Source organism: Parasteatoda tepidariorum, chromosome 7 (assembly GCF_982258835.1).
Source record: "Parasteatoda tepidariorum strain Cologne lab strain chromosome 7, Ptep-v5.0, whole genome shotgun sequence".
Taxonomy (NCBI): Eukaryota; Metazoa; Arthropoda; class Arachnida; order Araneae; family Theridiidae; genus Parasteatoda; species Parasteatoda tepidariorum.
Genome location: NC_141761.1, coordinates 97,548,688 through 98,685,709, shown reverse-complemented (window position 1 = coordinate 98,685,709; position 1,137,022 = coordinate 97,548,688). Strand labels below are relative to the sequence as shown.

The 1,137,022-nt window shown below is 30.7% G+C and overlaps 14 protein-coding genes and 2 long non-coding RNA genes across 53 annotated transcripts; 7 read left to right on the top strand and 9 right to left on the bottom strand.

The window, feature by feature from the left end:
- Positions 1 to 7,477: 7,477 nt before the first annotated feature.
- LOC107450334 (alpha-2-macroglobulin-like protein 1) lies at positions 7,478 to 83,464 on the bottom strand. Of its 6 annotated transcripts, none has more exons than XM_016066099.5 (34): positions 83,270 to 83,464; positions 82,714 to 82,801; positions 80,382 to 80,557; positions 78,891 to 79,082; positions 77,759 to 77,814; positions 73,750 to 73,822; positions 72,450 to 72,566; positions 70,569 to 70,653; positions 68,927 to 69,044; positions 65,244 to 65,355; positions 62,546 to 62,655; positions 62,194 to 62,397; positions 59,071 to 59,295; positions 56,193 to 56,380; positions 54,691 to 54,844; positions 50,796 to 50,945; positions 50,635 to 50,713; positions 48,470 to 48,561; positions 48,291 to 48,378; positions 46,318 to 46,450; positions 40,572 to 40,800; positions 37,261 to 37,500; positions 30,773 to 30,824; positions 27,093 to 27,185; positions 25,557 to 25,733; positions 22,679 to 22,917; positions 21,040 to 21,277; positions 18,735 to 18,907; positions 17,407 to 17,616; positions 15,129 to 15,244; positions 13,873 to 13,963; positions 12,447 to 12,521; positions 10,634 to 10,736; positions 7,478 to 7,706 (listed from the first exon to the last, which is right to left on the bottom strand). In XM_016066099.5, the coding sequence occupies exons 2-34, from the start codon at positions 82,779 to 82,781 to the stop codon at positions 7,663 to 7,665; spliced, it is 4,500 nt and encodes a 1,499-aa protein (XP_015921585.3). In that variant the 5' UTR covers positions 82,782 to 82,801; positions 83,270 to 83,464; the 3' UTR covers positions 7,478 to 7,662. The 6 variants fall into 6 exon arrangements, with proteins under 6 accessions (XP_015921585.3, XP_042903038.2, XP_015921583.3 ...); XM_043047104.3 differs by having other exon boundaries at positions 46,318 to 46,447; XM_016066097.5 differs by lacking the exon at positions 46,318 to 46,450 and adding an exon at positions 45,938 to 46,079.
- An 18,233-nt stretch (positions 83,465 to 101,697) lies between these two features.
- LOC107450327 (murinoglobulin-1) lies at positions 101,698 to 197,076 on the bottom strand. 3 transcript variants are annotated; one of them, XM_087168342.1, is made up of 34 exons: positions 196,918 to 197,076; positions 170,592 to 170,690; positions 164,889 to 165,061; positions 163,171 to 163,362; positions 161,234 to 161,292; positions 158,654 to 158,726; positions 157,328 to 157,444; positions 154,794 to 154,878; positions 151,927 to 152,032; positions 149,556 to 149,664; positions 148,492 to 148,604; positions 146,557 to 146,760; positions 144,798 to 145,004; positions 142,421 to 142,608; positions 140,649 to 140,802; positions 137,765 to 137,914; positions 137,513 to 137,591; positions 136,213 to 136,304; positions 135,050 to 135,191; positions 132,903 to 133,077; positions 132,009 to 132,237; positions 127,466 to 127,705; positions 124,366 to 124,417; positions 124,115 to 124,207; positions 121,526 to 121,702; positions 118,007 to 118,245; positions 115,889 to 116,126; positions 114,769 to 114,941; positions 113,638 to 113,847; positions 111,893 to 112,008; positions 110,424 to 110,514; positions 108,556 to 108,630; positions 107,556 to 107,658; positions 101,698 to 101,976 (listed from the first exon to the last, which is right to left on the bottom strand). In XM_087168342.1, exons 2-34 carry the CDS (start codon positions 170,666 to 170,668, stop codon positions 101,903 to 101,905), a joined length of 4,605 nt encoding a protein of 1,534 aa, XP_087024468.1. In that variant the 5' UTR covers positions 170,669 to 170,690; positions 196,918 to 197,076; the 3' UTR covers positions 101,698 to 101,902. The 3 variants fall into 3 exon arrangements, with proteins under 3 accessions (XP_087024468.1, XP_087024469.1, XP_087024470.1); XM_087168343.1 differs by having other exon boundaries at positions 132,903 to 133,059; XM_087168344.1 differs by having other exon boundaries at positions 132,903 to 133,059; positions 135,098 to 135,191.
- A 31,826-nt stretch (positions 197,077 to 228,902) lies between these two features.
- Positions 228,903 to 279,634, bottom strand: LOC107450336 (SEC14-like protein 3). 3 transcript variants are annotated; one of them, XM_016066104.5, is made up of 14 exons: positions 279,496 to 279,634; positions 261,466 to 261,529; positions 259,705 to 259,789; positions 258,083 to 258,158; positions 256,130 to 256,173; positions 251,439 to 251,498; positions 249,505 to 249,598; positions 245,959 to 246,053; positions 244,231 to 244,309; positions 240,438 to 240,518; positions 237,422 to 237,508; positions 233,710 to 233,816; positions 231,655 to 231,964; positions 228,903 to 229,089 (listed from the first exon to the last, which is right to left on the bottom strand). In XM_016066104.5, exons 3-14 carry the CDS (start codon positions 259,753 to 259,755, stop codon positions 228,998 to 229,000), a joined length of 1,176 nt encoding a protein of 391 aa, XP_015921590.1. In that variant the 5' UTR covers positions 259,756 to 259,789; positions 261,466 to 261,529; positions 279,496 to 279,634; the 3' UTR covers positions 228,903 to 228,997. The 3 variants fall into 3 exon arrangements, with proteins under 3 accessions (XP_015921590.1, XP_015921589.1, XP_087024467.1); XM_016066103.5 differs by lacking the exon at positions 279,496 to 279,634 and adding an exon at positions 270,324 to 270,566; XM_087168341.1 differs by lacking the exon at positions 279,496 to 279,634 and adding an exon at positions 262,597 to 262,944.
- Positions 279,635 to 377,636: 98,002 nt separating this feature from the next.
- On the top strand, positions 377,637 to 425,167 carry LOC147807346 (SEC14-like protein 4). Its single transcript, XM_087168348.1, has 12 exons — positions 377,637 to 377,954; positions 391,164 to 391,239; positions 393,112 to 393,155; positions 394,251 to 394,313; positions 396,461 to 396,554; positions 398,391 to 398,485; positions 409,306 to 409,384; positions 412,348 to 412,428; positions 414,045 to 414,131; positions 415,493 to 415,599; positions 423,295 to 423,607; positions 424,811 to 425,167. Exons 1-12 carry the CDS (start codon positions 377,907 to 377,909, stop codon positions 424,909 to 424,911), a joined length of 1,188 nt encoding a protein of 395 aa, XP_087024474.1. The 5' UTR covers positions 377,637 to 377,906; the 3' UTR covers positions 424,912 to 425,167.
- Positions 425,168 to 493,625: 68,458 nt separating this feature from the next.
- On the top strand, positions 493,626 to 572,595 carry LOC107442899 (SEC14-like protein 4). The gene is made up of 13 exons (XM_087168345.1): positions 493,626 to 493,683; positions 504,989 to 505,069; positions 521,729 to 521,804; positions 523,569 to 523,612; positions 525,374 to 525,436; positions 527,309 to 527,402; positions 528,091 to 528,185; positions 531,559 to 531,637; positions 541,006 to 541,086; positions 542,707 to 542,793; positions 544,184 to 544,290; positions 558,936 to 559,248; positions 572,243 to 572,595. Exons 2-13 carry the CDS (start codon positions 505,022 to 505,024, stop codon positions 572,341 to 572,343), a joined length of 1,188 nt encoding a protein of 395 aa, XP_087024471.1. The 5' UTR covers positions 493,626 to 493,683; positions 504,989 to 505,021; the 3' UTR covers positions 572,344 to 572,595.
- Positions 572,596 to 581,497: 8,902 nt separating this feature from the next.
- On the bottom strand, positions 581,498 to 622,409 carry LOC107445081 (SEC14-like protein 2). 8 transcript variants are annotated; one of them, XM_087168336.1, is made up of 14 exons: positions 618,198 to 618,322; positions 616,588 to 616,607; positions 607,538 to 607,619; positions 604,477 to 604,552; positions 601,434 to 601,477; positions 598,726 to 598,788; positions 597,239 to 597,332; positions 594,741 to 594,835; positions 593,862 to 593,940; positions 591,281 to 591,361; positions 589,471 to 589,557; positions 586,064 to 586,170; positions 584,683 to 584,995; positions 581,498 to 581,727 (listed from the first exon to the last, which is right to left on the bottom strand). In XM_087168336.1, the coding sequence occupies exons 3-14, from the start codon at positions 607,586 to 607,588 to the stop codon at positions 581,618 to 581,620; spliced, it is 1,200 nt and encodes a 399-aa protein (XP_087024462.1). In that variant the 5' UTR covers positions 607,589 to 607,619; positions 616,588 to 616,607; positions 618,198 to 618,322; the 3' UTR covers positions 581,498 to 581,617. The 8 variants fall into 8 exon arrangements, with proteins under 8 accessions (XP_087024462.1, XP_087024461.1, XP_087024460.1 ...); XM_087168335.1 differs by lacking the exons at positions 616,588 to 616,607; positions 618,198 to 618,322 and adding an exon at positions 622,161 to 622,409; XM_087168334.1 differs by lacking the exons at positions 616,588 to 616,607; positions 618,198 to 618,322 and adding an exon at positions 620,347 to 620,486.
- Positions 622,410 to 626,731: 4,322 nt separating this feature from the next.
- LOC107449332 (SEC14-like protein 2) lies at positions 626,732 to 683,879 on the bottom strand. 4 transcript variants are annotated; one of them, XM_087168321.1, is made up of 13 exons: positions 683,686 to 683,878; positions 680,946 to 681,012; positions 678,970 to 679,045; positions 677,785 to 677,828; positions 675,641 to 675,706; positions 673,637 to 673,730; positions 670,620 to 670,714; positions 667,977 to 668,055; positions 665,423 to 665,503; positions 663,208 to 663,294; positions 656,175 to 656,281; positions 654,973 to 655,273; positions 626,732 to 626,970 (listed from the first exon to the last, which is right to left on the bottom strand). In XM_087168321.1, exons 2-13 carry the CDS (start codon positions 680,994 to 680,996, stop codon positions 626,867 to 626,869), a joined length of 1,185 nt encoding a protein of 394 aa, XP_087024447.1. In that variant the 5' UTR covers positions 680,997 to 681,012; positions 683,686 to 683,878; the 3' UTR covers positions 626,732 to 626,866. The 4 variants fall into 4 exon arrangements, with proteins under 4 accessions (XP_087024447.1, XP_087024448.1, XP_087024450.1 ...); XM_087168322.1 differs by lacking the exon at positions 683,686 to 683,878 and adding an exon at positions 683,506 to 683,640; XM_087168324.1 differs by lacking the exon at positions 663,208 to 663,294 and having other exon boundaries at positions 683,686 to 683,879.
- Positions 631,780 to 633,952, top strand: LOC139425768 (uncharacterized). The gene is made up of 5 exons (XM_087168688.1): positions 631,780 to 632,166; positions 632,533 to 632,592; positions 632,741 to 632,875; positions 632,991 to 633,056; positions 633,180 to 633,952. The coding sequence occupies exons 1-5, from the start codon at positions 632,131 to 632,133 to the stop codon at positions 633,900 to 633,902; spliced, it is 1,020 nt and encodes a 339-aa protein (XP_087024814.1). The 5' UTR covers positions 631,780 to 632,130; the 3' UTR covers positions 633,903 to 633,952.
- Positions 644,625 to 646,149, bottom strand: LOC147807345 (uncharacterized). The gene is made up of 2 exons (XM_087168686.1): positions 645,827 to 646,149; positions 644,625 to 645,553 (listed from the first exon to the last, which is right to left on the bottom strand). Exons 1-2 carry the CDS (start codon positions 645,869 to 645,871, stop codon positions 644,690 to 644,692), a joined length of 909 nt encoding a protein of 302 aa, XP_087024812.1. The 5' UTR covers positions 645,872 to 646,149; the 3' UTR covers positions 644,625 to 644,689.
- Positions 666,978 to 757,242, top strand: LOC107455506 (SEC14-like protein 2). Of its 8 annotated transcripts, none has more exons than XM_087168328.1 (14): positions 686,063 to 686,211; positions 688,366 to 688,431; positions 691,481 to 691,556; positions 693,637 to 693,680; positions 695,679 to 695,741; positions 712,229 to 712,322; positions 715,688 to 715,782; positions 718,987 to 719,065; positions 722,005 to 722,085; positions 724,240 to 724,326; positions 739,601 to 739,707; positions 741,852 to 742,149; positions 744,121 to 744,230; positions 757,159 to 757,242. In XM_087168328.1, the coding sequence occupies exons 2-13, from the start codon at positions 688,381 to 688,383 to the stop codon at positions 744,207 to 744,209; spliced, it is 1,164 nt and encodes a 387-aa protein (XP_087024454.1). In that variant the 5' UTR covers positions 686,063 to 686,211; positions 688,366 to 688,380; the 3' UTR covers positions 744,210 to 744,230; positions 757,159 to 757,242. The 8 variants fall into 8 exon arrangements, with proteins under 8 accessions (XP_087024453.1, XP_087024457.1, XP_087024454.1 ...); XM_087168329.1 differs by lacking the exon at positions 757,159 to 757,242 and adding an exon at positions 744,273 to 744,393; XM_087168330.1 differs by lacking the exon at positions 757,159 to 757,242 and adding an exon at positions 744,273 to 744,393 and having other exon boundaries at positions 686,158 to 686,211; positions 688,360 to 688,431.
- LOC147807344 (uncharacterized) lies at positions 700,644 to 703,976 on the top strand. Its single transcript, XR_015435626.1, has 3 exons — positions 700,644 to 700,797; positions 702,972 to 703,130; positions 703,823 to 703,976. It is a non-coding gene; the product is annotated as an uncharacterized LOC147807344 (long non-coding RNA).
- On the bottom strand, positions 745,678 to 781,213 carry ClpX (Caseinolytic protease chaperone subunit). Of its 5 annotated transcripts, none has more exons than XM_016073050.4 (13): positions 781,093 to 781,213; positions 778,405 to 778,488; positions 775,763 to 776,008; positions 774,018 to 774,169; positions 771,428 to 771,575; positions 764,693 to 764,803; positions 759,840 to 760,022; positions 758,987 to 759,151; positions 757,815 to 757,903; positions 757,183 to 757,347; positions 755,419 to 755,718; positions 747,935 to 748,027; positions 745,678 to 745,975 (listed from the first exon to the last, which is right to left on the bottom strand). In XM_016073050.4, exons 2-13 carry the CDS (start codon positions 778,463 to 778,465, stop codon positions 745,799 to 745,801), a joined length of 1,890 nt encoding a protein of 629 aa, XP_015928536.2. In that variant the 5' UTR covers positions 778,466 to 778,488; positions 781,093 to 781,213; the 3' UTR covers positions 745,678 to 745,798. The 5 variants fall into 5 exon arrangements, with proteins under 5 accessions (XP_015928536.2, XP_015928544.2, XP_071039209.2 ...); XM_016073058.5 differs by having other exon boundaries at positions 780,899 to 781,112; XM_071183108.2 differs by having other exon boundaries at positions 780,519 to 781,103.
- Positions 781,214 to 781,223: 10 nt separating this feature from the next.
- On the top strand, positions 781,224 to 798,397 carry LOC107455494 (F-box/WD repeat-containing protein 2). Its single transcript, XM_043049908.3, has 4 exons — positions 781,224 to 781,358; positions 784,606 to 785,088; positions 786,136 to 786,934; positions 790,463 to 798,397. Exons 1-4 carry the CDS (start codon positions 781,337 to 781,339, stop codon positions 790,626 to 790,628), a joined length of 1,470 nt encoding a protein of 489 aa, XP_042905842.1. The 5' UTR covers positions 781,224 to 781,336; the 3' UTR covers positions 790,629 to 798,397.
- Positions 798,398 to 799,286: 889 nt separating this feature from the next.
- On the bottom strand, positions 799,287 to 801,206 carry LOC139425989 (uncharacterized). Its single transcript, XR_011637203.2, has 2 exons — positions 801,023 to 801,206; positions 799,287 to 799,584 (listed from the first exon to the last, which is right to left on the bottom strand). It is a non-coding gene; the product is annotated as an uncharacterized LOC139425989 (long non-coding RNA).
- A 4,978-nt stretch (positions 801,207 to 806,184) lies between these two features.
- On the top strand, positions 806,185 to 1,004,590 carry LOC107455513 (uncharacterized). Of its 8 annotated transcripts, none has more exons than XM_071183112.2 (14): positions 806,185 to 806,401; positions 884,767 to 887,345; positions 888,988 to 889,186; positions 900,445 to 900,515; positions 914,748 to 914,824; positions 974,596 to 974,638; positions 978,311 to 978,453; positions 989,508 to 989,594; positions 992,103 to 992,270; positions 993,980 to 994,162; positions 995,622 to 995,834; positions 997,409 to 997,528; positions 998,259 to 998,399; positions 1,000,730 to 1,004,590. In XM_071183112.2, exons 2-14 carry the CDS (start codon positions 884,807 to 884,809, stop codon positions 1,000,799 to 1,000,801), a joined length of 4,056 nt encoding a protein of 1,351 aa, XP_071039213.2. In that variant the 5' UTR covers positions 806,185 to 806,401; positions 884,767 to 884,806; the 3' UTR covers positions 1,000,802 to 1,004,590. The 8 variants fall into 8 exon arrangements, with proteins under 8 accessions (XP_071039213.2, XP_071039216.2, XP_071039215.2 ...); XM_071183115.2 differs by having other exon boundaries at positions 978,332 to 978,453; positions 1,000,730 to 1,003,456; XM_071183114.2 differs by having other exon boundaries at positions 914,745 to 914,824; positions 978,332 to 978,453; positions 1,000,730 to 1,003,456.
- Positions 1,004,591 to 1,078,656: 74,066 nt separating this feature from the next.
- Positions 1,078,657 to 1,100,921, bottom strand: LOC107445086 (uncharacterized protein CG3556). Its single transcript, XM_043054676.3, has 10 exons — positions 1,100,781 to 1,100,921; positions 1,095,853 to 1,096,016; positions 1,094,388 to 1,094,568; positions 1,091,739 to 1,091,955; positions 1,089,888 to 1,090,132; positions 1,087,993 to 1,088,171; positions 1,085,343 to 1,085,535; positions 1,081,407 to 1,081,578; positions 1,079,768 to 1,079,907; positions 1,078,657 to 1,078,847 (listed from the first exon to the last, which is right to left on the bottom strand). The coding sequence occupies exons 1-10, from the start codon at positions 1,100,833 to 1,100,835 to the stop codon at positions 1,078,777 to 1,078,779; spliced, it is 1,617 nt and encodes a 538-aa protein (XP_042910610.2). The 5' UTR covers positions 1,100,836 to 1,100,921; the 3' UTR covers positions 1,078,657 to 1,078,776.
- Between the last annotated feature and the right edge of the window lie 36,101 nt (positions 1,100,922 to 1,137,022).

Genomic DNA, 1,137,022 nt, shown 5'->3' with positions numbered 1-1,137,022 from the left:
CTCGAGACAAATCATGATATATAAAATTTACCACAATTAAGCAATTTTCTTCTGTACTTTTATTCTATTATTTGTTGAAATTTCTGGTGGCTTTACGTTATGAGATTAAGCAAAGCCCACATTTATTAGTTAACACCATCAAAATAAAGATTAACTGTCTTTGGTATCATCAGGTATAATGCTGTTGCTCGAGACAAATCATGATATTTAAAATTTACCGCAATTAAGCAATTTTCTTCTGTTCTTATATTTCTGAGGGTCCACCTAAACCTATTTCCGCAATATCTATCATAAAAATACACAGTATTGATGAAGCTTTAATAGGTAATGAATTTCCTCATAAAATACTGATTTCATGCCTAAACTGCAGGAATTACTATAATGCCAATTGTACCCATAGCCAAAATTTAGCATCCTTTGTGTCAATAATAACATGCCGACATTTGACTGTTTCCCATAACTATCACTTTCTCCATTAGTTTTACTTTTTAGTAAATAGATCATTTTTTTCATTTCAATTTGTACCCATAAAAAATTAAGTACCAGTGACGTCAATAGTACTTATCCGATTTCTTGCGCTTTCTTAAATGAATTAGTACTATTTCTCCATTAATTTTGCTTTTTAGTACACAGTATTTTTGCTACTTCAGTTAGCAACAGTACCAATATTAATTATCATTTGCGCCAATAATAATATTGGTGTTTTTTTACGTTTCTTCTCAATGAATTAGTACAATTTCTCCATTAGTTTTCCCTTATTTTATTAAAAAAAAGAATGGATAAAAAAAGGATGAATTAAGTTCAACTAGGTGTTTCCAAAACAACTGACGATTTGTAAAATCAAAGAAACAGTAATATATAAAAAAAATTTAAGTCAATTCCTACTTAGGCTAATAAAGAAAAATAATTTTTAGTTACGTTTTACTAAAAAATTGCGGTTTGGTCCCTCTGGAAGAAAGGAGACAAATGTTAACTGTTAAATTTACAAATAATGCCCATAGTCTTGACGAGGGGCACATTTCACATCGTACTATTATAAACTGGAATAAGAAATCTAGACTCAAAAGGTCATCTCCCCTTCTGTTTGACAGGGCCATCAGAGAAAAAATTCACCTTACACCCGAAGACTGTCTTATCAGAAACGAAACTCCCGCTATTGGAGTTGTTCCAGAGAATACGACAATCTGTCTAGAACTCATCGAGCCCTGCTCGAAAAAAGACCATGCGAATAAACTCAAGGAAATTGGGATGAAAACTATCGACTCTCTATCTGGCCTCAATCATGTCAGGGCTTTTACTGATGGATCTTCTGACTCCACCTTCACCAACGGAGGTGCGGGAGTGGTACTGCTCCTTCCTGATGATCAAAGACGAGAATTCGCAACTGGAGCTGGAAAAATCGCATCTAATTTTACAGCAGAATTGATAGCCATTTCTACGGCTATCGAAACGTACATCAATTTTGAACCTTCGGAGCAGCTTAGTGGTATCACCATCTTCAGCGACTGCAGGTCTGCCTTACAGGCCCTCAGCAAAGGTACCTCAAGCCTTGTCCTGAATATCATAGAACAACTTGGACAACTTCAGCGCCTCCGGAAAAATTGCTTCTTGCAGTGGATTCCCGCCCATGTGAACCTAGAGTTTAATGAAATAGCTGATTCCTTGGCTAAAAATGCCAGAGATCTAAATCAAAACTCAATCCCAACCACGTTGGCAGATGCAAATGCTTATGCAAAATCAAGACTATTCACCCCTTTAAAAATCAAAGCCCACGATCAAATAACTAATCTTGACATCGATAGGAAGACAGCCACTACTCTCATCAGACTAAGAACAAAACATCATAAAAACATGAAAATTTCTACAGATAAGACTAGAAAATATCAAAACTGTGGCAACTGTCTTAATGTGGAACTGACACCATATCATGTTTTTAACTGCCCTGCAGTCGCTGCAGGCCTTCACCTCTTAAACTACCCCACAGAAGAGGATTTGTATTCTTTTAATGCCATAGAAATAACAAAAACTATTCAAGCACACCATGAAATATGATTCTACAGAGGATACGACACCAACCAACCAACCAACTAAAAAATTAAAATTTTTCCCCATGTAAAACTAAAATTTATTAATTAAATTTAATTAATTTATTAATATTTGAAAACATCGTATTAACATCAAGTGTCATCCACTACAAGTTTAAAAATGCACTAGGAGGCTTCGCCCCCTGCTCGCTTGTGCTCGCCAACCCCCGGAACTGCTTTCGCAGTTCATTTCGGATGGCTTCGCAATCCGATGCTCGCTTTACTCGCTCATTGGATACGTTCTTAACGTCTAGCTTTTGTATACTTTTTTGAACACTGAAGTTCCGAAAACTTTTCACTGTAGAAAATTCTAAACGTGTACATTTCAATATTAATTTGAAATTGCAAACAGTTCACATATTTTTCTTAATCACACTATTCTAAATTTCAGTTGTTGAGAAAAGTAATTATTGTAAGTTTTGTTTTAAAGTCTTTCCCACAATAGGGCTAAAGCCATGTGTTGTAAAAAAATATGAAATAGTAGTCTGCCACTGAACGCCGGATGTAAAGCATCGGCTTCGCTAAAGATAATTTTGTAATTTTAATTCTCTGAATGGCGCCACCCTAATATGGAATTTGTAAAATAAATGTATATATTTTTGATTGTTGATGAAGCCCATCATTTTGCGTTTTCATCAGTGTTCAGAAGCAGAACAACTATAAGTTCTTTATTTTATCACAAAAATATAAAATGTATGAAAAACAAAGAGTAAGAAAATGAGTATAGTCATAGAAAAAGTTAAAATTATAATATAGTATTTATCAGCTAAAATAAAACTTTTTGTTTAAGTCATTGTTAACAATTCAAATTTCTCCGAAGCAATTCTAAACCTTAATTTTGCTCACTACGTGCTCTTGCGCTCCGAAGCCTATCAATTAAAACGTATTAGCGTTTTATATAATATAGATTAGCCATATGATGCTCACTACGTGCTCTTGCGCGCCGAATCCAATCAATTAAAAATGAAAACTGTTGCCAGCACGAGAAAAGAAATATCATCGGTTTTATTGATACATACATAGGTACGTATTAGCGTTTTATATAATATAGATAGATTTGGACTTGAGTGAATGAATAAAAAGTATTTTAATAACGATCGAAAAGTTGAAACAAGATATATAAATATATAGAGGGAGAGTGTGAACTTATAGTAGGAATTGAAGAAAACAAAACGCGCGTGTTTTCAGACAACTATAAAAGTATAAATTTGGTGACGTGGACCACACGTGCTATAACGTAATATTCTTTATTGAATTTATCTGACATATCGAATTCGCGATCGCAACGCTTGATTACGCCATCTAGCGGGAGCCTGAAAATATCGGGCATTAGTTCCATCATAACCTTTGGCAATGACGGACGCCATTTTCTTAGCAGCAAATAAAAAGCAAAATATCGCTAAGGAAAGGTAAAAGAACCTGAAAAAACTAACCAGAACATCTCAAACATTGATGCAGAATACGCCAAGCAGTTGAAGAACAATTTTTCAATAATTTTTACCTTTCTATTACCAACAACATAACTTCCAATTTCATGATCACTAACAGATATGTGTATTACGGCAAAATAATTTTTTCTGTCTTCAATTCATTACAAATTAAAGCGAAGTCAACGCTGCTTTCGTCATTCCTATGAATAAATGTGAATTCAGAGCGTACACAGAACTGTGTAATAGTTATAGAATATTCTTCTTCTTTATAGAATATTATATCTTTCTATATCTATATACTAATTCGGAAAACAGCAATAAAGAATCATCCGTACTACTTGAAATCGTTTCATCTGTGCTGATTATTAATAAATTTTTATCGTTCAATAAGTATTTTTTTGTTTTGAAAGAATAATTTCAATTAGAATTCAGCTATTCTGTTTTTAAGTTACATATTCAAAATAAATATTCATAATAAAATTTTCAAACGAAGAACATTTCATTTGGAATTCTGCGGATTTATAAAATAGGTGAGTGTTATGATTTTTATAATAAAAAATTTGCTTGTAAATAATTCTTTTTCTTATTTGATGATCGTTCTCTACAGAATGGCTTTTTACGTCTGATTAAGAACTATAAGAATTAATAAAAGAAACAATATGAAAGTTTTATTTCAATATAAAGAATTTTTAAAATCGTTTTTTATAATAAGAATTCTTAATTTTACGCTTCTTAGTTTATAGTTTTTGGATAAAAATTGGTTTCAAAATACTTTTTTAAAAAATTTAAGTGGTATAACATTATGTGTTTATACTTCTTGGATATTTTAATGTTTGAAGTAATATGATTCAGAAAAATATGGAATAAAAATTCGGTACTTACGTATTAACGCCACCGCAGCTACAGATTTGGCGGTTTTTAAGTGCCGCCAATCTACACTTCAAATTTTTACGACAAATCATAAATAAAACACTTTATTGAAAATCAAAGTAGTCAATCAGATTTCGGTGAAGAATGGGCCGATATAGAGTTTAGCATAGATTCAAAATAAACTCTATTTTCTTTCACCTGACGCTGTCGCCATATGAACTCTAATAAGTGAGATTCTAAATGAAATAACATTTTCAAAACGTATGTTTACTGAAAAAAAGTTTCATGTCATGGGAATTGGTACATTTTTGTTTTTTCGGTAAAATATTTCGCTCCTGAAAAAGTAAAATTGCATCTTGTTTTGTTTTTGGCAAATCCCAAAGACCCATTTTCGTAGCACTGGAAAATGGCGTCCAAAAATAAGTGCTTTTTGTTTGTTTTTTTGTTTCGTAAGCATTCTTTATTTTACGTTTTGCAGTTTCCAAATAATGATTTTTATTGAAACTTAAAATTTTTTGATATCAATTGTTCTCCATCAATATCAATGATATCAATTGTTTCCATTTTAATTTTTGAAGTAATGTGATTCTTAAAACTATGAAATGTAAAGTTTAAATAGGTCTTTCATGTTATATCATTAAATTTAGTAAAACTATTTCTTAGCCATTTGGTTTTAACTCTTATAAGAATATACATATTATTTTCTGTTTATTTACAAATATTTTTCCGGTGTGTTTTGGATGTTCCTTCTCTAAAAGAAAAGAGATACCATTTTGCTTACGTTTGCATAAGAAAGAATATCAAACATTTTTCTTTTTTTAATTTAATAAGCCCAATAAAGTAGGAACGTTAAAACGCTACATTAAAGACATCTCCAGAGTAACTGAATGACTGTTCATGTAGAAATCGCAGGCATTCGTCTCATATAACAACGCCCCCTATAGTTCGTTGCGATCGCGAATATAAAATAATGAAATATTTAAATGTGTGCAATAAACTATTTTTTTAAATAGAGCTATAAGTTAGAAATTATCACTGATCTTATCTTTAGAATATGTAACAAAATGAATCGCTTATAGTAAAATATAAAACAATGACTAACGTTTAACCAATCAGTAAATTCTATTTCGTTTTTCGCTCATCCCAACTTAATTAATAAATTTATATTTGAAAAAACTGTATTAACTTCAAGTTTTATCCACTACAAGTTTTAAATAAATGTATTTGAACTTTGAGTGGATGAATTAAAAGTATTTTATTTAACGATTGAAAATTTGAACAAGATATAGGGAGAGTGTGAACTAATAGTAGGATTTGAAAAACGGAATAAGTACAAACTCTGTTGAGAACTTGGTTTTTTTCACCCGAATTTTTTAAAAAATTGAAATTTTGTCAACAGATGGCGCTACTGACTATAAAAAATATAAAATCAATGCTTAACTGTAACCACCATTTTGGAGCAACAATTCGGAACAGTATGAGTACAAAAACTACCAGGCCCTCATGCAAATATGTTGGTTGAAATGGTTTTATGAGCACCAGAAAATATAGCTTTATAGTTTGCTTCAATTAGCAACACCATCTGTTGCCTAAATTTTCAACTTATATTTAAACTGTGCAAATAAATAATTTGGTTTCGCAAACAGAACACTAGGAACCGTCAATGCCTAACTCCTTCCGCTTTTCCTTAATCAATTTTTCAAATCGTTGGTTATTTTTGGGATACCCTATATCAATTATCAACTCTGTTGATATTAAATTAGTGCAAATCAGAAATAGAAGAATTCTATCTACCTTAAACCAAATCGCTATATCTACTTTGTCATCAGAAACTTCCAGTAGTGATTAAACTAAAAAAAGACAGCTGATTCAGACCAATTAATAAATTATTCTAACTGAATAAACAATGCGCTTTTGTTTAATCAGCCTCTCTAAGCCACACTAGTGTTCTAAAATTACATATATTGCAATATTATCAAACAGAGATTGTGTAATATCAAGATATCGAGAATCACAAAGGAAAGTTTTATCAGGAATTCCTTGAAATATTTTAATGAAATACAGTGATGAGATGCAATTTTATACCTCATTTGGGAGATTTTTTATTTGATCATTAAAAGCGTTATACTTAGTAAAATCATTGCTGTAAGTCAAACTAGCTGGAATAATTGAGGGCTTAGATATTGAGATTTATATGAATATATTTTTTTAACTATACTTGGGCATACAAAGTGAATTTTAAATAGATAAAACTATAAACCTTACAAACTGTCTAGTATTCAAAGGCGCCCCATGCCTGACTGAGAAATCATCTCGTGATTAGCAGACATGACTAATCTTCGAGTTAGAATACTGTCTACTAATCAGGAAAGGAGCCCCATTCCCGACTGAGAAATCATCTCGAGATTAGCAGACATGATTTATCCTCGAGTTAGAGTACTGCCTACTAATCATACGAGGAACCCATACCTGACAGAGAAATCATCTCTTGATTGCTGAAAAAGGACTTATCCTCGAGTTAGATTACTGCCTAGTAATCATGAGAGGTGCCACATACCTGTCTGAGAAATCATTTCCGATTGCTAGAAAGGACTTATCCTCGAGTTAGAATACTGTCTACTAATCATGAGAAGAGCCCCATACCTGACTGAGAAATCCTCTCATGATTGCCAGACAGAACTTATCCATGAGTAAGAATACTGTCTATTAATCATGAGAGGGGCCCCATACCTGACTGAGAAATCATCTCAAGATTGCCAGACAGGACTTATCCTCGAGTTAGAATACTGTCCAGTAATCACGAGAGGAGCTCCATACCTGACTGAGATATCATCTCATGATGGCCAAACGGGACTTATCCTCGATTTAAGATGAATGAATAAAATATGTATTTGAATTTTATATCAATTAAGAAGTTCTAAAAATCAAAGAAGTGAAATTAGGTCAGGCTGTCTTGAGAAGAATCTCAGTCAAACATAACTATAGGAGAGCGAACTGAAATGAGAAGACATCATGTAGCGATTTTAGTTATGTGAGGCTAATTATAGCAGCGTATTTCAAATATAATACGAGATATACACAATACAGTAAGAGTCTTATGTAGAACAATTTTATTTTTCACTTATTGCACTCAATAATATTTTTCAGATATACATGTTTAAAAATTATTACGAAGTATCTTAACATGGAATTTATTAGTTCAGGTATAAGAGGAATTTTATTTTATTTTGTTTTGAACTGCACAAGTCCCTTCCTTATTTTCCTGTATTCTTTAAATGCTAATTGGCTGAGTTGATTTTGTAGCTAGTAGAAGCAGAGTTTTCTGAAAAGAAAATACAAAAATTATGCAAATATTTTGAAGCAAAATTATTCATTTTTGTGATTTGCAATTGAACATGACTATGAAATTTTTTTATAAGGTTAAAGCATTTTTTTATAGATTTTATTTATTTATAATTTTTTGATATCTCCACAGTTCTTCGGAAACAGAAAGAATAGAGATTTTTTTATTAATTAGAAGACAGAAATAGAGTTCAATAGTTTGATAATTTCTTTTCTTTTTTTTTTCATTGCACTGAAGAAATAAATAATAAATAAATAAATAAAATCTCCCCAAAAAGTTAAGAGTTTTACTCTGGCAGCTGCGGTTGGTTGTGCAGAACCATAGAAATCCATAAATCTGTAGGCTCAATGGTTTCTCCCCTTACAAGAACAATATTTTCCGATTACGAATGAATTGCGAAGGAATTCCGTCATCATACTTGTTTTTTTATGGTTATAAAACACGTTTTAACAATAAAAAGTATGAACTAAAAGAAATCTGTTGTCTCAACAGACTTTTTACCGTCATATGGGAACAAGTGTTTCTGTGAAAGTTGCGAGGGGAATATTTACTGGAGGCAGATGTGAATATTTTATGTCTGCAGAATTTGCATCGACTTGTCACAGCTGGGATTCGAACCTGGTTCTTTTCATTCGTAAGCACGTGCTCTCTCTACTGCGATATAGTGCGAATTTCGCTTCTTTATTGAATCAATTCGACAATAAAGTCAAAATGCAGTTTTATTTGCACAAAATTTAAAGTCATGTAGCAAAAATCTTAAGAGCAAGTATAGAAAATAATCGCAAAATGATAGGAGGAAAAGTAAAGTAATATTACATAACGCAAAATTACATAGCTAAAATCAGAATTTCAGCTCATCCTTTTTATTCGTTTGTGATAAGGAAGAAAAACGGAGAAAAACCGCTTTGTAAACAAAGTGTGTGTAGAGGGGGGAAATGATATTTAGGATATCTTTAATAAAAACTTTAAAATATGAAGGTTATGTGGGGTAAATCATAATAACTACATAGGAATTTTTAATTAATATGGGGGAAATTTATAAATACGAAAATTTAGCTTTAACCCTCAATAAAATTGCTCATTAATGTCCAATTTCGACGAGTATGCTCGCAAATTTATCTGCTTACTTTTCCTTTTGAGAAATCAGAATACACTCTTCAATTCAGAAGAACTAATTACCCTTACTATCGATACATAGACAGGAAAACAAAGAAAGTTTTCCGAAGGTAATGGAGCTGTATAACCCATTTGTGAACTTTTGATTATATTTTATTGTTTGTCTAAAATAAGAACTCCCCTAGCCATTCGTCTGCATCCGTGGCGGTGACTATGGTAACGAGGTATAACTATTTAAAGTAGGGGTGTAGGGTCACTGCTTAGGACAGGTTTTGGTTCGGGTCAGCGAGAGAAAGGGAAACTTTTTCTTCGATCTATTGTGTTAGCCCTAGAGTGAAGAGAAGCTACTCTCCCTGAAATGCGCTATTCTTGTTTGCATAGCAACAGACGGCCTCAGACTTTGCGGCGAGGAGAGTTCTTACAGTAGGCAAATTATATATGACCATAGTGTTGCTGGGCAACTGAAAAAGAAACACAAGTGCTTCACTTCTCCTGTTGATACTATCACAGCTAAAATAAAATTTCAGAAAACTAACAACTTTTGCAGTAAGAAGCTTGGCATGTAAAAATGCCAACTGTGCAAAATTCCCAATTTTGAATTTTTGTCACTTATGTAGTGTGGATGATGTAAAATATCCGTAAGGTTTAACCTCCTTTTACATATCTGGTTTAGAGGAATATGGCGTCTTACGAAACGTATAGCAAAATTCTTTCCCCTATTAGATGCTAACGAAATTCAACATTCGTATCCTTTACAAAATTTCAATTAATTTTAACTTAAAAAAAATATGATGCAGATTACTTTCCATGCATTTTACGTATTGTAACCATTGCCTTTAATACAAATTCTGAAGATCCTTTAAAAAATTGAAATCAAACACATAAACACAAAAGGGATCACAAATTAACATTTAACGAGAAAAAAATGTTTCTAAAAAACTAACAAAAAGTATTGTAATAGGCGGAATTAATAATATACAAACCGGTTTGATTACCGAATAAACTTAAAATGTTTCTAACAATCGTCTTTTTAGACCTCTCAATTTATCTAAATCATCTAACCGGTTTTGATACTTTTAATCTGGTCTTTATTAATGATTTTTAAGGCTTTGATTTTTTCCTTAACTTAAATATTCGCCTGGTGGCTGAGTGGTAGCGCTTCGCGCTGGCCTGGGTTCGATTCTCGGACTGGGCAAGGTTGACTCAGCCTTTCATCCATTCAGTGGGTTGATAAAATGAGTACCAAGCATGCTTGGGGTCTAAACACTGGGGGTTCCACGTTCGGATGATCGCCTAACTAGAACATCTACTCCTGCAGCCCAAGCTCAAGAATACTGAGATGGGCGCAATAGGCCTTGGCCCCTTATGGGCTGCTGCACCACTGAGTTTAGTTCTTGAATATTCATTTGCATAATCGAATGAGCATATTATTTTAATTCCATCTTTGACAAGAAATCTTAAAATATATGTTCACCCCATTCACGCTTGCATAGCGTTTGTTAAAAGTTGTGATATTAAAATAAGACTTTAAAAAAATGAAAGAGGTATAGTGAGAATTTTAATCTGATAATTTCTAATGTGGCAATTGATGTAATTATAAAAACATTGCAAATGTTAGTTTAGTCTCTGTTTTCCCGAAATAAGTTTGAAAACTGATGAAGTTTAACTGAAACAGTTAACTGAAATCTCCATTTTTTTAAATAAATAAAAAAGAGAATACAAGAGTTTTGGCAGTCAATAAGTTCAGGGTCGGCACTGCGGGACAACCAATTATATGATTATTCACTTACCGTTCGCATAATAGTCGTATACTTTCGCTGTGCCAGGTTGGGCTTTTCTCACTTTAACAACTTGATTAACTTCGAAAGAGAAGTTTTCCACTGCATTGGATATCTATATTAAAACATTTAATGGTAGTTAACTGACTTAATAATATAGAAATTAAAGTAAAGAAGATTTCTTATAAGAAAGATATTCGATGTGTCACTCGCAAATCAAGCTGAATTTTTAATGGTTTGTTTTATTTATTTTGAAACAACAAATGAAAAAAAATATTTTGTTAGTTTGGCATTATGTGCGCATTATAAAATAATGACACCTATAATTGGATTAAGAAAATTGCAAAAAATTTCAGACCTTTCGCCAAAATGTAGGAAAAGTCACTTTTAAGATAATAATTTAGTAATTTCAAACGATTTATTGTTTAAGTGCTAAGCAAGCTCATAAATTGTTATTATATAAAAAAAATGCTTGTAAATTTTAGAATTAAGTAGGAACTTCAGAATTCACTGCTCAGAACAATAGAATTTTAATTTCTGATTTAAATCTTTTAAATTTGGACATTTTAAGCGCAAACTGAAATTTCAGATTAAGTTTAAAAGTATTTAAGTAACTTTTCATAGCTAGCATGTCATGGTTTACGGAATGAATCAAACCTGGCTACATATTCAGAGTAAAAATGGTGGTTTCTGATAATTTATAGTTAAATGATTTACTAGTAATAGAAAAAAAATCATTTTATATTTCACAATACAAAAGTCTTATCTTTCAAAAAATATTCAGCCTGATTGGTGCACTTCGGCTACCTTCGCTGCCAGTTTTTCGTGTTTTACTAAATATTTTTATCAATAAAGATATTTTATTTAAAGCTCTTTCATCGTCTAACATTATTTTTATTAGCACTATGAAGATATATCGAAGCTTACAAATGCTTTAACTTCACAGTGATATATATATACACCGAAGAGCCATTACATTATGACCACCCACCATCTATAACATTGGGATCGCCCAGGTTTTCATGGTTTCTCGCCCAGGAACAATGTTTTCATGGGGCACATTGGGACCCATTATCCTTATAGAACAATCCCTGACGTCTGTAAGCTACTTGAACATAGTTGCAGACCAAGTTCACCCATTCATGGCAACAGTTTTTCCTGTGGGGGATAGTGTTTACCAACAGGATAAATGCACCATGTCATAAGGGTCGAATCGTCGAGGAACATTCCAGTGACTTTCAAGTCATGTCTTGGCCCCCAAATTTCCCTGACCTTAATCCAATCGAGCATTTGTGGTCCTACTTGGAAAACCAAATTCGTGCTGCCACGCTACCCCATCGCAATGTGAGGGAATAGCAGGACCAGTTGATGAGCGCTTGGTACCAGATACCTCAGACTACCTATCACCACCTTGTGGAATCAATGACACGGCGGGTGCTAGCAGTTTTGAGGGCTAAAGTTGGTCTTACATGTTATTGGCAGGGTGGTCATAATGTAACGACTCTCCGGTATATATATATATATATATATATATATTTGTAGTTTAAAGAGAGTTAAATAATTTAATAATTTGTGGTTTCCAAATATGTAAATTTCTGTATATTTACTTTCAAATACTTTTAAGCATTTAATAATTTTAATCCGTAATTACTTTCCCATTTAAAAAATTTAATTCCTAAGTTTCATTAACTTCAAATTATTTTTCAGCGTTTAATGCTATTATTCTAAGCGTTATTTCGTTTGTCATGAAAATATTTAAAGATTTTTGTTAAGGAACGAACTTTTTATTGCACTAATGCAAACAAAACAAATTTAACTTTCTTACTTCAGAAAAGTAGACAATCACTGTGTTGTCTTCGACATCTATCCTTAATATTTTGTTGTTCTTGTCATTTTTGAGCTGAAATGATATTGGGAGTTATCAATAAGTGTCTTTAAAATAAATATTTGAAAGCCTATTTTAAATTAAAACATATTTATATTTTAAGAGAAAGAGCAAACAGAGAGCAGAAAATGGTGTACACAAGTTTATTTATTCAATGTATTGACATACATAAGTAATTTAATAAATAATTTAAATCATTCTTCATGAACTTAGATGTGATCCAATAAATATTCAAAATAGTGTTTAGCAAGATATTAATCGTATCAAGACTTGAAGCTAAGTAAAAAACCATTGTTCTTTAAACTTAGATGAGATCCGATAAATAAATATAATAATACTATATGCGATGATATTTGTAACAAGATTTCGAACATAATGAAAAACTATTCTTCTTTGATTTTAAATGAGATCCATTGCTTACTCAAAATAGTACTCGATAAAATGCTAATCGTATCGAGACTTCAAACCAAATGAAAAATCATTCTTCTTTAAACTTAGATGAGATCCAATAAATACATATAATAGTATTCCACAAGATGCTATTCTTAACAAGACTTGAAATATGATGAAAGACATTTTCCTTTGAATTTAGATGAGATCAAATACATACTCACAATACTTTATAAGATTCTAATCGTATCCAGACTTCAAACCAAATGAATTCTTGTTATGATGAGTGATGGATTTGGTAGAGAAATGAGATGATGATTTTGATGATAAAAATGACGATTGGAATGATCAATTGAAAAAAAAGTTTGTTGAGTAAATGAAAAATAAAAGCTATTTTTTGAAAAAAGGGGAAAATAATGAATATAGATTTTGAAACCGGAAAATAAAGGATTCCAACGATGAAATTTTTTCTAATAAAATAATGAAATGGAAAAATAAAAGTTTTGAATGATGTACTGGGAAGACAAAAGGTTGGGACAGTGATATTGAAAACAAAACATTTAGATAAAGTGGGAAAGTTCTTTTGAAAAGAAAACTTTAAATTAATATGCGACTTTAGAAATGTTGAAATCATTATCTGTTAATGACATGATGTAAAGTAAATAATGAAACATTTTCATTCTCTATACTTTAAGATACGTTATAATTTAGACATACATTATTATACTTAATTTTAACAGATTTCTTTAATAATTTAATTGCGATTGCAAAAAAAATATATATATACATTACTTGTTTCTGATAGTCCATGTAAGTCAAGATTGTATTGTATATTTGGCTTTATATTCAAATTTCCAGTTTATCATTGAATTTTAATAAAATACTGGCGTTAACTAAGACTAATAGCATACACTATAAAAGCATAAAATTATACGCATTGAGAAAAATAAAATAAATATTTCACCAATTATCTTACATCTTCAAGGCTTTGTCTGACAGGCGAAAATCCAGTGATCATTCCTATTTGCACTATACTCATTCCAGCCACTTGTCCAGGAGGTAAATAACTGTAAGAAATTATTCAGTTTTTCTAGTTTTATTTATTCAATAACATTTTATTTTAATAAAATGCAAATCAAATTTTTTTGGGTGCAAGAAGAAAACAAACTTTATGTACGTGATAAAAGAAAACGAAATGTTTAATATCTGGGAATTAATTTCATTTTTCATTATACGATCCATTACGCACTAAAACTTTAGTCATATGTAGAAATGACCAAAAAAAAATGTGTTTAAAATTATGTGGAATTTCACGGGACAAAAAGTATTATTTCAATTATCAGTACTTAAAAATTCGTTAATGTAAATTAAATCTTTTCTTCTTGAAATTACGAAAATAACATCCCAAGCCAACTTGAAAATAAAAATGGCTTTAAATAGTTTGCAAACTTTTCATTCATTTACGTAACGGTTCACAAAAAAATTTTGCATTTTAAAATTATGCTTCTTAGTACCACCCCTTTAGTAAAAAATACGAAACTGTGAAGTAAATTTAGCCGAATAAATGATTTTTATGCCATGTTCTAAGATATAATGATAAAATTTCCAAATTTTATCACGTATAAAAAAACCATATATTATTGCTGATTTTACCAGAATCATAATCAAAACTCTTCGGTAAAAAATACCGAACTTTTTGGTGTCCACGTATAGCCGAAAACATGGTAATACTTAACTTATTCTGGCAGTTTAAATCATTCTTTTTTCGCAGTGTATTAGTGTGGTTATGTATTAATAAAAAATTGTCTTAATATTTCCAATCAAACGTTTCCTGCCTAAATAAAAAGAACTAAATTCAACAATAAAAAATAGGATAACTATTCTTAATTTTTATAACAGATTTTTTTTTCTCATTTCAACGCAGGTCATAATTAAGCTTATTTTTATTCATTTTTATGCACCGAAAACAAATTCTAAACTGGATTGAATACATGATGATAGGTGCATGCATAATCTAAAAAACATTGATCAAATGATAAAAAAAAAATTTATTTTCAAAATAATTAGTTGTCTTTCTTTGGTAATACCTGCCTAATGACTATTGAACACAAATTGTTCGATAAACGGAGTTCGATCATTTAGAGTTTCATAGCCGAAAAGAATTCGGAGCTGCCGTTTTATAATAGATTACAAATATCGAATGGATAAAAATTTATACTTAGCGCAAGTTACCTGACTAGTGTGACAATTTTAGCTGTATTGCAGTTAGGATCAGAACAATCCCCACGAACACTGATTGAAAACTTCTTCTTTTCCGGTGCAGTTTTGGTATTAAACAGAATGGCTGTCTGTAAATGAACAACAATGAAAATAACACATAATATGACAAGCTGTTTTTAGAAAGAAAAAACTGAAATTCTACGTTTAACAACATATTATGATCAATATGGGTCTCAATGAAAATAATTATTTTATAAACTCATGAAAATAATTATTCTCATAAAATGCTCGCGAATTCTTCTGTAAATTATAAAACAGTTTTTATTTTAATATCTTAAAAAATGTTTGTAACTTGTTTTTCCCATTGACACGGAAATGGCTCCGAATGTTAACATAAAATCATGATAATGAAATAAAACACTTTTAATATAATTTGAGGGGAGAAGTTCGAGTATTTAATTAAGTGTGTATATTCACAGAAACACACATTGCATGGCCTTCTGCCAAATAACAAAACAAAACCTCCCTATATCAGGAAGCTGGCATTTATGAGGTAAACAGAGGCTGAGTGGTCAAGTGGTTTATGAGGTTCCATAGCCGTGAGGTTTCCTAATGATATGTATATCACCACAAGAAACCTCAGGGCTGTGGGTCGAAGATAAAAATACGAAGAAGAAATGAAAAAAATATATATATATATAATTTTTTAAAGAAAAAAAAATAAGGTAAGCAAAGATTGAGAGGTCAGATGATATTAAAATATTTTTAAAGATATTTAAAATAGAAATTTTTTTTTAAAAAAGTCTGAAAGCAAAATAAGAAAAAGATATAATCACGCCATCAGCTCACTCAATTATATCCACAAAAACAGTATTGTATTAACATAATTTGCTTTGGATATATTATTACAAGATTAAAAAGTCGTGTGAGCTGAAGACGAGATTACATATTTTTCTTATTTTGTTATGCGATTTTTAATTTTCTTTTTAAATTTTAAACATTAATCATTTATTAATAATTTTACTTCTTCTCTATGAAATTTTTTATTTTTTTTCCATGTCCTCGTTAATCTTTCTTTTCTTTTCGTCTTTATGATATAAGACTGTTTGATATAAGAATTTGTGTTGTAGATTACAGTACAATTTCTGTTTATTTTTTTTTTCGTGAAGGGAGGATTTTGATTATATTTTGACAGTCCTTTTTTCAATTGTTTATTTCTGGTCATTTTACCATTTATTGTTTATGCAGTTTTCCAATAATAATTTTGGAAAACATTTATTTTATCATTCAATCTGAGTATTTTCTGGATTGTGAGAAAAATTTACAAAATCCTTTACAATAATATCTGCGGAATGAAAAAAATAAAAATTTAATTTAATTTTTTTTCCTAATTCGTTAACCATTGTTTATTCTTATTCGTTTTCATTCTGTACTAATTACATTATTGATTATTGTAAAAACGTGATGTAAAGGAATCTATATAAACTCAAATTTAATGGAATTCTAAAAATGAACAAGAAATTATTGGCTTCAAAATTTGGACAGAGAATATAATAATTATTAAGAAGCCGGTCGGGATAGCCTGATTGGCAGGCCCTGGATTCACGTTCATGAGAATGGGAATTCGAATCCAGCAGGCCAGTGTAGTAAAAGATGACTGTTGCACTTTAAATCTGTCAGGTCACAAAGTCCTCCATGTTCCCATAACAAATCATTTCTCTTTGGGTACTGAATAGGAGATTGATCGTTCTTTGGTTCAGGTCAAAGTTACGATCTGTGGATGAATGAATAGATATGTGAATGGGTCCACCCTATAAAATGTGTGTGACGTATGGGTGTTGCAGAAATCAAATTCGTTACCATAGATGGCGCCACGGGAAAACAAATACATTCGCACCCCCCTTGCCATTATGGCCGATGACAACAACAACATTAAGCGAATAAGAACATGCAAGCAAGAGCTTAAACATTGATATTATTAAGTGGTCCAAGAAAGAAAAACGCTGAGAGTATTAAAAATCGATTTTTTTTTAACGCTTTTTAAGGCAATTTTAGCAAATTGGAGAACATTAAAAGAATAACTAGGAAATGCTTGAGTGACAACAACCTTAATTGTAGCCGTTCGCTGAAAATACTAGAAGTCTGATTATTATAATATTTTTAAAGCGGTAAACACCAGAAATTGGATTTTTTTAAAGCTTTTTTTTAACAATTTCGTCTTTTGGATTTAGCTTTCTTACCCTTTTTACGTTACACTTTTAGACCGATATTATAGTTTGTTTTTCTTTACCTGAATGAGTCCACATCCTGTACCTTTCGCCTTTATCTTTATGCTCTTTGATATATCCGTGACTTTGAAGCGCTGAACTAAGAGTTTGTTTTGATCGTTGAGAGTTACGGATTTTGTGAGACCACCAGTGGTTTTAACCATAAGGTTAAGTGGATCTTCGTAGACAACGCTTGCATATTTGGCCAAAGCACTTAAACCAACACATGTGTCCTAGAAATGCATAAGGCAAATAAAGCAAATGATAAAAAATAAAATAGTACAATGATAAAGATTAAAATAGTAGTAAAAGCTCATTGCTCTATTTTCTACTTTCGTAGTTATTATGAAAACTTAATGGAACAGTATGTCAAGTGCAGTTTTTAATCGGATTTGCGAACTTCCGGAGGTGATATGGTCAGATTAAATCTATAACTTTAATTTTACTACATTAATTTACTACATTGGTTAAATTAATAACTAATCAAATGAAAATCATTGTTCTACTTTCTGAGTTAATGCAAAAACTAAATGGAAGAGTATGTCAAGTACAGTTTTTACTCAAATTCAAGAACTTATTTACGTGTTATGGTCAGAATAAACCTACAACTTTAATTTTACTACCTAAATCTACTACTTTATTTAAAATAAAAACTTATCAGAAGAATATGTTAAGTCCAATTTTGAAAACACTTTCGGGTATTAGAATCTGTTAGGTTAGATATTAATTTAGACATAATACTTAACCTCTTGGAAGATACTCGAAGCTTATAGTTTCGGAAAGTGAGTAAGATCATATGAGTTCTTTAATTATGAACTCGAAAGCTATGCACACTGAAAATCCAAAATAACAAATTATCCGAGGTGTTGAGTTTATTTTCTATTCGATTTACAACATTTACTACGTGCTACAAAGTTTCAGTATTCAAACTATAATATCACTAGCTAATTGATTCATTTTTCATTCATATTTGTATTATAAAGCAGTTTAGAGAGGTAACTTGGTTGTAGCTATTAGCCACCTACCTGCAGAAACTGCACCTGCACTGACTGCAGGTCAAAGTCCCCCTGATTAAGCTGACAAGTATCTTAGGGCATTCTTTCTCTTATGTTTCGGTGTGCTTCCAGGAATGTTTTACTTCACTGAAGTAATTTTATCGAGCATTTCATCTCCGTTTTCCTTTCGTTTCCTTCTAAAGCTTTATTCTAGATGCAACTAGTGATATCTAACTTTGAATTTGCTTCAAATTTCGATTACTTATCGTTAAAAATATAAACACACATTAGATAAATATATTTTGGATGTCCTTTCACGCAGATAATATGTATAATCGAACTCATATTATCCTTACCTGAGTATTAGTGAAACCACCATTGGGGTTCAGATTTGAAGTCAAGTATCGGACGTAGGGAAGAGCATCTGAAGCACTTCCGCCAACAGCAAGCGTTGTTAACACGGCATACGCATCTGTTTCAATTTCAATAGCTTTTGTTCCATTCACAATTATGAAAGATTCCATTCCCTCTATTGAAAGACATGAGACAATAAGAAAACTGTTTTTCAAACTTTTTTAAGATTCAAAATAATTAAATGATCCGATTCCTAAGTTAAAATATTCTCAACAATAAGAAAAATCTATGTTTTTTTTTCTGAATTATTTTCAGTAATAAAGAGAATTTATTTTCGCTTCGCAAAATTTTTAACAAAAAAGCAAATCTAAATTTACTTGTAAGAGTTAAATAATATTATTTTGGTGCGTATAAGGATAAGGTTATTTATGTATAATTTATTAAAAATGGATAAATGGATGCGTTGCATAATTGGATGTATCTCTGGATATAGTCATGATAAATATTAGTTAAGTGATTGATTTTTGTAGCAATTAAAATAAGGTCGAAATATGTAAATGTTAAATAATTAAGGGGATGTGGCCGTTAAGGAAAGTGGTTGTACAATACAATTGTGGGATAACAATAACCCAATAGGTTTAAAGGGTCACAAAATGTGAGGTTTGAGCAAATTGGATAAATTTGTATCACCGAATTTAGAATAAGAGTGAAACTAAAAAATAATTAAAGATAAATAAGATAAAGTCATGCTATATCCAAACATAAATATATCATTCAACGCAATTTTTGTGATGTTTCCAAGGAAAGAAAGTAAATGCCCATGACAATAAAAAAGGTACTCACCACATACAGAAGAAAAAAAGGTGATAACTAATAGCTATAAAGGTAAAGCTAAAAAAACAATCACGCAAAACATTCTGTCAACTAAACATTTATTTTTGTAAAACTACTTATTTTGATTATTTCGTAACAAACAAACAATATGATGGCGACACATTTTGTGCCACAGAAAAAATATATCTTTTTAAAAGGATTTATTTAAAGAAACCAAAGGTGTCATGCAAAAAGTTAAATATAAAGGAACGAGTAATTTAACCGTTTAAATAAATATGAGAAGTAAACTTAAATTTGAGAGGGCTTTTAATGTTAAAGAAAATTAAAGGTATAAAATTTTGATTTTAAATTTTACAGAAATTAATCACAGCTATGGATTTAATTTTAAAAAAAGGTTAAGAAAAAATGCAAAAAGAAATCCCGCGATACGGACCGAAGTCCGCATCTCGGAGAATTTAAAAAAAGGTAACCTGCCCGAAGGCTCGAGAAAAAAAAAAGTGTATTTAAAAAAGAGACTTAAAAATTCCATAACTGGTATAGGACCAGAAAAATTACGACCAATTAAATTTAAAGAGGCGGAGAGTTTGAAATTTTAAGGAAAGAGATTGGTTAGTTAGCCCCCTAAAATTAAAAGAAGAAAAAGAAAGGCGTGAATAGAGGGGTTGGTTGACTTTCCCCACAGGAAGTGCGATGACCGCAATGACCATGAGAAAGGTCAACAAGAAAGTAATGAAAGATTGCTAAATTGAAAAAAAAAAAGAATAGCGTTTAAAGAAAAATTAAAGGCTTAAGTAAAATTAGAAATAAAATTGTCACATTACATTAAGTGTATAAGTGACATTACTTTTAAACGTTTTTTATTATTGTAAATCTAATTCATTAGTTTAACCATATTTAACTATGAAGGTAGTTCAATCTATCTTAAATTATTCTATGCACGTAAATGAATCTAATTCTATTCCTGTGTTGCAAAATTTTCAAAAATATACGAATATATGTACTTTTTTTGAAGGATTTTATAAGGTATTGTTTTCTAAAAGAATTTTTAATATTATCAGAATCTAATCTATTAGTTGAAAGAGTTTTTGAACAAAAAAAATTTATCCTTTAAATTATTTTAAGTAAGTCGATGAATCTAATTTCTCAGTTGTAAGATTTATAACAATAGAGGTAATATATTTTCCCTTTTTGACAACTTTTAATAGTTAACAGAATCAATTTATCAGTAAAAAGATATTCTCCTATATTTAAAAATCGAATTTTTAGTTAAATGATTCTAAATAAAGTAAATTTCTGTTCTATATTTGAAAGAATTTAAACTGCAAAGTTAACCTAGTTTCTCGTCTGAACACTTTTATGTAAATGTGAAAATACAATTTATCATCCAAAATATTTCCATCAATTCAAAAATACATTTTTATACACAATTTAAATTAATTTTTTTCTGTGCAATTTCTAATAAATTCTGCATACCTGTCCTGTTGATCTTTTGCCTTGCTTTTTCTATGAGATCTTCTGCATCTTGCTTGTAACCAGCTAATGAATAAGCGTAAGCATATAAGAACTGACTATATGGATTTGTAGGAGGAACATCATTGAGGCAGCTAAAAGCATCGTTCACTACTGTTTTATTGTTGTAATTTGTTATCAATAATGAGGCCAGACAGTAAGCTGTGATGCTACCAGAAGCATTTTCATCTGGAATACCACCCTAAAATAAAATGAGTTTATAATGGGATACCTGCAAGTGACGTAGTCTGAGTAACTCGATCCTGATTGGTTACTGAGTCGTGGCATTTGCTTACGTTATTAACTGCTCTTTCCCTTTTATTTCGATTACGAAAAGCCAGTCAAGTATCAATTCTCTTAAGTGACACATTCTAAATTCCTTCACAAAGATTCTTTCTCAAAGATTTCAATTCTTTTACTATATATTTACACTGAGGCTTAACACAAAGACAGGCACGAAGTCATGTGGAACATAAACAAATTAATTATGCATCGAAGTTCCCAGGTACACAAAACAAATATATATCACTGTTACAATAAAATACATAAACAAATAACAAATCTAGGTTAAGTAAAAGAAGTAGACAAGAAGGAATTATATTTAAACTAATTTGATATGCTATACAGCTCTGTATTTAATCAACTTAAAGTATTATTAAACATTCTAATTTATATGAGGAAACTAAGCTCAACTTTATTACGCCATTTTGCTGATAAAGATTAGCTAGCGCTGACGTCATAAGTCACATGTGTGAGTAAAGGAGTGTCTTCATAATGTGCAAGTTCCCAATTATTTAGAATAGTGTGAAGAAGAAAAAATGCAACATTTTAAACTTTTACTATAATCTAGAAAAGACTGTTAACATTCACATGACGATACACTTTGATGTTGTTGTTGTTGTTGTTAATTTACGTCGCACTAGAGCTGCACAATGGGCTATTGGCGACGGTCTGGGAAACATCCCGGAGGATGATCCGAAGACATGTCATCACAATTTTGATCCTCTGCGGAGGGGATGGCACCTCCGCTTCGGTAGCCCGACGACCTGCGCGCGAAGTCGAGCACTTTACGGTAGCACAGTTTAACGAGGACCAATACCGCATACCCTCGGTCCCCACGCAGACTGATCCAAGTGGTCACCCACCCGCACACTGACCGCAGCCAGTGATGCTTGACTTCGGTGATCTGCTGGGAACCGTGTCTTAACGATCAGTCCACTGCGGGACCGATACACTTTGAAGATGTTCACTTCAGTAATCAGTTACTACTGAGCTCCGCTTAAAAGATTAGAAGACACAAGAAACTTGCACAATTTTTTTTGTTGTTTTGGATCAATTGTATTTTTAAGCATCTTTCAACAATGAATTTTAACTGGGGTACCCAGGCAAATGTTCAAATTCCGAAAGTTTAACTTTGTTTTTATACTTAAGAATCGATTATAAAAACTATGATCAAAGACAAATAGCTTTTATTTTAAATTTTCTTCGAAATTGCATGGATGTTCTTAATATTTAAAATCATATATAATACGTTTGATCAGTTACTTTAAAGCGATAATAAAATAAAAGAGTAATCCTTTTTACTGTAACAAAAGCAGTTTACTTGTAAATCAATATCAATTATCCTTCCAATGTTCGGGAAACAGCCAGTTGTGTCTTGTTTAGATACAATCCATTTCTGCATGTCAGTAATTAGGTTATCATCGATATAGATATATCTTTTCGCTTCGTAGAACGAACGGAGAACAAAGGCTGTTAAGAACATGCTCCCTTCATCATCTGTTGTTCCAAATGCACTGAATGAACCATCGGGATGACGATATGCAAGTTCTCTTTGGTAGCCTAGTTGAGAAATAAGATTAAATTCAGTTCAATTCATTTAAAATATTTCTTACAGTAAAGAAATATTTTTTTATAACCGTCGTTAAACAGCCGACCCAATTTTTGGGTTTATGACTACTAACGTTCAACTATGTAACCTTGTAATTTTGAACCTAATCCAAAAGACAAGAGAACTCCTGGATCAAGTATTGGAAAAAATTTGCCATTGTGGAGGACTTTTTGATGGAACTAACCCGCATTTGCGTTACATGGAGGGGAAGATCGCGAGAACTTCCCACAGTTAGCCTGACGGCAAAGGATTCAAACCCATGATCCATCTACCACTGAGGATATTTCACGTCAGCACTGTGGTCGGTGCAAGCCGGATGAGGAATTTATATCAACGAGCTATTGCTGGGATTCGAACCCGTTTCACCTGATTGGAAGGCGAACGCTCTATTCCCTGAGCCATCGCGGCTCAATAAAGAAATATTGAAAAATAAAATTTCATGCCAACGTAGGTTTTGAAAAGTAATTTTCGAATATACTCCACAACTTTAGTAAGCAAAAATATAGTGAACCCTCGTAGAAAAAATTATCGCAAGTGCATAAGCCGTCTTGGCTAACTGAAAGTTTTTGTAACAGTATTTTTCTGATACTTTATTATTTTACAATCTGAAAGGAATTTTACCCGATAAAAGGAGTTCGAAAGCTTGAGTAAGCGTTTCTCATACCTAATCTCCAGTCTCATCAACATTAAATATGCAATTGATTAGACTGACGTTTTCAAGAATTAATAACTGAAAAATAATGTGTGTTAAAAAATAATTCGCACGGAATATTCATATGAAAATAATTCCCAGAGTTTCTAACTTTCGTTCTAAAAGTTTTCGACAGATGGCACTGAATTATGGTAATTGAAAATGATATAACTTTTTTTAGATCTTTCAATGCATGAAAACTCCGTTACAACAGTTTCGTCCTCATCTGTAATTGCATGTAGTAATGTGACACGTTGCGATGCAACTTTTTATTATTTTTTTTTAACCTACAGGCTTACTAACCATAATGTCAACTCTGAAAAAAAAATTGAACTAAAAGCATGAGCTTTCAGACAAATGGTGTTCCTAGTTTTACAAAAGATGATCGAAGTTTGTGCTACAAGACCTAAGGATGTCTGGCACCAATGGTGCGTTAATCGTAGAACATGGTCAAACGCACCGATTTCTTTGAATAAAGCAGTAGCGCATTTGAGTTGTGCCATGAGATCTGTTAGAGACTCTACGGGTTCCTTAAACACGATGGCTTTGAGAACTATCGTTTTTAAGAAGACATATTAGTGTTAGATGCACAGTATTATTGCCGTTTTGGAATACAACAGCATCATCTATCTGGATTAAATGATAATTTTCCCTTTTATCGCTATATCTTGAAAACAATTTGTATATTTCACGAAAAAGGATCAAATCAATAATTTTCAACTGTTTAAGAATTTTCGATAATTCGCACTAGAAAATAAACGGAATTTCAATTTAGATTCTTCGTTCTAAAATCAAATGATATTTTTTTATTATTGTGTTTTACGTGATGTATTTTTTATCGTTATAAATTTTTTTTTAACTTCTAGCAGCAGCAGGTTGATGTGTACATCATTCGCAGGAGTGTAAGAACACTCTGCCCAGATTCATAAGGTATTAAACAAAAATTTAAAAACATTAAAACATTTAAATACAATAACAATTAGAACAAAGTAACATTAAATAAAATATCAACAATTGAAATATAAACTGAAAATCAATCAGTTAGCAAGCGCCTGTAATTGTTCCCTAGCATTCCAGTATCTGTCATAGATGTTGCGCAGGGCAGACCCTCAGATGCTCAGCATTCATTGGAGAGTTCTCCCCGGACAAGACACAATTTGGATCGGGAAAGATCTTAAGTCTATGGAGGCGAGCAGCAAGGCAGTCGTGTCCGGTTAATAATGTAAACTGCGTCATGCTAAAATAAAAACGAAACCACGGTTGGAAAAGTTTACGGTAAGAATCCGTTTTGATACTAAAATAATCTTCCTCAGTATCCAAGCAAAAAATTTCAACTGTTCATTTTAAGTTGCTGTAAGGATTGTTGTAGTTGCAAGAATTCCCAATTACACTCCAACGGAGCAAAAGACTTGTTTTCTATTGGTCAGCAGATTGATGAAAAAAAAAGCATAAAATCTGGATGAATGAGGGAACGAGAGTTTAACGGAGGATCTTTAGAACAACAGGTAGCGAAAGCTGCTTTTGATGTATCGTGCGCCAAAAAAAGAACCACCCTGAATAACTTTTGATCTAATGATCGGATCTCCAGATTCTAGGACTCAATCTTAATGGCTCGAGGGGGTGATCTCAAATATGCTAATTAAAAAATGCAGAAGATACCTTAAGCTACGAAATCAGACACAGAAACATACTTTCTCTGAATAAACATACTTTTTTTTGACGGATTCTGATTTCAGATCCCCAAAATATATCTATGTCAAGTACTCAAAAGAAAAGCAGTTAGACTGTTCTGATTTAACAGTGATGATGCTTATTTATTGCTTCGGAGACACTTCTAGCCACTGAAAACACACACGTTATTACTACTTGTCAGAGATATTTGGAACTATATGTTATTACCTGCAACTAGATTGCGAATCGCTCTATTTTTAATGTCATCTGTAACTTGCCCGATGTCTGTTAGGTAGTCTAGAACAAGGTAATTCGGAGTGAATTTTACCATGTTCTGTTCTCCACATCCTGTAGGCAGTTGTACTAGATTTTCCAAGTTGTTTATAGCTGGTCCCAAAACGTTACCTATCAAAATATAAAACATAATATTGATAACAAAATGACAAGACATATATGAATTATAGGCAAAAGTTAAAGCAGTGCTGGACATTAATTAAAATTTTAAACTTCGACGCTTAAAAGTAATAACTGAGATTGAATAATTTAAATTTTAATTCATCGCATCAATTAATCTTAAAACGCAATTAAATCTTGAAACGCATTATCATTTTCAGTAAATTGTGTTAAAAAATGAAAAAAGCAATTACTCTTATACTACAAACAAATCAACGGTCAATCAGTTAAGTTAATTTTTCAGATACACTTTCGTAATTAATTTTTAAAAAGTTTTATCTCCACAACTATTAGTCTTTTGGATATTTTGACGACAGTTACACACGAATTCTACGGAACTACACTACAATATTAGGGATTTTAGTACATTTTATTGAACTAATAATTTTTGTTTATTACTCGAATAGTTTTAGCTAGTTCTACTGATATACTAATTTTGGACAGCTACAGTACTATTTTTAGTTAAAATTATGTAACTTCCTATTTTATGAAATTCTACTGAACTTACTAATTTTGCATTTTACAACTCAACTAATTTTAGTGAATTCAACTAATTTTGCACTAATACTCTTCGTAAATAAAGTTGGTATTTCAAGGTAAAGTGATTTTCCCTCACTCCACACTTCCCCTCTCCATTTTCCAAGATTTTTGCAAATTTTGCTTACTCTCCATTCCAGTATATTATTATTCTTACTGAAATTGTACTGGAGTGGGGAAAGATACGATTTTTTGAAACTATGGTAACGGAGAGGAGAAAAGCATGAAGAATGGGGAAATCGCGTTACCTTGAGACGCTTATTCTATTTAAAAAGAGCATAATTCCAGTAAATTCGATGTTTAATTTTCGATTTATTTTAATTTTAAAATTTACACATTCACGCTACTTCAAATGAGTTATAAACAAAAACCAGTTCCACACACGATAAAAAGGATTTATCTTTTAGATTTAAAAATTCATTTAGTCATTATTTCCTCAATCAATAACACAGGTCAGAAAAACGAATAAATATTTGGCTCAAAAGCACTAAAAAAAAACACTTGCCGTTTTAATCACAATTGCATTCTAGTTAGCAAAAAGGAAACCTAATTTTTAAACTGCTAAATGTCATTACTGCGATTTTTCTTGTTTAAATATTGAACGCGAACTATTATTTTTTGACACATTTTGATGCTTTTCCCCAAAAGGATTTTTTGGTGCACTTGATGTAGAGAAAATACAAGAAAGAATGTTTTATAATTAAGAACAAAATGCTGATAGAAATAATATTAATATTTTTTTTGACATTTAAGTCATTCTAAAGGTATATTTACCAGTAATGTCGACATATGCCCTGGTGGAATCTGGTACTACATCTTTTGGCAACTTCAAACTAACACTGGTGCTGAAGGAATTATCTTCATTCTCTGCAAAAACAAAAAAAGAAAGTAATATTTACGTTCTTACTGTTTTGAAATGTATTTGATAATAATAATAATTATTATTATTATCATTTGATAATTGAAAAACTTTCTGTAAAATAACAACTTTTTTAGTTGCAATTGCTCTTTATCTCGAAAACCTCTATATCTGAAAATTTCTAAAATTCTTTACATTTACTATCTGAAATCAATGTATTTTCCATGTCTATTTCGTATTTTTTTTTCTTCAAAAAATCTCTTTCTCGAATTTCTAATAATCGAGCACAAATGCTCAAACAACATAAAAAGCAAAGAAGGTTAAACGTCAAAAATCTTTTAAAATATTATTTTTAAAGTAACCTGTATAACTCGAAACCTTTTTATCTCAAATTTTTCGCGTTTCCCGTGAGATTCGAGATAGACAGGTCCGAGATAATCAGGTCAGTTTTCCATATTTCTGCTAAATACAACCTTAAAAGTATTATACATGGTAGAATTTATTGAAAGATATAGAAACTTCATTTATACTATTACGGACAGATCTAAACGCTTGTATTAATTTTATCTTCCTGATTGCAGAGAAGGGACTTAAAAAAATTAAAAATTGCGATCTAGTTGCGTTAGCATTCTAAATTTTTGATAACGGGTGTTAGACGCTGTAAGATTGCAATCCTAGAAGTCGTTACAATTTCTTTAAGTATTTTCTTTTTTAATTAAAAAACATGAAAAGCATTTTTTTAATTGTTCCTATACTTCTGGTCATCAAAACCTTTCGTGTTTAAATGAAATATTCTAGAATTTGTTTCCTTCTATCTTAAACTGCGTAGATTTTCTTTCTTTTTAATAAAAAAAAAGGTCTTTAATGTTTTTTTATGACGGTTTTATCAAAATAATTTTCAAAACCTATTTACACGTGACTATTTCCCTGATAAGGATAAGGAGCATCTATTTTATTTTACTGTATAGCACAGCTTAAAAACAGCAAGCATCTCTTTCATTTTACTTCATACAAACTTGAAATTTGGAAGAAAAAAAATTAGAACGATCTTTCTATTTCTTATTTTTAACCCCTACGATGAAAGATATTAAATACATGATTATGATTTTTTTCCTACGATTTATGGTGTGCCCAAAATAAAAATAGTTTCTTTTTGCCTAGCAAAGCAAAGGGGATAAGGTTTTCCCCTTATTCTTAGCCCCATCCTTTTTCACTTTTTCATGACGTCATTGAAAAGTCCTCTGCCTTGAAAGTTTCAATCTTGATTGAAATAAAGAAATAAAACATTTGCGTTTTTTTTTTTTTTTTTTTTTCTTCCAAATCTTTACTGAAAATGTCTCTTTTGGTGGCATGAAATATAACAAACAAATACAACTTAATGATATCGAAGCTTGAAATTCTTGCAGTGCTCACGAGTTCAAAAACGCATACATTATTTTGAAAATTTATAATTAATTAAATGTCTAATGATCACGCTTTCTTCAACTAGCTGAGCCGCGATGGCTCAGGTGATAAAGCGTTCGCCTTCCAATGAGGTGAACCGCGTTCGAATCCCAGTCATGGCTGATCGATACGAATTCTGCATCCGGCTTGCTCCGACCACAATTCTGACCTGAAATATCCTTAGTGGTAGACGGATCATGGGTTAGAGTCTCCTTGCCGTCAGGCTAACCATGGGAGGATCTCGTGGTCCTCCTCCTCTCCATCTAACGCAAACGCGGGCTAGTTCCATCAAAAAGTCCTCCAGGAAAGCAAGTTTCACCCAATACTTGATCAAGGATTTCTCTTGTCTTCTGGATTGGGTTCAAAATTACAAGGTTACGAAGTTGAACATTAGTAGTCGTAAACCCATAAATTGTGTCGGCTGTTCAACGATGGTTATAAGTACTGAATTTTCTATACTGAATTATATATTCGTACTGAATTTTCACTTTAATATTCCTGAGTCTAAGTTGTTTAGCTTTCTTGTTACCACTTGATGCAATCGGCTATCATCAAAACATATAATTAACATTCACCTTTTCATTTTTTGTACATTGTGCAGTCGTGTGTCTTCTCTTAGGTATTCAAGACTTTTATTTTTATTGTTTCAGTCGTGTGTCATCTCTGTGTAATCATTTTGTTTTATCGCTTTAATTTTTTATTACTCAATCACGGAAACTTTTTTACTCGTTTAGTCGTATGCCTGCTCTCAGCCATTGAAGCAAAGAACCATACTTTTCTTATAATATTAAATAATTCTCTTTACTTAAGTAGATAAACTTTCAAGACATGTAAAATTCAATATTATGTTTGAAAATTATGGTTTATTGAAATAGCGTTTTTTTATTTATTTATTTACTAATTTTTTAATTTTGGTTTAAAGGAGAAGAATTGCTTTTTTTTCTCTTTTTTATCCTGTGTTTTAGATTCTTAGAGAAAAAATAATTTTTACCATTTAGTACAATTTCAATACAACCTCAAAAGGTTAAGCTCCACTTTAAAGCTGTTAAAACTACTAAAGGATTAAAGTATCCGAAATTTATTTACAAAAATTTAGTTTCCTTCAATGCATGAGTAACATAAGTAAATAATAATAAGCCAAAGTAAAATAAAACGAAGTATAAACATAATAAAATAGGTTTGTAATAATAAACCATTTTTTTTTAACCCTAGTATAGAATTTTAATATTTTATTTGCTTAAAAAAGTGTTATTTATTTTAAACGCTATAAATCAAGAACAATAAAAATTGCGATAAATTAATGAATATGTATAAAAATTTGAAAAAAAATTCCTGTTAAAACGACTATTTTCTTTGTTTTAGTCTAGATATTTCAAAAAAAAATATATTTGCCATTACACCAATTTCGCCGCCACCACCCCCGAATGAAACACCTCCAAGCTATCTAGCAAAGTAGAGGTCTACAGTGTAGTCACCAATGTGACAGTGAAACACTGTTACGGGAAAATATTTTCTTTCATCTTTTCCACGATATTCGAGGTATTCCTCGGTATTATTGTTTGTCGTTATTTCGCGATACTATCGTTTGTTCATTTTTCTCGATATTATAGTTAGCTTCAATTCAAATTGCGAAAAGAAGTGAGTTGAAGAGAATAAGAATTATTACATACCCCAGTGATAATCGTGTTTGTTAAACGTAAATATTAAAGCAAAGAGCTTTTTTGTAGAACTTAAAATACTTCTAAACCAAGCATAGCTGAAATTTCTTTTTGCATAAATGTATCAACTCAAATGCAAATGCTCCCGAAGGCAGTAGGGTCAATGAGGAGCTGTAAAGTGATGAATTCTTGTAATCAAATATAAAGAGGAAGTTGCGACGAGTTCCATGCACGATTTTTACCCCTTCCCTTTAATTTGCTTCAAAAATACCAATGCCATAGATTCACAGCATTGCTGCAGAATGCAGCAGAACCAATGTACAATCACGATGCGGTGACTTCGTGAAGCCGGAAGACAATGTGGAACAGCGAAGCTGTGTGTCACTGTAGGTGAACCAGCTGCGTATCTCAGACGGCTGGTTTTATATAAATTTGTTACATAATTAGCTAAATGCATTTTTTTCTTGCTTTTTGTAAGGAACATGAAAACATACCTGATGGGCAGAAGAGTGTGTTAATAACATTTTCATTCGGGAAACCTTCTGGCTGCAAACAATAAAGATTATTACATAAGCACATTTATTGTTATTAATTTTCATTTATTGTTCATTTTTTTACTCTATACGCTATTGTATTATTGTGCATCCAACCGAAAGTTTTCGTATAGAAAAATTTTTATGTTGAAATGAGTCATATATTTTGTAAGTTTCACTATCAAACCAAAAGCGTCCGGACAACCAGTGTTGCGGACTTTTAGAGTCCTGGAGTTTATATTAATATGATGTTGGCCATCTTCTCTTGCATGGATGACAGCCTGGGGAGGCTTTCCACTGGTTTTTCACGTGTGTTCATAAAGTATCGACTTCTAGGCGTCCATCATAGCTGAAGTGACTGCTGGTAGTGAAGATGGTCGATTTTTACAGCTACGAAATCTGCTATCTAATTCACTCCAAAGAGGCTCAATGGGTTTGAATTTCGGACTCTGAGAAAGTTCGTCTAGTTTTTGAACATCAATCATGTTAAACAATGGCTACGCATGTGTCTCTTTGTAAGTAGAGCAGTTATCTTGCTGTAAAAGAAATAGAATTTCCCCGGAACCCTGCTATAAAGCAACATCGTCCAGAATGTCCACATACATTCTTGTTTCCAACTTCAGAAACTAAAGGACTCTGGTCAAACTGCGAAAAGCACCATGATACTTTTGGTAGGTATACGTATACTTTTGGTCCAATAAGTGAAATTTCAAATATCGCATATTTAAACGAATTAATTTACACAATAAAATTTACCATATTGTTGAGAACTTAACTATTATAATACGTATAAATATGTTCTTGCGATCTTACTTAATCTCGTATTTGTTTGCTAATGATAATATATATAAACTAAGGTGTCCACCTTCTACTCTACAACTATCGAAACTATTTCCGCATTAAAGTGTTTCGCAATCCCAGCTTGATTCATTTTCTCATTGGATAAAGTATTTTAGGTAAGCTTTGTCGGAAAGAAGATGCACTTATTAAAATGAAATGAAAATTTTGATTTACATGTATTTCGGTCTAATAAAAACCTAATGCCACAGTATGTTAGCTGCTGGCAGTGCCTATTACCCCAAAACTAGCAGTACCTATTACCATAAATGGGAATTAAACTATTATTGTTGTTATAAATCGAGCATGCTATAGCGAGCCTCACGCTATTTTTGTTTATCATGTAGAGTTGCACTTTCGTAATCTGGCAACTTCTATCTCTTGTATATTCCGAGTTTATTTTTTTTCTAATCGTTCTTTTCCTTTTTTGTTTCTAAGTTCTTATTAAATACTAATTTAAAATAGCTGTCACCTTTATTTTGCTAATATTTACAACAGGTTATGGGCTATTAGCAACGTTTTACTGCGTGGATAGCTGTTTTTGACGACGTGTATGAACTTTTGTATGCCAAATCGTGAGTAGTACTTCGTTTTTCATTAACGTTAGTGGTGAAGTGATTAACAGTTTGGCGATGGAAGGAAAGAACTTTATACAGTGCACGAAGTTGGAAGGTTCGTCCAACTGGACTGACTGGAAATTAGAAATCAACTCTTTATTCGTGTTAAATGATTGTGTTGGAATTCTGGATGGCTCAGTTGTAGAACCGTCGGTACCTGTGAAAGACGCCAGTGCCGAAGCGGTCAACGAATACAACAAAGCGCTCGTATCCTACACAAAGACGAATGCAAAAGCCGCAATTCGATCAAATGTGTCGGCGGATATTTTAAATCTAATTCGCATGCATGGTAACTCTGCACAGGAAATATGGAAGGAGTTGCTGAACAACTTCGACAAAATGTCGAGTGTAAAATTGGACACTCTCCTTCAACAATTTTTCACTTTCAAAATAGAAAAGGATGAAGACGTAATGAAGTCTCTCGCACGTTTGCGTACGTTATGGGTCGACTTGCAACGGGAACAGGAGGCGAGCGGCGAAGGAAAGTTGCCTCAAAATCTGCTTATGCCGCGCATATTATCGATTCTTCCGGATGCCGAATACAGAGAGTTCAAGTCACAATGGGACTCGATACCAAAAGCCGAAAAGTCATCCGAGAGACTGATGGAACAAATAAAGATGCGCCTTCAAAGGCAGAATGTATGCATGAAAGAAGACGCTACAACAGCTTTTGTAACAAGCGGTGCAAGGCACAGTGCCAACGAAGAGAAGAAATGGAGGAAAGGAACAAAGTACCAGATGGCGAGAAAATCTCAACCTTCGACAACTACAGGTATGAGTAAACTTACTAAGGTTAATGATGGCGTGAAAATCTTCCGTGGCAACTGTTTTCGGTGCAATAAGCCAGGGCACATGGGAAAATTTTGTCCTGATTTTCCAGACAAGCCAAAGATGCCAGGTAATAAAACCGAAACTTTTCTTACTACTCATTGTAGTGCATTTATTTGCCAAAATGACAGTAGCCGAAATGTGTGGCTCAAAGACGATGGAGCTACAGCACACATCACAAATTCAGCCGAATATTTCAAGACGTATCGTCATTTTGACAAGCCAGTAGAAATCGTAGTTGGTAACAAACAGACAATACCAGCGTATGGCTGCGGAGAAATTGACATGTGCGCAACTGTTGGAACCCTGCAAAAGTATATTGAGCTCAGTGATGTATTGTATGCACCAGATATCAGCAAAAATTTACTATCAGCTTCAAAGGCTATGAAACGAGGAATCTCAAACTTCGGAGATTCAGATGACATGGTTTGTCGTTTCTTTCGTAAAGAAAACCCGGAAAATATACTTTTAGAAGCTCCATGTTCATCAAGCGGACTTTTTGAATTACGTGCAAAACCGGTCAAGCCAGAAGAAGGTTCTGCTGCTTCAGCTTACCTAGTCGATGATGACGTAACAACACCTTACCAAGATACAACAATGGTGACAACGACAAAGTTGCCATTATCAGTTTGGCACAGAAGATTCGGACATCAGGGAGTACAATATGTGAAACAGTACTTGCGCCAAAATGGTATAGACTTCATCGATGATGGACTCTTTTGTGAACCTTGCAGGTATGGTAAACAGTGCCGACGAACTTTCAAATCAAAACGATTTAAAACGAAGGAGTCAGGTGAGATCATACATGCAGATTTACTGGAATCGCCAGTTTTATCAAGAGGAGGAAAGAAGTACATGCTAGTGATCAAAGATGATTATTCCAAATTTCGAAGTGTAGAATTTCTGAGACACAAAGATGAAGCTGTTGATAAAGTTAGATCGTTTCTTACTCGGGCTAATGAAGACGGCATAAATGTGAAGGAACTGGTTACAGACGGCGGTCGTGAGTTCGAAAATGCTAAGATGGCTAAACTGACTGATGATGAAGGCATCAAGTTAAGAATCACTATGCCGTACTCGCCAGAACAAAATGGTGCAGTTGAGAGAGAAAACCGCACAATAATGGACTCAGTTCGTACTATGCTCAAAGATACAGGCCTACCGCAGTTTTTATGGGCAGAAGCAGCATCGACGGCTGTCTACATTCTTAATCGAACTGGACCAAGTAAAATCACAGGGAAATCTCCATTCGAAGTATGGTTCGGACGCAAGCCGAAAATCGACAAGTTTCGAATTTTTGGATCAACTGCTTTTGTACATGTACCGAATACCAATAGAAGTAAACTGGACGACAAGGCTGTCTTCAGAAACGACTTCTAGTGCCAGTACTAGTACATCAACTGGTATGCAGTTTGAAATTTCAGGCAGTTCCGACGGTACTGACTTGCAGGAGGGTGAAAATCTTCGCAATGTAGAAGATGAACTATCACAGATGACGACGCATGGATTGCGTGACCGATCAACTATACGCCGCCCACCCAGATTTAACGACTATGAAGTCTACAGCAGCATCCTGAATTTGACAGAACCCCAATCATATGAAGAAGCTATGAAGTCTTCGATGCATGTCAACTGGAAACGAGCCATGGACGAAGAGATGTCTTCGCAAAACAAGCACGGTACGTGGAAACTTGTTGAACCACCTGAAGGAAGAAAGATTCTTGCAAATCGCTGGGTTTACAAAGTGAAGACTAACCCAGACGGCTCTATCGAAAGATTTAAGGCTCGATTAGTCGCGAAAGGATATACGCAGACGAAAGATATCGACTACGGGGAGACTTTTAGTCCAGTGTGTCGCTACGACACTATTCGAGCTCTAATTGCAACAGCAGCTAAGGAGAAATTAAAATTATTTCAAATTGACGTGGAGACAGCTTTCCTTTATGGTGATTTGACTGAGGATATATACATGTATCAACCCGAAGGATATGATGACGGAAGTAGACGTATATGCAAGATGCTCCGACCTTTGTACGGTCTTAAACAAGCTGGTCGATGTTGGAATACCAAGTTTACGGACGTGCTAAAGAAGCATGGTATGACCCAAAGCAAATCTGACCACTGCTTGTTCACTCGTAAAGATTCGGGACACAAGATGCTGATGGCAATTTATGTAGATGATGGTATTGTTGCTGTACAAGACGAAGCATCATTCCTCACCTTTATGAACGAACTCAAGCAACATTTTAACCTTAGAGTGACAACGTTAAATTGTTTTCTTGGTCTACAAGTTGAACAGTTGAAGGACGGTTCAATCTTTTTGCACCAAGAAGCATTCACTAAAAAGATGCTAGAGCGTTTTGGGGATGCTACCAAAACATCACGCATTCCGGTGAAAAAGGCAAATCTGAAAGTTGAATATGAACTTCCGAATGCTGATGGGATGATAAAGATCAAGGAGGCAAATCCTCTTAGCAGTCACATTCCATACAGATCAGCAGTAGGTAGCTTACTTTATTTAGCGATGGGAACCCGACCTGACATTGCTTATGCAGTAAGTTTAGTATCTCGTAAATTGGACAATCCCACAGAAACTGATTGGGAAATTGTGCAGACTACATTCAGGTACCTTCGTACTACCGTTGCACATGGCATTGTATATAGCAGTACAGATGATAGAAGCCTTATGTTGTTTAGTGATGCAGATAACAACAGTTGTGCTGAAACTCGGAGATCTCGCACAGGTGTGATATCTTTCTACGGTGGAGGTGCAATTACTTGGAGAAGTAAATTGCAGGAGGCTATATCTAATTCAACAACAGAAGCAGAGTTTATGGCAGCAGCGGATGCGACAAAAGATCTGATATGGTTAAAGCACCTGTTTGCCGAGATAGCCAACGACGTCTCATTACCAATCCTCCAGATTGATAATCAAAGTACCATCAAGTACATCAAAAATCCGATGTTTCACGCTCGCACTAAGCACATCGATCAAAGATACAAGTTTGTTCAAGATGAGTTTGCTAAAGGACATTTTGAACTAGGCTACGTCAGAAGTGATGAGCAACGAGCAGACATTCTGACGAAGGCACTTCCAGTACCTCAGTTTTATGCTCAAAAGACATTACTTGGTGTGAGAGCAGTTCTTTGAGTGACAATATTGACTACTGACTGTTTTCATGCTCGAAGGAGGCTGTTATAAATCGAGCATGCTATAGCGAGCCTCACGCTATTTTTGTTTATCATGTAGAGTTGCACTTTCGTAATCTGGCAACTTCTATCTCTTGTATATTCCGAGTTTATTTTTTTTCTAATCGTTCTTTTCCTTTTTTGTTTCTAAATTCTTATTAAATACTAATTTAAAATAGCTGTCACCTTTATTTTGCTAATATTTACAACAATTGTGAATTAAACAAACTATTATTGTTACTGGCGTCAATAATCATGGTCCTCTTCAGACATCATGGCATTAACGTGATTATTTTTTGACGTTCCGGGTTTGTTTGTATATGCTTCCGAACAACCTGTTGTTCTAAATTTAAATTTTGTGTCTTTTTTTTGTGCAAAAAAATGTGTTCTTCATATTTTAAAATATCAGATGAAGATATGAAAAAAAACTACTTTGGGAAATTGTACTAAGTAGATATACAATCACTTGATCATTGAGATGCGAATTTACGCTATTTAGTTTACACCAGCAGATATTTTACTACCGGAAATTAAGCTTTTGTAAAGGGTTTCTATAAAAATAATTATAAATCGATAGCCATCAAAATAAACAATTAAATTAGGAACTAAAAAGCAAAACTAATAGAGAAACAGTGGAGATTTGCTACAAAAGAATGTAAAAAATTGAAAAACTATCATTGAGGAAAATGATGCTTAACTAATTTTTATAATTAAAACTGCTGAAGTTGATAAAATAGGAAAAGAAAATGTTGTTTTCTTTATCTTGCTTATGACAGCTCACTCGTTTGATATTTCAGTTTTCATTCCTTTGTGACCAACGCGGAAAAAAAAATCCACTGCTTTGGAGGCAATATACATAAACATTGGAGTTTTATAAATGTAGATATTAGAATAAGTTTTTGTGATATTACGTTAACTTTTATCTGTTTTTATAATGGCAAAATTAATAAATATTACAACATGTTTTCATGATCTTACCTTAACTTCGATTGGTTTCCTTATGGCATCTCTGGCATAATCATTCGATGTCGGGGAGCTTCCACAAACGTCACTTGATTCCGCTGACACTGCGCTGACAGTGATTTGAACTTTACCTACTTTCGTTGCTGTTAATGTGACAGGCAAAGTAACACTGGATTGAGGGTGAACACAAATGTCTCCATCTATGGAATTGTCGGTAACTTTAAAGCCTTGTGGATCTTCAAGAGTTACTGTTACCTAAAAACCGAATTATATTATACAGTTTTCCTGGCATAACAATCACACATGTAGTTGTGATTTCAACTTGAAACGTTAATTTAAAAAAAACATTTTAGAAACATACATTAAAACATATTTGTGTTGACTATTAAAATAAATAATTTTTGTAAAGTAATAAGCAAAGATACATTAAAATAGAAAAAAGATTCCCATCTTAATGCTATTTGAATATTTTTGGTATTTTAATAATAATTTATTGAGATATCTTTTTCAAGACGAATAATGCTGATAAGAGAATCCCATTAATCAAGTGTCCTTTTAAAAAATGATGTTTTATTATTAATGAAATATTTTATGAGTAAGGTGTCTTAAGGACTTGAAGATATCTGTATGATAGTTAATCATAATGACATATTAAAAATATAAAATCAATAGCAGTTTTAATTTTAAAACAAATTCGATATTATTTTTAATTTAGGCGTATATGTTAATTTCCGGTAACTGTAAGAGGTATTTATGGGTAATTCAACAACCGCGTAATAAAATAATTCATTTCGTACTTTAACAGACCGTGGTAAAGTGGATATAGGTATCTCATGATTGTGTTACTTGAATGTTGTGCAAAATTATGATAATTTTTATTTTATAACCGTCGTTGAACAGCCGATCCAATTTTTTGAGTTTACAACTGCCAATGTTCAACTCCGTAGCCTTGTAATTTTGCACCCAGTCCAGAAAACAAGGAGATCAAGTATTGGGGGAAATTTGTCGTCGTGGGGGACTTTTTGATAAAACGTACATGCATTTGCTTTACATGGAGAAGGAAACCACGAAAACCTCCCACGGTAAGCCTGATGGCATGGCGTCTCTAACCTATGACGCGTCTACCAATGAGAAAATTTTACGTCAGCACTGTGGTCGGTGCAAGCCAGATGCAGAATTCATATCGACCAGTTATCACTAGAATTTGAATTCGGAACAATGATATAGTGATGATAATTTTAATTATGATAATATCGTACAGATATACAAGGCAGCTCCACATCCTGTGAGCTATATAGTGGACCACGCTCCTTTCTCTCGCTACTAAACTAAATCCATTTGAAATGTTTTCAATCGCAAAATATTAAGAATTTAAATCACTTTTTAAAATCTTAAAAACGCATTTATCATTAAAGAATTACAATTATTGAAATAAATATTTTTTTAACAGAAATTAATGACATTCAATAGAAAAACTTGTAGAAACAAAACAATAATTTTGCTTTTAAAAAACAGCATGTATAATGGCGCGTCTCTTATATATTCTTTCAATGTTACGACTTTCGTAAGTGCCATCAATGATTTCTTCTGCTCTTGGAGCACGTTTTCTTTACTATCCTTAAAAAGCGTAATAGTACGATTAATACTTATTTTTCGATAAGCAACAAGAGCAATAAATAAAACTACCATTATTGAACCAGCACAAGTATAATTGTGACATAGTGCCAAACGCTTATTTTGTTGAAAGGAAATATTCACTTTTTACCTTTCATTTCTTCCCAAGTTATAACTCAAGTTTGTTTCAGCTTTTCGTCTTGAAAGCGAAAAAAGAATTTTTATTAAAAACCTTTGCTAACATGTACTTTTAGGATTTCCTGCTTACGACAGTGTACACGTTTGATATTTTTTGTTGACAATACAAAAATGAACTCAGATGCAGACTTTCTTTGTCACCATTGTAATATATATATATACATAAAAAATATAACATATATAAAATATAATTAAAAAAAAAAAAAAAAATATATATATATATATATATATATATATATATATATGGGTCATTCTCACGAAAACTGTCATTTTTCAGTTCATAAAATCCCAAAAAAGTAAAGTAAATAAAAAGCTCTGTGTATTAATAGAAATATGTAATGGCATTATAAAGAAAGTATATATCCAATAAATTATACTTAATATTTAAATTAGTTAATTAATTTCACTATTTAAAAAGTGAGGGAATGACATTTTATTTTAATACATGTTTTTCTCTAAGTTACAGCTACCTCAAGTTTGAAAATAATAACATACTAAGTATATCTAATATTTATTATAATTTAGTTTTATATATTTAATAGTTTTTACAGGTTTGGGAAATAAAATTGGCAGGCACGATTGAACAAAAAAAAATTTAATAATATACTCATCTTGAATCATTCCCTCATTTTATACACCAGTGAGGGAATGACAAATTTAATAAAATTTAAAAATAACAGTTAGGCCTAATTAATTTCTGAAATCAATCACATACAATTATATTCATACAAGAAAGCAACATATAATTATCCACTTTCTCGATGAAGTTGTATTTTATTTTACTCTAAAAAACGACATGAGGGAATGACAAATGTAAAAAATTTTACCTGGTTTAATTCATTCAAATTTATTCCACAGCAAAGCTTCTTTAAGTTGAAGATGGAAACATACTGCAATTTTGTTCTATGATGCCAGTTGTTAACTGCTAAAGTTTCTATTAAAATATTTTTATTCTAAGAAGATGCAAGTGATAAGAACATTGTTGTGAGGGAATAATGCGAAACACTAGGGACAAATTTTAAAATAGTGCTGTGTTAATATTTTTATCAAAAATTAAATTTAAAATTGATTTTCTGAATTCTATATTTCAATATTCTGAAATAAAGACACGAATTTGTAAATTTTTTTTTTAAATTTCAGAAACAATTTTTTCTTTTTTTAAATCAACAGTGGGGACAAGTGAGGGAATGACATATTGGTATATTTTAATTACCTAAAATAAATATAAAAAAAAATGATAATTTTATTTTTATTCTTTTGTTAGCCTGCAAATGTACTGGGGACATGAAAATGACTGTTTTTGTGAGAATGACCCACACACACACACACACACACACATATATATATATATATATATATATATATATATATATATATATATATATATATATATATATATATATATATATATATATATATATATATATATATATATATATATATATATATATAGAGAGAGAGAGAGAGAGAGAGAGAGAGAGAGATTTTGCTCTATAACTGTTAAAAGAACTCACGGGTAATGAAGCATTAGCATAACTGGATATAGACACCACCATAGTAAATTCTTCTCCCCTGATGACTGATACGGGTAACGTATAGTCAATGAAAAATGCTTGGAAACCGGTGATAGTTGTTGTGTTCGATATGCCTAATCCATCAGCCGTGTTGATGCATACAGCACTTCCTACCCAATCTGTAATAGTATCTGGCAGTGTTACTGTCTTTTGGAATGTCCCATCCTCACTGAAAAAAATGGGTAATGACATTCAGTTATGAGGTATATGTAGATTGAAAAAGTTGGGTATATTTTGAAATAAATACTGCTACCGAAAAGAATTTTTACAGAAATGTCCAGTGAATTAATAGTAATTAATAATGATTAATAATAATAATTAATAGAAATTAATAATAATAATTAATTAATAATATGTGGCTTGTCCAGCGTGTTATATGTGGCGTGTTATATGTGGCTTGTCCAGCGAATTAATAGCGTGCTAAAGCAAGTTTCATCATTAACTCCTAAAACTCTACACTCGGAGGCGCGAGAGCCAATAAAGGGCCAAGGCCTACTCAGTTTTGCTGGGGTGCAAGAGCAGATGTTCCGGTTGGATGGGCAGCTGAACACGGAATTCCCCAGTGTTTAGTTCACAAGCACGCTCGGTTCACATTTTATTGAACCACTGATGGGATGAAAGGCTGAGGCCACCTTTCCCGACTCGAAGATAGAACCAACGACCTGTGGCACGAAAGCGCGGAGCGCTATCACTCAGCCACCGGGCATCATCAATAACTCATAGAAGAGAGAAAACCTCCGCACTGATGAATTTAATAGTCTGACGTAACGAATATAAACTGCACAGTGGGTAAAAAATAAGAAAGATATCACAACGTCCGGACTGCAAAATTGAGCAGTGGGAAGAAAATAAAGATATCTCAACGTTTGGATTACTACATGATTGGATTTCTCGTTTATGGTAACCCGCTCCAAGGCTTTCTCTTTACTAGGAAATGTTGGTTTTATACTGCAAATTTTAAAAGAATAATGTTACAAAAACTTAAAAGTATAGAAAAAAGATAACTGACAACGAAAAAAAAAAGAATTTAAGTGATAAAAACTGAGTATTACATTTTTACTGCAAATCCATTTGATGTTTGTGAAAGAAAAAAATCTACAACCGAATACCCTGTCTAACTCTGATCAGATTTTCACGAACTAAGAACTAATCTTAATGGTTTGAGATTCTAACATTAAGTATGCTAATTAATTAGGTCCCGCGGTGGACTGATCGTAAAGACACGGTTCCCAGGAAAACACCAAAGTCAATCATCGATGGCTGCGTTCAGTAAGCGGATGGATGAGCACTTTGATCAACCTGCGCTGGAACCAGGTATGCTCGGTATCGGTCCTCGCTAAACTGTTCGACCGTAAAGTGCTCGACTTCGCGAACAGGTCGTCGGACTACCAAAGCAGGGGAGCCATTCCCTCTGCAGAGGATCAAAATAGCGATGAGATGTCTTCAGATCATCCACAGGGACGTTTTTCAGACCGCCGCCAATTGCCCATTGTGCAGCTCTAGTGGGACGTAAGTAAAGTACCTACCTACCTACCTAATTAATTAGAGCAGACGATGTTTTAACTTATCAAGTCATACACAAAACGCTCTCTCCCTCTGAAAAATGAACTTGGATTCTTGACCCACAGAATGCGTTGGGGGGGGGAGCCCAAATCAGAGAGAAATATGATCTCAATAACTTGATCGGGTATTTCCACCCCTTAATGTTATTTTACTTTTAAGTATTTCGCCATATTTCGAGAAACTTTCGCCATACCTTTAAAGCGAATCAAAAAAATTTGCACGTAATTAAAAATTTGTTTCTCTAGAGTTAATACAATAAAAAATAATTTTTGCATATTTTTATTATTTTTATTCTTTATTAATATAAGTGGTAGTCGAGAACAATATATATATTAATTTTAACATTATTTTAAGGAATGTTATTTTGTATGTTAAAAAAAAATTGAATGCAATTGGTCGGATAGTTCCTGAGATATCCAATTTTTTTTTTAATGAAGTCATTTTTTTAAAATTTAACTTTACAAGAAATAATCTACCGATTTTGTTCTAATTTTGTATTTTGTTCGTTTTAATTTCTAAGGTTAGGCCATCGAACCTTTAAGATTGAGTCTTTGTGCGTTAAAATCCGATCATTAGATCAAAAGTTATTCAAGATGTCCTTTTTTGCGTACTGTGCATTAGCAGGATTGGCAAATACTATGTTTTTTTTTCAGAATATTTCATAGGGTGGTAGGCGTTTAAAAACTAAAGTTATCCAGAATTTTTGATAATTCTGTCCATGTTTTAAAAACCACAGCATGAGAGATGCACAACAAAGTAGCGTTTCATATGAACTTTCGAATCATTTTCGTGTAGTGGTGTAGAAAATAACTTTAAATCAAATTTACAAACCAAAATATCATACATTAAAGCATAAACTTAGTTTCTACAAGATGAACTTTCGCCTAAGGCGTAGAAAGGTGGTATCCCTGCATTAGCATAACACATATAAACTAATCTACCAAAAAAAGTAGTAATTCAGTAGAGTAAGAGTTAATAAGAAAGATTTAAAATTGGATGCAAAAGGTTCTATATTGCGTAATTAAGATCCGTGTATGGAAAAAACAGAGGAAACAAAAATAAGCACTCATCAAATTCATGCAACATGTCACTCGTTAGTAACAAACATTATGACATACAACATTCTTATACTTTAATAATAAAGGGTGTCCCAAAATTATTTCAGGATCTAAACCACACCTCTCCCCCTTTTTTTCCCTTTCGGTAATAATAACTGAAGCAATTGGTGAAGTAGCGAGCAATTAAATGAAGTATTAAAATCAGAAATTTCGAAAACAACTGAGTTTAAACATTTAAAGTAAATGTTTAAATTGTACAAGTAATGTTACTGCATAAGTTCGATCAAGTTTATGCCATGTTTCATAGGCTTGCCATTAAAAGGTAGCGCGTGGGGCTGACGAAAAATCGAATTCAGTGAAATTCATTGAAGTAAAGATTGGGAAATGTGATGACCTTTTGAACAGAAAATTTAGTTTATCAGTGGTTTTGGAACTATTTGAGCAAACTTTGTTTTAAATATTTTCCCCACAAAATTGAGTCACAAAGATTGTAATCTGGGGAATAGGGTAGGGTAGGGTAGTGTTGACGATCGATGCGCACTCAAAACTGCTGTGTTTAGATTTTTTTTATCATAAAAATGATTAATAACAACAAAGTTGCACGTACTCACACGAAATCCCAACCTGCCCAAATCGCCAAGTTTTAACTGAATCTCGCCAATGTTTCAAAAGTTATTAATTCTTTTTCCATACAGTCGAATAGCTACCACCCTGTAAAACTAAGGAAAAAATGACTATGCTGATATTGCGTTCATGGTAGATACAAATGGTACCAAATCTTTGTGATTGCGTGGATTTCCTTTCTAGGAATTAGTAATAATGAAACTTTAAAACGCTATGTCGCGACGCAGCAGCAAATTAAAGCTAAAATGTTTAGCAATGCGATAGTAAGTTTTTCAATAAAGTAGCCCATGTCGGTTTAAGACATATAAGACATTTGCTGGATGCTATTTTTAGCTAGCATATTAATTTTCTGGCAAAGTAAGTAAAAGTTTTGATAATTCAAGTAGGAGTGCAGAGTATTTATTGGTATTGTAAATTTAAATCATGTCTTGCTTTGTTTGGGACACCCAGTAGGCAGATACATTAGGCTGGCCTTAATAGCCTACTTACTTTGTCATATCTAGCTCAAATAGCCAAGTTTCAGGGAAGTTACTGCGCACCTCAGAAATAGATTGCAAAGGACCAGCTGGTCCAGCTGAACTTGATGGCCTACGCCTAATGGGAGCAGCATCGAATTCTTCTAATAAAAACAAAATTGCTTTTAAATATTAATTTTTAAATATCAAGAACAAACCCAGAGATTGATGGCAATTGTAGATCTTGATAAAAGTGAGATGAGTGACAATCTAAAAAGTCGAAGAATTTTTCTGAAGTGCATAATCATAATGCTTCTTTATAGATGAAAAAGTGTGCCACAATTCAAAGGCTTATAAAACAAATTTAAATCCCACCTTACTTTTGGAGCAGAAAGCATCCAGAAATGTGAAGTTCCAAAACCTACTTACTTTGTCATGTCTAGTTCAAACAGCCAAGTTTCAGGGAAGTTACAGCGAACCTTAGAAACAGATAGTAAAGTAAGAATTCCTTTTCTTCTAATGAAAAGAAAATTACTTTTAAATATTAATTTCTAAATATCAAGAACAAACTCAGAAATTAATGGCGATTGTAGATTTTAATACAAGTGAGATGAGTGACAATCTAAAAAATAGGATTTTTCTGAAGAGCATAATCATAATGCTTCTTTATATATGAAAAAGTGTGCCACAATTCAAAGGCTTATAAAACAAATTTAAATCTCGCCTTATTTTTCGGGCAGCCAGTACCCAGAAATGTAAAGTTTCGATGGCATACTTGCTTCGTCGTATCAAACTCAAATAGTCAAATTTCAGGGAAATCACTGCGAACCCTTAAAACGGATTGCAAAGGACCAGCTGGACCTGACGGCCTATGCTTAGTGAGAGCAGCATCGAATTCCACTTTTTCTAATAAAAGCAAAAATTCTTTTAAAAACTAATTTGAAATATCAAGAGCAAACCCAGAGATTGACGGTGATTGCAAATATTGATACAAGTGAGATGAGTGACAATCTGAGAAGTAGAGGAATTTTTCTGAACAGCAAAATTCTAAGAAGTGTAATGATTAATGCTTCTTTATGTATGAGAAAGTGTGCCACAATTCAAAAGCATACAGGGCAAATTTAAATACCGTTTTACTTTCGTAGCAGCCAGCACCCAGAATTGTGAAGTTTCGATAGCCTACTTACTTCGTCGAATCAAACTCAAATAGCCAAGCTTCAGGGAAATTGCTGCGAACTTCTGAAACAGATTGCAAAGCTCCACCTGGCTCTGCAATCGCAAGAGAAAAAGGACGGTGAGTAGTGCTACCCAGTGCTACAGATCCTAGTTGAAAAAGTATTTTTAAATATCAAAAAGAAATCTGCCTATATTGCAACAATCAAAGACCAAGCCAGAATAAATATGATTGCCAGTCTTATATGAAAAAAAGATGCAACTAAGACTTTTGGTGTCATTTTTTTATTTATAATTAGAGTGTTAACGTTCAAGAAGTGTCAAAACTTTGCCAATCTACATAAAAATAAGATGCCAAACTAAAAATGTGAACCCTGTCTAAATTTTGGGACACCAAGTTCACAATGACTTGAAGCGTTTAATCCTTACTTACTTTGTTACATCAAGCTCAAACAGCCACGTTTCCGGGAAATTGCTGCGAACTTCTGAAATGGATTGCAATGCAGCAGGACCACTTCTCCCTGCTGCTGCAAGCATAATAGGACGACCATTGGGTCCTTCTATCTCCCCAAGAACTAGTAAGAAATTGTTTTTAATTATTAAAAAAATATGTCATGTTGCTATTATAATTCATACAAAGGTCTGTAAAAATGGGATGGAAAATTTTTTTTATGAAAAAAAGCATATGTGTCCTATATGAAGACCTTCCATTTTTATTTGAAATGTTTACTTTGAAAAATAAGAAAATTTAAATCCTGTCAAATGTTGGAACACCCAATGTAAGAGGAAGGGAAGCTTTAATAGCCTACTTACTTAGTCATATCGAGCTCAAACAACCATGTTTCAGGAAAATTGCTTCGGACTTCAGAAATGGATTGCAACGCTCCACCTGGCGCCGACATTGGTAGTGCAATCTTAATTGCTCGGCCGTCTGGCCCTGCTACTGCTTTAGTTTTCCAATAAAAAATTTATTTTAAGCAAAAAATTCATGTACATTGAAAGAATGCGTTTAAAAGCACTTTACGTAATTTTGAATGTGAGTAAAAAAAATTTTAGAAAAACGTAATTTTCTTTTATCACCAGAATGAAATTTATTATTTTAGCATTTATATCAATATCCCATTACATTTTACTTTCAAAAAATAAATGTGAGAAAGAAAACAAAGTCTATACGTTTAATGGTGTCTTTGCTATTCATATATTTAAAAGAGTTCTTAAACATCTGTTTTTGATACCGAAAGATGCTTGTTATTCTGACTGCCCGGCGAGCATCATGCCCGGCGAGCACTAAATTACTCTTTACAATAATATTAAGGGTAAGAAGCTTCACCCCCTGCTCGCTTTGCTCTCCAACACTTGTGGTCGCTTCGCAGTCATCTTTGTTTCAAACAAATCTCATTAAAAACAAAATGTATTCCTCTTTTTTACGGAAATCTCTCAAAAGGTGAGAGCATGTCACATATGTAAGCCTAGAAACTTGGAAACAATTTTGAAATTTAATTAACAATAAAACAAAATTCTTAAATTTAATTCACAGTAAAATAAAATACAGTATACATTGAAATAAGTTTTGAACTTAATCGAATGCTATAACTCTTAAAGAAGCCCTAAAAATTGAGCTCAAACAGAGCAGAGGCTTTACTACTTTTTTAGTCTTTACTTGGTACATTAAATTTTATCTTTCAGCTGTATATAGTATTTAGTAAATTGAACGATAAAATAGTATTAACTATGTGAGGTTATTAAATTTTTCTCATTGATGGTGGACATTAGATTTCACTCTTTATTTTTTCCATTTATTTCCTATTGCAGACAAAAATGCATGAAAAAAATATAAAAATGAATTCAAGGTAATATTACAGATGTACAAATTGTTATTTTAATCGATACTGCAAAATTTGTTAAAAAAATTACTTGGTTTTGTTAAACGCAAACTCAATGAGAACGGCTATATTGGTATGATATGAAAAATGGAATTGACTTGTCTGGTGTTGACATTTAGCGTGAGATTATTTTATCGAACAAGGAACGAAATACTGACACATTAAAAGTTCACTTCCACATTGTAAATTTCCTCGTAAATGGAGATAAACAATCCATACTCGATAATCTTTCCTTTACACACAAGCAGCACAAATGATCATAATTAAAAGACGATGCTACTTAAGAAAAATTTGCGAAAAATTATTTCAATTTTAATTTATTTTAAATTTAAAATTAATTATATAATTAATTTAAACAAATCAACTAAGCTTAATTAATCAATAAATTAAAATGTAATACATTAATTAAACTTTAATTAAATTAATTAAATTTTAGCTTTGATTACTTAAATTAAATCTTAATTTTAATTAATTAAATTTTGATTAAAATTATTAATGCTTAATTAATTAAATTTAGATTAATTTATTAATTAATTAAATAAATTTTAATTAATTTATTAATAATTAAATTTAAATTAATTTATTAATCAATTCTCGGTTAGAACTTAATCAATTAAAATTTAATTAATTTATTAATTGAACTTTAATTAATTGATTTTAAAATTAAATTTTAATTTTAATTGTTTAAATTTTACCTAACTTATTAATTAGATTTTAATTCATTGATTAAAAATAAAATTTTAATAACTTTAGTTAAATTTTTTTTAAATATTTTTATTATTATTTTTTGAATTTTAAACATATCTGGCATCTTTCACGTTGCATTGGGAAATGTTTTTCGAAACATTAAGTGCTCCTCAGAGCATAATATGAGTACTAGAGACTCTGTACTAATCTACTCACCAGCTGCTCCACCGGGTCCAAATCTCGGGGCATTTTCACATGGTCTTGTAAATATGTACAAGTTACTGATAACAAGATAGCCAGAAGTCTGAAATGGTAAGAATTTATTAAAAAACACAATAATTCACATGAAAATATTTATAAATTATATTAAAAGAGAGAATTTTGTAAAAGTTTACCGAGAAAGCGGAAAGCGAGTCTTGATATGAATATGAGTTTCCTCCTGGAGGATAAGCTATTGAAAGGCTTTTGACAGCAGCATTTTGTAATCCTAAAAACAGAATTAAAACCTGGTAAGAATTCATAAATAGTTTCTCTATTGTTCTTCTAATAAAGACAGATTTAAGTTCAAGTAATTTAAATATACGCAAATATATATAAGCTTCTCTTATATGGTAAAATTAACTCGAGTATATCTCGATCTATTGCAACAATATAGTTACACATTTTGTTGAATAGTTTGTTATAATTTAAGTAATTGTTTCGAATAAATCAGTATTTTTATGGAAATAAAAGCTTAGTTACGAAGTAATTATTTAGAATTATTTTTGATCCTTTCTAAAACGGTTGAATAAATTTTAAACAAAAAAGGTGAAATGGTGCTACATCTGGTGTCGGAAATAGAGTAACATATACACCAAAGAGCCATTACATTATGATCACCCTGCTAATAACATGTCGGACCACCTTTAGCCCTTAAAACTGCTAGCACCTCCGTGGTATTGATTCCACAAGGTGCTGATAGGTAGTCTGAGGTATCTGGTACCAAGCGCTTACCAACTGGCCCTGCAATTCCCTCACATTGCTAGGGGGTAGCGTGGCAGCACGAATTTGGTTTTCCAAGTAGGACCACAAATGTTCTATTAGATTAAGGTCAGGTGAATTTGGGGGCCAAGACATGACTTGAAAGTCACTGGAATGTTCCTCGACGATTCAACCCTTATGACATGGTGCATTATCCTGTTGGTAAACACCATACCCAGCAGGGAAAACTTTTGCTATGAATGGGTGAACCTGGTCTGCAACTATGTTTAAGTAGCTTACAGACGTCAGGGATTGTTCTATGAAAATTATGGTTCCTAATGTGCCCCATGAAAACATTGTTCCTGGACGAGAAACCATGAAAACCTGGGTGAGCCCATTGTTATAGGTGGAGGGTGGTCATAATGTAATGGCTCTTTGGTGTACATATATGCTATAAGAAACTCAAGTTACGGCTCGAGAGGAAGTAGTGCAGCTCACGTAAGGAAGCACTGCAATTAGTTTTCGATCTTATGTCATGATAGAGGAGGAAATAATTTTAATACTATTGCTGTGAGGCGTGGTGGCTCAGGGGATAGAGTGCTCGCCACTCTGTAAGGTGAGTGGGTTCGATTCCTAGCGACTGTTTTTCGTTTCGGATATCGCACTCGGCTAGCATCAACCACAGTGTTGATATAAAATATATTCAGTGGTAGACGGATTATGGGTAAGAATCCCCTTGTCGTTAAGCTAACCGGGGGAGTTCTTCATGGTTTTGCTTTCCATGTAGGGCAAATTCGGGTAAGCTCTATAAAAGAAAGTCCTCCACGAAGGCAGATTTCTCTCAATACTTGTTCCCTTGTCTTCTGGATTGGGTTCAAAAGTACAAGGCTGTGAAGTTGAAGATTAGTAGTCGTAAACTCAATAAATTGGGTCAGCTGTTCAACGACGGTTGTAAAATAAAATACTTTTGCTGCCTACTATCCTGAAATGATTTGCGTGATTTAATTATTACGAGACAGATTTTAAATTATTACTAACTTCCCATACAAAACGAACTTAAAAATTATCGCTGACATCTCTTAAAAATAATTAAAATTTAAACCAAAGTACTTCGGAGCGGAAAAAGTCGCAGAAAACGAATAAACGGTTAACAAAGATATTTGGTTAATATATTGCTTAAAACAAATTACGGTATTAGGAGCAGGAGTTGAAGAATACAATATTTAAGTACAGTTGTGCTGTGCATTCAGCTTGGTTACCATTAAAGTTAATATGTTGTATAAGAAAGTTATAAGCAGTGATCAAGCTGGTGACCAAACGGCGGCCAGTTATCTTATAATTTAAGAATTCAAACTCCTATAATTTTACTTTGATGTAATTTATTGTATTTTAAATTTCATTAAAATTTCTAAAAGAAGTTTTTGAGGAGTTTTCACTAATCCATACAGGATTCAATTTAATGTATAAATCTTTGTGTATAATCTTAATCTTATTAATAAATCTTAATGTATAAAACTCTTAAAGCAAATTAAGGAAATCATAGTTGCTTATTAAAACTTATTGCCAACTGTTTGAAGGTTTAAAATTATAAATATATTACCTGGTTGAATTGGATTTTGGTAACAAGGGTTTGTTGAGTAATAGTCGTTGTCGTCAAATCGAGATAGCATTTGAAAAATCTGTAATAATATTTGAAACAATAAATTTTTTTAAAAAAACGAATTTAATTTTTATTCAAAAAACTATCTCTCAAACTATTACTCTTTCTTTGGTGAGTTGTTCATTGTTGTTCAATAACAAAACACTTTTGTCAATAGCTTTAATTCCGCACAAAGAGTTTGATCCAGCAGTAATGCTGACTGTTGTTTCGGCTCCTGGCTGTTGCTTTTTATCACCAAATGCAAATTGAACCTGGAATTAAAAATTTCTCCTTTTAATTTTTTTGTTGAGAATATGTGTATAAAGTACTTAATTATTTAATCATAATATTACAAGGTTACTCGAAATTTTAGTTTTGATTTTGTGATATATATATATATATATATATATATATATATATATATATATATATATATATATATATATATATATATATATATATATATATATATATATATATATATATATATATATATATATATATATATATATATATATATATATATATATATATATATATATATATATAAATACAAGAAAACTCGAAGAAAGTTAAGGAAAACAATAAGTTTCATTTATGGCGCCTAAGCTGCATGTAAACAGAACTCATTAGATAAGTTCAAAATGAAGAATAAAACAAAGAAAAATTATAGATATATGAAAAAAAGGGGGGGGGAATAATAAGTAAAAAAATAACAAACAACAGTTTATATTTAAAAAAAAGGGGAAAAAAAGGATGAAATTTTATTTAAAAAACCGGAAAAAAAGATATAATCTTTTCATCAGCCCACACGATTATATCCGCAAAACAGAGTGCTTTCTGATATTGTATCAATAAAGCTAAAGCAAAATATATTAATACAATAGTGTGAGGAGCACTCAAAATTTTTTTTATAACAATTACAACAAATAAATTAGATCACAAAAAGTAAAAATAAGTAAATATAACATGTAAAAACAGAAAATAAAATAAAATAAAAAGAAAAAACATTAAAAAGAGACTATAAAGCGAGTAGCAAAATCAGATCAACTTACATGGACGGAAAATATTTCAAGAATGATTTAAAAATGTTTTCGCAGAAAGATTGCCAGATTACAAAATATGAAAACAAAAGTGCAAATTGAGTGTAACAAGAGGGTTTTAAAGTGTCGTTCCTACTGTACTGCTGAAGTGATTTGTTATTCTGAGCTTTGATTTGTTAGTTACCAAGGATGGGTCCGAAATGGATGTGCGCAAGGTAATATTATACTGGATAATTTTAAAAATTGATCATAAATAGTTTTAGAAGATAGATGTTTATTTAAGAAAAAATATAAAATGGAAAAGAGAAACATAAATTGCCTGTTTTGCAAATAATTTTAGCCGCGGATTTGCACGATATGGATTAGCACATAGAAAAATTATTTAAATTATCAAAGAAAAAAATTTTAATAGATAATTTTAACACGGATTTGCCCGAAATGGATTTGCACCTGGAAAAATTAACAAAGAAAATTTTTTTTCAGTAGATAATTTTAGCAACGGATTTGCTCGAAATGGAAAAATTGCACATGGAAAAATTGTATAAATTAATAAAGAGATTTTTAGCTAACAATTTTACCCACGGATTTGCCCGAAATGGATTTGCACATGGAAAAACTGCATAGATTTACAAAGGAAATTATTTAGTAAAGGAATTTTTAGTAAATAATTCTAACCATGGATTTGCCAGAAATGGATTTGCACATGAAAAAATTATACGAATATAATCGTGTGGGCAGATGAAAAGATTATATCTTTTGTTTTCCGGTTTTTTAAATAAAATTTCATCCTTTTTTTTTAAATATATATATATATATATATATATATATATATATATATATATATATATATATATATATATATATATATATACACATAAACTGTTGTTTGTTATTTTTTTACTTATTATTCCCCCCCCTCTTTTTTTCATATATCTATAATTTTTCTTTGTTTTATTCTTCATTTTGAACTTATATATATACATACATATATATATATTAACATAAAAAGATTTAACTAATTTTTTTTGTTATTCCTGTTCTGTAAATCTCTTTCTTAATTTATTATTCAAATCGAAGCTCTTTCTCACAATTTAAAATTCACATCCTGTCTTTTAATCTATTTTTACTTCAAGTATGCATTAATTAACAATCAGACATTTCCCCCTGTAACTAAGCGTGAGAATGTTGAATTTCCCTAGACTAATTTAATAGACCAAATAAATTATTAATGCTTCCCTTTTTCACTGAGATCTAATAAAATTGAGAGAAAAACTTCCCAAGGATAAAAACTAAAGCTTACAGATTTTGGAGAGTGACTTGGACCAATGCTTGAATTGATTTAATAGTCGAAATGACGCTCTATCATCGCTTTAAAATGACTTAAATAAATATCATTTTCCTTCCAACTGTTTGCCTGCGCTGCTGCCCATGGCTGCTATCATCATCATATATATATATATGGGTCATTATATATATATATATGGGTCAAAAACAGTCATTTTCATGTCCCCAGTATATTTTATGTTTGTTTTACAACTTACGAAAAAAGAAATTTCAGGGAAAGTGTTCTTCAGAATACAGGCTAACAAAAGAATAAAAATAAAATTATGATTTTTTATTTTTTATTTATTTTAGGTAATTAAAATATACCAATATGTCATTCCCTCACTTGTCCCCACTGTTGATTTAAGAAAAGAAAAAATTGTTTCTGAAATAAAAATAAAAAAATTTACAAATTCGTGTTTTTTATTTCAGAATATTGAAATATAGAATTCATAAAATCAATTTTAAATTTAATTTCTGATAAAAATATTAACACAGCACTATTTTAAACTTTGTCCCCAGTGTTTCGCGTCATTCCCTCACAACAATGTTCTTATCACCTGCAATCTTCTTAGAATAAAAATATTTTAATAAAAACTTTAGCAGTTAACAACTGGCATCATAGAACAAAATTGTAGTATGTTTCCATCTTCAACTTAAAGAAGCTTTGCTGTGAAATAAATTTGAATGAATTAAACCAGGCAAAATTTTTTACATTTGTCATTCCCTCATGTCGTTTTTTAGAGTAAAATAAAATACAACTTCATCGAGAAAGTGGATAATTATATGTTGCTTTCTTGTATGAATATAATTGTATGTGATTGATTTCAGAAATTAATTAGGCCTAACTGTTATTTTTAAATTTTATAAATTTGTCATTCCCTCACTAGTGTATAAAGTGAGGGAATAATGCTGAAGTGAGGGAATGATTCAAGATGAGTATATTATTAAATTTTATTTCCCAAACCTTTAAAAACTATTAAGTATATAAAGCTAAATTATAATAAATGTTAGATATACTTAGTATGTTATCATTTTCAAACTTGAGGTAGCTGTAACTTAGAGAAAAACATGTATTAAAATAAAATATCATACCCTATTAGTGTCATTCCCTCACTTTTTAAACAGTGAAATTAATTTATTTATTTAAATATTAAGTATAATTTATAGGATATATACTTTCTTTATAATGCCATTACATATTTCTATTAATATAAAAAGTTTCAGAGCTTTTTATTCACTTTACTTTTTGGGGATTTTATGAACTGAAAAATGACAGTTTTCGTGAGAATGACCCATATAAATATTGAATAGCAAATAACTGCGGAAAATAATGGGACTGAAAACATCGAAATCTGTTTAAATTTTGGAATAGACAGTGAGAAGTTCAAAAGTGATTGTTAGAAATGTCTCCTTATTGCATAGGCAAACAGGTTTTTAATATTTTTTCCTGCTTCCCACTCTAGTGGTTACGCAGATTTCAATAATTTTTTGATTCTTAATAGCTTAACTATTAATCTAAGAATCCATTGATATGTATACTTTATTGATTTCATTTTTAACAATGTCTTTTCAAATATTGATTATGAGTATCATGCATATTTTATTAAACTATTCTTTGAAATCAATAAATAAAATTAAGTACCCCTACCTTATTCTCAAAGCAGCTCTCAACATCAATTTCCATAGAGTCAGCTACTACCTCTCCAGATTCTTTTACATAATATACTAAGACACGAATTGATGGTGACATTATAGTGTTTACGTCAATATCTATAGACACTTCGCCAATGGGTGGCAGGTACCTAAATTATGAAAGTATGCAGAAAATTTTAGTATTTATTATGAATTTAGTAATAACATTGCTCATAGTTCAATATGTCATTCTCGAAAAGTTATAGATGTTGTAGTTTTCCTATATATATGTATATTTTTCTTGAGAAAGTTAAACTACACGGTCTTACCCCTCTAAGAAATACTAGAATTTTATTTTAGAAATGCTAGGAAAAAGGAATCAGATATTTCTATTAAGACAATTAAAGAAAACTAGGCAAGATAATGATGTAGTCAAAGCTGTATAACGAAGAGGGAAGGAAAGAGACTGTCATCCAGAGGCCGGAAACTGCTAAAGAGCACGACCAGAATCCATTCAAGAATATAGGGGCTTATTTATAATTTTTTGAAAAAAAATGACAGAGAAATTATATCCATATAAAAACTACAATTTTGTATAAAGACTTAACAAAAATTCTACAAACTATGAAAATAAGGCTTATATGTGCTTTGGAAAAATACTCGCAATAAATTTTGTCCTAGTGCCCCCTAAAACCATTGTTCAGCGGTGGATGAAGTTATCTTTTTCTTCCTTTGCATCGCAGCTTTCGTGGGCCCATCGTAGAGAAAGCTCAAGGGGAGGGGAGGAAAGAAAAAGTAATACCCGTTCTTACCCCTGCGAACAGATGTTATCGAAACGAAGTAGAACAGTGCTGCTTTGGGGCTTAATTCTTATTGTTTGATAATGTATGAATCTTTAGAATACGCATAATAAATTGAACTAAAAATAAATTTTGTAACTGTAACGACCAATAAATAAGGGTAGCTTTAAAGCAAAAGAATATTTAAGAGTTAACATAGTAAAAGAAACACCTCGAATTTTTTATATATATATATTCTCTCTATTTATTATGCGAAGCACACTCCTATTTATATAGGCTTAGCGACGAGTAACCAGAACATTCGACATGATTGACAATTCTCGTGTAAATCCTTAAATATTAGTCCGATCCAAACCAAAACTATCATATTTCGTAAAATGGTCGCCCAACATAGCTAAGTCGCCAAAATTATTGCCAAGTAGGCAAAAATGTCGACAAACCGAGTTTTTCGCATGAAATTCTGTTGAGCAGCTTCCCCTTCGGTACGTAACGTCGAATTACTTTACTTCAGCTTGATAATTAAACATCGTTGATTAGTAAAATTTTGTTCATTAAGAAAAAATATTTTAAATTATGAAAATGTAATTTTGAACATCGTTGAAGAAGTTTGAGATATTAAATAGGAATTACAGATTAGCCAAATGAAAAGTGATTTGGCTACTGTACATGCTATATTTTATGCAACAATGTAGAAGTATTATACAATTTTCGCACTTACTTGCTATCTTGTGCTTCTGGGCAATTATCTTCTGATGATTGAGGAATTGACTCTTTAGGTGGATCCAGTTGAACTTCGGGACCATTAATAACTTTATTTTGTTTTTCATACTTTGCAGAAACATCATCATCAGGAGAGAATGAAGTTTGAATTGAACTATCGATGACTACAGTTGACTGATATACTACCTACACAATTTCATATCGATTACTACAGTTGACTGATATATTACCTACACAATTTCATATCGATTACTACAGTTGACTACATAATTTCATATCCATGACTTCAGTTGACTCATATACTACCTATATAATTTTATATCGATTACTATATTTGACTGATATATTACCTATATAATTTTATATCGATGAATACAGTTGACTGATATACTACCTACATAATTTCATATCGATTATTACGGTTGATTGACATACTATCTACAAAATTTTATATCGATTACTGCAGTTAACTGATACACTACCTAAATAATTTTACAATGCTTTTTTTAAAAAAAATGAATATTAAAAATAATTCAACACAAAAACGAAGAATAATTTAATTATTTTTCTCCTTTTTCTTTGAGACTGAATCTGAGCTTTTTTTTTAGCCCCGCAGTGGACTGATCGTTAAGACACGGTTCCCAGCAGATCACCGAAGTCAAGCATCACTGGCTACGGTCAGTGAGCGGGAGGGTGACCACTTGGATCAGCCTGCGTAGGGTTTATTTATTAATATTTAAAAAGTTATTCTAACACTGCATTATCTGGGTAAAATTTTTTAAATTGAGAATTATTTATTGATTCTGATAATTTTTATACAGGTGGAAAATTATTGTCAATTTTTTTTAAAATAAAAGCCAAAAGCTTTTAAAGTATTTAAAGTTATTTGATCATTCTAAGGCTCAGATAGTTCTTTAAAACACGATACTATAGTTCAAAATTATACTTTATGCTTTAAATGTTAAGTACTTTAATTTGATGGCATTTTTGTTTTCCTCAGTGAAAGAGTTTTGAAAACAGATCCTCTTACAAAGAACATTATGTGAACTTCAACCAAAAATAGATACGAAGCTCAAATAAATATTTTCAAGCAATGCTTTGTAAAATAATTTACCCATTAAAATCCGTGATATAAACCGCACCGAATAAATTAGTTTTTGCATGTTTTTTCACTCCTATGTTGCTCAAATTTTATAAAATCTTTATTTTTTTCGAATATATGATTTGGTGTCAAAATGAAAAATCTCATTTTCAAATTATTAAGTAAATTTAAATATTTATCACCAAACTGTATGCTAAATAAAGTCATAAGACATTGAATCAGAAGTGTATAATTTTCTTTCCCAATCTTGCAATTCCTTTTTAGATTTAGTTCGTTACATGCAGTAATAGAATTGAATTTCACTAGCTATTTTATATTCTCGGTAATTTATTCTTTCGGTTTTTTATAGATTTAATCTTTCATCTGAGACATCTTAATCAGCTCTATTTAACTTTCAATGGTTCTCTTCCCTTATTCGATTCAGTTTTTTTCCTTGGAATATTGAGTGTTACACACAGCTTTATAATCAGTTCTTGAGTACTACTTCCTCTAAACTATTTCTTGGAAATAATCTTCATTATTTGTTTTACTAAGTTCTAATGATAAATAAGTAATGCTTAGAATTTATCTGAATTGAATGTTTCTGTATAATCTACTGCTGTGTGTATTGCAATAATAGTTGAACAGCATTTGATTACAAAACAAGAATGAATTACTCAAATTTAAAACAAACTTGATTCTCTTAAATCTTAACATAGGATGTAAAAGCATTTGTTTATAAAGTGGTAACATTTAATTAGTTTCAAATGTCATTTTAAGTTATAAAATGTAATTATGATACAATTAAAATGTTATGATACAAATGCACTAATGAATTTTAAGGCATTTAACAATTATATTTGTCTGTAAATAATTATTACAATTATAATCGATTAACAATTATTTTTCGAATAATTCGTTTAAACAGCTTTTTTACCAAAACAAAACCACTTATCAAACAAAACCTAACTCATGGAAAAGTGTTTTTTTCTCCTCAAAATCTTATCTTGTTAATTTGTTTATTGCATTTAATAATTACTGATTTTATTTTTGTGAATTTAAATTAAAACTTCTGAATGGCAGGTCTGATATCATTGACATCGAGCAGACATATTAATTTAAATATTTTTTTAATTTTTTTAAGAGCAGTGAGTAAGGGACAATACCTGGGGTAGGTGTACTAAATACGAAAATATCGCCATCGTTAAAATTAGCAGTACTTATCGAATACGATAATATCATGATCACTAATGAGGATTATAATTATGGAATGAAGTAATATCACGACCATTTCAGATGACGATACGTATCAACTCAAATATTATTATTGATACGATAATTATGATAGAAGTTATTGATACGATATTTGATACGATAATTATGATACTATTTATTGATACTATTGATTGATACGATATTTGATACAATAATTATGATACAAGTTATTGATACGATATTATTGTAAGTGTGAATAAATCTAATTTTGTTAATGAAAATATTGATCAATGTAAAAATAATATAAATTAGTTAAATTAGAAAAATTTCGCGATATAACAAATTAAACATGATCTTTTCGTCAATTGATGAGACTGTTAAATATTGATGTTTGTATCGATGCAACCCGATGTTAAAACTCGGTTTTATCGATGCAACTCGTTAAAACCAATACTCGTTTTGGCGACTACTCTGAAAAGTAGTCGCCAACATATGATCTCTATAATCCATAAGTGCTTGATATGATGCAGAAAATCGAAGGAATGTGAGCTCTTTAAAATAACCAAAAAGTAAAACTTACTTGATAGTAAAATTCATAAGTTGCACTTTCTTGGGATGTGAACAGCACCTTAAGAGTTTGCGAGGATGCGCATGCAACCGGTTGGTGAATAGGCTGGATTTGTATGAAACTTCCGGAAGGAGAAAAGTACGGGTTCAGAAATTTACTTGTGGTTGGCTGACTTAATTGATTTGGTTCATTTCCAACGTCTTTGTTCGTGGCTGGATCGTAATTGAGAGCTTTAGCCTATAAAACACAACAGTTGCTTTTGAAAATCAAGTTTATATATATCTCTATAATTACGGCAGTTAAATCTAATAAATATTGCAGACATCAATTAATAGTTAGAGTCATCATAAGTTTAAATTGCGAACAAACTAATTTAATCTTTCCTATGAAACAGTCATGCATTGAACAGACAACCCATATTTGAGTTTACGACTTTCAATATTCAACTCGTTAGTCTGAAATTTTGAATCCTACCCAGAAAAAAAAGAGAACTCAGGGATCAAACAATGGAACATACTTTGGAGGATTTTTGATAGAAATAACCCGCATTTGTATTACATGAAGAGGGAAACCACGAACATCTAACAGATACCCAACACAGCATAACGCATGATCCATCTGGAAGGAAATTTTAAGTAAGCATTCTGGTCACTGCGAACTCGAAGCGGAATTCGCATTGACCAATCATCTCTAGGAATCAAGCTTTGATCATCTCATTAGGAGGTTTCATATTGGCAATTACTTTCCCTCCCAACTAACACAATCCACTTTTGTAATCCCAGCAAAGTTCACCACTAAATAAAACATTTATCCAAAAATGGCCTCTTTCATTCATAGGACATCAATGACAATTTTTCCCAAATTGAAAACGAAATTGCAAAATGCTCCATGCCTCAATGTCACACAATCTCAAATCTCGTAAAGGCTCGTAAAAACTGAATGTCACACTTGCAAGCACGCATAATATAATTGCATGGTTTCAGTAATAATAACGTTTAATAAAGTTAATTTGTTATACTCAATGTATTATTCGACATAATATCCATATTATAGATATTATTTGGCATTGATAAATTATTATAATTATTTTAGCACTTGTAATCGTATTTATAAAGAAATTAATTTTAATCCTTGCAATTAATGACGCATTTACATTTTTGCAAGAAAAATAATAATTTAAAAGAAGTTTATCCAGCTAATAAAGAAGTTTATCCAGAAAAGAGAAAATTTCGTAAGTTATTAACTGATGTAAATTATAAAGTTAAAATCACAAAACCCTGTACTTATCACTATCTAAAATTTCACGTAATGTAGATTGAATATGATTCATAACTTTAATACTAAGTTTATATTATTTTAATTTTGTAACTAAGTCGTGTCATATAAGTGTGAAAAAATACATTCCATTGGTGTAAAATTAGTAGAAATTATAAATTTTTCTAATAAATTTGTATATTAACGATGTTATAGCATTGAGTTTTGCTTCATGAAGATTTAAGCTTGAATATATTTTTTTCAAAATAAATTTTTAAAAATTAAACTACTCATCATCGTTTTTGTTATTCATATTTAGTTAAAAGATAACAATGCAGGATTATCCATGATTTCCTCTGGAGATTCAAATGGCAATGTTACAAAAAATCATTAAGGCAAAAATGAGTCTTACACAATATACATAATTAATTCAAGTCCTATTTACAGCCTGAAAAGTCATTATACATCACCCAACCATGGCCAAGCACCTAGTCCTATTTATAGGGCTCTATCATTCAACGGCCACATTAGGAATACCACTCAAATTTGACCCTAGTCAGAAGACATGGACAGAGTGCGAGATTGAACCCCTTTGTCCAAACTTCCACAACCAACGAAAGAATTTTTGGCCTTGGCAGATCTAACTTGCATCTTGCTGCATATGCACGCCGGTTGTTTTGTCAACTGCCAGGTTCGAGCTCACTACATCCTAGCATTACAAGTGTTTCAGGTATGAATCTTTAATCACAGGGCATACATCAATGCGATAGTTCATTTTTTACTAGATTCAATTCACCATTGCACTATCAACAATACTGCAGCGTTTTTAATCATTTTTATACAATTCTGCTAAATCATGCGACAAAGAGGTAAGAAAGTAAGATCTTTTACATTGTCCAACAAAAGAAGTCGCCGATTTTGTCGTTACCGATATATCATGTTGAATAGAGTTTGAGCAATCGGATTAATGCATGATCTGTGACTAAAGATTTAAACATAGAATGTCAGAAAAGGGTAGAAAAGGAAACTTGAATTGAATAAAGCAAGGTAGCATGAATAAAGCACAAATAATCAGCATGCTTTTGTTTCGATCCTATAAACATTAGCCTCCCTCAGTATCGTACCACAAAATGACGGAAAGGAGTCCGAGTACGAGGAAGATCACGTGCTATAAAGGAAAATAAGGTGGTCGAAGCAATAACGGAATCATAGCAAATTTAATCACGATAATAAAAGAATGCTTGAATTTATGCTTGTTATTATCTCGTTGAAGCTTGCTCCTTTTTCCCAATTGGTATAATTTCGTTCTTTCCCTTATTGAACTAATTTACTCTTTTGCTTCCTCTGTCATTTTTATATTTCGATACTGACGAAGGTTTTTGCTTATAGAACTGAAACTATAGCATATCCATTGTAATTTGAACTTTATTCAAATCGTTATGTTTTTTTAGACATAGTACAAAGAATACCCTATCTTTATTTGGAAAAAGTGACTTGAGTCTGTATTCTATATTTTAAGATTCATTTATACTGTATAAGTCCTTCTGTTTGTGTGATAACTTTTTGAAAACATAGTGAGAATTATAAATTCACCTGTACAAAACTAGAAGATAATAAATGGATATTTTATAAAGTATTATGTGAATAATATTATCGAGAAAAAATTCATACGAATTGCTAAATTTCAAAAATTTAAGTATTTGGGACAAATAAGGCAAAAAAAGAATCATTCAAAAGAAATTGGAATGAACCACACTCTTTAATTTGAATAATTCGTGTAATTGACTGAATTACTGAAAGACATATATATTTAGTGAAGTTCTTAATTAGTTACATTACATTATTTATAGATATTACAGATTGAAGTTGTATCTTACTTACTTCTAGACTGATTGAAATGACGTCTACATTTTGAGGTAAGATGGTGTAAGAAATCAGACCTTGAGAACTTGAAGTATAATTTCTGCAGGTTTGTACTGTCTTGGTAGCCCACCAATCTGCTAAAATGCGTCTTTTGTTTATGGTAGCGCAGATTTCTATTGGTTCTCCAGATACAATTGTACCATCAGGATTAGTGACCTTTAGCTACAAGTTCAACAAAACAAGTTCAACTGGTTCAACAAACAATATTATTGAAAGGCTACAAGTTGAGAAATTTTTACTTCTAAGTGAGTTTCACTTTCTTTTTTTTATAATTTCGATAAACAATTTTGTTTAAGAACTTGTTGCTTACCTTTCCATTATAAGGCAATCCAGGTTTGTAGTAATCCAGGCCATCAATAAAGGATAATTTTAGTGGTTCAGTATCACGATTAAGATTTTGAGAAGCGCTTCTTTCTACACCTATACATTTAAACAGCCATTAGACCTATACATTTGTATACAAAATATACATTTATGCATGGACAAAATATGCATGTGGAAAACTGAAATTCAGTTTAAATGTCATTATGTCAACGCCAAGCATCATCACGTCGCGTTCACGTCGTGTTGTCTAGTCAAAAGTATCCGTACACTAAATCTGTCATTTCTGAAAGTCTTTTAGTTGGTTGTGGCGTGGAAGTATGGTGGAAGGTTAACCAGCTCAGAAGCAGTCCACGTCATCTGAGTGGAGTTAAAAATTAGGTGCCATTCCAACGATGGCCGACAAAAGATAGAGCGCTAGAAATGGACTTGGCGCTTTGCCATGGTGGGCTAATGATGATGATAACCAAAAAAACTTAAACTTCCAATAAAAGAAATCAATCTGGACGATGATGTCATTTGATGCGTAGCTGATAGACGTAAAAGTGTTGTCAGTGGTTTGTTAGGACATATTTATGCAGTCGTGAGACAATAGAAAGATTTTGCTTAGCTTTCATCATACGTTAACCCCAATACTAACCTTATTTTCCACTCATTTAGCAATTATGGGAGTTGTTGGAAAATTTCGCGTATGCGCTGCGGAACTCAAAAAAGCTTTAGCTTTTAACTTTGCAAGAAATCTCTAAGGAGTAAGTCGAATGAACTTAGTAACTTTGATCGTGGGATGTCTCTTTTGTTGAAAAACAGTTCGTGAAATTTTGATCATTATACAGTAGCTAATACTCTTTGTGAGTGATGCAAATGTAAAGTGAAAAGTTTGGGGCAGTGAAACTGTAGAAAACCAAAGTGGCGGGCTGAAAAAAATGAACGTAACCTTGACAGAAAGGCAAAATGCAAGAATTACTTAGACTTTAAGAGTTTTGTTCATCAGGAATAAATAAAAAATAAAAAATACGTAAAATAAAAAGCCTTGAAGACCATTAATCAGGTGGCCACTCACAGACTTCACATCCATCCCTATAATGTAAAGTGCCGACTGCAGAGGTACGCGTTTACGTTCAGCAGTTACTGAGCAAGCGTGACTAAAAGGGCCATTTATAAAATTTGATGGTGGCAGTATTATGGTGTAGGGTGTTCTTTGCAATTTGGGTCATATCCCTTAATGTTTGTGACTGAAAAAAGTTCTCTAAAATGTATGTGGACATTCTGGGCAGTGCTGATAACTCAACTTTAAGAATGTGTCTATTTTTTTCTTTAAAATGGATAGCTGTATTTCATTCACACATCGAGATTTCTGCAGTCATAGTTTGATGAAATAGGTGTCAGAACTAGACTGACCTTTTGATCAGAGATGGATTGAAAATCTGATTTATACCAGACATAATATTTTTACGACTAATTTAAACGTCAAATCAGCGGTCTTCACTGATATCAGGTGCGATAGAGAATTTCTTGAAGTCAATTTCTTTGGCTATTTATCAAAAACTGGTGAAAAGACTCCTCGGAAGTATGCAGTCAGTCCTTGATGTGAAAAATAGACTGACATATTAATATAAGTCTCGTGATTCTCTGACTTCATACCACTGAACAGTTTTGACCAGATATTATGGTCAGTATGTCTACATCTAATTGATGATAAATTGTAGTGGGATGAATCAGTAGAAAATAACACTTAAAAGAAATATTATCTAACCTTATATTTTCCATGTTAGTAACTTAACAATAAAACTACGTATAGATAGTTAATGGTAAAAGCTTAGTATATGTGGTGCTAGGAGGTTGGAATTCGGTATAAAATTTGTTAGTTGCAATTTCCGATGTAGTTTTACGCTTAAGCTTTAAAAAAACTCGTCAACCAATGTTACTACAGTTGTCGTTTTTACAAAAAATGCGTTCTTTCAATTTAACTTTCGACAAAACAAACAACAAGCGCATTAGGACAACTCCACAAGCTTGCCGTGGTTCTATCCAAAAATAAAAATCAGCTATATTTTACACATATATAGCCAAATAAGTGATGACAATCAAAACATGGCTAGCCTTACGCTTTATGTTGTGTTATTAATATACTTAAATTTAATTTCGTCTCACCATCTTTTCGAATTTATGAAATTCCGAAAACTCTCATGAATGGTAAAATTATGTATAAATTTAAATGCAAATTAGAATAATAAAACTTCCTGGAATCTCAAACTTGTTCACCAGTCACCTCGCGAACATAGCATTAGCAAGAAAGTGTAGGAAGCTTGTTACTGTTTTACATTTAGTCACCCATCCATTTCAAAATGTGTATTTTTTGTTTTATTATTTCTATTATTACTTTCCTTTAAATTTTAATATTGAATTGAGATTAAAACAAATTTGCTATTAGTTGGGGACCTTTGCAAGGAACAAAAAATAACAGTCTTTATGACATATGCAAAAGGATTTTTCTTAAACAATAATTAAAAGAGAATTTATTTCGGTACACGTTAAAAAACATTAACGAAATAAAATTATTTTTACTATTTGATAAAGGTAAATGGACAGAAGACTATGCTTACCAGTGTTTTACTAGGAAACACTGTCTTCTAATATTGAGATTTGGATAGTTAAAAAAAATCAAGATATATATATATATATTTTACCTGTGCCATCTTCAGTAACAGTAGCTGCTACAACAATGCTTCGACTGTTGTAATAGGATGTATCACTCTCAATCTCTTTTACATTTAGATTATATGTGTAACAACCTTTGATCTGAAGAATGGGAAAAACTATACATCTTATAATTATTGCGATTCAAAACTTGTTATTATTTCAAGATAAACACAAATTACATTTACTAGGAACTGGGGTAACTTTATACTAACATACAAACGAAAAAAAATTTAGCACGAGTTCTATTTAGTCAAAAGGGCAGTGATTATTCTAATTTAATGCAAAGACAATAGATGTCGCAAATGACGGTACTTATATATATATATATATATACAGTCCAGTCACATTAATGTGACCACCTGTCAAAATCCAGAATAACCACCTTTGGCAGAGCGAACCGCTGCTAGGCGTGCAGGAAGAGAGTCAATTAGGTTTCTGAAGGTGTTCACTGGGATGTTGAGCCATGCCGACTCCAGTGCCGTGGCCAGCTGCGCTAGATTACGCGGTTGAGGATCCTTGGCGCGAACAACCCGATCGAGGTGGTCCCACAGATTCTCGATTGGGTTTAAATCCGGTGAGTTTGCTGGCCAGGGGAGTATGGTAAATTCATCCTGGTGCTCTTCGAACCACGCACATACACTACGAGCTGTATGACACCTCGCATTGTCCTGCCATAATTTTGAGGAAAAATTATTCGCATGTAGGGGTGGACACATGGAAAGATGCGTACTTGTGCTGATCCATCGTGCTTTCCACAATGATGAGAGCACTCGGTGAATGCCAGGAAAACATTCTCCAAGCCATAATGCTCCCTCCTTCAGCCTGCAGCCTTCCGGCAATTGTTGCAGGATGTTTGTTTTCAGATGTTTCACGTCGTATACGCCAACGTCCATCTGTGCGATGGAGCATAAAACGTGATTCATCGGAAAAAGCCACCTGTTGCCACTCTGTGGGCGTCCAGTTGCGGTACTGGAGTGCAAATTGCAGCCTTCGTCGCTGATGAACAGCAGTCAGCATAGGTGCATTAACCAGGCATCTGCAGCGGAGACCCATGCACAGCAACGTTCGCTAAACAGTGGTTGAGGATACATTCTTGGTAACCCCTTGATTCATCTGGGTGGTCAGTTGCTCAACAGTCTCACGTCTATTCGCCTGAACGCATCTCCGTAGCTTTCGTTCGCCTCTGTCATCTATGGCCCGCGGTGCCCCACATGTGCCACGCCGCTTGTTTTGTATAGTGCCATTTTGCCATGCACGGTATACTTTTACCACGGCGGCATGCGAACAGTTCACAAAATCAGCCGTTTCCGAAATGCTTCCACCCTTGGCCCGAAAGCCAATAATCATGCCCTTTTGGACGTCGGATAAATCGCTACGTTTCTGCATTACGCCAACGATTGAAATGCTTTCAGATGCCTTAGGACATCCTATCTATACAATCCACTGTAATGTGCTGCCACCTGCCTTCTGTGATTGGTTATTTTACGTTGACGTCGAAAGTAGGTATTGGTCACATTAATGTGACTGGACTGTGTATATATATATATATATATATATAAATAGGTAGAGAGAATTATATAGTTCTCATGGTTCGGCTTAAGGGGAAAATCTAAAATGTTAATTTATGCATACTAAATCCAAAAATAGAATAAGGAAAGTAAATAATCAATTATGAGAAAGCTTTTAATGCCGAATAGTAAATAAAAAAGGAGAATTTAGATAAATAAATAACATAAAAGGAATAGTTAATATTATAATGCATATAACATATATATATATATATATATATATATATATATATATATATATATATATATATATATATATATATATATATATATATATATATATACACTGGTTATCATAAATTAAGGAAAAATCACAAAAATAGCGATAACTCTTTCAAAAGTAAGCCAAACCGTGCAAAATTTGCATATGTTGTCCACTAAGAGTAGCTGAGTAAAATTGCAATATGCAAATTAGTGGCGCTGCACTCGGCTTACGTCATCTGCCTGGAGCATAAAAGTCCAAGTTTGAGAGAAAGCACACAAATTTTACTGTGATTGCGACATTGAAAATCTGAGATAGCCAATTCGTAATAATGACCTCTAGGCATCATTTGCCTGAAGAACTACGATGGAGAGCCATCGGGAGACTAGAGGCAGGGCAGAGTCAATCAGAAGTGGCCAGATGGCTAAATGTGAGTCCATCTGTGGTTCATAGACTTTGGAGGCAATTTCAAACCACAGATTCGGCATCTAGGAGGTTCAGTCAAGGACGGCCAACTGTTACGACCAGTGCCGATGACCGATATTTGACATTAAGTGCACGCAGGAATAGAACCGCTACTCCGACACATCTTAGATCCTCTCTTGCTGCAGCCACCGGAAGGTTGGTGTCAACGTCAACTGTGCGCAGAAGGCTCCACGAAGGTGGTCTGTATGCGAGACGACCAGCCATTTGCGTGCCGCTCACATCACGCCATAGGAGAGACCGTTTGCAGTGGGCCCGACAACATGTCCACTGGACGTCAGATCAATGGAGGCCTGTTCTCTTTACGGATGAGTTCAGGTTTAGTCTAGAAAGTGACAGTAGACGTTATTTGATATGGAGAGAACCTGGGACCCGTTATCATCCATCAAACATCCGTGAAAGAGATGCATACGGAAGAGGCAGTGTCTGTGTTTGGGGAGGCATATCCTTAGGAGGGCGCACATACCTCCATGTCTTTCCAAGGGGAACCGTGAATGCTCAGGTTTATCGAGACAACATCCTTGATGCTTATGTGCGCCCATATGCCGGGGCAATTGGTGATTGCTTCCTGTTACAGGACGATAATGCAAGACCACACAGAGCTCGCATTGTTGATGATTATCTTCAACAGGAAACAATTACTCGCATGGAGTGGCCAGCTCGATCCCCGGACTTGAATCCTATCGAGCACGTTTGGGATGCTCTAGGGAGGCGTGTATCTGCCATCAATCCGCCCCCTCAGACCCTTGCCACGCTTGCAACTGCTTTACAAGAGCAATGGCTCTCACTTCCTATTGAACTGATAGACCGCATAATTGAAAGCATCACACATCGCTGTTTGTGCTGTATTGCTTCTAGAGGCAATCATATTCCATATTAAAGGTACTTTTTCTATTGCAAACCGATACTTCCAATTTGTTTATTTTATACATGTGCTAATTTCTATACTACTATTAATGTCTGATAATTTCTTTTTATGTTGTTTAATACCTTACTATGTGTTGTATATTGTGGGTAAGTTTCATAAAATTCCATGTGTAATTTCTTGAGTTATCGCGATTTTTGTGAATTTTCCTTAATTTATGATAACCAGTGTATATATATATTAACACATATTTTGATCTTTCTCAAACATACATAGAAAATAATTTTATTAATTTAGAAGTGCTTAGGTTACGCAATTTCTGACACTTATCAATAATGTTTAAAGCTTTCAGTGATTTGAGGGACCGGCAATAAATTACGGAGATAAAATCGTGTTTTTGTACACCCCATGCCAAAAAATGCAACAATACTTAATTTTTTAAACGTACGTTTTCTTTTGCTACATTTTTTGGCTTTGTGTTCAAAAATAGTATTTTCCCTTTCGTACGTTATTGTCGGTCTCTGATTACATGTTATAGAAAAATAACCTTACTTCTGTAGTTATCCTTTTCGTTGGTATCTTAGCATCATCGACATCTCTTTCGTAAAAGTATCTCTCTAAAGATGCATTTAAATTCAATGTACCAGATGCTGGTTCACCATATGTGTACCTAAAAACAGTTTTTAATATCCATATCAATTTGATTTAATATCTATCTATGAATAAGATTTTGTGGGGAATTCGGTGCAATGCAATGTTAAGCTACAATTATCAAATAGTTTAAAACATTCTTTTTGGTTAAATTCCTTGCTATCATTTGGTTGTTTTAATAGAGTTCTACGAAATGCATCTGATGTTAATATCTTGTGTTATTGAAGACAGAAGCATAATTGCAAAGTAAATTACGATTTATTTTAAATATTTTAATTTCTTGCTATTTTACACCATTTTAAAATTATTTTAATGTTAATGAAATGCATGCACCATTACTCCTTTTCAAAATAAGAACGAATTTCGAAAGAGTTGTTAATGTAGATTTCTTTCCATTAACATTAGAATTTATTATATGATAGAATAAAACAAACAAAAGTAAATACAAATATGACAGAAAAGCTTCCAAAATAAAAGAGTTGAAACTGTTTAAAAAACTTCATGCTTTTACAAAAATGTACAATATGAAAATACTTTGAAACGAGATGAAAGATTACTTGTATTTAAAGAAAAATAATAAAATGCACTTTAAAACAACAACTGGGGAATACAGATTGTGTGACTCAGAAAGAAAAACGAGAAGTACTTTACCAGAAGACCAGTACCATTATAACAGAGACTTTGTATTAGTTTGCATTTTATGTTTTTGAAAAATTTTACATTTACCTTAAAATTTCTATTTAGCAAACATCTAATCTCTTTCCTCCCTATTTTTTCTTTGCGTTCAACAACAACTGAAAAATGAGCTTATAAAGCAAAGATCTCGAGAGAGAAAGATTAATTTTCTTACATAATGAGTAAATAGAGATTTTATAAGGCAAAACCATTTTTGTGGTAAGTCTACAAACGAAAATGGGTGTTTTCTAACGTCAAATTTTGATTCAGTAGTTGGATATCTGAAGGTCATTTTCTCAGTCGTTAGAAAAACATAACTATATTGTCCCATTTAATTCGAAACAAAGTCGAGCATTCCTGCAGGAAGTCAAGAGGACAACAGTTTAAGGCTACGCAATTTCATAAACAACGTGGGGGTAATATGGTCAGTATTGACAAAATACCACCTTTATATCCTGTTCACACTTATCTCATACTGACCGAGCTTCAAGCTTCTGCCGTCTTCAAGTCGATACCATTGAGCTTTAAGCTGATGAGGCCCTAGTTTTCCCCAATGACAGTTTAGTGCTTTATCCACTGAGGGTAGCAGATATTATTGAATTTATATAAACATTTGAATTCAAAGTTTACAAGATTTTTTTTTTAAATGATAAAACGTTTTTCATCATAGTTTTAAGTTAAATGAGTTTTCTCAGAAGGATGTACTAACTAAATTAAATTGTGAAACTTTGTTTTAAAGATTATCAACACTTTTTTACGTGCTGAAAGAGAGTTTCAAATCATTAAAAAACGCATTTTAATCGATTTAAAGCAAATAGTATGTCCAGTTATTTAATTGAAATATAAGTTGCAGAATATTTCCACTTACTCCGCACAAACCGTAATTGGAATAGTCTTTGCGTTCGCCAAAACAAAAGATGGGAATTTTATGGTTACTTCAAACTTCGGTAACACTAAAATAGAAAGAATGAAAAGTGTATCAATATAATCAATTAAGATTTATTTTTAATTTAGTAACTCAGAGAATTAAAATTAGTTTCTTATAATCGATTGCTATTATTTTAGAATTAAATTTCTTTTCAGTGGTGAGTGAGGCTAGTTGATGATAAAAAGGTTCCCATTTAAAACGCACTTCCTGCTCATTTGAAACGGTATTTTTATTTATCTGAACCAGTGGTTCCCAATCAGGGGGCAATCGCCCTAAAGGGGGTGATATAGCTCCTCAACTGGGCAGGTGGGCGATGAGAATTCAAAGAAAAATTTCCAATTAATAATAATAAAGCCGTGATAACTCAGAAGATAGAGCGTTTGCCTTCAAATGAGGCTACCCGAGTTCGAATCTCAGCGATGACTGGTGGGTACGAACTCTCTACCCGACTCGGTTGGACCACAGTGCTGGCGTGAAATATCTTTAGTGGTAGACCGATCATGAGTTAGAACCCCCGTGTCATCAGACTTTCCTTTCCATACAACGCAAATGTGCTTTAGTTCAATCGAAAAATTCCTCCACGAAAAATTTCGAATTTTTCGAAAATCGAAAAATTTCTTCCAATACTTGATCCAGGAGTTCCCTTGTCTTCTGGATTGGGTTTAAAATTACAAGGCAACGGAGTTTAACATAAGTAGTCGTAAACCAGAAAAATTGGTTCGGCTGTTCAAAGACGGTTGCAAAACAAAAAATTAATAGCAATAAAAAAAGTCAGCGAATTGGTCCTCATTTGGGTTACGTCAGCATATTTAGTAGAAAGAAGATTTTGTTCGATCGTCCAGCTTTTCACAAAATAAAGAAGTATGTTGGGCATTCGCTTCAAAGGAGTCCTAAACTTAAATCTGATGAATATAAAGTCTGGTGTTTGGCAAGCTTTAACTAAAATCCACTAAGCACAAGGTAGTCAATGTCGAGGTAAAAATGAATAATTGAGTTTTCAAATTTTCAGATTTTTCGCACATTTTAGTTGTTAACCTTTTCAATTTTTCCAGATCACATTAAAAATTAAATTTAAAAAAATTTATTCTTGTTTCAATTATTTTGCTTCAAATAGTACCTCTTTTTGAAAAAATAAATAAAGGGATAAACCTTTTTTTTTTAAATTTCTAAAGTGACTGGATAAAGTTGTTTCAGGTATTATTTAGCATGTATTCAACTTTGTTGATTCTCACTTTCAACAATGCATAGTTTTTTTTAATCCAAAAGGAAAAAAAAGGGCGATAATTGTCAGCCAATTCCGTGAGGGGAGCTGTAGGCAACAAAAGGTTGGAAACTGCTGATCTAAACTATCACAGTTTAATGACAATTTCACGTTTTCTAGCACATGACCAGCCAGTCCATAACCGGAGGAGTTTCTAGGTCAATGACAATGTCACTGATGTGATGCTTTGCAATTCTTGATAAGTGGCCTATCTCACCCTTCAATTAGAACGTAAAATTCAAATGCGCATTATAATTTCAGAATCTTAGTAATCAGACACTTATATAAGTGAGGAAGTAACAAAAACGCTATCCTTATATTTTTAACACATCGGATAGCTCTTATGTTAGTTACATTTGCCACATCTTTTCATTAGGTAAGAATAGTTTTTGTAACTTTTACGTTCGGTAGTGTAAAATGAATCTCAATAAATATAACTGAATTTATCAGTTTGTTGTTTCCTGTCTTCAGAATAAAACAATTTTTAGCTCTTCATTCTTTGAAATGTTTATGACAATCTATGAAAATACTAAAAAAAAAAAAATAACATTATTATTTACCATATTCTTTAACATCAAAATTTGTTAGTTGATTAAATTTGTCCCCTGTATAGACTTTTATAGACCAACTGCCTAAAACAGGATCCTCTGTTAGCTGGAACTTGTTTTGAACCAAACCTAAATATTGAAAAATAAAATATAAAAAATACCTTTACAAAATGCATATTTTCGTAAAAAGATAAAAAAGGACTCATAAGACAATAAAAAACACCAGCTGAAGAAAAGTTGTTTGCTGAGGGAAAGTAAAAATTAGACACGTCTTCTTTTGAAAGCTTGACAAAATGACAACACTTTTCAAGCTATTGTGTGTCCCGCAGGGGACTGATCGTTAAGACACGGTTCCCAGCAGATCACCGAAGTCAAGCATCACTGGCTACGGTCAGTGTGCGGGTGGGTGACCCCTTGGATCAGTCTGCGTAGGGACCGAGGGTGTGCGGTATTGGTCCTCGTTGAACTGTGCTACCGTAAAGTGCTCGACTTCGCGCGCAGGTCGTCGGGCTACCAAAGCGGGGGTGCCATCCCTTCCGCAGAGGATCAAATTTGTGATGGCATGTCTTCGGATCATCCTCCGGGATGTTTCCCTGACCGCCGCCAATAGCCCATTGTGCAGCTCTTGTGCGACGTAAATTAACAACAACAACAAGCTATTGTGTACAGTTTCCAGCCGTGGAAGTAAGCTTAAATACTGTCATGAACGATAATACCTATGGACTAATAACTCTGGCGTCACAGTGACACTTCTCTAAAAGTTTCTACTTTCCCAATAGGCGTCTGCGCCCTCTACCGACAATTAAAGAAAACGGTTAGTTGATACAAAAAACTTGAATAGGTGACACTCTACTGTTTGTAATTTAGAGTCTTTGCCATATTTTTGTTTATTTCTGTATCATTACATTTGTATAATGAATTAATAATAATTTCTTATGATTTATAGAAAAAACTACATCATTGAATTGAATTTGGACCGATGATTCAGTTCATTATCAAACTCAGGGGAGACTAAGTCATCGTTTCCAAAAATATTTGTAACTGAAATAAATACTAATTAAATTTCATAAATCTTCCAATCGTTTATGAATCAATAAAGAACTTGCAAAAAAACAATGATTTATAATCTACCTCTCATTGTAATGAATGCATTATTTTTGAAAACATAAATTTTTGAAATTTGGTTTTTCGTTAATATTATCTCTTCAGTTTTAGTATTTAATTATTTTTCATTATAAACTTTTCAAATACACCTTCAAATTTTATTAACTAATTTTATTAAATTTTAGGAATTAATCCAAAAAATTCAAACCTTTTTCCAGATCCAAATTAGTATATTGGAATAACCTAGTTCCTTTTGGGTCTTCAACGTAAGCTATAGTTTTCTGTAAGAAATTTTATTAAAAATAAAATTATAATGTGTCAAATATAAAATAAATATATTATATGGGTCTCAAAAATATTATGATATAAACTTTTAAAATTATAAACTTTTAAAAATGCTTGAATGAAAACAGTTAAATTTTACTATTGAATTATACATTATATTGATCTCAAAACGATTTCAATTTCTGGAAGAATACTTGAGTGTATAAAGTTGCATGTAACTTTAAACATTAAGGTATGTAAGCATTAAGGTAAGGCATACCAGCGTTTTGTTTTTAATAATACCTTTGATATTGATGATTTTCATAACGTGATTTTCTTTTCTCGTTCAAGTTTTTATTTGGGAGCTCTAGAATATATATATATAGCTCATTTTTGACTAGAAGTAAAGTCATGCAGTGAACTGATCGTTAAGACCCGGCTCCCAGCTGTTCACCGAAGTTCACCGCGGGCTGATCAAGCATCACTGGCTGCAACCAGTGATGCTTGATCAGCCAGCGATGAGATCGAGGGTGTGCTGTATTGGTTAAACTTTTCTACAATAAAGTGTTCGACTTTGCACGCAGGTTGTCGGCCTACCGGAGCGGGGATGTCATTCCTCTTTCAGTGAATCAATATTGTGATGGCATGTCTTCGGATTTTCATCAGGGATGCTTCAAAGACCGTCGCCAATAGCCTATTGTGTAGCTTTAGTGCAACGTAAATAATTAAAAATCTTTCATGTCCTGCAGTGGACTGATCATTGAGACACGGTTCCCAACAGAACACCGAAGTTAAGCATCACTGGCTGCTGTCAGCGCGCGGGTGGGTGACCACTTGGATCAGTCTGCGTAGGGACCGAGGGTGTGTGGTATTGGTCCTCGTTAAACTGTTCGACCGTAAAGTGCTCGACTTCGCGTGCAGGTCGTCGTGCTACCGAAGCAGGGGTGCCATATCCTCTGCAGAGGATCAAAATTGTGATGTCATGTCTTCGGATCATCCTCAGGGATGTTTCCCAGACCGTCGCCAATAGCCCTTTGTGCAGCTCTAGTGCGACGTAAAAGAACTACAACAACAACAACAAAATCTTTCATGATACTTAATTCAAAAGCCTTTAATCGGCTCTTAGCTTATTGATCGAAAAATTTGATTGGGCCTCTATGGCCGAAAAATATTGCCCTATCACCAAAAATCTCTAAAGCCTAGAAGTTCAAATCCTATAGTAACTTCAAATATATTTTTTTGATATCCATCTATAATTTGTGCTATCTGTCCTTCAATTTGACAAGGGTCAATGAAGTTCCCTTTGTATTGAGCACAAAAGCACTTACATATATATGTGGGGTCTCTATTTACCAAGGGGTAGTGCCCTTCTGCCAATTGATCTGAAGCACAAAGGCAGCGGGTTCAAATTCCTTATGTTGTTCTGTTCTTCTCTCATTTGTGCTAACTGTTCTTATTGACTAGGGTTCATAAAATCGTTCATGGTATTGAAGGCATAAGTAAAGAATCCTCTTTGGGCAAGAAGTCTTGGCTATCCTCCAAACACTCTAAAATGGAGAGATAGCGGGTTCAAATCCCGCTATAAATATCGACGAATCTTTGTGATGTCCTTATCTGATTTATAATTTTTGTTCTTCAACTTGACAAGGTCATGTAAACTGCTCTTTGTAATGAGTAAAAAATCTGCTATGTATGTGCAATATTAAATACATAAATAAATAAATTGTCCAGTTAAGATTGAAATAATTTTTCCCTCGTTATAAGATTTTCCCCCATAGTTGCTAAGCAACATACTTGTCTGAAAAGAAAGTTCCCAGAAGAATACTTCTTATAATGTTTAGGGTTTAATATTGAAAAGCTCTAAGCAGGCTAAGGTGTAAAGCTATTGAAAATATTTCGTAACTGCTTGCTTTGATTTTATTACGGGGGTTCCATTGTTTTTCTTAGTGGCTAATTGAAAAATTCTGTTGAGTTCCTCAGAAGTAAGGAAATATCTTTTTAATCTGGAGTGTAACTGGAATTTTTTTTGCCTGTAATTAAATATTTATTGAGAGATGCAATTATTATTATTATTATTATTATTATTATTATTATATATATATGCTTGGAAATTGAAACAAGAGTTTCACTTGTGTATGTATAAGTATGATATTTTTAGACCTTGAACTTTGATATTCATATCTTAAATTCAAGCTTCATTGTCAATAATTATTAATTTTTCAATTTTCTGATAAACGTTTTAATGTTTACAAGCGTTTATTACCTACAATTTCTTGATCTTTTCCATATTTTTATTTGTTTTATGATTTTATTCTGATTATAGTTTTTTACACTTTAGTTTCATTTGCTATCAGAAACTGTAACAAAAAAAAAACCTAAAATAGATCTTCCATATAAAATTTAAAATAAAAATTATTTAAACTAAAGTTTGCATTGCACCAAATGAAAAGAAAGTGTAAATAGAAACTGTAAAAAAAAGCAAACATCAATTTTCATATCAAATTCAAAATGAAAATTATTTAAACTAAAGTTTGCATTGCATCAGAAGAAAAGAATCAAATTTAAATTTAGAAGTACTTAATTTATGAAGAAGCATAAATAAAGTAATTCTTACTATACTTTATATATGTAGAAAATGTCCTTTACTTAAAGTCTATTTATATATTTCCTATTTTGGTTAATTTGAGATATTAGGAATAATATTCGAATTACTGATAAAAAAATAAGATTATGAAATATTGATTAAATATTTTAAATTATTTTACTCTGCGCTTTAAGTAACATTATTGTGAAAAGAAAAATACATTATTACTTAAAATATTGAATTACTTTCTTTTGCATATTAAGAAGAAAGATTCTAATTATTGATAGCAATATTGTTGCAGCAATCTAAAATATTTTTATACAAAATATTGGATTATTCTAAATCGGAGTTTAGACACGACATCCGTATTATTGACATCATTTAATATTATAAAAAAATAAAGAAAAGCATTGCTACAAAAAATATTGTGTGATCCTATTTTGGATATTAGAACTAAGATTCGAATTATTGAAAGAAATATGATTATAACAAAATGTAAAATATTGTTGTACGAATTATTAAATTATGTTAGACGTAATTTTCAAAACGAGATTCTTATTATTGATATCATAGTTAATATGAAAGAAATGAAAATATTATTATTACGTAAAATATCTTTCCTGAATACTAGAATTACAATTTCAATATTTGATGGAATATTTAGTATAAAAAAAAATACTATTATTTCATGAAATGTTGTGTTATACTAACCTGGTCATTTGAATTAAGACTCTAATTATTGATAACAATTTTATTGTAACGAAATGCAGAATATCATTATATGAAATATTCTATTCTGAACCTGTACTATTCTAGACCGAAATGAGATTCTTACTATAGATAACATAGTTATAAGGAAAAAAATATATACTATTATTGCATAAAATACATATTATTGTATAAAATATATACTGTTATTGCATAAAATATATACTATTATTACATAAAATATTGTGTTATCGTAGCCTAGATATTAGAATTAAGATTTTAATTATTTGCAGAAATATGATTACAGCAGAAAGTAAAATATTATTATACTACATATTATAGTATTCTAGACTGAATTTTTGAAACGAGATTCTTATAACTGATAGTATAGTTATTATGAAAAAATAGAATACTATTATTGCTTAAAATACTGTATTATTCTAGTCTGAATATTAGAATTAGAATTCTTATTATTAAGATTCTTATTATTAATAACAATGTGATTAAGTTAGGGGCAAACTATTTCACGCTATTTATGGTGTGAAACTGGAGTATTCATATTAAAGTAAATCAATATCATAGTAAGGCGGTTCAAAAATCTAATACTTTTTTTTAAAAAAAATTTATAAATATGATTATTATGTAACGTAACAAAACTTACATTTGATTCCTTAAAGGGTTTCAGATCTTTATTTACTCTAAGAACTCTGAATTGCACTAAATGGAAACAAAAGATTTTTTTATTTGCAAATAGAAAGTCAGCGAACATGCAGATAAAGTGTTACTTACAACAATAACTATGTTATTTACTCTATAAAAATGGTTTTATGTAGGTAGATAAAATAAAAATTACCTAGACCTATGTTAGACATAAAAAGGTGTAAGCTTCAAAGGTCAATCGTTTTCTTACGGTGGAAGAACAATAAATATATTACATGCAGAAAAAAACCTATAGCTTCCAGATGCTTATGATTATAATGAAATTATATAATCAAAACAGCACAAATATAATAATTTATTTACACGTTATAGTCAAATTGAGTATATCTTCAAAGTTTTCACTATTTCAAGATAAAAAATTGAAATTGAAGGTTGTTCTGAGCATCAATCCAATTTCAGTTATTTTTTGACAACTGCTATCAGAATTTATATCGCCATTTTATTGTAAATATTAAAATTACTATTGTTTCTTAAGCGAGTCAAGCGAAATTTATCGCAATATTATTTCCAGTTTAAAATTTTATCGCAAACTAGTAAGACATTTTTTTCTATATTACTCCGTTTTTCAGTAAACTAAAAAGGAGAAAAAGTGTCAGACATGAAACGAACAACATAGGGTGCACCCCTTTTGAAAGACGTAGGGGAATTAACGGGTGGTATACCCTCTATATTTTCATTTTAGAACTATCAAAGACGAAATTATTAACTTTATAGTTCACAGGTAAGAACCCTTGCATTCAATAGTTCACGTAGATTTATAAATTGTTTATTTTTATCATTCAATTGTAGAACACAAATTATTTTTTTAAATTTTTTTCCAATGACCACCTTGCGTCATACAGGCATTTGAAGGGCAGATTTGTAGGTCACTCTTTCAGGGGCAGCTTATTAGGTGGGCCAACAGTGCTCCCACAGTAAGGACAGATAGTACAGAGACGGAAAGAACATCCATGCCTTGCCCAGGATTAGAACCCAAAACCTTTCCGAAGCAAAGCCAGTTCCCTGACCCCTACACAGGCCGGTAGACAGAACACAAATTATAGTAATAATGAGACAGTTAAGTACTCCAATACCTGTTTCTCCTGGTTTGTAAAGGGGTTTGTCAGTTTGAATTATTACAATACTCCGCGTAGGTTTGTGCAGAGCTACAGTGTCACTACCAGATATTTTTTGGTCACCAAAAGTCCCGTTAATCTGTATTCTTCCGGAAAAGACATGCACATCTTGAAGATCAAAACGCACATTTAGAATAGCTTCTGTTTCACCTAGAAAATAATTTATTTTCATTTAAAATAGCTTCTGATTCACCTTGGAATATAATTTTAATTTAAAACAGTTTTATGATCACCTAGAATACAATTTTCATTTAGGACATTTTTCTATTCACCTTAGAATATAATTTTCACTTAGAACAGTTTCTGGTTTACCGAGAATATAGCTTTAATTTTTCAGTTAGTATCTTATCTTCAGGTAGTATCTTTAGTTCTATCATATGTTTATAAGGTTTATCATACGTAAATAAGAATTTCTAATTATTCAGACCTTGATTTAACGAATTAATCATAATTAGAAGTATAAAATTTACACATTTTACCCTTTTTACCTTTCTATTCAGAATTTTATATCTTCACATACAGGTAATTTTAGCTGCGTTAGTTCATTGAATTTATTTGCCAGAAATTCATTTTCATGTTCCGTAATAACCAGCAAGGTACATTTTCAGAATCCTTAACTGTACTACCAAAAATCTAAACATGTTATGTATCACGAACTAAATCTATTGAAATACAATGAATCACTACTGAAGGAGACGTGCCAAACACATCAAAACCTTTAAAACTGTCGGCAGAAATCGTGAAAAGTGGAATGGTGATTATTGGAAACACCTCCTAGTTACACGAGGCACTCAAACTGGTTTCGATGTTTTCAGTTACGTTTGATTTCTTCAAACAGCAGAGATTGCATTCTCTTATTTTCTTTTTTGCCCTATTAATGATGCTACGAATCTTGAATTAAAAAGCTTTGAAATATAAAACTTAAAACGGAATTAATCAATTTGACAAATAAACACTTCCATTAACAAGCTATCTCTAAGCTCGTTTAATTGTGTTCATAATTATATTCAGGGTGTGAAGTAAAGACAAATTTATAAATATATTAAAAGACAAGGATAACAACATAGTAAAAACACTTGGGTCACGAACTAAGTTTCAGTCGAGAAAAAAATCATAAGCGCTATCCAAATCTTGACAATTCACTATTAAAAATGGCTGAAACCTGTTTGATTGCAAGTGGGAGCAGTGATCAATTAAAATACGATTAGTTGTCACACTATCAATTCCAACCTCCCGAACAAACTGATTTACATGTTTTGTGAGTTCACTTACCTAAATTGTGATTTGTCGGATTTTGATAGCGTTTTTGACTTCCTCTCTCTTAAATATTAATTGTCTTCACCACTGCAATATACTTTATTGTCTTCATTTTTGAGCAAGGTTTTAAGAAATAATGTATATTGAAATTAGCCCGCACGGAACACCTTACATAGTAAAAAAATATTGTACCTTCAGAAATTTCGAATTTCTTGGAAAAAGCTATAGTCTCATTGTCACTACTGTAATCAATCTTGTTGAAGACTTGGACCTTCAGTGTCCCAGCATTCAAAGATCCAAATCGTCGGAAAATTACTTCATTGTTTGCTCCAATTCTCAATGTTCTTGGGCTCATGAAAATGTAACCACTGCATAAAAAAGGATTTATGTAAAACGTAAATTATTATTTATTAGTATGCTTTAACAGAAAACAGTAAAAATAACGTAAACTAATATTTCTTAGTAAAACCTGAAAAGTAAGAGATGATGTGATTTTTACTTAGTAATTTATAGCGTAGAGAAAATAGAAAACGCATAAATATGATAACACGTTTTTAACAAAATTTAATTAATTAAAATTGGTTAAACGTTTTTATTTATTTTTTACTCTTACATAAAAATAATAAATTTTAATTTTTAGCATTTTTTGCATCTCGTAGAATACTTTTATAGAGCATTTCCATACATATTTGTCATGAAACAATATCTACTAGTATTAAATAGTAAAATATTTATTACTAGTAGACAGTCAGAAAACAGTCTATAATGTTATTGGATTCGAACGTCTTATATTTCTTATATTTTTTGTTATTAAAAACTCATATCAACGAGCATAAATCTAATTTTTTCATAAGCAGTCACTTACGAACAGGCAAAAAATCTTAAAGCACTACTTTTTTAGAGAAAGAAATTGTACCACATCGTCGATGACCTTTTTTTTAATCTAGATATAGCTCAAAATATGCGTTTGAGAAAATTGTCCAAACTTAAGATGTGTGTTTAAGAAAATGGACGCAGCTCGAAATGCGTGTTTAAGAAAATGGACGCAGCTCGAAATGCATGTTTAAGAAAATTAACAGAGTTCAAAATGCGTGTTTAAGAATTTAGACGTAGATCAAAATGCGTGTGTAAGAAAAAGGGCATATTTTTTTTTCAAAAAAATGGACATAGCATTTGATCACACTTTTCTAACTTCTTTTATGAAAATGTTTCTTTTTTGAATAAAAAATTGTATAAATGTATCCAAGTAAATGCATTATGTTATGTTGTATTTTTGCTTAAATCAATAATTATATATTTTTTATAATTAATGTTTTAATTTTATTTTTTAAATTAGTATTTTAGTTTTATTTTTTAAATTAGTATTTTAATTTTATTTTTAAATTAGTATTTAGATAGTTAATTTAAATTTAATATTAAAAATTGTAATTTTGGATGTGCGCGTTTTCGTAAACACGCGTTATGAGCTCTGTCTATTTTTCTAAACACTTATGTTGAGCTATGTCTATTTTTCTAAACACTTATTTTGAACTATGTCTATTTTTCTAAATACTTATTTTGAGGTATGCCTATTTTTCTAAACACGCATTTTGAGCTATACCCAGAATAAAATTTCCTGGACGAAATAATGTCTGGTATATTAGACGCTAGATTGTCAAGATAATATTAAATAATGCATTAAATTTTAAGGATTGTGAGTTCGATAAAAATTTTTTAACAATAATCTGTCTTACTAAGTAGCAGGCGTTAAATAAAGATGATTTTTAATATGATGAGAATTATAATGATTTATCCTAAATTTCTTTATTTAATTAAATTTTATTAAAGGTTGAATTAAATAAAGAGATAAATTTTATAGATTTTTAATTTATTTTAACGATATTCAATTTATTTAATGAAACAAAGATTAGATTAAATTAAATACAGTTAACTTTCAATATGCTGAAAATTATTTTGATCTTCAGCAAAATTTAATAAAAGAAAACAAGTTTTTTAAAAAATTTGAATTCTAAATCTGTTTCTAGTTCAAGTTATATAGATAAAATTCAGTAAAATTGATAAGTTTTATAAAGATGTGTGTTAAAATTGTGTTGGGATTAAATTGTGTTTTTAACAAAGTTGCAAATCTTTAATAGTAATTGTTTTTTGAAAGCATAACTTCTGCTTTTTGTCTGTAAGCTTCGCTATTGCATGTCCTTTATGTTTATTTAAAGTTTTTAATTTTAATAATTTATCAACTAAAAATTTTAATGAAGAATGAGCTTCAAAGATTTTAAAAAGTTATTTGGGATTTTATCATTTTTCGCTAGAACACATTTCAAATGGGTTTAACTTAATAGCGAGTGAAGGCTTGTAAAGCAAACATATAAGATTGTGAAGAAACCTAGGAGGGTTGGAGAATGACAGTGAACATAGGGAGATCTAGCTAATAACATACTAAATTGTTTATTTATACCAAATTGTTATTGTAATACCAAGCATGGCAAAGGTTTTGTTAACAAATATACGTTAAAGAGGCACTTACTCTTGATCTTGTGAAAAACAGATTGCAAGAAATGAGAAGAATGCAACAAAGATAAATAAACAATGCATCTTGATGGCACTTTAATAAGCTGAAAAAAATTGTGCAATAAAATTATAGATTAAATAATACATGTTAAGATAAGTTTTATTAAGTTTAAGTTTTAAAAATTTAGAGAATTTCGAAGTATTACAAACTGATTCGTATTTCAAACCAAACAAATATTTATAAAATACGTAAATTCGGTAAATTGTAGCTCTTTATCTTTCGATTTTTTTAATAGTTACAGTTTGTTCTAATTTTTTGGACAGTTTTTCATTTCAAAAATCAAACTGATTTTGTTCTTGCTGTTGTCGATATTAGGCTGTAATAAACCGAGTCAACAAAATGAAGAATTCCGATGATTATTCTAAAATTTGCATGCAACAGTATTCTAAAATTAAATTCAGCTTTCCATGTTCTTGCCATACAGCTACAATTCCACCACCCAACAATTAAAATTATTTGAGTTATTCTTAGCAATTAAAATTATTTGAGTAATATTTATAAATGTACTTACCTTAGAAGATATTATAAGTAAAAGAAGTAGAACATATCTTAGAACATGAAAAGCAATTTTAGCAAGAGAGATCAAAAATGCGAATAAGTGATTTTTATACTTTTTCACGACCAGCTGAAACCTCAGGAATAAGAGCAACGCAAATAAAATTTTAGATTTAAATGGAATTACGGATATACTGAACGAAATCATGATAGAGAACTGGATTTAGTAACCGCAATTTATTTTCACTTAAGCGATAAAATCTATTAAATTGATTTATGTCATTGAATTATTATGGAATGTGTGTTTCACTTAGCATTTATATAATATGCATGACGGAAAATAACGTTGCAAAATGGCATAACTGATTTTACTGTGACAGCCTACTTATTACATTGATTTCTGACTGTTTGTCCAGCTTTGTCTCTGCGTTATAAAATTATGATTACTTGATTGATAATGGAATTGATTGATTTTCCTTTTTATTTATTCTTTATCTTTCTTTTTTATTTCATCGTTACTCATTCTTTTTTTATTACAGAAAGGATGTTTAAAAATAACACTTTTTTATATGATCCTCATTTGACATTAAAAGTAAAAATGTAAAACATGCCCAAAAAAAGAAAGGGAGAAGAAAGTAATGTATGAAATATATTTGAATGTATGAATGTAGGAAATTTCATTTTCATAATCAACTATTGACGAATAGTTGATTATAAAAATGAATATAATCCAATTGGCTCGTTATGAACAAGTTAATTATAGTTCAATTTTATGGCCAACATTTGTAAGTTGTTTTTAAACTACCATAGTTTTATAATCAACTACTTAAAGACTTTCTTTTCACAAATCCAGTTTTGCCACCAGCAGATGAAATGGTTTTTAAACCTGTTCAAATTCATAGCCAAAAATTGAAATGATTTTTAACCAACAATTGAAATGTTTTGAATTCAATATTTTTAACTTTTGAAACTATCTTGAAAGATTTATTAACTAACTAACTTGATTAAACTAACTTGTAAGATTTATTCTTATCAAACCAATTTTATAACTGTCATTTAATAGGTTTTAATAAGCCAACTCAGTTTCTTAACGGGAGAAAAAAGTTTGAAACTTTTCAACTTAATAACAAAAATTGGAAAACGTCTTTTAACCAGTTTATTCCAAAATGTGAAATTTTTTTCATTAGTTCAATGCGAACCGTGGTGGCTCGGAGGATAGAGCGCTCTTCTCCCAATGAGGTGAACTGGGTCCGAATCCCGGAAATGGGCTGGTCGATACGAATTCCGCATTCGGCTTCCACCGACCACTGTGCTGACGTAAAATATCCTCAGTGGTAGAAGGATTAGGGGTTAGAGTCCTTCTGCCGTCAGGCTAACCGCGGGAGGTTTTCGTGGTTTTCCTCTTCATGTAATGCAAATGTGGGTTAGTTCCATCAAAAAAGTCCTCCACGAAGGCAAATTTCTCCCAATACTTGATCCTGGAGTTCCCTTGTCTTCTGGATTGGGTTCAAAATTACAAGACTATGGAGTTGAACATTAGTTGTCGCAAACGAAGAATTGGGTCGACTATTCAACGGCTGTTCTAAAATAAAATAAACTTTCTCAATGCCGATGTATCAGTTATCGAAGGCACCGAGCTGTCATTTTGAAAGGACTCAACCCTCTTGAAGCTCATGCAGCTTCAGATAATTGAATACGATCTTATGTGGGCGGTAAGGGTAATATATGCACAATTCTGACTACATCACAATAACTATTATGTCGGTCACGGGTTGTTGTGGGAATTCTTCACTTATTTTGTGCACTTTAATTCTTGTGTTAGAAAATGAAAAACTTTTTTAGAGTATTTTAAAAGAATTGTGATACAGTCTAAACGTAGACCAATGAACAAAAGTGTTAAAAAAACATATTGATTAGCTTTGTTATATTTTAGCAACGATATTGATGGGCTGATATTTAAGTTTTAATAGATGTTGTTGATCATTTTACGTTTAGATCTAAAAACGCGTGATTTTGGGAACGCTTTTAAAATAAATGACGCCCGGTGGCTGAGCGGTAGTGCTTCGCGCTGTCGTGGCACAGGTCCCTGGTTCGATCTTCGGGCCGGGCAAGGTTGACTCAGCCTTTCATCCCTTCAGTAGGTCGATAAATGAGTACCAAGCATGCTTGGGAACTAAACACTGAGGATTCCGCGTAAGGCTGATCACCTGACCGGAACATCTGCTCCTGCACCCCAGAGCCCAAGGTCAAGAAAACTGAGATGGGCACAGTAGGCCTTGGCCCTCTATGGGCTGTCGCACCGCTGAGTTTAGTTTAGTTTTAGTTTAAAATAAAAAGGGAAGGTTTTTTTTTAAAAAAAGCCTACTAACTGCTATTGGCGAAGTATACGGGATAGATATAGATATGGCGAAGTAAACAAGAACAGTATAGAAATCGGCCAGCAAGTGAGAAGAACTCAGATAGAATAATTCAGAAATAATTGCTCGGTCACCTGTACAGTCCCGATCCAATATTATAATACCATAATATTTCTGAAAATAGTATGCTTATATATAGTATAATATTAACACTAAAAACATCAACAATAGCGCTTTTTAAAAATGATGATCATAGCGTTGAACTCAATAACGTCACAGTAATGGCCTCTAAGTTGGTAACAACGCTAAAATAGAAATCTACCTCAGCTTCCTATACTAATAATGTTCATTCTCTTATCCATACTTAAATGGATCAGAAAATGATTCTCTTATCCACTAATGAAAATTCATTCTCCTATCGCCATTTAAAAAAAGAGTGTGTTTAATTCTGCGTTATAGTAGCACATTAGTTCCATTAAATGTTGTTCAATAATGAAAATAGGAAGATTTTTTTTTATGTTTGTCTACTTTTTTTGTTTGTCTATTAGAAAGTATCACAAAATCTCAATTATTGAAATCATTTATTAGACGGCGCACACATTCTTTAATCATTCTGTTATCCAATCACTTTTTTCTGGTGAATAATACAAGCATTGGCAGTTTTTTTTCCCAAGAGCAATCAAAAAGCCACACTTTAAGTACCATACTATAAGAGACAAAAACTATAATTTTAAACTGTGTATCATAGTGCCGTGAAGAATTATCTAGGCTTGAAAGAGAAAAAAAAATTAAAAGTTTTTTAAAGTTCGAAATTTTGGCGAGGTTTTCCACCTGATGGAAAGATAACATTGAGTAATTCTCACAATTTGTAAACTGTTATGAACTCAAATATGCAGCATCGGAGGAATTTGTTTTTTTTTAAGTACTCTAAAATCATATCACAAATTCTTTTTTTTTCTTCACAAAACTGTGACTTTCCTTTATATTAATTTGTGCCCTTTTCAGAACCGGCACAAAAAGCGCTGGCTAAACTAAACCTAAAAGTCAAAAATAACTGTTCAAGAAAATTATGATTTTGAAAACAGCATATTCTTCGCAAAAAGGCGTATTTCATGAAACGATTGTCTTCGAAATACAACCTTAAGAACACAAATAATATATAGACTCGCCATTGTTCATAGATCAGAGAGTGCCTTCTCACGGGTTACCATTAACGAGAAATCTGACAGTTCGAATGTTGTGACATTTTTTTTAATTCCCCCACTGCGCAGTTTTGCAGTCCTGACGTTGTGACGTTCTTCTCCTATCGCCGTGCCTATTGTGCAGTCTATGCTCGTTCTTATGTTCTTTCTTCGAGGAGGTGTAGCACATATGCGCTTAGAATTATAATTATCGTCTTCATTTTCCAAAAAGTCCCCGAGTCAAGCTGTGTTGCGGGTAAATTGCGGGGTCTGTAATTTATGTAATTCTTTTGTTGAAAAAATAATAGAAGTAACATTGAGAAAAAAGCGAAGATTAGCGGAATGATGATGAAAGATTTTTATAGTTTAACTAATATCTGGAATATTACTTTTTATAGCAATGCATTCTTATTTGTACTAGTTATTTTTAGGATTAATAAAACGGAATTGGTTATGCAGATGGACGTCTTTTGGTATGATAGGAATTTATCTTAAAGCGTAAAACCTTTACTAGACATGCAAGGTCAATCTTAAGCTCGAAACTATATTGGGGAAGAAAATAATCATATTCTATTCATATCTGAATTATTTTACTACTTTTTTAACTAAAGATTCTCTATTTAAATGTTAATCTTATTATTTAATGGCTTAAAATTTATTTCCTTTTACTATTTCCATCAAATATTAAATGTCAGTCATTGTATGCTGGGAACAATCAAATAACAGTTATTATCATCAAAGATACTGAAATAAAGCTGTATTTTATGATAGAGACAGCACAAATATGTACATGCATTATTTTGTTTATTATCTGCTACATTTATTGTTATTTTATCGCTAAGTATTCAGTATAAGGTAAAACATTTATACTTTATAGTTTCATAAGTATAACTTTATAGTTTTATAATATATAAGTTTTTATAATTTGGAAAAAAAAACTCCTCAGTAGTTAGATATAACTTTTTTTAAGCTTTGTTTTATTGGACTGAGCATTTTTTTTCTTCATATTATCTGTTGAGAAATAAAGATGAAGACATTTAATATTTGAACGGTTTGTGTTCATTTTTCACAAAAATGGTCATCGGATCGCCATGTGTTGCATTTTGAAGATTTGACTAATCAATAACGGGCTAACTCGGTTCTCCCCGAGAGTTATGACGCAATGAAGATTGTCCATGCTGAAAAAAAAACCGTTCCTTCCCGTCATGAAATTCGTTTCTGATCAGAATGAGATTTCATGGGCAAAACCCATTCTCCTTTTTCTTTCGTTTTTTTTTTTTATTTTTTTGATAAGATGTTCAGTAATAAAATTCTAAATTTACTCATTTTTGACACTTTTAGAATCATAATGAAATTCGTTTATTTGCTTAAGCATTATTTCTTCTGTAACACTTTTTTTATAAAGTTTTTTTTTTAAGTTGGGAAATCAAACACAAAAACGCACTTTTTCTGAATAAACAAACCTTTTTTCGACGGATTCGGATTTTTGACTCCCAAAATATAGGGGGAAGCAGCAGTATGGGAATTATGGTTTTAATCATCATCGCGTGAAAGTTTTTCTTTTTGCAGTAAGGCAATATGAGAAACTTCGAGTGATCTGACACTATAGATGACAAACCAGTGGACTAATCTAAAAATAAAACACTTGATAGTGTGTATTGACTTACCTTTATGCAAAAAAAAAACGAGGCAACTATTTGTAAATCACGGTTGTCATATGGATTTTTTTACTCCTTCCGAAAGCAAGTTAAGCTATTTAATTGTTTTACTACCATATTTTCACAATTTCGGAAATAAAATTTTCGCTGTTTTCCATGTGAAAATTTATCTAGTGACAACAAGACAATAAAGAATCTTTAATAAACTTTAATCTTAGTGAAACTTTTACGAAGAACCCGGATAGTTATTTTTATGGACAACACAACTCTAATTTACCTTCTTTAATTATTCATTTTGATCTTTTTGTATTTTTTCTCAAATAAATTTTTCAAATACCCCAATATTGTCTCCTTATATTATAATATTAAAGTTCAAGTTTTCTTGCTAAATTTATTATGAAATGTTTCATGTGTCTTAAACTGTTTCCTCTATATACATGTGTAATATATACAGGGTGTCCCAAAACGACTGCATAAACTCTGCACAGCTAGATTCCTCGTTGGGAGTACATAAAAACTGTCCAAAGAAGCGTTCCTGTACGATCCATCGTTTACGAGAAAAATACGAAAAACAAAGTATGACGTCACTGCCGGTGCAAGAAAAAAACACTTTATTGGACATATCAAGAACAGTATTTGCATATCTCTCCAGACGATAATGTTTAAAATGTTAAAATCTTACATCTGCTTTAAATTCTGCATAGTATACTGCTGTTGATATCTATACAGAATAATAAACGCGGCTGCGTGTATGTCTGTTTGTCTGTCTGTCTGTAATCAAAATATATCACCCCAGAAGCCTCGCCCAGGCACGAAACTCGGCACATAATTGTGTTTTGACATAATGAAGAAGTAATTTTTTTTCTTTTTCAAAAATTTGGTTTAGTTTTTTAGTTATCAGTCATTTTGTAAGAAAATCTATGCTTTTTCGTCTTCAAAGAGCCATATTCAAAAAACTATTAAAAAATGCATATACTTTTCTCCACTCTTATAAATGTAAACTAATGCGAACCTTACAATTGAAATATTAATTTTCGACAACTTAAACCAATAATATACGAAGGAATTAATAATTTAATTGTAAGGTTCGCATTAGTTTACATTTATCAAAGTGGAGAAAAGTTTAACTTTAGTGTTAAAAATGTGGCAACATATTCGATACGTAAATAGAACGCTTCGCTTTGATATATTTGTTGTTGTTCATAATTGTGATAAGTTTTTCTTCTTTCCACGCTCTATTTTTTTTTTCTTAAGGGAAGACGATAATTTTTGTCGCCATATAGAAATAGAAATTGATACCATAAAAAATTATATGGAAATAGAAGTTGATACCATAAAAAATTAATTCGCTTTCGTGTTCTTTTCATGTATTTAGCATTTTAGTTTTTGTTTCTTAAGCGTTGTATCTATATAGCGTATTAAAATAGGAATTTAATTGTTTTTGAAGGAACGATCACACTTATCTTGGATCTCTTTGGTTTTTCTATTCTTTATTTTAACAGTTTTTATTAAATGTAATTAGTTATTTTCAGAAAGTTTCAGTTTGCAGGTAAGCACTTTGATTTTAATATTGAAGTTTCATGATTTGCTTTCATAGTAATTGTTGTTCTAAAGTATTCGTTGACTTCTTAAAAACCCGATTACTGACATGGCAGAACCGCCTTCCAAAAAACTTTGTATTTTGTCAAAGAAAAAGATATTAAGAGATTCTCAAAGAAGGGCCCAAGAAGCGTCTGTGGAACGTCAAAGAAGGATGGAACATGGCCGAATTTCGACAAGCAAGTCTCCGACGCTTTCATGGAAATAGATCAAGTTGTCAACTATCCGACAGAATTTTTGAACTCATTGGAACCACCTGGAGTGCCTGCACATAAATTAGAATTGAAAATTGGAGCACCAATTATGCTTTTAAGAAATTTGGATCCACCTGCATTGTGTAATGGAACAAGATTGATTGTGAAAAAATTTATGCCTAATGTTATTGAAGCTATGATTATAACAGGACATTCAACAGGAAATAGTGTGCTTATTCCTCGCATCCCCATCATATCTTCAGACATTCCGTTTCAGTTTAAACGACTTCAGTTTCCTGTTTGACTTAGTTTTGCGATGAGTATAAATAAATCTCACGGACAATCTTTAAAAGTCGTTGGTCTTGACTTGCAGAAGCCCTGCTTTTCACATGGACAGCTTTATGTTGGCTGCTCAAGAGTTGGTGATGAAAGAAACTTATATTTATTGGCACCAAATGGAAAAACTAAAAATATTGTTTATAAAGAATAGGAAGAATTATATACTATCTGTATGCTGACTGACACAAGTTTTATTTTATCGCTGTTTCTTAAATATGTTATTAACTGCGTTTTAATTTTCAGCTATTGTCCAATGATGATTTCGAAAGCAACTTTTGTATGCTTTTACAATTTCTGGGGCCTTTTTTTTAAAAAAAAGAGAAAAAAAACAAGTCTCCACCTGATAGTTATATTATAGGTTAGGTTACCATAGCAAAGTTATATCTTCAAGCATCCTCAAGAGCTATAACACATCTGCAGCAGAACTGGATATGAAGACAAAATTGCCGGACAGGAACACTTTAATTGTCCACTAATCTTCAGATTTCCTGCTATGTTTTAAAAAACTTTATTTATGAAAACCTTTAGCGTGGGGGACAGCTGGCAGCCCCTGGCGGCTAGTGTTCAATAAAGTGTTTTCTCTTGCACCGGCAGTGACGTCATACTTTGTTTTCCGTATTTTTCTCGTAAACTATGGATTGTACAGGAACGCTTCGTTGGGCAGTTCTTATGTACTCCCAACGAGGAATCTAGCTGTTCAGAGTTTAAGCGGTATATGTATATATTACTGTATATGTTATCATGCAGTAAGGCTTTAGAGTGGACAACTGACTAAAATATTTAAAAAATTATTAAGCTTTTTTTAAAAACCATCTGTTTGTCGTCATTTTTCCACCTAGAAGAAAATTATCGAAATCAATGCCTTATTCATATTTTTTAGAAATTTTTATAAGTCTAGATGATACAGCATAGGAGTAAGTTTTTAGATATTAAAAAAATAGACCACAAACGATTTTCATCTCCTCAAAACTGAAGCTTTAATCCATACTGACGTTTTACGCTACTTTCAGAATAAACATAGTGGGCGCTGGCAAAAGATAGGTCAAATTTGATTTAACAGTCATGCATGAGTAACTCTTGCTAACTCACACCATTTGTGAAAACATTATTATTCCCGAAAACTTATCATTTTATGTCACTACAGAGCCACCGAAAAAAAGCCTTACTAAACACAAATAAAGGCTTCGTATTGTTGATTTGCTAGCTTTTTTTATCATTTCATTATATGTTGAATGCAAAAATGTTTGTTTAAAATTAAAGATCACAATGTAAAGAAATAAAAGACGTGAATTTAAAGAGGGTTATTTAAACATATAACCTACTGAAAAGGTTTTCACCAAATTTATACTGGTATTTAATAACCTACTACCGGTATGTAAAGGAACATTGATTTCTTCCAAACGGAAGTCATTTTTTCACATACTGACAATGATGAAATCCTTTCTGTTGGATCTAAGACAATGTAAAAATAACTACATCTTTTTCTCAAAAACATTTAACCATAAGGACTTTAAATTTTTATGGAGACAAAATGAACTTTTTTACATATATTGAGGAGAAAACTTGACCTGTACAGATTTTTTATTTTACCTTCAAAACAAAACAAAACTATTGATTGAACAATACTGCATGATTGCAATTCTACGTTACATTATCAACAGTCTTATAAAAATACTTAATGAATTTAATGCTCATCTCTGAATATTTAATTATGCGCAATTAATATACAGTAATAATTTCAGCGTTATAACGTAACTCGATTTCACCCGTAACGTAACCCGATTCACACAAGATATTTCAGATATATTTAAGTTTCTCCTTTAATTTTAGCTGAGTTTTCTAAATTTTAACCAGGTTACTATACATACCTAGTTTTAGTCTCGGTATAGCCAAAATATGGCTCTTATGCCAGAAATTCACATCAGTCAATCAATCGAAGTTAAAATTAGTGTAGTTTCTGAGAAATCATGTGAAATGAATTTTGTTTCTGTAAATACATGTGAACAATCACATTTTGAGAAAACGTTGATTTAATGTAGGAATTGTAATGCATTTGTTTGTTTAAATTTTAAATATATAAATTTCTAGTTTGGGTACGCACGAAAATAATACACTGATGGAAAAGTATTCAAATGAATATTTACAAAAAGTAAGAATTTGAAAGTTGATTTTTAAAAATTGTGAGGAAATTAACAATAGTAACTGTATAAGATTATTTTGCATTGTTTATGAAAGATTCAATTTTTTTTTATTTCATTTAAAGTAACCTATTATATTGATTTATTACATTCTATCGAAGTTATTATAAACTATATAGAATATAAAGCTATTATAGATGTCATTAAATTATTGTTTACATTCTATGAGATCGGCGACATTATAAACTATCCATAAATTATCAGGTTGTTATCAATGTCATTAAACAATTTATTAAGTTTTATCAGAGTCATTATAAACTATCAATATATTATAAGACTACTATCATTGTCAATAAATAATATATTAAATTTTATCACAGTCATTATAAACTATCAATAGATTAAAAGTCTATTATCATTGTCAATAAACTATTGATTACATTCCATCGGTGACATTATGAGCTAGTGTTGATAGATTCTATCGGAGTCATTATAAATTATAGATAGATTATAAAACTATTATCGATATTATTAAGTTATTGATAGCAATTTATCCGAGTCATTATAAGCAATAAATTTCATATCTATTATGGATATCATCAAACTATTGATTAAATTCTTTGAGAGTCATTAAAAACTATTGATGTCGAATTCTGGTAAAGAATAAAGTACCGTTTTGACGAAAATCATTAGGATTCGTGACGGAACAGATAAAAAATAGTAAACAAGAATAGGAAAGAGAATCGAACTGACTTGATTAACCTAATTGTTGCAGAATTAAATTTAAAAAACAATAGAATTTATAAAACAAAGTTAACTTACTATACTATTTCATTTCCTTAGTAATGTTTATTATTTTATTTAAAAAATGTTTATCCTGATAGCTGTGCATAAATAAATAATAAATAAAGGAGTTGAATAAATCACAATGGGAAGTTTGTTTAAAATTTGTTCCTTTTTAATATTCATATTTCCTGTTGTTGGGTTGTCTTTCTAGGAAATGAGGAAGATTCTGTCATTATGAGTTTCTTTAAATTAATAGTTAAAATGCTTGAATCAAAATATGCGTAAATACGGTCAAGCTCTAGTTTATTATTATTATAAATACTTTACTGTTAATTTCTTAAAACACGTTTGATTTATAATTAAAAGTGATGCAGCCATAATACTGCCAATGCCATTTTTTTCTACAGATTGATACTGATTGAATTCGTAGGTTTTCATTAATTTTCATTCAAAAAAATGTTCGGACGTGTATTTTTTAAGCCTTGTTAAATACTCGATAATCTAATACCTTGTAAGTGTAATACCCTATAATTTGAATAGGTTGTTTGGTTGTTTCACTGTTGTTTAAGAGCTAATTTATACAGATTATGTGGTGAGCGTTGTTTATGTTAACTTGTAATTTCGAATTCAATTAACGAAATAGGAGACTCCAGAATCAAGCAGTGAGACAATTTTATTTGAGTAAAACTTGCCCCAGTGTTTTCACTACAGCGCGAGAACACGAGAATCTCGCATATGTTTTTCTTTTCTCACATTAAGAAATGATTAACGCGAGAAGTTCTCTCACTGAATTTATCAATTTTAAAATGCACGAATCTCTTGAATTTTAGAAAAAAATGTAGTCTTCCGCCATTTTGAAAAAGACATGAAAACAACTACGACAAGTCTTGAGAAAAAAGTGAGTTCTTTATAATAAGTTGTTTAAAGTATCTCTATTTTTCGCTGTTAATGAATTACCAAACTCCCTCATCGACAATTTAGAGCAATTTGTAAAAGTTTAAGTCTGTGAAAACTAATCTGGAAGACCTAACAAAGAGTATGAACATGGAAATAACTTCAACAACTTCACTATTCCATAACAGAAATAATTGAAGAATCTATGCTGGCAGATGTAGAGGATAGGAAAGTGTGTGCACAATGCTACAAATTTAATTAGTGATTCCGAATAGTACAGCATCTGTTGCAAGGTTATTTGGCCCCCAAACCGAATTAAAGCAAAATATCGTAACAGATCGATTGGTAAGCATTTGAGTAAACCTAATGAGAAAGCTAATGAAAAAGTAGATACAGAACGTTTTCCATATGATAATGCCGCAAAAATATCCAATGTTCAATGGTTTAGAAATTAGAAGATGTTAAAAATTTATTACAATTAAAGAAATATTTTTTTTCCAAGTCTATTCGTGTTTTTTTAATTTTTAGAAATCTCACTTAACTTTTTGAAATCTCACCCTGTTTTTGAGAAAGCGTGAGAAATTCTCTCCCATTTTTTTTCTGTAATGAAAACACTGCAGGCTCTAAATTATACGGAGATTAAAGCTAAAGAAACCTGCCACTGTTAATCCAGAATAAATAGCAGTACTGCAGCCCTCAGAAATGCAGTTACCGATGTAAAAGTTTACGTGCTAATAACTTGACATTATTAACTTGACATGAGTTTTTTCAAAGCTTGAATTGACATTATTGCAATTTTAGGTACATTTTTCGAAAAAATTTTCTAACTTTTGTGACTTTACTTTACTTCCTGTTTTGCTAAACAAAAACTTCAAAGCTTAAAATGCTCAAAGATCTTGAAAAACTTTTTAAATAATCACTAGGATTAGGCATTTTCCACTTTTTACTCCTCAAATGCTGATTGCTATTAAATGAAGATGATATAGATCATCTCATCCCAGATCAACATACTTGCATAAAGCAGTAATAAATAGAAGAACAAATAAAATATCAAAATTTTTATTTTTATTTTACACAGATTTTAAAATTATGCTTTATCTATTTACTTTGACACATTTTTTTATCCATTTCGTTGTTATTACAAGAAAATTCAGTGCAGACAATAAATATAAATTTATTGTTAATACGTTATTATAACAAATTATAAATAAAATTGTAAGAGAACAATAGAAAATTACGGATTTTATAGTTTTTGCAGCAGTTAAAACAAGTTGACTCATAAACATCTCTTTAGATTTTGATTTGTTAAAATTTATTATTAGTTTTCAATGCTGCGTCTATGGTTGTGAAATAAAATACGCGTATTATTAATCACACTTTATAAATATTTCCTTCTGGTTTTGGAGCAATTTAAACTATATTCTCTATTATATCAAATAAGCTACCAACATCTTATTGAAATTTGTAAGAATTATATGAAAGTTATTATCATTTAAATCAGTGACAAATGAAACCACCTACCTGCTAAGAAAAAGATCTGACAAAGTTCCAAGAACACTTAATGAGGCTTAAGTAATTAATATGACAGTGCGAATTTTGCGTGAGTGACGTTTAAAATTGCAACACAGAGAAAAAGTTAAAGATTCAGTTAAACATAGTAACAAGAAACTTCATATAACATGACTTAAACTTATTCTGAAATTTCTTTAAAAAGAGAAAAATTTTATATCAGTTTGCATCGAATAAGTGCAAATGTTAGTTGTCAAATATCGAATTATTCTAATTCTTATTTTTTCTATGTTAATACGAGGGTTGCTATTTATATTTCTGGCCTAATAATGAAAAAACAAATATGTAGGATCGAAATTGGTTTTATTGTTTTTCAAAATGTTCTCCATGATGATCAATACACTTTTGCATGCGTTTGAACCAATTTTCAAAGCACTTTTTCCAGCCCGATTGAGGTAACTCCAAAACATGCGTTTTGAATGCATCAACCGCTTCTTCGGGGGCTGAAAATCGTTGTCCACGTAATTTATTTTTGATGTGTGGGAATAAGAAGAAGTTATTGGGTGCCAAATCAGGGCTGTACGGCGGATGACCCATCAGTTCAATCTTTCGCTCCGTCAGAAATGCCTTTGTTTGAGTCGATGTGTGAGAGCTCGCATTGTCATGATGAAGAATGATTCGCCTGTTCTTCTGCTTTTTTCGAATTTCTCCGATGACTTCTGGCAAACAAATGGTCATGTACCATTCAGAATTGACCGTCCTGCATTGCTCTAACGCCACTCTTGCCACATGACCGTTAATGCCGAAGAAACAGGCAATCTTTTGTTTCGATGTGCTTCTTCCTCGAACAACTTTTGTTGGTTTTGCCTCGTCTTGGAAGACCCATACAGTTGATTGCTGTTTTGTTTCCAGCTCATATGCATGAATCCATGATTCGTCACTTGTGTAGATGTTATACACAGCCTTTGATGTACCTTGAACGTATTTTTCCAACATTTCCTTGCACCAATCGACACGAGCCTTTTTTTTTGAGCGTTTGTCAGATTATGCGGGTTCCAACGAGAACAAATTTTTTTTACGCTCAAATGTTCATGCAATATTTTACTGATGCTAGTCATACTAATGTCCAAAGACGCCTCTATCTCACGGTATGTCACATGAGGATCTTGCTTTATCAGTTCACACACAGCATTGATATTTTCTGGCACAACAACGGAATTTGGACGACCTGCACGGGATTCGTCCTGGATCGAACATCGACCACGATTAAATTCGTTATACCAATTTTTTACAGTGCTGTAGGATGGCGCTTTATCGCTGAATAAAGAATTAAGTTCATCGAAGCACTCTTTTCTTGACAATCCACGTCGAAAGTTATGAAAAATAATGGCACGAAAATGTTCACGATTCAAATCCATTTTTTGAAAGAGAAGAACTTTTCAATTTTACTGTCAACAACACAAATGAAGCTATAATGGTAAATCATCTGCTGAATTTATGTTTAAAAATATCAAACTTTCGATTAAAATCGTCTGTGGTCGCCTAGCAACACTTACTGTTGCCAAGGCCAGAAATATAAATAGCAACCCTCGTATCTATTTCCATAAAGCATGAAAAGGAAATGATTTAGAATCGTTTTTTTGTTGCCAATTCATTCTTATTGGCAAGAAAATCGCACGACATGGTTCGTTAATTAACAGAGAAGATCCATATGTCCAAAAGGTGCTTGGTGCTATATAAACTAACAAAAGCAACAAAAAAAACTGTCCCTTTTATTTTTCAATAACTTGTACTTTCACGAGTGCTTTATTCACATTGCCGTTTTTTTTAATTTTTTTTTACCCTTTTTTTTTTTTTTTTTTTTGCTGAAGTCTGAGATCCAGATCAGCATAAAATGTACAATGATATTTTTTGCACATTTCTGCATCTCTTATTTAATGGCATTTATCGGTATAAGTTTATTTACCATATTTTCTTAGCATTCTTTTATATTATTACATTTTTGAATTTATTTATTATTCCTAGTTAACAACTTCAAACTAAATAAAATGTGTTTTACTTTATTGTAAAATTACACTATATTACCTTATTACATAAATATTTTGAGAATTGTATTTTACTTAACAGTTTCACAAAACCTGTAAATAAGTTTTTTTAATATTTATTCTGAACTTCAGTCAACATGTATTTGCAAAGATAATTAATACAATAATGTAAAGCACTATTTATATTACTAATTATCCTTTTTAGCATAAAACATTCATAGTATATGACATTCATTGTTAACATTCATATTTTTTAACTTACCAAATAATAAAAATACAAAATTGCAGATATTCTTCAAAAAACAAGTTTGCGTGATAATAAATAAAATAGATTAGATATTAACAGTTAATAAGTAAATAAACAAGAGTTGAAATAAATAAATTTTTCAGTAGATATAAGTATATTTCAGCAATATTAACATTCGTGTGTATATATACACTGAAGAGCCAAAAAAACTGGTACAGGCATGAGTATGCAAATAAAGGTGTATGGGGTCAATCAAAGTACAGCCCTGCAATCGGCAACGCGTATATAAGACAACGAGTGTCTAGCACAGTTCTTAGATCGGTTACTGCTGCTACAATACCAGGTTATACAGATTTAAGTGAGTTTGAACGTGGTGTTATAGTCGGCGCACGGGAGATGGGACATAGCATCTCCGAGATAGCAATGAAATTTGAATTTTCACGTACAACCATTTCACGAGTATACCGTTAATATCGGAAATCCTGAAAAACATCAAATCTACGACATCTCTGGGGGTCGGAAAAGCATCATGCAAGAACGAGATCAACAGCGATTGACGCGAATCATTAAACGTGACAGACGTGCAACCCTTCCACAAATTGCAGCAGATTTCAATGCTGGGCCATCAACAAATGTCAGCGTGCGAACCATTCAACGAAACATCATCGATATGGGCTTTCCATGCGGGCTTCCCTACACGATATTAGGCAGGTGTACCAGTTTTTTGGCTCTTCAGTGTATATATATATATATATATATATATATATATATATATATATATATATATATATATATATATATATATATATATATATTTCAGATTTAGATGATTACAGTAGTAGATTGAATGTTGGTGTCACTTAAAAAGAGCAGGAGACTGCAGTTGCGATTGAGCTAAAATGTGGTGAGTAAATTTTAAAATTATTTTTTGCATAAGAATAAAAAACTATGGAATTTACGAAGTCCTTTAAATACTACCTGAATTCGTTGCATTTAATTGCAAGGATTTAATTTTTATTTACAAAAGTATGTTTCATATGACTCAAAAATTTTCGGTCCAAGTCCGGGAAAAAATCCATAACTCCATAAATTGCCCATTTCTCTTTATTAAATATGTAGCTCACTCATAAATATTTAGGTTTCGACTATTAAAAATTAAATTGTTCACTATGAAGCGCCATTGTGTCTTTAAGTTTTCCATGCAGTGTAACTTTTAAATAAACAATCCCAGGAAACTTAAGTGGTAAGATCTCTTACTTCGATTAAAAAATTTCATTAACTTCAAAAATATGCAGATAGAAATTTTCATTCTGATCTGTCGACTTTTATATCCATCTGCATATTTTTAAAGACAATGTAGTTCAGTACATTCAAACTCGTTTATAACAAAAAACCATGACATATATTGTAAGAAGCATTCAGATTTAACAATTAAACAGTTAACAAATTGTTATTTTAATGTTTCATCGCCTGGTTAAATCTACGTAATTACATAAATTACTCCGTTACATAAATCGTATTTAATGGCAAAACTTTTCGTTTATTTCTTGAAAACAATTTTAAAAGAGAGAAAATATTACTAAGCAAACCATTGAATAGATTCTATACCGCTATTGTACGTGTATATTGTCCTGATAAATATTTGCAATACGCAGAGTCTGACAGTGATTCGGAAGAAACTATTATCTCACTCAAATTCGAAGTTTTTTTCTTGAATCAATAGCTGTTAGTTGTGTACGGTGCGCCAAAAAAGGACCACCCAGAATAACTTTTGATCTAATGATTGGATCCTCACGTTCTAGGACTCAATCTTAATTGCTCGAGGGGGTGACCTCAAATGTGATAATTAACAAGTGCAGACGATATTTTAAGTAGCCACATCCGACACAAAAACGTACCTTCTCTGAATTAATATACCTTTTTTTTTAACGAATTCTGATCTCCAAAATATAGGGAGAAGCCGCAATATGGGAAATAGGGTCCTAATATTTTTGTCCGGAGAGTGCTCCAAAGTTTGAACCCCTTAATGTTAATTTTACTTCTTGCGTATTTCGCTATATCTCGAGAACTTTTTTTGTAAAGTATGCAATTTTAGCACCATTTTGAAGAATATAACTTTACATGGTAAAATGCAAAATTTAATCAAAGTCGCTTGAATTGTTCTTGAGAAATTGGATTTCAAAAAAGTCAGATATTTAAAGTTTGACTTTCGACTAACTATTCGACTGATTTTGCTCGTATTTTGCATTTGGCCTTTGAAAATTATATTCTTTGAAAGGATACAAAAATTAGCCTACCTTACAATTCAAAATTTTTCGACCACTCTTAAGTCAAATATTAACAAATAATTTACTAAACGTTACTTTTTGCATGGAATTATCTTTGGATAAGCTAATTTTATAGTTGTGAGTAAAAAATTTTCAATTCACTTGAAAAGTTCTCGAAATATCTCAAACTAATCAATAAAGTAAATGTATAATTAAGGGGTCCAAACTTTGCAACGCTCTGCTGACCAAACTATTGGGACCCTATTTCCTAGATTGCGGCTACCCCCTACATCAGAACTCCAAATTCGTCGAAAAAAAGAGGCATGTTTATTCAGAGAAAGTACGTTTTTGCGTCTGATTTTGTAACTTAAAATATCGTCTGCACTTATTAATTGGCCTATTTGAAGTCACCCCCCCCCCGCCGATCTATTAAGATTTTTTTAACTTTTTTTTTATTTCCAATGAGCTGCACAATCAGTCTTCCCGATGAGCAGACCTAGTGCGTTCTCCAGAAGTGGTATCCACTCTTTCAGGACCACCACAATGGGTGAGATACCGTTGGTCATGTTAATTTGGACGTCTAGTTTCTGCCACACTAGATGGCAGCACTGAGACTCTATTTGGATGCCAAAGTGCACTAGGAATTTAATTTTGCCGGAAATACCACCATGCCGCATAATCATACGACATGGCAGCTGAGGATTTTCTGCATCCCGAAAATCCGGTGTCTGGGCCAGGGATCGAACCCGCAGACTTGGGCTCAGAAGGCCGACGACAAACCAACTGCGCCACCCAGCCACTCTATTAAGATTGATTCCTAGAAAGTGAAGATCCGATCATTAGATAGAAAGTTATTCCGGGTGGTCCGTTTTCTTTTTTTTTACTTACTGCAGAATGTATCATGAGCTATGTGTGTTGCATACGTTATCATTAACCAATGTTCGCACAAAATCGTTTAACTATAAAATAAATTAAGCATCTTTTTGTTCATTACTGTGCATTTTTTAATAATTCCGAAGCGGGTTTGACGAGCATCCTGATTTAACGAGCGAATAGTCTCATCCTTTTTATTGCCGTTATAAACAAGTTCGACTGATGTTGGACGTTCTTAATCATTGTGAGTCACAATTTAATACATAGAATCTAAGGAAAGTCAAAACTATTACAAGTTTAAAAATTGATTGTCAGTAATTTACTTAAAAACGGTTAAAAGAATGTAACAACAAAATGGAACGTTTTATTTACATTTATTTGAATCACTTTCTACACATGACTTCTGCGCATATAGTGGGAATGGATAAAAAAACAACTGTTAAAAGTTTTGTGTGCGTGTCAATATAAATACTGTTTCATTCACCAACGTCACCTTTTAGCAGCGAAACTACATTTAAGCAAAGGCCTTCTTTAATTATTTCTTTTCTTATTTATATGATGCTCATGCTTCTTTTTCTTCTAATAGAGTATCAGAACTCAAGCCCTTTATCCCATAACTTGTACTCGCTGAGTTTTCTGAAAGGAGAAAGTAAGTCATTTTAAAACACAATTTAAACTAATATCTTGTCTTATGCAAGAGGGATTCTGAAACTATCATTTTAATAGTCATGCAATTTTTAAAGAGTTAAGAATATATAGTAGAGTTTATCGAAAAAAATGAGTTCTTTTCAAAACGGCATATAAATTTTTTAAAATCTGTTATTATTTTCCATTCGTGCATCGCACTTAGAGTAATGAAAACTAGAAAAAAAATCACGCCGGTTTCAGAACGCCTAAGACTTTTGAAATTATGATCACACACTCTTATTTGTTACGTTTCTTTGATTGTTTGAAGAAATTAAATCCCGATCAATAACTAAAATATATTAGATTCATGTAATGTTTTAGAAGAAAAAGGCTGATGTTGGAAATCATTTTGGTGTCGTGCAAATTGAATTTATGCTAAAGATTCCAACAAATTGCAGGAATTGATGATAACGGTCGTATCTATCGTGGCCTTTAAGTCTAAATTTTAAAGCGCGTCTACCCTAGTCATATTTCTACGTGATCCCATCAAAACATTTTGATGGTTTATGTTGGCTTCAGTACGATTCATGATGGTTCAACATTATTTGATGATCACCATCATCCAACATTTTACATTATGCATTCATGGTTTTTGATATGCTTACAAGCTTCTATCATTCCATGATGGAAAATTTTACTTTAATACTATGATGGTTACCCACCAACAGTTCATGATGGTTCCACCGATACATTTTCATAATAGTTAATTCTTGTTGGTTCTCATATCATCAAAACAATTTGGGTTTTTTTAATGTTTGGACCATAATAATCTGTCTGAATTCCTAGATTGAAGTGATGGTGGTTCATGATTGTTTTAACATTTGATTTCTAAGAAAGTATGAATAAAATTTCTGATGGTTCAACGTGAACAAACCACTAAAACAAGTTGATATCCTTATTATGGATCATCATAATTCAGTCCGAATTCATACTTTATTTCCGCTTGTTACTATAATGTTGGCTACCATCAACAATAGAATGGTTCATGATGGAGTTATAGATGGTTACCATCAAAAGGTTTATCTGTCTGATGTACTTCAGCTCGTACTGATAAGTGAACATGGTAAACGACCGAGTGATTATCAAAACTAATCGGATCTTTAAGAGACTTTAATTTTGTTAACAGGCCTTAAAATGACTTTAAAACCAAAACGAATTACGAAGAACGACGTAGAAGATAATAGCAATTTTGTAACAAACGGGAGGGAAAAAACGGTAAAGTAGCAAGTTCTCGTTAACGGTAAAGTAACAAGTAAGGGTAAGAAGAAGAGGGGAATTTGGATTTAGTGAGTTTAGCAAGAACTGAATCAATTATAGAAGGATTAAATTTACAGTCAGCAGCAAGCGAGCAGAAAAAATTGAGTTCGATTATTGACGAAGAGTCAGAGTAAAGGTTAAGTGGGCGGAAAAATTATGAAATTTTCTGACATTTCGGTTGACTAGAATAAACATGAGGGGGTAAAGAGACGGTATAATGTTTACGATAAGCAGAAGAGGAAGAATGATCTAGATATTTTCGTTACAAGAACATCTAAAAAAGGTAAAAAAAAAAACATTAGTTTCCTCGTCTAAAGTAGAATATTAAATGTTGGGGTCAATCGAGTAGAAAACCGAAAGTAACACTTGGAAATCAGAATTCACTGTCTACTAAGATAAAAGTATGGTTAACATATCTTTTCCGCCATGAGAATTCGAAAAATTATTTTTCTTTGAAATAATGCATGAATATGTCACAAAGAATCGGAAAGAGGGGATTGCCTACGGCTAAACCCTTAATTTGCTAACAGAAATTACCATTTGATTGAAAAGCAGTTTTACTGAATACAAGAATTGGCAAGGGATATATATTCAATTTCAATAAAAGAATGTTTAAAACTACAGTTTCATGAATTTCACTAATGAATGACAGTAAAAATGGGGACATCAGCGAAAAGAGAAACAACATCAAGAGAGAGTTGGATGGGGAAATATGTGCTAGTTGGGAAACAAAATCATAGGAACTTTTAACAATATGGATGTTGTTGGAAGTTAGAGGTGAGATGATTTGCGTTAAATAGCAAAAAAGTTTTAAGCACAGGGTATCAATTTTCAAGACTATAAGTCTAAACGCAAGTTGTGGCTTGCAAACTTTAGGAAGGGTACAGAAATTAGCATAATTTGAAATAAAAGTAATGACATAACGTTTAGTACATTCCCCAAAAGTGCAAAACTTTTCATTTTATTCTGGCCATGTGTCCAAAAGTATCCGGACACCTGGTTGTTATGGTGATGGAAGCATGTGTGATTGTTTCTCGTGGTTTGACCTGGGTCCTTTAGTTCCTGTGCTGGAAACATGAACTCTGAGATCTGTGTGGACATTTTGGACAATGCTTCACTCCTAACTAAATGGCAGTATTTCTAGGTAGGCCCATTTCTCTTCCAGCAGCATAACTGCTCCATTCACATATCGAGGCTTGACAAAATGGGTGTTCAAAAACTGGACTGGCTTTCTCAGAGCAGAGATCTAAATCCCAAACACCTTTGGGACGAATTAAAGCGCAGATTACGTAGCCAGCCAAATCGAAAATGAAGTCAATATCCCATGGCCACCAATCAAAAAGTGGCGTAAAGTCTTCCCAGGCGTGTGCAAGTTGTCCTCTAGGCATGAAGGGGATCAACATCATATTAATATGTGCCTCAGGACACTTAAAAATCATACCGCTGGGAGTCCGGATACTTTTGACCTGATTGTGTATTCTCAACATGGTTATAGCAATCAGACTGGGGTGAAAGCGAGACGGAAAAGAGAAAAGGCTGGTAGTAAAACCATTTCAGTTATAGTTAGTTTTCGGGAGGAGTTTACTAATTCTTTTTTTAAACTACTCTACAATATCTATTTTATCTCGGAAAAGAAGCAGTTTCATATATACATCACAATTATGAAAGAAATCTTGGTAGTTACAGATATTTCATTTTTCTCGAAAAAAATGCTATAATAAAATGTCTTTCGTACCAGTTTTTAATCTTTTCCGTCTTGCTATATAAGGGCTTTCACCCATGTAGTCAGATTTGTTGAGAATAATAGTCTGCACACCTTAATCTGCTTTGATAATGAAAATGTCAAGACTGATAATTGAGTTTATTAATTCTTTCAAATTCTTCCCCGAATCCTTGTGACATATTCATCCTTCATTTCATAGAAACAGTTTTTCTAATGTTCGAGTTGTCATGGTGAAAAATATATCTGGACGATAGGTTTGTCTTAGTAGACAGTGAATACTGATTTTCAAGAGTTACTTTCTGTTGTCAACTCAGATAGCCCCAATATTCAATTTACTTTAAAAGCGGAAGTAAATTTACTTTACCTTTTTTAGGTGTTCTTATAACTAAATACCCACCCTGATATTTTTCCACCTTTTTTTCATGAACATTTTGCCGTTTTTTCAACATTTTGTTTGACATTTTTTCGTAAACATTTTTTTTTTACCCTTCATGCTCAATTCCAATCAGATCTAATCTAATGAATTGTAATCTTTGTCAGAAAATTTTTGTATTTCATACTTTCGTTTTCCCGCGTGCTTAAACTTTTCACTGACTCTTCTTCTTTAAACTCCATACTTATTTTTCTTCCATTGCTTGCTGCTAACCGTAAATTTAATTCTTCTACAGTTGATTCAACTCTTAATAAGCTCACTAGATTCGCTTCTTCTAATCCCTACAGAGAACTTGTTACTTTACCGTTTTTTTTTCTTCTATTTGTTATACATTGCTAATATTCTCTCCTGTTTGCAGTAAATTTTTGATCTGTTAACAAACTCAAAATTTAGCTCTCTTAAAGATCCTCATTAACTTTGATAATCGCTAGGGTATTACCACATTCTTTTTTAGGACGAGCTTAGCTACATCGGACAATTTAGGGAGATACGCTTTAAAATTTAGAGACGAGAGCGCGATGGATATGTTCATCATCAAGAATAATAGAAATAATCAATTGCTGCACATTGTTGGAATCTTGGTTATAAATTTAATTTTCACAATGCCGAAATTGTTTCCACACCAGTCACATCTTTATGCCATGGAATCTTGTTTTATTCATATGAATGCCGATTCCCTTGTAAAGGACATTAGTTCCTCACCATCAAAGCTAGTGGAAATGAATTTTAATGTCTTTGTGTAACGTGTTGCTGTGATTGTCCGTCATTTGTATCTCACCTTTGTTTTCCATTTTTCGTTAGCAACATTACGTTTTTAATTCCAAGTCACTTTTGTTTCTTCTCATTCACGACTGGTAAGTCTTGAATATTGGCTATTTCTAAGCGCTGAGAGCTTGATTCAGTTTAAAAAACAGAATCAATTCTTTTATCTAGACACAAACATTTAAATTTTCCTCCTTTATCAAGAGTCTCAAATACTCCTTCCTTTCTTCTCATTATACAACTAATTATCGAAATATTCAAAGAAAAATTCATGATTATTACCATGGAAGTTTTAAATTTTAAGAAAGACGAATTACAAATTTTACTTTTGCTGTTCAGTATTTAAGCGAATGAAGAAAGCAAAACTCTAATTAGTGATTTATTTAGATGCAAAGAGGTAAATATCTTCTACTAATCAAAAATTGAAATAACCTTTTACCAAGCACTTGTATTTGATTATACTTTAAAATCGATCGGTTCAGAATGTTTAGGGTTTCTAATCAAAATAGAATAAAATTCTGTAACTTTATCAGGTTTTTTAGATATATTTAAAAAAAAATTCAGTTTAATATTGCGGTATGCAGGGGCAACGCCGCGGGCAAACATATAATGAAACGTAGAAATTTAATACTTGCCATTCATACATTATATTTCATATTTACTTTCAATTAAAAGAAAAGCAGAGAAAGAATATTAAGGAATAATATTAATGAAGAAAAATACAAAAAGTAAAACATTATCCCTGTGAAATTCGACTCCATGCCAAATAGAAAAAAACATAGCTTCTGAACAAGAATGTGTTCAGTAGGAAGTATTCGTGGAAATGTAAATGGAAAATTTTAAAATTTTTTTTGTGATTTTTGGACACTTTCCAAATTTTCGGAGTTTTTCCGTAACAACTTTAGCGTAGCGTAGCAACTTTAAAAATCAAACTTGAACCTTACCTCATTACTCTTTAGATAAATTTATTATTATCTGTTATCAAATAATGCGTGAAGGGTACAAGTGAAAAGAAGAACAAACCTTATTATGACATTTCATAGAATTAAACTACAAATCTTTTTACAGTGATATAGCACTGTCAAGTCATATGTTCTAGATTCTTAGGAATCTTCGAAACAAAGAAAATAAACATTATATCACTTTCGCTTTCTTCTTAATTATGTTGGTGACCATTTTCTAAATTTTATTATAATTTAGTTTTCGACTTGCCGTGAATGTTATACTTTGAAAACAACAACATTTCTTACAAATTAATCATACGGGGAAAGATAATTTTCGTCTGGACCCTTCAGGTATTTTGATAACTAGGATAAAAAAAATAAGAATATTTAATTTATCAAATCAACATACCGTTTGCGTAATAGTCGTACACTTTGGCAGTACCAGGTTGGCTATTTTCTACTTCAACAATTTTTTCAACTTGGAAAGAGAAAACTTCTCCCTCATTTGTTAGCTGAAAAGGAAAAAAAAACAGTCTTATTTAATTGTATAAGTACGAAAAAAGTACATGTATTTAAAAGGGTGTCACGTGATCAAATGTTTGCCGCGTAATGTAACCAAACATAACGATAGGCGAATTAATCGCTTAAAAGGGTTTGGTTAAACTATACACATGATCTAATTCTCCTCTATTTTTATTATAAGGCAATGCATAAAATTTTAAACTTTATATAATTGCAGATTAGTAAAATTAGATATTGGTTTTTTTAGCGCGGCACATGACTCTGCCGGTAACCGCAATCTATAACTTAATTTCTGTTAAAACTTAATTTTAACAGAAGAAAACGGTCAAAATATCACACTTAATTATTTTCAAAACAATCATATTCTAAAAATGCCAGTTTAATAGTTTAGCATCTTTCAGATACTTATGTATATTGATATCGTGATTATACAGTATTTGGTGCTAATAATATTTTGCGATAATTATATTTTATATGTGTCAGGTAATCCCGATATTTTGCCATTTTAACTTATTAGCATTCTACAAAGAAAATATAAAAACCCACTTTTGATAATTATTATTGATTATTGATAATTATCGTGAGTGATGATTATTTGCTTTCAACGTTTTCGTTTTCTATATTTATTGATAGTTATAAAATATTCAATATTTCGCAGGAATATATCATCATGATGAATATATCATCATCAGAAACATATCATCATGATGATACATTTTAAAATATCGCGATGATAAAAAAAGCGTAATTTACTATATTTAATCCAACTCTAGGGAATACCAATAAAAATTATGTAATAGGTTCCGTTTTAAAGTATTGTAGTGCAGAAATATTCCAAGGTGCTAATTTCATTAGTGACATAATTAAGGTATAAAAAAACACTTTACCTGATTGAAATACAGAACAACTTTGTTATTTTCAATATCGTATCGCAGGATATCGTTGCCTTTGTTCTCTACCAACTGAAATAAAATGTAATATTGAAATGCATATTTAAAACATGTTCTGTAATTAATACAAGTTCGATAATAACCCAATAGGAAGAAGAAAATTTAAAAAACTATAATATTACTCGTTTGTAATAAGTTATTTAACAACATTGCCTTAATTTAATAGGTTTCCTGGATATATAGTAATACTTAAAGCTTATCATAAAAGTAACTATTTACCCTTTCATAATATTAAGTTCCCTTAAATTATGAAAGGTAGGCTATATAATTGGCTAAAAGTGACTTTTTTCGGTGAACTTTTTCTCAGCATCTAAATAAGATACATCTTCAGTTTTTTTACTGAATATTTGCATGGTAACTGTTAATAGGTATCTTTGACAGAAATGTTGTTTTTAATACTATGAAATAAGAACTTTTAATTTTTATGAAACTTTCATCACATTTTTGAGCAAAAATCTTTCCTAACTCAAAAAGTTTATGCCGTTATAGTTAGAGTATCATTCCGGTAATCACTAAACATCCTCACAGCATACGACTGACATAATCTCAAATATCTCCAAAAAATATTAAAGCAATATCATAAGTAGTTTATCTAAAAAGGTACATCGAAAAAGGACAGGTTTAGCAATATTGATTTATACCCTACAGTCTCCCCCTTAAGCGGTTTATAAGCGAAAGATTTTTTAATATTTTTGTCATAAATTCTTTCATAATGAGGTGACACTACGGGATTAATTTGAACTAAAAAAAATAATCGTTTTCATTTTTAGTAGTAAGCGAAGTAATAGCTGAAGACAAACTTAGGTTAATAAATAAATATTTCACATAATTGCCGTTAATTGAGAGACAGAAAATTTTTAATTTAAGAATTACTTTTACAATATTTATATGATAAACTGGATCGTATCATGCAATGTTCTGCCCTATAAGAACACGTAGACAACAATGAGAAATGGTTTTAGGCTATCATGGTTTTATTTTTAAAATATAATTTCTTCAAAATCAGCCTAATAAACCATTAAAGATCAGCAATAGTATTGTGTATTACATTTATGATTACGAGATTTGCACAATTGGTTTCAACGAAATGTATTAAAACCAATTAATTTCAATAATATACCCAAATAATGCAAACAAATAATATCATTAAAATGTACTAAAAAAAACAACGTCGTTTGGATGGATATATTTTTAGAATTCTTGTCAGTCCTAGATAGTATTTATGAATGCAAAAAATATTTTTAATTTTGACAACCTTATTTTAGGTTATTTACCACTACATAATAATAATATGTTTCCCTTTTTCAGATTCAGGCTCTTACGGTTCTGGTCACATAAAAAGCTCACTACGTTATGCTAAGTCTGTTAACATTTTAAAAAAATGTTCATATTTTTCGTGAAAAAAAGTGGCGATAAAAAATTTTAGCATGGTTTGTACTCTTAAAGCCGAAATGTAATGGTATACATAGAGAAATGAATCACAATAGATTTGTATTGTGATGGAATGGAGCAAAATAGTTTGGCTTTTGGAGCAATTTCGTAAAAGAAATAAAAAAAACTTTTTGGTGCAAGTTGCATAAAAAAGTGAAAAATAGAACAATAATCGGAGTTGAAATAAAAATATTATGTTCAATTTTATTTGTCTAACTAAGCTTAAATAACATGTCATAAATGTATGGCTTAAAAACATTTTTAATTACGAAACTTCAAGGTTCTTTTTTACTGCTACATGTTGATTTACTTTTTTAAACTAAGCCTAAATGAAAGATAATATGCTTCAAAGATATGTGTAATCAATCACTAACCTGTTCTAGGCTTTCTTTTACCGCTACTGTTCCTGTAATCAGTTTGATTTCCATTAGGCTCATTCCTGCTTTCTGTCCAACTGGCAAATAGCTGTGGAATATTTAAAAAAAAGAATTATTGAAACATTGAAATTATGTTTGTCCTATATTTAAAAATATACTGTTGTGTCAATACACTTCGCAATTTTAAAAACATTTGGTTTAGACATAGCTTTACCATTCTATTGTGATGTTTAAAATGCTCATAATAAACTTGCTTCATCACTTATCATTCGAATAAAAAATAGACGTGGACTATATTTTTTTAGATTTCAATCTAAAACATAATTGTCCCACTCTAAAAAAATCAATGATTCACGTAAATTACATTTTAGTATTTTCAGGATCGTCTTAAAATTCAATTAGATATTTTTTTGTAGTTCAAAAGCATTTTGTTGCAAGTTTTGCAAAAGATTAATACTTTAATCTATAAAGTATAATGCCTTATAGTTATAAAATTTTAATCTTCATAAAACTGACATTTAAGAAATAAAGAGCTTATTTTTCCTTATAATTCATCGAAAATAACAAGTTAACCTTTCTGTGAATTCAGGTATGATAAAACTTCTATTGGGGTAGGAAAATGTCATAAATTTCTTTCAATTATTCGTGAAAGGCAGATAAAGATGGAAAACTCAACTACTATTGTAAAAAGGATCAACTGGTGTCTAGTTTCTGTTGGGAATCAGAGCTTATATAATTCATGGAGGCATAAGAAAAATTTCGCCAATCTGACCTTTTTTTTTATAAAAAACTTTATTTGTTCGTTCGATAATTCTTTGCGGAAGAAACGTTACGTATAGTTTAAAATTAAAACATTGCTTCAACCGTTAGCCTTGGTTTTTCTCTTCTTGTAACGCAAATGTGAGTTATTTTCATCAAAAAGTCCTCCAGAAAGGCAACATTTTCCCCAATACCTGATCCAGGACCTTCCTTGTCTTCTGGAATAAGTTCAAAATTACAAGGCTACGAAAAACATTTAGTCACTAAGTCAAAATTGGGTAGGCTGTTCAACGATGGGTTTATGAAGTGTAAGGCACCTAAACTGAGGATTTGTTTTCTATCTTCACTGACTAATAGCTTTAAAAAGCTGTTTAGAAAGGAAAGCTATTAGTAGATAAAAAGTTTTTGCTGTAAAAAACATATTTTATGTTAAAAACACAAGCTGCAACATTTTTAACAAACATTTACCCGTCCTTTCTAGCCAAAAATGGTAAAAGCAGTTCAAGCAATAAAGAAATTGATATGATTCGTAAGGATAAAAACTAAAGGTGAAATCAAATTTACCAAAAATACATTATGCAAAAAGAAAATGTTATCAATTTTCTGGTAAGATCTTTTGATTCTTCACTTAAGTTATAACAATTAGAATTCTTCAAAAACACTAGATAATATGTTCTTTTTTTAATTCATAAAACAAACTTAGTTACCTGACAACAACTCCAATTGTAGCTTTTTTGCAATCCGTATCCACACAATCTCCATTCACGTCCAAAAAGAATTTCCTTTTTTCGGGAGCTGTTTTTGTATTATAACGGAGGGATGTCTGGAAATACAGCCATTAATTAATAAATACAACATATTAAAATGGCATGCAATTTTAATTTAAATTAGATATCCTAAATTTCAGTTTAAAATATTATATAAATATTTTTATCCAACTAGTTTTGACAACTTCTTTTTTAAAATATAAATATAAATTTAAAAAAAAAACTAGTTTATTTGTTTTATTGTGTGTGAAAACTTTTGAAACTAGCAAAAAGTTATATTTATTATTTTATTTTTATGTGACCATTTTTTGGTAAAGATAAGGAATTTTTTTTGCATATACGCTAAACACTAAGAAAATTTCTATCACCTAAGACAAAAAAAAACATTGAGAATTTTATTTCGAAGGACATCAACTATTATCCTAAAAGCAAGTGCATAAACTACTAACTTTGGGATCAATGCAATTAAAAAAGCAAATTTTTAAAAAATTCCACACTTGTCTTTGCTATAAGATATACATAAAATGAAATTATACTTTTTTCTCTTAGTCTGTAGTTTAAAGCATGTGTGTTATGATCATAAACACCCATAAAAATTGTAAACAATTAGATTAAAAGCATGAAATATAGTGTTTAAGGTGGTGTAAAATGTGAAAAATCTGATTTTGAGACTCAAAATCATTAGTCTATCCATTGATATCACCTTGCACAATAAACTATAACTTTGTAAATAATTGGATCACAAAGGAAAGTTACATATTTGTAGAAAGGTAAGAGTACAAGAATTCTAAATTTATCATAAACTCAATTTCGAAAAATGTGTCCAAAATAGTGATTTTCCACTAGTCAGATACTTTAACAATAATATAGTAAATTGTTATTTGATTGTCTTCAATCACCCTTAATTGAAAAAAAATTGAAAAAATAGGAGAAAAATAAGGATTTTAAATTTGAAGCACTTTTACGTAATTATAGAAGCTCGATTAATTTTTTTTTAATTTTCCGTAGCATAAGTTACTATGTACTTTTTTCGTATTCTGATGAGATCATTTTTAATACGGTACAAATACTTCACAGCATAAAAAAAAACTCGTAAAATGGGGTAAGTTGACAACTAATGGGCTTTAAGACCAAGTCAAAATTCTTGATGGTTTATGTTGGTTGCGATTCATGATGGTCCAATATCATTTGATGGTCACCATCATCAAATATTTTCCATTACGCGTTCATGGGTTTGGATATGCCAACAAACTTCCATCATTCCATGATATGCCAACAAACTTCCATCATTCCATGAAAATGATATTTTCATACTCTGATGGTTAACCACCAAGAAAAGTTTGATTCTCATAGACCGACAATCCATGATGATCCTTGATGGTTCCAACTCTGCATTTCCATAATGGTTTAATGGGAATTCTTGTTGGTTCTCAGGAATAGACCATCACAACAAATTACTATTCTTATGTTGGACCATCATAAATCAGTCCGAATTCCAACATTATGGTGGTGATTGCACATGTTGGTTTCCATCAAAAATTATAATGTGTAATGATGGAAATATTGATGGTTACCATAGAAATTATGTTGGCCCATCAACGGAAAACCGTCAAGCATTTTGACTTGGGAAGGTACTCTGTTTCCCTCACTTTTTTTACATTCATTTCGACTAAATTTTAGCTCACCTGTATAAGACCACATCCAGTTCCTTTAGCTTGAATTTTAAGATCGCTTGGTACATCAGAAACCTTAAACCGTTGAACCAAAAGTTTATTGTCATCATTTATTTCTACAGATTTTTCAAAGCCACCAGTTGAACCAACTTCTAGATTCAATGGATCTTTGTAAACCAGTTTGGCAAACTCTGAAAGAGCCTCTAAGCCGACACATGTATCCTGAAAAAGGTAGTAATGATAAGTTAAACAATAATAAAGCAAATGATTGTTTTAAAATTATAAAATCAATATGTACTTTATATTATATATATTTTGATTTGATATGTGTTTTTTTTTTTATTTATTTGCCTATAGCATGTTTTAATATAAGTTAATTTTCAGTATTAAATTAAATTCTTTGAAATTAACATAAAGGAATGGATTAAATAGAAATTTTAATAATGCAAGAGTAGGACATGGCTGTGCTGAGCCAAATACAAATTTTTGATAAAATTTAGCTTTATTTAATTTTTTTTAAATTAATGTCATTATAAGCACTATTATTTTCTTAAAAAAGTAAACAACATATAAAACAATGTCTCTCTTACCAGAATTAATAAAATCCCAGAAACGTTTGATAGAATAATTTGACAAAATTCTTTATATCTTTAAAAGTTTACAAATAATCGGGGGGAAAAAACATTTTTATGAAATTCAAAGCAAAGAAGTAAAAAGAAAGAAAAATACTTCAACTTATTAGTTCTACTATTCTACTTATAAAAAAGTTCTACTTATTAGCATATCATAACGAAGTTAAAAGGTATGCTAAAAAGTAGTACCTGAAAAGGTTCAGACCCTGAATACTGCACCAATCGTAAAGGACATTGTTTACTAATCGAACGTTGCTGTAAACAAAGACGGGTACAAAATGGACAGAAAAGAGTAAGAAAGATTTTTAGACCCGTTTTCACTTAAAGATGTTCAAAAAAGTGGCTAATTTAATTGAAAATGAAATCAGAGGACAAAAAAAATTTCTCTTCAAGAAATAAGGGAGGTGGGAACAGGGTTGATAGTTCATAGCCATCTAATTAAATAAAATTTGTATAATTTATGTTTTTAAAATATAACTGAAAACAAATCTGAAAGAATAGAAATGCATACTTGAGTCGATTTGAAACCACCATTTGGATTCATATGAGCAGTTAAATAACGGACGTAAGGCAGAACGTCCGAAGCACCACCTCCTATTTTGAGTGTAGTTAGCACAGCATATGCATCAGTCTCAATCTGAACTGATTCACTTCCATTTACGACTCTGAAGAATTCCATGCCATCTGAAGTAAGAAATTATACAAAAAATATAGACACTATTTTGCTTTAAACCTTGAAACAACTGAATGATTGTGGAGCTTTTAATAATAATCCATAATTTTCAAAAAATGACTTTTTTGAATCTAACTTTTTCTTCATTTTATTTTCAGAAAGCCTCTCAATATTTAAAAGCACACTTCGCAGAAACTCCTCGTTGCCGTGTTTAACGCAAAATAAATCGTGCTTTTATTTTATTTTATTTTTTTAACAACTTGAAAAAGGAAAATAATATGAATTATCGCATTATATTGCCCCTAATTCTTCAACTGCTAAGTTCTCTTTTTATTTAAATTTTGAGAGAGAAGGACGCTACCAGGAAATTTTTTTAAAAAGCACATTTAAGTACGAAATAATGAGACGAAGTTTATTGAAAATAAGAATTTAAGGAAAATCGTAATATGGTAAAATTTAAATACTCTACGAATATCAGGCAATGCATTCGCTTTAAAAGTTTTTACAACAATTTCCGTTTAAAATATAACATTTTAATATCTCACAATATAAAATGCCAGAACAATATCATATCACTGTTTTATAACTAAGCTGGATTCGTTTATTTTTAGGAGATATATAAAATTTGAACTGAAGTTTATACAAAACTTATCGAGATCAAAACTCCGTTTCCTAAGCAGAACGAAGTATAATGTACATTTTTATCTTTTTCCCCTTGACCTTAACAAATGTATAAAATCGTCAGTCCTTTTTCAGACATGAGGAAATTCATTAAAACAATGTGTTGTAATAAGAGATTAAAACATAAATTTCCTAAGCAGATGACTTGATACATTTTTCTATCTATTTCCTTTTATTTATTTGAAAAATTCTTTAAATTGTTAGTCATTTTTAGGGTATATGTTAATATTATAAATATTTAAGAATTATACATTACAGGGTTAATCAAAAACCTTACCCTTTATTTCACTACTTTTTTTCACTTCTTCGATTCGTGTTTTTGCTTGTTCATTTTTACCAGCTAGAGCTTCAGCGTACGCATACAAAAATGCACCATATGGACTGGTGGGTGGTTTGTTTTCCAAACAGGTAAATGCAGAATTAATGGTTGATTCGTTGTCGAACTTAGATATAAGGAGAGACGATAATACGTAGGCTGTAATGCTACCTGAAGCTTTGTCTTTTTCAATTCCTCCCTGAAATATAATATAACACTTACTAAAGTCCATGTTAATGAAGTATTGAAATGTAATAAGCATTTTCTTTCTAAGCATTTGTAAATAAAATATTTAAATATTATGAAACATGCCGACTAAGTATACTAGTTAAAATATTGAAATGTAATCAAATTTTTATCTTTAACTTTAGTTCATCTGTGACGTTAAATATAAGCAGTAAAAACTGAACATAGCTACGTCATGAAAAGCGTAGAAAGACGATTCGAAACAAAACTAAGCATGACTATCTCATTAAAAACGCTGAAAAAATGTTTTTCGCCTTCATAGATTAGATTTGGCAGTTTTTCTACTAGCCCTATGTGTTATGCTAAGAGCATATGGATACTGTTTGACTTATGTTCTAGACTAAGTGACGTACCAGCGGTTAATGCAGTAGAGAATCATTGGAGCTTTAGAAATATTCACGAAATATAGAGCTTCACGAAATATATTTTACAATAGACTAATAGTGATTACGCTTTAATTTTGAGGTGAATAAAAAAAAAGACTACTTGAAGCATCCGATAAGGGCTAGAATGCTTGAATGCAATAGAGGGAGTGCAAACTAGTACAGAAGAGAGCTCCATAAAAGAAACAGATATGAGTTCGCTCCTCTTTTAAAGAACCAAACCAATGGATTCACTAATTAACAAAGCTAATTCTCTGCTCCGAGTGCAAGATAACAAAACAACAAGCGTGCAGCGCTAGTCCTTGAATGACACGCTGCTTCCCTATGGGGGACAGACTTTATTGCGGGTTTAGTAAGGCGGAAAATGCATGGTATTTTTATGATTCACGTTTTCCTTAAGTTAAAGTGCGGTATACACTCAGCCGATATTCTTTACATTGATCACATATCAGTTTAAAGGCCACAGCACAGTATTACCTACATTGATTATTTTTAGGTAAAGAGTATCAAACGGTGATCCCTTACCTCGAATTTTCTACACTGTCATTTTATCTACTCTAAATTGTACGAAATTTTAAGCCAACTTCGGGTAATAAAAAAACAATACACTAGTAACTGATGAAAATAGAAGGAATATAATAATAGAAAAAAATTGATACAAAGTCTAACAAAATTGAATAGTCAAAATTCTTTTAAATAAATTTCTTATTTAGAAAGATATTTTTTTTCGCTTTCCACATCCTCAAATTGAAAATAAATTCAATCCTCTGTATCTCTTTAAAAAAAACTGTCAACCTTTCTCCACATGCAAAAGATCTGAAAAATGCTACTCCTATTAGGACACTGTTTGGAATTGAAGATTTAGTACTGCATGTTTGCCTATTTTGTAATCCTGCGTCCCAGTGTGAAGCGGTTTAGTTCCTATGCTAATTGTTATCCTGAATTGGTAAACTTTTCAATTCATATTAAAGTCTTGGCCCAAGTCTTATAACTTTTCAGTTCATACGGAAATTTTGCCTGAATTACAAAACTTATCAGTTCGTGCTAAATCTTGGCCGAAGTCTCAAAACTCTTTCATTCATACTTATATTCGGCCTGAGTTGCAAAACTTTTCAACAGTTCATGCTAAAATTTGATCTGAGTTGCAAAACTTTTCAACATTTCATGCTAAAATTTGATCTGAGTTGCATAACTTTTCAACAGTTCATGCTAAAACTTGGTCTGAGTTACAAAACTTTTCAAGAGTTCACGCTAAAATCTTGGCCTCTACGAGTCTCTACAGTTCATACTAAAATATATCATGAGTTGCAAAACTATTCAGTTCATACTGAAATCTTTTCCAGAGTTGCAAAACTTTTCAGTTTCCTATATTAAAATCTTACCCCCACTGTTAAAATCTCACCAATAAATTCAATAAATAAAACAAGTTATGATGTAATTGTTTCCTCACCTGAAGACCCATGTCAATTATTTTTCCTATATCAGGGAAGCATCCATTTTCTTGTTGTTTAGACACAATCCATTCCTGCATGTGTTTCAATACGAAGTCATCAATTGATATGTATCTCTTAGCTTCAGAGAAAGAGCGTAGAACAAAGGCAGTCAAGAACATGCTTCCTTCTCTATCTCTATCGCCAAATGCGCTGAAGGAGCCATCGCCATGTCGATACGTGAGCTCACGTTGATAACCTTGAAAATAAAATAATTAACATTTAATGAAATAGAGATAACAGGAGAAAACATAAATGATGTCTAAACAATTTTTAAAGTATCGAAGATGTCGATACGTGAATTCACGTTGATAACTTTCAAAATAAAATAATTATCATGCATTGAAATAGAGATAACAAGAAAAATCATTAACGGTGTGTAGACTATTTTGAAAGTACCAAAGAAGTCGATACGTGAGCTCACGTTGATAACCTTGTAAATAAATTAACTAGTATTCAATAAAACAGAGATAACAAGAGAAAACAAACGGTTTCTAGACTATTTTTAAAGAATCGACGACGTCGATATGTGAGCTCACGTTAGTTACCTTCGAAATAAAATAATTAACATGTATTAAAATAGAGATAACAAGACAAAACAAAAACTGCGTCTAGACAATTTTTTAAACTATTGTGATAAATCATTAAATAAAATTAAAATATTTCTTTTACCATTTTTAAATAATCTAGTAATCATATTTTAAAGCTTATACTGCACGATTGGTTTATTGAATGTAGAATTTTTTTTAGTTCAAGTAGTGGTAGAAAGCTATTTATCGCCAATCGTAAACAAGCTACTCATTTTACGAAATTCGGCGGTGTTATTAACCATGTTTGACTCAAAAATAAAATATCAAAAAGTAATAACAATGTGCCTTGAAGTCATAAGATCCATATTTATTTTAAAAATCCCAACACCCAGATAATGTTTTTTATTCCAGAATAATTATTTTTAATTTACATTTAGTGTAGCTATTGGAATTTCTGACTAAGAATTTGGGTTTAAATTTTCTTACCGCAAAAATGGAAGAAATAATTCAAAGCCCAGAAGGAAATCTACTTTTCATAAGAAAAATCAAATTAGAAGTGAAAACTGAAAAGTGTCCCGTTATCCATTATTAATAAACTTTTTACTCGTAAAATCTGAACAATTTGTTGTGAAGCAGGGATTATTCGATGAATTCAATAAACCCTTCACGTGATATTTATTGTAAAAGTGGCCCTTTTGAAAAATATTTTAACTTAAAAACGGACATTCCTAAAATATTTTATCTTAAAAATGACCCCTTAAACATTTTTTTAATAAAAATGGATTTCTAATAATATTTTTCATTTTAAAATCAATTTATATTTTCAAATCTACTATCAGTGTAGAAATCTACGATCAGTGTAGACATACATTGCTAAATTTTTTCCTGTTGAAATTCCAGTGTCTCAAAAGTATAACTCACTAAAAAAAATCAAAAATTTTATTTTATTTTAAATTTATTTTTTATAAAATTACAGCTAACATATGTAAGTTTTAGAATTATTAAATATTTTATCTTTTCTTCTATGACATTTCTTTCGTAATGTTTAATTAACATTACAAAACTCGTTAATTAACATTACAAGAACTCAGTATACTTTACAACTTTTTTAGAAGCAACTGGTGGGAAATTTACGGAAATTTTGAATTACATATTCGTCCGTACTATTTGCTACGTTTCTATTTACATTTGTGTTCTATTTACTTAGCAATGAGTATCATTTTATATTTATTTATGATTTAAAAACTCCAACTTATTGAAGAATAATTTTTTTTTCAAATTCTTCCCACATTTATGAGTAGATTGCTTACAATTTCCTAAAAGCAAGACATTTCACAAGCTTGGATTGACCTAAACATGAATACTAAAATTGGAGCTCAAAGGTTTAAGTAAATTTAATTGATTATTTACCTGATAGTTAGATAAATTACTGTCTCGTTAGAGAGTCAAAAGTTGGGTAAAAAAAATCCAAAAGAATTTTCAAAATTATACATTTAAGAAAATTCATTTTTCACAACGCATTCAACTGTAGTATTATGTTACTTTCGTATTAGATATCGAAAACATTACTTAATTTTTCGTTCGATTATAATTTTATAATGGTTTTTTGTTTTAATTGAATTACGGTATATGTGTGATTCTCACGAAACATGACAAATCACTGTCCCTTGCTCCAAGATCTAATACTATATATTAAAAGAATTTTTTTTTTTAAAAAATTTATAAATGGCATTGCTGTTAGCATTTTAAAATGACTTTGCACTAGCATTGACTGTTTTGCATTCTTAAAAAGTTTAATTGAATATCAAAATGTCATTTTCCTGGCATGTCCCAAACAATATTTCCAATAATAACTAGCATCAAAACATACATTCCCATACATTTTTCAAAATCTAATTTTTTTTATCTCATCCTATGTAAGCATTTCCAGAATATACGCAGAGAGTATTGTTTACTAAAACTTCGTTTAAAATAATTTTTCCTGTCAATAATTTGTTTGTCCCATGAAAATCTGTCATTTTCTTGGCTACTTTGATTTAATGATTTATAACCAAAAAAGATAGCGCCAGTAGGTTTTTATGCTGTCATTTTTCTGGCTTCTTGGAATCATTAATAACAAAAACTACATTGATTTATCTGAGTTATTTCAAGAAATACTGTTGTTTTCTGCAGAATATAAACGTCTTCGGCCAAAATATTAAATTAAAGTTATATGCTATAAAATGGCGAATTTGTCATTATCCTGGCTGTCATTTTCCTGGCTTATGAATGCCAGGGCATTAAAGTGTAACCAGAAATTCTTTTTAACTGCTAATACTGTAAAGAGGGAAAGCAAATATTAACCTAATACCAAGTTTTTGAATGATTGTAATATGCTTGGATGTAATCAAAGTTATTTATTTATTTAATGATTGATTATTATACACAATTTTATTCTGTACATATCAGCAACAAAAATTATTTTGTCTCTTTCTACAGCGGATAAAAAGAATTAACTTAAGCAATTTATGGTTCATCTAACTAACATAAAGGCTTAAGTTGAGTTACTTACTATTAACTTAAAATGACTGCTTTTTAAACTTCTGAGGTAATACTATGTCATTTTCCTGGCATTCAAGATTTGGTGAATTTCTATTTTTTTTTCTCGAGCAAATGTGAATAAACTACACTGCTGTCTATAAGATATTAATAAGTGTAGCTAAAGAAGTATGCAAAAAAATTTTTAGATTATTTTGAGGACTTTTTTGGTCCGAATTGTCATGTTTCATGAGAATCACCCTTATACCAGTAAATCGCATGAGAATTTTCCATCTAAAATCAAATCTGTTAAAGAGCTCTAAAATGCATTTGTGACAATAAATTTAATAAACAAATAGTATTTGACAATAACAATGAAATTTGATTTATAACAAAATGTATTTGGCGATAAAGAAGATGTGTCATAATTACCTTTCATAAGGTTTTTCTTAGCTCTCCTTTCAATGTCTTCACTTAACATTCCGACGTCTTTCAGGAAATCTAAAACTAAGTAATTAGGAGTGAATTTCACCATGTTCTGCTCACCACAACCAGTGGGTAATGTAACAAGTCGATCTAAATTATCCATAGCTTTGCCCAGAACATTTCCTAAAAAGAAAACAATATGTGATAGTTTTTTCTAGAAATATCATACAATCTATAAAGATAAGTCTATAAACAAGTTATTAACTAATTAAATTAAGAAGCCATTTAGTATGTTGCAATTCGTTTCAAAATAAAGTGAACATCTTTTTCAACAATTTTTAATCTAATGTTTAATAACCAACATTATCGATGTAAGTAAAAACAATGTTTTTCTGTAATTTATCCCCAGCAGTGAATTATTTGAATGACAATCGGTTCACCTATATGTAGCATTAAAATGAATATCTGTCTATGTTCTTTATATTCTTTTGAACCATCCGACTTAGATGGATGAAATTTGGCATACTAGTAGTTCAAATCACGGGGAAGTTCTCCATTTGACACTAGAATTCTACTACGAACCGTTCGAGTGAGATGAGAGAAAAATGTATTTACTCATAGGATTAACATTACGCATTGTTGCAATTTGAATTGCAGACAATTCTTATTTTAGCTTGTAGCTCCAATTAATAAAAACTAAATTTTATCCAAAATTTATAGCAAGCTCTTAATAATTATTTATTTTTGTTTCTTTATTTCAGGTGAGGGTAAGTAAAATCAATGTGAATGTTTCTTACTGTTAATAATGGTGCCATCAAATTACCATTTCGAAAATTATTTTCATTAATAGTATTTTAAAAACTACGTTTATTCATTCATATACATATAGATTATTTATTACTTAGTATAAATATATGAAATATCAGAATAGCAAATGTATGACTATCGTTAATATTGACATTTCATTTTGTTTCTGAGGATGAATATTTTCACAACTATGCCACCTAAACGAAGACGCTATTAGTCGATCAACACCTCAAGCGAGCAAAAAATAAATAAAACGCTACCCGCGATTCAGAAACATCAGAGCAAGGGTAAAAAAAAAAGTTTGGTAACTGAGTACAACAAATGCAATTCAGACTGGAGGCGTTGTAACATGTGAAGGGCACAGCTAGTTATAAATAAAAGTGCATTTTCCTATGCTTTAACTACGGAATATTATTTGGAAGGTGAATTTTTCTGTAATATTACACTACAAGTACTATGAATTCATACTATACATTTTAAAGGTAAATTTTCATATAAGACACTACAGAATATTATTTGAAAGAGTAAAGTGAATTTTTCTACAAAATTGTACTACAGAACCTCATTTGAAAGACCTCTAGGTCATAACAAAAAAATTTAATGAAATGCTTAAGAAAAAAAAAAGAATATTACTTGATAGGCATGCAGACTATTATTAATACAATTGAATTTACTTATAGTTTTACAAAACAAAATATTATTTGAAAGGAAAAAGGAACAAATAAGTAAAATTTATTTCACACTACTGAATATTTTGAGAAAGAAACCAGGTTAGAATAATAAGTGAATTTGCATTTACTTATTCTTTTACGTGCATCTAACAACTTTCTCTTTCAGAAAAAAAAATCTCCAGCCGGTCTCAGCATTTAAATAAGTACTTTATTGAATTATAAATTTGCATGATTTATAACCGTTTTAACATAGCATTATATAATTTCCTTCACATGCATTATAAAGAATTCACTAGCACGATGTTTCACAATAAGTAAAAAAAAATGTGATCGCTTTATGACGATCACTGGTTGCCCATTGGCCAAATGCTTTTTTTCTTTTCTGGATTGACTCTGATAAACGTCACAACATTTCAAATCATGAGTACCAAAAACTGTTTCAATTGATGTTTGTCGTCGAATTGGTTTTTAAATCCTGCCAATATACGTGTTTCAAGACGTTACAAACAACTTTTCCCTCTCCAATATTCATATTTATATTAAAATCACAGTCAAATTAGTAATTATAAGTCAATAATAAAAAGAATATAAAAATACTTTAAACTATTGTTATGTAAATACATTAAGGAGCACTACTGGTAAAAAGAAAAAGAAAAAAATAATTCTAAAAAAATTATCAAACAGCAGCGGTCGCTAAAAACATCGGACGCATGCAATAACGACGCATGCTCATTGTTTACTATTACTCTTGAACACAGTTGAAAAGTGCGATGACGCCATCAAACCCATTACAACACCTATTTTGCCAATGGGTAATCAATAAATGATGCACGGCTTTTACATCTTAGATATACTCAAGAATATCATTTGTAAATGGGAACATTTTAAAAAGATAAACGCTTAGAAAATCATAATAGCAAGGAAACTAACAGCGACTCTCAAAGTTCTTTTCTGAAGAAATTAAATTTAAAAAATTTTACACTAATTACAAAAACCAAAAATTTTTTTTTGAGCACTAGAAAATGTAAAAAAAAAATTTTTTTTAAGACTAATAAACATGAGTTACATTAGAAAAAATATCATCATTTATGGTTAATAAATAATTATTGTGGTTTACCAGTGAAGTCAACATATGCTCTGGAAGAATCTGGCACAATATCTTCTGGCAAACTCAAAGAAATGCTATTTTCATAAGTACCATTTTCAGAATCTAATAAAATAAATACACCTAATTAAGATTTTATTTAAAACTTTTCACAAAATATTTTAAAAGAAGTAAAGCGTAAAGTAATATTAAAAGTTGAACAAAATTTTTTTATTTAATTTGGAGAAGTTTAAATTTTAATAAATTAAGATTTTATATATTACCTGATGGGCAAAACAGAGAGCTATAAATCCTTTCAGCAGGAAAACCTTCAGCCTGTAAGTTATATTTTATTAATGTATAGAACAGAAAATAACAAAGCGTGGCAAAAAAAAGTGTAAAAAGTGCCAACTTATTAAATAAGTGAGATGACAAGAAAGTAAGACTTATTTAATGACCACTGTCAAATTATTTGGGTTTACGACTATTAATATTCAACTCCGTAGCTAGTCATTTTGAACCCCCTCCAGAAGACAAGGGAACTCCTGGATCAAGTATTTGGAGAAATGTGCCTTCGTGGAAGACTTATTGATGGAACTAACCAGCATTTGTTTTACATATAAAGGAAAACCATCCACGGTTAGCCCAGCATCGTAGGGACTAACTCATGATTCGTCCACCACTGAGTATATTTTACGTCAGCACTGCGGTCGGTGCAAGCCGGATGCGGAATTCGTATCGACCAGCCATCTCTGGAATTTGAACCCGGTTCACCTCATTGGAAGGCATAAGGTCTATCCACTGATTGACCACGACTCAAGCAAGACCTATTGCGATGATCGAATATTTTTTTGGGTATTTTGCAGATGATATAGAAATGAAAGCGTTAATTACTTGTATTTATTAAAATACTTCACTTATATGGTCGTCTTCGGTTTCTTAGCTATTAGCTTAAGGTTAAATCTGCTTAATTAAAAAAAAAACAACCAGCCATAGAAATTGTGACAGCTACAAAAGTAGAAGTAAGAAATAAAAAAGGATAAAATTAATCCATTGAACTCAAACGTTGAGGAACCCAAAGTCGTTAATGGAATAGTTAACAGAAATGCTACTTAATACTATTTATATAATTCTCTCACTTTATTCATATTAAAGCCAATTCTCTATTTAAAGATCACCGTTTTATACCACCTTTGGAAAGAGAGCATGGTATTAATTAATCATCTTTAACTATTTTATTGTAATTAATGTCAAATGTTTTGTATCACCTAATCACAGTACGGGAAGACAATTTTGTTAAAATAACGGACCTTGAAAAAAAATCAAGATTTATACATCTACTTATTTCGCACATTATTATGTATTCGATGGAAATTAATTATATATATATATATATATATATATATATATATATATATATATATATATATATATATATATATATATATATATACAGGGTGGTCCCGAATTCATGGTACAAACTTTAATGGTAGGTACAGGACATTGTAACAATGATTTATTGTATAGGAATGTATAGTCGCAAGTGACGCGGTGAGGTGTAAACAGGGGAAATAAAAGGAAAGAGAAATGGAGTGATCGGTTGGTATCATTGCCGGTAGAGGGCGGTAGATGTCTAGCCGCCTTTAAAAATGATGCATCGCAGTAGGGAAAAGCGCCATTCACAATTGTGCTGCCGTAGACGATGGGTGACTTTACGTATGCAGAAAAAGCAGACATGCATTACATGTACGGCCGTGCAAATGGTAACGGCAGAGCTGCATTACGAATGTATCGCGCGGAGTATCCTGATCGACGAATGCCGGATCATAGAATTTTTCAACGGTTACACCGTCATTTTTGTGAAACTGTTGCGTTCGACGTCAACAGACATGACGCTGGTCGATTAAGAGCTGTACTCACTCCAAGGCTGGAAGAAAACATCTTGAACATTGTGGCTGATAGACCCGAGTCAAGCACAAGAACTGTTGCGTGTGACGTAGGTGTGAGTCATCAGAATGTATGCAGAGTGTTAAACGAAAATCGCTTACACCCCTTCCATTTTCAGACAGGTACAAGCATTGAATCCGGCAGATTATCCTCTCCTCGTGAACTTCTGACTTTGGGTGATGCAGCAATGTGCGTTGCAGCCGGATTTCGTAGGTGATGTGCTATTTACAGATGAAGCGACATTTTCACGCGAGGGTGTCTTTAATGCGCACAATTCCCATGTGTGGGCAACCGATAATCCACATGCAACGCGTCCACATGCGTTTCAACAACGTTTTTGTATTAATGTGTGGGCTGGTATTGTGAACGACTTTTTGATTGGCCTATACGTACTACCCACGCGACTCAGTGGCGGAAGCTATCTTATTTTTCTGAAAGAAGTGTTACCACAACTGCTGCATGATGTTCCTATCGCCATTCGTAACCGCATGTGGTTTCAGAACGATGGGGCACCAGCACACTTCAGCATTGATGTACGGAATTACCTGAATGCCACGTTTGGTGCTCGATGGATTGGGCATGGTTGACCAATCCCTTAGCCACCCCGATCTCCCGATTTATCGAGCCTCGATTACTTTTTATGGGGACATCTAAAGCATCTTGTTTATGAGACTCCAGTTGACTCAGATGAGGATCTCGTCGCTCGCATATTTGTAGCTGCTGCAGGTGTGCGTGAAATACCAGGCATCTTTGAATGTGTACGCCAATCGCTCCACCGACGCTGTCAAGCATGTATCGCTTCTCGTGGACGCAATTTTGAGCACTTACTGCAAACATGACACTTGTCAACAACGCTTTCAATAAAATCTTTGTTTTTCCTTTCGGCCGTTATTTCTCCTGTTTACGTCTCACCACGTCACTTGCGACTATACATTCCTATACAATAAATCATTGTTACAATGTCCTGTACCTACCATTAAAGTTTGTACCATGAATTCGGGACCACCCTGTATATATATATATATATATATATATATATATATATATATATATATATATATATATATATATATATATATATATATATATATATATATATATATATATATATATATATATATATATATATATATATATATATATATATATATATATATATTATTTTCATTCATTTTGCCACGTAACTACCTTGCATTAACCTTGATTTTTTTAACGATTTATTTTGCAGATTATAATGTATTTGATGGCAATATTGTTCCGTATTTATTCTTATTCATTATGTCACGTATTAAAATTCTATAAAATGTCACTTAAAAGCTTTTCATCGGATGAATATAAATTTTGTGTGCATGAGTATAAATTTTGAAATGAATAAATTTCTTACGACCGTATAATAAACTAGTTCTGTTTTCTATTTGGTTTATTCATTAAACTTACCTCAACTGTTAGCGGCTTTGTGATGGCGTCTTTGGCAATATTTTCTGATACAGTGGAGCTTCCACAGACACCACTAGATGGCGCAGTTTCAGCCTTTACGGTGATGTTAATTTTTCCCACGGTTGTTGCCTTCAGTTTAACTCTCAAACTTTCACTGGTATCAGGTTGAAGACAGATATCCCCATTGATAGACTCACTGGTCAATTCAAATCCTTGTGGATCATCCAATTTCACAGTTAACTGAAAAACAAATTTTTTTTTATCCTTTATGTATATTACGATTGAAATTTGTGGTGCAAGTTTTGTTATTTTTAAATTACAATGATTATTCTTAATCAGAAAGAGTCATCCGCGGTACTTTTGCCACCCGGCTCCGTAGATAATCGATACCCAAATAAGCATGATAATTTTCTTCCATTTTCTACAAAATGTCTAAACTTATTTTAAAAATCTGTGATTAATGGTGCACACGAAACTCAACTAACAAAACTAGATGAAGAGCTGCAAGAATGAAGATGCTTCAATGACACGTGGATGACGATGAGAATGGCACCTCCTTTGACTTCGAAACATTTAAATGTTGTTTGCTAGAACAAACAGAGTACAATAAAGAAAGTGACTTGGGAAATTTAAAAACCGTGTCAAAATGCAATAACGGGTATAAATGATGCATATTTAAGTAAGACTATAAGATCTTTCCCTGATTAATCATAATTTGTTTTTCTTCAAAAATATTACTTTGAACCTCCCTTAGCTCTACAATTTAAGCATAAACGTAGAAAACAAAGAGGGCCACCCTGAAAAACTTTTAATCTAATGATCGGATCTTCACGTTCTAGGACTTAATTTGAATGGTTTGAGGGGGTAACCTCAAATATACTAATTAATTTCTGCTGATGGTATTTTGAGTTACGAATTAAGATATAAAATCGCACTTTCTATGAATAAACATACATTTTTCCGGATGGATTCGGATTTCTGACTCCCAAAGTATGCAGGATAGGGCAAGAGATTCTGAGAAATATGTTCCCAATAGTTTGGTTAGGTGAGAGGTCTAGTGTTTAAGGCCCTTAATAAAAAAAATTCCGTTTACATCTTTCACAATATCTCCAGGTTTGACTATATATCAAAATTTGAGTGAAGTCAAATCGGTCGAATAGTTCCTGAGATATCAAATTTTAAAAATACGACAATTTTTAAAATCGATTTATCAGAAACAATTTGAAGGTTTCGTTCAAATTTTGTATTTCGCTATGCAAAATTGCATTCTTTAAAATTAATCAAAAAGTATATACCTTAAGATTAGAATTTTATTCCACAATTATTAAATAAAATAATTAAAATAAATATTTATTAAAATTTATTTTTTGCACATCTTTGGATAAACAGATTTTATAATTGCATGCTAAAAATGTTTAATTCACTTTAAATGTTCTAGAGATATGGCGAAATACGCAAAAAGAGAAATTAACATTAAGTGAGCCAAAGAAGAGACCGCTGTCCTGACGAAACTATGGGGACCATATTTCCCAGTCAGAAATTCGAATCCGTCAAAAAAAAGTTATGTTTATATATAGAAAGTACGATTTTATAACCTAAAATATCGTCTGCACAAATTAATTAGCATATTTGAAGTCATGTCTCGAACTATTAAGATTGAGTCCTAAAACGTAACGATCTAATATCAAAATTAATTCAGTGATCCGTTCTTTTTTTTTTTCTTTTTTTTTGCTTACTGTGCATTTAGATGTACGTTTTAAGATATCACCATTGAGGGATTTACTGGTCATTTCAAAATTTTAAACTACCCAATTAGCACAATTCACAAAAACGATATCGTAAAAACTTAGCTCTGAACATTGTACAATATCGCAGCGAAACATTGTACTATATAAAAATGGACCCCTTTTATAACGTATATTCAATATCGTGAAACAATATTGTTCGATATTGTAAAAACGTTGGGGAGCGTCGATCGATATCTATCAGCAATTCGGATATCTCTAAATTTATATTTTAAATTAATTTTTTGGAATTATAAAAATTTGGCTTCATTTTTTGTCTTTTAAATTATTAATTTTGATTTAAGAACACAATAAAGTTTAAAATTAAAAGTTTTACAAGCAGACTTTTAATGTGAAATCGACGGGAATCGTACAATATCGTACACAATGTCAATTTTCGCCAATATTGACAGCGTCGGTCAATGTAGACTAAAGTTGTCACAATATCCCTGTGCTACTTGGGTACGTGGTTTCATTTATGATTAGTAAATATTCATACATTTTGATAAATATTTATTCATTTTTTAAATTGATCTAATTTGTGTTTAATCCCTTGCCAGTTTCGCCCGTATCCAGTTCAGGCAACTACTACGTGCAGTATTTGTGATGCCCGAGCTGACTTCGGGCAAGAGAAAAATTAAAGTTTCTATTTTGTGATGCCCAAGCCGAGTTCCTACTTTATGATACTTAGTTCTCTATTTTCCTAATAGATGGCATTAGTGGTCCTAGTTTTTTACCGATTACGACTTCTGTCGAGGGAGAGAAAATGTGGGGGTGGGGGTGTGACACTTTCAAGAATACATTCCACTAACGGGAAAAAAGTCTACTCCTACCAGACAGTGTTTTATATACTGTCGTAAAATCGATGAAAAAGGGAAGAGGAAACACACAAGTTTATAGCAAAAAGTGCGATATGGGCTTGTGTGCAGTAACATGTTTTGGGATATACCATACTCTAAAAGCTTCGAAAAATTTATGTATTGAAAATCATATTATTGTATTTTTATATTATACTAGGAGGCTTCGCCCCTTACTCGCTGCCACTCGCCAACCCCCAGAACTGCTTTCGCAGGTCATTTCGGATTGCTTCGCAATCCAATGCTCGCTCATTGGATACGTTCTTAACTTCCAGCTTTTGTATATTTTTTTTGAATACTGAAGTTCCGAAAACTTTTCACTGTAGAAAATTCTAAATCTGTACATTTCAATATTAATTTGAAATTGCAAACAGTTCACATATTTTTTCTTAATCACACTATTCTAAATTTCAGTTGTTGAGAAAAGTAACTGTTTAAAAGTAACTGTTTAGTTTTGTTTTAAAGTCTTTCCCACCAGAGGGCTAAAGCCATGTGTTGTGAAACAATATGAAATAGTAGTCTGCGACTGAACGCCGGATGTAAAGCATCGACTTTGATGAAGATAATTTTGTATTTTTAATTCTCTGAAGGGCGCTACCCTAATAATATGGAATTTGTAAAATAAATGTTCATATTTTTGATTGTTGATGAAGCCCATCATTTTGTGTTTTCATCAGTGTTCAGAAGCAGAACAACTATAAATTTTATTTTATCACAAAAATATTAAATGTATAAAAAACAAAGAAAAGAGTAAGAAAATGAGTATAGTCATAGAAAAAGTTAAAATTATAATATAGTATTTGTCAGTTGAAATAAAACTTTTTGTTTAAGTCATTGCTAACAATTCAAATTTCCCCGAGGCAATTCTAAAGTATAAATTAAGGTAGTATTGTTAAGTTGAAATACAATATTTTCAGTTTTGATGTTAACAATACAATTCAATTTTTCACAAAAACGATTGTTTCCATTGTTAAATTCAATGTCAACAATTCAAATTTTTCTGAGGCAACTCTTAACCTCTAAATATTTTTTTTTTATGTACACATTTCTAAATGTCAGTATTCAACCACAAAACAACTGGAAGTCTTCAAATTTAGCATGAAGTTGTAAAATGTAATGAAAGAGGGTCATAGCAATAAAGAAAGTAGAAGTAAAGTTAGTACTGTAAAATTAAAACAATATTTCTAATCAATGAGCCAAGTTCTTTAAGAAGCAGTTGTAGAAGTAAGTTGTTTATTTAAAACTTTTTATAGAAATTCTTTAAAAGCACTATTGTTAATTTGGGCATTTGGCGATACAACACTTATAGAATTATATAGGTATCATAATTTTGATCTAGTTGCGTTTCTATGTCACTTTGATTTATGTTGCTAAGTTAACTTTCAAAAAATTCTATGGCTGGCAACAGTATTTTTATTTTTTAAGTTGTTTATTTTTATTTCTTTTAGAATTCGTTACTTTTTTAGCGAAATGTTTTTTAACCTAACAGAATTCTTTGCCGACTGTTTTCTCTATAAATGAAGAAAATAAAGTAAATATTTAAATGATGTGAAAAGAATCTTATTTAGTTGTACAAAGTACTTCTGCCAAAATTTGGGAGCCACGTAAGAGAATTATATATATTAGATTATACTAATTATATTATATTTAACTTCAAAATTTTGTTTAACTTGCTCTAATTGAATAAGATGTGTGTTTAGTGTAATCTGTTACTTTTTTATGTGCATGCAGAAATTATAAATACAGTAGTTATTGCACTAGAAATTTTATTTTTGTAATAAAAAACTATTTTCTAAATTTTATAATAATATAAGGAATTTTCCATTTTTGATCCATTTTTCTGAAATATATGTCACTGTTAAGGGGTTAAAATATGTATTTGAGAAAGAAAAAAATACTTACTGGCAATGCTCCATCTGCGTAACTGAAGATGGAAACGACCAGGACGAATTCTTCCCCTCTAATAACAGAAGCAGGCAGAGTGTAATCTATGAAGAAGGCTTGGAATGCATCGATGGATGTTGTATTGGAAATTCCTAAACCATCTTCCGAACTGATACAGACAGCACTTCCAATCCACTGCGTGATGGTATCTGGTAACTTTTCCTTGGATATGTATGTGCCATCAGGTCTGGAAGAATTAATGCCTCAAATTAAGTCTGATTCTCGTAGGCTTAGTCGTCACGTTCTTTTTTCTCTTTTTTGCGAAAAATGTGCAATTTTTACTATGAATTTGCAACATACATTCATGACTGTTAGGACAAGCTATGCCTATTTTCAGCGAGCTGCTTCTACGATAATTTTGAAAATATCGCAAACGTTCTCTATGAGGGAAACATCAGTTTTATAAAAATGCAAAGCTTTTGTAATTTAATATTTTTCTAATATTTAACGCTGAATTATCTGGGCCGCAATAAATTCCAATTTTTGGTGTCTAATTTAATTTTTCTTACTTCAGTTCACGTTATTTAGGTTCGTAGAAACATTTCAACCGAGTAAACTATAAACAAAATAAACACGAGATTTTACCAAAATTTTTCAACAAACTTTTAGTCATTTAGTTTCCGAAACGGGAAAGCAACAAATTTTGAAGGATGACTTTAAAAGTTGTTTCTGAAGCTAATACAGCTGAGTACCGAAGTTATTTCATCAGGTGGAGATTAAGTAGGTTGTAATTTAAATAATATTTATAAGAATTATTATAGCTTAATATTGTAAAATACTTGTCAAACCTAATAATATTTTAGTACAGTTGCCTTGGTTTACGATAGTCAATATGTTGTTTTAAATGCTTACCCAGTCATTTCCATTTCAAACAGCCAGGTTTCTGGGAAGAATGTTCTTACTTCTGACACTGATTTTGTGGCAGAAAGTCCTATTTTAGCTTCAGCTGCAAAAGGTGCGGCAGCAGGTCTCCTGGCCGCTGAAAGGCCCATGGCGGCAGGACCAGCAGCTGTAGACAGTACATATTCTATATTTAAAATATTTAAAACTAATTAAAACTAGAAACATGCTTTTTCACGTTTTTCGTGTTAGTTCCAGTTCCATTCTTGTAAGTGATATCCAACACCGACCCTTTACCAATAAAAATAATAAAAACCGAAAAAAAGCTCAAATCAGTATTGAAAGCATAACATAAATAAATCATCTTTAAGTCCAAATTTTAATAAGTAGTTATAACAAGTAGTAGAGCGGACCACCCCATAGCTCGATTCGGAACCTTTATAAGGTATATCATTTAAAAACAGTATTTTAATTAAGACGATTCGACAATTGAAATTTTTTTCTTTTTTTAAGAATGCAATAATGTCCATCGACATTTTTGCTAAATGTAAGAGCTAAGCCTAATTTCGGGGTGAATTAGTAAATCTGGTGGGCTCAACTTCTACTGTTCAGGTTGTTTCTTATAGTTATCCAGCAACCCATAATGATCGGAATTTTTTTCCGGTTTGAACCCAATTTGCTTCCAAACCAAACAGAAGTCACTGCAGTCAGCTAATAAAAGTACAGTCAACCTATTAACGAAAGAGCGTTGCAATGGGAACTATATGTCCGTCTCAAAATGTCATTGTTCGGACAAGCACTTAAAGATATGGGAGAGAAATCATCTAACGTGGATATTAACCGATAGGCTAATTAGTAGTGTGGCATGACGAATCACGTCTTTACTTTTATTTAATCGAGCCATGTCGCTTAGTTCACTCAAGTTAAATTGAAGCATATTTAGGTACTTAATTTATGTTGCACTAGAGCTGCACAAAGGGCTATTGGCGATGCCGTGGGAAACATCCCTGAGGATGGTCCAAAGACATGCCATCCCATTTTTGATCCTCTGCGGAGGGGATGGCTCCCCTGAGCTCGAAGTCGAACACTTTACGATAGAACAGTTTAGCAATAACCGATTCCGCTCATCATCTGTTAATACGCAGACTGATCAAAGAGGTCACCCACTCGCTTACTAACCGCAGACAGTGATGCTTGACTTCGGTATTCTAGTGGGAAGCGTGTCTTTACGATTTCTCCAACATGGGACTCGAAGCATTGGATCTTGATGGTATGTAAGATCAGGTTCAAGATGTTTTGGGGATATTTTTTCTATTATGGATAAGACCTCCCCACCAAAGTATGTTTACTTTGAAATTCTATATGATCAGGTGTCTTACGATCAACAGCTTTGATTTTTTCATTAATCTTAGACGTTGTAACACATATTTATTTAAAGAATATTTTGGACGCAAAAAACTATTATAAAAACCTTTTTTTAATTTATTTTTCTCATTATTGGAAACAGAACTCACGCATCTCTGTTCCATTCATAATACAATAACAAACACAGTAGTTGAAGCATATCAATGCAACAACTCTGCCTCTTCACTCTTTGATTATGAAAATGCACATTAGATGGTGCTGTCGCAGCTTAGAGTAATCTTGATGATGAGTATGCTGTAGATATTTTAAGATTAAAAACAACTCAACCAACAAGTGGAATATTTATGAGGTTTTATGAATATTTATACACCCTATTACATTCAAATTAATCTAACGATCACCTTCGTGAACGACATGGGACTCTTGTGCGACATGTTGAAACAATGGGTAAATTGCTGAGATCAGCACCCCCGCAGTTGTAATTTGTGTAACAAAATCCTAGGCGAGTGACTTAAACTGGAAGTAAAGTACCAATAAAACCTTATGAACTCGTTTCTTAAGTCAATCCAGGAGGTTATCAAGTGAGGATATGGAGTTAAACGATATTAAACTAAGCATCCCGCGATTGTTTTTTTAAGAGAATCTATGTAATTGTAAATACAATTCAATGCGAATAAAATTTGTATTAAAGTAGTAATAAAACCAAGTAAGTAATGAATTTTTAGATCTTTAAATTCATCAGTTAAGAAACGTTAATTTTTCTTTCCATATAACTTAATACTGGTCTATCTCACCAGAGTCAAATGAGAGGGCTTCTGCTTGGAATACGGTGTTAACCATACCTCCATCTCCATAGCCGCCTGATCCATAGCCTTCTCCCTTCATGCAAGGACGAGTGAACAGAATCAAATCACTAATCACAAGAAAACCAGAACTCTGGAAATAAATTTATATCATAAATATTTATCATTGTTATCAGTAAAACATCTCTCTTACTATCGATAAGATTTCTCTACTATTATGCATATTTTCAAAATTTTCGCAATTATTTTCATAGATTATTATTTATAATTCATTTAAGATTATTTGAACTACAGTTAATCACTGAAAGAAGCACGAAAGCGGAATCCGATTGCTGTTGATTTGAAATAATTAATCGGCTAATTAAAATAATAAATTTATATTAGGAAAGTCAATTTATTAAATTCGCTTAAGTGAACTGGTGTATTTAAACTATTGATGCAAATTGATTAAAATGTTAGTTTATTGAACATTCTGAAGCTTTAAAATCTGCATTTTGCAGTGCTAGTCTGTAATTTGAGCTGAGTTGAGTGCTGTAAATGGGTACATATTCTAGTAGCTTCTACTATTGAAAAATTTGAGATCTTGACTATTGTACTCATTTCCTATTCAAACGAACACTGTGCTTTAAACAATATGGGCTTATTAATACCCTCTGCTTGCCATTATTTCTCCTTGGCCTCTGGCATTATTATTCCCTTAATAAATAATTTTAAAGTACTGGTCAAACATGAAGTAAAAAGTATATACAGTCTAAAATTAATATTTATGCTAATGAAGAAGGAAACAAAACTCTTTCACCATTTAATTTCTCATTTGTAAAGAAAGCGGAAGTGGAATACAAGCTTTATTTTCGAATTAAATACAGATAACTTGAAAGGTAGTTATTAAAAACACCTCCAAGTTTTATTAGACAATTGAAATAGTTTCGATACATTCATCCCTGCCTCCCTTAGCAGAGATCCGATAGATTGTGATTTTTTTTCTTATTCTTTTTTTTTTCAAACCTTTCAACCCTTTAACTATGCGTTAAGCTTTTGTCTTCAGTTTTGACAACGTATCTAACAATAAATATTAAGGGTGTCCATTGTAAAAACACCCTGTTTGTACAATAATGATCTGGAAAAACATAATTCATCAAGTTTAAACTACACACCTGAAATGCCGAAAGAGAGTCATCATAAGAATTTGTTCCCCCACTTCCAGGTGGTATTAGAATGCTTGAACTTGCTCTGCCAGAATAGAGACCTATAAGTACAAATCTGCATGAATCATCTATATACTATATATAACTTAACAATCTTATAATGAAGAATCAAAAAGATTAATCTTATTCAAAAATTATCACTTTTATATTAAATAGTTGAACTTTCGTTCATAAATATAATTATTTTCTAAACTGCGCACGATTTTAGAAGATTATTTAAGATTTTTATGATTATTGGGATAATTTTACTTATAAAAATAACTGCACATGTATCGTAGTATGATACTCCGATACCAATTTTAACTTCATCAGAGAGTATTTACACGTACTTGTTATGTAAAGGCTGTAAGAATACTGTGAACAAACAAATACTGGTTCACTTTATGCAAGAGTTAAATGAAACCAGAGCTGGAAATGATTGCACCGCACCAAATATGAGCAGTAACACATACTTTTGGTAAGCTAATCAAACTTGTTTTAAAAGAAGTCCAAAACAAAGTAAATGAAATGATAGAATATAAAATATAGAAGAAAGGTAGTTTCTAAAATGTTTTTTTTTAAGTTCTACAAAACATTTTATGTTATAAAATGTTTTATACATAGTGTCAAAATACAAATAACCTTGTAAGCAATAAAATATTAAAAATGAATGCGTAAGAAAGCTTGCAAATTATTTCGCGGAAAAAATCTGATGTAGCATTCTGAAGATTTTCGGACGACTTTATACTAAGGAATATTTAACCTCATATCTAATTTATACTAAATTCAATATTTAATATATTTAAAAGACTTACGTGAGCATCAAGTCAAATAATAATTCGAATGCTAAACCAAATATAAAATCAAATCTTGATACTAAATTAAAATTTTGAATAGATTTTAAGAAGCTGAATTCAATATATTATATTTTTTCAGAGGCAACATATGAGATAGCATAACCAATAAATAATCTCTTTGAATCGCTTATCATTGACTGGAATATGGTATCTTCCTAAATTTGACATTTAAATCAAACAAGATTCACAAACTAGAACTTGAACAAATGTGTCTAAAACTAAAATATTTTTTTGCAATATAAATTCTTTACTATATGCAATCTGTTCTATGCTTACATATACAATATACACATATATATACAATCAATACAATACAATAGAATATATACAAATATACATGACATATATAATATATATATATATTACATATGCAATATATATATATATATATATATACAATCCGTCGTACTTACCTGGTTGAGGTACTTTCTGATGACAAGGATTATTGGTGTAATAATGATTGCTATCCATGTTATCTAATCTTTGGAAAATCTGTAATTAAATTTATTATATAAGTAATTTATAATTAATTTATTATATAATTTATTATATAAGTAATTTATAATTAATTTATTATATAAGTAATGTATAATTAATTTATTATATAAGTAATTTATAATTAATTTACAAGGTTAAAAAGTGCATTTGTATTTTGATATACTTACACCTTCTTTCGTGAGTTGATCATTGTTGCTCAAAAGTGATATGCTTTTGTCGATTGTTTTAATTCCGCACAATGAATTGGGCGATGCAGTTATTTGCACTGAAGTTTTCATACCTGGTTGTTGCACTTCGTCACCAAATGCAAATTTTACCTAATAAAAGATAATTTTTAAGTATGGTAATTATTTTGAGTAAAAATGAGTAAGTTGTTATTCTTTTTCTTTAATGAAAATCGTTATATGCGAACAATGTACTATAATCTAATTAGCTTAAACAAGAATTATGCTTCTAAATACTTAGTTCATAAGTCGACATTAATATTGAAATTTTAAATAAAAGAAAAAAATGGTGGATATAGAAACTTTTAAAAATAAAAAATTTTCGATGAAGGATATTTAAGTTCTAGGAAACATTTTATGCTATAAAATATTTTACACATAGTGTATATAACCATGTAAGTAATAAAATAATAAAAATAATGAGTTTAACTTCTATTTCAGACAAATTCAGAACAAAAAAATATATATTTGCTAAATATTTTTTTTATAAATTTGAATTAAACTGCTAGGTAAAAATTTTTTTTGATCTTCTACGTCATATGCTTAGCATAAAAAAAGTTAAATAGTTCACACATTTTTTTTATGAAATCCACCCTCTGCCCATTAGCTTAAAGTGGATGTTCTGGTGGAATCTGATGTTCCAGAAGCCAAATGCGGTTATACTACGCTAAATCTTAGGAAAACAAAAATTTACAATATGCTTTGTTTAAAGTAACAAAGTGAAACAGCTTAATAAATTATACCAGACGTACAAATATAAGAAATCAAAAATATTTTTAATTATTATTTGCAGTTTTCTCTTTTCGTTGTTTTCTGAAGTAAATCATTTGACATTTTATATTGCATATTCTGTTTGGACTACTCCATTTTTCAATTATTCAATTTTATGTTATAAACTTACTTAATTACATTCTATTAAGTTCCTCTTTATTATCATTTTTTCTATAAATGGTCAAGTTTACAAGTTGACAGTTAATTCTCTAAATATAAATAATTTAAGTATAACTACTACTAATTTTTATACAAGAATTAACTTATTACCATTTCTCCATAATGTATTTTTTCGTATTTTATTTTATTTACACAGCAATAAATTAATATGCAAATTAAAAACTAATGTGGCTGAAAGGAGACCAACTGAAATATATGAGATTCCCCACTTTATAAAAGAAATTTCACGAAAACAGTTTTTTTTACTTAGCACCTAAATTATATAATAAATTACCATTCCAGTTGCAAAACATCCTAATATATTCATCTTTTAAGCTTGCTTTATTTCAATTTATGATGAACATTGACGATTTAGACCTCTATTTTTCACCTTAAAGGAAGCATTTGATTTTTTACACCAGTCTTGTGCCAAATGAATTTCTTATGTTACCTTATATTTTTTTTATATAGTTTAATGTATTTTTTTTTCTATTATTACAGTGTTCAACAATAGATGATGTCCTATGATGAGCAAAATAATTTATGATTGCAATATCTCCCTTTTTTTATTTTTAAATTTCTAATTTAGATTTATTGTATTACTTTTCTTTGTCGCCTGGACAGGATTTTCCTCTAGACGACGAATATATATTCTTTGTATTTATGTGTTTGTTTTTGTTCCCAATAAAGTTTTACTAGTTTGAAAAAAAAAATCACCTTCTGCTTATATAATGAAAGAAAAATTCAGGTAATTTAAAGATTTTTCTTTTTTCTTTCTTTCTTCTTTTTATTTATTTATTTATTTATTTATTTTTTGCCTTGAGCAACTAAGATTTACAGCATTTTAATGATCATTTTTTCTTAAATAAATATATAAAAGGTTTCCTTGGGAAAGTCATAAGAATAAAATGAAACCAAGAATTAAAAAAATTAAAGTGACTGAAACCTGAAATCTAGCACCCAACAATAGGACAACATTTGGCATAATAGTATCTCTTAAAAATCCTTCTAGTTTTTTCCCCCACTTACTTGTCTTTAGAAAGTGCTTGTTTTTGGAAATATATAATTAGATTTACCGTGATTTTTCGGAGGTTTTAACTACTATAAAAGCTTTACAAGAAAGGTAAAAAATCCAATTTAGTGACCTTCTGGATTGTTTTATAACATATAAATATCTCATTCTAGAGAAACCAAATGGATTTTGTTCAATGATCAAAATGTGAAACAATAAACTATAAATATATCCTACAGGGCGTAAAGTCAAATCTTGCAATAAAAAATTAGCACTTAAAAAATATTTTAATCGCTTTTTAAAAATGAAAAAAAACTCTCATAATTAAGATGTGCTTAGCAATATTTTTTTCTTTCTACTGCTTAAAGCTCTTCATTCATATACATAAAATCTACAAAATGCAAACTCATTTTCAATGAAATTACATGATCATGATAAAATAATTAACTTTCTGATAAATATTGAAAGATAAAATGGGAAAATCATGCTTTTCTATCAATTTATGACAACAGACAAGGCAAAGAAAAAAAATCTTTTACAAAGAGAAAATTAAGGATTTCTCACAAACCCCCAATGAAAAAAGCACCTTAAGGATTTTTTAAAAAAGTAAACGAAAAATAAGCACCTTTAAGAAATTTTTAAAAATGCCATGCACCCTGTTCTACAACTTTTTTTAAAAAAAGATCATTTCTCAAAAGGGTAAAATTTTTAATTTTTTCTTACAATAATTAAAAATAGCAAAGAAGGTAAAAAGTTAAATTTTAATTTTTTTTTAAAAATTGATCTCATTATGTTTATCATTTCCAAAGCTATAAATATAAATATACATTGCATTGTCTACCATTAATTAAAGCTCTGGATTCAAGAATATATCATAATTGGCACCTTATTTTTGAAGCATTTTTGTACTTCTATTCTTTGTGAATCAGCTACCGTCTCCCTGTCGCCTCGAACGTAGTACACAAGAACATAGAAAACAGGTGACAAAGCAGCATCAACATCAATTTCGAAATCAACTTCTCCAACAGGTGGTAAATATCTAGGAAAACAAAATTATTCATTCCGTAAACACTTAATTTTTCCCTTTTTCGTTTCATGTTTTAAGGAAATTTTAGATTTAATTTATTCATATAAAATATCCAGATTAATCAAAAATTATGAAATATTTTATTTATTTTTTGAATGCTTAAATGTATGTAAAAGTGTTTCAAACGTATTACATTGAAATCAAACATAGGAAGTTATATATTTTTTTTTAATGCACTCACAATTTTATTTAATTTCTAATCTGATAGCCAAAATGAATAATAAAGATTTTTTATTTTATGCAAATTCAACAGTTATAATAGAATCCAGTTATAATAGTTTGTTCACATACTTAAATCACGATAGTCTTGACCCAACTGTTATCAAAAACATAAAGATACCAATTTCATTAACGGATCATTCACATATTTGATCGTAAAAAGGGGCTTTTCACAAATTATTTAATCATAAAAACAAAACCTTTCTAAATCATTTTATCTTAAATCGGAATTTAATGAATTATTTTATGGTAAAAGGGAAGCTTAATAGCGATTTAATGGTAAAAAAAAGAGTGGTGATCGTGGTAAAATTCACAGTAAAAATTAATCGTTCATAAAATTATTTATTGTAGAAATAGGCAATTCGCAAATTATTTCATGAAAAAAAAAACAGATCCTTCACATAATATTTTATCGTAAAAACGAACCCTTCACGAATTATTTTATGATAGTAACGGTTTTCCAAAAGCCATTTTATCGTAAAAATGGGCCCTTCAAAATGTGTTTAATTCGTTTTAATGAACCCTTCTCAAAACTTTTTTTGAAAAACGGAGTCAACGACTTCATTATTAATTAATTATAATTTCATACCTACAATTATTTGAATGAACGTTTTCGCTTATTATTTATTTATTTTAATAAATAATGCACGAAATTAATAAATAATACATTTTATTTTTGCATATTCACAGCAACACAAAGAGCTCAATTTTAAGATAATTTTACATTTATAAAATTTAAAAAACAAGTTTAAAAAATTCTAAAAAATAGGACCTTTTGCAAAAATCAAAAACGGAACCCTATATTCAAAAAATCACAAAATTATGAGTACACAAATAGGAATAAGGCAATAAGGCATGCTTTGTACTACATAAGAATGAATTAAAATAACGAAAATAAAGAACAAATAAAGGCACAAAAATGGACACATTATAGTTTCAGTTCCATGAACAAAAATCTTTTTTAGTGTCAAAATACAAATGTTCTTCTTTTTACTCTGAATAAGATTCCTGTTTATAGAATCGAAACTGTATATCAATTTTTGTGCCTTTATTTTTGCTTTATCCATGTTGTTTTGGTTAATTTACTTGCAAATTTTCACAGTTTCACAAAAATGTGGAATAATCTTTACAAAAACCAATAATAGAATAAAATAAAAATAGATAGAATAGATTTATGGCATTGGGATAAATACATAAAACTTTCAACAGCGCAAAATTTCTGAAATTTTGAACTCTTTTGTGAAAAACTTTTAGAAAATGCTATGTCTGGGTAAAAAGATCTACATGTTTTAACTTGCGTTTTAACTAGCGATTAAAACCAATGAATCGAAAAAAATTATCGATAACCTACTTGGTTTCTTTGGATGCAGGACAATCGGATTCAGCATTTGATGAGCTAGATTGCAATATGGGTAGCAATTGAGTTTCTTCTCCTTTTAAAATCTTTTCATCACTTTCATACCTGCTTGATACATCATTTTCAACAGAAAAATCTGTTTCTAGTATATTAGTTGAAACGACATCGGATTGTTTTGTAATCTATAAAAACAAATTAAAAAAAGAGTTTTGTAAAGGAAGAAAAATGTTTAAGCACTTGGAATTTGTTCAAACTACAATAAAAGATCAAAAGATTTTTGGTATAGAAATATAAAAATATAAAAATATTAAATATAAGGATATAAAACTATTAAACATAAAGATATAAAAGAATTTAAATTTCTTATGAATTTCTCAGATAAAATATCGCTTTTATATTCTTCTTAATTCAATTCAATGTTAACTGAAGTTTCAGCTCATATGTAAAAGTTATATTTAATTATTTGAACAATTCCTTCTGTGTTTATTTTAGGTCATTTAAATATAATTAAACTCATTTTTTATTAACTTTTTTGACAAATTTAGGCTGCCCTCAGTTTGACAGCAGATAAAAACTGAAGTTCTTGGAAGTAATATTAATTTTAAATTAAAATGATCTAAGAACAACTTGTATATTCATGAAAGCGAAGGTAGCTCTTTTTTATTTAAGGGGCTGGACTAGCTATTTAAATAAAATCTCACTGTATTCTAAAAGCTATTAGAGATGTCTAAGTTGGTGTGTCCTACATTCTCTTTCATTTGTATGCTTGTTAAGGCAGAGGGGGTGCGATTGTTCTTGTCTTCCAGTGGCGCGATCTATAGCCAAGAATTTGACTTCTGCCATCCCAAACGTCACACCCATTTATAAGGCGAACCCATTCATACATCCATTCATTCATCCACAGATTGTAATTTTGACCTGAATCAGAGGACGATCAATTTCCAATTCAGTACCCCCAGAGGTATTGCTTTGTTACGGAAACATGGAGGACTTTGCGACTCGACAGATTTAATGTACACCAGTCACCATTTGCTACACGGGGAGCCTTCAGACGGCTGGATTTGAACACCCGTTCTCACGAACGCGACTCCAGCGCCTTACCGACCAGGCTATCCCTGCCCGTGTCCTACATTTCAAATACAGGAAGATTATTAAATGGATTTCAAATAATAAATTATTTTAAATGTGAGTATAATACTTAATCAGTACCTAATTATGAGTAAAGAAATGTTTATCTATTCCATTATTATCATAAAAGTAATGAATAATTATTAGAACAATAAATTGGAGAGATTATTTCGACACAATAGTTCATTATATTGATTATACTTATATTTAGTTTCATAATATAAAGGTTTTACGAAAAAATGCTAATCACAATGCTTCACGTTCAAGCTAAAATCTTCTCTAGTTAAGAAAAACTATAATGCTCAAAATCATTATAAATGTAATACCTGAAATCAGAATTATAACGGCCATCCTTGAGATGAGAAATTTTTATTAAAAGAAAAGAGACATTTGAGTAATTTTTTTATAATATTTTACGGTAATCAGTATTCGTTAAAATTTATGAACAAAATTAAATTTTACTGAATTCGGGGATAATAATCAAAATTTTGAAATTAGAGAATTACAACTATTTAGAATAGTAGCAATAACAATGAAGAACAACATCGTTCTTTTCATAATGTGTAGTGCTGAAAGACTTGAAAACAAATTTAGATTCTATAACACTAACTATTATATATTTTTTAGTTTTACAAAATAATTCAAAATGAATAATCATAAATTAAAATCATCAAAATAAAAATAATAATTTTTTTTTTTAGTTTTCAAACATAATAGTAGAAACAATTGTATTATTTTTTCATATTATAATATTTCAGATACTATAAAATGCTGATTGATATCTAACGCTAACTTACATGGTAGTAAAACTTGAAATTGTTACTTTCAGTAGATGCAAAAAAGAAGCTTAAGTTTCAGTTTACTGGCATATAAAACTGGTTGATGAAAAATTGATTCTTGCTGCATTCATGGATAATAATCAAAATTTTGAAATTGATGGACTACAACTATTTAGGAAAGTATCAAAAACAATGAAGAACAACGCAATTCTTATTCGTAATGTTTAGATCGAGTTAAAACAAACTGAGATTCTTTTACACTAACTATTATATTTTAGTTTTTTTAGTTTTTCAAAATAATTAAAAATGAATCATCATAATAAAATTCACAATCAAAGTAAATGAAATGTAACAATTTTGTTTCTAAGCTTACAAACAGAATAGTTGAAACAATTATCTAATTTCTTCATATTATAACATTTCAGATATGATAAAACACCAATTGATATTGAGCACTAACTTACTTGGTAGTAAAACTTGAAATTGTCACTTTCTTTAGATGTAAAAAGAAGCTTTAGTTTCAGCTTACTATCGCATGAAACTGGTTGCTGTACTGGCTGTAACTGGATGAAGCTTTCAGAAGGCGAGTAATAAGGATCTAAGTAGATAGCAGCACTTGGAACATTAAGGGTGTTATGTGGCCCATTTGAAGGAAATGTTACTGATTTGGCCTTTAAAAGAAAAATTTATATAATTAAATTCAATAAATGTGAGAAATGTTACAACTGGAAAATAACAAAATTTCTAACAAAAACTAACTAAAATGTGTTCCAAAAATGCCCATTAAACTTAATTAAACCGAAACTCTTAAAATCATGAAGTACAAATTTTGTAGTTTCTTATTATTTACTTTATTGATACATTTATTTGCCACTGGTTACATTTGGCGACGTTTTGGCATAATTGTTGCTGCAACTCCGGGATTCAACGTTTTTTCGACACAGAACTACGAATGTTCTTTCACCAAAACTATTGCAAAAGTACATTGACCGAAGATCGCCCATACTGTAAAGTTTATAAATGAAAGCGATCCGGTCACTTTCAGAAAAAGGGTGCAATGAACAGCTAATAGCATCTCTAGGATTCTATAGTTGTGGCCATATTGACATCTAAGAAAAAAGGGTGAAATTTCAGAAAAAGGATGCAATGATGAACAGCTAATATCATCCTTATAGAGTTCTATAGTTGTAGACACATTGACATCTAAGAAATAAGGGTGAAATTTCAGAAAAAGGATGCAATGATGAACGGCTAATATCATCCTTATAGAGTTCTATAGTTGTAGACATATTGACATCTAAGAAATAAGGGTGAAATTTCAGAAAAAGGATGCAATGATGAACGGCTAATATCATCCTTATAGAGTTCTATAGTTGTAGACATATTGACATCTAAAATTTTAAAAACGTTAAATGGTATGAAATATATGGTCTTTTTTAATAAGCTATTTTTCATTCATGTAAAACCTTTAAGCAGAACATTACTTTTTACGCAAAAGAGTGCAAGTTTTAAGTTTTTAAGTAATTGATTTCACTCCCGAAAAACACAGAAAATAATAAAACCCATAAAAACAGCCATTACACATAATTTATTCTCTATCGTCTTTAGTAGAGTCTATATAATAAGTCTATAACAAAACAAACTACGCTTAAAAAGTTTTTAAAAAAAACTTAGATGTTTTTTTATATACTTTTTCAACTCGATGACTTAAATATAATTTCGGTATTCAATCAAGACACCATTTTATTAGAATTTAAACTTTCCACTCTTTTGTTCGATCACGCTGTATAATTAAGGTGCAAAATTATTTCAAGGTCTTATACCAGGTAGGGACAATTTGTAAAAAAATTGTCCATAATTGTCCAAAAATACTTCAACTTTCTCATTGGCGAGAGACGAGAACATTTTATGATAAAAAAATATTATGCGGACCAAATTTCGAATTGGATGTTGTTGAAATATAATTTTAGCTGAAGGCTTTGAGTATTTGCTTACTGGCAAATTCCTAAACCAAGAAACATCATAATCGTGCGAATTATATAGCCTTTCTAAAAGTATTATTGCATATTTGACACTATTTTAACGTGTTTTTATAAGTATTCTTATATATTATTTTTTATAAGTATTATTTTTATAAGCATTCTCTATTACTTACGTCTGGAAAGATAATTACACTTTTACCTACTTTTTTATAACTTACTGACAATACAAATTTGTTCTTACCTCTAAGAATATCGATACAACATCCATATTTTGTGCAAGTACTGTATATTGTATGATACCGTCTTTATCAGATGTGTAATTCTTACAATACTTCAGCTTCTTCGTTGCCCACCATTCAGCTAAAACTCTTTCTTTCGTGATGGTTGCACACAGCTCAATCGGTACATTTGCTGCCGGTGTGTCATCCGGTTGATTCACTTTAATCTAAATATGATGAAAATGACAAATTAATGCCTATGGTTTAAAGGAACAAACAGGCAATTGACTTTTACGAAAATGATGACTATTTTTTTTTTTACTTATGATGGTACCGATCAACAGACAACTACATCTGAAAAGTACTAGGAAACAAAAACAGAATCTTAAAATAAAAATAATAAAGAACACAAAAGAGACTATCAGTCAATTAATCCAATAATCAATTAATCCTAGAGACCCCAGCCTCTTTGTGATGACTCAAATTAGAAAGCATAGTAATGCAAAAAGTAATTGATCAGATAGTCATAATCCATGATCCATGCCAGAGTTTAAAGCAACGACGTATACTGCGTCAAAAAGACGTACACTGCGTCTTGATCTAATGATCGGATCTTTACGTTCCAGTACTCAATCTTAATGGTTCGAATTTCGAAAATACGACTTTTTTTTTAAATTCCGATTTCTCACGAGCTATTAGACCAATTTCATTCAAATTTTGTGTTTTGTCATGAAAAATTTTATATTTTAAAATGATGTAAAAATGTTATACGTTACAATTCAAAATATTTTCGACTATTACTATTCTTAAATAAAATAATGAAAAGTAATAAATATTTAATGAAATTTATTCTTTGCGTGGCATCATCTTAGGATAAACGAATTTTATAATTGTTTGCGAAAATTTTTGGATTCGCTTAAGAAGTTCTCGAGATATGGTGAAATATGCAAAGAGTAAAATTAACATTACGAAGTCCAAGCTTTGGATCTCTGTCCTGACTCAACTATGAGAATCACATTTCTCAGATTGCGGCTATCCTCTACATTTTGGGGGGTAGAAATCCGAATTCGTCAAATAAATGTATGTTTATTTAGAGAAAATATGTTTTTGTGTCTGATTTTGTGACTTTAAAATATCGTCTGCACTAATTAATTAGCATATTTGAGGTCATCCCCTCGAACCGTTAAGATTGATTCCTGGAGCGTAAAGATCCGATCATTAGATCAAAAGTTATTTTAGGTGGGCTGTTTTTTTTTGGAGCATTGTGCTAATGGACTAGAGCGTCAGAAGATAGCTATGACCAGTTTCCAGTCTAATCTCGGTCAACGGTCACTGTGTGTATAATATCTGAAAAGTTTTTAACGCAACAGATAACACTGGGGAACAGTTTTTTTTCTACTGCATTTATGCATTTTCTTGATTTTGAATAATTCGGGTGTAAGGATTTCAAATCTGAAACAAAACTTGCTTCTAAAGCTATAGATTCTTTTAAATGACATTTTTTGTCGAAATTTGCAACTTTAGAAACTTTATATATAACCGGGAGTCGCTTAAATATTTTGACAAAAGCTTAAGGGAGTTAGGGCACATCTTGAAGTTTAAAATTTCATAGAAACTCGTTCCAGGAAAAGTCAAAATCTGCGATACGATGGAGTTTATGATCTAGTAAAGAATCTCATCTAACAAAAAAATGCATTCCCCAGTGTAATTTGTCTTTCCAATTCCTTTGAGATATTCTGAAAAAAGAAGAAGAGAGAGGGAGGGTGTTTGCAAAGGCTGTTGATATCTTGTATCGTATTTCATCTGAAAAACCAACAAACGGGGATACAGATTTCTGAAAGCAACAACTGTCACTACCTTGAAACTTCAGAATATTAGTCGAATCGTTTTTTCAAACATATAAACACTGATGAAACATGGTTATAAAAATACCAACATGCATAATAATTAATACTAACTTCTCCATTGTACGGCAAACCGGGTTTATAGAATTGTCTCTGGGCGTTGCTAAACGAAATGCTCAACGGCGATTGTTGTCGTTGAAGATATTGAGTCTCATTTCGATCTACGCCTAAAACAAAAAACATTATGTTGTTAACCAGACTTGAGAAAACAACATTTATTATTAGTCATAACATAGATTATTCAGATTGGAAAATCTTGAATAACTCTCATTTTATATATATATATATATATATATATATATATATATATATATATATATATATATATATATATATATATATATATATATATATACATATATATATTTTTTTATATATATACAGGGTGTCGGTGTCTCAGTTAAGCGTTTCAGAACTTCTAAGAGGCGTAGGGGGCATCCTGACGACTCGAAATCATATTGACAGGATTAGTCCTACATCATCAACGACATCATTAGCTCTCCTCGTTCCAAACTTTGTTTTAAACGGAGCAAACAATGCGGGGTCGGAAATGTTTTCCTGACGCGGTGGATGGCGTTGTTCGAAAGTTCCGACCGAGCTTTCCAGTGCGTTAGCCTCCTATTATTTGATGAAAACTTAACTTCAATCTGCATATTTTTTAAACCAATAAAGTTATTTAATCAAGCAATAAAGTTGTAATATTAAACTTGATATTTTTGTGCGAATCGTAGCTCAGATGTACAGACTCAAAGCCTGCTATATGCAAAACTCCAGAAATAATGCTAATACCATAACAAACCGTGTGTATGCAACATACCGTCTACACATTAAAATAGGGGTTTATAAATTTGCACATTAAAGTAATTGCTATATAACTTTGGACCCCCAGATGTAATTTGTTGTGGGAAGATGGAGGACATGATGACCCTACAGATTTAATGTGCACTATAATTATAATACTATTAATTTTAATTCCAAACTTCCCTAATACTTGTTTTAAAACATCGTAATAGGAATTAAAAACGCTTTATAAATTTACACAACTATTATGAAAATGACTGATAAGAATATTTTAAATAAACCTTTTCATTAAATTAAAAAAAATCAATAACTTTTACCTGTTCCATCCTCGACGACATTTGCAGCAACCATAATTCTTTTATATCTAAAACTATTGCCATATTGTATCCTCGAGACATTTAGAGTGTAATTGTAGCATCCGTCAAGCTGAAACAATTTAATTCATTTTCATATTATCAGAGAAAATTTTCATCTTCGCTTATTTATTGTAGTGAGAACAAACAAAATAGATACATAATTGTTAGCTTGTTACATACTAAGTTTTATGGAAATGAAATCGAACAAATAAGAAACTCAAAAATTTTTTCTAACGAAACAAAACGGTGATCTAAACTAAATTTGACATTAAATAAAATGCATTAAACGAAAAAAATATATATAATTAAGATAACCGATCAGTATTCGCCTCGTAGTTGAAAATATTTATTTCTCAAAATTTCATAGCTCGTAGACACATAAAAAATTTAATTTATGGTGTAAATTTAGTTTAAAAATTTTTTCCAATGCCTACCCAATTGACACTCGTCATTCAGGTATCGGTAGGGCAGATTTGTTAGCCACTTTTTCAGGGGCACTATATTAGGTTAGCCAGCATGGCTCCCCCAATAAGGACATATAGACAGATAATACATCCATGCCTTGTTCGGGATTCGAAACCTGGACCTTTCTTGTGCGAGGTCAGCTCCATGGCAACTACCGTCACTTTAACCAACCACCTATTCGTCACTTTATTTTTTTTTAAAATTTCGTAATTTTTTTTCTGCCGTCATAAATTTACTAAATTTTTGTCGATGTAGAATATACAGTGCAAGAGACTACTCATTTGCGCGTCTAAGGGGACGATTCACATGCGTCCCCGAGGACGCATCAGGAGCTTTTTGCGTTCCAGGGGATGCATTTTACATATCCCAGGGGACGCATCACAACTTTCATTTTGCGTCTTCGTGCAGAAGCGCGTAAGCAGAATCACTGGTAAATGAAACGGGGTAGAAATATTTCTGCTTTAGTTAATTTTCCAATAAACACTGTATTTAAAAAGGTTATGGAATTTAAGATCTTAATAATTCCTTTATTATCATCTTATTTCTAGGTAGATTTATTATATTCTAATTACATGTTAATAGTTCATTCACTGAACTTTTGTCTTATAAGTCTAATTATAGTAAATCACAAATGTTACAAAAATAATATTTACATCCAATCTTTCAGTAAAAAGGATTTTTTGGTTTGTTAATCGAGACAATTCTGTTGGAAAAAGTGGATTCTCTATCATATTACTTTAACTGATAGTCATATAACATCTGTAAAGTTTCTGTGCAAGCTATTTATACATTTCTATTTTTAGTTAAATAACCATGAAGCAATAAAAGGAGAGATATTTTCCTTATTCTTTGAATATAAATATAAAAGAAAATGTTGAACAAATATTTTTTTCTTCATTAGTAAAAAAAACCTGAGGTTCGGTCCTTAAAACTGATGAGGGAAAATGTAATGTGTATCTTAATACGAAGTAAAGAACAATATAAAACAATAGAAAAGCTATTAAATCTAAACTTAAAATATATACTTAAATTGCAATCTCTCTTTATTCACTAAATGTAGCTAAATTGTAGAAAAAATTCATTTTAATATAATTTGAGGCACTTTCTTTGAAAAAATATAGTGACAAAAGCAATTTGTTTTTCAAAAACAATACCTTTAACAGAATAGATGATGAATTGATCTAAATTGATAACAAAATAGATCTAGATTGAAGTGGCAAACGAAATTTATATAGATTGATATAGCAAACTGCTATATAGATTGATATAGCACTTGGACTGAAGCTGCAAACGAGATGTTTAGATTGATTTAGCAAACAATTTGCTACTAGATTGAGATTAAAAATGATATTTGCAAACGAGATGTCTAGATTAATTTAGCAAACAATTTGCTTCTAGATTGAGATTAAAAATGATATTTGCAAACGAGATGTTTAGACTGTACAAGCAAACGATTTACGGTTAGAAATGTTTAAATTGATTGATTTAGCAAACAATTTGCTACTAGATTGAGATTAAAAATGATATTTGCAAACGAATGTTTAGATAGAATTAACAAACAATTTGCGGCTAGATTGATATTAAAAATGATATTTGCAAATAAGATGCTTAGATTGAACTAGCAAATGATTTGCGGTTAGATTGAGATAACAAATGAGATAATGTACATTGAGATGACAAACATTGTGTGCATAGACTGAAGAAACAAACTAGATAGATCTGAGAGTAAATACCAAAACTGATGCTTGTAGCTAAATATTAATAAACATAATAATACACTTTATGAGAAATTCGAACCGAAATAGGTTCTTTAATAAGTTTGATACCTAGAGGAATAACATATAATATTCCTATAGTTTATCCATACCTTGAACGTTTCCTGCAAGACCGGCAGTTTTTCTCTGGAATAAGAATACTTTTCTAATGAACAATTCAAGTTTAATGTTCCAGTAACTGGCTTGCCATAGGTATACCTGTCAAGAGGGGGGGAAATCATAACTTAATGTTAATGACGGAAATAAATAAATGTATTGAAATGTCAAATATTAAGAAAAAGAATTTTATATCTAAGCAAAAACTTAGATTTAAGTCTATAATTTAATTGAACTATACTTAAGTATCGTAGTGTCTGAACTAAAACACTAGTGTTTTGAACTGAGTCTTTCTTGATTTTGAATAATCAATAAGGGCGAAACTCTTATTTTACAGCAATTGAAAAATTCCTTTATTAAAAATGGTGGTACTGTAACTTTGATATAAAGGAGACTTTTTATGTAAACAGTTTCTTAAATTTGTAAAAATATCCATAGGATAATTTTATATCCTTGTGGATTTTGTGCAAAATATTTAGTAATCAAGTTCTTCAATGCGTATATATTTAGAATTAGGTTATCGACCAATCATGCTTAAGTTGGAATTCAATTCAGACAAAGCGGTTTATTTAGCAGATAAAAAGGAAAGATGTTTTTAATCCCTTTTAGACCTTTCCATTAATTTGAATTGTTACAGACAAGAAAAATGCAAATCTACAGTTTATAATAAAACCCGCAGACCTGAACCCAAATCATATCCTGCCTCAAACAAATATGATCTCAATGTACTAAATTATGCATATTATTACATGTAAAAGAAATGTTGGAAAAGTATATGCTGAAGTATTAAAAAAATATTATATATTTAGCCGTTCAATAAGAAATTGTATTAATATCTGTGAACAATTTTCTATTTCGTAAGTTTTGCTTATCGAAATGATGTAACATTATCGTAAGTTTTCAAATAATAAAAAATGAGTTCACAAACATATTTTTTTTACAACGCCGTGGCTTTTCTGCCTATGGATACTTTTCGCCATGTTCATATTTAGTGCAAAAGACAAGGGTTAACTTAACAGTTCCAAATAACCCTTACTAACTCATATCAGTTAAAATAATTCACTAATAAGCATTATCACACGTGGCGACAAAGCAATTAAATAATAGCTTCGGCAAAATTAAATAGATACAACTAATAAAAAAAGCACAAACCGTGCGTTTTAAGGCTGCTCTCTAAAAGCTTTGTCATCACACAAAATAACGTTTTTTTAGGGTGTAATACGCTATTTTTATAACTGTTATATTTTTGCAATAGTTATTCATAATTGTTAGGTTTAGTGTTGTCAAATCTTTAGCCAGTGGTCCCTTTGCTAAATGGATGCCTGCAAGTGACGTCATCACAGATAATTTGTGGCATTTATTGTTGATTCTGGAGCCAATCATGTTCGACGAAACATGGGTGACGTTGCTTATTGGTATCCAATTAAATCTGATTTTAATTACTTGGTTAGGCATAATCACTTCACTTCTCGATAGTTAAGTACCCAAATGAAAATGGCGCAAAATATCAATGAAAAGAAAAATCCCAGTTTTCAAGGTGAAGAGTCACTTCTAATCGAATTTTTATTATTTAAAAAGTTAGTCCAACGTTGCATTGTCTGAGATTATAAAAATTGAAAAAAATTAATAATTATTATTTATGTTCATCTTCTAAGTGGACAATTGTCGCCAAATTGGCGATTTTTTAAAAAAAATCTTAGTACGTTTTTTTTTTAAGCTAGTGATTTTTTTTTTTTTTTGAAGAACCCTTTCAACTAGAATCGCTTCTACATTCATGCAGCAGTTACATTTCAGCAGCCCTAATCTTTAATAAAAATTACATTTCATTTGTGGAATCCAAAGGTAAGTAAATAAAATGAAAGGTCATTAACCGAATTAGTTCTGCACGAGTTAATGAGGCAAGGCACTCTCATCAAAAGTAATAAAGAAATAAAAAGTAAATAAAGTCTTCTAGAATCATCAAATGGATTCTGTTGTACCTTCAGGGAAAAATAAATATGTATACTCAGTGCAAGTGATCTCATGTAATTAGCACGATTTATATCCATCCAATCAGGTCATAGTTCGCTTTATGTGGAGTCAATCGAAGCAATGAACTTACTTTCCCCGATCATTTAATCTTTTCTTAATTAATTATATCTTTCATGAAGATTTCAATAAAAACAAATCACTGATGACTCCATTTACTATTTTAAGTAAAATGTCAATGCTTAATTGACAATATATTTAAAAAAACCCAGAAACTTTGTAAATTTCTACATTTTTTTAAATCTAAAATAAAAGGATGTATAAACATTATGTATACTTGCATAATTTTTTAAACTAATTTTCAAAGATTAATATTTATTATTATTATGCGAGTATAATTAGTACAGCACATAATTACAAGAAGCATTAAGAAATCTTAACTAGAAAGAAATGTAAAGCTTTTCTAAGCTATTCTGCGCCAATCGTAAACGAGACTGCATGTTTAAAAAAAACGAAATCAAATTATATTTTTAAAAAATACAGTGACTGAAACAAATAGTAAGGAAAAAGGGTGGTCAAACAAACTATAAAAAAAATAGAAATTTCTTGGTACCATTGATACCGTATTTTTCCTGGAAAGGTAGTTGACGTCGACTTTAACACATAAATAAACATTTAACAATAAGCAATCACTAAATATTTCTCTAGTTCATAAGGGGAAATCTAAATAGGTATTTCTCTAATGTGGCATCATAAACTCTAGAATTTATCTATCTATTGGCACCATGATATTTATTATTCGTTTTTTTGGGTTGTCTTCTTGTTAGGGCTTTCAAGAAAATTTTCAGTTCCCTATATTTTGTATATTAAAAACCAAAATGACTATATTACTTACTTTGCACATATTTCTATAGGAATTGTTTCAGCATCAACAAGAACAAAAGATGGGAATTTAATACTAACATCAAATTTAGGAAGAACTGAAAGAAAGAAAAAATACTTCATGCATAATTTCGACAATTTTTAAAACATCGTCAGTTACATTTTAAAAATTATACTCACGATTAACATAATTGCTATTTATCATCACGAATATAAAATGCACGATACGATAAAATCCAACAAAGATAAAAATCGATTCGATTGTTTTGTTATATTATTGATAGCGAAAATTATCGAATTCGATATTCTACTACATCAATCATTGTAAAGTACATTACTGTAATTCATAGTATAGTACAAAATTGGTAATAGCAAGGAGACTGTGAATCAATAGATAAACAATACTATATATGTAATAAATAAATTAATAAAATTATCTCAGCAGAAAAATTGAATTTTGGTATCATAACTGATTTTAAGAGTAAATTAAAATTTTCTAACTAAATTTGTATATAAAATTAAATTTAAAAAAAATTTCTGTATTGGGCTCAAACCACAACTTTCAAAATAATTATGAGCGTTTTCAGCGTTATTCTTTTACTTATTTAATTACTTAAGAGTTGCCCTATAAAGCTTTTTTATCTGTTTACTAAGCCTTCTCAATAGCCTGTAATACTATACTCAATAATCTGCATTTCTTATCTATTTAACTTCTTCCTTACCTATCGACGGAAATTTATAAGATTTAATGCAAAATTAAATAGCATAACAGATTTTTTAGAGTATATTCTTAACGATATTACGTAAACACAGTTATAAACTATGTCTTTTGCGAAAAAGAGGAAGAATATTGGGTAACAAACAAGTTGAAAAGGATATGTTACGGATTGGCATTTGAACTGTCTGATCAAAATTGGTTTTTCTCTGCCCAGCTCCCTGAAGAAAGATGTTGGAGGTATATTTAGTATTAAATTTTGACTTACTCAGAAAAATAAATAATCTTCCAACCAATCCATTAACAAAACCATTGTAACGACTTAGGCGTTTGGAAGGTTAAGATCGGTGTGGCTCCGTCAACGATTTTCCAATTAACAACAAGCAATTTTCCAATTATTCCAATTTTTTTAACAAGATTTTTACAATTTTTTTAACTCCCGTTTGGCATTTTTCTAAATAAAGAAAAACGAGATGACTTTTTTTTAGTTTAAGTAATAAATTTTAAAAGAAATAAAAGCTCGCAATATATTTGCGAGCTCTTATTTATTTATATTTGCGATCAACTACAACCAAGAAGAATGCTTCCAAAAAGAGAGCAAATCATTAAAGGCCGTTGGATTGTAAATTTGCTCACAGTCTGCCTGCTCGAAGATGAGAGTCGTTAAAATAGCGTTAAAAGAGCGATTAGAAGAGAGTGAAAACCCTAAACAGTTTTGTTAGCGAAAAGTCGAAAGATGTTGAGATTTGAAAGCTTCCTGAACTCTTTCCAAATGTATATTTGTTTTAACTTTGCCTTCCAGCTTAATGCATTTCTTTAATTTTTTTCTTAAATGCTAACTTTTGTTGGTTATGCTACCATGAAGTTTCATACTTGTTTGCTATAACTGAGGGGTCCCTTTCACGACATCTTCTTCTCTTCGTCTCATTGGCACGACAGCCCAGGATGGGCCCTGGCCTTCTCAACAATCCTATGCCAAGACATTCTTCCCTTAGCCAAGGTTCTCGAGTTTATTATCTTTAAAACTTGTAGGTCCTTTTCAAGGCAGTCTAAAAATCTCAACTTTTTTGATTGTCCTGCTATCCTTCATTCTCACAATGTGGGCTGCCCATTTAATCCTTTGAATTTTGATAAATTTAATGACATCAGGTTCTTTATATGCTTTGTTAAGTTTCGTGTTTGATCTTCTAAACCTGGTACCATTTTTACTTATTCCACCAGAAATGCTTCGCAGTATTTTTCTCTCAAATCTAGCTATCATATTTTCATCTCCACGGGTCATTGTCCAGGTCTCGCATGCGTATGTAAGCACGTTTTACGACATCATATGACAATATTTATCACAATAAGTTATAACAATATAATATATGATTTATAACAATATATTATAACAATAAGTTATAACAATAAGTTATAACAATATATTATAACAATATACTCTACGAGTTATAACAATAAGTTATAACAATATTTATCTAGAAAAAAAACCCTGAAGGAACTCTTTTCAGAAAATTATCTATGCTATATTTAAATTTTAAGAGACAGTAAAATTTTTATATATTTTACCCAGAAGTAAAAGTTTAGCGCAACATCGGACTACATTTTTAATCGAACAGGTGAATAATTTTACATTCTCAATTTAATTTATATTTTTTCACTAAATCTTGAAAAGAAATAACAAGAAATACTTAAATTACCATTTTACAAAACATGCTCGAATTATATTATTGAAAAGTTCTATTACAAAGAACATAGTTCATCACAAAAAAATTTATAGCAAAAAACTATTTTCATTATTGTTGTATCTTAAAGGAAGTGGATAACAGACTTACCGTATTCTTTTACTTCAAATGATGTACTTTCTATAATCTGATTATTTCTTTTGGCATATATTTTCCATGTTCCTTTCACAGGTTCATCAGATAAAGGAAATTCATTTTGTACAAGTCCTGATAGTAATAGAAAAATTAAATTGCATGCATTAATGTTCAATATTACATTTAAAAAATATATATCATTCCAGAGTAGAAATTCACAAAACGATTCTAGGTAATTCACTATTAAAATTAATTTTTTAAATACATAGATTTAAATTTTTTGAAATTTTTTTTTTCCTTGAAAAAAGAATAGATACTAAATTAGACCAGCTAACTCTTCCGGAATTTTTGAAAAATTTCCTTTCTATATTTAACTTGGAAGCAATTTTTTTTTTGCATACAAACTTGATTCTTGTTTTAACTATCATTATGTTTAAAAAGATTAAACATTTATAAAAAAGGCTTGCTAGTTATCTTATTATGTTATAAGTGATGACTAAATAAGAATTAAGACATTATCACTATCATTATTATTTCACTATCACTATTATCATTAATTATGTCACTACCTCTGGGAAAAAAAACTTTTTGGAAGAGAGTAAAAGTTAGTAAGTATGCCAAATGTACGTCATAATTTTTTTTTTTCAAATATATCGGATAAGACTAGAAATGTGTAAAATTGTAATGTAATTTATAACATTTATAAATCGATTTCTATATGTATGAAAAGCTCGCGTCAATCTAATAGGTCACGTTTTCAATCTATTGAGGTAAGCGATTTTGGTGAAAAACACAATTTTTATGCACGCAATATGTTTATGTGTATTTTCATGTTTCCCGGAATATGGTAAAGTGCCTACCTGGAAACAATGCTAAAGACCAATTTGATTCAAAAATGTCAAAATTTTGAAAAAGTCACTTATTACCTTAAACCTTTTATGGAAACAATGAATAATATTACTCATTTTTGATTTTAAAACATTGGTGGCTCACATGAAATCGCAAATTTTTTAATATATTTACATTTACTTACATACGTAGCTCATTTTTTATTGACAGAGTGCAAAAAAATCTATCGTTAATATTTAAATAATATCAAAAGTACAAACTCAACACTGCAAGCACACAACATCCTTTGTGCATTATTTTGAGACACATAAAGCAAGTCTTAAAAAGTTAAACAGTCTTCAACTTTTAGCTTCGCTGCCTTGAATGAATTTTTAATGTTTCATTTTAACATCGTGAAAAGTATTAAAACGAAAGATATTTCATATTCTTTACACAGAATGTGAAATATCTTATAGTAAAAATATATTAACAATAATCCAAAAATATGCTCACCACTTCCAAGGTTAATATCCTTAAACTGAAATAACCTGGTAGCTTTTGGGTCTTCTACGTGAATTTCGATATTCTGAATAAGAAAAAAATTTGCAGTTAGGGTAACGATCAATAGAACAATGAAACATGGTATCAGGCAAGAAGCCTTCTTACAGAGTATTTAAGATATACTTTCTCGAATTCTCCTCAACTATTTTTTTAGAAGGAAAAAAAACTAACCCATGCACATTAAAATCAAAAATTAATTGAAAGTGTAAAGGACCCCGCACAAATCTTATGGAAATTCTTAATAAAATTGGCTGAAAATTTAATAGATTATAGTTCAAAACATTTTGATCCTAAGTTTTCATTGAAAAATGAAGTTTCCGAGATACAGAGCTTTAAACATAAGAGGTACAGCCAATGATTACTGGTGAAAAATGCTTGAAGCATGCAGTATGGGCATATGTGAACGCGAAGCAAAAAATCTAGCTAGAGTTGAATACTGATTCGAGGATTCCGAATCATTGAATTGATTCGGTATATTCGAATCACCAGCTTGAGACTGATTCGAATCAGAAAGCATTCCTTCATAGCATCTAAGCTTTGCCTCGAATTTTCTTCAGCCATTATAACTAAAACTAACCCATTTACATACAAATCCAAAAATAAAATATTAAATTGAAAGCGTGACAAATCCCGCTTAAATCTTATGGAAATTAATTCTCGGTCAAACTGGCTGAAAATTTAGCATATTATAGTTCAAAACATTTTGATTAAAAATTCTTATTGACACTAAGTCCAAAAATGGATAGTTCCAAAAATAGTCCAAAAATGGATAGTTTCCTTGAAACATAATAGTCAACAATCACTGGTGAAAGGAGCTTGAAGCACGCACTATTTGCTTAGGTGAATGCTAGCTTCTCATTTAGCGTTGGGCTTTCTGGCTTGCTTCTATCTTTCTCATTACTTAATTCTTAATTGAAAGTTCATTATTAGCTATTTTTTATTCGAATTCTTTGGTCAATGCTAATGTTGCGACGGAAGAAGGGAATCTAAAATAACTATTCATGGTTTGTTGCTTTGTATCTCGGAAACTATCAACTTTTGGACTTAGTGTCAATGAGAACTTATAATCAGAACGTTTTGAATTATAATTTATTTATTTTTTTACCAATTTGGCAGAAAATTAATTTCCATAAAATTTGGGCCGAATCTTTCAAAGTTATGTGGTAAAGTTCGACAAAAAAAATTTCAAAATTTTACCATTTTGTCTGAATTGATAATTTTTATTATAATTTTTTGTTAACTTTGCTAACCTTTGAGTAGAAGCCTTTTGACTAACCCCCTCTTTAGTTTACTCTTTTTTGTCACTTGAAAATTGCATATTCCTCAAAATTCAGACGTTTTAATCACTCTCGGACTTCAAGGGTAATTTCTTTCATCAGCTATATTCAAATTATTATCTATTTGTAGCTATTTGTAGCTAATTGTAGCTAATTTGTAGCTAATTGTAGCTAATTGTAGTTCTAATTGTAGCTATATTCAAATTATTTTTTGTATTTCAATTATTTTTTACTTCCTTATTAATTTTTACACTTTGATGGGGGAAAAGTAAGAAATTCAGTCAAAATATCGACTATTTCATAATCTTTATTTTTTATATCATTTCAGTGACGGTTGTCGTAGGCAATTAAGGAAAGGAAGTGGGGCCATCTATGGCCAAGAATTAGACTTCAGCCAGACTCATACGTCTCACCCGCTTATAGGGTGGAACCATTCATATATCCATTCATTCATCCACAGATCGTTATTTTGATCAATCTCCAATTCAGTACCTCCAGAGGTATAATTTGTTACGGGAACATAGAACACTTTCTGACCTGGTAGATTTAATGTGCACCAGTCACCATTTACTACTCGGGGAGTTTTCAATCCGCAGAAGTCTAACTCCCGTTCCTACGAACATGAGTCCAGCACCCTCCCAACCAGGCTATCCCGGCCATTTTAGTAACTATTTGGTCATTATATTCCTATATATTGACCAAATATTATTATTGTTATAAAATATTGTTATTGTTTTTGTTGTTATATATCTTAGATATTGTTATTTGATACTTATTTTTTTTTAAATCAAAATGTTTAAATGAATTGTGAGGTTTAACTTTCTGAAAATAACATTATTTATTTCATGCCTCTAAGTGTTTCCAAGAAATCTGCACGAACAGTATGCAAAGTGTGTCTGTTGGATTTTATTTGTTTACATTTATAAACTATTTTACTTATTATTAGTATGGTTAAATGATTAGCATAGTGTCATATAATTTATAAGACAAAAATCACGAGTTTGTTTACTTTTATATAAAGTTAAGCTTAAAAGTTTCAATTTTGTTCTTTGTTATTTCAGTAAGAATAAGGATGTAATTCTTTCTGGTTCTCGTTTACAGTTTTTTGAAGTTAATTGAAAAGTGAAAAGAAGTTAAAGAATGTACTAATCTGCTAAAATACTGTTTCGGTATATTTGTATTAATTTGAATCCTTCTTCATTGTTTATGTTTTCATGATAAAAATGTAAATAAAATATGTTTTAAAGTTTCTTACATTCTTTTCATTTCCAAAGGGTTTTAAATCCTTTTGTAGCAACAACACTCGGAATTTAACTGCAAAAGAAACACACTTTATTAAAACAATCTAACAAAATACCAGAAAAATATTTATGTATATATAAAACAATTTAAAAGTGCAGAAATATAATCACTTCAAGAACTTTATAGTTATTTAAAATTTTCTGGTATGAAAAGAAAACGAATTCCCACCAATATGTCAGAATATCACCCAGAATAATAATAACCAAGAGTATCTGCCAGCAGTGCTTAATCATATATCATATAAAACGTGCTTTTGAAGTCTTATATGGTTTATTTCTAAACAGATTATCGAAAATTTAACTTCTAATCTTACGCAGCTACAAACTTTAGCTTTAATACGAGTGACTACAAGTACAAATTGTTTCGCTTTTTAAAGCAAAAAGATTCGTAGTACATAGTATGTTTCATTAAAAAAAGCTAAGTATGAACAATTACTGAATATGTGCTATTCAAATACATTTGTTATTTTTCGTTCAGTTAGGTGTTACATTTGTATAATCAGAGATGTTTTGAGTTATATATTTATAGTTTTCTAAAATGATCGCTTTAATATCGTCGTTGATAATTATTGATTACTCGGTAGTTCTCGTAAGTGGTAGTATGCTCAATATATCGCTGATAAATTTACACATATAACAAAAATTTAGAGCTATTAACAAGCTTAGCAATAATTTAAGCATAGAACAATATTTATATATAAGTTTTAATGTTGCTTTATCACTAACTCAAAAGAGGGATGCCTTTTATTAAAGATGATTAGCCCGAAATGAGTAAGTCATTTATTCAACCTATTTTTTTTTTTTTTACTTTGATATACTACTCTCATTTCTACTTATTTTGTCACCATGTTTTTTCCAACATATTCTTCTTTTTTACATTTGGTTTTATACATTCTTTGAAATTATATTAGAGAAAAAGACGGAAGAGTACAAGACTTATATTACAGTAAAAGACTAAGAGATTTAAGGTTTTAATCGTGCATTCAGTAAAGTTCTTTAAATTACTTTTTCAAATGTATTTTCCAAGTTGCATTGGGGTGAATGTAAATTGAATCTTGACGCATTCAAATTGAATGAAATGCTTTTAAAATGAAAGTTTAATAAGATGTATAAGTTATATATTTTTGAGCTTCAAAATAAAAAAAAGGTGTACTATCAGCGAGCATAGTAAATACAGTAACATCCAATAAACGAGCAAATTACGATGCTGCTCATCAGATACAGAAAATGTAGATCCGGGGACTTGAAAGCGCAGGTTATTTATTTTGTACTTTTTATTTATTATATTTACTAAAAAAAATTATGTAAAAGTCAAGCTGTGCTTTAAAATGTTTTCTAAAACAAGTGTTTTTCGAATCTCGTGATTTTCCCCGTGATTTGATAAAAGAAATATCAGTTTAGTAATTAAATATAAAACGAGTTGTTTCAAATCTATTTTATAACAATTTCTCTCAAAAAGTGTTTTTCTTAAAAGGAATGAATTTCGCCATTTTTGTGACCCCAATATTTTAGTGGGTAAGCGTGATTTAGATCGCGAACCGGAAGTGCCAAGGTTAAAAAAGTTTCAAAAACATCGTTTTATTGCTTTCAAATGTTCTTATATCGCTAGACGCAAGACTAATATACTTAACGTATTTCTAATGAAATTAAAAAATCCAAATTTCTTAAAGCGAATATAGTATAGTTTTCAAACATAAAGAAAAGTCTGTTTCATAATAATGTGTTAAATCATGTTCATGTTAAAATAGCTTTCATTAAAAAATTAAACGTCTTTAAAAATGAATTTTTTATTGATAATTTATGATAAAACTATAATTGTATTTGATTTGATGCAAATTATATTTGATGATTATTGTATTTAATGAAAATAAAACAAATTAGAATCACTTACCTGTTTGTCCAGGTTTGTAGAGGGGCTTATCAGTTTGAATAACTGTAATCTCAGTTTTAGGTGTTGAAAAATATACTGAATCATTTCCAGAAATTTTGTATTCGCCGAAAGTTCCTTCAATAATCAACCTTCCATTGTAAACATAATTTTCGAATTTGCTCAGTTGTAATTTTAAAAAAGAATCTGTTTCACCTGTAAATTATGATCATTTTCATTTTTAATTCCTTTCTAATAAATAATCAATGACATACTTTTTTCATTATTGGTTTTGAATTATAACAAATTATACAATATTATATCCAACAAGTTTAAAGTACTATATATTTATGTTATTTAAAATTAAATAAATTATATAAGACAACGTAATTCTCTAAACCAGTTAATCACCGTGAACCTGTCAACGTTTGATAATTTTACCAGCCCGCTGGGGGGGGGGCGTTGATTGTTTATATTTTAGATTATTCTGATTTATTAATTTTAATTTAATTGTATTTAAACATGCCTTCAAAGTAAAATACAATTATACCAAAAAATAAATCTAAGGTGATTTAACATTTTAACTAACTAGAACGTTAAAACTATGAGAACCCTGAGCTTGTTTCTTTGCAATGAGACGGTTCCATCTGGGGGTAATCGGAGACAATGATAAATTACAAACATTAAAAAAATTAAAATTTTTAATGGAACACAGATATTTTTAATTAGGGGTACCTAGGAATTTAAATTCAGTTTCAATGAAATGGGCTGCCCGGTATCATTTGATCCACGGACCAGCACCGGGTTCCACGGACCGGGGACAAGGGAACACTGATCTAAACCATACATCCACAGTGTGAACTGACCTAGAAAACTCGGAACAGTAGAGAGTATTTTTCAAGCATATAAATCATATATCCATATTTTATAGCAACACAGGAATTTCGGAACAGTAAAGAGTTAAACCGTATTATCTATACTATACTTTAACAGTACAAATTCACACATAAATTTTAATTTTCATTTGAAATTTCAAAAAAAAATTTTTGTTACCTTTGCCGCAAGCAAAACATATATAAAAATTAAATAAAACTTATATATAAGTTGCAAAACAATTGAATACTACTCTTAGCGTCCTAAAAATACAAGGTTTTGATGGTCCAAATTTCTGAAATCAATTTTTAACGTGCCTTTTGTAATTCGAGGAGCTAAGAAACAGTTTCATAACTACATTTTTGTTTTCAATCCTTAGAAAAAAAGTAAAACTCGAACAAAAGTGTCAGGGACACTATTTTAAAAAAACAAAGTGAGAAAAATATTATTTATAAATTATTTTAATTTCGTCATTGAAAATTAATCCTTTAAGTGAAATCAGTTAAAAACTAAAATGCAAAATGCATGGTTTCATTTTAAGAAGCGACACAGATGTATATTATTTAAATACCAAAAATGTTGGTTTCACGAGTAGAGGAACAATAAGTCCACCGCTCCACTTTGAAATGAGGGACACTCATCCATGTTAAACAAGGTGGGGTATGGAACTCATCTAAAAAGTGGGGTAAGGGACTTATTTTTCCTCTACTTTCGCGGTACATATTTATGAATTTGCAAATCCTTCTTCTAACATTCTTTTAACAATGACTAATCAAAAAAAAATTTTTTTTTCCTTCTTTAAGATGAAGAACGAGTTTTAAATGTATTAAGATTATTTAAAATTTTATTTCATAAAATAAGATATTTACCTGCAGGAATTTCAAATTCTTTTTCAGCTGCAAGTGTATCATTTTGTGAAGAATAATCTGAGTAAGTCACTTGAACTTTCAGAACACCAGCGTCCAATTTTCCAAAACGCCGCAAATGAAGTTCATTATCTGATTCTATAACTAATGTTCTTGGGCTTGTGAATATGTAACCACTGGAATTAAAATAGAAAATCATTTCAAAACAAAATTAAAAAGAAGTAAACAGGGTGTTCTGTAAAGGCCGCTTTTAATAGTTTTTTTTAATCCTTATTCAAAATGTAAACTGAAAAGTATACACATTTAATATTTAATTGAGAAAACAAAACTCTATCGTAATTTTCGAAAACACAGCAAGACAGGTTGATGTAATAAACAAGACAGATTGATGTAATAAGCAACAAGACAGGTTTGATTGACAGGAAGAAGAATTTGAAATACGATCATAAGAACCACCTTTAAGTTTCAGTTTCCAATTAAACCTGTTTTGATGTCTATTACATCTGCCTTCCTGTGCTTATATTTTATTGATTCTATTGTCGTTTATGTTTTTTTTAAACCTTAATTTGAGACCCATAAGTGTGCATGAGTTTTTGTACACGTAGGGTAGTCTTTACGGGACGCGAATTGACAAAACATACCGTAGATTATAAACTAGGCGATTGCAAGCGGAATTGGCGATGGATTACGAGTAAATGTGGTGGGAGAACAATATTACATTAACCTAAACAGTGAAATTCGATATTTTTTTTCTCCTCCTCGACTAGCCATGATGAACAAAAATAACTCATTAATTCATTTTAGTAGAGAATTAAAAAAGAAAATAACCTTTTTATTCTTAGGATCACGTTACAAATAAACTGTATTTATATTTTATTAAGCGCAATAATTTATATTCTATAAAACGATCTAGTTTTTTGATATAACAGATTTAATTTTTTTTTTACAAGAATTGTGTTTGTGAAGAAATAAAAATAATTTATTATTGAACCAATCACAAGAAATAACGTAACATTTCAATACCATGTTTTATTGGAACGCTATTTTAAGGAATTAATTCTATTTAACTTTTATTGTAAGAAAACATAACCTGTTTTAATTTAGTGATTTTCTCTGTTAAATATATCTTAATAAAAGAATAATGTAAACTTTTTTATGAAAATTTTTTTTAGAAATTAACAAAGACATATTATTTATTAGAAAAAAAAATTGGAGTATTCAAAAATGTTATCACGCTTTAAAGTAAAAATTTCTTGCAAATGAAAAAATCGATATTTTTAAAATTTTAAAGTAATCGGAAATTCGCTAGTGAAAAAAGAAATATGTGAAATAATTTCAAGAAGGGAAAAATGTACAAATGAAGGGATTTTTCTTCAATGACCTATATCGCGTTTGTTTTATTACTAGAAGCATTTATTGTAAAAAAATATTTATTAAATAACTTTTTTTTCAATGGGATGAGATCTTAAACTTCGTGAAAAATTGACTCAATTCCTTAATATACATAAAAGTCCGTAAATACTTCATTTATTATGGAGGTCATAGATACCTTGATACTCTTTCAGTATAAGAATAATAAATGCATTTAATAGAAAATGTTCAATTTTAAAAATATATTTTATTTACATATATTGGGTGCAGGTTATTCTGCAACGATCATACGTAGCATAAATTTATAGATTCCTAAATACTGTTATATGAATTAGGTAATTAAAAACATAATTAAAAAAATAATAGTATTAAAAAAATAACATAATTAAAAAAATTTTCAACCTTTAATTGAAAACTTCCTGTTGTCAAGTATTAATAATAATTATAATTTTTAGCAACTTTTTTAAACAAAAATTTTTAATTCTCAAACTTAATACTATCCTTCATATGAAAATATCCGAAAATTTGTAAAAGAAAAAATATATTTTAAAATTGAGCCATTGGCGACAACAGAGGATAGATGTACATACTGAGTTTAAATAAATTATGTATTATAGAACTCACATTTAGGACTTAGATCAATTTATTATCAGTTCATAAGAGTGCTTTTTAATAAATAAATGTAGTGATTGTTTGATTTATAATTGTAAGTCCTGAGTGTTTAATGTTAAGTTATGTTTCCCTTGAAATAATTTTTGAACTATGCAAAGCAGGGCGACATTCATTTCAACTTAAAATGATAAAAACTTTAAATGAAATACTTTAAGAAAAATACCTTCTAAATAAGATTTAAATAAAAAGCAATCACTTCGCCTGAGTGATTTCGTAAAGAATTCTAAACTTTTTAATTTTACAAGTTAGGCGAAAAGTTAATATCTTACAATAGTGGTAGGGAATGAAGGAAATTCAAAATTAAATGAACATTAAAACATTGAGTGCAAAAAATTTTCAATTCACTTAAAAGTTCACTGGAAAGTTCCAGATATGGTGAAATGCGTAAAAAGTAGGGTTAACTCTAAGGGGTCCTAGCATTGCATTGCTTTCCTGACCAAACTATTGGGATAATATTTCCAAATTGCGGCAACCCCTATATACTGGGGATCAAAAATCCGAATAAGCAGGAAAAAAAATTTCTCAAAGTAGGCTCGTTTTATTGTCTGATTAAAAGTTTTTGCTGCTATAATTAGGGAATTTCTATCGACAAAATTCACGTAATTTTTTTTTCCGGAACAAAATGCATTTTTATTTAAAAGGGAACAATACTGACTTAATATTTATACGATAAAAGACTCTCTAATCGCTAACACCGATGACAGGAGGAATTTTCAATTTTTTCTTTTCCACAAAAAGTTTAAAACTTAAATTGTTGTTCTTTCATTATAAAGCAATCGTATAATATTCTCGTATCATGTAAAAATTTATAACGAAGTTACTTATCTACCGTTTTGCAGTTATAAAATGAAATAATTATTAAATTACTAGGGGGCAAAGCCCCCTGTTCGCTACCGCTCACCAACCCCAATGATTGCTTCGCAATAATTGCTTTTTCTTGGCAGAAAACAGTTTTCCCACTAAAGTTAAAAATATTCACTTAACATGTATGTACTAAAAGGAATTCTGTTTACTTACGCTTTTGCGCCTCTACTTCCCACGTCTAAATATTACTATCTATTAGTATTATAAACATTTAGATCTCTTGGTGAACAGAAGTGATTTTTTTAATCATCAATTTTTTAAATAACATTTATATTCTTAATACATTATATTGTTCAAACAAATTTGATGAGTTCTCAACCATAATTTAAAATTTTCGCTAATAATAGCAGTACTGAAAAATAACTTTAAGTTAGGGATACAAAAATATTTAAAGGAAAACAATACCTTTACGACTTTTGTTAATTTTATGCTGATGACAGCCTAAACAATAAGGAAATGAATGGGGGAAAACTGGATCCTACCACGTGATTTTCTGGCCAATAAAAATGAGCCGACAACAATGGAAAACTGCGACACCATCATTAGAATTTTATATATAGTAAGATACTTGCATTTTAAAATGTAATACTCAATTGTTCATATGAATTTTACGATTATTATTATAAAACTGCGTATAATGAACATTTCAATTAAAATAATTAGTACAAAATAGCTGCTAAAAATTCTCTTAAACATTTATAAGTATTATACATTTATAAATTTCAGCTTTTCGCATTATTGCTAAATAATCTCTACGTCGAAAAATATTTAAAGAATTTCATAATAACAGAAAATTAAGTAAAATTTTGAAAAAATTGTAAATGGTTATCGAGCAGAGCCATTAAGTTTAATTAATGAATATAGAATTGGAAACTAAGTCTCTGCTAAACAATAAAAAACTTTTTTTTAAATATTTTAAGTAAACAAACTTTATTATAATAATCATTTCATTATTAAGGATTAAAGGTTATTGTGAAATTATTAATTCGAATTAGTGGATGAGTAGGAAAAGAATTTCACTACTCGAAATACATTTAATGAAAGTTATGAAACTATAGAATAAGTAATAATGTGTAATTTTTCTATCTTAGTTCTATTACGACCTTTTGAAAAACGCTAATAAACACAATTTGGTCAACAGATACAAACGATTATGTCGGCGCTATAACAAAAAAATACGCTTTATATTTTATTTGATGCAGAAGAATCAAATTAAGACCCGCTTAATTGAAATGTCGCATCCATATCTAACTTGTTGAATGTTATGCGATACCGAAAACAAAACAAAATCATAAGCACACAGCTGTTTGGTGATTTGCGAGAACGCTCCTTTAACGCCAATAGAAATTTTCGCCAACCCTTTGCAATCTACGGTATGTTTTGTCAATTCGCTTACGGGACACCCTAAATCGTTTGTCAGAAACAAAAATGGCAAATTTTTTGTTCAGTATTCTAATATTTTCCATAAATTTTAAAGGTTGGCAATTAAATTCCCAGCGTGTTTAAAGAGTGGAAACATTCCATTTTCAGGAAGTTGCTTTAACCATCCTTCCTCGAACTAATATATACAATAAAAATAAAGTGCGTGTTTGAGGTCAAAATTTACATTTTGTAAACTTGGCATACTGATCATGAGTGGCTCTTTTAGCTACGGCACATCCTCTCCTTACGGGGCACAAATTTCACAGGCAGCTTTTGAGACCTCAGAACCTTCATTCAATTCAAAAAGAATGAGGTATTTAAAATGCTCACTTTTCGGACCTTTAATATGAAAGTTAACATAAATTAGATTTCGAACAAAAAAGGTCAAAACATAGATTCAGATAGGAAAACCTCCTGTTTCGATTAATCCAAAGCATTATGCCAAAAACGTTTAATGTCATGCAAAAAGTTTAGATATTGAAATAAAATGGAGGTAATTTAGTAGCTAACACAGTAAATATAATTTTATGACCTAATTTTTTAACCTTACATTTTAAACACATATTTATCAAAACATGAAAATAAATTAACCCTTAATCAAATCATTGCCCTCTGAATTGAAATTGATCTTTCTAAGGTTCAGGTCAAAATTACGATCTGTAAATGAATGAATATATGGATCCACCTTATAGAATTGACTGTGTTGTGTGTGTGACTGAAGTCGTATTTTTGGCTATAAATGGCGCCACTGAAAAACAAGAAACACAGCCTGTGCCTTAAATTCCTTTGGTTTCACCACGCAGGCTTGCTGGTATTTGGCAAGTGCTATTAGAAACACCAACAACATTGAAAAGGTAGCAATTCCAAACCATTGATTTCAATGATTATTATTTTTATTTTTTTTTAAAATTATGAAGCGATTTTAAATCCATTCTAGGGATAATGCATAACTAAATTTTAAATTTAAATACCGAAATAAAAATGAGTTTAAATTTAAAATTATATCATAAAACCAATATTGCCTCCTCCATAGTATAAAAATCACGAATATACATTTTATATTTGTGGTTAAATTAATTTTTTTGCTATTAAGATTATCATCAAGGACATGACGCATAACGGATTCATAACCTTGATTAAAATGCAATAAATCTAAAAAAATATTTGCAAAATACTATAAATATTTATGTACATTTGAAATTATTGATTTTTCGTTATAAAAATGCAATTTTTGAATTGACTAATACTAAAAAATACAAGTATAAAATGACAGAACCAATAAATGTGATTAAAATTAAAGTAAATTTCTTTTACAAATTTAATAACTATAACTCTCTATTTTATAAATATTTCTATAAATTTATAACATGAACTTACTCTTGAGATGGAGAATCTTGGGCAAAAGACACACACAGTATCATACATATTACACACAGTAATAGTGTGTAATTCATTTCTATTTTTTTTCCTACCTGCCTGAAAAAGAAACAAAATTGAATTATAGAATAATAACTTGTTTTTAATATGATCCTAGAGGTTTTAATTATAATGTTGCAAAATTTTTGTTTTATAAAAATTACCTATGCTAACAAAATAAATTAGAAAGTTAAAAAAAATACTACTAAGTAAAATAGAACCAAACCTAGAAGGTTAATTTTAACAGCAAATTAATTGTGAAATGCCAAGATCAAGCATCAATATTTTAAGATCTAACGTTTTTTAACTTTGCAAATTTGTTCGCTTGAAAGTAAAGAATTTTTACTTTAAAGGCAAATTTTATTCAATAGCAAAAGTCTTTTCATTGCTATGACTACCATTCATAATTTTTATTTCGCCTTTTATACCAAGTCTTTTACTTATTTATTTATTTTTGTTCGTATTTGTTCATTTATTTAATCATTCATTTGTTCATTCATTTGTTCATTTATTTTATCATTCATTTGTTTATTCATTTGTTCATTTATTTTATCATTCATTTGTTTATTCATTTGTTCATTCATTTTATTTATTTTTCTTAGATATTCTTAAGAATTTATAGTTTTAATTTAAAAACATATTTCAGATAAGTGTTGCAATGGTAGATATCTATACTATGTAAAACACAAATGCGTATGCAGCTGAAAAAGTTATGCAGTTTATTTTTTCGCATTAACAGCAGAGTACTGAAATATCAAGCAACTGCGCAGTCATAAGCATTAAACACAAAGCAACATCTAATGAAAAAGACACCTACTAAATAAAATCTACTAAAAAAGAACATCAATATCTGATTATTTCCCGTTCGACTTGAATTTCCCATTACCATAAAGCTTCAATTCAAGTATTTCCAAAGTGATATCCTTTAGTTCAATTTAATTCGTATTGCATCATCAAAATAACTTAAAATTTACTGTTGTGTATGTACACTGCGCAAAAAATAAATAATTAAACGTTACTCTCTGAATAACCTTTGTTCTAATAATTGGATTTTCACGTACTACAAGCTTGCCTTAATGTTTTGAAAAGGTGACTTCAAATAAGCTAATTTAGTGCCGACAATGTTTAAGTTACGAAATTAGACACAAAAGCGTACTTTCTCTGAATAAACATACGTTTTTTATGATGGATTATGATTTTTGACGTCAAAAACATAGGCAGCAGTCGCAATTTAAGAAAATTGGTCTTGATAGTTTGTTCATTAGAGAGATAAAGTTTTACTTTTTTCGAATTTTGCCATTCGAGAACTTTTTAAGCGAATTGAATATAAGTTTTGCTTACAATTATTAAATACGTTTATCCAAAGAAAATTCCACGCAAAAAAAATTATGTTTAATTATTATTTATTATTTCAAACATATATTTAGAATTTTGTACAGAGGAAAGTTTTGTTAAATATTTATTCTAAACTTAAGTATTCACAAAACTACACAAAAATAGACAGGAGCAACGTACCCAATGAGTGAGCGAAGCGATCTGAAGGAAACTTAGAAAGAAGTACCGAGGGTTGTCGAGCGTCAACAAGCAGGGGGCGGAGTCTCTTAGTTACAGTGAATTACATGCGACTGCAAATGAACGGAAGGAAAAAATGGGGGGGAGGAAGTGAATTAAAAAATAATCAATTAATCAACGTTTAATCAGAATAGGCTATTCAATTATTAGTGAGTGGACTAATTATTGGCGAATCCACTTATAAATAAAAGAAGAGTACGAGTTTTCAGTTAGTGGTTCGTAAATTCAGAATCGAAATTTCGATTTAATATTTATTCATTTAATCTTATTTATTTAGTTTTAGTTATTTATTTAGTTTTAGTTATTTATTTAGTTTTAGTAATTTATTTAGTTTTAGTAATTTATTTAGTTTTAGTAATTCATTTAATTTTAGTAATTAATTTTATTTGTTCATTTTATTAGTTTAATTATTTATTTTATTTTTTCGTACATAACTGGAGTTACTAGCTTAATTTGTGCAAATTATTGCATTAAATGGTTCACAGATTAACTCATTGATAAAACCTATCATATCGCGAATCACATTATTATTATTTTTAAATTAAAAAAACATTTTTTTTAAAGTTGCGCTTTGCGCCAAATAGTCTCTGACGTCACAATGTTATATGATTGATGCAAAGGTCATTCATTTCAAGACATTTAGTATTCGTCGTTCGTAAAGTGAGAGCATTCATCTTTTCAGTCTCATTTACCAGTTTTTAATACACAGATTTTCTGTCTTAGAGAACCGGTTCTAGATTTATGTGTATATGATCTCTCACATAGGAAGATAAAGAATAGGCTGCATGCCAACATATCAGTAAGTCTATAGAATAAAATATAATAATACTTAAAATAGAATCCCTTGGATCCATGATTTACAAATATAAAAAAAAAAATTTAAAAAACTGAAAACAGCAGAATCGTGTCGTAAAAAATGTTTTCAGTTAAAGGAGCCCGGGGCACAATTTTAATACTTTTTAACGTACACAGTCTCGAAATTTTAGTGAATTTTATTCAAATCAACAAAATTAGTTCACAAATTTTTGATACTGTATCTTTAGAAACATTTAAAACTTTAAAAATATGGTGTTTGTAATTTTTATGGTAGTTGGCATCATTATGATTAAACATTAAAAAATTTCAATTTCTTTTCAGTAAAATTAATTGATTTTTAATCTGTCTTCCGTACTTTTTTCTAAAAGTATTTAAAAAAAATTATAAAACTTTTCTATTATTATATTCTAATTTTAAATTTCTTTTAAGAAATTAAATATCAAAATTAAAACCAAATTTTAAATTCTTTATCGACAAAGTAAAATAAAATATACATTTTACAAAATTTATGGAGTGCTCTTTCTTAAGTTTCTAAGCTATATTGTTTTAAAAATTAGAAGAATGTGTAAATGGTAAAACATATTCAAATAATTTCCATTAAAATGTGAAGACAAAACGACAGATCTTGTTCTTTTTTAAATACAAAATTTACATTTTAAATACATTTTTTTTCTCTAATTCAAATACAATCAAATTTGTTTCAATTCAAATGCAATCAACTTTTGTTTTAATTCAAAATAAAACAAATTTTTTCTAATTTTTTTCTAAATTTTTTTTTAAGTAACAAAAAACGTAACTAAATTTTCAACATTTTGTTCTCTCGTAATGTTTTAGGAAAAAAATGTAGCTATTTTGCTGTTTTACCCTCTACTAAAAACGTCATAGAGAAATAAGAAAATGTGATTTCTTCTGAACAATGAAACAAAACTTATCTCACACACATGAACGAACATGACACCTCCCACGCAATTTATTCATTATTTGCACTCGAAACTTAGTTTCATTATTTGGTTACACGCTTGTCTGGTAGCTACCTACATACAATGAATAGAATAATTACATAAATATGGGACATGCTTTTATAGAAAATGATGCCGTAATTTCGCTTCACGTTTGTTTGCTTTTTAAAACTTTAAAATGTAGTTTATTAGTTATAATATTAATAAATTTAAATAATTAATATTACAATTTATTATAATATAATAATAACTTGTAAATTTAAATAATTAATATTACAATTTATAATATAATAATAACTGGTAAATTTATTAATAAATTTAAATATTATTTTCAAAATATTTTGAAAAAAATATATGTAGTGCTCGTTCTCGTTCTTCCTCCTCGTAAACTCTTGAGCCGTTTCTTTTCATTAATCATTATATTGCATTTCGTAGTATTTGCAGTCATATTTTAATATTTTTAATATCCTTTATATAAGGGTGACAACATATGCTTTTATTGAGATTAAGAATAAGGAATCTATTTACAAATTATATATACACGGAGCAGAGCTCCCGGATAGATGCTTACAGTTTCATTTCTAAAAGATAAGTGTACACTTTTTTACGTGTTACATATAATTTCCTTCATGTCATGTGACCCAAATAATCCAGATCATTTTTTATATCTTCTTTGTTAGGACCGGCGTTCTGTAACATCTGAAGACCAGATGGAGATGAATTGATATCTCAACATAGTCTTGATTTTCATGGGAATTCGGCTTCTTATTGTGCGGGGTGGATTCGTTTTATAAATAAAGATTTCATCGCTATTCAACGGGACTAAATGTATACGCGAAGAGCCAAGTTAAGTATGTGAAAGAGAAATTTAATGTTCTCAGAGACCAGATAAGCTTATCTGCAGATAGATATAATTCTTTTTGAGTTTAGTCTCAAAAGATCCTTTTAATTTTATAAAGCTAGTATTTTAGTTACTACATATATATAATGTACACTCAGAAAAATTGATACGACGTTAATACGACGTTAATAGTAGAACGTAAAATATCTGGAAACTTTTGTTAATTTGAACCAATTTCCCTTTAGGTATTGAGTCAAAGTTTAAGAATCACCTGTTTGCGAGCCTGACTGCGAAAGCAATGGTTGCGGGTTCGAATCCCGCTCAGGGCATGGATATTCCTCTTTGTGTTGGCCTCTTTTGCGTGAATATGGCCCACCCTATAAACGGATATCTGTGGCGATGTGACGTGGGTAATGTTACTCGCTTCTGTGACTAAGGATTACAGGTACCCATTAAAGAGCATCTCTTCTGGCTTCTTTCAATGCAAATGAACGAAAATGCCGTTAAAATAAAAAAAGTAAGAATCACAATAACATGGTTCAATTTACCTCATGTTAAGTTTATAACAAATTTAAACGAAATGATTCAACTCAATTCAATGTATTCAACAGTACTATTAGACTGCTCTAATAAAATTTGGCAGAAAGTACCAGCATAATAGTATTTTAGCAAAAAGCGGCGGAAAACTAATGTTTCATCAAAAACGGTAAATAAAATATATTTTATTTAGGAATCCTGTTTCGATCCTGGTTGGTTCGTATACTACTCTCGATTTACACAAATCACTATGGAGACACAAACATTCTCAATGATAAAACTGATTATGAAATATCAGGTATATAAATTATATAAATCGGGCTTAACATGGGATGTTTCTTTTCCACTCCATTTAACGTTTTCCGTTCATTAAAGTTTTCTCAATAAAACCGAAATCCAGGTTTTACCCAGGAGTTCCATTGTCTTTCTTTGGATTGGGATCAAAATTATAAGACAACGGAAAAAATAAGCATAGCAGACTCTTAGTTCTGAAAATCAACACAGAAACAAGATAAAATAAACTACATCGTTACACTAGTTCGCCAAACACAAATCGCCAAACTAATCAGTACCTAATTTCATTCAGTAAGTCAATATTGTAAAAACAATCTGTCAACGGTTCATATACACAGTGTTGTTTTTAGCATGAAGTATTTGTGATTTAATAAAATGGAAACAAAACATCGTGCAAAAATTGCGGTAACATAAATGTTTTTCTCTATTTCGCAATATTCAAAAAAGGAAAAAAAATAAAATTTGCAATAGTATAATAATGCAATAAAGCGGTTTTTTTATGTCTTCCTTTATTAGGAATTTGAAAAATGAATTCCAAACTAAAATCTTCCTATAATACATTTACCTTAAATAATAAAAGAAACGTCTTATACGACACAAATTCTTTGCACATTATAGTTTCATAAAAATAAATTCATAGCTAATAATCATATGCGTATCATATTAATGGAATCTCAGAGTTTCCATTAAATCATACCAAATTAACAAAAGACAAAACCTCATAAAGTTAATTTTCTATTTTGTCGTGACTTAGATAAATTTATGATATGGTAAAAATAGAAATATGACACTTTTTAATACTTCTGTTGCGATTCAGTATCTTCCATTGACGATTATGACCACACGCTTCACGTATAAAAAGCGAAATATCTTAGCATAAAATCACGAAATAATTTTTTGTTCATATAAATATTTTTAGTAGTTCTGCCATAACAAGTTAAAAGATAATACGCATTAATAATGGACGTTTTCAATGTCTTAAGAAAATAGAAAACAGCAAAAACGAAAAATAATTATATAAAATATGTTAGAAATTCTGCAACATGTTTAACGAAAAAGCCGTCCAAATTTGCTACAGTCTTTAAAAAGGTGTCAGATTGAGCCATATTATGAAATTTATTAATCACGGGGTGATTTTTCTGTGGAGTGACCATTAGAAATTATACTTTTATCTAGGTTTTTTTCTCTTTTTTACGAATATAAACAAAATTATTTTTATCTTTTCCAATTGGTTCTGAGATATTTCAAAGGTAGATACACATATGCGAAATATCTTTTTTTAACAAACATATTAACTAAAATCACGAGTGGTTCAAAAAAGTGGAATCACTCTAAGATACCATTTGAACTAAGGAATCATATACGGTTCGATATCCTTATTTTGGTTTCAACAAAGAATTTGAAATATATTACGGACCATGAGAATGATATTATAATTCAACTGCTTGACTCAATTTTTTTACGATACTATAAGGCTCATCTCGCCAACCTTTGCAATAACTTCTTATTCATGATTGTTTTTTTCTTTAGGCGTCCATGTTTTCCACAAAAATGCAGAATATTTTATTTTCCAAACATACAAGATGTAGCTTCATGCAGGAACATTTTTGTTAACATGTTACTCGTTGCAAAATGGACGTTTTCCAGGATTTGAAGAATCTGAACTTGAAAAAAAAGTTAAAATTAAAGAATGCAGAATGTGCAACTCAAAAAGAAGAAATAATTGCAGAAATTAACTAGATTTCGAAGGAAATTAACTTTAAGTTAACTAACAGAAATTAACTCATTTACAGTTCAAATAGGGTACGATCCTTATCTCTCTTTATTAAATTGTTGCTTTTTATTTTTTGACATTTTACAATAAGCGCTAAGAGAGCCTTGATGGCTTAGGGGATAGAGCGTTCACCTTCCAATGAGGTGAACTGGGTTCGAATCCCAGCGATGACCGGTCGATACGAATTCCGCATCAGACTTGCACCGACCACAGTGTTGACGTAAAATATCTTCAGTGGTAGACGGATCATGGATTAGAGTCCCCTTGCCGTCAGGCTAATCGTGGGAGGTTTGAGGTTTTCCTCTCCATGTAACGCTGATACGGGTTAGTTCCATCAAAAAGTTCTCCAATAAGGCAAATTTCTCCAAATGCTTGATCCAGGCTTTTCATTGTCTCCTGGATTGGGCTCAAATTTGCAAGGCTACGGAGTTGAACCCATTAGTAGTTATAAACCCAAAAAATTGGGTCTGCTGTTCAACAACGGTGGTAATATAAAATATCTCTTTCTCTTTTTTTCGCTACTTTTTAATTGACATCTATTCAAGCGCAAGTTTATAAAATAAAGAAATGAAGATCTTACTACTACAATGGGTTTTCTACAACAATGGATAAATAGTCAATATTTAAAGCAAAAAAGCAGAGAAAAACTCACGTAAAAGAACTTATATTTGCAATAACTTTTGAACAAATTTGAATTTTTCGCAACTAATCAAAATGTAATGTTAAGGTGAACACCCAAAACAGCTTCCGCAGCAACTACGGCATTTGGGATTTTTCAATTAGTCTAATTTAAAAAAGATATCTTAAATGTATGTTCCTTTAGAAGCAATGCTATACTCTGTTGCAAGTTAAGATAAAACCATTAAAGACTTGGAGAGAGCCAGTTGAGAGAGTCACACACCAAATGGATGCTAATCTTCCAGCGCAAACGTATATCTTGAAACGACGTTGCCTTCCTTTTGCTTACTTTCTTATATCGTGTGAAATGAGGAAAATTTAATAAAAACTATCGTTTTTTTTTTATAATAAGAATTAATAGAAATGTTAACTAAGAATCTTAACAAATATACGTCTTTCGGTTCCCATTTAAAGAAACTGATGAAAGAATAATAAATATTGCTTCTTGTAGTCTATTTTTATAGCTCGTTCACCAGGAGTTGGCACTTGGCTCCGCCTTCATCACGTGGTATGCGACGATACTATTTCACTATTTCTGGGAGAAGGCTGTGAGCAATCCTGAACAATGTTGCTATTTGGCGATTGTTTGGCAAAAATATTTATTTCGCAAACTTTATGTGCATTTTTTTATAAATTTGATGATATTTTGCACCATTTTTTATGATATTTCTTTCTTTTGAGTGAATAGTTTGTCCTTTATGAGACATTTCGCTGGGAGAACAGCAGTTTTTAAATTTAAACTATATTTAATTAGCTAGTGTAACAAAAAATATAATAGCAGATGATAAAGCAAAGTAAGTGACTGAAAAAGAATTCGCTTTTTGTGTTTGGCGCAAATCAAGGGTTGCCTCAATTTCAACAATGGAGATGTTGCTCTTCTAACTCCTGCGCTGAAATGAACTCTGCGTCTCGGGAGGTGGAGCCAAGTTTCAACTTTTGGTGAACAAACTATATCTACAGAGTTACTTATCTCGGATTTGATTTGGCAAGGGTATGTCAGTAAAAGACGAGCAATCTTTAGTGATCCAATCAAATCCATTACTCTTAGGACGTCATATAGTTGTTTCTTTTTCCAAAAGTGAATGTTTTCTTATCGAAATATGTCGCCAAATCTAAGATTCCAGTAAGACTACGAAACTATTACCCTTTTTTTAATAATAATATGGTATGTATCGTAAGAGATAGCTCGAATTAAATTTCTGTCAGACGAGTTTAACTTCTGAACTTTTTTATATTGTTTTGAAAGCATACATACATGTAATTTGATAACTAAATAAAATGGAATTATATGCAGTCTCAGATGATTGCCTTAACCCTATACCGCAATGGTCTTTTCTTAACTTGCAACTGAGTATAAGTGTTAAAGATTCAAAGAATAAAATGAAAGATGCAATTATGTGCTACAACTTCACGGTCCACAAAAGCATCACTAATGCATACACTTTATTTTAAAAAATGGTGAATTTGGTGCAAATATCCTTTATTTATGCAACAGAGTGAAAAAGAAAAAAATCTAATGATGATGCGTGCGTAATTTAAAAAAAAAAACATTGCGTACAGAAAGAGAAACCGTGAAAAACCATTTGAGCTCTGATTCAGGTTTGTCGAGAATCTCTCAAATTTGCGTGTTTTATAAAAGAAACGCTATTTTAGGTATATTTATTCGTATCCTGCAATAACTACCAGCTTAACAATACAATTCGTTGACCTTAGTAAGGTGAAATATTGCATGAGTGTTATTATAAACTAAAAATACATTGGGTAATAAAAAAATGCGTTTTAAGCATTTTACTGAGTTTTTTTAAAACTATTTTAGGAAAGTAAATGCAAAATATTTTTAAAAGAGCGAATGGAAAGTAATATTCTCAGTAAAAAAAGAAAAAAAAGTCTTTTACGAATCAATTAGAAGATTGGGCATTTTAGAAATAAAATTTTATTGTTAATTTAAACACTTTAAGGAACAAAAAAAAATTTCTAAAAAGTTTATAATTAGAGTGGTTAAAACGCAATTAGAAATATTAAAATTCGATTGACTTGACTTGAAGCCTATTTAACTTGTTTCGGAGTGTTGATCATATTGTCATCATTATTATGTCGTTTGTCATGACATAGTGGAGCCTTAACCTCCATGGCACACAGGGGGCTGTTGCGGGATAGCAATACAACATAGAGCAATACAACAAACTTCGTCAAAGGAGACGTTTTTATTCACACTGTTCCTTAATATTATTTCCAGGAAAGTTTATGAAGAGTGTTAATACTGAGAAGCACTTCTTATTTGGTTCAATTTAAACGCCAATGCCTTTTTTTCATAATCCAGCAACTCTCTTAGCGCGTTGATTGCCGCGTCACCCATATTCGGATGACAGCAAAGTTTCTGATCGGGTCGCGTCACCCGTATTGAGGTGACGCTTATTTGACTACCTGCGAAGGATATTCGTATATTTCGCAGGAAGTAACAGAACTATTGAATTGTTATAAAAGTAATACAAAAATGATTTATTAAAAAATTATTGAGAGCCTCAAAAGCTTTCTTGTTCACTGCTATTTGACTCACTAAGAAATAAATTTTCCATTTTTCTTTTCAAAATTTCAACGAATTAGGGTAAAGATTTTAAGTTATACTCCTCTTTACTTGGTTGATTTGATTTGATTTGTTCATTTACGTCGCACTAGAGCTGCACAATGGGCTATTGGCGACGGTCTGGGAAACATCCCTGAGGATGATCCGAAGACATGCCATCACAATTTTGATCCTCTGCAGAGGGGATGACACCCCCGCTTCGGTAGCCCAACGACCTGCACGAGCGCTTTACGGTAGCACAGTTTAACGAGGACCAATACCGCACACCCTCGGTCCCTACGCAGACTGATCCAAGTGGTCACCCACCCGCACACTGACCGCAGCCAGTGATGCTTGACTTCGGTGATCTGCTGGGAACCGTGTCTTAACGATCAGTCCACTGCGGGACCCTCTTTACTTGGAGAAGATTCAAACTGATCGTGTAAAGTGGCGAGATGAGAAGCAACGGACACAAATAAGCAGACATGATACCATGGAAACAAACGGAGCGAGATATTATTCTTGTGATAACCACAGACTCGCATTATTAAAATATTGGTGGGAGTACTTAGCAGAATACGCTTCTTACATCAATACTCGTGACATGAAGGAGTTTTCACTGTAAGCGCATGCTGTAGTCAACGTGTTAAACAGAAATATGATAAAAAAAATCGTTAAAAAACAGAAAAATTATCTCCATGAAAGAAATGAGATAACGATTGAAAGTAGAAAAAAAGTTAGAATTTCGAAGGTTAAAATGGCTGCTGGACAGATATGTCCTACTGATCTTGTTCCTAATATCACCTAATCGTGACTGCTTTTATTCTGATTCGTCTATTAGATAATAATAATTAGGGAATCGCCTGGTTATTGAGAAAGCAAACCTCCCTTTAAAAAAAAATGCTTAGCAATTTATTCAGGTGAATGTAAGAAACAATTCAGAAATTCATTGAAAGATGTCACTAGAAAAATTACATTTCACTTAAATTCACTTTAGACGGAAAAAACAACACTGTAGCAAAATCAGCAAAAGTACGAGCAGTAGAAAGAGATTTTGCATTTTTACGTATTATCTGACGTTATCTCATTTTACTCACCGTAGCCACTATATCGCCACTGGCGTATTTATAGTTGGATTTACCTCACTTGATGGCAGTATTTAATTACAATAAAAAAATATAAGAAAGATGAATTGAAGCAATATTTATAGACAGTTTTATGGCATATATTCTAGACACTGATGAAGAAACTGAACCCCAATGCCTAAACATTGATGAAGTTTCTGGTCTAGTAAACCGAAACTATAGCATGTTCATTTTTGTACTTGGTTTGAGTTATACTTACGCTGTTTTCTTGTTTTAGTCTTGTTTTTTTTTTTAGTTGATCGCATTGATGAATTTACTTCTAAGTTCGTAAACGTATATTGTATTTTTTACCACGTTTATATCAACTTGCCTTCGTGTATGTCTGTTCGGGTGGAATTTTGTAATCGATTTTAAACTAACTTCCCGACTAGCTACAGACTTCAAATTTCGCACATAGTTCAGAATTGGATGACAATGCATGAAAAAGAAGAGAAAAAGACATACAAAGTAAAATAAAATTAAAGAAAAATTAATATTTTCGAGATTGTCTTTTGTTGTCGATTCGATTATTTCAAACTAGTGTCACATGTGAGTTGAAAAGTTTTGTGTACAGGGAGTGAAAAAATTGAGATTTTGGAAGTGGGTACAAAAAAAATAATAATAATATTTTTAAAAATCACGTTTTTGTAGGGGAGAATAATAATTAAAAAACAAAAATTTGAAAAACGAAAAACGTGGGGAGCATGAAATACACAGCAGTACATATACACCTACATATTCGTATTTTCTTACTCATACACAACCACATGCACATCCAGATACAATTACAGATATACAGACATATACTCATGAGCACACGTACTGTTACTGCTATGTATTTCATGCGCCCCACGTTTTTCGTTTTTCAAATGTTTGTTTTTTAATTATTATTCTCCACTACAAAAACTTGGTTCTTTAAAATATTTTTTTGATTTTGATTTTTTCTAATATTCAAAACTAGAGTTTCGCGTGGTAGAATGTCAATGACAGATGACATAGGAGAGAAGAACTAGTAGCTGCTAAAATTAATTTCTTGCGTTAAAAACTATATTATATGCGATTTCTCCTTGATTTTAGAAGAAAATGATTGATATACAATTTCAACATGTGATTCAACTTGATATATTGCTTTAATTTGTGACTCCTCAGCTATCAGGTCGATTAAGACAGGGATCTCAAAAATCCCTTTTAATCAAATCTTCCTCATTCTCCCCTACTTTAACTACTATTGAATACAGTATGGTAACAAAGAACGTGATAAAATAAACGCTTCTCTCCTTCCCTGCATAATTATGTGTGAAAAACTTGCTGCATCTTTATGTAACAGTCACGAATAACGAATTTCAGTTAACGTTTACCAATGTCATACGCATTTTACGTGAAATGTTTAATTATAAATCATTTTTGTTCATGCTGTTTGGCACGTAAACTACATCACCAGTTCTTGTGATCTGTGAATACGATAAGAAATATTGCTGAAGAAATACGCAGTGGAACAAATTTTTATACAAATGCTTGATTTGGCCTCAATCAGGTGAAGGGTTTTCAATACTGAAATTAGTTTTGCTCCTAAATCAACAGATCTTATCATAAAGAACGTTTTCAGCCTATATATAGCGTGATATATAACAGGGAATCACGTAAATGTTGCGATAAATTTCTGAGGGAGTATAGTCACACCATCAGGATTGAAACTGCATTGGAACCCTCATGCCCGGAAATGTACTCGCACGCAGCTACCAGCTCTTCCCTAATATGATTTAATCAAAAGCATGAAGAAGAAAAAGCAGTTCATAATGGGCAACACCTCCTAGAAAAAAGAAGACCTCTGCACGAATCAATTAGGTAGTCCGACGTATCGAACATAAACTGGGCAGTGGTAAAAATAAGAAGGATATCGCTACGTTCAGGCTACTAAGCTGGGCATTGGTAGAAATACGAAAGATGTCACAACATTTGGACTACTAAAGGATCTAATTTCTTGTTTATGGTAACCTGCGCTGAGGCCTTCTCTTTTCTTGTAAGTATTGCTCTAGCCGTGTACGACAACATTTCCGGCAACAGTTTCTTGCACAGTTTTAATTCTGTTGATGGACTCTAACTCCCTTAGAAGTTTATCGAAGCATTTGCGTGACTCCCTGTCGTACACACAGTTTTCAAACATTTCGACAAAAATAAACCAAAAATGTTCTCTTAAAAAACTGTTGTTTGTTGAGGGGTGACCAATAGCAGATTTAAAATCAGCAATGTGCTTTTCCTGTAATTAGTTGTTTTTGACAACTATTTCATCACGAAGCCATTTGATATTTGATGAAACGCTAATTTTAAACTATTCAAAAATTTACGCCTAAACTATTTTATCAGCTCAGTCCTCTTCAACTGGTTTTCTCTAAATGACGGTATGGTACAGGACTTAGTGCTCTTACAAGCCAAGCAGGTTTCTGGGGGTTGGATTTCAGGTGATACTCATAAGTACTGATTTTCATTTCGACTCATTTGCTTCTAGTTTTGTATAGTATTTTCTTTCCAAATGTAGAATCGACAAATCGTATTAAGCCTAAAGTTTTAGCAAAATTTGTATACAAATTAGCGAAATGAGACATTTATTTTCTCGATTGACGAAATGCTCACTAGGAATGTTTCCAAAGAAACTGTTTCGTCAAAAACGAAGATATTTAGGCGAATTTCGATGATCTACTTTTTTTACAGTAATCATGGTTCTAAGTAGAGAAAAATTCAGTTTATTAAGGATGAATATTCTCAAAACGTTTATTACATAAGATCGCATTATTGTCACAGCCAAACAGAACAATAAATCGATTTACCACAGAATATCGATATTTCAAAAACATCGCAATAATGATGCATTATATTCCATGTGAATATCATGTCAAATATAAGATAATTATCGACAACAGTAATATTGAGATCATTACTGACAACAATAGTTATTGAATATGAAATTAATGATATTATTCCAAAAAAAAAATCAGCAGCAGCAACATTAAGTATCAATAACTATGCATTATTTCAAGTGACAATAAATGACGGTGCTAACTCTCTCGGGAAATATCCGTGAGGAAAATCATACCTAATGTAGCGATTCAGAGTTGGACGATACTGGTGAATTAATTCTGCTTTCCGCAACAAAAACGATGTAATAAGTGTACTAACAGTGTCAGACAATATAATTTAATTTTAAAATTCCGATTCTGTCCAGTATAAGTTATAGCCAATATCAAAAATGTCAAACACTATTCACTAAAGTTAAAAATAATCGAGAGAATCAGACGATATATCGTAACATTGAAATCTTGATACTACTTATAGCAATTACTAGCACTACTTATCGTCTATATTAGAAATGTAGAAATAGATTTCCCAAAGAGAGAAAAAATGAACAATAATAACTAAATTGAAAATTCCGCGATATACTACGATATTTTCAAACCATGCACCTTGCTATCAACATTTCGAAATTTTCCAACACTAGTTACAGCTTAATTCAAATTTGTGAAACTCGAATCGCTAAATGCAAAATGAGCAAAACTGGTAAACATAACGATAAAAATGAAAATCGTATTATTGACTGAAACAAATAATAAAACACCTGAAAATTGTAATTTTTAACATGTTAGGTGAGTCTTGTCATGAACTAGAAACAAGTGTTCATAAATAAAAACAATGCATATGTTCTGTTATACTTTTGTTATAGGGAAGAGCAATTAATGCTATCTTGTTTTACATGTTCCATTTTTACTCTTTTACTTCTCATTATTTCTCTATTAATGAATGATGACAATTATAGTATATTTATTTATTTTTTTATTTGAAACACATTATTGAAAGACGTTCTTCAAATAGAAATATTGGCGTACTTTCTATACGGAATAAATAAAAAAACCTAAACAGGAATTAGCTAGGATAAATGGGTGTTATTGGTGTGGTAAGGAAGCTATGACCACAGTCCATGCTAAATGATTTCATATTGATTCAGTTTTGTGTTTTAGTCATTCATTTCTGATTTTAATCATTCGCTTCTCAGTTTAAAATTTTAAAAATTATTACTATTTGGAGAAACGTTAATTTTTACAAACTTTCTGAACACTCAATGTCTAGCTGAATTAAGCCATAGTGAAATAAAATAGCATTTAAAATTCAATTGAATATTGTAACGTATGTCAAATGTAATCTGTGTTAATGTTTAACTACCGTTATTTTATTTTAAAATTTTAAAGTTATAATTATTGCTATACAAATTTTTCATGTTCTTCGATTTTTGCATTTTTTTTACTGATTTTGTTTAAAACACAGGTCAATATAATTTTTACTTTCATTTGATAGTTTTTGTTAGCATTTTAACATCACAATCAATACCGCAATTGCAAATTACTAACTCTCAAAGCCTGAATAGCAGCCCTAACACTCCCGTACCGCAGGTTCGATGTTCTATCATCGAACGGGGAAAGATTGGCTCAGCCTTTCATCCCTTCAGTAGAGTCGATATAATGAGTACTAAGTATGATTTGGGACAAATCACTGAGGGTTCGGCGTTCGCCTGACCACTCAACTGGAACATCTGCTCCTGCACTCTAGAGCCGAAGGTCCAGAAAACTGGGATGGGCACAACAGGCCTTGGCTCTCCATAAACAGTCTCGCTACTCAGTTTATTTTAATACACATTATTATTAAGAGTTTTTGATGTTTGCTGAAGATATTTTCAGCACTTTTATCCTATTTATAGTGTTTTACTTTAAGATTTTTTTAACCCCTTTATTTTTGAAGTTTATCTATACATGTTAATAGCACAAGTATCGAGTGCAGATTTACTACCTCAACCTAAACTCAAAAATCTTAAGACATCTCTTATTTATAGAAAAATACCATGCTAAACGTAAAGCATGCTAAAAACATCGCCTGCCACCTGCCACAAAATCAAAAGAAAGAAAATTAAATCGAAAAACGCTTTCCAGATACAGTAAATTGTTTCTGGGGATTAAAAGTAATTCATGTATCCTTCAATTTATTAGCCACATTATGAAATATTAAAAAGAAAAAGTAGATCTCAAAGCCAGTGGCTTCCAGCATGTTAAATAGGTGTCAAATCTGAGCTAATAAGCTAATTAATATACATGTTTGTACCAAGCTCCATGAATGAGAAGTATTTTAATTTATTTTAGAATAGGCGTTGAATAGAAAACCCAATTTTTTGGAATTACGGTTGTGCTAAAGGCTTATTCTGATAAACTCAATCCAGGACACAAGGGAATTCTTGAATCAAGCACTGGAGCAAACTAGCTTACTTAGCTTAGCAAACTAGCTTAGAAAGTACTTCTTCTTAAAACTAACCCCCCTTTATTTACCTTCTCTAAATAAGGTGGTCGTTAAAAAACATAAAAGAACAGATGGACTAACCCCGACTGTATACCATCTGAACTACTAAAAATCAATGAAAATTACTGATTAAACTGATCAAACCGAATAAAATTTGGCGTACTGAATACATACTCATTGATTGGGTAGGCGGTGGCTACCCATGCCCTATCTCTTACCCATGTTCATCTACCTATGCCGTATCTTCAAGAAAGGTGACCAACTTGAATGCCGTAATTATAAGGAAATTACACTCCTCAAAACAGCATAAAAAATATTAAACTTTTTGCAAGCATTCTCCTTTTTACTAGCAGAATGATCGAAGACTCTAGTCTATAGTGGATTCAGAGATCCACTAGGGGAAAAGATCCACTTTGTCTCAAACATCCATTATATTATTTTTTTTATAACCATTGCTGAACAGTCGAGAAAAATTTTGAGTTTACGACTACCAACGTTCAACTCTGTGGCCTTGAATTTTTAAGACCAATCCAGAAGACAAGAAAACTCCTGGATCAAATATTGGGAGAAATTTGCTTTCGGGGAGAACTTTTTTGATGGAACTAACCAGCATTTGCGTTACATGGAGAGGAAAACCATGAAAAATTCCCACGGTGAGCCTAACGGCAGCGAGAGTCGAACCCATGATCCTTCTAACACTGAGGATATTTTACGTCAGCACTGTGGTCGGAGTAAGTCGGATGGTGAGAGCCATTATATATCAAATTGACTCCTTAAAATAAATATTAGAAAAAAATTAATTTAATATGAAAACTTTTCATTTGTATAGACTTCAAGGGTGCTTACGGCAGAAAGATAACCTACTCGATATAATGGTCGAGCTTCAAATCTCTATTAAGCTAGTTAATCTAATTAAAGCTGCACTTAGTAACGTAAGATGCAGGGTAAAAATCCAAAATTATGTATCAGAATTTTGTTTCAACAGAAAGAGGCCTGAACTAATGGGAATCCCTTGATAGCCTTCTTTTCAATCTAGTAATAAATTGTATCTTTTGATTAATTGTATCCAAAAATATAATAATTTGAGCGTAGTCGGCATTATTAGTTGGGATAAAAAAAATTAATAGAAAGGTTAGAAGTTGAATTTAAGAAAAGTTTTGAACAATTTTCTGATATTTTATTCTTGTGGATTTTTTTTCATAACCAAAATGGGAAAAAAATGCATTATTAAAAAATTCTGCAATATGCAAAAAAATTAAAATGCATCATTTTTTTTCGAATTTAAAAAAGTTTATAAAGTTAACTAATTGTTTTTAAAGAAATATTATTAGTTTATGAGTTTACTTTCCTTTAAGTTACATGTTATGTAAGAATTACATTTTATGCCTATTTTTCTGGCATTGATCTTAGAAAGTTAATCAAACTATTCATATTAAACAAAACATACATTTTAATATTCTCGTAACTAAAGCAACCCTAAATTCGTACTCTTTAATTGTAAGTGGCAAGAGATTTATGACGACTATTAACTAAATTAGTCTGATATTTAGTCAAAATTTTTAAATAAAACTGAAATAAAAGAAGAAGCAAAAAGTAATTCGTTGCGCAACATTATGTAAATTTCTTTTAATGATAAAGCTTGATATTAATTTGAGACAAACTCAAGGACAATTCTTTTCTTGAAACTATTGTAAAGAAAAAATCTATTTCTAGGAAGATTTCTTCAGAATGGATCCTTTGGAAATTTAAATTACCGGCTTTATTCTTGTCAACCAATGGAAATTTTGGAGAAAAAAAAATTCTAAGCCTTCAATCAATTTTAGCTTTGTAAATTTATACTTCCATTAATAATACCATATTTTCATATGAGCCAAAGTTCAAGGATTTATATTAAGAAAACTTCCTCCTTTTTTTTCGTTAGTCATTTTTGATTTATGTGTTTAACAAGTGTTACGTATTTTAAATATCAAATGCTTTTTAGCGCCTGTTGTTCACCGCTTGAATCAAGAATAGTTATTGTCTATGATATTTTTAATATTGACTCAAGATTAATACACACTATTTAATCACTTAATTTATAATTAATTGCAGAGCTTATTCTGGAACAATGATAAGCTAAAATGTAAAGGGAAATGGCATTTTAGGAATTTGAATTATCCATCTGTAAATATATCACTATTAATCGAAACGGGATAATTATAATTATTATTCAACATTAGTCATTCTACTCTCCATCCCTCGATATACTGGTATACAATTATTAATCCTTAGTTAGATCTCTATCCCTTTATACTGTATTTAACTATCCAAGCACAGATTCTATACCAGGTCAAGCGTATTTTTTCCAATTTTAACGACTTTCCTATATTTTATTTTATTTTATGAAAGTCGTTGAACAGCCGACCCAATTTTGGGTTTACGACTACTAATGTTAATTTCCGTAGCCTTGAAATCCAGAAGACAAGGAAACTCCTAGATCAGTACCCCCAGAGGTATGATTTCTTATGAGAACATGGAGCACTTTGTAATCAGACAGATTTCATTTGCATTAGTTACCATTTACTACACGGGGAGTCTTTGGTCTCGAGATCGAACCCACGACCTCTTGGACATGGGCTCAGTGCCCTACTAAAGAGGCCATCCCGGCCCTGTCTTTCCAATATTAATATATATAAGGTTCAGTACCACTTTCCGGTATACATTTGCCCGGTATGCCCTACATTAATGTTTTTAAGGTTCAGTGCATCTGCCCGGTATACATTTGTCCGGTATGCTCATCATCAATGTTTGTTCTTGCCCAAGGGCTGGGATAGCCTGGTTAGTAAGGTACTGGGCTCTTGTCCAAGAGGGCATGGGTTCGAGCCCGGTCATCCAAAGTAAATTGTTATTGGTGCATGTTAAATCTGTCTAGTCACAAAGACCTCGATGTTCTCATCACAAATCATACCTCTAGGAGAACTGATGTAGGAGTTTCCTTGTCTTCTGGATTGGTTCAAAATTACAAGGCTACTGAGTTGAACATTAGTAGTCGTTAACCCAAAATTAGGTCGGCTGTTCAACTACGGTTATAAAATAAAAAATAAAAAAGTGCCCCTACCCACTATGCATTTAACCGGTACAACGAACTTTGACTGTTTCCTCTAATCTATTCTCAGCAGATATTAAAATATCAAATAAGCACAATATCAGCGAATAAATTAATATTAAATCGGATATAGCAAATATTTCGAACATTCTCGGTACCATATATATATATATATATATATATATATATATATATATATATATATATATATATATATATATATATATATATATATATATATATATATATATATATATATATATATATATATATATATATATATATATATATATATATATATATATATATATATATATATATATATATATATATATATATATATATATATATATATATATATATATATATATATATATATATATATATATAAACTAATTAATTAATAATAATCATTATGTAGGAAAATCGGGTCTTACTGATTCCACGGGATGTTGTTTATTCAAACATATTCATCTTCAATCTCCTTGAATTCTCCGTCTGTTAGGTAAGACGCATTTCTCTCTTATAGGAAATAATACATATTTATGGTTCTAGTTGCTACATATCGCATACCACTGTTTAACCGAAGTAATTCCTCTACTTATCCATGCGGTGTGTAAAGCTTATTTCTCAATAATATCGCGATCCATTTATACTGCATTTCGTAACTCAAATCTACAATTTTAACACGATCCATCCATACGACATACCACTATTTAACCGTAGTTATACTACTATTTCTCCATACGGAAAATAATCTTTAATCCTTAGTTACAGCACTATGTATTTATACTTGTAGGACTCAAATCCACAATTTTAACACTATCCATCCATACGACATACCACTATTTAACCGTAGTTATACTACTATTTCTCCATACGGAAAATAATCTTTAATCCTTAGTTACATCACTATGTATTTATACTTGTAGGACTCAAATCCACAATTTTAACACTATCCGTCCATACGACATACCACTATTTAACCGCAGTTATACCACTATTCCTCCATACCGTATATAATTATTAATTCTTAGTTATATCACTATGTATTTATACTGTATTTTGAAACTCAAATCCACAATTTTAACACTATTCATCCATACGACATGCGACATACCACTATTTAACCTCAGTTATACCACTATTCCTCCACACGGTAAATAATCATCAATCCTTAGTTACATCATTATGTATTTATACAGTATTTTGCAACTCAAATCCACAATTTTAACACTATCCATCCATACCACATACCACTATTTAACTGCAGTTATACCACTATTCCTCCATACGGTATACAATTATTAATCCTTAGTTATATCACTATCGCTTCATGCAGTATATAGAGGTATATCTATATGCAAACATAATTACACCAAACCATGTCAGAAACTGTTATTATATTAGACAACAACTGAAACAATTTTATAACTGAAAATATCATTTTTAAAATTTTATTTTTTTTGGTTTGCATTAATTTAAAAAACAACAGTCTATGTAAGAATATAATTGTATTCCTCGTTTTAATTTCAATGAAAGAATTATAAGAAAAGTTCAAATAACCTTTTGAGCAATTTAAATATCATATCATTTGCGTCTAGTGGGTCTTATTTCACGATCCATATGCGAATAAATGTTCGACAAAACTATCCTGCACTCTGCAAAAACCCTACTGGCATGGTTTTCCTTGCTTGGTTTTTCCACCTTATTGGGAATGAATGGTAATAAAACCTCTTTTTCTCGAATTCCAACGAAGAAAAACCTGAACTGCTCCCACGAAAATTGATCAGGAGAAGGTTTTTACTTCATTTTATAACCGTTGTTGAACAGCCGACCCGATTTTTGGGGTTACAATTACTAATGTCCAACTCCGTAGCCATATAATTTTGAACCCAATCCAGAAGACAAGGAGGACTCCTGGATCAAGTATTGGAAGAAATTGCCTACGTGGAGGATTTTATGATAGAACTAACTCGCATTTGCGTTACATGGTGAGGAAAAATACAAAAACATCACACGGTTAGCCTGAAAGCAAGGGGACTCTGAAACCCATGATACATCTACCACTGAGGGTATATTTACGTGAGCACTGCGATAGGTGCAAGCCGGATGCGGAATTTGTATGGAACAGTCATCACTGGGATTCAAACCCAGTTCACCTCATGGGAAGGCGAAAGCTCTATCTGCTGAGCTATTACGGTTTACAGGAAGAGGTTGATGGAATTGAAATGGGGTTGTTGGATTGCATGTACACTTTGAAATAAATAAGTTCATCTGCTAAGAATGGATTCGAGCAGAGATGCCTTAAAAGTTTTCAATGCCATCCCCCATAATAGAAAGCCAAGACAAGAAAAAAAGAAAGAAAAGATGGTTAGAAGGTTTTCTTTTCAGTTATTAAAGTTAAGAGCTTTATAACTTCTCAATATCTTGCCAATATCTTGAAAACTGAGTCCTCAAGATATTGGGAAGCAGGAGAACTTTTAAGGCAATGACTTCGGTCTTCTTTGTTGTCCTAATTACATTTGTATTCGTTATTTATCTTTCTATTTGTACCTTTTTGCCTTGCCATTGGAAATAAAAAAAAATTTAAAAAAATAAATAAAGTTAAGAACTGGAGATTTGTCTGCAAAATAGTGGACTGAAAAATTCTTCAACAGAAGTCTTAGGCCCACACTGAGCAGTGATGCCACTAATGATAACGATAAAACAAAAATTGGTAAACAAATAAAATTTGTAATTTTTAGGAACAAAAAATTAAAAAAAAGTTAATTAAATTTAATTAATTGAAGTTTTTTTCATATAAAAATATTTTATAGCATTCATCTTTTTTCTAAGCTACATATTTCTAAGTAAAAATCGTTTTTTTTTCGGTCATTATTCAAAGCTCGGATTTCAGGAGGTTATAAAAAAGAAAATGTGCCATCAAAGCTAAAAATAAACTTAACCAGATACATTGTTGAAATAATTTTTGTATTTAAGTCTTCAACTCTCGACGGGACACTACCAACGAGAATTAACATGCATAGACGAACAATATTCACTGCATTTTTCTACTTATTAAAAACAAGAAATCGAGAGAATCGTTATTAGTATTCAATCCATGAACACTCAAACTAGAGTTAAAAACTAAATGGCTGAATGCCTTGTCTAAATTAAATGCATGACCGGGTAATTAATTTGATAGTTTTACGGACGACTTCGGTTGCTAGGACTGTATTTAGGACTGTTGCCATCATCACTAAAACTCATCGATAGAAAATATTCAACGTTTGTGTTTTCCCTTAAAAAAATTTCTAAAACTTAGTCTAAAAAATTAAAGAATTAAAAATTTCATGCGATAGAATAGTTTGTAATCCTGAATCCATCTTGACATCTTATTTTATTTAAGAAATTAATTATTTATTCAAAATGTATTCAGCTTATTTTAGTTAAAATTAATAAAACAAAATTAGAAAACTGTTTTAGGGAATTCTAAAGATAAAAAAAGAAAAGAAAAAAATTGTTTAAAAATCAATTTCCTCCCACTTAAAATAATTTCTCTCATAGAAAAAAAATTTATTTATAATATAATATTTTAGCAATTTTTTAGCAAATATATAAATAATTTTAAAATTTTTGTTTTAATATTAATGCATTACATATTATGTTGTATGTCAAGAATGAATTATAGTCTAAAAACATTTAAAATTTTATCTTATTTCTACTCTTACTATTTTGTTATAGATTTTACGAAATGAATATTAGATTTAATTTATTTTTATAGTTTTTTCATAACATAAAGAAATTATTAAACACTAATTATTAATAGTTATTAAGAATTGTTTTTATATAAATGGATTACAAATTATGTTGCATATCAAGAATGAATTATAGTTTAGAAACATTTAAAATTTAATTTTAATTCCACTCTAACTATTTTGTTACTGATTTTACGAAATGAATTATAGATTTTATTTTATTCTAATAGTTTGTTCGTAAAATAAATACATTATTAATTAAAATTAATAATAATTATTAAGTAATGTTAATTATAATTATTAATTAATATTAATAATTATTACTAATTTCTTCTTGCTGAAATATCAAATAAAAGTTTCTGTGTTCAAGAAGTTATACATTTCACTAAATAGTGATAAGTCAATAGAAAAAGAAATTAAACATTAAAACTAAATTTTAAAATAAAAGGAATATTTGTATAATTAATTATGTAATAATTTAAATTTGAATGTTTGAGGTAAAAATATTAAATTATAAGCCATACTGGTACCTTTAAAAATCTAAAATTAAATTCAGCTTGAAATTTCTTTTGTTTAAATTTAATAATCGTAAAAAAAATATTTAATTTTTATCGGGCACAAAACAAAGTATTTCATTAAATTTTTAAATCATCAGTTACGGTTTTTTTTTTCTTTTTTAAGGACAGCCTTGTGATAAAATGGAGTTGTAACAATTTTCAGAAATACTTTTCACACATATTTAGCTAAAGTAATGTTGACATTTCCTTTCGTAAAAAAAATTAAAAAACATGTAAGACTTTTAAAAAGTTTTTTTCTTATTTTTATTTAATTTTAAAAGTTAAAAATATGAAATATTAGGTCGAATTCAAAAGTTTAGACTATTCAATAATCTCTGATAAAAGTAAATATTTTTTTTACGTAAAACTCGATAAAAAAAATAAACACATTAGTTTGTGTAAGAATAACATATACATGGTATAAATAACGCTTCTGTTTCAATTGTTTTAAACATTTGTTACCATATGTTTAGGGATACTATCAGTTGATTGTCAAGGATGGAAGACAAACGAATAAAAAAATGCTTCCTGTTTCCTTTTGCTTATCTGTTAATATTTCCTTTACAATTCCAAACCTTTAATATATTACTGAGAAAATTTTAATACATATCTAATTCTCCACTATTAATATGTAAATCTCCATTAAAATGATGCATTTTTAAAAAAAAATTATATATCTTCTTTTTTCGTGTATTTTTCCAAAGCAAAGAGTGCTGTAAAGTGCATAAAATAATTTATGACATTATGGATCTAAAAAATTTTAACACACAAGGGTACACAGTCGACAAAGGCTGAGACAGAAGAAAGAGTTTAAGGGAATATCAGCCTAATGTGGGTAGACAGCGATAAACTAACATTATTTTGTATTTAAGATAAATAAATTAAATAACTCTATAAGCCAAGTCTGACTTAGAAACAAAAGGAGAGAGAATTACTTGGGGACTTATAAAACCCACATCTGCGCAAAGAAGGTATAACTCTTGAGGAGCATAAAATGAAGAAAATTATTATTTTTTTATTATTATAGTTTTGGGGCTGTAAATTAATCAAATTCCAACAACCAGATGTTAAAGAAATTTCACAAGTTTATAAAACGCATGCTTTAAATATTATAAATTTCGCTGCAGGCTTTAATTATCATAAATTTTGCAGCATTTATTGTTCACTGCATGAGCTGAGTTTAGCAAATTCATATCAAAGAATAAACTCTTAATTAAATATAAATGATTATCATAGACATTGCAGTAGCAGGTATATTATTTATACAGGAACAATTATACGATCCTTTCAATACAGAAAAGTTATATGTCAATAGCTAAAAATGATTTTCGATTGAAAATCAATTAAAATTTGAATATAATGTTCTATGAACAGGTTTCTAAGAATTCATTAAAAATATTTTTAATACCAATAACTATCATTATCAGCTGTAAAGATTATGCAAATGAAATATTTGGACTGTTAAGTTTTTGCGTTGAATTTTATTAAAATTAAAGCAACAAAATGTCTGTTAAAATTTTAAACAACTGCCTAATTCTGAAGATGAAAACAGTCTTTATGAATGGCATCTCAATTGTTCTGATTCAATTACTAATATTACTCCCAGCTTGCAATTAAATAAAAATAATAAAATTACTACAACTTAAAAAACGTAAGAGAAAGCAACGTAGTGATAAATCAAATAATATTAGTACATTTAGAAATTTATTTTTAAAATAAAGTTTTGCACCAAGTATTCACTGCATATTAACATAAAATGAACATACTTTTCTAAAAAATGGAATTTTTTCCCCGAAATGTTAAAATATTATTCATAATTTATTAAAGTACCCTTTTTATTAACTGTAATGCTATTCAATGATTAAAATGATTGCCTAAAAATTTAAACAACTTTACTTAAAAAAAAAAAAAACATTATTTACCTTAATATTTCTCGTGTAACAGTGAATCTGAATTATTCAGAATCAATTTAGATTCAAGTCTTAACTCAATCGTGATATAAAATAAATAAAACCAGTAAAGATCTTATGCGGAACTTAAACACCGTGTTAATAAAATCTGCAATATTAGTACAATTATAAACGAGATGTTGTTTTTAAACAAACCATCTTAACAAAATTAACTACAGTACACTTACAAATCAATAGTTGGTAAAAAGCATCCTTAAACTTCCATGTATTTAATTTGTAAGTGTATTAAACTCTGCATAATATTAAAAAAAAACACATTTTTTTAAAAAAATTATTTCACATATACGAACATAAACTATGATCTAATGCAAATATTAGGATGGATAATTCTTATACGCGATCATAAACAACTATTAAGAGCAAAACAATATGAAAATAAAATCACAGAATGTGTAATAATTATTTCTATCTCCATTAGATAAAAAAAAAGATAAGCAGCTTACCGGTAGTAAACACTTATAAGGGAAAATTCGTTTTTATCAGTATCTTATCTGTCGTAACGCATCGAATACTCGCTCTTAACTGACTGACAGCAAAACACTCGGCGTTGTGATTATAAATAAGGTTTCATCCTTGTTTCATCCACCACGTGAAGTTTGACTGAAGCTTTTGGCCGGAATGACGTCATCAAAAAGCTGCTTCCGATTATTCTGACTTGTTCTCTGATGTGCATTGGGGACTGTTCGCCAAATGCATACTAGTTTCGTCTTGAACGTTGTGATATTGAAGGATAATTTATCCTGGCTTCAATTTGAAGAATTTCGAGTTTGAATCAATCCATAAATTAGATTAAATTCGTTCAATTCAATCGTTAGATTGCATTAATAATTGATAAACGGTTGAATCGATCTAATGATCGATTCAACCGCTAAATTATATCTATTCATTGATTCAATTAAATCTATTCAAATCATTTCGGAAAGATTGAGAGATGAATTTGTTCAAGCCTTTAAAATTGATTCAAATTATTTATTATTCATTGCTACAAATTATTAAGAAAAATCAGAAAAGAATTATACCAAGCAAATAAATATTAAACTACATCAAATCAAATAATTCTTAATTCGTTTTAATCATTCAATTAAATCGATAGACGCATTCAATTTATTTTGATTAAAACTATTCTAACTTGCTGCGTAAAAACCATTTCGAAAAAATTTGGAAATGAGTTTGATGAAGCATCCCAAAATAAATCATTCAATTGATTCATTGATTCGAATCATTCAAGAAAAATTAGAAATGCGTTTGATCAAACATCTATAAATGAATTAGATCAATTTAATCTTTCAGAAAGAAAGATTCCAATCATTACAAAAAAGTCTAAAAAGTAATAGAATCAAGTTTATTGAATTGTTTTAAATAATTACGAGTTCCATTCCGTCACTAAAAATGATTGATTAAAATCATCAATTAGATAGATTCAAATTATTTGTACTTCATCAATACGAATTATTCTGAACAGATTTTAAAAAGAATTAGATAAAACAACTGAAATTTATTTATATCAATTCAAATAAATCTGTATTCGACTCAATTATTCAAATAGATCAATAAAATTTTTCTCAATTTAAATTATTGAAACTTCATCGATTTAAATCATTTCAGAAATATTAAGAACTGCGATAGATGGAAAGAGATAATTGAATTAGATAAATTCAATCTTTCAATACGATGTATTCAAGTCATATAGAAGAAAGTTCGAAAGGAAATAACTAAAGAATTAATAAAGCATCTTAAATTAATTCAAATCATTCCGACTTCCATTCATTCATTAAAATATATTGATTAAAATATTTAAATTAAATGGATATAAATCATTCATACTTTATCGATACGAATAGTTCCTAAAAAATTCTGAAACAAATTTGAACTAGCAATTGAATTAGATCAATTTGAATAATTCATAGTTCGATTCAGTCATTCAATCAAATAGATGAAATAATTTAATTAAAATGATTAAATCTATTCAAATTTCATCGATTCAAATTATTCCGAAAAAAATTTAGAAATAAGTTATGAAGAGAAAATGAAATTGAATTATATTGATTTAATCTTTCATTAAGATTGATTCTCCTAGTTCCTTAAAAATCGGATAGAAATAGGATTCTAAGTTTGATTCTAAGAAATCGGATAGAAATAAGATTCTATGATCCATTCTAATTTTGATTAAATTGTTCAAAAATATTGATTAATTTAAATCAATTATATCGATTCAGATCATTCATTCAATACAAATTATTCGAAAAAAATTCCGAAATCGATTAGATCAACCAACTCAAATTAAATTAGTTCTATAAAAATCATTCTAAAATCGATTAAAATTAATTCTATCAAAACTATTCAGACTCCATCGATTCAAATCATTCAGGAGAAGAAAAAAAGGCATACTTTAAGAAAGATTCTAAAACTCACTTCTTAGGTTGATCGAATTTAAGGGTAGATCAAATTGTCACATCTCTAACCTAGTAAAAACATTTGTAAATTAAAATAGCCGAAGTTTCACACAGATTCAAAATTTAAGATGTAAAATGTCACGTAAATTTTAGGCAACATTTCAAAAAAGGCAGGACAGGAATTTGATTAACAAAACTTCTACATTTGTATAAAAATTTAAATCTAACTTTTACAAGTAAGGTTTTTTTGCGAAGTAACTAAAAATATAATGTTATGAAAGAAAAAGAAAAAAATTGGCAAATTTTCGCAATAAATTTTTTAAATGCATCGCTGTAAAAACTTTGATGGGCCTCGGTGTAATTTTCTTTTTCCTGTTCTCATGTCAGACTTAGTTTTTAACACCATTTTATAAACTTACATAAAATTATATATTAATATTTGTATTTAGTACGGTATAAGGAATTTATTATCTGTTCTATATTTAGCTCCATTTCACAGAGACTTTTTTTCAGTAAACTAAGTAATATTTCTGTGAACTGGAAAATTTCGAAATTCGAATTGGTTAGTGTTATGGATTCTCATAACGCTGTTTTGAGCTTCACAGCGCATGCGCGTAGACATCAACAAAACACAATATCGTTAAGGAGTAAAAGATATGGTTATCGTTATAATTAAAATGTCAAAAGTATTTTAAAGATTATTCGTTTGATTTGCTTTTAATAGTTTTCTATCATTTTTTTTTAAAAATTAAAAATCTTTTTTTTTTAATGGCAGACATAGAAATCTCGTTTATTTGCCTTGGATAATGACGTAAACGGTTCTCTTTAACGTTACCCTTTGTACATACGTGAACCTCAGTCACAGAGGCGAACAACATTACCCACGGAACACTGTCATAAGTATCGATTTATTGGGGGAGGGGCACATTGACGCACAACATAGGACAACACAGAAAGAAGTATCTATGCCGAGAGCGGGATTCAAACCTGCAACTATTGTTCGCGCAGCAGTCAGGCACGCTAACTGCTCGGTCACCTGGCCTGCAAATTCAAAAATTTAATAACAACTGCTGAATTCCTGTACAATGCACCAATCAAACAGGGTCTATTTTGAATAACTTTTGATATAACTATCAGATCTTGACATTCTAAAACTCAATCTTAATAGTTCGAGAGACCTCAAATATGCTATAAAGTTAGTGCAGAGGATATCTTAAGTTACAAAATCAGACGGAAGAACGTACTTTCGCTGAATAAACATACCCTTTTGACGTTGAATAAACATACCTTCTGATCTCCTAAATATAGGGGGTAGCCGCAATCTGCGAAATATGATCCCAGTAGTTTTGTCAAGAGTACAGTCCAAAACTTGGACTTTTAATGCGTATTGTGTCATATCTCGAGCTTTTTAAGTGAATTGAAAAAATTTTGCACACAATTATAGAAATCGCTTATCCAAAGAAAATTCGCTGCAAAAAAAAAATGACATTTAATAAATTTTTTTTACGATTTCATTTAATAGGTGAAAAAAATTTGAACTGTAAGGTTAACAATTTTTTACGTCATTTTGAGGAACCTATGGAAAAATACAAAATTTGAACAAAATCGGTCGAAACGGTCTCAGGAGTTGAATTTTAAAAATGAGGCATTTACAAGATGCTTGATATCGTAATTAAAAATATCGTCTCCACTGATCAATCAGCATATTTGAGGTCTTCACCTCGAACCATAAAAACTGAGTGTTGAAACGTGAAAATCTGAACATTAAATAAACAATTATTTAGGTTAGTATATTTTTTTCTGCTGTATCTTTTATTTAAATGGAAAAATGCAAAAGTGGGATAAGTTTTATTAGGAAATAAAAAAAGATATGCATAAATCCTCAATTTTGGATCTCATGATTTATTCCCAATATTCACTATATGTTATGTTTCAGAGAAAACCACGAATTGTTATTGATCCAAAAAACGACAATGAGGCGAAAGATTTATTTGATTAAGGAGTTGATTTCCTGGATAAACGAATTCAGTTATGCGATTAAATGCACATACATTAAAGTAGTAGTTTCTAAAGAATAGAGAATCGCTTATGTGACATAAAATTTCATTTACATTTCAAATATCTCCAAATAGATGCTTCTGATTTATGTGTTTTCATAAATACTACGACATTGGACTTAAGTTCTCCACGTGTTTGGATGACCTTGATTTTTCTGACGGCTTTGTACTTATAGCATCCAAAATTAAAACGCGAAGAATAAAAAGGAGAACATTTTAATAACTTCTCTTCTAAAGTTCGATTTTCAACATTTTTATGCTATCTTAATGGATAGGAAACCATATTAAAAACGATAATTAGCGCAGACGACAATTAAAAATGATGCAGACGATAGTTACAAAAACGCGTTTTCTCTAAATAAGTGGCAGATTTCAATTCTTGAACCTCAATACATGGGGGAAGGAGACAGCAAACTGGAAAATGTGGTTCTTATTGTTTCAGGAAAGTGATCGAAAGCTTCAGCCCCTTTTTGGCAATTTCATTTTCTAGGAGTTTCACGATATCTCTTGAGCAAATGAAGTAATTAAAAAAAAAATTGGGCACTATTATAAAACACGTTTATTGTTCTTAAAAGATTTCATATAAAAAATATATTTTTCAGGAATATTTGTGATTATTAATAATTTGATTGAGAGAGAAAATAAAATTTGAGTATTGAGAAATTAAACTTTCAAACTGAAATATTTTTTTTAAATTTGAGAAATTTGAAACTGTACCATCACTCTCCTTCAAATTTTAAATGTTGCCACTTAAAGATTACATTCTTTAAAATGATATAAAGTTTGTATCTCTTGCAATTCAAATTCTTTGACTAATAATAATTAAAATTATTGAAAAATAATAAATAATAGTTAAAAATTAACTTTTGAAGGGAATTAGCTTTGTTGTGAAATGAAGAAGAAAAAAAGAGCTCAAATTTTGTGACCAAAATGACCAAACTGCAGGGCTCATATTTTCAATATTGCTACAAAATATTGCAAATTCTACAAAAAGATGTATCTTTATTCGCCGAAAGTACTTTTCTCGTGTGATTTTATAACTTAAATTTTCGTGTGCGCTAAGCAACTTCCATATTAATGGTTAAGTCTTCCAATCGAACAAACCAAGATTAGAACTGGTTATTTAATAAATACTCGAATGATACGGATTTATGTATAAACAAAACTCTCACGTTCTTTTAATGTATGTGCAAAAATAGGACGAAAATATGATTTAGGCAAAATTTTCGAAATTGAGTTTATTATAAATTTAGAATTCTTCTACTCTTAGTTTTCCAAAATTACTTTACTTTTGTTTATACTCAAATTATTTACAAAGTTATAGTAGTTTTTGTGAAAGATTATAACAGTGGATAGACTAATGAATGAGATTATTGTCTTTAAATGAGATTATTTAATGTCTTTAAATGAGATTATTTTAAAATCAGATTTTTTCACATTTTTAATCTACCTTAACATGATATCTCATGTTCTTTTTAAAATAATTGTCCACAATTTTCCATGAGTGTTTATGATTATATCACATATGTTTTGAACTAAAGACTCAGAGAAATAAGTAAAACAAAACAAAAATTATGCATGCTTTTTTGCAATGACTAATTCGGAAATTTGTAAAACTTAGCTTTTTTAGCTACATTGATCCAGAACTCAGTAGTATATGCACTTGCTTTTATGGTAATCGTTCAAAACACAACTGATAGTCTTCTAAATAAATTCTTCAAAGAATTTTTTTGTTTTTGGTGATATAAATTTTCTTTTCTAGTGTTTAGCGTATACGAAAAATGCCTTATTTTTACACTAAAATGGTCATTTAAAAAAATAATAATCATTATTTTCGTTAGTTTTATAAGTTTTTACTCATAATAAAACAAATAAACTAGTTTTTTATATCAATAAGTCATGCATTGATATGATGTTCATATCAATATTTAAAATAAAAATTGTCGAAATTAGTAGCGGATACCTTAAATAATGAGAATTATTTAAAAAGATTCATCAAAGCACTTTGAATCATTTAATTATCTAGGTTCATTTGTTGATAACTCTTATGTTAGGAGTGCACAAATTATTATATTTGGTGAGCACCAGATATGATAAATTAAAACAAACACCTTAGTTTACAAAATCAGTTTATCAACAGCAAGAGTTAATTATTAGAGCAGTGATACTATATGGTCAAAAATCCTTGGAAATAAGCAATGATAGAAAATGGAAAACTAGTAACCGTTCAAAGCAAATACTTAAGAAATTTTTTTTTTATTTTTTGAAATTATGAAATATTATATGAAATAATATCTATAGAAGAAAAAGCTAAAATCAAAACAATCGGAAGAAGATACCTTAAAACAAAGGTAAATAGCTTTTTTATTCACATCAAATCAAATAGTATCGCTCATAGAATCAACAGATCAAATTATCGCATCTTCAATTTTTAGGACTAAATATTAATGAATCGAGGGGGTGACTTCAAATTTGCTAACTATTTAGTACAGATGATATTTTAAGTTAAGGCACAAAAACGTACTTTCTCTAAATAAACATACCTTTTTCCCGACAGATTCGGACTTTTATTCTCCGAAGTATAGGGTGTAGTCGAAATCTGGGAAGTATGGTCCTGATAGTTTGAACAGGAGAGCGGTCCACAGTTCTGACCCCTTAATGTTAATTTTTTCTTTTTGCGTATCTTACCATATTCCGAGAATTCTATAAGCCAAAAAGGTTTGCACACAATTGTAAAATTCGTTAATCTAAGGATAATCCTATGCAAAAAATAAATTTTAATAAAATATTAATTGTGTTTTATTATTTTCTATAACAGCATTCGGAAAAATTTTGAATTGTAAGCTGTACAATTTCTTACATCATTTTAAGGAGTTTAATTTTACGTGGTAAAATAAAAAATTTGAGCAAAATTGGAGGAATGGTTCCGGAGAAACTGAATTTTAAAAAAGTCGTATATTTAAAACTCGATTTCTAAGGAACTATTTAACAGATTTCACACAAATTTTGTATTTTGCCATGCAAAATTAAATACTTTAAAAAAGTGTAAAAATTTGTACAGCTTACAATTCAAAATTTTTTCAATCATTATTAAATTATTATTATACTAAGAGATTTATGTAAACTATTTCAATATTTTATCATGCAAATTATTTATGCATATTATTTTCATTATTTCGATTTCAAATATATTTTGATTCATTAATTTATTCTTTACATAAAAAGAGCAGTACTCACAAAAAAGTTTGAATCAAATAATATTTCTATTTTCGTAAATACGTATTTCTGCTGTGTTTAATCCGCAAACACGTATTTGGAGCTGTGTCCATTTTTAAAACATGTATTTGGAGCTGTGTCCATTTTTAAAACAAGTATTTGGAGCTGAGTCCATTTTTAAAATACTCATTTTGTGTTGTGTCCTTCTTTTAAAACACGCATTTTGAGCTGAGTCCATTTTTTAAAACACGCATTTTGAGCTTTGTGCATATTCGTAAACACGCGTCGAGCTGGGTCTAGATTAAAAATTTCACCGACGAACTTTTTTCTGAATAACACAAACAAAATTTATCTCTAATCGAAAATTCAATCACTTTCCAACTCTAAATCAAAATTCAATCACTTTCAAAACTAAAAAAGGATAAAACAAAATAAAAATATCAAAAGCTGCATTTTCAATCGGGATAAAAAAAGAGAAAATAATTTGATTTTTGTTTACCTAAAACGAAACATGTAAAGAACATTCAGTACCACTCACACGTTTTTCGAAAGTGAGTGATACGAGCTAGACGATTTTTATCTTCCTAACAAAAAACAGAATTACAAAGCACTTTTTAATCCTCTTTTATAACTATTTGTTAATGTTTCAGTTATTATTTAATTTTATTTAATTCATTTTATGCCGGATGTTTTAAGTTTACATTTCATACTGAATTGTAAGTTAGAAATTTCACTTTAAAAACCAGTTCTCAAGATCTTTTGATATATTCAACTCAATGCGAATTCTCCTCCAAAATGGAGCAATTATTGACTTTCTTAGCTTCTAAACAACCATAACTACCATTATATTCATTTCAAAAGTAAACAACCCATGCCTCCTAAATCCATTCACCATACCGTGAAAGCAATAACCCTTATGTAATGAAAAAACCAGTTCTGACAAAAGTCACATCCGTGTATAAAATTACGAATAATAAATACACAATTTTGCATTGACCTCCGGTTGGGGCAAAACACCTCTTTTGATATCACAAAATAAAATCCTCTTCTCGTGCAATGATTTTAATAACTTACCTCAAATATTAAAATGATATCCTCTTTAAGGCATCAGTGTTATGGAAAAATTCAGCTTTCGCTTTTTCTAAAAGAAATAGGTTAAAATGAACTGACAAATACTACTCATTTTACAATTTCACTATAGAATAATTTCTTTTCATAAAACAGAATTAATAAGCTTAGGTTTGAGTTTTCATTCGAATGGGGAGTACGTAAGAGTTTTCTCTACGTAATTTGTAAATAGTGCTGTAGAAGTAATGTACTCAATCGAATACATTTTCAACAAATATTTCTCTGAAATTACTGAGTCCCGCAGTGGACTGATCGTTAAGACACGGTTCCCAGCAGAGCATCACTGGCTGCGGTCTGTGTGCGGGTGGGACCACTTGGATCAGTCTGCGTAGAGATGGAGGGTGTGCGGTATTGGTCCTCGTTAAACTGCTCTACCGTAAAGTGCTCGACTTTGCGTGCAGGTCGTCGGGCTACCGAAGCGGGGGTGCCACCCCCTCTGATCAAAGTTGCTGATCGGATCAAAATTGCGATGGCATGCCTTCGGATCATCCTCAGGGATGTTTCCCAGACCATCGCCAATAGCCCATTGTGCAGCTCTAGTGCGACGTAAATGAACAACAACAATAATAGAAGTTACTGTCAAATTTTACTAAAGAATCATTTGTTTTTCTAAAACAGTATTATTATACTTAGTTTTTTTTCCTCCAGCTACAAAAGTACATATATTAAACTTGGAATACATTTCTGACAAGAATGATTCCCAATAGAATTATAAAGTATTACTTAACGTACGAGTTTTCTCTACATAGTTTCTAAATAGTACTGTAGAAAGAATATTTTCAATCGAATGCGTTTTCGAGAATCAGTTCTCAGAAGATACTGCCAAATTTTACTGATGAATAATTTGTTTTTCTAAAACAGTATTATTATACATAGTTTCTTTTCTCAGCTACAAAAGTAGATAAATCAAATTTGGAATACATTTCCGATAAGAACGATTCACAATAGAATTCTAAATTGTTACTAAACGTGCGAGTTTTTTGTACGCTATTTAAAATAGCGCAGTAGAAATAATATTCTAAATCAAATATATTTTCGACAATCATTTCTCAGAAATTAAGTTACTTTCAAATATTAATAACATAAAAATTATATAGTCGGGTAATAAAATTAATATTGTCATAAAACATTTGTCAATTTAAATATGTATTAATATATGATTATTAATATACTAAATATGTATTTCTCGACAACTAAAATACAAAAACTATACTTAGAAGAAGTAACCGTTTCCAAATAAGATCAACTTAAAATTTTGCTGTAGATTAATTTGTAAATTATGTTGTGGGATTGTTTTTTTTTAATAGAATAGGTTTTCGAATCACAGTTTCTTATAAGCAAGGGTCGAAAAAGCCACTTACAATTTGGAGGTAAAATATCTTTTCATTCTAAAAAAAGTATATTTATATGATCAGTGTCTTCCAACAACAAGAATATAAAAACTATACTTAGAATAGATTTCCACAGTTAACTAACAATTTCGCAGTAGATTATAAAAAATATTAAACAACTTACAATATTGCTGAACTTACTTAGTCAACTTACAACTTACAATATTGCGTGCTGTTTAATAAAGTAAACGATATCTAGAAACTACTTCTCAAAAGTAATGCTAGTATTATATTGTACTACCAAACTCACAATTTTGTTATGAAAATAGCATCTGTTAATTGTTCTGTAGAGCAATTTGTCCCAGTTAAGAAAAGCTGTCAAATGTTATCAGCTTACAATTTCGCTGTAGAATAATTTTATAAAAATGCTAAGATAAAACTTTATGGATCTACGTTTTTAAACAACATAAAATAAAAATAATTAAACTAAGAATACAAATCTGACAAAGAATTTCAAAGCGAACATCTTCTTTGTTTCCTGAGCAAACTAAATATCCGTTTTAATCCTCGAAAATATTTTTCAACAAAGTAAATCCAATGATCGATTACAAATTATTCTGTACCTGTGGTATGTAGGTTAGCCAAAAATTTTTAAGCTAATCTTACCGCTTTAAAGCCCAAGATAATTTTTTAATAATATTTCGCATATCAATTTTAAATATCATGTTTTCTTTTTTATTCAATTTGTTCACAAAAAGGATGTTAGGGGAGGTTTTACCAATAATTAACGATTTTCAAAGTAAACCTGTCAAAAATAATATCAAGGCACAGTACAAAAAAAAAATTAAGAAAACTTCATAAAATATTAAGATGATCAAGAAATAAGCAAAACAAAAACTAAAACCAATAATATAATTGTCTTCAGATAATTCAGTTTACTGAATTAAACTTTACCAAGCATGCTTGGGAACTAAACACGTGGGGTTCCGCGTTGGGCTGATTACCCAACCGGAACATCTGCTCTTGCACCCCAAGAGTCCAAAGGCCAAGAAAACTGAGATGGACACAGTAGGCCTTGGCCCTCTATTGGCAGTCGTGCTACAGAGTTTAGCCTAGAATTAAACTGAATTCGTTTAATAACGTCAGTTATAGTTCACTGTTTTCCGAAAGAAAGCAATTATTTGATAATTACAAATCTTGTAACCTAATTGTTAAATTCAAATTTATTTTTAATAAGACTAACTTTAATAATTACCCTTTTAACTCTTTAACGGGCCCTTTATTTCTAGTAAAGGCAATGAAAGTATTTTTGGAATTGAAATTGTTTTAAGAACAGTAATTGATATAAAAAAAAACTCATTTAGTTTATAAAAATGCCATTTTTTTGGTGGTAAATATATTTAACATGACCTATTAGGAACTTACTGACTTTTTTTTTCTTTATTTATAAAATAAATTCCTTAAATGCTACAAACCACAAAAGGAATTATGTATTTTATAACTTTTATACCTTTTTTAAAAATGACAAATGGTTACCAATTTTATTCAAACTCACTTCAAGAAAGCTGAAGTTATTGAAAAATGGAAACCTAAATTAAAAGTGGTAAAACGTGGTGGTAAGTATACTTACCACGGCCTTCAAAATGGTTAAGTGAATTTAGTAAAACCTCCCTCAAGAATGCAGGTGGAACTCCCTTTTTTTATAATCTTGACGAAGCATTAACAAAACACAAGTAATTTATAATTTAAGCTAAAGTAATAATTGAAAAAAAAAAAACTCACCTAATATTATCAAGAAATAACAACTTGTAAATTTCATTAAAAGAGTACTTAAAACAGCAATAAATATCAAAAATAACAATATGGGAACTTTTATAAAAAGATAATTATTTAATTGTAAACATCACGATTATTATCACCAACAATATTTATCGAACACTATCAAATTGCGAGTATTAGTAGGTAACAAAAAGTGTTGAAAACTCAAGCGTTAATATTCATAAATGTGATCTTCTTGTCTAAAATAAAATCCAATATAAAAAAAATGTAAATTGTCGCGATATATTTTAAAATACTGCTGTTTCCTGGCGATATATCGAAGACGATATATAGGTTTACATTCCAGTATCATCAAATACCACTCTGAAATGGCATTAATTAATTACCCTTGAAAAAGACTAAATGCTATTGGAAAACAATAAATACATCTTTAAATGCTATGTCATTTATATTTGAAATCATATACTACAGAAAAACAGAACTAAATGCTTCTATTTTTATATTTGTGAACAGCCCATGAAAGAAAGTGTTTATAATATTGAAAAGCATAATTTCAACAAATTCGACGCTTTTGCAACTCGGGGTTTTCCGGTAGAAATAACTGTGACCTTTCTGAAAAAAAAAGTAGTGTTTATTTATGTTTACCTTCGTCATATCTGAACTGAAGAATAAAGTTTCCTTTCTGAAGCATTACCACTGTCAAGGGCAAGGATTTTTAATTCCTGAAAAAATGCTGATTCTTCGAAATAATTTTTAAAATATAAATCTCACGTGGAACTTTTTGATACACTTAACAATAATGTAAATTAATTTTAGATTACAATAATTATATCGATATCCTTAATTTTTTATGCAGCTTTCTCCAAACTATAACAGACATTTCCTATTTCCAACTATATTATAACTAAATGAACGATTGCCCAGTGTGATTTTTTTCCTTTTTTAAGATTTGATGCTCAAAATTAGTTACTGCAAAAATTCTCTGATATTCTGAGAGATTAGATTTTTACGACGAACAAAATTATGAATTTTTTGGTTACCCCTTCTTTTTCTTTGTGCAATTAAAACATTTCCGATAGTATACTTTTCTATTTCCTTTTGTTTACTTAACACTCAAATTTCATTATTGCAAAAACTCTTTTACTTGCTGATATTCCAAGAGGTTAGTTTCTCCCAACGAACAAAATTATGAATTTTCCCAGTTGCCCTTTTAATTATATCATTTTCGATAGCATAATTTTTTCTTACTCCTTTTATTACTTAACAGTCAAGTTTTGTTCTTCTGAAAACTGCAAAATTTCTGACATTCCAAGAATTTAGTTTTTTAATTTTATTCAAAATGGAAGAAACTGTGCACTTTTTTTTAATTTCGTTCTAATTATTTGCGCACAATTGAAAGATTTCAAATAGCATGATTATTTTAATTTCCTTTAACGAATATCGTCAAAAATTCTATATTTTCTGAGATTAAGAAAATTTAGGTTTTTAATTTATTCTCAGGAAATAAAACTGCGAATTTTCAAAATTGCGCTTAAATTCCTTACGTGTATTAAAAAGATTAAGACAGAGTATCTATCTAATTCCTTTTACAATTTTGCAGTCAAATTTTTTTCCTCTTAAATTTTCTAATATTTCAAGAATGTAATTCTTCAAATATTATTCACAACGAAGAAAACTATGAATTTTTCCAATTTCTCTTAGATTCTTCACGTATAATTAAAAGATTTCTGGTCGCATGTTCACCTTTTTTGTTCTACAATTTTGCATTTAATATTTGTTGCTTCTAAACTATTAAACTTTATGATATTCTGAGAATTTAATATTTCTTCACAATGAACAAAACTATGAATTTTTACATTTGCCTCTAAAATCTCGCTTGTAATTAAAAGATCTCCGTCAACATATTTTTCCAATACCCCTTACTATTTGTTATTCATATTTTTTTTTATTCTAAATGCTATCATTTACTCTAAACTTCTTGAAATTTTGGGATTTTATGTCTTTAATTTTATTTACAATCAACAAAATTGAATTTCTCCAATTCCACTTGATTTCTTCACGTGCAATTAGAAGATTTGCAATAGCTTACTTTTTATTTCTTTTTACGATTCTATACTCAAACTTCAATGTTCATTCGTTTCGCTGACATTAATCCAAAAACTCTTAACTCTCTAACAGTTAAAGAAGACAATTGTTTAATATAATTCACCACGAACGAAACTATGAAATTTCCCAGTTGCCCTTAAATCCCTCCGTGTAATTAAAATCATATTTGTCTATTTCCTTTTGACACTCAAATTTCATTTCTTTTGAAAATCTGCAAAAACTCGACGAATTGAATCATCAAAATCGACGGGATGACAGAGATCGTTAGAAAAAGAAAGAGTTTCATATCATGCATTTGTTATTCTTTGTTCTATTCATCATTTCCTAGAACATATTCATTAAAAATACAATAGATTCGTTCCACCATTAAATTATTATTTCATAGATTAAACTTCCGGCTTCCTAGTTCCATCTAACATCTTCTAGTTATAATTTTCGCACTAAGCTTTTAAGCAAAATACAATGTTAAATTAACTTTTTCTTTGATTTTTCAAAAAGATGTTTGGTGAAAATAAATTTAGAAAATATACCTGAAAGAAAGAAGAAAAAAAACACCGCAGCACAGTAATCTGAATCGAAAAAAAAAGGTGACCAAAAACCTGAACATTTTTATAAGCTGCATATTGTGTAATTATTGGGTTTTGATGATTTATTTAATGATGACTGATTTGCAAAATTCATAGTGGTTAATCAAATATATCGAAGAGAAAAGATTATATTGATATCTTACAAACTATCATCGTACCACTTTTTTAAATGTGTATATTGCTAATAAAATCTCAAAATATGCAGTTTAATATTAAAATTTAAATAGTTGCTTTAGTAGTTGTTGAAAAAATTTAAATAGTATAGTTTAATAGTCTGCATATATACATAGTAACTCCATTTCACGTCTTCGTGCGTGCAACAGAAATAGCTGGTATGGAAAGAAAATTCTTGGAAATATTTTGGATTTTGTAAATTTTTACTAAACACTGTATCAAAAAATCTTGGGTTTGTTCATATAAGTGAAGTTGCAAAATTTCGAACGTCTAATTATGGAAAGTTACAAATGTTATACAAAATATAGTTTAATTTTTACATCCAATCACTTAGTGAAAGATATATTTTTGGCAGGTTTTTACTTGATAAGCGTGTCAATTCTGTTTGAAAAAGTGGGAATTTTCTTTCTGGCTGTTGTTGTTTACTAAAGGGTGTTCCAAAATTAACGCAAGGTTTGGTTTAAATAGAAAACACAATTTTTAGTCTTTATATCGTTATTTTTTCATTGAATCATAAAGTACATAGGATAGGGTTGTTTATGGAATAACACATCGGGAAAATTGCCTCCTCGACTTTGCTGGCACACGCACTCTTTTGTCGAAATTTTTCATGACCTTTCAGCATAATTGTGGCTGAATTTCGTTGATGCAGCGTTCAATTTCCTCTTGTAATGCACGAGTGGAATTGTTTCACTGACTGTATGGCATGTGACACTGTCTTAAGCTATCATTTCTACTCATCCTAAACGCTCAGCTGTAAAATTGTTCTTTTTTTCAAGGTTGCCAACAATTTACTTCCAAAATGGCGGCAAATTCAAATATTGCTTTAATTTTGGGACGTCCTTTATTAGATTACATAAACCGATATTCATGTATAATAATCATTATCATCAGTAAAGCTCCTGTGTAAACTATTTACACATTTTTATTTTAAGTTTAACAGCAGTGAAACGGTAGAAACCGGATAAATATTTTCCTTGTTCCCTAAATATAAATATGAACAAACAGTTTCTTCTTTATGAATGAAGTAAAAAAACTTTGAGGTTATGACATGAAAACTGAAGAGGGAAAATTTAATATGCATTCTAATAACTGAGGAAGACTTAGAATTTAAAAAATAATATTGGAAGTAAAATTTTCGAATTTTAAATGATAATTATATATTTCAGCATATGGGCTGTTGTTCACATGAATATACACTGCAATAATTGAAGAGGCTATTTCAGCTTTTGGTTTTATTTCTTAAATTGTTCGACTCAGATGATTATTTTATAACTTTAGAGGCGTTTAGATCTTACAAAATCTCAAATTATCAATAAAGTTTAAAACCTTCAAGGGTTTGAGGGGCTGACAACAAATTATAAACGAAAAAAAAGTGTTTTTAAAGTGCCCATGTAAGAAAATATGACAATAAACTAGTAAAATTGTATCGAATATTAGTTACTGTACTCAAAAATTGCTCAAATTAACTATGACTAGCGACTACGACTAAAATATTTATGGAGATACAACAGAGTATCAATAGACATTTTCAAAAAAAAAATTCTGAAGTTTTTTTACTATAACTTTAAAAATATTCAATAAACTTAATGAATATTTCTTATCATATTTTAATTAATAATAAAATTATCATTTTAAAATTTGAAAAAATTCGTTTAAAATTAAGCAAGATATGGACATTTAAAATAAAGCTTTTCTGCTGCACATGAGCGGAAAATATTTATTTATTTATTTATTTATTTTTTACATTTTAGCATTTAAAATAACAAAAACCGGTTAAATAAAAGCTAAAATATAAATTTATTGGTTAGTAAAAATTTTCGAAGTTAAATTATATTATTAAATGTGAATAATTCAAAATTAATCATATAGAATTTTAAAAAAGAGTTTTAAATTGTTTGATATACTTTACAAAAAATATATACATAAAAAGGGGAGTTGAAAAATTTTCGATTTGCAAAGTGGGCGGTGAGCTAAAAGAAGTTGGGAGCCTATACTTTAAAGTGACTGCAAAAACTTTTTTTTCACATTATCTACATTAATGCTTCCCATTACTAATGCAGTTTTAACAGGTATCGAATGTAATAATATACATTGTAACGATAAAACAATGATCCAACATTTTTACATTTGATACTTATTAAAGCTTCACCAATTATCATAACACCATTAGTGCCTATTACCAAAAATAATTACGCATCATTGGCGCCAAGAATGTCGATTTCTTACATTTTTCTAAACAGTTTAGTACCATTTCTCTATAAATTTTGTTTTGCAGTACATTTTGTCCGCTTCAATTAGTACTTATTACCATAATTAATTGGGTACTTGTGCTCCAAGAAAAGGAAGATAATGAATACCCACACATGTGACCGATGACGAAGGCGCCAACTGATCATTTATAAGCAAAATGGCCTATTAAAGTTAAGCTAAGTTTCTCTACATATCGTAGAATGTTACTAAAATAAAGCGTCATATCACACATCAAATTTGCTGAAATACAGTTCTTTCTCCCCTACGTGTTTTACTTAACGTAGATTTATTATTTGCTTATGTATTTTAATGTAACCGTGATATATTTTTTGTTTTATGTATCTGGCAACTTCGATGCATAATTAGTTTGTTTATGTTCTATATGGCTTCGTTTCTGTCTTTGAATTAAGTAAGAAATATATAGGAAAAGAACTGAAATCTTTCTGAAAGAATATAGTATATGTGTCACTTAAGAAAATTGATACTTGATCGGCTTAGCTTCCTCAAAATAGAATAGAAAGATAAGTTACCAATGTAAGCAAATGCCACGTATCTACAACCAATCAGCATCGAGATACCCATGTTACGTCACTTGTAGATATCGCATTAAGCATTAGTGGGGTCTATAATAGTTTGAATTTTATACGTATCTAATAGATACGTATAAATAATAATAATATTCATTTAATAGATACTATCTATTAAATCATAGTTTCTCAACCTTTTTGACGTTGCCACCCCCTTGAGGAGCAAAAAATATTTCAACGCCCCCTTTTATAAAAATCCTGTTATTTTGAGCATGGGGACAGAGGGATGTGTGCTGAATTATAAGAGGCAAATTTTTTAAGCAATTTTTTTACGCTTTGAATTTGTTTGGTTTTTTAAAAAGAATAAATTAACTCGATAATTTTCTCACGACAGGTAATCGCCGTCTATTTGTTATGATCAAAATAAATAAGTTTAATGAAAAAAAAATACAACTAAGAAACCTATGCTTAAAAAGAATAATTTATTCTAAATTAGATAATTAAAATAACACCCAAAATAATTTTGTTACACTAAAAAGTAGTATCAACGAAACTTTCAAGTAACTATGTTAGTGGGATGATTGTACTTAATGGTTCAGACAGTAATTCCTTAACGCTCGGTTCAATACTTTTAGTGAGATGAAGATGTAAATACCCACGTTCACACAATTTCGAGTCGATTTCTTCTTTTTGTGACAAGATCCGTAACAACACTGAATCCACATTCGACAAGTTGGGAGGCAGGGAAGGCAATTAAAAAATTTTTAACGATAGTCTACAGTCCAAGATAGAGACGACTGTTACCTTCAACACTACATTGCCCATGGAAGTCATTTTGACTGCCTTTTAATTTCAATTAGAAAAACAATGATAACACAATTTCTTAGAATTTTGTGACTTTTTGTACAACATATAATTTTTTATTGTTAATATTTACAAATAACTTGTTATATAACTGAAAATAATAACAAAAATATTAAATTTTATTTTAAACAAATTTCGTTATACATTAGTTATGCTTTCTTTATTCATTAGTTATTCTATGCAGTCATTTTGACTGCTTTTGAGCAATATAGGTATTTCAGTCTTTGTAGTGTTAAGTAAAAATTCTGTGAGACGATCACCATTTCGAAGTTTCATTAGTTAAAAGTTCGACCAATTCCTCGTAAATCTGAACTTCTGCTGTTTCAATATTTACAAAAGGGTTCATAAACCCATTGAGGGACTTCGAGGGAACAAAACATCTTTAAAATGGTAAGAAAAGTCCATGTGCAAAGAGTCAAGGTGTTGACAATATTCTTGTGCATGTGCATCATCAGAGAGAATTTTGCCTGCATGGCTGAACTCATTCCAACCAAAATTCTGCTAAAACAAAATCAGTTTTTTTAGAAAGGCGAAAATAACTTATTTTGTAGGGATCGAATTGAGCTCGTCGCCTTGAAGTTGTAAATTAATGCCATTAAATTTTACAGATAAATCAGCCAAAGTCTTTCTTAAATTCTAGCAATCTGTCTCTTAGAGCTACATTTCTGTTTTCGAGGAACTCAAGCACAGAGTCGAAAAGATTCCAATACCTATTGAGACAGAAGCTTTTGGAAAGTCAGTGAATCTCGGTGTATATTGCAAGCGATTGAATTCTTCATCGTTTTTCGTACACAGTTGTCTAAATCAGTGTTCCCCAACCCCCGGTCCGCGGACCAGTACCGGTCCGTGGATCAAATGATACTGGGCCGCTGAGCCTGAACATTCATTCTCCCAGTTGGTGCACCAGTTGGTCTTTGCTTTTAAAAGAATTCGAGCACTACTTCCCAAAAACAAAAAACCTACGAACTGGTAGGGAATAAATCTGCGACCCATTTGTCAACAAATCGGGGTAATCTAGCATGTCTGTGCAAGAAGATCAACTGTTGGAGATTGCAAATGACGGCGGCCTTAAAACAACGTTCGAGACAAAAACTCTGCCGGTGTTCTGGATTAAAGTCATGGCAGAATACCCCAAGATTGCCTCCACAGAACTTAAATCCCTATTGCCATTTCCGACAACCTATCTGTGTGAAAGCGTGGTGTTCTGCAGTAGCAGCAACTAAAACAAAGCAACGGAATTAACTGAACCTAAACAACACAATTCGGGTGTCATTGTCTCCAATTACCTCCAGATGGAACCGTCTCATTGCAAAGAAACAAGCTCAGGGTTCTCATTGACTTAACGTTCTAGCAAGTTAAAATGTTAAATCACTTCATGTTTGGTGTAACTGTATTTTATTTTGACGGCATGATTAAGTACAATTAAATTAAAATTAATAAATCAAAATAATCTAAAATATAAACAATCAACGCCCCCCCCCCAGCGGGCCGCGGTGAAATTATCAAATGTTAACAGGTCCGCGGTGATAAAAAGGTTGGGGAACACTGGTCTAAATGATCGATCTTAGAGAGCATTACTGTGAATTTTGTTCACAGCAGATACAGCATATTGCAATGATTGATGCAAACGGTCACTGAGATTTTTTCTTACTAAATACTGTCTGTGAATCACGTAGTGAACAGCTAAAATATCTGGTACCTCCCTTTCCAAAAGGGAGATAAACTCACGATGTCGACCCACCATTGCAGGAGCCTATCAGTGGCAATGGACATAATATTCGCAAGAGGAATGTTTTTCTCTTTAAAATAATCTTTGACAGTACTAAAAATAGATTTACCTTTGATATCTACAATCAAGCTTCCTGCAAAAGGAATATCTTGAATAATTTTCCCTTCCTTTACAAACCGGACCTATGCCTACAGTAAAGCCTGCATTACCTGGCAAGGTAGATTCATCTACTTGAAGGGAAAATTCGTTGGACATCAAAAGTTTTGCATAAAGAAATTTCAACGTCTTCACCCATCTCATCATTTCGTCGCCGCACTGAATCGTTGCTTATGGGATAGTTTTTTATTACATTGGATGATGTAAAACTGCATCTAAAACTTCCTTGACAACTGGCAGTATCAACTCTACTCCGATGGTTTGAGCTTTCCCAGATTTAGCAATAAATTTTGATATATTATAAGAAGCGATCAAACCATCGTCGCATTTTTGTGATGACGTTACTAGTAACCCTGAGACCGAAGGTGCCTTCAGAAACGTGAAAAAAGACATTCGTCAAAAATGACAAATCTGTATCTAGTTTTTTGCAAATGCTTTTGCTAACGGTAAGATTTCCTTACCTCATTAGATAAAACTTTATTACAAAGTAAACACATAGGTAATTGTGAGTTCAACAGTAATTGAACAAATCCCAACTTCAAGTACGTGACACTGTATTGATGACACTTCTTTTTGTCAACCGAATTGTTGGTGTCAGCAAAATGCAAACGGTGAAAGAAAATCAACTATTTCTCAAAATTAATAAATACTTTATGATACTATAAAGAATTAATTCGCGTATGTACCAGGCCAAATAAACTATGAGATCTAATCGAAACTGGGGGAAAAAAACCGCAAGAAAGCTAACGAAAATCATTATAAGAAACAGGGGTCCAATCAAACATTTATACTGAATGCGCATGTACTACAATTTCAACCAAATGGCTTGAATGAGTCAGAGGCAAAAACTACTGGCTCATGCGCTGAGCTGTGTTGGTTCGGATCGAAGAATAGGTGTCGTATAAGTTCGTTTTATTGCTGTTTCAAATAGTGTATAGGATAATCTTTATTTATTATATTAATTTAATCTTTTTTTCTTTATTATAATTTTTTTTTATTAAATTAATCTTAATTTAATAATTTTATTTGTAAGTTTTAAAATTAAATTTGAATGACAAAACATGCTCAACGCCCCCCTACCGCCCAAAACATACCCAACGCCCCCCTACTGCCCAAAACAACTTCACCGCCCCTCAGCATAGTCCCACCGCCCCCAGGGGGGCGGTAGCGCCCCCGTTGAGAACCAATGTATTAAATGAATTAGTATAATTTTTATTTCCTTTTAGTAAATAATTTATTTCAATTTGTATAAGAACATTTTGTAACCCTTTAACGATCGGTTAATTTTCAAGAAAACGGTCTTAAAAGTGCCTATTTTTTCGGCTTTTGCATTTGTATTACGCATTTGATTAGTGCTGAAATCAAGTTTAAAATAAAATAACTATCTATAATTACCTTAAAAATATCATGGCACTGCCATCTGGTGTGTAAAATGAGAAATAAAATGTTTTCCGAGCAAAAGAAATAAATTAGTGTTATTCTTGTCGAGTGTTATTCTTATCTGTATTCTTATCGAAACCTCACCCCGTCATTTTCACGGGAGCGAGAAGGAAGGAGCAACAACAAAAAAAGCTTTCTGTTTTAATAGATATCTTAATTAAGTGCATCTTCTTCTGTATAGATTTATTAATTAAGTGCATCTAAATCTGTAATTAAAAATAGGGGTTCTAAATATAAATGCTTTTCGCTATTATAGCCCTAGTTGTTAAGGTTGGAAGATTAGGTTCAGTTCTTGAAAATATTTTATACTCGTGTTTCTCAAGGTATTTGACTGTTTTCATAATTTTTAACCAACCTGTATATTAATTCATGATGATGGTCAAGGGTTTGTAGTTTTTCTATTTCTGACCGAACAGTTGCTACAAAGACGAACAGAAAGACTCGGTGACTCAGCGGGGGATGGAGCACTCGTTTTCCAATAAGGTTACGCAATTTCGAATTTCCAAGATGGCTGATCAATTTGAAATGCGCTTCCCAGCTGCGATTTTCTAATCCGTCGGCTTTTAACGACCTGCTCTTCTGTTTGCTATTTTCTTAAATAATAAAAAAAAAACTTGATTCATGATTTTTTTTTTTTTAGTTCAGGTGACGAATTTTATAGGTTTGCATTACAATTGTGACTAAGTACAGTCAAGAGTAAATTCGGAAAAAACAAAAACGAGCTAGTTGTTAATGGTCCCTGGATTGTAAACTTGCTTCCCCCTTGACCGACCAAAATGCTGACACTGATAGTCGCAAACCCTTGAAAAATGGGATAGCTGTTCAACGACTGTTACATGGGCATCTTTGCGAATGGGTATATATCCCCCTCAATAATTGGAAAACTTCTAAAGCCCCCTCAATATTTAAGACAAAAAAATGAATGAATTTAATGAACGAATGATTTTAATGAACTATTATTGATTTAAATTCATCAATGTTCGCAAAAAAGAGATAGTGGTCTTTGCGCAGATATTTTAGAATTATAAGAAACATTTTTCTCATGTTAGAGAACTATTGTGACAATGTATTTTAATTTCGTGCCCCTCAAAAATTAAACCCCTGTGACATCCATGGCCTGTTATGAAATGGAATTTAAAAAAACAAATAGTGTATGAAGGACTTAAATCAAACTGGTTTGGCAAACAATTCTAATTTTACCCTTAGAACATATAAGCAATTCACAATACTTCACATGTCATTTTCTAAAAATAGAAAAAAAACGATAGTAATAAATAATAACTAACATTAACACTTTATTTTTAAAAAAGTTTTACTTCCTAAATGTACATTATTATCGTCGTTTAATCACGACTTGTCTTACAGAATTGCATAATTTTCGTCTTAAAAATGTTAGTCGTCACACAGGTTTTTATTGCGGGTAGAATTGAAGCAATTCTTTTGTTATTGGTGACATTTGGCGGGAAATGTGGACACAATAGAATTATCACCGCTTCGTAACCTTGAGTAAGTCAGAACAAAAACTAAAAATATAAAACAAATACTTGCGGTTTCAGCTTTTATTTTTCCATCACTGTTCCTTCCCCTCTCCACCTGCTTCTTCAGTAAATGAATCTGAAACGGGACAGGAGGATTTAATGATTTCTCACATGATTTACATTTATGTGTGACATATTTTTTTCAATTTCTCATTTGTCATTCGATCGTGTTAATATTAGATTTAAGAGAGAGATAAAAGTATTCATCAATATTTAATCCGTACTTCCTTTTTTAAGGAAAAAGCGAAAATTCTTTGAAATAGTTTATATTTCGCCCTAATTTTGTATTGAAATTGCCAGTCTTTAAACATATAATTGTGCATTTTTTTAAAACGAAAATGTGCTTATGAAATTAAGTTAAAAATGTTTTTAACTTATTTAAATAAAGGCAACAAGATTTTCTTTTTTTTGTTAATTAACAAATTAACCACATTAATCTTTTTTCATTAATTATTAAATCTTTTTTTTATATTAAAGAAATTCTATATCATGTAAAATGTTGCTAGAAATAATTGTTGAAACTATTTTTTTTTGTAGTCTATATTAACTGTGCTATATTTTATTTTATAACCGTCGTTGAACAGCCAACCCAATTTAGGGTTACTCCGTAGCCTTGAATTCTTGAACCCTGTGCAGAAGACAAGGGAACTCCTGGATTTCAAGTATTGGAAGAAATTTGCCTACGTGGAGGACTTTTAGATCGAACTAACCCCTTTCCGTTGCATGGAGAAGAAAACCATGAAGATCACCCACGGCTAGCCTGAGGGCAAAGAGACTGTAAACCATGATCCTTCTACTATTGAGGATATTTTACGTCAGCTCTGTGGTCAATGAGAGCCGAGTGAGGAATTCGCGGAATCGAGCCCGGTTCACCTCATTGGAAGGCTAACGCTCTGTCCCCTGAGCCACCACTACTCAAACAATGATGTAGTAATTATTTTCACTTTTACCTAATTTAAATTTCAAATACTTTTTGGAATAAATTCAGAACAATTCAATGTGGGAGCAAAAATCTGCCTTATTTTCCTGCTGTTCTCAGATAAGTATATGTAAAATTAAGATAGGATTGATTGTTCTTATCTTTTAGCAGTGTGTACCAGTGGAAACAAATCATAAAAACACGCCAAAAAAAATTTATTTCTTAAGTTTATAAAATTTTCACGTATGAATAATTATGAAGATGAATTCAGAAAAAGCGAAAATCATCTCAAAAAGTCTGCATAAAACTCATTTTTGATAATTGGTTCGAGTTTCTTAAAAAAAAGTAAAAAATAACAAACATAACGAACAAAAAGTAAAAAATATTACACTGCAGCCCGTAGAAATGCAATGACAGAGCGGAAATTTGACGTACTAAAAGAGCTATTTTTTATTAGGGAACACAATCCAAGTTTTTTTTCTTCTTTTCTTTCTTTTCCATTTGTATAAGAGAAAAAATTCGCGAATAAAACATTCAAAAGCTTTGCAATTTTAAATGTTCTATTCGCTAATTTTTTCTCTTATTTTTTGCTTTAAATAATGACTGTGCACCTATTATTGCAGTAAATTTTATTCATCTCCCTCGAGATCTTTGTTTTATAAGCTCGCATTTAAGTTGATGCCGAAAGTTACAAAACAGAGAGAAAGGCAAGGTATTGACAGATATAAATCCCAGCATTTTTACTGGAATTTTTAAATGTATCATTTTTTTAAAAAATCAATTTATGAGAGATAAATCAATTTCTTATTTGAAATATTATAATGTTTATAGTCACGTAACGATTAAAAATTACTTCTCATTTATTAATTCGTATTATGTCACTTAATCCAAATTCCTAAGTTTGGTTTAATTTTCAAATTCAGGCAGTCATTAATTTCGTTACAATTAAAACAATTAAATGTCTCTACATTAAATCATAAAAATTGTATATTTTAAAAGGTTCTTTGTATTTCTGGAAAACATTGACTTTTAAGGGAAGAAAAAGGAGATGCGAATCATTCCTGGGAGTGGGTGAGAGGTGCAAGCAGGAGCGAAGCGAAGTATACTAGTTATCCAAAAATACATTAAAGAAGAACGTCATCCAGCAGCATAACTAGTTATTACAATATAACTAGTTATTACATTATCCTTTTTTTTTCTTCTTCCAAGATACTTCTCTTTGTTAGATACGTGTCCGTAATTTCGCAATAATTTCGTGATTCATTTTCAGATTTTCCCTTATATAACATTTCGTATTACTTTACAAAATGCAATATCTTTGTTTCAAAATTGTCACGCAATTTCTCTGACTTTTCGTGACTATCTTATTCCGATTATATTTCTCTTCTTTTTCATTCCGTCATGATTTTTTCTCGCTGCCAAAGATTTGTTTTGTGTTCCTGATAATTGCACAGAAGATTTTAAAGTACCTTTTGAACCTTTTGTTAAAAACGGATACTTTTGCGGGGTTTTTTTTTGAAAAAATTTGTGCTCTGAAAATAAATAAACAAATTTTAAAGTAAAAGATCAAGTATTAAAACTGATAAAACGTTATAAAGAACATGCATGCATTAGTATCTTTATATTTTGTGTGTCCCGCAGTGAACTGATTTTAAAGACACGGTTCCCAGTAGAACACCGAAGTCAAGCATCACTGGCTGCAGTCAGTAAGCGGGAGGGTGACCACTTCGATCACCCTACGTTGGGACCGAGGGTGCGCGGCATAGTACCTCTTTAAAATGTTCTACCGCAAAGTGCTCGACTTCACGCGCAGGTCGTCAGGCTACCAAAGCAGGAGAGCCATCCCATCTGAGGAGGATCAAGATTGCGATGGCATGACTTCGGATCAACCTCAGGGGTGTTTCCCCGACCGTCACCAATAGCCCATTGTGCAGCTCTAGTGCAACGTAAATAAAGTACCTACATCTACCTAACTTTATATTTTGTGCATGTATTTTATACGATAAAACAAAATTATTACCATCCGCCCACGAAAACATAAAAGATTTAAATCAGCTATATTTTATGACTCTTTTAAATTTTGCGTCATTTTTTACGTTAAATATGTATTTTAGGTTGTGTATACATTAATTCTTTTTTTTTTTTAGCATTAATTTAAATACACACCATTTTGCCTGCAGCAACAACTTTGCTAAAATTTTAATTCATGAATTACAGAAAAAAAAATACAAATTAAAATGAAATTTCAATCGATGAAGAAAGACAGTTTTGACAGTGATAAGAAATAGAATGAGTTTCCTTTAGATTACACTGGGATTCCCTTTTTAAATTCAATAACAAACGATCAAAAGATTCTAGGAACGATTAGTTAGAGTTGAGCAATGAATTTGACAGGAAGAAGATATATTATTAGTTTTAACAAATATAAAAGTATCCGACTGATTTCGAAACACTTTTTTAAAAAAAATAATGAGGTTTAATTAAAGTTATAATTTCATGTTAGGTAAGAAAGGGTTCTAAAATAATATAGATTTAAAGTAAAGTTTAAAAATTTTAAAAAAAATTAAGTAACTAATTTAAAAGAACTACAATATTTTTTATGTAACGCTAATAGCAGTACAACAAATTGAAATACACACATTTCATAATTTTCTTTTTCCTGATCAACACCTGTGTTTTGAACTAAAATATTAAAAACAAAACTAAAAGAAAATGAAATATAATTAAAGATATTGTTCAATATTGAATTTTTAAGGAAAATTTCTAAGCATTCTTACTTAATGTTGATAACAATAATAAATTCACTCTTAGAACTAACTTTCACTTCAAAACATCGTTAACATTATACAAAGTCTATAGACATTCTATAAAAAAACCTTATTTAGTAATGTATGTTAGCGTAAAGAATCTTTCTCACAATCAACTCTCTTCAGAAAATATATTTAAAAGGTATAAAAATTCTGTAAACAAAAAAAAATTAGTAATACGAAAATGAATTTTAGGAAAATGAATTTTATTTGTCTTAAAAATATAATTTGTTCAAATGAAAAAGATTTCAAATACTCAAAGCGTAACAAAAAAAAATTAGTTTCTTTTTTCGGGAGTTAACTGCCGGTTGATTAGTCTGTCAGCATGCGAAAAAACTACTTTAATTTCAGTTCTAAAAATCGAAGATCAAAATTTTAAAGATTTTTGAAATTAGCCACTTTTCGACCAATATCGAACCTATATATAATTTTTATTACTTAATATTAAAAGCCATTCTAAAACCAATAATATAACATCCACACATCCAGATATTGGTACCTCGGCGTTTTTCTTATCGACCTATAGTGAGCTAATTTTAAGCCTAACTGGGGTCAAGGAAAATTATTGCTAGGGAACAAATGCATTATTGATATTATTTTTTTGCATTATTGAGTTCAGTACATACTTCTGCAGTATTCCCTAATTGAGTTCGTTTGAGTTCAATATGTGCTTCTGCATTTATTCCCTAATTAATTTCATTTGAGTTCCATTAGTTGAGTTCAACATGCACTTCTGCATTTATTCCCTTATTGAGTTCGTACTAAAAACATAATTGAGTTCGTAAAATTAGGGAAGAGTGATTTCTTTACAAACAAAAAATCGCGTTTTATTTGATATAAACACACAAAAGCAAATTTTGAGTAAGCAACTAAAAAAAAAGCAAAATTGCTGGTTTTTTTTCTTTTTTCTTGAACAGCACGAAGTAGCGATTTAATAACATATTTAGGAATTAAAAAATATTTTTTGTTAAGACATTTTTTTTTGTTCTTCTCATTATTAAAATTTATTATTTTGTGTAGAAACATTTTTAGAACTTTAAATGTACAACTATCGAAGAGATTAGAACATAGGAAAGATTTCGTTAAAAAAAATATTAGTTAGTTTAGAAAAAGTAAATACAAGCGAGTACTTTTCAATCACTGATTCATTTCCCAATGTTTGAAGACGTTTGTAGATATTTTAGATAATTTGCACTGAAAATATGCAATTAAAATGTTCTCAGTCGCTTAAAGAGGTAAAAAGTATGTAACAAAAATATTTTTAAAAAGATTAACTCATCTGAACGTAATCGTCTTCCAATAATTATCGTCTTGACAAAAAAAAAATTCCTTTATTATATTTTGCTTTCAAAATTATCGCTTGACAAATATTTTTATTAAACTATTCTACAACTCTAATTTGTAGAAAATATCAGTTGCTAAACAGTTTTTTTCTTGTCAAGTGATTTTATTAATCTGATTTGTAACAAATATTGAAATGTCTAAATATTTTTTTATTGGTGGCTTATTGTAGAACAAGACACACGCTGTTAAAATAAATTACGGAATAAGAATATATTACATGCGTGAAAACTGAAACTTGATGAGAAATCATTCCTTTTTCAAAGGGCATTATTTGAGAAGCTGTTTGTAACATACATTTCAAACAAGAAAGGGTGAACTCATTTCTGGAAAGAATTATCAAAAACTGCAACTTCCCAAACTTGCTTTTACAAGATAAGCATGTTGGAAAAGAATAAAAATATTATTATTATTATTATTTACATTTTTTTTCTTTTTTTTTTGGTTTTGAGAACAGTGTATTTTTAAAGTATTGAATTTCCTTTATTTCCTGACTTTGCTGATATTATAACATTCTAATTCAAATCCAAATGTCATGTACATTGTTTATATAGAATTGTATATAAAAAATAACTGGAAAAAATGAAAAAAACATTAAATTTAGTAATTTAAAAAAATTTTCAGATTATAGTATACTAATTCTATAATTTTTTTGTTGTAAAACAAAATAAACCTGTTACAAATTGCTACCTAAATTTTGTTGTTCCAATACATTGTTTAAATAAAAAAAAATTGTTATACGTGTTTCACAGCAGTCATATAAATGATTTTAGCTTATTGAAGAAAAAAAATTCCCTTAGAGCAATTTCTAGTAAACCCAAATTGTATTACTTACGAAATACTTACTAAAGTTAATTTTCATATTCATCCCGGATTCTTAATTGTGTTTGAAAAATATGCTGTGAGAAAAATTATTAGAATTTTTAAGCAATAAATTTTATTAATGCGCCGTTTTCAAGATAATTTTCTAATTTCCAATTTTGCGATTTTACATACCATTAATATTTTAAGTCATAAATTGTTATTAAAATCCTAATTTATTAAAGAATTATTTAAAACTGATTGATTCAGAAGAAATAAACGAGCCATAAATTATTAGTAGGAAAAATATCTACTAGATGGTAGCACTAGAGAAATTTATTTTGGGAATTTTCAAACAAAACAATTTTCTATAGTTATTCCTGTTTTTAAAATATTGCATCAGACAATTTAGTTTTATAATATTTTAAGTAGTTTTTTAAGTAATTTTTTTTTCAAATTCTAATTTATTTATTCACAAAAAATACGCTTGCATTTTAAATAGAGTAACAATATTTTTTTTTACTAATTATGATTAAGACTAATAGATTAAGACTAGTAAATTATGACTAATTTGCTTTCGTAACAGCGCAAATGCTAAAAATTCTATTTTAAAAAATGACATTTTAAGTAGGAAAAAAAACATCCGAAATTGTTTATTTTTAAAATTATTCTTGCAAATGACTTTTGTTTCTAAAAGGATGAGAAATATTTATAAATGTTGTCATTAATATAATTTCAAGTTAAACTCATAATTCTAAAAAAAAAAAAAACTATAATATGACAATTACGTGTCAACTCTTAGTAAATATATGTGTTATTTAAAAAATTCTGTTCTAAATTAATATGATTACATATTTCATGCTAACTGATATTGTAATTTGAATAGGCAGAAAAAGTATTGCAATCAATCTGTAAAAATGTTTAATTTTTATAATTTAATTTTAATTTAAAAAATTTAAAATAATTGAGAATTAATATAATTTAAAAAAAATTGTACTGTTATAATATTTAAAAATAACTATTGTTATGAGATTATTATTTTCCTACTGTGTACATTCAAGTACTGATCATTTCAAAATGAATATATATATATATATATATATATATATATATATATATATATATATATATATATATATATATATATATATATATATATATATATATATATATATATATATATATATATATATATATATGTGTAATACAAAAATTAAATACTTTTGTATTAATAAAAGAATTAAAACTCTTTCGTTTTCATAAAATGTCTTTGTTAAAGAATAAACGTAGAGAGATTCTATTTTGGGAATTCAAGGCTGAAAACTTACCATTGAAATATAATTAGATTTATATTTCAAGGGAAGAGTTATTTTTAGAATCGTTCCCTCTTTCACTTCCATATAAGGAAGCAGTAAATCATTTTCCTTAATGCGTAAGGTTACAAGGAATGTACGAAGTGTGCCTTTTTACCTCAAATCTGTGTTGGTATAAAACGTAAGAACGCTAGTTTTGCGTGTCCTTTTCATCTTGATGTGATCCTGATAAGCTGTTCCGGAATTGTCCGGAGTCTTGTCCACTCCCCCTCCTTTGCAGGAGTGGGGACGTGAACTGTTATCAATACCAGCCTACCTTTAAATAAACCTGTTTAGAACGTCTGATGGCTTACGACTGCATTATTTCAAGTAAAATACAACACTGATAACAGGGTTGTAGCCCTGCTATTACATACATATATATATATATATATATATATATATATATATATACATACATATATATACAAGAAAACACGAAGAAAAATAAGAAAAACAAGTTTGGGCTGATATATAATCGTGTGGGGTGATAAAAAGATTATATCTTTTTTTCCGGTTTTTTAAATAAAATTTCCTCCTTTTTTTTTTTTAAACTGTTGTTTGTTTTTTTTTTTACTTATTATTTCCCCCCTTTTTTTCATATCTCTATAATTTTTCTTTGTTTTATTCTACATTTTTATTCTACGTTTTTTAATTCTTTTTTCAATTATTTATCGTGATATATATATATATATATATATATATATATATATATATATCACAATAAATAAATTGAAAAAATAATTAAAAAATATTTTCAATAAAAATCCTGGGGATAAAAAAAAGAATATCAGCTCATATATCAGCCAAAAATTTATCTAGACGGATTAGTACCATTTCTTCATCAGTTTGTCTTTTTAATACGTAACTTGAGGGCCGACATAGGCTGATTTATAAGGCATGAACTCACGTTCGTGTACATTCACGTATTTTCTTATTCACCGACCGGCCTGTGTAGGTGTCAGGGAACTGACCTTGCATTAGAGAGGTTCTGGGTCAGAATCCCGGGCAAGGCATGGATGTTCTTTCATTCTCTGTGCTATCTGTCCTAACTGTGAGAGCAACGTTGGCCCACCTAATATGGTGCTCCTGAAAAAGTGGCCAACAAATCTGCCCTTCAAATGCCTGTATGACGAAAGGTCATTCTCCAGATGGGCATTGGAAAAAAAAAATCTTGTTCAGTTGTTTCATTCTGGGGCCTCTGAGCACAGTCAGCTTTTGGTTTAACCGCTGACAGACTTTTTAATTTTGTTTTGCTTATTTTTGGTTTCTAGCTTTTTATTTAAATTGTTTATTAAATATGCAAGCAATATACAAGGTTTTGCAGAGAAATTTATCCTTGCATTCAGAAATCTGGAAACAATTTTAAGTCTGGTTTATAAATCACTAAAATTTTGTGAATGATAATCGGGGCCAACTTATTTAGAAGAAATTATATTTATTGAAAAGCTCCTTATCTGCGGAAGAAAAGTGAAATCAATCATACTATCATACCATTTATTGAAAAACGTCTTATATCCAGAAAAAAGCGAAAACAATCATATCATATCATTTATTGAAAAACGACTTATATGCCGAAAAAAATTGAAATCAATCATATTTCAATTTTCTGACTAATTTCATTCTGTAAATAAACTGGGTTTTGATTATTCCAACTGATTTTTGCTGACTTTGTTACTGATTAGTCAGAATTAATTTCTCTTTTTATTTTATTTAGATATATGGACCTTAATATATGTATGTTTTGAAAAAAAAATCTAAAAATATGTATGAAGGCTGGTGATTACGGAACACCGTGTATGCGCTGTACATAAGATTAAAATAAATTGTTATGGCTGGAAATAGTCATTGTTGTACCCTTTTGCTGCCTTGTAAGAGAAATAAAATGAATTGTGAATCAAAATAAATGTTAAAAAAGTTCATAACACTATAGTTTTGAATTATTTTTATTAGTTGATAAACATAACAGTTAATGTAAATATTTATAAGTATGTAAAAAGTAAATATAAAAGTAAATAAAGAATCTTAATTGATCATCTTTGGCTTTTTCAATCGGATTCGGTAGTAGAGTTCTTTCGAATATATCCAGCTGTAAGAATTGTCAAAAACAATAATATCTGAAAAAAGAAGAGAAAAAATTTAAATCTTAAGAACAAATTTGATTTGTAGTAGAATCTGATTTATTCTTTTCCTTATAAAGAAGAAAATGAAGGTTTAAAGAAAAAAATATATCTGGTTTATTTATTTTTTCTTTACAAAGGGGAAAATAAATGTAAAAACGCAGAAAATGAAACTAGTGTATTGTAAAAACTAGTTTATTCTTTTCTTACTTATTCTTTCTTTATTTATTATTTCTTAGCTTCAAATTAACATATAAAGTTATTTAAGTTTTACAAATATTTCATAAATGTTGCTTTAAATAATACGAAAAAATGAAAATTGTAAAAACATAGTGTTTTAGTTTGAAGAGAAATTTTTCATTTTTGTCACACTTGAAACGCGCTGTGCAACATTTTTTTCGTAAGATACAGAGATATAATTCGCTTTCACCAGGAGTTGGCACTTGGCACCACCTCCTTGGATGCAGAGTTCATTTCAGCGAGAGAATAAGAAGGGAAACATCTCCGCTCTTGAAATTGAGACAACCCTTAGTGCTCACAAACAGTGACTTTGTTTTCAGTTACTTACTTCGCTTTATCATCTGCTATTATACCTTTCATTTCTCTAGCTAATTAAATAAATTTCAATCTTAAAAACTGCTGTTTTCCTAGAAAAATGTCTCAAAAAGGACAAACTATTCTCTCAAAAGCGAGAGATATCATAAAATTGCGCGAAATATCATCAAATTTATGAAATATTTAATGTTAAAAAATACAGATAAAGTTTGCGAAATAAATATTTTTGCTATACGATCGCCAAATAGCAACCTCGTTCAGGATTGCTCAAAACCTTCTCCCAAAAATAGCGAAATAGTATCGTCGCATACCACGTGATGAAGACGCAGCCAAATGCCAACTCCTGGTGAACGAGCTATACTTTTGCTGGAAATAGAAGTATGTTACCAATCATAATTTTTTCCTTTGTTTAATATCTGGCAACAATAAAAGAATCTTCTATTTGAGTCTAATTTAAAAACGTCGTATTTAAATTTATAATTTAGTTTTATTGTTTACTTTTTAGTTTTACTCTCAGTAAACATGTATGTGAATGAAAATGGTTGAAATTTTTGTCAGAAAATTTTGATTGTTGACAAAATGCAGTTGCAATCTTTCTTTCCCAATTTAAGAAGCATTGGTCAAAATGAAATTGCGCACTCTAGCTAGTGCAAAAGTGATAGAAATATCGATTAATGATAAATTCCTTTGCTTGATAATATGGTGATAAAATTTGCAATAGTTAAGTGTAGCGATTGAAACTTGTTTTGTAATCACACTCAAAACTCTAAAAGAGACTTGTGAATTCTGCCTTGTAGGAAACTTGTTGAAATTTCGACAAAATTCGAATTTTTCACTTAAACAATTTTTTTGTCAGTGAACTCGTTTTTATTCCTCCTCAAATAAAAACATTCTTAATAATTTTAGTTCCGACTTTGTTTCGATCAATTGTAATAACAACTCGGCAAAAGCTAACAATATTTTAGCTGTATTTTAGCTCACTTAAATATTAATTTGCGTCTCTTGTTATAAACATTTTTCAAGCATTAATTTTTAAAAATGTATGAAAGCATTGGAGAAATACTATTAATGCATATACATTATACTATTAATACATAATATAATATTATACATATTTGCCCCATATTGGTGTTGGATCCATATCGGTACTTATCCATCTCCCTCCCTCGAAAAAACAACAACTTACATGAAATGAATAAGGGAAAAGCTATAATTGATAATGTACAGACGTCACATGCTTCATATAGAGTATTATTAAGCCTTTTGACCCAAATAGGACATGCACGTCCCAAAGATTAAACTTCCCTTCCTAATGGATAAACAGATCCCAACCTCGCACTGATTTTATGCTTTCTGGGTTCTTTAGACATTAGGAAATAAAAATATAACTAAAGGAAGTTGGCAACACTCTGATATTCAAAATGACAGACTTTTTTGTTCAATCTCGTTTTAATTTAAGCATTTTCTGAATTTTGAGGAAAATACAACAATATTTTTGCCATATTTTGTGTAAAATAATTATGTTTGCTCTTATTAAATAATAATTGTACCTATTTAGTATCAGATTTAGAAATTTTGACACATTTTGTTTCGTTGGATAGTGTCCCAATCGTACTTATTAGTGGGACAATATATCCCATTAGTAATTACAATATAATAAGACAAAATTTTAGTTTTTGTTTTGATTATTTCATAACGGCAACTTCTTTTTTCTATGACTTCTGGTAAGGCAACTTCTGCTAGGAGTAAATAATTCGATGTATTTATATTATTTTCATTATTTATTCCTATGTAATATATAGATATTTTTACAATATTCTGGACGATAAAGATATATTGTCCCAGAATATTTCCGGGAAAACTTTATTGCTATAAAGTTTTCCATTATTATATAAGTCTTCGTATGGTTATTTTAATGCTGCAAAAGTCGAAAGGGTTAAGGTGGGTATCTAACCTTTACAATTTATGAAGATACGAAGTGTTACATTATCAGTCATATCTACTTACATGTTCCAATTCTGTTACAACTGTAAACTCCTGCTTCAGACGACAGCATTGTGTCTATTCTTTGTTTCGGAATAAGTTCTTCTATTCTAGAATTTTCCTTGGAACTGTCTTTGTAGTACAGTCCAAAACCAATGTCTTTCACTTTAGTCTCGAATTCCCACTCAATGCACGTATTCTCCTCGTAAATATGTAACATAATTTCAGAAGACGAAAACCTATTAATAGTCAACTTTTTCACACCCTTTTCACTGACAATAGATTTTTTCTTCTTAGAATATAATTCTTCTGGAACCTTCTTCCCAAAGACAAGCTGTGAGAAAGAAATGTTATTACAGGGTGTTCTAAACTGAACTTATTGTAACACAAAACAGATATAAATAAATTTATAACAGGAAATATATATGGTCAAAAAAAAATTCTTGTAGCAAATTCAAGTGACAAGGCACAAGTTTTATTCGAGTTTTTGGTTTTAGTTCGAAATGTTTTCGACAGATGGCAATTCAAGTCCCATCCATTGTTTTCTTCGTTGGAGTTGCTAATTCCCCCCCCCTCGATTGCAACACATAATCGCGGCTAATGATAGACATTTTAAAAATATATATATAGTAATTTGATACTTATTCATGAAAGATTTCGTAATATTTTGAAGAAGTTTTTAATTATGTTTTTTAATTATGTTTTTTAATTTATTAGTTATAAACATCTGTCGAAAATTTTTTGAACTGAAATATAACCACGGGGGATAAAATTCATTCCATGTGACTTAAACCTGCTACAAAAAAATTTGAATAGTTCAATTCTGAACCCACTGCAAGTAGTTTTAATATACTATAACAAATCACTCTTAAAGCCTACTTTATTATTACTTTTCGCTTAATTAAAGATTATAAGAAAGTACTCCGAGTGTGATGTAAATATTTTTAATTGATTTTGGTTGCAATTTTCTTTTATTAAATATTTTGGGGAAAAGCACAAGCTTTGTAGTCTATCGATGGGCCGGGATAGCCAGGTTGGTAAAGCATTGGGCCCATGTCCAAGAGGTCATAAGTTCGATCCCCACTGGCCGAATATGAAGTAAATGGTGACTGGTGCACGTTAAAACTCTCGGGTCACAAAGCCTTCCATATTCTCTTAACAGATCATCCCTCAGGGGGTACTGAATTAGAGATTGATCGTTCTTTGATTCAGATCAAAAATACGATATGTGGATGAATGAATGAATGGGTCCACCCTATCTACGGTGAGAGACGTTTGTGTGGCTGAAGTCGTATTCTTGGCCATAGATGGCGCCACCTCAACAACAAAAAACGTACCCTCTGCCTTAAATTCCTTTGGTTTCACCCCGTATGTCTTCTGGCATTGTCAACGGGCATTAGAAACAACAAGTCTTTTGGTTGGATGTTGGTCCATGGGTCACTGGTGGGTTCTGCGAATGATTCGCACCGCCACCTTATGGCTTTGGACTTATGGCTTCTATCTCATTTTCAAACCATGTATGGTGCTCTTAATCGTACGTGACATAGTGTCTTACGTAGACAAGTCCGGATATTGATTGGTACTCTTGATCAGATAGTTGTCACAGCGACTGATTTTTAAGTTGTATGTGAATAAACCCCAAAGCTTTAATACTTGAGTTTAATCTCCTATTACAGGTTAGAAAATAAAAGTTATTTACTCAGTAATCACCCAAGGCTGCTAACTCAGTCCACCTATTAATTGATTCTTTGTTTTATCTATTCCATCGTTACATCAGAAATCGTTCAAAGTAATATTTAGTTGTCAATCAAAGTAATGTTTGATTAAAAGTAATCAATCTTGAAAATAATCATAGTAAAATTGATTAAGGAAAAGCATTAGAAAGATCAAGATGAATAATAGTCATAAATAAAAAATGAAAAAAAAAAAACATCTGCTTGCTGTAATTCAGATTCATTTTCCTCAAATTAACAAGTGCTTGTATACATATAACAATTTTTATCACATTTCCCTTTTATCACTGATGTTGAAGAAACAATAAACTTGTGTTAAAGTTTTAAGGAATAATTGCTTGCTTACGAAAGAGGTACACCACGGATTGCCATCCGGATCTGACCGATTACCTCCGAGGAACGCTGGTAGGACTTCGCCATCAATATTTTCTTGAAGGACCTCTTTCCAGCCATCTGTAATTATATCAATACATGAATTAAAATGTACAGTGCGCAAGCAAAATATATAACCCTGAATAACTTTTTCTCTGATGATCGGATTTTTAGATACTAAGTGTTAATCTGAATAGTTTCTTAGGGTTATCACAAATATACTAATTGTTAATCAAGTTACGAAATTAGACGCAAAAACGTACTTTCTCTGAATAAGCATATTTTTTACGTACCTGGATTCTTGACCTTCAAAATTTAGGGGGTAGCCGGAATCATTAAATTTCTGTTTCTACTAGTTTAGTTAGGAGAGTGGATGAAAGTTTGGTTCCTTTAAGGTATCTCACTTGTGTAAAAACATTATTTTGGTCAACATTTTCGAAATTGATTTTATAATAAATTTAGAATCCCTGTGATCTTAGCTTTCTAAAAAATACTCTACTTTTGTTTGTATTTCATTTATTTACAAAATTATATCAGTTATTGTGCAAGGTGATAACAGTGGATAGACTAGTGATTTTAAGAATTTAAATGCGTTTACCTCAAAATCAGTTTTTTTTTCACATTTAACGCCACCTTAAACACGACATCTCATGTTGTTTTTAGAACAATCGTCTACAATTTTTTATTTGTAAATAAGGATTTTGATGTAAACATAATTAGATGGGTGAACAACATTTAACAACTAATTTAGTTACACAAAACAAGTACAAAATTATAAGTCTCGGACACGACATTTCTACGCCATAACAACCCTGGCCACACCTAATACAAAAGTAAAATAATACAATTCTTGTACGTTTTCCCGTTCAGGGGAAAAGTTAAATCATTCTCCCTTTCAATTTGGATTTTCCCTTTTTGCTTTTGCTCAGAATCTCACTGAGTGTTTATGATTATTACACACATGTTTTAAATTGCAGACTAAGAGAAAAAGTAGAATTTCATTTTTTTATGTATGTTTTTTCACAAAGACAAGTGCGGAAATTTTTAAAAACTTGTTTTTTTTTTTAACTACATTGATCCCTAACTCAATAGTAAATACACTTGTGTTTTGGATATTAGTTCAAAACATAAATGATAGCCTTATAAATAAAATCCTCAAAGGTTTTTTGTTTTGTTTCGGGTGATAGAAATATTTTTACATGTATGCAATATACAAATACATATTTTAGCGTATATGCAAAAAGTGCCGAATTTTTACCTAAAAATGGTCATACAAAAAGAAAATAATATTAATGATAATTGTTTTTGCTAGAATTATAAGTTATTACACATAATGAAAAAGTAAGATGGTGTTTTAAAATTTTATATTAATATTTTTAAGAAAAACCTTTCGAAAATAGTCGGGACACCTTGTTAACTTCAAAGTTCCTTAATGTTAACTGAAAAAGTTTTGATTTATGATGCATAGATTCTTTTATACCACATAACCGCGCATTTTTCTCTTGCAAAATAGAAAGTTTGAACTGTTTTTATTTAATAAAAGCCAAAAAAGATATTTTTAAAAACAAATAATTTGAGGACAACGTATAAATATTTAAATTGGGCGATTAATATTTATATATCGACAACTTACGAGGAATTTGACTTATGCAAGCGTAGCGTAAAATTTCGTTCATACTTCTTCCGCTGATAGCCGATTGTAAATCTTTTTTTTTTTTTTCAAATTATGAAATACGATGTTTCTTCTAAAGTCGTCTGAAAATTTGTTCGTAATTTAGCAAATAGATTTGAATGCAACATTGCATTTCACTAATGTTGAGTTTTATGTAAAAGCATGTTTCTGATAGAATGTGGTTATATAAGTGCATGTTTTAATTTTATTTTTAGTAGGTTCATTGAATAATTTATCCATTTTCAATAATATAGATACGCATGCATTAATTTGGAATAATATATTTATGAATTCTTTCAACATATATCTTATAATTATCAAGCATTTAAACGGTTTACCTAATATTTAGATTCGATGGTTATAAAATAAAATATATGTAAATAATGTGTCATACGCCTTGTCGATTGTTCTGGTTTTATCTATATAAAACTGATTTATACAATGAGATATTTGTTTTAATATAAAAATTATGATTTATCATGTTTAAATTATTAACGTCTTTTAATTTAGATTTAAGAAATCACAGGAACATTTAAAACCTAAATTATATATATATTCATGAGTTAGAGATGCATCTTTACTTCTCTGTGGTAATAATTCGATCATTGGAAACATTTAAAGTAATGAAGAGAGTTTGAAACAAATATTGTTTCATTTTTAAAAAAAATATTTATAGTATTCTCTATTGAATAATTTCAAAGGCTGTTCTTAACAAAATTTATATCCAATTTGTTATTATAAGGCTGCTATTTCTTAATCTGGGCTAGCATATACTGAGCACGAAACAATAGACAGATCTTTTCCTCCCTTCACAATAATACATGTCACACAAGCAGCAAAAATAACGATTAATATACCGATTAAATATCAATTAAATTGAATTTCTAAGTAAGATTGTTCCTTTTCTTTTGTTGCCAAGGAACTCGTACGTGCCACGCAACGTCGAAATTTAATATGTTACGTAACGTAAGTGATTAGTTATCTTGATAGCCTCCCTTAGATTACTCGAGTTGATATATTACAACAGATTCAATTTGGGTAATAAGTAAGTCTATTTACAGACAGTTGCACTCAAGTTTAACTTTGGCATAGCGTAGGGATCTTTTTTTTAATGCGTTCCCTATGAGCTACTAGAGAAACACGGGCGACATTTTTTTTGTCACTACGATATATTTTTTTACATATAAACGTATGGTTAATTCCAATGAAGAAAGCATTCAAGAGGACGTATAAAATGAATCAGGGGTGTTTCGTAGCATGTCATGTTTTAAACACATTGTAGTTCCCAAAAATTTAATATTGGACGATTGGTACCTGTAAGTGATGTGTTTGTATCGGATGCTTTGCGCATGCTCATTGATGAATATGTAAACGGAATTTTCCCTAACTAAGCTTATGATACAATGAAATTCCTTACCAGTCAGGAATTTTATTCGATAATAATTATTGCTTTTGTTATCGTAGGCCATTAAGGCAAGGGGTACAATTGTTCTTGTTCCCCAATGGCGCCATCTATAGCCAAGGATTCGACTTCTGCCACACCCATACGTCACACCTGCTTATAGGGTAAACCCATCCATACATTCATCCACAGATCGTAATTTTGACCTGAACCAGAGAACGATCAATCTCCAATTCAGTATCCCAAGAGGTAATATTTGCTATGGGAACATGGAGAACTTAGTAGCCTGACAGATTTATAGTGAAACAGTCACCATTTACTTACTACACGGGGAGTGAACGAGAATCCTGCGCCCTGTCAGACAGACTATCCCGGTCATAATATCACAATTATATAATTCAAGTAGAGAAAATTATATATAAGTAGGGAATATAACATTTGTGATATTATATAATTCGTAGGGGATTATTTAATATCACAAACTGATCTGAGAATAAATCCTTTGACGCTTTCATTCGCGAGCATGCGCAAAGCATCTGAGACACCATGTGTCAGTATATAAAGAATAATTTTCTTCCTGAAATGTAATTACCAAATTGTTTCTTAACTTACCTTTGCCAAAAATGTGTATTTTCTGAAGTAAGACACTTGCAAGAATAGCTTTGATTAGAGGATATCCTAAGTAGAAATAGAAGGATGCTGAAAAAAAGTTTTTAAAAAAATATGTTAGCTGAATATTTTTTTCTCCTTTACTTTTAGAAGAAACATATTTTTTTTTTTAACTTTTTGCCTGTTCCAAAAAATGATTTGCCTTGCACAGGCGATTCCAAGTGACAAACTTAAAAGGTAAATCGTAGGAATTGAGAATTGCGCAACAAATCATGTCCTGAATTGTTCTCGTCAGCGACTAAGGGCGCTTTTCTATCGTGTCTTGGTTGCTCGTACGTATTTGAAACGGAGCTATTATTCATCTAAACTTTCTGATAAATTTAAGTTGGCTAGTCGATACGAATTCCTCATCCAGCTGATACCGACCATAGTACTGACGTAAAATATCGTCAGTGGTAGACGGATTATGATTAAGAGTCCCCTAGCGTTAGGCTGACCGTAGGAGGCTTTCGCAGCTTTCCTCCGCATGTAATGCAAATGTGAGTTAGTTCCATAAAAAGGACTCCAAGAAGGCAAATTTCTAACAATACGTGATACGGGAGATTCCTTGTCTTCTGGATTAGATTCCAAATTACAAGGCTACGAAGTTGAACATTGATAGTTGTGAACTCAAAAAGTCGCCAGTTCAACGGCGTTTTTATAAAGTTCTAAAGTTTCCTTGAGTTCCGGTGGCTCCAGGGACAACGTGTTTGCTTCCTAATAAAGTGATTCATGCTGGAATCCCAGCAGCGGCTGTTTGGTCAGCGCATGCGTCCAGCCGACCCGCGAAGCGGGTTTACTGCTTTTAATGGTCACCACGTTAAAACTTCATCCCCTGCATTCCAGAGGTTCGTAGGACCTTGGCCCATCGGACACGGAAACCCCACAGCCGTCACCCAGTAGACGGTACAACCCTACAGACCAACCCTACTACCAGTACAACCCTACAGACTCAATAAAGACTCAGAAAAGTTATTACATGGAAAACAAATATTGCTGAATTGTAAAAACAAATTAATGGCAAGCACTTATATTAAAAAGGACATTGAATCAATATATATATATATTTTTTTTTTTTTTTTTTTATTTAAACGACTTAAAACTCCTCATGCACCACAAAGTATATCATGAGGCTTACAGTTGTAAGTAAAAAACAAAAGGAGAAAAATTTACAAATTTACATTAGAAACAAAATTCCGCAAGGCCGCAAGACTTTCAATACTTTTGACCAGTTCTGATAATTAATTATAATATATTAAGGTAACAAATCCAATTATAATGGGAGAGCACATCACTTGGATTGACATTATGGTATGATAATTTTGAGATTTATTGAGAGGACCTTGAAAGCGGGTACTTGCGATCATTAGTTGGGGAAAGGGATTACCTCTGAGAGTTAATCAGTGCTGTGCGGGTGTAACATGAGTATTGCAAGAGTGCATAGCATAAGTAAATATATAAGTAGGTTAAATAGGTAAAGGGGTTACATTAGTACATATGTCATTACAATGCACAATGGTTACTTTAATACATAGTTAAGTTACAATGTTTGTAATAGGATATTACTCGTTATTACAGAAATGAGCGAGTTATGCTCATTACTAAATGGGATAATTAAATCATAAGACAAGAGAATCAATACATCGGTTGATGAATGGAAGAGCGATTAAGTGATATACACATTTTAGTTGATATCTTGTTGACTATTGAAAAATTGGATAGTGAATGGTTAGCAGTGGCTGTTTTTCTTTTTTTTCATCCGTCGTTGAACAGCAGACCCAATTTTAGGTTTACGACTACTAATGTTCAACTCCGTAGCCTTGTAATTTTTAACCAATCCAGAAGACAAGGAAACTCCTGAATCAGTACCCCCAGAGATAATTATTTGTTATGGGGGCCTGGAGAGCTTTGCGACTCGACAGATTTAACTTGCATCAGCCACCATTTACTACACGGGGAGTCTTCAGCAGACGGGGATCGAATCCACGAACTGTTGGACATGGGCCCAGTGCCCTACCAACCAGGTTATCCCGGCCTTAGCAGTGGCTGTTTAATATGATTTCTGCTCTCGTCTCACCCTGATCACAGTGCTGGCATAAAATATTCTCAGTGGATCATGGGTTAGAATCCCTTTGCCACTTTACGAACCGAGGGATGTTTTCATTGTTTTCCTTCTTGTGGAACGCAAATATGAGTTTGTTCCATCAAAAAGTCCTTCTTGAATGGATATACGATTGGGAATAAAATTGCCTCTTGAATCCGTTGTTGAAATTTCAGGACATAAGCACAAGCATTTGTGGAGTTGGATATACACGCACTGAAACAGACTCTAACTCTTCCTTTTTATTGAAAGTCGACATTTATATTTGTCACTGAGAAACAATTACGTTTGACAAATGGGTTGGACTATCATTTAGTAGACTGTAATTGACGACATTCACCACACGCATGGCATAGAATTTATAAATAAAAATTTTATTTGTATACTTGAAAATGCTTAACAAACATTTTGTATAGTCACTTAGACAATGTGAATGTTGACATCTGCAACACGTCGGACTCTCATGTACTAACATGTGTAGAATTTATAAATAAAAATTAAATTTGTATACTTGTAAAAGATGTTTAGCAAATATATTGGGCAGTATCCCTAGAGGCAATGTGAATGGTGACATCTACCATACATCGGACTTTCGTGGTAAAATGTGTATAGTTTATAAATAAAATTTTTTTTTGTAGATTACGTGAAATATGTTTTCAACACATATGACTGTCACCTAGGAGATTCAAGTAAAATTCGGTAATCCGGAGTGTCACGGTGACTTGCGTGTAATTTGTCGATAACAATTGTGTTTATGTATTACTTGGGATCTACATTATTGCTACAGGATGAAATCTACATTAATTCTTAACAAAGAGTTAATTCTTAACAAAGAGAGAATTCTCTAGATTATTCTCAAGAATCTGAATAAAAGCTTACCGTTAATGATGTAAACTGATTTCATTCTTTCTGGATAGTTATCTTGATATAATTGAAAACCATTGATTAAAGTTTCTATGCCTAAAATAAAAAAAGGAAACATATTTAAAAATTTGAGCGAGTAAATGAATAAATTAAAGTATACAAATAAATAGTGTATATTACATTCATATTACAGGATATCCAGAATTACACTAACATTTATAATAAAAAAAAACGCTCAAGGATTTCTTTGAAAAATAGACAACAAAGTTATGCGATGGTTTGTGAATTTTTCCAAAAGTTCTTGTTACAATTAAAATTCTTTCAATATATTGAACGTGGTGGCTCAGGGGATAAAGCATTCGCCTCTCAATGAAGAAACCCAGGTTCGAATCTCAGCAGTGGCTGGTTGGTACGAATTCTACTCCCGGTTCTGATGTAAAAACATCCTGAGTGGTAGACGGATCAAAGGTTAGAATAGCATTGCCATCGGGCTAACCTTGGGAGGTTTTTGAGGTTTTCCTATCTTTGTAACGCAAATGCAGGTTAGTTCAATAAAAAAAGTCTTCCACTAAAGCTTGTTTATTCCAATGCTTGATCCAGGAGTTCTCTTGCCACCTGGGTTTGGCTCAAAATTACATGGCTACGAAGTTGAGCATTTACAGTCGTAAACTCGGACTTGGTCGGGTGTGCAACACCGTTTATAAAATTACAAATGATATAAAACATAAAACAGATGGAACTTAAAGTAGTAAACCCATAAATCAAAGAAACACTACTGAAATTCATTTTACAAGTTATAAAAATCTTCTAATAAGTGAGATTCAGATGATATTTTCAAAATTTCCTCCATTACATATTGTAATAGGAAAATCTAATTTTTATACAATACTATCTGGATACCACTTCTTTGCAGGGGGTGAATAAAATATTAAAATAGTAAATCAGCTTGAGTTCTGTAAGAAATATATTTATCAGCTCATATAATCGTATCAAAAATACATATTAGTATATTTGGTACCCATTACATACCCTATTACATTTGAGTTCTGTAAAAAATACATTTATCAGCTCATATAATCATATCAGAAATACATATTAGTATATTTTGTACCTATTATATACCCTTCTACATTTGAGTTTTGTAAAAAATAAATTTATTAGCTCATATAATCATATCAGAAATACATATTAGTATACTTGGTACCTATTACCCTCCTGCATTTAAATTCTGTACGAAATACATTTATTAGTGGCAACAAACTAATGCCGAAATTTTTAAAATAGAATTCCTATCAGGTCTTAATATGGACTTCCAATTTCTCTATCTGACCTTTAATATACTGTTTTAAATACTAATAACTAGTTACGGAAAACGGTTCTTTTTAATTTTTTTCTATGAAATTATAACTCACTTTTTTTGCTGTCCTTATTTGAACTACACCAGTTACCATTATTGAATAACAATTGAATACCATTATAGCAATCATATATAATTAAACGTTATCTGTATCAATTTTGCATTTTGGTACATAGCGTATTTATTTATTTCAATTAATTTACGAAAATAGTTAATTATCACCCTCAATAATAATATGGTGATTTTTTATGGTTCCCCAAACCGAATACGTATCTTTTTTCAATTAGCTTTGCTTTTTAGCACATAATTTGGCTCTAATGTGGAATCCGGATGCCCATTGGCTTGGCTATAATTTTTGTTCAGTTTTGCTGAAGTCCCATTTCTGATTACCATGCTATATTTTGCGGTCTTCGCTTTTAATAACGCCACCTAGGGGTTACCGCAACTTTTGTTTACCTTTATGTTCTTGGTTCTTGGTTTACTTACGTAGATATTCGTTTATTTGCAAATCGCAGAAAAATAAGAGGTGAAACTTATTGTAAACTATTACCCAAAGTTTATTATTTTTATTTTAATTAACTTATATTACCAACATTAAGTATCACTGGGATCAATTATAGTATGTATGGTTATATTTATAAGGCTCTTCAAAACCAATAATCTTTTCTCCAATAACTTTGCCGTTTCGTACATAGCTCATTTTTTATTTCAATTAATTCCAAAATACCAAAAATTACTTAATCATCATTGGCGTCAAAAATAATAATCTGACGTTTTATATTGTTTTTTTCTAAACGAATAAGTGCTATAATAAGAAAACGTTTTCAGTAGATTACTTTTTATTTTCATTTCAATTACCGTTGAATTTATTTTATTTTATAACCGTCGTTGAACAGTCTACCCAATTTTTGGGTTTACGACTACTAATATTCAACTAAGTGCTATTCCGAACCCAATCCAGAAGACAAGGTAACTTCTGGATCAAGTATTGCGAGAAATTTGTTTGCGTGGACGATTTTTGATGGAACTAACCCGCATTTGCGTTACAAGAAGAGGAAGACCACATAAACCTCCACGGTTAGCCTGACGACAAGGAGACTGTAACTCATGATCCGTCTACCACTGAGGATATTTCACGTCAGCACTGTGGTCGGTGCAAGCCGGTTGTGGAATTCGTATCGACCAGCCATCGCTGAGATTCGAACCCAGTTCACCTCATTGGAAGGCGAACACTCTATCCATTGAGCCATCACGGCTCGCCGTTGAACTTAGTACTTGTTCAACGTTTTTAGAACACATTTTAAAAGCATAATTTGATAACTTATTATACAATTATTAAGGTGATGCAGCCCGCCTATGCTACCCCGCTTAAATTGATAATTTAGTTTATCTTACATAACGAATAAAGATGAATAAAATATCAAAGAAAGTCCTATGAACTTCTTTTTTATGAAATATCAGTTATCAAATAACAGTAATGTTATCTTTAAAATATTTGAAAAATAGAATAATCTTTCATTTAATTTAAAATGATGTTTAACACTTAGCCCAAATTCCATTTTTCAAACGGCATTAACGAATGAACTATGGAAAATTTCAAACGAATTTTAGGTTTGAGGGCATAATTTGACCCTTGCAGCTGCTGTCCAAATTGCAGGAAGATAAAATCAACAGCTCTTGAATCATAAGAGAGGAAGACACGAAAGTGTGTGAGAGGGAGATTATAATTGCTTTTGTTGCATGTTTTTTTTAACTATTGTGGTGTAACTACCACTACGATTATTAAATATCTATTCACTAGTATATAAGGCATGCTAACTGGACTCAATCTTGGGGAACCTTTTGAAGGATTAAAGTTGGCATTGTCGATTTCTCTTCTCCCCAAATTGGTGGCCTGTGAACGTGATATAAAAACTCGCCTCTATCAAAAAGTAACTCCCACATCGATGGATGGTTCACATTGAATAGTTGATTTTCTATTTGTGACTACGTCATCGCTCTCCTTGCGCTGTTGCTTTTCAGTCTCATCTACCGACGACGGGATCCTCACATACTCAACTACTAATAGCAATACAGGAGCGCCCACACACACAACCGTGAACTTAATACAATTCCCATTACTAATGCTCAAAATCCAGTGAACTTAATACAGCTTTCCTGGTCTTTCACAAATACAGCAACTAGTGGTATCCGTGCATTAAATTCCATCCCTGATAAAATTTTAGTGGGGAGTATTGTGGCGTAACTACCACTACGATTATTAAGCATCGATTCACTATTATATAAGGCATGCTAACTCGACTTAATCTTGGGGAACCTTTTGAGAAATGAAGGTTGGCATTATCAATTTCTCCTGTCCTCACACTATCAAGGAAGGTACCTGATGAGTGACTTAAAAACCAGATTTCTAGATAATAAATAATTTTAAAAAAAAATTCGAAGATACTGGACCTTTTTTAAATGTGGCATTAAATAGATTCAGTTTATCCATATCTAATATAATACAGAACTTCGTTACAGATTTTCCCCGCTGTAAGGAAAGAAAACACAGTTTATTAAAATATTTTCCATTCAAAATTCTATTCACAATTTATTTAAAAGAAATATACAATAAATTATAATTATATTATTCTCTCAAAAGTAAGAACAGGTCTAGTTTTCACAAAATGTAGTTTAAAAATGAATGTAAAAATTCAAGTATGTATCAAATTAAAAATGTCTGACATCTGCGAAAAAGCATTGCAAAAAAACTAAAGAATAAAGTTGATATTGGGACAGTTCTTGGTTTCTTTTAATTTAACTGCTGCTAAAATTCAAGGAAACTTGCCAAAACATATTTCCATCTTATAATTACTTCTAATAGCGAGCGAATCCTTAATAGGGAGATCTGATAACTATCTAAATCTAAAATAGATCCTTAAATTATCTGAATGTGTTAATTGACTCCGGTTAGCTAAAAGTTAGGTCCTGTATATTAAAAAATGAAACAAAGTGTTTGATCATATGAAAATTTCGAAGAATATTTATAATTTGTATGTTAACAAATATATTTTATTTAAATGTATTGTGTGACAACAATTTAAAAAAATATATACGCAAACGAACTGTATACATATTTTGTAACAGAGTTACCAAGTTCCAGAAAATCACCTTATTGTTGTTGTTTCTAATCCTCAAAAGTTTGACGAAGTCAGACCAGATCCAAAAGACCAACTCAAAGAAAGTGATGACAAGTTGAGGATTTAATTAAATTTCCGCCTTGGTGGGGCCCAAACATTCTAGAATGTGTTTGGCAAAAGCTCCATATGATTGTGTCATTTGTGCAAATGACGAAGATTTCTTCACCGTCTTTGAAAGAGAGGCCACTAGCTAGCCGTGGGAGCGTAGTTTGAGCATTTTGTGAAGATGGGGAAGATTTTCACACAATCTTTGAAAGAGAGGCTCTTAAAGTGACCACTAGCTAGCCGTGGGAGCACAGTCTGAGCATTTTGCGCGAATGGGGAAGATTTTCACACAATATTTGAAGGAGTTTCACTTAAAGTAGTCACTAGCTAGCCGTTAGAGAGCAATTTAAGCATTTTGTGCTGATAGCGAAGATTTCTCCCATCCTTGAAAGAATGGCTTTTTTTGTAGCCAATAGCTATCCGTGAGAGTGCAGTCTGATAGCTTCGATCACAAACAACGTTTAAAGTCCAACCTGGCTCTCTACCCAAATACCGGTGATTAACAAGGCGGGACACCAAATACTCAAGTATATTGAGTATCGAGTACTTTGTAATAAAATGCTTATGGATTTTAAAAAGTGCGTGTCAGATAGTGCTATTTAAATCTTTTCTTATAATGGTCTTGCATTATTTCAATCATTGGAACAAATGTATTTTGTAAGTTTATGACATAAAACGTGATTTTTTTAAAAATTTCTTTAACTCTAATCTTGCATTGATACATTTAAATTAATATTTACTAAGTAATAATATTAATATTCTCCCGAGAATTTTGTTGGAAATTTATTAGTGTATAAGTCAAGCCAGAATCTAACTTTTGGAAAATTTAAAAAGTCAGAGACAAACATTTCAACTATCTACTCAAGAGTGCTAGTGCTCTTGACAGACCTGATAATCTGCAAAAGTTAGCATGCATATTTCATCAAAATTAATACCATGTAAAAATATAACGTACCCTTATGCTCTCTTTAGTCATTAATCTAAAATTTTCTTCCAAATTGAATGCAACAAACTGAACAAGCTGTTTGAAAGTAAACAAGGAAAGCAGCCCTATAAAAAAGTTCTGTAAATAAATTGACAAAAAATAAACATTTGTTTCATATCATTGGATTCTTTAAATTGTGTGCCTGAAACTCGAGAAGAAGTGAAGTGATTATGCCTAACCATGAGGATTTAAAATAGATTTAATTGGATACCTGTAAGAGACGTCACGCATATAATTTGCACCTGATTAGCCTCAGAATAAGTTACACCTGATTGGCTTTACAAATGCCACGATTTAGCTACTATGACGTCACTTGTATGCATCGACAATCTTTTTAAATAACAAGTTAAGGCAAATTTGATGTAGGACAGTGTTTCAATTATTTGTTTCAAAGCAGCAATTTGATTTCAAATTTGACATACTTTATCCCATCGTTGGTTACCCCTCTAGATTGATTATTTTGTACCAGTGCTCAGTTCGGGAATAAGTGCAATAAATATGCTTCATGCCTGAAATGCATTATCCTTTGGTTCGGATAGTTATTTTATTTCTACATTCTGTTTCAGATGACAACAGATCAGAAAGTCTACACCAATAAATATTCTTTTAAAAATCTGAATGAGACATAGAGCCTTTCTTTATTAAGTTTGTTTTACTTAAAACTTATTAATAATTTGAACTAAATAAAAGCGTGTAAAATAGAAAATATATTTTGACAACAAACTTAAAAGCAACTTTCAAGTAATATTTCGTGTCAGACTCTCATAGTATAACTTTTTGTCCGTCCTAAAGCCCAGGTCATTTTTTAAAGTAAGGTAGTATATACACCGAAGAGCCATTACATTATGACCATACTCCATCAATAACAATGGGCTCGCCCAGGTTTTTATGGTTTCTCGTCCAGGAACAATGTCTTCATGGGGCACATTAGGACCCATAATCCTCATAGAACAATCCCTGACGTCTGTAAGCTACTTGAACATAGTTGCAGACCAGGTTCACCCATTAATGGCAACAGTTTTTGCTGCGAGGGATGGTGTTTACCAGCAGGATAATGCACCATGTCATAAGGGTCGAATCGTCGAGGAACATTCCAGTGACTTTCAAGCCATGTCTTGGCCCCCTAATTCACCTGACCTTAATCCAATAGAGCATTTGTGGTCCTACTTGGAAAACGAAATTCGTCCTGCCACTCTACCCCCTCGCAATGTGAGGGAATTGCAGGACCAATTGGTGAGCGCTTGGTACCAGATACCTCTGATTACCTATCAGCACTTTGTGGAATCAATGCCACGGCGGGTGCTAGCAGTTTTAAGGGCTAAAGGTGGTCCTACATATTATTAGCAGGGTGGTCATAATGTAGTGGCTCTTCGGTGGTGTATATTTTTTTTAAAAATTTTTTCGAGTGTAATGCACTTAAACGATGAACTTTCTATTCTCCTTGGCGAAAGAGCTATGAAAAAAACATTCCTAAATGAGTATTTAGACCAGCCTATTAGAATTTTGGACAAGAAATAAGGGCAAATCATAATTTATCATTTCATTCTATCTGTGTATAAACTTTAAAGTTATTGACACGATGTTAGTTGTGAGACTTCTCGTGAACAATCATTAAACATTTAAAATCCATTAGCTTATTTCTGGTTTTACTTACGCTTATTATCTGACAATCGAATCAAGGGTTAGCTGAACTTTCAACTTTCTAAGAAATCGTTATAGAGTCGTAATAGTACAACAAAATGGATTTCAGATGCTTGATTAGAGCTAGCAATAACATTTTAATACCGCAAAATTCATTGTTTACTCTGTTGACGAATTTATCTCAAACTTCTGAAATTTAGCAATCATCCGCCTCATTAAATTACTCAAATTCATTAAACTGATGCACTTTTAGCCTTTCAGCAACTTAATGCTTGCTAAGGATTCAATAACATGTTGTTTTAAAACTAGGCAGCAGTTTAAATTTTATTTTCTTATGCAAACTGTTGCACTTTCTGTAGTTTCCAACAGAGAAATTCACTCAGTAAATCGTTGTTCTTAGAGTAACTGCTTCAATTTCTGTTGCTTAAAGCAAAACAATTCATCAAGTAAATGGTGGTGCTATGGGAAACTGCCCCACGATCTGTTTTTGCCAACAGAGAAATTCACCCAGTAAACCGTTTTACTTCGGGAAACTGTCCCATTTTCTGTTGCTTGAAGCAAAGAAATTCATCCAGTAAATTGTGGTACTTTTGGAAACTGCCCCACGTTCTGGTTTTGCCAGCGGAGAAATTCATTTAGTAAACCGTTGTACTTCGGGAGACTGCCTCACTTTCTGTTGCTTATAGCAAAGAAATTCATAAAGTAAATCGTGGTACTTTGGGAAACTGTTTCACTTTCTGTTGTTTCCAGTCTGAAAACTCATTAGTAGAGACCATTAATTTCAGCTTCCGTTTTTTTACAGAGAAAAAAAAAGTTTTTACATTAAAATAACTGTCTTCATCTCTGCAGTTTCAAATTTGAAAAAAAAAATCACACAGAGAACCGTTCTGCAAACACCCAAGTCCTGCATAATCTCAATCTGTGCAACTTTTAAATATAGTACAAGGAATCATGCATAATTATTAACAGTAATTCTTATGTTTCAAGACTCTACTTTTCAGAGTACTAATTTATAATATATTTTTCTACTTTTTAGAAATATTTTGTTCTGAACTAGTCATCTCGGAAACTCACTATCTATAAATTTGTTTAGCGTCTCTTCAACTTTGAGATATCGAGAGTATACTTTATTAAAATGGTATAAATTTGAATCAAAAAGGTAAAATAAATCTTTCTTACTTCATACAAAAATAAAAATAGGAAGATGAAAGAGATGGTTTTACTGATGAAATGTCTTCGCTGGAGACCAACTGGAACTGGAACTGTTAGCTGGAGATATTGACAAACGGCATTTTACTTTAAAAAGCATGTTTGATTTAAATATTAGAAAGGTAACAATTTACTCCTCACAGAAAAGCATCTTGGAATTTAAAAACAAAACCTGCACGCTGGTTTTTCTATTATCTTGGTTCCCGGATGTATTCCTCTGATGGAAATAGCAGAAAGGGAAACAATGTCCCTGATGAATTTCACTCTCGAAAACAATGGAAAGTGAAACAATGTCTCTGAGGATTTTTCTCTACTGGAAACAATAGAAAGTGAGACAATGTCCCTGATGAATTTCGCTCTCGGAAACAATAGAAAGTGAAACAATGTCTCTGATGAATTTCTCTACTGGAAACAATAGAAAGTGAAACAATGTCTCTGTTAAATTTCTCTACTGGAAACAATAAAAAGCGAAAAAGTACCCCTAATGGTAGAAATTAAACAACGCACCGTGTTTCTGAATTATTTAATTAAAATGATTATAATGCTGTGAGATGAGGTTAATGACCAACTGCCAGGTTCTACATAAATGGGATTAAAAAGTGGACAGTTTAATTCTTAGAGAGATCAGAGAGGTATCGATACAAAAGTTATAAATTGGAAACTCACCTCTAGGATCCGTTCTCCCTAAATCTAAATACAGAACTACAGAGCCTTCTTTATCAAAACAAACGAAACTTAAAGGTAAATACTCCTTGATATACTGAAAGAGTACAAAGAATTAATGCATGATAGATCTCGGACATACTCTCAAATGTGATCAATTGTCCAAAGTAAATAAACAATAATTAATGTCTTAGTTGTTTTATTACCTTTCATTTTTTTCATTTTTTTTTTGGAGGAAGAAAGCCGATTTTGGCATGAATACCTTTTTGAAGTATATCCATGCAATGTGTATTTTTTCATTATACATTGCATTGAAAATATTTTATTTTTAATAACCATCGATTAACTGCTGACCCAATTTTGGGTTTACTAAAAGTTCCACTAAAGTTCAACTCCGTAGCCTTGTAATTTCTAACCCAATCCAGAAGACAAGAGAATTCCTGGATCAATTATTGGGAGAAATTTGCCTTCGTGGAGGACTTTTTGATGGAATTTAACTACATTTTCGGTTTATGGAGAGTAAGACCCTCAACGGTTTGCCTGACGGCAAGGTGACTCTAACCCATAATCCGTCTACCACTGAGAATACTTTACGTCAGCACTGTGATTTGTGCAAGCCGGATGCGGAATTTGTATCTACTAGCCATCGCTGGGATTCGAATCTGGTTCACCTCGTCGGAAGGCGAACGCTCTATCTCCTGAGCCATCACGGCTCTGCATGGCCAATAAAACATAACTGCCACCAAAATATTCATTCATTGCCGAAAAAGAAAGTAACAGGTAATAAAACGGCTAAGCCACCAGTTATTGACAGCCTGTTTATTGACGAGGTCACTTTTGGTGGTGTACTTACAATAAGTAAAATAATTATAATGATATTTTTAGTACTAAAGTAATTTAGCAAGTGAGAAAGATTGTTTGAAGAGATAGTGATGAGGACAAAGCACATAATTTGAAAATCGGCTGAGCGATGACTTGTCTATCGCAGCTAAAATGAACACCAACTTTAACCAGATAAATGGTAAGGCGTTCGCAATACGAAATTAAGCATGTGAATTATATTACTGTCTCTTAGTTTAGTATCCTCAGTTCATATTTTCAGTTCATTTAGTGAACTATCATTTAGTGTGAAACACAACATATTATACTTTGTTATCAAGCATATCAGATGCTGAACGTGTCCAATCCACTTCAATCTCTTCATGTTAATATTGCAGCACCACTACAATTTTTAAATTTCATTCTCTAGTATAGACAGGCGATTCAATCTTAAGGTACCTTTAGATAGAAGAAGATTGGCATAGTCGAAAATTTCATTCCTCACATTGGTGACCCTTACGTAATATGAACACGCCTACGTCATAAGTAACTCCCATTTCTACAAGAACACGTCTTCTTCGAAGGATGGTACGCATTGAAATGTTGACTTGCTATTTGTGACTGCGCCATCATTCCCTTCGAGCTGTTGCTTCTCAGTCTCATTTTACACACAACGGGCTCTTGCACACACTCGACTGCAAATAGCAACACAGGAGAGACCCACACACTCAAACGTGAACTTAATACAGCTCTCACCACAAGCACTCAAAATCAGGTGAACTTAACACAGCTCTCTCGGTCTTTTTTAATCCTAATTTAATTCCTAATAAAATTCTGGTGGGAGAGTATCGCTGCACCACCACAATTACTAAATATCAATTCTCTAGTATAAAAGACATGCTAACTCAATTCAGTCTTAAGGTACCTATAGATAGAAAAAGATTGTCATAGTCGAAAATTTCTTTCCCCGCACTATCATTGACAATATCTTCACATTTCTCCATAAATTCCAATAATTAGTGCTTTTATACTTAAAACACGAAATTCATTTTTTTTTAAATTTTTTATAAATTAATCATCAGAATCAATACATATTAATGTAATTTTTCAATACTTACCTCAGGTGGATAATAATCCTTAAAATTTTCTCCTAGATAAGTTTTTCTGTCGGATAAATGCTTGAAAAAAATAATGAGAATGAGAATGGAAGATAAAATTCTAATGTACAATAATTCAAATTTTTATGTAATTTTAAATGTTGCCATGTAATCACAGCATTAATATACAGGTGTCCGAAAAGTATAGAAATGTTCACTTATCTCGAAAAATATTCATCCGATCAAAAATCTAAAAATACAAGTGTAATTTTCTTTCAAAAAATCTATTCTTTAACTTAGTCCCACTTCCTAAAAATTGCCTCAGCCTCTAAGTGACACGATACGTAAATTTTTTCTCCATCAGGATATGTATTTATCGATGCATCGTCGTTTTAATCGGTATGTTCTAGAATGAAATGGTTCATAGTATTGATTCATTTTCTGACTCAAACTAACCTTTTTAGATTTGAACCAACCTGAATAAATGGTCAGTTTAAGGTATTTTTGTCTCAAAATACTTTTCTTTTAAAAATTCTTCCCCCCCCCCCCCGGTTCACCAACAGGGTGTGAGGCCTAGCTTAGGATTACTGAATGCATCTTTTGTCAACATTTGGGTACACCCCTGTACACTTATATTTTCCATCTCGAGCTATCTGATCGTTGAAATACTTTTCGGACACCCTGTAATTTGCAGAATTCTTATCCAAAACTACATAGCATTTACTTATAAACTAATTAGGTTATGTTTATCAAGTTACTTTTAATAAGAAATTTGAAATAAGTTGCAAAATGCGATGTTTAGAAACTTTGTATAGAAGGGGTAGGAAACTGCCTATTAAGGAGTGAAAATTAATATTTAAGTAGGACAAGAACAAATGTTTCCAAACTATGATAACTCACTTTTAAGACTAGGAAGTTCGATTGAGTTATTAAAAGCATTAAAAACCAGTTTTACTGTATATTGAGGCAGTAATGCATTCGTCTTTCGACTAGAATTGTTTTTAAGATTCATCCTGAAAGATATTAATTTAAAATAATTTTAAACTTTATTTTGCTCTTTTTTTTCCATTTCTTGGGTAAATTCCACGAACAAAATAGCCTAATAATAATAATAGATTGAAAATGATTATATTTTTTATCATAACTACTTATAAATTTGTGACACAATCATAACTTTTTTACTTAATTTTGTAAAAAGACGGAAATTACAAAACATCTTGTAAAACAAAGCAGCAGTCATATGTCGGCTAAAAGGTTCATGGAATTCATGATTAAAGGCAAGATGGGGAAATTTTGCCAGCTTTGCGAACAATTTCCTTACTTTGCACACAAGTTGCAACCTGTTGATCTAAATCTAGGTGGGCTTCTAGACACTGAAAATTGCATTGTCTTTCAACAAGGGACCCACAGTGAGCTAAAGGCTAGTCAAGGTTCAAATAGTAAATAACCAAAGTCAAGCATCACTGGCTGTGGTTAGTCAGCGGGTGAATGACCAGTCTGATCAGCCTGCACGGTCTTGGTCATCAATGACATATTTTATCGCACGCGGGACGCCGAGCTACCAAAGCAGGGAAGATATCTCCTCGGAGGAGGATCAGAATTGCGATGGCATGTCTTTTGATCATCCGCAGAGAAGTTTCCCAGACCGTCATCAATAGCTCACTACGAGCCGTGAAGGCTCAGGGGATTTAGCGCTCGCCTTTCGGTGAGGTGAACCGGGTTCCAATCCTTGCGATGGCTGGTTGATACTAATTCCGCATCCGGCTTCCACCGATCACGATGCTGACGTAAAATATCCTCAATGGTAGACGGATCATGGGTTAGTCACCTTGCCGTCAGGCAAACCGTTAAGGGTTTTTCTCTCCATGTAACGCAAATGCGGATTGAAAAGTCCTCCACGAAGACTAATTTCTCCTAATACTTAATCCCACAATTTCCTCGTCGTCTGAATTGGGCTCAAAATTACAAGGATACGTAGTTGAATATTAATAATCGTAAACCCTAAATTAGGTCGGCTGTTCAACGACGATTATAAAAATAAAATATATAAAATAGCTCTCTACGAGCCGGAGTGGATCAGGGGATTGAGCGCTCCCCCAGTGTTTCTGGTTAGTACAAATGATGTTTCCAGCTCGCACAAAAGACAGCGGTAGCATGAAATGTTCTTATGGGTAGACGGTTCATGGGTTAGGATCCCCTCTCTGTCGAGCTAACCATGGGAGGTTGTCGTTGTTTTCTTCTGCATGTAACATAAATGCGGGTTAGTTCCTAAAGTCCGCCACGAAGGCTAGCTTGTCCCATGGTTGATTCAAAAGTTCCCTTGTCTTCTGGATTGGGTCAAAAATAAGAAGGCTGCGAAAATAAACCTTGGTAGTCTTTAACTTAGAATTGGGCCGGCTGTTCAACGCTGGTTATAAAATGAAGTAAAATAGCTCATCATACAGCTCCAGAGCGACTTAAATAAAAGTACTGCTATTACTTTTAACATGGAGCCCAATTAAAATATGATTGGTTTAGCTAACTGGAAGAGTATCAAAATTTTAATTCCCAATTATAACTTAGTCTGTCAATATCCCTATTAACTCGACTTCAAGCGATCTGGAAATGGAAATTTGGATTTTCATTATGTTCCCATAGAGATTTGAAGGTTTTAGTTGGACGAACAGTGATCAAACCTTCGACCGCAGGATTTAATGGTTAAAAATACTAAAGCAAGTTAATAAGAACGTTGTAAAAAAGTAGTAAAGGAGAGACAACTCAAAAACCATAAATGGTGATTTGTTTCTATTTCATCATTTAGCATTCCTTTTTTCTTTACGAATGTCAAAAGATTCATTTCAAATAACGAATGCGACATACCTGGCATCCTGCCGATAAAACAGTTTTAATCATAACAAAAATAAATTACTAACATGTGCAACTAAAGGAAACATAACGTCGATCTATCTTTGCTACGATCAGATGCTATTTTTTGCATATCACCCATGCGTGCAATTTTTCAATATCTTTTATTATCAAGATCATGACATTGACATTTTAATGGAAAGTTTAAATTGCTGGTTTTCGAAATGAATTCTTTTTTTCTTATTTTTAAGTTGTTTTATTTAAAGTTGTTATAGAGGTTATACTAGATTTCTTTTTCAATATCCACCTGGTTCATCAATTTAGGCGTATTAGGGTAGATTTGTAGGCCACTTATAAATTTTTTAGACACCATATTAGGTGCTCCCACAGTAAGGACAGATGATGATAAGTGCAGAGAATGAAAGAACATTTATGCCTTGACCGGGATTAGAACCTAGAGCCTTTGACACAGAAAGCATGTAACCCTACGGCAACCTTGTGTCTGAATTTTCTTTTTATTATCAAGAAAATGTTTATTCTAAAAACCATTTTTCATTAATGCAAAAATATTGCAGTTTCAAACCTTTCATCCTAAAAGGATTTAAAAATTATTTTTTAGAGCTTTTTCAAAAAGTATTGTCACTTAAGGCCTGGTTTCTTAGGACAGGACGCCGTCAGCTGGAAATCAGCGCTAACCTCTGATTGGTCCGTTTATAAGTTTGATAGTATACGTCATCGAACGCTCATCTTGAACTACAATTGCCGTCCAACTCAACTGCAGTTGGATTACAACGTGACGTTAACCACAGAAGCAATGGCGGACAACATCCAACAGCACATTGAAATCAGCCAAGATTTTGATTTTGACATTAAGCATAGCTTCTTCATTAAACATAGCACTCTTCATTTAGCTCAGCTGTAATGTGTTTTTTCTTGGACAAAGTCATTATTTGTTCTCTGAAACACTGGTCGACAAAAACAAAATCAATACAAATTCAAAATAAATATTTGTTTACGTTATTAACGCATGCGCAATGAGAGATAATGTCTGCGTTGGACCGACTGCTCACGCTGAGCTAACAAAAAAGTATTTTTTTGGCGTCAGCTCTACGTCAACTTTCCGGTGATGGCCAGATAAGGCGCTTGTCCTAAGAAACCAGGCTTTGAGCTAACAAACCAGTCTTTTGTTGGCGTAAGCGGGACGTTGACGTCCCGCTAACGCCCAGATAAGGCGCTTGTCCTAAGAAACCAGACCTTTAGGTACAATGGCCACTTAGGTACAATGGTCACTTAGGTCCATAATTACGATTTAGCTGACGTCACTAGCAAATGGGATCAAATTGCATTGCCCATTAAAATTTCGAGGCAAAGTGGATTTTAGCTCAGCATACAAGACTTTGCGGAAGGAAACCTTATAATTACCTAGATTTAAGATTATTTTCACCTTGAGACTAGCTCCATTAAAAGATTTTTTCACGCTTGAAAACCCCGATTCAACCTCGATTTAAGGTTTTTATATAGGAGGTCGTCTTCCAAGGTTTTGGATCAGGGTAATGTGCGTAGAATATTGCAACTTGTCACCGATCTTGTTTCAAGATTAGAAAATTTAAACGTAAACAGTCTAACAAACCTTTTTAGGTTTACATTAAAAAGTTTTTGCTGAGTCAAGATAAACCATATTTTGCTATCTGGATCAGATGTAAGGCCAGTTCCCTGATCCCTACACAGTCCGGTGGTCAGCTGTACTAGATAGATAGAATAAATATTAACATCATAACTCTATAATGTTTTTCACATCAAAAAACTACAGTTTGATTAAAACTTTGTATCAATAATTAATATAATAGTTATTTAATTAAAAATAATACCTTTCTTAGAAGAGCTTCAGCATGTTTTAAGTTAAAATCTCTCGCTGTAAATAAAGTTATGAGAAAATGAATACACATTTATGGAATCAATACACTTATGCATGCAAAGTATATAACTTAGAAAAGATTAAAATTTAAAAAAAAAACTCTTTAAAGAGTTTAAGGTTAGGTAAGCTCGGCACAACTGCATTATTCTTGTAGTTTACTACGTTTACAATTACTTTGTTACAAATGTAGTTAACTGCAACTACTTTTTTTAAACGTTAACTACAAACTACTTGTATTTTGGAATTGTAGGGACTACTTCGTTACTTTATGAAACCGAGCTTTACACCTGCATAATTTTCACTGCTGGAGAAATTAATTTACATATTATATGTTCAAAATGGTTTTGAATGAAAAATTGGTTACATTAAACATAAGGAATTATTCGGAAATATTTATTCATGTTTACACGAGCCATTTTGTTATTGTAAAATATTGTTTTAAAATTTATTCATTTGGTGTTCAACTTTTTATGTCCTTCTTGACAGCGAATATTTAATTTAAGATATGCTAGAAAATTATCAAATACTTGCAATTTCGTTAAGGGTTTAATGCTCCTCTTAGAAATTAAGTAAATCGAAAATATATTTCCTTCCTTTGAAAGAACCTGTTTTACGAGTGTACATTCAAACAATCGCATGTGAAAGAGTGACCAAAGGGATAAATTATCTATTCTTCATAATGACTAGATTAAATATCAGTCATAAGTGACTATACAATTTTTGTTAACTCACAGTCACAAGGGTTTTTAAATTTGCGTCCTTTGACCCGCGGAGATTAGTACCGATCGAATTCGAAAAATTGGTTGTGTTAGAACCTGTTCGTATAAAGTAGATGCCAGGAATAGCTATAAACTACTATTTTTTTGTATCACTCTACTAGCTAAACTACTTGTTTAAAAAAGCAGCATATTACACTACAAACTACGAAAAAAAGTAGCAACTACAGTTGTTTCACTACTTGTAGTGCGCTCCGCGTTCCTAGTTGCTTCGTTTGCCAACTTCCCTAATTGCTTCTCATTCAACCCTTATTTCTTCTGGATCGTAAATATTTCCCCAAAAAACATTTTGGTCTGCGGCTTGTAGAGCTATTCGTATGGTATTTCTTCTTACAAGTTAAACAGTTAATAATTCTCGAACAAATTATTAAATGTAAATTTTTTTTAATTTCATCTTAATTCTCGTTCACTTTTTCACACAAAATCTTAATTTAATTAATCACAGCAAAACAAAATGTAAATTTAAGTTAGACACACAAAACAGCAACTGCAGTGTCCCTTACGATTTTTCAAATATAGAGGGAAGATATGTTATTAACAATTAGGATCTAAAGCAAGACATAATATCTAAGTTAGAACCTTTTCCAACAACACGTGTTCGGTCAGGGACGACTTAATTAAGAAGTATATAAAACAACTGGAGTTGTAAGACTATTTGCTTCTAAACGTGTTGTAGTTGTTACAAATGCAACTCACCAATATCAGAAAGCCTGCTTGAAATTGTTTTTCAGTGGCGCCATCTGTGGCTAAAAATACGATTTTGCTACACACATGCTTCACAACCAGGTTCACTTAGCATAAATTAGATAAATTGCTTCTTTTTCATTTTAATTGTCTATCATTAGTTTATTTATAGAATACCTAGTTATTTCATTTTAGATAAATTTTTATTTTGCACTTTAACTGTCTCTTATTAGTTAATTTATAGAATACCTAGTTATTTCATAAAATAACTAGTTAAAGTGTCAAATTAATAACATATTACACACTTTAACGGACACGATCAGTTATTTAATGGAATAACTAGGTATTCTATGAAATAACTGCATTTATACTTTAACGGTAACATATATATGAATTTCTTTTTTCACTATATTGTTAAAATATGATGATAAATAAAATTTGTTTACCTTTCAAAAAGCGGTAGTATAAGGATTTATCTTCGACTAAATCCGGTGTAAGCTCGTGATCTATTACGCTCTTGAGCTGAAAAATAAAACGTTTATTATAGTAAATTCAATGGTTTAAAGGGGCATTTCTTAAACACAGCCCTCAATACGCACTTTTCAAACTGTTTCAAAAATAAAAACAAGCATTTTTACAAATTTATATTTAAGCGAAGTAAACTGTGTAGGAAATTTGACAAGTAATTAATGATGTGAGAGAACATCAATGCCTGTCTAGTGAAACACAATTCTTTTAAAAATTCCTTCAAGTACACCCGCCTTTTACAATAGTGATTCACCGGGTCTTGTAATTTTCTTTCTTCATATAAATTTTAATAGTGACCCCCAATGTGTGTACTTTTGAAATTTGTTTTTTAACAAATATATATTAATCTATATAGATTAGTATTGGTCTGTACAGAATAGATTATATCAGTCTGGCAATTACAGCAGCAATGCAATACAGCTTGATTCATCGTGACCACATTTAGTACCTATTTTTAGCAGCCTTGATGGAAATAAATTAAAAGAGTGCGCAAATAAATACATCGAAATCTAACACACCGTGCTCAATTAAAATCTAACGAATAATTACTGAGGAAGGCGGGTGACGAAACACGATAAACTGTTTGATTGCCTGAGGAAGGGAGATGAGTTAATGTTAGTAATGTCAATGTTAGAAATAGCTTCAATTTTCATGAGTGGCGCAGAAGATAGAGCGTCCGCCTTCCTATGATTTGAACCGGTTTCGAATCCCAGCGATGGCTGGTCGATACGAATTCCGCATCCAGCTTGCACCGACCACAGTGCTGACGTAAAATATTCGTAGCGGTAGACGGATCAGAGGTCAGATTCCCCTTGCCTTCAGACTAACCATGAGAAGTTTTGCGGTTTTCTTCCCCATGTAACGCAAATGCGGGTTAGTTCCATCAAAAAAGTACTCCACGAAAGCAAAATTGTTTCCGATACTTGATCCAGGAGTTCTCTTGTCTTCTGGATTGGGTTCAAAATTGCAAGGTTACGAAGTTGAATTTCAGTAGTTGTAAACCCAAAATCTGGTCAGCTGTTCAACGACTGTTATAAATTATAAATAAATTTTCATCGGACAATCAAATTGGTTTTCATGTGTCCTTTCTACCTGCGGAAATTTCGATAGCGTTTTTGTATCTTCCTGGCTTCCAAATATTGTTTTGCTACTCTTAAAATGCATTCAATTTTTACTTCATTTTTGGCTAGAATTATTATTCTTGAAGTTAATTAACTAGTACTGTATATGAAAAGCACTTTTGTTTTTACAATGCTTACAAATATTCAATGTTTGAAAGTAAATGAATAAATTTATGAATAATCTTAAAAAAACATTAAAATTCTTCTTTTTCAATGATGCGCCAGTCCAGGATGGGCCATGGCCTTCCTCAGAGGTAAATTCCATGCTGGCATCTTCTTGGATGGACTAGTCCAGTTTATAACTTTGAGAATTTAATGAGCTCATTTTAAGAATTTAATTTGAGAAACTACCCGAATTTATTATTATACTTTGCATTTCGTACTGTGTCAGAAGTATTTATAAGAAAAGTGTCAAATACCTCTCTAATTTTACTCTTCTCTTCTTCCGTAATATGTTCTACTTTTAACATTTTGTCACTTTCTATTCGGGGAAGAAATTTAATTCTGAAAAAAATAAAATACGTTGATATTAATTATTTCAATTAATTATGCCATTAATTTGCATCAATTGGTAGCGAAAGAAACGCTGAAAAACTATTAGAAATATACAGAAACAATTACATTTTTCAAACCAACTAACAAGAGAAAAAAAATTATATTATGAAATCTGAAACAAAAAACATACGATGCATCAGTTTTCAATAATTTGGATAAAAGTTTATTTTTTTGTTTTTTGTTAGATAAATTCTTTAGGTTTATGTTAGATAAACAAAAAACGTATAGGGTTTCAGGTTTAGGTTAGATTAACAGAAAATGTATAGGTTTTCAGATTTAATTTAGATAAACAAAAATGTATAAGGTTTAGGGTTTAGGATACATAAACAAAAAACGTACAAGGTTTCAGGTTTCGGTTAGATAAACAAAAAACGTACAAGGTTTCAGGTTTAGATTAGATAAATAAAACACGTATATGGTTTCAGGTTTAGGTTAGATAAACAAAGAGCGTATAGAGTTTCAGGTTTTAGTTAGGTAAACAAGGAACGTAGAGGGTTTCAGGTTTAGGTTAGGTAAACAAGGAACGTATAAGGTTCAGGTTTAGATCAGATAAACAAAAAAAAAAAAACGTATTGAGTGCATAATTTTTTTTAATTATTGGGATTACAAAAATTATGACATTATATATTTTTCGCTTTAGTTCAGTAAAATAAAAAAAAAACTCTTCTTTGAATCACTTGAAAAATGTTTTAACATTTTTGTTTTATTTTGTCATTTTCTTCTTCTTAGCTTTGTCTCTTTTGTCTAGTTTATGACAGAAAGTGGTCAAAATTTTTATTGGAATTAAAATGCAAATTTTAACTCGCTCCATTAAAAAAGCAATAACGACTTGAATAGGGTTGGATTAGCAAAGATTAGGATTAACAAAGTGGATTGTGTTAACAAAGTTGTAATTGTTTCACATTCATCAATGTATCATCATTGTTCAACATTCATCATTGTATCATCATTGTTCCACATTCATCATCTCCCCATTCATTCAAACACACTAAGCTAGATAGAAAGAGGTCAAAATTACTGATCGGCAATAAATTCTGTTTTGTGATAACATGACGATATCAATTCTTCTCCTAATGGTCAGAAATGAATTGAAATTTGAATTATCCCCAAGCCTGGAGCTTCAATAGATATTTGAGCTCTCTAGCTAGTAGAAAAATAGTCGAAATATTAATTGAAGGATTTCACACTCACGGACACGAAAGCAAGGTTGTAAACACGTCGTCAGAAATTTGGTTGTTATGTTGGTATATGCTTTAGGTTATTAGATTAATTGTAACATATTTTAAAACATGCAAACAGTTATTTTTCGCTTTGTGAAAATTCTGCTTAGGTAAGTTGAAAAAGGAGCAAATTTCACAAAAATAATTGCGTTTATCGAATTGTAATTTTTATTTGCTGCAGCATATGCTTCCTGAGACGATTCAGCATGACTGCGCTATTTCTACTTATAATCATTCGAAATTTTGACTTGCATAATAAAGTTGAGTTGATTGAGAAAAATAGTCGCGTTATAAGCAAATTTTTCAAACATTAATAAAAGATAACAGAATGGTAATGACAAAGCAAGTGAAAATATTAATATTTAATTTTAAAGAACTTATAAACAGAAATCTTTGACTACTTACTAATGCGTTTTCACCTTCAATCTCAATTTTACAGTTTTTGGAAGACAAATTTCCTCTCAGAAATCTGAAATAAATAAAGAAAGAAATAAAAATTCTGTACATTAAATTAGATTAAATTAAATTATATAATGTAAATAAAATAAAATAAAATAAAATAAATGGAACAAAATGAATAAAATAAAATGAGTAAAGTAAGCAAAATAAATTAAATGAATTCATTCTTGTTTTTGTAAATAGATTGTACTTGTAGGATCTAATTAAATTGTTTTATGCATAAATAATATAACACATTTCTGTAAACATTGCTCAAAACGTTTCTAAACGTTGACTACATAGTACATTTACAGGTTCCATAAAATGTGTTTTTGATGTAGAAAATGACTAAAAGTATCGATGCAATTTGCGCAAATAAAATAATAACAAATAACAAAAAATTGCAAACCGTCTATTAGGCCAGGATAGTCTGGTTGGTTGGGTACTGGGCCTATGTCTAAGAGGTCGTGGGTTCGAACCTCGCCGAAGACTCCCTGTGTAGTACATGGTGACTGATGCACGTTAAATCAGTCGGGTCACTAAGTCCTCTATGTTCACACTATAAATCATACTTCTGGGGGTACTGATCCAGGAGTTTCCTTGTCTTCTAGATTGGGTTCAAAACTACAAGGCTATGGAGTTAAACATTAGCAGTCGTAAACACAAAATTGGGTCTGCTGTTCAACGCCGGTTATAAAAAATAAAAAAATAAAAAATAAAATAAAAAATTCTCTCTTAAAATTAAAAAAAACACCAAAATTTCCTTAAAAATGAACGCTACGCCTGTCTCTAAGAAATTCATCTTTTCGATTACAATTTGTTATGAATGGCAGACATACTATATAGATGCATTTTCACCAATAAATAAAAGTTTTTCTTATTTTGTAAATTATGATCTGACATACTTTCACGTTTTCCTGTGTCAAACTCCCTCTTTTAAATAACTCTAAATCTCTCTCGAACGTTCTCATTTAAAACTTTAAAAAAAAATCTGGCGCTTTGACTTCAGCAATTTTGTTTTACTTAATGATTTTGTCTTTAAATTGCATAGGGGAACATTTTTTTTGCTGTTGCATTTTTACAAATATTTGATCTTACCTAATTAAGAAGAGGGGATTTTAAATCTGAAATTAGTTATTCTTAATGATACAGAGTTTTTTTTTTAAACTCCATTTTTATTTTTAGTTTTAAATGTACAAATTTAAAAACGTCATGTTTAACAAGAGGTCGTGGAAATAATTCGGCAAAGTTTTGAGGAATTTAAAGGCACATCTTCAGGATTAGCATTGCATCCCATGCCCGAAAATGGAGAAGCTTACCTATTATGATCTTTTTAGAACCATACGAATAGAAAAGCGTCCCTAGTGGCATATAGCGACATTTGCGGGCATTGGTTCCTATGCAATTTTAATCCAGATGATGTGCCCTGATTCCGTTTTGTTTGTCTCCACATTTATGCAACCCCTGTTATGCGTGATGTTTTTAAACTTGTACATTTCCACAAAAAGTAAACTGAAAATGTCACTTAAAAAAACCGTAGCTTGCAACAGGAAAAACAAAACAAAACAAAAAAAATTTTCCCAGTGTTATCAATCACTATATTTAAAAAGATAAAAATACAACTAAACATATTAAAGGAAAGTTTATTTAAAAGTAAAGTTGTCAAGGACAATGTCATGAAAATCATGTTATGCCATTTAATCGAATAAAAAATTAAGCATTGAGGAAACCGGCACATAGCATTCAAGAGCAATTTATAATAATTTATTGTTTTTTTGATTATTGATTTTTTGACTTATTTTCCTTTTTCATCCGCTTCAGTTGATTTATTAATATTTATATTTGTACTTAGTCCATATATCAAGCCTCTGAACCTTCTTAACTTCCTGACAACTAAATTTTGAATAATGACAGAAAATGCAATTAAATATTACTTAAAAATATATGCAGTTTAGAGGGAAGTAAGCTCATGATTACGATTGAATATTTTAAAAAAAATGACTTAAATTAACCCATATTGGGTCAAGAGTAGAAAATTTATAAAATGTGGTATCATTTTCATGGAAATGTGCTTAAGCTGCATATTCTAAGACAGTAAAAAATTTTCAGCATTAAACAATATTTTATTTAAGAAATAAAACGGTGCATAGAATGGTTAGATGGTCAAATTAAATTTCCGAAATAAAAGGGTATTTTATTTACGAAATAAAATGGTGTGTTGCTCATGATTCGCTAAATCATTATTCAGAATTTGAAAATTTCTCTACTGAAGTATTTACTCCAATCAAATTACTAATTTTTAATAGATGTTTTCAGAACCTTGATAATAGCAAAAAAATAAAATTAGTGCAAAAAATACGCCTTAGGAGGTTAATAAGAAATATTCCTTGAAATCGTGCGTTTTTGCACCTTTAACCGAAACTAAGTTAATTAACATTTTTAGATATTTTTAATTATTGAATAGAAAATAATACATTTGAATTGTTATAATTTTTTGCCTAAAGTGAAATATTTTTGTTGTGTATTTTTCACAGTTTAATCATGAAAAAAAAATGCACAAGACTCAAGAAATAAGATATTTGTATACCATAAAACTGTCTAAAAGGATAAGTGAATTAATTTTCTTTTCCTTTCTTATACTTTTTCTTATTGTAGATAGAAAATTTGAGCAGCGAGGGCAAATTATATGTTGTACTCTTACATTGGCAATTACTTTGTAAAGAAAAAAAATATTGAGACATTATTTCTTAAGTGATAAAATTGTACCAAATATTATGAAATATTTCGGATATACTGTCTCAAAAAGTTGAATTTAAGTCTACTGTTCATATGAATAAACTAAATATGAAAAACTGAATAAAAAAACTAAAAATAACTGACTGATATGAAAAAACTGAAACCGTAAGACATACGTATCAATTAAAAAAATTCTTTTGGAACAAAAAAGCAGTTAAAATCAAAAAAAAAAAAAAAAAAAGAAAAAAGGATACGATTTAATTATTCAAAACAAGGTGCGAACATTTCCAAACATTTATAGACAATGCAAGTGGGGCCTTACATTGTATAATATTGTATGGTATATTGTATAGATTGTATAGTATTGTATAGTATTGTATGATACTGCGGGTATTATATATTATGGTACAGAATGATACCCGTTTTCAAAAACAGTTGGAAAGAAACTTTTTATCTGCGAAAGAAAAATACTTCTTATAATATTTCATAACTTTTTTATTTTATAACCATCGAAAGACAGCCGATCTAATTTGGGTTTACGACTACTAATGTTCAACTCCTTAGCCTTGTAATTTTGAACCTAATCCGGAAAAAAGGGAACTCCTAGATCAAGTTTCGGGAGAAATTTGCCTTCGTGGAGGACTTTTTTATGGAACTAACCTGCATTTGCGTCACATGAAGGGGAAGACCTCGAACTTCTCACGGTTAGCCTGCTGCAAGGGGACTCTAACCCACGATCCGTCTACCACTGAGGATATTTCACGTCAGCACTGTGTTCAGTCTGTGTAAGCCGGATGCGGAATTCGTATCCAAGCCATCGCTGGGATTCGAACCAAGTTCACCTCATTGAAAGCCGAACGGCTAGAGGCAGAGGATAGAGCGCTAGAGGCAGACCTCAAATAAAAATCAGCGACTGATGGGGTCCGTTGACGGAGGCTTCTTTACTATCATTTTAGATTATCTTGGCCGTTAGTGGGCTGTAGTGCATTTGAAGAAGAAGAAGCAAAGCCTTTAAAAGTAGAATTTCGCATTTCTGAGAACCAATAATGTTATACATAAAAAAGGGAGAGAATAAAATTAAAGTACGAAACTTGAAGTGTTCATTTCTGGGAATGAAATTTCAAAAAGCAAATAGTGTATCAGATTTATCTAAATAAAATAGACGCACATCCTGGATACTTAGCTATTCATTTTCTCAGAGGGTACCGAAAATATTCAAAGGATCCAGCAAAGTCCTTTAAAAATTGTGTCCTATAAAATTACACTCGTTAAAACCATGTAAAATATCGTATGACTCAGAATTCAAAATTTTTTCAACTATTATTAAATAAAAAATTAAAAATAAATAAATAAATGTTTACCAAAAGCTATTTTTGCATGGAATTATCTTTGTAGAAACGAATTTTATAATTAAGCGCAAACATATTTCAATTCCCTTAAATTCTCGATATTATATATCATCGAGATATGATGAAATATGCTAAAAGTAAAATTAGCAGTTAAGGGTCTTAATTTTGGATCGCTCTCCTGACCAAATTATTGGGACCATATTTCTCTGAGTGGGACAACTCCCTTTATTTTGAGAGTCAAAAACCCGAATCCGTCTAAAAAAAAGGTATGTTTATTCAGGAAAAGTATGTTTTTGAGTTTGAGCATACTAATCTTTACATCATTTCATCCAAGTAATTTTAAATGACAAATACTAAGTTTTATCGAAATCTTAGATAATCTTAGAAATAATCTTAATCTTTAATCTTAGAAATCTTAGAGAAATATTTACCGAAAGCTATTTTTGCGTGGAATTATCTTTGCAGAAACGAATTTTATAATTAAGCGCAAACATATTTCAATTCCCTTAAATTCTCGATATTATATATCCTCGAGATATGATGAAATATGCTAAAAGTAAAATTAGCAGTAAAGGGTCTTAATTTTGGATCGCTCTCCTGACCAAATTATTGGGACCATATTTCCCTGAATGTGACAACTCCCTTTATTTTGAGAGTCAAAAACCCGAATCCGTCTTAAAAAAAGGTATGTTTATTCAAAAGTATCAAAAGTATGTTTTTGAGTCTGAGCATACTAATTTTTACATCATTTCATCCAAGTAATTTTAAATGACAAATACTAAGTTTTCTCGAAATCGATCGAGACAACTATATTGTACTATAATTAATCACTTTTTCAATCTTTTTGTTTTGGTAAAAGTTTTGAAAATCTACTTTCAAGGTAAGAAAGACAATGGTAGATAAAAATTATTTTGTATGATAAAAAAACATACATGCCTGATAAAAAACAGATATGTCTTATAAGATACAGACATGAACATAATTAAAGATAATAATTTTTACTTAATTTTAATTTTTGGAAATTGGTTACGTTAAAGTAGAGGTGTTTTATTTATATTGGTTTTAAAGACGCTCGATTTTTTCAATTAAAGATCTTTAGAATCAATGAAAAATCGGAAATATGTAGCATAAATATTCCTGATAAATGACTAAAATTGCTTTCAATACAATCTCTGATTAGAAAAATTCTCTGCAGAGAAATTTTTTATACGAAATTTAGAGATTTTACATTGATTTCAATCTTTTCTCATCCGTCTGATAATTTCAAAAATATATTGTTATGACTAATAATTAAAATTCTTAAAGGTATATTTTCTTGCCCAAATAAAAATGCTCAAAAGTTAAGATGTTTCATCACGTTCAAGAATATTTATTGTACTAGTATATTCTTACTTTTATTTGTCATAAAAAGTTCTGCGTTACATAAAATAACACATTATTTTCCATTTCGTGATGTTAAATTCCCATTATAATTTATTTTCACATTTTCAAAGTTAGTTAAAAATAGGATCGAGCACACTTTCTTCCTCTTTAAATCCTCTTTTAAATGTTTCGAATTAGTTGGTTTGTCGTCGGCCTTCTGAGCCCAAATCTGCGGGTTCGATCTCCGGCCCAGACACCGGATTTTCGGGATGCAGAAGATCCTCAGCGGCCATGTCGTATGATTATGCGGCATGTGAAAGATCCCAGGAGTGCCTTATTGGCTCTTGGCACTTCCGGCAAAATTAAATTCCTAGTGCACTTTAGCATCCAAATAAGAGTCTCGGTGCTGCCATCTATTGTGGCAGAAACTAGACGTCCAAATTAACATGGCCAACGGTATCTCACCCATGGTGGTGGTCCTGAAAGAGTGGATACCAATTCTGGAGAACGCACTAGGTCTGCTCATGTGTGCGCACTTGTGCAGCTCATTGGAAATAAATGAAAAAATTTCGAATTATTATAGCATTTAAATCCTGAGTGGTTTTGGCTATACTTCGTTTTTCTCTTTGGAGTCACTGTCACTTTTGTCATTTTCCTGCCTTTCATTGTTATCTCCGTTTTCATTTCTGGAATCACTGTCACTTTTTTCATTTCTCTGTCATTTATTGTTGTCTCCGTTTTTATTTTTGGAATAACTGTCACGCATGCCATTTTCCTGTACTTTATCATTGCCCATTACAAAGTTAAAAATTTCTTTACCTGTAGAAACAGTTATCAGTTCTTCGTCCACTTTGAAGAGAGTGATATCATTTGTTATTTTCGCTGTCTCCAATAATTCCAGCTTAAAATTCCTTTAAAAATAACAGAAATCGAACAGATAAACGAATGAAAAAACCCCTTTATAAGGAGACTACCACTTCGTTATATTCAGAATTATTACATTGTAAAGGTTCCCTTTAAAAGTTTCAGAAAACGCTTAAGACTCAAGCTTTAAATAATGTTATATAGTGCAAATTTTTTGATGTTATCTAGTGCAAAGTAAACTCATAAATACGATTAATGTAGCTATTTGAAATTGAACTAAAGAAATTTAATTAAAAATTTTAATTATTTTTATTTGTTACACGATTATTATCTGATTAAAGTATTGCATGATGAAATTATAACAGGAATTACGTATTTAGAATTGCATATAACTAATGTTTAAACTAGTATTAAACTAGTATTAACTAATATTAAAAGAAAAATAGATGATTAATCACTTTGATCACAGTTTTACATACGAATGTACACACGTAAAAGATTGGTGTTATTTTAAAGGAAGGTAGCATATTTTCGATGTACTTAATTTCAGGGTATATGCTACATTTTAGACTTTCAAATTCATGACTGTTCATGACTTTCAATGACTAATACCAAGCACTTTTCATGACTTAACGAAGCTACTATTTTCTCCGACAAAAACAGAACAATAAATTTAAAAAGCATTATGATAACATTAATTGAAATGATAGGTGGAACCAAAACTGTTATACTCTGCATCTTCATATTTAAAAATTTTAAATTTAAAAAACAGAGTAAAGAAAGAGTTGAAGTAATAAAATAGCTGGAAGAAAATACAAAAGCAAAAAAAAAATTTCTCTTTTTTTCTGCAGAATTATATTCTAAAGATACTTTTCTTGTTCATCGAAAAGGTAAGAAATACTCCTGATTTTTCGGTTCTCATTTCCGAATGGAAATAATTCGTCAATGACTGGCTTGCTTCAGATGGAATTTTAAATTGACATAATAAAATAATTGAGTAATAAAAATTCTGAAATCACAGAAGTTTAAATGATAACTCGGTTTAAAAATGATGTTTTTTCTTTCATTTTTTTAAAAAAACGCCACAATTTTTTTTTCAATAAGATAAAAACATTTTATATTTTAATATAATATAACTATTAGTGGGGACAAGTTCAGATATACGGAACACCATGAAATTGGAGAGGGGAGGCATTTCTTTAAAATTATTTATTATTATTTTAAATTATTTATTATTATTATTTTTATTTATTATTAGGGCATTATTTTAAAATTCTATTTTGAAAATTAGATTTTTCGACGACCTAAATCCAAGACTTTCCATGATTTTTTTTAAAAAAATAGTTAAAACCATGACATTTCATGACAAATTTTGTTCAATACCGAAATTCATGACTTTCCAGGAGGGCAGATGCACTGCTTAGAGGAAATAAAAGAGCATTGAAAAATTTCAAGTAATTGATAAATTCGCATTTCTTAAAAGAAATATTCGCTATCGAAGAAGGTATTAAGTGTTGCAGGTTAAATGGGCAGATGCTAAAAAGAAATATTTCGAAATAACAAACTGGCTCGTGTATACATGAATAAATATTTATTAATTACTCCCTTACATTAATGTAAGTAAATTTCTTATTGAAAACCTTTTCGAACCTAGGTGTTTTTTTTGACGAACTTTGCTGGAGAACTTAATGTTCTCGTGCAAAGTTCGTCTCCTTGAGGTTGTAAATTAATAACTACAATTCTGAAGTATTTTGTAATCACTACTTTAAAAAAAAAAGTAGCTGTAGTTAATTGCAATTTTAACAAAGAAGTTGTAGTTGTACTAAGCTACAAAAATAACGCTGTTTTTCCGGTCACTGTGTAGTTCTTAATTAAGAATTTCGTGAAAATTTTAGTCTCAAAAGTTAGTACTTCAAAAAATAAATGTAATATAAATATGTAAGACAACATAATATAATAAATATATAAGATAATAAATGTATAATAATGTAAAATATTAAAAATGCAAGATTAAATTCAAAATGTGAATGTTAAATATTTACTATATAAAAAATCTCTTAAAATATATGATTTAATTGTAAAGTAATTAATACTCAAATAGTTTTTATTTCAAATTTTATAAGAACTATTTCATATTTTAAATTTGAAAGGTCTTTAAAATTATTAAGAAATTGTTTGAATTTGAAAAAAAAAAATATTTTAGATCTTTAGAATAATGTAAATTTTTTGTTGCTAGACAGCATATTTATACTATTTTGCTTTTCAGCATCGTATTTACTATTCAAAAATCTTTGCTTATTTTTACAAGTATGAATACAATAGAAGCCTATGCACCTTTTTATGTTGAAGTGTTTCCTATTCTTAACCCCAAAAAATGAATTATTAATAAAATAATAATTAAAAAAATTATAATTGAAAAAATAAATATAAACAGTACAAAAAGAATTAATTTGAAATGTATAAGCAACATTAAAAACTACTTAGATTTAAATAATTTTATGAAGTTAAACATACCTTAGAGTAAAGTTGTGTGTTATTTTGTGAGAGTGAAGATAAACAACATATCTAACTCTTGAACAAGTGCAGTTATTTTATAGTAGATAAATAGGTAAGGTGTTACTTAACATTCTTATTCTTTTTCGGTTTTTTCTTTTCTCGCCAAGGTCGCCATCAAATTCTCTCTAGTTCAATGCCAAGTCGTAAAACATAACTTCTAGCCTTTAGCAACTAACTCATGAGTTTCTTCGTTACGTGTTTCTTCGTTTCGCTTATCTCCTTACCTCCTATCTTTAGATATTTACTTTTAAAATTAAATTTTATTAATCCTCAATATTCGTGTTTATCTATTTTATATTTAAGAATTCAATTGCACTTCTTATCAAAAAACATTTTGTATGAAAATATTAGTTTAATTTTGCAATCAGTAACTAATTTTAATTTCATTAAGAGTTTCTCTTGGGAAATAATTTTAAATTAATTATTAAATTACTCTTAATTATTAATAATTAAGTGTTTTTTCTGTAATTGGATTTCAATTTTAAGTGCTTTTTCTGTAACTGATATTAAACTTAAAATCAAAATCCTTTAACACAAAAAATACTTAAGTGTTTTTTATTTAAATTCTTTTTTTTTTTTGTTAAGTATTTTTTCTGCAATTTGATTTAAATTTTGAGAATTGTTTATTTTTTAGAACCAGTTATAGTTTTGCTAAAAATATTTTTTGGAGGAGATGTAGTTTGATTTTTGTAAAGATTTTTTTTCTCCATAAATTAAATTTAAATCTACAATTTTCCCGCTGCAAATTGATTTTATATTTGTAAAGTTTTTTCGAAAATTGATTTTAGTTTTGCTGAGTGATTTGAATATGTATTTGAATTTCAATATTCAAGGTGTTTTTTTTGGGGGGGGGGAGGGAATTAATTTTAACATTGATCAGTTGTTTATTGTTTAAATTTGTAAGTAGCCTTTGTTTCTTAAATATTTTTGAATAATAAACTGAATTCTTCATTACGAATTTTTTTTAATTCTGAATTCTACTGAATTTTCTCGGACTCTATATGGTGGGGAATATCACGGTTAGGTAAATTTGATCCAAATCAGGAGTCTGATCAAAATTTGTACCGACTTTCATTAAGTATAGTAATCAGTTTGCTTTTTTGCGTCATTTGAATTTGTTTTTAACAACCTGGTTTCTTTTCATAAGAAATACGAGGGTTGTAAATTAAATAGTGGCAACTTAACCTTGAAACTCACAAAAGGGTGGGCAACCGCAAATAGGATATGGGAGCGGTGAGGTGGCGCTGTTGTCGATGAGTAGAGTGCCAAAAACAGTCGATCTTCTTCGAAGGGTAGTTGTTGTGTGGCGTTAAAGTGAGGAGTTTCGTTTCCATCGCTCTAAAGCATGTTTTCAAAAGGTGATCAGTGGTCGTCGCTTAAAATCGAGGTTGCCCGTGGCAAAAATGCGACAGAATGCTATCTAGGATTAGTGGAAGCCAGTGGCGTAAATGCTTTACCGTATTGGACAGTAGCACGATGGGTTCAAGCATCTCGTCTTTTTTGTCATTAAGCCCTTTGAAAACATGCTTTAGAGCGATGGAAACGAAACTCCTCACTTTAACGCCACACAACAACTACCCTTCTAAGCAGATCGACTGTTTTTTGCACTCTACACATCGACAACAGCACCACCTCACCGCTCCCATATCCTATTTGCGCATGCCCACCCTTCTGTGAGTTTCAAGGTTAAGTTGCCACTATTTAATTTACAACCCTCGTATTCTTCAAATAAAAAATTTGTAGCATGCATATCAATTTCTAATTTTTGGACATTAAAATATAGCTTCATTTATAATTACTATGTAAATATTGCAAGCAATAAATAAACAAATAATTCGAAAAAAGAAACTATATCCTACATACATGTTTACAACTTAGTTGAAATTAATTAAAAAATATATTAGTTGCCAATCCGACGATATATTCTAAATCTACCGGGGGAAGTAGCCAGTATTACCGTTTTTCCTTTAATCTCAATAGTTTGTGATACTTATACCTTAAATACGTAAATTTACTTAGAGTATTAAAAAGTCTGTAACTTTTTGTTAGAGAAAAAAGAAAAAAAAATGCTTCGTTACAGTTTTTAATATTGCCTATTAAGGTGGGTTTAAATGTCTTGAATCTCTTCGCTGTAGTATGGAAAAGTTGTTAACTAGCATTAAACAGTAAGGAATATCTTTAGACTCTGAAATAGCATATATCACCTCATTGAACTTTGTGAATATAAATTACGTGAAATTAAACCGAAAAGATATTAATTCATTGTTATGAGAATTTGCATGCATCTTAATTATCATATACCGGTAAGAAGAATCAAGAAACGTTTTTATTCAAAGTAAAAGAGTTCTCGGTAGTACGAAAATATTGCTAACTACCATAATTAAGCAGTATGCGATATACTAAACTCTGATATAGCACTTTCTGTCACCTCATTAAACTTTGTGAACATAGATTGCTTGAAGTTAGACAGAGAAGATATTAATTCAATGTTGTGAGAATTCACTTGTATCTTAATTATGATATACAGGTAAGAGATTCAAAACATATCAAGAAACATTTTATTCAAAGTGAACATTCAAAAGTAATTCCTTTTTTTTTCCTAAAGCACTTATGAACGAGTTTTTAAAAATTTCGATCTAGCCATAAAGGTGAGTCCAGCCAAATAATTACCGCATTCATGTCGATTGAACTTTTCAAGATCGATTTGAAATGATGGTCAAATGTAGATAAGTTTCTAAATTTTTAAGGCTCAAGGATCGAATGGAATCCCACAATAAATGCCACAAGTCCATGCCTAGACACCTAAGAGGCATATTTTAGAGAGGAGTAGCCCTCAGTTTTAGAAGAAAAACTCCGAATTTTTCGCGATTTTAAAACAATTTTAAGCATGAGTAATTTAACTCGTTTGTCCTTCAGCCAGTTAATCAGTTGTTGAATATAAAGCTCGACAGCTTTATATATCTTCTACGACAGCTTAGATCTAACGTTCGATACACTGGACGACCTTCCTCACAATTTCATCACATAAAAAACATTTTTTGATATTTTTTTTCTATTTGTAGGGTTTGTATGGACTTGGTACAAAATAAATTAAAAATGATAACTGATAACTTAGTTGATAATGATAAGTGATAACTTGAAAATTATATTCAACGATTTATTTCTATTTATATGCTTTTTCAAAGCGATTGTTCATGTAAAAATAGTATATTGGCTTTACACTCGTTAGTCAGAGTTTGTATTTACAAAGAAAAATTACAAGAAAAGTCAGACTTTCGATTCAGGTTACCTTTCTGGTAGTTTGATTGCATATAAATATTTCGTTATTTGAATTCAGTGGAATTTATTTCATGATTAAAACACGAAGAAATACGTTATAAAAATATCCTGCAATATGCAAAAAATTGCATGCGATTTCTCATACATATCAATGAATTTCTATTACATTTTAAAATGCTTAATTTCAATTAACTCGTTCATATGTATATGCAGGGGGTGGACAAAATAATGTAAACACTTCCGTACTAATAAATTTTTTTCTATTTCTCCACTTAACCTTATAACTTCAGAAGTGTTTATATCATCCGATTTCTCATATATACCACTGAAGTTTAAAGCTTTTAAAAGTTTGATGGACAAATAATTAATTAAAAACGGAAAATAATGTTTTTGAACACCTTATGCCAAACGATGTAGCAATGAACTTGTGACTGATGTTTTGGTTATTATATGCAATAATTACACAAAATTTTGTCAGCCTATATTTAAATATTTATAGTTACTATATAAAACTATTATCTGTAAACAGCACATCTTTGTATTTGTACGTTTACACCTGTGCAACCCCAGGTCACTCTGTGGGTTGTTTCATTTGATGGTCTCCTTTATTCATCACTATCTATTCGTTTACTTGCACTGATGAGACAGACGCGCATTGAGAGACTTCAGTATTCCCCGGGTGCCTCCTATTATGGCGGGGCAAGGATAAATTAAATTAAATTTAAATATTTATAAAGATACGGACATTTTTATAAAAATTAAATTTTTTTTGTCTTATGTGTTGTTGTTATAACTTTAAAAATATTCAATAAAATTAAACAAAATTTTTAGAACAATTTGAAACTAATTGTAAAATTTTAAAATTCTTTAGAATTTGAGAAGCATTAGTTTAAAACTGCGTAAGATATGAGTAATTTAAGTACTAGTTCTTTTATTCTGCGCATGCGCAGGAAAAATTTGAATTTTTTTTTCTTGATTTTGTAGTGAATTGTATTTGATAACTAATAAAAAAAGTCAGATTTGAATATCTTGAAAATTTAAGAAGTTTCAAGAAATCCACATATTTAATTTTTTATACTATTAAACAAGATTTATTAAAATGACACCGGCATTGTTGGAAATCATCCCCCCCCCCCAATTTTTTTTTTCTGTTTTCTTTCCATGTTAAATCACATTTTGGTGTCTGAACATTTACTGTTAGGTATCATTTATTATTAAATTCTGTCGTATGCAAAATAGTATTTACAGAAAACCTCTCATCATTTTGAGCTTCCTTTTAAAAAATACGAAGACTACTTTGAAAATTGCTTGAAACTTTTTAAATTTTTAAGATATTAAAATCAGACTTCTTTCATTAGTTGTCAAATACGATTCAATACAAAATTAAGAATCTTTTTTTATAATTTTTCTCGCGCATGCTGATCATAAAGGAACTATTTTAATTGCTTATATTTCCCACAGTTTCAAACGAATTTTTCTCAAAATTTGAAGCAAAACATTTATAATTAATTTTAAATTGCTCTAAAAGTTTGTTTACTTTTATTGAATATTTTTAAAGTCATAGCAAAAAAAAGGAAGACAAAAAAATTTGTTTTTTAATTAAAATGTCCATCTCTCAAAAAATATTTAAGCTAGGCTTGCAAAATTTTTTATAATTATTGCATGTAATAACCAAAATAACTGTCACTAGTTACAGATCTATTGGTACATTTTTTGACATAGGGTGCTCGAAAACATTATTTTCAGTTTATGATTCGTTGTCAGTCCCTCAAACCTCTAAAAGCTTTAAACTTCAGTGGTATGTATGAGAAATCGCATGATATAAACACTTCTGAAGTTATAGAATAATTCTTTAAGTATGTACGGAGAAATATGAAAAAATGTATTAGGGCAATTCCATGAAAAAGGGTAAAAACATTGGAAAATTCAAATAAGAATAATGTTATCATTTTGGATGTTTTCTGAATTAGGAAGGTTTGAAGTTTGATAATTTATAATTTTTTTTTTTTTGAGAATTTAGTTTTTTAGTGTTGGTAACCCATTGAACATTGGCATTTACTTGTTCTGATTTGGGTGAAGAACATGGTCAGTTTTTGAAAATCAGTAAGTTAACATTATTTTAATTTCAAAATGTTCCAAAGAATAAATATTGTTTATTGCACTTAATAGAAATATTGTGCGGTGTTAAAATAAGTTTTTGTTGTTAAATCCACTTAATTATATAAATTTCAACTAAACATTAATGCATGTAACGTAAGTTACCAAAACCAAGAAGAAATTTTTGTGTGTAAAAAGGAACAAGTGATACAAAAGTAAGAAAAATATTTTTTCTTTCTCAGAGGCTAACACTAAATAAGCAGCAATAGTTTTCTTTTCAAACATTACGTATTTATTGTTTTGTACTCCATTCAATATGTGTAACGTAAGTTACTGACATGCATGCAATGTAAGTTACCAATGTGAAATGAGTTTATTCCTCTTGAAAATTGGCCTACAAACTAAATAAGATGTATCCAGTTACAATACCAAAGTTTAAATAAATTATCACTGCCTTAAGATATTAATTTTAATGAAACTCTTTGCATTAAGTTATTAATTTGGGTGTCGGCATTCATATGTTTTCAAAGTTGAACGAAATCTTTCGACAGGCACCGGGAATTAAGGATGTAGTTATAATTAGAGATGCTAATGATAACAAAAAGAAAGTACAAGCACGGCATCTTCATCATTCAGTTCGAGAAATGCACCAAATGTCTATGGAAGAAAATCCAGAATGCAAAATAGGGAAAACTAAATTCTTTGAGCTCCGTCCAAAGCATGTCTTGCTTAGTAGCAAACTTCCAGGCAATGTTTGTGTTTGTAAGCATCATGAAAAGTTCGGATTGACTAAGGAAGCCTTCAGCAAAATTTATAATGTTCCATCTTACGAAATTCTTTAGAAATTTATTTTATGTTTAGAAAAAACAGCTGAGTGCGAGTCTCTAGAACAGATGAGTGGAGTGTCTAGTCCATTCTCAAAATCTCCACAGATTAAAAACATTAAGTAGATCCACCATTTAAGAGTACAAGAAGGCATACCAGAAGAGTATTTTTTTGTGAAAGATGTTGAAAAAGAAAATGATGAATCTAAGATAAATGATGGGGGTTGATATATGGTTAGATAGGAGGACATGTCATATCCTGGTGTGGTAATGTCTGTTGCAAAGCAAGAATTTAAAGTCAATGTAATGGCTGCTGTGGGAATCTATTGTAAATGGCCACAAAAAAAGAGATGAAATATTCTACCAGAAAGAAAGCATGGTGAAAAGAATTGAGCCCCCTGCTCTATTTAATTACAGAGGACTTAATAAGTTTGCAGTTATGTGTGAATCAAAAGTATCTGAATTTACTTCATGTACTCTTTTTCTCCCTTGCACTATACTGTTTAAATAACTTAATTTGCATTTGTACATAATTTGATAAAAGTTTGATACAAAGGGAATTTCGTAACGTAAGTTACCCACTTGAAAAATTATATTTAATTTAACTTTTGAAATAAAATCTTAAATCTAGGCATTAGAAATATTTAAACATGTCAGAGAAATGATGCATATAATTTTAATCATGAAACTTTTGTATAAGAACAGAATTTTGCCTTCAAGTATATCGCAAATTTTTGTCATTCCTTTTTCGGTAACGTAAGTTACCACACTAATTTTAGGCTTTCACATTGTTTAAATTGAAAAATAATAATTATTTTAATTAAATTCCTTTTGGTTTTGATTGTAGTTTTAAGAAATCACTTTATTTTAGTATGTGTATTCATATTATTTGTTTGCTTCTAAGTTCTCAATGCAATAAAGTTTATGTGAATGTAACGTAAGTTACCGTGGAATAGCCCATTAGTATAGAAGTGTTTTCATTATTTTGCCCACCCCCTGTATATACATATACACAAATTATTTGAAATTAAAAATTTTAAAATGTAATAAAAAGATGCCTGGCACTTAGCATTTCTGGTTTGCAATTACGGCAATTACTGGTAATTCTGGAGGGCCAGCCTCTGCAATTGGGCAGTAGATTGATCTCGTTTATTTAGTACAATTTAATTTTTAATGAATTTGAATGTTTCGTTTCTTGCCCTCTTCGCTTGCAACTCTTTTTCTTCACCCCAAGTTGAATAAATGCATTTTAATAAACAAGTGCGCTAAACAAAATAAAAGCACTGAATTTCTATTTTGAGGAATTTTTCTCATTACTGTAAAGTCTGGCGGCATACTTTTTTAGAAATGCCGCAGTCTTCTTAACGTATCAGACGGAGTAAGACCTGACAAATTTTACAATCGCAAGCAGTTTTTCTGAAAATATTTTTATGAAATCTCAAAAGTCAATATAAAGATTGCCAAAGAGCATGTGCTGTGTAAATTTGGACACACTTACATACATGATATCCTTCAGATATTTTTACTTATGTCTTTTGTCCCGTAGTGGACTGATCGTAAATGCACAATTCCAAGTAGAACACCGAGGTCAAGTATCACTGCCTGTGGTCAGTAAGCGGGTTGGTGACCCCTTTGACCAGCCTATGTAGGAACCGAGGGATTTTTATGAAATCTCAAAGTCAATGGAAAGATTGCCAAAGAGCATGTGCTGTGTTAATTTGGACACACTTGCATACATGATATCCTTCAGATATTTTTACTTATGTCTTTTGTCCCGTAGTGGACTGATCGTAAATGCACAATTCCAAGTAGAACACCGAGGTCAAGTATCACTGCCTGTGGTCAGTAAGCGGGTTGTTGACCCCTGTGACCAGCCTATGTAGGAACCGAGGGTGGGCCGTATCGGTTGTCGTTAAACTGTTCTACCATAAAGAGCTCGACTTCACGCTCAGGTCGTCGGGCAATAAAAGCAGGGGAGCCATTCCCTCTGCAGAGGATCAAAATTGCAATCGCGTATCTTCGGATCATCCTTACGGACGTTTCCCAGATCGTCCCCAATAGCCCATGGGGAGAACTAAATAAAGTACCTACCTACTTATGTCTTTTGTTTTTATGGTTTCCTAAATTTTAAGTGAATGAATTATCCCAACATTTAAAGTTTTCAAACTTTATTTTTAGCTTTAAAAAATATATTCTAAATTATTTTTTATACAGCATGCGTTATTTCCATTCGTCAGTTGATCCTTTAACGCAGTTGGGACACAGATGTTATTTTTATATATTAATTTCTTGACGCTTTCTAATTGCAAGCAAAAATATATTTCGGTATTTAATTATAAAAAATAGTCTAATAGTTACTAGAAAACATCTACTAGATTATCGGAATTATATTTGTACTAATATAAAAAATCTAAAATAAAGTACAATAGTTTGAAATATATTTCTTCCAATTCTATTCAAAAATTTATCAACACTAATTCAGTAAATTAAAAACATTTCAGTGACGAAAAACTGTTTTTCTTAATTTTAAATAATTTCAAATTTAAAATCTCATTGTTTGGACGTAAGCCACGTTTAGAAACTTTAACCTATAACGCAGAAAAATATACTGATGCTTCATGCTGTATTTCATAACCATAAATTATTAAAAATCTAAATATAAAATTTTTCCACCTCTTTTGAAGTAAGTTAATGTAAAATATTAAAAAATATGTTTAATAAAAATTCTGCATCAAAGTGTAAGACATTAATACATTGAACACAAACAGTTTATGAAATTTACATTTAAAAAAAAAAACACTTAATATAATCTTGCACTGCACACGTTTACAGAACTTTATGAGTCCTGATTTTATACATCAATTTAACTACGAAATAATTGGCTATAGAAATAATATTTTAATATTAACATATAAAATATTGAAAATTACCTAACAACGTGCTCACGATATAAAGGATCTTTATCTGGTAGAATTCAGCAAATTATACCATATAATTGCCAATTATTATTTTACAAATTATTTTCTAACTGTATGTTTTAGATGCAGTTGTAGTCCCCTTGGCATGGATAAAATAATATATTCCATTTATTTGATATTTATCAATGATTATATTAAGGAAATTTTATAAATTATTTGAAACGTTATTTGAATAATCAATTCATCATATTAAATGAAAAACGTGCTAGCCCTTTGTTTCCTGGATCAAATATTTAACAACGACAATTTTTCCTTTTAGCTTATTTAGTCCTGCAAATAGCGGAAAAACATGTGGCGTTAAATTTAAACTTCATATTTATCGATAGGAGAAAGCTAACAAATTGTTCGGGAAAAAAACTGACAGATTTGAGTGTTTAGAAATCTTAACTTTCAAAAGTCCTCGTGACATTTCCTTATAAGCAATTTGTTAAACACTTTCAATTGTTAGAAAAACAGCTTGATGCAAATATTATAGAATGTTTTATTTTCTTAACAGATAATTAACACTTATAAATCCTAACAATTAAGGATGTTGGAATAATATTTACACGTGTAATGAAGATATTTTTAAACCATAAGAAAACAAAAATCTTCTTTTACATGGCAATTGCCTATAGTCAGTTTTGTACGTTTATCGCGTAAGAAAGGACAGATACAAATAATGAAATATATAGAGATGATGAAATAATGAAAAATATTTTGTATTATTTATGCAATATTAAAATTCTTGCTTACATGAATATAATTTTTGTACAAAATATTGAAATATTTATTGCATAGCGCATAAAATTTTTTGAGGAAAAAAGGATCGATAGAAATAATGAAATATATGGAGGGCTGAAAAAAATATATTTTGCATTATTTATGCAGTTTTAAAATTCTTGTTCAAATGAATATAATTTTTGTACAAAATATTGAAATATTGTATAGTGTACAAAACTTATTGCTGAAAAAATGACCAACACAAATAATGAAATATATACAGAGCTGAAAAAATATTTTTTGTATTATTTATGCGATATTAAATTTCTTGTTTACATGAAAATAATTTTTGTACAAAAAATTGAAATATTTATTGCACAGTGCAATTGTTTTTTGCAGAAGGAAGGACAGATCGAAATAATGAAATATATAGAATTCTGAAAAATATTTCTTGTATTATTTATGCAATTTAAAAATTCTTGTTTAAATTAATATAATTATTGTACAAAATATTGCATAGTGCGTAAAATTTATTGCGGTAAAAAGGACCGATACAATTAATGAAGTATATAGAGAGCTGAAAAAAATATTTCTTTTATTAGTTATGCAATATTTAAAACTCCTGCTCAAATGAATATAGCTTTGTACAAAATATTAAAATATTGCACAGTGCACAAAATAAAAAAAAGTAAATTACTCTGAATATCTCCTATTCTAATGATCGGATTTCCACTTACTAAGACTCAATTTTAATGGTTTCGGGGCCTAACTTTAAATATGCTGTGTGTTTAATTTTGTGTAGACAATATCTTAAGCTACAAAATCGAACACAAAAACTTACTTTCTTTGAGTCAACATACTTTTTGTTCGACGTGCTTGGAATTGTGATTCTAACTATATGGTAAGTAGTCGCAATCTGGAAAATATGGTCCCAATGTTTAGGCAAATTAGCGTGTAAAAGTTCGTGCCTATTATTATTTTTTTTTTGTAAATTTCGCCATTTAAAAGAAATCCTATTCTTAAATTTTGATTACTCAATAACTATTCAACCAATTATTTTCAAATTTTCTATTCTGATATTCAAAATTACGTAGATTAAATTGGTGTTAAAATTACTAAAACTTACAACTCAACATTTTTTTCAACCATTATTAAATTAAACCTTAAATATTTTTAAAACAATTTTTTCTCGTGGAACTATATTTGGTTAACCAAGCTCTATAAATGTGTGCAAAAACTTTTTAATTTGCTTCATAAGTTTTGGAGATATCGGGGTATACGCAAAAATCAAATTATCGTAAAGGGTTTCAAACTTTCACCTGCTCTCCTAACCAAAATTATGGGATAATATTTTCTAAATTGCGGCTACCTCACCTCAATATTTTGAAGTTTAAGAATCCAAATCCGTGGGGAAAAAAATCGTGTTTAGTCAGAGAAAGTGTGCTTTTTTTCCTAATTTCGTAACTTAAAATATTGCTTGATTTAAATAATTAGTTTAAACAGGTTTAATTATTCTAATCATTATGAACGAGCCCTAGAAAGCGAAAAACTTAATGACGCTGAAATGTGCATGACATATTTCTTAATATTTAAAAGCTAAATTATCATCTTATTTAATCCTTTTCTAAATAATTAAAAACCATTATTAAAATCAATACCTCAACCTTGAATTGAGTGCGGAATAAACCCTCTACATCTGCCTAACTAACTAGTATAGAATTTGAAAATCGTTACATGGTTACAGTACCTTTCGATTTTAATAAATTGGTCATTATTTCTCACACTTTCTTTTTCCGCCAAAACATTTAAATACATAAAGCTAACCAAAGAAGGCTCGGCAATTAATAGCCAATACATGGACTCTTTAATTTTCTTTAACGAAAACTATTCTAACGTAAGCATGTCACTTGCATTTTTGATTTCTTGATGAACCAAGGTTTCCTTTGGGGCATATCCCAGCAGCGACACCCTCCAGGGAAATTTGCATTTTTACTTTATTTTATAAATTAATATGCATTTCAGAAATGAAGATTAATTTTTATGTCGATGGACTTGCAAAATTAAAAGATTTTTATTATTTATCAAATTTTATTCTTCACTATCTCATCACACTGTGAGCAATCAAATAATTGGATGGATAATAATAATTACTGCAATGGTTCATCAAGATAATTCTTTAAACGTTGTTTCCTACGAACAACCGATTCATCTTCAACTAATGGTAAATGACAACGTTTTTTGCAAGCTTTTGTAATAAATGTTATATCTTTAATTTTGATTTTCAAAATCTAATCTGACTAATCTAAAACTAATCTAATTTAAGATTAGTTTCATGATTCAAAATTTGGTAAAACTTTTTTATAAGTGTTTAATTATTTTTTAGCACATTGTTGCATAGTTAAATTATTTTCTTTTATTCATCGCTTAAAAAGCTTTTATTCTTCTAAAATGATCTTTCAGCTTTCACACCATTTGTGGGCGCTATAACTTAAAATAATCGAATTATCCCACTTAATTTGTTAATCCTTTTTTATCTATTCTCTTACATGTTTTAGCAAACATTTATTATAATTTTTGTAGCTTTAGAAAAGTAGTAAATACCTAATTGCTATTGAAATGTAAAAAACGTACAAAAAAATATCTAATTATCTCAACATTTTTCGGGCAAATCGAAAAAGTCAAAGATTTCGTAAAAGTCACCAATTAAAGAAAAGGAAAATAAATAAAGGGAATTTGTGCAGGTACAAACTTGTATCCTACTCAAGTTTCTGGATTTTAAGTAAATGTTTTATTTTAGTTAAGTGTTTATTAGTTTTTAACCCTTTGACGTATATGCGATACCGATGTTCCTTCTATATATTTTTTCTGGCTCTCTAATTACAAGTAAACGTGCATTTTAATATTTTTTAGTTTTTTAACAATAACTTTCTAATAAATACTAAATAAACTGTCAGATTATCGGAACTATATTTGTATTTAAATACAAAATTTAAAGAAAGGAGATTGAATTTTTCTTACAATCATATTCAAAAATTTATCAATTATAGATTTTTTAAATAAAAGAAATTTCAATGATGAATAACTGTTTCTCTTAAAGTGCAAAGTTGGAAAATTATATTTTGGAAGTGAGCCGTATTTGGAAGGTTTTACAATCACTACGAAAAAAAGACACCAGTGTTTCATGCTGTATTTTATAACCATAAATTATTAAAATGATAAGTGGATAAGTTTTCACTTATATCGACCTAAATTAATACAAAATAAGTAAAAAAATATGAAAACTATGTTTAATGAAAATTTTGCGTTATAGAATAAATATCCGCTCGGTGAAGTGACGTTTATTATACTACTTTACCCTACTTTACCAATTCTTAAAATAATTATTCAATTTTCTGTTCATAATTTCTTAAAATATTTTTTTCAATAATTTTATTCCTAATATGTGTAACTTTTTTATTTGAATATATTATATTTCAACCGCAATATTTATAATTTCGCGATTAATTATTGCAGCCAGGAAACTCTGACACATCTCACAAAAAAAGCCTCATTGCAACTCCCCGAATGGCAACGCTACAAAATCGACCAATGATTGCCGCTAAAAATGTCACATGCCAAATCTAGCTAAGGTGGCTAAACATATACCGCTTTTAAAAACGGAAACTGAAATAATCAGAGAGAACATTCTTACAAAATGGGATCTCTTCCGAAATTCACCCTATCAGTTGGGGCAATCTCATACTATTAAGCTTGGCAGAAGTGAGAAGTCTTTGTCGATAGATCTCTATTTTAGTATTTCGTTGAAAGCGCTTTTCTTCACGAATTTATTTGACAATTTTTAATTTATATCACGAATTTATTTGTTTTATTATTGTTATTAGTTATTCACTGAAAAATGAGTCTCAGTCGTGCTGTTACGCTTTAAGATTTTATACTATAGCACATTTCTAATAGGTTTAACGAATTACATGTCATTTATTTGAATTCAAATTTATTTTAATGACTTAGTATTTAATAAAAAGATGTAATTTTTTTAAAAAAAAGAGTTGTTATATAGATTTGAATGATTGTTTTGAATTCTTAGAATTTTGTGCATTTGCAATGTACCTAAGTTAGTAGCGAGAGAAGCGAGCTTTGTTTGCGAAGCAAACCATATAAGATTGCGTAGCAATTTTCGGGGGTGGCGAGCGTTAGGTTGGCGAGCGTTAGGTTGGCGAGCGTTAGGTTGGCGAGCGAGATTTTTCTGGGATCACAGTCGAAAACTATTGTAATAAATGGGCTAAATGTAACATGTATAAAGCAAAATCCGTATATTTTTGGTTGATGGAAAATATATACAATAAACTTTATTTATTTTAATTAATTTATTTATTTTAATAAAATTAATTTATTTATTTTAATAAAAAATTTATGTTATTTTAATTAGAATTTTATACAATACTTCGAAGGAAAAAATGCAATAAATCAAGGTATACTCTGAAATCAGACAACAAAATTTTCGAAAATTAATTTTTAAATAAATTTCTTTAATTGCAGTGGGGATGTTTCCGTATCATGATCTGACGAACCAACTACAATCGCCAAGTTTCAAATTGATTTCAAACTTCCAAATTTGAAGGGAAAAAAACTTGTAGATGTTTGCCCGGAGTTTGATTACGAGTTATACCTTTCGAGTTGGTCCCTTTCTGTAATTTTTTTTTTTTTTTTTTTTTTTTTTTTAAGTTTTTTGCAGACAGCAGCCCGGAAAATGCCAAGTTTTTAAAAATACTAGGAGGCTCCGCCCCCAGGTCCTCTCCACTTGCAATTCCGTAATTGTTTCTCATTCATTATTCTTTATTTCCTTTTAAATGTAGAAAACACAGAACATTTGGTTTGAAAATATATACTATATTAATTTGTATGTAAGAACATTTTGTTAATATGTTAATTATAAAGAAATAGATAAATATTTGGATTTGAAAAATAATCATCTTGATTTGGAAAGAATGTGTGACTCAATGAATGAGAAATAATTTTGCTCGTTGACGAGACATCTAATAATTGTAATAGAGAATTCTTATCATTCTTTATTAGTTTTTTTTTAATCCACTATAAATGTTAAGTTTATATTTGGTAATATGTAGTCTCTCTTTTTTTTTAATCTTATGATTGACGAATTTATAAAATAGACATCTCGTTAGGAAAAAAAAAATTCTGCAACAGTCGATAAATAATCTATATTTAAAGTACTAACTACTACTGACGCCCGGTGGCTTAAAAGCCCGGTGTACTGACGCTCGGTGGCTTGTATTTAAAGCAAAAAATTTTTAGAAATCGCGAAAAAGCACTTAAATTTACAATAACATTCGGAAAAAAATAGGAATTTCTAAAAAAAAAAAAAAAAAAAAAAACACAGGTTAAATTTATAATACGAAATGGTCCAATCAGCACATTAAATTTCAACTCTGTAGTTGCATTTCAACGAACCGACGAACATGGCCTTTTTTTTACTATAAGTTTATTAGTTAATAATTCTCGAACTCAAATTCGAATCGTAATTTTTTAATTCCATCGAACTCTTTGTACACTTTCTTACAATATTTTGTAATTTTAAGATTTATAGATTTTGAACAGCAAAACAATAGGTAACGTAAATCAGAAAAAAAGGAGAAAAAAACAAACATAAAATTTCAATAACTTTTTCAAGTTGTAATTTCAAAATCTCTGTGTCAGTTTCATAATCAAATGTGGTGCTCTCCCCATGCCAAATTTTAACTTTGTATTCAACGTAGTTGCATAGAGCGATCCGTTGTATTTAACATAATTGCATAGATCGGGCTGTTGTATTTAACATAGTTGCATAGAGTGAACCGCTGTATTTAACACAGTTGCATAGAGTGATCCGTTGTATTTAACATAGTTGCATAACGCGAGCCGTATGGCAATTCTTTACCAAAACGTTTAACAGTTAATAATCCTCCAACCAATTATTGTGTGTTATTTTTCTTTATTCTATCGTAATTCTTGTACAATTTTTTACGCTTTCTTTTTTAGTAATTTCGAGGTTTGAGGTTTTACATTTTTTTGCGCAGTAAAACAAAACAAACTTTAAACACCCAGAACAGAGGCGTCGGAGGCGGTTCTTACGATTTTTTAATATAAAGAAAAATTTCTCTGTAGCTAAACTTCTGCAGTCTACTATTAAACTTAGTCCCAAAATGTAAAAGTTTTGGGACTCTTGAAAAAAAACTTGGCACGTGTCTCAATCTTAAGCACAATTAGCAATTCAAGAAGAATCTCAATTCAAGAAGAGTCAATTCTATCCGTCAATTCAAGAAGAGCAATTTATGAAGAATCTTAGCTCAAGAAGAAGCAGCAGACGAAGAAGAAGCAACTCAAGAAGCAATTTCACTAAGATTTTTTATTTGAGTAAAATTTCTGAAAGGGAAAATTTTTCCTTATCTCTCAAAGATAGAAAAATAATTCTTTTTTTCTCCTCATTTGTTTATTTCTAACTTTTGCTCAACATTTTAATTAGGGGATTTCCCTAATCTGAGATGAAAAATAACTTGCAGATTTTGTAGTAAAATGCAGTCGGTACTACCGCGTTGTAGTATTACTGTTACTAAGTAGAAAGTCAACTTTTTTTAGAAAACAGGAAAAATGATAATTACGATTACAATAAATGGTAATAAATCTTATAATAAAAGGGATCAATTACGTAAGGCAAGTAATTGATCCCATTTCAGCAAGTAAAGGATAACTTGGTTTTTTTTTTTTTTATTTTGTATAATATCTATAAAAAAAATTCTTGGTTACCATAAAGGAAAAGTTACAGCTTAATAAGATTATTATGGATCCAATATTTATTTCTTGTAACATTTATAGATCACAATTAAAATGACGAGTTTGTACTTGTCAGTGTGCCTCTTTTGTAACTCAGAAAAATTGATATAAAAATTAAAAGCTTAAAATTGAGATTAAAAAATATATATTATTATAAATAGTTTTAAGTTTGTGCTTATCAGTTTGCCTCTTATATAACTCCAGAAAATTGATATAAAAATTTAAAGCTTGAAATTAAGATTGAAAAATATTATTTGTATTGTTTTAAGTTCGTGCTTATCAGTATACCTTTTTTTGTAAATCCAGAAAATTAATGCAAAAATTAAAAGCTTGAAATCGAAATTAAAGAAAAATATTAATTGTGTTTTAAATAAAATATATATTTCTATACTAAAAATCAAAATTAATGGAGAAATGGCATTAATTCGTTTAAGAGAAGCTTAAAAAAATGACGAACTATTATTGACGCCAATGATGTTTAAATATATTTGGTAATTGGTACTAATGAAAACAACAAAAAAAAAAGAAATTTGCCTGTAAATCATAATAAGTGGGAAAATGGTATGAATTCATTTCAGAAAAAAATCGCTATTCCATTTTTGAAGCTAATGATGCTCAATTAATTTTGATATTACGCTCTAAGAGAAATAAAAAAAAAATTATGAAGAAAAGCAACATTAATGAAGCACTGGTGCTTTTTCTTTTAGGAAAAACGAAAAAAATAAATATTATCAAAGTGAATGATACTTAATTAATTTTAGAAATAAATACTAATTTAAATTAAAAAGAAAATAAGCTATGCAATGCTTAAAGGCGAAATTAATGGAGAAATGGTAATAATTCATTTAGAGGAAATTTAAAAAATCTCCACACTATTACTGACACGAATGAGGCTTAATCAATTTTAGTAATAGTTACTAATTTAACTAAATAGCAAACTGTACTAAAAAGCAAAACTAATGGAGAAAAGCTACTAATTTGTTTAAGGGAACAGTATAAAATCGTTGTACTATTATGATGTGAGTGATATGTAATTCATTTTGGTAATATTTACTAATTTCTTGTGTAAAAAAATCTCAAATTTTGTTTGAGTATTTATTGAGAAAAGGTACAACAAAATTAGCCATTTAAGCATAATTAGGGAAGAAATATTAGAGGAAAGACCTCAAGAGTTGTGCTACATTTTTAGCACTTGAAAACTAGTTATTAGGGAGGTTTCGGTTGCGTTTCGGTTGCTTTCGGTTCCCTATGGTTTTTGAAGTTATACTTCTTATGCGACTTCCAACAAGGTTGCGTTAAATGTTTAACGCTGCATTTTTATTGGCCGGGAAATCACGTGGTAGGATCCAGTTTTCCCTCATTCATTTCCATATTGTTTTGGTTCTCAGTAGCATGAAAATAATATAAGTATTGTTTTTCTATGAATATTTTAGTTTGATTTGATACACATATAATTTAATAGGGTAGTATTTTTTGATGTTATACTTCTTATGCGACTTCCAATAAGGTTGCGTTAAACGTTTAACGCTACATTTTTATTGGCCGGGAAATCACGTGGTAGGATCCAGTTTTCCCTCATTCATTTCCATATTGTTTTGGTTCTCAGTAGCATGAAAATAATATAAGTATTGTTTTTCTATGAATATTTTAGTTTGATTTGATACACATATAATTTAATAGGGTAGTATTTTTTGATGTTATACTTCTTATGCGACTTCCAATAAGGTTGCGTTAAACGTTTAACGCTACATTTTTATTGGCCGGGAAATCACGTGGTAGGATCCAGTTTTCCCTCATTCATTTCCATATTGTTTTTGGTTCTCAGTAGCATGAAAATAATAAAAGTCATAAAAGTATTGTTTTTCTATGAATATTTTTTTAGTTTGATTTGATACACATATAATTTAATAGGATAGTATTTTTTATTTTCAAATTTACTGGATAACAATTGTGAAAAATGAGTGAAAACTATCCCACGGACAATGCGACGGATTTAAGGTTATGTCAAGGTATGTCTCTTGTGAATATCAATTGATTGTTAGGTTTTCTCTTCTGAAATTACATTATGACGCATTCACATGCATTATTAATACTTATTAATACAAATACATTTTCAAGGGCGAGACGATGAGGCAACCACAAGCATTTCCACTGGTTCAAGAGGTCCACGAGGGAAAAATGCACAATATTACCGTGATTACAAAGCACGGAAGCGAGCGGAGCAGGAAAAAGAGTCGTTGAATAGAACTTACGACTGCTGATTCTTCTACAATTAGCGTCGCAGGTTTCGATGTTTAACTTCTTCCGCGTGGAGGGACTCCATGCACTATTTTTTTTTTTAATATTTCAAATTATTTAAAAGTTTTGGAATCGAATTTTTTTATCTCAATTTATTCGGATCAAATTTTTTTTTTTTTAGTTTTTTTAAATTATTCAGAATTTTTTCAAACTTCAGAAACTCACACACATAAGGTTTTGTTGGAACAAAATAGTATTTAAATGAAGAAAATAATATCGTTTAAACATAAAATTAGCATAAAATATACGCATGAAATAAAAAAAAGCACAATTTTCTTATGAATTTAAATTGTTTTAAAAAGCTTGCTCTATGATAATTTAAATTTAATCGCTTACCTTCATAAGAAAAGGTTTCGACGAATATAGTACTATTTAATCAATATCTTTTAAATGAATAAGATCTTTTACCTATTAGATTGTTAAATAAAGAAATTGATAATAAATATTTATCTTGAACTCAAAACCTGAATTTAAAGGCGATAACCCTGTACTTCACAAATATGAAATGTTTTTTAGATCCATTTGTCTCATTGAGATTTCAACATGAGTTATATCTGTCGTTTTTGTGTTTAATTTATTTCAAGTGAAATCTTTGTAAATGTAAATAGTTAAGATTAAGATAAAAAGTCCACTATTAAGAGTCGCCATATTTAAACAAGCTTGAAGTATTTTAAACAAATTGGAGTGTATAATACTTAGAACCATTTCAAATTTGAGTGTTTTTAAATTAATGTTTTTTTCCAAGAAAAAAAAAACTTGCCTATGAAAAACACTTACATGAAAAATGTCATAGTGAAGTCTGCAAAAAAATGAGTGGATCACTCAAAATAACTTTTAATCTAATGATCAGATCTTCGCGTTTTAGGACTCAATCTCAACGGTTCTAGGGTTTGATCTCAAATATGCTGGCAGTCTATTTTAAGTAACGAAATCAAACACAAAAACTTACTCTGTGATTAAGCATCCATTTTTTTTTTCATTTAGATTTCTGACTCTCAAAATATAGGGAGTCGTCGCAGTCTAGAAAATACGGTCCCATTACTTTAATTCATAGAGGTCAAAAGTTTGGACCCCTTAATGTTAATCTTATTTACGTGTTTCACTATATATCGAGAATTTTTTATTTTCATTTTTAAAAAAATTGCACGCAATTATAAAACTCAATTTTCTAAGCAAAAAATAGTAAAATTTTATTGTTCTGTTTCACAATAGTCGAAAACCTTTTGAACTGAAAGGTATGCAAATTTTTACATCATTTCAAGCAATGTAATTTACATAAAATTCAAAATTTTTTCGATAATTATGTAATAAAACAATTAAAAGAGATAAATATTTTCTGAAAGTTATATTTTGACCGTACGATTTTTATGTTCTTCCTGAACGATTTTATATTGGTCTTTAACGCCATTTATTGTGCTTTTTTAGTACACAGCTTTTTTTTTTAATTTTAATTAGGATCTATTACCAAAATTAATAAAACAATCAATCACAGTATGACGATTTTTTATATTCTTCCTGAACAATTTTATATTGGTCCTTAACGCCATTAATTGTGCTTTTTTTGTACACAGCTTTTTTTTTTAATTTTAATTAGGATCTATTACCAAAATTAATAAAACAATCAATCACAGTAAGACGATTTTTTATGTTCTTCATGAACGATTTTATATTCGTCCTTAACGCCATTTATTGTGCTTTTTGGCACATAGCTTTTTTTAAAAATTTTAAACAGGATCTATTACCAAAATTAATAAAGCAATCAATCACATTATGACGATTTTTTATGTTCTTCCTGAACGATTTTATATTCGTCCTTAACGCCATTAATTGTGCTTTTTTAGTACACAGCTTTTTTTTTTTTAAATTTTAATTAGGATCTATTACCAAAATTAATAAAACAATCAATCACAGTATGACGATTTTTTATATTCTTCCTGAACAATTTTATATTGGTCCTTAACGCCATTAATTGTGCTTTTTTAGTACACAGCTTTTTTTTTTAATTTTAAACAGGATCTATTACCAAAATTAATAAAACAATCAATCACAGTAAGACGATTTTTTATGTTCTTCCTGAACGATTTTATATTGGTCCTTAACGCCTTTTATTGTGCTTTTAGGGACATAGCTTTTTTTAAAAATTTTAAGCAGGATCTATTACCAAAATTAATAAAGCAATCAATCACAGTATGACGATTTTTTATGTTCTTCCTGAACGATTTTATATTGGTCCTTAACGCCATTAATTGTGCTTTTTTAGTACACAGCTTTTTTTTTTTAAAATTTTAATTAGGATCTATTACCAAAATTAATAAAACAATCAATCACAGTATGACGATTTTTTATATTCTTCCTGAACAATTTTATATTGGTCCTTAACGCCATTAATTGTGCTTTTTTTGTACACAGCTTTTTTTTTTAATTTTAATTAGGATCTATTACCAAAATTAATAAAGCAATCAATCACATTATGACGATTTTTTATGTTCTTCCTGAACGATTTTATATTGGTCCTTAACGTCATTTATTGTGCTTTTGTAGCACAGCTTTTTTTTAAAATTTTAATTAGGATCTATTATCAAAATTAATAAAACAATCAATCACAGTATTTATTAGTTTTCTCTTAAACGAATTAGTTCTATTTATCCATTAATTTTGCAGTATAGTATCTTTTTTTTATTTCAGTTAGTAATTATAATCAAAATTATTTCACCGACATTGGTGTCAAAAATAGTATGGCGAGTCGAAGTTTCGCTTTCCTCCTAAATGAATTTACACCATTGCCCTACCATTTACTCCATTGCTTAAAAATTTAAATATCATATACATAGTGTGAGGATTTACTGCACTTCTCTGAAGTGAATCAGTATCATTTATGTGCTAATTCCGCTTTTTTGTCCGTAACCAATTTTTTTACTTAAATTAGAATCTATAACCAAATTAACTATTCGCTAACAGTATAACGATTTTTTACTTTCTCTTAAGCGAGTTAGTACCATTTCGCCAATAATTTTTTTCACTAAGCAGTTCATTTCCTTATTTCAGTTAGTAGCTATGGTCAAATTTATTTAAACATCATTTGCATCAAAAATAGTATGGCAAGTTGAGGTTTTGCTCTTATCGTAAACGAATTTCTCGATTAGTTTTTATTTTTAGTACATTGCTTATTACCCATTGGCAAAATGGGTCTTAGTTTGGATTTGATGGCGTCCTCACACTTTTCAACTACAATAATCATGAGTAATAGTAAACAGTGCCAATCCGTCGTCATTGCATGCGTTGCTATCGCGACCGCTGCTTTTTGATAATTTTTTTGAATATTTCACTTTTTATTTTTTATGGTTGGCGAGTTTATTTTTGACATATGGGACAAGAGAGATCCCATGAATACCTCTTGACTTATGAATAAAAGAGAATTTCCTCATTTGAACGATATTTTTGTTTTTATTGTTTTAATTAAGAATCGGAAATTCTAACCTACAGTTCAAACTGGATCGTTTTTAATACTAATTCAGGTGAATGTCACACACAAAAAGAGGTTTCCAAACTGCTCCAAAAGTTAGAGTTGAAGCAAGAAAAAAACGATGCCAAGACCTAAACTTACCAAGGCTGAAAAGAGCCAAAGAAAGTAGACCGGATTCCCTCACGAAAGTACCAAAGTGGTTGAGAGAATTGAAGCCTACCAAAAAGCGAATGGTGGCTCTCCGAACCCCTTTCATGCAAATACGAGAACTGGGTGTTGATCAGCAGTTAGGGTTAAAAAGATACATTGTCAACGTACCCAATAACTTGCACAAGACCGTAGACCTGCCTTCCACGCAATATAAATGATTCAGTCACTATTCATGTAAAATTGAAAAAAAACCTAGTTTTCAAATCATATTTCATGTATGAACTTGTGAATCCGAAACGGGAGTATGATACAGCTTACAACCTCCATCAAACACCACTGTATAAATCCGAAAGTGTTAATATTGATCTCGATTGGCTGTTCAATGTCTATTCAGTTACAGAATGTGTCTGTGCTGCCTTTAAAATATGTCTGCGAAATTGTGTACCGAGCAGTTCAGGATTAATAGTTAAAGATGTCCAAGATGAGAAAACAATAATGTTGCTTATCCAAAAAACATTAGGGAACAACTATTTTGCAAATGGGTAACCTGTGATCGCCTTGGGGAGATCCCAATTTTTATAATATATAAATAGATTTATAGTTAGTATATACAGGGTGATTCTAAAAAGATGGGCAAAATTTTAGGAAGTGATAGTACACACCCAGGCAAACAATTTTTATCAAAGAATGCATGGTCAAAAACAAAACTCATAACCGCTAGAGGGCGTCAAAGTTCATGCTCTTATATGAGGCAAAAACACACAGAGAACGATGAAGCAAATTTAATGGCGTGTGATTACAATAAGTATTCAAAACAGTGGCCGGCAGCGGTTATGCACGCAGTACAACGGCGAGGAAAAGATAGGCGAACATTCTGAAACACACCAGGCATAACTTTCCCTGCAGCGGCCGAAAGCTTGGCGACAAGTAACGCAGCGCAGTAACTCGTAACAGGAATGGAGCTTTCACGTTTGCATCAAAGAACTTTCCAAATGCGCCAGCACCTGTGCATTTTGTTTTCAACCATGCATTATTTGATAAAAATTGCTTGCTTGGGTGTGTACTATCACTTCCTAAAATTTTGCCCTTCCTTTTAGAATCACACTGTATATAACATTAAAATTTAAAAAAAAATCTAATTGTGTCTCCAAAGTATGTATGCCCACAATATAATAATATATCCCTCTACAACAATGTATTTATTTTTTATTTTAATTAGGATCTATTACCAAATTAATTAAGCATTCAATAATAGTATGGCGATTTTCTAGTTTTCTCTTAAACGAATTAGTACCATTTCACCATAAATTTCGCTTTTTCGTACATAGTTTAATTTTTTATTTCTGTTAATAGCTATTGTCAAATTTATTTAAACATCATTGGCATCAAAAATGGTACAGCAAGTCGAGGTTTTGCTCTCCTTCTAAACGAACATTGTATTAATTTTGCTTTTGAGTACATAGCTTATTTTCATTTTAATTAGGATCTATTACCAAATTAATTAAGCATTCAATAATAGGGTGGCGATTTTCTAGTTTTCTCTTAAACGAATTAGTACCATTTCACCATTAATTTTGCTTTTTCGTACATAGTTCATTTTTTTATTTCTATTAATAGCTATTGTCAAATTTATTTAAACATCATTGGCATCGAAAATGGAATGGCAAGTCGAGGTTTTGCTCTCCTACTAAACGAACTTTTCTATTAATTTTGCTTTTTAGTACAGAGCTTATTTTCATTTTAATTAGGATCTATTACCAAATTAATTAAGCATTCAATAACACTGTGGCGATTTTCTAGTTTTCTCTTAAACGAATTAGTACCATTTCACCATTAATTTTGCTTTTTAGTACATTGTTTATTTTTTATTTCAGTTAGTAGCCATTTTCAAAACTATTTAAACAAACTGAAAGTAAATTAAAAAAATCTAAAAATAGATAAATATGCACTATTAAATTGCCTATTCAAAATTCTTAGATTATAAACTTATAACTTTTCGTTTTAGATCAACAAACCATAAAAGTTCAAAAGGTTATCAAGCGACGTTTCTCCTAATATAAGCAACGCTTACATTTTCAGCTTTTTCATGAGAAATATAGTTTAGTCGAATCATCGTCTCTTATCAATACTTTGCTTATAAGACAAGATGTGCCAGAAAATCTAAAATTTAACCTAAAATCCAAGAGGACGAACAATTTAAGAATTTTAAACAGCAGTTCCCAAATGGAGTTCCGCCGGAGCTCTAAGGTTCCGTTAAAAAGTTAAAGGGGTACCGGGAGTTAAAAATCTCTCTAACCAGTTTTGAGTATTGAAACCACCAATATATTTAGATTTAATATGTAATTCATAATTTATTTAATCTTATTGTTACCGTTGAGAAATTATTTCAAGTAAAATGCCAATGAAATAGAAATGGTATATCTCGAAATAAAATAGAAATCTAATAACAATATATTGTGCAAATTATGAAAAGAACAATCATTTATAAATTATTGCATTAGTATTTCCTACTGCACTGTTCCAATCGATATTAAATAATTAATTCCCTAATAAAAAAATATGCTTCCTTTTTCAGAGTTTACAGCAGTTTTCATTCTGAAGAAAAACATAATTTGGCTTATTTATTCATTTTCAGCTTATGTATATACTCTAAAAACAAGTTTATAACTAGACAAGACGCAGCACAATGATTACAAATGTAACTATCGACATAAACCTAATTCAAAATTGTTAATGATATAGGTTGGGTTGATATAGGCTTCTATAGGTTATAACATTCACAATTACTTCAATAAACTTTATTTATAAAGTCGGAGCTCCACCGAAAGCAGGATGATTATTTGAGATTCCATCGAAAGAAGAATGGATATTTGGGGTCCCACCTAAAGAAGGATGTTTAATTAGGGTTCCATAACCAAAATTATTTGGGATCCGTTGATCTAAAAACAATTTTAAAAAAATTTTAATTGAAAATTGATGTTTAAATTAACATATATAATTTTCTCAAAAAAATTAACACGTTTAGCAAACTGAAACTAATTATAAAAAGTTTGGATGAATAGGCGAGAATACATTTTCTTAAGGTGAATCTATCAATGTAAAAATTAAAAATTTTAAAAATCATTCAACTATATTATCACTTAAATTTGCTGCAATCTTAATTCCAAATTGAACCATATTATTGTGCAAATTAGTTCTTTTGTACTTCATTGCACAAGACTGCACTGACATAAAAAGTATGATCAAAACCTACCAGAAAATGTCAAAATTTACATTGTTTCTGGTTCAATGGGAACACCCAAGAGCATAGTAATTTTTAACGAAGTGCTTCGCTTACTTTTGGTAAAATAAACAATAAAATACCGTTTTATTACTATATGTTATTTTGGAGTAAATGTGACATAAAGTGCTTTTATCTTGATTCTTTAGAGCATGGCATAAAAATCATTTATTCGGTAACGTTTATTTTTCAGTTTTGTATTTTTACTAAATGTGTGTTAATAAGAACTATATAATTTTGAAAACCTGAATTAAAACCTGAAAACCTGAAACTAAGTGAGCTTTTCTATTAATTTTGCTTTTTAGTACATAGCTTATTTTCATTTTAATTAGAATCTATTACCAAATTAATTAAGCATTCAATAACAGTGTGGCGATTTTCTAGTTTTCTCTTAAACGAATTAGTACCATTTCACTATTAAGTTTCCTCCGAAACGAATTAGCACCATTTCCCCATTAATTTTGCTTTTTAAAATGAAACATCACAGGCAGTGTGGTGATTTACTCCTCCGAAATTAATTTATTATAATTTCTCAATTTTGCTTTTAAGTAAATAATTGTTTTTTTATTTCAAACACCGTTGATTTTAAATTTTCAGTTTTCACCGAAATACGTCTCAAAAACAAAGTTATTTAAAAGAAAATAATAATAACTATAAAAACAAAAGCTCTCACATCCAACTTGTGATAGTCAAATTTTACCAAACTAGTCATTTTAACATTTTTTTTCTGTTTTTTAGTACAAATTTTTTTATTTCTTTTCAGTTTTAATGACCGTTAATTTTAAATCATTTGGTTCATAACACATTTAAAAACGTGACCTGAAAACACGTTTATGTATACACGTTTCAAAAATCGTAAACATAAACAAAATAAAAGCATGGTTTCAGATAACTTTAAAAATAGCTGTTCAGGGAGGACGTAGCCTTCAAGGGCAATCCACTTTAATCTTTAAGATCAACTGGCTTAACGAATGGAATGTAATCAATGATTAAAGAACGGACAATAAAACCCGTTTACAATTAAACGGAGCTGGTAGCTATAGCCACCATTGCTGATATTGACTTTTGAAAAATTGATAAAAAAATTTGTCTGCAATAGGAGAGTAACTTATTCTTGAAATTTATCTCTCTGACAATTAAGAATTATTAATGAGGTACTCAAAAGATTATTTCTATATCACTTTAGTTTCATAGCTAGTTATTTAGTTAGTTTGATTTCAGCTAGTTTAATTTATCTAGCTAGTTTAATTATCAAGCTAGTTTAATTATCTAGCTAGTTTAATTATCCAGCTAGTTTTATTATGTAGTTCGTTTAATTAACGGTTTTGTTCAATTAATGTCTAGTCAATTAATGTTCGTTAAGCATACTAATTCATATAGACGAAGCGTAGTAAATCGCCGTACTATTGTTGATATTAATTTTGTTAACAGGTCCTAATCTCTTCTACGATGCAAACTGAAATATAAAAAAACCTATGTACAAAACAGCTTACTTAATGGAGAAATGATATTAATTCATTTTGGAGAAAAGCAAAAACTCACCTTACTATTTTTAGTGGCAATAATATTTTATTAGTTTTGGGAATAAATACTATGACTGAAGAAAAAAAATATAATTAATTAGAAAGATTAATTAAAATTGAGGAATGGTATTAATTCGTTTTGGAGTCAATGATGCTAAATTAATTTTGGTAATTAAGTGCTATTAACTCTTTGAATGCCATGGGGGTCTCCAGTGATTGGCACTGAGTTTGTTCGTAGAGCCACGAGGATCACCGGTGACCGGCGAAGCCAAGATTATTAGAAATATATAATTCGAGTAAATTTTTGATGATTTTAATTTTTTTATATTATTATCGTTACTAAAATTGTTTGAAGAAATTAATGCAATATAGAACACACAAAAATCATTTTGGCCAGATGACCAAAATCATTTAGCGTGGCATTCAACGTGTTAAAATAAAACTGTAAGCTATGTACTAAAAAGCAAAATTAATGGTGAAATGACTCTATTTTTCTTCAGTAAAACTTAACAAATTGTCATGCTAATATTAGCGCCAAGGTTGTTTAATTAATTTTGGTAGTAGGTACTAATTGAAATAAAAAATAAACTTTGTACTAAAAAAGCAAAATAACGGAGAAATGTTACTAATCGATCTGGAGAAACATAAAAGTTTGCATACTATTATTAATACCAATGGTGCTTAATTAATTTTGCTAATAGGTACTTATTGTAAATGGTGTAATTTTAATCTATACCAAATATACTAATGGAGGTAATATTTGTATAGTTTGTGCCTATCAAAACTGTATTAATACTATGCAGCTTCAATGTATATAATGTGGAAAGAGGTGCTTTACGAGCCTACGAAAGAGATCAGTGCCAGAAAAAATCGCTTTATTGTTTAAAATTTTGACCCTCATGAGTAGACCTAGAGCCGAATACAGTTAATTGTTATTTTGATCTGATGAATTACTAAAAACGTATTTTTCTTAATCTAATAACGTAAAGCCCCCAGTAGAGCTAAAAAAAAAATTGGTATTATTTTAGCGTTGTTAATTCTGTTTTTATATGTCTTTCGATTGTGCGCTTGATTTTGTAGTGTTGTTTAGTACGGATTTATTGATGGTTTAATTTTTTTTTACTCCTTACGGAGAACGGATATTCAGCTTGTAAAAAACAAGAGCGAAAGATTAGATGTTGTTTGATGTAAATCGAAATTTTTAAAAGTACAAGGGATAAAGAAAGATAGAAACTGCTTGCGATGCGAATTGATCTTTAATCTAAGGTCATTGCTATATATTGTTCACAATTTAAATTACTTCTTCTTTGTTACTTTTCAATGTATCCCTATTTGAATTTCTAAGTTGAAATTTTTTTTATGTACAGTTTATTATTTCTAAAATACAAGTATTCTTGTATTCTTTCATTTAGTTACGTTTAACATATTACAACAATTTCGTTTGCATAAAATAGTAATTTATATTATATAAAACGCTAATACGTATGTATCAATAAAACCGATGATATTTCTTTTCTCGCGTTGGCAACAGTTTTCATTTTTAATTGATAGGCTTCGGCGTTCAAGAGCACGTATGGCTGATCTATATCTTATACTATAATACGAGGAATGGTTGCCAAGTCGAAAATCGCCCCAGAATTAATAAACTCCGGTAAACTTGGGGGTCTGGGGTTTTTGGCCACGAGGAATCGATTGGCGCCGGTTTTGAAGCGCTACAGTCGAGCAGTTCGGAGTTACAGATAGAATATTTTCAAACTTTATTAGTTCGCCATAATGGCTATTCGCGATCGCAACGCTCGAGTACGCCGTCTAGCGGGAGCCTGTAAATATCGGACATTAATTTATCACGTTTTCATTTACACTGGTTATCATAAATTAAGGAAAATTCACAAAAATCGCGATAACTCAAGAAATTACACATGGAATTTTATGAAACTTACCCACAATATACAACACATAGTAAGGTATTAAACAACATAAAAAGAAATTATCAGACATTAATAGTAGTATAGAAATTAGCACATGTATAAAATAAACAAATTGGAAGTATCGGTTTGCAATAGAAAAAGTACCTTTAATATGGAATATGATTGCCTCTAGAAGCAATACAGCACAAACAGCGATGTGTGATGCTTTCAATTATGCGGTCTATCAGTTCAATAGGAAGTGAGAGCCATTGCTCTTGTAAAGCAGTTGCAAGCGTGGCAAGGGTCTGAGGGGGCGGATTGATGGCAGATACACGCCTCCCTAGAGCATCCCAAACGTGCTCGATAGGATTCAAGTCCGGGGATCGAGCTGGCCACTCCATGCGAGTAATTGTTTCCTGTTGAAGATAATCATCAACAATGCGAGCTCTGTGTGGTCTTGCATTATCGTCCTGTAACAGGAAGCAATCACCAATTGCCCCGGCACATGGGCGCACATAAGCATCAAGGATGTTGTCTCGATAAACCTGAGCATTCACGGTTCCCCTTGGAAAGACATGGAGGTATGTGCGCCCTCCTAAGGATATGCCTCCCCAAACACAGACACTGCCTCTTCCGTATGCATCTCTTTCACGGATGTTTGATGGATGATAACGGGTCCCAGGTTCTCTCCATATCAAATAACGTCTACTGTCACTTTCTAGACTAAACCTGGACTCATCCGTAAAGAGAACAGGCCTCCATTGATCTGACGTCCAGTGGACATGTTGTCGGGCCCACTGCAAACGGTCTCTCCTATGGCGTGATGTGAGCGGCACGCAAATGGCTGGTCGTCTCGCATACAGACCACCTTCGTGGAGCCTTCTGCGCACAGTTGACGTTGACACCAACCTTCCGGTGGCTGCAGCAAGAGAGGATCTAAGATGTGTCGGAGTAGCGGTTCTATTCCTGCGTGCACTTAATGTCAAATATCGGTCATCGGCACTGGTCGTAACAGTTGGCCGTCCTTGACTGAACCTCCTAGATGCCGAATCTGTGGTTTGAAATTGCCTCCAAAGTCTATGAACCACAGATGGACTCACATTTAGCCATCTGGCCACTTCTGATTGACTCTGCCCTGCCTCTAGTCTCCCGATGGCTCTCCATCGTAGTTCTTCAGGCAAATGATGCCTAGAGGTCATTATTACGAATTGGCTATCTCAGAGTTTCAATGTCGCAATCACAGTAAAATTTGTGTGCTTTCTCTCAAACTTGGACTTTTATGCTCCAGGCAGATGACGTAAGCCGAGTGCAGCGCCACTAATTTGCATATTGCAATTTTACTCAGCTACTCTTAGTGGACAACATATGCAAATTTTGCACGGTTTGGCTTACTTTTGAAAGAGTTATCGCTATTTTTGTGATTTTTCCTTAATTTATGATAACCAGTGTAGTTCCATCAAAGTCATTGACTGAATCAGACGCCATTTTTTAGCAGTAAATAAGAAACAAAATTTCCCTAAGGAAAAGGCCGAAGAACTTGAAAAAAATCTCCAGAATATTAGTAAATCTTTCAGGAACAGAACACGCCAAACATTTGAAGAAAAATTCCTCAATAATTTTTAATTTCTATTATCAACAAACTTGCAACTGATGACTTCCGATTTCGGATACTGTTACAGATGTGTGTATTAAGGTAAAATGCATTTCTTCTGTCTTCAATTCATTACGAATTAAAGTGAAGTCAACATTGCTTTCGTCATTCCAGTGAATAAATATGAATTCAGAACATACAGAATTGTAATAGTTATAGCATATTCTTCTTCGTTATTGAATAGTATATATTTCTGTATCCATATAATTCGGAAAAGAACAATAAAAAATTATCCAAGTTACTTGAAATAGTGCCATTTGTGCTGATTCTTAATTAATTTAAATCGTTTTCTTGGTAAGTTTTTTTTTAATTTTGAAAGAATAAGTTCAACTAGAATTCAGCTATTCTGTTTTTAGCTACATATTCAAATTCATATCAATTATAAAATTTTGCTGTGTAGTATGTTATTTAAAAGTAATGAAGGTATAAACTATGTATCTATTATTTGAGAATAAAGTTTTCAAACAAGGAACTTATCATTTTGGAATTCTCCGGGAATCATAAATCAGGTAAGTGCAATGATTTTTACAATAAAAAATTTGCTTGTAAATATTTTTTTTTCATTTGATGATGGTTCTCTACAGAATGGTTTTTTACGTCTGATTAAGAACTATAAGAATAATGAAAAAAGAAACAATATGAAAGTTTTTATTTCAATGTTAATAATTCTTAAAATCGTTTTTTTTATCCTAAGAATTCTTTATTTTCCGTTTTTTAGTTTATAATTTTTTGATAAAAATTGTTCTCAAAATACTTTTGAAAAATTAAATGGTATAACATTATGTGTTTATGTATACTTCTTGTATATTCCAATGTTTGAAATAATATGATTCAGAAAAGTATGGAATAAAAATTCGGTACTTACGACGTATTAACGCCACCGCCGCTACAGATTTGGCGGTTTTTAAGTGCCGCCAATCTACACTTAAAATTTTTGCGACAGTTCATAAAATAAAGCACTTTATTTAAAATCAAAATAGTTAATTGGATTTCGGTGGAAAATGAGCCGATATAGAGTATAGCATAGATTCAAAACAATCATATCGCCATATGAACTCTGATGAATAAGATTCCAAATGAAATAACATTTCCAAAACGTACGTTTGCCAAGATAAAGTTTTATGTTGTGGGAATTGGTACATTTTCGTTTTTTCGGTAAAATATTTCCCTCCTGAAAAAATAAAATTGCATCTTGTTTTGTTTTTGGCAAATCCCAAAGACGAATATTCGTAGCACTAAAAATGGCGACAAAAAAGAATTGTTTTTTTTTTTTTGTTTTGTTTCGTCAGCATTCTTTATTTTACATTTCTTAGTTTCTAAATAATGATTTTTATTGAAACTTGAAATTTTTTGATAAAAATTGTTGTCAAAAAGCGTTGTTTACAAAATTAAATTTCATAAAATTATGAGGCTTATGTATACTTTTTGTTCATTTTAATTTTTGAACTAATATGATTCTTAAAACTATAGAATGTAAAGTTTAAATGGGCCTTTCATGTTATATCATTAAATTTAGTAATACTATTTCTCGGGCATTAGGTTTTAACTCTTATAAGAATATACATATTTTTTTCTGTTAATGTACAAATATTTTTCCGATGTGTTTTGGATATTCCTTCTCTAATAAAAAGAGATACCATTTTGTTTTCGTTTGCATAAGAAAGGATATCAAACATTTTTCTTTTTTAAATTTAATAAGCCACGATAAAGAAGGAACGTTGCAATGCTACATGCTACATTAACTACGTCTCCAGAGTAACTGAATGACGGTTCATATGGAAATCGCAGGTAAGCGTCTCATACAACAACGCCCCCTATAGTTCGTTGCGATCGCGAATAGATACTTTACTCCACTCTTATAAATGTATGCTAATGCGAACCTTACAATTGAAATATTAATTTTCGACAACTTAAACCAATAATATACGAAGGAATTAATAATTTAATTGTAAGGTTCGCATTAGTTTACATTTATCAAAGTGGAGAAAAGTTTAACTTTTGTGTTAAAATCACCGTCAACAAAGTCCGACATTTCAACATTCATCAGATTTCAAGCTACATTTTCAACATGCAGAACGCACCTCTACATGAAATTCTTCAAGGAGCCGGAATTTTGGAATAACAAGCGATCAACTCAATTCTACCCGCAAATGGACAGCTAGAAGATACCGTTATTGTCAGAATGCTTCTCCATTACGCCGAACAAGCTTACCCGACCGTCAAAGTTGCCGTACTTCACCCTGAATTTGTCGCACGCTTCTACGTTACAACAGCGGATGGCGCTTATGAAGGAATGGCTCTTCTCAACGATATCAGCGACCAGAACAAGGCTTCCAACTATCTATACGGCGTTCAACAAGGATTCGACGTGCTACTCATTCCCATTCACAAGAGAGCTCAAATGGATAGAGGCGAGCACTGGATGCTAGGAATTTACGAAGCAAGCTATGGAGAACGTCAACTATTAGTCTGCGATCCAGTCGACAACCCGCTGCCCATCGATGCTGTTTTGAGAAAAATACTGCGACAAGTTTTGAATACCGTTGTTACGAATGTTACCGTTGTTACGTTGTTAAATATTCGAGTTAGCTTCGATACCTGTTATCTCCGAGCGGAGCTCGGTTACCCGCTGGTTATATAAAATGCTAATACGTTTTACAAGAGCACGTAGTGAGCATATCATATGTCTAATCGGGTGAATTCTCACCGAATTATCAAAAAAATTCTCACTGTTTGCAATTTCAAATTAATATTAAAATGCACAGGTTTAGAATTTTCTACAGTTAAAGTTTTCGGAACTTCAGTTTTCAAAAAAGTATACAAAAGCTAGACGTTAAGAACGTATCCAATGCCCAAGCAAAGCGAGATCGGATTGCGAAGCAATCCGATGCTCGCTTTCCTCGGTCGCCTCCTAGTAACTATCTATTTTATTAAAAAATTTATCTTTTTCATGGACTTTTAAAAGAAAAAAACAATGATGAAACAACTACCGGAGTTCTTGAGTGGACCCTCCTAGTAGAAGAAGAAAAATGATCCAATACCTTCGATAGAGTTCTTCGACGAAATTCTTTTAAACATTGATTTTGTTATTGATTGTAAATTACAAGCGAATTTCAATGAAATTCCTTAAATAGGTAATTCTCTAGTTAAATATGACTACTTATGATTCTTCCCATCGTCATGTAATAATACTTTAATAAATGTTTAGTTGTTTTAAACTTCATGCTTTGTTCCTAGGTCTTTTCAAACAATTTGTTTGTTTTTCACATGGCAGCTAGATGGCAGCACCACAGTGTTAGTTTCAAATTTGTTTGAAAGACATAGGAAGAGTCTCGATTAATTTTTTTCTTTGCTTTAATTAAATTACCTTGAAATAATACTTATCTAAATTCCACAGTTGAAAAAAAATATTTGTGGGAACTCACATTTTTATAAGGTCGATGTCTAAGGTGATTGAAATTTCAAAGTTATGAAAATGCAAATTTAAATAATTAGTCAGCTGTCAGTCAAAATACTTTTATTTAAAACTAAAATTTCAATTTTGTACAAGCCAATAAAATTATTTTAAATATTGATTCTGTTTCCCTGTTGAAACTTTGAAGTATTGGGAGCTAAAAGTGAAAAATATGAATTAATAAAAAAATCTTATTTACATTAATAACGGCAGGTTTTAAAATATTAAAATCATATTATCTTCAAGAAATCTAATTAAACAAAATAAAATGTTTTGTTTTTTCACGATTTAAATTAACTGGATGAAATTAATTTTCTTTTTCAGTTAAATGGTATTCCACTTTTGACATTTCTATTCAATCCTCGTAGCTAAAAGCATTTAAAAATGTGACAGGTACTACAGTCAAAAATACCCTGAAAAAAGTACTCTGAATAAAATACTCTGAAAAAAGTACTACCATTAACAATCTTTATAGAAATTCAGACATATAATTCCAATCGTATTAGGAAATTGTACCACTTTTCATTTTCCCATAATTGAACGTACATCTTTCATTATGGTACTAATAAGTTTGATTATTAGATTTTTCTTTCTATTTTTCTTACAAATCTTTACATAAACTCAATAAGACTAGTCTATATTTTTTAACTTTTGATAAGATTTCATAAAACTAATAGTTTTTTAATCAATTTTTCACGCTGATTCTGAAAAGGGCTTCTGTTATTGTCAATCATATCAGAGCTTCGCGAAAAATAGTTACTTTATCATTTTAATCAATGTGATCAAGAATCAACATTTGTTTAATAACATAAAATTTTAAAGTTTGGTACAAATTTTTATGCATTTTTTACACCCAGTTAAATAAAACTAACCACAAGCTGATGAGATTATGTGTTTTAAAGTTGTGAACAATTTTATGAAGGGAAAATGTAACAATCAAAGTAACTCGCAAAATCAAAGTAACTCGCAATTTAAGTATCGGTGTAAAACAATATGTATTAAAGTTATAAAAATAATTTATTTTAAACAAGATTAAATTGAAATTTAAGTAATTAAATTTTGCGTTATACGCAGTGGAAAACCACGAAAATGTTGAAGATTAATAAAGGCCTTAAACTGAAATGTCATGGGTCTCCATTTTTTTTTCGGTAAATAAAATATTTAAAACATGGTTCGAAAATTAAGGAAAAATTATCTATAGTAAATAAAATTTTAAAAAAAAGATTGCCTTGTATAATGGGGGGGGGGGTGTTTGAACCCCCTCAACACCCGTTACCTACGTCCCTGCTTTAATCGATTTCGTTGTGTTGCAAAAGGAATATTTTATAGCCGTATTTTTTAAAATAGTTAAGCAAATCGTAGATTATTACCAACTTTTTTTTTTCAAACGTAGCTGAGGGACTTGGTATTTCTCTTATAATTTTAATTTCGGTAATCTTTTGAGGATGTAATTTAAGGTTATGTTTGACAATATTATCAAGTAATATTTTTTTCTCATCTTAAAAAATTTAAATATCTCGTAATTTCTTTCCATAATTTTTTGAAAAGAAATCTAATTTTGTTGAAATTTATATTTTTATTCATCACTGTTAGATAACAGCACCACTGTATTACTAGCAATATTTGTTTACCTTTCATTATTTTGAAAATATTTTAATATGGGTTTCTTCGAGCACTATGTCCCTGGAACAACTAATTCCTTATCAACTAGAGTTAGTCATTATCTTCAGAATAAGTATTTTTCATCTTCAAAAATTTTTTATGACATATATTAAAAAATGTATCGACTTTTCCCACCTTAATTGTGAAGCAAGTGAAATATTTTTTATTGACAAGTATACTTAATTTGCATTTGAAATAATCTGTTTAAAATCATTTAATTAAAGTGACTTAATGTATGATTAATAAGAATCCCATCATTATGTAATAGCTTTTTTAATAATTTATAAATAAAAAGGGGGAATAAAAATTAAACCAACTTAATAAAAATATATTAGTGTTACTTTTTACTTATCAATCATAGTCTTCAAATAATTACTGGAGAATTCTTCTTTGTATTACTTCATTAGAACTTAAAAAATATTAATAACTTTTTAAACCAAACTAACCCTCCCTAAACATGAAATAAATAAAACACAACACGAAACCTCATCATTGTGCGAGGATTTTAACTAGAATGAAGACTAGATGGTCGAAACTTGACGAAACGTTGGCTCGGAGCATATACCCGGTATCGGTTTCGTTAAAAATGAAGAAAATTTTGTAAAATTTGAGTATCCCTTTTTTACAGTATAGAGAGAAAAATGGCAAAAAATATTGGGTACTTGCAACTCAAAAAGAAGAAGCGAGAAGTAATTTAAATCGGATTTAATTGGATAACTGTAAACGTCGTCACGCGTGTGTGTCAAACTGATTGGCTTCTGAATCGACAAATGACGTCGCTTGCAGGTATCCTTGATGAGTTTCAATAGTTCGAGTAAAAGAGCTAAAAAATTATTAATAAAAATATTGTTTTGTTGTTGTTTCAGTTGACAAATACGCACACACTTATTACACTTGTGAAACATGAAGAGCCAAATTTTCCAATAATTTAAGTATAATTTTTTTTCTTCCTACTTTAAGAAATAGTAAGAATTCGGAAAAGATTTCGAGAAAAACAGGCCAAAATGCAAAAAATTAAATCTCTCATAAGTAATGGTTGATGTAAAAGTATGAAAAATAATTTAAAATTTATAATTAACACAGTATTCTAATTATTATTATTGCGTTATCTATGCAAAGTGGATGGAAATTTCTATACTGGAAAACTCCGGATCAAATTACAGTACAAAGTACCGGTGCCTTGCCATTTTAACCCGAATTTATACAATAATATTTATTTAACTAAAGTAATTCAGTGATTTTACGGTAATTATTACTTTAAAAATCACGTTATCAGACTATTTGTTGCGTAACACGTTCTCTTAAAATGTACTGACACTCAGACTGCCGGTACTTTTCCCCGTGATTTGATCCAAGATTTTTCACAATATACTTTTGGAATGTGACTTTTTGTTATACCTTTTTTGCTCGTGTTCTTTACTTCAGAAATAATTATTCTTTCGTTATAGTTATTGATTTTTCATGTTTTTATAAGCTTAAAAATAATTTTTCTGTGTTGATATGAGGTGATAATGATTTAAAGTTAACGCTATGTATCGTTAATGAGCAAAATTTATTCTCTTTTATTTCTTCTTCTTGTGTCGCATCATTTTAATTTTTTGCAAGTACATTTGGTAAGCTTTAAAGGCTAAGTTCTCATTAATATCATTACAATTAATATAAAAAATTATTAAAAAATGAGAGTGATAAAAATTTATTTACAAAATGTTTTGACACAAAATTACATATTTTATTAATAAAGTGATCTTTTTTGCCTTGAAAAGTATTGACTTAAAAAATCAACATTAATGAATGGGAAGCAATTACGGAAAATAAGCGGGACCTCCTGCACTGTAAAAAAAATTTAAAAATTCCTTATCAAATTACGATAAAAAAGTTTTTTTACTGTACCGGACAGTAAAAGCACTTCTTACCGTGAAATTCTATCCAGTAACTTTTATATATATACAGTAATATTTACTGCAAAATCACTGGATGGCTGTAATTACAGTAAAAATTACGGTATAAATGGGTTTTACCGTAAAATGAATTCTGCTGTCTGGGTTCTTTTTATTGTAATTTTCTCCGGAAATTTTTGCCGTTTAGTAACTTTTAAGAAAAAGAACAATAGTTTTATTTTAAACTCAAATATAAATATTATTATAATGAGACCCATCTTAATTCTGCAAATTAATTCCTAACAATAAAACTCATGTGAAACCACTTTCTTCGGTTTCATAAAAAGGAATCATACTTTTAAAAGAACGATAGACCCAGATGGATCGATAAATATCTAAATCCATATTTGGTTTATTTTTTGTTAATTCAAGTGGAAGTTATTCTAGGCAGAAAGCAAGTTCCAATTTAGCATTTTAATGTCCTGAAACAACATTAATTACACTTTGAAACATTTTTTTCTTTTCTCTTGCACGAGATTTTTTTACCAGTTTTTAGATATTTTATCGGCACGGATTTTAAATTTGCAATCAGTTTCTCTCTTCTAGCCACACATTTCATACTAATGATTTTAATAAATAAAAAAATTTAAACCAATTTTAAATGACATTTTTATAATTTTGGCAAAATATTTTATGCCTAAAACGTTATATATCAAAAGATAGGGTCACATAAGTGCTGCGACAAACTTAGACGAGAGTTAGTGCTCATTATAAGGTTTAAAACTGCATAGGGGCCCATGTCCGAAAATGTTGTCATACACCGATAGGGGCGTTTTCCAATTACGAGCTGTTTCATCATTTAATTCTGAACAAGTGATGATAGGGAAGCGTATGATAACATATCCGGGCATGGGTTACTATGTCTATTGATGTTACAAAATCCCGGTGTTCTTTATCGATGGTTAATAGCTACTTACATGAAATGAATACTGAAAAGAAAAGCTATAACACTGAGAAACAGTTTTTTTCTTCTTCCGTGGCATGAGATTTTTTAATGGATGTTTGATATTTTTAAGTCGTTGATTTAAAATCTGCAATCGGTTTCTATCTTTAAGTTCTATTTTATTTAAATGATACTTAGTCTATACTTTTTAAAAACGTATAAGTTTAAAAACGTTCTATATAACATGGGATGGTGCAAATTATGTGCCCTAACACTCCTAGACGTTTTCGCAACATTTATGCTACCCCCTTTTATATGTAGATGTTTTTAAACTTGAATATTTCGACAAAATAGAATAAAAATGTCTGTTTAGAAAAATTTGTAGTTTTAGGAGCAAGACTAACTTCAGGTTTAATATACCCTCAAACGAAATTGGCAAGCAATATTTGAAGAAATGCAACATTTGTTCCGTTGCGTTATATTTTTGGAAAATAATATTATATTTATTAAAAATTATTTTTTTCCTTCAACCAAATATTTACCTGTGAAGTGAAATTTCAAAAGAAAAATAGTGGTTTAAAGTTTTCGGGAACAAATTAAAGCTCTAGTTGTTGCAAGTTTCTTGTACTTTATAAAATAACTTTTTTCTTTATATAATAACTTAAAAAATATCATTAAAATCATCTGATTTCATCCTTTGTTGAACACTCATTTGGTAATTTGCAATGAAGCATAAAAATGATATATTTATAATTTAGTTGGGGTACATTCGATGTTGTTTTTGCTTCCTTACTTGCTGCTTAAAAAGAAAGGCAAATTTAAAATTTTTTGTAATTTTGAAATTTAATTATTAGTAATGCAATTAATTTTACCCTAAGCGCTGAGTGTGTCTTTCTTTGACTAGATGACTTCTAGGCTTTTTTTTTTCTGAAGAACTTTTTAAAAAAAAACATGGCTGTATCTCCTGAGCTACTTTTATTATTATTGTAATTTATTATTATTTTTTGGTTATTTTTAGATCACAGTTACTAATTTTATTTATGAATAGGGGGTTCCTTCAAAAGATTCTTGATCATTTAGATTTCCATAGCTGTTAATTGTGAACCCCTGATCTAGACGTTTATAATTAAAAATAACAGCATAAAATTTAAAGAGGATGATAATTTAATGATATCAATATAATGGTATTAATTAAAATGGAAATAATGCTTAAGTTATATTACTGTGTGAAGGAATTTTAGAAAACCAATTTGTTTATATGCATGCCCATAAATGTAGCATATGTAACTGAATTTTAACAAAAAATTAGTTTAAAATAAGTACTTTAAACGTTTAATACGTCCAAAAAAGTATTTTTTCAAGTGAGTATTTTCTTAGGTTTTTATGAAACATTACTGAAACAAAATGCCGTTTCTCTTACCCCAAAAAAATATAGGATTGTTCAATTCATGTAACGTTCGAAACTCGTACAAATTTTCTTAAAAATTTGTTATTTACGATAATATGATGCCCCCCTAAAACTCAACGAAAAAATAATTACAGTGTTAATTTTATCTAAATACTTTATTTTTAAAAAATAGTGAATGATTAGTGCAAAACACAAGGAGAAAAAAATTCTGGTAAAATTGCCGTACTGTATAGTGAGGACATTTCTGGTAAAAAAAAAAAAAAAAAAAAAAAAAAAATAACTCTGGTTAATAAAACCAAAATTTACGGAATACTCGTAGAAACCATTCATTTAATAATTCGTCAGTTTACCGAAAATTCTGATTTTCGGAATTACAATTACTATTACCACAAGTTAAATAACAAAATATAAAACTGAAATACATATTTAACCAAATAAATGGTTTTTATACCATGCTCTATAATATCATAATGAAATTACTAAATTTTACCATAGTTATTGAATTTTATCACACATTATAAAACCAGATTTTATCTTTAAATTTAACGAAATCGTTACCTAAGTGCCTCGGTAAAAATAACAGCTCTTATTAGTGTTTCCAAAGAGCCATAAACGAGATATATTTACTGGTAAATTTGATCATACTTTTTCTTTCTCAATGCATAAATATTTATGGAATTTAAAATTTGCTGCTGTTAGCATTATAGTTCCCCAATTAGAAGTGCCTTTTTAGGAATAACAATTTAAAATTTAAAAAAAACTTCATTCAAAATATACGAATATCGAGAATGAAACGTGCAATTCCTTTGAGTAACATTAGTAACATAACTAAAAAAAATTATTAACAAAAACTTGAACTGCATTCTGCAATTTGAGCTACAAGGAGAACAGCCTGTCATAATCTATGGTTAGAAAACAACTTTAACTTCCACTTCTTTAAACTTGTGATAGAATTATCTGTCATCTTAAATAACCGGTCAAAGCCTAGTTCACAACCCTAGGTTCCTTATCAGAGTTCTGTCTTTCTGCAGTATCGTGTCGTAATATATTACGGCAGCTTTGGTAATTTTTCCTTCCAAGCCTTTAGGGGAATTGAACTTTTCTAGTGAGTTCGGTCAGTGTAAGTTATAAGGTGTGAGTTGCTTTTAAGTTGCGAGACCCTGCTTATAAAAGAGAAAAATGCAAAAGCAACGAATTTCGAAAGCAAAGATCAAATTCAATGCGAATATTTATACAGGGCCTGAGATAAGCATTCGCCACCGCGCCAAATGCGATAAATTCGTATATTTGGCAAATAAAATTGTGTTTTGACGAATAATTTCTTCTACTGAAAAGAAAAATATATACTTAAATCTATCCTAAAAATTACGTCAAAATAAATTTTTCTAAGCAAATCAGTATTTTTTATTCGATTACAGTATTTTTCGGTAGATGCGCCGCATTAAAAATTAGAATTTGGTCCAAATAATATAAGCTTGAAACAAACTATCGTAAAATAGCTTTTTAAGGGAAAAAATTAATCATAAGAAATTGTTAAGATTTGCAACTGGCGAAGACCTTCGAAAATTGGCGAATAATTTTTATATTTGGCTAATTTATTGTCTTATATTTCGAAATCCTTAACGCTGTTTATTCATATGAAGGTTGAATTTCCTCAAAAGTACTAAGATACATGCTTAGAAAATGGGTAACATAGGTCATCGAGAATGACATATTTTTAATGTAACTCTCGGAATAGTAATGATAAAAGTATCAAAATTAAAATTTAAAAAATTACATTGACTGATGTGTGATAAAAAATTTTGTATACGAATGTTTACTGCCGCCAAAAGTACTAAAAATGACTGTGATGAATGACCATTTTTGGCAGGGTATGATGTAGTACTTATGAACACCAATATGATTTACGGTATTTATGAATAACGATATGCAGTAATTGTGAATAACAACAACACACATAATTCATTAGTTTTGTAAAAACGCTTCATCCTGATTTAAGAAAAAAAATGGCAAAAATTGCATAATTGCAAGCGAAAATGCAAATTCAAAGATTAAATTGGTTGCAAAATATATGTTTACCAAGTTTTGGTTAGAAAATAGTAATGATAAAATATTGCGGAACTTAACTCATTGAAAAATAACTAGTTTGTATAGTGCTGATTTTTTCTTTGAAAAAAATAACAGTCTTAAGTAGCAAATTTGAAAACCTATAACTTAGTGCAAAAATTTTATGGATGTGAGATTCTAAGTTGAGTGTTCCTCTAAGCACAAAAAAATATGATCATCCAAATTATTTGTGATTTCATTCAAAGCTTATGTAAGTTAATGTTAATGTAATGTAAGTTATAAGTTAAATGTAAAAAAATATACTCATTTATCATTTCTGATGAGGAAAAAGTAAATGAGTCAGTATAAAGTCTCGTAAGATGCACTCACTTGATTTCGATTATAGTCCGCAATTATGGAAAAAGGTTTTCAAGGTTAATGGCATTTAATATTCAAGACATAATATTGTTGTTTGATATCTCTTACAAGTTGATAACAAATAACTGAATAGGTCGTTATCATTATTCGAGTCAAATAACTGCACGAGGCATACTGATATCTTAATTTTCTTAAGCACTTTTACTGTTTAACGTGACAAACACGTGTCTGTTTCATTACACTATATTTTAAAAGATTATCTTCTGAATTAGAAACAATTTATCGAACTTGAACTCATTAAACTCAAGTTTGTTTAAATACTATTTAAAGAGATTTAAAAGATTATCTTCTGAATTGGAAACAATTATCGAACTTGAACTCATTAAACTCAAGTTTGTTTAATACTATGTTTAAAAAGACTTCACTATGTTAGAAACAAGTTTTTACTGTTTTACAAGTTGAACGAGTGTTTGTTCTATTTATAGGATGATGTTTTGAGACTATCCACTAAATTGAACTTAATGTTTTGAAATTTTAACTCGTTAAAGACTCATTTCAAGAAATATTCTTTGTTTTAAAAGATTATTCACTAAATTATAAATAGGGTTTAGAACTTAAACGCAGACCACTTGTTTATTGTTTTTGTTTTTTTCTTCAACTGTCCCATGATTTCTAAAACTAACCACTAACTTAGACGTAAGTTTTAGAACTTTGGTAACGCGTTTAACAAGTTAAACGCGTGCTTGTTACCTTATTAGGTTGATGCTTCGCGTAATTTTTGTGAAATTTTAATGCGTTTAACACAGGTTTCCTGAACTATAATTTGTTTTAAAAGATTATATATAAACATAATAAAGACACGAAAAAAAGAAACGAGACAATAACGAAGAAAATTAAGAAAAACAATAAGTTTTATTTGCTGCGCATAAGCTGCATGTAAATAGAACTCATAAAAAAAGTTTAAAATATCGAGAACACTTGAAAAAAAATACAATTAAGATTTATGAAAAGAAAAAAAGGAAAAAGTGACAAAAATATTATATTTAAAAATATTTAAGAATTTTATGAATTAAAAGTAAGAACGCACCATAAAGTGTTCCTTGTATCCTCTATTTACGCCTTTATTTTCATGTTTTGTTACGAAATTTTATTAAACTTGTTACAAAAATTTTATCAATAATTTTTAAAAGATACCAGTATGCGCAAATTCATTTGAATTTGTGATTCGCTTTATATATTACACTATGTGTTTTATTCTGTATTTTTTTTGCTTTTCATTTTCTATTTTTTTGTTTAATATGTTTTATTTTGTATTTTTTATTTAATTTGTTCTATTTTCGTTTAATTGTTTTTGGATGCTCCTCACACAATTGTAATGTTATTTTAATTTCGGCAATTTTTGCTAATTTTTTACTGAAAGCAGTTTATGAGCTGTTACAATTCATGCCATTTTTGGATTTTATGCTAATTTAGGACTAAATAGTCAATTAAGTATCTAATAATATCCCCGTGTTAACATTTTAAACATCATATTATTTTAAGTTCAATTATGCACTATTTATTTTTAAATCTTTGTAAAAAGAGGAAGTTTTTAAAAGTTTTGTACATTTTTTAAAGATAATTAAAAAGCAATACCTGAATTTTTTTTATAAATTAGGATAAAAGTTTTTCCAACCCTATATTTTTTATAATCACTAGACATTCTAAGTGTTTTTTTTAAATATTTTAAACTTGTATCAGGCCTTTCAAGACAAGCCTGCCAATGTGTAAAATTATACAAAATTTCAATTAAGTTCAGTTTCTTATCGTTTTAACAATTATTTCTTAAAATTTTCACTTAAATTTTCTGTTTTTGAGTGTAATATTTTTTTGCAGTTTGCTAAAAACAATCACTTTGCGCACAAATAGTATTATTAATAATAATTAAATATAAGAGAGAATTCACGAAAATCATTAGATACATCAAAATAATTTCCTTTATGGGACATTCTATCTGACTGTCATATAATTTCTTAAACATCTTTATAATTTCAGGGATATAGGGTACAAAATTTATTTATTAATTATTAGCCAGCGAACGTTTATCAAAGTGGTCATGAAATGTTGTGCTCCTCAATATAAGTCAGGGAAAATATTGCAAAATAACTCCTTAAAATATTTCATTTTAGGGAATAAGGGAAATCTTAGTAATTGTAATTGGTTTATTTGGTTTATTTGGCTGTAATTGGTTTGGACCTATTTAGATCGCGCGATTCCCACAAAGAGCAAAGGAGAAAATGTCTTAGTTTTAATTAATGCATACTTGCACCAAAAATAGATTAAAGGACACGATGTGAATTTAAAAGTGTGAGAAAGCAATTTGTTTTAAATAATAAATTAAGAAAATGATTTCCAAAAAAGGAATAACATAAAAAGATTAATTGAAGCTTCTTATGTTACATATATTGTATTATAAAATACAGCACAAATTAAATTTTTGCCTGGCGAGTTTCATTTTTAAAAGCTTTTATATTGTTTTAAAAGCATGTTTATATAATTTAATAACTAAATAAAACGGAATTATATGCAGTAGCGGATGATGACATAAATCCTATACCGCAATGGTTTTTTCTTAACTTGCAACGGAATATAGTAGTTTCTGCCGTATGAGTTGAAAATGAATAAAATAAACCAAATTATGGTTTTTAAATGTTATAAATTAAGAAAATGGTTATCGGAGAAAAATAACTCTGTATTTTTTATTTGTTTAAAAGCATTTTAAAAGCATGTTTATATAATTTGATAACTAAATAAAACGGAATTATATGCAGTAGCGGATGATGACATAAATCCTATACCGCAATGGTTTTTTCTTAACTTGCAACGGAATATAGTATTTTTTGCCGTATGAGTTGAAAATGAATAAAATAAACCAAATTATGGTTTTTAAATGTTATAAATTAAGAAAATGGTTATCGGAGAAAAATAACTCTGTATTTTTTATTTGTTTATTTTTATTATGAATTTTAAATTTTCTTTATCAATATCATGAGAAATGCTGACGCAATAATTTGTAAATGCATATCCTTTTAATAATATATTCTATATATTGTTATTGGAAAAATACGTTTTAAAATTTGCTATTTCTTTTGTGTGCCAATTTTACACAAACAATTTCAGAAAAATAACACTAATAGAAAATAATTAATAGATTATTGTGGGTCACAAACATAATACAGGTTTCAAAAATCATTACTGGTTAAAAAATATCCTAACTCATAGAGCCCCCTGTAACTTTTCCACCAAATGATGTTACACCAAATAATGTTTGTTTTCCACTTGTGGAATCTTAGGGTTCCACGGAACTTCATTTAAGAACCGCGAATTATTAATATCAGGTCGTAGAGAGATATTGTTTTTTCCACCAAGATCCCTTGCTAAGATTTTACGACATTGTATCATACATCAATATCGTAAATTCTTTCAGTCACTATTTATTATATTTTTACGAATGAATTCTTTTTACGAAATTGTTTCTGTAAGAAAAAAAAGTTGCAATACCAATAGTAGGTTAAAATGGACGTTAACTTTAAGGTAATTTAGAAAAAAATAGATGTTTATTTTTCCATCAAATATAAAATCTTATGTTCCCTCACGAGTGATAAATTGGGTTCTTTCCTACTGAAAAATTACTATTTTCTCAGCAAAAGTAGTTTTCTATAACTTTATATGAACATATAATATACTATCTATAACTTTAAATAAGATATTTAGCATATTTAATATTGAGATTACTCTTTTCTAATTGGTAAGATTTTTAAAGTAATATTACTTTTCTACAACTTTGGATGATATAGCTTACTTCTCCCATTTAGCGTTTAAATTATAGTTTTCTGAGTAAAATGATTTTATTATAACATTATATGAAATAGCATATTCAGCACATTTAACGCTGAGATTACTGTTTCTCTAATCGGTAAAGTTTTTAAAGTAAAATTATTGTTTTACAACTTTGAATGAAACAGCATACTTTGCTCGTTTAATATGAAAATGATACTTTTCTGAATAAAATTATTTTCTGATAATTTTATATGAAAAAGCACACTTAACTCTCTGATTACTGTTTCTCGAATTAGTAAAATTTTTATAGTAAAATTATTTTTCTACAACTTTGGATGAAACAGCTTGCTTTGCTCATTTAGTGTTAAAATAATAATTTTCTTAGTAAAATTATTTTTTTTAACTTTATATGAAATAGCACATTCAGCAGTTTAAACGTTACCCTCTTGAAACAATAAGATTGGATTTTTTTAGCAGAGTTAGATAAAATGAAAAACTTTCTGGAAACACAAAATATCAATAAAATAGAAAAACTTTCTGCACGCATTCTTGTAACTAGTTTCATCTTTTCTTCGCCACCTCATTTTGCCAAAATTCATTTGAGAATTTCAGAGATTTTTAAAAAAGCTTAATTTTTATAGAATTCTAGATTGATTCATGTCACAGAGATGAGTTAGGTTAAAAACCGAAAAAGCTAAAATAGAAATCCAAAAATGCTATGTGCAAAAACACTTTTTAAATAATTAAAAAATTACCTGAAATTTGAAGAAGAAAAAACTGTAAGTAAGAAGCATTTATCTATAGAATGGTATCAACATTTTACTAAAAATAACGATGCAATTTTTTTTATTTAATTACGTTAATATGAATTTCAATGAGCGATTTTTAAATCACGTGGATGCTTATCTCGATATTTATTTTTAAAATCACGTTAATACGAATCTCGATATTTGATTTTAAAATTGCGTAAATACGAATACTGATATTTGATTTTAAAATCGCGTGAATACGAATATCAATGTTTGATTTTAAAATCTCGTGAAAATGAATCTCGATGTATCATTTTAAAATCACGTGATTACGAATTTCAATGTATAATTTTTAACTCACATGAACATGAATCATATTGGTGACTTTTAGGTAGCGTGAATTCGATTCGCGATAGTTGATATAAAATCGTGAAAATACGAAACTTATATCGCGTAAATCGGAATCTCGATGTGGTATTTCGAATCACGTGAAAGTAATTTTAAATTTCGCTTGAATTGGCAGAAAAACGCAAAAACGGCGGTTTTTTTTTCTCGGAAATTCAAAAAAGACAAACTTTTTTTGATGAGGCGGATTATTTATTTTCTTCCTTTTTTAGTAATGGCAAAAAACTTTCCACGATCGGCTTTCGTGTCTGTTTATTAGGTGTAAATCCGATAACCAGATCAAAAATTATTAAGAGCCTTCAATTTTCAATTTGGGAACTGTACATTTGCTTACGTTTGTAGGATTGTGAATTGTTTTACGCCTCAATCGTTGTTTATTTGTTTGTGTCAGTACAAATAAAGAAAATGCTTCCCTATCTAAATCAGATAAGCAGATCAAAAATTATGAAGTGGTTCCATTTTTCAATTTGGGAATTGTACATTTTCTTTCGCCTGTATGGCTGTAGATATCTTTACACCTCAATGGTTGTTTATTATATTGTGACTGTACAAATTTTAAAAAAATGTTTCCCTATCTAAATCAGGTAACCAGATCAAACATTATTAAGATGTTCCATTTTTCAACTTGGAAACTGTACATTTGCTTACGTCTGTATCACTGTAGATATCTTTACACCTCAATGGTTGTTTATTAGATTGTAACTGTACAAATTTTAAAAAAAAATGCTTCCCTATCTAAATTAGATAAGCAGATCAAAAATTATGAGTGGTTCCATTTTTCAATTTGGGAACTGCACATTTGCTTACATCTGCACGACGGTGCATTTTTTACACTTCAAGGGTTGTTTATTTGATTGTGACAGTACAAATAAAGAAAATGCTTCCGTATCTAAAATGTGAACTTCAGAACTGTAATAAAGAAATCATTACTTTAAATAGCAAAATGCTTGGTAACAAAACAAAAAGTTCAAAAACACATGTAGTACAGAATATTTTTGTGTAATAATAGTATTACAACAGTAGATTATTTAAAATAAAACTAATCTTCTAAAAGTAAATGACCAACGGACAGTATGCGTGTTATAATGTGAACAGTACAGATTTCACAGTTGCGTACGAAGATTTATTGAAACATTACAATAATGATTGAATGTTTCAAGCTATTAATTTTTATTTTGTGTATAGCCTTATGGGTCTAAATCTTTAACAATGATTATTAAGAATAAAACCTAAGTTTGAACTTTTTTTTTCTCTATTTATATCGATTAAAATGTCTTTTGTTTTTAATAGACTTCTAAACCATCCGACCAAGAGCGATGAACTTTGGCCTAGTAAAGCAAAGGAAAGGTCATGCCGACAATAGAACATTCTATTACGAACCTATAGAGCGAGATGAGCAAAAAAACGATATGGAATTTTCTGATTGGTAAGGCGTAAGTCATTGCTTTAAACTTAACTACAGACTATTTTATTTTACAAAATAACGTGAGTGATATTCGCTATCTTATAGCTCTGTTTGATAAAACATTTCTTTATTTTTCATTCGCTATGTTAAATAAATTTAATGCACAAAGATAATGTTGGTATTGTGGCATTTGAGGACTACTTCACCAAATAAGTATTCTTAAAGTTTTCTGAAACTACGTGCTTATTTTGTTTTTAATAATTATCTTAAAGCATGTTTTTATAAAAGTAAATTATTTAAAATCAACTGTAATTAAAATGGAAAAAAAATTTGTTCTGTAAGGAAAGCAAAAATTAATGGAAAAGTGATACTAAACCGTAAAATATCGCTGTACTTTTATTGACACAAATGATTCTATATTGATATTGGTATTATGAATTAGTGAAATAAAAAAAATATTAACTATGTACTGAAAAGCAAAGTTAATGGAGAAGAGGTGCTCGTTCGTCATTTAGGGAAACCGAAGAAAATCATCATACGCAGATGACGCTCAATTTTGATATTTCAATAACTAAAATCGTTTTACTATTATTATTTTTGGTGGAAATTATTATAATATACTATTATAAATTATAGTTAAGGAGATTCGCTAAGTGATTAAGAATTTAACGTTAAGCTTAATGCGCTGTGTGGTGCACGCACAAATTGTATATAAAATACCAGCCTGTTTCTCTTGGTGACGTACCAAATTTGTTATAACAATAAATCTTTAATTTTAAGAGTTATTTAAGAAAAATGATTACTGTGCAAAAGTATTTTTGTTCACTATTAGATCTTAATAGGGAAATGATTGAAAGTGGAAAACGTAATCAAACAGAATCCTTTTTAGTGCATACTTACTTAAGTGAATAATTTCAGTTTTCGCAGATGAAACTATTTAATGCAAACATTGTAAGAAATTCTGCATGTAATATGGTGAAAAGTGTTGGAACACGTGTGCCGGTACTTTTTATGATAAAATATTAAGGAACAAGGAAATCTGTTACGGCTTAATTTTATATGTATACATAAGATTTACTTGAAATTCACTGAATCACTGTAATTAAATAAAAATTACTGTTAAAATTACGATAAAATTGATATAATGGTAAAATGGATTTTACGATAAAATGGTTTTTACTGATACTGCACTCAGGGTACCAGTACTACTTACTATAATTTTATCTAAAAAATTTTAACAAAATTAAATGTAAGGAAGCAAGAATTATTGCGAATCAGTCATCGGCGGTAACGATTCCTCAGTTATTTATAATATTATTTAATTAAACATCTAAAATTAAAATTTACATGGAAAAAAATTCTATTTGCGTGATGAGTTCATAAATATTTTTTTTTCCTTTTATATTTCTTTAATAAGTTGGCAAAGTAAAAAATGGCGCTCATGATTATCATTTCTAGATGGTGGCATTTCTTTCAAAAAGAATGACTGCCTTGTAATAAAACTACACTGAAAAAAATTGATTAATAAAATTACGGCAAAAAATACTAGCACCTTGAATGCAGCATTCGTAAAATTCATTTTTTCTGTAAAATTTTACAGTAAAAAAATATTCTGATGTACCATAATTCTTACAGTAATATTTACTGTAAAACCACTGTAATTAAATAACTGTTACTGTAAATCCCTTTTTACCTTAAAATTTTACAATAATATTTATTTAATTACAGTGATTTTTCAATAAATATTACTGTAAAACTTATGGTCCATAAGTATTTTTGTACTGTGAAATTTTACTGCAAAAATTGATTTTAAGTTAAAGTACTTTTTTCCGGAATTTGATCCGGAATGTTCAAGAGGGTAGTAATAAGTGATTGATAAAGGAAATGTTCCGTTCTCATTCACTAAAATATTTTAAACATATTACATTTCGCAAAAAACTTCAAGATTTTTAATTTTGCTTTTGTTTAAGAAATGCGGAAGGGAGAGTTAAATATTTTATAAGGTCAAAAATACTTTATTATCACTCTTTTAAATTTAATGAAATGAAAAATATTTAGAAAGAAAATCACTTATCACAGTTGTGTGATGAAAAATTACATCACTTTTGTGAAGAAAGATCGGATGAAGAAGATATTTTCGTAAACACTCATTTTGAGGTGTGACCATTTTTCAAACACGCATTTTCAGCTGTATTCATTTTCTTAAGCTCGCATTTTGAGCTGTGACCTTTTTTTGAAAACGCATCGCATTTTAAGCTGTGTCCATTTTTAAACACGCGTTTTCAGCTGTGTGACCATTTTTAAACACGCGTTTTCAGCTGTATCTATTTTCTTAATCACGCATTTTAAGCTGTGTCCATTTTTTAAACGCACATTTCGAGCTTTGTTTATTTTCTTTAAAACCCATTTCGAGTCTGTCCATTTTCTAAAACACGCATTTTAAGCTGTGCTGTGTTCAGAAATAAAAAGTTTTCTGCCTTCAAGACACAGTCTCTGCCTTCATTGTCTTTAGAAACAATATTTTACTTCCAAAAAATCGAAAATACTCATATTTCAAAAAGAAAAAAATAAATGTACGTAATTTTTATACAATCTTAAGTTTGTTTTACAAAGGCCTTAGTCACACATAAAATCATGTTATTTAGGGATTAATATGGTATTTTTATAACTGTAGGAAAATCTTGCAAAGTAAATCCGAAAATGTTTCCTTTTAGGGAATAAGGGAAATCCTAGCTATTGTAATCGGTTTATCAAATTGGTCGCGTGATTCCCACAAAGAGCAAAGGGAAAAATGTCTTACTTTTAATTAATGCAAACTTAAACCATAAATAGATTAAAGGATAGGATGTGAGAAAGCGTTTCGTTTTGAATAATAAATTAAAAGAAGGATTTACAGAAAAGGAATAACATAAGAAGATTATATATATATATATATATATATATATATATATATATATATATATATATATATATATATATATATATATATATATATATATATATATGTATATATATATATGTATATATATATATATATATATATATGTATATATATATATGTATATATATATATGTATATATATATATATATATATATATATATATATATATATATATATATATATATATATATATATATATATATATATATATATATATATATATATATATATATATATATATATATATATATATATATATATATATGTATTATTGCCATTCAAATTTATAGATTTTACAGGAATAATTCTAACTAAACGAGTTTTTTATTAGATACTGATATATATAAAAACGATTTAATTAATAGCCATTTTCCTAGTTCATTTCTTAAATTCTATTTTAAAAATATCTTAAAAAACTTGGTACATTAATTTTTAATTTTTATTTAATTTTTCTGTTTTAAGAATAAGCTCTGATTTTTTCAAGGTAGGAACTAACTGTGATAAACTATTCCTAAAGCCACTGGACGGAATAGTTTGGATGTATGACCTTTTATACTGGATTAGTTAAATATTTTTTAGTTACTTTTTAATATTTGTAGCCTCTTAAAATTAATTTAATTTTAATTGTTTAGTATAATAAACAGTTTATTTATTTATATATTTATTTATTTATTTATTTATTAATTTTGTGTAAGTGGAATGGGCTCTGGTTCGTAAAGAACCACCCCAAATGAATGCAGGTGATACGTGTATACTTTAAAATTATGTAAGGTTGTATGAATGACGGATAAAACCTATAAACAGTTTTCTATCCCTGTATGCAGGCTCTGATTTTTAAATAAGTCACCCTATGAAAGTTGGATATGTGTATTCTGTAAAATTGTGTAAGGATTTATGAATGAAGGATAAGTCTATAAACGGCTTTCTATCCTGACAGACTGACTTTTAAATTAATTTCCCTATAAATAATCTTTTTTTTTTCTTTTTTTTAGTCTGCTAATTTAATCAATCCGTTAAACATTTTTATTATTATTTCAATTTTATTACATTTATACTAATTGTTTCTCATAGATGGCAGCACTAATATTTTCCTAAAAAAAATTTTTCTTCTTCTTCGATCAAATATATTTTTTTTAATTTTATTTTATTCGATTCAAGCTATAAGCACAACTTCCAATATTTTACATCTTCGCGATTTTTGTTAACTGTTTTATTATTGTACTTTTAAACCTAAACCGCGTTTTAATTCACGGTTCTTTTTATATTTTTCTTTTATTTCATGATTTTTTACAACATAAGGTTTTTTGCGATATCGACACATATAAAGAATAATTTTTATCTTAGGATAATTATTCTTTATTCAGAAATATCGCATTTATAGCAATAGATGTGTCTTGATAACGACTATTTGCTTTTACCATTCTTGTTTCTCTATTTATTTTATTCATGTTTTTCATGTTAATTTGCGTTTATATGTAAATATATATATATTATAAAAACTTGTTTTAAAAAACTATAACATAAGTGTAAGTGTAACTATAAACACGTGTTTTCAGGTAAACATACTATCCAACTCCCACATGCTATCCATGTTGATTTCTAAGCTTAGCTGACGTAACAAATAAAATTATAGATTTAAGAACGTGCAATAAATTCTTTTTTTTTATATTAAATACAGCCGTAAGCTACCAAATTTCGCTAATGTTTCAAATATTTGTGAAAAAATCGTCCAAAGTTTAATTTATAGTTTGTGATGACTATATTTGCTATGTTGAAGTTTATTATGCCTAATATTAAACCAATGAGAAAATTTTTTTCTTTTTTTTTTTTTTTTTGAAATTCCCCCCCCCCCCCCGGACAAACTAATATAAAATATGTGTGCTTTGTTCCGGAGGCTTAAATTTTTCTATGTTACTTCAGCTCAAACAGCTACGGTGCTATCTAAGACAAGCAGCCAAACTCTTCATTTTATTATCGTAGTTTACATCAGTCTCGGTCTTATCAAACTTATTTATATTACTAGGAGGCTCCGCCCCCTGCTCGCTAACACTCGCCAACCCCCGAGAATTGCTACGCAATCCTATGTGGATCACGCCGTGAACCATGACTCGTTGCGCTCGCTCGCCAATGAACACAATGTTCTAGCACTAAGACATAATATATTATCATCAAAGACATAGTATTTTATCATCAAAGACATCGTATTGTACTTCTGTAGAAGAATTCTACCAATGTTCTTATTGGCTTTTAAAAAAGTATATTAGCTATTTAGATTGTACATGGTGAAAAAATCAAAACATTAGCTAAATAAGAAACATATTAGCAAAATAAATTATCAAATATTGCTTCACTAATATTCTGCATTTTAAAGCGCGAAAATTCAATGCATAAATAAACGCGAAATATAAAAAAATTCAATGCATTCAATACAAACACTTAAACGTTTTTTAGACGTTTAGGTAGCTCCCAGTAGAAAAATATCAATTCAACAGCGGCCTTTTAAAGCATTGTCACTTCAATTAATTAATTAATTCCTAATTGAGTTTAAATTAAATATTGTCATGTTTTTAGTGCATGAATCTGAATTAAACAACCTGATAATGCTCACTCTGGTTATTGTTATCTGGTTGCTCACTACGTGCTCTTGCGTGCCGAATCCAATCAATTAAAAATGAAAACTGTTGCCAGCGCGAGAAAAGAAATATCATCGGTTTTATTGATACATACATACGTACGTATTAGCGTTTTATATAATATAGATACTAATGTCATTAGCAACCAAAAATAATAACCGTAAAACTGTTAATAAGATCAGACGCTGATTAAAAGAACTTTATCTTAAAATGTAAATGTAGAATTACATTATTCTAATAAAAATAATTTTGAAAAAACAATCCTCCTAAAGTTTTATTTTAGAAACAAAACAAAATCAAAAACGTAATAACAGTACAGGCAATTTTAACTCTTTAAATTAGGGAAATCAAAATATTGATAGGAAAGCAATAACTTCATGACTGATATCAATTCTATGCTGATGACAACCGAACCAATATGAAAATGAATGTGGGAAAACTGGATCCTACCACGTGATTTTCCAGCCAATAAAAAAGTGAAAAACTGCGACACTATCATTAGATTTTTATAAATAGTAAGAAAAAGAAAGGGTGTTTTTTTTTAATCAGGAGAAAATATGAAGGTTTTAAATAATTTAAATCTGATGATTCATTTGACTACTGGATTACTAGTTCAAGATCATAATGTTATCTAATTTAGAAGATAAACAAAACAAACTACGTTAAATTTTTTTTATTGCTATGTTGCTTTTTTTGAGACACAATAGCTTTTTTTTTAAAGTTTTCAGAATAACGATCATTTCAGCATCAAATTAATACTTATTTATTTTTGTTTTGTATTTATTTTCTAAACAAGTTCTGCATATAAACTGTGATGGCATTCGAGAAAAAAGAATTAGAAATTGAAAGATTTTAAGGGGAAAAACTAAAAATCCTTTAACCATATAAAAATGTTTTTTGCAGGAAAAATGAAAATATCTAAAACTATCACCCTGAAAATCCCTCCCTTGTATAAAATATTTCATGGACATATCTTGTTTTAAAAAAATAATTCGTAGACAACCGTATGTCGCGAAAAAAATATCTCGAATATAAAATATTGCTGTGTCAGTATTGCGTGGTTAAATTGTCGATTTAGCAAGTTTAATCGTATGATAGTCTGATGTAATGATTTCATTGGAATGTTTTGCACATGCATTTTATTTGTTTATTGCCCCTCGAATTATATTTTGACTCAACAATTTCCTTCTTTTCCGTTTTCTATTTATTCTCCACTATTTTAATACATTTTACCCGCTTTTCAATAATTCAAATCCTTTGGAATGAGGCTCTGGTTTATTGATTTCATTATGACGGCTTTCAGACGCATTTTATTTGTTTAATGCCATTCGAATGATTTTCTAGTTAAACGATTTCTTTGGAAAAACTTTTGTCGCATTTCATTTCTTTAATGCCATACGAATGATATTCTAGTTAAACGATTTCATTGGAGCGCTTCTTGTATAGACAACATTTGTTCAATGCCATACGATTTTATTCTAAACTAACAATTTCATGGGAACGACTTTTGTTCACATTTCGCTTATTCAATGCTATACGAATGGTATTCTAGTTTAACGATTTCATTGGAACTACTTTTGTCCGTATTTTATTTCTTTAATGCCATACGAATGATATTCTAGTTAAACGATTTCATTGGAGCGCTTCTTGTATAGACAACATTTGTTCAATGCCATACGATTTCATTCTAAACTAACGATTTCATACGAACGACTTTTGTTCACATTTCACTTATTCAATGCCATACGAATGATATTCTAGTTTAACGATTTCATTGGAACGACTTTTGTCCGTATTTTATTTCTTTAATACCATACGAATGATATTCTAGTTAAACGATTTCATTGGAGCGCTTCTTGTATAGACCACATTTGTTCAATGCCATACGATTTTATTCTAAACTAACGATTTCATAGGAACGACTTTTGTTCACATTTCGCTAATTCAATGCCATACGAATGGTATTCTAGTTTAACGATTTCATTGGAACGACTTTTGTCCGTATTTTATTTCTTTAATGCCATACGAATGATATTCTAGTTAAACGAATGAAGTTCTAGTAAGATTTCATTGGAGCGCTTCTTGTATAGACAACATTTGTTCAATGCCATACGATTTTATTCTAAACTAACGATTTCATAGGAACGATTTTTGTTCACATTTCACTTATTCAATGCCATACGAATGATTTTCTAGTTTAACGATTTCATTGGAACGACTTTTGTCCTTATTTTATTTCTTTAATGCCATACGAATGATATTCTAGTTAAACGATTTCATTGGAGCGCTTCTTGTATAGACAACATTTGTTCAATGCCATACGATTTTATTCTAAACTAACGATTTCATAGGAACGATTTTTGTTCACATTTCACTTATTCAATGCCATACGAATGATTTTCTAGTTTAACGATTTCATTGGAACGACTTTTGTCCTTATTTTATTTCTTTAATGCCATACGAATGATATTCTAGTTAAACGATTTCATTGGAGCGCTTCTTGTATAGACAACATTTGTTCAATGCCATACGATTTTATTCTAAACTAACGATTTCATAGGAACGATTTTTGTTCACATTTCACTTATTCAATGCCATACGAATGATTTTCTAGTTTAACGATTTCATTGGAACGACTTTTGTCCTTATTTTATTTCTTTAATGCCATACGAATGATATTCAAGTTAAACGATTTCATTGGAGCGCTTCTTGTATAGACAACATTTGTTCAATGCCATACGATTTTATTCTAAACTAACGATTTCATAGGAACGATTTTTGTTCACATTTCACTTATTCAATGCCATACGAATGATTTTCTAGTTTAACGATTTCATTGGAACGACTTTTGTCCTTATTTTATTTCTTTAATGCCATACGAATGATATTCTAGTTAAACGATTTCATTGGAGCGCTTCTTGTATAGACAACATTTGTTCAATGCCATACGATTTTATTCTAAACTAACGATTTCATAGGAACGATTTTTGTTCACATTTCACTTATTCAATGCCATACGAATGATTTTCTAGTTTAACGATTTCATTGGAACGACTTTTGTCCTTATTTTATTTCTTTAATGCCATACGAATGATATTCTAGTTAAACGATTTCATTGGAGCGCTTCTTGTATAGACAACATTTGTTCAATGCCATACGATTTTATTCTAAACTAACGATTTCATAGGAACGATTTTTGTTCACATTTCACTTATTCAATGCCATACGAATGATTTTCTAATTTAACGATTTCATTGGAACGACTTTTGTCCTTATTTTATTTCTTTAATGCCATACGAATGATATTCTAGTTAAACGATTTCATTGGAGCGCTTCTTGTATAGACAACATTTGTTCAATGCCATACGATTTTATTCTAAACTAACGATTTCATAGGAACGATTTTTGTTCACATTTCACTTATTCAATGCCATACGAATGATTTTCTAGTTTAACGATTTCATTGGAACGACTTTTGTCCTTATTTTATTTCTTTAATGCCATACGAATGATATTCTAGTTAAACGATTTCATTGGAGCGCTTCTTGTATAGACAACATTTGTTCAATGCCATACGATTACATTCTAAACAAACGATTTCATAGGAACGATTTTTGTTCACATTTCACTTATTCAATGCCATACGAATGATATTTTCGTTTAACGATTTCATTGGAAAGACATTTGTCCGTATTTTATTTCTTTAATGCCATACGAATGATATTCTAGTTAAACGATTTCATTGGAGCGCTTCTTGTATAGATAACATTTGTTCAATGCCATACGATTATATTCTAAACTAACGATTCATAGGAACGACTTTTGTCCACATTTCACTTATTCAATGCCATACGAATGATATTCTAGTTTAACGATTTAATTGGAGCGCTTCTTGTATATACAACATTTGTTCAAAGCCATACGATTATATTCTAAGCTAACGATTTCATATGAATGACTTTTGTCTACATTTTATTTGTTTAATGTTGTATGAATAGTATTTTAGTTTATCGATTTTATTGGAACGACTTTTGTCCACATTTCATTTGTTCAATGCCATACGAATGATATTTTAGTTTAAAGATTTCATTGGAGCTGCTCTGGTCGGCGCCTTTCATATGCTCAATAAATAATATTCTAGTTTCACAATTTCATTGGAGCAGCTCTTGTATTGACTTTTGTTCAATACTATACGAACGATATTCCAGTTAAACAATTTCATTGCGATGACTTTTGTATGGATGGCATTTGATTAATGCCATACGATTACATTCTAAGTTAACGATTTCAGAGAAACGACCTTTGTCCACATTTAATATGTCCAATGCTAAACTAAAGGTATTCTAGTTTCACGATTCAGCTATAGCGATGTTTGTCTACATTACGGTTGTCCGATTCCATTAAAAAGATATTTCGCTCTTACAATATTTAATGAAGCTATATTCATACTGCTTCATTTTTTTACTTTGTCCATAGACATTATAACTTGAAATTCTATCGCAGCTGTACTTTCTTTTTATTTGGCTATGAAACCCTAAATAGTCGACTTAATATTAAAACCGTTATCGTAATCTAAATAATCGTACAAATGCGGACTTTTTATATAACGTTTAGTAGCAATTGTGAGCGTAAAAACAGATACTACTCTTTAGGGAGATTTTAAATTTTAACTTATCAATCCTCACGTTTCCGTATGTAAGATTTGAAGTAACTTCGTGTGCTCATCTGAGGTGCGCAAGTCTAAGATTAATAAATATGCAAAGATGTGCATCACAAAAAAACTATTATCTATGTTAACAAAGTTATAACATCTCTGTGTGTTTTTGACACCTTGAATTGAGCTTCCAAAGAAAAAAAAATCCTGAATTTAGGACAGCAGAGATAACTAAATGTCCTATGTATTTAAACTCTTTTTAATGAATGAGTGGATGTTGTGTTGGTCTAAATGGCAAAACTCAATACAAGTTTATGTTCGACTCACTAATATTTGACTCAGACGTAGGAGAAGTTTAGACGTAGAAGAACGACCGACACTTTTATCTACCTAGATCAACAATTGTGGTCATTTTGACCACAGTTGAAAATTGTAAAAAATGAAAATTGAAGTGAAAATTAAAAAAAATTGATTTTTAGTTCAAATATCATTATACAAAGTTAGAAAAGATTTTTTTAAAATATTTTCAATGTTGTGCAATAAATTTAATGGTATTAATTTTAACTTAACTTTTTTCAGGAAAAATGTTATAATAAAACAGTTGCATAAGATTGTAAATATTAATAAATGGTTTGAAATAAAGGTTACTGACAAAACTTTCTCAGTATTTAGACATGAAGATCATTTCAGCTTAGTGTCGGCAAAAAAAAAGAAAACAAAAACATTGACGGAATTTATTATTTGTAGTTTTAAAAAGTCAAAGCAAGAGGGTAGTTTCTTTGTCGCAATTTCACTTCTTTGACAAAATTCAAAATAAAGGACTTACGAGAAAATTAGAATAACGAGAAAGTTGACAAAACTAAAATTGGCCACATTCTAGCGATGGTTCATGTTCTTTTCTATCGGCTTATTTCAGGAAACACGCTAAAAAAAACTTACCAATTAAGAAATTGCTTTCTCAGTGAGATTGTTAGGATTTCAAGTTTTGTTACAGCTTCCATAGTAGCGTACACTGTAAAACATTTCAAGAACTAGTTCTGACTCGACAAAAATGTTTCCGATAATTTCAGAGAACTTAATATCGTGTTTCCTATCAATGGAGAAACATTTCTTATATATCGATATGTAGGAAACTGAATCGATTTAGTTCAGATTGTAGAGTAGCTAATACTACAACTATTAAATTCCAATTTACTAGTATATATGAGACGTGTTAACTCGATTATATCACGATTATATATCGGTAGCCTAGCCTCACCATCGGTAGTAGCCATTAATTCCATCAAAAAGTCCTCAACGAAATCAAAATCGCCAAATATTTGATCCAGGAGTTTCCTTGTCTTCTGGATTGGGTTCAAAATTACAAGGTTACGGCGTTGAACATCGTAAACCCAAAATTTGGTAGGCTGTTCAACGATGGTTATAAAATATGAAATAAAAAAATACCAGATGATACTGATTGCAGTTAATCTTTTGGTTGATTAATTAAGTTATTACAGCAGAAAAAAGGATATTCCTTTGGAAAAATTAATACCTAAAGTATTTTTCGACAAAACATTTTGACTCGTTGTTATAAGAGAAACCAGGAAACTATCCCTTATACATTTCCTGCTTTTTTGAGGGTGGTAGGTGTAATATGAGGGAGAGAAGTGAATTTTTTCGAATTAGGCAAATGAGGCATTGCTTTCGATTTAATTTTTCACGCTGAATTGAATGGGATGATAGCTAAAACGATCGAACTGATAGTTCAGAAGATATATGGGTTTTAAATACCAAGAGCAAATATTTATACTTGTACCTATCCAATATTGCTATCTAGAGATGTGACATTGTTTTCTATATACTTTTTTGGTTTTAGTCGATGAGACTATATTTCTGAAAATGCTTTTGAGTGTGAATATATTTAGTCCCATCCAAATAGGCAGAGTACATTTTTCGATGAAATTCATTCTACCGAATGGAATGAAATAAAATTCGTGTTGATTGAGATTAGTAGTTTCGAAGCTAGTAGTTTTCATTATAATAAGAGCAATTCAAAAATAATACTTTTGATACAAAAGAAGTCCCGCAGCGGACTGATTAATAAGATACGGTTCCCAGCAGATCACCGAAGTCAAGCATCACTGGCTGCGGTCAGTGTGCGGGTGGGTGAAAACTTGGATCAGTCTGCTTAGGGACCGAGTGTGTGCTGTATGGGTCCTCGTTAAATTGTTCTAACGTATTGTGCTCGACTTCGCTTGCAGGTCATAGGGCTACTGAAGAAGGGGTGCCATTCCCCACTGCAGAGGATCAAAATTGTGATAATATGTCTTCGGATCATTCTAAGGAATGTTTCCCAGACCATCGCCAATAGCCCGTTGTGCAGCTCTAGTGCGACGTAAATGAACTACAACAACAACAAATTATACAAAAGAAAATTGGTCTCTAGATAGAGCGAAAAAAATTACATATGTAACAACAAGGGCATTGTCTGTATAGCTATGTATAATGCGCAGATAATTACACGCAAAAAATTGTACTTTTTGTTTATAAAATCATGATAATTTCTTAGCAATTTATCTTATCGGTTCCTGTTTTATGTCATTGAATTCAGCATGAAAGTTTTTATCGGAAATATATAATAAAAATTTACCTTACGTGTTCAAATAGTTCCTGGACATTAATGTAAAGTGTATATATAAGTACGTATCAAAAGATTTTTGTTACACTTGAAAAATCTTGTAATTTTACAATTTTGAGTAGTATTAACTTATATATAGTCATCTTCGATACTGCATGAAAAAGTATGTAGGAAACAATGTCTCACTTTTTTAGATACCAGTATAAGACGAGTAAATTTCTGCTTTATGTACATAAAATTTATGTCTCATTCAAATCAGCCTGGGAAAATAAGTAGGAAAGAAGGAAGCATTTGTTTACCTAGAAAAAATGTAATTCTTCCTTCTGAATTCTTTTTTGCCCTCAAACAATTAGAAAGCATACTGAACAACATAACGCATAGTTGGGTAATTTCCGAAGTCAAATTTTAATGAATAAGATACTATTAGAAACATGGTTGGATAAACCAAATAACATAAAGTCACATAAAGGCAAAAACAAAAAAAAGGAAATAATAAAATAAATAAAAAATTATTAGTAGTATTATTTTAATTAAATTAATTAATAATTTCAATTAATAATTTTAGATATTTGATTAATAATTATTAATAATTAATTAATAGCTATTTGATTAATAATTTTAAATTGTTTTCATTGTGTTTGTACACGTTTTTCAGTTTTGTACATAATTTCGTTGAGTTGCTCAGTACTGATTTATGGATTATTTACTTTTTTCCACGCCGTATAAATAATAGACATTCAGCTGGTTGAAAATAAATTGAATTATTATATAAATTATATTTTATAAGTTATATTTTATAAATTATATTTTACAAATTATATTTTATAAATTATATTTTATAAAATATATTTTATAAATTATATTTTATAAATTATATTTTATAAGTTATATTTATGTATTTATAAATTATATTTATGTATTTATAAGTTGTATCTATATATTCATAAACTATATTTTATAACTAATTATATTTATAAAATTGATATTTATGCATTTGTATTTTTCTTACACGTTAAATATAGGATTGTCCAAAAAATGTAACGTACGCTATGCCGTTAGTTTTTCTGACAAATATAGTTTAAGATAATCTAATGTCCTAAAATTCAAATTCAATTACAGTGTTAATTATACTTAAATAGAAAAGTATATAGTATAAGTAGGGAATATTTGGTACGTATCACATAAATATCTATAAAATTCGAAATTAGCGGATAATAAATAGTATTCATAAATATCAATAGAATTCAATTTCTTCCATCTCTTAAGAAATACTTAAGCTTAATAAAATTTCAAAATATTAAATTTCGATTTCTTTTATCATTTCTTACCAAACATGGTATTTTTAATATCTAAATTGTATTAATATAAGAACTACTTTCACTATTTTTCGCCACTTATTGACTTGATAAAATACAGTATCAATTATTTCGGTACTGACGAAATACTCTAAGTGCAAAAATCACTCTCTTTTGTTCTTTATCCAAATATTTTCCTCTATGTTTAATCATGCGATTTAATATTCTATAAGGAAATCGGTATATTTGTCTATTTCGTTAATTTCGACTTCAATGCATACAATATTACATTATTGTCATAATGATTCCTCTAAACGCATAATTCATCTATTATCCGACAGAGGAGACCTTGAACATATAAGGACGCTACAGATAATTTCTCTCAAAGTGAAAAATATATATTATATATGACTATCTGCAATGAGGACATTATTGTTTCTTTTATTTTAATTATATGAAAGGTAGCCCTAAGTGGAAATAATATGAAGTAATCTTATCCAAATCTTCCTTCTCTTTTGTTAGTTGCTTTGTCGCGCTTTGTTTATCTCACGTGTTTTTCGTTGGCATATATAGATATTTTTTAATTTATGTATGCTGGGAATCAATATTATTTAAAGTTACATGGTTCTGCCCCATGCTCGCTTCGCTGACCAACCCCTACGAATGCTGCGTAATATATTTTTGTGTGTATGACGAATACATTTTTATATCAAAGTTAAAAATTATGCAAATGAAAGATCCCAAAATATTCTATTGTATTAATACAGATTTAAGGCCTGTTTACATGGTCCAAATTCTCGAATCTGAGATTTTGGAGGAATTTCTCTGTCAAACAAATTGGGTGATTTGTGGACACTGTCCAAGTTCTTGAATATCACTGATTGGTCGGAAGAAAAACTTGTGCATGCGCATTGTTCATATTCAACATTATTAAATAATAATTACATAAGTTAAAAATTACTAAATAAATTCAAATAAAATCATAATAACACAAATAAACTGTAACAGATCAATTTATTTGAACTAAAATATAAGAAAACAGACAACAAACAGACAACAAACGGTCTGATGCCTGCTTGTTGACGTCATAAAACCTGAGACGCTAATTGGTTAAGTGAGGAAAAACTTGGATGGAAAGTAGAACATGCTCTACTATCGTCAAAGGACTTGGACCAAGTACTTGGATGATCGTTTACACTATCCAAGCTCAAAGCAAAACAAGTTTCCATCAATATCAATCAATCTTCGTTCAAATAGGCCTTGGATCGTCTAAATTGGCCTTTAGTTCCCGTATCTATAGGGTAAAAATTTAAGCCTAATGATATTGTTTGGTTACCATAGCAGCATATATACCTTTTTTTTAAATTTCTATTTAATTTTTTGATAAATATATTAATTCGTCAAATGTTTTCATGCTGGAGATTATTTAGTAATAATACAAAATAATCATTCATAATACATAGCTGCCAACTGAACTAGATTACCGCTGTACTACTGGATTTTGCCAGTTTCTCCTGTTCTATTGGTTTAATAAAAATTCTCCTGGTTTTTGTACATTTTAGAATATTCCCTAAAACTGAGTAAATTTCATTAAGAAATTCCTATTAAGTTTAAATTTTTACACAATTTTTTGCTTGTTCGAATATTTAAATAAGTATTACTAATACAAAATGAACCAAGCCTCATTTATAAAAATCAATTTAAAGCTTTACTTTTCTTTTTGTCTTAAAATTTTCAAATTATTTTTATTCAGAACTCTAATTGTTCAGAACAAATTATTTTTATTCATAAAAAATCATTTAACCATCATTAATAAAATACTTGTCTATTATTATTCAAAATTATGAGTAAACATTAAAAAAAATTCAAATTCAACTTTATTTATTGCTATCATAATTGGAAAATATCGCAGACTATTTATAGTTATTAGTGTAATAAAGTTCTGTATTTTTATGACGATAAAAATCCTTTGAAATTCACTATATGTAAAATATTCAGTATATTATGCAACAGTTATCAAGAAATTTACATTATTTCGCAAAATGTGCTGGATTTTTTTTCATATCTGTGTTGGCAGCTATGGCAATAAAGTTTTATAATTTTGTATTTAATAATTTTATTAATTCTATTTGTTAACTTAGTTTTATCTGCTTAATTTAAATATTTTTATTCACATACGTTGTATTAGGCAAACTTTTCCCGAAAACTTAAAACAAAAGTGTAGCTTATTAATAATTGTAAAACAGTTGAAATGTGAGTCATTTTTTAAAAATATGTTTGTCATAAAACGTCGCGTAATAAGGTAACATCAAAAGGTTACTTTAATTATTCGCGATCGCAACGAACTATAGGGGGAGTTGTTGTATGAGACTCATACCTGCGATTTCTATATGAACCGTCATTCAGTTACTCTGGAGACGTCGTTAATGTAGCGTGTAGCATTGCAACGTTCCTTCCTTAATGTGGCTTATTAAATTTAAAAAAGAAAAATGCTTGATATTCTTTCTTGTACAACCGAAAACAAAATGGTATCTCTTTTTATTAGAGAAGGAATATCCAAAACACATCGGAAAAATATTTGTACATTAACAGAAAAAAATATGTATATTCTTATAAGAGTTAAAACCTAATGCCCGAGAAATAGTATTGCTAAATTTAATGATATAACATGAAAGGCCCATTTAAACTTTACATTCTATAGTTTTAAGAATCATATTACTTCAAAAATTAAAATGAACAAAAAGTATACATAAGCCTCATAATTTTATGAAATTTAATTTTGTAAACAAAGTTTTTTGACAACAATTTTTATCAAAAAATTTCAAGTTTCAATAAAAATCATTATTTAGAAACTAAGAAACGTAAAATAAAGAATGCTGACGAAACAAAAACAATTCTTTTTTGTCGCCATTTTTAGTGCTACGAAAATTCGTCTTTGGGATTTGCCAAAATCAAAACAAGATGCAATTTTATTTTTTCAGGAGGGAAATATTTTACCGAAAAAACGAAAATGTACCAATTCCCACAACATGAAACTTTATCTTGGTAAACGTTCGTTTTGGAAATGTTATTTCATTTGGAATCTTATTTATCAGAGTTCATATGGCGATATGATTGTTTTGAATCTATGCTAAACTCTATATCGGCTCTTTTTCCACCGAAATCCGATTGACTATTTTGATTTTAAATAAAGTGTTTTATTTTATGAGTTGTCCCAAAAATTTTCAGCGTAGATTGGCGGCACTTAAAAACCGCCAAATCTGTAGAGGCTTAGGCGTTAATACGTAAGTACCGAATTTTTATTCCCTACTTTTCTGAATCATATTACTTCAAACATTGGAATATACAAGAAGTATATATAAACACATAATGTTATATCATTTAATTTTTCAAAAAAAGTATTTTGAGAACAATTTTTATCAAAAAATTATAAACTAAAAAACGGAAAATAAAGAATTCTTAGGATAAAAAAACGATTTTAAGAATTCTTTACATTGAAATAAAAACTTTCATACTGTTTTTTTTTTATTATTCTAATAGTTCTTAATCAGACGTAAAAAACCATTCTGTAGAGAACCATCATCAAATGAAAAAAAAATATTTACAAGCAAATTTTTTATTGTAAAAATCATTGCACTTACCTGATTTATATTTCCCGGAGAATTCCAAAATGATAAGTTCCTTGTTTGAAAACTTTATTGTCAAATAATAGATACATAGTTTATCCCCTCATTACTTTTAGATAACATACTACACACCAAGATTTTATAATTGATATGAATTTGAATATGTAGCTAAAAACAGAATAGCTGAATTCTAGTTGAACTTATTCTTTCAAAACTAAAAAAAACTTACCAAGAAACCGATTAAAATTAATTAAGAATCAGCGCAAATGGCACTATTTCAAGTAACTTGGATAATTTTTTATTGTTGTTTTCCGAATTTTATGGATGCAGAAATATATACTATTCTATAACGAAGAAGAATATGCTATAACTATTACAATTCTGTATGTTCTGAATTCATATTTATTCACTGAAATGACGAAAGCAATGTTGACTTTACTTTAATTCGTAATGAATTGAAGACAGAAGAAATGCATTTTACCTTAATACACACATCTGTAACAGTATCCGAAATCGGAAGTCATCAGTTGCAAGTTTGTTGATTATAGAAATTAAAAATTATTGAGGAATTTTTCTTCAAATGTTTGGCGTGTTTTGTTCCTGAAAAATTTACTAATATTCTGGAGATTTTTTTCAAGTTCTTCGGCCTTTTCCTTAGGGAAATTTTGTTTCTTATTTGCTACTAAAAATGGCGTCTGATTCTGTCAATGACTTTGATGGAACTAAATGAAAACGTGATAAATTAATGTCTGATATTTACAGGCTCCCGCTAGACGGCGTACTCGAGCGTTGCGATCGCGAATACTAAAGTAACATTGCTTTTAGTTTTTGCCCTATAATTTTTTTAACCCTAAAACAAAAATATAATTTTAAAACATAATAGTAATTAATAAATTAGGGTAAATACCATTAAATCTAGAGAAAAATTTGTCTTTATAACTTATATTATTTTTATGTCGTTATTATTTTTTTGCCATCAAGCAAATTTGGTTCTTTGTTATTTAAAGAACCATATCACATGATTTTTCTGACCGATAATAATGAGCCGACAACGAAGAGAAGTAGCAGTTACAGACGAATATCCTTTAAATGGAAACCCAAATACATCTGTATGTAATACGTCAGAAAACCCGTGCAATTTCTTTTTTCGCATTGGCAACAAAGAGCTAAAAGGAATTGAGCTATAAGCTGGACAGAAATGGCAAGTTAAATGCAATATATTGATATAAACAAGCAATTTGAACTATAGTTTTATTTTAACCAATTTCATCAGTTTACAATGGTATCATAATAGCTTGAAGCTATTTTATTTTAAAATATTCTTAATTATTTACGTAAATTAAAGAAGAAGCGTTTTATTAGTAGCAGAATATTATAAAATGAAATTATGTTGAACTACGTTATTCATTGTTTCAATCTAAAAGTTTGAATCTACCATAGAATATTCAAAATTTTTAATACTTTTTTGGGGTAGACTACATTTGAGGGTACCCCTTGATTCTCGCCACGTTGTGATCGCCAAGCTGGCCGATGTTGAAACCCAATCGTGATTCTGATTAGTTTAGATATTAGCGTTATTTTTTAAATGTGCAACGGTTGTAATTTCAGAGGTCCGTTAATTCCACCTTGGATACCGGCTGGTAAGGTTACTTTTGAATCTGGTCAATACGATCGAAGGTATATGGGTAGTCATAAAAAGGGATTTAAGAAAAAAATGTCACCGTTAGTCCGGTATTACAGACGCCATTTTCGATTCGTATTTCGTCGAATTTATGTGGCGATGGAGGTACACAGATTCTATTCATGATAAATTTAGACAGTATCTAACTGTTATTAGATAATTCTGTGCACCTAAATCTGAGAATATTCAACCTTAATGAAGAAGTGAGTTGTTGTTTTCCTTCCTTTTCTTTCTGCGCCTACTCCATTGCTTATATTGGGTTCATTGCAAGTTTTATCCGATGTTTTGTTGAAATTTTCCAATGTTTTATTGAAATATCAATATGTTTTGGCCGCCATTCCTGTTACCACGGTGTTCCGCGCAAACAGGAATAGCGCCAAACATAAGTAGCCAATTTTGCCAATGGGCTCCCTGAAGTATATTTTTCCCTTTTTTTGCTATGATTTTTTCCTATTATTTTACACTTTTCTTTGGTTTTAGAAATTTTATCTTAAAATCCCATAAAAGTAATTTTTTTTTTAATTTTTAATTTTTTTTTATACTTTTCAATACGTTTATAATGGTCATGCATATTTTTCGCATTTTCACCCAAAAGATTAGTCACTCATGGAATAATATATTTTTTTAAAAAAAAGATAGGCCGTTAAATTGAGTTTTAATTGTAAGAAATACTATTAAAATATTATTTTCAATTAAAACGTGACGGTGATTTTATTTAATTTTAATAAAATGAAAAATGGATGGTAGTCCGATTTCTTAATAGAATCGACTTTGAAAATGGGACCAGCATCAAAAACTTTTTGAGCATCGAAAATCTGAACACATTGAAAAAAGATATATTTAAACAAAGAAAGCACGTTTATGTGCAAATTCCATAACTTAAAATATAGTCTGCACTAAAGTGAACTACTTGACTGCACTGCTTGAGGTAAACTCTTTGAACCAAATTTGATTAATAAAAATTATTAGTTTGCTTTATAAGATAAATAGAACATAGGTTTTTCAAGGTGATATATATTTTTGATTCTATGTACACCCTATACCTATCATTCCACTTATTAAATAATAAATGCATTTACATAAAAATTTCCTCTTTGAAATTATACACTTTTTCAAAGTCATTGTTTTGGAATTCTTAAGTGCACGTTAAGATATATCAATTCGGGTTAAATAAAATAAAAAGGTATTTGATACGAAAAACAATAGATGATAGAGTTCAATCAAACTTAAATTGCTTCATTGTAATTTGTCTCAGTCTTAAAGGAAGTTGAAAACATAGATATAATGAGTTTTAAATAATAATTTATATCAAATGATAAAAAGCTTTAATGCAACTATTGTGTAATAATAATTTAAAATTTTTTGGAATAACCCAATTTATTATAGAAAAAAATAAAAAAATAAAATTCTAATTGCCAGGATTATTGATTCCATTCCCATGTGAGTGGATGACCTCTGGCCTGAAGGTCAGTGGGTGAGGGGTACGCGAAGTGTTACCATATCGTGGGGGAAAATAAAAAAATTAAAAAGAATTTTTTGTTTTCTGGGGACAGTTACTTATCGAATTTTTACAAAATGAGATGTAGAGAATGATGAGACAGGGAGCAATTAGACTGCAAGAGTAAACATCAGAACATTGTTTTTTTTTTCTCATCAAATAATCTAGAGATGTTACTGTGAATGACTGTAATTGGTGGTTGTTTACTTCCACCAATGCTGACAATTCCATAATCGCTGTGGTAAATGACCGAAATATAAACTAGGTCATGTTAAGTGCCCGGTATACATTTGCCCGTTATGCATTTGTGCAGCATGCTATACATTATCAGGGCTAGAGAGAATACACAGAAGGGCTAGTTCACTCCGCTCTCAGAGCTGAAGCTACGATTTCCCTCCTCATGACGTCACTGTGTCCCCAGATCTCGGAAGATCGCACGCAAAGATATTATGATAACTTTGCATCTTTCTCTTTGTAAAAATAAGTTAGACTTTATCTGGTTATTACCTTTCAAACTTTACATAATTAACACATTATTTCCATTTATAAACATAGTTGAAAAAAACTTTCTTGGCCATTATATTAAAAAAATACCATTTTAAACTTATAGAAATATTTTACTAGTTGGCGAAAATGACACTATAAATACTTTATTTTAAAAAGTTCAGTATTAACTTTAATTGTTAAGAAAAATGAAAGCATATATCGACACTTTTTTATCTACATATTCTTTCATAACAATAAGTTGAGTTAAATTTAGAATCCCCGATTTTTAAAATATGTCGTTAATAGCAATTTGTTCATACTTAATCATTAGGAAACATCAACCTTAAACGCTAATTACTGAAACAAAATAATAATTTAGGTTCATAATGACATTAGAAATTTTACAATTGTTTATAGATATTTAAATTTAAGATGATTTAATTTATAGATATTTAAATTCAAGAGAATATAATTTTTAAAAGAATCATAAATATTTAGAATAACTACATTAAAAAAATAAGTTCTGAAATTAGGAGAATTGCAACTGTACACTATATATTTTATTTATACTTTTTACTTACGTTTTATTTTCTTTGACTTTATCCATTTTTTGATTTTTTTCACGTGCCTTTCTTTTTGAAGTAACGAGGCGGTTTCTATTTAGATAACGAATTTTTATAAAAGTTCTTAACGATAGAAAAAACGTATTGCTGTTTCATATTAACTGTGTCGTTTCGGAATCCATTCCTTACATAGTTGTTCATTTACTTTAGGGAACACGCGGAAAATTATATTTTTTCCTTTTGTTTTCTATCAGAATTTTTGCAAGTTGCAATCGCGTAAACTGGCATTTCGTTAATAGTTTTAAAATTTTGTAAATTCATGGCAAAAACTGAGGAAAGTCATTATAGAAAATAACAAATGTCTTAGAATATGTCCCAACAAGAAATGCTCCAATATTAGTCAGAAAAGCTCTGTTTTTGAAGTAAAAGTACGAGCTTTGCGCCAAAGTGACGTCGCTAGAAAAATCGGAGGTTTGGCGCGGCGAGAGTTACTTCAAAGGAGTGAACCAGTTCTTTTACTCTCTTTAGCCCTAATACATTATGGCGTTGCGGTCTGAAATGCAAAGTCCGAACTACGAATTTCTGACGTTGGACTACGTCGCTTGCAGCCGATAATTGACGTAAACCTCATTCCTGAATGGAGATATGCGCGAAGGGCGAAATCAGCAAAACGCTCACAGTATGTTTTGGATATAACTTGGCCGCCTCCCCACAGCTTGCTCTCTCTCCCCGTCGGTTCTAGCAGTCCGGCATGTTCTCGCCGGTTACCTTTTCGCAGTTTTTTTCTATGCTGCTTCAATGTTAAAGTGGTTACGTTTTATATATGTTAGAATATTTTAGTTAAATTTACAAGTTTCCTAAATGTTAATAAAGATAGTTATTTATTTAAACTTAGTGTTATTTATGAGGAAACCTATAATCCGTTCTCGGAAACATTTTCATGTGGAGGGCTTTTCTAGAGTTAGATTTCTTTTGAGAGTTTAAGTGGGGACTCTGACAAAGATACCAAACAACCCACAAGTGGTGACCCGAACTTAGAAGTAGTGACACCCTTCTGAATCAAAGAATATGCGGAATTATGGATTACTATTTTTATTGAACGTGACCAGCCTACCTGGTACGCAGTGAGTAGTTACTTCCTGGTTAATGTTTCTCTTTTTCAGAGCTGTGCATTGTGCCATTTTTATAGGTTTTAATGCTTCTATACACTAGTGCATATTAAATGTAAACGTATTGAATTTAATTAAATTCTCATGGACTTGTAAACTATTGAGTTAAACAATACAATTTGAGTTTGAATTCATAAAGTACAATGTAAAATTGAATTAATGCTTACGTAAATTATTCATATTTTTTCTTGAATAATGTACTAGTTTTTAATACGTTTTCAAAGGCATTTAAATCGTTAACTTGATAGTATAATGGCCGAAAACGAAATAGCCAGAGTTGCATTTCGAGCTCCACCCGTTTGGAAAACCGAAATAAATTTATGGTTTCTTCAAGTAGAATCAAATTTTGTGATGTCGGGAATTGAAAAAGAATTAACAAAATTCCACTGCGTTGTTGCAGCGTTAGATATGGAAGATCTTTCTTATGTAAAAGATATCGTTGAGGTCCCACCCATACACGGTTCTTAAGGAACGTATTGTAAAACGTTTTACACAATCCGAAAGTTCGCGATTGAGGACTTTGTTACAGGAATTGTATTTAGGTGAGAAAAAACCAACACAACTGTTACATGAAATGAGATCGTTAGCTGGTAGTCAAATATCTGACGATGTTTTAAAAACATTGCTTATTCAGCGACTCCCTATTAATATTCAGCAAATATTGTCAATTGGTAAAGACAAACTTCATGATTTGGCTCAAATCGCGGATAAAATAAACGAAGTGTTTTGCTTCGGTACTTCAAGTACAGAACATAATATTTCTTCCGTTGATTTAAAAGGGTTACAATCTCAAATTTCTGAACTTTCCGAGAAAGTTGAAAAATTGACTTTTCGACAAAAAAGTTACAATGGAAGTAAATTTCGTCAACGGTCTGGTTCAAGGCCTCGTTCGAATTCGAATAATGTCAATAAAACTTCGGAAAAGCAATATTGTTGGTACCATTTTAAATTTGGTAAAAATGCTAAAAAATGTGTTGGTAAATGTTCATACTCGGAAAACTGAATTCCGCTGCTGTTTCGGTGACGACAGATAGTGAGTTAAAGTTCAGTCGCCTCCACATATTTGACCGAAAATTAGGTTTTAATTTTCTAGTTGATACTGGCGCGTCAATTTCAGTTTTTCCACGCGACCCACACATTCATAAGCAACCGACTACGGAGATAGCAATCTACGCTACGAACGGAACAAAAATAAACACATACGGTTTTCGCAGATTAATGTTAGATTTTGGTTTAAAAAGGCAATTCAAATGGAATTTTTTCATTGCTGACGTAGTGCGACCTATCTTGGGAGCAGAGTTTTTAGAATTTTTTGGTTTATTGGTTGACATAAAAAAAATCGCAAATTGATTGATAGTACTTCGAGATTTTCAGCTAAGGGTACACGGGTTCGTGGAAACTCGTTAGGTTTAACTACGATTTGCGGAAATACTGAGTATCATAAGCTTTTGCCAAAATTTCCCGGTATTACAAATCAATCTTTTCTAAAGAGTCCTAAAAAGCACAATGTTACTCATTCTATCATTACAAGAGGTCCACCGGTTTGTGCAAAGGCTCGACGTTTAGCCCCAGACAAACTTAAAGCAGCTAAAAAAGAGTTTGACATTCTTATAGAACAGGGTATAGTTTCTCCTTCAAATATCCCATGGTCTAGTCCCATTCATTTAGTTAAAAAAAAAGAATGATGAATGGCGGGTATGCGGTGACTATCGAAAGTTAAATTCGGTCACTTTAGAGGATCGTTATCCCATACCGCATATTCAGGATTTTTCATCTGGCTTAGCTGGTAAAACTATATTCTCAAAAATTGACCTAGTAAAAGCTTACCACCAGATCCCATTAGACGTGGATTCAAAATCTAAAAGTGCGGTAATAACACCTTTTGGTCTTTACGAATACAATGGCATGTGTTTTGGATTATCAAACGCAACGCAAACTTTTCAAAGGTTTATTGATCAAATTCTACGCGGATTAGATTTTTGTTACGCATATCTAGATGACGTGTTAGTCGCTTCCGCAACTGAAAGTGAGAATATGATGCAATTGGAACAAATTTTCAAGCGGTTGAACTCGTTCGGTATTATTTTAAACGTCGAAAAATGCGTGTTCGGCCAAAAGGAGTTACAATTCTTGGGATTTCTTGCTAATACTCAAGGTATTTCACCTCTACCTGGAAAAGTAACTGTTATTCAAAATTTTCCCTTGCCAAAGACTGTTGAGGAATTGCGCCATTTCTTAGCTATATTAAATTTCTATCATAGATTTTTAAAAAACGCTGCTACTATTCAGGCCCCCCTACACGATCTTTGTAAAACTAAGAAAAAAAGGGATAAAACTCCGATCACTTGGTCAGAGGCAAACATTAAAGCTTTCGACGCTTGTAAAGAATCAGTTGCGAATGCGGTAACATTAGCGTAACCGATAGTGAATGCGGAAATTACATTAATGGTAGACGCTTCTGATATTGGCATTGGAGCAGTTTTGCAACAGATTGATAACGATGTTGTACAACCATTGGCGTTTTTTTACGCAAACTTACAACTACCGAACGTAACTATTGTACATATGATCGTGAGTTACTTGCAATTTATAGCTCTGTAAGGCATTTTTAACATATGTTAGAAGGACGAAACTTCTGCGTTTATACTGATCGCAAGCCATTGACGTACGCGTTTTGTAAAAATAATGGTAATAACTCGCCTCGACAAGTAAGACACCTCGAATACATTTCTCAATTTACTACAGATATACGTTTCATATCGGGAAACGAAAATTTAATGGCAGACACACTTTCCAGAGTTTATGAAATTCATATATCTGATAATATTAATTATGAGGAAATGGCACGTGCACAGTCTTCTGGGGATAAGTTGCATGAGGCTAGGAGATCAGAGGTTCTGAAGCTCAAACCTTTCGTATTCACGCCAGATGGTTTAGAACTATGGTGTGACACGTCCACTGGCAAGGTATGCCCTTACGTACCTCAAGCATTTCGAAAAGTAGTTTTCGAAAATCTTCATAACTTATCTCATCCAGGAGTGCAGGCAACTGTTGACTTGATCCGACAAAGATTTGTCTGGCATTCCTTAAAAAAAGACGTCTCGGAGTGGACAAAATCCTGCTTGCAGTGTCAGAAGTCTAAAGCTGCCCCTACACTATCAAGCCGCTTGATCAAATGCTTGACCAAATTGATTGTATCAAGCGTGATTGATAGTTTAGAAGCCCGTTTGACGCTTGAACCAAGCGTTGACGGTGATTGATAGAAATTCTGAATGACTCAAGCGGTTTATGAAGTGGCTTGATAGTGTAGGACAATTTCCGTTAAGCATTGCGTCAGTCACTCGGTAGAAGCCATGGCGTCAACTTCCCAACCCGCGTCTCCCGAAAACTCGGATCGGGAGTTTATTAGTTTATTGATTGATCTGTATCGTGATTGTCCGGAGTTGTGGAAAGTAAAAAGTAAAGACTATTTCAATAGAAATAAAAAAATGCGGCACTTGAAAAAATCGTGGGTGCATTGAGAAAGTTAAAACCGGATTTCACCGTGAAAAAATTAAAACAAAAAATAAATGTTCTCAGAACTAACTTCAACAGAGAGTTCAAGGCCATCGAGAGTAAACAAATTTCAGGGACGTCTACGGATGACATCCCTGAACCCTTACTTTGGTATTTCAATGAAATATACTTCATAAAAGACCAATTGGAAATCGCACAGACTGATACTTCGGAGGTAAGAATTTTATTTTATTTTTACAGTAGATATTCATATTTATTTTATATTACGAGTAATGTTATTACTTATTCATCTACATTACACAAGGCACTTGCTTTGCCACGGAACTGACCCAGACGTGTTGAAAAATTCGCAGAAGTCATCCCTTATTCCTTTTGCCTCTACTGTAGAATTGCCTTTGGTTCTTTGAAGTTGTACCATCTGTACAATGTCTTGTCTCCATGACCCAGGTTTCACAGCACCAGTCCGGACATCGTATCTGTCAATATCCTGAGGTTGCAAATACTTGGTTCTGTTTTTTGAGCATAAATAGTTGTGCAAATGGCAACTTGCCATTACGATTTTTCTAGCTTTCATTGGTTCAAATTTAATGGTGTTTTGAAGTATTTTGAATCTCTTCGTTAATATACCAAAAGCATTTTCAACGACTCTTCTGGATCGTGAGAGTCTATAGTTGAAAATCCTTTTCAAATTCGTCAAAGCAGCTCTGTTGTAGGGCTTCATGAATTCAGGGAGAAGTTGGAAAGCTTCATCTCCAACGAAGACGTACGGAAATTGTTTATTAGGAGTGCCTGGTAACTCTCGAGGATCAGGCATGTTCAGCTGGTTCTCAGACAACTTGTGCCAAAACAAAGTGTTCTTCAACACACCACCATCTGACACTCGGCCATTTGCTCCGACATCGACCATCAGAAATTTATAATTTGCATCAACAATAGCCATAAGCACGATGCTGAAAAAACCTTTGTAATTAAAATAGTAGGATCCAGAATGGGGAGGTTTTTGGATTGATACGTGTTTGCCGTCAGTGCTCCCGACGCAGTTGGGGAAATTCCATTGTTCTTCGAATTCCTGTGCAACCCGTTTCCATCCATCCGTCGTTTTTGGGACCTAGATGAGAAACAAAAAACGAAACTAGCATTATTTAACATTGTATAAATAGTATAACACTGTAAATAGGTAGTTACTTATTAAATTTCTGTTGTGCTTAAACTCGTAAACTTTCGTCCATTGTATTTTATTTTTTGTTACAGGAACCATCGATTCCTCATGAAGACTCACAATCACAAGACTCGCACACAAAGTCTGAACCTGGCATATATCTTCTTCCACGATGTCGTTTCAGCCATGTCTACATAGATATAGTAGGTCCCCTACCTCCATCTAAAGGATACAGGTATTGTCTGACATGTGTTGACAGATATAGCCGATGGCCAGAAGCATTTCCAATGCCAGACCAGCCAGCAAATACAGTGTCTGAGAATTTCTTTTCTGGGTGGATTTCTCGCTTCGGAGTACCAGATGTAATAGTGTCCGATCAAGGCACACAGTTCGAAGGCAATCTGTTCCAAGATTTGGCTCGATTTCTTGGGTGTGAAAAGAGACGGACCACAGCATATAATCCCTCATCAAACGGAATCGTAGAACGATTTCACCGGCAACTCAAGAACGCTATCAAATGTCACTCTACTGACCGCTGGAGTGAAATTCTACCAGTAATTCTTTTGGGCATTCGTTCCAGTTTGAAGCCTGATATCGGCGTTTCAGTAGCAGAGTTAGTTTACGGCTGTTCTTTAAGACTGCCTGGAGAATTTTTAAGATGTCATACAACTGATTTACCACAGTATCATGATTTCCTAAAAGTTTCACGGGAATATATGAACGGATTGCGTCCGGCTCTAACATCTCGCCACTGCCACAAAGACATTTTTGTGCATAAGGATTTATTATCGACAAGTCATGTTTTCGTTAGACAAGACTGCGTGCGAAAGCCCTTACAGCAACCGTACGATGGACCTTATGAAGTATTACAGCGTAATGAAAAATTTTATAAGCTCAAAATTAAAGATAAAGAGGTCAACATAGGTATTAACCGCCTAAAACCAGCTTACATTTTGAGTGGAGTTGACAATGCAAGAGAACTCCGTTCAAAGCGCACTGTCCATTTTTTATTACCTTAATGCTTGTATATCGTGTTATGTTTGCATGCACAATTTTATGATTATAACTGCATACATGGTTACTGTTACATTGTTGTAATTGTTTTTTTCGTCTTTCAGACTGGAGGGGGAGTACCTGTGGCGTTGCGGTCTGAAATGCAAAGTCCGAACTACGAATCTCTGACGTTGGACTACGTCGCTTACAGCCGATAATTGACGTAAACCTCATGCCTGAATGGAGATATGCGTGAAGGGCGAAATCAGCAAAACGCGCACAGTATGTTTCGGATATAACTTGGCTGCCTCCCCACAGCTTGCTCTCTCTCCCGGTCGGTTCTAGCTAGCAGTCCGGCATGTTCTCGCCGGTTACCTTTTCGCAGTTTTTTTCTATGCTGCTTCATTGTTAAAGTGGTTAAGTTTTATATATGTTAGAATGTTTTAGTTAAATTTACAAGTTTCCTAAATGTTAATAAAGATAGCTATTTATTTAAACTTAGTGTTATTTATGAAGAAACCTATAATCCGTTCTCGGAAACATTTTCATGTGGAAGGCTTTTCTATAGTTAGATTTCTTTTGAGAGTTTAAGTGGGGACTCTGACAAAGATACCAAACAACCACAACATCAATCATTTTGTAAGCTCAAGTGCCACTGCCCAGTATGTACTTTACCGGTATTCCAAAAACTGATTTTTTTCCTTTTCTATCCTCAACGGATATTAAAATATCGAATAAATATAATAATATCAACGAATAAAACAAATACTTCGGACATTCACTTAAGCGACTATGTGATTGCTAACATTCACCTGTGAAAGTCGACATTCTCTTGATTATGGTCATTCACTGTAACATATATACCATTTAATATGATAATCAAGATCATGCAACAAAAATATATAATTAACGTCCACTCAATCATTGAGTAGACATTTTTTGGTTTGAGATACACTAAAATATTTCACAGTGTGTGTTAAGTATGTGAAAAATTACAAAATGGATATTAAAAGGGTGAGATAAATAAATTAATTAAAACCCACTTTTATTAAGGGGCAGAGACTTGCGTATTTGAAAAGCTTGATTTCATCTGAATTTTGCCCTCTGAAATTTTTATTTGATCATCTGAAAGGAAAAAATATTTCGCATTATTTAATCTCTATTTTAAAATCTTAATATTTATGCAAATTTTTAAGTGGGGTCTCTGGAATCTGATTTGATATCCTTGAGACTCATCGTTACCTTGAATGTATCAACCATTAAAACAAACATTAAACCTGATAGAATGCTAGTACTTTTCGATTACTTGATTACAAATTAGATTAAAATTAAAATTCGTACTTGACCTGTTAACTTACATGTTATTGTTAATAACTATTCATTATATCGAATTTTATTCTTACATAACACACTATCAGAAAACTACTACATTTCAAATACTTTATCAAGGTTCTATTATGTAATTAATATTATAATTTATGTAATTAATTTTATAATAATAATTATAATTTTTTAAGTCGAAATCTTAATTGTATTTCTAAATCTGATTGTTATTGTAATGAGGAGGGTTTTTCAAAATTTATTGATAATGATTATGGACATGTTATTACCGGAAATTTGGAAATTGTGGGTTATCAGGATCTAATTAGCATTTTAAGTAAGGGTTCAAAATTTAGAACCAGAGTTAAGATGAAAAAAGAAGATTTTATTTTATCCATTAAAAAAGATCTAGATTTTTTTATTGCAAAAATTTCCAGAAAATATCATTGGCCTGTTGAAGGTTTTTCTGAGTGGAAAGCTAAAATTATTGAAAGGGTTAGATTTAATTTATTTAATACCAGTTTTAGTTCATTTCCTAAAGGTACTTTTATTGATTATGATTTATCTAGAAAAATTAAAAATCTTAAGGATAAATTCATTGTTACTGTTGTAGATAAAGCTTCAAATAATTTCTGTATTATGTGTAAATATTTTTTTAAAAAATTGATTATTGGGGAATATAATGCAAATAATACCTATTTAAAGTTAAAAGAAGATAAAAAAGTTATTGAAAAAAGAATTATTGCATTTAGAAAAAAATTAAAATTTAAATTAAATAGGATTACATTTCCATATTTATTTCCAATAGTTAAATTTCATAAAAATCCGATTAAATTTAGGTTTATAGCATGTGGTACTAATAGTTATAATTCTGATATTAGTAAAAAGTTTTTTTGTTTTTTAAAAATTATTTTGCTTAAAATTAAAGAAGAGAAAAATATTATTATTGAAAGTAATGTTGAAGTTTTGGATTTTATTAAAAGTAATGATATTTCCAGCATTAACACTTTTGATTTTGAAAATTTGTATACCAGCATACCACATGAAAAAATTATTGAGATTTGTGAAGGTATTTATGACAAGTATTTATTTGATGAAAAAATTGATAGGTTTAACTGGTTAGATTTATGCAAGTTTAATCTTTTTGAGAATGTTCTTTTTAATGGTTTAGATTTTTATAAACAAATTATTGGAATTCCACAAGGTAATTCCTTTTCTGGGGCTTTTGCCAACATTTTTTTGCACTTTTTTGAGGCTAAATTTCTTGAACATAAAGTACTTAATGCTTTCCGATACATTGATGATTTGATTTTGTTTAATTGTGACGATTATAATTTTATTTATACAATTTATCCTGGTGATTTGGTCCTGAAAAAAACTAATGAAAATTGCTTTAATATTGAATATTTAGATTTTAAAATTGATATTGTTAACAATTTTATTAAAATTGGTGTGTTTGATAAAAGAAAAGCCTTTAATTTTAATGTTATTTTTTTCTGCAACTTTAAAACTAATTTGTGTAGTAAAAATATTCAAAAATCTTGTTTTTTCGCAATTAGTTAGGATCAAGAAAATTTGTAATAATGTTGAAAGTTTTCGGGAAGCTGTGGATAATTTTTTAAATAATTTGAGTAAAAATGATTTTCCTTTTAATTTTTGTAATGTTAATTTTTTAATTAAAAAAATGATTGATGGTTTTTAAGTTTTTATATATTTTTTCTTTTAACAGGGCGCAATTCTAGTCTTAACTGAGCAGCCCCAGTTAAGCATTCTATTAATTTATCTACGTATCTCCTTCTCCTGACCTTTTCATATCATTTTTAAACTTTTACTGCGCATTATTATAGGGGGCGTTGTTTTTCAGTTTTTAGTGTTTTCTTTTCCTCCGCTTTTGAAGTTGATTCTTGACCTGTGACTGTGAGTTTTTAATTTTTTGATGATTTTTATTGATTTTCTTTTCGTAATTTGTTTATTCTTTTGAATGTATCTTGTTTTTCCTGGACCTCTATACAAAACCATCGGGGTACTGAGGGAGATATTTTAAGCTTTTGCTTCTCCCTCAAATAGAAATGGTTTTGTTTTTAATGGCTACCGGGGCCGGTACCCCCTGAAGACGTCGGCTTCGGTGGTCATATTTTTATTTTATTTCATTTGTTTTGTATTATGTAATTAACTAATTCACCTATCGATTCTTACGTGTTATTGTTATTACCAATTCATAATACCGAATTTTATAACAATGTAATACAGTACTAGGGGGGGGGGGATACTACAACTGTTTCTTTCGCATAAAATACTATTTTGCAAATATGAATGCTTACCGTTTTAAGTCTTCAGTTTTGATAAAATTTCTAAAAACTTATATTCCATGTATTAATGCTTTGTGGTTGTATTAAGTTTAGATATACTTGTTGGAATTATTTTTCGTTGGAACGAACGCAATATGGAAAAATATGAAGCAGAAAGACACAATTTATTCTTACAAAACGCAATTGCATGTTTAAGAAGGAAAAATACTATTGTAGGGGAGAGTGGGGTCAAATGTAACAGGGTATGATTGTAACAGAGCAAAAATTTCGAGTGTCGGGTTCTAGATTTGGTTCCTAGGTGGCGCACAGGGTGTATTTAATAAATCTACATGTACACCCCTGCTGGCAACCATTTTTATGTACTTTTGAAAGAGTTACATCACAAAGGATATTTTCACGCTACGTAAGTACTTTTTTTGGTATTAGAATATTACATTGTAACAAATTAATTTTGTTTAAACAAATAAAAATTATTAACCGAATATGTAAGTTGATGCCTTAATTAACATTTCAAAAAAGAAAAACATTAGTTTTGTTAATTAACTAGCATTGTTTTTAACAAATGAAGCTGAAATGGCGTCTTGGGGACGATTGTAACAATAAGTAAAGGAACGATTATAACAGCTGAAAATAAATAATCTTATATTTGCAAACCATTACTTAACTCTTTAAGAACCACCAATAGTTTCCTATATCATTTATATTATGTTGCATGTGCATTATTTTATTTGTCACCTTTCACAGCATAAATTAAAATTCTTAACCCCTTAAAGTTAAAAGTTTAACCGTTTAGGTCTCTGCTCATTATTATTTTTACTCCTAAAATATCACTACTATTTTGATCAATAAAACAATATATCACAGCTATGATAATATGTATAATTAACTATGTTTCAGTTGAATTTATGAACTGTTACAATTGACCCCGTAAGTGGGGACAATTGTAACAAGTGCACGACTGTCAAAAATTGTTAATAACTAATATAATAACATTTAAAGTAAGGTATTTATTTTTTTTTCTAGTAGAGGATAGTCTTCTTTACTCGTCTGTCAATTAATACTAATAATATATTGGATTTTTCGTTGGTTGAAAATAGTTAAGTAAAAAATGTTACAATTGACCCCACTCTCCCCTACTAAAACACAGTTTCTAAAATATTATTTTGAAATTTTCATTTCTCCAAAGCCTATCGATCAAAATGAGCAGTATATTTTATAAGATATTAAATACTTTACTTTAAGTACTTTAATATCAGTATTGATCCATGTGGTGGTAGATAAGATTTGACATGCCACAGGGACTGTAAAAAAGTTTCTGTATCAGAGATCGCGACAGGAAAGGTAAAAAAGTTTCGGTGGCTGAAAGTTGACGCGCAATTGGAGAGGTTAAAAAGATTCGGCGGATGAGAGTTAGCATACGACTGGAATGGTAAAAAAGCTATTGTATCTGAGAGTAGATGCACAACTGGGAGGGTAAAAAACATACATCAATGCACGCGAGATACAGAATTCTGCATAAACTGCTTCTTCAGCAACAAAAATCATCACCAGAACTTCAACTGTAACCATAAAGCCTCCAGCTCAGCATGCCCCACTTACATCCACGAAGTTCAACAGCATCGGAAATACAAATCTAGTAATTATCTGTATTAGTTTGTCAACAACAAAAACTCTCTCTTTTTAGACTTTAAAGTTTAATTAACTGCAATCTTCTTAAAAATTCTTTTCTTTTACCTTTCTTGATATTTTAAGTCCATTTTCTAAGTTCATATTTATATTTAATCCTCTGGAAGAGATGAAATCCTTTCCTTCTAACATTCTTTTCTTTAAAAGTTCATATTTTCAGAAGTACAATCTTATCTCTTGTTCTTTCAAGCAAATTATGTTTTTAGCTTTACTTTCATTTTCTTTTTCTTTTTTCTTTTTTCTTTATTATTCTAACTCTATTTTTTCCTTTTCCAATTTCTCCCTTGAGCCTTAATATTTTACATCTCCTTATAACTTCTCACATATTTTCATAACTCAAAATGCTATTCCCATTCTATTATACTTTTCTTTTCTCTCATCATAAGTCAATAATATTTTTTTCACTTTTTTTCAAAATATGTTTCAGTACTGTTTTTTTTTTTTTTTTTTTATAATGTTTATATTATTTGTGAATTCCTTTTTAAATTTAGTTAATGGATAATCCATACGTTAATGAAATTAAACAATTCACAATCTCTACCGATCTTTATAAACTTAATATATTACAAATAAATCTTCAAAGGAGCAAAGCCGCCATTTTTTTATTGCAAAAAACTGTTGTTGATCATGACATTGACATAATCTGTTTTCAGGAACCATACAAACCAAAAAGCTCCATAATTGGATATCCAAGTTCCTGGAAATTATTTTCATCAGTAAACGGAAAATCTGGCATTTTTATACCCAATAAATCAATAAGCCCTCTACAGATAGATTCTCTTCAGGATTCAGTTTCGATTTCAATAAACTCTTCAAATAATTCCCCCTTGATTCTAATCTCATTTTATAATTCTCCAACAGATACAGACTTGAATCTAATGAAAGATCTAATTTAATACAGTAATAAAAATTTCTACAATTATCCAACAATAATTTGTGGAGACTTCAATTCGCATCACAGTTTTTGGGGTTATTCCAACAACAACGCAAGAGGAGATGTATTATTAGATTTTATTATATCCAACAACTTGAAAATTTTAAATTCACAACCAGCATTACCGACTTTCGTAACAACTTTATGCTCATCTTTTCCAGATCTTACTCTTACTAATAACCTAGATATTTTAACTTTTTCTAATTGGAATGTACTGGATATAGAAAGTAATTCAGACCACAAATATATCTTATTACAAATTAATAACAAGTATACGTTCTCCTCTTTCACAAGGTTTAAAACTAAGTTTGGAAATCATAATAAATTTAAAAAACATTTCTTGAACTTCATTCCAGATCTAAACATTGAGCTAAACAACGTACAAAATCCTATGGATCTTAACATTTTCACAAATAATCTCATAAGTAAAATTTTCTTAAGCTGCAAAAACTCCTACAAACTTAAACTTTTCAATCGTCCTACAAACACTTCTTGGTGGGCAGCACAGCTTTCAATCCACAAAAAAGAATTACAAGCAATTAAAAGACGTTTTCAGAGATCAAATATTGATGAAGAAATAAAAAAATACAAAACTATTTACAAGCAAAAAAGAGCACAATACAAAAAACTAATTATCAAAGCAAAGTACGACAGTTGGCAATATCTCTGTGAAAGTACTAAAAACCCCCATGGAGCTCATTATAAATCTTCCTTTAAAACTAACTCCTATCCGACCATCTTAACTCAGATTTATGACACGAACTGTCCAATAGAAGAGGCCAAGAATGTTCTTCAAAATCTTTTTCCGGATGACAATGTCATCCAAAAAAATAAATACAACTATCAAAATAAAAGTCCAGATCCTCCCTTCAACCACAACGAACTTCAACGTCTACTTAATACACTAAACAACAAAAAAGCACCAGGCATAGATGGCATTGATTATATAATAGTAAAAAACTTATTCATATTTTTCGGTCCACTCATTCTAAATTTTTTCAACAAATGCCTCACCCTAGAAGTCTTCCCTGACCATTTCAAAAAAGGGCAAGTTATACTTTTTCTTAAAAAAGGCAAAAATCCCAATGTCTTGACCTCTTATCGTCCTATAACTTTACTCCCCCCTTGCTTGGGCAAATTCTTAGAGAAATTAATCATTAAGAGACTAACTTTTCATTTAGAGAAACTCAACGCACTGTCTGATTTACAATACGGTTTTAGATTTGGTAAATCAGTCAATATTGCACTAGAAAATTTCAAAGATAACCTAACTCATCTAAAAAATAATCACAAACACGTCGCCGCAATCTCGCTCGACATCAAAGGGGCGTTTGACAATATCCAGTACGATCTAATTAATAGAGAATTATCAATGTACCAAATCCCATCCAATCTTTGTTTTATAATAGAGAGCATCAATATGAACAGGCAAGCCATCTTAGCAACAAATCAGGGATATGTAACAAAAACAATTAAAAAAGGCTGTCCCCAAGGGTCTTGCATAGGACCGACTGCGTGGAATTTAGTAATTAATAACCTTTTGAAAATTCAGTTTGAAGATTCCATAATACAAGCCTTTGCAGACGACTTGATAATTCTTTCATATGCCAACTCTAGGAGGCAATTAGAACAAGTATCGAATCTAACTCTAAATCGTATTCACAATTGGCTCACCAACAATTCTTTAACTCTTTCAATTGATAAAACAGCCTATATACATTTTTACAACACCAAAAGGGGAGCAATCTTCAAAATTAACAACGAAAAAATTAAGCAAACAAATCATTTTAGGTACCTTGGAGTTGTAATCGATAAGAAATTAAATTGGGGTCCTCATGTCAATATCCTCAAAGAAAAAGCAAACTCTCTTCTCAAATCTCTTTACAAAATCAATAATAAATCTTGGGGAATAAATCAAAAAGCAAGAAAACTCATTTATAACACAGTAATAGTCCCTTCTCTGGCACACGGTTGCAATATTTGAGCAAAAAACATCTCACCTCGTATATCTAGAACATTAATTTCGATTCAACGCAAATTCCTTTTGAATATTACCAGAGCTTACCACTCTACCCCCACCGCAGCTCTTCATGTTTTAACAAATATTCCCCCTCTTCCAGACCAGATTATGCTCTTGTCATGCTCAACAACATTAACTCAAATAAAAAAAAATGCAATCTTCAATCATATAAGTTATAATCATCAGGACTATGAAAATAAATTAAAAAGGCCAATTTATCACCCATCTTATTATATTAAAAACAAAATCTCTTTAACTGAACAAGGTAACTACGATTTTAGAAAAGAAACTAACTACTTCACTGACGGTTCCAAAACTAAAACAGGCACTGCATTCGCATTTCTTAACAAAGCTCATTCAAAAACTTTCACCTTGGATATTAACAATTATATTTTCCAAGCCGAACAATTGGCAATATTAGAATGTGTAAAACACATCAAAAATAACTTAAACTTTAATAGACAAATAAAATACATAATCTGGTCAGATTCTAAAGCCTCAATAACATCAATTAAAGACGCAGGATCAACCAACCTCATAACCAAAGACATTCAACATGCACTAATGGACACCGCCATTCAAATCTCTTGGATTAAAGCGCATAACAATAGAGAAGGTAATGAGAGAGCGGATGAATTGGCCAAAAAAGCAACAGAAAACATTAAAAATTACTCCTTTCCTCTCCCTGTTTCACACCTAAAACAATCTCTTAAAAAATCTTTATCAAGTAATTGGCAAAACCAATGGAATAATTCCGATAGAGGACGACGTCTGTTTAGCATCATCAATAATGTCAACTTCTTCAAATCAATTCCAATTAAACAAGTCATCTTGTTCCTAACAGGTCACGGTCCCTTCCCTTCTTTTTTTCATTACCTGCAAATCTCGGATACAAACCTTTGTACCTGTGGTCATCCAGGTACACCAGAGCATTACTTATCAACTTGTCTTTACACAATATCTGGGCATACACGCCTTCCAAACATTAATAATTTATATATTTGGCAAAAAAACTTTCTTACAAATAAAACATTAAAATCTAAATTAATTAACGTAATGAACTTTCTAGCAGAAAATGACTCCTTATTAAAATTTTAATCAAATCGGACTTTTTAAGTAATCTTGATAGTGTTTATAACCTCTTAAACTTTTTTGATATAGTATTCAACCTCAGTTTCTGTATACAAAAAAGCAAAGAAAAAGGGAAGGGGGGGATCTTTTTCAAAATTGTTTATTTAGTTAAGGCAATAACAAATAGTTTATGGCCTTTAAGTTTTTTTTCCTTTTATACTTCTTTTATTATTTTTGTTATTATGTGTTATTAACTTGCACCATATTTAATCATTGTATTTTTTAAAATATTGTGACTTTGTACTGATCTAAATTCTTAATAAATTCTTGCTGAATGGGCTCGTTCCTAGGCTGGAGTGGAGCCGGACCAGTAGCCAAGCTTTGGGCTATATGGTAAAGGGTCCATAATGACCTAGGTACATGTCCAAAGCTTGGAGAAAAGAAAGAAAAAGTGGCTGAGAGTTGAGATAAGACTGAAACGGTAAAAAAGCTATTGTATCTGAGAGTAGATGCACAACTCGGAGGGTAAAAAACCTTCAGTGGCTGAGAGTTGAGATAAGACTGAAACGGTAAAAAAGCTATTGTATCGGAGAGTAGATGCACAACTCGGAGGGTAAAAAACCTTCAGTGGCTGAGAGTTGAGATAAGACTGAAACGGTAAAAAAGCTATTGTATCTGAGAGTAGATGCACAACTCGGAGGGTAAAAAACCTTCAGTGGCTGAGAGTTGAGATAAGACTGAAACGGTAAAAAAGCTATTATATCTGAGAGTAGATGCACAACTGGGAGGATAAAAAACCTTCAGTGGCAGAAAGTTGACGCGCAATTGGAGAGGTAAAAAAGCTTCGGTGGATGAGAGTTAGCATACGACTGGAATGGTGAAAAAGCTATCGTATCTGAGAGTAGATGCAAAACTGGGAGGGTAAAAAAGCTTCGGTGGATGAGAGTTAGCATACGACTGGAATGGTAAAAAAGCTATTGTATCTGAGAGTAGATGCACATCTGGGAGGGTAAAAAAGCTTCGGTGGATGAGAGTTAGCATACGACTGGAATGGTAAAAAAGCCATTGTATCTGAGAGTAGATGCACAACTGGGAGGATAAAAAACCTTCAGTGGCTGAAAGTTGACGCGCAATTGGAGAGGTAAAAAAGCTTCGGTAGATGAGAGTTAGCATACGACTGGAATGGTGAAAAAGCTATTGTATCTGAGAGTAGATGCACAACTGGGAGGGTAAAAAAGCTTCGGTGGATGAGAGTTAGCATACGACTGGAATGGTAAAAAAGCTATTGTATCTGAGAGTAGATGCACAACTCGGAGGGTAAAAAACCTTCAATGGCTGAAAGTTGAGATAAAACTGAAACGGTAAGAAATTTTTTGTATCTGAGAGTGGATGCACGACTGGAAAGGTGAAAAAGCTTCGGTGGCTGAAAGTTGACACCCAATTGGAGAGGTAAAAAAGCTTCGGTGGATGAGAGTTGAGATAAGACTGAAACGGGAAGAAAGCTTTTGTATCTGAGAGTAGATGCACGATTGGAAAGGTAAAAAAACTTCGGTGGCTGAAAGTTGACGCGCAATTGGAGAGGTGAAAAAGCTTCGGTGAATGAGAGTTGAGATAAGACTGAAATGGGAAGAAAGCTTTTGTATCAGAGAGTAGATGCGCGATTGGAACGGTAAAAAAAATCTGTATCTGAGAGTAGATTAGACGCATGACTGGAACAGTAAAAAATCACGGTGGACGAGAATAGACATGTGACTGGAACGGTAAAATTCTGTATCTGAGAGTAGGTGCACGACAGGAAAGGTAAAAAGCTTCTGTGGATGAGAGTAGACATATGACTGGATTGGTAAAAAAAGCTTCTGTTGCAAAAGTTAAGATTGTTGATTAAAGCACAACATTAATTGTAAATATTATTTTTTTAAATATGTGTTGCCTTTACGTTGGATTTTTTTCATTTGTTAGTTATGTGTTTTACCTGTGCAAACTTCAAATCATGTTTTTACTGTAAACATTTTTTAGCTGCTAGAACTTTTTCAGATTAGTTTCTTCTTTTACTTAATAATAATTTAAACTATTTAAAAAATTTAGACAAAAAGTTTTTTTCTTACCTAAATTCTTGTTGTGTAGTGCACACACGTACAGTACAGTGTCTAGGTCATCACTAAGAAAGAATCACAGATCATCGCCATTAATTCATGTTGATAACCAAAGCGCTACACAATGATAATGATTAAGTTTAGAAAAGCAAATGAAAAGTTATTGTGTTTTTTAGAAAGAAATTTTCTTCTAAAAGAAATTTTTTTATGAAAATAAAAGATGATTTTATAAAGGTGAGTAATCATTTTATTGAACCATACATTTTATATTTTATTTTATAACCGTTGTTGAGCGCCCGACCCAATTTTTTGGGTACACGACTACTAATGCTCAACTCCGTAGTCTTATAATTTTGACTCCATTCCAGAAGACTAGGGAACTCCTGGAACAAGTACTGGGAGAAATTTGCCTTAGTGGGTGACTTTTTGATGGAACTAACCCACATTTGCGTTACTTGGAGAGGAAGACCTCGAGAGCCTTCCACGGTTAGCCTGACGGCAAGGGGATTCTAAACAATAATCCGTCTACCATTGTGGATATTTCACGTCAGCACTGTGGTCGGTGCGAGCTGGATGCAGAATTCGTATCGACTGGGATTCGAACCCGGTTCGCCTCCTTGGAAGGCGAACGCTCTATCCCCTGAGCCATCGCGGCTCACGGTTACTAAATGAAAGTTATCTACGTAATTATACTTCAATATTAACTTAAAACAAATTTAAACGTTTTATGTCACAGATAATAGGAAGGTGGTGATCGCCATATTAATAAGATAGTGGTGGTTGAAGTATTGTCTCCAGGAAAATGAATAAAATCGTTTAATTAAAAATTTGATTTATTAAAGCAAGAATTAATATATTCAAAATGGCCATATTTAAAATGCACTAATCATAAAGAAAAGAAAATCCCTTAAAGGGATCAAGATAAAATAGTCTCTTAGATAGAGAGATTTGTTAGCATGAATGATATTCAACGGTTGGAACTGGGAGGCCCGCTAGGACACCCCAAGTCACCACACATTTTGAAATTGAATGAATTTATTCATAATTGAAGAAGCATGGAGAGGAGATCCAGGATTGGCGAATTATCAAAATATTACATAGCCAAAATAGAGCCAACCCCGCATAATCAATATCAGGTTTGGAAATACTTTGGCGATCGCGAATCGCCAACAAAACTGTGAGAATTAGAGTAACCATATAACTGAAACATATTTGCGGTAAGAAATTAATAATAAAGAGTTATAAATAGATTTTTGTTTTTGATTAGGCGCGGCACTAAATTAATAAGTCTACAATTGTATTGAAATAAAACGTTAGCCGTTACATTGATCGATAAGAAAAGAATTAAATATTTTATGTTCGCTTTCATCAAGATTAACTCATTGATTTAATCTAAATATAATTCGATTAAGAATGTTTAAAAAAAGTAAGTTAGAGTAATTAAAGATATTTCAAAAGGTAGGAAATATGTAATGCCAATTGTGGCACCACAGATAATACAACTTTTTTCAATCAAACTATATTCATATTACGTCATTTCAATACAAAAGGTTAAAGCTGCTTCAAAGCGGAATATAATAAACGAGTTTATACTTATATAGAATAGAAATTAACACATTTACGTAAATTTTCCTTTTATGTTAGACATACCCGTCAGACGAATGTTGAAAAAAAATTCACAAATTTTCCGAATCAAAAAGGAAAAAGAACTGGCAATAAATTTAAACTTATTTTAAATTCATTTTAATTTCCTGATCCTTTTTTAAGATTGTCATATCAAGGACGATTTAAACAGTTATTTTTTTTATTAAAAAGTTTTCAAGTTAAAAGTTTCCTACAGCACATAATTTGGTATTTAAAAAAGAATTTATTTTTGCGATAAACAAAATATTTGTTTTTGTTTAAAAATGGTATTGAAAGAGTTAGCATTATATGAATAATAATTGCTTATTGTAACAATTAAAACAAGGAAGATCGTTCATTTATAATATTTTGAATAAAGTTAATGAGGAAAATTAAAATAGTAAAATTTAAAAAATATCATTGTTTTTTTATTTTTTAGGAAGATAATTTCGAAATGTTGAAAAACACTTTCTAAAGTTTTCTGTATAAAAAGAAACAAAACTGACAATAAATTAAATCTATTCCAAATTCGTTTTAATTTAATGATGCTTTTTATAAGATTGTCTTTATGAATTCTTTTTATTTGAACAGTTCTTATTTTTATTAAGAAGTTTTAAGATAAAGTCTCCTAACTAACAAAATATACACAGAAATAGCTCATAAATATCTAATGCGCCGTTTTGTAAGTAATTTTAAAGTTCAAAAACTCAAAAATATAGATGGCTCTAATTTTTGCTTACAATTAAAAAGATTACACCATTAAATGTATTTATTTATTTCGAATAAAAATTTCCATTTTTCAAATCATTTTCAGTTTTAATACAAATGTAAAAAACGTTTGCAAAATTAATACTTCAAACTTTTCTTTATTATTATAGAACAATTTAAAAAAAATCGCGACCGTAATTTCGGATGTTCAAAATTACGTAACATTTTGTTTTGCTGAGTAAAAACTATAAAACTTTTAGCTTAAAAACTATAAAGGCTGCATAATAACTATAAGAAGAATTACTATAGAATAATAGAATTAACATTCGGTTTTTAGTTCAAGTATATGTAGCTGTTAAACTTGTAGTACAAAATATCTTGCAGATCGCTTGACATCCCGCACATATGATAGTGCAGAATTATAATTTGATGCGCTGAAAGTAGTAAACTTAACTTGAGATTTTTTTTGATTTCCAATTCCAATTAGTTTTAAATTTATTGCAATTCTTAATACAATTTTTTCGTAATTTTTTTTCGATATTTATTGATTCGATTTTTTATTTTTCGATTTTTTTCGATTTAAATAATGACTATTTTTAAAAAAGATAAGAGAGTTTAGATTTAATCAGATATAATTCTTAACATTTAGTATGACTTATTTAAAAATATAAAAAACTTAATTCAAGAGAAATAAAAACCTTTTTTAATTTAATCTGTCGTAATAAGAAAAGGTTATCTTCATAAATCATTGAAGAATAAAATTACTTCTTATTTAAAATTTTTGATTGCCTGCACTCTTATATTCCTAAGTTCAAATGTTTTCAAGAATAGTTATTTATATTTCAAATTACAGTAATCTTTCATATTGTTACGATTAACATATTAACAAAATTTTATATAGTATAATTATAGTAGTTATATATTTCAATTATATATTTTTGTAGTTGTATATTTTTATCAGGATAATCGTTGTTTTTTTAAACATTAATTTTTTCAACTTTGAACTAAAAAAAACAATGATGAATAAAAAAGAAATCATTGGTTGGGTGAGCAAAGCGGGTATGAAACGAAGTTCCAAGTTCTTTAAGTTGAATAGTGCAAAAACATGATTTTGGACAAAATTTTCTAAATAAAGTTCATTATAAATTTAGAGTTCCTGTACTCTTATCTTTCTAAAAATACTTCACTTTTGTTTGTACTCCAATTACTTACAAAACTATAGCAGTGATAGTGCAAGGTCATAACAGGGGATAGATTAGAGATTTTAAGTCTAAATGCGTATATCTTAAAATCATATTTTTTCATATATTTTCATCACCTTCAAACACAATATGTCACGTTGTTTCTAAAATAATGGTCTACAATTTTTTATGAGTGTTTCTGATTATAGCGCGCGTGTTTATAACAACAGACTAAGAGAAGAAAAGTAGAATTTCATTTTTTATGCACGTTTGTCCCAATGACAAGTGCAAATTTTTTTTAAATATTTACTTTTTTAACTACATTGACCAGTAGTATTTGCACTTGATTTTAAGATAATTAGATAATAAGATAGTTAAGATAATTAGACATAAGATGATTTTAAGATAATAAGATAGTTAGCCTTCTAGATAATATCTTCAAAGGATTTTTTTTCAGGAGATAGAAATTTTTTTACAGCGTTTAGCTTATATGCAAAACATGCCTTATTTCTACCTAAAAATGGCCATTTAAAAAACAATAATAATATTTTTGACAATTTTTTATGAGTGTTTCTGATTATAGCGCGCGTGTTTATATCAACAGACTAAGAGAAGAAAAGTAGAATTTCATTTTTTATGCACGTTTGTCCCAATGACAAGTGCAAATTTTTTTTAAATATTTACTTTTTTAACTACATTGACCAGTAGTATTTGCACTTGATTTTAAGATAATTAGATAATAAGATAGTTAAGATAATTAGACATAAGATGATTTTAAGATAATAAGATAGTTAGCCTTCTAGATAATATCTTCAAAGGATTTTTTTTCAGGAGATAGAAATTTTTTTACAGCGTTTAGCTTATATGCAAAACATGCCTTATTTCTACCTAAAAATGGCCATTTAAAAACAATAATAATATTTTTGCCAGTTTTATAAGTTCTTACATAGTAATAAATACAAATAACAAAGTAAATAAACTATGTCTTTTTAAATTTTATATTAATATTTTTAAAAAAAAGTTGTCAAAGTTGGATATCTTGAAAACTTTAAAATAAAATATAAAAATGTGATACAAACTTTTCCCTAAAAAACTAAATTCAAGTAATTAAAATGTTTTGAATAATAGTTTATACTGTTAAAATTTTCCACTATTATCTATAATTAGTTTTGAAGTTAGGAAAAGCTAAACAATAATAAACAATGATAATGGAAAAAATCAAATCTTCAAGTTTCAGGGGTCACCTAAAGTTCATTATACCTAAAAAGATGAAACTGAATCTTATCGCATATTCAAATGAGATAAAAACGTTATTTTTTATTCCATTTGAAAGATTGATAAGTACACTACTTAAGTAGTAAAATTACGTCGAACTTTTTATAACGTTTGAGTGTCCCGGGTCCCTTTAAACTCTTGAAAATCAGCGTCCAAATACATTCGGCAATATTCAGTATAATTTCACCATCTAAATAACTTTTAAAGTTAATTTTTTCATGTTTGTGTTGTCTTTGCAAATAGATTGTTGATGTGAGAATTTGTTTTTATTTACCTTTGTTGACTGGAGTTTTTAATTCGATGAAAAGTTATATGGTAAAAAATTCGATATAATTAACTTTTTTTGACAGTTATATAGCAGAAAAAATATCTTATTTAAGTCTAGTTCATTTTGTTGCATGTGACCATAATATGAAAAAAATATACTTTAAACCCATCGGAAAATGCTAAAAAAAGTAAAATTTAAAATATTTTATGTAATAATTCCCGTAATTAAAGTGCAGTTATAGTACAACAATAATTACAGTACAACAATAATTATAGCACAGCAATATTTAACCTTTTTTTACAGTTATATAGCAGAAAAAATATCTTACTTAAGTCTAGTTCATTTTGTCGCATGTGACCATAATATGAAGAAAATATACTTTAAACCTATCGGAAAATGCTAAAAAAAGTAAAATTTAAAATATTTTATGTAATAATTCCCATAAGTAAAGTGCAGTTATAGTACAACAATAATTACAGTACAACAATAATTATAGCACAGCAATAATTAACCTTTTTTTGACAGTTATATAGCAGAAAAAATATCTTATTTAAGTCTAGTTCATTTTGTTGCATGTGACAATAATATGAAGAAAATATACTTTAAACATATCGGAAAATGCTAAAAAGTAAAATTTTTTATTTTTTATGCAATAATTACAATAAGTAAAGTACAGTTATAGTACAACAATAATTACAATTGTGATAAGCAATATAATTACAATTAATTTAATTACTTAAAATTTTTCATGGTATTTATGAGTTTACTTTAATTTAAACTACATTTTTTAAAGTAAAATGGTATTTTCAGCCATCCTTTAAAGTTTTGGGTTCAGGAAGCCATATTTTGCGATTTTCTAGTGAACTATGAAATTACTACCTATTAACTGTAAAATTACCTAGTTCTTAAACCTATTTAGAATTAGGTCCCTTTCAAATCATAGGCATCAAATTTTTATTTTGTGTTTTTTACAACAATTTATGATTAGAAAGTATTTTATTATGCAGTGGTGACAAGAATGGACCGACAAGAATGGACCAACGAATCCGGCTCTTTCTTTTATACACTTTGATGAACTAAGATTTTAGATTTCGTCTGTCTTTTCAAAAACTATGAATGCAAAATGTCTCTCAATTGAATTTTGGGAAGCATTTTATTTCATATTCGATTCAGATACTGCATTAATAATAATATTGTAATCATCTATTGTTTATAATATTTTTTTCACCTGTTTTAGAGACAATGGAAAAAATAAAGCATTTGCGAAGTTCATAACTTTTCGAAATATTGTGCTACGATTTAAAAATTCAAATTCATTATTTCAACAAAGTTTTAAAAAAAATTCTTAAGTTTTTTTTTTTTTATTTTCTTATTGTTTCTGAGAACTTAGTTTAAAATACTGACAGAAAAAGTAAGTTTATATTAAGAAATGTTCCAATTCTGCTATGAAGAAAATTAGTATTTTTATTATTTTTTAGCAAACTCTCTTTGACAAATTAACTGTTGTCTCAAAATGGCCTAGACACAAAATGGGGGCTGAGTTTTGACTTGTCACTGGGCTACGATTGTCTTCCAAAAGCTTTGCACCCTTTCCGCATAGTTTTATGTCTCTGTAATCGGGGACGGTTTATGAATAGTGACTATCTCATCGTTCTTTAACAAGGCTTTCTCTTGGGGACCGCTACTTTGCGGGATCTTTTGGATCTATAGAATATTGCTAAGCTGCTACTTTTGATCTTTGTTTTTGTTCGCAGCATGGTTCTTTTTTATTTGTTGCTGTGCTTGTGTTTTATTCTTCCTCCCATTAAACATTTAAAAAAATAAACACGCCTTCATTCCTGTGAGTATGGAATCTTATAAACTCGACAATTCTTCGACTACCAAGAGCATCCTCAAATCTTTACTCGAACTCTATGTCTAATGACAATGCAAGCATTAACCCACTGGCGGCTTAGCAAATGGTCAAAATTGGTGTAATGTTTTTCACCAATACACTGATTTCCTATCTCAAAATATACAAAATCCAGTTTTGCTATACGATGATGTTGTTGTTGTTGTAGTTCATTTATGTCGCAGTAGGGCTGCACAATGGGCTATTGGCGACGGTCTGGGAAACATCCTTAATAATAATCCAAAGACATGCCATCACAATTTTGATCCTCTGCAGAGAGGATGGCACCCCGCTTCGTTAGCCAGATGACCTTCACGCGAAGTCGAGCACTTTACGATAGAACAGTTTAACGAGGACCAATACAGCACACCCTCGGTCACTACGCATGCTGATCCAAGTGGTCACCCACTCGCACACAGACCGCAGTCAGGGATTCTTGACTTCGGTGATCTACTGGGAACCGTGTCTTAACTTTCAGTCCACAGCGGGACGCTAAACGGAGAAGACTTTTATTATGACTTTCACGTGCAGAACTGACAGTTGATTAATAATCTTTCGATCGATAGTTTGCGGAAACAGTTTTCCGCCGATTCGATCAAGACGTAAAAAGGGCAGCAGAACCGGCTCAACACAGTCATTTGAGACATCTAGCCAAAAGAAATAGGTCTGCGACAGCGGCACAACCGTCTCGCAACCTGTAAAATGTAACAAGAACATCAATTTCACGATTAACAGTCGCCCGCATGCTTACTGCAGATGACTTGTTTGCCACGACACCTGTAGATTTGAGACATCCCTTTGATTGTCAAACACTAAATTCTAACGTGGTGTCCGAGAACACTATCATCTTGAATGGGGGCTGATTGAGGATGAATTCTCTTCGGTGAAGCGTCGACATTTTGTCTGGACAGTCATTCGGGATGAGTTTTCATCTGGAGAGAACTGTGGGGTTGATATCGGCTTCCTAACATTGTAGAAAAAGAAGACTGTGGCCGATAGGTTCTGATGGACTGGGCAAGCAACATCACAGATTGGTATACCGACCTGCATGTGTTCGATAGAGGTACTCTCATAAAAGTGACAGGTCAGTGGTCAGAAGTAACAGGTCAGTTCGATAGAGGGGACTGGTCAGTAGTAGAGGGACGATGCCCTTGCTCTTTATGAGAGAATTTTCCTGGGAGCATATTTTCTAAGTGCTCAGTCGGTCGACGAATACCTGTGATCGAAGGAACAATTGGAGTAGCCTGCAATGTCTCCTGATTTTAATCCTATCAAATACGCATGGGACGCTCTTGGACACTAAATTGCAGCTCGAGGATCAGTTACAACGAGCTTAAGGGTTCCCTGGTACACGAGTGATTTCAGTTCAACAGGGATTGATAAGAACCTTGGTTAACAGTACGAGACACCGATGCGAGAGTTGTGTAGCTGTTAGAGGTGACATTCACAACATGTTTTTTCTCTGACTCACGGGTCACTATTGGCAAGCTGTTGTGTTCTTATATCAGATGATATTTTGGTTACATTGGTTTAATTTATTGTTTTAGGTTTTTTTTATAGCAAAAAGAAGAAAAAAAAACATTTACGAACAATATATATATATATATATATATATATATATATATATATATATATATATATATATATATATATATATACTAGCGTTAAAGACACAAGGAGTGGGATTACGTAAAAGTCGGGGTAAAAAGATCTAAGTATATTTTTCAAAAATTGATACTTACGAAAAGAACTACTAGAAAAAACATGTATTTTTTACATGTTTTTTTTGTTTTGTTTTTAGATACAATTTCTATAATATTCCTCTCAATTCTAGTTTGCAAATTTGCTTAATGTTTTACATCCACAAACGTATCGGCATTTTTATGCTTTAAAACTCTTGATCAGCTGTGGGTATATTCTCCGATAATATTTGCTCATCCTGATAACATTTTCATCACTATCATTGGGAGCAAGGAATTAAATCAGATATTAAAATAATTGAAAAGTAATGGGATGTGTGTTGCGGATGATTTTTGCGTCGATGAACTCCGAAGGTATCCAAATAAGTAATTTTATTTCGAAGGGCCGAAATTGCCGTTAGAAACAATTTACCGATTAAAGAGTCATTAAACTCATTTGTAATGTATTTTAGTCGAGGCTGTCCAACGCTGTAGAAATCAGATTCAGAACAAAACATTTATTTTTGCTTTTGAAACATTTTGTAGGTCACCAGAATCAAGAATAAATGATTATCCAAATAGTTGTTTAGTGTAATATTCTTGAAATGATTTTATACTTACTTTTATAACCGTCGCTGAAGAGCCGACCCAATTTTTGGGTCTACGACTTCTAATCTTCAACTCCGTTGCCTTGTAATTTTGAAACCAATCCAGAAGACAATAGAACTCCTGGATCAAGCATTGAAATAAATTCGCTTCCGTGGAGGACTTTTTGATGGAAGTAACCCGCATTTGCTTTACAAGGAGAGGAAAACTCCCGCGGTTATCCCGACAGCAAGAGGACAGTAGCCCATCATCCGTCTACAACTGAGGATAGTTTACGTAATCATTGAGGTTGATGCAAGCCGGATGTGGAATTCGTATCGACCGGTCATCGCAGTGATTCGAACCCGGTTCACCTCATTGTAAGGCGAATGCACTATCCCCTGAGGCACCGTGGTTCTCTTGAAATGATTTTTTTTTTGATGTTATACTTCTTATGCGACTTCCAACAAGGTTGCGTTAAACGTTTAACGCTACATTTTTATTGGCCGGGAAATCACGTGGAAGGATCCAGTTTTCCCTCATTCATTTCCTTATTGTTTTGTTTCTCACTAGCATAAAAGTATTGTTTTTCTATAGATATTTTTTTAGTTTGATTTGATACACATATAATTTAATAGGATTCGCGATCGCAACGCTCGAGTACGCCGTCTAGCGGGAGCCTGTAAATATCAGACATTAATTTATCACGTTTTCATTTAGTTCCATCGAAATCATTGACGGAATCAGACGCCATTTTTTAGCAGCAAATAAGAAACAAAATTTCCCTAAGGAAAAGGCCGAAGAACTTGAAAAAAATCTACAGAATATTAGTAAATCTTTCAGGAACAGAACACGCCAAACATTTGAAGAAAAATTGCTCAATAATTTTTAATTTCTATTATCAACAAACTTGCAACTGATGACTTCCGATTTCGGATACTGTTACAGATGTGTGTATTAAGGTAAAATGCATTTCTTCTGTCTTCAATTCATTACGAATTAAAGAGAAGTCAACATTGCTTTCGTCATTCCAGTGAATAAATATGAATTCAGAACATACAGAATAATAATAGTTATAACATATTCTTCTTCGTTATAGAGTAGTATATATTTCTGTATCCATATAATTCGGAAAACAACAATAAAAAATTATCCAAGTTACTTGAAATAGTGCCATTTGTGCTGATTCTTAATTAATTTTAATCGTTTCCTTGGTAAGTATTTTTTAGTTCTGAAAGAATAAGTTCAACTAGAATTCAGCTATTCTGTTTTTAGCTACATATTCAAATTCATATCAATTATAAAATTTTGCTGTGTAGTATGTTATCTAAAAGTAATGAAGGGATAAACTATGTATCTATTATTTGAGAATAAAGTTTTCAAACAAGGAACTTATCATTTTGGAATTCTCCGGGAATTATAAATCAGGTAAGTGCAATGATTTTTACAATAAAAAATTTGCCTGTAAATATTTTTTTTTTCATTTGATGATGGTTCTCAACAGAATGGTTTTTTACGTCTGATTAAGAACTATAAGAATAATAAAAAAAGAAACAATATGAAAGTTTTTATTTCAATGTAAAGAATTCTTAAAATCGTTTTTTTATCCTAAGAATTCTTTATTTTCCGTTTTTCAGTTTATAATTTTTTGATAAAAATTGTTCTCAAAATACTTTTTTTGAAAAATTAAATGGTATAACATTATGTGCTTATGTATACTTCTTGTATATTCCAATGTTTGAAGTAATATGATTCAGAAAAGTATGGAATAAAAATTCGGTACTTACGTATTAACGCCACCGCCGCTAAAGATTTGGCGGTTTTTAAGTGCCGCTAATCTACACTTAAAATTTTTGCGACAATTCATAAAATAAAACACTTTATTTAAAATCAAAATAGTCTATCGGATTTCGGTGGAAAATGAGCCGATATAGAGTTTAGCATAGATTCAAAACAATCATATCGCCATTTGAACTCTGATAAATAAGATTCCAAATGAAATAACATTTCCAAAACGTACGTTTACCAAGATAAAGTTTTATGTTGTGGGAATTGGTACATTTTCGTTTTTTCAGTAAAATGTTTCCCTCCTAAAAAAATACAATTGCATCTTGTTTTGTTTTTGGCAAATCCCAAAGACGAATTTTTGTAGCACTAAAAATGGCGACAAAAAGAATTGTTTTTTTTTGTTTCGTCAGCATTCTTTATTTTACGTTTCTTAGTTTCTAATTAATGATTTTTATTGAATTTGATAAAAATTGTTGTCAAAAAACTTTGTTTACAAAATTAAATATCATAAAATTATGAGGCTTATGTATACTTTTTGTTCATTTTAATTTTTGAAGTAATATGATTCTTAAAACTATAGAATGTAAAATTTAAATGGGCCTTTCATGTTATATCATTAAATTTAGTAAAACTATTTCTCGGGCATTAGGGTTTTAACTCTTATAAGAATATACATATTTTTTTCCGTTAATGTACAAATATTTTTCCGATGTGTTTTGGATATTCCTTCTCTAATAAAAAGAGATACCATTTTGTTTTCGTTTGCATAAGAAAGAATATCAAGCATTTTTATTTTTTAAATTTAATTAGCCACAATAAAGAAGGAACGTTGCAATGCTACGTGCTACATTAACGACGTCTCTAGAGTAACTGAATGACTGTTCATATAGAAATCGCAGGTATTAGTCTCATACAACAACGCCCCCTATAGTTCGTTGCGATCGCGAAATTCGCGATCGCAACGAACTATAGGGGGCGTTGTTGTATGAGACTAATACCTGCGATTTCTATATGAATTCATTTACTCTAGAGACGTCTTTAATGTAGCGTGTAACATTGCAACGTTCCTTTTTTATCGTGGCTAATTAAATTTAAAAAAGAAAAATGTTTAATATCCTTTCTTATGCAAAGAAAACAAAATGGTATCTCGTTTTTTTAGAGAAGGAACATCCAAAACACATCTGAAAAATATTTGTAAATAAACAGAAAAAAATATGTATCTTCCTATAAGAGTTAAAACCTAATGCCCGAAAAATAGTTTTACTAAATTTAATGATATAACATGAAAGGCCTATTTAAACTTTACATTCCATAGTTTTAAGAATCATATTATTTCAAAAATTAAAATGAACAAAGTATACATAAGCCTCATAATTTCATGAAATTTAATTTAGTATAAAAGGTTTTTGGACAACAATTTTTATTAAAAAATTTCAAGTTTCAATAAAAATCATTATTTAGAAACTAATAAACGTAAAATAAAGAATGCTTACGATACAAAGCAAAAATGAAAAACCCAATTCTAAAAATTCCTTACATTAAAATAAACAACTTTCATGTTTTTTCTTTTTTGATTCATAATCGGGATCAGAAAACCATTCTATAGAAAACTATCATTTAAATCAAATAAGAAAAAAATTACTTAATAGTAAAAATTTTTATTTTATAAATATTAACACTTACCAGCTTTATAAATCAGAAGAATTCCAAAATGATTTGTTCTTCGATTTTTGTTACCATTTTTTAGTGCTATTAAAATGCGTCTTTGGGATTTGCCAAAAATAGAACAAGATGCAATTTTATTTTTTCAGGAGCGAAATATTTTGACCATTTTCCACCGAAATCCGATAAACTACTTTGATTTTAAATAAAGTGTTTTATTTTATGATTTGTTGCAAAAATTTTGGTGTAGATCAGTGGCACTTAAAAACCGCCAAATCTGTAGTTGCGGTGGCGTTATTACGTAAGTACCGAATCATATTTCTTTAAACATTAGAATATGCAAGAAGTATACATTAGCACATAATTTTATACCATTTAATTTTTCAAAACAATTATTTTAACAACAATTTTTATCAAAAAATTATAAACTAAAAAAAGTAAAATAAAGAATTCTTAGGATAAAAAAAACGATTTTAAAAATTCCTCATATTGAAATAAAAGTCTTCCATATTGTTCCTCTTTTCAGTCTTGTAGTTCTTAATCAGACGTAAAAAAGCATTCTGTAGAGAACTATTATCAAATAAGAAAGAAAAAAAAATTACAAGCTAATTTTTTATTATTAAAATCATGTCACTTACCTTCTTTATAAATCCGCAGAATTCCAAATGAAATGTTCTTCGTTTGAAAGTTTTATTTTCAAATAATATGTACATAGATTATCCCTTTATTACTTTTAGATAACACACCACACATCAAAATTTTATAATTGTAAGATCTCGATATGAATTTAAATATGTAGCCTTAAAACAGAATAGCTGAATTCTAGTTGAAATTATCTATTCTTTCAAAACTAAAAAATACTTACCAAGAAAACGATAAAAAAATTTATTAATCATCAGCACAAATGACACTATTTCAAGTAATTTGGATGATTCTTTATTGTTCTTTTCCGAATTATATAGATACAGAAATATATACCGTTCTATAACAAAGAAGAATATTCTATAACAATTGCTATTCTTGACGTTCTGAATTCTCATTTATTTATTGGAATGACGAAAGCAATGTTGACTTCAGTTTAATTTGTAATGAATTGGAGACAGAAGAAATGCCTTTTACCTTAAAACACACATCTGTAACAGTATGCGATAGCGAAATCGGAAGTTATCAGTTGCAAGTTTGTTGAAAATAGAAGTTGAAAATTATTGAGGAATTTTCTTCAAATGTTTGGTGTGTTCTGTTTCTGAAAGATTTAACAATGTTCTGGAGAGTTTTTTCAAGTTTTTCGGCTTTTTCCTTAGGGAAATTTTGCTTCTTATTTCGTGCAAAGAAAATGGCGACCGACTCTGCCAGTGATTCTGACGGAACTGAATGAAAACGTGATAAATTAATGTCTGATATTTACAGGCTCCCGCTAGAGGGCGTACTCGAGCGTTGCGATCGCGAATTGTAAAAAATGAATGAAATCAATCCCAAGGACAATGCGACGGATTTAAGGTTATGTCAAGGTACGTCTCTTGTGAATATTAATTGATTGTTAGGTTTTCTCTTTTCTAATTGCCATTTATATTTCACCAAATGCAGCCATGAGGAATATTAAATTATTTATTGCAAAATCTTTATTACCACTATCCATTGCAGGTTCACAAGCTCTGGCAGACGTTACTGGTGAAGAAATTGATTATTGTGAGCTGCCTGTGATCCTTGCAGGAGATTTTAATGTGAATTTCTCGTTACCTGAAGCTGAAACATTATTAACCTTCCTTAAAGACAAATTTGGATTGGAAATGATAAATGGTAGGAATTATCCAACAACCAAAGGGGAATAACTACCATTGATGCAGTTTTTGCAAGAAATATTGAAAAAATGGAACTCAAACATTTCGTATCTTACTTTAGCTATCATAATACCATTGTAAATGTTATAGATTTGGATATTTCGCCACTCGAAAATGATAATTAAAAGATGCGATCAATTGTGAATTGCAAGCAATGTTAATAAAGTTTGTCTTAAAGAAACAATATGATTTCACTAAAAATCAATTTCTATCCCTTCCTATTTTCATTTCCACATTACGAAGTTTCATTTCTTCCGCGCGAAGGGACTCCACGCACTATTTTTTTTAATTTAATAACGGTCGTTGAACAGCTGACCCAATTTTGGGTTTACGACTACTAATGTCCAAGTCCATAACTAAGCATTCGCCACTTCGCTATTGCGTTAAAATCGTAAATTCTGCGAGAAAACATTTTGCTATGGCGAAGGTATTGGCGGATGATTTTTTTAACAAAAAGAAAAATATTTATTCGCCTCAATCCTGAATGTACTGGATGTCCCCAATGTACTGGATAATTAAGAACAAATTAAATAGAGATGTTCATATTTTTTCCGATTCCCTTTCGGGATTACAATCACTGGCAAACCCCGAGGAAAACGATTGCTTAATTAAACTGATGAAAGACCAATATAAATCAAACATGATAATCCATTGGATTAAGGCTCACGTCTGACACCACGGCAACGAGGAAGCTGTCAGTCAGGCGAAATTGGCCTGCCAAAGACCCGAAATTGATCTCTTTGACCAGAAGACAAAAAGTTCAGTAAAGTTATCGATGTTCAAACGAAATATAAATCTTTGGCAAAATATGTGGGATGATGATCAAAACCAGGGCAGGCATACCCACCATCTAATCCCGAGGGTAAATTACCGTAAAATTTATGGAAATTTCTACTTGAACCAATTTATCACAAACCACGGAACCCAGGGTACATACCAATCCAAGTTTCACAATAAATCTCGCCTATGCAATAACTGCAAAGTTACAGATGACCTGGAACATATACTGATTCACTGCCTTCTATTTGATAACATAAGAAAAGCAAATTTCCCGGTAAACCTGACCTATAGCTCACTCAAACAACACTGGAGGATATCAGCTATGCAAAAGGGCATAGAACGAATCATCGAAAGCCACTTTAGCGCTGGCTTGCCACCAGACACGTCATAATAACGAACTCAGAGCATTGACATCACGCACTGAAATTCAAAGACTTATCCAAACCCCATCAAACTATTTGATTCGTTGTAAAGGTGGAAAGTTCCCTTTCCACCTACCCTGAGTTTTATAATTAAAATATAGGACACTTTGTGTAAGGAATTAACATTTCACCTGTACTTACTTTCACATTTAATCTTGTTTGATACATGGATTGGATCAGCTTTCCATCTGTTAAAATGAACGACTTTGTACACCGTGTTAACTTTTCATCTGTTCAAATATCTGCTTTTTACATATCTTGCATTTTTACATTTTTCGTTGTTTTGTTGATGGAGTCATCTTTTCATCTGTTTTGCTATCTGTATTTTGAATTCAAGTCCTCATTGTAAATACTCATCTTCCCTTTGTTTTTCAAACTGGGAATTGTTTTTGTATTTTTAGTTGATCAATAAAATTGCTCCCCGGATGCCCCCGACAGGGGGCGGGACGGGGTTAAGCGTTTCTGATTCGCCTCAATCCTGGAGACAAATCGAGAAAAAGTCCTAAAATATATTTTTTAACAAAGCCTGTATTTTTTAATTGATTACAGTAATTTACGTTAGATACTTCTCTTAACCAATTCGAACTATAATAAGTTCAGATTATGTCAGCAAAAGCAACAGAAGAGATTACGTACGCATGAGACAAAATACAGATTAATTCGTTCATTACCAGATTGACGATTTGCGTCAATAAAACAGAATAGGTGTTAGCAAGATGCATATTTTCATTCAACTATTTTTGCAGAAAATATATTTTTTCGTGACAATAAGTGATCAATAACGTAATAACAACATACTGTCGCTTTAGGTTTATCCTTATATACTGCTCTAATCTTTGAAGTAATAAAAAAAAATCCCTTTTCCGATTTCTTTCCCATTCATTGCTAATTTACTCATCTCATCTGCAAATTGACTCTTCATTTGTTAAAATTGATGAACAGTACAGAACCAAAAAAATTTACCACCCTGAATAACTTTTGATCAAATAGTCGGATCTTCACGGTCTAGGTCTCAATCTTAATGGTTCAAGGGGGTGACCTCAAATATGATAATGAATAAGTGCAGACGGTAATTTAAGTTATGAAATCAGACGCAAAGCGTACTTTCTATGAATAAACATACGTCTTTTACCGGATTTGGATTTCTGACCGCCTGAATATAGGGGTAGCTGCAATATGGTCCCAAGTTTGGACCCTTTAATGTTAATTTTACTTTTTCCGTATTTCGTCATATTTCGAAAACTTTTCGATTTAATTAAAAAAAATTTGGCACAACTCATTTCTCTGGAAAAAATGAAATGAAAAAAAATCTTTCTATAAATATTTTATTTTCTATTTAATGATGGTCGAAAAAATTTTGAATAATAAAGTATAAAATTTTTTGCATTGTTTTAAAAAATGTAATTTTACTTGGCAAAATTCAAAATTTGAGCGAAATCGGTCGAAAAGTTCCTGAGAAATTAAATATAAAATAAAGTCAGATATTTAAAATTCGATTTCTTAGGAATCATTTGACCGATTATGCTAAGAGTTTGTATTTTGCTTTGTAAAAATTGTATACTTTAAAATGATGCAAAAAAACTTTATACCTCACAATTCAAAATATTTTCAACCATTATTAAAAAAAAATAATAATAAATAATAATTATTTACTTACAGCTATTTTTTGCATGGAATTATCTTTGGATAAACGAATTTTATAATTGTTTGCACTATTTTTTAAATTCGCTTGGGAAGATTTCAAGGTATAGCGAAATACACAAAAATCGAAATAAACATTAAGGGGTCCACATTTTAGAGCACTCTCCTGGTCAAACTATTGAGACCATATTTCCTATATTACGGATTTCCCCTATATTTTGGGAATAAGAAATCGGAATCAGTCAAAATAAAAGGGAGATAGGGTATGTTTATACAGAGAAAGTACATTTTTGTGTCTAATTTCGCAACTGTAGGAGTTATATAATAAAAGCACGAGCTTATATTCGTCAATCTAAAGTAATTAAATAATAAAAAAATGTATATTTCCCTGAAGGGAGCTATTACGCAATGTCTACTTTAAAATTGCTTCCCAGAGTCTTTTTTTAATTTCTATTTTTAACTAGAAATAATCGATTGAATATTTAAAGGCCGATTAAATGCTATTTGATAAGATAGATTTTTCTTTTATATAAATATACATATTACAAAATTTTTTCTGTTCATGCCAAACAATTTTTCCCTCGTATCTTCCTGATCTATAATAAATATAAAAAACTTAGAACGTTCTTAAAGGAAATATAACGAGCTTAATTTCATGTCTACTTGAAGGAGTTAATACGCAACTCGTTTGTCTTCTTCAACTGAAGTTTTTAATCTCCGTTACATCATCCGGTATCTCTAACTCGTTCTCAAACTTTCCTCTCACACTCAGGTTGTTTTAGAAGGTGGTCGGTCATAACCATTGAAGAATGACTCAAATTGATTTTAAGGATAATGAACAGGAGGGAGTGGAAGAGGTAAGGATTTAAGTTCATTTATTTATTTCATATTATCAACATATTGACAAATCATTTTTATAGTGTAATATAAAAAAAAGAATTAAAGATCAAATATTCTGTGTACTTTGGTATCCTTTCATTGCAGAAAAAAAACCAAGAATAAGTATTTGTTTGAGATAAAAGAGTAAGAAAAATAGTCTAATTATTTTCATAGTTCGTAATGTCAAAGCTATAAAGGTTTCATAGTTATAGTAAATCTTAATTTCATCTTATCTTAATTTCATAGCCTGTTAGAGGAATGTTAATTGTGTTATGTTAAAGCATAAAGCATTTTTAAACTGTAGTGCAAAATACGCAAAATTAAGAAAAGAATTAAAGATAACATATTCTGCGCTCTATGGAAGTCTTTAATAGCAAAAAAAAATAGAAGAATAAGTATTTATTTGAGATAAAAGTGTAAGAAGAATAGAAGAATAAGTATTCGTTAGCAATAAGGTAAAAGAAATAATAATCTAATTGCTTTCATAGCGTATAATGTCAAAGCTTTTATAGTAATAGTAAAAATAAATAGTTATCTCAATTTCATAGCCTAATTGAAGAATTTTAATTGTGTAATGTCAGAGAACAATGCATTTTTAAAGCGTAATGCAAAATACGGAAAATTAAGAAAAGAATTAAAGATAAAATATTCTGTGGACTTTGGTAGTCTTTTATTGCAAAAAAGGAAGAATGAGTATTGTGATATTTATTTTAAATAAAGTAAAAGATAAATAGTCAAATTATTTTCAGAACGTGCTACAGTAAAAATAAATATTTATCTTAATCTCATAACCTGTTATTAATGAATATCATAAATATTTTTTTATTGTAAATTATTACCAATATAAGAGACAATCATTATGATTACTTTTATTTCATGTTGCTAACAATATGAATGGAAATAAAAATTTGATTTTGTTTTATCACAAATAATTCAACAAAATTAAAAGGAGCTATTTATTGCTTATATATTGCCTATGATATTAAGAGCAATTTATTGCCAAAGTATGAAAGAAATTTTACCGTAGATTATTGCCAAAATTAAAAAGGCAAAGATTACGGTTGCTTTTATTACAATCTATAAGCCATTGATTATTGAAAATGAAAGATTATTTGTAATTACGCCGTTTAAAGTTATTTAACTTTGCTAGCCCATTATTTTTATTATTACAAGAGAAAACATTATTACAAGGTAAAATGATACATTTGTCTCGATTCCAAAAATCATAAATGTATTGTAGGTTTTCAAAAAAAATTAATTTTTATTTGCATGTAACTTTCGGACTAATGAACAAAACCGAAATGAATTTAAAACTGAATGAAAAAACCAACACCTAAAAAAACATGAATTAGAAAAGTGCGAAACTAGAAAGTAGATATGTTTTACAAAATTGTTTTCAGTTATCAATTCTTAATGTATAAGCAATTAAAAAACTGCAAAAAATATTATTAATAATCATTGCTTTTGCTTAAGCACTATTATTAATTGTCAAAGAAACGGTTTTTAATTTTTTTAAAATTTTTTATAGTTTGTAATCGTTTTTACAAAAGATTTAGAATTTTATCTTCTATTAAGTTGTAGTTAATGTGTGTTCTATGCAACTATAGATTTCTCACAAGGTTTTATTATTGGAATACGTTATCAGCATACATAATAGTTATATTTTTAAACATTAATATAAGAAAACAGATTATTTTAGATTCGAATTTTTTAAAAATTCTCCGCTTAAATTAAACACTGCTTTCATTTGATCTCGATGTTTCTATCCAATTTATCAAATCTACAAATTAAATCTAATACGCAATATCCGTTGAATTCAATTATTATTCATATTAAAATCATCAATATTTTAAATGACCTTTAGATTTTAAAAGCAGAGGCTTTTGTACTCACAGGGACTGTCTCACCTTGGATTGATCTTTTAATTTATGTGTTAGATGCTTTTAATGAATTTAAAAAAATCTGTCATGAGCTTGAGTGTTTTTATTCAAGAATTTTGTGTTCATCGTTATCAGTACAGTCAAACTCGTTTATAACGAGCTCGGATTTAACGAGAACTCGGATTTACCGAGGGAAACAAGAATTTTAGGTTGGATCAATGTTAAGTCTATGGAACAGAAGTCGCTTTTAACGAGCAAGACCCGGTTTTAGCGAGCAATATTTTTCTGTCTTGCATTCTTTTTTCTAGTCTTTCTGTCTTATCTTTTTTTCAAAATGATAAAGAAATGCGAGGGAAGGGGGTTAGTTGTCATTAAATTAAGAAAAGTATTTAATTAAATTAATTAATGTTATTAAAGTAAGTAAGTATTAATTAAATTTTAAGTAAACTCAATCATTTGACCTCTCAAGCCCCCCCCCCTCTTCTGGTTGCACGCCTGTCTTAAGGACCGGTTTATTACGAGCACTCGGATTTAACGAGTACATGTACTCGTTATAAACGAGTTCGACTGTATATTGATTTTAAATCAATTTTTACTGACGGGACGAAGTACGACTATCATGTATGCTGTGTTGTTATCGAAAGTTTTACTGTATACTTCAGTTTTGTTATACTATTTCGCTATTCCTTAATTTTATTTTGAACTAAACCTGTGACAAGTGGATTATTTATACTGACTAGTATAGTTTCGCACTAATTCTCAAATATCAAAAAAGTCAGTTTATCATTATTCATATATGCCCTACCGATTCCCCTTAAAAATATATATATTTTTATTAATTTGATCTAGTGACCCATTTGAACCTAGTGTTTGGCGCAGTATAGTCCTTTCTGGCTCTTGTGCCAATAAGTTCTAAACAACAAATAACTAACCAAACAAACGAATCTACAATTGCAGATAAATCCATTCAACGTTGCACGAGTGCTCCATACTTCGATCGATTTATAAGACGGTGCAAATTTACTACAACTTTAATGACTAGTTGGATTGAATCATATTTCTGCATAAGTTGAACTACATACGACGAAAAAAATTCTGGTATAATGACGTTTCTGGCAAACTAAAAAATAACTCTAGTCAAAAAAATTGAGAGAGTATTTGAACTATCATTCAGTAATTTTTTTGTTCGGATGGTAATGGTTTATCGAAAATACAGGTTTTCAAAATTATATAGTTGTTATTAGCACACATTTAGTAAAAATACGAAACTGAAAAATAAACTTAACCGTATATATGGTTTTTATGCCATGCTCTTAGAAATCATGATAAAATTAGCACTTTATGTCACATTTACTACCAAAGAACATAGTAATAAAACCGTATTTTATTGTAACTTTTTCCAAAAGGAAGCGAAGCACTTCGTTAAAAATTAATGTGCTTTTTGGTATTCCCATTGAACTAGAAACACTGTAAATTTTGACATTTTTTGGTAGGTTTTGATCAAACTTTTTAGGTTAGTTCAGTCTTGTGCAATGTACAAAAGAACTAATTTGCACAATAATATGGTTTAATTTATAAACAAGGTTGCAGAAAATTTAAGTGATAATATAGTTGAATGATTTTTAAATTTTACATTGATAGATTCACCCTAAAATTAGTATTCTGGCCTATTCATCCAAACTTTTTATAATTAGTTTTAGTTTACAAAACGTGTTAATTTCTTTTTTGAAAACATTAAATATGTTAATTTAAACATCAATTTTCGTTTTCAATTTTTTTAAAATTGTTTTTAGATGAACGGATCCCAAATTTTTTTGGTTACGGAACACTAATTAATCATCCTTCTTTCAGCGGAACCCCAAATATCCACTCTGCACGGATGGAACCCCAAATAATCATTCTTCTTTCGGTGAAACCCTAACTTCATAAATAAAGTTTGTTGAAGTAATTGTGAGCGTTATAACCTATAGAAGCCTATATCATTATAACCCATATCATTAATAATTTTAAATTAGGTTTATGTCGACAGTTAAATTTGAAATCATTGTGCTGTGTCTTGTCTAGTTATAAACTTGTTTTTAGAGTATATACATAAGCTGAAAATGAATAAATAAGCCAAATTATGTTTTTCTTCAAAAAGAAAAATTCTGTAAACTCGGAAAAAGGAAACATATTTTTTAATTAAGGAATTGGTTATTTAATATTGATCGGAGCAACGTAGTAGGAAATACTAGTGCAATAATTTATAAATACTTGTTCTTTTCATAATTTGCGCAATATATTGTTATTAGATTTCCATTTTATTTTAAGATATACCATTTATATTTCATTGGCATTTTACTTGAAATAATTTCTCAACGGTAACTAAATAAATTATGAATTACATCTTAAATCTAAATATATTGGTGTTTTCAATACTCAAAACTGGTTAGAAAGATTTTTAACTCTCGGTACCCCTTTAACTTTTCAACGGAACCTTAGAGCTCCATTTGGGAACTGCAGTTTTAAATTCCTAAATTGTTCGTCCTCCTAAATTTTGGGTTAAATTTTAGATTTTTTGATATTTCTTGTCTTATAAGCAAAGTATTGATAAGAGACGATGATTCGACTAAACTATATTTCTCATGAAAAAGTTGAAAATGTAAGCGTTGCTTAAGATTAGGCGAAATGTCACTTGATAACCTTTTGAACTTTTATGGTTTGTTGATCAAAAACGAAAAGTTATAAGTTTGCAATCTAAGAATTTTGAATAGGCAATTTAATATTGTATATTTATCGATTTTTAGATTCTCTTAATTTACTTTCAGCATTGCTTATATAGAGAAAATTGATTTCGATGATGCTGTAAATTTCTCTGAACTTAAAATAGACAAAAACAAAACTTCTTATCAAAATTCTGAAAACAGAGAAATGTATAAGTTAACTGTAAATGTGTAAGCTTTTTCTGAATCTCAAATTGCTGGAAGTCTATTTCTAATGATATAGTATTTCTAATGATATCTTTATAGATATAAAAGATTAAAGCTTTTTCAAAAGTTACTGCTTTTTGAGAAAAGTTACTTGCTTTTGAGTCTAGAATTGCTGAAAGCTTATTCTCATTAATTTTGCAAATGAAACGCTAGAAATAAAATTTTTTAGGGGTAGAATAAAAAAATAAAATAAAGCTGTCTCAACTTCTTTTAAGCACTAAATTTTTAGTTTATTCTATCTTTACAGATTATCTATTTGATTATCTATTATATTGTTTAATATTTGAGGGGGGGGGGAATGCGTTACATATGAAAAACATCCTTTGTATACATAATATTTATCTTATTTTCTCATAGTAATAATATTAATATTAGATTTTTTGAAAAGACTTATTGTAATGAAAAATGATAGTATTGCTTTTCTTTAAATTTTATTAAAAAATATTATTCTTGGAGGTTAACTTAAACATTCTTATTTGTTTGGTGTTGAATTACCGTTTGGCGAGATTGTATTACGCCAGCCATCTTTCATCATAATGTAACCCTTTGAACTACTCACTCTTATTCTTGTTGATTGAATTGTTAAGAGCGTATGGTCGCTCTCTAATGCAAGTTCATGCGTGAACTAATTAATTACATTTGTTTAATAAATATTTGTTAATTATTACACATAGTCCGCATTACCTTCAATTTTAACTATTGAGCTATCATGGGACCGTAATACTATTTCAATAAAAAATAAAATTATAAAAAATTGAGAATAAAGATTTACGTTTTTCTGATAACCATTCTCGATGCTTATTTATTTATTTATTTTGAAAAACATACGAACTTACTGAATATGCATACACAAAGAAAGTAAGGACAAATTAATATTATTGAGTATTTCCTTCTTCACTTTATAATTAAATAATTTAAAATTTTAAATATTTAAAAATATTTTAAATTTTATGTATTTTAAAAATAATACTTTAAATAATATGATAAAATAAATATTTTAATTAAATATTTTAAATTTTATATATTTTAAAAATAATATTTTGACTAATATAATAAAATATATATTTAAATTAAATATTTAAAATTTCATATATTTCAAAAATAATATTTTAAATAATATAATAAAATAAATATTTTAATTAAATATTTTAAAAATTATTATTAGTTTCTTTTTCTTCTGGTTAGTATACATGAAGTTCATTTTTATGATGCCGGGAATTCGTCATATAAGCTCGATAAATTGGAGTTACGCCGATGAAAGTAATTGAGTAACGGGCTTAAGTTTCGATAGAAAATATAGTAAATTCAGTAAATACTCATAAAAATCCATATCCTTATGATAAAGGAAGCTGTTTTCATTAATAAAAGTTGAAGTAAAATCTGTAATACATTAGTACTTAGCAAATTCAAATCAAAGTATGAAATTAGTTTAAACAAATTATAAGGCAAAAATTTTAAGGACAAAACTTTTAAAAATGGCCATCTCCCACAATCTGCTTAATCAAAAGCCAAATTTTTAAAAAAAATACCAACCATTTGTAGTACAGGAGAGATCTATTATTGGCGCATAATCGAGAAAGGACACTGCCAAAAAAAAGCCAATTCGATAAACCTTACGATATCTCCTCTTAATATTTAAATAATTTGGCTACAGCTTATCACTAAAAAGACCGTGAGAAATTAATATAACCCTGTAACTGAAACATTTTTTATGGTTAGAGAAATATAGTAGCTTAAGGAATAAAGAGTTGAAAACAGATTTTGATGTTCGATTTAGTAGTCACAAAGAATTAATGAGTTAGATATCTGTATTGAATTAAAAAGTTAGCTGTAAATGATTGTTAAGAAGAGAATAAAATATTTAAATCTTATAAAATGCAATAAAAACTTTATAATAGGTTTTTAATTTAATTAAAATTGGATTAAGAATGATTAAAAAAATATATTTATGAAATTAAGGAAATTTCAAAAACCAAGAAATTATAAAATATAAAAATTATAAAATATAGAAATATAAAAATTATTTTAAAAAAATGAGATCGCCACAAGGCGATTATGGGTTACCCATTGGCAAAATGGTTGTTATCTTATTTTTTTTTATTATTTTATTATTATTATTTTTTTTTTTTTTTTTGGAAAGGCAACTTTTTTGTGTTTTCATCTTGAACATCTTCAACTGTTAATCCTGAACTACTCGGTACACAATTTCTCAGACATATTTGAATGCAGCTCAGACACATTCTGTGTAAATTCTTTTGATGACTGAATAGACATTGAACAGCCAATCGAGATCAATATTAACATTTTTGGATTGGTACAATGGTGTTTGAAGGAGATTGTAAGCTGCTTCATACACCCGTTTCAGATTCATGACATGAAATATGATTTGAAAGCTAGGCTTTTTTTCAATTTTACCTGAATAGTGAATGAATCATTTATATAGCGTGGAAAACAGTCTAGGGTCTTGTGCAATTTATTGGGTACGTTGACAATGGATCCTTTTGTCCCTAACTGATGATCAACACCTAGTTCTCGTATTTGCATGAAAGGGGTTCGGAGAGTCATCATTTGCTTTTCGGTAGGGTTCAATTCTCTCAACCACTTTGGTACATTTGTGATGGATGATCTTCATGCTTGCGTTTGCGAACGGAATCCTTTCGTTTTTCCGTTTGTGTGTAACGCTTAAGGTATTCCCTTCTATGTTCTTTGGCTTTCATTCACAACTCAAGAAATATTTATGGGATCTCTCAGGTCCCATATCTCTAAAATAAACTCACCAACTTAATGCATAAAAAAATTAAATAGCAACGCATGCAATGACGACGCAATGACGTTTTGCTTATTTCTGGTTTCTTACTTTTTATTTAAATTGTTTACATAAGACAAATTTGGGTTTAGCTGCTTTTAGTGCTTTTCCATTTTGACTTATTATTACCCATTGGAAAAATGGGTCTTGGTTTGGGTTTGATGGCGTCCTCACACTTTTTAACTTCAATAATCAAGAATAATAGCAAACAGTGCGCATGTGTCGTCATTGCATGCGTTGCTATTTAATTTTGTTATGCATTAAGTTGGTGAGTATATTACAATTCATCGGAGGATTTGTTTAGCAGACAGTGTTAGTGTTAGTTGTGTTTGTGCAGAGAGTGCAGTTGTTAGTGCAGACAGTGTTAGTGTTAGATGTGATTGTGCAGACTGTGCAGTTGTTAGTGCAGACAGTGTTAGTTGTTTAGTGACAGGTTAGCAGATAGTGACAGTACGTTTCTGACTTTTTATTTAAATTGTATACACTTTTCCAAACGCAGACATAAACAACACTCAAACAAGATACACAAACACATTTGTAACAGGCACATTAGTGTAATACATTAGTAAAACATAAACATATATTATATTGGTTAAACTGGTAGTAGATTAACAAAATTCGTAATACATTAATGAAATTTTTAATCATTTAATAAACCATACACTTGAATAGCATTTTAAAAGAGTCTTGAAACATCTTACTAAAAATTCGTACATTGAAACGGTATCAATCAAAAGCTTTTTTTTTTAAAAAAAAGTTTTTAGTGTTTTTTTTTTTTTTTTTTTGAAGTTAAGTTTTTAAGAAATGCGAGGTATGGGAACTTGTCTTAATTAGCGATTGGTAACATGCGTAATTACAATATCAACAATTAGCCATATTACTCTATCAATAATTGGAAATATGAAAATAATGTAAAATTTGTAGCTCTAGTCTGATTTTAAGAAAAAAATATTAAAGAATATGTCCTGTCTAAGAATATCTATCAGCAGTATCAAAGAAAGAAAGTTGTATCTGGACTTTAAAATATAAGCCAGTTTGGTGTCATTTTCAAAACAGTTTTACACTTTTTAATTATTCAAAATATTTGTTCATTTTAATGTTTGGTCAAGATATGGTTCTTTTTTGTTTTAGGGGAAAATCTTGCAGTCTTTTTTTCTTCTTTTTTTTGTGACGCTTATCGCTACTTCTACAAAAGACCAAAACAAAAAGGCTGTCATCCAAACCAAAGCAGAAAACCCATTATCTATCAACATACAAAACAATAATCTGAAGCTTGATTTTTTTTTTTAAATTTCCTTTTGGTGCTTGTCTAAATTATTTAGAGACTTTGCGTGTGCGTCCTGCAAACAGAAAAATACCCTAGATAATACACGTTTGAGTATTAGACACTCAAAGTTTAAATTGGCAAAAAAGAGCTTCGAAATTAAACACGAATATAATTACTAATTTCTTAAGTGAAATGAACTGCGTAAATGAATTTTCGATTATACCCTGCACAAAATAATAAACTAGTTAAAGCTAGATATTATTTAAATTTTATGTTTTGCATGTAATTATAGATTCCGAACAATGAATTTCAAGTATTTTGTTTTTAGATATCGACTCCAGCTCAAAAATTATCTTTTATGTAATATGATAAATCAGTTTACCTAGTTTCTTGCTGATTCTCTGTTGATGAGTTTTAAGCGCCGAGATTGCTGAACTCAGTAGCCTTGAAACTAAATCTACTGTTCCATCACATTTATTTCCTCACTCATCACAAGATTAAAAAAAAAATATGTAAAATTGATACTTTATAGTTTTCAAGTGGCAACAAGAATTTAGCCATTTCGAAATACTGTAGCAAAATTTGAATAGCGCTATCAAAAATGTAGAAATTTTATGATTTTCGGTCGAAAAGAAAATCATCTCAATTTAAACTTAATAGCTAAAAGAATATAATTATGCAGGGTAGTTTGCTTCTAGTTTTCCTCATGGAAGCTGTTTTGATGTCTCAAATTTGCATTTTTCAATAAAATACATCAATGTGTAAAATTAATTTAAATGTCCTTGAAAATTGGAGCTTCTGAGACACTCGTACCAGACGTTTGAAAATAAAAGAAACTTTTGAAATCTGTAGTATGTGTTGTTGTAGTTTCTAATGTCACTTGCCATACTAGCAAGCCTGCTGGGTGAAACCGAGCAAATTTAAGGCAGAGTGTGCGCTTCTTGTTTTTCAGTGGCGCCATCTATGGCCAAGAATTTGACTTCTGCCACATCATACGTAGCACCCGTTTATAGGGCGGACCCACTCATACATCCACAGATCGCAATTTTGACCCGAATCAGAGAACGATCGATCTCCAATCCAGTACCCCCAGAGGTTTTGATTTGGTATGGGGACATGGAGGACTTTTGCGACTCGACAGATTTAACGTGTATCATTCACTTTACTACCCGGGGAGTCTTCGACCTGCGGGGTTCGAACCCACGAACTCTCGGACATGGGCCCAGCGCCCTACCGACCAGGCTATCCCAGCCTAATTTTGACTAAGTGACTACAAATGTTCAATTCCGTAGGCTTGTAATTTAGAACTTAATCCAGAAGATAAAGAAGGTCCTGGATCGGGTATTGGAGAAATTGTTGCCTTTCTGGAGGACTTTTTGATGAAAATAACACGCATTTGCGTTACAAGAAGAGGAAAACCACGGCTTACGCTTGAAGCAATGTTTTAATTTTAAAGTATACGTAACCTTTCTTCTGCAAAGAATTATCGAATGAACAAATAAAGTTTTTTGTAAAAAAAAAAAGGCCAGATTGGCGAAATTTTTCTTACCGGGTAGGATATACGGGGGTCATTTTATGTCTCCATAAATTATATAAGTTCTGATTCTTAAAAGAAACTAGACATCCGTGTTTAACCCTCCGCGTACGGCTCCCACGATTTGAGCGGGGTATCTACATCGTCCCTAACTACGGGTCACGGGAAAATCACGGGGGAAGAAATTTTTCCCCTGATTTCAATACGGATCCCTCCATTTACCCGTGTACGACCATCATCTAAAACCATCATCTGATGCTTATTTTCGCTACTAGGTGGCACTGGAGGATTCGAGAATTTCGCAAATTATGTAGAAAAATTCGTTGAAGGAAGATAGTAATGCCTACTAATTAATATAGTAACCAGTAGATTGATGCTTTAACGTTACATTTCATATCATACTTATAATTTTTGATATTTAGTGGTGAAAAAATTACTTAAAATGAAAAATACTAAACTAAAACTAACTTAAAAATTTAACGTACCGGACAGGACCGGTACCGGACGTACCGGACGTCCGGTAACAGGACCGGAAAGTATAAAAACTGAGCCGAACGCGGAGGCTTAAAAGATCCGTGTTTAAAAGATTTTACCTTTACCGCGGAGGAAAATACCGGTGTTTCATACTGTATTTTATAATCATAAACTAGTAATATGCTTAATGTAATATATTTAACTTATGTTGGCCTAAATTATTGCAAAATAATAAAAGAAGTATGTAAAATGTATTTAATATTCTGCCTCAAGCGGTTAACGTCCAGACAAAAATTATTGAGTAAAATATCGAAAAAAAGGTTGCGGCGAGTCGGGGCAGAGTTCTCTAGTTACAATACTAATGGTTTTATGTGTTTTTTTTCTAGCGTTTTTTTAATTTCTATAAATAAACCTTATTTCAAAAGGAACTAAATTAACATCCTTTAATAAAATGACATGTAAGTAAGCTCTAATAAAACGCTCACTCAAAAGTTTGAAAAATGTAGGACATATTAAATATATATCCAGGGGCCATAAGTTCAATGAAAAATAAAGATCTCAGAAGTTTCAATAAACTGAAGTGACATGCACAAAAATACGAAAAGTTTTTAAAGAACGTGCAGTTATTTCTAAAACAGAACGACCAGATCAAACTAGTTTTTCAAGGTCTTAGGGTTAGTAACCGATACACTAAAGATATAATTGAATCGCAGAATTGAATACCTATTTGATAATCGATACAACAATGAACTTGAATGGCGTAACATTAAATAAGTTGTGTTTCCGCAAATTTTTCTCCTTTTTTTAATATATTGATTATTATTTTTTAATTTTTTGTTTGGTCACACGGATTAACTTTTGAGACAGGAAATATCGTTATTGTTATTAGAACTTATGGTTTTGCATTGGATCAATTATAGTTTTAAATGGAGATGTCTAAGCCAAAGGCTGCATTCTTATCACTTGACTATAATCAATTTATCAAGTGCCGTATAGTCGTTAATGGAAACCAGTTTTTAACGCTATTTTAATTTGAAATGATACATTCTTCAATTGGTTGTACTGTTAAATGATAGATCATTCATAAGTTTTCAATAGATAAATAAGTGAAGTTATGGCCGCTAAGATATTACTATACTTCCAATTATTGCCCGACTGAGCGTAATTGAGGCCCGGGGCGGAAACTTCTTTGGGAGCCCCCTTCTTCTTCACTTCTATAGTAATGAAGAACCGAAATTTATGGAGGTACTTAAATTTTTAACCTCTTTATAGATATATAGCAAGAAAATTGACTAGAACCTAAGGTATTAAGTCCTCCTAACTTCCGCCTTAGAAAGTCATGAATTTACGAATCATAGATTTTCTGTGTTCATATGATAGAATAATGAAGAAGCTGACATAAAACTGACGGATTTTACACTGTACTGATATTTTGCTTTAAGAAAAGATTCAATAAAGAATGAAATGTAAAATAAACTTCTATTCCATTTTGGGGCCTACTCTGATGTGGGGGCCCTTGACAACTGCCTCGTATGTCCCTGCCTTAGTCAGGCTCTGCTTCCAATTTGTTCAATTGATTTCAAAAGAATTTATTTTACCAAAAATCTCTTTTTAAAACTTTTATGCAAATAAATGAATTTTCGTAAATTTTATTTGCTTTCGTATGCAAATAAATGAAATTTCGTAAATTTTAAATGCTTTAAAATTTTATTTTTTGAGAAAAAAATTTCAAGATTTAAAAACATTTCCAGAGTTACCGCTAAAAAGCTTAATTTAAAAAGGCACTTAGTCTTATAGAAAAAAAAATTTTGATCTTTTTTTAACAACATAGTAATCATTCTCTCAAGTCTTTCAATTTTGGAAAGATCAAAATGGTAGACTTTAACTATTGTTTGGATTGGTAGAAGGTTTAAAGTGCATTTGGCAAAAAACAAGAAAAGAAAGCTGAAACAGAATCTTTAGCAGCAAACTAAAAACGCCAAGACCGCCAAGATCTTATATGAGTGTCAGAAATATGCAGATTTCACGAATTAGAAATGTTAAGACAAGAAAAGGAAGGGATATTCATTTTTTTTGTATCATATAAATAATCTAGACAATATTTAGACACCTAAAAATTACCTATATGATATATTTCAAGAAAATATTCAACAATTTAGAATTCTGTTATATAAGTAATTGTTTTTGCTGAATCTTTTGCTTTTGAGTTTAACATGGATAATGTTTTGACAGTATCAATTTATTTTTCAACTTTCAGCTAAGGCATCTTTTGAAAGGAACTATGAGTCCAGAATTATATGCAGACACGAACATGTTCCTTAGATTTCTTAGAGGTAAGACATGATAGTCATTATGATCACACTTTTCAAATCAAACAAGCGTATTTTATTCTGTCTAATGTTGGAAGCTGCTGATGGGTAAATAGAGTGAAGAAATCTGTTTCTCTCAACGGTTTTTTTTTTTAGTACTTTCAACAATAAAAGAATAAATAAATAAAAAATAAGTAATTAAATGAATAATAAAAATAAGCTACTGTTCAAATGTTGAGACGGAATAAGTAAATATATTTTATTTTATAACCACCATTAAAGAGCTGGCTCAATTTTCGGTTTACGACTACTAATGTTTAACTCCGTAATCTTCCAATTTTGAACCTAATCCAGAAGACAAGGGAACTTCTGAATCAAGTATTGAGAGAAATTTGCCTTCGTGAAAGGCTTTTTGATGAAACTAACCCTCATTTGCGTTACATGGAGAGGAAAACCACGAAAACCTCATACGGTTAGCGACGTGCACAGGAGACTCTAAACCCGTGATTCTTCTGTCTCCAGAATATTTCTTGTCAGCACTGTGGTCGGTGCAACCGGGTTCGTCGACCATTCATCACTGGGATTCAAACTCGATTCACCTTTCTGAAAGGCATATGCTCAATCGCTTGAGCCACCACGACTCGAATTAAATATATTGAAATTGATTTCGATAAAAACTAAAGCTAAAAAACAATATCTTCCTGTAATAGGTCCATTGGTAATTTGCTAATGCACGACTGTTCAGCACCTATGATTCGCATAATCGTTGATTTCCTGAGTATTTTGCGAATTCAATAAGAGAAAAATAAATAAATACATAAATGTGTACTTGATATAAAAGTATGTCAAATAAAAATTTAATAATTACGCTAGGGAACAAATTTTTTGCTGCATTTTCAGAAATACTTGATCTTTCCTGCTTCGGGTGAGGGAATTTCTAATATCAAGTTAGTTCTCCTAAAGCTGTAGATTTTTTTTTAAATGAATTGTTTAGCCTATTTTTGACGAAATGTACAAGTTTAAAAATATCATGTATAACAGGGGGTGGCGAAAATGTTTCGACAAATTTCTTGGGGAGTTTACGCCACATTATCAGAATTGTTGTTGTTGTTCATTTACGTCGCACTAAAGCTGCACAATGGGATATTGGCGACGGTCCGGAAAGCATCCCTGAGGAAGATCCGAAGACATGCCATCACAATTTTGATCCTCTGCTGAGGGGATGGCACCCCCGCTTCGGTAGTCCGACGACCTGCCCGCGAAGTCGAGCACTTTACGGTAGAACAGTTCAACGAGGACCAATACCGCACACCCTCGGTCCCTACGCGGGCTGATCCAAGTGGTCACCCACCCACACACTGACCGCAGCCAGTGATGCTTGACTTCGGTGATCTGCTAGGAATATCGGAATTGAGCCTGCATGGAAACACATGCTCGGATACGTCGTCATAGGGTCTCTTCCAGTTGTGATCCTGATGATATGCCCTAACTCCTCTAGAAATTTGCCACAACATTTATGCAAACCCCTGTTATATATAACGTTTTTAAACTTGAACATTTCGTCAAAAATAGACTAAAAATTACATTTAAAAAAAACTGTAGCTAGGAGGAAGAAACCGATTGCAGATTTGAAATCAATGACGTGAAAATATTCAAGATCCGTGTAAAAATCTCATGAAACAGGAAAAAAAATGTTCCTTAGTGGTTTTCAAAAAAGAACAATTAAATTATTTCAGCTTGAATAAAGCTTAAAAGTGGTGCTTAATTGCTGTAAAGCGAAATTATATCTCAATTACTACAAATTTTGCATATTGACTTGAAATAATACCTTTTTAAAATAAAAATAATTAAAATATTTTAAATTTATCTCTAATTTAAATAATTTACTTTTCATAGCAAGAAATCATGACATTAGTGCAGCAGAAAACATGTTAAGAACTGTAAGTATGATAAAAACATATTAAAATATTTCTTTAATTTGAAAATTTTGCTTGTTCTATTATCGATCTTTTTATGATTTTTAGTATGTTTTGATACTTTAAAGTAGTGTTGCAGCTGACAACTTATAAGACCCCATAAACGGGTATTTTTTTGATAAAAATTTAGATTAATTTTTATTAAAATAGCTTTATTCAGAACCTTGATAACCGACCGGCCTGTGTAGGGGTGAGGGAACTGGCTTTACATCAGAAAAGTTCTGGGTTTGAAGCCCGGGCAAGATATGGATGTTATTTCATTCTCTGTACTATCGGTCCTTACTGTGGGAGCAACGCTGGCCCACCTTATATGGTACTTTTGAAAGCTTGGTCAACAAATCTGCCCTTCAAATACCTGTATTGACGAAAGGTCATTCTCCTGGTGGACATTGAAAAACAAATAATCTTGATGAAATTAATAAAAATCATTGCCTTAGTCTCATTTTTTCCAAATTTTTATGAAAAGCGTTGAAGTAAGTTTTGAAATACTAAAAAATTAGACCACAAACTCTTTTGATTTTCACAAAACTGCAGCTTTGTTTCCTTATTCACGTTTTGAGCCATCTTCAGAACAAGCTTGCTTTAGATAGGTTAAACTTGGCCTAACAATCATGAGTAACTATAGCAAACTCACAAGAGTTATAAAAATTGCGTATTATTTGCAAAAATGTCTAATTTCATAAAAAAAGGTTTTGGGGGGAAAAGAGTGACGCTACTGAAGATCCAGGTCTTTAACAACACTCAATTCGGTGGTCCTGTGCGCATAATAGTCAGTTCCACCAATCAAAAACTGGTGGAAAGTCTCCCCAGACGGTACAATCAAAGGGGCGACCAATAGGACAACCCGAGTCCAGATAATCTATTCTTGTAAGTACAGGACGTGACAAACAAAGCAGTAAAATCCCCCTTTATTAATAAATTTTATCTATTTTTTTAAGCTTAAAACAAAATGTCATTTCAGCAACTTCATCTGTAATAACTACAGTAATTATCATTATTACTAGACTAATCCTTCTATAATATTGTGAAAATGAAAATTACTATAATCTTTTTTTGCAGCATATAAATTGGAGAAAAGTGAACAAAGTAGATAGCATACTGCAATGGTATATACCTCATGAAGTAAGTTATGTAAAAATTTAAAACTGCATTTTTGAATTATTCAATGGGAAAATAACCGCGGTAATTGTGATGGTGTATGAATATCTCAATGTATATACATATATATATATATATATATATATATATATATATATATATATATATATATATATATATATATATATATATATATATATATATATATAATGTTGAAAATTAAATAGCTGTGATCAATCAATAAAAATCGAAAATATTCGAAATTAAATGCTTTTATGTTCTACGATAATTCGTATAGAGAAAACTACATCATTTATTTACTTACTGTGTAAATTTGATGAAGTTGTTGGAATTATTTTGATGCATTCTTCTCAAGCTCCATAATAGTGCATTTAAATTAGGAAAGAGTAATGGGAAAAATTTATCAAGTTTTGAAACTTTAGGAAAATGCTCATATGGAGTTAAGCGTTGGAAAACGGAAAAAGTTCCTACTTCCTAAGGGGTACTTCCCCGAAAAACTGTAATTTTCAGCTATTTTATAAATAAAATTTTAACTGTTGTCCGTTATGATGTGAACCGGGTTCGAATCCCAGTGATAGATAAGAACCCCGCACCCGATTCGCATCGACCACAGTGCTGGCGTAAAAAATCCTCATTGATAGGGAGGATCATCCGTTAGAGTTCCCTTTAGGTCAAGCTCCTCTCCATGTAACGCATATGCGAGTTAGTTCCATCAAAAAGTCCTTCACGAAGACAAGATTTCTCCCAATACATGATGCAGGAGTTTCCTTGTCTTCTGAGTTAGATTCAAAATTACATGGCTGAACATTAGAAGTCATGAGACCAAAATTGGGTCGGCTTTCAATGACGGTTATAATTATAATACAGAATAATTGACCGTCAAAGTCTGCTAATACCAATAGTCAACCAATCGTATCTGTGAATATATACTAATGAAAAGTACCTGGAAAATAAACATATGTGTGGTGCATAATTAGCGTGAGTTTAAAATTGCAAGAAACTTACATTTTTATGTTTAAAAAAACCACATGGACCCTCGTTTGATGTTTGAAAATTGTTGTTTTGAAACTAGACTTTTATTTCAAATTAATCGGTACTAAATAAAATAATTAAAGATGTGCTCGGAAATTTCAAGGAAATATCCCTGAGGATGCTATCACCATTTTGTTCCTCTACGGAGGAAATGGCTTTACGCTGTCGTAACTCAATGAGCTGCGCGCGAAGTCGAGAACAGTTTAACGAAACTGCTTGCCCTCGGTCTCTTCGCACACTGAACAAAGTGATCCCCCCGCCAACTGACCACTGCCAGTGATGCTTGACTTCAGTGATCTACTGGGAACCGTAACATAACGATAAGTCCAAAGCGGGATCATAATATGTAAGAAATTTTATATTATAACCGCCGTTAAACAAACGAACAATTTTTGGGGTTTACGACTACTAATGACTGAATTCGTAGCATTGTAATTTTGAATCCAATCCAGAAGTCAAGGGAATTCCTGGATCAAGTATTGAAAGAAATTTGCCTTCGTAGAGGACTTTTTGATGAAACTAACCCACACTTACGTTACATATAGAGGGAAACCACGAAAACCTTCCATGGTTAACCTGATGGCAAGGAGACTCTAACCCATGATCCGTCAACAGCTGAGGATATTTTATTTTAGCACCGTGGCCGGTGCAAGCCGAGTATGTAATTCGTATCGACTAGTCATCGCTTTGAATTGAGCCCAGTTCACCTCATTCTGAGACGAACCGTCCATCCCTTGACCTAGTTTATAAGTCATAACGATCATCCTTTTTATACTATTTATTTGACTAACGACAATGATCTGTTCTTTTTTGGTCGTTTCATAATCATAATCACAATTTCAAATATTTATAGTGAGTACTGTGTTAAAAATTCCTCGCTGATTTTGTAAATAAACTTAAATTTCTTCCAATATAATTTTTCCCATTCATGTCTTAAAATGCTACCTTAGATCTTCCATTCCTACTTAAAAAAAAATGCGTGTTTTAGATGCTCAACAACCGCTCTAAATTGGTCCAATGATTATAGAACTAGACTATATAGGATGTGGCACATTTTGAAATAATACACTTGATTCAATTTCAGGTGCGAAAATAATAGATGTCTTTATGTTTTGCAGGCTTCAAGAAGGTTCATACCATTTACCAGAATTGGACTTGACCATGAGGGTTCTCCAATTACATATTCTACTTTTGGTAACTTTGATTCGAAAGGTATTGTACCAAAATCTAAAGATCTGTTTTTTTTAATGGTGGTGTTTAACTTATAATGTTCAATTGAAACTGTGAATGCAATTAGAGTTCCTACGTCGAACATAATTAGATGTAGGACATAAGGGTAGTATTCTTTGATTGGTTGAGAACTAAAATATACAAAAATGAAACGAAACAAGCACTTCCTTGCAGTCATGAACAAGCCATTTTTATCTGACAGACTTTTAAAATTCCAGACACGTTTTTTTGTTTTTTTCAATTATTTTTTAATATTTGAAGTGCGTATAAAAATACAGATAATAAAAATATGTTTAGTAAAAAAAATTTTTTTTTGCAATAATAATAGCTTTACTTGGCATTTTAAGTCATTTATGAATGCTAAATAAATAGTTATTTTATGTATATATATTTCTTCATGTATTGCCAACGTTATAGTTATAGTTATTATATTAGTGTAAGGTTTTCTTAATAATTTAAGTAGTGTTGAAAATTTAATTTCGCGTTTTGCATTTATTTAGATTCATTTTGTTAGTTTGTCTTAAGTAATAATTTAAGTAGTGTTGCATAATTAGTTAAACAGCAAGCTTTTATTTAGAAAAATTTCGTACATTTATCGAAAAGGAAACTTAGTTACGATATAATTATTTAGATTTATGTTTTATCCTTTCTTGAGAGAACGATTTCTACATCTTAAAATTGATTAGAGACATCTGTTTTAAGCTCAAGATTTGATATAAAAAGACTCGTATGAGGCATTATATATATATATATATATATATATATATATATATATATATATATATATATATATATATATATATACATATATATATATATATATATATAGTTCAAAATGAAGATAAAACAAAGGAAAATTATAGTCATATGAAAAAAAGGGAGGAAATGATAATTAAAAAAATTACAAACGACTGATTAAAAAAAAAAAGGATGAAATTTTATTTAAAAAAACCGGGAAAAAAGATCTAATCTTTTCATCAGCCCACACGATTATATCCGCAAAAATGAGTGCTTTCATATTGTATCAATATATACAAAGCAAAATATATTAATACAATAGTGTGAGGAGCACTCAAAAAAATTTTTTGCAAAAATTACAACAAATAAAATAGAACACAATGAGTAAAAATAACAAGTAAAAACAGAAAAGAAAAGAACAGAAAAAGAAAAAACAGTATAAAGCAAACACTATATAGCGAGTAGCGAAATCAGATGTACTTACATATATATATATATATATATATATATATATATATATATATATATATATATATATATATATATATATATATATATATATATATATATATATATATATATATATATATATATATATATATATATATATATAATACATATATATATCGAGATGTGCGTGTAGAAGCATGGAGACCTTTATAACGATATTAACTTGATTCTTTCAAACATCTTATTTTCACCTTAATGTGTGTCTAGTTGGTAATGTGCAGATTTTCTAGGTAATATGCAGATTATCTAGGTAATTTTAAAAATATCTAGGTAATGCTCAGATTATCAAGATAATTTGAGAAAAAAAATTTTTGACACTTTATTTGATCTCCCTAGTTAATCTGCACGTTACCTAGTTAATTTGTTGAATATGTTATTTCCACAAGCGGTAACAATTACATTCAAATTGAAATATCTGATGATTTATCTATATGATCTATTATTGTTGAAAACTTTATCGTTGTTTGTGTATAAGGTTTGACTAAACGGCTAGTGTCAATTTTTCTATAAAATATTTATAAAACAAAATGGTATATCATAATAAGCAAAAATTTATTTCCTTTCTTTCAGGACTCCTAAAATCAATAAAAATAACTGAATTTTTACATTTCTTCATAAATTTACTGGAATCTGATAAATTTGTAATGAAAGAGCAAAGTATAAAAGTAAGTTATTCATTTTGAATACTTTTTAGTACATTTTGAATACTTTTAAGTACATTTTGATTTCTTTTGAGTACATTTTGAAAACTTTTGAGTACATTTTGAATACTTTTAAGTACATTTTGAATACTTTTGAGCACATTTTGAATACTTTTGAGTTCATATTAAATACTACTCGCAACTAACATCGAGAGTTCCGAAAACTTAACTAAGGAAAGGTAGAAGAATATCATAATCTACGTTTCGCTGCGTTCCTTTTAGGGAACAAGTTCTACGTTTCAGAATTAGTTTCAAAGTTTGTCAGTAACTGATGCTGTTGAGTTAAGAAAATTTAAGATAATGTTCTTTGCTATATATCAGACAATTCTAATTAAGATATTTGCACAGGCATTTGTTAAATCTTTCCTTTGACTGTTGTTTCCAAAAATAGTGATTCTCTTGAAATATTGTTTTATAATATTCCTCGGATAGCAGCTCCATCTGTTATAAGCTTTGTGCATGGAGAAATTAAATCTACTGATTATCTGTTGAGAAACAGCAAATTGTACGTTTCTATATTCTTCCGTTTTTCTTTCATTAAGTTTTGTCATAGTTAAGTCTTCTTATTTTTTTTAAATTTATTTACAAGTTTTATCTACTCACATTAAAATGTATATTTATAATTTGAAGTACTAATTGTCGTAAATCAGACTGTTGGTTTTCCGAAATGTATTTAAAAAATATAAGATTCTTGTAGAATACTATGGTACAAACCATTAATCTTTAATCGTTAAGAACCATTAGGAAAAACTTTATTCTCTTGCCACATGAATTTCCTGCAACTGGTTCCTTTCTTGAAAAACAGATGTCCCGTTGCTAAATATATTATATATATATATATATATATATATATATAATATGCGGTATATCCACACCGATATTTTTTAGTTAAAAAAGCAGAATGATTAAGGAGTCCAGTTTCAGTTTAATCTTTTATTTTATTAAGCGATGGTGAAATAGCAGTTTAACCCCTCTCCAAAGCGGGAGAGGGGGAACACATATCCCGTCTAAGCTGACGGATTTTATTTAAGCATGATAAACAACAAAAAGCACACACCAAAATATTGCTCCTCTATTTTATAGGATGATAAAAAGTTGTGGTGAGGTCCAGTCATATGCTTTTTCTGTATTCTTACGCCTCATCAAATTTATTTATTACTCATAGCAAATCGTTTAATCTTTCCTTATATGGAAGTGAAAGATCTTAAAATAACTTCTCTTTTGAAGTATAAATCTAATTATTATTCATTGGCATGTTTTTAGCCTTGAAGTCCCAAAATAGAATTTCTACCCTTATCCTTTAATAAAGATATTTTATGAAAAGGAATGAAGTTTTAATGCTTTTATTAATACAAAAGTATTTAATTTTTGTATTACATCCCCCCCAAAAAAAATTTTGGTAAGCCAAAAAAAAAATAATAAAATTTAGAATACTATGAATATATACTTTATGTTGGTATGACTGTCCTCTTTCCTACTATAAATAACCTTTTTCCAATATGTGAAAAAAAATTATTTACAGCAACAACAATAAAAACATAATAATACAATTTATCTATTTAGTGAACCTGGACAACAAGTGTCATTTAATCAGAATTTAAGATTCTGTATGGTTAATGGGGTTTTTTACTTGATGAAATTCTGTATTCCCCGTTGAAATGGAGGAAAACAGAGTTTCATGAAGCACTGTGAAATTGAGAGATCCAGACTGGATAAAACAAAAATAGTTTAGAAAGTTTTTTCTCACTGTGTTGAGAAAAAAAAAGTTTATGTTACTTCGCCCTCACTCCCAACTGATGCTGAGGTAAACATCTCCACACAACGCGATTCGGATCTCTCAAAAATATAGGGGTTACTTCTTCCCTTGAAGAAAGTAAAAAATTTTCTGTTGGTGACTATTCATGATTTAATTTTAACATTTGTGGGCTGTGATATTTCCTAAGCTTTGAAATATGTACTATTTCAAAATTTTGTTTACTCAAATTATTCTTTTTATTTATTTTGTAATTAACTTCTGAAATTTTTTGAAGAATTTTATACGGTCCACTAAAAGGAGGTGACAACTTCCTCGTATTAGGATAAGTAAATTCTTCAAACAGAACTAATTCATCATTTTTAAAGTCTATATCTAAAAATCTAGAATCATAATAAATTTTATTTCTTTCATGATATTCTCTAGTTCTTTGAATTGCTATTTTTTTAGCTTCTTCAGCAGGTGGATAGACTTTTTCATTTAAGGGATTTTCGTAGGGGAGTCTACCATGCATGAGGTATGCAGGTGGAAATTTTGTTACAGAATGGGGAGTTAAGTTATAAGTATTAACTATATCTTTTAACAAAACAGGCCAGGGAGTTTTAGTAGGTTTTTCATTAATTTTACATTTTAAACGCGTAATTATTGTTTGACCAAGGCGTTCAACCTTGCCATTAGACTGTGGATGATGTGCAGTTGCCAATAATTGTTGAATTTTATTATGTTTCAAAAACTTTTTAAAATGAGAAGAAGTAAAGGCAGCGTTTCGATCACTCAACAAAGATTTAGGGATTTGATTTTGAAAAATTTGATGTAAAAAATTTTTATAAGTCTCTGAGCTAATGGATTTTGATGCAAAAGCCCAAATGTAGCGTGTAAGGTGGTCAATAATTAAAGTTAAATATTTTTTTGTTGAATTATAGTAATTCAATCCACCATCACTATCTATTGCTAGTAAGTCAAAAGACTGATTAACAGGGGGTAAGGATTGTAATAATCCAAATCTTTTTTGTCGCGGTTTTTTATTTAATTGGCACGTATGACAATGTTTACAAAATTTTGTTATATCTGAAGTTATGTTGTTCCAATAATAAACAGGGGTTATTAAGTTAATCATTTTCTGAACTCCTGGATGATTAAATTTATCATGAGCATTTTGCAGAAGTTTTAATCTTAACGAAAATGGAACAACTATTTTAGTAAAATTTTTCTTACGTACGCACAAAACATTATTGATATCAACAAATTTACCTTGTAAGTTATCTTTCCTTTGAGCTTCCACTATTTCACTCAAATTCAATAAATGTGAAACATGAACATTATTATTTTTACTATTACTTTGGACAATTGAATGTGTTGCATCTCTCGAAAGCCAATCTGCTTCAAAATTAGCAGAGCCTTTTGTGTATTTAATATCATATTCATACATACTTAACAATAATGACCATCTAAATAATCTACCTTTTAAATTTTTAACATTTTTTAGCCAAACTAAAGCAGCATGGTCAGTATGTATGGTGAATTTTTGTCCAAAGAGGTAATGATGGAATTTATTTAGAGAATCGACAATAGCAAGACATTCAAGTTCTGTAATTGCATAGTTTTTTTCATAGTCCCTTAATGAACGAGAATGAAAAGCTACAGGATGCAATACACCACATTCATCTGTCTGTTTTAGCACGCATCCAATTCCAACTAATGATGCATCAACAAAAAGATGACATTCATGATTAAGGTTAAAAATTTTCAAAATTGGTTTACAAATAATAGCATTTTTTAAAAGTTCAAAAGATTGTTGACATTTTTCTGACCACACCCATTTTACATCTTTCTTTAACAAGTTATTCAATGGATGTCGAATACTTGCATAACTATCAATAAATTTATTGTAAACATTTATTGATCCGAGAAATCTTTGCAATGATTTTACATTTTTAGGGGGCAATAATTTTTTAATCACTTCAATATTATGGTTATCGGGTGATACAATTCCATTTTTAATTTCATATCCTAAAAATTCTATTTGTTTTTGCAAAAATGAACATTTTGAAAGTTTTAATTTTAAGTTTTCTTGTTTACAAATATCAAAAATCTTTTTAAGATGGGTTAAATGTTCATCATAACAATTAGAAAATATAATGATATCATCAAAGTAGTTTGTAGCAAATTTAATTTTATGTTTACTTAAAATTCTACGAACTGTACGTTGAAAAATGCTCGGGGCATTCTTCCAGCCAAAAGGTAATCTTAAGTATTCAAATAGACCATTGTGAGTAGCGAATGCTAATTTCTCAGTGTCCTCAGGATGAATACGAACATGATGATATCCCTGTGATAAATCTATTTTAGAATAATAACTACTATTAGACAATTTTTCTATTAAAGTTTGTATTAAAGGTAGAGGTTCAGAATCTGTTTTTGTAATTTGATTTAATTTCCTGAAGTCGATACATAAACGACTCTTTTTATTTTCATCTTTTTTAAACACTAAAGTTACTGGGGCAGCATAAAGGGATGAACTTTCTTTTATAATGTTATTTTTTAACAATTCCTCTATTTGTAAATCAATTTCCTGTTGTTGTTTTGGGAATGTTTTGTACGGCCTTAGAGATATAGGTAAATATGAGGTTAACCTGACTCTTTGCGGTTCCATTCTAATTTCTCCTACGGCGTGTTTGTGTTTTGCAAAAATATCATCATAACTTTCTAAAATTTCTTTTAAGTCCACATTTTCTATCTCGCTTTCATTTTTTATTTTTTCGTCGATATTAACCTGATAATGTATGCATCCATTACCTAGATCTATCTTCGAATCATTTGAAATTTTTGGACATTTTTTCTTTTTCCTATTTGTCCTTTTCCTTTTATTTTTGTTACCCTTTACATTATTTTTTTCAATGTTTACTTTTACTGAAACATCTTCAACTTTTATTTTTTCAACATTTTTACCCTTAACATTTTGAGAATTTTGCTGTCTAATGTGCAAAGATAAGTTGTTATTGTTAGTATTAGCAGAGGTGATCAATCTCTTACCAAATTGAGTAACAACTGGCCCGACACAATCAATAAGCAAACAAAACTCTTTGCAAGCCTGCAACCCAAGTAAAGCATATGGTAAATCAGTATCAATTACAAAAAACTTAACTGAATTAACAATTTTGCCTAACTTAAGGGGAAACTCACAAATTTTGTTAAGTGTTAGTTGTCCTTTCGTTTGGGTAACCTTTAATTCCTCACATTTTTTAATAGGAATATTCAATTTTAACACCAAATCTTTTGGTATTACATTCAATGTTGACCCGGTATCAACATTCAATAATATCTCTTTTACTTTTTCATTTTTATTTTGTTTTGGACGTCCCTTTAGGTATTTATTTTTCACTTTACCTCCATTTAGGTATTCATTTTTAACTATATATCCATTAAGGTACTCATTTACAGCTATATATCCGGATATTAGTAATTGCTATTGATTACTTGTCATATTTTAAACGTTCACATCAACCACATTATTAGGGTTGTTTACACACGAAGAGCCCCTGTGAAATTGATTCAAAAGTCCTTTCTTAGTGCAATATTTACATTGATTCAATGGGTTCTCCTGTGTAGTATGATGTATTTTGGGTTTTGTCACATTCGGGGTTACATTTTTATTTTTAGGACAAGCCGGGGCTTTATGTCCTGGTACATTACACTTAAAGCACTTAATGTCATATTTCGGGTTTTCTAACTTCTTAACATATGGTCCCTTATTAGCTTGAAATTTATTTTTATCTAAGTCACTTTTAATTTTTTCATAAAGTTTAAGTTTTTGTTTGAATTCAAAAAGATTACTGGCTCCATAAAGAATTGTTTTATTATTTGTTTGGTCTGGTATTCCTTGAATTATATAAGTGATTAGAGCTAAGTCATCAATATCACTTTGAGTGGCTATTTCTCTCATTTTTAGGAAATATTCTTGTAGAGTTTCATTATACCTTTGTTTTCTTTTTTGCAACATTGCATGTACTTCTGCACTATTGCAACTAAGTCCAAATTCTTCAAGCAAAAGATTTTTTAATTTTTCATACGAATTTAACTGAGTTTCACTTCTAATTAAAGTTAATGCATTTTGTTTCATACATCTTTTTGCAAATAAAAATTTTTGCATATCAGATAATTTAAATAAATTAGCATGAGTTTCAAAACTTTCAAACCAAGAATTTATGTTATCATAGCGGTTTCCATTAAACATAGGGGTAACTGCTTCAATATCTGAAAAACTAACTACTAATTTTGTTTCATTTTCCCTATTTATATAATTACCTGAACTTTGACTATAGGATACCATATCTTCATCAACACTACTTTTTGTACATATAGAATTTAAACCAACTTGTGTAAATTTATTTATATAAGTTTTAGTTGGTGAATGTGGTTCAAAATCAGTTTGAGTTTGTTTACTTTTAAATTGAGTAGCTTCCTCCTCATCTTCGGAGGGGTTTTCAATTACTATCGAATTTTTTAAGTGATTAAAATCACATAAACAATTTAAAATATGCTTGGCAATTTCCTCTTTATTTCTTTCACTGGAAATATTAAGAATGTCTGAAATTTTGACTAAATCCGAAAAATTAAAGGTATCACAAATTTCTTTCAGTTTGTTTGCAAATTCATTATCGTTAGTTTCAAAAGAAAATTCTGAAAAATTTAGAATTTTGTTACGTTTTAATCTAGACAAATCATTTGGAAACAAAAGTTTAAATAATAACTTAATTTTGTTTGCCTTCATTACTTTAATTGACGTTTGAACCACATCTATTTCTTTTAAAAACATTTTAAAAGCAATATAAATGTATCATAAAAATAAAACTATATATCAAAGAAATAAAAAAAAATCAATATAAACACAAGAATGCACTTCATATTATTATGAAGGAGAAAAAAAATATATGCAGATATGCACGGGATTTATCTTTGTCACACTTCGAAAAAGAAAATAAATCTTTTTCCTATAAAGGAATTTTCCATAGGAGCAAAAGCTCCTCTAATTTTTCGAATAAAAAACGCGCACATAATTGGTTTTCTTCTTCTATGTTTTGATTTCACAACACTTTTTTTTTTATCACTCGGTGCCGACTCACTACACTTTTTTCTTTTTTTTCACAACATCATGATTAGGACTTTCGCACACTTGATTAGGACTTTCGCACTATAAATCGCACACTTCCATTGTTTCTTGGGCACTAACAGGCAGTGTAGACACAAACGTTTTCATGACTGTGACACAAAATCCTTAATCACTTTCAGCATTCTAGTAGCGGCGCATGTACCGGAACTGGTACCGTAAAATCACCGATGAAGCAATTTTACTCCCGGGTGAATGAAGGGATGAGGAATCCTTCAGAACGACGTTAGGCGATTTCTTCCGGGTGGGAAGTCTTTTCATTTTTCCCCCACAATCGAAAACTTTTTAATCTCAGGAGTCCAATGAAGCTTTTTCTCTTTAAACCAAGGGGGTGAAAAAGGGAGTTCCAAGGCGACGAAGTAGCAGTCAGTTTAGGCATAGTTTCCAGCGCGAAGCCACATCCTGCCGGCTTATAATATGCGGTGTATCCACACCGATATTTTTTAGTTAAAAAAGCAGAATGATTAAGGAGTCCAGTTTCAGTTTAATCTTTTATTTTATTAAGCGATGGTGAAATAGCAGTTTAACCACTCTCCAAAGCGGGAGAGGGGGAACACATATCCCGTCTAAGCTGACGGATTTTATTTAAGCATGATAAACAACAAAAAGCACACACCAAAATATTGCTCCTCTATTTTATAGGATGATAAAAAGTTGTGGTGAGGTCCAGTCATATGCTTTTTCTGTATTCTTACGCCTCATCAAATTTATTTATTACTCATAGCAAATCGTTTAATCTTTCCTTATATGGAAGTGAAAGATCTTAAAATAACTTCTCTTTTGAAGTATAAATCTAATTATTATTCATTGGCATGTTTTTAGCCTTGAAGTCCCAAAATAGAATTTCTACCCTTATCCTTTAATAAAGATATTTTATGAAAAGGAATGAAGTTTTAATGCTTTTATTAATACAAAAGTATTTAATTTTTGTATTACATATATATATATATATATATATATATATATATATATATATATATATATATATATATATATATATATATATATATATATACTAAAATTGCTCCTGCTGCGAATCTAAGACATTTACTACTGCCAACTATTTGGGAATTCGCAGAAACAAGGAAGGCATATGAAGATAATGTATAAATTTCCTGATTACAGCAGATTTCTAATATAAATGTTAGGATGTTTCTGCTGTTTAAATTATAAACATCTAAGCTTTTTGGATCATTTAGTTTAGTCTGACTGATGGTTATTTTAAATTATACAATCGCTATTTTTGATATTGAAAATATTAAAAATAGCCCTTATGTAATTTTATGAATGTCGAAACTTTATAGTCTATTGCACAATATATAGATAACAGATCTATATATTGTGTAACAAATAACAGATAATTCAGGTGACTCAGGCTCATTCAAACAAATAGGCATTTTATTAATTCATATTAAGTTATTTAAAACAGTGTTCGTTGGATTTTTTCATGGATTACATTGGTGGGATTTTCCATGACGGGGGATGTTGGGATTTAGCGCAGATTTATCGAGCCATGAAAATATGAAAAAGCCACGCATCTTTGCTGCTCCTGATATTTAAAGGGGGATTCTGAAAAGGAATTGGTTGCAAGAATGTCCTTATCTTAATGAAACGTCATTCAAATGGGAAAATTTAGAGATTTTGTTTTGCTAAAAGGATGGCGCCATTCTGACGCTGGGGAATTTTTGGGTCTATCTTAATGCTTACTTCTCTGAAAATTATTGCCCCTTAACTTCAAAAAATAATCTTTTAATTGGTCTCTTGACTTTTTATGGCTGTTAGTGAGAGAACGATTTCTACATCTTAAAATTGATTAGAGACATCTGTTTTAAGCTTAAGATTTGATATAAAAAGACTCGTATGAGGCATTATATATATATATATATATATATATATATATATATGAATTCATATTTCATGAAAATTCCAGTTCAAAATGAAATAAAACGAAGGAAAATTACATACTTATGAAAAAAGGGGGGGAAAGAAAAATAATGATAAGAATTTAAAAAAAAACTGGGGAAAAAAATAATAATAATAAAAATCTGGAAGAAAAAAAAAGGATAAATTTTTTAAGAAAAACTGGAAAATAAAAGATATAATCTTTTCATCAGCCCACACGATTATATCCGCAAAAAAGAGTGCTTTCTAATATTGTATCAATATAGCCAAAGCAAAATATATCAATACAATAGTGTGAGGAGCACTCAAAAAATTTTGAAAAAAATTACTACAAATAAATAAAATACAGCCCAATACGTAAAAATAACACGTGAATCAGAGAAAAATATAAAGAAAAATCCGAATAAAACACAAAACATGATCTATAAAGCGAGTAGCGAATTCAAATGAACTTACATAAATGGGCAATTTTTCAAGAATGATTTTAAATACTTTCTTAACAAGATTGTAAAAAATGAAAACAAAAGCGTAAATTGAGCGTAACTAGGAGTTTTGTTTTAAAAAGCGTTCTTACTGCATTACTGAAGTGCGTTTGACTTGTTAGTTACCAAGAATGGGCCCGAAAATGGATGTGCTCAAGGTAATATTATACTGGGTAATTTAAGAAAGTTGACTATAAATAATTTCAGAAAATAAATATTTATTTAAGAAAAAAATAGAAAATGGAAAAGAGAAAGAAACATGAATTGCCTGCTTGGAGCTTATGCGCAATAAATGAAACTTATTGTTTTTCTTAATGTTCTTCGTGTTTTTTTGTATTTATTTATTTTGCTTTATATATATATATATATATATATATATATATATATATATATATATATATATATATATATATATATATATATATATATATATATATATATGTATACCCCGGTGTTATATTATTTAGCATATCGCATTAACAGAAATTCGTTCGTTGAATGTGCGAGACTGGCCTTAAATATAGCTCAGTGTAAGAATACAACCTCTTGTATTTAAAAGCATTGGAACGTTATTTGAGTATAAAACATGCTGTACTAAAAGCAATGAGAAAAAAGCATGTTTTTCGACAACACTCTTTCAATTATTTGGTACTTTTGTATAACATATTTTTGCTCTAAAGTATGAGTCTGTTTAGTTTTATATTATAACAAAACTAAAATAATCTAACTTACTAGATATTCTATTTAGTTTCGTAGAACAACGTTGCATCTGTTTGACAGCTTCAAGCGGTAATCAATTTGAACACATATTTTACTTTTATTTGAGACTGTTTTCCGATATTTTTTTATTTGCCTATCAAACTATTTTACTGAACTGGAAAAAATGGTTCAACGTGACATTAAAATATGCAAATCATTAGTATCCCGCTATACCACTATGATCCTTGCTGCTCAGAGTAAGGGTGGAAACTCTGAACAATTCATATGAGCCATGATGGCTCAGTGGAGGTGAACCGGCTTCGAATCCCAGCATCGGCTGGTCGATACGGACTCCGCTTCCGGCTTGCACCGACCACAGTACTTTCGTAAAATATCCTCTGTGGTAGGCGGATCATGGGTTAGGGTGTCCTCTTAGTCAGGCTAACTGTGGGAGGTTTTCGTGGTTTTCCACGCCATGTAACTCAAACGCGGGTTGTAATTCAATTAAAAAGCCTTCCGCAAAGGCTAACTTCTCCCAATACTTGATCCAGGAGTTCCCTTGTCTTCCAGATTAGGTTCAAAATTACAAGGCTACGGAGTTGAACATTAGCAGTCGTAAACGCAAAAAATTAGGTCGGTTGTTCAGCGACTGTTATGAAGCAATTCATATATAGAGAGAAAAATTTTGAAAATTATGTTCTAAGTTGCTTAATATAACGATATCTTTACTATATCTCTATATCGATATCTTACTTACTATATCTTTTTTACAATTTTGCAGTGGAACAGAAATGTTGACAAATGGATTCACGTACTTGATTTTGATAATTTCCCACTCTCATTTGCAACTCATAAACCAAGTAAGGAAATATATGCTCAGATTATCATACCTGCTGTCATTAGTGCCCACAGTAGTATTAAAAAAATTTTTTAACATAATCCATTTTAAGTCTTTCTTTTCTTATATTTTAATAATAAAATGTATCAAGTGTTTGATTACCTTTTTTGTTTAATTTCACGAACCTACTTTTAATTTGAATTTCTCTAGAGCTTATCCTCATGTAAGAGCACGCATGAATTTCTTTCCCGAACAGTTATGATGAGTTTGTTAACTGAACAATTAAATTTATAAATTAATTGTAGTGCATTCTTAAATTAATTTGTATAAAGCGAATCTTACAGCCAGCTGTGAGTCTTGAGGTCAAAGAGGTTAATGATCCGCAATATTGCGACCGGCAACCTGATTTTGAAAATAGTGCACTAGGGTCTTAAGCCACCCCTGTGGATTGAACCTCAGTCACAATGACAGCTTAGTACCTTAACCGCTATTAATTGTTCTTCATTATTTGTTCAATTAATTTGCAAAAAGTGGAATGTTTCTGGATACCCCATTGTGACTCAGGGGGACAAGCCGGTAAAGGGTCCAAAATTTCGTGACTAATGGCTGTAAAGCTAGCCTTAGCCACAACGGTTTCAATAATTCACTCTGAAGATCAAACTCTGATCCTTCTCAACGACAAGTACCTTAAGTCACCTTAGTCACATGCAGTACCTTAGTCACTGAGCCATTATGGAAATTATTTTGTAATTAGAAAATGTTTTAGTGAATTCAATGGTAAAATTTTCAGGTAAACTCTTTTTTAATAATTTTTCAATTCATTTTACCACTTCTAATATTAATGTAATAATATTATTGTAAATTTATTTACACAGAAGAGTAGATAAAATTTAATTTTCATGAATGTTTCTGTGTTATATATTTGAATATAAAATATCGATAAATATTTCATTTACAATATTATATATGCATGAATAATTATGCATGTAAATAGTTTTTGAACATGGAAAGTTCTATTCAAAAATACACATGATATTGAAATAAATATTCAGCTTTTTGTTTATTATACAGAATGAAAGATATGAACTAAACTTCTGTCGAACAACTTAAATATAATTAAAGTTAAAATAAAAGACGAATGAAGTTCATTATAAAATAGTTGCAATTACGAATAAAAAAAAAGTCTTTAAATAATTTATGAAATAATATTTTTAATTAATTTTACTGGAAAAAAAGTTAATATTCAAATTTTGGAAATAGTCTGTTTTGTCAAAGAAACAACTACCATAATTTTAATTGGTGCTATATAAAACTTTTTTACTTCTAAATATATGAAGATAGTAATCATTTTTCGGGTTCTTAAAAATAGACTCCCATTTTCAAAACTCCACCAACATTTGTGGAATTGTATAAAAGTTTTATTGTTATTAAATTATTTTATTATTATTATTCATTGCGCAATGTGGCCTGTATTTTCATAAGTATGTTATTGGTCTCGGAAAGAGAAACTGGCTGATAATTAATTGTTTAACTAATTGATAATTAAACCATATGGCTGATAATTAATTTTTGCGAGAGAACTATTTTTAATATCGCTGGTTCTTTCTTTAAAATAAAGCTCCAAAAATTACGCAACGTGCACATTTTGTGAATTTTTTTTTTGCACACATTTAATTCACGTTATTACCTTGATTTACGAACATTTTATTCATTAATATACATCAAGATTTTATTTACATGCATTTCAATAATATTTTTAAATTAACATTTCGAATTTATAGAATGTATTCACTGAACTAAAATTTCATTAGTCGGAGACAACTGTTTAATGTTCAAATTTATTTTAAACTCGTAAAATATCTAATATCCAAAGAAATAGTTTAGCAAATTAAAAAAAGCCTATTAATATCGAGTAGTTAAAAACAAAAATTTATAAGCAACGTCCTGTAACATGAGTAGCATAATAGTGGCATAACTGGAATTTTCATGAAATATCATTTACTCACAATTGCAAATATGTATGGTTGTAGATTAACAGATTGATCAATAAATATGCTTGGATTCCAAAATAAAATGAAGGCGGAGAAATGAACACAATAATGTTTATTTCACAAGAGAGAAAAATAATACAACAAAAATATCAGAAAGAATAAATCTTTGCCACAGCGCCATCTATGAATATTAATTTAAATTATAAATCTTAGCCATTATTTAATTGTAAAATGAAAGAATCTCCGACAAAAAAGACACACTCTTTTTTTTTTAAGCTACGATCTTCGGTGATGCTAAAAAAAAAAGAGTGAGTTTTTTCATAAATTACCAATTACGATTCTACACAAAATTATGAAAAAACATTTTATTAAATATTTTCCGCGAATGCGCTGCATAAAAGAATTATTTTAAGTACTCACATCTTGCTCAAATTTAAATGAATTTTATTAATACTTAAAAAAAAATTGAATTTTACTCAATATTTCTGCAGTTATAGTTGCAAGTCGAAGTAATTAGTTTTTTTTAAATAAAAGTTCATAAACCTAACTTAAAAATTTATGGAGATGTTTTAATATCTTCATGAATATTTAAGCTAGGTTTACAAAATTTTGTAGAGGTATTGCATGTAATAATCAAAGTAATTGATTTAAGGTACAGGTTTATCGCTATGTTTCTTGAAAATGCTAAAAAAAAAAAAGCATTTATTTTTCATTTGCAATTTATTACCGGTCGCTCAAACATCTAAAATCTTTAAACTTAACTTAATTGTGTATGAGAATGCGCATGAACTAAACATTTCTTAAGTTTTAAAATAATTCTCTAAGTGTTTCTTGAGAAATCAGAAAGAAATTGACTGAGTATAGAAGTGTTTTCATCATTTTGTCCAACCTTTCTATATTATAAACGAGGTTAACATTAATCCATAAATGAAATTTTGAAAAAAAGTTCTAAATAAACTACTACTGTTTAAAATAATCTTTTATTTTTTTATAGCTCTTGAAGTTGTGAGTAAAATGGTTTCTATGTACGAAAAAAATTATCCGGAATATCTAAAGTTCGCAATGATAATAAATGGTATGTAATCAATTGATTTTAATTCCTGAATATATGATACTTTTCTATTCTGCCAAGTCAGCAGTGTACATATCAAAAAGAAATGGTTTCTAGTAGAACACCAAAGTCAAGCATCTCTGTCTGCGGTAAGCAGGTCGGTGACTACTTTGATCAGCCTGCATATGGACCGAGGGTATGCTGTATCGGTCCTCGTTTAGACTGTTCTACCGTAAAGTGCTAGACTTCGCACGCTGGTAGTCAGGCTACCAAATCAGTGAAACCATCCCCTCTGCAGAGGATTATAATTGCGATGGCTTGTCTTCGGATCATCCACAGGGATGTTTCCCAGACCATCGCCAATAGCCCAATGTGCAGCTCTAGTGCGACGTTAATGACATACTTACCTTTCCTCCGTCTCAAATCACCAAAGCGAAATCACCGGGCCTAAGTAAATCAACTTGTTTTTTACGTTTATTTATTTATTTAATTAATTTTTTATACTTCAACTGTATTTTAAATTAAAGAAACAAATAAATAAAAATAGATTAATTTATTTGTGTTGGCAAAATCGAAGAGTACCGAATATTGTTTTAGAAGTCCTAAATTTTTTATTCTAAACTATTGGCGAAATAGTTTAGAGTTCTACAGTCTTCTTTTTTTCCACTCTTAACTATTTTTCTAAATTGAGGAAATGTTCGGACTGCTCTAAACTGCAGATAATTTTTTTTTTATCTAACCGTCGTTGAACAGCCGAGCCGTTGAACAGTCAGTCGATTTTAGGTTTACGACTACTAATGTTCAACTCCGTCGCTTTGTAATTTTGAACCCATTCTAGAAGACAAGGGAACTCCTGAATCAAGTATTGGGAGAAGTAGGATTTCGTGGAGAACTTTTTGATGGAACTAACCCAAATTTGAGTTAAATGGAGAGGGAAACCACGAAAACATCCTACGGTTAGCCTGGCTACAAGGGGACTCTACACATGATCCGTCTACATTGAGAATATTTGGTGTCAGTACTGTGATTGGTGCGAGCCAGGGACGGATTTCGTACTGACCAGCCATCGCTGGAATTCGAACCCTATTCACCTTAGTGGAAGGCGAACGCTCTATTCAATGAGCCACCCTTCAAGTTTGTAGCATCCACATTGAATCAACCTGAAAGCTTAAGCTTTATTTATTCTGTTTTCCTTTATGTTAAAAAAAGTACGACTAACTGGTAATGTTATGATGATGGGAATAAGTTACTGTACTACTGGTTAAAAGACAAAAGAGTGAATGGGTATTTCAAAGTAAATAACTTAAAAAAATTCAATTGAAAATCACCATTTGTTTTTTAACCCTTCAATGGTTGAGACCCTGGGTTAAACTATGCATACATTTTCCTGCTAAGGACTATATTCCTCTTCAATAATATTGTAAAACCTATTTTTGGATGTGCTAAAGTCTGAAAGTTCGAAAAAAATCGCGACTTACGCTCAGAGGGTTAACAAGTAACGAAATAAAGTTTTTCATTTAAAATGTTATTAGTTTTAAAAATAATTCTTATTCTTCGCTATTTATGCCACATTTTGTGAATTTTGAGAGTTAGCGTTTTTAAAAAATGTAATTTTTAAAGGATTCTTGCTTCTTTTTCAGCTTCATGGTACTTCCAGATTGCATTCAACTTCGTTAAGCCTTTAATCACTGGACAAACCTTAAATAAAGTTAAAATATATGGTAAAGGTAAGAAGAATGAACCATTTTCTTTGATAAACATATGGATATATTATACCCTAATAATTCAGTTAAATTTAATAAATAAAGCAAAAATAACTGCTAAGCCACTTTCCATTCCGTAACATGATGATTCTTAAAAGCTTTTAAAAATATATATAAATATATATTTGAAGTTATGATTCTCTAAAAGCATTATTATATTATATTTGAAGTGATAAAAAAGTACCATCATATTTAAACGAGATTGCACATTTTATAGGACCTAGAGAGAGAGAAATTTATAGTTTGTCTACGGTAAGAACTCCCCCCTCCACAAAGTCTGAAACAGTCTGCTGCTATGGATACAAGAATAGTGCATTTCAGGGAGGCTAGCTTCTTTTAACTCTAAGGCTAATATAATAGACAGAAGAAAAAGATTCCCTTTCTCTCGCCGACCTGCCTTGAAATAGTTATACCTCTTTACCACATTCACCTCCACTGGTTCAGATGAATAGTTAGGGGAGCTCTTACTTTAGACAAACTGTACATGATCAAAGTTACGTATGAAAAATTAAAAAGTTAATCTTAAAAATGTTTTCTTTCTGAACAATATTAATAAAGTGATCAATTTTCCTATTCCAATAATAATTTCAAGTCATAATATTTTGTTTGCTAAAAGCATTATTAGCAACTAAGTCCCCTGCGTTTATTTAGGTTAATATTAACCATGTCAGTAAATGTTTTTGGCATGGTTTAGATTATTCGAAAGCGGAGATTTTGTTCTACCGGTTCTCTATGTTAGAGTTAACTAAATTTTTTGTTCGAGTTAACTTGTGTTATTTTTCAGATGGAATGTCAAGTTGTGGAAAAGGAGCATTTCAGACAACTACCTTCTTTTTTGGTTTTAATCACATGGTTCTAAGGTCGCAGAAGCAACACGTTACACGTATGGTGGCTCGTCTCTACGTATGGCGATGGTACCATAGCTCAAAAACCCGCTAGTTTTTGAGCTATGGTTCTTTCACATGGCGAGTGCATAAATGGAAAATTTGACCTAAAAGGCAAATTTTGTGCCTAAGGCCAGTTTAGGTCAATAAAAAGATTTTACAAGAAAATTCGCGTTTAGCACAAGAAAACTGTGGTAGACAAAGACGCACAAACTTTTAAAAATTTGGGGGGAGGGGAGGTTGGACTAACGCAATACATGTATAAGTTTATTGAAAATCCCTGAATCTTTGTAAATTGTGGACATTATTTTTTAGGTTTATTTCAATTAGAATTGTAGGCTCCGTTGTCAGTAAGCTTAACCGAGACCACCGGAAATTTGCAAACAACCGTATATTCAAATAAGCTTACAGCGTATATACAGTGTTTTTTTTTTCTCATAGATGGTTGGCAGGAAGATCTGCAGAAAAGTATGGATGTTAATGAATTACCAGCTTTTCTAGGAGGTAATAAAACAGATCCTGATGGTGATCCTATGTGCAGAACATTCGTAAGTTCATTCAATTTTTGATCTGTAGAACATTCGTAATTTTATTTATTTCAGAGAAATTTTGCACTTTCACATAGCATTCTGTTCGTTCACGAAATTCAGAAAATTGTACGCAGCTGCTGCTCAGTAACTAGAAAGCAATCTCTGTTTTTTACACAACTTCCGCAGAAAGCGTGTACATGAACGTGCTGTTCACCAACTTAGTTAGAGTGCAAAATTTCTATGGTGTCTAATAGCGGAGCGTCTAATAGCTAATTTACGGAGTTGTATGCTAAAGATTAACAATTATGTTAATTCTAAAAGCTTTTCAGCGTATGAAGCTAGCGACGATAGGGCAATACACACAGGCCCAGGAATCCAAAGGAAATTTGTGAACGGTTCGGTTCAAAATATATTATTTTGAATAAAATAGGCTGGTTAAAGTTAAAGTAATCGGATTTAGGGTAATGAGACCCTGGAAACTGGCTACTTTCAATGAATAAAATTATTATTTCGAACAAAATGTATCAGGTTAGGGACAGAGAGGAACTGAAATGTGTCCCTGTGTCCATCCTATACATACACATATATTATCGTCTGACCCATAGTTGGGTTTACGACTACTAATGTTCAACTTCGTAGCCTTGTAATTTTGAACCCAATCCAGCAGACAAGGAAACACCTGGATCAAGTATTGGAAGAAATCTGCCTTTGTATAGGACTTTTTGATAGAACTAAAACACATTTGATTTGCATGGAGAGGAAAACCACGAAATCCTCCCAAGGTTAGCCTGATGACTACGGGACTCTAATCCATGATCCATCTCTCACTAAGAATATTTTTACGTCGGCACTATGGTTGGGGAGAGCCAGGTGTGGAATTCGTATCGACTAGTCATCGTTGGGATTCGAACCCGGTTCGCCTCATTGGAAGGCGAAAGCTCTACCCCCTGAGCCTCCACGGTTAGACATATGGTTATTTTATTTTATAACCGTCGTTAAAATTCAATAAACTGCATAATTGTTTTCTATTGAACAGCCATTTCTTTTATTTCAGTTTTTTTAATATTAAGTTAATAGACATTATTGAAAAATATGTTGTCATACATCTTGAGACTGATTGAATTAATAATAAATTTATTAAATAGATATAAAAAAAGCAATTAAAATGGAGCTTTTGAAATGTGAAAGCGAAATCAAGAAAATGCTAAATACACCTTTTCCACTTTACACATATAGTGATGGCGAGTCCTATAAGTGGCTCTGGGGAATGACAGCTCGCCTCCCAATGAGGTGGCACGGCCCGCGAAGCCTTTTTTTGTGACCCGCGAACTAAAATATATTACAAACTAAGGTAAACAACGTTTAAGAGCACAAAAATATTTATAATTATTTATATTTATATTTATAAATATAAATATAAATGTAAATATTTTTGTGCTCTTAAACGTTGTTTACCTTAGTTTGTATTTTAGCACGAAGGTCGTCCACTTGTGTATTTAAAATATATTAGTTGTCATTTTTTTTGCGAGAAATTTTCGTAAAAAATCTATATGGGCTTAAAATACTTTTCTCATTAATAAAAACATAATTTCTTCGCTTCTGTGAAATTTAACATACAATCGGTGCAAAAAAATTTATTTCTCAGTTTTTGCGTCCAAGAAAATATTTATTCAAATACAAAAATAATTGTGTATGTTGCTCTTTTCATTGTTTTTTTTTAGTATTTTGTGAATATAATTTAGCACTTGCGTATCAGAAATTTTCTCGAAGAAATTCTCCGATTTTACTTTTTGAAACCACTCATTTTGGACGAAACTATTTACACTCACATTTGCAAATTTTAAATTTGGCATGTAAATACCTATTCTCTGGTGGTTGCAGCAGACAAACCTCATGTTTCTCATTGAATATTTTGTATGCTACTATGTAAGTTTTAATACCAACCTTTTTAAAGTTTTATATCATAACAATTAGATATCTGTAGCACATTAAATGTTTAATACATAGATGCACATTAAAGTTATTGTAGCCCGAATTTTTATTATTTATTTAAGATTTATAAAAATATTATTAATAACAATTAAATATTTTAAAAAATCTAAACTTCTTATTTTAATTTGTAATTCAATACCTTTGTTTTGTACAAATTGGTAAAAATCTGACAGTAATATTTAATGTTCCTTCAAACATAAGAGTCCTACATAAATTTTTGATAAAGTTGTGGCCCGCCATTTGATATGTGTTTTTAATTGTGACCCCCGGCCTAATGTAAGTTGGAAACCCCTGGTCTATATGTTCGGTTTGTACCGACCACAGTGCTGACGTAAAATATCCTCCGTTATAGACGGATCATGCGTTAGAGTTCTCTTGCCGCCTTACCAACGGTGGGAGGTTTTCGTGGTTTTCCTCTCCATGTAACATAAATGCAGGTTAGTTCGATTGAAAAGTCCATCTCTAAGGCAGAATTTTGTTCAAAACTTGATCCAGAACTTTCTTTGTCTTTTGGATTGGGTTCAAAATTACACGGCTGCGTAGTTGAACATTGATAGTCGTAAACTCATAATTGGGGCGGGTGTTCAACGATGGTTATTAAATAAATTATAGATTAAGCTGGTTGTTATTTCGTTTAATTTGTCAAAATGTAACTTCTCAAATGTCAAACATTTTTGAAAACAAATTAGTATTTTAATTTCCTTTGTTTTCGTGTGTAAATCAATTTGAGATAAAAATGTTTTTCCCTTCTTGCATTAATTAAGTTTTATTTATTTATTTATTTTGCCTCGTGAAAAAAAGTGCACTTGTATTGGCAAGATTCCGAACTTAAATTTATTAGATTAACGTAAAAATATATTTATTAATTTATTTTCCTTACAAAAGCAAAAAATAAATGAATAAATAAATAATAAATGAGTAATTAAAAAAACAAATCAAGAGCCAGCTTAAGTAACAGTTTTAATTAAAACCAAAAGTTAGTTTATGCTGACACTTTTTTAACTCAAAAAAAGACGAAAAAAAGAAGTTTTTAAAAAAAGAAATAAGGAAATCTCAAAATAGAACTTTCAAGGACGAGATTTCATTAAATTATCAGAATCTTTTTTTTTTCGTTGGATTGTTTAGGTTATTATCTATCGTTTTAAAAATCTAGACTAAAAATGGGTGATAAACTTTTTGATTCACTGACATAGTTTACACGCTTTATTTACTTTTTTGTAAATATAGCATTTTTTCCTTATAAATCAGATAACAGAACAAAAGAAAATTGACAGTACCTTTACCTATTTTTTTTTCGAACTTCTTGATATGTACAGCATAAACAACGTAATTTTAAAGAATCGTTTATCAATTTGCCACCAATCGTTTGCAAGTAATTTGCAGCCCTGTTTTAGATTTTTTTTTAATATTTTCTCGTGAAATATTTAAAAATTATTGTTGGAAATATGACGATATTTAAAAAAAGAAATAGAACGGAAAGATGTTAGAGAAATTGTGTTCTTCACATAAACTGGGTGATAAAAATTTTTTAACGAAATGAAAAAGCAAAGATAGCATGGAAAAAGAGTAAAAATCACATTGGAACATGGAATCGCAAATGCTACCAGGAGCCGCTAGAGGGAGCTTCAAATTATACGTAGATAATAAACTAAAATCGTATGGCATCAATTAATTTTTACTGTATTTGTACACGTGACAACAAATACTACAGTCGAGGATGCTCGCTCAAAACTTAAGCCAGAGTTCTGAAAACACTCTTTACATCGACGTTGTGTGAAATGGCTTACGTTGTCTAACATGCATGTATGTCCTAAATGCACCCTAATTTCGCAACAGCTTACCAAAACATTGAGCATTTCCTGTAGTATTATTGATCACAAATGTGTAACACGGATAGAAATTAAATGATGTAGATCAATTTTAGCTTATTGTTTTTTGTCTATTATGTATAATTTACAACGACCACCGGTAGCCTTTTTGACCTCATATTCTAAAGCGATTTTTTTTTAATTATTCGTGTATACCTCTCTTTTAGAAACTACCTTTTATTTTAATCTTTTGCATTTAAAAATGTCGTTCCATTCATAATTCCACGTGCATATTTCATGATATAATATCATGCTAAATGTTGAACACATTTTTATATTTAGTTATAATTGCTTTTTCAGTCATGCCTTTTTTTTTTTTGAAGCATGCAGCAATTTTTGTACCTTCAATAAAATTAGTACCAATTTTTGTAGTTCGATAAAATTAGTACCAATCATGTTTAGGGACTTAAGACTAGGGACTCCACGTTCGACTGACCACCAAACCGGAGCATCTGCTCCTGCATCCCAGAGACCAGCTTTGACCCTCTATGGGCTGTCGCGCCACTGAGTTTAGGTTTGCAATTTTTGTATGCACATGTCAAACCAGCTCCCCGCTACGTTTTTTGATCGAGAGTTGTACAGTGAGCAAAATAAAAAACGGACCATCCTGAATTACTTTTGATCTAGAATCGAATCTTCACATTCAAGGAACCAATCTTAGTAGTTCGAGAGAATGATTTCAAATATGCTAATTAATTAGTGCAGAGGATATTTTAAGTGACGAAATCAGGCACAAAAACATACATTCGCAGAATAAACATACTTTTTTCCCACTTTACTTTTTTTAGATTTTTGGCCCCAAATCGGCGAGGACGGCCTTCCATAGCTTGGACCAGTTAGTACTAGTTTTTACTTTTTGCGTATTTCACCATGAATCAAGAACTTTTCAAGCTAATTAAAAAAATTTGTCACGCAATAATAAAATTCATATGTCCGAAGATAATCCCATGCAAAATATAACTTTTAATAAATATTTGATATTTTTTATTATTTTTTAATGAAAGTCAAATGAATTTTGAAATGTAAGGTGTACAATTTTTCACATCATTTTGAAGGACGTAATTTTGCCTGGCAAAATACGAAATCTGGGCGAAATGCGTATAATAGTTCCTGAGAAATCGAGTTTTGAAAAAGTTATATTTTTAAATTTTTATTTCTCAAGAACAATTCGATCGAGTTCTCTCTAATTTTGTATTTTGCCATTTAAAATGGCATTAGTTAAAATGATGCAAAAATTGTATGCATTACAATTTAAAAGCTTTTCTGCTATTATTAGATACAGCAATAAAAGAATAATAAATATTTACTAAAAGTTATATTTTGCATGGAATAATTTTTGGATAAACGAATTTTGTAATAATATGCAAAACATTTTCAATTCGCTTAAAAGGTTCTCGAGATGTGCTGAAATACTCCAAAAAGTAAAATTAACATTAAGGAATTAAATTTTGGATCGCTCTCTTGAATAAACTAGAGGAATCATATTTTCCAAATTTCGACAACCCCCTTTATTTTGAGGGTCAAAATTCCAAATCCGTCGAAACAAGGAATGTTTATTTAGATGAAGTAAGTTTTTGTGTCTGATACCGTAACTTGAAATATCGTCTGCACTAATTAATTAGCATATTTGAAGTCACCCCATCGAACCTTAAAGATTGAGTCCTAGTACGTGAAATTCCAATCAATAAATCAAAAGTTATTCAGGGTGGTCTTTTTATTTTTTTTGAGCACTGCACCTCATATTTCACTATGTCACCCTTTAAACCAGTGGTCCCCAACCTTTTTGTACCTAAGAGCAAATACCAGAATATCGGTCGAATGGCGGGCACCATTTATTTTTTCAAGATAAGTTTATAGTTGGTAGACATAGGTAATAATACACACTACATATAGTGCACAAAAAATTAAATTTTAAAAATTAATTTAACATATGAATGCACTTAATATTTTTGTGTAAAATAAATGATTACTAAATTGCTTTCAAAACATACGAAGTATAAAAATTATTATACAGTGGCATGTGGTGTTTGGCATGGCATTTCGCTGACCAGCGCTACATAATTGGGAGAATATGATGCTCTTTTTAAGAATGGAATTTAGTCCTTCAAATATATTCCAGAATTTCTCATGTGATATAATAGTTTTGAGGATAATGTCATCCAATGGAGATCCAAAATTTCTATATCCAATTCTTCTCGCTTTACTTGAAGAAATTCTGAAATGTATGTTGCTATTACGGTTACGTTTATTTGGTTGGTAAAAAGATTAACAAAAAATTATCAAAGGCTCGATGATATTAAATTGCTGAAAGCGCTTTTTAAATTGATCTTTAAGCAATTGGAGGTTGATGACAAATGTCAATTTCACTGTCACCTATCAATTTTTTCATGTTTGGAAAATGCACAAGAGACTTCATTTTCAAATGTGATATCCACAAAACTAGCTTAGCTCCGAACGAGTTATCAGCCTCCATCATTTTTGCTTTATGTTTGTCCTTTCCCTGCAGCTCCAAGTTTAAATAATTTAGTTTTTTCTTTATGTCCGTTATGAACGACCAATCTGCTAGGCAAAGAGGATCTCTTAGTTCTAAAAATGTTTGATTTTTGCTTGCAAGATAATTTTTTATTTCTCCAATTATATGTAGAAATCTATTCAAGTACTTTACCTTTAGTGAGCCAGCGTACTTCAGTATGTATTTGGAAAACTGAAATATTTTATAGTTGAGCAGCGGGCGCACCTAGATCGATCGACGGGCGCCATGGTGCCCGCCGGCATAGGGTTGGGGACCCTGTTTTAAACCATCACTCGTTTTCTATAGTATGTTAATTGGATAATATATTAAAAACTCCTTCCCTATTGTCTGAGCCTGCCCTAAAACTATCAGATCTTCTTTAATTTAAAAGAAATATTTAGCCAGAAGACGATTCAGCCTAGACAACAAGGGAATGCAAGGATATGGCGGAGATTTTGTATGCTGTAAGGGCAGAGACATAGTTAAGGTGTACAAAATTTATTCAACTGATATCGCGATTTAGTAAGAAAATAGAAGTGAAACTTTTTAAATCATATAATAGATGAAAAAAGAAACTTTTTTTGTCCCTATAAAGGTAGGCAAGCACCTTATTTAGTCCCGCTAGAGCTGCACAATGGGATATTCTCGATGATTTGGAATGCATTCCTAAGGAAGATCCGAAGATATGCCATCGAAATTTTGATCTTCTGCAGAGACGATGGCTCACCTGTCTTGTGAGCTCGATGACCTGGCGCGAAATCAAGCACTTTACAATAGAACAGATTACGTGATGGCACAGGGGATAGAGCCATACGTAAGTTCTCTTGTCTTCTGAATTTGGATCAAAATTACAAGGCGACTGAGTTGGACATTGGTTGACGTAAGCCCAGAATCGTGTCGGTTGTTCAACGACAGCTATAAAATTAAAAACTATAAAAATAAAACAGTTTACAATATCGCTCACCCTTGGTCCCTACGCAGGCAGATTAAAGTGGCCACCCAGCAGCTTACTGATAGCAGTCAGTGATGTTTGACTTCGCTGTTCTATTGGGAATAGTGTCTTTATGATCACTCCACTGCGAGACTATTCTAAAAAAGTGTACCTTACTTATTTTGAATTGATTTAACTATATAAGGAAATTAGATCAAATCGAAGAGATAAAAAGAAGATGTGATATATGGAATATAGCATTAATAAACCGCCATTCATCTTCAAATTCTAAAGATTTGCATATTAAAATGTTTCTTGTTGTTGTTTTTATAGTTTTAATTGTCTATAATCATAAATACTTCATAAATGATAATAATAAAAACAGAGCTAAATTGTTAATTTTTTTGCAGATAAATCATGGCGGTGTCGTTCCAGAATGCCTTTATGCTCTAAACCGCAGAGTTTCTTTATCTGGTCAACCAAAAGTGAAAAAAATTTCTATTAATAGGCTTTCAAAAGTTCAGATTGAACTTCATGTATTATATCCTGGAGCTGAAATTGAATGGGAATTCGAAACTAAAGGAAAGGATATTGGTTTTGCACTATTGTATAAGGAAAGCAAATATTCCAGCAAGGAACCCATAGAGGTTTTTCCGAGGCAAAGAGTGGACACAAGCATTGCTTTTGAGAGTGGTGTATTCAAAAGTGAAAAGGCAGGAAACTGTAAGCATTCGTAATAATTACTCTTAAATACTTGTAAACGTAAAATCACTTTTAACTCATTCTAATAGACAAGGCTAACATCTGATTTTTTTTTAATGATAACAAATAACATTCTTGTTTACACTTGATCAATCATTATGAATAAGAAGAAGGATTTTGTTTCGAATATATAATAAATAATACTTCTTTTAATATTGAAAGTAGGTTTTATAAATTAAATTATTCTTCCATGCAAAGTGTCTCATATGTGTTACGACTAATTTTAAGAGAATTTAAATGCGCTTAATAAGAATTGAAAATTGTACAGCAACCCTTTACAACAAGTGTCACTTTACGCCACTGGGTGGTGCTCTACATTCCACTACTGCAACGCACCTAGCAACAACGCTTGACTATCCCTGAATTCTTAATTAGAGCCCTGATTTATTTTGTTTTGGTAGGTACTCTAATAACGTCGCACTAGAGCTGCGCAATGGGCTATTGGCGATGGTCTGGGACATAGGATGATCCGAAGATATGCCATCGCAATTTTGATCCTTTGCAGAGGAGATGGCTCCCCTGCTTTGGTAGCCCGTCAACCTACGGCAGAACAGTTTAAGGAAGACCAATACCGCACACCCTCGGTCCTTACGCAGGCTGATCAAAGTGGTTACTCACCTGCTTACTGACCTTAGCCTGTGATGATAGACTTTGGTGTTCTACTGGGAACCGTGTCCTTACTATCAATTTGCTGCGGGATTATCTTGTTTTGGAAGCTCTTAAAAGTATCGGGTATCACGAACTTTTGGCAATTGCAAATTTCGTAGCAAGATTCGTCTGCGTTGTGACTACATTCCGGCATTCAATGTCCCATCATGTCATGTATAATTTACAGCAAACTTTATTTCTTGTAACATAATGAACTGCTATTATCTATTATGTCATTTGATAACATTTTAAGATAATGCAAAAAAATTCCCATTATTAAATGTACATATGTAAAACGAAAAACCATTATCCGATCCACTCCATTCAAAAAAGTGTGGCTGCTTACATCTGGCTCACGTGATCTGTGACGTTGTCATTAAGCACTCAAGTCGAATGATGCCACCTACCTGTCTTAAGGTTTTTCGCTGCATTTTTGAGACACCCCGTATAATCTTAAACTATTCCACCATGCAATTCTATTTGATGATGCCTAATATTTTGTTCTTTTCAATTTAGATTACTTGGAGTTTGATAACACTTATAGTTGGATACAATCTAAGGAAGTTTACTATAGAGTGAATGTTACAAGCCCTCATCAACAAAGTGACGGGTCATAGCATTACCCATATTAAAACATTTTAGCTGCGATCTCAAACCATGAATCAATTGCTTGTGAAAATCTATTTTTTGTCGAATGTGTGAAGTTAAGGGAAGTACATATTTATGTGACAGAAATGTATTTTCATTGGATTGTATGTGTCAGTGCAGTGTGTGCACATAATTTTTGCAATGTGTGCAGTTAAAGATTGAATAAGTGCGTATGACAGTAGACATTATATCTCATTGCATTGTATAATAAAACGCTTTTATATATGTTTTGTTTTGTATATTTATTTTGCAAGTTTTATTTTTTTAGTTTTACTTAGCTGGTCGTATTATTTTAAATTACTAGTGTTAAAACACTGCGCACAAGATAAATAATGCGTATAGTATATATCGCTGGTTCAAAATTGAAACTACACTACTGAGAACATAATTAGTGTTGTTTGAATGACAAGTGAGTGCAGAAGTGTCGTTTCAATTTTGAACCAGCGATATGTTACCGTGTACTTGATGAATGAATGATCGAAATCAAGAGAATATCGATTTTCACTGGTGAATGTCAACAATCATATGGTCGTTTTGGCGAATGTCCGAAATATTTATACACGATTTGATATTAATTTATTCGTTGATTCGTTCATTCGATATTTTAATATATGCTAAGGATATATTAGGAGAAACATTAATGTTCGTATTACCGGTTAAATGCATACTGGGCAGTGGCACTGAGCCTTAAAAAAATATTGATGTAAGGCATACCGGGAAAATGTATGCCGAGCAGGGCACTTAACTAGACCTAGTATGTATATCTAACATTTACCAAAACAACTATGTGATTGTCAACATTCACCGTTTGAAATATATATATATATATATATATATATATATATATATATATATATATATATATATATATATATATATATATATATATATATATATATATATATATATATATATATATATATATATATATATATATATATATATATATATATATATATATATGTAATGTTAAAACAATTATATATTAAATATAATCCTTAAATAGAGCATTTATCCAACGCGCAAACGTTTAAAAACCTTTCCCACAAGAAAGTAATAATATTGATCTAATTATCTCAAAAAATGTGCTGATGTGGCTTTAGCAGCTTGGGAAATTGATCAGTCCCACGCTACTGAGACCTATTAACATTTAAATATATTGTCCAGAAAGATATAAAAACCCTCTTTCCAAGGTCAAATGTGCTATTCTATACCTATCCACCAGCATGTAAGGTTGTCATTCTGGGGCTCTGGCCCTTACTTTAATAAAATTATATTATGATTCCTGTATTTTCCTGTATCTTTTTCAAGAAGCACCGGCCACACTACGAACTTACAATGTTTAGGCTTTCAAAGCGTAACAGATAAGTCGGCAGTGATAGTTTCCTGTCGCGAAAAATTATTATTGAAAACTGAAAATGATATTTAATTTAATAATGGAATACATCTTTTGATAATCAACTTTCGCTTCTTAAATGATTCGTAACCTTGGATTAGAAATTCAAATGCGTGGGTGTGGTTAAGAAGAACGAGGACTGTTATTTCTCTCTTTGTTTTGTCTTCTTCTCGCTTTAATCACCGATTAGAACTTTATTTTGATGACTTTGGAATTAAGAAACAGAAAAATTAAAAGAATAATGTCTGATTCAGAAGAAAAACAGGTGGATGCTCCAGCACGCGTTAATATTTCTCCGTGTGAGGATAAAAATAATTTTCCCAACTGGATCAAGTATTTCAATAAAAAATGCGAAATCCTACATTTGGAAGAAAACTGGAAAATAAATAACATATCTGAATACCTGAAAAGAGACTTATTTACCTTCTACATTAATGAATGCATAGAAATTGAAAAATGGACTGAACTCGAGGAAAAACTACAAGAAAAATTTTCTCTTTCTAGAGAAGATAAGTATGAACTTTTTCTATCTATGAGGCCATCTCCAAAAAAGACATTTTCTGAATATGCTACAGAGAAGTGGAGAGCGTCGAAGGATCTAAGCATAGACGAGGAGCTGTTGCTAGAATCCATCAAAGCTGACGTACCAGAAAAATTTCGTAATTTTCTGAGTATAGCATCTCCTTCTACTGTTGAAGAACTAATTAAGTTGTGTTCAAAGTTAGAAAAAAATGAAAAGAGTGCCATCAATAGACCTACTCCCCAACGACACAATTGGAATGATAATCCAAGATACTATGAGCAACCAAGGCAGTGGATTCCCCAGCATCGGTACAGAATGGAGCAGCCAAGGCGGTGGATTCCCCAAAATCAGTACAGAGTGCAGCAGCCAAGGTTTGTGAATTCTCTTAATCGCTATGGTGTACCTCAGCATGATTCCCAGCCTCCGCAGCACAGCAATAACAACAGCTGACCATCAAATGACTATTTATGTGTGACATCGCGAGTAAACAATAAGAACTTACTAACTATATTGGACACAGGATCCAACATCACTATAATTCCAAAACATTTTATACGACAATCAAAAAAACATTCGAACTCTACTAGGATTTTAATTTCGCAATTTCAAGGAAATATCAAAGGAAACCTCCAAAAGGTAAGTGTTAAAATAGGAAACATTACAAAAGTAATAACATGCGCCTTTATAGACACCCCTCTTAATTATGCAATACTTGGTCTTAATGAAATTTCATTATTTAAGTTACATATTGATTTTGAAAATTTTAGAGTTTTTCAAAAATTTAAAGATGTTACATATGATAAATTTTCTCAGTCTAATAATTATTATAGTGCTAAAAATAAATATCATGCTAATATATTTTACAACAATAAACAAAAAATTGTTCTTAAAAATGTGAATTGTAATGTAAATGATTGTGTTAATACTAGAAATATAGAAACTAATAATTTTTATGATGAAAGAAATGTCAATAGTTTAAATATTCAGGAGCATAGGCTCAACCCACCCTCAGAATTTCAGGGTAAAATACCTGTAACTTCTGAAGAGGATAGGGTAAAGTTAAATTATCTTTTATCTAGTTATGATCATGTATTTTCCAAAAATAATTTTGATATTGGCAACTTAAATCTTCAACCTGTTAAAGTAAAGTTAACTTCTGAACTGCCCATATCATTGCGTCCATATCGAGCATCTGTTAAAGATAATGCAGAAATTAAAAATCAAATAGATAATTTATTACAAGCTAACATAATTAAACCCTCCTATAGTCCATACTCTTCCCCAGTTACTCTTGTTTACAAAAAAGATGAAGGTAATAAAACCAGATTGTGTGTAGATTTTAGAAAACTTAATCAGATAACCAAAACTGACTCTGAACCTGTACCTAGAATTGATGATTTAATTGATAAATTGTCTAATGCTAAATATTTTTCAACTATAGATTTAAAATGTGGTTACTGGAATTTAACAATAGATCCAAATGATACTGAAAAATTAGCATTTACAACCAATTTTGGCCTTTATGAATTTTTACGTTTACCGTTTGGTTGGAAAAATTCACCCGCTATTTTTCAAAGAGCTATTCGTCAAATTTTACAGAAACATAAAGTTGATTTTGCTTTAAACTATTTTGATGATATTATCATATATTCTGATAATTATTTAGAACATTTAGATCATTTAGAGAAAATTTTTAAAATATGTGAAACTGAAAATTTAAAACTTAACTTTTCAAAATGTCAATTTGCTAAAACTAAAATAAAATTTTTAGGATATGAAATAGAAAAAGGTCAATATTCACCTGCAAATGCTAATATCGAAACTATTAGACAGTTAAAACCTCCAAAAAATGTTAAAGAGCTACAACGATTTCTTGGTAGTATTAATGTATACCATAAATTTATTAAGAATTATGCAGAACTTAGATTGCCACTTAATAATCTTCTTAAGAAAAATGTTAAATGGAATTGGACAATAGAATGCAATACCTCATTTAATCAATTAAAATCGTCTTTAATTTCTAAACCTGTTTTAACTTTGTATAATCCTAATTATCCATGTCATTTGTTTGTTGATGCCTCAAAAGAAGCAATTGCTGCTGTTTTAAAACAAAAACATCCCGATGGCTCATTGCATCCAATAGCTTTTCACTCCAGATGTTTATCTCAACATGAAAGAAATTATTCTATTACTGAATTGGAATGTTTAGCTATAATTAATGCTTTAGATAAATATCACTGTTATTTGCATGGAAATAAATTTATCATTTATAGTGATCATTCCGCGTTGACTTGGTTAAAGAAAATAAAAAATCCTACAGGTAGACTTTTTAGATGGTCTTTAAAACTATCAATGTATGATTGTGAAGTGAAATATATTAAGGGTCAAAATAATCATGAAGCTGATATGCTTTCTTGATATTCTGTATTTTTTAGTTTATTTGATAATAATCCAGTTGTGACTCATGATGAAATTAAAGAAGCACAACTAAATGAAAATTTAAGTAATCCTAAATTCATAACAATTAACGATTTGTTAACGATTAAGAAAAAAGGTTTGCATAAAATAGTAATACCATTTTCTTTGAGAACAAAAATATTAGAAAAAACTCATTTTCAATTTGGTCATGTTGGTATTAAAAAAATGATTGCTTTAATCTCACCCTTCTACTATTGGCCTAATATAATAATTGATATCTCTAACTATGTTAAATGTTGTGAAACTTGCCAAATTAACAAAAAATCTCACCAAAAAAGATTTGGGTTGTTACAAAGTATGCCCCCTACAGAGCAACCATTTGAAATTTTATCAATTGATACTGTCGGAGGGCTCAACTATTACAACTCAACTAAAAAATATTTACATTTAGTTATTGATCATGCTACTCGATATCTTTGAACTTTTCCTTCAAAAAGTGTAACAACTGAAACATATACAAATTGCTTAAAACAAATTTTTCAAATTCAAGTTCCAGATAAAATTTTAAGTGATCGTAATGCTGCATTTACAGCATCTAGATTTAGAAGATTTCTTAGAAACTATAATGTTAAACAATTATTGACTTCAGCTCATCATCCGCAAACAAATGGAAAAGTTGAAAAATCTAATGCGACAATAATCTCTAGGTTAAGATGTAAAATCAACGAAAACTGTAAAAAAATTCCGTAGACAAAGTTATTAGAAGAAGTAACACATGAATATAATTACACCCCTCATTCTGTAACACAATTTCCTCCTGCTTATTTAATGTATGGAAAATTACCTTGTGATTCTCTTGTAAATCAAAATATTTATCCTCCAGTTGATGAAGCAAGAAAAATAGCTGTTCAAAATACCCAAGAGTTTTTTAAGAAAACCAAAATTCGTTATGACACTCATTTTTTGGAACCTAATTTTAAAGTTAATGATTTAGTAATTTACGAAGAATTCCATTATCCTAACACAAGGAAATTAAGTTCACCATATTCTGGTCCATACAAAATTTTAAAGAAATTATCTGAGGTGTCATTTGAAATTGATAAACCTAATTTTCTCACTAAGAAAGAATCAGAAATAGTACATGTAAACAAATTAAGGAAATTTTATCCAAGTCAACAGTTTCAATTGTATGTAAAAAATTCACAATAGCTTTTCAATGCTGGTATTTTTATATGTTTTTCATTTTTATTTTCTGCCCCTATTTTTGGAGTCCCGTTATTTTTTTTAATGCATCTATGTCTGAATTTTTTATTACATGATGTTTGAGAGTTACTTCGGAAAATTTAGATAAATTTCCTAAATTTTTTTTTTCAAATGAAATATATAGAAATGGTTTTTTGAACCGTGGGACTCCTCACATAGAATGTTTCTTTACTGATGTTTTCTCCTCAATTAAGGATCAAGCATGAGTAAACAAACTTAAAACCCTATTTTTTTTCCGTCTAGTTTGGAATATTTTACCCAACTTAGACTATCAATTGTTATCAATGGATAACGCTTATATTTTTATTATTTTGGAATAAAGCATATCATTTTCAACAAAGATTTATTATGCACTTTGTATGTAAATTTTTATGCCATAGAAGTATATTAAATATTATGTGGAAAAGTGAACATTTTAAACTAGATTGCTTATATTATTTGTATTACTTGTATTATTTTATTTGTATTGAATTTTTAAGTGTATTTCATATGTTGTGAATAATTCTACACAATATTTGTGAAAATGCATAATTACTAATGAGAAAGTAAGAAAAACTATGTAAATGATAAGTGAATTTAAATGACTTTATGAATAATAATTGTTTCGAAAATGAAACAATGATGATCAAGAACATAAACTTTTTTTTTTCTTCTGAAATGGATGAATAACTTAATAAATTTAGGCCTGAACAATGGATCCAGTTTATTTCAGGAAAAGAACTTTTCACAAGTTGTGAAATTTTAGTTTGATTTATTTTTATTTTAGATATGTCATGGTATTTTTTGTTTTAGATATTCTAGAGTTGTTTTGATATTTTTTATTCTTTTCAACAGGAAAAGGAAAAATGTATACAATCATTATTAATTATTATAAAGTTATTAATTAGTGTTATTCAAAGTTATGCAGAAATATTTCGTTACTTTTATATAAATGTTATTGATGTTATTGTTGTAATACTTTACTTATAAATGTATAATATTGGACAATATACTAAAAATAATACATTTTAATTTAAAATCTCGTGAAGGGGGAAGTTCTGACCAATAGGCTAGCATATTGATCAGACCTTTCTTCAGAGGGGGGGAATATTATGTAATGTTAAAACAATTATATATTAAATATAATCCTTAAATAGAGCATTTATCCAACGCGCAAACGTTTAAAAACCTTTCCCACAAGAAAGTAATAATATTGATCTAATTATCTCAAAAAATGTGCTGATGTGGCTTTAGCAGCTTGGGAAATTGATCAGTCCCACGCTACTGAGACCTATTAACATTTAAATATATTGTCCAGAAAGATATAAAAACCCTCTTTCCAAGGTCAAATGTGCTATTCTATACCTATCCACCAGCATGTAAGGTTGTCATTCTGGGGCTCTGGCCCTTACTTTAATAAAATTATATTATGATTCCTGTATTTTCCTGTATCTTTTTCAAGAAGCACCGGCCACACTACGAACTTACAATGTTTAGGCTTTCAAAGCGTAACATATATATATATATATATATATATATATATATATATATATATATATATATATATATATATATATATATATATATATATATATATATATATATACATATCCCTTACCCTTAAAGTACTTTCGTAGTATTTGAACGGGGTCACAAATTAAATATTTAGTTAGCTTTTTGTGCTTAGTTAAGTTTCAGTTTAGAAATTTTATTTTATATCCGTCGTTGAACAGCGACTCAATTTTTGGTTTAAGACTTCATCCACCATGTATATATTTTTTTATAAAAATATGTAAATGGATTTCGAACTTTAAAATACATCCGAAAATTAATGGAATATATTAAGTAAATAAAAATTCCCAAATATAACATGCTTTTCTGGCTGAGTAGCGTTTATTGCTACTAATTAGCAAATTATTGGTGTAATAAAGGTACTAACAACTCAACCTCTAAATTTAAATTGATTAAAGATGGCGATGTAAAACTTGTTTAATTATTAGGGATAATTAATTAAATGATTTTATCACGCACAATATTCTGTTCTCAAATTATAAATATTAAAATAAATTTAATTTAAAAATGAAAATATTGCGAAAAAAATTTTTACAAACTGCATTTAAGATAAACATTTGAATAAGCGGCTAACTTTAAAGATAAAAATCAAGAATTATGTTCTACATTTTTCAAGTTACTTAATATAGTATGATAAAAAATTACATTGTCGCATAGGTCGTACATCATCTATCAATGATTATGCTTTTTAAATTTTGCTTTTAAAGTATTTCAAACAAAATATTTAATTTTGGGAACATATAAAGAAACCTATTATTGATAGTTAAAAAGCAGACCAGACCTTGGAAGATAAAGATCTTGAGGATTATAAACTATTGTCATAGCTACTGTACAAATTGCTGGCGTTTTTCTGCTTAACTAATGCTGGAGATGCCCACTAATACCTGAAAGGGAAAAAAGCAAGTATTCATAAAACGAATAGAATGCGTTCAATGCATTTATGCCAAAGCCAGAGTTTTGGGAGGGCAAAGTACGATTTAGTTTGGGTGGGTAGTTATATCTTTAACTATATACAGGGTTATTCATAATTCCCTCCGGGCAGGAACTGGACTATCGCATTGATGTATGCCGTGTGACCAAGGGTTCACACATAGAACACCTGTAGTTTTACATCACGTTTTACATACATTGTAAGTAAAACTTGAATAGTTTCTGAATAATTTCATATGTTTTTTTTCATATTCGTCGTCTTTTTTTTACTATAACGTTTCGAAACCCCGGATGGAATTATGAATAACCCTGTATATATCCTTAGATAACTTAATTTTTATACATAAACTTATACCTTTATTTTATTTATTTTTTTTGGATTGACTTTATCAATCCAGTCTTTTTCACCTTGACTCTATCAATCCAGTTTTTTTGGCTTGGCTCTATCAATCCAGTTTTTTTGGCTTGGCTCTATCAGTCTAGTTGTTTTGGCTATTTAAAAACTATTTTTTTACTCCAACGTTGTTTAAATTAAAATATTTAACATTCAAAAATATTTATTAAACTAATGGAAGCATATGGAGAAAAGATAAAATACAACATTTCATTCCAAGTTCAAGTTTCTGAATAAATAAAATTTTGTATCATCCATAAGCAAGTCGTACAAATAGGCTAATATTAAAATTATGAAATATTCTTAGAGAATAAATTCCCGAATGAAATTTTATTTTAAATGAACATCAATATGTACTTTCACAAATGCAATACTGAAGATACTGAAATATAATTACTAGCGAAAATATTTTCTTACAACAAAAAAAGACTCTCGAGAATTTCCTATTTTTTTAAGCAATGCGAAGCACGAAATTACTGATTTTCAGTACACCTATAGGGGTTTTAAAATGCTAAGATAGAATGAACAGCAAAAAGGCAGCTTCTTGTAAGAGATTTTTAGTGATTTGAATAACCTTACTAAATGAAATTATTATGTTCAAATAAGGTGTTTGGAATGGCGTTCATATTTCGTCATAGTTAAAACAAACATTCATTTACTCTCTTCAATGTACTAATCAAAATTTTTAGCATCATAATTATTATTTTTGCATCTCAAAATATCATATACAGTTCAACAATATTTTTAACTAACTTTTATGCTAATACTTTGCTTATACTTCTTTATACCATTTTTTTCTGAACTCTAGACCATTTATAGATACTTCATCAGACTTTTATTTAGAACAGGCGCTAAAGATTTTGTAAATTTACAATAAATTGTATTCACATGAATATGTAATACCACTTTCTAATTATAAATGTGAAAAACTGCTTAAGTTATATATAAACACGTCATACCTGTATATCGTTAAGATACAAAGGTTAGTCACCACTTTCTGATTATAAATGCGAATTAATATTTATAATTATGAAAAACTTTGTTGGAAATTTTAAGGGAACTAAGAGTTAAACTGAAAAGTTATGAGGGCAATTTAAAATAAATTGACTCTTACATTTTAGCATTAGTTAAAAATTTTACCACCTTTAAAAATACTAAAAAGTGTCTTCAGACTGAAGTTGCAAACGAAACATGAAACGCATCATTAATTTTTCCTTACTTTTAAAATAATCCGTTTAATCTCGCTTTAAAAGGGTATATTTCAAAACCTTTCCAAATACAGTCAAGTTATTCCCCAAAAATGCACACATTTATTTAAATTCTTTTTTTCTCACATTAAAAATATTGTAGTCTATAAGTAAACACTTCTGCTAATGCAGACACAGTCATTAATCTTTAGTTTCACTAAAACTATCTCTTACTAAACTAAAGTTATAAGTATTTCTTAGTACATTTATTTCGATTATCATTTTTTAACTTTTCAAAAATTAAAATGCTATGTTTTTTTAACAAATTCTAAAATCCTAATTAAGTGAAAAATTCGAAATGCTACCAATTTTATTAAAAAATTTTAAGATCCTAGAAATTCTTAAATAAAGAAATTCGATTTTTAAAAAAAAGCTAGTTGCAAAACATTTATTCTTAAAACTCAACGTCCCGCAATGAACTGATCGTTAAGACACGGTTCCCAGCAGATCACCGAATTCAAGCATCACTGGCTATTGTCAGTGTGCGGGTGGGTGACCACCTAGATCAGTCTGCGTAGGGACCGAGGGTGTGTGGTATTGGTTCTCGCTAAACTGTTCTACCGTGAAGTGCTCGACCTCACGTGCAGGTAGTCGGAGGTCCCGCAGTGGACTGATCGCTAAGACACGGTTCCCAGCAGATCACCGAAGTCAAGCATCACTGGCTGCGGTCAGTGTGCGGGTGGGTAACCACTTGGATCAGTCTGCGTAGGGATCGAGTGTGTGCGGTTTTAGTCCTCGTTAAACTGTTCTACCGTAAAGGGCTCGACTTCTCGTGCAGATCGTTGGGCCACCGAAGCAGGGGTGCCATCCCCTCTGCAGAGGATCAAAATTGTGATGGCTTGTCTTCGGATCATCCTCAGGGATGTTTCCCAGACCTACGCCAATAGCCCATTGTGCAGCTCTAGTGCTACGTAAATTAACTACAAGTACAACAACAACTTTGATCAAAGAGTGCGAAACGAGGCCACTAGATAGCTTATATAGATTTTCATCCTATAGTTGCAATTTTACTACTTTTTTTTGGTTACTATTAACAAAAGATAATTCTGATGTAATACAGAGGTTCAGAATTCGACCCTAAAGCAAGGTAGACATCATCTTTGCAGAGGATCAAAATTGTGAAGTCGTGTCTTCGGATCACCATCTGGGATTCTTCCCAGACCTTCGCCAATAGCCAATTGTGCAGAGCTAGTGCGAAGGTAAATGAAGTACCAACCTACATACCAGGACTCGAACCTTAACATATAATAATTGTAGAGCAAATGTTACTTGAGAATCTCGGCATTTGTATTCAAGTTGCCATCAGGGTATTATCGGTCCAACCGTGTCTTTACAATCAGTCCACTGCGGGACCCTAATTAATGGAAATACAGGGAAATAAGCTTGCGCAAAGATCTCGTCCAACCATTCTACAATACAATAAATAAGAGAACGGAATGCTTCTATCAGGCTTAAATATATGCTAAATTTGTATTTTTCTTCTAACATATATTTTTTCTAATTACTTTTTGATAATGTAATATTTGTGTGTGCTCAAAATATATATATATTTGTGTTAGACAGTGATGTTTTACTGATTACAAAATTATTTTCGTGTAATAAACTTTCTAATGAGCAATCGACAACTGTATGTTTTAACTTTTTTGCTGATTTCTCTTATGGAAAACTAAGTGATTTATTTTATAAGCCCTGAATGGTGAAAAGGTAAAAAGGGTAAGTACGTTTTATTTCGAATTTGTTACGAAATATAAAGAATGAATGAAGATATTTTAAAAATATTAAAAAATATAAAAATATTTATCTTAACTTTTTGAGTAAAAGAACATTTGGCCCGTAAAGTAAAAACTATTAGAAACTCATATTTTGTAGTTTTTTGGTTGAATTTTAATAATTTACAAATATTGAGAAGCGTAGCGCAATATTTGGTCATATTTAGTCATCAGAGCAGTGATAGTTCAGGGGATAGAACGGACGTCTTCCAATGAGGTGAACCGGGTTCGAATTTCAGCGATGGCTAGTCGATACGAATTCCGCATCCGGCTTGCACACTCCATAGTGATGGCGTTAAAAATCCTCAGTGGTTGACGGATCACTAGTTAGTTATCTTACAGTTAAACTAACAGTGGGAGGTTTACTTTGTTTTCCACCCCATGTAACGCAAATGCAGGTTGGTTCCATCAAAAAACCCTAAACGAAGGCAAATTTCTCCCAATACTTGATCCAGGAGTTCCCTTGTCTTCTGGATTTAGTTAAAAATTAAAAGACTTAAGAGTTGAACAGTCTTAAACTCATAACTTGAGTCGGGTGTTCAACGACGGTAATAAAAATATTTAGTCTTCAGCCTTATCAAGCTCGAAGTAATATAAACCCGCTAATGAAATTGCGTATGTAAACTAGGTATGAAATTAAGGGTGATTTTCTAATGTGCACCTTTCAACTTGTTTCTTGCTTCAAAAAGTAGGCAAACAGTTCTGGTGTGCAAGTGAAAGAACAACGGATGTGCTTCACGATTAATTCCGAGAAAAGTTGTCAAGCCACTTCTATTGCTAATGCTATGAACGCAAAAATAGAATTTCAAAAAACTGATAAAACAAAATTTATATTTGCATTTATTACCCATAGGCAAAATGGGTATTGTTTTGGGTTCGATGGACGCCATCACACTTTCCAAATGTGCTCAAGAGTAATAGTAAACAGTGCGCATGCGTCGTCATTCCATGCATTGCTATGGCGACCGCTGCTATTTGATAATATTTTCAGAATTCTTTTTTTTCTCTTTTAATTTTGTTATGCATGAAGTTGGTGCGTTTGTTTTTGAGATATGGGACCAGAGAGATCCCCTAAATACTTGAGTTGTGAATAAGAGAGAATTTCATCATTTGAACGAGATTTTTGTTTTTATTGTTTTAATTAAGAATCAGAAATTCTAACCCACAGGAATCAGGAATTTTAACTGGATCGTTTTCAATATTAATTCCGGTGAATATCACAAATAAAGAGGGTCCCAAACTGATTGACACGTTCCCAAAGGTTAGAGTTGAAGCAAGAAAATAAAACTATGCCAAGACCTGTACTACCGAGACTGAAAAGGCTAAAGCCAAAGAACGTAGACGAGAAAAAAATTAGACAACAACCATTTTGACAATGGGTAATCTGTGATCGCCTTCCCTAGATCACATTTTTTCCCTTTTTGTCTTAACTTTGCACTTGCTGAGTAGAAATACTGAATATTTTTCTTTTTTTTGTAGTATGTAGTTTACCATATAAAGATGCCAAATATATAATTTTAAAGTTTTTGTCGATTACCTTGATTTTTAAATTGTGCGTCATAGTTGTAGTCCCTTAGTTTTTAATACGCTTATATCTCGATGAAATATTTATTTGAAACTTTTAAAATGTGTTGTCTGACTTCGCTTCTGCAAAGAGTTTGAAGCAGAGACTATGAAATATCCCACTACTTAATTCATTAAATCGATTAATGGTAGCTAAATATTGCAATTTAATATAAGTTATACTAAACAAATCCATTTAACTAGCAGAACTATTATAAAAACGGCATACTTAAACTATTATATTGTTACTCTACTTTTTTTTTACTTATGCAGTAGTACTTCCCAAATACCATGAGAACTCTTCCTGACTGAGAGTTTAGGGTTATAAAAAACAAAACTAAACCATATCCAATGGGGTTGAATGAACTCTCCCAACGTAAGGTAGTATATTTCTTTAGGATATATCCAGCTGTATGAATTGTCAAACATCATGATATAAACAGGCGAAAGTAAATTATTTAAAACAATTCTTAAATGGGACAGTATGAAAAATACATAAAATACAGTATAAATTGATATTACTCCGAAATCGCTAGTGATTCGAATAGAATTAATTAGTTCAGTGTTTTTTAATTATTAACTTCAATACAGAGATACAAAATTTTCAAAGGCAATTTTTTCTTTCAAAAGTTAATTGAGGCGATATTAATTTATTTTTATTTCATGGAATTCAAAATTTGCGCTCAATTTACGGCATATTTTATATTCAAACTTTTTTTCAAATTTGTTTGGAGTATAAATTTCAATGAGAAATTTTATACTCATGATATCTATAAACAGGCGAAAGTAAATTATTTAAAACAATTCTTAAATAGGACAGTATAAAAAATACATAAAATACAGTATAAATTGATATTACTCCGAAATCGCAAGTGATTCGAATAAAATGAATTAGTTCAATGTTTTTTAATTACTTATTTCAACAGAAAGATACAAAATTCTCAAAGGCACTTTTTTCAGTCAAAAGTGCCTTTCATGTATACTATAAAGTCATGTGATGATAATTTATTTTTATTTCATGAAATGGGACAACCGTGACAAGACTCAACATTGGGTCAAAAAAGAATGGCCGAAAAGACAAAATCTTGACCCAGGCACCAAGAACGTTATTCGAAACAGCTTAGTTGATCCGAAAAAAGTATTGTTACCTCCGCTGCATATAAAATTAGGTGTAATGAAGCAGTTTGTCAAGGTTGTTCCAAAAGATGGCAATTGTTTCAAATACCTGAGTAAAAAGTTTCCAGGTTTATCCCAAGCTAAGTTGAAGTAAGGAATATTTGTTGGTCCAGATATCCGCAAACTCATGAAGGATAAAGAATTTGAGACTAACATGACAGAAACGGAAAAAGAAGCTTGGGTTGCTTTCAAAGATGTCGTCAGTAAATTTCTGGGTAATTACAAGGATCCTGATTATAAGGAAATTGTAATGAAAATGCTGGACAAATTTGAAACGTTGAGTTGCTCCATGAGTGTAAAAATGCATTTCCTACACTCACATGTGGACTTTTTCCCTGAAAATTTGGGAGCAGTCAGCGAAGAACATGGGAAAAGGTTCCATCAAGATATTAGAGACATGGAGCGTAAATATCAAGGAAGATGGGACAAAAACATGCTCGCTGACTACGGTTGGATGATAGCTCGAGATAAACCTGAGATCAAGCATAAAAGAAGATCATCAAAAATAAGTTTCAGAGGAAAACGAGTGTGTACAAAAGCTTTTCTCTTTTGTTTTATGCTTGTTTTGTTTTGTTTTTTACTTCAAACTTTCCTATACACATACTCGTACACAATATTTGTTATTCTTGGTCAATCGTCAATTTTACGTAAGTTATCTCAATAAAAACAAATTAAAATGGCATGTTGGTGATTTTCTTCCAGAAACCGATGTAAAATGTTTGAACACAAGAAACTTATTGTTTTTCTCTCGACCAGAGGTGACTTCTGCGGTCTGGTAACAGTATTTTTTATTCATTTTAACCTATAAAAAATCAGTTGATAGCTCAAAAATCAATTTTCTTTCTCAAGATTAAATTTTACATAGATCAAAATGAATGAAGAGAACAGTTACCGGATAGTACATGCCAAATTGTTTGAGAGAATTCCCTTCCAAATAGAATTTTACTAAAAACATTAATATCGATTTTATAAAAATTCCTGATGTGATTGGGAAAAATGAAGATCATTTTCGAAATCAGCACTTCAAATAACATATAAATCAACAAGAACTTCTCTTGCATTTTTCAGAAAGTTCAACTTCGCAGGCTTGCGTTATCTAGCTAGTTTAATTATCAAGGTAGTTTAATTATCTAGCTAGTTTAATTATCCAGCTAGTTTAATTATGTAGTTAGTTTAATTAACGGTTTTGTTCAATTAATGTCTAGTCAATTAATGTTCGTTAAGCATACTAATTCATATAGACGAAGTGTAGTAAATCGCCGTACTATTGTTGATGCCTATGATGCTTAATTAATTTTGTTAACAGGTCCTAATCTCTTCTACGATGCAAACTGAAATATAAAAAAACCTATGTACAAAACAGCTTACTTAATGGAGAAATGATATTAATTCATTTAGGAGAAAAGCAAAAACTCACCGTACTATTTTTAACGACAATAATATTTTATTAGTTTTGGAAATAAATACTATAACTGAAGAAAAAATATATAATTAATTAGAAAAATTAATTAAAATTGAGGAATGGTATTGATTCGTTTTGGAGCAAATGATGCTAAATTAATTTTGGTGATTAAGTGCTATGAACACGTTGAATACCATGGGGGTCGCCGGTGACCGGCACTGAGTTTGTTCGTTGCGCCTCGGCGGTCACCGGTGACCGGCGAAGCCAAGATAATTTGAACCACATAATTCGAGTAAATTTGTAATGTTATTAATTCTTTTATATTATTATCGTTACTAAAATAGATTGAAGAAATTAATGCAATATAGAACACACAAAAATCATTTTGGCCAGACGGGCTAGCCATGTAAAATTAGCGTGACATTCAACGTGTTAAAATAAAACTGCAAGCTATGCAAAAGCAAAATTAATGGTGAAATGGCTCTATTTTGTTTCCGTAAAACTTAACAAATTGCCATGCTAATATTAACGCCAAGGATGTTTAATTAATTTTGGTAGTAGGTAATAATTGAAATAAAAAATAAACTTTATACTGAAAAAGCAAAATAACGGAGAAATGTTACTAATCGATCTGGAGGAACATAAAAGTTTGCATACTATTATTAATACTAATGGTAATGGTGCTTAATTAATTTTGCTAATAGGTACTTATGGTAAATGGAGTAATTTTAATCAGTACCATTTATACTAATGTAGGTAATATTTGTATATTTGGTGCCTATTAAAACTGCATTAATACTATGCAACATTAAATATAGATAATGTGGAAAGAGGTGCTTTAGAGGCCTACGAAAAGGATCAGTACCAGAAAAAATCGCTTTATTCTTTTAAATTTTGACCATCATGAGTTTATTTTGAGCCGAATACAGTTAATTCTTATTTTGATCTGATTAATTGCTAAAAACGTTTTTTGCTTAATCTGATAACGTAAAGCCACCGGTAGAACAAAAAAAATTAAATAAATTGGTATTATTTTAGCTTTGTTAATTCTGTTTTTATATGCCTTTCAATTTTGTGCTTGATTTTGTAGTGTTGTTTAGTACGGATTTATTGATGGTTTAATTTTTTTTTACTCCTTACAGAGAACGGGTATTCAGCTTGTAAAGAACAAGAACGAAAGAATAGATGTCTGATGTAAATCTTAGAATTTTATCGAAATTTTTAAAGGTACAAGAGACTTAGAAAGATAGAAACTGTTTGCAATGCGAATTGTTTTTTAATATAAGGTCATTGCTACGCATTGTTCGCAAGTTAAATTATTTCTCATTCATTACTTTTTATTGTATCCCTATTTGTATTTCAAAGCTGAAATTTTTTTTTAAATACAGTGCATTATTTTTTAAATACAAGTATTCTTTCATTTCGTTGCGTTTAGCATCTGTATATATTTTTCTCTTACACGGCAACAAAAAAAAAAACCTCATTGCCAACTCGCCGAATGTCAACGCTAGAAAATCGACCAATGATTGCCACTAAAAATGTCACATGCCAAATCTAGCTAAGGTGGCTCAACATATAGCGCTTTTAAAAACGGAAACTGAAATAACCAGAGAGAGCATTCTCACCAAATGTGATCTCTTCCGAAATGCACCCTATCTGCTGCGGCAATCTCATACTATTAAGCTAGGCAGAAGTGAGTAGTCTTTGTCGATAGATCTCTATTTTAGTATTTTGTCGAAAGCGCTTATTTTCGCGAATTTATATATTACGAATTTATTTAACGATTTTTGATTTATATCACGAATTTATTTGTTTTATTATTGTTATTAGTTATTCATTGAAAAATGAGTCTCAGTCGTGTTGTTACGCTTTAAGATTTTATACTATAGCACATTTCTAATAGGTTTAACGAATTACATGTCATTTATTTGAATTCAAATTAATTTTAATGACTCAACATTTACTAAAAAGACGTAATTTTTTTTAAGTCGTTATATGGATTTGAATGATTGTTTTGAATTCTTAGAATTTTGTGCATTTGCAATGTACCGAAGTTAGTAGCGAGCGAAGTGAGCTTGGTTAGCGAAGCAAACCATATGAGATTGCGTAGCAATTTTCGAGGGTTGGCGAGCGTTAGCGAGCAGGGGGCGCAGCCCACATAGAATTTAATGAAAGAACTACCGTAGTTGATGAATGGACCCTCCTAGTAGGAAAAAAAATATGAACCAATACCTTCCATAGAGTTTTTACGAAATTCTTTTAAACATTGATTTTGTTATTGATTATAAATTACAAGCGAATTTCCATGAAATTCCTTAAATAGATAATTTTCTATTTAAATATGACTACTTAAGATTCTTCACATCGTCTTGTAATAATACTTTAATTAATATTTAGTTGTTTTAAATTTCATGTTGTGTTCCTAGGTCTTTTCAAACAATTTGTTTGTTTTTCTTATAACCGGTAGATGGCAGCACCACAGTGTTGGTTTTAAATTTGTTTGAAAGACATAGGAAGAGTCTCGATTAATTTTTTTCTTCTTTGCTTTTCAATTAAATTATCTTGAAATAACACTTATCTAGATTCCACAGTTGAAAAAAATTATTTGTGAGAACTCACACTTTTATAAGGTAGTTGTCTAAGGTTATTGATTTCCTAAAGTTATGAAAATACAAATTTAAATAATTAGTCAGCTGACAGTACTTTTATTTAAAAGTGAAATTTCATTTTTTTACAAACTAATAAAATAATTTTAAATATTGATTTTGACTCTCTGTTGAAACTTTGAAGTATTGGAAGCTGAAAATAAAAATATATGAATTAATAAGAAAATCTTATTTACATTAATAACGGTTGGTTTTAAAATATTCGAATCATATTATCTTCAACAAATCTAATTAAACAAAATAAACTGTTTTCTTTTTTCACGATTTAAATTAACTGAATGAAATTAATTTTTTTTCCAGTTAAATGGCATTCCATTTTTGTCATTTCTATTCAATCCTGATAGCTTAAAGCATTTAAAAATGTGAGAGGCACTACAGCAGGGCCGTAACTACGCCGGGGCAGTCGGGGCCCCGACGGTGAAGGGGGCCCCATATGAAGGGACCACGCAACATTTTTTCAAAATAGTTTATATATATATATATATATATATATATATATATATATATATATATATATATATATATATATATATATATATATATATATATATATATATATATATATATATATATATATATATATATATATATATATATATATATATATATATATATATATATATATATATGGGCAATTCCATATGTGACGGAATGACATTTTGACTTGCATGATGACAATTAATTGAAGTTTCTATGCATCTAATTTCAAATAAACATGATTTTTTCTCCTGCATATCATTATTATTGGTATAATGTCATTCATAAACTAAAAAAAAAGAATTTTGTATTTTTTTTATTTTTAATTTTATGAACTTTTTACTTGTGTGACGGAATGACATTTTGGCAACCAAGCTTTCGGCATGCCGCTTAGAACTGGTAGTTTCTGTGAATTTTGCAACTATTATTTTCCTGAACTATTTTTTACTTTTAGTATAATGTGCAAGCAATGTAAATTGTGAATTTGGAAAATTAACCTTAGGTTGGTTAGCAGTTATTAACATCTATTTGCTGTGACGGAATGACCGTGACGGAATGACAAAAAGTTTAGTGGAAGAAAGTCTTCATTTAAAAAATGTTTTATTAATATGTAAATGATAAACAGAATGTAACAGATAAACAGAATTAATATTTACGTAAGAATCAGTTAAAATTTCAACAATTTAAAAATTAGGTTGTCTCAGAAGATGTTTTATATCTAACTTGCCAATGTCACATCTTATCTTCGTTCTCAGGAAATTTATGCATAAATCAATTTTTGTCCCATGTTCTTTAAATACTTTAACATCTAAATCGTCTTTGTTTATCAAAGTAATTTGCGCTACATATAAATGTGTCTTCTTTTTTTTTCGCAGTATGGGACAATGATTAAAGAGCCGACCGCATACTCCTCAATCATATTTTCCATTTCCTCTTCAAAACAGTGGCTTTTCAAATCATATACTTGGTTTTGGTTAAAATTAGAAAGCATTCCAATTTTGATGATTCGCTTCTCAACTACATGAGCATCTAGTGCAGGTCTCTTGTTCCTGGCAATGCTAATGTAGCAAGTGTCTAGCTGAAGTCATTCTCTTTTGCCCTCTCTTAAATAGAATAGCTGGACAAAAACAAAACTTCAACGATTTGTTGCTTCGACTTTATGAAATCATGAAATTCTTTTACATATTATGTGCCGTTTTACAGTAGCCAACATCTTGTTTGGCCTTTTAGAACAACATCACAATTACATGGTATTTATAGGTGTATGTGCTGTGAGGTATTAATGAAGTACACTTAATAAAAATGAGAATAAGAACAAAAATGAGATAAGACACACTTTACATCAATATATGCTTCTTTATGAAAAGCCTCTTTTAAGGCCATAAGTATATATTGCATCTGCACTCTTCGTTACTCTGTCAGAGTTTGTATTATGACTGAATCCTTCATACTTGGGGGCTTGTAACTAACATCATCTTGACAGTAAAATTTTTTTTAACCAAATTAAACAGCTCATCAACATTACTTTTCTCACTTAGTTTCTTTTGAGTTCGATGTTAAATACTTCTCACATAAAGACTGAATTAGAATTTGGAAGTGAGTGTACAATTTTTTTTTATGGTGAGTGTACAATTTTTTTATGGCTTTACCAAGACTCTGTAGGAATTTGTATAGGGAATTTAAATTATTTGTATGTGAAGAGATTGGTAGAATTTGATTTTTTCTTTGTTTACACAATCTCCGCACAACAGCGTTTGCACTTCTGAGTTTTTTAAGTCCAACTTTTGTCGCGGAAGCTTTCCTCTCTGCCTTTCTTTCTCTGTTTTTTTTCTTCATCATATCATGGGGATCTTGGTCTTTTTCAACATTTTATCTATGTTTCAACAGCTGTTTTAGCCATTAGGTTAATTGAAAAAAAAATAATTCCCTAGTTTTTGACTAAGCTTCTCAAGGACTCGTTTTGTCATTCCATCGCCGAAGACGTGTCATTCCGTCACGCTAATTATTGGAAGTTAATAATCAAATGCATAGAATTTTACAATTTCTCATTGATTCTTATGCCACATCTGCTTTATATTCCAAAATATACACATTTTCATTCAAAAACGCAGTTGCTATTTAAAAAAATATACTAAAACATGTGACGGAATGACACAAAAAAAAGTTACTTTTATTTAATATATTAAACTTAAAATGACTTAAAGGCTGTGTTTTAAATGTTTAAATTTTGTACTATATGCATATTTTTATCAAAATATTGCAAAAGAAAGATGCATTTCTTTTATTTTCTAAGTATTTTTCAAGAAAACAATTTGAGCACAAATGTGAAGAATTCACTTTTCAGCCATGTGATTACTTCAGAATGCTGCCAGATTCAAAAAACTTAAAATTATCAAAAATTAAACAATAATATGTAGACTGTGGCTATTTTTGAACATATTTTTGAAATTAAAACATGCAATTCATAAAAAAAAATCTCACTTAAAAGTTGACACTTTCGGGGAATTGCCCATATATGAAAGAGATTGTGTGAAGATTTGCTAAAATCTTCTTTTTCGTAGTTACAATCGACTTTAACATAGGGTGAAAGACTCTTTCCGAGAATTATTTCCCTTCCTCAAAAGAGCAAAAACGCTTCTCAGAAAAGAGGAACGGAAAGGCATTTTTGAAGCTATACCCCTAATAAGAAACTTTATGTTATTCTGAAATTAACTTGAATGGGCAAATAAGGTGCCTTTTGAAATTTGGGAAAGTAAAGTGAAAGTGGAAAAATATCTTTATTTTCACTCTATTTTTTGAGAGTAGTAACTTTATTTTGTTTCAAAATTGTAAAGAAGTGCTTCACCCCTTCTGAAATTTAAACATTCTAAAAAGTAAGTTCTAGTAGAATTAGTACATTCAGAAAGCGAAAAAAGCTATTTTTTTTTTCAACATTTAAGTTATTTTCCAAATAGAAAACTTAATTGTCCTCCAAATAAAAAAGTGAAATCTGCTTAAATTTTTTTTTTTTAAGGAAAAGCAAATTTAAAGATATTTTATAATTAGAAAATTTCATTTTCCTCTTAAAAAAACAAGGGAGCTAAGAAAGTACTTTGCTTCTTCTGTAATTCAGACATTCACGAAAATAAAGTAAAATTACTATTTAACTCATTTTTTTCTTCTTTTAAGCTATTTTTCAAGTAGCAAACTTTATTTTCCTCGTAAATTTAATTGATGAGCGTCATTCCTTCTGAAACATTGACATTCACTACAATAAAATAATTTTTGTTTATAAAATAGAATTAGCAATTTCAGAAAAAGAAACTACTATTTTTTTCACCTTTGGAAGCTATTTTTCAAATAAAAAAATAAAATAAAACTCCCCCCCCAACCGAGACAAATACGTCTGTTTTGTTTGAATTTTCTTCCACATATGACAATTTCTAATTTATTCAGAAAAAATTTTAAAATTAAAATTTAACCAAAAGATGGGCTCAGCATAAAAAAGTAAAACAAGTGTTTAGGAAACTAAAATAGTTGCCTCTCTTTTACCCTTCCCTGGTGTAATAAAATGCATCATTCACTGACATATATTTTAAAGCGTTCCTTGACTCTCAACACCTGCAGATCACCAACCGAGACAGTTATCTGACCCCTCAAAATATAGCCATCTCCTTTTACACCATGGGAAAATGTCCTTCCTTTGACTTCTTTAAATTGCCCTGGGCTTTATGACCCTAGGCTTTTTGTCCTTTTATAAAATATCATATATTTCCAGAACTATGCATTTGTCGGTTAGTCACAGCTGTCTTAAACAAGCAATTATCTAGATGTTCTAGGAAAACAGAAGCAAGCTTTTAAGGGATGGACATATTTTTTCTGAAAGAAACGCGGGAATCACTCTCTGTTAAACTTCAATTTTAAGCTCCTTTAACTGCTTCATTTAAATGAACTATTTTTAATTCAAATATAGATTTTTTGTTAACTTTTATTTTGTTCAATCTTTTAAATTAAAATTTAACTTTAATTGATACTAATTAAAATTATTTGCAACTTTTTTTTAAAATATGAATGTCATTACTTTGGATTACAACAAAACGAAAAGGAAATTGATTTCTAAGGAGGTAAGCAATTGTTTACATTAAATTATTTAATACATTCAAAACTGCGTATTAATGCACAGTTGGAATTGCTTTTTTTTATATTCCTATATCAAATTGCTTTTATGTAATACATTTTGTTCTTATTTTATATATTTAAAATTAAGACCATTAAATTTTTAAAATTGGAAATTCGATTTTTTTATGCTTTTTAACAATTTTGCTTTCATTCAAAATTGAAAAGCAAACTTTCATTTTGTTTAAAAAGAAATCATATTTAATTTAATTAAAAAATCGCATTTAATTTAATAAAACGCTATAAACATTGTTTCGTTGAGAATAACTGAAAATATGGCATCATTTAAAGTATTTTGGTTTAAATAAATCATTGTTTTTCAATCAATAAAAAAAAGTTCTTCGAAGAAAATATTTTATTAGGTTGTTTTGATAATTCTTTCTACTTTTATGAGAGACTTTAGTAGATTCTTTGAAATCAGCATTATCTACATTGCATTAAAATTAAACTAATTTCAAATTCCTTGGTTTCACTGACGAAAATGGTACATGTTGTAGTTTTATATACTTAAGAGAGAAAAAAAAAAGAAAATATGTTAATTGAAAAAGCAAGAAATTATCACGATTTGGTTGAGAATGCAATCAATCTTCTTTTAAATTTACTATTTCATTCTTATCTTACATGATAACCACATTATATTGAGCGGAGCTAAGACATCAAACCAGTTGCACATTTATTCTGCCTTATTTATTTGACTATCTCTGTTGTTTTTGCAACACTAATTTATATAAACAAAAGTAATCTTTATTCTAATACAAAAAATTAACCTTAACTTATACTTCAAATATTAAAATAACGAAGAAATATATTTGATACAAACGTTTAACTAAAATATTATTATTAAAAACAGCTTTAATTAGAAAAAAAAATCACATTTTAAAAAATGGCACAATTTTTTTTTTTTCATAACATTTGAGAGCGCACTTAATATAGTGTTTTTTTTTTTTTTTTTTTTTTTAAATAAAACTGTTTTGGATCATCAAAGTAATTATCTTGTGATAATAAATTTCTGAGAACTTTTTTCATGCATTATTTTTCTCGGTTTCAAGTATGCATTTTTGAAAATTTTAATACTGAAACTATAAATATTGCTGATGTAGGAAAGGAATTTATCCGACCATCAGAATTACATTTAATCATTTCTTCAAAATGTGTGAACATTTCTGTTTATCAATTGAATTACTTTATTTTCCGTTTTCAATATTGGAACAAGATGTGTAAAACATTACACTTAAGATTAAATTAATTCAAGTTTCCACTTTTTTTTCTTTCTAGATATGAGACTTATTATTATTTTTTTTTCCATTGTGAATATGATTTTCTCTGCAACCAATATTTAAGATATTCATTGAAATATTTTGTTCAAAGCTATTGTATTTTTCAATATAGAAATCCAAATCAGATAAAATTCATTGCCATGACAAACTATTAAAAAGGTTTTCTTCTTATTTTTCGTTTTGGAAAATAAGAAAAAACCTTTTTGGAATATTAAAAAATATTAGTTTCTTGTCATGATTTTTTATCATATATAATTACATGACATCATAAATACATATATTTATTTGTTATTTTGTCTGTTCAGAAGTTTCGATAGGCAAAAATATTCATGAATGAATTCTTCTCAAAATATTACTATATTTTAACAACAAATACCATTTTGTACTAGAACTTATTTATCCTACATTGCTATACTATTCAGACAAATGAGGTAGTATTTCGTCTGTATTTTAAATCACTGAACCAAATAAGACAAAATAGGAAACAACAGTGCTTATATTTGAAAAGTTGAAATGTTTCTTTTTTTCATGTGTGTGTACAAAAAGTACTGTCTTTCAAATGCACTCATTATGAAGACCATCATAACTTCAAAACTATTTATCCTATCAGCTTGAATTACATCTCATTTAATTATGTATTAAAACTTTGATCGAAAATCTTTCCTTACGTGATCTACTACTTAATTCTAGAAATATCTACAAGCTTTTCTTGAAACATTTGAAATGTAAATTAATTTGCATTGCATCACAAAAGTTTATTTTTTAATTCGATAAAACAAATGTTATCAAGCAATTTTGAAAACATATATCAATAAATAATCGTCAAAATGAAAAGTGATTTAAAAGCCATTTAAAACTATCTAGCTTGTTATGTATGAAGGAATGCATGTGAACTTAAATTATGTAATGAAAAAATATTTTAACTTATTAATTAAAGATGATAGAAATTCGTGATACGTTATTGAAATAACCAAAAATAAATTATAAAAATTTTATTTCCCAGTAATCATATGTTTAAAATCTTGGTTACAATAAATTAGATGACAAGAATATGTAAAAAGCGAAAATACGTAAAAATGACTTAATATGCAGACAAAACGTTAAAATTCAAACTTAGAATCTTTTTCTAAAAGCACTGTTTGTTCGTTTCCCAAAATGTAAGAAATCTTAGTCAAATCGAGATATTTTGTTTCTTCTTTCTTTTCCTCATTTCAATAATGTCTTAAAATTAATATATCCTACCCTTTAACATTTGAATGAAAATTCTAACGTAACTATACTATACTATATCATAAAAATTTCTTGCTATGCTTATTCCTAGTATTCTAATGTAACACTTGAAAAAAAATAACTTTTACACTTGGAAGTTCTGAAACTTTATTTTATATCTAAAATGACTGACCTATATGATGATAAACGACTGGAGGAAAGGAAAGTCTAAAATATAAATAGTTGTTAAACATCTCTTTTAGGATTAGTTGTTAGCCAGGAGAAATTAATTTTAAGTTTTGAAATTTTTTATTTCTGATTTTAGAAAGATTTATGTTCAGCAATTTTAAAATTTTTATAATTTATTGTTTAATTTTTATTAATTAATAATAGATTAGCAAATTTAGTGGACTGCGTTTCAAATTATGGATGGATTTATATTTTGTACTAATAATTATAAATATTAATTTTATGACTTTTTTTATTTTATACATATAAATTTTTTTTTCACCTTTTTTAAGAAATTTTATTACTATGAAATCTATTTTACAATTTACTTTAAATATTTTTCAAAAACTGAAACTAATTTAAAATTTTAAATATGAAATCTTTATTCTAGACATTTATTTTAATGCAAACTGATGTATTATAATCTTTCTCAACAAACTTAAGTGTATAAATCTATCTACCAAACTAGAACCATTAAAAACATTTAAAATCTGTATTTAGTATGTGCTTTGTAATTATTTTTAGATGTCTTGAAGTCTTAAACACTTATTTGTCTTTTGTAATTAAAAATTAATTTTTTTAAATATAACATTTTACATTCTAGTGTTAAATTTACAGCTTACAATATTTTGTAATCCCATTTCTATGTAAACAAGTGGTTTATTTTCATAAATATATTAATCAACATGATACATAAATAGCTAAAATGACGATTAGAGATGGAGTACACAAAGTTTTAGAAGGGGCCCCGGCAAAAATTTGAGCCCCAGGGCCCCGAAGGGTGAAGTTACGGCACTGCACTACAGTCAAAAATACTCTGAAAAAAGTACTCTGAATAAAATACTCTGAAAAAAGTACTACCATTAACAATCTTTACAGAAATTCAAACATATAATTCCAATCGTATTAGGAAATTGTAGCTCTTTTTATTTTCCCATAATTTGACCTAAATCTTATTATGGTACTAATAAGTTTGATTATTAGATTTTTCTTTCTTTTTTCTTACAAATCTTTACAAAAACTCAATAAGACTAGTCTATATTTTTAAACTTTTTGTCAGAGTTCATAAAACTAATAGTTTTTTAATCAATTTTTCACGCTGATTCTGAAAAGGGCTTCTGTTATTGTCAATCACATCAGAGTTTCGAGAAAAATAGTTACTTTGTTATTTTAATCAATGTAATCAAGAATCAACATTTGTTTAATAATATAAAATTTTTAAGTTGGGTACCAATTTTTATGCATTTTTTACACCCAGTCGAATAAAACTAACAACAAGCTGATCAGATTATGTGTTTTAAAGTCGTGAACAATTTTATGAGGGGAAAATATCGAAAACAGAATGATTTGAAATAATGGTTTTAAAAGAGAGGCTGAGTAAAATATTAATATTTTATATGTAACTTATAATACCGAACAGAATAAAACTAATTGTTAGTTGTTACAATCATTTGTTTCAATATAAAAAATGCATATAAGTTTCAATCAATAAATTCTCCTATTTGCAACTGATTTTATTCGATTTAGCATTAAAATTATGTAAGAAATAACACTATGTTATTTCTAAACAATTTAAGATTTCCGAAATTTGTTAATTTTTCAAGTAGTGAACCAAAAGCAGCAGCAAAAAATTCTCATAACCTTGAAACAAATTAGGATATCAACATGCAATCAGATTTTATCTAACTCTGCTTAGTATTCTAATAAGTAATAACAATCTGCTTCGTAAATAATTAACACGTAAATTGCGAAAAAATAACATGTAGCGAAAAATAACTGTTCTGTAATCAAACATGAAAAAATGAGCTAGTAGAGTAATTAGTTTTTAATTATCAAACACCAGGCAAACAATTGTTATCAACAATTACATAAATTCAATACTTTATTATGCGAGATTAATTTTTTTTCTTTTTGGTGTAAATTCTGTACACCAAAGAATTCTGAATTTCCCAATGGAAGGACAACTTTGGATGAAACAAATTACTTTTCTCATTCAGCTTTTAAATTATAGTTTTCTGAGTAAATTTTTTCTCATAACATTATATGAAATAACAAATTCAGCACATTTAACGCTGAGATTACTATGGTAAAGGTATTAAAGTAAAATTATTGTTTTACAACTTTGGACGAAACAGCATACTTTGCTCATTTAATGTGAAAATGATAGTTTTTTGAATAAAATTATTTTCTGATAATTTTATATGAAATAGCACATTTAACGCTCAGATTACTGTTTCTCTAATTGGTAAAGTTTTTAAAGTAAAATTATTGTTTTGCAACTTTGGACGAAACAGCATACGTTGCTCATTTAGTGTTAAAATAATAATTTTCGTAGTAAAATTTTTTTCTTATAAATTTATATGAAATAGCGCATTCAGCACATTAAACGTTACAATAAGATTCGATCTTCTTAGCAGAGTTAGATAAAATAAAAAACCTCAGAGATGGCAACTTGCTCCGGACAGCAAATATATATTTTCTAGTGGTAGTTAATTAATGTTTGATTATTAGTTTATTAAATTCAATTTCTATTAGGTTTTTGTACACCACTATTTATAAATAATTCAGAAGCTTATATAATTCGCCACTTTGTCAGCGTTAAGTCAAGCAGCACCGTTTAAAAAATAAAAAAATTAGTCAAATATTTGCAAATTTTAGTTTGAAGTCGATTATTGCTTTTTAAATTATTATGGCACGTCCGGAGCAGTTGGCATCTCTGAAACTTTCTGAAAACACAAAATATCAATTTTAAAAAAATTTCTGTGCGCATTCATTTATTCTTGTAACTAGTTTCATCTTCTCTACACCACCTCATTTTGCCGAAATTCGTTTGAAAATCGCGGAGCTTTTTAAAAATGTTTAATTTTTATAGAATTCGTACCACAGAGAAGTTAGCTTAAAAACCAATAAAGCTGAAAATAGAAATCCAAAAATGCTATGTGCAAAAACGTTTTTCAAATAATTTAAAAGTTACCTGAAACTTTATGAAGAAAAAACAGTAATTAGGAATCATTTATCTATAAGTTGGTATCAACATTTTACTAAAAATAACGATGTAAGATTTTATTTATTTTTTTAAATTGCGTTAAAATCAATTTCAATGTACGATTTTTAAATCACGTGAATGCATATCTCAATATTTATTTTCAAAATCAAGTTAATACGAATCTCGATGTTTCATTTTAAAATTGCATAAATACGTGATATTTGATTTTGAAATCGCGCGAATACGATTCTCAATGTTTGATTTTAAAATCTCGTGAATATGAATCTCGATGTATCATTTTAATATCACGTGATTACGAATTTCAATGTATAATTTTTAACTTACTTGAACATGAATCATAATGGTGACTTTTAGATAGCGTGAATCCGAAAAGCGATAGTTGATATAAAATTGTGAAAATGCAAAACTTATATAGCGTAAATCTTCATGTGGTGTTTCGAATCACGTAAATGTAATTTTAAATTTCGTTTGAATCGGTAGACTAATAAGTCAAAAACGAATTTTTTTTTGCTCGGAAATTCAAAAAAGATAAACTTTTTTTAAAGAGGAGGATTATTTTTTTTCTTCCTTTTTTAAGTAATAGCAAAACACTTTCCGCGATGGTGACAAATTTTCCGCGAACGGCGTTCGTGTATGATATACTACTTGTCTGCTTATTAGGTGTAAATCCGATAACCAGATCAAAAATTATTAAGTGGCTTCAATTTTCAATTTGGGAACTGTACATTTGCTTACGTTTGTATGATTGTGTATTGTTTTACGCCTCAATCGTTGTTTATTTGATTGTGTCAGTACAAATAAAGAAAATGCTTCCCTATCTAAATCAGATAAGCAGATCAAAAATTATTAAGTGGTTGCATTTTTCAATTTGGGAACTGTACATTTGCTTACGTTTGTATGATTGTGTATTGTTTTACGCCTCAATCGTTGTTTATTTGATTGTGTCAGTACAAATAAAGAAAATGCTTCCCTATCTAAATCAGATAAGCAGATCAAAAATTATTAAGTGGTTGCATTTTTCAATTTGGGAATTGTACATTTGCTTACGTTTGTATGATTGTGTATTGTTTTACGCCTCAATCGTTGTTTATTTGATTGTGTCAGTACAAATAAAGAAAATGCTTCCCTATCTAAATCAGATAAGCAGATCAAAAATTATTAAGTGACTTCAATTTTCAATTTGGGAACTGTACATTTGCTTACGTTTGTATGATTGTGTATTGTTTTACGCCTCAATCGTTGTTTATTTGATTGTGTCAGTACAAATAAAGAAAATGTATCAACAATCAAAATCAGATAAGCAGATCAAAAATTATTAAGTGGTTGCATTTTTCAATTTGGGAACGGTACATTTGCTTACGTTTGTATGAATGTGTATTGTTTTACGCCTCAATCGTTGTTTATTTGATTGTGTCAGTACAAATAAAGAAAATGCTTCCCTATCTAAATCAGATAAGCAGATCAAAAATTATTAAGTGGTTGCATTTTTCAATTTGGGAACTGTACATTTGCTTACGTTTGTATGATTGTGTATTGTTTTACGCCTCAATCGTTGTTTATTTGATTGTGTCAGTACAAATAAAGAAAATGCTTCCCTATCTAAATCAGATAAGCAGATCAAAAATTATGAAGTGGTTCCATTTTTCAATTTGGGAATTGTACATTTGCTTTCCTCTGTATGACTGTAGATATCTTTACATATAAATGGTTGTTTATTAGATTGTGACTGTACAAATTTAAAAAAAAAATGCTTCCCTGTCTAAATCAGATAACCAGATCAAAAATTATTAAGACGTTCCTTTTTTTCTATTTGGGAACTGTACATTTGCTTACGTCTGCACGACTGTGCATTTTTTTACGCTTCAAAGGTTGTTTATTTGATTGTGTCAGTACAAATAAAGAAAATGCTTCCCTATATAAAATGTGAACTTCAGAACTGTAATTAAGAAACGATTACTTTAAGTAGTAAAATGTTTGGTAACAAAACAGAAAGCTCAAAAACAGATGCGCAGAACATTTTTGTGCAATGATAGTATTACAATAGTATAGTATTTAAAATAAAACTAATTTTGTAAAAGGCTTTGGATAACCAACAGTATGCTTGATATAATGTGAACAGTGCAAAATTTACAGTGGCGAGCGAAGATTTATAGGAAAATTTTAATAATGATTGAATGTTTCAAGCTATTAATTTTTATTTTATGTATAGCCTTATGGTACTGAATCTTTAAAAATGATTATCAAGAATAAAACCTAAGTTTGAACTTTTTTTTTCTCTATTTATATCGATTAAAATGTCTTTTGTTCTTAATAGACTTCTAAACCATCCGACCAAGAGCGATGAACTATGGCATAGCAAAGAAAGGAAAAGGTCATTGCCGACATTAGAACATTCGATTATGAACCTATATAGCGGGATGATAAAAAAAACGATATTGAATTTCCTGATTGGTAAAGCGTAAGTCATTGCTTTAAATTTAACTACAGACTATTTTATTTTGTAACATAACATGAGTGATATTCGCTAGCTTATCGCTCTGTTTGATAAAAAGATTTCATTATTTTTTATTCGCTATGTTAAATAAATTCAATGCACAAAGATAATATTGTTATTGTATCATTTGAGGACTACGTCACCAAGTTAGTATTCTTAAAGTTTTCTGAAACTACGTGCTTATTTTGTTTTCAACAATTCTCTTATAGTGAGTTTCTATAAAAGTAAATTATTTAAAAACAACGGTAATAGAAATGGAAAAAAATTAGTACTGTAAGGAAAGCAAAAATTAATGGAAAAGTGGTACAAATTCTTTTAGAGAACCGTAAAAGATCGCTGTACTTTTATTGACACAAATGATTCCTTATTGATGTTGGTATTATGAATTTGAAATGAAAAAAAATTAACTATATACTGAAAAGCAAATTTAATGGAGAGCAGGTGTCCATTCGTCATTTAGGGAAACCGAAGAAAATCATCATAAGCAGAAGACGCTCAATTAATTTTGATATTTCAATAACTAAAACCATTTTACTCTTATTTTTTTTGGTGGAAATTATTATAATATACCATTATAAATTATAATTAAGGAAATTCGTTAAATGATTAAGAATTTAACGTTCAGCTTAATGCGCTAAGATCTATAATAGTGAACAAAAATAATTTTGCAAAGTATTCATTTTTTTCTAAATAACTCTTAAAATTAAAGATTTATTGTTATAACAAATTTGGTAAGTTCACCAAAGTTGATGAATTTATTTTGGTGGTTCGTAATTTAATATTTTCGCTTACCAAACAGGCTGGTATTTTATATACAATTTGTGCATGCACCATGACTGAAAGTAAAAAGCGTTAGCGAACAGAATCCTTTTTAGTACATGCTTAAGTGAATAATTTAAGTTTTCGCTGAGGAAACTATTTAATGCAAACATTGTAAAAAATTCGGCATGTCATATGGTGAAAAGTACTGGAACACGTGTGCCGGTATCTTTTACCGTAAAATCTTAGGGAACAAAAAAATCTGTTAAGGCGTAATTTTATATATACAGTAAGATTCACTGTAAAATCACCATATATGGCAACGTTACTTTTAAAAAGTAACGTGCAAAAGTACAAGTATTTTTAAAAGAAGTAACGAGTAAAAAGTAAAAAGTTCTTATTTTAAAAAGTAACGAGTAATAAGTACAAGTAAAAGTACAAGTACTAATCAAAAATAGTAACGATTTAAAAGTACATTTCTGGGAAATCGAGAATTCAAAGTAACCTAAAACTTTATTAAATACATTCTTATGTTCTTTAATGTTTTTTGCAAAATTGTTGTAATTTATTTAATTATTTTTAATTTTGAAAGTTATGGAAAGTTATTTTTAAATTCGGAAGAATATTGTAATATAATTTTATAATATAATCGTACAATATAATTTTAAAATCAAATATAATTTAAATATCAAACTTTTTATGGATTTGCACGAAAAAGAAATTTTGTCTATTTTTTTAATTTTTAGTTTATTAATTTTATTCATTTAAATTACCATTGATTTAAAATTGTTTTTTCTCTATAGAAACGCGTTTTAAAAGCACAAACAAAAACAAGGCAAAGACGGGGTTTCAAATAGCTTTGTGATCTTTGAGCTAGTAGAAAATAATGGAATGTGCAGTATAAGTTGAAACAGAACATTATGCAGTTTTATTTGTAACAATGGCTAATGCTGAAGTCAAGCGATAAAATCATTTTCCGAACGTTTCTGCCTAACGAAATAATTAAAATTTGTAAACGAATTTTAGTATCAGCGGCTAAATTAATACCCTCGAGCTTTCAAGTGTTAAAATAGTAATTATAATAGTTTTCAATAGCACAAATAGTTCTGAAGTTCTTAGAGATTTGACTGGGCATTGTTTGCCAAGGTCGGCCGTAAACATAATTTTAGTAAAAAATGTATTAGGTAAAAATGTATTCAATGTAAAAATGAACAAAAATGTATTATTAGTGAGTTCAAAATGAAAATTGAAAAACGTAAAAACAAAATCCAACATTTTTTTATTTAAAATGTATTAAATAAATGCATAAAACTCGAAAATGAATGAAAATAACTTGCTATTTAATATTTTTATTCATTTTGCAAATTAATTGCATTTCGAAAGTGGTGTCACTGTGTCTGCTGCGAGAATTTCTGAGAACGTGCTTAGCCACGCTGAATAAGCGTTCCACGGGAGCACTAGAAGGTACTGCAGTATTATATTTCAGGTATAATTTTTTTACAATTGGATATCGATTGGATTTTTTTAGAAAGCTTACCGAGTTTTAAGAAAAAAGTAACGATTTCATTCGGCATTTCCGTTCCAAATACTTGTACTTTTTCCCTAAAAAAGTAACGAAAGTACAAGTAAAAGTACTAAATTTAAAAAGTAACGAAGTACAAGTAAAAGTACGTACTTTTTACTTGTACCGGCGGTACAAGTAACGAAAGTAAAAGTACTGCCATATATGAAAATCACTGAATCAGTGTAAAATTACGGTAAAATTGATATTATGGTAAAATGGATTTTACGATAAAATGATTTTAACTGATACTGCACTCAGTTTACCAGTACTACTTACCATAATTTTATCTATAAAATTTTAACAAAATTAAATGTAAAGAAGAAAGAATTATTGTGAATCAATCATGGGCGGTTAGCGAGGAGGGGGTTAGGTTCCTCAGTTGTTTATAATATTATTTAATTAAATATCCGAAATTAAAATTTACACGGAAAAAAATCCTATTTGCGTGATGAGTTCATAAATATTTTTTTTTCCTTTTATATTTCTTTAATAAGTTGGCAAAACAAAAAATGGCGCTCATGATTATCATTTCTAGATGGTGGCATTTCTTTCAAAAAGAATGACTGCCTTGTAATAAAACTACACTAAAAAAATTAATTAATAAAATTACGCAAAAAAATACTAGTACCCTGAGGGCAGCATCCGTAAAATTTATTTTTACTGTAAAATTTTACAGTAAAAAATATTTTGACGTACCATCATGTTTACGGTAATATTTACTATAAAATCACTGTAATTAGATAAATATTACTGTAAATACATTTTTACCTTAAAGTTTTGCAATAATATTTATTTAATTACAGTGATTTTACAATAAATATTACTGTAAAACTTATGGTACATCCGAATTTTTGTACCGTAAAATTTTACAGTAAAAATTGATTTTGAGTTAAAGTACTTTTTTCCGAAACTTGATCAAGAATGTTCTAGAGGATAGTGATTGCTAAAAGAAATGTTCCGTTCTCATTCATTAAAATATTTTAAACATTTTGCATTTCGTAGAAAGCTTCAAGATTTTTAATTCTGCTTTTGCATAAAAAATGCGGAAGGGAGAGTTAATATTTTATAAGGTCAAAAATACTTTATTATCACTCTTTTAAATTTAATGAAATGAAAATTATTTAGAAAGAAAATCACTTATCACATTTGCGTGATGAAAAATTACATCACTTTTGTGAAGAAAGATCGTATGAAGAAGATATTTTCGTAAACACGCATTTTGAGCTGTGATCATTTTTCAAAGATGCAATTTTAACAATGTCCATTTTCAAACACGCATTTTCAGCTGTTTCCATTTTCTTAAGCACTCATTTTGAGCTGTGACCTTTTTTTGAAAACGCATCGCATTTTGAGCTGCGTCCATTTTTTAAACGCACATTTCGAGCTTTGTTTATTTTCTTCAAAACCCATTTTGAATGCGTCCATTTTCTAAAACACGCATTTTAAGCTGTGTTGTGTCCAGAAATAAAAAGTTCTACGAGTCAAAGCCTTCACTGTCTTTAGAAACAATATTTTACTTCCAAAAAATCGAAAATACTAATATTTTAAAAAGAAAAAATAAATGTACGTAATTTTTATAAACCTTAAGTTTGTTTTACAAAGCCCTTAGTCACATAAAATCAGGTTATTTAGGGATTAATATGGTATTTTTATAACTGTAGGAAAATCTTGCAAGGTAAATCCAAAAATGTTTCGTTTTAGGGAATAAGGGAAATCTAAGCTATTGTAATTGGTTTATCAAATTGGTCGGGTGATTTCCCCAAAGAACAAAGGAAAAAATTTCTTACTTTTAATTAATGCACACTTGAACCAAAAATAGATTAAGGGACAGGATGTGAATTTAAAAGCGTGAGAAAGTATTAATAAATTAAGAAAAGGATTTGCAGAAAAGGAATTACATGAAATTATTAATTAAAGCATTTTATGTTACATATATATATATGAAAGAATGTGCAATAAATTAGTTTTTTTAATATTAAATACAGCCGTAAGATAGCAAACATCGCTAATGTTTCAAATATTTGTGAAAAAATCGTCTAAAGTTTAATTTACAGTTTGTGATGACTATATTTGCTATGTTGAAGTTTATTATGCCTAGTATTAAACCAATGAGAAAAATTGTTTCTTTTTTTTTAAAGTCCCCCCCCCCGGACAAAGTAATATAAAATATGCGTGTTTGTTCCGGAGGCTTAAATTTTTCTATGTACCTGCCGTTCATTACTTCAACACAAACAGCTACGGTGTTATCTAAGACACGCATCCAAACTCTTCATTTTATTATCATAGTGTACATCAGTCTCGGTCTTATCAAACTTATTGTTTATATTAAAAAGAAAGGGTGCTTTTTAATCAGGAGTAAATATAAAGGTTTTAAATGATTTGAATCTTTATCTGATGATTCTTTTGACTATTGGATTACTAGTTCAAGATCATAATATTATCTAATTTAGAAGATAAACAAAACAAACTACGTTAATTTTTTTTTTATTGCTATGTTGCTTTTTTTGAGATACAATATCTTTTTTCAGAATAACGATCATTACAGCATCAAATTATTGTTTTTTGTTTGTTTTGTATTTATTTTCTAAACAAGTACTGCATTTAAACTGTGATGCTATTTGAGGAAAAAGGCTTGGAAATTGAAAGATTTTGGAGGAAAAAACTAAAAGTTCTTTAACCATATAAAAATGTATTTTGTAAGAAAAAATGGAAATATCTAAAACTATCATCCTGCAAGGTCCCTTGTATAAAATATTACATGGACATATCTTGTTTTAAGAAAATATATCGTGGAAAGTCGTATATATCGCGAAAAAAATATCTCGAATATAAAATAACGCATTGTCAGTATTACGTGCATAAATTGTCGATTTAACAAGTTTAATCGAATGATATTCTGATGTAATGATTTCATTGGAATGCTTTGCGCATGCATTTTATTTCTTTAATCTCCCTCGAATTATATTCTGATTCAACAATTTCCTTCTTTTCCGTTTTTTTATTTATTCTGCACTATTTTAATACATTTTACCAGCTTTTCAATAATTCGAATCATTTTGAATGATGTTCCGGTTTATTGATTTCATTACAACGGCTTTCATGCGTATTTTATTTGCTTAATGCCATACGAATGATTTTTTAGTTTAACGATTTCTCTGGAAAGACTTTTGCAGCATTTTATTTCTTCAATGCCATGCGAATGATATTCTAGTTTAATGATTTTATTGGAACGCTTCTTGTATAGACAACATTTGTTCAATGCCATACGATTATTTTCTAAGATAACGATTGCATATGCCCTGTTACGGTTGGGTATAAAAATGAAAAAGTACCATATATAAAAATAACAACTGAACTTTGAAGAAATATGGCCGAATTATAAAAAGACAATTAATACAATTACGCATAGTGTCCGAATAACCCATATAACCATCTAAAAGAGAAACAGGAAAAAACAAGTATTTACCTGGAGTTATCTTCTAGAAAATCTAGATGAATAAATCACTCAAAAAAAGATAGTCACTTTAGGAAAACCAATAGTTCTTTTTATTAGGTAGATCCATGTTGAGAGACAGGAAAATAGTGTCCAATGGTGGAGTAGTGGGTGAAGGGCAGGAAATTCAGTGAAAAGGAAATTTTTAGATGAGATTCAGACGACTGTTGGTTGGCGATGGATCATTTTATCCCAGCATTTAGTGGGAACTGAGTAGTTACTGGAAACCAAGTTCTTTCAGCAATAACATCGGTTGGAGCATTTCCCAGAATTTCGGATTCTTCTCGGCTTTCCATACCAAGATAAAAATTTTCAAAAGTCGACGATAACGTTCATGTTTATTTTTGAAGATTTTTTTTGGTGATCTAAGGTCAAAATTTTAATTTAGTGCAATTTTTTCTTTCACATTAAAAAGGAGCTGCATGATTAAGCATAAACAACTTCGTGACCACGTCATGGCATGGCAGCACATGAGCTGGTCATAGGGAACATAAAAAGAGATGGCGCAAGGAAGCCATTCTTCCAAGAAAAGTTCTCCACCTCAGGGAGGTGGGAGCAAATAAAATATCAAAACTCCGTTAAGCGGAGTGCTGCAGATTGTTTGACCATCAAAATATCGAATCTCTCGATCGCCTTTCGCGCTCTTCCTTTTATCCTCTTGCTTAAAGTTAAAGTTAAAATTTTTATTTTTAGAAAGTTGAGATGTACTGACAATTAATTTTCGAACGTTACGGTTAAGAAACACATCTCCGATCTAGTAAGGCACGCTGACATCAAAGGTACCGGCAAACAGGTGTCTTTTTTTCTAAGAAAAGGGGGTTAATGGAATGTGAAACGGAGAGTCAGGGGGAGAAAGTCCCCATTGCACTAAGATTAAGGGGCGAGAGGAATTATATCAGGAAATAAGGTTTTGTAATAGGAATTAACGAAATTGTGCCGAAATTAACTTAAACTTGTGACTTAATGTCACAGTATAGGAACGACTTTTGTCCACATTTCACTTATGCAATGCCATACAAATGATATTATAGTTTAATGAATTCATTGGAACGATTTTTGTCCGTATTTTATTTCTTTAATGCCATGCGAATGATATTCTAGTTAAACGATTTCATTAGAGAGCTTCTTGTATAGACAACATTTGTTCAATGACATATGATTATATTCTAAACTAACGATTCATAGGAACGACCTTTGTCCACATTTCACTTATTCAATGCCATACGAATGATATTCTAATTTAACGATTTCATTGGAGCGCTTCTTGTATAGACAACATTTGTTCAAAGCCATACGATTATATTCTAAGCTAACGATTTCATATGAATGACTTTTGTCTACATTTTATTTGCTTAATGTTGTATGAATGGTATTCTAGTTTATCGATTTTATTGGAACGACTTTTGTCCACATTTCATTTGTTCAATGCCGTACGAACGATATTTTAGTTTAAAGATTTCATTGGAGCTGCTCTGGTCGGCCTTTCATATGCTCAATAAATAATATTCTAGTTTCACAATTTCATTGGAGCAGCTCTTCTATTGACATTTGTTCAATACTATACGAACGATATTCCAGTTAAACAATTTCATTGCGAACACTTTTGTATGGATGACATTTGATTAATGCCATACGATTTCATTCTAAGTTAACGATTTCAGAGAAACGACCTTTGTCCACATTTAATGTGTCCAATGCTAAAATAAAGGTATTCTAGTTTAACGATTCAGCTATAGTGATGTTTGCCTACATTTCGGTTGTCCTATTCCGTTAAAAAGATATTTCGCTCTTACAATATTTAAAGAAGCTTTATTCATACTCTTTCATTTTTTGACTCTGCTCATGGACATTATAACTTGCAATACTATCTCAGCTGTACTTTCTTATTATTTGGCTATGAAACCCTAAATAATCAACTTAATATTAAAATCGTAAGCTAAATAATCGTAAAAATGCCGACTTATTATATAACGTTGAGTAGCAATTGTGTACAAAAAAAAACAGATAAGTTTCCGTAAGTAAGATTTGAAGTAACTTCGTGTGCTCATCTGAGATGATCAAGTCTAAGAGTAATAAATAAGCAAATATGTGCATCACAAAAAAACTGTTATCTATGTTAACAATGTTATAACATCTCTGTGTGTTTTTGACACCTTGAATTGAGCTTCCAAAGAAAAAAAATCCTGAATTGAGGAAAGCAGAGATAAACAAATGTTCCATGTATTTAAACTCTTTTTAATGAAAGAGTGGATGTTGTGTTGGTAGAAAAGGCAAAAATCAATACAAGTTTGTGTTCGATTCACTAACATTTGACTCAGACGTAGGAGAAGTTAAGACGTAGAAGAACGACCGACATTTTTATCTACCTAGAGCAACCATTGCGGTCATTTTGACCACAATTAAAAAAGACATATTTGATTTTGAGTTCAAATATCACTATACAAAGTTAGAAAAGATTTTTTTTAAATATTTTTAACATTATGCAATATATTTAATGGTATTATTTTTAATGTATAACTTTTTTTCAAGAAAAATTTTATAATAAAACAGTTACATAACATTGAAAATATTAATACTTGACTTGAAATAAAAGTTACTGACAAAGCTTTCTCAGTATTTAGGCATGAAGATTATTTCAGATTTGTGTCGGCAAAAAGGAAAAGGAAATAAAACATTGACGGAATTTATCATTTGCAGTTCTAGAAAGCCAAAGCAAGAGAGTAGTTTTTTTTTTTTATTTGTAGAAATTTCACTTCTTTGAGAAAGTTCAAAATAAAGGACTTACGAGAAAATTAAAATAACGAGAAAGTTGACAAAGCTAAAATTGACCACATTCTAGAGAAGTTTCATGTTCTTTTCTATCGGCTTATTTCAGGAAACACGCTAAAAAAACTTACAAATTAAAAAACTACTTTTTTCAGGAAGATTTTTAGGATTTCAAATTTTGTTACACCTTCCATAGTAGCTTAACTGCAAAAAATTTAAGGAACTAGTTCAGACTCGACAAAAATGTTTCCGAAAATCTCAGAGAACTTAATATCGTGTTTCCGATCAATGGAGAAACATTTCTTACATATCGATATGTAGGAAACTGAATTGATTCAGTTCAGAGCGTAGAGCAGCTAATACTACAATAGTATATGAGACATGTTTATGAGACCAATTCACTAGTATATGAGACATGTTAACGCGATTATATCGTTAGTCTAGCCCCACCATCTGTAGTAGCCTTTAGTTCCATCGAAAAGTCCTCAACGAAATCAAAGTTGCCAAATACTTGATCCAGGAGTTTCCTTGTCTTCTGGATTGAGCTCAAAATTACAAGGCTACGGCGTTCAACATTAGCAGTCGTAAGTCCAAAATTTGGTCGGCTGTTCAACGATGGTTAATCTTTTGGATGATTAATTCAGTTATTACAGCAGAAAAAAAGATGTTTCTTTGGAAAAATTAATACCCAAAGTATTTTTTGACAAAATTCGTTGACACGTTGTTATAAGAGAAACCTGAAAACCATCCCTTATACATTTCCTGCTTTTTTGAGGAAGGTAGGGGTAATATGAGGGAGATAACTGAATTTTTTCTAAACAGGCAAATGAAGCATTGTTTGCGATTTAATATTTCACGATGAATTGAATAAGAAGGTAGCTGAGACGATCGGATTGATAGTTCACAAGATATATGGGTTTTAAATACAAAGAGCAAAGATTTATACTTGTACCTACTTACTCATCCGATATTGCTATCTAGAGATGTGACATTGTTTTCTATGTACTTTATTGGGTTAAGTCGATGAGACTATATTTCTGCAAATGCTTTTGAGTGTGAATATATTTAGTCCCATCTAAATATGCAGAGTACATTTTCCGATCAAATTTATTCTACCGAATGGAATGAAATAAAATCCGTGTTGATTGAGATAAATAGTTTTGAAGCTAGTAGGTTTTCATTATAATAAGAGCAATTCAAAAATAATACTTTTTATGCAAAAGAAGTCCCGCAGCGCACTGATTAATAAGACACGGTTCCCAGCAGATCATCGAAGTCAAGCATCACTGGCTGCGGTCAGTGTGCGGGTGGGTGACCACTTGGATCAGTCTGCTTAAGGACCGAGTGTGTGCGGTATTGATCATCGTTAAATTGTTCTACCGTAAAGTGCTCAAGTTCGTGAGCAGGTTGTCGGGCTACTGAAGTGGGGGTGTCATTCCCCACTGCAGAGGATCAAAATTGTGATGGCATGTCTTCGGATCATTCTCAGGAATGTCCCTTAGGAAAATTTGCCATAGAGAAGCCTATGGTAATCTATGGCAACCTATGGCTACCATTGAAATTTGTATGGCAAGATACCATACGCCTATGGTTACCATAGAGATTTGTATGGCACAACACCATATGCCCATGGCTACCATAGAGATTTGTATGGCACAACTCCATAAGCCTAAGGCTACCATAGAAATTTATATGGCAAGATACCATACGCCTATGGTTACCATAGAGATTTGTATGGCAAAACCCCAAAAGCCTATGGCTACCATAAAGATTTGTATGGCAGTATACCATAGACTAATGGCAACCATAAGGATTTGTATGGCACGTCACCATTGGCCTATGGCAACCACAGAAATTTGTATGGCTGTATACCATAGGCCAATGGTAACCTTAAAGATTTGTATGGCTGTATACCATAGAGAAAAGCTGATCTAGATCTCCACCAACGAAACAACAACTTCTATGGAGTCCTCAAAAACATCTTCTAAAAGAAAGAAATATCCATTATTTCACCCCGAAGTTAATTAAATTCAACATGTAAACCCATAAGGCATTCCTGGTGAGTCTTTTCCGGCCTCCGGGTGGCCAATTTTTCCATTTTTGAGTGTTTAAAATCCGATGTTCCATTGATTTAGGCTTAGAGTATCAGACCGCCATATTAACGTGTCATCCACTACAAGTGAAATCATTCGCTAACTTTGGCTACTTATTTTAATATTTTTTCGATCTCATTCTTGGTCAAAAACATTTTATTGCAAACGCCTATGCAATTATCTATCTGAATTTATTAAGTTTTTTAATTTCCGGCTGTCTGGTACTTTTATCAGTGTTTACATTCTCATTAGTTTTTTATTTTAATTCCACTTAGGTTCTTGCAATGCTTTTTTACATTATCTTACATATGTTAGGGCTTTATATTTATATTTTGTGTTTAATTTTTGCTTGCCATTAAATTGTTTTTTATCATGTCTTTGTGTTTTACTATTTTACAACTAATATTTCTTAAGTATCCACATATATTTGTACAATGTTCTGTTACATGTTTATACATAGCTTAGGGTCATCACTTAACTAGATTTGCTGGATTACTGGTTGACAATTGTTTTGCTTCAATATCATCAACTGGACAGTCCCCGGCCATATCATCTGCTGCTGTAACCAAAAATGCTTTTAACAATTTAATCTTTCCTTAAAATTACAACTTTTTCGTCATAGTGATTCCCTATACCCAATTAATTTTTATTTACTATCCCTGACCAAGTGTAAATTTGTCAATAACAATTATTAATTTTACCAATTTTAATCATATCTTAAACATGTTTTGTATTTACCAATGTTTCTATATTGTGTTCTCTTTTCTAAATGTGCTTATCACAACTCAACATAAATTTTCTGAGTTTTTTTATCCCTCATTAGTAGGGGATCAATTAATTTAGCCTGTTTTCTATTCTTAGCTTTTCATAGTCTAATACCATTTTTTTTATAGATAAAATTTTGTTCACATGCCGCCACTGGTTGCACCGTTACATATTCAGCTTTTGTCCCGTTTGATCTATTTTAAACTAATTTCGCTTCGACCACCGGCCCCACTCTTTATCTTTTGAGTTTTAATAGTATTTTATTGTTTTAGTTGTCTGTTTAATTTTTAGTTTAGTATCACATATCGAAATTTAAAGAATTTTCATACTCGCTCCAACCATCGGACCGTTATTTTGCTTCGCGTTCTTTTAGGTTCCTCTAATGTCTGACGCTTATCACTAATTATGATACCAATCAATCAAATTAATGTTTTTTGTACTCGCTCCGACCTCCGGACCCACTTTCTATTTTCTTGTTTTTACAGCTTTAACAAATATTAGTTGCCTGTACTCAATATATTTTGTTCCTAATCAACATAACCATTATTTTCCCCACTCGCTCCGACCACCGGACCCATTTTCTAGCGGTTAGTGCTAACTGTTTGAAATTTATTTGAGTAAGAGCCGCATACAAAAAGGATTCTGCAAGTAAATCAGGAGAAGTTTATCAAAGAAATTTATAAAAAAGCTTTCTGGATATATATTTATTCAACAATTATTAAGTTTTGCATTTTTAATATTATCCATTGTGAAAGATTCTTGTAAGTAATTATTTTTTGACGTATGGTAAAATATCAACGAGAAATGTTGCCATAGCTGTATGGCAAAGGTGTACCATAACCTATGGAAAAATATTTCTTCATAAACTGTAGCACATCTTAGTTTTATGGCAAAAATTTGCGATATAAAAAAATGCCATAGGATATTCCTATGGGGTTTTGCCTATGGCAAAATTTTGCCATGCACTTATGGCAAAACTTTGCCATACAAAAAAATGCCATAGGATATTCCTATGGGGTTTTGCCTATGGCAAAATTTTGCCATTCAAAAAAATGCCATAGAATATTCCTATGGGGTTTTGCCTATGGCAAAATTCTGCCATACGTATATGGCAAAAGTGTATGGCAAAATTTTTGCCATAGCAAAACCCCATAGGAATATCCTATGGCATTTTTTTATGGCAAACCTATGGCAAATTTTCCTAAGGGGTTTCCCAGACTATCGCCAATAGCCCGTTGTGCAGCTCTAGTGTGACGTAAATGAACTACAACAACAACCAATTATAAAAAAGAAAATTGGTCTCTAGATAGAACAGAAGAAATTACATATGTAACTACAACGGCATTGCCTGTATAGCTATGGATGATGCGCAGATAATTACACGTACAAAATTGTACTTTTTGTTTATAAAATCCTGATAATTTCTTAACAATTTATCTTATTGATTCCTGTTTTATCTCATTAAATTCAGCATGAAAAATTTTATCGGAAACATATAATAAAAATATACCTTACGTGTTCAAATAGTTCCTGGACATCAATGTAGAGTGTATATATAAGTACGTATCAAAAGATTTTTGTTATACTTAAAAAATCTTGTAATTTTAGAATTATGAGTAGTATTGACTTATATATAGTCACATTTGATTCTGCATGAAAAAGTACTTAGGAAACAATGTCTCACTTTTTTAGATACCAGTATGAGACGAGTAAATTTCTACTTTATGTACATAAAATCCTTATAACTCCTAAACTATTTGGCCGGGATGGGTCTCATTCAATTGAGCGGGGGAAAATACGTAGGAAAGAAGGACGCATTTGTTGGCCTAGAAAAAATTTAATTCTTCCTTCTAAATTCTCTTTTGCCTTCAAACAATTAGGAAGCATACTGAGAAGAACATAACGCATAGTTGGGTAATAATTTTTCCGAAGTCAAATTTTAATGAATAAGATACTATTAGAAACATGGTTGGATAAACCAAATAACATAAAGTCACTGGCAAAAGCGAAAAAAAGAAGAAATAAAAAAATGAATTAAAAAATTATTAGTGATATTATTCTAATTAAATTAGTTAATAATTTCAATTAATAATTTTAGATATTTAATTAATAGTTTATTAATAATTATTTAATTAATAAATTTAGATTGTTTTCATTGTGTTGGTACACGTTTTTAGTTTTGTGCACGATTTCGTTGTGTTGCTCAGTACTGATTTATTGATTATTTACTTTTTTCCACGCCGTATAAATAATAGATATTCAGCTGGTTCAAAATAAATTGAATTATTATATAAATTATATTTTCTAAATTATATTTTATTAATAAAATTTTATAAATTATACTTATTTTTGAATTATATTGATATATTTATAAATTATATTTATGTATTTATAAATTATATTTACATATTTATAAATTGTATTTATTTATTTACAAATTATATTTTATAACTAATTATATTTATGATATTGATATTTATGCATTAGTATTTTTCTTACACGTTAAATATAGGATTGTCCAAAAAATGTAACGTACGCTATGCCGTTAGTTTTTCCGACAAATATAGTTTAAGATAATTTAATGCCCTAAAATTCAAATTCAGTTATAGTGTTAATTATACTTAAATCGAAAAGTATATAGCATAAGTAGGGAATATTTGGTACGTATCACATAAATATCTATAAAATTCAAAATTAGCGGAAAATAAATAGTATTCATATCTATCAATAGAATTCAATTTCTTCCATCTCTTAAGAAATACTTAAGCTTAATAAAATTTCAAAACATTAAATTTCGATTTTTCTTATCATTTCCTACCAAATATGGTTTTTTTTAATACCTAAATTATATTTATGCTAGGAGGCTTCGCCCCCTGCTCGCAGGCCCTCGCCAAACCCCCCGGAAGCGTATTGACAAAACATACCGTAAATTGTAAACGTGGCGATTGCAGGTGGAGTTGGCGATGGATTACGCGTAAATGTGGTGGGAGAACGAAATTACATTAACCTAAGCAGTGTAATTCGATATTTTCTTCTTCTCCTCGACTAGCCATTATGAATAAAAATAACTCATTAATTCCTTTTAGTAGAGAAAATAAAAAAGAAAATAACACCTTTTTATTGTCAGGATCACTTTACAAATACACTGTATTCATATTTTATTAAGCGCTATAATTTATATTTTATAAAACGATCTAGTTTTTTGATAAAACAGATTCAATTTTTTAAATTTTTTTACAAGAATTGTGTTTACGAAGAAATAAAAATAATTTATTAATGAACCAATCACAAAAAATAACGTAACATTTTAATACTATGTTTTATTGAAACGCTATTTTGAAGAATTAATTCTATTTAACTTTTATTGTAAGAAAACATAACCTGTTTTATTTTAGTGATATTTTCGATGAAATCAATATTCTCTATAAAAGAATAATGTAAGCTTTTTTATAAAGATTATTTTTTTAGAAATTAACAAAGACATATTATTTACTGGAAAAAAAATAGAGTATTCAAAAATGCTATCACGCTTTAAAGTAATAGTTTCTTGTAAACGAAATAATCAATATTTTTAAAATAAAGTTTGAAAGCGTTTGTTTCATTACTAGAAGCATTCATTATAAAAAAAATATATATTAAATTACTTTTTTGCATAATTTTATGAAATAACTTTTTTTTTGGAATGAGATGAGATTTTAAACTTTGTGAAAAATTGATTCAATTCCTTAATATATATAAAAGTCGGTAAATACTTCATTCATTATGGATGTCATAGATAACTTGATACCTTTTTAATATAAGAATAATAAATGCAATTAATAGAAAATACACAATTTTAAAAATATATTTTATTTACACATATTGCGTACAGGTCATAATGCAACTATCATACGTAACATAAATTTATAGATTCCTAAATACTGTTATATGAGTTTGGTAATTAAAAATCTAATTAAAAAGTAACATAATTAAAAAAAATTTCAACCTTCAATTAAAAACTTCCTGTTGTCATATATTAATAATAATTATAATTTTTAGCAACTTCTTTGGGCACAAATTTTTAATTCTCGAACTTAATACCATCCTTCATATGAAAATATCAGAAAATTTATAAAAGAAAAACTATATTTTAAAATTGAGACATTGGCGACAACAGAGGTTAGATGTATGTGCTGAGTTTAAATAAATTATATGTTATAAAACTCACATTTAAGATTTAGATCAATTTATTATCAGGTCATAAGAGTGTTTTTTAATAAATAAATGTAGTGATTGTTTGATTTACAATTGTAAGGTCCTGGGTGTTTAATGTTAAGTTATACATTTCTTTAGAAATAATATTTGAAATATGCAAATCAGGGCGGCATTCATTTCAACTTAAAAATTATCAACTTAACTTTCAATAACTATAGATAAATAAAAAAACAAAAGTTTGATAAAAACTTTCAAAGAAATACTTTTAGAAAAATTCTTTCTAAATAATATTTAAATAAAACACAATCAATTTGCCTGAGTGATTCTGTAAGAAATTCTAAACTTTACAATTTTACAAGTTAGGTGAAAAGTAAATATCTACAATAGTGGTAGGGAATTAAGGAAATTCTAAATCTAAAGTTTGAGTCCTAGAACGTAAACATCTGATCGTTAGATCAAAAGTTAGTTTTAGATTTTTCGTTTAATGCTCACTGTACACTAAAAGGTGATGTTTTTCTTTTGAAATTTTGATTTTAATGCCCTTACTTCAACCTCCTTCGAGTTATGCTTACTTTATAAACTTAATCTCAACTTTATTTTTCTTTTCACTTTTAAACTGTAAAAGACTTTTTCTCCATTTGTAAATTATGAAAAAAGTTATTAATCTGATTGCGTAAACAGTTAATTTATTAAAATTGAACATTCTCAATTAATTCCTTTTAATAGTCATTTATATTATTAATAATAATTATTTGCACAAAATTATAATGGAGGAAAGTTTGATTAGAAATTTAAAAGTTCTTGCTACAATAATTAGGGAATTTCTATTGACAAATTCAAGTAATTTTTTTTCCGGAGCAAAATGCATTTTTATTTAAAATGGAACAGTACTGACTTATCATTTATACGATAAAACACTCTCTAATAGCTAACACCGATGACAGGGAAAAAATTTAGTTTTTTTCTTCTTTTCCACAAAAAGTTTAGAACTTAAAATGTTGTTCTTTCATTATAAAGCAATAGCATAATATTCTTGTATCATGTAAAACTTTATAACGAAGTTACTTATCTACCGTTTTACAGTTATAAAATGAAATGATTATTGAATTCTACTTGCACTTTAAAATGTCAATGTCTCCATCGTTCAATGAATTTTACGATTATTTTTATAAAACTGTGTATAATGAACATTTCAACTAAAATAATTAGTACAAAATAGCTGCTAATAATTCTCTTAAACATTTATAAATATTATACATTTATAAATTTCAGCTTTTCGCATTATTGCTAAATAATCTCTACGTCGAAAAATATTTAAGTAATTCCATAATAACTGAAAATTAAATAAAATTTTAAAAAAATTGTAAATGGTTATCGAGCAGAACCATTAAGTTTAATTAATGAATATAGAATTAGTAACAAAGTCACTGCTGAACAATAATTTTTTTTAATCTTTTAAGTAAACAAACTTTATTGTAATAATCATTTCATTATTAAGGATTAGAGGTTATTGTGAAATTATTAAATTTAATTAGTGGATGAGTGTAAGGAAGTGCACTACTCGAAATACGCGTATACATTTAATGAAAGTTATGAAAATACAGAAGGGGACTATGGAGGTAATAATATATAATTTTTTTTATCTTAGTTTTATTACGATCTTCTAAAAAACGCTAATAAACACAATTATGTTAACAAATACAAACGATTATGTCGGAGCTATAACAAAAAAATACGCTTTATATTTCATTTAATGCAGAAGAATCTAATGAAGATCAGCTTATTTGAAACTCTGAAATGTCACACCCATATATAACTTGGTGAATGATAGATACGTGATACCGAAAACAAAACAAAAACATAAGCACAAAGCTGTTTGGCGATTTGCGAGACGCTCCTTCAACGCCGATAGATATTTTCGCCAACCCCTTTACAATCTACGGTATGTTTTGTCAATACGCCCCCCGGAACTGCTTTCGCAGTTCATTTCGGATTGCTTCGCAATCCAATGCACGCTTTGCTCGCTCATTGGATACGTTCTTAACTTCTAGCTTTTGTATATTTTTTTGAATACTGAAGTTCCGAAAACTTTTCACTGTAGAAAATTCTAAACCTGTACATTTCAATATTAACATGAAATTGCAAACAGTTCACATATTTTTCTTAATCAGACTATTCTAAATTTCAGTTGTTGACATTGTAATTTTTTTTAAAGTTTTTTTCCACCAGAGGGTTAAGGCCATGTGTTGTAAAACAATATGAAATAGTAGTCTGCCACTGAACGCCGGATGTAAAGCATCAGCTTTGATGAAGATAATTTTGTATTTTTAATTCTCTGAAGGGCGTAACCCTAATAATATGGAATTTGTAAAATAAATGCATATATTTTTGATTGTTGATGAAGCCCATCATTTGTGTTTCCATCAGTGTCCAGAAGCAGAACAGCCATAAGTTTTTTATTTTATCACAAAAATATAAAATGTATAAAAAACAAAGAAAAGAGTAAGAAAATGAGTATAGTCATAGAAAAAGTTAAAATTATAATATAGTATTTGTCAGTTAAAATAAGGTTCCGAGGCAATTCTAAAGTATAAATTAAGGTAGTATTGTTAAGTTGAAACGCAATATTTTTAGTTTTGATGTCAACAATACAATTCAATTTTTGACAAAAACGATTGTTTACATTGTTAAAATTCAATGTCAACAATTCAAATTTTTCTGACCTTCTTACCTTTCTGGCAACTCTTAACCTCTAAATATTATAGTCCACGTAGTTTTATGTACATATTTTTAAATGTCAGTATTCAACCACAAAACAACTTTAAGTCCTCAAATTTAGCATGAAGTTGTAAAATGAAATGAAAGAGGGTCATAGCAATAATGAAAGTAGAAGTAAAGTTAGTACTGTAAAATTAAAACAATATTTTTAATCAATGAGCCAAGTTCTTCAAGAAGCAGTTGTAGAAGTAGGTTGTTTATTTAAAACTTTTTATAGAATTTCTTTAACAATTGTTAATTTGGGCATTTGGCGATACAACACTTTTAGAATTGAAGGATTTGTTTCGTCAAGAGCTCAGGTATCATAATTTTGATCTAATTGCACTTCTATGTCATTTTGATTTATGTTGCTAAGTTAACTTTCAAAAAATTCTATGACTGGCAACAGCATTTTTATTTTTTAAGTTGTTTATTTTTATTTCTTTTAGAATTCGTTATTTTATTAGCGAAATGTTTTTTAACCTAACAGAATTCTTTGCCGACTGTTTTCTCTATGAATGAAGAAAATAAAGTAAATATTTAACTGTAGTGAAAAGAATCTTATTTAGTTGTACAAAGTATTTCAGCCAAAATTTGGGAGCCACGTAAGAGAATTATATATAAATAGATAAGAACTACTTTCACTATTTTTTGCCACTGATTGACTTGATAAAATACAGTATCAATTATTTCAGTACTGACAAAATATTCAAAGTTTAAAAATCACTCTCGTTTGTTCCTTATCCAAATATTTTCCTGTATATTTAATCATCTAATTTAATATTCTATAAGGAAATCGGTATCTTTGTCTATTTCGTTAATTTTGACTTCAATGCATACAATATTACATTATTGTCATAATGATTCCTCTAAACGCATAATTCATCTATTATCCGACAGAGGAGACCTTGAACATATAAGGACGCTACAGATAATTTCTCTCAAAGTGAAAAATATATATTATATATAAGTATATGCAATGAGGACATTATTGTTTCTTTTATTTTATTTGAAAGGTAGCCCTAAGTGGAAATAATCGTAATCTTATCTAAATTCTAAATCTTCCTTCTCTTTTGTTAGTTGATTTGTCACGCTTTGTCCTATCTCACGTGTTTTCCGCTGGCATATATAGATATTTTTTATTTTATGTATGCTGGGAATCAATATTATTTAAAGTTACATGGTTCTGCCCCATGCTCGCTTCGCTGATCAACCCTTACGAATACTACGCAATATTTTTTTCTGTATGTGTGACAAATAGATTTTTACATCAAAATTAAAACTTATGCCAAATTATTCTATTGTATTAGTACAGATTTGAGGCCTGTTTACATGGTCCAAGTTCTCGAATCCGAGAAATTGGAGGAATTTCTCTGTCCAAGAAATTGGATAATTCGTCGACAAGTTCTTGAATGTCACTGATTGGTCGGATGAAAAACTTGCTCATGCCCATTGTTCATATTCAACATAGTAAAATAATGCTTACATAAATTAAAAATTTACTAAATAAATTCAAATAAAATCATAATAATACAAATAAATCGTAACAGATCAATTTATTTGGACTAAAATATATAAAAACAGACAACAAAATGACATAATCTGATGCCTGCTTGTTTACGTCACAAAACCTAAGACGCTGATTGGTTAAGTAAAGAAAAACGTGGATGGAAAGTAGAGCATGCTCTACTATCGTCCAAGAACTTGGACCAAGTACTTGGATGATCGTTTACACTATCCAAGCTCAAAGCAAAACAAGTTTCCATAATTATCAATCAATCTTCGTCCAAATAGGCCTTGGATCGTCTAAATAGGCTTTTAGTTCCCGTATCTATTGGGAGAAAATTTAAGCCTAATGATATTGTTTGCTTACCATAGCAGCAGCATTTAAATTTTTTTTTTAAATTTCTATTTAATTTTTTGGTAAATATATTAATTCGTCAAATGTTTTCATGTTGGAAATTATTTAGTAATAATGCAAAATAATCATTCGTGATACATTGCTGCCAACTGAACTAGATTACCAGTGGACTACTGGATTTTGCCAGTTTCTCCTGTTCTATTGGTTTAATAAAAATTCTCCTGGTTTTTGTACATTTTAGAATATTCCCTAAAATTGAGTAAATTTCATTAAAAAATTCCTATTAAGATGGAATTTTTACACAATTCATTGCTTGTTCGAATATTTAAATAAGCATTACTAATACAAAATGAACCAAGCCTCATTTATAAAAATCAATTTAAACCTTTATTTTTCTTTTTGCCCTAAAATTTTCAAATTATTTTTCTTCATTAAAAATCATTTAACTATCATTAATAAAATACTTGTCAATTATTATTCAAAATTATGAGTTAACATTAAAAAAAAATTTAAATTCAACTTTATTGCTATTATAATTGGAAAATATCGCAGATCGTTTATAGTTATTAGTGTAATGAAGTTTTGTATTTTTATGACGATAAAAATCCTTGAAATTCACTATATGTAAAATATTCAGTATATTATGCAACAGTTATCACGAAATTTACATTATTTCACAAAATGTGGACGATTTTTTTCATATCTGTGTTGGCAGCTATGGTAATAAAGTTTTATAATTTTGTATTTAATAATTTGATTAATTTTATTTGTTAACTTAGTTATAAATGCTTAATTTAAATCTTTTTATTCTCATACGATGTATTAAGCAAACTTTTCCCGAAAACTTAAAACAAAAGTGCAGCTTATTAATAATTCTAAAACAGTTGAAAAGTGAGTCATATTTTAAAAATATGTTTATCGAAAAACGTCGCGTAATAAGGTAACATCAAAAGGTTACTTTAATTATATTAAAGTAACATTGCTTTTAGTTTTTGCCCTATAATTTTTTTAACCCTAAAACAAAAATGCAGTCGTAAAAGAGAATAGTAATTAATAAATTAGGGTAAATACCATTAAATCTAGAGAAAAAGCAGGGGGCGAAGCCGCCTAGTAATATATAAAACGCTAATACGTATGTATCAATAAAACCGATGATATTTCTTTTCTCGCGTTGGCAACAGTTTTCATTTTTAATTGATAGGCTTCATCGCTCAAGAGCACGCATTGAGCATCATATGGCTAATCTATATTATATAAAACGCTAATACGTTTTAATTGATAGGCTTCGGTGCGCAAGAGCACGTAGTGAGCATCATATGTCTAATCGGGGGAATTCTCACCGAATTATCAAAAAAATTCTCACAAAATTATCTTCATCGAAGCCGATGCTTTACATCTGGCGTTCAGTACTATATCAGATTGTTTTACAACACATGGTTTTAGCCCTCTGGTGGGAAAGACTTTAAAACAAAACTTACAACAGTTACTTTTCTCAACAACTGAAATTTAGAATAGTGTAATTAAGAAAAATATGTGAACTGTTTGCAATTTCAAATTAATATTAAAATGCACAGGTTTAGAATTTTCTACAGTGAAAAGTTTTCGGAACTTCAGTGTTCAAAAAAGTATACAAAAGCTAGACGTTAAGAACGTATCCAATGAGCTAGAAAAGCGAGCATCGGATTGCGAAGCAATCCGAAATGAGCTGCGAAAGCAGTTACGGGGGTTGGTGAGCGCCAACGAGCAGGGGGCAAAGCCTCCTAGTTCTTAATTATTTACGTAAGACAAAGAAGAAGCGTTTTATTAGTAGCAGAGTATTATAAAATGAAATGGGCATACTATTATGTTGAACTACGTTATTCATTGTTTCAATCTAAAAGTTTGAATCTACCATAGAATACTCAAAATTTTTAATACTTTTTTGGGGTAGACTATATTTGAGGGTACCCCTTGATTCTCGCCACATTGTGATCGCGGTTGATCGCCAAGCTGGCCGATGTTGAAACCCAATCGTGATTCTGATTGGTTTAGATATTAGCGTTATTTTTAGATGTTCAACGGTTGTAATTTCAGAGGTTCGTTAATTCTACGTTGGATACCGGCTGGTAAGGTTACTTTTGAATCTGATCAATACGATCGAAGGTATATGGGTTGTCATAAAAAGGGATTAAAGAAAAAAATGTCACCGCTAATCCGGTATTACAGACGCCATTTTCGATTCGTATTTCGTAGAATTTATGTGACGATGGAGGTACACAGATTCTATTCATGATAAATTTAGACAGTATCTAACTGTTATTAGATAATTCTGTGCTCCTGAATCTGAGAATATTCAACCTTAATGAAGAAGTTGGTTTTTTTTCCCCTTTTCTTTCTGCGCCTACTCCATTAATTTTTGGTTCGATTCAAAATCCTTTTTATTGGATTCATTAATTTTGCTTATATTGGGTTCATTGCAAGCTTTATCCGATGTTTTGTTGAAATTTTCCAATGTTTTATTGAAATATCATAATGTTTTGGCCGCCATTCCTGTTACCACGGTGCTCCGTTCAAGCAGGAATAGCCCCAAACATAAGTCGCCAATTTCGCCAATGGGCACCCTGCAATATATTTTTGTCTTTTTTTGCTATGATTTTTTTCCTATTATTTTACACTTTTCTTTGGTTTTAGAAGTTTTATCTTAAAATCCCATAAAAGTAATTTTTTTTTAATTTTTCATTTTTTTTATACTTTTTAATACGTTTATAATGGCCATGCATATTCTTCGCATTTTCACCCAAAAGATTAGTAACTCATGAAATAGTATATTTTTAAGAAAAAAAGATACGCCGTTAAATTGAGTTTTAATTGTAAGAAATACTATTAAAATATTATATTCAACTAAAACGTGACTGCGATTTTATTTAATTTTAATAAAATAAAATGGGATGGTAGTCTGATTTCATAATAGAATTGACTTTGAAAACGGGACAAGCATTAAAAACTTTTTAAGCGTCGAAAATTTGAACGCATTGAAAAAAGGTATATTTAAACGAAGAAAGTACGTTTATGTGCAAATTCCATAACTTAAAATATAGTCTGCACTAAAGTGAACTATTTGACTGCACTGCTTGAGGTAAACTCTTTGAACCAAATTTGATTAATAAAAATTATTAGTTTGCTTCAGAAGGTAAATAGAACATAAGTTTTTCAAGGTGATATATATTTTTGATTCTATGAACACCCTATACCTATCATTCCACTTATTAAATAATAAATACATTTACATAAAAATTTCCTCTTTGAGATTATACACTTTTTCAAAGTCATTGTTTTGGAATTCTTAAGTGCATGTTAAGATATATCTATTCGGGTTAAATAAAACAAAAAGGAATTTGATACGAAAAAACAATAAATGATAGAGTTCAATCAAACTTAAATTGCTTCATTGTAATTGGTCTTAAAGGAAGTTGAAAACATAGATAATAAGTTTTTAATAATTTATATCAAATGATAAAAAGCTTTAATGCAACTGTTGTGTAATAATAATTTAAAATTTTTTTGGAATAATCCATTTTATCATGGAAAAAAAATAAAAAAATTAAATTCTGATTGCCAGGATTATTGATTCCATTCTCATGTGAGTGGATGACCTCTGGCCTGAAGGTCAGTGGGTGAGGGGTACGCGAAGTGTTACCATATCGTGGGGAAAGATAAAAAAATTAAAAATGAATTTTTGTTTTCTGGGGACAGTTACTTACAGAATTTTTACAAAAATGAGATATAGAGAATGATGAGACAGGGAGCAATTTGACTCCAAGAGTAAACATCAGAACATTGTTTTTTTCGTCAAATAATCAATATTACTGGGAATGACCGTAATTGGTGGTTGTTTACTTCCACCAATGTTGACAATCCCATAGTCGCTTTGGTAAATGACCGAAATATTAACTAGGTCTTGTTAAGTGCCACTTCCCGGCATACATTTGCCCGTTATGCCCTACATCAATGTTTTTTAAGGTTCAGTGCCACTGTACGGTATAAATTTTCCCGGTATGCATTTGTCCAGTATGCTCTACATCAATGATTTTGTAAGGTCAAGTGCCACTGCCCAGTATGCATTTAACCGGTATTCCAAATCCTGATGCTTTTCCTAGATATTAAAATATCGAATAAATATAATAGTATCAACTAATAAATAAATCGAATAAAACAAATATTTCGGACATTCACCAAAGCGACTATGTGATTATTGACAGTCACCGGTGAAAGTCAACATTCTCTTGATTTTGATCTATCGCGGTAACATATATGGGTGATTCTCACGAAACATGACAATTCACTGAAAAAAAATTAATAAATAGCACTGCTGTTAGCATTTTAAAATGACTTTACACTAGCATTGACTGATTTGTATACTTAAAAAATTTAATTGAATATCAAAATGTCATTTTCCTGGCGTGTCCCAAGAAATATTTCCCATAATAACTAGCTTCAAAACTTCCCATACATTTTTCAAAATCTAATTTTTTTTTATCTTATCTTATGTAAGCATTTCTAGAAAATACGCAGAGGGTATTGTTTACTAACGTTTACGTTAACGGTATGTTACGTTTAAAATAATTTTTTCTGTCAATAATTTGTTTGTCCCATGAATATCTGTCATTTTCCTGGCTACTTTTATTTAGTGATTTATAACCAAAATAGATAGCGCCAAGAATCAATATCTTACATTAATAGATTGATTAGATACCCTTCAATCTGAACATGTCTTGTTGCATGAATAAAGAACCAATTTTCTGGCTCAAAATCTATTTAAAAAAAGGAGTAGTTTTTTATGCTATCATTTTCCTGACTTCTTGAAATCATTAATAACAAAAACTACATAGATTTATCTGAGTTATTTTAAGAAATACTGTTGTTTTCTGCAGAATATAAGTGTCTTCGGAAAAATATTAAATTAAAGTAAAGTTATATGCTATAAAATGGCGAATTTTTCATTATCCTGGCTGTCAGTTTCCTGATTTATGAATGCCAAGACATTGAAGTGTTACCAGAAATTCTTTTTACTGTAAAGAGGGAAAGCAAATATTAACCTAATACCAAGTTTATGTATGATTGTAATATGCTTGGATGTAATCAAAGTTATTTATTTATTTAATGATTGATTATTATACACAATCTTTTTCTGTACATATCAGCAACAAAATTTTTTTTGTTTCTTTCTACAGAGGATAATAAGAATTAATTTAAGCAATTTATGGCCCATCTAACATAAAGGCTTAAGTTGAGTTTACTATTAACTTAAAATGACTGTTTTTTAAACTTCTAAGGTAATACAGTGAAACCTCTCGGTAAGGGCCACCTGTCGTTCCATTGAAAATTGGCCCTTATAAGGGGTGGCCCTTAAATGGGGGTGACCAAAAAATAAAATGAGGAAATCAAAATTTATGTAGAAAAAAACTGTTTATTAACATTTTAAGTTTTTATACATGTTTAAAAAAATTTTCAATTGAAGTTTGTTACTTTTTACAATTTTTTCGCAAACAATTTTAGTTTCTAATAATTCCTTAACTCTATAAAACAAATTAGTTAAATTCGCATCATTTATTAATGCCTTGGATTGGGATATCAGTTTATTTACTTCTATTAGCGTGATGAATTTTTATCTTGAATGATTTGTGATGAATTTTTATCGCAATCTATAAGAGAAAGGAGTCTTCGCAAAACAAAACGTCGATATTCTAATTTAAAGCAGCGTATAACTCCTTGGTCTAAAGGTTGAATTTCAGACGTAGTATTTGCAGGCAAGAATTGAAGCTTTACACTTTTCAAGTTTTCCTAAAACAAGTGACATGGTGCATTAACCAAAAAAAGAATCACTTTCCTGCCTTGATTTGTAATTTTATTGTCAAAACTAATCAACCAATCTTTAAATATTTCCATGGTCATCCATGCCTTCTTATTATGATGATATTTTACTCCCATTTGTGATAAATCTTTACCTTTAAAACAACGAGGTTTCTTGGAGTGCCAAATGACGATGAGCTTTTCCTTTTCACGAGCAGCATTAGCACAAAAAATCACAGTGAGCCTCTGTTTAGCTTGTTTTCCTCCTTTGGCCTCTTCTGCTTTCTCAACTAAACTTTTGGTAGGTAAGGCACGGAAAAAATGTCCTGTCTCATCTGACTTATAAACATCACGATCTTCATAGCCTGCCAGAATGATTGGAAGCCTTGATTTCCAGTCTTGACACAAATTTTTATCAACATTAGCTGATTCACCGCATAATGTTTTAAAAACAATATTGTTTCTATTACAAAACTTATTTAACATCCGTTGCTTGCACAAAAGTCTTCTACACCAAGTGATTCTGCAATCTGAATGGCTTTTTCTTTCACTAAAGTACCACTTAATGGGACGTTTTTAGTCCTGGCACATCTGAACCAGTGAATTACAGCTTCATTTATATTACAGAACTTTTCATTTCTCTTTCTGTTTATCCCACGATTTGTAAAATCTTCATATTTTTTCAGTAAGCTCTCTTTGTTTTTAACAACATCGTTTATTTGATTCTTGCTGCAATTAAACTGTGAAGCCAATTTTCTTGCAGATGTTCCTTGATCATGATAATTAAGAACTTTGATTTTGTCACTCAAATCCAAATGTAATCTTTTGCTTGGTTTAGGTGCCATGACTTTTAATTTTACTTGTGTCTGAGCATAAAATTTCTAGTGTAAAAAACTGTGCTTCAATATGCCTTCACACTTATAGTAAATGAGGACTCTTTTTCTGTAAAAGTTTCTTACTATCAAAAGAGTACAAAGGCTTAAACCTGTTATCCTTTGTGCACCCACAACAAAAAGTCAAATTCCTCCCCCAATGCTCAAAATTTTTCAGCATAAAAGGGAAGTTGAAAGGTCAAACAGAGTGTGATGAACACCTGTTTTCTCACTTATGGAAAAGCTTCTGAGTCCTCATTGTGTTAAATCCTCCCCCTACCCCCCCCCTTCTTTCTTGAAAGTGCAGGTGTTTGGAATTCCTGAACTCTTATCTTTTAGTTAAAGAATTGGACACACGTGTTTAGATTTATGGCCTTTATGAGAAGAAAAATGTAAAAAAATGGCTTTTTTGAGAAATTTTTTTTAAAAAAATGGCCTTTATTGGAGGTATTCAGGAAAATGTGGCCCTCTAATGGGAGGAAAATTAACATTATGTCTATGAGGAAAATTTTCGTTCCTCAAAATATTGGCCCTTAATAGAGGTGACCCTTAAGTAGAGGTGGCCTTTAAAAGAAGTTTCACTGTATGTCATTTTCCTGGCATTCAAGATTCGGTGAATTTCTATTTTATTTTTTTTCTCAAGCAAATTTCAGTAAACTACATTGCTGTTTATAAGATATTAATAAGTGTAGCTAAAGAAGTATACGAAACAAATTTTAGATTATTTTGAAGACTTTGAATTTAAAGAATTTTTTTGGTCCGAATTGTCATGTTTCGTGAGAATCACCCATATACTATTTAATCTGATAATCAAGATCATGTAATAAAAATATACAATTAACGTCCACTCAATCATTGAGTAGACATTTTTATAATTTGAGATACACTAAAATATTTCACAGTGTGTGTTAAGTATGTGAAAAATTACGAAATGGATATTAAAAGGGTGAGATAAATAAATTAATTAAAATCCACTTTTTTTAAGTGGCGGAGACTTGCGTATTTGAAAAGCTTGATTTAATCTGAATTTTGTCTTCTGAAATTTTTATTTGATCATCTGAAAGGAGAAAATATTTCGCATTATTTAATCTCGGTTTCGGCGATGTTTTAAAATTTTAGTATTTATGCATATTTTTAAGTGGGGTCTCTGGAATGTCATTTGATATCCTTGAGACTTATCATTACCTTGAATGTATCAACCATTAAAACAAACATTAAACCTTGATAGAATGCTAGTACTTTTCGATTACTTGATTACGAATTAGATTAAAATTCAAATTCGTACTTGACCTGTTAACTTACATGTTATTGTTGATAACTATGCAGTTTATCGAATTTTATTCTTACATAACACAGTATCAGAAAACTACTACATTTCGAATACTTTATCAAGGTTCTATTACGTAATTAATTAATTCACCTATCGATTCTTAAGCGTTATAGTTATTACAAATTCATAATACCGAATTTTATAACAATGTAATACAGTACTGAGGGGGAGGAAATACTACAGGTGTTTCTTTCACTTAAAATACTATTTTGGAAATATGAATGCTTACGGTTTCAAGTCTTCTGTTTTAATAAAAAATTCTAAGAACTTATATTCCATGTATTAATACTTTGTGCTTGTATTAAGTTTAGACATAGTTGTTGGAATTATTTTTCGTTAGAACGAACGCAATATGGAAAATAATAAAGCAGTTAAACACTATTTGTTCTTACAAAACGCAATTACATGTTTAAGAAGGAAAAATACTATTGTACTAAAACACATTTTCTAAAATATTATTTTGAAATTTTTATTTCTCCAAAGCCTATCGATCAAAATGAAAAGTATATTTTATAACATATTAAAAAATACTTTATTTTAAATACTTTAATATCAGTATTGATCCATGTGGTGGTAGTTAAGAGTTGACATGTCACAGGGACTGTAAATAAGTTTCTGTATCAGAGATCGCGACTGGAAAGGTAAAAAAAGCTTCGGTGAATGAGAGTTAGCATACGACTGGAATGGTAAAAAAGCTATTGTATCTGAGAGTAGATGCACGACTGGGAGGGTAAAAAACCTTCGGTGGCTGAGAGTTTAGATAAGACTGAAACGGTAAGAAAGTTTTTGTATCTGAGAGTAGATTCACGACTGGAAAGGTAAAAAAGCTTCGGTGGATGAGAGTTAGCATACGACTGGAATGGTAAAAAAGCTATTGTATCTGAGAGTAGATGCACGACTGGGAGGGTAAAAAACCTTCGGTGGCTGAGAGTTTAGATAAGACTGAAACGGTAAGAAAGTTTTTGTATCTGAGAGTAGATTCACGACTGGAAAGGTAAAAAAGCTTCGGTGGATGAGAGTTAGCATACGACTGGAATGGTAAAAAAGCTATTGTATCTGAGAGTAGATGCACGACTGGGAGGGTAAAAAACCTTCGGTGGCTGAGAGTTTAGATAAGACTGAAACGGTAAGAAAGTTTTTGTATCTGAGAGTAGATGCACGACTGGGAGGGTAAAAAAACTTCGGTGGCTGAGAGTTTAGATAAGACTGAAACGGTAAGAAAGTTTTTGTATCTGAGAGTAGATTCACGACTGGAAAGGTAAAAAAGCTTCGGTGGATGAGAGTTAGCATACGACTGGAATGGTAAAAAAGCTATTGTATCTGAGAGTAGATGCACGACTGGGAGGGTAAAAAACCTTCGGTGTCTGAGAGTTTAGATAAGACTGAAACGGTAAGAAAGTTTTTGTATCTGAGAGTAGATTCACGACTGGAAAGGTAAAAAAGCTTCGGTGGATGAGAGTTAGCATACGACTGGAATGGTAAAAAAGCTATTGTATCTGAGAGTAGATGCACGACTGGGAGGGTAAAAAACCTTCGGTGGCTGAGAGTTTAGATAAGACTGAAACGGTAAGAAAGTTTTTGTATCTGAGAGTAGATGCACGACTGGGAGGGTAAAAAACCTTCGGTGGCTGAGAGTTTAGATAAGACTGAAACGGTAAGAAAGTTTTTGTATCTGAGAGTAGATTCACGACTGGAAAGGTAAAAAAGCTTCGGTGGATGAGAGTTAGCATACGACTGGAATGGTAAAAAAGCTATTGTATCTGAGAGTAGATGCACGACTGGGAGGGTAAAAAACCTTCGGTGTCTGAGAGTTTAGATAAGACTGAAACGGTAAGAAAGTTTTTGTATCTGAGAGTAGATTCACGACTGGAAAGGTAAAAAAGCTTCGGTGGATGAGAGTTAGCATACGACTGGAATGGTAAAAAAGCTATTGTATCTGAGAGTAGATGCACGACTGGGAGGGTAAAAAACCTTCGGTGGCTGAGAGTTTAGATAAGACTGAAACGGTAAGAAAGGTTTTGTATCTGAGAGTAGATTCACGACTGGAAAGGTAAAAAAGCTTCGGTGGATGAGAGTTAGCGTACGACTGGAATGGTAAAAAAGCTATTGTATCTGAGAGTAGATGCACGACTGGGAGGGTAAAAAACCTTCGGTGTCTGAGAGTTTAGATAAGACTGAAACGGTAAGAAAGTTTTTGTATCTGAGAGTAAATTCACGACTGGAAAGGTAAAAAAGCTTCGGTGGATGAGAGTTAGCATACGACTGGAATGGTAAAAAAGCTATTGTATCTGAGAGTAGATGCACGACTGGGAGGGTAAAAAACCTTCGGTGGCTGAGAGTTGAGATAAGACTGAAACGGTAAGAAAGTTTTTGTATCTGAGAGTAGATTCACGACTGGAAAGGTAAAAAAGCTTCGGTGGATGAGAGTTAGCATACGACTGGAATGGTAAAAAAGCTATTGTATCTGAGAGTAGATGCACGACTGGGAGGGTAAAAAACCTTCGGTGGCTGAGAGTTTAGATAAGACTGAAACGGTAAGAAAGTTTTTGTATCTGAGAGTAGATTCACGACTGGAAAGGTAAAAAAGCTTCGGTGGATGAGAGTTAGCATTCGACTGGAATGGTAAAAAAGCTATTGTATCTAAGAGTAAATGCACAACTGGGAGGGTAAAAAACCTTCAGTGGCTGAGAGTTGAGATAAGACTGAAACGGTAAGAAAGTTTTTGTATCTGAGAGTAGATTCACGACTGGAAAGGTAAAAAAGCTTCGGTGGATGAGAGTTAGCATACGACTGGAATGGTAAAAAAGCTATTGTATCTAAGAGTAAATGCACAACTGGGAGGGTAAAAAACCTTCAGTGGCTGAGAGTTGAGATAAGACTGAAATGGTAAGAAAGTTTTTGTATCTGAGAGTAGATTCACGACTGGAAAGGTAAAAAAGCTTCAGTGGCTGAAAGTTGAGGCGCAATTGGAGAGGTAAAAAAGCTTCGGTGGATGAGAGTTAGCTTACGACTGGAATGGTAAAAAAGCTATTGTATCTGAGAGTAGATGCACGACTGAGAGAGTAAAAAACATTCGGTGGCTGAGAGTTTAGATCAGACTGAAACGGTAAGAAAACTTTTGTATCTGAGAGTAGTTGAACGACTGGAAAGGTAAAAAAGATCGAGAGATTTGTTAGCATGAATGATATTCAACGGTTGGAGGCCCGCGAGGGCACCCCAAGTCGACACACATTTTGAAATTGAAAGAGAATGAATTTATTCGTAATTGACACAGAAGCATGGAGAGGAGATCCAAGATTGGCGAATTATCAAAATATAACATAGCCAAAATAGGGCCAACCCCGCATAATCAATATCAGGTTTGGAAATACTTTGACGATCGCGAATCGCCAACAAAACTGTGAGAATTAGAGTAACCATGTAACTGAAACATATTTGCGGTAAGAAATTATTAATAAAGAGTTATAAATAGATTTTTGTTTTCGATTAGGCGCGGCAGTAAATTAATAAGTCTACATTAGTATTGAAATAAAACGTTAGCCGTTACATTGATCGATAAGAAAAGAATTAAATATTTTATGTTCGCTTTCATCAAGATTAACTCATTGATTTAATTTAAATATAATTCGATTAAGAATGCTTTAAAAAAGTAAGTTAGAGTAATTAAAGATATTTCAAAAGGTAGGAAATATGTAATGCCAATTGTGGCATCATAAATAATATAACTTTTTTCAGGCAAACTATATTCATATTACGTCATTTCAATACAAAAGGTTAAAGTTGCTTCAAAGCGGAATATAATAAACGAGTTTATATTTATATTGAATAGAATATGACATATTTATGTAACTTTTCCTTTTATGTTAGACATACCTGTCAGACGAATGTTAGAAAAAAAATTCAAAAAATTTCAGAATAAAAAGAAAAAAAGAACTGGCAATAAATTTAAACTTATTTTAAATTCATTTTAATTTCCTGATCCTTTATTAAGATTGTCACATCAGGGACGATTTAAACAGTTATTTTTTTATTAAAAAGCTTTTAAGTAAAAAGTTTCCTACAGCACATAATTTGGTATTTAAAAAAGAATTTATTTTTGCGATAAACAAAAAATGTGTTTTTGTTTGAAAATGGTACTCAAAGAGTTAGCATTATATGAATAATGATTACTTATTGAAACAATTAAAATAAGGGAGATAGCTCATTAATAATATTTTGAATAAAGTAAATGAGGAAAATTAAAATAGTAAAATTTAAAAAATATCATTGATTTTTTATTTTTAAGGAAGATAGTTTCGAAATGCTGAAAAACACTTTTTAAAGTGTTCTGTATAAAAAGAAACAAAACTGGCAATAAATTTAAATCTATTCCAAATTCATTTTAATTTAATGATGCTTTTTATAAGATTGTCTTTATGAATTCTTTTCATTTGAACAGTTATTATTTATATTACAAAGTTTTAAAATAAAGCCTCCTAACTAACAAAATATACACAAAAATAGCTCATAAATATCTAATGCGCCGTTTTGTAAGTAATTTTAAAGTTCAAAAACTCAAAAATATAGATGGCTCTAATTTTTGCTTACAATTAAAAAGATTACACCATTAAATGTTTTTATTTATTTTGAATAAAAATGTCTATTTTTCAAATCATTTTCAGTTTTAATACAAATGTAAAAAACATTTGCAAAATTTATACTTCAAACCTTTCTTTATTATTATAGCTCAATTTAAAAAAAATCGCGACCGTAGTTTCGGATGTTCAAAATTACCTATCATTTTGTTTTGCTGAGTAAAAACTATAAAACTTTTAGCTTTTAAAAAATTATAAAAGGCTGCATAATAACTATAAGAGGAATTACGATAGAATAATAGAATTAACATTTGGTTTTTAGTTCAAGTATATAGCTGTTAAACTTGTAGTACAAAATATCTTGCAGATCGTTTGACATCCCGCACATATGATAGTGCAGAATTATAATTTGATGTGCTGAAAGTAGTAAACTTAACTTGAGTCTTTTTTTGATTTCCAATTCCAATTGGTTCTAAATTTATTGCAATTTTTAATACAATTTGTTCGTATTTTTTTCAATATTTATTGATTCGATTATTTATTTTTTCGATTTAAATGATGACTATTGTTTAAAAAAGATAAGAGAGTTTAGATTTAATCAGATATAATTCTTAACATTTAGTATGATTCACTTAAAAATATAAAAAACTTAATTCAAGAGAAATAAAAACCGTTTTTAATTTAATCTGTTGAAAAAAGAAAAGGTTATCTTCATAAATCATTGGGGAATAAAATTACTTCTTATTTATAATTTTTGGTTGCCTTACATAGTCCGTATTCCTAAGTTTAAATGTTTTCAATAATAGTTATTCATATTTCAAATCAAAGTAATCTTTCCTATTGTTACGATTAACATATTTACAAAATTTTATAACATATAATAATAGTAGTTATATGCTTTAATTATGCACTTTTGTAATTATACATTTTTGTAATTATATATTTATATCAGGATAATTGTTGATTTTTTTTTAAATATCAACTACGAACTAAAAAAAAAAAAACAATGATGAATAAAAGAGAAATCATTGGTTGGGTGAGCAAAGCGGGTATGAAACAAAGTTCCAAGTTCTTTAAGTAGAATAGTGCAAAAACATGATTTTTGATAAAATTTTCTAAATTTAGAATCCCTGTACTCTTATCCTTCTAAAAATACTTTACTTTTGTTTGCACTCCAATTATTTACAGAATTATATAAGTTATATTGCAAGGTGATGACAGTGGATAGATTAGAGATTTTAAATCTAAACGTGTTTATCTTAAAATCATATTTTTTTCATATTTTTTCACCACCTTAAAACACGATATCTTATGTTGTTTTTTAAATAATTGTCTACAATTTTTCATGAGCGTTTCTGAAATTAGAGCGCGTGTTTATAACAACAGACTAAGACATGGGTTGCCAAACTTTTTTGATCATCGACATTGACTTTTTTGATCATCGAAATCTCCATCGACCCCCATAAAAGTAATTTTCTGTTAATTAAAATAAAACTCTATTAGATACTGTGTTTGTACATTTATTTTATGATTTTGAACATTTATTAAAGTAATAGTACATAGTGTAACAATAGTTTTATGAAAAATATATTAATGTTGAAATATAAATACCTTAAAATTTTTGAAATAATAAGTAATTATAAGTAAGTAGAAATAATAAGTAAAGTACTACGGATTTATTGTTTCTTAATCAATGACATGGGTGTGCCTGGTGTTTTTTTTCCTGCAAGGTTCGTTATATTGGGTTCAAAATTGGTCAATTTTAATCTTAAATCCCCTCGAAACTCCACATTTAATTTATTTCTGTTCTTAGTTAATATTGAATTTACGTGACTGAAACCGGCTTCAACCATATAGGAACTTGGAAATGCTATCATAAATGGCTGAGCTATTTCGTAAAGTCTTACATATTTTTGCATTATATTTATATTTGTCCAAAATTTGCTTATTGCTAAATTTTTTAAAAGCGTCTTTGCTTCAAATCCCCATAATAATTCAGCAAGCTCATCTTGCAGGTTGATGTCCACGTTTTCAATTTGAGCAGGAAATGGCACAATAATCCAATCAGGGATGTCAATGTTTTCCAAATCAACAAAACGCAGTTTAAAATCGTCGCTCAACTTTTTGAAGATTACCTGTATATATTTCCAAGTCTTCTTCTTTTATTTCTAATTGTCACATATCTGAAAAATACTGATAATCCTTCGACTAATCGACCCTTCCGGTTCGGATCGACCCCCTGGCTCAGATCGACCCCCGCTTATGTTAAATAGACCCCTGGGGGTCTATATAGACCACTTTGGCGACCTCTGGACTAAGAGAAGAAAAGTAGAATTTAATTTTTTATGCACGTTTGTCGCAAATAACAAGGGCAAAATTTTTTTAATATTTGCTTTTTAAACTACATTGATCCCTAACTCAGTAGTATTTGCACTTGATTTTAAGATATTAGTTTAAAACGTAGTTGTTAGCCTTCTAAATAATATCTTCAAAGGATTTTTTGTTTCAGGAGATGGAAATTGTTTACAGTGTTTAGCTCATATGCAAAAAATGCCTCATTTTTACCCAAAAATGGCCATTTAAAAATAATAATAACTTTTCGCCATTTTTATAAGTTCTTACAAATAAAAAGTAAATAAACTATTTTTTCTTTAAATTTTATATTAATATTTAGAAAAAAGTTAATCAAGTCGGATACCTTAGAAACTTTAAAATAAAATATAAAAATGTGATACAAACTTTTCACTGAAAAACTAAATTTGAGTAATTAAAATACACTGGTTATCATAAATTAAGGAAAAATCACAAAAATAGCGATAACTCTTTCAAAAGTAAGCCAAACCGTGCAAAATTTGCATATGTTGTCCACTAAGAGTAGCTGAGTAAAATTGCAATATGCAAATTAGTGGCGCTGCACTCGGCTTACGTCATCTGCCTGGAGCATAAAAGTCCAAGTTTGAGAGAAAGCACACAAATTTTACTGTGATTGCGACATTGAAAATCTGAGATAGCCAATTCGTAATAATGACCTCTAGGCATCATTTGCCTGAAAAACTACGATGGAGAGCCATCGGGAGACTAGAGGCAGGGCAGAGTCATTCAGAAGTGGCCAGATGGCTAAATGTGAGTCCATCTGTGGTTCATAGACTTTGGAGGCAATTTCAAACCACAGATTCGGCATCTAGGAGGTTCAGTCAAGGACGGCCAACTGTTACGACCAGTGCTGATGACCGATATTTGACATTAAGTGCACGCAGGAATAGAACCGCTACTCCGACACATCTTAGATCCTCTCTTGCTGCAGCCACCGGAAGGTTGGTGTCAACGTCAACTGTGCGCAGAAGGCTCCACGAAGGTGGTCTGTATGCGAGACGACCAGCCATTTGCGTGCCGCTCACATCACGCCATAGGAGAGACCGTTTGCAGTGGGCCCGACAACATGTCCACTGGACGTCAGATCAATGGAGGCCTGTTCTCTTTACGGATGAGTCCAGGTTTAGTCTAGAAAGTGACAGTAGACGTTATTTGATATGGAGAGAACCTGGGACCCGTTATCATCCATCAAACATCCGTGAAAGAGATGCATACGGAAGAGGCAGTGTCTGTGTTTGGGGAGGCATATCCTTAGGAGGGCGCACATACCTCCATGTCTTTCCAAGGGGAACCGTGAATGCTCAGGTTTATCGAGACAACATCCTTGATGCTTATGTGCGCCCATATGCCGGGGCAATTGGTGATTGCTTCCTGTTACAGGACGATAATGCAAGACCACACAGAGCTCGCATTGTTGATGATTATCTTCAACAGGAAACAATTACTCGCATGGAGTGGCCAGCTCGATCCCCGGACTTGAATCCTATCGAGCACGTTTGGGATGCTCTAGGGAGGCGTGTATCTGCCATCAATCCGCCCCCTCAGACCCTTGCCACGCTTGCAACTGCTTTACAAGAGCAATGGCTCTCACTTCCTATTGAACTGATAGACCGCATAATTGAAAGCATCACACATCGCTGTTTGTGCTGTATTGCTTCTAGAGGCAATCATATTCCATATTAAAGGTACTTTTTCTATTGCAAACCGATACTTCCAATTTGTTTATTTTATACATGTGCTAATTTCTATACTACTATTAATGTCTGATAATTTCTTTTTATGTTGTTTAATACCTTACTATGTGTTGTATATTGTGGGTAAGTTTCATAAAATTCCATGTGTAATTTCTTGAGTTATCGCGATTTTTGTGAATTTTCCTTAATTTATGATAACCAGTGTATTTTGAATAATAGTTTATACTGTTTAAATTTTATGCTGTTATCTATAATTAGTTTTGAAGTTAGGAAAAATTTGAAATAAACAATGATAATGGAAAAAATCAAATCTTCAAGTTTCAGACGTCGCTTGAAGTTCAATATGCCTAAAAAAATGAAACTGAATCTTATTGCATATTCAAATGAGATAAAAACGTTATTTTCTACTCCATTTGAAAGATTGATAACTACACTACTTATGTAGTAAAATTACGTCGAACTTTTCATACGTTTAAGTGTCCCGGGTCTTTTTAAACTCCTGAAAATCAGCGTCCAAATACATTCGGCAATATTCAGTACAATTTCATCATCTAAATAACTTTCAAAGTTAATTTTTTCCATTTTGTGTTGTGCAAATAGATTGTCAATGTGAGAATTTGTTTTTATTTACCGCTGTTGACTGGAGTTTTTAATTCGATGAAAAATTATATGGTAAGAAATTCTACATAATTAGCCTTTTTTTGAGAATTATATTGCAGAAAAAATATCTTATTTAAGTCTAGTTCATTTTGTTTCATGTGACCATAATAAAGAAAATACACGTTAAACATATCGGAAAATGCTGAAAAGTAAAATTTATAACTTTTTTATGTAATAATTACAACTAGTGGGCTGCAACTCACTGCTCGCTGACGCTCGCCAACCCCCGAAAATTGCTACGCAATCTCATATGTTTTGCTTCGCAAACCTAGCTCTCTTCGCTCGCTACTAACTTGGGTACATTGCAAATGCATAAAATTCTAAGAATTCAAAGCAATCATTCAAATCCATATGACAACTTTTTTTTACAAAAAAATTGCATCTTTTTTGTAAATACTAAGTCATTAAAATAAATTTGAATTCAAATAAATGACGTGTAATTTGTTAAACCTATTAGAAATGTGCTATAGTATAAAATCTTAAAGCGTAACAGCACGACTGAGACTCATTTTTCAATGAATAACTAATAACAATAATAAAACAAATAAATTCGTGATAATATTGTAGTTGTAGTTCATTTACGTCGCACTAGAGCTGCACAATGGGCTATTGGCGTCGCTCTGGGAAACACCCCGGAGGATGATCCGAGGACATGCCATCACGGGCATGGCACCCCCCCCCCCGCTTCGGTAGCCCAACGACCTGCGCGGGAAGTCGAGCACTTTACGGTAGCACAGTTTAACGAGGACCAATACCGCACACCCTCGGTCCCTACGCAGACTGATCCAAGTGGGTCACCCACCCGCACACTGACCGCAGCCAGCTTGACTTCAGTGATCTGCTGGGAACCGTGTCTTAATGATCAGTCCACTGCGGGACAAATTCGTGATATCAATCAAAAATCGTCAAATAAATTCGTAATATATAAATTAGTGAAAATAAGCGCTTTCGGCAAAATACTAAAATAGAGATCTATCCACAAAGACTACTCACTTCTGCCTAGCTTAATAGCATGAGATTGCCGCAACTGATAGAGTAAATTTCGGAAGAGATCACATATGGTGAGAATGCTCTCTATGGTTATTTCAGTTTCTGTTTTTAAAAGAGCTATACGTTGAGCCAGCTCAGTTAGATTTGGCATGTGACATTTTTAGCGGCAATCATTGGTCGATTATCTAGTGTTGCCATTCGGGAAGTTGTAATGAGGCTTTTTTTGTAGCCGTGTAAGAGAAATATATATATAGATAAGTAAAGTACAGTTATATTACAATAATAATTACAATTGTAGTAAATAATAATTGCAATTAATTTATTTACTTAAAAAATTTTTTATGGCATTTATGAGTTTACTTTAATTTAAACTACATTTCTTAAAGTAAAATGGTATTTTCGGCCATCCTGTAAAGTTTTGAGATTTTCTAGTGAACTATGAAATTACTACTTATGAACTGTGAAATTACCTAGTTCTTAAACCTATTTAGAATTTAGTCCCTTTCAAATAATAGGCATAAAATTTTTATTTTGTGTGTTTTACAACAATTTATGATTAGAAAGTATTTTATTATGCAGTGGTAACAAGAATGGACCAACGAGTCCGGTTCTTTCTTTTATATATATGCTTTGATGAACTATGATTTTAGATTTCGTCTGTTTTTTCAAAATCTATTAAAGGAAAATGTCTCTCAATTGAATTTTAGAGAACATTTTATTTCATATTCAATTCACATACTGCATCAATAACAATATTGAAACCATCTATTGTTTATAATATTTTTTTCACTTGTTTTAGAGACAATGGAAATAATAAAGCATTTTCGCAGTTCATGACTTTTCGAAATATTGTGCTACGATTTAAAATCTCAAATTCATTGTTTAAACAAAACTAAAAAAGAAGTTCTTATGTTGTTTTTTTTTAATTTTCTTATTGTTCCTGAGAACTTAGTTTAAAAGATTGACAAAAAAAGTAAGTTTATATTAATAAATGTTCCAATTCTGCTTTGAAGAAAATTAGTATTTTTATTATTTTTTAGTCAACCCGCTTTGGCAAATTAACTGATATGTCACAATGGCCTAGACACAAAATGACGGCTGAGTTTTGACTCGTTACTGGCTATGACTGTCTTCCAAAACCTTTGCAACCTTACCGCATAGTTTCATGTCTCTGCAATCTGGGACGATTCATGAATAGTGACTATCTCATCGTTCTTTAACAAGGTTTTCTCTTGGGGACCGCTACTTTGAGGAATCTTTTGAATTTATGGAATATTACTAAGCTGCTACTTTTGATTCTTGTTTTTGTTCGCAGTATGGTTCTTTTTTATTTGCTGCTGTGGTCGTGTTTTATTCTTCCTACCATTAAAAATAAGCACGCTTTCATTCCTGTGAGTATGGAATCTTATAAACTCGACAATTCTTCTACTACAAAGAGCGTACTTAAATCTTTACTTGAACTCTATGTCTAATGACAATGCAAGCATTAACCCACTGGCGGCTTAGCAAATGGACAAAATTGGTATAATGTTTTTCCCCGATACACCGATTCTCCAACTCATAACATGCAAAAACCGGTTTTGCTATACGGAGAAGACTGCAGGTTAAATTACGACTGTTTGCGTGCAGAACTGTTAATAATCTTTCGATCGATACCGAAACAGTTTTCCGCCGATTCTGTCAACACGTAAAATGGACAGCAGACAGTCATTTGAGACTTCTAGCCAAAATAAATAGGTCTGAGACAGCGGCACAACCATCTCTGTAAAATGTAACAAGAGCATCAATTTCAAGAATAACGATCGCCTACAGACTTACGGCAGATGGCTTGTTTGCCAGACACCTGAACGCTTGCGACATCACTTTGACTGCGAAACACAAAATTCTAGCATGTTGTTCGAGATCATCTTGAATAGAGGCTGACTGAGGATGAAATTCTCTTCAGTAAAACGTCGCAATTTACCGCAATTCGCGATGAGTTTTCATCTGGAAAGAATTCTGGGAGTTGATATCGGCTCTCTAACGCGTTGTCGAAAAAGAACAAAATGGTCGATAGGTCCTGATGAACAGGGCAAGCAACATGGTAGACTGGTATACCGACCTGCATGTGTTGGATAGAGGTACTCTGACAGGTCAGAGAGGGACGAGACCCTTGCTCTTTATGAGAGACTTTTGCGGGGAGCATTTTTCTGCAGACGAATATCTCCGATCGAAGGCTATTCAACAATTGGAGTGGCCTGCAATGTCTCCTGATTTTAATCCTATCAAATACGCATGGGACGCCCTTGCACACTAAATTGTAGCTCGAAGATCAGTTACAACGAGCTTAAGGGTGCCCTGGTACACGAGTGGTTTCGGTTGAACAGGGATTGATTAAAACCTTGGTTAGCAGAGGTGATCATACACAACATGCTTTTTCTCTGACTCAGAGGGTATTGGCTAGCTGCTGTGCTGAACAAACGACCAGGTACAGGATGTGCCCATCCATTTTTGTATTCCCATATTTTGTTCTTATATCGGATTATATTTTGGTTGGGTATGGTTTTATTTGCTTTTTAAGTGTTTTTATTGCAGAAAGGAAAAAAATTGGCCATGTATATATTTCAAAAATTGATACTTATGAAACGAACTACTAGAAAAAACATGCAATTGTTACATGTTTTTTTTGTTTGTTTGTTTTTGTTTTTAGATACAATTTTAACAATATTCCTCTCAATACTAGTTATTTGAAAATTTGCTTAATGTTTTACATCCACAAATGTATCGACATTTTTATGCTTTAAAACTCTTAATCAGCTGTGGGAATATCCTCCGATAATATTAGCTCATCTTCAACATTCTCATCACTATCATTGGGAGCAAGGCATTAAATCGGATATTAAAATAATTTAAAAGTAATGGGAAGTGTGTTGCAGTTGATTTATGCGTCGATGAACTCCGAAGATCTGCAAATAAGTAATTTTATCTCGAAGAGCAGAAATTCTCGTTAGAAGCAATTAACCCCTTTAAAGCGTCATTAAACTCAGTTGTGATGTATTTTAGTCGAAACTGTCCAACGCTGTAGAAATCAGATTCAGAACTTCCAGAACATTTATTTTTGCTTTTGAAACATTTTGTAGGTCACCAGAATCAAGAATAAATGATTATCTAAACAGTTGTTTAGTGTAACGTTCCTTAAATGATTTGATTTGATTTTATAACCGTCGTTGAACAGCCGACCCAGTTTTTTCGTTTACAACTACTAATGTTCAACCCCGTAGACTTGTAATTTTGAACCCTTTCCAGAAGACCATGGAACTCCTGAATCAAGTATTGGAAGAAATTCGTCTTCGTGGAGGACTTTTTGATGGAACTAACCAGCATTTGAGATACATGGTGAAGAAAACCTCGAAAACCCAGGATTAGCCTTATGGAAAGGGGACTCTAACCCATTATCCGCCTAGCACTGAGGATATTTTTACGTCAGCACTGTGGTTGGTGCAAGCTGGATGTGAAATTCGTATCGACCAGCCATCGCTTTGTTTCGAGCCCGATTCACCTCAATGTAAGGCAAACGCTCTATTCCCTGAGGCATCGTGGCTCTCTTGAAATGATTGTTTTCATTTTATTTTATAGCAGTCGTTGAACAGCCGACCCAATTTCTGGTTTACGACTACTAATGTTCAACTCCGTAGCCTTGTAATTTTAAACAAAAAAAACCCTTTTTAAAAAACCCCAGAGGTATGATTTGTTATGGGAGCATGTAGGACTTTGTAACGCGACAGATTTAACGCGTATCAGTCACCATTTACTACACGGAGAGTCTTCGCCTGGCGGAGATCGAACCCACGACCTCTTGGACAAGGGCCCAGTGCCCTACCAACCAGGATGTACCTGTCCGCTCTTGAAATGATTGGATAATTCCAAGATTAAAAAATTGAAATCTACCGGGAAAAAAATTACTTTTTAAGCTAACATTCATTAACAACATTAAGTTAACAACAATATTCCTTTAACCACACTTCTCGAGCTTTGCCAATCCTGCTGCGCTTCTGATTTTGTCTGAAGGGGGAAATCCCCTCTCACAGACAGATGGAATACAAAGAATGTCAGAAAAGCAGCAAACAGCTACTAAACAAGTCTTTAAAAAAAAGATAACTTAGAAAAAAGTTTGTACGAGCTTTATAGAAAAAAAACAGAATGTTTTTGATTTGTTATAAGAACGTATGGGGAGGGATTTTCTAAAAACGTGTTACACAAAGTCCGGGATACTTTAACATTATCGATATGGGCAATTTTCACGCACCAGCTGAAAATGGTGTAGAAAGCGGGATGACCCACTAAACACACAACGCTAAATCGTAATTCCACTGTATATATTACAGGGCGTGCGCAAAGCATTCGCCACCTCTCTATTGCGATAAAATCGTAAATTCAGCGAGAAAAATGTTGCTGTGGCGAAGGTATTTGCGAATGATTTTTTCTACCAAAAAGAAAAATATATATTCGCCTCAATCCTGGAAACAAATCGAAAAAATCATGAGGGATATTTTTGAACAAAGCCTGTATTTTTTAATCGATTACCGTACTTTACGTTAGATACGTCTCATGTCCAATTAGAACTATAATAAGTTCAGATTACATCAGCAGAAGCAACAGGCACGTAAGCATGAGACAAAATACAGATTAATTCGTTCATTACCAGATTGACGATTTGTGTCAATAAAACAAAATAGAAACGAAAGAATGTCAAGAATAGAATAGAAAGTTAGCAAGATGAATATTTTCATTCAACTTTTTTTGCAGAAAATATATTTTCTCGTGACAATAAGGTATCAATAACGTGATAACACCATACTATTCTTTTAAGTTTATCCTGTATAGCACATGCATACTTTATGCAATAGTGCTCTAATCTGGGAAGTAATAAAAAAATCCCTATTCCGATTTATTTCCCATTCATTGCTAATTTACTCAACCCAACTGCAAATTGACTCTTGATTTGTTAAAATTGATGAACAGTGCACCAAAAAAATGGACCACCCTGAATAACTTTTGATCTAATTATCAGATCTTCACGTTCTAGGACTCAATCCTAATGGTTTAAGGGGGGGGGGACCTCAAATATGCTAATGAATAAGTGCAGACTATAATTTAAGTTACGAAACCAGACGCAAAACGTGCTTTCTATTTTTAAACATACCTCTTTTAACGGATTTGGATTTCTGACCTCCAAAATTTAGGGGATAGCCGCAAAATGGTCCCAAGTTTGGACCACTTAATGTTAATTTTACTTTTTGCGTATTTTGCCATATTTCGAGAACTTTTTGATTTTAATTTTTAAAAAAAATTTGGCACAACTCGTTTTTCCGGAAAAAAATTGAATGAAAAAAAAATATTTTTCTATAAATATATTTTCTTTTTATTTAATGATGGTCCGAAAAATTATTAATTGTAAGGTATAAAATTTTTTGCATCATTTTAAAGGATATAATTTTACATGGCAAAATTCAAAATTTGAGCGAAATCAGTTGAAAAGATCCTGAGAAATAAAATTTCAAAAAAGTCAGATATTTAAAATTCGATTTCTTAGGAATCATTTGACCGGTCTTGCTAAAATTTTGTAAAATTGTATTGATGCAAATAAAAAATTGCATACCATCACAATTAAAAATCTTTTCGACCATTATTAAATAAAGTAATAAAAAATTATAAATATTTACTTAAAGCTATTTTTTTGCATGGAATTATCTTTGAATAAATGAATTTTATAATTGTGTGCAAACTTTTTTCAATTCGCTTGAGAAGTTTTCGAGATATAGCAAAATACGCAAAAATTAGTATTAAGGGGTCCACATTTTGGACCACTCTCCTGATCAAACTATTGGGAGCATATTTCCTAGATTATGGCTTCCCCCTATATTTTGGGAATAAGAAATTGGAAGCAGCCAGCAACAACAAAAAAATGAAGGTAGTTGCATGCAGAGTTGACCGTTGATTACAGTAATCGATTACAACTGTAATTGATTACAGATAATTACAGCTATGTAATCAATTACTTGTAATCCCGATTACAAGTAATCAATTACTTGTAATCGTGATTACAACTTTCAAAAAATTTTGATTACAGCTGTAATCATGATTCAGCTGTAATCAATCAGCTGTACAATATATGCACATAGTTGCGTAAATGAAATGCGTACATGTATACATGCATATTTATATGTACATCGATATATGTGCACGCAAAGTATGTACTTATGTACAACTTACGTATGTACTTGTATAACTACATACTTTGTTAATACTTTTGCGCATGTAATGCATGGATGTACAAAAAAATAGTTATATGCACAATGTATACATGTGCATACAACGTATACATGTACATAATTACAAGTAATGTACAAATACGTGCGTACATTTAAATATATGTAATTACAATATACACATACATTGTGCATACATTAAAAAAATTTATATGAGTAAAGTTATTAAAATTTGTTTTAAAATTATTCTAAGGTATATGAAACTCTACCTCATATTTTTTAGAAAGCAAACGATAATTTTATTTGGAATTTCTAAATATTAATTCCACACATAAAATTTACCGTTTTTCTTACCATTTAAAAAATTTCTATGAATCATGCATTATGTTATAAAAAAAATAAATCTGTATTGTCAAACATTTCATGAAAATACCTGAAAATAATTTTTTATTCAGAGAATTTCAAAATGATATAGAACAATTAAAGCTGAAAACTAAATTTAAATATTGTTTGATTTTGTCATTTAACTTGCTTGAGTCATTAAAAGTTAACTTACATGCATTTTATTTATTGCATTGTACACATATTTAGACATAAATGTAATGTACATATGTATACGTGTAATGTATGTACGCATGTACAATGTATGTACATACATTCATGTATTGTACGTGCATATATAGTACATATGGATATGCATACATGGAACATACGTGTATTGTACATGTGTGGATGCATTCATTGTACATATATACATTGCACCATATGCATAGATAGGGATAGCATGCAAGTAGACATGTAAAATTTGTACGAAAGAATTATGCCCAATATATTTATGCACATACGTACTGTATATGTACAGTCGGCAAAAAAAAAAAGATATCACCCTGAATAACTTTCGTTCTAATGATCGGATTTTCACGAACTAAGTGTTAATCTTAATGGTTCCTGGGGGTGACCTCAAATATGCTAATTAATTAGTGCTAACTATTAATTAAGTTACGAAATCAGACACAAAAACGTACTTTCTCTGAATAAACATATATTTTTTCTTACATATTTGGATTCTTAACCTTCAAAATATAGGGGGTAGCCGCAATCAGGGAAATATGGTCCCCATAGTTTGGTCAGGAGAGCGATCCAAAGTTCGTACCCCTTAATGTTAATTTCACTACATTACTTCATGATTACAAGTAATTGATTACTGTAATCGACTATGTAATCATGATTACAGCTGTAATCAAACTTTGTAATCACGATTACAAGTAATTGATTACTGTAATCAAAAAATGTAATCGATTACATTTTTGGCCAACTCTGGTTGTATGTTTATACAGAGAAAGTACATTTTTGCGTCTGATTTCGCAACTGTAAGAGTTAGGGGAGAGTCGGGTAGCCCCGCCCAGCGGGTACTCCCTCCCACTGTCAATTTCATATGTATAGAATACTTTTTCAAGTCAATGGGCCATCGGACATTAATCTTATACTATAATACGAGGAATGGTTGCCAAGTCGAAAATCGCCCCAGAATTAATAAACTCCGGTAAACTTGGGGGTCTGGGGTTTTTGGCCACGAGGAATCGATTGGCGCCGGTTTTGAAGCGCTACGGTCGAGCAGTTCGGAGTTACAGATAGGATATTTTCAAACTTTATTAGTTCGCCATAATGGCTATAGATACTTTTCTCCACTCTTATAAATGTATGCTAATGCGAACCTTACAATTGAAATATTAATTTTCGACAACTTAAACCAATAATATACGAAGGAATTAATAATTTAATTGTAAGGTTCGCATTAGTTTACATTTATCAAAGTGGAGAAAAGTTTAACTTTTGTGTTAAAATCACCGTCAACAAAGTCGGACATTTCAACATTCGTCAGATTTCAAGCTACATTTTCAGCATGCAGAACGCACCTCTACATGAAATTCTTCAAGGAGCCGGAATTTTGGAACAACAAGCGATCAACTCAATTCTACCCGCAAATGGACAACTAGAAGATACCGTCATTGTCAGAATGCTTCTCTATTACGCCGAACAAGCTTACCCGACCGTCAAAGTTGCCGTACTTCACCCTGAATTTGTCGCACGCTTCTACGTTACAACAGCGGATGGCGCTTATGAAGGAATGGCTCTTCTCAACGATATCAGCGACCAGAACAAGGCTTCCAACTATCTATACGGCGTTCAACAAGGATTCGACGTGCTACTCATTCCCATTCACAAAAGAGCTCAAATGGATAGAGGCGAGCACTGGATGCTAGGAATTTACGAAGCAAGCTATGGAGAACGTCAACTATTAGTCTGCGATCCAGTCGACAACCCGCTGCCCATCGATGCTGTTTTGAGAAAAATACTGCGACACGTTTTGAATACCGTTGTTACGAATGAAAAGCTGAAAGGATGCATCGTGAAACCTCGCAACGCTTACAACCACCAAGATGACGCGTCTTCCTGCGGAGTTTACATCGTCTTTTATGCTCGACAATACCTCTCTCATCGACGCCTTTTCCTAGACAAGAATTTTCAAGAAGCGGATGAACGGAAGCAAATTTACGAATTCGTTGTGAACAGTGTCTTTAATTGTATAATTTTTTGTTATCAATTACATTTTATTTCCTATGACTTTTCAAACTTTACCTTTGTATAGAATAGTTCCCTTTCCAAACTCTAACTTTGTTTAGATAGTTTACAATGGTGCACATTAACCAGTTATCTTTTCACCAATGGTTTCACAAATTTTCTTATGGCATGTATTGTTTTGATAAATCACAATTGAAAATTTAAATCTTCGAGTTAGCTTCGATACCTGTTTTCTCCGAGCGGAGCTCGGTCACCCGCTGGTTGTTATATTAAATCAAGATTATTTTCAAAGTTTCAAGTATTTATGCAGCTGTTAGCATAGTAAACAATAGTTTTGAAAATATGTTGAATACAGTAGTCAGGAAATTAAGAAAAATTGGTTGAATGTTTCGATTAAACTTCACTTTAATACTAAAAAAATAATTTTTTCTATGCATACAGCATTAAAGTATGTAGTTTTAAGTTTAATTTGCACAAAGAAAGAAGTTTATATGTGAAAAATTGTTCGAGCAATTGCAAATTTACAAAAAAATTGGATTTCGTTTAGCCCCGCTCGCATGAATGTTGTGTATCACCGCCCAATTTAATTTCGTCGATAAATGTATGGTTGCAAAGATTATTATTTTATTGCTTCAAATTTGAATGTTATATGCATTTTTAACAACAAATATTGTTGTTATTAAATGATTGTTATTAAATGATAGAATTCACTAAAAGTATATAAATATGTAATAAATAAAATAATTTTGTGATAAAAATGATAAACGAAGTTTATCTATTGTCAATACACTGGTCATTTTCATTTACACCTGAAAATACAGTCAAAAAACGTAATTTTTGTAACCGGGCGGGGCTACCCGACACATTTTGAAAAGAGCTGAAAAACATGTTTTTTTAAATTCCTATTTTTTTTTAAGTTAAACTATTCTTTTTCTGGTTTATTCTTTTTGCATTATTTAATTAGATGATAAAACAATAGAAACATTCAAAAATATTGATTATTACTCAATATTATTCTGAAATTTAAGCAATACTCCTTAAGTGGGCGGGGCTACCCGACTCTCCCCTACATAATAAAATCATAAGCTTATCTTCGTCAATCTGAAGTAATTAAATAAAAAAAAATGTATATTTCCCTGAAGGGAGCTATTACGCAATGTCTACTTTAAAATTGCATCCTAGAGTCTTTTTTTAATTTCGATTTTTAAGTATAAATAATCGATTGAATATTGAAAGGCCGATTAAATGCTATTTGATAAGATAGGTTTTTTTTTCTCAATATACAAATTACGAACTTTTTTCTGTACATGTCAAACAATTTTTCCCTCGTATCTTCCTGATCTCCGCGTTCTTAAAGGAAATATAACCAGCTTAATTTCATGTCTAGTTGAAGGAGTTAATACGTAACTCGTTTGTCTTCTTCAACTGAAGTTTTTAATCTCCGTTACATCGTCCGGTATCTCTAACTCGTTCTCGAACTTTTCTGTCTCACACAGGTTGTTTTAGAAGGTGGTCATAACCTTTGAAGAATGACTCAAATTGGTTTTAAGGATAAGGAACAGGAGGGAGTGGAAGAGGTAAGGATTTAAGTTTATTTATTTATTTCATATTAACAACATATTGAACAATAATTTTTATAGTGCAATGCAAAAAAAAAAAAAAGAATAAAAGATAAAATATTCTGTGCACTTTGGTATTCCTTCATAGCAGAAAAAAAATCGAAGAATAAGTATTTGTTTGAGATAAAAGAGTAAAAAAAAATAGAAGAATAAGTATTTGTTTGTTTAAGGAAAAATAGTCGAGTTACTTTCATAGTTCGTAATGTCAAAGCTATAAAGCTTTCATAGTTATAGTAAAAATAAATAGTTATCTTAATTTCCTAGCCTGTTATAAGAATTTTAATTGTGTAATATTAAAGCATAAAAGCATTTTTAAAGTGTAGTGTAAAATATGTAGAAACAAGAAAAGAATTAAAGATAAAATATTCTATGGACTTTGGTAGTCTTTTACAGCACGAAAGGAAGAATAAGTATTGTGATATTTATTTTAAATAAAGAAAAAGATAAATAGTCTAATTATTTTCAGAGCTTGCTGTAGTAAAAATAAATATTTATCTTAATCTCATAACCCCATGTTATTAATGAAGATTATAAATATTTTTTTTTTATTGTAAACTATTACCTGTATAAGAGACAATCATTTTGATTACTTTTATTTTATGTCGCAGAAAATATGAACGGAAGTAAAATTTTGATTTTGTTTTATCATAAATAATTCACAAAATTTGAAATAAACTATTTATTGCTTATAGATTGCCTATTATAGTAAGAACAATTTATTGCCAAAATATGAAAAAAAATTTATCGTAGATTATTGCCAAAATTAAAATGGCAAAGATTACGGTTGCTTTTATCACAACCTATAGCCGTTGATTATTAAAAATGAAAGATTATTTGTTATTACACCTTTTAAAGTTATTTAACTATCTTACAAGCCCAATATTTTTATTATTACATGAGAGAATATTATTACAAGGTAAAATTATAAATTTTTTCTCGATTTCAAAAATCATAAATGTATTATAGGTTTTTAAAAAAATAAATTTGCATTTGCATGTAACTTTTAGATTAATGAATAAAACCTAAATGCATTTAAAACTGAATGAAAAGACCAACACCTAAAAAAACATGAATTAGAAAAGTCCGAAAGTAGTAAGTTAAGCAAGTTTGCTTTTATGTTTTACAAAGTTGTTTTCAGTTATCTATACTTTATATATAAGCAATAAAAACTGCAGAAATTATTATTAAAATAATCATTGCTTTTGCTTAAGCACTATTATTAAATTGAAAAAAAAAAGGTTTTTAATTTTTTGAAAATTTTTCACAGTTTCTAATAGTTTTTATAAAACATTTAGAATTTTATCTTCTATTAAGTTGTAGTTAATGTGTGTTCTATGTAACTATATATTTCTCACAAAGATTTTCTGTTGGAATACGTTATCAGCATACATAATATTCATATTTTAAACATTAATTTGAGAAAACGGATTATTTTAGATTCGAATTGTTTAAACTTCTCCACTTAAATTAAACACTGCTTTCATTTGACCTCGATGTTTCGATACAATTTATCAAATCTACAAATTAAATCTAATACACAATATCCGTTGAATTCAGTTATTATTCATATTAAAATCCTCGATATTTTAAATGACCTTAAGATTTTAAAAATAGAGACTTTTGCAATCACTGCGACTATCTCACCTTGGATTAATCTTTCAATTTATGTTTTAGACATTTTTAATAAAAATAAAAAAAATTCTGTCATAAGCTCAAGTGTTTTTATTCAAGAATTTTGTTGCCACTGTTATCAGTATATTGATTTAAAATAAATTTTTGCAGACGGGACGAAGTACGACTATCATGTTGGCTGTGTTGTTATAGAAAGTTTTACTGCATACTTCAGTTCTGTTATGCTATTTCACTATTCCTTAATTTTATTTCGGACTAAACCTATCACCAGTGAATTATTTATACTAACTAGTGTAGTTTCGCATTAATTCTCAAACTTCTAAAAGTGTATCAGACTAATAAATGACTGAAATTCGATGTGAATTTTCAGTTGGATACCGCGAACGAGCTGGGTGGATTTTCAGTATTATAAATTTCTTAGAAAAAATGGTTAAATAGTAATTTATTTGCTATTTTACCATAATAAAACTCTCAAATGACCATTAATATTATTTTATTCAAACTGTTAATTGTGAGAAAAACCGTTTATTAAATGCTATCATCTAACACAGTTAAACAATCAGAATTTTATTGCAAAAACTAGAGCCACCTAATGAAGCCATTTAGTTCCTTGGATCTGGGTATATATTGCGGAGAGAGCTAATCTATCAATCTCATAACCGTCAGAACGGGGGTTCGATTCCCGGCGTTGACAACACAATAATTTACCTTTTCCCTTCAACACATGAAGAGTTTCCAGTGTCATGCACTCTCCAATTTATGATCCTGGACTGTTAGAATACGATACTTTCATTTTCGCAAAGATTACAGCACCGCGAAACTTCTTAACACAAAAAAAGTCTAGAATTTCCATGGTAGTTGTGAATGGTTAAAAAACCGTATAATTTTGTATTCGTGGTTTTTTAACCGTACTAATTGTAAACAGTTTCGAAACCGTCTGCGTAAAGAATGTTCTTAACCATAAACTTTACGGTTAATTGGATAGACAGACTGCTGTTGGTTATTTATCGTTATTTTAGAATGAAAATGCCAACATTGTAGTTTCATAAAGCACTCAGAATGTAAACAGCAACTCTAGACTTAAGATGAACTTGTAAATCATCAATACAACAAGCCTGGGAAGGGAATGGGAGTGTACTAGATGATAACAGATTACATGAAATTTTTCCTTCTGTTGATAATCATAAAATAGTATCCGTTAATCGCAAAGTTCAAGTTTTAAAAAACAGGCTTGGACATTCCCGTTGTACCCATATTCATTGATTAAAAAACGAACTTTCACCCATTTGTTCACAATGTTGAATTTTCATCACCATTAAACATATTTTACTGACTGTAGTAGATTCAAACTTTTTTGAGAGAAATTTTCTGATAACTTCAGTATAGATTTTAAGTTTTTACTTGGAATCGAATACATCACAATCTTTAAAATTTATCAAAGCAGTAGGATTATATTCTATAATTTAAGGGGAGTCTGTATGAAATATATCAATAATGCTGAAACTGACCTTTTTTTATGTATCTTTTCTCAGAAACTATTTATGATATCACTTTGAAATTTTTGGGGCTTTTTGAGATTATATCAGTTGTATACAGAGATAATGTTTTAGTGCCAACAGGAATACTTTTTGAGTTATGCAAGATTTAGGATGAAAGCTTTAAAATTATTAAAATTTCGGATGAAAAGTGTTTAGTTAATAATTGTTTTTTAAAAAAATGTCTGCCTAAGATATATATTAGCCGTCAGTAAACGCAGTGTAAACATGTATGCGTAAATATTCTGTGGAAAAAAAACTGGATCAATATCTTGTTAAGATGCTGAGAAAAGATACATCGAAAAAAGTCAGTTTATCATTATTCATATATGCCCTACCGACTCCCCTTAAAAATACATATCTTTATATTAATTTGATCTAGTGACCCATTTGAACCTAATGATTGGCGCAGTATAGCCATTTCTGGCTCTTTCGCCAATAAGTTCTTAACAACAAATAACTAACCAAACAAATGAATCTTCAATTGCAGATAAATCCATTCAACATTGTACTCCATACTTCAATGGATTTATAAAACGGTGCAAATTTACTGCAACGTTAATGACTAGTTGAATTGAATCATATTTCTGTATAAGTTGAACCACATACGACGAAGAAAATTCTGGTATAATGACGATTCAGGCAAAATAAAACATAATTCTGGTCAAAAAAATTGAGAGAGTGTCGTTCAGTAATTTTTTTGTTCGGATGGTAACGGTTTACCGAAAATTCAGGTTTTTAAAATTGTATAATTCTTATTAACACACATTTAGTAAAAATACAAAACTGAAAAATAAATTTTACCGAATAAAGGGTTTTTATGCCATGCTCTATGGAATCATGATAAAACTAGCACTTTATGTCACATTTACTACCTAACAACATAGTAATAAAACCGCATTTTATCGTTAATTTTTCCAAACGTAAGAGAAGCACTTCGTTAAAAATTACTGTACTTTTTGGTGTTCCCATTGAGCCAGAAACGCATTAAATTTTATTATATTCTGGTAAGTTTTTATCATACTTTTTAGGTCAGTGCAGTCTTGCACAATGAAGTACAAAAGAACTAATTTGCACAATATTATGGCTCAATTTGGAATTAAGATTGCAGCAAATTTAAGCGATAATATAGTTGAATGAGTTTTAAAATTTTTAATTTATACACTGAAAAATTTATTTTAAGAAAAAGTATTCTTGTCTATTCATCCATAAGTTTTAGAATTAGTTGTACTCTACAAAACGTGTAAAATTTTTTTTGAAACATTAAATATGTTAATTTAAACATCTCTCAATTTCAGTTTCCAATGTTTTTTGAAAAACTGTTTTTAGATCAACGATTTCCACTTATTTTTGGTTACGGAACCCTAAATAATCATCCTTCCTTCGGTGGAACCCCAAATATCCACTCTGCACGGATGGAACCCCAAATAATCATTCTTCTTTCGGTGAAACCCCAACTTCATAAATAAAGTTTGTTGAAGTAATTGTGAACGTTACAACCTATAGAAGCCTATATCATTATAACTTATAACCTATACCATTAATAATTTTAAATTAGATTTATGTCGATAGTTACATTTGTAATCCTTGTGCTGTATCTAGTCTAGTTATAAACTTGCTTTTAGAGTTTATACATAAGCTGAAAATGAATAAATAAGCCAAATTATGTTTTTCTTCAAAATGAAAACTGCTGTAAACTCTGAAAAAGGAAACATATTTTTTTATTAGGGAATTAGTTATTTAATGTTGATTGGAACAACGAAGCAGGAAATACTAATGCAACAATTTATAAATGCTTGTTCTTTTCATAATTTGCACAATATATTGTTATTAGATTCCTATTTTAATATCATTTATATTTCATTGGCCTTTTACTTGAGATAATTTCTCAACGGTTACAAAAAGATTAAATAAGTTATGAATTACACCTTAAATCTAAATACATTGGTGGTTTCAGTACTCAAAACTGGTTATAAAGATTTTTTATTCTCGGTACCCTTTTAACTTTTCAACGGAACCCTAGAGCTCCATTTGGGAACTGCTATTTTAAATTCTTAAATTGCTCGTCCTCCTGAATTTTAGGTTAAATATTTGATGCTTCTTGTCTTATAAGTAAAGTATTGATAAGAGACGATGATTCGACTAAACTATATTTTTCATGAAAAAGCTGGAAATGTAAGCGTTGCTTAGATTAGGAGAAAAGTCACTTGATAACCCTTTGAACTTTTATGGTTTGTTGATCAAAAAGGAAAAGTTATAAGTTTATAATCAAAGAATTCTGAATACGCAATTTAATATTGTATATTTATCTGTTTTCAGATTCTCTTAATTTACTTTCAGCATTTCTTAAACAGAGAAAATCGATTTAGATGATGCTGTAAAATTCTCTGAATTTAAAGTAGACAAAAACAAAACTTCTTATCAAAATTGTAAAAAACAGAGAAATGTATAAGTTAACTGTAAATGCATAAGCTTTTTCAGAATCTCGAATTGCTGGAAGTATATTTCTAATGATATCTTGATAGACATAAAAGATTAAAGCTTTTTCAAAAGTTACTGCTTTTTCCGAGTCTATAATTGCTGAAAGAGTATTCTAATTAATTTCGCAAATTAAACGCTATAAATAAAAACATTTAGGGGTAGAATAACTTCCCAATAATAGGTCCTAACTTTTTTTACGCACTAAATTTTTAGTTTATCTTTACTGATTATCTATTTGATTATCTATTATGTTGTTTAATATTTGAAGAGGGAAAAAATGCGTTACATATGAAAAACATCCTTTGTATCCATAATATTTCATATATCATATCATAGTAATAATATTAATGTTAGATTTTTTGAAAAGACTTATTGTACGGAAAAATTATAGTATTGCTTTTCTTTAACTTTTATTACAAAATATTATTCTTAGAGGTTAACTTAAACATTCTTATCATTTGCAAGAAGATATTAAAAATATTATTTCAAATATTAATGCAATAAAAAATAAAATTATAAAAAATTGAGAATAAAGAATTACGTTTTTCTGATAAACATTCTCGTTGTTTATTTATTTATTATTATCATTATTTTTTTTTTTGGATACCATACGAACTTACTGAATAATCATACACAAAGAAAGTAAGGACAAATTAATAATATTGAGTATTTCCTTCTTCACTGTATAATTAAATAATTTGAAAAATTTTAATATTTTAAAATATTTTAAATTTTATATATTTTAAAAATAATATTCTAAATAACATAATAAAATATATATATATATATATATATATATATATATATATATATATATATATATATATATATATATATATATATATATATATATATATATATATATATATATATATATATATATATATATGAAGTTCATTTTTATAATGCCGGAAATCCGCAAATATAAGCTCGATAAATTGGAGTTACGCTGATGAAAGTAATTGAGTAACGGGCTTAAGTTTCAATAGAAAATATAGTAAATTCAGTAAATACACATAAAAATCCATATCCTTATGATGAAAGAAACTGATTTCATTGATAAAAGTTGAAGTAAAATCTGTAATATATTAGTACTTAGCAAATTCCAATCAAAGTATGAAATTAATTTAAACAAATTTTAAGGTAAAAATGTTTAGGACAAAACTTTAAAATAATGACAGGCCATCTCCCACAACCCGCTTAATCAAAAGCCAAATTTTAAAAAAAATCAACCATTTGTAGTTCAGGAGAGATCTGTTATTGGCGCATAATCGAAAAAAGACACTGCCAAAAAAAAAAGTCAATTCGTTTAAACCTCACGATATCTCCTCTTAATATTTAAATAATTTGGCTACAGCTTAATCACCAAAAAGACCGTGAGAAAACCCTGTAACTGAAAAATTTTTTGTGGTTAGAGAAATAAAGTAGCTTAAGGAATAAAGAGTTGAAATAAAGAGATTTTTATAAAATGCAGTAAAAACTATATAATAGGTTATTAATTTAATTAAAATTGGATTAAGAATGATTAAAAATATATATTTATGAAATTAAGGACATTTTAAAAGCCAAGAAATATACAAAATATAAAAATTATTAAAAAAATTGAGATCGCCTCTAGGCAATCTTAGGTTACCCATTGGCAAAATGGTTGTTATCTTATTTTAATTTTATTTTTATTTTTTCGGAAAGGTAACTTTTTTGTGTTTTCATCTTGGACATTTTTAACTGTTAATCCTGAACTACTCGGTACACAATTTCTCAGACATATTTGAATGCAGCTTAGACACATTCTGCGTAAATTCTTTTGATGACTGAATACACATTGAACCGCCAATTAAGATCAATATGAACATTTTTGGATTGGTACAATGGTGTTTGAAGGAGATTATAAGCTGCATCATACACCCGTTTCAGATTCACAAGTTTAGACATGAAATATAGTTCGAAAGCTAGGCGTTTTTTCAATTTTACATGAATAGTGAATGAATCATTTATATAGTGTGGAAGGCAGGTCTACGGTCTTGTGCAAGTTATTGGGTACGTTGACAATGGATCCTTTTATCCCTAACTGATGATCAACACCTAGTTCTCGTATTTGCATGAAAGGGGTTCGGAGAGTCATCATTTGCTTTTCGGTAGGGTTCAATTCTCTCAACCACTTTGGTACTTTTGTGACGGATGGGCTTCATGCTTGCGTTTGCGAACGGAATCCTTTCGTTTTTCCGTTTGTGTGTAACGCTTAAGGTATTCCCGTCTACGTTCTTTGGCTTTGGCTTTTTCAGCCTAGGTAATTTTAGGCCTTGGCGTCATTTTTTCTTTTTTTTTTTTTTCTTGCTTCAACTCTAGCTTTTGGGACAGTTTGGATCCTCTTTATTTGTGATATTCACCTGAATTAGTATTGAAAACGATCCAGTTTGAACTGTAGGTTAGAATTTCTGATTCTTAATTCAAACAATGAAAACAAAATATCGCTCAAATGACGAAATCCTCTTCCATTCACAACTCAAGAAATATTTATGGGATCTCTCTGGTCTCATATCTCTAAAATAAACTCACCAACTTAATGCATAACAAAATTAAATAGCAACACATGTAATGACGACGCATGCGCATTGTTTACTATTACTCTTGATTATTGTAGTTGAAAAGTGTGAGGATGCCATCAAACCCAAACCAAGACCCATTTTTCCAATGGGTAATAATAAGTCAAAATAAAAAAGCACTAAAAGCAGCGAAAACCAAATTTGTCTTTTGTAAACAATTTAAATAAAAAGTAAGAAACCAAAAATACGCAAAGCGATATTTTAAAGATATGTTAGCAAAAATAGCACTTCATCGGAGGATTTGTTTAGCAGACAGTGTGTCCCTTTTTGCTTCTTTTTAGTTTCTGACTTTTTATTTAAATTGTATACACTTTTCAAAACGCAGACATAAACAACACTCAAACAAGATACACAAACACATTTGTAACACACTCATTAGTGTAATACATTGGTGAAACATAAACAGATATTGTATTGGTTAAACTGGTAGTAGATTAACAAAATTCGTTACACATTAATGAAATTTTCAATACTTTAATAAAACATACACTTGAATAACATTTTAAAAGAGTCTTGAAACATCTTACCAAAAATTCGCACACTGAAACGGTATCGATTAAAAACATTTAGTGTTGCTTTGTGTTTTTTTTTCTTCTTTTTGAAGTAAGTTTTTAAGAAATGCGAGGTTTGGGAAATTGTCTTCATTAGCGATTGGTAATATGTGTAATTGCAATATCAACAATTAGCCATATTACACTATCAATAATTGGCAGTATGAAAAGTAATGTAAAATTTGTAGCTCGAGTCTGATTTTAAGAAAAAAATATTGAAGAATATATCCTGTCTGAGAATATCTATCAGCAGTATCAAAGAGAGAAAGTTGTATCTGCACTTTAAAATATAAGCCAGTTTGGTGTCATTTTCAAAACAGTTTTACACTTTTTAATTATTCAAAATATTTGTTCATTTTAATGTTTGGTCAAGATATGGTTCTTTTTTGTTTTGGGGGCAAATCTTGCAGTTTTTTTTCTTTTTTTTGGTGATGCTTATCACTACTTCTACAAAAGGCCAAAACAAAAAGGCTGGCATCCAAAACAAAGTAGAAAACCCCTTCTCTATCAACATACAAAACAATAATCTGAAGCTTGATTTCTTTTTAAATTTCATTTTGGTACTTGTCTAAATTATTTAGAGACTTTTCGTATGCGCCCTGCGAACAGAAAAGTACCCTAGATAATACACGTTCGAATATTTGACACTCAAAGTTTAAATTGGCAAAAGAGCTTCGAAATTAAACACGAATATAATTACTAATTTCTTAAGTGAAATGAACTGCTTAAATAAATTATCGATTATACCCAGCACAAAAATAATAAACTAATTAAAGCTAGATATTATTTAAATTTTATGTTTTACATGTAATTATAGATTCCGAACAATGAATTGCAAATATTTTGTTTATAGATATCGACATCAGTTCAAAAATTATTCTTTATGTAATAAGATAAATCAGTTTATCTAGTTTCTCGCTGATTCTCTTTTAATGAATTCTAAGCGCCAAGATTGCTGAACTCAGTAGCCTTGAAACTAAATCTACTGTTCCATCACATTTATTTCGTCACTCATCACAAGATTTAAAAAAAAACGTGAAATTGATACTTTATAGTTTTCAAGTGGCAACAAGAATTTAGCCATTTCGAAATACTTTAGCAAAATTTGAATAGCGCTATCAAAAATGTTGAAATTTGATGATTTTCGTCTCATCTCAATTTAAACTTAATAGCTAAAAGAATATAATTATGCATGGTTTCCCTCATTATTTCTAGTTTCCCTCATGGAAGCTTTTTTGATGTCTCAAATTTGCATTTTTCAATAAAATACATCAATTCGTAAAATTAATTGAAATGTGCATGAAAATTGGAGCTTCCATCATTCTGAATTAAGACATATTTCTGAGACACTCGTACCAGACGTTTGAAATTACATGAAACTTTTGAAATATGTAGTATGTAATTTGGTTAAATAATTAATGCGCTGATTTCTCGTATTATTTTTTTATCATTTCTTTAGTTACTTAAAATATTGTCACGTATAATAATGGTTTGATGCCTATTCAACAAGAAAATATTTAAATCTGTCCTTTTAACAAAAACCTCGCATTATAATTTTTTTTAAAATTTTCATACTTACTAAAAGAGTATAGAATTTTTTCCTTTCTATTTTTATCTTGAAGTAAAAATTGTAAATAATTAATTAATGACCGTAGTATTAATGTATATATAATATGTAAGTTTTGCATAAAATTGTATGCGAACTACTAATCAAGTTATCGTTACAATGAGTATATTTTTTAATCTATTTAAATAAATCAAATCATGAACTCGTACTAATATAAAAGTCTGATAATGTTATGGAATGAATCAAAACTGATAATCATATTATTTTGTTCTGTTGAGATGTTATTTTGTTCTGCAAGTATGAAAAACGCCATTTTGAGAGACTTTTCTAAAAGCTTAAAGTGAATTAATTCATCCATACAAGTGTTCTAAAGAAAAAAAAACCTGTATCTTTTTATTTCTGCGAGTGTTATACATCTTTAAAAGATTTTTTATAAGTTTCGCAGTGGTATTCTTATTAACGATACAATTACTAAAAGCTTACGAAGGTTTAATTCAGCCATAGTCCATACGTATTATTAAAAAAACTGTATCCTATTAAAAGCTTAATTTATTCATACGTGCCATTAAAAAAACCTAAATCTTTTTTATTTCTGCAAAATTTAAACATCTTTTAATAATTTTTGATAAGTTTCACAGAAGTATTCTACTTTAATTAAGACACAATTACTGAAAGCTTACGAAGGCTTATTTTATCCATACGTGTCATTAAAAAAAACTTGTATATTTTTCATTTCTGTGAAATTTAAGCATCTTTTAATGATTTTTTATAAGTTTCACAGTTATATTCTCCTTTAATTATGATACAATTACGTATAATATTAATATGGACAGTTTATGTGTGCGCGAATCCATGTTCGTCTCTCTTAAAACTCTAAAGCTGTTAGGTGATTATAGCCCTCCACCCAAAAAATAGCTCAAAAATTTTACGTAGTCGTATCATTAGACGTATAAAAACTGGAATTTTCCCATTGGTTCATCGTTAGCTATTTTTACAAATTACACTGTAGAATATATTTTTTAAATATTTTTAAAATAATAACGGTGACGTTCGCTAGCTTTTAGCTCTATTTAATCAAAACGGGAGTTTATAGCATGTTCTTCACGCTTTCGTTATGTCACGCAAGATCAATAATAAACATGGATGTCATCTAATATTCGCGATCGCAACGAACTATAGGGGGCGTTGTTGTATGAGACTAATACCTGCGATTTCTATATGAACAGTCATTCAGTTACTCTAGAGACGTCGTTAATGTAGCACGTAGCATTGCAACGTTCCTTCTTTATTGTGGCTAATTAAATTTAAAAAAGAAAAATGCTTGATATTCTTTCTTATGCAAACGAAAACAAAATGGTATCTCTTTTTATTAGAGAAGGAATATCCAAAACACATCGGAAAAATATTTGAACATTAACAGAAAAAAATATGTATATTCTTATAAGAGTTAAAACCTAATGCCCGAGAAATAGTTGTACTAAATTTAATGATATAACATGAAAGGCCTATTTAAACTTTACATTCCATAGTTTTAAGAATCATATTACTTCAAAAGTTAAAATGAACAAAAAGTATACATAAGCCTCATAAATTTATGAAATTTAATTTTGTAAACAAAGTTTTTTGACAACAATTTTTATCAAAAAATTTCAAGTTTCAATAAAAATCATTATTTAGAAACTAAGAAACGTAAAATAAAGAATGCTGACGAAACAAAAACAAAAAATAAATTCTTTTTTGTCGCCATTTTTAGTGCTACGAAAATTCGTCTTTGGGATTTGCCAAAAACAAAACAAGATGCAATTTTATTTTTTCAGGAAGGAAATATTTTACCAAAAAAACGAAAATGTACCAATTCCCACAACATGAAACTTTATCTTGGTAAACGTACGTTTTGGAAATGTTGTTTCATTTGAAATCTTATTTATCAGAGTTCATATGGCGATATGATTGTTTTGAATCTATGCTAAACTCTATATCGGCTCATTTTCCACCGAAATCCGATTGACTATTTTGATTTTAAATAAAGTGTTTTATTTTATGAACTGTCGCAAAAATTTTAAGTGTAGATTAGCGGCACTTAAAAACCGCCAAATCTGTAGCGGCGGTGGCGTTAATACGTAAGTACCGAATTTTTATTCCATACTTTTCTGAATCACATTACTTCAAACATTGGAATATACAAGAAGAATACATAAACACATAATGTTATACCATTTAATTTTTCAAAAAAAGTATTTTGAGAACAATTTTTATCAAAAAATTATAAACTAAAAAACGGAAAAAAAATATTCTTAGGATAAAAAAACGATTTTAAGAATTCTTTACATTGAAATAAAAGCTTTCATATTTTTTCTTTTTTTATTATTCTTATAGTTCTTAATTAGACGTAGGAAACCATTCTGTAGAGAACCATCATCAAATGAAAAAAAAAATATTTACAAGCAAATTTTTTATTGTAAAAATCATTGCACTTACCTGATTTATAATTCCCGGAGAATTCCAAAATGATAAGTTCCTTGTTTGAAAAATTTATTCTCAAATAATAGATACATAGTTTAACCCTTCATTACTTTTAGATAACATACTACACAGCAAAATTTTATAGTTGATATGAATTTGAATATGTAGCTAAAAACAGAATAGCTGAATTCTAGTTGAACTTATTCTTTCAAAACTAAAAAATACTTACCAAGAAAACGATAAAAAGTAATTAAGAATCAGCACAAATGGCACTATTTCAAGTAACTTGGATAATTTTTTATTGTTGTTTTCCGAATTATATGGATACAGAAATATATACTATTCCATAACGAAGAAGAATATGCTATAACTATTACAATTCTGTATGTTCTGAATTCATATTTATTCACTGGAATGACGAAAGCAATGTTGACTTCACTTTAATTCTTAATGAATTGAAGACAGAAGAAATGCATTTTACCTTATTACACACATCTGTAACAGTATCCGAAATCGGAAGTCATCAGTTGCAAGTTTGTTGATAATAGAAATTAAAAATTATTGAGGAATTTTTCTTCAAATGTTTGGCGTGTTCTGTTCCTGAAAGATTTACTAATATTCTGGAGATTTTTTTCAAGTTCTTCGGCCTTTTCCTTAGGGAAATTTTGTTTCTTATTTGCTGCTAAAAATGGCGTCTTATTCAGTCAATGATTTTGATGGAACTAAATGAAAACGTGATAAATTAATGTCTGATATTTACAGGCTCCCGCTAGACGGCGTACTCGAGCGTTGCGATCGCGAATTGCCGAATTAGTATTTCAAAAGTTATCTGAAATCAAGTGTTTTTTTTTTTTTACAGTTATGTTTCTTTAACGTGTTTGAATACAATTAAATAACTTAAAATCAATGGTAATTAAAATAATAAGAAAGAGGCTGTGGACTAAAAAGTAGAGATTCTTAAGTTTTTTTACAGAAACCATAAAAATCACCTAACTATTTTTGACACCAGTGATGCCTAATTAAATACATAATACATAATGGCTTGAAACCAATTCTCATTGCTGTCAGCGCCAAATTTATTGAACCATGTTGTTGATACGCTTTGTACAGTGCCGGATAAATTTATAAAGGGCTTTTAACTCGCATTTAACAGCAATATTCATTTTAGAAATCCATATACATAAAAATCAAATATAAATGATTAATTTTCTGCATTCTTGTGGGATAAATAAATTACGTGCTGAGCAGTAAAAAAAATCCAGGTTAGTGGAAATTACAGTGGTAATCGTGCCGAATTCTGCATGCTTCAATCGATTTAAATTGCATCCCAATGGAATCGAGATCTAAATCTGATGTAAAACTATAATAAAACTTTAATTATAACAATCTGTTTCACCCTCTTAATCAGTAACTACAAGCAAAATAATATATTTTGGTATTTATTATAAAAAACCAGATTAATAGTTACTAAAATATCTGATAGATTATCGGAATTATTTTATACTAAAATATAAAATTTAAAAAAAAAAGTAGTTCGACATTTTTTTTTCTTACATCATATATTCAAAAATTTGTCAATAATTGATGTTGTAAGTTAAATTAATTTTGTTGATAAATAACTGTTTCTCTTAGATCTAAATAACTGAACATCAATGCAAATTTGAAAAATTACTTTTTGGAAGTGAGCCGTGTTTAAAATATTTTACCTTTACCGCGGAGGAAAATACCGGTGTTTCATGCTGAATTTTATTACTAGTTCATGAACACCATAAACTAGTAATATGCTAAATGTAATATATTTAACTTATGTTGGCCTAAATTATTGCAAAATAATAAAAAGAAGTATGTAAAATATACTTAATAAATATTCTACCTCAAGTGGTTAATGTCGAGACAAAAATGGATGCGTAAAATATCGAAAAAAATGTTGCGGCCAGACGGGGCAGAGTTCTCTAGTTACAATACTATTGGTTTTATGTGTTTTTTAATTTATATAAATAAACCTCTTTTCAAAGGGAACTAAATTAACATCCGTTAATAAAATGACATGCAAATAAGCTCTAATAAAACGCTCACTCAAAAGTTTGAAAAAATTTAGGACATATTAAATATATATCCAAGGGCCATAAGTTCAATGAAAAAATAAACATCTCAAAAGTTTCAATAAACTGAAGTGGCATGCACAAAAATACGAAAAACTTTTAAAGAACGTGCAGTTATTTCTAAAGCAAAACGAAAAGATCAAACTAGTTTTTCAAGGTCTCAGGGTAAGTAACCCATACACTAAAGATATAACTGAATCGCAGAATTGAATCCCTCTTTAATAATCGATACGACAATGAACTTGTATGGCGTAACATTAGATAAACTGTTTGTGTTTCCGCTAATTTTTCTCCTTTTTTAATATATTGATTATCATTTTTTTATTTTTTGTTTGGTAACACGGATTAACTTTTGAGACAGGAAATATCGTTACTGTAACTAGAACTTATGGTTTTGCATTGGAGCAATTATTGTTTTAAATGGAGATGTCTAAGCCGAAGGCTGCACTTTATCACTTGACTATAATCAATTTATCAATTTCCGTATAGTCATTAATAGCTACCAGTTGTTAACGTTATTTTAATTTGAAATGATATGTTCTTCAATTGATTGTACTGTTAAATGATAGATCATTTATAGGTTTTCAATAGATAAATAAGTGAAGTTATGGCCGCTTAGACATTACTATATTTCCAATCATGGCTCGACTAAGCGAAATTGGGCCCCGGGGAGGAAACTTTTTTGGGGACCCCCGCTTCTTCTCTACTTCAGTAATGAAGAACCGAACTTTATGGAGGTATTTAAATTTTAATCTCATTATAGATATATAACAAGAAAATTGACTAGAACCTAAGCTATAAAGTCCAACCCACCTCCGCCCTACAAAGCCATGAATTTACGAATTATAGATTCATATCATAGATTACTGAAAAAGCTGACATAAAACTGACGGATTTTACACTGCACTGATATTTTGTTTAAAAAAAATTCAATAAAGAAGGAAACGTAAAATAAACTTTCGATTCGATTTTGGGGCCCACTCCGATGTGGGGAATCGGGGCAACTGCCCCGTATACCCCTGCCTTAATCAGGCTCTACTTCCAATTTGTTCAATCGATTTCAAAACAATTTATTTTACCAAAACTCCCTTTTTTAAACTTCTTAAGCAAATGAGTGAATTTTCGTAAATGTTATTTGCTTTCCCTTTCGTATCCGAATAAATAAAATTTCGTAAATTTTAAATGTTTTAAAATTTTATTTTTTGAGAGGAAAATTTCAAGATTTAGAAATATTTCCAGAGTTACCGCTAAAAAGCTCAACTTAAGAAGGCTCTTAGTCATACAGAAAAAAAAATTTCATCTTTTTTTAACAACACAGCAGTCATTCTGTCCAGCCTTCCAATTTTGGAAACTTCAGAGAATGAAAGATCAAAATGGCAGACTATTATTTAGATTGGAAGAAGGTTTAAAGTGCAAAAAACAAAGAAAGAAAGTTGAAACAGAATCTTTCGCAGCAAACTAAAAACGCCAACATCTTATATGAGTGTCAGAAACGAATTAGAAGCTTAAGGCAAGAAAAGGCATTTTTGTATTATCTAGACAATATTTAGACACCTAAAATTAACCTATATATTCAGGAAAGTATTCAACATTTTAGAATTCTGTTACATAAGTTATTGTTTTTGCTTTTGAGTTTAACATGGATAATGTTTTGACTGTATCAATTTATTTTTCAACTTTCAGCTAAGGCATCTTTTGAAAGGAACTATGAGTCCAGAATTATATGCAGACACAAACATGTTCCTTAGGTTTCTTAGAGGTAAGACATGATAGTCACACTTTTCAAATCATTTAAGGCGGCAAAACTTTTGACATATGCGCCAAATTTTTGACAAGATGCGCCATACTGTTCGAGTATATTTTATTCTGACTAATGTTGGAAGTTGCCGATGGGTAAACAGAGTGAAGAAATGTGCTTCTCTTAACTGTTTTTTTTAGTACTTTCAACAATAAAAGAAAAAATTAATGAATAAAAAAAATAGTGCGTGGAGTCCCTCCGCGCGGAAGAAGTTAAACTTCGCAACCTGTGACGTTAATAGTAGAAGAATCAGCAGTCGTAGAAGGATCACTAGTTCTATTCAACGACTCTTTTTCCTGCTCGGCTCGCTTCCGTGCTCTGTAATCACAGTAATATTGTGCATTTTTCCCACGTGAACCTCTTGAACCAGTGGAAGTGCTTGTGGTTGCCTCATCGTCTCGCCCTGGAAAATGTATTTGTATTAATAATGAATGTGAATGCGTCATACTGTAATTTCAGAAGAGAAAACCTAACAATCAATTGATATTCACAAGAGACGTACCTTGACATAACCTTAAATCCGTCGCATTGTCCGTGGAATTGTTTTCACTCATTTTTTACAATTGTTATCCACTAAATTTGAAAATAAAAATACTACCCTATTTAATTATATGTGTATCGAAACAAACTAAAAAAAATATTTATAGAAAAACAATACTTTTATTATTTTTGTGCTAGTAAGAAGCAGAACAATATGGAAATGAATGAGGGAAAACTGGATCCTACCACGTGATTTCCCGGCCGATGAAAATGAAGCGTTAAATTTTTAACGCAACCTTGTTGGAAGTCGCATAAGAAGTTTAACTTCAAAAATAAGTAATTAAATAAATAATAAAAATAAGCTACTGCTCAAATGTTTTAAATTCAAACGAAATAATTAAATATATTTTGTTTTGTGACCGCCATTGCAGAGCTAACCCAATTTTCGGTTTATGACTACTAATGATTAACTCCGTAGTCTTGTAATTTTGCTCCTAATCCGGAAGACAAGGGAACTTCTGAATCAAGTATTGAGAGAAATTTGCCTTCGTGAAAGGTTTTTTGATGAAACTAACCTTCATTTGCGTTACATGGAAAGGAAAACCCCGAAAACCTCCTACGGTTAGCGAGGAGCACAGGAGACTCTAACCCGTGATTCGTCTGCCTCCAGAATATTTTGCGTCAGCACAGTGGTCGGTGCGACCGGGTGCGGTATCGACCCTGGGATTCAAGCTCGATTCACCTCAATGAAGGGCAAATGCCCCTGAGACACCACGGCTCCAATTAAATATATTGAAATTGATTTTGATGAAATAAAATAAAATTAATGAAAGCTGGCCGAAGCTCCATTGGTAATTTGCCAATGCACAAGTGTTCAGCACCTCTGATTCGCATAATCATTGATTTCCCGTGTATTTTGTGAATTCATTAGGAGAAAAATAAATAAATACATAAATGTGTACTTGATATAAAGGTGTACCAAATAAAAATTTAATAATTACGCTAGGGAACAAGTTTTTTGTAGCATTTTTAGAAATACTTGATCTGTCCTGCTTCAGGTGAGGGAATTTCTAATATCAAATTAGTTCTCCTAAAGCTATAGAATATTTTAAATGAATTGTTTAGCCTATTTATATCTCAATTACAGCAAATTTTATATATTGACTTGAAATAAAACCTTTTTAAAATAAAAATAATAAAAATATTTTAAATTTATCTCTAATTTAAATAATTTATTTTTCATAGCTAGAAATCATGACATTAGAGCAGCAGAAAACATGTTAAGAAATGTAAGTATGATAAAAACATATTAAAATATTTCGTTCATTTGAGAAAAAAAAATTTCTATTATCGATCTTTTTATGATTTTTAATATGTTTTGATACTTTAAAGTAGTGTTGCAGCTGACAACTTATAAGACCCCAAAAACTGGTATTTCTTTATAAAACTTTAGTTTAATTTTTATGAAAACTATTAAAATAGCTTTATTTAGAATCTAGATAGCCGATTGGCCTGTGTGGGGGTCAAGGAACTGGCCTTGTATCAGAAAGGTTCTGGGTTCGAATCCCGGGCAAGACATGGATGTTCTTTCATTCTCTGTACTATCGATCCTTACTGTGGGAGCAACGTTGGCCCACCTAATATGGTGCTCCTGAAAGCTTGGCCAATAAATCTGCCCTTCAAATACCTGTATTGACGAAAGGTCATTCTCCAGGTGGACATTGAAAAACAAATAATCTTGATGAAATTAAACAAAATCACTGCCTTATTCTCAATTTTTGCAAATTTTTATAAAAGGCGTTGAATTAAGTTTTTAAATATCAAAAAATTAGACCACAAACACTTTTCATTTTTACAAAACTGCGGTCTTTTTTTTCCTTAAGGCCTGGTTTCTTAGGAAACGTCAGCGTCAGCTTGAAACGAGCGTTTACTCTGATTGGTTAATTTATGAGTTTGACAGCATACGTCATCGAACGCTCAGCTTGAACAATAACTGCCGTCCAAATCAACTGCAGTTGGATTACAACGTGACGTTAACAACAGAAGCAATAGCGGACAACAGCCAACAACAGAGCATTGAAATCAGCCAAGATTTTAATTTTAACATTAAACATGGCTTCTTTTTCCTCTTCTTCTTCATTTAGCTAAGCTATAATGTGTTTTTTCTTGGACAAATACATTATTCGTTCTTTAAAGCATTGGTCGACAATCACAAAATCAATACAAACTCAAAATAAATATTTGTTAACGTTATTAACGCATGCGCAATGCAAGATAATGTCTGTGTTGGACCGACTGCTGACGCTGAGCTAACAAAAAGGTATTTTTATGTCGTCAAAATAATATCAACTTAACGCTGACGCCCAGTTAAGACGCTTCTCCTAAGAAACCAGGCCTTGAGCTAACAAACCAGAATTTTGTTGGCGTCAGGGTAACGTTAACTTAACGCTGACGCCCAGATAAGGTGCTTGTCCTAAGAAACCAGGCCTTTAGTCACGTTTTGCGCCGTCTTCAGAGCAAGCAGAGATAGTGCTGGCTTTAGATAAGCTAAACTTGACCTAACCATCATGAGTAACTATTGCAAATTCACAGCAGCTATGAAAATTACTTATTATTTCCAAAAAAGTCTAACTTCATAACACAGGTCTTGGGGAGAACGAGTGAAGCTACTGAAGATGGGTAATCCAGGTCTTTTAGCAACACTCACTCCGGTGGTCCTGTGCACATAGTAGTCAATTCCCAGTGTAGTAGTAGTCAATCAAAAACTGGCGGAAAGTCTCCCCAGACGGGATCTATCATCAATCAAAAGGGCAACCAACAGGGTCCAGATAGTATACTCTGTTTTTGTAAGTACTGGACGTGACAAACAAGGCAGTAAAATCCCCTTTATTAATAAATTTTATCTATTTTTTAAGCTTAAACAAAATTTCATTTTAGCAATCTCATCTGTAATCTTAAAATAATAGCTATAGTAATTATCATACATTATTACTATACTAATCTTTTTATAATATTGTGAAAATGAAAATTACTATCATCTTTCTTTGCAGCATATAAATTGGAGAAAATTGAACAGAGTAGATAGCATACTGCAATGGTATATACCTCATGAAGTAAGTTATACAAAAATTTAAAACTGCATTTTTGAATTATTCAATAGGAAAATAACAGCTGTAAATGTGATAGTATATATATATATATATATATATATATATATATATATATATATATATATATATATATATATATATATATATATATATATATATATATATATATATATATATATATATATATATATATATATATATATATATATATATATATATATATATATATATATATATATATATATATATATATATAAGTCAATAAAATTAAATAGCTGTGATCAATAAAAAACGAAATTATGCAAAATTGAATGCTTTTATGTTCTACGATAATTCGTATAGAGAAAACTACATCATTTATTTATTTACTACATAAATTTGATGATGTTGTTTTAATTATTTTGATGCATCTTTCTCAAGTTTCCTAATAGTGCATTTTAATTAGGAAAAGTAACGGGAAAAAATTATTAAGTTTTGAAACTGTAGGAAAATGCACATATGTAGTTTAGCGTTGAAAAACAAAAAAGTTCCTATTTCGGGAGGAGTATTTCCCAAAAAAAACTAATGAAATGTTAATATAATGAATGTTATAAATGAAATGTTAATTGTTGTCATTTGTGATGTGAACCGGGTTCGAATCCCAGCGATGGGTGGTCGATACGGATCCCGCACCCGAATCGCATCGACCAATGTGCTGACGTGAAATATCCTCCTTGGTTGACTGATCATGGGTTAGAGTTCCCTTGCGGTCAAGCTTATCGTGAGAGGTTTTACTGATTTTCTTCTCCATGTAACGCAAATGCGGGTTAGTTCCATCAAAAAGTACTTCACGTAGACAGAATTTCTCCCAATACTTGATCCACGAGTTCTCTTCAAAATTACATGTTTACGGAGTTGAACATTAGTAGTCATAAACCCAAAATAGGGTCGACTGTTTAAGAACGGTTGTTACTATAATATAAAATGGTTGACCGTCAAAATCTACTAGTACCAATAGTGAACCAAAGGTATATATTTCTGTGAATACATACTAACTACCACTGAGGATATTTTACGCCAGCTTTGTGGTCGGTGCGAGCCGGATGTGGAATTCTTTTCGACCAGTCATCGCTGAGATTCGAACCTGGTTAACCTCCTTGGAAGGCGAATGCTCAATCCCTTGAGCCATTACGGATCCATGTGCGAAAGTGTGAAAGTTTTCAGTTAGTTAATTTGTTGTTTATCAGTCATAACGATCATCTGTTTTCGTGGCTTTTTGTGCCATTTAATTGAATAGCTAACGACAACGATCTCTTCCTTTTTTTGGTCATTTCATAATAGCTCTTGATAGGTTGCCTATTAAGCAATTACTTCTTTCCCGGATGCCAAATTCAGGATTATATTATATTTCTGTTCGTGATCACAATTTCAAACATTTATTGTAAGTACTGTGTTAAGAAATTTGTGCTGATTATGTAAATAATTTTAAATTTCTTTCAATGTAATTTATTTCCGTTCTTGTCTTAAAACGCTACCTTAAATCTTAAATTCCTGTTAAAAGAAATACGTGTCTTAGATGCTCAACAGAACCTCGAAATTGATCCAATGATTACTGAACAGCACTTGTTAGAAGAAAGAAGGCCTCAGCACTGATCAATTTAGTTGTCCCATTTAACGAACATAAACCTAGCAATGGATCAAAGATAAGAAAGATGTTACTACGTTTGGGCTACTAAAGGATCAAATTTCTTATTTATGGTAACCCGTGCTGAGGCCTTCTCTGTTCTAGGAGGTATTGCGCAGAATCACCCTCTACATAGGAAATGGCAGATTTTGAAATAATACACTTGATTTAATTTCAGGAGTGGAAATAATAGATGTCATTATTTTTTGCAGGCTTCAAGAAGGTTTATACCATTTACCAGAATTGGAGTTGACCATGAGGGTTCTCCAATTACCTATTCTACTTTTGGTGCCCTTGATGCGAAAGGTACTGCACCAAAATTTAATGATGTTTTTTTTAAAAAAATGGTATTGTTGCATCTAACATAATTAGATGAAGGCATGAGGATAACATTCTCTACTTGGTTGAGAACTGTAAACAAAAATAAAACGAAACGAGCAGTTTCTCGTAGTCATGATCTGACAGAATTTTAAAATTATCGGCATATTTTTTAGAATTAATTTTGAATATTTAAAGTATCTATTACGTCTGTAAATGCAGTTAAATAAAAATATTTTTTGTAAAAAATAGATTCTTACAATTATAATAGTTTTACTTGGCATTTTTATTAAGTCGATTATGTTATTATATCCTAAATAAACAGTTATTCTATGTATATATATTTCATGTATATATATATATATATATATAGATATGTATATTTCTATGTATATATATATATATATATATATATATATATATATATATATATAGATATGTATATTTCTATGTATATATATATATATATATATATATATATATATATATATATATATATATATATATATATATATATATATATATATATATATATATATATATATATATATATATATATATATATATATATATATATATATGGTTTGACTAAATGACCAGTGTCAATTTTTGGAATAAAACAGTTAGAAAAAAATGGTGTATCATAATAATCAAAAATGTATTTTCTTTCTTTCAGGACTCATAAAAACAATAAAAATAACAGAATGTTTACATTTCTTCATAAATTTACTGGAATCTGATATTTTTGTAATGAAAGAGCAAAGTGCAAAAGTAAGTTATACATTTCGAATAAACCACTCCTAAATTATATCAAGTGTACCGAAAAATAAAAAAAAATAATTAATAAAAAATGGAGGAATATAATAATCTATTTTCGCTGCGTTCCTCTTAGGAAACAAGACTTTCTCGCTAAATTTCAGAATTAGTCTCTAAGTTTGTCAATAGCTGAGTTAAAAAAACTGTAAGATAAATGTTTCCCTCAGACAACTCTATTTAAGATATTTGCACAGGCATTTGTTAAATGTTTTCTCAGACTACAAAACGTTATCCCAAAAATCGTGGTTATTTTGAGACATTGTTTCATAATATCTCTCGGTTAGTAGCTCCATCTGTTGACAAGCTTTGTGTAACTATTATTGGAGAGAATAAATCTTCTGATTTCCTGTGCAGAAATAACAAGCTGCACGTTTCTATATTCTTCCTTTTCTGTCGTAGTTCAGTTTATAATTTAAAAAAACAAATTGTCTTATGTCAGACCAGTGGTTTTCAAAAATGTATTTAAGAAAATATGAGATTCTTGTTGAATACTATGTTATCAATCGTTAATCTTGCCTCTGAGAATTTCTGGTTTTGGTTAAAAGTAATGTCCTAGGTGCTACAAATTCATTCTACCATTTTCATATTGTGTTTTGAAGTACAGGGGGACAATTATTGAACAATATGAATAGAACAATCGTAACTTCTGAACGATTTGCGTGATGAAGTTCAAACTAAGCAGTTGGCCGCACAGAATGATGGGAATCCGTATGCGCAAGGGCACACAACTTCTTATTGTCTGTCATTTGCAAGGGAAATGTCACGGTAGTGCAGCGTGCTTGAGCGTGGATCGTTTGTGAAGCCATTTGAATGGGACTCATGTGGCCGCCATATTCTCCGGATCTGAACACATGTTACTCAATTTTGTAGAGCTATATTAAAGACAATGTGTACAGAAATATCCCAAAAACTATTATTGAGCTAAAAACTGTCATTCAGGAAATCATCAATGTTCGGACTCTTCAGCGGGTTCTGCAGAATTTCGCTAATCGTCTGCGCCACATCATAGTCAAGGATGGCAAGTTTATCAAACATGTCATAAACTTTCGCATTCCAATGAGGTGACCCAAGATCGAAACCCAGCGACCGGTCAATATGAATTCCGCACCCGGCTTGCACCGACTGCAGTGCTGACGTAATATATCTTCAGTGACAGACAGATCATGAGTTAGAATCCCCTTGCCATTAGGCTAACCATGGGAGATTCTCGAGGTTTTCTTCTCCATGTAACGCAAATGCAGGTTTGTTCCATCAAAATATCCTCCACTAAGACCAATTTCTCCTGATAATTGATCCAGGAGTTCCCTTGTCTTCTGGCTTGGGTTTAAAATTACAAGGATACGAAGTTGAGCATTAGTAGTCGTAAACACAAGAGTTGCGTCGGCTTTTTAACAACGGTTATGATATTCAAAATATCTTTAGTGAGAACCTTGGTGACTCAGGGAATAGAGCACTCACCTTCCAATGAGATGAGCTGGGTGTAAATCCCCGCGATGACTGGTCGGAACGGATTCCCCATCAGTCTTGCACAACTACGGGCAGACGTAAAATATCCTCTGTGGTAGACGGATCATAGGTTTGGGTCTCCTTGCCGCGAGGCTAACCGTGGGAGGTTTTTTCAGTTTTCCTTTCCATGTAATGCAAATGTAGGTTAGTTCCACCAAAAAGTTTTCCACAAAGGCAAATTTCTTTCAATACTAGATCCTTTGTTCACTTGTCTTCTGGATTTTGTTCAAAATTGCAAGGCTACAAGTTGAACACTGGTATCCGCAAACTCAAAATTGGGTCGGCTGTTCAACGAAGGGTATAAAATAAAATATTTGTAGTTGCGTTTACTTGCTGAATAATGTCTTTGCACTGAGTAGTTTTTAAATGATTTACGTTTTATTTAATTTAGTTCAATATAATTGTCACCCCGTATCTATGCAATTTTCGTCAGCCGATGATGACATGCAGTATTTTCTGATAGTGAGTGTTTAGAGACTATCGTAATTCGATTGCTTTTTTTAATTAAAATCTTCCTTAACGTGCAAGGTGATTTTCAAATAATTACCTTCTTTTTTTGATTTACAAGTCTAGCACATGAAAAGATAAATTTTGCGAGGAAATTCCTTATGCTTTGCCACATGAATTTGCTGCAAGAGGTTCTTTTTTTAAACAAAATTTCCTTTTATGATTTTTTTTTCTATTTAAGGCTTGATATATAATTTATCATATCACATTAACTAAAACTTGCTCTTTGAATGTGAGAGACTGGCCGCAAAGATATAAACATAGCTCAGTGTAAGAATGTAACCTCTTATGTTTAAAAACACTGAAAAGTTTTAAATTAAAACAACTGTGCTTACATTCGAAAAAACATGCTTTTCGACAACATTTTTTAATCTTTTTGGTCATTTACATGACATGTTTTTGCTCTGAGCAAGGAATCCGTGTTCTTTCCGAGGGCCTTATACTACAAAATTCAAGAAATCTCACTTGGTAGATAATTTATTAAGCAACTATCAAATTGATAATTAGCTAAAAGTTTCATTTTATGACAAAATTCCCAAAAACCTCACTTGCTGGATAATGTATTTGGTTTCTTAAGACAAAGTTACACCTGTTAGACAGCATCAAGCAGTAAAGAATTTCAAGACATATTTTACTTTTATTTGTGGCAGTTTTAAAACATTTTTTTTTATCTGCCTATTGAGCTATTGTTCTGAACTGAAAATGATCATTTACCGGGGCATTAAAATATGTTCTGCAAATCATTAGTAGCTCACGGTTCTTCTAAGATCCTTACTGCTTAAAGTAAAAATGAAAACTCTAAACAATTCATAGGAGCCGTGAGGGCTCAGGGGAGAGCGTTCGCAGTCTAATGAGGTGAACCGAGTTCGAATCCCAGCATCGGCTGGTCGATATGAATTCCGCATCCGGCTTGCACCGACCACAGTGCAGACGTAAAATATCCTCAGTTGTAGACGGATCATGGGTTCGAGTTCCCTTGCCGTCAGGCTAATCGTTGGTAATTTTCTTGGTCTTCCTCTCCATGTAACGCAAATGCGGGTTAGTTCCATGAAAATGTCCTCCACGAAGGCAAACAACTCCCAATGTTTTATCCAGGAGTTCCCTTGTCTTCTAGATGAGGTTCAAAGTTACAAAGCTACGGAATTGACATTAGCAATCGTGAACCCAAAAAATTGGGTCTGTTGTTCAAGAACGGCAATAAAGCAATCTTATATAGAGAGTGAACAAAGTTTGAAAATTATGTTCTAATTTGCGTAATATAACAATATCTCTATATCGATATCTCACTTATTATATATTTTTTACATTTTTGCAGTTGAACAGAAATGTTGACAAATGGATTCACGTACTTGATTTTGAAAACTTCCCACTCACACTTGCAACTCATAAGCCAGGTAAGGAAATGTATGATCAGATTATGATACGTGCTGCCATTAGTGCCCACAGTCGTCATATTAAGAAACCGCTAACCATGTAACAAAAGCTGACAAAAATGATCTTTTTTTTTAATATAACCCATTTTAAGTCTTTCTTTTCTTATATTTTAATTAATTGCAGCACGTATCAAGTGTTTGATCATCTTTTTTTTTAATTTCCCGAATCTTATTTTAATTTGAATTTCTCTAGAACTTATCCTCATGTAAAAAAACGCACTTGTTTTTCCCGAACAATTATGATCAGTTTGTTAACTGATCAATAAATTTATAACATAATTGCAGTACATTCATTAAATAATTTGTAGAAAGTTGTTTCTGATTTCTTTCCTTTAGAACAAATTAGGGTTTCTACTGCTTTTAAATATTCTTCTACACTTAGAAAAAAGGTGTGTAATTATAATTTTTTAAGTCGAAATCTTGATTGTATTTCTAAATTTGATTGTTATTGTAATGAGGAGGGTTTTTCAAAATTTATTGATAATGATTATGGACATGTTATTACCGGAAATTTGGAGATTGTGGGTGATCAAGATTTAATCAGCATTTTAAGTAAGGGTTCAAAATTTAGAACCAGAGTTAAAATGAAAAAAGAAGATTTTATTTTATCCATTAAAAAAGATTTAGATTTTTTTATTGCAAAAATTTCCAGAAAATATCATTGGCCCGTTGAAGGTTTTTCTGAGTGGAAAGCTAAAATTATTGAAAGGGTTAAATTTAATTTATTTAATATCAGTTTTAGTTCATTTCCTAAAGGTACTTATATTGATTATGATTTGTCTAGAAAAATTAAAAATCTTAAGGATAAATTCATTGTTACTGTGGTAGATAAGGCTTCAAATAATTTCTGTTTTATGTGTAAATATTTTTTTTTTAAAAATTGATTATTGGGGAATATAATACAAATAATACTTATTTAAAATTAAAAGAAGATAAAAAAAAGTCATTGAAAAAAGAATTATTGCATTTAGTAAAAAATTAAAATTTAAGTTAAATAGGATTACATTTCCATATTTATTTCCAATTGTTAAATTTCATAAAAATCCGATTAAATTTAGGTTTATAGCATGTGGTCTTAATAGTTTTAATTCTGATATTAGTAAAAGGTTTTTTAGTTTTCTAAAAATTATTTTGCTTAAAATTAAAAAAGAGAAAAATATTGTTATTGATAGTAATGTTGAAGTTTTGGATTTTATTAATAATAATGACATTTCCAGCATTAACACTTTTGATTTTGAAAATTTGTATACAAGTATACCACATGGACAGATTATTGAGATTTGTGAAGGTATTTATGACAGGTATTTATTTGATGAAAAAATTGATAAGTTTAACTGGTTAGATTTATGAAAGTTTAATTTTTTTGAGAATGTTCTTTTTAATGGTTTAGATTTTTATAAGCAAATTATTGGAATTCCACAAGGTAATTCCTTTTCTGGGGCTTTTGCCAACATTTTTTTGCATTTTTTTGAGGCTAAATTTCTTGAACATAAATAACTTAATGCTTTCCGATACATTGATGATTTGATTTTGTTTAATTGTGATGATTATAATTTTATTTATAGTATTTATCCTGGTGATTTGGTCCTGAAAAAAACTAATGAAAATTGTTTTAATATTGAATAATTAGATTTTAAAATTGATATTGTTAACAGTTTTATTAAAATTGGTGTGTTTGATAAAAGAAAAGCTTTTAATTTTAATGTTATTTTTTTCTGCAACTTTAAAACTAATTTGTGTAGTAAAATATTCAAAAATCTTGTTTTTTCACAATTAGTTAGGATCAAGAAAATTTGCAATAATGTTGAAAGTTTTCGGGAAGCTGTGGATAATTTTTTAAATAATTTGAGTAAAAATGATTTTCCTTTTAATTTTTGTAATGTTAATTTTTTAATTAATAAAATGATTGATGGTTTCTAAGTTTTTATATAATTTTTTCTTTTAACAGGGCGCAATTCTAGTCTTAACAGAGCAGCCCCAGTTAAGCAATCCATTAATTTGTCTACGTATTTCTTTCTCCTGACCTTTTCCATTTCATTTTAAACTTCTTCTGCGCATTATAATAGGGGGCGTTGGTTTTTCAGTTTTTAGTGTTTTCTTTTCCTCTACTTGCTTTTGATGCTTGACCTGTGACTTAGTGAGTTTTTCAGATGATTTTGAATGAGTTTCTTTTCTTAATTTGTTAATTATTTTGAATGTATCTTGTTTTTCCTGGACCTCTATACAAAACCATCGGGGTACTGAGGGAGGTTTTTTAAACATTTGCTTCTCCCTCAAATAGAAATGGTTTTGTTTTTAATGGCTACCGAGGCCGGTACCCCCTGAAGATGTCGGCTTCGGTGGTCATATTTTTATTTTTATTTCATTCGTTTCTTGTATTGATACTTTTTTCTGAAATTTCTGCTGCTTCTTAGCGCGTTTTTTTCAAAGAAGTTTTATCCTTTTCGAATTTAATTATTTGTGTTTTCTTTCAGCATTGTAGAAAGTAAATCTTACAGCCCGTTGTGAGCCAGTAGGTCAAAGAGGATAAGGATGTACAATACTGCGACCAACAACCTGACAGGGGAAATTGTATTAAGCTTTCCGCAGTAGGGCCAAATTCCCCCTTCCCCAGGGGATTGAACCTCAATCCGTCACAATGACAGCTTAGTACCTTAACCAATATTACTTATTGTTCATTAATTGATCAATTAATGTGTATCATTAATTTGCAATTAATGTGCATCATTAATTGTTCAATTAATTAACTGCATCATTAATTGATCAATTAATTGTTGTTCATTAATTTATCAATTAACTTGCATCATTAATTTATCAATTAATTTGCATCATTAATTGTTCAATTAATTAACTGCATCATTAATTAGTTTGTAGAAAATATATCTTAAAGCCCGTTGTGAGCCAGTAAGACGAAGAGGATAGGGATACACAATATTGCGTCCAACAACCTGATAGGGGAAATTGTTTTAAGCTTTCCGCAGTGGGGCCAAATTCCCCCTTCCCCAGGGGATTGAACCTCAATCCATCACAATGACAGCTTTGTACCTTAACCAATATTACTTGTTGTTCATAAATTGATCAATTAATGTGTATCATTAATTTACATCATTAATTGTTCAATTAATTAACTGCATCATTAATTGATCAATTAATTGTTGTTCATTAATTTATCAATTAACTTGCATCATTAATTAATTTGTAGGAAGTAAATCTTAAAGCCCGTTGTGAGCCAGGAGGTCAAAGAGGATAGGGATCCACAATATTGCGTCCAACAACCTGATAGGGGAAATTGTTTTAAGCTTTCCGCAGTGGGGCCAAATTCCCCCTTCCCCAGGGGATTGAACCTCAATCCATCACAATGACAGCTTTGTACCTTAACCAATATTACTTGTTGTTCATAAATTGATCAATTAATGTGTATCATTAATTTACATCATTAATTGTTCAATTAATTAACTGCATCATTAATTGATCAATTAATTGTTGTTCATTAATTTATCAATTAACTTGCATCATTAATTAATTTGTAGGAAGTAAATCTTAAAGCCCGTTGTGAGCCAGGAGGTCAAAGAGGATAGGGATCCACAATATTGCGTCCAACAACCTGATAGGGGAAATTGTTTTAAGCTTTCCGCAGTGGGGCCAAATTCCCCCTTCCCCAGGGGATTGAACCTCAATCCGTCACAATGACAGCTTAGTACCTTAACCAATATTACTTATTGTTCATTAATTGATCAATTAATGTGTATCATTAATTTGCAATTAATGTGCATCATTAATTGTTCAATTAATTAACTGCATCATTAATTGATCAATTAATTGTTGTTCATTAATTTATCAATTAACTTGCATCATTAATTTATCAATTAATTTGCATCATTAATTGTTCAATTAATTAACTGCATCATTAATTAGTTTGTAGAAAATATATCTTAAAGCCCGTTGTGAGCCAGTAAGACGAAGAGGATAGGGATACACAATATTGCGTCCAACAACCTGATAGGGGAAATTGTTTTAAGCTTTCCGCAGTGGGGCCAAATTCCCCCTTCCCCAGGGGATTGAACCTCAATCCATCACAATGACAGCTTTGTACCTTAACCAATATTACTTGTTGTTCATAAATTGATCAATTAATGTGTATCATTAATTTACATCATTAATTGTTCAATTAATTAACTGCATCATTAATTGATCAATTAATTGTTGTTCATTAATTTATCAATTAACTTGCATCATTAATTAATTTGTAGGAAGTAAATCTTAAAGCCCGTTGTGAGCCAGGAGGTCAAAGAGGATAGGGATCCACAATATTGCGTCCAACAACCTGATAGGGGAAATTGTTTTAAGCTTTCCGCAGTGGGGCCAAATTCCCCCTTCCCCAGGGGATTGAACCTCAATCCATCACAATGACAGCTTTGTACCTTAACCAATATTACTTGTTGTTCATAAATTGATCAATTAATGTGTATCATTAATTTACATCATTAATTGTTCAATTAATTAACTGCATCATTAATTGATCAATTAATTGTTGTTCATTAATTTATCAATTAACTTGCATCATTAATTAATTTGTAGGAAGTAAATCTTAAAGCCCGTTGTGAGCCAGGAGGTCAAAGAGGATAGGGATCCACAATATTGCGTCCAACAACCTGATAGGGGAAATTGTTTTAAGCTTTCCGCAGTGGGGCCAAATTCCCCCTTCCCCAGGGGATTGAACCTCAATCCATCACAATGACAGCTTTGTACCTTAACCAATATTACTTGTTGTTCATAAATTGATCAATTAATGTGTATCATTAATTTACATCATTAATTGTTCAATTAATTAACTGCATCATTAATTGATCAATTAATTGTTGTTCATTAATTTATCAATTAACTTGCATCATTAATTAATTTGTAGGAAGTAAATCTTAAAGCCCGTTGTGAGCCAGGAGGTCAAAGAGGATAGGGATACACAATATTGCGTCCAACAACCTGATAGGGGAAATTGTTTTAAGCTTTCCGCAGTGGGGCCAAATTCCCACTTCCCCAGGGGATTGAACCTCAATCCATCACAATGACAGCTTTGTACCTTAACCAATATTACTTGTTGTTCATAAATTGATCAATTAATGTGTATCATTAATTTACATCATTAATTGTTCAATTAATTAACTGCATCATTAATTGATCAATTAATTGTTGTTCATTAATTTATCAATTAACTTGCATCATTAATTAATTTGTAGGAAGTAAATCTTAAAGCCCGTTGTGAGCCAGTAGGACGAAGAGGATAGGGATACACAATATTGCGTCCAACAACCTGATAGGGGAAATTGTTTTAAGCTTTTCGCAGTGGGGCCAAATTCCCCCTTCCCCAGGGGATTGAACCTCAATCCATCACAATGACAGCTTTGTACCTTAACCAATATTACTTGTTGTTCATAAATTGATCAATTAATGTGTATCATTAATTTACATCATTAATTGTTCAATTAATTAACTGCATCATTAATTGATCAATTAATTGTTGTTCATTAATTTATCAATTAACTTGCATCATTAATTAATTTGTAGGAAGTAAATCTTAAAGCCCGTTGTGAGCCAGGAGGTCAAAGAGGATAGGGATCCACAATATTGCGTCCAACAACCTGATAGGGGAAATTGTTTTAAGCTTTCCGCAGTGGGGCCAAATTCCCCCTTCCCCAGGGGATTGAACCTCAATCCATCACAATGACAGCTTTGTACCTTAACCAATATTACTTGTTGTTCATAAATTGATCAATTAATGTGTATCATTAATTTACATCATTAATTGTTCAATTAATTAACTGCATCATTAATTGATCAATTAATTGTTGTTCATTAATTTATCAATTAACTTGCATCATTAATTAATTTGTAGGAAGTAAATCTTAAAGCCCGTTGTGAGCCAGGAGGTCAAAGAGGATAGGGATACACCATATTGCGTCCAACAACCTGATAGGGGAAATTGTTTTAAGCTTTCCGCAGTGGGGCCAAATTCCCACTTCCCCAGGGGATTGAACCTCAATCCATCACAATGACAGCTTTGTACCTTAACCAATGATTTCAGATGATTTTGAATGAGTTTCTTTTCTTAATTTGTTAATTATTTTGAATGTATCTTGTTTTTCCTGGACCTCTATACAAAACCATCGGGGTACTGAGGGAGGTTTTTTAAACATTTGCTTCTCCCTCAAATAGAAATGGTTTTGTTTTTAATGGCTACCGAGGCCGGTACCCCCTGAAGATGTCGGCTTCGGTGGTCATATTTTTATTTTTATTTCATTCGTTTCTTGTATTGATACTTTTTTCTGAAATTTCTGCTGCTTCTTAGCGCGTTTTTTTCAAAGAAGTTTTATCCTTTTCGAATTTAATTATTTGTGTTTTCTTTCAGCATTGTAGAAAGTAAATCTTACAGCCCGTTGTGAGCCAGTAGGTCAAAGAGGATAAGGATGTACAATACTGCGACCAACAACCTGACAGGGGAAATTGTATTAAGCTTTCCGCAGTAGGGCCAAATTCCCCCTTCCCCAGGGGATTGAACCTCAATCCATCACAATGACAGCTTTGTACCTTAACCAATATTACTTGTTGTTCATAAATTGATCAATTAATGTGTATCATTAATTTACATCATTAATTGTTCAATTAATTAACTGCATCATTAATTGATCAATTAATTGTTGTTCATTAATTTATCAATTAACTTGCATCATTAATTAATTTGTAGGAAGTAAATCTTAAAGCCCGTTGTGAGCCAGGAGGTCAAAGAGGATAGGGATACACAATATTGCGTCCAACAACCTGATAGGGGAAATTGTTTTAAGCTTTCCGCAGTGGGGCCAAATTCCCACTTCCCCAGGGGATTGAACCTCAATCCATCACAATGACAGCTTTGTACCTTAACCAATATTACTTGTTGTTCATAAATTGATCAATTAATGTGTATCATTAATTTACATCATTAATTGTTCAATTAATTAACTGCATCATTAATTGATCAATTAATTGTTGTTCATTAATTTATCAATTAACTTGCATCATTAATTAATTTGTAGGAAGTAAATCTTAAAGCCCGTTGTGAGCCAGGAGGTCAAAGAGGATAGGGATCCACAATATTGCGTCCAACAACCTGATAGGGGAAATTGTTTTAAGCTTTCCGCAGTGGGGCCAAATTCCCCCTTCCCCAGGGGATTGAACCTCAATCCATCACAATGACAGCTTTGTACCTTAACCAATATTACTTGTTGTTCATAAATTGATCAATTAATGTGTATCATTAATTTACATCATTAATTGTTCAATTAATTAACTGCATCATTAATTGATCAATTAATTGTTGTTCATTAATTTATCAATTAACTTGCATCATTAATTAATTTGTAGGAAGTAAATCTTAAAGCCCGTTGTGAGCCAGGAGGTCAAAGAGGATAGGGATACACCTCTTTGTTTGATAGGGATACACCTCTTTGTAATGTGTATGCGTCCAACAACCTGATAGGGGAAATTGTTTTAAGCTTTCCGCAGTGGGGCCAAATTCCCACTTCCCCAGGGGATTGAACCTCAATCCATCACAATGACAGCTTTGTACCTTAACCAATATTACTTGTTGTTCATAAATTGATCAATTAATGTGTATCATTAATTTACATCATTAATTGTTCAATTAATTAACTGCATCATTAATTGATCAATTAATTGTTGTTCATTAATTTATCAATTAACTTGCATCATTAATTAATTTGTAGGAAGTAAATCTTAAAGCCCGTTGTGAGCCAGTAGGACGAAGAGGATAGGGATACACAATATTGCGTCCAACAACCTGATAGGGGAAATTGTTTCAAGCTTTCCGCAGTGGGGCCAAATTCCCCCTTCCCCAGGGGATTGAACCTCAATCCATCACAATGACAGCTTTGTACCTTAACCAATATTACTTGTTGTTCATAAATTGATCAATTAATGTGTATCATTAATTTACATCATTAATTGTTCAATTAATTAACTGCATCATTAATTGATCAATTAATTGTTGTTCATTAATTTATCAATTAACTTGCATCATTAATTAATTTGTAGGAAGTAAATCTTAAAGCCCGTTGTGAGCCAGGAGGTCAAAGAGGATAGGGATACACAATATTGCGTCCAACAACCTGATAGGGGAAATTGTTTTAAGCTTTCCGCAGTGGGGCCAAATTCCCCCTTCCCCAGGGGATTGAACCTCAATCCATCACAATGACAGCTTTGTACCTTAACCAATATTACTTGTTGTTCATAAATTGATCAATTAATGTGTATCATTAATTTACATCATTAATTGTTCAATTAATTAACTGCATCATTAATTGATCAATTAATTGTTGTTCATTAATTTATCAATTAACTTGCATCATTAATTAATTTGTAGGAAGTAAATCTTAAAGCCCGTTGTGAGCCAGGAGGTCAAAGAGGATAGGGATACACAATATTGCGTCCAACAACCTGATAGGGGAAATTGTTTTAAGCTTTCCGCAGTGGGGCCAAATTCCCCCTTCCCCAGGGGATTGAACCTCAATCCATCACAATGACAGCTTTGTACCTTAACCAATATTACTTGTTGTTCATAAATTGATCAATTAATGTGTATCATTAATTTACATCATTAATTGTTCAATTAATTAACTGCATCATTAATTGATCAATTAATTGTTGTTCATTAATTTATCAATTAACTTGCATCATTAATTAATTTGTAGGAAGTAAATCTTAAAGCCCGTTGTGAGCCAGGAGGTCAAAGAGGATAGGGATACACAATATTGCGTCCAACAACCTGATAGGGGAAATTGTTTTAAGCTTTCCGCAGTGGGGCCAAATTCCCCCTTCCCCAGGGGATTGAACCTCAATCCATCACAATGACAGCTTTGTACCTTAACCAATATTACTTGTTGTTCATAAATTGATCAATTAATGTGTATCATTAATTTACATCATTAATTGTTCAATTAATTAACTGCATCATTAATTGATCAATTAATTGTTGTTCATTAATTTATCAATTAACTTGCATCATTAATTAATTTGTAGGAAGTAAATCTTAAAGCCCGTTGTGAGCCAGGAGGTCAAAGAGGATAGGGATCCACAATATTGCGTCCAACAACCTGATTGGGGAAATTGTATTAAGCCTTGCGCAGTAGGGTCTAAATCCCCCCTTGGGGGGGATTTAGACCCTACTGCAGAACAACATTTTTTTCACAACCCAACTTCAGAACAACATTTAAAATCAAAATAGAAATAGAGTTACAATAAAATTACTACTATTTGAAATAATCTTTTATTTTTTATAGCTCTTGAAGCTGCTAGTAAAATGCTTTCTATGTACGAAGGAAATTATCCGGAGCATCTAAAGTGCGCAATGATAATAAATGGTACGTAATGAATTGTTTTTAATTTATGAATGCCTTTTCTATTTCGCCGCAATGGACTGATCGAAAAGACGCGGTAGGACACCGAAGTCAAGCATCGCGGGCTGCGGTCAATAGGCGGGTGAGTGACCACTTTGATCAGCCTGCGTAGGGACCGAGGGTGCGCGGTATCGGTCCTCGTTAAACTATTCCACCGTAAAGTGCTCAACTTCGCACGCAGGTCGTCAGTCTACCGCAACAGGGGAGCCATCCCCTCTACAGAGGACTAAAATTGCAACGGCCTGTCTTCGAATTATCCTCAGAGAAGTTTTCCGGACCATCGCCAATAGCTTAATGTGCGGCTACTTACCATTCTGCCGTTGCATACGATAAAGTAACCAATACGAAATCACCGGGCCCTAGCAAATCAACCTGTTTTTACTTTTATTTATTTATTTATTTTATTAATTTTTTTATACTCCAGCTGTATTTTAAATTAAATAAACAAATAAATAAAAATAGATGAATTTATTTGTGTTGGCGAAATGGAAAAGTGCCGAATATTTTTTTTAGAAGTCCTAAATTTTTTATTCTAACAACTGGCGAAATAGTTGCTTTTACAGTTCTGCAACCTTCTTTTTTTCCACTCTAATCATTTTTCTAAATTGAGCAAAAGTTCTGAATGTTCTAAACTTCAGATACTTTATTTTTTTTTTATAACCGTTGTTGAACAGCCAGTCAATTTTGGGTTTACAACTACTAATGATCAACTCAGTAGCCTTGTAATTTTGAATACATTCTAGAAGACAAGGGAACTCCTGAATCAAGTATTGGGAGAAATAGGCCTTCGTGGAGTACTTTTTGATGAAACTAACCCAAGTTTGGGTTAAATGGAGAGGAAAACCTCCTATGGTTAGCTTGACTGCAAGGGAACTCTAACCCATGATCCGTCTACATTGAGAATATTTTGCATCAGCACTGTGGTTGGTGCGAGCCAAGAACGGAATTCGTATTGACCATCAGCCATCGCTGGAATTCAAACCCTACTCACCTCAATGGAAGGCAAACGCTCTATTCAATGAGCCACCCTTCAAGTTTGTAACATCCACATTGAATCAACCTGAAAGCTTAAGCTTTATATATTCTGTTTTCTTTTATGTTAAAAAAAGCACGACTAACTGGAAATGTAATGATGAATGATTCTTTTTATAGCGAGTGAATAAAGAGACACTGGGGTAGAAACATTGGGAATAAGTTACTGTACGTACTGGTTAAAAGACAAAACAGTGAAATGAGTATCTCATAATAAATAACTTTAAAAAATTCAATTGAAAATCACAATTTGTTTTTTAACCCTTCAATCGTTGAGACCCTAGGTTAAACTATGCAGACATTTTCCTGCTAAGCACTATATTCCTCTTCAATAATATTGTAAAACCTATTTTTGGATGTGCTAAAGTCTGAAAGTTCGGAATAAATCGGGACTAGAGTTCAGAGGGTTAACAAGTAACGAAATAATGTTTTTTATTTAAAGTTTTATTAGTTTTTAAAAGAATTCTTATTCTTCGCTATTTATGTTACAGTTTGTGAATTTTGCGAGTTAGCGCTATAAAAAAATTTAATCTTTAATTGCTTCTTTTTCAGCTTCATGGTACTTCCAGATTGCGTTCACCTTTATTAAACCTTTAATCACTGGACAAACCTTAAATAAAGTTAAAATTTATGGAAAAGGTAAGAAGAATGAACCATTTTCTTTGATAAACATATGGATATATAAAACCCTGATAATTCAGTTAAATTTAATAAATAAAGCAAAAAAACTGCTGAGCCTCTTTCCATTCCATAACATGATGATTCTTAAAAGATTTTAAAACTAGTATATATAAATATATATTTGGCGTTATGATTCTCTAAAAGCATTAACACATTATATTTGAAGGGATAAAAAAATATCATCACATTAAAACAAGATTGCCCATTTTATTTTTCATAGGACCTAGAGAATGAGAAATTTATAGTTTGTCTACGGTAAGAACTCCCCCCCACCTCAAAGTCTGAGGCCGTCTGCTGCTATTGGAAGCAAGAATAGCGCATTTAAGGGAGATTAGCCTCTTTTCCCTCTAGAGTTAACATAATAGACGAAGAAAAAGATTCCCTTTCTCTCGCCCACCCCAGCAAAAATCTGTTCTAAGCAATGACCCCATACCCCTACTTGAAATAGTTATACCTCTTTACCACAATCACTGCACTGGTCCAGACGAATGCCTAGGGGAGTTCTTACTTTAGACAAACAGTACATGATCAAAGTTAGGTATGAAAAATTAAAATGTTAATGAGAAATTAAAATGTTTTCTTTTGTGACAATATTAATAAAGTGATCAATTTTGCTATTCTAATAATAATTACATCTCATAATATTTTGTTTGCTAAAAGCAATATTAGCAACTAAGTCCCCGGCGTTTTTTTAGGTTAACATTCCCCGTATCATTAAATGTTTTGTGCATGGTTTTTATATTGTTCGAAAGAGGAGATTTTGTTCTACCGGTTCTCTATGTTTTTAATTTTTTGTTTGAGTTAACTTGTGTTATTTTCCAGATGGAATGTCAAGTTGAGGAAAACGAGCATTTCAGACAACTCCCTTCTTTTTTGGTCTTAATCATCTAAGGTTTCTAAGGTTTCTTCATCATTTGGTTCTAAGGTCGCAGAAAGCCGCTAGTTTTTGAGCTATGGTTCTTTCACATGGCGAGTTCATAAACGGAACATTTGACCTCAAAGGCAAATTTTGTGCCTAAGGCCAGTTCAGGTCAATCAAAAGCTTTTGCAAGAAAATTCACGTTAGTGGACAAACAAGAAAACTGTGTTAGAAAAAGACACGCAAACTTTTAAAAATTGAAAATTTTTTTTTTGGGGGGGGGGGGGTAGACTAAGTTACTAACGCAATATACGTTATAAGTTTATTGAAAAGCCTAGAATCTTTGAAAATTGCCGACATTATTTGTTACGCTTATTTCAATTAGAATTGTAGGCTCTGTTGGCGGTAAGCTTATCCGACTCCAATTGCAAACAGTCGTATATTTAAATAAGCTTATGACATATATACAGTGTTTTTTTTCTCACATAGATGGTTGGCAGGAAGATCTACAGAAAATTATGGATGTTAATGAATTACCAGCTTTTCTAGGAGGTAATAAAACAGATCCTGATGGTGATCCTATGTGCAGAACATTCGTAAGTTCATTCAATTTTTGATCCGTAGAGCATTATACATTTCAGAGAAATTGTGCACTTTCACATAGCATTCTGTTCGTTCACGAAGTTCTGCGCAGTAACTGGAAAGCAATCTCTGTTTTCTATGGAACTTCCACAGAACGCGCGTACATGAACGTGCGGTTCACCAAGTTAGTTAGAGTGCAAAATTTCTATGGTGTCTAATATGGAGTTCTACGCAAAAGTGTAACAATTATGTTAACTCTAAAAACTTCTCAGCGTGTGAAGCTAGCGGCGTGAGATAGAACAGTGCACATATGCGCAGGAACCAAAGGAAATTTGTGAACGTTTCAAAATATATTATTTTGAATAAAATAGGCTGGTTAAAGTTAAAGTAATCGGATTTAGGGTATTGAGACCCTGGAAACTGGCTACTTTCAATGAATAAAATTATTATTTCGAACAAAATGTTGGGACAGAGAGGAACTGAAATGTGTCCCTGTGCCCATCCTATTTATACACATATATTACCGTCTGACCCATAGTTGGGTTTACTACTACTAATGTTCAACTCCGTAGCCTTGTAATTTTGAACCCAATCCAGCAGACAAGGGAACTCCTGGATCAGGTAATGAAAGAAATCTGCCTTTGTATAGGACTTTTTTGATGGAACTAAAACACATTTGATTTGCATGGAGAGGAAAACCACGAAATCCTCCCACAGTTAGCCTGATGACTACGGGACTCTAATCCATGATCCGTCTATCACTAAGGATATTTTTACGTCAGCACTATGGTTGGGGAGAGCCAGGTGTGGAATTCGTATCGACTAGTCATCGTTGGGATTCGAACCCGTTTCGCCTCATTGGAAGGCGAAAGCTCTACCCCCTGAACCTCCACGGCTCGACATATAGTTGTTTTATTTTATAACCGTCGTTAAAATTCAATAAACTGCATAATTGTTTTCTATTGAACAGCCATTTCTTTTAGTTCAGTTTTTTAAATATTAAGTTAATAAATATTATTAAAAAATTTGTTGTCATACATCTTGAGACTGATTGAATAAATAATAAATTTATTAAATAGATATAAAAAAGCAATTAAAATCGAACTTTTGAAATTTGAAAACGAAATCTTTAGCCGATATCAAGAAAATGCTAAATACTTCTTTTCCACTTTTCACATATAGTGATGCCCAGTCCTATAAGTGGCTCTGGGGAATGAGAGCTCGCCTCCCAATGAGGTGGCATGGCCGGCGAAGCCTTTTTTTGTGGCCCGCGAACTAAAATATATTACAAACTAAGGTAAACAACGTTTAAGAGCACAAAAATATTTATAATTATTTATATTTATATTTATAAATATAAATGTAAATATTTTTGTGCTCTTAAACGTTGTTTACCTTAGTAGTTTGTATTTTAGCAGAAAGGTCGCAAACTTGTGTATTTAAAATATATCAGTTGTCATTTTTTTGCGAGCAATTTTCGTAAAAAAATCTATATCGGCTTAAAATACTGTTCTCATTAATAAAAACATAATTTCTTCGTTTCTGTGAAATTTAACATACAAACGGTGCAAAAAAATTTATTTCTCAGTTTTTACATTGAAGAAAATATTTATTCAAATACAAAAATAATCGTGTATGTTGCTCTTTTCATTTTTTTTTTAGTATTTTGTGAATATAATTTAGCATTTGCGTATCAGAAATTTTCTCGAAGAAATTCTCCGATTTAACTTTTTGAAACCACTCATTTTGGATGAAACTATTTACACTCACATTTGCAAATTTTAAATTTGGAATATAAATACCTATTCTCTGGTGGTTGCAGCAGACAAATCTCATGTTTCTCATTGAATATTTTGTGTGCTTCTATGTAAGTTTTAATACCAACCTTTTTAAAGTTTTATATCTTAACAATTAGATATCTGTTGCACATTAATTGTTTAATACATAGATGCACATTAAAGTTATTGTAGCCCGAATTTTTATTATTTATTTAAGATTTATAAAAATATTATTAATAACAGTTAAATATTTTTAAAAATCTGCTTCTTATTTTAATTTGTAATTCAATACCTTTGTTTTGTACAAATTGGTAAAAATCTGACAGTAATATTTAATGTTCCTTCAAACATAAGAGTCCTACATAAATTTTTGATAAAGTTGTGGCCCGCCATTTGATATGTGTTTTTAAATGTGACCCCCGGCCTAATGTAAGTTGGAAACCCCTGGTCTATATGTTCAGTTTGTACCGACCACAGTGCTGACGTAAAATATCCTCAGTGGTAGACGGATCATGCGTTAGAGTACTCTTGCTGCCTTACCAACGGTGGGAGGTTTTCGTGGTTTTCCTCTCCATGTAACATAAATGCAGGTTAGTTCGATTGAAAAGTCCATCTCTAAGGCAGAATTTTGTTCAAAACTTGATCCAGAACTTTCTTTGTCTTTTGGATTGGGTTCAAAATTACACGGCTGCGGAGTTGAACATTGATAGTCGTAAACTCATAATTGGGGCGGGTGCTCAACGATGGTTATTAAATAAATTATAGATTAAGCTGGTCATTATTTCGTTGAATTTGTCAAAATGTAACTTCTCAAATGTCAAACATTTTTGAAAACAAATTAATATTTTAATTTCCTTTATTTTCGTGTGTAAATCAATTTGAGATAATTAATGCAAGAAGGGAAAAATATTTTTAAGTTTTATTTGTTTATTTATTTTGCCTCGTGAAAAAAAATTGCACTTGTATTGGCAAGATTCCGAACTTAAATTTATTAGATTAACGTAAAAATATATTTATTTATTTATTTTCTTTATAAAAGCAAAAAATAAATAAATAAATAAATAATAAATGAGTAACTAAAAAACAAATCAAGAGCCAGTGTAACAGTTTTAACAGCCTGCCCTAAGTAACAGTTTTAATTAAAACCAAAAGTTAGTTTCTGCTGACATTTTTTTAACACAAAAACGAAAAAAAGAAGTATTTGGAAAAAGAAATAAGGAAATCTCAAAATAGAACTTTCAAGGACTAGATTTCATTAAATTATCAGAATCTTTTTTTTCTTCGCTTGATTGCTATTAATGTTGTTTAGGTTATTATCTATCGTTTTAAAAATCTAGACTAAAAATGGGTGATAAACTTTTTGATTCACTGACTTAGTTTACACGCTTTATTTACTTTTTTGTAAATAACAGTTGGGCTGAAAAGTTCATAGGCTGACATATAGTTGGGGCTACTATTATTAAAAACATATGATTTTTAGTTAGTTCTAACCTTCGAAAGACACGTGTATAAATTTGACAGCTGTCGGACTAATAGTTTGTAAGATATAGTATTTTTAGTGAAGCAACTTTTGTTAGTTTAAAAACAATGGATAAAAAGGAATTTCGCGTGTTTATAAAGCATTGCTTTCTAGTGAAAAAAAATGGTCTTGAAGCCAAGACTTGGCTTAAGAAACAATATTCGAACTCTGTACCAGGAAAATCAACCATTGAGAAGTGGTTTGCTAAGTTTAAACGAATCGAAATGAACACTAAGGAAGATGCGCACCGTGGACGCCCCAAAGAGGCTGTTAGCGACGAAAATATCAAAAAAGTCCGCAAAATAATTTTAGATTACCGTAAAGTGAAGTAGATCAAAATATCTGAGACCCTAAAGATATCAAAGGAAAGTGTTAGACATATCGTGAATGAATATTTGGGTATGAGAAAGCTCTAGGCAAAGTGGGTGCCGCACGAGCTCACAATTGACCAAAAACAACAACGAATTGATGATTCTGAGCTGTGTTTGAAGCAGTTTAATCGTAATAAATCTGAATTTATGTGGCGATATATGACAATGGGTGAAACATGGCTCCATAATTTCACACCGGAGTCCAATCGACCGTCAGCGAGTGAACTACATGAGATGAACCAACTCCAAAGTTTGCAAAGATGCAAAAGTCAGCAGGCAAAGTTATGGCGTCAGTATTTTAGAATGCTCATGGTTTAATATTCATTGACTATCTTGAAAAAGGAACAACCATCAACATCGACTATTATATAGCGTTATTGGAGCGTTTGAACTACGAAATCGCAGAAAAACGGGCCCATTTGAAGAAGAGAGTGCTGTTTCATCAAGACAATGCACCATGTCACAAGTCAATGAAAACGATGGCAAAATTATATAAATTTGTATTCGAATTGCATCCGCATCCACGGTATTCTCCAGATTTGGTCCCCAACGACTTTTTCCTGTTCTCAGACCTCAAGAGAATGCTCGCTGGAAAGAAATTTAGCGCCGATGAAGAAGTAGTCACCGAAACTAAGCCCTATTTTGAGGCTAAAGACAAATCGTAGTACAAAAATGGTATCGAAATATTATATGACCGCTATAATCGTTGTATCGCCCTTGAAGGAAACTATATTGAATAATAAAATGAAATTTTATCAAAAAAAAATTTTTTTCTATGTTAGCCTACGAACTTTTCAGCCCACCTGTTATAGTATTTTTTCCTTATAAATCAGATAATAGAACAAAAGAAGATTGACAGTATCTTTATCTATTTTTTTTTCGAACTTCTTGATACGTACAACATAAACAACGTAATTTTAAAGAATCGTTTATCAATTTGCCACCAATCGTTTGCAAGTAATTTGCAGCCCTGTTTCAGATTTTTTTAATATTTTCTTGTGAAATACTTAAACATTATGTGGGAAATATGGCGATATTTGAAAAAAGAAGAACTGAAATATGTAAGAGAAATTGTGTTATTCACACATACAGGATAATAAGAAAAATTTGACAAAATGAAAAGGCAAAGATTGCATGCAAAAAGAATAAAAATCAGATTGGAACATGGAGTTACAAATGCTACCTGGAGCCGCTAGAGGGAGCTTCAAATTATACGAAGACAATTATCTAAAATCGTATAACATCAATTAATTTTTACTGTATTTGTACACGTGACAACGAATACTACAGACGAGGATGCTCAAAACTTAAGCCAGAGTTCTGAAAACACGCTTTATATCGACGTCGTGTGAAATGGCTTACGTTGTCTGTCTTAAATGCACCCTAATTTCGCAACAGCTGACCAAAACATTGAGCATTTCCTGTAGTATTATTGATCACAAATGTGTAACACGGATACAAATTAAATTATTCAAAACAATTTTAGTTTATTGTTTTTTGTCTATTATGAATAATTTACACCGACACTCGGCAGCCTTTGCGACCTCATGTTTCTAAAGCGATTTTTTTTCCTTCTTCGTGAATGCCACCCTTTTAGAAACGGCCCTTTTTTTTTTAATCTTCTGCATTTAAAAATGTCGCTCTATTCATAATTCCACGTGTGTATTTTATGATATCGTATCATGTTAAAGGTTGAACACATTTCTATATTTAGTTATAATTGCTTTTTCAGTCATGCCTTTTTTTTTTTTTTTTTTTGAAGCATGCAGCAATTTTTGTCCCTTCTGTAGTTCGATAAAATTAGTACCAATCATGTTTAGGGACTTAAGACTAGGAACTCCACGTTCGACTGACCACCAAACCGGAGCATCTGCTCCTGCATCCCAGAGACCAAGGTCAAGAAAACTGAGATGGGCACAGTAGGCTTTGGCCCTCCATGGGCTGTCGCGCCACTGAGTTTAGGTTTGCAATTTTTGTATGCACATGTCAAGCCAGTTCCCCGCTACGTTTTTTGATCGAGAGTTGTACAGTGAGCAAAGTAAAAAACGGACCATCCTGAATTACTTTTGATCTAAGAATCGGATCTTCACATTCAAGGAACCAATCTTAATAGTTCGAGAGAATGATCTTAAATATTCTAATGAATTAGTGCAGACGATATTTTAAGCGACGAAATCAGGCACAAAAACATACATTCGCCAAATAAACATACTTTTGTTCCCACTTTTTTTAGATTTTTGGCCCCAAATTGGCGAGGACGGCCTTCCATAGCTTGGACCAGTTAGTACTAGTTCTTACTTTTTGCGTATTTCACCATGAATCAAGAACTTTTCAAGCTAATTAAAAAAATTTGTCACGCAATAATAAAATTCATATGTCCGAAGATAATCCCATGCAAAATATAACTTTTAATAAATATTTGATATTTTTTATTATTTTTTAATGAAAGTCAAATGAATTTTGAAATGTAAGGTGTACAATTTTTCACATCATTTTGAAGGACGTAATTTTGCCTGGCAAAATACGAAATCTGGACGAAATGCGTAGAATAGTTCCTGAGAAATCGAATTTTTAAATTTTTATTTCTCAAGAACAATTCGATCGAGTTCTCTCTAATTTTGTATTTTGCCATTTAAAATGGCATTAGTTAAAATGATGCAAAAAATTTTATGCATTACAATTTAAAAGCTTTTCTGCTATTATTAGATACAGCAATAAAAGAATAATAAATATTTACTAAAAGTTATATTTTGCATGGAATAATTTTTGGATAAACGAATTTTGTAATAATATGCAAAACATTTTCAATTCGCTTAAAAGGTTCTCGAGATGTGCTGAAATACTCCAAAAAGTAAAATTAACATTAAGGAATTAAATTTTGGACCGCTCTCTTGAATAAACTAGAGGAATCATATTTTCCAGATTTCGACAACCCCCTTTATTTTGAGGATCAAAAATCCAAATCCGTCGAAACAAGGACTGTTTATTTAGATGAACTAGGTTTTTGTGTCTGATACCGTAACTTGAAGTATCGTCTGCACTAATTAATTAGCATATTTGAAGTCACCCCATCGAACCTTAAAGATAGAGTCCTAGTACATGAAATTCCAATCAATAAATCAAAAGTTATTCAGAGTGGTCTTTTTATTTTTTTAAGCACTGCACCTCATATTTCACTATGTCACCCTTTAAACCAGTGGTCCCCAACCTTTTTGTACCTAAGAGCAAATACAAGAATATCGGTCGAATGGCGGGCACCATTTATTTTTTCAAGATAAATTTATTTTTGGTAGACATAGGTAATAATACACACTACATATAGTGCACAAAAAATTAAATTTCAAAAATTAATTTAGCATATGAATGCAATTAATATTTTTGTGTAGAATAAATGATTACTAAATTGCATTCAAAACATACGAAGTATAAAAATTATTTATAAAATACAGTGGCATGTGGTGTTTGGCATGGCATTTCGCTGACCAGCGCTACATAATTGGGAGAACATGATGCTCTTTTTAAGAATGGAATTTAGTCCTTCAAATATATACCAGAATTTCTCATGTGATATAATAGTTTTGAAGATAATGTCATCCAATGGAGATCCAAAATTTCTATATCCAATTCTTCTCGCTTTACTTGAAGAAATTCTGAAATGTATGTTGCTATTACGGTTACGTTTATTTGGTTGGTAAAAGGATTAACAAAAAAGTTATCAAAGGCTCGATGATATCAAATTGCTGAAAGCGCTTTTTAAATTGATCTTTAAGCAATTGGAGATTGATGACAAATGTCAATTTCACTGTCACCTATCAATTTTTTCATGTTTGGAAAATGCACAAGAGACTTCATTTTCAAATGTGATATCCACAAAACTAGCTTAGCTCTGTTAACAGCCTCTATCATTTTTGCTTTATGTTTGTCCTTTCCCTGCAGCTCCAAGTTTAAATAATTTAGTTTTTCCCTTATGCCCGTTATGAAAGACAAATCTGCTAGCCAAAGAGGATCTCTTAGTTCTAAAAATGTTTGATTTTTGGTTGCAAAGATAATTTTTTATTTCTCCAATTATATGTAGAAATCTATTCAAGTACTTTACCTTTACTGAGCCAGCGTACTTCAGTATGTATTTGCATAGCATTTATTGGGAAAATGGAAAACTGAAATATTTTATCGTTGAGCAGCGGGCGCACCTAGATCGTGCTGGCAGAGTTCAGTGCGTTGTGGAAAATGCTTAGCAAGCATAATGAAAAAGTCATCTTTTAACTAATCAGAAATTTTATCAAGCAAGAAAAATTATAACTTAACTTAAGCATCATAAAAGAAAAACAATCCTCTCCATAACATGAGGTAACGAATTCAATACATACAGTCATGAAAATCAAAAGAAGCAAAACTCCAAATCCAATCTTGATTTGTTATATATATATATATATATATATATATATATACAACAAAATAACAGTTGCATAATGAGGTACTTACACACTCAAAATTAATACTATGCAAATTCTGTCGTTAAATTATTTTTAAATGTTCGAACTCCCTCTTTCAGAGATTTTTCGAACTCGTGATCTCTGACTCTTACTCGAACCTTGTTCATTGAAATTCATAGTCTGACATGCGGCCCCATCGAACATTTCAAAATAAATTCCTTTAATTTTATTTAATTCAGTCTTTGTTAAAGCCTTAGTCAAAAAATCAGCCAAATTACTTTTACTTTTAATATACTTAATTTCGAATTTTCCCGCATTAAGCAAATTTCTCACAAAATGAAATCTTATATCAATATGCTTCGTCTTTAAATTTTCAACATTATTTTTACAATAATAAATTGCAGATTGATTGTCGCAATACAAAACAGGTTTTTTCAATTTTTGATATTGTGCTTAACTCATTACATATGTTTGTAAACCATAGAAGTTCTTTAACCGTATCTGTTAAAGCTATAAATTCTGATTCCATGCTACTTAATGCAATACATTTTTGTTTGCTACATTTCCAACTAAAAGGAATACCTGCTAAGCATATTAAATAACCTGATATAGAAAATCTGTTTGTTAAATGACAACCCCAATTTGCATCTGAATAAGCTATCAAAGAAGAATTATTAGGATTTGTTAAGCAAAGTTTATGTTCTTTAGTATTTATTACATAATTCATTAAATCTACAACTACAGTCCAATGTTGGTAATTATAGCAATTCGAGAATTGTGACATAACGCAGTGTTTTCATCTCAGAAAAAAATGGGTGAGAATTTCTCACCCTTTCTCAAAATCAGGGTGAGATTTCAAAAAGTTAGGTGAGATTTCAAAAATTAAAAAAAAAAAAAAAAAAAAAAACACAAAGAGACTTGAAAAAAAAATCATTTCTTTAATTATAATGCATTTTTAACATCTTTTAATTTTTAAAACATTGAATATTTTTGCTGCGTCATCTTATGGAAAATGTTCTATATCTACTTTTTCATCAGCTATTCTCATTAGGTTGCTCAAATACGCATTTGTTTCGTTTTGATCGTTTCTACCCACATTCGTTTCATTTTCATTTGTCCGTTTCGGAGTAGAAGATTTTGGCTTTATAAGGTATTTGTCTAACTTAGATTAACGAGCAAGAAATTTGAACGTCTTACATGAAGAAACCTTACCTACGGTAAACACGTGATTGCTGAGAAATGCGTTCTGAAAGAGATTCCGTGGTTCGGAAGGATGGTGTTCTGTTGTTCTTAAAGGTTCTGAACAATACTGGTAAATAGGGAAGCTAGATAAAGGGGCAGATGTTGGAAATAATAAAAGATCCAGGAAGAAAAGTGAAACGGATTTTATTCTAAATGGCGCAAATGAGAAATTTTTTTCAAAATGCGAGAAATTCGCGAATTTTGAAATTGGTTTATAAAATGCGCGAATTTCTCGCGGTAATCATTTTTTAATGCGAGAATATAAAAAAATATGCGAGATTCTCGCGTTCTCGCGCTGTAGTGAAAACACTGAACGTTCACAGCATATGAAATATCTGGTCTGCTACTATTTTCTATAAAAGAAAGCATCCTATCAATGTACGATAAGGAAATTTCTTCATTATTTGATTTTCAACAATTTCATTTACTTTATTTGGCAATTTAAAACCTACTTTAATTGGTAACTTAACATGAGTTTTAGGTAATTCATTAAATCGTTTACATAATTTTTCAATATAAGTTTTTTGATGTAAATACAAATTACCGTTTTTGTTCTCAAAGTTAACAACTAACAAATATTTTACTTTTCCTAAATTTTGAATATCAAGTTTACTCTTAATCAATTTAATGGTTTCATCTAAAATAGTTTCAGCCTTACAAAATAACACCATGTCATCAACGTATACTAATAAAATAATATTTTTCATTTTATACACACAATTACAACATTTGAATTTTTCGAAACCAATCGATTTTAATATAGTATCTAACTCAGCATTCCATTCTCTACCTGATTGTTTAAGTCCATATATCGACTTTTTAAGTAAACATACTTTATTCGTTTCACCTTCAATTTCAAAATCTGGAGGTTGTTTCATAAAAATTACCTCACTAAGATTTCCATACAAATATGCAGCTTTCACATCTAGCTGTGCATATTTCCAACATAACATTGATACAAGAATAATAAATAGTAATCTAATAACAGAAAAATTCGCAACTGGTGAAAATACATCAAGAAAGTCTACACCATGATGTTGTCTAAAACCTTGTGCTACAAGTCTAGCTTTGTATTGTTTAACATTATTGTTTTCATCTCTTTTGACTGCATAAACCCACCTATTTCCTATTACTTTAGCATTGGGAGGTTTATCAACTATTTCCCATACCTTTCTTTCGTTCATAACTCTATTTCCATAACTCTATTTCCATTGCCTTATTCCACTGATTTCTTTCTGGTAGCTTTTGTGCATCAGAAAAGTTTTTCGGTATTTCTGCATTATATACCTCACCTTCAAATATATCACTTATCTGATTATCTACAAAAGAATTAGATGGCGAATCTTCACTTTCGCTATCAGTGTCACTATGGGAAGAAGTTAAATTTTGAGTTTTGCTTAAAGCTTTAAAATTAAATTTGGAATGTTCATACTCAATTAGGTTTTTATCGCAATATTCTTTAGCTTGGTTGTTTGATCTCAATCTAGTTTTATCGCCTGGAGGGTAACAGTAAACATCTATTTTGCTACTTTTATTACGCGGTCTCTCAACTCTAGTCCATTCTGTTATTTTTAAAGGTTTTAATTTTAAATCTGGAGATTTAGCATGAACCTTATCCATTTCATTTTCATTGTTATCATCAAAATTGATGTCTGAATTCAGATTTATAAATAAAAAGTTTTCATTACTAGGTTTACCAAATAGTGTTTTAACTCCGTTTTTACCTTCATCAATTTTTACGTGTATAGTTTCTATAGTTTTCCTATCTTTAGGCAAGTAAATTCTATAACCTTTAGTATTGACTGCATATCCAGTTATAATTCTTACTTTTGCATTTGGTTGTAGTTTGTTTCTCTGAACTTTAGGAATATGAGCATACGCTAAAGATCCAAATACTTTGAAATGTTTAACTGACGGTTTATAACCATAGAAAATTTCAAACGGTATTTTACCTTCCAGTAGTTTGTGTTCACTACGATTCTTTACGTGAACAAAACAATGCAGTGCTTCTGCCCAAAATCTACCTTTCCAACCACTATTGGCTAACATTGAGCGTATTCCCTTTCCAGCTACTCTGTTATAAGATTCGGCTACCCCATTTTGTTCTGGAGTGTATACTGAAGTTCTCTCCATACGTATACCTAATTCACTAAGAAAATCTTGAAATTTTACATTACAAAATTCCATGCCGTTATCACACCTTACAGATTTAAGTTTAACATTTAACTGTCTTTCATATTTTGCTAAATACAGTTTAAAGCAATTAAAAACTTCATGTTTATGTTTTATAGTAAAAATTTCAACATAACGAGAAAAATCATCTATTACAGATACGAAATATTCAGCTCCGCCAACTGAATTTACTGGACTTTTACCCCAAAAATCGTCTATGAACCAATTCCCTATCTAGACCTGTACTAAATGCTAATTCCTTAGTTACTACCACTATTTCAACATAGCCTTTAAGTACATACAATTTATCAATTCTAGGTACAGTAAATAAATAATTATGGTTTTTACCAAATACAGTCATTTTGTTGTTACCCCATTTTACAGTAATTCCCGCTAAATCCATATTTGAACCGCTTATTAAATTTCTACGCATATTAGGTGCAAAATATAAATTTTCTAATTTTATGGGAGCAAATTTATCTCTATCTTTAACATTAAAATGTATATCACCAATACCAAAAATATCAGACTTACTACTTTTATCTCCAACAAGTACTTGACTAGGATTCAAAGTCTTGGAGTTACTAAAGTAGTCTCTTTGTGTACAGAAGTGAGCTGTGCTGGCAGTATCAATCAGGAATTCGTCAACCTGCTTGTCTTTCCCTTGGTGAATTTCAGCATCTCTTCTTATCGTAGTCAAATCACTGTAAAAGGTTTCCTTGGAATCTTGAGTTTTAGAATTCCGTTTCGTGGTTTTCTTCTTCAGGAAACATCTTTCCGCACTTTGACCTTTCTTGTTGCAGTAGGAACACATTGTTGTTGTATCACTGCCCAGGACGTGACCAATGCTTTTATTTCCTTGCAACTTCCGATAGGCTTGCTTTCTAGTAGATGAAGTAGTATAAGCATCGGCGACTATGTCCTCTCCTCTATCTTTCTGCTTTTGTTGTATCCTTCCAGATTCGATTAGAAGCTCCTTTTCAACATTAGAAATCGAAAAATCTTTATCTTCTAGTCGATAAAGCATTTGAACTAAGTTGTCATAATCTGCTGGCAATCTTCTAATTAATTGGAAACATGTGAGCTTTTCTGTCATTTCAAAACCTGCATCATGGATCTGTTTCTTTTTTTCATTAACTAACTTGCAAAAAATTCCAATAGTCTCCTTGTCCGGATCAAACTTCAATTCAAAGAATTCATCAATAAGTCCGGCTAACCGTTCTCGGGAGGTAGGTTCAAAGTTTTGCTTCAAAATAGTCCACGCTGTCTTTCCGTCCTCTTAGTCGGCTATCAGCGGTTGGAACTGCTCGTCAATTCCTTGGAATATAGTAGAATAACTTCTTGCTTTTCGCATTTCATAAGAGCGTAGGTCTCTGTCTGTTGCATCAGTTAGTAATGGCTTCTCTGTACTACCAACAAATTCCCAAGATCCTTTATCGATAAGTAACACTTTCATATTTACTTTCCAGCTACTGTAATTGAAACTATTTAGCTTTGGAAATCCCAATATGGAGCTGCTGTCATTTTCGGCCATCTCCAATCTATCTAAACGGCCCCAGTAGCGTTATAATAAACTTGCTTCTAAAGACGACAAAAGCTTAACTAAGCTGGGCAGGCATGGCCCATAACCTTGCTGGCAGAGTTCAGTGCGTTGTGGAAAATGCTTAGCAAGCATAATGAAAAAGTCATCTTTTAACTAATCAGAAATTTTATTAAGCAAGAAAAATCATAACTTAACTTAAGCATCATAAAAGAAAAACAATCCTCTCCATAACATGAGGTAACGAATTCAATACATACAGTCATGAAAATCAAAAGAAGCAAAACTCCAAATCCAATCTTGATTTGTTATATATATATACAAAATAACAGTTGCATAATGAGGTACTTACACATTCAAAATTAATATTATGCAAATTCTGTCGGTAAATTATTTTTAAATGTTCGAACTCCCTCTTTCAGAGGTTTTTCGAACTCGTGATCTCTGACTCTTACTCGAACCTTGCTCATTAAAATTCATAGTCTGACAGATCGATCGACGGGTGCCATGGCGCCCGCGGGCATAGGGTTGGGGACCCCTGCTTTAAATCATCACTCGTTTTCAATAGTATGTTAATGGGATAATATATTAAAAACTCCTTCCCTATTGTCTGAGCCTGCCCTAAAACTATCAGACCTTCTTTGATTTATAAGAAATATTTTGCCAGAAGACGATTCAGCCTAGACAACGAGGGAATGCAAGGATATGGCGGAGATTTTATATGCTGTAAGCGCAGAGACATAGTTAAGGTGTACAAAGTTTATTCAACTGAAATCGCGATTTAGTAAGAAAATAGAAGTGAAACTTTTTAAATCATATAATAGATGAAAAAAGAAACTTTTTTTGTCCCTAAAAAGGAAGGCAGGCACCTTATTTAGTCCCGCTAGAGCTGGACAGTGGGATATTCTCGATGATTTGGAAAGCATTCCTAAGGAAGATCCGAAGATATGCCATCGCACTTTTGATCTTCTGCAGAGACGATGGCTCACCTGCCTTGTGAGCTCGATGGCCTGGCGCGAAATCAAGCACTTTACAATAGAACAGATTACGTGATGGCTCAGGGGATAGAGCCATTACGTAAGTTCTCCTGTCTTCTGAATTTGGTTCAAAATTACAAGGCGACTGAGTTGGACATTGGTAGACGTAAGTCCAGAATCGTGTCGATTGTTCAACGACGGCTATAAAATTAAAAACTATAAAAATAAAACAGTTTACAATATCGCTCACCCTTGGTCCCTACGCAGGCAGATCAAAGTGGCCATCCACCCGCTTACTGACAGCAGTCAGTGATGTTTGACTTCGCTGTACTATTGGGAAAGGGGTCTTTACGATCACTCCACTGCGAGACTATTCTAAAAAAGTGTACCTTATTTAGTTTGAATTGATTTAACAATATAAGGAAATTAAATCAAATCGAAGAGATAAAAAGAAGATGTAATATATGGAATATAGCATTAATAAACCACCATCCATCTCCAAATTCTAAAGATTTGCATATTAAAATGTTTTTTGTTGTTGTTTTTATAGTTTTAATCGTCTATAATCATAAATACTTCATAAATGATAATAATAAAAACAGAGCTAAATTGTTAATTTTTTTGCAGATAAATCATGGCGGTGTCGTTCCAGAATGCCTTTATGCTCTAAACCGCAGAGTTTCTTTATCTGGTCAACCAAAAGTGAAAAAAATTTCTATTAATAGGCTTTCAAAAGTTCAGATTGAACTTCATGTATTATATCCTGGAGCTGAAATTGAATGGGAATTCGAAACTAAAGGAAAGGATATTGGTTTTGCACTATTGTATAAGGAAAGCAAATATTCCAGCAAGGAACCCATAGAGGTTTTTCCGAGGCAAAGAGTGGACACAAGCATTGCTTCTGAGAGTGGTGTATTCAAAAGTGAAAAGGCAGGAAACTGTAAGCATTAATAGTAATTACTCTTAAATACTTCTAAACTTAAAATCACTTTTAACTCATTCTAATAGACAAGGCTAACATCTGATTTTTTCTTAATGAAATCAAATAACATTCCTGTTTACACTGTATCAATCATTATGAATAAGAAGAAGGATTTTGTTTCGAATATATAATAGATAATACTTAATATTAAAAGTAGGTTTTATAAATTAAATTATTCTTCCATACAAAGTGTCTCATATGTGCTTTAAGAGAATTTAAATGCGCATGATAAGAATTGAAAATTGTACAGCAACCCTTTACTACAAGTGTCATTTTACGCCACTAGGTGGCGCTCTACATTCAACTACTGCAACACACCTAGCAACAACGCTTGACTAGCCTTGAATTCTTAATTAGAGCCCTGATTCATTTTGCTTCGGTAGGTACTTTAATAACGTCGAACTAGAGCTGCGCAATGGGCTATTGGCGATGGTCTGGGAAAAGTCCCATAGGATGATCCGAAGACATGCCATCGCAATTTTGATCCTTTGCAGAGGAGATGGCTCCCCTGCTTTGGTAGCCCGTCAACCTGCGGCAGAACAGTTTAACGAATACCAATACCGCACACACTCGGTCCTTACGCAGGCTGATCAAAGTGGTTACTCACCTGCTTACTGACCTTAGCCTGTGATGATAGACTTTGGTGTTCTACTGGGAACCGTGTCCTTACTATCAAACTACTGCGGGATTATTTTGTTTTGGAAGCTCTTAAAAGTATTGGATATCACGAACTTGTGGCAATTGCAAATTTCGTAGCAAAGATTCGTCTGCGTTGTGACTACATTCCGGCATTCAATGTCCCATCATGTCATGTATAATTTTCAGCGAACTTTATTTCTTTTAACTTAATGAACTGTTTTTATCTATTATGACATTTGAAAACATTATAAGATAATAATAAATTTCGAATTATTAAATGTATAAGTGTAAAACAAAAAACCATTATCCGGTCCACTCCATTCAAAACAGTGTGGCTGCTTACATCTGGCTCACGTGATCTGTGACGTTGTCATTAAGCAGTCAAGTCTAATGATGCCACCTACCTGTCTTAAGGTATCACGCTGCATTTTTGAGACACCCCGTATAAACTTAAATTATTCCACGAACTTGTGGCAATTTCAAATTTCGTAGCAAAGATTCGTCTGCGTTGTGACTACATTCCGGCATTCAAAGTCCAATCATGTCATGTATAATTTTCAGCGAACTTTATTTCTTTTAACTTAATGAACTGTTTTTATCTATTATGACATTTGAAAACATTATAAGATAATAATAAATTTCGAATTATTAAATGTATAAGTGTAAAACAAAAAACCATTATCCGGTCCACTCCATTCAAAACAGTGTGGCTGCTTACATCTGGCTCACGTGATCTGTGACGTTGTCATTAAGCAGTCAAGTCTAATGATGCCACCTACCTGTCTTAAGGTATCACGCTGCATTTTTAAGACACCCCGTATAATCTTAAATTATTCCACGAACTTGTGGCAATTTCAAATCTCGTAGCAAAGATTCGTCTGCGTTGTGACTACATTCCGGCATTCAATGTCCCATCATGTCATGTATAATTTTCAGCGAACTTTATTTCTTTTAACTTAATGAACTGTTTTTATCTATTATGACATTTGAAAACATTATAAGATAATAATAAATTTCGAATTATTAAATGTATAAGTGTAAAACAAAAAACCATTATCCGGTCCACTCCATTCAAAACAGTGTGGCTGCTTACATCTGGCTCACGTGATCTGTGACGTTGTCATTAAGCAGTCAAGTCTAATGATGCCACCTACCTGTCTTAAGGTATCACGCTGCATTTTTGAGACACCCCGTATAATCTTAAATTATTCCACGAACTTGTGGCAATTTCAAATCTCGTAGCAAGATTCGTCTGCGTTGTGACTACATTCCGGCATTCAATGTCCCATCATGTCATGTATAATTTTCAGCGAACTTTATTTCTTTTAACTTAATGAACTGTTTTTATCTATTATGACATTTGAAAACATTATAAGATAATAATAAATTTCGAATTATTAAATGTATAAGTGTAAAACAAAAAACCATTATCCGGTCCACTCCATTCAAAACAGTGTGGCTGCTTACATCTGGCTCACGTGATCTGTGACGTTGTCATTAAGCAGTCAAGTCTAATGATGCCACCTACCTGTCTTAAGGTATCACGCTGCATTTTTGAGACACCCCGTATAATCTTAAATTATTCCACGAACTTGTGGCAATTTCAAATTTCGTAGCAAAGATTCGTCTGCGTTGTGACTACATTCCGGCATTCAATGTCCCATCATGTCATGTATAATTTTCAGCGAACTTTATTTCTTTTAACTTAATGAACTGTTTTTATCTATTATGACATTTGAAAACATTATAAGATAATAATAAATTTCGAATTATTAAATGTATAAGTGTAAAACAAAAAACCATTATCCGGTCCACTCCATTCAAAACAGTGTGGCTGCTTACATCTGGCTCACGTGACACGTGATCTGTGACGTTGTCATTAAGCAGTCAAGTCTAATGATGCCACCTACCTGTCTTAAGGTATCACGCTGCATTTTTGAGACACCCCGTATAATCTTAAATTATTCCACGAACTTGTGGCAATTTCAAATCTCGTAGCAAAGATTCGTCTGCGTTGTGACTACATTCCGGCATTCAATGTCCCATCATGTCATGTATAATTTTCAGCGAACTTTATTTCTTTTAACTTAATGAACTGTTTTTATCTATTATGACATTTGAAAACATTATAAGATAATAATAAATTTCGAATTATTAAATGTATAAGTGTAAAACAAAAAACCATTATCCGGTCCACTCCATTCAAAACAGTGTGGCTGCTTACATCTGGCTCACGTGATCTGTGACGTTGTCATTAAGCAGTCAAGTCTAATGATGCCACCTACCTGTCTTAAGGTATCACGCTGCATTTTTGAGACACCCCGTATAATCTTAAATTATTCCACGAACTTGTGGCAATTTCAAATCTCGTAGCAAAGATTCGTCTGCGTTGTGACTACATTCCGGCATTCAATGTCCCATCATGTCATGTATAATTTTCAGCGAACTTTATTTCTTTTAACTTAATGAACTGTTTTTATCTATTATGACATTTGAAAACATTATAAGATAATAATAAATTTCGAATTATTAAATGTATAAGTGTAAAACAAAAAACCATTATCCGGTCCACTCCATTCAAAACAGTGTGGCTGCTTACATCTGGATCACGTGATCTGTGACGTTGTCATTAAGCAGTCAAGTCTAATGATGCCACCTACCTGTCTTAAGGTATCACGCTGCATTTTTGAGACACCCCGTATAATCTTAAATTATTCCACGAACTTGTGGCAATTTCAAATCTCGTAGCAAAGATTCGTCTGCGTTGTGACTACATTCCGGCATTCAATGTCCCATCATGTCATGTATAATTTTCAGCGAACTTTATTTCTTTTAACTTAATGAACTGTTTTTATCTATTATGACATTTGAAAACATTATAAGATAATAATAAATTTCGAATTATTAAATGTATAAGTGTAAAACAAAAAACCATTATCCGGTCCACTCCATTCAAAACAGTGTGGCTGCTTACATCTGGCTCACGTGATCTGTGACGTTGTCATTAAGCAGTCAAGTCTAATGATGCCACCTACCTGTCTTAAGGTATCACGCTGCATTTTTGAGACACCCCGTATAATCTTAAATTATTCCACGAACTTGTGGCAATTTCAAATTTCGTAGCAAAGATTCGTCTGCGTTGTGACTACATTCCGGCATTCAATGTCCCATCATGTCATGTATAATTTTCAGCGAACTTTATTTCTTTTAACTTAATGAACTGTTTTTATCTATTATGACATTTGAAAACATTATAAGATAATAATAAATTTCGAATTATTAAATGTATAAGTGTAAAACAAAAAACCATTATCCGGTCCACTCCATTCAAAACAGTGTGGCTGCTTATATCTGGCTCACGTGATCTGTGACGTTGTCATTAAGCAGTCAAGTCTAATGATGCCACCTACCTGTCTTAAGGTATCGCGCTGCATTTTTGAGACACCCCGTATAATCTTAAATTATTCCACGAACTTGTGGCAATTTCAAATTTCGTAGCAAAGATTCGTCTGCGTTGTGACTACATTCCGGCATTCAATGTCCCATCATGTCATGTATAATTTTCAGCGAACTTTATTTCTTTTAACTTAATGAACTGTTTTTATCTATTATGACATTTGAAAACATTATAAGATAATAATAAATTTCGAATTATTAAATGTATAAGTGTAAAACAAAAAACCATTATCCGGTCCACTCCATTCAAAACAGTGTGGCTGCTTACATCTGGCTCACGTGATCTGTGACGTTGTCATTAAGCAGTCAAGTCTAATGATGCCACCTACCTGTCTTAAGGTATCACGCTGCATTTTTGAGACACCCCGTATAATCTTAAATTATTCCACGAACTTGTGGCAATTTCAAATCTCGTAGCAAGATTCGTCTGCGTTGTGACTACATTCCGGCATTCAATGTCCCATCATGTCATGTATAATTTTCAGCGAACTTTATTTCTTTTAACTTAATGAACTGTTTTTATCTATTATGACATTTGAAAACATTATAAGATAATAATAAATTTCGAATTATTAAATGTATAAGTGTAAAACAAAAAACCATTATCCGGTCCACTCCATTCAAAACAGTGTGGCTGCTTACATCTGGCTCACGTGATCTGTGACGTTGTCATTAAGCAGTCAAGTCTAATGATGCCACCTACCTGTCTTAAGGTATCACGCTGCATTTTTGAGACACCCCGTATAATCTTAAATTATTCCACGAACTTGTGGCAATTTCAAATCTCGTAGCAAGATTCGTCTGCGTTGTGACTACATTCCGGCATTCAATGTCCCATCATGTCATGTATAATTTTCAGCGAACTTTATTTCTTTTAACTTAATGAACTGTTTTTATCTATTATGACATTTGAAAACATTATAAGATAATAATAAATTTCGAATTATTAAATGTATAAGTGTAAAACAAAAAACCATTATCCGGTCCACTCCATTCAAAACAGTGTGGCTGCTTACATCTGGCTCACGTGATCTGTGACGTTGTCATTAAGCAGTCAAGTCTAATGATGCCACCTACCTGTCTTAAGGTATCACGCTGCATTTTTGAGACACCCCGTATAATCTTAAATTATTCCACGAACTTGTGGCAATTTCAAATCTCGTAGCAAGATTCGTCTGCGTTGTGACTACATTCCGGCATTCAATGTCCCATCATGTCATGTATAATTTTCAGCGAACTTTATTTCTTTTAACTTAATGAACTGTTTTTATCTATTATGACATTTGAAAACATTATAAGATAATAATAAATTTCGAATTATTAAATGTATAAGTGTAAAACAAAAAACCATTATCCGGTCCACTCCATTCAAAACAGTGTGGCTGCTTACATCTGGCTCACGTGATCTGTGACGTTGTCATTAAGCAGTCAAGTCTAATGATGCCACCTACCTGTCTTAAGGTATCACGCTGCATTTTTGAGACACCCCGTATAATCTTAAATTATTCCACGAACTTGTGGCAATTTCAAATCTCGTAGCAAGATTCGTCTGCGTTGTGACTACATTCCGGCATTCAATGTCCCATCATGTCATGTATAATTTTCAGCGAACTTTATTTCTTTTAACTTAATGAACTGTTTTTATCTATTATGACATTTGAAAACATTTTAAGATAATAATAAATTTCGAATTATTAAATGTATAAGTGTAAAACAAAAAACCATTATCCGGTCCACTCCATTCAAAACAGTGTGGCTGCTTACATCTGGCTCACGTGATCTGTGACGTTGTCATTAAGCAGTCAAGTCTAATGATGCCACCTACCTGTCTTAAGGTATCACGCTGCATTTTTGAGACACCCCGTATAATCTTAAATTATTCCACGAACTTGTGGCAATTTCAAATCTCGTAGCAAGATTCGTCTGCGTTGTGACTACATTCCGGCATTCAATGTCCCATCATGTCATGTATAATTTTCAGCGAACTTTATTTCTTTTAACTTAATGAACTGTTTTTATCTATTATGACATTTGAAAACATTATAAGATAATAATAAATTTCGAATTATTAAATGTATAAGTGTTAAACAAAAAACCATTATCCGGTCCACTCCATTCAAAACAGTGTGGCTGCTTACATCTGGCTCACGTGATCTGTGACGTTGTCATTAAGCAGTCAAGTCTAATGATGCCACCTACCTGTCTTAAGGTATCACGCTGCATTTTTGAGACACCCCGTATAATCTTAAATTATTCCACGAACTTGTGACAATTTCAAATCTCGTAGCAAGATTCGTCTGCGTTGTGACTACATTCCGGCATTCAATGTCCCATCATGTCATGTATAATTTTCAGCGAACTTTATTTCTTTTAACTTAATGAACTGTTTTTATCTATTATGACATTTGAAAACATTATAAGATAATAATAAATTTCGAATTATTAAATGTATAAGTGTAAAACAAAAAACCATTATCCGGTCCACTCCATTCAAAACAGTGTGGCTGCTTACATCTGGCTCACGTGATCTGTGACGTTGTCATTAAGCAGTCAAGTCTAATGATGCCACCTACCTGTCTTAAGGTATCACGCTGCATTTTTGAGACACCCCGTATAATCTTAAATTATTCCACGAACTTGTGGCAATTTCAAATCTCGTAGCAAGATTCGTCTGCGTTGTGACTACATTCCGGCATTCAATGTCCCATCATGTCATGTATAATTTTCAGCGAACTTTATTTCTTTTAACTTAATGAACTGTTTTTATCTATTATGACATTTGAAAACATTTTAAGATAATAATAAATTTCGAATTATTAAATGTATAAGTGTAAAACAAAAAACCATTATCCGGTCCACTCCATTCAAAACAGTGTGGCTGCTTACATCTGGCTCACGTGATCTGTGACGTTGTCATTAAGCAGTCAAGTCTAATGATGCCACCTACCTGTCTTAAGGTATCACGCTGCATTTTTGAGACACCCCGTATAATCTAAAATTATTCCACGAACTTGTGGCAATTTCAAATCTCGTAGCAAGATTCGTCTGCGTTGTGACTACATTCCGGCATTCAATGTCCCATCATGTCATGTATAATTTTCAGCGAACTTTATTTCTTTTAACTTAATGAACTGTTTTTATCTATTATGACATTTGAAAACATTATAAGATAATAATAAATTTCGAATTATTAAATGTATAAGTGTAAAACAAAAAACCATTATCCGGTCCACTCCATTCAAAACAGTGTGGCTGCTTACATCTGGCTCACGTGATCTGTGACGTTGTCATTAAGCAGTCAAGTCTAATGATGCCACCTACCTGTCTTAAGGTATCCCGCTGCATTTTTGAGACACCCCGTATAATCTTAAATTATTCCACGAACTTGTGGCAATTTCAAATCTCGTAGCAAGATTCGTCTGCGTTGTGACTACATTCCGGCATTCAATGTCCCATCATGTCATGTATAATTTTCAGCGAACTTTATTTCTTTTAACTTAATGAACTGTTTTTATCTATTATGACATTTGAAAACATTATAAGATAATAATAAATTTTGAATTATTAAATGTATAAGTGTAAAACAAAAAACCATTATCCGGTCCACTCCATTCAAAACAGTGTGGCTGCTTACATCTGGCTCACGTGATCTGTGACGTTGTCATTAAGCAGTCAAGTCTAATGATGCCACCTACCTGTCTTAAGGTATCCCGCTGCATTTTTGAGACACCCCGTATAATCTTAAATTATTCCACGAACTTGTGGCAATTTCAAATCTCGTAGCAAGATTCGTCTGCGTTGTGACTACATTCCGGCATTCAATGTCCCATCATGTCATGTATAATTTTCAGCGAACTTTATTTCTTTTAACTTAATGAACTGTTTTTATCTATTATGACATTTGAAAACATTATAAGATAATAATAAATTTCGAATTATTAAATGTATAAGTGTAAAACAAAAAACCATTATCCGGTCCACTCCATTCAAAACAGTGTGGCTGCTTACATCTGGCTCACGTGATCTGTGACGTTGTCATTAAGTAGTCAAGTCTAATGATGCCACCTACCTGTCTTAAGGTATCCCGCTGCATTTTTGAGGCACCCCGTATAATCTTAAATTATTCCACGAACTTGTGGCAATTTCAAATCTCGTAGCAAGATTCGTCTGCGTTGTGACTACATTCCGGCATTCAATGTCCCATCATGTCATGTATAATTTTCAGCGAACTTTATTTCTTTTAACTTAATGAACTGTTTTCATCTATTATGACATTTGAAAACATTATAAGATAATAATAAATTTCGAATTATTAAATGTATAAGTGTAAAACAAAAAACCATTATCCGGTCCACTCCATTCAAAACAGTGTGGCTGCTTACATCTGGCTCACGTGATCTGTGACGTTGTCATTAAGCAGTCAAGTCTAATGATACCACCTACCTGTCTTAAGGTATCCCGCTGCATTTTTGAGACGCCCCGTATAATCTTAAATTATTCCACGAACTTGTGGCAATTTGAAATCTCGTAGCAAGATTCGTCTGCGTTGTGACTACATTCCGGCATTCAATGTCCCATCATGTCATGTATAATTTTCAGCGAACTTTATTTCTTTTAACTTAATGAACTGTTTTTATCTATTATGACATTTGAAAACATTATAAGATAATAATAAATTTCGAATTATTAAATGTATAAGTGTAAAACAAAAAACCATTATCCGGTCCACTCCATTCAAAACAGTGTGGCTGCTTACATCTGGCTCACGTGATCTGTGACGTTGTCATTAAGCAGTCAAGTCTAATGATGCCACCTACCTGTCTTAAGGTATCCCGCTGCATTTTTGAGACACCCCGTATAATCTTAAATTATTCCACGAACTTGTGGCAATTTCAAATCTCGTAGCAAGATTCTTCTGCGTTGTGACTACATTCCGGCATTCAATGTCCCATCATGTCATGTATAATTTTCAGCGAACTTCATTTCTTGTAACATAACGAACTGCTTTTATCTATTATGTCATTTGAAAACATTTTAAGATAATCAAAAAAAAATCCCATTATTAAATGTACATATGTAAAACAAAAACCGTTATCCGATCCACCAGCGGCGTACGCAGAATTTTTTCAAGGGGGGGGGGGTCATAATTTTCAGAAATTACTAAAAGAAATTCGAGTATGTAATAAATCACTATTACTTCCCTAATTTAGACAGCTAGACAATTTTGACTTTTTATTTCGACAACATTGTTTAGTTAAATTTTGTTTTTATTTTTTAAGTTTAAGAATATAATTTTTTTATAATAAGAGGTAAAATATTTTATTTTTATTAAAAAGTAGGAATAAATCAAGCCAGAAAAAACTACTCATACTATAACAGCTACCTAAATAATAACCATATAAATGTGAATATTCCATAGAAAACCAATGAATTTAACTAAAAAATGACTTACCAACAAATAGGGAATTAAACCAGTATACAAACACGCTAAAAATTTATTGATTTATACTGTAGTATCCAAACAACGGGGTTTTTTTTGCAAGTTCGTTTAAAATGTCTTCGACAGCTGGGGTAAATTTTCTATGAATGCTTAAGAGCGCCAATCCATTCATTCTATTATTTCCCGTTGAGTTGCGTAAATAAGTCTTCAAACGGCGCAAAGTCGAAAAGGATCTTTCGTTTGCACTCGTTGAAACAGGTAGAACGGCCAATATTTCTAGGAGTTTGAAAATGTTTGGTGTTATATCTTTATTGCACATTCCAAGAGCATCCGCCGCAGTTTTTGGAACGTCTTCACTAATCCTTTTTAATCTTTTATACCAGAGTTTTAGTTCAGACTTAAGGCTTTCTTTACAGGTATCCAAATCTCCAGCGTAAAATTCCACTAATGCTTCAAAAGCCTTTATATTTGAAGGTTGGCAAATGAAAGGATCGGCAGGTAGAAGACACTGAAATCCTTTCAAAATATCACGATGCGATACAAATCTTAAGTTTCATTGTGTTATAAAATTTTCTATAAATGGAATAAAAACACTAACTCTGAAATATGTTTCCGGTGTCGATGAGGGAAAATTATCGCGATTTTTGTGTCTTCCTGTTATTCTAGGGTCTAGGGATTTGCATGGAAGTGGAAGATCCAATGCTTGTTAGCATAAGAGAAGAAGAGATGAATATTTCAGAGAATGTTTCAGTGGCATTTTCACGCATTAATTTTAGATCTTTAATGACATCTTCTGCAAGACTCACTGCCTCTATCAAATCTATGCTTCTTTTTTGTAGGTATCTACAGAGATGGATTGTTATGGTGAAAACTTCGTAAATGCACAAAAGAGATATTACGAACTGGCAATTAGATACTGTGCACAGTAAAGAATTAGCCTGGGTAGCTAATTCCTTATCCTTCCATTCTGATATTTTTTGTAGTGTTTCGGCGATAGGCTCAAAAAGTTCCACCACAGCGGTTACTGAGTCGTATCTTTCCATCCAACGGGTTGCACATAGCTGTTTAATTTTCTCCCTCTTAGAGCTGGTTTCCATCTCCTCCATTGCTGAAGATAGGACATACTGTCTTTTCGGCGTATTTAAAAAGTCGTATAATGTTTTAATTGTCCCTAAGCAATTTCTAATGCCAGTTATTTCGCATGCATTTGATACAGCCAAATTGAGGCTATGAGCAGAGCAATGTACATAGAGTGCTGATGGGACAATACTTCTTACGTGGGCTTGTACACCATTAATTTTTCCACTCATTGATGCAGCACCATCGTACCCCTGTCCACGTAACTTTTTTATATCAACTTTCATAGACTGTAATTGGTCTAATATTGTTGTTGCTATTGCTTTTCCGGTTAAGTCATGCACCGGAATGAATTGCAAAAACTATTCGGTGATGTTAAAATTTTTCTTTATCGACATATCGAACGCATAACGATAATTGCTCTATACCTGCAATATCAGTTGTTTCATCTGCAAGAATGGAAAAGCAAGTTGCATCATTAATCTTGCTGACTAGTTTTTCAGGATTAAAATATTGCAAACCTCAATAACTTCGTTCTGAAATCGAGGGCTGGTATACTGAGCATTTTTTCTGCTTGACTCTAAAATGTTCTTAAGAGTCGAATCGTTCTTACTCCGGAAACGAAGCAATGCCCGAAAATTTCCGTCGTTCTCTTCACCTAGTTGTTCAGCAATTATTCCCGAATCCTTATGTCCTCTTAGAGCGAGACCTTGATTTCCACAAAATAGGATGGTTTCAATGATTGGAGTAAAGTTTTTTCTATTTTCTAATTTTCTTCTGCTTGCTGCACTGTCAACTTGTTCATCCACAGGTTTCATCTTTCCAAATAAAATATCGTTTAATGTCCCAGCAGTTTCGATCGATTTTTTGTGATAAAGACATTTCTCGTGTTCCGGTACTCTCGTGTTCGGTACTCTCGTGTCCGGTACTCTCGGTACTCTTCGGTACTTCGGTACTCCGGTACTCTCGTGTTCGGAGACATTTCTCGTGTTCCGGAGTGTAATCGCTCTACAGCATTTTTCCAGTTGTCAAATTTTACATTGCACAGTTGGCCTAAAGGTTGCTTTCCAGAACCGGCACCACTTGGGGCGAAAAGTACACAAAATTTGCAAAAAGCACCACCCTTAACCTCTGAATATGCAAGCCATTTCCAGCGATAAAGCCATTTGTACTGAAATTTCAATTTTCTTTTTCCTTTTTCAGGAAAAACAAATGCTGGATTGGGTTCCCAAACATTTTTAAGTATATCCAATTTTTTATCCTCGCATGTATTATCTTCTGAAAAAAGTCTAATGTCATATGGGTGGGAAGTAACACTTTGAGGGCCGCTTTCACATTCATCAGATTCTGTTACGCTAGAAACGTTTTCTTCAACGGAAGTATCACATTTCTGTTTAACAAAAAAACTTACATTGGTACTAGATGCTGTCACCTCATTAATTTCAGGTCGTGATTTTTTCTCAAAGTAATTAAAAATTGTTAAATTCTTGCGTTTAGACATCCTAAAGATCCAAGAACAGCAAAAATATATACATATATATTGGCACAGAAATATCCACTAAGCTACGATCTCAAAGTTTCGAGCTGGAATGAATAACTTCAACGAGCACAGAGTCTCCAAAACAAAACAGATTTAGAAACAAGCTCCGAAGGACAAGCGGCAGAGATAACTCTTAGTCTGACTAAAATCGAAAATAAATGTAACCCCCTTTCATATAATTTTTTTTAACCGCATCTACAAAATTCTCGAATTGTCTCAAAGACGACAGAACGTCTAGGATACCAGACCTCGCGAATGCCAGCCAGTCTCGAAAACTATCGCGACTGGCAGGTCAGAAAGGAACCAGTGATCGGGGCTCGCCCGTAACAGTATCACGTGAATTTGGTTTCAAAAATACAATCCTATTATAGTAAATGTTTTATCAGTATTCTGAGAAATACCGTGAGAAAAAAAAAGTAGGCATAAGGCAAATAAAAATATGTAGTCTTAAAAAATAATAACCCGCATAATTTATACTAAAATTTTTATTTTTGTCTGCATTGTTTTGTAAATTCACTTTGTCTGACCTCAAGGGGGGGGGGGGGGTTTAAACCCCTAAACTGGCAGGTCACAATCCTCCTTGCGTACGCCCCTGAGATCCACTCCATTCAAAAAAGTGTGGCTGCTTACTTCTGGCTCACGTGATCTGTGACGTTGTCATTAAGTAGTCAAGTCTAATGATGCCACCCACCTGTCTTAAGGTTTTTCGCTGCATTTTTGAGACACCCCGTATAATCTTAAAATATTCCACCATGCAATTCTATTTGATGATGCCTAATATTTTGCTCTTTTCAATTTAGATTACTTGGAGTTTGATAACACTTATAGTTGGATACAATCTAAGGAAGTTTACTATAGAGTGAATGTTACAAACCCTCATCAACAAAGTAACGGGGCATAGCATTACCCACATTAAAACAATTTAGCTGCGATCGTAAACCATGAATCAATTGCTTGTAAAAATCTATTTTTTGTCGAATGTGTGAAGTTAAGGGAAGTACATATTTATGTGACAGAAATGTATTTACATTGGATTGTATGCGTCAGTGCAGTGTGTACACATAATTTTGTAATGTGTGCAGTTAAAGATTGAATAAGTGCGTATGACAGTAGACATTATATCTCATTGCATTGTATAATAAAACGCTTTTATGTATGTGTTGTTTTGTATATTTATTTTGCAAGTTCTATTTTTTAGTTTTACTTAGCTGGTCGTATTATTTTAAATTATTAGTGTTATAACACTACGCACAAGATAAATAATACGTACAGTATATATGTTACCGTGCACATGATGAATGAATGATCGAAATCAAGAGAATGTCGATTTTCACTGGTGAATGTCAACAATCATATGGTCGTTTTGGTGAATGTCCGAAATATTTATATCCGATTTGATATTAATTTATTCTTTGATTCGTTCATTCGATATTTTAATATCTGCTAAGGATATATTAGGAGAAACATTAATGTTCGTATTACCGGTTAAATGCATACTGGGCAGTGGCACTGAACCTTAAAAAAAATATTAATGTAAGGCATACCGGGCAAATGTATACCGAGCAGGGGCGCTTAACTAGACCTAGTATATATATCGAACATTTACCAAAATAACTATGTGATTGTCAACATTCACCAGTGGAAGTCAACCATTACCAATTTTGGTCATTCACAGAAACATATATATATATATATATATATATATATATATATATATATATATATATATATATATATATATATATATATATATATATATATATATATATATATATATATATATATATATATATATAAACACAAATAATAAAATAAAAATTTATATAAACTAAAAATGGGAAAACCTATAGTCGTTATCAAGACACATCTATTGGTATAAATTAATGCGATATTACTGAATAAAGAATAATTATCTTAAGATAAAAATTATTTTTTATATGTGTCGATATCGCAAAAAAACATATTGTTGAAAAAGAGTATGAAATGAAAGAAAAAAGTAATCAAACTTACCGGCGTGTAGCAAAATGCGGTTTAGGTTTAAAAGTACAATACGAGCAGTACAATAATTAAGCAGTTAACAAAATTCGCGATGAGGTAAAATATTTGAAGTTGTGCTTATAGCTTGAATCGAATAAAATAAATTAAAAAATATATATTTGATCGAAGAAATTTTTTAAGCAAGTAATATATTAGTGCTGCCATCTATGAGAAAAATTAGAAAAAATGTATTATTCGGAAATTATTTTATTGAAACCCAAAAATGGAGAAAAAGTTATTAAATTTATTTCAATTTTTGGTTTAAGACTACTAATGTTCAACTCCACAGCCGTGGAGTTTATATATTTTTTTGTAAAAATATATTAATAGATTTCGAACTTTAAAATACATCTGAAAATTAATGGAATATATAAAGTTAATAAAAATTCCCAAATATAACATGCTTTCCTAGCTGAGTAGCGTTTATTACTACTGATCAACAAATTATTGGTGTAATAAAAGTACTAACCTCTCAACCTCTAAATTTAAATTGAATAAAGATGGAAAGATAAAACTTATTTAATTAATTAGTGATAACTAATTAAATGATTTTATTACGCAATATTCTGTTTTCAAATTATAAATATCGAAATAAATTTAATTTAAAAATAAAAATATTGCGAAAAAATTGCACCAAACTGCATTTAAGAAAAAACTTTTCAATAAGCGGCTTCCTTTAAAGCTAAAAATTAAGAATTATGTCCTACATTTTTCAGGTTACTTAATATAGTATGATAAAAAAAATTACGTTGTCGCATAGGTCATACATAATCTATCAATGATTATGCTTTTTAAATTTTACTTTTAAAGTATTTCAAACAAAATATTTAATTTTGGGAACATATAAAGAAACCTATTATTGATAGTTAAAAATCAGACCAGACCTTGGAAGATAAATATCTTGAGGATTATAAACTATTGTCATAGCTACTGTACAAATTGCTGGCGTTTTTCTTTTTAACTAATGCTGGAGACGCCCACTAATACCTTAAAGGAAAAAAAGCTCTCATGAAAACAAATAGAATGCGTTCAATGCATTTACGCCAAAGCCAGAGTTTTGGGAGGGCAAATACGATATAGTTTGGGTGGATAGTTATATCTTTAACTACATATATGTGTTATGTTGGGTTGGTGCTATTATATAAAAAATAAAAAAAAACTAATGATAATAAAATTAAAGAGAGAGAATGGCCGAACAAATCTATATGGTTTTTTTAAAAAAATTATGATTATTCATGATTTTTCGGAAAGTGGCCAACATGAAGTGCCGCAATAAGAGCCTTGTAATTAAAAAAACTACATTTTTAATATGACATGAAATTACAGTGATAAGAAAAACATACCTGTGGGCAAGCACAATCATAATAAAATAGAGGTACTTCTAAAAGAAAAAGAAATCCAATTTTGCACAGAGTCTTTAGTAGTCATAAACAACACTTTGAAGTTCACTAAAGATTTTCTTTATTTTTGATGAGTATCAGAGAGTTCCATTCTTAAAATAGACTCAAAAACCATAGATGAACATTTTTTAAATCACACAGGTCAGCATTTAATAGGCGTACGGTTATCCACTAGTTTTTCATGATGGTGACCGGTAGAGGATCTGGAGACGGCCCAAATTTTGTAAAAATGAAATAGAAAAGGCTGGGGCGATGAATGGCGAGCGTTGTCATACAAAATGACACACTTCAAAAAAAGGACAGGAACTTTGTATGTTTAAGTTGAGGAGCAATGAAGTTTGCTCATTCCAAAATCATAAATCTGAGAGTACATCCGTTAGAAACAAAATGATCAAACTTGAGGAGTTGAAAAATTCCTCAGCACGGAAAAAAACCGGATCATTCTTGCAGCATGTTGAGATAGTTGCAATGGCGGAAAAAGAACGCCATGATAAAATTAAAACTCCGTCTCTCAAAGAGAGGAGGGGGTGAAAAAAGAAAAATCCCTGTTAAGGGATCGTAGTGCGGTGTTTTATTTTTGTTATATTTTCGAATGCCACTTGCTCCAAAAATGGACGGTATTTATACAATCAGGTTGAAGATTGAAGTTAAAGTACCTAAAACGCAGCAGAATAGTGGCTAAAAGGGGAACCGAAGTGAATTGATGAACCGCTTAAATAAAATCACAATTATGAACTAACTGTGACCCTATCGGACCATCTCCCATGTGCTCACATCAAAGGCTGCCGAAGGTCAACACCATGAAGGTCGACAGACAGTAAGGTGTCAGAGGAAAGGGGTCAGGGGTCGGCCTAATTTTTAGGTCACAATTTTATTAGAAATTTGTGATTAAGTGACACAATGTCGCAATATGTATAGATAACTTAATTTTTATACATAAACTTATACCTTTATTTATTTATTTATTTTTTTTGGCTTGGCTCTATCAATTCAGTCTTTTTGGCTTGGCTTTATCAATCCAGTCTTTTTGGCCTTGGCTCTATCAATCCAGTCTTTTTTTCCGGCTTGGCTCTATCAATGCAGTCTTTTTGGTTTGGCTCCATCAATCCAGTCTTTTAGGCTTGGCTCTATCAATTCATTTTTTTTTGGCTATTTAAAAACTATTTTTTTACTCCAGCGTTGTTTAAATTAAAATATTTAGCATTGAAATATTTATTAAACTAATAGAACCATATGGAGAAAAGATAAGAATGCAACATTTCGTTCAAGTTTCTGAATAAGTGAAATTTCGTATCACCTGTAAGCAAGTCGTACAAATTGGCTAATATACAAATTTTGAAATATTCTTAGAGAATAAATTCCTGAACAAAATTTCATTTCAAATGAGCATCAATATGTACTTTCACGAATACAATACTGAAGATATTGAAATACAATTACTAGGGAAAATATTTTCTTGCAACAAAAAAGGCTCTCGGGAATTTCCTATAATGCGAAGCACGAATTTAATGAATTTCAGCACACCTATAGGTGCTTCAAAATGCAAAGATAGAATGAACAGCAAAAAAGCAGCTTCTTGTAAGAGATTTTTAGTGATTTGAATAACCTTACAAAATGAAATTATTATGTTCAAATAAGATGTTTAGAATGGCGTTCATATTTTGTCAAAGTTAAAATAAACATTCATTTACACACAAATTCTCTTCAATGTATTAATCATAATTTTTAGCATCATAATTATTAAATTTAAATCTCAAAATATCCTATACAGTTGAGCAATATTTTTAACTAACTTTTATGCTAATACTTTTCTTATACTTTTGTATATCATTTTTTTCTGAACTCTAAACCATTTATAGGTACTTCATCAGACTTTTATTTAGAACAGGCGCTAAAGATTTTGCAAATTTAGAATAAATTCTATTCACATAAATACAGGATGCGTTCTGAAAGTAATGCGCATGATTTTATTGTGACGCGACTATCAATCGCAGCGCACTCAGATTGGTCTAAAAATGTGGTGGGGGATTTGTCCTTCCAAATACGCCTGGTCTCAAGTCGCTCCGAGTAGTAGGAGCAGTAGGACGTGTCTTTGCGCTAAGTCTTTTTTTTTCGATCGAGTCCCAGCGTGATGGAGTGTTCGCTGGAAAGCGATAAAGTTTTGTGTGCGGTTTGGGAAGAATGTGACGGAAACTCATCACATGCTTCAAGACGCCTCTAAGGTGAAATGCATTTCGAGATCTCAGTGTGGAAGGCCTTCAAGGAGGGTCGGGAGTAGGTCACCGACGAGCCTCGTTCTGGACGCCCAACAACAACCCGAACAGAACAACAACAGCCCGTGAAGTTTTGAAGTCAGACCGTCGGTTAAGCATTCAGGCAATCACCAAGACCGTGAACTTGTCAAAATGGGATTGTGACATGGGATTGTGACGGAGGATTCTCAAATGAGAAAGGTCTGTGCGAAGCTTGTGCCGAAGGTGTTGACGGAGGAGCAAAAACTATCTGACCCAAAGTAAGACCCCCTTGGTGCCCTGACTTGGCGCCGGGTGACTTTTTTTTTGTTCCTTCGACTGAAAAGAGAGCTGAAAGGAAGGCACTGGGAGTAACATCCAAGCTCATGTTACAAGGTTCCTGAGAGGCATTCTTGTCGAGGAGTTTCTGGGTGCCTTCCAAGCGTAGCAGAATCGTCTCCGCAAGTGTATTGATGCACAAGGGAACTATTTTGAAGAATTTTAACCATTTGTACCCATAGGATCAATAAATCTATTTTTCCCAGAAAATGCGTATTACTTTCAGAACGCACCCTGTATGTAATACCACTTTCTAATTAAAAATGTGAAAAACTTCTTAAGTTATATGCATGCACGTCATACCTGTATATCGTTAAGATACAAAGGTTAGTCACCACTTGCTAATTATAAATGCGAATTAATATTTATATTATGAAAAACTTTCTTGGAAATTTTAAGGGAATAAAGAGTTAAACTGAAAAGTTATGAGGGCAATTTAAAATAAATTGATTCTTACATTTTAGCATTGGTTAAAAATTTTACTACCTTTAAAAATACTAAAAAGTGTCTTAAGAGTGAAGTGGCAAAGGAAACATGAAACGCATCATTCATTTTTCTTTACTTTTGAAATAATCCGTTTAATCTCACATTAAAAAGGTATATTTCAAAACCTTTCAAAATACAGTAAAGTTTTGACCCAAAATACAAACATTTAATTAAATTCTTTTTTTTTTCACATTAAAAATATTGTAGTTTCTAAGTAAACACTTCTGCTAATGCAGACGCAGAAATTCGATAAAAAAAAAGCTGGTTGCAAAACATTTATTCTTAAAACTCACCGTTCCGAAATGGACTGCATCACAGGCTGCTGTCAGTGTGCGGGTGGGTGACCACCTGGATCAGTCTGCGTAGGGACCGAGGGTGTGTGGTATTGGTCTCCGTTAAACTGTTCTACCGTAAAGTGCTCGACCTCACGTGCAGGTAGTCGGGGGTCCCGCAGTGGACTGATCATTAAGACACGGTTCCCAGCAGATCACTGAAATCAAGCATCACTGGCTGCGGTCAGTGTGAGGGTGGGTGACCACTTGGATCAGTTTGCGTAGGGACCGAGTGTATGCGGTATTGGTCCTCGTTAAACTGTTCTACCGTAAAGTACTCGACTTCGCGTGCAGTTCGTTGAGCTACCGAAGCAGGGGTGCCATCCCCTCTGCAAAGGATCAAAATTGTGATGGCTTGTCTTCGGATCATCCTCAGGGATGTTTCCCAGACCGTCGCCAATAGCCCATTGTGTAGCTCTAGTGCGACGTGAATTAACTACAGCTACAATAACAACTTTGATCAAAGAGCGCGCAACGATTCCACTGGATAGCTTATATAGATTTTCATTCTATAGTTGCAATTGTATTACTTCTTTTGGTTACTATTAACAAAAGATAATTCTGATGTAATACAGAGATTCAGAATTCGAATCCAAAGCAGGGTAGACATCATCTCTGCAGAGGATCAAAATTGTGATGTCGTGTCTTCGGATCATCCTCTAGGATGCTTCCGAGACCGTCGCCAATAGCCCATTGTGCAGCTCTACTGTGAAGGTAAATGAAGTACCAACCTACCTACCAGGATTCGAACCTTAGCATAAAATAATTGTAGAGTAAATGTTGCTTGAGAATCTCGGCATTTGTGTTCAAGTTGTCATCAGGGTATTATTCTATCGCCAACAGTGTCTTTACGATCAGTCCACTGCGGGACCCTATTTAATGGAATTACAGGAAAATAAGCATGCGCAAAGATCTCGTCGAACCATTCTACAATACAATAAATAAGAGAACGGAATTCTTGTATCAGGCTAAAATATATGCTAAATTTGTATTTCCCTTCTAACACATATTTTTTTCTAATCACTTCTTGATAATGCAATACTCGTGTGTGCTCAAACTATATATATATTTGTGTTAGACAGTGATGTTTTACTGATTACAAAATTGCCTTTGTGTAATAAACTTTCTAATGAACATTCGACGACTGTATTTCCATGTTTTAACTTTTTTGCTGATTTCTCTTATGGAAAACTAAGTGATTTATTTTATGAGCCCTGAATGGTGAAAATATAAAAAGGCTAAGTACGTTTTACCTCGAATTTGTTACGAAATTTAAAGAATGAATGTTAATATTTTAAAAATATTCAAAAATATTAAAATATTTATCTTGACTTTTTGAATAAAGGAACATTTAGCCAGTAAAGTAAAAACTATTAGAAACTCATATTTCGTAGTTTTCTGGTTATATTTTAAAAATTTATAAATATTAAGAAGCGTAGCATAATATTTGGTCATATTTAGTCATCAGAGCAGTGATAGTTCAGGGGATAGAACGGACGTCTTCCAATGAGGTGAAGACGTCTTAAGAGTTGAACAGTCTTAAACCCATAACTTGAGTCGGGTGTTCAACGACTGTAATAAAAATATTTAGTCTTCAGCCTTATCAAGCTCGAAGTAATTTAAATCCGCTAATGAAATTGCGTATGTAAACTAGGTATGAAATTAAGGGTGATTTTCTAATGTGCACCTTTCAACTTATTTCCTGCTTCAAAAAGTAGGCAAACGGTTCTGGTGTGCAAGTGAAAAAACAACGGAAGTGCTTCACAATTAATTCCGAGAAAAGTTGTCAAGCCACTTCTATTGTTAATGCTATGAACGCAAGAATAGAATTTCAAAAAACTGATAAAACAAAATTTATATTTGCATTTATTACCCATAGGCAAAATGGGTATTGTTTTGGGTTCGATGGACGCCATCACACTTTTCAAATGTGTTCAGGAGTAATAGTAAACAGTGCGCTGCGTCGTCATTCCATGCGTTGCTACGGCGACCGCTGCTGTTTGATGATATTTTCAGAATTCTTTTTCTTTTCACTTTTAATTTTGTTATGTATTAAGTTGGTGAGTTTGTTCTTGATGTATGGGACCAGAGAGATCCCTTAAATACTTGAGTTGTAAATAAAAGAGAATTTCATCATTTGAACGAGATTTTTGTTTTTACTGTTTTAATTAAGAATCAGAAATTCTAACCCACAGGAATCAGGAATTTTAACTGGATCGTTTTCAATATTAATTCCGGTGAATATCACAAATAAAGAGGGTCCCAAACTGATTGACACGTTCCCAAAGGTTAGAGTTGAAGCAAGAAAAGAAAACTATGCCAAGACCTGAACTACCGAGACTGAAAAGGCTAAAGCCAAAGAACGTAGACGAGAAAAAAATTAAACAACAACCATTTTGACAATGGGTAATCTGTGATCGCCTTCCCTAGATCACATTTTTTTCCCCTTTTGTCTTAACTTTGCACTTGCTGAGTAGAAATACTGAATATATATTTTTTTTTGTAGTATGTAGTTTACCATATAAAGATGCCAAATATATAATTTTAAAGTTTTTGTCGATTACCTTGATTTTTAAATTGTGCGTCATAGCTGTAGTCCCTTAGTTTTTAATACGTTTATAACTCGATGAAATATTCATTTTAAACTTTTAAAATGTGTTGTCTGATTTCGCTTCTACAAAGAGTTTGAAGCAGAGACTATGAAGTATCCCAATACTTAATTCATTAAATCGATTAATGGTAGCTAAATATTGCAATTTAATATAAGTTATACTAAACAAATCCATTTAACTAGCAGAACTATTATAAAAACGGCATACTTAAACTATTATATTGTTACTCTACTTTTTTTTTACTTATGCAGTAGTACTTCCCAAATACCATGAGAACTCTTCCTGACTGCGAGTTTAGGGTTATAAAAAACAAAACTAAACCATTTCCTATGGGGTTGAATAGGCTCTCCCAACTTTAAGACTGCAAAATGATTAACCCCACATCACTCTCTACTTAAATAAAGTTACAAAGATAATTCCTCGAAGTGAATTATCTTTGTAACCTTAGTAGTCGCTAGCATGTGAATCTGGTATCAGGAGAAGTTCTCGTGATAGCTAGACAATATTAACAGTAATATTCCATAGTATTTACTTAAACAGTACTTAACAAAAAATATCAAGCAACCACTACGAAACTGTTTTGCTAACAAAACCATTAATTAACTAGTAAAAAACGGCTTAACAAAAACAGTGTAAACTTTATTAATTACATAGTAATTGAAACATGAAATGCAGTTACATTTTTTTTACGTAATAAAATAGTGGAGCTTAAGTTATATGAAAAATAATCACTGATGATTATGATGAATGAAGTTGGGATGAATCTTTGTCTGGTGGAAGTACGGTTGCTCTGTAGTATATTTCTTTAGGGTATATCCAGCTGTATGAATTGTCAAACATCATGATATCTGTAAACAGACGAAAGCAAATTATTTAAAACAATTCTTAAATGGGACAGTATAAAAAAAATACATAAAATACAGTATAAATTGATATTACTCCGAATGATTACTCGCTAATGATTCGAATAAAATGAATTAGTTCAGTGTTTTTTAATTATTTATTTCAACAGGAAGATACAAAATTCTCAAAGACGCTTTTTTCTGTCAAAAGTAAATTCATGTGATATTAATTTATTTTTATTTCAAAATTTTTATTTCAATATTCAAAATTTGCATTCAATTTACGGCATATTTTGATTTCAATCTTTATTTTTAAATTTGTTTGGAGTATGAACTTGTGTGGGGGGGGGATTTTACTGAGATTATATCCTAATCCTAAACTATGTAATGCGTCTAAGCATTTTAATTAAAATTGAATTTTGTAATAATCACGATTGTAATAGATTTAGCTCTACTTTTTAATTAAAAGACTATATTTGAAAATTGAGTATTACTCATAATACCACCAACACGATACATTTCCTATTAATTAATTTAAAATTTGAAAATGGATGCGATAGTATACAAAAATAAATTGAACGATAGTATACAAAAATAAAGACTGGATTCTTAATTTTTTTTTCTTGTAGCTGAATTTACGAAGTGAATCTGAAGAATTATCTTCATAAATCCAAAATTCCAATCCAATTCTCGACGTCTCTTTGCGTCAGTAATAATTTTGCAGGTTTTCTTTTTTTAATTATTTTTTATTACATTGGAATCTTACTGTCTCTGTATAGCAATGTAATGCCAATTCATTTTCGAATTAAAAAGATAGGTAGGCACTTTATTTACGTCACACTAGAGCTGCATAAAGGACTATTGACGACAGTCTGGGAAACATTCCTGAGGATGATCCGAAGACGTGCCATCACGATTTCGATCCTCTGTAGAGGGATTGGCTTCCCTTCTTTGTAGCCCGACGATCTTAAGTTCCCTGAATTTCGCGACATCTTGCATGCAACTAATACCGATGCTGTTTTCTAAACGATATTTAAGTACAGAAGGTGTGACGTAGTTGAGGACTGTAGATATTCTTATTTGCATTGGTGTCCAAATACTTTTTGGTTTGTGAGGGTGGGTGACCACTTGGATCAGTCTGCGTAAGGACCGAGGGTGTGCGGTATTGGTCCTCGTTAAACTGTTCTACCGTAAAGTGCTCGACTTGCGTGCAGGTCATCGGGCTACCGAAGCGGAGGTGCCATCCCCACTGCAGAGGATCAAAATTGTGATGGCATGTCCTCGGATCATCCTCGGGGATGTTTCCCAGACCGTGGCCAATGGCCTATTGTACAGCTCTAGTGCGACGTAAATGAACTACAACTACAGCCTCAGCATGGACCAATTCAGTAGCCCGACATAATGAACATAATTTGCACAGTGGAGAAAAAAATAAGAAAGCTGCGCAGTGGGGGAATATGCGAAAGATGTCATTACGTTTGGACTAGTAACGGATCAAATTTCTTGTTTATGGTGCAGAGCCATTCTATCTTCTAGGGTTCATTCCGCTCTTATAGCTGAAGCTACGATTTTCCTCCTCATGGCGTCACGCTGCACACAGATCTCAGATATCGCAAGCAAAGATATTATGAAAACTTTGTATCATTCTCTCTGTAAAAATAAGTTCGACTTCTTCTTGATATTAGCTTTCACACTTTATGCAATTAACATATTATTTCCTTTCAAAAACATAGCTTAAAAAAATTTTCTTGGCCGAAATATTACATTAAATACCATTTTAAACTAATAAAAATATTTTACTAGTTGTCGTAAATGACGCTATAAATACTTTATTTTACCATTTTCAGTTTTAACTTTTATTATTAAGAAAATTTTAATGCATATATCGACACTTTTTTAGCTACATATTGTTCGATAATAATAATTTGTAAAGTTAGGTTGAATTTAGAATCTTCATTTTAAAATATGCTAAAGGCAATTTGTTTATACTTAATCTTAATTATCTATACTTAATCTTAATTATCTATACTTTTTATTTAAGTTTTTATTTTCTTTGACTTATTCGTCTGCTTTTTTTTTTTTTTTTTTTTTCTTTTTTTTTTTTTTTTGAAGTTGCTGGGCGGTTTTAATTTAGATGGCGAATTCTTATAAAAGTTCTGAAATGCAAAATAAGCGTTTCACTTATAAATTCTTTGATAACACTTTTAGATTTTCTGTCCCATGCACAGTTTGAAAAATGTTCTCAAATTCCTGACACACTTCCATCCATGCTGCTGACGAAATAATTACTCCTCCCTTAGATAAGAGAGCACTTGGTAGAGTTAGCGCAATTTTAAAATCATTCTAATCGGCAATCCAAGCAAACGATTTCTCATATCATCTTCATAATTCTGTTTTAAGAAATGCTTACTGCATATTCGTTCATATTTAATATCAATCATTTCGTTTGCAATGTTGAAGCTATTCTTTACATAGTTGTTCATTTACTTTAGGGAACACGTGGAAAATTATACTTTTTCTTTTTGTGTTTCTATCAGAATTTTTTGTAAGTTGCAATCGCACAAACTGGCATTTCATAAATAATTTTAAATTTTTGTAATTCATTTCACAAAACTGAGAAAAATCATTATTGGAAACAAAGAATGTCTTGGAATATGTCACAAAAAGGAATGCTCCATTATTAGTTAAAGCTAGTTAGACCGAACGCTTCGTTCCTGAAGCAAAAGTTCAAGCTTTGCGCCACCGTGACGTCACAGGCAAAAATCGGAGGTTTGGCGCGTTGATCGTTTCTTCAAAGGAATGAACTAGCCCTTCTATCCTCTTTAGCCCTGAGGGGGTATTGTCCTGATTAGGTAAATTGTTACTTAGAAACTTTATCCACTCATACAAAAAAGACATAGAAAAAAAACTTTATGAAAAAAAAAAACATTTAATTCTTAGCAATAATTTTGTTCAACTTACAAGTGCCCGCTTTCTCACAGCGGTACACACCGGATTCCGGTTCGAATCCAGTGTCTATTCTTTGCTTAGGAACCAGCTCGACAAGTTTTTCGCTATTCCATCTTTTATCTTTGTAGTAAAGGGCAAATCCTATGTCTCTACTTTTTGTTTCGAAATCCCATTCTAGTGTGGAATCGGGCACTGTAATCTCGAACGTAATGTTGGCACTGGAAAACCTTGTGACGTGTAACTTTTTCACTCCTGGCTCTAAATAAAGCGTTTTCTTCGATTTTTTAAGATAATAGTGTTCCGGAACATCACCTCCATGACATATCTGTAAAAAAAATATATATATAATTTTCATTTATATCTTCATTTCTAACTTAATAAATAAATAAAACAGGAGATATGTTTATCAGTGAAAAATACAAGATATTCAGAATAAATGCTCTTTAGTTTGTATATAAGTTGTTTAGATGAGCACAAATGTTGGGGAAAAAATGGTACAGACTTTTAAATTTTTTTTATTCGCAGAGTTTTTTTTTTTATATATATAGTTCTAGATTATTTCAACAAAAAAAAATATTTTTGCACATTTTAATGGGGATCACTTAATTCTTGCAAATCCATGGAAATATGTAAATGTATGAAATGGAATTTTTTTATATCTCTTATTCTACAGCCTACCCAATTTTTTGGGCTTACGTCTACTAATTTTCAACTCCGCAGTCTTGTAATTTTGAGCTCTATCCAGAAGACAAGAGAGCTCCTGGAACAAGTATTGGGAGAAATTTGCCTTCTTGGAGGACTTCTGATGGAACTAACCCACATTTGCGTTACGTGATGAAGAAAACCACGAAAACCTCTCAAGGGTAGCCTGACGGCAATTGCACTCTAACCCATACATCTACAACAAAAGATATTTTACGTCAGCACTGTGCTCCGTGCAAACCGAATGCGGAATTCGTACCGACCAGCCATCGCTGCGATTTTAACCCAGCTCACATCATTGGAAGGAGAACGTTCTATCCCCAGTGAGGTGACCCAGTTGCGATTCCCAGCGTTCTCTGATCGATACAAATTCTCCTGCCGGCTCACACTGACCACAGTGCTGACATAAAATATCCTCAGTGGTAGATGGATCATGCGTTAAAATACCCTTAAGGTCCGGGTAACCTTGGGAGGTTTTCGTGGTTTTCCTCTCAATGTAACGCACATGCGGGTTAGTTTCATAAAAAAGTCCTCCGCGAAAGCAAATTTCTCCCAATACTTGATCCAGGAATTCCCTTGTCTTCTGGATTGGGTTCAAAATTACAAGGCTACGGAGTTGAATATTAGTAGTCGTAAACTCAAAATTGGGTCGGCTGTTCAACGACAGTTATAAAATGAAATAGAAACATACCACAGTTTTGCATAAAGGATCCCCATCTGGATCGGTTCTCTCTCCCCCAAGAAAAGCGGGAAGTTCTTTCGCATCTATCACTCCAAGTAAAGCTTCTTTCCACCCCTCTGCAAAAAAAAGAGATTCATTTTAAAAATGTTTCGCAATTGATTTCAAAAAATATTATTAACCAAATTTTTATTAAAATATTTCATATATGATTAAGGTAAATCTAGAGAATAGCAACAAAAAAATTGAAAAAATAATAAGTAATAATTTATTGATAAGTTAATGTTAAAATTATTGTGTACATTTGCTTCTTCTTATGCTTTCATTTTACACGAAATGACAAAGTTCCTAAGCGTAATTTACACTTTTATGAAATATAAAACACGTGGGTTGGAGCGTCTATTATTAATAGCTACAATACAATGGAAAACCTGCAAGTGACGTTGCGTGGATATCTCGATTCTGATTGGTTGTCGGAAAATGGCATTTGTTTACGGTAGCAACTGTTCTTTCCATTCCAGTTCGAGTAAGCCAATCCCGTCAAGTATCAATTCTCTTAAGTGTAACATTATATATTCTTTCGCAACGATTCGTTCTCAAAGATTTCGATTCTCTCACTATATATTTCTTGCTTTACTCAAAAACAAGCACGAAGCCATGTAGAACATAAACTAATGTTGTATCAAAATCGCCAAGTACACAAAACAAAAATATACCACAGTCACAATAAAATACGCAAATAAGACATCTAAGTTAAGTAAAAAACTTAGACGAGAAATAATTATATTTCCAGGAATGCGATGTGCAATACGACGCTGCATTTAATAAACATTCTAACTTATGTGGAGCTTAACTTTTACGCGCCATTTTGTTTGTAAGCGATGAGTTGGTGCTGACGTCACATGTCACATGTGTGGGTACGCGTTATCTTAGTCTTCTTGAAGTGCAAGTAGGGGAGAGGGGGCACATGTGAACAGGGGGCACATGTGAACATGGTATGTTTTACCTATATGATTTGAAATAAAAAATCTCGAAAAATTTTCAATTGATGGCAGTACTAGTCCTACTTCTCTGAAAAACTTTCAGAGCAATGAGACATTTTGTTGGTCTATTCTGACAATTTCTTTGTATCAGCTGGTGTTGCATATATTATAATCGCTCGCTTCTCCAAGTGAAAGCATAATATAAATCAACTAATAAACTAAAATTAACTATTGCAGATCATTATATGAACATTCAGGTAAGTTTATGACAATTATTCTTTTTTTTTACTCAATTAAAAGTTCATTATTTTTCAAGTTAGGTTTAAGAAGGATGATGGGGGCACTTGTGAACAAAACATCTGGGGCAGATGTGAACAGTTCACAAGTGCCCCTACATAGTATTAAGATTATTATCCTCATGATATTATAAGTTTAAAAAATATGTATGCATTTAAAATTATCATTATTTAATTTTCCATAACTAAGTTACTAATTTTTCCTTTAAAAAAATTTTTTTTTATTAAATGGTTGATCGCGCATCACGCATATTAACTGATACACCTGAGAAAATAGAATTGTTAAAGCTACAAATGAAAAGATAGAAAAAATGAAAAAAAAGCATGAAAGAGTATTAGAGAAGAAAGAAAAAGGCCCATTACAACACCCGTGGAACATGAAGTTGCGAAAAACCCAATTACGGATAAATTATTGTACAGCTGAAAAATTATTTTCTTATTGACAGTACTGTTGTACAATTTAAATTCACATAGTAAGCTACAACCCCCTCAGTATAATGCGTATCTATATCTGTTATATTAAAGATTTTTTTTCTTTGAAATATGATGATTGCTTTGTGTTTTTAATCTTGTTCATATGTGCCCCAGGCCTGTTCACATGTGCCTCCAATAGGGGCACATGTGAACAATTGAAGTCATTTTTCTAAAATATTATAAAGTAAAGAAATATTTTATTGAAAAATCTCAAAAAATTCCACAAGACAAAGAAAATACTATTTAAACATATGGACTTTTTTACTGTGAAAAATTTATGATATTTTTCGAAAAGTGAAGAAATAAAAAAATTTGTTCACATATGCCCCCCTCTCCCCTACCTAATTAAAACAAGAATTATAACAACAGCATTTGAATGAAATTATTTTAAGTTATTTTTAAACAAATATTATATGTTAAAAGAGAATATTTTCCACTTTATGTTTAAGGAACCAGAAAAGCGTAAGAATTAGTAAGATGAATTAGGGACAGCTTTAATAGCCTTGTCTGCACTGAATGTAACGTAATCGCTCTAACATAGACACAATACTCCATTATGCTCTTACGTAGCACAAATGCTTTACGTAGGAGCATAATGTTCATTTCTCTAAGAAAGAAACGCACAAACTCTCCCATTTTAGAAGTAGATATTGCCTTGTCTTTAAGCATGACAACTTCTATTAAAGAACCGCTGTGAGTTAAGGTAAGCGAAGCTTGAGAGAAATCGTAAAAATATTTTACAAGAAAAAGAACTTTGAAAATTCAGGCATTTGCTTTGGGGGAAAATACAGCTATGCTTCATCTTTGACGATGATAGCAATTAACTTGCACATTCAAGTACGCACTGCAAAAATGTTTCTGAACTTTTTCCCAGCATCTTCGTTGAGCGCAATCTCGCTTTAGCTTTACTTTATTCCTGTTTTTAAAATGTGAACGGCATAATTAATTTGGAAATGTTGTTAAAAAGTCCATGTGAATAATGGGGATGTTTTTTTTAAAAAATCAAACTAGAGTTTTTCTGCATGGATTTGGAAACTGTTCTGAAGTAAAATTCAAAATTGATCAAAAATGTATGAAACTTATGAAAGAAAATCACAAAACGCGTTAAACTTTTAATAAATCTTAAACTTTTAATTTACATCTTATTTAGTAAAAATATTATCTATTTCAGTGCTTCTGGCTGCATATTTCATCATTTAACTAAAATATCTAAAAAAAAATTCAACTATTATCTTACAATTGGCCCTAAACTTATATTCACACAATAATTCATATTTAAATCGCTAAAGTTTTAAACATGTGTTACTTGCATTAGGTCTATTTCCTCATTTATTGGATAAAAAAAATCTGAGTATGAAATTCTTTTGGAATCCGAAATTTAAATGATCTGCGCATCAGTGTAACACAAACTATTATTTTATTTAAATAGTTTTTAAAGTATAAGTTTAAAAAATAATTTCACAAGTATAGTTTCTCAAGATATGCAATTTTTGAAAAAAAATTTCAGTCTTACGTAGTGTTGTTTACCCTCTTAAACTGTCCCTCAATTCTATCTCTAAATTTTTATTTTACTGCTCTTTCAAAGTGAAAAATTACATTACTAAATAAATGAAATTATGGAAAGAGAGAGAGAAAAAATAAATTATTTACTATAAATGGAACGTACCTGTTCCGTGGACGTGTATTTTTTCAATCACTGCTGGTGCGACTACCATTTTGACAATTGAAAATATCATGGTAAAATATATAGAAGCTGTAAAAAAAAGGACAATATTAATTTAAAAATAAATTAGTCATAAATTCTAGCTAAAAATAGTATTTAATAGATTATTTTATCACGACATAGTCGGGGCCGGGATAGCCTGGTTGGCAGGGCACTGGATCCATTCGAATCCAGCCGGCCATAGACTCTGTAATAGATACTTTCTAGCTACAGTTATTTTTTAAAGGATTGTGTATTAATGAATATTTTTGTCGAAATACTCAAGTTTAAAAACGACATATATAACAGAGGTCACATAAATGTTGCGACACATATCTAAGGAAGTTGGGACTCATAATCAAAATTAAAATTGTATAAGAACGCTTACCTGGAATGCTGCCATACGCCGTTAGGGCGCTTCCCTAATATAAACTATTTTCTTCAGTGCTTCTGAACAGGTCATAATACGTAAGCGCTCCTAATCGCGTACGACTACATTTCCGAACATGGGTTTCCATGCAATTTTAATTCTGGTGATGTTCCCTAACTTCCCTAGAAGAACAGGGCGTCGCAACGTTTATGCGACCCCCTGTTATATATAACGTTTTTAAACTTGTACATTTCGACTAAATATTTCATTATAAAAGAAATTTGTAGGCTAAAAAGCAAAAATAATTTCATATTTGACACCCCTTAGCCCAAATGTGGCAAGATTAGGTATTTGTATAACTGAAGAAAAAAATTTGTTCCCCGGTGGAATTTTGATTAATTCCTTCTCGCTGCGGTGAAAATGACGGTTGAGGTTTCACCTTCTATTTCTGGCACCCGTGATATTTCCGGGCTGGAGTGTTCAGTTGTAACGAGCCAATAAGAATAAAACTAATTCATTTCTTTTGTCCGGAAATCGTTTTACTTCCCATTTTACACACCAGATGGCAGTACCAGGATATTTTTAAGGTAATAGTAGATACAGAGAGGTAGTAAGAGATGTAGGAAGGAAACCCGGTACTACTGTCCAGATTGTGACGTTGGCCTCTGTATCTCATGCTTTGAAATTTATCACGTTATTAAAAATTACTGATCGTTATTTATATTGTACGTAAGTAATAATAATTTAATAAAATTATTTTCTAATGTTTAGAAACACATATTTTTTAAATTTTCCTGCTTGCTGGAAAACCAACATTACGTCATAGTAACCCTAAATGTTGGCTTTTCCTAAAAATTTAATTTTTTAAAATTCAAGCTAAAAACAAATCAGAAATTAAAAATGAATATATATATTGTTCATACACATATTTTTATATAATTTTCAGGGATAAAAAAATAAGCACTTTTAATGACCATTTTCTTGAAAATTAACCGATCGTTAAGGATGCATAACAAAGATCAGTGTTTAAAAATCACAAATATTATTAAAAGTCTCACACATGCACAATTCGAAACCTCAAAATATTCGCTTACAAAAAATTGTTTGCTAATCTTTGCGTTAATCTACTTTAGTTATAAAATCGCTTTTAAATTTAAACATATTTTTGCTGTGTTTTAAATTTATTAACTATACACTTGAGATTTAGTTACAAAAAAGAATTTTACAAAGACGGGATGTAGCAAAAGGACTGATGACTAAAAATACTAAACTTACAATGAGTGCAAAAACTGATTAAATGTTTAAAAAAATAACATATTTTAAATTAATTAAATAAAGTTACTTAATATAAAAATTAATATAACACAAGAAACATAAACCATAGACTACAAATACTAGACTTACAATTAATACAATAAATAGATTTTATACGCTCGGGATAATTATCTTGATATATGGTGGCTCCAAGCTTCATTAAATCGATAGCTAAAATGTATGAGAAAGTAAAGAAAATAAATTAATAAATAAAAATAAAAACAAAATGATAAAAATTTTAAGCATACTTAGTTTTATACAATTTCCAAAGTCATAATTTTTGGTACAAGTTGTGTTACTTAAAACAACAGAATACCTATAAAATTACGGTAAGGAAATACTCCCAAAAATTATAATTGATAGTTGTATGGCATATAGATATATTATTAATTTCGTCTATTTGTTTCGTTTCATATGTGAAAGAAATTCACTATAAAAATATTCAACATCATGCAAAAAATATGCTAAAAATTAAAATTTATCATTTTTATGTAATTCACAAAACGGAAACAGTAAATCCAGTTCAAATGAATTACTTAAAAACAAATATTTATCTAAGTTCATTTTCTTATAAGTTGCAAAAATTCTAAGTACGAAACATATTTTCTGTTATGATAGCCTAGGAAGATTAGGGGTAAAAGTTCTAAGAGGCACTTTAGAACTGAGATTTATTAAGGTCTTATTTAACAATACAGTTCTAATTTATTGCGTCAAGTCTTGAGATTTTTTTGATTTTTTTCTATTTTTTTATTGAGTAGAATGTTTGAGTAGAACTAGTAGAATGTTTTTTGTTAACAAATAGGGAAAAAATGGAATCCTAAAAATGTTTATTTAAAAATAAGCATTTGAGTATAATATCATGTTATTGATTAGAATTAATTAATTAACATGCATTAAGTGGACATTCATACCAATATCTAATCGTTTGTACAGAGAGCAAAAAATAAACAAAACACTCTGAATAACTTTTGATATAATGATCAGATTTTCCCATACTTGGACTCAATCTTAATGTTTTGAGGGGGTGACCTCAAGTACGCTACGTGCATGCCTACAACTATGTTTAAAACTATGCTATCGAGCACAGAATTTGTGAGCTTATATCGACACAATTGAAAAGCTTAAAATCTAATATATATAATTCTTCTACGTGGCTCCCAAATTTTGGCTGTATTTCTTTTCCACCGGTGGCAACGTTTGCTTTGTTTTGTTTACGTTACTATTTCTCTTACACGGCGAATCGACCCATGATTGCCGCTAAAAATGTCACATGCCAAATTTAGCTGAGGTGGCTCAACATATAGCGTTTTTAAAAACGGAAACTGAAATAACCAGAGAGCATCAGCTGCGGCAATCTCACACTATTAAGTTAGGCAGAAGTGAGAAGTCTTTGTCGATAGATCTCTATTTTAGTATTTTGTCGAAATCTCTTTTTTTCACGAATTTATATATTACGAATTTATTTGACGATTTTTGATTTATATCACGAATTATACTATTGCACATTTCTAATAGGTTTAACGAATTACATGTCATTCATTTGAATTCAAATTTATTTTAATGACTTAGTATTTACTAAAAAGATGTAATTTTTTTTAAAAAAAAAGTTTTTATACGGATTTGAATGATTGTTTTGAATTCTTAGAATTTCGTGCATTTGCAATGTACCTAAGTTAGTAGCGAGCGAAGCCATATAAGATTGGGTAGCAATTTTCGGGGGTTGGTGAGCGTTAGCTAGCAGGGGGCGCAGCCCACTAGTAATTTAAATATTATTATTAAAGTCATTTGTTTCCCTTCCCCTATGACTATACTGCACGCGAAAGATCGCATGTTTAAGGAATGTCTTCAGGTGACTGTCTCTACACGAGATTGTGTCTTCACGAGATTGGGTCCTAACGGGATTGTATCTTCGCGTGATTGCGTCTTCGCGAGATTGAGTCTTCACTAGATTGAGTCTTCACGAGATTGTGTCTTCACGTGATTGTGTCTACACGTAACTGTGTTTTCACAATATTGTGTCAGTAAGAAATTGTGTACAAACCAGATTCTCACAATGCTGACACCAGATTTTTTGACTGAAAAATAGAGTTCGAGTATGATTTTATCAAATCAAATTTTTCCGATGAAAAACTAAGTTTTCAGCAAATCTTGGTAAGATTTCAAAGAGAAAAATTATTCATTTTCTGTGTGTGAGCGCAAATGATAATTTTATTACAAAAAAATTTGTTTTTGACAGTGTTTGACAAAATAAGCTAAAAGGTTCGTGTTTTTTTTTTTTTTTTTTTTTTTTTTTTTTTGTCTAATATGTGTATAATACTCTCGAAATTTAGATACCAAGTCCAATATCAAATTATTGGTTTAATTATTTTCCTTTCTTATGAAATTTACTCCAAACAAGGATTATTTTAATTAGATGATCGTCTATATCCAAAGTATATTAAAGCATTTGTAGCGTCTATCATTTAGTTACTCGACGTAAGAAGCAAAATGAATTAATTCTGCATGTAAATAAATTAAAACAATTGCATTTTCTTTAGTTTCAGTATAAATTAGTAAGTATATAACAGAATTGCTTATGCAAATTTAAATATATAACAATGGGTAATTTAGCTAAGAATTTTAGATTTAAAGTAACTTGTTATTTCAGTATAAAATATTTTAAAAAAATTACCGTCTTTATTAGTTGCTTTTGCAAATGTCAAATCTTTGAAATCATCTATGTAAACCACAGTAGTGACTAATTTTCCAAGCTGTAAAAAATACCAATATTTTTATAGTTACAACAAAAAATTTTTTTTCCAAAACACATTTATATTAAATAAAATTAAATTTCTTATCGTGTAACTAAAAACTATCTTTATACAAGCATAAATATCAGATTATAAAATTCCTAGAAACTCTAAATTCCCGAATAATCGTTTTGGTTAGAAACATTATTTTGATCTTTATTTTGAAACAAAAAGCCTGCAAGTTTTAAACAAGTAGTCAACAATATGTGTATCAATGTAACGAAGTAATAAAACTTGTTTATCCAACGACAATTTCATGCAAAAAGTATTTTTCATTATATATTTATTATTTTTTATTATTTTAATTAATAGTTGTTGAAAATTTTTTAAATTGCATGAAATACGATTTTTGCATGATTTTAAAGAATGTAATTTTACATAAAAATATGCAATTTTGCATAAAAATATGCAAAATTTGAGCAATATTGGCCGGATAGTCAAATTTAAAAAAGTTCTAAAATTAAAAAACGTGTTTGTGTTAAATTTCGTTACTTAAAATATCATCTGCACTAATTAATTAACATATTTGTTATCACGCCCTCGAACCATTGAGTCCTAATACATGAGGATCCAATCATTAGATCAAAAGTTGTTCAGGTGGTTCATTTTTTTGTACCTATTTATTTTAAATAATTTTTTTAATAAATAAAAAAATTTGTCTCACGGTAATCATCTGTTTCAATTACCTACAAAACAAAACATGTATAATTAAAGGAATATAGATGCCAAATTTTACAACATATTTCATTATAAACTATTACCTTTTCACTTTGCTGTTTACACATCAACATGTCTTGTTCAATCAGATGCACGTTATATTTTATAATATCCGTTTTTTTCAATGAGTTCAGAAAACCTGGTGAAAATATTACTATTATAATATTACATCTGACATTTTTCCCATTTATCATTTAAAAACAATTTATATTGAAAATGGTAAACTGCATATCAAAGAGTTTGTGGACTAAATATAGGCTAAAATCAGAGGTCGGGTAAACTGCTCTATTTTTGTAGTTTACTACAGCTGCAACTACTTTGATACAAACATAGTTAACTACAACTACTTTTTTTAATATAGTGAATGCAAACTATTTACTTTCGAAATGTAGTGGCGACTTCCCTACTTTAGAGAACCGAACTTTGCTGGAGCGATTAATGTACGCCTGTATAATTTACACTGATGGAGAAAGTAATTTATACACTACGTTTAATATAGTTTTGAATATAAAACTGGCTTATATTAAACGTGAAGAATTATTTAGAAATATTTATTCATATTTACATGAGCCAGTTTGTTATTCTAAAACATATTTTTCGAATTTGTTCATTTAATTATAATCATCAATCTTCAACTGTTTATGACCCCCTTGACAGTGAATATTAAATTTAAGAAATGCTCGGAAAATATTAAATACTACTTGCAAATTTCGTTAAGTGTTTAATGCTCTTTTATTTTCACTAAGAAATTAAGTACGCAGAAAATATGTTACTTGGCGAGAATCAAGGGGCACCCTAAAATATAGTCTACCCCTAATACGGACTCGAAATCCGCAATTTTCGCTAACTCAGGTCAAAGGGGCATTTTAAATTGCGACAGAAGACCCATCGACTTCGAAAAATTAGTTGTGTTAGAACTCTGTTCATACACTAAACTAATGTAAAAAGTAGTTGCCAGGAATCAATACGAACTACTGTTTTTTTTTTTTTTTTTTTGTATCGCACAACTCACCACACTACATTTTTTTTTAAAAAGTAGTACACTTCACTATAAGCTACGAAAAAAGTAGCGACTGCAGTAGTTTCACTACTTGTAGTGAGCTACTTCCGACCACTGGCTAAAATTTACTTAACAGTTATGAACAACTGTTACATTCTTACAGCAATTCTGAAAATAGCATAATATTCATAAAAATTCATCATTTCATGTGAAGCTCGAGTCCTCGAAAAACATCCTTTTGTCATGAATAACTGTTACATTTTCGCAGCAGTTCTGAAAATAGCATAACAATAATAATAAAATATCATCATTTCATGTAGCGCTAGATTCCTTGTAGAACATCCTTTCATCGTGAATAGCTGTTACATTCTTACAGCAGTTCTGAGAATAGCATAATAGTCATAAAAATTCATCATTTCATATGACGATAAAGACCTCGAAGAACATCCTTTTTCCATGAATATCTGTTCTATTCTTCCAGCAGTTCTGAAAATAGCATACTATTCAAAAAGTTCATCATTTCATGTAACGGTAGAGTCTTTGAAGAACATCCTTTTATCTAAATGAGTATTAGAGCAAAATAACTTTGTTTGGAGGTACCTTATGAAGACCTACCTTCTAAGAACTTCAGCTCAATGAATTACAATCAAATGAAGTCCATATTTTTTTTTTTTTGAGCATTAAATTATACTTGTTATTGATGCCACAAGATTTTTTTTTATTTCCAATGGCAGGCCAATTTAAAGGAACAAAAAGGATAAAATAACAAGAAAAACAAGGCAAAAAGAGATAAATAGAATAGAATGCATAGTGACATGCTTAGCCCATACGGGCCCTAGCCTCCTAGTAGCGTCCACACACAGTAGTGGAGCTGAGCACAGGACAGACGGAAATATGGGGCAGGTCCATGTCCTCCCCAAGGCAACAACCCATTTAGGACAGTCAAAAATGTTTATTCTAAAAAGGTGTTTGGCCAGACAGTCATGGCCCCTTACAAGTCTAAAGAGAGCAACTGCCTTAAACCTGGGCTGATTTGGGATAGTTAAAATATGGTTGAACCAGGTTTTGTGTATATTGCTTTCACGGAAATTCTCTGAGAGCATGTTCTGGAATTGGTTTCGGACCAGCAATTTAAATGAGTGCAGAGAGATGGAGCAACGAGATGCTTGGGCAATAGTTGTTCCTTTCTTGGCCAAGAAATCAGCTTTTTCATTACCCCAAATCCCGCAATGTCCCGGGATCCACGATTTGCTTGCCTTTTAGTGTCAGGTCTTTCAGACAATCAATGCATTTCTGAATAGAGATGGATTGGGGAATCAGTGGAGAGTTAATATCAAGAAGTGTGCTGCGTTAGAGTCAGATAAGATGACGGCGCTAGAAAATTGGTCAGTACGACACTGTAATTGTTTTAAGGCAATTAGAATAGCCTCGATTTCACCGTCGTGAAATGCCACAAGATTAGTTGCATTTTATTAATATTTCGTTTGAATCAAATTCTCTAAAACATACATATGAAAGCAGTACAAAAATTGAGTTGTTTACCTTTAATATCTGCTGCAGCGATTGTTACATAACGAACTGGAGATCCTTCTTTATCAAACCCAAAAAAATTAGATGGTGTATATTTTACAAGAACCTAAAAGATATTTCATTTTTAAACCTACATTTCAAACACATGCATCATTTAAGTTAAACGTTTATTCTTTTAGATACATTGAAACATCATTACGAATATAACAAAATGCATATTTTTACATTTTGAGGTGTTAAATATGCTCTCAAAAATGTTTATAAATTAGGAATCGCATATTAAAAACCAAGCGAAAACACGAATAGAAATTTCTTAATACACAACATAAAAATCTTATTTCACAACTTAAAATATTGTCTTCACACATTACTGAGCATATTTAAAGTTAGTCCTCATGATCTTTAAAATTACATCTTAACGCGGGAAAAAATCTGATAATTAAATCAGAAGTTATAAAGCTGTTAAGGTTTGCACAGTACATTTCATTAACTTCCTAGAAAGAAAGTATTTCTGGAAGTCTTACATATTTCGTCTTTTACATTGATTAAAATTAAATTGAAACGGTTAAATTGTTTACTTTAGGAATCACAAATATAAAATTTAAGAGAGAATACGAACAGAAATTTCTTACTTCGCAACTTAAAACATTACTTCACAACATAAAAATCTTACTTCACAACTTAAAATTTCTTTACAAATTACTTAGCATATATAAAGTTAGTCCTTATAACTTTTAAGATTATATCTTAATGCGGAAAAATTAAATCAGAAATTGTAAAGTTGTTAAGGTTTGCGCAGTAAATTTTATTAACTTCCTATAAGGAAAATGTTTCTCGCAGTCTTACATATTCCGTCACATTTAAGTGAATTTAATCATTAAAATTTGATTGAAACGGTCTAATTTTTGACAATTTACTCATACAATAAAGGACATATTTTCTATTAAACACTTGTGTGGAGAGAGTTATTGATAATGTCAACCTTCATCTATGTAAAGGTACCCCAACATAGAATCGAGTTAGCATGTTTTATATACTTGTGAATTGGAATTGCATTTTTGTAGTGGTAGATACACTACAGTAATCCCCCACCAGAATTATATCTGCGATAGAATTCGATAAATGGATACCACTAGTAGATTCATTGCTGTTTTGCGAGAGGCTGGGAGAGCTGTATTAAGATTATTACCACTAGTTGATTCATTCATTTCTAGTTGATTCTTTGTTTGTTTTTGTTAGAAGTGGGGTGAGCTGTATTAAGATCACCATACTTTTTAAGTTCTGAACGTGAGAGCTGTATTAAGTCAAGGTAGGCATGTTTACATCACGTCCGAAGGTCACCAATGAAGGGAGAGTAGTTATTGACCGTGTTAACCTACATCTATGAAAAGGTACCTCAACATAGAATCGAGTTAACATGTCTTGTATACTTATGAATTGGTATTGTATTTTTGCAGTGGTAGATACACTACAACTTGCATGAATAAACATATATTTACCTCTGGAGGCTTATAGTCTTCTAATATTGTATCTATTCCATATTCCTTTCTGAATGAGATATGCTGAATATAAACAATACTCAATAAAATCAATTTTTCATAAACCAAATAAATTAATCTATAACAATTGTTTTACAGGAGCGATTATTTCTTTGAAAATTAACGAAAGCGTTTAGTAGAAGTTAAGAAATTAAGAAATTCTTAGAAAAAAGTTTTTGTTAGAATAATTTTTTTTTAAACATGGCCAAAATGTGATTCACTTTAATTAAATATTAAAAAAAACAAAGTGGCTGTATGAAATAATATTTATAAAAAATTAGCTATGTCCAAATGGAAAGAAGGATTGATAATGTTTAAAAGAATAAATAATAAACAATGTTCAAAAGGATAAATAATAAACAATGTTCAAAAGGATAAATAATAAACAATGTTCAAAAGGATAAATAATAAACAATGTTCAAAAGGATAAATGATAAACAATGTTCAAAAGGATAAATAATAAACTATGTTCAAAATAAGGCTTAAAGAAATTAGTGTCTATTAAAAGAAATAACATTTGAAAGGAATGACATTTGAAAATAATTTTCTAAATAATAATAAAGGGAAAAAATTATTTCCGTTCATTTATAATTTAACCCATTGGCAAAATGGGTCTTGTTTTGGGTTTTATGGCGTGGGTAACTTATTTGGACGTCATCCCACTTTTCAACTGTGTACAAGAGTAATAATGAACAGTGCGCATGCGTCGTCATTGCATGTGTTGCTATAGTGACCGCTGCTGTTTTTATTTTTATTTTCACTAACAGGCATTTTTAATGTATTTACATAATAATAATTTAAAATATCCTTACATTCTTTTAAATATTAACTTATAATTACTGGCTTGACAGTGATTTCAATATAAATATGAATATTGAAAAAGGAAAAGTATTTTGTGATGTTTTGAAACACGTACATAAGCAGGATTTGAAAACCAATCCAATGACAATCAGTTTTTGCAACCCATGATTTGAAATGTGGCCCTTAACGGAATCAATCGAGAAAGAAAAAGTATTTGACCAATGGGTAGCCAGTGATCATAATAAGGCGATAACAACTTTTTCCTTCTTTATTTTTTAATTTTTGTCTGGAATAACTCAACTAAGCATAAGGCCGCAGACTCGAGTATAATATACCTTTAAAATTTCATTCTCTTAGTATTACAGAGTTTATAATTACAGAGAAGTTAAGTCTTTAGCATGCAGAAATGCAATAATTCTTTTTCTCAAAGCGTATAAAAATCACAACAGTTTCCGATCAACTGGGATCAACAACTTTTGGCAGAATTCGACTATTACTGTTTTTCACCTGGAACAAATCACACAAAAATTTTCATGCATTTATGCTATTAGATTTATGGTATTCTTATTATTAGTTGATATTATTAGATTATGGTAGATAATTTGAGCATATAAAATTAAGTAATCCTATCCGCAAATAAGAATTTTCAATGAAATAAACTCCTTTTTTAGAACTTTAAAAGCAGAAAAATTATGAATCTCAGAATGTCCATGCTTTAAATCAAAAGCATAAACTAACCGTTTTCTAGTGCTACTTTGTTCCACGGAGATGGCTCCAAGACGAAAAGAAACTTTGAAAAATGCATTGTGATGACGTCATATTCGATCGTCGATTTCGTTATTTTTAGTACTTAATATCCGTCATATTTGGCACATTTAAGCCAATTTGGTCCTGTATGGTCTTATATTGCTTCTCTTACTTTTATTGCTTTATATTGATATCTATTGCTTCTTTGTATTGTTTTTGCTCTGTATTTTACAATACATCAATATAAGAAAAATTTCACTGAAAAAAGCGAAATGATTTTCAAAGTATTATAGCATATCGAGTAAGTGAAAAAACTCAACAAATTTGTAAATTTGTTAGAAGTGGTTCCCAATTGTTTCGGCTACGGAACCCTAAACAGTCAACATTCCTTATAAATAAAATTTATTAAAAAAATTTTGAACGTTATAACCCATAAAAAAACTATTTTTGAAATAATTAATTATAGAATGAAGATTTTTCATTGCTTTTTCATCAATACTCTTAAATTAGGTTATATGTTCGATATTTAAATGTGCAGTTCTTGTTCTAGATCTAGTCTAGTTATGAGTTTGTTTATGGTGTATATATATACGAATGAATAAAATGAAGTGGAATTATAGTTTAGTTCGGGATGAAAACTGCTGTTGAAAACAATTATTAGGGAAACATATTTCTTTATTAAAGAATTATTTTATTTGGATTTGTAAAACGCGATTGGAAATACTAATGCAATATTTTATAAATGCTTGTTCTTGCCATAATTTTCTCAATATATTGTTAAAAGAAACGTATTATCTTTTAGAAACTGCCATGTCCGTTTCATTGGCAATTTATTCGAAATAATTTTATAAAGACAATCGAAAAATTAAATGAATTATGAATTATAGGTTTTATCTAAGTATCACCAGACGTTTCTAAACTCATCATTGGTTACAAAAACTCGCTGAACCCTTTTATCTCTTCCACGGAACCCTAGGGATCCGCGGAACACCATTTGGGAACTGCTGTGTTAGATTATCCTCTAAATTGTTTATCGGTTCTCATAAATAGTAAAAAACTGATAGAAAAATTGAGCAAAAATGGAAAAGATTTCATAATTTTTAAAAAGAAACAGGACTTACTTTTCGGAGCATGCTTTCGGCATTCTTAATATTAAAGTTTCGAGCTATAATAAGAAAAAATAACATTATTTCGTTGAATATTTATAACATACTTTAAACTACAAATACTGCAATATTTAATTTTGAATTTTTAAAAAGTTTTACTTTAAAAAAAGTTTTTAATATAAATAAAAAAATAACTTACTAAAGGAATCATGAATGTTTTGCCTTTTTTTTTTCAAACCTTATATTTATAATGAATATTGTAGTTCCTAATTTTGAATTGTTTTATTGTGTGATCAATAATAAAATTCGTTGGTTAGATACGTGGAACTTAAACAGCTTATTATTTGTTATTAGCTTAATATTTTATAGTTTTCTTTCTTTTGCTGTGTAGTTACATTCCTTATCTGCTCAAATCATCACCAGCTCTAAAGAATTTTTAAAACGTTTTTCTAATTAATTTTATTGAAAAGGAAGTGGTTCGAAATTTGCATACTAATGAAGTGCCAGTTATTACATGGAATTGTTACTGCGAAATTCCGAAATCAAGAGAACGTCGATTTTCACCGGTGAATGTCAACAATCACTTAGTCAAACTTCTTCATCATCCTCCATACTCCCTAGATTTAGCCCTCACTATCAACCACTTCCTGCTAAGTTTGGAAAACATTTTCAATAGAAAAACAATTGTAATGCCGAAAATACGGTTAAACTGACCTTTCAGAAATCCATTAACTGTCGTCTTTCTATGGTTTTATCTCACTTGATTGGGCAGCTTACATGGCAAAAAGTGCAAAGGAAATATGTGTAAACTTTGATGAATGATATAGTCCCTTACATCTGTAAGCTATCAACCGAGCTCTACCAATTTCATACTTGACTTATATGGCGGTACTTGTGAATAAGGAAAAATCGTTGAGAATGTGGTACCGGTTAAATTTTAAGAAAATTTCAACTAATTTTCGAAGGAGGAATTTGGATTCAAATTAATAATACAGAGAAAAGACAATAATACAGTGGAAAATAATGCACATGCGATACAGAGGAAAAACAAAGCATATGCATGTTTGCATTTACTACACTATTCTTTACTGAAATGTTTCGATTGTTTTTGATATGATGAGAACTGAATAGAAATTGAAAAAAGAAATATTGCTTCATGTTACTGGCAAAAATTTCTCCTGGCTTCTGATATACTGTAAAATTATGATTATAGTAATAATTAACAACTATATGATTGTAGCAAGAAATTTAGACAGTTATAAAGTAGACATAATATAGACAGTTAGACAGTCGCAAAATCTCTCATATGAGTTGATCTTGATAGAACTACTGTGATAATAGCTGATCAATTAAATGAATTTGGAGCAGACAAAAATGTATGAATATCACATGTGCGAAGATTATTGCAGCTATATTGGAAACTATTTAAAGTTTAAACAACTGTAAAGACTTTCAACAGAGAAATATGAGTTACTATATAAATGCCATATACCCGTTGCTCTTCACTTTAATGCTATGATAATTGATGCTGAGTTAGCAAGCAATTGTTTTGGAAATTAAATAATAAAACTAAGTTCGTCATATAAACATCACGTATACATTGAGCCTCGTCCCGCAGTGGACTGATCGTTAAGACACGGTTCCCAGCAGATCACCGAAGTCAAGCATCACTGGCTGCGGTCAGTGTGTAGGTGGGTGACCACTCGGATCAGCCTCGGACAGAGGGTGCACGTTATCGGTCCTCGTTAAACTGTTCTACCATAAAACGCTCGACTTCGCGTGCAGGTCGTCGGACTACCGAAGCAGATGTGTCATCCCTCTGCAGAGGCTTAAAATTGCGATGGCATGTCTTCGGATCATCCTCAGGGATGTTTCCCAGACCGTCGCCAATAGCCCATTATGCAGCTCGAGTGCGGCGTAAATGAACTACAACAACATTGAGCTTCACTTTATGATGAATATTGTTGTGTTGGCAACAGTTCAAAAATTAAGACGATCATAGCAATTTGGAACGGGTAGAAATGTATTCCATTCAGGGATTATATACGTAACTTTTTATTGAAACACTGCATTATTACTGTTATGCGAGCTGTTTAAAAGCTTAAGACACTGATTGAGTATATATTTTCAATATAGTTTCATTCATATCATATATTTTCAAAACTGATTTTGACAACTTTTTCGTATTCATAAGACGAAAGTTTCGGCACTGATTCTTGAGATGTTGGCTGATTAGAAATACCTTTAAAATTTTGAATGTATTGCTTTTAATCGTCAATTTGTTCCTCCTCTTTTAACCCCATCCTTCTCGCTCCCGTGGTATTTCCGGGCTGGAGTGTTCAGTAGTAACGTGACAATAAGAATGTAACTAATTCATTTCCTTTGCCTGGAAAACATTTTATTTATCATTTTACACACCAGATGGCAGTACCAGGATATTTTTAAAGTAATTGTAGATAGTTTATTTCAAACTAGATGTCAGCACTAATCAAATGCATAACACAAATACAAAAGCCAAAAAAATAGCCACTTTTATGACAGTTTTCTTGAAAATTAACAGATCGTTAAGGAGTTAAATACTGATTAACGATTCTTATTGAGTAAGTTCTAATGAATCTACATATTTAAAAAGAATTTTAAAAGTATCTATGTATGGCAGAGATTGCCAAAAGCCATAGATAATAACTGCCCTTATAATTCAGCGAATTATATTACGAATTCTTAAATCATATTATGAATGTAGTTTATCACGAATTCTGCCACAAATTTGATATTTTATAACAAATTTTCATAATCACTGCCTTCATAATATATTTTTAGGATCTTTCTTAAAAATAAAGTGAAAAATGTATTCATGAATGCATTGTATGAAATGTATTCATGAAAATGAATGCATATTAAGAGTTCCAAATAAGTATTCAAACAAAGTGAAAACAAAACCACTATCGAGATCTGACGAATTGCCATTGAGGAAGGCCGGATAAAAATATCAAAACGCACAGTTTCAAGAGGGAAAAAAAGAATTGAAAGTGGAAACATTAAGTTTCTTTTTACTTACCTTTCAAAAAGCGATAAAACAAGCTTGGATCTTCTAATAATTTGGGTGTCAAATCATGAATAGTCCGTCTTTTCAACTAAAAATATAAAATTACAATTACAATTTAAAATTGTATGGTGCAGTGCACTGTTAAATCTGCAGTGTATAATCTCTTCGAGTTTAATGTTGAACAAACCAAAAAATTTTATTAAGATAAAAGATAAAATTACAATTTAAAAAGATAAAATTACAATTTAAAATTATATGGTGCACTATTAAATCTTTAGTCTATTAAATCTATTGTCAATATTAATCTGTAACCAAAAAATTGTATCAGATAAAATTAAGAAAAAAGATAATATTACAATTTAAAAAGATAAAATTACAACTTAAAAAGATAAAATTACAATTTAAAAAGACAAAATTGCAATTTAAAAAGATAAAATTACAATTTAAATTTGTATGGTGCTCTTTTAAATCTGTAGTTAATAATCTCTTCGAGTTTAACGTTGAACAAACCAAACAATTGTATTAAGATAAAATTAAGGTAAAATATGAAATTACAATTTTAAAAGATAAAATTCCAATTTAAATTTGTTTGGTGCACTATTAAAACTGTGGTGTATAATCTCTTCTAGCTTAATGTTCAACAAACCAAAAAATTTTATGAAGGAACATTCTTTGGTAAGTTAGCACCAAATAGAGATTTCATATACAATTTAAAGAGTGTAAATAAATCTTAAACTCGTATAATGGTTTACACCAAGATCACGCGCTTTCACACCATCCGTTAAATATTTTAGCTTCCAAAAACACCAATGTTGGCACGCTTTGGATATCGTCTGACGATCGATTTCAGTTGAATACAAATGGGCGAGAGTTAGTTGTTGTTATCGGCGATTTTATACATATGGGCAAATCTCTAGAACCTTTAACCTATGGTGTCTTCAAACTTTTCTTATAAATATATAACATAATAAGGGAAAATTAATTCTAATAAAATTACAGGAGTAACTATGCATTACTAACTTTAAGATACGTACAGTTTTGATCTCGAGTAACTTGATTTTGGCTTTCATTTCTTACTTCAATCCTACGTTGGACGACTTTTCATGAGTGTCGCTTAGAGAGTTTAACATACTTTTTATTTATTTTTTTCAATATGTATTCTGTTTAAAAAAAAACTGAAAATCACTAAAAACATAATTAAGTGCATCAGCTGTACTATAGTATTTTCTTGAATGATATTTTTCGTAAATATTGACGTTTGCAAACACTTAAAGTTTGTCGCGAAATTTTGGCACGTCAAACCGTAACCATCGAAAATTGAAAAAAAAGGTATACAATCCAATTCTGCGAGTTCTATGTTAGTGATATTCCAAAAGCTTATTTAAAGTAGAACAAACTTGTATCATTATTATAGATGAATATTTTTATTTGCAGTAATTATAAATTAATCGAATTTATCCCAAACTGTCATTCGGTGAGGTAGCAGTAACGATGACGCAGATCTAAAAAGTAAATGTTAAAATCAATCAAAACTTTGATCACACGTTTGTCATTGCCCAATTTATTTTCTGCGTTATGTGCATCATTGCGTTGCATCTGAGAAAAGTTTTCGATCTATTCCCTAGGTTGTCCAGACCGTAACCCTGTCAAACCGTAACCACAGGATTAAGTAATTGAATTTAACATATCAGAACTTAGTTTTTCCCTATGTTTTATTAATTGAAAATATTTTTTGACTGAAAATAATTGAAGTAGGCCTTTTTATACATTTTATAACAATTTAACTTAATATTAAAATTTTTCAATTCATTTATGATACTAATAATTTTTGATGAGAAATAAAGGGTAAATAAGGAAAATTCAAAAATTTTAATTTTTTGTTTATACTTATAAGGGCATCGAAATTTTCGATGTTCACGATTATTTTCTGATATTTCATACATTTTCAAACAATCCTGGAGGTTTAAAATAGTGTGCCTATATATTTTTTTTTATTTTTTTTATCAAAAAGTTAAAGGTTCTAGAGATTTGCCCATATACTGAAACTAAAAAAGTTCCCTGAATGAATATCTTTGCTTGTATAAGAAGAATGTTTATATTTTAAGTCTTTGTAAACTCTATTAAATAGTTTCTATCAGCTTCAATTCTGTTAAGTCTAGTTCCAATTTGTCTAAATATTTGCTCTGTTCTACGTGTATGTTTATTTACAATCTTTGTTTTAAAGAATCAAATTAATGTATGAATGCATCCTAAATTAATGATTTTCTCGGAAAAATAACTCTAACGCTATTAGCAAAAAATATACCTACTATGTGAGATTAGGTTAGAGGAAATTTCGCAGAACTATGTATTGGATAAAAATTATGTGAATTGCATAATTGAAAATTTCGTAAAATAAAAGAGCAATTTAGTCCACACAAATCTTTTTAAATAGCTTGATTTAACGTATCAGCATGAAAACCTGTAATTCTATTGTTTGGTGAGGACAAACTATGTACTTAAGATTAGTTAACAATTTTCACCAGGAAGACGTTTAACTAGTTATGATTATGTACATTAAGTTTAAACAAATTGCTATCTAACTAAGAGATAAATAAAAGTAGATTGAAGGTATGATAAAATTGTCAAATAGAAATAAGAAAAACGTTCAAGGAGAAATCTCTTATATATTTAGATAGTGATAATGGGGGCGAAAAAGCTATAAAACAATGATAAAATTTAATCTAAAATTGAATCTACTTTAAAATAGGAAAAACCAAAAAGATGTAAAGCAGTAAGGGGAAATAAAAAACAATTACAAAAGCAAATATCTTGTAATTCGATGCAATCTGATATGATTGTCATTGTGAGAAGCACATAAACTTCGAAATTTTAGAAAATTATAGTTTTTATTTTTATTACCCGACTACCTCTTCTCTTCCAAATTTGAATTTGAATTAAGATTTGAATCTTCATTCCAAATTTGAATGAATTACACTATAGTCTTTAAGACCCTGTATAAAATTTAAAATAATTATATTCATAATATACATATATATATTTCTAAAATGAAATTTTTTTTCAAAAAAATTACCTCTTCGATGGCATTTTGTTCTTCAGTACTAAGTTGTTCCAGCCAAGTCATGGTTTTTCACTTCATTAGTTTAGTCTTTAACCTGTAAAAGTCAAAGTCATTTTAAAAAAGAGTCAAGGAAATCAATTAGGCGTATTTTGAAAATAAATTTCAAAATGACTTTTTTAACTCAACAACAATACTTTAGGACAAAACAAAGTTTATGTAATATTTCGTGACTTTCAACTTTGAACGATAGCATATTATCGTAAAGTTTTGTTTTTTTTCTTCTTGTAGATTTTATCTATTTTCTAGAAAATAACAATAAGAGATGAATTGACAGAACTGTTTTTATCATTTGCATCGCATCGGCTATTTTAGTCGACATTTTATTGATAACCTGTCATTTCATGTAGTTAAAGGAGAAGTGTAGACATAAAATAAAAATAAAATGTCTTGAATAACTTATGATTCAATGACCGGATTTGTACTTGATAAGCTGCGGTTTCTGATATTCGCAGTGCTCAGCTAAAATGCAAAATGCGAAAAATAAAAAGGCATCACCCCAAATAACTTTTGTTCTTATGATTGGATTTTCACAAACTATGTGCTAACCCTAATTTTTCAAAGATATGAACCTCAAATATGCTAATTAAATTATGCTAAGTTACGGAATCAGACACAAAAACATGCTTTCTCTGAAAAGACGTGCATTTTCTTTAACGCATTTGGATGTTTGGCTATGAAAATAAGGGGAGGGGGGTAGTAGCACTCTTGAAAAATATGGCCCTCATATTTTAGTTGGGACAGCAGTTTAAAGTTTATGCCCCCTTAATGATAATTTCACTTTTTGAATACTTTACCACATTTCAGGAACTAATGAAGAGAATCGAGATTAATAATGTTTAATATAAAATATTTGTAGCATAAAAATAGAAATATAATATAAGAATAATGTTTATCTAAAAAAGTCCATTGTAAGAAACAAATTTTAACAATTATTTAATATTTTATTCCATAACGCTCAAAAAAATTTTAATTCATGAAGCACATAAATTTTGAAACCATTTTTAATTATGCAAGTTCAAATAACGAAATACTCAATTTGAGCGAAGTTGGTCGAATAGTTTCTGAGATATAAATTTCGAAAAACTTGTATTTTTAAACCTTCATATCATATGTTGATTGGTTAGGTTCAAATTTTGTACTTTGTCATTTAAAATCACGCAGTTTAAAATTAAATAAAAATTTGCTTACCTCATAACACAAAAATCTTTAGATTCTTGTTAAATTAAGTAATACAATAATAACAAATAATTATTAAAATCTTTTTTACATAGAATTATATTTGGACAAAGGAATTTTATATTGCTTGAAAAAAATTATTGATACGTTTAAAAATTTCCCGAGCTATAGCGAAATACTTAAAAAGTTAATTTAATATTAAAGGGCCAGAAACTTCAACCGCTGTCCTGCCTAAACCGTTGGGGCCATATTTTCTAGTCATCCCATATTTTGATAGCCAAAAATCCAAATCTGTCAAAAAAAGTTTGTTTATTCAGAGAAAGGTTTTTATGCCTGATTCTGTAATTCAATTAATAGTTAGCGCTAATTATTGTGAGATCAACCTTTTGAACTATTCAGATTGGCAGTCAGTGCGTGAAAATTCGTTCATTTGAACAAAGGTTAATTTAAGTGATATCTTCTTTATTTTGATCACTGTACAAAATTATTTGAGTGCGCCCTAAGGAATTCTGACAATTTTAGTTGGATGCAAATTTTAGCAAATTTTTTAAAATAATTTTTTCAGATATCGGATTAATATTTTTTTCCGGATACCTGAATAATTAGTTTTTCTTCGAACCAATAGTTATTTAAGAAAATTTTGTCATATTTTTTGCATCGTTTATTTTGTAATTACCCCTTTTACTAATGTACTTTTTAGAATGATTGTTAAAAGTGTAATAAAAAAGAGAGGTTACAAATATAAGTCGTAAAAAGATAACAAAATATGATGAATAATTATTGAGGGCATAGTTTGAACCTTGAGAATAATTTCAACTTCGATAACACCAAAATTCTTTCCTCCAATGGTCAAATCAGCTCACCTTGATATTCTGGAATCTTGTTTCATTCACATGAATACAGATTCCCTAGTTAATGAAATGATTTTCACACCAACCACCTGGAAAAGCAGCCTCCCCTGATTTGCCTTTCTCGGTTACCGCAGTTTTTCTAGCTTTATTTTTCACCTTTATTTTATTTTCCTTTTTCTTCGTTGGCCACGTTATGTTCTATTTTTTCAATATGTTTTGTTTTTCTCCCTCACGTCTGGTAAATCTTGAATAAGAACGCCTGCTTTCGAGCATTCAAAACATATCGATTTTTTCCACCTGAATAGTTTCTGTTCTTGCATGTTTGATTAAGTAAACAGTTTTACTTAATAAAAATTTCAATAAATATGCATAAGAATTCCATCAACAAGATATTTAAAGGGTTTAAAAACTATCGATGCTCTAACATTCTATGAGTTCTAAATTCATGTTTGAAACCTCATAGGGGACAACATTTCGTTGTTAACTTTGTCGTGCACGATGTCGTGTTCGATTACGCATAATTTTGTGGAAGATCATAGTTATATCATAATCTTATGTCTTTTTTTCTTTTTTCAAATTTTCTTTTTGATATCTTGTTTCTTTGAAACAAAAACACATTTGATCATGCGATTGAAAATTTATCTCATCAAAACATTCGTTATTTCATGTCTTTGAACTTAAAAGTAATCATTTGCAGCAATGAACGAAAATAAGATTTGATGATAAGTGAACAGAAAAGTTGAAGAACCTTAGAGTAGTGTGGTATATTAATGCACCGTAAAAGATTGATGCATTTTAACCAAAGAAAGTAACGATATTTCTAAATTTTTGTTCACAATATATTGAAAATGTTATATCGAATGATAAATATCGATTAAATAATAATATCGCGATAATTATCGACAACATTAATTTAGAGATAATAAAAGGATGTCGCGAGTAATTATCGACAACATTAAATTAGAGATAATAAAAGGATGTCGCGAGTAATTATTGACAACATTAAATTAGAGATAATAAAAGGATATCGCGAGTATGAAGCAATAATTGACGACGATTTAGAATTAATATAGTATAGTCAGTATTATTGATAACGATAGCTATCGAATACGATGGTATTAGGGACATAATCGACAAAAATATAAAATTTCGTACTGTCGATAATGATAATTATCAAATAAGATGATATCGTGGGTATTATAGACAACGATAAATATCAAACATAGTACGATTAAGAGTAGTATCCATAAGGTTTTGAATTCCTGATTTTGGTTCACAATAGATTGAAAATGATATATCGCACGATAAATATCGATTAAACGATAATATCGTGATAATTATAGAAAACATTAAGTTAGAGATAATAAAGGGATGTCGCGAGTATAAAACAATAATTAACGACGATATAGAATCAATATAGTACTATAGCGCGCATTATTCATAACGATAGTCATCGAATACGATGGTATCAAGGACATTATTGACAAGAATATCAAATTTGGTACTGTCGATAATGATAGTTATCCAATACGATGATATCGTGAGTATTATAAACAACGATAAATATCAAACAAGAGCCTTATGAGTATTACGAGTAATACCCATAAGTTCTCGAATTCCTAAATACACTGACATTAAAACCTCTACCCCTTGAGCCACCGTGCCTATAAAATGTTGATCAAATCGTTAAAAAATAATACAAACGGTGTTAAATTATTACCAGCCGAAACATATACAGGGATGCCCCAAGCAACTAAATATGTAAAAAGTGGTAAAAACTAAATTCGTTTTTATTTATTAAATTAATTAATCATAACTACCACAAAACATACATTATAAATTTTTCATTTTAAAACTAAAACTAACTAATTGAAGCATTGTAAATTATTCATATTTAACAATTTTACTTTCAATACTAAACTGAGAGATAAAAGTAAGAAAATTGTGAATTTTAATTTCGTTTAACAGATATTTTGCTTTTTATTAATCAACACTTTTTACATTTTTAATCGCTTGTGATATCCTTGTAAAGAGATAAGCTTAAAATTTAATTGCATGTAAATATGAACTAAATTAATAATATTCAAATAAAATATGATAGCTCATAAATAATCATACATACATAAAATCAGATATTAAATTAACGATATTTTAAAAACATCGTTAAATACACAATAAAGACAAAAAAGAAAAGAGATATTAACGGAAAAAAAATTAAGGAAATTAACAATAAGTTTTGTTTACTGCACATAATCTGCAAGTACATAGAACCCATAAAATAAGTTTAAAATTCGAAAAAGAATACCAATGGATACATTTTTTATAGAGAAGAAGAAAAATTATTAATAAATAAAATATCCATTAAAATATATTAAAAAGTTTTAAAAAAATTACAAATCAAAATGTCGGAAGGCAAAGTAAGGAAAACATATAATCTCGTCATCAGCTCACACGATTAGATCCGCAAAGAAGAGTGCTTTCTAATATTGTATAAATATTAACAAAGCAAAATATATCAATACAGTTCCTTTAAATTTTAAATATATTTTATTTATTAATAATTTTCCTTCTTCTCTTTAAAAAATTTATAAATTTATTTCCATGTATTCTTCGCATTTTTAACTTCGATATATATATATATATATATATATATATATATATATATATATATATATATATATATATATATAATTATGAAATAAGAATAAAAATATAAAGAAATTTACCTTTCTCAAAGAACTATGTTCAATTTCAGTTAGAAATGGAGAATGTTTGCCGAAGTAATATCATCAATTGTAAATTTAATTTGCTCTAATCAACTAAGACGAAAAAATAAATAAATCTTCTATTCATTTTCGAATTAAGTATTGAGACTTTATAGTGTTATTGAGACTTATTAGTCTAGGAGCAAATAATTAACAAATAGGTCATGGTCAGGGGAGTAAATGTAAATAAATATTATGAAATATACAGACTACGATATTCATTCAGAAAGTTGGATTAGAACCTAAGTCTCATTTTCAGATATCTTATTTTTCAACTCCAGACGCGTCAATAAAAGATAACGTTAAAATAGCTCAATTTTTGACCCTGAAGATGATATTGCATATTAGATAATGTTTGAATTGTTAGTCTTATTCAATTGAAGCATTCTGTAAAGTTTTTCTTTTATCGGTCTGAATTCATTCTTTATGTAGGAGTACTAAAGTTCCTGTAATTGAATAATGGCAGAACGTAAAGATATTTTAAGCCAAATGGCACACAGGTCAATGTAACCTGACTGTTATCGACTGTAAACCGGGAGAATTTGATAGCTTTTTTCAATAAAATTTATATGTAATTGGCATTCTTTATTTTAATTTATTGCATAAGCTATAAATAAATAAAATTCTAAAACATACTGAAATAAAGATACTATTAATGTTAATTATTAAAAATATGGAATAGAATTTCCTTTTTATTACTAATTATAAAATCAGTAATAAATATTATATCTATTTCTTATGAAATTTTAACAGGAAAACTTTATAGCGTGAATCTAATCACTTTTAAACAATTAGTTTGAGAAAAAGTGCTTGCAAAAAACAACGCTTGATAAAAATTTAGAGCAGTTTTTTTAAACCTTTCCGAATACTCACAGTGATTCAACAGTGTGCAGATATTTAAAAACAATATTTTAGCATTAATATTATACAATATTTTACATGAAGAAATTGAATTTTAACATGTACAACATTTTAAATAAATTTATAGAATGTAATCTTAAATGTTAAATGCAAAATTTGCACAAAATCGGTCTAATACTTCGGGAAAAGTCAATTTTTAAATATACGACTGGGTGGATCCTAGAATGGTCCACCCCGTGGCGATTTTGTTTAAAATCTCGCCAAGAAAGTTTTTGAAACGCCAAACTAGGTTTCCGGAAAATATTTCGGGGAGATAATTTTGAACTTCCGATCACACCACCAAAATTCTTAAACCTGATTGGTTATTTGATATGTATACCTACGCGAAAGTTGGATTTCGTTAGAAATGAGGTAAAAGGGTTTATTTTATCGCCATTTATGCTTCTGATAACTTCTTTTAGAATCATTGTTGGTATTTAATTTTTTAACAGTAATGTTATTAATTACCGTTATTATTTCATTTTTTAATTTAATTTTGTGCGGTACCGGTTGAAATTGCCGAAATTTGTAATAATTGAAATTGTTTTTTTTTTTTTTTTTTTTTTTTAAATCAAAAATCAACGTTGATCCCAGTAATAATCGCCAACTTGGCGAGATTTCAAAAAGTCGCCAAGAGGAGGCTCTGCTAGGATTTTACCTATGCGACTTTTTAAATGTTTGTTTATGTATGTATGAAGACTTTTTTGAGCCTGATTTTGTAACTTACGTTAACAATAATATTATGTCCTAGTACGTGAAAATCCTAGGATATTCAGGATATTGAATTTTCTATTTTGCCCATAGATAAGTGTTTTTCCAATAATTAACACAAACTCAAATATCACTCACTTTTAGGAGAAATTTTCTTCGCAGATGTTTATAATTACTTCAATGTAAAAGTTTTTTTTTCTGAAATTTAAAAAGAAATAAAGCTAGTGTTTTTTAACAAATGTTCTACATAATTATATAACAACTTGTTTTTATTTTGAATTTTTTTATGATGACTTATCACGCTTGAAATCTGGGCTGAATACCGGTGCTCATGTGAACTTATACTTTTTTTGTTTTTAAGCAAAAATGGAATCAATAACATTAATTTTCTTGCTATTTCAAACCATATAATCAAAAACGTATCTCGAGGTATTTTGACAAAATATACTTGTCATGAAATTCATTAAAGTTCGTTTATAACGAGAGCGTACACTGTAAAAATTAAGGATCAAATTACGGTAAAAAGTACCAACACTCAGGGTGCCAATAATTTTTACCGTAAAATTTTAAGGAACAAAAATTCTGACATACCGTAATTTTTATAGTAATATTTACTGCAAAAATCAGTGAATCGTTGAAATTAAAAGAATATCACTGAAAAAAAGAAAGTGTGAAATAGAATTACATTTCACAAGAACATGAACTTTACGGATCCCGCAGTAAGGGTGCCCGTATTTTTTTACCGTAATTTGACTCAGAATTTGACCAGCATGTTAAATCATAGTCCTCGTTAAACCCAAATAGGACTTAAGTATCAAAAATAAAAGCTGTCGAGTATAAAAAGTAACTGGAAAATATTTAAAAACGATTACCTTTTTGTGATTTTCAATATTCGCTAACTGGACTAATTATTTATTTGTAAAGTTGGTTACTTCTGTTTGGTTGAATTTTCAAAACGGCAAAATATTAATAAAACAAAGATATTTTGTTAAGTAAATTAACAAACGAACGATTGAGAACGTTTTTCAAACGATTATAAGGTGTTATTAAGGTATCAGAGTTAAATAAAAACTATAATATTTTAAAACAATCCAAAAATAAAAATAAAATCTCATTTCAATTTTTTTTAACCTGACCTTACATTCTTACGTATATTTAGATAAAAACGTTCTAACGTATGTATATTTAGATACATACGTGTATTCAGGTAACAACGCTCAAAAACAATTTAACTCTTTGACACAGATCTAACACAGGCATCCCTTTTATATATTTTTTTTCTGAAGCTCTGATTACAAGCAAAAATATATTTTAGTATTTTTCATTTATAGGAAACAGTCTAATTAATAGTTACTAGAAAAATCTGATAGATTATTGGAATTATATTTGTACTAAAATATAAAATCCAAAATAAAGTTTTTATGAATTTTATTTAGTTTTGTAGTTGGAAGAAAAAAAATTAATTTATATTCAAAAATTTATCAATAATTGATATGGTAAATTAAAGAAATTTAAATGATAAATAGCTGTTTTTCTGAGATCTAAATAACCACAAATAAGGACAAATTGAAAAAATTGTTTAAAAGTAAACCATGTTTGAAAGAATTTCCTTAACACAGAAAAAACACCCGTCTTTCATGCTGTATTTCATAACCTTTAATTATTAAAATGCTAAATATAATGCTTCTCACTTATTTTGACCTAAATTAATATGAAATAATGAAAAAAGTAAGAAAAATATGTTTAATAAAAATTCTGCGCCAAAGGAATTAAGAGAAAGTATCAAAATAAGTCGTAAACAACTTTTTTCAAAACCTGACCGACTTTTTAAGTAAATTTAGATAAAAAGTGTCGAAAACATTTTGAGATAAAAAAAAATTTATATGTAAACACGAATCAACAATTCATGAAAATGTCAACAAACAACTTTTTTCTAAATAGTAGAGGGAAAAAATATCATTTCGGTGTAGATTTGATGAAAAGAAATGCACATGAACCAAATAAAAGCAAAATATGAGATAAAAAGGGAAGTAAAACTCATTTGTTTTGAAAAATAAATTATGAAAGTTATTTATACACTTATTTACCTCTTACATGCAAATAAACTCGAAATAAAAGATATTAAAAAACTTTTTAGAAGACTTTTTTTAATGTTAAATATCAAACGAATGATTAAGAAAACGTTTTTCAGACGATTATAAAAAGTTATTGAAAAATCGCCTTTGAAAGGAAATTACATCATTTTAGGTAAATATTGAAAAAAATTGATGACACAAACTTAATATAATAGCCGTTGTAGTTAATAGATAACATCAAGTAGTAAAATAGATAAACATCATATGAACTCGTGAATTTCTTTTCTTTTTTTTGGAATTTAACCAATATGTTTTTTTTCTGTTAAATCAACGCTCATTTAAATTGCCAAAACGATTTTTAAATGGCTTTTTTTTCTAGAACTAAAGCAAATTATCCTCATTTCAGGGAAGATGGGTTGGCAGGAAATGTAAATAGTTCATATGAAACCAAAACGAAAGAACAAAATAATAAAATTTGTCTGTTCAGAAAAAAATATTATAATAAATATTTAAAAATTATTTACCTCTTTTATGAGAACAAGATCTAAACGAGAGATGTCAGGTTATTAGAAAAACGTTTTATTTTATGTAAAATTGCAAACGAACAATTAAAAAAATGTATTTTTAGACGATCAAATTCAGTTTCAAACGATTATAAATTGTTGTTAAGGGATCACGTTATAAGTAAACTACAATATTTTAAAGAATCATCCCCCATAAAAGTGTATTTTCTTTCTCAAATTTTCCTTCCTAGTACAATAACATTTCAGTGTACACACCTTTATTGTAAGGTAATATCATTTTTTTAAATTTTGCCTTATGGTACGAAATAATATTTATCATTTTGAGCTTCTCTTAAAAAGTACAAAAACTACCTAGAAAATTACTTGAAGCTTTTTAAATTTTTAAGATATTCAAATCGGATTATTTTTATTAGTTGCGAAATACGATTCTACTTTAATTGCTTATTTATTGCACAGTTTTCAGCAAATTTTTTTTTTTCAAATTTTAAAAAAAAAAAAAAATTTGTTTTTTTAAATTGACCTAAAAATTTGTTTAGTTTTATTGAATACTTTTAACATTATAGCAAAAAAATAATAAGACGAAACAATAGTTTTTTATAAAAATGTTTATACTTCCATAAATATTTAAGCTAACCTTACGAAATTTTGGGCAAGCATTGTATATAATAAATAAAATAATTGATACAAGTTACAAATTCTTTTTAATTTCTTTAGGGTGATCAAAAACAATATTTTACGTTCGTAATTTGTTGTTGGTCCCTCAAACCTCTAAAAGCTGCAAACTTCACTGATATGTATGAGAAATCGCATGATCTAAACACTTCTGAAGTTATAAAATGTTTCTTAATTGCATAATATAATAGCTATTCAATGTCCTAAATAGGCTGAAAAAATATATAAACAATACAAAATTTGATCAAAATTTTTTTTTCAAAATCTAATCGAAATTTTTACGTAAATTTAAATGGAAAAAAATAATTTTCATTTGCTGACTCAACACTTGTTTAAAAATATTAACACGATTTTAAAATAATCTTTTCAAGAAAATTTTGCGAATCATTCATACATCAGGTGAATATGATGAAAGGAAATATGAATGGTCCTAATGAAAACAAAACAAATAAGCTAAGCGAAATAAAATTCGATTTTTTTTCAGAAAAACAAATTACAAAAATTATTTCTAACAATATTTACCTTTTTTATGTGAATAAACACAATTCAGGAGATGCCAACTGGTTGTTAGAAAAACATATTTTATGTAAAATAGCAAAAGAGCGATAAAGAAAACGTTTTTCGGAAAATCTAACTCAAACAAATCCCAGATAATTATAATGTGTTTTAAGAATCACGTTAATAAAAAAATTTCACTATTTCAAAAGTACGCTTTTGGCCGAAATTGTTGATACAAGCTTATTTTTTAAGGTCTTAAATAGGCCAAGAAATTATCAACATCATAAAAAATTTTAAACAATATTTTTCAATATCTGACCGCACATTTTATTTAGACAATTTATTAGACTATTTAGATGTTTACGTTTAAAAAAATCAACGTGTGTATTAATATGTCAAGCTATTTTAAAATAGCAAAATAGAACAAAATATCAACATACCAGGGTAGATCGAATGGCACATGGTTCAAATGAGAGCAAAACGTGAGAGCTAAGAATTTACGATAGAGTTAAGATACATTTGTTTAGAAAAGGCAATAATCAGATTGTGCTGCATGATTTTGTTTGTCAAACCGGAAGGTTGTGATTGCATTCTAACTTTGAACTCACTACATTACAATCACGAACAGAAAAAATAAAACTGACCATGACGCGAAGGAAACACGATGGCCTTGAATGGACAGGTTCCATTTCCTTTTTCTCTCTTTCAAACTTTTTTTGTTTTATTGACTTTCACTTTCATTCGTTGCATAGAATAACTCAAATTTAAATTATCTTTTCAACCTTAAAAAAGTACAAATTCTTTTTCTAGTTCGTAAAAAAAAATTAGTTTTATTAATGTCATTTTATTTTTGTTGTTGTTTAATGTCATACTGTTTGGTAATTTCATATTTCGATAGAATGCGTCTTAAAATGCACTTAGTATACATACATTGTTGCACACCCGTTTCTTTAATTTTTATTCGATTTTTCATTTTATTTATATTTTAAAAATTTGAAAGCATTTTGGAATTCGTAAGTTTTTTGGATGGATGTTTTTTGAAAAATTTTCTTGATTTCACGAAATTTAATACTATTAATACACAAAATATTACGAATAAACAGATTAGTTGAAAAAAATGGACAACCAAATTTTATTATAGCTATTTCACAAAACTAACAAAGACTGCTTTTTATAATTATTGTCATTATCGTTACTTACTATCACACTATCCTATTATAGAAAACACTAATACGTATATTGTTAAAAAAAGAAACTGATGAAATTCCTTTACCGCGTTGGCAACAAAGAACTCAAGCGAGTAAGCAGTCATAAGCATGAAAACAAAGCATCTAATAAAATAAGGCATCAACTTAAATAACGTCTACTAAAGAAAATAATACCAACATCTAATTTAAGCGTAAATGTTAAATGTAAGTCCCATGTGCTTTCAATTACTACAAAAGAAGCTTTAAGGCGAGTCAATATAATTTTTCAGAATAGCTAATTTTACACTACACATGCTAAGTGATGTTGCCTAAATTTAATCAAATTTAATTCAATATTATTTTAACGCTTTTTTTCTTCATTTTCTTAACTATTTCTTTGTCTTATGTACAAAAGAAATTTTGATTCCATTCTGTTTCGAACGTTGTTAAAAAAAATATTATACTTGTTATTGATACCTAGTATAAATTTTTAATGATACTATCTCGCACTTGCGTTTCATGGAAAGGAAAACCACGAAAGCCTTCCATGATTAGCCTAACGTCAAGGGAATCCTAACCTGTTATTCGACTACTACTGAGGAGATTCTTACGGTCGGATGCAGAATTTATATCGACCAGCCATCGCTGGGATTCGAACCTAGATCACCTCATTGGTAAATGAGCACTCTATCCCTTGCCCTGCCACGGCTCTATAAACTAAATTTTATTTTATGTTATAACCGGCTTTAAACAGGCCTACCAATTCTGAGTTCACGAATATCAATGTTCAACCCCCTACCCAGAGAACAGAGGGAACTCCTGGATCAAGCATTGGAACATCGTGAAAGATTTTCAATGAAACTAACCCGCATTTGCGTTGCATTTGGTGGAAAAACACGAAATCCTCTCAAGATTAGCTCAACGTCAAGGGGATTCTAAGCCATTATCTGTCTACCACTGAGGATATTTTACGTCAGCACTGTAATCGATGCCAGCCGGGAGCAGAATATCATATCAACCAGCTACTTCAGGGATTCGAACCTGGGGTGTGGGAGACAAACGCTCTATCCCCTGAGCCACCGGGGCTCTTCCTAATTAGTTATGGTTATAGTTATACTAGGAATTGTGGTATTAATCACTTAATACACAAATATAGGTTTTGTACAATAGGTTTTTCAGGGCACACCGAATCAAATAAGAAGCTTTTTTTTTTTTTTTTATAAATCACAAGTTTCACACTATATAAATAGAAAAGTAATTTTGTAAAAAAAAAGAAATGATAAAAAATTTTTGAGAAAAAATTTTTTACAAACCAGTTTTGAGTTTGTAATAAAGTTGGCGTGTTTCACATATGAAAATTTCTTTATAAGTAATTTGAAATGGATAATTTAAAAATACTTACAGCAACAGCTACAAGGAGAAGTCAAACAATATAACTGAAATCAATTGTTTTTAATATTTAAACATCTAACAAGTTGCGTGATTGCCGTATCTTTTCCTTATTTGTCTGACAGGATAAAATGGAAAAATAAATGCTTTCTTATCATTAGAGGAGTCCTCAAAGTATCAGCATATTGATAACATCTCAGATAGAAGGACATAAGTGAAAACACTTTTTTAGTTATCATTGCTAGACAGAAAAACGCTTCTGCGTTGCATCGAATTACATTGAATGCTTAATTCTGAATATTGTTAACGAATTGCATAGTATGCTTAGCACTGAATATGAATACCGAATTAGATTATTATAGTGGATGCTTAGCTCTGAATATGGTTGCCGAATTACATCGAATGCTTAGTGTTAAATATGGTGACCGAAATACATTTTGCTTTATACCGAATATGGTTACCAAATTACATTACTTAGTGTTTAGTATGGTTATCGCATTACGTTATTATTTTGAATTCTTAGTACTGCATATAGTTAACGAATAACATAGAACTAACTCTCCAACTCCCCGACTCCGGCTCGCTGAGCTAACCGAACCCACGAAATTGCTTTTGCACAGATCGGTTTCTTTTGCAAAGTTAGCTTGCTATTTTGTACCCAATCCAGAAGACAAAGGAGCCCATAGATCAAGCATAGGCACAACCTAGCCTTCGTGAAAAGCTTTTTGATGAAACTTACTCGCTTTTGCACTACATGCGGAGGAAATCCATGAAAACCTCCAACGCTAAATCTGACGGCAAGGGGATTCTAACCCATGATTCATCTACCACTGAGGATATTTTACGTCAGCTCTGTGGTTGGTGTGAGTTGAGTACGGAATTCGAAACCACCAACCATCACTTTGATTCGAACCCGGCTCATCTAATAGGAAGGCGAATACGCTCTATCCCCTGAGCCACCACGGCTCATATACGATATATAATCACAATACATATATATTCTATAATAATAAAGTGGTTATAATATTTCATTATTATAGAATTCTGCAATACTAAAAAAGTTCCTGAGGGGGAGATAAATATTCCGTGGATAGAGCTCCCTCGTTCAAGTATATTATGCATATCTGAAAATTATTAAAGATTTAAAGAAGGCAGAAAATTGACAGCATACTTACTTTTCAAAATCTCTTAAAATAGATATTATCAGTGATATTTTCTTTCGCGTTCTTACTGGCAAAATGTTCTGTCAAAATGGCTAAGCAATTTAATTAAATAAATAAATTCTAGCACCATATAGGTCATATAGGCGGGGGGAAGCAAGCGGCCAGAAAAATTACGAATTTTCCTGTGAAATACAAGCTATTGACAGAAAAACTTATATTATACAAAATAATTTGTAAATCAGTCCTCGTGCGCATACTTTTGAAGTGCTTTTATTAGTTTAAATGTAAAAAAAAAAAAAAAAGAAAATTAATGCGGCAAATTTTAAAGTAAGTAATTATCGTAAATATTGTTCGCGACATGCCAGAAAAATTACATTTTGAACTTAAACAATTATGTATGTTTAATTGTGTTTACATTTACATACATGTTTGTTAATTACGTGAACATCTGCATAAAATCATTATATTATGATTATATAAATTAAAATTTAAGCAAAAATTCATCACTTTATAGTGTAATATCATATCTCTCACCAAATAGGATCATTATCCTATTTGATGAGAATCACCTAAATATAAGTTTCGAAGAGATACTTTCTTTTTATTCTTTTAAAATAAACTTAAAAATAACATAATAAATGTAATGAAATAAAATAAATTTTACCATTTGCTACTGTTGTAGTTCTATGATATTTTCAACACAAAATCCTTTCTTCTAAGCTTTTATTTTAATAGTTTTTAAATAAATAAATTTTAAAAAATCAAAATTGTATTTATAATTTCAGAATCTCGTTGTTAAGTTTAAGATATTTTTCCCTGTTCAAAAAATCTTACAGCTGCAATGATCCTGATTTATATATCCTAGCAGGTGCAACTGAACTGATGTTTATAATAAATACAAACCACTGTAATGGTTTGTGATAAAATAGAGGATTACACATCAATATTTTATGAACAAGGAAAACAAACTGGTTAATTCATTTATTTGAACAGCCATTCCTTTTGCAACAATGCCATAGTCAAAATTGAGCATCATAATTCAAATACAATAAAAGGAAATGGATTTTAATGCCGCTGTAATTACCTATGAATAGTTTGTCTTTCCCTAAAGGCAAAGAACTGGAAAAGTCTTACAGTTATTTATATATATTTTTTTTTTGAGGAAAATTCGCTTTCTTAAATTGTCCGCTATATTCCTAGAGATCCACTAAAAATCTTACTTATGTAGCTAACTTATGATTAAAATAAGTGGAAATTTTACTCCTTTAGCATCCACATAAACAGTTTTCATCCCAAATATCAATGAATATAATTATATTACAGAATCATTGTGATGATAATATTTCATTTTTTTAAAGAAAATGTTAAATTTATCTCTCACATTATCTGCAATATGCAGTTATGCAATAAAATATTTTTTGCGTTTAACTGTTGACACTAAACTCAGTTCGAGTTTGGAATGATTACTGTTCAACACGTAATATTATTTTAAAATGTTTTAAAATATAAAAAAAAGAATAAACTATGACTCAAATCGTATTACCTTGGTTCTGACTTAAAGCACAGGTTTCCTAGATGTCCACTAGAAATATTACTTATGTAGCTAACTTATAATTAAAATAAGTGGAAATTTAAGTCATTTAGCATCCACATAAATAATTTTCAAACCCAATTTCAATTCCTATAATTGTATTACCAGATCATTGTGATGATAACATTTAATTTTTTAAGGAAAATGTCAAATTTATCTCTCATATTATCTGCAACATTCAGTTCTGCAAATAAATATTTTTTGCATTTCACTGTTGACACTAAACTCAGTTCGAGTTTGGAATGGTTACTGTTCCACGTGGAATGTTATTTTAAAATGTTTTAAATTATAAAAATGAAAAAAAAAATAATAAATTATATTTCAAATCATATTATCGTGGTTTTGATCTCCCAGAAGTCCGCTGAAAATATCCAAGTTGTAGCAAACTTATAATAAAAACAAATGGAAATTTCTTTGATTTAAAAACCCCTATTAATTTCCATGCCAAAGATGTCATATTTCAATGTGTATATTATATTACCGGATCACTGTGATAATAAGGAAAGTTTCATGATACTTTTTTAAGAAGTAACAAATTTTATGATATTAGTTTCAATTATTTTTGTAAGCAACTGGCATCACCGTTAATAAAAAATTCAAATTAACGATCAATAAACTTAAGTTATTTAAATTTCTTGCCTTAAATTTCTTAGATTAATTTAGAGGGGATTTTGCTAAGACATAATACCAACTAAAATACCAAACACATTTCATTTTGCCTAAATATAACTAGATATAGATTGGGTGGTCTATCTTTATAGTTAAACTGACACTTAAAAACTTTTTTCTTGGTGTTCGTGAGTGTGTGTATTGGTTACTGCCATCCATAAATATCTGTAGATTTTTCAATGATATCTGCTTTCCAGGACTTCTTAAACTGATAAAAAGCATCTTAAAAAGGATGGTCTTCGACACACTCCCTGAATTCTCTTTGATTTCCAAAAACACCCAAAATCTCTTTGCCCGAATTTTTAATTAAAATCTATTGGGAGCTTCTTTTGTAATTCATGTTGCCCAAAGGTTTTGTTATGCTATGTTTTGTAATTCATTCTCTTGTCATTCATAATCGATCGAATCGTCAAAACGTTTTAGCCCAGTGGTTAGAATATCGGACTTCCGGAGAAACTGCGGTACGATCTTTAGAAAAAGTCAAGACCCCGAGTAGGTATGATGTGCCTGCTCGTAAGATCAGTAGGTACAAAATAATTTTGGTCGGTCTCTGAGCAATTACATGGGGACATGAATTAGGCTAAAATTTCCTTCCCCTTCAGATCCATGTCTAAATTGTGGAAGTGGTCGATTGGATGAGTGATGCTGCCATCTATCCAGGGGATTCTAACAAGGGAAACTAGGGAAGTGTGACTCGTCAATTTTTAAATAAATTAGTGGGATGTATGCCTTATGAGGAATAATTTTAGGGGGCAACATTCGTTTCGGCCCATAGAAGGTTCTGTGAGAGATAAAAAATAATTCAATGTATAGAAAAATCGGTATATTATTACTTCAATGCAGACTATTAGTTATTGTAATTGTCTCATAATCCAATTGATTTGTAATTAATTGGATAATTAATTAATTTGCTAATTAATAAATTAATTTACATTCGTTTCGGCCCATAGAAGGTCCTGTGAGAGATAAAAAATAATTGAATATATAGAAAAATCGGTATTTTATTACTTCAATGCAGACTATTAGTTATTGTAATTGTCTCATAATCCAATTAATTTGTAATTAATTGGACAATTAATTAATTTGCTAATTGATAAATTAATCAGAAAATTAATTAATTATTAATAAATTGTTAATTAATTATTAATTAATTGTTAATTAATTAATTGATTTGCAATTACATACTCCAATTAATTTGGAAAGTTTTTTGGAAAAAAAATTTAAAAAATTTGATGTAAATTTTTTTTTTAAATTGATCTAACAGGTTTTTCTGAAAAACTACAGATATATAAAATTTTCGAAATCAATTTTGACAATAAATATGCATTATACAGTACGTGAATGTACGACAAAATTAATTGGAGTATGAGACAATTGCAATAACTAATAGTCTGCATTAAAGTAATAAAATACCGATTTTTCCATATATTGAATTATTTTTTATCTCTCACAGAACCTTCTATGGGCCGAAACGAATGTTTCCCCCTAAAATTATTCCTCATAAGGCATACATCCCACTAGTTTATTTCAAAATTGGCGAGTCACACTTCCCTAGTTTCCCTTGTAAGCTAAATCGTATTTTCACCCTTATCAAACGAAAATTTGCTCAATCCTGAATTAATTCGCAAGAGCCAATGGCTGGCGAGCTTGGCTTGTCCGAATATCTTTAGAGAAAACAACAACATCAAAACTTCACGTTTTTATCATCATTCCGAACTGTGCAGGTTGCGCAACTGCACTAACTCAGATTACTAAATTTCTATTCTATGGTCTTTTTTTGTAACACCTGTTATGCTTTTTTCAGGTATAATTCTTAACTTCGGAGTGAAAGATAATTTCCTTTCTCAATGTATTTTCATTAAAATTTAAAAGTCTTTTTCAACCTTACCAGTGCATATTGGTTTTTTATGTCACCATTGGTGTAGCTAAAGGTACGAGATACTGGTGACATAACCTGCCTCTCCAGTAGAGTCTTAAAATTTCTTTCAATGTTAGTAGAAAAAATTTATTTCCTTGCTAAAAAATCGCAAGAACCATCGCTGTTTTTAGTGTTCAACTTTTCGTGATCTTTTGTTTTGATGCTCAAAAATTGTAAGACAAAAAGTTTAAATAATACAGTGGTGTAGAAAAATATCTTGGGATCACGATTGAGTTAAAATTTTTAACATCCAATAATTTCGAGATTTATTAACTATAAACCTTGCAATAAAAAAATACCATGTAGACCACTCTGCAACTTTCATTAATACAACTATAGTTAAATCTTAAAGTGCTAATATTTATTTATGAACTTACACGAGTAATTTCTTAATTTCGTAAATTGTTGCAAATTGTATGTTTTTTTTCGTTACATCTTTTGCTTAACTTAACTGTAGGTTACATTTTGTTTACCTGCGAAAAAAATCTAAAACTTAGAAACTTGAACATATGAAAGTGTAAAAAAATGTACAGAAAATACTATGGAATGAAAAACTTATATTAGTTAATTCAAGAATTTTTAATTGTTAAACTTGTAATAAAACGCCAGATCTTCAGCACTCATTTATGACACTACAGAATTCATATTTTACTAATTTTTATGAGCCCACATAAGGCAACATTGGAGTAATTTTAAATATTAAGAACTTAGACCACAAACGCTTTTTATTTGCACAAAATAGTGGCTTTTCTTCGTATTGACATTTTGTGCCATTTTCAAACTTAGCATATAGGGCGCTGGCTTGACCTAACAGTTGTGAATAACTTTTGCAAACTCCCAGTAGCTATGAAAATTGCATATTATTCACAAAAAAGCATTGTGAATATGCGCACTCAGAGTAGTTATGAAAATATCTTATTATTCACAGAAAAAGCGTTATAAATAACTTTTCTCCAGACGCAGTAGTTATGAAAATGACATATTCGCAAAAATTCGCTATTTTTATGTGGGATATTCAAAACACAACTTTTATACACTTGAAAAGATACTCAGACTAAAGAATTCACAACATTTATTTTTACAAAAAATATTGAATACGCAATATTGAATAAAAATATTAAATTCATAAACATTGAATACATAATCATTTTATACAGAGAGATATCTGTACAAATTGGAGAGAAAAAACAATCTAATTAAGGTTTGAACTCTCTTCATTAGGCTTTATCAAACGTATTCTGTAGTAGATTTCCTTTGAATGGAAACAACTGAACGAATTATCAAAAACAACAATATCTGAAAAGAAAAGGAATTGTTTACTGTAGGTGACAACTTAATTGCAAATTTAAGGCAGGATCATATTTCAAACTTTAAAACATCTTATCGATCACAAATTTACGCTGATTTTAGATGTCTTGTCAGAATAATCAGATTTGGAATGCGTGTTCTTAGAAAAATATTGGCACTTACCGCTTACTTTACGGATAAATAGCTAAAGATTAACAACTTAAAAAAAATACAAATACTGACTCATGAAGAGAGATATTATAGCTTCGATTCTATGATGACGAATCTTCATCCAATATTCAAGCAAAAAATACAATACATAGATGCAAAACGAACTACAAACAGACTAAACTAGAAAAAAGGCTTAGTATATTTTAAAGGTAATGTAAAACCTGCTTTAAGAACAATAGCTAAAAAATTGTGATCGGACTATTGCGATCACTATTTACCCATTGGTCAATTTTTTTCACTGGACAGACGGTCATAATCGCCACAACATTTCAAGTCATGGGTTGAAAAAGCTGCATCAACTGTTCTCTTGCCGTCCAAAGGGCTGGAATGGTCTCCAACTCCAGCCAAATATACGTTTGTTAAGACGTCACAAAATTCTTTTCCTTCTTCAGTATTCATATTCATATTAAAATCGTTATAAAGACAGTAATTATGAATAAGTTAATCGTAAATAGGACACAAAAATTATTATGTAAAAACATTAAAAATACACGCTGGTAAAAAGAAATAAACTCACCAACCTAATGCGTAACAAAATTAAAAGTGAAAAAAAAAAAAGAATTCTAAAACAGCAGCTGTCACCATAGCAACTCATGCAATGACGACGCATGCGCACTGAACACAATTGAAAGCGAAAAAGCTTCTTCAGTTTCAACACAGAATCAGAACTATAGTATGGTTGTTCATGTAGTAATTTTACATTGTTTAGCTTTATTCATATATAGTACAAAGTTAACCTTTTTTTTAACTTCATTTGCAAGGTTAATCATAATTTTATTTCTCTCATTTTAAAAGTGACACCGCCATGTTATTTTTTTTTACGTTGCATTCTGTTTTGCTGCACAAAAATTATTAGACATGAAATTAGTAAAGTGAGTAGACAAACGATTTGGGAGTATAATATGACATAAAACTATAATGATGCTAATGTTGAAGATGGAGCAAAAATAGCTGCTTTGCAACTTACAGGAAAGAATGAAATAAGTTAAATTTTGACATGCGGAAAAAGCCATTTTTATTTATGAACAATGTGAGTTATTTCCCCCGCAAATATGATTTAGTCTAAAGCAGTGGTCGTAAAAACTGCATATTCCTTGTAGTTAACTACCTTATTACAAATGTAGTTAAATACAACTACTTTTTTTTTAAGTGTAGCGACTGCTAAATACTTCACTACTTTTAGAAAACAAAACTTAACTGGAAAACTTAATTTTCACCATTATTCAAAATGATTTTGAATAAAAAAAAATTGGCTTGGTTAAATAAGAGGAGTTATTACGAAGTTTTATGTCATGTTTTCATAAAATAGTCTTTTATTTTTAAGTAGTTTTTATGAATTTGTTCTCTTAACCTTCAAACTCTATGCTTTTCTCGACAGTGAATATTAAATTTACGATATGCTAGGAAATTATCGAATATTTGTGATTTAAGTGATCAATGCTTCTCTATACCTTCCAAGAAAGGGCGAAAAGCAAATAATGAACCATCCTGAATAACTTTTGATCTAATGATTGGATATTCACGCTCTAGGACTCAATGGTTTGAGGGAGTGATCTCAAATATGCTAATTCATTAATCCAGACGATATTTTAAGTTACGAAATCCGATACAAAAACGTACTTCATAGTTCCTGTGAAATCAAATGTTAAAAAAGTCAGATATTTAAAATTCGACTTCTCAGAAATAATTCGACCGATTTCGCACTGATTTTCCGGAACAACATGTTGGAGTGGTTTGTTACTCCTCTGAATACATTAAGTTAACAGAATTAAGTTTCGGTCGTGTGGTGGCAGCAGACATTTTCTTTTCAGATAACGTAAGTGACGTCATCCGTACATATAATTATGGAATCTGTATATAATGCATGCATTGTTGTAAGCATGGGTTCTTGTCCTGTTCTTGTCTTATCTCTTCACTATGTCACGTCACTGTGTTGTTGTTTCCGGTGACGTACTAACATTTTTGTTAAGATGTAATTATGTTTAATATCTTTAGTTGTACGCTGTATCGAGATGGTGCTGTATGAAATAAAGAAATGTTTAAATCTTCAAGTTTCTTTATGTGAGTTAACACTTTCACTCACTACTGTGCTACTCCGCTAACGCATCAACACAACAAATGTAGATCTTATTTACGCTCGGCCACAGACACATTCTTATTGCGTGAGTTGACGTCAAATTCGAAAAACTTTTTGCGTTTGAACTTTGTTTCTTTACTCAAACGCTAAGAAAAGGTTTGCAAGGAATAGCCACAAAATACTATTTTTTTGTATTGTATTACTTACTACACTTGTTCTTTTAAAAAGTAGCGCACTACAGTACAAACGACGGAAAAAAGTAGCAACTACATTAGCTCCGCTACATGTAGCGCGCTACCTCCGACCACTGGTCATAAGCCATTGCGCCAAGCGTTATGTTTCCCCGAGCGTAATTTTTTTGCGATTAACATTCGTTAATGTGCAATTCAACACATTAACAAACATATTAACAAAACATATTAACAACCGTTTATGTCTTGTTAAGATGTAAATCATAATTTTCGCTACGATTAACATATTAACAAAATGTGCTTACGTAAAATTAAAATTATATATTTCATCAACAAGACGATCTTTATTTTCTTAAAAGATATCGCTTTAATCATAGATGTAAAGCATAATTTTCGTTAAGATTAACATATTAACAAAATATGCTTACGTAAAATTTAAATTATATATTTCATCAACAAGACGATCTTTATTTTCTTAAAAGATATCGCTTTAATCATAGATGTAAAGCATAATTTTCGTTAAGATTAACATATTAACAAAATATGCTTACGTAAAATTAAAATTATATATTTCATCAACAAGACGATCTTTATTTTCTTAAAAGATATCAGTAGTATACCACCCGGTATAAGCGGCGGAAGTGACGTCACAGTCAACCGGAGCTTATTTCTGCCCCAACCGGAAGTTGCTTATTTCTGCCCTCCTATAAACCGGAAGTGACTTATTTCTGCCCTCCTATAAGCCGGAAGTTGCTTATTTCTGCCCGCTTGCTTATTTCTGCCCGCCTGAAAATCGAAACTTCGTCTGCAACGTCATGGGGAGCTTATTTCTTTTTTTTCTTAAGCCTAACATATTTTTAGTTTCGGTTTCTGTTTTTAATTTAGTTTCGTTTTTTTAAATATTATTTAATTTATTAGTTTTTTGAGGGTGGCAACACTTATTATTTTTAATATTACTTTTTAAGGATGGCAACACTTGTAAACTTTGTTATTTGGGGGAGATATTGTATATTATGAAGTTATGACGTCATCTTTTATGACATAGTGAATAAATGATATCATACTTTTACTCTAGTGGTGCCATCTATATGAGAATTTTAGAAATAAAATAACTTTAAATCTATTTTAATATTTAAATCTGTTTTAATATTATTTATTAAATATAATTAAGGCTGAGGATCGAACTCACGCCATCAAAAAGCCTTCGTGGGTCAGTAGTTGGATATCATAACCACTGACCCACGAATGCTTGGTTAGATATGTGTTAATAAGTTAAACTTTTGTATTCTGAACACGTGTATGAATAAAAACTGTTTGATATCGATATCTTAATACAGTTTCATCGATATATTTTTCACTTAACCTTTTGACAGTTATTAAATAATTATTTCTGCCCCCTCTTAATGCTATGATAACTTTCTCTGGATGGCAACGGTACTGTCCATACACGTGTTAAGGTTAAGAGCATATTTAAATCAACGAATATTATTTTATTAGATTAGATGTTTATTACCGTAGTACGGATATGCGGCTATCAATGTAGTCTTGTCATTTTTGAACCCAGAAGACAAGGGAACTCCTAGATCTTGAGACAATGTCTTCGAAGAGGACTTTGTGAGTGACCACGATTTATGAAGAGGAAAACCACGAAAACCTCCTACACTTAGTCCAACGACAAGTAGGGGGGGACTTGGTTTCGCTAATCAGTATCCTGTGAATGTACAGAGATCGGAGGAAAACTTAAGGTTTTAATAAAATTAATTTAATCATTTTAAAAAATACTATATGAATTCTAATGGTGCCATCTATACTTAAAATGTTAGAAAGAGACTATATTAATAACTCTTAATTTTAGTTATTTTTTAACATAAATACAGTTGATATAAACGACTATAACTATTATTAACCTATTCAATATTAATTTACGCATTTTAAATAAAATGATTTAATATTAAAATAAAAATTCTATTTATTTAAAAAAAAAATCTTATGGTAAAATAAAAAGTTTATGATAAAATAAGTGAATTATTTTATTCTGAATTAATTTCTTTTACGATTAGAAAATAATTAACTCTATTATTTGTAATCAATTATATATTAAATTTAATTTTTGAAATTACAAAATTATTTTAAAATCGAAGAAAACATTTAACAGCCTTTTTAACGCGATTGTTTTAAATTCCTACAGCTTATTTGATAATATAATAAAACTATTTATTTTCAAAAATCATGCGTGGGATTCGAAAAAGGGACTAATAGATGACCAGACTCGTGAGAGTTTTCTGATAAAGTTTTATCAAGGTGTGAAGTTTTAGTTTTACCTGTATTATTATCAATTAGTCAGAATGGAAAGTTTAATATAGTGATAGGGAAAGTAGTTTTTATCTATTTTCTCACCACATTTTATCTACTTTTCTCACCAAATGTTGATATTGGTCAGTGTGGTTATGAGTTTTATCGTAGAATTTAAGGTATTAGTGATTAGTTCGTGTGAGAATTATTTCAACCCTTTGTCACAAGATTTAACAAGGGCTATCACGTTATCTTCATTTATCGTGTTAGTAGAGGCTGATATAAACCGTTGCTGCACGAAAAAATTTATTAGTTGGAAATTGTATTCCGTTTGTTACGATTGTGTAGTTATTTTTCCAGTGTCTTATAAGGATTACAATGAGCAAACGTTCAAGAGACGATTCTTCTGAAGAAGTAAGTTATAATTATTTGAATTTTAGTTTAGCTAATAATTATTTGAATTTTTAGTTTATTAATAATTATTAGAATTTTTTTTTTTTTTTTAGTTTTATGCTTGGCTCAATAATTATTTTATTTTTTCAATTCATTTATTTAATCTAAATTTATGTTTCAGTTATCAATGTTGTTATTAATGTAGTATCCAAATTTGCTTAAGCGTAGATTTCGCTTATATTTTGAATTTATTCTCTTATATTTAACTATTGTTGTCGCTATTTGTATAGCGCCCGTGTATCGCTTCATTTAAAAAACTTACTTTATATTTTTGTACAGTTAAAAAAGTATTTATTTGCTTCAAAATATAATTTTTTTTTTTCATAGCATGATGATAGAATGGATTTTAGTGAGCCGGGTTTGGGGTTTGACGAATGTGATGATGAGGTAATAGTTGTATAATTTTTTGTTATTTTTGTTTATCTTTCATGATGTATATTTGTTATTGTATAATTTTTGTTTGTTAAAGAATATTAATTGTTATTTGACATAAATATATATTTTTTTCAATCACTTATTATAATTATAATTTTAGCTTTTGGGAGAATTCACCCAAGAATTTTTAGAAGACGAGGAGCATTTAATTGGGGATCTCTCGCAAGGTTTTGCTGAAGCAACGCAAGTGTTTAGAGATCTTCCCATTTATTATCAAGTGGGTTCGGGTTTTGAGGTAATAACTAATTTCTGCAGGTACTTTTTCTGTTAATTTATTATTTTTTCTCTTTATATTGTTTTGTTTTTCTTTTTTTTTACTTTAACATATTTTTTTTTATTTGTTTAAGTAGACACGACCAGGACCTTCCAACAGTGGGTCAGTTTATATAGAACACGAGCCTTCTGATATGCCGAATGTGAGTATTTTTATTTTGAATTATTTCATTTTATTAGGTATTCAATTTTTTTACCCTGTTTATGTATTTTTAAAAAGGTTTTAATTTATATATTTAGAATTATTATTATTTTTTCTTCTTTAGTTAAGCAGTGCTATATTCCTTCAACAACTATCTAGAAGAAGGACAGAAAAATATAGAGGTGATGAAGTTTCGTTTAGAGCAGTCGTCGACCAAGAAAAACTTCCAGACGAATTAAGGAATTCTCCATTGGTGGAGGTGTCTGTCGCTTTAGTTCGTGAACTATTCAGCCAGATACTGAAGAAAGTTTGTTGGAACCTAAAACCTAACGATTTGATTAGAATATGCATTCAATCCGATGGACTCGATAAACCGATTTCAACCACATTGATGCCGTGCAAGGATATGACTGTGGAGAAGATTTTGTCTGCCGTCTTGAAAGTCTTGCAGTCAAAGACTGAAATCCAGTTAGATGATGGCTTTTTAATCGACGTTATCACCATATTGCGGGACGTCGGGGGAGGAAAACAACATCACCGTGTAATTAACGAAAAAGTGGATGGACTGAAAAAAAGGTCTATTTTGACCATACCAACAGATGATGAAGGTTTGTGTTGCGCGAAAGCGATTGTGTACGCTATTGCCCACCTGGAAAATGATCAATCATCTATTCATGCTTTACGTGACAGGAGACGACCTGCACTGATGAATAGGGCTAAGGAACTATATTACTCAGCTGGTGTTCCCCTAGGACCTTGTGGTTATACTGAAATTAAGAAGTTTGAGGAGCATTTAAATACGCAAATTGTTGTCATTTCCACTGCAAATCTAAACAGGGTAAGTTAAAAAAAAAATCAATCTGAAATATAAGTGTTATATTATTTAGTATCATATTATTCAGTATATATATATATATATAAGTTTTGATTTTTTGCTTTTTTAAAATATCATTGACTAACTTTAATACATTTTTAAAGTACTTATTTTAATGACATCTAATTAAAAGTTTTATAATATTAATTTTATAATCCAAAGGAATAATTAGATTTTTATTATTTTAGGTTTCGTATAAGGATGATACTGTGTGCAGACCCCGCCGAATCACATTATGGCTGCATAATGATCATTATGATGTGATAAAGAATCTCCCTGGTTTTTATGCTTCCAGATTCTACTGTGAGAAGTGCGACAAGTCCTACAATCGCATTGAAGATCATAAATGTCCTAACTCATGTTGGATATGCCGAAGAGTTGACTGCATACAAGATAACACAAAGAGAAGGTGTCCGGACTGTAATCGTCTGTGTCTATCAACAAATTGTTTTGAGGCCCATAAGAGTAAAACTGAAAATCAACAACTATCTCTGTGCGACAAAGTAAGTTTGGTCCTTTTTTTTTCTATCTTTTGTTTAAATATTACTGATTGTGTATTATGATATACTTATCGTTGTTCTGTTACTATAGTTTTTTATTTTTTTTTTTTTTATTTTTTTTTTTTTATTTTTTTTTTAATTATATTTTATTTCATTCGATATTTTTTTTATTTATTTAGATTTACCAATGTGGGACCTGTAGAAAGGTTATTCAGCGTCGAATGTGTCCACCTTCAGCGCATCAGTGCTACAGTTCAAAATGCCCCTCCTGTCAGAAATTCGTCATCGCTGCAAGCCACAGATGCCATCTCAAAAAAATTGAGCCAAAGAAACCGTCTGAAAAAGTAATATTCTTTGATTTTGAGACGGATCAATCAACAGGGCAACATATTGTCAATCTGGCCGTTGCTCAAAAGGAAGATGGATCGGAGTACGTATTTCCAGGGTACAACGCATGTAATGATTTTTGCACATGGTTGTTTAGCGAGGAGCATAAAGGTTATACTGCAATAGCCCATAACATGAAAGCGTAAGTAATTTATTTTATTTAAATTTGGAAAGAATATTCTTGTGTTACTATTTTCATGAATTTTTAATGTTTATTATTTTTATTTCAGTTTCGATGGTCAGTTTATACTGTCCTGGCTGATTGAGCAAGGAACCAAACCGGATATAATTCCGAATGGGAGTTTGCTGATGCTAATTAGACACAAGGCCTTGCAGCTGCGAATTATTGACTCCATCAATTTCATGCCCATGGCTTTGTCAAAACTACCGGTTACTTTCAACTTGGTTGAGACACGTAAGGGGTTCTTTCCTCATCTATTCAATACCCCCCAGAATCATGACTTCATTGGATCCATACCAGATGATTATTATTATACACCAGATGCAATGAGTAGCAGTGTTCGAGCAGAATTTTTCAAATGGTACGAGCAGCAAAAAGATAAAATCTTTAATTTTAAAGAAGAAATTTTGGCTTATTGTAGGTAAGTAAAACTTTATTATCTATTCTTCTTCTTTTTTTTTTTTTTAGTACTATTATTAAAAATTTGATTTATTCTATAGATCTGATGTTGACATTTTGAGACGTTCATGCCTTATTTATAGAAAAGAATTCTTAGATGTTGGTGGTGTCGACCCTTTCCAGTAAGTACAATTTCCAGTTTTGTAAAGTAACTGCATGTTGTATGTAGTTGAATATAAATAATGAATTATTTATATTTCAGGTGTGTTACTATTGCATCAGCCAGTATGGCAATTTTTAGAAGTAGACACATAAAAGAAAACACAATAGCTATGGTACCTGTTTCTGGCTACACTACAAAAATCAATTACAGTCCCGACTCTATTAGATGGTTAGATTTTTCAGCTGTGAAAGATGGTTTCAACATTATCCATGCTTTGAATGGCACAGGAGAAGTTAAGATCGAAAACACCTTTGTGGATGGTTTCTGTGAGGATACAAACACCGTATATCAATTTCATGTTAGTAATGATTCTATTGGTTATACTATTTTATAAAAAAAAAAATTTTTTTGTATGTATATTATTAATCTTTTATTTTTTATTTTCAGGGTTGCTTCTACCACGGTTGCTTAAATTGTTATAAAGCAGAGCAAATTCATCCCTTCAAGAATGTTGCTATGGGTGATCTGAGACAGTCTACAGAGGAAAACACACAGAAGTTAAGATCTTTAGGCTACAACGTGATAGAGTGCTGGGAACATGAGTTTCAAAAAATGAAGGAAGATGATGAAGAACTCAAAACTTTCTTGCTTTCTCATAAATTGAAGGACCGGCTGGTTCCACGTGATGCATTTTACGGAGGGCGTACTAATGCCGTCAAGCTATATCACGAAGGGAATGCTAAATATGTTGATTTTACTTCGCTCTACCCATGGGTAATATATATATATATATATATTTAAATGCATATTTTTTGAAATTTGAATGTTACATCGGTTAAAATGTTTAATATTTGAAATTATTATTTAATATGATTATTTGAAAATTTGATTTTTTTTCAGTATTTTTGTTTGTATAATGTACACTTAAGTTAATGACGAGTGAATGCATTTATATTTATTTATTTTTATCTAGGTAAATAAATACTGCGAGTATCCCGTAGGTCACCCCTTAATAATTACTGAGAACTTTGCATCGGTCGAAAACTATTTTGGAATCATGAAGTGTACCATTGTTCCTCCTAGGCAATTATACCTGCCAGTGCTTCCTTACAGAAGTAATAAGAAGTTGATGTTTCCACTTTGTAGAGTGTGTGCCGATTCATTGCAACAAAGTCCCTGCACCCACACAGACGACGAAAGAGCTCTAACGGGTACTTGGGTTACGGAGGAAGTAAAAATGGCATTGAAAAAGGGTTACGAAATAACAGAGGTATAATAATTTACTTACAATTTAAATATTTAATTTGGTATGTTTAATTTGTATTGAATATATTCATATTTATATTTTTTCTTCAGGTTCACGAAGTTTACCACTTCGAGGAAACTTCTTCAAAACTTTTCAACTCTTTCATTGACCTATTCCTTAAAATAAAGCAAGAGTCAAGTGGTTGGCCAGCTGAGTGTGCCACTGAGGACGATAAAATTAATTACATTGAAGATTACCTAAGAAAAGAAGGGGTGGCGTTGGATATTTCAAAGATAATGAAAAATCTGGGAAGAAGGGCAGTAGCCAAACTTATTTTGAACAGTTTCTGGGGTCGGTAAGTAAACATTATTCTTTATTTTACTAACGCAGGTGAACAAGTGCGGAATGTAAATTATTTTGAATTTATTACAATCAATATTTTTTTACGTTTTATAGGTGGGGGATGAACTGCAATAAGGGGCAAATAGAGTTTGTAACTACACTCGCTGAATTCAACAAACATCTCACTGATCCTACCAAAAATGTGAGTTTCACCCTTTTTTCTTCTTAGTTTTGATATAAATGAAAAAACATAATTATTTTTTAGAATATCCATGAAAACGTATTTATTTATTTATTTATTTATTTATTTATTTATTTATTTTTTACAGGTAAAAGATGTGTTTTTTCCCACCGATGAGGTGGCTGCTATATCCTGGGAATATAAAGAGGAATTCGTTACCCAAGACTCATCCACGAACATCTTTTTAGCAGCATTTACAACCTCTTGGGCAAGGATGAAGCTTTATGAGGAAATGGACAAGCTGGGTGAAAACGTCTTGTACCATGATACTGACTCAATAATTTATGCTCAAGATGGGAGCAATGACCCACCACTCGGCAACTTTCTTGGGGAGTTTACGGATGAATTGAATGGCGAAGTGATAACAACTTTCGTATCTGGTAAGTCTAGACCCCCCCCCTTCTTGATAATTATTTAACTTTAATAACTATTAGTATAGAGTTGAAGTTTTATTTATTTATTTTTATTTATTTATCTTTAGGTGGTCCAAAAAATTATGCATACCAGACATCTTCGGGTAAGACTTGCTGTAAGGTGCGAGGTTTCACTCTAAATTTTCGAAATTCCCAAAAGTTGAACTTTCACTCCATAAAGAAGATGGTTATTGGTATGTCAGACGAAGCTATTCTTCTTCACAACCCTGCCAAGATTTGTCGAGAAAAGAAAAAAAGAAAAGTAATCAATAAGCCGGAAACCAGAATGTATAGGATCGTTTACGATAAGCGAGTCATTCAATCTGACCTGACGACGCTCCCTTATGGTTATTGATAACAACAACAACAATGTCTTGTGGGTTAGCTTAAACGGTATCCCTTTGACATCATCTGTCCACCAAAGAGAGGATTAGGGCTCCTGGCGATTGACCTCTTTAAAAAAAACGCGTCTTAACCCTTACCCCACTCGGGTGATGAGGAAAAGGGGTTCTTTAATCTTTGAATGAGATGTGTGTGTGTGTGTGTGTTTCTGTGTGTGAGTGAATATTTTCATAAAAATGAAAGAGAGAGAGTTACATTTTTTTTTATTTTAAAAAAAGTCATTTATTGAAAAAACGCATTATAAAAATATTTTACAAAATGTTTCAATATTTCAGCCATCTATTTTTTCTAGCAAACAACATAGGCGAAGTATTTACAGATGGTGATTCGGTAAGTAATTTCTTATTAATTACAAATTTTTCAGGTATTTTCATTTCTTTTAATGCTTCGAAAAATTCTTTCTGTCCTTTGGGTTGTTTCTTTTCATTTCTCAATACATTATTTATCAAATGCGTGATATTGCTTCCAGGTAAAAGTTTCTGTCTATATAAAATTTCTCCTTTTTCAGTCCAAGTTAACAGTTCTTTATTCTCTTGTAAGAATTGTAAAAGTTCTTTAGCTCTCTCCTTTTGACTCTTGGGTACAATATTCATGAGTTGCGTTTCTACTAAATTGCTGCTTTCTGAAATATTTTCTTCCTTAATATCTTTAGTTTTTTCTTCCACTTCATTTGAACGCTCCTCCACTGGTTCATTTTTATTCTCCAAAAAAGTAGGAAATTTAACATACTTTTGGAGAATTTGTACATATAACTCTGCTTTTTCATTGTCAGAAATATTTTTATTTTTTAAAATATCATGCATTTGTTGATCCAACTCTGACAGATATTCTACAGTGTTAGTTTGCAGCCTATCTTCCGGCATAAGAATAAATTTTTTAGCGTACTCCATTGATTAAAGATGTTAAAGCTGTTATTGCCGCTGGAATCAGAAATCCTAAGAACCCGTCACCTCGTTGAACAAGAACTTCTCTCTTACGGAATAAAGGTACTTTTTTGTCTGCAATTTTTCTTAAGCTTCTTTTAAAAGGTGAAAGTTTCTTCTTTTGATTTTTATTGAGAGGAATATTACCTTTTAACAAATTAAATACACATTCACAAATATGTTTAATAGATTTTGCTGGACAATGTTTTAAAAATTTCCGCTTTGATTTTGATTTAGCCACAGCTTTTAAGACCTCGAGACAACAGTGTTTACTGTCCGACATTCTAATCGCATTTGATTATTTTATTCTTTGTGAGATTTATTTTATACCATTTCCCAAAAGATTGAGCTTTAATGAAGGCAAAGTGATTTAAAGTGTCTAAAAATTACAGTTAGCACGAAAGGTTAATGGGCAAATGACTATCGTGGTTGGTACACGATCATTTTATCTTTCGGTAATATACCTGTGCGTAGGCGCATATTATCATCAGTATCTGGTTTTAAATCGACTAGTAGGTAACCAAAAGGTTTCGAAGTTGCGTCTTGATACACTTCCTGGAAAAATTTCACTTTTGTTGGATAGAGTTGTCTGCCTAAATGTGTGATTTGACTTTGATCACGTGGATTTTTGAAAAGAATAAGATAATGAGCATTTAGAGATATTTCTCGCATCTCTTTACCTTTATGGAATATATTCTGTACGATAAAAATGACGGAGACATTACGGTGGTGACTGTGCTTTGTAAACAAATGCGTCAATTTGGAATTACTTCCTAATTCAGACATGAGATCATCGAGAATAATTAATGCATTTGAAATAGTATTTAAATCAGAAGGAACGCCCTCATGAAATGTCACATTCGGTATTGTTTCAAACATGGTTTGATACGCTCCATAACACCAAATAACCGATTTTGGAAAAGGTTCAATAATTTTAGATTCAATTATTTTTTTGCAGAGCTGGCTTTTTCCACATCCTGTTGGACCAGCCAAAATGCACGTGAACGAATGCCTAAGTTTAGGGAACTCCATAATTTATAGAAAAGAATTAATAAACGAGAATATTTATTAAAAATAAATAACTCAAATAACGGTATGTAAAAAAAAACACAAAATAAAATATCACAACGTTTTAAAACTTTAAAATTTTATTGTTTGAAAGCAAAACGTACACCAAATTTCTTTTTCACAAATTGATACATGACGAAATCATTTTTTCGATTTACATTGAGATTTTTTATAATGGATAACATAGATATGTCGCGACAACGTTTATAAATGAAAAAAATACAATAGGCTCCACATACGTTAGATGTGAGTGATTGAAAAGATACAGAATTCCAACATACATTAGAAATATTAAATAATTTATAAACATTAAGTCCATAGAAATCTGGAGAATGGCCATAGGAATCGAAAAATTCCAATGTTTTTCCTTCAGTCATGTACAGAGCTAACCAATGCGATCCTGGTAAAGTTGATTCATCAGTGTTGACGATAATAGCTTCATTTTCTTGCAATAAGGGTGTTGTGTCTCTCGAGTAAACACCTCTAAATCTAAACGCTGTTGTAGGATCTTTTGATAAAATTTCACAAATCTTTTTTCCATCCATTATTTAATTTCCAAAATCGTATATAATGTCACGTGCTTTGTTAATTTCTATGACGTTTTCAAATTCTGCGAACACAATAACGCACACTGTTTTTTCTAACGGTTGCTCAAATTTCATTTCAACTCGTAGATTACTGTGCTTTATTAAATTGAAATGATCGCCATCACATAAATCAGGTGATAAGTCAAAAGCATATAGAGTGTAACCATCACAAAATTCTTCTCTGGAAATAAAGTTACCTTTATCACTTCTCATATGCTCAGTGCTCATGAATAAATTTTGATAAGCTCTTATATATTGTTTTTGTGAAAAGTTGAGTTCCAATGGATTATGGGGGACTGGTTGACCATCTACGTAGACGGCGATAAAGTTTAAATTGAAATGTTTAAAATCAAAAGGATTTTTTTCAAATGTTCCATGAAATGCATCATTTTCGACACAACCTATGATAAGTCGTTTAGGAATTTGTCCCACAAATACATTGTCTTGCACAAATGACATGTTTCCTTTAGGAATGGAATACACTTTACAGAGCACTCGATTGATAGGATATTTTGCAGTATCTTTTTCTAATGCTTTTGCGTGTCCTAGAATGACTCCAGGACTCACACGTACTTTTCTAACTAAAAGCGAAATTCTATCCAATACAACTTTATATCCCGACTTTCCTATTAGACAAAACTCGGGTTTACTACGATTTAATTTAATTTTTATATCAACCATGTTTAATAATAACCTGTTTTGATGAAACAAATCACTATGAATACAACCAATCATATCCACAGTTGCACTTAACTTGAAATAATCTGATCTTTTTTTAAGACCATCGTTTGAATCTTTATAATAAAGTTCGGCTGTCAATTGGGAGGTTTTACTGTCATAACCATGGTTTAAAAGTGTTTCAATGTAAGATCGATAAGGATAAGTATTGCTGGAATTAGATATGATGCGGTCGTTTAAAGAAATATCCACTTGAGAAAATAATGAGTGTAAAAATAAATTTACTGGACCAATTTTATCATCAGCTGTTAAATTGGTATTATCGTTTTTTAAAATTTTTGCTTGTACGTGAAGCTGAGTTTGGCTTAGATCAATAAATTCATCACCAGAACCAGATATATGAAATTCAACGGGTCCGCCATCAAACACGTTCGATAACGGGTGAAATTCAACCCACTGTCCACTTTGTATAACTGTTTGCGTGCCGGGCATTTGAAACAATTCCAGTTCAGACTTCACACATTCCGGGGAACCTTTTAAAAGAAACGTCATGATGAGTCGAAAATATCACGTCCTCTCACTTTCTGTTTCTTTGATGAAATGATCTTTTTCTTCGTCTTGCGTTTTCTTTTATAGCGCCCACTGCCAATCATTGACTGTATTTTCCCAAGAGCTTTATTGGCCAGATTTTTACTCGACTCTTTTGCTCTATTTTTGGCTGATGTTTTCAAATCTTGGCCTGCTAGTACATCGGACATAACACGTGATCCTGTGACTAATGCTTCTTTTCCAACAGTTTTTGACCCGCGAACAATGTATGGTAGGGCTGCTCTAAATAGACGTCTAAATATGCCGCCCAGACCATAACCTTTTTGATACGACACACCACGATAATAAGGTAAACCGTTTCCTGCTTGGGAAGCATAATAGTCCTCCAACTTCTTGGAACAGCAAACATAAGGTACTTTCATCTTGACTGCTTATCTTGAAATGAAGCCTTTTTAAAAAAACACGCAATATTTATAGTATTTGTCGCATTCGGAAATGCAGCACAACCATCACTTTGCCTCTTTCAAACGGAACAAAATCTCCTGAATTCAGTCTGAGTTCGATTTGAATTGTTTGAAATGAATGTCTCGTTAAGGGTAAGTATTGAGGTCTATCATAATACTGACTGATAGTTTCTCCATCATGTCCTTTTATTCGGACGATCCGCAGTAAAGGAGCTTGTGTATCTCCGACAATTTGGGGGGAAATAAGATCTGTGTACACATAGAAAACTGAAAAATTAGACCATGCGTCAGCCACAAATTCGCTTTTCTGGTTACCCGTAATGACTGCATCACGTTGAAATCCTAACAATTCGCCTAACTTCTCTAAATGAAGGCTGCAACCTTGAACGGCGTTAATTTTAACTCGTTTCGTAGCTTTATTGTAATTTATTGTAAACCGACTTGGATTTTTAGGTAAAGCAAGTTGTATAGCTGATACAATATCGAACATTGATTCATAACACCCCACATCAATTGCTTGCTTAACAGTCGATATGATATTACCATTATTTATCTTGTAATGAAAATAATTATTAGTTTCATTAACGTTCAGCCAAGAATGCGGATAAATGATTTCAGATAAACCTACTTCCCATTCACCTCTTAAATCCACTGGTATAGGTAATTGAGTTTTGAAATGAGAGATTTTATTATCAGGAAAGAATCGCGTTGAGCTATCAGAAGGTAACGTCACGTAGAAAGACATTTTTAAAAATGAACCTTTAACGAAAACGTTGCGCTATTTATACTTTATGAATATCCGTCACCCAATCATTAAATTTATCGGAATAACCTAGAAATTTAACAAAATATTGCATCTTTCCATTTATTTTTTTCTTCTTAATTATTTTTTCAACTGGATAAAATCCAGAATCGACTACTTTTTGTAATTCTTCTGCATAAAAGGTACCGTCGATTGATTCATTCATTAAATCTTTCAATTTATACACTATAGGTTTTCGCGAGATTATTTTATCTATAACAAATAATTCTCGTGTCCAATTATTTTCATATCCTTTTTCAAAATGACGTTTGGACTTACTAATGCGAACAGTGTCACCTATTTGAAAGACAGGCTTATCATTATTCACCTTATCACTATATAAATTATTCCATACTTCCTTTTGATTATCGATATTCACTGAGGTTGGTTCCATTTTTATACTTCTGTGTTTGGTATGATTATAACTATCGATTAATTTAGAAATGACGTCAATATATTTTTTCGTATTATATTCTGTAAAGTATTTCCACATCTTCATTTTTAAAGTACGGTTAAACCTCTCAACAATACTTGACTTAGTTTCATTATTTGTTGTAAAAAAATAAACTCCTAAATTTTTAAGATATTGTTGAACAAGTTTATTAGTGAATTCTTTTCCTTTATCTGATTGCAGTTTCTCAGGTTTTCTTTCTCTGAAAATAGTTTTTAAAGCATGCAATACATTTTTGGCTGATTTATCTTTAATAGGAATAGCCCAAGCATACTTTGAGAAACAATCTATACAAGTTAACAAATATTTATATCCATTATTAAATTTTGCTAAAGATTGCATGTCAACTAAATCAATTTGAAATTGTTCATCTATACCTCCTACAATCACTCGATTCCGTTTAAATTTATGTTTCACAGGTTTATGCAAAGTATAAGAATCTTTAGTCTCTAACCATTTCTTAACGTCACTTTTCCTCACTTTACCTTTCACAGAATTATAAATAGCATTTACACCTCCAAAACTTCCTGGTTGTTCAGGTTTCGTATAAACTGATGAAAGTAAATGATCCATAATCTATTTAAAAAAAATTTTTAGAAATTATTTTGTTTTCTCTAATAACAGTTTTATTTCTAACAGTTAAAATTAACACTCATAAACATTCTTAAAAATAATGGTATACAATAATTTTAATAAAATTAAATAGTAATACCTATACAAGTATTGAATTTTTTTTCCTTTTTAAATTTAAGCAAGAATTTTATTTTAAGAACCTGAAAAAAAAGTATTATACTGAAAAAGAAAAGTCATGCCTGCTGAAATAGAAAAAAATTTTCTCCTCTGGAAAATAAAGTTTCACACAAAATTTTTAGCAAATATCTAATAACAACAACAAAATGTCTGAACGTTATTAAATACATTTTATTTTCAAAGATAATAATAATAATAATAAAAACTTAACTATTTAAATTTCGAAAGAACAAAAATCCTTCCTTGCTGCAGCAATACATAGATCCAGACGGATGACTTTCAAATATTGTTCACTCAGATAGTCAATCAATGGAACACATTCCGGATAGATCCTGTTTTCGCACAGTTCTTTTTCAAAATCACGAACTAGCCCTACAACGTTTAAAAACATGCAGGACTCGTTAAAATCCTTGACGGACGCTAGTTCACCAATTTCAATATCCTCGTCCCCAACTCTCATAGGTGGTTGGAGACCTTTCTTCGCACCTATATGTCTGTATAAGACGAGCGTCAAACAGTTATTGAGGTCCCGTTCAACTTCTTCGTAGCGGCTGCTGTTCGGCTTTTCCAAAGGTATATTCCTTTTGGAAACCATTTTAAAAGTCTCCAAGAGATCCCTAGACTTAAACTTCAGGGTTAGGTAGCTGGATATCACTTCCTCTTGGACATTTTTAATGGCGTTCCACTGGGCGAAGCTAATGTCTAGGGGGAACTTGTACAGTCGTCCACTTCTACACTTGTGTTCGTGAGTGAGCGTGTACTTGCCGTCATCAGCCATGAGCAAATAAAACTCCCTCTTATCGTATTCATTGATCGCCTCAAGAGCTAAGTTGATTTCAACGATGTCGAAAATGGAGGTGGGTGGGCCATGTTGAAAACACACAGTGAACTGTTCCGGCTTAAGAGTGAGCCCCACTGTTGATGGATAATAGTCATCTCCGTAGCGATTAAACTTTCGAATATGAATAGCTGTCTTTTCCTTGAAGGTGCTGGTCAAAACAAAGTAGTTGTCGCCAATTGGGTAGTAGTGTTCGGGGTAGCAGCCCTCTTGAAACAAACCTTTTCTCTTTGGTACATCCTAAAAATAAAAAATAAATATTTTGAGTCACCAAGAAAAAACGTTATTATGATTGAACATTATTTTAAAAATTATTTCTAAGTAATATGTATATCTGAAATAAAAGTTTAAGAGTAAAAATATATGATTAAGTTTACAGATAGGTTAGTTAAGAAATAAGTAGTTAAAGAATTTAAAATTATGTTTAGGCTGAAAATCTATTAACATTAAATAAATTAATTATTACACATGAACAGTCATAAAATAAGGGTAAAGAAAATAATAAGTACTTACTTGAATTTCAATGTGCTTTCTTTTTAATGAAGAGTTGGCTGCCATAACTATCTAAAGACTGTAAAACAACACTTAAGAAATAAATATAAACAATTTTTCAAGAAGTAACTACACACGCCAGAGCAAAGGAACTTGTGATATACGATAAGGAAATTATTATCAACACAGTATTAATCGTTGCCAAAAAAGGAAATATAACTCTAACAACCAATCAGAAAAATATCAGACTGTCACATGCTTAAATACTTACCAGCGCAAGTGAAAGGAACTGAATTCAATACACACGTCATAGACCAAGATTTAGCATGTTTTATCTTATCAGAATGACTCGCTCTGTAATCAGTAGTTGTGTTATCACACGGAACACGCTAAATATTAACACGTGCATGGTCAGTAAGGTTGCCACCCAGAGAAAGTTATAATAGCATTAAGAGGGGCAGAAATAATTATTTAATAACTATCAAAGGTTAAGTGAAACTATATCGATTAAACTGTATTAAGATATCGATATCAAACAGTTTTTATTCATACACGTGTTCAAAATACAAAAAGTTAAACTTATTAACACATATCTAACCAAGCATTCGTGGGTCAGTGGTTATGATATCCAACTACTGACCCACGAAGGCTTTTTGATGGCGTGAGTTCGATCCTCAGCCTTAATTATATTTAATAAATAATAATAAAACAGAATTAAATATTAAAATAGATTTAAAGTTATTTTATTTCTAACATTCCCACATAGATGGCGCCACTAGAGTTAAAGCATGTGTATGATATGTGTTATGTAATAAAAGATGACGTCATAACTTCATAATATACAATATCTCCCCCAAATAACAAAGTTTACAAGTGTTGCCATCCTTAAAAACTAATATTAAAAATAATAAGTGTTGCCACCCTCAAAAAACTAATAAATTAAATAATATTTAAAAAAACGAAACTAAATTAAAAACAGAAACCGAAACTAAAAATATGTTAGGCTTAAGAAAAAAAAGAAATAAGCTCCCCATGACGTTGCAGACGAAGTTTCGATTTTCAGGCGGGCAGAAATAAGCAAGCGGGCAGAAATAAGCAAGCGGGCAGAAATAAGCAACTTCCGGTTTATAGGCGGGCAGAAATAAGCCACTTCCGGTTCATGGGCGGGCAGAAATAAGCAACTTCCGGCTGGGGCAGAAATAAGCTCCGGTTGACTCTGACGTCACTTCCGCCGCTTATACCGGGTGGTATACTACTACTGATATCGCTCTAATCATAGATGTAAAGCATAATTTTCGTTAAGATTAACATATTAACAAAATATGCTTACGCAAAATTAAAATTATATATTTCATTAACAAGACTATGTTTAATTTCTGGAAAAAAAATATTTCTTTTAAATAATAAAAAAAATTATAATAATAATGAATGTGAATCAATCAAGTGGATTTGCAGGCGCTCAAGTAAAAGAATCCTCTCGAAACCTTTACATAAATTTTAGTAGTTTTGTTAAAGAAATGTAAGAGTAAATGCAAGGGGAGAAATGTTCATAAAAACACGCATGAAGTTATAGATAAGGAAATGCACAAGATTGAAATAGTTTTATTTAAGATTATTGTCAGTAAGTTTTTCCTTAATTTTGTGGTTTATGAAATTTAGAATGAAGTCATATTTGATAGAGGCAAGATGTGAAGCTTTTATTAAGGTTCCAATATTTTTCATAGAAAGTAATGGTTTTTAACGGAAATATACAGCTTTAATAAAAGAAATGTAAAGGAAAGTATAAAAGTTTAAATCAGCAATAATTAAAAATTCTTTTTAACAAATAATACATTAACTTTTACGCCATTTTATTTGTCTATAATAATTTCCTTTGGTATGGTAATATAGTATACTACGATATTACATCCAGCCTAGTTTGAAAGTTATAGGTTAATATTTCGGTGATATTTGGGACCATTTATATATACAGTAAAGTGAGAAACAATTTCCGATTTTTAAATTTTTCATTATATTACACACTTATAAATATATATATATATATACGTATTTACATATTATGCCACATTGTGATCCCCCTAATTTTTTAATAATTATTTTCGTTAGCATGGTAATAAAGTATGTTATGTTACATGGCCGAGTATGAATACGCTCTTCACAACTGAAGTATAAAGGGAGATAGCAAAAAAATATTTTTCAGTTCCGAATTTCTATTTTACTGTCATAAGTCATAATAAGATAAACAAACTACACTGGTGGACAAAATTAAGAGATGGAAAGCATTTTCGCGCATTCATTCGCACATGCAAGATACCCGCACACCACTCCATGTGTTTGATAATGGTTCCGTGAATGCCCAGAGGTACAGACAGGAGGTCTTAGAGCCCTATGTGCGTCTTTTCAAGGGCGCTGTTGGCCCTGAGTTCATTTTTATGGACTACAATGCGCGACCACCTAGGGCTCTCATGGTTGATGAGTATTAGGAAAGCGAGGATATTCAACGAATGGATTGGCCAGCCAAATCCCCTGTCCTGAATCCTATTGAACATGCTTGGGATGCTCTTGGGAGAGCTGTTGCGAACCTCCCCCCAGAACCATTCTGGAGTTAGAAATTGCTCTGGTGGAAGAATGGGAGGGTCTTCCACAAGTCCTCCTTAACTCCCTTATTAACAGCAGGCATACTCGTTGTGCATGCTGTCTGTCTGTCAGGGATGACCATACACCATACTAGAGGCAACACACACTGTACAAGCCTCACTTTTATCGTCATCTTTTATCCTTAAGTTCAGACTATATTGGATTTATTGGCAATAGGTCTTGCCATTGAATGGCACTTTCATTTTTGTTTTGCATACTTGATTATCATGGAATAAGTTATATCCATACCAAATTTCATTTATTTATATTCAGTATTTTTTGAGATAGTTGGGAAAATATCTTCCATCTCTTAATTTTGTCCACCAGTGTATGAATTATACTTCCAGAGGTCTAATAATTTTAGGTCCACATACTTGGACTTCAGGCTTTAACAGAGTAAAATTATAAAAATATTTGAAATGTTAAATTGCAACAAAAGTAAGAAAGATCATGCATAACGTTGTATTATGGTCTATTTAAATACAATGATGAAAAGATATAAAAATGTTTTTAAAAAAAATTTAAAAAAAGTTTTCTTACAATGAGATGAAATACTAAATGAAAACCGAAGCATTACTACATGGAATCTCAGTTTAAAAGCTAATTTAATTATGCAAATGACGCAAAATAAATAATTATTAAAATGAATCTAACATTAACTTTTTAAAAAAAATAATTAATTCTTCATTGCAAATTTTAAAAAAAGGGAAAATTCACAAGTTAAAATTATTAAATGTATGTATGTGCAGTGCGCCACAAATAAACCGGACCACCCTAAGTTACCTTTGATCTGATGATCGGATTTTTACGTTCCAAGACTCAAAAGTGGCTCGAGGGAGTGACCTCAAATATGCTAATTAATGAGTGCAGACGGAATTTTAAGTTACGAAATCAGACACAAAAAACTATTTCTCAGAATAAAAATACCTTTTTTCGACAGATTCGGAATTCTGATCAACAAAATATAAGGGGTAGCTGCAATCTGGGAAATATTGTCCCAATAGTTTGGTTAAAAGAGGACTCCAAAGTTTGGACACCTTCATGTTCATTTAACTTTTTGCTTACTTCGCTATATCTCGAACACTTTTTAAGCGAATTGAAACATTTTTACCCACAACTATAAAATTTGTTCATCCAAAAATATTCTTTTTATTATTTTATTTAAAAATAGTCGAAACAGTTTTGAATTGTAAGGTATGAATGAAATTTTTTTACATAATTTTAAAGAATGTAATTTTATATAGCAAAATACAAAATCTGAGCAAAACCGGTCGAATAGTTTCTGAGAAATTGAATTTCAAAGAAGTCATATACTTAAAATTTAATTTCTCAACTATTCGACCGATTCTGTTCAAATTTTAAAATTTACCATATTACACACTTTAGAAACTAATTTTAGAGGCTGTTTTTTCGAAACTAAGAAGTGAAGGTCCACATATGTTGTCCGGGGAAATGAAAGGTTAAATTAAAGTTTAAATTTTCTTACAGAGAAGATTTTATAAAGGGTTTGATAGGCAAGAAGCAATAGCCAAGTTGCGATCGATTTAGTTCGTGAAATACACGAAATTGTTCGTATGCTGTAAGTTTCGTTGAAATAAGGTTGAACTTGTAAAATTGTTACAACTATTCGAACTATTCCGTCATAATAGCTTTAAATACAATATGTTTTTTTTACAACCTGTATCATTGAAGCGCAACAGAAATGAGCAAAATTAAAGGATATCTCAGTTCTTAGAACATTGTAAAGGCAACGCGTGTTATTTGCAAAAAGTATTTTTATCTTATTATTAGTTATTACGGATAAGTATTTAAAAACTTTATGATTAGAATGTTCCTATTATCGAATCTTTTTATCTATTTGTGTATGTAAATATTTTAGTAACACTAAATTATCAACAAAAAAAATACTTGGGCAGAATTTTAGCTACGTTAGTTACGTAAACTTACATAATTTTACGTAAATTGTTAATTTTTTTAATATACAGTAATAAAATATGCAATAAAAAATTAGCGATATTTTTCTGCTGTTTTTATTAAGATTAAATTATTAATTTTGAAATTAAAACTTATTAACACGCCGCCTGGAAATTAAATAAATCTTAAAAAAGAATGTAGCTTTCTCCCAGAATTTCCTAAAGAAAAAAAATTCAAAAAACGTAATTTTCTTTCCAAAATTCTTAGGAATTTTTGAAATTCCGGCAGAAGAGCTTCCAGCACAAAGCCTTTAAAGAAACTGTAAAAGGTTTAAGCGTTTTGACTCAAAATTTCGTATTTTTCATCCAAAAAATCTAAAGAAATTTTCCTTCATCTTTTCTAACTTTTCTTTACTTTTTCTTAATAAAAATTACGAAATTTTCTGCTAAGGATTTTGAGGTTTTTTTTCACTCCAGGTTTTGGGCTGATTTTTTAGTTAGGCGGAGCGAGCAGTAGACGAAGCCTCCTAATATACAAGACAGATTAAATTTTTAAAACTGTTCTTCGAAAGCTCCGTAATATGAAATGGTACTTTTTTGCGAATAATATACTATTTTTATTACTACTGTGATGATTTGCAACTGTTAGATTAAGTTTAGCCTAACTATAACCAGCACTGTCTACGCTAATTTTGAAAATGGCTCAAAACGTCCGCAGCTTTGTGAAACTTAAAAGCGTTTGTAGACTCATTTTTTAGTATTTAACAACTTTCTCAAATGCTGCATTACCTGAACTCATAAAAATTTGCAAAAACTGGCAGTAATTTTGAAAATTTTCATCTAGGTGGAATAATGTCACCAAATTGCCGATTTTTAAAAAAGTTTAAAAACCTTTTGAAATATTTTAGTTATTTGTCTGTTCTAAAGCCGAGATAATTCTTCACGGCAACATTTTTATAAATAGTTTAAAATCATCACTTTGTTTCTAGTGTAAGGATCTTGAATTATGGCTTTTTTATATTCCTTGGCGACAGACCTTCGAAAAACAGCGTTAAGTAAAATTTATTGTAGTATAAAACCTTGTTATAAGCCATCTTTTGCTTGTTATTATTTTACTTCCTACTAGGAACTGCAGCGTTCGCCTTCCAATGAGGTGAACCGGGTTCGAATCCCAGCTATGGCTGGTCAATATGAATTCCGCATCCAGCTTGCACCGATCACAGTGCTGACGTGAAATAACCTCAGTGGTAGACGGATCATGGGTAGGGCTGCAAGTTTGTCGCGGGAAAAAAAGACCCCAAATTCGCGGAAAAATCGTGGGAAATTTTGAAAATTACACAAATTCTAAACATTAAAAAAATTATTATATAAATGATGCAAAAGACAGAAATTGCGCAAATAATAAAAAAAATCTTAAAAATACACAACAAAAGTATTTCTTTGAATTTCAAGCAATATTAATATTTTTATTTAAATGAACAGAATTTTGGTACAAAGTATTGTACATTGTCAAATTATTCTCATTTATCCTTCGTCTTTCATCACTTAATACATTTTTATACTTAAAAAACGATCTTTCTGCGTCAACGCTGTTTTCGAATTGCCACTTTTGCCAATTTTGGAGCGTTCGGTCTTTGATTTCCAAAACTCGATCAATTTTCCTTCACCAACGCGCAATTCCTTGACCGTTGCTTTGTAAGAAGTAATTGCTGTGACAATTTTTCTGTCAAAGATTTGATTTATAATATTTTCCTTCTTTTGTGATTCCAATTTCTTTTGTATTCTTACTGACTTCAGGAAGGTAATTACCCTCCCTAAGTGTAGAAAGACCACCTTAGTTGACAAGATTGTGATTATCTCTTATCTCTGAACTATTTTCATGTCATTTTGCGATTGATTCACTCCCCTAAATATCTAATCAATTTTACATGTTCAATTTAAGGTTCAGGAAAATAAAAAATTCTGTTTAATAAAAATAATAAATAAAAAATGAAAAAAATTCAAATTTTAAGCAATTTTCTCGCAAGTCAAGACATATTGAGAAATTCGCGGATTTTAGGAAAAAAGATGACAATTTCGCGGAAATCATCGCGGAAGTTCACGCCGCGACAAACCTGCACCCCTAATCATGGACTAGAGTCCCTTTGCCATCAGGCTAACCTTGGGAGGCTCTCGTGGTCTTCCTCTCCATGTAACGCAAATACAGGTTAGTTCCATCAAAAAGTCCTCCACGACGGCAAATTTCTCCCAATACTTGATCCAGGAGTTCCCTTGTCTTCTGGATTGGATTCAAAGATACAAGGCTACGAAGTTGAATATTAGTAGCCGTAAACCGAAAATTTGAGTCGACTGTTTAACGACGGTTATAAAATCATGCCGCGCTTTTATTTATTATTTTTTATAATAGCTATTCTAAGGGGGGATTATGATTATATAATAAAACATCAGTTCTCAAGCATACATTTACTAATTATCCATCTGAAATGTACAAATGAATAGGAATATGGATTTATACTTCAACATTAATGTAAGTGCTACATTCAAAGTAAGTATGCGTCTGTCAGTTTTAATTTCTGAAAGCCGTATAGTGGAATGGCAAAAAGTGTTATCTGATTAAACAATTAAAAATTGACATTAACACACTGCAATTTATTATGTGTGACGTTTGAGTAACTGAGTATGACAAGGTCATTTAGCGACAAAAAAAAACGTTACTTGACAACAAAACCAATAGAAGTAAATATGGTGCCGTAGCTTTTGTAATACTTAAAGTTACCCTTTGCTGCGAAAAAAAACATGAATTACAATTACAAATAAAATGAAAAGAGCATAATATTTGCTGAAAAGCTTTAATTCGTCAGTAATAAAGAGCATTATATGACGACAATCTTAAGAACGTCGATAATTTCTTCACTTACAGATTATACAAAACCGTAACTTCTTACGTGACTCGCACATACTCACGTGATATATGATTGTTTCTTAAAATAATCCTTAAGGCGCTATCTATCTGCAGGGATTAGAAAAACATTTTAAATATTTAAATTTTCGAAACTAGTACACTTGTTAAAATAAATGATCGACCAATTTAAAGAAAAGTATTCCAATCTATTTTTTCAATTATTTAATGAACATGCGTAACCCTTTCGTGTGTGTTACGCAACAAGCATCTATTATACAATTAAGTTGTACCAAGAAAATGGATTCGTTTAGATTGGAGATGAGTAAACTAGGCTCCTTAATTTTATTTCTGAAACTTCCAGATAATGGAACTATTTACAACACTCAGATTTGATAAATACTACATAAATATAGCAAAACAGAGGCTTCAAAATCAGATGAGAGGATGATCTAATTCAGGTCGGAACACGACTGCAATCACTGGTATAATTCGAATTCGTTCACAAGGAGATAGCACTTGGCTCCGCCCTCATCACGTGGTATCCGACGATACTATTAAGCTATTTTGGAGAGAAGATCTGAACAATCCTAAATAAGGTTGCTATTTGGCGATTGTATGACAAAAATATTTATTTCGCACTCTTTATGTGCATTTTTTAACATAAAATACTTCATGAATTTGACGATATTTCGCTCTTTCGAGTGAATAATTTGTCCTTTGTTGAGACATTTTGCTACAATATATCTAATTAGCTAGAGTAACGAAAGGTATAATAGCAGATGATAAAGCGAAGTAAGTGACTGGAAAAGAATTAGCAGTTTGCGTTTGGCGCGCATTAAGGGTTGTCTCAATTTCAAGCGCGGAGACGTTTCTCCTCTTACTCCTGATCTGAAATGAACTCTTCGTCCGAGGAGGTGGAGCCAAGTGCCAATTCTTGGTGAACGAACTATAAACTATTACTCTCATGCGACAAGACACACAGCTGAAATAGAGCCATGTCAGAAAAAATGTCGCCATCCAGAGCCTTTTCGGTAAATACAATAAACGTTATTTTCTCTTAAAATTATATTAGAATTACTTGATTTTTTTTTTAATTTTTCGTACTAGTCTGATTATTAGGGTTCGTCTGAGCCGAACATGTTTAGCCAAGCAAAGAAAAAATATTCAAAAAAAATTTGCGAAATTACATTCATTACATTTTGTCGTTTCACACTGCTCATGATTCCAAACCATTCGCAGATGATTTTTCAAACTTCTCGCAATATTTATGGGTACCACTCATAAGAAAAGAAAACTTTTGGTCTAACTTGATATACTTGTGATTAAGGTTAAACCACTGTCAATTTCGCATTCCATTGATTTGAAAGCTAATGTGTGAGTTAGCACACACATGCAAAACTAAAAGGATGGGCCTTCGTTGGAGGAAAAAGACTTACAATTTCTTTTAATTTTGCTTATTTCGTATAGTTATAAGTATTTAAAATCTTGTCATTCGTTTCTGTTAATTCTAATCTTTGTAAGAAATATTTTTTACTCTGTTAAATATTTCAATGATATTGATAAACAAAATTTGTTTGAAAAATGTTTTCTAAAATTCAATTTGTAATCAAAAATTTTCTTCAAAAAAATTCCTTGAAATGTAAAAAAAATACAATAATAATGGAAAAACAATCAATCACAATCATAAAACAATTGATCGAAACTTTTGTGCTTACATGTTCCTGTTTTAATGCACTTGTAAATGCCTGTTTCAAGAGTAGCTTCAAATCTTTGTAGTTCAATTAGTTCTTCTATTTCCATGCATGAGTTTGATTCGCTTTTAAAGAAGAGACCAAAACCTATACTCCTGCTAGCTGTTTCAAATTCCCACTCAATAAACGTATTTGGCTCGTAAACTAAAAGCATCACTTCAGAGAAAGATGATCTGGTCACATTTAGTTTTCTTACTCCCTTTTCGTTTCTTAATGATCTTTGCTTTAAATACAGTTCTTCAGGAATTTTCTTTCCGTGTCTAATCTAAAAACAAATAACCAGTTGTTATTGCATCTTTCATCAAATTGAAACATAAAACTAGATTAGATATACGGAATATAAAAGATACAATATAGAGGATTGACCTTCCAGCTTTCCAAATTATAAATTACAACAAAAGTTAAAGCCTCTCTGATATTTGGCAATTTGAAAAAAATGCCTTATGTACAGTTTCTGGCCAAATTATTAGACACACTATATGATTCCATGTAAAATCTTAATTATCAGGTGATACTGTGCAGCTTTATTGTTTTCACGTGACTGAAACCGGTTTGCACTTGTTTACTTTCTTGTATCAATTGGTTAAATAAGACGATATATTATATAAATATAGAATGTCTATTATATAAGGTATTATATTAGTATATTATAATAATTAAACCAAATTATTAGAAGCACTGTAAGGTTTTAATAATTACATGTTATGCACAAGTTTATATGCAATACTTTTATATTTAAACATAAATGTAATGGTTTTTTATTCAAGAGATTTTTTATGTACTTCCTGTTTGTATTTATTTTTAACATATTGCATTACAATGTTAACCAATTGATACACGAACGTAAACAAGTGCAAACCGGTTACTGCAGCTTAAAAACAATAAAGCTGTATAGTATCATCTGATAATTAAGATTTTACATAAAATCTTACAGCGCGTCTAATAACTTGGAATTGAAATTTGTCGCCAATCCTAGGGTCCCTCGATTCTACAATTTTACCAACAAGAATAGTACACCTGTTAGATAAGTGGTTAGCACTCAAACTACCAGCAAACTTGTTTTATAAGCAAGTTATATAAACAAGCAAGTAAAATTAGTTACATAAACAATGAAATTGAAATACTGCATAGTAATAATATGTGAAGCAACAAATAGTTTAACTTACAAAACTAGTACACAAAGGGTTATCATCTGGATCGGTCCTAGATCCCCCAAGAAAAGCAGGTAGAACATCTTTGTCAATTTTTTCTAAAAGTTTTTCCTTCCATTCATCTAACAGTAACAATACGAAATTCCATTTTACAAAAAGTGCACATTTAAGAAAGAATAAATAGGACAAATCTGTTTAAAGATAAAGTTAATTTAAAAGACGAATTACATCGATGCAGAAAATGAATTAGTGACTCAAATCTTTACTTATTCACGCGGAAAGCCCAACTTTGAAGTATTGTTATAGTATCATATGAAGGGCCCGACTTAGCCTGATTGGGGCTGGGGGCGAAAACTTCATTGGGGGCCTTCCTCTGCTTCACTACTTCAGTAATGAAGAATTGAACTTTATGGAGGTATTTAAATTTTTCACCTCATTATACATATATAACAAGAAAATTGACTAGAACCCAAAATAGCTATAAAGCAGAGTTGGCCAAAAATGTAATCGATTACATTTTTTTATTACAGTAATCAATTACTTGTAATCATGATTACAATTTTCAAAAATTTTGATTACAGCTGTAATCATGATTACAATATTGATTACAGTAATCAATTACTTGTAATCGTGATTACAAAGTTTGATTAAAGCTGTAATCATGATTACATAGTCGATTACAGTAATCAATTACTTGTAATCATGATTACAATTTTCAAAAAATTTTGATTACAGCTGTAATCATGATTACAATTTTGATTACAGTAATCAATTACTTGTAATCATGATTACAATTTTCAAAAATTTTGATTACAGCTGTAATCATGATTACAATATTGATTACAGTAATCAATTACTTGTAATCGTGATTACAAAGTTTGATTAAAGCTGTAATCATGATTACATAGTCGATTACAGTAATCAATTACTTGTAATCATGATTACAATTTTCAAAAAATTTTGATTACAGCTGTAATCATGATTACAATTTTGATTACAGTAATCAATTACTTGTAATCATGATTACAATTTTCAAAAATTTTGATTACAGCTGTAATCATGATTACAATATTGATTACAGTAATCAATTACTTGTAATCGTGATTACAAAGTTTGATTAAAGCTGTAATCATGATTACATAGTCGATTACAGTAATCAATTACTTGTAATCATGATTACAATTTTCAAAAAATTTTGATTACAGCTGTAATCATGATTACAATTTTGATTACAGTAATCAATTACTTGTAATCATGATTACAATTTTCAAAAATTTTGATTACAGCTGTAATCATGATTACAATATTGATTACAGTAATCAATTACTTGTAATCGTGATTACAAAGTTTGATTAAAGCTGTAATCATGATTACATAGTCGATTACAGTAATCAATTACTTGTAATCATGATTACAATTTTCAAAAAATTTTGATTACAGCTGTAATCATGATTACAATTTTGATTACAGTAATCAATTACTTGTAATCATGATTACAATTTTCAAAAATTTTGATTACAGCTGTAATCATGATTACAATATTGATTACAGTAATCAATTACTTGTAATCGTGATTACAAAGTTTGATTAAAGCTGTAATCATGATTACATAGTCGATTACAGTAATCAATTACTTGTAATCATGATTACAATTTTCAAAAAATTTTGATTACAGCTGTAATCATGATTACAATTTTGATTACAGTAATCAATTACTTGTAATCATGATTACAATTTTCAAAAATTTTGATTACAGCTGTAATCATGATTACAATATTGATTACAGTAATCAATTACTTGTAATCGTGATTACAAAGTTTGATTAAAGCTGTAATCATGATTACATAGTCGATTACAGTAATCAATTACTTGTAATCATGATTACAATTTTCAAAAAATTTTGATTACAGCTGTAATCATGATTACAATTTTGATTACAGTAATCAAGTACAGTGGAACCTGTAAAAGTGACCACCTGGGTAAAGTGAACGCCTGAGTAAGGTGACCATTTTCTACAAGTTTTATTTCAAGAGTCCATTTTAAAGAGTCTTCGTAAAGTGACCACCTCTATATAGTGACCATTTGACTTGGTCCCGAGGGTGGTCAATTTAGACAGGTTCCACTGTACTTGTAATCATGATGCCAAGTAATTGCGATTACAAGTAATCACAAAAAAAACGATTACAAGTAATCATGATTACAAGTAATCAAAATACATGATTACATGTAATTTGATTACATGTAATTTGATTACATGTAATTATGATTACATGTAATCTAATTACACGATTACAAGACTATTGTATTCTTATAAATGATTATATTTTACAGTAGATAGTAGAATGTATTTTATAATGATACATTTTGCACGTATTAACATGTACTGCATTTTGTACGTATTTGTATACGTACAAATGAATGTAACTGAAATGTATGTACAAATGATTTTATCTAGTGCATATGTTCAGACATTTTAGTATCACACACATGTACATACACTTATATTGTAGGTATAAAATATAAATACGTATGTATATAGATAATAATTACGTATGTATGTGCAAACAATGTAGGCATGTACATTTATACACAATGAATATATGCATTTTATGCAAATATTTGTGTATGTAAAATGCATATCTATGCTCATGTACGCATGTATATACAAGTACTTGTGTTTGTACGAACATACATACATTGTCTGTACAATGTCCCATGCATGTATGTGCAATTTATTTATGAACAGTACAATATATGTATGCATGTGCAATATAGGTATATCTGTAGGATGTACAATATATGTATGTATACATGTACATGATATGCATGTCCAGTGTATTTATGTACATGTACATAATATGTTCATACTCAATGTAAGTATCCAAATATGCATAATACATTTGTGAACTATTGTATGTACATTGGGCGTATTTATATTTCACATATATTCATACATGCATTCGACATGCATAACGTACGTACATACACACATTTGAGATGCATATATTGTACAGATGTATATACATATAGCGTACAGATGTATATTCATATAATGTACATATGATGAAATGAACATATAATGTTCATATAATGTACATATGTGTGTACATATACAGTACGTATGTGCATAAATATATTGGGCATAATTCTTTCGTACAAATTTTACATGTGTACATGCATGCTATCCCTATCTATGCATATGGTGCAATGTATATATATACAATGAATGTATCCACACATGTACAATACACGTATGTTCCATGTATGCATATCCATATGTACTATATATGCACGTACAATACATGAATGTATGTACATACATTGTACATGCGTACATACATTATACGTATACATATGTACATTACATTTATGTCTAAATATGTGTACAATGCAATAAATAAAATGCATGTAAGTTAACTTTTAATGACTCAAGCAAGTTAAATGACAAAATCAAACGATATTTAAATTCAGTTTTCAGCTTTAATTGTTCTATATAATTTTGAAATTCTCTGAATAAAAAATTTTTTTCAGGTATTTTCATGAAATCTTTGACAATACAGATTTATTTTTTTATAACATAATGCATGATTCATAGAAATTTTTTAAATGGTAAGAAAAACGGTAAATTTTATGTGAGGAATTAATATTCAGAAATTCCAAATAAAATTATCGTTTGCTTTCTAAAAAATATGAGGTCGAGTTTCATATACCTTAGAATAATTTTAAAACAAATTTTAATAACTTTACTCATATAAATTTCTTTAATGTATGCACAATGTATGTGCATATTGTAATTACATATATTTAAATGTACGCACGTATTTGTACATTACTTGTAATTATGTACATGTATACGTTGTATGCACATGCATACATTGTGCATATAACTATTTTTTTGTACATCCATGCATTACATGCGCATAAGTATTAACAAAGTATGTAGTTATACAAGTACATGCGTAAGTTGTACATAAGTACATACTTTGCGTGCACATATATCGATGTACATATAAATATGCATGTATACATGTACGCATTTTATTTACGCAACTATGTGCATATATTGTACCTTTAAATAACATTTTTACATATTGTACGCAAATACGTACAATTTTATATACAAACGTACATTGTATATACGTGCTATTATCGTAAATTTATACAATATATGCACTTAAGTACATAAAAGCATGCAAACGCATAAACATTATTTTCATATACGTTCATACATACATTGTCTATGTATACAAAGATACAAAACATTGCCTTTTTGTACAAACTAACATACATGCGTACATGTATCATAAATGCATAATTATATGTACTAAGCATATGCGCATTGCATTAAGTATATTACAATATAATTATGAATATTGCACGTACAAACAATGTTTGTGCATACATTGTATGTATAGGAATCGCAAATTGTACGTTCATGCGTGCGTACATTCTATGTACATAAAAATATGTAAACACATGAATACTTACATAAAAAATTTGACTATAGTATACAATTGTAATAACTTGTAATCGTATAGTTTGATTACAAGTAATCACAATTACATGTAATCAAATTACATGTAATCATGATTACATGTAATCATATATTTTGATTACTTGTAATCATAATTACTTGTAATCGTTTTTGTTGTGATTACTTGTAATCACAATTACTTGTAATCATGATTACAAGTAATTGATCACTGTAATCAAAATTGTAATCATGATTACAGCTGTAATCAAAATTTTTTGAAAGTTTTAATCACGATTACAAGTAATTGATTACTTGTAATCGTGGTTACAAGTAATTGATTACTGTAATCAAAATTGTAATCATGATTACAGCTGTAATCAAAATTTTTTGAAAGTTGTAATCACGATTACAAGTAATTGATTACTTGTAATCGTGATTACAAGTAATTGATTACATAGCTGTAATTATCTGTAATCAATTACAGTTGTAATCGATTACTGTAATCAACGGCCAACTCTGCTATAAAGTCCACTCCCCTCCAATGGTCAGACGAAATATCGTTCTGTCCATTTTATTGATTTTCTGACAATTCTTTGTCCATCATGCCGAATGTAGTTTTCTGATTGTTAACTTTGTCATCTAACTGCAAAAAATTCATATCCTTGCTGACATTAACGCAGAATTCATCTAAATGTTCGCAATTATACAATGGCTCAATTAAGTCAATCAGAAGCCTATATTTTTGTAGGCATATCGCATTTTACGATTAGTAAAAATACAGGCTTTTGATTGGACAAATTTTTGTCCATCGTAATTGCGAAAATGTTGCTGAATTCCGCACTAGAGCGCCATGGATTTAGGAAACATAGATTTTTTTGTGCTCCTTAAATAGATTAATGAAGAGTCTAACATAAAACTGACAAATTTTACACTGTACTGATATTTTGATTAAAAAAAGTTTATTAAAGAAGGAAACCTAATTAAAGTTTGCATTCGATTTTGGGGCACCCTCTGATGTGGGCCCCATGGCAACTGCCCCGTATGCCCATGCCTTTGTCAGGCTCTGATTATATGTAGAAATTAGTGTAATTATTTGCACCACCGAGTATAAAAATTTGGCATTCAGTTTTGATACCTTTCAAGATTTCCTTTGATACCTAATTTTTATTTTTAAGTGTGCATTTTCCACACATAATCTTTGTTAGGCTTAGCAAAAGCCAAAAAATTGCATGAGACCGGATTAACTTTAGACCGGATTAAGATATGTGCAACAGATCCTACACAACAGTTGGCAGTAATATAATTTCCTGTGGACTATGTCCCTCACAATATGTAAAACATTTTATGCTCATAGTAAATCCGCATTTTTTTAAACGTTCCCCTAAACTATTCTTTAGTATGACATTTATGATTGGCTTATGAAAGTTGTCTAAATAAATGAGTTTTAATGGCACGAATATTCAGCATCACTCAACTAATTAGGAGAAACAACTCAAATTTTTTTAATTGTCCAAGATTACATCATATGGTGGTGCCTTGTACTATATTGTACCAATGACAATTTTTCTTATTTTAAGAAATATTCTATTTTGAAGAGTATAAGGGAATCCATGTACCAAAAATAATGTATTATAAAAAATGTATAATATATTTCACATAAAACCTTCTAAGCTATTTGAATTATTACTTTCGACATAAAAATTTAAATTCGAGAGTTTTCTCTTTTCATGTTTCTCATATAATGTCAGGTTATTTGAGTAATTAAGAAAATGTTTGTGAAAGAAAGTTTTAATTTTTAATTTTTTTTCCTCGAACAACTTAAATTTACAAATAGATTGATCGTTTGACAGTTGAAAAAAAAATAAAATACAAAACTACACGTAATCAAAGATGAAAAAATTTAGAAATTCGTTATTATTAAAAACTTTTCAAAAAAATAATAAAAAATCTGTTTAGAGAAGATAAATCAAAACTACAGCAGATGGTTCTTCCATAGAGTGAGGAAAAATTTAAGTAGTGAATATTTAATTACATTATACTATGATTTTATATACTATTATTTATTATTTAGCAAAAAGTGTTATTATCCAACTGATAGTTTATAATTTTCAAAATTAAATGTTTTAAAAAAATTGTCAAATTTAGCGATAAATTTCTCCATTCACCAAAACCAGAAGGAAAAGTAAAAAGGCTGTAGTTGCCATGGTTTTATTTAATGTTTAGAATAGCTGGGAATGTAGTTGTGTTATAGAAATATGTCCCTAATGCATAGCTGGACGTACTATAACCCAAATGGCAGCGAGGACGCCATTTAGTGAGTATGCAGTGTGATGGAATCATGTTGGGCTTTGGTGAATTTTTATACCTGTACCTAGTCACAATGAAAAATGTCTATGATAGCAAAGAATATTTAACGATTTAAATTTAAACAATAGTTAATTATTACATAATTAAATAATTAATTATTAATAATGATGTTAAATAATTAATAATTATTATTATTGAAAGAATAGTTTCGGACATATAGTGAAATCTCATTTTTAATGTCGAGAAAAAACATTTAAAATCGTTTACCTTTACCAAGAAAGTGAAGCTTTTGAAGGAAGCCATTTGAAAGCACTGTTTTAATGATGGAAAAAGCAATGCTAAAATAAGAAGGGCCTGAGAGAGTGAACAAGAGTATTAAATCTCAGTCATTCGCATAATAAAATACAGACATATATGTAAAAGTTAACCACCTTTGAAAGTTAACCACCTATCTAAGTAGACCACTATAGCAATACACCACAAGTAGTCAACTTACATGAGCTTTATTGTTTTTATATAGTTAAACTTTCTTTCTCATTCCTTTTCCTTCAATACTTCTCATTTTGAAAAGTTAAAAACATAGTTTATTTATTATTATTAAATAATGCCATAACTATTACTAAGATCACTAGAGCTACACAATCAATTATTAGCGACGTCCATTATTCATCCTTAAAGATGATTCGAAGATAATACTGGCGCATGCGCACATTTCACCACTGTACCTTGTATTGAAGGACAGATGATAGTGTTAATCCGTATGACGCTATCCAACAATCCAACAATGAGAGCCGTGATGACTCAGATAGAGTGTTCACCTTCCAATGAGGTGAACCGGGTTCGAACCTCAGCGATGACTGGTCAATACGAATTCCGCATCCGACTAGCACTGACCACAGTGCTGACGTAAAATATCCTCAGGGGTAGATGGATCATGGGTTAGAGTCCCCTTGCCATCAAGCGAATCGTGGGAGGTTTTCCTCGGCTGAAAAGTAACTGCGGGTTAGTTCCTTCAAAAAGGACTCCAGGAAAGCAAATTCCTTCCGATACCTTATCCAGGAGTTCCCTTGTCTTCTGGAATGGGTTCTTAGTAAACCGAAAAAGATTTTGTCGGCTGTTCAACGTCGGTTATAAAATAAAATAAAATCCAACAGGGTCGTAATGGCTCAGGGGATAGAGTGTTCGCCTTCCAATGAGATGAACCGAGTTCGTATCGCTGCTGGTCGATACGAATTTCGCATACTGCTTGCGCCGACCAATGCGGACGTAAAATATTCTCAGTGTTTGTCGGATCATGGGTTAGAGTCCCCTTGCCGTCAGACTAACCTTGAAAGCCTAACCTTTTCCTCTCTATGTAGCGCAAATGCCGGTAAGTTCCATCAAAATAAAGTCCTCCGCTAAGCGAAATTTCTGCCACTTGATCGAGGAAGTCCCTTTTCTTCTGGATTGCGGTTCCAAATTACAAGGTTACGGAATTGAATATTAGTAGTAGTTGTAAACCCAAAAAATTGGATCGGCTGTTAAATGACGGTTATATAAGCCAACAACAAGTGGACGTTTCCGAAACCTCTGGGGACTTCACGTTAATGTGGAATTCAAAATCACTAAGACACTATCAGAAAAAGTGCAGTCAGACCTGACACCTAGACTTTAACTCTGGAATAGTATCCCAGTCCAAGCCGCTTTAGATGAAAACTCCATTTACCATACAGATTGATTAGCCTAATTTGACTCTCTAATCTAACTCTCCTAATTTGACCTAATCTAATTTGAACCTAATTTGACTAATTTGATCACCAGTCTATTTCTTGAACACCCGTATCGTCAAAGCAGATCTTGGTGTATGAATAGAGCTGTTAATACATTTGATGGAACAGCGCATTCGAGAATGTTAAGACTGTCATCTCAGGAACTAAGGGACCCAGGCCAAACCGTGAAAACATGCTCCGTTCAATCTCGGTGTCCAGATGCTTTTTTCATATAGTGTATCGTATAGCTTCGAAAAGAAAATATCTTTAAAAACTAAGATAAAAAGAAAAGGTCTTTAGAAACTAATAAGACTGAAGAAAATCAATTCCTAATAATAAATCATGACTATTTTATTGAACTTCTCAAACTGACGATTGATTAATTTGTTCCATAGTTTTGTTTCAAAATTTCATCAACCACATGGTTGAATTTTCTAAATAATTTATTTAAAAATTATTTTTTCAGTAAACGAGCATTGTCTATCTAACCGGAAAATTCTTGCAGCCTTACTGTCTTCAGATATGGGAGCAAAAAGAAAACAAACAGCTATGGGAACAAAACGCATTAAATTGAAAAGGGTTTTTAGTGCTTCTAATGCTAATCCTAATCAAAATTAGAACTGAATATTTCTCTCTACTTGAAACAGTTAACCACAGTCATAGACTGTGCTCTAGATATCTGGCGGGGGTAATTATTCAGTTAAACAGTATATAAATTAAAATAGCACACTCACCATTTATAAAATAAAATGCTTTTACTCTTTCTGGAAACATGACTTGATATAAGAGAGCCCCTTCGTAATAATATTGAATCGCTTAAAAAAAGAACAAAATGAACGAAATGAACAAAATGTGTAGATTTAACAGGGTATAGTGTGCGAAATAAAAAACGGAACACTTGAATAACTTTTGAGCAAATGATCGAATTCTTACGAACTAACAGCCAATCTCATGGCTTCAAAGGATTGACATAAAATATGCAAATAAAGAATTCAGACTATATTTTAAGTTAAAAAAAACCAGATACAATAATGTAAAATGAATAAACAAGCCAAGTTTTTCATCGGGTTTGAATAACTCATTGGATCTTAAAACAAGAGAAAGCAAACTCCTTCTGAGTAATATAGCCGCTAGGGTTTAACTAGGAGAATGGTAAAAATTTGAGCTCCTTAATATTATTTTCACTTTTAAAGCATTTTTCCGCATGTCTTTAATAATCACAAACATTTCGAGCGCAATTGTAAAACTTACTCATCTGTAAAACTGTTTCGTTGTTTGCCTGAATAAATTGAGTAATAAAATTGCAAAAAGGCCATATTTTTAAATTTTCATTTCTCAAATTATATATTAGGTCAAGCCTTCAAACCAATAAATGTTGTTTCTTATTGCATAAGAACTTGATTAGAGCAATAGTCATTTAAGTGTTATATTTATTTCATGCTCACTGTACAATTTATGAAACGATTTATTAATTTTACATAATTTAGTAGTATGCACATCTGAGGATATTGCCCAAATGGTGTCATCTGAATCTCTCAAGCAACCTAACTCTATCAACTGAACTCATATTTATATAAATGTGATAGAACTAACATACATTGCTTTTACTTGCAAATGGGTTGACTGGAAATATTAAAAAAAGAGTTTTTTTTGGAAGAAACATTTCTTATGCAGAGTGTTCGTAATCATTATCGTTCCTTGAAGTACCTTGCCAAAAAAAATGCCGTCAATAAACTAGAAATTCCAGTTTGTTGAATACATTTTTGTGGAGTATGAGGGCTCCGGATTATCCACCCCCCCCCCTAAAAAATTCAAGATTGAAAATTAAACGCAATTAGCTGGCCATGACAATTCCTAATTCAAAATCAACGTGTGAGAACAATAGAAGAAAGAAGTCCTAACAGTATCAGCTGAAACTTAAGAATTCGAAGAAACGTTTTTCGTGCAGAGTGTTCCAAATTCCATTCTTAATTCATTAAAAAAACCTTTCACTCATTAAAAAAACCTTGCCAAAAAACTGCCGTCAACAAATTGGCAAATCCGCTCAGTTGAATACAAATCCGACTCGGGGATGTCTGAGAGATTTTGGACTCTTCCTTCCTCCTCCCCCTAAAAAAATTCTAAGATAGAAAATTAAAGTGCATAACCAAGACAATTTCTATTTCTATTAAACAAAGGAGAAATTATTAAATTATTATTCCTATTAGAGCGTATCAAATGAGTGAATATTAAATGTATTAAAATGAAGTTCTATTTGTTACACTATATTTTCTAAGAAGTTGCCACCTCAGTACTTCTCCGACGCAAAATTTAAGTTAGAAGTTACGCAATTCTTAAAACTGTGGAATCGAGTTCTATGACTTCAAATAACTCAATAACATAAATTGATTTCAAGATCAAGATCGTTTTGTGAATAGTGGAAACTCAAAAAGTATTTCTGGGTTTGTAATAGTCACGGTCCAGATAACTTTCACGATAAGTATTAATTTTCCTCGTTCATTATCAGTATCTATCTCGTAACTTCGCAACTCATGAGATGAGTGTAATATTTATATTAATAATAAAATAAGGAGTTTGTCTGTCAGTGTGTAACTAATTCTAACTCAGGAACGGTTGTTTTTATCATTCTGAAATTTGGACATAAATTTAGCCTCCGACTCAAAAATTATTTCAAAATATTTGTTTGTTCAGTCGAGCTATATGAAAAATTGAATTTTTTTAAAAGGCTTGGAACTTACAATTGGGTACTTGTACTTCAAGAAGATCACGGATACCCCCCCATGTGACCTACAAAATTTCATTTCTTGCTCAAATTTCAGATATTTTTTCAATTATTTAAAGCGTGTTATAAGCATATAACGTTATTGGGTTTCTATTTCAGTTTTTTTGATTTTTTACCAAATTTATCTTTGTGGTATGAATAGAGAGTTCTATACAAATTATATAAAGTTCTATAAGAGAGTTCAATATAGAGTTCTATAAAAATTAAATATTTTTGCAAATTTTCGTTGCTTTCAAACAATTTTATTCTGTTTGTTGTTCTGTTCGTCGTTTTCAAGTATTTGGCAACGAAAGAGTTAAAGCTAGTTACAAGAGTTAATCAATGCGTGCGGAAAGATTTTTTACTAAGATTTTGTATTCACGGAAAGTTTTTCATTTCATCTAACTCTGATAGAGAATAAAGCATGCTAAAATCATTCAAATTTAATTCTATTCAAGATCGTAATATCAAAAAATAATCATAAAACAACTGAAATGAATATACTTCATAACTAAATAAGAATTTACCTTTCTTATAAGTGACTGAAAATAAACTGAGATTTTCAAGATTCATAATCCATGTAAATTGTGTTACAGGTTTTCCCAACTGAAATAAATATATTTCATAACTAAATACGAATTTACCTTTCTTATAAGTGACTGAAAATAAAATGAGATTTTCATGATTCATAATCCATGTAAATTGTGTTACAGGTTTTCCCAACTGAAATAAATATATTTCATAACTAAATACGAATTTACCTTTCTTATAAGTGACTGAAAATAAAATGAGATTTTCATGATTCATAATCCATGTAAATTGTGTTACAGGTTTTCCAAACTGAAATAAACATACTTTGTAACTAAATACGAATTTACCTTTCTTATAAGTGACTGAAAATAAAATGAGATTTTCATGATTCATAATCCATGTAAATTGTGTTACAGGTTTTCCCAACTGAAATAAATATACTTCATAACTAAATATGAATTTACCTTTCTTATAAATGATTGAAAATAAAATGAGATTTTCAAGATTCATAATCCATGTAAATTGTGTTACAGGTTTTCCCAACTGAAATAAATATACTTCATAACTAAATGCGAATTTACCTTTCTTATAAGTGATTGAAAATAAAATGAGATTTTCAAGATTCATAGTCCATGTAAATTGTGTTAAAGGTTTTCCCAACTGAAATTAATATACTTCATAACTAAATACGAATTTACCTTTCTTATAAGTTATTGAAAATAAAATGAGATTTTCAAGATTCATAATCCATGTAAATTGTATTACAGGTTTTCCCAACTGAAATTAATATACTTCATAACTAAATACGAGACGATTTTACTTAAAAAATCAAACATTGGAAAAAATTTCAGCATTGGTACCAGCACCAAAATAATCGCTAAGTTTTATAATCAATACATTTTTTGGATATGAACTCCCTAAACCGACACAATACGTTCTATGATCCCTACTACAAACTACCAATATAAATTGGCATGTAAAAGATACTTTTTTTATTATTGGTTGCTATTTTCGCAAGTTTTACATTAGATTTATCAAAAAACGCTTGAGAAATTCTATTCGCCTTAATAATGGTTAATTATATATACGTGTAGTAGTATTCAACCGTGATAGTAGACATTTACCACAAACATTTTTACATGATTTCAAACTATGTTATTCGAATTGGCAAAATACAAAATTTGTGGGCAGATTCGATCGAATATTGCCAAATTTTATAAATGATACACATTTAAAATTTGATTTTTTGGAAACAATCCAACTGCTTGAGCTGAAATTTTGTACTTTGTTAATCAAAATGGCACAGTTCAAATGGTGTGTAAATTTGTAAACTTTAAAGGTTTTTTTCTATTTTTATACAATAATTAAAAAAAATTAAAATTATTTTTAAAATGGAATTATCTTGGGAGAATCGAATTTTGTAATTGTGTGCAAAAAATATTTTCGATTTGCTTTTAAACTCCCAGTGATATGGCTACGCAGGAATTAAAATTAACATTGATAGGTGAACTTTTGCCTGCTCTCCTGCCAAAACTAAACACCAAGTTTTCTGGTTTTCGGCTATACCTCATATTCCGGGACTATTTCAGCCGTGGTGGCTTAGGGGACAGCGCTCTCGCCTCTTAATGAGATGATCCGGGTTCGAATGGCTGGTGGGTACGAATTCCGCACTCGGCTATCTTAAACCACAGTGCTTACGTAAAATAATCTCAGTGTAACCATTGCCTCACAGTGCTTACGTAAAAAATCTCTCATTTTTAATTATTAGGACTAAGTTTTCGGATTTGCGGCTATACCTCATATTTGAGCATTGATGGCTTAGGGGATAGAGTACTCGGCTCCTAATGAGATGACCTGGGTTCGAATGGTTAGTCGATACGTATTCTTCTCTCGGCTATCACAAACCACGGTGCCTATGTAATATATCCTCCGTGGTAGACGAATCATGGGTTAGAGTCTCCTTGTCGTCAGGCTAACCATGTGAGATTTTCATGGTTTTTCTCTCCGTATAACACAAATGCAGATAAGTTCCATCAAAAAGTCCTCCTTGAAGGCAAATTTCTCCCAATACGTGATCCAAGAGGTCCCGAGTCTTTTGGATTGCGTTCAAAATTACAAGACTAGGGAGTTGAGCATTGGAAGTTGTAAGCTCAAAATTCAATGAGGTTTATAAAATAAAAATATTCCCTTTATTTTGATTGTTAAAACTCAAGATTCTTTGAATAAAATGTATGTTTATTCAGAAAATTAACGTTTTTATGTCTGTTCCTTTAGCTCAATTAATAGTTAGGACTAATTCATTAGCATAATTACGGTTTTCTTTAGGAGCTATTATAATCGGCACTTAGTGTGTATAAATCCGATTATTAAAACAAAAGTTATTAAAGATATCTTTATTTTTGTGATCTGACGAAATATTCTCCAATAATACTGAAAATCACAAAACACATTGTGTATATTAGGGCTTAAAGAGCTGACAATTTCCTAAAGTTTAAAAATCGCATAAATTGTTATTTGCAATATAATTTTTAAGTTTATAAATGAATTTAATTATTTTATAACATCTTTGCACATTTGATTTACAAAAGCTATTAGAGTTTCTAAATTAATTCTACGAATATCAAATTACAATCACTTACCTTTTTGCTTTGTTCTGTAAGTCGATCAACATCACTTAAGAAGTAATATGCAACATACTGGGCTATTTCCTCAAAAGTGAACATGGAAAAAAGACCTGCATTAATGAGGACACTTTTTGTAAAAAATGTTTATTTTTTGTTAATTTTTATAAAAAAGCGAACATAAAATATTTTATTCTTTTCTTATCGATCAAGTAACGCCAAACTTTCAATTCTAATGTAGACTCATTATTTCCCTGTCGCACCTAATCAAAAACAAAAAATCCATTTATAACTCTTTATTATTAACTTCTTTACCACAAATATGTTTCAGTTACATGGTTAAACTAATTCTCACAGTCTTGTTGGCGATTTGTGATCGCCAAAGTATTTTCAAACGTAATATGGATTATGGGGGAGCTGGCTTTATTTTTGGCTATGTTATTTTTCGATAATTCGCCAACCTTGGATCTCTTTCGCCATGCTCCTAACTGTCCGCTGGGAACAAATTCATTCACTTTCAATTTCCAATTTTTGGCTAAAAGGGGTGCCCTTTTGGGCCTCCCAGTTCCAAAAGTTGAATATGAATCTTAACTGAAAATTCATGCTAACTAAAATCTCGATGTATGAGAATGTTTTATCTTGATCCCTTTAAGGGATTTCATTTCTTTATTATTTTGGAATTATGGCCATTTTCAATATTTAATAAATCTATTTTTCTTAAACGATTTTATTTATTTCTCTGAGACAATTACCATTTTAGATTTTCAAACAAAAAATTTAAAGCTGGAAAAAGAAATGAAAAGCAATGAAATAAAAGATATGTGTCTTAGCAAGACAGCACTTCTTCAGGGGACTCACTGCCTGACAACACACAGGAGCCTTTCTGTTGTCAGTGGAAAAACCAAAACTGACAGTGCCCCGAGGCCCCATAATGGATAGACAAATAAAAGAAAATCATTACAAGAATTGAAAAGCACAGAAAAATAATGAACCAGCAAACACTAGTTAACAGTACACATAGTAAGAGTTCAAAATGAAACACCCACTTATAAATAAAAATAGTTACAGTTAGAATAACCAAATCAAAATAAAATATAAATCTTCAAATCAGTAAGAAAATATTATAAATAACTCAAGTGCTGACCCCTATTTGAAAAGCTTGAACAATGAAAAAAAAAAAGATATTCAATGAGCAAAAAAAATTTTTATAAGTGCTGCCATCTGCTTTGGAAAAGAAATCCTAAATTTCACCGCATAAGCCTGTTTATGTAGGCTTCAATATCTGCCGGACTATTTGAACGTTTTGAAATATTTTGAATTAAAACATCATAATTATAGTATTTAAAAGTAAGATTAATATTCTTTAAGGTAATTCTGTAAGTTCCTATAGCTGAAAGAAAATCTGTTTTATTAATACAAATAAATTTAAACCTTTTTGTCTTTTTCTGTAATTGTAAATTAGATTCGTTTACAATTATCATTCAATTGCATCCAAATTAAGATGTATATGTAACGGCCAAAAATCAATGCTGATACTAAAACTACCTCTAAAATATTAGTAATGGCGATCAACGCCATCCTAGATGCCGTGTGTACATTTAATATTTACCAACGCGTTGACGATCCCCGCTTTCAGATCATATGATGTATTCACAGACAACTATAAACTAGTGATATATGGTTACCCCATAGAAAAATGTCACATTTAATGAGATCCACGGAGTTCGGAAGGTGAAACAAAGGTTTCCACTCAATTCAGAATCTGCATACGTTTTTAGTAATTTTCACATTCTCAAAATGGTTTGTTTCTCTAATGATTTATCCGAAGATAATTCAGGGCAAAAAATAAATCTAAGTAAATATTTATAATTTTTCTTATTTTATTTAAAAATATTTGAAAAATTTTGCTTTTTAAGGTATACAATTTTTCATATAATTTTAAAGTATATAATTTTACACAGCAAAATACAAAATTTGTGCGAAATCGGTTGAACAGCTCTTGAGAAATCGAATTTTAAATATTCGACTTCCTTAAAATTTGATATCCCTGGAACTGCTCAATAAATTTTTTATGCGGTATTATTTGTTACAACAATCAAATCTTAAAATGAAGCATGCATTTGAGTAATCCCTTTCTGAAGAGTCCGATTCGCGTGATTTTGTCGTCGATTTGTTTTTCGTTAATTACTGCTACAGATTTCATGATATTAAATTATTTTTTTAATGTCATGAGGATTTGCAAAATGCGATAAAGGAAACAATTAACGCTTCCCCCCCCCCAACAAAATGAGAGAATATCGTCCGTAATATTTGAATCAAAAGAATATTACATATTCAATTTTAAAAAAATTTCATTTTTGTAAACACGGCGATTTTGTTACTTTAAATTAGTAACAAACATCTTTGTTATCATAGAAAATATATTGCAGAAAGATATTAGTGCTCGAGAGTTTTGTCACAGAAAGCTCGAAAAATTAATACTAGTTAATTAGCCTATTTACTAATTAACTATTACTATTACTAATAATTATAACTATTACTAACTAGCATAGTAGCATTACACTAGTTAATTAGCATGTTTGAAGTCATCCCCTCGAACCAATAAAAATGTTTTCCTTAAATGCGTAGATCTAATCATTAGATCAAAAGTTATTCAAGGTGGACCCTTTTTTTTCTATGCCCGCTGTACATCAATCATATTCCCGTGAATAAAAAGTTTTCTGAAACATCTCTTCCCATTCTTGCGCTCATTCTATAAACGTGACAGTAGCTTTTAACTTCTCACAGTTTGTTTTTCGATCATGTATTCTATGACGAATATTGCTCGTGTAGTTGAGTCCTATCATCCGGTAATGTTTTACAGTCTTGTTCAGACTCACCCTGTATATTAAAGGGAAAACTTGTTAAACTTAATATTTAATAATGAGTTTTATATATTATCATTTTAGCTTATTGCATAGTTTTAAGTAAGGGTATTTGATTTTTTTAAGGCATGCGGCATATTTGTAGATAGATTAGATCATATTATTTCTTACCTTTCGTGTCCATGTTTCCAGCATCAGCATACCGCACTACAGATCCTTCTTTATCATAACCCACAAAGCTTGAAGATAAATATTCCTTTAAAATCTGTAATGTGGAGATAAAAATTCATTTATCATAAATGAATGGATTGATTTATTTTAATATATTCCTAAAGAAAAACAAATTCGCTTGGCAAACAAAAGGAATTATTGAACGTGTAGGGTAAACAGATGAATGTTGTTGAAAACATAAGTACATCAAATGAAAAAATAATTAGATTGTTGTTGTTTCTAATGCTAATTGTAGAGCCGGATTATACCTTTCGTAGGCCCTAGGCACAGAGCCGGATCATACCTTTCGTGGGCCCTAGGCATAGCCGTTTTTGGGCTCTCCCTCTCTTCCCCCACTCCTTCCCTCTTTTCAAAATATATGCTAAAATTTTCTTGCATATTTTTCTTTACATTTTTATTAATATGGATTTTAATTTACAAATTTGTTTATCGAACTTTATCTGCAATACCGACATACTGCCGATATTGCAGTTGATATCGATAATACCATTATGATTTGTTCGATCGATAACTATGTTAAAGATAAACTTGTGAATCCTAACGTTCACATTGCATTAAGAATATATTTGTCGATTCCTGGATCAAATGCAGAAAGAGAAAGATCTTTCTCCAGATTAAAATTGATAAAAAATTATTTGCGTTCAATAATGAATCAAGATCGTTTGGCATCGCTCGCACTTATGTCTATTGAATACGACATTTTGCGTAGTTTGGAATTCGACAGCATAATACAAGATTTCGTTGAATCCAAAAAAGTAATATATTATATCATAAGATTCTGCAAAATAATTTATTACCGAAAAATATTATATTTTTATTTGTATCTTCATAATTTTGTGCAAAATACACTTGTTGCTTTTAAAGCTAAATTATTTTTGTCAACGAATTTTTTTCTCCCAAGTTTTTCGTAGGCCCCTGAATTTCGTAGGCCCTAGGCACATGCCTAGTGTGCCTATAGGTTAATCCGGCCCTGGCTACTTGCCAATACAGCAAGCCTGCTTGGTGAAACCAAGTGACTTTAAGGTAGAGAGTGCGTTTCTTGTTTTTCGGTGGCGCCATCTTGCAGTCAAGAATGCAACTTTAGCCTCACGCATGTCACTGCCCGTTTATAGAAAGGAGCCATTCATACATTCATTCATTTATAAATCGTTCTGACCTGAACCAGAGAACGATCTGATCTTCAGAGAACGGATCAATCTCCAATTCGGTACTCCCAGATGAATGATTTGTTATGATAACTTTTTTGACCCGACAGATCCAACGTGCACCAGTCCCCATTTGCAACACGAATAGTCTTCGGTCGGCGGGGATCTAAGTCACGACCTGTGGGACATGCGTCCAACGCCCTACCTACCAGGCATTAACCCAAAATTAATTATAAACTCTATGCTACAGGTACCCGGAACCTGCATTATCTGTAAAACATTTTTAATTTTTTCCGGGTACGTCTCTAATTACGACCCTCATCACAAAATCAAACAATCGACATAAAGTCGTCATGCACAGTGCAATAGTCTGGGATCTCATGACATAAATGACATAAAAAATAAATAAAGAGAGCTTTTCTTTTGTAAGTTATCCTTAAAATTTAAAAGTTATTTTCGTTTTCGCTTGCCATTCTACGAATCTAAATCTAAACTTACCTTATAATACTATGTATTTATAAAAAGATGAAATTTGACAAAATTCACCTTTTTTAAAAAAAATTCAGTCAAATATCAACTTTTTTTTTTATTAGCACGATACAGTAAACACAAAAACTACAACTGATTCACCACTCCTGAGACTGTCTAAAAATCCTCAAAACTTTAAGTTTTTTTTCAAGCTATATGCCATTTATTTTATAAAATAGTTTTATGGTGCAAATTAACTTCATTTCATAATATGTACTTTAAAAAAATTAGGATTTAATCAATTCTGGAGATAAACATATGAGTCACTTACTGGATTCGGTTCGTAGTCTTTAAGAATAAACTCGTCCACTTTAAATTTCTTCCTGATAAACATATGCTATAAGATAGGAGTATAATTTACATCATATTATGGACCATTCAATTTAAAACGGAAGTATATCCATGTAAATAAATTTTGAAATAACGAGCTGTTTGCAACTTATGCGTAGATGTATTGTCCAGCCATCACGAGTTGAGATGACGAGAAAGCCTCATCTCGTGACAGCCAGACAGTGTGACTTATTTTTGATTGCAAATGCGATTAAAGAATTTGCTTCACTTCAATCACGAAAGCTATAATACGTCTAGAAATGATATACTTATGCAAAAAATACACATTTAAAAAATACTAATTACACTAAAGCACATGGACTTTCTGTACTGAGATTGAACCATGGCATTGGGACTTATTTCGTGTTATTTTTCTTCCACGCTGACTATTAGGACATAAATACTTAAGAGACCAATGGCTGAAAGTCATTCAAAATTCTATGAAATAAGGCATTTTTCTTAAATCATGACAGTCACAATCTACTTGTGCAAATAGTGAACCAGAAAGCATTTAGTTCAGTGGACACATAATAATGAGTAAAGCCTGCAAAATCAAAAAACGTGTAGAAATATTATAACGTATTCTTAATCTTGGCATGACCGTGAAATTTTCTGGGGGGAAAAGCATTGTGCATAGCAGACGCAACATTAATACCCAAATTTATGGTAACTTATTTAGCTTTTATAGAACCCCCTCAACACTCTGTAATTGACTACTGGTATAATTACAGAGGAACTGGATATTGTTTTAAAAGTTTTTTGTTTCGGCTCAATATGGGTACCACATGGCTCCCCATCAGCATGTAAATCGAGCATCAATGTATCAGTGCATCCGGGTGCACACAATTTCCAAATTATATAATAGTTGAATAAATTACCATAGATTTGTGTATTAGTTTTTTTCTGCTTAAATTAAAACTTTTTTCAGCAAATTGCTTGTCTGTTCAATTTTAGTAAAGGCAGTTAATGGTCTTGAAACTTATACAAAGTTTTATTTCTTCAGTTTAAGATCAGTTTTAAGATCCCGCTAAAAGTGCATAATGCATACTTTGCTTTTTTAGGCACTGTGCATTGGCATGCAAGTTCTGAAATTTATACATTTGTGACTCACTGTAAATTTTGTCTGTCGAATCTTAAAAAAAATCATTTTGTAGCATGAGGAATGATCTTTGCCATTTCGGTCAAGAGTAAAACCATAAGTATTTATTTCCTAGTACAGTCGAACCTCTATTCAACGAACTTCCATTTTGCGAATTTTTCTATTTTGCCATTTTTTTCGCGGAACCAAGAACATTTCGGAAATTCTTTCGTAAAATAACTTCAAAATAACGAAATTTCATTTTGGAAATTTCTTCGTAAAATAACTTCAAAATAACGAAGAGAACTTTCTATTTAATGAACTTTTTTTTTTTGAGATCCACTTCCCCTATTTCTCAAAATGTTTCAGAACATTTCTTGTTAACGCATTTCATGGGGAAATGGCATTGAATTGATTTTCGAAGTCACTTAATTTTTAAAGAAAGCAGTAAAATCCCTTTCCTTTTTTGTTTGTATTTCTAACGGAAAACTCAGACAAAATGAGTGGATTTTATCAGTAGAAATTAAACTTAAGAACGCATGTGGTAATGTATGTTTAAAATTACTTTTATACTAAATGAAGCTATAATTTTATACATAAATTAAGCTTCTTTTAGTTGAAAATGTATGTAGCATGTGAAGAGGGCCGCAAAAATTATCATCCAACGACGTGAAATTACAGTGGAATCGTCACGAAACAAACTCGTCAAAAAATGATGACTCAAATTTGCATGTCTTAATAACATCTTATTAAAAATTTCAAAATTGCGATGACGTAAGCGTGTGACAAAACTTCTCGTCCGTCGTATAGATCGGCTAAAAGAGTGAATCCATGTATTTAAAAAAGGTATTTTAAAAGTTTAGCGCCAAAACTAGCGACGTTGAATAACTTTTTAGGCGTCATATTTAAATTCCTTGATGCAAACTATGACTGACGACCACTTATTTCGAACCCTGTTTAAAATTAATAATGATAAAAATTAATGAACAATAATATTTTACTCATACCTTCCGTATTAGAGCTTCTGCATGTGGAATGTTGAAGTCTCGAGCTGGAAATAAAAGTAACAATATCAAAAATTAAAGAATATTCCATTTTGAATTTAACTTGTTGTGCTTGCTAAAGAACTATCTGATTTATATAACCTTTAAAACGGCTTTAAATTATTCCGTGTTAAATAAAAAGTGTGTAGTGAATGTCCTGCGTAATAATAACTGTACGAAAGAGTGCTTTTTTTCAATTTTAATAATAAAACTGCACTTAAGGAAATTTTAAAGCTCGATGAACCGTAAGATTCTCCATATTTGCTGCAACCTTCATATGGGGCTAATGGGAAGCAAATCATAGTATTTCTTTCTTTTTTTTCTTCTTTTTTTGCTATATTATGGTTAAACTTGAACAGAAATATCCTTAATTACTAATGGCAGATTTAAAAGTTAACAATCTGTAACAGTAACCTTATAATATAACAGTTCAAATTGGAAACGTTTATCATCTCTCTTGAACCTTTTAAATTTTTAAAAACTTTGAGTCAGATGTTATTATTTATATTTGGCAACAGCTAATCATCCCCATTCACATTTCTTTATTACATTCAACGCGTCAAATTCTAACTCTTTGATTGGACACTTGCTCCCCAAGAAGTCAATACCCCGTATGTGACCTATGAAGTCAGCGCCAGCTAATCTTTATCTGCAACATGGAGTATTAAAGTTGAGCTAAGTTTCTCTACGTAACTTAGAATGATAATTAACATTAATTAAATACAGATTCGTATAGCACATTGAATTCGCTGACATATAATTCTTTCTAGTTTATTTCTTTTACTTAACTTAGATTTGTCATTTCTTTATGTATTGTATTGTGACCATTATATATTTTTGTTGTGTGTACCTGGCAACTTCGAATTGGGAATTTTTCTGCACACCTTACCAAGTTTTTAACTTTAATACAATTTGAGCAGCAAAATAAATGTAATGTTACGTTGAACGCCCAACAAAACAGTGGATCCTACAGTTTTTAAATATAGAGACACAAGAATTTTTTTTGTCAAAGACTGGAAATCTGAATCTAACGTTTAAGAAAATATTTCAATGCTTTTTTTATTTATTCATTTATTGTAATTTTGAACTTTCAAGTAAAATAGAAAAAGAACTTAACTTATAAATGGAATGTTTATCTGAATGCCATACCTTTCAAAAATCTATAGTACAAGGATTTATCTTCGAGTAATGTTGGTGTTAATTCATGTTCAATTCTTCTCTTTAACTGGAAAATAATTTTATATCATATTAAATACCTACATTATCTATAATTTTACTATAACACTGGGTTAGTTCGATCAAAAAGTACTCCACGAAGTGAAATTTCTCCCAATATTTCATCCAGGAGTTCCTTGGTCTTCTGGATTGGGGTTCAAAATGACAAGGTTACGGAGTGGAATATTAGTAGTCGCAAACTCGAAATTGGATCGGCTGTTCAACGACGGTCATAATATAAAACAGAAAAATATATATTTAATTGGTATTAAGGAAAATTAAAAAAAAAAATACTTGTTTACAGTCCAAGTAAACAAAACAATAAAATCTCAACTCTTCATACATTCAATTTTTTAATATATATATATATATATATATATATATATATATATATATATATATATATATATATATATATATATATATATATATATATATATATATATATATGGTGTTTTGGAGAGGAAAGACAGTTTTTTTCGATGATGGAAACATTTAATAACAAAATGAATTATTTACATATATGATGATATTTAAAATTTTTAGAAATATTAAGTTGAAAAGTGTGGGCCGTCTGCCCCGATGATTTGAACAAGAAAATGGGCCGTCAGCACTGGTTATTAACACATAAGCCCGCCCCGTCTGGGCTATTGCAGTTGATTGTTCAGCAACAAAACGAAGAGTGTCTCTGAGTAAAAAAAAAAGGAGATGCGGTGGTGCGGGGAAGTGGTGATGGTGAGGCGGGGAAGTCGTGACGCTGGAATCATGGCGGCAGTGGAAGGGATGAGAGGGAGTTCTTTTCCTCATCCTGCATATATATATATATATATATATATATATATATATATATATATATATATATATATATATATATATATATATATATATATATATATATATATATATATATATATATATATATATATATATATATATATATATATATATATATATATAGACTATACTATAACTAGAGGTCATGAAACAAAGGATTAAAAACGCTAAAACCGACTCTTTTTAAATTCTTTTATTTTTTCCTCGTTTAATTATTAATTGAAAAATTTTAATTTATTTACATTTGAACACCGATTAGACAAATACTTAACGACAGAATCACTTTTTTAACGTGTAATATTCTCTGATCTAACGAACTAAATCTACAGTTTTAAACAAAAATTACTTTTTGAAGAAATTATATTTTTTAAACTTTTTAACGTTTTCAAGTGAGTAATCCAGGATTTTAAGGATCTTTTTCAATGTTCCGAACATGTTTTCAAAGTCATGTTTTTTCCTGCAAACTATGAGTACAAACTACTGCTAGAGCTTGGCATCTTTGTAAAGTAAAAATTAGTTGAAGTAAGTTGCTTACTTAACATACTTACTGTACTTAATGCATCCGAAATGGTGGTAATTTTACAAACTTAATGCATCCAAAATGCAAGCATTAAGTTTACATACTTAATACATCCAAAATGTAAGTATTAAGTTTACATACTTAATTCACATAAATTGTAAGTATAAATTTACATACTTAATGCATAAAAAATGTAAGTATTAAGTTTACAAACTTAATGCATCCAAAATGTTGGTTTTAAGTTTACCTACTCAAGGCATCCACAGTTTTGTTATTTCGCATGCAAATAAATATATCGAAAGAATTAGCAGTTTTAGGTGTAATCCCACACTCTCCTGTACGTAAATTTTGAAACAACTGCTCATGCTCGTTAACTATTTTATTACTTTTTCAATGTTAACAGTGCGCACTTAAACGACACTGATGAATGCTCATTACAGGTACACGTGCTCAGTTACGTAAGTACGTGAGAGTGCAGGATGATACGTAGAGCTGCAAAATCTCTCTATTCTTAAATTTTTATTTGTAAATTATGCTTTTTAATTTTACTCCGTACCTCCTCTATAGCTTTCCTTTCATACTCTGTTACATCTTCAATTTCAATCATTGCTAAGAAATATATCCTGAAATAATAAAATGTCGACAATTAGTAACTGTGAAAATTTTCGTGACATTAAATGTAAGCTGCAATTTTTAAAAATTTCAACCCAAATTTAAGAATATCAGTACTGTACAAGATTTCAAAATCATACACTATGGAAAGGCATATACCGACACAAATAATACTAAAGTTAATATAATAAATCTAAAATATTTCCAATTATTTATTTATTTATTATTATTTCTCGCTCTTTCCGGTGTCGTCCTGTTTTTAAATTAATCAAAACACGTTTCTGTAGTTTATCCCATCTGAATAAATATAAACTGTATTTAGTATAACCTACCGTGATGATATTGCTCGCAGTTAACTAAGGATGATGAAAACGCTACCCAGACCATCGCCAATAGTCCATTGTGCAGCTCTAATGCGACATAAATAAAGTACTTACCAATACTACTATATAAATTTTTTTTGAGATTTCATAATCCTCTTGATTCATTACCGTGGTTCACATATGGAGACCTTCGCTTTCTTAGCTTTTAAAAACATTCTATAAGAAAATTTACAGTTTTGTGCCTCACTGCAACGTTCGTGGCCGTTTCAGTATTCAAATGATTCCAAACTTAGGACTGCTCTTCTGACCAAACCATTGTGTACCATATTTCCCAGATTGCAGCTGCATCCTATATTTCGGGGGTCAGAAATCCGAATGCGTCGAAAGAAGGGTATGTTTGGTCAGAGAAAGTGAGTTTAGTGTTTAATTTCGTAACTTTAAATATCATCTGCACTAATTAATTAACATATTTGAGCACATCCCTTCGAATGATTAAGAATGAGTTCTAGAAAGGGAAGATCTGATCATTAGATCAAAAGTTACACAGGGTTTTTCTTTTCTGGTTTTTCTTTTTTCTTTCTTTTTTGTCGCACTGTACATACATACATTAAATATCTTTAACTTTCCGTAATTTAAGAAAAATACCTTCAAGAATTAATTATTTTGCATCATTTACATAATTAAATTAGTTTTGAAACTGAGATTTCATGCCGTAATGCATTGTTAAGAATGTTACATCACATTGTTAATTAGCGTTTGTTATATTGTTTAGAATGTTATATCACATTTAATAAATATTTTTGTCATACGATCGCCAAATAGCAACCTTGGTCAGGATTGTTCACATCCCCCTCCCAAAAATAGCGAAATAATATCGTCGGATACCACATGATGAAGGCGGAGCCAAGTGCCAACTCCTGGTGAACGAACTATATCTAAAAGTTGGAAGGTACGTAATAGGTATCAAATATACTGATATAAGTACAAAGTATCGTATTGGTATATTTGGTTCTTACAAAAACTACATCAATACTTAACAATTTTTATATAGATACTGTTCCTTACAACCTGTTCGAAAGTTGGGAACTAATTTTTTTCTAGAAGGGTCCTACCAGAGAAAATTACTATATGGTGATAAATTTTGACTATTATGAGTTGGCCGTGAGCAATAGTACCATGCTCCATACTATTGAATGCAGTAAATCTTTATACTGAAGGAATGAACTATAAAAAGATTTGTTCTGCTTAAATTAATAACGTAAATCCTATACATTATACAGAAAATTATGCATTGCATTGTGCAGAAACTGCATTATGTACCAACAATAGAAGATAACAAATCTAAAATAAATCAAATCGGGGACAAAGTGCATCAGAACAAAATGTTTCTGAAATAGAAGGAAAAAAATGGCAATTTTAAAATGAATTCAAACAGCAATAGGACTACTTTATTTATTATTTTTCTTTGTTATCGAAAATATGGCAAATGTAAAGTATGCAGCAAAATTTCAAAACAGCAGCTTCGATAATAACGCTAATTAAAACAGAACAAAATGCATAAAAAATAAATGTATCCGAAAAAAAAACGTCCAAAAATCATTTACTTCCAACTGTCAACTTGAAACAGTAAATTGTTGTGCAAAAATTGTAGACTGTATTTTTATATTTACAATATAAAAAATGTAATATAAATGTTAAGTATAAGGCAATTACAGAAGATAACAGTTTTAAAAACTAGCAAAATTCAGAAAAAAACAAAATGTATCAGAACCAAATGTTTCAGAAAAAAAATATATAAAGAAATATAGCTATCCTATAGCAATGGTTTGTATGTTATGCAAAATTAGGAAAATATCTTGTTCTATTTTTCACTATATATTGGTAATGTAAAATACACAGCAACAAAGAGAACAACAACTTTTAAAACTAGAACAAAACAAAATGTGTCAAAACAAGGTGTTTTAGTGAAAAAGCAAAAATTTAGAAAAAATAACCACCCCTCAGCAAGAGTTCGTATGTAATGAAAAACTAAGAAATCGTTTCACTCTAATTTAAAATATATTAGCAATGTAAAGTACATATAAACAATGAGAAACAACTTTAAGAACTAGAACAAATCAAAACAAAAGAAAATATATCAGAACCAGATGTTTCAGAAAGAAATGAAAATAGCCACCTCACCGCAACTGTTCGTATATAATGCAAAATTAGGAAATGATTTTACTCTGATTTAAAATATATTAGAAATGTAAAGTACATCGAAACAATGAGAAACAACTTTAACAACTAAAACAAGTCAAAACAGGACAAAATGTATCAGAACCAGATGTATCATAATGAGAAAAATAAATAGCCACCTACTACTGCATATGTATTCTTTATATTGTCCGCTTTCACTGCTGTTTCTCCTCTTAACATAAAACTATATGGAGATAATAGTAAATTAGCTATCTGATCTGTCTTATCGCTAGTACACGCGCTGTACCCTTACCACCAAAAACTAAGCCTCTTACACCTGATTTTACATATTTTAAGCATCTCTATTCAAAACTTTTCGTATAATCCGCTTAAGGTCCTTTTTTAGTATTATCTATTATCACAATGTGGCATTTTAAGGAACCGTCTGACAGAGATAAAATCAGAAGAAGGAGACATGCAGGACTTGGGTGAAAAAAATGACTCATTTATACAAGAACTTCTTTTTTATACAATGAAATTAAAAAAACTATGTGGCGGGTCAGCAAAAAGAGTTTATTAATCAAATTAATAAACTAAATAAATTAAATTATGGTTTTTAAGTGAAATTAAGTATATTAAATTTAATTATATTGACAATAATACGATTATATTGACAATATAAAGATTATATCTTTCCATTATTTATTTTATTTAAACTAATCGAGTTAGTGAGTTTGCACTTTTTGGCATTTTAATTCACTCTCGAGAATACAGGTTTTCGATGGTAACTCGTTCCAAAAAAGACTTACAGCTAGACCTGAAAAAAATCAGTTGTCATTCGCTATGTGGCGAGTCAACAAAAAAAGTGGCGACTTAATTTAAATAAATGATATTATGGTTTTTGAGTGAATTTTAGTTTATTTGATTTAATCTATTGAGAATAAAGAAATAAAGATTATGCTTTTCCTTTATTTCTTTTATTCATACAAATTGAGTTAGTGAGTTTACACTTTTTGGCGTTTTAATTCATTATCGAAAATACCGGTTTCCGAGACTAACTAATTCTAGAAAAGACTTTCAGCTAGACCTGAAAATATTCAGTTGCCAAAAGTGGCGACTTATATTAAATAAACAACCTGCCGTTTCTTCCCATCGTTTTATTTTAATTGTTTTATAATAAAAAGTAGACAATCAATAAAGAAAAACTCTGGAAAATCAGAATTTTCTTTAAACTGTCCAATGTTTCCATTTAAAATTTTGATCCTTCAAAATCTATCAACTAGTGATGGAAAGATTCGTGATGAAAAGTTAATTATCACATAATTCAAAGTTGTAATGTATTTATTACCGTTAAAATGTATAATTCAGTTATTTTATAGAATAACTAGGTATTTCATGAAATAACTAGACATGTCTGTTTAAGTATCTAACAAATAACAAATTTCAGTTGCTTAGTTATTCCATGAAATAACTAATGATATATCGTTAAAGTGAAAAATAAACAATTAGGGGTCCGAAATTTCGGCCTCTCTTTTAAACAAACTATTGGGACCAAATTTAGTTGCGGTCACCCCTCCTCCCCCTTCTTATTTTGAGAGTAAGAAACTCAAATTCTACTGAAAAAGGTATGTTTATTCAAAGAAAGCAGGTTTTTGTGTCTGCTTTTGTGACTTAAAATATCGTCTTCACGAACTAATTAGCATATTTGTGGTCACCCCTTCAAACCATTGAGTCTTAATACGTGAAAATCCGATCATTAGATCAAAAGTTATTCAGAGAGATTTATTATTTTTGCGCACTGTACAATCATAGGGAAAGGAAACAAATAAAAAGTAATAAAAATTTAAATTATCTTAAACTTTTAAATTGGTCGATGTATGTTTATAAATTGTATATATTTATGGATATTATATTAAATTATTAAATACCGTAGTTTTAATTACTACTGATGCATTGATATTACGGATACTTTATCATGTATTAAGAACGGTTACTCAGCTTGCAATCATAATAAAGGTTTAAAAAGAATATTTGGTGAAAAAATTGATTTTTAAAAAAATTGGAATTCTGGATAAAAAGATTTTTAATCATTTAAGAAGAACATTAATATCTTTACATTGTTTTATTCACTCACTCCCCGTACTCGCTTCGTTCGCTAACCCTATGTTTTGTTAGTAATAGTCGTGCATTCTGCATTTTTTTTTTTTTTTTTAAATCTTCTGAAATGTTTGCGCCGTAAAATAATGGATACAAAAATGGCAGATCGGCAAAACAATCTTATTTGAGAAAACAGAAAAAATGCATATAGATATCTTTTTTATCATTTTTTTAACTTAGAAACATAGAACATTAAATACGCAACAGCAATACAATTGGAAAATGGTTGTATTAAGAAAAACATAACTAATTTGTAGTTTTAGTTGAATTTTGCATCTTTTAATATTTTAGCACTATACGTAATATCACATAACGAAACTGATAATTACCGCAAACTGATAATTACCGTAATATTTTTCAAGGTTTCATTGTACTTTTCCCTTAGATTGAAGAAAGTTTCATACTATACTCACGATGATTATACAATACCATGGGATGGTTTGACAATACAGCTGTTTGATGACGATATTTTTCCACGCTTCCTTGTAATACTCTAATAAAAGCAAATATTCGATTTAGAAAGAGTAAAGTATATAGTCTCATATTCGATAGGTAATATTTAAAAACAATTATTTTTTCTTGCAATAATTTTCTTATTTTAATTACTACTGTGATTGTCTTTTAAAGAAAAGGTTCTTTGATTTTCTAAGAAACTATTTATCTATATAACTTACAGCTATGAATGACCCAAAACCATTTCTTATTGCTATCGGCTCATTCTTATGAGTTTGAAAGATAATGTGCTAGATTTCTTAATTAGCAAAGGAGATCTGGAAATATCTGGTGGTCATTAGTTTAAAATTTATGAAAGTTGTATTAATATTTATTGATAAAGTATTTATTTATGCTTTATTTAACGGTATTTACCTGTAATATTTATTATCATCCATTCTTATTCTCAGTGTATGTTTTATTTGATTACAGGCAAACTAAAAGCAGTTTTCCGGTTTTTTATTGCGAAGTATTTCTGTACATTTGTCCTCTTAAGGAAGAGGATATTTAGTTATCATTTTAAAATTATGAAACTATAAGTAATTTATATTTTCTTTTCCTGCAATTTATATTTACTTTCCAGCAATTTATATTTACTTTCCAGCAATTTATATTTACTTTAGCAATAAAACTTGCATTAATTCACCAACGCGTGTAGTTAATTAATGAATACAAAATTACTATTTAAAATTTAAAACATAACTAGGAATTAACTTACCACACTTTAAAAAATCAATAAGTCTATTGTAAAGTTTTCCCTTCTAAAATATTTGCTGCACTTGGGCTATTTTTTTGTCCCTTCATAAAATTAAAAATTAGAAATCAAATTTAATGGAAATACTCAACTTTTAACAGTACTTTTTTGATAATTCATAACTTCTATGTCAAAAGTATAGCACCCGTTTCAAAATGGGCACTATAAGAAGACATTTAGCTCCTAAAATTTAAATTTTGAGAAGCACATGTGAGAAATTATTTTTTTAATTATGTCCGAACAGTATACGTTTTGCCCTGCATATTTGTAAAATTAATTTTTAAAGCATTTCCTATAGCGATAAATGTATCAGATAATTTTTTACATACTTAATACGTTATATATTTTTATACAGTAGGAATTTACAAATTTAATGTAAAATGGAAACAAAATTATAAAATTGGACGCAAGTGGAAAGAAATTACGTTCAAATTAAATAAATTTTGCTTTGCAAGTTTTCTAAATTTCTTTTTTAAGTGTTTCTTATAACGACAAATATCTCAGATACTTTTTTAGATACTTAATATATTATATTACATTATTTACAGTAAAAATTTTCAAATCCAATGTAGGAAGACAAAATTATAAAGATGACCGTACGTAGAAACGTGAGTAGTCCAGACAACTCACGTTTCACGCTACAAATTAACAAAACTCATTTCAAAAGGGCTTTTGTAAAAATAATAATTCTCATATAATTGTTTGGATATATAACACACTATTTAATTTTTTACAACGTACAAATTTACAAATTTAATGCAAATTGGAAGGCAAATTTACAAAAAGTAATTGCTTCCAAATAAAATGTGTTTTGCGCTGAAAATTTGTTAAATTAATTTTTAAAATGTTAGTTGTAGCGACAAATATCTCAGATAATTTTAACATTATTTTTTTATACATTATATTATTTTTTTACACTGCAGGAATTTGTAAATTGGAAGGCAAAATTATAAAGATGGTCGTACATAGAAAATAATTATATTCCGAACAACTTCCGTTTCACCCTGCAGATTTACAAAATTTATTTCAAAAGTGCTTTTATAAAGATAACAATTCTCAAATAATTGATAGGATACCTAATACATTATTTAATTTTTTTCACGTTAGGAATTACCTATTAAATTTATTATTTTTAACAACTGACAATATTTAATAATTGTTCTAAAAATATAGAAGGGTTTTTTAAATGATTTTTAGAAACTAAGACTACTTTTTTATCCTATATGTTGACATTCCCTGAGTTGTCCCGAAGATAACTGGGAGTTGAGACTAATCATAGGTAAATAAACTACACACAGTACGAAGCATGATTTCAGAATTTTCTACATATCTCTTATTTATTTTCGTTACTAAAACTGCTTGCTAAAAATATTTCTCTAGTTGCATTGCTTAAATTTGAACTATGTACAAGATGTTGTATTCACTATAATAATTTAAATACATTATTTTGAAAGAAATAGGTAGCTTTTGGTACAATGACTTGGCTCGATGACATTCCAGTAGAAGAAGCACTAGCGGTCGACGAAGTAAGGTCTAAGGGATTTTATTTGTCACTTTATTGCGTTATCCATGCCGATCACTGGTCTAGTACTGGACTACGAAGCCAGTGGTTGTGGGTTCGAATCCCACCGTAGGCATGGACCTTCTCTCTGTGTTCTATGTTCTTTCTTCTGTATGATTGTGTGAATATAATCTACAAATGGGTTGTGGCGACGCTGCTCCATCGCCGTGATGGGCTGGCTCATTCCTCTTTTTGAGCTGAAGCTACGATTTCCCTCCTCATGACGTCGCGCCGTACACAGATCTCTGAGATCGCAAGCAAAGATATTATGAAAACTATGCCCCATTCTCTCTGACAAATAAGTTTGACTTTTTCTTGATATTAGCATTCAAACTTCACACAATTAACACATTATTTCCGTTCAAAAACTTAGTTCAAAAAATTTTCTTGTCCATAATATAAATAAAAAATACCATTTTAAACTATTAAAAATATTTTACTAGTTGTCGTAAATGACACGATAAATATTTTATTTTAAAAGTTTCAGTTTTAATTTTTATTATTAAGAAAATTAAAGCATATATCGACACTTTTCAGCTACATATTGTTCGATAACAATAATTTTCAAAGTTGGGTTAAATTTAGAATCCTGATTTTAAAATATGCTGTTAATGGCAATTTGTTTATGCTTAATCATTATGAAACAACAACCTTAAGCGCTAATTACTGAAACAAAATAATAATTAAGGTTCATAATATTAATATAAATTTTACAATTGCTTATAGATATTTAAATTTAAGAGAATATAAATTAAAAAAAATCAAATATTTAGAATAACTAAATTAGAAAATATGTTATGAAATCAGGAGAGTTTTAACTATTAATTATTTATACTTTTCATTCAAGTTTTTATTTTCTTTGACTTTATCCAATTTCTAATTTTTTGGCCTGTCTTTCTTTTTGAAGTAACGGGGCGGCTTTTATTTAGATGGCGAATTCTTATAAAAGTTCTTTAACGACAAAATAAACGTATTGCTGTGCCGAGAAAAACTTGTTTGTAAAGAAAATTTTACTCTCGGTATTGCAGTAGATTTTAAAATCATTCTAATCGGCAATTCAAGTGAACAATTTCTCATATCATCTTCATAACCTTCTTTCAAGAAACGCTTACTGCATATTCGTGCATAATTTATACTAACTGGGCTATTTCGTTTGCAACATTGAAGCCATTCTTTAAATAGTTGTTCATTTACTTTAGGGAACACGTGGAAAAAAATTTCCTTTTGTGTTTCTATCAGAATTTTTGCAAGTTGCAAACGCGTAAACTGGCATTTCGTTGATAATTTTAAATTTTTGTAATTCACTACAAAAAGCTGAGGAAAATCATTATAGAAAACAACGAATATCTTGGAATATGTCACATAAAGGAATGCTTCAATATTAGTTAGAGCTAGTTAGGTCGAACACTCCGTTCTTGAATTAAAAGTTCAAGCTTTGCGCCACCGTGACGTCACAGGGGAAAATCGGAGCTTTGACGCGGTGAGAGTTTCTTCAAAGAAGTGAACCAGCCTTTGTATTCGCTCTTAAGCCCTGAGACGCAGGTGTCCACTGTGAGTAGCAATAATAAGAGAGTAGTAATTCTGGCATTCCGGAGGCCAATGGTCAATAGATACTAAAGTCAAAAAAAAATTGTTTATGCAATATTAGGATGCGATTCTACAAATTTCGTAAATTTAAAACGTAAAATTATCTTTTTCTTAAAAAAAAAAAAAAAAAAAAAAAAAAAACATCAATCATTCTTCAAATGTAAATTTATGCGCTGTTAATAGAGCTTTAAATTTTGTATTTTATTTTATTTTTGTATTTTTTTAACATTTTATGGATAAAAAGAACATGTTAATGACGGACGAGAACATGTGGTCCTCAAAGTGAAAATTACATTTATTAGCCTGTACTGATAAAAATTAAAGCAAATCTATGTTATTGTCCATGAATCCGCCACATGTCTACTACTGAAGTATATGCATGATAAGTTGGAATTTTTTGTGTTATCAACAAAATATATATAAGCTATTGATAGTTTACTTTTGATATCAATCAGCAAGCCTTAAAATTGCCCGTTAAGAACACAAGCAATTTTGACTTATTTACTATAAGGCTTGTTTACTGAAACATTTGGATTTGTTAGAAGTTATTTTTGTTCAAGATTAAAATTAAAATATAATTATAATTTTAACTTTTTTATTATGTCATGTTAAGGACAAGGGCTAGTAAGAAAAATTAAATACCTTTAAAATGAAGCATATCTTACAAAGAACGGAAACTTAACACAATTTCATTTAGCGAGCATGAATTACTAAGTTTTTGTTTAAATACTTTTGCAATTCTTGAAATTCGCAAGTTTATAATATTGTACTGGATAATTCAAAGTTTATAATTAATGTAAGATAGGATTTTGATCATAACATTTTAATTCGAGGATTACTAGTAACATTTATTGAATAATCTTAAGTATTTAATTGAATATTGGAAAGGATAGTTGGTTAGTTAAAACATTTTAGCTACGGATTTTCCCGAATTGTATTTGCACATAGCAAAAATATTAATCCAGATAAATAAACGAATTTTATGTAAATGCATTCATTTATTAATTTTAATATTCAATAAACTCAATGATTTTGCAGAGAATTTAATTACATTTGTTGGAAATACGTTGTTTTCAATCAAATTTTGGATAAATAAATCTGTTGGCTTTTTGGATAAATAAATATTACTACAAATTCCTTAAATTCTATTTATTTGATTAACAGCGATTAATAACAAAACTTTATAAAGCTTAAATTCTTAATTTTTCTTTAAAATTATATCTTTTCTACCATTTTAATTGTCTCTCTCTCTCTCTCTCTTTATATATATATATATATATATATATATATATATATATATATATATATATATATATATATATATATATATATATATATATATATATATATATATATATATATATATATATATATATATATATATATATATATATATATATATATATATATATATATATATATTACAGCTAAGAAAGCGAACCATTGATGATTGTACTCCAAAGATGCTTGAAGATCCTGCCTTGTTCTATCGATTTTTAAAAGGTAAGTTAAGTATTTTAATGGAAAAAAATACATTTGCAATTTATTTTTATATCTCTAAAAAAGAGAAGCGAAAGTCTGTAAGCATTTTCGCTAAGATCTCGACGACGGAGGTATCGATTTGATTAGTGTTTTTTTTTCTGCAGGTCGTAAATTTTCGAATGTTGATTTGTAAATAATCACCTGTTCCAGGCGTCGTGTAATTCGGGCGCAATATCGAAAATATAAAATTTCATTGATTAAAACCATTGCTATAATTTGCTGTCCTGGAAACAGCATTTTTACATAAATATTTTTTAAAAAATGGAAATAGATGCAACCACTGGGAAAAACTAAATATTCGTAGAGATTGCTTTACTCATAGTTTAACTGTAGAAGTAAAAGCTTGCTAAAAACAAATTAGCATGCTAACATAAGTTATCGAAATTAAATAATCAATGATCAGTGGTAATTTTAAACTGAACTATGCTTGTTTTTATTCAACCAAACGGCATTTTAATTTCAAATCTTTTAAATTTATTTTAGTCGAATACTAAAACATTTTAAGGCCAATTATTAAAAAATAATAATTATTTATCCTTTAATTTTTATCGAATTTTAGATTCGCAAACTTTATTTTATTTTATAACCGTCGTTAAGCAGCCGACTCAATGTTTTGGATTTACGACTGTTATTGTTCAACTCTATAGCCTAGTAATTTTGAACCCAATCCAGAAGACAAGGGAACTCCTGGATCGCATGGTCCTTATAACCGATAAGTAGAACAAGAGAGGTTTGTTGACGACAGTAGATTAATGCCCCAAACATACATAAATTATTTATTTGATTATATACATTTAATACATCATCATAAAGTTTCAATTCCTGGGTCCTAATCTTAAGAAAAGTGTTTAATGGTAAAATATCTTCCATTTAGGCTTAAAAAAAGTAAAATAAAGCTGGTTGGAGCGTTAAAATCCTTGCTAATTACCATTTAAATGTGAAATATAAAGACTAACTTTAATATTTTAACGTAAGTACTCATTTACTTGATTAAACTGTCTTTCAGCTCTTTAACAATCCCATTAAACTAAATTATAAATTTTTTCCATTTATTTATTTATTTTTTCTTTAAATAATTTATTGTTTCAGATCAATGTTTTCCTTCATCTTAAAGAAGTTAAGGTATTATCCCAATAAACGATCCACCAGCGCAATAGTTACTTATTATTTAAATAGTTGATTTCTTTTAGTTGTGTTTTTTCTTACAAAAGATAAAGGAAATTATTAATGCATGGAATACGGCTATTATTAATAATCGCTGTTTAATATATTTAATAACTGAATTAATAAAGGGGCACTTCGGAGGGACATTGCTGGTTTACCCTACTCTGATATTTTTTTGAAGTAAAGTACCACTGCCTGGTATACCCTACTTTAATGTTAAGATTAAGTGCCTCCTCCGGGTATATCCAACACTGTTTATTAAAGGTGAGTACCGCTTCATGGCTTACCTCGCAATGATGCTCTTTAGAGGCTCAATGCTACAGCTCGTCATACCCTTCACTAATGTTTAAGAGTTTTATGGTGAAATAAAAGTTTCACTTACTCAATTGTAAGTAATCTGTCTTAGTCATCTGTCAGTTTCCATACGTACACCAAATTTGGAAAAAAATAATTCATGAATGGAATGAATGCATCTGAGCTTGGTGTTAGCCTTATCAATTATTGCTGATAAGATTTAACTACACCCATTAAAGTGTGCATGAATGCTCAATTCCGTATTAGCTTGAAATGAAATAATCATTTGCACAATTTTTAGAGTTTTTCAATACCGGATTAGGATAGATATTACCCCACATTTTCTTACTGTGTAGAAGTAGCACTGATTAGATTTATCCCATATCCGCTGTTAACCAAATTTTTTACAGTGTAGAATACTTGACTTATGGTCCAGTCATCATTTGACAATGAAATTTTAAGACCCTTTATACCTTTGCAGGTATTAATTTTCTAAATTTACGCACAATGTAAAACGTTTTTTTTTTAAATTATGCATTTATTTTATTACAAAACTTTAATGCATTACTTTATTTATTTGCAGCGCGGAATTTCAACTTAAAAAACGCAGAAGCTATGGTGAGAAAAGTAAGTTCTAATTCTCACTTTTTTTTTCCTCATGGTAGCCATATAGAAATTATCTACATAATGTTTAACCCCTTAACGATCGGTTAATTTTCAAGAAAACAGTCATAAAAATGCCTAATTTGCCAAATACACGTATTTCATTAGTGCTAACATCTAATTTAAAATAAACTAACTATCAACAATTACCTTAAAAATATCCTGGTACTGCCACCTGGTGCGTAAAATGAGAAGAAGAAAAATTTTCCGGGCAAAATAAATGAATTAGTTTTATTCTTATTAGCGCGTTACTACGAAACACTCAAGCCCGGAAATTTCACGGGAGCGAGAAGGAAGGGGATAATAATCCCCACTCATAATTCCTCATTTCACAGTCACTCACCAGTAGTTAAATGTCGAAAATTAGTCATTTACATGTTGCAATAAATAAAACTATAGAGCGAAAATAGGTTTTGAAAATAGAATAAAACAGATTGCGATATATTGGGAAAGAATGGGATACTAGAAAGATCATGATATCAGTTTTATTTTATAACCGTCTTTGAACGGCTGACCCAATTTTTGACTATCAATGTTCAACTCCATAGCCTTGTAATTTTGAACCCAATCCTGAAGACAAGGGAACTCCTGGATAGATTATTGGGAGAAATTTTGCTTTCGGGGCGAACTTTTTGATGAGACTAACCGGTACTTGGGCGTTCCATGGAGAGGAAAACCAAGAAAACCTCCCATGGCTAGCCTAACGACAAAGGGATCCTAACCAATAATCCGACTATCGCTGAGGAATGTCGGATGCGGAATTCGTATCGGCCAGCCGTCGCCTCATTGAGAGGTAAGCGCTCTATCCCCTGAGCTATCTAAATTAATAGAATTTTTCAAAACATTTAATGATTCCCCGAAATCAAGCTAACCAAATTCACCATAACTATATGTTTTCAAACGCGGAGGACATTTAACAAATTTAGCCTTGCATAATAACTTTACAATAAATGATAAGGATATAGTGATACATAATAATATAAATGAAAATCATAGATAAAATTACTCCACTTCAGAATTAATCCTTTTTATAAACACGGGATGCATGATCTAAACGTGTTCCAGTAATCATTCCTATTTTGTCTTCGTTTTTTTACGCCATACCTTTAGAATCGTTTGATCAGCTTACCTTATTTGACGCTCAACTTGATACATTTTCCTTTCAACATTTATGAAATTTCTTTCTAAAGGTGCTTATATGTCATAAAAAGGCAGTGTCGCAAAGTATTACCTACAAAAAAGTATGTGTCAAAAAATACAAACTCTAAAAATAAATTTCTCTGAAAATAAGGATTTTTTAACAGAAAAAGAAGAAAAAAATAGTGCGTGGAGTCCCTCCGCTCGGAAGAAGTTAAACTTCGTTACCTGCGACGTTAATTGTAAAAGAATCAGTAGTCGTAGAAGGATCACTAGTTCTACTCAACGACTCTTTTTCCTGCTCCGCTCGCTTCCGTGCTCTGTAATCACGGTAATATTGTGCATTTTTCCCTCGTGGACCTCGTGAACCAGTGGAAGTGCTTGTGGTTGCCTCATCGTCTCGCCATGGAAAATGTATTTGTATTAATAATGTATGTGAATGCGTCATAATTTAATTTCAAAAGAGAAAACCTAACAATCAATTGATATTCACAAGAGACGTACCTTGACATAACCATAAATCCGTGGGATTGTTTTTACTCATTTTTTGCAATTGTTATCCACTAAGTTTGAAAATAAAAAATACAACCCTATTAAATATATGTGTATCAAATCAAACTAAAACAATATTCATGGAAAAACAATACTTTTATGCTAGTGAGAACCAAAACAATATGGAAATGAATGAGGGAAAACTGGATCCCTACCACGTGATTTCCCGGCCAATAAAAATGTAGCGTTAAACGTTTAACTCAACCTTGTTGGAAGTCGCATAAGAAGTATAACTTCAAAAACATTAATTTAAATGTGACGATTTTATTGCAGCACATTCAATGGAGAAAAGAACTAGAGGTTGATACTATTCTAACAGACTACAAGACACCAGAGGTAAGTTATCAGCTTAAAATGTTCCTATTCGTTCTTGGAACTGTGATGGGTTCTTTTTTATAACCGTCGTTGAGCAGTCGACCCAATTTTTTGAGTTTACGACTACTAATGTTCAACTCCGTAGCCTTGTAATTTTGAACCCAATCCAGAAGACAAGGGAACTCCTGGATCAAGTAGTGGGAGACATTTGCCTTCGTGGAAGACTTTTTCATGGGACCAACCCTCATTTGCGTTACATGGAGAGGAACACCACGAGAACCTCCCACGGTTTGCCTAACGGCAAAGGGACTCTGACCCATGATCCGTCTACCACTGAGGATATTTCACATCAGCACTGTGGTCGGTGCCAGCCAGATGCGAAATTCCTATGAGCCAGCCATCGCCGGGATCGAACCCCGGTCCACCTCATTAGAAGACGAACACTCTTTCCCCTGAGCCATCGCGGCTCAACTATAATAGTTTAAAATATCCGTACCAAAAATAAATAAGGATACTGAATTAAGTTAGGTGTGCTATAGAAAAATAAATAATAATCAATATCGTTAACGCCAAATATAATCTTATAAACGAGTAAGACTTCGGCCAAAAAGCTCCGAGACTAACTTACAGGTGGCGCCACTAAAGCCAAATACAGGGTGTTCTGAAATTCGTATCAAAAAATTAAAAAGAGCGATAAATGGGCATCACAAGGATCTTATCATAAAACATGTGCACACTCGTAAAGCACTCTGAGAGGGTGAAAATGGTGAAAAAATATTATGCTGGTTTCTACATAGCGCTATAAAACTACAAATTTGCTGGTTACAATAAACTTTATAACCATACGAGAATTGAAGTTTCATCCACTCACGTCATTGTACAGTCAGCAACGACGTAAAAGCAATTCCTGAATGCACTCGAATATGACAGGTGTGAACAGACGACAATGTGCGCCTTTCATTTCCTATAGGTTAAGAGCCTGCATGCGTTTTTAGCGATTTTTAACCTTCTTAACATCTTTAATGGAAAGTTTTCTTCCTTTTGATGCTTTACATAACACATATATATATATATATATATATATATATATATATATATATATATATATATATATATATATATATATATATATATATATATATATATATATATATATATATATATATATATATATAAATAAATACAAGAAAGCACGAAGAAAGTTAAGAAAAACAATAAGTTTCATTTAATGCGCTTAAGCTGCAAGTAAACAGAACTCATTAGATATGGTCAAAATGAAGAATAAAACAAAGAAAAATAATAGACAAATGAAAAAAACGGGGGGGAAATAATAAGTAAAAAAATAACAAACAGCAGTTAAAAAATAAAAATAAATAAAATAAAAAAATTTTTAAAAAAATTAAAAAAATAAAAAAAGGTGAAATTTTATATGAAAAACCGAGAAAAAAAGATATAATCTTTTCTTCAGCCCACACGATTATATCCGCAAAACAGAGTGCTTTCTGATATTGTATCAATGAAGCCGAAGCAAAATATATTAATACAATAGTGTGAGGAGCACTCAAAAAATTTTTTATAAAAATAACAACAAATAAAATAGATCACAAAAATTTATACAAAGTAATAATAAGTAATTTAAAAAGTAATAATAAGTAATAAGTAATTTATTGATGCAAAGTAATAAAATTTTATGTAAAATCATTGAATTAATCGTATATTTTTGTGGATATTTTTACTAAACAATTTTTTTTTTGTTAATTTTTATAATTTTCCCATGTGCAAATCCATTTCGGGCAAATCCGTGGTTAGAATTACTTACTAAAAATTCCTTTACTAAATTATTTCCTTTGTTAATCTAAACAGTTTTTCCATGTGCAAATCCATTTCGGGCAAATCCGTGGCTAAAATTGTTAGCTAAAAATTTCTTTATTAATATATACAATTTTTCCATGTGCAAATCCATTTCGGGCAAATCCGAGGCTAAAATTACCTACTAAAAATTTTTTTCTTTGTTAATTTTTCCATTTGCAAATCCATTTCGGGCAAATCCGTGTTAAAATTATCTATTTAAATTTTTTTCTTTGATAATTTAAATAATTTTTCTATGTGCTAATCCATATCGTGCAAATCCGCGGCTAAAATTATTTTCAAAAACAGGCAATTTATGTTTCTCTTTTCTATTTTATATGTTTTCTTAAATAAGTATCTATCTTCTAAAACTATTTATGATCAATTTCTAAAATTATCCAGTATAATATTACCTTGCGCACATCCATTTCGGGCCCATCCTTGGTAACTAACAAATCAAAGCTCAGAATAACAAATCACTTCAGCAGTGCAGTAAGAACACTTTACAACCCTCATGTTACACTCAATTTGCGCTTTTGTTTTCATCTTTTGTTTTCATATTTTGTAATCAGGCAATCTTTCTGCGAAAACATTTTTAAATCATTCTTGAAAAATTTTCTGTCCATGTAAGTTGATCTGATTTTGCTACTCGCTTTATAGTCCCCTTTTCATGTTACTTATTTTTGCTTTTTGTGATCTATTTTATTTGTTGTTATTTTTATAAAAAAAATTTTGAGTGCTCCTCACACTATTGTATTAATATATTTTGCTTCGGCTTTATTGATACAATATCAGAAAGCACTCTGTTTTGCGGATATAATCGTGTGGGCTGAAGAAAAGATTATATCTTTTTTTTCCGGTTTTTTATATAAAATTTCACCTTTTTTTTTTTTTTTTTTTTTTAAACTGTTGTTTGCTGTTTTTTTACTTATTATTTCCCCCCCCCCTTTTTTTTCATTTGTCTATTACTTTTCTTTGTTTTATTCTTCATTTTGAACATCATATATATATATATATATATATATATATATATATATATATATATATATATATATATATATATATATATATATATATATATATATATATATATATATATATATATATATATATATATATATATATAGCCAATCACAGAAGATACTGGTTAGTAACGCACGAAACAGCCAATCAAAATTGAGAACGCATGTGTGTGTAAAGGTAATAATTTTTAATAATGCTGTCTGCAGAAATGTTACAACTAAAATTACCAGCTAAATCTTGTTGCGATTTTTATTTTGTATTGGATGTGCGAAATATATTGAACAGAGTTTACTTATATCTCTTATAAAAAATGGATCGCCGTGAATATCTTAGGAGATATCAACAGCGACATAGGGCTGAAATTTAGCAATACAAAATTATCGGGAAAATAATCGCAGTACTATCAATACGCGACAGCGAAATACGCGGCGAAAAACGTAGAAGAGTCAAGACGTTTAAATGAAAACGAATAATATGGAAAAGAAATTAATAAAAAATGTTGTATATAAGGAGGTTTTGTAAATAATTTTTAATTTTATCATTGTTTTTCTTACTTTTAATTGTTTTTTTCTTACTTTCAAAAAATCGTTCAGCCCGAAATATTAATTAACAGTTCATATTTGTTAGAGATAATTCTTAAATAATGCATAAAAGTGCAAATCATTGGTACACAAAATGATGAGAAAGGAAAAATCAATGGAAAATGTACATAGCTGGGTTTTGTGAATATTCAGAGATCTATTGTAAATAATTTTTAATTTTATTGCTTTCACCATATTTTTTTATAACAATTCGCTATCGCAACACTCGAGTACGCCATCTAGCGGGAGACTGAAAATATCGGACATTAGTTCCCACAATACTATTGGCAGTGACGGACGCCATTTTATTAGCAGCAAATAAGAAGCAAAATTTCCTTAAGGTAAAGGTAGAACTTCTTGAAAAAACTAACCAGAACATGCCAAACATTGAAGCAGAACACGCCAAGCATTTGAAGAACAATTTCTCAATAATTTTTACCTTTCTATTACCAACAACATATCTTCCAATTTCATGATCACTTGCTGTTACAGATTGTGTGTATTACGGTAAAATAATTTTTTCTGTCTTCAATTCATTACAAATTAAAGTGAAGTCAGCATTACTTTCGTCATTCCAATGAATAAATAAGAATTCAGAATATGCACAGAACTGTATAATATTTAGTTATAGAATATTGTTCTTCTTTATAGAAGAGTATATATTTCAGTATCTATATTACTCGTAAAACAACAATAAAGAATCATCCGAACTACTTGAAATCGATTCATTTGTGCTGATTGTTAATAAATTTGTATCGTTTTCTTGGTAAGTATTTTTTAGTTTTGAAGGAATAATTTCAACTAGAATTCAGCTATTCTGTTTTTAAGCTACATATTCAAATTCATATCGAGATCTTACATTTATAAAATTTTGATTTGATATCTAAAAGTCATGAAGGGATAATCTATGCCTATATTATTTGAAAATAAATTTTCAAACGAAGAACATTTCACTTGGAATTCTGCGTATTTATAAAACAGGTGAGTGTTATGATTTTTATAATAAGGAATATGCTTGTAAATATTTTTTTTTTCTTATTTGATGATAGTTCTCTACAGAAAGGTTTTTTACGTCTGATTAAGAACTATAAGAATAGTAAAAAAAGAAACAATATGAAAATTTTTTTCAATGTAAAGAATTCTTAAAATCGTTTTTTACCCTAAAAATTCTTTACTTTCCGTTTTTTAGTTTATAATTTTTTGATAAAAATTGTTATCAAAATACTTTTTTGAAAAATTAAATGGTATAACATAATGTGTTTATGTATACTTCTTGTATATTCTAATGTTTGAAGTAATATGATTCAGAAAAGTATGGAATAAAAATTCGGTATTTACGTATTAACGCCACCGCCGCTACAGACCCATACAGCAAATTTCGTCCTAAAGACATCCCAAAACATTCCGAACACTCCTGGAACAGTCATATCCGTAAAGTGTCAGAAGAAAGAATTTCGTAGGATGTCACAAATAGACAGCAATATGACAGTCCTTTCAAAGGAGTGTTTTAGGAGTCTTGTAGGATCATCGTTCAGCGCATGCGTGTTAACTTCAACTTTGCCGTTAATGTTATTTCTTTTATCCAGTGACAAGAGCAATTCTGCTAGTGAAATCTAAACAATAAGGTATTTATAAGTTCAAATATCTTATTAGTTTCTTTTTTGTTTATCTTTCTTTTTTTTAATAATCTATTTATATATTTGATTTATAAGTGTACTTGAACCCCGTCATTATCTTTAATATCTCAATTGCAATGTTTACATGCATGTTTGCAATGTTTACATACATTACTAAATGTTTAAATGCGTGGTTTATTTAATTTTTTCATAATTATTGAGGAAGTTTTACTTTTATTATTTCGTGAGGCAAATTTTTATCTGTTCTGATAGCTCATTCTTTCTATTATTTTTGTTTTCTTCCTTTAAGTTCAACTTGTTATTTGGCATGTTTTTTTGGTAACCCTAAATTAATCATTTCTTCTAATTACAAATGAAATGACGTTTAAATTATTTCAATGTTGCTATTCATCTTCATTATTTAGTATATTGTTATTTTACCATTTTTTTACAAAGTTTTGTCTATAAATTGTCTATGAATGGTGTTTTCAATATAAATGTAAACAATAACAATCTCCAACTCAATACTTGCTACTGCTTATTCTGCTAGGCTATATTTTCAAACTGATAATTTTGTTTTTAACAAAAGACATAAATTATATAATTTTTAAGCTCAAATCTGTTTTATTTCATAAGATAATAACAATAAGTAATTCTGGTGAGTAAGAAGTGAAAATTTGTTTTATTTCTTTAGAGATGTATTGCGAAAAAGGTGACATGGTTGCTAGATTTTGAATAACTCCCTTTTTTGGCAATCCTGATTTGGCCTCTTTCAATTTGTTTATTATTGTTTGTTCTTGTTGCAAGCTGTGCATCATCTTACGTTAGTGTTAGCACCTTTAGCATTGTAAACACAAGTAATAAGTAATCAAATACCACGTTTGCAAGAATCACAATGTTCTCTTGCAAGTTCTCAAAACACAATGATCGCGTTGTGAGCCAAATGGCTTTAAAATACACCCGAAACAGTAACCTGGAAGTACAGGCGTATAGAGCTTGCAGCGTTCCCTTGTGTAAAAAATGCGGTCCATAGGGATTTTTAAAATTACAGATACTTAGCCAAGTAAATAACCAGGCAAAAGGGCTGCAGGTTTTTTTTCCCGTCCTAGTCTGAGTAAATTGCAGCATTTGCTGCAATGAATTCAATTTTTCTCCTTATATGATTGTTCATAATCATGATGACCTTATATCATCATGACCTTATATGATTGTTCATAATCAATCTGTCTTAAAATTAATAAAAAGTTGCAAAGTTATCTAACTATTATATTAAATTTAATCAGGCTATCAATGCTGAACTGCTGAAGATAATTACATTATTTTCACTATCTCAGTAATTCATATCTTTTTAAAAATAGTTCTTAAATTATATTTATATTAATATTAGCTAAGTTTATTATTTAAAAAGGAATCATATGGACGCGATCAAAATGTCTATGTGTGTAACTAATTTTATACAGAATAGTGTCTACATTTTTCTCATTTTAATGTCATTGTTTCAAAAGCAGTTATTAGAATTTCTCCTGCTTAATGCTTAGTTTCATGCTCACTACTTAGTATTTCAAGAAATACTTTTTTTAAAAAAAATATTGAAAAGTTAATAAAAGTATGGAAAAAAGTTATTGAATCTGTAAGGAGATTATTTTCTTTTAAAAAGTTCTTGTAAATATATTTGTTATTATTCACCTCTTGCATTGTGAAGCTGGTTTAAATATATGTGTTTACATTTTAATTCTTAGTCTACTTTTATAGATATATTTTAGGTAGGTATCTTGTGTTTCATAATATGTATTTTTTGACGGGGTTAAAAAATATTCAATGATCTCTTAAGATAAAATATTTAGTGCTTTAAAAGGCATATAAAACTTACTTGTAGTTGATCTGCATATTTTCTCAATTATTAAATTTTTGTTAACATTTATAACTGATAATTGTGGTTGAAACATTTAATTAGTATTTACATATTTGTATTTTTACAAAAAAAATTGTATGCTAAATTTTACTATTGTCTTTTTCTTGATTCTCCAAGAGCTCGTTCTTTTACAAAGACAGATTTAGGATAAACTATTTTCAGAATGAAATTTTGTTTTCTTTAAAATAAATTTTTATTAATTATATCATTTACATGTCAATTTGCTTTTTTAAAATATTGTTATTTGTATAATTTTTTTTCTTTCTCATAGTCTGCTAGATTGCAAAGTCTTGATGGAACTGATTTTAAAGAACGTACAAGACGAGCTATTCGTCACATCATGCCTGATGATGTTGTTGAACTCTAAAGCTGGATGGGCAATAATGAAAAAAAAGATTTTTTGGTTACAGAGTGTCAGGTGCAATTATTGGTAATATTTAATCTCTGTTTATATATATATATATATATATATATATATATATATATATATATATATATATATATATATATATATATATATATATATATATATATATATATATATTATTCCATTTGTAGTTTGACAGTATATAGTTAAAATTTGTGTTGCTAAAGTTGCCAAACTTTTTAATGTACTATAAATTTAGTATTCTATGAATTTTTAATGAGTTTATAAATTTCAAACATTGGAATAATTTATGAGTGTGCTGTTTGAAATAATATTGTTATTAGTGTCACCATCTTCTTTTCCAGTCATAGTAGAAAGGTAATCATACGATACTTCAGTTATCTAACACTTTTTTTGACTTGCACTTTGAAATATTCTGATCGTTGTTACATGTGTTTGTACTAATAGCTTTATCATTATTACAGTTGTTGTTACTAGATTATTCTTATAACAATGAATCAAACATGTATCAAATCATTTTATTTTTTGTGAACTAGTATTAAGTTACGTATGATGGGCAATTGAAAAAGCAGCTTAACAAGGTTACCCCATAATATTTTCCCTGAGAGTAACAGAAATCTGGGCTTCTACTAATTTAGTTTGAGATACCTTTTAAATAGGTTCTGAAATAATTTTATTTTTATTCATGAAAATACCTACTGGTTTGTTTATATTTTCTTTTTGTTATGTTTTAGAAGCTGTTTGCAGTGTTTTCACATACACTAAAGTAAATGAAGTTGGAAGCATTATTAGAGGCTGGTTGCGCCATGCTAAAGAAAGAAGAGTTTATTCTGTAAAAAAATTAAGGAAATAATAGTGTAAATAAAAGTTTCACTTATGTGATTCTAATATTGTTTATTTTTTCTATTCTCATATTTATTTGCATACACTAAATTTATGCTGCCAAAAAATAGATAAATCCTTAAAACAAGTTATTTTTAATATTTTCAAGATACTGATTTAAGTATGCCTTCAGCTAACAATTCTTCAGCAAAACATGGCAACAGCTGTTTTAGTTTGTATATAAAAACAGATAATTTTCTAATTTTATTTGTTTTTTTAAATTGCATCATTGACACAATAACTAAACAATAAAGTATGTGATCCATAAACATCTATTTTGAGTTTTTGATAAAATGGTCACAACTTCATTTAAACTATTTATAATATAAAATGTTCTTTAGTAAATTTTGCAGAAGAATGTAATGAGAATTATTTTGCCAATTAACTAGTTTCAATTGATCATACGAGAAATTTAAATATTAATGCGAAGTTCTCAGTATTAGAGCAACATTAAAATGAAAATTATTCATTATTTTATTATAAGATATTTAATATATCTACTACATTAAACAATATGAGCAATAATGAAGCAATCATAAATTACAATGTACATAAAAGTTTCAATAAGTCTCATAATTTAATTTAATAAGAAATATTCTTTACAGAAAACTAACGCTAATTAGGAGACTTGTAACCTTCCTTGGTGTTCAAAGGGTACATTCAATTAGACTTTTTAATAATGGCCAAGTTTTTATTCCAAGCAATAGAAATGTGAAATCCAATTATCTTGCATATTTTTGTATTAAAATGATACATTATTCTTTTCTTTAGATACGTTTGTTTATTAACTGTTTTACTCCCTTTTCCTTTACTAATTTTCCTAAAACAAATAGTAGAGGAATAGCCCATTTTTCTGGAAAAATAGAGTGGTATACAAATTAAAAACTATCACCTTTTTTTTCATTTAGAAAACATTTTTCTGACCTCTAATTCAGTAAATTTAAAAGAAAAACCTTATTTAAGTTGCTAAAATTAATAAAAATTTCAAAGATGAAATTTATTTCCAAAATAAGACACCCTCCTATTACTATCATACCATTTCCAACATGCATCCCACAAGTTACCTAAATCCTTACTAAACAGGTCTTATTATGTCCTAATGCCATCCTAAAGCGTTCTAAAGGTATCCTGAAACTGTCCTAGTTATGACATCATTAAGATATCTGCAGGTGGGACATTCTAACACGCAGATGACATCCGTAGGACATTTAGCGGTAAATATAGGACTTCCTCTGGATGTCACAGAATCCTAAAGATGACAACTTTAGGATGTCATAACGAAGTCAATGTGCTGTATGGGGATTTGGCGGTTTTTAAGTGCCGCCAATCTACAATTAAGATTTTTGCGACTCATAAAATAAAACACTTTATTTAAAATCAAAGTAGTTAATCGGATTTCGGTGGAAAATGAGCCGATATAGAGTTTAGCATAGATTCAAAACAATCATATCGCCATATGAACTCTGATAAATAAGATTCCAAATGAAATAACATTTCCAAAACGTACGTTTACCAAGATAAAGTTTCATGTTGTGGGAATTGGTACATTTTCGTTTTTTCGGTAAAATATTTCCCTCCTGAAAAAATAAAATTGCATCTTGTTTTGTTTTTGGCAAATCCCAAAGACGAATTTTCGTAGCACTAAAAATGGCGACAAAAAAGAATTGTTTTTTTTGTTGTTTTTTTCGTCAGCATTCTTTATTTTACGTTTCTTAGTTTCTAAATAACGATTTTTATTGAAACTTGAAATTTTTTGATAAAAATTGTTGTCAAAAAACTTTTTTTACAAAATTAAATTTCATAAAATTATGAGGCTTATGTATACTTTTTGTTCATTTTAATTTTTGAAGTAATATGATTCTTAAAACTATGGAATGTGAAATTTAAACAGGCCTTTCATGTTATATCATTAAATTTAGTAAAGCTATTTCTCGGGCATTAGGTTTTAACTCTTATAAAAAAATACATATTTTTTTCTGTTTATGTACAAATATTTTTCCGATGTGTTTTGGATATTCCTTCTCTAATAAAAAGAGATACCATTTTGTTTTCGTTTGCATAAGAAGAAATATCAAACATTTTTCTTTTTTAAATTTAATTAGCCACAATAAAGAAGGAGCGTTGCAATGCTACGTGCTACATTAAAGACGTCTCTAGAGTAACTGAATGACTGTTCATATAGAAATCGCAGGTATCCGTCTCATACAGCAACGCCCCCTATAGTTCGTTGCGATCGCGAATTCAGACAAAAATGTTTATTGATCATTGATAATATAATTGGGTATAATATAAAAAAAACACAACTACTTCCACTTAGTAGGAATAACATTTACCATGACGCAATGCTAAATTCCACATAAATCAATTATTAACTGCAATGCTACTATCCACATAAATCAATTATTAATCAAAAATCGAATATCAATTACTTTTCTTTATAATGCAATAAAATCTGGCGAGCAGCTATTTAAACGATCAAACACTTCGTTTGTTTATTTGTGACTTGAAGTTAGGCTCGCAGAAAATGCCGTTCATGGGTTAAATTTAGTAGGAATAACACAACCTGTGACGTAGGCTATAGTATACCCAATTACGAGGGTTGCTATTTATATTTCTGGCCTTGGTAACAGCAAGTGTTGCTAGGCGACATCAGACGATTTTAATCGAAAGTTTGATATTTTTAAACATAAATTCAGCAGACGATTTACCATTATAGCTTCATTTGTGTTGTTGACAGTAAATTGAAAAGTTCTTCTCTTTCAAAAAATGGAATTGAGTCGTGAACATTCTCGTGCCATTATTTTTCATAACTTTCGACGTGGATTGTCAAGACAAGAGTGCTTCGATGAACTTAATTCTTTATTCAGCGATAAAGCGCCATCCTACAGCACTGTAAAAAATTGGTATAACGAATTTAATCGTGGTCGATATTCGATCCAGGACGAATCCCGTGCAGGTCGTCCAAAATCCGTTGCTGTGCCAGAAAAAATCGATGCTGTGCGTGAACTGATAAAGCAAGATCGTCATGTGACATACCGTGAGATAGAGGCGTCTTTGGACATTAGTATGACTAGCATCAATAAAATATTGCATGAACATTTGAGCGTAAAAAAACTTAGTTCGCGTTGGATCCCAAATAATCTGACAAACGCTCAAAAAAAGGCTCGTGTCGATTGGTGCAAGGAAATGTTGGAAAAATACGTTCAAGGTACATCAAAGGCTGTGTATAACATCTACACAGGTGACGAATCATGGATCTATGCATATGAGCCGGAAACAAAACAGCAATCAACTGTATGGGTCTTCCAAGACGAGGCAAAACCAACAAAAGTTGTTCGAGGAAGAAGCGCATCGAAACAAATGATTACCTGTTTCTTCGGCATTAACGGTCATGTGGCAACAGTGGCATCAGAGCAACGCAGGACGGTCAATTCTGAATGGTACACGACCATTTGTTTGCCAGAAGTCATCGGAGAAATTCGAAAAAAGCAGAAGAACAGGCGAATCATTATTCATCATGACAATGCGAGCTCTCACACATCGACTCAAACAAAGGCATTTCTGACGGAACGAAAGATCGAACTGATGGGTCATCCGCCGTACAGCCCTGATTTGGCACCCAATGACTTCTTCTTAATCCCACACATCAAAAATAAATTGCGTGGACAACGATTTTCGACCCCCGAAGAAGCGGTTGATACATTCAAAACGCATGTTTTGGAGTTACCTCAATCGGACTGAAAAAAGTGCTTTGAAAATTGGTTCAAACGCATGCAAAAGTGTATTGATCATCATGGAGAATATTTTGAAAAACAATAAAACCAATTTCGATCCTACATATTTGTTTTTTTATTATTAGGCCAGAAATATAAATAGCAACCCTCGTATTTCATTTTACATTTGTTTTTATTATTAGTATTCAATATGACAAAAAAATTAAATTGCTTAATTTAATTTGTCGAATTTCGGTTACATATGTTTTTATTATATAATTTGCTTTTTGTCTGATTGAAACTAAAATATTTTGTCCGTTGACAGTATTGTAGTTAGTTGGGCAATTACTTGCAATGGGTTTTGCTTTTGAAATATTACTCGGCATCAACTTATTAATATTACATGTTTTAATTTGTTTGCCATATTCAAAAGTTTTCTTTTATTAGGTTTTAATTGTTTTCAGTTTAAAATACTGGGGGGGGGGAGATGGAGCACCATATAGGGAGCGTCCGGTATCCTATAAGATCAACAATGATTTGAGTTAGTAGAGGCAAAAATGTACTTGAGGGTGCCCCTTGGCGAAATTGGCGACTTATATTTGGCGCCATTCCTGTTTGCTCGGAACACCGTGGTAACAGGAATAGTTGCCAAAATATAATGATATTTCAATAAAATAATGGAAAATTTCAACTAAACACCGGCCAAAACTTTATAAAATTGCAATGAACTCGATATGAGCAACATTAATAAACCCAAGAAAATGCATTTTGAATCGAAAAACAAATTAATGGAGTAAGCACAGAAGGAAAAGGAAAAAAACAACTCACTTCTTCTTTAAGCTTGAATATCCTCAGATTTAGGTGCACCGAATTCTCTAACAGCAGTTAGATACTGTCTAAATTTATCATGAATAGAATCTGTGTACCTCCATCGCCACATAAATTGGGCGAAATACGAATCGAAAATGGCGTCTGTGGTACCGGAGTGGCGATGACATTTTTTTCTAAAGTCTCTTTTTATGACTGCCCACATACCTTCGATCTTATTGACCAGAAGCAAAAGTAACCTTACCAGCCGGTATCTAACTTAGAACTAACGGATCTCTGAAATCACATATGCCGTTGAACATTTAAAAATAACGCTAAAATCTAAGCCAATCAGAATCACGATTGGGTTTCAACATCGCCCAGCTTGGTGATCAACCGCGATTACAACTTGGCGAGAATCAAGGGGCACCCTGAAATATAGTCAACCCGAGTTAGGCTCTGCCACGTGTGCTTTGAATACGGAGATTAATCTCCGGCTAATGCCCTAGAGTAATTTGTTAAATAATATTGCTTCCTCGCTTTATATAAGTTTATATTGTTTGTATTAAAATTGCTTTATAATGCTGATAGCAAGGACCTCTGACATATTACAATCCTATCATATTCTCTCTATGTGACGTTGGTGCAGAAAAATTGTCTGCTAATCTCCAGGAAAATAATTTTAATTTTGTTCACGAAGCGAACAGAAATGTAATTGCGTAGCAGTCATCGGGGGTTGGCGAGTGGAAACGAGCAGGGGGTGGAGCCCTCTAGAATATATATATGTGCACGGCACACTTTACCTCAGTAAAGAAACCAGCAGAAATTTCAATACAAGAGGACACTATGTGCACTAAAGCTGAAGATATTCAGACTAATACGGCTTCAGTAGTTGAGCAATAGTAATAAGTTATTCTAGTTCTATAGTTTGTCTGCCGTCAGAACTCTCCCCTTCAAAGACTGAGACCGTTTGCTGCTATGGAAACAAGAATAGCGCATTTCAGGGAGTGCAGCTTCTCTTCACTCTAGAGACTAGGGCTAAGTCTAGGACTAGGGATCGAAGAAAAAGATTCCCTTTCTCTCGTCGACCCATCGACTTCTTCTGGTCGATTTAAAATCCACTTCCTGTTCGTATCGACCTCAGTACTGACAAACAAATCATTCCTATTGTTAAACGGATCAAGGGTTAGAATCCCCTCGCCATTGGTCTAACCGTTGGAGATTTTCATAGTTTTCTTCTCCTTGTAACGGAAATTATTATTATTGATGATATTACATTTTATGTGTGTGTTAGATTTGATGTTATTGTTATTTTCGAAGAACATTAGTGACATCATATAAACCACCTACTTTTCATCTGCTTTCTTAAAACGTTTTATTAGAAATTCATGCGACATATTTCATCGTTTTGATTACGGCTGGTACAACTGGTGTATCAAAATAACGGATGATAGAATACTAAGCCCTGTAACCTAAAGGTTATTATATAAATGGTTCATACGTAAGGTAAAGGTTTATATAAGGTAAAAGATTCATATAAAATAAATATAATATCTATAAAGTAAACTGAGACTATATAAATTCAATTCTTACAAGTTACACCCAATGCTTCATTTCTTACTTTTTCGTATAGAACCATAGAAAAGTTTCTTTTTAAGTTTAAAATTATTTTATTAGTTACTAGTTTAAAATTATTTCAGTTTATTTTTAAGTTTAAAATTCTTTATTACCCAATACTTTATTTTTTACTTTTTCGTACAGAACCATAGAAAGGTTTCTTTTTAAATTTAAATTGATTTAATTCAAACTGCTCTGAAGTGTATTGTTTTTTTTTTAAGAATTAATTAAGGAACCTAGATAAATTTGTCATACATAATTCCATTTGAATAAATCACTTTTGGTATTTTTGTAGCGTTTTTCAAAAGACTTTAAAAGTCTACAGTTCTTTTTACAAGGTCACTATGGATCGTGTAAATTTATAATAGTGATTGAAAATATACATTAATGCTCAGAAGAATTTTATTTTTTTTAATTATAACTCTATCGTTAATATACAGTGTTTACAATAGTAAGCAAAATGTCTGGCTTAATTTTTAAAATTTAGGTTTTATATAAATTTTGCTCATTTTGTACTTGTCCAATTTCTTAAATGCGCATTTCGTGTTATGTCCATTATCTTAAATACGCTCTTTGAGCTGTAACCATTATCTTAAATATTCGTGTCGAGCTATGTGTACTTCTTAATTACGCATTTCGAACTATGCCCATTTTCTTAAATACGCAGTTAGAGCTATAACCATTTCAGATATGCTCTTTGAGCTATATCCATTTTCCTAAATACTCATTTCGAGCTGTCCTTTTTCTTAAATACACATGCTCAGGTATGTCCATTTTCTGATACGCCTTTTGAGCTATATTCATTTGCTTAAATACGCATTTTTAACTATATACATTTTCATAAATACACATGTCGAGCTATGTCCATTTTCTTATCTCTGCCCTTTGAGCTACATCCAATTTCTTAAATACGCACTTTGAGCTACATCCATTTCCTCAAATTCAAATGTCGAGCTATGCCCTTTTCCCTTTTTTAAATATGCCCCATATTCATTTTCTGAAATTTACATATTGAGCTATGTCCATATGCCCTTTATACGAGGCCTGTCTGAAAAGTATCCGACCTTTGGCCAGAAAAAATATTTCGAATACCTGACGGAGTTGGGACCCTAATCCCCTTCAAAGTAGGCCCCTTGCACACAGTTAGCCCACCGATCCTTCCACTACGGGAAACACCTCTGAAAGTCTTCTTTTGGAATGGTGTTCAGCTCCGTCGTCGCGTTCCGCCTTCTCTCTTCTCTACTCTCAAAACGGGATCCTTTCAGTGGCGTCTTCAATTTTGGAAACGCAGGGGGTCAGGTTTGGGAAGTAGGGAGGTTTGTGAATGGTTGTAATTCCATGTTTGGCTAAGAAAGTGTGGATCAATTGGGCAAATGTTCAGGGGCGTTGTCGTGATGCAAGTGCCAGCTGTTCGCCGTCCAGTTTGACAGTTGTTCATCGGTTGAACCATTCCTTAATTTGTGTTACACCCATCGCTTCTTCTCCAAACACCTGTTGAATCTTACGAATTGTTTTGCTTTGAGAATCACCAAGCTTTTGACAGAATTTGATGCAGTATCTTTGCTCAATTCGTTCAGTCATCTTGGGAGAAAACTAAATCCGACGAACACTTTGAACAGCACCTTACTTGGCGACCACCAGCCAGCGACTTGCACAAGCAAATACGGTGAAAAAATTCAAACACACGCATTAAGGTTCCTCCTTCCACCGTGCACTGTGGTGCCGCCTTAGAATCACTACTTTGAGAGGGAAAAATTAAGGTCGGATACTTTTTAGACAGACTTCGTAACTATATCCATTTTCTTAAATACGCATTTTGTGCTATGTCCATTCTCTTACATACTGGTTTCGAGCTATGTCTATTTCCTTGAATATGCATGTCAAGCTGTGTCCATTTTCTTAGATATACTGTTTGAGCTTTGTACATTTTCTTAAATGCGCATTGTGAAATAGGTTCAAAATTAAAAGATCACTACCGATATAATCTACATAAGTAACAGTTAGTTAACCCACAATCGAACCAGTGTTACGAAAGTTCTATTCGGCAAATGAATTTTGATAAATTTGAATGAATGCTGAAAACCTATTTAAGCATCATTTTGTAATTTATCTTTATTTCAGGTCTTGCAAAAATATTTCTCAACCGGCCATATAGGATTTGACAAAGAAGGATGCCCAGTCAGCTATTCATCAGTTTTCAAAATGGACGCTATCGGTAAATAATTCTATATATTTATTTACTAATTTGTTTTATTTCGTGTCATTTAATTTATTTTATTTTATTTAATTAAATTAATATTTTTATCTCATTTTATTGCTTGTTTTATTTTCATTTATTTAATTGTTTAAATAATTAGTAATTAATTAAGATCAATGCGAAGAATAGTATGCAACTTTGAAAGCTGATTCTGTGAAAAAATTATTTTCAAGTTGGACAGGAGCCGTTTTAATCGCAGCATGACCCATCTTCACTGAGTAATAACTCTCAGGGAGAACCGATTTTCCAAGTCACTGATTTTCAAAACTTCTAATCCTCAAAATAGAAACTATTCTATGGCAATTGAGCCATCTTATTGCCATAGGATGACAATAGGGCTATCCTATTGAAATGTTTTAGAAAAATGGGCATTAACCATTCTTCTCCTTGATCTTTAAATGATGTAATTTGTAAAATCTTTTGTTTCAATGATGCATGATTTCAATATACAGTTTAACCTTTTGTAGAGGCATTAATTTCATACATAGTTGTCATAATGATTGAAATTGTTTTTTTTTTGTTGTTTTTTATGAGGAAAATACACTATAAAACTTAAACACAATTTGTTGTTGATGTTACTACAGCCACATGCCAATACCAGCAAGCCTGAAATAGGGAATCAAGCTAAATAAGGGCAAAGGGTGTGATTTTTGTCTTTTCAGTGGCTCCATCTATGGCCGAGAGATTAACTCCAGTCGCACACACGTCACAGCCCGTTTTACAAGAGAACCCATTCCTACTTCATTCATTTATCCACAGATAGTACTTTTGACCTGAACCAGAGAACGTTCAATCTCCAATTCAGTACCCCCAGAGGTATTTTATTTTAAAACCGTCGTTGAACAGCCGACCCATTTTCGGGTTTACAACTACCAATGTTCAACTCAGTAGCCTTGTAATTTCGAACCCAATCCAGATGACAAGGGAACTCCTGGATCAAGTAGTGGGCGACATTTGCCTTCGTGGAGGACTTTTTGATGGAACTAACCGTATTTACGCTACATGGTGTGGAAAACTCGGTTCCCCTCATTGAAAGGCAAGCGCTCTATCCCCTTATCCACCATGGCTCCCCAGAGGTATTGATTTGTTATGGGAATTTGGAGGACTTTGTGTTCCTGACAGATTTGACGTGCACCAGTCAACATTTAATACACGAGGATTTTTCAGCCGGTGGGATTCGAACTTACGATCTCGCGCGTTCGCCCGACCATCCAGCCTATCCTGGCCACACACAATTTGTAAAATATTGTATTGTTAGAAATTTTGTCTCTGTTAGAAATTGTGTATATTTTTAATCCGTATCGACATTAGTGAGCACGTTTTATTCAACATTTATAACTTTGGTATGGTTGTTTTCTGTTCCGACTAAGAGCGGACATACACTGGATTACAAATGCAGGGGATATAGGCACAAGCATCTATCTAAAAGGGATATCCAAATGGATAACTAAATAATAAGGGCAAAAATATACTTGATTACGAACACTAAATTTAAATCCATTACTATTTTTTCCATCACGCAAATTAAATTTTTTAACAGGCAAATACTGAGCTCAATCAAAAAATTTTATGAAAAATGATATTTAATTTTCCAACAAATTTAATAATGAAAATAAACGTTCATTAATGTAAGAAAAAAACATTACTTTAAAACGTAATGTCCTTAAAACGTAAATCCTATTTAGAATTTTTGTCACTTTGATTTAGCCTAAAAAAATACATCAGAAACTATGGGATGTGTTTTCAACATCAATGTAAACAACAATCTCGAGCTCTTGACCTGCTGTACTTCCGATTAGAAAGTATACAGATGCTTACTACAGCTTATTCTGCAAAGTGATATTATCAAACAGATAATTTTTTTTTTAATAAAAGAAATAATTATCTAATTTCTGAGCACGGATCTACTGAATTTCATAAGATATAAATGATATTAAGTTATTCTGATGAGTTTGAATTAAAAAATTATTTTATTTATTTGTAGATGTGTTGTTAAAAAAGTTGACATGGCTGCTAGATTTAGAAAGAACTCGCTTTATTGGCACTACTAATTTAGTCTCTTTTAACTTGTTTATTGCTGTTCTTGTTGCAAGCCCTGCACCATCATACGTTAGTGTTAACATATTGTTCGAGCAGCGAGATTAAGTTCATTTAACAAATTATCCTTTAGGTTTAAATTTCGAAGTTGGTATATTGTTAACAAGAACGTCTTACGTCTTGAAAAGACAGTCTTCAAATAACGGCTCGCTTCCTAAACACAAATAATAAAGCAGGTAACAAATACACGTATACAAGAAATACAAATCAAGAGAGTCTCAAAACACAATGATCACGTTAGGGGCCAACTATCTTCGAAATACACCGGAAAGATTAACCCAGAAGTATATGCAGTCTACATGCAAAAGGCTGATTGGAAATTCTTCTGTACTTTATAATTTGTCTAATATTATAAACTTATTGCAATCAGCCTGTACACGCTTCGGCTGATTATGAAATGTACGAAGATTTACTCAATCACACTGAATTTGATGGTCTATTTAAAATAATCTTTCACTGAAACTTTAGATTTATGGCTAACTGCCTTATTAATTAGTCTATTTGACCATTAAATCAAAGCATATACGCATATATAACATATATGCAGGGTGTTCAGTAAAGACCGCTCTTAATGTGAATTTTTATGAAGTATGCAGATTTTAACATAAAAAAATATATATATAGAATTCTGACAAATCAAAGTACGGGAAGCAGATGTGATAAACATCAAGGTTTAAACGGAGGTTGATACTTGAAGGTGTTTCTAATAATCGCCTTACAATTATTCTCTGTTTCCTCCTAAAATCAAATCTATCTTGTTGTGATGTATAATGTGATTCGGTTATTCTCTCTTGTGAGTTAATCTCTCTTCTGTGTAATGTCATTTGTTAGATTTTGAAAGTGTTCGATATTAATTTGTGGCCCCCCAATGCGTGGGGCTTTTTTTCCTTTTTGATAAGGGTTCTAATAAATAATAAGGACAGCCTTAACCGAACACCCTGTATTTTTTAATAAACCTGAAGTTATGAGTGAGGTTATGTGGGCTCCCTTCAATAAACCTAAAACGTTTCAGGCTGATTAGAAAATATTGTAGAGCCAATTAGCCTGGCATATTGCAAAGTGCCTTATTGTTTAATTACCCTGGCCTCTTGCATACCGCCGGATTGTTCAATTATCTTGGCGTATTGCAAAGAGCCGGATAGTGCATTTATCCTATAACAGACACATCATTACTATACTTAAGTGGTGAATGCAAACTGAGGTTTTTTTCCCTTCGTTATTTCCAGGTATTACAAAATCATGTAGAGATATCGATTTTCTGAAACAATGTATATATGTTGTAAATAAAGATGTTGAGAAGATGTTTGAACGCAATCACAAGGTAATAATTTTTAGAAAAAAACATTTTACTGAGAAACATTTACTTATTAATACTACGCATTTTCTTTGAACGTGCCTTTTTTTTCGACGATTTTGGATTTTTGACCCATAAATATGGGAGAAGCTGCAATAGCACTCATTTTCTTTGAACATGCCTTTTTTTCGACGATTTTGAATTTTTGACCCATAAAATATGGAGGAGGCCGTTATATTACGCATTTTCTTTAAACATGCCTTTTTTTTCGGCGATTGTGAATTTTTGACCCATAAAATATGGAGGAAGTTGTTATATTAAGCATTTTCTTTGAACGTGCGTTTTTTTCGACGATTTCGGATTTTTGACCCATAAAATATGGAAGAGGCCGCAATAGCACTCATTTTCTTTGAACATGCCTTTTTTTTCGACGATTGTGAATTTTTGACCCATAAAATATGGAGGAGGCCGTTATATTAAGCATTTTCTTTGAACATGCCTTTTTTTCGACGATTTTGGATTTTTGACCCATAAAATATGGAAGAGGCCGCAATAGCACGCATTTTCTTTGAACTTGCCTTTTTTTTCGACGATTTTGGATTTTTGACCCATAAAAGAGGGGGCCACAATCTGAAAAATAGGGTCCTATAGTTTATGCAGGAAAGCAGTGGAAAATTTGAATCCCTTAATGTTAATTTCACGTTTTGCGTGCTTCGCTATATCTCGAGAACTTATCAAGCGAATCAAAAAACTTTTGCACACAAATATAAAATTTATTACTCCTAATACAATGCCTTGTAAGAAATTTTTTTAATAATTATTTAATACTTTATTCAGTAATAATCGGAAAAAAACTTGAATTGTAAGTTATAAAAATGTTTGCATAATTTTAAGACAAAATTCAGAATTTGAATGAAATCGGTTGTATAATTTCTGAGTTATTCATTTTTAAAAATTTGTATTTTTTTTTAAATTTAATATGTTGTCCGATTGAGCTAAAATTTTGCACACGTTATTTATTTGTGGATTGAAGCAATACAGGAGATGGGCGCAAAAACTTTTAAAAAGTTGCGAAATATAGGTAACCCTATTACAAAGTTATAAAAACAACTACAACTTACTCCCCTAAAAATTTTAGTATTTTGGAGAACCATTGATTTTGCAAAAGTAAAAATTTTCGAAATCAGTATATCAATTCTCGATACAGTTCACATTATGAAATTATTGTGAATTTTCAGAAATACACTCATGAGTTTAATATCTATCAAAATTAACATTTATATATCTGCTGTCGGAAAACCAATAGTGCAATGTACTTTTTTAATTAATATTATATTTAATATTCAGTTAGTTTCAGTGAATAGGGAGATTTCGCAAATTTACGTTACCTCCCGTACATAAGATCTTAAGTAATTGCGCATGCGTCAATTCTGGTTAAATGCGTATGCGCCCATGAAAACGTATATAAGTGAAAATACATGATTTCGTAAGTTAAAAACGCTAACGTGGAATATCGTTTTAACTGCGACTAAAAAATCAAATTAAACATTTACAATGGGCGAAAACAAATACCAATAAAATAATTTTTTACTGTTGTTGTTGTTGTTAATTTACGTCGCACTAGAGCTACGGTCTGGGAAACATCCCGGAGGATGATCCGAAGACATGCCATCATAATTTTGATCCTCTGCGGAGGGGATGGCACCCCCGCTTCGGTAGCCCGACGAAGTCGAGCACTTTACGGTAGCACAGTTCAACGAGGACCAATACCGCACACCCTCGGTCCCTACGCAGACTGATCCAAGTGGTCACCCACCCGCACACTGACCTCAGCCAGCGATGCTTGACTTCGGTGATCTGCTGGGAACCGTGTCTTAACGATCAGTCCACTGCGGGACCAATTTTTTTTTTTTTTTTTTTTTTTTTTTTTTTTTTTTACTGAATCAACCAATTGTTGTAACATCACACGATTAATTTATAAATTTCGTCATTGTATTTCTTCTAATTCGCATTCCATATCCCTGTTTTAAGTTCGAAGGTAGGCTTAAACAGACAACAACTTTTAACAGCTATGGATGGTTGATTGAATATAAACAATAACAAGCTTCCTGAAACTGTGAGAAATTTAGAAAACTTCCGGTGTATCTCTCCGCTTATGTTATGCTTACGAGGCAATGTGTGAACAGGCTTAATATTCTAAGAAGTTTTATTAATGTGATTTATGTTTAAATTTGCACGTAATTTTACCATTCATAAGAGTTTCTTGTAATTTATAAATTCTAAATGGTTATGAGCCTAAAATAAATTTCAAAAAATTAATATCACAACGTAAATAAAGTGTATAAGGTTTGCCATGTTTTGATCCAAATATCCCTTATTTGGCTGTATTTTTGTGTAAAATATGCCCATTAACTATTTTTGGGTTGCATCTAGCAGGACATAGCATGCTTGCTGAATCATCCAAATTGTTATGTTGTTTGTTTAGTTGAAATTTAAATTTTAAAAAAAACTCGTTTGATTGTAAACACTACAAGTATAATGAGATTTGATGGGCGCCCGTTTTCAAGTTAAGGCATAAAAATCAATTGGAAATAACCGGAAGTCTTACAACAAATTTTAACCCTTAGCGCCATCCGTGCTTAGCTTTACGTCAGTGTTTCCCAAACTTATGACTTTTGTGTACCCTTTCTAAATTTTTCGTAACACTGTGTACCACTAATTAAAAAATACATTTATTTTTTACTATAAAAAAATTGCACAAAAGTTAAAAATCACAACTAGCTGTTGACACCACTAATTATTAACTGTTTACTCTGCAAACAATAGCCAATAGAAAAATACGTAATCGTAAATTTTCATGGCTAGCTTTGTTTAAATGAAATTTTTTGAAATTTTCGTTTGTTGCAAGTTATTTCGTATAAGAACGCGTACCCCCTTTAAACTGTTTCCGTACTCCTGGGGGTACGCGTACCACACTTAGGGAAACACTGCTTTACGTGATTAATCATCCCTTAACAGCGTGCTTGTAGCTTTGTCTTTGTAGCGTTAATCACGCCAACATAACGTAAAGATAGGTAGCATCTAAAATAAAAGCGATCGTGTGCAGTTGGTCAAATGTTACGTACTGGAGCTTACGGAAGCTAAGGCAAAAGTGCGAAATCTCCCTATAAACTTTTTAAAATGAAACTTATAGTAAAAGCTAATTTGAAATGTTCTCCGTTTATATTTTAGACTGGAGAATTCATTTCACGGATAGTTTATATTTATGATATGGTTGGAATGACAATTGCAAAAGCGACGCACAAAAAAAGTAAGTAAGCATTCAGGAACAATTGAATCAGCAATTTGTAAAGGGAATATTTTTTTTTTCTTTTGGAAAATTCGTGTATTTCCTATATTAATCATATCTTTTTAAAGAATGAGTACATGCTGTTACCGTGAATGATCGAAATCAAGAGAATGGCGAATTTCACCGGGGAATGTCAAGAATCACATAGTCCCTTCGGTGAATGTCCAAAATATTTGTTATACCTGATTTCATATTAATCCATTTTGATATCTGCTGAGGATAGATTAGGAGAAACAACAGCGTTTGGGGTACCGAGCAAATCTATACCCGGCAGTGACACTTAACTAGACCTAGTATATATTTTGGACATTCACTAAAGTAACTATGTGATTGTCAACATTCACCGGCGGAAGTCAACAACCACCAATTTCGGTCATTCACAGTAACGTCGATTTTCTCACATAATAGCTAAATCAATCGATGCATTTTTTTAGACGTTGTAACAGCTCTTGTATGTTCGTGTCATTAACGAATTGTACGACATCAGCAACCAATAAGGTATGAAATCCAGACTGGACGTCGCCTGCAGGTACCCAGTTGCACAAATTTTAATGTTTGTAACAGGCCCTTGACTTTCGGCTTTGTTTCCAGTAGCTGACATCGCACTAAAACTCCAACTCCGTAGCCTCGTAATTTTAAACCCAATCCAAAAGACAAGGGAACGCCTGAATCAATTATTGGGAGAAATTTGCCTTCTTGGAGGACTTTTTGATGGAACTCATCCGCATTCGTGTTACATGGAGATTAAAACTACGAAAACCTCCCACGGTTAGTCTGACGGCAAGAGGACTCCCATGATCCGTCTACCACTGAGGATATTTTATGACAGTGTTACGTCAGCACTGTGGTCAGTGCGAGCCGGGTGTAGAATTCGTAGCTACCAGCCATCCCTGGGATTCGAACCCGTCACCTGATTGGATGGCGAGCGCGCTATCCCCTGAGCCACCACTGCTCATCCAAAGACAATAGTGACTGGCCCTACACCTCTACAATTTAATTCAAACAGCTATTTGTGGCAGTAATCACACTGCCACCGCACCACCCTTCCCTACTGCCCTAATTTCAACCCTGTAAACGCAGAGACATTAACTTAGTGTGAACGAATTACCGACGGCACGATCGAAGAAAGTGTATCCGATCAGACACAGAGCTTTTACCACGAAGAGCAACGAAAGCTTTCATAAGCGAAAATTTTACCCACTACTCCACTAATTATAAGCTTATTATGGTAAATCGTTAAATATAAGCTTATAATGGTAAATCGGCAATTATAAGCTTAACTTTTTGTAGTACTAAAGATATGTTTCAACATCTATATTTCAGATAGCATCAAAATAATTTTATTCCACTCTATTTTTATTTCAATTTTTAACAAAACATGTTAAAAAAATTTACTAAAAAGAAACTACACTAAAGTTAATTGCTATCCTTCATGTTCTAACCAATTTCTTTGCCTATATTGTTTATACAGGGTGTTTCAAAATGTTCAGAAGAGTCATAAAAGGAATTACGGGGAGAGGAACTTACCATAGGGTTGCAAACCACATTATGGTGAAAATTTAGAAAACACTTACAGGCTTCAAAGTCATGCTGGGTAACAACTGCAAAAGACACTACAATTTTCCGAACTACTAAAATATTGATTTGTTTAATTATTACAAGAGTTATTTTAAATGGCGCCTGCTTATGTTATTGCACAATCTACAACGATGTAAAAATGACACTTCTACGCTTTTGAATATACGAGGTGTGCTTGTGATGTTTGCCGAAGAGAAGAAAATCTACACTATGAGATCATTCCGTGTCCACAGGCTTCTCATAAACTAATGATTTAAGACTACCCCATAAGAAAAGGCCTTAAGAATTAAGATCTGGTGAGCGTGGAAGCCATCGCATCCAATACACCTCATTGGGTATGTTGCATCGAGATGATTACACATCTGGAGGGCATAATGTACAAAGGCAACATAGAAGGCTTAATTTAGATAGGGTAAACCTCAACTATCTCCCACCTTCCGTATCATCTAGAATCAGACCCAGCTTGAGTTTTTTGCCATTTTCGCACTCTCAACGCGATGATATTCGGCCCCATTTTCATCATCTTGATGTTTTTTATCACTAATTGGAATTTGTGGTCGAATTTCGGAACTCGTTTACATATTATCTAGTAGGTATGACGTGAAAGGTTGAAGGTTCCTAGCCAACATGGAGACAGAATAGTGTTTTTCGCCAAAAATGGTTTCAAAAGAACTCTCTGGAACAATGTGAAAATATGTCTAATCATTATGTTGAATCGAGAGCTTCATTTATAATTTGATTCATTCGATAAATTTTAATGATTCGATAGCTCATAAATAACTGGCAGTGAACTATTAAATTACAAGGATCATTATTGTAAGAAGGAATAAATGATTTCAGTATGTGAATATAAAAAAAATGAATAAATAAATTTGCTAATAAAGCAGAAAAAATTTAGAAAAGAGGTTAAGCAATTTTTTAAAAAAATTTACTCTTTCAACATTTAAATTAATTGAAGATAAGACTGATAAATTTAACATAGTTTGACCTTTAGAATATTAAAATTTAAATTAAATATCATAAAAAAAGTAAATAGGTAATTACATATTTTGTAAATAGAACAAACGCTTCAAGAATACACCCTTTCCCCTTTCCTCCTTCGCCGTTACCATGATTTCGGCAAATCTTGCTTTACCCCCAAGGCAGTACGTTTCAGCAAGAAAATGGAATAAACTGGAATGAGGAAAATGCAAGAGTTGCTGAAACCATGGTAAAGGAGAGTGGTAACGCGTGGAGAGTAGGGAACTAGCGTAACCTTGAGGTGCTTATTCTATCTTACAAAGACTATAACTCAAATCTACATTTATTTCCTTTGTTTTTAGGTCTGGAACTAGCAATGGAATGGATCACTATGTTTCAAAACAACTTCCCAGAACGTATGAAAACAGTATACGTAATCAACGGTAAATTTTATAACTGTTTCATTAAGGAATAGCTGTTAATTAAATAATAATTATGCTATAAATATCCAAAATTAATCGTTATAAAACGAAATATTGGAATAAAAAAGAAAAACAGAAATACGATTTTTTTTTTTTTTAAACGGAACGCTTTATTTGAACGGTTTATAGGAGATTAAGGAAACAGCAAATTTATAGCTGAGCAATAGTCCAACCTAAGATAAGCACAATATAACGAGAGAGCAAAAGGGTTTAATTTTTTGTTGTTAGATGACGCCACTTGAAATTAGTTGTTGTTGTTGACGTCGGCCATTAAGGCAAAGGGAATGAGAGTGTTATTGTTTTCCAGTGGAGCCATGTATGGCTAAGAATTCGACTTCTGCCACACCCATACGTCACACCAGTTTCTTAGGACAGACTCATTCATGCATCATTCATTCATCCTCAAATCGAAATTTTGGCCTGAACCAGAGAACGATCAATCTTCAATACAGTTCACCCAGAGGTAAAATTTATTATGGGAACATGGAGGACTTTGTGATGCCCAGTGGCGTACGCAGAATGTTTTCAAAGGGGGTGTTCATAATTTGCTGGAACTACTGAAAGAAATTCGAGTATGTAATAAAGCACTATTATTTCCCTAATTTAGACAGTTTTAACTTTTTATTTAGGCAACATTGTTTAGTTAAATTTTGATTTGATTTTTTAAATTTAAGAACATAATGTAATATCTTCTGAAAAAAGTCATATGGGTGGGAAGTAACACTTTCAGGGCCACTTTCACATTCATCAGATTTTGTTATGCTAGAAACGTTTTCTTCAACGGAAGTATCACATTTCCGTACAACAGAAAAACTTACATTGGTACTAGATGCTGTCACTTCACTAATTTCAGGTCGTGATTTTTTCTCAAAGTAATTAAAAATTGTTAAATTCTTGCGTTTTGACATCCTAAAGATCCAAGAACAGCAAATATATATATATATATATATATATTGGAGCAGAAATATCCGCTATGTTACAATCTTAAAGTTTCGAGCTGGAATGAATAACTTCAACGAGCTAGTTTTATCAGAGTACCTATCCAGTGTTGGATATCTGCTCTTTCATCGCAATAGAAAAATAAGTTGGAGGATGGAAAGGGGGTTGCTGCATTAACAGTAAGTTAAATCTCAGAATGTACAATAGTTGAAAATCATAATTCTAGTCTGGGTTATACATAACAATAAAATCCCAATTTGATACATAATAATAGAAACAATTGAAGATAAAAGAAAAGTAAATTATTTACATTATTCTAGGATTCCAGAATCATCGCGTAAAGACCTCGCGACTGCCAGCCAGTCTCGAAAACTATCGCGACTGGCAGGACAGAAAGGAACCAGTGCGTAACATTATCACGTGAATTTGGTTTCAAAAGTACAACCCTATTATAGTAAATGTTTTTTCAGTATTCTGAGAAATACCGTGAGAAAAAATGTAGGCATAAGGCAAATAAAAATATATAGTCTTAAAAAATAATAGCCCGCATAATTTCTACTAAAATTTTCATTTTTGCCATTTTGTCTGAGCTCAAGGGGGTGTTTAAACCCCTAAATCCCTCCCTTGCGTACGCCACTGGTGATGCCACAAATTTAACGTGCAGCAGTCACCCTTTACTACACGGAGAGTCTTTGGCCGGCTGGATTCGAACTCCCATTCTCATGAGCGTCCAGCTCCCCGCCAACCAGGCTATCCCGGCTCAACATCAAATTAGTCGCAGCACGAAGTAAACACTAATTCAGTTTTATAAGTAGTGAAATGAGGCCGACATTCAATGGCCGAAAACATAAGTAATGCTAGCGATTTTATTTATGTTTAAAGCATTCATAGTTTTTTTCTTTATAAGTAGCAAAGAAATGTGTAGTTTTATAATCACATCTATGTGTTATCTTAGACGGTATGTTTTTATTCTTCACTTTTGACAAAACTTCTGAAGTATTATAGTAAGGAAGGTGTTTATGGAACACCCTTTTCTATGTGTATTATCCATTGATAATCCTTTGATTGATGGATAATTTCATTTATTTCCATTCTTAGCTAAAATAACATTAAAACTTGAAATTTAAACACTCTGATGAAAATATGATAAAATTGAAACATTTCATATCTTTGCAGCCCCCTCGTATTTTTCAGTCCTGTTTGCTATTGTGAAGATAGTTATTTCATCTGACCTCTTAAAAAAAATTCAGATTGTTGGACCAGGTAAGTTTAGCTTTCTGACCCGTTCAAATATTGCGTCTGCTGTTATATAGTTGTACAGTCTCATTTCACTTTCAGTAGGCAAATCGTAAACAAGATAAAGGCTCACAGAAAATTGTGTTTTCTCCTCAAAAAGATATTTTCTCATTGGGAAAATGAGTGTTCTTAGTTTTTCAAGTGCACATGCTTTTCGACTGACTAGATCAACTTCACTATAATAAGAAAAAAAGAATCGTTAGAATTACAAAAAATTGGGCTGACATAAGCATTAATTAAAGAAAAATAGCACAAAATCAAATAAAATAAAAAGCAAACGATAATTTTGAAACTTCTTAAAGTTGATTGTTTCGGGTAGACTATACTTGAGGGTGCCCCCGCCAAGTTGTGATCGCGATTGATCGCCAAGCTGGGTGATGTTGAAAACCAATCGTGATTCTGATTGGTTTAGATTTGAATCGTGATTCTGATTAGTTTAGAATTTAGCATTGTTTTTAAATGAATTTTTAAAGGTAATTTCAGAGATCCGTTAGTTCTACTTTGGATATCGGCTGGTAAGGTTATTTTTGCTTCTGGTACTAAAAATGAATACTGTCAATAAGATAAATCTTAAGTTTCTGTACGATTTGAATAACAATGGAAAAAAAGCAGTGACTGACTGGTGTATGAATGAAGGTTTAATTAGTAATAGATATAAGTGTCCTGTTTGTGGGTTACCACGGCGTTCCGGGCAAACAAGTATGGTGCCAAACATAAGTCGCCAAGGGGCACCCTCAAGTATATTTTTCCCATTGTTTCCTTACAGCCCCTGAGTTTTTTTCATTTTTATTTTCACCAGCGCTTATTTTTAATGTTTTAACATAGGGTAAACCAACCAGTGAAGGAACACTACCCAGTGAAGGAACATTTCATATATATTGATTAAAAATAAGAATTTGAAAGATTTTCTTTAGATTGATTGGTAACAATAGCTTACTACCAAACAATAGGAAGTCATCTAGCAATGTTTTGGATTACCTGGTCACATAGACTTCTCTGGAAAAAATTTTGAATTTGTTATTATTTCAGAAACACCTTGTTTCTTTGAAAAAATTATAAGGTGAGTGTTTGTATTTATATGTTTGAAGTGAAATTAATTGCATATAATAGTTTTATTTTTCTCACTGTGAAAAAGAGAATTCAAAATATAGTTACTGAAGTTACGTTTTATTATTCTTTTTAAGCATCATAGCATAATAAAGTACTAAGATAAGAGGGTGTTTATTCACTGGGTCACCAAACAATGAAAAACCAATGAAGGAACAAGTGTTCTTTTACTGGTTTTTTTTTCTAAGTTAATGAAAATGAAAGAAAAACTTTATTTTTCTTGTACTCTTAAATAATTTTTTATTATTTTTAATTTGCTAAATGACCTTTCAGCTGCTGCAGAAGTGACAGGAATTGTAAAGAATAATAACATTGCTGTAAATACTTCCGTTAGGTCGCATTCTAGCACTCCATATTTGCTCATTATTTCCTTACATAATTGGTGAACAGTCCATGCTTGAGTTAGTTGAGGTAAAACTAGGTGGTAAATATTAATAAATTGAAGTGAAAAACTAGGGCCTATTATATCTGAATATTTTCTTTGCAATTCGTCACACTTTTGTAATAAAGTTGCTTCATCAACATGTAATAAAAATGTTGGTGTTAGAAAATCGAATATATGACAGACTGCACTCATACCAATAAAACGTGTATCTAATTGAGATATTACTGTGTCTAGTACATTATTGAAAATCTCAATTTTAAATATTTTTTCTCGGTTTGGAAATCGGTGATCAGCAGCTAATTCATCAAAATGTTTTTTAACTTTTCTTTGTCTTTTTTCTTGAAGATGGGTATCAATACCATATTTTTTTGCAGTTACAAATTCATATTACTGGATCATTAATTTAGCATTTGTTTGGCATAAAAAATTTTTACATTTTAAAAGGTACCAAAAGTTTCGATTTTTGGCTTGATAGAAACTTCCCATTTTAAAACTTGTAAGAATTTTAATCAAACTATTGGCTTTACACTTGAATAATTCGAAATCATTTCTATAAATTTGCAACTTTGCTTTGGTCTCTGCTAAAACTTTACTCGCCTCGCCCAAATTGATGTCGCATTTTTGTAAAGTTTTGTATGCATAATTGATGTCGTTCAATACACTGTGCATGAATTCGCAAAGCAACACGAACTCGAAATTTAGCATTTTTGTTTCAATACTCTCTGCTTCACTACGCTCATCTTTATTAGGACTCTTTAGAACTATTTCTGATAATGCTTTGATAATATCAAAATAACGAAGTTTTATTACAGATATCGTATTGACCCTACTGGACCATCTAGTCGGATTTAGTTTTTTTAGAGTGGTGTCCGATTCGCCAGTGAATTTTGACAGTAGACCCCAACGTTTGATGCTGTTTCCGAAAAAGTTATACAAATCTTGCAACGTTGCGAAAAAAATCTGTGTTTCCACACAACTGCTAACAGCTTCATTTATCACCAAATTTAAATTATGAGTGGCACAATGTACGTACTCTGCATTAGGCTGGATATCCTTAATATGTTTTTGTACACCATTATACACACCACTCATCACACTGGCTCCATCATAGCCTTGCCCCACAAATTTTTTTAAATCAATATTTTTGTCGATAAATAATGTTGTCGCTTGGTTGACTAAATCTACTGCGCCATGTTTGATGACTGCATAAAAGCCTAGAAACACTTCTTTTACTTCTATATCAATTGGCTGTCCATTTTCCGATCTGGTTATTACTGTATACCTCACAACAATGCTTAGCTGATCTACCTTCGATATGTCCTGTGTCGTATCCATTATGATGGCAAAAAACGGTGACGCTCAAATTTGTTCTAGTAGATGGGTTTCGAGTTTGGTCCCCAAGTTCTCATTCATTTCATTTTGAATTGTTGCACTCAGATATCTTGTAGATCCTAAAAACATAAAAAAACACAATTTCAAAAAAGTCCTGATATTAAACAGTTAATAATTATAAACAAAATAAAACGATTAAAAAAACTTAGAAATAATTATTATTACCTTTGGGCATATCCCTAACTTGCCGCAAAATGTGACCATATCGGGCGACAAGCTCTACAAAGGACAGAAAATTTCCGTGGTATCCTTTCTGACTTAAGTCTTCTTGATGTCTTCTCAAAGCCAAAGAACTCTTTGCTAGGGTAAGTATGATATCAATAGCCTTTGAAGAACCATTTTCTCAAATGATGCTTCTTTGCGAATTTCATTTTCAAGTTCCTTGTCGATAGTATTAGTATCGTTTTTTTCTTCCAAAATTCATACACAGCACATGCTTCCGAATGGCCACTCGAACAACTGTGTTGTTTAATTCTTTCTGATAAATGCTTCTAATCTCGAATTCCCATACACCAAACATTATTCCTTTGTGAAGCAAATAACCAGCAGGGTTGACAATAGGCAGCGTCTAATATTTTGGAATATCACTACCAAAAACGATTAACTGGCCCATATTTAGAACACGAAACGTAGTACGATTTTGAAAAACACCTATTGTTCTAGTTGATGTCTGTTGGAAAAGGTCCTGAAGGCTGCAAAGGCCCCATATCAAGAATTTGACGTTTTTCGTTATCACTTAATGTCTTGTTCGTGAAGTTTCCCAAGTCATAAGAAGATTTGTCGTACACATTTTCGAAAAATGTAGAGGTCTGTGGTTCCTCCAAATCCTCCGCTCTTATATTTGTCATGCAAACATCATCCACGTTCACATGATCGGCGGCGGAGGTATCTCCAACTGCAATAATTGTCGAATCTTCTTCAGTAGACTTCTCAACCAAAGCTGCAGTTACCACATTATTTGAGTCACTATCAATAGAAATATTTTGGCCAGATATACTTGCAGAAAGCTGACTAAAAAACTTGCCAATTTTGGGCAATTTTTGTTTACTATCTTCTCTTTCTTTGCGTTGTTTGCGTTTAAATGCACCATTGGGTTTCTTCTTTTTAGCCATAATTTTAGTTTTCTAATTTATTTAAACAATACAATATTAGATTCTGCTCGAGTAGGTAGGTACTCACTGTTCACTGACGACGTTAAAAGTAAAATAACAGGAAAGAGAAACACAATGATACGCTACAAGTGTCGTTGGGAAATCCCCGGAAAAAAAAATTATTACCGTTAGTGTTACCACATTTAACGGTGGAGACTGTAAAGGTTGGCAACTGTTTGGCGACCTTTTAAGGCGCACTTGGCGCATTTTGTCATCCCTTCGGAGGGATGCGAGCGAGAGAAAGGTAAATGTATGTTTGATATAATCGGTAGAGGGTCTACCTTGGTATTCTAAGAGCTGGAAGCTCTTACTGGAAAACAATGCCTATTTCTTTTGTTTTTAAATAAAGTTAAGTTTTATTATTTAAAAATCTGGTCTGCTTATTTATTCGAAAGGAAAGGCATTACAGAGACCATGAACGATCTCCTGCCCGCGGACCTGAATTAATGTACCTACTGCAGGTGACTTGCATTTTTTTACGACATTTCGCGTTATACAATGAGCTGTAGCCGAAATCTATAGATTTGACACGATTTATTGACTTAACGGACATCAATATGAGTGGTAAAATCAAATAAAATTGAACCACTATATTGACCAGTACAAAAAAGTTTATTGACATTAGCTTACTTACTCCTGATACTGCATTAATTTTTTAACTTTTCTCGAAGAAAAAAAATCTTAACTCGAATTCACAATAAAACGCACATCGATGAATAATAAAACGCACATATCACTATCCGTCAAATTGACAACACTGCCAACCTACAGAAATAATTTTGGGGAATTCCCTAGGCATAACTTTTGAATTTCTCTCAACTGAGTTGTCATGATTAAAGTGGGGTTGCAACCTGTCATATTTATTTTGAAAATGGGAGAAATTTCCACAAGTTAAGTTCGATCGAGATTTCTGGTAAGGATTCGAGGGCCCCCTGAACTTGAGGGCCCCGGGGCACTGCCCCGCCTAGCCCCTAGGTAGCTACGCCACTGGTTAATATGTTGACACTTCACTTTTCAATTCATGATTAAAAAAGAAAGTTAACATTTTCCAAGTATTTGTAGGTTATAATTTCAAGAATAGGCTTGTTTTTAGATATTTGTATGGCATATAAATTCATAAAGAGCATTAAAAAATAACCAAAATTAAGTGTTCCTCTACTGGGAAATTTTGTGTTCCTTCACTGGTAAGAGCTGTTCCTTCACGTGGTCTTCCAACTACTTGTTATTTGAACCTCCAAAACTTTAAAACAATATTATGTAAGTTCTCTACACTGTTTTTACATAATTTGCAATTAGTAGCAAATATGTTGACACTGTCATTTAACTAAAATTATGAATTTTGAAATTAATATGATTTTTTGAAAGGCAAGCGAAGCTTAAGTGTTCCTTCACTGGTTAGTTTACCCTACTATTAATTTAAGATATTTTAGGTTCTTTTTACAATTAACTTATTCATAATTACTGTCTTAACCGGCGATTTTAATGTAAATATGAATACTGAACAAAAAATAAGAAATTTGTGACGTCTTAACCTTTCGACGCAGAATTCTTATTGAACACATTTTTTATGGTTTTTCTCATTATTTTGAATTAATTTAAGTCAAAATATGCTACAAATATTATCATTTTAATAATCTATGGTTACGAAATATAGCCTGAATGGCTGGTGTCCTTTTCTGATCTAGATAAAATCTACCAGACACAGCTAACTTTCGACAATAATATTTTTAGATTTGCACTTATTTACGTTATTTAGATCTAAGAGAGACAGTTATTCAACATTGAAATTTCTTTTATTTATAAAATTAATTGCTGATAAATTTGTAAATGTGAATGGGAAAAAATTCTTTTTCATTTTATATTTTAGAACAAATATAATTCCGATAATCTAATTGATTTTTTTTTAGTTACAGTTAGACTGTTTTTAGAATTAAAAAACACCAAAATATGTTGTTTTTTGCTCGTAATTAGAGTGTCAGAAAAAAAATATATAAATGGGACACCGTAGTCCCATCTGCGTCAAAAGTTTAGAAAAATATATATTGTCTGGAATTTAAAACCAATCCAACCCATCGGAAGGCTAGAATACGAACACCATTTGATGCAGTTTATAACACATGACGTGAAATAATGTGGCGTTTATGAAAGTCTATCCAGAAGAAGAAAAAAAAACCATTCAATTAATGGATAACCAGTGATCGTAATGCTATCATAATTTTCCCTCCTTTGTAGTTAATCGTCATTATATTCTTTTTATTTTATTTCATTTATTTTTATATTTGTGGAATTTGCAGTTGATTTTATTTCTTGGAAAACAAAAATTTGTATCTTACGTAAGCATTATTCATTCCCCCTCTTCTTGACTAGCTAGAGAGCTACAGTATCTAGCTAATGGATGTATCCAATCTACGACTTAAGCACATTAAAAGTGCATAAATATCGATTTTCTAATGTTATTAGAAAGTATAATTTTATAACTAGTAGTTATTTGGCTGAAGCAAAACATATGAAGAATAAAATGGATTTAATAATGAAGAGTTAGATCAATAACGTATAAGTTTTCTTAGAATAAAAGAAAAAAATTTAAGATCATATTCGGTTGTTAATAACAAACTGTTTACATGACATAAAAAGAATTTAAAACTCTATGTAAGATTTTTCTTTTTGTTTTATTATTATTATATTCTACTTTTTTAATCCGTTTTTTTTATTTTATTATTATTCCAAGTTCCCCCCCCCTCCATTTTCAGGACTCATGGGGCCCAGGTGCTATTACTATATTATTAACCGATCGTAATCTTAATACTTCATTTTTTGATCCTGCAGGAGGGGGTGATCCTATTTTATTTCAGCATTTGTTTTGATTTTTTGGTCACCCTGAAGTATATATTTTGATTTTACCAGGATTCGGAATTGTTTCTCACGTAATTAGATCAATAGTAGGAAAGCGATAGCCATTCGGTAGATTAGGAACAATTTATATGAATTATTATTATAATTATTAGGAATAGTAGGGATTGGATTAATAGGGTTTGTAGTATGAGCTCATGGAGCCAGAAATATTAAAAAAGAATTATATTTAATATTAAAAACTCATAAACTATTTTACTTTAATTATATTAGGTAATAGCGTAGACCCCCTACCTACTGAAAACAGTTATTTATAACTGTTCGGGTAAGATTTACCCATGCGTAGCCAACGTACTCTATACTAAATGTGAAAATGGTGCAAAATGTCAATAAATAAAGAGAGGTCTAATTTGTGAAAATAAAAAACATTTCTGATCCATTTTTTTTTTTTATCAATGCTTGGGAAGTTACACTAAGGCTAAATTGTTTGACTTCATAATATATGCTGAAACTGAGAATTACATAGGATTTTTTTTTTTTTTTTTTTGCGTGCGATTTTTTTAACAGATCTTAGATTTCAAATCTGCAATCAGTTTCTCCCTACAAGCTACAGTTTTTTTAATAGCATTTTTGGTCTATTTTTCTCTTCGCGTGCGTCCGAATAGGTCATAATAGGATGAAGACGACTTTTCGGAGCATGGGTTCCTATGCAAGTTTTATCTCATAATGTGCCCCCTAAATGTCTGTTGCTACCTTTACGCGACCCCCTGTTATAACTTTTTTTAACTGTGTGCAAAAAAAACAGACCTCCTGAATAACTTTTGATCTAATGATCAGATTTTCACGTTCTAGGACTCTTATCTTAATGGTTCGAAGGGATGACCTCAAATGTACTAATTAAGTAATTAATAAGCGCAGAAATATCTTAAGTTACGAAATCGGGCACAAAAGCGCACTTTCTCGGAATAAACATACCTCTTTTTCGACGGATACAGATTTCTGACTCCAAAAATATAGGAGGTAGCCGCAATCTGGGAAATATGGTCCCAATAGTTCGGTTAGGACCTCTCCAACCCCCCAGGGGCACACTCTTGTGTGACGGGCATGGCGCACCCGGGGCCCCGAGCTGGACCTGAGCATTTTTCTATTTCTCTCTTGCGACGGTCCTGATTTGAGTTTCCGACCTTTTATCCAATGTTTATATTGACCTAGTGGACGAATTTTATTTCATTTCATTCAAAAACACTGTTTATCAGTTTCAGATTATATATCTTCTAATTTTTGTTTGTTTTCTACTGGTTTTGTCGGGTTTCCTGATTTATGTTTCACCTATTTATTTTAAATAACCAATCTTTCCCTAAAGCATGCAGACTAACAACGTTAGCTTTTGCTAACCAGCACGTTTGCCGTGTGCTGCGTCTCGTAAGGTGGAAAGGGGGAGCCTGGAGCTACCTGTCTGCTTTCTCATACGAGTGTGGCGCCCAAGGGGGCATTTTCCTCTCGGAGTTAGTAGACTGCGTGCTCTTTGGCCCCTGCTTCATTTTAGACGAGTGGAAGGAGGTTAGGTCCCCCTCTCTTTCAATCGGCTGGTAGGGACAGTTTAGCTCCTTGCTCGGGACTAGTACTGCATCGGAGGAGTGCCCCTGAGCTCTGATAGCTTTGGCGGATCCACGCTCCTTTGGTGTAGTGCTATATCTGGAGCTACTCTGAGCAGAATGCTGAGGCTGATGTATTCAGAGCCAGTGTTTCTGTTCCCCTTGTTGGGCTCGGTGGTGGGCATGAGAGTGTCCAGATAAACATCTTCATTTGATATGACTACTCCTACTGAATCACCCTGTTTCGGAAAAACTTCACCTAGATTTGACTTATCTACTTGCTCTAATTACGACCCTACGAAAGCTAAATATCTGATACTCAGCTCAACAGTAAAGAAACTTTCTTCTTTATCACCATTTCTCGTACAAAAGTCTCTAGAATCTCAGATAGGTAATCCAAAAAATGTTCGTGCTATGCCCTCTGGTGACTTGTTAGTGGAAACTAGTTCTGAAAAGCAGACTACCCTACTTTTAAAATCAAATAAACTTGGCAATGTTCCTATTACTGTAGCACCCCATAAGACATTAAACATATCGAAAGGCGTTATAACAGAAAAAACACTACAATTTCTTCCAACCTCTGAAATAATTGAAGGCTTCTCTAGTCAAGGCGTAATTGATGTACGACATATAACAATAAGAAAGGGCGATGAAATAGTTCCTACACAACACTTGATTCTAACTTTCAATACAGCCAATTTACCTACTGAAATTAAAGCTGGCTATAGAAATTGTAAAATCCGTCCATACATACCAAATCCACTTCGCTGTTTTAAATGCCAGAAGTTTGGCCATGCCACCAACAACTGCCGAGGCAAAGAAACCTGCTCTCGCTGCGGTCAGGCAGGGCATAACTTCAAATCCTGCACGTTACCAGAACAATGCAAAAATTGCCATGAACCCCACTCCGCTAATTCTCGAATGTGTCAAAAATGGAAGCAAGAGAAGCAAATTATAAGCATTAAAGTTACGCAAAATCTATCCTACACTGAAGCTAGATCTAAATTTTTAAACTCACAGCCACGACCTAATATTTCGTATGCTGCAGCTGTCACCAATTCAAAGATAACTAAATCCATCGGCATACAATGTAACGTAATCGAAGCAGAAGTACAAACATCTCAACAAACAACCTCTGCCTCAAAAACCATACCGTCTCATCAAATACACAAATCTGTAAAATCTGTTTCCCCTCAATCAACATCTTCACAAAACAATACTGAAAAAAATCAATATCTGAAACTAACTCCACAGCTAGTAAATGTTTTGCACAAAAAATTAACCCAGACGCCACAATTAAGCAAACCCAAATTTGTTTCAAAAAGTAAACAAAATCGTTTCAATAAAAATAGGAGCAAATTATCCAACAGTAAGCTAGAACAATCTGAAGATATGAGTACTGATAATGCAACTGATTCGGACATGCAAATAGAGAAGGGAATGGAGACTCCAATTAACCTTATGCCTAAAAACAACAAGTTTAAATCTGCAAAATAAATAATGGTAAAACTTTTAAATTGGAATTGCAGAGGCTTCTACACAAATTTAATAGACATTAAAAGCCTAATTGACAAACACAATCCCATATGCTTTTGTCTCCAAGAAACATTCCTTAAACCATCTCATAAGGGAAATATACATAGGTATACTAATTCAAGAAAGGATTTTATACAAGGTAACAAAGCATGCGGCGGCGTTTCACTTTTAACGTTTAAAAGCTATCCGTTTTCTACTGTTTCATTAGTAACCCCTCTACAAGCTGTTGCGGTTCAAATTTTCATTCAATCACTTATCACGGTATGCTGTATTTATTTACCACCAAATCAGGTAATACCACAATCTGACCTAGACAATCTAATTACTCAACTACCGTCACCATTCATCATCATGGGAGATTTTAATGGGCATAACCCATTGTGGGGTAGCGCCAATTCAAATTCTCGTGGTAACCAGATAGAGAAACTCATCAATGATCATCAATTATGTCTACTAAATAAAAATGAAAAAACGCTTTTCCATTTCCCTTCTAGAACTTTTCATTCTATTGATCTGGTTATTTGTTCTCCTCAAATATACCCGTTTTTATAGCTTTTTGTTGACAACTACCTTTACCACAGTGACCACTTTCCTATCATTATAAAAATTTCTGTACCGTCTCAAAATAATATCTATCGATTACCTAGACTCTGCATCGCGGCAGCAGATTGGGTAATGTTTTGTAAATCTCTTACATTCAATGAACATACAATAGAAACAGGAACTATTGATGAAGCCACAACTGAAATAACTAATGCCCTCATAACAGCAGCTGAACAGTCAATGCCTTACACTTCTCCTAACTGCCCTAAATATACAAAACCCTGGTGGAACAAGGAATGTAGCCAAACTCACAAATTTCAAAAACAGGCTTGGAGAAAATTCCGTAAATATCCCGCCCAAGAAAACTTGATTGCATTCAAACGGGCCCGAGCAATAGCAAGAAAAACTCGAAGACAAAGCCAAAAGAAATCTTGGATTGAATACGTCAGTGGAATAAACAGTAATACTACATCTAAAGAAGTTTGGAAAAAGATTAAAACAATATCTGGCCATTATGCAACTTCACCTGTTACTCATCTTGAAATAAATAACCGCAAAATAACTGATAAAAAAGAAATAGTTAACACTCTTGCTGAAAGCTTTTCTCAGAATTCCAGCCACACAAATTATCCAACCTCCTTTCAAAGATATAAAGCAATAACTGAAAAAACAATACTTAAATGTCCATCCGAACCAATCAATGATTATAATTCAAAAATTACTTTAATGGAACTAAAATCGGCAATAAAACGTTGTAAACCCACTTCTCCTGGTCCTGATAATATACACAGTAACATGTTTAAGCACCTTTCAGATACCCATCTACAAATAATTTTAAATTTTTTCAATAGAATTTGGATCGAGAGAAAATTTCCCTCCAGCTGGCGCAAATCATACGTAATAGCTGTCCCCAAACCAGGAAAAGACCACAAAAATCCTAATAACTATCGGCCCATAGCTCTTACTAGCTGTTTATGCAAACTATTGGAACGGATTTTAAATGCTAGACTTACCTATTTGCTAGAATCTCGAAATATTTTATCTTGCAAACAGACTGGTTTCAGAAAATGCAGTTCTACTACTGATAATGCCATACTTTTAGAAACTGAGATAAGAGAAGCGTTCTTGAAAAGACAGCATCTGGTAGCAGTATTTTTCGATATCGAAAAAGCATACGACCGAACGTGGCGCTATGGTATTCTGCGAGATCTTCTAGATTATGATATAACAGGGAATTTATTTTATTTTATTCAAAATTTTTTAGCAGAAAGAACCTTTCAAGTGTTTTTAAATCCTATATTTTCAGACATTTACACTCAAGAAGAGGGTGTTCCTCAGGGTAGTGTTCTTAGCGTCACTTTATTTCTAATCAAAATAAATAAAATTTTATCCCTTTTACCCCCTTCTGTTGACGGTAGACTCTTTGTCGATGATTTTCGGATTTCGTGCAAAGCTACCCATATGCACACAATAGAAAGACAACTTCAATATGCAATTAATAAAGTATTACAGTGGGCAGACAGTAATGGTTTTACTTTTTCACCTAACAAAACTTCTTGCATTCACTTTTGTCGTAAACGAGGTCTTCATCCTGATCCAGAATTATTTATCAATAGTTACCGTATACCAGTTTTACCTGAAGTAAAATTTCTGGGCATAATTTTTGACTCAAAATTAACTTTTAAACCTCACATTAACTATCTGCGACAAAATTGTGAAAGGAAATTAAACATACTCAAAGTTTTAACGAACTGCTCTTGGGGGGCAGACACCAAATCTATGATTAAAATTTATCGCAGTATCATTCGCTCTAAAATTGACTATGGATCTATTATATATGGATCTGCTAGAAAATCTGTTTTAAAATACCTAGACACAGTACACCACGAAGGAATTCGCATTGCTACAGGGTCTTTTCGTACCTCTCCAATTCAAAGTTTGCTAGCTTTATATCATGAACCATCCCTCATTATACGCCGAGAAAAACTTGCCCTAAATTATTATTTTCATATCAAGAGTCACCCTAAACATCCCATGTTTCCTAAGATTTTAACGCCAGACTACGAAACTCTTTTTAACCATAGACCATCCTGCGTTCCAACTTTTGGACTTAGGATGAAAAAACTTTTATCAGATTTTACCATCGAGGATTTTGATATTTTACCAATATGTGAACCGCATCCTCCCTGGATTGGTATAAATTTTCCTTTCATCGACATTTTTAAAGGAAATACTAAAGAACACACATCATCCATTATTTATCAACAAATTTTTAATTGCCACCGAGAGCAATACGCAGATTTTAATCCGGTCTTTACTGATGGCTCAAAAACTAATGGTCACACAGCATCAGCTGTTGTGGCCAATGGATCCACTGTTTCAGAAAAACTTCCCCCATCCTGTTCAGTATTTACAAGTGAGGCACACGCAATATTCTTGGCTTTACAGTTTATTTCATCTCAACCATTAAAGAAATGGTATATATATAGCGATTCGAAAAGCTGTATTGAAGCATTGTTAAACTGTAATCATAAACCTCATTCTATTATAAATTGTATTTTTAATCTCTACAACACTTTAAAACTTTCTGGGTACAAAATAATTTTTTCATGGATACCTGGACATACTGGCATCCTAGGAAATGAAGTAGCAGATAGGGCAGCAAAATCAACAAATAACCTAACTAATCATAAATCAACGTTATCAGATGTTAAAAATACTATCAAATGTACCTTGTATTCAGAATGGCAAAAAAACTGGAATAATGAGACAAATAATAAACTACATAGTATCTATTCTAACCTACAACCTTATACACATCTTAATCTACCTCGAAAGCTAGAAGTTATTTTAAACCGTTTACGTATCGGTCATACTCGTATTACTCACAGACATCTTCTACTAAATGAGCCTGCTCCAGAGTGTTCCCATTGTAAGGAACCGCTCACTGTGAAACACATTTTAACCAAATGTAGCAAATTTAAAATTCAGAGACAACGCCAATTCGGTTGCTTTAATCCATCATTGATTTTATTAATTGGTAACAGTCCCCACGACAACATCTTCTCATACCTCAAAGCCATTGGTTTTGATACATCAATATAGATATTTAATAAAAACCAAGTTGTAGGTGCGATATAGCCACAACTGGCTCTTGCGCCAATAACTAAAAACTAACTAACTAACTAACTAACAGGACCTCTCCAAAGATTGAACCCCTTAATGTTAATTTTACTTTTTGTGTATTTCACTACATTTCAAAAACTGATTGAAAAATTTTTGCACACAATTATAAAATTCGTTTGTCTAAAAGTAATTCTATGCAAAAAAATATTTTTAGTAAATATTTATTATTATTCTATTTAATAATGGTCGAAAAAGTTTCGAATTGTAAGGTATAAAATTTTTACATAATTTTAAAGAACATAATTTTACATGGTAAATTACAAAATTTGGGCAAATTCGGTCGAATAATTTCTGAAGAATCAAATATTAAATATCTGATTTTTTTTTAATATTTAATTTCTCTAGAACTATTCCACCAATTTTACTCAGATTTTGTATTTTTCCATGTAAAGTTATTTTCTTCAAAATGATGCAAAATTTGTATACTTAACAGTTCAAAATATTTCGGACCATTATTAAATAAAATAATAAAAAAAAATTTAAAAAAATTACGAAAAATAAATTTTTGCATGGACTTAATTTTGGATAAACGCATTTTACAATTGCGTGCAAAAATTTTTCAATTCGCTTCAGAAGTTCGCGAGATATAGCGAAATACGCAAAAAATAAAATTACTGACTTTGGTCCAAATTTGCATCGTGGAGAGCTCTCCTCACGACCATATTTCCAAGAGTGTGGTCTGGTTTTGAAACTCAGTCCCCCCACCCCACCCCACCCCAAAAAAAAACAGCATTTGAAGCAAAACGTATGATTTCAAACTATTATCTACTTTTTAACTATAATCTTGCCGTGAAGAACTTTCTGGGCTTTAGAACAGATGAATAATTTAAACATTTAAAAAGTTAACTTTTTAAAAATTGCCGATTAGACGACATTTTTCCACGTGGATGAAAATTATCAAAATCACATCCTTATTTTCAGTTTTTGCAAATTTTTAAGAGCCCAGATAATGTAGCATTTTTAAATATTAAAAAATTAAGGCCACAAATTCTTTTAATATCCATAAAACTGTGGCTTTTCTCTATAGAGACGTTTTGAGCAGGGGCCCCCATCAGGGGGGAAGGTGGGCGCACGATGCGCCCACTTAAAGCTTGGGGGGGGGGAATTTTTACACTAAATAAAACGAATAGTTTGGGAGGGAATATAGGCGAGAGAATTTTTTTTAAGGACATGCGCCCAAGAGCTTGGGGGGGGGGCACTGGTTTTGCGCCATTTTCAGAATTAGCATAGATAGCTTTAGATAGGCTAAACTTGTCCTAACAGTCATGAGTAACTGTTGCAAACTCACAGCAGTTATGAAAATGGCATGTTATTAGCAAAAAACAATCATTTCATATGACGAAGAAGCCTTCGAAAAAACAACCTTAAATCCTTTGTCAAGTTTGAAATCCAGATAATTCTTTCAAGCATGATAGATAGTTTAAAATAAAAACTTGAAATTAAAGTAAAATTACAGTTTAAAATTAAAGCTCATAAAAAACAATATCACATTTCAGAGAAAGTAAAGGAGACGTTATTGGAGACAATAGATGCCGATGTCTTGCCAGCATTCCTTGGGGGAAATAGAACTGACCCGGATGGTGATCCTCTCTGTAAAACATTTGTGAGTATGCTTTTATATATTTATTTCTCGTACGCAGCACCAAAAAACGCTGGTATTTCTCTACCTAAATTGGCAACACTATGGACATCTATAATAATTTATTTTGTTAGGTTGCCTTAAGTAATACTTTAAGTAGTGTTAAATAATTAGTTGTATGTTAAGTATTTATTTAGATTCATTTTGTTAGGTAATCTTAAGTTACAGCTAAGCAGTGTTGAATAAGTTATTTTTTAAGTATTTATCTATACATAATAATAAACGCGGCTGTGTGTGTGTCTGTCTGTAATCACAATATATCGCCCCAGAAGCCTCGCTCAGGCACGAAACTCGGCATATAATTGTGTTTTGACATAATGAAGAAATATTTTTTTTCTTTTTCAAAAATTTGAGTTAGTTTTTTAGTTATCAGTCATTTTGTAAGAAAATCTATGCTTTTTCGTCTTCAAAGAGCCATATTCAAAAAACTATTAAAAAATGCATATACTTTTCTCCACTCTTATAAATGTATGCTAATGCGAACCTTACAATCGAAATATTAATTTTCGACAACTTAAACCAGTAATATACGAAGGAATTAATAATTTAATTGTAAGGTTCACATTAGTTTACATTTATCAAAGTGGAGAAAAGTTTAACTTTTGTATTAAAAATGTGGCAACATATTCGATACGTAAATAGAACGCTTCTCTTTGATATATTTGTCGCTGTTCGTAATTGTTATAATAAGTTTTTCTTCTTCTTTCCACGATCTATTTTTTTTTCTTAAGTTGTTGTTGTTGTTACTTTACGTCGCGCTAGAGCTGCACAATGGGCTATTGACGACGATCTGGGAAACATCCCGGAGGATGATCCGAAGACATGCCATCACAATTTTGATCCTCTGCGGAAGGGATGGCACCCCCACTTCGGTAGCCCGACGAGCACTTTAGGGTAGCACAGTTTAGCGAGGACCAATACCGCACACCCTCGGTCCCTACGCAGATTGATCCAAGTGGTCACCCACCCGCACACTGACCGTAGCCAGTGATGCTTGACTTCAGTGATCTGCTGGGAACCGTGTCTTAACGATCAGTCCACTGCGGGACTTTTTTTTCTTCTTTTTTTTTTCTTAAGCGAAGACGATAATTTTTGTAGCGAAATAGAAATAGAAATTGATACCATAAAAAATTGTATAGAAATAGAAATTGATACCATAAAAAATTAATTCGTTTTCGTGTTCTTTTCATGTATTTAGCATCTTAGTTTTTTTTCTTAAGCGTTGTTTTCTGAGGCCTTTTTTTTAAGAAAAAAAAAAACAAGTCACCACCTGATAGTTATATTATAGGTTAGGTTACCATAGGCCTTAGGTTACCATAGCAAAGTTACATCTTCAAACATCCTCAAGAGCTATAACACATCTGCAGCAGAACTGGATATGAAGACAAAATTGCAGGACAGGAACACTTTAACTGTCCACTAATCTTCAAATTTCCTGCTATGTTTTAAAAACCTTTATTTGTGAAAACCTTTAGCGTGGCGGACAGCTGGCCGCCTTAGGCAGCTAGTTTAGAATAATTTTATATTTTTACATTACATGCATTACAGTTGAATATGATAATAGATTTAGTTTAAAATTTCTCATGTGCTAAATCTGGCAGAATTTTTTTTTTCTTTTTAGTTTTTTTAAATGGTTATTTCCAATTTCAATTCACCGTCAATGTGAAAGAATGTTCCAAACGAAAACTTAAAACCTCTCGCTGCCTTTTTTTTTTTTTTTTTTTTTTTTTTAATCAAAAGAAGTTCAAAAATTGCGCTTCTGTTCAAAAATCATCTGTTAATCAAGACCTGAATAAATTAAACATCACAAAAAAGCCGAAATAGAACCATTAACAAGAAAAGACTAGAGGACAAGAAAAAGGTGGTTAGTTAAATAGACGTAAAAAAATGCTTTCTCACAGAAATCGCGGATTGCGCAAATTTCGCTAATTCTACGTTACCCGTGGAAATCGCGGGATACGCAGCGAGAAAGTTAAAAGCTGTTTTTAAAACATCCGAGTGGTAGAAGGTGAAAGTAACTTAGAAACTTATTAAATAGGTATGAACCTTACAAAATATTTTCAGAAGTTATAATTTTGGAAATTAATAACCACTTCTTGTAATTTTAGATATGCCATGGAGGTACAATACCGACTCAATACTATCTCTCCAAGAAATCAATTAAGCAGGAAGATAACGTAGAATACCTTTGTGTATTGAGAAACTCGCAAGTCGAAATCGTAGTAAATGTTGAAGTGCCAGGCTCCGCTTTGATGTGGGAATTCGAAACAACTAACAAAGACATCGGATTTGGAGTTTATTTTCAAACTGATGCTGGCGAGTTCATTGAATTGATTTGTAAGAAAAGGATTGAAACTACCTGGGCACCAGAAATGGGACTGCATGTTTGCGAAAAATCTGGTTCTTGTAAGTTCTATTTTCCTTCACTTTCATTTATTCTCATTTTCATGTCAAAAGTCGCGATTGTGACACATAGTTGTCCCCTTGCTTACACACACTGATCGTCAGGCTGATCATCAGGCGCGATTCAATTGAAGTCAATCATCACTGGCAGCGGTCAGTGAGTGGGTGATCACTTTAATCTGGCCTCGCAGGGACCGAGGGTGCGCAGTATCGATCCTCTTTAAACTGTTCTACCGTAAAGAGCTCAACTTCGCGTGCAGGTCGTCGAGCTACCGAAAACGGGAGCTTTTCCCTCTACAGAGAATGAAAATTGTGATATCATGTTTTCAAATCCTCAGTAGTATCCTCAGGGATGTTAGTATCCTCAGGGATGTTTTTCAGACCGTCGCCAATAGCTCATTGTTCAGCTCTAGTGCGACGAAAATGAAGTACTACTACTACTATAACACTTAAACCACTTCCCTTACCAAGTTTTTTTTTAAATGGAAAAAATCAACATACTTTTTTTTTCTTTTTTCATTTCTTTAAGAAGTACAACGAACTAAAACAAAATATAATACACGGGTTTTAAGTTGAAATTTTGGTTGGTGGTTGGTTCTAATGCCACATGGGCAAGCCTGCTTGGTGAAACCGAGCAAATTTAAGTCAGAGAGTGCAATTCTTGCTTTTCAGTGACGCCATCTATGGCCAAGAATTCGACTTCTGCCACACCATATGTCACACCTGTTTATGAGGCGAACCCATTCATACATCCACAGATCGCAATTTTGACATGAATCAGAGAACGATTGATCTTCAATCCAGTACCCCCAGAGGTATTGATTTGTTATGGGAACATGCAGGACTTTGCGACTCGACAGAATTTTAACGTGCATCAGTCACTCGGCCGGCGGGGTTCGAAACCACGAACTCTCGGACATGAGCCCAACGCCCTACCGACCAGCATATCCCGGCCTACTGTTGAAATTTAAATTTTTTTATGTGTAAAAAACATTACATTTACCATCAGTATACTATCCCAAGTTATTTCGGGCAAATAAAAAAAGTTAAATATTAGTCTTTGCAAGATAGTTTTTAAAACAAGGGACAACACAAAGTGATACTTTCCAAACGCCGGAAAAGTGATAAGCAATTTTTTTTACGATTTTTTTCTACATAAATTCAGCATCGTATATACAATCGCACATAACGCACTTGTGCAACTCCACAATCTAACAGCATAGTTCCCAAACAAAACTTGGCAATCTTCCAATCACAGCAGATTATTATTATTATTTATTTATTTATTTATTTATTTTTTTTTTTTTTGCTTCAGGCCGAGTAAAAACGTGATTAAACAAAACGTACTGACAAATTCTGCCCGAGTTTTCTCGGGATAATCATGAAAGCGGTTAAAGCGTCACATAGGAACACCAGTTCCAAATCTAGAACCTCCTCTCTTTTCTTCTGCTCCCTTGTATGTGAATGTATTACAGATATTTTCACCTTCCACAATGCATTACGCTTTTAAATGATTTTTCTACCCAGTTTGAGGTATAAACCCATGATGTATGTTGGACAGATGTAGCCGAAACATACAACAAACACATATAGTAAAAGTTTATTATCTCTCACTATATCAAGAATAATTTTCCTAACATACTGCCGTCTACAACGATTGCCATTGCGACTTACTATTCATTGCTCAAAAAAATTAAATAACTTCTCAAAAATCACTTAACTAATTTAGTGTCGCATCTTCTTTTAGAAAATGAGCTATTTGTAATCAAACTAACTATACTATACTGTATTTATAATAAACAAAATTTTTAATCAAAATATTATAAATCAGTTAACTGTTACAAAGTGTAAAATATATATATATATATATATATATATATATATATATATATATATATATATATATATATATATATATATATATATATATATATATATATATATATTCCTAAAAAAAATATTGTTTCCTTTCAGACGTTCTTATTTTTGACAACACTTACAGCTGGTTTTATACGAAAGAGATATATTACAGAATAAAAATTATTCTACCAACCACAGAATGAGAAAGACAATAACAGATATATGTAGGTTTAACCTTTATTAATCCATTTTATAAACATTTTAAGGCATCAACGGATCAATAACAAAAATATTTTTTTGCTTAGATGCATTTAAGTTTGTAATCAATATTCAAATTAAAAAGAGAACTTTCAGCAAATGAGTTAATAAATTGGATATTTTCTTCTGGAAGATCTGTCTAGTGACATATATAGTTTGTCTAAAATAAGAACTCCCCCAGACATTCGTCTGGACCTGTGGCAGTGACTATGATAACGAGGTATGATTATTTCAAGTAAGGGTGCAGAGTCACTGTTTTGGAGTGGTTTCGGCTCTGGTCGGCGAGAGAAAGGGAATCAGTCTACTGTGTGAGTCCTATAAGCTACCCTCCCCAAAATGCACTTTTCTTGTTTGTTTCCATAGCACCAGATGACCTCAGACTTTGTGGCGGGAGGAGTTCTTAGCTTAGACAAACTATAAAAGGACACATAACAGCTAAAGGGAATAGATTTCTACTCTTGAAAAATTATACAGTTATCCATTTAATTTCTTAAACTAGTTTTATTTGATTAACTGGCAGAGGTGGTCGACTCAACAAGTTTCCCTGAATACAATTACAAAATTCTAATCCATCACCTCCTGACCTCCCCCCAAGTCGCGCAGTGGACTGATCGTTAAGACACGGTCCCAGCAGATCACCAAAGTCAAGCATCACTGGCTGCTACGATCAGTGTGCTGGTGGGTGACCACTTGAATCAGTCTGCGTAGGGACCGAGTGAGTGTGGTATTGGTCCTCGTTAAACTGTTCTGCCGTAAAGTGCTGTTCTGCGTTTTATGGAAATAATCCATTCAGGAATTGTGGCATTCATCTGTGTTCATGAAATACTAATAAAAATTAACACAACTAAATGACAAAAGTTTTTTAGCCATTAAGTAGAAAATCATTTCTCTATCAGAGGTGTATTTCTTTTCGTTTTATGGAAATAATCCATTCAAGAATTGTGGCATTCATCTGTGTTCATAAAATACTAATAAAAATTAACACAACTAAATGACAAAAGTTTTTTAGCCATTAAGTAGAAAAATCATTTCTCTATCAGAGGTGTATTTCTTTTCGTTTTATGGAAATAATCCATTCAGGAATTGTGGCATTCATCTGTGTTTATAAAATACTAATAAAAATTAACACAACTAAATGACAAAAGTTTTTTAGCCATTAAGTAGAAAATCATTTCTCTATCAGAGGTGTATTTCTTTTCGTTTTATGGAAATAATCCATTCAGGAATTGTGGCATTCATCTGTGTTAACTGATTTGCTAAGAAGGTGTTACCATTACCAAGAAACAACAAAACAACTTAAAAGACTAAAATTTTATTATATCCCTGAATTAATAAACAAACAACAGCCCTAAATATTTGAACAAATAACAACATACATCCCTCAATTCATAAACGAATCAAAACAAAGACATATAAAATAGAAAATACTTTTATTACCTAAATTTGATGACAATCAGATATTTACTTCGTATAGTTACATAAAAGTTTTATTTAATGTTTATTTTTTACCTTATTTTGCCTAAAATTTTTACATTCAAGGGTTAGCGGCTCGTTCAAAATCCTCCCTTGTTTCGGTGTCACAACACTTTTCCTGCTTTACGCTTCTTACAAAGATAGGAGGACATTTTCCCAAAACCACATCACTAGTTATGTGTACAGTAACAATATCAGATCCAGGAATTTCAAACATAGCTTCGAGTAAAATATTTTCCTGTTAAAAGAGAAATTTTTTGTTTATTAATGGCGGTAATGAAATCAACAAAATAAAGGACAAAACTTTATTAACATATAAAAATAATAATAATTAGAATCTATGCATAAAACTAAAATAAGAAAAACTTCAGTAGCAGAAAGAAAAAAAAATTCTGCTAATCTGAATCAAGAACAAACTTCATCAGACAAAAAATATCTAAGTAGTATTATGCATTATTTGACTAAAAAATTCATTCACTTCAAATTGGAAATAACTGTAGAGATGTTTCAAGCGCTCAAAAATAGGGACACTTTTTTAAGACTTATCAGACGTAAATGAGAAGAAACAAAAGTGATTTGAATTATAAAATAGCAAGTGAAAATTGAAAAATAAAGGTGAGAAACAAAATTAGAAAAACCACAAACATACTTAGACAAACATGTCATAAACATAGCTCTTCCACTATGACACTTTGAACAATTAAAAAAAATTTCCATCAAAATAATGCATGAATATGTCACAAAAAATGAGAACAAAAGGGCATAGCCAATTGATAAAACTCTCAATTTGTTTATAGAATTTACCATTGAATTAATAAGCAGTTTACTGAAGAATGAAATTGAAAAGGGAGATAATATCTTCAATTTCAATAAAAGATAAGTGAAATTCTTGCAACCATAGTTTTAAACAATGAATAGCACTAGAAATGGGGACAATAATGAAAGGAGAAACATCAAGAGAGAGCACAGTTTTGTTGGAAGAGAAAAGATGTGCTAGTAGGGAAACAAAATCATGGGAATTGTAAACAGTATAGATTTTGTTGGAAGTTAAAGAGTGAAAGGATATGCGTTTAATAGTGAGCACGTTCAAAGCAAGGGGTACAGGTTCCTTCCTCTTTAAACTCCTAACTTAACTTCCTATGCTCACTCGCTGCTAATCGTGGATTTAACCTTTCGATTTAGCTCTTGCTAAATTCACTAGACAAAAACCTCACTTTCTCTAATCCTTACAGAGAATCTTTCTTTTGTTCGTTATTAAAATTATTCTATCTCATTTTGGTTTTAAAGTTACTTTTAGACATGCTAACAAAATTAAATTTATCTATAAGATTCTATCAGTTTTGATAGTCGCTGCGGCACTTACCGTATTCCTTGTCAGTGTGACCTTGGCTACTTCGAACAAACTAGACGTCCTTTAAAATTTTAACCTAAGGAACATGATAGATAGGTACATTATCAATAATATGAGAAATCATTATCTGCTGCTCATTGTCTGATTCTTGGGCATAAATTCAATTTCGACAATGCCACAAATATTTTCATCCCAGTCACATCAGCTCATCTTGATGCCTTGGAATCTTGTTTCATTCATACAAATGCTGATTATCTTGTTAACGACACTTATTTAACACCACGACGTAATGCATTTTATCTTGATTTTGCCCCTCTCGGCCACAAGGGTTTTTCTTGTTTTGTTTTCCCTTTTTTTTCTTTCGATAATTCTGATTTTTCTAGTTTTGTTTCTTCCCTTTTTTGTTGGCAACTTTACATTTTATAAATCAAATCACTTTTGCTTCTCCTTATTCACGTCTGGCAAGTCGTGAAAATGGGAGCCTATTTTTGAGTGCTTGGAACATGTTGAGTGTTATTCCCAATTTGTATATTAATCAAATGAAGTTTTTAATAAAGTAATGTCTTACCGCGTCAACTTCTTGCAATTATTTATTTAAGGATTATACATATAAAATTAACACAATAAGTGGAAACTTTAGGAAATTAATACTACTATTCGTATGAAATTGAAAAAATAAAAGCTAAATTTTAGTTACAGATAAATTTGTAGCAGTCTGGTTAAATGATTTTATCATAATAATTTTTTTAAAAAAAATTCTTAAAAACATGTTTTCTTCACTAGGCAAAATGACTGTTAATTGTTAAAAAAACTTAATTACGATTTATATTTGCAAATAATACACACCATGATTGCTCTCAGTCCACGAGCACCTGTTTTCTTATCCATAGCCAAATTAGCAATAGTTTTCATGGAGTCATCAGTAAATGTCAATTCCACCTTGAAATTTAAGAATAGATATCACATAGCAATACAGTAAGTTAGTGTATAATACTACATAAAATTAGAAGTATAGCGAAGAGAAAAAGGTAAAGTACAATTTTTTTTATAAAAATCAAACTAATTGTAATTCATGGTTGAAAAGAATGTTTCTCAAAAGCTGGAAAAAGCTAAAAATCTGGAATGAATATTAGTGATAAATAAATTGTTTCATTACCAAAAAACCAAATTGAAAACAAGACAGAACCATATAAGACCCGGTTGAGAAATACTTCATCAAACACTAACATTACATAATGAAAAGAGGATGGCCAACTTTTTTGAGAGAGGGCCACTTAAGGAGAGAGAAAATAATTATGCATGCTCATCCAACTTCTTCAAAATGCTAATTAAAATTAAGAAAAAATATCATTTATCTAACTTTTTTATTTAAATAGCACTTTTCATGTAAGTCAGAGAAGTGAAAATTTACTAAGTTCTTTATTAAATATAAAAAAAATTACAAATTTATGTTTTATAGTTATACTGAAAATAAATAAAATAAAACATTTAATTATAAATAATTATTTAACAGTCATTAATTGATTTATATGATTAATAAATTTGGTTTTTACCAAATCCTATATAATGGGATTATTAGTTTTTGAAGATGCTTCTAAAATATGTTTTTTGAGAGAGTGCCACATAAGAAGAAAAATAAATTATGTATGCCACATCCAACTTTTTCAACATACTAAATGAAATTAAGAAAAAAATATTTGGATTTCTTTATTCGCATAGCACATATTTTTCACATAAGTCAGAGAAGTGAAATATTAAGAATTACTTTATTAAATGAAACAAAAGTACAAATTTATGTTTTATAGTTATACAAAAAATGAATAAAAATGAAACATTTAATTATAAATATTAAACAGTAATTAATTCATGTGACTATTGAATTTTATTTTTACCAAACCCTTATATAAAAGGATTATTAGGCTTTGAAGATGCTTTCAGAAGGTTGTTAATAAATAGCAGCTAATCAAGGGTAATTGTGAGCCAAAAAGAAAAACTCTGAAAATTTTTGGGGCAAACATTTGATATCAATTTATAAAGTATATGGGTTTGATATAATTTTTTAAATTAAGATTTGTATTTAAATTATCTACCATTGTAGAATATCACACCTTTTTAGTAACTAATTTAAGAAAAAAACTTAGTTACTACAAGAATAGCGATGTTGGATTTTAAAATCGTGTGAATATGAATCGTAATATTGGATTTTAAGAAAGCGAAGACACAAATCGCGATATTGGATTTTTAGATCGCGTTAATACAACTCAATGTGTGTGACTTTTAAATCACATATAAATGTGATAATCAAGGCTTGATACTACAAATGCTTGAATATGAATAACATTGAATTTCAAACTCGCGTAAATACGAATCATGATATTGAAGTTTAAAAACATGTGGTTATGAATCACGATATTGATTTTAAAAAAACATAAATACAAATTGCGATAAATACAAAAGTGGGCGACCTTTGAGCTAAAATACAAACTAAGGCAAAACAACGTTAAAGGGAAACCTTTAACGTTGCCCTTTAACATGAAGGTTGCCCTTTTAGCATCCGAAACAGCTGTCTGTATTTTATAAATATTTTTGTGCTCTTTAACGTTGTTTTGCCTTAGTTTGTACAAATTGAGATTTTTAAATCATGTGAATAAGATTCACAGTGCGTAACTTTTAAATCAGGTAAATATGAAAATCGAAATATGATATTAAAATCACGTTGGTATGGTATGAATCGCAATATTAGCAGATTTCAGCGTAGTCTAAAATATTAAAAACTGCAAAAATCCGACAAACCAAAAAATATATAAAATCGGAGGTAGAATCACATGAATAAAAACGTTTTGCTAACGCAATTTAGCAAAAGCTTCAAAATTAAAATTAAAGATAGTTTAACTCAGTGAATATTTCGTCGTATTACACGTTTTGATTCGCGTAAGTCCTCAAATCAATGGTTTTGAAATAAGTTTAATTCCGAGAAATTCACAGGAAAATCTCATGATCTGCTCCTAATAGTTTCTAGACCGAAAAAGATGATATGAAAAACATGAAATTCCAGAGTACATCCAGAATACAATCACTCCTGGCTAATGATAAGAAAAAAGTTAATAAAATAAAATCATTTTAAACAGGGTACCAGCTAATCTAGGTTTTTCAAATACGACTTTCAATGATTCCTACTGACTTAAGCCAATGAATTTACAATATTGTAATATATTTCCTTAAATAAGTTTTACTTTAAAAATAAAATAAAAAAGGTCTAAGCTAATTTTTTTTAAATTCTTAATTAAAAAAAAAAGATAAGCTTCAACAGGGTTCCCACTCTATGATGAGATTGAAATTCAAGGACTTTCCATGACTTTTCAAGGACCTCAACAAAATTTTCAAGGACCTTAATCTAAGACCAATTTTAAAAATTATTCTCTTCTATTTTACTAGAAGCAATAATGCTTGTTGTGGCAATAATTAATTTCAAATATAATACCTAAATGCTTTGCCTATATAGAGAGAAGAAAGTATATGTATTATGGACTAAAATTTATATTTTTTTAAAAACAATCCTACTGGTTTTACATATTAATTCACAAAATCATTTTCAGCACAATCTATAACTAAAGGTAATGAGGTGTTAATGGTGAAATCCTTTAATCCTGTGTATTTCCATGTGAAGGCTGCATGAAAGACAGAGCTAAATCTTAGGTATTCCATATTCCATGACTATTCCATAACCCTCTCCTCTCCTCTATTAAACATCGTTTCTGAAATTATTCATCCATAATTTACACAACCTTCTCTAAATGTTATGCAGCAACAATTCTTTCTGAAAATAAAAATTAGAAGGAACATATCCCATTTTCACCATGTTTAAAATGTTGGACCAATTTCAATATTACCTGTTTTTTCCAAAATCATTGAAAAAGCTCTAGCTGATAAAATGTACAATTATTTAAAACATACAAATTTTGTCTCTGTTAATCAACATGGATTTATTAAAGGCAAAAGTACAGAAAAAGCTCTTTTGGAATTTTCAAAGTTTATTCATAATAGTATTGCTGAACATAAGATAACAGTAGCTATATTTCTTGATATATCAAAAGCTTTCGATAATGTCAATCACAATCTTTTAATTAAAAAATTAGAATTTTCTGGTTTCAGAGGAATTATGTTAAATTGGTTTATTTCATATCTTTCAAACAGAGAACATAGAGTTAAAATCCGAAGTAATTTTAGTAATTATATTTTTTCAAACAGTGGTGTTCCTCAAGGATCTATTCTAGGACCCTTATTGTTTATTATATTCATCAATGACTTTTGTCAACTCAAACTTTTTGGTAAGATAATAACATATGCTGATGATTCCGTAATTTAGTATTCTTGCACTGATTTAAATCAACTAATTTTTCAAATTGAATCTGATTTACGCGTAATTTCAAAATGGTTTACAATAAATGACTTAAATTTAAATCTAAATAAAACTAAATATATTTATAAGAAAATCAGAATTTAACTTAAATTTAAAATTTCACTCTCTCTCCTGCAAAAGTACTAATGAAAATTGTCAATGCTATATTCTACAATCTGTAAATAATATCAAATATTTAGGACTATATATCGATTCTAATTTGAAATGGAAAACACATATTAACAATTTAGTTAAAAAATTGCGTTTTGTTTTAGTTAAATTTTATCACCTTAAGAATAAAATTCATTTCAATTTTGTGAAAGCACTCTATTACTCCTGGGTTTATTCTTTAATTAATTATGCAATAATATATGGCGGTGAATATAAAACTAATTTACTTCCCTTAATCTCAGTTCAGAATAAATGCTTCAAGATTATTAATTCCCTAAATATAAATAATTCAAGTGTAACTACTACCAATATATATACAAGAATTAACCTATTACCATTTCGCCATAATGTATTTTTTCGTATTTTACTCTATTTACACAACAATAAATTAATATGCAAATTAAAAACTAATGTGTCTGAAAGGAGACCAACTGAAATGTATGAGATTCCCCTCTTTACAAAAGAAATTTCACGAAAACAGTTTTTTTACTTAGCACCTAAATTATATAATAAATTACCATTTCAGTTGCAAAACATCAAAATATATTCTTCTTTTAAGCGTGCTTTATTTCAATTTGTGATGAACATTGACGATTTAGATTTCTATTTTTCACTTTAAAGGAAGCATTTGATTTTTTATACCAGTCTTGTGCCAATCCAAATAAATTTCTTATGTAACCTTTGTTATTTTTTTTTTATATTGTTTCATGCATTTTTTTTTTTTTTTTTTGTTTTCTATTATTACAGCGTTCAACAATATATGACGTCTTATTATGAGCAAAATAATTTATGATTGTAATACCCCCTTTTTTTTCTTTCTTTTTTTTAATTTCTATTTTAAATTTATAGTATTACTTTTCTTTGTCGCCTGGACAGGATTTTCCTCTTGACGACGAATATATATTCTTTGTATTTATGTGTTTTTGTTCCCAATAAAGTTATATTTTTTGTTTGTTTAAAAAAAAAAAAAAAAAATCATTATTTGTTATGTGTAATCCACAACTGCCAATGAATATGATCTGGTGGGAATATTTCTCTCTTAATTCACACTGAAGCTTCTAATAGAATTTTCAATTGACATAGGGTCCATCCATGGATAATTGAAGTATTTTAGAGAGCTTTAAACCATCATCCATGCATTTGTAAAAAGAGGACAAAATATTTTCTGCAGTTCCATGACCCATAAATTGGGAGGTAAGATACTTAGTGCAAACTTTATTATCAATTCCTTACCATAATGTCCATCTGCTTAGATTGTAGAGACTGATTTAACGTCTCATCAAAGAGTACAGTGTAGCAATCAACATTCTTCAGCTCATTTATAAGAATCCCTTTGAAGTATAGTGCCAATCCAAAGGAGCCCAAATAGGCTCACTTTGTGGCACTACAAAAAAATTGTCTCGCAATACAGCTATCAGCAAACATTTTGGAGAACAATTTAATAATCCCTTCACAGGAGTTACATGAATATTTACTAGTGATGCACTTCAGACTCCAGAGAATTTCAGCATCAAGCACATTCCTTTTGACCAGATAAGAAGACAATGTTACCTCGGCCACTAAAGTTTCTGTTTCACATGGGGCACACGATGTTGAAGGAGTATTTACACCAGATGAATTAGATGTTCATGTCTTTGGAAAAAGAGAACTCAGGGCATGAGACTGCTTTTTTGTTTTACCTTTCTTTGATGCGTGATTTCAGAGCAGATTCTTCCATTTTCGCGATATCGATCTCCTTCATGGATAATCGGCACTTGGCTCTGAACTTCTTTTCGGGCATCGATAAAATGCATTCTTTATAAGCTTGATTATCCACCCATTGGGGATTAAAATAGCACTTCCCAGGCATAACTAGTCTAAACTACATAACACAAATACGAAGCCGTGCCTTTGCGAATACGCTTTACAATAAAGTTTTGAAATGACGCAAACGTAAGGACAAGTGCGAATGGTAAAATGGCAAATTTATTGAAAACTACAAGGTACATATTGTTATGAAAATAGAGAGTATTCCAGTTTCGATAAGAAAAAAGAATATCTAAGCATATGCAACAGAAGATGGAGTCTCGCCCCGAACGCATTGATTGTCTGCTGTGCTCCGCGCGCTTGGCAGACACCAAGACGTTAGGCCCGGTTAGAAACGGTGGCGTTAAAAAACACGTGAGAGAGCTCGGGAACAAAACAGAAAGATCCGTGGGTGTTTTATAAAAAGGGCCGTCGGCAGTATTGGACAAATTCAAGGACCAATCAAGTTTTTCAAGGACCTAAGACGTTTTTCAAGCACTTTCAAGGACCTAAATTTAGCAACAAAAAAAATTTCAAGGACTTTCAAGGACTCTCAAGGACCGTGGGAACCCTGTTCAAACATTTCACAGAAAAAGAACAAGTTCTTTGAAGTTATTGTATGGATTGCTAAGTAATTAAAATAACGAACATAATGATTTCACAGTATTTAACAAGTTTCAAAATAAATTTAAAAACATAGTTAAAAACAAATAATGAAAACTAAATAACAGTATGGTCAATAATGTTAGATCTTAGACACATCTGAATATACCATATTCAAGAACTAACTCAATTTCGTATAGGATTAATGCAACTAATTGTATGTCATAAATACAGACTAATTTTTTTTCCTTTTTTTTTACAAATTGTACAAAAAAATGCAATAGTCATAGGTACGCTGTTAAGTAACTAATTAAATGTGGAAAAATTAAAAGGGTTATTAAGTGTGCAAATTATTTTGAAGAAATGCTGTTAAAGTTCAGAATTTTTTTTTCTATCAATATTATATATACCTGCCAATATAAAATATTCGATATAGTTCTTTTTTATATGCATTACAACTTTTATGAAAATATTCTTCGTGTATAGCTAAAAATAATAAAATCAATTTTACAAAAATTCCACAGTAATGTTCTTCTTAAATATTATTTAATAAACCAACATATCACTACAAAAGGTAAAACAAAAACTTTTAAAACAAAAATACTTAAATTAAACAGCGTAGCATTATATTGGACAAAAATTGCTTATATTAAACATTTATTTATAAAAAGTTAAAACAATATTTTTTAAAAAAAAGCTCTATGTGTAACTAAAAACTAATCTCAGTGGCGCAACAACCCATAGTGGGCCAAGGTTTACTGTGCCCATCTCAGTTTTCTTGACCTTGGGCTCTGAGGTGCAGAAGCAAATGTTCCGGTCAGGTGGTCAGCCGAACGCGGAACCCCCCAGTGTTTAGTTCCCAAGCATGCTTGGTACTCATTTATTGACCCACTGAAGGGATGGAAGGCTGAGTCAACCTTGCCCGGCCCAAGGATCGAACCCAGGACCTGTGGCATGGGAGCGCGAACTGTTACCACTCAGCCACCAGAAGTCTCTATGTGTAACTAAACCACATAATTTATAAGCATGCTGTGAAAGTTACAATTAAATCCAATGAAAAAGATTTATAGAATCTGCAAGTAAAAAAAAAATTTTTTTTTCAGAAAACATTGTTTAAAGACAAGTATACAAATGGAACCAGTCTTTAAACATAGTTCAATGCATCATAAGCATATTTCAATTCCTGTAAATATAAATCATGTTATGAGATTTACTTTAATGAAAATCTTCTTCAATGGACCAGCTGCAAAATTTATGTAAAAATATCAAGAATAATTTTTTTTTAAAAAAATTCTACAGTAATGTTCTTCTCTAAATATTGTTCAATAAATCAACATATCACAGTAAAAATGAAAAAAAGGGGGTAGCTTACCTTGTCCATAGTAAAAAGCATTTTGAATTGGGGAACTAAAGCATTTTTTGGCTCTGTCAAAATTTGCACCAGCATTTTCTCATCTAAACTATGAAGTGGGACGACTACAGGAAATCGGCCAACAAATTCTGGTATCATCCCAAATTCAATCAGATCTCTAGATTCAACAAGACGCAGCAATGTATCTTTCTCAGCATTCTCTTCTGCGGCGTTCTCTTTATTTGAATTGTTCGCCAACCCTGCATTATATGCAGCCCTCCTGCCAGGGGATTGAAATGTAGGGGCACCGAATCCTAAGTACTGAAATAAAATGTTTAAAGCTATTAAAGTTTAGAATTGAACACACATTTATGTTTAAAACATATAATTTAATTTTTAGAATTTTAAACAAGTGTTTAAAATTCTATGCTATTCATTATTTTATATACACATTTGTGTTTGAAATAATAGATTAAGAGACATAGAAAAATGTATAAACAGAAGTTCACAAAAATGTCAAAATAAATTTAGCCAATTAAATGCATCTGTATGTATGATCTAATATTTATGTAAATTTAAACGAACTCAAGATAAAAATAATGAATTGTATTTGTAAGTACACAATTTTTGAAAAATATGAAAATAAATAAACCTTCAAAAATTTGAATTTGTCAGTGATCCCAACATAGTAATTCAAAGATTATTATTACAAAAATCTAACATTGTATACAACAAAATTTGCTCAATTAATGTTGGAAAAAAATTTATAGTATAGAGGCTGGATAATAGTGAGTTTACACTGCATTCTTAGAATTTAGATTAAATTTTAAAAAAACTGATGGTAGTTACACACATAGAAAGTCACAGTCTTCCCCGCACAGCAAAACTAGTTACTTAATAGGGATAATGCAGGTTTTGTAGTGGGCCAAAAAAAAATCAAGACAACATTTTTTGGAACAATAAACCAAGCAACTTTTTAAAAAAGGCAATAAAAAAAAATTATAATTTGCTCTACTTAAGGGTAATAAATAGAAATTTTATCGCAAAAGAATAATGAATTAACGATTTTTAATTTCAGAATTACTTTGCTTAGAACAGAAAGTTTTAACAGTTTCTGGTTTAATTTTACCAATAATGAATAACTCATAATAGTTTGGTTAATGTTGCATTTAATAAAGCAGTAATATTTCCTCATACCAATATATAATTTAAATTTGTAATTGAGTTAAAGACTTTCTTAATCAAGTAATTTTAGCGTAGGGTTTCAAAAATCGCAATAAAAACTAAGTGAATGTATATTCCGCTTAAAATTTTGATATAAAAGTAATTTTAGTGGATGATCCCTCAATTCATCATTTAAAAATTTTATGACACAACTGCTGTATTATTTATTGGAATTTATTTTTTTTAATCGCATGAAAGAGGTGAATAGAGACTTGTGAAACAACAAAAGTCTATGCATAGTTAATGCATTTACTTAAAATAATAAGCAAGTGACCTCTGAATTCATCACTATAAAAATTTAATAATATAAAATGGTTAATTAAGTTTCTTTTCATATGAATGACTAAATTCCCAAAAAGGAATTAAACAACGAATCTTGTAAGTTTATATGCCTGAACCATTTATATAATTAGTAGATGGTTCGGACTATCAAATTTTGTGATTTCTACAAGCATTATTAATTAAATAAAAAAGATGTTGTATAAGATGTTGTATCTTAAAATATTAATACAGATTTATTCATTTATACATTTTTAGGTTACATGAAAAAATTTAACCTACTTTTTCATTTTTTCGTCTGCTCACAATTCGGTCCAAGCCATTGAAAGCTCCAGATGCCACGAACAATATATTTGTAGTATCCACAACCACTGATTCACCTCGCAGCTTTCTAGAATTTCTCTCAGGTACATTAACAAGAGCACCTTCTAACATTTTTAACATACCCTAAAAATAGATCATTTTCTTGTAACTAAAATCTCTTTCTAACTCTCAGTATGTAAACCATAGTCATAATAAACAACAGGATTGTCAAAACAAAAATCACTGTTTTAAAAAAAAAATCAGAAAATACAGGAGTCTTCGTTAAAAAACAGTAAACTTGGCAAGTACGTAATTACTATGGCCTAAATATGTACAGGTTAAATCATAAACAAATCTCATACATTTTACACTAAGTATAAATAAAAAGCAATAAAAAGTAACCTATTTTGAAGCATTTTCCAGTCAATTTTTTTGAATATTAGAACTTTTAATTTTGAATTTGCTTACATTGGATTTCCTTAGTTCCCACTTATTGTAAATCAGATTAAATACAAAAATTTTACAATTAAATACATACTATTAAAAATATATATATAATATTATATTTAATAAATTGTATCACATACTATTTAAAAAAAACATCAACAAACCTGCTGGACGCCCTCACCACCGACATCACGTAGTTGATGAATTCCAGGAACTGCTCCAATCTTATCCACCTCATCCAGAAATACAATTCCTGAAAAATATAATTAAATCAAATAAAAAAGATAAATCTCCAATAGCACTAAATTACTTGAAACTTAAAAGTCAAATCTACACAAACAGAACTAAACTATCTAAACTAAACAAAGTTAATAGGGTCAAACAAAATCCATGGTCCATGTAATATCTAATAATAATAATCCAATCTATGCCATTAAAGAAAAAGAGTACCCCTTAATTAAAATTATAGCTATAAACCATATCTAAGTCAGGTAATTATATCATTAGAAGTGTTATTAAACAATACAAATGCCAGAAAAATTTTTATACAAAACTATACTCAGTGGCACGACAGCCCATAGAGGACCAAGGCCTACTATACCCATCTCAGTTTCCTTGACCTTTGGGTTTCCAGGGTGCGAGAGCAGATGTTCCGGTTGGGTGGTCAGCCCAACAACTAACCCCCAGTGTTTGGTTCCCAAGCACGCTTGATATTCATTTTATTGACCCACTACAGGGATGAAAGGTTGAGTCAACCTTGCACGGCCTAAGGATCGTACCAAGGACCTCTGGCGCGACGTGAGGCACTACCACTCAGCCACCAGGCGTTGATAAAATTTTAAAGTACATCCATAATATCTAACAATTACAATTAATAAAATTAATTATTACTTTTGTTAATTGGAAACTTAATCTTTGAAACCCATTAAAAAACATGAAAGGAATCATTGATATAAATCTGTTTTATTTATTCAAAACTACTAAGAACTTTAATATAAAGATTTAATGATATTATTTGAATTTATGAAATATGATCTATTATATGTGATCTATTATATGTATAATTTATAACTTATTATGGTTTTTCAATTGATACAAGACTAATACTAAAAAATATTAGTAAAAAGTATGTTCACATAGTTATCATTTAAATGCAATGAGTACAAAATGATAAAAAGTAAATATTTCAAACACTTTAATGCACTTTTGAACTATTTTCAACAGATTTTTAGACAGTTTTGGACAGTGTCTTGTTCAAAAGATTATCCTGAAAGGCCTACCCTGATTTGTTTACTAGCAAATTCCAAAAAAAAAAAAAAAAAAAAAATAGTCTTACCCTGTTGAGCTTTTTCAATGTTGTAATTAGCATCTTGAAGTAGTTTAGCAATAACAGATTCTATGTCTTCACCCACATAACCAGCTTGAGTCAATGTTGTACAGTCACAAATTGCAAATGGTACATCTAAACATCTTGCAATAGTCTGAGCAATCAAGGTCTTTCCTAAATACATGAAACAATCACTTTGGTGGGAATGCAATAGATTAAAAGTAAAAAACTTGAGGTCCATTTCTGAAAATTTTAATAAGCATTTATGCCTATCCCTGCAAAAGGCATAAGGCCTATCCCTGCAATAAGCATTTATGCCTATCCCTTTGAAACCAATTAAATTTCTTAAAAGTCAATTTTTATAATTATTTGTTATATTTTGTTAAATTATTTATTTTTAATGAAGTTATATTATAAATTATTTGCCATAGTTTTTTTGCAGCGCCCCATATTCATTACAGACTAAAATAGACAAAATAGTAAGCGCACGGGGAGACTTCATAAAAAGCTATTCGAAATTTTTTTTTAAAAAAGAGCAAGAATCGGGCACAAAAAAAAGGAATACTGATGCTAAATGTTCTAAAACTAAATCATTAAGTATTGCAGGCAATGAATAAGCTTATCACTTTGTACTCTTCATAATAAACACATTACTTGAGTCTCAGGTTACAAGAGTAAAACTATTTTTGCCTATCTCAAGTTTTAAAATTATGAGCATTGGAACAGAGAACATCAGAACTTCGCATCTTTGAACTTATTACTTCATGCCAAGGGTAAAATATTACGTTTATCTAGTTTTAAATAATGTACATTGGAATAACAGGGATTATCAACTCTTACTCCTTGAAAATAAACACATTACCTGATCCTGTAGGTCCCAAGAGTAAAATATTGCTTTTTTCTAGTCTTAAATCATGGGTACTGTTATCTAGTATATCAGAGCCACGATTAACCTTTATTTCAGACTCTTGAACCATCTGTTGCTGTTGCTGAAAGCTGACACCAAGTGCACTTTGAGGTATTCCAGATAAATGCAACAAATCAGCTACATGAAAAAATAATGACATGAGCATTTACAATACTAAAAAGATACAGTGCACAGAAGAAAAAAAACCTGAAAAACTTATCATACTAGGATTTAATCTTAATTGTTTCAGGGAGGACCTCAAATATGCAAATTGCAATTACTAAGTGCAGACGATATTTTAAGTTACGAAGTTATACACAAAAACATTATTTCTCTAAATAAATATGCCTTTTTTCGGTGAATTATGATACGAGATCCCCAAAATATAAGCCGCAATCAGGGAAATAGGATCCTAATAGTTTGGGTTAGGAGAGCAGTTGAAAATTTAAACCCCTTAATGTTAATTTTAATGCTAATTGAAAACTTTTTGCACACAATTATAAAATTCATTGCTCTATATTGGATACCCGGATAACTACCCAGACTAGCTGGTAACCATCGATCTAGAGGTGGGGTGACTTGAGATGTCCCAGGGACGGAACCCACTATCAATTTGAATATATTAAAAAGTAAAAAGAGCAGTTTTAATAACAGAGTTAACAAATTAATAAGAATATATTTGTGTATTATTCACACTAATTAAAATAAAATTCAATATGGCAAACTAAAATATTATATGGTAATGTTTTCATAAAATGTATTCTAACTATCCTCACTAAAAATTTAAAATTGAAATTGCATTATTAAACATTATTTAGGTGACATGTTTACAAATTGTATTGAAGATGACTAATCAAATAAGTTGTTTGAACATAGTTAATTATTTCTTTAACCTAAGAGCAAACTATACAACAAAAAGGCAGCCTTATTTCCGGAGTGTAATTTAAGAATTTGTTTCAATTTGAAATGAAAACATAATAGAACAAACAAGAAAGTACTCATTTAAAATTAGAGGTCATACCTAGTTGCTAACTAGGCTGAAAGTTGCAAAAGTAACAAGATAATATTTTAAAATAAAAAGGTTCAAATTTTTAAGTAAAAGAAAAACTGTACCAGAATTTTTTGGAAACAATAATCAATTCGTCCTTAAAATTGGTCAACAAGATCTGGTCAAAAATAGAACATACAATTTGATATACTGAAGACTTATGAATTTCACTTCATATGCTTGCAAATGTCGGATATTGTTCAACAGACTAACCAACCACTATGCGGTTGCAAAAAAGGGTAGAGCAAGTGCAAATCCTTGGGCAGTTGATCCGCCTACAAAAACTTTCCGATTTACTGTTCCACTCTGTCCTAATCCTGCATCTAGCCATCATTTCACGATTCCACATTGCCCTTGCTGATAGTATAACTATGCTCTGAATCTATGACATTAGCATTAATTGAAGTACAAATAAAAAAGCAAAAACTAAGCACAAACTTGCAGCCTTGCTGCTCCTTAAAGTATCATATAAAAATGCAGCTTGCTGTGATAAAAATAACAACCAAAAATTGCTATCATAAATCAAAGATAGTCACAAATAGCTAAAAAAAAAAATTATTATATATTATAAATTTTATAATATATTATAATAAATTATTAATTTAATTATAACTAAGTATATACATCATAACCATAAAATAGTAAAAGACAAAAAAATGAAAATATATTTAATTAATGATATTTAACACTAATAAACAGAAAGAGAAAAACAAAAACACATAATTAAAAGCAAAAGAATAAAACAAGAAAAAACAAATTGCATTAAAGTATTTTAAAAAATTCTTGAGGGAAAATATCATTATTTTTAAAAAAGATTAACCTTCCCCGAGTTACTGAAGAAATATTAGCATATATTAGCAATTGGAAAGTCTTTCTTCAATGATAGAGTTGCTTCATTGAAGTCTTTCTTCAAATAAAAATCATGCTTTAACTTTCAGTTAGAAAAAAATCATTTAAAAAATAACAAAAAAACTGTGTATTTAATGTTTTTTTTTCTATATGTATTATTTGTCCTAATTTATACAGGTTTCATGTTTATATCAATAATAGATTTTTAGATGCTAAATATTTTAAAATTTTATCAAAAATTAGAAAATTTCCCTTAAAAAAAAAAAAAAACTTTATTTTGTAAGGAAAAAGTGCAAACTTTAAAATGGAAATTCTAGGATGCTTAGTTTGAAAGTGATGGAGTTTGATGTACAGAAATATTTTAAAAATCTTAATTAAAAATTTAATCAAAAAGTAGAAAGTAGCCTCCAGTAATATCTCATTCGGTCACCAACTACTTCCGTGTTGTGTTTCGTATCAGCAAAATAAACTTTGCCCTCAAAACACTCTAAATATACATATAGACACACAAAAACAGATATACTAACATCTTACTTCATTATGTTAACAGATTAATGAAATATATACAAATAATAAAAACGCACTGAGTATGCTTTCTTATACTTATATTTTGAAAAGGAATTTTTTTATGCCGAAATTCCCCTTTTAAGGGAATATAAAAGTTTTCAGCAACAATTGATTAATAGAAGAAAAAATTTCATTAAAGCAAATTTTATTATTAAAAATATTTAATACAGGGTATTTGCTACATTTTAGATTTTTAAATTCATGAGTTTCCATGACTAATTCCAAGAATTTTTCATGACTTAACGAAGTTACTATTTGCTCCGACAAAAACGCAACAATAAATTTAAAAAAGCATTATAATAACATTAATTGAAATGATAGGTATAACCAAAACTGTCATACTCTGCATCTTCATATTTATAGATTTTAAATTTAAAAAACAGAGTAAAGAAAGAGTTGAAGCAATAAAATAGCTGAAAAAAATACAAAAGCAATTTTTTTTCTTTTCTTTTTTTTTTTTTTTTTTTTTTGCAGAATTATATTCTACAGATACTTTTCTTGTTCATCGGAAAGGAAAGAAATACTCCTGATTTTTCTGTTCTCATTTCTGAATTTAAAAAAAAAAATCGCCAATCACTGGCTTGCTCCAGTTAGAGTTTGAATTTGATAAAGTAAAAAAAAAAAATAAGAAGAACAAAAATTCTGAAATCACAGAGGTTTAAAAGATAATTCGCTCTCGAAATGATGTTTCTTCTTTCATTTTTTGAAAAGAACACCGTGGTTTTTAAAGAACATGATAAAAACAATTTACATTTAAATTAAATATGACTGTGAGTGGGAATTTTGTTACAAATTCAGATATTTGGAACACCATGAAATGGGGGGGGATTCCATTTTAAAAATTATAGATTTTTCGGCGACCTAAATCCATGACTTTCCATGATTTTTTTCAAAAAAATAGTTAAAATCATGACATTTCATGACAAATTTTGTTCAATTACGAAATTCATGACTTTCCACGATTTCTCATGACTTTCCAGGTACGCAGATATCCTGCTAATAACATGTTAAGCATACTTTTTATTTTCATATGAAATTTTTCTAACTAAAAAAAAATAGTAATAATAATAATTACTTTTCAAAAAAAAGGAGAAAAATTAAGAAGATGATGGGTAAAAATTGGAAATTCAATTCAAATTCAAGAAAATTGTTTAAGAGTTGCTTAAACAAGAGAAGGGAAGAAACAAAAGAATTTTATTTAAGTGCCTTTAATGTATCATCTCCATACATACAAATCTTCAATAAATCTAAAATTTTGTACCATGCATTTTTAAAAAGAAAGTAATCAAAATAGATTAAGATATAAACTGAATAAAAGTGAACATATAGGAAATGTGATCATTAAATAACAATAGATCTTAATTAAATGACTGTTATATTCAAGAATGAAAGAAAGATCCCAAAGTAAAACAAAAGAGACTGAAAAAACTAATATATAAACCAATGACGGACTTATTCCAGTTTTTATTAAATATTTTTTTATACTAAGCATAAGGGTTGCCCAAATGAAAAGTGAACATGTGCAATAAAAATCTAGCGATAGCAATACCATAATTCAGAGATATAAATAAAGTTTGGAGGAATGCATCGCAGATTTTACGTTACTAATTTACCAATTGATGTGAGAGCATTTAAAGTAAAAATGAAGTTGAGCAAAAGATGGATGTATCCAGAACAAAATGAGCCACAACATTTTCGAAGTGCAAAAGTTTAGCATAGTGTGCGCAATTATTATAAACTGGTGAGTGTTTTAAGATAAACATGGATACTGTCTAACACAAATGATTTGTGAAGAGCAGGCATCAACACTGGATTTGCCGAGCCAATTTGCACTATCTCCAGTGAATCCATTGTTGCAGTCTATGAAAAAATTAAGAGATATTTCAGGAATTACAACTAAAGATTCTTTCTATCGGAGTAAAGGAACACTGAAAATAAATTCTACTGGTAAAGACAGCACTACAATGCCTTTTTCTTTCTGGATGCATCAGGATTTAGTATGAATTTACATTAACTTCAAATGCTCTCATATGAAGTTATAAATCAGTTAAGTTATATACATGGGTTTACTAATCCAACGAATATACACCCCTTTAAAAATAATGCACATACTAGCTCTTAAAAATTGGCTAGTATTTTTACTCCAAGTTACATGTAATTATTATATGATGTACTCCTCACAACTCTCTACATAAACTGGAATAGAATTGCTATTGCTGCTGTATATTTTACAACTATTTTGCCACCTGTCCACTTTTCTTTTGGGCAACCCTTATTAATTAGATGTTTGAAATTTATCCAAACAATTTTTTTCTAATTACTTAATTAAGAACAAATTATTCACCCCCTATATTTTCAGCTCTTCTGTTTTCATCTCTAGAACTAACCATTCTCCTACTCATACGCCAGGGTTGAGTTGTAGGATACGTATTCATTTCTGAAGCCATATAAATGTCTAGAAAAATAAGTAAGAAAATCTAGAAAAATCTGAAAGTGTACACAATTTTGGAGATTTTTTTAAATAATCAATGAAAGTGCCTCACTTAACTTTACAAAACTTGAGAACTTGGTAGATGACTGCATGCAATGCAAAAAACTTTAAAAAAAAGAACAATTTAACTCAAACAGTACAATATCTCTCTTAAGAAATATTATTTTTATTGCAGAAGAAAACAAAACATATAAATATCAAATTCAATTTTAAAGAAAAATAAATACTGGATTTCAGAAATAATAAATATAATACATCCTTATGAAAATAAGCACCTTGAAGCACCATTTTAAAAGCGCTGTGCACCTTTTGTTCACATTCTTTTAGTGGGCCAAAGAAAAAATTAGAATATTTTTAAAAAAGAGCTAGGAATTTTTTAGAATAGCATACATATACCAGACAGCATAATAAAAAGGGTAAATGACAAACTAAAAAACACTACAGTTTGCTCTACTAAAGTATTATTAATGACAAATTTTATAGTAAAGGAATAATAATATATGCTATTTTTAATTTTAGAATGATTTTGTTTAAAATAGAAAGTTTTCACTTAGTGTTGCTAATAAAATTTTGATTCCTGAACAACTCAAAATAGTTTGTGATAAATATATAGAAATTTTTTATAGTACTAGTGCATTAAAAAAAGCAGTATCAATTACTTAATAATCCCTCACACGTAGGGGTGCACAACCTTTTTGAGTGAAGGGCCACTTGCACAGCAGGTTGGCTAACGAAGGACCGCACATGTATTTAGACATGTTAATGACAAATGTAGTAATGTTTATTTATACATTAGCGTTCCATTTTGTTTATCAATAAACTTAGTAATATCAATAACTAAATAGTGCTCCATTATTAGAATTCATTCAAAAATAAAAAAAAACTTATACTTTTTTTTCACAAAAAAAAAACTTGCAATTTTTATCATATGAACAATAGATTTATCAAAATAAATAAACATTGAAGAAAAGAAATCTTTTTTTTTACCATATCATGCAATACGAAAATTCATTTTAGAATTAAATTCTAATAAATTACAAAAAAACTGCAATGCCCACAGAAAGAAAGTAGGAAAAAGTTTAGTCATAATTAAGTAATATAAATTCAAATTAAACATTTTAATTGAAGAAAATTGATAGGTTTTAAACAAAAGCCTAAAATAAAAACAAAACTGTGATAGTTCAAAATAAAATTCAATAAGTTTGTAATGTACTTTATTATTTTATTTTATTAATTATTATATTTTCTTATATCGTAAACATTTTCCTTTTTTTTATCGAAAAAGATCACTTAAGCAACAAAAAATTGAAATCTAAACTACAAACAGTGAGTAGTTTAAAAATTCACGTTTTCCGCCATTTTATGAATTTCTCAAGTTGCAATAACATTGCATTTAAATTAGGGAGGGGTGTAACGAGTATTTGGCCCTTTTGTGAAAAATTCAGTTGATTGAATGATCAGTCAAATATTTTTTAAAAATGTATTTCTCCAAGTTTTTTTTATTTTTGAATTTTTATAGTTATTACGTTCTTTTTTTTAAATTGTAATCAGACAAGTCAATTTTGTCATTTTTTCGATATTTTGAGAATTGAGAAGGATTTTCTTCCATTTTTTGCTGTTTTTATTATAACCCAGCATTTTAACAGAACGTCTCATACTATTAATTTATTATCACTCTTTCCCTGTACTGTAATATAAATAACCAGTAACATAGACAAGTGTGCTTTTCAGTACTAAAGTTTTGTTTCAGGAACTAAGAAATATTTGTTTTTTCTGTTTTTCTCTTTTTAGGCATTTTTATTATGACTCAGCATTTTTTTTAAAAATAAAGTTATTAATAAAATTTATTTTATAGCAATATTTTTTCTTCTAAAATTATGGCAATGAGAAAAATTTAAATTGAGATTTTCAGCATAAGATTTTCATTTAAAAAAATAACGTTTTTTCTATCTTTTTATTTTTTTTTTAAATAAAAAAAAACTTTTTTTAGACGTTTTCATTATAACTCAGTAATTTTTAATAGCATTTCTGTTGACTTAATTCTTTTTTCGTGGCTTTTTCTGGTAATTGAAAAACTGAGATGTTCAGCTTTAAAATATTTTTTCAAAAATTAAGATTGATTTCTATGTTCTCTGTTTCGCTTTTCGACATTTTCAAAAACGTTCTTGATTGGCCTTATTTTTTAGAGTCAATTTATGAATACGTTTCTCCAGGAAATATTATTCTGAGCATTGAAATTTTAGTTTCAGTGTTGCTATGCTACTAAAAGATTTCGCTATTTGGCCCCAAGTGTACGGCGTTCAGTCAATTTTTTCTTCTTCCTTTTTTTGCCGAACATTTGGTTTTTGATCAAATCACAATTCATTACCACATTTGACCAAATCATATTCGTTGCGGAAATATAAAAACAAAGAAAATATAACTAGGATTTACTATAAAACTGTACCGTATCAAAAAGGGATTATTTAACTGCGTGATTAACAATCACGTGTCATAATAACATCATAGTTAAATAACGGGATCATCAATATTATGTGGAAAAGTATAGAAATATTGGGAAAAAATATATTTATGCTGAACTCAGCACGAATAAAGCATTTCCAATGCATGATTTAAAATTTGCAGGTCGTAATAGAATAATTGGAATTTTTTATAATACGTGGGAACGCATAGCAATAACTGCCGAAAAAAATTGTTGAAAAAAAAGAAAAAATTGCAAAAAAGATAAAAAAATCACTTAGATTTAAGATGAAATCGTCTCAAATAAAGTGCACAAAAAGTGGTTATTTAAATTTGCGATCTGAAACTCGCGTTTTAATAAAAATTTGGGATTTTCGAAATCCCGTAGAAAAGCGAAAATAACTGTTTAAAAAAATTATTTATATTCACTTAATCAACAAAAAATCACTTGGCTTAAAGAAAGTTAGCTTAGAAGCACGTTAGAAAGTTGGCTATAGAAGAAAGTTGGCTAAAGAAGTTGGCTTAAAGAAAGCACGTTAAACGTACATTTACTAAAGAATCTGTTAAAATTGATTGTGTCAAAACGTGAAGACTAAAAAGTGCGATTAAAAATTGCCATTTTTAAAAAAAAATTTATTGTGTTTAGAAGCTCTCGAGGGCCGCACCTCAGTAGTCGAAGGGCCGCATTTGGCCCGTGGGCCGCAGGTTGTGCACCCCTACCTCACAGCAATATTTAAGTGAAATTTCAACATAGTTCAATATTTCCATAATCAAATAATTTTAAAGCAGACTTTCAATAATCTTAAAACAAAAACACAGTGAATATGCCACTTACTGTTTTTCAACAAAAGTGGTTTCAATTCTCAATTTAAAAATTTAGGATATGAATACTATATTATTGATAAGAATCAACAAAAAAACTCCAACCTACAGGATTTGCTACTGCATTTACTGAAAATAACAAATAAGCACATGACAACTGTATTCATCACCATAAAATTCTGATAATTTATTTTATGATTTGAGTTTCTTTTTCATACAATAATTGAATTCCTAAAAAATTTGAAACAATGAGTCCAGAAAGTTAGGGTAATATGCCTGATCCATTATTATCAATTGATGATCCAAATTATTAATTGAGTCGCTTTCTCATAAAATGACAGTATTCCTAAAAAGTTTGAAACTACTAATGCTGTACGTAAAGTTATATACTTGATTCATGCCTAAGATTGGTGGACAGTTCATAAGTTTGAACTGTCGAACTTTGTACAGTTAACTAGTGATATGTGATTCTTAAAAGCATTATAAATTAATATACAAAACTTTTGAATCTTTACATGTATTATTTTTAAATCCACATTTATAGTATACTCTTGATATCTCTAAATTGAAGGGATTCTAAAAAAAATTGGAGATAGCTAGTTTTTGAGATAACTTTCAGAACTAAATATGTTCTAAAAAGTAGAAAATATATTCTAATATATTACTCTAAAATGTGGAGTCTTGAAACATAAGAATAGCTATTATTAAATATGTATGTAATGATAGTTGACTATAAGTGTAAATACAACAATGGTAATTTTATTTTTAAACGTAAGACAAAAATAATTATGAATTACCTAGAAAAAAAATCGGTTTACAATAAACTTACTTTGTAATTTTTACGAGAAAATTCAATTTCTATTTTGAAAAAAAATTTGACAGAACAAGGTTTTGAGAAGAAACTCTTCAACATAGTCATTCAAATTAACATTCGGTGGATATATAATGCCAAGGGGAAAAATATTTTTTTTGACATAACAAGGTTTTCAAGATATCAAAGAGTTCACTGTTTAAAAAAAAAAAAAAAAAAAAAGGATGATCTGAACACACACAAATTGGGAATATCGGGAAAAAAAGCTAAAAATTAGGACAAATTAGGGTGAAATACTTTTCAATAAAGAAAATAGAGACAATCTGAACAACTATGAGCCCTGTATTCTTTTTTATAATTCAAACCTATCTTATTAGAAATCACAATTCAAAACTAAGCAACTTTATAATGATTTACATTGAGTTTAATATGTAGTAATATGATTTTTTAACTATTAGAACTTGCATTTTTTCAATTAAGAACATAATTGAGGAATTAGCTTTTATAATCACTTGAGGATTTAGCTTTTATAATCACTTACAAAGTAAAATAAAATAAAAATAATAGTAAACTATCTGCACACACAATTTAAAGTAGCTGCTAACTCACAATATTCCTTGAAAATTAAATTTAAAAAAAAAAAACAGCAAAAACATTACACATTTTTCTAACATTTCCATAAATTTTTTAATAAAATTCATATTCTAGTGTATAAATTATTTATTTTTTTCAAAAAATATCTCTTCTAGGAATATCTATCTGCTCCTAGAGATGCTATTTTTTTTCACATAAGCACATTTTTTTTTCAAAATAAAAATTTTTTTTTAATAAACTATCTGAAAAAGTATCCAAGCACGGTTTGCATATATGTGTCAATGCATTATTATCAAATAATTTTTTCACTTTCTTACAGATCCCATGGTTATTCCTTGAACAATTCTGACCAAAAGCAGCTCCTTTACTTTTTTAATGCTCTATCTGTTTTACTTTCTCAAAGTCAATTATTTTTCCAGTTTTTTATAAATTGCAGAAAAATTTTAATAAAAAACAACTCTCGAAATTTGTACTAGCCCAGCCTTTTTTAATCATCAAAAAATAGTTTCTTAATATTTTCACTTAGTCTATCTTTTTTATTTAAAATTCTTTAAAGAAAAACACGAAAAATCTTAAAAATCACAAAAAGTCAATTATTTTTTCTAATTTTTCAGATTCTTATAATCTCTTTAAAAGCTGCTAATAATTTTATTTCATCATCCATTCATTCCACAAGGCCTGTGCAAAAGACTTCAAATTATTAACCAGTAAATTAGGCAAATATCAAAAGTATTACCTAAAGGCAAATCTTAACAATTTTTTTTAATTGATTTTTTTTTTTCCGTCGAAAACAAAAATAAATTTGTTGTTATTTTATAAAATATAAATTCAAATCAAGAGTCATTTTAAAGTTGGGGAGGAGTAAATGAGCAATGAATGAGGAGAGGATGAAAAATGCATACATTGTTTTATCTTCTTAGAGGAAAAAAAACCCTAGCAACAATTTTATCTTAGACACAGTTGGGCTCAAAATTGACTCAATATGAGTCCAATATGAACATGCACAGAGGGGCCAGCAATGGGATGTCAAGATTTTTTAATATTGGTCCTATATAGGGCTAATATAAGACTATATACACCCAATATAGGACCAACAATGGCTGAATAATTAATATAAAATACCGGATGAATTTCACCAAATTCACGATTCTATCACATTTGGCGGGGTGACCAATGCTTACTGCAGGCCCTGATTCCACATTTTTGCCAGAAACTATTTTTATCTTTAACCTTTTCGTCTTCACCATTCAAAATTATCAACCTTGATTATATGTATACTAGAAATGTAGTGGCTTAGGGGATGGAGCACTCACCTTCCAATGAGGTGAACCGGGTTCGAATCCCAGTGATAGTTGATTCGAATTCCACACCCGACTCACATTGACCACAGTGCTGACGTAAAATATCCTCAGTGGTAGACGGATCATGGGTTAGAGACCCCTTGCCGTCAGGCTAACTGTACGAGGTTTTCCTCTCCCTGTAACCTAATTGCGGGTCAGCTCCATCAAAAAGTCTTCCACAAGGGCTTATTTCTCCCAATACTTGATCCAGGAGTTCCCTTGTCTTCTGGATTGGGTTCAAAATTATAAGACTACAGAGTTGAACATTGGTAGTTGTAAACCCTAAATTGGGTCAGCTGCTCGACAACAGTTATAAAATTGCAATATATGTGCATACTAGAATTAAATTTTACATTAAAAACTCTTACTTATTATAAGTCAACATTATATTTGCAATCAAGGATCCTAAAAATTGATAGTGAGTTCTATTTAAGGCTAATTGTTTTTAATATAATATGGCAATAGTTGATAAATTATTGCTAATTTGATTCCTTTACGGCTATACTGAATTAACCATACTGAGTTTTGTAAACCTGGATGAAAGCAGTTTTATGTGTTTACCTCTAGGCTGAGTTTCAACTATAGTTTCTTGTCTATTGGAATGTGGCACATTATTGAAAATTCTCTTGTAGTGATTGTACACAGCAACAGCAAGAACTTTCTTGGCATATTGTTGTCCTACCACATGCTTCTCAATGTATTCAAAAATCTATAAAATATTCATAAAGAATTATACAAATTTCGGAAAAGTGTAAAAATATGTGAAAATACATTTAAATATTAAAACATTCATTTTTATTAAAACATTTCATTATCAGGGTTAGGTTTTTGACAACAAAAACCAGTTTCTTGATGTAACACGTGCTTCAACCATGCTTCAACTGGATTAAACAGTCAAAAACCCAACATTTTAAGTATGTTATTTTAGACACAGAATACAATTAATAGTATACCTCATAATATAATTAAAAGTTCTTAAAATTATTTCAGTATTATAAACAGGATTTTTTAATTTACTTGTATATTAAGCAATTGTATTTGTATAATACCATAACGCAGGTGGAGTAATAACTGTTTAGTACTATATTGAATCTTTTGATTTAAATTTAAAAACCAAGAAAGTTTTTATCATATTTTTTAGTTCAGTTATTTACTTTAAAAAAATGATCATTCATCAGCATTATGACAAACTGTTATAAAATAAATAATCTCTTACTAGTTATGATCAAAACTACCAAGCAACATTAGGCAACATAGCTACTTTTAATCTTTACCAATAACTAATTTTGAATGTATATGTTTAATAGGACAGTTAAGATGATAATTACTGAGCTTCAGATGCAATTAAAATCGGCAAACACCAAGGATAGTTTTGCATTGCCTATTCACGAGTAGATTCTACTTGTAGAGTTTTTAATCCTTCAAGGTATTTTGGATATGTTGAATGAGATATGCAAAAAAATGGAAAGGTTCCTAAGTCTGCACCATTCTTTTTTCTATAATATTAGAATATGGTTGAAGAAAATTTTCTTTTGTAAGTCTCAACAAAATAGAACACGCATCAGCTAATGTTCTACTGTCTCTCTGTCCTTTTTTTTATTATTAAAAACCAGTTAATGAAATTATATTAAATTAATGAATGTAAAATTATAGAAATATTTAAAAAAAAAACTTAAATGAAGTACAATTTTAGACTTTATTTATAAAAATACATGTTCGGTCGAACTGTTATATAAATAGCTTATAAATTTCAGTTATATATATATATATATATATATATTAATCAAATTATATGAAATGTAATAAAAATAAAAAAAAAGAAAGAAGTTATCAGAAATTTGGTTAAGCTTACAATATAATCACAACTTTATCCATTGAAAAACTTTCAACAATAGGGCACAGAATTCCAAAAAAATATTGTCCAAACACACTTTTAAAGATGCAAGTAGTGAGAGCTGTGCACAAGGGAGTATTAAAAATATTTAAATTTATAATGTATTTTATAAATTTAATTCAAGGATAACTGATGATATCAGATTTGATATGTAAATTCATTATATCAATTATACATATAAGAAACATTAAAATACTGCAATAAACTGTTCAAGAAGATCCCACACATATTATAGAAAAAAGATATGTTGGATTTTGACTTGCTTTGTTGATTTTCCTACCAGAGGGTGGTAATAAAAGCAAGCAAAACTAGTTTAATACAACACAATAAATATTTTTTCCTATTAAATAATCATTAAATTTCATGTACATATGGCATACATCATACATATATTTGTAATAGAAGTAATTTTTCACGTAACAATTAAAAAAGTACGACTTTACACAGAGTCAAGGAATAAAATATACTCCCCCTTTTTCTCATACATAATATTATCATGCATTTTAGGCAATATATATTAAAACTCAAAACGAAAAATCACTTTTTTTTATATAGTATCATCAAATAAATAATATCCCAAACTACTCCATTTCCGAAGTCTGTAAAAAATTCACCCAACTATTGAGACAAGTAATTTTATCTTTAAATAATGGTTGTAATGTGTACTACAGGGTATTCAAGTTAGATGTACTGTAATATTAGATTTGTAACTGCTCCTTACGGAAAAGTACCCTAAAGGAAAAAGAATAAGATAAAATAGTTAACCTTCTCATGTTAAAAATAATGAATCATGACTAGAAATAAAAAATAAGCATTAGAAATTATGCATGAAAAATTATGAATCAATAATGATGATTATGTAATTGTATGAAAATGATTCTTCTCTATAAAAACAAATAAAATTCTGGAAAAAAAACTAATTTCATGAATGTGTATTTTAAAATATTTATTTAGTGTATTTTAAAATAAGCAAAGCCCAAAATAAAAATATTACAAATTGATCTAAGTGTCTTCTGATCAGATTTTTATGTATTAAGATGGAATCTTTATATTTTGCAGTAAAAATCTTAAGTTTGGGACCTTTGTTCTAAAAAATATTAACATATTTCAAGTGTGCTGTTCTAACACATTAAAACTCCATTTCTCTGCTTGAATTTCTGATCATATTTATATAATTGTCAACAGTACTACCACATACATATAAAAGTTTTAAAAAAATTAACCAATACTCATAAATGTATAAAAAAAAGTTTCAACCTTTTTAGGGGGAGGTGGTGCATGTTTACGAGAACTTGTTCGGTCTCCAAGAATCTGATGGCGACCCTCTTTTAGAGTTTTCTTAGCATCAACTTCAGATAGAATAATAAAAAAGTGGCTGCAATTTTCACATTTTACAAACCGGCTGGAGGCTAAAAATAAAAAACAAGTTCAAACTAAACAAAATTTTGAATATGGTATTTTGTAACTCAGTCAAATGGTTTATTAAAACATAGTTGAATCACATAAATATATACAAAGTAATAAAGCAATTTAATACTGAAAAAATACTACAGAGTCTGCAGGATTGGCCGGAAGAAACCTATTTCTTCTAGGACACTGGAAAAAATTGGAAGAACCAAAGAAGAAACTTAAAGTGAGTATTATAAGAATATAAAAATTTGAACAATTAAATATAATACAATAACAGAATCTAGTTGCTGACAACTTTCCGGAAGAAAAAAAATTTTCAGAAAACTTTACACTTTAAACTTTTTTCTGGTAACTTCAATAAAATAATTTTTTATGATTTCTTAAAAAATTCAACTAAAACTGAGGTATGATTATAAAAGTATGGCTATGTGTTAAATATCAAGATTAACGGTCATCACTTGCCTTGTGGCAACTAAATAAAAAAAACACTGGTCACTGAAAATATTATCATTTGCCACCCGGCCGCCACTGTCCCTATCTCAGTTATTGGCAATTAAAAGCTTAATTAAAAAACCTAGACGTTGCTAATGCTGTGATACTGTGGGCATCTTTTTTATGCTCTTTCTTAGTTAATAAGTTATACGCAAGGGAAATTGTGTATAAAACTGTGAATAATAACTTTAAATTATCAAAAAACATTCCTTTTTAAAATGAAATAATTTCCAGTTCTCATAATTAACACTTCATAATACAATAAATGTTAATGTCATTAATTAGTTAGTGTAAAAAAAATTATTTAAAATGAAAATTTTTAGATTTTAAGAGTAATTTAAAAACTAATTTGTTGCTAATTGTTACATTTTTTGGCTTCGAAAAAAAAAGTGGCCACTTAAAATTGAGTTCTACTGGCCACCAGTGAAATTTCCTAATCTTGATCATTGCTATATATAGTACAGGGTGCGTAGCCAGATTTTTCAACAAAAAATAAGCACCTTTAAAGTACTTTTTCAACACTCAAAAAAAAAAAATTTTATCACTTTCCAACAAAGAAAATCATAATTAGGATCCATGCAGTTATAAAAATTATTTTTTTCTATCATTTAAAGTTCTTAATTTATAAACATAAAATGAATAAAATTCAAAAACTTTACATAATCATGATAAAATAACTATTTTCTGATAAATATTGCAGAGAAAATTGTAAAAATCACACATTGTTTTAAGTTTAGAACAACAATCGACACGGCAAAGGAAAAATCTTTTCTTAAAAGATAGAAAGCTAAGCACTTTTTACCAACCCCGAATAAAAAAAGCACCTTTAAGGGCTTTTAATAAACATAAATCAAAAATAAGCGCTTTTTAAAAACACTACCTATGCACCCTGTAGTAGCTAATGGGTTTTTTTTTTTAACATTAAACCAACCATTAAATAAAAATTTTTGCAAAGACACATCATGATGAATCAGGGCTTTGAATGGACGAGTTAGAATGTATATAAAAGATATTTACAAACACTTCAAGATATTTCATGAGGATATATATATTTACAGCAATTTATTTATTAAAATAAAACTCAGGAAAATAATACATACTAACAAAAGTTTCTACAGTAGTGCAAACTGTACCACACTTCGGGCATCGAAGCAGGCCATCACGTCCATTACCACCATCACTACCTTTAGATGAAGACTTTTTGCCATCTCTATTTTTTACACTTGAATCATTATCTTTCCCACCAGAATTTGAAGAACTGCACAAAGCTCTGGTAAAGGTTACAGGATAAAACCCTTTGCATAGATTAGGTCTGCTTTTTGCATCTCCAAGAAATTTTATTATGCCTGAAAAAAATTGCTTTTAAATTTTAATCTATATCAGCAGGCTTATATAGTGACTTTCATTTTAAGAGATGCATCAGAAATGTGATTTAAGCAGCCGGTATAAGACAACACTTGCAGTTTAACGATATAACGATTTAACATGCAAAGATCCTTGCCTACTCTAACGCTGGCTATAACTTGTCTAGTTGCGAAGATGTTGATTGCGTCTAGCTACGAAGACAATGTGAGTTTCGTGATGATGACTGATGAAGAGCAAATTGAATGAGAACTCCCGGTTTCATGCAAAGATCAGCATTGAAATATAGAACGCAATGCATAGCTTACTTATGCGATACTTTTGTCTTTGGGATTTTACGTTCTTTTAAGATTATTTTCAGCAGGACTTATATTATTTTGTGATCGCAGTGCATTTTATTTCGTCGAGACTAACTTTTCTTGTAACAGTTCATCATTTTATTATGACAATTATTTTTAGTAGACCTACTGTTACTTTGCGATCACTGTTATCTTAAATTTTCATTCTTAACTCAATCTATTAATTAAAAGAAAATAGGAATAAAAAAAGATTCTTCATTGATATTTTTAATTATTGTTTTTAATTTTAAGGGATCCAATTTAATAGGGGCATTATGTATTTAAGTAATTTATACTTAGTTATAAAAACTTAGTTTATTTTTTAAATTTATTTAATGCACATAAGTATAATAGTTTGATAGAATTTGATTATTTTCATACCAATAAATCATCAGTTGTTTTTAATTATAAAAAGATTAAAGCAAAGTTTGTGTTAAATTTTATAAAAAAATTGGCTATTAGTTCAAACGAATTAATTTTTTTAATTAAATAAAAAGTCGAGCAATGTTTTGACACTTTTTAGTAATTTAACAACAGTACTTATAGTACTTTTTTTAAATTTTTCTTAAAATACTATCAATACATGTTCATTTGATAATTTGTTAGATTGTCCATATGCTTTTTAAACCAATAAATCTTTGATCCATTTTATTTTCAAAGAAGAAATTAAAAATAAATAACTTACACTTATTATAGAATTTGACTATTAGTCAATACAACTTTATTACTTTAAATTAATAAATAAAAGAAGATCTAACAATGTTTTTCAACAAATAATTTTAACGGTTTTACTAAAGAAAACATTTCTTTTATTTGCTTTTACTTTTTTTCCCCTCTTAATTTTCAATGTAAGTAAGTAAAATAATTTGTTACAGTATTTTATTATTTTTAAACCAATAAATCATAAACCATTTTTAATTTTAAAAATAATTTTTAAAAAAAAGCTTGTACTTGTTTTCACTTTAAGATATCGATCTTAAGTCAATTCATATTTATTATTTTAATTGAAAAAATTATGCAATGCTATTGATGTTATCGAAGCATTTTTTAGAACTAACACTTTCTTTTGTAATAGATTCATTCCTTTTATTTGTTATTCATTGATTTAAAGATTTCAGATAGATAATTCTCGAGCATATGTTAAATCGCGATACATTGCTATATTGCGATGCCTAACAGACGATATAACATAATATAAAATTTCTTACATGGCCCAGTTATAATTATGATACTAAAAAATACAAAGCTTTCATAAACTGAAAATTTGTAACAATATAAGAGAATTTACAATGAAATTTTAACAAATCGAGAGCACAAAGGATGTTTATTCACATTTCTCTTTCAATAAAAAAATTTTAATAATAACAATTTGAAACAGTTAGTCGTGAAGAAGATATTTACAGTTGTTCGATTAACACAGCACCCAGAATTTGTCAGTTCTTGAACAGAATTATTATGCATGTTAGAATTTAACAGTTGTATTTGCATTATAAATAGGTATTTAACGGTTATAAAAATAATAAAAGCTAAATTAAAGAAATTCTGGTTTATGCAAAGCTTAATTCTGGTTTATGCAGACCACTAATAATGCACATATCAAATAAAAGAATTTCGTTAACTTTAGTGATAATAATACTCATTAAATACACAACCATCACTATCGTTTTAAATCATTATGATTATCGAATATGATAATACTGCAATCATAATCAATAACAACATCGTAAAAGAAAATATAATGAGTATAAGGATAATTACTGAATTAGATATCGTAAGTGTTGATAAATCCTAAAGGATCTAACCAAAATATTGACCAATTAAAATTATAAATTAGTTAAAATAGGAAAAATATTGTGAGATATTTGAAATCTTATCAAAGTCTGGAACTTATCAATTGAAGGGACCAATGTTCGTCTCGGCAACAACTCAAAACAAGTAATCGCGAATACATAGTTCATGTAACTGATAAGTACCTTATTTTATCACACTAATAAAATTAGCACAACTTTTAAAAAATATGTTAAATAATATAATTAACTTACATTTTTTAGTGTGTTGAGACAGAAAACCTCTCTTCACCAAATGAACGGCAGTGAAGGACATTGTAGCAACTATAAATTTTTAATCTGAAATTGAAATAAACATTAGATGAATGAACAAATCTAATAACAGGTCATCTACTAGAATATTATTGTGATCATACAATTTTTGCAATGAGCAATTTTTAAAAAAAAAAATGCATAGAGGTTTGTCCAAGAGTGTATAAGAGTTACACTTGCTGGCTGCTGCATAGAAGTTGCCAAGACTTGGTGATTATCATGCTGCAAGTCAGGACGCAAAAATCTTCCCAAATCCATGATAGATCACCAGTTTTCAAACTCACTGATTTAGCTGTAGGGGGGCACAACATTTTAGAGTGAAAGGCCACTTGCACAGAAGGTTGACAAAAGAAGGGTTGCACACATATTTAGTCATGTTGGCAGTAAATATGATAACGTTTGCATGAACTAATGTGTTCAAAGCATTTAATTGTTTTATCAGTGAACTTAGAATTATTTAACTATTAGAATTCATTCAAAAATGAAAAAGCTGATACTTTTAATTATAATTTTTCTCTTTTTATCAATAATTGATTTATATATATATATATATATATATATATATATATATATATATATATATATATATATAATGGAAAAAATAAATATAAATTTTAAAAAAAAGTGCCATGTTTACGAAATGAAAATGTGAAAAATACATGCATATTTTAATGAGTAATATAAATTTGAATTGAACATTTCAATTAAATCAAATTTAAAGAGCTAAAACAAAAACCAAAAATTAAAACAAATTTATTATAGTACAAAATAAGATTCAATATTTATTTGTAATGTACTTCAGATATTTATTTTTCTTGAATTATTAGAGGTTTTATGAATTTTAAATAGAAAACGTTTTCTTGCTCAGTTTTTCCTAAAAACATAACCTGAGCTACAAAAAATTTAAACCAAAATTACAAACAGTACGTGTTTTGAAAATTCCCGTTTTCCTCAACTTTTTGAATTTTTCATAGTGCAATAACATTGTAATAAAATGTTGGGATTCCAAATATCACGTAGAAGTGTATGGTCCTAACTGCCGAAAAAAACGAAAAAAAATAACTTATATTTGTGATGAAATATACATAAATAAATTGCATAAAAAATAAATTTAAAAAAGCGATTAAAAATGTATGTGTCTTAATAAAATCATAGTTATAATAACAAGATTAACCAAATCATGTGGAAAAATATCGCAATAACTGCACACAAAAAATTACTTACATTTTCGATGAAATCTGCATGAATAAAACGCATCAATAAGTAATTATTTAAATGTGTGATTTGAGATTCGCATGCTCAAATAAATATCTGAATATTTAAAACCTTGTGGAGATGCACCACAAACACCGCCAAAATAATTATTGAAAATAGCTTGGGTTTACGATGAAATCAGCAAAAACAAAGCGATTCAAAAAGTGGTTATTTAACTGTGTAGTTTAAAACTCGCGTGTTGTAATAACATCGGAGAAAAAATAGTAATATGGGATTTTTGGTAACAATTTTAGCAGAGAATCCTGAATGGAAATCTCCGCAGAATCAGAAAAAGACTTGATTACAGTGACAGTGATCAATTACAGTGACAAATTCTTCGAGCTGAAATCTCCTCAAAAGGTATTTCTGAATTTCAACATTTTCATGGGGATACCTAAAACAATAATCAGATTTCACAGGCCAAATACCATCAGTAAGTTAACACAAATTAAAGAAGGATTTTTCACAAATCAGAAATAAAATTCAAAAAATTCAAACATATTATTCAAACTATCTCTTGTTAGTAAAGTAAAACTCTTAGTATTGGAGAGATTTTCGAATCTCCTGATCTGTGGCAACATAATCGCCAAGTCTTGGAAACTTCGGGGCAGCGACTCGTGAGAAACTAAAAAATACATCACAAAAAGGGACCAACTCTAAAGGTATAACTCGACGTAACCACTTCTGGGCAAACATCTACATGTTTTTCTATTTTTAAAAAATACACTTATATAAAATACTGAAAAAAAAGTTCTTATTGAAACACAGCTAACATAAATTGCAACTATTTTAAGTTGAATAACCTGTTTTGGAGTAGGTTGAAATAGCTATGATAGATCCAACAGTAATCCACATTGCAATAAATATTATGCCAATAAAGTAAGGGATAAATCAAGAGTTGAAACAATTTTAAATGTAACTAGAATAAAATTCTGGAAAAAATCATCGCTATAATAAAATTAAAATGTTAGGGATAGTGACACTAATCAATAAACCTGTACATATCCCAATCATGAACCTCAAATATTAACTGCGTGGAAATGATTGGTCCTCTAAAACTTAATATTGTTTACAATTAAAACATGCGTGATCAATAATTAGTTAGTAGAGAAGTAAAGAGTTTGTTTAAATACAAATTACATCATGTTATACATCTTTATTTAAAAAAGAATATTCAATAAACCTTATTTAAAGTTAAGTTTCTTTTGTTATTCTGTAGCTTTATAATAATATTCAACAAGCGAAAAGTTTAAACTTGTAACTTGAAAGACTTCATGGTAACAGAACTTAAACTATTAGCTCGATAGTTAAGAATTTTAAATAAATATCTTTAATCGTAAACAAATAATTATAAAAATATAAACAACATAAACATACCATATGACGCCATTATTGCTACAATGCCAATTTTGAAAGAACAAAATATTCCAAATTAATTATTTTCTAATAAAAACTACTTCCTTTATTTTTCTTCAAAAGAAATAATAAATTATTTTTAGGAGCACTGCAATGTTTAATTAATATTTCTGAAAAGTAAATATGCACCTAAAAAATTTTGAAGAAAAAAAAAACAAAATTGAGTATTTTGTTTTCGGTTTACATATTTTCGATTTACACCAACATGGCTGCCAAAAGTGATGGAGGTTCGTACAAAATCTATTAATAAATTTCCAAATTTTAAATCAGAGTAACCTTTTATTTTAAATAAAATTAACTCTTAAGGAATAAATCATTTCTTGCAATTAATATTTTTTCGAGAATGGTTGATTTGCATCGTATTTTTGCTAAACCGAATTTACTGTCTTTATATTCTTGTTTTCCTAAAAAATTCTTATGTTTTTTGTTTCCAATTTTACTTTTCTGTTAAATTTTTTAAAAGCTGAAATATATTTAACAGTTTGCTTTTTTCCTTATTATTAAATTTATTTAAACTTTTTTAGAAATCTAATTCTTATAAAAATGTGTATTTTATTTTATGTAGTTTTACATCTTGAAAAATAAATTAGGATTCATTTATTCCTCTAATTTTTTTTGAATTTCATACTCCTTTATATCAATATAGAAAGAGAAAAAAATATATCTAAAGTAGAATATTTCTTATTTTAATTTTTTTTTCCTGAATAATACGTTTTCACAAAAATTCTAATTAAAAAAAGTTTTATTTTAATATCTACATGATATTTCCAATGGAAAATGAATATTTTTCATTCGTATTAAAAGTTTCAATTGCTTTTTGTAACATGATTACCGGTATTTACTTAGTAAAAAGATGTATATTATGATTCAAAACTTATTCTGAAATGGATATTTCCGTAACTGGATCTGTTTAGCCAACTGCAATCGCCAAGGTGCCAAATAGATTTTAAATTTGCTAATTTGAAAAAAAAAAAAAAAGGACAAGTAGACATTTGCTTGAGGGGGTATAATTCCATATCGTTATCTGTCGCTCCAACTACGATCGCTAAGGTGCCAAATTGATTTTAAGCTTGAATTGTTTTTGAAAATAGCATGTAGATATTTGCCCGTGAGTGGCTACGAGTTATACCTTTCGAGTTGGTCCCTTTCTGTGATGTTTTTTTTAATTTCTCACTGGCCACTGCCCGGAAGTTTCTAGGATTTGGCAATTATTCTGCTACAGATCACGATGCCGAAATCAGCCTGCCCGAGGGGTGGTTATACATTATACCTTTCGAGCTGGTCCATTTCTGTGATGCTATTTTTAGTTACTCGCAGACCGCTGCTCGGAAGTTGTCAAGACTTGGTGATTATTCTGCCACAGAGCACGTTATGGAAATCTCCCTATTGGAAAATTCCTACCAATGTAATGATGCATTTTATTTATTAATAAGTTGCTTCACCCACTTAGGTTGACGTTTCTGATTAATAGCTTTTATTATACATTTTGCTTGTCATCATTTTCTCAGCTCTTTTTTACACCTATCATCCACTCATTAAAATAATATCTGAATTTGGACTTACAAGACACTACTTTGGGAGAGGCTCTATGCCCTGACAGAAATGATATGTTGCATAGTAAATTTTTTAAAATAAAATTGCAGATAATTCCTTTATATATGTATAAAAAGCAATTTTATATAAAGACTCTTAAAAAATTATACAAAATATGAAAATAAGAATTGTGTGTTATTAAAGGAGCCTGGAATTAATTTTTTCCGCTGGTAAATCCATGTAGAGTCTTGTGGACATTGCCACATTTATCTAATAAAGCCATTACAACTATTCGTCTTTTTTTTTCCTTCTAAATTTAAGCCTCATTTGTGTTACAATTTTTCAAGTTTATTGAAAAGTTTTAATCCACAGCATTTGCTGTTAATGTTAGTGTTCACATCATTGATCCTGAGAACCTTTCTATTTTACTCTTAAAAATGCATAATTTTAATTATTTTTAGACATTGTACACAGTAGAGGTAATCAATCTGTATCTTTGGGGGAAAACGTGGTATGTTTTTTACTCCAACTAAACTTAACTGGAAAATCCTGCATATCTTGCTTAAAAAATTTGAGAACTGTTTAGTGAACTTAAAAAAAACTCTGAATTTAGAAAATTAAATTTTCAAAATATGGAACAATGTCTTGAAAAAACTTAAATCTTTTGACAATTCTATATTTTTATCTAAAACTTTTTTACAATAAAAATTTTATGAAGCAAATTTTTTTTTCTGAGTAAATATACTTTTATAAGCTTTATTATTAAAAGTTTGATATAATTAAATTTTTTTAAATGAGGCGAAATTTCAAATATTTTTACATTAAAATTGAATTGTAAATACTTTCTGTGATTTTATGTACTTTGCTCTTTTAATTTTAAGATGATGGATATTATTTTTTAAATAATACTCAAAAATTTTCCGCGAGCACCATTCATGTATATTAAACATATCTAGGTGTCATACGTCTACAATATTTTTTATCATTAAGTGTGCTATTGAAAACTTGAAAATCAATACTGAGTAGTTATTTTTCAGTGCAAGGCCTAATATTGTGAAGATAAAAGAAGTCTGTAATAAATTCTATCAGAATCATGGGGTGATTGTATTCTGGGTGTATCCCGGAATTCCAGGTTTTTTCATATCATTCTTGCGTGTCTAAAAACTAGAAGCAAGGCATGCGATTTTTGTGTGAATATCACAGAATTCAGCATATCTCAAGACCATTGGTTCGCGGACTTCGTGAATCAAAATCTTATAATCCGACAAAATTTTGAAGGTTTTTCTAACCGTTAACAGGATGTTTACATACATTCTTTCCCCAATTTCTTTCTTGGAATCTGGTAATATTGCGATTTTTATTCACATGATTTTAATATTAAATGTCGATTTTCATAAAATAAAAAAAATCTGTGCGTTGTGATTTGTATTCACACAATTTAGAAATCATACATCTCAATTCCTATTCATGATTTAAAAATCCAATATCACTATTTGTATTTACCCGTTTTTGAATCCAAATATTGATTTGTATTCACTCTAGTTCAAAATCCAATGCCACAATACTTATTCACGCAATATTAAAATCTAATCTTGCGCTTCGTATTCGCTTGATTTTAAAATCGAATATCGCGATTCTTGAAAGAAGGTAAGTTTTTTGTTGAATTAGTTACTCTAAAGGTGTCTGTATTAGAAGGTATTTTAATTATAAATGTTAGTTCAAAAAGTTGTGTTTAAATATGAAACATGTATAGTAGATAAATTAATATCGATTTTTTGCACATAAAATTTTCAGGGTTTTTTACTCTGTGCTGCAATCACCCTTGCAGAACCACAATTATTAGCGAAATTTTTTTGTGTTATTATAATCTATATCTTTATTATTATAAATGTTTATCTTTCTTCAACTTTTAATTTACTGATTGAACATTTCCTATTTTAGAATACGAAGAATGGCTAGAAAATGTTATGAGCTACTATGCCAAACTTGATGACACCCAGAAAAATTTTACAATTGACTGCCTGATTGCTTGCAGTGGATCATCCCAGTTGTGCCACTTGCATGCTAAAACATCAGAACTGCTTCATCGTGACTTTCTCAGACTTCTGCCTGTTGAATTAAGGGAACATCTTTTATCTTTCCTGGATGGAAAGTCCTTGTTGACTTGTTGTAGTGTGAGCAAAGTGTGGAATGATGTTATAAACTCCTCATCAAGAGTTTGGCTTGGTGCTTGTATACGTTCTGGTCTCCTAGTTAACAAATCCATAGACAATGGCGATGCTAAGTATTGGAAATCTTTTTTTCTTAAAATGGCTCAAAGAAGACATCATATGAAAACCTATAAATGCTTCACAGATAAAACTTATAATAGAAATCTTCGTCGTGTTACTGCTGTATATTACTACAAAGGGAAAGTTGCTACTGGTAATTAGTAATTCTGATATTAAATGTCTCTTTAGTAAACTGGGTAGAAGTAAAAATGTACAGAGTCTTCTGAGTTTTATACACTGAAATTTTTACGGCATTAAATTTGCATGATTGACATTAATTTTTATGCATACAAATGTATGATTCAAATTCATTGAAAATGAATAGAAACATATCATTATTAATTATTTAAAAACAAACTAAAAAACTAATGTCATAATTAATTTTAAAATTTTTTTCTTTTATATTGTTAAAAAAAAAATTTTTTAAATAATTGCACTACATTTTTATCATTATTAGTTAGCATTCTGAAAAATCCACATCAGTTAAAGATTTTTAAAATGTCCTGTCGAAAGTTGTAATGTAATTTTGTGAGTTGAAACTTATTAACACAGCAACATATGAACTATGAAGTAACCATGAACTAATGACTATGAAGATCAGTAATAAATTAAACAATCTCATATTAAAATACTTCGCAAATATTTATATTTATGATTTCTATTTTAAAAAAAGTATTTGGTTTAAATCAATGATTTCTTTTTATAAAGGAAATTCAACTAATTTAGACTGAGATGATTGTGCACCGGAAAAATCCGCATTTTCCACTAACCGCGATCGGGAAATTTCCGGAATCCAAGGTTCAGAAGTTTCAAGAAACCGTTGATCACATTTATGTTCATAAACTCTTGTATATTTTATTTAGAAATATTAGAACTAGAATTTATGCTTTGCATCTCTTTCATTTGTAAATATTTCTTTCTGGTAGATAATAAATGTGATTAGAGATAAAAGTAAACTTATACATAATCATTCATTTAAATTATGCTGCATATAGTTTATTTAGAATTTCATGTTTTGAAATGCGGCATTAATGATTTTACTCATGAAATTTTCAGGATTTTTGAGTTGGGCTCACAATTACCCCTGTTTAGATCAATCTTGAAATAAAATTTAAATGCTTGCAACTGTCTAAAATAGCTCTTTTTTTTTTCTTTTTTTTTCAAATTTGAAATAACATTTCTCTTTTTTTTTTTTTTTCAGCTTCTGACAGCAAAATCATCCAAATTTGGAACTGCACAAACGAGTCATGCATTTTGACCATAAGGACTGATTCGAGCATTGCTTATATTAAGTTTGACGATAACATTATTATTGCTTCATCATACCTGGGTCACATGGTCTCATGGGATGCTATTACTGGGGAACGTCTAGCTGAGTATATGCGTCACAGTGGTGCAATATTTTCTTTTGATTACTCACAAGATTTAAATGTAGTTGTTAGTGGATCTGCTGATTGTAAAATCAAAATTTGGGCATTGTCTAGTGGTTTCTTGTACAAACGTCTCTCAGACCATTCTTGGTGGGTCCTGAAGGTCATGCTTTGTCCATATCCTGCAGAAAAAGGAAGTGGTCATCAAGATCGCCATTTGTTATTTAGTATGGATAAAACTGTGATTGTTGTTCGATTAGTAAGCCTAATGTCTCAAGCAACTTTACCCGAAGGCCTGTATTTAACTACTTTATACTCAATTGGCCTAGGTTATGTGGATGATGTGGCGTTTTTTACTCCTGGTTTATACTTTGACGGAGAATTTTTATATTTTCCTAAAGAATCTTTAGATAATCGGGGTACAACTGTGCTTTGTAAATGGGATGTGAAGATGAAGAAAATGATTTCTGAGTCCGACTTGAATTTGAAAGTGAAAGCCTTGCTTGGTGTCGGTAAGAAGTATGTTGTTGTTTTAACCCCATGGCATCATAAATCAAATGTTCCCAACTTCATTGTTCTGGATAAAGAAAGCAATGAGAAAATTGCTGTTTGGAATGTTCCTCCATCAAAGTAAGATCAGTTCATTTTTAGTCATAATTGCAGGGGAAACCCAAAGAATCTAGAAAATTCAGGGGATTGAATATTAATACAGTACAGAACCCGTTATCCGGAAATCAGAAAACCGGAAAACCAAAAAACCGGAACGAAATTCGATAAATTTTCCCGCTATTTTTTTTTAAAAAAAAAATTTTTTTTCCTCATAAGATTTTAGGATTTTTCTTTCTTTTTTGAAAGATGTTTACCCTAGCATCATTTTGGAAATAATCATTAGTGTATTACTTCGTTTTTTCAAGATCATTTCCAAATATTTTTTTTTTTAGTTGGGTTTAACAATAAAAAAACGACTTTTTGTAGCGATTCAGAAAACCGGAAAAATCAGTTATCCGGAATAGCGATGGTCCCGATCGTTCCGGATAATCGGTTCCCTACTGTATTAAAAAACTCAGAAAGGAACATTTTTGCTTATAACTAGATAACAAAGTTTAAAACCTGAAATTTGGCATCTCTTCTCCAAAATTGTTAATTTTGTGAAAAGAGAAGTAATCAAAAAAGTCCTTTCTGTCGAAATACCAATTTTGCAGTCGAGAAAAGCTGACACATGTTATAAAAATGTCAACTTATTAGTTTGTGGATTTTAATTTAGTTTTTGTAAAGCTAAGAATTCTTAAATTTTTTTGAGTTTGTATGTGTTTAATGATGAGGAGTCTTCAGGTTGAAGCACCTTAAAATAGTTTGCAAATTTAAACTCATAAGTTTGATTTGTTGGTATTTCAATGTAGGGGGTATGCCATGATGTTGTATAATACAACATTCACTATATGCGAATGATAATGTTTACATATTGATACCAATCATTCTCATATTTTCTTCATTTACTCTGTTGCTGCTTGTAATAGTTTTTAGAATTATTTATTAGAATAATCAGATAATTTCTTTCCAGAAATAAAGTTATGAACCATAAATTACTTGTTTTTTAATTATTATTTATTTTAATTCACAAAAATTTTATCAACTTAAAAGTGACTTATTATTATTATCCGCGACTAGAAATAGTTTTATTCAATATAACATTCGAGATAATTTTGACATTCAAATTTCTAAGGTCTTCTCCAGAGCTGTCTTAACTATTTAGAATTATGTTGAAATATTCGACTTTTCTAATAGTCAAAGTCCAACTTAAACTTATATACATTTTTGCCAAGTTCTGGGAAATAATGGCTTGACAGGCTTGAAAAATATATTGACATCATGCTTAAGGCATATTAAAATTTAGATGGGTTTCATAAGTTTTTATCTTGCATGTCCAGCGGCCTAGTACCAAAACTAGCATATTACAGAGGCAGACACCGCAGATTTATTTTGATTTTGCACACAAAAGCAAATCAATTGTTAAAAAATACTGACAAAATGTATAGTTTGTCTAAAGTAAGCACGCCCTTAACCATTAGTCCGGACCCGTGGCGGTGACTCTGATTACGAGGTATAACTATTTCAAGTAGGGGTGTGGGGTCATTGTTTAGGACAGGTTTTGGCTCGTGTCAGTGAGAGAAAAGGAATCTTTTTCTTCGGTCTATTATGTTAGCCCTAGCTTGAAGAGAATCTACCCTCCCTGCTATTCTTGTTTCCATAGCAGCAGATGACCTCAGACTTTGTGGTGGAGGGAGTTCTTACTGTAGGCAAACTATAGTTTAATTTAGAAAAGTTTATCTCCCTTGTATTAACAAGCATTTTATCTTCATAAGTTACTGTTCATTTATCATGTATTATTGTATTAGACATTTTTTGTTTTTGAAATTTGCGATTGTGGCAAATGCAACATTTAAATAAATTTATTTTATCATACTTTCTGAAACTAAATTTAAGAAATTTTTCATATTGTTGCAAATCAATGTAGAGGTTTCTGCTACTGGGCCTGTCAGGCAAGGCCTATTAATCTTTAACTATTAATGTGATTCAATGCTGATTAATTGATGAATAATAAAAAAAAATTATTTATTTTGCATTTTATGATTCTGTTGGTAAACGCCTGTTTGATTTTCTAGTTTTTTAATTAAAGCGAATTAATTAATTATTTTTTTACCAAAAGTATATTCATGGTGCATAGCGTTTTAAAAAGTGCTAAAGGTGGCTATTTTAGACTTTCGTTTTTCAAAAGCTCTTAAAGGTGTTTTTTTCATGCGGCGATTTTAAAAAGTGCTTAATTTTCCTTTTTTTCAAAAGTGAGATTTTTTTTATCATGTCGATTTTCGCTGGGTATTATGCAAAAAGCGTGGTTTTCACATTGTTCTATTCAGTGTTTGCACAATTCATTTTGCCGTAAGTATGATAGCGCCAATCATGTTTACTTATTTGATGAAATACTTGCGTGTCCGCATGTGCGTCTACTGAGCTCAATTTCGGAGATTCTTGCATTCTCATGTGCAACTCTGCTGCATTTTGCAAGATATTCTCAATTTCGGGCTTCATTTTCCATCCTCTGAAATCAAGCCAAAAAATCTCTCAATCTCTTATGGTGGCTAATATAATCAGGGCTGATTGTGCTCCGGAAAAAATCCGGATTTTTCGTTAACAGTGATCCGAAGTTTCCGGAGATCGAAGGTCCAGACGTTTCGAAAAATCATTGATCACAGAAGTTTCCGGAAATCAAATTTTCAAAGGTGGAACTTAAAAACACAGTTTATTTTATTTGTTTGTAAGGGTGAGCCAGAGAGATACTTTATAAGCTTATATTCATGATTAATATTAATTTTTTATCAGTAAATAGTTGTTATCAGTAAATAGTTGTTAAACTGAAGAAAGAAAGACATATTTGTAAATTTTAATTACTTCTCCAGGTGTAGGTATGTGTAAAATTTTAAATATATTTTAAGGTAAACTAAGAAATATTGAGAAAAAGGAAGAAAAAATTGTATAAATTTTTTTCTAAATTTTCAATTTAAACTTTTTTTTTTTTTTTTTTTTAACTCAAGAAATTTTTCGGAATTTGGACTTGGGCTCACAATCACCCCTGTATAATCAAAAAAAAAGTTCTTTGTCAGAAACTAGTTATTTTATCATGATCATGTAAAGTCTTTGAGAATTATTTTGTCATTTTATTAATGCATATAGTGCATACCCTCCAACTTAATGAGGATTTTGAAAATAATTCTTTCTACTGGTAGCGAACCAAAGTAGAAATTTTTAAAGCAAATGGATCTCTCATAAAACTTTTATCAGAACTTAAGAATCTAGCCGTATGGCCTGCACTTTTATAAGTAATAGTGAACAAGTTACGCTAAAATAAATTTTTTTTTAATATTAAGACATTAATTTTGCTACCGTCTGAAAAGAAGATTTCTGAAACTACGGAAATTCCGTAGCAGTTGGAGGGTATGATAGTGCTTAAAAATATTTTTTGAGTTCTTACAAAGTACTTTAATGGTGCTTATTTTTTGTTGAGAGATTTGGCTGTGCACCCTGGTATTAAAATGAAATTTTAGTGACCTTTTCATTCTTGGACAACTGTTTAAATTTTTAATCAAAGTTACTCTTTTTCAGATTAACTACACCCAACTGTTCACGATTATGTTTGGGTGAAACTAACTGGCTGGATGGCTTAGATGGGAAAAATGATGAAGGAGTTTTACTTACTGCTGCTATCGAGGAAAACTGTGTCTATGTGTTGAAGTGGGTTTCTAGTTCAGATGAAATGATAACATGTTAGTATAAAGTGCAACTTATTTTTGTACACTTTAATCTTCTATTAATGATGCATATTTTGGTACTAAAAACTGAATCCTCTTAAAGATATAACTGTTATCACAATTGTTATGTTTTCAAATTCGTGTTATAACAAATTTTATGTGTAATATATCATTGTAAATATACATGCTTCATTGTCTATATTTCCCTGCTATGATATGAAATTAGTTCAATTGGTGCAAACAAAATTAATTTTCATACATTTCATGTGCTATGTAGTTGTAGATATGCTTGTGCTATGCAGGAAAAATAATAATTTTTTGTTTTGATTTAGTTTTAGTTTTAACTCTTCTCAAAACTCAATTACTTCCTTATAATTATGGCATTTTTTTAATGTCTCGTGTTCCTTATTATTTTTTTGAACAGCTTGAAAAATGGCTTGTAAACTCACAATTGTTTTTCAATGTACATTGTTTTTTTTTTTTTATTTTTTTTTTTTGTTTTTTTAATTTTATAAATTGTGTCATGTCTTAAACATTTGGTAGATAATGTAATTTTTTAATTTTAAGTCAAATTCAGAAGTAATTTTTAACATTAGCAAAAGGATATGGATTTATTTATGTGAAATATAGAAATAGTTTAATGTATTTTTTTTTATCTATAAATGGTTACATATATTTGGCAGATAGTGTAATTTTTTTTTTTTTTTTTTTTTTTTTTTTTTTTTTTTTTTACTCAAATTCCAAAGTAACTTCCAATTAAATTCCTTTACCAAAGAATTAGAGATTTATTTACTTGCATTTTACAAATAATTTAGTAAATACAAATGTAAAAACAGTTTAGAGGAGTGGATTTAAATAATTTTTATGTTTGGCAGATTTTTGATATTTTGCATTGAGTTCTTAGATTTTAGAGGTATTTCAACTTTTTTTTAACCCCATCAAAACTGATGAATGAAAAAAAGAAATGCATCCCCAGGCCCGCAAACAGGGAGTTTATACGTACTAAAGAGTACGTATGCATATTTATACTAGAGAACTGTATTAAAATCATGCTCATGCAGGGATGAAAAACTTCCGCGAAAAAGCGGCAATCAACTTTTTTTCTCCCAATTTTTAAAATTTCCAACCATGTTAAAAATAATGATAGGCACTGAAAACTATGACGTGTTTCTAACTCATTAGCATATTTGTTATCACAAGCATAAGAAATGTATGCTTCTAACTTCAATTGTAACTGATGAAATATTCAATTTATTTTATTAATTTCTTTCCTTGGTATTTTTATTTTGTTTTCAAAGAATAACTGTATGTTGTGAGCTACTAACTTACTTTTACATTTTTAAGGAAATTTTACATTTGTGTTTTTATGTATATTTCTTTCTCTTTTTATTTACATTGTACTGTCTTTTTATTGCCTCTGTGTAATTATAAATTAAAATAACATTATTTTTTTTTTCAAAAATTACAGTAGTTTTTGTATTTAATGCATGATTGATGATGGGTTTTGTATTTACCAAAACACTTTTAGTAGAAATTTGTAAAATGCCTGTCATTCTTTCACTCTTAAAGCAATATTCAAAAGCAAGTTGAAATTTTCTAATGTCAGCTTTGTAATTTACTTTTTTTTTTATCAAAATTCACTTGTTTTGAGCAATAAGGTTTTGTGATCTTTTTCTTTCACATAATAATGCCACTGTATTATTAGATATTTTAAAAACAAGCAATTGAATAACTTTTACAAAACTGGATTGACACATACGTCTTTGATTTTTAATTCCTTATAAGCAGGGTGCGTAGCGTTTGTAAAAAGTACTTAAAGGTGCTTTTTTGGGGATTTCGTTTTTAAAAGCTTTTAAAGGTGCTTTTTTCAGCTAACGTTTTTAAAAAGTACTTTTTTTCCGAAATTTTTTCATTTCTCCCTTCAGTGATATCTAGTAGATCCCATGCATTTCACGAAAAATGGGGAGTTTGCTACGTAATCATTTATGCGGACTTCATGTCGTACCCACGTTATGACTTGTGCATGCGCGCACACTTTAAACCGAGACCCGAGTGCTCTAATTCGGATAGAGAATATCAGATCCTTATGAAATGTTTTTCTTTTTAATTTATTTTAATTTTGTTCTTGTTTTATTTTATTTTACTTCTAACACTTTTTTTTGACGTAGGGGGTAAGGGTACTTTTGTTCTGAGTTCAGGGTCAAGTTGAATTCACTCGGTGATGTGGGAAAATACTGATTGTTTCGATTTACGCCTGTTTCTTTTTGGGTTTTTTTTTTTAACGCTAAAACTGTTTATAAAAAGTTTTTGTTTTTCAATAATATCATTGATTGAATATAAATTTTTTGAGTGCTTGAAAATTTTTGTAAAGTGCTTGAAAAGTTTTTAAAAAGTGCTTATTTTTGATTCAAAGATTTGGCTACGCACCCTGATAAAGGATTCTTATAAGCTTTTTTTATGCATTAAGAAGTTATAAAAATTAATCAAGATTAACTTTTTTTAGTCTGTAAAATGTTAGTAACTTGTTTTTGTAGATCAGTTACAGTTTTTTAGAAGGATAATATGTATAAATATATATATATTGCTCACTTCACTACTAGTGTTTTACTAATATCTATTCATGAATCATATTATTTAGATAAATACATGATAGTGAGAAAAAAAATTCTTCAAATCCTTATTGAATTGCACTTTTTCTGTTCATTCTCTGAAATTTTGAAATTCTACAAGTTTTAAAATATCAAATTTCTGTGAAAAAATATTTTCCATGAGGATATTAATCTGATGTATTCTAATATACAAAATCAGATTTATTGTGGTGAAATTTTGTAAACCATTTAAAGTTATTAAATTTTTTTTTAAAAAAATATTTCATCTAATGTATCTTACTTTACTTTATAGCCCTTTTAAAATATATATCATGCAAATCGGAAAAATTTTCATACCTACAGTTATTTTACATATACTTGTTTCAAGTATTTTAATTATTCCATAACAATAAAGTTAAAATGTTTTTTAGAATACGAAACTATTCTACTGTTTATGAAAAGTTACATTTAGCTGTTGAATTTTATGAATTTTGAATGTTTGCTTTGAAAATAATTCATGTAATCTTGCTGGTTCAATGAACAATATTATCTGTTTTTATTTATTCTAGTTATACAATTTGCCTGCTAGGGATTCAGAATTTTTCTATTTGTTCTAGATTAGATTATTAGTTTTATCATATTTTATTTATATGGAATATAAATTTTCTTTTTGAGAGAATTTTGTGCAATCAGTTTTTACCCCAAATATTTATTCTTTTGGTTTGTTTTAGTTCATATGTATAGTTATTGTTTTGAAGAATATTTGTACAACTTTAGTCAACAGAGGTTTGGCATACTATAGTCCTATTTTTAGACTTTATTGGAAAGGTTTTCCAAATTCTCCATTCCATTTCACTCCTTCCGAATGTCTTTTTTCTTGGGGGGGGGGGGCAAAGTAGAGCATTTTTTTTTTTTTTATTAAAAGTTATTTGTAGCAAAGATAATTTTTAGTGTATAAATATATATATAAATAGTTGAATATAGACACTACTTTTTGAAAATATCATCTTTGAAATGCTACTTACAAAAGTTACAAAGGTAATTTTCTATACTTATCCCCAATATACAGAGCCGGATTATACCTTTCGTAGGCCCTAGGCATAGCCCTTTTTGGGCCCTTCCCCCAATCCCCCATCTTCTTGTTCTAGGACTCAATCTTAACGGTTCAAGGGGGTAACCTCAAATATGCTTATTAATTAGTGGTATATTCTCATCATTTGAAAATATTCTTTTACAATAAGATTTTTTTTTCTGTGGAAATTTTTTTTTTACATTGAGTATTATGTTACTATCAAATTGACATTTGATATAACATCTGAAGGGTTTTTATGTTTTAGGCTTTTAATGCCCAAGAATAATTTAATTCTATTTTTTTCTTTTTAAGTTAATGTGTGCTCTTTATTGTATGAGCAAAGTTTAATCAGATAATGTTATTAAGTTAAATTTATCACTACTATATTATAACAAAATGTCTTTTATTTCAAACTCTATTATAAAATCTTGATAAATCAGAAAAAAATCTCTGAATTCAATTTTTTTTTTTTTTTTTTTTCAAATTTTTCTACCTCTTGGTTCCTTGGTTCTATCCCTTAGTTTTTTTCTTTTTTGTTTACCTTTGAACAAATTGTGCAAAAAATATTGTCCATAACTATCAGGCGATGAGATTGATTTATATTAGGGGATGTTAAGGTTGAGTCCAAATCAACCAAGCATTGGTTAAGTTGGACTTAAGAGTCTTTTTACAGTAGTATACAAATTTATGTTTCAAACTATCTTTTAAAGGATTAGGTTTTTATTGTAAGCACTTTTCTATTTTTATTTTTATTAACGTGTTTTAAAATCAATATCACTAAAACAGTTGCTTTTAGTGAGAAATTTATAACCCTTTGAATACAGGTGCTGGTCTCTGCAGGTTCATATGGAATAATCTAGCCTCTTATAGTATTCTGTATTTATATTATACATAACTTAAGTATTATATATTTATATTATGTTAAATTAATTAATTAACAGTATTTAATTCTAACGCTTTATCCTTATTTCTTGATATAACATTTTTAACAGCTAGAAGCTGTTTACTAAACTTCTCTTTGGAAGCTGTTTTATGAATTATAATATAAAGTCTTATGATTAATAAGTTGGTTAATATGTTTCTTTAAACATAAGGAGCTGCGCATTAACGAAATGACACTTAACATGATTTCCAATGGACTAGCAAGAATGTTTTTTCAGTTGTTCTTATTATGATCTTAAAATTTTATTTGAAGCATAAGTTTTAATTTTTTTTATTTTTTATGATTTAGTAATCTAAGAAGTTTTTGATCACAAGCATATAAGATTGTATTAGACTTTATTTTTTATAAAATATTGCAATGACTTTGATATTAGTTTATTTAAAATTAGACAAATTATGATTACTTATGATGAATATCTTATTGAACTATTATATACCATGTATAAAGTACCAACTAGAAATTCATTTTAAATAAAAATTTATTATCATTGGAATTTGTAATTTTTGTATTTCATTATTATGTGCATAATCATTACAAATTCTAAAGCATTTGATGGTTTGCACTTTAAAATTAAATTTTATACTTCATATTTTTCATTCAAAAATTTTTTCAATTTTGATCTTAGTGGAAAAATTAATCTTTTATTTATTCATTTTTTTAACTGTGTATAGATTATATACAGCTTTAATTCTTGTATAAATCTTAGAGCTACATTTGTTGTTCTGAACATGTTTTGATTTTAAAAAGAATGTTGAAAGGTACGTTATAAATTCCTTTTTTTTTCCCCTTTAAAATTAATTTGAGTAACAGATAAAAATAATTTCTTTCACTTGTTGTCTATGTTTTTCTTTTTCATATTTTACTTTGATGACAATTTGAGGATTACAGGTTGTGCTCCATTAATTTATAATGATAATTTTATCAAATTGGTGTGAAAAATGTTCTAACAAATCTGAGCTCTTAATTGACTACTTAGTTATTTCATTTTACATAAGTGCAGTTGTATAATGTGGTTGTTAACTTTTGTTTTGTGTTTCATCATTCATTGTTGCATAAAATTGCCCTTAGATCCTATCAATTGTGTTGAAAAATGGAAACTAAAGAGAAGTTTCTTAAAAAGAATGTGTCTGAATCAGAAGAATCTGTTCTGTAAGTGCCATTTCTGCTTAACTCTCCCTACATATCTCTGATTAATTGAATTGCTGATTAAAAAAAAAAAAAAGGAAAAAAACTAAATCAGCAGTACCCAAATGCTATTCCGTAAAACCCTACGTTTTGCAAAAGAAATAAAAAGGGTTCCGAGAGTTAGGATATTTTTTTATCATTTTTGTAATTATACTTGTGATTATATTCTGATCCAATCAGCAATCTACTATTCATTTAATATTATGAGTACCTTTATGCTATGATTTAATGTAATGAAAAAAATGACATCCTTTTTTAAACGAAAACATAATTTTTTTAATAATACATAATGAAATGAACCCAAATTTTTAAAAAAAATTATGCTTTTTAAATCAAAATAAAAAGAATTAAATTAGTTGACAAATATGTTTCCGTAATAGCCATTTCGAACATTCATATAAGTTTATTTTTAGTTTTCATTTCAACAAAAACGATAATTTGGTTTATTTTATTCATTTTCAGTTTATATACATCAAAAATAAATTCATAACTAGACTACATTCAGCTCCGGGACTGAAAATATTTATTATATGTGGGACATAAAACCTAATTTTTATTAATGATAATATAATGAAAAAATTCATTTCTCTTTTAAAATATTTTCAAATGAATTTAGATTTTTATTGATTGATCTCATATTTGACTTCATATACTTTATTTATAAAGTCGAAGTTACGCCTAAAGAAGGTTGATCATTTAGGGTTCCTTAGCCTTAACTAATTGGGAACCACTGCTCTATATTATATGTCATAATTTATTTTACTTTTATTTTTTAACTTTCGTCCTACAATTAGTTGTTTGTTTTTCTGTTAAACATATTGCTGATAAGTTTCTAATTTATATTGCTTATGCTTTTATGTGTCTATTACATCAATTTACATTTTTCTGTGTATTTTGATTAATAATTTTTTATTATTTAATTATGGAATAACTTTATTTTTGTTTGAAATTTCACCTTGCTACCTAATTAGCTTTCTAATTACTTATCTAATTAGAAATCGAATTATCTGAAACAAAATTTGCAATTAATAAACTTTTGTCATAATCTATAATATGTTATATTGTTTCATGGAGCAAGCATTCTTGAAAAATCAAACACATAAGCTTAATTTACAAGGACTTTATGTGTTTCAAATATTAGCTTTTAGAATAGATTTTGATAAAAGAAAAGCAGTGAGGTTAATGCCATATTGGCTGGTACAATACCTCCCTCTGTAATTAACTTTGAAAGATATCAGTATTAAGTTTTACATGTATTCTACTTAATTTTTTATTAATCATTCTTTGAAATAATTTCAAAAATTTTGACTTGTGCAGCAATCTGTTAAAGCATTGCAGATCTTTGTGATGTAAGAAAAAATTATTTTAATTTTATAAAAATGTTAAAAAACTACTTTTTTATTATCATTTTCCCTCACTTAACCTTATTCTGATAAAAAGTTTGATTTTAATTTATTTATAACATAAGTAAAGTATGATATATTAGTACGTATAAGCTTTTGCTTATTTCAATTTTTGTTAACTTATATTTCTAATAGACAATTCTTAAACAAAAATTCAAATAGAATAAATTTGTAACATTTAGGGGGCCTCCTAGTCCCGGGCTTCTCAAGCCTTAAGATAAATCAGGAAGTAAAAATCATTATATCTTTGAAAATATGGATTTGGACTTATGGCAAATTTAGACTTATGACTTAATTGAGGTGTAGTATGTCAGACTTGAATATTTTTAGGGAATTCCATCGATGCTGCTTAATATTCTCTAAATAGTCCAATCGCTTTAGAACAAAAGCTAATTAGTATGAAGTATACATCTTATTACTTCTTATACAGAATTGTTTAACTAAAAGAATACTGAATTTCTTAAGTCACTGATTTTCTGTTGAAAAGTATTGAAATTCTTACGATTTTCTATTAATTTACTAAGAGTGTATAACAATTACAGAGTTTCACAGAACTGGAGGGACAGAGGGGGGTCGAAGCCCCCCCCCCCCTCCCTCCCACATTTTATAAATAGACACATCCTCTTCTAGGATTACTATTTTTAACTCAATATTTGTGTAATTAAATTTTCAGTTCAAAAAATTGTGTCTGAATTTTAAGAATAATGTCTCTATTTTAAACAAGTTTTATTATTTACTTGGTGGAAGCTGCGACCAAATCATCCCTTACTCATACTTCAAAACAATTCAAATCATGAAGTTAAAATTACAAGTTCGAATTCTTGATTGCCATTTTGTGAGGTTTAGATAATTCGAACATGGTTAATACTATGTGTGTATATACACAGGGAGGGAGAGAGCCGCACTCCTGGGATTCTTCCCCTGTCATTGAAAAGTTATATTTTGTGAGATGCTTCTCTTAGTTCTCCAACTTTATTATCTAGTCTATGAAAAGATTCATGCTATTATGAACAAAGTGTCAAAATGTTATGTTTTCATTCCATTATGCCATTCCTCCTGTGCATTTATTTTTCCCCCTTTGTTGATTTACCTTTATTATCCAAGTCCTCTGTCTGTAATTAACTACCTACCTCTGTTGAACAGAATTGTTAACAATTTGTTTTGTTTGTTAAAAAAAAAAGTTACCACAAATGCTTTGTTTTGAATGTTAAAATTGTTCTGTATATACACCTGTTGTTATTTTTGCATGCTTTGTTCGTGTAATATTTAGACACTATAGATTTTTAAGTATCTTTTATGTTTAGGTAAGGAAATTAACATTTGTTGTTATGCTATGCACTTTATGTTGATTCTGTTACTCTCATCAAGTTCTTATGCATTACTCTTGTAAATATTGTACACATGTTTTATGATAACATTTCTTTCGAATTCGCCTCTCTATTTTTGTTGATTTTTTTAATGTTTATTGAACATTAATAAAAGGAATATGCACAAAGTAGTATTTTATTTCTAAAGCATGCTTTTTGTACACATTGAAGTACTAAACTTTTAATGGATATCGTTGCAATGTGCAGTCCAGTGGATTCCCTATTGGAAAGCTGGGGTCCAGAGTTCAATCCTTAACCTGGCCAAAGAACTGTATGTGTGCACCAGCATGCACATTAAATCTGTAACTGAGTCCTCTCATTCATGCATTATAAGTGTTTTGAAAGGAGGATACCAGCTCAGTCACTGGCCATGTCGCCTGATTTCGATCATAGTTGGGTGCCCTTCCTATTGCAGTAGCTGAAAGATTAAGCACTTAGAAACAAGAGTTATGTCGGGGGTGAAAGTTTTCAACAGATTACAGTCATTTTAAAAAGCTTTTGGAGTTTTTTAAATTTTTTTTTATATCAGGTTTTAGAAAGTAATAATAAAATATGAAGCATATATGATATGCATATGAAGTGTATAATGCAATAAAGTGATTAAACTATACAGAAACTATAATAATTTCACGTAAGTGGCATTTATGGGTTATATGTATTAACTATTGTGGACTCATTTATCACTGTTTAATTTAAAGTCGCCTCTCATGGGAAAAAGATTCCTTAACTCGGACCCCCTAATTTGTCTATAATTATTTCCTTAGGTAAGGTTGTGTAGTATATTAAAATATAATATCTGGTCCAGTTTGAAACTTATAGGTTAGTATTAAGGGGAGATATGAGGTCATTTATATGTACAGTATATGAGCAACAATTTTTCAATGTTAACACCATTCGGATTTAGAAAAGGAAAAAATGAAAATTTTATATTAAAAAAAAATATTTACTTTGCGTATATTTATGTTTTTATTAAATACATATAATTTTTAAATATTGAGCATGCCCCTGGTTCGATTCCCGGATCCTTGAAACTGGCAATTTCTTGCTTCCTACCACTTAGCCCTAACAGCTACACCTAACCTGGCTTATAACAAGATATAAGTAATTTCCTGCACTTATTTTCTAAACAATATTGTGCAACATTGCGAGCCCTCTAATTTGTCTATAATTATTTTCTTTGGTATTGTAGTATAAACTAAAATATAATATCTGGTCAAGTTTGAAAACTATAGGTTAATATTAAGTGGAGATATGGGGTCATTTATGTGTACAGTATATGAGCAACAATTTCTCTATTTTAACGCTATTATACACACTTAGAAGGGAAACATTAATTATTTTAAGTGAATAAAAACTTATTTGCGATACACTAGTGTAAAATAAGTATAAAAAACAGTTATTTTTACTAAATATAATTTTTAAATATTGAGCACGACACAGGTAAAACCCAGGATCCTCTAAGTAGTAATTTCTTGCTTCTTATCATTTAGCCTTAACAGCCACACCTGGCTGCTTGCCTTATAACAAGCCTTAAATAATTTCCCGCGCTTAATCAATAGAATCATATTGTGCCACATTGTGGGTCCCCTAATTAGTCTATAATAAATTCCTTTGGTATGGTATATTATAATATAATACCTGATCGAGTTAAAAAATTATAGGTTAATAATAAGGGGAGATATGGGATTATTTATATGTATAGTATGTGAGCCAAAATTTCTCCATTTTCAAGCTTTCATTCGCTATTATAATAAAGAAAAATCATAATGTGTGGAAAAAGAATACTTTATTTACTTTACAATATTGAAAAATAAATTTAAAAAAAAAAACATTTATTTTAATTACATATTACTTGCAAATATTGTCTGCGGCTGGGATTCGATGCCCAGACCCCTGGGACAAGCAATTTCTTGCTTCCTAGCACTTAGTCCAAACGACCATACCACATCTAGCTGTCTGGCTTATAAAAAGCTTTAAGTACGCTTTTATATGGAACCATATTGGGCTACATTGTGGGTCCCCAAATTTGTATATAACTATATCCTTTGGTAAGGAAGTAAAGTATATTATTATATAATATCTTAGTATATCTCGTATATATATAATAATATAGTATATTATTATATATATACGAGATTGAAAGTTATAGGATGGGGGAAATTAGGAGCCATGTAGTCCCGCAGTGGACTGATCGTTAAGACACGGTTCCCAGCAGATCACCGAAGTCAAGCATCACTGGCTGCTGTCAGTGTGCGGGTGGATGACCACTTGGATCGGTCTGCGTAGGGACCGAGGGTGTGCGGCATTGGTCCTCGTTAAACTGTTCTACAGTAAAGTGCTCGACTTCACGTGCAGGTAGACGGGCTACCGAAGCGGGGGGGGGGCATCCCCTCTGCAGAGGATCAAAATTGTGATGGCATGTCTTCGGATCATCCTTAGGGATGTTTCCCAGACCGTCGCCAATAGCCCATTGTGCAGCTCTTTTTTTTTTAATGGCGGGCACTTGGGGATTGTCCCATTGGCCACAGGAATACCAGAACTGCTACTCTCTTCTCGTTATCCAGTGAGCACCTGTGACGAAGCCACGGCGGTGGAGCAGCGTCGCCCACGTCACACAACCACAACCCGTTTATAGGGCGGGTCACATTCACACAAACACACACAAAGGAGAAAAGACATAGAACACACAGAGAGAGAGATGGAAACATCCATGTCCTGAGCAGGATTCGAACCCGCGACCAGTGGCTCCTCAGTCAGGCACGCTAACCACTCGGCCACCAGGTTGGCATTGTGCAGCTCTAGTGCGACGTAAATGAACTGCAACAACAAGGAGCCATGTAAATGAGCAAAAATTTCTCTATTTTTAAGCTATTATTTGCATTTAGAAGAAAGAAAATAACAATTTAAAGAAAAGGAATATTTTATTTACGTTACAAGGGTTCGAGCCCTGGATCATCGAAACTAGCACTTCTTTGCTTCTTTTCTCTTACTCCTAACGGCCTCACCAGTCACCACACACTCCTAAATTATCTATTGGCGATCGAAATGGGCTGCAGGTGGCGTAGAGCAGAACTCTTTTCCTATGGCAACACATCACATGCTTTCCCCATTAGCGTGTGGAAAGTCATAGAGGAAGGAAGTACGTTAGTTTCTCTCTTGATTTTCATATAGATTAAAATCTTTTAACTTGAAAAACTATATGGAACTGAAAACTACATTAAACATAGTTCTAAAGAAAAGTATCACGGAAATTTTAAAAAATATTTTTATTAAATAAAAAGGAAAAATATTAAGAAAGGGGAAAATATCGTAGTACATTCCTATACAACTGAAAAGAGGAGGAGAGGGAAGGGAGAAGGGCTAAAGGCATGAAACCAGTCTCTCCCCAGATGGCGTATTCGAGTGTTGCGATCGCGAATAATTATTTCCTTTATGATATATTATAACATAATATCTAGTCAAGTTTGAAAGTTATTGGTTAATATATTAAGGAGTTAAATTAATAAAGCTTTAAAGTTATTTTATTAAGGAGAGATATGGAGCCATTTATATGTGCAGTATATGAGCAACAATTTCTCAATTTTAACGCTATTATTCGCACTCAGAAAATAAAAAATTTATAATTTTGAGAAAATGAATATTTTATTTGCGTTGCAATATTATGAAGAAAAAAAATTTTTTTTATTAAATTTAATTCTTAAATATTGACCCCGTACACTCGGGACTAGCAATTTCTAGATTATTATCACTTAACGTCCAAACCACACCTGTCTTTCAGACTTATAACAATTTGTCTAGAATTATTTCCTTTAGTATGATATATTATAACATAATATTTTGTCGAGTATAAAAGTTATAAGTTAATATTAAGGACAGATATGGAGTCATATATATGTGCATTATATGAGCAACAATTTCTCAGTTTTAACATCACTCAGAAAATAGAAAAATAATAATTTTAAGAAAATGAATGGATGGTGTTTTCTACACTAGGGAACGCTGCAAGCTCGGTACCGCCTGAATTTCCGGGTTACTGTTTCCGTTGTATTTTAAAGCCATTTGGCATCATTGTGTTTTGAGATTCTTGCAAACAATGTATTTGATTACTTATTACTTGTGTTTACAATGCTAACAATACTGGTGTTTAAGAAATGCTAAAAGTGTTAACACTAACGTAAGATGGTGCACAGCTTATAACAAGAAAAAACAGTAATAAACTTATGGAAAGAGGCCATATCAAGACTGCCAAAAAAGCGAGTTATTCAAAATCTAGCAACCATGTCACCTTTTTTCACAATATATCTCTAAAAAACTAAAACAAATTTTCACTTCACACTCACCAGAATTACATATTATCATTAATATCTTATGAAATATGGCAGATTTGAGCTCAGAAATTATATAATTTATTTCTTTTATTGAAAACAAAATTATCCGTTTGAAAACATCGCCTATCAGAATAACGTGTAGTAAGCAGCTGCAAACTTTTTAACCGGAACTAGAGTAGGTGCCGAGCTCGAGATTGTTGACAGTATTGTAAAATAAATTAAATAAAAAACATAATATTTTAATATAATTCTTAAATGCTGACCATAATCGGAGTTCAATCCCCGGTCACTATATTTTACCGCTTTGTGGGTCCCCAGTTTGTCTATAATTATTTCCTTCGGTACATTAGTATAATATATTTTATTATAATATCTGGCCAAGCTTAAAAATCATAGGTTAAGTCTTAAAGGGAGATACTAGGCCATTTATGTATACATTATATGAGCAACAATTTCTCCAAGTTTACACTTGTTGTCTTAGGCCATAAAGGCAAGGGGTGTGACAGTTCTTGCTTTCCATTTGCGCCATTTATGGCCAAAAATTCAATTTCTGCCACACCTATAAGTCACGTCACACCCGCTTCCACGGCGGACCCATTCATACTTCCATTCCTTCATCCACAGATCGTAATTTTTGACCTGAACCAGACAACGATCAATTCAGTTATCCCCAGACGTGTAATTTTTTTATGGGAACATGGAGGACATTGTAACCAGATAGATTCAACGCTCACCAGTCAGCACTTACTACACGGAGAGTCCTCAGCCGGCTGGATTGGAACTCCCGTTTTCTTAAACGTGACTCCAGCAACATACCCACCAGAGTATCCCGAACCCATGTGAAAACTTGAAATCGCAATTAGAAATCTATGCATACATACTTACTGAAAAAGAGAGTGGTTTTGAAAACAGAAAATTAATAGTAAGTTCAAGTACCAAAAGAAATATAGTGGGTTCGAGTACTGATCAAAAGATATAGATTTCGAAAACTGATCGAATTATAGCAGGTTCGAATACCGATTGACAGACCGTCGGGCTACCAAAACAGGGGAGCAATCCCCTTTGCAAAGGATCAAAATTGTGATGTCATGTCTTCGGATCATCCTCAGGGATATTTCCCAGATCGTCGCCAATTGCCCATTGTGCAGCTCTAGTGCGACGTAAATAAAATACCTACCTACCTCAAAAAATTATTCTAGGTCTCTAGATCTAAATTGGCATTTCCAGAAAACGTGATGCCCGAATTTCTGTGTGAAACGAGTTTTAAATGAATCTCAAATTTCCAAAAACTATAAAAAAAAAATCACTAATGCTCATTAGCGCTTTATGAAAAATTCAGACTTCGCATGCTTCGAACTAAAATCTGATTTTTTAAAGATGCATATTTAATTTAATATAAATATATACTTAATTTAAGAAAAATGAGGACCATGATCTAAAGTTTTAAACATTTCAAATCTAGCTTCTTTTTCCATTCAATTTTTAGTTTTAAGTTTAAGAATTTAACTTCTTTTGAGTTATTACATAATTTGATAATTTTCAAGATATTAAAAACATTTTAAAGTTTTTCATCTTGTATGAAAAGAATTGAAGTTGCTCACTAGACGTTTGTTACGAAGTTATTTATGATGAAGGGAGACTATGGTCATTTTTTTTTCTTCTTCATTTATGGATGGTGTTTTCTACACTAGGGAGCGCTGCAAACTCGGGCTCGGGACTGCCTAAATTTCTGGGTTACTGTTTCAGTTGCATTTTAAAGCCATTTGGCATCATTGTGTTTTGAGATTTTTGCAAACAATGCATTTGATTACTTATTACTTATGTTTACAATGCTAAGAATACTTGTGTTTACAATACTAAAAGTGTTAACACTAACGTAAGATGGTGCACAGCTTGCAACACGAACAAACAGTAATAAAAAATGGAAGAAGGCCAAATCAAGACTGCCAAAAAAGCGAGTTGTTCAAAATCTAGCAACCATGTCACCTTTTCTAATAATAAATAACAAAATAACTAAAACAAATTTTCACTCCAAACTCCCCAGAATTACATAACAACATTAATATCTTATGAAATACGGCAGATTTGAGCTCAGAAATTATCTAGTTTATTTCTTTTATTGAAAACAAAATTATCCGTTTGAAAACATCGCCTATCAGAATAACATGCAGTAAGCAGCTGCAAACTTTTTAACCGGAACTAGAGTAGGTCCCATTGTGCTATCCGTTCTCTTTAACAAGGATTTTAATCCTTTCTCGTACAATCCACTCTTATATTGATCATAAAAATCTCTTATATGTTAGAGTAGAACTTTTCTTCTCGTGTAAGAAAATAATTGAAATTGAAATTTATGAAAAGACAAAATGTCATTCAAATTTCTTACCTAATAAACTTTGAAAAAAAAAGGACATATCTATGGTAAAAGGATTAAACTATTTTAAAAAAAAGAAATGATATTGTTTGGGAATGAACCCCCAACCTCTAGGTTTGTTTTACATTAATTTTCTGAAACGAAGTTTATTTTTATAAACGAAGAAAAATTGCGCGTAAATCTGAACTTCTCGACCTAACATTGATCGCCCTGACATCTATCAAAGCGTTGAGGAAAATTGGAAGAGCATCTTTACCGATTGTCCTGACATCTATCTAAGTAGTAGCAAAAATGAGAAGAGCAAATAGTTTCTCTACTCAATGTATTCATATTGTCTATGATTTTAATTTGCTTTATTTTTTATGAAATGGTTTCGAGATTAAAAAGTATATGGGCGACAGACATTTTTACGTGCTGTGATTTAAATTTTTATAGATAAACAGTAGTGACATAACAAATGTTGGTAATTTTGGTGCTCAGTGTTATTTCCTTCCTCGGTTGACTTTCCAGTCGCTTTGTAAGAACTAGATATTCCGGTAAGTCAATGAATCATATATTTATCGTCAGCTCCATTCTACAATATGCGATAATCTATCGCCTAAAGTTTAGTTTCTGTTTCTTAAAAAGAGATTTTTTATTTAATTAATGTAGGGATTAGAATTTTCGAGGTTGAAATAGTGATAACTGTTATAATTTTGATTATTGGCGTACGATGTGCCTAGTAATTTATTGATTTTGAGATGTGTGTGACCTTAAAATTATTTACCATGTGTTTGTTCTTTACTAATTGATTATTGTTCTTCGATTCTATTTTAAATTAAACTCTTTTTGTAATTGTGTTATAAAAATGTGGAATATTTTTATTTCCTATTTTTTAAAAAGAATTCTTCTTATTCTGGAGAGAAATTTCTCACTTTCTTAAGGAATTAACTGTAAACACAAGTTTGACAGGTGATAGCTAATTGCATTCATACGTATAAAAACAGCTTAGTTTTCGATCTTTTGGAAATATTCATTATTTCATAAAATATGCATTTGGTTTCTTCAGAAATTGTTTTCCTTATTTCGATCGTATTACAAATTATTGATTCTTATACAAATATTCTGGTTGTAAGTAAAGCAAGCTTAGTTAAGTAAATAAGTAAAGCAAGCTTAGTTAAGTAAATAAGTAAAGCTAAATTTTTTGTTTGCTTTATTGATGTAGCGAAATGAATTAAATCGTAAATTTTAAGAGTAAATCAATTCATTACAGTTGTAGAAACTTCAATGTTTTTATTTACTAATTGATTTTTGATTTTATTTACTCTCTACTTCACTTATTATTATTTCTATTTTTTGTTGACAATCAAATAAGTTTAGCTTTATTTTATAGTTGTTTAATTATTAATCTAAATATATGTCAAGCTTATCTTGTAGTTTTAATAATGATGCAGCAAAAATGTATAAAGTCTTTAATTTTAAGGAGGAAACATTTTATAACAATCAAAAAAGTAAATTTTTTTTATTTACTTAGTGATACCTACTTGATTTATATTTGCTGCTTTCCTTATTATTTTCTGAACATATGATAATAAATTTAATTATCTAAATGTGAACAGTCATATTACTAATTATATATTGATCATTATAAATGACTAATGTTTAAGAAACAACAATGTTAAATACTAGATATATGGGGTATATTTCTTTAATAGAGTAATTTATGTAGATTTTTATACCTTTTTGCTTTTCAAACTTTTTATTTCCATCTCATTAGAAATTTAGAGTGTCTTAGTACCGGTCTGAAATTTATTTTATTGCCGTTTTGTTAGATTTATTGCTGGTGTAACAAAAATAGGTGTAAAAATTTATATTAAAAATTATACTGTTATTTGGAGAACATTTCCTCTTTGGTACTCGTACCAAAATACTAGCCAAGCTATGGAGCCACCGGTAGAATATGAAAGAAAAAAAAGGACATCAGAGAATCTGACAAACTTGACGGAAGTAACTCGTAGCCATCCCCTGGCAAGATACTTCATATCTTTTAAAATTTCTTTGCATTCACAAAAAATCTTTTGGCTCCATGGGTGATTGTTGTTGGCACAAACAGGTACCAACATGAAAATGTTCCCATTTTGCAATTAAAAAAAAATTCCTACTGTTTTCTTTTTTACTTCTCGAGATTTGCTTCATATATTTAAGTTTTATTTTATTATTATTATTTATTTTTACTTTAAAGAGAGAGAAGGAATCGTAAGTTGCTCTAAATGCTATTTTTTTATTTTGTTTTTTTGTTTTATTTTGTGTTTATTTATAGTATTAATTTATGTATGCTTATATTATTATTTAAACTACATATTAAGTTTTATTAATGAAATAAGTTTTAATAATTGTATTTTGCCTCCTATTTATTAATGTTTTAACTGCACTATTTAAAATCGAATAGGAAAATATAACTAACTGAAAATTAAAATGAAGTGCTGATCTTAATGTATTTCACAATGAGTGTTCTTTATAATTACTTTTTGATCTTTATTTCATTAACTTTTTGATTCTTTCGTATTTATATATTGTCCTTAAATTGTCGAGCTACTTAACTTCATTTCTTAAACACTTATATCATCCTGGACTGTTTGGGACTTTCCAGAGTGGACATATAGGTACTATTCCCCTCTTCTGGTCCTCTATTTCCTTAGGGTGAATGGTCTGAGGGACCTTGTCAGACATTTGGAGGATAAGCCACAACAACAACAGTTTCTTAAACACTGTTTTTCTATTTAATAATGTGAATAAGAAATATTAGTTATCCGTGCTGCAAAGCATTACCAATCTTTTTATTGCCGTGGACCGGTCAACGTTTCATAATTTTATCATGGTGTGCTGAAGGGGAGAAGGACATTGATTGTTTATAATTTTTGATTTAATAATTTAAGTTTAATTGTATTTGAACATATCCGGACATGAATACAATTATTGTAAGTGTGATTTTTGTGCTGCTTTAGGTAACTTCTCTCTGCTCAGGTTAACTTCTCATCAATGGAAAACTGTACAAACCCGAGAAAAATAGACCATATTAAGTAAAATAGAAATAATTTAATGTTTCTTGAGTGGCCCGGGACAATTTGATCTGCGGACCGGGAGGGAGACTAATGCTGTAAAGCATCAGAGTCCTACAATAAAACTGAGTTTAATAAGTAATGTTACCTAATTAACTGAGTAAAGCACAAGGATATAAATCCACATGCACATCTGTGGGTAAAAACAAAACAGTAGATTGTTATAGTAAAAAATGTGGGGTAAAAAGTAAGAAAATGCTGTCATTTGTCCTAATGACCAGTCAGTACTCATAAGATATTACTTATTTGTACTCATTTTCACTGGACCATTTATGAATCCCTTTTTTTAGAAAAAAGTTAATGAAATGAATTAAAATGAAAACTTATAGTGCAGAGAATGTGCAATGTCATAATTATGATGAAATACATTATTTTGTGTCAACAAGAAACTAAAAATCATAAAACGAAAATAATATACTACCCTTTTAAAAAGGATTGCATGCTTTTTTGGTTTTGAGGACCATTGATTATTATTTTATGGTGGTTCGAGTGAAAATTTGATGGTCACCACAGTTAATTTCAAATCCTGGGAATGTTCTAATTACAAAATTACGGCCATGAAACAGAAATTTTTGTAAACGATTTAAGAAAAATGTCAACAGACTAAAGAAATAGGGTAGCAAAATCATTATTTATGAATATAAGTTTATCCTCAAAGGTCACAATTATGATCATCAAATTAAAATTATTTGCTTCAAAATAAGATTAACGACCACTAACTATGAACCCTGCATATTGATACCTGTTTACTTCACCTGCAATTGCCAAATGGCCACTGCCCCTATCTTGTATTTGTTAAAATATATGAATGTCTCCATATATTTGATGGCTTCTGTGAAAGTGGCTACGAATTGTAATCTTCAAGTCTGTTACCTTCTATGATATATAAATATATGTGTGTGTGTAATCCTCGTGTTTGTTGCTGCATAGTTGTTAAAACTTGGTGACCAATCTAAAAATCTTCCCAATTGTAACAAACTTAGTGGTCAATTTAAAAACTACCTAACAAAAACTACTATATTTTATTCATAATTTTTTTTTAAAGTTTCACTTTTACAAATGAACGGTGTGAAAATAATTTCGGCTTTAAAAAGGCTTTAAGTCGGGAGTTTTCCTGCAACAAAATTTCGTTTCTTTTACTATGTTCCATGCAACATAATGCTTAAAGTTCTTATAGTTTCACAGGCTTTATATTTTTTTCCCAAAATTATCTCAATCATCCTTTAAGCTATTTTAGCTTGAAAACTTCTGTAACCATACTGGTCAGTACACATCCTTGTTATCGGTAAGGAAAAAACCATTCCCAAAGCTAAGGTTTTCATATTGTATACTTCCTAATTTATACTCTCTCACAAAAGGTAAAGCAAATCAATGTTCCTTGAGAACGAGGTAGATCGGTTTTCCATATTGAGACTCTTTTCGTCTTTGGCGCTCTAAGGATTTGGCGAGTAATAACCTACTTACATTAGTGTGTGATTTTCAATAGATATACTTCTGCCCACTCCATTAATTTTCTGTACGTGAAAATAGGTGTTGACGAGAACTGATACCCATACATAGGGCAGAGGGGAAAGGGCAGCAAATTTAGGGCCTGTGTTTCCAGATTGCTCGAACATGGTTACTAAAATTAAGACATCTTCATTGTGTTAATTAAATTTTGATAAATTTTTTTTTTATTATGATTAATATTCTTCAACTCCTAATTTGCTCTTTCTTTTTCACTACTATCAGGCTTGTCTTTATGTTAGTTTCATCCACTTCAGAGGGAAAAAAAAGTGTGTGAACATTTCCACACTTCTTCTGCCACTTATTAAACAGTTCGAAAATTTTGTTGGTTATTTGAAATTGATTGTTGTGGAGAATCTACAATGGTAGTTTACATGACATGAAAATACCCTCAGATGGTTGAACTTCCTTTATAATAGGCAGTGGTCAGGACTGGTTTTTTCTCCCTTATTTCCAAGTGATCCTTGCTTTTGTGCCAGACTCAGTTTCTAGCATTGTTTCATTTTTTTTTACATTGTTAATTTAGGCCAGAATTTTAATGATGATTGCATTTTTGGACTCTTTTTGCCTTTTAAGATAATTTTTTAAAATTTAGTGGGTAATCTTTTGGATATTTTTTTTTTTTCATTTTAAGGAATTTTTTAAATTTTGTTTTTCTTTTTAATTTTAGGGCATTTTTGGAAATTTTTAGAAGTACTATCTCCTTTTTACCTTTTTTCTCAGAGTGGCTGAGTTATACTATTAAAAGCATAAGGCAGGGGGGAGGGAGCAATAACTTAAGTGCTTGTGTTTCCGAAGGGCTCAAACATGGTTAATAAAACTAAGGTATCTCCATTAATTAAATTTTGATTAGATAGATTTTTCATGAAAAAGAAGGAAAATTGGTAATTATTGAAAAGAAGATAATAAAACAAAAATAATTTTACTTTGTAAATTATGTAAAGGAAAATTTCAGCTGAAATATTGGTTTATTGTTGTCCAGTATAATGGAAGGAATGAAATTTTGAGCCAGCCAAACTTGCTGTAGCCTCAAAGTTTGATTTAACTATGTATTTTATCTACAGGATCTAGAAAGTAAGGTCATTTTTATTGATTTTTTTTCCTAGTCCCCAGAATCTAGACACTAGTTCTATCTGGGCACTAGTATTTGATGTTTGGTATTAGTCACTCCTGGTTCTTGTGCACAAGCTAAATAAGAGCAGTCTTGTTAATGGATTTAAAAATTCTCTGATTTTTAATTTTATGTTCAATACTTCTGTGGTAGAAACTGGAGTAAATCAAAGTTTGTAATACAGTACTAGAAAAAAGTAAAGAGGTGTCCACTTGTACTATTTTAAATACGTAACTTTTTTAAGATCCTCTATTTCAGTAAATGTTCAAAATTTTAAAATTTATAATCATGTTATCTAAGAGTTTGAGTATTCATTCTTATTGGTATTTGATAAGAAAATTCATTATGTGATTTGTAGTAGTGAATATGATTAGAATGTGACTTGTTAATTTAATTGATATTTCAATATTTTTTTAAAAATAATTATGTAATTAGGTTTTGCTCTACTCTTTAATGTAAAGAATTGAAAGTAGAGTTTATATTGGTTTAAAGTTTTATGTTAGCCTTAAACTTTAAACTAATTTTTACTTACCTTGCAATTTTTTAGTTTTTATTTAATTTTTAATTTGTATTAAAGCGCTTGAAAATGAATACTTAGATTTAAACTGGATTGCTGTTTTAAACTTTATAAGTAATGGTGTTAGAGGAAACAGGTTTCTTCTAACCGAAAGCGGCGTATTGTATGTTCTTTTTAACTACCACATCACTGATTCTAATAAAGAAATGATATATTTGTCATAGAACTGTATAAACATATCTAATTCTGCATAGCATAATATTTTAACTAATTTTGATAAAATTTTTGTCACCCTGTTTGGGTAGTTAACCAAACGATTTTTTTAAAGGAATTTTTTTTTAAATTCTATTAATTATATAAATACTTTTCCTTTAAATGTAATCAAATGAAAAAATAGCCCCTAATCTTTGCAATTTTAAATTTTAATTGCCAATGTGACTCGGTTTTGCTATAAATAAACATTAGTATGCAATTTTTAGATAAAATAAATTAATATCGCAAATTTAAATTTACGTCACAATGTCTCTCAGAATTGCTTACCTATGTAAAATAGACTAATATCAACTCCATGTACAGAAATGAGTTAAATAATGTAGTTGAATATTTATAGAACGGAATGATTTTATTTTCAGTTTATTTTTGGAATTTTTACTGATTCTATGCAGTATGTTTTTATTTATGATTCATTTACAAAGTACAATATTTGTAAAAAAGAACAATTAAAAAAAGTTCAAAATTTATATAAAATATTATCAATGAACTTTATGTATTTTATTTAATGCTGCATTATAAGCACTTAGTCATTCCTAAATACTTCTCTTTTGTATACATGCATGCAGCACTTTTGACATTTTCAAACCTTTTCTTCATTCAAATATTACCATTATTTTTTATTATATTTATTCAACCAATCATTAAACCATTCTTTTCCAATATTACTTCTCTCTGTATTAGAAAATCTTAACTGATATTAAATATTTATTCACTGCTGTTTTGACCGTTCATTTTGGCTTTAAATTTTGTAAAACTTAGAAACTTGAAGTTAGGTTGGTGTGTAGATAGTATAGGGAATACGATGGAATAAAAAAAATTTAATATTCAATTACAAGTTCCGGAATAAACTGTTAAACTTGTAAAAATGTATCGGGACTACATAATTGAAATTTGACTTGCTGGGATGGGCCATTTTTATTTATGAACTTAACGCGAATATTTTTCGAAATTCTAATTTGTCCGAAAGGTACTACAATTTTAAGTGCTTTTTCGCAATTTTTTTTCTCCCCTTTTTTGCTTCAAATAATATCTTAATCCATTGCTTGAAGTCAAAAGTTAAAAAAAAAAAAAAAAAAAAAAAAAAAAAAAAAAAAAAAAAAAAAAGTGAGAGATGTTGCTTGATATAAATTTTAATATTTATATCGAAATTTATAAAAATATAAAGGACTCAGTAGTTTCCAATACCAATTTGAACTATTATATAATATAAAGTTATCGTTTTATATTGTAAAATTATTTGTTATATATTGACTCTTATAGTGGCATATTTTTATAGTGCTTATTCTTATAGTTCTTATATTGATTCTTATAGTGCTGTAGTCCTAATTTTAATTTGTTAAAGTATTTACTGTTTATTATTTTTCAAATCTAGGTATCAGTTAATTTCGTTCCGAATAACACATTAATGTGGTTTTTCGAAACTTTTTTGACAAAGAGAAGAAAAAAAAAAGCAACAGTTTAAGTGCTTTACACTTGAATCAAAGCTATAATTTTAATCATTATATATCGTCTTTCCGTGAAGAATTATCTGGGCTTTAGAACAAACAAATAACTTAAATATTTTAAAAGTTACTAAACTTTTTTAAAAATCGTCAATTTGGCAACATTTCCCCCTTAGATGAAAATTATCAAAATCACTGCCTTATTCTCAGTTTTTGCAAATTTTTATGAGCCTAGATAATGCGGCATTGGTAACTAAGGCTTTTCTTCATATTGATGTTTTGCGCTATTCTCAGAAAAAGCATAGAGAGTGCTGGCTATAGATAGCAGCAGTTATGAAAATAGCATATTTTCAAAAAAGCATCTTTTTCAAAGACGACGATGCCTTTGAAAAATAGCCTTAACAAAGTGTATTTTCACAGAATCATAATAATATTAGAAGTATAATATTTTTTGTAGTATCAGTTTTTTTCTCCAACCCTGGTTAACACTAGATATGAATACTTACATATTTATAAAAAAGCATTTTTATTAAATAGTTTTAAGTATAATTGCTGAATCCTTTAAATATTTATGTAAATAAAATATAAGAACAAAAAGATAAACAAAAATGTATAGCTCTTCTAGCTTAACATTATTCAGATAATTTTCCGTTTCAATAATAATTAACGTTTTCCACTTGGTTTAATAATTTAATTTCAATTAAGCAAACAGTGAAATATTTATTTGCAATTTAATGAAGAATTTTTCTGAGACAATGAAGTTGATTGTGTCCTTAAATTTTAATATTGCATTTCAAAACGTTTTCTTCTTTTTTGAAGAGTAAAGTTTCAGGAAACACTAAGTGGGGGGATGCTGATTTGACAGAACATATAATGACGTAAAAGCACCGTAATGAGACTTTGTCAAACAATTTTATCTGAAAGAAACTGATGAGTGCTAAAAAAATATTCTTTCCAAAAATAGAAAAGTCTACCAAATTGTTAACTAATGAGTTTGTTTGCATGTAATGTTCGAATAACAACTGTTTCGACAACAAAACTTTAAGTATGAGCTTAGAGTGCTAAGTAGTTGGGAAGTTATATGCTTTGTAACATTTTTAATTTAAAATAAGTAAAAAGGGAAGTTGAAAACGTCATTAAAATTTTTTGTGGGTGTATGGAATCAAGGAATATGTCATGTTTTTTTTAATGCTTACTGTTTTTTGTTAGTGGAATTGACATAGAAGAGGGTTGTGTGTTAGTTTTTGACGGTTTTAACAAAAATCTTGTGTTAAAATTTAAAAAAAAAATCGTATTTATGGACTCAAACTATAAATTCTACTTTAAATTAATTATTGTTTACCGTATTAAACATAAATATGTTTTATTGTTTACCGTGTATTTACAAAATAGTATTTAGCATATATTCATATAATATATTTGTATTTGTTTACTTATTAATTTAATGTTTTAAATACACGGTAAGAAAATATTACACATATTATGATTTCTTGACTATCAGCATAAGTTTTTGACGATTTACCTGTCGTAAATGTTTTTTTCTTCAAAAGCTCAACTCTGATGTAAAAAAAAAAAAAAAAAAAAAAAAAAAAAAAAAAAAAAAAAATGAAATGCTTGTTTAATTAGAAATAAACGCAATGTAACGCAGCCCAAATCCTTTGTTTCGTTTAATTTCAACTAATAATTCATTTAGGAGTATTTTATAAAATTTACGGCTGATTAAAAAGTTTTAAATTCATATTAGTTATTTTAGATATAATCATATATTATATTAGTATATGAGTTATTTAATGATGCATTTCTCCCCAGTCTTTCTGCAATAACGCGGAAAGAAAATCCACCTTCTCACAGCCTTATCACACGACCACGTTCAAAGTCAGTTAGCTATTCATAATGGCTTCTTCGTCTTCTTAGAAGCATTCTTGACTAACAACAACTTATTATGCAAAATTTAACGAAAAATAATCGTTACGAACTGTAGAACACCTATTTTAAAGTAACTCTGATTTGCATGTTCACGGTGGCGTCACTAGCACCTAACTTTTGCGCGAAACAAGCGCGAAATTTGAATAGACATTAGGTTTTAGTTGTATTAAAAAGCCTACCAAATTAGTTCATCTAGCTAAAGGAGGCTTTGAACCTCTACTACTCCTAGGCAATCCAGAATTCTAATGGATTTTTGTTATTCTCGGACTCTCGCTCTGCCCTCCAGACCATTTTAAGAGGAGATTCCCAACTCACCCAAGATATCATCCTGCTCTTAAACGAAATAACCATGACCCAAAGAACTTGTATCTTTCAATGGATACCAGCACACGTCGATATCAATGGTAATGAGAAAGCTGATATCCTGGCCAAGGAGGCCCGAGATAACTCCAACTTTCCAACAGCCTGACCCTAACTGATGCTGATGCGATAGCCAGCCGCGGACTACTTTCTAACACCTCTCTGAAGCACTCCATCCCTGCCCTAAACTGTGATCGAGCCATTTCCTCAACCATAGCTAGATTGAGGACCAAACACTTCAAGGGAATGAAAATATCTCCCTATTAGGACTGGGCGATGTAAGAAATGTTATATCGTGATGCATCGTCAGTTTTGCATCGCGATATATTATTTTTGGAATTCATTTACTTGTAAGGCGCAGAAAGTCGGATTTCTATCAAAACTTCATACTCAGATTGATTTAAATCAATTTATGAATTTGATGTATATGTTTTGCTTAAGAAAGATATTAATGTTATATTTTCTAAAAATGATCGCGCAAATAACGAAAGATTTCTTAGTTTAAAAATAAATAATAAAAAAATAGATAAAATTGAAATTTATCAATATATTTACCTAACAATATAGAAAGAAAATTTAAAAAATAAGTTCGTTAAAAATTATTTGTGTGCTTAAAACAAAGTGCTAAATAAATTAGACAAAAAAAAAAAAAAAAAAAACACTTTTAAAACAACACTATTTTTTATCATTATTATTTCCCATAAATAATAAAGTTAACTTGAATAATTACCGAATTCTGAACGAAAAAACAAAGTAAGGTTTAATTTCTTAAAAATAAAAACAAAAGAATTATGATATTCGATAATATATTCAACTGACAATATTGAAAGAAAATTAAAAAACACGATTATACTCTTTAATAAAACGAAGTGCTAAATGATTTTAAAAAAAAGAAGTCGCAATCGCAAACATTACTAATTTTTTTGAATAAACAAAGTTGATTGACTTATGTCTAAATCCAAAAGAGGAAGAATAAGTTTTGTTATAATTTTATTTATAAAAATAAAAATGACTAAAGATTTATAAATTTAAACTCAGTAATAAAAACCCATTAAATTATTATTTTTAAAATTAAGTAAAAAATAGCCTAAAAAATTTAATTACTTTTTAATTTAATTCTTTATGGGCACCTTAAATTAGATTTCCGTTTGTAATAAATTCAATAATGTAAAATAATACTTAAACATATAATATCAAAATTAATTTTCACATTTAAAAATAAAAAAAGTTTTGTTTAAAAAAAAATTTACCTAATTAATTAAACACTTCTTTATATATTCTTTTCAATAATAGATTACGTTCAGAACAAGGTAACGATCACAAAGTCAGTCCCACTGAAAATAATCTACAAGAAACGATATCAAGTCGCGACAAGGAAGAAAAAAAATTAAGAGGTGCGGAAACGAACATGCGAGATCACGATATATGTTCTCAAAACTGATTCTGATTCCACCGCTCATCAATCAAGGCCGTTTCAGTATAACGATACGTACATCGTCTTCCCTAGCGCGAGTTGGCATTGGAACGTAAGAGATCCTTTCGTGTCTTGTATCGCTATATCGTATATCGCTATATCGTATATCGTTCGTCATCTTTACTCGACGGCTTAAATCAGATTTCTGATGCATCGCCTGGAACGAAAGTCGCTGTATCGGCCTGCCGATACAGGCGTTAAATCGATATATCGATTTATAGCCCATTCCTACTCCCTATGGTCATCGAAGCTACAGAAGCTGTCCTCACTGCATCGACACCGAACTCTCTCCCGACCATGTTGAGCTAGATTGCTAATTGAACTAGATTGCCCAGCCATACTGGCGAAGCTCTTCAGGATCCATCTGGATCTCCCGCAGCAACTCCTCTATTTAGAGATTATTGATGTGGCCAAAGCTGTTATAGATACTTTTGGACAAATTTAATTTTCCTTGCACTACTGGACAAGACAACAACAACAACAGCACAACTCCTTGGTGATGGGATTTTTTTCCCGTTAGGTAAATGTACTTTTTCTGAATGAACGTGTCTTTTATCTGACGTATTTGGATTTTCGACCATTGGCGGGTGGATCTGGAAAATATGATTTCATTAGTCAAGTCTAAAATGCTGCTAACTAAAATTTACAAGGCTTTATTATTTCTTTGTTTAAATACTAAAAAAGATTAACAAATAATTTGTTCAGGACTGAAATAAAAATGGTTCGTTCTTCTACCATTCCTCTTCCCATAACAAACAGATTGCCTTACTGCCGAGCTGGAGACCAACTTAAAGAAACGCCAATTTAAAGATAAAGAAATGTTTATTCAAGAATTGTAATGAAATAATTATTTCATGTAAATAAAGAAAATATTTAGTAAGTAAACATTGAAAAACTATGTTTTAAATAACATATCAAGGCATAAAACTATCAATAAATAAAACAAAATTTCATTAGGGAACGATCAATTTTATGTGGTTTTCTTTTTCTGATCCGCCTCAGTTCCTTTTCTAAATAAAAATGATGAGATATGTGTAAAACAAAAATTTTTCATTCCTAATCCCCAGGAACAAAATATCTATATTTTTTTAACAATTGATTCAATTTTCAGAGAGAAATAAACAATACGAAGAAAAAAATGGAATTTTTGTCTTCATCTACCACCCTATAACGTTCAAGTGAGGAAGAGATTGATAATAACGCTGTAACATAGAGAGAGAAATGGGACGCAATAGCGTGCAAAGAAATGGGAAACCAGCACGCCTCCGAAAATGAGTAAATATCTCTATCTCTAGAATTGTAAGAAAGATCCCTGTAAACCGAGTAGAAACGAGAGTTATATTAAAGACTATCTTGCAACAACTGTTTTCTTTTCATGTTCTCTTAAAGGGCAAAGTGCAATGAGAGTGTACCAATTACTCGTATTTTTTTAAGGGCGTTATTCGGAGGCTTCTATCTATAAAAATGATGTTTTTGTGCAAATAATATATTTTCATAACTGCTGTGAGTTTGCAACAGTTACTTATAACTGTTAGGTCAAGTTTAGGCTATCTTTAGCCAGCACCTTTTATGTTTGAAAATGGCGCAAAACGTCAACATGGAGAAAAACCACAGTTTGAGAAAATGAAAAGCGTTTGTGGTTTAATTTTTTAATTTTTAAAAACTTACTCCTAATGATTTATTATCCGGGTTAAAAAGGTTGCAAAAAATGAGAATATGTCATTGATTTTGATAATTTTCATCTAGATATTCCAGAATCTAGGTGGAAAAATATCGCCAAATTGGCAATTTCTTAGAATTTTTTTTAAATCATTTAGTTATTTGAGCGTTCTAAAGCCCAGCTCTTCATTGCCTGAAATGAAATAGTTTTAATTAACCGCTTAAACTGGGAATGCCTGATCCAGGACATCACCGTACTATTATATTAGTTATATCTGTTGTTGTTACTCATGCCACTTGCAAATACCCGCAAGCCCGCTTGAAATCGGGCGAATTTTTTAAGGCAGAGGGTGCGCTTCTTTGTTTTTTCAGTGGCGCCAACTATGGCCAAGAAAACGACTTCAGTCACATACCGTTTTACTGGGAGGACTCAATCATACTTCATTCATACATCCACAGATCGTAATTTTGACCTGAACCAGAGAACGATCTATCTCCAATTTAGTACCACTCGGAGGTATTGATTTGTTATGGGAATTTGGAGGACTGTGTGACTCAGATAGATTTAACGTGTCCAATCACCATTTAATGTAATGGGATTCTTCGGCCGAGGGTTTCGTATTCACGAGCATGAGCCCAACGTTCTACCAATCAGTTCATCCCGGCCAGTTATATCTACGCTGCAATGGTCTAATATGAGTTGGAGGGCATCAAGAGTAATTTGTTCTTGAGGTATCCGATATTTCAATTTTTTTTTTCTCTTGCTGTTTTAAAACATTTAAGGGGTGAAGTTTTCAATCTGTAGGTGTTTTGTTTTCCAAGTTGTGGTTGCAATTTTTTTTTTCTACCTGTAAATGGTCAGTCTGAATTCGTCACGAAAAATAGTGTGTTTATTCATCGAAAGTTTCCGAGTAAAATTTCATGATCAGTAATTTAATTAAAAAACTTTGGAGTGATAAATAAATTATGAAAGATAATATTCACTTTCTACTAACTGCATTCCAGTAATTTAAATTGAATTAATATTATTATTTAAAGCTCCTTTATTTAAAGAATTTAAGAATTCGGATTAACAATATTATTAGAAACAGAAACGACGCTGAAAATGTACAATAAAAAGAAATTGCTGAATAAAACAAAAATATTTATAAATTAATTTAATAAAATGTAATGCTTTTCAAGAAGTATTAATCTGAAAATTCCTTTAAAAGAATAAAATTTTAAAACTTAATGAAATTAAATACAGCCACAGAAATAGTTGAAATAATTTAAAGCCCAACAATCGTTTTAATAGAAATTCTTATAAATTAAATTCTATAAAGAACATAACTTTTCTCAACGCAATGCATTTTTTTTAACGTTTTATCTCTTAATTGTATAAAGAGTTTGAGCGAAATTAAAATCCCCTCCAGAAAAAGTAGCTAGCAATAGAAAAATGGAAATCTAGTAACTCAAAAAATGCAAATTAATTTATGAAAGCGGACCGATGCAGGGAAAAATAACACATCGTTAAATTTTATGACAATCATAAATGAGCTTTACAAAAATCCTTTAAATTTTTTTCCTTTCAAATAGTAACACTTGAAACAAAAGTCGAGGCAACAAGAAACAGAGTAAAGCAACAGCTACTATCTAGAACGGTATTAAAAGAAAAATATTTAATGGCGTTTGTTGAAATTGCAACGCATTAAATAAGAATAAAATGCAATTTTAGTTCTATCATTTGTTTATTCAGTTTCTTTTTCGGCTAAGGTTCTTAGAAAATTATTTATTTATTAACAAAAAAAAGTGGATTGAGAAAGAGGGTCAGACTTGGCTTTAGAGGTAATTGAAATATTGTACAGAAATTGAATAGCAAAACAATAAAGTGTATTTTTTTTTATTCAAATACAAAGATCCCAAAATTAATGCAGGAGGTAATTTTTATGGAAAGCGCAGGTTTTTAATTAATTTTTTTTATTATTCTTAAAGTATGCAGTGCATGCTTATCTATATTCGGTAAAAAGGTATCGGCAAGTTTGCTGATCCATATGAAGGGCCCATGCCAAGGATTTCAAATTATTAGCCAGATATCAAAAGTATTCTCTAATTTTCTAAAGTCTTCGCCAAAGGCAAATCTAAAAATTTTTTTTTTATATATTTTATTTTCCAGTGGGAAAAATTATTCAATACTTTTCGCCGAAACAATTTTATTTGCTAAATTTACGATTTTATCGCATCTGGCTAGGTGGCGAATGCTTAGCGCGGGCCCTGCATATGTACTCTTTGTTCGGAATTTTCATTGACCATTTTGCATAATATGCTTTAATTTTGCTGATTCTGTCTTCAATTTTCTATTTCAAAGCGTGTGTGATCATGCGCTTTTTAGCATAAACTCTAGATTTTTATTTAAAATTAAGAAATAAGGACTTATGATGCTTAATTGTATAATCTGGGCGGGCAAATGTGATCACAAAAACTGGAAATTATAAGACCATTAACTCAATTCAATGTCCAATAATAAAAATGCTTTGTTCTTCCTCTCATTCTTAATAACCCTGAACTATCAGTAGTCCCGATGTTTTTTTCTTACCTTTGGCAACATATTTTTTTGCACAAACGGCGTGAAGTTCGAATTTTATTTGCGTGTGCTTTGGGACACTAGTTACAAATAGCTTTTAAAAAACTAAAACTAAAATTGTTACAGCATTAAAAAATAAATTATAGTACGTTATATAAATACTAATACATTATATAAATGTAGCATTCATTTTTACGAAACTTAACTTTTTACAATAAATCATTGAAATAAATAATTGAAATAAATAATTAATAAAAATAAAACAAAAAATTCAGGTATTATGGTAAACTGAGGGATTTAGTACTATCTAACTTAAAATATAATTACTAAAAAAATAATAATAATCAGAGCTTATATAGCGCTAACAAAATGATGGACATTTAGCGAATTTTATATAATTTTTTGGAATGCAATATTAATATATGAAACTTTATCTAATGGAAATTTTGACGTCATATTTTCTGAAAATAGCCTTACACATTTAAAAATATTTAAAAAAAATCTAATTAAATCTAAAACACGGAAAAACGAAGTCATATCATAAAAAAATGTTTACTGAGTAAGCAGTTTTCTCGTATAGTTCATAACTCTTTTTAGTCAATAATTATATCAAAATAATTATGACATGTAAATAAATAAAAGAAAAAAACATTTCATGAGTAGACAGTTCTTCATTTTCGCAGATAAATCTGATTTTTTTTTAAGTCAATAATTGTGCAAAAATTACTTTTACGTGCAAACAAATAAAAATGCTTATTGGGTTGGCAGTTTTTTCGTTAAAAAATATTTAGCGAATGAAGTTTTGTTGCATTTTCTCAGACAACTCTGAATATATTTAAGTGAGTAATTCTACTAAAATAAATATTACATGCAAATAATAATTATGAAGAGAGTAGACGCTTTTATTAAGTTTTCCAAGGACGGGTGAATTTTTTTGAAGTTAGAATTACAGGAAGTTCTTAACTGTGAGATTTAATTAGTTCCCAATCTGAAGGAAACGATTTATTCGCTTAATAAGCTGCTTATCTTAAATGAGAACTGTTTTTTGATGGTCAGTAGCGGTTGTGAGCAGCGCCAAAAGTTATCGATTCTAACTAAGCATGCATTTTGAGTCAATTCAGGGTGTGGTCTGGTCATACACACTCAGCGTTAAGTTACTGAACAGTCTGCGACTTTCTTTTTTGTCTTTTTCATAACTTCTCAGTTGTATAAAACGTTATTCGAGGAAAGAAATAACATTCGTATGTTCTGATTACGAATTTTTTTTCTCAATTTTTTTTGTGTTGGTATCTGTTTCCTTTAATTAATTGGTTTCAGCGATTGTGAAAGGAACAATTGTGGATAGAAAAGGAAATTTAATTCCAAGCTTCCAGGCAAATAAAACTTTTTCCCTTTAGCGTTAGTGCGAGATGGATACCAAACGCTGTTAATTTTTGTTATTTAATTCAAGTTATTTTTTAGAAAATAAAATGAATAAATGAGAACATCTTTTAAGTACTGTTCCAAATTTTTTGATTAAGTTTTTAAATTTGTTTCTTGCTATTAATGTCTTATTTCTTGCTGCTAAATATCCTTATGCTAACTATAAATTTTATTTTGTATGTTAAGAGTCGCCTAAAAGGGATAATTAAGTAACTTTATTTTGAAATAACTGTTTAAAGAATTATAAAGTTAATCGCGAGTTACAGGGACGTAAGTCTATATAGTTATCACTATTAGTCTATATAGACGTAAGTTTATATAGTTATCGCTATAGTATCACTATTTAGCTTTATAAGGTCAATCGTCATATAGCTCTCGAATCTTTAGTATGAGCACCTGCTTTATATTACGATTTAATTAGAAGAAAAAATTATATTGGTAGTGCAGGTTTGAAAATCGTTAAAGAAAATAAATTTATGAACTTTAAAAAAAAAAAAATACTAGGTTATTAAATTATCTTTAAAAAATCACCAATTTTTTAAAAATTGTTTCGACTGAGTAACAACATGCTTAGAACACAACCCTTAACTGAATTGGCTCACTTTTTTTAAAATTGTTTTTAAAGCTTTTATTAATTAAAAATGTCCCAGAAGTGTTACATAAGAAACTTGCATAAAAAATGCGCAAAAAAATTTGAAAATTAGCAGATAGAATAGTAAAAACCCCCTTCATTGATTTGGTGCTAAATTTAGTCTATAACACTGTTTTATTTCCTTATCTTGAGTCTGCATTGTCTTTTACATTTTGCGCCGTGTAGCCCATTCCGGTTTTTAAGCCATTAAAATCTACTTTCAATGAAGTGATTAATCACTGGACATAAAAGTATTTGAATCGCGCAGGTGCAAGCCATAATCGTCTAATGTTTAAGGCACTTAGCTGTCATTGTGTACAACTGTTTTGTTTTTACGTCCATTTTAGCTCATAACATCGTTTTATTATTTTTATCCAATGTTTACGTGCGTATCCAATGTTTATTACATTTGGTATAGCTTAGACGAGCCCATTACGGCTGCTGGGTCAGCCTTTAAAAAATTAATTTCATTTGGTGCCTAAAATATTAAACTTATTTTAACTATAATTTGGTTGTCTGGATTGCAATTGAAGAAGTGTAGTTTATAACTAAAACGAGGCGAAATGGCCGGTTGTTGCTGCACTGAGCTTTTATTGTGTATGACTGAAATTCTATTCCCGGTGGCTGCTTGAATCTTACCCAGCTTCATTTTGATAATGACTAGCCTGTCTGGGAAATAAAGGCGGCTGTTGCGCATTCCTGACCACATTTTTACAATCATACCCACCAGACCTCGGCCAATGGTAATTCGAGACCAATACCGTTGATCTCGAAATAGTCAACGCGTGATGTGGGGGGGGGGCTTCTTGACTATTTTGTTTTAAATGTAAACATTAACCTCAATCTGCATACCCATGGAGGTTAAACCGGTTATGTTATAGTACGAGTTTTGCTTGTTCGTTGTGTGACGCAAAATTTCTCCAAATTTGAAAAGCTGCTTCTTTTGATTAAGATTACGGCAAAATATATACGTTTTGGCTGTTACAGTTAACCTTTCTACGGACATAGGTTTTGTTTAGCCTGTGATCCCTTGGTTAACATCAGGTTTTGTGGAAGTGCTTTACTTTTTATGAAACTGAAACGTTATCAAGATGGTAATAGCCTAAAATAATTTGATGGGTGAGAGGTTTGATAAAATAGAGCTAAAGCGGTAACAAATAAAGACAAGCCCTTCTGAATAATCTAATACAGCTGTTCCCAAATGGTGTTCCGTGGAACCCCTGGGTTCCGTGGAAAAGTTAAAGGGGATCCGATAGTTAGGAATTTTTTAAACAATCTTTTTAAAATTTCTTTTTTAACATTTTTGAAACCTGTAATTACATTTAGATCCAATCAATAATCCAATACCTTGTATTTCGGTTACCTTTAAAAATTATTTAAAGTAAAGTGCCTATTAAAAAGAAATGGCAAGTTTTTTTATTTTATTTTAAAATATAATTTTTCCAATAACATTAATTATGAAAAAGACAAGTTTTAAAAAAATTGCAGTAGTATTTCGCCATTGCGCTTTACAAATAAAAATTTTAAAAAAACTTACTAATTTCGTTAACAAAGAAATGTGCTTCCCTAATAGCCATTCTCAACGATTTTGCTGTTATTTTTAGTTTTTATTTAAGCGAAAACCTTTGATTTGGCGTATTTCTATCATTTTCAGCTTATGTATAGACACCAAAAACAAATTCATAACTAGATTAGATTCTTCCACAGGACTGTTAATTCAATTGTTGGACATAAGACTTAATTTAAGATTAACAATGATAAAACAATCAAATATCTCCATTTCTCTTATTGAGTATTTTCCAAATAAATTAGCATTTTATTGGTTAATACGCTCGCAATTTTCTTTATATACTTTGTGTATAAAGTCGGGGTTCCACTGAAAGATTGATGGCCATTTAGGGTTCCATAGCCGGAAAAAAAATTGGGAACCGCTGATCTAATAATCAATTTTATAGTGTTAGGGTTGTCTTTTACGAACCAATATTTTAAAAACTGATTAAATCGTGATCACGCATGCCAATCTCGAAACAGCCTTATTTGAATTATTTTCATTTTCTCAATGGCCGCATATATTCTGCAGAGATACTTAGCCCTATGTTTAAAGTAAATTATTAGTTAACCTTCAACAGACAATATTTTAGGAGCTCATTTTTATGATTTTTTTTTCTTCATGCGGATGATGATACTTTTCAGTACCATAAACCATTATCCTTGCAGACTCCATAAAACATTCAGTAGCTTTATTGATTTATTTGGAAGGGAAATAATTACCCTCCGTTCTCATTCATTTGCTCGACGTTTTTCCAAAGAAATAGACAGGATTGTTCAGGTATTTTCCGTAAAATTCCCTTAATAAAAATCTTCCCGATGGTTTTTAAGGGATATTAAATGCATACCTGAAATGCTGGCGTCATAAAATGTCTTATATATATTTTTAATGTTTTTAGGTTGTATTTGTCTTTTGTAGGTTGTACGTTTAAGTATGTTACTTTCATTTGGATTTGTTGATATAAGCGCGAATAGATGGCTGGATATTAAATATTTATATTTGTGCTATTTTTACGCGTATTACAGTCAATGGTACATGAAATTAAAGAAAAATAGTCTTTTTCACATAGGTTTGATGAGTGAACCTTTACACAACAAGCAATCAAGATGTAATCAAATTCGTTCCAAACATTTTGTAGCTTCACTCTGTTAATGGTTCCTAATGTTGCACAGTAGCGTTTTTTTAATGTTCTTGCTGTCTTTTTAGCACTGGTGGTTTATGAGCAGTATCTTTGACTAATCCCATGAAAAGAAATCAAGTGGCGTTAGGTCTGGATAACTTGGTGGCTGTGTGAGTAAGGGTAAATCGCATATCATCTTCTCGCTCTAGATATTATATGTGAATATAATATCTATACTAAAAACGCAACTAGAACTTAGACTGCATTTGTAATACAATTGGAACCATTGTACTCTGCTAATAGAACAGGCGTCTCAAGCTTCTCTCTTTTTCGTTAACATGGTTTCGGTAATTCTTACTTTTCCCACGCGAGTATAGTCCACGATCTTAATAAAATGGTAAAAGCAAGATTTGCAGAAGCCATAGTAACGGAAAAGGGAAAAATGTGGAGAGAGGGGAATTCGCGTAACCCTGAGACACATATTTTATACAATAACCACTGTTAAACAGCCGACCCAATTTTGGGTTTACGACTACTAATGATCAACTCCGTAGCTTTGTAATTTTGAATCCAATCCAGAAGTCAAAAGAGCTCCTGGATCCAGTTTCTCTTAGATCTAAATAATTGAAAATGGGTGCAAAGTTTGAAAAATTATTGTTTGAAAGTCAGCTATATTTGGAAGATTTTACCTTTAACGCAGAAAAAGACACCAATGTTTCATGCTCTATTTCATAACTATAAATTATTAAAATGCTAAATATAATATTTTTCGCTTATTTTGACCTCAACTAATACAAAATAATGAATAAAGTATGAAAAATATGTTTAATAAAAATTCTGCATCAAAAGGAATAAGACTCATCAGCATTTAAAAGTATGCGGACATATTTTTAAAATGTCCGCATATTTTTAAATATGCGGACTGAGAATCCTAGCCAGAAAATAAAACCACTAATGTGCATAATTAAAAGCAAATTGTGCTGTAATATGGAATACCCCTTATAACATAATCCAATTCTGGAAACTTGTGACTTAAGAAAGTTTTGTACGCCTTTGAATTTTTTTTAGAAAAATTGTATGTAAATTTTTATTGTTTAAATTACACTGCTGAGTATTTATTTTTTTTTCCTTCTTCACTATTTGCGCAATAACATTGACCTTTAAAAAGCCATCGATTCATGGCCGCCATTACTTATGCATCTATGTATGTTTTATTTATGCATGCCTTTATTAACTTCACACTCGACCTATGTAAAAATATGTATTAAGTTTTCTAACTAGATTATTATTCCCTAAATTTTAATTTTCAAAATTCAATTGTTTCCTAGAAAACCAACTGTCCAGAATAAATACGGAAACTGATTCACCCAATTTAACTGAGTTGATTTTTTTTACCTCCGCATTCATTTACTTCAGATGCTGATGAAACGCTTTTTCTTTCCTTTATATTTACCGTATTATCTTTTTTATTCTTGTGTTGAACTAGCGGAGTGGACCTTTTTTTTCTCCAAGAGTAACTTCTGTTCCTCTTAAGGAGTTTTTTTCTTCTTTTTTTACGCTTTTACCTCATCTTCCTTCTTTAAACGAGAGATGGACGATGTGTCGCGAACTTGATTCCTGAGCTAGGTGAAGTCAATCCAATTCATTTTTTATGATATAGCAGTGAAACTTCATGTTAGGAAAATATTTGGAGGATCTTAGAAATCTAGATGGGCAATTTAGCGAGTTCTTTGTCCACTTCCTTTAATGTCAGTCACTTTGGATTTAGATAGTATCTTCTTACCTATGTTTTCTAGAGGCTTTAGTTGCCTGGACGGCTCTAGTTATATTTTCAAAAATTCTGATAGCTGATGTATTTTAACTATAGTTTTCCTAGCTGCTTGGATTGCTTTAAAAGGGTCATTGATTACTTTGTTATCCATCAATTTTTCTATTGTACAAATGTTATACTTTTTTTTCCTTAATATTTTTATTTTTAATAACAAGCTGCTCAGCATTTCTGCCCTTTGAATTATTAACAACATTATATTATTAATGCGGCATTCTTTAATATTTCTATCAAAAATTATTTTCTTAAACAGCTATATGTTATTGTTCAGAAATTAATTTATTATTAATCAATTTAAAAATATTCTAGATTTTATTTCAACTGTTACAGTTGTTTTTGCATTTTATTTATGCTTACATTTTTACTGCATACTCGAAAGAATATTGCAAGTTCAAGGCTGAGCTAGAGATCAGTTTATCTTCAGCTATCCATTAATTGTTTGCGTCTTTTGGTTGCTAACGACAACAGCATTTTTTTCTTTCTCGTACTGTCAATTATTTAATTGATGCAGGCTTGTAAGTTTTGATACAGGTTGTATTTTATTATTGTGTTTATTCTTTTTTTCCTCTGTAGTTGTGATAATTTGGATAAAGGAGGCTTCGAATTTCAAAATTTAGATTTAAAAAAAATTGTAGCATAGGAAATACCAGAGAGAATGACCTTTAAAATAGAAAAAAAAATAGTGTAAGGAATATCGGGCAATGGCGCTTTACATTAGAAATATCAGTGATGGGAATACGTATTTTCTGCCTGTCTAAACCTAAAAGCTAACATAAACTCCTTTGTGAGTTGACTACATAGGAAAACTATTTATGGCTTTGGTAAATATTACGAAATAAATTAAGTTTGATGTAGTATATTGTTAATTTTTCGAATTGCATACATGTTCTACACTATAATTGACACGAATCATAGATTGGTAATGTATAAGAACTATATGAGTAATATAATGTAAATAAAAATTACATAATTACAAAACGACACATCTTCCTCTATAAGTTGATAATTAAAGCAATGTATTTTTCATTTTAAATGGTCAACTTAACAGGTTTCACTGCACCATATTCTGCGAATTGTCACTACTCCCTAACCTAGGTCAATAATAAGTTGAAAAAAAAAGTTAATTTTGGAAGTAGTATGTTTTTGTGCTTGTAATTTACAATTTCTGCGCAAATTAATTAGCATATATAATCAGTATTTTTTTTAAGCTCTTTTATTCTTTTTGCTTTTATAGTCTCCCCCCCCCCTCGAAAACGTTTAGTTTAGATTATTTTTTCATTTTAAAGTTTAGATTGTTAATAATATTTTACACCTGTTGAGGTACGTTTGTAACAATGTTGAATACGTTTTGTAACAATGATTTGTAAGCATTACCAAAGTAATTCGAATATTAAAATTGATATTATATCCAGTTCTCTAATTGAATATATGTTCTTGTGTACTAATATTTTAAGTAATTATTCATAGTTTGTTATAGTTATTATAGTTATAGTTAGTTATTACTTATAGTTAGAGACACGTATCACATTGGTAATGTATGAGAACTTCACAAGTAACATAATGTAAATAAAAATAACATGGTTACAAACGACACATCTTCCTCTAAGCAATGTACCACTAATGGTCAACTTAAACAGGTTTCAGTGTACCACATTCTACAAATTGTGAATATGCCCTTACCTAAATCAATAATAAGTTGAAAAAAACGTTAACTCAGAGTAGTATTTTGAGTCTGATTTTGAAACTTAAAATTTCTGCTCAAATTGATTTTTTTTCTTCATAATTTTATAACCGTAGTTGAACATCCTACCCAATTTTGAGTTTGCAACTACCTATGTTCAACTCCGTAGCCTTGTAATTTTGAATCCAATCCAAAAGACAAGGGAACTTCTGGATCAAGAATTGGGTGAAATTTACCTTCATGGAGGATTTTTTGATAGAACTAATGCAAATAGTTTAGCATATCTAGTGTGTACCTCTAGATCTTTTAAAATACGATCATTAGAACTGAAGTTATTCCAAGTGTTTGACTTGCTCAATATTGTAATTTTTTTTCAGCTTTTGAAATAAACATATTTAGTAAAGCTGAGTTACTGCTCAATAGTTTGTGGTTTGCATCAACTTACGTTAATTTTACGTTTCTTGTGTTTACTTCATCGTGGTCTGAAGATTTCATTTACTCATAATCAAGCCAAAGAAAATTTCGGTATTTTTTTATGTGCGCGCTATACAAGTGGAGAATTGAAACAAAACTGGTGTAAAATTTAATTGTGTATACAATTGTAGTTTTTAGGTATTATAAGGCATAAAAGATAACATAAATGCAATATGAAAAAAAGCAAATATTCAACAATTTGATGTCGTAAAATAATTATATCTCACGTTGCTTAAAAATTGATTTTGTTAAACTAACTAAGCTCAAAAGATGTCATTAATTACACTAACTTTTCTTCAAAACTTTCCTTTTTAGAATAAATTATGCAAAAAAAATGTTCTAATTTATTGTGAAAAATGCAGATGCCCTCATTAAAAAGGCAACTTTCGCCTTCGGGAAGAACTAAAGACGGTGAAAAAAGTAACTATCATGATTATCATTATTGATTTCTATCGAAAGTGCAGAAACATGTACACAGAGCATCACGACAGAGAGACAGGGAAATAAGTCTCTTCAATTTTATTATCCGTCCATCCTGCCAATTTGGCACACGGAGTGTAAGATAATGGAAGTTTTGTCACCGAAGAGTGGCTCCTAAGTACGCCAAATTAAGCACATTCTTTTATGAGTCTCAATCAACTCTCTAAAAGAAGAAAAAGGTATGGAGTAGAGCTGAGTAGAAAAAAAAAGTAGACTATTTATTGAGACTTTTTCAGGGTTCATCAAACATATTTTCCCATTTTTTCGATCACTGTGATCGTGGAATTCATGACTAATCTTGATAACATTCCCCCATTCATGTGTCGTGGAATGCAATAAACAAAATGACACAAGGTATGAAACTAGTTACATTGTCTACGAAAGGTAACAGTGCGAAGAAGTTTTTAATGAGAGTTATGAATACTAGGCTTCAGAGGAGCACATTAAAGAGTTTACACTCCAAAGCTTAGTATGTAAAATAAATAAAAATTACGCATAGTATTTTGTTTTTCAAAACGCTAGTAAAATGGCAACGCTTTCCGACCAAATGTTTTCATCTCACCGCAGCGCTGGAGTACTAATAAGTACTAATTGTGTGATCAGTTGATCGTTTTCCTTTATAAAATTTTTTTATTGAATTTATGAAATTCATTACAATTGTTTAGTTATGTTTTATTTTGATTCCATATCGTTTTCTTTTATAATTTTTTTTATCAAATTTATGAAATTCGCTCCAATAGTTTGTTTTATTTTGCTTCTATATCGTTTTTATTTATAGTTTATGTTAAAATCAAATGTATGAAATTTACTATAATTATTTAGTTATTTGTTTTATTTTCAATTCCATAAAATGCTTGTATTTTTAATTCCATAAAATTTTCTCTTTAGAGGATGTCGAGTATTAATGAAAACTGAGCGCGTCAATTTTCTTCACCTAAAGTAAACTACGATTTGATTTAAATGTTTCAACTTAGGTCTTGTCTTCTTGTTTTTCAGCTAATTTCTTCGTTGAATATAATTTATATTTTTGTTAGAAAAGTGTTATTTTTTGTAATTACTACGTAAATGATTTTCGATAAATTATTTTCTTTCTCTCTGTTTATATTAGAATTTATTATTGAGCAGAATTAAAGGAAACAAACACGTAAACATATATGGCACTAATAATACAATATGAAATAACAGTTTCCTTTCACTGTTGTTGTTAAAAGGATCTGTAACCAGTAGGCGAGAGGAGGAAAAAAAAAGGTTATGGTGACGTTACAGTAGATAATCATTAAATATTTGTTTATAGTTGGAACAAAAACTTAGTGTCTCATATTTTGAATAGAAGAAAATTATATCTTCCTTCCTAATTTTTTTATCGCCGTTCATAAACTGCGATACACTTACACTAGCAGCATTATGCTTCCCTACTCCAACTCATTCCATTATCCAACTAAAAAACATATAAGGAAATACTAGCCTACTTAAAACATTTTTTTTAATCGAACTATATTAAACTCCTTCTTTGAATGAATGGTGTAAATCTCAGCCGCCGGTAATCAATAGTTTGTTATTAAATAACCAATAAAAAATAATTTCCAATAACTTGATAGAAAAAGCAGTGTTAAATACTGTTAATTAGTATCTGTTAATAAATATAATTAATATCATAAATACTTCACAAGTGAAATGAATCTCATAAACATATGAACTAAACATCATACTTAATTTTATGAGTCATATAAGCATGTTTCATACTCGCGTGAAATGAGAATATCATATATACATAAAATAGATTTCTATACACATATGAAATGAATAACCTATTAAATCTTATAAGCCCCGCAAGCATGTCTCATATAAGCTAAGCTCATACAAGTAAAATTAGAATTTCGCACGCATATGATATAATACGGAACCTGAAATTAAAGAATGAATATAATATTTTACAAAATGTAAAATGTGTTTCTTCTCTGGGAAATAATCACTTTATAATTACCATTCCGGTTTTAATAACACAACTTTATTGAGACAAAACACATAGAGAACTAAACTACATAATACAGAAAACAAAAATTAACATTTATTTATCACGTGACTTTGTGCGGCCATCTATATTTCATTTTGAAAATTACTTCAAACAGAAACAGAACCTAATACGTCATTTGACTATATCTGATTCACCAAGCGTACCTGAATCTAATAAGTGAATGTTACACATATATAATATGAAACGGAATGATTATCATGCCAAATATTGTACCATAGAATGAATATCATACCAAATAAATATCCACCACGCAGTGGAATATAAAATAAAATTATACACATATGAATTAAATACCATTAATTTTGCGCTGGCAGACTTCATATTTGATACCCTTTTGAACAAAAATATCTTGGAAAAGGTTTTTTGTATTAATATTTTCGTAGTATGTGTGTCAGCGATTTTGTATCTCTTCATGCGCGTATCAGATTCATTTCCTGTGTGGGATATTAATTTATGTCGCATTTCGTATCTGTGAGATTCATATCACAAATGTCAAGTGTTCAATTCATATGTGTATGAGTTTATTTCATATGCATTCATTTGATATTCCACTGCGTGGTGGATATTTATTTGGTATGATATTCATTCCGTGGTACAATATTTGGTATGATAATCATTCCGTTTCATATTACATGTGTGTAACATTCGCTTATTGGATTCAGGTATGCTTGGTGAATCATATATAGTCAAATGATGTATTAGGTTCCGTATTATATGCATTGCAGGTGTGTGTATGAGATTCTCATTTAACGCTTATATGAGACTTGCTCTGATGAGATATACGATTAATATATTCATTTCATATGTGTGAGCGATTCTAATTTTATGCATGTATAAGACATGCTTACGTGACTTATAAGATTAAATAGGTTGCTCATTTCATATGTGTACAGAAATCTATTTTATGACTCATTTCACGCGAGTATGAGACATGCTCATATGACTCATAAAATTAAGTATGATGTATGTTTATTTCATATGTTTATAAGATTTATTTCACTTGTGAAGTATTTATGATATTAATTTATTTCTCGAGTGTATAAAATACATGTTATATATGCTCCACTCTATTGCTTTACATGAGACACTTCAAATTAATGAAATTCATATCATAAATGAGGATATTAGTCTATATTAGCATTATTTTGCTATATTATATTTAGTAAAATCACGTCTATATTAGCATACTTATCTATAACGTATATTCATTATATATTTGTTCTGTTCGAAATATTTCGAACCGAATTCAATAACTCTATTTTATTTTATAACCTGAGACGAACAGCAGACCCATTTTTTGATTTGCCGCTTTTAATTTTCCACTCTGTAGCTTTGTAGTTTTGAATCCAGAAGTTTTGAAGCTTTGTAGTTTTGAATCCAAAAAACAAGGAATTTTCCGGATTCTAGCATTTGGACAAACTAACCTTCGTGAGTCGCGATAGCTCAGGGGATAGAACGTTCGCCTTTCAATGAGGTGAACCGGGATCGAATCCCTTCAATATAGCTGGTTGATACTAATTCCACATTATGCCTCTATCACACGAGAGAAAAATATGTGCAACTGCAAGTGTAACTGCAAGTGTAAGTGCAACTGTAAGTGAAATTCCTCCGTTCGGAGTTGCCGAAAGGGTTGCTTAATTGCCTGAACGGTTGCATGAAATTGGGTTACCATATTTTGTTATTTATCTTTACTTTTGGCTCATATTTAGTTTTATCATATGATTCTATTATATCATAGTTTCTCAACGATGTTCGTAAAGATGCTGTAGAATATTGATTGATTGTGATTTAATTTTTTACATTTGTATTTGTGTTAAGTCTTTTCTTCAGCAGGAAATTAAAATTCTGAAAACTTTATTTCCCCATTAGTGAAAAGATTAGTATAAAAAAGATTATGATTTCTACCTCATAATATGAGATAATATTAAGATATCATTGAATTTCATGCTGCGTCCCTAAAAAGATAAGGGGGTGAAAGGGGGATGGACTTGAATACTATCTAGAATTTTGACGATTTTTTTACTTTGATTTGAGTGACTAATGTATAAAACATGGTGCGTAGCATTTTTAAAAAGTGCTTTTTAAGTGAAGTAGCATAGTATAAAAAGGATTATGATTTCTACCTCATAATATAAAATGATATTAAGATATCAATGAATTTCATGTTGTGTCCCTAAAAGGATAAGGGGGTGAAAGGGGGATGGACTTGAATACTATTTAGAATTTTGACGATTTTTTTTATCTTGATTTGAGTGACTAAGGTATAAAACATGGTGCGTAGCGTTTTTAAAAAGTGCTTAAAGGTGCTTATTTTTGATTTTCATTTTTTAAAGGCCCTTAAAGGTGCTTTTGTTAATAAGTGTTTTTAAAAAGTGCCTTATTTTCCTTTTTCGAAAAAGAGATTTATGAAAAGGAATGTCGATTTTCGCCACATATTATGTAAAAACGTACTTTTCACATTTTTCTATTTCACGTTTTCAGAATTCATTCGTCCCGCACTGGACTGATCGTTAAGACACGGTTCCCAGCAGATCACCGAAGTCAAGCATCACTGGCTATGGTCAGTGTGCGGGTGGGTGACCACTTGGATCAGTCTGCGTAAGGACCGAGGGTGTGCGGTATGGGTCCTCGTTAAACTGTGCTACCGCAAAGTGCTCAACTTCGCTCGCAGGTCGTCGGGCTACAGAGGCGGGGGTGCCATCCCCTCCGCAGAGGATCAAAATTGTGATGGCATGTCTTCGGATCATCCTCCGGGATGTTTCCCAGACCGTTGCCAATAGCCCATTGTGCAGCTCTAGTGCGACGTAAATTAACAACAACAGCAGAATTCATTCAACCATGATCAATTTCAGCGTACCGTCAGTCCATAGCGTATGAAAACGCCAATCATTTTACAGGTTTGGTGAAATACTTGCGAGTCCGCATGTGCGTCTAGTGAGCTGGGTTCGGTGAGATTCTTGCTCTCTCATGCTGTATTTTGCAAGATATTCTCAATTTCAGGCTTTATTTTCCACCCTCTGAAATCGAACCGAAAAATCTCTTGATCATTTTTTTAATGGCTAATATAATCAAGAAAACAGTTCTTTGTCAAATTCTAGTTATTTTATCATGATCATGTAAAGTCTGAGAATTATTTTGCATTTTGTCAATTTACCTAGAGCTTTAAAATATTTTTTGAGTGCCTAAAATGTTCTTAAAAGTTGCTTATTTTTTGTTGAAAGATTTGGCTCCGCACCCTGTAAAAGCATAGTTTATTTATATATATTTACTATGTAACATGCTAGCTAGGCAAGTGCGGTATCATTATCTATGTAAACACTAAATCGAATGAGAATAAAAACAAGCTGTCTGATTTAATAGTTAAAAAATTCGAAATTTTATAAAAAGTTTAATGTGTAGAAAGGACAATTTTATGACTTATACCACTTTATGCAACTGACATTGCTATCTAATCAAGTAAGGCATTTCTTCAAATTTATTTTTTAAGCTTAATTCAAAAACATAGTCCTTTGAAATAATTCTGTAGAAGAAATGATGGTTTAATGTATGAAATATAAAATTTTTGAATTACCTTTCACTCATAAAATATTTATAACATCAAAACTATTAGATCTATCAAATCAATTCTATTTTTTAAATTGAGTCTAGAAAATACATAATAAATAATGTCAGACTTGTCTATACTACAATGTCTCAGAATTTTATTTTCATCAAATTAATTTACATTACATGAAGGGATCATCAATTTTATTCATTTACACATTGCATATCAGGAATATCACTTTTATGAAAATTATTTTTTCCACTTTCTTAGTAAAATTGCTTTTTAAATATAAGAGGATTTTCAATGTCATACTTACATTTTATTATTGTAAAATTTAAAACATTCATTATTGGTATAAGATAATTTAATTAAAAATTATAGGATTTATTTTGGGACAAATTTATTGTAATATACAGTATATAAATTAAAATTTATTTATAACTATGAAAAAAAAAATATTTTATTAAGAACATACTTTTAATGTATCATATTATTTTGTTATAGCCATTTACGTGTTTTATTTTGCATTTTAAATAATACAAGAATCAATTTAAAAAATAAAACATTTATTGTCAAGTGAAACATTTAGAACATTATTCATTTTTATTTCTTATTTTTTAATTTCTTCCATAAAAACAGTATTACATCTCTTTCCTTCTTTACCAGATAAACCTTACAGGATTATACGAAATATCTGAAATAAAAGAAAGAAATCACTTTCATGATAAAATTTTACCAACACATTATTAGAATAAGGAAGATTAAATGACAATAATTTGAAATCATTTAAGTCCTTAGGTATCCCTTTTAAACTTACTTTAAGTTTGACAGATATTTTGATTATAGTTCTAAGATTATTCTATACACTAATGAAAGATGGCAGGTGTGTTTAGTTTTGTAGTTCTTATGTTTGGATTGAAATTTGTTTCAAGAAAAATAAATTGTATTTATAAACGAAGACTCTTAAAAATGTAATTATATTGAAAAATTAGTAAGGTACACTTACATACTTACTGTCATTATAGAAAAGCTAAGTATCAAGAGATAAATGTGAAGTCTAAATAAAAAGTAAAGTATCATTAGTTAACTTTGAATAATTATAAACAAAATATTATGCAAATCATCATACACAAAAAAAAAAGAAAAAAAAAGAAGGGATGAATGTAGAAACAGACAAGGAGATTGGGAATTTGCATTTTTAATAATTACTTTTTATATATAATATACTACCTTTCTTGTAATACTTTTCAATAATTACTGGAAAATGGCAGGGCTAAAGAGAATAGAAGGGCTGGTTCACTCCTTTGAAGTATCTCTCGCCGCGCCGATCCTCCGACGTCACTCTAGTGACGTCACTTTGGCGTAAAGCTCGCACTTTTACTTCAAGAACGGAGCGTTTGGCCTTACTAGCTCTAACTAATATTGGATCATTTCTTTTTGCGAGATATTCTAAGACAGTTATTATTTTCTATAATGACTTTCCTCAGTTTTTGCAGTGAATTTACAAGAATTTAAAACTATTATCGAAATGCCAGTTTGCGCGATTGCAACTTGCAAAAATTCTGATACAAAAACAAAAGGAAAATGTATAATTTTTCGCGTGTTCCCTAAAGTAAATGAACAACTATGTAAAGAATGAATTCCGAAATGACACAGTTAATATAAAACGGCAATACGTTTATTCTGTCGTAAAGAAGTTTTATAAAAATTCATTATCTAAATAGAAACCGCCTCGTTACTTCATAAAGAAAGGCAGGTGAAAAGAATTAAAAAATGGATAAAGTCAAAGAAAATTAAAATGTAAATAAAAAGTATAAATAAAATAGATAGTATATAGATGAAATTCTCCTAATTTCATAACATATTTTTTAATGTAGCTATTCTAAATATTTATGATTTTTTTTAAAAATTATATTCTCTTCAATTTAAATATCTATAAATTATATCATCGTAAATTTAAATGTCTATAAACAATTGTAAAATTTCTAATGTCATTATGAACCTAAATTATTATTTTGTTTCAGTAATTAGCGCATAAGATTGATGTTTCCTAATGATTAAGTATGAACAAATTGCTATTAACGACATATTTTAAAATCAGGGATTCTAAATTTAACTTAACTTATCGTTATAAAAGAATATGTAGATAAAAAAAGTGTCGATGTATGTCTTCATTTTTCTTAATAGTTAAAGTTAAAACTGAACTTTTTAAAATAAAGTATTTATCGTGTCATTTTCACCAACTAGCAAAACATTTTTATAAGTTTAAAATGGCTTTTTTTTTTTTTAATATAATGGCCAAGAAAGTTTTTTTGAACTATGTTTATGAACGGAAATAATGTGTTAATTACGTAAAGTTTTAAAGCTAATAACCGGAAAGAGTCCAACTTATTTTTACAAAGAGAAAGATGCAAAGTTATCATAATATCTTTGTTTGCGATCTTCCGAGATCTGTGGACACAGTGACGTCATGAGGAGGGAAATCGTAGCTTCAGCTCTAAGAGCGGAGTGAACTAGCCCTTCTATTCTCTTTAGCCCTGGGAAAATGGGGTAACTTTGTGAGAAACAAGGTAAATATTTACCACACATATTTTCTAACTTGTTTTAAAATGAGATTTTCAAAAATTAAAAGAATTCTTAGGGAAGAATAAAATAATTATTTCACTAATAATTATAAAACTTTCAAATAATCGGACACATGCTTTTACAATCAACAGAAACAAAGATTAAAATTTAAAAATAAAGAAATATAATCATTATTATATTTTATGTTATAATACTGAAACAAAGTTTGGCGAGTTGCTTGGCGAATATTTCAAAGTAAAGCTTTTCGCCAGTATAATTCTTTACATATATAAAAATAGAAATTATTTCTATTTAAAGTAATTAAAACTTTGATCGGAACAAATTATAATAAGTTTTAATTTTATTAGCTTAAAATAAATAAATATTTTAAAAGAAAATTTATCGCAAAAATAATGTACTATACTTACCGATACTAAAATCGTGTGCAGGTTCCTGTTATGGTAGTACATCAACTGCATTGAGATGGTCATCTCATAGTGCGAAAGTATTTTTAATGCTTTCATTTTAAAGGAAATGTTATTATTAAACTAAAAACTTGTTCCGTCTCATCTATAAAAAAATTTCATCCGATCATCCTCTTCCTAACGTCGCCGCCATTTTTATTTACATTTGTATATGTCATCACATAAAATTGAAACGTCATAAAAAGCAAACGATCTGATTGGTTCATGAAAGAAATTGCCTGAACGGTTGCAGATATTTCGTGCAACCGTAATTTCTATATCACAGGAGCGATTTTTGGAGAAATTTCACTTACAGTTGCACTTACACTTGCAGTTACACTTGCAGTTGCACATATTTTCTCTCGTGTGATATAGCCATTAGGCTTGCACCGACCACAGTGCTGACGTGAAATATCCTCAGTGGTAGACGGATCATGGGTTAGAGTCTCCTTGCCGTCAGGTTCTCATGGCCTTCCTGTCCATGTAACGCAAATGCTGGTTAGTTCCACCAAGAAGTCTCTACGAAGGCAAATTTCTCCCAATACTTGATCCAGGAGCTCCCTTGTTTTCTGGATTGGGTTCAAAATTACAAGGCTACGGAGTTGAACATTAGTAGTAGTAAACCCAAAAATTTTGTCGTCTGTTCAACGACGGTTATAAAATAAAATATAAAACTAGCCTTCGTGGAAGACTTTGTGATGAAACTTACCAGCATTTGCGTCACATGGCGTGAAAAACGACGTATATCTCCCACGATTGTCCCGACGGCTAGTGGATTCTAACCCATGATTTGTCTACACTGGGAATATTTTACATAAGTTTTACGGTCAATGCGAGAACGGAAGAGAATTTGAATCGTTGAGCCATATTTGGGATTCGAACCTGTCTCCTCATTGGGAGGCGAGAACTCTAACCTCCTAACATCGTTGAAACTGACTCTAACATCGTGACTCTTAATAACTCATTGTGTATCGCTATAACTATGAACTTCTGATTATATTACAATATACATTCGTAGTTAGATAGTATTTTGATATTAATTTGATATACCTCCGCGTCAGGAAAAGTTTCCCGAAATACAATATCTCCCTTTCTAAATATATCCTAGTTTATATTTAATCTGTCTTCAGGCTTGCCTTTTAGCTGGAAGATAATTAATTCCCTTCGTATCTCTTTTAGTTATCCCTTCTCAATATTTAGACTATTTTCTCCGTTTATTTTAATCCTCTTTTGTAATTAAACCCCAATCTGTGACATAAAATGTCGGGTTTATTTGAAACCTGTTATAAAGGAATCCATAAAGCCGAAGTTGCCTTCAATGTCTGCTAGAAATTTACCCGCTTTAATAAGGGAGGCATGTAATATCGCCCTCATCTGCTTTTCTAGGGGCTTATGCCATACATTTTTGATCCTCTTAATTGTAATTAAGGACTGCTTGCTGCGTTTACTGAGAAATTTATCTATTGCCCGTCATTAAATATTTTTAGCCTGCTATATCAAATTTTTCTTCGGTTAAGTTTATTATTATTTTTATTATTATTTTCCCCCCTGTTTGTTTCGATTGATATGGGTGCATTCAAATAACGTATGTAATACAACAATAAATTTGATTTGGAGTATTAATTTTACTGCTTGTTTTTTTGACTTAATGTGAAATAAAGCGAATTCCTTTATTCAGTGTTTCAGATAATGTGAGTGACGTCATTCTGTGTGCATGTAATTACTGAACTTGTATAAAAAGCATGTATTTTTGTCAGCAAGGATCACTTCACTAAGTCACGTCACATCACGATTTCGTTGTGATCGAGTGACGCACATCACATTTCTATGTTTAAAGCAGTATTATTAGCTATTTTTCAGCTGTGTGCCGTATCGATATAGTCCTGTATGTAATAAAAAATGTTTTAATCTTCACGTTTCATTAGATAACGATCCACATTCACTCAACACGCACTGTGCGTGCTCTGTAAACATAATTCTTAGCACACCATTTGCCATGGCAGAATTTGTCGCAAGCGCAACGGAAGCACAACTCGTTTCAAAAACAATTATTCGTAGTAAGCACAAATAGTGAATTGGCTCACGATGAATTTTCGTCACTACGAATTGCTCAAGCGCTTCAAAAATAGGCGCTCATTCTCAAGACTTGCCATACGTATTATTATCCCAGAAGATTATTTCCCATTGAATTTATGTTATTAATGTTTTAAAATTATAGTCAGTGGTCGGAAGTGGCTACTGTAGTCCCTACTTTTTTTCATAATTTGTAGTGTAGTGTGCTACTTTTTTTTTTTTTTTAAAAAAAAAGTAGTATGGTAAGTAGTCTAAAAAAAGTAGTTTGTTAGTTAGTAAGTTAGTAAGTGCAATACTAAAAAAAAGTAGTTTGTAGCGATTCCTTGCAACCTTTTTTAACGTTAGTTTAGAGAAGAGACAAGGTTCGAGCACGACTAATTTTTTTGAATTTGATGGGTAAAAATCATTGCGGACTCGTCAATGGACGCAATGAAAATGCCCCTGCTTCAACAGAATTACATATTTAGAATCAAATATAACTAATATTTAAACTAGCCATTACGAATAATAGATTATTCATCACACTTTCACATATGAATCTACAATCGTGAAACAATGATGTTATTTCAAAGGAAGGGAACATATTTTCGGTGCACTAAATTTCTTTGAGGAAATAAGCGTTAAACACTTAACAAAATCGATATTTTCCTAGTATTTCTTGAAGTAAATATTCGCTGTCGAGAAAGGCATAAAAAGTTGAAGGTTAAATGAAGAAATAAAAAGCCAATTTTTTATTCAAAAACATTTTTAACATGGATGTAAATTAGGTTCTCCGGCAAAGTTCGTCTTCTTAAAGTAGTGAATTAGTTACTACATTTCGGAAGTAGTTTATAGTCACTGCATTAAAAAAAATGTAGTTGTATTTAACAACATTTGTAACAAAGTAGTTGTAGTAATTTACAAAAATAATGTAGTTTTTTCGACCATACATATAAAACATTTGTCTTTTTAAGTTTTGCTATGCAATTTGCTAACTTCAATAAAAGCATTTTCGCAATTTAACATAATTTTTTATTCACAAGATATATTTTTATTTTTAATTTCTTTAAAATAGTGAAGGGAAAAAAAACAAAAATAATCTCAATCTTGGTGTGTAGAATTAAGTTTATCTTCAAGGCTAACAAAAACAAAAATTTATTTATTGATTCGAGTATTTAAAAAAGACAGATTTTTCTTTCTTGTTAATACTTAGAGTACTTAAAAACCTTTTTGGAATTTAGCTTGCTCGAGAGGCGTATAATTTATCTCTTAATTATCAAAATTTCAAACTTCCGTATCTTGATTATGTTTATCAACTAAATTTAAAGGACATAATTCACGAAGAAATTCCTTTGATAAACCAAAACTTTTCATTAAAAAAAAATCCCTAAGCGTCTGTAATAAATTCAAAAATTTTTATCTTGGAGAGGAGCATGTTTATCTCTTTATTATTGCTCATTTGCTTGATAAGAGTCTCCAAGTATTGAACTTAGTCCTTAATTTGACCAGTGGGAGCAAAACGTAATAGTTTAAGTTCGCTTAAGGGACCTGTTTGTTGCCTGTTGCGTAAATAGTTTTAACTACTCTCGAATTTCTCCAATGCCGTGAAATGTTCTTGCTCAGTTAAATTATAATTTTAAGTATCATTTAAAGCATTATTATTTTTAAGTATTAATGCTTACAATATCAGGGGTCTGTTTATAAGAAATTTGGGTCCGTTAACGGACACTTCACAAAATAGTTTATCTTTTAATTGGACTCTTCACAAATCTGTTTATCTTCATTATTGTTTTGTTAATCGAATAAACCCTTCCCAGGAAGGGGGGGGGGGAGAAAGACAGATGTAAACGAACTAAATTTTGTCTTCCGCAGAAGCTTCTTCCGAAATGAATATTCTGCTTTCAGCAGTATAGGCTAAATACCAAATATTTGTATGTTGCATCTGTAATTTAGTAGCAACAATTGCTGTTTATTTTTTAAAATTTAATTTTTTAAATTATAATTTTATAGTGTTGAGCATAATCTTGTATGTCTTTACAATTTATAGACTCCCCGAAGAAGTTTTTTTGCAATAACGGACCCTATTTGCACAAATTCACAAAAACAGGACCCTGGTTGAAAGAATGAGACTTAACGTTTATATTATATTCATAAATTACGAGTAATTTTTTCACAATTTTACAAAAGCGGATCTTTCACGAAATGTCTGGACAGACCCGAATATACTAGAGCATTAATTGGTAAATGGAAAGGAAAAAAATCGGGTTTGAGTTTTTTTTTTTTTTTTCAGTAACCGGCGTTGAACAGCTGAATGACTCAATTCTGAGTTTGTAAGTATTAATGTTCACCTCAATAGCCTTGTAATTTTGAACCTAACCCAGAAGACAAATGAACTCTTGGATAAAGCTTTAAGCGAAACTAGCTTTCGTGGAGGAATTAATCCGCATTTGCGTTACATGGAGAGGAAAACCTCACACTGTTCTTGCCTCACCTGATTGCAGGGGGACTCAAACACATTATCCGTCTACCACTAGAATATTTTACGTCAACACTGTGATAGGTGTGAGTCGGGTGCAATTTTCATATCAACCAGTCTTCGCTGCGGATTCGAACCTGGTTCACCTCATAGGGAGGCGATCGCTCTATTCTCTGAGCCGCCATGGTTGCCAGAATTGAGTTTAAAAAAATCCCGATTATTTATTATTTAAAAGAGCATTATTTTTACCAACCCTTTAGCTAAATTAACACGGTGCATGGCACATAACACAAATACTTCTGAGAGTTGAAAATCTTGTAAATAAAAGCTCAGATTTTTAACATACACCCTTTCAGCTTTTACTGATAACAGACTGTAAGAAATCTACATAATTTTTTAAAAATTACCTTTTAAAGTTTTAAATCTTCAATTGTGATTACTTCACATTTTTTACTCATTTAAACAAAATAACACGTTTTTAAGTAGGGGACGATGAAATATGAAGGCTGAAAAAAAATATATTTTCAGAGACCTTAATTATTATTAACTTTTACGACTCCCCGTTACTTGACGCTTTAATTTTGTTTTGCAGCGAAAAATTATTTATTTTTACTCCATCAATCATTACCATAATTTAAAAACGAATATTTTTCTCTACAGTATGGGGGAAGTAATTTTGCTAATAAATTAGCACAAATTAACTGTATCACCCTCTTTGTAGCAATTTCAATTTCTAGCCCTACCTTCACATTTAATGTCTAGAGTGGAATCCCTCACATGTAGCAAAATGACTTTAAAATAATATTTTCCGTCAGCTGCTGCTAATCAGTCCGACGCTAGTGTAAACGCTGCTGCACACCCCTTTTTAATAGGAACATTTCGCCTTGTCGGGAACATTTATTTTAATACCTAAGGCTTTCAACGTATCCCCGGCTACAATTAATCTGACGTCATAAAATTAGTCTTCCCCCTAGTTTCGGCGGAAGGCGCGTGTTTATTGGCTCTATAATATACCGTAAGTCGATATTAAATGGGGTATGAAGGTTTTAGTCGCGATTTTTGCATATGAATATGGTTACAAAAAATAGTGTCCCCATTTTTGTTTTATCGCGTGATTAAAGAAATGTATTAGTTGTGCTTTTTAATGTGCTGTGAAAGGAATATGTATTTTTCATTTTGTATTTATTACTATTTTATTTTTTATCCATAGTTAGTAGTACTATTACAGGGGTCTCCCCTACCGAATTTACTGCCGTTTAGCGGTACCTTCACAAATTTAATTTTAGGTAAAACGCTAGTTTCACAAATTCAACTTTAGGAAAAACGGTAGTTTCACAAAATACTTTTTCTTAAAAACTTTATTTTTGTATCCCTTAAGAAACGATAAATCTATATTTTTACCATGTTTTGTGTTGACTTTTTAATATAATTTTTAATTTTTCGCAAATTATGTCAAAATTTTCACAAAATAGGTACCTTTCAGAAAAACCTAGAAAGACCCGTGTACTAGCTTAGTACTCTGTAGTTCAAGCTTTTTTCAACCCTTTAGGTTTCAAGAACATTTAGTTTGTTAAAAGAGATGGGGAAAATATCTTTTCTCAAAAGATGACGTTTTTACATCAAATTGTTTCACAGTATTGTTACCACATAGGCACTTTACGATTTCCTAGAATTTCTATACCCAAAAACAGTTTATTGCCTACATGAGAATCGTGCTTTTCATGAAAAATGCTCTCCTGAATATTTTGAGAATGTGGCTGGTCATTTAGGAAACTATTAAAATTCCAAATTATGTAAGATTTCAAGAGGAAAAAAGTATTCTGTCATTTTTTTATTGAAATAATTTTTTAATGCGAGCAAATAAATTAAGGAAAAAAAACTTCCACTTTTTTTCTTGATATTGGGAAAAATTGCTTCCAGTTCATTTCAGTTAATGTTAACAAAAATATCTTCCTTATTCTATGTAAGATTGCAGTGATTTATTTCGGTTAATATTAACAAAAATATTTTGCTAATTCTATGTAAGATTGCAGTGATAATTTCGGTTAATGTTAACAAAAATATTTTGCTAATTCTATGTAAGATTGCAGTGATAATTTCGGTTAATGTTAACAAAAATATCTTGCTTATTCTATGTAACATTGCAGTGATCAAAGCAAAGGGCGACGCTGCGAAATATTAAGCAACTTTTTCTCTCCCTCCATTTATAAATGAATTTTAGTGTTCGTAATGAAATATTCTAATATTTTGGACCACATATATTAACTATATTGATTTTATTTCAAAGATAAATTTTCGCATTTACTTATGCTTCATTATGATTTTCTGATTTTATCTAAGTAAGTAAAAAACAAATGAACAAAGCAAGATACTTTTTAATGTTGAATTTTTAATTATTTGAATATTTTGTATCAGATAAGTACAGCTGACTAAAAAATAATAATTACCTTGAGTAACCTTGTTTCTAATGATTGGATTTTCGCGTAATAAATGCCAATCTTCATGGTGAAACTCTACTTTTTGTGGATTTTACCACATCTCAAGAGCTTTCTCGGCGAATCGAAAATTTTTATCGCAAAATAATAAAATTCAATTATTTAAAGTTAATTTTAATAATTATATATTTTTTAATAAGTATTTTTAATAAGAATTTATTTTTCTTCGAATTGGTATGCCAATTTTTATTCCATTTTAAACTATTTAAGTGACGAAATTTGAACGAGTTTTAGATTTTTAATTTTTTGTGAAAATGAAGTCCCAAATTATCAATTAAAATACATTTATATGAAGTTTTTTCCTCCTTCACACTTAGCCTAATAGCTTAAATAATTCAATACAGTTTGCTTTCCCTTACCAAGAATTCTTTTAAGGCTGCAAGTGTTTTCGTTTGTTGATCGTTAGATGGCGCTAAAAGACCGCTTTCGCCTTTTTCATTTGATGACAAGGGCGGTTCTTTGATCACAAGAAGTCGCTCAGTCGCAAATCTGTGGCAGCTGCATACGGGCGGCCGACTAGTTCTCCGTAAAAACTTCTCTCCGCTGGCCTGACTGAATTTTTTTTTTTTTATAATTCCCAATGTCTTCCAAGTTTAGAAGCGGCGCCCCAAAAATCTCGCTCGGTTTCATGCATTTCACGGCATTTTCACCTATTAAAGACGGCATTCAAATTAAAATGTTTGATTGAATTTGCAAGGAAAAATTCCAAAGTGCGCAAAAGATTTCATGCGACTAGTGTCCCGAGCTTACGCGTCTTCCATAGGTTTAAAAATAAAAGGAAATTAATTTTTTTTTATTGTTATAAATATATTAGTGCTTGTGATTTTTCACTTTTTTTTTTTGACTTACAGTTAGTTTTGCTGATTTTAGAATGTTTTCTTTACGATAGTTTTTGTTTCAAAATTCAATTTCTCTATTTGTCTTTTCACAAATGCCTGCTGTACTTAGAATATGCAGACCTAAAAAATAAAAGTATTCTGCAATTTTGTTGCAGTTGAATACAATTTTATAAAAAAATGTTAATCTTAACCTTTATTATTTTTGTCAGCATTTTAAAATAACTTTAAAGCGCACTACCTTATAAAAATATAGTTTTTAAAGTTAATTATGTCTTTTTTAAAACTAAATACAAAATTCTAAATTGTTATAAAATTTCAATCCTTAGACCATTTGCCTTTTCCCCACCAACAGATTCTTGCTAAATTTTTTACGGATGTCTTTCAAATTTGGAAAAAGGCAAAGAGTGCCTTAATTTATATGCCTCTAAATTAAATGAAAGATAAAACCATATCTAAATATTTATGTACGATAACTAGTTCCTGAAATTGGCGATTAACAAACGATAAATTGGCGACGACATATTCTATATTTTTAACGATCTGCTTACTAGTGCCTGATAAAATGAAAAATTATAAATTACCAAGGCAAATTCACATCTCGTGCCTTAGACGGTAACATCCGCGAATAAATAAATCCTAGCTGTTTTGTAGAATAATATTGCTTAGAATATAATCCTTTTTGTTTAGAAGATGCTTCTTGCTGCAATAGTGAATACATTTTGTGGATTTATGTGTTGTGTTTGTGCTATTGCCAAGATTGATTTTAAGTGACTAAAAATCGGATACTAACTTTTTTGTGCCAATGAGATGTTTTTGTGATGTAAGTATGTTTGTTTATTTGCTTCTATGAAGGATCGTCTGTAGATATTTTGTTATTGCCTTTTTGTATTTTTGTATCCCTTCTTCATATACAGATGCAGAAAAAAATTGTACAGCAATCAACTTAAATATCGATACTCTTGAACCATAATATTGGTATTTTGAATCATATCGGTATATTGAATCATAATATCGTTGTCTTGAACCATAATATCGGTATTGAATCATAATATCGGTATTGAATCATAATATCGTTGTTTTGAACCATAATATCGGTATATTGAATCATATTATCGATATCTTGAACCATAATATCGGTATATTGAACCATAATATCGGCAATGAATCATAATATCATTATTTGAATCATATCGGTATTTTGACTAATAAAATCTGTACTTGAACCATATCTAGGTTCGACTGTATTTTCAAAAATTCCAGAAAAACTGAGAAAGTTTCTGCTAAAATACATGTCTAAAATATATTTTTAATCCACTTAATTGCTTTTTTGTTTTGAGTATTTAAATAAATATAATTGTCAAATAATAAGTTTATTTGTTGTAATAAATTAGAAGCTTTTTTTTTAATTTTCCAGAATACTCAGTTTTTTTTGGAATTCCCTGTTTTTAAATTAAATAAGGAAAATTCTAAAACTATAAATCAAAAATGAGTTAAATATCTATTATTATTCAAAATTATGAACACAAAAATTCAAAAAGCATAGTATAAATAGTATATTATAGTCTATTTAATACCAATCATGGATAAAGTATTGCAGTCAATTTTACTTCGTATATTATACGTCGTTATTAACCAATATTATATTTTTTGTATTTTTACGACTATAAAAAATAAGGAAAATTCCTTGTTTCTAAACTATTTTTTTATTTATTATTAACCTGTTTCTAAACTATTTTCTAAACTATATTAAGCATTAGTTAACTGAAATATATGATTTAACTATGAATTTATATTGCCTTCGAAAATCTCCTGGATTTATTCTTTTTTGTGTTTGGCTGTTATGATAATGCTGTGAAACCCGCCAAGTTGACCAGCTATGCTAACCTTTATCAAGAACCGAATTCATCCTACTCATTAGAAGGGTGTGAAAGTTCTTTTAATTAACCACCTGTCTTACATGTTGACTGCTAAAAAAAGTCATTTGTCTAGGTTCCCAATTGTTTTTTTCTTACTATGGAAACGTAAATAATCAACCTTCTTTCGGCGGCCCTTTCCCCGACTTTATAAGTAAAGTTTATTAAGGTAATTGTGAAAGTTATAAACTTATAGAAGAAAAACATTAAAATATTTAATTAGGATGATGAAGATTTTTCATCATTTTATCAGTAATAATCTTAAGCTATGCCCTACAGTTAAATTTGTAACCCTTGTGCTTCATTTAATCTAGTTATGAATTTGTTTTTGGTATAAATGGGAAATGTTTAAAATAAGCCGAGTTATGATATACTTCAAAATTAAATCTTCTTCATTCTTCTTCATTCATTGAAACCCTGTTATAAAAGTTGAAAATGATTACAACAACATTTTTCTTCATTAAAGACTGAGTTCTCCCTAGGAATAAAAAAAAAATGGGCAGGGTGGTTCCTCGTAGAAAAGGACACTTTGAGTTTTGAAAGGCTATATATTGAAGGGTATTGAGTTTTGAAGGGGTACTCACTTATCACCGTAAAAATTAATCAAAATGGTATCAACTAAATTTGATCCTCAACAATTTTTAAATTACCCTCTCTTATATTATATAATTTCGAAAGTAAATTCAGTATATTTCAAAAAGTAATAGTTTATGAAAAATAAAAAGTTTATAAAGTAGTAGTTTATAAAAAATAATTAACGGCCTACTAAAAGACAATCTATTTTTTCAAAAAGTAAACTAAAAGAAAATGATTAAATGATAAACAATGTGAAAGATTTTTTCTATAGCTTAAATCAAAAACTATGAGATTATAAACATTGAATTATTAACACATTTAATAAATATTTAAACCGAAATTTAAGAGAAAATTAAAATTTTTTATTAATTAAATTACATTTAAACATTTAAGAAAATATTATATAGTATTTTAAAAAAGGTATATATATTTAAAGAAAAAAATTTTAAAATTTAATATTACTTAAAAAATTAATTAAAAAAACTCCTCCCCGAAAAAAGAGAAACTTAAAAAAATTTAACCAGTTGAGAGTAATCCTAACAAAGTAAATATTTGCAATAGTAATCAAAATTAACAGAATTAAACCTCTAAACACATATAATTTTACCAGTATGTAATTATTATTTAAACAATCAATTATTTCTTTTAAATGGAATATGAATAAAAAGACAGTGTTTTTAAGGGATTGTGTCTTATTGTTACAAAAAGGGCAACGAGGGCGCATTTATAGGGATCTAAGGGCGACAACGAGGGCGCATTTATAGGGATCTAAGGGCAGACAGGGGTGACCACCCTTTTAAAAACGCTTAGGGAGATCACTGTAAAAGAATCTAATTATTTTATTTTGATTTGAAAAACGCCATTTCTATATCATTGGCATTTTACTTGAAATTATTTCATAAAGGCAACTTGAAATTATTTCATAAAGGCGTAGGATTATATAAGTTGTGAAATTGTGAGTATATTTTGGTTTACTTACTTCAGAGAGATGGATCTGCATGATTTCAGTTTCTGTAACAAGTAGTTTTTTAAAAGATAGGGTTATTGATCTTATGCTCAACCCCTAACCTGGAAAGACCAGGCTGTTACCCTTAGTCTGGTGTCACCACACTGACGTGTCCGGCTTAGGAGGCCCTACCAGTGGCTACACTAGCGCCATGAAGTATAAGTTTATCTAAATATAAACAGAAATTATAAATAGAACTAATTAACTAGGGGTTATAAAAGTACTCATCTTTGGTTGTAAAAAGTACTAACGCACTGAACCCCTTTAACTCTTATGCGGAACCCCGGGGCACCGCAGAACACAATTTGGGTACCGCTGTTCTAGGGTTGTTATTAAATGCTATTTGTAAACTTTCATAATTGATTAAAACTAAATTTTATGTGAGATATTTTCTATGCTAATAACGTTCTGCATAAATATTTCAATTCATTCTATAATTAATTAAGAAAAATTATAAATGAGCTTTTTGTTAACTAAAGTTTCAAAACCGTGCTAAAATGATTAAATTAATTTAAAAAATATATAAATAACATGATATGTGTAGGAATTACATGATACGACAATAACACTCCATAAGTTAACCACTAAAGCAATGCAGGCACAAGTGGTTTCGCGGTACAAAGCAAAATGAGAAAATGCCATAATTTAAGTTGGACCATAATATCCTAAGATATTTTAATTTGCATGATAGTATGGTTCAACTTGGTGATTTATTAAGGTTGTTACAAATTTGAATAATGTCAAGGTTTGGCACGATTTCTAAGAGTTTACATTATGAAATAATATCTTCTTCAAAAGTAGTAATAATTTTTCAACTTTTCAGATTGATGCTTCCACGTTTTTATTAAATGCGACAAAATCATGAAATCGCCGATTGCAATTAGTTTTAAATAGGCTCATCATTTTTAATTAATTTAAAGGGGCATTGAGCCAATTGTTATAATTACGTAACTTTTTAAAATTTAATATTATATCAATTATTTCAATTTTTTAAAGCAACTCTGAGTTCTCAATTACTAATGGATGTGTCATAGCCTCTTAAACAGGTATGTCTACCCTCAAATCAACCCCCCACCCCCCAAAAAAGTGCTGGTTTTATTTTTTCAAATAAATTGGAAGGTCAGCCTTTAAGGTTTTTTGTTATTTAAAAAGTGTGAGGACTCTTGATTTAGAGAAATATTTTAATTCGGTCATTTCACATTTCACCATAAAAGTTTTGGTGTTAATAGATAATATATATTTTTTTTATAACTTCGTTGAACAGCCCACCCAATTTTTTGGGTTTACGACTACTAATGTTAAACTCTGTAGCCTTGTAATTTTGAACCCAAACCAGAAGACAAGGGAACTCCTGGATCAAGTATTGGGAAGAATTTGCCTTCGTGGAGGATTTTTTGATGGAACTAACCCGCATTTGCGTTACATGGAGAGGAAAGCCACGGAAACTTCCCTCCGTTAGCCTGACGGCAAGGGGACTCAAACCCATGATCCGCATACCACTGAAGATATTTTTACGTCAGCACTGTGGGCGGTGCAGGCCGGATGCGGAATTCGTATTGACCAGCCCTCGCTGGGATTCGAACCCGGCTCGCCTCATTGGAATCAATTGCTCAATCCCTTGAGCCATCACGGCTCAATATATATTTGTGATTTTTCCGAAAGAGTATTTATGATTTTTATAAATTTACTTTTTTAATCTTTTGTTGCTGGTCTAAATTTACAAAAAGTCATGCTCCCCAGTTTTTTTTAAGAACTTTGTTAACCAGTATCTTTATTTTTCTGTCCTCTAATTCGATCTTTATTTTTCTCTTAATTAATGCCAGATTTTGACCAATCCTTTGTCATAAATTGTAATAATTTAATTATCTAATTTTTTTTTATTCTGGGAAAAGCTCTTAAAAGCAGAAGTCATTTTTGTAATAGCATTTTTTTTGCTTTATATTTTTATTACTCTTGAGTTATTTTTTTTTCTTTCTTTCTAGATGTTGCTTCTTTATTCGAAATAATTTTATTATCCACTGTTTTTCTTTTAAAGTAATTAAGCTTTTTGTGTTCGCATTTTTTTTTTATGAATATGTCTTTTTATATTTTCTCTCTCTATCTAGTCTTGGTTTGTATTTTTATGTTTTTCTCTGATTTTCTTTTGGGAGTGTTTTTTTTTATTAAACTATTTTTCTATCACACTTGCCCTTTGTTTCAACGACTAAAGAGGGTTTCAGGGTTTTTTTTTCTCCTTCTGTGCTTTTTTTTTCAAAAATGTATTTACAATTAAATTCTTCTTCTTAAAATTCTAAATCTATTTTAATTGTGAAACAAGACGCATGCTGAGTGAAACTTTATTTTTTGTATTAGTTTGATCGTTAGTCTAACTGTTTTAAAATTTAAGGCACTTCATACCCGCCTGCGGAAAGGAAAAATAAAAACCGTAATTAACTTGCTTCTAATGAAAATTCAAAACTACACGTTTCGACTAATTTTGTCTGTACTATTTAGTTTGAAGTGATATAAAAATGTGTATATACGTGGGCTGTTTTTTTTTTTTTTTAATAAGGGCTGTTTGAAAATAAAAACCAAACGATAGAAAATTATCATGAAATAAATCTATTTTTTTGATTCTACATACGTTTCTCTTTTTTTCAAAATAATTGCCAAGTTTGCTTAAACACCTATCATACCTTAAAACTAGATTTAGAATACCCTCTTCATAGTAACTTGCCGCCTGCTCCCATAACCAAGAGGCCACTACCGTTCCTCATCGTTGTACTGGTTGCCGCCAAAATGATCTTTGGAACATCGGAAAAGATGACAATCACTTAGCGCAAGGTCTGGGCTGTATTGAGGGGTGGTCCAAAACTTCCCAGCCTAAATTGTCCAATATAACTCGGGACTGAGTTGTGGAGAGAGTCATTATAGTAAAATCTTCTGTCAGCATGCCAGTAGGAAGCATAGCAAACTTCACAAATCTGCTGGTGAATGTATACAGCAGATTGGTTTTTTTGCCGACTAAAAATTCATCACTGACCATACCTCATACGCGTCCTTGAATATTTTAAAGACATAGAACTGACCTCACAGGTTTCCTACACAGCTGTATCTGAGCGCTGTTGTTCCCAAGGAATGCCAGAACACGACGCAAGCACTCGTAGCGACGCACCTATTAGTGTACACAACAAAACGATCCTTACTTGAAAAACAGCTCTCCGTATAACTCTTTCCCCCCCCCCCCCCGATTTTTTTAAAATAGTTTAAAATGTATAACGCAATGAGTAAAGTAATATGAGACTTAAAATATTGTTTGCAATCCGAACTAAGTAATTGGAACTATATTTTCCCAATCGGATATCCGCAAGTGACGTCTTTTGTAAATCGTGGAGTTACTCGATTCAGAAAACAATCGGGTTCGAGATACACTCATGACGTCGTACAGGTATCCAATTAAATCCGATTTAAATCACATGGCTCGGCATAATCAATTCACTTCTCGAGTTGTACCGAGTACCTAATTTCTTTTATGAGGAGAGAAAAGAAACAGGAAATTGCACACAATTATTCTCAAATAGTTTTATTAGAAACCGTTATCTGACGCAAAAAGTCTCGCTGATTTTTCTTCATTCGTTGAACATCCGCCCCAATTTTTGGCTTTACGGCTACTAATGTTCACTTCCGTATCCTTGTAATTTTAAACCCAATCCAGAAGACAAGGCTTACCTGGATCAAGTATTGGGAGAAAGTTTGCGTTCGAGGAAGACTTTTGGAGGGAACTAACCCGCATTTGCATTACACGGAAAACAAACCCACGAAAACCTCCCACGGTTAGCCTGACTTTTACCCATGATCCGTCTACCACTGAGGATACTTCACATCAGCACTGTGGTCGATGTAAGCCAGATTCGGAATTCGTATCGACTGGGATTCGAACCCGGGTCACCTCATTGAAAGGCGAACGCTCTATCCCCTGAGCCATCGCTGCTCTGTTTGTTTTGTTTATCAAAAGTGCGTAAACAGATAAAACAACAAAAATATTTTAATTTTTTATGCTGGAAAAATTCATAAAACGAGTAATATTTAAACGCCAGTTCTCAACGATGTCCCTTTTACTGCTTTTTTCAGAGCTCAATGATTCTTTAAATTAGTAAATCAATGCCTTAGTATTTGATTTTCATTGACAAGCTTTTATTTGAAACAAATATCCACGAAGCCATTAGAGTTAAATATGCATCGATAATTTGTCAACTCAAACTTTTCGGATAGTTAATAAAAATACTGAACTAAGTAGAATTCATTTCGAAAGTACTTACCTGGATGATTTCTAAATGAGTGTCTAATTTCGGTAGCTGGCTTTTGTAATTAGAATACATTTTCCAATTTAGTACTTTTAATGATTGTTCATTTAAACAATATGTCTTGATTATCATGAGGATTGTTTAGGCTGATGGAAAAGACTGAATAATTTTCTTTGAGGAAAGTAGTTTCGTATCGCATGACCGCGTATGCGTTACAGTTTTGAAATGGATGGTGATTAAAAAGTCAGATGACATGTTGCATTTGTTAAAAATTATTTAAAATTGAATTAATGGGTGAATCATTCGAACAAATTGCATATCTCGAACACAGAATCGATTTACATTTTTATAAGAAAACCAATAAAAAAAGTCTTCTCTTTGGAGTGCTTTGAATTTAGTTAATATATCAATGGGATACCAGCAAGTGACGTTGTGTGAGCTGTGATGGCTCAGGGGATAGAGCGTTCGCCTTCCAGTGAGCAGACTCGAGTTCGAATCGCAGCAATGGATGGTCAATACAAATTCCGCATTCGGCTTGCACCGACCACAGTGCTGACGTGAAATATCCTCAGTGGTAGATGGATTATGGGCTAGAGCCCCCTTGCCGTTAGGCTAACCGTGGGAGGTTCTCGTGATCTTCCTCTCAATGTCACGCAATTGCTGGTTAGTTTCATCAAAAAGTCCTCCTCGTATTCAAATTTCTCCCTATACTTGATCCAGGAGTTCCCTCGTTTTCTGGTTTGGGTTCAAAATTACAAGGCTACGAAGTTGAACATTAGTAGTCATAAACCCAAAATTGGGTCAGCTGTTCAACGACGGTTATATATATATATATATATATATATATATATATATATATATATATATATATATATATATATATATATATATATATATATATATCGATCCTGATTGGTTGCTGAAACGTGGCATTTGTTTACGTTGGCAACTGTTCTTTCCATTCTATTTCAAGTAAGCCAAGCCCGCCAAGTATCAATTCTCTTAAGTGACACATTCTAAATTCTTATACAAAGATTCTTTCTCAATGATCTCAATTCTTTCATTATATATTTACATGGAGGCGTAACACAAAGACAGGTGGTCAAATAACTTAAATATTTAAAAAGTTGTTAATTTCTTTTAAAAATCACCAATTTGGCGTGATTTTTTTACTTAGATGGAAACTTTCAAAATAGATGAATAAATTCTCCCTGTTGTAAAATTTTTATGAGCTCAGATAATGCAACGTTGAAGCAACTTTTTAAATAATAAAACATAATCTCAAAAATGTTTTTCATTTTTTAAAACTGACTTTTCTTCATATTGACATTTTGTGCATTTTACCGAATTAGCATAGAGGGCGTTGTGACTAATAGGCTTAATTTCAATGAATGAACAGTCATGATTCAAGCTCTCAGCAGTTATGGAAAATAGCATAACATTCGCAAGAAACGCATTATTCATGTGACGCATTCGAAAAACAGCCTTATATTAAAATAGGCTAAATGAATTAACCACGTTTAGTAATATTTTAGAACAATTCTTTTCGTAAGCATTTCCATGAAAATAATACTACTTCTTCAGTAGCAGTTCCCAATTTTTTTCGGCTACGGAACCTTAAATAATTAACTTTCTTTCGGCGGAACCCCGACTTCATAAAAAAAGTTTATTATGGTAACATTATGACCTATAAAAATTATTTTTGAAGTATTTAATTAGAAAAAAGAAAGATTTTTCATAGTTCTATCATTAATATTCTTAAATTAGGTTTTATGTTTGACAGTAAAATCTACTGTCCTTGTTCTATATCTAGTTATGAATTTGTTTTTAGTGTATATACATAAATGAATAAAATAAACTGAATTATGCTTTACATCGAGATGAAAACTGCTGTTGATAATGGTTATTACGGAAACATATTTCTTTGTTAAAAAATTATATTATTTCGTTTTGAAAAGCTTGATAGGAAATACTATAAATGCTTCTATTCTATTTATAAATAGTTGAATCTATTGTTATTATAAATATTTTCTTTTCTTTTATAAAAGGGCATTTAGATTTCGTTGGCATTTTACATGAAACTAGGAGGCTTCGCCCCCTGCTCGCTGGTGCTCGCCAACCCCCGGAACTGCTTTCGCAGTTCATTTCGGATTGCTTCGCAATCCGATGCTCGCTTTACTCGCTCATTGGATGCGTTCTTAACGTCTAGCTTTTGTATACTTTTTTGAACACTGAAGTTCCGAAAACTTTTCACTGTAGAAAATTCTAAACCTGTACATTTCAATATTAATTTGAAATTGCAAACAGTTTTAATATTAATATTTTTCTTAATCACACTATTTTTAAATATCAGTTGTTGAGAAAAGTAACTGTTGTAAGTTTTGTTTTAAAGTCTTTCCCACAAAAGGGCTAAAGCCATGTGTTGTAAAACAATATGAAATAGTAGTCTGCCACTGAACGCCGGATGTAAAGATAATATAACAAAACGTGGAATAGTAAAGCGCTCAATTCAAAATAATTCAAAATAAAATAGCATAACACTTCTCATTTCTGCCAATGAAAAGGAACTATTTCAGTACTCTCATAACCAACCAACCGTTTTCTTCTCGGTGACAATCGGAGATAGATAGACATATGATGCTCACTACGTGCTCTTCCGCGCTGAATCCAATCAATTAAAAATGAAAACTGTTGCCAGCGCGAAAAAAGAAATATCATCGGTTTTATTGATACATACGTACGTATTACCGTTTTATATAATATAGATTATTTCATAAACGCAACCGAAGGAATAAATAAATTATGAAGTATAGGTTGAATCTAAACATAATAAGAGGTTTTAAAACTCCTCACTGGTTATAAAAGTATTAACTCGTGGAGGCCCTTTCACTCTTACCCTGGTGTTCCGCAGAACATCATTTGAGAACCATTGTTCTACAGTTTTATAACTTACTATTCCTGAAAATATTAACTGATTAAAATTCATCTCAATTGCTTCGAATATGCAGATAGACTTTGGACTAAGTCATTGAGTCTTTGTTCCTTGCCGACTTTAGTCTTTTTTTAAAAAAAACTTCTTTCAATTTAGTACTTTTAATGGTTCTTTATTCAAAGAATGTGTCTGATGATTCTAGGGAAGCTATTTTATCAAGTGTTTTCCCCCCTATTGTTACGCTTAATAGAAAAGAGCGATCTATTCTTTTAAAGAAAGTTGTTTCCACGGCGATTGCTTTTCCTCCGCTTTGAGAAATGGATTGTGATTAAAAAGGTAGAGATATTAGTCAGAGGTTGTGTTTATTTTCTTAATTTAAAATCATCGCATGAATAAATAATAATGGGCGTTGCTGTTGAATTATCGGTTAAAATTGAAATTGAAAGTTTTAGTAGATTGAATTTTGTTTTTCTGAGTTCTCGTTTAACGATTGTTTGTACTTATTTTTCTGCAATTGCTCTTTTAATTTGCGTCTGAAAAATTTCGTTTTTATTTATTCTCGGAGAATAAATAAAAAAGTAAACGTAAAATCTCTTATCGTAAATGGCTGTTTCTGTTATTTTTCGTGTATTTTTTTTCCCTCTTTTTTTTTTTTTTTAAAACTTTAAACACGAATTGAAACAAAATAATCTTTCACCCTTTGACGCTGAATTGAACATATTTTAAACACTTTTTTTCATTATAATTTATTAATTTAAGTCAAAATAATAGAAAATAATTATATTTAAAATTTATATTTATTAAACATATTTTTAACACTTTTTTTTCACTCTTGAGTTAGGGTGAGCATATACGAGTCTCCTAGTTCAATCGAGCCCGGAATAATATGTCTGCAGAAAGGCTTTATATTTTGAAACGGGCCCGAAATTATCTTGGTTTTAGACCATTAAAATTTTGCTCGGACCACTGTTAAATAATTATCAGTGGTCCCCCTTACTAGCAATCGATGTGAGAAGATGGTATGGGGTTTTAGTTTTTTTTTTTTTTTTGATTTTTTTTAATTTTATATTTTGGTTTGTAATTGTGTTACAAAATAGCTTATTTCATCTTAATTATGCTATATTTTCTGTATTGCATTTTTAAAAAAAATTTAAATTCTCTTCATTAACTCATTCTTAATAGAAAAGACGTAAACGGACTATTGAAAATGCGTATAGACTCTTAATATCTTTTAGTTACTGGACCAATGACTAAATTTTTTTTCATTTCTACCCCTGTTAAAGGATAACGCAAAGATCCTTTTAAATGTCTTGTTGTTTTATATGTAACAGTAATTGTTTAAATCCACACATTTATTGTAATTTTTATTTTTCACCGCCATCATATTAAAAGATCAACATAGTTTTTAAATCTTAAGAGGCTCTTAATCTCGCCATCTTGGATTTTTCGTAAAATATTTGTGTTTTCTCGATATTTTTCGTACTTAACAAACTTTTACTTTTGATGATATATTGTTATTATTATTATTAATTTTTTCAATAATTATTTTTAATAATTTTTTTATAACTATTTTATAAAAAATTATTTTTTAAAATATTTTACTTTTGTTTTATTTTTCTTCTTTTCTTTTCATTAATCTTTATTATTTTCCATGTTTTCTCTATATTTTTGACTTTTATATATATATATATATATTACACAGCACAATACCTTTTAATAAAGGCATCGCTTTATTAGATTAGGAGAAATATCGCTTAATAACTTTTAGAGCTTCTTAGAAATTTTCCTCAAAGCTTTAAAGCAATAAAATGATGCGATTTGTGGTGATAAGTAATTAAAATTACTAGTCTCTCGGTTTTTGGATTTTTTGGAAATCTAATTTAAAGTGATGAAAACAGATTTGGATAGCGCTAAAAAATTTCTTTAACGTTATATGTATAAAAACAATTATACTTATCAAAAGAGTAAAAACAGGCTTCTGTATACTCTTTAACTACCTGTCAAAAACTGCTATTTCCCGAATTGTATTGACATTATATTGTGCCAAAAAATTAATTGACAATCTAAAATACCACACGCTTTATATCTCGAATTGTGTTCGGGTGGCGGTTTTGTATTTTATATACATCGTAAGATACGGAGTAAATCTCCACCATCAGTTTATTTGTGAAAAAAAAAAAAAAAAAAAAGGGATTAAAAGCATATGCAGAATTTTCCCACCCCTTTGACATTTGAACTCGGTCGGGCTGGGAAGGTACCTCTTAAGAAAAAATACATTGCTCATTTTTTTTTATCTTGCTTGATGGCTCTTCATATCTATCGATTTGTTCTTGGAAGTTGGAAAGTTCCCCAGCAGTTTGCGTCTTTTTGATGGAAATTGTTACCGCTTCATACCCCTCTATTACTATCCAATCCCCATTTTCTCGAGTACTATTCTTCTTTCATGAGATATTTACTTACCAAAACTACTAAAAGTAGTGAAAGTTCGTGGGTGGATAGGATGTTACGGGCACTAGTTTTAATGCGTTTCTCGTGTACTACTTGGGGGTGCCCAGCTGGGTTGTTTCGTCTTGCTCGATTTCATTGGCCTTCCCCACCCTTTCATTTCTCCCAGAAAATAACATTTCTAATTTCTTCCACTTTCGCTTAAATCCTTTTCCAATTTCCCATTGTTGTTGGGTTTTTTTTTGGCACTATGAGGCGTAATTTCCCGCATTTATTTTTGTGTGACTATTTAATCGCGGTTAATGTGTGTACGTAACGCGAAAAAATATTGGTTGAATGTCATTGCGGGTATGTTATTAAGTTTTCCTTTTTTGGAGAAATAGTTTTTTTTTGCTCAATGGAAAGTTAAGGTTGAGTAAGTTATTGAGTGAATGTGACAGAGCTCGTGTAAACTGCTTTTAACTTTTTCTTGAAATCCTGTCGCGGTTCTTTTCATGCTTGGAAAGTTTTATTCAAGTTAGCAATTTAAGTGTTGTTTCTATCCTATTTTTACTCTTTTCATCAGAATTATTTTTGGGTTAAAAGTATTTTTTTTTATATATATCTTTTTTTTGCGGAGGGGGGGGGTTGACTTTGTAATAAATTCAGAGTTTTATAATCAATCACCTAAGGATGAAAGGTACATTCATCCGTATCCTCTTCCTTCACTAGTAGATTTAGTGACTTTTTGCATTCTTCCACGACGCTGGAGTTAGATTGGCTCTGCACTGAATCTTTTTTCTCGCAGCTGTCCGCTCTGCGTAAGGTGATTATTCTGAATTTTGACCGGTATTAATATAACTGGATTGTGTATAAACTTTAAAGCAAATTTACTCAAATTTACAAAAGTGCCACTTAGAACCTTTACTTGTAATAATAAATTGAGATTGATTAAATTGTGATCGGTAAGTATGCTTGTAATGCTAGCAATTGCATTATCTTCAACTTCTAGTCGTAAATCATGAGGTAAACTTTTAAACAAAGACTACCTACATTTAGTTCTTCACATCACAATTAGAAAACAGAAAATACTATAAATACCAAACTTAATAATTGGGTCAAGTACTAACTCACCTCTGCAACTTTTACCCTGACATTCGAGTCTCTTGGTGTGATTTATTGCAGTTTCGTAATTAGAAATAAGGTTATATTAAAATATCTCTTAGTTTCGCTGCACAGAATTCACTGTTTTCGAATCGAAATCTTATCACGAACCTCAAAGAACGGCCCGCCATTACTGATTTGGGTTTTGAGAAAGGAATTCAAATTGCATTTTTAAGTGTTCATAACATCTACTGCTTAGTATACAAAATTAAAAATGAAGCCATTATTTGAAATATTAGAAATAGATGATTTATTCCTTAATGTTTGACGATAGAAACTTAACTGCTTAATCTAAACTTTTGCGAGAATTTTTTTATAGGGTTTGTAAAAGGTGATTTTTTTTAAAAAAAATACTACAATAGTAATATATCTTACGAAAACATGAGCAATTTGAAGTAAGTCTCTGTTAATTCAAGCATAGTTACTCGCATATTTACACAAGCATTGCGTTTTCATTAACTCAAGCATAGTTACATTTTGTTTGTGATCTTAGAAATCAAACATATGTATTTGTAATTAATAAAAGAATTTTTTTTAAAAATAAAATTGGTTTATAAGATACTGTCGCAATAGACAAAGAAAAATTAGAAATTACTTTTTTTATAATTATATATATATACATATTTATTTATTTTAAAGAGAAGAAAAATTATCAATAAATAAAGTATTTTTGACCAATATTTAAATTTATATATATAAAATAGTCACATTATTGTATTGATATAATCGCGTGAGAAGATTATAGCTTTTCCTTATTTTGTTTTCCGGCTTTTTATGTTCTAATTTTATTTTTAATTTTTTTTATGTATAAATATTTAAATAATTTTTAAAAATATTTTATTTATTAATAATTTTTCTTTTTAAAAAAATGTTTACATATTTTCCATGCCTTCTTCGTATTTTTAACTTATATTGTGGGTTCTATGTACTTGCAGCTTACCTTATGTGCAGTAAATAAAACGAATTATTATTTTTTCTTTGTTAATCTTTTATTTATTTTATCTTTTTTTGTCTTTATTGCGTTATTTATGACTTTTTTTGCGCGTTACTTATAAAATAATGTAAAAGTTTTTTTTTACGAATGATGTACTCGTATTATGTATGATGTGAATTTAGAATCATTACTTTCATAAAATTTTAACTTTTTGCTGCAATTTAAATATAATTCTTACATTTCAATGAACGCCGTCTAGGAAATGTAAAGAACTTTTTATATTTTTTAGTTAAATATTACATCTGACATGTCATTTAGTATATTGGCTACTTTCCCAATGAAATTTGTAGTTCGAGATTAATCATTTCGTGGGGATCTGACTACCACCCAGCATTCGACAGATAATTTTTATTAAAGTTTAAAAGCTAGAAATAGCAACATTGGCGTGGAATCACCCACATTTAAAGTTTTTTTAAAATTTGATTAGTTGTTTATGAATCAAGAGTAGTATAGTTATATTAATTTTTGTCGTCTGGGTTAAAAAAGTAAACCTAACAATATCTATTTTAAATCCCGCCATTAAATAATTTCGCGTAATTATTCTAAAAGTTCATATTCAGAAATGCTTACTCCCAAATGTTAGAAATCTGCCTTGGGTACAATCGACACTTTTCCTACTAACGCCTTTTCACGTGAACTAAAAATTAAATAAATTATTATTCTAAAACTATAACTGTATCCGGCAATTTATTTTATTTCTGCACCGTTTAGGAAGTGGAAGGAAAATCGCATGTCCTACTTTTCGCTGTCTGCAGACTTTTCGTCTTTGTAAATGTGTTTTCACCTTCTTAGTAGTATCTGTGCGGAGAAACTAGACATTTCGATAGATCGCTAAAAAAACTTGTTTTGCTTTATCAAGCAAAGTTATTTTTTACGTTTTTGATTTTTCTTCTTTGTATTACTAATAATATAAAGCTATTTTTAAAAAGAAAGTTTAAAGAAAATAAACTAAAATATTTTTTTTGTATTAATTTTGTTGTGGGAAATTTTTTTTCATGATATTTTTTTGTAAAATATTTATATCCGTATTTCTTAATTATGGTTTTATTCAATTTCTTCATCATATTTTTATATAATATTTAAATTTTTATTATTTTATTTGTATATTTTTTAAAAATTTTATTTGTATAATTTTTATTTTATTGTAATTATAACTTATACGAATTTTTTGTGAATTGTAATGCTATTTTGTGCTGTTATTAAGTGTTCATTCTAGATCTTAAAAAATGTCAGGGCCCTAGAAATTGTAAAGGGCGTAACACCCCCCCCCCGAAGAGGGTCCCCACCTCGAAAAGGGCATTGTACTCCAAAAAAATTATCAGGGTTTTTATGATATCCATAATATGCTAAGTTCTTAATTTTATTATTCAAAAAATCTTATTTTCAAAAAGAAATATTTTAACTTAAAAATAATTCCTCACTTGAATTCGTTCATTCAATTAACCGGTTTTAAAATTAGGGTATTTTACGCATTTTGGAAATGTGTGTCGTGTTAATAACGCATTAAAATATGGGTATTTTAAAAGCGATGTTGAAATGGTTTAAAACGCGATAAGCAATTGTAATAACTGCCGAAAAAAAGCTCGGAAATTAATGGGGACTTACGATGGAATCGTCGCAAATCGAGTACGTGAAAACGTGATTTCTAAAAATACGACATGACATCTTATTAAAAATATCAGAATTGGAAAGAAAAAATACACTGTAAAAATCGAATAATCCATAAACGACATGGATTTATGGCGAAATCATCGCGAATCGAATGCGTTAAATAGTGATAACTTAAAAAAAATGCGAAATTTGTATGCAATAACGTATTAAAAATCTAACAGTTTGAAAATCCATGTTTAAAAAGCAAAAAAAATGTAAACAGCCGGAAAAACTATCATCTAACAACGTGAAATTACGATGGAATCGTCACGAACCTTACACGTCAATAAGTGATTACTTCAATTCGAAATTCAAACGTCGAAATTGTATTAAAAATATCGGAATTTGAAAAACAATATGAAAATGGCTGAGAAAATGAATGCCTTCTCTCGAATTGGACGCGTTAAAAATTGATAACTAAAACTCGAAAGTCGTAATAATATCATATTTAAAATATCGGAATATGAAAAATCATAGGAAAACGGCCGAAAAAACGATCGGAAAATTACTCGGATCTACCAACAAAAATCGGCGTTTTTTAAAAAAAAATATTTAGGAGCGCGTAATCAGGTTCAAAGGCCGTGCAGGGTGGAAATGGTTTTTCCCAACATGCTAACGGGTAGGACCATCTCGTAAACTCCGCCAAGAATGAACCAGTTGTACTATTACGCTTTTTTTTAAAATTTAAATCTTGCTTATCTCCTTTTGTATTTTTGTGAGAAAAATTTTTTTAACTTTGATACAAAACTTAGTTTGTTTATTGTGTGTCTCTGTTTTTAATTTATGTCGCTTTTATTTATATTTTGTTTTACTGTCGTAATCGATTTAACTTTTGACTATCTAACACATTTTTTTATTGTGCTTTCTTATCAAAAATTATTTACCTACGACGAGTATTAAATATATGTTTTGAGAGTTAATTCCTTTTAAACAAGTAGAAAGAAACGCAGTTTTGTGTCCAAGCAAAAAAATAAATCAAGTAGTGATAATCAAAATAATGAGTAATTAAAGAGGTCTTATCTTATCCGCTTTTTTTTAATAATATTAATGTTGAGTTGATTTTTAAAAAAGAGTGTTTCTGCAAAATTGAAAAGACCTGCTTTTTTTATTCACTTGGATGTTAGAAATAGCTTTTTTATTTCAGGATACTGCGAGTTGCTTGAAAAAATTTATTTCCGTATCTCTTTATGCATGATCATTTCTGATTTTCCATTTCTTTATTTATGAATTTTTATTTTTTCTGTTTTTATTTATCATTTTTTAATATTGAGTATTTCTCAATGTGTTTTTATTTTTCCGGATAACAAGATTTTAACATTGATAAAAATGTAATTTGTGTTTTATAAAATATTTTTTTATTTATGTTTTTTTAATTATTTTGTTCATACATATTTTTTATTTGAATTGATCTATTGATTTCACCAGTATTACTCTTAATTAATTTTTATTTACTTTATGTTAACTTCAAATAAATTAAAGCAGGACTGAATTACAAGGTAAAAATAATATGTTTTTAGAGCTTTCACCAGTATTACTCTTAATTAATTTTTATTTATTTTATGTTAACTTTAAAGAAAATAAAGCAGGACTGAATTACAAGGTAAAAATAATATGTTTTTACAGCTTTCACCAGTATTACTCTTAATTAATTTTTGTTTACTTTATGTTAACTTTAAGGAAAATAAAGCAGGACCGAATTACAAGGTAAAGTTAATATGTTTTTAGAGCTAATTCCTTTTAAACAGGTAGAAAGTCGTACATTTACCTTTATAAAGTTTTGTTGATGAAATAATTTTGTTAAATGATATTTTAAATTATATAATATGTATACATTCTTAAAATAAAACTGGACACCTTTGATTCTATTGTTTAATTAATTTTAATATTCTCTTAAAATATTGTTATTGGTTATTGAATTGTTTTTTTAAAACAATCCTTACATTTTATTTTATTTGGATTTTTGAAAAAAAAAAAAACTACAACAGATTCCCTGTTTTATGCCTGATACGCTTTCTATTTCTTATAAAAGAGCTTTATTATGACTGTAGGTACAGTTTATACTGCTGAACTGCTTGTTTCAGTGTTTCTGAATTTTTTTTTTTATCTCTTTGTTGTTGGCTCCCTTTCAAAGAGCTTTATCTATCTATCTATCAGCTCCTCGAAGAAACTAAGACAGATCTAATAGCCTTGTATTTAAGCTCTTTTTATTTTATTTTTCTGCAATCAGTACGAATAAAATTCTCGGCTCGAAGGCAAGCTTGTTTTAATAATGAAACTTAGTTATTTCGAACCTATGTTGTTACGAATCCTCAGCTCCAATTGTCTTACTATTGTTATTACATTTTTTTTTAAATAAGACAATTTGAAATATAAGAGGGAACAAAAGAAATGAAAATAATTTCGTTATTAATGCTGACTCTGTTGGGAGATTTGAACATGCATTGTATCTTTTTCTAATATACTTATACTTCGCTTTTCTGTGTGCGATTGTTTATCTAATAAATCATTTTTATTGGCCAGAGTATTAGTCAGGGCCTAAGACGGAAATTAAATAATAGAATTGCAATGAATGTTTTGTTTAATTGCAGTGACATATAAGGGTATTTTACGTGACAGTGAAATATGTTTGCCGATTTCTGAAATTTGATATCTAGGAGAAGATAAAACTCGCTCTTTAGTTATGTATTACAGGGTATTCTAGCTTATACTGTTCGAATTTCATTTCTTCTCATTTGTTTCTGTAATTTTCTTTCCTCTTCCATTATTCTCTCTTTTTTCGTTTGGTGTCAGACATAGTTTCTTTTCTAGTGTTTTTTTATTTTTATTTTGGTTACGTATTTCCCTATTTTTTTCAAACATTGAGCTTGGCATAGTATTACGTAATCGGTACTTTTATTGCCATTAAATAAAACATTCATTGCAATTTTATAATTTAATTTAATTCTTTTAAAGATTCTCCTTTCCCAATTGTTCCACATTTGTAGTATTGTGGTATTATACTTTTTACCGAGTATTTTCTTAGAAATTAAACAATGTCCATTGTAGTCAGAATTTATTACTTCATTTCATTCTTTTAAATATTCTTCTTTCCCAATTGTTCCACATTTGTAGTATTGTGGTATTATACTTTTTACCGAGTATTTTCTTAGAAATTAAACAATGTCCATTGTAGTCAGAATTTATTACTTCATTTCATTCTTTTAAATATTCTTCTTTCCCAATTGTTCCACATTTGTAGTATTGTGATACTATACTTTTTAAGGAGTATTTTTTTAGCAATCAAACAATGTCCATTGTAGTCATAATTTAATAACTTCATTCATTCTTTTAATAATTGATCTTTTTAACTGCTTTTTCATTTGCAGTATTGTAGTATTATTCTCATTTTTCTTGCAATTAATTAAGTAATATTCATTGTAATCGTATAATTTAATTTCATTCTTTAACAATTCTTTTTTTAAACGGATCGCACATTTTTAGTATTGTGGCATTATAGTCATTATTTAGTATTTTCCTTGCAATTAAATAATATTCATTGTAGTAGTTTAATTTCTTTATTTTAATGATCCTTCTTCCAAACTGGTTCCATATTTGTAATATTCTGCTATTATACTTATTACTAAGTATTTTCCTCTCAATTAAACTATATATTAATTGTAAGCGTGTAACGTCATCTCATTCTTTTAATAATTATTCTTTCAAATAGATTCTTCGTTTATAGTATTGTAGTATCATACTTATTTTCTTTGCAATTGAGCAATATTCATTGTAATCGTATCATTTAATTTTTCTTCTTAATGAATCTTCGTTTAAACTCGTTCCATAATTTAATGAATTAAATTGAAAGAAGTAAGATTTGCATTACTTATTACCGAATATTTTCATTGCAATCGTATAAGATAGAGCGCTCGCCTCCGAATGAGGTGAGCCAGGTTTGAATCCTAGCAATGGCTGGTTGAGATGAATTTTGCACCCCATCGCACAGATCACAGTGCTGACGTAAAATATCCCCAGTGGTTGACGGATCCCTTACTGTCGGGCTAACTGTGGGGGATTTTCGTGGTTTTCCTCTTCATGTAACGCAAATGCGGGTTAGTTCCATCAAAAAGTCCTCCACGAAGGCTAGTTTCTCCCAATGCCTGATTCAGAAGTTCTCTTGTTTTCTGGGTTAGGTTCAAAATAACCAGGCTACGGAGTTGAATATTGGTAGTCGTAAAACTCAAAATTAGGTCGGCTGTTCAACGGTTGTATAAAATAAAGTAAAATGAGTTTTATTAGAAAGTGGCTCCACATTTAAATTACTTAACAATTTAAAATAATTTATGATTTTAAAACTTAGGCATTTAACTTTCATCAAATCGCTCTCAGTAAGACACACCTAAAACAATCATTTTTAACTTTTAAATTATATAAACAAAAATAAATAAATAAAAAAAATGACATTTTATAACGATGCGACTAAAATGTTTGAGATGCTTTTAAAAACAGAAGTTTGTAAATCATATTATTTGTAGCGTCACAATTGTTCCTTTTCTCTCTGACAACTTCGCCAATTTAAATGCGCCAAAACAAAAACATACTAAAACAACTCCTTTCTCGTTCAAATCTATGGGACAAATGCGTGAGGTATATTAATTTTGTCGCCCAAAACTTGTCGTGCAACATATTTTTGTAATTAATTCCTTTCTTATCGATTCCGTTACACGCCACCGAATTTGGATCCCTTCTAGAAGTGCTTTCAGGACAACTGTCAAAATTCTTTTGACAACTTAAGAGTGGAAAAATGTTCCCCTTTTGAGGCAAATGTTCCGCTTTCAGAAATTTCCTTCACTTTTTGACAGGAAAATAAAAAGTTGTTTCTCTGTTAAACAGGAATTGTTATTCCAGTGTAAAAATATATTTTTCAGCATATTTTTTTTCTAGTTTATTACTATTTTCTGTAATTTGTTATATGGTAACAATCTTCTTTTATGACAGTCTTTCTCGCTTATTTTTTTTTCTTTAATAGTTTATGTAACATCAAGAAATTAATGAATTCAACTTATTATTTTATTTGCTTGTGTATTAATGCATCCAATGTTTCTTCATAAATGGTTAATTATTTATTTTAATTTGTATAAACACAAAAGCTTTAATGCATTATCACTAACCATTCTCTTTGTTTAGTTAGCAGTTTTTTTTAGCTCCGTTTATTTTGTCTGTAATAGTTTATGTAGCATCAAAGAGTTTATGAATTCAGCTTTTTTTTTATATCTTCTGCGTGTTAAAATTTGCATTAATACATATGTTTCTTTAACTTTTTTAATAATTTTGTTTTAATTCGTATTATTACAAAAGCACAAATACCCAATTAATAACCATAATCTTTTAATAGACAGTTTTTTTGTCACACATTTCTTTTGGTCGGTAACAGTTTTGTAACATCAAGGATTTTATGAATTCTTTTCATTTTTTGTTGCGTGTACCTTAGCAACTGTTTTACTTTGACCCTGTTGGGCTCTAATTGGGTACTTGCACTCCAAGAAGAAGACAACGAATACCCATGCATGTGACCAATGACGTCAGCACCAGCTAATCTTTATCAGCAATATGGAGTATTAAAGTTGAGCTAAGTCTCTCTACATAACTTAAAATATTAATTAACTTTGAGTTAATTAAATAGAGAGCCGTATAGCAAATCAAATTTGTTGAAATATAATTCTTTCTAGTCTATTTCTTTTACTTAACTTTAATTTATTATTTGTTCATGTATTTACTTGTAACTACTGTTATATATTTTTGTTTTGTGTACCTGGCAACTTCGATGCATAATAAGTTTGTTTGTGTTCTACATGGCTTCGTGCCTGTCTTTGTGTTATTATATAGTGGTAGAATTGAAATATTTGTGAAAGATTATAGGCTGCGTTACTTAAGAGAATTGGTACTTGACAGGCTTGGCTTCCTCGAAGTAGAATAAAAAGAACAGTTGCTAGCGTAAACAAAAGCCACGTTTCAATAACCAATCAGGATCGAGATACCCACACTACGTCACTTAGGTATCCCATTGGTTCAATATATGTACTCGGTACAACATGTACCGAGAGACCAATATTGGAGTGTCTAGATTTTTTAATATTGCTCCTAGAATGGCTTTTAATATTGGGCAATAACAATTCTATATAGGTGGCTGTAAAATATCGAGTGAAATGGACAATTCTAAACCCCTTGGCAGAATCGCAGCGACACGGCGACATTGTCGCAAAACGTTACAGAGTTCTTGCAAAAAGATTTTTCTTTTGGAAAAAAAAAAAATATTTCTGCAGAAATTTACACGTAATATTTGAATCATGCATTTAGATAATCACTTTCTGACGCTCTCAATTGACGACCATAGTATTGTAAATCGATGTAATGTTTCGATTGTATTTTCGGCAGTTATTGATATCGATTTTCACGTGGTTTTTAAATATCCCGATATATTTCAAACAATATGGAAAATTCGAATCGTGCATTTGAGTATTTACTTTTTAAGGCAATAATTCTGTCGAGTTTTTGGCAGTTATTGTTATTGATTTCTCCATAGTTTTTAAATCCGATATTTTTTATGCGATATAATTTATTACTACTACGTAATCTCAAAACAAAACACGCATTTGAGGAGCCCGATTTGCGTAATTTTGTCGTTGATCTTTTTTTCGGCAATTCATGATTTTTAATTATATTTTTTGTTGTGATAATTATTTACAAAATGCGATGAAGCAAATAAGTTGTATGCCCCCCTCCCCACAAAATTCGAGAATATCATCACCCATAATATTAGAATAAAAAATTATTACATGTTTTATTAAAAAATATTATGTAGTTTTTTTTGTAAACACAACGCTTTTCTTATTTTAAATTAATAACATATATGTTTGTTATTATTAAAAGTTTCTTGCAGAAAGATATTAGTGCTAGAGTGTTTTGTCGCAGATAGCTGGAAAAAATTCTGCCACACGGATTCTAAATATAGGTCCGATATTTGTTTAAATAACGGATATAAGATATTAGCTTAATCTATGAATTCCATGAAGGAAAATTATCGGCTCTTTTTACCCTTATTGAATCGAGACTAAGGAATATTTGTCCAATGAGGTCCCAAGTTATTTTGCTGCTAGAGTATAACTTTATGTTAACAAATTTATGTTTCTTTAGTTTTTAAGAAAAAAAAATACAAAAATCTCTCTTAATACAGTCTCTTAATACAAAAAATCACTAAAACCTAATAAAAAAAAATTTTTTTAGCAAAAAAAATGAAATAAAATAAATTTGAATATCAAAATTAATTTTAAAAAGTTTTTTTACTGTTGAACAAAAATTGCTTCCTCAGAACAGAATTATTTTTCAGCATTTTTTCAATTTACTGTTTTCTGTTACCGTTTTCTTATTTTAGTTAACAGTTTTTTTTTCTCGCTCATTTTGTTAGTCGATTATAGTTACGTGACTTCAAGGAATTATTTCCGTATTGCGTGTTTAAATTTGTATTAAGTCACCTGGTATTTCTCCTGGTATTGTATTAAGTCACCTGGTACTTTTTTAATACTTTTGTTTTAATTTGTATCAATACCAGGTACGAAGCAGTAAAGAGTTTTTTTTTTAGAAATATTAAAACATTTCAAAACAAAATCTGGGATTTTCAAACAAATTTCACTAAAATAAGGTTACGAAAGGGTTGAATCTAGTTAATCAATTGCTTGCACAAAGTTTTTTTAATTGAAATCATGTTTTGAGTTTTTTTGTGTTGAGAGTTTTTTAATTGAGAAAGTTTATCATTTTATTTAAGTCTTATTAACAATCCTGAATACGACCTAAAAATGTAAAACTGTTATGAAAATGGTAAATTTTTCGCTAATAAACGTTATTTCATAAAATGATAGAGCCTTCGAAAAATAACCTTAAGTTAATTTCAACCGTCATCAGTTTGGATTCTGGAATGAAGGCCTAAATGCATAAGGTGCGGGCTATTCAATTTTTGCCATTGACCCAAATTTTATCTGTTGATACTATATGTTAAGTTATGAGCTTAAATATTCAAACAGTAATCTATCTTTAGTAACACGTTCTATTAGGGTATATATTTGTTTTAAGTAGCATTTTTCCTGCTTTATCACGCATAATATTGGTAAGATCCAAATTTAGTTTAAAGATTTATCTAGAATATTACTTTTTAATCCTTTTAAGCATTTAAATTTATTTTCTGTAAACGCTTATCTTTACGATCGTTATTTTACGGATTAAATACATTGTTGCTAGTTTTTTTTCTGTTAATTTCGTTACTCCTCTTTGCTTTCATGAATCAATTACTTAGTTAAGCTGATTAAAAGAACTTTCGACATCTTGAAACGATTTCTGTTCAGCAAAAACTAAATTCTGTTAATTAGTTAATCGATTTTTGTTTTGTATTTATTATTGCAATGAGGTTTTTCTCGTTATCAAAATTTTAATCAGTGAAGTTTTGTTTCGCTTATATAGATAACAATACCTAATCTTTGAATATTAAAGGACTTGTGACGACCTACTTTTATTAAACTACACTTTATATTTTTATATGTTTACTGAGTTGTTTCCGTATAGTTGAATAATCATTTTACTAGAATAATAATTCTATCCCGTCAGCAAACAGCTGAATAAATCATACCTCATGCCCTTTTCTTTATTCTCAATTTTTCAATCTTTTCTTCGATGCACTTAGTGCTTTACACAATTTCTTGCTCATGTGTTATCTTCATTATTTTGCTAAAGATAAACTTGGGATACATTTCCGATTCCTTTATTCTTTCTTAAATATCAAAGAAACTAATTGTTCGAATGTTAATGACCTATTCCACTTTAAGTGTTTAAAGTTGGAAAAAAAAAGTGTTTAATGTTAGAGAACTTTTAGGTTAATGTACGACTGTCTACACAATGATCTCTTAATTTTTAAACAATTTGAATATCTCAAAGCCAATTCTGTGTTTTGATACTTTTCTCCTTTTTCTTCTTCTTTGCAGTCAAAGTTTCTAGTAATTCTAGTTTCTCGTAGTTTATAGTAGTTTCTTTCTAGTAGTAGTTTCCGTTGTTAAAACTTTTGATTCAGACTCCGGACTTTTCTAAAATCTACTTCCGACTCTAAGAAAATATTATTACTATCTTTTTAAATAAATTTGTGATAATTATAATATTTTTAAATTACAGGTTTCGTACTTGTTCTGATAATCCTGATTTTCCTGATCAAATATTTTGCCCAGAACTTTTTTACTTCGTACAGAAATGTTAAAATACATAACCCTTGTGTTTTCATTTCGGGATTATTGAAACCGAAATTCTACTTTAAAGTTTGATTTAGGATGTCATGAACTCTATTACTAATTATAATTATACATTGGTATGTAGGAATATTAACTAACTGTTTTATTTAATTATTTTTACCGCAACAGTACTTTATAAATTTTCCTGACTTTGATTTGAAGCTATTATGAGTTGTTTAGTATTGCTGAAATTATACTGCAAACTGTTCAAACTTTCTGTTTTAAACAGAGCAATTCTGAAATTAAAATTTATTATCTTTTGCGATAAAATTTGCCTTTAATACACTTAAAAAAGAAAATTATGCTTTTTTTCATTTTTTTTTTCAATTTGCCATTTTAACAGTAGTCTGATGTTCCAAAAAATGTTCTGATTTTGTCCTAATTCTTCGAAAAATGTCCTGATTTTTTTTTCAATAGTGGGTAACACTACGAATCCTGTAACTATAACTTTGTTTTTAGTTTATTGTAACTTAGTAATCATTATTCCCCGGATAATTTTTTACAATAGCAATAACCTAAATTTCTTAATTTTCCATAAAATCAGATGTTTTTTTCTTTTTTTAATCTATAACTCTACCTATACCTAAATTTTAATTAATCGGATCGAAATCAGTGGTCGGAAGTAGCATTCTACAAGTAGTGAAACTACTGTAGTCGCTACTTTTTTCGTAGTTTGTAGTGTAGTGTGCTACTTTTTTTAAAAAAAGGTAATGTAAGGCGATACGAAAAAAAATAGTAGTTTGTAGCGATTCCTGGCAGCAACTTTTTACGTTAGTTTAATATGTGAACAGGATTCTAACACAACTAATTTTTCGAATTCGATTAGTCTCAAATCTTCGCTGGTTTGGCAAAGGACGCAATTTTAAATGCTCCTATGACTGTGAGTTAACAAGAATTGCGTATTTAGAGTCACTTATAATTAGTATTTAAGCTACGAATAATAGATAATTTATCACTTTCACATACGAATGCAAACTGGTAAAGCTGTGATGTTATTTCAAAGGGAGGAAACATATTTTCTATGTACTTAATATCTTAGAGGAAGTAAAAGAGCATTAAACACTTAACGAAATTGCGAGTATTTAATAATTTCCTAGCATCTCTTAAATCAGGGACCTGCTTAGAATATATCTTCGCAAAATATCTTTTCTTAAAAACGGACCCTTCACTAAATATTTTAACTTAAAAACGGACCCTTCACAAAATGATTTTTCTTTTAATCTGACCCTTCACAAATTTGTTTATCTTTATTATTGTTTTGTTAATCGAATAAACCCTTCCCAGGAATGGGGGGAGGAAGATAAATGTAAACGAACTAAGGTTTGTCTTCGTCAGACGCTTCTTCCTTTATTTGTCCAAAATGAATATTCTGCGTTCAGCAGTATAGGCTAAATACCAAATATTTGTATGTTGCATCTCTAATTTAGTAGCAGCAGTTGCTGTTTATTTTTTAAACTTTAATTTTTTTTATTATAATTTTACTGTGTTGAGCATAATCTTGTATGTCTTTACAATTTAAAAACTCCTTGGAAAAGTTTTTTTTCAATAACAGGACCCTATTTGCACAAATTCACAAAAGCAGGACTTAACGTTTATTTTGTATTCACAAATTACGAATAATTTTTTCACGATTTTACAAAAACGGACCTTCCACAAAATGTCTGGACAGGTTGGTTCTATGGTTGGTTGGATCTATGTCCTTTTTATCTATGGTTGGTTCGGACAAAAAATTTTGAAATTATTTAGAAGATACAAATATAATGCCGAAAATTGTATAATGAAGAGAAGAGTAATTCCAAAGTAAATAGAAATGAGCCTTTCATGACGAATAACCATCGTGACCCTCATTTCTTGAAATTGCAATCATCGATCGAACGCGATTCCTCCCCCCCCCTGATGGTATCAGCTCCAACTCACGCAGGAGCTCAGTTGAGTCACGGAAATGAAGAGTTTGTTGGGGCTTTTCTCTTCCTTTCTCAATAAATGGACTCACGGGACTCCCTCCCACCACCCCCAGATTCGTGAAGTGGTGATCGGAATGAGTAATACCTTTTTAGAGATAGGGGGATACCCTCTTACGATGTTATGGTGATTGTCAACTTTCGTTTTGTTCTTACTCTTTTATTGTGTGCTTAGAAAGAGAATGTTTTGACAGGATATTTAATTGTTATCAAGCTTTACCGATTGATTGATATTACAGCGTCATACCTGCCAAGTCTCCTGTTTTTTAACGGAGACTCCAGTATTTTATGAATATCTCCTATTTACCTGTATCTTTTCAAATTTCTCCTTATTTGTTGAAGAAATTTAAAAAAAATAATATTTGGCGATAAAATATCTGCTGATGCCAAAAATACTTCTTATTCCTCAACAGATAATACTATTGCCAGTACTGCAGTATGTTGAGTGTTAATTGTTTAAGTAAAAATATCTTCAGTGGCAGACGGATCATGGGTTAGAATCCCCTTGCTGTCAGACTAACCGTGGGAGTTTTTCGTGGTTTTCCTCTCCATGTGATACAAATGTGAGTTATTTTCATCAAAAAGTCCTCCACGAAGGCAAATTTCTCCCCATACTTGATCCCGAAATTCCTTTGTCTTCTGGATATGTTCAAAATTGCAAGGCTTCTGAGTTGAATGTTTGTAGTTGTAAACCTAGAAAATTGGGTCAGCTGTTCAACGATGGTTAGAAATTAAAATAGCTTGAAGTAATTATAAATAATGGTTTAAAAAATCTTTTTTAGATTAAGATTTATATACATATTTTTTACATCGCTAAATGTAAGTGCTTACATTATTTCCAATTTTGAATTTCTCTTTTTGACTTACATGATTATGCATGATGTAAAACGTTACTAGTAGCCTAAAAAATGTCTCTAGTAAAATCTCCGTTATTTCATTTCTCCAATGTTGGCAGGTATGCAGCGTTTTTTGAAGCTTAGTTTTTCTACAAAATTTTATAGCCTTCTGAAACATTGTTTGTGCCTCTTTCATTATTACTTCGTTTTTGGCCGCAACTCAAAAATATATAGCAAGGGGGTATTTATGGAACACCGTGTAAAAAATAAAGACATTTACTGTGCTTTTTGAAGTTTTCATTTTTTCTTTTTGTAGGAAAATAATAAATAAATAAATAAATAATAGTAAGAAGAGAAAGAAAAAAAAAAGAAACAGTAAGTGTCTTACACATGAGGCAGAACTATAATTTTGAACTTTATGTACAATCTGGGCTTTGGAACGGAAAAATAACTTAAATAATTTCAAAGTTACTGAATATTTTTAAAAATCGCCAGTTTGTCCATAGTTTCTCACCTAGAGGAAAATTATTAAAACCAATGAATAATAACTAATTTTTTCAAAATTTTATGATTCGGCTCTTCTATGATAGTAAGTTCATTTCTGCTCCTGTTTTTACGTTGTTTTTGCTTTCTTCAATCATTCACTAAGTGTACCCTATTTTCATTTGGACATAAAATTTTTTTTTTGTCAGGCACAGATAACAGATATTTAGATGAAAATAAACATTAAGCACCGTATGAGTCGAAACCCTATCTTTGATTACAAGATTTCTGATATGTCGGGTGTATAAGTTAGAGATGAGTTCAGGCTCACTTCTAGAGATTCGAGCCCAAAATATATAGGATTGCTCAAAGCACGAGGCTGTCCCAAATATACATCAGATGAAGGTCGAATTTTGTGGTCTCACCACTCGGCATTTGATGTCTTAACAAGGAAAAAGTCATTAAAATCTTTTTTTTTTTTTATCACTTATCTAAAAAACAAAAAGAGAAGAGAAAAATCTAAAATGTTATGTGTAAGAGAAATGTCGAAGAGGAATTGTCAACAACACCAAACGTTCAAATTTTTTTATTGTCTGTCTATTTATCAGAAACCCTCTTTATGAACCATCAATCAGAAACCTTCTTATTAAACCCTTAAGTTGAAAAATTTATTTTTATTTCGCTTTGTTTCGTCTACTGCATGTAATAAATATTCAAAATAAATAAGGAAGCAAGTACCAAACAGAAGTAGCAGATAGCTGTTATTTTTTATACCTTATAAATTTTAAATCTTTTATACTTAATAACTGACCCAAATTTATAGCATATTTTGTTAAAAAGGAGTAAAAAAGAAAATTATGAAAATTTTATCATGAGTCCGAGCCCACCCGAAGACGAAACCCTTTTTCAGTAAACGTGCTGTTGAAGTTTCGAGCTCGGGCTGAACCCTTCTTATCTGTCGTTTCTGTGTGTTTTAGAATTGGTGATGTCATTGTGGGTGGTGCTGTAGGACTCGCACAAATTTTCATGGTGCATAGCGTTTTTAAAAAGTGCTTAAAGGTGCTTAGTTTCGATTTTCGTTATTTAAAAGTCCTTAAAGGTGATTTTTTCATGGGGTGTTTTTAAAAAGTGCTTAATTTTCCCTTTTAGAAAATTTTTGGATATTTTTTTTCTTTACTATGTCGCTTTTTGATACGTATTAAGCAAAAGTGTGCTTTTCACATTGTTCTATTCAACGTTTTCACATCTCATTTCGTCGTACCGTCGATCCATAGCGTCCATCATTTTACATGTTTGATGAAATACTTGCATATGTGCGTCTACTGAGCTGGGTTCCGTGAGACTCTGCTGCATCTTACAAGATTGCAAGATATTCTCAATTTCAGACTTAATTCCCCCCCCCCCCTCTGATATCGAACCTGAAAATCTTTCGATCATTTTATGAGGGCTATTATAATCAAGTAAAGAGTTCTTTGTTAGAAACTAGTTATTTTCTTATGATCATCTAAAGTCTTTGAAAATTAGCTTGCATTTTGTTAATGTATATAGTGCTGAAAAATATTTTTTGTGTGCTTAAAAAGTACTTAAAAGGTGCTTATTTTTTGTTGAAAGATTTGGCTACGCACCCTGATTTTACATTTGCATTACGAATACATTTTGTATTCTCCTACTTAAAAAGTTTCCAAGAACTTGAAATTTTTGTCCAAATGATTCTGAAGTCAGAAGCTGACTATTTAAGTTCATGAAAGTTCAAAATTAATGCATATTTTTTAGCGTGCTAACGTGCTGTATGTCAGGATAGAGACAAAAGCCTCGTAAAACATACAAAATCTTTATCTGATAATTTTGAATTACATTACATATTCGGTTGATAACTGTGCATCCTTGGTTCCTTACTGTTACATAACTACTAGCTTTAGCTTCCAACTTCTGTAGTATACTCCCTCCGATTTGTAAAACGCTCTTAACAAGAGCTTATTTAAACGGAAATTAAAGGAATTTTTATTTACTGTTAACGATAATGTGAATCTATTTCTCCCCTGTATGTTTCTAACTATATATAAAAATCTAATAATGGTGTCGCGGTTTTCCATTGTTAACGGTGCATTTTTATTGGCTTTAAATTCTCATGGTAGGATCCAGTTTTCCCACATTATTTTTCATATGGATTTGGTTGTCATCAGCATAAAATTGATTTAAGTCATGAAGGTATTGTTTTCCTACAAATATTTTTGTATTTTTTCTCCCTCATTTAAAGGTATTTACCTATACTGTTTTTATTGCATTTTTAATTTTGTTTGTTTTCTAAATTAAGAGTTTAAGAGGATTGTTATTATTATTATTAGAATAACGTAATTTTACGTTACATTTTAAGATAAAGTTGTTTAAATCGGCGTCCGATCTTATTAACCACTTTGCAATTATTTTTTGGTGCAAATTACATTAACACGTTCACGCCGGGGTGATCCACCGGTGGGTCACGCTAGATTTTCTCATCTTGGCAGCTCACCGGAGTAAAAACTGGTTACAATAAATTTCATTTTTCAGTTTTTTCCCGGGAATAATAAAAATCCATAACTACCAATTGTTTCGAGCGGATTCAATTTTTATATTGAATTGCTTCTTCGCCGTGATAAATTTCCTTACGGCTAATTGTTATTGTTGGGAATAGATTAACTCCTCCCGAATATTATCTAATATTGAAATAGTTCTTCTACCTGTATTTTCACTTTTCCCGTACCAGTATTTTCACTTTTCCCGGCGCGAACGTGTTAATATACCAATATGAATTATGGTTTTAAAGAGATTCATTTAATGATTTAGAACTGAACTTTTAGTTTCCTGCACAAAGTGATGAGTGCAAACATTGTATTTAAAATATATCCGTACTTTTAATTATAAATGTTATTTCAAAAAATGATTTATGTCCACCAATAGATCTTAATAGTATAAGGAAAATATTTGGACATGGAATGTGGTGGCAAAAGTGTTCTTTTTAGTACATATATGTTTAGCTAAATAATTTCAACTGCTTTGCGCCAAGAAACAACAATTATTGCGAAGCTGGGGAGCGTCAGCGAACAGCGGGTTTACTTATATTAAAGTTTACTTATTATAGTTTATTAAAGTTTCCTTTATTAAACGACTCTTATTAAACGATTAAACTACTTTTTACTCCTATTGAAGGAAGCCCTGTTTGCCATTATAGCATGCTATATACATTGTACTTTTGTTTATTCATTTTTGTGCGTTTTTTTTATTTTTATTTCTCGGTGTAATTAGTAGCTTTTATGTTACCATTATGGATCTAGGTAACTGAATTATTTTTGTATATTTTCTTATAATAATAATTAGAATATAATAATAATAATAAAAAAATATTTACTGCAGATGCATCCCTTCAAATGTTATGTAAGCGGTCAATGGCGGTAGAGTACTTAAGAAGAATGCTTCGTAAAGACTTTAAATCCTTTATTCGTCAAAAACTTCTTGCATTAAATGTGTAAATATGTGGAACAATATTAAATTTAGAAAATTGCAGAATGTGGAAATATGGGATTTCCTTATTTTTGGTTGCAAAAAAAAGGGTCCAAAATAAAATAAAAAACTCATTTACATTGTTTTTTAACAGCCCGATGCTACGAAATTTGATACAAGAACATGCTAAAACAATATGTTATGAAATAATAATCGAATCACTATCTTATATACGTACATAAAATGTGTTGTAATAACTTTCAAAAGAATGCAATGCATAAATTTTTTTTTTACAAAAAATGTGACTTCTTTTACTCTCTCTATAGTACTAACAGTTTAGCAAATATAAAAGGGTTTCACTTCTTTATCACATGACTCTACTGTTTGACAAATGTTTTAAAGTAGTATTCTGTATTGATTGGTTTACAAATTGTTCGTCTTCTTAGAACCGATATATATCTTTCCAGTTTTCCATTTATCTTTTTTGAATTTAGTATGTCTGGTGCTTCTTTTTCCTTTTCATGGTCAATGACTTGAGATAACGAGCTTGGATATCGATTTTTTACAAAAGCTCTATTTTACGCGATTTGGCTGTTCAGAATGTATTTTGTTTAAAATAGTTTTTGAAAGCTCTGTCGCCAATGAAAATAAAAAAGCCACAGTTTAAGTACCTTACGCTTGAAGCAAAGCCATAATTATAAACTGTAAATGCCATATTGCTCAAAGAATTATTTGGGCTTCAGAACGGACAAATAACTGAAATATTTTAAGAGTTATTAAACTATTTTTAAAAATCGCCAACTTGGCGACATTTTCCCACCCAGATAAAAATTATCAAATTCACTGCCTTATTCTCTTTTTTTTTACAGACTTTTATGAGCCTGGATAATGCAGCGTTGGAGTAAATTTTTAAATATTAAAAAATTTGACCAAACGCTTTTCATTTTCACAAAACTGTGGCTTTTCGCCGTATTGACGCTTTACGCCATTTTCAGAATAAGCATAAAGTGCTCTGGCTAAAGATAGGCTTAACTTGACATAACAGTCATGAGTAGGACTGGGCGATGTTAAGATTTTGGCATCGCGATCTATCGTCAAGCTAACATCGCGATATTTTGATGTATCGCGATGTTTCGATACATTAATGTTTTGCATTTAATACTGCGGAAATTCGCAATTAATAAGTTGAATTTTTTATAATTATTTCTCAATATTTAAAGTAATCTGCAATATCTGCAAAATAGCGGTTAAAAAACACTAAACGGATGGATTGATTGTAAAAAAAAAAAAAAAATCAACAGGATTTGCGCACACGCAGTTTAAATCAACAGGATTTGCGAAAACCCTTCCGTAACTAAGAGATTCAACAACACTTCGGTTCTCAAACACATTCGGATTTATCATGTCAGCAAAACGATGTTTCCCGATGTAAAAAAGACGGGGAAAGATAACGATCATCGCCACAGCTATCACTGCACACTTGCGGAGGAAAATGCTCTTCGCACGAGCTTGCAGACATCCATGAACTATCGGGAACAATGCTCAACATTGCGCATGTAGACATCGATGTCAACGATACATCGGGAAATATCGTGCACATCTCAGTAAATCACGATTTCCGATGCTTCGAAAAATTGCCAATCCAAACATCGGATGATTGCACAGAATCGATATTTTCCGATACATCGATTTATCGCCCAGTCCTAGTCATGGGTAACTGTTGCAAATTATTCGCAAAAAAGTTACAGAGCCTTCAAAAAACAACAATATAGGGTTTTTTTTGCGACCCGTATTCGTTTAATTGCAGTGGTTCCCGATTTTTTTTTTCGTTAATGGAACTTTAAATGATTAACCTTCTTTTGGCGGAGCCCCAAATTCATAAGTAAAGAAAGCAAAGACAATTGCGAATGTATTTACCAATTATAGACTTAATTTTCAAATCACTTTATTTTAAAATAATTTAATAAGGAAAATGAGGAATAATCTTAAGATAATTTTTATGTACGGCAGCTAAATTCGAAGTTACCGAGTTGTATCTAGTCTTGTTATAAATTTGTTTCTGTAAAAAAAAAATTTAAAAACCAAACGAACTGCTTTAAACGTTAAAAAGCGTTAATAGGGAAACATATTTCATTTTTAACAAATTTGGCAGTTTTATTTTCATTTGAAAAACGCGATGGGAAATAAAAAAATTTTATAAATGCATTATCTTTTCATAATTTATTCACAGAGTATTTATATTTATAAAATAAATTGTTTATTTATTTTTCATTGGTGTTTTACTTTAAATAATTTCATAAGGTTAACCGAAATATGGTATAAAAAATGGGTTATTGATTGGATCTAACTGTAATTAAAAAAAGGTTTCAAAAGTTACTGGTTAAAACAAAAGTCCTAAGTTTCAAAACCCCTATAACTGTTCTCTGGAACCCGAAGGTTTCTCGGAACACCATTTGGGAAACGCTACGTTAAACAAAATGCGATCGTAGTTCCATTTCAACCAGAGTTCTTAACCGGAAAATATATTTGTTTTAGAACTTCATGACTACATAAATTTAACTAAACTACACAAATTTAAAGAAGCTATTTTTTTTCAATTTTACTTTACATTCACGTCTTTTACTTGAATGACAAAAATGCCCTTTTGACAGTTTGTTTTCTTTAGGAGTGATCTTTTCTCCCGCTGACTTTATTTGCATAAAATTCAGTTTCACATCCGTTTTATTTTCTTACCCTAAGTTAGACATGCGTTTGTACCATTGTTTCAAATATTTTGCTCTTAGTACTAAAAAACAAGGTTGAGATTTTTTCTGGAATAATTCATTTCTTCCAGGGGCTCTATTTCCGTCTTTATGGAATTGAATCGCTCTCGTGACGTCATAATTCCGCGAATATCAGTATTACGAACTTTTGAATCCATTCGGATAAAGATTCCGAACTGAATTAATACGATTTTCATTCCGGCGAGTTGAACCATAGATGAAATCTATATTCCGGCAAGAGTTTATTTATTAGAGGTAAACATGTGTTATTTTCTATGATTCAATTAGCTATTGAAGAGCCTGATAGAAACACGATCAAGAAGAGGATTGATCGTGGTAAAAGGTTCTAAGTTTTAAATTCTGAAAATTACTTTAAAAGCCAATTTAGACTAAGCAAAAGCATTGAAAAAGCGTTGAGGTCACTTACATCACGCTGAAATGCTTTATTGGTTGAAACTGAAGTACATAATTTCGTTTTTTACAACTGAACACCAATAAACTTACAAGACTTACATTAGAGAAGAATTTTAAAGTTTTCCGTTTCAAGTCAGGATGATTATAGTTCGCATAAGAGAAAAGAAAACATATGCGCTTACCAGGTTAATTCTAATTTTTTAATTAGAATTAATTAGAATTATTCTAATTTTCTAATTGGTCAAGCTAGACCCTCCTATTAACCTCACTTTTCTTGGAATTGTACAAAATTTCGATTTCGGAATCAGAGATGCTCATGTTGCGGAAAAGAGTGTTTTACGAAATGTGTAATCCGATGAAAGCCCGTTTCCGATCGGAATCGCTTCACAGCGGAATTAATTTCAGTTAGTTGATAATAAGCCACCTTTATACTGAAATAAACCGAGTGAAACTAGATGAAATGAACGAAAATAGAAATTCCGTTTCAATTGTACGATGATCATAATAGTTTAATTTTAAAATAAATAAAATTAAGTAAATAACATAATGTTAAATTTTTCACATTTAATTTTTTTAAAAAAGTATATTTATTTTATTTGTAAAAAAATTGCCAATAATTACTTATGTATAAATACTCAAACCAACTCTTAAGAAGTGTTATACAGATCAACTGTATCGTTCATCAGCGTGGTACGATGTTGAATAACATTTTTATTTAAGTTTAATGAACATGTAAGATTTGAAGCAAAAACGGTAATATGGTAAAATTTGACACCTAATGCACACAATAAACATTTCTTTACTTAATAATAAAACTTTGTTAATAGTAAAACTTTGATGCAATATCCTTTTATCTATTGAAAATGACAAAGAATATTATGTGGATTTTCAATGTAAAATTTTTAAATGAATTGATGATCATAATTGATGAATAATGAATTTATCATAATTGATTTTAAATGATTTTTACATATTTTCATTTTACCTAGTAATTGATATTCTCATATATTTTACATTATTTGCTTTCTTTCCTTATTTCTATTGTCCACTTTTCACTCTCTGCCATACAATGAATAAATATATTTTTTGTTGCTTTTTGTTTCTGTGTTCCATGCACTAATACTTTGTTATCTCTTTTAGATTTCTGATGCTGTGACCTTATCTTTGTAATGTCTTCACCATGGCTAAAGTTATGGACCAACCTTTATCGGAAGAAGCGGGCAGTGATAATGAAGAAATTAACAAGCTGTTCCCCAGGTGTCGACCACGCAGCGTCGTCTCCAGTGATTACAACCAGAACAACATCAAAGATCACCACAGAAAGCTGTCGACAGCCAGCAGCGACAGCACTATGAGCAGTATTATGGACAAAGCTAACGACAACTATCTACCCCACAACAACCAGGATCATCAAGAAGTGCTGGGTAACAACCCTGCTTCAGATATGAGTGAAACGTCTTCCTGCTGTGGAGGGGATCAACCGCCACCCCCTCCTCCTGCCGAGGTGAATGAAGACCACTCGGTGATAAGCGCCTATGACTACTGTGATTACGACGGTGGACTACTGTGCACCACTACCTCTAATACGAACAACAAAGAAGAGGTGCGCAGCAATTCCACATCTTCCATGACGTGCGAACGGCGCGACTTCAACGATGATGTGGTCTACGATCATGAACTCGATGTTGGGTACCACATGGACCCAGGGTTTTGCCTTCGCGAAAGTCGCATCGAAATCGCTGGTGGCCGAGAGATATTCTCGAAGAGCCGTAGCAAGCCTTCAAAAAAGCGGCATGGTGACGATGTGACTTATCACCACCAACAACAACGTGTCTCCCATGATCACAGTCAAAGCAATAGCGTTGCTTCAAAATCCGAAGACTATAAGCGTTTCAGTGCCGACGTTATGTACGACGACAAGCTGCGACGTTATATGTACAATATGTGTTCTGGTTCCGTCGATAAACTGCACAATTGTGCCAAGTATCGGACTGAGTCGTCGTATATTATGGAAGAGAGAAGTCCTGAACATTTACCTAGTGTAAATGGACGCGTGTGCCTAAGGAAAAGTTCTTCAGTGCGCGGCTTACAAGACTTGCATTCGGATTCTAAACATTCTGGACATTTAGTGTATGAAGCGCCTGTTAACAATGCTGAAGTAGTGTACGATGACATCGGCGAACTGATAGATCAGAGAAAGAGTGATAATGTATCTACTAGTAACTGTTTCGGAAATATTAGTCGTAATGGATTGCATGTTAAAACCGCTTCGTGTGAGTCAGACTATTCCACATACAGTGGTAAGGTACTGGAATCTCCCAACAGTGATACTGACCAGTCATTTCGTATCATGCATAAACCGCACATCGGTACTTTAGATATCAGTTCACCGATATCACCATGTGGTGGGCTGTGGGGCATAGATGGTCTGCCTACACATAACGATAGTTTAACGAATTTAAGTCAAGAAGAGGAAATGGACACGGACTCAGAACCTTCTTCGCCTGTCAAGCAAGGAATTGCGCGACTTATTGGCAATGTTCCTATTGCTGAATATGAAGGTTCTCCTCGACGTTACGGTCCGCGTCCCGGCTATCCACACCGCGTAGCTTCGGACTGTGTTGAGGAAACGAACAATTCTGAAAAATCTCCTCATCCGTCTACCTGCGAGGAATTACTAAAAGTGATAGCGGGCAATAATAAAGCCATGGTGAATGGCAGTCATAAAAATAATTCAAATCAGTGCAAAAATTCTAGTGAACTTTTCGATTGCAACAACCATGATACGGAAGCTCAGAACATTTTAAAAGAATTTTCCTGTAAAAGTGAAAGTGCGGACATTTCTGGTAAACTAGTTGCTCAGGACTCAGAATTTAGTGAATTAGACTATAGACTATATCGTGTGAATACTGGTAGTTCCTATGTCGGCCGTCGCCTTGCTCAGTCATCTGTTGGTGGTGAAAATGAGGACAGTCCTAAGCGTAACGAAATAGTGAAATTAGTAAATGGCGATTTGCCCCATGTGACTAAAATTTCAGCAACTACGCCAGACTGTTTGCCACCGCTTTGTGAGTCCGAAACCCCTTCTCCTACTGTAAAAGACGTTTTACCAAGTGCTACAGCTGGTTCTGCGGCTAGTGTGTTTTTGCCTAATGAGCAAGAACTTATGTTGCTGCACGAGAGCGTGCACCAGCATACGCTTCAGGTGGAGATGGTTGACCAAGATCTGGAATCCATCAGCACCTATCCTGGGACTGAAGATCTTGGCGAAACTGAAGTTGGCGAGCAGGTGGACCACACTCGAAACTTCACACTATCCCCCGAAACTACTGACTGTGATAGCAACGACGTGGAGAGCGTCGTTTCTCTGGAGGGCAGTATGAACTCAGGTGGCCGGCTCATGAGTAGTATGCCAGTTCTTGAAGATGGACTGTCCAGCGGACACAGTAGTGATCCGGATACTAGTGAGGACGAGTATTCGGATCGTGGCTGGTCGGATGGCCGTAAGAGGTCTTCCGATAACTTCGATAAATCGACTCTTGCCTTGATTAATAAGCAGATCAGTAAGATAGAACAGGAGTTTTGTAAGCGTCCACCTTCCAACAATATGGTGTCTTCGGAGAAAATGAATCATCACGATGTTGCGGATTATCTGTGGAGACATTCTTGTAATTCCCAACATCTACAAGATGTTGACCTTAGCTACTTTGATGTACTCAGTAAGTAAACATTTGTATTATTAATTAAGTAATACATTTTTTGCCAACTTTCTTAGGCATAGTTTAGCATTGATTCGTTGTTTAAAAGTTCTCGAAATATTGGATTTCGAACGAATGCATTTTATGTATAGGTTAGACGATGAATGTGCGCAGGTTGCAAGTTTACGAAGAAGTTAACCTGATGTGTTCTCTAATACAGCATGTTCCGTATTAACCGACCATTTTTTAATAAATCTGTTTAATATCCTTAAAAAGTTTAATTAAAAAAAACTAAGCACGTTATGAGTTTCAAATTCATATTTAAGTGAGAAAGAACCAAAAAATATTCTGAACCCTACTCAATACCTATTGAGACTGAAGAGAGGGGAAAAAATTGGCGCTGCTCGCTTAACCCTTTGACGCAGATGAAGACACCGATATCTCATTTTTACATATATATTTTTTCTGACGCTCTAATTACAAGCAAAGATATATTCTAGTATTTTTTAGTTATAAAAAACAGTCTAGTAGCTACTAAAAATATCTGTTAGATTACCGGATTCATATTTGTACTAAAATATAAAATCCAAAAAATGTAGTTTGAAATTTTTTTTTTCATTCCTATTTAAAATTTTTTGAATAAATTGATTTTGTAAAATAAAGAAATTTTAATCATTGCTTCTTTTAGATCTAAATAATTGTAAATAAGTGCAACTTTGAAAAATTATTGTTTGGAAGTGAGCCGTGTTAGAAAGATTTTATCTTGAAGACAGAAAATGGCACCTGGGTTTCATGCATAACTATAAATTATTAAAATGCTAAGTAAATAAGTGTTAACTTATTTTGATCTAAATTAGTACAAAACAATGAAAAAAGTATAAAAAAATATGCGTAATGAAAATTTTTGCGCCAAAGGAGTAAGGGGAAAATATCAAAAGGGGGGAGACGGAGGGATTAAATGTTAAATATACTATCAGACATCTTTATTTAATTTCCACAAATAGATCAGGGTGGCCACAAAAGCAGGGAAAATTGGGGTAATTTTTATCAATCTTGAAAAAGTCAAGAACCCAAAGAGACTGGAAAAATGAATTAATTTCAGTTAGTTCAATATTTTTTGCATTATTATACATAGTATAATAATGTTATGTTTAATAATACAACGTATGATAATACTATGTATAATGATACTGTGTATAATATGTATAAAAAAGTATTAACTAAAATAAAAAAGAGTTTTGTTATAATTTTCCATATTGTTGCTTTTGTTTATTATTCATACAATATATTTAAAAAAAAACAAAACAACTGTTTTATTATTTATTATCTTATGAAGATGGTTATATTGGGATAAAGTAAAGATGCAATAATAATTTTGCTTTGGATAAAGCTTTGATATCCTATTCTTTCTGCTCTTTGATCAAGATGCTCCTTCAAGGGTTCTCTTTAAAGGGTTCCCGAAATATTGAATACCCATAATATACACAAAATTACCCGTCGAGTTCGTCGCTTGTAGCATTTTGTTTTATTTTTAGCATATTTGGCTTTAGGTTTTATTTCCAGCGGGTAAATTTTTTTTTAAACAGATGATTTCAAATGCGGTCTTAAAATAATTTTGTTTTGTGCTGTTGGAAGTTGTAATTTTTATTTGTTATCGTTTCAGGTCAAAAGCCTAGTGAAACGAGTCCCAGATTGCAGAACAATGGTGTCCATGAAGATTGTCCGAATGAGAAGACTGGCAATGTCTCTGATGCCATCAAAGAGATCAAACAGGCCATCCAGATGAGTAAAAATATTCAGCTCAAAAGCACCCATAGTGGCAATAACTGTGATGGTCCCAATCAACCTGTTTGGGTTCCCAGGTGAGCTATATTCATGTTCTTTTTTACTGAGTATTGTGTTTAACGTTTAACGCAAGCAAAGACACCAAGTTCTCATTATGTGAAAAAAAAATTCCTAGTTAATTATAAATATAATTAACATTTTGAAAAAAAATATTTTCTTGAAAAAGGCTTACGTCGTATGCATGAAGGGGTAGGAAGTTTTGCTCATTGTTTACGCTGATAATTAATGAAGGTGGCAGGAAGATGCGAAATCACCATAAATGTATTTTTGTAATATTTCAACGGCCTTATTGCATTCTTATCATTACCAAAATTTCGTTAATTTTTGATTGGATATTATTGTTGATATATAGCTGAATCGTCTCCAGACATTTTCCCCTGTGACAGTTTACAATAGGGGCTACTCTTATTTTTGGTGATTTTTTGAAGCCTAAGTCGATACCAAAAAAGCAATAGATCTTTGGGTTAAAGTGCAGAATCGGGGGCCCTCTGATATTTGGCGAAAGCATACCTCTGTATATATAAGTAATAATATGCTTTCAAAGACTAGATAATTTAAGAGACTCTGGCTAATTCAAATAAATAGGCATCTTATTAATTTATAAAAGGTTTATTTAACAGTTTACATTGGTGACATGGATGACACTGATGAGTTCCCATAGCAGGAATGTTTAGATTTGTCACAGATTTATCTAGTCATAAAAATATGAAAAAGCCACGCATTTCGATGGCTCCCGCTGTATAAACAGGTATTCTGAAAGGGAATTGGTTACAAGAATATCCTTAACTTAATCAAACGTCATTTAAACGGGAAAATTTTGATATGTTTCAAAAATGACGCCATTCAGACAGTAGGGAATTTTTGGGATTTTCTTAACGCTTATTTTTTTAAGAATTATTACCCATTGACTTCAGAAAATAATCTTTTAATCGGCATCTTGACTTTTTATGGCTCTTTGTGGAAGAACGATTTCTACGTTTTAAAATTGATAAGAGAAATCTATTTTAAGCTTCTGATTTAATATCGAAAGACTCGTATTAGGTATTCTCTCTCTCTGTATATATATATATATATATATATATATATATATATATATATATATATATATATATATATATATATATATATATATATATATATATATATATATATATATATATATATATATATACTAGCTGTACCCTGCGTGCGTTGCAAAGCTTTCAGTTTGGATTTAAATTTTGTATTTAAGTGTGTAAATGAGATTTGTGATTATGATTTGAATAGAGAATTTTATTTAATGGTGAAAAAACCAGTGATAGTCTCAACAGTTAATTCTCTAGGATATCGTTAGTGCATTTTCAAACAGACATGTATGGTGATGCACACCGACCATGAAACATATTTTGGATGATGATCTGAAATAATTCTGGATCAATGGCGTCATGAATATTTCTGCTGATATGAGCTGACCAATTTGTCCTGGTGTGAGTTTTTCAATAAGCCAAATCATGTGGCAATTCTCTTTTTTTGCCGTTCAATAGAATGCATCAAACACCGTGTCTCTCTAAAAGCATGACTTTTCGCAATAAAACCAAGTTTTGAGCTTAATATTTGTTTTAACTCACGTGTGATAATGCATCATGAAGATCCGATGATGTTTGCCTAAGTTACTAAAGCTCTTTAATTTTAGCTCAAGCAGGATTGCATGTGAATGTAATAAATAACTCTAGCTGTCCATATGCGCACCGATACTTGTAGCAGCACCGAATGAAGTAATTTGGAAACACGAATGTACTGACCTATATTCGCCAAGAAATGTTTCTATTGATTTGCTTGACCCGATAACAACGTTGATAATGGCTCGGCTGGCGACGTTAAATCTGGTAGTTACACTTTGCCTCCAGAACAGCAAATTCCAGCTGTTTCATTCTTAAATTTGAGAGCACTATAAAACATACATAATTGATCCATTTTTCCGATGATGACGCTTGGGTGAAAGACTATAGTTGGTTGTCGGATCATAGTGAAATGCACTGAGATTCAAATCAGAGTATTGGCAGCGTCTGAATAGCGAAGTGCGTTCTTGATTGATTTTTATTCTTTCATCCCGTTGCTCTGATGTTTCCGACGAACGGGCTTGAGTAGTGCGTAGTTGATTTGTTAACAGTCTTCTTTCCTATTTCTCAGACGTTTCTAAGGAACGGGCTAAAGCATTGTGTTCTCGATTAGTTTCAAGTCTTTCTTCCCGTTGCTCCGATTTTTCTGAAACACGGTTAGTTCTCTTCTTGCGTGCTTGAGATGTTGATCGACTAAGAGCGATTCGTTTAGGCGGCATATTTTTGCAAATATTCTCTTTCAAACAAAAAGAAATGTAGAAGTTGACAGTGGTCGCAAATTTGCTAATTCGAAAATTCACGTATTTATTTTAAGTAATAAAAAAGCAATAAAAATGAAATAAATTAAATAAGAAATATAATAATGATAAAATTTAAAACAAAAATCTATTTTTGGTAAAAATATACTTGTGGGTGCCCCTTGACGAAATTGGTAACTTATGTTTATCACCATTCCTGTTTGCGCGGAACACCGCGGTAACAGGAATGGCTGCCAAAACATAATAATATTTTAATAATACATTGGAAAATTTCAGCAAGACATCGGCCAAAACTTTATAAAATTGCAATGAACCCAATGTAAGCAAAATTAATAAACCCAATAAAATGCATTTTGAATCGAAATAAAAATTAATGGAGTAAGCACAGAAAGAAAAGGAAAAAAAAACATCTCACTTATTCATTAAGCTTGAATTTCCTCAGTTTTAGGTGCACAGAATTCTCTAATAGCAGTTAGATACTGTCTAAATTTATCATGAATAGAATTTGTGTTCCTCCATCGCCACATAAATTCGGCGAAATACGAATTGAAAATGGCGTCTGTGGTATCGGAATGGCGGTGACATTTTTTTCTGAAGTCCTTTTTTTATGACTGCCCACATACCTTCGATCCTATTGATCAGAAGCAAAAGTAACCTAACCAGCCGGTATCCAACATAGAACTAACGGACTTCTGAAATTACATATACCGTTGAACATTTAAAAATAACGCTGAAATTTAAACGAATCAGAATCATGATTGGGATTCAACATCGGCCAGCTTGGAGATCAACCGCTATCACAACTTGGTGAGAATCAAGGGGCACCCTCAAATATAGTCTACTCCTATTTTTTAAATGAAATAATTAAAATGAATGTGAATTCGCAAACTTTGTAATAATAAACAATCTAATAGTTTTCAAATGACAACTGTCAGCAATGAAAAATTGCATACTAAATTGAGCTAAAATTGCATACTAAATATAAATAATTATTAAAAGCGTGCAAGATGAATAAAATTTGCTTTTGCCTTGATTGTTATTAAACAGTTTTCACAATACTAAATCCGTGATACGACCAATAATTACGAAACTTATTCTCGTTGATTTTACGTGCTTGTGCTCACCTGAAATAAAGAACCGAATTATGATTAAATATTAAAGTATATGTAATTTACTTTTCTAAAAGAATAGAGCTATAAGATAGAAAATATCACTGTTGTTATCTTCAAGATATTTGAAAACTGATTCGTGTACAGCAAAATTTAAAACAATGGCTAACTTTTAACCAATCAGAAAATTCCATTTCGATTTTCGCTGATACCGCTGGAACGGTTTGTGGCAGAATGTTCTATTGTGAATCTAAACCATTCTCGAATCCTTCTGAAGGTACACAGAAAATTTCATTTAAATCAGTCCAGCCGTTTAGGAGGAGTTCAGTAACATACACACGAACAGACGAAATATATATATAAAGATATATATATATATATACAAGGGGTGATCAAATGAAAAGGTACGAAACGACACGGTGGGTAAAAATGTAGACTTTATTCAAAATATACACCATAGGCCTGTGCACAGCGATCCCACTGATGAACAAGCCGCAGGATTCCTTGTTCCCAGAATTCCTGTTGTCTTGACGAGACCCAGTCCTTCACAGCGTCCTTGATTATGTCGTCCGAGTTGAAGAGCTTCCCTTTCAGGTGAACCAAACACATGGAAATCGCAGGGCCACTAGTCCGGATTGTAGGGTGGATGGTCCAACGTCTCCCACTTGAACTTGGCCAGTTCCATGTGTGTGAGTCTGGAGACGTGTGGACGCGCTTTATCATGGAGCAGAACCACACCCTCCGTGAGCAGCCCCAGTCTTTTGTTCTTGATGGACCTGCGTAGGCGTCAGAGTGTCTCACAGTACACATCGGATTTAATGGTTTTTCTGTGCTCGAGGAAATCGGATAACGCCTCGCTGCTCCTCAATCATCGAATTTTGCAACGTGAACGCCATCCAGTCCTCATACGGACTGCCGCATCATTTGGACGCCGCTTTTGATAAGAGCCTCTGCTCTCTCCTGCTCATGCGGGCACCAGCGCATGCTCCGATCTCAGTCAGAGACTCCAATCGCATCCCCAGATGTCTCGCTACGTTCTCCCATAGCGGAATATGCAAATATTTAACTGTTACGTTTTTACGTCGTTTCGTACCTTTTCATTTGATCACTCCTTGTATATTTGTGAAAATAAACCAAGAACCAATCACATAACGGTAAATAGAAATTGTGGTAATCCGATGCTGACTTCATTAAAAACAGAGACAGCAAGAAAAAAATATCATGGTAGCCAGAAACGGGGTTTCAGCAATAATGCACAATTGAAATTTATCGCCAAACCAAGGGGCCCCCTGATTCTACACTAGAACCTTTTTTCCTTGCTGGAAGAGTTTTTAAGCAACTATCTAACAATCAAACATTACATAATTGAATATGATGACTAAATGGGAGATATCTTTATATTAGTTTTATGCTTTGCTATATGATCGGAACTAACTGCGACAGTTAAATGGTACAGCGAGATAACGCCGTTATCTCTGTTTTTTAGATTCTTTTGCTAAGGAAAATAATAAAGTCATAGTTTAAGTGCCTTACACTTGAAGTAATGCGACGACGAAACTATAGAATTATCTGGGCTTAGAACAGACAAATAGCTTAAATATTTTAAAAGTTATTAAGTTTTTTTTGAAAATCGCCAATTTGGCAACATTTTCCCACCTTGATGAAAATTGTCAAAATCCCTCATGTATTCTCAGTTTTTGCAAATATTTATGAGCCTAGGTAAGGTAGCATTGAAGTAAGTTTTTAAATATTAAAAAATTAGACCACAAACGCATTTCATTTTCACTAAACTGTGACTTTTCTCTATATTGACATTTTGCTCCATTTTCAAAATAAGAGTAGACATCGCTGGCTTTAGACAAGCTTAACTTGACCTAACAGTCATGAGTAACAGTTGCAAACTCACAACAGTTATAAAAATAGCATATTATTCTAAAAAAAAAAAAAAAAAAAACATTTCATATTACGACGGAGCTTTCGAAAAACAGCGTTAAACTTAAAAGCATTATATATAAGACGGTATGTGATATTCTTCCACTATATAAAATAATATTTCCATTAAAAATATTTATAATCTTGTTAAAAAGAGGAAGCCACAAAAATCTACAGAGAAGAATGGTAGTAATTATAAAGAATTTAATCAGAAAGAAAATGAACTCCTTTTAACTTATATCAATAGAACTTTTTTTTTTTTTTTTTTAAAAATGTGCGCGCTTCTGTAAATAAAGAGTGACCAGTTTCGTTTACTTCCTGGCATGTTGTACTTTTTTTTTATTCTTGTCCTTATTTAATTTCTTCTTTTATTTGCCTAGTCCACATTGCTGACTTTTTATTCATTAAAGATACAGTAAAATTATTTATGTACTTGAAAACTACATAAAATTTCATGTCAGTATGTTATTTCAATTCCATAATTTTTTTTTATCGGATTTAAATATTTTCAACTTTTTGCCTTTCACAAGTGTTTAATCGCAAGTAGACTTCAAAAGAAAGATTTTCCTTATATTGACTTATGCATTGTATATGTTATCGCTGCATTCTTGAGCAAACATTTCATTCTTATGGTTTGGCACTTTAATTCTTTTTATAATGGTTATGCATAACTGCTAACTCTGCTGGATTTTCCAGTAGACTACTGCATTTTGTTTGTTTCTCCTGGTCTACTGGTTTAATTAAAATTCTCCTGGTATTTGTACATTTTAGAAAATTCCCTAAAAGAGTGTTAGTTTTCTTAAAAAAATCCGTATTGAAATAGAATTTTTACGCAGATTATTGCTTGTTTTAATTTTTAAATAAGCATTACTAATAATGAAACGTGCCTCGTTTTTATAAATCAACTTACAACTTTTTTTGTTCTAAAATATTCAGTTTATTTTTTTTTTTCAAAACTCCGTTTTTAAATTAATTAAAAACTCTTTTAAACTATCTTTGATGAATTAAATGCATATTTCTATTCAAAACTATAAGTAAACATAATACATAACATTTCAAGTTTATTTAATATCAATCATAACTGGAAAATATTGCAGTTTTTCTATTTTGATGGCATATATTGCAATTTTTTCTATTTTTCCTAAAATTCTCCGTGTGTAAAATATTTAGTACATTGTGCGAAAATTATCATGAAATTTATATTCGTAAAATCTACTGGATTTTTTCCTATCCATATTGACAGCTATGGTTATGCTACTAATAGTGATTGTAATATAGGTTCTCAAGCTTTCTATAGTTGATAATTTTTCAAATAAAATGTTATATTCTAAATAAGTGCATTCAACAAGAATTATTTTTAACATTAAATAGTTGCCAAATTTAGCGATAAAATAGCAAATAAAAAGCGTTATTTGATAAAATCATTGATGTATATGGTAAAATGATTGATGTATATTTATATCTTGGAGTCACATGTTGTTCCTTTAAAACTTTAAAGCAATAGCTAGCTTAAAGTAATGCTGTCAATTATATTTTAATCGAATATTTTACTTAAATAACGGATCGTTAAATTTAAATTATTCATAAATTTGATTCACATTTCCAAATTTTTGATCTGAAGCAAAAAAGTCTTCAAATCAAAAATTCTGCAAAAAACACCAACTGCGAAAGCTAGTCTGCAAAAAAAGCCACTTTCTGTACATTTGAGTGTCTTTATTGTTGTCATTAAAAATATATATGCTTTATATATACGCTTTATTACATAAGTGCATATATTACATCAGTGAATTTTTTCCACCTTTGTATTTTATTAGAAATTTTTAAGAGCAAATATGGCTAGTAACATTCTTCTTTAGAGATATTCTTCAAATTCCAGGATATAACATGACAAATTTCCCTTAGTTACTTTGAAACGATAGCCATAATTTTAGGCCGTTTTTTACCCCTTGTTTGTTCAAGTTTTCTGCAACGTATCATTTATTTGCGCTTTAGAAAATTAAGTGGCGCGTAATCGGAGCTTTAATAACATCCAATCATGTGGATGGTAAGGCAATGAAGTTTAATTAGATGTATAAGAAGTTCTTCTAGTTGAGCTAAAATGAATATTCATGTAGGGGTGGACCCTTTAGTTTTCTCACAAAATCTCGGTACGGGGGCAATTCATGAAAAGCGAGCGTGTTTACTCACTGGATTATAATATTCATTCTATGCTTCTAATGAAATGTGAAGATCGAAGATCTATATATTTTTACTTATTTTAACTTGTAAGTTGGAAATACATATTCACCAAGTTATTGTATTAGTTGGATTTTCCTCTCTAATTTCAACTTAGTAGTGTCATTATTAAAGAAATAGTATTTTCAGAAGTCTGGGATTATTTTTACAGTGTTAATGTATACATAGGTGGCAAAAAAGGACTACCAGCTGAATAACTCTTGATCTAATGATTGGATCTTCACGTTCTAGGACTCGATTTTAATGTTTTGACGGAATGACTTTTTTAAAATTCGATTTCTCAGAAACTATTCGGCAGATTTTGCTCAAATTTTGTATTTTGTCTAGTGCAATTGCAATCTTTAATATGATGTAAAAAATAGTTTACCTTAGAATTCAAAATTTTTTGACTAACTTAACTTTTGACTAATTTTTTTAAAAGTTAGGCGACATTTTTCCGCCTAGATGAAAATTATCAAAATTATTGCCTTATTCTCAGTTTTCGTAAATTTTTATGAGCCTTGATAATGCAGCATTGGAGTAGGTTTTTAAATTTTAAAAAATTAGACCAAAAACGCTTTTCATTTCCACAAAACTGTGGCTTTTCCCCATATTGACGTTTTGCACCCTTTTCAGAATAAGCAAAGACAGCACTGGCTTTAGATAGGCTAAGCTTTACTTCACCGTCCTGAGTGACAGTTGCAAATTCATAACAGTTATGAAAATAGCATATTATTCGCAAAAAGCATAATTTCATTTGACGACGGAGCCTTCGAAAAACAGCCTTACCCGCGTTTTAAAACCCATATAATTCTTAACGGGAAAATGGTATGGTTTAAAATTATGCTTTGCTTTCAGCGTAATGCACTTAATTAAACTGTTTATTTATTTTATTTTCCTTGGAGACAGAGATGTGATAAACGTTGTTTATGAATTTCATTTAAGTGGAAAAAATCTTGGCAAATTACTGAAAAAGTTATATATATATATATATATAATATTACTGAAATGTTTAATATATATAATATTAAACATTTCAGCTATTTGTCCGTTTTAATGCCTAGTTAATTCTTTATGACAATATAACACACATAGTTTTAAATTATAGCTTAACTTTGAATATAATATAAGGCACGTAAATTGTGTGTGTGTGTTTTTTTTCTATGCTGAAAAATCTTTCAATAAAACTTTCAACGATGCCTGAAAAAAAAAATCATTCGCACTAAAGTATATCTGCAAATAATTAACTAGTCTCGCACTTTCAGCGTTTTTATTATTACCAATAAAAATTATAGCTGTATATTTTTTGAACACTTTCGTGGAAACAAAATTTGCAGTTTTTTTTTTAAAACGAAAAATGTATAAAGGAAAATTAATATGAAAAAATGTACGATAAAAAAGTATAGTAGAGGTAAAATCGTAGTAAAAAGTTACCTCTCGAACATTATTTTTTATCGATTACGATGTATGATATAACAATTTTTATAGGCATTGGCGTCATTTTTATCTCCAAAAAATTCTGCGAATGAATTCTTTATTTTCCTTAAATCTTTTCTTCGGATTTCCCCTATCGATAGAGCTGATGACGTTCACCCAGTTGGCTTTTGTCCATCATTTCAGTTTAAGGCTGAAGTGTTCTGCTGGCTATGTTCCATAATATCTCGATTACTTTGCTGTCTGGAACATTTTTGCAAATCTTAAACGCTTCCGTCTCTCTCTGTGTTTAACAGAATTACTGTACTCTGTAGGCATTTGTTATCTGGTAAATTTGCACAAATGCAGATGTGTAATTTTGATCGTGATGAACTTGAGCACATTAAAGCGGTTAAAATGAGAAATAAATTGTTTCTATATTTTATTTTTAGGAGAGATAGAGGGATTTTTTTTAACCCATTGCCATTTGATTTTTAGGGAATTTTTTAAAAATTTTTTCGTCTGTTTTTGTTAAAGACATATCGTTCATAGAGTGACGTCAAAAATGTTATAACAATTAAAGGTAGTAATATTTTTTGTTATCGAATTTCTAAACTTATAATGTAGCTGGTATTTCGTACTTAGTCTTTCAAAGTACCTAGTATTGTAAAGAAATGCACCTTTATCAACTAATACATTTTGTAAAATCAGCGATTATATGTCGTGTACACCACTTAAACTAAAAAAGAAGAAGAAAAAACTGAAAACATACAAAAAATTATAATAAAAAAATTACAATTAATTAAAAAATTACGATAAATAAAATACTATTAATTGGAATTTGCATAATTGATAAACTAATAGGGTATACTAATTATGAATCCCCTCCTCTACACCCATACGTCCGGCTAACATTGTTTGCGAGATCGTGATCTTATTTGAAAATTATACTGGATGGTCACAAGAATTGCTTTGAGCGCAGTTCACTAACCCTTCTCAAGGGGGCATAAGATCTTAGAAACGCAGTTCACTAGGTGTTAGAAAACCATTAGCGCAATCGGCTATCACCGATACACTGGACAAGAACCCATCAAGTTTTTATTAAAATGAAAGATGCCGGATGAAACGGATTTACCACACCAAAGCTGGAGTGAGAAAATGAAAATTAATTATATGTAAAAGTAAAATAAAAAAATTGTATAACAATATTAGTTCTTTTCATTCTTTTTTATTTTTCCGAGTCATAATTATATTTTATTAAAAAAGAGTTAACCACAATCGCTGTGCAATCAGTATATGAGTTGTAATTGCTATGCTGGGTCTTTTTAAACTAGCATTTTGAAAGGCATGCAGTTGTTGAAGAAAGTAAATAATTCTAATATTAATACTTAGTCACTCCATCAATCTCATTAATTTTTGTTTTCGTCAAGTATACTTTCTAGCTCCGCTTGAATTTTTTGTTTTGAGAAGGTATTGGAAGGTTTTTTTCTTTTTTAAATAATTAACATACGTTTTATTGTTAAGAAAGCAGCATAACCGAATCCCTTCCTTATACAGTACAAGCCGGATTTTTTAGAGCTGTTTAAATTCAGTGATTCGGTTATTGTGTAAAAGAGGCGAAACTTTTGTAGTTGGCTTCATAGATATTGTGTCTGTGTCACTAATCTCTAAAATAAAATTATGGAAATATGGTATATTTTGTAATATTAACTATAGCTGATTAAAAATCAACTAGAAAATAACTATTGTGTTAAAAAATGAAATAAATTAATCAAATTCCAATTGCATAATTCCTTTTTTCTTTTTTGTTTCATTAACCCCTTCCTTCTCGCTCCCGTGAAAATGACGGGGTGAGGTTTCGCCCTCTATTTCTCGCTCCCGTGATACTTCCGGGCTGGAGTGTTCAGTAGTAAAGCGCCAATAAGAATAAAACTAATTCATTTCTTTCGGCCGGAAAACATTTTATTTCTAATTTTACACATCAGATGGCAGTACCCGGATATTTTTAAGGTAATTGTAGATAGTTAGTTTATTTTAAACTAGATATCAGCACTAATCAAATACGTGTATTTGTGATATGTGAAAAATAGACGCTTTTATAACCATTTTCTTGAAAATTAACCGATCGTTAAGTGTTTAATGTAATTTTTATCTTTCTAGAATTTTTTTTCTCTGTTGTTTTGATGTGTGTTTTTTTTGATAAATAATTGCAGATGCTTTCAATATGTTTTGATTTTTCTTATTTTTGTAGGTTATCTCAATCTAGTAAAACTAAAGATGGATGTCACACAGATGGCCATACCGAAAGGAACCCAGAAGATGGTATGTTAATCTTGTTTCAATTATTGCCTTTGTTATAACTTAAGTGAAAGGTGATGTGTTGTGATAGTGAACCGCACAGAACTTAAGTTAAAATGAATACATCTCGTTCTAATTAGTCAAAAAATTTTCAAGAATTTGACTAATAAAAAATTTCAAAACTTCAAATGACGATATTATGATGATAAATTCCATTAAGTGGTCCAGAAAACGATTAATACTTGCATTTTCAACAGGCACCTGGTGTCAGAAGATTAGAGCACTTTAGTTAGTCGTAAATTGGACGGAATTTGAGTTGCGATAAATTTTATTCGGCATTTCATGACGATAAATTTTTCTCGTAGAGGTCAGAAAACAATTAAAACTTGCAATGTTGTCAAACATGAATTTTAGTAAAGATTTGAGCTCTTTATGTAACCACAAAGGGGCAAAAATGTGGATTACATTTTCACATACTCGAAAGCGAGTATTGAGTGACTAAAAACACAATGAAAATTTTATTAATTAAATATATTTTTTTAAAATAAAATTTGATTTCGCGTAAATTTGCAAAAGTTACTAAAATAGTGTGTTTTAATAGTTTTTAAAATAAACTGTTACTATTAAATCCTTTGTTAAATTTATTTTTTCCTATAAGTAAGTTTTAATTTTTTCCCTTCTGAATACTAAGTCATCTTATAATGAGCTGTTTTTAACTTAATCTTCTTTTAATTACTTACCTAATTACGAAAAGTCTTAATATCTCATTTGCACTAAGACTTGTTGCGAATTTTAAATAATATTACTTTGATTAAAAAAAAGTGTTCCTAGCAAAAATTTTTTTTGTTTGAAAATTTTAAACTCGTTGTGAAAGTAATTAATTTCATTTAAACTATAGAAAGGAGAATTTATAATCTCAATGACTTGTGATGTGATACTGAATGTTTATATGTGTTTATGTATGTATCTCATAAAAATCCTCAATTTTAAACCGATCCGCACTAAATTTAGAGTATATATCTTAAGACGAACATAACTGTCTATTTTAAAATTTCCACCGGTTCCTAAAGAAAGAGTTTTCCATAGAGTTTCATAAATATTTTAGAATATAAGTGCTTATAGCCATGGTGGTTCAGGGGATAAAGCGTTCGCCCTTCAATGAGATGAGCTGGGTTCGAATCCCAGCGATGGCCGGTCGATACGAATTCCGCACCCGGATCGCACCGTCCACAGTGCTGACGTAAAAATATCCTCATTGGTAGACGGATCATAGGATAGAATCCCTTTGCCGTCCGCGTAACCGTGGATGATTTTCGTTGTTTCCTCTCTATGTAACGCAAATGCGGGTTATTTCCATCGAAAAGTATTCCATGAAGGCAAGTGATTCAGTAGCTCCCTTGTTTTCTGGATTGGGTTCAAAACTACAAGATTACGCAGTGTAACGTATCGAGTTATATTAACGAAAAGTTCTGTTTTTTTAAAATTTATTTATTTATAAATTTTTTTTAATAAAAATATTTATTTTACAACCTAAAATACGGTAATGAAATTAAAATTCCAGTAATGAGATAGTAATAACTTTTCAAACAAAAATAGAGAACCCACAACGGGTTGGTATAAACCTCAAATTCGAAAAACAAAAACTATACTCTAAATATTATTCTCTGTTGTTCTAAAAATTGTCTCGTGCTTCTAATTTTATCGCCTGCTTTTATTTTTTTTATTTATCTCTTTATGTGTTTAGTTCATTTTATTCATGCTTGTGCTAGCCCGTTATTTTTTTTAATATTTTTACTTTTATTCATGCTTTTGCTAGCCAATTATTTTTTTTATATTTTTGACTTTATAGTAGTCATAAACCCAAAATTGGGTCAGATGTTCAACAACGGTTATAAAATAAAATAAATTATGTGTGCTTGCAGCTCTAATTATTCAAAAATTAGTTTTAGCGAAATTTTATGAATAATTTATCTTTACTTTCTTAGGTTAAGTTATCACGAGTAAAATGAACGTAAATTTTGGGACTTATCATGCTGATGTCACTGCATTCGCATTTAAAAAAAACAACAACATATACTAAGAACATATATATATATATATATATATATATATATATATATATATAGTATATATATATATGTATGTATAAAAATAAACATATAAATAAAATTTAAGTTATTTACTAAGCCATGGGAAAATTGTAAATTCTGAAACAAATAAAAGCAACAAAAATAAATAAATAAATAAAGGTTGCGTATTAGATACCATGAATATATATTATGGGGATAATAGGGTGCTTATCCTTTTCTGAGGGCGGAAAAAACCTATTACCAGAGTACGTATATTAGTCACCTACATTGATATAATAGGTTCTCATTACCACACAGCTATAAGGGCAAACCAGTAGTATTAAAATGTGAGCGAATATTATGTATATTATTATAAACATTATTATAAATGCGAGCAGGCCGAAAAGTTCTGGAGAAATTGAAATTTGAAAAACACCCGAACTATTGGACCGATTTCGGCCAAATTTTTATTTTGCTATTTAAAATTACAGTCTTTAAAATGATGTAAAAAATTAAACCTTACAATTCAAAATTTTTTTAACTGTTATTGAATAAAATAGTAAAAAATATTTACTAAAACTTATATTTTGTATGGAATTATCTTTATATAAAAGAGTTTTATAATTTCGTGCAAAATTTTTTCAATGCGCTTAAGAAATTCTTGAGATATGGCGAAATATGCAGAAAGTGAAATTAACATTAAGTGGTTGAAACTTTGGACATCTTTCTTGACCAAGCTATGAGGACCCTATTTTCCAGATTGTGATTATCCCATATGTTTTGGAGGTCAGAAATCCGAATCCGTCGAAAAAAGGTATTTTTATTTAGAGAAAGTACGTTTTTGTGTCTGATTTCGTTACTTAAAATGTCATCTGCACTTATGAATTAGCATAGTTGAGATCATCCCCTCGAATCTTTAAGATTGAGTCCTAAAACGTGAAGATCCCATTATTAGATCGAAAGTTATTCAGAGTGGTTCCCTTTTATTATTTTGCGCACAGTGCAATTCTTTTCTTTCTTCCTTTATTTTAAATAAGCTTTATCGCAAGACCTAAAAACCTAGACAAAGTAAACAAAGCTCTATCAATATACATCTAACTGTTTATTTGTAAAAAGATTTAAAAAAAAATAAGAAAAAAAGAAGTACTTTTTTAAAAAATTAGTGTTTCTATCTTTCGGATGCCATAAAAATTAATAAATGAAAATGTAGAATTGGGCAGTTGGAAAGTTTTTAATTATTTTCATTTGCGAACTCTTTTAATATCGCACTTAACAAAATTAGAATTCAGGCACTTAATGATTTGTATCGTTTTTTTTCCTTTGAAGTGGTATTTAACTAATTTTTTTCAACCTTTTATAGATTTTATTTCTTTATTAATTTTATGTCCATGGTATATAAAGAACATTTTCTACATTTTGATTTGACATTAAAAAGTGTCACTTTTTTAAGAATTGAACCATTTAAAAGAGTCACTTTTTTCACATTAAAAATTAGTCCCCCCCCCCCTCTTAAAAAAGCTATATCAATATGCTAGATAAGTTAAAGCAGAAATTTATTTTCTACGAATTATTTTTCTAAAAGGGATTTGAGTAAACTCTTTTCAACTCTCATTCTAAATGCAATTCTTTTACTGTCAAATTTAAGTTATTTTGTGAAGAAATCGAATGTTTTCTTTTATTAAACAAGAAAAAAAAAAGATAGTTTTGATCTAGTTTTCTTGTCCTTTTTTTATAGTACACACACTGAATATTGATTTTAATATTGGTCTTAGTATCTCGTTTACTTTTATTCTCAAAGATCACGAAAATTTCAATTTGTTTAATTCTTCACTTACGTGTGAATTTTCGGCAAATGTACTGAAAACAAAATTAATTCTCCGAATTGTTGTACAAAATTCTGTGAGAAACATATCAGCAAACGATCCACTGAGGGAATCATTACTTTCTTTAATCGAATTTCTCATTCTTATGCAATTAAATAGAGCTTGATAAAATTCTTCGATTTTTTTCGCCCATTTCAGGTTTTTTCTTATGGTTGCTAGGTAACGAACTTGTTTAAGAAATTTTTTTTCCCCTGTTAACTCAACTTTCTTTTTAGATCACAAAAGACTGATCTGGCTACATTTTTTTCTGTAACTGTTTTGATTCTTTTTTCTTTTTTAATTTTAACATTTTAAAAACTGTTCTTACAGTTGCCCCACATGCTAAAAATTTTACATAATTTACGTAAAATTTGCTCCAATTCTGTTCCTCTTCCAAATCATTTTAGCTGACCCTGCTATAAAACAGTCATTTGTGCATGATATCATTCGAAACCTGTTTCGAATTTGCTCCAATTGCACCGGTTGGAATTAACTCACATTTGAAATTAATTGAAAAAATTAGGGAAATCTCAGAAAAAAACACAAATTTTTAAGCTTTTCTTCTTTTTTTTCTTTCCTAATAAACTCCAATAGTCGTTCCTCCAAAAGTCGAATTTTCGAAGCAACGTAGATATGTGTGTTTGGTTATGTGTTGTTGTATATGCTTAAAGGAGTTATAGTGGTTTTTTTTTAAGTGTTTTACGCTCGCTATGTTACTGCGTATGCTTCTACTTGTTGCTTTGAAGATTTAGAAAAATTTCGGGAATTTTTTTCTCTCCATAAATTAAATATGCAACATGAGTATTTCGTGTTGAAGTTCACTTTCTAAGAATCTATTATGGAAACTCTAAAACGTTTATTGTTAAAGCACTAAAGAGATAGCTTATTACATTTTGTACACATGTGCACATGATGTACAATGAGCAAAAAATTACCGAAACACCCTGAATAAGTTTTGTTCTAAGATTCGGATTTTCACGTACTAGTACCCATTCTTAATGGTTCAAAAGGATCATCACAAATATTCAAATTAATTAGTGCAAATGATATTTTAAGTTATGAAATCAGACACAAAAAAAGTACTTACTTTGAATTAAAATACATTATTTTCCACGAATTATGAATTCTGATTCCCAAAATATAGTTAGTAGTTGTAATCTGGGTAGCTGAAATCTCCTGACCAATATCCTGGTCAGGAGAGCGGCCCAAAATTTGTTAATTCTTTATGTTAATTTTCTTTTTTTGCGTATTTCATCATATCTCGACAACTTTTCAAGCGATTTAAAACATTTTTACCCACAATTGTGAAATTCATTTTTCCAAAAATAGATCCTCACAAAAAAAAAATAACTTTTTATAATTATATCATATTATTTTATTTAATAATAGTCGAAACAGTTTTGAATTACTGGGCATAAAATTTTTTACATAACTTTAAAGAGTGTATTTTTTTTTATGACGAAAAACAAAATTTGAGCGAAATTGGAGAATTGAGTCGGTTAAAAAAATCGAACTATGTTAAAAATTGGATTCGTATTAAGTCTGTTTTCTTAACTTAAAATATTGTCTGCTCTAACAAATTAGCATATTTCACGTGACCCTCTTGAATCATTTCAGATTGAGTCCTAGTACATTAAAAATCCAATCATGAGATAAGTTAAGGTTTCGTTATTTTCTGTTTTTTTTTCCCTGTACACTGCACATGCACTTAAAAAAAAATTCTAATTTTGTTACCTTAATATTTCCGTTTTACTGTACCAATTTAATGTGTGTTCAAATTATGTTGCCTTAATATTTCCCGTTTTAACTGTACCACCCTCTATTTTCAAAATATTTAGTACTTAAAATCTAATTAATTATTACACCAGTAGCCAGCCGTGATGTAAACTTTACCAATACCCAGAACAACATAGCTTTACTAACAATGAATACCTACCTAGTTTTTGACGGTGGGGAATAAAATAAGCTCGCCTGCATTTCTAGTTCATTGTTTCAATGTCAAAGCCTTGAAATTCCAGAACGTGTGAAAAAGATGGTATCGATTAGTTATTAGCTATTTACTTATTGTCAGGTTTTAAGCGTCGTATGTGATGCTATTTTTAGTCGCCTGAATTGTGTTCCTTGAATGAAAATGCGAGGTGAAAATCCCCTTCAGCTGTGTTTTCCTTTCGGAAGTTTCATCTGCTTTTTTCTTTCTTTTCGTCCTTCCATCTTATGCTATTGACTTTAATCTTCTTTCTTTAGCACTCTCCAACAAGTTGCGATTTCTTTTCCTCAAGGGATTTCTTGTTTCTGAAGTGGCTGTTGATTTCGCATCTTTTGAAAGATGTTGCTCCCAGTAGAAAACATAATTTTCGTTCTATTTACTGTCGTTCTTTCTCTTGAAAAGTTTGTTAAATATGGCAGATAATTTTGATTTTGAAACAAAACCATGAATTTCAAGAAACATTAAAAAAGTTTTATTTATATGTTATTACATTTGTGTTCACTCATCTTAATTTACAGAGTTAGTTGCTTTGTTTTATAAAGTTATGTATTTATTTGTCAGTCTTGAAATTTCTGAAATATTCATAACGAGAAAAAAAATTTAAAAAAAAAAAATATATATTCAGATTAACGGTAGGAGGAAAATGACCTTTCTGCCTCGTGGATTGTGCGGTTGTATTAAACTTAACAGTCTTCAACAAGTTACGTTTTCTTTTTGCAAGCTTCTTCGAACTCTCTGAAGAGGGTGTTGATTTCGTTTTTTGAAAAACTTTCGAAATCTGACGAAAACTGTAAAAAAACCTGGGTCAAGTTTCTTTGTTGTCATTGAGGGCAATTTATTAGTTTAATCACTGCTTATTAACTGTTTATGTACATATACTTGGATTATAATTACTACTATAATTTATGATTCATATTATGTATCATGCATAAAAAAAAATAAAACCAACATTTTTGAAACTAATAACTGCTTCTTGCAAAAACCACAGTTGGTACTCTTTATGTCAATAAAGGGCTTTTAAAATGACGATTAAAATGACCTTGTTTAAAACCGGTTAAAAATGTCAATTGTCAAAAACTTGCCAACCCTGCTATGAAAACAAAATACGTTCTAATTACTGACGTTCTTCTTTAAAGATAGCAAATAATTTTGGTTTAGAACAAAACTTGGAATTAAATTTTTTTAGCGAAAATTATTAAAGCAGTACTTCACTTATATTCATTCATCTTCGGTGTCTTATTTTAATATATGAATTTACTTTTTATTTTTGCCCAATTAAGAGTATTTTAAATTTTATGAAAACTTAATGAAATGAGAAACATTTGAGAAAAATAAGAGAAATTTAAGTTAGGTAGGTGGGAAATACATGTTTGGCGCAAACCAACTACATCCAACTACAACATTTGGCGCAAACCAACAAATAACACACTTCACTTTCGGCACTATATAGTTATATAGTGCCGAAAGTGAAGTGTGTTATTTGTTTTGGACAAAGTCCATTTATAGAATATAGCCAGGGTTTTAAATTTCAGTTGTGTAATATTTTTGAAACTGCGTTTTATTTTATCTAATTACAATACTCCGTTGCTAGTAAAGAAAAGATCATTGCCGTATAGGATTTAAGTAATCATCCGCGACAGCATAGCGTTTTATTTCGTTGGCGAATGATATAAATATGTTTTCAAAACAATATAAAAGCTTTAACACATCAGACAGAAGTTTAATTCTTGCTATCTTTTACGATTTATATCATGGAATTATTTGAAAAAGGTTATAGTTTCATAGTCTTACTGCAAGTCATAGACATGACAACATATTTCGATTTTTAAGGAGAACATTCGTTCTTGAAAAAATAAAGATCGATATGACGTTTGATTGGGCCACTAAAAATCGCGCATGTTATGCTGACATGTCATAACTAATCAAATGCGAGATAAAATTTTTTTTACTTTTGTTTCGCTGTAGAAGAAAATCGTAAACGGCGAGAAACAATATTTATTCTTTCATCAGTTTCTTTAAATGCGAACTGAAAGGTGTATATTTATTACAATTTTTAGATATTATTTTTTATTAATTCTTATTACTTGTTAATTGATTATTCAAAAAGTTTTGTTTTCCTCATTCCGCACGATTTTAAGAAAGCAAGCAAAAAGAAGGTGATGCAAATTCGTTTCTAGAGTTGGCGATGTTGATTTACGTTCGTGCTGGAAGCTTGGCGTCCATTTGGCGTTCGCTTAGATACAAACAGGCTCTCTCCATAGGGATAATTAACTTGCAACGGACTATAATTGGTTTAAAGCTGGTGACACAAATAATAAAAGGAAAAAAAATGTAGAAATCGACCAAAAATGATTCCAAAGCATTTCATTTACATCTTCTTATTTTATGTCATCAAATGAGCATAAAAAATCATATTGGGTGATGTGTTGCAGCTTTAAAAATTCATCAAGTTAAAAGAATAAAAAAATGAAATAAATAAAAATAAAAAACTCACCTTCAAGTACATCACATATCAGCTATATTTCATCAAAAATTGGAAAGTATATCGCTACACCTTTGTCTTATCTAATCTAATCTTAATCTAAGTACAAGTCAGCCATCTATTTATAGACAAACTTAAGAATATTCTAGACGTACTTACTAGAAATTTCCGTTTTTAATTTTCTGCACGAAAATTTTAGAAGTATACGCAGCATAAAACCGGAAGATATCAAGATGGGAAGATTAGCTTATAGCTTGCATAGAGCGATAAATTTGTAGTTACAAAATGGATGTTTACCTAAAGAAAGAAAAGTGAAAGTGCTTAATTGAGTTATGAGTAAAATGAAGGAGGTAGATGGAGAATATGTGTGATGAATTATAATTAATTAAATGTTAAATTAATTAAATGTTAAATTAATCAATTAAATGTCTCGTGATGTAATTAATTTTCGGTAATGGATGATACAGTGGTATAAGAGAATTATGGCTGCAAGAACCAACAAGTCGATCCATCGCACATAGCGATTGAATTGATCGACTGTTGAAAATAATATGACTATTAATCAACAAATATCCTGACGCACCTTATAAAAGATAAATATATTATACAAAACAAAATAATTCGTCGAGAGAAGAAGAGAAATATATAAATGAATAATGTATCTACTCACCTCTCTTTTAAATCCGAAAAATTGGAGGATTAAATAATTAAAAAAAAGAAAGAATTTCTTTCTTGATGAATTGTCATCTTTTTATATAAGTCCGAGTTTAATTTCTTATAATTAGAGGGGATTCCAAGTCCACATTTAATCCATAAAGAATTTCTTTCTTGATGAATTGTCATCAATACTATTAAAAATTAGAATGCATCATTTTTAACACTCCTTTCGAATTTAAATCAAGAGAAAACAAAGTTGCTAGATATTTAAAACCGTGATTGTTTTTCACCGTAAAATGTGAATAACGGTTTTTTAAAACTCCATGCTAATGCCCTATTAATCTAAATGTCTATCTAACGTTTACTTGCTTGAATAAAAATATAATATTAGAGGGAGTTTCCAAGTTAGATGTGTTCATGTATGTATTACGGTGATTGACCGAAATTGGTGGTTTTTGACTTCCACCGGTGAATGTTGACATTCATATATTCGCTTTGGTAAATGTCCGAAATATATACTGTAAAATACTGAATATACTGAAGTACCACTGCCCGGTATGTCCTACATTAATGACTTTTTAAGGTTCAGTGCCACTGCCCGGTGTATAATTGCTCGGTATGCCCCGCATTAATGTTTTTTTAAAGGTCAAGTGCCACTTCCCAGTATGCGTTTAACCGATACTCCGAATACTGATGTTTCTCCTAATCTATCATCAGCAAATATTAAAATATCGAATAAATATAATAATATCGACGAATAAATTAATATCCAATTGGATATAACAAATGTTTCGGAATTCACCAAAGCGACAATGTGATTGTAAACATTCACCGGTGAAAGACGACATTCTCTTGGTTTCGGTTATTCACGGCAACATATGCACAAAATTAAAGACAAACGTGTGAACGTTTGTCTTTAATTTTTGCATCTAGTATAAAATAAAATGTTTCCTCAAATCAATGCCTTCTCCTTCTCCGATAAAATCCTGGTTACTTAACTAATTAAGGGGATGGCCCTTATTTTTTGTGCCATGCTTTCAGTAAACCAATTGCTTTTTTTTTCAGTAAGAAACTTTATTGAGTGAAAATACGACAGTAATTAGATAACTACAGTGTGTTAAAATTTAACGAATGGTAGTGAATTACAATTTTGTCTGATGCACTGAAAAAACTCTGCTAACACCAATTAGTAAAAAGAAAAAAAAATAAGAATTTTTTTTTTTTTTTCGCACCGGCTGTGAGAAATGAAACTTAGTTGAAAGAACATTTGATTTCTCGCTGTAGGTGTTTAAAAAAAGTTTTGCAATTAGTGTTTTTCAATTGTAGAATATATAACGGCGTTACAAATAATGGATTTTTGGCACATCGAAAAATTTATTCTCTCCATTCCAAAGAAGGGTATTTTTCATTTTTTCCCCATTGAATAAAATAACAATTCCTCACGATCATGTGCATGAATAAAATTTGTTTTGTTTTAAAGAGAAAATAAAGAATAGTTTAGAAAAAGAAACTAAATTATTAAAAGGTTTATTTTTCTTCTAAGTCTTATTTAGCTAAGTTCCAAATTGTCGTCGTCTTAGATTTTTGAAATGCAATGTTCCCCAAAGTTTTGGCTTTTTTTTTCTCAGTATATTTTACAACCACAGAATCTCCTCCTCACAAACAAGATCAGGATTCTTTTATCAATTTGAATGTTTTGTTCAATTTACATCATTCTTGTAACACAAATAAGAGCAGTACCAATTATTTTCAGGGACTTAACGAATCAAAGTACCCAATTGCTTGCTCATTGCAAATTAATTATTTTCGTACCGATAAACTATTGCGATACATCTGCTTCGGTCTTGCCAACATTACAACTCTAGCAGACATGATTATTTTAAAGAAGACTTTGAGACCTATGAGCAACTGCTTTAATTGTCCAAATTTCTTTTTAGGCAATGGTAAAAGATAATACTAATCAAAAAATATTTTTGGTATAGTCTGGTTTGGGGTAAATCATAAAGGATTTTCGTTAATTTTTATTCTGACTTTAACCGGTATTTTCTGGAATTTTTTTTATTTATTTAATTTTGAAAGTAATTTGGAGAATTTAAAATTTGAGTTTTAATTATTATTATTTTTTTAAATTCTTCTCTTTAACGGAAAAGTCTCTGGAGGTGGTTTAGTATTCCTAAGAAAAAAGTTATAATGAAAGTAAATTTACCTATACTAACTAACTTTGACTTTTAATACTACATATATCATGCATATCTTTCTTTGCTTTCATATTTATCTCGATCTATTTTATCTATTCATGGCTGTATATCTCTATAGATTGCTGCCATATCTATCTCTGATCTTCTATCGACCTATCTCTTTTTTATGGACTCATTTGATGTTTCATAGTTTTCCTTTCCAATTCATCATACCTTGAAAAAACTATTATTCATAAGATAAACAATGGGTTATGGGATGCTTTTTACATTATATAGTCAGTCAGCTAACAGAAATAGTTTATTAATTTACTTAAAAGCTGCATTATTTATTTCTAAAAAAGAATGTCCTCGAATTCTCATATATATGCCATTATCATTTGGACTCCATATGAAATATTAAGTGAAGACCATTATCGAAGTTCTTGTTCAACCGTCTGGAAAAATGATTGCATTTTTCATCGGCAGGAATTCTTAAATGTGAAAAATGGGTGTCTAAATTTTCCCTCGGCAATTCTTTATTTAATTCCAAGAGCTTTAAAATAATCGTTGATGTTTCTAATTTAATGTTTTCCCCGAAATAGCCTGACCAGGCCAATGAGGCCAATTAATCGTTTTGCAGCATCAGCGTATAGCGGCGGAGGAAGTCAAATTATTCACGTGCAATTGAGAACGATGATTGTTTCTGTTAAATACTCTCCAATTATTAATTGCGCTCATAAATCTGAAATTAAGAGTTTCGAATGCAGTTACAGTTACGACAAATACCAAATATGAATTGCTTAGTTTGCGCTCCTAGAAATGAATGTCGGAATTTCGGATTTAGTATAACATCCTGCTTGTTCCGAATGCGAAGTTATCGGTCAGGATTATAATTAAGCAGTTAGATTGTCAACTGTGGAGCTGATATATTACATAACGCGTTCTGTTTGGGGTAATACTTATTTCCGCGTTATCTTATTTAACCGTTCGTCTTATCGGCTCTAAAGCAAATGTAGAAATATTTGATATATTTTAAATTTTAATCAATGCTCCTTTTCATGCACAGTGCACCCCCGCCCCCCCCCCCAAAAAAAACAGACTACCCTGAATAATTATTGTTTTAATGATCGGATCTTCACGCTATAGGACTCAATTTTAATAGTTCGAGGGGGTGACCTCAGATATACTAATTAATAAGTTCAGACGGTATTGTTAGTAATGAAATCAGACGTAAAAACGTACTTTTTCTGAATAAACATACCTTTTATTTCGACGGATTCGGATACCTGACCCCCAAAACTATAGATAACTCGGAAATATGGTCCTCGTTGTTTGGTCACGAGAACGATCCCAAGTTTGGACCTCATAATGTTAATTTTACTTTTTGCGTATTTCGCCATAGCTCGAGAACTTAAACGAATTGAAAACTTTTTGCACACAGGTATAAAAATCGTTTGTCCAAAGCTAATTCCATGCTAAAAATAAATTTTATTAAATATTTATTATTTTATTTAATATTAGGCAAAAAAATTTTGAATTGTAAGTTTTTTACATCATTAAAATTTTTTACATCATTTACAATTTTTTGCATCATTTTAAAGTATGTAATTTTACATTGCCAAATACAAAATTGAAGCGAAATAGGTTTTATAGTTCTTGAGAAATCGAATTTTAGAAAAGTCGCATATTCAAAATTTTCAATTATCTTTGAACATTTTTAAATTTGACAAACAAATTCTATTATTGTGTGCAAAAATAATTTAATTCGTTTAAAAAGTGCTCGAGTTCTGGCGAAATGCGTCAAAAGTAAAATTATCATAAGGGGTCCGAACTTAGGACAGCTGTCCTGACCAAATTTAGGATTAAGTATTGGGAGACATTTTGCCTTCGTGCATGACTTTTGATAGAACTAATCCGTATTTGCGTTACATGGCCAGAGAAAAACCACGAAAACCTCCCATGGTTAGTCTGACGGCAAGGGGACTCTAACCCATGATCCGGCTATCACTGAGGATATTTTACGTCAGCACTGTGGTCGTTGCGAGCCGGGCGCGGAACTCGTATCGACTAACCATCGCTGGGATTCGAACCCGGTTCACCTCATTGGGAGGCGAATGCTCTATCTCCTGAGCCACCACGGCTTCAACTAGTTTTTATTAACGATTTTATTTTCTAACCGTCGTTGAACAGCCGACCCAATTTTTTTGGGTTTCGACTACTAAACCTCAACTCCGTGGACTTGTAATTTTAAACCCAGTCCAGAAGACAAAGGAACTCCAAAGGATCAAGTATTGGGAGAAATTTGCCTTCCTTGAGGACTTTTTTAATAGAAATAACCCGCATTTGCGTTACACGGTGAGGAAAACTACGAAAATATCCCACGGTTGACCTGATGGCTTAGGGACTTTAACCCATGATCCATCTACCACTGAGGATATTACGTCTGCACTGGGGTCGGTGTAAGCCTGATGCGGAATTCGGTATCTACCAGCCATCGCCGGGATTCGAACACGGTTCACCCAAATGGTCGGGGAACGCTCTATCCCCTGGGCCATCTCTGCTTTTCCGTTAACGATTGTCAAAATTAGTATTTATATTATAAATAATATGTAATGGCAAAATTCTTTTTTCTTCTTCATTTTACAGTATAATGCACGCCTATTTTACTGAATTTTTTTTATTTGTGTGACAAAAATAGTTTTGAACTTAAGTTATTTAATATTGAATTATACATTGAATTTAAATTCGAATGTGTTGTTTACTTGTGAAGTTTTAAAATATCATTTTCAAAACATGCATTTTATGCATCTCAAAATATTTTTTTATATCTCTCTTCTAACTGAATAGTCAAGAATAGCCAATTAATTGATTAGTTAATAAAGCTAAATATACGACAAAATTAATAAAAATGCTGAAATAATCGAGGAAAATTTAAGTCTCGTTGTGACTCAGAAAATTGCTATTTTTGAAATGTTTCATTAAATTAGTAATCATCCGTAACACATTGCCTTTGTTCTAGAAGACTGTGATACTGATCAGGAAACGGACAGACTTCTCGGAGCTCAAAGAACAGATGATAAAGGCTTTTATGACGACAAAGTAAGTTGGCTTTTTTTTAATTATATTTTTTGTTTCATTCTATTTTTATGTTCAGTGGGTCTTCAAATTCTGCTCCAAAATACCGCGCTTAATCCAATTACAGGCCGCTTTTGAAGGGCAGAAATATCACACGTGGCTCTTCAACCGCAGCTGTGTTATTAGGTAGAAAATACACTCTGGTGTGTGTTAATGCAATCAAGCAGTATTTTTTAGTCTGGTCGTTTAGTTTAGTATGGTGGAGCTCTAGTTAACAAAGCAACCGTGTAAACTTTTCGAACTACTGTATTCACTGCTGTGGAGAGTTAATATGTATTCCGAACTACAAATTGAGTCCGTCTGTAGTTCAGTAAATAATATCGTGATTGACAATTAAAGTTTCCAATTTCTGTTTTTAAGGTGTACTGTAATTAATTATGCCATTACAGTAGACTCTCGATTAACCGGGATCGAATTTTCCGGGACTAACAGGAGAAAAAAAAGTGAATATCGGATTGTAGTCGTTGAAATGTGCGGGAAAACCGTATTCTTCTTAACCCTTCCTTCTTTCGTATCGTATTGGACTCGTTGTAATTTTTTTTTTATAGAATTTTTTGAACCAATAATGTTTTATTGCACAATAATTTTATATTTTCTATAATTTTTTTCATTTAAATTTGAATAAATTGGATTATCCTTTTTATTCGCTTATTCGGCACAGTGCATTTCCCTATCATCTCGGTGAATCAAGAATGTACTGTATTTCATTTAACTTGATGGAGTCTTAGCTACCGAAGCATCAGTGTAAACTTTTCGAACAAAGATTATCTAGTCTATACAAAATGAATGTAGACTATTACTTATGTATAGGGTATTAGTTTTAAAATAATAAGTTTCATTAGTAGTGATAATAAGTTTCATTAGTAGTGATAGGTTTGATATGTATTTCGAGTCGTCTATGTTTCGATAAATAATAACATGATTAACAATATCAGTTTCCAAGTTGTCTATTTTTATGGTGTACTTTAAAAGTTTGGTTTAGTACTATAGTTAGTTGCGGTTCTATTTCTCTTAGTAACGGTGGAATTTTAGTTAACAAAGCAACAGAGTAAACTTTTCGAACCGTAAACTAGACTAATATTTATTAAATGAGTTTATTGTTAGAGTAGGGTATCATAAAAAAATTGTGAAGTCTTGAGTTGCGTAAACGTGACTCCCCACATTATGCAGTTTATTGTCTGAAGCGGAAAAAAGTGAGTGAAACTTCCAGTTTTATTCCACCGAAAGAGACGAAAAAAGATTATTTTCTTTAGCCAGTACCAGCAATTAGATTTACTTCATAAAAGCTTTACGAACCGAGTTAACCGAGAACGTGGCGAAACTGGGAAAACGAACAGTGGTAACAGAATACAAACCTCATCTAAAACCCTAGGCGAAATCACCCAAGTATCTGCTTTTAAAATATTCATGTTATAAAGTGAAAGTTTCATAGTAATTCGATTCTTTTCGGGGCGGTTAAGGTGTCCTGCAAGAACTATTAAAATGTATTCCAAAGTTAGATAAAATCCCTTTATCTTCCGCAGGCGCCACCTAGGAGTCCTGTTTTGAATTTACAATAGAGGTAAAATAGTAAATTATCGTGGTGAATATTTCTGTGAGCATTATCTTCTTTTTCTTCCATGTTTTGTGCATTTCTTGGGGGATATTGTATGTACACAGTGTTTTGATTTTCATGCGGAAAGTTATTTGCATATTGAAATGAGGTAGGGTGGATGAAAAATTTTTTTGAGAGTACTATGCCGAATATATCAATTATAGTTTTGAGTTACATAGGGAATATGTTTTTTAGGTATTCTATGATCTAATTCCCCTTTTCCTCTTTGGATTTTCATGTAATGTAGGGAGAAATTCTAGAATGTCTTGTTAAGTTCTAAGCTTCTGAAAGCTGGACTAACTTTATGTATAGTGATGGGTACCTAAAAAGAATTTATTTTTTCTCCGCCTTCAGTTTTGTACCTTTATTGAATGAGATTTTATCTTTTTTTTTGTGTTACGCCTGAAAACTACTAGGGAATTTTTTAGGTCTTCTTTACCACGAGTCAGATTATCTGAATAACTTTATCTCTACAGCATAAAGTTTTTTTTTCATAAAAAAAAGAAAAGTGAAAAGGAAGTCGAATTTTAAACTGGATGCATATAAAACAAGTAGAATTCACGTATAAAACAGTGATGCGAATAGTTATAATTTTAATTATAGATATTTCCTACTAGTATTTACATAATGATTTATTTATTACTCTTAAATTGCAATAAATATAACAATTTGGAATTCACGTATAAAACAGTAATGCGAATAGTTATAATTTTAATTATAGATATTTCCTACTAGTATTTACATAATGATTTATTTATTACTCTTAAATTGCAATAAATATAACAATTTGGAATAGTCGACAATTTCTGAATCATTTGTTTGCGATTTCATAATCTTAATATCGGCAAAAAAAAAAAATTAGAATCCGCATTTGAAAATAAATAAATAAATGAAATAATGGAGATTCTTAGTGGTTGATTGTAAATTGTGAATAACCCATCGATAGGTATATCATCCATTTAAATTTGTAATTATCACGTTTAATTTTAGATATTTTTTTCTACGATTATTTAAAAAATTTTTGTTGTTTTTAACTTTTAAATTGCAATAAATAACAGTTAGCAATAATTGACTATTTCTGAATTATTTGCTTGTGATTTCTTAATCTTAATATCGATTAAAAAATAATTAGAATCTGCATTTGAAAAAATAATAATAATAAAATAGTGGATATTTTTGATGACTGGTTGTAAATTGTTGAATATTACATTGATATGTATATATCCATTTCGCTTCTACATAAATTATTTTATAATCTATATTGCATGCATACTTATCTACAGAATATATAATATTATTAAATATTAATGCATTTCAGAAGCGTTTAATCCCACAATTCTAATCAACATGCAAATTCCATTAAAATACTCTTAATAGTTATCACGAATAGTGTGCCCATATACATATTACTATTCTATACCGATATAGATCATTAAACTATTATACTCTGTTTGATTAGTTATGTCTGATTGATTAATTATTAATCATCTGTATATTAATTACTAAAACACACAAATATTAATAGTTGGAATTCTCTCTCTCTTTTTTTTTAAAATGACCAATTGGTGATATACGGGGAAAAAGTTTCCTCTTAATATGTATAATAAATGATGCTCTAATTTCTATCAATATCCATCGAGAGTAGGAAATAAAATAAGTTGAGTAAAAAAAATAAAGAAAGAAATATTTTGCGGGATGTCAAGAAGTATGGAGACGGTCAAACATCTCGAGAAAAACGCTTGGGATCTAAAAATACGCGTGGGAAATACTTTCATAAGAATTCACTGATACCAAACTAGAATCCCAACCTTACTCCCACTTTTTAATGCAGATTTGGATTCTCCAGAAAGTGTTTCCCAATTTGACTTAAAACTGTTGCATTTTGGTTCGCAGATGGCGCTGTATTCACATAATGAATAAAGGGTACAAGGTATTAAACTCATTACGAATAAAGTCGCCCATGTACGTGAAAAAAATTTCAGTACATATTTGTTTATGCTAATTTGCAAATTTCTTTTTGGTACGCTTTAGCTTTAAGGAGCACCGTTCTTTGGCTTCAGATATAAATATATATATGATTAATATATTATGATAGACCGAATTATTTTATTTCTGCGGAATAAATACTAACAATAATGAATTGGTGCTACCACTTTTTTTCTTTTTGGGAGAAACAAACCATCTTTTTTGAAGAATCTTGGATTCAAATGAGTTAAATCGCGAAATATATGTCATATCGATAAAATAAAAATACACGTGTTTGATGTTTTGAAAAACTTTTCTATTTGACACCAGACTCGACCCTAACCCCTCCCCAGGGGCTCTAAGTGCCTTATGACAATTAGTATACCTGATTTCAAAAATATTTCCACGGAGCATGAGGTAAAACGTATGCAATTAAAGAAATATGATCCTAAAGCTCATTTCGTTAACCCTTTGACACAGATGGGGACACCGATTACCCTTTCATATATTTTTTTCTTCTGCCGCACTAATTATAAGCAAAAATTACATTTTAGTATTTTTTAATTTTAAAAAACAGGCTAATAGTTTTTTTTTTAAAGAAAATCTAATAGATTATCGGAATTATATTTGTACTAAAATATGAAATCCAAAAAAAAGTTGTTTTAAACATTTTTCCCCTCCATATCAATAATTGACTTTGTAAGTTAATGAAATTTCAATGATGAACAAATGTTTCTCTTAGATCTAAATAACTGCAAATAGATGAAGATTTTAAAAGTTATTGTAAGTGAGCCGTGTTTGGAAGATTTTATCTTCAACGCAAGCAATAGACACCGGTGTTTCCTGCTGTATTTCACAACCATAAATTATTAAAATGTTAAATATAATTTTTTTCACTTATTTTGACCTATTACACAAAATAATAGAAGAATAGCATGAAAAATTTGTTTTATAAAAATTCTACATCAAATGGTTAAAGCCAAGAAATTAATTATGAATGGTGTAAATAAATTTAGTATAACCGCATCATAGATTTTTTTTCCTGGTTTATATACTAAGTAATTTATGAACTTTAAACTATGCATTTGAATAGTGTTAATCTTTCTATGTTTTAGTTATTCTCGTAAGCTGTATTTAGAACTCGAAGTAACTTTAAGAATATTTTTTCTTCTTCTGAAAATGTGTCTAATGGATGCCGAAGTGTCGTAAATCATACACAGTACGCCACTGATACGACAAAGTAACATCTGCCGAAGGATATAAATTTCCGAATTTTCTTTCTTTTTTTTTTTTAAATGGCTTCTGAATTATTTACGACTACTTAACTTCATATTTATTTTTTTCCCGAAATTTTTAGTTTTTTTTCTTTATTTTGTTTTGTCCTTAACAAAGAAGTTCCGTTATTTATGAATAGTCTTATGTTATCTCCCTTTAGTATATTTCTTTTCGGTTGGACGAAAAAGTTTATTCTATTTTCTACAAAATTTATCGTTGAATCATTTTTCTTCATATTTTGTGGTGCTTTGATTGTTCGGTATTTTTCTGTGTTTCGTTTCAGAGATAACGATGTTTGTAATTGTATTTCTCCAGTTTTAAAAATTCATATTTTTTAAACAAATGTTTGCTTTGACTTAAAAACATGTAATTGTACGATTTTTTGGCTGGGAGGAAAAAACATTTCAAAACATCATTATGCTTAAATACACATTAAGTTGGAAAAAAAATTCTTAGTTTTTAGTGAGCTAGTTTTCAACATAAAACTAACCTCCTTTTAAGAATTGGTTACATAAGTTGCAAATTAATCTAGAATAAAAATAAATTAGAAATTTAATAATCTTAGTTTTGTTTTGATACTTATTTTTAGTTAAAAACTCCTTTTTTCATTTGTATGAAGAATAATAAAAAACAAACCATTTTTGATACTACATAGAGATAATTAGCCTTTAAAAAATAATTAATACAAGGATTTATTTTTCGCTTTTTGTTTTCAATTTAATATAATAAGAAGAAAGGTCCAACTTTTCAATAAATAAATAAAAATCAGCTTTTGGATTTTTGAAAAAAAGATTCGTTTTTCATTCATTTCTCTACCTATATAAGCGCGATTTTTAATAACATTCACGTGATTTGAAATCATGCATCACGATTCGTTTTCATGCGATGTAAAATCGCGCATCGCGATTTGTATTCACCCGAGGTAAAATCACGCGAGTAAATTCACCCGAGGTAAAATCTCAATTCGTATTCATGCAATTGAAAACCAAACATCGTGATTCACATACACCCTATTTAAAAATTTCACTTCTGGATTCGTATTTGAAGTGATTAAAAAAAAATGGCACATCGATATTTTTATTGGAACGTTGATAATGTTCTATGGATGGATACATACTTTTTTCTTCTCAAATTTCAGGTATTTTTTCAATTATTTAAATTGTATTTCTCATATAACATTTTTTGGATACCTATTTTCAGCTTTTTTTTTACCAAATTCATTCCTGTAAGTAAAAAACACACTTACACATTTGTAATATATTATAAGATTTCAAATTTATAAATTCCTTTTCCCCTGGAATCATGTATTTAAAGTAGATACCTTAAGTGAAATAGATACCTTAGTACGTAGATACGTAGTGCCTATACGTAGATACCTTAAGTGCCTATAAGTAACGTACCGATATGTCATGCTCATGTTTCTTCTCTTATTAAGGATTGCACCGTTTTCTTGTTCTTGAATTCTGTATGTTGCTTCCGAAAGTGTCATGCTAACGTTTACCTCATGTGGTATGGGCAGCTTTTTCATGAATTCGGCGGATTGCGTCTTGAAGTGTTAAGCCCACACTTTTCCCATGGAGGATTGCACCTTTTCTTGTTCTTGAATTTGGTATGTTGCATCCTGAAGTGTCATGCTAACGTTTCCCTTATGAAGTATGGCACCTTTTTCATGTTCGCGAATTCGACGGATTGCGTCTTGAGGTGTCACGCTCACGCTTCTCCCATGGAGGATTGCAGCTTTTCGATGTTTTTAATTCAGATTGTTGCATTCCAAAGTGGGCAAATTTATGTTTCACATAGAATGATTGCATTTTTGTCATGTCCGTGAATTCGGTGGATTGCGTCTATAATCGCTTCCGGTAGTAAATGCAACTCCCTGAATCCGGTATGACGCCACAACTACGTTTTACCATGTACAGAGAATACGAAAGATACGAAATGTACAGAGAATTAGAACATAATCATAGACAAATTAGGTGGCCAAGTAAGTATGTATGTATGTATGTATATATTTTTAAATGCGTATTATAGAGTTAAAATGGAGCAATTGTTGCTCCCATACTGTATATATGTATGACTCCATGGCTTCCCTTAATAATAACGCACTTTCAACGGAAATAACTATAGACAAATTAGGAGTCCTACTATGAAACACAATATGTAAATACGTATGTATATATTTCATATTTCTAAGTGTGTATAGGAGCATTAAAATGGAGAAATTTTTTGCTTATATATATATATATATATATATATATATATATATATATATATATATATATATATATATATATATATATATATATATATATATATATATATATATATATATAGCATTTGATAAAATTAAGCAACTATATGTTAGACATAACTTTCACATAGATAAAGTAAGCTCTAAATTTTATTTTATCGCTGTGTTAATCCTCCTGCGGTTACTTCACTTTAACAAACTTGCAATTTTGCAACTTTGCAAGTTGCAATTTTGCAACTTGATGTTTCGCCATTTTGTCCAAGTGGTCACACGCAAAATTAACAGTATAGAACTAAAGCGAGAAGACAGTTTAAAAAAAAAAATTGTTTGAAAATTTTTAATTTAAATTAATTTCTTTATGTCCGGAGTGAGCTTTATTACGATAGTAATTACTTTAGACACATCACACGTAAAACCAATTTTACGATCTTACTTTTACCTTGTTGAAGTGACGTTTGTCTGAATTTGGAACGCGTTGTGTCTGCTCTTTCAAATCTCCCTCTGTTTTAGGCTTTCCGAAATTGTGTTTCTCAAGAAATTAAAAGCTTGTTCGAAAGACGGTTTTAAGTGACATTTTTGAAGAAAAATAATTGACTTCGCGGTAGAAGGTTTTTATTTTAGTCTTTATTTCTCTAAGCAGAATTCATTTATTTTGTCAAGTTTTTAAATGTTGGGTATTTCAGTGAATGAAGGTACTTAGTGAAGAATGTTTCCGTAATTAACGAAGATACCAAGTGGATTGCATCTAAAATTTGATGAGCACCAAAGTTGCGAAAAGTTTAAATGAGTGTTGGGGATTTATTTATTTCGGTGGTTGGAAGCTTGCAGACATAATATAAAGGCAAAGCATATCTTTAATTTTTTTAATGTCACAATATATATATCTAAACTTTAAAGCTAATTTATTTAAATTCACTAAAATGTCACTTAGAACCTTAGGCTTCAATTCTTCAGATAAAAATAACGCCAAAATGAGAAACGTATAAACAGTATTTAACGTACAAATAAATTGATTTATAGAATTTAAAAATCAAAGCAGTGACATTCTTGTGTTTATCTTATTCACTTATTAAATATCATAAACCAACTTTCATTTTGATGAATAATTAAACGAATCAACGAAGGGTGATTTACTGTTATTGGAACTGAATAAAAAAAACACACAACAACTTACAAACAGTGTTTTAACTCTAAATAAACTAAGTTTTAGGATGTAAGAATTAAAACGGTTTAACTTCTTTCTTCTATATATCTCATTCACTTTATAATTATTAAAAACCAATTTATGTTTTTACAAACCCTAAATGAATTACTGTTATAAGACTTTCCGAATGAAGATAGTATGATTTCATTTTTCACAATCAGGAGCTTGTGACTACACTTAATACGTAAGAGAATAAACATTTAGTCAAAAATTCCTATTTACCTCTCATTCCAGTTGTTGGAACTGAACAGTAAATTTCTAAACAATATGCAAATAATATTTTATTTTTAAGTAAGTTTAAGAATTAAGAATAGTTCAACTTTTTCTTCTTTACGTATTCACTTTATAATTATTAAAAACCATTTTTCGTTTTTTGCGAACTCTAAAAAAATTACCGCTTTCATAAGAAGTTCCGAATGAAGGTGGATGGTTTCATTTTTCACAATCCGGAGCTTGTGACCACGCTTAATACGTAAGAGAATAAACACTTAATAAAAATATTCCTATTTACCTCTCATTCCAGTTGTTGGAACTGAACAGTAAATTTCTAAGCAAAATGTAAATATTTTATTTTTAAATAAGTTTAAGAAGTAAGAACAGTTCAACTTTCTTCTCCTATACGTATTCACTTTATAATTATTAGAAACTATTTTTCGTTTTTTGCGAACTCACTTTATAATTATTAGAAACTATTTTTCGTTTTTTGCGAACTCTAAAAGAATTACCGCTTTCATAAGAAGTTCCGAATGAAGATGGATGGTTTCATTTTTCAAAATCCGGAGCTTGTGACCACACTTGCTACGTAAGAAAACAAACATTTAGTAAAAATATTCCTATTTACCTCTCATTTCAGTTGTTGTAACTGAACAGTAAATTTCTAAACAATATGCAAATAATATTTTATTTTTAAATAAGTTTAAGAATTAAGAACAGTTCAACTTTTTCTTCTTTACGTATTCACTTTATAATTATTAAAAACTTCATTAGTATTAAAATAATTAATAAGAAAAATTAACATTTATCGTTTTTTTGCGAACTCTAAATGAATTAATTACCTATGTTATAAGAAGTTGCGATTGAAGAAGGACGGTTTCATTTTTTACAATCTGGAGCTTGTGACCACACTCTAATGCATGCATACAAAACAGAATAAACATTTTATAAAATAATTATATTTTCCTCGCATTCCAATTGTTGGAACTGAATAGTAAAACTCTAAACAATGTATGAGTAATATTTTACTTATAAATAAACTGATTTTGAGAATTTAATCAAACTTATTCCTTATATATGTATTCACTTTATTATTATTAAAAAATTATTTTTCGATTTTTGCGAACCCTACATGAATTACCGCTTTCATAAGAAGTTCCGAATGAAGATGGATAGTTTCATTTTTCACAAACCGGAGTTAGTGACCACACTCAAGTAGGCACACATGTAAGAGAATGAACAAGTTACTAAAAATACAGTCGTCCCCATATTTTATAATGCCAACACAGACAGTTTTAATTACAATTGTTAATTGATCATAAAGTAGAGTTTATTTAATCAAAAAACTACACTATGCATTGAATACCATTAAGAAGTAAAATTTCTCAAAAATGTAGAATTTGAGATTGAATAAAGCACTCCTGTTTTAATCGGATAACCCGCTTAACTGAATAGAGTTGGCTGGAACCAATGGTATTCCTATAAGCGGGGTTGACTGTAATTCTATTAACCTCGCTTTCCAGCTGTTGAAACTGAACAACAGAATTCTAAACAATGTATGAAAATTATTTTATTTATAAATAAACTGAGTTTAAGAATTAGAACAGTTAAAACTTTTTTATTCTATGCATATTCACTTAATAATTATTGAAAAACAAAATTTTTCGATTTTCGCGAACCGTGCATGAATAACTGCAGAAATAATTCTATTTACCTCGCATCACAGTTGTTGGAACTGAACATTAAAACTCTAAATAATGTATGAATAATATTTTACTTATAAATTGGCTGAGTTTTAGAAGTAGAACAATTCAACTTTTTTATTCTATACATATTCACTTTATAATTATTGGAAGAAAAAAAAAGGTTTCGATTTTTTTTTTTGCGAACTCTGCATGAATAACTGCAGAAATAATTCTATTTACCTCGCATCACAGTTGTTGGAACTGAACATTAAAACTCTAAATAATGTATGAATAATATTTTACTTATAAATTGGCTGAGTTTTAGAAGTAGAACAATTCAACTTTTTTATTCTATACATATTCACTTTATAATTATTGGAAGAAAAAAAAAGGTTTCGATTTTTTTTTTTTGCGAACTCTGCATGAATAACTGCAGAAATAATTCTATTTACCTCGCATCACAGTTGTTGGAACTGAACATTAAAACTCTAAATAATGTATGAATAATATTTTACTTATAAATTGGCTGAGTTTTAGAAGTAGAACAATTCAACTTTTTTATTCTACACACATTCACTTTATAATTATTGGAAGAAAAAAAGGTTTCAATTTTTTTTGCGAACTCTGCATGAATAACTACAGAAATAATTCTATTTACCTCACATCACAATTGTTGGAACTGAGCATTAAAACTCTATATAATGTATGAATAATATTTTACTTATAAATAAACTGAGTTTAAGAATTAGAACAGTTCAATTTCTTTCTTCCATACGTATCCACTTTATAATTATTAAACACAATTTTTTGTTTTTTGCGAACCCTATATAAATTACCAATGTCATAAGAATTTAGGAAAGAAGATGGATGGTTTCATTTTTCACAAACCGGAGTTTTCGACCACACTCAAGTGCGTACATACGCAAGAGAATAAACATTTAATAAAAAATAATTCTATTTACTTCGCATTCCAGTTGTTGGAACTGAACAATAGAACACAAAACTCTCCAACATTTGAGACTAGTACCAGAGTATTATTTTTCTTGGCCAACTTCACCTTGAATTGCGCCTACTAGTGTTATGTTACTCCCTGGAGATCCATTAACTATTGGGAGGACGTCGTAACGACAATATCATTACTTCATCTTCTCAGATGTCCATTGTTTTGTGTGTCCGTATTCTATCCCAGTTTGATCGATTGCCCACAATAGATCTATGGCCGGGCTTAGAATCGGTGTCAGGGGAAAGGTTGCAAGCTCCGTTATTTCGAACTCTGTGGCATGTTTTCCTGGTGGACATTGTGTGCAGATCGTAAAAAATACTTATCCTTTTATGCGAAGTCTAGCTAATTAATAGATAGAATACTTTTTTTTAGTATAAGCCTTGTAATAGATATTGTTAATGAATGTTAATGAAAACATACATTTACTTATTAATGACAATTAATGAAAACATTAAATTTTTATTTTAAGTATTAACCTTGTTTTCAGTTAGATGTATTTAATTTTTGTTTTTCAATGAGTTCGTCTCATATTAGCTTTATTCAGAGGTTGGTAGACTGAAATGTTAATGAAAATGCTGAACTTTTATTTTCTCAATATTGATCTCGTTTTAGAAGTTTCATTCGTGACCTCGTTTTCGTCAATAGAAGCATTAAATAATTATTTTTTAGGTAATTTTTTTTTTTTGAGTTAATTATCATAAATTCTTTTTTAGGTAAACATTGATTTTTTTTCTTTTCAATGTGTTCGTTTCATAGTTGTTTTGTAGAGAGGTTAGAAGTGTTAATGAAAGACTGAAATGTTAATGAAAATGCCGAACTTTCATTTTCGAAATTTTGACCTTGTTTTAGAAGCTTTTCTCTTGATCTCATTTTTGTTAACGAAAACTTTACTTTTTTTTTTTAAAGTATAGCCGACGTTTTAAGCTAATTATTATTGAAAAAATATTTGTGAATTTTTGTTTGTGTGTTTTGTTTTTGTTTTTGTGAATTTTAGTTTTTCAATGTGTTCGTCTTATATTTTTTTTATTCAGAAGTTAGTATACTGAAATGTTAATGAAAATTTTGAACTTTCATTTTTTATATTTGGTTTCGTTTTAGGTTTATTATTATTACTGAAATATTCAAATGCGTTCATTGAAAAAGTTTGACATCAATGTTATTTTAGGATTTGAGTAAGAAAGATTTAAGTTGTGTCAGTATCTTTTTGCAAGATGATATATAGAAGTCGATTTTCGCACCAAAATAAATAATCGGATTTTAGCGTTTGATTTTAAAAATTCTGGAGTCTGGCATTCTCATAAATAAAAGAATGATTTTTGTATGTAACTAATTAGCAACGTTTAATCAGGTCTAGGTTTAAATTAGTTGGTACTATGCTGATTTACTAGCAACATTTCTGCATAGTTGATATCTTTACCTTAGTAGCAGGAGAGATTTTGCACTTTCTCGTAGCCTCCCTCGTACTCACAGACGTAAGCTTTACGAAGTGCAGTTACCCTAAAACAACCTCGTAAAAAGCTTGTGCAATAACTGATGCAAGTTAGTTAAAAGCTAATATGAATAGTTTTTTTTTTGTTATACTTTATGGAATAACTAACAATTTCTTTAGTTTTTTTTAATCGCTATTTCGTTTTTTCCTGTATGTTTTTGATGATAATCCGATAGTTAAAGTGTTGAAATTTTTATTTTGAGCAAAAGTTTATAAATTGTCCCAATTTTTGCTTTTTAAATTCCACGCCTTAGCGTGCAAACAATTATTTATAAAAAGGACGATAATCAGCAAAGACATTGAAAATGAAGTAATATAGCACTAAATTCCATTTCAAAATTCTAAAACATAAATCTGAAAATATAAATTTGGTTTTCGAATAATTCTTAGCCTGTTTCCATTCTAATATAAATTCACCCCATTTCTCTATCTACGAATTATTTTCTAAGAAGTAATAGTTTTCGATTAACGTATGCATTTTTCATGATATTCATGCTCTGCACATTATTTTAAAGAAACCTGTCATATTTTCTTAATTCCTTATTTTAATAATACTTAATATATTTTCTTGTTTCCTTATTTTTTTTTATGTTGCCTAACATATTTTCTAGTTTCTATATTTTAATGAAATCTAAAATTTTTTCCTGTTTCCTTATTTTAATGATAACTAACATATTTTCTTGTTTCCATATTTAAATGTTACTTAACTTATTTTCTTGTTTTCATGTAAGACATACGGAATCAGTGAAGTTCACTTGTGAGTTATAAGCGATAGAATGGATTGTTAAAACCCTTATTTTGCCAGTAAGTTATTGGATGTTTCGCCATTTGTCATTCACTTTGTTGATCGTGCCTTATCACGAAAATGCCGAAAACGAATGAATGATCTAGTTGGCGATAGGAATTGCTTCCAAAATTGTTCATATGTTTCCTACCGCTGTAGAAAAATGGCGCTGATAGTTATCGTCTGCTTTCATATGTCATTGCCAGTGGAAGAAATATTTATTTAACTGCGCTTTCACATTATTTTTAACAATGTTTCTCGCCTGTAGCTCATACTTTTGCCTTGTCTGATTTCTCTTGAAAATTTATTGATTTTTAACATATTTCTGTTTATTTTTGGTGAAATGATTTGTTCCGTAAGCAACAATTCGTTACACTTGTGAATAAATGCTTGTAGCTTTATTGTAATAACTTCCAATTTATTTATTTTTCTAAAGTGAGAAACATGTTTACTGAACGCCAAATAAATCGTCTGTTGTTTTCATTTATCTATTTTCCCTCCACAATTTAGGGAAAGGTAGATCTAACGAACTTGATTTTGTAGAAACAAAAAAGTTAAAGGCCACTTCTACTGATATATATATATATATATATATATATATATATATATATATATATATATATATATATATATATATATATATAAATCGATATTTATTTGTTTCGAGTTTATATATCACTTGATGTGTATTAAACTAGCTTTAGTAATAATAATTTTTTTTGGAACTTTAAACAAAAATGGAACATAGTTTGTATTTCTTTACAATAACTTGCATGGATGTGTTTCAATGTGACTTGAAATTAACTGTAAATGCGTTTTATGCAACACTATATTATAAAAATTCTCATAGATTACAATTTTCATCCAATTTGATCTAAATTTTAACCAAATCTTTTTTCGTCATTTAGGAGAGCACATTATTTTCTGAAAGAGGGTGAACGAAAAAAAATATCGGACTAAAAATCCAATGCTTTCGGAAGCAGCATTGAATTTAGAACCAGAAATTTTGACTCCTTTCACAAAATTAACCACTAATTCCTTTTTATCCCCCTCCCTTTTTTTAACATCTCAAATGTATTTTAAATTATTTAGAATATTCTAGAATTTGTTTTTAGCTTGTTTTCAATTTGGAATGCATAACAAAAATTTTATTACTTCCTAAACTTATATTCTACTAATGTTGAGTAATAATCTGGGAAAATTTAAGATAGAGGTTTTAAAGAAATTTAGGATAAAGAATAAAAAAGTTGACAAATTATTATTACGTTGTTGGAATTAGCCCCTATGGAATCGCTCAAACCTAATGATAATGACTTAAAAGTAAAGTAAAAGAAGAAATATAGTTAAAAATTAGGAAACTTGGGTGGAGATACGCATTTTAAATTAAAAATTTTCTTCTAATTTGTTAGAAAATTAGTTTGGTGTCACTAAGTTTGTTAAAAAAATAGCGGTGTGCTATTATTTATTCGTTTACAATTATTTTAAAAGTAAAATTTTAGGTAATTTTTCTTACTTAACATGTTATAATATGTTCTGTTATTATTTAATTAAGTAACAAGCGCTATATTGATGGCACCAAACAGGCGAAGATAAAAAAAAAAGCAAAATAATTGCACATAATTTTTTTCCTACTAACGTCCCTTTTTCATTTTTATTGTAATTTATTTCTTGTAAGTATTTTATTATGTTAATCACTGGAGATATAATATTTCGACAAAGGAAAAAGGAGATTGATTAAGCCCACATTTTTTAACAACTATCAATAATACTAACGAAAGTCATGATAAAAGTTTCTTAACATTTAGAAAGAAATTGACCTCTAATATTTAATTCAAATGAATATGAACTGTTTTTATGTTACATTTTATACCGGTATCGCATAATAAGTTTCGGTAAATGTATTACAATATTTTTTTCTTCATATTATTAGTTTTTTTAAAATGTTTTTTCTTTTAATTTTTTTTTTAAGAAACTGGTAACAGGAGAAAAAAGTCAAAAGATGACAAAAAAAGAGAAAAACTTGGTAAAGATGGATAGATAATACAGAAAATGAAAGAACATCCACGCCTTGTCCGGGATTCGAACCAAGTACTTTTCTGATGTGAGGTCAGCTCCCTAACTACTGCATAGTCCGGTCGGTGTTATTATCAAGGATAAAAAAGTTTAAAAATTTAATATAAAATTTTAAAATAAGCAAGAGGATCAGGAAAAAGGGAATTAAATTCCTTTATACGGACCAACGTCCTCTTCTCAAAGAAAGAAAAAAAAGGGGGCTGGACCCTTCATTGTCGATGTTAGAAAACAAAGTAGTGCAAAATTTAAAAAGTCGTTGACTAATAAATTTTAGGACAAACCGACGGACAAACGATAACCAATTTAAAAAAAAATGTTGAAAGTTTATAAAAACTGACGGGTGAGATTAGCTAAACGAGCTCCCCCTCCCTAAGTAAAAAATTAAGGGAAAAAAATGAATTAGCACCTACAGTCTGAGATTTTGTGAAAACAAACCCATATCTTATGTTTCAAATGGTCTTTTCTTACCCACAAGAAACTTAAACCCAGACAGAATGGTGCAATGACCCCTGATAACAAAGTTAAAATCTTTTCCAAAAGAGAAATGAAAATTGGCGAGGCAAGAAATATATATTCATCAAAGTGATGTGTAATTTTTAAATAAAAATCCAATGTAAATGTAAACGTAGTGGATAAAATAAATTAAAACTCTCATGGAATAAAGGATAAATAAAAATTTGAATAATCAGAAAAAAAGATTTAGATAAATGAGTAATTGTAACATTATCTTAAATGTGTAGCTGTGTCACTATGTTTAAAATTTTCGTCATCGCAAGAAAATTTTATTTCAACTAAATTTTAAGTAATAGATCAAGTTATAAGATTTTATACGTTATAAGTTAGAAAAAAAAACTTGTTTGCATTCAAGTTTAGGAAATTTAAATAAACTTGTTGTAAATTTCTACATATAAAAAATTAGTGAACAGAATTCAAATTTATAGATTTGAAAGGTAAAGGGGAAAAAGGATATAAAATTGATGCGACGCAGGGACCCAATTTTTGAGGGCGAATTACACAGTCATGATAGTTCTGTAAATTTCACACATGGAAAAAAAAAATTCTTAAATGTGCAAAATACTTGCAAAAAGATTAATTATTTTATCTCTTTCTTGTATTTCACTTTAAAGAACTCAATTTGATGATAATTTTCGAAAATTTTCCTCATTTGTTTTGATATTGAGGACTCATAGAAATTTCCAATCACTGAGAGGGGCATAAACTAGCACCCTCGCCAACGGCACCTATGCTCGTATGCCAGTATTAATCTATACGACAGGGTAAATGAATTACAATATTTTGTTTCATATAGTTCGTTTTTACAATGTTATTTTCATGCAATATTAACTACTACAGCTTTTCCAGATTTCAATCTATAATACGGAATTTAATGTATATCTCGTACCCCAGTGTTGCTTAATAAGATTGGGTCAAAAAAAGAAATTATTAAATTATTTTATAATTTTAATCTTATAATTTAATATAATCTTATAATTTGTCCTTGCAATCTTTTATTTTAGTTTAATGCCAACTATTACGGATTTTCCGTTTTTTTGATCCCACTGCGAAATTAAAGAATGTTCTTGAAACTATAGAAACGAAGTTCCCGATCCTATCCTTCCCTTTTTTCCGATTCACTAAAAATTATTAATAATTTTGAAACGTTATGAAAATAGTATAAATATTATATCGTTCGTTAGTATCGCGTAATATCCGGTAAATAAATTACCTGAAGGTTTTAGTTTAATGCCAACTATTACGGATTTTCCGTTTTTTTGATCCCACTGCGAAATTAAAGAATGTTCTTGAAACTATAGAAACGAAGTTCCCGATCCTATCCTTCCCTTTTTTCCGATTCACTAAAAATTATTAATAATTTTGAAACGTTATGAAAATAGTATAAATATTATATCGTTCGTTAGTATCGCGTAATATCCGGTAAATAAATTACCTGAAGGTTTTAGTTTAATGCCAACTATTACGGATTTTCCGTATTTTTGATCCCACTGCGAAATTAAAGAATGTTCTTGAAACTATAGAAACAAAGTTCCCGATCCTATCCTTCCCTTTTTTCCGATTCACTAAAAATTATTAATAATTTTGAAACGTTATGAAAATAGTATAAAAATTATATCATTCGTTAGTATTGCGTAATATCCGGTAAATAAATTACCTGAAGTTTTTTTTTTCCTTTAATATAATTCGTCTTTGCAATGGTTTTACGTAATACTGATTACTGCTGTAAATTGCTTGCAACGAAATTGCTGAAAATTATTAAAACCTGCAGGATTTAAGTTCAATTTCCCAATTCAATTAAAATAAAAGTGTTATAAAGGTTTATTTTTTTTTCATGAAAAATCTTGAATCTGTCATTACTCTTAAAATACAAATAAATGTTTATTATTCTTAAATATTATCACATTCGTAACTAGCAAATCAAAATCACGTGCGAACTCTCCCTAATCTTTTTACGGAAGCTTCTTAATTTTTCTGCCTCCTGAATTAAACATAACTTCAAATTTTCACCACAAATTTGAAAATTTAGCCTAAAAGGTAATTTTTATATTGAAATTATTTTTCAAAGAAGTTGTATAAAAATATCAATCGTAATATTTTATTAATTAAAAAAATATTACTGTAGATATTATCTCAATATATAGATTAATCTAATTGTCTTCCTCAACATTGTGTTTGTCATAAAAACGGCTTTTGAGGACGTGGCTTATCATTCTATTCCCTCAAACCCTTGTGTATACGCGCGTGTTTAAAATTGTAATATTATTAGAAATTTTGTGAAATAGAAATTCCATGTTTAATTTGAAAATTTTCTTTATTTGTAAGTTTTTTTATGTGTAATTTTTTAACGTTGAAATTTGCATAATTTTAATCATTAAATGTCAGCAACTATGATTTTTCTGAATTTGAAATTCTGCTTTATTAATCGAGTTATATTGATATGTTCAAAAACTTTTTTACTTTAATTATCAACAAAGCCCTCCAATATTTGTTTTACAATTACAGTTTGCTTTAACATTGTCTATTAGGCTTCTTTCCTTGTTTTTGGTTATCTTTTTTTTTGTACTTCGTAAACAATATATTTTTATTACAGTTTTTCCTGTTTATTTCCTAATGGTGTTCGTTCGCTATGCGAAATTTTACAACTCGTAAACATGTTCAGTAAGACTGTTTGATAAGGAAGACGAGTAAATATTTTACAAAAACGCAAAGCCCCAAAAAATATTTTTGAAGAGGCACTAAAAAAAACGAGATCCTAGATTCCGGAAAGAAATTATTTCCGTTTCTTGTTTTACTTCTACCCCATATTCCATTTCCTCGCTGCCGTTTTATAAGTTTTTTTTCCCTTTTTAATTTACTTTTGCAGTAACAACATTTTCATCAGATCATTAGCGCGGAAGATGCTTAAAATGAGGTAAATAATATATATATATAAAAAGAAATTTTTAGTGTCTAACGGCTTCTAACAATGAAAAAGCGTGTGTATTCACTGAACACTAAAAAAAAAGAGCCTAGCTGAAAGGTTGGTTTAAAGCACTCTTTCCCCCCTTTTGGTACATAATTGGGAGTCAAAATACGCCGCCCTTTTTCCCTTTAGTTGGAGATAAAGCTTTTTTTTTCTTTTCAAACCATTCTTTGTTATCTTACTTTTTTCCACTTTTTTTTAAAAGTTACCATTGAAAAAGGGAAAATCTTAGGACACGTTTAGGAAAAAAAAAAGAAAGAAAGAATGTTGTAAAAGAAGAATGTTTTCTTTTGGGCCCCAACTGTAAAAAGCAAGAATGGTTAGCTACGCTTCACTATTTCCTTTGTTGAGACTTATATTTTTGTACTTCAAAAAGTTAAAAAAATACTGTAGCTACTTTTTTTCTCCCGTATGGCTCTAGAAAGGAAAAATGACACTGTATTTGCGTGCTCCCTTTTAACGATTGCTGAGTTTCTCGACAGTTAAGATACCGGAGTCCTTATCCTTTCTTTGGGAGTACGTTTTTACTCCATAATCTATATTTTATCTAGTTTTCCAAGAGCATAATAAAACCCACGAGTCGTTAAGTTCTTATTTTGATATCTCTTCTTATAACGATGCATATTTCGTTAAGGAGAACATAATAAAGAGTAGTTAAACATTTTAAATGATAGCACCAGTTGTATATGTTTTTGGAAATTCTTGAAAACGTATTTCAGAACTATGTACAAAAATATAATGCATGCGGTTGTTTTTTTCTTCCTTTTTGTTAAAACCTACTGATGCAAATTAATTAAAATATTTTTTTTTTTCATTATTAAATGTTTGCTATATATGTCTGAAACCCTGATATACTATAACAGTGTATTTTAATGTTAAAAGTATTACTGAATAACATAAAGCTTATTTAGATGTCAAAAGAAGTTAAGTATTCCTGCTATTGCCCGTTGAGAGCTAAGCATAAGCAAGGTTAAGGCTCCACTGATTCGTGATCAACGGCATGATCATGGGACTGTAATTAGCAGATTATTTAGATGTCAAAAGAAGTTTAGTATTCCTGCAATAGCCCGCTGAGAGTTAAGCATAATCAAGGTTAAGACTTCACTAATTCGTGATCAACGGCATGATCATGGGACTGTGATTAGCAGATTATTTAGATGTCAAAAGAAGTTAAGTATTCCTGCAATAGCCCGCCGAGAGCTAAGCATAATCAAGGTTAAGGCTCCATTAATTCGTGATCAACGGCATGATCATGGGACTGTGATTAGCAGGCCACCTTTACTTTCTTGACAAGTTAATAATCTTCGACCTGCAGAGAGATGAGCTTCCACCCGCTACTGAGGACCGAACCCCAGTCTTTCACTATGATAGCTCGACGTCCTTAACCACGAAGTTATCACTGCTCTTTTTAGATGTCGGGTCTTTTAAATTACCCGTTTCTTGATCCCAGGATAGAGCGCTCGTCTCCCAGTAAGGTGACCCGGATTCGATCTCAGCAATGGCTGGTCGATACGAATTCCACACTCGGTTCGCACTGACCACAGTGCTGACGTAAAATATATTCAGTGGTAGAGGGATCATGGGTTAGAGTGCCCTTGCCACCAAACTATTCGTGGGAGGTTTTAGTGGTTTCCCTACCGCAATTGCGGGTTAGTTCTATTAAAAAGTCCTCCACGAAGACGAGTTTCTCCCCATATTTGATCCAGGAGTTCCCTTGTCTTCTGAATGGGGTTCAAAATTACAAGGCTACAGAGTTTGAACATTAGTAGTCTTAAACTTAGAATTGGGTCGGCTGTTCAACTCCGGTTATGAAATTAGTTCATTGATTTTTAATATATGTCATATTTCGTATCTTTTTTTTAATGTCTTTTTTCTTCTTCTTCAAAAGAAAAAAAAAAGTGGGATTATGAAAGTAACACTCTCGTAAATGTTAAATGATAAAGCTATTTAAATATAGTGCTTTAATAGACTAATTACTCATAAAAACTGTTCAATCGAAAATCGTTTTTTTAATTTTATGAAAATAAGTTCGAAAAATATTTATAATTCAGTGAACAAAATATTACTCCAATGAATAAAATGACACTTATTTAATTATACATTTGAATTTTTCTGAGTTTATAATTGATTTATTGAACTATTGATTTGATTGAATTGTTATATTAATAATTAAATTATTAATAAGTTGTCTTTTGATTCTTAAGTTTTTTTTATCATATCTAACTTTGTTTAGCTAAGATGCGAATTTAATTAAACATATGTGCAAATTAGTATGTTGTTTCTTTTGTAATAGTTTCCTAGTTCATTGATTCATTAAATAATATTTTTGTCAGAAGATATTTAGTTACGTACGAGTGTTAGTTTGGGATTTTGATATCCTACTCTTTTCGTATAATAAATTTGTACAATGTGTTATACGAAATTTTATACGGATATAGTTTTTAAATTTTATTTCTTCAATGGGATACTCAACTCGAAAAGAAGACCGCTGATACTACAACCACCTAACCTATAACCTCAACGTTAGCTGGTTGTTTATAATTATCAAGGCCTGTTAACGTTACAGCTATTAGGCGTGTTTTATTGTCGGTTTCTTTCCGTTAATAAAGGAAAAATAATAGCTCATTACTTTTGTTTTGCTAAGTATTAATTACATATTTATTTATAAGAATTCATTAGTTATGAGATTATCGCACAATACGACAGTCGATTGCGAGATCACATATCGAATTCATATTTGTCGGGCTTGGCTTGCTTGAAATAGTATGGAAATAACAGTTGCTAACATAAACAAATGCCATGTTTTAACAGCCAATCAGAACCTGATGACGTCGCTTTCAGGAGTCCAATTGAAAAATTTTAAACAAACTTAAGTCTGAGTCATTTCAATTATCCATTCCTTAGCTTTGTTAAAAACAGATTAGAAAAATGAAAAAAAAAAAAAAAAAAAAAAGGAATTGGAAAAAAAAAAAATTCTTAGAACTGGCTACTCTTTTTTTGAAAATTTTATTTTAATAAATTTAAAAAGAAATTGTAACATTTTTTTTCCTATTTTTCATATTTATTTCTCGTTTTAATCCTCCCATTCCTATCGCGTTTTGTATGGTTAAGAATGTTTTTTTTTTCTTCCTATTTTTCTTTGTATAGATTACTTTTTATTAGACATTTAGGTATGCACCATATACGATATGAAAACCAAAATTAGTCAGAAACATCCTGTAACTTTGCAAATAAAATAAGAAAGCTATATTAATATAAAAAATTTATACAAAATAAATTAAAAATAAAATTTATCTAATGAAAATAATAAACTAAAACGTCCATAAAAGCGGGCAACACTTAGTGTTGCAATTTTTATTTTGTTATTTTTAATAAAAATCTTTTTCTCTTATTTTTCATATTCATTTCATTTTTTAATTCCCTATTTCTATAGATTTTTATGTTTTTTAGTATTTCTTTTCCTTCCTATTTTTCTTTGTATTACTTTTTATGAGAGATTTAGACGTATGCATACTGTATATTATAATACCGAAATTATTCATTTACACAACCTATGTTTACCAAATAAAATAAATGTTTCTATGTTTAAATAAGCTTTCCTTTTATTATATATATAAAAAAAAAATATTTATGCCTTTTTATATTCCTTAGCACCTTTTAATATCTGTAGCTCTTACTATTACGGTCATTTATATTCATGTTTGTGCAGTTACTATCTGAGTGTAAAATTTATTACTCATAAACATTTTAAGCTGAATATTCTGATAAGAGAGAGAGAAGTAAGTATTTTACAAAAGTGCCTGAACTCTCGTAATAATTTTCGAACGTTCTGCAAGATTCCGGAAAGAAATTATTACTACTTGCACCCCATAAAGTGTTTTTTCCCCCTTTCTTTTTAATCTTCTCGTTCCCACTTTCTTCTTTTAATTTTTTCTTGACTTAAAAAAACGCAACTTCAATGTGTTTTTGGTGTAACAACATTTTCATCAAAGCATTAGTGCGGAAGGTGCTTTAAAGCGATGTTAGAAAAAGAATCGTAGCTACCGACTTTTATGTGAAGAAGTTCGTATGTATTTATAAGGTATGGGTGGTTATAAAAATGGTCTTTTAATCGATTCTGCGTTAGGTAGGTTTTACACAGAGGGAAGGAGCGGAAACAGAAAGAGGCGAAATCTCATAGTCATTTTGCATTAAGATTCGCAGAAGTTATATGCGCAGGTTATAGGAGTATAGGAATCCGTCTCCCTTATGCTTCTTGCTTCCCGTTTGCTCCCCTCCCCACTCTACCTTTTTAAATTTTAATAACATTTTAATTTTTTAAATAAGCGTTTCCGTGTTACTGTTAAAACTCCGTCGTGCCAGACTGTGTGCTATGTTCGCTTAACTGATTAAGTAATTCTTTTCTTAATACCTTTTTTAATCAGATTAAACAGACTACGTATTTTTTCTTTCTTTTTTTCAAAAAAAAAAGAAGAAGAAAAAACTACTTGTTGATGCCCTGTCACGCATGAAATATTTTGATGTCCGTATTCCTGTTTTTTATTAGCGTTGAAACAAAAATGAATTACACACCTGGGGTTTTTCAACCCTTCAAAATTGCGGGGTAGCTGGATGAAAAATGAAAAATATCAATTTTCTCTTTAGGGGATTGCCTAATTACATGATTAAAGGCTACTATAATTTTTGTTTTTAATTTTAAAAACTCCCATCTTTTCCCAACTCAACTCCACAACAATCATTGATCTACGTCACACTTTAATTTATTTCCTTTTTTCTTCCGCCACTGAACCGCTGGATTAATGACATTTGGCTTAAAAAAAAGTTTTTCAATGGAATAAATTACAATTCTGTCGCCAAATCCCTACTCTCACCGCTATTCAACGACTTGTGCGTTTCGAATCTAATTTACATAGTTGCATTTCGTCGCTTGGCGCTAAGTTTTTCATTTTTTCTTCTCGCAACCGTGTTAGGAAGAAGTTGAAAGAATAATGGTGTAAGTGGCAGATAGCTTAACAGTTTAAAGTTCAGTAGCGGTGTCAATATTTACTAATTATTCAAAATATCAATTTCGAAACCTGCTTACTTTATATTTTGTTGAATATTTTTCATACTTACATCTTTGGTGTCTTATTTAAAATTTTTAATAAAAATGAAGCTTATAAGTTTTTTTAGTAATTTTTGTTCTTTACTTTTATGTTTCGCACACTACCAGAGTCTCATGCTTGGTATTCTCGTAAATTTAAATTTTAACTTCCTTTAAATAGCTAATTTGCATTAAAAAAAGTTATTTTCTAAATTTTATAAGATCATAATTTATAATTTTCAAACTACAACGCCATAATTTTCAAGTTTTCTCCTAAAAAAAAAGAAGAAAACCGGACCTTATATTTACTTATTCAGAAAAACGGGACCCTGACAAAAGGAACACGATTCTATTGTAATTTTAAATTTAAGAAATTAAGTGATTTTTTTCGCAAATTAACAACTATTACAAAAAGTCCAAAAGAGCGCTGGTTTAAGTGATTTTTCACAAAATTCGAATCCTATTTTCCCAAATTCACAAAATTATGAATAAGTCTTTTACAATTTAACAAAAACTTGCGTATCACAAAAATATGGAATAGTCTCATCCATTATTATAATAAGTTCTTTAATCTGTTTTGTACATGGCTTAAGACCGTAATCCTAAACCTATTCTTTACATTATATAATGCGACTTTTCCTCAAAACGCCACTTACATCACTTTGCCCATAACCTTGATACATAATATGGCTCTATTTTCCATTTTCTTGCCAAATTGAGTGTATCATTTCTGTAAAGTGCGGAGAACTGAACTTGAAACATATTTTAATGAAAGGTTTAAGAAGGAGAGATATACGAAATATAGAATTCTCATCGACTAAACTCCAATCGAAAGCAATTAAACTCAATGGTCGATAATTCAAAAGGGGGTGGTTTTAAGTTCCTGTTCCTGCATTCAACGTGTTTTGTTTCATTAATTCGAACGATTTCACTGTAGTGCTATCTATATTTGCAACTGAGAACACATTCCTTCCTGTTCACGTTCTAAATTAAAAATTTGGCCTGATATTCCTGATAAAAATATTTCGTTCTTATTTGTTCTGATATTTAGCTTTTTTACTGAGTGTTCTGAACAATTCATTTTCTACGAATACAAATGCCGATTTTAGAAAGCTATGGATTTTCAATCCAACATCTTATTTTAAATAGTAATTTTAATAAGAATTGTGAAATTCGATAGTTAAGACTTCGGGATCGTCCACTAATTTAGAACCATTTTTTCCAGATGGCGTCTACGCACTATATATATATATATATATATATATATATATATATATATATATATATATATATATATATATGTATATGTATATGTATGTATATGTATATATATATATATATATATATATATATATATATATATATATATATATATATATATATATATATATATATATATATATATATATAAGTACGTTTTTATGTCACAATTCGTAACTTAAAATATCGCCAGTAGTAACTCATTAGCATGTTTTTTAAATTCGATCATTTTTTGATAAGGAAAACTCTGTGAGCAATTTTATTTTGTCCTGTTTTTATGGTGATGAATTTAGATTCGTGATTCTCATATGGTGATTCTTATTATTATTTTCAGCTAATGCATACTCTGATATTTCATTGTGAAATATTAAAATTACCATCTAATCGGGCAGATAAATCTGAAACTAATTTATATATCTGACAGCTCAATCTTTTAATTTTGGAAAATTGCTTGTTGGACAAAAATTTCCAAAATTCAATATAGTTTGAGTAGTAGGGTTTTTGTGGTTATCGATGGAGTAACTACAGACGACGTTATAATTTATTTTTAATTTAGCTCTGATTATTAATTTTAAAATGCCACTTCAAATTATAATTCAACAATACCAAATTGAGCCATTTTAAATCGATTCAGGGTGCGTAGCGTTTTTAAAAAGTGCTTCTTTTTTATTTGCGTTTTTTAAAAACCCTTAAAGGTGCTTTTTTTATTGGGGGTTTGTAAAAAGTGCTTTTTCTATCTTTCACAATGAGATTTTTTCTTTGCCGTGTCGATTGTCGTCGCAAAAAAAGCATGATTTTTACAATTTTCTCTGCAATATTTATCAGAAACTAGTTATTTTATCATGATTATGTAAAGTATTTGAAAATATTTTTGCGTTTTGTTAACTTTATGTTTATAAATTAAGAACTTTAAACAATGGAAAGAAATAATTTTTATTACTACATAGACCCAAATATTGAATTTTTTTTTTTTTTTGGAAAGTGGTTAAAAATATTTTTTGAGTGCTTAAAAGGTGCTTATTTTTTGTTGAAAAAAATCTGGCTACGCACCTTGTCAATTTGAAACTGCTCTTAAAGTAGATTGAATAGTCCTGACTTTATATTTCTTTTCTTTATTATTGAATCTCAAGAACTTGTTTATGTATAGTGTGTTTCCTTAAAAATCAGAATAAAAAAAGATTATACTTTCTTTATTTTTTATTAAGGCATTTTTTTCCTCAAAATTCTTACTTGCATTCTCTTTTTGTGAGTTAAAATCAATTCCTGTTCTCATTAGCCTATTTTCGGTTTGACTGTTTCAAATTTTTGGCTCAAAAAAATTTATTTTTTATGCCTTCTTACAATTTGACTAACCGTCTCAGAACTTCGCCAAAGTATTGGTTTTTCACTTTGGCAGCCAACGAGCCATGTTGAAAAACACATCTCACTTCCTCTTCCCAAGGTATTCCACGAATCTTGAGAGCCTTGGCTGTATTATGTATTCTCAATTTTATGAGAAGAGAAAAATATAGCCCCACTTCTAAATCAAGAAATGCCTCCTACCTCCTAGATCAGCTACCCTTTTTTTTCTTCACTTTCTTCTTTACTATTACAAATATGCTGGCAAAATGCATGAGTAGATGTGTGAGCTGTTATTGAAAAACTAATCTTGGCTTTGAGGTGATTTCCCGCAGAACTTTTGCTTATAGGCTTTCCACAGTAATGCAGGCTGGCTTGGATTTTTTCCGGAGGAAAAAAAAAATCTTGAAAATGTTTGGGTTTATGGAAAAGTTGCTGCCGTTTTCAATCACTATATCGTTTCGGTAATGGCTGTGCGGATAGTTTTTAAATCTGCGTGAAATGAAAGCAAGAGAAGGAGGAGGTGGGAGGGCTATTTCAGTTTAGTTCTTAGAATTTTATTTAGGTATGGGTTTTAGTTTATTATTTTTATTTATTTCTTTTCTAGCGATAAAGTGTTTGTTATTTGTTTTCACGTCATTTGATTTTGTGTTAGATTATTGGTGGCATTTTGTTTTTTATACACTTTTTATCAAGACTTTTTTTTTGCGTTAGTTCTATGTTTAAGTTTTAATCTTGAACGATACTGATCAAAAGCATATCTTTTCTTGTAAATTTTTACTTATAGGAGATATTTTTTGAGGGAAAATGTTAAAAAAATGAATTAAATATCTTTACCTGCTTCATTATGTATTTCACACCGTATGGAGCTTTAGATATAATGCCTATTTCTCCATGTTCTTCGGGTACTGGCATCGGATCGAACTTTTAATCCTTTAAAATGCGCTTTTTTCAAGTCTGATTGCAGATTTTTTTTGATTGTAAACACTGCTCAAAAGTTACTGTATAAATTCTTTTTGGGTAATAAAAAAAATTATTTGTTAAAGAAAACAAAAAATTCTCAGTTATTTTTTTAAAAATTGATTTTGTGTAAAATTACAAGAAGTGTTTAGTTTTCGATCCATTTTCTTTTTAATTTCTCTCTCTTTGTGTTAGTTCTATGTCTAAATTTTAATTTTGTGTAGTTCTTATCAGACGCAGTTTTCTCCAAGTAAGTTGTTTTTACCTATGCAAGATTGCACTTGGAACTATCTTTTACTCCAAAAACACTCACAGACTGTTACTTAGGACCTTCATCATTTGAGGCCTCCGTAGTTTGTTGACAAAATAGATGTATGTTGCATAGTTAAATGAGTTGCATAGTAAGATCTTTTAATAAGAAATATCATTTTTTTCTTCAAAAATATTACTCATAACCTTATTAAACAAAACTCTTAAAATGTTCAAATCGCTTATGTTGTTTTGCTGTTTAGAATGACGCAGAGATAATTATTTGAAACAATGTTACTTTGATTAATATATTATTATATTCAATTTGCCATAAAATATTTCCACAAAAATAATCCAATATCTAAAAGAAGTTTTAGTGTTGTTATTGAAATCTTTTTTCGGTATATGGTACAGGTTCCAAACGCTGTTCACTTTAAGAAATGATTTTCTCCAATCTTGAGGAAATTCAATTGCTGCTTTTTGTTTTATTTTATTATCTAATATTTTTTCTTTACTTTTTTGTTTACTTAAATAATTTTTTTTCCAGATAAAAGAACAATAATAACAGCAAAGAGAGTACCTTTCCCGAAAGTAACGATATTAACCGAAAATCTAATTTTGGTAACCCACTTCAATTTTCTTCAAGATAATGCAATTTAGAATTACCTTTTTTACTGGTGTTGCTATAGGCGACGTGACTTTCTGAGCAAATAATAGACAAATTGCTTCTTGATTTGGGGAAAAGTTTTACAAAGCGCATTTTCGATTGTTATTTCCAAATAACTTTATCTCGTTGGACAATGCTGAAAGTAATCGTTGATACATGTGTTTTAAAAAAGAAAAATTTGCATGCAACGATAGTTTTTTTTAAAAAAAAACACTGTGGTGGTCTGATACATTTGAAAACAATGGAATATTTATTTGAAGAGTAAAAGAGGAAAAATTTGTGTGGGAAAAAAGCTAACACATGTAGTATTTGAATTGTACAATGTGAAAAAAAAGTAAGAGAAACGGACCAACCTGAATAACTTTTGATCTTATGATCAGATTTTTACTTTCTATAGGGCTCATTCTTAATAGTTCGAAAGGTTGATCTCAAATATGCTAATTAATTAGTGCAAACGGTATTTTAAGTTACAAAAGCAGACACAAAAACATTCTTTCTCTGGATAATCTGGCTCATAAAATATAGAGCAGGGATTTCCAACTTACATGAGGCCGGGGGCCACAATTAAAAACACAAATCAAATGGCGGGCCGCAACTTTATCAAAATTTTATGTAGGACTCTTTTATGTTTGAAAGAACATTAAATATTACTGTCAGATTTTTACCAAGTTGTACAAAATAAAAGTATTGAATTACAAATTAAAATAAGAAGTAGATTTAAAAAAAATATTTAATTGCATATTAAAATATTCCAGCTACAATAACTTTAATGTGCACGCATGTATTAAACAATTAATGTGCAACATATATCTAATTGTTAAGATATAAAACTTTAAAAAGGTTGGTATTAAAACTTACATAGTAGCACACAAAATGTTCAATGACAAAATTGAGTTTTGTCTGCTGCAACCATCAGAGAATAAATATTTACATTTAAAATTTACAAATGTGTGTGTAAATATTTTCGTCCAGAATGAGTGGTTACAAAAAGTTAAATCGGAGAATTTCTTCGAGAAAATTTGATACACACCTGCTAAATTATATTCACAAAATACAAAAAAAAAAAATGAAATAAATAGTACAACATGCACAATAATTTTTGTATTTGAATAAATATTTTCTTGATACAAAACCTGAGAAATAATTTTTTTTGCAACTTTGGTATGATAAATTTTGCAGAAACGAAGAAATTAGGTTTTTATTAATGAGAAAAGTATTTTAAACCCATATAGATTTTTTATGAAAATTGTCCGCAAAAAATGACAACTAATATATTTTAGTTCGCGGGCCGGATGCGGCCCCTGGGCCGCCAGTTGGAAACCACTGCTCTAGAGGTACCGAATTGGAGGTTGATCTTTCTATGGTGCATGCCAAAATTGCTGTTCATGAATAAATGAAGTAAGAATGGGTCCTCCCTGTAAAACGGTCTGTGACGGGTACGTGGTTGAAGTCGTACTCTCGGCCATAGATGGCACCACAGGAAAACAAGAAACGCACCCTCTGCATTAAAAATTCGCTTTTTCAAGCAGGCTTTCAGATATTGGCAAGTGTCATGAGTAACGACAACATAACCTTAATGTATTTTAATTTGTATCAGATTACTGGCAATAAATTACATAAATTTAATGAACACGAAATTTTTTTGAATCTCATTTTTACCTAGTTTAACTTAATATTCAATTTTGTGTATAAAAAGGCTCATTTTATTCCCTAAGATCGTAAAAATACGAACGTTTTGAAGTGAAATTTATTACAAAAATAATTGTGATTGAAGAAATCTTTCTGGAAACGGAAAGATCGCGAGCCTTGTAAACAAATTTTTCCCATATATTCACGATGCGTATCAAAACTGTTTTCATCAAAATATTATGTTTTGAGTTTGTAATTTTTTTCATTAAATTCATCCATATAAATTTAAAATACACTCTGAAAAAGCTCGATATTAATGATTCTATTGGTTTTATCCAGCCCTCTGGCGGAGATTGTGGCTACTTGTTTTCTTTCCAGCTCATCTTCTAGTCATTATCATCATTAAAATGCTGCTAAAATTGGCGAGTATTAATTTTAAGGCAGAAATTTTTTTTTTTTGTAAACTCTTTTAAACTTTGCTCTTTTGTTGAAATGTTGCTTAAAGCAATAGAGCTTTTCCTTTTATTATTAATCTTAAGCTTAGCCTTTGGTGGTGAATTTTCCGCCCCTTATGATTTTGTGCCTCATTAAGGTTGTGGGTGTTTATTTCTTACTTTTTTTTTATCTTTTGCTGATTTACTATTTGAAATGAAATGATTAATAGTGTCTTAACTATCGTTCAATACATTTTATGGAGATGTTATATTTAGGATAATTATTAAAATGAATTGAAACACAAAATATTACATTTAGTTTGTTTTAGATTTTATCTACGTTATTTTCGTATAAAGGCACCAAGTAAGAAATCGGAATTTTTCTCACAGCGCCTTTTTCTATTTTAGAGAAAATTTTTGTTTTTAACATTTCAACTTTTTGACAAAATATCGAGTAGTTTTCGATTAACTGCCTCGGTAGTATAAACAGTATTTCTTCTTTGATATGCCATTTTACCACGTTTATATAAACTTGCCTTCGTGTATGTCTGTCCGGGTGGAATTTTGTAATCGATTTTAAACTAACTTCCCGACTAGCTACAAACTTCAAATTTGGCACATAGATCAGAATTTTACCACGTTTATATAAACTTGCCTTCGTGTATGTCTGTCCGGGTGGAATTTTGTAATCGATTTTAAACTAACTTCCCGACTAGCTACAAACTTCAAATTTGGCACATAGATCAGAATTGGGATGACAATGCATGAAAATGAAGAGAAAAAAGACATACAAAGTAAAATAAAATTAAAATTTAAAAAAATAATTATTTTCGAGATTGTCTTTTGTTGTCGATTCCATTATTTCAAATTAGTATTACGTGTCAGGTGAAAAGATTTTTATTGTCGGAGTATTTTTATTGGCTGAAAAATCACGTGGTAGGATCCAGTTTTTCCTCATTCATTTCCAGATTTTTTTGGTGGTCATCAGCATAAAACTAATGAAAGTCATTAAAGTTTTTCTATGAAGATTTTTGCATCCCTAATTTAAAATGAAAGTTCTATTATTTTAGTAGTGGTCTTGTAGTAGTCTTGACTACTCTTGACTAAGAAAAATAATCAAAATTAAAATATATATTTTTAAAAACCACGTTTTTTGTAGTGAAGAATAATAATTGAAGAGTAATAATTTTTTAAAGATATAAAATAAAAATTTAAAAAATTATAGTTTAAAATAAGAAAATTCAAAGTAAAAAAATTCAAAATAAAAAATAATATTTTTAAAAACTACGTTTTAGTAGTGGAGAATAATAATTAAGAAAAAAATTGAAAAACGAAAAACGTGGGGCGCATGAAATACATAACAGTACATATACACATACATATACACATTTTCTTACTCATCCACATACATATGCATATACACAAGCATATTCCACATCCACATTCAGATACAATTACAATTACAGATATACAAACACATATTCTCAAGAGCACACATACACACACTAATATAACATTACTGTTATGTATTTCATGCATCCCACGTTTTTCGTTTTTCAAATTTTTTCTTAATTATTATTCTCCACTACTAAAACGTGGTTTTTAAAAATATTATTTTTTATTTTGAATTTTTTTTTAACAATAATGTTTAGTTTTAACGAAAGTTGACGTAAGATAAAAATACCTGCATTTTGGCTGTTTACTAATGATACACGTATTCCTGTTTTGTTTTACTTTAAATAAATAGTGAAACAAAAAACACTTTTCCTCGTTTATTATCTGTACATTTATTCCTGTTTCGTTATACTTTAAATTTAAAAAAATCACGCGTCCTTGATTATTTTGAAATTATAAAACGAAGATAAAATATTTCTTCTACAATTTTTTTTAAAATTATTATTATCAGAAATGACTAATTTTTAACGAACGCTAAAATAAATTTTGAATGTCTATATCTTGATTTTTCTAACCGTTCGCTATTAATATATTTATGTCTTGTTAAAATTAATATAAACCTTTAATATCTTACCTTTCCAGAGCGATAAAAATATTACTTGCCAATAGGTAGTGTGCTTTGCTTTCCTAGCTGTCAAAGTCTAATCAGAAACTAAAACAATATTTTATCAGATCTATTAAAAAAAGGGTTTATATCTCTTTCTTTTATTTTGTTTGTGAATGTGTTTTCGATATTGAACTTGCGATCGTGAACTTGTTATGTTTATGACGCGATCTGTAGGTGTATTGTTTTGTACCTGCGTCTTTTATCGATACAGTATACGCTACGTTGAGCTTTTTAAAAGGACTGCTCATTGCTTGACTGTTTCCTTTCTACTGCGCAGCGACAGCTGTTAATCGTGGGGGTGTTATGAACATTTACATTATTTTTTCCGATCTATTTCTGTTTCTTTCTTCTTGAATGAAAGTATTTTATTCATTTATTATACGGTTAAATGTAAATCCCTTTTTTTAATCACTTGTTTTTAAGTCTTCTTCAAAAGTTTACTGTTATATTTATTAAGAATTATCATTTTTGTTTAAGCCTTCTGAAATTTTAAAAATTAACAGAAAACTCCATTTGAAGTAAAAAAATTATTACTTCGCAAATGCACCCCAATTTTCGAGATGATAAATTTGTGAAGGTTTTAATTTTTTTTTATACGATAACCCATGCTGAATGTTAAAATATAAGCTGCTTGAGCCGTGGTGGCTCAAGTGAAGAGTTGGGCTCGCCTCCCTATCATATCATCCGGGTCCGAATCCCAGCGATGGCTTGTCTCGAATTCCACACCCGGCTCACACCGACCACGACGTAACATACCAACGCTGACGTAAAATATCCACAGTGGTAGACGGAACATTGGTTAGAGTATCTTGCCGTCAGGCTTACTGCAGGAGGTTTTCGTGATTTCCCCCTCCACTTAACGCAATTGCGAGTTAGTTCCATCAAAAAAGTCCTCCAAGGTAAATTTTCTACCTTTACCTGATCCGAAATTCCTTTGTTTTCTGAATCGAGTAAAAATAACAAGGGTACGGAGTTGAACATAGGTTGTCGTAAACTCAAAATTGTGCCGGCTGTTCAACGACGGTAATAAAATAAAATACAAGCAGCTTATTGAAACCTTTTTATGCCTTTAATAAATTGTTTTAAAGGGAAGAATGGAACTTCGTTTAAATTTTAAGCAAAAACGTTTTTTTTCCCTTCTTCTTTTGAATATGGAAATATTTTTTTTAATAATATTTCCCAAGACTTAACACATAATAAGATAATATAATATTTTTTAAGTCTTTCAAATTTTTGACTCCTTGGATTTTTTCTTTTTATTTCTGCATGAACCCTGGTTAAAATAATATGATTTATTTAACCCAACAGTCTACTTGGAACTTCTCATGTGTCCCGTTATGTTCGAAGGTGTTAAGTTTTTTTCCTCCTCAAAAATGTCCTTTAGAACTTTCTTACAAATAGAAATTCAACTCATTGTATATGCTTCGTATAATTTAATTTTATCCTCAAGGATGTAAAAGGCATTTTTATTTGAAACGCGTATTATCGAAAAGTCTAATTTCAATTCATAAAAAGCCGCACAAATATAAGATTCCTTTAACTTATAAACGCGCCTCTCATAAACGCGTCATCAAAGTTCTTTCAACTCAAAATCCTCTCCGTTTCTGGGAGCAATAAAACGCTGAACCATTATTAGTAGAAAAATCAATTTAATGAGAATCCCTTAGTCAAAGATTGAAGATGTTTCCTATCAAACCAGGTGGAATACTGAAGCCCGCAGCTGTTATTATTTCGTCAGCAGTGGCGAAAAAGAAATCAGCTCCGCCACTGCTACAACTCTACTCTCTCTTATCCTTCTGTGCGTGTTTTGTTGTCATTCTTGCATTACTCGATGGATGATCGAAATGCCGGTTGAAAAGATATCCCTTATGGGGGATGATGGAGCAGAAGAGGATGGGGAAAATGATGAGGTCAGTAAGATGGATTTATTTGTCATTTACAGAATTCTAATGATTATTATTATGGCGGTGTACAATGATGGATCGATAAAGATGCTGATACCACGTGATTATGATTTGAAGAATCTGAGAATTAAATTTAATTATTTATTTGACTGATCGTTCTGGCGATAAGGTGCTGCCTTATTTGGAGTAGTGATATTGGAATGTTGCATTGTTGTGACTTGAGGAGTGAATTGTTTTTGTTTCTTTGAAGGGTTGTGAATTAAACAAATACATTTGTTACTGGCAAATATTTTTTCATTACAAAGAATATAAAGCATAATTTTTTAAGATGCAGTTTTATTTAAATAAGTGGGAAAAAATAGAATCTTTGATTGATGTTACTATACGTTCTATTTACTGATACTGTACGATGCCGTTCTATTTACTGGTGTATACGAAATGTCTTTTATAGTGATGGTGTCACAGAAAAAAATGCTGTTCTTTCTTTCGATATTCTTTCATTTACATTCTTTACGCTACATTATGTTTTGCTATGCAAATTCTGTAAGACTCAGAAAATTGAAATTATAAAGGTGTGTATAAAAATGTAATCCCGGTAGTGAGTACGATGAATTAATAAAGATATAACATTCGATAATTCAGTCGAGAATTATCAACTGTTAATTTTGTCATAAAAAATACTATATGGACCGCTCTGCAGCTATTTTTATTTATGAATTTAAAATGAGTACCTTTCAAAATTCCAATTTGTTAAATAAAAATTGCAATTTTAGGTGCTCTTTTTCGCGCACTTTTCTTTCTCTCTTTTTTATTTTTTTATACGCTTTAAAATAATGACTTTTTTGTATTGTAGAAGGAAAATTTATTTATCTCTCTCGAGTTCTTTATTTTATAAGCTCTCTCATTAGCTGATGTCAAACTGGACGGAAAAGAAAACAGAGAGAGATAAGATTTTAAGATATAAATCTTCACATTTATATTGACATTTTTAAAGACATAAGAACTTAACTCAAGAGAGATAAAAACCATTTCCAATATGAAATGTTTTTGAGATATAAGGTTATCGTTATACAGGGTTATTCATAATTCCCTCCGCCTGTAAGCGCCATTATTCTTTACTACAACTGGCTTCAGTGGTACATGTTACTGCCATCTATCGGCAACTGCTTAAATTAAAACTTGAATAATTTCGGAATAATTTCATATGTTCTTTTTTGCCATATTCGTCTTCGTTTTTTTACTATAACGCTTACTCCATTCATATCTTTTGTGTCACACATTCTGTATTCCTAAGTTAAAATTTTTTTCTTTTCTACGATTTATTTTTCTTCTTCTTTCAAATCCAGGTGACAATTCATTTCGCTACGGTTTACATCGTTATAAAATCTTTCTTTGTTCCAAAAATATCGTGTTTTAGAATTGGGGGGGGGAGGGCGATGAATGGGAAACAATTCAGGGGTTGGTGAGCAAAGAGGGCTGAGGGTCTCAGCTCATTAAAAAGAAGAAAAAAAAGATGGGAATAGGTGTAGGTTTGTTTATGACAATGATGAGGTCAGCAAGTTGTCTTTTATAGATTTCAAATTATTATTATTATAGCAGTTTACTAATGATATATCGGTAAACAGGTTTTTACTTTACGATACGTAGCATATCGGATGCATAATTTTAAAATTAATTATGTATTCTACTGTTCATACAGAATCTCAGTTTCGAACAGCGATCCATGTTCGACCCATGTTCCCTATGACCTTGCATTTAATTTTTAATTATAATTTTAATAATATCAAGTTTATTTTAATTTTATTATTTGTAACCTATTGCTATTTTGTGTTCATGTGTGTGCGCGTTGTTTCGATTCAAGAAATTTCATGATTTTATTTAATGATAAATCATGATTCATGATTTTATTTATTGATAAATTTTTAGATAATTTTGTCTCCTAATATTATATTGACCTTTGCACTCGGTAATCAGTTCAATTTTATCTTGTTATATTTTCATAATTCAGAATGAATTTCTCCTCACCTTTGATAAGCAATCTGAAGATAGTTGCATTCACGTATTTCTTTTCTCAATCAAAATTTGGAAAATAGTTAGCTATGAAGGCAGTTATCAAAATATGTTTGCTGATAATAGCGAAATCAAGCCGACAATTGCTTGAAAATGTGTTTTATAAACAATAGATATTTTGACACTTTGTGGATTGTTTATGGTTCTGTTACTTCTCTTGCCTTGCCGCTATGTATAAAGGTGGGAACAAAACGCAAATCTAGACTTTGAGCTTTGACAACAATTTAGTCTAAATTTTATTTAAAGTGAAACATTTTTAGTGTAAATTTATAATGATTAGTTACAGGAATTAATATAAATCATCACAAAGGTTTTTTTATAAATACTTCATTATTTATAAATATTTAAAAGGGCATAATAAGGCATTTATAAATTTTTTATAAATATTTAAAAGGGCCAAGTTTGGACGTTCGTGATGTTATCATAGCTAATAAAATGATAAAAGTATTCAATAGTGTCTTGACATTTGCAAATACAAAATAAGAATAAGAAGTTTAAAGAAGGACGGGTGTTTTTATTATATTTTTAACAAGTAGCAGCTATATATAAGTGATATTACTGCTTGAGAGATATTTACAAAAATCAATTTAGTACTTTGATGCAGGTAAAAAAATTAAAAAATTATGTTGACCTTTTAAACTTATTTATGAATCCAAAAAAGAAAAACTTTACAACAATTTATGTATTTTCTTTTATTTTTATGAAATATTTCTATTACAAAATACCATTAAAAAAATGCAATACGAATTTGCAAATGCAAATATGTGTTTTGCAAAGTTCAGTGGTCGGAAGTAACATACTACAAGTAATAAAACTACTGTAGTCCCTACTTTTTTTTGGTAGTATGTAGCGTAGTGTGTTACTTTAAAAAAAAAAGTAGTATAGTGAGTTGTGCGATAGAAAAAAACAGTAGTTTGTAGCGATTACTAGCAACTGCTTTTAATGTTTTAATGTTACTAATTTTTCGAATTTGATGGGTACAAATCTTCATGGGTCTGTCAATGGTTTCAATGAAAATGACTCTATGGCTGCAGCAGAGCGTTATAAAAAATTATGTATTGAAAAACGCGTATAACTAATGTATAAACTAGCCATTACAGAAAATTAGATGATTAATCACTTCTGTCACTCTTTCACATGCACGCTCGTGAAGCATTGCTGTTATTTCAACGGCAGGGAACGTATTTTTGATGCAATTAATTTCTTAGAGGAAATAAAAGAGCATTAAACTATTAAAAAATTGCAAGTTTTTGATAGTTTCGTCTTTCTGAGGTAAGCCTGGTTTCTTAGGAAACGTCGGCGTCAGCTTGAAACGAACGTTTACCTCTGATTGGTTAATTTATGAGTTTGACAGCATACGTCATCGAACGCTCAGCTTGAACGACAACTGCCGTCCAAATCAACTGCAGTTGGATTACAACGTGACGTTAACAACAGAAGCAATAGCGGACAACAGCCAACAACAGAGCATTGAAATCAGCCAAGATTTTAATTTTAACATTAAACATGGCTTCTTTTTCCCTCTTCTTCTTCATTTAGCTAAGCTATAATGTGTTTTTTCTTGGACAAAGTCATTATTTGTTCTTTAAAGCATTGGTCGACAATCACAAAATCCATACAAATTCAAAATAAATATTTGTTTACGTTATTAACGCATGCGCAATGCAAGATAATGTCTATGTTGGACGCTGAGCTAACAAAAATGTATTTTTATGGCGTCAAAATTATATCAACTTAACGCTGACGCCCAGTTAAGACGCTTCTCCTAAGAAACCAGGCCTTTAAATTAAATATTTACTGTCAAAAAAGACATGGAATTTAGTTCTCTAGCAAAGTTCGTCTCCTTAAGGTAGCGAAAAAGTTAGTTTGTAGTAACTACATTTAAAAAAAAGTAGTTGTAGTTGTAATTAACTACATTTGTAACAAAGTAGTTGTAGTAAACTAGAAAAATATTGTTGTTTTTCTCACCACTGGCTATGCTTTTTTTTTTGCTGTAGTAAAATGTAAAATACCTTTTTTTTTACACTTGAAGTAAAGGATTGTCTAAATCAGTGTTTCCCAACGTGGGGCCCACGCCCCACTGGGGGGCAATTTGATTGTTAAGGGGGGTAATTCGAAAATGAACTCGACACGAGTTTGACCCTTTTGCTTTGAAATGTAATGCTAGATTTCGATGCCAAAATTGAAAGAAAAAAGCAAATTCTTAAACAGTTGTATCCAATTAATATTATAAATTCGCTTGACGAGACCAAAATATCAACTGGGTTTTTGGCGTCGTCAAGTTAAACCTCCCTGCGGCAGACGGCAGGCTCCGCGTGAACCCCCGAACTCTTTAAAATCTCGCTAAGCAAGGCAGTTGTTTGCATCTGAAAAATAGACGAAATGAGCGAAGATATTGAAAAACAACTTGTTGAAAAGCTGAAAACAAGAAAATTCTCAGTGCAAATGGATGAATCAACTTTGATAAACAGTGTGGCAGTATTGATAACTTACGTAAGATATATTGATAAAGGGCATTTTGCTGAAGAAAAGTTGTTCTGTAAAGGATTAGAAAGCCTCCTACCTCCAAAGATATATATAATGAGCTAAAAAACTACTTAGATGTCAATAACATACCAATGAAAAATATTACATCTTGTGCTGCAGATGGTGCTCCTAATTTGATGGGCAAGAAAAATGGTTGCTTAAAATTGATGAAAGATGAGAATCCAGAAATGATTCTTGTGCATTGTGTTATTCGTAGTGAAAACTTGGTAGTTAATAACATCTCGCCTGTTCTAAATTAAGTACTACATTCAGTAATAAAGTGTGTCAATGCTATTGAAGCTAATGCAAATGTGACCGTCTCTTCAAGCTATTTTATGAAGAATAAAATGCAAACCATGTGAGACTTTTACTTCACACTGAAGTGTGGCTCTTTAAAGGGAACTGCTTGATAAGTTTTATGGAATTGCTTGATACTCTTAGTGATTTTTTTAAAAGACAATCCTGAAATGAAGTATCTGTTAACAGTCGATGGTAAAGCATTTGTGAGTTATTAAGCCGATGTCTTTGAAAAACTAAATATATTGAATAAGCAACTTCAAGGAACTAATAAAACTCTTGTTGAAGCAAAAGCGAAGATATTTGGTTTCATTACCCTTATTGAGTTAGGTCAGAAATATATTTACAACAAAATTTTCAAACAGTCTCATTGGCTCCAAAAATGTGAAGTAAATAATACCGCTTTACTTGTTATTGTCGATCAACTGAAAATGCTATCGATTGAAAGATTATCGAAAAGAAAGATTTTCTGATTTAAAATAAATTGATTTTCCAACATGGATGATGCAGCCAATGTTATTAAGAAGGATTATCGAATAATGTTATTCAGAAAGATTATCGAAAAGAAAGATTTTCTGATTTAAAATAAATTGATTTTCCAACATGGATGATGCAGCCAATGTTAGTGGATTTGTCTGATATATCAAACATGCAGTATCAAAAAGAACTCGCAGAAATGCAAAATGATGAGTTAGTTAAAACTTTATTTAATATAAAAGGAATGATGGCAAGGCTTTGCGAGGAAAGAGAAATCAAATACCTAAATTCAACCGAATGCGCAAGAAAACTATTGCTATCGCTTCCATCTTCATATTTAGCTGAATGTGGATTTAGTGCTGTAAACGATTTACTGGTAATAAAAAAAGAAATCATCTGGATATAACACAACGGGGAGACTTGAGACTGAAGCTGACCAAATTGGAACCTAACATAAAATCTCTGTGCAGCAAGCATCAAGTGCAAGGATCTCACTAAATTAAAATTTTAAATTATTATAGAAAAATTTTGATTAAAATTACTTCGCATTTGAATTTTAGTCTTTCATTATATGTTTTGAAAATTTACTTACTGTGTTTCGTTAACAATTTCCTAGTGATTTCTTCCTAAAACCTATCATTTAAGTTTCTCAAGTGAAAAATTCATTTTTTTAATATTAAAAATAATGTATATGTTATGTAGGGGGGCATAAGAATTTTAAAAAGGCTTAGGTGGGGCATGGCACAAAAAAGGTTGGGAAACACCGGTCTAAATCATGTGACGTACTCTACGCCGTTAATTTTTTTCATAAATTTATTATTTAATGTTATCTGATGTCGCAAAATCCAATGAAAAATTTGATTATAGTAGTAATTTTATTTAAATAGTAAAGCATGAAATAGGGAATATTGATTACATATTTCTTAAATGTTAGTCCAATTCAGAATTACCTGCCGCTAACGTTTTTGTTTTCAACTTAATAAGTAATCATTAAATCATTAAGTCGAAAATATTCTTATACAATTTTATTCGTAAATATATTCTTTGGGTTGGGATTTAAATACAATTTCTTCGAAAATAGAAGTTTTTTCCTTAAAAAAAAATAATAATGAAAGGTAAATCATTATATTTATAAGTAAAATAATTATCAATTAAAGGTAAATAATTGGAAATTATTATGTTTCGAAATAGATTAATAAATGAAATAGACTATTAGTGGCGGGAAGGTCTTAAATTATAATTCTTCATGAGCTGTATATTACGTCATTAGTTAGTAATAAACATATTTCTATTATGTTCAATTAATTTTATCTTTATTTAAATACTTTAAAAGTTTCTTTAATGCTTTTGAAACTTATTAAATACGTAGTTAGTGTATACCAATAATAAGGAAAGACTTTTTCTGCCCGCAGATAGTTAGAATAATTTTTTTTCACCACTCTATAATTTTAATAATTCAGTGATTAATTTGTAATAATTAAACAATAATATATAAACATTTTAGTTAAAAAATGTTAGCTACATAATTATAAGCTATATATATATATATATATATATATATATATATACAGTGGAACCCGCTTAAAAAGTTCCCTTTTAAGAAGTTTTCCCGCGTAAGAAGTTATTTTTTAAAAAAACCAATTACCATAATGTTAAATTTACTTTTATAAGAAGTTTTTTTCCCGTTTAAGAAGTTTCCACTCCTAATTTCAATTTTTTAAAATTTTATTTAAAATGTCTTATTTAGTTTTAACTTGCCCTTACAAACACATGTATGGGTACTGACCACTGACCTTCATCACTCCTTTGTTACAAAGAAAGGTGACTTATCAGGAACAGGTGTGAGCAAAAGAATGTGAACCTTTAGATGAACTATGAAACTGATAAGAATGTAGGGAATAGCTTTGTCATTGTGTCCACCTTAAATGAATAGCCTGGTGACTCACGAACTTCACTGCTGTCCACACCCATTCAATAACTGAAGAGAAAGATACATCTAAACATTTAGCAGCATTTCGTTGAAAATTTTCTTAGTGTAGGCGCTTATGTTATCTTAAAAATCATCGTAAAAAGTTTGATTTTTGTGGAAAATGTCCTGTAAAGGCATTAAGCGTAAAGCTCTATCTATTGATGACAAAGTAAAAATTTTAAAAGCTGTTGACAGCTATCCTCAATTAACACGAGTTCAAATAGCAAAAAATTTAGATCTTCCTGTTACTACGTTAAATGGCATTATTGCTAAGAAAGACATCATCTTAAACTCTTCTTGTTCCGGTGCATCCCAGAAAGTAAAAAAAGTGAAGAAAGGAAAATACGAAAATATTGAAGAGAAACTGATGATATGGTTTAAACAAGCAAGATCCGCCAACATACCTGTCAACGGAACTCTTCTTAGAGGAAAAGCATTAGAGATTGCGGAGAAATTGAATGTTGATTTTACGCCTTCCAATGGATGGATTGATCGGATGAAAAAAAGAGCTGGTCTAGTTTATAAAACAATTAAAGGAGATTGTAACAGCGTTGATTTACAAGAAGCTGAAGAATGGAAAGCTAAATTACCTGAAATTATTTCAGGGTATCAACCAAAGAACATTTTTAACATGGATGAATGTGGACTGTTTTTCAATCTTTTACCAGATAAAACTTTTGCCTTTAAAGGTGAACCCTGTCATGGCGGAAAAAACAGTAAAGAACGTTTGACAATTTTAGTTGGGGCCAGTATGAATGGTATAGAAAAATTACCGATTTTAGTTATCGGTAAATCGAAAAAACCAAGATGCTTTCGAAATGTTAAGTCACTGCCTTGTGATTATGACAGTAATCAAAAATCCTGGATGACAATTAAAATTTTTGAAACGTATTTGGAAAAATTAGACAGTAAGATGCGAAAAGAAAAACGAAACATCATAATCTTCGTAGACAACTTCGCTGCTCATTCCAAGGAGAATAAGTACACTAACATCAAGTTGCAGTTCTTACCACCAAATTCTACTTCTGTTCTACAACCAATGGATCAGGGAGTTATTAAGGTATTTAAGCAGCATTATAAAATGCGACTTGTGAAACGGATGCTGGAAGGACTTGAAAATACTGGAGAGCAAAAAAAAGTCAATATGTTAGAAGCGATTGAGTTAATTGTATCAGCATGGGAATTAATAACACCATCTGCCATTGCTAACTTTTTTCGGAAAGCTGGATTCTCTGACGGAGATACAACTGAAGAATATCTCTTAGAAGCTGAATATGAAATATCAGATGAAGACGAAGAAACAAACGTAAATTTTGTTAATGATTGGAAGTCATTCAAAAATAAACTTAATTTCACAGCATCGTTTGAAGAATATGTATCCGTTGACGACGAAATTTTACCTTGTGATATGCTGACATTAGAGGATATTTGTGATGTTACAAATGATACAGAAGAATTCAGTGAAACTGAAGAAGATATTGCTAAACCACCTAGCTTTTCTGATGCCAGGAAAGGGCTGGATACTTTTAGGAAATTTATTTACACTGTTGAAAATGTACCCCCGGAAATGTTTAAATTTTTACAGCAGTTGGACAATTTTCACTTAAAGGTAGGTGAGAAAAGACAAAAACAAACCACTTTACACGATTTTTTCTCACAGAAATCTAGTCAATTATTGTAACAACGTATATTACATTGTATGAAACAAAAAATAAAGTAGGTTACTTTGTTTTTATTTATTAGCAATTTTTTTTCTAAATGAATATTAAAATTCAATATTTATTTCATTAGGCTGAGAATTTAATATAAGTTACACAATTTCAAATTTTTTAGTTTTTTATTAATGTGTTTTTAAGTTTCACCGTTTAATAAGTTTTCCCGTTTAATAAGTCGTTTCTTTCCACTCCCTTGAAAAACTTCTTAAACGGGTTCTACTGTATATATATATATATATATATATATATATATATGTAATAACAGGGCTCCAACCCTGTTATCAGTGTTGTATTTAGCTTGCAGTAATTGCAGTCATAAGCCATCAGACGTTCTAAACAGGTTTATTAAATGTAGGCTGGCATTGCTAACAGTTGTCGTCCAAGCTCCCTACGGGAGGGGAATGGACAAGACTCCGGACAATTCCGGCACAGCTTATCAGGATCACATTATGATGAAAAGGACACGCAAAACTATGCGCTCTTACGTTTTATACCAACATAGATTTGGGGTAAAAAGGCACCTTCGTACATTCCTTGTATCCTTACGCATTAAGGAAAATCATTTCTGCTTCCTTATATGGAATTGAAAAAGGGAACGATTCTAAAAATAACTCTTCCTTTGAAATATAAATCTATTTATATTTCAATGGTATGTTTTCAGCCTTGAATTCCCAAAATAGAATCTCTCTACGCTTATTCTTTAACAAAGACATTTTATGAAAACGAAAGAGATTTAATTCTTTTATTAAAACAAAAGTATTTACTTTTTGTATTACATCCCCCCCAAAAAAAATTTTTAGTGAGCCAAATAAAATAAAATTTAGAATACTTTAAATTTAAAATTTTTAGGTTGGTACGATTGTTCCTTTTTCCCTACTACAAACATCTTTTTTTTTCAATTATGTAAAGAAAAAAATTATTTACAATGACAAAAATATGAAAAACATGATTATGCAATTTATCTGTTTAGTCAATTAAACAGAAAGAAAAATGAAACATTTATAAAACTGATCTACTAAAATTTTCAAAACAATTTTTTCACACAAAAATATACAACATTTTATGGAAACGAACTGGACAACAAGTGTCATTTAATCAGAATTTAAGATTCTGTGTGGTTAAAAATACTTCCTAAGCTTTGATACATGTATTTTTTCAAAATTTTGTTTACTTAAATTTCTTTTCATCTATTTTGTTTTTGTAATCAGTTTCTTGGTCATTCTTTCTTTTTCCTATTTTTCCTTTTATTTTTTGTTATTGTTACCCTTTACATATTTTTTTCCGTCGATATTCACCTAATAATGAACGCATCCATTAACTAGATCTATCTTCGAAACCTTTGAGCTTTTTGGACATTCTTTCTTTCTATTTTTTGATGTTTACTTTTACTGAAACATCCTTAACATTCATTTTTTCGATGCTTACTTTTATTGAAACATCCTTCTTTTCTTTTTTCGATGTTTACTTTTTTTGAAACATCTTTTTCACCATTTTTAACCTTAACATTTTGAGAATTCTGCTGTTTAATGTGCCAAGATAAGTTGTCACTTTTAGAATTAGCAGAGATGATCAGTCTCTTACTTAATAGAGTAACAACTGGCCCGACACAATGAATAAACAAACAAAAATCCCTGCAAGTCTACAACCCTACTAAAGCATATGGTAAATCAGTATCAAGTATAAAAAACTTAACTGATTAAACAATTTCGCCTATCGTAATAAGGGAGTCTCACAAATTTTGTTAATTGTTAACTGTCCGTTTGTTTGGGTTTCACATTTTTTAAAATAGGAATTTTTAGTTTTGACCAAGTCCGAAAAAGTAAAAGAATTTCAAATTTCTTTAAGTTTATTTGAAAACTCTTCATTGTTTGGTTCAAAAGAAAGTTTTGAAAAATTTAAATTTTTATGTGGTTAGATCTAGAAAATCATTTGGAAACAAAAGTTTAAAAACTTAATTTAGTTTGCCGTCACTAACTTAATTGACGTTTGAACCATACATTTTTTTTCCAAAAAAAAAAAAAACATTTTAAATGCACTAAAGAACAACAGTAGTACGGGTGGAAAATCGCCATCCTTCCTTCCTTCAACGTTTTTTTCACTGCCGATTTTTTTCTCCTCCGGGGGTGATGGAAAATTTCCACGAAGCAGTCAAAATGGGTAAACTTTCTCCGCAAGAAGCAACTATCCTGCCGGCTTGTAATAACAGGGCTCCAACCCTGTTATCAGTGTTGTATTTAGCTTGCAATAATTGCAGTCATAAGCCATCAGACGTTCTAAACAGGTTTATTAAATGTAGGCTGGCATTGCTAACAGTTGTCGTCCAAGCTCCCTACGGGAGGGGAATGGACAAGACTCCGGACAATTCCGGCACAGCTTATCAGGATCACATTATGATGAAAAGGACACGCAAAACTATGCGCTCTTACGTTTTATACCAACATAGATTTGGGGTAAAAAGGCACCTTCGTACATTCCTTGTATCCTTACGCATTAAGGAAAATCATTTCTGCTTCCTTATATGGAATTGAAAAAGGGAACGATTCTAAAAATAACTCTTCCTTTGAAATATAAATCTATTTATATTTCAATGGTATGTTTTCAGCCTTGAATTCCTAAAATAGAATCTCTCTACGCTTATTCTTCAACAAAGACATTTTATGAAAACGAAAGAGATTTAATTCTTTTATTAATACAAAAGTATTTACTTTTTGTATTACATATATATATATAAATCTGATTTAAATTTTAAAAAATGCTTGTTTAAATAAAATAAAAAAAAAATTTAAATCTTACCTGATTTTTTTTATTATTATTTTTATTTATTTATTTATTTTTTCAATTTTTGCTAACCGCGCAGAGCTTAAAGTTAAGATCTGTGCTATTCTTTCCCTTTCTGTGAAATAACATTACATTAATTAATTCAATTTAACAGAGGAAGTTAGATTTTATTTTTATTAAAAAGATTGAGTTAAAAAAAAGTTATAACAAAATACCATAGTCATTGAACAAGAAACACTTAGTAGTTTCGATTGACAAATACTTAAAAATATAATTCGTTTATTTGTGTGCATTTCAAAAGAATTTCAGTGCAGTGTTTAATATTCATTAATTGTCTGCCAACTTGTCAGACTCGAAGCACGCGCAAAATCACCATTTGTCGTTCCATGTTAATTTATTTATAAATTCTTCAAATTATTTCCTTGACGGTGTAATGAAGCTGGGGCATTCTTCTTCGTATTTCTATCGAATAAATTAAAACGCGCTCTTAATTATGCTTATTAAAACTTCGAGTAGCTGCGAAATAGTTTGCTAATTAAGTCGGAAGAAAATTTAGAAAATCCGGAAGAAAATTCAGCTTAAAATAACTTCCAAGTACAATATTCGCCGACAATGAAATATTTAAATTACTCTTTTCATCATTTATTTTTAAGTACTTTTCATCATTTATTTGGATAAAAATATTTTGTTATGTAGGATTATGTGCACAAACTAAAGGAATTTTTTTTAAAAAACTCTGATTTTTTTTTTAAGCCTAAAAGGACATTTTAATTATCACTTTGGTTTTTTCTTACTCATTTGAAATCTAAGAAATTCGGTATAGGTATTTAAATAAAAATGTTTTATTACATTGATATGTCCACGTGTAAAAACTAAGAAAAAAGTTGTTAATTTTTTTTTCTCTTTTATTAGGCTAAGCTTCAACTTACAACTAATGTTTTTCAGCATATGTATTTGGATAAAAATGTGCTATTATAGCAGTGTAATTATGTGCAAGTAGTAAGAGGAAATAGCGATGTAGTAAACCTGCTTAATTTTTATGGGTTAAAAGGACGTTCAATTAGCGTTTTTGATTACTCATTTTTAAGTAGCAAATTAAGTAGCATTTGAAAATTTTTTACAATTTCTTTTTTTTTTCTTTTCTAAACTATGTTTAAAATAATTTTTAACTCGTGAAGATATTATTTTAACAAAACTTTGAATGACTAGTTGCATTCGGGTTTAAATTTGGAATTACATAATTTTTTAGTTTTTCCATATTTCTTTTCTTGAAAAAGCTGTTTTTGTCCGCACTAGCTCCACTACATGAGGCTAAGCTATTAGTCAGTTTTTTTTATTTTATTTCATTTCAGTAAAATGCCTAAAAACTAATGTTTTTCATGACTTTAAAGCACTAAATTTTTTAAAAAATTTTTTTTCTTTGCTGAGAGAGAACACGTTGTATTAAAAAAATTTCCTTTTTAAACAAATATAATTTTGACTATGAAATCACCATTATAGAAGGTTATTATAAATAGGTTTTAAAGAGCCGCAATGGCTCAGGGGATAGAGTGTTCGCCTTCCAATGAGGCGAACCGGCTTCGAATCCCAGTCGATACGAATTCCGCATCCGACTTTCACCGACCACAGTGCTGACGTGAAATATCCTCAGTGGTAAACAGATCATGGGTTAGAGTCCCCTTGCCGTCAGGCTAACCGTGGGAGGTTCTCGTGGTCTTCCTCTCCGTGTAACGCAAATGCTAGTTATTTCCATCAAAAAATCCTCCACGAAGACAAATTTCGCCCAATACTCGATCCAAGAGTTTCCTTGTCTTCTGGATTGGGTTCAAAATTACAAGGCTACGAAGTTGAACATTAGTAGTCGTAAACCCATAAAATTGGGTTGGCTGTTCAACGACGGTTATATAATAATAATAGGTTTTAAAACTAGTCATTATGAAAATGAAAAAACTAAATTTGTTTTTAAGATAAGTGGATTGATCAGATTTCAAAACCAATCTTCTGAAAAATAAATGCAGGTTAAAATGTATTATTATTAACTATTATTCCGTGTTTATCTTATTTGTGTGAAGGTTACTATAGGAATTTTCTATTGAAAACTACTATTCCATCATCCATCGTATTCCAGTTCTGCTATTATTGTTCTTTACATGATATAAAGAGATCCTTACTAAATATTTATTTTCCTCATTTGATGAATGCATATTTCCCAGTATATTCTCTTCCCAGCTGTTTGTTAATTTGAAAACAGCTTCAGGAATGATGTCGGTAAACTGTCTGAACAAATATGTCATTTGTCAAAGGAAACTAAGGTGACATCGGGTTTTTGCCATAAAAGAAAAATGAAGAAAGAGGAAACATTTACATTAAATAAATTAAATTCGTAGACTTGTACGTTTACAGAGTTTAATTATTTTATTATTGTGAACATTTGAAATTACATACATTTTAATCTTATTTAATGTTTACAATAGCATTGCTAGTTTCATTATATATGGAAAGTGTGCATTGGGTTCAAGGAAAAATCTAGATTTTGTTTGTATTACAGTAGGGATAATTGTGGAGTTTTATTCCACCATGATCAACCTGGCCCACAACGTGCTGTAGCGGGGATGCTTTCAAAGAGGGGATACGTTTTAATACTCGTCCTCATGGCAGAATCTCAGTGACACGGTGACATTGTCGCAGAACGTTACAGAGTTCTTGCAGAATTTTTTTTTTTTTTGAAAAGTAAAAATTTTTAGTTTTCTTTTATACAGAAATTTACACGTAATATTTTAATCATACATTCAGATAATCACTCATTTGACGCTCTCAATTTACGTCGATAGTATCGTATATCGATGTAATGTTTTGATTGAATTTTTTCGGCAGTTATTGATATTAGTTTTTACGTGGTTTTTAAATATCCCGATACATTTCAAACAATATGGAAAATTCGAATCGTGCATTTGATTATTTACTTTTTAAGGCAACGATTCTATCGAATTTTTAGCAGTTATTGCTATCGATTTCTCCATAGATTTTAAATCCGATATTCTTTATACGATATTATTTATTACAACAACCTTATCTCGGAACGAAACACGCATTTGAGGAGTCCGATTCGAGTGATTTCGTCGTCTATCTTTTTTCCTGACCACGCATTTCATGATTTTTAATTATTTTTTTATTGTGGTGATTATTTACAAAATGCGAAAAAGGAAATAATAAGTGCGTCCCTCCCCTCCCCCCTTCCAAAAAAAATGCGCGAATATCACCTATGGTATTAGAACAAAAAACTATTACATGTTCAATTTAAAAAAATTATAATAGTTTTTTATATTTTCATTTTAAATTAGTAACATACATGTTTTTTATGATTAAAAGTATCTTGCAGAAAGATATCAGTGCTAGTCTCAGATAGCTTGAAAAAATTCTGCCATAAGGATACTCGTTGTAGTAAATAAGGCCATAATAGGATACTCGTCTCAAAGTTACGCAGTTTATCTCTCTCTTTACCTCACCCCCGTTGCTTTACCATGGTTTCGATGAACCTTTCTTGTTACGTTTACGTTTCAATAAGAAGTTAGAATATACTGGCGTGGGAAAAAAATATTTGTCGAAACCATAGTAACGGAGTGGGGAAAGATGTGGAGAGTATGGTAATTGCGTAACATTGAGACACATATTCTTATTACAAAGATTATAATTGGTTCTCGCGTACATCGTACAAGTATTTTCAGATGTAATTGGTTATAATTTATCTAGAGCTAGTACTAGATTAGATTAAATGGTATATAGTATATTTACTTAGTTTATAATTACAACAGCCGGTATCGTTTCTTCGACTCATGTTTTTTATTTTATTTATTTATTTAAAAAAAATATATGTATGTATATTATCGGATTAACGCTATGGTGTAATCGTGAAGAATTAGTGTTTGGTTACCGTTTTATCTTTTTACATGAAATGTGTTTTTATAATCAACCCATAACTAAAAAGGAATTCAAACCAACTTTATTCCTGACTGCAAACGTATTTGATAAATGCTAATTGACCAAAATAATTTTTTTAAGCATAGAAAAGGTGTATGCAGTTAAAAAAAACTGGTATTTTTATACCAAATGTATGTTTTTAGTACATGTCGTGTTGTAGTTAATATCATGTTTTTGAAATATGCAGGGTATGTCGTGTAAGTCCCGCCTGTAGTATGTGTTTTTAGGATCCTTTTCAAAGATGAAAATAAATTAAACTGTACACATTAGGGGGGTCGCAAATGAATATCAAAGCAAGGAAAGAAATGCTATCGAAATCTGGCAAATCATTGTACAAGAGGGTGTATGTAATAAACAACAATACAGGTGTGATTTCGAAAGAAAAACAAGATAATTGTTAGAAACACTTTTAAGTTCCAACCGGCAATTAAACATGTTTTGATGTTTATTACATCCCTCCTTTTCTATAAGGATTTTTAAAATACATGCGAAGGGCGGTCTTTAGGTAACACCCTGTATATGTTTTCATTTAACAAGGGATGAATAGTAAAAAAAAAGACCCTTCTTTTAGACAATCATTAAGATGTTACCTCTTAAAAGTTATAAATTATAAAGTGTGGAAATCGTCGTCACAAGTTCTGAGGGGAAAATGAATTATTACTGGTTTGATTGAATGGATTACTCACAATCAATAAACAACTAAAGATAAGAAAGATTGAAAATCGACTGCAATTCACGGCTTACGTTGAAATTGTGTCATTCAATTTCCGCTTACCCATTCATCCCACTTCAATTTTTATCATGAAAAAAGCACCTGCCATCAGTCTTGTATATTTTCTTTTTGGATTTATCAATTTTTATATTCTTTAGAAAATGAGAAAAAAAAATTAAAAACTTTCAGCGTAATCAATAGAATGAAGGAAGTTTTCGTAAGTAAATTAATTAATTTTATGTTTATCGCTGTTATTTTTTTAACTGTTTTTTAACCGTTTAAAAAAAGCGAATAGGTTTTATTTATGGCGTTAATTATCTGGATATCGTTTTCAAATCTGTAACTTCTCTTGCTAATAATTGATGTTAAAAATAAAGTGTTTGGACATATTTTTTTTTTATAGAGAAGAAAAAAAAATTAAAAACTTTTTTGGACGTTATTTTTTTATAGAGAAGAAAAAAATTAAAAACTTTAGGGGAAATAAATTGAAATTTTTTTATATTTAAATTTCTTGTAAGAAAAGCAATTAGTTTTTATTTAAATTAATAATTTTATAGATATCGCTTTCAATAAATCTGTAACTTCTTTTGATTTTCGGTGTTAAAGATATATTGTTTAAATATTCTTGAGAGAAAAAAAAACTTGAGTGAATAAAAAAAGTTTTTGTAGGTCAATTAAATACTTTCATTTTTCTCGCTGTATTTTTTTAAACGTTTTTTATTTATTTTTTAAGGTGTTAATTACTTCAATATCAGTTTCATATCTGAAAATTCTGCATTGAGCTGTTGATACTTTAAATATAGTGTTTGGACATTTTTAAGGCAACAGAAAAAAAAAAAAAAAAAAAGAAAGATTTTTTTTTTTTTTTTTTTTTAAAGTTTTTTGAGCAAATAAACGGTAATTTTTTTTTCGTTTTATTTTTTACCTGCGTGTGAAAAAAAAAGTGGAATTGTTCTTATTTGTGTCGTTAATTACGTACGTTAACATCATACGTTTCATTACGTTTGTTAACATCATAGTGAAAAACCTTTTGATGTTTAATCTAGTATTTTAATTGTATTAATGACTGATTATACATTTTTGATTTTTAAATATAACTGTTGATTATTCGGTGTATTAATTAGTTTTTCTAATTGGGTAATTGTAACTAATCACATGTATACGTTTAATCATATGGTTGTGCATGGCATGTTAATGTTATAGCTTTCATGCTTGAGTTTATTATCAGGCTATTACGTTATTGAGTTAACTTTGGATCAGATTCAATTGGATACCTGCAAGTGACGTCTCGTGAGTATGTCGAACCTGATTGGCTAATCCACGCATAATTTGGTCTGCATGTATCTACCTGTAAATAAATTAATTTAAACATTGTCATAGTTATAACTTAATAAGATATAACTTTGAATTCTGTTATGAATTTGTTTCGATGTTCATTTCTGTAATTTTTCCGTACATCAAGTGCATCTGGTATACAAATTTAGTTTCTCTTTTTTTTTTCATCATACAATTTAGATAAGCATAAGCAATAATTGAAAAGCTTAGTGTAAGAGCCTTTTAAAAATAAGTATATTTTTCGAAGTACGCATCAGTATGACTTAGCATAATTTTTTGTTCAGTAGTTCTGAATATTTATACCGTTGTTTAGTTTTTTTATTATTGTTTTGTTTCTGTTTCAATAGAAACTTGATGGAAGTATATAAACCAAGAAGAATACGATTTACTTTAAAATGTCATATCACTGCATGTGCAATTGAAGATACAGTAATTAGTTCCGAAATTGTTTTTTTTTAATTATTTTCTTTAGTTCTGTAAAATATTTTAATCAAAAATATGTTTTTATTTTACCTGAAATTATAGGTTGAAATCTGATACGGTATACAGATTCTAGTTTTATTTGTTGACAAGTAATTTAACAATTGGGCTCTAAATTTCTATTAAATATTATATGTAGCATTAGCCACATCTGGCTAAACCGATTAACTACTAAAATAAAACCGCTTTATAAAAACTGCTTTATAAAAACCGCTTTATATATCACATTACACATGTGATATCTGTTTTTTTTGTTGTTGTTTAATTTTTTCCAAATTTATCAAGTTAAGAAAAATGTTCATTCGCCAAAATTCTAAGGTTATCAAAGGGTGCAAAAGCTGTTCGGGACATTTGTCCTATAGATAAAGAGGGTGCCATAGTTGAAAAAACTGCACTTTATTGGTCTGCCAAGTTTAAAAATGGATATTTTGCTCTTAAAGATGTGCGTTGTTCTGGCTGTCCGGTTGATGAAGAGCGCTTTGTGCATTGTGTTTATATTTGATGCAAAATGGGGTTTACATTTTGCTCGAAAATTCGCGTCAAACGGTAATAAAACGTGGCCTGCTCCTACACGTTAAACTTTAAAAAAAAAAAAAAAAAAAAAAAAAAATGAAAGCTCAGTGAAAGCGTAAATGCCAACTTAGTAGATTCTAATTTATGATATTATTAGTATTTTAATATTATATACTTTAGTGAACATTTTCCATTTTATGTAAAATCCTTATTTTTATTAGGAAAGGAGAAAATACGTATACATTTTACTTCAGATCATCAGGAACTACTTATTCAATTTCATGTCAGGATCACTTTAAACTTTCCAATTTTCCCCATTTAATTGGACACTGTTTATTACTATCAAAAAACCCTTTTGCTTTGGAAGTAATTATATTCAAAGTGAAGGCTTTAGTTTTTTTGAAATTCTTATTAGCGAAACTATTAATATTTTAATACATGGTGGGGCATGTAAAAGTGACTCGGAAGAGTGGATACGATTGGACGTGAATGTATGCTTGCAACCGCACCACGTGTACGCACATTACATGATCGAAATCAGTTTAGATCTTAATGCGGGCTGTGTCAGTGGAAGTTGATGAGATTACAGGTGAAAAGATGATATTCACAGTGTAGCAAAGTATTCTTGTTAAAAGTTTCGTTAAAACAAAATTCGTGGGAAGAGTGAAGTCAATTGGGTACTTGCACTTAAAGAAGACGCCAGTGCCAGCTAATCTATATCAGCAAAATGAGGCATTTAAGTTGAGATAAGTTTTTCTATATTTGTTAGAATGTTAAGTTGAAATATAATACCTCCTCGTCTACTTCTTTTACTTTAACTTAGATTTATTATTTGTTAATGTGTTTTTTGGTAACCTTTTGTTTTGTGTACCTAGCAACTTCGATGCATAATCAGTTTATGTTCCACGTGGCTTCGTTCCTGTCTTTGTCTTAAGTCTCTGTGTAAATATATAGTGAAAGAATGAAAATTTTTGAGAAAGAATCTTAGTGAGAGAATTTGGAAGGTGTCACTCAAGATAATTGATACTTGACGGGCTTGGCTTACTCGAAATAGAATGGAAAGAACAGTTGCTAGCGTAAGCAAATGCCACGTTTCAGAAACCCATCAGGATCAATACACTCACACTACGTTACTTGCTGGTATTGATCATTGAGGTGTCAAAGTGCCAGCAAATAGTGGCATGCAACGATTAGGCACAAACTAGTGTCAACTTTTCGAAACGTGTACCAGAAATTGTGGACGCAATTGACCAGAAAATGTTCCTGAGTCCTATAAAATTGACCCGACACCTTTTACAGGAGACCAGTATATCACATCTATTATGCGGACGAATACTTCATCTGTACCTGAAAATGCATCCTTTAAGATTGTCTGTTGTTTGTGAATTAAAAACAGCTCATACTCTTCGGCGCCTCCAGTTTTGTGACTGGCTATTCATTGGGATAGCAATGAATGTTCTTTATTTTGATGAAGCCGCGTTTCACCTGAGAGGTTATATCAACTCACAGAACGACAGGTTCTGGGCCACGGAGAATTCGCATAACATACACAATTGCAGGACCAGAAGCTTGGCGTGCAGTAGTTACACGCTGCATTACTGATTCCCATCTTGTTCCACAAGAGCTTTTAATCCATCTGTGGCATCATTAACTGAGGAAGAAAAAATATTAAGTTATTTCGAACAGGATGGAGCAACTACCCATACAAACCGCCGACCATATTCGCACAATCTTCACTCTTGACAGAGTGGTTAGCAGAGGTCGGTCTAATGTCTGCCCTAGTTAGCCACCTGATCTGTCAGTATACGATTACTTTTTGTAAAAATTCTTCAAGTCTAAGGAGAATCGCAGCAACATTCGTAGTCTCCAAGAACGATAGCAGAGCATTTTTGATAAGATTGCCGCAATTTTCGAAACCCAGCTACGATCTGCCCTTCTGACCGGGGTCCAAAAGTGTCAGGAGATGAATGGTGGGCCATATTCTGTATCTGCTATAAGCAGATTAACGAACTATGATCTTTCCTTTGCTGTGTTTGTTAGTAACCTGGAACTGTGTTCCTCAGGCCACTTTTATTTGCTTCACCCTGTATTAATTTATTAATAAATATAATTTAATATTTTATGCTTTACCACTATCTCTGTAAAATTCTCATTTCTCTTTGGAGAATTAAAAAAAGAAAATACTTTTCACTGTCAGGACCACTTTTTCAATTCCAAAACCTCGTTCTTTAATTGGACTCCATGTACAGGCTTCTAGTTCTCAAATAACTCTTTCGCTATCGATTTAAACATATTCAAAGTGAGAGCTTTTATTTTATAAATTTTAATTAATGAATCTCTTAAAGTTTTAATACTAATACATTAATTAATATTTTTACTTTGCCAGTATTTCTGTAAAATCCTTATTTTTCATTGGAGAATTAGAAAAATACTTCTATATTTTATTACCTCAGATTGTCAAGAACTGCATTTTAAATTTAATGTTCAGGCCTATTTTTTTTTTTCAATTTTCTTCCATTCCAATACCTCGCCATATAATTGGACTCCATCTATATGTTTCTAGTTCTCAAATAACCCTTTTCCTCTCTTACAAACTCATATCTTAGGAGTTAACTTTCTGCATTTCTGTCCCAAGCCACGTTTACTTTGTTGATAATAAATTTTCTGTTATTCGCCACTATTTCTCGCCAACGAGTAATCTCCCCCGTCCATTTGATGGGAAGTTATTCTCCCGAGCAAATTGGCACCGATATTTCGTGGAGTTCTTACTGCTCCCTAAAGCTCAAGATCTTGTGGTTCTTGTTGTCATGGAAACCATTTCTGACAGCTTGGGAGGGATTTTCCGGATCTTGGAATGGTCCCTCTTGACTTTCACGACTCTCCACCCCTACAAGTCACGCTTCTTCGAACAAAACTGTTCCACAAACGTGCCAGAAAATGTTACCACATTCCCATCTGACTTTCTTGCATTCTGGAACTTGTAAAATTGCACTCTCTGTTGCAATTTCTTGTTTTGATGTGAAGATTTTTTTAAAGCTTTTTTTTCCTGCTTGTTTCTTCCCGCCTCTTCTATTACTTAGTACACAGCTTCTTTGGTTAAAAATCTGTCTGTTTATTATTACAAATTGTGTCCTGTCTGATATAGTTATTCGAGTTCTCGATTTTAATTTACCCATGGACGAAATTACACCCAAGAGAGAATTCAGATTCTAATTTTTGAACGTTAAATTAATAATTTTATAGAAAGAGAAAAAGTTGTTGGAATAGTTGTGAAATGTTTCAAAAATACTCTATAAAATGCTATTTTGATAAATAATGCCATTAACATTATTTTCTGAATTTGTCTTTAGAGCCACTTTTTTTCAACTTTATTATTGTTATTGTAATAAACGCTGCGCTTTTTGTTTTGAAATTTTTTAATTTTGAAGTGCATCAAAAATTTTAATTGCAACTGTAAAAAATTTTGTACTTCTCACTGTTTCCACGGTAACGTAACTCTGCTTAAAAATCATTGAATATATATATTTTTTATAATCAGGTTTAGTAATGCTGTCTTTATTTTCTTTGAGAGGATTGCTTTTTCTCACAACTTCAAGGCACTTAATTGATCCATGTTTCTTATGTTTTACCAACTCGTCAGACTTGAAATATAACACCGTTCGATTTCATTTTAGCCGTTTTTAGCTCTTTCGCCTTTAAATTCTACTTTTGTTAAAGAAAGAACTTTTGAACGAATTTCTTCTTGTATTGTTCATCTAAATCAGTCTCTTCTTAAACGAGGCAAAGCCAACATGTACATTTTTCAAGGAAAAGTATTATTTTTCATTTTAAGTTATATTTATTAAATCAAGTCTAAGTTAAATTAAATTAAGTCTTAAATCATTTGCTTTGCTATCTTTTTTTATGTAAAATTTAGAACAGTTGACAGTCATATCTATGCTGAGTTTTTATAAAAACTTAGCATAGCATAAGCAATATAGGCATAGTTATATAGGCATTCGTATAAGCAATGCATTTAACATTTAATAATCTATCTATATTATATAAAACGCTAATACATACGTATGTATCAATAAAACCGATGATATTTCTTTTCTCGCGTAGGCAACAGTTTTCATTTTTAATTGATAGGCTTCGACGCGCAAGAGCAGTAGTGAGCATCATATGGCTGATCTATATTATATAAAACGCTAATACGTTTTAATTGATAGGCTTCGGCGCGCAAGAGCACGTAGTGAGCACCATATGTCTAATCGGGTGAATTCTTGCCGAATTATCAAAAAAATTCTTACAAAATAATCTTCATCGAAGCCGATGCTTTACATCCGGCTTTCAGTACTATTTCATATTGTTTTACAACACATGGTTTTAACTCTCTGGTGGGAAAGACTTTAAAACAAAACTTACAAAAGTTACTTTTCTCAACAACTGAAATTTAGAATAGTGTGATTAAGAAAAATATGTGAATTGTTTGTAATTTCAAATTAATATTGAAATGCACAGGTTTAGAATTTTCTACAGTTAAAGTTTTCGGAACTTCAGTGTTCAAAAAAGTATACAAAAGCTAGACGTTAAGAACGCATACAATGCGCGAGCATCGGATTGCGAAGCAATCCGAAATGAACTGCGAAAGCAGTTCCGGGGGTTGGCGAGCGCCAACCAGCAGAGGGCGAAGCCTCCTAGTTCAATTTTATGTTACTTAGAAATATTTGCACCATCCGTCAAGGAAACAACGTGTTGGTTTCTGAAATTGTTATTCTGTATAATCGTATTTTCCGTTGTATAAGTCGCTTCTCCATTTTTAACTTTTTGGCGAGATTGGTTGCGTGTATTATTCTGTTTATAAAAGAAATTCTGCATTTTTAGATAGGTCAATCGTCAACGATAATAAAGGAAAAATACGAAATTTAAACATAACTTAAATAAGAATTTTAACAGTCGATAACACTCCTCCCCCCACAACTTTAAAATGGTGGATTTTGTGTGCATTCGTTGTACAAATCCATTCTCGTTCCCGTTTGTTTAGTAACAAATTTCTAACTAATTACGAAATTTTGTTATTCGAAAATAAGCGAAAGATAATTTTTATTAATATAAATAAAAATTATTCCTCGCCATTTTTTATTATAAAATATAAAAGCATGCACTCTTATTACGAATCTTCACGCTTTGAATAATGGTTTTTTGGTGTTATGATTCTAAAGAATTTAATTCTGTTTATAAAAGACGTGTTTCTATAAGACGCTCTGTTTATATAAGATGTTATTTGCCAAATCATTATGAATGTGTGGAAAATCTAAATCGTGATAGGAACATTATACTTAAATCTTATAAGAAATGTTTCCAATTTTGTTGGATGATACCGAAAAAGATTTTTATGAGACCCAGAAGAAGATGATGAAGTCGAATCTCTTGTAGAATGAACCTATGATTATATATATGTAAAAGAAATTGCTGTTGTATATAAAAGCTCCTCCAAGTTCCCATGACAAATCAATCTCTGGTTTAGGTCGAAATTACAATCTGTGAAATGAATGAATGTAGTATGATTTAGTGCTCCCTGTAAAGCGGGCTGTGGCGTGTATGTGGCTGAAATCGTATTCTTGGCCATAGGTGGCGCCACTCAAAAACAAGAAAAGCACTCTCTACCTTAAAAATTCGCTTGATTTCACGTGGATTGCTGGTATTGGCCAGTGGTACTAGTATCAACAATCTAGCAATTAATATTTTTTTTTTATACAGCGGGTACTGAACTTTCGTTCTTCACCTAGGAAGATACCTGAAGTATTGCTCTTTTAACGTTACCTGTTGGGCACCTGTGAATGTAAGTCACGAATGCGAGCAATATTAACCACGCCACGCTGCCACAGATACCCATTTATAGGGGGAGGGGCACATCACGCAACAGAGAACAACCCTAAGCGGGATTCGAACCCACTACCATTGGCTTCACAGTCAGGCACGCTGACTGCTCGGCCAACTGGCCGGCATAGCAATTAATCTTAATTTATTATAATGCTTTAACATAAATTTGTAGTGAGCAATAAAGCAGTATTATACCTAACGCATAGGTCGGAAAATAAAACTTAATTCTTACGTTTGAAAAGTCTATTGAATTCCAAGTGAGCATTCTTTATTTTAAAAACCCTTATGGTTTATTTAAACTGGTAAAATATGTATGGGTAAAAGCATAATTTATTCGTTTGAATTTCAAAATACTTTTAAAATGATTTTCTAAAAGATTGTAAATATTTATTCTGTATTTATCTCCTTTTTCTTCTTCAGGCGCGGAATTCCTCCGGCAAGAAAAAGAGCACATCAAAAGAAGGTCTGTATGAAAATACTTATTCCATTTCAAAGCATGTTTTTTAATACTTATATATTTTCATTCAAAAATCTTTTCAGTTGCTTTTAGCCAAATTCAAAAAGAAATGGTTATTATCGACTCTTTAACTACACATGAAAGTTGCAGTCATTTTTTCGTTAAATATTCACGATGCACTTTTCAAAATTATTATTTTATTTTCCTGGGCTCTTAGGTCGTGCTTGTTATGATAATATTTGAGTGCAAATACTTCTTAGATTATACAAGCAATGACTTGTTGTTTTTTGTCATTAAATTTATTGAAATCCTATGTATTTATTTTGGTATTATTCTTCATAGTGCATACCATATTTAAAACAGTTCATCAATAAAAAATCCGAGTTTGATTAATTTTTCAGATTTTATTAAATTTTAACAACTTGCAAATTATTAATATAAGCTAACTTGGGTTTTATATAGATGGTTAAACCTCATGCAGTTAACCTTGCAGTCCCGTGATAACCATTGAAACTATTTTACGTCAGCACTGTGTGTGAACTGGTAGAGGCGTATGATTGACTCGAACTTGTGTCGCCTCATATGGAAGGGGTTCTGAATCTATTGCATTGATTTGGCTGATTGACTGAATCTATTGCATTGAATAATGAATCTGAATCTATTGCATTGATTTGGAACAGATTTTTTGTGTGGGGGGGATATTTTATGCAAAACTTGAAACGCTTTAAACTTGAACACATTTGAAACAAGACGCAAAATATTTTTTAAGTTTTTCTAAATTATTGCATTAAATATAAATGAGATAATTAGATTTTTTTCTATTCTTTAAAAACCATTTTATTAAGCAAAAATAAATGAAAAAACTTTCAACGAAAAACACTTTTTCCCTATTAATCTAGGAAATTGCTTATCGTAAAAAATATACAGGATGTTCAAGAATTCAGGTAGTAATTCGTACGTTTTTTTAAAAAAATTTAATAAACAATATTAGTAATAACAATGCTGCCTGACAAATGGAACTGTTTCAGATACCGAACACATAATAGTTGCTGTTATAGTGCATTTATTAATTTCTTTTCTGCGCAGTGAAACTGCGTGTAATACTTGTCAAAAATATTTGTGAACATTCAGTTTAAAAAATAAAATAATTACTTAAAATCACGTAGTTTTCAACTTACTGGTCATGTCTTAAGTAATTATTTAGATACAAAGACGAATATTAGATACTTGCCTTAAAAATGGAACTATTTCAAATACCAAACACAAAGTAGTTTCTGTTATAATGCATTTATTATTATTATTGAGCAGCAAAACTGTGCTTAATGCTTGTCAAAAATATTTGTGAACATTTAGTTCAAAAAATAAGTAAATTAATTAAAATCATGTAGTTTTCAACGTACTGGTCATGCCTTAAGTAATTAATTTAGTAACAAAGATGATTATTAGATACCTGCTTGAGAAATGGAACTATTTTAAAATACCAAACACATAATAATTGCTGTAATAGTGCATTTATCAATTTATTTTCTGCTCAGCAAAACTGCGTGTAATGCTTGTAAAAAATATTTGTGAACATTCAGTTTAAAAAATAAATAAATTAATTAAAATCATGTAGTTTTCAACGTATTGGTCATGCTTTAAGTGATTATTTAGATACGAAATGTTTTAACTTAGTTTAATAGGAATTTTAGTGTTTAACAATGCAATTTGTAGTGTTTGAATGTATTATTTATAACTACTTTCTCTTTATACTTTGCTACCTGTCTTATGGATACCATGGATTTAAAAATATATGCTTTTCCACGACGGTAAGTTTATAATGTTATGGTTTGTTTTATTCCATTTTGTTTTTGTTTAGTTTGCGCTTTTGGCATGATTTTTCTAATTTGAAACAATTTTAAATTTGATAACAATCTTAAGTGAATGTTGAAAAGCTAGTTAGCTATACTTCACTAAAGCACTTCACCTGTTTTTGTTTAGAATAGCCAGTTTAATTTGTTTATTATCTCTTATTTTCCTCCTCTCCTCCCATACAACTCTGATTGTTTCATCGCAATGTGTTACATTGACTTGCGCAACATTAATTTTCTCTAAATCTGCTTACAATTTTTATACTAATTTTAAACAAGATTTTTAGGTGGATATTCAACTGATATGAATGCTGAGAAGCATTCATTTGTCTTATTCTACTTAATGTACCCGTTTTTGTTTCGAATTGCATGTGTATATGATCTCCCCCCCCCCTATGCAACTCTGAAATGCTTTAGTGTTAAATGAATGTCTCTGAAATTTTGTTGCTGCGTAGTATGTCCCATTAACGTACTCTACATTAGTTTCCTCTAATTTTTTCTTCTTAAGCTTGCAACATGATTTTTTAAATGGGTATTGAACTGATAAGAATGCTGAAACATTAACTTGTCTCATTTTGCTTAAACAATTTATCCGTTTTTGTTTCGAATAGCAAGTTAACTTTTTTATGAGCTTATTTTTCTTTAAAATTCTTAAATGTGTTATTTCGGCATCATAATGTGCCATATAGGTTGTTATTATCAGGGTGTGATGTAAATAATTTCTGATATTTCTTGTGCCTCACAATCAGGTTTTAAATTGAACTTTTAAAAACACGCAAACCTTAAGCAATTTTCATTATTTTTAAAAATTAATTAAAAAAATAATTAAAAAAAAAACGTTTTTTTATTTTGTTTAAAACAAATAGATTTTAATCAAAGCGGCATTTTTATTTCTCTATTACGTTTGTGTAGTTAATTTATCTGTAAGAGATGTAATTATGTTATTTTTTTTTTTTTTTTTTTTGTAATTCGTTATCGTTAAATGGTTAAATTTGCATTTAACCATGTTAAGACGACAGTTTTTTTAGCGCCTTTTTTCCGATAACAGATTAAGAAAGCTTAAACTTTCAATTTAAATTTTAAGCGTTAATTCTTCAAGTACGTAGAACTTCAAATCGAAATTTTCTTTTCGTAAAAGCTTTCACTTATATAATTCTTTTAGTTATTTTCTTCAGCTAAATGCAGGTTACATAGCTTTAATATACCCTAGTAAATTTTCTTTCTGTTATGTTGTATGTTATCTTTCTTTTCTTTTGTTTTGCTCTTAGACTTAGTTCAAAAGACCGTTTGATCCATGACTACATATTTTTCATGAGTATGTTCGGATCTTGCGCCTATTCGAACCTCGCCGGCCAGGACTCCTCTTGTACAAAATGGTGTCTGATGCACGTTAAATCCGTCGGGGATGCAAAGTCCTCCAAGTTCCCGTAACTAATAAATACCTCTGGGGGTATTAGATCGGTGTTTGATTAATCGTTGCTTTGGCTGAGGTCGAAATTACGATTTGCGGATGGATGGCTGGTGTGTGAATATGTCCTCCCTATAAAACGGGACATCCTCAGAGATGTTTCCCAAACCGTCGTTAACAGCCCATTGTGCTGCTCCAGTGAGACGTAAATAAAAGTACCGTACTGTACTGGATCTTGCGCTTAAGTTGCATACAATAAATCGCTTTTTTATAAAGCATTCGTTAGCAGGAAAGAAATAAGGAGAGATTAAAAACATAAAAACGCCCTTATCCTTGTTTCACATTTAAATTATAGATAATTAATAATTTATATTATCCACTCAAAGGTATTAATGCCATATTTTTCTCTGTGTTTTTCAGTTTTAATTCATGAACCAGCAGTACTCATTGAAGGTGTGCTGTTTCGAGCCCGGTACCTAGGTTCCACTCAATTGGTATGTGAAGGACAGCCAACCAAAGCAACAAGGATGATGCAAGCTGAGGAAGCTGTCTCTAGAATTAAGGTATTGTTTGATATTTAGTATTCTAGTCACAGAAATTACACTGTCACATGATCGCTTTAATAATAATAGATAAGTATTTTAACCATTCATAGGGTCACTTCATATATTATATATATATATGTGTGTGTGTGTATGTGTGTGCGTGCATGTGTTCAAATACTTTTGGGATTCGCGATCGCAATGCTCGAATACGCCACCCTTCCCTCTCCTCTACTGCTCAGTTGTATGGGAATGTATCTACGATTTTTCCCCTTCCATAATATTTTTCGCATTTAATTGTCCAAAATATTATCCAAAATTTCCAAGACGCTTTAAGAACTGTGCTTATTGCATTTTTGAATTCCATATAGTTTACTAACATAAATTTTTTAAATTTGTTTGGAGAACGCTACAGAAATTAACGTGCTCCTTTCTCCTATGACTATCTACACGCTAATGATGAAAGCATGCGAAATGTTGCCATAGGTAGAGAGTTCTGCTTTGCGCTACCTGTAGCCCATTTCGATAGCGAATCGAAATCGATTCATAAAAAGTAATTTATTAAGCTAATTATATAAAATTCAGTTGACTTTTCGAGACCACTTTTTTAAAATTTCATCTATCGTAAGGAATTTGCCATTAACTTGAACTTCTGTGCTCATAAGTTCAGCGTTTATAACTAAAAATTAATTAACTTGTTGAAAAGTTATCAAATGAACGAACCCATAAGAGAAAATACTGTAGCATCCCTGTGTCTGTTTCTTTTCATGAAAACATGCTAATCTTTACTATTTCGTATTTTTGTTAACAGAGTACTTCATTTTTTGAAATTTAATTTTATTTATTTTGAAGTTATCTAAGCAGATTCCTGATTTAATTAGAGATGTGCAAATAAATTCCCAAGAACTTCTAAAAATTAATGAATTTTCTGGGATGTATACGCACCACGGCCTTATAAAGAGTTAACGTTATGCTTATTTTTGAAGTTTTATTGTTTCATTTCGATATTGGATAGTTTTTATTATTTTATTTTATATATTATTTTATTTTATTATTATTATTTTAGTTAAACTTGATATTTTTAGATATTTTCGTAGAGTGTTCTTTTTATAAGTTACTTTAAAATTCTAAGTTTAAGCGGAGGATTTAATTTTTTAAACAGTTTTATTTCGGCCTAGTTTCAAAAATAATATTTTTATAATAACCGAATTAAGTTTTTTTTATTTGTGTTTAGTTTTTTTCGTTCTTAATTTTCTTTCCTAATTTTCTTTTTAAATGGAACATAGAATGTTTCACATTTTCTACTTCATAATTTTTTAGCTTTCTTCCTCAAAGCTTCAAAATTTCGCAAATATCTATGCTCGTTATATCAACATTTGAAACTATTCATCCCTTAATATCAAAGCTTTGGAAAACAATGCATCCCGATTTTTTTTTAAAAATGGAAGATAAACTTAAAGATTTTTAGTAGCGAGCTATCATCGTTATAAAATAACCTGTTAAACCAAAAAACGCTTCAATGTTTCTTGATTTATTTAAGAAGTTTAAAATTGAAAAATGTATTTGAATTGGACAATCGTCTATGTCTAGATTTTTTATATAATATATAATATGATAGCAAATAATATAATATGATAGCAATTTATATAATATGATAGCAAATTTTTTTCCTTGCTGTGCAAATCTTGATTTGTGAATTTTTCATGTTAATCAGGTTAAATTAATAAATAAACAAAAAAACTTTTAAGTACAACGGCTTTTAAGTTGTGATACCTTTGTTAAAATGATCACAATCATAGATGGTACAATAATTTATTTGCTTATCATAGTTTAATTGCTCATTCTTCTATTTTCTTCTCTTTTTTGCTGCTGATATGCTAGTCCTTGGTAGGTATTCACTTTATTCTCCCTTTTTATTTCGTTCATCATTACTTGATTCAAATGAACTCTGATTATTTGCTTTTCAGTTTTAGAAAGCTTAGTGATTATACGTCCAGCTGATTTGTTTAGTAAAATTAGTATAGATTTTGAGGTACCCCAATAGTGTTGTTTAGCTTTAAGTAGGACTGGGCTATAAATCGATATATCGCGACATATCGATTTAACGCCTATATCGGCAAACCGATACAGCAACTTTCATTCCAAGCGATGCATCAGAAATCTGATTTAAGCCTTCGAGTGAAGAAGACGATATAACGATATAGCGATATAGCGATACACGCAAGGACTTTCTCTTACGTTCCGATGCCAACTCGCGCTGTGGAAGACGATATTGTTTCGTTATGTTGAGACGGCCTTGACTGATGGTAGAATCAGAATCACTTTTGAGACCTTATATCGTTATATCACATGTTCGTTTTCGCACCTTCGCGATTTGAAATCGTTTCTTGTAGATTATTTTCAATGGGATTAACTGCGTGATCGCCGTCGTAACCTTGTTCTGAACGCAATCTATTATTGAAAAGAATTTATAAAGAAAAGTTTCTTCATTAATTAGGTAAGTTTTTTATTTATTTTCTGACAAAACTTTTTTTATATTTTTAAATGTGAAAATTATCGGAAATCTAATTTAAGGCATCCATAAGGAATTAAATTACAAAGTAAATAAATTTGTTAGGTTATTTTTTTACTTTCTTTTAATTTATTAAAAACCTTTCGGATAAAACTTCTAATAATTTAATGGGCTTCTATTACTGATTTTAAATTTATAAATCTTGAGTTGTTTTTATTTTTAGAAATAAAGTTAAAACAAAACTTATTTTTTGGACATAAGTCAATAAACTTTATTTGTTCAAAAGAATTTGAAAAGTTTGCGAATTTTATTCATTTTTTTTTTTATCAATTACTACTTCGTTTTATTAGAGAGTAAAATCATTATTTTTTTTTAATTTTCGTTTTATATTATTAGTTAATTAGCTAAATATATTACCGAATATCACAATTCTTTTGTTTTCATTTTTAAGAATTTAATTAAGAAACTTTGCCTTACTTTGTGTTCATAATTCGGTCATTATTTAATTTAATTTAATTATTTATATGAAATAATAATAAAAATAGTGTTCAAGAAGCATTTCTTTTCTAAAATTTATTTAGCTCTTTGTTTTAAGCATACAAATAATTTTTTAACGAACTTATTTTTTAAATTTTGTTCCTATGCTGTTAGGTAAATATATTGATAAATTTCACTTTTATTTATTTTTTTATTTTTAAACTAAGAAATCTTTTGTTATTTGCGTGATCATTTTTAGAAAATATAACAAAACTTGTGTTTACTTCTTCATTAAGAATTTGAACATTACGATCGAACTTAATTATTCTGTAATTATTTACGCATAATAGTACAAGCAAATATTGATTTGTTAAAATTTTTTTTTTTTTTTTTTTTTTTAAAAAAAATTATTTTTAACACTTTGTTTTAAGTGTACAATGAATTTCTTAACAAGCTTTTTTTTTAATTTTTTAAATTTTCTTTCAATAATTTCAGCTAGATATCTTTATAAAATTCCCTTTGTATTTTTAAACTGAGAAATCTTTCAGAGAACGAAAATTTTAAGAAATTATTACAAATCTTATGTTTACTTTTTAGTTTAAAATTCGAACATTTTTAATTTTAAACTTCGGCTTTTAGTCAATCTAACTTTTATTTTAATTAAAATATATTTTGAAATTTTAAAATCAGCTTTTGTTTAATAACAATATTTTTTTTCATTAAGGGTGTTTTAGGGGTTAACTTAAATTAAGACTGCTTATACCTTATAAACGATAAAGAAGTGCAAATATTTCATTCTGTATCTACACACATTTTTTCAATAAATATTTTAAGTAAGATTTGTACATCTTAGTCAATTTATTTAATATCTTTCTTTAGCAAAACATATATATTTTCAAATTTATAAATTGATTTAAATCAATATGCGTATGAAGTCTTGATAGAAATCTGACTTTCTGTGCCTTAAAGTAAATGAAATTCAAAAATACTATATCGCGATACATCGCTATATCGCGATGCAAAACTGACGATATATCACGATATATAATTTCTAATATCGCCCAGTCCTAGCTTTAAGTAATAGATAAAGTTTTATGTGTATAATAAAATTTTTTTGAAGAAGCCTATTAAAAATTGAATTTAATAATTTCTATTACGTGTTTTGGAGTTTAGGCATAAACATATCGTAAATGATTTTATTTCTTTCATTTAAAAGATGTAAATCAAAAACTGGTAAATTATTTCATGCTATTAAACATTTGTTGTGATAGTAGAGTGCTTAAAAAAAAAGCGAATCACTTTGAGTAACTGTTAATCTAATAATCGGATTTTCAAGCACTAGGACTTAACTTAATGGGTTCGAAAGGGTGACCTCAAATATGCTAGTACAGATATTATTTTAAATTACGAAATGTGGCACAAAAACGTATTTTCTCGTACCTTTTTTTCGACGATTTCCGATTCCTGACCACCAAAATACAGAGGGTAGATATGTGGAAGTAGGATCCCAAAAGTTTGATCAAGTGAGCGCTCTAAAGTTAGGACCCCATAATGTTAATTTTACTTTTTGCGTATTTCACTATTTCTCGAGAACTTTTTAAGCGAATTAAAAAATTTTGCACATAATTGTAAAATTCGTGTATCCAAAGATAATTCCATGGATAATAATAATTTTACTTTTGTGACCTTTAAATAATCTATAGTGAATATCTATATCAAGTGAATAGAATCTTGGGAATTTTTTAAGCAATTCGAAAGATTTTTGTACAAAATCGAAAAGAAAAAAATAATTACCCAAAAATAATTCAATACAAAAAAAAAAAAATTAATAATTATTTATTATTTTATTTGATAATAGTACTTGAAAAATTTGGAATTGTTAGGTACACAAATTCTTAAATCATTTCAAGGAAAGAAGGTAATTTTCAAAGGCGAAATACGAAATTTAAACGAAATCGGTCGAATAATTCCCAAGAAATAGAATTTTAAATAAGTTGTATACTTACCATAGTAAGGCTTATCACTCACTACATTGCCCCTTTATTTACCGAATTAGTATTAAAAAAAATTCCAAAATGTTCGAAACTCTTTTGTCGTATCAAATAATGTCTCATAATGATAAATGGAAAGTCATTTTACTGGGAGAGACAAGTCCCGATGGAATATTATGTTCTGTTTCATTACTATGTGGAAATAATATTACTTTGACTTAAAAGTTGTGTTGATACATTAAGGGTTATTTCGAGTCTTTCAATTATAGCTTTTAGTCGCATTTAATGAATTTAAAATGATGCATCTTCAATTTATTTAATTATTATATTATTTACTTAAGTATAATATTATTTATTTAAGTATAATATTATTTATTTAATTATAATATTATTTATTTAAGTATAATATTATTTATTTAAGTATAATATTTTTTATTTAATTATAATATTATTTATTTAATTGTTATATTATTTATTATATTTATTTATAATATTTTTTATTCAATTTAAAAGATATTATGTTTAATTGCAATACATTTAAGAAGTAGTAAACTCATAAATTTCTCAAGTAGTTTTCTAAATAAAATGTGATTCTGTCATGAAACATAATTTTATTTCAATAATATTTCTGGCAAAAAGAAAGTATATAACTACATAAGTTGAAAATTGTACCAATCTGAAATTTAAGTCCACCCTGCGGCTCTGAAAATGATAACTTCTAGTGTGAGTTTTGAATTCACAATTATATTAGATAGGAATTCCCAGCATTATATTTCATGAAATTTAAAAAAAATAAAAATAGTTTAGGTTGCAGGTAATCTTTCTGAAATTAAATCCAGCATCCAGGCTATGGCCCTTAGAATACAAACTCTATGTTAGACTTTGAAATTCATGGCCGTAATTCCTTATAAATTTTCAAGGTTATAATGTCGTATGAATTGTTTTGGAAAATACTTTACGTAATAAGGAATATTTTTTCGATATTCAGTAAGAAAAGGTGATGGGAAAAAAATTATTTGTGCAAGAAGTAATATTGCATTGGATAGGAAAATAAGAACGAACTTTAGATTAGATTAGACAGTTATTAACCAGAAGTTATAAGTTGTACTAGAATATACTTATAACTTGCATATCATTTAAACTAAATTTACTGTAATAAATTAAAATCGAGTGTTTTAAAAATTTAATTTTTTTAAAATTTATACTTTAATGTATAAAAAATAATGTTTACAGTTGAAATCGAGATTTAGTGACGTTTATTTTCCCATAATTTTTGATTAACATGGTTTTTCAAAGCTCTTTCAAGAAGGAAAATAAAAAAGCCACAGTTTAAAGGCCCTATACTTGAAGCAAAGCTATAATTTTAAACTATATATACCATCTTAACGTGAAGAATTATCTGGGCTTTAGAATCGACAAATAGTTTTGATGAAGTTATAAACTTTTTTTAAAATCACCAATTTGGCGACATTCTCCCCTCCCCCAGATGAAAATTATCAAAATCACTTCCTCATTCTCAGTTTTTGCATTTTTCTGTGAACCCAGTCGATGTGGCATTGGAGTAGGTTTTGAATAATAAAAATTTAGACCACAAACGCTTTTCCTTTTTCCTGTGGCTTTTCTCCATATTGACATTTTGTGCCATTTTCAGAATAAGCATAGAGAACGCTGACTACAAATAGGCTAAACGTAACAGTCATAATTAACTGTTGCAAACTCAAATCAGTTATAAAAACAGCATAATATTCGCCAGAAAGCATTATTTCATATGATGATGGAGCCTTCGAAATATAGCCTTAAGCTTTAGTATAAAATTTTAATTTTTAAGCTGTATGGAGCTTTTAAAATATTGAATTATTTTTCACAGTAATGAATTAATCTTTGTAATGAATGTTCTTAATATTTAAAAAAAACAAAAACAAACATATTTATCGTTGTTTCTTTCCCATCGAAATATTTGCGTATCATTATAATTATTTTACTTTACTTTTTTGTATTTCCTCCCCCTTTAAATTTTGCCAGTTGATCTGGTAAAATAATATTATACATAGAAGCATTTATTTGTAGAGGGACTTCAGTTTTTATTGTGTTGAAATAGTGTTTGAACCAAAATAAAAATATAATATCCTCCTAACCGTCACTTTAACTCAATTTTGGAATCATTTTACGGACAAAACTTTTCAGATATTTTTGACTGCTGTACTTTTGGCCAATAAGGCGGAAGAGATTTTATTATAAATTGAAACAATTTTATATTTCGCACGTTTAAAATTAGTTAAATATAAAAGGAAAATGTTTTTTTCCTCCTGTTATTTTTAGTGGCTTTAAAAAAATTTCAATAAACTGTCATCATAAAAAAAATAAAAGAAACTCAATTTTGCCTCTTGCATTAAAAGGTAGGCTAATGTTTATTTTATGTAGCAATTTGCTGATAATAAATATTCTTATTTATAAAATGTATATTATATATGTATATGTATTTACTTATATATGTATTACTTACTTAACCTTAGTGTACTTGTTACTTATACTTAGTATTGCTTATTATACTTACTTAGTGTAGTGCGTCTACCACTACAAAAATACAATTCCAATTCACTAGTATATAAGACATTACTCGATTCTATGTTGGGGTACTTTTTATAAATGAAGGTTGGCATTGTCGATAGCAACTTTTCCCACATTGGTGACTTTCGAACGTGATGTGAATGTGCCTACCTTGACAGAAACTCCCACTTCGATGTGAGCACGCCCATCTTGACAGTAACTTTCACTTCGTTCTGAACACGCCTATTTCGATGGATGGTCTACATTGAACAATTGACTTGCTACTTGTGACATTATCCACCTCCTCGCACTGTTGCTACTCAGTCTCGATCACACACTACGTCAGCCTGCATACACTGCATACACCCGACTGCTAATGACAACGCAGGAGCAACCACGACCATGAACTTAATACAGCTCTCATGATCAGCAAAAGTATGGTAATCTTAATACAGCTCTCTCAGCTTCTCACAAAACTGCAATGAATCAACTAGTGGTATTCGTTCTTCGAATTCTATCATACATATAATTCTGATTGGGGAGTACTGTAATGTGTCTACCACTACAAAAGTACAATTCCAATTCACTAGTATATAAGACATATTAACTACATTCTATGTTGGTGTACCTTTTCATAGGTGAAGGTTGACATTGTCGATAACTACTCTCCCCACACTTAGTATTACTTATATATATACTTATATATGTATTTAGTTCAGTTGTTCTGAGTGTTTAATTTCTATGGAAAGATGAACAGTAGTTCCTAAAATTTATAAGCACTGTATGTTTATATGTGTAATAAAAAACCTCCTTGTAATTGTTTTTCTCAATAATTTGAATACTTAAAGCAAAACCCAGCAGGGAGAATGCAACTTGCAGGTAAAAATGACAATCCATCAAAGGGAGACCATGATGAACCCTTTACCGGAACTGAACCCTATACCTCTCCCAATGAGGATGATAGAGTAGAACAGATGAAAATATCCCTCTGTCCCCATGCCGTGAGTAGATGATTCTCCGCCCTCTGTCCTGCAAATGTAGTTTATGTTTATTTAAAAAAGAAAATAGGGAATCCAGCACAGTTTCATTTATTTCGAATCTTATTCCCAAAGAAGCATGCCAAATTGCTTTGAAAAATATTCCTCTTACGTTTCAGAACATGAAGACTTGCTTTATTTTGCTTTGTCTTGAATCTGGTTTATTTTTATTGGTTTTTGTACTTTTTTTGGATCGCCTTTTCATATTTGTATGCTTCTTCTAAATGTTGCTTTCATTTCTTTTTGGAGAAAAAAATTCTTTTTACAATAGAATTGTAATTAAAAAACATGCTTGCATAATGTTTTTAACAGACATTTTTATCGGTATGGTATTTGTTTGTGTTGAATAATAAAGGGAAGCTTATATAATATTCTTATTATTATGTTTATCGCAAAGCAGCTATCATTCTGCAACTTCATATTATTTTAACTTATTTTTTTCCATTATAGCAGAATGCATGAGTAAGGCTGTATTTTGTTAATTGTTATTAAGTTCTTATTTCAGTTTAAAGTTTAATTTTGTTACTTTTTATTATTCTCTGAAATGATAGCCTGAATTTCTTGAAATTTAGTCCTTCCAAACCCTGAGAAATCCGGATTTTCAAAGTAATACTATATAAGTCAGCGGTTCCCAAATGGGGAACCCCAGAGCTCCGTATAAGAGTGAAAGGAATTCTGAGAATTAATACTTTTTATAACCAGTAATAAGTTTTGAAACCTCTGATCATATTTAGATCTGACCTATAATTCACAATTTATTTAATCTTACTTTTGCCTTTATGAAATTATTTCAAGTGAAATTCTAATGAAATAGAAAGGACATTTTTTAAAGGAAAATATAATATTTCTTATAACAATATATTGAACAAATTATGAAAAAAAAATTAAGCATTTATAAAATATTCCATTAATATTTTCTCTCACTATTTTTAAATCAAAATAACTAAATTTTTTAATAAAGAAATATGTTTCCATAATAACTATTTTCAACGCTTATAGCAGTTGTTTTAGGTTTCCATTTCCGAGTAAACCATAATTTGGCTTATTTTAATCAGCTTACACCAGAAATAAATTCATATCTAGACTAGATGTAGCACAAGGGCTGCAAATATAACTGACAGACATAAAACATAATCTTAGGTTATTAATGATAAAACGATGAAAAGTCATTATTCCTATAATTAAATGTTTTAAATAAGTCTCTTATAAGGTTATAGCTGTTCTCAATAAATTCTTAATAAACAAAAACATAACAAATTCAAAAGAAAAAAAAATAGAATTTTCATTACTAATTTTAAACCTGTCCTACTATATGGATCTGTGACTTAGCACTGCAAACAGCTGATTAGGAAGAATATTGCGTATCAAGTGATTCCATAATAATTGTGATGCAGTAATTCTTAGAAAAACAAAACAAAAACCGATTGATCAGAAAATTAAAAAACGGAAACAGATTGGTCATGTTCTACGTAAACCTGAAAAATTTAAAATAAAACAAGTTTTTGGTTGGAACCCTCAGGTCAATAGAGAAAGAGGAGGACCTAAAAATACATGGTGTGGGAGGATTGAAAACAATAGGAAAAACATGGAGTGATGCAAAATATCCGGCCACAAATAGAGTGAGATGGAAAGCTATGATAGAAGCCCTATGCTCCAATTCGGAGTGTAAGGTTATAACGTTCGTAATTACCTTAACTTTCCGTCGAAGGAAGGTTGATTATTTAGGGTTTTGTAGCCAAAAAAATTGGGAACTGCTGATATAAATTATATTTAATTGGTAATACTAAATAGCCATTCCTAAAAAAACTCATATCTTTGTTGGAAAAAGATTATTTTTAAAAATATTCTGCTGTACCACTGTCGATTAATGTATTTTTCGTCACTGAAATTCAATAATAATTGCATTATAAAGATTACAACAATATTCTTATCCATAAATGCATGTTATTATTATTCCATTCAGCACATATTTTTTAATTGTTAACTCTTTGTTTACGACGCTTAGCATGGTAAAGTCTCTCACTCTGGTTCAATTGTTGTGCCAGCCATAAGCAAATGGTTGAATATGAAACGAAAATTTCGATTTTTTTTTTGTTCCCTCTGCTTATTGAATCAATAATAAATAATTTAATTTATCCTTATTAACGTTGTCTCTTCTTTTTACTGAATGATCTGTCATCCATGCATGCATAGTAAATTCTTAATTTGCACTAGTTTGATTTTTTTTCTTCCTGTAAATATTATCTAATCAAATAAGTCTGTATCAAACTCTTTTTATTCTACTTTATATATGAAATAATTTTTTCATATATTTGTAGCATGCTAAGAAAAAGTGTCTATTAGAAACACTACCAGTACAATAAAATTGTAAAAACTTTTTTCTTTTTTTCTTTTGCTCGATTTTTTTTTTTTTTTTTTGCAGAAATGTTTCTATTTTGTAAAATTCCATGGTTTCTACGAACTCATCTTAGTTGTCAGCTAAGAAATGTGTTATTTTTTCTTTTTTTTTAGGCTCCCGAAGGTGAAACACAACCTAGTACAGAAGTTGATCTTTTTATATCAACAGAAAAAATCATGGTTCTGAATACAGATTTAAAGGTAAGATTTTCTTTTCCCAAATTCCACTCTTTCCTGAATTTTTTTTACCAATAAAAGAAATCTCTGGGTTATAAAAAACTTATTCACTTTAAATAACTTAATTAATAATGTAGAATCTTGATTATATGAAGCAATTGAGAGCAAACACTACTCCTGATAATAAGAACCTTGATTCTGTAAATTAAACTGGGTGCAAGCTTACATTTCATCTGATAATCAATAGTACAGTAAAACTATTTGTAGAAGTAATTGGTTACTATAGAACAAAATCAGGAGCTTTTGACCACCTGTAACTTAACCATAGCATCTTTTTAAAATATTTGATCATTTTTTTCAAAAATCGAAAATTTTAGACAATTAAAAAAACTATTGATATCAATGGTGTGAGGCAGTGGCTCCCAACTGTTCCGACCACCCCCTCTAAAAGTTGGCTGACAATTATCGCCCCCTTTTTTATTGAAAAAAAACCCCATACATTGTTGCAAGTGAGCATCAATAAATTTGAATATCTGTTAAATTATACCTGATTTTTAATTTAAATTAAAATGTAAATAATGAAGCAATTTTATTCAATCATTTTAGAAAATTTAGAAGAAAAAAATGTGTGTACCTTAAATTTTTTGTCAAAAAGAGATGATATTTAGCGCTAATTAATTGAAGCAAAAGTACATGTTTTTTAATAAATTTTTTTGATGTAATCTGGAAAAATTGAAAACGATAACAACTAAAATGTGAGAAAAAAACTTACAATTTGAAAACTCAATTGTTCATTTTTACCTCTTCAATGATTACCTTGTACTTGGTGGATTTCAGTTAAAAGCTTGACTATCAGGTCCAACCTACTTCTTTGTATTTTGAGAAGCTTGACAGCTGAACTAAATCTTCTTTCTACTAAATATGTTGATGGGCTTCAGGTGAGGATCGATTCCCTGGCTTTTTTTATTATTATTAATTACAATGCATTTTTTTCTACTGAATACTCAATGCCCCCCCCTCATCACCCACCTGAAGAGCCTTGTCGCCCCCTGATTGGGAACCACTTGTGTAAGGCATTACTTTAAAATCATTTCTCGTAAAACATTATTTGGCCCATTTCAGAAAATGTGGAAAAATTTTAAAAAACAAGCATGAAGTAAAGTAAATCATTTATTTATCTTTCTGTATTTTTATTTTCTTAAAATAATAATAAAATGCATAGGTTGTACATTTCTGTCTACGAAATTGATGATCTGGCAGGTATTTTTGATCACCATTAGTTATATTTAGTCTGCCAGTTAAATTTGGCCTAGGTATATTGAGAGCTAGCCTCTACCTTATAATCAATAGCTCAAACCTGGATTATAAGCAGTGATTGGGAACAAAGCTACTTTAACAATCAATAGTAGAGTAGTATCTCAACCATGAGAAACAATTGGGAGTGTAGTAGCTACTCTTGATAATCAATCAGAAAAAAAAAACGTGATCTTGAGAAGTAACTGGAAATAATCCTACTTTTAATAATCAATACTATTAGCAGCAGAACTTGATTATGGGAAGTTATTGGAAATAAACCTACTTCTGATTATCTTAATTATCTTGATTAGAACGAAACATTTTAATTATCTACATGTATAAATTAATGCTAAAAAAATCAAGATTATTATTTTCTAATTTTAGTGCGCTTCGCCGCCCCCTCCTGACCAAAGACTCCCCGTGTAGTAAATGGTGACTGATACACGTTAAATCTTCTGAGTCACAAAGTCCTCCATGTTCCCATAGCAAATCATACTTCTGGGGTACTAATCCAGGAGTTTCCTTGTCTTCTGGATTGGTTCAAAATTACAAGGCTACAGAGTTGAACATTAGTAAGTTGTAATCCCAAGACTGGGTTGGTTGTTCAACGACGTTTATAAAATAATCTTACATGCTTGATGAAATACTTGCGTCCACTGAGCTGGGTTCAGTTAGATTCTTGCACTCTCATGTGCAACTCTGATGCATTTTGCAAGATATTCTCAATTTCAGGCTTCATTTTCCACCCTCTGAAATCAAACCGAAAAATCTCCCAATCTTTTTATGGTGGCTAATATAATCAAGAAAAGAGTCCTTTGTCAGAAACAAGTTACTAGAACTAGATCATGATCATATGAAGTCTTTGAAAATTATTTTGCATTTTGTTAATGTATATAGTGCTTAAAAATATTTTTTGCGGGCTTAAAAAGTATTTTAAAGGTGTTTATTTTTTGTTGAAAGATTTAGCTATGCACCCTGAAAAACTTTTTGCTGTTGAATTAATTATAATTAAGGCAAACATCTGGTGTGATCCACTTTGCAGAAGGAGAATATTAAAGAAGCTTTGTTAAATGTTTAGTCCAGGACTCTGCATTGTTTAGCAGAAGCTCTAAAGTAGTCATTATAAAGGTTAAAAATTTTAAAACCTTATTTATGTCCATGCTCTTATTATTTCTTTTTGTTATTGTGTTGATGGAAACATGTTCTTTTCCTTAAGAAAAAAATGTTATTTCTTAGGAAATCATGATGGATCATGCTCTGAGAGCCATTTCCTACATAGCTGACATAGGTGATCTGGTTGTTTTAATGGCAAGGAGAAGAGTTATGAACAGTCCAGATGATCCTAGTGAACCTAAAATTAAGCGCACACCCAAAATGATTTGTCATGTTTTTGAATCTGAAGAGGTAAGGTTATCAGTTTATTCATTTTTTTGAATATTTTGAAATGTGGCTTTAAAATTTTAAGGGATATACCTTAGTATCTTTTTTCTTTCTTTTTAAGTATATTAGTAATAGTTTGAAACGTTGCTTTTAAATTTTGAGTGATGTACCTTAAAATCTTTTTTTCTTTCTTTTTAAGTATATTAGTAATATTTTGAAATGTTGCTTTTAAATTTTGAGTGATATACCTTGAAATCTTTTTCTTTCTTTTTAAAGTACATTAGTAATATTTTGAAATGTTGCCTTTAAATTTTAAGTGATATACTTTAGTATCTTTTTTTTTCTTTTTTTTTTAAGTACATTGGTAATTAAACAAATATGGTAAAATGTGTTCCTTGTTATAAAACACATGGATATCTAAGACTACTTGTTATAGAAATGATTTAAAAAAGAGTCCCCAAAGGAACTGTTTTTTTTTTTTAAAAATATATATTGATTTATTAAAAAAAATTTGTTTTTAAATTGCTCTGAGTTTTAGGTCTCTTAGAATAGTATCCTTAAACTTAATATTTTTCTTCTTTCTATGCTAAAAGACAATTTTACTTTGAACAATTTATGAAATTGTAATCATGTTTTTTTTGTTTATTTATTTGTAACTCTCATTAAAGATTTTAGAAAGAGTCTAAAACTTACTTAAATATTTTTGTATAATAATGGTTTATTTTCCCCAGATTTACAAAATACTGAAAAAAAAGTTCCGCATATTGCTAATGACATTTATCTGATCATAAAGAAGGCATATTGAAAAATTAATTTCAATTACAATGATGTATAACAAAAAGAGATTTAAAAAAATTATAAAATATTTTATTCTTTGACTATTACACATCTTATATTGAATTTTTCCTTACACAGAGAAATCAGTTTTCTTTGCTAGAAAAATATCAGATTGAATGCCAAGAAATTACAAATTAAATTGTCATAGGCTTAATTACTTTAATTAATTCAAAATTTATGCATATTCATTATTTGCTTTTTTATTGAAAACTTAAGCATATTAAATTTCGAAATTTTCTTGAATAAATGTAAAATAAATGTATAAGAATATAATGTTTGGTTTATATCTATTAATGTTCTAGTAATTTCCTTTATCTATTAGTAATAAAAATTTTAAAATAAATTTTGTAATTTATGAACTATTTGTAAGTTTTCTTGGCATACTTGTTTAGTAAGTTAATTTAAGTAATTTTTTCAATCTTCATACAATTAAATATATATTACAGTTTATTGATGCTTTCAAGCTGCCTATTATTTTTGATATAGAATAAAGAATAACAAGTTGAATATAGAAGTAAAGTAAAACATTCAAATAAGCTCCAAAAAATTTTATTTATACTTAATGAAGTGAAATTATACTTAGGAATATTCTGGGTTTCATAAATTAAAATAGAAAATGTAAGTGCAATGACAAGTTAACATGTCACTGGTCAACAATGTGTGAAGTTCAAAGTATGTAATTTGAATATATTTCTTAAAATTCTGCAAAGATTATTGCAATATGTAGTGCTACTGATTAAAGGAACAAACGATAGTTTGGCATTTTTAGCTTATTTTATAACTGTTTGTCTAGTATTGATATTAGTTGTTTTTGCATTTAATTGTGAGTGTGTGTACTATAATTCTGCATGGGTTTGCGAACTTTTCAAACTACTATTTTTTTTCTCTTCTTGCAGGCTCAATTTATTGCTCAGTCTATAGGACAAGCTTTCCAGGTAGCTTATATGGAGTTCTTAAAAGCTAATGGAATTGAAGATAGTAGTTTTGTTAAAGAGATGGATTACCAAGAAGTTCTCAATTCTCAAGAAATATTTGGAAATGAACTTGAAATGTTTGCCAAAAAGGAAAAACAAAAAGAGGTATGCCATGTCTCTCTATAAAGTGTTGTGCCTGGTTTGACGCAAGGCCTAATAGGCCCAAGCCTAAGCCCCACTCATTTCTATTAGCCCCCTAATTGTTACATATATATATATATATATATATAGCATGATACTCTCAAACTTTCGATAATTCAAAATCGATGGAACCGGAAAAAAAATTAGAATAAGCCTTAATTTTAAATTACATATATTCTCGCAAACAAAAGAGATAAATAAAAAGGATAAACTCCCTGATCAAAGATTTAACACCTAAACGTTAACTATGAATAATTTATTTTCTTAAAAAAAATTGGAAATTATACAAAATAAATATTTTAATTATTCACAATTATTTTAACATACAGAACTCTAGGAACCTAGCAAAAATTTTTAATTATCCTGAATTTTGAATTAATCAAGTTCGAATCATGAACATTTGACTTTATCTTAGTTAAAATAATATTTACTTATTGATTGCAAAATTTTATTAGGTTTTATTGCAATCGAAGTCAGAAAGTTTTGGTTATTTAAGATCAATTTATAAGGTTAAATAGTCACATACAATGTTTTAGACTTCTTATTATGTTTCAAAAACTTTAGTTATTACATTTATTGTTTTCATAAATAAATCTTTTTTATTATGAAACTATTGTATTTTATTTTATAAAACTTTTTTTTTATAAGATTATCATGACAATTTTCTTGATCAAAAGAAAGTAATATACATAACTTGAAGTGAAATTTGTAGTCTAAGATATATCAAGTTATTGAAAAAACCCTTATTTAAAAAGAAATTTAACGGTTTCTTTTTTATTAATCTTTTAAATAAGAAAAATATAATTTTAAACAATAGATAGTTTTCTTAGTAAAAGTATCATTTTGAAGTTATTTCATAGTTCCCTCTATTAACTGTTATCTATATATTAGAAAAATTAAGTGCAACTTTTTTGAAGTTTTATTTCTATGATTAAAAATTAACTACTTTATGGATTTTTATTTAGTTTGCATTTAATACTTTTAAACAGTTTGATTTTTTTTCTATTTAGTTTGAATGTTATGTAAACTGTGTGTTTTTGATGCAGATAATTTTTTTAAAAAACAAAAATAAATAAATAAATTATCATTATTTTTATTATTTTTGTCATTTGTAATTCTGAGTGTTATTTCCTAGTTTTAAATTTTTCTTTTTTTAAAATCTTCCATTTTAGTTAATTTAGTTTTTGATGTTCATGTATTTTTAAGAATTTTTAACTTTTTTAAAAAATTAGTTTTTAAATCAAAATTTATGGAAGATCTCAGATTCTATTTAGAAATTTCTGTAATTAATTTTATAATAAATATGCTTGTTTATAATGATTATTTTTGTAAGAATACTGAGTTTTTAAACGTTGTTGGAAACTTTTTTTGAGAGATTTAATAAATTGGATTTTAGTATTTATTTTTGAATTTTGTTTTTCAGGTCGTTGTTCCTAAGCAGAAGGGTGAAATTCTTGGTATGGTAATAGTTGAGTCTGGATGGGGTTCCATGCTGCCTACTGTAGTCATTGCCAACATGGCTCAAAGTGGGCCAGCAGCAAGATGCGGGCAACTTAATATTGGGGATCAAATAATTGCCATAAATGGAATAAGCCTTGTAGGACTGCCTTTATCTACATGTCAAAATTACATCAAGGTATGTATCGAAAGGCTGCAATTTTATCTAAAATCATATTTCACTCTCTTTAATGTCTCTTAAAATCATTTCACTTTTCCAAATGCAAGATTTTATTTATTTATTTTTCTGGTTGAGGTTGAGTGAAAAACTTCTAGATACAGTAGAAAACAAGTTTTGTGATAATGCATTCTCTGTTCTAAATTTTTCTGCAAGCAAAATATCTAATGAGGAAAATTTTTAATTTGTAGCTTTAGTCATTCTACATGACGTGCACATTGACTTGAAAGTTTCTAATTTAACAAACACCAGATGAGAATTTGAAAAATTGTAGTCAAAATTTTTAGACGGTTAACACAATTTATGCTTTTAATGAACTTAAATATATGCAAATGCAGAGGAATTACAAGCAAAATATGTGAGTTTGAATTCCGTTTCCGCCTTTTAAGTAATAAGTTTTAAATAATGATTTGAAGATTGATTAATTCACATCATATAGAAGTTGGCCATATAGTATAGAAGAGGAAGGATTGAAAAAGTGTGCATAATCTTCCAAAATCAGGAGCCCTAAGTAAAGCAACTAAACATCAAGCTGTGTTAATCAGAAGAAAGTTTGTTGTTGATCTGAACAAGAGCACTAATCCAAAGAGATGGCCACTGAAGATGGACTCAGAGTAACAAAAAGTTCTCATCTGGAAAAAAAATAATCTGATCAAAGATTAAAATTTGTAAAGGAACATGTAGCATAGAGAGCTTAAGATTGGAGGAAGGTCCTTTGAAGTAATGAATCCAAATTCAGTTTGTTTCGAAGTGATAGCTGACATTTTATTCGTCGTCTAAATGTCACCAGAATGGATTTAAAGTACCAGTCATCAAAGCAAAAAGATATGCAATGAAGTGTTAAAAATTTGCTGTCTTTTTTTACCTTAAGATGATTAATTTCAATAAAAGTTTAAAAAATGAATCATTTCCAAACTTTATGGTTTCTTTTTTTTCTTCAAATTCTCGCTTGATGTTTGTTAAATTAAAATTTTTCAAGTGTATTATTAGTTGCTCCCCATGTTGGATGACTAAAGCTACAAACAAATTTACTAATTTCGCTGACAGAAAAACATGTCTCAAAACTTTTACTCCTTTCTGTACATTAGTCCTTTTTTTTATGAATTCATTGCAATTTAAGAAACATAAATTCATAGTATATATATATATATATATATATATATATATATATATATATATATATATATATATATATATATATATATATATATATATATATATATATATATATATATTGGAATTTCATGAAGAGGTTGGAGACAAAGTTACATACAATCCATTTGTAATGTTAAAAAGTTCTGCTTAGAATCATATAATAGGGAAGAAAAAGTTAATTTTTGTCGAAAAAAAAAAGAAGAGATTTAAGTACATAGTTAGTAAACCAGAGGTCATCAATATTAGCTGGTCACCACCTTTATACAAGCACAGAGGTTATTTGTTTCAATAAAATTATATATAGAGAGTTTTTATAAATTATTTATAAATTTCTAACTAAATTTTCAACAATTATTTAATTTATATATTTGTTTTGGTAGAATACAAAAAATCAAACTGTTGTGAAGTTGACTGTAGTTCCATGTGCGCCAGTAGTCGAAGTTAAAATCAAAAGGCCTGACACCAAATATCAGCTGGGTTTTAGTGTTCAAAATGGAGTGGTAAGTACCAAGATTTATCTGCCCTGAATTAAATGCTTTTATTACTTAAATTTTCTTGACAACATTTCATTTTCATTTGGGTTTTTTCCTTTTTTTCTGAAATGCAGTTTTCTTTTTTCTTAATATTGTAAAGAAAAAAAAACTGATAAATCAGCGTGATATATTTTATCTAATCAAACTGGGAATTTTAGATGCCATCTGTTATGAAGTTAAATTTATTTTGAAGCAGTATCCCGGTATTTTTTAGTATATTTTTGTGTAATTGTGCATTAATATCTCTAAATGTGTTGAAAAATAGGCATTTTTCCCCCCCAATTCGGTATTTTTCATTTAGATTGGGTAGCATGTCTGTTGAAGGCTTATAGAGTGAGCCAACTTTCAATGCTAATATAGGACTGAGCAAGTTAATTTGACTAAATATGCTGTCCTCTTAGAAATGAACTTTTTATCATTGTTGATTTTTACTCCGATAAATTGTCAAATATCCTACAATATTATTCTGCATCAAGCATTCTTCAAATATTTTCAATTTTGTTCAGTGTTTAATTTTCTTTTATTTTTTCTAATAATTAAAGTACACCGAGAATTGCAGAGAAAATATGTTCTCTATCGAAATAACATCTATATTTAATATTAGAGCTTAGTTTTTACATTTTTAGTTTTCCTCTTTTTGCTTTAGAATAAAGGCATTTAAATAAAATGTCCCCTTTTTTTTAATTATTTCATCTAGATCTGTAGTTTGCTCAGAGGGGGCATTGCTGAACGAGGAGGGGTCAGAGTTGGTCATAGAATTATTGAAATTAATGGACAAAGTGTTGTAGCTGTGCCACATGAAAAAATAGTCAACTTATTGGCTACATCAGTTGGAGAGGTATGTTTATCAATAATTTTGTGTGAAAGTTATGGAATATGTTTGTTTTTATCAAAACATCATTTTGCATTTATCATTATTTTTTGGTGATAGGAATATTTTAATCATATTTACGTTAGAAAATATTTTAAAGATTATTTTTAGTTGAACCACGATTTATTTTATATTTTTTGCATATGACATGTTTTGCATTGGTGGCTTAGCTGCTAAATATCATATTTTTTATCACAAATGTTAATATTTTTTATCACACTTTTTTTCTAGCCAAGCTGATAAGCAGCATTTTTTTTATTAAAATGTGTACTGGTTTTTACTGTTACATGAACGAAAATTCGTATATTTTATTTCAGTGTTATGATATATAGATATGTGTGTGCTTAATGAGTATTGCATCAATCTATTAATTCATCTGTATATCTAATTAATTCTTGAATGTGACCAGGACTGATAGTTATATATTCTTTAGAAGCTTATATACAAAGACAAGAATTTGAAATAATATTCTATATGATTAACACAGAAAAAAAGTCAAAATTTTCCAAATATTTTCTAAATAATTTTTCTACATTTCGGTAGAATATATTTGTATTTTCTGTTTCAATAAAAAGAGAAACTCTCGAAGAATTAATAGATATTAATAAGTAATAAAATATAACAAATAGCAGAAGATAACAGGTAGTCTGGAGCAGAAAATACAGTAAAAGTCTGTTCTAATGACAATTCACAATAGCAGACAAAATTGCTGCTATAGTGAGAAAATATATGCATAGCATTATATGTTGTTATAGTGAGCAAAGTAAATATATGCTGTTATAATGAGCTAAATATGTGTATAGAATTAAAAGTAAATACGTACACATATATATTGTTAAAGTAGCAATTAAAAATACTTAAAAATTAAACGAGCACATAAATCTTTTTTTTTTGTATTTTAAGCAACTACTTTGACTTGAAATTTGTATTTACAGTAGACTGCATTTAGTGATAGATTATTGTTTGGATTGACAGTTTTTACAAGATTCTAGATAAAATACTGTGCAATAATTTTCCTCATCAGTAATAAATATTCTAAGATGGGAAATAATGGAGCATGGTAGATATGCAATCAACTAAAGGGGCATTCTTTTGGTAGTAGTAGTAGTACAACAGTATTCTTAAAAATAGCTGAAAAATTTAAAATTGTGAAGAAGTTGGCCAGTCGTCAATTGCACATATTCGCTATATTAACTTAAAAGGTTAAGGCTCTAAGAAGGAATTTATGTGAAATTCTGTCAATTTTTTCCTTTTCTCTATTTAAGCCAGAAATGACTAAAAATGTAATTAATCCTATTCAGAGTTTTCCCTAGGAATAAAAAAAGGCAGGGTGCTTCCTTGCTGAAATGGGCACTTTGAGTTTTGAAAGGGAACTCAATAACTGAATTTGATCCTCAACAATTTTTAAGTTACCTTCTCATACTATTTTATGTTTATATTTCAAAAAGTAATTTTCATTCATTATCTAAATAAGAAAAAAAATTTGTTGAATTATAAATAATTATTAAAGGCATGATAAGAGACAATCTCTATGCATGCATTTTTTTCAGAATAAAAGTTAAATTTATTTTTTGATAAGCAATAAAGAAGATATTTCTATAATTTATACTGAAAATTATTAGAAAACAAACATTTGAAAGTGCATTTTTTTTCTTAAAAAAAAAGTAATTATTTAAAAAATAATTTTGAAACTTAAAATCACTTAAATTTATTAATATACCACCTTGGAAAAAAAAGTAAATTATAAAATTTAAGGAAAAACTTATAAAATTTTAACTAATTGAGAATAATCCTAACAAAGTAAATATTTATAATGGTAATTAGAATCAAGCCTATAAACCCAGATCGTTTTTGTGCGTAATTATTACTTTAACAGTTAATTAATTTATTTTAAAAATGCATCTGAATAAAAAGGCAGTTACAGGGGTGACTGCTTATTTTTACAAAAAAGAGCACAGAGGGTGCATTTATAAGGATCAAAGGGCAAGCAGGGTGAGCCTTACGCTTAGGGAGAATACTGTCTTATCCTTTCATATAATATTGCTCGCGTAAACAACACATTAGAAAAATTTATTTCCCTTAAAAAAAAGGCCAGCAATTCATGACTTGTAAACATATTTTTTGTAGTTTTATTATTAGCATATTGTCTGTAACTCGGATAGAATTTTTACTGTATTTTGTCTGCATTCTTTGCACGAGGGTCTCAGTTTCTTTTTTCTGTAATCAATACGAGATTTAAATATTTTATTGAAATTTTCTATAATAAGTTTCTTACCCATGCATTATTTCTCTTTCAGATACATATGAAAACTATGCCTACGTCTATGTTTAGATTGCTAACTGGTCAAGAATCTCCGCTCTACATTTGAAGTGACAATTGCATTGTTTCCAAAAAGAAGGAAATTATTGTGCCTCCACTTTTTTCAATGATGGCCCACGAACGATGGCCCTCATCTGTTCACTTCTAAATGGCAGTGATATATATATAGAAATAGGTGTGCAAAATCAATTACAATAAATAACAAAAAGCAAGCGCAAAACTTTATTCCAACCTGTTTAGCCATATCAGGATTTGCTGGTGGGGAGAGAGCGAATGGAAAGAACTCAAATCGTATGTGCGGCTGGATGCTTTTTTTTTTCATATAAAAGAACCGACGAAGATGTTGTATTTCAATGTTTATCTAAATGCTTGGTACTGATACCGTGTGTATCGGTCGAAGGAATGGTTTCTTGCACTTTTCTCTTCCAATGCAGTTACGTGCAAGGTGGACGTCCCTGCGAGTCGATTGCCGCTCGTGTTTTCTTTAACTCTACTAGTCACAAAACAGAGATATTATTTGTTTGTTTTATTTTCTGTTAACTCTCAATGAAGCTTGGAGAAAAAAAATTGATTGCTATTTTTCTTGTAGTGAAAAGGCTCGACTTGGACGTTATGTTTCTGAGCTATCAAGTTTGACATTTCCGAAGATGCTCTTCTTATAGTTCTGTTTTCGGTTACCTCAGAATCATTAATCGTGATTGCTTCTGAGGAATTAAACTTAGTGCCTGAAGAAAAAATTAATGACACTTAAATATTCTCTAATTGCTTTTCACTATAAACTGATATTTAAAATGCTGTTTTTTGAACCAGGGACAAATTTATTTCCTCACCCCTGTTAGAAATTCAGTTTTTTTTTTATTTTTCCTCATTTTTAAATTTGCCATTTTTATGTAAAAAAAAAATATCTTGTATAGCTATCATTTTTGACAGAAATAGGCAGCTTAATGTACATTTTTGTCTACAGCTCAATTGAGTCAACAGTTTACTACTTTTCAAAGCATAAACTGAGTTTGCCCATAAATGTGTGCTTTTTTAATGCATCTAAGCCTTATTTTCTATTTAAGCTTTATTATTTAACGCATCTAAGCTTACAATGGAAAAGCATTTTGTTTTTTAAAGGATTGTACATATTTTTTTTATGCAGAAATTCTTTGTAAGATTTTGAGACTAGACACTATCTCTTAATCTTCTCTCTGAAAATTTCAGGATGCATTTAATTTCAATAATAAAAAATAAAAAAAACTAAAGTGAGGATCCTTATAGAAAGTGTCTCAGCTTTCATAAATATTTCAATGTGAAACACTTGCATGAACATTTTTTTGTAGGATCTAATGTACAAGTCTGATACAGTAATGCAGGAAAAGGTAAGTAGCTTTTCTATACTGCTGTTTAATGTTAAAATGCATCATTGACTAAGTTAAAGGTCTTGCAATGGCTAAGTTAAAAGTTAAAGGGCAATATGTAAAAAAAAGTGTTGAAGGGCAATATGTAATGTGCTACATAAAGCTGAGGAAGATTGAGACTCTTAAACTTGAGTGGATGCTGTGAAACATTCGAACACTGTTTGAGGAACTTCTTTTTCAATTTAAAACTGCTAAATATTCTACAATTTTCCAATTATAAGAGGTTTATACATAATGTGCTATATAGCTGAGGTAGATTGATACTCTTAAACTTGGTGGATCCAGTATGGCATTAGGAAACTGTTTGAGGAATATATTTTTCAATTGAAAACTGCCACTGCAATTTTCCAACCGTAAGAGGTTTATACATAATGCGCTATATAGCTGAGGAAGATTGAGACTCATAAACTTGGTGGATGCATTAAAACATTTGAAAACTGTTAAATTAAATTGAAAACTGCTGAATATTCTACAATTTTCCAACCATAAGAGGTTTATATGCTTGAAAAATTTACTAGTATTGAAAGCATCACTTACTCTGTTATCTCATTAATCACAACATGCTCTTAAACTGGCTCATCATAGGTCATTGACAACATGCTAGTCTTGTCATGAATATCATATGCCATTAAACATGAGTTTTTTTTTAAATAAACGCAAGTCACATTCTAAGTTTGAATCAGAAAGTTGTTCATCTATTTAGGTGGTAACTCCTTTTTCACCAGACTAAAATCTTGCTATAAGTGGTTCAATTCTTTTGACCGAATAATTCAAACATTTTTTTAAAATTTATTCTCAAAATTGTATTTTTCAGTTACATAATAAAAAATCTTTAATTAAATGGCACAAAATTCACAATTTTCTCAGATATTCAAGAAAATAAATGTTTATTTTTTCTCATTGAGTCGCATTAACTGTAAAAACGAAAAGTCCTGTGGCAGAATGCAGAAATCAAGATCGCCTATTTCAGTGTATTTTAAGTATCCAGATATTATTCTATGAAAGCCACCTTAGCTTGCAAGTCAAACTTGCCAGCAAAAATTGAAAATAAATTACAACCTCATCAAATTAGTCTTTCTACCTTATAACTAAGTCTTCAGCTTTCAGTGAACTCTTAATCAAGTATGGTGCATTGTAGTTAAAATTAAATGATTTTAAGAGAGAATAGCTGCATATATTCCATATTATTGATTGGATTATATTTTATCCAATCTTTAATATGGATTAAGGATTTTTTTTTTAACTACTGAATCTGTTTAGTTACGATTTGCAAGACCACTATATGTTTAAAAAAATAAAAACTTTGAAGCAACACATGGAAAGAATTGAAAATAAAAGCAGCAGCATGTGAAAAGAAAATATAAATAAATCAACAAATGAAAATTATTCTTATGATTAAATATACATAAGACACCTGACTCAGACACCTTATAGTTTTTATTGATAATTGTTTGTTAAAGGTGATTAAAAAACTCTTAATTTGTTCAGAATTTGACAGATTTTTTTTAAAAAATTATATGTTTTAAGTATTATCTATAACCTGATCATAAAAACTTACGTTCAGATCACATTTTTTAAATGATCACTTTGCCACACCAACTGGTTGTAAGAAAAATTTAATTCTTAAATTCTCCTGTCCCTTCTAATCTGGTGTCCTGACTATACCAACAAAGAGCTAAAAATTGATTGCTCCTCTAAAAACAGATTGGTTCGAATGTTTAATTGTTTATTTTTTCACTTTCTCACTAACCATCATATCAGTTTATGCTTTGATAAAGTATGAATCAAAATATATTGAAATTCTTCATAAGGGCTTGAGGGCTGATTTTCTTTTTAAAAAATTGAAGAAACTTTTTTTTTGTATTTTAAAGTTTGTAATTAAATCAAAAAATGTAAATAAGACATTAAAATTTTTGCTCAAGGCATGAAATTTTTGAAAGTTGCAAACAAAATAAAGCAGCTCTACTGTTATTAATTTCAGTGCTGATTTAAATTATGTTTGAATTTATATTTGTTTTGAAACATTTTTATTTATTTTTGTAAGAAAAACCTCATAATGTGGGTCAATCATCTTAACCTATCGATTAAACCTATTTATCTTACCTATTTGGATTAAAAAGTTCCTAGGTAGACTATATTACAGTATGAAAATCATCGTTGTTTCATGGTCTTAAACCTAGAAAATCTTTTAGTAAGTTCTTTAATTGTCTAATAAGTATAATCTTGTTTATTTAAAAAAAATTTTTTTGTTTAGTTAAAAATATCTGTTTATTTAAAAAAAGTATTATAATTTAAGTTAACTTGTGTACATCATATTTGCTATAAAATATCATATCGCAATTTAAGTTAACTTATGTCAATCAGATTTTAAACAAAATATCCTATTGCAATTTAAGTTAACTTGCGTGCATCCGACTTGAAACGAAAATGAAAAATTTCATCCTTTTAGGGATACACATATATTTTTATCTTTAATAAAATTTAAAATTCTTTAAAAAAAAAAAAATTAAATAAAAACTATATTATCATTTTACATTTACAATTAAAAAAGATTATGTTTATAGATATCGATATGTAATTAAGTGAACTAATAATTTTATTCGATTATATTATTAAATTCTGAAAGATTATTTTTCTCTCAGAAATACTTAGTACTCTACAAAAATTTGATTCTCATTAAATCATAATTTTTAACTTCATTACCAATGCAAAATGAAAATAAAAATCCAATTTCTAGGTTTATTTTACAAGCTATCAGCATAAAATCTTATTCTAGTATATTTAATTTTTTTATAAGGTCTGATATATCTTCTAAATATTATTTGATGTATGTATAATATTTCATGTATTAATTTAATTTTCATATATCAATTTAAGTACTTAATTTTCTATAATAATGCTATTTTCATGATAGGGATAACTTTTATTGTAATGTTTAAGTTATTTTAATAATCAAATCAAAGCTGGATTCTTTTTACTATTTTATTTTGAGGAGTTTTTTTCTGTTATGTTATTTTTTATAAATCGATTTTCTCTGCTTTGCAATTTAAAAGTTAAGCGAATTGGATAAAATTTTTCAAAATAATATGAATATAATTAGATAATTTTTTTCTGAAAGTATTAACATGGACTTGTTATAGTAAAAAAAGACTTTTATGTGTACTGAACTAATATATTTACTTTCTGTGTTAATTTATTGTTTGATTATGTTATATATTTTGATGTACAGTAGATTTATTTCAAATGTTTCACAAACTGGGCATACTTTTTCTAAAAACAATTTGAAATTTTTTTTTCATTAATCTTAAGTAGGTAACTGATAAATTTTTAAGTAAATATTCCGTTAAAGAACATTGGGGTAAATAGTCACATTTCATGATTAAATAAGTAAAATTTTAAATATAAAAAAATAAATGCTTACTGCTATGCAATGAAAACATTTTGAATTTGTTTTTGAAAACTAAGCTAAACAAAGAGTTGCATATAAAATGAAACTGTTGTAAAATAAGTTTTTAATCAGTTAAATAAAAGAAGTTTTTTTTTTTTTTACATTTTGGGTTTGAAACATATTTTTTAAACTATTTAAGAAATGAATTTAAGAAAAAATTTATCTTTAACACTTCGAGTGCCATGTCAGTTATCGGTGACTGACACTGAACTTTCCATTCAAGCTGTGTCAGTCGTCAGTGACTGACACTGAACTTTCCATTTAGGCCGTGTCAGTCATCGGTGACTGACAGTGTAAAATATTCTATAAAACATGCTATAAGATTAAAAAATTTACATTGCTTTAAGTAGCTACTAGAAATTTAATTAAAATTTACTTAATTTTTATTTATTACAAATCAAATTTTGAGATATTTCAATCTGTTAGTAGTGTACTTTGCATTACTATACCACAATATGCATGCTAAGCAGCATGTGTGGCCAGAGGAAGATTTTCTCATAAGTATGGAGTGCACTCAATGTGTTAAATATTTTTCTTTTCGATTGTTGTGTAAGAGTTTGTGTGGGGTTACTTTGCCCATACTGCCATATTTATTTTATATTGATAACAAATGCCAAAATTTGTTTGTTTTTCACTAAAAAAAAACATATCATGGTTGTTTAAATAATAATAAAACACCCTTTTTGTGCTTATGTTTGTTTCTAGTCAAATTTAACTTTTTGTTGCTTGTAAATATTTGCTGCAACGTTGCTGATGACTGGAAGAATTTATGCAATGCTCATATTGCGCGATTGCGCTGCATTACAAATTTGTCTAAAAAAAACAAGAATTGCTGTCTCATGTCAAACTGTGGACCAAACATTTAAAAGAGCTAATCTTGCGTATATAAATACTTTTCTTCTTCCTACATTTCTGTAATATAAGTCATGTGGTTAAATAGCTATTTTTGAATTAAGTATTTGACTGTAAAGATAAAAAATTATAAGTAGGCTATAATGTAATTTAAACTTTATTTAAAGGCAACTTCATAAATATTATGTCATAAATGAAGACTTGAGTTTTTTTTTATGTTTCACTATAATTCTATGAATTGTGATATAGATTTGTAAGAACTAAGTTATGTTGTACAAGTATTGTTTTTTTTTATTTAACCAATTAAAGACAGTTAGGAATTTTAATCTAAATTTGATGAATGGGTTAGATTCAAAATGGGCAATTCCACTTTTCAATTATATGAAAGGTTTGAAAATGGTAGGGCTACTTTCCAATAAAATGAAAGGTTTAAATTCAAAAATGGCTTCAGCTTCTTTTCAATTGATCCAGTGTGGTCTGTTTTCAGCTACCAGTTACTCTTAAGTCTCAACTAAAGACGGCGATAGAAGATTAAATAAATAGCCAAGATTTAAAAATGATTAGAGCCATTTTAAATTTAAATCAAAAGCTTAGATTAAAAAATGACCTGACTACTTTTTTCGAGCCTCTGCTAAATGCACTTACAAACGGTTAAATGAATAGCAGAGATTCAAAAAATCAAATGAAAGACTTTGGTTCAAAGATGGCGGTCACTTCTTAATTCACCAAGAGTTAGATCAAAAATGACTGAGACCTCTTACCAATTATATGAAAGGCTTAGTTTCTAAAATAGTCTTTTCAAAAATTTACAGATGTTCAGCAAAGAACCAAGTTTTACATTTCTTTAACCTATTATAACTAAATACGACGTCTGAAGTTTAAATGAATGGATAAGATTCAAAAATGACTAAATCCATTTTAAATTTAAATCAAAATCGTAGATTAAAAAATGGCTTGAGCTACTTTTTAATTAGTAATTCTTTGTGGTCTGTTCTCAGCTACTGTTTTTTTTTTAGTCTCAAATAAATACGCTTACAAACAGTTAAATGAATAGCAGAGATTCAGAAATGTTTAGACCCATTTTCCAATTAAATAAAAGGCCTTGGTTCAAAAGTGGCTTAGGTCACTTCCTAATTCAACAAGAGTTAGATCAAAATTGGCTCTTTCCAATTGTAGGTTCCTTTTGGAAATTTATAGATGTTCAGCAAAGAGCCAAGTTTAAAATTTTTTCTGCCTATTATGGCTACCTAGTTAAAATTCTGTTCATGATCAGAATATGTATTTTCTGATATTTGGTCATGATCTTTTAGAAAGTGCTATCAGTTATGACATGGAAAAATTTCATAGTTCTTGAAAGAAATACTGTCTATAGTGACTTTTAAGTTATTTCATTTCATTATGGTGTTAGTATATTTCCAGTTACGTAAATAAATATACCTTCACGTGGAAAAATGTAAACTAACATTTGGTATAACATTAAGTATTCAAATAACTGGAAATACTTGGAAAAAAAATTTATCGTAAGTAAAAAAGTTTAAACATGGCCAGTTGTTAATTTGACCAACTGTACTCATAGTTTAAAAATCTAACTACGTTTAGCGAAAAAATAATGAGAGATTTTAGCCATTTTCAAAACTTAGTAACAGGTTTTGTCCAATTTTGAAGCAAAAAAAAAAAAAAAAAAGAAACTATTGTATTTAAAAAAAAAAATAGAAATGTATAATTATTTGCAAATGTCTCACTTTTTTAAACAAAAAAAAAATGAAGTCTCTTTCCAGTTTTAAATTTTTTTCAGACTTGGTCACTGCCTAATATCTTGTTAATTTGACCAACTTTACTGATAGTTCAGATGTCCAACTATATTCTCAGAAAAAATAATAAAAAATTTTAGCCATTTTTAAAATTAAGCAACTGGTTTTGTCCAATTTTGAAGCAAAAAAAAAAAGAAAACTATTTTATTTTTAAAAAAAGAAGATAGAAGTGTATAATTATATTTGCAAATGTGCAACTTTTTAAAACGATAAAAAATGAAGTCTCTTTCCAATTTTCAATATTTTTGTGGACTTTGTCACTTTTGAATATAACTCTTTCAGGTAAAAGGTCTTGTAAAATGATTTGAAGTGGGTGCCTTTGACATGTGAAGCAGGCTGTAAAAAGGGAAATGATATTTGTGATGTGAATTGTTAGTGAATATATTTGTGTATCAAATGTAAGGTTGTGTGAGTAAAAAATATTATTGCATTTTTCTTTTTCAAAAAATGTTAATTTCCAGTTCCAGTTAATAATTGTGATGCAAAACTCAAAATTTTGCAAATTAGACTTATCATTATATTTTTCTGTCAGTTATTATTATGAACAGATATGGAGGCTACAGGAAACAAGTGAACCAAGTCCATGTTTTTTGCAAATATGACTTCCAAATGTATTCAGCTTTACTTACCGTCATGTAAGTAACATAACTATGAGCATTTATCGTCATCTAACAATATTATCAGTTTTTCTTTGGTCATTAAAATGTTACTCTGTTCAAATTATATAAATGTGTTATACTGTAATTGAAAAATCTGATTGCAAACTGTTATCTTTTTGTGATGCACTAGGCTAATTGAAAAAACATTTCTAGTCTAATCAGCCTATCGATTTTCAGGCTTATTGCAAAGAGCCCAGAAAAAATACATAGCTGCTAACGTGGATAAGAAGAAAATCCAGTAGATTTTACGAAATAGTATAAATTTCATAATAATTTTGCACAATGTACTAAATATTTTACACATAGGGAATTTTAGGGATTTTTATAGTCATCAAAATAGAAAAATTGCAATATTTTCCAATTAGGGTTGACATTAAACATACCTGAAATGTTATGTATTATGTATACTCATAATTTCGAATATTAAAAGGAATTTAATTCATCAAAGTTAATTGAAAGATTTTTTTCATTAATTTAAAAAGAGAGTTCTGAATAAAAATGAACATTTTAGAACAAAAAAAGTTTTGAACTGATTTCTATAAATGAGGTTCGCTTCATTATGTATTAGTAATAATTATTTAAATATTCAAGTAAGCAAGCAATAATCTGTACAAAAACCAGGAGAATTTTAATTAAACCAGTAGACCGGGAGAAACTGGAAAAATCCAATAGAGTTGGCAGCTATGAAAGTATATATAATTCATTTCTCAATGAGTCCAATCTATTTCAGGCCATTGCAATCAGCCCAAATACTTTTAAGCTACTTCGAATTTATACAATTCATTTTTTAATTCTGACTTATTCACTACACTTCTCAATTCAATACACAGACATTAATACAGAGCTCATTGCAATAAGCCTAAATAATGTGATGCTGGTTTATTGTTAAGTCTTTGTTCATTGTTACCTAAAGTTATTTGGGGGTTGATTGTAATAAGCCTGACTACAGAAAATACTGGAGATTTTTCTTATGAGCCTGGTGCATTGCAAAGCACTCAATTTTTTAATTAGCCTCTAACATTTATTTATATAAAAATGGCTTGGTTCACCTGTTCTTCAAAATCTCCGTATATCTTATTCATACATGTGTTACATGCCATAAATATTTATTTCGTATTAGCTATTTTTCTCAAGGATAACCGGTCAATTATATATTCATTATGTTTCATTATTTCATCTAGTCTCTCTTTATTGTGGCGTATTTTGCTTACTAATTTTTTTAAATATATCACCGGAGCATATCCACTAAATATTTTGAGTTTCGCATTTGTTAGAAAACCGATTCGTAATCGCATTTGTTAGAAAACCGATTCGTAAGCTTACATTTTTATTTCCTCACATGAACTATTTTTAAGGACTGAACCGAAGCGGAAAAGATCCGCCGAATTGGGTACTTGCAAATGACGTCATCATAGGTAAATCGTGCATTTGTCGGTTTAGAAGCTAATCAGGTTCGACACATACGCGTGACGTCCCTGAAAAGTATCCAATTAAATCTTATTTAAATAGCATGAGTCTACATAATCGCTTAACTTCTTCTCTAGTTTCAAGCATCCAATGGGATACCTGCAAGTGACGGAGTGCAGCTATTTCGACTCTGATTGGTTGTTGAAGCGTGGCATTTGTTTACATTAGCTACTGTTCTTTCTTTCCTATTTCGAGTAAGTCAAGCTCGTTAGGTATCAATTCTCTTAGGCGACACATTCTATATTCTTTCACAACAATTTCAATTCTTTCACTTTATATGTCTAACTTAACACAAAGACAGGCACGAAGCCACGTGGAATGTAAATTAATTATGCATCAAAGTTGCCAGGTACACAAAACAAAAATATATCACGGTTACAATTAAATACATAAACAAATAATAAATCTTAAGTAAAAAATGCTTGAGAAAAATAATTATATTTTAACAGATTCGATGTGTTATACGGCGTGGTATTTAATTAACTTTACTTTAATTAGCATTATATCTTAGGTGGTGAAACTTGACTCGACGTTAATACGCCATCTTGTTTACAAACGATCAGCTGACGCTGAGGTCACGTGTCTGTGTATCAATAAGCGCCTTCTTTAGTTGGAAGTACCCAATTTCAGTAAAAGTTGAGACTTCAAATTTGATGAAATTTATCTGGAATATCTAAATGAAGCGGGTATTTTTAAAAGTCATAACTCTTTATTGGCGATCGTGGCGTGGATCTTTAATGGGCTATAGGTGGCGTATAGCAGAACTCTCTACAATTGGCAACACTTCGCATTCTTTCACTATTAGCTTGTGGAGAGTCATAGGAGAAGGAAGAAAGTCAGTTTCTTTCTTGATTTTCAAATAGATTAAAAACTTTTAAGTTAGGAAATTATTAAATACGAAAAATATTTAGAAAAGGGAAAATATCGCAGTACATTCCTATACAATTGAGAAAAGGGGGAGGGTCAAGACATGGAACCGGTCTTCTCCCTAGATGGCGTATTCGAGCGTTGCGATCGCGAGTAAGTAATGACATAAAACCTAAAGCATAAATCAATATAAAATTTATTGAAAAAGAAAACATTTAATGATGATCACATATGTTTACAAATAAAGAATGAATATATATGAAAAAGAAACATAATTCCGCGGTCCCTTTGATTGACCAATCTTTATCACAGTCTTTAGTTCTTCAAAAATAGTTCACGTATCGGTTTTCTAACAGCTCTTTATAGTTTATTTAACTTCAGAATTGTCTTTGTCCGGGGGTTAAGTTAAGTATATTTATAAAGTTCAAATTAAGTTCATCTTTTTTAAAATAAATTAACATAATTTTATCAATATACAAAAAAAAAAAAAGAAACTTGATCTTCCTTTTTATTTGTTTTTGAATTTTAAAAACTGCTTTTAAAGAACTAGTTGCTGACACTTATTTTAAATTTAAGTACTATATCTCAGGGATAAATGTATATGAATAAGATTTTTTTCGTTAATAGCAGAAATGGTGTTTGTTATGGGCGGGCATATATGACTTAAATTGAGATTATAAGTTTTTTATATTAACTAATTCTGCACATTTCTCCGATTCAAATATAAAGTTACAACTTGGGTCATTCCTACGCTAGGTTCTTATAAACATACTTAAACTTTTACAAACATTACTCTTTCCTTAAGTCTTTAAAAAGTTGTTGAAGCTGATTGATTTGATTTCTGTGGAACCAGAATTATGTTACTCTTTTTCAAAAATTATCATATTAAAAGAAATAAGTAGTAACAGTATTCAAAGAAAAAACGAATTTTCTGGTAAAATATCGTTTTTCGAATATATATTATAAAGGATTGCCTTCATAACAAAGTACTATTTCTCTAATTTAATAATCTTATTTTTTCAATAACTACCAATTAAGAGTAAAATAAATCGCCAGAGTAAGTTTTTTTTCTTGCTTTTTTTTAAAAAATAAATATTACAGTGGATTGCTTCTTTAATAACATACATAGCAATTATTTAGAAATTATTTTGACTAAATTCTTTTTATTTGCTTTTAATCGTTACTCCCTTAAGTGAAAAAATAAACAACCTAATTAAATATTGTATTTACGAATAAATATTGTATTGGATTGCCTCCATAATAAAACAAACTGCAGTTAGTGAAAAATTATATCTACTGTTCATAATTATTCATTACGTTAATGTGATTAAGACAATAGCAGTTTTACAGATACTATGCATATTTATGCTATGCAAACTATTTGCATAATTTTTATGACAAAAGAAATAATACTTATAGTCAATTATGCTTATATTTTATCGTCCATTCATTTTATTACATGTGCATTTAAATATTGTATGTTAGTTTTCAAATCCATTGTTTTATCAGATTTTTCTTTTTTGAAACTATGTTACATATCCGTTTATGTTCATGTTGTGAATCTTGAATATTGTATATAGAGTGTGTTTGCTGTAATTTATTTTGGATTGATGTAAACCTGGTCAGCAAAACATAATACGGTTTTGCAACTATGTTTTGTCTTGTTCAAATTATTGGTTGCTTTTCGTGAAGTGAAAAAAAAAAAAAAACTCTCCGAGAGCAAGTAAAAATGAAAAACGAAGCTGTGTCTTCACATACACTTGCTGTGCTTTATAAAAATCCACATCTGAGCATTACAAAAAAAAAAACCTTTTAAAAGTGTTTTTCCTTTAAATATTGTCCCTTAGATTTAATAAACTGTAACATGTCCAACTCTTTGAAGAGTGTATCATATCTTTAGCGTCTTTAATTTTCATTCATTACACTATTAGAAATTTCTCGGAAAAATGGTTATCTTACCGTTTTCAAACAAAACAGTCAAATAACCGTAAATAAGATCTATTCAAACTGTTAATTGAGAGAAAAACCGTTTATTAACTGCTTTCACTTAATAGGGATAAACAACCAGAATTTATGGCACCAACTGGGCCCACCTAATGAAGCCACTTGTAGATGGGTACATATTGTAATTGAGAGGGCTTATCTGTCGGTGGGGTTCGAGTCTCAGAGTTGGCACCACAATATTTTGTCCATTCACTTCGACACATGAAGAGTTTCTAGTATCCTACACTTCCCAATTTGTGATCCTGGGATATTAGAATACGATACTCTCATTCACGCAAAGATTGTAGCACTATAAAGCTGCTAAACTATCTTCTATATCCAGTTAAATCTCTTTTTAGTGGTTTTGAAGCCATGCTAGTTGTAATTGGTTAGAAAAGCGTACAGTTTTGTATTCATTTTTTTGTTGATGTAACTTTAAGTCGCGTTTTCATTGGAAGAAAGCATGAAAACGAAAGAGGCGGATTAATATTTTTTTAATTTTTTTAGTAGTAGTAAAAACTTTTACGCGAACAGCGTTCGTGTATATAATACTGGTCTAGCAAGGCTTATTAAAAAAAAAAAAAAGAGTAAAGCTTATGCATCATTTAAGAGGATGCTATATCCTATGCGAAATCCTTCAAGACAAATTCTGTTTCACCTACATTAGTATTTTAAATTTCGAAGAAAAATGAGTTCGGGTATACCATGAAGTTTCAAATGCCGTAAAAAGGTTTTCTAATTGCGAATTAACTTTCCCATTGCGTAATCATGAGTAATTTTGTTATAATTTGTTTGTATTATAATATTTTTTTTATCAGTCTTAGAAGCTTCATGGTATACTCTAGGTTAACCTATACTCACTAACAAGGACTGGCAAGCATAAATAACCTTTTAAGCGAGAAAATTAAACATTGGTTTCATACAAAATAATTTTGATCCAAGCTTCATGGTATACTCTAGGTTAACCTATACTCACTAACAAGGACTGGCAAGCATAAATAACCTTTTAAGCGAGAAAATTAAACATTGGTTTCATACAAAATAATTTTGTTCCACTTAATTTTATTCTAATGCCACTAGTCAATATGAGCACTCCAGCTGTTGGAAACCAAGCGAATTTTTAGGGCAGAGGGGGTGTTTCTTGGTTTCAGTGGCGCCATCTATTGCCAAGAATACGACTTCAGCTACACACAGTCCGTTTTACAGAGAAGACTCATTCATACTCCATTCATTCTTCCACAAATCGTAATTTTGACCTGAACCAAAGAATGATCTATCTTCAATTCAGTACCCCCAGAGGTATTCATTCGTTATGGGAATTATGAGGACTTTGTGACCCCGTCAGATTTAACTCACACCTATCATCATTTAATACACGGGGTTGTATTCTTACAAACGGGTTATCCGATATGCAAATGAATGGGCACGACTGTGCTTTATTGCATGCGATGTCAAATTTTTAGAGTGATCGTCGATGTTCATTATGTGCGCAGAATAATTATGTTTTGCGTTACTTTCTATTATTATAACTAAATAGGTGTGAAAAATGAGTGCGATTCCAGCACCTGTGAGAGTGATTTGGTCGCTCAGAAATTTTAATTTTCTTCAAAGATAATGAAAATCGAAAATTTTAACGTCTAAAGAATTCAAAAAGGGCGAAAATAGAAAAGATAAACGTCTGAAAAATTTATTGTTTGCAGGGATGAGATTCTTCCGCGGATTCGCGGATTTCCGCTTTTTTTCAGATTTTTCCATTTTTCCCGCTAATTTCAGCTGAAATTTTTTTTGTTGCACAAGTTAAAATATTTTATGAGGAATTTAATTTTCCGCGAAGGGAAATTGTTGAAGTCCCTTTTCCTCCCTCTGAAGTTTCTCTAAAAATCATTTCCTTGGGATAAAACTGGTTGACCTTTATACAGGGATGAGATTTTTTTTGTCTCTTGAATTCCAGCCTTTTTATCAAAAACTCCGATTCTCTAAAAGTTTCGTTTTTTTTAAATAAATATCCCGTTTTTTTTAAATTCAGTCATTGAAGTAAAATAATTATATTTATTTACGATTTTCAAAGATAAACAGAAAATTCAATCTACGCCCTAGCTGCTAACCCTTCCGCATTTTTACTTATTTTAGCTATTTTCTCCGATTTCACGCACAGAAAATAAGATTTTCCGTATTTTTTATCCGTCGGCTGGATAGCTCGTATTTTCGTAATTCAGATCTCGATTTTTATTCACGCGATTTTAATATCAATCATCGATTTTCGTATTTACCTGATTTAAAAGTTGCACATTGCGATTCTTATTTACGCTATTTAAATATCGTATATTATGATTCTTATTTACGACATTTAAAAATCCAATATCGTGTTTCGTATTTATGCATTTTTAAAATCTCGATTTTATTATCAAATCTCGATTTTCGTATTTACCTGATTTAAAAGTTGAACGTTGCGATTCTTATTCAGGCGATTTAAATATTGTACAGTGCGATTCTTACTTACGAGATTTAAAAAATCAATATCGCGATTTGTATTTACGAGCTTTTAAAGCCCTATGTAGCAATTCGTATTCACGTGAGCTTAAAATCCAATATCATGATTCGTTTTTGTGGTTGTAATATCGCGCGATTTAAAAATTATGCATCGTGATCAAAAAATTAAAAAATCATGATTTGTATTTTCGCATTTTTTAAATTCGATGTAGAGTTTCATATTTACGTGATTTAAAAGTCTCATATCGGAATTTATATTCACATGGTTTACAAATTTAAAAATCGCACTTTTTTGTCAAATTTTTGTTTATATATATATATATATATATATATATATATATATATATATATATATATATATATATATATATATATATATATATATATATAATTTTTTTTTCTCCTTTTTTTTTTTTTTCTTTCTTTTTTTTTGTTTTTTGGATTTCCTCTTTTATACTTTCTGACTACTCTCATCCCTGTGTTTGGAGACAAATCATTTCATTGAAATGAAGAATATGTTAGTTAATTTAAAGGTTAAAAAATTTCGTCATTGTGTGAAATTCGCGGTTGAGAGATCTTACTGCACTTTCTTCTACTGTCTCCAGCAATATTTAAATAAGCAATTTGTTCTGTATCAATTACTCGAGCAGTTTTCATGAAGTTAAACTCAGATAGCAAACTAGGGTTTATTTTTACTCAGCAAAAACCTTTTAAAACCTTAAGAGGTTTTTTAAGCGGTTTACGTGTTGTTGTTGTAGTTCATTGACGTCGCACTAGAGCTTCACAATGGGCTATTGGCGACGGTCTGGGAAACATCCCCGAGGATGATCCGAAGACACGCCATCACAATTTTGATCTTCTGCAAAGGAGATGGCACCCCCGCTTGAGTAGCCCGATGACCTGCACGCGAAGTCGAGTACTTAACGGAAGAACAGTTTAACTAGGACCAATACCACACATCCTCAATCCCTCTGCAGACTCTGATTCACCTGCACACTGACAGCAGCCAGTGATACTTGACTTCGGTGATCTACTGGGAACTGTGGCGGTTTACGTGTAAACCTTCTAGTCTTAAAACGAGATCTGTGACAATCTGCTCTATTCTATGCACATTACCCTAATCCAGTGTTTCCCAAAGTGTGGTACGCGCACCCCCAGGGGTACGGGAACAGTTTAGCAGGGGTACGCGTTCTTATGCGAAATATCTTGCAACAAACGAAAGTTACAATTTTTTTTTTAAAAAAAAAATAAAGTTAGCCATGAAAATTTACGGTTACTTATTTTTCTATTGGCTATATTTTACAGAGTTAACAGTTAATAATTAGTGGTATCAACAGCCAGTTGTGATTTTTAACTTTTGTGCAATTTTTTATGGTAAAAAATACGTTCATTTTTGTATTAATGGTACACAGCGTTACGAAAAATTTAGAAAGGGTACACAAAAGTCATAAGTTTGGGAAACACTGCCCCTAATCTAAAACAACTTTCTAAATAAAAACCTGAAAATCGAGGTTGTCTTAGGGTTTTCAAGAGCGGAAAAATCTTTGAGTATAGCTAGTCTGAAGGTGAAAGTAATCTTAAATCTATGTAATTATAAGGTTTCTTTTCGCAGCGTCTTGTATGCTCAGCTAAAATCCACCTTGCAATTTGATCCTATCTCTGGTGTGACATCAGCTAAAACGTCATTATGGACCTAAGTGACCATTTTACCTAAGTGAAAATACTTTTTAAAAAAGCTTTAAAACTAATTTAGAGAACTTTAGGATGAAAGGTTTGAAACTGCAGTATTTTGATTTATTTAAAAAAGGTTTTTAATACAAACATTTTCGTGACAATTAAAGGAAAATTCCGACACAAGGTTACATGCATTCTGGGAAATGCTGATGGTTGGTAAAATTTAAGATCCCAAACGAGGATGGATTTGTGACTGAATATAAACAATAACAACTTCCTAAAACTGGAAGAAATATAGCCGGTGTATCCCTCCGCTTATGTTATGCTTACGAGGCGATGTGTGAACAGGCTTGATATTCTGTGAAGTTTTATTATTGTGATTTGTGTTTAAATTTACGCGTAATTTTACAATTCATAAGAGTTTTCTGCAATTCACAAATTCTAAAAGGTCGTGAACGGTAAATAAATTCGAGAAAATTAATATCACAACATAAATAATGCGTAAGATTTTCTATGTTTTGAATGTTAATCCTTATTTGGCTATATTTGTACAAAATATTACTGCTTGTTATTTTCGGGTAGAATTATAGCAAGCTTGTGGAATTTTCCGAATTCGTTTGTTTATTTCGTTGAAAGTTAAATTGAGAGAACACGTTATATTGCAAACACATCAGGTATAATAAAATAAATTATAAAATATATAAAAATAAATTGGAAGTAGTAAGTCTTTCGGCGAATTTTAATCCCTCCCTCCACCTGCGCTTCGTTTTATGTGGATTTCCATTCATAGTCCAGGTGCAATTTGCTAAAAGAATTATTAGAATTGAAAAAGAACGTAAAAGCAAGTTTTTTCTCGCATAAAGAAACATTTTTCCTGGAGAATAAATACAATGCTGATGTTCGGCGATAATGTGTGCAATTTTTGTTTATAACCGTCGTTGAGCAGCCGGCCCAATTTTTGGGTTTACGACTACTAATGTTCAACTCCGTATCCTTGTAATTTTGAACCATATCCAGAAGACAAGGGAACTCCTGGATCAAGTATTGGGAGAAATGTGCCTTCGTGGAGGACTTTTTGATAAAACTAACCCGCATTTGCGTTACATGGAGAGGAAGACCACGAGAACCTCCCACTGTTAGTCTCACGGCTAGGGGACTCTAGCCCATGATCCGTCTACCCATGAGGGTATTTCACGTCAGAAATGTGGTGGGTGCAAGCAGGATGCGGAATTCGTATCGACCAACCATCGCCGGGATCGAACCCCGGTTCACCTCATTGGAAGGCGAACGCTCTGTCCCCTGAGCCATCGCGGCTCAATGTGGGCAATTTTATTTTATTTTATAACCGTCGTTGAACAGCCGACCCAATTTCATGGGTTTACGACTACTTACGTTCAACTCCGTAGCCTTGTAATTTTGAACCAATCCAGAAGACAAGGAAACTCCTGGATCAGTACCCCCAGAGTTATTCATTTGTTATGGGAACCTGGAGGACTTTCAGACTCGACAGATTTAACGTGCATCAGTCACCATTTACTACACGGGGAGTCTTCGGCCGGAAAGGATCGAACCCACGACCTCTTGAACTTGGGCCCAATGTGGGCTATCCCGGCCCCAATGTGGGCAATTGTAAGATATGCCGCTTTCCACAATTGGGTACTTGCACTTCAAGAAGAAGATCACAATGCCCACACATGACGCCAGTGCCAGCTGATCGTTTATTAACAAAATCGCATGTTAAAGTTGAGATAAGTTTCTCCACATAGATTAGAATCTTATTTAATGTGAAGTTAAATAAATTCAGCTCCGTATCACACATGAAATTTGTTGAAATATAATTATTTCTCGTCTACGTCTTTTATTTAATTTAGATTTATTATTATTTTTTTAATGTTTTTTACTGTTATCGTGACATATTTTTGTTTGTGTACTTGACAACTTTAATGCATAAATCGTTTGTTTATGTTCTACATGGCGGCTTGCCTGTCTTTGTGTTAAGTTAGAAATAAATAGTGAAAGAATTGAAATCTTTGTGAAAGAATCTTCGTGAAATAATACAAAATGTGTCACTTAAGAGAATTTATACTTGAAGGGCTTGGTTTACTCGAAGCAGAATGGAAAGAACAGTTGCTGACGTAAACAAAACCCGACTTTTAACAACCAATCAGGAGCGAGATACCCACACTACGTCACTTGCAGGTATACCATTTGGAGTTCTTAGTATCTTTTAGAAATAAGTGCAAAAATAATCAAGAATAAGCATTTTGGCTTCGGGATCGGCTCTTTGTTAAAAATGGAGTGTTATAGTAGTTTCGCTTTTAACCTTTCTTAATGAACATTTAACATTTTAGGTAGTTAGTTATTTTATTTACTTCGCACTAGAGCTGCACCATGGGCTATTGGCGACGGTCTGGGAAACATCCCCGAGGATGATCCGAAGACATGACATCACAATTTTGATCCTCTGCAGAGGGGATGGCTCATCCGCTTTGGTTGCCGGACGACCTACGCGCTAGGTCGACCATTTTATTATAGAACAGTTTAACGTTGACCGATACCGTGCACTCTCAGTCCCTACGCAGGCTGATCAAAGTTGTATTAAATATCCGCTTACTGACCGGAGCCAGTGATCCTTGACTTCCGTGGAAACCAATTTAATGGCCTGTATTGTATATTTCGCCAGTTCCGTAGTCGCAAAAAAATGATCCAATGTTGAAATAATTGAAGGAAACCTAAAAATTGTGGGGGTTTTGGTATTCGTCAAATCAACTGGGTTTTGGTCCCATTCCATTTAGCGTGAAAAAGTACCCGTGAAACAATACCTCACTTGACTTCATAGTGATTCTTTTGAGGTCCTCAATAAAATCAAGAGAGCAACTTGGCTCAGGAGATAGAGAGCACACCTTCCCACGACGTGAACCAGGTTCGAATCCCAGGGATGGTTGATTGATACGAATTCCGTATCCGGCTTTCGCCGACCACAGTGCTGACGTAAAATATCCTCAGTAATAAACGGATCAAGGGTTCGAGTCCCCATGCCTTCTGTCTATGAGATGTTTTCGTGGTTTTCATATCCATGTAACGCAAATGCAGGTTAGTTTCATTAAAAAATCCTCTACGAAAGCATATTTCTCCCAATGCTTGATCCAGGAGTTCCCTTGCCTTACAGAATTGGGCTCAAAATTACAAGGCTACAGAGTTGAACGTTAGTAGTCGTAAACCCAAGAAAATTGAGATTCTTATGTGTTAGGTATCTTTATTTGATAAGCTACTTATTACAAAATAAGAAGCAAAAAAAATTGTTTCATTAGTTTTTTTTTTGAAGTTTTATTTCAGCGTTCGCATTATCAATAGAAAGAAAATAGTTGTCAAGCCATATTTCTCGATATCTGTCGTTAAGCATTTACACTGTTTATATATATATATATATATGAGCTCAAAATGTTGAGAAAAGATGGAAACAATTACAGAACAATGAAAAAAGGGAAAAAGATAAATAATGATAATAAAAATCCGAAGAAAAAAATCCTAAAAAAGGAAGAAAAAAATCCGGAAAATAAAAGATATAATCTTTTCATCAGCTCACATGATTATATCCGCAAAAAGGGGTGCTTTTTAATATTGTATTAATATAGCCAAAGCAAAATACTATATCAATTCAATAATATATTTCCTTTTATTCGGATTTTCCTTTCGGATTCCCTTTTATTCAGATTTCGGATTACATGCAGCTTACGCGCAGTAAATAAAACTTATTGTTTTTCTTAATTTTCTTCGTTTTCTCTTTTCTTTTGTCGTTTTTGTATTTATTTATTATGCTATTTCGATCCTCGGGCCGGGCAAGGTTGACTCAGCCTTTCATCCCTTCAGTGTGTCGGTAAATGAGTACCAAGCATGCTTGGGAACGTACTGGGGTTTTCGCGTTCGGCTGACCACCTAACCGGAACATCTGCTTCTGCACCGCAGAGCCCAAGGTCAAGAAAACTGAGATGGGCACAGTGTGCCTTGGCCCTCTACGGGCTGTCGCACCACTGAGTTTTTAGTTTTATATATATATATATATATATATATATATATATATATATATATATATATATATATATATATATATATATATATATATATATATGTCATCTTTAATCTCGTCAACCGGAGCTTCCCAAATTACTGTGATCTGTCAATCACGGTATAAATTAATCTTTTCAAAAATGCAAAAATAATAGTGGAAATTAATAATAAGGCCAAACGACTGAAAAAAAGTGAAAGGAATAAAATATGTAAGATAGAATAATTGATAAAAATGGAAGTTAGAAGTTTATGTGTCAAATAACATGTTTATGCTGGGTTTATATGTCGAAAGTATAGTTTGAAAATGTCTCAAAGTTTGAAAATGTGTTTTGAGCACTGCTTACAATGCTGCAAGAACAGTAAATGGGCGTCATAATCATTTTCAGTTTAAAACGAAGCCAACCAGTATTCTGTCACGTGAATATAAATGTTTCATAGACTTCAGACTACAGTTTGAAATCTAAATGTTTGGTTGCTATTTGATTGAACTTTCATCTTAGCCTCTCTCTGGAAAAAAAAAATTGCCTCAAGTTGAAAAAACAAAGCGTATTCTCTCATATGCCCATACTTACCTGTGTTAATCCCAGTTTTTCACTTAATGATGCCACCAAAAGTAAATGCAGAGACTTTCTAAATGCTTAGGCTGTCAACAAGAGGTTAGATGCGCTTTTTAACCAAAAATTGAACATCTGTGATTTCTTGAAACTTTATTAAATCAAATATATATTTCATTTAGGAGCTTATAGCATCAAAACTATGTAAAGAAGCTGCATTAGACGCTGAATCAGACTCTTAACTCCCAATAATTGAAACCAGCGTTTCAGAACTGTGCCACTTCATTTCTCGATGTTCAAACTATTGCTTTTGAACTTTTTCATTTCAGACTGCTCAATTTGATAGTTGTATTTCAAATCTTGACAGCAAAGTTGAGTTCGTCAACTTCTTGAACTTTTAGAACGTAAATTCGCCATATCTGGTTCAGCAACATTTTATCCGTAATGTTCTCAAAAAAAAAAAGGAAAAAGAAAAGAAAAAACTTATTGCAATGACTAAAATATGTGACAGAATAAAATTCCACCGGCAAATTTGGTAAGTCAGTTTTTCTTCACTGTTTGTATTTCTTTTGTTTGTTTAATCTATTTTTTCCCTCTGAGGCATGCCTACGGCAGATAACTTACGGGGACGTTACGTAAAAACAGACTAATAATGAACTCAAATAGAATTTAACTCAGCCAACTATATCCCGGTGTATAAATTGACTTTTCAAACCCTCAAAAGTTTACGAAAATCAGGGGTCGACTTATATACCGTTAATAAAGTCAAACATTCCTAGGAAATGTCCATGCGTTGTAAGCAATGAGATTGATATGAATGACTCTGCAACAATTTACCCCCTATTCAAAACACATTTTTAATATTTTATATACAATTAATTTTGCCTTTTCACTCATTATATATATATTTTTTTTGCATATAAAGTTTTTTTTGTTGTTGTAGTTGTAGTTAATTTACGTCGCACTAGAGCTGCACTATGGGCTATTGGCAACTGTTTGGGAAAATGATCCGAAGACATGCATCACAATTTTGATCCTCTGCAGAGGGGATGGCACACCCGCTTCGGAAGCCCAACGACCTGCACGCGAAGTCGAGCACTTTACGGTAGCACAGTTTAACGAGGACCAATACCGCACACCCTCGGTCCCTACGCAGACTGATCCGTAAGTGGTCACCCACCCGCACACTGACCGCAGTCAGTGATGCTTGACTTCAGTGATCTGCTGGGAACCGTGTCTTAACAATCGGTCCACTGCGGGACTGTTTTTTTTTTTTTTTTGAAAAATACTTTAAATTACATCTAAAAAAATATGAATAAGAAAAGTTAAAAGTAGTTTTTGATAAAACATAACACTATGGAAATTTTTAAAACATGCCATAAAACTACAAATTTTGAAGATTCCAAAATATCATCGGCAATGATACGGGATTTTCTATAAATATTATTTTATATCATATGACATAATTTAATGACAAATGATAATACCTTACAATAAACGTTCATACACCAAAATGTGATTGAATTGGGAAAGAAAGAGGTACTTTTATGAGGGATGATCCCCAACTTAGTTGTCATTTTTAATGAATCTTGTTTAATAGTACAAAATAAAATCTGTGTAAAACCCCTTATAATATTGAGCATTCTTTTTAAAAAGCATGAAAATTGAGAAAATTGCTTGAAACTTTTTTAAATTTTTAAGATATTCAAATCGGACTTCTTTTATCTCTACGAAATTAAAGAAAAAAAAAACTTTTTCTGTTTTTCCCGTACATGTGCAGTATAAAAGAATTAATTTAATTACTCATATCTTGCGCAGTTTTAAACGAACATTGATTGTCTTAGTATTTATGGAGAAATATGAAATATATATATGGATTTTGAGAGATAGATTTGCAAGTACTAGTTGCTAAGATCGCCAAAGATGATACAAACAATATTAGTGCTATTGTTGTAATAATTGTTAATGGTACTTTTCGTTTCCGCGGAACAAAGATCACCGGCAAGAAAGATCACCAAACTATTGTTGACACCTGTACTATTGTTAATTAATGGTGGTAATAGGTACCTTATTTATTAATATAGGTTCTGTAGTAATGGATTTTTATGGCCTTTCAAAACGGATATACCGTTATAATCTTCGATTTAGATTTTGATTGGGACAAATCTCCGCAGTTATGGTTTAGTAGCATGACTACAGTATATATCGAATTGTGTGTGTTTTTAGCAATTATTACCTTTCTAAAATGTGTTTTGAAAAATCTAATAATGTAAAGTCACCGGGAGAGTAAAAAATGAAGTTACTAAGTGGCAGTTAAACGTCAACTGTATAGCAAAGCTAAATAAAAAAAGACATATGTAATTCCTCGTTACTTTGTTCATTAAAAATAATAATACAGTACCTGTAATACCACAAGTACTTACTTTTGCAATTTTATGCTCATTAAACAGATTGAAAGGTACGTAAACAGTACTTGCTTCTTTTTTCTTTACAATAAAAATTACTCTTTATAGTGAAGTAGCTCTTCATATTAATAATGCGACACCAACAAGTGACGTAGTGCGGGTATCTCGCTCTTGATTGGCTGTTGAAAATTGGCTTTCGTTTACGTTAGAAACTGCTCTTTCCATTCTGTTTCGAGTAAACGAAGCCTTTCAAGTATCAATTCTCTTATGTGACGCATTTTATATTCTTTAAGGAAGATTCTTTCAGCAAGATTTCAATTCTTTCACTATATATTTCTAACTTAACACAAAGACAGGAAAGAAGTCATGTAGAACATAAACAAACTAATTATGCATCGAAGTTGCCAGGTACAAAAACAAATAATAAATCTAACTTAAGTCAGAGAAGTGGACTAGAAAGAATTATATTTCAACTAATTCCATGTGTGATACGGAAATATATTTAATTAACTTCCCGTTAATTAGCATTCTAACTTATGTGGAGAAACTTAGCTCAAGTTTAACTCGCCATTTTGCTTATAAACTATCAGCTAGAACTGACGTCATAGATCACATGTATAAGTATTTTGATCTTCTTGAAGTGCAAATACCCAATTGTTAGTAGTTTTTTTTACAGTAAGTGTAATTTTTCGCAAATATAAAATTTTAAATAAATTTATGCAAATTTTTTACTTAACTTATTTATAATAATAAACGTTAAAAACATTCCTCTTCCTAAGTACCTTAAGAGCTGTATTAATTTCGGCGCTTCACAATATGTCGCTTTTTATTTATTTTATAAATGTTTGTTTCATAATGTAATCGAAATATTTCGCCTGCCATTCAGAAATAACATAGCTTTACGATTTATTTTGTGCAAAAATAAGCTCAATATCATTTTTACTTCTTTTGTTTTTCAAAGTGTTGCAATTTTCTTCTCTATATAGTATACTGTCTTCACAAAAAAATGAACCTATTAATAAAAGCAAACAAGTTTTTCGCAAGAATAAATAAAAGATAAGAAAAAAAAGACAACACAACAAATTACCCAAAATAAGTTACCGCTACCTTTTCCAAACGACCACAAGAAGAATATAGACTTTTTTTTTTGTTTGGAACCGAAGAAATGAAGTGAAAAGAAAAAAAATAAAATCCAGTGTCCTTAATGCGGGAACGCATTAAGAAAGTCTAGGAGCTGACAAGCAAAAATAATAACAATATCCTTTTTCCACAGCCTGGGGGAAACTTTTTTAAAACCGGAAAAAGAGGAAAAGTTGGAATCAATATCACTTAGCGTTTGAGGAGAAGACATTAAGAAATATCCAGTTTCTATCGTCAAGGAACATATCAATTATTCATGATCTGGTTCTTTGAGAACAGGCTTTAATTACTTGGAAGGTGTAAAATCGCCTTTTGTGTTCATAACAAGCTTTGGCAACTTTTTGATTTTTATTCTTGGCGATGATTATCTTTTTTTATTGGTGCCAATTTTTTTTTTCATCCTAAAAATGAATGATGCAGCTAAAGAAAGAAAAAAAAAAGATCATCTCGTGAAATGCCTATAAGTTTTGAGAACATGTGTTACGATATTGTGAAACTAAAAATTTTTATATTCTTAAAGTTCACTTTTTCGAAAAATTAAAATACTTATACTATTATTTATTATTATTAAAATACTTTCTTGAATAAAAAAAAATTAATCTAGTTTTTTTATATTTTTTATGACACTTTTTCCAAAAATTTGTTTAGGAAACAAAAAAATATCTTTTTTTGTCAAATTTGCATTTTATACGTATAGTTTTATGTTGTAAAACTTGAAATGCTATATTGATAAGTTTCGTTTTTTTTTTAAACAAAACTATTTCCTGAGGTTTTTTTAATGATAATAAAATATGCGTCTCTTATTTCTTATCTCACTTATTACTAGTGGACTCCGCGTTCTGAAGATTGCTATCTTATATAGTTAATATATTGCTATGCAATCTTATATAGTTAATATAATGCTATGTAATCTTTGCTATGCCATCTTATATACAATGTTTGACAATTGCTAAGGAACAGCTTATTTATGCAAAGTAGCGTTCCCGACAGCCCACCAATAACCATAAAAATGAAGCGATAAGGTCATGGTGGAGCATGATCTGTTATTTGCCAGTGTATACAAGTTTTTTATTCATTCGAAATCTCATGCTGTTAAGTGTTTAACCAATATAGCGCAGTAGGTTGTTGATCTTATTTATGTTAAATTCAAGGTGGTATTGCAATAATTAAAAACAAAATATCAGCAAGGCATGAAATCAGCTTTTTATGTTAAGAGTCAGCCTAAGAATATCCGTGTATTAAATGTTGACTGGTGGCGAACGTTAAATCTGTAGGGATCGCAAAGTCCTCCGTGTTTCCATAACAAATCAATACCTCTGGGGGTACTGAGATGGAGATAGTTCTTTCTCTGGTTCAGGTCACAATTACGATCTATCGATGTATGAATGGGTTCGCCCTATAAGCGGACTGTGGCATTTGTGTGGCTGAAGTCGTATTCTTGGCCATAGATGGCGCCACTGAAAAACAAGAAACTTTAGTATTGACAAGTTATATTACAAACAACAACAACATTAGTTCCCGACTGTTATTTAGTGGCAACAACATTAGTTCCCGACCGTTATTTAGTGGCACACAACTTACGACTCATCTCCAGGGTATCCATCGCAATGTTAAAATTTAGTCATATTTCTCCCGAATCACCAGTTTTTGACTGCTACTTTAAGACAATGTCAAAACTTAGTAATATTTTCTCCCTCATCCCTTGTTTTAACTGTTATTTTCATTCAAAGTTACTGTTGTAAGTGACGTTTTGGGCTAAAATATGACTGACTACTACAAAGAACACTAATTTTGAGGGACTGTATTTCAAGATAGCGAATGACTCTCATTTTTCGACAGCATTTTTCAGACAAAGTTTCTCCTCAACTCCAAAATATCACTTCAAAAAATGACACTCGGAAAAAGAAATGCTTTAAAAAAAATATGAATTTTGGATTGAAAATTCATGAAATTAATTTCTAAAGCTTTTTATTAGTGTTCGAATGTTAGTATTTTCTCCCAAATCATCCGATTTCGTAGAGAATATTTTCAGGTAAAGTTGCAGCTCTTCTTCAAAGTGTGTATGATATAACTTTTAAAGCTAACATTGGTTGATGTCCAAAAATATTGATTTTGTGATGGAAATGCATGAAATAAATTTCTAAAGTATATTTTTCAATGTTAAAATTTAGCTATATTTTTTTCCCAAAACTGAATCTTTAAAAGTTATTTTTAAACTCAATTAGCACTGTAAATTAAATAAAACTTAACAATTTAACACTTTATAATTTCATACATTTGCAGCACGAAGTCTGTTTTTTAAAATGGTAGTTTTCAAGGTAATATTGTTGTTGTATGTTATTTAAGTCGCACTAGAGCTGCACAATGGTCTATTGGCGGCTGTCTGGGAAACATCCCTGAGGATGACCTGAAAGCATATCATCACAATTTTGATCCTCAGCAGAGGGGATGGCACCCCGCTTCGGTAGCCCGACGACTTGCGTGTGAAGTCGAGCACTTCTCGGTAGAAGAGTTTAACGAGGACCAATACAGCACACCCTCGATTGCTTCGTAGACTGATCCAAGTGGTCACCCACCCGCACACTGACCGCAGCCAGTGATGCTTGATTTCGATGATCTGCTGGGAACCGTGTCTTAACGATCAGTCCACTGGCCGACCAAAGTAATATTGTAATAGGTAGTTTAGTTGTAATTATGAATAAAAATGACTATTGGAATCTTATGTTTTGGCGAAAAATATGACTGAACTTATGTGTTTGGAGGATTGATAATATATCATAGCAATTAATATTTTGTTGATTAATTTCATGCATGTGTACCAAGAAACCTAGATTTTTGAGCATAATTTTTTTTGAAGCTCATTTTTCAAAAAAATACAATGCCCTTTTGAATTGAGTTGGAAGTGTACCTGAAAATAACAGTAGAAAATCGATGTTATGGTTGAAAATAGGAATAAAATTTAAACTGCAAAGAAAATTTAGGAAATTAATTTTACACATTTCAATTATAAAATTTATATTTTTAACCATCATTTGTTTTTTTACAAATATCATTTTTCAAAATTATACTATGCACTGTTGAGCTGAGCTGTAACTTTTTGTTTGAAATGGCAAAAGTTCAATCATATTTTCAGATGAAGTTATAGGGCAACTTTGAAATATATGGCATCATGCAGAAAAATAACTCTTGTTAGAAGAAATGATGTCCACAAATTATAGATTAAGTGAAATCTATGAAATTAGTTTCCAAAGTGTCAAATATAATGTTAAAATTTAGTCTTATTTTCTTTCAAAAAAAAACTTCAGATTTCAATTACTATGCCAGGAAGTTGCATCTCAACTCCAAGTTGTGGCTCCATTTTGAAAATTCACCTTCATAAAAATATAGGTCAAATGTTGCTAATCTGTGATTGTGTGATAAAGAATTAAGTGTTCTTTACAATGTTTAAATTCCATTGTTTTTGACAGACCTAAATCGAAAAACGCAGAGTGCATCGATTTTGAAATTAACGTGTATCCCCATCGAAAATTCCCCCTCGTGCTGTACTTTTTAAAATACGCTGTTTTTTAAATTTCTATTTTATTGTTTACATATCAATCCCGTTATATATTTCGAAAAATAATTTGTCTAAAAATGAAGCTTTATACACTAAAATATTTTACTATTAGCTCTTAGCCAAATTGATACTAATGTTTAAAGGGTATTAGTATAATGGTGGATAATAATAATGAAGTATTTTTATACCTCCGTACTAAACTTTTTTAGTAGTTTCTGCGTTGATGTATCTTTAGTATTTATTACATCTACTCCTTTAGTTTTGTGCTGAAACGAGAAACCAAAGGCTTATCTCTTAGAGCACTAATCACTAATTGAGTACATTATAACAAAGTAAGACTTAGCTGTATTACTGTACTTAAATCCACTTGTATCGCCTATAAAGAGATAAGTATTCAGTCACCGCTCCTAAATGAAATCACTTTTATTTTGCTATGAGCGGTTATTCATGAAGAGTTTTAATCAGTAAGAGAACTACTTGTTTTAATGAGTTAGAAGGTTTATTTCTTTCTTTTTAACAATAAACTTTATCACTTTCCTTCATTAAGCAACTTCTTTTTAGCAACTACAAACTGATATATATTTTTTGTTTAAATAATTAAAAAAAGTATTATATATAAAGTAAATATTTATCAACTCAAATTGCGACTTTAAATCTAACTCCGAGACAGGCGGAAACAATGCGTCACTTGGCTACATAAAAATGCATGTAAGTAAAAATTCTTCATATAAATTGTAATAAAAATTGTTCATGAAATTGTTATAAAAATTGCTTAGATAAATTTAAATAATTTTTTTTTTTTTTTTTTTTTTACACAGATACTAAAATTCTTGTAACTTCCAAACTATAATCCTTTAACTATATTTTAGCCCCTTTCCATATAACGTAAAACAATACATAAGAAGCAACACCTTTCTTATCTAGATAGGAATGTTAGGGGCTTAAAAATATTTAAGTACAAAACTGTGCTTTCTTTTCATTTGTGTCCCGCAGTAGACTGATCGTACAGACACGGTTCCCAGGAATCACTGTCTGCGGTCGGTAAGCGGCAAGGCAACCACTCGGAACAGCCTGCGTAGGGATCAAGGGTGCGCGGTATAGGTCATCATTTAACTGTTCTATCGTAAAGTGCTCGAGTTCCCACGCAAGTCGTCGGGCTACTGAAGCAGAGGAGTCATCCCCTTTGCAGAGGATCAAAATTTCATGTCTTCGGATCATCCTCAGGGATGTGTCCCAGACTGTCGCTAATAGCTCATTGTGCAGCTCTAGTGTGACGTAAATAAAATACCTATCTATATTTTTATCAGTAAAAACTCTTATAGCACTACCGATTGTTTTTTTTTTGTTGTTGACTCAGAATTAAAAAGTACATGGTGATTCACTTATCTATCATTTCGCATGACTACTTTAAATATCAGATATTTAGATTCGAAGAGTCATAAGTCTCGTTTCCATAGCAGAAGATAATTTGAGATTTTCAGTTGGAATCATTTCTCGTGATAGCTGAACAGTATATTAGAAATAATCCCTCACTTGTCTAGATAGCAAAGTTTAAATTTCCATCCTTTTGATCCACATTTCCTCTTTGTAAATTCAAGATGGTAGATAAATCTCATCTCGGGAAAAAGGGAAAACTCAAAGTTTTGAAAAAATTTTCCAGCCTTCCTTTAATTAATTCCCTATTGGTCTATTTTAATAAAACAGGAACTGGTCTAGGACTTCGGTTAATAAGTATCGTAAAGTAATAATTTCCGAAAACAAAGATAAATAAATATTTTTTTCTTATTTCATCCAACTAGTTTAATTGTTTTTTTTTATTCAGTTCAAAAATCAATTCCCCACCATTATTTTTAATGCTTATTTAATAATAAAAAAAGGGAATACTGTGCAAAGAAGATTAAAATTCGCCTTCTTCATAAGTTATTTGAAATTTAATTAGTGTTGAACATTTGTTTAGCCACAGAAAAGTTGTAAATTATTGGAGGGAATCTTAATTAAAGGAATTAATCTTCTGACGCGTGATTTTCTACGAGGCAAGATTTTCTACGCGTATGATCAATTAAGAAACATTATTTCTTAATTTTGACTAAGCTAAGTGTATATTTGGATAATTGATTGCCTTCTAATGCGTAAATGTATCGTAAAAATGACATTAAGTTATCAATTGTCGATGCAAAAAGCTTTCTTAATATTAATTACTTTTGAAAATTTAATTGTTTAAGTGCAATTTTTGATTTCATGTAAAAATGTAAAATACTTTTTTAAGTACAAATAACAACATATTCTATTCGCAAATAACAACATATTCTATTTATAATAAAGTTCAATTCGAATAAATTCATTTTTATTCTTTAAAGATAATCTAATCTATGATTGTTTTTATTATTTATTTAGTTTCATTGACAAATGCAATGTCGAGTTATATTTCTGTTAATATTTAAACTGTTAAAATTAGGAACATTTAAAATAAAAAAAACTTATTGTATTTTATTTTATTACCGTCGTTGAACAGCCGATCCAATTCTCGGGTTTACAACTACTAATGTTCAACTAAGTAGCCTTGAAATTTTGAACCCAATCCAGAAGACAAGGTAACTCCTGGATCAAGTATTGGGAGAAATTTGCTTTCGTGAAGGAATTCGAATCGTCCAGCTATTGCTTTGATCGAACCCGGGACAATAGAAAGCACAGTTTACAATTATAAGTTGTGTATTTTTTAAGTACACACCATAAAAGTAGATATGAAAGAGCAATAATGGCCCATGCACTATTACCCAATGTACCATTTCATATCCCAATGTACCATTTATCCAATAAGGTAAACCATAATGGGTTCCAGGTATTATCGGCTAGCTAGTGTGGTGATACTTCTCTAAAATGAGGATTCATAAATCACAAATAATCAGAAACTTGAAAAATGCAATATTTTATTTTTGTTCTTGTGTTTCTTGTAAGCACGTCTTTGTGGTTTAGTGACAGAGAGTGAAAGTATTAATTAAAATTAAAAAATTAAAATAAAAACTTAGGTGCTCATTGCGCCATCTGGTGACTAAACTCCCTTACAATGGGTAAATAGTCTCCATGGTTTTCCTGCACAAATGCAGTTTTTGTCGAAAATTTTAAGGACCATTTTGCATAAACGAGGCTGAGTTTCGTCAATTTATTCTTCATGGCGTGAAAATTTATGAGACTGCTGATAAACCTTAGACTTTTTAAAAGAAACCAAAGAAAAACAAAACCTTTCCCAGGTTAGATTGCATGATTTGTGCTGCTGATTCTGAAAATGAAAAATTACACGACTAGGAACAATACTTAAAATATTTAACAATAAAAATGCGTTGTTAGGACTGCCATCTTTCTACAGTTCTTGTAGAAAGTTGGAAGCTCTGACAACGATTAAAATTGCACTAAAAATGTATTGTAGTGCAGCTACGTTTATGTTTTATTGTATTATTTTTTATTCATTTAAGTTTATTTTCCACACCACTACATGTAAATGGTTCAAAAGTTCATATGCAACGCTATTTTGTTACAGCTCTTTCATGGCAAGGCATTTAAAATGTTGACAAAATTACCAAAAATTCTGTAAGCTTTGGTCTTTTAATGTTTACTATTCTGTAAAATATTTTGCAGAAAGCGATGTTATGCCTGCGTTGTTCTTTTCATGGCGCACTTCATTTTTAAAAACTCATAACAAGCTGTCTCACTGTCTATTTATTGCACGAATGGTATAAAAATGATACCACAATGGCACTAGCGTAAGAAGTAAAACTACCGCGAATTTAATCCTGGATAAAAATCTTGCTCATTATTTTTTACTCTCGATGTATTTCTTTTGAATAATATTTTAGTTACAGTTACGTCGTCTGCAAATAACATTTTGGCATGGTCCCAACTGCAGCTAACATTTTAGTCTTAGATACAGAAACTTCAAATATCATTTTAGTCGTAGATACAGTACTTACAAGCAACATTTCATCTACAGCACTCGCATTACAAATAAGAGAGTACTTCAAATCGTGTACTATTTATGGTTTAGATAGTTCTTACAAAAGAATTCCAGTTTCACTAACTTATGTTACAGGACATTTAACATCATTATTTTTCAAACTTCACAGTTTCAAGACATCAATTTACATGGTACAAAAAGGGGGGGAATACAATGATACTAGAAGAAGAAGCAAAAGTACCGCAGTTTAATCGTGGATACAGAATGGCGCAAATAATTGTTTAGTCATAGATACATATTCTGCAAATAAAATTTTAGTCAAGGATTCATTTTATGCAAATAAAATTATGCCACAGATGCTATAAACTACAAATAGCATACAGAACCTTCAAACATCATTTTAGTCGTGGATACAGTACTTGCAAACAACATTTTATATTCAGTACTTGCACTGCAAATAATGGTGCACCGCAAATCGTGTACTGTTCATGGTTTTTTGTAGTTCTTACTAAGGAATTCCAGTCTCACACTCGTGAAAGGTAGTTTCACTAACATATGTAACAGGACATTTAACATCATTATTTTCCAGGACATTTAACTCTGATTTTCACAGTTTCAAAACAGCAATTTACACGGTGCAAAAATGGGGGTATGCAATGAAACTAGAAGAAGCAAAAGTACCGCTCATCATGTATCATGGATATTATCAGTACAGTATCATAGTTACAGAACCCTGCAAATTATTTTTTAGCCATTGGTACTTTTCCTGCAAATGACATTTTAGTGAAGGATTCGTTATTTGCAAATAACATTAAGCCACAGTTGCTATAACTACAAATAGAATACAGTACCTTCAAACATCATCTCAATCGTTGATACATTACCATCCAATAAGATATCATATTCAGTGTTCGCATTGCCAATAACATAATACTACCTCAAAATGTGCTCTTTTAATGGTTTAGGTAGTTCTTTTAAAAGAATACCAGCTGCTCCTCCACGTAAAGGGTTGTTACACTAACAAATGTTACAGAACATTTAACACCAGGTTAAAAAAGGAATATAAATCCTACATCAAAAACTCTATTGGGACTATCATAGTTTCAAAACACCAATTTAGAGGAAACAAAAATAAGGAATACAATGAAACTGGTGAAAAGAGCAAAACTATCGCAAAGTTAAAACTCAACAGCTATAAAGTGGCAAAAAGATTTTTTTTTACTTCGGCAACCCTAGATAGCTGTTGAGGGGTTGTCTTATCTAAGTGTCCAGCCTCAAACTCTTATCTGTATTTGGAAGCAGTCATGCACTATTACGTCCTAACACTTGTCGTAAGCACTTGACAACAGCTCGCAGGCATTTTTTGCTGTTGATATCTGTCTGCCTCTTTGAAATATCTGCTCCTTCCTTTTTGCTCGTTCTTATTTTTTTTTTATTTTCTTTTGAAACGGATGGAAAAAAAAGGAACATTCCTTTAAGAAAAGCAGACGAGTACTTTTGGTGAAAAATTCGATACAGGAACGATGATGCCGTTTCGTGAAGTAATGTTTGTTTTCATCCCTGGGGTTCTAAAAATGAAGTGCGTGTTCTTTATTCTGTGTGCTCGTTACAGTTCGCGAATCTTAGCATCGTTTTCCCAGTTTTTGTTTTTAAAAGCTTTCTGCATCGGAAAAAGTAGGATGTTGAGAGAACTAAAAACATTAAATATTTGTACAAGATTAGGTAAAACTATTGTGATTTAAATTTGCACGAATGAATGCTTAATAAGGTAAATAAAGAAGAAAACTTCATTTACCATCTCGAAAAAAGATCTTAAATTACGTTTAAATGATTTGACAATTTATTCCAGGGATTAAAATACTATATGTAATTTATCTATATCTTATAAATTATAAGTCACAATTGTTATAAATTATGAGGAAAATTTAAAATAACACAGTTCTTATAATTTATAAATTATAATAGCATATATTGTTATAACTTATATAGCAAAGTTTATCTATATTTGTTATTATATTTTTTACTATATTTGTTATTATTTAACTATAAGTCATGACAGTATTAAAATTTTTCTAAAGCAAAACTCAAATAAGTCAATAGTTATAATTCATAAAACAACGTTATAATAATACAAATTTTATGTTTGAAATGTTATGTCATAGGAGTGTCTTTGCACGGCAGTATTAAAGGAAGCATAAAAAAACATATAAGAATGTAAATTATGAAGTTAATGCAGTTAATTATTCTCGCTCTTTTTGTTCTTGTAACAGATGTTATAATTAAAAGGTTACAACCATAACATAGTTGTTGTTTATGAGGCATTGTTTCTATAACACGATTGTTATATTAAAAAAATGTGTTTTTAAAAAATTTTTAAATAACGTAAAACAACTTATAAGGTATTACCTAATTAAAGACAACATTCGTTTCAAAAATCCATTAAACGGAAATAATAGTCGACGTATTTTAAGTGTTTCAAAAACAGGCGCCCATTTTCAAGACTTGTCAGACGTGAATGAGAAGAAATAAAAGTGATTTGAAATATAAAACGCAAAGTTGGCAAAGAAAAATGACAAAATAAAGATACAAAACAGAACTAGAAACAAAAAATAGTCGAGAGAGAAAAAAGAGGAAAAACAGAACAACCACAGTGGTCGAGAGGGCAAAACAGGGTAAAATGCATTCCACGCGCTGTGGAGAAGTGGGGAGGAATTAATGTCGTTAACAAGGGAATCAGCATTCATATGAATAAAACAAGATTCCAGGGCATCAAGATAAGTTGATGTGACTGGGGTGGAAATAATTTTGGCATTGTCGTAATTGAATTTGTGCCAGAGATTCTTATAATGTGCAGCAATTGATGATTATTCGCATCCTTGATAACGGATTTAGCATAAAGAAAATTTCTCATATGTTTTTGTTCCATTTATTTAACAACTGCTATAATTTGTGAATTATTATTAAACCAAAACAAAATTTTTGTAATTCATTAAAAATATAATAATGAAATTAATAATAACAATATCTTTTTTTTACAGAAAAAGTGATTAATTAAATAATATATCCTCAAGCATTTGGAATTCTAAAAAAATATTTTTTTTCTTCAAATTTTTGTAATTTAAAGCAAAATGTTTACAAAACTTAACCTTATAGTCAATTTGACATTTTTCAACGCACGTTTCAAAATTTCTTATTATTCTAATTTATTAAAATTAAAATACATTGCTTTGCTTTTGCTAGAAAAAACCTGATTGATAGCTAAGAGCAGCCATACAACCTAAAAGGCTTAAAAAATCATTTTTACAAATTAATTAACATATTTCAGGTTAATCCCTCAAGCCTTAAGGTGGGTTAATACATGGAAATCGAATCATTTTATAAGTTATTCAAGTATTCCATCGTTAATTTATGCACCTGTTTGAAAGAAATTAAAAACTAACATAACAAAAAAAGAAGAAAAATAATAAAAAAAAGAAGAAAAAAGAAAAAGAAAAGTGGTAGAAAAACATGTGTAATTTACGAGGACTTATATTCATACCAATTCCTCATAGAAATATTTTAATAAGTTTAGTTAGTGGTGACATTTTCTGTTTAAACTTCTACATTCTTCTTAGTCCTATAATATATTAGTTTCATAAGTGATTCTTTAACTTTAAGATGGTGAATAACTTGGAAAAATCAAAAGGCAAAACGCAGCGGAAATTGCGTTTCCTAATAAGTTTTACAGGAAATTATTCTCCTGAGCTTATATTGGAAATAGTTGAAATTCAGAGCCTTAATTTTTACGCTTCTATTTTTAGAAAGCAGTAATTACGATTCTTTATGAGTATTTTAATTACAAAATGTCTAACTGCCGATGAAAAGAAAATGCAGAGAAATGTTAAGTTACAAAAAAACACATATGATAAAACTATTACTAAAGCCTTAATTTTTAAGTAATTTTACTTATCAGAAATTTAGTAGTAATTAAATAGTGTGTCAAAAATATTGATATTTTTTATTTTCATTGTACAGCCATGGTGGCTCAGGGGTTCGCTTTCCAAAAAAGTGTCCCAGGTTCGAATCCCAGCGGTGGCTGTTCCCGGCTCTCACTAACCACAATGTACGCGTAAATTTTTTTAATGGTAGATGGATTATGAGTTCGAAACCCTTGCCGTCGGGCTAACAGTGAGAGGTTTTCGTGGATTTACTTTCTATGAAACTCAAATGTGGGTTAATTCCTTCAAAAAGTCCTCCATGAAGATTAGTTTGTCCCAATGTTTGCTTGAGGTGTTTCTTTGTCTTCTGGGTTAAGCTCAGAATTACATAGTCTTAAACTTTGAATTGGGTCAATTGTTTAACACCTGCTATAAAATAATAAAAAAAATCTTTGTACTTAAAGTGGGTTTTCAATGTCGAAAACAAAGATGAAATAAGAAGAAATGCACCATATAATCCATACTTCCTACATCGATTTGCTTAGTGGATTGTGTTTATGGTGGAGAAAAAAGTAAAAAGTGTTAGCTGTTTACAACGATGTTGATGTTTACAACGTTAACCAAGAATCTTCGAGCTAATATTTTTGGGGGAGGAAAATTCTAATCTATCGAAAAAAATTTTAAATATACCGAATGAATATCAATTAATTTTCATAAAATAAATATTTGACCGCTCATATTTTTTCGTCTCCCATGTTTTAACCAATAAAATTTTTAACAATTTTTAACTTTATAAAGGTATGCTTGCCTAGCATCCGTGAAACCAATAGTTTCTGTATAATGTTTTTTATTTTATTTACTAAAACTTCATTTGTAACGGATTTGGCAGACAAGTATAAAGTTGTCTTCGTTTGCCGAATTCCAAATAAAATTTTCTAGACTCTCGAATAGTAAAAGATTAGAGGGACCACAGAAATTTAATATTTTCATTAAAGGTTAAATGTAGTTCAATTTTCAGGCAGTCATTGTCGAAAACAAAAATGAGAAATTTAAAAGAAATTCCCCATATAATCTACACTTCTTATATCGATTTATTTAGTGGATTGTGTTTATGGTGCAGAAAGAAGGCAAAAGTGTTAGCTTTGTCAGCTGTTTAATGTTTACGATGTTAACAGAAATGTCACGAGCTCTTATTTTTGGGGGTGGAAAATTCTATTTTGTCGAGGAAAATTTCAAATTTACCAAATCAACAAAAAAAAATTTCTTCTTAAAATAAACATTTAAGCCTTTCTTATTTTCATCTTCCACAATAGAACCAATGGCATTCTAAGCAATTTTAAATTTATTAAAGGGTTTTGGTAACAGTGAAACGAATAGTTCTTGTAAAACGGTTTTTTATTTGCTAAAGCTCCTTTTACAACACTTTCGAAAGATAAATATAAAAATGTCTTAGTTTGCCGAATTTTAAATAAAATGTCCCAAAGTCTCGAATAGTAAAATATTTTAGAGGCCACAGTCACGTCAAATTTCAACGCCGTTAACATTCATGGCATACTAAACTACATTATACACTAAACAGCGTTATATAATGAAAAAATAAGTAAAGAAAAAATAGTTCGAGGACTTAAATTCAAGTATGCTGATTAATTTTTGAGCCGTGTATGCTTGAGCCGTGTTGATTCAGGGGATAGAGCATTCGCCTTTCAATGCTGCGAACTGGGTTCGAATCCCAGCGATGACGGGTCGATTCTAATTCCGCACCCGGCTCGCACCGACCAAAGTGCTGATGTTAACTATCCTCAGTGGGGGACGGATCATGGGTTAGTGTGGGAGGTTTTCGTCGTTTTCCTCTCCAATTATCGCAAATGCGGGTTAGTTCCATGAACAAGTCCTTCACGAAGGCAAATTTCTCCCAATACTTGATCCAGGAGTTCCCTTGTCTTCTGTTTTGGATTCATAACTACAAGTCTACTGGGTTGAACATTAGCAGTCGCAAACCCAATCAATTAGGTCGGCTGTTCAACGACGGTAATAAAATAAAATAAATTCTCGTAAACGATATTTTAAGTTACGAAAACAGACACAATGATGTATTTGTTCTGAAAATGTTTGATAGTTTTCTAATTCTTGATGCTAAAAAAATCGAAAAGGTGAGTTGCGATTCGAAAAATATGCTCCAAAATTTTAGTCCGGAGAATAGTCGAAAGTTTGAACCTCTTAATGTTATTTTCACTCTCTGCGATTTTCGCGATTTCTTTGGAACTAATGAAGCGAATCGAAAACTTTTTGCGCATTATTATAAAACATGTTTATCCGAAGAAGTAAAAAATAATTTTTTATTACTTAATTTAGCTAAGGTTTTAAATTGCAAGTTTTAAAGTTTTTGCACCGATTTCGCCCACTTAAATGATAAAATTCAAATTTTAAAGGGAGGAAATTTTTTTCCCTATATACCGTAGTATGTTTATTTGTACGTTATTATTCTATATGTATTATAAGATCTACTTGATAATCATTTGTTATTTACGATTTAAATGATAAGATAAAATTGCCTTTTTTTTCATTTTTTTAAAAAATAATTTTTTATTAGTAGAAATGTTTACCTAAGAGAAAGAAAAACATCATTATGTTTAATTTAATTTCGTTGTATATTAAAAAATCGCAAGAGCTTTTGTCGACGCTGTTTTAGGCGTTTAATATGACGTTACATTTTAATTTACCACGTAAAAACTTTAAGATTTAGAAGCATACAATTACGAAGATATGTAGAAATATGTACAGGGAGAACAATGGAATAAAATAATTAACATTGGAAAATTAGTTCGAGAATAGTCATAAGGAAAAAATACCATGCGGGCTGCTCTACAACCCGCATTAATGTAATTTCAGAGTAATAATTTGTCATGTTGAGTAGGTCGCATTGTTAATGAACTTAATGCAGAATTTTTTTTCGAAATTCAAACTTGTTCGAAAGCTATTACAACTTTAATTGCTTTTTCGTGGTTTTTCTCAGCTTTTTTGCTGCAAATATTGACTATTTATCCGTTGTTATAGAATATTTATTTTTCCCCTAAGAGATCCTTATTTTATAAGCTCGCGTCAATCAAAATCAAATATGTCAATCAAAAGTAGCTAAGAAGAGGGATTATACCTTGTCGAATATGATTCTTAAAATTTTAGTGAAATTCTTTTTTTAAATAAAAAAAAATTAATAGTTAACGATTAAAACCGTTCTATTTGAATTGTTATAAGTCTCATCAACGAATGAAATTAATTCTCATTTATTTCTTCTTGAGTCCCACAGAACAGGTGATTATTTTTCAAATGAAGCTAATCATCTATTTGGTTATGATTATTATACAAAAATAATGTTCTTACATAAAGCTACAATAAGTGTATATTTTAAAAACAAAATGATGTGTGCTTTTGCGACAAAAATTGATGCAGAAGATTGAAAAACAATGATAAATGAGAAGTAATTAGGGGGTTGGTGAGCAGAGCAAGCAAGGCTCGGAGTCTCTTTGTATAAATAAATAAAAAAACGCAATTCAATCTTAAGAATTTTCATTTTATTTCTGTTTATAACCAAGCATATTTTTGCCTCCGGAAAAAGGGACTTAACGGTACAATTGTGTACATTTTTTTCTTTAAAAAAGAAGTATTGCATGAGCATCCTTTTTTAATTATCAATACATCTTCAATTAAATTCCAGAATTTTTTTTTTCGAAATTACTTCTTGATTATTAAATTGACACTATATGTCGAAATTTCTAACTTAATTTACTTAATAATCATAAAAACAAAAAACTGCAGTTAAATATTTAAAAAAATTTTTTTTCATGCTTCAAATGCTTAAATTGTGTATTTTCAGCTTATTTTTTCTAAAATATTCATTTTATTTTTTTTAAAAGGCATTAAATTTTGCTAAAAATTTTCACTTTATTTTTATAACACAGCGTTTTTCCCAGCGGAAAAGTGCTAATTATCTGTATGCATGTATTTTTTTTATCTTTAAAATCGGATCAAACCTTAACCATTATCAACTCACAATGATTTAATTTAGAAATCTTGAATTGAATTATTTTTCACAGTTATTTCGTGATTATAAAATTGACAACATTCGCCGAAATGTTTAACATTAAAAAAAAAACATTACGTTTAACATATTTCATGAACCAATAAAAAACAACTGCAGCTTAATCTGCAAAATATTTCCTTTATTTCAGTCAATAAAACGACATTTTTCACGTCAGAAACATGCTAATTATCCGTCCGAATTGTTGGTTCCGCTCTGAGAATTAACAGCTAATCATTCGTTATTTACGATTTTCCCCCTCAAACGAAAACATTCCATAACCGCGTTATTCCAAAATTTATCACCATATTTGGCTTTCATCGCCAATTCGTACTGAAAGATAACGTAGAAAGCGACGATCACCATTTTTTTTCTTCTTTCTGTTCTTTTGAAATCATATAACTCAGTTTCATATTCGGAATTCCACGAAGCGAAAAGGGGTATGAGTAGAGTGGGTACATGGAGCCGAAAGATGGGTGATCTTTTTGGTTTATAAATCCGACTCCATCGTCGAATAATTCCACTATCTCTCGTAATTCGGTTCATAGAAATGGAATATATTCCTTGATATTTGATCTCCAAATTGCTACTTCCAGATGAAATTTATGCGTGGTGCTATTTTCATATACGACCATGAAAAGAGATTTGTTATTTTTTTGCCTGGTATATGAAACGATGTAACATATTTTTAAAACTAACGCAAAAAGAAAAGAAATCGAACTTTTTTTAAAATTTTTTTATTGAGAAGGTTATTGAATGGAAAAGATAAGTTTACATTACCATTTTGAAAAGATATTAGGTCTTTTAAGGATATTTTTAGAAGGTTTTAATCCTCACGCGAAATTGCGTTGTTTAACGAGTAATATGCTATTTTTAAAACTGTTGTGAGTTTGTAATAGTTATTTACAGTGGCCCCCATCCTCCCAAGCTCTTGGGCAAATTCTAAATTCCCCCCCAAACTATTCGTTTTATTTAGTGTAAAAATTCCCCCCAAGCTTTAAGTGGGCGCATCGTGAGCCCACCTTCCCCCCTGGTGGGGGCCCCTGGTTATTCATGACTGTTGCAAGTTTTGCCTAAGCTGTTTAATAACGCTGTTTAATAAATCTCTCTCTTCGTATGCCTGTTAAGGCAGAGGGGTGCTATTGTTCTTGTGGCTGTTTTCCAGTGGCGCCATCTATTGTCAAGAATTCTACTTCTGCCACACCCATACGTCACACCCGTTTATAGGGCGGGCCCATTCATACATCCATTCATTCATCCACAGATCGTAATTTTAACCTGAATCAGAGAACGATCAATCTCCAATTCAGTACCCCCAGAGGTATTGATTTGTTCTGGGAACATGGAGGACTTTGCGACTCGACAGATTTAACGTGCATTAGTCACCATTTACTACACGAGGAGTTTTCGGCCGGCGGGGTTCAAACCCACGAACTCTCGGACATGGGCCCAGTACCCTACCGACCAGGTTATCCCCGTCCGTTTAATAAATAATATGCTGTTTTTAAAACTATTGTGAGTTTGTAGTAGTTATTCACGACTGTTTGGAAAAGTTTAGTTTAAGCTGTTTAATAGCGCCGTTTAGCGAATAATTTGCTCCTTTTATAACTGTTTTCAGTTTGTAATAGTTATTCATGAGTGTTGGTTGAGTTTTACCTAAGCTGCTTAATAACGTTGCTTAGTGAATAATATGCTGTTTTTATAACTATTTTAAGTTTGTACACTTACTTATTCATGATTATTAGATTTATCCTAAGCTGTTTAATAACGCTGTTTATGCTATTTTTATAACTGTTGTGAATTCCTAACAGTTATTGACGACCATTCGGTTAAGTTTTACTCAAGCATCATTTGCAACCATTTTGAAAAATAGCGCAAAGTGTCAATATTGACGAAAAATCTCTGTTTTGTGTAAATGAAAAGTGTTAGTGATTTAATTTTTGAAACTAGATTATATGGGCGCTTTTGGATTTTGTTTCGACCAGCCATTGCTGGGATTCAAACCCAGGAACACCATTGGGAGGCGAGGGCTCTATACCCTGATTCACCACAGCTCGATATTGAATATCTTATTTTATTTTCTAACCGTCGTTGAACAGCCGACCCAATTTTATGGGTTTACGACTACTAATGTTCAACTCCGTAGCCTTTTAATTTTGAACCCAATCCAGAAGATAAGGGAACTCCTGGATCGAGCATTGGGAGAAATGTGGACTTTTTGATGGAGCTAACCAACATTTGTGTTACATGGAGAGGAAGATAACGAGAATTTCTCACGGGAAGCCTGACTGCAAGGGGACTCGAACCCATGATCCGTCTACCACTAAGGATATTTCACATCAGCACTGTGGTCGGTGCAAGCCGGATGCGGAATTCGTATCGACTACCGCAAATGCTAGTTAGTTTTATTAAAAGGTCCGCCATGAAGGCAAATTTCTTCCGATATTTTATCCAGGAGTTTCCTTGTCTTCTGGACTGGGTTCAAAATTTCAAACCCACGGAGTTGAATTTTGATAGTAGTATACTAAGAATTGGGTCGGCTGTTTAACGCTGATTATAAAATAAATTAAAATGCAACGTTGTATTGCCTAGGCTAACAGAAATTTGTAAAAAGTCAGATTTTTCAGTTCATTTTGATAATTTTCATTTTGAAAAAAATTTTCATTTTGAAAAAAGTTTAATAAACTTTTTAAATAATAGTTATTTATCCCTTGTAAAACCCAGATAATTTTTAGTTCTGTATTATGAATAGGCGGAAGAGTTGTTAATGAATTTGAAGAAGATGAGAGAAACCTCGTCAATTTGGTGATTTGTAAAAAAAAGTTCAATTGTTTTTCAAAAAACTATTTCATCTGTTTGCAAGTTCTTACTGACAGGTATATAGTTTAAGATGAAAGTTATGCTTCGGATTTAATGCTCTCAAACTGTGGCTTTCTTTCGAAAAAACACTTTTAACCCTCTTTATTTTAAGCATCTACATATTTGGAAAGCGATACATTCTTGTAAAAAATACAGAATGTTCCAAATTTATAAATTATGTATTTATTGGTTGTTACTTAATTACTTCCAATTGTTAGAACCCTTTGTCAAAAATTTAAAACAATGTAAACTATCTGGTGGTCGCGAATCAATGTGTAAGTTGGATGAAACAGAATCGCCATCGAAGTCTTGAAATTACTAGAGAGTAAAGCGAAATGAAAAATATCAAAAGCACTTTTATTAAATGGTTGAGCTTGAAGGTTAGTTCACCAATAAACTTTTAACTTCTCCCGCTTCTTCCGGCTATCAAACAAATTTTGATGTTTTTATTTTTATTTTGAAACTTGAAATCTATCATAGCGTAACAAAATTTTCTCGCAAAATATATTGCGAAATACTCAAATATAAATAATATAACAATTTCTTTAAACGTAACAAATGTATAACAAATGTATAACAAATACTTCAAATATAAATCGTATTGTATAATACGTAACAAAAAAATTTCTTCAGTATCTGCTGTAGCAAACTCAAAGCTAACATGAACATAATATTCAGCGAATTCCACAAAATTATTTTTTGCATGGAATAATTTTTGTATAAACGAATTTTATAATTGTGTGCAAAAACGTTTCAATTCATTTAAAACTTTTCGAGATGGGGCAAAATATGCAAACTAATTAAAATTAATATTGAAGGGTTCAACCATTCTCCTAACCCCCAAATTAATGTCAGCATATTTTTCAGATTGCGGCCATCGCTATTTAAGAGGGTCAGAAACCATCCTTCAGAGAAAAAAATTTATGTTTATTCACTGAAAGGATTTCGTAAATTAAAATATTGTGGTCTGTACTTATTAATTAGTATAGTTAAAATAAGGTTCTCGAATCATTAAGATTATAAGTCTCTGTACTTGGAAATCAGATCATTATATCAAAAGTTACTTAAAGAGTTCAATTTTTTTATTTCGCACACTATATATCGAGAAATTATTTCAAAATATTTTATATCGATTTCAACTTCACGCATTTTCTCAGCAAGTTAACGTTCATTTTGATTATTTAATTATGTAAAACAGTAATTTTGAAACCAAATTTATTTTATTATCCAATTTTATTTATTTATCTTGAAATAATTTAAGGGGAAATAATTAAATGTGCTTATAAAGAAGATAATTAAGTTTACCTTCAATATTTGCTTAGATTTTAGTTTCAGGATTTTAAGTGCGAAAAATGTTTTGCCATTTTATTTCTTTTTTAGAAAAAAATGGCGGAGTCATCATTCTCTTTTCTAAGGTTTTTCACATCATTTTAAACAAGATATTTCCCCAAGCGGGGAGATACTTGAGTTACTTTCTGGTTTTAATTAAAGAATTTAATGATTACGTTTAGGGTTAAGATATCTAAATACATTTTTCTTACATTTTCTTTTGTCTAATTGAAAGTGAGAGTTGTTTTAATTATTGCCGTTCTTGAAAAGAACGTAGGTTGCTCACTTTTAAAATGTTTATTTGTAAAGAATTGTACTTTTTTTTACCAGTTTAGTAAATTAGTCATTAAAATAAATATCAATTTCACTTGCAGAGGTTTGTTGTAAGCTGCTTCATTTAATTTTTTCTTTATGTTTGTTTTTTACATTGTTTCAATTTGAAGTTGTTTTTAATTAATTAATTTTTATTATTTGTATTATTAAATTTTTTAATTATTTGCATCAGAAATACAATGGAAAGAAAGATGATGGTAAAGCATTTATTTTTGCTTGAAATAATCTTTTTAATTGGTTATTTTATCTATTTTAATTATCTTACATTTTATTTATCATTATTTATTTATCTTAGTATACTATTAAATAGTATATATAATTATATTATTTATTTACATATACATTTGTTTTATCCTTGTTATTTATTTTATCATATATTACAATGTTAATATTTCATTTCATTCTTTTATTTTATCATTTTTGACTAATAGCTTATCCCCACATGCATGAGAGTTATTTTGCTCTTTACATTCCTGCTCGTACACTTGCGTAATTTTTGCGCAGTGACTACGCCACAGTTTACCACGAATTGGCATTGTTTCTTTACATATCTTGCGCAGAATCTACGAACGAGAGCGTGCAAGTTGCTACGCGAGAGTGGAAAATATCTTTATTGATTTACCGTCACGAGAAGAAATCCTTTGCCAGACATTTTGCCGGTCGCTATGGAAACAAGCTTATTCAAAATTATGAAAGTTGTGATGGAATGAAGCACACGTTCGGTTTCATTGAGCAGATGAACTGACAGAACTGATGCTGACAGAAGATCACGTACTATAATAATAATAGTTATTTATTTTATGCTTATTAACTCTCTAAGAATTTCCGCTGATAGATTTCATACACTTTTTAATCATACCTACCACTGTTATGGGTTCACCTCTTGTGAACATTGGTTCCAAGTTAGCTCAGTAGAAAATTGAGGTTTTTCTTATGGTTCTTACAGAACTTACTTACGTCAGCCTACGAGAGAGTACAAAATTTCTCTCGTCTCTAACGGGAAGTTTTGCTTTCTAACACACCTGTTGTAAAATGGAATAACCTGTTTCCTTAGCGTTCGATACCAACTTGTCTGATATAGTTTGTCTAGGCAAAGATTTCCCTAGATATTCGTCTGGAGTGGTGGCGGTGACTATGGTTACAAGGTTTAACTACTTCAAGTACTACTTCTGTTGTGTCATTATTTAAGGCAGGTTTTGACCCAGGTCGGTGTGAGAGAGAAGGAATATGAGGGGAGAAAGAAGCTCCCCTCTTTGAAATGAGCTATTTTTTTGTGTTTCCGTAGCAGCAGACGGCCTTAGACTTCGTGGCGAGGGTAGTTCTTTTCATAGACAAACTATAGCAGATTTTTATTCTCCTAGCTGTGGGTTAATAAAAATGCTTGTCTTCGAATTATTTACCTACATAAGAAGGATTGCTCTGAAATTATCATGTCCTAACGCAGAGGACTAGTTATTTACGAGTTAAGCGTTGGGGAAATATTGCTTTAGGGGAGGACTAGTTTAGTAAAATTAGTCAGAACAGCAAAACCTTTCATGGTTAATCCGTCAGTGATTGGATTTTTAATAATAAAAATTAATACAGTTGTGTTTTGAACTTAGGTTCTTTATGTTAGAAACTAGAGCTTTTTATTCTCTTAACAAAAGTATGTTTAAATTTTGATTTTTTGGGGTTTCTCTGGAATTTTTTAAAGCAAAATATCAGGTAAAATAGGGTACGTCATCATTTTAATTAAAGAAAAAAATTTTACGAAACATCCGTGAATGGAATTTGTTTTATATTAAGTTTTAAAAATAATTTCAAGTTCCTATATTCCGGGGCTGGCCAAGTTCTTTGATAGTCGAGCCATTTTGCAAAATTTGAAATTTTTCACGAGCTGCAATTAAATACGTGTTTAAAAGGTATGCAAAAAAGGCATCAAATTTTTTTTTACGTGAATTATATCTATTGAAAAGATATAAGTAAAAGTACAAAATATGTGTATTGAATTTAAATATTAAAAATTAAATACATTTATTTTACTTTTCTTGATAATTGTTTAAAATTTGGTGAATAATTGGTGCCAGCACTTCTCAGTAATTCTTTTAGATGCTGTTTAGTTAATACTGATCGGTGTTTGGATTTCATGAATTTTAAAGTGTAATAAAATGATTCACATAAGTACGTTGTTCCGAATATTGAAATAATTCGACAAGCATCCTTTTTTAATTCAGGATACTTCGATTCTGGTACAGATTTCTAAAATTCAGAAATCGACGTCGACTTATATTTTAATTGTACAGCTTGATCTTCTTGCATCTATTAATTCTAATTCTCCAGATGCTTTTTGTGTCATAATTATATTGGAAATGGAAAACTCACCTTGAATTGAACAACGTTGCACTTAGTCTTTCATATTTGTCCTCAGTAATTTAAAAGATATTGTGAACACATACGGAACGATAATAATTTTTTTTTAAATATAATAGTATAAAAATGAAAAGGGAACTCGGGTGTATTTATCGAGTCCCACAAATAATCCTTCAAAGAGCCGCATGAGGCTCGCGAGCCGCTTTATGGCCACCCCTGCTATATTCGATCAAATTCTTCTTTGATGTTTTGCTTCTTTACAACTTCAGAAGATGATTTCGATTAAATTCTTATAAAATTTGCAAGCGATAATAATTTATAGCATGTCATTCTGTAAAATAATCATTAGCATCCTGAGAAAAAAACATTTTCATTGATTAATCATCTAAAAACGATTTTTAATTAAAATTTAGAGTATATTGCTACTATTACAATAAATCAAAATCAGAAAAAGGGAAGGAATTATATTTTAAAACCAAATTAGCTTTATAAACCTTCTTTTTTAGTATAATAGAATTAGTATATGTTATTATTATTTCTTTGCATCAAAATCGAAAAAGATGCAGCATTAGATTATAAAATTGAACTGGAATTGTAAAATCAATTTTTATTAAAAATTATAATTTTTATTATTATTATTTATAATCAAACTCGGTATTGTAATTTGATTATAAAAATGAATTTACATTATAAAACTAATTTTCATTTGAAACTATTCTTATTACTTTGAGACAAAATAACAAAACAGAGGCATTCAATTATAAAACTAAATTAGCATTATAAAATTATTTTAATTTAAATTTAAAGTGCTTTATTCTAATTATTTTGTATCTAAATCGAAAGTAAGCAGACAGTTAATTCCAAAACTTAATTAGCATTATGAAACCAATTTTTTTAAAAAATTACTCAGTATAAAAATCAGAAATATTTTTTTTAATAATAAAACCAGTTTTTTTAAAAAAATACTTTGAATTAAAAGTAGATAAAACTTAAACAATACAGTTGATGAATTATTGTAAATAAGAACTGATTTTCATCTGTAATAAAATACGATCTTATAGCAAGTAAGATCGTATTTCATTACAGATGAAAATCAGTTTGTATAATTGAATGTTAAAAACATTTCTAAAAACTTTAACATCGTTGTCAAAGAAAGATATATTTTTCATATTTTTTTGAATGTAGATATTTAATGAAGTTGTTAAACTTTTAACCTTCAAAATCGATTTTTATTGAGAGAAGACTTCATAATTCAAATTTTCAATTCCTCTTTCGATATTTCTTTTTGTTCCATTTTTTTTTAAACTGAAGACAGAACTTTTACTACAACGAAAGGAATTAAATTAACCAATATCCGTTTCTTTAATTGAATTTTATCTACTTGACGTTTTTCAATGACAAATTTAAGTTTTTCAACGAAGTTTTGCAAGAATAAATTTAAAATAGTTAATTGCTGATAGATTTAAAATATCTTTGATGAGGTGATGGAATTTTTTTGCAAGCAATTCTTTTTTTCTTTTTGTTTTCTTTTTGTCTCATACTTCACATATTTTTTGTATTATACATTTCATATATTTATTTCACTCTTTAATAAAATTTTCTATTTGTGCATATTTAGCAATTTACCAATTTATCAGAAAAAGTTTTTCCTTCATTAACACTTTGACACAGAATTTTTATTAAACATATTTTTCTTACTTTTTTCATTATTTTGTATTGATTTGGGTCAAAATAAGGGGAAAATATTATATTGTCCAAGTTAATAATTTATAGTTATGAAATGCAGCACGTGGTGTTTTTATCTGAGTTAAAGGTAACAGTTTCCAAACACGGCTTACTTCCAAACAATAATTTTTCAAATTTGCACTTATTTGCAGTTATTTAGATTTGAGAGAAAACTGGTTACTCATCTTCGAAATTTCTGATTCGAAATCAATGATTGATAAATTTTTGAATATGAGTGAAAATTATTTTTTCAAATTACTTTTTTGCATTTCATATTTTTATGCCCTCTTGACATTTCCGGCAAAATTAAATTCCTAGTGCACTTTAGCATCCAAGTAGAGTCTCGGTGCTGCCATCTAGTGTGGCAGAAACTAGACGTCCAAATTAACATGACCAACGGTATCTCACCCTTTGTGGTGGTCCTGAAAGAGTGGATACCACATCTGGAGAACGCACTAGGTCTGCTCATCGGCAAGACCGATTGTGCAGCTCATTGGAAATAAAAAAAAATATTTTTATGCAAATATAATTCCGATGATCTAACGGACTTTTTTAGTAACTACCCAGAGATCATGTAACCTTACGGAAACCTTGTATCGGAATTTTCTTTTTATTGTCACGAAAATGTTTCGACTAAAAACCTTTTTTCAATAAAGCAAAAATATTGCAGTTTCAAACCTTTCATCCTAAAAGGATTGAAAATTATTATTTTTTAAAGGATTGTCACTTGCGTAAAATGGTGACTTAGGTCCTAGAGACAGGATCAAATTGCTTTGTCCATTAAAATTTCAAGACAAGATGGATTTTAGCTGAGCATACAAGACTTTGCGAAAAGAAACCTTATAATGACCTAGATTCAAGATTATTTTCACCTTGAGACTAGCTTTATTTAAGAATTTTTTCACGCTTGAAAACCCTAGGTCAACCTCGATTTAAGGTTTTTAGTAGGTTGTTTCCCATGATTTCAGATTAGGGTAATGTGCGCAGAATAGAGCAGATTGTCACAGATCTCGTTTTAAGGTTCGAAGGTTTACACGTAAACCGTATAACAAACGTTTGTAGGTTTACATTAAAAGGTTTTTGCTGAGTTAAAATGAAACTTATTTTGCTATCCGGGTATTAATCTTATACTATAATACGAGGAATGGTTGCCAAGTCGAAAATCGCCCCAGAATTAATAAACTCCGGTAAACTTGGGGGTCTGGGGTTTTTGGCCACGAGGAATCGATTGGCGCCGGTTTTGAAGCGCTACGGTCGAGCAGTTCGGAGTTACAGATAGGATATTTTCAAACTTTATTAGTTCGCCATAATGGCTATAGATGGCAGCACTTAAATTTTCTTTGTCTATTGCCTAATAAGTTTCAAGCGGTAACGTGCTGCCATCTATAGCCAATATGGCGAACTAATAAAGTTTGATGACCACACGATTATTTTTAAATCACAAAATTAAGGTAAAACAAATATAAAAGAAAAAAATAAGGATTACTTTGATATTTTTACTAAATTTTCTTTTGAAAAAGTACGATTCTAATTCCACTGCTTTTTATTAAGGGAAATTTGTTAATGAAATTTTGAATTTAGCGCTCGTTCGTTAACTAAAAAGATTCGTTCTTTTTGATTCGTTCAAAATTCCAATTTCCAAATATTCGAATTTCCAAAAAGGCATTTAAGGAACTGATTTCGATTTCAAATCACCGTCAACAAAGTCCGACATTTCAACATTCATCGGATTTCAAGCTACATTTTCAACATGCAGAACGCACCTTTTCTTTTCTTTTCTCCAAGCTTTGGACATGTACCTAGGTCATTATGGACCCTTTACCATATAGCCCAAAGCTTGGCTACTGGTCCGGCTCCACTCCAGCCTAGGAACGAGCCCATTCAGCAAGAATTTATTAAGAATTTAGATCAGTACAAAGTCACAATATTATAAAAAATACAAAGATTAAATATGGTGCAAGTTAATAACACATAATAACAAAAATAATAAAAGAAGTATAAAAGGAAAAAAAACTTAAAGGCCATAAACTATTTGTTATTGCCTTAACTAAATAAACAATTTTGAAAAAGATCCCCCCCTTCTCTTTTTCTTTGCTTTTTTGTATACAGAAACTGAGGTTGAATACTATATCAAAAAAGTTTAAGAGGTTATAAACACTATCAAGATTACTTAAAAAGTCCGATTTGATTAAAATTTTGGAACAACAAGCGATCAACTCAATTCTACCCGCAAATGGACAACTAGAAGATACCGCCATTGTCAGAATGCTTCTCCATTACGCCGAACAAATTGAAAATCTAAATCTTCGAGTTAGCTTCGATACCTGCTTTCTCCGAGCGGCGCTCGGTCACCCGCTGGTAATTAAATAATACCGAAATATATTTTTGCTTGTAATTGAGCGTCAGAAAAAAAATATAAAAGAGACATCGGTGTCTCATCAGCGTCAAAAGGTTAATGCTTAGCACTACTGTAATAAACAATAATCTAAACTAGTAAACATGTCTATTAAATATTGGAAAAGCGTAATCTGCTACAAAAATCAAGGTGGAAAATGTGGGCTGTTTCGAGAGTTAAAATGTTTGAGCTCTACGTGCATATATTATCAAGTATATTTATCCCTTCCCTTCAGTTTCTTGTGATTATTCATTTAGTATGCATTTACTTTCCAACAGAAATAAAACAGTTAATCCTGTATATTGCAAAATTTCTAATAATAAAACTGCTGTAAGTTAAGGCAGTTTGTTTTTATAAAAAAAGATATGAAATCAGCATGAGACATCGAACTGTAACCCCAAAGCTAAAGTACAGGGAGTGTGGGGGCAACTTTGAAATTTATGATTGCAACATCTTTTTTTATTGCAGATCTGGATTCTTCATAAAAAAGATGCCTCAATTTGAGTTTCAGTTTTTCGCATCTTATGTTACACATATGTTAGAGATTGCGAAATGAAAATGTGGCAAAAACTTTTGAAAACGGGTTTATTTCGAAATGAAAACAATATTTCAAATCAAAAATAAATAAATGAAAATGATTGCGTTTGAATTTTTGAAAAATTTAATTAGTTGCATCAAAATTGAGGCCGCATTGGGTAGTGAGGGCTGAGTTTAGTCAACAAAAAATTTGACGAATATATTTTTGGTGATATTTTTGAAGTTATATTGGTACTTCTGCGAATTCCTGTTCACACTTTTTGGCAAAACCAAAGAAAGGCACCAAACAACACGATTTTTTCCAACAGTGGAAAATGCATATACCAAATACATAATTGTAATTTTTCTATTGAAAATTACATTCCACGAAAAAGCGTGGGGCTTGGCTCATTTCTGTGGTTTTTCCGAAAATGTTCAGCTTAAAAATATCGTATTTTTATACTATATATATATATTTGTATTTCAAGAATAGTTTATACTTTTAGTGAATCTGATAAAATATTTGTTTGACTGAAAATTAGATGATTTGTGTATTGTTTTGCAGGACATAAAATAATAAATCCAATTTTAATAAATTAGTTTTTATGTCCAATAAATGATTTGATAATAAATCCGGAAAATAAATCTAATTTTCACCAAGCACATGGAGCTGGTTAGGTAAAAGATTTAGTTTCCACTAGGTGCATCTCTATTATTTTATATTATAAAACCGTCGTTGAACAGACAACCAATTTTGAGTTTACGACTACCGTTGTTCAACTCCGTAGCCTTGTAATTTTGAACTCAATCCAGAAGACAAGGGAACTCTTGGATGAAGTATTGGGAGAAATTTGCCATCGTGGAGGACGTTTTGATGGAGCTAACCCGCATTTGTATTACACGGAGAGAAAATCCTCCCACGGTTAGCCTCACGTTAAGGAGTCTCTAACTCACTATTCTTGTACCACTGAGGACATTTTACGTCAGCACCGTGGTTGGTGCGAGCGGGTGTGGAATTCCTATCGACCAGCCATCGGTGGGCTTCGAACCTGGGTCGCCTCATTGTGAGGCGAGCGCTTTATCCTCCTAGCCACCACGTCAATGCATCTCTACTATCAGACTTAACTCTGCTATCAAGGCATTTGAAATAGCTGTTTAAAATGGAAAGATTATTTAATTGTTCAGATGACATATTTGTATGCATTGTTTTGCTATCCGATCATTAATTTCAGATTATTTTAAACGCACACTGACGTAGAAGTCATTGCCCATTTTATTAGTATCTAATTACTTGGTTAAACTGAAATTGAAGATAAATGGTTCCAAAAATAAAAAACGGTATCGTAAATATTGTTTAATTTAATAATCGGATTTTCATGTGCTAACTTGTAGTCTTCATAGCTAGATGAAACAGCCAAAACTAGTTTGTGTCTAGTTCGTTCACCAGGAGTTGGCACCAGGCTCCACCTCCTCGAACGAAGAGTTCATTTCCGTGCCGTAGTAAGAGGAAAAAGTCTCCGATCCTGAAACTGAGACAACCCTTATGCGCGCCTAACGCAAACAGTGAATTATTTTTCAGTCACTTACTTCGCTTTATCATCTGCTATTATACCTTTCGTTACTCTTGCTAATTCAATATATTGCAGCAAAATGTCCCAAAAAGGAGAAACTATTAGCTCAAATGAAAGAAATGTCATCAAATTTATGAAATATTTAATGTTAAAAAATGCACATTAAGATAAGGAAATTAACATTTTAGTCATACGATCACCAAATAGCAATCAACTCCTGGTGAACGAACCATAGACTTTATTTTGAGTTACAAAAAAGACGCAAAAATACTTTCGTTTCAGAATAATGCCTTTTTCTCAACAGTTTCGGATTTTTAAACCTCAAATTAAGACGAAAAATCATATTGTTTATTAAATATGCTAATATTATAATTTCAATAAATTAATATGTTAATTATAACAAAATGAATGATTACCTGGATTTGAAAAATCATCAACTGTGCTTGAAAAAAAAAAACTAAACTTGGGAATAAAAAATTTTCGACATAGAAAGAAGTAATAAATCATAAGAAATTTTGTTTGTTAACACTATTAAACATATGTTATGTTTAACGATAACCTTATATTGTATACCAGTCTAAGTTGGAAACGTTTTTTTCTCTCTTTCTAATTTTTTTGAAATCTCGAGTCTTTTATATTTTTAAAAATGTCGATACAAGTCTTAAAATTTATATCTATTAAAATCGGATCTCTCATTCTTTTCTAACGAAAAAAAAAAGATAAAAGCTAAAAATTAATTCTATAAATTTTTTTTTATAAAAAGACTCCCGGGATTTCTATGGGATCAATAGTTGAGGAAATAAGGAGCATCGAATGGAGTTAAAATAGCAATAAAAAGACTTATTTTACTTTTTTTCCTGATTTATTTTAAAAATAATAGATTGTAAGAAAAAGCATTAAGTCATATGTTTCGCGCTAGTTTCTTGAATGATATACTAAGAGTATCAACGTTAAGTCATGTCCTTGTACAATTTATCTTAATTAAATTATCCGTTTTTAATTAAAAGCAAAATTATTAAAAATTAATAAAAATTAAAAAAAGAAGAAATATAATATAGGATGACGTTGATATTTTTTTAGATTTTAAAATGACTATTAAAAGGTAGAACTTCTTCTACGAAAGTAATACTCAATTTCAAATAGAAGAGAAATACTTATTTGAATTGACGATTACATTGGCTAAATGGATCAGACATTTTCGTGAAAAAGATAATTTATTGCTGCAGTTACTTTTTTTATTTGTATTGCTTTAATAGATTAAAATCATTAAATATTAAGGAAAGAAATACAGGGTGCCGGAATACCCTGGTTGGTAGGGAGCTGGACTAACGTTCGTGAGAACGGGAGTTCAAATCCTGCCGGCGAAGGCTCCCCGTGTAGTAATTGGTGACTGGTTCACGTTAATTATGTCGGGTCACAACGTCCTCAATGTTCCCAGAACAAATTCTTCCTCTGGGAGTACTAGTTTGGAGATTGATCGTGCTCTGGTTCTGGTTTAAAATTACGATCTGGGGATGAATGAATGGATATATGAATGGGTCCGTCCCGTAAACGGTTGGGAAGTGGGTGTGGCAGAAGTCGAATTGGTCACCATCATATATGGCAGTACTTTTACTTTCGTTACTTGTACTTCGTTAATTTTTAAATTTAGTACTTTTACTTGTACTTTCGGTACTTTTTTAGGGAAAAAGTACAAGCATATGTAACGGAAATGTCGAATGAAATCGTTACTTTTTTCTAAAACTCGGTAAGCTTCTAAAAAAACAAAAAGATTAAATTAAAAATAAATGCTTATGTTTTTTTTAATTTATAAAATTAATGTGCAATATATATGTATTCACTGCTAACTTCGTGTTTAAATACCTTGACCTTTGAAAATTGTCACTCCTGAAAGGGAAAAGACGGCTCTTTTGAACTGCGAAAGCTTTCGCGATGTGAAATCGCAGTACGATTTATTGTTTGCTACAGGTCTGGTACCTTGAATCAAATTTAATTGGTCGGAAGAATAAGCTAGGGAGGAGGCTACAAAAAAAAATTGGAAAGAATTGTCCAAGCTGAACACCCTGCTATAACAAATAACGTAACAGAGAAAAAACCAGGGAATTTAAATTTTCTAAAGCTGAAAACATCATGCCAATCACCAGCGACAGAAGAATTTATGGCATACATGAGCTCAAATGTCGAAACGGAAAGCATATCAATTTTGAATCGATATCCAATCGCAAAAAAATTACATGTGAAATATAATACTACAGTACCTTCTAGTGCTCCCGTGGAGCGCTTATTCAACGTGGCTAAGCACGTTCTGAGAAATTCTCGCAACAGACTCAGTGACACCACTTTCGAAATGCAATTATTTTGCAAAATGAATAAAAATATTAATTAGCAAGTCATTTTCATTCATTTTCGAGTTTTATGCATTTATTTAATACATTTTAAATAAAAAATGTTGGATTTTGATATTACGTTTTTCAATTTTCGTTTGAATTCACTAATAATACATTTTTGTCTTAATGCATTTTTTACTAAATACGTTTTTACCTAGTACATTTTTTACTAAAATTATGTTTATGCCCGACCTTGTCAAACAAAGCCCAGTCAAATCTCTAAGAACTTCAGAACTATTTGTGCTATTGAAAACTATTATAATTACTATTTTAACTCTTGAAAACTCGAAGGTATTAATTTAGCCGCTGATACTAAAATTCGTTTACAAATTTTAATTATTCCGTTAGGCAGAAATGTTCGGAAAATGATTTTCTCGCATGACTTCAGCATTAGCCATTCTTACAAATAAAATTGTAGACTGTTCTGTTTCAACTTATACTGCACATGCAATTATTTTTTACTAGCTCAAAGATCACAAAGCTATATGAAACCCCGTGTTTGCTTTGTTTATGTTTGTGCTTTTAAAACGCGTTTCTATAGAGTAAAACAATTTTAAATCAATGGTAATTTGAATAAATAAAAATAATAAACTAAAAATTAAAATCAATAGTTAAAATTTCTTTTTCGTGCAAATCCAAAAAAATTTGATATTAAAATTATATTTGATTTTAAAATTATACTATACGATTATATTATAAAATTATATTATAATATTCGTCCGAATTTAAAAATAAATTAATGTCCACAACTTTCAAAATTAAAAATAATTAAATAAATAACAATTTTGCAAAAACATTAAAGAGCATAAGAATAATATTCAATAAAATTATAGGTTACTTTGAATCTTCGATTTCCTAGAAATGCACTTTTAAATCGTTACTTTTTTTGTTTAGTACTTGTACCTTTGCTTGTACTCTTTACTCGTTACTTTTTAAAATAAGAACTTTTTACTCATTACTTTTTTTAAAAATACTTGTACTTTTACTCGTTACTTTTTAAAAGTAACGTTGCCATATATGATCATAAACCAATAAAATTGAGTCTGCTGTTCAACGACGGTTATAAAATAAACCTTATGTTTCACACAGCTATCGCTATTGTATTTCTGCGATCTTGAAAGGAAAAAAAATCTCAGTAGATTTTAATAAAAAACTCCTCATGGGGAATATGAAATGGATTGGCTCTGAATCCCCTTTTGTACGCGAAAAAGGAGGAAGTGTTAAGGCGTGCGACATTCTGATTGTCCACAAAGTGTTATGACATTCTGTTTGGCCATGTCACAAAAAATGAAATCTTAAAGAATAACAAACAGTTGTGAAAAAAATATACCCCAGAGGGTTTTATTTACTTATATTATAATACAATACATTCAAATTTACAATACAATATAAAACCATCAATACTATACACTATTTACATTACATATGCGTTTCCTTTGTTTGTTTGTTTGTTTTTTGCTGATAAATCCAATGGTGTTTCTGGATTAAATGGATACTGTCGTTTCCTACAGTGTTTCACAACTACTCGTAAATCCAATGCCTTCAAAGATTCCGAAAAATTGCTTAAAAAGTATCAGATGTATCCCATTCTTGATCCTCCTTTGGTGCAATGAGTGAAAAGTCCACGTTAAAACACACGCCTAGGGGCTCCTGAGATTCAACCAACACTTGAGGCATATCCAACACTTCTGTTTCATCACAAGGCACTTGGACTTCATTCAACACTTGAAGTTTCTCATCCCCTTGAGGTTCGTCACATGAAGGTTCGTCATTCCCTTGAGTTATATCCAACACTTGGGTTTCATAATTCACTTGGGTACTGGGCACTTGTAAAACTTTAAACTCTTCAGAAAGCATTTGCTCAACAGACTTCGCTGTGGATACCAGCTCAAACGTTACGTAGCCTCACATTTATCAACTCCGGGAGCTACAGCCACCGTAACTTAGCTTAAACCGCAATCGATGCGAGGTTACGTAACGTTTCAGCCGAACATCCAACTCCACAACCACGGACGCTACAGCATTGCAACGCACAAGCCAAGAATCAGCTGCGGGAGCAACAGCCACCTTAACTTTTAGTTACAGGAAGAGCTTCAACCGCAATCGAGCGAGGCTACATAACGTTTTGGCAGAGCATCCACCAACTCCTCTTTGGAAGCTACAGCATTGCAACGTACAAGCTGAGCATTTACTCCGGGCGCTACAGTCACCGTAACTTACAGTTACAGACCAAGCTTCAACAGCAATCGATGCGAAGCTAGGTAACGTTTTGCTGAGCATACACTCCACCCCCATGGACGCTACAGCATAGCAACGTAAAAGCCAAGCTTCAGCTATGGAAGCAACAGCCAGCGTAGCCTCGTATCGACTACAGTTGAAGCTCGGCCTGCAACCTGTAAGTGAAGGGGGCTGTGGAGCCCGGAGTTGATGATCGGCTTGTACGTTACAATTCTGTAACACCCGTGGTAGAGGTGGTGGATGCTCGACTCAAGCATTACGTAGCCTCGCAAAGACTTCAACAGGCTGAGCAAACAGCAAGCAATCAATGCGAGGCTACGCAACGTTTGAGCTTAGCATTCACCCTCTCCCCCACAGACGCTACAGCGTTGCAGCGTACAAGCCGAGCTTCTTCTCCGGGCGCTACAGTCACCGTAACTTGCAGTTACAGACCAGGCTTCAACCGCAATCGATGCGAGACTACGAAACGTTTAGCTGAGCATACACCCCCCCCCTCGGTTGCTGCAGCATTGCAACGTAAAAGCCAAGCTTCAGCTATGGAAGCAACAGCCAGCGTAGCCTCGTATCGACTACAGTTGAAGCTCGGCCTGCAACATGTAAGTGAAGGGGGCTGTGGAGCCCGGAGTTGATGATCGGCTTGTACGTTACAATTCTGTAACACCCGTGGTAGAGGTGGTGGATGCTCGACTCAAGCATTACGTAGCCTCGCAAAGACTTCAACAGGCTGAGCAAACAGCAAGCAATCAATGCGAGGCTACGCAACATTTGAGCTTAGCATTCACCCCCTCCCCCACAGACGCTACAGCGTTGCAGCGTACAAGCCGAGCTTCTTCTCCGGGCGCTACAGTCACCGTAACTTATAGTTACAGACCAGGCATCAACCGCAATCGATGCGAGACTACGTAACGTTTAGCTGAGCATACACCCCCCCACGGATGCTACAGCATTGCAACGTAAAAGCCAAGCTTCAGCTATGGAAGCAACAGCCAGCGTAGCCTCGTATCGACTACAGTTGAAGCTCGGCCTGCAACCTGCAAGTGAAGGGGGCTGTGGAGCCCGGAGTTGATTATCGGCTTGTACGTTACAATTCTGTAACACCCGTGGTAAAGGTGGTGGATGCTCGACTCAAGCATTACGTAGCCTCGCAAAGACTTCAACAGGCTGAGCAAACAGCAAGCAATCAATGCGAGGCTACGCAACGTTTGAGCTTAGCATTCACCCTCTCCCCCACAGACGCTACAGCGTTGCAGCGTACAAGCCGAGCTTCTTCTCCGGGCGCTACAGTCACCGTAACTTGCAGTTACAGACCAGGCTTCAACCGCAATCGATGCGAGACTACGTAACGTTTAGCTGAGCATACACCCCCCCCCTCGGTTGCTGCAGCATTGCAACGTAAAAGCCAAGCTTCAGCTATGGAAGCAACAGCCAGCGTAGCCTCGTATCAACTACAGTTGAAGCTCGGCCTGCAACCTGTAAGTGAAGGGGGCTGTGGAGCCCGGAGTTGATGATCGGCTTGTACGTTACAATTCTGTAACACCCGTGGTAGAGGTGGTGGATGCTCGACTCAAGCATTACGTAGCCTCGCAAAGACTTCAACAGGCTGAGCAAACAGCAAGCAATCAATGCGAGGCTACGCAACGTTTGAGCTTAGCATTCACCCTCTCCCCCACAGACGCTACAGCGTTGCAGCGTACAAGCCGAGCTTCTTCTCCGGGCGCTACAGTCACCGTAACTTGCAGTTACAGACCAGGCTTCAACCGCAATCGATGCGAGACTACGTAACGTTTAGCTGAGCATACACCCCCCCCCTCGGTTGCTGCAGCATTGCAACGTAAAAGCCAAGCTTCAGCTATGGAAGCAACAGCCAGCGTAGCCTCGTATCGACTACAGTTGAAGCTCGGCCTGCAACCTGTAAGTGAAGGGGGCTGTGGAGCCCGGAGTTGATGATCGGCTTGTACGTTACAATTCTGTAACACCCGTGGTAGAGGTGGTGGATGCTCGACTCAAGCATTACGTAGCCTCGCAAAGACTTCAACAGGCTGAGCAAACAGCAAGCAATCAATGCGAGGCTACGCAACGTTTGAGCTTAGCATTCACCCTCTCCCCCACAGACGCTACAGCGTTGCAGCGTACAAGCCGAGCTTCTTCTCCGGGCGCTACAGTCACCGTAACTTGCAGTTAAAGACCAGGCTTCAACCGCAATCGATGCGAGACTACGTAACGTTTAGCTGAGCATACACCCCCCCTCGGTTGCTGCAGCATTGCAACGTAAAAGCCAAGCTTCAGCTATGGAAGCAACAGCCAGCGTAGCCTCGTATCGACTACAGTTGAAGCTCGGCCTGCAACCTGTAAGTGAAGGGGGCTGTGGAGCCCGGAGTTGATGATCGGCTTGTACGTTACAATTCTGTAACACCCGTGGTAGAGGTGGTGGATGCTCGACTCAAGCATTACGTAGCCTCGCAAAGACTTCAACAGGCTGAGCAAACAGCAAGCAATCAATGCGAGGCTACGCAACGTTTGAGCTTAGCATTCACCCTCTCCCCCACAGACGCTACAGCGTTGCAGCGTACAAGCCGAGCTTCTTCTCCGGGCGCTACAGTCACCGTAACTTGCAGTTAAAGACCAGGCTTCAACCGCAATCGATGCGAGACTACGTAACGTTTAGCTGAGCATACACCCCCCCTCGGTTGCTGCAGCATTGCAACGTAAAAGCCAAGCTTCAGCTATGGAAGCAACAGCCAGCGTAGCCTCGTATCGACTACAGTTGAAGCTCGGCCTGCAACCTGTAAGTGAAGGGGGCTGTGGAGCCCGGAGTTGATGATCGGCTTGTACGTTACAATTCTGTAACACCCGTGGTAGAGGTGGTGGATGCTCGACTCAAGCATTACGTAGCCTCGCAAAGACTTCAACAGGCTGAGCAAACAGCAAGCAATCAATGCGAGGCTACGCAACGTTTGAGCTTAGCATTCACCCTCTCCCCCACAGACGCTACAGCGTTGCAGCGTACAAGCCGAGCTTCTTCTCCGGGCGCTACAGTCACCGTAACTTGCAGTTACAGACCAGGCTTCAACCGCAATCGATGCGAGACTACGTAACGTTTAGCTGAGCATACACCCCCCCCTCGGTTGCTGCAGCATTGCAACGTAAAAGCCAAGCTTCAGCTATGGAAGCAACAGCCAGCGTAGCCTCGTATCGACTACAGTTGAAGCTCGGCCTGCAACCTGTAAGTGAAGGGGGCTGTGGAGCCCGGAGTTGATGATCGGCTTGTACGTTACAATTCTGTAACACCCGTGGTAGAGGTGGTGGATGCTCGACTCAAACATTACGTAGCCTCGCAAAGACTTCAACAGGCTGAGCAAACAGCAAGCAATCAATGCGAGGCTACGCAACGTTTGAGCTTAGCATTCACCCTCTCCCCCACAGACGCTACAGCGTTGCAGCGTACAAGCCGAGCTTCTTCTCCGGGCGCTACAGTCACCGTAACTTGCAGTTACAGACCAGGCTTCAACCGCAATCGATGCGAGACTACGTAACGTTTAGCTGAGCATACACCCCCCCCCCTCGGTTGCTGCAGCATTGCAACGTAAAAGCCAAGCTTCAGCTATGGAAGCAACAGCCAGCGTAGCCTCGTATCGACTACAGTTGAAGCTCGGCCTGCAACCTGTAAGTGAAGGGGGCTGTGGAGCCCGGAGTTGATGATCGGCTTGTACGTTACAATTCTGTAACACCCGTGGTAGAGGTGGTGGATGCTCGACTCAAGCATTACGTAGCCTCGCAAAGACTTCAACAGGCTGAGCAAACAGCAAGCAATCAATGCGAGGCTACGCAACGTTTGAGCTTAGCATTCACCCTCTCCCCCACAGACGCTACATCGTTGCAGCGTACAAGCCGAGCTTCTTCTCCGGGCGCTACAGTCACCGTAACTTGCAGTTACAGACCAGGCTTCAACCGCAATCGATGCGAGACTACGTAACGTTTAGCTGAGCATACACCCCCCCCCTCGGTTGCTGCAGCATTGCAACGTAAAAGCCAAGCTTCAGCTATGGAAGCAACAGCCAGCGTAGCCTCGTATCGACTACAGTTGAAGCTCGGCCTGCAACCTGTAAGTGAAGGGGGCTGTGGAGCCCGGAGTTGATGATCGGCTTGTACGTTACAATTCTGTAACACCCGTGGTAGAGGTGGTGGATGCTCGACTCAAGCATTACGTAGCCTCGCAAAGACTTCAACAGGCTGAGCAAACAGCAAGCAATCAATGCGAGGCTACGCAACGTTTGAGCTTAGCATTCACCCTCTCCCCCACAGACGCTACAGCGTTGCAGCGTACAAGCCGAGCTTCTTCTCCGGGCGCTACAGTCACCGTAACTTGCAGTTACAGACCAGGCTTCAACCGCAATCGATGCGAGACTACGTAACGTTTAGCTGAGCATACACCCCCCCCTCGGTTGCTGCAGCATTGCAACGTAAAAGCCAAGCTTCAGCTATGGAAGCAACAGCCAGCGTAGCCTCGTATCGACTACAGTTGAAGCTCGGCCTGCAACCTGTAAGTGAAGGGGGCTGTGGAGCCCGGAGTTGATGATCGGCTTGTACGTTACAATTCTGTAACACCCGTGGTAGAGGTGGTGGATGCTCGACTCAAGCATTACGTAGCCTCGCAAAGACTTCAACAGGCTGAGCAAACAGCAAGCAATCAATGCGAGGCTATGCAACGTTTGAGCTTAGCATTCACCCTCTCCCCCACAGACGCTACAGCGTTGCAGCGTACAAGCCGAGCTTCTTCTCCGGGCGCTACAGTCACCGTAACTTGCAGTTACTGACCAGGCTTCAACCGCAATCGATGCGAGACTACGTAACGTTTAGCTGAGCATACACCCCCCCCTCGGTTGCTGCAGCATTGCAACGTAAAAGCCAAGCTTCAGCTATGGAAGCAACAGCCAGCGTAGCCTCGTATCGACTACAGTTGAAGCTCGGCCTGCAACCTGTAAGTGAAGGGGGCTGTGGAGCCCGGAGTTGATGATCGGCTTGTACGTTACAATTCTGTAACACCCGTGGTAGAGGTGGTGGATGCTCGACTCAAGCATTACGTAGCCTCGCAAAGACTTCAACAGGCTGAGCAAACAGCAAGCAATCAATGCGAGGCTACGCAACGTTTGAGCTTAGCATTCACCCTCTCCCCCACAGACGCTACAGCGTTGCAGCGTACAAGCCGAGCTTCTTCTCCGGGCGCTACAGTCACCGTAACTTGCAGTTACAGACCAGGCTTCAACCGCAATCGATGCGAGACTACGTAACGTTTAGCTGAGCATACACCCCCCCCTCGGTTGCTGCAGCATTGCAACGTAAAAGCCAAGCTTCAGCTATGGAAGCAACAGCCAGCGTAGCCTCGTATCGACTACAGTTGAAGCTCGGCCTGCAACCTGTAAGTGAAGGGGGCTGTGGAGCCCGGAGTTGATGATCGGCTTGTACGTTACAATTCTGTAACACCCGTGGTAGAGGTGGTGGATGCTCGACTCAAGCATTACGTAGCCTCGCAAAGACTTCAACAGGCTGAGCAAACAGCAAGCAATCAATGCGAGGCTACGCAACGTTTGAGCTTAGCATTCACCCTCTCCCCCACAGACGCTACAGCGTTGCAGCGTACAAGCCGAGCTTCTTCTCCGGGCGCTACAGTCACCGTAACTTGCAGTTACAGACCAGGCTTCAACCGCAATCGATGCGAGACTACGTAACGTTTAGCTGAGCATACACCCCCCCCTCGGTTGCTGCAGCATTGCAACGTAAAAGCCAAGCTTCAGCTATGGAAGCAACAGCCAGCGTAGCCTCGTATCGACTACAGTTGAAGCTCGGCCTGCAACCTGTAAGTGAAGGGGGCTGTGGAGCCCGGAGTTGATGATCGGCTTGTACGTTACAATTCTGTAACACCCGTGGTAGAGGTGGTGGATGCTCGACTCAAGCATTACGTAGCCTCGCAAAGACTTCAACAGGCTGAGCAAACAGCAAGCAATCAATGCGAGGCTACGCAACGTTTGAGCTTAGCATTCACCCTCTCCCCCACAGACGCTACAGCGTTGCAGCGTACAAGCCGAGCTTCTTCTCCGGGCGCTACAGTCACCGTAACTTGCAGTTACAGACCAGGCTTCAACCGCAATCGATGCGAGACTACGTAACGTTTAGCTGAGCATACACCCCCCCTCGGTTGCTGCAGCATTGCAACGTAAAAGCCAAGCTTCAGCTATTGAAGCAACAGCCAGCGTAGCCTCGTATCGACTACAGTTGAAGCTCGGCCTGCAACCTGTAAGTGAAGGGGGCTGTGGAGCCCGGAGTTGATGATCGGCTTGTACGTTACAATTCTGTAACACCCGTGGTAGAGGTGGTGGATGCTCGACTCAAGCATTACGTAGCCTCGCAAAGACTTCAACAGGCTGAGCAAACAGCAAGCAATCAATGCGAGGCTACGCAACGTTTGAGCTTAGCATTCACCCTCTCCCCCACAGACGCTACAGCGTTGCAGCGTACAAGCCGAGCTTCTTCTCCGGGCGCTACAGTCACCGTAACTTGCAGTTACAGACCAGGCTTCAACCACAATCGATGCGAGACTACGTAACGTTTAGCTGAGCATACACCCCCCCCCCCCTCGGTTGCTGCAGCATTGCAACGTAAAAGCCAAGCTTCAGCTATGGAATCAACAGCCAGCGTAGCCTCGTATCGACTACAGTTGAAGCTCGGCCTGCAACCTGTAAGTGAAGGGGGCTGTGGAGCCCGGAGTTGATGATCGGCTTGTACGTTACAATTCTGTAACACCCGTGGTAGAGGTGGTGGATGCTCGACTCAAGCATTACGTAGCCTCGCAAAGACTTCAACAGGCTGAGCAAACAGCAAGCAATCAATGCGAGGCTACGCAACGTTTGAGCTTAGCATTCACCCTCTCCCCCACAGACGCTACAGCGTTGCAGCGTACAAGCCGAGCTTCTTCTCCGGGCGCTACAGTCACCGTAACTTGCAGTTACAGACCAGGCTTCAACCGCAATCGATGCGAGACTACGTAACGTTTAGCTGAGCATACACCCCCCCCCCTCGGTTGCTGCAGCATTGCAACGTAAAAGCCAAGCTTCAGCTATGGAAGCAACAGCCAGCGTAGCCTCGTATCGACTACAGTTGAAGCTCGGCCTGCAACCTGTAAGTGAAGGGGGCTGTGGAGCCCGGAGTTGATGATCGGCTTGTACGTTACAATTCTGTAACACCCGTGGTAGAGGTGGTGGATGCTCGACTCAAGCATTACGTAGCCTCGCAAAGACTTCAACAGGCTGAGCAAACAGCAAGCAATCAATGCGAGGCTACGCAACGTTTGAGCTTAGCATTCACCCTCTCCCCCACAGACGCTACAGCGTTGCAGCGTACAAGCCGAGCTTCTTCTCCGGGCGCTACAGTCACCGTAACTTGCAGTTACAGACCAGGCTTCAACCGCAATCGATGCGAGACTACGTAACGTTTAGCTGAGCATACACCCCCCCCCTCGGTTGCTGCAGCATTGCAACGTAAAAGCCAAGCTTCAGCTATGGAAGCAACAGCCAGCGTAGCCTCGTATCGACTACAGTTGAAGCTCGGCCTGCAACCTGTAAGTGAAGGGGGCTGTGGAGCCCGGAGTTGATGATCGGCTTGTACGTTACAATTCTGTAACACCCGTGGTAGAGGTGGTGGATGCTCGACTCAAGCATTACGTAGCCTCGCAAAGACTTCAACAGGCTGAGCAAACAGCAAGCAATCAATGCGAGGCTACGCAACGTTTGAGCTTAGCATTCACCCCCTCCCCCACAGACGCTACAGCGTTGCAGCGTACAAGCCGAGCTTCTTCTCCGGGTACTACAGTCACCGTAACTTACAGTTACAGACCGAGCTTCAACCGCAATCAACGCGAGGCTACGTAAAGTTTCAGCTGAGCATCCACCACCTCTACCTCAACCATCCACCTCATCATCCCTTGACAGAAACTTTCCCTTCGATTTGAAAACGCCTACTTCGATGGATTCCCCATTGAACGGTTGACTTGCTACTTGTGACTGCGACATTATCCTCGTCCTGGCTCCTTTTCTTTAACCCATTTTGTCATGGAAACGACATTGGTTTCATCTATGGAGCTAAAATTCCAAAAATAAATTAAAGAATGTGTTTAGTTCATCGTTACATAAAGCTCGGCTACTATTTTTTTCCCCTATTATTTTAAAAATCTAAAATGTTTCATTCGTGTGGTTTTTTCCTACCAGTTGCTGTCTGCAGCTTATTTTGAAAGGCGATATTTTCAAACAAATAATTTTGCTTCCAATAAAATAAATAATATAATTTCTGAGTTCAAATCTGATCCATATCATAACATATTAGTAATATTGAGTTATTCTGATATGTTTGAAGCGTACAATTGTTTTAGATGCTTATAGAGATATTGTTTAAAAAGGCAATATGGTTGCTATATTTAGAAAAAAACTCAATCTTTTTTCAGTTCAAATTTGGCTTAATACTGTGAGGGGCTCCTTCTCTGAAAGAGTGGTCCCAATTGTTAAGTAATCAAGTGGAGGATAATTTCAAAAGTCAAATTGTTGGATAGAATATTATTTAATATTCTGAATAACATTATTGAATTTGATATTATGTATTATTGAATATAATATTATGTATTATTGAATATAATATTATGTAGTATTGAATGCAATATTATGTATTATAGATTATAATAATATTAATGTAATATTATGTATTATTGAATATAATATTTTATGTAATGCTATTGAATATTTCATTAGTTCTTGTATTAGCAATAATTAAATTATTGCGCATCATGCTGGCTGTTCATACCAAAAACATTTTCATAGCTTATTTATCAAGCATATAATAATTCGTTAATGTGTCTACTTCTCTATTTGGTTAAAGCTTAAACAGAAAATAAGCATAAGATGCTCGTATATAGCTTATCATGCTTATGCTATATAGACTAGCTTTTTAGCACTTCATGCAGGTTAGCATTGTGAAGCATATGATCTTGCAGACATAAGATTGTAGTCATAACAATACATAGCAGAAACTAGCTCATTCCTGTTGTTACTATTGCTATTTCTAGCACGACACTTTTGACTTGGGAATCCTTAAATTTTATTATTATTAATAATTACCCAATTTATGATCTGTTATGTTATCTGATTTTAAATTTTTATTCTATTATTTTAAACTCTGTTTACTATGCAATTTAAACTTCATTACCTGGTCACTTGATTACCCGATGTCTGCCATATTTTGAAGATAACTGTACTTCGCGTAACTATTTGTGACATGTCATTTAAATCGACTATGATATTGATATGTGATCTTGATTCAATATAAAACGATGGAGTGTTTGGGAAATTTTAATCATGCCCACTATACAGCAGAGTTGTTGGGGAAATATGAAAATGATCCCATTATAAAACACTCTTTTTATGCTGGAACATTAATTTGTGAGACCTACTTTTTTGCTAAAGAGTTTGTTGTAAGATAATTAATTAGATTTGAAATTTTGAGCCTATTTCATTTGTGAAAACCCTTTTTTTTTTGCTTTTTTTTTATTTTAATCAAGCGACTCAGGGGATAGAACACAGGTGATAGGATGGATCATTTAGCCTCGATGCCGGACATAGATTCCCTCCGTCAAAAAATTTGGTGCGTTCATTTGACTACTTTTTAATCATTTTTAAGAGGTACTTATTAAGTACTTATTTCCAATTCTGTTTTCATGGTACGAATAAAACTAGTCAATTTATATCAGTAACTGCAAATACTGTATTGTAAAAATTTGCATTTCTTATTTAATTTTATTTCTTTTTAAATCAATGTTGTTTGGTTAAAGCCATGCAAAAATGCAGGATACATTTAATGAAATACTGAGCGATAGAACTGCACGTTTTTCAGAAATGTTATGTATAATGATATCGACCCTACTAGCCCATAACTAGGAATCGGGCATATAAAAATCAATGACTGGTTAGTTCAATTGCCTTATATATAAGTTTTTTTTTTTAATATGAAATATTATAACTTTCGGCCCGTGATCGAACTAATTTATAAGTGAACTAATTATAGGACATACTGGCTATAATTAAGCAAAATGAGAACTTATTTCAGCTAAAAGCACTTAATTGGTTATAAAGAGTCTTAATTTGCACTGCGAAATAAATTAAAGAAAAAATCTTTCAAGTAAGGAATATAGTGCAATTTAAAAATGTGTTCTAATACTGGGACACCAAGGCCGTAGAGGTTAAGTTTTCTTTATTCTATTAAATCACTTTTATTAATAAGCTGTGAAGAAAAGACGCTTAATTTACAAAAAAGGAAAACGAAAATAAATAAAAATATCATTAAAATAATACTACTTACAATTTTCATGCGAACTTCAATGTTGCTTTCAGTCAAGAATTTTTTTGAGAAGAAATGACAAAGCATTTAATCAATCGAAGTAGCAATTGCTTATGGCATATTGTTAAAATAAAAGTTTACATTGTTAAAGCATACGAAAAATGTTACAGCTTGTTTCGATATTTTATGTAAGAATAAATTTTGTCGTGTTAGCAACAATGAGTATAATTGTTTTTTTACATTGTTTATTTAATAGTTAATTTAATATAAAAATGGTTTGGGTTAGTCGATTAAAGACAAGATAAAAAAAAAAGAAGGAAAAGGTATGGGAACGGTCAAATACCCCGAGAATACATCGACACAAAAATCGAAAAATACACTCGTAATATCATATCAAATGAGGAATTCAATTACAGAGCTTATCCTTTAAACCTCCTCCCTCCCCGGAGGGTGGTTGAGTGGAGTCAACTTCAATATCTTAAAAATAAGCCCCTGTTTTTTTGTCTTTTTTTTTTATCGTAGATTAAAATTTTCCGAAAAAGGACGAACCCCGATTTGACTTGCAAAATGTTCTTAGATATCATTATTGTTTTATTTTGCACTATGAGAGGTGTTAAAGACCCACCCATTTTTGTGTTTATTACTGTCAATGTTAAACTCTGCAGTCTTCTGATTTTGAATCCAGCCACGAAGACAAGTGAACTTCTAGATCAAGCATTGGGACTAACTTGCCTTTCTTATTGCCAATTTCCTCTGGCTTTTTTTTTAAAAACTCGTCTTTGCATAGCATGCAGAGGAAAGCCACGAGAAAGTCCCACTGTTAAACCGATGGCAAAAGCATTCTAACCCCAAGTCTCTGTACGACCACTGAGAATATTTAAAGTTCATTCAAACTGAATTTAAAAAAAACACAAAAGCAATAAATTCGGAGATGAGAACGAGACACTAACTGCCGAAATTTTTGCAAGTAAATACATTCCACCAATCAGGTTTACAATCGCATCTCTACTTTTGCTTAGGCGAATTTTTCGCATATTGCGTACACGATCCCTTTTGACAGCTTTGTGGTCGGTGCCAACAGGGAGCGAAACCAGCTAAGGATACTTTTCTGCTCGGTTTTCGGTGCAAACCGGATGCATTATACAGAAGCATCACCAAAAGATCAAAATTTTCGACGAGTTCCGGGTACCCGATCTTATTTATATTTCATGTAGCTATAAATTACTAAACTTATTTAGTTTTATAAAAAAAAAGCTATTAAATTATAAATACCTTTGAAACGACTAAGACGTTCATTCTAGTAGCTGTCGATTACATCAGAACCAATATAATATGACATCCTAACCAAACGTGAAGAACTTAAAGTTGCAATTCAATAGTTAAAATTTTTTTTAAAAGTCTATAGTTCGTGATTCGAATTAATTTTCAATAAACTATAGATTCCATATCCACATCACCTTACCTGCACGAGTTTCAGTTACTGCAGCTGATTGTGTGGAGAGGATATTTCCAAACAGATAAATTTGCTTCCAATAAAAAATTATATTTAAAAAGAACTCGCTTTTTTGGAAACGCTGATTTGGCTTTGATTGACTTAATTATTAATATTTGTTTTTTTTTGTGTTCTTACATACGTAAAAGTTAGTATTTAAGTAGAGTATAGCTAGAAAAAGTACATTTTTCAAATTTTTATTTAGATTTAAGTTTCGAAATTTGTATATTGTTGATAAGGTAATCAGTGTTTTTAAAGCTTATATTTTATTCTAATTTTTAAAGTTTTATTACTTCTCAGACACCTGTTGTTGCACCAAACAAGTTGAGCTAAATAGTCTCAAAATACAGCGGATAATAACTCTGAAATATAGGTGGTAAAGAGAAAATGCAGCGCTCTCTAGTAAAGAAAACACCAACTTTTCTGGTATAAAATTGCATTGACGAGAAAGGATATTTCATGAAGAATTTACTGTTTTCTTTCACAAATAAATATTTATTTATTAATAATATAAGGTGTTCCTTCCCAAAAAAGTCGTCCCCGTCTTTAAGTAATGAAAAGGACAAAATGTTTAGAAGTCGAAATGCTAGATTGAATATAATTTAATATTACATTAAATCTAATATTATTCGCATTCAAGTTATTTGTAGCACGTAAGGACCTCTTACTAGCACATTATGCCGTTCCTATTTAAAATGTCTTCATAGCCTATTAAATTAAGAAGTATTAACACGACGCAATTATTCATTAAAGTACCTATCCACTCATGTTTGGAAAATCGTGTCCAACAAATTAGCAATTCATACAGACGCATAGAGCGTTATGCTATATCCGCCTAAGCTGCTTACAAAACATATTACGGTGGCAAGCATTAAAAAGCATACAATAGCACGTTAATGTGTCTCCATGCCTTGGAAAAAGCGTTAACAGCAAATCAGCATAAGATACTTGTATGTACCCGGATGCTACTTGACGGGGGTTGGACGGAGTTAAGTTTTGATAAGATACTTGTATATAACTTATCTTACTATTGCTATGGTAACTCGATATGCAGAATTTGATGCTAGCTAGCAATGTGCAGTATATAATAGCTTGAATACCTTGCTGACATAGCAAGGTATAGCAAGAAACGAGCCTGTTATGGTTGCTGGTACTAGCATGAATTTTTACTTGGGAATCCTAAAATTTTATTATTAATTATCCAATTTATGATCTGTTTTCTTCCCTGATATCAATTTTTTTTCTATTATTTCAAACTCTGTTTACTATGTAATTAGTATTTCATTACCTCAGATCCGATGTCTGCCATATGACGAAGACAACTGTACTTAGTGGAACTATTTGCAATTGTTACTATGATATGTGATTTTAGTCCGCTATAAGACAACGGAGTGTTTGGAAAATTTTAATGAAGCCCATTATAAAGCAGTGTTGTTGAGGCAACATAAATGAGATCGATGGTCGTATTACAAAACACTCGTTCTGTTGGAGCATTAATTTGTGATATCTACTATTTTGTTTTAGACTTCGTTGTAAAATAATTAATTGGATGTGCACTTTTGGGCCAGTTGTCATGGGAAAAAGTTATGCATTTTTTGGATTTTAGATTAACACCACGGTGGTGGCCTAGCTGGGTCGTTTGACTGGGGAGCCGGACTTGGGAGGTTCAGGAAATTCGGTGAGTTCACTAGATTACTTTCTAAGCATTTTTATGAGGAAATGATTAAATGCGTATGTCTTTACTTTTATACTTCCCGAGTAAGTATAAAAGTTAAACTATATATGTAACTGCAAATGTTGTATTGCAGAAATTTAAATTTCTTAATTTTTTAGAAAATCCACATTGTTTGGATAAGGCCATGTATAAATTCAAGATACGTTTAATGCAAAGCTGAGCGATACAATTGCAAGTTTTTCAGAAATGCTGTAATTGACATTTCAATATACTGATTCAATATACTGATATTGACATTTACGTTCCATAACTATGAATTGGGCACGAAGGAAATCAATGACGGGTTAGATACACTGATCTATACAAGTTTCTTTAATATTAAATGTTATAACATTCGGCTAATGATCGATTGATCTAATTGTTGGACACACAAGCTATAATTAAACAAAATGACAGCTTTTTTTTCTTTTCAGTTAAAAGTACTGAATTACTCATTAAGAGACTTAATTTGTACTACATAACAATTTTTAGATGCAAGAAACTACATATAATAATATTTTGAAAATAACAAGTAGATAAAAGCCGTTTTACTTATTTTGTATGTTGCCATCAATTGAGCGGGTCTCTATTTTTGTACAACGTTATTAGTAGAACGCTAGATTTCGCAGTTAAAAAAAATATATATAAAATTAAGGAATATACTCGTAGAATAATATAAAAATGAACTAAGTCCTAATACCTTGACCTCAAGATCGAAAGAGTGAAGTTGTTTATATTACATTCAAATATTTTTAATAGTATGATGTGAAGAAAAATCATGTAATTACAACAACAAAAAACTAACATAATTAAAACTATCAGTAAAAGGAAATCACTTACAATTTTCTTGCGAATTTCATTGTCGATTACTATCAAGAAATCCGATGACTAAATGAAAGAGCCGTTAAGATTTAAAAACAAATATTGTCTATATCATTATTAAAATACATGGTTACATTGTTAAAGCATACGAATACTGATACAACTTATTTTGACATTTTAAACAAAAACGAATTCTGGTTGAAAAAAAGAAGCAACAATGCTTGTTCGTGTTCTTTCACTGTTTAAATAATAGTTAATTTAGCAATAAAATGTGTTGAGGTAGTTGAGTAAAGACAAATACAAAAAAAAAATATGGAAACGATAAAATACCACAAGAAATACACATCGACTCAAAAATTTAAAAATACACTCGTTAAAATCATTTAAAATGAGGAATTCAAATGCACAGAACGTCCTCCCAATCTCTACCCCGGAGGTAGTGTGGGGTCAACTTCAGAATCTTAAAATTATACCCCTGTTTTTTATTGCAGATTTGAATTTGCTAGAAAAAAACAGAGGTGACTTGCAAAATAAGTAAAAGAATACAAAATATTTAATTCTACGACTATAACAGAACTTTCTTTGAAAGAAACTCGCAAGGCAGCAGAAATTTTCAAAAGAAAGAATAATTGAAGCAATAAAGAAAAAAGAAAAACAATGGAAATAAAAATATGGCTACCGAAGCCGACATCTTCAGGGGGTACCAGCTCCGGAAGCCATAGAACAAAACCTTTTCTATTTAATTTTTTTAACTCTAAACAATTGAGGAAAACAGGGCGAAATTAAAGTCTTAACTGAGCAGCCCCAGTTAAGCATTATATTAATCTGTTTCGCAATACTTTACCTTCCCTATCATTTTTTTCTTCTACTGCGCATTTTAATAGAGGGCGTTGTTTTCTTTTATTTCAAATGTGTCTTTTACATTGAGTGTGTTTCAGAAAATTGCTGTTTGACCAGTTTAATGTGAGTTTTCGGTTTTTCATTTTTGTATTATATTTTCAAGATTATGTACGAAATTTCTCTTCTGATTAGATTTTATGTATTGCTTGTATTTTTCCAGGACTTTTGCAAAGCCATCGGGGTGTTATTTCCATATATGGCAGTACTTTTACTTTCGTTACTTGTACCGCCGGTACAACTAAAAAGTACGTACTTTTACTTGTACTTCGTTACTTTTTAAATTTAGTACTTTTAATTGTACATTCGGTAGGGGAGAGTGGGGTCAATTGTAACATTTTTTACTTAACTATTTTTAACTAACAGAAAATCCAATATATTATTAGTATTAATTGACAGACGAGTAAAGTAGACTATCCTCTACAAGAAAAAAATAAATACCTCATTTTAAATATTATTATATTAGTTATTAACAATTTTTGACAGTCGCGCAGTTGTTACAATTGTTCCCCACTTACGGGGTCAATTGTAACAGTTCATAAATTCAACTAAAACATAGTTAATTATACATATTATCATAGTTGTGATATATTTTTTTATTGATCAAAATAGTAGTGATATTTTAGGAGTAGAAATAATAATGAGCAGAAACCTAAAGGGTTAAACTTTTAACTTTAAGGGGTTAAAAATTTTAATTTATGCTGTGAAAGGTGACAAATAAAATAATGCACATGCAACATAATATAAATGATATAGGAAACTATTGGTGGTTCTTAAAGAGTTAAGTAATGGTTTGTAAACATAAGATTATTTATTTTCAGCTGTTACAATCGTCCCTTTACTTATTGTTACAATTGTCCCCAAGACGCCATTTCAGCTTCATTTGTTAAAAACAATACTAGTTAATTAGCAAAACTAATCTTTTTTTTTATTGAAATGTTAATTAAAGTGTCCACTTACATATTCGGTTACTAATTTTTATTTGTTTAAACAAAATTACTTTGTTACAATATAATATTCTAATACCAAAAAAAGTACTTGCGTGGCGTGAAAATATCTTTTGTGATGTAACTCTTTCAAAAGTACATAAAAATGGTTGCCATCAGGGGTGTACATGTAGATTTATTAAATACACCTTGTGCGCCACCTAGGAACCAAATCTAGAACCCGACACTCGAAATTTTTGCTCTGTTACAATCGTACCCTGTTACAATTGACCCCACTCTCCCCTACTCTTTTAGGGAAAAAGTGCAAGTATTTGTAACGGAAATGTCGCATGAAAGCGTTACTTTTTTCTAAAACTCGGTAAGCTTTCTAAAAATAAGAAAAAAATTAATATTTTTTTAAAAAATGCTTATGTTTTTTTAATTTTTAAAATTACTGCGCAATATATATGCATTCACAGCTAACTTCGTGTTCAAATACCTTGACCTTTTAAAATTGTCATTCCTGAAAGGGAAAAGACGGCTCTTTTGAACTGCGAAAGGTTTCGCGATGTGAAATCGCAGGACGATTTATTGTTTGTTGCAGGTCTGGTACTTTACATCAAATTTAATTGGTTTGAAGAAAAAGCTAGAGAGGAGGCTACAAAAAAAATTGCTTGGAAAGAATTGTCCCAGCTGAACACCCTGCTATAACTAATAAAGTAACAGAAAAAAAACCGAGGGAATCTTAATTTTCTAAAGCTGAAAACATCATGCCAATCACCAACGACAGAAGAATTTATGGCATACATGAGCTCAAATGTCGAAACGGAAAGCATATCAATTTTGAATCGATATCCAATCGTAAAAGAATTATATGTGAAATATAATACTGCAGTACCTTCTAGTCAGTGCCGTAGCGAGCTTAACTCGCGCCCGGGGCACAATACCTTTTTAGCGCCCTCCCATTCGAAAACCATCTAATATTATAAGCAAAATATACTCGCAAAGTAATAAATAAATAAAGTAAAATAAATAAAGTCATAGGCTCAAGCTAGGCATTAAATTTGAGACAAAAAATGTAGTTGAGAAAACAAGACTAGATTTTGAAATGTATATGATCATCTAGAATTAGTTCAAAAGATACCTATTATTTATTTTACATATTTATAAAGAAATATTTTAAAAACAGGCAGTTTTAAAACAATAAAAAAGTAAATATTTATTATCTAAGGAGATACATATATTTAATAATATGATTATAATACATTAATAAAACTAATTACTATGTATAAATTTTCCGCTTTTGATGAAGCAAATTTATCAATAATGTCATCAAAGTTGATCATTTCAAATTTTTTCATACCCTATTCACTGAATAATAGAATCGTTGAGTAGATGTAGTAAGTAATCTTATTTGTTTTATTACTAACCAAGAATGCCTTGAACTTGAAAGGTAGCAACACAGTGAAATATACACTATAATTTATGCTAACATTAAACTTAAAACATTTAATAACATTTCATTTTTACTCTAAGCAGAGCGCGATGACAATGACGCAAAACTGAAAAATACAGGCACAAAGTAACTTAAACGTTAATATTTCGGGTACTTACCTAACTTGTAACGGAATTCCACAACCTGTCGTAAGTGTCACGGATATGTACAGTCACGGAAATAAGTATCCGGAAAGTAACAAATAAAGAATCATTTATTTTTTGAAACAGATAATTCTCAGGTACACAACAAATACGGCGTTTGTGTCCTTTCCTAGAAACAGCAAAACGCTGTATTTGTTGTGTGTCTGAGAAGTATCTATATTAAAAAATAGACAATCTTTTAGTTGTTATTTTCGGGATACTTTTTTCCGTGACTGTACATATAAGTACATTAGAGTGCTATTGTTATCGTTTTAAAATAAGAAGCGTAAGCTACATTGCGTTTATAGAAACAAAAATAAATAGTGTTCTGAAAGAAAGAATGTTTGTACTTTGTACACTGTACAAACACTTTGTACACTGATGTTTGTACTTTGTACACTGCAAATATTTGGAGATAATATATGTAACCACACAGCGTAGATGCCATAAGGAAGTGCTGACAGACACAGGTCGAGTCAGCCCAGTGGAAAAGACGTGTCATTTCTATTATGAATATATTATTACAGTTGGATTAGTGTTATTTTTTATTTACGAATTAACATTTATTATATTTCACCGGCACTAAATTTAAAATATATTTTCCAGAAATAAATTATAATAAAAATTATTCAACATTTTTTTTTGTTTTGCTGATCATTTGGCGCCCCTTTGTGTGTAGCGCCCGGGGCATGATGCCCCCCTAGCTCCCCCCTCGCTACGCCACTGCTTCTAGTGCTCCCGTGGAGTGCTTATTCAGCGTGGCTAAGCACGTTCTAAGAAATTCTCGCAGCAGACTCAGTGACACCACTTTCGAAATGCAATTATTTCGTAAAATGAATAAAAATATTAATTAGCAAGTTATTTTCAGTCATTTTCGAGTTTTATGCATTTATTCCATACATTTTAAATAAAAAATGTTGGATTTTGTTATTACGTTTTTCAATTTTATTTTTGAACTCACCAATAATACATTTTTGTCTTAATAAATTTTTTACTAAATACATTTTTACCTAGTACATTTTTTACTAAAATTATGTTTATGCCCGACCTTGTCAAACAAAGCCCAGTCAAATCTCTAAGAACTTCAGAACTATTTGTGCTATTGAAAACTATTATAATTACTATTTTAACTCTTGAAAACTCGAAGGTACTAATTTAGCCGCTGATACTAAAATTCGTTTACAAATTTTAATTATTCCCTTAGGCAGTAATGTTCGGAAAATGATTTTCTCGCATGACTTCAGCATTAGCCATTGTTACAAATGAAATTGTAGACTGTTCTGTTTCAACTTATACTGCACATGCAATTATTTTTTACTAGCTCAAGATCACAAAGCTATATGAAACACCGTGTTTTAAAACGCGTTTCTATAGAGTAAAACAATTTCAAATCAAAGGTAATTTAAATAAATAAAAATAATAAACTAAACATTAAAATCAATAGATAGAATTTCTTTTTCGTGCAAATCCATAAAAAGTTTGATATTAAAATTATATTTGATTTTAAAATTATATTATACGATTATATTATAAAATTATATTATAATTTTCTTCCGAATTTAAAAATAAATTAATGTCCATAGCTTTCAAAATTAAAAATAATTAAGTAAATAACAACAATTTTGCAAAAACATTAAAGAACGTAAGAATATTATTCAGTAAAATTTTAGGTTACTTTGAATTTTCGATTTCCTAGAAATGTACTTTTAAATCATTACTTTTTTTGTTTAGTGCTTGTACTTTTACTTGTACTTTTTACTCGTTCCTTTTTGAAATAAGAACTTTTTACTTTTTATTCGTTACTTTTTTTAAAAATACTTGTACTTTTACTTGTTACTTTTTAAAAGTAACGTTGCCATGTATGGTCACCATAGATGGCGCCTCTGGAAAAAAAGAACAATCTCACCCCCAGTGCCTTAATGGCTTACAAGAACAACAAGAAATCCATGGTGATATTTCCATTTTAAAATGACCCCCTTTAACGTTGTATTTTGCTTTTACCAAAGTAATATTCAATTCAATGTGGGAAAAAATATTTATTTAAAGCACTGATCACATTGTTGAAAGTGATACTTTCTTGGAACAGATAACAGATATTTTCTTCGATTATATCGACAAAACGTTACATATATTCATCAATATTAGTTCATGGAATATCTCTTGTACCACATGGCAATGTGATCACCTTCAGATAGAATTATTTTTTCTGGCCCTGAAAAAAAAACGATAATATTAATTTAATTCCAAGAAATCAATTGTAATAAATGTTAATTTTGCGTATTAAATAAATTTTTTCTCCAATCCATTTATTATGATAATTGAATAACTGTAAAGTAGAAAAAGATTTCAATAAATTTTTTTCTGGCAGAATTTTCTCACCATCAGAAATTTTTTTGATGGTGCATTTATCAATTTTATGGAAAAAAAATTTCAATTTCATAATTAAATAGAGAAAGACAGAAAGTCAATGTTCTAGCTGCAGAGGAAAAGCGAGCTTTACTTTTGAACCTAAATTCATTCTGCTACCAATTGCTTAAAATTTTTCGTTGATAGCAGCACAATATTAAACCTTTCATTGTTTTAAATGATCTGCTCACCATGAAAAATATTGTGTGCTCATAAGCTGATTTTATTTTATTTTATAACCGTCGTCGAACATTTGGCCCAATTTTTTGAGCTTACGACTACTAATGTTCAACTCCATAGCCATGTAAGCTTGATCCAGAAGACAAGGGAACTTTTGGATCAAGTATTAGGAGAAATTTGGCTACGTGGAGAACATTTTGATGGAACTAACCCGCATTTGCGTTACATGGAGAGGAAAACTACGAAACCCTCCCACGGATAGCCTTTAGTCAAGGAGACTTTACTGAGGATATTTTACATCAGCACTGTGATCGGTGCAAGCGGATGCAGGTGGTTAAAACATAGACGAAGCTTAACCAAACATTTATGAATAGCTAATACCATTTCACAACGCTTACTAGATTATGCCATAGTATTCAATATTTTAATTCTAGAAAAATAATCCGGCCTTTTAAAAAGATACTGGTCATAAATCGGTTAATCTGGGTAATTGAATTAACATCGGATGCATGTGAACAAGTATTTGTAGCAATTCGGTATTATTACCTTCTTCCTCTTGCTCAAAAGCATTTCCTGCTGCTGCTTTTTTCTTATAAAATAACCAAAACTTTCCATCCTCCGGATTATTTTGAATGTCGGCCATTTCATAAATATCCAATTCTCCAGATACTGTTTCGTATTTAAATCTAAAAGGAAATAAACGAATGGAATTATTTTTAATGCACTGAATAGTTTAGGAGACAGACGATTTTTAATAAAAAATATTTAATTGCCTTAGTTGAAAAATTATGGAAAATAAATGTATTAGTATTTTTGATTGTTTGAATATTGTCTGCACCTTTTATCAGAAAACAAATTACAATATGTTTGATTACAATGTAGTTATTTATTCTACGACATCGTGATGCATATTGGATCTCACATGCTATTACATCTGTTCTTTAAGAAGCCCGTTACTTCTTATGGTATTTTACAGCATAATAGTCAAACTTTCAATCGTTTTCTACCTATTATTTATTTCTAAATAGTTCTGAATAGAAACAAACTAAAAAGTTCTTTTTCTTTTGTAAAGAAGTGGCAAGATCTCATATATTATTCAATCTGTTCTTTAAGCAGCCCTTTACTTTTTAAGAAAGGTATTTTACAAAATAATAGTTAAACTTCCAATCGTTTGCTACCCATAATCTATTCTGGAGAAGGCTAAACTCCATCCCAAGTTGTCGTGCCAATGATGACGATGATTTCTGGTACAATAAACAAAAGAATTATTTATTCGAAGTCCAATGCAGGGTTGTCAACTACTGTGAATTCGGCAGAGAGATTTTGTTTTGTGGTATAAATTTAAAAACTAAAACATACTTGAATTTGGTTACTTTTATCAACCGCCGTGATATCTGGAATTTTTCGCGATCCTCCGTGTTGTGATCTATCCTCGGTGTGGTGTAGGTGAGATATCTATCATCTTATCTTTTTCTTTCTCTGAGTTATCCATTAAATTTTAGTAAGCCTAAAAACTAATTGAGTCACGATGGTTCTGTAGTTATGGCAATGAACTGTCATAGTGAGGAACTCAGGTTCAATTCCCTGTGGCGGATTGATGTCCAGTCAGCTACAGATCGATGGCTATCAACCAGCTAGGGAAGTAAAAGTATACCGTTGTCTGAAACATGACGTTGGTAAAGCAATTCCGGAGCCTTCAATTCCATGCCCCCCCTGGCCTACAACCAACTGTAGCGGGAAGGATTTACTAAGAATAAAAAAACCTTTTTATAGTTTGATAATTTAAGCCATTGGCATAGGATTTCGGTAGGTTTGCTACATGAGTTGCTGAGAAGCTGATATAGACAAGTCTTTCTTTAACCTACTATGGATTAATAAATGCATGAATAAATAGATAGAAAAGTAAATAGATAATATAATACATAAATAAATATATAGATAATAAAATAAAATAAATATAAAAAAAATTAAATTAAATTAAATTAAATTAAATTAAATTAAATTAAATTAAATTAAATTAAATTAAATTAAATTAAATTAAATTAAATTAAATTAAATTAAATTAAATTAAATTAAAATTAAAGTAAATTAAAATTAAAATGAATAAAAAATTGTATAGTACAGAACGGGGACTAAAATGCTATGCTGAAAACTGAATTACTTATAAACACAAAAAAATTCGTACTTGTATTTTTTGTCTTTGAGTGCAGCAAACTTCATCACATCAAACGCTGTGAAGTATTTTGGTACTTTGAGTATTATTGTGTGAATCACATCTTTGTTGCCTCCTATAAACAATGAGTACTGGACTTGAATCTTCGGTCCCAAGTAATCATGTACCTCCGCCACAAGATCATCTGTATAATGTAATAGAAAATTTAACGTGATCTTTAATATAATTTGAATATCATGTAAAATTGAAGTTAAGATTTAATTTTTGAAATGCACTGAATAATTTTTGGGCTAATTTTTCGATTTTAACTAGGAAGGAACTTCTAGTGATGCTTTTTAATCATGGTTTAGAAATTGCTCCCAAACAAGAAATGGATGTACGTGCAAGTCATGGATTATTTTAACCGTTATTTTTATCTCCTGATATAGGTAGTGGTTTAGGCTTTTTATACTAAACTCCGCACCTTGTAAATATGAAACCAATCCTGATGATAAAGAAAAACGTGAGACACAATCAATCTTGGCGGAGAATTTCAAGTGAAAAAAAATCAACATTTGTTCCGCATGGAGTAAAAAACCAATATAACCTTCGATTTCTACAATAACGACAAACCCCAGCATCGGAGCCGCAATGGCTCATGGGATAGCGTGTTCACCTTCCAATGAGGCGAACTGGGTTCAAACCCCAGTCGATACGAATTCCGCATCCGTCTTGCACCGACCACAGTGCTGACATGAAGTATCCTCAGTGGTAGACGGATCATGAGTTAGAGTCCCCTTTGCCGTCAGTCTAACCGTGGGAGGTTCTCGTGGTCTTCCTCTCCCTCTAACGCAAATGCGGGCTAGTTCCATCAGAAAGTCCTTCACGATGGCAAATTTCTCCCAATACTCGATGAAAAAGTTCCCTTGTCATTTGGATTGGGCTCAAAATTACAAGGTTACGGAGTTGAACATTGGTAATCGTAAACCCATAAAACTGGATCGGCTGCTCAAAGACGGTTATAAAAAATTAAAAAAAAAACCCCAGCATCGACTGGTAAATGCGAATTCCGCATCCGGCTAGTACTAACCACAGTGTTGACGCAAAATCTCCTCAGTGGTAGGTGGATCATGGGTTAGAGTCCTCTTGCAGTCAGGCTAACCATGGGAGACTTTCATGGTTTTCTACTCCATGGAATGCAAAATTCGGGTTGGTTCTATCAAAAAGGCAAATTGTGCTCAGATCCAGAAGCTCCTTTGTCTTCTGGATTGGGTTCAAAAGCGCATGGTTACGGAGCTTAACATTAGTAGTCGTATACCCAAAAAATTAGGCTGGCTGTTCAAGAACGGTTATAAAATAAAATATAATCTTAACACTAAAATTTGGGACAATTACTTTACACCAAAGTGATGTTCCAGGAACATGGATAGATCCTGGTGTAATGAAATATTAACAATGTTCTTTTATATTGGTGTAACGTAATCTCCACCATTTTTGCTATTTTGCAACACTAAAGTTTATAATTACACACAAAGACACAAAATCGTCAGGGAAGTTATTTTTACTACTCAATATGAAGCAAAATGTATTATCTTTGGATGCATGTATACAATATTTGGTAGTTTTCGGCTAGCCGGATGCAAGCAAAGAGTAGCCAAAAAATATAGACATCCGCCTACTTATTTTTTCAAATTCTTTAAGCACTTAAAAATTAAACAACAATAAAAAAAGTATGATATCCTTGTGCTCTGTTAACCAAAAAGAACCCAATATATCTTAAAATAATATTAGTTTGTTAATCGAACATACGCACCACACAATGAGAATATTGATATAAAGTCGAACAAGGTTTAACAAAACTGAAGCAGAGAGAAATTAAATTATTTCATACACTTATCATATTTATGTGCATCCTCTTATTAGAAATTAATTATCTTTTTTATATAATTAAATAAATAGATATATTTTCATAACAATTTACATCTGTTCGGCATCGTGCGAGACAAAATCCAATTATTACTCTAACTGCTCGATTGTAATAAAAAGCATCGATAACCTGACTGTTTCCAAATTTAAGCCAAGATTGGCGGAAAAAAAAATTCTTGAATAGAGTAAAAGCATCTTAGCGTGGTGTATGTCTTATCATTTATTGGAGTTAATGAAGTTCTTATATAATAACATTTTTCAAGTTTTGTGTGAATGCTAGATTCGGTATTCACTTGAAATAGACACTCAATTTTCATAGTTTTTATACATTTAATTCGGATAGATATAACACAACAGTTTCTATAACAGGGGTTTCCAACTAACATGAGGCCGGGGGCCACAATTAAAAACACAAATCAAATGGTGGGCCGCAACCTTATCAAAATTTTATGTAGGACTCTTTTATGTTTGAAGGCGCATTGAATATTACTGTCAGAATTTTACCAAGTTGTACAAAACAAAAGAATTGAATTACAAATTAAAGTAAGAAGCAGATTTTTAAAAATATTTAATTGCATATTAAAAAAAATCGGGCTACAATAACTTTAATGTGAACCTATGTATTAAACAATTAATGTGCAACAGATATCTAATTGTTAAGATATAAAACTTTGAAAAGGTTGGTATTGAAACTTACATCGAAGCACAAAAAATGTTCAATGTCAAAATTGAGGCTTATCTGCTGCAATTACCAGAGAATAGATATTTGCATTTTAAATTTAAAACTTACAAATGTGTGTGTAAATATTTTCGTCCAAATAAAGTGGTTCCAAGAAGTTAAATCTAAGAATTTCTTCGAGAAAATTTCCGATACACACATGTTAAATTATATTCACAAAATATAAAAAAAAATTAAATAAAAAAGCGCAACATGCACGATTATTTTTGTATTTGAATAACAATTTTCTTGGATGCAAAACCTGAGAAGTAAATTTTTTTGCATCGTTGGTATGTTAAATTTCACAGACACGAAGAAATTAGGTTTTTATTAACGAGAAAAGTATTTTAAACACATAAAAGATTTTTTACGAAAATTTTCCGCAAAAAAATTACAACTAATATTTTTTAGTTCGTGGGCCACAAAAGAAGGCTTCTCGGGCCGGATGCGATATAACTTTATAACTATTTCTAACATGTTTTTTTCTAAACTATAACTATTTCCAATATATTGTTTTCTAAACTGTAACTATTTACAACGTATTGTTTTTAAAACTATAAGTATTTCCAATGTACTGTTTTCTAAGCTATAACTATTTCCAACATATTATTTTCCAAACTATAAAGAATTCCAATACATTATTTTCTAAATTATAATACCTGTTTTAAACATATTGTTCTCTAAATTATAATACATGTTTTGAACATATTGTTTTTTAAACTATAACTTTTTCCAAAATATTGTTTTCTAAACTATAACTGTACCGCAGTGGACTGATCGTAAGGACACGGTTCCCAGTAGAAGTCAAGCATCACTGGTTGCGATCAGTAAGGGGGTGGGTGACCACTTCGATCAGCCTGCATAGGGACTTAGGGTGTGCGGTGTCGGCCCTCATTAAACTGTTCTACCGTAAAGTGCTCGACTTTGCGGACAGGTTGTCGGGCTACCAAAGCAAAGATGCCATCCCCTCTGCCGAGGATAAAAATTGCGATGTCTTCGGATCATCCTCAGGGATGTTTCCCAGACCGTCGCCAATAGCCCATTGTGCAATTCTTTTGCAGCGTAAATGAATTACAACAACAAAATCAAACTATAAATATTTCAAATATATTGTTTTCTGAACTGTAACTATTTCCAACGTATTGTTTTCTAAATTATACATACTGTTTTCTAAGGTATCAAATTTCTAGCGATGTCAGCAATCTATGTTTTGGATAAGATTTTCAACTACCTTTCAACATGAAATACACATTCAAAAAAAGATGTTGCAAAATAATTGTAGTTTAAATGTTGGGTGAAGGCTATGCGAGGGTAAAATTGCTTACCTTGGTCTCTTGATGCTGAGCAATTGGTGAAAGCAATGTCGCCCAGGGTTTTGTCGTTCAGCAGTGGAAGGATCAAGTATGTCGACAGAACGTCAGTTGGTGGAACTTTCATGGATTTTAAGAGAAATCGAAAAGCTTTCATGTGATCCCAGCCATCATCGAAACCATTGATGGCGACGCTTGATAATAACGCCTGGAACATTCGAAAGTTTTTAATTTAGTTTTAAGTTTATATAACTGTTCAAACTTTAGTTTTTAACATAATTGGCAAAATTATAATTAAAAAAAAAGAAATTCAGAAAGAAGATCGGAGATGATACCCACACATGTGACTCATGACGTCAGCTCCAGCTGATCGTTAATAAGTGAAATGGCGTGTGAAAATTGAGCTAAGTTACTCCACATGCGTTAGAATATTAATTAACGTGAAGGTAATTAAATACAACCCCGTTTCTAACATCAAATTTGTTAAAATATAATTCTTTTTCAGTTTCATTTTTTGTTCTATTATTTTATTTTAACCGTGATATATTTTTGTTTTATCTACCATAATTAATTTGTTTATGCTCTACATAGCTTCATGCCTGTCTTTGTGATCAGTCAGAATTATATAGTGAAAGAAACGGAATCTTCATGAAATAATCTTTCTCAAGGATTATAGAATGTATCACTAAAAAGAATTGATGGGCTTGGCTTACTCGTAATAGAATGGAAAGAACACTTGCTTATGTGAACAAATGCCACGTTTCAACAACCAATCTGGATCGATATACCCACACTACGTCACTTGCAGGTATCCCATTAGATAACTGCAAATAACGTCATCGAATGTAAATAATGGCATTTGTCGTTTCAGAAGCCAATCGGGTTCAACACACACGCTTGACGTCACTTACAGGTATCCAATTAAATTTAATTTAAATCACATAGTTAGTCAAAATCACTTCCCTTCATCTCGAGTTGCAAGTACCAAATTACCAACCAAATATCAGGTAAAAATTTTAAAAAATGCTAATCATTACGTAAAAACAATATTATAACTAATGCTTCGCACTGAAATGGTTAAAATTAATTTGTGTAATTTTTGCAAGTAATAAATTAAAATCATTGTCATTTTTGTACAAGCTCACCAGTGAAGCATTCTCTTGAATTTGTTAACATTAACACCAACATTAATAGACGAATATAATAATTTAGGTCATGAAATAAAAAAAAGTTTTGAAAGAACTTAACATAACATCTAAGTAAACATAAAACTAAATGGGTAATATTGAAATAAAGAACTAGCAGTCTATTAAAATTATATCTGTTTTGAGAACATTTGATTTCACGAAGGCACCAGATTTTTTTAAAACGAAGATAAATTTTTAGTCCAATAAAAACTAATAGATTACAGCATTTATATTTTATTTTTAACGAATTTACATTTTTGTCTTTTTAATTTAACACAAGCTACAGTTTTTATTTTAAATTTACAAAAGGATTTGAAAAATTAGCATATTTGTTTGATTTGCAAAATTTAAAATTAAAAATTTTGTGTGGTTGAAAATATATAAAATATTTTGTAACTTTAAATATCGCATTTTCTTTGCTGCAAAATTCATTTTAAAATATTAAACACTTTTCTTACAAGATATATTTATCTAATTGAATGAGAGACAATCATAGACATTGAACGATATTGGATACTCCGTATTTATTTTTAATTCGAATACATTTTCATTTGGCTTCCTGTAAACTCCCTGCTTCATAATTTTTTTCACTTTCACTCTTTAAGGATTAACACCAGTAGCTTTGTTTCTTTTATTCGTAGTGACACACAATGAAACTTATTTATAAGTTTTAAAAATTTTTTTTAAAAAAAGAAGAAAAAAAGCAAAGTTGTTAACTATTTTTAACAGAAACCCTACAAAAATTTGATTCCATTAGACTGCGAAGATTGGTTGTGGCATGTTATGATATTGTAGTGATTCGTTCTTAACAGACTTCCTTTTAAAGAGCTTCCACTAATGTTTTCCACAACTTTATAATCAAGTTATTTCACTAGCGTTGGCCAAATAGTAATTTATTTTACATGAAGCTAAAAGAAAATTATATTTTAAAGTTTCATGTTACTTTTATTCATGCTTAATATTTAAAAAAAAAACTTCTTCTTTAAACACCAAATAGCAATTTAGTTACATTTTTCTCTTGATAAAGCATTCAAAATGATAAAAATCCTACTTTGAAAGAATATTACTGATAATTAAGTTATCTTATGCTCTTAAAAGTATATTTGTGATTTATGTCAAATAATTTTGACTAACATCAATGATTTTTTAAAAAAAAGACTACTTGAAACAAATCAATGTTTCGCTTAAAAAAAAATCAAGTTTTTTTAAATCAAGACTTAATTAAAATCACACGATTATTGACATCTCCTGATTTAAATTAAACGATTTTAATCCTGTCAACTTTAGTTATTAATGAACTTTAATACAGTTAAAATTTCTGAAAATAAATTATAAAATATTGGCTTAAATAGTGTTTGAGGTCGAGCAAGAACCTTGTATTGACCACAAAAAAGAAAATTAAGCGTATCAAAATAAGTTCACGATTTTCTGAAGAAGTTGTGACGGAAATTCACATTTTTACAAAACAATACACAAACCTGAGTCATAATAGCTGTTCTCTGGACATTTCCAAAACTACCACGTTCACTTTGTAGACTCATCAACTTAAGAACGGTTTCTTTATAAGCTCTTGAAAGCTCTATTCCGTTTGGAATTGAATCGCTACCACCTAGTCGAAGTTCGCAAGAAAGAGCCATCACGGCAAATGCTTGGTAATCTGAAGGAAAAAAATAATGTATGGAATTTGCAAGACTTATTTGCTGCTTTGATGTAACTAATCCAGCATATAAAATACTTCGTTAGCTGTACTCTATTTGCGCAGTTTTGAAAGCATTTAGAGGGTGTTGAGCTGTCAGGATAGCTGGTAGCAAGGAGAAGAACATGGATAATAAATATTCTACAGCTGGTCGAGTTCCACCCAACCTTTATATATATAAATAAATATATATATATATATATATATATATATATATATATATATATATATATATATATATATATATATATATATATATATATATATATATATATATATATACATACCGAAGAGCCATTACATTGTGACCACCCTGCTAATAACATGCAGGACCACCTTTAGCCCTCAAAACAGTGGCATTGATTCCACAAGGTGCTGATAGGCAGTCTGAGGTATCTGGTACCAAGCGCTCACCAACTGGTCCTGCAATTCCCTCACACTGCGAGGGGGTGGCGTGGCAGCACGAATTTGGTTTTCCAAGTAGGACCACAAATGCTCTATTGGATTAAGGTCAGGTGAATTTGGTCGCCAAGACATGACTTGAGCGTCACTGGAATGTTCCTCGACGATTCGACCCTTATGACATGGTGCATTATCCTGTTGGTAAATACCATCCCCCGCAGGAAAAACTGCTGCCATGAATGGGTGAACCTGGTCTGCAACTATGTTCAAGTAGCTTTCAGACGTCAGGGATTGTTCTATGAGAATTATGGGTCCTGTTGTGCCCCATGAAAACATTGTTCGTGGGCGAGAAACCATGAAAACCTGAGCGGGCCCATTGTTATAGATGGAGGGTGGTCATAAAGTAATGGCTCTTCGATATATATATGTCATGAAATGTTATTTAATGGTTAACAATTATAAAGAAAATAGCGTTATTTAAAATAAATAGACATATTATGTTTTATATGATGTTTATATCACACTTTACGTTGATAGTTTCTATAGTTTAGTTCAGAACGATGTTTTCCTCAGCAGAAATGTTAGGCTCGGGCTTAGGGTATTATAGCCAGGAAGATATGAAAAAGCCATACAAATTTGCTTGTTGCATTGGTGTCCTACAAAATGCTGTCGTGCATTTTATCTAAGAATTCTGAAAAGGAATTGGTTGCAAAATTTTCTTTAACGCAATTGAACATCATGCGAGAAGGAAAATTTGACGATCTCGATTCGTTTTAATTGATGACGCCATAAAGACTTCAGGGAATTTTCGGAGTCTTCTCCACGTGTTTTTTTAAATCATTTAATCCATTTACTTCAGAAAATCATCCTTTTGGAATAGCCCTTGTTGGAAGAGTGATTTTTTTATGGTGAAGGAAGGATTTCTTTGTCTTAAAATTAACAACAGAATCTGCAGTTTTTTCTAGGGGTTTCATAGTTTTGTTTAATGTTTTTAATTATGTGTGCAAGTAATAAATTTGATTTAGCGATATTGCACTCACTTCTGCATCTAAATAACCCTAAAGCTCATACAAACAAGACTTTGTTTTGGTTATCTCTTAACCAAATCTCTATGAGCTTTAGTTTTTTATTCTTTACCACTTTGTTATTATCGAAATATTTATTTTATTAAAAAGTATAATAATTGCGACATTATATATATGTATTAATAAATTTACGTTATAATATTACATTTGAAAGTAAATTACTAAAAGAGTTTCGTTTAAGAGCTTTTACCTCTGTTGATGGGCAATCTGGATTTGCTTTTGTATATTTTTAAGAGATTTTCATATGCTTCTACCGGCCATGTTTCATTAGCGTTGCAAAGTGCCAAGTAGGATACCGGATGCGTGAAATTCTCAGATGCTATTTGTTCCTTTAGAAGTTCCACCAAATTATATCCGTAAAAATTGCGAGGATTATGACAGGTAGAGAGAATGGAGTTTATGAAGATGCTTAGCTGCTCACTTGAAATAGTATCACTGCAAGAATGAAAATATATCATATAAATTCAGGTAACATAAGCAATGATAAAAAGTATTTTAACAAACAAGAGAGATTAAAAAAAGCAGACGTAATTTTTGGAACTTTTTTGGAGTCATTTAATCAAGGCCTAGTTTCTGCGAAGAAGTGTAGCCAAATAAAAAAAAATAATCCTAACTTAAGCAATAAAAAACAGACAATATTTTTGGAACCTTCTTGGAGTTGGCTAGAGCCCCTAAATTAGCCCAATGTAGAGGAGGCTTGTATGATCCAAGTAGAGCTAGTAGTAGTTGGCTGATCCAAGTAGAGTTTTCTTGTAGTAAACCCGGTAAAAGGAAATATAAGACAGTTCATGTTGAAAAAATTGTGGTCTACTAGCTAGGGGATAGAGAACTTTGGATTATATTATCGACCAAAACAATTTCTTGCCGTAAGTATTATCATCTGGACAAATGGAATTGTCGGTGTTTTGTTTTAGTTAAAAAAAATAATTAGGAGTATAGTGAAAATGTAGGTTTTAAACTGATAAATCTATTATAATATTTCTTGTGTATATTATAATATATTTAGAAGAAGTATAATAGAAATGTGGGAAAAAAATCTTTTGGATAGAATCTGTTATTGCTGAAGCTTTTGTTTCAGCTTTTTGTTGCCCACGCGATAAAAAAATTTTCAATCAAAAATTTGTAGACATGAGGAGATTATGCTTGCGACTGTACATTCAGGTGATATCTCGATTTTTTGTTATTATGCTTATTATATATATATATATATATATATATATATATATATATATATATATATATATATATATATATATATATATATATATATATATATATATATATATATATATATATATATATATATATATATATATTCTGACTCTCTAACTACAAGCAATAATATTATTTAGTATTTTTTTAATTATAAAGAACTAAAAAAATCTAACTATAAAATATACTAAATAAATCTGTTTGGTTATCGTAACTATATTTCTATTCTAATTTAAAATCCAAAAAAGTAGTTTGAAAATATTTTTTTCATTCATACTCAAAAACTTATTAGTAATTGATTTTGTAAATTAAAGTAATTTCATTGATGAATAACTGTTTCTCTTAGCGAATAAGTGCAAATTTGAAAAAATTGTTCCTTTGAATCGGAGCCATTTTTGGAAGATTTTACCTTTGACGCAAAAAGACGCCAGTGTTTCACGATGTATATGCATCATTAAAATGCTAAATATAAAATATTTTTCACTAATTTTGAATTAAAATAAAATAAAATAAAATAATGATAAAAATCATGAAAAATATATTTATTAAAAATATCAAACAGTTAAGCATTATATTTATATTAATTATATTCAAATGGCCTATGATTAACTAGATAAAAAAAAAAACTATACATTTTCTTTTTGATTTGTGGGAAAAGAAGTTATCGTCAACGTCAACCTTCATCTATCAAAAGATATCCTCATGATGGAGTCGTGTTAGCATGTCTTATATACTAGTGAATTGATGTTTAATAATCGTAGTGGTAGTTACTCCACAGATTATATACGAGACTGGGAGCTCTTAATGTCTTAAAGATAAGTTCACTTACCGCAGCAAAGCAATTGAAATTCGAAGTTCCCTTTGTTTCACCATAAGCAGCTCTTCGCGATTTTTACCGTCAAATTTAGCGCCTTCTGATAGGGCAAGGGCTGTGATAACTTTCGGGATGTGATCAATCCATTTCCACGAAGTAGAGTTACTTATCGACCAATTAACAGTTTGTTTCAAAGCATCTTTCACACCCTCAATTCCTTTCGTACTGTTATCTGTAATAATTTTATAAACACATGTATGTATAAATATAGTGTTATATGTACTGTGCGAGGGAAAAAAATAAAACGGAATACACTGAATAAGTTTTTATCTATTTCCCGGATTGTGCCTTACTAGGACTCAATGACTTAAAGTGGTAACCTCAAATATGTCAATCAATTAAGGCTGGCGATATTTTAAGTTAATATCTGAATAAGTTTTTTATCTATTTCCCGGATTGTCCCTTACTAGGACTCAATTACTTAAAGTGGTAACCTCAAATATGTCATTCAATTAAGGCTGGCGATATTTTAAGTTAATATCTGAATAAGTTTTTATCTAGTGCTCAGATATCCGTGTACTAAGACACAATGATTTAAAGGGGCAACCTCAAATATGCTATTTAATTACTGCTGGTGATATTTTATGTTAATAACTGATTTTATCTAGTCCCCAGATATTCGTGTACTAGAACTCAATGATTAAAAGGGGTGGTCTCAAATATGCTATTTAATTAGTGCTGATGATATTTTAAATTACGAAATCATGCTTTCTCTAAATTAACATGTGTTTTTTTTTCTAAATTAACATTTGTTATAGCTAGGATTCGGATATTGAAATTTGTACACAATAGTTTGTTCAGAAGATCGGTCAAAGTTGAGAACATTTTCACATTTTTAATTTTTTTCTCCATACTTTGAGAGCTTTTCAAGCGAATCGAAAACATTTTGCACACAATTATAAAAATTGTTCACCTAATGATAATTCCACTTTAAAATAATCTTTAATAATTACTTTCTTTTCTTTTTTTTCAAAGTCTTTTTTATTATTTTATTTAACAATGGTGGAATAAATCTTAAATTGTAAGGTGTACAATTTATGCAATCTTTATCATCATTTTTAGTAACGTAATTTTATATTAATAGATGCATAATTTGTGTGAAATACAAATAGTCCAACAGTTTTTGATAAATGAAATTTTAAATATACAACCTTTTTGGTTTTCGAACCATAAGGATGAGTTTCAGTACGTAAAAATTCAATCATAAGATCAAAAGTTACAGTGAATGTTTCGTTTTTAATTTTGCTCTCTGTACACTCAGAAGTGTTAAATCTTCATAACGGTATCTTTGACCAGAATAAGGTTCAAACTTGCTGGAACGTAAATTTACCTATGCTAAATTTAACTATGTTTCCAATTTGACTATGCTTTACGTGCTAAATTTAACTATGTTTCTAATTTGACTATGCTTTACGTGCTAAATTTAACTATGTTTCTAATTTGACTATGCTTTACGTGCTAAATTTAACTATGTTTCCAATTTGACTATGCTTTACGTGCTAAATTTAACTATGTTTCCTATTTGGCTATGCTTTACGTGCTAAACTTAACTATGTTTCTAATTTGACTATGCTTTGCGTGCTAAATTTAACTATGTTTCCTATTTGGCTATGCTTTACGTGCTAAACTTAACTATGTTTCTAATTTGACTATGCTTTGCGTGCTAAATTTAACTATGTTTCCTATTTGGCTATGCTTTACGTGCTAAACTTAACTATGTTTCTAATTTGACTATGCTTTACGTGCTAAATATAACTATGCTTCTAATTTGACTATGCTTTACGTGCTAAATTTAACTATGTTTCTAATTTGACTATGCTTTAAGTGCTAAATTTAACTATGTTTCCAATTTGGCTATGCTTTACGTGCTAAATTTAACTATGTTTCTAATTTGACTATGCTTTACGTGCTAAATTTAACTATGTTTCTAATTTGGCTATGCTTTACGTGCTAAACTTAACTATGTTTCTAATTTGACTATGCTTTACGTGCTAAATTTAACTATGTTTCCAATTTGACCATGCTTTACATGCTAAACTTAACTTTATTTCTGTTCTAGTTGAACCATAGTATGAATCAGTATTAGGAAGCACATGATCATATGCAAATTATAAGAGTAATCCTTTGCTATAAAATTAATTTTTACGAAAAACACCGTTTAAAAATTGGCGAATAGTAAAATTTTTGTATTAAAATATTTTACGGTTTTTTTTATCGTAAAGTAATGCTGTTCAGGAGATTATAGATTCGATTCCTTCTCCCTTCATAACATTCGTAAATTTCATGTGCTGACTTCGATTTATGGGAAAGTTTTCACATTATCGAAAACAAAAATTCTATTGGTATTGATCTTGTTGCTCTACCATAGTTTTTAAAAATTTGAAATTCATTACCTTTTTAAATTTTCCAGTGGTTGTTTATTTACGTTTTAAAGTTTCTTAATATTTTTTTCCATGTTCTATCTATGTTTTTAAACTTTATATATATATATATATATATATATATATATATATATATATATATATATATATATATATATATATATATATATATATATATATATATATATATATATATATATATATATATATATTTCACGCTTACCAATTTTATAATGTATTTCAAAATTCTTCCGACTATTTGGAGTAAGCTCGCCATAATCTGCATAGAAATTGATAGAGACTTTAGAGTAGACAGCTATTTTTTTCTTCTGACTGTTTTCACACCATTTAACTTTTTCTCCTGTTTTGTTGACTAAGATGGTTAGGCAAACGTAATCACAAGACTATATAAACAAACAAACAAGCAAATAACTAAATAATGAAATGAAAGTTAAAAAAAAAAACTGCGTTAACTGAAAAGGTGAAAATAGTTTTATAATTTTAGCAAATCGGTTTCATTTATAAATAGCTGGAAATTAATATACTTCGCTGTTAATTTTACGAAAAGGATTTTTTTATTTTGCGCGTATTAATTTTAAAAATTTTTTTATTTTTGTAGAATAAAAAAAGGAGAATGTTGAATAAAAATTTCAGCTATTATGCAAACTTTTTTAGCTGTTTGTTATTTAAATTTTCTTTCAAAATTCACTTTCATAATCGGTTGCCATAGTGACCGAGGAAAAAAGACAATAAAGGAAGAAAAGGGGGCGTTACTCTGATAAGGGAAGGTGGGAACTATAATTTCTTGGAAGTAGAAGTATAGAATGTCCCTTATCACTTGAAAACCTAACATAATAGAAATTATTTAAGAAATTTTCCTCTTTTAAAGCACTAAATTGTTTTATTTTGTTACTAAATTCTTAACTAAATTTTTCTTTTAAAACTAGTTTTATTTTATTTCTGTATGGTTGACAATATATTTGAATTATAAAGCTAAATTATTTTTTTAGCAGTATTACTTTCGTTACTCTTCTCGATTTTTTATTTTTTCTTAGAAAAGTACTTGAGATATCTCACATAATACATGATACGTTTGTCTAATTTTCTTTTTTAATCCACGAAACGTAATTTTGTTAATAAAATATTCGAAATTACCTATAATTATCAACATTCTAGTTTTAAACTTATTAAAATCAATTAAAAATATTAAATCAAATAAATTGTTTTTTAAATTTAATGAAATTATATTATTAAACTTAATTAACATATTTAATTAGATTAATTTTAAATATTGCAATTAAATTATTAAAATTATTCATAATTATAATTGAATTATAATTACAATTATTTAAAATTGTTTATAATTAAAGTTTTGTTAATAAAAATTTTAAAAATTACTTATAATTATCAAAATTCTAATTTTAAACTTGAAATTAATTAAAAATATTAAATTAAATAAATTTTGTTGTAAATTTAATGAAACTATATTATTAAATTTAATTAACATATTTAATTAGATTAATTCTAAATATTGCAATTAAATTATTTAAATTATTTATAATTATAATTAAATTATAATTAAAATGGATTACAATTAAAATCAATTACAATTAAAATTAATATTAAAAATTGCTAGAGCTCTCTTAAATTCATGATGAAATAAATAAATTCTTTATAAAAAAAAATACCCTTTTTTCAAAATCCAGGTGCTTCAGCTCAATTTCCAACGAGCTATTCTCAGGATTTAAAATGTTCCAACATTTGTTGTATTTGATATTTTTGGGACCGGAGTAAATTTCGGTTATGTTGCCACTCAGATCTTTCAAATCCACACATTTAGACTGTATTGGCACTGTATAAATAAATGAAGTATATCAAAATTAATATGATAATGTCCTTTTTTATACAAAACACATTTTAAATCAAGTGTCATAAAAATTGTATTCTAAATTGTCACATGTTGTTATTTATCGATTCACCAATTTATTGTTTTAGTGATCCTAATAAAAGTATGATCAATGCTGCTTGGTTTAAACGAATATGATTTCAACCATGGCTTAACCCCTTGACGCAGAATTTTTATTAACACGTTGAATGCCATGGGGGTGACCGGTACTGAGTTTGTTCGTAGCGCCACGAGGGTCACCGGTGACCGGCGAAGCCAAGAATATTACAAACACATAATTCGAGTAAAGTTTTAATTTTTTTAATATTATTATCGTTACTAAAATGGTTTGAGGAAATTAATACAATATAAAACGCACAAAAATAGTTTTATTTATATACACAGGGATGCCAACTTGCTCCGGACAGCGAATAAATATTTTCAAGTGGTAGTTTATTAATTGTGATTCTTGGTTTAATACAATATAGTTGCTGTTTATCGATTCCCCAATTTATTGCTTTAGTGATCCTAATATAAGTATGATCAATGCTGCTTGGTTTAAACCAATGTGATTTCAACCATGGCTTAACCCCTTGACGTAGAATTTTTATTAACACGTTGAATGCCATGGGGGTGACCGGTACTGAGTTTGTTCGTAGCGCCACGAGGGTCACCGGTGACCGGCGAAGCCAAGAATATTACAAACACATAATTCGAGTAAAGTTTTAATTTTTTTAATATTATCATCGTTACTAAAATGGTTTGAGGAAATTAATACAATATAAAACGCACAAAAATAGTTTTATTTATATACACAGGGATGCCAACTTGCTCCGGACAGCGAATAAATATTTTCAAGTGGTAGTTTATTAATTGTGATTCTTGGTTTAATACAATATAGTTGCTGTTTATCGATTCACCAATTTATTGCTTTAGTGATCCTAATATAAGTATGATCAATGCTGCTTGGTTTAAACCAATGTGATTTCAACCATGGCTTAACCCCTTGACGTAGAATTTTTATTAACACGTTGAATGCCATGGGGGTGACCGGTACTGAGTTTGTTCGTAGCGCCACGGGGGTCACCGGTGACCGGCGAAGCCAAGAATATTACAAACACATAATTCGAGTAAAGTTTTAATTTTTTTAATATTATTATCGTTACTAAAATGGTTTGAGGAAATTAATACAATATAAAACGCACAAAAATAGTTTTATTTATACACAGGGATGCCAACTTGCTCCGGACAGCAAATAAATATTTTCAAGTTTTAGTTTATTAATTGTGATTCTTGGTTTAATAAATTCAATTTAGTAGATTTTTATCCACCACTATTTCTAAACAATTCATAGGCTTATATAATTCACTACTTTTTAAGATATGTTATGAACCCCTCGGGGTCTGACCAGGGGTAAGCTAATTCCTGTTACTTAAGTGTAGAGAGCTACCCGGCGCAAGTGGTAATTACCAGGACGGTCGGGTCTCTACTTTAACAGAGCCACACTTACTTACACATATACACACATCTTCACAATCCTTTAACTCGCCCCCCCCCCTTCTGTATGTATTTTCAAACTGTAAATACTGTAAATATTCATTAGTGTTTATTTTCCCATTGTACTTTAATTTTACCTTTTTTCATGTACATTTTTATTACTTGTAATTTTGTTATTGCCTAATAATGGCAAAGTGCCATTTTTCTTTTCTCAAGAACTCCATTTGCTCCCCAAACTTTAATTTTGTCATGTATGTGTCTTAGTTTAATTTCAGGATGTTGCTGTTGATTTACGTCGCACTGGAGCTGCACAATGGGCTATTGGCGACGGTCTGGGAAACATCCCGGAGGATGATCCGAAGACATGCCATCACAATTTTGATCCTCTGCAGAGGGGATGGCACCCCCACTTCGGTAGCCCAACGACCTGCACGCGAAGTTGAGCACTTTACGGTAGCACAGTTTAACGAGGACGAATACCGCACACCCTCGGTCCCTACGCAGACTGATCCAAGTGGGTCACCCACCCGCACACTGACCGCAGCCAGTGATGCTTGACTTCGGTGATCTGATGAGAACCGTGTCTTAACGATCAGTCCACTGCGGGACGTTTAATTTCAGGATGAATGGGAAAAGGGCTGTAAGGCCTCAGACGCCCAGTTCCTCTACAACAAAGGAACGAACGAACGAACAGATATGTCATGCTAAACCTTTTAAAAACTAGTAAAATCTGTCTAATATTTGCAATTTAGTTTGTAGTTATTTACCGTTCGGCCAGACGGGCAAGCCATGTAAAATTAGCGTGGCATTCAACGTGTTAAACATATTTTTGATACTTTTTCTTTATTTTTGCATTAATTTAGGTCAAAAAAATTTAAAAACATTATATATTCTGCATTTTAATAATGCATAGATAAAAAATATAGCCTGAAACATCGGGATCTTGTTCTGCGTTTATCTTCCAAATGTGGCTCATTTCCGAGAAATAATCTTTCGAATTTGTAGTTATTTCCTTTCGCAGTTATTAAGATATAACAGAAATGGTTGTTCATTATTAAAAAATTTTTAATTCACAAAATAAATCATTGCTAAATTTTTAATTCTGAATGAAAAAAACTACTTCACAAATTACTTTTTTAGGATTTTATATTTCAGTAAAATATAATTAAAAAATTAAACCGAATTTTTTTTATAATAAGTAGTGAGTTTTTCAAAATTAAAAAATATTGAAATATATTTTTGCTTTTAGTTTGAGGATCAAAAAAAAAAAGAATACATAAAAGGGACTCCGGTGCTCCATTTGCGTCACCGGCCCAATTGAATCAGTTATTAAAATTTATATTTAACAAAGAAAGTGTTTTTTTCCTGTGCTCTTTTTTCCGTCCGTAAAGACGTGGGAGGGAATTTTCGCCAGTTAAGCTCTTCTCTTTAGTTAGACAAAAAAAAAAAAAAAAATTTTTTTTTAGACTTGAAAAACATAGTTTTTAAAATGTTTACTTTATTTTATTCCTTTTAATTTTGTGTCTGTTAGTTTGTTAATGTCGGATCAATGTCGGAAGTTTAATTGCTGCTATATTTTGTTGGCACCTTTTAGAAAAAACAGCTTTAACTTTATCATCACATATGGAACATCAGTTGAAATTTGAGCACTCTAGAAAATCAGAAACTGTTTCAAATTTATTAACGAAAAATTTTAATTAGCGATAAAAGGAAAATAAATCATGTTAATAGCGGTCAAAAATATTGATATTTAAATTGAGATATTGATTATTATACCTAAAAACTTTTTAAAGGGAGAAAAGCCTAAAAAAGAGCAAAACAAAGCCTTGAAACACTATAAAAAGTTACCTTAAAATTAAAATTATCTTAAAATTAACATTAATTACCAAAAAGTTATGGAAGCTTGTATTATTATTTTTTTTTTAAATATAAATATATATTTCAAATCGCATCGTGAATTTATAAAGATAAAAAAAGTTAGGTAGTAATTAAAATAAGTATGCACTTAACGAATAAAATAAAATGTAAACAAATGTGTGATAAAGATTGATAAGCATCAGAATTGCATTGTGTTATCAAATGTTTTCTCTTTAATTTTCTTTAAATTAATAGATTGTCTATTGTTCGAAATAAAATATTTCGTATGAACTGATATTTTTGAAATTGTCTATTTTGAAAAGTTCATTTGAAACTAAAAAGTCGCTTGTTTATTTTTATGTAATTTTAAAAATCATTATTGCATTTTAATGTTTCGTCTAATTAGGATGTTAAAGATCACCAAAATTTTTCATCGTTTGTCAATATTTTAAATTTATTTAAAACTCAGTCCCTTGAAGCTTCGAACTTATAACCGCGTTTAAAAGCAACGGCTCATAACTTGAAAAACTATTTTTAAGGACATTTAAAATAAAAATTCAAATTCAGAAAGAATAAAATTTATGCAAGAATATATTGAGATGAAAAATATTTTCCGAAATTCATAAAAATGATTAAAAAAAGTCTAAAAAATGAGGGAAAAAAACATGAATATAGAAAGGACCTTTACAAAGGAAGAAAAAACAGCTAAAAATGTAAAAAAATGCATTTCTTTTCGACATCTTTACACTGATAGGCAATTGACCAGTCATTTGGATGGAGATTTGAGTTATTTTGCTAATTGGAAAGTGAACACGAAATTATAATTGATTTATTACTTGCGCTATTAAGTGGAGCTTACAAATCTGCAAATTATCCTTTTTTGTTTTAAAAAAAGGGGAAAAAATAAAGAAAAGAAAATCATTTATTTACAAAAAAAGAATATTCATATTTGCTATTATTTTCAGCAAATTGAAATTTCGTAAGAAACTTGATTTAAGTTCATATCCAAGCAGGATAAATTTTGAACTTCTTACGGTTGCATTTCCACCGCCGTAGATTGAAATACATGGTATATTTTTCTACAAGTTTAATATTTAATGATTTTCAAACCAATTATCGAATAGGAAGTTTTTTATTTCATCGAACTCGTATCATTTTTCTTAACACCATCTTAATTTCAAGTCTCTAAATCATATGGATTTTGCGCTCCAAGACAAAATGTAGCGAGTTTAACACTCAAAGCAGATTACGCTTTTTTTAATATAGAGAGGTGAACTATTGAATTAAATAAAGTATAAATAACAATATTTTTATTAAAAAACACCTATATTAAAATAAAATAAAAGTGAAAGGATAAAATTTTTGAAACCAACTTACATGCTTGGTAAAGACAAAGGGTAGCAAATAACAAACTAGAAATGAAGCCCCACATATTTTTATGATTTCTGTAGAAATTGAAGCATCCGAATCTAGTTTCAAAATAACACTAGCGGTCTTATATTATGGGTCTTATCATAATAAACATAATTATATTTTATTTTTTGACCAGTTTTAAGGAATGATAAGAACATTTCTAGATTTACTTATTGGAAAAGATAAGATTACTTGGAAATACTTCGTTTTTTTTTATTTTTATCAAAATTCATTTGTTTTATAATCTGTAAAAAAGGATACATTTTTGATGCTTCAGATTGAAATCCGAACAGCATAAGTTTATTATTTGTTCGGTACTTAAAAATGAGAATTATATCCTGTATCAATTCATTGTCTCTTATTATCGAATGAAAATTATCGGTTTGTAAATATTAACGCTTCTAAGAATTAAATGTTTTTTTTCTATGTACAATTTAGGAGCAAACACTTAATTCTGTTTTTAATTTAACCCTCTGCTCCAATAAAATAAATTAAGAATTAACGTTTGTTAATTTGAGCTAATAAAATTAAGAAGCGTTATTAAACGCTGGTGCTAATACTATTAACATTGTACAATCCATGTTTGAGTAGTTAATGCTATTTCAAATTTAACCCTTTGAGCTACTGAAATAAAATAACACTTTTTGCTAATAAAATTAATTAATAATTAACGTTTCTTATTTTTCTTTTATAAAGACAAGAAGCGTTAATAAATGCCGGTATTTAAGCTAGTTAAGGGGCAAAATTTATTTTTCGCTATACAATCAATGCTAAAACACTTATTTCCAATTTAAATGAATACCTTTGATCTAATAAAACTAACCTTAGATGTAATGTAATAAATTAAGAGATAATACTTTATTAATTTGCGTATATAATTAAAAGCATCAATAAATAAATTTTTCTTCAGAATCAAAATTTTTTTTTTTCTGTACAATCAATTCGGAAACGCTTAATTGTATATTAAATTTAATCCTTTGCGATAATAAAATAAAAATGCCCTTGAAGCGGATGAAACAAATTAATGAATAGAGCTTACTAATTTGTGTTATAAAATTAAGAAGCATTGATATTAACGTTTCTTAGGAATCAAAGTTTATTTTTTTGTTACACAATCAATGCCGGAACACTTGATTTCATTTTAAATGTATCGCTTTGCGATGATAAAATTAATTTATCTTTAAAACTAATAAAAATAAATTAACAGATAACGCTTATTAGTTTGCGTTTATAATTGAGAAGCATTAATAAATGCTAATATTAACGTTTCTTAAGAATCAAAATGTAATTTTTGATATCAAATCAATGCTGAAACATTTGATCAACATGAAATCAACACTGAATTGTCATTTGGAAAAATTAGAGATTGATTCTCACGGGTGGCATAAAGCCTATTGAGATTCTTATCGGTGGGTACTAGTTTATCTGGGAAGTAAAGGCGGCCTGTGAGCAGTGCTGACTGCATTATCACAATCAAGCCATTGGTTACGAATTGTGAAGCATTAAAATCCGTGACACCAATCCCTGACCTACAACGGGCTGTTGCGAGAATGGTTAATTTTTAATATTTTAACAACTTGAACCTGTTACATTTAAGTGGCTGCTATAATCCATTTCTATAGTTCTTATTAGAAATTTATTCTGCATTTTGAACGGAATACCTTTGAACCCGTACCGGAATACAGAATTACCGTAATACTCGAACTGCAACTATTGAAAATTTTTCATCGTGATGAACCATAGTATCATTTCAATTAGTTGCAACCTTAGTATGGTGTTAAGTTAAATCTTAATTTACTTCTTAAACTTGATTAACTTGATACTTTTTAAACTTTATTTCTACGTAATACTTCTAAAACTTGATTAACTTGATGCAACGTAAACCTCATTAACTTGATACTTTTTAAACTTGTATACTTGATTAATTCTTAAACTTTACTTGATTAATTACTAAACTTGATTACTCTTTCAACTTGATGATTCCTTAACTTGATGCAACCTTTACCTAATTAACTCGAAAACTTTTTAAACATTTTTACTTTATTAATTCTTAAACTTGAATGCTTGATTAATTACTTAACATGACTACTCTATGAACTTGAGGTTTTGTTAAGTTGATTAACTTGAAATTTTGTAAACTTGATGAATAAGTTGGTCTACTTCGTAAGCTTGATTACAAGATATTATGGTTCAATTTAAGACCTAATTATGGATGCAGCAATTTTTTCACCATATCTTTGCAATTTATCTTTATTATGGGTTAAGGACGAACCAGTGAACGTTTTAGTGAAAAAGACTTAATTGGAAATATGCTAGTTTTCGTAATGTATGCATGAACAATCGTATTGATGGTTATAAAACTGTTAATAAAAATTAACACTAATTTTTGGATATTACCAGGATCGTTATTATTTATTTATTAGAAAATAAATTGGATTGAGTTTCTCTCTTACAAAATTGATAAAAACATTACAGGAATAGAACTAGAACAATTTCTGAGGGTTTCATGATCATGATCTTTCAAACTGTAGTTACTGGCAGTTTTGACAGATCAAATTTTCCAGAGCCGCATCTAGAAGGGAAAACGCGGCTTCATGCATAGAGAGAACAACAAACTGTTGTACTTCAGAAAGGAGATGAAGTTTTCTCAGGAGGAAAGGGTTGTTAATATTTATCGATTTTCGCCTTTTTAAGGTGCTGAACCTTTGCAGTGAAAAATATCGGCAAACTTCACATTATTATTATTTTCAATAAAAAATAAATAAAATGAAGTCGCCTTTATTTCTCTTTAGCTAATGTTGCTTAATCAAATGTAATTGGTAAAATAATTTTAAATATTAGTTTAATTCCTATTATTAAATTAAATAATGATAAGAAAGTATTGTAGTTAAACATTGAAATTTTAAATCATAAAATCTGAAACTTAACCAGTTTTAGACCAAGCATAGAAATTTTATAAAATTTCGTATTATTTTCATTGAAATATGCTAAATTACATTCATTAAGTCATAAAAGTTTCGATCATGAAAATTGTTAAAGGAATAAAACGGTGCGTATATGCATCATTGGCCAAATCATTTAATTAAACACAATTTTTTTAAATGGTATTTATTTATTTTTTAATTTCATTTACATTACTTATAACTTTGCTTGATCATAAAAATATATGATAAACCTCAAAGGGAAATAATTATACATTTTCAAAAAGCGGAAATTGCCAATAACCGTTTTAAGATAATAAAAAAAACTAATGCAGTTTAAAAACTTTTTAACAAAAAATCTTTATCCCAATTGAATTACTAATATTTTACAGATGACTTAAATAAAATTAGTGAAAATATAAGTTATAGTGTTTAGAAATTATTTTTTTATTGAAATGGTACGTTTATGCACCTTTTGCTAAAAATGGATTAAACTAAATTGGTTGAAACGTTCATGAGAAATAAATTTTTTTTAAAGTCCCAGTTTTAAGTCAAACTCAAATACCTCATATAAATTTTTAATTTAAATGTTTTTCATCTGGTTTATCAGGTGAAAACATTTTGTTTGCAATATTTTAATCGAACATTTTGAAGAATCTAATAGAAACTTTTGAAGTATCTAGAACAGAAACGTTTTCGCTCATATAAATCTAAAAAAAAAAACAGAATAGTGAAAACATTTCGCTTAGAAAAATCTAATAAGCAAAACGACTTAGATTCTAGTAAACTAAATGTTCTTCTTTGAAAAGATTTATTTTTTGCTTTCGTTTTTAATTGGCGTAGTAGCAGTGCTTATCAGTTATCAAGTTTTTCTAGTTACTTAGTTTTGAGATTTCGATGATAACAGCTAATCTCCGTTGTAAGTAAAGAAAAGACCATTGCGGTATAGGATTTAAGTAATCATCTGCGACTGCATATAATTCCGTTTCATTTAGCTATGAAGTTATATAATTATACTTTCAAAACAGCATAAAAGCTTTTAACTCTTCGTTAAACTCGTTGGGCAGAAATTTAGGTCGTGCTGTCTTTTACGATATATATCATAGAATTATTAAAAAAGGATTATAGCTTCCTTCGTAGTTTTACTGGAATCCTAGACTTGGCGACAGTTTTCGATAAATTCTTGAAATATTATTATGCAACTTGAAACTATATGATACAGCTATATGAAACAACTATAGGACATTGCAAAGAGTATTGGATTTGATTAGACCATTAAAAATAGCGCTTCAAGAATTTTTTAAACTTTTTTTCTGTAGAAGAAAATCGTCTGCAAGAAACAATATTTATTATTCCTTCAATAGTTCTTTAAAATGCAAACAGGAAAACGTATATTTTTAACGATTTTTAGATATCATTTTTATTAATTCTTATTTGTGTAACAATAGTTTTTATTCAATAAGTTTTATTTTCCCATTTCATACGATTTAAGAAAGCAAGCAAAAATATGTATTATGTGTTATGAATTATTATAGAAATTTTCACATTTACTTCTCTATTGTGTTCAAGGACAAATACGCTTATGTGTTATATATTATTATAGAAATTTTCACATTTACTTCTCTATTGTGTTCAAGGACAAATACGCTTATGTGTTATATATTATTATAGAAATTTTCACATTTACTTCTCTATTGTGTTCAAGGACAAATACGCTTATGTGTTATATATTATTATAGAAATTTTCACATTTACTTCTCTATTGTGTTCAAGGACAAATACGCTTATGTGTTATATATTATTATAGAAATTTTCATTTACTTCTCTATTGTGTTCCAGGACAAATACGCTTATGTGTTATATATTATTATTGAAATTTTCACATTTACTTCTCTATTGTGTTCAAGGACAAATACGCTTTTGTGTTATATATTATTATAGAAATTTTCACATTTACTTCTATATTGCTCATCAAGATTTTTTTTAAACTTTTTTTCTGTAGAAGAAATTCATCTGCAAGAAACAATATTTATTATTCTTTCATTAGTTTTTTAAAATGCAAACAGAAAAACGTATATTTTTAACGATATTTAGATATCATTTTAATTAATTCTTTTTCGTATAACAATAGGTTTTATTCAATAAGTTTTATTTCCCCTATTTCACTCGATTCGAGAAAAAAGAAGGCTGTAGAACGCCGTTTCAAGAGTTGGCGATGTTGATAAACGTTCGCGGTGGGAGCTTAGCATCCATTTGGCGGGCACGTAAGTGCAACGCAAAAAATGCTGTCCTTAGTGTGAGAGAAGCTTAGGCCCATCTAAAATGGTGCCCCTGAATGAGGGTCCAACAAATCTGCCTTAATACGCTTGAATTGACGAAATATCAACCCAGGTGGGAATTGGAAAAAATTATTCCGTTAATGATTAATAAAACAGGATAAACACAAATAAAGTGGTGTTTTAATACAAAAAAAAAAAAAAAAAACATATGCAGTGAAATATTTCGTTAATTTTGTCGGAATAAGTTGATCAGTACACGGGGTTTACTGTAAAATGTTTGAAATAAAACAGTCTTCTATATAAAGTAACTCTAAAATGAACGAGAATCCAATTCGGGAGTGAAGCAATTCAAAAGGAGCATCAAAAACAGATCCAGGGTAAATTGGTTTCAACGAACGGGGAATGCAAAAAACAAAACAAAAAAAGAAACGTACACGTTATTGTACCTGCTTTTGCAAATCGCAGTCGTAGTATCAAGATTTAGGTGAAAACGTGAGTGAAAAAGCAATATTTTCGGGCATAAACAGTTTCTGTAAAAGTCTATCTTCAAAATATTGCCTCTGATTTTTGCAGTTGAACTGGAACTTATTCTAAAAACAGCAGAAGGAATTTCAATTTTTAATCGAAAACATGACTAAAATTCAACTTTACAAGAGAGACTATAAAAATTAATATCCCAATCTCAAAACATCTCTTCATTTTTGGACAGCAAGATCATTAAATTGGTATAATTGAGCTCATTTATTATTATTTTCTTAAAATTGTTTTAGGGCTGAAAATGGTATTCAAAAGTACCAAAATTTAAGTGAATATCTGACAAGGGACAAATTATAAAAAATGATGTAATGATAACTAAAAGATTATGCTATTGAAAAAGAAATCACAAACCAAAGTATTTGGCGAAAAATAATAAAATGAAATTAAAAATATTATATAAAAGTAAAAGAAATAAGGAAATTACGAAAATATAAATTTTGAAACCTTTACTAAAAAGAAAATTTTAATTAAATTCCTGCACTTTTACGATTTTCTGATTTTTCTTGGTAAAGTAAAATTTTTTCAAGCAAATTTGAATGTTTTTTTCCTCTGATGCCGATAACTTCATGAACAATAAATGTTTTGACAGCTGTCAAGTAAGTTCAGGTTGGCAGCTGTTCATTTTCTGACTTCTTGTTGTATTTGCAAGAAATTGTTTTTATTTTGTAATTAACTTATGATGTTGCGTTCATTAATGTAAACATTCTGAGGGGCATTTTAAGCGAAAATTTACATTTAAATTAAATTTTGGGGTAATTATTACTATATTATTGTGTTAAATAGGTGTAAATTTGGAATATGAATGCTGAAACCTTTTATAGTAAAATTAATATCTCTAGAGTAAGAGTAAAAGCATGTTTTAAACTACAGTATTCTACTGCACCTGTTTAGAGGATGATGTATAGATTTTATATTTTTATAATTTCATTAAGAAGTTGTGATTTCACAATTTGTAAAATAACGGAATGAAAGAAATGGGAAATTGCTTTGTATACACAACAATATGTCAGTATAATAAATAAATAAACAAGAAAAAATCAATTTTTTTTCCTTATCTCTACTTAAAATACTTTGACATTAAGGATGCAATTTGCATTGAAACAAAAAGGGCAAGAAAGGTTGACAACTGATAAATGTAAGGAATTATTTTATTCTTTAAAGTATGCTTCCATACTGTGTGTACACTTTTTGGCTGTACAGACAGTACAACCAAAAGTAGCAGCTGAGAGGTTGTTCAGACCAGTGGTATATAATCCAGGCAGAGACCAAGCGTTCTTCTACAAAACTCAAAGCTAAACGCTAACATCTATGATGACGCTCAAAACTGTTAGGCTGTTAAATTTTATAACTTTTTTAGAGACGTGGCAGCTCATGAGATAGAGCTTTCGCTTTCCAATAAAGTGAACAGGGTTCGAATCCCAGCTATGGCTGGTCGATACGAATTCCGCACCCGTCTTGCACTGACCACAATGCTGACTTAAAATATCCTCAGTGGTAGACGGATCATGAATCAGAGTCCCTTTGCTGAGGAATGAAGTTTTTGACTACGTCAAACTTCATCTATCTAAAGGTTCCCCAAAATTGAATAGAGTTGGAACGCTGGAAATGGGTTAAATCTCGGCATTAAGCGGAAAAGGCTTCTAACCTATTCATCGAAACTAGTAAGTCATAACGTAGAAAGTTCTAAAATCAAAAGATAATAGAATAAAATCTACAAAATATAAAGTTCATCATAGATGTTGAGCCTGATTTGCAGTGAAGAAAGTTCATCATTGGATGGGGAATTCCCCTGGAGAAGTGTCTGAAGAAGGCTGAGTGCCTCTTGATTTTTCAAAAGTTCTTGTATCTCTTTCATCAGAGTAACCAAACGATGAGCTGAGGTAGCGGTTGTTGAGGCTTTGTTAGTGAATCTTTTTCTCCTGGGGCGGGCCTCGCACGCAGAGAAATTAGAAGTATGGTCCTTACTGCAGTTGCAGCAGGTGGCAGATGTATCTTTACGCTTTTTGCACTGGAATGAGTAGTGCCCTTCGGCACACTTCATGCACCTTAGATCGGAAGTTCAGGTACGTTGGGAGTGTCCGAAGCCTTGGCAGCAGAAACACTGTAGCGGCCGCCGGCCACCTCGAAATTTCTCTACGCTGATCGGGAAGTCCTTAATGTGTTCGATGTGGTAGAATTGAATAGATTTAGTATGTCTTATATACCAGTGCATTGATGTTTAATAATCGTAGTGGTAGTTATGCCACAAAGGTATTATTGTTCCAATGCCTATAGTTTTACCTCCGTCATTTGAGTAGTGTGTGTGGTATAGAATCGTCATGTAATAAAAGGAGTTCTGGTGTCCAATTCAGGCTACTTTTCTTCTTGACTTGCTATTTCTGAAGTTGTAAGGTGTGTTACCACGGCGCCCTACAAATTAAACATTCCACTATCATTTCCCTTGCCGGGATAGCTTGGTTGGTACGACGTTGGACTTGTGTTCGTGAGAACGGTAGTTCGAATCCGGCTGACAGAAGAACCCTAGTGTATTAAATGGTGATTGGTGTACGTTAAATCTGCCGGGTTCGCAAATTTCTCCAAGTTCCCACAACAAATCAATACCATGCAAACCAGGCAACTTAATTGGATATTTATCGTTCTCTGGTCCAGGTCAAAATTATGATCTGTGGACGAATGAATAAGGTATGAATGAGTCCTCCCTATGAAATGGGTTGTGACGCATGTGTGTATTAAAATCGTATTCTTGGTCGTAGGTGGCTTTACTGAAAAACAAGAAACGCACCCTCTCCCTTTAAAAGTGGACTTGCTTTTTATTGACCCATAACATATGTAACAATATCATTTCCTGAGCCGCGATGGCTCAGGGGATAGAGCGTTCGCCCTCCAATGAGGTGAACCGGGATCGAATCCCGGCGATGGCTGATCGATACGAATTCCGCATACGGCTAGCACCGACCACAGTGCTGAAGTGAAATATCCTCAGTGGTAGACGGATCATGGGTTAGAGTCTCCTTGTCGTCAAGCTAACCGTGGAAGGTTCTCGTGATCTTCCTCTCCATGTAACGCAAATGCGGGTTAGTTTCATCAAAAAGTCCTCTACGAAGGCAAATTTCTCCCAATGATTGATTCTGGAGTTCCCTTGTTTTCTTGATTGGGTTCAAAATTACAAGGCTACGGAGTTGAACAATAGCAGTCGTAAACCCAAAAGATTGGGTCGGCTGTTATAAAATAAAATAAAAAATACGACGGTTATAAAATAAAAAATAAAATATCATTTCCTTTACCCTATTTTTAACTTTTATGAAATTAAAGCAGACCTGACGCATGCGCAATTTCACGGAAAGAATATAAACAGGGGAGACATTTTTCACACTCAAAATGTTAGATAGGGTAAATTCAAAAAAAAAAAAAAAAGATTAAAATCGAAAATTTTCGAATTACCATATAAATGCTAACGGTTGATGAATTATTGAATCCAATAAAAGAATTTTGACAAACTCAAAGGAATTACAAATATTTGTCAAACCAGTTCTGATAACGGATTTCTCACCTTTAATATCCGGTGGTTCAGCTCAGAAAAATAACTACGTGAACTTATTCGATACCCGGATGTGTAAAGGAGATTTATTGCCATTTGAATTCGAAATTTGGAATCGGTTCATACGCTTTGGACAAGAAAAAGGCCTGCCCCTGGAATTTTAATTAAATTGTCGTTCGGGACAGAAATGTGAGGAATAGAGAAGAAGCAATTACAGCCACCTTCGAAGAGTTAATTCCATTGCATTTCGAGCGAAATGCAATGGAGGAAACGAAAACGACTGCTGTGAAGGTAAGATGTGAAGTGAAGTGAAACAATGCTATTAATTGCGTCCAAGTTACTTTGTCCTAGTGGCTTTGTTCCAATGTGAATAGAGACATTGAAATGGTCTTTTCAGTTCATATTAAGTTCTCGGCGTGTATTAAAAGGATTATAATGCCCGAAAACGGGATAGTTATTATTTATTAATGAACGGGAAAACTGAAATGGAACGCCGTAATTGTTCACGATATTTAAATTGTTTTAAAAGTGAAAGAAAAATATTAATTTTATTGAACAATTTTTTTATTTATGCAAATAAAACTGATGTGGATCAAATATCCGCGTAAATGAAATTATCGCTCAATGAAATTTATTAAAACAAAAAAGGAATGGTGTAAATTTTCGTGGTATTTAAAGTTTTTTTGTGCGTGAAAAGAAAAATATTAATTTCATTGCATATTTTTTTTAATCTATGCAAATATAAAGTGCGAATGAACTAGATTTGAAACGAATATCCTGATGAAATTATCACGTAATAAAATTTATTAAAAGTGAATTTAAGTGATTTAATTGCAAAAGCACAATAACAATTTTTATTTCATAAAATTTCAAAGCAAGATATTAATTTTGCTTTCTATTCTTTTATTTATGTAATTATAACGTACAAATAAAATGGATTTGTTATAAATATCTGCACAAATAAAATTTATAATATATCAATTAAGGAAAAAAACGGAAAGATACAGAAATGTGCGATTTACTGCACTTTGCAACGGAAACCAGAACATAATTTTGGATCTATTTGGATCAAATATCCGAGAAAATAAAATTACAGTTGCAGAAAATTTCTGTTTCAAATCGTCAGATGTAGATATATTGTATGCCGGCCGGGTAGCTGAGTGGTTCGCATGCCTGACTGCGAAGCCAATGGCTGCGGGTTCGAATCCCACTCTGGGCATGGATGCTCCTCTCTCTCTGTGTCGTCTTCTGATGTGTGAATGTGGTCCACCCTATGAACGGGTATTTGTGGCAGTGTGGCGTGGGTAATGTTGCTCGCCTCCGTGACTTTGGTTCACAGGTGCCCACTGGGTAACGATAAATGAGCAACACTTCCGGAATCTTTTCAAGGCGAAGAACGAAAGTTCAGTTCCGTTAAAAAAAAAAGAAAGATATATTGTATATATGATGTACTCAAAATGACTTAGGATTTTAAAAAACCAATTAAAGAAAAATGGAACGAGATAGAACTGTATGTTTTGCGGTGTTTTGAATTGAATTCTGAATTCTTAACTATTTTAATATTAGTTACGAAATTCGCCAAAAAACGGCGCTTCTAACTGGAAAAATTATGAAATAACTCTTTCTGCTGCATATCAGATCATTTCAACTGAGAAATCTGCCCTCGAATTCGCTAGTTTGGTGCTCAAGGGTCACCACGCTACCAGTTGTTGTTAATTAGAAAATCTCTGATTGTTTGATTGATTTGATTTCTATTTTCTGTCCTTTTTTTTATTGATTCTAAAATCATCGTTTATTTCCTTCTAATGCTTTACTTTCTTTTAAAAAAATACCGCCACCGCGTAATGGAAGAAACTAGAAGAGAGAAGGCCTCCGCAAGGATCAATTTAATAGTCTGTCGTAATGAACATAAACTGTGCAATGTGCTGAGTGAAAGTCGAAAGATGTCACTACGTTTGGGCTTATCTGTTTAATTGAAAAGAGTTTAAAAACCCTAAAAGTCAATTAGCACAATTTACTGAATAATATTGCACCGACATACAGGTCGCGTCAAGAGTCAAACCCGCTGTCTATACTTAGTGGTAAGACAGTACCAGCTCAGTGGCCCATTGATTGTATTTTGTAGTGCTTTTATGCTTCTCAACAGTTGAGCGATTCTGGGACACAAACCTGTTACTCGCAAACCGAAGCTTAGGTTTAAACCTCTCTTTGTCTTATTTATATAATTGTGAAGTCAGAGAAAATTGTTAAATTGAAATGTGTTGCAAGGACATAAATAGGAGGAGCCTCCCTTGCCATGTGGTATCACACGTCAAACTCTCTGCAGCGGGAAGATAGTTGATTCGGATTCTGCCATAACCCTAGAAGTATCTTCGTGCTGTTTTTTTCTGGAGTGTGCTATCTGTTCTTTTAATTTATACAAACTTAAAAGCCGTAATTATCTAATAGAACACACAAGCATGCATATGTATGTGTACCAGTCCGGCAGTGTATTGATCGTTAAGACACGGATCCCAATAGATCACCGAAGTCAAGCATCCCTGGCTGCGGTCAGTGTGCTGGTAGATGACCACTTTGTCAGCTAGCAGCGAAGGGACCCAGAGTGTGTGGTATAAAACCGTTAAACTGTTCTACCGCAAAGTGCTCGACTTTGTGAACAGTTCGTCGGGCTAACGAAGTGGGTGTGCCTTCTCTGCAGAGGATCAAAATTGTGATGGCATGTCTGCGGAGCATTCTCAGGAAAGTTTCCCAGACCGTCACCAATAGTCCATTGCGCAGCTCTAGTGCGACGTAAATAAACTACAACAAGAAATGTATCCCAATAAATAAAATACATAAAATGGACCTAAAAAGTGTAAATATGTCCTTGTTGCAATCACCATACTAGCTATAACGTGGATAGATTTTTCGCTTTGCAATCAATGAACATCGAGCATTTATGTGCGATTACGAACTTGATTGTTTTATCATGAACTTTGTTGTGTTATTATAAACTTAATTGACCTAATGCGATTAAATTAATTCTGCTTAATTATAAATTTGACTATTTCACAATGATCTATTTCACTGCGTCTTTAAAAACTTAAGCTCTTTTTCATGAACTTGGTTGTCTTAATATAAACTTGACTGTTCATTATGAATTTTTCTGAGTTATCATGAACATAAGTGTTTTATAATGAACTCTATTAAGGTATTGATCTGAATGAGGTTATTGACTATTTTATGAAGAACTTTGCTGTGTTAATCTCAGCGTGCATGAAAACGGATTCCATCTACTGGAAAACCTAACCACTCATCCTGAAGTACTTGATAAGTGAGCTACAAGTGCGTTGTGGCAGAGAGCTACAGAAATTATCGTCAGTCATCATCAATTACGAAGGGGCCTCCCTGGCCGAGCGGTATCGCCGGTCCAAACGCTCTGTTAAGCGTGGAGGTAGCGGGTTCGAATCCCGCCGTAACCCTGGATGTATTCTTTGTGATGTCTTTCTCTGAATTGTTCTATCTGTATTTTCTACTTGACAATGACTTATAAGCCTATATTGAGCATACAAGTCAGAAAATGTATGTAATTTCAATAAATCAAATCAATTACGAAAGTAAGGTAAAAGCAGCGGGTTCGAATCCCATCATAAATCTGGTTGCATCTTCGTTCTGTTCTTCTCTGAATTGTACTAGCTGTCTTTCTACATGACAAAGGCTGAAAAGCTGTACTTCTTTAGGTAGGTACTTTATTGACGTCGCATTAGAGCTGCTTAATGGGCTATCGGTGACAGACTGGAAAACATCTCTGAGAATGATCCGGAGACATTCCATCGCAATTTTGATCCTCTGCAGTAGGTACGGCTCAATTTTGATAGCCTAACGAAGTCAAGCACTTTACGGTAGAACAATTTCACGAGGACAGATTCCGAGCACCCTCGGTCCCTACACAGACTGATCAAAATAGTCACCCACTCGATTACTGATCGCAGCCAGCGATGATTGACTTAGGTGTTCGACTGGGAGCCGTGTCTTTTCTATCTGTCCATTGCAGGAGTCGTACTTCTGTAACGGAGCACATAAGCCTGCATGTTTGTGAACCAATAAATGAATAAATAAATAAATAAATAACGAAATTGAAGTTTGCTAATGATGTTGTTTTCAGGTTGTTTGTGAAAGAAAAAAAATAGCAGGTTTAGTGTTGATCGTGAAAGATAAATATAATTTTTCAATCATTAATAGAAAAGGGATTTGCAGCAAGCTAAGAAAAATGGATGAAGAAAAGTGAGGTAAGTCAAATACTTTTCAAAATTTCTTTACTTAACTACTTTATACTTATGTTTCACACACAATCTAAACAAGTTTAAGAGTATATGGGCTATGGGCTTTTTGTATGCATTTAACTTATAGTTTAAAAGTGTTCTGATAAAAATAACTTGAAAATTGTGAGTGTTTTTTGTGTTAAAAAAAATCTGATTCAAAATAAAATTAAGCCTTTTTTATTCGTTGATATAAGAACTGAGATTATAGAGAAACAGTTAATGTTAGAGATGTGGAGTGGATAAATATAATGTTGGATTCCAATTCCAGACTTTTCTGAGTGTTCATCTCCAACTTACATTCGAAATTTTTTTTTTATCCAAACCTAAAACAGTGTTATTATTATTAATAGTAGTAGTAAATAAATGTTAGTTGTAAATTACACATGTCCAATTTTTATGTATGACTAGAATCATTTGAATATTTAATTAAAACTATACTTCATATTATAGCATAATAGCTGAAAACTTAGAATAGAAAGATATCAATATCTTACCTATTTTAAGAGCATCTTCTAACTATAAGATTCTTTCTTTCATATTAGTGAACTATTACAAGAAAACTATTGCGAATGATACGTAAAATTAATTTACACATCTCTCTATTGAACTTTTCTTTAGAGATAAATAAATTTTGATCCACTAAAATATATTTGGATCTAAAGCCAAGTCCTTTTTTACAGTCGAAAACGGTCCTTTTTTTAAAGATTAAGTTGTAGAGAAACAGAAAAAAAAATATTCATTTTATGCAAGACCACTTCTTTTCAGATAAGTAGTCTTTTTTTACATATAGAGCATCTTTTGTGGCCGGGAGTAAAGGCTTAAGATCGAAAAAGTCAACATGTTTCGAGCGCTAGAAAACGGGTACTCGTCCTCAAGACGCATCAGACGTGAATGAGGAAAAAAAAAGCAAGAAAAAAAATGTTTTGACGCCAACAAAGAAATATAAAACGTTAAGATGCTGACGAAGAAACAGAAAATAAAATATAGGGCAAAACCAAATTAGGAAAAACCGTGAGAGGCAAATCTGGGAAGGTTCCATTGTCAAGCTGTAGGAAAGATAACAACATGGAATTCATGTTGTTAACTTGGTAATCAGTATTCCTATGAATAATCACTAATTTTCCATTACTTTATTGTCTATTTTTTTCATTGACAATTTTGAGTTTCCTTTTCTCAAATTTGTTTTGTTTTGAAAAGGGGTACTTGTTTTCTGGCACTCAAAACTTTTCGACTTTCTCCATCGTAGTTTTAGAAACTAAAAATTTTCTAATATCAGGCTTAGGCTAAATCCTGTTAGTAATTAAATGAGGTTGTGATAAGTTTAATACCGAGAAAATCCTTTTTTTAAAGAGTTATATAAAATTTTATTAGAAAAAAATATTTTTTTTAATTACAGTCGTTTTAATTTTTTTAATTTCAATTACGTTTTAATTTTATTAATTATAAATAATTTTAGTTACATAGTTTTACTATTACGAGATTCCGGAATTACTTGAGAAATTTTAATTGAAGGTCTTTTAATGTTAAAGCAGATGTAATGTTAAAACAGATGTAATGTTAAAACAGATTAATGTAAAACCCTGCTATCGGTTTAATGCTTAATCTGTTTTAATGTATAAAAATTCTGTTATCACCGTTTAATGCTAAAAAAACTACATATTAGTCTGTTATCGCTGTTTAATGTTAAAATAAATCTAAGTGAAACTGTCTTATTGCAATTTAATGTAAAAATAAATTTACGGAAAACTGTGTTATTGCGGTTTAATGTTATAAATTTCATGTAAAACTCTGTTATTGCGGTTTAATGTTAAAATTCTGTAATATGAAACTCTGTTACTGCGAGGACATATCGTGTTTGACAATGATTTTCATTAATTTCAGGGAAAATATTTGATTGAAGTTGCATAAATAAATAGAAATCTAATAATAATAGAGCAATATTGATCAATCACAAAATCTAAATTTCTATTAAGTAATTTAATCGTAAAATTTTTTTTCTAGACTGTTCCAAAACACGCTTAAGAAAAGAAATACCAGATAGGCATATTTTTGTAGTGTTTTATTCTTAGTGTAAATTTCAATAAGGTAAAAAATTCTTCTTTTATTATTCTGCTTCTTAAAAATAAAATACAGAAAAAAACGGTGAGAAGCATTATGTATAAAACATTTCCACTTTTATTGAATTTTTTCAATATAAAAAGCAAAAGAAAAGGAAAATACGAGAAACTAATATTGAGTTTTTTTTCCTTATTTATTATTTCCGTAAAAAGCCGGTAAAGCCACTTCCAGATTTAGAAGAATATGAACTTTTCTTGGGATTTCAAATATGAATCTATAAGTACGAAATTTAAGAAAGAGAAAAAAACACAAAGCAAACTTGCTAGTGGAAAAATTGAAATGTATAAATATAACTTTCTTCCTTTGTAAACTGTTTCTCCAAATATTTCAAAAAAGTTGAAGATAGATAAATTTTCAATCGTTTCTTTAAACTTTTAAAGTTTGTATCTTTTTTTCCGGTTAAAATGAATCGCGAATTCGGCAGAAAATCCTACTTTTTGAAATAAATCAACCTAAGTTATAAGAAATAAAGTAAATAGCCACTGCGAAAATTAAATAAGGAATTTAATTTCTCTTTCGAGTTTTGAGAATCTAATTTTAATTAAGTTTCTACGAACGATTTTCTATTCAAATTTCTTGCAAATCAAAACTGTGTTTTTATTTTTATGTTTTTTAACTGTGAATACAGTTATGAAAACATGTTAGAACCTCGCCTTAAAATGCATGGTTCTGAAAATTTTTTAATTATGGTTTGTTAAAAACACTAACAAAATCATTTACTCATGGCAATTTTTTGTATGTGGGATGTTACGTATTGACCACCCTTAACGTTTAGTCTCAGAATTCTAGTAAAAATGAAATGCAAAAAAGGTTCCCTAATACACATTAGAGTCGCAACAAAATGAAAAGTCACTTCTAAAATTAAATAAGTAATTTAATATCCAAACCTTCAGTTTTACGAACTCAGTTTCAGTTAACTCTTTACGAAACTTTTTTGTCGTAAGATTTTTCTTTTGCATAACATCTATGTTTTCAATCTTATTTCACAAAGTTTTAAAACATATAGGGGAGTGGCAGGGGTACCCCCGCCCACTGTCAATTTCTTATGCATAGAATATTTTTTCAAGTCAATGGGCCATCTGACATTAATTGTTATATTAAAAAAAAAGATTATTTTCAAAGTATCAAGTATTTATGCAGTTCGTAACGTGGTAAACAATAGTTTTGAAAATATGTTGAATACTGTAGTCATGAAATAAAGAAAAATTGGATGAATGTTTCGTAATGCTTTTTTTTTGGTTTATTCTTTTTGCATTACTTAATTGGATGATAAACAATACAAACATACAAAAATATGGATTATAATTCAATATTATACAGAAATATAAGCAATACTCCTTAAGTGGGCGGGGCTATCCGATTCTCCCCTATGGATGGAGTTTTCAGTAGAAATGTAAACAATAACAATCTCGAGATGTATGCCTGCTCTAGTTCCGGTTTGAAAGTTTGCAGCTGCTTACTACATGTTATTCTGCGAGGCGATATTTCCGAACGGATAATTTTGTTTTCAATAAAAGAAATAAATTAGATAATTTCTGAGCGCAAATCTGCCCTATTTCATAAGATATTAATGTTATTATGTAATTCTTGTGAGTTTGAAGTAAAAATTTGTTTTAGTTATTTAGAGATATATTGCTACAAAAGGTGACATGGTTGCTAGATTTTGAATAACTCGCTTTTTTGGCAGTCTTGATTTGGCCTCTTTCCATAAGTTTATTACTGTTTGTTCTTGTTGTAAGCTGTGCACCATCTTAAGTTAGTGTTAACACTTTTATCATTGTGAACAGAAGTATTGTTAGCATTGTAAACACAAGTAATAAGTAATCAAATACATTGTTAGCAAGAATCTCAAAACACAAAGATGCCAAATGGCTTTAAAATACAACGGAAGCAGTAACCCGGAAATTTAGGCGGCACCAAGCTTGCAGCGTTCCCTAGTGTAGAAAACACCATGCATATGTTTCTGTGAATGACCGAAGTTGGTGACTGCTGACTTCCACCGGTGAATGTTGACAATCACACAGTCGCTTTGGTAAATGTCCGAAATATATTCTAGGTCTAGTGTCACTGCCTGATATACATTTGAAAAGTATAACCCACATTAATGTTTTTTTAAGTTTCAGGGCCACTACCCGGTACACATTTGCCCGGTACGCCCTACATCAATGTTTTTTTAAGGTCAAGTGCCACTGTCCAATATGCATTCAACCGGTACTCCGAACACTGATGTTTCTCCTAATCTATCCTCAGCAGATATTAAAATATCGAATAAAAATAAAAATATCAACGAAAAAGTAATATAAAATCGAATACAACAAATATTTCGGACATTTACCAAAGCCACTATGTGACTGTTGACATTCACCGGTGAAAGCCGACTATGAATGCTGACATTCACCGGCGAAAATTGACATTCTCTTGATTTCGGTTAGTCGCGGTAAAATATACACTAATCTTCAAGTGGAATTTTTATAGCACTGCTTATAAATAACAACGGGCTGTTGAAAGCACTTTCAAAGTCACTTACAAATCAGTCCGTGTTTTTGTGTACATGGTGTTCTGTAATCACCATCCTTATTTATTTATAGAAATCTGATCGAAAATTAAGCAAAAGAAATGGGGTACAAATTGCGTTTGGAAATTAATATTTAAATCACAAATAGCTTCCGATTTCTTATTCGAAACCTATTTCACTACCGAAATAAAAACCAAAATGAGTGGAAAAGCGATTCCCATAAGCTTCATCAGGAAATCAATCTGGTTTTGATGGTTTGTATCTCGTTTTCCTCACTGGTGATTCGACATATTTTCATAGGGGTTTTGTTTCTACCTCGCTTTATGGACGTGGTACCTTTTTATAAATTGTTTTTTGTGGGCTTTGTTACAATTTTATTCACTGAATTAAGGCATATTTAAACATATTTGGAATATAATAACATTTCAAATATAAAAAAGGGAAAAATATTAGCTTTCTTTAAAGTTTCATTTGTTTAATAAAACTTTTAATGTAAATTTTAAAATGTTACTCCTCTTCAGTTTTGATTTTTTTTCTATAAAACTTTTATTATATACCAATATAAACAGAAGTTCATTGCATCCCTTAAATGTAAGAAATAATTTTAGATTTGAAATAATAATGATAATAATAGTTATAATCCATGAAAAAGCGCAAAAAATATTTTTAAAAAAATCCAAGTTTCACATTTCTTTGCAACAAGCTTAATAATTTTTCTAACTGCTGCAAGTTTTACAATTGTTCTTACTGATACAAATTTTACAGTCCCGCAGATCGTTAAGACACGGTTCCCAGCAGATCACCGAAGTCAAGAATCACTGGCTGCTGTCAGTGTGCGGGTGGGTGACCACTTGGATCAGTGTGCGTAGGGACCGAGGGTGTGCGGTATTGGTCCTCGTTAAACTGTTCTACCGTAAAGTGCTCGACTTCGCATGCAAGTCATCGGGATACAGAAGCAGGGGATGCCATCCCCTGTGCAGAGGATCAAAATTGTGATGGCATGTCTTCGGATCATCCTCAGGGATGTTTCCCAGACCGTCACCAATAGCCCATTGTGCAGCTCTAGTGCGACGTAAATGAACAACAACAACAACAAGTTTTACAACTATTCTTACTGCTACAAGTTTCACCATTGTTCTTACTGCTACAAGTTTTACGATTGTTCTTATTGCTGCAAGTCTTACAATTTTTCTTACTGCAACAAGTTTTTCGATTTTTCTCACTGCTAAAAGTTTTACAATTGTTCTTACTATTGCAAATTTTATAATTGTTCTTATTGCTGCAAGTTTTACAATTGTTCTTACTGCTACAAGTTTTACTTACAATTTTTCTTATTGCTACAAGTTTTTAAATTTTTCTCACTACTACAAGTTACTTTACAAAACTACTATCAAACTACAAAAATTAATTTAAAATCTGTATAAAAATTTTCAGAGTCACGTATTTTCCTGCATGTCCCGTTTTTAAATAAAAGAATACACCGACATATATACGCATCAAGGAACGACCAAATGTTTAAGATATTCTATTTGGAATTCGATTTCAGTAGTGAGTCTACAAAGAAGAAAAAAATTCCACCTGGATTTAGTTTCCAATTTACTATCTCCAACCGATATAAAAGCACTTTTTCTGATTTTTCAAAGCTAAATACAGGAAATCGAAGAAAGAGGAGTGAAGCGACACATAAAAAGAAATACCTTATTCCATTTCCCCCCACTTGCAAATGTTATTTTAAGAGATGTAATAAAAAAAAATGTCCTCAAAGATGAGTAAAAGAATTTAGAGTATTTTATTTCTTTAAACATTTTGGATAGAATGTCTATAGATTTGAGATTATAAGATTTAAAAAAATCTGTGCTTTAAATTCAGTTGTTACGAATTATTAGAATTACGAGAATTCACGCGTAAAAAAAATTTCAGATTGACTGTATATCGACTAATATTTAGAATTGAGTGTTTATAAATTTAGGTTTAAAAGTGTTCAAAAATTTATTCCGCAAATAAAATCCGATTGTGAATTATTAGAAGTATGGGATTTATTCTCGCTCAAATTGTGGACAGAATAATATTTTTTTAATCGAATGTATATAGAATTAGGCTTAAGAGTATTACAAAGCATGAATTTAAAATATAAATCCTATTGATATGCATAATTTATTTTATAACCGTTGAACAGACGACCCGATTTTGGGCTTACGACAACCAAAATTAACTCCGTAGCCTAGTAATTTTGAACTCAATCAAGGAGACAATGGAACTCTAGGATCAAACATTAGGAGAAACTAGCCTTCGTGAAGGACTTTAAGGTGGAACTAATTAGCATTTGCTCTACATGCAAGGGAAAAAACCTCTAACGGTTAGCCTTACGGCGAGGAGAATCTCACCAATGATCCGTCTACAACTGAGGATATTTTAGGTCAGCACTATGGTCGGTGAGAACCAAGTGCGGAATTCGTATCGACCAGCCAACGCTGGGATTCAAACCCGGCTCACCTCATTGGAAGGCGAACGCTCGATCCCCTTAGCAATCACGGTTTTATTGTTAGGTATAGTTTTTTTTAATAACAAACAAAAAATACTTTACTGGGAACAAAAACAAACACATAAATACAAAGAATATATATTCGTCGCCAAGAGGAAAATCCTGTCCAGGCGACAAAAAAAGGTAATACAATAAATTTAAAATAGAAATTTAAAAAAAAAGGGGGGGGATATTACAATCATAAATTATTTTGCTCATCATAAGACATATATTGCTGAACACTGTAATAATAGCCTGAGTTAAAACTACAAAAAAAATTTCTGTTGGGTGAGATTTTTTTTAATTGATATAATATACAGGGCTATTCATAATTCCCTCCGGGGTTTCGAAGCGTTATAGTAAAAAAACGAAAACGACTATGGCAAAACAGAACATATGAAATTATTCCGAAAGCATTCAAGTTTTAATTTAAGCAATTGCCGGTAGATGGCAGTAACATGTACCACTGAAGCTAGTTGCAGTAAAGAGAAATGGCGTTTACAGGCGGAGGGAATTATGAATAACCCTCTACATTTGTATCGATTCAAATCTATTGTCGGTTGCACTCTCCAAGCTCCAGTTTTCCCTCAAAATAACGCTTTTAGTCTATTTGTTTGTTAAAAAGTAGTTATGTATAATAAGATATCTTTCAGAAATTGCAACAAACTTTTAGAACAGTTAAGCATCATCATTAAGTCGAAATTGCAGAGAAACCCATACCCGGAAATGGCGTCATATGCGACTAGGGGTGCTTTCCTATTATCAACTGTATCTAGACATGCACGACGACATTTCCGAGCATGGATTCTATGTCGTTTTAATCCTGAGGATGCGACCCCCTGTTCTATGTATAACGACTTTATAAACATTTCGACAAAACAAAAAAAAAAGATTCAAAATGTCGTTTAACAGGAAATGTTGCCATATGCGGCAAGGGGTGATTTCCTATTATTAACTGTATCCTCGCGTGTTTCAGGAAAGATCATAATGGGAAAGTGCCCTTAGTCACGTACGACGACGTTTCCGGGCATTGATTCTATGCAGTTTTAATCCTGAGGATGTTATATGTATAACGTCTTTAAACATTTCGACAAAAAAAGATATAAAAATGATCTTTAAACAAATCTGTAGCTATAGGAGCGAAACTCATTTCAGATTTGAAACAAACCAAAATTGTGCAATATCAAGTATTTGCATAACTGCAGCAAAAAAAATTTGTACTCCAGTAATATATGGTATATTTATGTTTTAGATTTTATCAATCTAAGAATTTTTAAAATTTGAAGAAAAATTATCTACACGTGAATAATTTAGATTTTTTAAATAAACAATTAAAGCTTGAATATAAATTTACTATAATTTAACCTTGATTACCAGTATATTTCTGTTCCTCACTTGAAAATGTTTTTTAAGGAGCAAATAAAAATTTTTCCCCAAAGATTTATAAATGAATTTAAAGTATTTTATTTAGTTAAGCATTTTTGATTCAATTTATATAGATTTGAGATAAAAAGTAATACAATTTTTGTATTAAAATATAAATCTATTTTTTGGGAATAATAATAAGTGCTGGAATAATTAGCTCATAAATAAATTTAGGAGACTTTTATAAATGTAAGGCAATTAAGGTCTGAATTTAATCTTACTCATACATTGAATAATACGTATATATTCATATTCTAAGTTGAAAGTGATGTTTGGTGATTTTCTATTTTAATTGCCTGGTTTGCTTGTTTTATTGGGACAATGCAAAAATATAGTACATAGTGTGTACCTTTTTTTATTTAAAATTAATATTTGTTTCTAAAAAAAACCCAGTTGATACACTTCACTTTAACTCTTTAAAAAGCAGGTGGGACACCAATGTTCCTTTTGTATATATTTTTTTCTGACCCTCTAATTACACGCAAAAATATATTTTTGCATTTGTTAATTCTAAATTAAAACAGTCCAAGAGTTATTAAAAAAATACGTTAAACTATCGGAATTATATTTATACTGATGTATAAAATCCGAAAAAAGTTGTTTGAAAAAAAAAATGTCCATTGATATTCAAAACTTTATCAGTAATGGATTTTGTAAAATAAATAATTACCAATGATAAATAACCAGTTTCTTTTAGATCTAAATAACTGCAAATAATTGTTTGGAAGTGAGCTGTGTTTGGAAGTTTTTACTTTTAACGCACAAGATGTCCCCAGTGTTTAGTGTTGTATTTTATAAATATAATTTATTAAAATTTTAAATGTAACATTTTTCAATTATTTTTTTTATCTAAATTAATACAAGGTAATGTGAAAAATATAAGAAAATATGTTTAATAAAAATTTTGCGTCAAAGGGTTAACAGGTCTCTTACTTCCCTATAAAACTCAAACGCCAAAAGGGCGGAGGGATAAAATGCTAAATATGCACTCAGATATCTTTATTAAATTTCCACAAATATATCAGTTTGGTCGAAAAGACAGAAAAAATTCGGTTAACTTTTCTCAATGGGGAAAAATCAGAAAAAAATCATAGACAAGAAAAAGGAATTAATTTGAGTTAGTTCAATATGTTTTTTCCAAAACAGTTTGTCTTGTTTCCAGTTTTTATTTCAGAAAATTATTTAGTTTCAACTCTAATAGCAAGTATGAGCATAATACTACGTAAAATATGTTTCATGAAAATTCTGCGTCAAAGGGTTAATGGATTTTTAAAAAAAATCACAACTCGCATTAAGTCTAAACACAGATAATTTTCCAGTTCCTTTTCAAAGTTTAATCAAGGCAAGAGAATAGAAGAAAATTAGAAATTCTCAAAAACTTTTTTTTAAAAAGATTTTCAGTTCTTAACTGCTTTAATTTAGTAAGTAAAAACTCCATAGTACAGGTAATTTTCGTTTACTTGAGCGTAAAAACCTTCTTCGGATAATGAAAGTTCTTAAATCCATTGAGCAAGAGCGGCAAGAATTTAACCCCAGCCTTTTACATTGTTTGGCGAGAGATGAAACTTTCATGTAAGCGTAACGGTTTTTCCTCGCCCAAAAGCTCCCCAAAAAACAAAACTTAAATGCAGATTTTTAAAGTGGATTCACTTTAAAACAAGTATTTGATCAAGGAAAATAAAAAAGTTTAAAAAAGAAGGTAAGTAAAGATAAGGAAACAGCAACTATTTTTGGAGAATCCGTAAAGTCCTTATCTGGCATTAGGGTAGAATTTTTCATCAGGTAGAAATCATGTCATCCTTAAATATTAAGGTGTAAGTCCTTTATTTTCTCTGGTCCGAAAGTGTTAGCGGCTTACGAGGGCTGAAGCTTGGAATAGGAATCATCTTAAGATAAGAAAGGGACCGCATACATATTATAAAAAGTAAAATTATGATTTAAAGTAATTGTGATTGTGTTTTCTTAAAATAAATATACAGTCAAACCTCGATATCTCGAACTTGATGGGAGAGGAGAAAATATTCGAGATACCGAAAATTCGAATTATCGAAAATCGCATGTTATCGATGGTAGAATAAAGAAAAATGCTCTTTACATACCTTATTTACTATTCCATATTTATTCTAAAAGCAGTTTTTACACTTTCATTTAAAAAAGATTCAATTGTTGTTTGCTTTAGAGATGTGTTAGAAAGTTTGTTTATAACACTTTCTAAGTGGACCATGGCTTTAAATGTCTCCTCTGGCATATTCGGCTGCCTCTCAATAAATCTCCTTACAGTGTCCACTGCAGAAAGAGCTTGTTTGTTAGTAACATTGGGCGGTAAATCTTCGATTTCCTCATCCTCTTTTTTTGATAGTTCACAAGAAGCTTTCGTTTGAGCGATGATATCATTGTCATCACACTGACCACACACTGTTACTGCATTATCTACGTTTACAAAGTCATGAAATTCCATGTCATCAAGTTTCCGGTCAATCTGTCCCAATCATTTTCGGTGTAGTTTTCAGCAGAATTAACGATATTGATTGTTTCGTGATCTTTAATGCATCTTCTTGAAGGCATTCATTATCGTAGAGGAAGACGCATCATTCCATCCCATGCCACTTAAATGTATTTATTTTTTTGGAATATATTTTTATTTTTAGAAAAAAAATCTACACTATTTAAGGAGAAAAAAATTCAAGAGATTATCAAGAGATTCGAAAAAAAAATTCGTGAAATCAAGTTTTTTTTAACATTGAGTGTATAGGAAATTTGAAGGGAATTTTTTTTCCTTCGAGATATCGAAAAATTCGTGAAATCGAGGTTCGACTGTGTATATATATATATATATATATATATATATATATATATATATATATATATATATATATATATATATATATATATATATATATATATATATATATATATATATATATATATATATATATATATATATATATATATATATGTGATTCCACGAAAAGTGATCCTTATTGACGAAATATTCAAAATTATCGTGAAGTCAAAAATGAAAAAATTTTGGAATCCTGTAAATGTAAATTTTCTAATAATTAATATGTTTCTTACAATTATAAAAAATTCTTAGTTAAATTCTAACAAAGGAAGTATAATATAACATGTTTTCTACATATTTTTTTTCCTTAATTGTTAAATCCTAACATTTAGAGAACTTTTTGCTAACTATGTTTACTGTTTAATAAATAGAGAGTGAGCTTATTTCTTCCTTTTACAACTTTCGTTGCATACAACTATTCTTTTTTTTCTTATTAAATATTTATTAAAAATAATTTTTTTCGCTTTGTTCATCAACGCCGGAGATGGTTTCGCAATCATTTTTGCCACTTATTGTCTATAAGCAGTGTGTTACACTAAAACTAAAACTTATTTACTTAAAATAGCCAAACATTTTATGTTGCAATACTATATTTGGCTCACAGATTTAGTTATATTTATAGTAACGGTCCAAATTCTTGAATCGAGGTTGATTCAAATTGATGGAAACTTGATCTGTTAGGAGCTTGGATCGTGTGAGCGATCATCCAAGTTCTTGGTCCAATGTCTTGGATCATAGTAGAGCATGCTCTACTTTTCAACCAATTTTTTTTCCTCTTTAATGAATCAGCTTCTAAAGTTTACGACGTGAGCTAGCTGGCTTTAAATGATTTTATTTTTATGTCCGTTTTCATATATTCTAGTCTAAATAAAATAATCTGTTAGGATCCATTTGTGTCATGATTATATTTGATTTTATTTCGTAATTTTACTTTCATGTAATGTGCATTCATGTCAGAAGGTTTCGGGCTCGAATCCTGGACAGGGCATGGATGTTCTTTCATTCTCCTCTCTGTACTGTTTGTCTTTCTTACTGTGGGAGAACGATGGCCCACCTAATATGGTGCCCCCGAAAGAGATTGTCAACAAATCTACCTTTCAATTACCCGAATGGCGAATGTCAATATCCGGGTAGACATATTGGAAAAAAAAAACATAATGTAAGTAAGATTTTTATTATCTTGAATAACAACAAAACACATGCGCAAGTTTTTTATCTGTCCAATCAGTGACATTGAATCATGACATTGATAATGAATCATCCAACTTCTTGGGTCGGGAAATTTTTCCAAATAAAAAGGCTTTCTTGAATGAAAAGGCCTTAAGGACTCAATATAATGGACGGTATTTCGTACAATTTTATTTTAAGACTTTTCCTTTCTTAAGCTTTTGCAAAGCGATTGCTATGTAAATAAACAATTGGAATTACCCTCACTGGTTTTAGTTTTTACAAGGAAAAATTATAAAACCCATATGAAATTAGATTGAAGTATATTTTTGGACAGTTTTATGGCACATAAACACGGTGTAATTTTAATGCATGACATGAAAAAATGACAATGCTTCATGACAAAAATCTGAAGAAATACTCTTTAAAAATAACCTACACTGACCAACTAAATGCTGAAAATAAAAGTTTCATGTTTTTTTTTATGTAACTAATAAGTATTTTCTCCGCTTCCTTCACCCTTTGATCTAAAACTCCCGTGATTGCTTCCCATTCATCAATGTTTTTTACCCCTTAAATATCAATATTTTCTACAAGAACGCAGAACATTTTGCTTTCAAAATATGTAATTTTTGCTTTCAAATTATTGCAGCTTAATTCAAGAACATTTTGCTAATATGTTTATCGTAACAAAGTAGATGATAACCTTGATTTAAAAGATGTTGTTGTTGTTGCTTATCCTCACCTAGCCTGACGAAGTCAGATCAGATCTATGAACACGCTGACCTGAACGAAATCGAAGACCAAAAGAAGAGTGGTCTTTTCAGAGAAGACCACGACAGTCCAGGATATGATCAGCGGAAGCCCGGTGTAAATGGCATTTAGGGCAGAGGGGGTAGGTTTTAGTAATTTCAGAAAATAGTAAACCTTTTTGATGACGGGTAGCTAGGTGGGAGAGGGTGGATTCAGATGTTAAAAATAATAATCATTACTTAAAATATTTGAAACACAGACTGTGTGAGACAAGAAACAAATGAAAAGTAATTGGGTATAAGTACCATGAAAGAAGGCCAACAGCTTCGACTATTCCCACTAAAAATCTGATTCTAACTGTTTTCCTCACCAAAAAGCTGGTTTTTCTCAAAATAAGACACAAGAAAAGTGAAAAACGAAGCAGGTCATCGTATACCCAATTTTACTGGTTAACGGTACAGTTAACCCGCCAGTACCCTATTTTAACGGTAACAGTTAAAATAGGGTACGGTTTTCGTAGCTCTTTATTAAGTTATCTTTATTTCTGGCTGTATGTAATCTCTATCGCTCTTTTTTTGTGCTTCTTCTGATTGACAATTACTCGAGTGAGAATTTTTTTAATTTTATAACCTTCGTTGAACAGCTGACCCAATTTTTGGGTTTTCGTTTACTAATGTTCAACTCCGTAGCTTTGTAATTTTGAATCCAACCCAGAAGACAAGGGAACTCCTGGATCAAGTATTGGGAGGAATTTGCCTTCGTGGAGGACTTGTTCATGGAACTAAAAAGCATTTGCGTTACATGAAGAGGAAGATCACGAGAGCCTCCCACGGTTAACTTGTCGGCAAAAAGACTCTAATCCATGATCCGTCTACCATTGAGGATATTTCACGTCAGCACTGTGGTGGGTGCACGCCGGATGCGGATTCGTATCGACCAGCCATCGTTGACATTCGAACCCGGTTCATCTCATTAGAAGGCGGACGCTTTATCCCCTGAGCCATCTCGGATCTCGAGTGAGAATTTTTTAAACAACAGAAAGAAAGAAATAAGGATTTCACATGGGAAAAATAAACTTGCAATAAAAATAAGATCTGCAGAATTGGTTAAACTGTCAATATGGGCCCCGACATCCTGGCTGGTAGGACGTTGGACTCGTGTTCGTGAGATCGTGAGTTCGAATCCCGCCAGCCGAAGAATCCCCGTGTATTAAGTGATGGCTGAATTTGTATAATACGATTCTAGACGATTCTCGCGTAACACCGTTTGCAATCCGTCCGCAACCATTTTGTAATCAAAATGATCGCCAAGTTGCGCTGTGTCACCAAGACTAACGCCACCAAAAATTTCACCTAACCAAATTAGATTTCCTCGACTTTCTTACAAATTTTCTAATTAGACTGCTTATTTAGGGTCCGCCTAAAATATTTAACCTCATAGCTAAAGTATATTAACAAAACTAAAAAAAATATTTACAAATTTGTAACCTTTTGCTGTTTGTGTTTTATAACGGTATTCATGTAATAGTTGCTACAAAAAACATTTGCGATGCCTATCGAAATTCTTTAGACGTTCGTTAATGCCAATAGTTGTTTTCTTAGTTAAATTCTGATTATTTGATATTTTCGACAAGATCAACCTTTAAAATGAAAAGTAATGAATTTAGGTTTTGAGATTCATTACCCCACCCACCATATTTACTCGATATGGTGCTATCGGATTTCCATTTATTCCGTTCACTACAACATTTTCTAAGAGACAAAAAGCGTTAGAACTTGGATGATTTCCAAAATGCCTGCGTCATGTATTTTGTAAAGTCCAGGTAAGTCAAAAATTAATAAATTTTTACTGATTCGATTTTGAGAAATTATTCAATAGATGGCAAAAGTTCGTTGATAATAAAGAGCATCGCAGCATTGAAAAAAAATAAAAACCTGTTCAAAACTTTTGCGTTTGAATTTAATATTAAATAAAAAGATATTACTTTCTTGCTTTGTAAAATATGAATTTTAACAAACATTTATTATTTTTCATTATTTACTTCATTAATGGTCGAAAATTTCGTGATTTGTAAGGTAGAGAATCTTTTACATCATTTGAAACTGCATTAAATTAAATGACAAAATGTGAGATTTGAACGAATACGAACGAATAGTACTAGAGATCAAAATTTGTAAAAGATCGTATTTTTAAATTTTTATTTATCTAAATCTTTTTGACCGTTTATGTTCAAATTTTGTAGTTTTCATTTAAAATTATATATTTTAAAATAAAAAAAGTAACTTGCGCATCTCTCATTTTACAAATAATTTATACGTAATTGAATTCTATAATAAAATGTAATAAATCATTATAAATCTTTTTTTTTTACATGAAATTGTGTTAACTTAACTAGTTCTAGAGATATGGCGCAGTACGCAAAAGAATTAATTAATAATAATGGGTTCCTATTTTAAGTCCTTTTCTAAATTAATTTCATAACTTACTTAATGTTAAAAACTAATTAATTAGTTTAGTTAAAAAGCTTTTAAAAAAATATTCTGATTGGATCTTAATACGGGAAAATACGATCATTATATCAAAAATTATTAATTGCTTTTCCTTAGTTCACTATACATAAGTGCTGCTGAAAAAATAAAGATTGCTATTAAAATAGAGGGAACGTGATTCCTCGTAAGAAAAAAGTTTTTAGAAAAATTAAGTAGGAATTTTTTTACCGAGAGAAATTTATAGGTATTTCATACTTACAATGTTTTCTTTCGATTCACAATCTTCAACGTCTTTATGACTGACTTCTTTTTTTTTTAAATTGAGTAGTTACAGCAGTTGTCCTTATACGATAAGATGATGCTTTCTTTAAAAACAAAATACACATTTTAAAGACATATTAATAATCTAAAACAATTCTAGATTAAGCTAGTATCATACATATCAAATATAATTCATGACTTGCTGAACACCTGTTCTTTGTATAATGCAACTCTGAACGTTGTGAAAATTGAGAAGGAACACAGAAGAAGAAAAAAAACTATGAAGTTTTTAAAAAAAATAAAAAAATATATTTTCCATTTATTTGACATAGATATATCACAGAAGCGAGATCGCTTACCATGAAAATTTTTGCTTTTGACGATATGGAAAGTCTCCCAGAAATCCAAGCCAGCTTATGAAATACATTATGAAAAATCCAACCTCTGACCTTTAGTCAACTAGTATTTTACGATAGATAAGCGTAGAAGCATTATTAGTAATGATATAATTTTCATGCTCTTTTTGACGAAATTCGAAAGCACGTTTTGTTGGAAAAATAGTAGATAGTCTACATTCACGTGAAATTTAATGTATGCCCTGATAATTTAAACAACTGATAGATTATTTTAGGTTAAAAAAGGAAATTTTGCTGACTGTAGTAAATATTAGGTGAAATATAAGAAAGTAGTTATCTTATTACTAATTGAAGATGTGCATTATTTCACTTTTTTTTCATTCAACAATCCTAATATGTTTTGAAATAACGACACCACCTCTGTTTCATGTCACAACCACAGTACCTCTTGAAATAATGTCATCATCTCTATTTAATGTCTCAATCCCAGTACCTTTTGAAATAATGTCACCATCCCTGATTTATGTCACTACCACAGAACCACAGTACCTCTTGAAATAATGTCACCATTCCTGTTCTATGTCGCAACCATAGTACTTCTTGAAATAATGTCACCATCGATGTTTCACATCACAACAGCAGTCCTACTTGAAATGTCACCATCTCTGTTTCATGTCACAACCACAGTGCCTCGTGAAATAATGTCACCATTCCTGTTCTATGTCACAATCAAAGTACTTCTTGAAATGTCACCCTCCCTGCTTCATGTCACAACCTCAGTACCTCTTGAAATAATGCCACCATCTCTGTCTCATGTCATTTGAGGTTCAAAGTAAAAGGTTGTCCGAAAAAAATTGTTTATAAGTACTTTAAAGTTACATCATTCAATTATTTGGTAACAGAAATGTCAAACTACATCCTTAAAAAAATCGGTTCAATATTGAACCATAATACAATGCAAATTTTCTGTCAAAACTCACTCACTTCAAAAATTCAGTAAACATAATAAAAAGTTCCCTTCTGTTTTAAATGACAAATTAATTTAAGAAGTACTACTATCTATAAAATCTTTTACTAATTTCAAAATTTTCAGCAGTTCTTTCTTATGTTCATCATTTTTGTGCCTTTGCAATCAGTTTATACATAAAAAGAGTTTAATTACTTTAAACTTTCGATACCTTACGTCAGTTATAGTAATTGGACTAATAATCCTTTTGCGAAACTATTTCTCAAAGTGTGAACCAAATGGAGCTTAAGATGCTGTTAAGTAATTTTAATTATTTTTTAATAGCGTGTAAACTATAATAATTAAATAATGATAGTAATAATTTCGTCAGAGGTAGTGTAAATTTACTTCAAAGTCTTTTGAAATACTTATTTCGAAAGGTGTATTGTCGCTGTTAAATTCGAAGAATGTTTTATACAAATTGTTTAGTGAATTACATTAAAGAAGAATTTTTTTTTATATTGTTATGCACGAAATATTAAACATATATTTCAAAATCCACTCAAAGAATTTTCATTTTATTCGAGTTTCCACTAGCGTTAAATTTATAGTGAAAAGAATTATATTATTTATAATTATATTAATAATATCATAATAACAATTTATGAAAATTAAATATGAATTTTAACAATAGTTGTAAAATATATAAGATGCATATAATGAATTTAATATAATGAATTTAAAGCAGGTCCACAATTTTATACGCTTATATATATAATTGTATTTACTAAAACTACTATTTTATTTGCTTAAACTTTCTTAAAAGAAATTGGGCATCATTTCTGTGCTTTAAATCTGTAATAATCTTCTTGCATAAATAAATGCTTAATATATGGTAATGAGAACATTTTCAGATTTAGCAAAATAATAGAGCTTGTTTCACCACGTGACAACAAATTGATGACCCACTTCAATAAACAATTGTTATTATCATGTATAAAAGATATAAAGCAAAAACATTTTGGGGGAGATTATTTTAGAAATAGTACGCTTCCGCTGCTTTGGTAACAATGGAAATTTTCCAGTGATATGGACCAAAGAAATAAAAGCTTCATATATCTCCTCTGTTATTTTTTAATAATAATTATAATTTTATCATAAATTTTATCATAAATTTTATCATAAATCAAGAAAAAAATAATAAGTCTTATTTACTGCGCATAAGCTGCAAGTACAAAGTAACCCTAAAATAAGTTAAAAATACAAAGAAAACGAGAAAAAAATATTTTTACGGGAAAATTATTATTAAATAAATTGTTTTTAAAAATTAAAAAAAAATATTTTTTGAAAACTCAAAAAGACGACAAACAAAAAAATGAAAAGATATAATTTTGTCATAATCTCACGCAATTAAATTCGCAAAAAAGTGCTTTTCAATATTGTATTAATAGAGCTTAAGCGAAATGTATTAATACAATTGTGTGAGTATTTCGTTGCATGCACTTAATATATTTCGTTTCAGCTATATTAATACACTTTTTTTGCAAATATAATCGTTGAGCTGACGACGGGATTATATCTTTTCCTTGTATTTTTCCGGCTTTTTAATCTTTTTTAAAATTTTTTAAAATTTTTAGCATTGTTTTTAGAAACAATTTTTCCAAAGATAATTTTCCTTCTTCATTTTAAAATATATTCTTTCCTTTCTTTAAATATATGTGCATATATATATTATAACAACGCGAAGTTTTGTGCATAATTTTAACATTAATTTCAATAAATTAAAATATTTAATTTAATGCAAATTTTGCTACATATGTTGGATTAAGTTTAATTTTTACTGTAAAAATCTCTGTCTGAGGGCCTTGAAGTCGCAGACAAACTTGAACTTCAGAAGAGAGAGCTGCAGATTGAATCTGCAAATTTTGCTTACCAGGAATATATAATGATGGGATTTTAGCATATTATGCATAATTTTATTACATTGAGCAATAATATATAGTTTAAATAAAGATTGCGTTCATTGAGGTACTTCATTTTAGTCGGTGTCAAGAAATAAGAAAAGCTGAGTAGAACTATTACATTTTTCTCAATAAAAAAAAGCATATAAAATACTGCGAGCATCGTAATTTATTGATAAGAAACTTGAGATTGAAGTCGTGAAAAATTTATACACCCCTCTCGAAAAATAAAATTACTTCAGCAAGTTAAAGAAAGAAATTCCCCTCATTTTTGACGTCGTAATATTTGGTTATTTAAGATGATAAGCCAAAGCCTTAAAAACTGATCTAAACGTTGAGGAGGCTATCACGGTTTATTACCTTATTTTCTGAAACGTTGCTCTGAGTTGAGCGTTCGTCATCTATAAAAATGATAGGTTTCCCCCAAACCTTATTGTTAGTTGATAAATCATTCTTTTATAAAAGCTCGAAAAAGAGTCATTATAAAGGATTTTATCCCATACCTTAAATCGAACACTTCTTAAAATAAGGAGTTTTTTTTTTGCTAAAAATAATGTATGGGCGTATTTTAACTTTTTTTTTCTCCAATGAAGAATGTTTTATTTTAGATATATATTCGAGTAAGTTGGAGTTGTATTACAAATTTTATGAGTGGTTATATTAAATTAAATTTTCCATTTGTGGAAGTCTTAAGAGTCGAGAACATTAAAGTTGTTAAAAGTTAATTGAAGTAGGTGAACATAGGGTTCAAAATCTTTATGTTCATAAAAAATCTTAACTTTTTTTGTTAGGTTTAGTTTACAATAAGGTTTAGTTTATAATTTGTTAAGTTTAATTCATAATTTTGTTAGGTTTGGTATATAGTTAGTTAATAACTATTTTATTTTGCTGTAAGCGGAATTTTTCAGTAACTTTGTCATGAAATTATATGATTCGGTTCAGCATGTCCAACTTAAATTTTTTGTTTTTTCAAAAACCCTAAATTTTGCAAAAAACAGATTAAAAAAAAAGCATTTAAATCTGTTTTTTTGCTAAATTTTCGTTTGAGATGAATCATTTAAATTTATATACAAAACAAACTCACAATCAGTATTATTTAGATCAGTGTTTCCCAAAGTGTGGTGCGCGTACCCCCAGGGGTACGGGAACAGTTTAGCGGGGGTACGCGTTCTTATGCGAAATATGTTGCAACAAACGAAAATTTCAAAAACAAAGCTAGCTGTGAAAATTTACGATTACGTATTTTTCTATTGGCTATTTTTTGCAGAGTTAACTGTTAATAATTAGTGGTGCAACAGACAGTTGTGATTTTTAGATTTTGTGCAAGTTTTTTATCACAGCAAAAACAATGTCATCAATGTCGTCATATCGCAGCAAAACTAGTACCAAAGAAATATATATATATATTTAAAAAAATACATTCATTTTTTTATTAGTGGTACATAGCGTTAAAGAAAGGGTACACATAAGTCATAAGTTTAGGAAACACTAATTTAGACTATATTGTAAATACATAAATAAATAAAAATTTTCAGACGATTATTTTTAAAATGTTGAAATTACGAAATATAAACTTGATACACATTTTACTTCATATACTTTTCTTCAATTATTCACAATAACAGAATGAAATATTTTAAAAAAATATTTAGGAAATTAAAACCTTTAAAAAATGATAATATGAGAAACTGTTGCTTTAAAATCAATTTAATCGCTAAGCGAATTAAGCTTGTATTAAACATGCCCAGGAGGATTTATCTCCAAAATTAAATTTGATTAAAATTTCATTAAAATTAAAACTTTCATTTTTATGAGCCCACAGAACTAAGCATATTCCCTAATGCACAGTAAGTTTGGGCAAAAAAAAAGTGTTTTATCATACACAATTTAACTACATTTATAAGAGGTATAAAGTGTATACTTTTTGTTGAAAATAAGAAATCAAATAATCAAGAAAATCGTAAAAAATCTTTTTTTTTCCTTAAATGTAATTTCAAGAAGGAAAAGTTTTGATTTAATTCCTTTTTAAACACCTTTTTTTCTCTGGTCCTTTTTATTTTATGGATTTTATTGCAATTAAAACGCATCAAAAAACTAAATATTTTGTTGTTTTATGTTGCAGTTGTCACTCCAGTTGAGCAACGATATTAATCGTTGTGTTATAAATATGAGTAGAGCACGCGTATTCAAGTAAATTTTTGTCTTCAGAATGAAATCATGTGACTGGAGGGCAAATGGAGAGAGTCATTTTCTACCTTTCCTTTCTCCTAGTTATTTCAATGGATGAAAATCGATGCATGAATTTCAAATTCAAAAATCTTAAAATATGGTAGTTTTCTTTGCTGCATTTGCTTGTACAGAAAAATTTATTAAAAAAGAACCTTGTACATTTCATATGTAATTTAAATTTATCACTATTTGTAATTGTAATTATTTTAATGACTAAATCAGTGAACTTTTATTACGTTCTACTTTTTCATGAAACATGATATGAATCCCAAATATTTAATTTTATTCTTTCTAAAATTCAAATTTATGCTTTTAAAATTTTCTACCAAGTAAATATAAACGAATAAAAACCCAACAATAGTATAATAATTACATAAATTATTCATCATTAATTCACCATTTTTAAAATTTTAATGCAGCATTGTAGTAAGTAAAATTTTGGCGATATTGCTTTTTTTTTCCTTCCTCGTGTATTTACATTTTTTTTTTCATTCTCTATAATCCGAGAATAAATTCTTGAATAAAATTCAAGAATAAATTTTCAATATTTCTTTAATATCTGCCGCTTGCTTTGTATTAATTTAGTTAATTAAATAGATTTGCTCAGAGCGAGAGATTATGAAAGACTATTATTAATCAAATTTATATTCTCCTGAGAGCTTAACTTTAAATAACAGAAAATTTTTTTATTTTTACTTAGAAATATTGAGCTTAAAAAAAGTAAACTCATAGATGCCATTAAATGTTATTTTTAAAAAGGAAATCAAATAATTAAACTTAATAACTTACTTTAATTATTTTTTAATCTTTACATAAAATTATACATTTTAAGATTTTGAGTTTTTCTCATATTATACAGTATTTTTATCGAGTATCTCTTCTCCGTTTTGTCATGAAACAAAATGTATTGGATTCAAAAAATAAGATATTTATATTATACAACCCGCCGCCTGCAGTGATCTCGCGCCTATTTGTTTCGGTAAAAACGTGTTAGTTTACAATACCGCCTGATAATTACTAATATATCTAAATCACCCAAATCATCCT

Coding starts and splice junctions, on each gene's coding strand:
- LOC107455513 (XM_016073134.4), top strand. CDS start 884,807: ATGGCTAAAGTTATGGACCAACCTTTATCGGAAGAAGCGGGCAGTGAT. Junction 989,595..992,102: donor TTCTGAATACAGATTTAAAG/GTAAGATTTTCT, acceptor GTTATTTCTTAG/GAAATCATGATGGATCATGC. Junction 998,400..1,000,729: donor TGGCTACATCAGTTGGAGAG/GTATGTTTATCA, acceptor TTTCTCTTTCAG/ATACATATGAAAACTATGCC.
- LOC107450336 (XM_016066104.5), bottom strand. CDS start 259,755: ATGTTAAAAGTAGAACATATTACGGAAGAAGAGAAGAGTAAAATTAGA. Junction 246,054..249,504: donor AGGGAGAACGGATCCTAGAG/GTGAGTTTCCAA, acceptor ACTTTTTTATAG/GGCTGCTTTCCTTGTTTACT. Junction 244,310..245,958: donor TGACTAAAGAGAGCATAAGG/GTACGTTATATT, acceptor CTTTCCTTACAG/CGGGGAAAATCTGTAACGAA.
- LOC107455506 (XM_087168328.1), top strand. CDS start 688,381: ATGACTTGGCTCGATGACATTCCAGTAGAAGAAGCACTAGCGGTCGAC. Junction 691,557..693,636: donor GTTCTATCGATTTTTAAAAG/GTAAGTTAAGTA, acceptor ATTTATTTGCAG/CGCGGAATTTCAACTTAAAA. Junction 712,323..715,687: donor TTTCAAAATGGACGCTATCG/GTAAATAATTCT, acceptor CGTTATTTCCAG/GTATTACAAAATCATGTAGA.
- LOC147807346 (XM_087168348.1), top strand. CDS start 377,907: ATGACTCAAATTGATTTTAAGGATAATGAACAGGAGGGAGTGGAAGAG. Junction 412,429..414,044: donor GTTCGCAATGATAATAAATG/GTATGTAATCAA, acceptor CTTCTTTTTCAG/CTTCATGGTACTTCCAGATT. Junction 415,600..423,294: donor ATCCTATGTGCAGAACATTC/GTAAGTTCATTC, acceptor ATTTTTTTGCAG/ATAAATCATGGCGGTGTCGT.
- LOC107450334 (XM_016066097.5), bottom strand. CDS start 82,781: ATGCATTGTTTATTTATCTTTGTTGCATTCTTCTCATTTCTTGCAATC. Junction 70,654..72,449: donor TTTTGATGTTAAAGAATATG/GTAAATAATAAT, acceptor TTTCTATTTTAG/TGTTACCGAAGTTTGAAGTA. Junction 65,356..68,926: donor CGAAAAGGATAACTACAGAA/GTAAGGTTATTT, acceptor CCCATTCTTCAG/ATCAAAGGTTGTTACACATA.
- ClpX (XM_016073050.4), bottom strand. CDS start 778,465: ATGTCCTTCACTGCCGTTCATTTGGTGAAGAGAGGTTTTCTGTCTCAA. Junction 776,009..778,404: donor GTCTCAACACACTAAAAAAT/GTAAGTTAATTA, acceptor AATTTTTTTCAG/GCATAATAAAATTTCTTGGA. Junction 748,028..755,418: donor TGCTTTTTACTATGGACAAG/GTAAGCTACCCC, acceptor TTAAATTTCAAG/GTGGAATTGACATTTACTGA.
- LOC107455494 (XM_043049908.3), top strand. CDS start 781,337: ATGGCTGCCAAAAGTGATGGAG. Junction 781,359..784,605: donor GGCTGCCAAAAGTGATGGAG/GTTCGTACAAAA, acceptor TTCCTATTTTAG/AATACGAAGAATGGCTAGAA. Junction 785,089..786,135: donor CAAAGGGAAAGTTGCTACTG/GTAATTAGTAAT, acceptor TTTTTTTTTCAG/CTTCTGACAGCAAAATCATC.
- LOC107450327 (XM_087168342.1), bottom strand. CDS start 170,668: ATGAATTACACACTATTACTGTGTGTAATATGTATGATACTGTGTGTG. Junction 137,592..137,764: donor ATCAACTCACGAAAGAAGGT/GTAAGTATATCA, acceptor ATTTAATTACAG/ATTTTCCAAAGATTAGATAA. Junction 133,078..135,049: donor AGCCCTCTCATTTGACTCTG/GTGAGATAGACC, acceptor TTTTAAATATAG/AATATGTACTGTCTACAGCT.
- LOC107445086 (XM_043054676.3), bottom strand. CDS start 1,100,835: ATGTGGGGCTTCATTTCTAGTTTGTTATTTGCTACCCTTTGTCTTTAC. Junction 1,091,956..1,094,387: donor TGAAATACATTATAAAATTG/GTAAGCGTGAAA, acceptor AAATTATTACAG/ATAACAGTACGAAAGGAATT. Junction 1,090,133..1,091,738: donor ATTTCAATTGCTTTGCTGCG/GTAAGTGAACTT, acceptor TCATTCTTGCAG/TGATACTATTTCAAGTGAGC.
- LOC139425768 (XM_087168688.1), top strand. CDS start 632,131: ATGAGCAAACGTTCAAGAGACGATTCTTCTGAAGAA. Junction 632,593..632,740: donor TTGACGAATGTGATGATGAG/GTAATAGTTGTA, acceptor TTATAATTTTAG/CTTTTGGGAGAATTCACCCA. Junction 632,876..632,990: donor AAGTGGGTTCGGGTTTTGAG/GTAATAACTAAT, acceptor TTGTTTAAGTAG/ACACGACCAGGACCTTCCAA.
- LOC107449332 (XM_087168321.1), bottom strand. CDS start 680,996: ATGATTGAAATTGAAGATGTAACAGAGTATGAAAGGAAAGCTATAGAG. Junction 677,829..678,969: donor GTACTATAGATTTTTGAAAG/GTATGGCATTCA, acceptor TTTTATTTCCAG/CTCGAGACTTCAACATTCCA. Junction 626,971..654,972: donor GTGCATTAAAACAGGAACAT/GTAAGCACAAAA, acceptor TTTTCTTTTCAG/ATATTGTTGTTTTTGATAAT.
- LOC107442899 (XM_087168345.1), top strand. CDS start 505,022: ATGACTCAAATTGGTTTTAAGGATAAGGAACAGGAGGGAGTGGAAGAG. Junction 505,070..521,728: donor AACAGGAGGGAGTGGAAGAG/GTAAGGATTTAA, acceptor TTCAACTTTCAG/CTAAGGCATCTTTTGAAAGG. Junction 542,794..544,183: donor AGTTAAAATTTATGGAAAAG/GTAAGAAGAATG, acceptor TTTCTCACATAG/ATGGTTGGCAGGAAGATCTA.
- LOC147807345 (XM_087168686.1), bottom strand. CDS start 645,871: ATGGCAGCCAACTCTTCATTAAAAAGAAAGCACATTGAAATTCAA. Junction 645,554..645,826: donor GAAAGCACATTGAAATTCAA/GTAAGTACTTAT, acceptor TTTTATTTTTAG/GATGTACCAAAGAGAAAAGG.
- LOC107445081 (XM_087168335.1), bottom strand. CDS start 607,588: ATGACTTGGCTGGAACAACTTAGTACTGAAGAACAAAATGCCATCGAA. Junction 604,553..607,537: donor AACAAAATGCCATCGAAGAG/GTAATTTTTTTG, acceptor TTATATTTTTAG/TTGAAAAGACGGACTATTCA. Junction 598,789..601,433: donor CCGAAAGCATGCTCCGAAAA/GTAAGTCCTGTT, acceptor GTTTATATTCAG/CATATCTCATTCAGAAAGGA.